At 43.8% G+C, this 1,036,305-nt stretch overlaps 4 protein-coding genes, 2 long non-coding RNA genes, 3 other non-coding genes and 1 pseudogene across 17 annotated transcripts; 6 read left to right on the top strand and 4 right to left on the bottom strand.

The window, feature by feature from the left end:
* Nucleotides 1–36,215: 36,215 nt before the first annotated feature.
* LOC117198753 (U6 spliceosomal RNA) lies at nt 36,216–36,322 on the bottom strand. The gene has a single exon (XR_004479986.1). It is a non-coding gene; the product is annotated as a U6 spliceosomal RNA (small nuclear RNA).
* A 7,463-nt stretch (nt 36,323–43,785) lies between these two features.
* Nucleotides 43,786–43,858, bottom strand: TRNAW-CCA (transfer RNA tryptophan (anticodon CCA)). Its single transcript has one exon. It is a non-coding gene; the product is annotated as a tRNA-Trp (tRNA).
* A 23,028-nt stretch (nt 43,859–66,886) lies between these two features.
* On the top strand, nt 66,887–162,849 carry SMG1 (SMG1 nonsense mediated mRNA decay associated PI3K related kinase). 4 transcript variants are annotated; one of them, XM_033416465.2, is made up of 64 exons: nt 66,888–67,325; nt 87,092–87,150; nt 90,569–90,732; nt 91,254–91,409; nt 93,259–93,395; nt 94,883–94,941; nt 95,935–96,148; nt 98,779–98,904; nt 99,300–99,372; nt 100,455–100,552; nt 101,839–102,012; nt 103,845–104,069; nt 105,640–105,741; nt 106,355–106,624; nt 108,145–108,275; nt 108,792–108,953; nt 109,391–109,509; nt 109,978–110,065; nt 110,156–110,257; nt 110,647–110,787; nt 111,381–111,580; nt 111,978–112,174; nt 112,343–112,504; nt 113,971–114,125; nt 115,822–115,964; nt 116,115–116,316; nt 119,153–119,262; nt 119,931–120,078; nt 120,464–120,623; nt 121,449–121,569; nt 124,741–124,989; nt 125,319–125,603; nt 126,753–126,897; nt 127,363–127,501; nt 128,416–128,646; nt 128,756–128,933; nt 129,596–129,757; nt 130,537–130,754; nt 131,056–131,210; nt 132,854–133,076; nt 135,540–135,786; nt 136,225–136,454; nt 137,347–137,595; nt 138,079–138,217; nt 138,297–138,406; nt 138,535–138,753; nt 140,010–140,200; nt 140,928–141,100; nt 141,250–141,529; nt 141,980–142,252; nt 142,481–142,715; nt 142,877–143,103; nt 145,415–145,565; nt 145,668–145,857; nt 146,053–146,522; nt 148,622–148,759; nt 150,114–150,266; nt 151,707–151,886; nt 152,825–153,052; nt 153,996–154,207; nt 154,369–154,475; nt 155,558–155,737; nt 155,816–155,922; nt 158,216–162,849. In XM_033416465.2, the coding sequence occupies exons 2-64, from the start codon at nt 87,101–87,103 to the stop codon at nt 158,291–158,293; spliced, it is 10,941 nt and encodes a 3,646-aa protein (XP_033272356.1). In that variant the 5' UTR covers nt 66,888–67,325; nt 87,092–87,100; the 3' UTR covers nt 158,294–162,849. The 4 variants fall into 4 exon arrangements, with proteins under 4 accessions (XP_033272355.1, XP_033272356.1, XP_033272354.1 ...); XM_033416464.2 differs by lacking the exon at nt 87,092–87,150 and having other exon boundaries at nt 66,887–67,325; nt 155,561–155,737; XM_033416463.2 differs by lacking the exon at nt 87,092–87,150 and having other exon boundaries at nt 95,938–96,148.
* Nucleotides 98,312–98,420, bottom strand: LOC117198754 (U6 spliceosomal RNA). The gene has a single exon (XR_004479987.1). It is a non-coding gene; the product is annotated as a U6 spliceosomal RNA (small nuclear RNA).
* Nucleotides 162,850–165,214: 2,365 nt separating the features above from the next.
* On the top strand, nt 165,215–173,403 carry ARL6IP1 (ADP ribosylation factor like GTPase 6 interacting protein 1). Of its 2 annotated transcripts, XM_004285731.4 has the most exons (6): nt 165,215–165,371; nt 167,569–167,702; nt 168,138–168,257; nt 170,653–170,770; nt 171,366–171,450; nt 171,882–173,403. In XM_004285731.4, the coding sequence occupies exons 1-6, from the start codon at nt 165,336–165,338 to the stop codon at nt 171,998–172,000; spliced, it is 612 nt and encodes a 203-aa protein (XP_004285779.1). In that variant the 5' UTR covers nt 165,215–165,335; the 3' UTR covers nt 172,001–173,403. The 2 variants fall into 2 exon arrangements, with proteins under 2 accessions (XP_004285779.1, XP_012394506.1); XM_012539052.3 differs by lacking the exon at nt 168,138–168,257.
* Nucleotides 173,404–176,967: 3,564 nt separating this feature from the next.
* RPS15A (ribosomal protein S15a) lies at nt 176,968–182,858 on the top strand. Of its 2 annotated transcripts, none has more exons than XM_004285732.2 (5): nt 176,968–176,986; nt 178,081–178,218; nt 178,707–178,786; nt 181,464–181,549; nt 182,718–182,858. In XM_004285732.2, exons 2-5 carry the CDS (start codon nt 178,086–178,088, stop codon nt 182,809–182,811), a joined length of 393 nt encoding a protein of 130 aa, XP_004285780.1. In that variant the 5' UTR covers nt 176,968–176,986; nt 178,081–178,085; the 3' UTR covers nt 182,812–182,858. The 2 variants fall into 2 exon arrangements, with proteins under 2 accessions (XP_004285780.1, XP_033272357.1); XM_033416466.2 differs by lacking the exon at nt 176,968–176,986 and adding an exon at nt 177,105–177,331.
* Nucleotides 182,859–213,410: 30,552 nt separating this feature from the next.
* On the top strand, nt 213,411–564,016 carry LOC117198749 (uncharacterized). Of its 3 annotated transcripts, XR_007472001.1 has the most exons (5): nt 213,411–214,876; nt 257,601–257,681; nt 379,216–379,375; nt 547,283–547,460; nt 563,922–564,016. It is a non-coding gene; the product is annotated as an uncharacterized LOC117198749 (long non-coding RNA). The 3 variants fall into 3 exon arrangements; XR_004479984.2 differs by lacking the exon at nt 257,601–257,681 and having other exon boundaries at nt 213,417–214,876; XR_004479982.2 differs by lacking the exons at nt 213,411–214,876; nt 257,601–257,681; nt 379,216–379,375 and adding an exon at nt 544,315–545,950.
* Nucleotides 547,808–860,094, bottom strand: XYLT1 (xylosyltransferase 1). 2 transcript variants are annotated; one of them, XM_033416459.2, is made up of 13 exons: nt 859,433–860,094; nt 772,971–773,009; nt 694,234–694,744; nt 640,198–640,370; nt 639,036–639,238; nt 609,136–609,216; nt 594,322–594,538; nt 591,033–591,209; nt 586,202–586,464; nt 579,257–579,452; nt 572,626–572,959; nt 566,617–566,935; nt 547,808–548,014 (listed from the first exon to the last, which is right to left on the bottom strand). In XM_033416459.2, the coding sequence occupies exons 1-13, from the start codon at nt 859,784–859,786 to the stop codon at nt 547,951–547,953; spliced, it is 2,931 nt and encodes a 976-aa protein (XP_033272350.1). In that variant the 5' UTR covers nt 859,787–860,094; the 3' UTR covers nt 547,808–547,950. The 2 variants fall into 2 exon arrangements, with proteins under 2 accessions (XP_033272350.1, XP_004285781.1); XM_004285733.3 differs by lacking the exon at nt 547,808–548,014 and having other exon boundaries at nt 560,477–566,935; nt 859,433–860,091.
* On the top strand, nt 566,930–567,680 carry LOC125961365 (uncharacterized). The gene is made up of 2 exons (XR_007472002.1): nt 566,930–567,125; nt 567,283–567,680. It is a non-coding gene; the product is annotated as an uncharacterized LOC125961365 (long non-coding RNA).
* Nucleotides 860,095–949,941: 89,847 nt separating the features above from the next.
* On the top strand, nt 949,942–950,410 carry LOC117198751 (ubiquitin-conjugating enzyme E2 W-like; annotated as a pseudogene).
* Nucleotides 950,411–1,036,305: the final 85,895 nt, after the last annotated feature.

Below are 1,036,305 nucleotides of genomic sequence, written 5' to 3'. Positions count from 1 at the left end.
CCAACTCCCACCCCACCATCACCCCACAACCTGCAACTCATCCACAGGCCTCCAGCAACCACACATCCTACGTGATCTTGGTCCTGTACTATTTGCCTCAACTTGCCTTTCACTCACAGGTGATAAATTCTGGACTTTCCTGACTTCCAACTCTGAGACTGCCAATTTTTCTTCTTGCCAGCTGCATGTCACTCTTTGATCCCAATTCTTTTTTTTTTTTTGAAGTATAGTTGATTTAAAATGTTGTGTTAATTTCTGCTGTATAGCAAAGTGATTCAGTTATACATTCTTTTTTTAATATTCTTTTCCATTATGGTTTATCATAGGATATTGAATATAGTTCCCTGTGCTATACAGTAGGTCCTTGTTGTTTATCTGTTTTATACATAGTAGTTTGTATCTGCTAATCCCAAACTCCTGATTTATCCCTTTCCTGACCTTTCCCCTTTGGTAGCCATAAGTTTGTTTCTTCTGTGTCTATGAGTCTGTTTCTGTTTTGTAAATAAGTTCATTTGAGTCATATTTTAGATGCCACATATAAGTGATATCATATGGTATTTGTCTTTCTCTTTCTGACTTACTTCACTTAGTATGATAATCTCTGGGTCCATCCATGTTGCTACAAATGGCATTATTCCATTGTCTTTTATGGCTGAGTAGTATTCCATTGTGTATATGTACCACATCTTTATCCATTCATCTATCAATGCACAGTTAGGTTTTCTCCATGTCTTGGCTATTATGAATAGTGCTGCTATGAGCATAGGGATGCATGTATCTTTTCAAATTAGACTTTTGTCTAAAAATATGCCCAGGGGAGGGATTGCTGGATAGTATGGCAATTCTACTTTTAGTTTTCTGAGGACCCTCCATACTGTTTTCCATCGTGGCTGCACCAACTTACATTCCCATCAACAGTGTAGGAGGGTTCCCTTTTCTCCACACCTTCTCCAGCATTTGTTATTTGTAGACTTTTTTTTTTTTTTAGATGTTGGGGGTAGGAGTTTATTAATTAATTAATATTTTTGTGTGTGTTGGGTCTTCGTTTCTGTGCGAGGGCTTTCTCTAGTTGTGGCAAGCGGGGGCCACTCTTCATCGCGGTGCGCGGGCCTCTCACTATCGCAGCCTCTCGTTGCGGAGCATCGGCTCCAGACGCGCAGGCTCAGTAGTTGTGGCTCACGGGCCTAGTTGCTCTGCGGCATGTGGGATCCTCCCAGACCAGGGCTCAAACCCGTGTCCCCTGCATTAGCAGGCAGATTCTCAACGACTGCGCCACCAGGGAAACCCCTGTTATTTGTAGACTTTTTAATGATGGCCATTCTGACCAGTGTGAGGTAGCACCTCGTTGTACTTTTGATTTGCATTTCTCTAATAATCAGTGATGTTGAGCAACTTTTCATGTGCCTATTGGCCATCTGTATTTCTTCTTTGGAGAAATGTCTATGTAGGCCTTCTGCTTACTTTTCGATTGGGTTGTTTGTTTTTTGTTGTTGAATTGTATGAGCTGTTCGTATATTTTGGGAATTAAGCCCTTGTCGTGCACCCAGTTCTTGATGCACTTTTTCTGCTCGGCGCTCTGGGAACCTGGTTGTGGTACCGACCCCTCTGTAGGCAAAAAGGCTGCTCAGGTCTGCCACACCTCTGAGACCACACTTCTGATAAGATCTCCTCCCTGTCAGAGTGGAGGAACCAGCTGTATTCTATCCCATTCTTTCATATTCCATGCTTAAATATTTAGCTCAGAAGCTCTCACGGATCTATGAAAGCAATGGCAGGAGGGGGAGCAGTTTTAGGTGAGCAAAGGGCTGCACATGGTCAAAATATCTCTTCTTCTCCCCGTTTGAAAACTCACTGCCAGCCCCCTCACTCCTTCCTAACTGCTCGCCCATCTCTGACTCTCCCGTTAGCCGGTCACACATAGCTTTTCCCACACCCCCAAACAGACCAGAGGCCAGGCCCCTGTTGCACCCACTTTTTAAAGAACACTTTCTATCTTCAATTTCATTAAAAAGGATAATATAAAAATATTACTCCACGTGTCCTGCCTCCTATCTCTCCAGCACAATTTGAATTTAATTTTGCTGGGAGAAAAGGAAGAACTCTCAATATCCCTCTTTTATCCTCTGATTTCATTATAAATTGTGAGAATTAAAGCAGTATAATTGTATCATTCAGGGATGTTTTCAGGAAATTGACATTAAAAGGGAATTAAAGGAAAAAAATGTCCATTTTTTATCTAGTTAGTGAAAATTTGGAGAGAATAATATTCTTTAACCAGACTTGCCTGTTATCTCCGACAGATTCTTTCCAACACCATTTAGAGAGTAAATGACATCAACATGAAAAGTGGAAATGTATACTGTACAAATATTCTCACTATTCTAATCAAAAGGAAGATAGTTCAGCCAGAAGTTTAAAGCAGTTAAGGCAATTTGGTGCCTTTCAGGCTGGATTTGGTTCTTAGACACAGTTTGTTTGTTTTGTATAGTGGGAACTTTTTTTTTGGGCTGCCCTGCACAGTTTGTGGGATCTTAGTTCACCCCACTAGGGATCAAACCCGGGTCCACGGCAGTGAAATCACCGAGTCCTAACCACTGGACCGCCAGGGAATTCCACTGGAAACTTTTTAAATAATTAGTTGCTATGGTTTGTTACCCTGATGACTTCCCAACTCCCTTCTCGCTGCCCATATCCACTACAGAGACTGGAAAAAGCCAGATACTTGTGTTTATGTGTCATTTCCTGATTTTGATTATTCTACTGTGGTTTTCTATAAGAATAAACTTGTACTTGGGAAACACCCTGTGAAATATGTAGAGGTAAAGCGCACGCTGTTTGCAACTTATTTTTAAATAATTCAAAAAAATAGAGAATAGTAAAGCAAATGTGGCAAAAAGTTAATTGGAGAATGTGGGTGAAGGATAGATATATGGTTGTTCTTTATATTATTCTTGCAACTTTGCTGTGTTTGAAATTATTTCAAAATAAAGTTACCAAAAGTGAGAAAAAAATTGTTAAGAAAAAGAAAAGGAAAAAAGTGAGATACCCACTGTCCTAGCCCACCCTGAAGCTAAATGTGGTCATGTGACCAAAGTTTGGCCCATGAACTATAAGTCAAGACCTGCTGGGCTTTTGTTGACCCTCATGAGGAACACTTAGGGATGCTCTCCCATCTTCTTCTGCATTCCACAGCTGGAATGCAGATGTGATGTTTGAGCTCTGATAACCATATTATGATCATGAGACAACAAGACTAAGTGCAAAAAAAGCCAGTATTTGAAGGATGTGTGTGTAAAGAGAAAGAGCCTGGTCCTTGATTACACTGAGGAATTACTGAGTCAGCTCTGTGACTCCCAGTCTCTGGTTTCTTGTGTCCTTGGCTTTTAAGCTGTTCATAGTAACTTGCAGCCAAAAGCATTCCTAATACAGTTGCTGTGCTCAACTCTTCTTATTTAAACTCCACAGATAAATCCTTACCCCTTTTCAAAGAATGAGAAAGGGCAGATATTCCCTCTCTCAGTTCCCTGAAATCCAGGGTGCTGGGACATGCAAACCAGGTGCTGCCAGTTGAAGATCACACCCAGTATTCTGAACGTGGGGGGCAGTTGGAAGATGCCAAAGGCAATGGGATTGATGGTCTAGGGGGGCGTTGCTCAATGTCCCATGGCAGGGGTGCCAATGTTAGCTTTCTCCCAGCCTGCTCCCCTCACGTGACCTGGCGGAGTTCCCAGCTGCTGGGCCTCTCGTGGATGTTGCCCATTTCCTGAGTCCAGTTCCCCACCTTGCAGTTAATTTTCTGAGCCACCTAATATACCTTTCCCATAAACCCTTTTTCTGCTAAGCCATCTTGAGAAGATTCTGTTAGCGGTTGGTATCCCTGATGGTATAATTGCACACATCTAAAAATCAGAAAATTCACATCAAAATCCACATTTCTGACTTGTCTTGAACAATGAGATTATGCAATAGTGGGGCTGAATGGCAGCAACAACCTCCCTTTAAGTGGTGTATTGTAGTTACCTAAGCGGCACTTGGGCTTGTGTCTTCCAGTCCTAGCTGTCCGTATTAAATGTTTCCTTTAAAACTTTTCTTCATTTATATCTTATCAGAAATACTCAGCACTTTAACATCCAGTTAACCCATTTTAACTCTGTCAAAATTTTTTTGAGATAAGTCAGATTTGGTAACTGCATGTAGTAGGTACCGATAAAAACATACAAAGTGGATGAATAAATGAATATAAAGAATGATTGTAGCATCTGGAGGTGTTTTGCCTGGAGAAAAGAACATGAAGTCTGTAAATAACCAAAGGGATATTAGATGAAAGAAGAGTATGTGTGCTTTGGATTGACCCAAAAGTCAGAACTAGAGCTGTTGTGTGGAATTTATACAAAAGCAAGTTTCCCTTTAGACTAAGAAAAACCGCAAATAATTTGAGCTGCTCATCATGGAAGGGGCTGGCTGCTGAAGCACAGAATAAGACCCTGTGACTGAAGGTATTCACACCAAGACTAGATGGGTATTGGGCAGGGATGTAGGAATTTCTGCACTCTGTGAATGTGGCGGAGGAATCACTTGAGAATCTTGTTACTGTATAGACGGATTCAGTTAGTTTGGGGGTGGGGCCTGAGGTTCTGCACTTTTTTTTTCTTTTTAAATTTTTTGCTGCATTGGATCTTTGTTGCTGCGCGCTGGCTTTCTCTAGTTGCGGCAAGCGGGGGCTACTCCTCATTGCAGTGCACGGGCTTCTCATTGCGGTGGCTTCTCTTGTTGCGGAGAACAGGCTCTAGGCACATGGGCTCAGTAGTTGTGGCTCATGGGCTCTAGAGCGCAGGCTCAGTAGTTGTGGCACACGGGCTTAGTTGCTCCATGGCATGTGGGATCTTCCCGGACCAGGGCTCAAACCTGTGTCCCCTCGATTGGTGGGCTGATTCTAAACCACTGTGCCACCAGGGAATTCCCGAGGTTCTGCATTTTTAACAGGTTCTCAGGGGGAGGCTGATGATCCTGGTGCACAGACCACACTTCGAGTATCTAGAAATTAGATTAGCTCAGAGCCCCCTTAGGACTCTGGCATTCTATGAATCTACTGTGGATGTCTCTAAGCTCTAAACCTATAGGATCCATATCTGCCCTATCTTTTGTTTTGTCCCAAATACCTAGCTCAGTGCCTGGTACATAGTAGGGTGCTCAACATACAATGTTAGTGAAGAACACTATTCGGTAATAAAAAACTGAGCGACAGAGGCCAGTCTCCAAAGATCATCTATAGAAGATGACATCTACATGAGATTCTTGAGAAGATAAATCTGTAGTGACACAGAACATATCAGTGCTTGTCAGGAGTTAGGGCTGGGGGAGAATGTAATTACAAAAGAAAAGCACAACGGGGTTTCTGGGGGTGATGAAATGGTTCTGTATTCTGTTTGTGATGGTGGTTATAGAAATCTATACATGTGTTAAAATTCATAGATCTGTTCACCAAAAAGTCAATTTTAATGTATGATAATTTTTTAATAAAATAAGTATTTAAAAAATAATTATTGGGCTTCCCTGGTGGCGCAGTGGTTGAGAGTCCGCCTGCCGATGCAGGGGACAAGGGTCTGGGAAGATCCCACATGCCGCGGAGCGGCTGGGCCCATGAGCCATGGCCGCTGAGCCTGCATGACCAGAGCCTGTGCTCCGCAATGGGAGAGACCACAGCAGTGAGAGGCCCACGTACAGCAAAAAAAAAAAAAAGAAATAAATAATAATAATTATTATTATTATTGAAAACATATATTTTCTGAATCACATTAATTGAATACCTACCCTGGGCCAACCCAGAGCCAGGTACTGAGGATTTAAAGACAAATGAGACAAACCCCTCACTCCCAACCTGTTTCCTCCATGTTGTTAAAACTGCTCTGTGAAAATAATTATCCAAGAGTCGTAAGGGACAAATGGTGGTGCAGAAACCATCTAAGTCTTCATCAGTTTGTAATCACCGTTGTTTACACTGGGAATTAAGATGAGTACTAATTACATTCTGTATTTTTGATGGGCTTGGAAGAAGTTCCAGGAAACCTGCTCAAATTGCCTTATTTATTAACCTGTCCCCACTTAACAAGTCCACGTGTTTGCCTCCAGACTTAACCTTGGAGATTGTCAAATCCATCCAAGAGGAAAGCCAGTTTGCATAATCCAATCTAGATGCCAAATGACAGATGAAACAGATCCAGCCCAGAGCAGAGGGAATCTTGACTCAGAACTTGTAAAAATTCAAACAATACAGAAATCTAAAATGTGTGGATAGCTGCTGCTGACAGTTTGGTATATATTCCTCCAGTGTTTTTTTCCTATGCACATACTAACATATGTCTATAAATTATTATTATTTTTATTTTATTTATTTACTTTTTTTGGTATGCGGGCCTCTCACTGCTGTGGCCTCTCCCGTTGTGGAGCACAGGCTCCGGACGCGCAGGCCCAGTGGCCATGACCCACGGGCCCAGCCACTCCGCGGCATGTGGGATCTTCCCGGACCGGGGCATGAACCCGTGTCCCCTGCATCGGCAGGCGGACTCTCAACCACTGTGCCACCAGGGAAGCCCTTATAAATTATTTCTTTTACAACAATGTGATCATACTGAATAAACTGCTCCACAACGTTTTTTTTTTTCACTTAACAATATAGACTTTTTCCATCTCAGTAATAAAGACAGAACTATTTTTTTTTTTTTTGTCAAGGGCTGCACTAATAGACTATTGTTGAAAAACACCGTAATTTATTAGCTTAGTCCCCTAGTGCTAGATATTTGCATTATTTCCAGTTTTCAGTGCTACAAACTCAGTCAGGATGCTAGGTTAGGCTGCTATAATGAATATTTCAAGTCTTAGTATCTGAGAAAGGTTTATTTCCTGCTCATGACACATTTCCATACTTGGTCAGCTGGGGCTCTGCCCTATGTCATCCTCGCTCCAGGAACCAGGCTGATGGAGATGCCATTATCTGAAATTAGCAGGACAGTGTGGCATAAGGAAAGAGAATGTGACGACGCACAAAGGCTTAAAGCTTCTGCCAGATAGTGACACATGTGACCTGTTCACATTTTGTTTTGGCCCAGACAAGTCACCTGGTCTTGCCTGAGTTCAAATGACAGAGAAGTATAATCCTCCCATGGAAAGGGGAGCCAAGTTTTGGCAGAGTCAGTCTACCCATGAACTTCCTCTCAGGTGCACCTTTATATTCTTGGGGGAATGTCTCAATAGGATAAATTCCTACGGGTAGAATCCCTGCTCAAAACAAAGGCACACACTGCTATGTGTTTACTTGAATTGAACAGCTAAGTAGATGGATGGCAATGGTGAGAACCAAAGCTCTCATTGTTGGAGTGGGAGAGTGTAGATCAGCAAGTAGAGAGGGCTGGAATGATCCATGTGGTGGTGCATTAAAGTTGGAGACCTCAGTCTGCACTCATATTTAGCTTAACATACATCCAGATGGTTCCATACAGAAACATTTACTGTTATGTGTATATATACAGATCAGTATACAGATACTTTTCTTTGCACTGTCTGCTGAGAAGGCTGAGAAGCAAGGACACCTCAGTAGCAATAAGCACTTTGAGCTCTCAGATCTAGGTGTTTAATACCATTCTCCAATACAAGGACATAGGGCTCCTTGGAGAGATGGCTGATTCTAGGACAGGGACAAGAAATATACAAGATGAGCCTAGAGCATCTTGTAATGAAGAAAGTAAGGAAGTGCTCAAACGAAAAACCACGATGAAGGGGGATGTCAAAGGGACACGGGAGCCCAGTGGCCAAAGCTGGAATGATTTGAACACCAAAATAAATAAAGTAGTATTGGATTATAACCCAAAGTAAAAAAAAATAAAAAATAAACTCATGAGTCCATACTGATATAAATAAATGATAAAATACATAGCACAGACAAAAGATTCTCTCAGGCAAGAGAATTGTGAATAATTTACACAGATACTCTGCCCTCGAGGAGACAGAGCCTAAGGCTGCACTTTTCAAGTGTGAGCTGCACACAGTGACTTCCAAGGAGCACAGTACGGAAAGGGGGTGGGAAAGCGAGCACCCTTACAGTGGAGAAACCTAACACCTACTGCCCAGCCAGGTGATAAAGGCCAGCATCACAGTGAGAATCATGATGGTATCACACACCCATGGTGTGATGTGAGGAGAACAACACCACCTGCGTGGTCTTCCTCCCGAAACCCATGACCACAGTATAATTATAAGAAAGACATAAGACAAACTCAAATTCAGTGACCTTCTACAAAACACCTGTCCAGTACTCCTCAAAACTGTTAAGGTCATCAAAAACAAGGAAAGTCTGAGAAATGGTCACCTCCAAGAGAAGCCTAAATGTAACATGGTATCTCTGGATGGGATCCTGGAACAGAAATAGGACTTGAGGTTGAAAACTAAGGATGTTTGAATAAAGTATGAACTCTAGTTAATAATAATATATCAATTCATTAATTGTGACAATCGTACAGTATTAATGTAAGACATTAATAATAGGGGGACTTGGGTGTGGGATATACGAGAACTCTGTACTGTCTTTGCAATTTGTCTATAAATCTCAAGCTATTCTATAAAAAGCGTTTATTAAATTTTTAAAAGAAAGAAAATGGAAAGAGGTGGTACTAAGGGCCCCAGACAAGTTAAGTTGGAGTTCAGAGCAAATACCCAGTTTTAAATGGAGACAGGACAATGGGTAAGGTAATTAGGCAGACAACTGAGCAAAGATGAATCCAAGTCTTAAAGACAGTGCCAATACCAGGGCTAGCGGATTCTGTGGCTCAGTGGAAAACCAGCTGCCCAGGTGTGTTTCTTCTATGTTCCAGGATCGTAGTCTGATTGGTTGCCTGGTTGTGTTGCCAGATTAAGCAAGTAAAATTCCAAGACACCCAGTTAAGTTTGAATTTCAAATACACAATGAATAGTTCTGTAGTATATTCCATGCACGGTTTGGGACGTTGTGCTAGAAGATCGTTGTTTCTCTGAAATTTGGGTTGAACAGGCATCCTGTATTTTATCTGGCAACCCTATGCCTGGGCTTCATTCAAAAACCCACTGGAAAGTAGTATTTCCATGTAGGAATTCCTTCTGAGTATTTCTTGGTACATTTTTCTGAATCACTAGAAAAATTAGTCAAGAAATTGGGGAAGTGGGAGAAAGCATTGTACTTTTCCTGTGAGAATTAAAGCTTAACAAGCAATCTGGTGACATAAGTAGTTTGAAGGCATTCGCTGATGTCAAAATTTGTATGATCATGATTCACTAAGCTAGTCATTTGTGTGTGGTTTTCAGTATGTTTCATTTACAATAAACATTTACAACAAAAAGTTAAAAGAGAAAGAAGGGAGAGGGATTTAAGAGGCATAATAGTCAAATGCAGTGTGTAGACCTTGTTTAGATCTGGATTTGAACAAACCAGCTGTAAAATATAACAACCATTGAATTATTCAGTCTAAATGAGTGAACTTCATGGTATATAGATATCTTTTTTAATACAATTTTAGAGGTTACACTCCATTTACAGTTATTACAAAATATTGGCTATTTCCCCCATGTTGTACACTACATCCTTTAACCTATCTTACACCCAATAGTTTGTACGTCCCGCTTCCCCACCCCTATACTGCCCCCCCACAGATTATATCTTTTTTTTTGCGGTACGCGAGCCTCTCACTGCTGTGGCCTCTCCCGTCGCGGAGCACATGCTCCAGACGCGCAGGCCCAGCCACTCCGCGGCATGTGGGATCCTCCCGGACCGGGGCACGAACCCGTGTCCCCTGCATTGGCAGGCGGACTCCCAACCACTACGCCACCGGGGAAGCCCGGCTAGATTATATCTTGATACAGCTATTTTTAGAAATCCAAAGTAAAAGAAATAATCAATGTTCTATGAATTAATCTAATTATTTTGAAATTTACTCTTATTATCTGAAAAAATAGGTGTTTATTTAAATAAGTAATGCATGTGTGAGGGAAAAATACCTAGCAGTACAGAAGAGGAAACAGATTATCTCCCACCAACTGCCCAGGTCCTGCTGCTTTTCTCATGGGAAATATCTCATCACTCCTTTTGCTTCCCTATTTCTTCTCGGACCAATACCATGGGCATGGCTTTGGTTTAAACAATCCTTAATTCCCAAGAAAAGAAATACAAGAAACTGATGAATGGTTGCCTCTGGGGAGCTATAGGACTACTTCCTTTTAAATATCTCTCTATTTAACCTAGAAAAAGTTGGTTTTGTTTTGTTGTTGTTTGTTTTTAATTAACCACCACATCTAAATCCCCAGATCAAGGTTTTCTCAGCAGCTGCCAGTTCTTGTCTGCCAATTAGCTTATGAGAAGGAAGTCTTAAATGCTAGCTCTGCCAAGTTATTAAGTGCATTGTGCCTCAGTTTTCTTATCTGTAAAATGGGGGTGTTAAGAAGAGCACTACCACACACATATTTTCTGTGGCTTAATAGGGTAGAGCTGAGAACCATGTCTGGCACAGGGTAAGCCATTCTCATCACTGTCTTTTACTAAATGAACCACTTCCTGCATTTGGAACAGGTGAGGCAGCTTCCCTGGGGCAAAAAAAATAAATAAAAAGAGTGTTGTACAGCTCAGATATTTACTAGCTTTGTGACCCTGAGCAAACATTTCATTTCTCTGAACCTAAAAATGTATGCGCAGTGCTGGGCGCGAAGTGGATATGCAACAAATGTGTAACTAGAAACCTCCCGGAGCACTGCACGGTGAGAATAAGAGATCTAAGCTATTGGTCTTGAGACAAACTATAACCGACGGGATAAACAGAGACTGAAATTAGCATGTGTGAGCCAGTCGGGATGCTCCATCTGCAAGTACGAGGAAACCCAGGTGCCAGTGGTTTAAACGGAGGAATTAGGGCAGCAGAGAGCATCCAGGGCCAGTTAGTTCAGTGCTCAACAAAGTCATCAAGGGACATCCCTGGTGGTGCAGTGGTTAAGAATCTGCCTGCCAATGCAGGGGACACGGGCTCAAGCCCTGGTCCAGGAAGATCCCACATGCCACGGAGCAACTAAGCCCATGAGCCTGCGCTCCAGAGCCACAACTACTGAGCCCGGGCTCTAGAGCCTGCATGCCACAACTACTGAGCCTGTGTGCCACAACTACTGAAGCCTGTGCACCACAACTACTGAAGCCTACACACCTACAGCCCGTGCTCGGCAACAAGAGAAGCCACTGCAATGAGAAGCCCGCGCACTGCAACGAAGAGTAGCCCCCTCTCGCCGCAACTAGAGAAAGCCCGCATGCAGCAACAAAGACCCAACACAGCCAAAAATAAATAAATTAATTAATTAATTTAAAAAAAGAAAAAGTCATCGAGTCCTTCCATCTTCCGTGCCATCCCCACGTCCCCTCCTCTGGTTGACCTCAGTTTCAAGTCTCGTGGGCAGGCAGGACAATGCCCAGAGCAGGAGGAATAGGACCTTTTCTCCTTACACATCTCTTTTTTTTTTTGGCAGTACGCTGGCCTCTCACTGCTGTGGCCTGTCCCGCCGCGGAGCACAGGCTCCGGACGCGCAGGCTCAGCGACCATGGCTCATGGGCCCAGCCGCTCCGCGGCATGTGGGATCTTCCCGGACCGGGGCACGAACCCGTGTCTCCTGCATCGGCAGGCGGACTCTCAACCACTGCGCCACCAGGGAAGCCCTCCTCCCTTTTTAAGGCTGAATAATATTCCATTGTGTTGAGACCACATTTTGTTTATCCATTTATCAGTTTATGCACATTCAAGTTGCTTCCACCAGTTGGCTGTTGTGAATAATGCTGCAATTAATATGGGTGTGCAAATACCTCTTCAAGATCCTGTTTTCAATTATTTTAAATATATACCCAGAAATGGGATTGCTGGATCATATGATAATTCTATATATAATTTTTTAAGGAACCTACATACTGTTTTCCATAGCTACTGCACCATAAATTTGTGTTGCGTTTAATTTGTTAAGGCAGTGATAGGAAACTCATAGCGGACCTTTATTGGTTTTGCTTTTTTTTTTTTAACTTTTTTGAAGTATAACATACACACATAAAAGTACACCTATTTTGACTCACAGACATAGAAAACAAACTTATGGTTACCAAAGGGGAGATGGAGGGGGAGGGATAAATTAGGAGTTTGGGATTAACAGATACACGCTACTATATATAAACCAGATAAACAACGAGGACCTACTGTATAGCACAGGGTACCACATTCAATATCTTGCAATAACCTATAATGAAAAAGAATACGAAAAAGAATAGATATATTATAAAAGTGTACACATTATAAGCATACATCTTTATACACTTCCACAATTTGAGCACACCTGTATAACAAGCCCCCAGTTCAAGAAACAAATTTTTAAGCGCCCCTAGCCCACCCAAGATCCCCGCATATGCCTAGAAAGGGACTTTGGAAACCATCTTTTCTCCGCCATTTTACAGAAGGAAGGACAGAGGCCAAGGAAAGTGTAGGCAGTACCACCATATTTTTATTTTTTAAATATACCGAGTACTTTTCGAAAATACTTAGAGGAGATTGTCAGAGGACAGAAATTCATTCCTCTTCTAGGGATATTCATTTAACATTTCCATTTTTAACTGAATTTTAAAAGGATCCCCGAGAGGATTTTAATGTGCTGTGAACAGAAATTATTCCATAAATTTGTGGAATTGTTCGTAAAAACAATTTTTTAAAATGGAAACCCACCCGCGACCCAAATGAATGGGAACACGGGTTTGTAATTCTCAACCGTGGCCCAGCCTCTTGCGCCACCTGCTGGTTGACTGAGAGAGCTTCACCACCACACCCTGTTCAGGAGGCCAGTTCATTTTTTCCACAAACACACAGTATTAAACACGCAGTGTGTGCTGGACACAGTCTTTTGTTTGTTTGTTTGTTTTTTGTTTTTTTGCGGTACGCGGGCCTCTCCCTTTGCGGAGCACGGGCTCCGGACGCGCAGGCCCAGCGGCCATGGCTCACGGGCCCAGCCGCCCCGCGGCATGTGGGATCTTCCCGGACCGGGGCACGAACCCGTGTCCCCTGCATCGGCAGGCGGACTCCCAACCACTGCGCCACCAGGGAAGCCCTGGACACAGTCTTATGTCCATAAGGCTCAAGATCTTGCAGAGGAGACAGACATTCATCCACATATAATTCATGTAAAATTACAAGTGTAATAAATTCAGTAGTGACAACCTAGCTATTCGTTAAATCCCCTGTGAAAATCTTGTTAGAATAACCTTTACAAAAACTCACTCCCAGAGATCTGAGTCCATAGGCCTCAGGTGGGACCCAGAGAACATCTGTATTTTCTGCTAACATCCAACAAGATTTTTAATGCACAGATAAATATGGACATCTTAGATTACTTTTGGAAGGGTTAGGTGTAAAGGGAACTTTGAAAACTGAATTTGATTTTAAACGTGCCAAGAGTAAAAATCTGAGTTAAGCAAAGATGTCGGGTGGAAATCACCAGGGTAGGAGGGCAGTTATAATTAGAGAAAGTTGTAGAGTATTTTGAAGAGACAAAGATAGAGTCAGAGAAGTAAAACAGAGCACAACGTACAAATCAGAGAATGGAGTTTTATGTGCAGGGAGAGGAGGGAGAGAAAAAGCAAGAGAAAAATTAGATCTTCAAAAACACAGTCCCTCCCTACTTGAAAACACACCAGCTTACTCAGCGCCTACTACTGTAGATCACCGTATCGTGTATATATTATAAGGGCCCAAAGGATCAAAACAGTAACCATAACTTCGGCACCCGCTGGAACATAGGGGCGTTAACAGGAAGTGAGCTCCAAGATACATATTTTGGAAATTTCTCTACTCTATTATGCCAAAGGCTAGCAAGTTCCCCAAGACCACACTAGACTGTAAACTCCCACAGGGCAGGGACCCACCAGCCACTTTCTATAGTACGCCACACAAGGGTGTTCATAGAAAAGACCCACTGCCTGTCCAGGTTGTACTACCACCCTCCCTGCTGCAGGCGCAGGTGCGTGAGCAAGTCTGAGCCAATCCAGCAGCACTTTGACTTTCTGACACACTGATTGGTCCAAGGTGTTGTCATGTGACACACCTCATTCAAAAATGAGCCAATCACTGTCCTTCCTTAGCCTTGTGGAAACTGAGGCTGGGATACTTTTGCTGAGCACCTACTTTGAGAGACTTGCCCCTCAATGTTTCCTCGCAGCTCCACACACAATCCATGAAACTATAAAAATAAATCCCTTTTGAATTTCCACACTTGAGAACAATTACTTACTAAGCACTTACTACACTCTGAGAAGTATGCTATATGTCTCTCAACAACCGTACAAGATAAGTAATTCTTTTGTCTCCATTTTTCAAATGAAAAAACCAAGATTTACCAAAAATTAAGCAATTTGCCCAGGGTCAAATAGCCAGTAAATGCCCAAGTTTGGAATCAAGCTTAGCTTTCTTTGACTCCAGAGTTCAAGCTCTTAATGAATGGCTAACATGACTATGCTTTAAACACAGCCCCAGTACATTATGATTTCTTCAAAGACACCATTTTTAATGGCTACATCATTTTGATCTTCTGGATGTAGTATAATTTAACTAATTCCCAACTGTTGACTATTTAGAATATTCTCAATATACGCCATTATAAATAACATTTTGTTCTAAATTTAAATAACAAACTCTGGCCTGATGAGCCAAATCCAGCCCTTGGCCTGTGTTTGTAAATAAAATTTTATTGGCACACAGCCACACCCATTCATTTCCATATTGTCTACTGCTGCTATCACAGCAGAGTTGAGTACTTGCAACAGAGACTCTATGTCCCACAAAGCATCAAATATTCATGATCTGGGTCTTTACAGGAAAGATTTGTCAATCTCCGTTCTAAACATTTGTCTACATTGTTGATGGTAACCTTAGGATAAACACATAAAGAGTCAAGCCAAATCGTTTTCTAGAAAATTGGTTTTGAATAACATTGCCACCAGGAGTTTGCTTGAAGGGTCCATTTCTCCTACCTTCCACTTTTGCTGGCAATGGCCATTATGCAAATGGCTGTCAAGATTTTCCACGGCTCTAGGCACCAGAGAGACAGCAGTGACAAGCAGGCATAAGCCGCTGCCCTCAAGGAGCTTGTAATCTAGTGAAGGGGTGAGGAAATACCATAAACTGCTTGACAGGTATATATACCATTTGTCAGATGGTGACAGGTGCTCTGATGAGCACTAGAGTGGTAAAGGGTGTTGACTCTGAGCACGATGGAGTGGGTGCTGGTTTACACAGCGTGGTCACCACCTGTCACTGGTAAGGTGACATTTGAGCAGAGACCTTAAAGGAAGAGCATTCCAGGTGGAGGAAAAAGCAAATATAATGAAGATGGTATTTTCAGAATTCAGCAGGAAAATGGTTATTTTTATCTCCATTGTAGAGCTGTGCTATGGTGTAGATAACTTCATAGAGCCTGTAAGTCAGAAGTTCTTTCTATTTGACTCTGAAGTCCCTTGTACTTATTCAATGGCAGCAGCTGATTTGCTTCGAGGTTAGGTTGTGCTAAAGCTAACACTAAAATTAGTTTTCCTTTCCTAAGTAAACAGCAGCTGGTAGTACATTTGGGGGTGGAGAGCATCCCGAGTGAGCTGGAAGAAGAGAAGAATCATCAGAAGGCTCACATTTTCCAAGGAAGGAGAAGTACGTATCAGTGGCTGAGGGGGAGTGCATGTTCCAAACCCCCAGGCAAGGCGTCTGCTTAAAGGACAACAAGAAACCTCATTGTCATCTGAGGTGCTTCCCTTTCCCTCATTCATTCAATCACTGAATTAATTCTGTTATATTTCCCTCAGAAAGAGCACTTGATGCTGGCGCCTTGTCTCCCTCACCATTGTCACTCCTGGATAGAGAGGGCTAGTTGTCCTGCATGACTAATCTCACCTTCTGCCTCCCTAAACACATGGCCAACCAAAATAAAGACTACATTTCCCAGCCTCCTTTGCTGCTGGTGTGGTCATGTGACTATGACCACACTATAGTACTTCTGGAATTATAAGTTCTGACCTATGAAGTGTGGAGCAGAGGTGATGCATGCAGTTTCTGGGTTGTGCTTCTAAAGGCCAGGAGCTTGTCCTCCACTGTCACCTTTCCATCTTCTCTCTGGCTGGAATGTAGGCATGCTGGCAGGATCTTAGATCATAAGGTGGAAGCAGGTGTTGAGAATGCAAAACAAGAAGATGGAAGAAGCCTGGGTCCCCAACCCTTTCATGCCGCAATTCCAGCCCTAGATCTCCAACATGGACTGTTATGTGAGAGAGAAAAAAAACATCGTATTCTAAGGTTTCTTTGTTACAGCAGCCTACCTGTCTCTTAATCATTTACTCTCTCTCCATTTACACTATTACAATAGCTCCCAAATGGATCTGCTGCCTCTAATCCCTCACTTCTCTCTATATCTTCAGGAGATATTACCAGCAGCACCAGCATCCTAAATGCAAACTGATCATGTCACATCCCTGTAATAATTACGTTTGTTGGTTCCCAGTTAAAACTGTTAGACTTGGCTTTGATAGGCCTCAGAACCCTAGCCCCAAGCTGCTTTTCCATGCACAATTCCTGCTACATCTGCCCCAGATTCGCTATACTTCTACCAGACTCAGCTTCTCCCCTAGAATGTGACTGTGGTGGCCTGCCTCCAAGACGGCCCCAGTGAGGGTCACCTCCTGGTGCTCACGTTGAGCAGGGCTGTGGAACCAGTAGGATGGTGGGGAAATGGCAGCATGTGGCTTCCTAGTGGAGGTGCCCTCCTCCTTGCTCTGTCTTGAGTCTCGCTGGAGGAAAGTCAGCCCTCTTGTTGTGAGGTCACTCAAAGAGCTCTGTGGAAGTGTCCCTGTGGTGAGAAACCGAGGCCTCCAACCCAGAGCCAGAAGAATGAGCCTCCCTGGGAGGCTGATTCCCCTCAGCCACATGACAACTTCTGATAGGTCTGCTGAAGCACGAAGCTGTTTAGCAACGTCTGTGTTTGGGACATATTTGTTTACTTGCATCCTAGGCCCCTAGAATTCAGCAGTGGGGTGGGAATCTCCAATCATGTCAAATTATTTGGGGTTCCAGTTGATGCAACTGTCATCAGCAAGGACTTTCTTAAGTGAAAATACCCAAAGCTCGAGTCGACCTGGAGTTTCTGCCATGCCTGCCGTTCTGATTGTAAAATGCAAACCTACTCAGTCAGTAATTATTCCCATGTAACTTGAGATCATCTGCTACAAAGAACTATTCTATGGTTCCATAGTTTGGCATCTTCTGATGAGAAAAGAAGGTTCTCGAATGGCAGTGAGTGCTTGGTGCTCTCCCTTGAAAGTGGACCTCTCACCTGGAATTTCCATAGCCGCTCCAGAGCTATGCACTTGAGGCAGTGCACTCAGTGGTTGAGGGCACAGCTCCTGGCGCTGAAGTCCTAGTAGAGGTTAACAGGCCAAATATGGCCTGTTACCTGTTTTTGTAAATAAAATTTTATTGGGACATAGCCATGTCCATTCATTTACATATTACCTATGACTGCATTCCTACAAAAGACAGAGTTGGGTAATCAGACAGATGTTTGACCCAGAAAGCTTAAATTATTTACCATCTGGCCCTTTACAGAAAAGATGTGATTGATCCCTGAATTAGAGCATTTACTAATTAAATAGCTTTCTTGTCCCTCATCAGACACTTTGGAAAATATAGCTTTTTCTGTCACAAGATTTTGATGAACAATGCACAATTGATCAAACGCAGTCCCTTTACTCTCCCATAAGAGTATGCTCAGCTATAATTTTATAGCCCATTAACAAAGTCAACCCCAAACATGATTTTTCGTTTTTGCCTTTTAGAAAACTAGCCGTTCTTTTATCTAACTTAGCAATCTTATTTCTTGCATTTTTTTTTTCCCTGACTGATATGTAAACTTTGTCCCTCAAATACTCTTCAGATCAGCCTTTTTGGCTTCTGGCTGGTAGTGACTTAAATAAACATTGACACCTGCTAATGAACAATTGTGTATTTATGACTGCCAACAGCAAGGTTCTCAGGTTTTAGTAAATCTAAAAATGGCCCAGAGAGTTGATTTAAAAAACATAGATTCCAAAGATCTGTCTCCAGAGAGCATGCGTCAGCAGATCTAGGTGGGTCCTGGGAACCTCCATTTTTAAATAAAGACATCCTCCTCCCATAGAGGATTCTGAAATTGGTGGTCTCCAGAGCCCACTCCGAGAAACCTTGTCCTACAAGATGAGACCCAGGCTCCCTGGAGTGATTGACAAAGCCCCTGATTACCTGGCCCCGCCCCTTTCCTGACTAGCTCCTCCCATCGCTCAGCCATATTGATGTAGGACTCCAGGGGCATCTGACCTCTGCGCATGCACAAAGAATTTTTTCTCCTCTTTCTCTCTTCTCCAACCCATATCACCCCTCCGCGCCCCATCCTAGAAAGTTCTTATGACACCTAAGTGTTATCGCCTCTTCTAGGATGCCTTCCTGACTTCTCCCAATCTTGATGACAGCCTTTTTTTGTGTCCACAGTACATTCCATTCTACCTCTTATGTAGACCGTGGACTGTATTATACAGGTGCTTATTATATTACAGATGTTTGTTTGCTGACTGGTCCATCTGCCCAAATACACTGTGGACAGCTTAGGGAGGGGCATGGCTTATGGATTTATGTACCCTCAGCTCCCAGTCCAGCAATCAGGAGGTGCTCAGTGAATGCTTGTGAAAGGAAGGGGATTGGGGGGGGGGAGCAGGGAGAGGTAACAACAAGGTCCTCAACAGCCATTTCAGCTTTATCATTTCAACAGTAATGTGCCCACTGCCAGGAATATGTGCACAGATATGCAAAAATACAAAGATATCCAGGGCTGCTCTGTTGGAGAAGCAGCTGCAACAATCTATGTGTTCATCAGTAGGGGACTGGTTAAAAAAGTATGGTACGTCCATGACATGTAAGATGATACAGCCTTTAGAAAATATAAACTGGATCTGCATGTGCTCACATGAGACTCTCTCCAACGTATACTGTTTTTTTGTTTTGTTTTGCTTTTTTTTTTGTTTTGTTGGGTTTTTTATGCGGTACGCGGGCCTCTCACTGTTAAGGCCTCTCCCATTGCAGAGCACAGGCTCCGGACGCGCAGGCTCAGCGGCCATGGCTCACGGGCCCAGCCGCTCCGCGGCATGTGGGATCTTCCCGGACCGGGGCACGAACCCGTGTCCCCTGCATCGGCAGGCGGACTCTCAACCACTGCGCCACCAGGGAAGCCCTCCAACGTATACTGTTAAGAGGAGGGCTTGAAGAAGAAGCAAAGTGCCAAACAGTGTGTATAATGTGATCCCGTTTATGGGGGGGAAGGGAAGATGGGGACACACTTGACACGCGTGTATATGCAGAGGAAAATTCTGGAATTTTCTGAAATAACATGTGATACTATTTGGGATGTGAGAAAGTTGGTCGGGGAAACTGGCCTTTTACATTATGATCTTCGAAACTATTTGAAATTATAACCATAATCATAATTAACTTTATAATTACAATTTTTTGAAGTCAGTTGATCTAGACAGCCCTTCCTACAGCCCTTCCTCCCCCCCCCCCCCGCAAGTGGCACATGCTGAGACGGACTTTCCGGTTTAAGTGTGACAAATTAAGTGTGGCTGAAATTGGCCCCTTGCTCTTGCACACTACGCTGGAGAACGGAGGACAATTGCCGAACCTTCCACACATGGCCACGAGAGGGCGCGCCGAAGTAGCCAAACTCGCTAAGGAACCGGGCGGGCCCCTGGGAACCATCACGAGCTAAAAAGCCATCTTATTTTGAAAAGGCTGATAGAGGTCCCCACCGGGTGTTCACAGTCGGTCTCCTCCTAAGTAAACGAACATAATTGCAATTTAATTTCTTCTAAATTGCATCAACAATTAAAGAGAAATTACTCCCCTAGCCCTTTCTATTTTTTTTTTTTTTTTTTTGCAATAGGCTCCTGGTAATTTCAGCAATTTAATGAAGTCCTTTGTGGGCAGACAATTGGACTTCAATGACTTTCTCCCTAGAGCTGGCCTGGTAGGTAGAATCTGCCTTCTCTGCCTACTTGTTGACTTACTGTGAATCTGCCAACATCTTAATGCATCATTTTGCTTTTGCTGTCTGATGATAAATAACCTCCATCCTCAGAACTGGGCATATAAAGATGTCTCTCTGTGGCCATCATGATTCACTTTTTCAAGTTCAAAAGGTAGAAAATAGAAAGCTTTTCTCCAGTTGGGCCCCTCCCTTCCTCCCTCACAGTGGAGAGGCTTCCACTGTTACTGCCTCTCTGGTCATTTATTCTTTTGATCTCAGATCTACAAGCCTTCTAGTAATGCCCATTATCTACTGGGGAGGATAGAATGAATAACACCTGGCCCACTCTTTATTCTTCAGTTCTAGGCATTGGGGGATAGGAGTGGACAAAAAAAAAAAAACCCTACCTGTTCACAATCACCAAAAACTGTTAACAAATGAATGGATAAACAAAATGCAGACTATCTGTACAATGGAATATTATTCAGCCATAAAAAGCAATGAAGTACTGATACATGCTACATTGCGGATAAATCTCGAAAACATCATGCTAAGTGAAAGAGGCCAGACACGTATTGTATGACTTCATTTATATGAAATGTCTACAACAGGCAAATCCTTAGAGACAGAAAGTAGATTAGTGGTTGCCAGGGGCTGGCTAGAGGGATTGATGGGGAGGGACTGCTTAATGGGTACAGGGTCTCCTTTAAGATGATTACAATGTTTTGGAACTGGAGAGAGGTGATGGTTGCACAACACTGTGAATGTACTTAATGCCACTGAATTGTATACACTTTATAAAGGTTAACTTTATGTTATGTGAATTTCATGTCATTTGAAAAGAAAAAAGCCCAGCCCTTATAGCGTTTGCATCCTAATGGGAGTTGATTGAAAATAAACCAACAGGTAAATAGATAATATGTCACATGATCTTGGAGTCATGTGGGAGAGACACACAACAAATCCTTTCATTCTAGTGTGAGCAATGCCCTGGCAGACACATGCTAAGGGAAGGAAGAAATTCCAAGTGACGATACTGCACCCTGGGGTTGAGTTCTGCAGAAGTTTCCAGCGGCCTCAGATGGCACCCTGGGGTTGAATCCCAGCCCTGGCCAACTGGCTGTATGACCTTGGGCAGGTCATGTGTCTTTATTAATTTATTCACTCACATGAGATACACTGAATCTACAGAGATGCTGGAAGCCCACAAGTCATTCTGTCCTTTCTGGATGCATCCATTGTCTCTCTCCATTTCCAAAGTCTTAAGTCCTGTTTTAACCAGTCACAATCTGATACCTCTGTTGAGTGATGTTACTCGGGGAGTCAGAGGGCGCTGGGGTTTGTGAGAAGCAGTAGAGCTTGTTTATCTGCAGGATGCAGAGAGAGAAAACAGAAAGGGAACTCATTTGGCTGAACCCTGAGAATTCTCACCTTCCTGGTCTCTGCTTCTTTACGGGACTTGGAGGCATTGGTTTGAGTGACTTGCCTGTGAATCTCAAGCCACAGCTGATGCTCAGAGGCCAGTGAAGAACCCTAGGCAGGACCTGCTGGAGAGCAACCTGCTAGTCGGTAGGGACACAGAAGATGTGCAAGTCCAACCCTGCTGCAACCTTCACCCTGGTTTATTCTAGGGCATGGGGTGACAATAAACAGTGGCTGGTCCTGCTTGCTGAAACTCCGTGGCTGTTGTGGCATAGGGGTAGGTTATATGTGTGTATAAATATATGTTGTATATAAGCTGAATTAGGGCTCACCCTCATGACCTCATTTTACCATCATTACCTCTTTTTTTAAAAAAAAAAATTTATTTATTTTTGGCTGCTTTGGGTCTTCGTTGCTGTGCGCGAGCTTTCTCTAGTTGTGAAGAGTGGTGGCTTCTCTTATTGTGAAGCACGGGCTCCAGGCACACGGGCTTCAGTAGTTGTGGCACGTGGGCTCAGTAGTCCAGGTGCACGGACTTAGTTGCTCCGCGGCATGTGGGATCTTCGTGGACCAGGGCTCGAACCCGTGTCCCCTGCACTGGCAGGCGGATTCTCAACTGCTGCGCCACCAGGGAATTCCCATAATTACCTCTTTAAACGTCCTATCTCCAAATAATGTCACACTCTGAGTGAGATACTAGGAGTTAGGACTTCAACATATGAACTTTGGAGAGACACAATTCTGCCCATAACCCTCCCTACCATCCATAAGCATCTGGTAGAATTAAGTCCTAAAAAAACAACTCAGAAAGATTTCTGACTCTCCCTCTCTCACCTCCTCCTGGTCCAAGCACCTTAGTTAGGCAGACAGGCCACTGAACACCGATGTCCCTGGAAAGAGATCATCTCCTCTTGGCCACTCCTTGAGTAATGTTCAACATGAAAGGGGTAAGGGTGATTTGTTTTAAAAATCAGAATCTCGGGCTTCCCTGGTGGCGCAGTGGTTGAGAGTCCACCTGCCGATGCAGGGGACGCGGGTTTGTGCCCCGATCCGGGAAGATCCCACATGCCGCGGAGCGGCTGGGCCCGTGAGCCATGGCCGCTGAGCCTGCACATCCGGAGCCTGTGCTCAGCAACGGGAGAGGCCACAACAGTGAGAGGCCCGCGTATCGAAAAAAAAAAAAAATCAGAATCTCATCTTAACCATTTCTGGGCTAATTGCAACCCAGGTTATCTTCTCCTGGAATATATTAGTGAGACTTCTCCAGAGAAACAGAAACAGCAGGAAATACATACATGCAAACATAGATAGATAGAGATATATAGATATAGATGATATATGATACATACAAGAGAGATCGCTGTAAGGAAATGGCTCACATCACTATGGAGGCTGAGGTCCAAGATCTGCAGTCATGAAGCTGAAACCCAGGAGAGCCGCTGGTGATGGGGTTGTTCTAGTCTGAGTCTGAAGACTTGAGAACCACGAGGGCCAACGATGTGAGTTCCAGTGCGGGTCCAAGTCCAAAGACAGAAGACTGATGTCCCAGCTGGAAGACAGTCAGACAGTCTCATCCAGAGACACCAGCACAGACACACCAGAATAATGTTTGACCAATTGTCTGGGTACCCCAGTGGCGCAGTCAAGCTGACATATAAAATTAATCATTACAAGATAGAAACCTGGCTAAAGGGGGCCTAGGAGATTCACACTTAGTTCTGCTTCAGCCGCCTGGACTCCCTTGTTGGATTAATATGGTCCTAGATCATAAGGTTAATGAATGCTTCATTGAGTACCCTGCTCACTGAGTCCCCCGCTAGTAGCCCCCTAAAGTGAGGGCCATAATGGTTCTCTATAAGTTTGATAAAACCATCCTTGTCCTTGCACCAGCCTTTCAGACAGAGGTCTGGGTGTGAGCAGGGGGTGACTGGAAAAGGTGAGGTTATAGCTCCTGGAAGGCGCACAGTGATTTGTGGCAGTGGAGGAAGAAGGTCAGCCCAGGCACCAGGGAGGGAGCACCTTGGTCTCCAGAAGGTATGGGGAAGGAAAGGCCGTTAGCAATCTTCTGTCTTGCAGAACCACCTCTAGAGCTTTCCTTACAAAGGAAAGTGCCCTGATCTCAAACTGCTGCAAATGCCTTAAATCTAACTGTCAGCTGGTCTGCCATCCCCCACTAGCTGGCTCTAACCGTGATTTGATCACTGGTCTCCTTAAGCTTACAGAGAAGTCTATTGGGAACAGCAGGGATTGGCCCCAGCTCCTGTACCTCCCAGGGTCAACCTCTTGTCTATCTCCATTCCCATAGCCATTGCTCAGTAATTTGGGTGAATGCCCCAGTTGGTGGCATGGATGGACAAGACAGGTTGCCCTCAGGCAGTTCCTTAATTACTCAAACTGAACTGGCATCTTTAGGCCTACCAGTTTGTCACCTGCCCCCTCTGACTGATGCATGTCCCACTTGGGAGGCCCCAACAATTGTAAACAACACTCTCTTTCCAGGAGCACCATGGGCAAGCCTGGGACTGTACTTCTTGTGTTTAAGTCAGGCATTGACTTGTCTCCCTCCTGAAAACACCATGACTTGCACCATAGGGATGGTCATAAAAGATCTTCAAGTATTTAAGAAAATACTGGCACAACTGCAGGGATCTCTCCAAAATGAGGCTATTTCCAGAATGAAACCTGGCTCATTGTTTTTCACACTTATTATTTTTCACAATTATCCCCAAGAAGGAAGTCATCCAATTGGAATAGATGGTATGAAACCAGTCCCTGACTTTAGCTAAACTGATCGGTGATACGTCCTCATCCCTGGGAGACATTCAGGTCAGCCTCCTCTCACTGGCCAGGGTTGTTATGGTGATGTGATTGCTGTAGGCTTCTTTTCTGCAGGTCACAGTGGAATCTGTGCAACCTCTAGTACCTCCTGCTGTATCTGAACCAATTCCTTGGGCCAAGAGGAAAGGTCAGCACAACAATTTAAGGAGAAAGCCACCTGGCTTTCTAAGGGTGACCCAGATGGTTTATGGGATTTGTTCAGCCGACTGAGTCCCCGACCATGGGTGGAGGAACTGCCAAGGACAATACTATTGGTTGGAGTCCTATTGAGAGGAGCCTTAACTAAGTGCTGTATGAGACAAAGTGAATGGACTCGGTTCTAGCCTTTGTCGGTTAGATGAACTGACGTGGCCAGTGGAGTGGCATACTCACGGGAGAATTTGCCAAAAGCCAGGACAGTATAGAAATGAAGGCTGGGTGTTGTTGGGAGACAATTCTCCATGAGTCTCGTGTTTCTGCATGTTTTATGAACAGAACTTTTCAGGACTGTCTTTTTAAGAATGTTTGTATAACAAACAGCCTTGGAAGACTGAGATAGTATCTCTCTCTGGAGCAAAGGGCAAATTAGTTTACTGTCCAGTATAAGAAGGTAATGTCTCAAAAAAGAAGAAGAAAGAGAAGGAGGAGGAGAAGGGGAAGAAGGAGAAGGAGAAAAAAGGAGAAGAAAAAGAAAGTAATGTCTCCCTCTGGGCAAAGTTCAGGCAGGCTTGTTGCTCATTATAAAAGAGAAGTGGTGTCTAAGCTCAAGCTTCCTTATCTGCAACACATCCTATTGTGTGTGCCGGGATCCCCTCTCCCTTTTGCATCACCCTTGGGAAATTGGGGCTTGGGGAACTGGCACAAATACTGTACACCAACCACTGCTATTGCAGTGAGTGGTAAGGTCCTTTGTCTCTGAGCCGGGAGTCCTGTTTGCTCTGCCAGCATCCATGAAGCTGTGGCAGGCCACCTTGTTCACTTGCAAGTAGAATAAGGTCTCAGGCCCTTCAAAGTCCTTGACAAATCCATCTAGCAGATTTTTTATTGAGAACCTACTCTTTTCTAAGTACTATTGTAAATATTGGGTCTACAGAAATGAACAAAGTGTCTATCTTCCTGAAGCTTCTATTCCAATGGGATGGAATGTGGGAGAATAAATTGGGCATCCTTTATGCAGAGCAGTTTGGCAGAACATATTTAAAAACTTAAAAATGTGCCCAGTATAACTGATTCACTTTGTTATAAAGCAGAAACTAACACACCATTGTAAAGCAATTATACCCCAATAAAGATGTTTTTAAAAAATGTATTTAAATAAAGAACTAAAAGGAAGAGAATTTAAAAAAAAAATGTGCCCACCTCTTGAGCAATTGTAAGAATTCATCCTAAGGAAAGCATCAGACAAGTACACACAGAGATATGTACCCAGGGATATTTATCATAGCACTGCTTGCGGCAGAGTTTTCTAAACTTGTCTCATTCAAGCACTGTGCTCATGGTCTGTGTTATATCCACATACCATACCATCCTACTCTTTTTTTTTTTTTTTTTTTTGCGGTACGCGGGCCTCTCAATGTTGTGGCCTCTCCCATTGCGGAGCACAGGCTCCAGACGCGCAGGCTCAGCTGCCATGGCTCACGGGCCCAGCCGCTCCGCGGCATGTGGGATCTTCCCGGACCGGGGCACGAACCCGTGTCCCCTGTATTGGCAGTCGGACTCTCAACCACTGCGCCACCAGGGAAGCCCATCCTACTCTTTTCTTATTCTTCTAACTGACCCAGGACATTTAGTTAAATTAATTTTATTTTAAAATTAAACATTACATGACTACCAAAAGGCTAGTTACACTGTTTCTAATAAATATATAATATATAAGCAAATATATATAATATGTATACAAATAAATATATAACTATTTAAGTGTTTAAGAATTCATCAATGTACTATCCAAATTCACATTGCATTACTCCAGTTACTTGTATCACATGGCAAATTACTGCTTTTTAACATCAAAAAGTTGGAAACAACAGCAACAGTTAAACAAATTGTAGTATATTTGTATAAATCAAAGGAATGTTAGCAGGCATTGCAAGTGATGATATAATGTATATTTATTGTTGTGGAAAAATCCTTATGATAAAATATAAATTGAAAGCAAAGCAGATCCAAAATAATATATATTATACATATTTCATGTATTTATTTTTATACATGTGTATAAAATATTCTAGAAGCATTTATTATCATTGAGTGATTGGAACCATGGGTAAATTTTAATTTCTTTTGGTTTTGCTAAAAAGAACCTTAGTTTGGGGTTTTTTTTTTAATACTAGAGAGAAGTAATTCACTAGGTTTATATGCTCTGAGGGAAAATATGATGTCTGTATTGATCTAAACACCAATTTTTCTATAGTATTAGTTTCAATAGATTGCCAAGTAATTGAATAGAGTTGGAAGAAACACTCTTGAAAGTTAATAAACTTGAAATATGAACTTAACAAACCTGGTGGATCAACTTACTCTTCAACCTCAAATGTATAATAAATGACTGAAAACACTGCAGGAAGGAAGGGTATATATCTTCATAGTTTATATTAGAAGTAGCACATAAAGTCACAGAATATTCAAGCTTGAAAAAGAACTCATAAAGTTATTCTACTGCCGCCTGGACATTGGAAAAATGCAGAAATTGAGACTCACTCATATTGGTTGATACATCCAAAGTCACACATTTGCATTAGTGGCAGAGAGAAAGACAAGAACCCAGGTGTCTTGGGCCCCAGCTTAGTGGGAAGGAGTGAGTTGTTGTGAAATGAATGTATTACGTCCAAATCTCAATCCTGTTATAGCCTTATATCCTGGCTGAGGCAACTTGGATGAGTTAATTTAACTTTTTGGAGCCAGGATTTTCTCATTTTTGAAATGGGAATATTGCTTATCACAGAGAATTTTTGTGAGATTTCAACAGCATGGCAGACACTGCAGGCTGCCTACCCAATGTCCATTACCTCTCCTTCCTGAAAGGACCCCGATTTTGTTTGAGGGCAGCAATGGGCCTTTGTAAGCATGCTCATCTCCATGATGGAAGTGACACAGTTTCTGTCAATGACTAATAAGCTGAGGGTTTCTGGGAAAGCTTTTGCCTTATGAAATCAGGCTCTGTCCTTCCTGCTTCCCGCTTGTTCCTGCAGACGATGCAGATGTAGGGCTGGAAGTGAGTAGCCACGTCCCAGTCAGGGAAACTTATGCACACAGGCAGGCTCCAACATGCTGAAGATGGTGAAAAGGAATGAGAAAAGGCCTGGGATGGCACTGTCATTGAACAGCCTCACCAGCCATGGGCTGCCTGCTTCTAGACTTCCTATGGGAGAAAAAAAAAAATCCCCATTTAGCTAACCTATAGAGGTATATTGGCAGGTTGGTCCCAATTATTTCCTGTTCTGTGGTGAAATTAACCATCTACACTCTTGGCCTCATGAAGGGCATCCTTCCCCATGTCTTAACTTTGGGCTTGGTCAGGTGACTTGAATAGGCTATTGAGATATTGACCAATGAAATGAATGCTTGTGCAGCTGGGCTTGCCCTCTTAAGCCTCTGACATCTCCTTGGAAGAATGTGCCTCAAGAAACCTGCTTGTCTCAGAAGAGATGTGGGAAGCAGGATTTAACCAAACTCATGAACTGGTGCTAAGCCCAACCTAGAACAGTCAACTCCAGCCAATCCACAGATGTATGAGCAAGAAAAAAAAAATGTTTACTATCATAAGGCCACTGAGATTCCGGGATTGTTTGTTATCCAGCAATAACTGATGAATACATCCCAGTCAAGTATTCTCTTACTCATACCCAAAAGCATTCTTAACAAATATAAACAAGGCAATACATGAAGAATGCCAGGTACCTATTGGATGTTTAATAAAGATCAGTTGTTTTCTTTTTACTTTCCACACAGTATCATTTCTGGAAAAGGAAGAAATTTCTTTGAATGTTAGTTGGCCTTTAGTTTTGGTCTGTGGCTCTTTCAGTGGGTTTTCACCTCAGATTCAACTATTTCTATTGTGTTTATTTTTCCAATATAACATTATTCCAGACTTCAAAAAATAAATTAAAACAAACCCTCAGCAACATGGGCCATGGACTTAAAATTCAAAGAACCAAGATTTCTGGGATGGGATTAATAACTACAGCCAGAAGATTTACGGAAAGCATCAAAATGCTGACTTTTTTTCAGTCATGAGAAGCAATAACTTAAATCAGCCTGTGAACTTTCTCATTTATTTTATTTTATTTGTAACTTTTATGTGTGTACTGAGACCATAATACAAGGTGACTGCTATGTAATGGTCTCTTGCTGCTTGTGAATGCCCAGGCCAAGCCACAGAGATTATTCTCATAGCAGGAGACATTGATCTCTTGACACTGTCCAGTTACTGTGACTGTGCCTATTATACTAGGTGACTGAGGGGGCTGAAGTACACTTGACTTCAGGGTCCTGTTCCTGGGCAGCTGCCCTTTCAGGAGCTCCAGAGATAGAGCTGTTGTGTTTGTGTAAGCTGAACTGCTAAGTCAAAAGCAGGCTAGAGCCTCAACTTGCTACTTAGTATGGTCCAAGGACCAGCAGCATCTGCATCACCTGGGAACAGGTTAGAAATGCAGAATCACAGGAGCAGCCCCAGCCCTACTGACTCAGAATCTGCATTTTAACAAGATCTCCAAGTGAGTCTTTTTTTTTTAATTTTAAAAATTGAGATATAATTCACATAAGTTCACACTTTTAAAATGTACAATTCTGTGGTTTTTAGTATATTCGAAAAGATGTGCGTCCATCTCCACTATCTAATTCCAGAATGTTTTCATTGCCCCCAAACAAACATCATTCCCATTAGCAGTCATTCCCCACTGCCCCCTCCCCCAGTCCCTGTCAACTACCCTATGGATTTGCCTACTCTGGACATGTCACAAACATGGAGTCAAACATTCTGTGGCTTTTTTTGTCTGGCTTCTAACCCTTGGAAGGGTTAGATGAAGGGTTAGAAGGGTTAGATGAATCTTTTCAAGGTTCTTCCATGTTGTAGCATAAATCAATACTTCATTCTTTTTTATGGATGAATGATATTCCATTGTATGTATAACATTTTTTCATCCATTCATCAGTTGATGGACATTGGGGTTGTTTCCACATCTTGGCTATTGTGAATAACGTTGTGTACAAGTTTTTATGTAGACATATGTTTCCACTTCTTCGGAGCATATATCTAGGAGTGGATTTTCTGGATCACATGTTGACTGTATATTTAAACTTTTGTACAATTGCCAGACTGTTCCCAAACTAGCTGCACCATTTTACAATCCCACAGCAGTGTTTGAGGGTTTCTCCACATCCTCGCCAACACTTGTTATTGTCTTTTTTTTTTAATTGTGGGTAAATATATATACAACATAAAATTTACCATTTTAACTCTTTTTCAGTGTACAGTTCAGTGGTATTAAGTACATTTATATTGTTATGCAACCATCACCACCATCCATCCTTGGATGTTTTCATCTTGCAAAACTGAAATTCCATGCCCATTAATCAATAACTCCCCATTTCCCTCTGCCCGACCCCTGGCAACCACCAATATACACTTTGTCTCTATGATTTTGACTACTCTAGGTACCTCCTATTAGTGGAATTATATAGTATTTGTTTTTCTGTGTGTGTGTCTGACATTTCATTTAGCGTACTGAATTCAAGGTTCAACCATGTTGCAGTATGTGTCAGAGTCTCCTTCCTTTTTAAGGCTGAATAATATTCCATTGTGTGCATATACCACATTGCGTTTATCCATTCATCCATGGACAGCCACTTGGGCTGTGTCCACATTTTAGCTATTGTGATAGCTAAACATGGGTGTACAAATGTCTCTTAGAGACCTTGTTTTCCGTTCTTTGAAATAATTGAAATTCAGAATTTCAAAAGTGGAATTTCTGGCTCTTTTGGTAATTCTATGTTTAATTTTTTTAAGGAACCACCATACTGTTTTCCATAATCACTGCACCATTTTACATTCCCACCATCAATGCACAAACGTAACAATTTCTCTACATCCCTACCAACCCTTGTTTTTTTCGGTTTTTGTTTGTTTTCCAGTAATAGCAATTGTAATGAGGTGGTATCTCATTGAGGTTTGATTTGCATTTCCCTAGTGATTAGTGATGTTGAGTATCTTTTCATGTGCTTATTGGCCATGTGTATGTCTTCTTTAGAGAAATGTCTGTTCAAGTCCTTTGTCCATTTTTGAATTGGGTTGTTTTGTTATGATTGAGTTATAGGAGTTCTCTACATATTCTGGATATGAATCCCTTATCAAATTTATATTTGCAAATATTTTCTCCCATTCTGTGAATTATCTTTTCACTCTGTTGATAGTGCCTTTTGATACACAAAAAATTTTAATTTCCATTAAGTCCAGTTTGTCTGTTTTCTCTTTTTGCCTGTGCTTTCTTGGTGTCATATCCAAGCAATCAATCTGATGTCATGAAGATTTTGTCCTATGTTTTCTTCTAAGAGTTTTATAATTTTAGTTCTTATATTTAGATCTTTAATGCATCTTGTGTTAATCTTTTTATGATATTAAATAAGGATTCAACCTCATTCTTCTGCATGTGAAATTCTGTTTTCAGAGTCAGCACAGTATAAAGTGTTCTGTCCTTACCCTTAACCCACTCTCCACATTCAGTACCTTCCTCGGCACTCCAACACTCTTTTTATATCTCCTTCATACTGTTGCAGGAAAATGGGGTGCAACAGGATGGTCATGCCCCAGGTCTGGGTTAAGTCCCTGAGGTGGGCCCCCAAGTGAGGGTCCTTGGCTTCGCACAGGAAAGGATTCAAGAGTGAGCCATGGTAAAGTGAGAGCAGGTTTATTTAGAGAAATACACATTCATAGGCAGAATGCAGTCGATCTCAGAAGGCAAGAGCAGCCCTGGGGTGCTGGGATGATTAGTTTTTATGGGCTGGGCCATTTCATAGTGGGAGGATTATTCCAACTATTTTGGGGAAAGGGTGGGCATTTTCAGAAATTGGGCCACAGTCCACTTTTTGGCCTTTTACGTCAGCCTCGGAACTGTCATGGCGCCTGTGTATTACATGCTAAGGTAGTACAATGAGCATATAATGAACCTCAAGGTCTACTGGAAGTTGAATCTTCTACCATCTTGGGCCTAGTAGGTTCTAAACAATTTTTGTTGTATCTTCAATGGCTGTATCTTTCTTTTAACGGTTGTGCCTCGCCCCCTTTCCTCCTGTCTCAATACCACTTATAAACTTGAATTGTAATTGCCTGTTTAGTTATCTGTCTCCCCAACTAAATTTCAAGCTCAGTGAAGTCAGGAACCATGCATTTCTTGTCCCCTCCCCTCCCCTCCCACCCCACCCTCCAGTGTCCACTGCACCTCCAGCCCTTGACCCAGTCTCTGGCATAGAGTAGACAATCAGAAAATATGTACTAGTGTGACATAATAATAAGAAATATATTGGATCTTCGTCCTGGATTACTAAAATCCTTCGAATCTCCTGAGTGATAGGAGTCTTTTGCTATTCGTTAACAAGCCCATTTCCTCACATCTGAGTGTATGCTAATGAGATGATTTAGGATGGGGTCTTTAGATAGCCTCAGGGTGGGGCTCGTTACCCAAAGACCAAACATATTCATCCCGTGGTATCCATGGGGGATTGGTCCGAGGACCCCTTCAGATACCAAAATCCACAGATGCTCAAGCCCCTTATACAAAATGGTGCTGTATTTGCATATAACCTATGCACATCCTCCCATCTGCTTTAAATCATCTCTAGATTACTTATAATACCTAATACAATGCAAATGCTATATAAATAGTTGGAAATACAATGTAAATGATATGTTGCCAGAACACAGCAAGTTCAAGTTTTGCTTCTTGGAAACTTCTAGATTTTTTTAAAAAATATTTTTGATCGTCGGTTGGTTGAATCTAAGCATTCTGAACCCAAGGATGAGGACTGACTATCTGTGATTAGAGGGTGAGAACTTTCAGCCCCACCTACGGACCTCCAGGGAGGGGAGGAGGAGCTAGAGATGAGCTGTATAAAGACTTTTACAATAAGATTGAGATTCCATGAGTTTCTGGGTTGGTGAACACACCAAGGTGCTGGGAGGGTGATTCGCCCAGAGAGGGCATGGAAGCTCTGTGCTGCCCTCCCCTCAAACCTTGCCTATGCTTCTCTTCCATGTGTCTGTTCCTGAGTTTTATCTTTTACAATAAATTGGTAAATATAAGGAAGTGTATTCCTGAGTTTGAAACAGGAGGGAAGGGGGCAGGGTACAACCTTCAAAAGAATGACATATGTATAGGACATGACAAGAACTGGTAAGAACTAACTAGATTCAAGATGGCAGAAGATTTGACTCCCAGTGGACCTTGAGCCTCTTTATACGCTCATTGTAATACATTAGCATAAGCTAAGTGACACACCCACCAGTGCCATGACAGTTCTGAGGCTGACCATCAAAGATCAAAAAGTGGGCAGTGGCCCAATTCCTGGAAATCTCCACCCCTCCCACAAAATAGTTGGAATAATCTTCCCCCTCATTAGCCTATGAAATTACCCACTGCTCTGAAAGCTGACAACTCCTCGTGCCTTTCTCACCTCCAGAGATGACCCACGTTCTGTCTGTGGAGTGTGTTTCTCTTTGAATAAATCCACTTCTTACCTATCACTTTGTCTCTCACTGAATTCTTTCTGTGATGAGGCATCAGGAATCTGAGCTTCATTAAGTCCTGAGACCAAGTGTGTGATCTCAGTTAAAAGACCATGGGTTCAAGTCCCAGTCTGGGTTTTGGCTGGGTTTGAGTCCCGGCGTGTGGGTTCAAGTCCAATCTTAGTTACACGGTTTCAAGTTCTGTGAGCCATCCTAGCAAATTATTGAACTTGAGGAGGGAGTTGTGAAAACCCCCAAATTTGTAGCCGTTGGTGAGAAGTATGGGTGGCCCAGGCCTTGTGGCTGCCATCTGAAGTGTGGGCAGTCTTGTGGGACTAAGCCCTTTAAGTTGTGGGATCTGATGCAGGTAGTGTTCAAAGGGAACTGAATTGTTGGACACCCAGTTCACGTCAGAGAATCAGAAAACGTGTTGGAAAGAACACCAGGCAGCAAGGCATGTGACAGGTGTTCGGTAAATAGTAGCTATTTTTATAATCATTATTACCAGTCCCCTACTCCAACCTTTGCAAACTTCTTCAGAAGTATCTGAGTGTTTTCCATTTGTCTTTCCTTCTACAATTTTAAGTCAATTTAGACATCTATATTTCTGATTAATGAACCGGAGATAATGATTGAAACTGGAGCCAGATCTTAAAATGGCTCTTTGAACTTTTCTTTTTTTTTTTTTTTTGCGGTACGCAGGCCTCTCACTGTTGTGGCCTCTCCCATTGCAGAGCACAGGCTCCGGACGCGCAGGCTCAGCGGCCATGGCTCACGGGCCCAGCCGCTCCGCGGCATGTGGGATCTTCCCGGACCGGGGCACGAACCCGTGTTCCCTGCATCGGCAGGCGGACTCTCAACCACTGTGCCACCAGGGAAGCCCTCTTTGAACTTTTCTGAAATTGCCTACACCAACACCTTTGGAAGGAAACTGCACCAAAATGATAAAATCAAAGCAAAGAAATTCATATCCATTTATTGATTTAAAAAAAGTAAGGATAAAAATGCATCTTGAGATTAAAGCAGTCTTCTGAATATGGAAGGGGAGAGTGGGATGGGGGAGAACATTTGCAGCTAATTTACTTGAATATTTCCTTCCCATCCTTGGCTGCTAAAGGTTAAAGTTGTTTTTTAAAGGCAGGACACAAGTGGCTGGGAGAAATTCAGCATGAAGTTTGCTGGAGACAGCTATAGAGAGTGTAGCTTGAAGACACTTAAGTGGGAGCAGAGGAGCAGAGATTTCATTCAACTCAAGGCTGGATTAAGCCCTTCCTATACTGCAGCATGCAATGCTGTGTGTCCTCCTGAGGTGAGGCACTCTGATGGGCATACCACCTCTGAAGGGTTCTTGCCCCAAAACAATTAGCCTGAATCCAATCAAGCCTCTAGAACTAACTTCCAGTTTGTCAGAAAGACAGGGTAGGAAGTCACCATCAGGAAGAAGCAAGAAAATTCAGAAGGTGAGACATATTTGAAGACAACTGGCCTGAGGCTTTTAAAAGTCAATGTCACTGGGACTTCCCTGGTGGTCCAGTGGGTAAGACTCGGAGCTCCCAATGCAGGGGGCCTGGGTTCAATCCCTGATCAGGGAACTGGATCCCACATGTGTGCCGCAACTAAGAGTTTGCATCTGCAACTAAAGATCCCGCATGCTGCAACTAAGAAGTCCACATGCTGCAACGAAGATCCTGCATGCCTCAACTAAGACCCGGCACAGCTTAAATAAATAAATAAACAAACAAATAAATAAATAAATATAAAAAACGTTAATGTCATTCAGTTCAGAAAGTTCATTGTTAATTTAAAGAAGCCCTACTGGTCTTTTATGTTCTATCCTGCAGCTTTACTGAATTTGCCTATTAATTCTAATAGTTTTTTGGTGAAGTCTTTAGGGTTTTCTTCATATAGGATCAAGAACAGTACAGTTAAAAATGGTTAAGGGACTTCCCTGGTGGTCCAGTGGTTAAGACTCCACGCTACTACTGCAGGGGGCATGTGTTCGACCCCTGGTCAGGGAACTAAGATCCTGAATGCTGCAAGGCATGGCCAAAAAAAGAAAAAAAGGTTAAGATGGAAAAATTTATGCTATGTATATTGTACAAAAATTTTTTAAAGTGAATGTCAATTAAAAAAAAGATGGAAAGAGATGAATGGACAGTTTTGAATAAAAAGGGACTAAAAAGACAATACAGGCCAAATATGAATTTTAATGGCATCCTGGTTTGAGAAAACAAAACAGTCATAAAAGGCATTCTGAAAGACACCTGGGGAAATTTGAATGTGTACTGAATATTAGATGACAGTATAGAATTACAGTTAATTTCTTTGGCTATGATAATGGCATCGACATTGTATAGGCGAATGTCTTTATTCTTACAGATGTATGCTGAAGTATTTAGAGATCAACTGTCCACAGTGTCTGCAACTTACTTGCAAATGGTTCAGAAAAATATGTAAAATAAAGGAAAATAAATAAACAATAGAGAATAAAATCGACAAAATGTTAATGATTGTTGAATCCAGGTGGAAGGTATACTGGTGATCATTCATTGCACCTTTAGGGATGTTTGAAAGTTTCCACAATAAGATGATAGGATAAAATGATTGTGATTCCTCTCTGTCCTTTTTCTTATGTAATTCAAAATGGAAACAAAACTAACAGCAAAGACAGCGAAGTGTGGAGGTGGGGAAGGGGGGCAGCGGAAAGCACCAGGGATTTTTAAGGCAGTGAAACTCTTCTGTGTGATACTGAAATGTTGGTTACATGATGTTATACATTTGTCAAAACCGATAGAACTGTACACCTCAAAGAGTGAACCCTCAAATGAGTTATGAACTTTAGTTAATAATAACGTACCGATATGGGGTCATCAGCTGAATCAAATGTATTACACCAATGCCAGTTTCTTTTTTGAAAAAATTAAAATTTTTATTGAATTAAATTTTATTAAAAAGGTAGAATTATGGGGTCAATAATTTCTGGTCTTAAAATTTGCTTGCTGGTTAATACTTAACAACGAATAAAAATACGAAAAGATCATTCTATCTTCTCCAGCTAATTTAGTTGTGTAAGGCCCAGAGTCAGTTTTAATGTCTTCAGCAAAAATGCTTCCAACAAAAATGCTTGAAACTCATTTCTCTTAAAAATGTGGAACGTTTCACGAATTGGTGTGTCATCCTTGCACAGGGGCCATGCTAATCTTCTCTGTATCGTTCCAATTTTAGTATATGTGCTGCTGAAGCGAGCACCCAATGCCAGTTTTTAATAACAGGGGAAACTTAAGGAAGAGAGAATATATGGAAACTCTCTGTGCTTTCTGCTCAATTTTTCTATAAACCTGCTGTTTCTGTAAAACTGCTGTAAAAAATAGTCTGTTAACTGAAAAAGCAGCAACAACCATGGTACAGTTAAGCTTGAAAAGTAAAGTAATAAAAAAGAAAAATGAAGGTTAAATAATAATCTGAGAAGTTAGTAGTCAGAAAAGTATTGCATAATTATAAAATATGGGCCACAAATTCAGTGCAGACCTTCATGGAAGCTAGGCAAAGAGGGAGAGAAAATTTAAAAACATACATCTGCTCAATAGAGGTTAAGATTGTATTTGGAAGGAAGGGAAGAACTATGAAAGAAATCTTTCCTGCAGATCCTAATTTTTAAAAAGTTAATAATGAGGGCTTCCCTGGTAGTGCAGTGGTTAAGAATCTGCCTGCCAATGCAGGGGACAAGGGTTCAAGCCCTGGTTGGGGAAGATCCCACATGCCGCAGAGCAACTAAGCCCGTGCACCACAACTACTGAGCCTGAGCTTTAGAGCCCACGAACCACAACTACTGAAGCACGCGACCCTAGAGCCTGTGCTCCACAAGAGAAGCCACCTTAATGAGAAGCCCACACACTGCAAAGAAGAGTAGCCCCCGCTCGCCGCAACGAGAGAAAGCCCGCACACAGCAGCGAAGACCCATCGCAGTCAAAAATAAATAAATAAAATTTTTAAAAAAGCTAATAACGAGTTATATAATTGTTCATATCCTCAGTATTCCTAAAATTTATTCAAAAGCAAGTTTCATGTGTCAAGTATTACAAATACAATTGAGAACATAATAATAATAAAAACCCTAGACAGTTATAAGATAAAGGAGCACTAGGGGTGTAATGTACAACATGATAAATATAATGAACATTGCTGTGTGTTATGTATGAAAGTTAAGAGAGTAAATCCCGAGTTCTCATCACAAGGAACAGATACTTTTTTCTATTTCTTTACTTTTGTATCTGTATGAGATGATGGATGTTCACTAAGCTTACTGTGATAATCATGTCATGATGTACGTTAGTCGAATCATTATGCTGTACACCTTAAACTTGTACAGTGTTGTATGTCAATTACATCTCAATAAAACTGGAAGAAAATTAAATGACATAAAAAAATAAATAAAACAGGAAATATGGGCTTCCCTGGTGGTACCGTGGTTAAGAATCCGCCTGCCAATGCAGGGGACACGGGTTCAAGCCCTGGTCCGGGAAGATCCCACAGACCATGGAGCAACTAAGTCTGTGCGCCTCAACTACTGAGCCTGCGCTCTAGAGCCCACGAGCCACAGCTACTGAGCCTGCGTGCCACAACTACTGAAGCCCACGTGCCTAGAGCCCGTGCTCTGCAACAAGAGAAGCCACCGCAATGAGAGGCCCGCGCACCAAAACGAAGAGTGGCCTCCGCTCACTGCAACTAGAGAAAGCCCGCGCGCAGCAACAGAGACCCAACACAGCCAAAAATAAATAAATAAAATAGATACAACATTAAAGAAATAAAAATGTTTTAAAAAATTTCTTCTAAATTCTTCTAAAAAAATAAATAAATATAAAATAAAATAGGAAATAAAAAACCTAGACAGCAAGAGGAACGTAAGGAAGTCCAACAAAATCCTCATTTCCTCTATTTTCTCAGAATGATGACCTCATTGCTTTTATTCAACTATCACATATCAAAATCTTTCCAAATAATTTGGGGGTGGTTCCCCTCTTTCACTACCAGCCCTAAGGTCCGTTGGGTAATCCAACCCCGATACGGTTCTTTTCTTGCGCAAACATTTATTTGCTCAACAAGTATTGACATTTTGATATCTGCCAAGTGTCAGGCGTTGTATTTGGTTCTGAGATGACAAAGGTTAAAAACTAAAATTTCTGCCCTCAAGGAATTTACACAATGGGGTGGGGGATGGGGAACTGACCAGCAAATCTCACCCTAGTGTAAGGAGCCCAGAATAACTGATCCGGTAAGAGGAGGGGATCATGGCAGTCAGGACGAGGCTTCCCCACCCAGGCAGTGACTCACTGAGGCTTGAAGAAGAGGAGCTACCTGCCAAGTTAAGCGAGGGGAGGGAGGGAGAGCAAAGAATGCCGTTGCCTGGTGTGTTCATGGTTAGAGTATAGGCTGGGCCAGATTTAAATCTGGGAAGGTGGGCAGGGACCAGGTCTGGGAGGCTTCAGAAAAACTCTTCTCGTAGGTTTATTATTTATTTATTTATTTATTTATTTATTTTGGCCGCGTGATGTGGTGAGCAGGATCTTAGTTCCCCAACCAGGGATGGAACCCTGTGCCCCCTGCTCTGGGAGCGCAGAGTCTTAACCCCTGGATAGCCAGGGAATTCCCTTCTCTTAGGTTTAGACTCTAATCTGAGGGTGCCTGGAAGGTCACTCTGCAGGGGCATCTCCTGGTCAGAAATGGGTTGTTCAGGGGAGTATCCCCTGGCTGTTTTGGAGGAGAACAGACTGAAGGCAGCTAGACCAGTTCTGGGCTGTTGCTGCAACGAGGGCCTGTCCCAGGAATGGAGCCAGAAGAAGGGGTGGATTCACCAGGCATTGTGGAGTAGAACCAACAGAACTTACTGACAGATTATTGGTTGGGGAGAATGAGAAGGAGGTAGGCTGACTCCCACGGTCCAGGCTGGGCACTGGGGGGACCCTGGGCGATAAAGCCAGGTGAAGAGCTGTAGAAGGAAGCGGGGGAGGTGGCCAGTAGATGTGGGACACATTGAGTCCCAGGGGTCTGTGGGTGTCCAGGCAGAGATGGCATGTCAGCTGCTGTGTGTGCAGGTCTGGAGTTCTAAAGAGAGAGTGGGGCTGGGATAAGACCAGAGAGTGTGCTGTGGGCTTGAGTATCCAGGCAGGGGACTGTGATAGGACCACACAGGCCCTTTCTCAGCAATGTGTGTTCACACCATCAGCCGTTACTGACCAGGCCCCCTCTGTGTGCCAGGCCCTGTCCAGGAGATGGAGGTTGTGGAAATAGACAAAGACCATCCAAAGGAGAACAAAATGAAGCTATGTATTCAGAGCTTGCTAGAGCAAGGGAGTCAGCCCTCATCATTTGCCTTTTGGCAGAGACTCAGAAGCAGGCAGAGGAGTGGGAAAGCTTTATAGTTAAAGAAAGGGGGGGGATGAGAGAAGGAGCCAGGTGTGTCCGATTGGAGGCTGTTGGCACAGGGAAGTTGGAGGTAGGCTAACTAGAAGCAGGGCATCCTGTGTGATTGGTTAAGCATGAACGTTTGGCTTTCTCTGGTTAGTCCCTCTAGTTAGAAGAGGGGACAAAAATTAGGGAAGCTGTCAGTTATGAATCAAGTCCTGGTCATTTGGGGCTGATGGTACAGGGGTTATTATTTGGCTTCTGGGCTGGTGCTGAGGACGGTGGTCCTCCAAGTCTGACTTAGAGAGAGCAGGCTGGCTTCCTAGGCTGGTTACTTGCGATAATGGATTGGTTTCCTGGGCTGGTTGCTGCAGATTGTGAGTCAGAGTTCTATTTTTATATGTGGTCTGGGCATTGTCTGTTTGTATATTCAATCTCTCAAGGTACAGCAGTGAACATACCTACAGTCCTGGCCCTCATGGCCCTTGCATTCAAGGAGGTAAGACAGGTATTATGCAAGCAAGCAAATGCATTATCAAGACCCTTTTCATCCAGGTCTCAGTCCTTTTACTGTTCATCCAGCTCATTTTTTTTCAGACACTTAGCACTGTCTGAAAGCGTCTTGATACTAGAACTCCTGACAGATTTTCATGTACATGAATGTTCATCACCGCACCGGTCACACTAGCCCTAAAATGGAGACAACCCAAATGTCTATCGGTGGATGAATGAATAAACAAAACATGGGATATCCATACAATGAAATATTATTTAGCCACCAAAAAAAATGAAGTACTGATACATGCTACAGTACAACACAGATGAACCTTGAAAACACCATGCTAAGTGAAAGAAGCCAGGTACACAAGACCACATACTATATGATGTCACTTGAATGAAATATCCAGAATAGACAAATTCATGGAGAGAAAAAGCCAATTAGTGGTTGCTAGGCAATGGGTGAGGGGGAGAATTGGAAATGAGTGCTTAGTGGGTACCAGGTTTCTTCTGGGGATGAGGAAAAAGTTCTGGAACTAGATAGTGGTTATGGCTGTACAACATTGTGAATGGTACTTAATGCCACACAACTGTACACTTTAAAATGGTTAAAATGGTAAGTGTTAAGTTATGTGTATTTTAAGTGTATGATCAGTTCTGATGATTTAATTAGATTATAAATACGTACAGCCAAGTCTTTTATTTGGCCAACTTTGATCAAACAGAGGAAAATTCATTTTGGGGGGAAATTGACAATATCAGCTTCTAGATAATTAATAAACTTCCAATGTAAAATATAAAGTGATATCCTAGAAAAGACAGTTTTCACTCTGTATGGACAGTTCACTTCCTAATCAAACTAAATTATTATTAATGCTAAATGGGTGATTATTTCCAAGGCTTTTATACGATAACAAAGCCAATAATAGTGTCGAGTAAAAAGGTGATTTTGTATTTGATAAATATTGCAGTTTTTACACTTAAAAGATATCTAATGTAGAACAATAACTCCACTTGAATTGCCGCAAAGTGATTTTAATGACATAGTAATGTAACCTCTTTAGGAGAAGAGCAATGAACTTTTTTTTTTATAGTTAAGGACCCCTGGCTCTTTTTCTGTTATTCATTGAAAAACACTATCAATCTCAAAGAGGGTGATTTTCAGTCTCCCTCTTCTGTTGGGTACAATGTATTGTGCGCTTTCTCAGCTCTAGGCTGGAGGCTGAACATAGTCACCTTGTAGACATCATCACAGTCCCCTGCAGGGTAAGATTTCTTCTCTGCATTTTACAGAGAGCTGATGGAATTTGCCCAAATTCTCTCTGATAGCTAATAATAGATACAGGGTTCAAACTTAGCTTTCTTTGATTCTAAATCTTATTCTTTTAATCAACAAACTTGTAACAAGTGACAGGTAGTAAATATCTGAGGCTTTGTGACCACACAGTCTGCTGTTGTGGCACAAACGTAGCCACATACAGCACATAAGCAAATAAGCATGGCCATGATCCATGTACCAATATGGCACTGAAATTTGAATTTTATGTAATTTTCATGTGTCATGAAATATTCTTCTTTCACTTTTCCCCCACCAGTTTCAAAATGTAAAAACCATTCTTAGCTTACAGGCCATACAAATACAGGCAGCGAGCCAGATTGGGCCCAAGAGCTATAGTTCACTGACACCTGCTCTTAATCCCTGCAAGGTCCCCAAATCCAATGTCTGCAGTGGACAGGGAGATAATAAAGTGAGTGAAAAAGGCAGGGCAAGACATTAGGGGTTAGAGGGGACTGTGGCCCAGTATTGCTATTGCTTCCGGGTTTTCAAAGGAAAGAAGCTGGAAATTTAGGTTTGTATTTGCAATCTCCCTGTTTCAGTATTAGCAGTAAATTCAAATTTCTGAAAGAAAATAGTGTCGTCAATCAGATATGGCCCACAGGACTTGGTGGTCCAGTGGGTAAGACCTCTGGTGGTCCAGTGGGTAAGACTCCACGCTCCCAATGCAGGCAGCCCGGTTCAGTCCCTGGTCAGGGCACTAGATCCCACATTCATGCCACAACTAAGGGTCCACATGTTGCAACTAAGAAGTCCACATGTCACAACTAAGAGTCCGCATGCTGCAACTGAAAAAAAAAAAAAGATCCTGCAGGCCACAACTAAAGGTCCTGTGTGCCACAACTAAGACCCAGTGCAGCCAAAATAAACAAACAAACAAATAAATAAAGATATGGCCCACAGGTCCCCTTTATTGCAACCTCTTCACTGTGATTGAATGGATTCTCCACACTGGCTACTCTTGGGAATCACTTTGGACTAAAAATAAAACCACCACCAAGATGTCTGGGCCTCACCCCCAGAAATTGGATTTAAATGGTCTGCAGTGGGGCAACTGGCTATTTTTAAAGCACCCCAGCAGATTCTGAAATGTAGCCACTAATGCCTCCTTCAGCCAATTACACGTTCTCCTCCCCAGAGCCCTGTACATCCATCCTGGAGGAAGGCAGATTTACAGCTGCTCTTGGTGAAAAGTCACCCCATTTAACCTACTCCTGTGGTTGCCCCAAAGCTGCTGCATATAAACACCACTGCCGTAAAGGACTGGAGTTCTTTTCTTGCACATTAATCCTTCTACTTGTTAGATACAAACACCAGCTCTTCTTGTCAGGACTGAGGGGTCAAGTGATAGTGACCCCCGGCCAGTGAAGCAGGAGGGCACAGGGCACCAGGCGTGGGGCTGACTTGGGAAATAGTCTGATGGCAATATTTTCTGCACAGTGCCCTGCTCCGTTTAGAAGCCCAGGGGCCTTGAACCCTGGCTACAGTCACAGGAGTCCCACTCGCAGATGTAGGCCACTGCCTGTCTCAGAGGCCTTTGATAGCTTCCTTTGTTCTTCACCTTGGCCCAGGTGGTCTGGTCCACCGTATCAGTCAGGATTCAACACAGAAACACAATGGGTCATGGGATAGGAGATTCATCCTAGGGATTAGACCTTACAGAGCTATAGGAGGAGCAGGGAGGGGACAGTCCAGGAGGGAAAATGCAGGATCAAAGGAGGCACTAGCCAGTCCCTCTGGGAAGCCAAGCACATTCAGTCACCAAAGTAGGACAGCCAAGGGAAGGCCCTCTGGCAAGTTGTACCTCTGTCAGTGCCACCACCAAACACCTGCTGGGACAGAGCAGGAGGCAGAGGAGAGGAGAGCAAGCTCAGATGGAACCTCTGGGCATCTCTGCATCTTATCAGCCACTGCATCTGACCATAGTGACTTTCAGTGATGGTGATTGCTGCACTTGCACTTGCCTCTTTCTGCCAAGTCTTAAAGGGAAGAGGAGTCTAGGAAACATTTCCAGCTGAGTCGAGTTGACACAATACAGACCACACATCCCTGCCCACCTCTCTTGCCTCTTCTTGCCATCATCATCTGTGATGGTTCATTTTAAGTGTTGACTGGGCCACAAGATGCCCAGATACCTAGTTTGACATTATTTTGGCAGTATCTGTGAGGGTGTTTCTGGGAGAGATTAGCATTTGAATGGGTAGACTGAGCAAAGCAGATTGCCCTCTCCAGTGTGGGTGGGCCTCATCTAATCAGTTGAGGGCTTGAATAGAACAAAAGATGGAAGAAGGGAGAATTCCTTTTGTTTTTAAACAATCCTTTATTTTTTAATATTTATTTATTAGGTTGCACCAGGTCTTAGTTGCAGCATGTGTGATCTTCGATCTTCATTGCAGCATGCAGGATCTTTAGTTGTGGCATGTGGGATCTTTTAGTTACAGCATGAAGACTCTTAGTTGTGGCATGTGAGATCTAGTTCCTTGACCAGGGATCGAACCTGGGCCACCTGCATTGGGAGCATGGAGTCTTACCCACTGGACCACCAAGGAAGTCCCAGAAGAAGGGAAAATTCTTGATCCCTACCTGGCTGCTTAATCTGAGGCATCAATCTTCTCCTGCCCTTCACCTGGGACTTACACCATTGACTCTACTGGTTCTCAGGCCTTCAGAATGGACTGGAACCACACCACCAGCCTTCATGGGCTTCCAGCAGATTGTGGGACTTTTCAGCCTCCATAATTTCTTCATATATATATATATATATATATATATATATATATATATATAATTTGTTCTCTTTCTCTGGAGGACCCTAATACATCCTCTTTTCTATATCACTCTTCTTTCAGTTCCCAGAAGTCTCCAAGTTCTTTCCCACCTCAAGGACCTTTTACTTCTAGCTGAAATATTATTCCCCTCACCACCTCCTTGCCTAGCTTCTTTTTCCTCATCCTTTAGAGTCAAGCTAAAGTTATTTTCCCTGGACTTCCAATATAAATTATCTTCCCGTTATTTTTCTCTTATATACAACTTGAGGATGTATATATACAACAAAGAGACAAGTCTCAACACACAGCTTGGGGTGTATCTTTACTTGTAACATCTCTTTCTTGTGCCAGCTCTGAAGCTCTTTGAGGACAGGGATCGTGTCTATTTTGTTCTTCAGTGTAAACCCAGTGCCTGGTGTGTTGTAGCTCCCAAAACATATCTATTAAATGAAAGAACATAGTCATTTTCAAGGCCAATGTTTGATACAGTATTTTAGAGAAAAAAAACAGGTCCCTTGCCTAATACATGTCTTCATTTTGCTATACAATTTATGGTCGACACAGTATAATTTATTATAATTTATTATACAGAGCAACAAAAAATACAATACTTAAAGTTTCTGCCAGGAGGCAAAAATTAGCCATACCACCCACTAACTCTGGGAGACCCCATAGACTTGGAAAAACCATTGGAAGCAACTGCTAAAACTTTGTTTGTGATGTGATTAAATAACTAGCTCTCAGAAGGAATTTTAATGCTCATTGTACAAAGTCCAGAGAGTTTCTGTGGCATAATGGCCCACATACATTCAGAGCTCTACGTGCTTCTTTAATGTCTACATCATTTTCTCTGTGAGGAAGAATGATTTATCTTTAGTTTGCTTAAAAATTTTTTTCCAAGAATTCCAGACAATCATAATCTCAGTGATAGCAGAGCTTTCTACTATAGTACATGAGCTAACGAACTCAAAGAGGTTTGTGGAATCCCTGAGACATAGTGCATGCTTAATAAATGATACTTTCCTTCCCACATCCCTAGGGATATTTTCTTCTAAGGATTAAACAAACTTGCAATAAGTAGTAAATAAATCCTAGAGATCTAATGCATAGTATAGTGAATGTAGACAACAACACTGTATTATGATCACCAAACTGGCTAAGAGACTAGATCTTAATTGTTCCAACCACTAAAAGGAAATGATAACTGTGTGATGTGCTAATTACTGCCACAATAGCAATCATATCACAATACCTAAATGTATCAAATCAACATGTTGTACACCTTAAATGTACATAATGTTATATATCAAATATATCTTAATTTTTTTAAAAGTGCTATTTAACTCAGACTACTGATGATGAAAATGTCCCTGAAAGAAAATAGATAAGTAAGTAAAGGAATTTTCTTTGGGGAAGATAAAAGTGAATATTTAAGAAGAGCTGCTGGGCCTTACCTCTGCTCTATCTTGAAGCTTAGCTATAAATCTATAGCATGCTTCTTTCTTTCTTCCTTTTTTAATTTAAAAAGCTGGAGAAAACATTAAATTTGGAAAATAACTCTTTGGAGTAAGGAGCTCAGTGTTTTCGGGGACAGTCCTGGACGTTGAACATTCTCCCATCTGGTGCCCATAGGAGAATTCTCTCTTCTTCTGCCACATCTCAGCATCTCTGTGGTTATAACTGAGCTCTTCCACTCTTTACATAAGAACCAGGCTAGCTAAACCATCTCTGTGGAATGGGATCATGGGCTTTTCCTGAGGCAAAGGTGGATGTTCTACCACTGTCTGGACTTGGTGGGCAATCTGCAGCTTGCAGAGGTGCAGCATTCATCCTCCGCATCAGCATCACCTCTCTGAGGATGACGCCACCACCCTCTATTCTAGAGGGTTACAACTGGCCTGAACTATGGCAAAGGGGGTCATCCACATAGATTGGACAGATTGGAGAGCTGGCAAGTCTTGTGCCATGAAGCAGGGGCCATAGGCTTGATGTAATGGGTGGACAGTCCTCTCCAGGTGGCAAGAGAAGGACAGTCAATGCAACTTCCAAGCACTGGTAATTTATGCTTCCTTAAGTGCTTACTTTAGTGAAGATTAATGTCTCCCCTTAGTGACACAGCTCTGTGTTCCTTCTCAGCCCACAGACAGTGGCTCTCAAAGTGTAATCCCCAGACCAACAGCATTGACAGCACTTTGTTAGAAAAGCAGATTCTCGGTCAGTCCCCACCCAGACCAACTGAGACCCTTCAGGGTGGGGTCCAGCAAGCTGAATGTCTTAACAAACCCTCCAGGTGACCCTGATGTGCACTAAAGTTTGAGAACTACGGCTCTAGTCTAGGGCAGTGCTTCCCCAGCTGTGCTTCGTACTACACTCTCTTGGGAAGCTTTGAAAATCCTAATGCCCAGGCTTCACCCACACTAATTCAGTCAGAATCTGGCAATGAGACTTGGGCATCAGGAGTTCTTAAGGATCCCCCAGGGTAATTCAAAATGGGCAAGCGAAAAAAAAAAAAAAAAAAAATGGGCAATCGAGTTTGAAAACCACTGCTCTATCTAGGGCCTCACTGCTCAATAGTGTGGTCTCCGGACCTGCAGCGTCCATTGGCATCGCCTGGGGGCTTGTTAGAACTGTCAGATCTCAGGGCCCCAGCCCAGACCTGCTGAATCAGTCTGCACTTTAACAAGATCCCAAGTGACTCATAAGCACATTAAAATGTGACAAGCACGGGCCTGGGGTACAAAAAACGCAATCTGAAGTGCGTGTCTCAAACTTTCTGACTTATAGATCAATGATTTACTGAACCGGGTCCAGAGGTTGCTGATTTTGTTTTTCTGGTTCTCTGGTGACACTCCCCCTCCCCCCTTCAATGGGGGAGGGGGAGAGCACCTGGGGGAAAGGAAATAAATTCAAAAAGCACCTCAAGGGGGCCCTACAGAGCGAGTAAGGGAGGAAGAAACACTTTAGTTACCATTTGGGTGTATTCTGGCCATATTCTGTTCACCATATTATTAATCACCACTTTGTCCAATAGCAACTCCCAGGAGGCCTCCCCATAAACAAGCTGTTTCTTTCTCTCTCTCTCTCTCCACCTCACCCTCCAATTTCTTATTTCATTATTTCTCAACATCTTACCAGACCACTACTGAATGATTTAGAAAGTGAAACCAAGGCTGATTCAGAATTGGAATAAATATTAACCATGACTTACTATTAAAGAAGTGGAAGGAGGTCCAGATTAAAATAGGCCGACGCTGTGACCAAAGGCAATAGAAATTTTATTGCCTTGCAATTTTTTTAACCTATAAGATCTTTTTTATTAACCCAATCCACATAGTCAGCTTTTTTCCTCATCTCTGTATATGTGTGTTTGTGTGTTGTCATGACGAATATGAATTTTCAGGATGCCTGTGTATCCTGGGCAGCAGGGTATAGAAGGAGCCTTCGGCTGGGAGTAAGTGTCCTTCACAGCAAGTCACTTTACTGTGCTGGACCTCAGTTTTCTTGCTTCTACAGTAAGGGAGTTTACAGTTGTGGTTGCAGATTCAGATACCTCCAGGGGCCTAGGTAGAAATCTAAATGGGGCAAGGGCAGCCCCTCTCTCTCCTTATTAACCTGTGAAAATGTGGGTCCAATGCTGCCAGATTTCAAAGGAAGCAAGAAAAGAAAATCTGGACTTTTTTGTTTGCAATTTCTCAGTTTTTGAATATTGGTAACTAATAGAAATTTTCCCCCAGAATTTGGAAACCACACCAAACACTTCTGAGGCCATAGTCCACCGGGGCTAGCTAAGTAATGTCCTCCAGCCTCAGTGATATCTCAGCACTCTTTAAGAATTCCAATTCTACCCCTTTAATGAATTTGTTGTTTTTTGTGTAGTCATATTTTTGTCTCTAGTTTATTCTTTCAATAAATATTTGATTACCCATTATAAGCCAGAAACCATAGTTGACCGGAAAAAAAAAAAAGAATGAGATGGGGCTTTCTACTTTTAGGTGAGCAAATGGGAAAGCTAAGTGAGATACTCCAATAAATAATAAGGCTCAGTGAATAATTAGGTTTTTTGAAAAGTCTAAGGAAAGGCAGATCTGGTTCATTAGTCAGACACACAATCTTTTTGAGGCTTGGTATTTTCATCTGTAAAATGGGGGAGAATAATACCTCCCCATCAAGCCTGCGTGAAGATTAGAATTCTGTCTGTAATGTACTTGGCATATAGATGATGCTCAATAAACAATGCTATCTAGCACTACTACTTTTATTGTTACATTATAAACTCCTAGGTGTTAGGCATTGGGTCTGATGGAAATCATGTGACGGCAGTTCTTAACTTGGAAGCAGCTGGTTGTGTTCCCAAATGTATACCTTCAAGTTTGTTTTCCTGTAGAGATGGCATCAGTTGGTTACTCCCCCAAGCAAACCCAAAAAAGCCTATTTAAACTATAGGATGGGGACTTCCCTGGTGGTCCAGAGGTTAAGATTCTGCGCTCCCAACGCCGGGAGCCCAGGTTCAATCCCTGGTCAGGCAACCAGATCCCTCATGCCACAAGATCCCGCGCACCTCAACGAAGATCCCGCAAGCAGCAATGAAGATCCCGCGTGCTGCAATTAAGACCCAGCACAGTCAAATAAATAAATATCTAAAAATTAAAAAGAACAATAAACTATAGGGTGGCCTAAATATTGCACAACTGCAATTTTTTAAAAAATCAGAAAACCCCATTGATGTGATGCAAATACAACAGAAGAAGCCCTTTGGGGTTCTTTTTAACAAAGTTAAAGGCTTTTGGCTTATTGTGAGTGGTGCTTCTAGTTACACATGCTAAGCCAGGTTTAACTAGAAGACCAAGAGCAGAGAGTTGCATACTTGGTGATTCCGAAGTGGGCTTGTAGGGAGGGCCTTTAAGATGGATGATTCTAGGTTTTTTAATTTGTTTGATTGCGCTTAAAAACATATAACTTTCCTTTTGTTTGAGCCAATTATCTCTAACATTGTATTCACACTTATCCTTAAGGCACCATCTTTAGGCTGATGACTCTCAAATTTGCATCTCCGGCTCTTAGCTTGGCATCTCTAGTTGGAGATCTCATATGTATCTTAGATTTGACTTGGTCAAAACAGATCGCTTGACCCAAATTTGCCTCCTCCCAAGCCTTTCCTATATCAATAAATGACAATGCCATATGTCAAATGCTGGAAAACATTCTAATTTTTTCTTATTCCTATCACACCCCATATCAAATCCCTCAGGTAGCCCTGTGCACTTTGACTCCGATATTCCATGGCATTATATGAAAAATGGGATCACTCCTCGCCTTGTGCACTGTATAGGTAAATTCAAGCCACCATTTTCTCTACTCCAACAGCCTGCTAACCCATCTCTCTGCCTCTCCCACTTCTGACCTAACACAGCAGCTAGGGTGATCTTCTGAAACCATAAATAACATATCTTTTTGGCTCAAAACCCTCCAAAGGCTTTTCATTGCAAGTGGAATAAAAATCCAGACTGTTAGCCTTGCCCCAGAAGTCTTACGTGATCTAGCCTCCACCTGTTTTCCCCCTTACTGGCAACTGAGGTCGCTTGCACATCTGCATCTCCTGCCAGTAAGTTCTTTCATGACAGCCTTCCTTCTCATCGTCTCTTCCTTAGAAAGGCCTTCCCTGACCATCTCTTTCACAGACTTCTAGCCGTCCCCCAGTATCCACTCTTCCCCTTTTTCAAAGAAATGGAACCTCCTATTTTTAGCTGAGTCCGTAATTGGCCAGTCTCCCTTAAACTGGTTATGGCTACATGACTAAGTTCTATCCAATGCAATATAAACAGAAATATCATGTGGCAGTATCCAAGAACCAGCCTTAAAAAATCATTGGTACATGCCTTTAGCTTCTTCTCCCCATTTATTCATTCTGCTGGCTGGAACGTGAACTGATGGCTGGAGCTGGAGCAGCCACCTCAGACCATGAGGTAACTTTGGAAATGGAGGCCAAGCATGGCAGAGCAACAGAATGGAAGGAGACGGATCCCTGAGGACTTCATGGAGCAGAACTGCCATAACAGCCCTGGATTACTTGCTTTTGGACTTCTACTTGAGAGAGAAACAAACTTTTGTTGAAGTCACAGTTATTTTGGATCCTGTTACCAACTTAATTCCAACTGATAAACTACTCTGTCTAAGGCAGCCCTCTTTCATATTTATCTGCAATTTTTCTTCAAAGCCCTTAGTGCCTAAAATTACCCTCTATATTTATTTATACTTTTATTTATATTTTTAATATCTTGCCCCCTCTGGAATATAAACTCCTTGAAGCCAGGGATTACCTGATGTTCAGTGCTGTATCCCTATCTCTTGCAAGAGTGCCTAGGACATAATAGGTGCTTAACAAATATTTGTGGAATGAATTGGTGCGTGAACACCTACTGTGTGCCAGGGAGAGAGATACAAAGATGATTAACATATGTTTCCTGAGTCCCTTGTCTGAGAAGCAAACTGTCTGTTGGAAGTGGTGGTCATCCTCCTTGGGTTCATCTAACCATGGTTCTCAGCCAGGGGCAGTTTTGCTCCCCAAGGGGCATTTGTTGATGTCTGGACCTATATTTGATTGTTACAAGTTAGGGGATGCCACTGGCATCCGGTGAGTGGAGGCCAGGGAAGCTGCTGAAAGTCCTGCAAAGGACAGCCCCCCTCAGCAGGTAATTATCTGGCCCCAAATGCCAACAGTGCTAAGGTTGAGAAACCCTGAGCTAGTCAAGGTCAGTGTTGATTAGATTTGCCAGGGGGAAAATTGTTTGGGCTGCACAAGAGTAGAAGCCATGAAATGTGTGGGATGGCTGAATTGCCGAGGTCGGCTGAGTTGTCAAATTCTGCAAAGCTCTCCACTGACAGGCCAGCTCCAACCATTAACCATTGCTTGTCACTGGGCCCACGTTTGGAGGACACTGTGCATTCAGAACAGTAAAGTTATGTCCAGAACTCTAGAAACCAAGCCAGAGAAGCTCTTTGAATGGTATCGTCATGAGTAGAAAGAACTCTAACATGAATACTCACTTTGCCCACTTTCCCCAGGGAGGCTGACAGAGCTGAGTCTCTCTCCCACTTTCTGCTGTAATAAGTCTCTTCTTTATTTCTGTTGGATGAAAGGAGTGTGTCCACATTCACAGGCCTCCCACAAAATGTAATTTTCTCTTGCAGGTAAACCAAGTAAACAAATGAAAGATGAGGGTAGTCTAAGGGACAGGAGATTATGGAGGTGATAGTTCTGGGCCACTTCATATTTTAACTACCCCCCCTTTTTTTTTTAGCTTTCTAATTTGTTAGACACTGATACGCTTCGTGACTTTGGCTAGGGCACTTAATCTCCCTGAGCCTCAGTTTCCTCATCAGCAAACTCAAGGGGGTGGATCAGGCCATGGCTTATTTGTCTTCCACTCTAAATAACCATGATGATTCATCTATCACCGGTTAACCATCAATTAAATGATGGCAACAAATGCCCGGGTTCGAAGAAATAAATTTGAAAATAAAGGAAAGACTACGGTGATTCTTAGCATCAATGTTCCTCCCTCCCACCCTCTCCTGAGCCATTTCAAAAACAAAGCATCAGCGCTAATCTTTGGAACAGTATTTCCTAAAATATGTTTCTTAGAACGTAGCTCCTCAAGATGTGAAAATGGGACTCTACATCAGAAAAATTGGGGAGCATACTAGATCCTCTTTTTGGAGAGTAACAATAAATCATTTTAACGTTTTATAAACCCAATGCTTCTCACTTATTTGACTAGAGATTTCATTCTTCATTGAATATTTATTAGCATCCTAGAGAACTACAGAACTAGTGTTCTGTGAAACTCACTTTTGGAGACCCTGACGTGGTATATAATGCCAATACCTTTTGTTCAGTACCTACTTGGAGAGGGAATGATGGACCTGCTAAAAAGATTCCCAAAAAAGACAGACAACATGTTTTACAACTTCCCCGGTCTTCAGTAGACATATGGGCATTACCCATATACCTGGTGTCAGGCAACAATAGCATGCTAAAGACACACTATTAATAAAATCCACTTATTGGTCTCATTTTTTTGTTATATAGCCTATGATGCAAAGAGAGAAAACTTTAAACATATGCTTCTTTGCTGAATTTACTCTGTCAATCTTATTCACTAAGACTCTATTACAGGGTTGACAAATAGGTTTTTTCTCTCATGACAATTTTGATCAATGGGTAGTGGCTGCCTAGAGCTCTGTATTAAAAACAATAATAAGACCTTGAATGGGCTTGGAGGGCAAATATGCTGTGATTGATTTTTTTTTTAATGTGTTTATTTTGGCTGCATTGGGTCTTCATTGCTGCACAAGGGCTTTCTCTAGCTGCGGCACACGGGCTTCTCATTGCGGTGGCTTCTCTTGTGGCAGAGCACGGGCTCTAGGTGCAAGGGCTTCTGTAGTTGCAGCACACAGGCCCTAGAGCACATGAGCTTCAGCAGTTGTGGTACGAGGGCTCAGTAGTTGTAGTGCACGGGCTTAGTTGCTCCACAGCATGTGGACTCTTCCTGGACCAGGGATTGAACCTCTGTCCCCTGCATTGGCTGGTGGATTCTTAACCACTGCGCCACCAGGGAAGTCCATGTGATTGATTCTTAATGTCTCTTGTGGGTATAGTGCTGTGATTGATTGTTGATGTCTGTTGTGTGTATAGACTAGTAGAAGACATAGGGTGCTTGTTGTGTGTTTCCTCACCAAAAATCTTACAAACCACCCACATCGGCTTGATAGGGGAGTTAAGACTTAATACACTTAGGTGTCAAAAGGAGTGGTTAAGATAATTCTATAGGGTCAGGTCTTAAAGATAAATTGAATGCAAGATCTCATTTGGGCCTTGAAGGTTAGAAAGGTTGGGTCTTGTGAGGAGATCCTGGGAGGTAATTCTCAGCAGAGATTGCAGATGAGCGGCCAAGGCCCCAGGAATAGCTTGTATCTCTAGAGCTGCCCAGATACAGTGTCAGCATCCCTTAGGCAGTGCTTAATAAAGGTTCATTCTTATCCTTTATCTAGCTCAGCTCTGTCCAATAGAAATATAATTTGAGCCACATATATAATTTGAAACTTTTAAAAAGTAAAGAGAAAATAACCACATTTAAAAAGTAGAGAGAATTCCCTGGTGGTCCAGTGGATAGGAATCCATGCTTTCACTGCCCAGGGCCTGGGTTTGGTCTTTGGTCGGAGAACTAAGATCCCACAAGCTACACAGTGCGGCCAAAAAAAAAAACAAAACAAAGAAAAAGTAAAGAGAAACAGGTGAAATTAATTTTAACAATATAGTTTATTCAACCCAATATATCCAAAATATTATCACTTCATACAATCAATGCAAAAATTATTAATGAGATAGTTTACACTCTATTTTTGGTAATAAGTCTTTGAAAGCTGGTGTATATTTTACTTACATCATATCTCAATGGGAACCAGCCACATTTCAAGCGCTCAATAGCCCCAAGTGGCTAGTGGCTACCATGTTGGACAATGTTAGTATAAACTACCACTCTTATTCATATGTTCTGTCTTCCAGAAAGTGTGAATACAGTTAATTTGGTTCCAGCCGTTTTCCCAAACTCTATTCTGATTCTGGTGTTAGCAATATATATATATTTTTTTGCGGTACGTGGGCCTCTCACTGCTGTGGCCTCTTCCGTTATGGAGCACAGGCTCAGCGGCCATGGCGCATGGACCTAGCTGCTCCGCAGCATGTGGGATCTTCCTGGACCGGGCCACGAACCCGTGTCCCCTGCATCGCCAGGCGGACTCTCAACCACTGCGCCACCAGGGAAGCCCAGCAATATTTTTTAATCTAAAAAGTATTTCTATAAATAGCACATAAGAAAAATCCATTATTCATTACTTTAAAAATAATTTAAATTATTATTTTTTAAGTTAGAGATTGTTATTTTTGCTTCGTGTTAACATTAGGAAGGCAGAGTTATTAGGTAGAGAACAGTAATAGTTCCTACGACTTGTTCTTTCTCTGCTTTTTTTTTTTACCATTTTAAAATTGATGTAAAATATACATAACATAAAATTTACCATTTATGTGTATAGTTCAGTGGCATTAAGTACATTCACACTGTTGTTCTACCATCACCACCATCCATCTCCAGAAACTCATCATCCTCCCAAACTGAAACTCTACACCTATTTTTTTTTTTCCTACACCTATTAAACAGTAACTCCCCATTCTCCCCTCCTCCTAGGCCCTGGCAACCACCATTCTACTTTCTGTCCCCATGAATTTGATTACTCTAAGTTCCTCCTATAAGTAGAATCATACAGTATTTGTTTTTTGTGTATAGTTTCTTTCACATAGTATAACGTCTGTAAAGTTCATCTATATTGTAGCATACGTCAGAATTTCCTTTCTTTTTAAGGGTGAATAATATGCCATCGTATGGATTTACCACATTTTATTTATCCATTCATCCATCAACGGACACTTGGATTGCTTCTATCTTTGGCTATGTGAATAATGCTACCATGAACATGGGTGCGCAAATACCTGTTTGAGTTCCTGCTTTCAATTCTTTTGGGCATATACCCAGAAGTGGAATGGCTGAATCATATGGTAATTCTATTTTTTAATTTTTTGAGGACCCTCCATACTGTTTTTCACAGTGTCTGTACTATTTTACATGCCCATCAGCAACTTACAAGGGTTCTATTTTCTCCAATTCCTGGCCAACACTTGTTAGTTTCTGTTTGTTTGTTTATAACGGCTGTCCTAATTGGTGTAAAGTGGTATCCTATTGTGATTTTGTTTTGAACTTTCTTAATGATTAGTGATGTTGAGCATCTTTTCATGTGCTTATTGGCCATTTGTGTATCTTCTTTGGAGAAGTGTCTCTTCAAGTCCTTTGCCCGTTTTTTTTTTTAATTGAGTTGTATATTTTGCTGTTGCCGGCGTTGAGTTGTAGGAGGTCTTTATATGTTAACTCCTTTTCAGATATATGATTTGCAGATATTTTCTCCCTTTTCACTCTGTTGATAGTGTCCTTAGAAGCACATCATTTTGGTACTTTATGGACTGACCAGAAAAAATATTCCTCCATTACATGCCCCTCAAGTGGTTTTCAGGTTTTCTTCGCACATCAGATAGCCCAGGGTTTAAAACCAGGTTCTGCTACTTACCAGCTGGGTGGCCTGGGGCAAGTTATTCAGGAAACTTTCTGAGTACAGTTTCCTCTTATGCAAAAATCAGGATTTGATAATATTTACCTCCCAGCGTTTGAGGAAGGGTGGCAGTTAGAAATAAATATAATTAAAATTCCCAGTAAGTAGTCACTATTATTTTAACAAAATGGTGAAAAAGGTGGTTTCTGAGTTTAAACTGGGGAGCTCAAGGCCAGGCTTTGTCTTTTTTTTCTTTTTCTTTCAGGCTTTGTCTTTTATTAGCTCTCTTCCATCCCTGGTATTTGCTAGGAATAAACACTTCCCAAACACTAGCCAGTGATTTGGAGATTAGGCTATTATTTTCCTACAATCCTATTATTTTCATATTTCTGTTTCCCTTACCCCAAGTGATGTCATACTCGGCCATCTGCTTCCCCTGCATCCAAAAGCCACCTCAAGTCATGCTTTTACTGAGAAGCTTCTTCCGGGGCCCAGCAGGAGGGTCCCCTGAGAGGTGGTATGCCTGGGGGATGTTCCAAACACCCAGGCCAAGCAGAGTGACCTTCAAATCATTGTAGCACAGAAGACCTTCCAGAATAAGCCTGTGTTTGCCTCCTTGGCATGGGATGAAGGGATCGTTTCAGTTTCAGTAACGCATATAGCAGTGCACTAAAGAGGTCAAAGAGTTCTATTTCAGCGAGAAGCTCTGCAGGGAAATATTTATCCCTCCCTTATTTGGTAGGCTCTTTAACTATAGTGAATTAAATTTGCAACACCTGTTTGCTTTTTTAAAAATGGCTACTCATAGAAATTGATGCATTAAGTCGATTGTTGGGTAAAGTAAATTATCCGGGCAACATGGGGACAGGCATGTGAATTTAAGCTTCAGCTCTACTGTATGCTACCTATGTCACCTTGGGCGAGTTGTGTCCACTATAAGCCTCTGCATCATCTGTAAAAGGGGAATAAGAAGAGCAATCAATCTTATGTGATCATCTTGAGGGTTCCATGAACGATGAGCTAGTTATTGTAGAGCCTTTGTACCATGACTGGGGAGGAGCAAAAGCCCAGTAAATGTCAGCTATTGTTATTATCAACTGTATCATCATCATCATATCAGACTTGGGTGACTTCCAGGCAGTGACAACAAGTACTAAAGGCACCACTCTTCTTTGCCCTGGGTTAACTTCCATCTCTACACCTCCTCTTCCCACCCCCAACACATTAATATCCTTTCTCTTCAACCCAGTCCTGGTGGGCCCTGACTTCAGGCAAAACGTTTCAGAAGGCTGAAGGTGGATAAGAGACCAGGAAACGACACTAGAAGTCACAGATTAAAAAATGAGGAAAAACCAAATTCTACACTGGTAGGAGCTTCTACTAAAGGCCTGCGAGAAAGGAAGATAAACTATCTTTGGCCGGACAATACTTAACATTTAGCATTTGAAAAAAAAGTTTTGCTCCCCTACAATCCAGTTCTTCAGAAAGACATATACTAGGTACAAGAAGGAGATATACACAGGACATCTTTTTATTTATTTTAAAGTTTTATTTATTTTTATTTATTTTTGGCTGCATTGGGTCTTGTTGCTGCGCACGGGCTTTCTCTAGTTGCGGCGAGCGAGGGCTACTCTTTGTTGCGGTGCGCGGGCTTCTCATTGCGGTGGCTTCTCTTGTGGCGGAGTACGGGCTCTAGGCACGTGAGCTTCAGTAGTTGCGGCTCGCAGGTTCTAGAGCACAGGCTCAGTAGTTGTGGTGCATGGGCTTAGCTGCTCCGTGGCATGTGGGATCTTCCCTGACCAGGGCTCAAACCCGTGTCCCCTGCATTGGCAGGCGGATTCTTAACCACTGCGCTACCAGGGAAGTCCAACACAGGACATCTTTTTAAAATGTTAAAAGATGACTGTACAAACAATAGATGGCAATGACTTGCTGGGGAAATTTTATTTACATGATCAGCATTTTATTTACATATGTGCCTGATATTGCTTAAATCTTAAAAAGCAAAGGAGCTGGCTCCTTTAGAATCATCATATAACTTCCTGGGCACCTCAGAGCCAAGCATGGGGGAATCTCACCCTCATGTTTCCTGCACTTTATGTCACAAACAGCTTTGGATGGGCATCATTGTCCTCCTATTTTATTGTCTGGAGTGTGCACGAGTCACTGGGCAGCACATCTTGTGCCCTGATTCACAGAAGCTTGGCCTTGCCTCAAGCTGAGGCAGCCTGAGGGGAGATTTCAAATGTGTCAAGAGGTTTCCCAGCCAAATTCCTTCAGCACCAACTTGAAAACTGGCTATAAAAATAGCCCTTACTGAGGGAGCCTGACCTGTGACAAAGCTTTCCTAGCTGGGAGCAGGAATATGAGGGCTGCTGTTTTTCTTTTCAAAAAATCTGCTTTAATGTTTCTATGATGTGGGTTTACTTTTTAAAAATCCCTCTTGTACTCCAGTCTCCTGTTTGAGAATGACGTCCCTTGATTTTTGGAGAAGAATTGGGGTTAATCCTGCACCAGATCTGGGGATTATAGATCCCCAGATTTGTTTACTCAGGTTATACATTTGAGTGTCTGTCTAGGAAATTTGGAAGATCTATCTAGGAAAATCCTGGTGCCTGTGTTCAAATCCTGATGCCAGGGTCTTTCAGAAGTTAAAGGCTCAGGTCAACTTATAGTTTTGGAGTTTCTGAGTGTATTAAAAAATTAAGAAATAGCGAACAGGACACAGCATTTATGGTATATTTTAACAGTTTTCTTTTTACAACTGACCACTTTTAACACAAGAGGGAAGAAACTACAATGCAAAAGGATTACCTATTCAACAGGTGAATAATGTAATACAATTATAAAGGGTAAATGCACAGCCCCTCGAGGTGTGTGGGCTGGTAAGGGGACACAATTGTTAAAATCCAGGCTACTTCCTTGTCAGTGTGTTTTTGGGACTTTGTGTATAGCCTCATTAGGCAATAACGTCAAAGGTCTAAATCTGAAACCTTGATGAATGTGAAGTCAGGCGCAGGACCAAATGTCCCTTCTGTTCCTGCCTATGACAGTCCCCTGCCTGCTACCAGCTGGGTGATTTTGGACAGGCTGCTCAGTTACTCTTGGCATCAGAGATACCTACCGCATAGCGTGGTTTTGGAGAATTCCATGAAGTAAATTAGTAAAATAGGCATTAGCAAATGCTCAATAAATATTAGCTAGAGTTGGTCACCATTATTAGAGCCAACACTCTATGCCTTGGCCAAAGTTTATTTAATTGTTCTATGTCGGTCACTGCCACATAAGAGTATTGTTTCTCTGTTCGTTCATTCAACACGTATTTATCAAATGCTTTAGCTTTTTAAAAATTGTGTGTTTCTTTTTAATTAATTAATTTTTGTCTGCATTGGGTCTTCATTGCTGTGCGAGGACTTTCTCTAGCTGTGGCGAGGGTGGGCTACTCTTCCTTGCAGTGTGCAGGCTTCTCATTGCGGTGGCTTCCCTTGTTGCAGAGCACGGGCTCTAGGTGCGTGGGCTTCAGTAGTTGCAGCTCGCAGACTCAGTAGTTGTGGCACGTAGGCTCAGTAGTTGTGGTGCAAGGGCTTAGTTGCTCTGTGGCATGTGGGATCTTCCTGGACCAGGGCTCGAACCCGTGTGGCCTGCATTGGCAGGCGGATTCTTAACCACTGTGCCACCAGGGAAGTTCCTTAAAATTGTGTTTTCAGGGCTTCCCTGGTGGTGCAGTGGTTGAGAGTCCTTCTGCCGATGCAGGGGACACGGGTTCGTGTCCCGGTCCGGGAAGATCCCACATGCCGCGGAGCGGCTGGGCCCGTGAGCCAGGGCTGCTGAGCCTGCGCGTCGGGAGCCTGTGCTCCGCAACGGGAGAGGCCGCAACAGTGAGAGGCCCGCGTACCTCAAAAAAAAAAAAAATTGTGTTTTCAAATACTATTTCTATATTTTAATTAGAAAACGAGCAATAAGCAGGGGAAAAAATCACCCGTGATCCCACTTATCACAGGATATCAATATTAAGTAAATTTAATACATTTTTTCTAATCTTTTTTCTATAAAACCTTCCCCTCCCTTTTTTTTTTTTTTTTTTTGCAGTACGCAGGCCCCTCACCGCTGTGGCCTCTCCCGTTGCGGAGGACAGGCTCCGGACGCGCAGGCCCAGCGACCATGGCTCACGGGCCCAGCCGCTCCGTGGCATGTGGGATCCTCCCGGACCGGGGCACGAACCCACGTCCCCTGCATCGGCAGGCAGACTCCCAACCACTGCGCCACCAGGGAAGCCCTTCCCCTCCCTTTTTTAACTGAGCTGAGGTCATAGCACATATTCACATTTGGATCTCATGCTCTTTTTAATTTATTTTTTACTTTTTAATTTAATTTTTATTTTACATTAGAGTATAGTTGATTTACAATATTGTGGTAGTTTCAGGTGTACAGCAAAGTGGTTCAGTTACACATATACATGTATCCATTATTTTTCAGATTCTTTTCCCATATAGATTATTACAGAATATTGAATAGAGTTCCCTGTGCTATACAGTAGGTCCTTGTTGATTATCTATTTTATATATAATAGTGTGTATCTGTTAATCCCAAACTCCTAATTTATCCCTCCCCTCCACCTTTCCCCTTTGGTAACCACAAGTCTGTTTTCGAAACTGTGAGTCTGTTTCTGTTTTCTAAATAAGTTCATTTGTATCATTTTTTTTAGATTCCACATATAAATGATATCATATGACATTTGTCTTTCTCTGTCTGACTTACTTCACTTAGTATGATAATCTTTAGGTCCATCCATGTTGCTGCAAATGGCATTATTTAATTCTTTTTTATGGCTGAGTAGTATTCCATTGTATATATGTACCACATTTTTTTTTTTGGTTCTGCCACTATTTTATTTTATTTTACTTTATTTTACATATAAATGTATCTATTCTTTTTCAAATTGTTTTCCTATTTAGGTTTTACATAATATTGAGTAGAGTTCCCTGTGCTATACAGTAGGTCCTTGTTGGTTATCCATTTTAAATATAGCAGTGTGTACGTGTCAATCCCAAACTTCCTAACTATTCCTTTCCCCTACCCTTCCCCCCAGTAACCAGAAGTTCCTTCTCTAAGTCTGTGAGTCTGTTTCTGTTTTGTAAATAACTTCACTTGTATCATTTCTTTTTAGATTCTGCATATAAGTGATATTATACAATGTTTCTCTTTGTCTGACTTACCTCACTTAGTATGACAATCTCTAAGTCCATCCATGTTGCTGCAATCGGCATTATTTCATTCTTTTTAATGGCTTAGTAACATTCCATTGTATATATATACCACATCTTCTTTATCCATTCCTCTGTTTCGTACATTTTCATTTTAAAATTAATTAATTAATTTATATTTTATTTTTGGCTGCGTTGGGTCTTTGTTGCTGCGCGTGAGCTTTCTCTAGTTGCGGTGAGTGGGGGGCTACTCTTCGTTGTGGTGTGCAGGCTTCTCAATGAGGTGGCTTCTCTTGTTGTGCAGCACAGGCTCTAGGCACGTGGGCCCAGTAGTTGTGGCACACAGGCTTAGTTGCTCTGCAGCATGTGGGATTTTCCCAGGCCAGGGCTCGAATCTGTGTCCCCTGCATTGGCAGGTGGATTCTTAACCACTGTGCTACCAGGGAAGTCCCCTCCATTCCTCTGTTGATGGACATTTAGGTTGCTTCCATGTCTTGGCTATTATAAATATTGCTGCTATGAACACTGGGGTGCATGTTTTTTTTTTTTTTTTTCGGTACGCGGGGCTCTCACTGTTGTGGCCTCTCCCGTTGTGGAGCACAGGCTCCGGACACACAGGCTCAGCAGCCATGGCTCACGGGCCCAGCCACTCCACGGCACGTGGGATCTTCCCGCACCGAAGCACAAACCCGTGTCCTCTGCATCGGCAGGCAGACTCTCAACCACTGCGCCACCAGGGAAGCCCCATGTATATTTTTGAATTATGGTTTTCTCCAGATATATGCCCAGGAATGGGACATGGGACAGCTGGATCATATGGTAGTTCTATTTTTAGTTTTTTAAGGAACCTCCAAACTGTACTCCATAATGATTGTACAAATTTACATTCCCACCAACAGTGTAGGAAGGTTCCCTTTTCTCCACACCCTCTCCAGCATTTATTGTTTGTAGACTTTGTTTTTGGCCATGCTGCATGGCATGTGGGACCCCAATTCCCTGACCAGGGATCGAACCTGTGCCCATGCCCATTGCAGTGGAAGCACAGATTCTTAACCAGGGAAGTCCCTGTTTATAGACTTTTAAAATAAATATTTATTTATTTAATTTACTTGGTTGCACCAGGTCTTAGTTGCAGCAGGCGGGCTCGTTAGTTGCAGCTTGCTGGCTCCTTGGTTGCGGCATGTGAACTCTTGGTTGCAGCATGCATGTGGCATCTAGTTTCCTAACCAGGTATTGAATCTGGGCCCCCTGCACTAGGATCACGGAGTCTTAACCACTGAGCCACCAGGGAAGTCCCCCCGTTTGTAGACTTTTTGATGATGGCCGTTCTGACTGGTGTGAGGTGATACCTCATTGCAGTTTTTTTTTGTTTTGTTTTGGTTTTTTTTTGCGGTATGCGGGCCTCTCACTGCTGTGGCCTCTCCTGTTGTGGAGCACAGGCTCTGGACGCGCAGGCTCAGCGGCCATGGCTCACGGGCCCAGCTGCTCCGCGGCATGTGGGATTTTCCCGGACCGGGACACGAACCCGTGTCCCCTGCATCGGCAGGTGGACTCTCAACTACTGCGCCACCAGGGAAGCCCCTCATTGCAGTTTTGATTTGCATTTCTCTATTTCATGTTCTTTTTTAAACATGTAAGCATAATATCTTCCCGATTCCATTAAAATCTTCATAATTATAATTTTTAATAATCTGAAGAAAATTACAAGTACGAATGGACTGTCTCCTAACGTTTCCTACTGTTGGACACTGAAATAATGCCTCCTCTTTTTTTGTGTGTGCTATTTATAAGTAAAACTGAGACCAATACTTCTGTATCAATCTTGGTCCATATCTTAGTTAATTTCCATTTCATTCCTTCCACTAACAACTATTTTTTGAGTGCTTACTCTGAGTCAGGTGCTGTGCTGTGTGCTGGGGATGGAGGCGGTAAAGGTGAGACAGGTATGGACTTGAATCTCACAGAGCTCATATCCTAAGGGTGAGACAGATAATAAATATGCAAAGAGACACAATACTTGCAGATGGTGATGGGTGTTACCAAGGAAAGAAATAGGGTATGTGATAGAACACACCTGGAAAGGGCACTGGCTAGCTTTTTTGAGCAGGGAGGTCAGGGAAAACCTCTCAGAAGACTTGAGATGGTATACCCTGAGAAAACCATCATTCAAAAAGAGTCATGCACTACAATGTTCATTGAAGCTCTATTTACAATAGCCAGGACATGGAAGCAACCTAAGTGTCCATCGACAGATGAATGGATAAAGAAGATGTGACACATATATATAATGGAATATTACTCAGCCACAAAAAGAAACAAAATTGAGTTATTTGTAGTCAGGTGGATGGACCTAGAGACTGTCATACAGAGTGAAGTAAGTCAGAAAGAGAAAAACAAATATCGTACGCTAACACATATATATGGAATCTGAAAAAAAAAAACAAGTTTCTGAAGAACCTAGGGGCAGGACAGGAATAAAGATGCAGATGTAGAGAATGGACTTGAGGACACTGGGAGGGGAAGGGTAAGCTGGGACGAAGTGAGAGAGTGGCATGGCTATATGTACACTACCAAATGTAAACCAGATAGCTAGTGGGAAGCAGCTGCATAGCACAGGGAGATCAGCTCAGTGCTCTGTGACCACCTAGAGGAGTAGGATAGGGAGGGTGGGAGGGAGACGCAAGAGGGAGGGGATATACGTATACATATAACTGATTCACTTTGTTATACAGCAGAAACTAACACACCATTGTAAAGTAATTATACTCCAGTAAAGATGTTAAAAAAAAAAAAAAAAGACTTGAGATGGGCCAGGAAAAGAGGGCCAGGACTAGGGTGAGACAAAAGAGGTGCCTAGAGGCCCTAATTTAAGGAGGCACTCACTCGCAGGCTGGTGCAAGTGCAGGGTTGGCACTTGGACAACCTCAAGAGTGAGTGCCTCCTTAAATTTGGCCCCAGAGGCACTCCACTCTTTACCCCAGTACCAACCTTGATGGGAGTAAAGGCAGGAAAGGCATTCCAGGCAGAGGGAACAGCAAATACAAAAAAGTGCAGGGGCTGGAGAGGCTAAGTGTGTTTCAGGAACTGAAATTCTGGCTCTATTATTGGAGTGGAATGAAAAAGTGCTAATGGAACCAATGAAGCAAAACTACTAAAAGAAGTGAGGAAAAATTTTGGAAAGTTTTCAGAGTTGATCATATTTGATGTGTATATATTTTTAAGTATCCAAGTAGTCATCATGGGAAAAACCGGGCTTTTAATTCTTTCTTCTCAGTGGTTTAGAATTGTCTTTATAGTCCACATGTATTGGGAGGTGAGGATGTGGTGGGGTCCCCAATAACTTTTTCAGTGCTTAGGTGCTCAAAAGTGGTGTTACTCAATCTTGGCTGCATATTAGAATCCCCTGGGGAAGTCAAAAGTATTGATGCCTGAGTCTACACTGAGAGATCCTGATTTAATTGGGGTACAGACTACATGAGGGCGTTTTCCTATAAGGACAAACTTTAGAACCATTGTTAGGATCCTGTTCTGGGTATGAGCAGCCCTGGGATGTTTGCAATGCAGGAGAAGCCAGCTTTTACAGGCTCTTAGTAATGATGAGTCTGGATTTTATCCTAAGAATGGGAAGCCCTTGGTGCATTTTAAGTAGGATGTTCGCATGATCTGATTTTTATTTTAAGAAAATCACTTTGTCTGTAATGTGGCACATTTCCTTAGGATAGTTTCCCAGGAGAAGAATTAGTGGGGGAAAGGGCGTTAATTTTAAGTCTTTGGACACACACTCTTAAATTGCTTTCCAGGAAGTTGCTGCCACATGACACTCACCCACCTCCCATGTCCTCACACCTCCCCTGTGCCAACACTGTTTTTGAGGGTTAATCACTTCCATGAAAGAAGTAGAAAAAACAATGATAAATAAGAAGGAATTGTTTGAGCAACTGGGCACAACCCCTGCCAGCTACTTTTCTTTTTTTTTTCTTTTTCTTCATTGGTCAAATATTATCCAAATAGCCACGTGCTTCAGAGAAGTGGTGAATCTGATCTTTAGGTAATTTTTTTTGATTGCTTACCATGTGGAAGGCACTGTGAAAAACACTTTACATGCAAGATCGCTATTAATCCTCTCAACATCCTCAAGAGGTTAGTGCTAATATTATCATCTTCATTTTACAGATGAGAACCTGGGGCACTGCGAGAGTCAGGAGCTTTGCTGATGCTCCCTCAGCTCTTAAGTGGAGTTGGAATTTGAACCCAGAGCCCTTCCTTGAAGTACTCTGCTGTTGTTCTGTAATTTGAAAAGGTTAAAGGACTCCTGACATTTTTCTCAGGGGTCTAAGGTTCTGATTATTCTGTTGGGAATCATTTTGGAAGCTGAACAATTGACATAATTTGGTCATCACTGCACCTTTGTTGCAATCAACTGTTGAAGCAAGTCAAAATGATTAATTGGCTACATCAGCCATTTGCTCATGGGTCTGAGGGTCCCAAAGAGGAAGAGAGCATCAACTTACCTGGAGCACAAAAAGAAAAGGATCTGAGGAAGACAGGTCCAAGAATCGTCAAAACTTAGAATTAAGAAAAGGCTTTGGGGGAAGGGGCCTTTTTAGTCAGATTGCAAGACAGGCTTGCAGAATGATGGAGAGAGGGGAGATTGAGCAAACATAACAATTCCAGACATTTCTAATAATAGATCTATCTCTCTGACCCCTACTCCCAGAGTTGCTTAAGGACAAGGATTGAGTCTGGATCTCTGTCCCTGTCCCCAACTGCTTGGTTAGTAGATGATCAATAAATTTTGCTGAATGTTGAATGAAAGAATAAATCATGATTAGGCTGCACATTAAAAACATACTTGAGGACAATATGTTCACTGTTGCTTATGTATTAACTACAAACAAACCAAAATAACTTGTGGCAGGATTAACAATTTTCCAGAGAGAACCATACTGAGTGAGGGGACCGTAATCTTGGGACTCGATTCAAGAGGGACTTTTTCTCTTCATCAGAGAGTAGGGAAGAAAGGATACCTCTTGTAGGGCCCCGTTTACAACTGGTGGGATCCTTCCTCACAGCAAGTGCAGGGGAACCCAGGGCAAATTTCAGGATAGAGTGTGTACCTTCCAGATGCATCTCTCTTCACTCAGGTATTTTATTAAAAAAATTTCTTTTTTACACATGTGGGTGACCATGCTTGGGTCTGACCTAGTGGGAATTTCTGTGTTGAGTCAAATAGCCCCAGTTCAGAGGAGTTTCTTTTTTCCTGAATGGGTGGAGGGGAGAGGGGAGAAAAGTGCTTTTGAAAATCTAAGTTTCTATCCTCTAGAACTGGCAGGATCATACCTTTATGAGGGGTTGCTGGGCACAAGAAAGGAGCCCAGGGTTGAAGCGGGATGAGTGTGTAACACCTCATAATCTCAAGTACTTTTGGTAACCATTTTAAATCACACAAGCAACATATAAAGACTTTCTTCTTGCAACATAAAATAGGTTAAGACCCTCTGTGCAGACAAGGGTAAGATCCTTTTTACTATCCTCCCCAAAGGTAACTCCTGTTACCTGTTCGATGTGCATCTTGCTGACCTTTTCTCAATGTATATGGATGGCATTCACATCATGTATCAGATGCTTTAGTGAAGTCTTTCTGGCGGACTGTCGCTGTGGGGGAGAGAGTGCTCAGGTTTGCCCCCCAGCCCCCCGACTCTTTTTGGAGGGGAAGGTGGGCAAGTGTAACGGTGAGAGGATTTCAGAGCATATTTCACATTGCAGGGAATCGGGTCTGGTGCTTGAGAGTACTCCGCTTTCTCTATTTAATTTAGTTTTTTGCAATGTGACGAAATGGTCGAGGTGTCAGGACTCCATGGGCATTTCAGGCGTTGGCTGGGTAAATAGATACCTACCCTCTCTCTTTTTTTTTAAATTTCCACTTTTTACCGTAGAAGGTGAGGAACGTGGAGGCACGTGAACCCTAAAGGCACGCCTCCGTGTGTGTGTGTGTGTGTGTGTGTGTGTGTGTGTGTGTGTGTGTGTGTGTGTGTTTGCGCGCGCCCCCCCCCCCCCACAGCAAGGGCACCCCCGGTTCTTAATTGGATGCTTGTTTACACCTTACTGCCCGGCCCTCAAGGGGTCAGGTGTTTTCCCGGGCTTATGTGGGAGGGTGTGCGTGTGGGAGTGCGGCGGATATTCCCCTCTCCCGTGATCCCCTGCGGCGGGGCCAGACCTCGGCGAGGTCCGCGGATAGTGCAGAATACCGCAGGGCGCGTGAGGATCGTCCGCTCGCTGAGCCCGGCCCCGCCCCCGCCCCCGCCCCAGGCCCCGCCCCCGCCCCCGCCCCAGGCCCCGCCCTTCCGATTCGGCCCCGCCCCTCTCCCCTGGCCCGGCGGGCGCCGGCCCCTCCCCTCACTCCCAGCATGCCGTGCGGCAGCGGCGGCGCGGCGGGCGGAGTCGGGAGGTGGGGTAGCCGTGGCTGTGTGAGCTTGAGGATCCGCGGCCACCGCCTCCTCCTCGCTGTTCTCCTCCTCCTGCGCCCCGGCGTCGCGGGCCGCGTACGGCCCTGTAAGAGACGTCGCCTCCCCTTCCTCCGCCTCCCTCTCACCGCGCCGCTCCCGCCTCCCAGTCCTGCGCTGCGGGCTCAGGCGGAACCCGGAACGGCCGTCCGCCTCCCCCGCCCTCCGCCGCCTCCTCCTCCTGCTCGGCTTCCTCCTCTGACCCGGGCCGGAGCGGAGTGTCGGCGGCGGCCGGTTCGGGCGGCGACTCGCGCTTCTTCGGGCGGCGGCGCTTGGCCATGTCGTGTCGGGGAAGGTAATGAGCCGCAGAGCCCCGGGGTCTCGGCTGAGCAGCGGCGGCGGCGGCACCAAGTACCCGCGGAGCTGGAATGACTGGCAACCCAGGTGGGTGAGCCGGCGCCCAGCCCGCCGACCCGACCCCGGGCCCCGCCTCGGGCGGGCCGAGGCCTAGGACCGCCGGGGTGGGAGGCGCGGCCTAGGCTCTCCACCCTCCTCCCCCCACCCCATCCCCCGCCCCGGGGAACCAGGCGCGGCTTCCTGGGTCCCCTCCCGCCCCGGCCGGGGGAGGAAGGCCGCTGGGAGGCGAGGCCTAAATGCCTCACCTCTCCCTGCATTTCAACTCGGGGGCTGGAGCCGAGAGCCAAGGCGCCGGGAGAAGGCACTGGCCTAGGAGTTGGGTGAAGGAAGGGGGACCTGGCGGTGGGGGCACTTTTTACTTGCCACCTTGCCCTCAAGTTGGGATATGAGTTGGGGGATCCTGAGAGTACGGGACCCTCTCTGTTACCCATTAACTTCCCTGATCTTTAACCCTTTGAGTCCCCACGTGAAAGATTTCCTTAACTGGGATCCCTTCTGTGACCCCCACGTGTTAATATTAAAAAAACAAAACAAAACCCAGCACTCCAAGGCATTACTCTGACAACAGCGTAGTTGTGGAGCAAGAGACTAGATTGTGACTGTGTTGATGGGGCCGACCGACCCTGGTACTAGGAAATGAAGTTTTCCCCAAGTGCAGGGGCAGTTACTCTGGCGGAGAGCAATTCATACCGGACACTTGTACGGACAGTTGCTTAGAGGAGTAGAGAATTTGATTTGATTTCAGACAGGTTTGGGGCCTAGTTGGAAATGAGTATATGAGGAGGATCGAGTTTTGTTCCCGCCCCCCCACCCCCCACCACTTTTTGGCCACCCCGGGCCGATTGCAGGATCTCAGTTGCCCAACCAGGGATGGAACCTGGGCCTCGGTAGTGGAAGCACGGAATCCTAACCACTAGGCCACCAGGAAACTCCCTGCGGAGCATCGACTTCTTAAAAAAAATTAATTTTCGTGTCTTTCTGATTAATCATGGGGCAGTTGTACCTAATTTAGGACTAATTTATTCTTATCTCTCTTACTGAATAAGTGCTTGTAATACTCAAGACTATCTTGGAACTTAGCCCAGCGCCTAGAAGAACTTCCTAAACGTATATAATATTTTGGGGTTAGTTGATTCATGGAGCTCTCATACTTTGAAGCACACTTGCCATATGATTGTCCAGGAACTGGCCAAATAAATGTTAGACAAACACACGTTGTTGGGATGACTTTTGCTTCTTGATGGTTTCATGTAATTCCAGCAGTGTTTGGAAATAATTTGGTAAGATGTTCGAAGGTAACACTTTAATACTTGATAGAAAAATCAAAATACTCTTTTGGCTACTGAGTGGTACACATCTCATTCTGTTTAATATGCCTTCCCAAATCCTGTGTCTGTTGAGATCGGGTGTATATAACTAGGTGACTTTAAAAGTTAATGCCTGAGCCTAGAATTGAGATAAGTAGTTAAAAAAAAATGTTTTGAAAGCATAGTTTTACTTGTTCTTTACCACTTAGGGTTTATGCCTGCTTTACATAAAATCAGTTAACTAGTTTTGGTATTTTTATCTGTAATTGACATTCTTTTGTATGTTCATTGAAATGTGTGAAATTTGATTTTTTTTTGCATCTAATGAATTAGATGATAAATGAGCTTGAATTTGACATTTGAGAGCTCTTTGACAGTAGATTTTCTATTATTTTTCAGTACTGTGGTCAGCATATGTAAAAGAATGTACACAGTATCCCTTTAGAGGACTAAATAAAGTGCCCTTCACAAATAGTCCTGGAGCTTCTGGAAGAGAATAAGTTGTAGCTTGTGTTTCTAAATAAATGGAGTAGCCCAGTTGCAGCTGTGGGTTGAGATCACCTGGCTTAATTTGACAGGTATGAAGCAGAATGGCTTATATAGTTGTGGAATATGTACGTGGGTTATTAGTATTGTCTGTTTTTATTCAAGTACTTTATTTCTTGGCTGTGTGTGGGGGAGGATGTATGCATTCTTGGAAGCTGTGCTGTTTCACAGTCTCAGAACTTATTGCCTAGGTAGACAGATACTGTGAGATGCCCTTGGTTACATGGAGTAACAGTTGATTAGGATGTTGGAAATACTTGACTTTTTTGTAGAGGAAGGAATAGAAAAGTATGGACAGTACGCCATAGCAAAACTTGATTTCTTTGCACTGTTGCCTAATTGTTTTGTTAAATAGCCAATAAAAAACTTAAGGTGTTTGCCAAGTCATAAATTTTCATGAGTTAAATTTGAGGTGGTTATTCTGTACCCTCTTCACTTTAGAAAGGTGACAGACTCCAGTTAACTGACAGAATGGAGCTCGATTTTTCCCCTTGCTTAAATGGGGGTTTGTTTTTCTAAACATCTTCAAATGCAGGCACATTCCGTATGGTTCATCAGAGTCATTTTGGTTTAAAAAAATTTTTTTTCGCCTTTCTGTACCAGTCCTTGTCTGATTTTTTTGGGTTCTATTTTACTAGATTTAGTCTTTTTGAAAAGTAGGATTTAAAAAAGCAATTTTTGCTTGGTTTCTTTTAGTGTTAGTTTGTCAGTTAGTCTGGAAACCGACTGTTGAGTCAATGATGGCCACACCTGATACTTCACACGTATTGACAGGAAGTGTTCCAGGTGGCTGAATAGACTAGTGTCATGTGGCAACAGAGCAAGCCCACCTTTGCTAAAAGCATACCTCTAGCAGAAAGCATTTTCTTCGTTTTCATTCACTGTACTCTCCATTAACTTTTTTTTAAATAAATTTATTTTATTTATGTATTTTTGGCTGCGTTGGGTCTCCGTTGCTGTGCGCGGGCTTTCTCTAGTTGCAGCGAGTGGGGGCTACTCCTCGTTGCGGTGCGTGGGCTTCTCATTGCAGTGGCTTCTCTTGTTGCACAGCACAGGCTCTAGGCGCGCAGGCTCAGTAGTTGCGGCTCGCGGGCTCCAGAGTGCAGGCTCAGTAGTTGTGGCGCACAGGCTTAGTTGCTCTGCGGTATGTGGGATCTTCGCGGACCAGGGCTTGAACCCATGTCCCCTGCATTGGCAGGGGGATTCCCAACTGCTGTGCCACCAGCGCAGCCCCTCCATTAACATTTAAGAATGATTAGGCAAATGAGTGGTTTTATTATTGGCACTAACCAGTCTCTCCTTTTCTTGACTTTATTTTGGGGAGTAATCTTCTGGGTGCACCAATCAAGATAGAGATCAGAATGATTTGTTTTAAAATTAAGTGTATATGGGACTTCCCTGGTGGTCTAGTGGTTAAGACTCCTGGGCTTCCACTGCAGGGAGCGCGGGTCTGATCCCTGTTTGGCGAACTAAGATCCTGCATGCCAGGCGGTGAAGCAAAAAAAAAAAAGTGTGTAATTTGTTATATTGTTCATTTTAATTCTCCAAGATGACAAGACTGATTTGACATTGGAGTCAAATATAGATTAGTTCAACAAGCAGGAGTGAGCGTTGTCAAACGAAAACACATAATTTTACTTCCACACTTGGGCATCTTAAGACTTTATTCGTTTAACAGATATATCTTGGGTATCTTACTGTGCCCAATGTTAAGATCTTTCTACAGTTCTAAAAGGATGAAACTGTATATTAAAGACAGCTTCTATTTTTGGTAAAATGTAGACAGATTGAAGTTCTCACAAGTACAAATACCTTCATTCTCCATTGTCACAGACCAAAAGATGGGGAAGAGGGCTGTGAAGATAGAAAAGCCAAAAACTAGTATGTCTGACATTGTGAGAAGCTGGATTTTTGAAACTAGAGTTGTCTATTCAGCCTTTTATGAGTCTGTACTGTCTGATGTCCATAGGTGCATAATATAGTGAAATACATAAAGGGTGAAATTAAGTGGAGTTACATATTTTATAACTATAAATAGAGCTTTAGTTAAACAGAATTTAATGGTTGCCAATTCTGTACCACAGATTTTCATGTACATTAAGGAGTTCCAGATAATTGTGTATGGGTGTTTAATTTGGGGGGAAAGTTTATTTTTTCCATTATAGAATAAAATATATTCCTTATGAAACATATGGCAATTTTATCTTTAAATTGAACCCTTTTCCCCCTTCTGTTGTGGTTCCTTTTTAAGTTGGGAGTATAACTGAAGGGTTTTTTAAATAATAGGAGATTGTGAAATATTCTAATTCAGTGAAAATATTCTAATTCAGGAAATAGTGATCCTGTAGGGATTTTTATGACTAATAGAGCTACTGTCTTTAAGGAGATTATCGGTTAGTATGGGGGATAAGAAAGGGCTTTGTAAAAGGTAAAGCAGTATATGGATATTAATTGTGATATAATTCTTGGTAAAATTCTTTTTATATGTGGTTTACAGTTTAAAACTTGGAGAGTCAGAGGAGGGAAAGCTGTACAGTTGAGTAGGGGGCAGTGGGACCTTGAAATTGATCTGTTCTATTTTGACAGTAAATTTGGGGGGGGGATCAAAAAATAGAAGAAAGCAGGGAAATGGCAAAATGCAAGTTGTCCTTGGTAAAATGTTACCAGTTTGGTTAGAAGGATGGGGTATTTGTGAGGTGTGATACAAATAAGAGATGAAGCTTAAGAGCTGGAGTGGGGCTGTATTGTAGGTCTTGAATCATACTGGACGTGTTTGGAATGACTTTAGGGAACTACTGAAGTTTTACCAGCATGGAAGTGGCGTAATTGAGGAAGATTAAAATTAGTTGTGTGTGTGTGTATGTGTGTGTGTGTGTGTGTGTGTGTAACCACAGTAGGAGGCAGTTGGAACAGTCTAGACAAGAGACTGTTGAGGACCTGAATATTGTTTATAATTCATGGTTTAAATTCAGACAAAAGTATTCAGCTCAATATATGGAATTTCCATAAGCAAGAGCCCCTTATTTGTTATCTGGTGTTGATTGAGGGTGATCACTAAAGTGATCCTTTTTATCTGCTCACACTTCAATTCAGGTTAGGACACTTACATTATATAGGATGATCATATACACAAAATGGAGTGTGGTTGATGGTTTTTTTTTTTTTTTTTTGAACACTGAGTTCTCACAACTTTTAAATTTAGGCTTTCCTGCTTTCACTGCTTGGCACTTGCTTACTTGATTTTCTTTCCCAATCCTAATCACCTAAAATAAATCCCTGAGGCGGCTTTCAGTGGACCTCCCTTTATAGATTCACACAAGCTGTCATTTGTTTGGTGTCTCTTCATATTGTTTTCTGCTTACCTGTCTTTGACTATCTTAAAGTTTTCTCAGAATCCATTTTATTTTGGGGACTAGAAAATAAAACACATCCCCTCTTGTTTAGAGGTCTAACAGTGAAGGTTGCAGACATTTTGTGGTTTAATTCCTGTATGAAATACTCCAGCTTATTACTTTTTTTAATGTAGAATATAACCTATTAAATTTTTAGGGAGACATTTGTGTTCTTTTTTTTAAATTGAGGTATAACTGACATACAACATATTAGTTTCAGGTGTATGTATATGTTTTTATTATGTTCTGCTCCATCTTGTATTAGTTGACGGTACTTTTTCTCTCTTAGTTGAATTGTTTTTTGAACTTGTTACTTTTTTGAGATAAAATTTATCCATGTATAGGTCTTAAGTTGAGTGATTTTTGACAAATGTATACACCTGTGTAACCATAATCCTGATCAAGATACAGATACACAATGACTTTGCAGTTGAATAACTTCCCTTCCCACTGCACCCACCCACCCCAAAAAAACACAAAAACCCTGGCAGAGTGTACATGTGGATCTTACCTTAAAAGTTATTATAGACAGGAAATTTTTGAATATTATCTTATGATTTATTACCAACTTATGGTTTCTGAAGATTGATAACCTCGTCATCTTCAACATAGTTCTGTTATTCCTCTTTTGCTATAAACAAACTTGGGATATCTGAAGATCCTTGTGAAAACAGTTTCAGATGGTGGATCCACTGTTAACCTTTTCAGGCATTTGAGTCCTGGAACACAGAGGAGCTCTCCTAAGTTTGTTGGCTAAATTTATTCCTGTGAGCTACAGGTTCACGGACTTTTCTCTTCCCTCTTGAACCTACCGTTGGTAGCTCTGTTTTTTTGTCCTCTCCCCAACCTAAACATTGCACTTCCCTTAAGATCCTTACCCTACCCTCTGCCCTCTGTGATCTTTCCAAATCTTGGTACAGGTCTACAATGAAAGGGAACTGTGCTAATCACTTCAACCTTTTTTTGTTCTCCCAACTAGTTTGTCCCTGAAGGCTGAGCCTGTCATTTTCTCTACTGTTCTGTGTACTTAGCCTAAAGCACTCCCCAAACTCATTTCTGTCTTAAGGGCCTTTGCAAGTCCTGTTCTTGCTGTGTAGCTACTGCATAGATTGTTCTTCTCAGAGTGCTTGACCTGGGTGTTTTCATGCTATCTCAGCCTAAGTGCACCCCCTCAGTGAGAAGCACCAGGCTTCTCTAATAACACTCACTATCTGAGTTTTTTTGTGTGTGTCTTCCCCAGTAAGACATAACCTTTATGTATGCATGCATTGTATAATGGTTTTACTTCTGTATCCCTTCTTCCCTACCAGTGCGTCAATAAATAGTAAACACTCTAAATTTGAGTGTCCTTTCTCAAGTAAATACATGAAAATGGAATTCTGCAAGTTTGTTTTTGTGTTTAGAGTTAACTGCAGGGCTTAGAACACTGTAACTGTAGGAGGCATTTTGAGAGGAACTGTTCCTTGTACAGCAGCTCGGTTAGCCGGAGGCAGCAACTTAAGTAAGGTGATTGTACAGGTTCAAAGGGACAATGTTCTAGTGGACTGAGGTGACCAGATCAGACTATGGCCATTTAAGATTCATAGGTTTTATCCATCTTGAAGAAATACTCTGCTCACATAAAGTTAATTTATACATTGACAGTTTATCCCATATCTGTTGTATCTATTTGTACATTATTTAAACAGTCTAATCATCAAAAAGTTAAGCACTGGGTGGGTTGAGCCTCTTTTGACATTCCATTAGAAGGCCTGAGGAAACAAACCTCTTGCCAGTTGTATGCCTGCTGATTGGGGAATGACTGAAATCCAAAATTTCCAGAATCAACAGGTTTCTTTCATAGTGAATTACTTCTTTCATATTAATCTTCATACCCTTTGAAAAAAGGAGATTGTATTCGTGTTAGAAATCATTCCTTAGGAAGTTAATGTTGCTATTCATAGCGTATCTAGGATCTCATGTTTATTATTTAAAAACCTGTTACAGACTTTTTGTGTTTATTACTTAAAAATCTTTTTCAAAAGAGGAGTTTCTGGGGAATTCCCTGGTAGTCCAGTGGTTTGGCGCTTTCACTGCCAGGGCCTGGGTTTGATCCCTGGAGGGGGAACTAAGACCCTACAAACCACACAGCCCCCCCCACCTCCCCCCTCCCCCCAAAAGAGGAATTTCTGGCTTCCCTGGTGGTGCAGTGGGTTAAGAATCCGCCTGCCAATGCAGGGGACGCGGGTCTGAGCCCAGTCCCGGAAGATCCCACATGCTGCGGAGCAACTAAGCCCATGTGCCACAACTGCTAAGCCTGCGCTCTAGGGCTCGTGAGCCACAATTACTGAAGCCGTGGTGCCTAGAGCCGGTGCACCGCAACAAGAGAAACCACCGCAATGAGAGTCCTGTGTGCTGCAACTAGACAAAAACCCGCGCACAGCAACAAAGCCCCAATGCAGCCAAGAATAAATAAAATAAAATAAATAAATTAAAAAAAAAAGTTTCTGGTATCAGAATTGTAGATTGCTTTTTGGTATGGAACTTACTAAATTCTGCTGTTTCTTTGTTTATAAGGAAAGGCACTACTTTTTTCCTTTACCCTTTTTATCATCAATAAAGCACCTCAGCAGTGCTCTTATAGGTCCACAAGAAAATTATTACAAGCTCTGCAGTGGCCTAAGGTAATTATATGTATATGTGTGCAGATTTTTTAAAAAAATTGTTGAACTTAGTATTTACTAGATTTTTATTTTTGGGTGGCATCTAATATATTAATACCTTTTCTGCTGATTAGGCAAAAGCCTTCACTAATAAGCATGTCTTGGACTATATAGTGACATGTATTAGTTTTTCCTCTGTATATGACAGCATTGGCAACAGTCTTGTTTTTTACTGAAGTTCTTTGAATTAAAATTTTCCCTCTTATTTAAATTTAATTGAAAAATTATCTTTACTCTCTCCTCTTTAGCATTTTAATCTTCTGATTTAAAAAGATGTGTGTATATGGAGTGTGTGTGTCAGTGTGTGTGTTTGAAATTTTAACTTTCATCTTGGAATATTTAGTTCTTTGAAGCAACCTATGACTCTTGCTATCCTGCCTCTTAAGGGTCTCCCTAGTTTATATTTCTAGTAATATGGACCCTGGAATCCTTGTCTGAAATATATCACTTTATTTCCAGTCTCTTTGCTTTGATTCTGACACTGGAAATTCAGACTCATTGCCCTAATGACAGAGTGTATGTTGACTTCCTGCAGTTTGCCAGAAATTAGGCAGAAAAATCTATTAATTTGAGGAAAAATGTCAGACTTTTTGTCTGTTCTCTATAGAATGGGACTCTCTTCTGATTTGATGATTAAAAAGATCCAAAGATGATCACCAGTATCACATAGTATTGTACAGATGAATTAATGCATATTTAATTGGAAAGAAAACACATCCTGGATTTTCTTTCCTAAAAAGATTGTTTTTCTTCCTGTCCTTATATTCTTTTGATAAATTTGAAGAAAAATGAAAATGGTTTTCCAGAAGTAAGACAATGAACCTTGAGATTTAGTGTCTATTCATTAGTCTGGTTTAGAGGAATCTACCCTGAGGTACAGTTTGTATTGTTTTTGAAGGACTTGAGTTAGAATTCTGTTATAAGTGATTAATTGTCATTATTTGAAATATTGATGTAATTTTCATATGTGGTATCTTGTTCCTTTTTTGAAAATACTGAAACTAAAGATGAACTTATGCTTAATAAAAGTGTGTTGGGGGGTGGTAATCAATTGACTGACTATAAGACAAAGTTTTGTAAAAGCAGCCTTTTATTTAATTAAAGTGGCCTATCTTGTATAGTTACTATAATGCTAGTATTCCCTGTGTTTTTATTGTAATCTTATTGAAGATGTGAAAATTACACCACAGTGCTCTTCTCCCTGCTCTTTTAGTCCATTTAAAAATCCACTTGTTGTCTTAGTATAATTACATTGGAGAAGTTAGAAGTAGAACCAGAGTGTTTTAGATTCTTCTCTAAGGTATATTTATTTTTAAGAATGTGTGCATTTTTAGTTTTGATCCTTTACAAATATTTGTCTTAGGAGAGGCTGGGGTCATGAAAATAGCAATGGACTAAGAATGGGAAGACAGAGGTCTTTTGTACTGACGTTACCAGCTGTCCCTCTGAGGAGGGATGCATTCCCTAAGACGCAGGGTTGTGAGGGTTAAAGATAAAGTTTGGGAAATTACTTTCAAAACTGTAAAATGCTATACTAATGATATTTATGTTGTCACATCTGAATCAAATTTGGAATTTTAAAGAACCTCCCTCTTTTATCTCTTCCTCAAAAAGTTAGAATTTACTGCACACATGCACCCACACTCTAGTTCAAATTTCATTTTTCTCTTCTAGAACTCTTAAGTACCTAGAGTGTGTGTGTGTGTATGTGTGTGTGGTAACTTCTAAAAGTTTCATGAAGGGCATTTATGTCAAGTGTCTTAGAGGATATATGACTGGAAGCTCATATAATTGTTAAATTTCTATTAGGTATGGCATTTGCCATCCTTAGTATAGTTGTGGCTTTTCTTTTTACATTTTCTACTTATAGGCTTCTAGAATGAAAATTTCCATTAGGCTATCATCCTGTTTCAAGTTGGCCAATGAGGAATTTGACTGTAGGTCTGCATCATTCTTTATTATTTTTTCTATATATTTTATAATTCACACTTTAAGAACTTGATACCAGTTGAAATTGTGAGACAACAAAAATAATCTAATCTTTCTGACTGCATTTATTGTAGGGCAGGTGCAAATGGAATTAAATAGAGACAGGGTAGGTTAAAAGGTAGCTTGTACCTTGCTTAACTTTCATTATACAGTTGGAATTTAAAAACTGATTCTTATAAGAACATCAGTTGAATGCTGCATTGCGTTTTCTCCCCTACTCTAGTACGTATGTATGTTTGTTTTAAAGGGAGTAGGGAAATCATGGAATCATGGAAAGGATAGCCTCTGGCAATGTAATAGTTTGAAATACATAAAAAAAGAAGAACCACATACATCTTCTAAACAGATAGGAATTAATGAAATTTTGTATCATTACGTAGTGTATATACAGTATTAAGCTTTCATGAGATTTTGGTACTATTTTACATTGTAGCACTATAAATTTACTCAAAATGGGTAAATACTGCCTCCTAAGGAACTTCATATCTAGAAACATTGATTTTTCTCTTTCGTTTTAAAGTTCTTATTTTATACCACTTAAATCGATCTGATACAAGTGTGTTTAGTGTAAAATATAACAAAAGAAAGAGATAGGGTTTGTATAGGCCTTTTGAGTTTAAAGTGGCTTAAGTGATGATTTTGAACTGTTTCATAGCTTTCTCAAACTTATAGCTAAATACTTTAAATACCTCAGTGTGTTTCTGGCCACTGCTGAGCACAGTTGGAGTGCTGTTTCTTGGCGCTTGATTGCTGCTTACTAGAATATTTCAATAACTACCCCAAACTGTCTTCATTTAATAAATATTTCTGCAGTTAGAAGAGTAATCTGGTTTTTGTGAAAAATGTCTTCCTTTCCCAACTATTTGATTTAGGAGCCCATGTCTTTTGAGATTTATCTATGAGACATTTTTATTTGTTCATGTTTAAGCAGGGGAGGATATGGCTGTTCAAGATCACCTCTCAAAAAGAGGTTCCAATGCTTAAGTAGGAGGGTTTACCATACATACTTTACCATGATACCACTGATTACAGGTAGTATGTTTCTTTACCAGTTTGGTGTTTAATAGTGTTATTTCCTACCCCAGGATACCTAAGGAGATAGGTCCTAAAGGAGTCACTGGACATGTTGAAAGGAGTCAGGGTCCATTTAAAAATCCATTTGCTGTCTTCGTATAATTATGTTGGTAAAGTTAGAAATAGAACCAAGGTGTTTTAGATTTCTCTCTAAGGTGTATTTATTTGTTTAAGAGGGTTGGGGTTGGGGGTCATGTGTCTGATTTGAGAATGGCCTAAAGATATTTCTGGTAATGTCTTCCTCTGTTGAGAATCATGTGTGGAATATGAAAATCAGTGTCTTTTCCCTACTTGCCATTATATTTAAGATGTGTTACATGTTAAGGGGTGCATGTTAGAATATTGCTTTTTCGATGCCCACATCCTTGACTCTGCCCAGGATTTGTAGGGTATACCATACCATTGTGGCAGTAGAGCCTAACTTGGTAATAGTTTTCTTTAAAAATACCTGTGTCTAAATTGCCTAGTATTTACTTTTTCTTGATGTGTTACAAGTGATTTTTGGCAACCACATCATTTTTCTTGACCTGTAAAAAAAAAAGTGGTAATGATGTTATCTGTTACACAGTACATATTTGTACCACAGTGCTTTTTTGGATTATTTTTAAAGGGAAAATTTAAAATATGTAATTGTTAGAGAATCTCACAAGCATGTTAGTCCCTTGGGTGTATGCTTGAGTCTATTAGTCAGAGGAACTTTATCAGAATAACTCTACAGTCGTTATTTGCCTGTTTTCAGGACTTTTGATTTTTATTTACTTATTTGTTTGTTTTGGCCCCCCCCACCCCAGTTTTCAGGACTTTTTATGTTTTTAAATATTTATTTATTTGGTTGTGGTGGGATCTTCGTTGCAGCGTGTGGAATCTTTTAGATGCGGCTGCAGGATCTTCAGTTGCGGCATGCAAACTCTTAGTTGCGGAATGTGGAATCTAGTTCCCTGACCAGGGATCAAACCCCGGCCCCCTGCATTGGGAGTGCAGAGCTTTAGTCACTGGACCATCAGGGAAGTCCCCAGGACTTTTTAAAAGATGGTCGCACACATTTCTTATATTATAAAACACTCTGCCCTATCCTTGATTAGAGTCCCCCTCTGGTCTCAAGACTTCGTTTTAGGATTTCTTTAGTGTTTAACTCTTAGTGATTCTTAATCTTCTGTGTCCTAAGTGGCTATATTTGGCATATAACTGGAGAGTCTGCGTGAAGGTGAGGGGGTGGGACATGTTTCTTGGTAGACTTTCAGTCTTTTTGTCCTTCCTCTACTAGGGAGGTCACGCAGTAAGAGATTTCCTTTCAATCTTGGCATTTTCCCAGGCCGAATGGGATGTTTCTAAAGTACTTCCAGGACTTGCTGACAAAAGAGGAAGATAAGGGATGCAAATGGTAGCTGAAGCAGGGTTTTATTTAAGGCTGTAAACTAGCTTGTAGCTAGTAGGTATGGCTGAATAATCATCTGTTGTATACCACATTTTGTTTATTCATTCATCCTTTGATGGGCATTTGAGTTTCTATCTTTTGGCTATTGTGAATAGTATTGTGGTGAACATACACCTATAAGTTTTTGTTTGAACATTTGTTTTCAGTTCTTTTGGGCATATACCTGGGAGTGGATTTGCTAGATCATGTGGTAATTCTATGTTTAACTTTTTGAGGAACTGCCAAACTGTTTTCTGAAGTCCTTTGTACCATTTTACATTCTTATCAGTGATGTACGAGGGTTCCAATTTCTCCACCTCTCACAACATTTTCCATTAAAATTTTTTTGGCTATTCTAGTGGGTGTGGTTTCTGTTTGTGGTTTTGATTTGCATTTTCCTATTCACTAATAAAGTTGAGCAACTTTTCATGTGTTAATTGGCCATTTGTATGTCTTCGGAGAGATGTATCAATTCAGGTCTTTTGCCCATTTTTAAATTGGATTGTCTTTTTGTTGAGTTATAGGAGTTCTTTGTATATTTTGGATACTAGACACTTCTCTTATGAGGTATATGATTTGCAAGTATTTTCTCTGGTTTTATGAGTGGTCTTTTCATTTGATAGTGTCCTTTGCACAAAAATAAATAAGACTTCTAAAATGCATATTAAGTAGAATTTAAAAATTTGGAATCATTTAAATATATTACCGAAGCCATCCCTTTCTATTACTGGCTTCTTTTTTGTGTTCAGAGAAGTTATTATTAAGATCATATGCATAGACCATATTTTAGTTATATAAAGTTTTACCTTAGAAGACAAAATTTTTACTTAAATAATCACAATGGATTTTGATCCAAGGTCATCTTCTACTCAGTTCCCCACCCCTCTCCATGCAGCAACCACTATATTGTTTTCCTTTCCTTATGAAAGGTGTGTGGTATTAGATAATACAGTATCTCTGCCTTCAATACTAGCATCTTTTCAAACTAGTGGGCAAATTGAAGCTAGTATATAACTACTGAAGTGCAAGCTAGTGTGGTTCTCTCTTTGAGTGTTGTAAGAGTTTGAAGAAGGGGCTGAATGATGGGATTTTTATTTTATGTTTTTTCTGAAAGCACAGAACATTTTATACTCCTAATTGGAACTTATACTAACAGTTCTTTTTTTTCTAGATTGTAAATTCTTAGAGGGTTGGAACTATCTTACTTAGTTCGCCTTTTGGAGTCATTACTCCAAGTTAGTGCTCTTGTTGTAGAACATAACCAAGAAAATATTGTTGATTAGGGAGTATGGGTTCTAGGTTGAATGTTGAAGAAAACTTAGTGTTGGGTTAGGTTAGGGGACTGCATTCCAGTGTCAAGAGAAAGGCCTCAATTGTGAGAATGGGCAATCATTTAGTCAACAACTAATTTGTGTGCCATCAAGGCAATGAGGGGTACAATGATAAGCAACGCTAACAGGCTCTTGCCCTTTTGGAATTTACAGTCTCCTGGCAGAACACAGTTAAATAAGCTTCTCAAATGGTGTAAGAGCTAAGGGAACTATTAGGTTTTCTGGAAGCACTTATATAGCAGGGACTCCTAGTCACCCTCAGGGGAATCAGAAACTTTGCGAAGGAAGCTGAAGCTTGAAGGACATTGAAAAATTAGCTAGGGTCGGCAAGTGCTGAGGACAAGGCTGTTCCAGGCAGACGAGCTGAGCAAGGTGACTGAGAGATTGGGATGGATGGAGCATAGAATGTAAAAGGATTACAAGAGTGTGGAGAGTTAGCTGAAAAGGGAAGTAAGGTACATAAGATGATAAAGGGCAGTGGGAGGACATCAGATTTGTGTTTCATAAGAATTATTTTTGTTGCACTGTGGAGGAGAAGTGGGAGAGAGGTGAGAATTGGAGGTGGGAAACATACTGTGTCTGACTGGCCAAATAGTGCCATTTATTGGAAAATACCTGATGATGGTACCATTTATTAAAATGGGGGTTCCAGGAAGAAAGGAGCCAGTTGTGTTTGAGGCATTAGAACATTAAGATTGTTTTTTTAAACAGTTGGGTTTATAGGTCTGGACCTCAGAGTGGACATCTATGATGGAGGCCTGGATTTGGGAGTCGATGTCATATAGGTGATAAGTACTGCCATCGGCATGGATTGCGGGAGAGAGTACAAAGTGAGATGCATAGAGGGCCTGTGGTCAAGCTTTGAGAAACTCCAAGATTTAGTATTTGGTAGAGGAGGCTGAGCAAGCCTTCAAAGGTTCCTGAAAAAGCAGAACCAGAGAGGCAGCAAGAAATACAGACTATAACATACTATAAGCCAAAGGAAGGGAAGAATCTGGTTACTTTGAATTCTCAGGATCTGAGCCCAAGTTATTGTAAGGATTTTAAAAAGAAGTTTTCATTCAGCCCACCTCATTCCTCTGTAAGGCACCTTTGTGTAGGCCACAGCCTGCTCAACCCTGCTCAGAAGCCCTGTGAAAACCTGCTATGAGAGGATGAGTAAGAAGCAGACTGGAATATATCTTGCTTTTATCAACCTGGAGGTCTTAGTTAGTTTTGCCAAAAGTGATAGGGCAGAAGTTGGATTGGTGTAGCTGGAGGAGCTAGTGGAGGTAAAGAAATGATACAGCGAGTAGAGACAATTCTTAGTGTGACTGCAAAGAGCAAGGGCAGATTGTTTAGTTGGAGGGATGTGGAATTGATGGACTTTTTCTGTTTTTTGGGAGTTTTTTTTGTTTTTTTTTTTTTTTTGCGCTACGCAGGCCTCTCACTGCCATGGCCTCTCCCGTTGCGGAGCACAGACTCCGGACGTGCAGGCTTAGCGGCCATGGCTCACGGGCCCAGCCAATCCGCGCTTGTGGGATCTTCCCGGACCAGGGCACGAACCCGGCGTCCCCTGCATTGGCAGGCAGACTCTCAACCACTGTGCCACCAGGGAAGCCCTGGGTGTTTTTTTATTTTTTTTAATATTTTTATTTTTTTTTCGATACGCCGGCCTCTCACTCTTGTGGCCTCTCCTGCTGCGGAGCACAGGCTCCGGACGCACAGGCCCAGTGGCCATGGCTCACGGGCCCAGCCGCTCCGCGGCATGTGGGATCTTCCTGGACCGGGGCACAACCCGTGTCCCCTGCATCGGCAGGCGGATTCTCAACCGCTGTGCCACCAGGGAAGCCCCCTGGGTGTTTTTTTAAAATATGTTTTTGTATTCTTACATTGGAGATACTAGGAAATTTTACATGTTTAAGGAGAGCATTCAGTTTGGTGGGAAAGGTAGACTCCCTAGGAGAAAGACTATTTGTGAAAAGTTTTGAGAAGGTAGACATAGAATCCTAATCAAGGCCTAGAGTTGGGTGCAGGTGTGTTATGGTATCTTTTTTTTCCCCCTTGGTTAAGTAGAAAGAGAGAATTTGTCAGGGATTTAGGAGAGTATTTTGGAATCTGAAGAGAATGGGGAATGTCTGGATAGTGCATGTGGGAGATGAACATTGGAGGACCTGGGGATGTGGTGCTTACTGATGGATGATGGAATTGATAATTGGGTTTATGCAGGGTTGGGATTTTGCCAGATTGGTGTGAGGGAAATGTTAAGGCAGGTTAAGGGAATTGGCAAGAGTTATTGAAATGATAAACCATGAAAAACGGTTAAAGAAGGGAGTTAAGAAGAAAGAAGGTACTTGGATTGGAAAAAAGTAGAGAGAATCACTGGAATTAAAGTTACTAAAAAAACCTTTAGAGTGGTATTGAGAAAGTGTGAGTAGTAGAGAGTTGTCAAAAGCAAAGCAAGTCATTGGGGGCATTGAGCAAGAAGAACTGAAAAGGGCTTGTGGGATTTTAGAGACAAGTAAGCCACCAGTGGCAGTTGCTACTGGGGCAGGAGCAGTTTCTGTGGAGTGCGGAGGGTGGGACCCTGGTTACAGTGAGTTGGAAAGTGAGAGAAGGCAAGGAAAAGAAATTTTCAAGAGGTTTGGCTGTGAAGAATCTATCTAGACAATTAACTTTAGAAGGAGAAAGAAAATTAAGGTTTTTGTTTTTGTTTTTTTAGAGGAAAGACCCGAATGTGTTTATATGTTGATGTTGTGATGAGCATTGGGAAAGTCAGAGATGCAAGGCATACTCCAGAAGGTAGGGGAATGTATGAATCCAAAGGGTTACTGCAGATAGGAGGTTTAGTTGTTCCATTATGTGAGTGTGATGGGAAGAAATGTTCTGTGTGCAGACATAGGTAAATTTGTAGATTGCTGGAAGGAGGTTGGCAGGCAGTGGTGGAGTGTTGAAGAACTTGAAAGTTAGAACTGAGTTTGAGTTCTTGCTCTGCCTTTAATTAGCTGTGCTGCTTTAGGTAAGTTATGGAATCTTTGTTACCTCATCTGTAAGAAGGTAACTTACCATCTTCAGTAATCACAATAGGATTATGTTGAAGATTAAATGAGGTGATAAATGTATGTAAACTGCTTGGGGAGGTTGCCTACCAGACTTTATTATGAGCTCAGAATTTAGTTCTTACTATTCAGAGTGCTGTAGAAAAACTTGTATTTCTAATATAGCAAGAATCTGTAAGGTTATCAGTGGTAGTGCTGGGGGAAGGAGAAAAGTGCAGAAAGTTTGAAAGCTGTTTTGGAAAGCAGAAAACCCTGGCTAGGGAGTCACGGGCAGCATTGAAGACTCAGTGATAGGGAACTACATGGGAGTGGTGTATTCACCAGCCTTTACACTGAAGACACTTGTGCACATGAAGCAAAGTTTAAAATCTAATGTAGTACCCTCCTAGTTACTTTGTTTGTCCTTTGTGGTTAATATGATTAGAGGTCTGTCAATAGAGGCTGTTTGAGATTCCTTGGGAGGGACATAAACTATACTGAAGTTGAATCTTTTCTATGTTTTGCTTAAAGATATTATATAAAAACAAAATTTACAACCCTTTAAATTTTGGGTTAGAGTATATTCAGTCATATAGGTGCAGAGTTAGAGCATGTCTGTAAGACCACCCTTACTTCTGATAGTTGCAAGTTTGGGGGTCCCCAAGACCATTCCTGGGTTGGATAATTCACCGGAAGGACTTATAGGACTTATTGAAAGCTGTTATACTCATGGTTACAGTTTATTACAGCTATAGGATACAGATTAAAATCAACCAAGGGTAAAGGTGCATAGGGTAGAGTTTACGACAGTTCCAAATGTGGAGCTTCTCCCCGTGGAGTAGTGAGCAGTGTTACTTTCCTGGTATTGATGGGTGATAATACGTATGGAGTATTAACAGCCATGGAAGCCCAGCCCAGCCTTGGTGTCCAGAGTTCTTATTTGGGCTCCATCATTGACTGCCCACATGCACGAACTTAGTTTCCAGCCCTACTAGAGGTTGAGTTGATCCGTGTGACTCAAAGGCCCCACCATGCATAGATCACATTGTTATACTTTCTAGTGTGACCCAAAGTTCCCAGGTGGACAAGGGCACTTTTTTTTAAAAAAAATTATTTATTTATTTTTGGCTCTTTTGGGTCTTCATTGCTGCCTGCGGGCTTTCTCTAGTTGCAGCGAGTAGGGGTTCCTCTTCGTTGGGATGCGCGGGCTTCTCATTGCAGTGGTTTCTCTAGCTGCGGAGCACGGGCTCTAGGCTCATGGGCTTCAGTAGTTGTGGCTTGTGGGCTCTGGAGCGCAGGCTCAGCAGTTGTGGCGCACGGGCTTAGTTGCTCCACAGCATGTGGGATCTTCCCGGACCAGGGCTCGAACCCGTGTCCCCTGCATTGGCAGGCAGATTCTTAACCACTGTGCCACGGGGGAAACCCAAGGGCACTCTTATTAGGCATTATATTCCAAGACTTTAGAGATTACCTTCCAGAAGCCAAGGGTTAAGTCCAGATCTCTCTTTGGGCAAGGTAAAATTCTTTACAGTTTTACAACAATCGTTAAATATATTTTTATATTTTGAGGCTGCAGAAACTAATTAGTTGATGTTTGATTGATAATTAAAAGTTGGTAATAAAGAACCCATAAATTGTATGGGTTTGGTATCGTAGACACTTAATACTTAAGTAGCTAAGGAAGTTTCATTAAGAAATACTAGCTGTTAATATTTATAGTAAAATTGAGGTAAACTTATAATTTTGGCATGATGGTTCAATTCTGTTATATTAAATTTGAACTTACTGTTTTCTCCTGTGGAAACAGTTTCATATAATGAAGTCCCTGAGCCTCCCAAGTGAATTTTTGAGCCATAGACTCATATTTTAGAGCAATGTCTCTAATGTGAAAGTACACAAGCCTCAGAGTTATGCATAGTTTCACCTTTTCTCTTATACTTTTTTGAAAGTATGTCTGAATCCAGGTGAGTAAGAGATATCACAGAGATAACCTTGAATTTATTTATTTATTTATTTATGTATTTTTGCGGTTCGCGGGCCTCTCCCGTTGCGGAGCACAGGCTCCGGACGCGGACGCGCAGGCCCAGCGGCCATGGCTCACGGACCCAGCCCCTCTGCGGCATGTGGGATATTCCTGGACTGGGGCACGAACCCGTGTCCCCTGCATCGGCAGGCGGGCTCTCAACCACTGCGCCACCAGGGAAGCCCTTGAATTTATTTTTAAAAAGTAAATCAGTTTTAGTGGTATTAGCTGTTAGTATGAAAAACTCACAGCATATCCTACAACTGCTTTGTGACAGTGATGCTATGCATCTTTGAGTACCATTGCTTTAGAGAATAAATGCATTCCCACCTCATTGGCTTTAGTGCAAATATCATTTCCTAGTTGATATCCATTACAAATTAGATCTCACCATGAGAACGAAATCCCTTAATAAGCCTAGTTAAAAACAACTTGAAGCAATATGATGCTTATTCCGGTGGCACCACTAGGTGTGGTGTTTGCATCAAGTCATTTCCAGGTGCTTTATGGAAATGTTTTCTGATAGGGAATTCCCTGACTTCACATTTCCAGGCTGACTTTTCCCCCTTAAGAACTGGACCACAAGACCACACTTAGTCAGGAGATACTTAACTATCCCCTAACACGTGGTAGGTTGTTGACGTGAGGTCTGAGGGCTTGGGTCATTGAAAATGAATAACCTCTCAGATTTATTACATTTTCTGTATATTGAGAATAGGTGACTAAAATGAGCGGTAACTATATTTGCATGTGATTTGTATGTTATAGTTAACATTTAAATTCTTTTGTACTAAAAATTTTTTTGTTGCCACCTTAAGCCTCTGTTCTCTAAGGCATAGAGTGGCATGTGCCATCTCAGTTTTTGCTTCAACATATGAACCCTAGAGGGCCATAGTGCAATTAAAAGCACCTAACCCATAAATGATATTTGCTTCATGTTTGAACAACAAATGTTTTAACCCACTGTCTTCACTAATATTGTAACTACTGTCTTACAGATTGACTTGATGCAAAAACATCACAAAGGCTCCATATTATACAGTATGCGATTTTTGAGGTATGAGCTTTAGAAACTTACCTCTCATGTGGCATGTACATCAGGCTTTAACTTCAGTTTAATCATTTGGGGGAATTTATGCATTTCTTTTTTTTCCCTCTCTCTCTCCATAATATTTTTAGAGTATTAAAGGGGCTGTGGAGGTATTTTTGGATTCTTGCTAGGATACTTAGTCTTAACAGATACATTTTCTTTTTATCACTAAATTGAGACACTAATTCTGGCAGATGATAGCTTTTTCAGCCCTTATAACTAGCTTAACATTTATGCCTGCCTCTTTGAGTTCAAATCTGCATTTTCTATTTTGTGCCTTTGATTGCCTCATTTTAAGTGCTCATTTCCGTTCTTAACAGTTTTCTATTTATTGGACTGGGATGATCTTGTTGGTGCTAACTGCCTGATATTGACTTTTTGAGAACTAAGCTGTCTAGATATTATAAAAATAGAGATTTCATATAAATGCTGAACTATTTTGTGCTTTTGGGATCAGAATACCTATAACTTGAATTCTGGTTAGAAATATTTTGATCAGTTTGTATTGGAAGAACTTAGCAACCAGGGAGTTTTTAGACAGTTCTGAGACAGTAGTTCTACCCTAGTGAATTTTTTGCTATATTTCTGAAAACCCAAATTCTGAAAAAAAAAAAAAAAAACTTGGTGTTTATTACTAATGAGATTTAAAAACGTGTATTTCTAACAAATTTCTAACAAATCTAACAGGTTGTTCCTGTTTTTTTTCAGTTTAGTTTGAAATCAGTGCTTCCTAGTTAGCAATGGATTTGTTGGTAGCAGTAGATTGCTTAATTTCTTCAGTGAAGAAGTTAAAATCAGCTATTGTCTGTTGAGTATAAAAACTTGTTTTGATCATATTCATATGTTTATGAACTATTTATATTTATTTGTTTAGACTGAAAACCTTAAGTATATTTACTATTATGGTCATAATAACTTCAAGTGTACCTTAAAAGCTAAGTATTTCTTAAGAACTTATCTTTCTTAAGCCTCACAATAACATTACATAATAGATAGGTATTATCCCCATTTTATGCAAAAGACAACTGAGGCTTGGAAATTAAGTTCCTTGTGCAGAGTCACACATACCTTTTCAGTGCTAGAGCTGGGATTTGAGCCCAGATCTTTTTTTAACCCATATTCGCTATTGCCTTCTGTTTACTGGTATGTCACCAGAAAAAGATACAAATATTTAACTCTCAATGGTAAGAGTATATATGTGATGCATAAGCATAATGAAAATTAGAAATTCAGATTATTTAGATATTCATTTAAATATTGATAGACTTAAGTTATCTTGATGTTTTAGAATTATTTTATTCATTCATTTACTAACAGCTTTCTTTTCTAGGTTGTGTTAGATGCTATACGTATAGACAGGTTCAAAATCTGCCAGAAAAACTCATAAGTTCTCTTTTATTTTTCAGTTCCCTTTTTAGAAATTAATGATATGTTATGGTTTATTATAGGTGCTCATTTAGTGTGCTATTTTAGATACATGGGGGTAGATCATTATGTTAGTTTTAAAAAGTTCTCATGCTCCATTTAGTGGTAAAGGTATTTAAATGCTTATACTTAGTATACTTAGATAATATCCTAATACATTTTTTTTGAAATTCCATAGATTTTATTTTTCATATGTTGGAAGTTCTGAGCTTTGTCAACAAGTGAACTCTGAATGTTTGAAGAAGATACTTCACTATGGAACCTTAGTTATATGCATAGTATGCTAGGGTTATGGATTTTTATCAAGTTTCAGATTGAGAGCCTTTAGGAATAATTTAGATTGGTGCCACATAGGTATCCAAGTTTAATTGAACCTATTTGTCTACATTCTATATTAACAGTGATTGCAGTAGGTACAGATCAGGGTGTCTGAGCCTATGCACCTTTTCATATTTAGTGTTCTTGGGGGGGGCAACGAAAGGATGATAAACTCGAAATGAAATACACAGACACTTTTTTTTACACATAGGGGAGGGCCATGGGGGTTGAGGAATAGCTCAGTTTCTGCTCTTGCCAGTGTCCTTAACTTTTCCAGGTAATTATGGGTGCAGCAGTTGTTTTAGTAAGTATCATAAAAGTGATTTTTTTCCAGAAGGTTGTTCCTCTCAGAAGAAATATCAATAGCAGAGGAACTTTTTTCTTGGTGTTTTTCATATGCTGCCATAGGGTAGTTTTCTTATTTCTTTTTTTCTTTTTTTTTTTTTTTTTTGGCGGTACACGGGCCCCTCACTGTTGTGGCCTCTCCTGTTGCGGAGCGCAGGCTCCGGATGCGCAGGCCCAGCGGCCACGGCTCACGGGCCCAGCTGCTCCGCGGCACGCGGGATCCTCCCGGACCAGGGCACGAACCCGCGTCCCCTGCATCGGCAGGCGGACTCCCAACCACTGCGCCACCAGGGAAGCCCATGTTTTTTTATTTCTTGATACCTTATGGTTGATGGAAGAATAAGGCTCATGAGAAATTATAAAGTTTAGCTCCCTATTTTACTGATGGGGACATTGAGGCTTAGAGATGATCCTTAGATAAGGATACTAATTTTATCCTGGGGCTGAGCAGCTTGTTAATATCAGGTATCTCGGATTATTCTAGGCGGTACTTGAATTTTAAATAGATTATGGACTGCAACCTTCAGCAACCTTTATTGGATTCTTGACACTTTGCTTTTATTTTCCTCATTTTTTATAATTTTAATAGATATTCTTTATATGAGGAATCTTCAGTGAAGTCCTCAGTATTGCCATACATTAAAACAATCTTTGCAGCTAATGTGTTCTTTCCTAATATCCTATTGAGCTTGCTTTCAAATTTCATTCTATAATTTATTTTCCCACCAAATAGTCAAGTTACAAATTTAGGTGAGAGAGGGAGAGAGCCACATTGCCATGAGGCAGTACTTTAAAAATAATTTGGTAACACATTGCCCCTGCCTGATATGTTGCCAGTGTTTTTTTTATTTTTATGACTGGGAAGATTGTAATTTTTCCACTGGTTAAAACCCTGTTCTGGGAGGAGGAGATTTAGGAAGAACTATTCCTTTTATCAAGTCATGTGAAAAGAATCCTGGGACCAGGGTGACCAACTGTCTCAGTTTGCCTGGGACTGAGGGAGTACTTAAGACATGGAACTTTCAGTGCTAAAACCTGTTAAGGTTTGTGTTGGCCACCCTAGTCCTGGTAGTTATTTATATTTCTGTATGGGTCTTTAGATAGCAGGAGGGGCTGAAAAGCTGGCATTTCATCCATTGACAATCCCTCCCCAGTTGAAAGACTTCTTATTACACATTGGAATGCTTATGTATAATAGTAATGAGGAGAGAGGCATGTATGAAAGAAAGATTTATGATTTGGGTTATCAAAATGTTTGTTTAAAGTTGTAACCTTATATACTCTTCTCTCTTTGCAGAACTGATAGTGCATCAGCCGACCCAGATAATTTAAAATATTCTTCATCCAGAGATAGGGGTGGGTCTTCCTCTTATGGACTGCAACCTTCAAATTCAGCTGTGGTGTCTCGGCAAAGGCACGATGATACCAGAATCCATGCTGACATACAGAATGACGAAAAGGGTATATATATTTCCTTGCTGCTAGAGGCATGTTTTTTGTGCGTTTGTTTTTTTTAACCTAGCTGCCTCTCCCTTTCTTCCTCCTTGCCTGTCTCTTGCTCCCTCACCTCTCTCTTCTAATATGTTTAAAATATAAATATTACACACAGTGCTGTTCTTGAAACTTAAGTTTACCCCCTTAATTAAAAAAAAATTTAAATGTACTTTTCACACACGCAATACATAAATGCAGTTTCCTTGCCCCCAAAATGCAATATTATCACTAAGGCTTTCCTGACTACTGTCTCTCCTCTAGACTTCTGAAAAGTTTTAAAGTACAAAATCTGAGTTAATTTAGTTTCCATTTCTCTTCTTATCTTCCACTGAAGATAACAAAATGAAATCAATGCATGCATCACAGGGAAAGAGTAGAAGCCAAGGCTGGTTGAACTGCAGATTGGGTCAGAAGAACCTGAACTATCAGGAATTGATTGAGTGAAACAAAGAGCCCTATTGAAATAATGTAAATGTTGCTGTTTTTAGGTGGCTACAGTGTCAATGGAGGATCTGGGGAAAATACTTATGGTCGGAAGTCGTTGGGGCAAGAGCTGAGGGTTAACAATGTGACCAGCCCTGAGTTCACCAGTATTCAGCATGGCAGTCGTGCGTTAGCCATCAAAGACATGAGGAAATCACAGGGTAAGGCTGGGTAAACTGGGGACAATCACACAAGCCTCTGCTGAGACATCTCCTAAATGCCTCTTTCTGTACCAGTGCCTTGCACCTGTGTGAGTTGGTTAGCTTACTGAGTTGAGAAACATGTGCAGGTGATAATTGTTTGCATTCCTTTTCCTGTGAACTGTTCCCTACCATGAATTACCACAAGAAGGTTTTTAATACTTTTTAAAGGAGAATTCTCTTAAAATAAGATTAGAAGACTGGGTAAGATTTTAAAGAAAGGATTTTTCCTGATTATAGTGGATACTGAATGTATAGTGGACTCTTACTGCAGCAAGTCCTTGAACTCTAGGGTGAGGGTAGGGGTGTACATGGACTGGGCCCTTTTCTAAAGTTAAATACACAGTTACTGCTTCTTGCTTTATAACACAAACCTCACTCTATAGGTAAAGTGTCTCGAAAATTCATAGGATTAAAGGTAATCTTTTTTTTTTTCTAAAAGAGAAATTTATTGTATTGGTAAAGCTGCTTAAGAAATCAAGATTTCTGATTTATACACTTTGTTGGATATAATTACTCTTTGGACATTTAGTTTATGACCATTTTTTCCCAGTGAGGGCTTTGTGTGTGTGTTGTGTGTATCTTGGTGAACATCTTTGTGTTTATAGTTTTTTGCATGCAGTTTAAAAAAAATTTCGATAAATTTTCTAAAATGGAATGACTAGTCAAAGCCTATACTGTCTCAAAAGTGTTTGAAGGGACTTCCTTCGTGGTCAAGTGGTTGGGACTCTGCGCTTTCATTGCAGGGGGCACGGGTTCAATCCCTGACCAGGGAACTAAGATTCTGCATGCCGAGTGGTGCGGCCAAAAAAAAAAGAAAAAAAAAAACCCCACCAGTGTTTGAAGTCTTAGATTTAGGTATGATAGAGTTAGAAAGTGACTCTAAAGCTTATTTAGTTTAGATCCCCCTTGCAAGCTCAGAGTTATGCAGTTTGCTAGGCGCAGAATTGTAAATAGAGCCTAGATTTCCTGACTAGTAACGTAAATACATTTTTAGCAGTCATCCTTACTGAAAATACTCTATAGGCTAGGGATTTTTAAAAATATTATTCCTTCTCTCAGATGTTGTAATTTCTTTTATTATCTATTTTCTTTCATTCATTAGAAATGAAACTGTCAGACCCTTTAATTTTGTGTTAATGTACATGGGTTAATGATGATAAATTGTGCAGCTGAAAATTTAAAAAGAAAAATTTAGTACTTAAAACCATCTTTATTAGTAGTGTTCAGCATTTTGAGTACTCCTGCTTGTTCTTGTCATTAAAAAAGGGAAGAAAAGTTTTGATTTGCCACTTTCCTTGTGGCAGCATACTTGCACATGGCAGGTGGTAATTAGACATTTGTTGAACTGAATATGTGATTGCCATTCACCAAAACTTTGTCCTAGGAAAATGATGATGATGTGAACAAGAGGCTCCCCTCCAGTGGGAGACCTAGGTGAGAAATAGAAGCATGTACCCTGTTTCTGCCTGATAGAGACTTTATCCCTAACCTGTTGAAGTTTCTTACCTATGCTCTTTACCTAGATGTTGAAAACAGTTTGGAACAGATTTGAAGAGAATAATTTCTAAGCCTTTCTTTTTTCTCTGTCAGTTGGTCCTCCGGAATGAGGTGTTTGCATATCCTTTTTGAGGGTCTGCTGTGTGCCCGCAGTCTGCTGGGGCTGGGTTTATAGTGATGAACAGAAGTGTTAAAGGACCTACATTCACTGAGCTTTTATTGTCTGGTGGACTGTGATTTTTAATATACTTTAAAATATTTGGGCTGTAAAGTTTCTGTGCTGATTCATACTCAATGTTTATATTCACAGAGCGATCGATGTCTTATTCTGATGAGTCTCGACTGTCGAATCTTCTTCGGAGGATCACCCGGGAAGACGACAGAGACCGAAGACTGGCTACTGTAAAGCAGTTGAAAGAATTTATTCAGCAACCAGAAAATAAGCTGGTCAGTATAGTATGTTTGGAAATGTTGATCAGTTTCATTTTTCCATAGTTCAGTAGATAATGTTACCTAGAGTGGTTTTAAGAAGGGAAAAGTTTTGCTTCCAAGGAAAAATAATAGGGATTCCTTATTCCAGATTGATTTGGCCTGTATTATGATGGTCTAGAACTTAATGCCCCTAATGTGTAATTTATCTATACAAATGTTAGATCCACATTGGTTCCTTCTGCAATAAAGTGCTTTTGACCTTTTACACATTTATTCTGTTGTCCTCGGAATTTTTTTTCTGTGTTCCAGGACAGAATATCTCTGTTTTTCATATGTGAAATTGGGGTAGGAGGTACATATTTTGTTCATGGGTAAGTTTGGTGGCCTGGGCTAAATAAATGGAAAAACACTTTAAAGAGTAAAGTACAGGAGGGAGTTCCCTGGTTGCCTAGTGGTTAGGATTCCGGGCTTTCACTGCCGTGGCCCGAGTTCAATCCCTGGTCAGGGAGCTGAAATTCCACAAGCCGTGTGGCCCGGCCAACAAAAAAAATAAAATACAGGAGCAGTTACAAATTTCTTTACCCTCCAAGTAAGTCTCCTAATGTTAAATTAAGAACTTGCTATAGGGCTTCCCTGGTGGCAGTGGTTAAGAATCTGCCTGCCAATGCAGGGGACATGGGTTCGAGCCCTGGTCTGGGAACATCCCACATGTCGTGGAGCAACTAAGCCCGTGCGCCACAGCTACTGAGCCTGCACTCTAGAGCCTCCAAGCCACAACTACTGAGCCCGCGTGCCAGAACTGCTGAAGCCCGAGTGCCTAGAGCCCGTACTTTGCAACAGGAGAAGCCACCACAATGAGAAGCCCGCGCACAGCAAAGAAGAGTAGCCCCCGCTTGCCGCAACTAGAGAAAGCCTGCACGCAGCAACAAAGTCCCAACATAGCCATAAATAAATAAATAATTTAAAAAAGAACTTGATATAGAACAGGAGAAAATTAATGAAATGGTATAGTGAGTCAAATAACATTTGGTTCAAAGCAAGCTTCCTCCAACCCTCCTCCCCATTTTATTATGAAAAATTTCAAATACACAGCAAATTGAGAGAATTTTACAGTGAATATCATAGTGTCTAAGCTCTGTCATTAACACTTTATCGTATGACTTTATCATATATCTCTCTACCTCTTCCTCTATCCATCAATCCATCTTTTGTTTTAAAAATGCATTTCAGAGTAAATGAAACAAGCTTTTTAAGTTTTTTTTCCCCCCCATTGATGATCATGGCTGTATATTTCCTATGGGTAAATTTCTTTCAGAGTCTGAAAGGAAACTTATGACACTCTTAACTTATGATATAATTGGGACCTGGGAATAATAAGAAAAGTAAGGTGTGGTCCAGTTATAATTTGGAGGGAAACACAAGTTAAAAAAAAAAGAAAGTACACAGTGTTATTCTTAAAAGTATAGGAATCTGAAGCTTTTATTAATGTGTTTTTTTTTAAGGTACTAGTTAAACAATTGGATAATATCTTGGTTGCTGTACATGATGTGCTTAATGAAAGGTAAGTAATTTAAAAGACTAAAATATATTTTTAGAAACTATTAAAAAGTGTACAAGAAGATAAACCCATTGGCTTCATTTATGAACATCTACTTAATGTTTAACTGGGTTCTCTTGTCATCTTTATTTGTGTAAAAATATTTAAACAGTAATTACCACTGAATACAAATGAATCCACTTGAAAGGGAGAGCCATTCTTCTTTTTAATTTGTCAACATGACTGAATAATTGAGCATTGACTTGTAGAATGACGTAAACTCTTAATGCAAGTGTGAATGAATGCAATTAACTTTTGTAAACTAGAGCATTTGGAAACTGCTTAGAGAGTAGAGGTGAAAGGGAGCTTCCTTCTTTGGGCAACAGTGGATTCAGGCCATCTATCCTCTGAGGCTACTGGGGTTCTCCAAAGGTGTGCAGTCATTTCTTCATATGGTGATTCCCAAAGAATTGCAGTGTTGGAAAGCATCCAAAACTCATCTCAGCAGATCACGAACCTTACTGCTTTTTGATGGTTTTATTTTATATAGTTTCTCATTAATATAATACTTAAATCAGTGTTGTCCTTTAAGTTTACTGTATTTAACTATTACCATTTCCTATTTTATAGTCCTTACATATTGAATATTACCAAGTATATAATTATATAGTGTGTTTTATCTGATCACTTGTTGCTGCCCTTTTCTGCAAATCAGTTAATGTAGTTTGAGATAGAATTTGAAGTCTGAATTTTAGTATTTCTAAGCCTTTCCTTACTGTTTGTAAATAATTGATTCTATAAAAGGAAATCTAAAGTCTTAACAAAGGTACTTTTGGCATTGCAGGAGACAGAATAGAGAGAATATTTGAAGTGGATAAAATTTCAACCTTTTGTGTAGTTTGAATAAAAATTATAAAATCATTTAAGACATTCTGTTGTAAGATGTGTCATTCTTGTCATCTTTGAAAGCTTAAGCTTTTTGTGTATTTTGTTTTGTTTGCATTAAAATAAACACAGTAGCAAATTGCTTCAGGAGTTGAGACAGGAGGGAGCTTGCTGTCTTGGCCTTCTTTGTGCTTCTCTGAGCTATGAGGCTGAGAAGATCTTCAAATGGATTTTTAGCAAATTTAGCTCATCTGCAAAAGATGAAGTTAAACTCCTCTACTTATGTGCCACCTACAAAGCACTAGAGACTGTAGGAGAAAAGAAAGCCTTTTCATCCGTAATGCAGGTAAGAATTTCTGGAGGGTTGGGGGGAATGATGATGCGCTTGGGAAGAAAGTTGTCCTTAACACACATCCTTGAAGGGGAGCTTGAAGAAAGGAAACTTAGAATAGGGGTTATATACTGATTGATATATGACGTAAATAAAACTCGTGTTTCTGAATTAGAGTAAATGATACACACTGAAGGTAGATTTAAAGTAAGTTATTTTAAAAATTTTGTCTTTTTGCTTTTTAGAAGCTTTCTTTTGAATTTGCGTAGTACTAGAATCATTTACAGATTTGAAAATAGAAGCTCCATGAGGAAAGCCACGTAGAAGGGGGCTTCACATTTTTTGAGGGAGATAAAAACTAAACACCACAACTTATTTTGGGCCTAAAGTTTTGATAATATGTCAAAAATTCTTATTCCTAGTGATATAAAATAAATAATTGTGTGTCTGAATTACTATTATTATTTTTTTGGCTGTGTTGGGTCTTCGTTGCTGCACGCGGGCTTTCTCTAGCTGCGGCGAGCGGGGGCTACTCTTTGTTGCGGTGCGTGGGCTTCTCATTGCAGTGGCTTCTCTTGTTGAGGAGCACTGGCTCTAGGTGCGCAGGCTTCAGTAGTTGTGGTTTGCGGGGGGTGCGTGGGCTCTAGAGCGCAGGCTCAGTAGTTGTGGCGCATGGGCTTAGTTGTTCTGCGGCACGTGGGATCTTCCTGGATCAGGGATCAAACCTGTGTTCCCTGCATTGGAAGGTGGATTCTTAACCACTGCACCACTAGGGAAGTCCCTGTATCTGAATTATTAAGATCGTTCCCAATTTAATTTTGAGCAAAGTTATAAGTAAGTAAATTTTTCTTGAGCTAATGTTTTTAAAAATTTAGGATGTGGTGTCTTTAGAATATTTGATATCTTTATTTAATTTGCTTTTTTTATTAAACAATTCATGGTATATTTTATTTTGGTTAATTATTTTTAAAAAACATGAGAAATCTATTCTGTCTTTAAAAATTTTATTTTTATTTGATTATACAGGTTGTGACAAAATTTTGGAAAACATGCAGAAAATAATTTGTAACTAACCAGCATAACACCAAATTTGGCTTATTCTGCATACAGTTTTCATAATATGAACATTTCCTCAAGTATTTATTTTGAAAAATTTTAAATCCACAGGAAAACAGATGGGCTGGCACATTAAACATCCATATATCTTTTACCTAGATCTGTCACTTATTAACATTTTGCTGTAGTTGTTTTGTTTCTACACACACACAGACACAGACACACACAGAGACACGATTTTTTGTTGAACTGTTTGAAAATAAATTCCACACATCATGATGGCTTATGCTGTGATACTTCAGCATGCCTCTCCTAAGGTTAAGGCTAATCTCATATTAACATTATAATCATACCTAAGAAAATTAATTTTGTCACATAAGACAATCCATGTTCAAATTTTGCAGCTGCCACTAAGATGTCTATAACTTTTGTCTTAACCCAGGATCCCATCAAGGTTCATGTATTGATGAATCTTTAATCTCTTGAAGATGGTGGTGTGCCTCTTTAACCTCTTAAGTAGAACAATTCTCTGCACCCTTTTTTGTCCCCCTTATTTTGTAGAATGTTCTATGTTTTGGGCTTGTCTGATTATTCCTTCCTGTTTAGATTCAGTTCAAATATTTTGGTCACGAATACTTCATGGGTTCATACTTAGTGCTGTATCACACTAGCAGGCATATAACTTCAGGTTCACGTAACTCTTAGATAAAGAGTTTCATCACTTGGTTAAGGTGATGACCAACCAGATCTTTCCATTGTGAAGGCTTATTTTTCTCCCTTTGTAATTAGTGAGTAATGTGGGCATGATACTGTGAGACCTCCTGAATATCCTGGTTTTTTCATAATATTTCACTTGATTTTAGCATTCATTCATATTCTGTGCATTGTATAGATTATAGCATTGGCTGTCGCAAAATGGTGGTTTTCTAATTGTAGCATTTCTTCTATACTTATAACATCATTCTTTTGTAGAGAAGAACTTTCCTTTTGGGGAAAAAATTGATTTTAACAAAAAAAATATTTTTTTATTTAGCTACAAAATATTTAGCTACAAAATATTTAGCTACAAAATATTATTTAGCTACAAAATATTCTATAGGTAGTATGCCATATATTTATTTTAAAAATATATATAGTGGTAACATGAGCCCGTGTGTCATTCTTGTGTTGGGGCCATGCTAACCTTCTTTGAATCATTCCAATTTGAAGCAAGTACTAATATCTTAAAGTATAAGTCATACAACATCTGCTCTATGTTTTGAATTGGAAAATAATTCTGGTACTTTAAAGACAAGTTTCCCAAGCACATCTTAGTTTTTCTACTTGAAATTTTAATCACACCCATGGTTTTGAAGAGAGCACTTAGGAACAATGTAAACATGTTACTTAGGAATAATGTTAATAGATATTAAATGAGGGGAAAACAGTGGATTGAAATGTTTTCAACTTTTTTGGGAACTAAAACTATAGAATTTATTTTCTTTGATATAGTCAGTTTTGGCTATAGTCACTATTAAATAATGAACCTAATTTGCTTGTTTTCTCCCTGTTTTATTAAATGTTCACGGTTTGTAACTTTTATTTTTTAGCTTGTAATGACCAGCCTGCAGTCCATTCTTGAAAATGTGGATACACCAGAATTACTTTGCAAATGTGTTAAGTGCATTCTTTTGGTAGCTCGATGTTACCCTCATATTTTCAGCACTAATTTTAGGGTGAGTTCCCCGCCCCCCCTTTCCAGATGATGGGGTAAGGGATTGGCTGCATGTATGAGGACCTGGGGAATTAGATAGAAAACAGAGTTTCTGCTCCTTTGAGTATAATTGGTTTTAAGGTCCAGGATTGAATGATGCAATAATGTAGTTTTATAAAAAATACCATCTGTACTTGCTAACACTAATATCTTAAAATACTTAAAGAAATATTTCATCAGTGTCATAAAGAAAGTTCCATTATTCTCCTGCCCTGCCCCTCCCAACCCCGCTTTAATGTATAATGTCAAGAAGGTGGGACGTAAGATGTTCTAGGTTCTCTTACTCTGAAATGTTCCACAGGTTGGAATAGCAATAAGACCTTAAAATGATTAGTCCCCTTCTCTGTCTCCATCCAGGATACAGTTGACATATTAGTCGGATGGCATATAGATCATACTCAGAAACCTTCGCTTACACAGCAGGTGTCTGGTGAGTCGTTCAGCATATACCAGTCATTTAAATATTGTGGGAAGGAGTGTTCGTTTCTCAAAGACCAGCTGTTAACACTACTTTTTTGATAATGCAAGAAAAATAATTGCTTCAGAGGATATTTTGGTGAAGATTACTTGTTAGCTAAATTTATCATTTAAAAGGAAAAATGTGTACTTTTGTAGTAGGTAGGGAGAGTAAATACAGATTGTAGTGTTGCACCTGTGAGTAAGGACTTTATCTCAAGTCATTTGCTGCGTGTGCTGGTAGGAGATACCACAGTGGCAGTACCCTGAAGGGTAGAAAGGAAGATCCTGGATATTCGTGATTTATTGTTTTTCTATTGATTAAACAAATGGATTAATTTGGAGGATTGTCATAAATGATAAAGAAAAAATTTTTTTTCCGTGTTAAATGAATGACTGATATGACTCACTTGGACATTTCAACTTGTTCCAGGTGCTGTAGTTTCTCATAGCTTATTTGGTGAAATAAACTTCTGAAATTAAGATATACAGGTGAGAGTAGTTCTCTCAATTCCACTGGCAAGTGGTCCCATTTCCCCTGGGGGGATGAGTGTACGCTTTTGGTGACCACGTGTGGCCCTGGAGAAGAAAGCCAAGGTGGCCATAGATTGGCACATTTTAGTCTAAGTCCTGTGTGTAGTGACAGTATGGCTACTGAATCTACTTATTAAAAAAAAAGGACATGAGATTATATTTTAATTTCTGGAGAATTTTCATTTCTGTAGCGTTAAAAGAGGTAGTGGTTAATCATTAGTATATTAAACGGTTTACAGGGAATTCCCTGGTGGTCCAGTGTGTAGGACTCTGCGCTTCCATTGCGGGGGCCCGGGTTCAGTTCCTGGTCGGGAAAATAATATCCCGCAAGCCGCGCGGCACGCAGCACGGCCCCAAATAAACAAAAAACAGTTTATAGTCCTAATTTTATGATATAGGGCATGTTTCAAGAGTGGGCAACTTGAAAACCAGATACCTTTTAAAAGAATTCTCTTAAATATTTTTTTAACTTGGACTTAAAATTTTTTTCTACTCTTCCAAAATTTCTTGTATGATTCCTAGGGTGGTTGCAGAGTTTGGAGCCATTCTGGGTAGCTGATCTTGCATTTTCTACCACTCTTCTTGGTCAGTTTCTAGAGGACATGGAGGCATATGCTGAGGTGAGTATATAAAAAATGAAGTTATTTCCTAAAATTTCAGGTAAGAAAAAAGCAAAAACAAAAATCTAAAGCAGTGCTAGATTTATTTTAAAACAATTCAGATCACCTGACATTTAAGCAAAAATTATGAGACCATTGCAATATTTTAATTATTTTTAGATGTTTTTAAGTTGCCAGCAGAATTACCAGAAAGATAGAAAAATTGCAGGCCTAATTTCCCAAAGCTTGAAATAATCTTGGTGGCTGGTAGTTTCCTGAAGACATTTTCTTCAGTTGTTTCTTATTTTTTGTTATGAAAAAGGTGAATTGATATTGTATAAAAGCCCCTAAAGGCTTTTTTCTCTTACTTCTATTGGCAATCTTGGATCATGCTTCGGAGGACAAGGCTTGGCTTCAGCCACCTTTGAGTATGGTACCTTTAATACTGCTGTTGAAGTGTCTATTATTGGTTCTTGGATTTCCTGGCCACTGTCCTGACTTAAACCTGCCATCTTAGTGTTTCTTCCCTACTCAGTTGGTAATTACCAAGATTCTTGTTTGGTGGTCAAGGCTTCCGTAAAGATTTAGCTTCATCTTTTCTTTATACTTTTGCTACTTCTAGCAAACAGTTACTTCACTACTTTTAACTCTACCAATCTATCTGCCTCTTAACTCTACCAATCTATCTGCTCCCTTTCAGAGAAAAGTGAGGGAATATTTTGCTTCCACATGTTTCTTTACCCCTATGCCTAGGATGTCTTGGTTCCTAGCACACCTTTAAAGCTGATCTGCTTCTGATAAGCCACCCATTCTAGTTTGTAGAGACTTCCCTTTGCTATCCGTAAGATTGAATTCTCTTTGATTATTTTGGTGCTTAATTATGTGTAGGTATATGTTGGTTGTAGTACCCCGTTTTTTGCTAATCTTTTCCTTTGAGTATGTCTAATTTCCTCAGCTAGCTTATAAATCTGTAGGCTAGGTCTTCTAAGGTCTTATAATTTTTTAAACCAACCTCCTCTAAACTCCCCCAACCCCCCTTGCTCTTCATGTGAATAATATTGGCTTAGTATACTGTTGACTTGAGTGGCTCAAAGAATCTATTGAGGTTAATATTTGCTTATTTAAATAATTAGAGAAGCAAAATCTACTTTTATACTTAGATTCATGTTTCCTTTTCTCATAAGCCGAAATTCCTCCTTATTTGTAAAAATGTATTATAAAGCTAATTGATTTAAAAATTGGGAGTTGTTTTTTGTTTTTTAAACAATGTCTTACTTAAATAAGAATGCTGTTGAATTCACATCTAGGACCTCAGCCATGTGGCCTCTGGGGAGTCAGTGGATGAAGATGTTCCACCTCCATCCGTGTCCTTACCAAAGTTGGCAGCGCTTCTCCGGGTATTCAGTACTGTGGTGAGGAGCATTGGGGAACGTTTCAGCCCAATTCGGGGTCCTCCAATTACTGAGGCATACGTAACAGATGTAAGTTTTAGTAGTCTTTAGTATCATTCAGCAAAAATTGCCTTTTCTTTTAAATGCTTCTGTTTACCTAGTGAGCTATGTTATTAATCCCTCATTTGTTTAGCATGTGTGTAGGTGTCTGGCCACTTTCTTAAATGGCCAGAAAAGTAGGGAATTCTATATCTCACTCCCCTCACCCCCCAACCTGATGAAAAAAAGTCCACTCTGAATTTTTAAATGCCTATGAACTTTTCTTTTAGGAGATTCTCTGTAGGTTCATTTATTCTTGTTTTTAATATGAATTTTAAAATCTTATTCTTTAGTTTTTTAATAATACTGAGTTTTGCTTTAAAATTATTGTGTCTCCTTTTAGTTTTTCAACATACTAAGAATAACTCTTAACAGGGAAGGCCTCGAAAAGTAATTTTCTCTTAAGCATGAGAGGATGAAACAACTTGATAGCCTAACATCAAAGGATGTAAAGATATAAGAACTTAAACTATGTAATAGCCTGAGACCAATTATAAGAGGTAGCTAGATTGCCACATTTCAGCAGCCCCAGACATCAGCTGCACTGTATTACAGTCCAGTGAGTGGTTCAGTGTAATGAATGTGAGAAATGAACCCCCATCATTATATTCTGCTTGAATAAGAAGGGAGAAGAAACCTGTGTGATAGTCATAAAAGATTTAACCTAAATGATTAAAATTTTACTGCTAGTGTAAAATTCTAGCTTTTATGAGCATTTACTTTCGTTGAACACTTTGCTAGATAAAATAAGACATTAATTATATATATATGTAATTCTTGGTAAGTTAATTGTGTATTTGAGCAGAAATGTCCTGAAGATAATTAAAACCAGCATGTTAATATGTTAATATTTTGAAACTGATCCAAGTGGTTTAATATTTTTATTTTTACTGTCTAAAAGATGGGTGGTTGATGACTTTGTCAGTGTTGAAATAAAAGCAGTTTATTATATCTATTTATTTATATCTATAAAACAAAAGGACAGGAATGTATCATTTTCCAGGATAATTCTATATTAAATGTACTCTTTTATGAAGGTCTTTTAGGGCCTTGCCAAAAATGGTCTTTTAGGCCTTTTAAATCTATATGCAGGTTTACAAAAAACCCCTATATGTAGTGGTTGTTGAATATTACAGAAAAATTTGAGAAATATTTTTCTGTATCAATCTTTTCTGTGTCTGTTTTTCTGTACTTGTTTTTTCCTAAGTTATTTTTATTAGAAATGTAGTACATTGACTACTATAGTTTACTGGGGTTTTTTGGGGCTGGAAATGATAAGATTTTCATAATCCTCAAATAGGTATTATATGTTATGAATGAGAATATTTATATTTATCTTTACATAGAGACCATCAGTACATGAACTTTCATAAGCTAAAGCTATCTTGGATATTTAGTTTTAAAAGATTGATTAAAAGTCCAAGTGCTAGATTACGGAAAGTTATTCTCACGGCAGGTTATTCCCATGTTGTTAATACTGTTACTGTTCTAAGTTCTGGTGTATTTCATGATTATTATGAAGTTCTGAACTTCAACCATTTAGTCACTTTGGTGGGGGGATAAGAATTGGGTATAAGGGAAATAGAGTATGGCAAATTCCATTCCTCTCACAATAGTACTTTAGAATACTTAGGCAATATCCTTTTTGTGTGTTGTACCAGAGATACCTTATTATTATTCAGCCACTGAGAACTAGAATATTAAGAGACTACTGACAAGGCAGGCAGTTAATTTTCAATAGAAACTGCATTAAATAGAAAATATTTCTTGCTCTGTGGAAGAATATGAGTTTTTTTTAAAGCTGCTTGTTTTCCCCATTGCAGGTTCTGTACAGAGTAATGAGATGTGTGACGGCTGCAAACCAGGTGTTTTTTTCTGAGGCTGTGTTGACAGCTGCTAATGAGTGTGTTGGTGTTTTGCTCGGCAGCTTGGATCCTAGCATGACTATACATTGTGACATGGTTATTACATATGGATTAGATCAACTGGAGAATTGCCGGACTTGTGGTACAGATTATATCATCTCAGTCTTGAATTTACTCACATTGGTATGTGAATTCTTTTTTGTTTAATATGTTTATTCAGGCCCTTAAATTTAAATTGATGCGGAAGAAGTTAAGCCCTTGTTTGTTTGTGTTTTTTTGCATTAATTAGTCTTATCTATATAATCTAGTTTGTTTTTGCTCTAGTATCTGTGTACTTTTAGTATTTGAGTGCTCATCTCAGTGTAGCTGTACTTTTTTTTTTGATGAAATATCCTTTATTTCGATGAAATATCATCCTTCACATGAGACTATCTAGCACTCCTGATAAATACTGTGTAGAGAAGGTACTTGATAGCTATTTTGAAAGACCCTGTTATGTTTTGTTTCTGAAACATGAAAACTTCTTTGATAGTTTTTATTATTTTCTTAATCATAAATATCCCCCCTCTCTCCGCCTTTTATTATGGACCTTTTGAAGTATATTAAAAAAAAGTAGAGTAGTATAATGAATCTCTGCATACTTAATACTCAGTTTCTATAATTAGAAGCACATGGCCCATCTGGTTTCATCTAGGCCTCCTACGCTCTGCCTCCTCCTTGCCATCCCTGCATCCCCAACTGGATTATTTCAAAGCAAATTCTAGATGACATTCTGCTAAACATTTCTGCCATAGTTACACTTCCCTTTGCCAATGTGAAAAAAAACCCATGTTTAAGTGTAAATACATGTATACTATTTCGGTATCTAAACGTTTTAATGTCACAATGTTAAGGCCTAAACATATAGCTTAGATATATTACTTTTTTCTTTAATAGATTAATTTTCAGAGCAGTTTTTAGGTTTACAGAAAAATTAAGCAGAATGTACAAAGTTCCCATATAACCTGTTCCCCCAATAGTTTCCTCTGTTACTAATATCTTTAGTTTTAGTGTGGTACTATTATTACAACTGATGAGCCAAACTGAGACATCATTATTAATTAAAGTCCATAGTTGACTTTAGGGTTCACTCTCTGTATTGCACATTCTGTGGGTTTGACAAATGTATAATGCCATGTATTCACCATTACAGTATCATGCAGAAGGGTTTCAGTGCCCTAAAAATCCCTTGTGTTCCACCTATTCTCTCCCCTCTTCTGGCTGGCAACCACTGATCTTTTTACTGTCTCTATAGTTTTTGTTTGTTTGTTTGTTTGGTTTAATTTATTTATTTTTGGCTGCACTGGGTCTTCGTTGCTGTGCGCGGGCTTCTCATTGTGGTGGCTTGTCTTGTTGTGGAGCATGGACTCAAGGCACGCGGGCTTCAGTAGTTGTGGCACGTGGGCTCAGTAGTTGTGACTCGTGGGCTCTAGAGTGCAGGCTCAGTAGTTGCGGCGCACGGGCTTAGTTGCTCGGCGGCATCTTCCCGGACCAGGGCTCGAACCCACGTCCCCTGCACTGGCAGGTGGATTCTTAACCACTGCGCCACCAGGGAAGCCCCTATAGTTTTGCCTTTTCCAGAGTGTCATATAGTTAGAATCATACAGTATGCAGCCTTTTCATATTGTTTTTTTTTTCCCTTAGAAATATGCATTTAAGATTCCTCCATGTTCTTTTGTGAATTGATAGCTCATTTCTTATTTTATTCTTTTAGATTGTTGAACAGATAAATACAAAACTGCCATCATCATTTGTAGAAAAACTATTTATACCATCATCTAAACTACTATTTTTGCGTTATCATAAAGAAAAAGAGGTAAGTGATTCATTGATCAGACTTGATAAACTTAGGTCATTGAAGGGTTTGACTCCTGTTCCTTAGTAGGCTACATAAATGAAATCGAAATGATAAATATTTGATTTAGAATATAGAAATTATAATGATTCATTTAATATTTGATTTTCATACTGTATACTTTGATCAGTGATATGCAGGTAGTTTTTTCAGATTTTATTAAATTTGTTTTATTAAAATGTGATGTGTATGTTGTAAATAATACTTCATTGTTAGCTTCTTAACCGACTCCCAGTCAAAGCCACTATAGACTTTCTAAGTAGATGTAGGAAAACTTATCTTAATAAAATGGTGTTTGTATGTGTTTTGATACTGGCTTGAAAAAAAAAAAAGGACTTTTAAGAAATTTCACATTGTCATTTTTAATTTAGAGGACCCTTTTTTAAATAAAGCTTTATAGATTTTAAAATGCTTACTGATACTATGTAGGTTTCCTAAATTGCTTTTTTAAAAATTAAGATCTTTGGTGTTTTGGACAGTAAATTTATCAGTCTTAAACTGATGTGCATCACCATTATGCAGATAGTAATATACTTTCCATTTAATTATCACTTTCCTGAATTCTTATTTTAAGGTTGTTGCTGTAGCCCATGCTGTTTATCAAGCAGTGCTCAGCCTGAAGAATATTCCTGTTCTGGAGACTGCCTATAAATTAATTTTGGGAGAAATGACTTGTGCCCTAAACAACCTGTTGCATAGTCTACAACTTCCTGATGCCTGTTCCGAAATAAAACATGAGGCTTTTAAGAATCATGTATTCAATGTAGACAATGCAAAATTTGTAGTTATATTTGACCTCAGTGCTCTGACTACAATTGGAAATGCTAAAAACTCACTGATTGGGGTGAGTATTTACTTGTAATGTCTTTGTTTTATCCCATTTCAGCCTCTTCTTATTGCATGTTTACATATTTCATTTACCTATCAAGGCAGTGTGTCTACAGAATCACATAGATCAAACGGCCATATTTTGGACATGCCTGGATAATTAAAATTGACAGGAATATTTTCTTGCCATTATGTTTAGCTTTTGCTTTCCTTGATAAGTTTTTTATATTCTATTTTTTACAAAATGCATTTTAATGCTTTCTCCTATTTACTCTAGCATGCTTTTAGAAAAATTGTCAACATTTTCCACAGGGCAAGTTTGTATAGTTCTTTTAATATGCAACCCCTTCTTCCCCTGGTACTCTTTTCCTTCTTCCCACTAGAGTTAGTGCTTCCATATGGTCCTTATTTTTTGACTAACTACTTTTCTCTAGGAACATTCATATATGCTTTTGGAAAAAGAATAAAGATTTCCTGTAAGAAATTTGAAGTGACCATGCTTTTCATTTATAATTATTGCTGTGGTTAGTATATTTCTCCCTCCTAGTGGACCTTGCAGGATTGAAAAACATGATTTATAATGAAAAGTAATGGGATACTATTAAGGGGATAATGTAGTCTAAGAGAGAAGGAGGGAAGAGTCAAGATTTGATGTTTATATTTGCATGCTTTCCATATTGTTAGATCAGATTGCCCTGTGTCCCTCCATAGCTGCTCTTTCCCTCACTGCTAGGCTGCGGTAGACTCTTCCATTCTTTGCATTCTAAAATTTGGTTGTTGAGAAATTCACATTGTGCTCAGATTTGAGGTTTACATCCTGCACTCTGGAAACGAGAGGGAGTCGGGACCGGGCAGTCAGATGGAAAGGAGTATCTTAGCAATGGAAAGAAAGGGAAGGATGGAAAAGACTTAGAGTGGCAGCGTGTGCCTTTTTTCTCACTGGACAGGGCAACTTGCCATTTGAAGTACATGGAAAACTGAGGAAATAACGATCTACTACACTGAAGGGTGCAAGGGCTTTGTTTAGACGAAGGATCAGCAAATTACAGTCCATGGACCAAATCTAGCCCACTACGTGTTTTTTTTTTTCTTTCTTTTTTAAAAAAAATATTGAGATATAATTCACATACATTATAATACTCATTTAAAGTATGCAATTCAGTGACTTTTAGTATACTCACAGAATTTTGCAACCATCACCAAGCATCACATCTTTTTGTAAAGAATTTTTATTGGAACATAGCCACTTTTATTCCTGTTTTTTTGTCTGTAACTTTTCTCTCTGCAGTGGCAGAGTTGAGGAGTTGGACATTGTACCAGAGGTGTCATGTGGCCTGCAAAGGCTGAGATATTTACTCTCATCTTCACAAGAAGTATTTGTTGATCCCAGGTTTAGTGTACTAGCTTGTTTCCAAATTTAAATCTGTCAATTTTAATTTTTAAAAATGTGTAGACATATTTTGAAGGATAAACTTTTTGTATGCTTTTGTATGTCTTGGAGGAGCCATACGTTTACTTTCTTTTGTATGTCATCAGATGTGGGCGCTGTCTCCAACTGTCTTTGCACTCCTTAGTAAGAATCTGATGATTGTGCATGGCGACCTGGCTGTTCACTTCCCTGCCATTCAGTACGCAGTGCTCTACACATTGTATTCTCATTGTACCAGGTAATGTATTTACATATACTTCTTAAGAAAAAAAAATTTTTTTTTAAAAGGGAACATGGGTCCTTTAGAGTATACATTTATTTTATAATTTATTTTATTTTATAAATTTATTTATTTTCGGCTGTGTTGGGTCTTCATTGCTGTGTGCGGGCTTTCTCTAGTGGCAAGCGGGAGCCATTCTTCGTTGTGAGTGGGCTTCTCATTGCGGTGGCTTCTCTTGTTGCGGAGCACGGGCTTCAGAAGTTGTGGCACTCGGGCTCAGTAGTTGTGGCTCGCAGGCTCTAGAGCGCAGGCTCAGTAGTTGTGGCGCAAGGGCTTAGTTGCTCTGTGGCATGTGGGATCTTCCCCGACCAGGGATTGAACCATGTCCCCTGCATTGGCAGGCGGATTCTTAACCACTGCGCCACCAAGGAAGTCCCTAGAGTACATTTTTTAAAATGTGTATTGACTTAACTTTGGAATTGCCTTTTTTTAAAAAATGAGAGATGAAAAGATGATCCAAATTTTGTCTTCCAGGCATGACCACTTTATATCTAGTAGTCTTAGTTCCTCGTCCCCATCCTTGTTTGATGGAGCGGTGATTAGTACTGTAACTACAGCTACAAAAAAACATTTCTCAATTATATTAAATCTCCTGGGAATATTGCTTAAGAAAGATAATCTTAACCAGGACACAAGGTAACTAATACTTATAATATTGTTTCTAACTTTTGTTAATTTGGCTTCATAATTTGAGAAAAAGAAATGACTGTCATTTGAATGGGTAGAGCAACTTCTTCATTATGAAACACTTTAAATTTTTGTTTTATTATTTAATCTAGAATTTCTTGTTCTTTCCTGAAAGAATTACATGAAACCTCGCCCTCCTGCAATATTTTATAGATGAATGTATTTATAGAGATTTAAAAATATTTTTTACTACAATTTATGCTAGTTTGGGGAGATTTTCTTAAAAGACAGTTTTGGCAAAGGAATTTCTCTAGTTTTAATATTTGTTTCTTATCGCTTGAGGTATCTAAAAGACCAAAAGAAAACTAATGTAAAAAAAATAGGTTTTTCAAGGTGTTTTTCTATTTTTTTTTAATGTGAAATCAACTGTATATTTTGTGTTTCAGGAAACTATTAATGACCTGGGCTTTGGAAGTGGCTGTTTTAATGAGGAAGTCTGAAACATACGCACCTTTATTCTCTCTTCCATCTTTCCATAAATTTTGCAAAGGCCTTTTAGCCAACAGTAAGAATCTGAGATTATTTAATTTTGTTAATCAGTGCTTAAAAGAGATCTTTGTTAATGGCAGAAAGATAGTCACTTGAGTGCTTTTCATGACTGGAGATGTATCATCCCCATTTTAATGACAAATGCATAATCTGTCTTAATTTTTTTGCCATTCTTAATATGTGAAAAACAAGTTGTTTTTAAGTGATCGTCACATTTTTAAGCTTATGTGATTGTTTATACATTCCATGTACTTTTAAAGTTTCCTTCAGAGAAAGATTTGGGTTAAGACTAGTCACCCTGAGTGGGTTTTGTTGAGAGTATCATTTTCCCAAATGTTACTGCCAGTGATGGTTCCAGGCAGGAGCAGCCCCTCATCCATAGTAGGCACTCATTGTTTATTGAAATGAATGGATTCAGAAAATTATGACATAGTGGCATATAATTTCTTCTGGCAAGCTGAAAGTGTCTTTAAATTTTTAATAGCTCTTGTCGAAGATGTGAATATCTGTCTGCAAGCATGCAGCAGTCTACATGCTTTGTCCTCTTCATTACCAGACGATCTTTTACAGAGGTATGGATTAAAGATCCAATATTTTGACCCTGGCCCTTTTGATCCTTGGAAATATTCCACACTTCTATTATCTATTTCATTTTTTTGTAGGTGTGTTGATGTTTGCCGTGTTCAACTAGTCCATAGTGGAACTCGTATTCGACAAGCATTTGGAAAGCTATTGAAGTCAATTCCTTTAGATGTTGTCTTGAGGTATGTTGGTGCAAAGACATCCCACAATGTTTAGTTCAGGAAAAGACAAGTTGCCTGTTAGTGAATTAATATCACATCTTGTATGGCACTTCTCAGTGACTGAAGAGATGATAATTGCTACAGAATAATACTTATAATGTCAAAATATTTTTCTCAGTAGTTATTATTCGTAAATTGTATTCTTTTGTAGTTTTAAATTAGGTCAATTTTGGTGCTTTAAGAACCTTAAATTTCAAAGTTGTAACATTTCTGTATGTATTTTTTAAGTCTTAATTTTATCAGTTTTTACTTTCAAATTTAGTTGGCAGGGAAATGATTCATTTCCAGTATGAACTAACTTCTTAATGAAAACATTTTGCATAACAATGACTTTATTTTTCTGTCTACAGCAATAACAACCACACAGAAATTCAAGAAATTTCTTTAGCGTTAAGAAGTCACATGAGTAAAGCGCCAAGTAACACATTCCACCCACAAGATTTCTCTGATGTTATTAGTTTTATTTTGTATGGGAACTCTCATAGAACAGGGTAAGATTATTTCTTTGACTCTTTCATCTGGGAAAAGTAATTTAAATATACATGAATGTCTTAACCCTGTGCCCAGTTTTGAGGAGAAAATATGTCAGGGGTGGCAGAGTAGAAAGTAATATTCTTCTCAAATGGGTTGTTTTAAGTTTTCAGTAGTAGGAGGAATTGCTTTGAAGATGGCATCTGAAGAAATAAAAATGGGCTTTGCAACTGACAGTGATGGTGAAATGTAGTTGACAATTAACTGATCTGACCTAGTCATCAGTGCTTTGCGGAGGGGCCTGGGGGCGTAGGCATTCTGGAGATTTTTAGTTGCAATGAATGTTTTATCCTGATAGCCAAATTGTCATGAGCCTTTTACCCTAATAATCTGTCTAAACCATACCCCATCCTATTTCAGCTCTAAAAGACCTCTTTAAAATGAGAGGTGGGGACATAATGCTTCCCAATTTTACATGTTTGCCTTTTTCAAGTGGGGAAGATTGTAGTCCCCTACTCCCATTTCCCTTGCAGTTTGTTTTTTGTTTTTGTCTTTTTTTTTTTATTTTAACGAAGTTATCATTGTCTGTTAAATATGAAACTGCTTTTCCCAGGAAGGACAATTGGTTAGAGAGATTGTTCTATAGCTGCCAGAGACTGGATAAACGTGACCAATCAACAATTCCCCGCAATCTACTAAAGACAGATGCTGTCCTTTGGCAGTGGGCTATTTGGGAAGCAGCACAGTTCACTGTCCTTTCTAAGTTGAGAACCCCACTGGGCAGAGCTCAGGATACCTTCCAGACAATTGAAGGTAATTAATTGACTCTGCATTGTTTCAAACTTTGTAATGTAAATACTTTCAAGCTTACATTAAGAAATAATGGATTTCTTATCTTGTTAAAGCAAAAATTTGAGAGTATATGATTTTTTTCTTTAGTACTTTATCAGTTAATCTTTTAGATATGTTTGTTAGAGTAAACTTTTATTAAATAATCATGTTGTATGTGTTTTTGTTCACAAATTTAAGGGATTTGTGTGGAGAAGATTTTTTTTCCTCTAAAAATGAAAAGATCTTGTTGGGACTTTTGTTTTTAAATGATGAATATACAGAGGATACTTGATAAATGTGAATTTGTGAAATTATCTCTAAGAACTTCTAGAATCTTTGAAGATTCCTTTTAAATTTGGAATGCTGTTTTTGGTTTTAGGTATCATTAGAAGTCTTGCAGCTCACACATTAAACCCCGATCAAGATGTTAGTCAGTGGACAACTGCAGACAATGATGAAGGCCACAGTAGCAACCAGCTTAGACTTGTGCTTCTTCTGCAGTATCTGGAAAACCTGGAGAAGTTAATGTATAATGCATATGAGGGATGTGCCAATGCATTAACATCACCTCCCAAGGTTGGTTTCAGTGGGCTGAATGTTGCTTGGTCAGTTTCGTGGTCAAACCTGGCAGTGCGTGCATGCAGAGCTGAAATCGCAGTGGACCTATGTATATGCTTTATGTGTATTTGAGACATCTCTGCCTGTAATTTGAACCAGTCCTGAGCTCTTCTTTCTCGTCTAAAGGTCATTAGGACTTTTTTCTATACTAATCGCCAAACTTGTCAAGACTGGCTGACTCGGATCCGACTCTCCATCATGAGGGTTGGATTGTTGGCAGGACAGCCTGCTGTGACAGTGAGACATGGCTTCGACTTGCTTACAGAAATGAAGACAAATTCATCTCAGGTAAAGTGGGTGTGTGTGTGGAGTTAATTAAATCTGTTAATTAGAAAAATTTGGGCTTAATTCCTTTGCTATGATCTAATCTATGGATAAAAGAAGTTAAAGTTTCTATTCATTTTTTTAAAATATAAATTTATTTAGTTATTTATTATTTTTGGTTCTGTTGGATCTTCGTTTCTGTGCGAGGGCTTTCTCTAGTTGCGGCGAGCGGGGGCCACTCTCCATTGCAGTGCGCGGGCCTCTAACTGTTGCGGCCTCTCTTGCTGCGGAGCACATGCTCCAGATGGACAGGCTCAGTAGTTGTGGCTCATGGGTCCAGTTGCTCCGTGGCATGTGGGATCTTCCCAGACCAGGGCTCGAACCCGTGTCCCTTGCATTGGCAGGCCGATTCTCAACCACTGTGCCACCGGGGAAGCCCCCATTTTTTTTTAATGAACTTTTAAAAAAATATATTTATTCATTTATTTAATTTTTGGCTGCATTGGGTCTTCGCTGCTGTATGCAGGTCCTCTCTGCTGTATGCAGGTCCTCTCTAGTTGCTGAGAGCGGGGGCCACTCTTCGCTGTGGTGGCCTCTCCTGTTGCTGAGCATGGGCTCTAGGCACGTGGGCTTCAGTAGTTGTGGCTCGTGGGCTCCAGAGTGCAGGCTCAGCAGCTGTAGCATATGGGCTTAGCTGCTTCACAGCATGCAGGATCCTCCCGGACCAGGGCTTGAACCCGTGTACCCTGCGTTGGCAGGCGGATTCCCAACCACTGAGCCACCAGGGAAGCCCGGTTCTATTCATTTTTAAAGCTTTTGTTCCAGTATTTTTATACAGGCAGTAACTTCCAGGGTCACCTATTCATATTTTTTACTTAGAATGAAAATATTCATTACTTATGCTTAAGGGTTAGAACTTTAAAGGTAATTCTAAGAAATGTGTGTATAGAAGAAAGAATTTTTATAATAATATATAATGATTAAGTATAAGAGAGTAATAATTTTATTATAGATGTAAAAGTATAGTACTAATAATGTTATAATGTAGGGAAATGTGCTGGCTAGTAGGTAGGGTCACTAAATAAGTGGAATCCAAAAATTGCACGTTTACTAGTTAAGTAATGTCAGTAGGCAATATTCAAAGACATAAAATTAAGCATTCTTTAATTCATGGTTATTTAATTTTTGTTTTATATTTACCTCACGTGTTACTCCCAAAGATGCCACAGTTTAAATGTTTAAGTAAGTTTGTTTTGTAAAGACTGACGCGCATGTGCTATTAAGGTCCATCACCACCACCGCCCTTTGTATCTACATTATATGTAACATTTTAGGTAATTCCAATAATGCAGTTTCATTGTTGTAAAAATAATTGTTAAATAAATTTGACTTCAGGCTTTAGATTGTGATCGGTAGTTGTAAATTTAGTAGAGATTTGAATTTTGAAGGTATTGAGGTCTGTGATTGATTTTTCTGAATGCCACTCTCAGGGGAATGAATTGGAAGTAACTATCATGATGGTGGTAGAAGCACTGTGTGAACTTCATTGTCCTGAAGCTATACAGGGAATTGCTGCCTGGTCATCTTCGGTCATTGGAAAAAATCTTCTCTGGATTAATTCAGTGGCCCAACAGGCTGAAGGGAGGTAAGTTGGAAGGAAGGAAATGGGTGATAGGATTTCTCTATGTTAAATTTTTTTGTATTACTGACTAACATTGTAATTAAATGTTAATTACACTTAATGTTGATTCTTAATTGATAACCTTTTATGTCAGAGTCTGATACAAATTGCCCTTTATGGCCGGAGTTCTTGCTCATTAGCTCTGTGCACTAAATGTTCAAACTCACTGCTCTAGGTAAACTCATTCAGTGCCTCTATGTATGCTTATGTAAGTTTTACCAAATCTGGAAAATGCAGGGAAAATAAAAGAATGGCTCATAATTCCATCTCTTAGTTTTGGTGTACATATATGCCTTCTTTCTAGTTCTTTTTTCTCTTATATATAGTTTTTTATCCTCTTCACAGAATAGCAGTATTTCTGCTGGTCTCACGATTTTGCTTTTTCTACTCGGCAATATTTAAAAAAATATTTTGCCGTGTTAAATATTCTACGATGTGATTTTTAACAACACATTTTTTTTCTTTTTTTTGGGAATGCACCATAATTTAACGTTCCTTATTGTTGGACAGCAAGGTTATTTGTGACGTTTTTACTAATCTTAATGCACCATGGTACTTAGTTCTTTGCTTTTGTTTGTGATTATTTTCTTTGAATGCATTCCTACAAGTTGATTTACTAGAAGAAAGGCTATAGACCATAAGGCATATGATATAAACTATTGCTAATTTACCCTACATAAAAGATGGTTCCAATTTGTATCTCTAACAGTAGAGTAACACCTCTTCCCTGCACGTTTGTGAATACAGAGGGCTACTGAGAAACAAGAACCCTGCCACCATATTAGTGAAAATGTTTAATTTACATTTCTTTATTAATAATAGAACTTTCCCCATATGTTATTGACCATTTGTGATTTTTAAAAACATAGATTATGTCTTTGTGGCCTCTCGGTTTTTTGTTATTGATCTTTGAGATTTTATTATACACCAAGATTATTGATGCTAACTTCTTGATTGGTAATTTGTTTTTAATGTTCATGTTTTTTAAAAAATAAATTTATTTATTTTTATTTTTGGCTGTGTTGGGTCTTTGTTGCTGTGTGGGGGCTTTTTCTAGTTGCGGTGAGCAGGGGTTACTCTTCGCTGCAGTGCGCGAGCTTCTCATTGCAGTGGCTTCTCTTGTTGCGGAGCATGGGCTCTAGGTGTGCGGGCTTCAGTAGTTGTGGCACGCAGGCTCAGTAGTTGTGGCTCACGGGCTCTAGAGCACAGGTTTAGTTGCTCCACGGCATGTGGGATCTTCCCCGACCAGGGCTCCAACCTGTGTCCCCTGCATTGGCAGGCAGATTCTTAACCACTGTGCCACCAGGGAAGTCCCTTTTTTTTCGGATGCCCAGAAGTTTCAAATTATGATGTCATTAGATCTGTTAACTTTATGTATTTTTTTTCTTGTGTTTGTTTTTCTATTTAGTCTTTGCACACATTGAGATTAAATACTGATATATTCTGTTAGTTATTTTATACTGTCTCTTAAACATTTAACGATTTTTGAACTTATTTTCATTTTTTGTGAGGAAGAGATCTAATTTTGTGCCTGCTCAACCCCACACAGAATAATCAACTCATTGTCTCAGCTCAATTGATTAACTCATTCTTTCCAGTTTTTTTAGAAATGAAGTATGTGGATAATTAAAAAATAAGACTGTTTGAACTTGTGTTGAAGGTTTGAAAAGGCCTCTGTGGAGTACCAGGAGCACCTGTGTGCCATGACAGGTGTTGATTGCTGCATCTCCAGCTTCGACAAATCTGTTCTCACATTGGCTAATGCTGGGCGTAACAGTGCCAGCCCCAAACATTCTTTGAATGGTGAGCATTCAGGGTTTAAACAAAAAGTTGTAGTCAAATAGTTTGTGCTCATGATCTTACTGTATATTTTTAGATTTCTTTGCTCTTTGAAATATTTATAACCGCTTTGGGTCTCTCTCTCTCTCTATTTTATGAAATACTTTCACTCAGGTGAATCCAGAAAAACTGTGCTGTCCAAACCAACTGACTCTTCTCCTGAGGTTATAAATTATTTGGGAAATAAAGCATGTGAGTGCTACATTTCAATTGCTGATTGGACTGCTGTACAGGAATGGCAGAATGCTATCCATGACTTGAAAAAGAGTACCAGCAGTACTTCTCTCAACCTAAAAGCTGATTTCAACTACATAAAGTAAGGATTTCTTACCCCATTAAACAAATTTTCAGTAAATTTAAAGTCTTCTTTTATGGCAGAAAAATATTAAAATTGTCCATATTTACTATGGCAAGATGGTTATAGTTCTAATAATACTGCCATTCTAAAAATGACTACAATGAAAAACCAACATTAGAGGTGAGGTGGGTATTCATGCAATGGGAAGACAGATTTCTATGTTGAAACAGTCATTTGGTATTGATTCTCAGAGCCTGTTCTAAAATCATGATGAATATAAAGAGAAATTTGCCACTGCTTTAGAAAGGATAATGTTTGATGGCTTTGTTTCTAAACTAGGTGTGAATATATCAAAAACATTTATTATAAAGAGGTCAGAGTTTATGACATTTGTAAATTAAACTCCTTTTTTTGTTTTTCCCTTATTCCTCTCTGCATTTATTAATCTCTTAATTCGAAATTTGAGTACAGGCTGTGTCCCAGACACTTCGCTAGGATGATAAGGGTCATTAGCTGTCCTCACCATCAAGGAGCTCAGCTTGTAGTGAGTAAATGAATTAATGGGTAGTTTCTGCATTGAGCACGTACTGAGTGCCAGCCACTGGGGTGTAGCACTGTGTACGACAGACACAAATTCTAACCCTTGAGGAGCTGACCTTCTAGTGAGGAGGAGACACACAGACTAGGTTGGGGAATGCCATCAGGACGTCATTTGAGCACAGACTTGAAACAGACCTGATGCAAGGATGATAGGCTTGGAGTGTTCTGGAAATGCCTGGGAAGCCACTGTGGTTGGAGCAGAGTGAATAATAGGAGATAAGGGTAGAGAAGTAGGTGGGAACTCTGAAAAAGACTTTGACTCCCAATAAGGTAGGAAATCTTAGGTGGGATTTGAGTAAGAGAGGCATAGCATGATCTGACTTACTGGCCCACTCTGCTGGGTTGTCAGGAGACTGGAGGTAAGGGGCCAGCGTGGACGCATGTAGACCATTGATCTGTGGGGCAAAGGTAGAGGGAGGAAAACAGATGCTATTAATTGAAGTAGGAACACACAGAGAACAATGAAGTATGTTTAAAGTATGTGAAATATGCAGACAAGATTGTTTTAGTAAGCAGTTAAGAATTGGATTTGGAACTAAGGTGAAAACCCTGAGCTTGAGAGAGATTTGGGGAATCATTAGTATATAGGTGATACTTACAGGTCCTCTTTCTTTTTCATTCTTTATACTCCAGAGCCTTCATAAACCACCAAACCACAGATAATGCTCTGGAGAAGAGTGAGTGAAAAAGAAAGAGGGCCATGGTTAGAGTCCTTTTGAGCATCTTTGTTAAGGGATGGGAGAAGAAGCCGCTGAAGAAAACACAAGGACATTGAGGAAGGCAATGTTACAGATGCAGAAGAACCAGACAGGAATAGTCATCCTTGTCAGGAGCTTCATAGACTTCGAGCAAGAAGAGCTTTGTAGAGAGAGAAGGAGAAGCAGCCAGGTTGAATACTGTGGAGTGGTGGAGAAACTTGAAAATGAAGTTTTAGTTAGGTTAATTGGGTAATGAAGTCAAGGAAAGAACGCTGTGGCTGGAACAGAGTACTGTGTGTTTATTATAAATATTGGAGAGATTAAATGTTCTTTTAAGCCTTGGGGAAGGAGCCATAAGAAGACAGGTTGAAGAAGCAGGGTAAAGAAGAGTGATTGAAGGATTAACTGGACTCCACCTTTCCTGTGCCTCAAGGAAAGCAGTTAAAGTTGGATATATACAGTTTGGGGAGTGCATGTGGATTGGGGGGTAAAGGTAGAGAAAATGAAAACAGTCTGTGTTTGTTTTTTTCCTGAGGTGTCAGTCATTAGCTGAAAGTGCAAGGGCATTGTAGAGCATAGTGGGGACACAGCAGACCTGCCTTTTCTGTGGTGGCAGAAATGATAAGTGTGTTGGTCACCACACCGAGACAGTTCATCAGTGCCAAGTGATTATGGCTCACCTGAGAAGCTGGTGGTTGCATTGATCCAAGCTTGGGGTTTATTAAGGTAGAAGCAGGTACAGTCAAGTGATGTACATTTCCAGTGCTATATTCAGTGCTGGAAATGTAAGGGAGGTGACATAGTGAGAGGGACGGGAAAAGATGAGAGATTAATGGAAAAGAGGGAAATTGAGAAACTGTAAATCATCATGTTGGTTGGAGAACAGCTGTAATAGGAATGGGAACAGAATGCAAGATCTGGAAGTAGCAGTGGGTTGCTAGGAGGGTAAGGCCCTCATCCTGGCATTGAAGCTACAGACTATCGGAAGGAGTTCCAGAGGTGTACCATTTTCAGGTAAGGTGAGGAGAAGGGAAGGAAAAATTCTTTGAAAGAAGAGAAACAGCTTCCAGGAAACAGTGGAAAAGGGAGAGGAGGAGGGAGGCCAGCAATGAAAGAAGGCAGGAGTAGGATATCAGATTGAGATTAATAGAATAGGAGACCTACTGGGGCTTGCGCTTTAGGTGAGCAGTGAGGCCATGCAGGGAATTTAGTGGTAGCTTGGGGAGAACTAGATGTTGAAGTTGCCCTGCAGAGCTCTACTGTTAGTGTTTTGGTCGGGCCCCCAAGGATAACAGACTGCAAAAAGAGGAAGGAAACATGGAGGGTTGAGTATGCTAAACTGAATGTCTGTAGCTATGACTTTCCAGTTTGCCACTCTAATTAAGATGGTAGTCACATCTTCAAAGTAAAAATAAAATGGTGGCCTACGTGGAAGGAACTTTCATCAAAGGAATTCTGTATAACTGCTTTCTTTTTCTAGAATTTGTTCTGTATTTTTGAATGGTTCCACAGGCTGGATAGAGTGTAAAACGAGCTAACCAATATTTTAATTACAGATCACTAAGCAGTTTTGAATCTGGAGAGTTTGTTGAATGTACTGAGCAATTAGAATTGTTACCAGGAGAAAATATCAATCTACTTGCTGGAGGATCAAAAGAAAAAATAGGTATTTGAGATAATTTTAAAATTAAGTATTTTAATGAACAAGTTGTTTAAAATGTTTGACAGTATATTTTAGTGGAAAATCTGGAAGTTTTTCTGTACATTTTTTGGGGCAGAGTGTGAAGCAAAAAATTAGGGCTGTTCCCTTTACCTTTGATTTAGCAAATAAAAAATAGTTTAATTCAAATTAAGCAAACTAAGAAAGGCTACTGTAACACTTAGAGATTTATCTAGCCATTTTCTTTGAAAAAGTGCAAGTTGTGTTTAAATATTTTTCTTGCTTGACATCTTGATGTGGTTCATTAATTAAGTTCTTTGTCACAACTGGAGCATTTTGTAAAATGTAATACTGAAGTTAGTATTATGAATATTTTGTGTGTTAACGTTGACTTGCTAAATTCAGTGTTTGCCCCTTTAAGTGGTAGGTTGACTTACTGATTTTTGAGTCTTTGAACTCATTTTGAGAGGTCTGAGGTATTATTTTATGTGAAGTATTTTTATATAGCTACCAGAAATGCTTAATCATAGTATCTGAACTTAATATGAAACTGCCTGAACTTAAATATGAACTTAAACATGAAAGGAGGTATTCATTGGTGATTGTTTTTTAATACTGTCAAGGTATCTTGTTAAAAGCGAATTAACTTAGTGGAACTTACTCAATTTCTGTAGATATGAAAAAACTGCTTCCTAACATGTTAAGTCCAGATCCAAGGGAACTTCAGAAGTCCATTGAAGTTCAGTTGTTGAGAAGTTCTGTTTGTTTGGCAACTGCTTTAAACCACATAGAACAAGACCAGAAGTGGCAGTCTATAACTGAGTAAGTGTAATCCTAAGGAGGTAAATATGCATTATGTGTACCTTATGGTAAATGTGTGTAGATTGGTGGGGGTGAGACAGTTACCAGATCACTGCAGCGCTAGTCATGATAGCTTCATTTTAGTTGTAGAAGTCGTATGATATGTGAATGTCACTTGCTAATATACAGAGGTTGAAACTAAGTAAAATTAAAAGTTTTATATCCCCAAAAGCTAATATTGATATCTTGACTTGCTTGTGTCATTTTACTTAAGAGCAGGCAGTTCCTTTTTCTTTCCCCACTTTGGATGCCAGTATAGTAGCATCTTATCACACTGCCTTATCCCTTTAGTGGTTACAAGTTGGAAAATCTTATTTATTAATTAGCAGTAAATATTTTCTTTCAGAAACGTGGTGAAGTACTTGAAGCAAACCTGCCGCATAGCTATTGGGCCACTGAGACTTTCTACTTTAACGGTTTCACAGTCTCTGCCAGTTCTAAGTACCTTACAGCTGTATTGCTCTTCTGCTTTGGAGAACACAGTTTCTAGCAGACTTTCAACAGAGGTGTGTATATGTGTATTTTTAACCAGGATATCCTTCTGAACATTAATAGGCATTAGTGTGGAACAAAGGCTGTTTTTCATGTTTTAAAAATAGCATTTGTAGCATTTTTTGGACAAGCTAGTAAGTAAATCCAGAAATCTAAAATTCCATTTTCAGACAAATTTTTATTGGAGAAGTATGTGAGGAAGATGGAACCTAAGATGTATGATCTCAAGGATGGCTGGTTGCTTAGGGTTTTTTCTCCCTCCCTCCCTCCCTCCCTCCCTCCCTCCCTTCCTTCCTTCCTTCCTTGCTTCCTTCCTTCTTTCCTTCCTTCCTCCCTCCCTCCCTCCCTCCCTCCCTCCCTCCCTTTTTTTGGAAGAGGAGTTGGTTACGTAAATGTATACCAGATTATATAAATTTCAGATTTGACTGAAAAGAAGAGACTGTGCCTCTTCCTTCCAAATAGGGTAAAGTTTAACCGAAGATGGGCCCTTCCCAAGGGAAATAATCTTTGAGAATCTGTTTATGAAGCAGTAGTTTTATGTTTTTCTGTAACTTAGCTTCTGCTTTATAGTAAATGAGCTGTTTATTTTTTTATCAAAATGTGACTGCTTTATTGATAAGTACAATGATAAATTGGACTTAATATTCTGAAAAAAGTTTTTTCTTTTGGCAAAACATAGGTTTTTCTCTTTAACGTGTTGTTTTCTCTTGTAATTAGAAGATACGGTGAAGAAAGGGGAGCGTTTAATAGATAAATCTGGAGTAGATCTGAAGTAGCTGACCTGTGGGGTCATATAAGGAGCCTGTTTACATTAAGTAGTTTTGGTTTTTCTCTGGCAGGACTGTCTTATCCCACTCTTCAGTGAAGCTTTGCGTTCATGTAAACAGCATGATGTCAGGCCGTGGATGCAGGCGTTAAGATATACCATGTACCAGAGTCGTTTGTTGGAGAAAATAAAAGGTAATTAGCTTTTTTTAAAAAATGGCTTTGTTGAGATATAATTACACATTTTGAGTGTATAGTTCATGATTTTTGACATTTCTTCACCTGTGTAGCCACCAATTCAGTCAAGATATAGCATACTTATCTTACCCCCAAAGGTTTCCTTATGCTTCTTGCCAGTCATTTCTCCCATCTGTCCTGTCTTGGGCAACTGCTGATTTGCTTCCAATCACTATAGATTAGACTCATCTTTACTAAAGTTTTTTTTGTAAATGGTACAGTATGCTCTGTATCTAGCTTCTCTTGCTCAGCATTTTATTTTTTAAGGTTCCCTGTGTTCCATGTGTCAGTAGTGCCATCCTTCCTATAGTTGAGTAGTATCCATTGTATGAATATACATCGTATGAATATACATTGTATGAATATACCACAATTTGTTTATCTGTTGATCCTTTGATGGATATTTGCATTGTTTTCAAATTTGGGCTATTATGTCTAAAGCTGCTGTGAAATTCATGTACAGGTCTTTGGGTGGATATATATTTGCCTTTCTCTTAAGTAAATGCCTAGGATTGGAATTGTTGGGTCATATGGTTTAACTTTTGAAATAGTTCGGCAGTTTCTTATAAAGTGATTGTACATTTTACACTCCTTCTGACATCTACATACTTGCTATAGTGGTTCTTTAATTTTAGTCACTGGAGTGAATATAATAGTATCTCATTGTGGTTTTATTTGTATTTTCCTGATGATTAATGATATTGAGCATCTTTTCATTTGAATAGTGGCCATTGTATATCTTATAAGTGTTCAACTCTTAGCCATTTTTAATGAAGTCATAAGACTTAAATATTCTGGATTCAAATTCTTTGTCAGATACAATGTACCGTGAATGTTTTAAATGCTTCAATTGAATAGTTAGAGAATTAGTATTTGTATCAATATTCATAGGTCTCATATTTAAGAAAGAAATGTCATATTAAAGGGATATTAGCAATTTCCTTTTCGCTCTAATACAGAAAAGTTGCCAGAATTCTGTAGAATTAGTCAAAAATGTGGTCGCTAGGGTTACCGAGTAAATTTGAGTATTAAATTTTAAGTAAGCCAATGCTGGATATGCAGGGTGATTACTGGCAACTGTGACTCACTTGGACCCTCAGTGCCAGATAGACCTGGGTTTGGATCTTTAGCCCAACACTTGCAAATCGAGGGACCTTAGGGCAAGTCATTAAACTTCTGAGTCGCTTTGCTTTTCAGTTATGGGGGTTGCCCCACTCATGAGATTCTTGTAAGGATTATAGGAAATGAGACAAGGTATATAAAAGCCCTAGCACAGAGCATGGCATATAATAGGAATACAAATATCATCTCCTTTCCCATCCTTCCCATATTGAATAAGTTTTAGAACTGAGAAGAAAAAGTCAGTAACCCAGTAGTTACATTTGGAGACAGAACCTCACTCCTCCTTACTTTTCTTTCTTTATTCAGCAAGTGTTTATCAAAATATGTGCTTTGTGCCAGGTACTGTGCTGTAAGTTGGGATGTAATGGTGAACAAGACAAGCCTTTTTTCTGCATTCCTAGGACCAAAGAGATTCTGGAGTCTAGCAGGGAAAATTGTCATCAAGCAAGGAGCAGCAATATAGTGTGCTAAATGGAAGTGCACATGCATGGTGCTTAAAATAGCACAACAAGGGCACCGATTTAATCCTAGGAATCAGAAAAGGACTCGGGGAGGAAGTAATATTTAAGCTGAGACCAAGGGGTGGGTAGAGATGAGAAAGAAGGCAGACTGGTGTAGTTAGAGAAAATATCATGTGTGAAGTCCAGCAGCAGTAGTAAAAGATTCTTAGATGACTCAATTCTCAATTCTCACCTAAGGGAGCATGGGAAGAGATGAAGCTGGATGAGATTGAGATTAGAATGCAGTGTAAGCATCAGTGCCTCATAAGCCAAATTTCAGAGTTGGGGCTTTATCGGAAGGACAGTGGGAAGGCCTGAAAGGGAAGTTAAGTGATCAGATTTACCTTTGTGTAAGATCAGTTCAGTTGCAGATTGGAGAATGAATTAGAAGAGGCTAAGGCTGGGGGCAGAGGGACCAGTTAGGCTGAAGTCCCTGCTAAAGGTAACCAAGGTAGTAGCAGTAGGGACAGAAAAAAGCAGATGTGATATGAGGATTGAAAGTAAAGGCTAAGATGACTGCCAGGCACCTGCTTAGGTAGCCAAGTTGATCATGTGCCTTTACCTGAGAAAGAGAAAACAGAGAAAGAAGTAGCTTTGGAGGGTGGTGGAAAACGGATTCCATGTAACACAGGTTAAAGTGCCTTTGAAATACCTGAGTATAGGTGACTGGTAGGCAGGTGGGACTCAGATGTCAGGTCTGGGCTAGAGATGAAGATTCAAGAGTCATCAGCATTTGTATGGTAATGGAAGCCACAGGAGCAGATGATATTGTCCAGGGAGAGTATGCAGAGTAGAGTAGAGAGCCTAGGACTGACCCCGAGGAACACCAATTATAATGGATGGGTAGTGGATGAGAAGGAGACTGAGAAAGATTCTTCAGAAAGGTAGGAGTAAACCAGGAGAGAATGGCATGGTAGAAGGGCAGAGGGTACTTACTCAAGAAGAGGGGATGGTCTAGCCTTACCCTCATTCCTCACCCTTGGCTTAGGCTCTTTATACTAAAACGATTCAGAAGCTAAAAAGTTAAATTTCTTTTTTTTTTTTTTTTTTTTTTGCGGTGCGCGGGCCTCTTACTGCTGTGGCCTCTCCCGTTGTGGAGCACAGGCTCCGGACGCGCAGGCTCAGCGGCCATGGCCCACGGGCCCAGCCGCTCCGCGGTATGCGGGATCCTCCCGGACCGGGGCACGAACCCGTGTCCCCTGCATCGGCAGGCGGACTCTCAACCACTGCGCCACCAGGGAAGCCCAAAAGTTAAATTTCTTATACTGAACGATTTTTACTTTTGTCTACTCTGTTGTATACATTTATTTTAACAAACATTTATTGTTTATTGTATGCCAAGCACTATGCTAGCTGTTAGGGATTTAAAGATGATGAAAAACGAATTATCTTTATTTAGGGAGGTAGTGGGGAAGGGAATAGTTGGGGAAGAAATTTTTTGGCCATGTTTCTCTGCAATCTGGGATTAGACCAGGCAAGGACTAATAAAACATTTTCTTCTCTCCAGAACAAACAATTCCAGTTAGAAGCCATCTCATGGAATTAGGTCTAACAGCAGCAAAATTTGCTAGAAAACGGGGGAATGTGTCACTTGCAACAAGACTGCTGGCACAGTGTAGTGAGGTTCAGCTGGGAAAGACCACCACTGCGCAGGATTTGGTCCAGCATTTTAAAAAACTATCAACTCAAGGTCAAATGGATGAAAAATGGGGGCCTGAACTTGACATTGAAAAAACCAAATTGCTATATACAGCAGGTTAGTAAAATGAATTATGATTAATACGCGACTATAATAAAAATCATGTGTGTGAATGTTACTGTGTATGGTGTAAGGCAATGATAGAAAAGTTGATTTTTTTCAACTGTTGCAGAAAATTTGAGTCCTGAAGAGTAAGTTATGTGTAATTGACTTACCTCTGCAATTTGGTGCTTTTAAAAGAGGTAATTTTGTTATTGTTTATTAAAGTAGGAAATGTTTCCAAAGATCATTGGTTATCACTGAATTTAAAATATTACTTTATCCTGAAAAAATGTCATTTGTTTGCTTCTAAGGCTTCTAAGGGCTGGTGTTTTGATTTTTTATAGGCCAGTCAACACACGCAATGGAGATGTTGAGTTCCTGCGCCATATCTTTCTGCAAGTCTGCCAAGGCTGAACATGCTGTTGCCAAGTCAATTCTGACATTGGCTAAATGGATCCAGGCAGAATGGAAGGAAATTTCAGGGCAGCTGAAACAGGTTTACAGAGCTCAGCAGCAGCAGAACTTGACAGGTCTTTCTACTTTATCTAAAAACATACTCACTCTAATTGAACTACCGTCTGTTAATACAATGGAAGAAGAGTATCCTCGGATCGAGAGCGAATCTACAGGTAGGATATGTTTGATTAGCTTTAAAATATTAATTTTAGAAGTTATTTCCCCCTATTTTAAAGTTTACAGTGTTAGGCAGGCTATAATTGGCCACAAAAACTGTCTCTGTGGAAATTTAGTATATTATATTGCCCAGAAGTGACTAAAGCACATTTCTTTAGCATGTGATGCCACTGTGGAAGTCACTGAACTCCGCCTCCAAGGCCATACTTCCCACCTCCCCAGTTCATGGTGCTTTTATGGACCTTGATGTTTTTCCTGGCAGTAAGGTCCTGCCTGTGATATCTAAAATTCTACCTCATGCTAGGAGGAACAACAAAGTTACAGAATAGTGGCCTCTGGTCCCGTTGACTGGTGGAGCACAGAAACTACAGAAAGGTTCAAGTTTCACATCCTGACACTAGTGCTAGTAACAGAAGGGTACTCGACAAATAGGATAGTTAATTCATTCAGTGTTTGAGTGCCTGTTATGGTAGGCACCATTGTCCAGGTTTTACAGATTGGGAGATAACTAACCTTTTTGCTGAAACATGAGAATTTTGTTCATGTCGTTCATTTTGTTGTTGTGAAGCCTAGAATTGTAGTTACTTACATTGGTCTTACTAAGTAATTCTAATCTATGTACTGTAGCCATCTTTATTCACAAGGGATATGTCTTGTGATCATTATAAATCTTCATATTGGCAAGTGGCACTATAGCAGGAGATTTCTTCACTTCTAAACTGGAAATAAAGATATTTACCTCATGAATCTTTGATTGAATGAAATTGTATACTCATCACCTATCTGTCATTTTTGCCAGAATGTTTAAGCTGAATCTAATTGTGAGGAAATGGCCAGTCAGATCCAAAATACAACACATTCTAGAACACATCTGACACCTGAACTGTTCGTAAAGTTCAGTATCATGAAAGACATTGATGTGTTTTACAGGATGATAATTTAAGCTTACTTGGGAAGCTGAGTGATTCATTTCAACATATTAGCCTTTTAGAAAAGCATAATACAAATGTGTGCTTTATCAAATTATGTACCATATAACGTTATAGAACTTATTATTTGCAGATAGTAAAATCCTAAAATGTTAATGGGAATGCCATTAGAAATTTATGAATGTGACATTGTTATTTTTTTCTCCACTACGGCAGTACATATTGGAGTTGGAGAACCTGACTTCATTTTGGGACAGTTGTATCACCTATCTTCAGTACAGGCGCCTGAAGTAGCCAAATCTTGGGCAGCGTTGGCTAGTTGGGCTTACAGGTGGGGCAGAAAGGTGGTTGACAATGCTAGGTATGTATGTTGAAATGTGTAATTTATTTAATGCATTGTAAAATAGAGATTTTTTTTTTTATAAATTTATTTTATTTATTTATTTATTTTTGGCTGCATTGGGTCTTCGTTGCTGCGCGTGGGCTTTCTCTGGTTGCGGTGAGCGGGCTTCTCATTGCAGTGGCTTCTCTTGTTGTGGAGCACGGGCTCTAGGCGTGGGCTTCAGTAATTGTGGCACATGGGCTTAGTAGTTGTGGCTCGTGGGCTCTAGAGTGCAGGCTCAGTAGTTGTGGCACACGGGCTTAGTTGCTCTGCGGCATGTGGGATCTTCCTGGACCAGGGATTGAACCCATGTCCGCTGCATTGGCAGGCGGATTCTTAACCACTGCGCCACCAGGGAAGCCCACAAACTAGAGATTTAAAATCTCTGCTGACATGGCAAAGTTTAGGTTGCTGAAATACTGATGATTTGTTTTATTTTTATAGTCAGGGAGAAGGTGTTCGTCTGCTGCCTAGAGAAAAATCTGAAGTTCAGAATCTGCTCCCAGACACTATAACCGAAGAAGAAAAAGAGAGAATATATGGTATTCTTGGTCAGGCTGTTTGTCGGCCAGCGGGGATTCAGGCAAGGAAAACATGATACAGTGTTTGGGGGAAATAGTGTCAAGTTCACTGTTCTAAATCACATATACTTGATTAAATGTTTTGTTTCAAATGAAACTTTGATAAGATGAAAGTGAGTTAAAGTAGTTTTCTAATAAGAAGAATGTGATTTCTTGAGAAATCAAGTCATTTCCTTAGGGTCCTGTTAAAAAAGGCAAAGTTTGTTTTATGTAGATTTCTCTTTTAATTGCTCTTCTGATCAGAAATTCTTAATACTGGCTTGGAAGCTTTTAAAATATGCCAGTGTCTAAGCCCTTCTCCACATATTCTGGATGGAACGTTTGTGTATGTGTTGGGGATGGGAGGGTTTATTGAAGTTTTACTAGGTGATTCTAAATATACAGCCATAGCTGAAAACCAGCGGACTAGATGGTCTGTAGCATTTACTCCCGCCCCTCTCAAAGTTCTATGAATTCTAGAATGTTATAACTATTAAGTATTTAGTTGTAGACTTCAGAAGTTTGCATTTTATTTGCTGAGATAAAACTGTGTTGACTTAGTTCTTGCTCTAGACTTCAGCATATATCAGTGTCTGTCAAAGCTGGTGTTTAAGTACATGTGCAGTACTGTAGAGAGAGTAAGGTAATTCTCTGCAGGCAGAGTATTATGTTGTAACTCTGAAGCATTTAAATTCCCCAAATCAAAATCTTTGATCTTTGCTAAATGCTTATATCCTTCATCATTAGCTACATTAGTGAGTATATCATAAAGAGAAGCATAGTAACATTGATTTAATATGTATAACACTAAATGTGGAGTATTTTGGTCTTTCATAAATGAGAAAATGCTTGCATATGTTAGGAAAATCACGTACCTTTCTCCCTTTTTTAATTTGTGCCCAAAAATAGCAACTTTTTTTGCCCTATTTTTCTTCAGGATGAAGATATAACACTTCAGATAACAGAAAGTGAAGATAATGAGGAAGATGACATGGTTGATGTTATCTGGCGTCAGTTAATATCAAGCTGCCCATGGCTTTCAGAACTTGATGAAAGTGCAACAGAAGGAGTTATTAAAGTGTGGAGGAAAGTTGTAGATAGAATCTTCAGCCTGTACAAACTATCTTGCAGTGCATATTTTACCTTCCTTAAACTCAATGCTGGTCAGGTAGGTAGCACAGTGTTCTGTTAGGAAAGTTTATTTGAAATTTCTTTTCTCGTAGATGGAAGCAGTATTCTGAATTGTCTTATTTTTTCCTTTTGTTTTTCATCCTTAGATTCCTTTAGATGAAGATGACCCTCGGCTACATTTAAGTCACAGAGCAGAGCAGAGCACGGACGACGTGATTGTGATGGCCACGTTGCGATTGCTCAGATTGCTTGTGAAGCATGCTGGAGAGCTTAGGCAGTATCTGGAACATGGCTTGGAAACAACACCTACTGCGCCATGGAGAGGTGATAGTCTAAATGTTTCAGGAAGAATTATTTCTGGGTAGAAGATAATAAGGCTGTTGAAAAATAATAGTTCCCTGGACTTCCCTGGAGGTCCAGTGGTTGAGACTCTGCGCTTCCACTGCAGAGGGGCATGGGTTCAATTGCTGGTCAGGGAACTAAGATCACACATGCCAAGTGGCGTGGCCAAAAAAAAAAGTTCCTCTATGTTTACTATTTGAGTGTGTTATGAAATAGCTATATTAGTTCATAGGACACTCTGGACTGCTTGTTATACCACTTCCCTCCCACCTTTCAGAGAAATGGAAGGCTGAGAGGCGGGAGCTTTTTATATACAAAAGGAATTTTGGAGAGAGTGGTAAGAATAAGTTTCAAAAACTTTCATATACCCTTTGAAAAAATTGTCTGTGTCTGCCTTCTTTTACAGGCACTCACGAAAATATATTTCTCTATAACATTTTTGAATTGCTTAGGATTTTGATTATAGCTCTGTACCCTAACTAAACTTGCAAATCAAGAACTATTGTGTATGGTTCTTTGCTATCACAGGGAGAAATTTGAGGTTCTTGGAACTTATGCTGACATATATCAAGTTTTATCCTTTTGCCTCCACCATGTTGACTGTTTTTAATAACTTTAAAGTATTTTTCTTTCTTATCCTGAAGGAATTATTCCACAACTTTTCTCACGCTTAAACCACCCTGAAGTGTATGTGCGCCAAAGTATTTGTAACCTTCTCTGCCGTGTGGCTCAAGATTCCCCACATCTGATATTGTATCCTGCAATAGTGGGCACCATATCGCTTAGTAGTGAATCACAGGCTTCAGGTAAGGAATTTTAAAATACTGCTACTTTAAGTATAAATGAGTTTGCAAACAATATTTTTTAGGTAAAATTTTTTGAGCTTTATGTTCCAGAGTTGATAGAGTTTGTAATTTTTCCATAATAATAATAGTAACAATAATAACACCATTTATTGAGTGAGTAACTACCATGTCTGGCAGTAGGATGTGTGCTTTACATGATATCTTCAGCCTCACAGTAACCCACCAAGGCTTGGAGAAATCTCAGGTTCACCTAGCTGAATTAACTGGCAGACAAGGATGGAAAATAAGTTCTGGGCTCTGGCTGGGGGAACACTTTATTTGTTGAGACTCATTTATTATATTTTCCCCCATTTATCTTTTTTTTTTTTTCGGTACGCGGGCCTCTTACTGTTGTGGCCTCTCCTGTTGCGGAGCACAGGCTCCGGACGCGCAGGCTCAGCGGTCATGGCTCATGGGCCCAGCCGCTCCGCGGCATGTGGGATCTTCCCGGACCGGGGCACAAACCCGTGTCCCCTGCATCAGCAGGCGGACTCTCAACCACTGTGCCACCAGGGAAGCCCCCCCATTTATCTTTTATTAGCTTATAATATTAATAAATATAGAAGCTGAACTTGTAAAAAGGCAAAATATCCATGATCTTTGGTCAGCTTAGTGCACAGAAGGCAAAATTAGTTAAATGAGTGCTCTGGGATCAAATACATTATTGATGTTTTCCCTAACTCAACATATGCACATGGAGAAGTATCCAAATTATACCTTATTCTCCCATTTCACTTTAGGAAATAAATTTTCCTCTGCAATTCCAACTTTACTTGGCAATATTCAAGGAGAAGAATTGCTAGTTTCTGAGTGTGAGGGAGGAAGTCCTCCTGCTTCTCAAGATAGCAATAAGGATGAGCCTAAAAGTGGATTGAATGAAGACCAAGCCATGATGCAGGATTGCTACAGCAAAATTGTAGATAAACTGTCCTCTGCAAACCCAACTATGGTGTTACAGGTACAAAAAAACCAACTCATATGTTTTAAAATAAATTTTTATTGTCACCACCCCCCCACCCAAAAAAACTCACCTAAAAACTAAACCCATAAAACTGTTACAGAAATATTATTCAAGGAGTAAAGCTTTTAAAATAACCAAAATTGGTTTTATAAATCTTTACTGATAGAATCACTGATCAAGGTTCTCTAATTGGTTAATGAACAAGATGCACACATTTCACTTGCAATATCCAGTGTTTGCAGAACTGTGCTGTGTGTAGATTTGTAGATGAGCATATTTGGATGTGCCGTGTGTGCAGGTTCAGATGCTCGTGGCTGAGCTGCGCAGGGTCACTGTTCTCTGGGATGAGCTCTGGTTGGGAGTTCTGTTACAGCAACACATGTATGTCCTGAGACGAATTCAGCAGCTGGAAGATGAGGTGAAGAGAGTCCAGAACAACAATACCTTACGCAAGTATGTTTTCATATACTTACACTCCAAAAATATAGCTGCCTTTTTTTTTTTTTAATGTAAAATACATATGAAGTTTGTCATTTTAACTAATTTTAAGTGTACAGTTCAGTTGCGGTAAGTACATTCACAGTGTGATGTCCAGTTCCAGAACTTATCCATCATCCCGAACATCTCCGTACCCATTTAATAGTACTTCCCTTCTCCCCTATCCCCAGCCCCTGGTTACCACTATTTTGCTTTCTGTCTTTATGAATTTGACTATTCTGAGTACTTCGTGTGACTGGTATCATATAGTATTTGTCCTTTTGTGTCTGGTTTATTTCACTTATCATAATGTTTTGAAGGTTCATTCCATGTTGTACCATGTATCAGAATTTCCTTCCTTTTTACTGCTAAATAACATTCCATCGTATGGATATACCACGCTTTATTTATGCACTCATCTGTCAATGGACACTTGAGTTGCTCTTGTCTTTTGGCTATTGTAAACAATGCTTCTATCACCACACAAATATCTGTTTGAGTCCCTGCTTTTAATTGTGTGTGAGCCAGTGGATTTGCTGGGTCAGATAGTAATTCTATGTTTAACTTGTAGAGGAGGTGGTAAACTAGGTTCCAATTTCTCCATACCCTTGCCAACATTTGTTGTTTTCTGTCTTTTTGATAGTAACATCCTAATGTGTGTGAAATGGTATCTTGTGGCTTTGATTTGCATTTCTCTAATGACTAATAATGTTGAGCATATTTTCATGTGCTTATTGACCATTTGTATATCTCCTTTGGAGAAGTGTCTATTTGAATCCTTTGCCCATTTTTGAACTGGGTTGTTTTATTGTTGTTGAGTTTTAGGGGCTCTCTAAATATTTTGGATATTAATCCCTTATCATACACATGATTTGCAAATATTTTACCCCTGTTTTATGCATTGTCTTTTTCACTCTCTTGAGTGAAAAAAAAAGTCTTTTTTAAAAAAAATTTATTCCTGGCTGTGTTGGGTCTTTGCTGCACATGGGCTTTCTCTAGTTGCAGAGAGCAGGGGCTACTCTTCGTTGCGGTACGCGGGCTTCTCATCACGGTGGCTTGTCTTGTTGCAGAGCATGGGCTTCAGTAGTTGTGGCACGTGGGCTCAGGAGTTCTGGCACACGGGGTTAGTTGCTCTGTGGCATGTGGGATCTTCCTGGACCAGGGATCGAACCTGTGTGGCCTGCATTGGCAGGCGGATTCTTAACCACTGCGCCACCAGGGAAGTCAAAAAAAAATGTCTTTTGATGCACATGATTTTTTAGTTTTGATGTAGCCCAGTTTATCAATTTTTTCTTTTGTTTTCTTCTAAGAGTTTTAAATAAAGCCTTAGCTTTTATGTTAAGGTCTTTGATCCATTTTGACTTATTTTTTGACATATAGTAAAAGGTAAGAGTTCAGCTTCATTCTTTTGTAAGAAGATATCCAGCTTTCCCAGCACCACTTGTTGAAAAGAGAAGGCACCTCTTTTATATGCTGGATTTTTTGCAATGCTGTTTTTAGTCAGTTACCTTGCTTATATTTTATTACTTTATTTTGACTATTCTTTGATACTGTTTACTTACACTTGACAATTAAATTGTTCCTTGTTTGTATTGAACTCTTTACGTCTTTCTGGTCAGAGAAGAGAAAATTGCAATCATGCGGGAGAAGCACACGGCTTTGATGAAGCCCATTGTGTTTGCTTTGGAGCATGTGAGGAGCATCACGGCGGCCCCTGCAGAAACACCTCATGAAAAGTGGTTTCAGGATAACTACGGTGATGCAATAGAAAATGCCCTAGAAAAACTGAAGACACCATCAAACCCTGCAAAGCCTGGAAGCAGCTGGATTCCATTTAAAGAGGTACAGAAAAATCTCAAGAATGCTACTGAAATAGGAAATTCCCTGAGATGAAAAATTTAAGTAAGGGGACTCTTTTTACTTAGAACACAAGAGAACTTTCTAAGCCCATGGAAGGCAGCCAGTGGTCAGTTTCTTGTAAAGAATATAGAGAAAGGTGTTTTCTTCATTTTTAAGAATTTGAGGATAAGTGGGCCTAGGGTGGCAAACTTTAATCTACTGAGGGTTCACACCAGGGAAGAATATACCGTAAGAAATTAGACAAGGAGGGAGCTGTGGCCTTGAGCTAAATACTGACTGCCTGCTATATTCTTCTCATAAAAGATTAAGAAATTTAATCTTGGACCTATGTAGTTTTTCTTGGTGGAATGGTATTCAGTATTTCTAACAGACAAAATATTCACACGTAACAACATCAATTTTTATAAGGAATTCTTTGACAGCAATTCTGCATAGCCTGTTTGAGGGATGATTAGTGTAATTAAATACTTGAGAATCCTTATTTTTTATGTTTTGGTCCCCTTAATTCTGTATGTTCTTTGGTTTTCATATGTTTCAGCAACAGCACCACTAGTTGGGGGAGCCTGTTTATTTATTTATTTAAAATTTATTTATTTTACTTTTGACTGTGTTGGGTCTTCGCTGCGGTGCGCAAGCTACTCATTGCAGTGGCTTCTCTTGTTGCAGAGCACGGGCTCTAGGCACGCGGGCTTCAGTAGTTGTGGCACACGGGCTTAGTTGCTCCGCAGCACGTGGGATCTCCCCTGACCAGGGCTCGAGCCCGTGTCCCCTGCATTGGCAGGAGGATTCTTAACCACTGTGCCACCAGGGGAGCCTATTTAAGCTACCTTGTAGCTTTTTTTCTTATCCCTTCTTTTCCTATCCCTTTCCTATATTGCTCTTAACTGATTTCATTAACTTTAGTAATGAAAAAACTATTAAAAGATATAGTGTAGAGACAAAAAATATACCTGACTTTAACTAGTAAATGCAAAATAGAGGAAACTAGAGGAAATGATAAATTCAGGGGAAATGCCTTAGAAGCACAAGATAAGAGCACTAACATGAAGGATGAAGTTTATTATGTGTGGCCTAGCCAAAACTTGTTTTCTCGTGTTCCAGCAGTAGTTTCTTGCTTCTTTGTGTTCTTCTCAGTAAATCAACCAAGAAATCCAGAGGAGGAGACAGGGAGAATACTTTTTTTTTTAATTGAAGTATAGTTGATTTATAATGTGGCGTTACTTTCTGATGTACAGCAAAGTGACTCTTTTATATATATAGACTTACATTCTTTTTCATATTCTTTTCCATTATGGTTTATCCCAGGATATTGAATACAGTTCCCGGTGCTATACAGTAGGGCCTTGTTGTTCATCCATCCTATGTATACTAGTTAGTATCTGCTGATCCCAGTCCTTCCCCCACCCCCACCCCCTTCCCAGGGGGAGTACTTTTAAAAAACCCCGTGTGTGTGTGTGTGAAATAAGTCATAGAGAAAACTTTTAGAAGTCCTATGTCCCTCCATAATTATAGCTCCCTTTCCACAACCACTGCTCTGAATTTTGAATTAATCATTACTTACTTAAACAGTTTTTATTGATACATTTCTAAATGGTATATTGTTTAGCTTCTCCTGTTTTTGAATTTCATATAAATGAGATTATATTGTATGTACATGCATGTGTTTACCACTTCCATAATTGATGGATCAGCATTAGGTTTTTGTTTTTGTTTTAATGTCATCCATATTTTGTATACAGGTGAACATTGATAGATTATGGGACAATACCACAGTTTATCCTTTGTCCTGTCAGTGGATACTTGAGGTGTTTCCAGTTGTCTTCTTCCTTTTATGAACAAATGTTGCAAAAGATTGATTTAAAAATTTTCACATGAAAGCAGAGCCCAGAGTTCATTAAATCAGGTGTAGATTATTGAGTTAGCTACAAGTAGAGATACAGCTATACATGATCCACTCCTGTGAGTTATAAGAGATTGTGTGTTTTTCTGCATAAAGTAGTCAGAGCTCTAAATTGTTACCACATTTTCAGATGGCTTCCTTAAGTGTGTGTCTACCTGACAGCCAATAGCTGGCTGTATCTTTTGCTCTACTGCAAGGACTGAAGTGACTTGTTTGGGCATTGATTGGACATAGCTTAACAGTGGGGAATTTGCTGCAAGCCTTGAATTTTGTGATCACAGTAGTGATTTCTTTCCATCTGCTATGATTTCATTGCATATTTGTACAGAGGAGGTGGGAGAGGTCTGAACAAAGTAGAAATCACCTAGCGCATATCAGCACACCAGTGTTTCCCCTCCCAGGATGGCCTGAATATGTAACATCAAATTAAATGTAAGAACTAGACAGGAGGTGTTTGTATTTTAAATTTATCTTTAAGCCAGATAGAATGGAGAAGAAAATAAGTGTTGTAATGGTATTGTAAACTTTTCCTATCTTAAATATAGATAATGCTGAGTTTGCAACAGAGAGCACAGAAACGTGCAAGTTACATCTTGCGTCTTGAAGAAATCAGCCCGTGGCTGGCTGCCATGACTAACACTGAAATTGCTCTTCCTGGAGAAGTCTCAGCCAGAGACACTGTCACAATCCACAGTGTGGGTGGAACCATCACAATCTTACCTACCAAAACCAAGCCAAAGAAACTTCTCTTTCTCGGATCAGATGGGAAGGGCTATCCTTATCTTTTTAAAGGTGAGATTTAAAAGAAGAACATTAGTCTGATTATTAACACTGTGTGTGTGAGTGTGTGTGTGTGTGTGTGTGTGTGTGTGTGTGTGTGTTAGGATTGTTTTAGGTGAATATCTATATGTTGTGAATAGCCTGGAGTATCCTGTATTTTGATAGAAGTAGTTGGAGGCTGTGTAGTATGATTTTCCATTGCTTCCTCTCTTCTTGCTTATGAACTTATAGAAGCAGGGCAACTGAGGTACAGCTAATAATGCTAGTATCTAATACCTTGTGACAATAGAATGTTGTCTAATGCTCTCATTGTGCTTCTTTGGCTGTCACTTCTTGACTGCTGTTGCTAATTGAGAGGAGCACAAAAAAGTGGTATGTTTCCAGTCCCATCCCATTGCACTTCACCCCATCTGGTCACCTACTCTAGCTACTTTAATTTTGTTTCCATAGGATTGGAGGATTTACATCTGGATGAGAGAATAATGCAATTTCTGTCTATTGTAAATACTATGTTTGCTACAATCAATCGCCAGGAAACACCCCGTTTCCATGCTCGACACTATTCTGTAACACCACTAGGAACTCGATCAGGCCTAATCCAGTGGGTGGATGGAGCCACACCCTTATTTGGTCTTTACAAACGATGGCAACAACGGGAAGCTGCCTTACAAGCACAAAAGGTTGATTAAAATTAAAATATGTGCTTTTATTTGAATGTTAATAAACAAGTATATATATTAGTCTGTTCTCTGTTACATGTGACATATTTCTAGTCTTACTGCCCTTGAGGTTTTTTCCAAGTTTATAAGAGTTAAAGAAGGAATAGACACAACTTTAAATTTGGAGTTAATCACTGTGGCATCCTATTTTGTACCCGTGAAATTTATTACGATTTAGAACAGTTTTTTAGAATTCATTTAGCTAAGTAGCTGAGTGCTTAGTGTATATTACAGGAGTAGTACTAAGTACTACAGATAAGAAGATAAATTTTTAAAGTCACAACTTCAGGTTCCAACATCTAGACAAATAAAATGAATCTAAGTAGGGCAGGTATGGGAAGGAGCAAGAGTTTGAAAGGCTTCAGATTTTTTTAGGTAGGCCTAGGAGACTACAGAACAGGTACTGAGGGGGTGAATTGGAGGTGGAATTAGAGAAGGGCTATTTAAATTTTTGTCTAAGGTGTTTCTGAATATCTGTTGTTAATTTTACATTGATTAAGTCATATTGGTGAAGAATGAAATATGTGCAATAAATGAGTGATAAATTTTAAACAGAATTATATGTTACAAAGAAGAATGTAACTTGGATGTTGAGCTTGAATTGAACCTCAAGAAAATATAACAGTAGACAGAGTTTTCAATAAAGTAGTAAGACCAAATTAAGAAAATGATATGTAGATTGTAAGAAAGATGCATAGTCCAGACGACTTGGCTATTTGATGGATGAGATTTAGCTAGCTAAGTAGAGAGTTCCACTGAAAAACCAGTTTTTAAAATACTGCTTTATATTCAAGGTAATCTTTATCCTTATTTAAAGAAAGTTGATCTTTCCTTAAAAAAATTTTTTTTAAAGGCCCAAGATTCCTACCAAACTCCTCAGAATCCTGGAATTGTACCCCGTCCTAGTGAACTTTATTATAGTAAAATTAGTCCTGCTTTGAAAGCAGTTGGACTTAGTCTGGATGTGTCCCGACGGGATTGGCCTCTTCATGTGATGAAGGCGGTATTAGAAGAGTTAATGGAGGCCACGCCCCCAAATCTCCTCGCTAAAGAGCTTTGGTCATCTTGCACCACCCCTGATGAATGGTGGAGAGTCACACAGGTATGTGTTTTGTTTTAGACTAGTATTATTGTTTCTTTGCCTGCTTCCTGTCTTGTCTTGTTCACCTTCCTCCTGCCTCCCTCCAGACTTGGTAGTTTGAGACCTGCATTTGAATCTTATATTACATTTATTTTTATGAGGCATAGCCATGACTGGATGAAGGCAGAATGGAGGGGATTATGGATTAAATGAAAAGGAGAATAAAAACTTTAGAAAGGGAAAAACTAGAGAGGCTGAAGAATAGTTCTGTTTTTTTAAATCCTGCATTCTGATAATGATTAAGTTGGACCAACCTGTGTCGTATGCTGTTGCTCAGTGCAGAGTTTCTGTGACTACGTGCAGCGTCCCTGCAGAGCGCTAGCTGTTTATTTAGAAATAAGGGAGTAGGATTATGGAGGTTTGTAAATTTTAGAGAATCAAGTCCATGTTGGAAGGAAATTTGCTAATGATGCTTAACTTGCTCCCCCATCCCCTCTTCTTTAGTCTTATGCCAGATCTACTGCAGTCATGTCTATGGTCGGATACATAATTGGCCTTGGAGATAGACATCTGGATAATGTTCTCATTGATATGACGACTGGAGAGGTTGTTCACATAGATTACAATGTTTGCTTTGAAAAAGGTAAAATTAAAGACTTTTTATATGAGCGTCGAATTTATTTTGGTGAAAGAACAAAAATATAATGATTTATCTTTTCAAGGTAAAAGCCTTAGAGTTCCTGAGAAAGTACCTTTTCGAATGACACAGAACATTGAAACAGCACTGGGTGTAACTGGAGTAGAAGGTGTTTTTAGGCTTTCATGTGAGCAGGTATGTGGTTTTTTTTCTCTTACACCTCTTAGTGTACCTGTTTAAATCAACAAATCCTTTGGAATGAAAAACTACATTTTAATGAGGAAACTTGTGGCAAAACTTCATTAAAAGTCTTCTGAAAACAGGTTCTACACATTATGCGGCGTGGCAGAGAGACTCTGCTGACACTGCTAGAGGCCTTTGTGTATGACCCCCTGGTGGACTGGACAGCTGGGGGTGAGGCCGGGTTTGCTGGTGCCGTCTATGGTGGAGGGGGCCAGCAGGCCGAGAGCAAGCAGAGCAAGAGAGAGATGGAACGAGAGATCACTCGCAGCCTTTTTTCTTCAAGAGTAGCTGAAATTAAGGTGAGGCCAATGATAATAAGTCATCGTCATCTTTTAGTTAATAGTTAGCGTGTCCAGGACTTCCCTGGTGGCACAGTGGTTAAGGCTCCGCCCTCCCAATGCAGGGGGCCCAGGTTTGACCCCTGGTCCGGGAACTAGATCCCACATGCATGCCACAACTAAGGAGCCTGCCTGCCACAACTAAGACTTGATGGAACCAAAAAAAAAAAAAAAATAGTTAACATGTCCAGGGAATTCCGTGGCAGTGCAGTGGTTAGGACTCGGCGCTTTCATTGCTGGGGCCTAGGTTCTAGCCCTGGTCGGGGAACTAAGATCCCACAAGTTGTGTGGCATGGCCAAAAAAAAAAAAAGTTAGCATGTCCATAAAAAAGTTGAGTGAAACTTTTTCTTTTTTTAAAAAAATTAATTAATTTATTTTTGGCTGCATTGGGTCTTTGTTGCTGTGCACGGGCTTTCTCTAGTTGCGGCGAGCAGGGCTACTCTTCATTGCGGTGCGCGGGCTTCTCATTGCGGTGGCTTCTCTTGTTGCAGAGCACGGGCTCTAGGCACATGGGCTCAGTAGTTGTGGCTCGCGGGCTCTAGAGCGCAGGCTCAGTAGTTGTGGCAGACGGGCTTAGTTGCTCCGTGGCATGTGGGATCTTCCTGGACCAGGGCTCAAACCCGTGTCCCCTGCATTGGCAGGTGGATTCTTAACCACTGCATCCCCAGGGAAGTCCAAGAGTGAAACTTTTTCTAAAAATTGGTTTTGTACGACTGTAGTGTATAATACTGAAATGTCAGCGAAGTAAGACACAGTTTGCTGTGATCTTTCACTAAGAAATGCTCCCATGCAAAGACACACAGTCACCCTCACACATGGGAGGTGGGTTAATGATTTGAAAAAATTATACCTTTCTTAATAGACTGAAAAGTGTTTACCAATGACGGTTTTAAGTGTTCTTTACTTGGATAGCCTCCCTCCTTCTTGATTTTAATATCGTGGTAGCCAGTGATGCTAATCTTGTTTTGTGTGGCATGGTGGTAACTGCGTGTTATTGTGGAATTGAGTCTTCATTTTATGGCTGTTTGAATTGACCACATTAGTTATCTTTGTAAAAATATGGGTGATGCCATCATACACACACACCCCGGCTTTGTTGAGATTTAAGTAGAGTAACATGTGCAGAATGTCCTTCTAACATGATCCTTCTGACAGACATCATCATATCTCATAGTCAGCCCTATATAAGAATCTTCCTAATAATGTCTTTTTACAGGTGAACTGGTTTAAGAATAGGGATGAGATGCTGGTTGTACTTCCCAAGCTGGACAGCAGTTTAGATGAATACCTGAGCTTGCAAGAGCAACTAACAGATGTGGAAAAACTGCAGGGCAAACTGTTGGAAGAAATAGAATTTCTAGAAGGAGCTGAAGGAGTGGATCATCCTTCTCATACTCTGCAACACAGGTTTAAAACAAGTGTTGAACTCTTATTTCTAAAGATATGCCATTAAGGATAATTTTCATATTTTTGTGTAAACATTGTCAACTTGAATTAGAATTATTGCAGCAACTCAGATAAATAAAGCTCTCCCAAGGACTGCATTTTCAAAGTGTTAATAAAGCAGAATTCACTTAAATTTTCTGCTTTATTATATTTAATTTACATGTTTGAGTAACTATGGGAGATGGTGGACATGGTGGTTAGAACACTGAACTTGGATTCAGAAAACCTGGGGTTTGGTTTTCTCTCTGCGGTTTGTATCTGAATCCTTATTCATTTGTGCAGTGGATCTTGTCTGCTTGGCTGAGTTTTTTTGAGCATTAAACTAAAAGTGATCTAAGTGAATGAACCTTGCACAGAGCGGCTGCCCAGCTCAGTGAAGGGTGGTTAAATGTATAAGTGCCAAACACTGCCGGAGACGCTGAGATTACGGAGACCTATTACGTCTCAGTCTTCCATACTTCAAATAACTCGTAACCCTGGCAAATGTAGAATTTTATTTAAAATGTTGAGTGTAGTTAGGGAACTCTGTAGGGTCAGGAAAAAACAGAGAAGGAAAGGACATTTGAGCAGTGCCCTCAAGATTGAAAAGGAGCTTACCAGGCAGTCCAAGTATAAGCAAAATGTACTTTCAGGGTGATGAAAGTACACAGAAGAAAGAAGAGCAATCAAAAATTTTTCCTTCCATTAGGTATTCTGAACACACTCAACTACAGACTCAGCAAAGAGCTGTTCAGGAAGCAATCCAGGTGAAGCTGAATGAATTTGAACAGTGGATAACACATTATCAGGCTGCATTCAATAATTTAGAAGCAACACAGCTGGCAAGTTTGCTTCAGGAGATAAGCACACAAATGGACCTTGGTATGGGCTGACTTATTTTAGATATACATGTGAGCATGTGGGTTTTGTTGTTGTTGTGTTCGTGTGTGGAGTTCTGGTTTGTACTCCCTTTCAGTAACTGCTGATTTGAAATGGTTTCATTGTAATCAATGATTATCTTTTACCCAAAGGTCCTCCAAGCTATGTGCCAGCAACAGCCTTTCTGCAGAATGCTGGCCAGGCCCACTTGATCAGCCAGTGTGAGCAGCTGGAGGGGGAAGTCGGTACCCTCCTGCAGCAGAGGCGCTCGGTGCTGCGAGGCTGTCTGGAGCAGCTGCACCACTATGCAACCGTAGCTCTGCAGTATCCGAAGGCTATATTTCAGAAACATCGAATTGAGCAATGGAAAACCTGGATGGAAGAGCTCATCTGTAACACCACAGTAGAGCGCTGTCAGGATCTCTACAGGAAGTAAGTTTGATCACTTTCCATTTTCTTTACTTCTCATTGGGACTGGAAGCAAAGATGTGTTCATGTTTTTAATTGCATAGTATTCTATTTTTCTGAAAGAAATGGTTGATAGATGGAATTTAAATGGAGTCACTTTTCTCTTGGTTTTAAGAGGGTTTGAGCTCACGTTTTCCTTTAAAAGACAGTGTGTTTTTCCTAATTGATTAAAATGTATCCCAGTGTAAGCATGGTTGGATCAGGGTAAAGAGAGCTGAATTCAAATATTGATTCTATCGCTCACTAACAAGTTATCTTAGGAAGCTACTTTCGCTTTCGAGACCTTTTCTGTAAAATGGAAATAATGATTTCTACTCTTCAAGGTTTGAAGATCAAATGCAGTATTCCATATTGTCTTTTTTCGTATTTTGTAAGGCGTGAACTTTCTTTACAAGCACCTTTCTCTGTTTATAGATATGAAGTGCAGTATGCGCCCCAGCCACCCCCAACCGTGTGTCAGTTCATCACTGCCACTGAGATGACCCTGCAGCGGTACGCAACAGACATAAACAGCCGTCTTATTAGACAGGTGGAACGCTTGAAACAGGAAGCTGTCACTGTACCTGTTTGTGAAGATCAGTTGAAAGAAATTGAACGTTGTATCAAAGTTTTCCTTCACGAGAACGGAGAGGAAGGATCTTTGAGTCTAGCAAGTGTTATTATTTCTGCCCTTTGTACCCTCACAAGGTGAGTTAGCTGACCACATAGTGAGACCATTTCATTGTCTTGCGAACATTGATGCTTATGGAGAGTTCATGTGTCTTTTGTTTGATCCCAAACTTAAGATATCCTTTTTCTTTCATTAGTCTTGCTCGGTGTAAGACTGCTTTATTTCCTTTCAGATTTTGAGATATCCCATTTATGTGTGTTTAGCTAAGTCAGTTTCACTGTACAAATATTTATCTCATTTTTTAGACGTAACCTAATGATGGAAGGTGCAGCTTCGAGTGCTGGAGAGCAGCTGGTTGATCTGACTTCTCGGGATGGAGCCTGGTTCTTGGAGGAGCTCTGCAGTATGAGTGGAAATGTCACATGCCTTGTTCAGTTACTGAAGCAGTGTCACCTAGTGCCACAAGACTTAGACATTCCTAACCCCATGGAAGCATCTGAGGCAGTTCACTTAGCTAATGGTGTATACACCTCACTTCAGGTGAGTACTTCTAAATTAGCCTAAATTTTAGAAGTTTGTTTTAGGTATTGAACGTTGTGTTTCTCATCTCTGGGTCCGAAAAGTGATTTGACTTCCTCCCTTTTAATGCTGCTTTCTCTAAACTCAGAAAGCATTAAAATATGTTTCTCACATATTTATAGGAATTAAATTCAAATTTCCGGCAAATCATATTTCCAGAAGCACTGAGATGTTTAATGAAAGGAGAATACACATTAGAAAGTATGCTTCATGAACTGGACAGTCTTATTGAGCAGACAACTGATGGTGTTCCTCTGCAGACTCTAGTTGAATCTCTTCAAGCCTATTTAAGAAATGCAGCTATGGGACTTGAGGAAGAAACACATGCTCATTACATCGATGTCGCCAGGCAAGTGAATGCTGAGCTGTGTTCTCTTTTCTTGTGAAAGAGATGGGTAGCCAGATAAAAGTTTTGAGTTCTTATTTTACTGTAAGCTTACTTTTAATTTTCAGAGCAGATATATATATATATATATATATATATATATATATAAGCATTTATAAGTAATGTCTTTTAAAAAAAAACCTTTTATTTGGGGGAATTCCCTGGTGATCCAGTGGTTAGTACTCTGCGCTGAGGGCACGGGTTCAATCCCTGGTTGGGAGCTAAGACCCTGTGAGCCTTGAGGCAGTGCCAAAACAAACAAACAAAAAACAAAAAACCCTTTTATTTGGAAATAATTACAGACTCATAGGCAGTTGTGTTTAAAAAAAAAGTGTGCAGGGAGGTCTTGTGTACCCTTCATTCCTCCTTCAGTGTAACATCTTGCATACCTATGGTACAGTAGCAACACCGTGAAATTGACATCGGTACAGTCCACAGAGCTTACTCAGATTTCACCAGTTACACATGCACTCGTGTGTGTGTGTGTGTGTGTGTGTGTGTGTGTGTGTTTTATCACATACATATATGTATTCTTTTAGGGCTGTAGTTTCACCATACATGTGCACACACACAAAGTAGAGTGTGGTACTTTTTAAGCCAGCCCTTGGAACTCCATGGAAGCATCTGAGCCAGTTTAGTTAGCTAGTGGAGTATACACTTCATTTCAGATGAACACTTTTAAGTTAGCTTAAGTTTTATAAGTTTGTTTTAGGTATTGAACATTGTATTTCTTGACTTTTAAATCTAGGGTAACAGTTTGACTTTGGAACCTGTAGAGGTTGGGCAGTTTCTCCAGCCATGCACTGTACCCAAAGCTAAGCCCTACCCTTTGTGCTTCGTGACTCAAGGCCTCTTTCTTTGGCATTCTGATGTCCAGTTCCCTTCAGAAGGTATAATTGAGAGAGTAGAAATGAATTGACCCACCATACTTCCTCCCATGGGAAAATTCCAAGATACAAGAAAGTAGAATAGTAATGAACCTCCATTTTACCAACTTCAGTAATTATCTGTACCTGGTTAATCTCTCTCTCTCTTGCACCTGTTTAATCTTATTTAAATTGTACTGCTCCAGTTATTTTGAAGCAAATACCTTTTCATTCTTAAACTGCAGGAAGTATATATCTAAAATGTAAACTTATTTTTCTTAATTTATGGTGCCTTATTTCACCAAAAAAGGTAACAGCTCCTTAATGTTTTCTTTTATGTTGCATTAAAAATTTTCCTATTTTCTTGTTTCTTTGTAGTTGTTTTACCATAAAATTTAAAAAGTAACTGTAATCAGTATAGCATAAACATAAATGCCAGCCAAATAGTGATTTAGATTATTTGCACAAGAGCTTTATCATAAAATTTCTAACATTATTTTAAAACTTAGATGCTAAATCTATACACTTTTCTTCCTCACAAAATTTCAGCCCTTATTTTCCCTTAATATCTAATCTAGATTCCCTTTACTGTCAAATGGAGGAATGTTTCCTTCCATGTATGCATTGGGTTACAGACTTCGTGTTTGATTCTGTTACAGCCTGTGTGTATCTTGTATTAGAGAAACTTTTTGGTAATCTCAAGTAAAACTTTATACCATCATGCAGCTCTTTTTCCATTAGAAATTTCTCGGGTAGCCTAAATTTTAAATTCTCTTAATAATTCCTAATAGTTTTATAGCTATTTATGTGTGTGTGATAAAGTTGAAAATCTAGTTAACATTAGTTTTACTGATAGTAGTCATAGGTACTGGGAATTGTATTTTTGCTTTTTTATATAAAATGTTTAGAATAGTGCTTGGATACATAAACACTACGTAAGTTCTTAATTTAATGATAATGTGAAAGGCAAATTTCTGAAGACCTACCTTCAAGCTATGCATTATTCGAAACTCAGCATGCCAAAAATGATAGGTATTTCCATTTACTGTCTGTAGCTGGCTCTGCCATGTGACAGTAGTGTGAACATACTTGACAACTTTTGCTAGGTCCACCAGCTTTAGAACTGTGTGATTCTCGACATTTAAAAAAAAATATTGTCATTTTATATTATTTTACATTCTGTGTATAAAGTGAGACTGTAATACTTTATATAGTTCTTTTTAAAATGTCATAGTTCAAATTTGCATAAAATTTACTCACATTAATGATGGCTAATAACACTCCTTCCTTCATACAGAGACTTTTCCCCTAGACTCCACACGCTAGCTGTAAGACTTGTTGATCTTACATTTTCCCCCAAATTTAATACTCTTCAGCGAGGGTTTTAACTCCCCTTTCTTTTCCTCTAGAATACTTCATGCTCAATATGGTGAATTAATCCAACCAAGAAATGGTTCAGTTGATGAAACACCAAAAATGTCAGCTGGCCAGATGCTTTTGGTAGCATTTGATGGCATGTTTGCCCAAGTTGAGACTGCTTTTGGCTTATTAGTTGAAAAGGTAAATATTGACATGGTTTTATGAATAATGCAAATGTAGGAAAGTAGTTGTTCAGTGTGTGAAGAGTGGAGAAGTGAACTTGCTTTTCTTTCATTTACATAGCTAAATAAGATGGAAATTCCTATAGCTTGGCGAAAGATTGACATTATAAGGGAAGCCAGGAGCACCCAAGTCAATTTTTTTGATGATGATAATCACCGACAGGTGCTTGAAGAGATTTTCTTTCTAAAACGACTACAGACAATTAAGGAGTTCTTCAGGCTCTGTGGTACCTTTTCTAAAACTTTGTCAGGTAATATTTCACTCTTAAACAAGCTGGGTTTAGTTGTGTAGTACTTTGGAGGGGGACAGGATAGAGTAGGCTTAATTTAATTGTAAATTAAATTAAAATACTAAGTTAATGCAATCTTCACATTTTTAAATAAGCAGCATTATTACCTTATTTTAGTGTTGCATGAAATACTGAAAGAAAAATTTCCTTTTTTAGGATCAAGTTCACTTGAAGATCAGAATACTGTAAATGGGCCTGTACAGATTGTCAATGTGAAAACCCTTTTTAGAAACTCTTGTTTCAGTGAAGACCAGATGGCTAAACCGATAAAAGCATTCACAGCTGACTTTGTGCGGCAGCTCCTGATTGGACTCCCGAACCAAGCCTTGGGCCTCACGCTGTGCAGCTTCATCAGTGCTCTAGGGGTAGACATTATTGCTCAAGTGGAGGCAAAGGATTTTGGTGCTGAAAGCAAAGTTTCAGTTGATGATCTGTGTAAAAAAGCAGTGGAGCACAACATCCAGATCGGGAAGTTCTCTCAGCTGGTCATGAACAGGGCGACTGTGCTGGCGAGCTCCTACGACACTGCCTGGAAGAAGCACGACTTGGTGCGCAGGCTGGAGACGAGTATCTCCTCCTGTAAGACAAGCCTACAGCGCGTTCAGTTGCATATCGCCATGTTTCAAGTTAGTATTTCTCTTTATAAAGGGGTTTTTCCTCAATGTAGGAATTTGAAAAACTGCGGGAATTAATACAGAACACTATAAAGAAGAGAAAATTTTAAACTTCCTGAATTGTGCCAGCCCAGAGCAAACACCGAAATGCATTAGCATTCCGGTGCTGTCTTTCCAGTTATTCCTTGTTTCTCTTTTACGTAGTTGAGATCATTTTGTGTTCATGCTTTGTGTCCTTTGAATTAGTTTCCATCAGAGTTGTATGGTTAGTGTTTTCATTAAGTATTACTTGTAAATGTAATTTCTAACAGTTGAATGTGTTCGTTAGGTGGATATGCCTTCTGTACTGTCTAACATAATTATTTCTAAAGTGACTTCTGTTTCCCTGATTCTCTAAGCTCTGTGCATACATTGGTCATCACTTGGGAACTGTTTTTTAGAAGCCTGTTTTTGTCCTTGTTTGTTTAGAGGCAGTATGACAGGCTTTGGGGGAGTGAGATGGATTTGGATTCAGGTATATGAACTTAAGTTTAACTTCCCTTAAGGTCTGATTTCCTTACTTGTAGAATGGGGACAGTACCTCTCTAAAATGTTGATGACTGTGCAGGTTAAAAATGATGATTTGTGTAAGACACTAAGCACAGTATAAATTATAGCTATTTTTCTTCTTTCTTTATTTCAATTATAGGCTTCAATATTGTCAGTAGCTTCAGACAAGTTGTAACTCATGGAGTAATATTGGGGGACTACATTATCCTGGGATCTGTTTTGGCACAAACACTGGTTACTTTGTGTAACCAAATTTGTTTTCTGAAATGTATATAAAGCAGTTATATTTGGCAGTGTTACAAACCAGTTAATAACTTCATTTATATTGAAGCTACTTCCCAAGAGTGGAATTGGTGGGGCATGGATCCAGTGTATTTCCTTCTGTTTGCAGTTTTATCATTAGCTGTGTTCTTACCTCATAAGAAAAGTAATTTATTCAAATTCTGAAGTTGCATTTATTATATATTAACAGTCCTTCTAGCACATTGGGATTTTTTGGTATTTATTTTACTTCTAAAAAATATAATGTTGAGGGGCTTCCCTGGTGGTGCAGTAGTTAAGAATCCGCCTGCCAATGCAGGGGACACGGATTCGAGCCCTGGTCCGGGCAGATCCCACATGCCGCGGAGCAGCTAAGCCCATGCGCCACAACTACTGAGCCTGCGCTCGAGAGCCCGCGAGCCACAACTACTGAAGCCCGTGTGCCACAACTACTGAAGCCCACGTGCCTAGAGCCTGTGCTCCGCAACAAGAGAAGCCACGACAATGAGAAGCCTGCGCCCCGCGACAAAGAGTAGCCCTCGCTCACTGCAACTAGAGAAAGTCCGCGTGCAGCAGCGAAGACCCAATGCAGCCAAAAATTAAATAAATGAATAAATTTATAAAAAAAAATATATATATAATGTTGAAAAGTTTTATTGTTTAATACATTTTAGAGTTTATTCCCTTAAAAAATTGACAACTATATGGAAAACAGTATCAAAATCCTTCCAGTTTTGTTCATCTGAACACATTTTAAGCTGTAAGCACAATGTAACTTTTAAATTTTAACCCAAATGTCCCTTGGGCCTTCTGGGGCCACCTTACAGCATACAGGATGGCTTGATCCTCTGTCAGTAGTTACCTATGCCTTTCTGTCGCTTGTAGGTTCTCTGGAGAATTCTTTCTTCTGTGACTGCTGCCATTGCTTCTTTCAGTTACTTGTAAACTCCGTGCTGGGGAACTCTTCCCCTACCTTGCCTATTCCAACTTCTTAACTGGAGATTATATTTTAGGGGGATTGTGCAGCAGATTTTTACTTAGACTAGGAAACATCTTCAGAATTACTATTTAAATGTTGCATATCAGTGATCCCAGAAATTTATCAGCCATTCTCTACCTCAGGAAATTTTCCACCTGGTTGATTCTTTTATTGTGTTTCTGTTATTCTTCCCTGCTCACCCCACCTTGCTGCAGCTGGGTTTTTTCCCTCTTCCCCCAGTCCTAAATCACACCTCCCCTCCCTTGTTTATCTAAAGGCCTTTTTCCTGCTTATTTTATTACATTTCTTTTTCTTTGAACAGTGGCAGCATGAAGATCTCCTTATCAACAGACCACAAGCCATGTCGGTCACTCCTCCCCCTCGTTCTGCCATCTTAACCAGCATGAAAAAGAAACTCCATACTCTGAGCCAGATTGAAACTTCAATTGCAACAGTTCAGGTGTGTTTTGTCAGATCCTCCTTCTGGTACATCTTACTTTTAGAAATGACCTCCACTGTGGTGAAGCGTTAGTGCTCTGTTGTTCAGTCTGTCCTTGGCTTCTAAGCCACAGGAACATAATACCTTTTCACTTTTATTTTTAATTTATATCTTTTTTTCTTACCCTCCGAAGTAACTGAATCTTAGCAGTATATTTTGAACCAAGAATAGAGATATACTAAATATTTCAAGTTTTTAATGAATTTGATATTACCATGCTTTTATACATTAAGGGGACCTTGGTAATGGGAAAAACTCGAATACCAAATTTATTTTCTGAAATGTATACAAAGCAGTTATATTTGGCTTATTATTAATATCCAAGAAGCTTAGGCATTTCTTTACTTCTATTGTGCAGTTACTTAATGGAATTTTGTGATGTCAAAGGCAGCAGAACATTTTTCCAAACCATTTTTATTGACTATTTTTTGGTCATTTCAGCAAAATATTTAATCTCGCTTTCCTTTTTTAAATAAGAAAAACTGGTTTGATGATGGCTTTATATATCTCTCTATAGTGAATATTCCTATATCTCGTACACTCAGTAGTAACTGACATGTTTCTGTTCTTTTTATAGATTAATACTAGTATAAAATCAAGTATAATCACTTTTATAATAATTAAAATTTTTTTAATAAAATTTTTCTGGAGCTCACTTCTTTGAAGATTGAAATACCTTTTCTCTACAGCATGTTAGTCCTAGTTTTCAATTTAGGAGAATGAACTCATGCCCTTTCTGATTTTAGAGGTGTATATGTGTGAGAGAAAGAAATAGGGGAGGGAGGGGAGAGCGAGAGCGAGAGCAAGAGAGAGACTATGAATGTGAATTCCTCCGCTCAAAACGTTGAATAAATAATGAAGCAATTTCGTTATATAAAATCTTTCTTGTCATGATAACCTGGCTGTATTTTTACCATTATTCGTAAATTTTTGCATTTGTGGGAATCTGATTTTCATCTTTCACAATCAAAAGTATAAATGGATTTTCTTGTAGATAGCACATATAGTGCAGTGGGAATTTGGTGTAGCAGGTGTTTTGTTTTAAGGACTATTTTATTTAAAAATGAAAATGAAACTTCTTTCTGCAAATTTTAAGACAATAAACTGAAAGCCAATCCTTACCTATCCAAAATGTGTTTAGCCTTAAATATTGAACGTGAAATCAAGATTAATTCCAAAAGGTGACAGTTTGTTAAAGATGTTTTCTAATTATGCCCCATCCTACTTCTTTTGAATCTCTTGTATTTATATAAAATGCTCAACAGACAGGAAGTGAAGAGTGTCGTTTTCACTGAGATTCTGCTGGCTTTTATAGGAGAAACTGGCAGCACTTGAAGCAAGTATTGAACAGCGACTCAAGTGGGCAGGTGGTGCCAACCCTGCACTGACACCTGTACTACAAGATTTTGAAGCAACAATAGCTGAAAGAAGAAACCTTGTCCTTAAAGAGAGCCAAAGAGCAAGTCAGGTATAGGCACTCATGTGCGCCATTTTGTTTTCTGTTACAGGATTATATAATTTATTGGAAGTTACATGTGGGATAATTAGGAGTAGCTTGAGAGCCACTCTCTAGTTTACAGCACTGGGAAGAAGGACTGATAGGCCTTGGGGGAGAAAGATGGGGCATCCTTAGGCTGAGCTCACAGCCAGTTATTTCCCTAGACCCTTATTACCTCGCAGTTAAATATAAGGTGGATCCAGCTTCTTGGAAAATAAAGAGTTTAATTCCATATTTATCTAAGATTTTCCTTATATGCAACTATAAAGATTTGAATGTTATTTTTTCCACATGGCAATAAAATGTCTTAGGACCTTGTGTACTGCCAGAGGTTGTGGATTAACTTTGTTGTGATTGGGAGCAAAAAACAAACAAAAACTACTATGTACTTTTTAATCAGGTGCAAAATTGGACTAATATGATTCCCATATCCCATATACCCATTACCAAAATTTAATAATTATCAGCTTAAGCCCTACTTTATTTCCTCTATACTTCCTACTCCTCCTTCACATCCCATATTTAAGGAAATCCCAAATATTATATCATTTTATCTGTAAGTATTTCAATAAGTATAAAAATGAGAACTATTGGGACTTCCCTGGTGGTGCAGTGGTTAAGAATCTGCCTGCCAGTGCGGGGGACACGGGTTTGAGCCCTGGTCCGGGAAGATCCCACATGCTGCGGAGCAACTAAGTCCATGTGCCACAACTGCTGAGCCTGTGCTCTAGAGCCCGTGAGCCACAACTACTGAGCCTGCACACCTAGAACCAGCCCATGCTCCACAACAAGAGAAGCCACTGCAGTGAGAAGCCTGCACACCGCAACGAAGAGTAGCCCCCGCTCACCGCAGCTAGAGAAAGGCCATACTCAGCAACGAAGACCCAACGCAGCCAAAAATAAATAAATTTATTTTTTTTAAAAAAGAGAGAACTATTTAGGAACACAGTCACAATACTATTGTTGTACCTTAAAAGATGTGCTTAATATTGTCAAATATCCAGTTAGTGTTTTCTGATCTTTATGGTAAAGTTAGGCAGGAGTAGAAGCAGAAGGGGAACATTTCAGGTTGGAATTCAGACACAGCACGAACAAATTGCAGCTGAATATGATAACAGTTTTAGTATGGAGTATAATTTCAGTTAAAAAACAATCGTGCAGAAGATAATATTTACCTGATTCTCCTTAGGTGCTTTTGGCCATCTCAGTCTTAACAGCATCAACCAAAAAGTGTTCATTTATTTAGCTTTTATAAGGAGTAGGTCTGTTTCCCACAAGAGTCATACATTCATACATTTTCAGGACCTGGTCCTGAATTCTGGAAATCAATAGGTAGTATTTTTTTGTTTTCATTAATTGCAAATTTTTTCCTCATTGTGGTGGTTCCACTCTTCTTTTTCGTCTTCACAGGTCACTTTCCTCTGCAGCAATATCATTCATTTTGAAAGTTTACGTACTAGAACTGCAGAAGCCTTAAACCTGGATGCCTCATTATTTGAACTAATCAAACGGTGTCAGCAAATGTGTTCATTTGCATCACAGTTTAACAGTTCGGTCTCTGAGTTAGAGCTTCGTTTATTACAGAGAGTGGTAAGTCTTGAATCTTGGTGGGAGTGAAGAGATTGGGTGATTAAAATAAGACCAACTATATGCCCTCAAAATCAATTTAATACATTCACTCACTAGTTTACATTTATTGAGCATGTACTGTATATGAGATGTTATGAGGGGTACCGTGATGATTAAATCTTGCTTTTAGCCCCCAAGGAACTTATTTACACAAATAATACAGTGAATGAAAAAGTGAAAAGAACTCTCAGAGTTACAACTGGAAGTACTGTGGAGGTTCGGAGGGGAGGAGAAAGACAGTGTGTAGCAAATGACTCAGATGCTCTGAAAGTAGGGTAGCAGACAGAGGGCTAGTGGAAGATGAATGCTGGATTATCAGGTTGATAAATTCGGCATTTCTACTTTGTGGGAAGGCTTTAGACTATGTATTACGAGACTCTGGTTTCATTTTAAAGAGTGATTTAGGGCTTCCCTGGTGGCGCAGTGGTTGAGAGTCCGCCTGCCGATGCAGGGGACACGGGTTCTTGCCCTGGTCCGGAAAGATCCCACATGCCGCGGAGCGGCTGGGCCCGTGAGCCATGGCCACTGAGCCTGCGCGTCTGGAGCCTGTGCTCCGCAACGGGAGAGGCCACAACAGTGAGAAAGAGTGATTTACAGTGGGTTTAGTTTCCCGGATATGGATCATCTTTGTTATTCCAGGTATATTTTCTTAGGTTTTAAACTCTAAACATTTATGCCCTGTATGATTATGCAGAAAAGGTAAAAATCTTAGTCTGTATTTTATAGATTGTTTATTATTGTCCAGTAGTGTTTTGTAGGTAATTAATTCATGACTCAGCAACTGAGGTTCTTTGTGTTGCGGCTTGAGTTACGAATGTCTTTTGAGATGATGATGAAGAAAAGAACCTTATATTATTCTGGCTGATACTTAAAATCAAACAAATGCTTATTCTATTTAGGACACGAGTCTTGAACATCCTATTGGCAGCTCTGAATGGCTTTTGTCAGCACACAAACAACTGACCCAGGATATGTCTACTCAGAGAGCAATTCAGACAGAGAAAGAGCAACAGATAGAAACGGTCTGTGAAACAATTCAGAATTTGGTTGATAATATAAAGACTGTGCTCACTGGTCATAACCGGCAGCTTGGAGATGTCAAACATCTCCTGAAAGCAATGGCCAAGGTAAGACTAATACCATTGACACATAATTACTCCCCCCTTTTATAAAATTACAAACAGTTTTATTTATGAGAAAAAACCCTAATTTCTCTCAGGTCATATTTCCAGTTTGTTTGTCACTGAGTTAATTTGTGTTTTCATCAACTATTTTTTTTTAAGCAGGTAGTAAGTATAAGTAGTATTCTGATTTTGTTCACAGAGAAACCAGGGCTTAGAGAAATTGATTTATCCAAAGTCATATAATTTATAGTAGAGCTGAAACTTGAACCTAGTCTCACAGAGTATTTAGATCTCTAACCTCTCTTGCGCCTCCCTACCCAAACTTGTATAGCTTGCTTCCAAAATAAATGAAATATCTTCCCTCTAGTACAGAATCTAGATAATAAGGAAACTGAATCCCCAGAAAAGGCTGCGTTACTTCATCATCACAAAACAGTAAATCATTTCCTTTTTGGATTTTTTTTTTTTTTTTTTTTCCCCACATCACGTGGCTTGCGGGATCTCCACTAGGGATCGAACCCGTGCCCCCTGCAGTGGAAGTGTGTAGTCCTAACCACTGGACTGCCAAGGCATTCCCTGGATTTGTTTTTTTTGGTTTGTTTTTTTGTTTGTTTTTTAACATCTTTATTGGGGTATAATTGCTTGACAATGGTGTGTTAGTTTCTGCTTTATAACAAAGTGAATCAGTTATACATATACATATGTTCCCATATTTCTTCCCTCTTGCATCTCCCTCCCTCCCACCCCTGGATTTGTTTTTAATTGGAGTTTTTATTTGTGCTGGAAACAAGATTCCTGTGGAAAAGGAGTTAAATTGTAATAAGCATATTATAAACACATTGGTATTTGAAAAACACGTATTACCTGTTATCCAAAAGGTGATGGTTTTAAGAGTAATTACTGAAGCAAATACCATTTTTCTTGATCATTAACATACTGATTCTAGGATGAAGAAGCTGCTCTGGCAGATGGTGAAGATGTTCCCTATGAGAACAGTGTTAGGCAGTTCTTGGGTGAATATAAATCATGGCAAGACAACATTCAGACAGTGCTGTTTACATTAGTCCAAGCTATGGGTCAGGTTCGAAGTCAAGAACATGTTGAAATGCTCCAGGAAATAACTCCCACCTTGAAAGAACTGAAAACACAAAGTCAGAGGTAAGAATGCCTTCTGGCCTGAATTTAAAATATAAGCAAAACATCTGGTAGAGTAAGTTTTGTTTATTTAATTCATTTAATTTTTTTCAGTTTTGTTCATATTTATAAGTAGCTATTTGCTAAAGCATATCATAAATGAGCCATTTTATTTTATATTTCAGTGTCTATAATAATTTAGTGAGTTTTGCATCACCCTTAGTCACCGATGCAACAAATGAATGTTCGAGTCCAACGTCATCTGCTACTTACCAGCCATCCTTTGCTGCAGGTAAGACTCCCCTACTTCAGAAGAACCTGAATCTTGACCTGTTAATAATCTACACATAGATGCTAAGATGTTTAATGAGTGTCTAATATGTTTCTAGTCATCACCTTTTTAAAGGGTTTCCTTGATGAACCTATTTACAAAGCAAATTGAGTCACAAATGTAGAAAGGGGGAGAGTGGGAGGAAGGATAAATTGGGAGATGGGGACTGACATATACATAATGCTATATACAAAATAGATAACTAATGGGGACCTACTGTATAGCACAGGGAACTCTACTCAGTACTCCGTAATGACCTATATGGGAATAGAATCTAAAAAAGAGTGGATATATGTATATGTGTAACTGATTCACTTTGCTGTACAACAGAAACTAACACAACATTATAAATAACTATACTGCAATTTTTAAAAATTAATTATTTAAAATAAAGGGTTTCCATAAATTCTTGTCATATCTCAAACTGAACAAATTCTGGCTTAATTTTAAAAGTACTTATTAAAAATACCGTGTGTTCAGATACTCTCTAAATAATTTATTTTATGATTATAAAATATATTCTGTTAGGAAAATACAGAAAAATAATTATAGGAAAATCTATAGTTCCATTCCAATTAGAGGTAAAACCACTATGTATTTGTTGAATTCCCTATATGCATGCACACACATATACAAGTTGGATCATTCTGTGAATGCAACTTTTGTTGCCTTTTCCCACTTACTATTAAATAGATAATTTCCCTATCATTAAGTAATCTTTTAAAAAATGACTTAATGGCAAGATTTAATGTGCCATTCTATGACTTTACCGTATTAATTGTTGGACAGTTAAGATATTTGTAGTTTTTTAATGCCACAACAAACTCGTGAGCATCATTGTACAAATTTATATCTGAATATCTAGCTGTTTAGGCTATATTTTTAGGAGGAGAGTTTTTATTTTAAGGGATAAGGACTTTAAGGTTGTAAAATCATATCTAGTATCAGGGCTGTCCATTTGTAGTTGATGATTGAGAGAGCACTGCCCTGCTCCTTCATTTTCTGTGTACATGTAAATTGAGCTACCAACTCTTTCTCTATAGCAGTCCGGAGCAACACTGGCCAGAAGACTCAGCCTGATGTCATGTCACAGAATGCTAGAAAGCTGGTTCAGAAAAATCTAGCTACATCAGCAGATACTCCACCAAGCACTGTTCCAGGAACTGGCAAGAGTGTTGCTTGTAGTCCTAAAAAGGCTGTCAGAGACCCTAAAACTGGAAAAGGTAATAAGTCAGAATAAGGATACCTTAAATATTAATACTAAGTGGTGGTTTGACTTACACGTTTCCATTGCTTCACAGCTGTGCAGGAGAGAAACTCATATGCAGTGAGCGTGTGGAAGAGAGTGAAAGCCAAGTTAGAGGGCCGAGATGTTGATCCGAATAGGAGGATGTCAGTTGCTGAACAGGTGACCATTTTTAAAACTTGAGCTACACATTTTAATGCTGCTGAAACAGTATAGGTTTAAAGATCCCCTCACCCCTATCCTTTGGTGATATATCAAGAAATAAGGAACTTAAATTGATTTTATTGGCTTCAGAAGATTTTGAGTGACACAGTTCTAGGATTATCAAATATTCAAATATTGACTCTACCCTATTAGCACTTTCCTTTCTTCCCAGTTCTCTTTTAACAAAAATTTGGGGTGTGGCTTGACCCCCTGTCCTCCAACAGAAGACCGTTAATTTGCATTTTAGAGAGGGCTGTGTGAAGGGTTTGAATGAAATGAGGATGACATTTTGGGTGTCATAGTATGTATAAATAAGTAGTATCTATAAAGTGTTCTTGGGTGTCAGTTTGTCTGAAGTTATTACTCTGAAATTTTATCATTAGTGTTTCTAAAATTGTATATATAAATTCAGGAATGAATTCTTTTCCCCATAGCTGTTTATTTTGAAAAGTTTCAAACCTATAGAAATATAGGAATGCTCATATACTCTTTACCTAGAATTGGTAGACCAATTGTTGATGCTTTCTTAACGTTCGCTTTACCTTTCTGTGTATGTGTGTTCATACACACAGTTTTTCAGAACCACATTTGAGAGTTAGTTGCAGACATTCTAACACTTCATGCCTAAATACTTTGTCTCCTAACCAAAACATTTTAATAATATATAGCTATGATATAATTATGTAATTATCAACTCAGGAAACTTAACATTGATGTTAACCATTGACTTCTATCCAACATTGAGTCCATATTCAGATTTCTCCAGTTACCTTCAAATGTCCTTTATTACTTAGCCTACCTCTCCTTAACCACCAACCCAACCCCACCCCAACCCATACAAGATTTAGTCAAGGCTTATCTTGAATTTCATATACTTGTTCTACTTTTAATCTCCTTTAATGTCTAGAACAGTTCCTGAGCCTTTTCTTTCTTTTCTTTTATGACATTTATATTTTTGATGTGTCCAGACTACTTGGTTTGCAGAATGTGTCTCAGTTTGTAGTTGTCTGACATTTTCTTCATAATTAGATTCAGAATCAACATTTTTTGCAAGAATACTTCGCCAATGATGTGTTCTTAGAATCTTACATCGGGGGCATGTGTGTGTTTGTGCTATCTTTGTTGTTAAGTTAGATCACTTGGTCAAGGGTAGTGTTCTCCTGAATTCTCCATTACACATATGCCTTTTCTTCTGTGGGGTAAAAATTTGAGACTTGTGAATGTCCTATTTTTTTAATGGTTTGGCATCCACAATTCAAATTTAACATCAGCAAGGAAAGTTTTTTTTTTTTTTTTTAAACACTGTTACATCTCTGTATAGGATCTAAGCTTAAGCTCTTCTTGTTTAAGACTCATTCTTTAGAGAGAGTTCGTCAAGTTTGTCAAAAACCATGGACGGTGTTCTGGGTCCAGGGGTATCCTTACTTCAGAATCTTTTTGGTAGGTTAATGGGCTGTGTGCTTTCATGACTGTGCATCTTAGGTCTCTGTCCATCTTTTTAAAGGATGCTTGGCTATTGTGCTTTTTATTCTGATAGTTATTAAATTTTATATGAAAAAGTTAAGGGGCTCACAGGAGTGGGGTAAGTATAGAGTTCTTTGCATACAACTTTTGGTGTAGGTTACAATTGAGCAGCCTTATATTGAGCATTTACGATATAATTGGACCCTGATGGGTGCTCTGGATAGAGATAACGATTATATCTCTTACTATAAAAGAAAATTTAGCTGAGTCAGAATCAACAGATATGGGGACTTCCCTGGCAGTCCAGTGGTTAAGGCTCTGTGCTTCCACTGCAGGGGGCGTGGGTTGGATCCCTGGTTGGGGAACTAAGATCCCACGTGCCGCACAGTGTGCCCCCCCCCCAAAAAAAAGAAGAATCAATAGATATTTGCTGAGTACCAATCTGTTTCAGAATCTATCTGCTGGGCACTTTTTAATGCACCTAAGCATTTGCCCAGTGAATTCACATGTTTAATCCAAGGGCACCTGTGGGGTCAGTAGTGCTCTCTCTTCATCTAAGGATTCATAAGGCTTAAAGGGGATTGTGACTTTCCCAAGACACACATTTGTAAGTTATGGAATTATGAAGGAAGCTCAGATTACTTAACTTCTCTTCCCACCATGACAACTACACATCTTTGGGTAATTAATTTGGGAACTTACTCCTAAACAGTTCATATAACTCATATATGAGCCATGTTCTTTCAAGTTTTAAATGGCTTTAATTCTATCCTGCCTATTTTTACAGGTTGACTATGTCATTAAGGAAGCAACTAATCTAGATAACTTGGCTCAGCTGTATGAAGGTTGGACAGCCTGGGTATGAATGGCAAGACAGTAGATGAGTCTGGTTAAGCGAGGTCAGACATCCACCAGAATCAACTCAGCCTCAGGCATCCAAAGCCACACCACAGTCGGTGGTGATGCAACTGGGGGCTTATTCTGAGGAAACCTAGGAAATCTCGGTGCGCTAGGAAGTGAATCCTGCAGGACAGCTGCACTCAGGGATACGCCCAACACCATGGCCTGCAACCCCAGGGTCAAGGGTGAAAGAAAGAAAGCTCACCGCCTGAACACGGAGATTGTCTTTCTGCCACAGAACAGCTGCAAACGTGTCAGGAGGTTAGCTGCAGAAAGAAATCGGGATGCCGCGGAGCACAGAGTGATTTGGAACTCCATTCCACCTGACCCTGTGTGTACAATCCAGGAAAAATCAAACCCCGCTCAGAAACAGAGAAAACTGGGGCCGCGACACAGCCAAGGAAGATTTGATGCATTCAGATTCTTGCATAACACTTGTTGCTTGGCAACAGTACTGGTTGGGTTGACCAGTAAGTACAAAAAGGCTATGCGATATGAATTTCAGAAATGGACTGAAGAAGGAGAGCTATGTAACAGATAACACTACGTTGGAAGAACTTCTGAAATGAAGGGAAAAAACCCACCCCATCCTCCTCCTCCCCAGCCCCCACCATCTGCCCATCCCCCTTTACTTGATCTAGTAGATTAGCCATCTTTCACATTCACTTTTATTTCAGTCCTTATACTTCATATTCTTCCATCTCAATGCTGTTAACAACTTACATTTGGAGTGATAAACAGAAATTTTTCCAAAACCACCAGTAACGTGGAAAATGCAAGGATTGTTTAAAGGTCTGGTGATCACATACAAAATGTAATTCTGATTATTTAAGTCATTTCTGTGATTCTATCATGTACAGTTTCCAGAATTGTCACTGTGCATTCACAGGTAATGAATCTAACAGACATTTGATTTAATGTACACTCCCCTTCGCTTATAGTGTACATTTTTGGGAGGTCATTCAAATTTTCCCTCTTCTATGATTGCTGTAGTTTCTTTCATAGAAAGTAGCTAATCCAATGTAATCTTTTACCTTTTTAAAAACCAGGATAGAGTACCTATTAGAGTTTTACATTGTTGATGACAGATTAACAATAAAGTGATGTTCTGGTGGAGGTAGAGTGAAATGTTTTTTTAATTCAATTTTCTCATTTGGTACTTTTAATTTACAATTTACAAGGTGTAAATTAAAAGTGCTTTAGTTTACCTGGCATTTTAGGACATATACATGAAACATCAGCAAAAGTGCGAACCACCAACATCTTTTATTAAGTTCAGTTATTAGTGTGTGAAGTACTTTACTTTTTCCACAATTTTAAGTTTCCTGTTCAGTAGTGAATTCATGATCAAGGTTTCCTTAAATTTAGCATTGCATTTCAGTACTGACTGTGTAAGCTCAATTGTTGATCCAAAATAAAAATCCAGACTAGAATAGGATTCCTAAAGTCACGTATCAACACAAAGTAGAACATGATTAAAATCTGGATTGAGTACATTTTTCCTGCATTTTAGAGATTAGCACTGTGATCACTTTCTAGTTGCCAGTCTTCACAAACTTGAAAGGTATTAAGGAAAAATTCCACATAGCTCTGGCATTTCCTATATCCTCATTGCCACGTTAATATATAATCTTTAAATACTCATGGGAGAATGCATTTCAGTATCAGTGCTCTTCGAATACTTTGACAGGTATTACAAGAAAGGTGGTATCTTTGAATACCCCCATGTGTCTAATAGCAAGTTAAGGAACCTAGTGCATCAAATTTTATTTTCTTCATTCATCTTGAACCTTATTTTCACAATCAAAACAACCTATCTGGAATAATAATGCCATATTGTGTTTTGCACACTGCTTTATTTCCTAGAGGCTATTGCACTCATCACTTGATTACCTCTACTCTCTCTCAAGATTAAACAGTCTTTCAACAACATTCTTTGTCACAGGAAAAACTTTTATCACAGTGATAAAACAGGTTCACACTAGTTTGTCCCTATAGGTAGTATTCAGAAATTGCTGCTTCTTTGGTAAAGAAGATAAATGAAATAGGTTAATTTTATTGCCTGTGAATTTCAGGCTTCAGAGGTACCTGGCACCTTATCCTAGCGAAAACAAAACAGCTTTACATAAAAAACATGCGTCTCTGCTAAATTGTCCATCACTTTTACTTTAAAATGGTCCCTCAGAGAATAGTGTGGCATATACATGTTTGGTTGTAGGGCAGATAGGAATAACTGGGGACTTCAAAGCTTGCTCTTCACTGCACTCTGGACAACAAGACTCCCAGTCTGTACAGTTTGGCTTCTTCTGGGAAGTCATTTGGCAAGTAGCCTTATTTTGACCTGTTGTAAGAGAACTCAACAGTCAGATTTAATCAGAGGTACAAAGGCCTTGGTGATACAGCAGTTTGAGAAGACAGGGATATATTTTGGTGATTATCTTGTAAAATAATGTAAAGTTCAGAGTGCTGTGGTTATGAAGTCATGCATTTTTGATGATACAGAAATACCTGTGGAAAACCAGGGGTCTGCCTCTCTCTTTCTCTCCCTCCTTCTCTCTCACCCTCTCCCTCCCCTTCCCCTTCCTCTTGCTCTCTCTCCCTCCCGCCCCACCCCCTTCCCCTGTCTCTCTTATGCTCTCTCTCTCTCTTTTTCCCTCTCTAAGATTCAGGGGGTACAGAATAACTTATGACCCTTGGAAATTGAAGTTTATCTTAAGTGTTTTGCTGTCTTTAATTTTCTAGAATTGCCTGAGTTTTAGTTGATTTATCTGTAAAGCTGTGGAGGCTTAGTAGTTTATGGTGCTGTCTGTGTTTCTCTTTTACTCTGTTTCTTTGGTGTGTCTTGCAGTATTTCATTATTTCTGGTCATGAATTCTTCACATAGTTTGCTAGATGGTTATTAAGATTCTTTTGTGTCTGACACTTGTGAGTTTTTTGAGATGTGTGAGGTTTCTGTGTGAGAACTGAGAATCAAGCTCTTGATCTGCTTCCCTAAATTGCTTTCTTAGAGCCCAAACCCCAGGTTCAGGGTGAGGGTTTATAATACAAAGAAGAACTTCCATCACTTCTGCCCTTAACACTTGCCTCTATTACCTGAACTTAGTATGTAGTGTTCTTTATATTGTCCAGCGTTTGATGTTATCTGCATTGTTTTTGTTTTTAACTGTGGTTGTTCTGATGTGTGAAATTTAAGGAAAGAGCCATTAAAAAATTCCAAGCAGGGCAATGCAAGTGCAGCCAAATATTAGAGTTGATGTGCAATCTTAGGTCCTTTTAAATTTGGGGTGATATAGGCAGTACTTTGAATTGAAAAGTCTTCCTGGCCTATTTTCCTCCACATATTTGTGATTACTCTGGGGGCTTACTTGTTTTGGCAGTACTAAAATCAAAGAAGCTGGTTCTTCTTTTCTCCCAATTCTTTTCATATTAAAGAAAGCATCTACAATTAGCCTTGTTAGCTTCTGTTCGTATACATCAAAAATCAGTGAACGCTTTTCTGTTAGCACATTTAAGTACCTTTGTTTTACATAAAACCAGATAAATATGAAAACCAATGACCTTCCATTCTGTATCTTGAGATTGTAAAATGCCAGTAATTTAGAGCTAGGACTTTCCCCCTCCCCTTAAATCTAGGAGGTAGACTATGTTAATGGTAAGGGTCACTTAAAGAAGTGACAGATTTTTTCATTATTTGGGTTGTATTAGAAATACTCCTTCTATGGGGAAGAACTAGCATTATAAATTTTCCAAACACTGGGGAAGGAAATTCACTGTATTAGGAACCCGGAAGGGTTTATTGCACTTTTCCTGCTTTTTTTTATGCCTGGGTAAGAGTATCACCATCTCTTATTTACAAAAGGGCAAATGGACTCCAATTGAGAGAAGCTTTATAGGTTCAAGAGTTAGTTGTACAACATGAACCATTCAGTCTCTTGCTTTCCATGGGAATTTGGGCTTACTAGGGAAGCTGTTGTGCTAATGCAAAAGTGTCATACAATTAGCTCGGCTTTTGAAGATGATAAACTTAATGAATTGAATGTTGTTCTGAAATGCAGACTTGCAGAATGTTTTTATGTCTTTCGAAGCAGCTTTTTTTTGTTGTTTTTTTTGACCCAAGTTTCAGCTCCTGTTTGAAGTTCCTGTGTCAATTATTTTTTGGTTTAAATTTTCCTTATATTTCCACCTGTGATGTCAATGGCAACATCACACTTCACTTGTTAATTTACTTTACCCTTATTATGTAGAGCAAATTGAGTTGAACTGAATCTTCCTTGTTCTAGTAACATTGTATAAATAGAGTGGATTCTCTGTACAAAAGGTTGTAATGCCTCCTGATGGTTATAATTTTGTGATTGTATTTAAGGTTAAAAGTTGAATAAATCACACCAGCTTCCTGAAAGTGTTCATAATGCAACTTTTGGAAAACAAAAATACATGGCCTACTTTGTGCATATTTGCATTAACGTGGCAAAGATTGTATGAAATACCTGTTTTTCAAAAAATAAAGTGTTAAAAGACGTAGGATTTAAGCTCTGAATTTGTTGAAGTAGTTTCCAGAAAACTTAATTTTGGAATATGGGGAGATTTTTTTTTTAAAGCGAATTATTAATACCTACAAAAGTTTAAAAACTTGATTCTAAAAAATGTATTTTACACTCAGTGTTCTAATAGTATTTTTGAATAGCAGTAGAAATTTTACTTCAGTGGGAAAGTTCTTAGTATTAAGGCACAATTTATTAAGCTTAATTTTGTATTTCTTTAAAAACTCCTGTAGAATACTATTGACATGTATATCCCTGGTGTATGAAAGCTCTGAAGGAAAACAATGTCCAGCTTGTTTTAATATCTAGAAATCAGATTGCATTTGTTGCTGCTAGATTATGTTAGGATTTATGTTAACTGTTTAGCCACCTGATATATTTCAAAAGTTCACATCCTGCCTTTGTAATACCAAAAAAAAAAAAAAGAAAGCTCCAAAGGAAGCTACACTAAGCGTGGGTGTTTTTGTTTTTTTTAAATAGGGCAATTGGAAGCTTAGTTAAGGAACTTATAGAAGTGATCCTAGGCTGTTAAATTGCAAATCGTTCTGGGCAAATGTTCCTTGAGTAACAAATACTCTATGGAGAACCCATGCTATTTGAAAGCCATTTCTTCAGGTTTTTTTCACCTATCTCAATTTCACAAGCTGGTGTTGAAAAGTCTTTCTTCTGAAGTTGTACATAGGGAACTTGGGTGAAAACCAGGCACATTCTGTAGCAAAAACTGATTTCCCAAAATACACGGGGCAGTTTTTAAAGTCTAATAACCCCACACCCTGTCCTTTGGAAGAGGGCGTTGCTGTGCCTGTGGCGAGATCTCAGCGCTCAGCACTCCGTATATGCACTCATTGTGTGGCTGCCGACTGACTGGGACCTTTTGATTTCCTTTGGAATAGGTAGCGGAGGGCCTGCTCCTCAGAGGTCACAACTTTAAAATCTCCCAAAACAGGCTGTCCAACTGGCTGCATTTTACCTACATAACCTGTTTTTCCCCAACATTCCCTGAAGTGGCAGTTTATTGAAGAGTCCCCTTTCCTTGCAAAGGCTTTTTTTTTACCCCCCTGAACTGTTTATACCTGAACAGATGCTTTATTTCTTTTCAAAGTTCCATGGCAAATTTCACACCTTTTTTTGAAATTCACAGTGCTCCGGTCCCCCTGGTTTTCTTAGGGGCAGCATGTGTTGGCTCACATTTCTTTATGTCTTCCCTGAAATCTTATGAACCCGGTAGTAATTTAAGGAATGCTTTTAAAATAAACTCGATGGCATAATATAGATGACTATAAAAGGGTAAAAGGCTGGAAGTTAAAAGCCACGGTAAGTTTTCCTGAAAGAGACATCTAACCAGGTTAACATTGGCATTATTTTGTTTGTATTGAGTAATGAAAAGTGTTAATGCATTTTGAAATCCTGGAGAGAAATATGTAGAATTCTCTCACATAGTTCATCTAATTCTTAGATTGCAATAAATTCCACTCTTATGAGAGGGTTTACATCTTTCCTTAGCATGACCTTAGTAAGAAAGGATCTGTCAAAACCAGTCCCTTTTTGGAGGGGGAGCTCGTAGTTTAAGTGAAGTGCCCCACAAAGAATTTCCCCAAAGAACCCATGAAAATAAGCCAATTTTATAAGTCGGTGCATTTTTCACAAGTTCTGAAACTATGCCCAGATTTCCACACCGTCTCCGCCGCCCCCGCCCCTCTATCAAACTAAGGCTTTATTCCTAATGGGTAGGGAAGGAAAAATTGCAGAAAATCTACATAAATGGCCCCTTTCACCAGTACTCAAAACCTCCTGAGATGGGCACGAGTCCGCGAGTCATATATCTGGGTCTAAGCTGCTTAGCGGCCTGGCTAGGGCTGCCAGAGCAGGTATTAGAAGAAAGGCGGGCTGGCTAGGGGCACCGTCTGGGTCGGGAAGAAGATCCCAGCCAGCCAGCCTCCTTAATCACAATGCGGTTAGCGTCACATGCCCATCTCTGCCCTCCGCCTGATATTGGGTGGCATATTTCCTTGAGGACTAAATTCCAGAGAGGTACCTTAGCTGCTTTGAGGTCCCCCGGAAGAGTCCGAGAGCCACCATGGCGGCCCTCCCTGGGGATACTAAGGCCGTACCAGGCCCCGTCCCGGGGCAGTTGAACCGATTCCGAAAGGCCTGGGCGGGGTGTAGCACATCTCCTGGGTGCTGATTGGTTATTCCGTGTCCCCGCCCCCTCGGCCTCGCGTGGTCTCCTTCTCCTTTGATCTGGGTTTCAAGACAAGCGCTGAGCAGCGGTTGGTCCGGCCCGCTTAAGCGTGATCTCGATTTGCCCAATGGGGAGCGAGCTTCGCGGGTTCTGTCGGGAAAGGCAGCTGGCCTATATAAACGGCCTGCTGGGCGTGCCCTTTCGCTAGGGTTGTCGTGAGTGCCTCTGAGGAAGGCTGGCTTTTGGGGGCGTTTTGCGCTCGCTGAGGGGGCACCTCGGGAACAATGGCGGAAGGAGATAATCGCAGCACCAACCTGCTGGTGAGTACCAGCTCCTCGTCGCGAGGGAACCGAGCGGGGCCTCCGGACTTCGGTGCGCTGCGGCCTCGTTCCTATCACCCGCCGCGGGCCCGGCCCTCCTCTCCGTTCCCAGGTGCAGGCGACGACGCCTGCCCTTTGGGCTTCTTGGGTAACCTTTGCTTGGCGGTCACTAGTCGTGTCGACTCCTAACATCCCCTGGGGAAGGTGCACGACGGGGCGAGGAGGGCGCGTGATCATTCAACGCGACTAGGGGTTGAGGAGGAAGCGGGAGAAGGGGGGCTGTGACCAGCCTGGGGTGCAGTCCTTGGCAAAGGGCCGCGAGGGGCTCATCGAGCGCTTTTGCGGCCCAGACCCCAGCTGTATCTGGGTTTCCCCGTCTTTGATTTTAACCAGGATGTCCGTTCGCCCTTTTCCCCTAATACTTGGGCAGGGGTGGAGGGTCAAAGGGCTGCTGCCGAGAATTTCTTTTAGAGCTGGCACAGCTTTAAAACGGCAGGGAGGCTGCGAGCTCGCCGCTGGGAACTGGAGGTAGGATCCAGCTGGAGGGACAGTGGCAGGTTCTGGCGTTTGTCTGGAACGTGTAAGTCTGGGCGAGGGTGGGGGGTGTCCCAGGACGATTTTAGAGTAAGCCGGGGTCGGAGGGAACTACAGTAAGGTTGTATCACAGGCAGACAGTTTTAACCTCAGCACGAATCCCCCCTCAGGATCTAGGTAAAAACGAGAGAAATCCGTCCATCTTCTCAGTTGCCTATCCCCAGGAAAAGGCATGCTACTCACCACCAGAACAACAGTGAATAGAGAAACCAAATTATTTAATTTTGACTTTTGATTTTCCAAGAGCTCAGGTGCTAACGAATCAAGTGACTTTGCAGGGCAGTTTTGATTGTGCGTGATTTTCATTTTGCATTGGTTTTTAGATATGCATGACCTCTGCCCCCTTACATGCACACACACCACCACCCCCTTTTCTATGGTTAGCCTAGTGAGCCCCAGCCAGGTTTCTTTTAAGAGTTGATCGTTGCCCAAGTTCACACAGCTATTGAAACAACAGATCCTGGCCTGGAGCTCGGCTGCTCTTTCCACAGAGCAGTGTGACTTAATTTAAGGAGAACAAGGCCTTTGGCCTTGGATTTGCTGGATTCAGATATGTAAACCTCTGTGTATCTCAGTTTCCACATTTGTAAAATGTGGAAACTGAGCTTGTTGGGAGGAGTAATTAAAGTATAAGCACATAATATATTCAGCAGAGTTTCTGCCACATGGTAATCTCTTATTTAACTATATTAAGCATGGTATATAAAGTCAGAAACATTGAGGTCACCTAAGTGTCAGTGTGGCACAGATAACATCTTTATCAAGATTAAGCTGCCCTGTCTCCTGTCATTTGCATATTTCCGTGTGGTAACAGTTATAAGAACACATGGGTTTCCTGTTCCAAGTTTTTTTTCTCTACCAAAATCAGCTTAAGGGCTTTTTGCCCCATTAGCTCATCTGAGAAGTCTACTTGCAGCTGATGGTCAAATTTGCAGAGAAATTTGAAGTCTAACCAAAATGTCCTGATAAGTGTAAGAAGCATTTTATTGAGATATATTGGGCTTAATATGCCTTTTATAATTTTGTAAAAGCACAGTAGTTTTCCTTAATTGTGCAGATGATGCCAACATCTAAATGATTTCATTGCACAAAGAGCTATTTTGGAAATTGAATGCTGTTCGGGAAGAGGCTTTCCTAATGGATTCAGAAGTAGGGGGCTAAATCAATGAAATGACAAAACACCAGACCAGTTGTAACTACCTGAAATGAGAAACTTTAAGTGATCCAATTTTATACTCAGGGTGCTGCCACTTAGTAGTGCATGGCTTTGGGAAAGTGCATTCTGAGCTCGCTTTCTTTAATTGTAAAATGGCTCTGATTATCCCTATCTTAAGGGGTCTATAAGGATTATGTTACATAATGCATGTAAAAGAGTAGCCCAGTGCTTGGACTTGGAAAGTGACCATTAAATGATAATTTTTTTCCCCATTGATTTCTGTCTTTGGTTTAAAAACTGCGTTTTTCTGAGAAACTAATTTGTTTAAGATAGTGATTTGTAGGAGCTGTTTTACATACCTGGTGCCTTAGAAGAATTTAACTCTCTAGGAGCCACAGAAATGTTGAGATTAGTAGAATGATCGCTTTAAATGTTACTCATATGTAGGCTGCAGAGACTGCAAATCTGGAAGAGCAGCTGCAAGGATGGGGAGAAGTGATGCTGATGGCAGATAAAGTCCTCCGATGGGAAAGAGCCTGGTTTCCACCTGCCATCATGGGTGTGGTTTCTTTGGTGTTTCTGTAAGTGAGCTATTAAATTTCTGTAGATTGTGCTTGTTACTCATAAGGGCTCAGGTTCCATTTATGGAAGTGCCTGAATCTGTAAAGAATGCCTTTGCTTAGAGCCGTTTGCCTAGTTTTCAGAATTTGTAGTACTTTGTAAACTCAGTTATCAAGGCAGTTGAATAAATCTGTGGCTCACACTTTTTGGTCTTAGGACCCTTTACACTGCTAAAAAATGTTGAGGACGCCAAAGAGCCTTTGCTTCTTCATGTTTACATTAACCGTTACAGCTGTGATGTCATGAAGCTTCCGGAAAACTACTTGTGAGAAAATTAGAATAAAAAAGGTGAATAACATCTTTGAGAACCAGAGGACTAGGAGGATAAACATCTTCAGCTAGGATTAATGAGGTCTATGTTTTTCTAACCTTTATTAATTTTTTTTTTTAAACAGGACTATCTACTATCTAGATCCATCCGTTCTGTCGGGTGTTTCCTGTTTTGTTATGTTTTTGTGCTTGGCAGACTACCTTGTTCCCATTCTAGCGCCTAGAATTTTTGGCTCCAATAAATGGTAGGTGGCATAATGATGTGGCAGTCTAATTTCTGAGAAGTTACTGCACCAGGTAGCTATGACTAGTGTGTTGTAATTAAGCACAGAGAATTGTCTTAACCATCAGGTGACTAGGGGTTAGATTTATCGTTTGATGTAAAGAATTTCTTAGCTGATTCAGATATAAATCACAAACTTCCGGTACTTATATCTCCATAGTTCTTTTATACTCTAGCATTTATTTTGACTTTTTTTTCTTCCTAGACCTTTTTATTGAAGTGAGGCTTTTTTAGGTAATGTTTTATCAAGGATTGCAGACCTCATAATGGGCTTTCCATAAAAGTAGTATGTCTACTTCTACATTTTTTCCATTGATATTTAAGATATTATAATATTAATTTCACCAATTACTTTTGAATGAATATGAAAACAGTAACGTAGATTTTTTTTGCCTGTTCATTTAGCAACTATTTATTGAATGTCTACTTTTCTATTAGGCAGACTCTTCTGGGTGCTGTGAAATATTTTGACTTTTAAGATTCATCTTGGGACTTCCCTGGTGGTCCAGTGGTTAAGACTTCACCTTCCAATGCAGGGGGTGCGTGATCGATCCCTGGTCGGGAGCTAATGCCTCCCGGCCAAAACATAAAACAGAAGCAATATTGTGACAAATTCAATAAAGACTTCAAAAAAAAAAAAGAAAAAGATTGATCTTGTGTTTCACGTTGAGACCTTGAGGTAGTGCAGTGGAGGTTAGCAAAAGTGCTTTAGAATACGTTCAAGCTGTATGTATATAAGTGGGTTGTTGATTGCATTTATACCACTCTTTGAACGGGTTACTTATGAGTTCCCAAGATAAGTGGCTGTGGATCCTGTTAAAGTATTTTTTAACTTCCTTCTGGAATGTTGCATTTCTCTTTTGATCCAAATAGTGAGCAAAACTAGATATAGGAATGGATTTTTTTCTCCTAGCTGCTATACTCCCTTGGTTGTTTATTTTAATTTAATTGGTAGTCTACTTGTGCCTGTTGTTTTTCGTTCTCCTGATAATAGCAAATTATAAAATAATTCTATAAAAATAAGAATTTTAAATGTAGGGTTTGCTTAAGTTATGGGATAATTAAGCATTTTTGTATTGAAATAAAGATGTTTCTGCCATAGCACAATGGTTAGTGTTAGCAAATGTGCTTTGAATTGTTTTTCATTGTGCTGCTGTTTGGGGGGCAAGTTTGTAACTATGCAATGTAGCAATTTAACAGAATCAACCTCGGACCCTGACTTTATTAGCCAGATAACATTCTAATCTGCTAATTCATAACTCCTGGAGAAGAATTTTCAGAAGTAAGCTCTTGAAGTTTCGTGGTAATCAGTATGTGGCTCAGTCTTATCTACAGAGCGATTTTGTTTTTTGACCTTTATGAAGAAGGAAGGACACTGTTGCCTAGCCACAGTCCAGCCTTGACTATGGGCAGCATACAAGGTCTGATTATTTATAAAAAGTTCCAGGACTCAGTAGAAGCCCTTCTACTGTATCTGTCACTGCAGATTTATAGGGACAAGGACTAGAGGAGAGAAAGCAACACATCTCCAGCATAGGGCTTACTTTTTATAGCAGCCATTATGTCTGTATAGCAAAGACAGTACAAAGGCAAAAATCAGAACCCAAAATACATTATAAACTACAAAGGGCTTTTTGGAGGATCTTTTTGTATTCTTACTGCTGTTTTGTTTGTGATTATATTTTCCCTCAATGGGACTAAATTTATAAGGAATTTGGATTTGAGCTCTTTGTGGCTGCCTAGGCCTCAAATGTATGAAGCCCAGTGGAGGGTATTGTGCTTTGAATGCTAGTAGTTATTATCTTACTGACGAGTGCTTAAATATAACTGTTTGGTTGAAACTTCACATCTTCCTCAAGGACTCTGATGGGTCACCACCCAGGATTCATTGGGATCTGCAAAATAATATAGGAATAGAGAAATTAATTCATACTGATTTCTGCATGACTCATAGTAGTCATGAGGTTTTTGTTACTATCATTGACCAAATTTGGCTTTAGAACCATAGATGGCCATTACTTTGTACACACACGTGTGTCTTTATGTTAAAACTTATTCCTGTGCTATGAAAGGAGTCTTTTTTGCTATGCTGAGCAGCTTGTGGGATATAGTTCTCTGACCAGGTTTTGAACCCAGGCCCTCTGCAGTGAGAGCACAGAGTCCTAACCACTGGACCACCAGGGAATTCCCAAAAGGAGTCTTAATGGTTTAAGAACTTTTTCTATAACATAATGGTGAATCATTGTTGTTTTTATTTAGATTTTCTTTAGAAGATAGTTTCTGAAATTTGAGAGGACGGTGTATTTCTGTTTACTGTTAAGATTTGCCTATAGTAAAAGGGAAGATTCTTTTCCTAGGACCACTGAGCAACAGCAGAGATTCCATGAAATTTGCAGCAATCTCGTAAAAACTCGACGCAGAGCTGTGGGCTGGTGGAAACGCCTCTTTACGCTAAAGGAAGAAAAGCCTAAAATGGTACTTTTTTAGTTTTGACTTATTTAAGTAAAGCAACATTTTAAGATTGAGTCAATTTTTGCTTCATTATAGTGTAAAGCCTTTTTGCTTTACTCTAGTTGTAGTTTGATGTTTATCATTATCTGTTGGTTTAACTCCTCTGAGTACATTCATAAATATTTATCTGTATTAAACTAAAAGTTAAAATTACATTTTGCATTCAATTTTTTATTCTTGTAGAGGTGAATTTTTTGTTTCTCTTTTATTTACTGAAATAAATGTAAAAGACATATATTTAGGAAGCATTTGTTCTCTTTTCTCTTAGCTTCACTTGAGGTTACTATGTGAAGTTATTAATTGCAAAAGTAGTTAACTTACAAACTACTTAATTTACATACAGAATTATAGTTATTCTAGGAGAGAATGTATGTAAATTCTATAAAGGAGACCTAGGGAGTTTTCTATGGCTTTTATATAATATATAGATACTAAATATTTTTAAAGAAAAGTGGGAATAAAAACGGAGTTATTTTCCAATCTTGGAAACAACCTCCTAAAGTTTCGCTTCTTAGTCTGTTTCTAGGAGTTGATAAATTCTTGTTATTTTCATTATTAGTACTTCATGACCATGATCATTTCTCTTGCTGCGGTTGCTTGGGTGGGACAGCAAGTCCACAACCTCCTTCTCACCTACCTGATAGGTAAGTCTTTGAGGACAAACTGCAGGCACATCCTGGCCAGTAAAGTCTAACTGGAATTTAGTAAGCAATATGTTCCTGCTCCCTGAGTTCCAGGCAGTGATTAAGGAACTGTGTGAGTATGGAAAGATGACTAAATCCCAGGTCCTTGTTTTCAGTGAGTTTGTGGTCTTACTGGAAGTTAAGACAAAGAACTAATAACCAAGGTAGAAAGTAATGTGCAAGAGGTAAAAATAAGCAGTATGTCTTATCTGAGGTTGGGAGGTATGAAGCAGAAGCTTCTGGGGATAAATACCAGTGGAAATAATGGGTTTCATGTTACTTCCTCCCATTAGAGTGTGTAATAGTTTGAAGAACTACCTTCTATAAAATGTTAGAATCTTTGGGAAGTTAATTGCTGCCTTTGTAATTTTGTTTTTGTTTTTAATTTTAAGTGACTTTCTTACTCTTGCTTCCTGGACTAAACCAACATGGAATCATTTCGAAGTACATTGGAATGGCCAAAAGAGAGATAAACAAGCTTCTCAAACAAAAAGAAAAGAAAAATGAATAATACATCTGCTTTATGCAGTGTGATTAATGGTGTATACATTGTCCTTGGGGACAGTGTCTTTTATGCTGTCTGGATACTAAAATGTTACAGATGTAGCTCTTTGCTGTCCCTCATTCTGCCCTTAGTTAGTAGAAATTCTGACTTGCCAAGTAAGGCTTTATGCCCAGTGTCTTCATGGGTGTGCTGTCATCCGCTGGCCTTATATGGACAACTCATTCATCATCACCACTCGTCGTGGTTTTTCTCACCCAGGGTTAATTGAACTCTTACTTTTAAAATAATATAGTGGTGAACTTCATCCTTTAGTACAGTTAACAGTGGCCTGGGATAACTGTTCAAGTTGATCTTTGCTGTAGCTGGATACAAGATAGTGGTCTGTGACTACAGGAAGCTGGTTCTACTGTCTACTTCCACAGTCTGCTTAAACAACTGTCTGGCTTCGTGAATATAGAAACCAAGTTTACCACTTCTGATGAAGAGACCAGTTAAGATTCATTCCTCATTCTGTTTCGACACTGTGGGAGAAGAATCCTCATGGAATAAAATGAAAGTAATTCCATGGCCTAGTATGTGTTGGCTTCTCCCTTGTGCAGAATTTAGCAATTTGTTGGAAGCATTGATCCTCCCTCCCAAATGGGTAATCTGACAGGCTTAGAACTCTTGTTCCCGTGCACTTAAACTTGAAGTTAGTACATCCTTAAGTGCTTTTTAGTAGCAGGCTTACGCAAGATGGTATTTAGGATTTTTAGCATACTTTTGATTTCAGATTTTCAGCTAAATGAAACTAAAGTACATAATAGGTTAAGAGTCATGTCTATGACCTTCACTCCAAGACCAGCCAATAAAGAACAAAACTCATCCTGTGTTTAGTCAAGATTCATTTCAGTAGAAAACCCTACTAGTTTTTCAAGACCAGAATAAGCCTTTAAAGGTAAGCCTCAAGATTCTCATTTTATGGTATCACTGGCTGCTTTTGGTCCCCATAGATGGAGTAGTTGAAATCTGTAGGAATGAACCTCTGAGGGCTGGAAATGTGACATATTTGGGAACAATTCTTAAACTGATTAACTAGCTGTAATATAGTTTTGTGAATTTATTGCACTGATGCTGTAAAACCTGGACCTTGTGGTATATCTGTTCCTAAGTAAGTGTTGTTTTCTCTCCTTCAATATTGCTGTAAACAGTGGCACCCATGTAGCATATGTTTGACTTCTCTTTTTTTAATGTTTCGTATACAAACTACCGTAATTTACATGTGTCTCCTCACTGTAAATAAGCTTGTCTTCCTAGATTTTTGTGTGTATGTGTGTTCTACCAATTAACTACTTTTGCAGTTTTAATCCTGTATTATTTCTTCTACTTTGTTTTGTGTAAAAGGGGAAAAATAAAAAAGCTGGAATCCCTCCTTGTGTCCTTTCTTTATAGCTTAGCCAGTACAACGTTTACATGATCGGATTTATGTACCCAATTAATGAACTACCCTGTGTGATCATTACATGGCTATAAGGTGCTCTTTAAGAATAAAATGAAATAAAAGGTTTAAATTTATTCATTCAGTAAACATCCAGGCACCACCCTAGATGGAAAAGGAGATACAATGAATAACTGATGGCCAAAGGTCATGTGTGAGAGGGCCTGGTTGGAAGAATAGGCAGGGAGCCATGCAGGAGAGAGTGCCTGCCCAGGCACCTCTGTACCCTAGGGCCTAGCTCAGAATTCGGTACCTGAGCTGCTCAGTAAATAATTGGTGGGTGACTTTTGTCTGCACTTAGAATTTTTTAAAAAATAGAGCCCCAGGCTTCCCTGGTGGCGCAGTGGTTGGGAGTCCGCCTGCCGATGCAGGGGACGCGGGTTCGTGCCCCGGTCCGGGAAGATCCCACATGCCGCGGAGCGGCTGGGCCCGTGAGCCGTGGCCACTGGGCCTGTGCGTCCGGAGCCTGTGCTCTGCAACGGGAGAGGCCACAACAGTGAGAGGCCCGCATACCACAAAAAAAAAAAAAAAAAAAAAAGAGCCCCAGTTGGATATTTTATCATTAGGCCTTACTATCTATACGTAGTGGATCCTGGGAACAGATTCAATGTCCAATTAAATCTCTTTGCTCCCCCTCTCCCCAAAACGTATGGATCCTTCCTTGGAGCCTCCTGGGGGCTTGATGATGTCCAGAACAGGGAAGTCTCAACCCAGTCACCATAGGTCTCCTCCTGGTCACTGGATGCTCTGAAATGCTGGTCTTCCACATGCAGCTATGATTACTCCCCAGGCCAACTTGGCTACTCCTGTGCTAGCTCTGGCCACAGCACAGGTCCCCTTTCAACTCTTGCCTTTGCACCACCTCTGGCAGAGGTCCTATCATTCCAGAATTCACAGGATGACAAGAGGCAGTTTATACATGGCCCTCCCGCTCCATTTCCACCCTTCTACCCTTTCTCCAGTTCCAACCCAGCCATTCTGAGATTTCTGTCCCTCTTTATATGCCCTCCTAGCTCTTAATATCTATAGGCCACACCCTTCCTAACGTTTCAGGATCCCCAAACCCCACAAGTAATTTAGGAGCTTAGACAAGTTATAAGTGACCACATTTTTGTTTTGATTTTTTAACCTACAGCAAAATTTGGAGACTGAGTTAAGATTGAATTTAGTTTGCTCCCTCATTTGTGAAGTGGAGATAATAGTACAGATCTCACAGGGACATTATGTAATTGCATGTGTTGTTCTGAGGATTCAGTTAATCTACAGGAAGCACTTAGTGGCAGTTAGGAATTAGTAGTTGTTAGCACCCTTCACGACACAGATCAAATGGCGCTTCCTCTGTGAGAGCTTTAGCAACATTCCAGGCCACTTCTCTGTTCTCACAGCACTTCATATTGGCGTCCTATGTGGCACACTGCCCAGTATTGTGCTGTTATTTAGAGATCTGTCTCTGCTAGGATCTGTACCTCTTAAGGGCAAGAACTGACATTTTTGTCCTCTCACCTGGTACAACACCTGGCAGGCACATGGTAGGCACTCATTAGATATTTCCTGAATGAAGGGATGAATGAATGAATGAAGTGTATAAAGAGATGGTGGTACTAATTTTCTATTTATGGTAAGGCTCTTGAAGGAAAGTGGATTTATTCACTTACCTTCCCACTGTTGCTAAGGCCCTCAAGGTGAGCACCACATTTTTAGTCAACAGAATGTGTTGTTAAGTGTACAGGTAACCAGTTCTTAAAGGAAATGTTCATTAGAAAAGCAAATGTCCTTTTGTAAATGTAAGTTACAACCAGAGATTTTTATATCCCTGAGATGTTCAAACTGGGAGCTTGGTTCTCCTCAATGTTCACCTGGGATTTGAGAAGCATTGGGGGTGGGGGAGGTGGGCTGTGATGCCAATCACAGACGCTGACTGAGCACGCAGGCTCCCGGGTTTTATGTGTCTCTTTTATATGGATTATTTCATTTACCCTCATAGCAACTTCAACTGATTGGTGTATCATCCCCATTTTGCAAATCGGGAAACTGATTTGCCCATTCATTTATTCAAATACGTGTCAGCCGCCTACTATGTACCAGATGACTTTTCTAGAAGCTGTGGGTACAGCGGTGAACAAAACCAACCAAATCCCTGCTTACTTAATGGAGACAGACGATAAATACACTTCCAATATTTCAGGTGCTAAGTGCTATGGAGAAAAATTAAGCAGGGCAATGGGGTTGGGGCGAATGGGGAGAAGGTTGTATGAGTGTGTGATTGAATAGAGACCTGAGGAAAGGGAGTGGGGAGCAAGTCTCGGGATAAACTGGGGGGGAGGAATACTCAAGTTAAAGGGAAAAGCAAATGCAAAGACCTTGAGGCAGAGTATGCTTGGTGTATCTGAAGAAAAGCAAGCCAGGGGCGAAAGTTGGGGGGATGATGTTCCTAGGCAAGGAGGCAGGTGTGCAAGTCAGGGAGGACCTTGGTTTTGGTAAGGAATTTGGATTTTACTGAGGGTGCTAGGAACCCTTGGCGAGTGCAAGGTCTGACAAGTTTTAAAGCGATCATTGTGGCGGCCAAGTGGGAAACACAAGGAAGGGTAAGAAGGGAGGGTAAGGGTGACAGCAGAGAGGAAAGAAGTCCATGGCAGAAGTTTCAGATGTTGGATATCTAGCCTGAGGTTACTCAGCTCCGGAGAGGGCGGAGCCAGAATTCACTTCCTCCCAGGCCGTCAGACCCCGGGCTTCAAGCCGTACCTACTGAGCATTTATATACTACGTGCCAGACATTTTGCGAGCCCTTTGTCACCATTATCTCATCTGTTCACCTGGGATTTGAGACGGCTGAGCGTTTATTTTGAAAGCGCTTAAAAGGCTGAGCGTTTATTTTGAAACATTTGTGGCTTTCTTCCAAACTGTGTATCTCAGAACTCAAAAGCAAAGCCTGGAACTCCAGTAAATAATTTCTAATATTTAGGGAGAGTCAAAAAGGAAGCACCGATTAAAAAATATATTTTTGACTGTATGAAAAAGTACTCTATACATGTTTCAAAAAACAAAACTAAATTGTATTGGGAGAAAAGCAAGTCTTCCATCCCAGTTCCTAACGCCCTTCCCAGAGGCATTTACCGATTTCTTGTGGGTCCTTCTAGAGATACTGTAAATACGCAAGTATCAAAATTAATTCTAAATGGTAAACAGTTACTGCAATAAAAATTTGCAAATATCTAGGCCCTTGTCAGTTTTTGACTTTTACGGATTAAATGCTAGAAGGTAGTCGAACCTGTGCTAACGCCGCACCTCCACCAGCTAGCTCCCCAGGGCCTCGCCTGGGTGTTCGACTCCATCGACTCTCTACTGCCCACCCCTGAGGAGGTTCCGCCCCTCGCCCGCCTCCTTCCACTAGGCAATTCATTTTTTAATTTTTTTTGTTTTTGGCGGTCCTTTGAAAGTCTCGCGATAGCCCGACCGCTTCCCATAATTCCGTTCACTCGGCCCGCCCAACTTCTTTCCGCCATCTTTCCGTGCCGGTGAGTGTCTTTCTCTCAACGATCTAGTATCATCCGTCAACTATCGGTGCCATCCTATGGTCTAGGACTCGGCTTCGGTGCCCTGCGAGGATGTCGGAGACCTCCTGGGCCGGGGATACTATCCTTGCAGGGGTCTGGGCAGGCGGAGGGGGGAGTCCTGCCCGGCCGCCCCATGCTCTGCACTCTGGGGAGCCCGGTCTCTGAGGCGCAGGCCGCAGCCCCGGCGGGACCCGGAGCTTTCGACCGTCAGGGGGCAGTCCCGACTCTTTCGGCGGCGCCAGGATCTCCCATTAGTGGTCGAGGCAGCTCCTTGGCTCCGAGAAGCATCGGGGAGCCGTAACCTTGGTGAGCCGTGCAGCTTCCCATTACTTCGGCCGCGCCGGGAGCTTGGGAGACAGAAGATCCTCAGGAGGGAAAACTGGATCCTGCCTGGGGTGGCGGTTTGCTGGAACGAACTTGGGTCGTCTGGGCCCCAGGGTTTCCCCTCAGACACTTTGTTGAGCTTGAGGAAGCAGGTTGGATCCCTACTGTTGTCATTTGAGGCATGCCTCTATCCTTAGCTTTCAAAACTATTGAAGTTCGTGCCCATTGTGATAGAGTCCATTCTGGTGCATGTGAAATGTTTCTTCTTACCAGTGTGCTACGATTGCTGTTGGTCATAATTTTAGATGGCACAAGGACGGACGTTTCATTTTAATAGTTTACGGGTGTTAGGTGAGAGTTGACTAGTATCTTTTGGGTGTTAGGACAAGGCTGACACTGAGTCAGTTGGTTTAAAGGACAATGTTAAATAGTACAGATGCTGCCGGATTCCAGAAGTTTGGAAAATATTGCTGGTGATTGTCAGCTCCCGTTCTGAATAACTGACCTACCATGGCTGGTATTTTCATTTGATTAATGAAATAATCAAATGAATTATTTGGTTGGACACAGTCGACATATTCCTCTGGGTATCCTGGGGAACTAGCCTGCTTAGAAATGGGGAAACTTCCTCATGATAGAGGCAGAAAGGAAAGGATGTGTTCCCAGTGGAATGATTGGGTGCCTTTTAATGGCAATGCCAATAAAATCCCTGTTTTGTCTTCCCTGAACAGCCATAATGGTGCGCATGAATGTCCTGGCCGATGCTCTCAAGAGTATCAACAATGCCGAAAAGAGAGGCAAACGCCAGGTTCTTATTAGGCCGTGCTCCAAAGTCATCGTCAGGTTTCTCACTGTGATGATGAAGCATGGTAAGTGTCTTGCTGTTTATTATGTTTTGAGGTAAACATGTTACAGAATGGGTCCTGTAGAAGTTAACTGTTGGAGAGATGTGGGGAGATGTGGGAAGATGGGAGAACAAGGTGGCAGTCATACATGGGAACTAATGCAATTGATTGGGGCTGTGGACAGGGTAGTTCTGGACAAATGATGCTGTTCAAGAAATAACTGAGTAGGGTAGAACTGTTGAAAGGATGAGAAAGTTTGGCAGCTAAAATGGCCTTTCTTTGTGTAACATTGCAGCTGCAACATGTCACTGAAAGGGCCCTGAACCTAAGAGCTCCTTGGGATGGAAAGGAGGATTGTTTTGTCTTGGGCACGAGGTAGCCTTTGGGAGTGGGAAGCCGTGAAAAGGCAAGGAGGAAATAATCCCCTTTTTAACATTTCAGGGTGGATTGTTTTGGGTGTTGCCCCCTAAATTTTAAAAATTATTTTTAATACAGTCACTTGTGTTCTGTAGGTTACATTGGCGAATTTGAAATCATCGATGATCACAGGGCTGGGAAAATTGTTGTGAACCTCACAGGCAGGCTAAATAAGGTAAGGATTGATTATCTTCCATGTTTAAGAACCTTCAGAATGGTCTACCAAGGTGTTCCATGTTATAATTGCCCTTGTAGAATCAGATAGTGTGCTTGCTTTAGGTTAAAAAGATTAAGGATTGATTAAAATCGTTAATTTTTATATAGGACCTTTTTACTTCGTTTGTTCTCCAGGTAGAATTGTGAGTTAACTTAGTGTTTGTGGAGTAGAAGGTATCTGAAGGGAGATGCGGGAGGGTTGGGTGAAAATGAACAACCGATGGTACTGGTGTTTGAATCTTGGGTGGCTCAAGGCCACTAGTCCTGACAATGTAAATAACTTTTGGTCCTTCGTCTCGCTTGGTGATTGTTGGGTATTTTGAACAGAGAGTATGGGATTCTCTAACTATTAATATTTCTGTTTTTGCTGACATAGGCTGAATGTATGTCTTTGAGGTCTCTTCTCCCTGTAGGCATAATCTACTGAATCTGTTTGATTCTTTTGACTTTGTGGTTTAACTGATTCCATGTATTTTGGGGGCAGGTATCTGTCTATAAGCAAGTTGGGGGTCTCTAAGCTGCTACCCTGCTTTCTGTGTTCAGGTTTGTAGCTTTCCTATTTGCAAGGGGTCCAACAGAGTGGGGCACACGGGCCAAGAAAGTGAGTGGTTAGTGACAGGGGCCAGATTTATTGATAAGGTTATTTCCTGGACCAACAATTCCTATTTTACAAAGTTGGTTCCTTACATAGTGAATTTGCTTCCTGTGTGGATACTTAGTGTCAGATGAAAACTACTGAATTTGAAGCCTTTGAAGAATTTTTGAAGGGAATTTTGGGCCTATGTCTTGTTTTGTTCTGTTGTAGCCATTAGACTCCAATCCCACGGAAGGATTTGGATTCACTTCTCTTTCGCTCTGACCCTCACAATGTTCTTGAAGTACAAGAGGGCGTGTCTTTTTTCCCCTGTTTTTAGGAGTTAGGAAGCTGAGAGCTGAGTCCTGCTCAAGGTCTCAGTAAACTGTGGAAGAGCTGGTTCCAGTATATAGTTTAAAGCTGTCCTGCAGCAGCTTTTGTTGATGTTAAAAAAGCAAAACCAAAAAAACTTAGTTGGAGAAGTGCCCTGTACCACATTTCTCTTGAACTACACATAATAGCTTGAGAAATAAGTTTTAACAGAGTATTTCCCAAATGGAACTCATTTGTGACATCCTTGTTCAGTGGTATACTAGTTTAGAAAATCCTGGCTAACAGGTAGTTGAAATCCAGGCCCTGCCACATTTAACTGTTTGAATTAGTTTTTGGTTTCTCTCAGTTGCAGTTTTCTTACTTTATAAGACATTTTTGCCTCAGTTTCCTTCATGCAGGAGATAGATGTACCTTATTGTGGAATTGTAATGCAGTTGGGAAGTAAGGTAGTGTTTAAAGATTATAGATTAAGAAAATTCTTGCTTTGATTGTATCCTCTTAAGATTCATCTGCTTTGGGAGTGGATGTGCTGGAGTTCTGCTAGCTGAATGGAAGGGATTTTTGCTGCTGGAATAAAGCAAGCCTGGGTGTGGTAGTGTAGAGGCCTCAGAAAGGTCTTTCACTGTAGCTTGCTTGGGTTTTCCCTATTCCTATCCCTGTATTGCTTGCATCCAGTGTGGGATTGCCCTTGACAGTCAAGTGACATTTGTAGCTGGTAAGGTGATGTTATAAAAAGAAGAACCTGAGTGGGCCTCCTGCCATGGGGCAGTTGGGCATGACAGGTCCATTTTCAGTTTCTGTGGGTTCAGATCTGTCTAGGGAAGTGTACCAGCTCCAAAGACTTCACTAAGTTCTAATCTCATAGCCTCTTCTAGTTTACAGTTAAGCATCTTGGAATCTTGAATGATTCTTATGTGGATGTGCACACACAACTTTCTGTCCGCTCCCTTAGCCCTCTGAAGGTACTAATCCTGAGTGTTCTCACGTGATCATTTCTTGTGTGTAAACAGCAGGAGGCTTCCTGCTTTGATTTTTTTTTTTTTTTTTAAGTGCGCTAGTGATTTGTAGAGTTGGTGGTCTAGCAGAGGGCGGGGTCACATTTAGCTCTAATTAACTAAAGAGCCTTTTAGTCCCCTCATTTTCCACCAAATTGGATGTAGTCATAGACCTTGTGTGAACCCACGGATAGATTCATGTAGCCTGTTAGTGGATATTTGAAACTTTATTGTGTTTTATGGTTTAGGTGTGATGGATTGTAGTGCCTTGGCTCTTAGCTCTCACTTTGGAGGATAGTTGTTGCTGTGTCATCTCTCGCACCCAGCACTGTCATAGCATGCGGGTGGGATAACTCTACCTTGTTCTGCCTTCTATACATTTTGCTAGATTAGTAGGGCTTGACTATAATTTATTTGTCTAAGACTTGAGTTCTTTAAAATCTGGTCATTTGTGCTGAGGCAGCTCTGTGGGCCATAGGAATGCACACTGGTGTTATCTTGGTGTTTTACCTCTTCTGTTGACTTTTTCAATAGTTTGCCTTTTCTTCCTGAGTAGGCATAGTCTTAATTGTGTTTTTCAAATGGCATTTATATCAAAGATTGTACAAAATAGTTACCCATTAAATGTTGAGTTGGTTGGTTTATATGACTATTCAGTTATAAATGCATTTTAGTGTTACTCTTTTTCTGTTATTGGGGAAGTGTGAACAGCGTTTTCTGTTCTGTTTTTACAGTGTGGAGTGATCAGCCCCAGGTTTGATGTGCAACTGAAAGATCTAGAAAAATGGCAGAATAACCTGCTCCCGTCCCGTCAGTTTGGGTGAGTCAATTTTCCGTATTTAAAAGTTAATGCTGTGGATCCCTGTGATGCAGTTTGACTTGAGCTTTTTTTTTTTTTTTTAACTTAATAGCAGTAGCAGTTGTCTCCGTTTCCATCCTTGACTCAAGGATTAGCTTCTGTGTTGCCATACTTCATGTGTTAGGCTCTAGTTTCTGAGAGGCGTGGAAGAGCTGAGGCTGGCTGAGAGACAGCAGAATTGTGTGCCCTTTAATGTCTGCTCTTTTGGCTCAGTGCATATAGTTCATATATGTTCACTGTGAATCCCTTCCTATGGCCAGAATGACTTCTCAACCATTGGCCTCTGGGGAAACTCGATTTGAAAATCTTCCTCCTCGGTAAGAGACTGAGTTCAAATCCTGGTTTTTCTGCTTTAAACCTGTGAGGCCTTGGGCAAGTCATAGCCTTGATTTCTTCATCTTAAAAATGGTAGTAGTTCTCTTGTAAGTTATAGTATCACCTGATTTAGTTCTGGTAAAGCACTTTAAGATCTGACACAGTAAGTGCTTATCTATTTGTGGTTAAGAACTTAAACCCACAGTCATGTTTGGTGATGCTGAATTTACTCCCACTTCGTGGCTGCCGTATAACAGGTATAGTGTTATGAGCGAGTCATTTCTGATTGTAGTTACGATACTAATTTTCATGCCTCCCAGTTGGCATACCTTCTGTGTCTTACGTTGATCCCCATAGTAACCCATGAGGTAGCCAGGCCAGGTGGGACGCCCTTTGTCCAAATAACTGTGTACAGTAGTTTGCCTGTGATGGTACACACAGTAAGTGGCAGAAACAATTCAGTCAGTACTTTAATGCTTTAGATTGCATGTCTCCTTGAGAGCAGAAAGTGACATTTTGAAGTTAAAGGAGTTCCAGTCTTTGCTCTTAGGTAACATTGCTTCTCGTTGTTAGCTGAGGCCAGGGCTGTATGTGTATAGCTGATATCTCTGGGTTTGGGTCTTTGGTTCTAGGAACCGTGCCTGTGTACTGCCAGCCTGTGGAGGCAGCATTAGTCTGTGTGTCCATTATGGGAAGGCATCTTAAGCACTGATAAATGTTGGAGTTTTTCTGTACCAGAAAGTAGCTCTGTGTTGAACATTCTTAGGAAAAACTTACCAGCTTTTTTTTTTTTTTTTTTTTAAACTTTCCATAGTTTCATTGTACTGACAACCTCAGCTGGCATCATGGACCATGAAGAAGCAAGACGAAAACACACAGGAGGGAAAATCCTTGGATTCTTTTTCTAGGGATGTAATACATACGTGCAAATAAAATGCCTCAGAGGACTCTGGTGCTTCCCTCAGTCGTTTTGAACTTTGTACAGCAGAGTAGCAAGAGCGTCTGCGGGAGTGTACAGCCTTTGTGTTAATTGGTGAATGCTGTTTCCTTGACGTAGAAGAAAGTTTTGACTTGGGATAACTTTCGCCGTCACCCTTGTGGCTCACCAGAGGAGGGTGTGTCTGGCCCTGGATGGTTGACTCTGGGTTGGGGTCCAGGTGGTGAAGCTGTCCCTTTCTGGAGTCTTACATTAACCCTGGAAGGAGTGGTGCCTTTCCTCTTTTTAGCTTGACAGAATACACATTTCAAGCCCTAAAAATATGATATGGTTGTAGTTGATTATGTAAGTGCTCATAAGGAAACAGATAACTAGAGCCCCACAGCTCACTAAGACTCATCTCAAAGTAAATTTGGATGGCATATCAGGGACATTTTAGCAATATGTGGTTATAAAATGTCATTTTTTCCAAAAAGTGGACCATCTTTTAAAAACTAGTTTTACTGTAAACCTGTCACCAAGTATATTCTGGAATTGGCGAGAATTAGTTTACTGGACCACTTGACCTGGGAAATGCTTGTAAAGAGCTCAGACACCAAAGAGAGGGCAGGGGTGGCTTTTGTGAAACAGACCACGGCTCCACTCTCCCTTCTAAGAGTAGTGCTGTCCAGTACAGCTGTAACAAGAGCTACACTAATGTGTAGTTAAGCCTTCTAGTAGCCGCGTGAAGACAAAGAGAAACAGCTGGGATTGATTTTTTTTTTTAATAACATTTTGTGTTCAAAAGTTAAAATTTCAGCATATACTTGATGTGAAAAACGAATGGGATTGTACTCTTCATGATGTCTTTGAAATGATGAACACTACATTTATTTACACCTAAAGCACATCTTAATTGGGACTAGCCTCTTTTAATAGCTACATGTGGCTGGTGTTCCGTATTGGACAGCACAGTCTAGACTCTTGATTCTTGGTGGGTCTGGCCAAGGAGAAAGGACGCTTGGAAGAGATCCTGGGTATGTTATGTAATTGAGCACCTAGCCAGCTGTATTTTCCTGCATAGGAGTAGGGTGAATGGGGCAGCTCAGCCTTACAAAAAAGGACAGCAGCTACTTTTCCTCAGTTGTCTGCTGGTCAAGTGGGCCAAAGTTAAAAAGGCTGTCAGGTAGTAGGCCTTATTACAAGATGTCCAATAGACCCAAGAGGATGTTAGGTCCCTAAACCTGTCTGATGTATGGGTTTGATTTTATTTTTCTTTTCAGAAAAGGATAAGTTTCACAGTTCTCCATTGGGATTGTTTTGATAACTTTCCTATAGGGCTGTTTTTTGACTTTCTTCTGGGTCAGACAGTTCTTGGTAAAAACCCTTGCTGACCTGGCGTAAGGTGAATTCTGGCAAGTGACGACTTCTTTGTTCTTCCTGTTGGGTAAACAGGGACAACTTAACCTCATGGGGTTGCTAACATGGACTGGTGCATGGCTTGTATTCAGTAACTTAGTAACTTCCTGGAAGGAGGGCCTACTGTAAGATATGGGAAACAGGAGTACCTAGACACCCTAGAGATGTGGCTGGTAACCACATGTGGTAGGCCTCACTTGCCAAAATGTGAGAAGAAAAGTTGAGAGGCATGTCTGGGTTTGGGGCCTTTGATGTTTGGAAGGCCACGAGTAAGTAACATGGGTTTGGGGGCTCAGTACACCAGGATTGAGGTCTGCTTTTCCACGTAATAACTTTGATTCCCTCATCTGTATATTGGGGATAATGGGAAAAAATCTACCTCAGTTGAGGGAAAGATGAGGTTATATAAAATAGCACTTGACAGTCATTTTACAGCTGTATTTGTCAGACACTGAAGTGAAGTGAGTCTAGAAGACCAAAGAGCTAATGGTCGATTGGTTCTCTTAATACCAAATTTGTAAGCTCTAGGTGGATGGAGGCCATGTTTTGTTTACTGTTGTCTGGTCTCTAGCCTGATACATGGCACATAGGGGAAGACTCAGTAAGTACACGTTGACTGAATATCATACTGGGCATTGACTTCAAATGCTAAAGTGAGGACAAGAAAATGGTCCTATTTGCCATTAGTAGGGATCCTGTGTCCTTTAAAATGAACAAGGCTGGGAAAAATCTGGATAAGGAAAATTGGGTGACCTGTTGATGAATTTAACAGCACATGAGTGAGGAAGCAGGTGGCCTTAGTCCTTGTTTCTGAGACCCAGTAAGAGTTGTAACATGACCGGGGGCTGGTTGGCTGGGTCTAGACGCCTGGGTTTGAGGCTCTGGAGATAGTTTAGGTTCCTGCTGGCATAATGACTTGGCTCAGAGTTGTACTTTGCTGTGGTGTGAACTCAGCTTTTCCTCCTAACGTGCTACTGTTGCCAGCCGGCAGAGATCTGGGGTTCGGAGTGGGACAGCCCACCAGATGCACTTTGAGTCAGTGTTAAAGGGGGCCGCAGCACGTACCCAGACCCTGGAAGTCAAAACCGCTGCCAAGAACATCCTCCATGTTTTAAACAGCAGCACGTCTGTGTCCGCGCCAGTGCATGCCGTGTCCTCATTTAGAACCTGTTTTGCCTTGCCTCTGGGTAACTTGGGTAGATAGAATTCTGAGTACTCAGTTCTCTGGGAAAGCCAGAGTTATTACAGCCTTCCTTGGTCAGGTCAGCATCTGAGATTACTTTTCCCTTCTCCCCAGGCTAGGAAGTTCGCTTTCCACTACTGACCCCGAAGAAAGCAAGCTCTGGGAGACCCGAAGTCTGATTCTTACTTGGCTTTCCAGTCGAATTCACTGTTTCCCAAAACAGCTGACCATACCAGTTGTTTCATCTTTAATATAGAGATAATCTAATCCTAAACTCTAAATCACCCCCACATATGTGCCCCACCTCTGAGCCCTTGCTTATGGCTCACCCCACCTGGAATGCCTTCTCCTCTTCCCCAGAGGTGTTCCCAAGATCCAGCTTAAATGTCACTTCCATCGTAAATCTTCCTCCAAAAGGAACATGTGTTGTTATACTCTATCTTTTCTCTCCTAAAGATATAAATGCCTTAATAAGGCTAATAGTAGTTTTTAGTGTTTGTTAAATGTTTACTGCTATATGCCAGGCATGGAATAAGAGCTTTACATGTATCATCTCATTTCATCTTAATTCTGCATGATGGCTACTATTGCTGGCTCCAGTTTTTCAGGTGAAAAAAATGAAGCACAGAGCTTTGACACCATTTATTGAAGATGCTAGGGAGTGGCAAAGTCAGGATTTAAATGCTTTACCAGTCTAAGTTTTCTGGCCCTTATGTTCTGGCATACATTCTCTTTCTCTTCAGTGTGTAACTAAATTTATTATATGTTTACTATATCCAGGCACTTGGGGTACCCAGGGTGTGCCAACATCTAGTCCATGTTCCACAGCAGGAACCCTGTTATCTCTGTCCCCAGCATCTAGCCTATCAAAGATGTCAGCATGTTTAAAAAAGTCATCACTGACCCTCTGGGCCATGGGAGAGTGTTTTTAAAAGTGTAATCCCATCCAGTGCCTGTGTTATAGTGTTGAGTCCACAGAATTCCATGGTCCCAAGAATCAGTCTCAGGGAAGCATGGGAGTAGAGTGGGATATGGGCAGGATTCAGTTCAAGGTCACTGTCCTGGCACCCAGGTTCCCAGTTTTATGTTTTAAGTAATCTAATGGGCAATGAAAGTGCTGCAGACCACACAGAAAATAAGGGAGGCAGTAAAGAAAGATATGGTTAATAGAATGGATCACATGCTGTGTGATCTTGGGCCAGTTGCCTTTCCTTTATGTGCATCAGTTTCTTCATCTTTAATGTAGGGATAATGGTACTACTCTCTGTGGTGGTCATTAAGATTAAATATAATGCTTGTAAAGTGCTGGAATGGTAATTAGAGCTGTTGGCAAAATATTCAGGTTCTCCACCTGACAGGCACATGTACTTTCCATGTGATTAATTCTGGTCAATGAATGAGCTGTGAGCAGAAGTGATGTGTGTTCCAGGCTGGAGCATTTAGTGGCTGGTGGGAGAACTCCCATGCACCCTGTTTCTTTCTGCCATGGTGATGGGCACTGGGCTGCATTAGCCCAGGCCTGGGAGTGTGGATGACAGTGCAGAGATCCAGCTATTCAGCAATGACAGAGTAGGAAGAGCAAGAAATCACCCGTTGATGATTCTGCTTTGTTACTAGCCTCCTGCTACAAGTGCTTAGAGCAATCTCTGAAATTTAGTAAGGGCTTATTAAGTTACAAAAAGGAAATGGGTGGGCTATAGAATAATAGGGTTTATCATTCTTTGAGTGGATGTCAGGAGACTGTAGGACCCTCTGTTCTCAACGTGGCTTTTTCCGTTACCCACCGCAACCCCCTCCATGCGTACACGTGGCTCTTACGTACCCGCAACCCGCAGCCCTCTGACACAGACAGTCCGTCCTTAGGTGGGGCACCTGCCTCAAACCAGGTAGAGGATACAGAGGGTTTTTGAACCTGGGAGACGTGAGCTTTGTGTCTTTAAAATGGTGGAAATGATAAGATAAAAACCTTGAGTGCTGCTGATTATCATGATTTCGGCCATGTGGAAGAAGATGCTTGGAGCAACAGAGGAATGTCCCTGAGCAGACAGATGCATCAGGTCCTTACGGTGTTTGGCTTCCAGTGGTTCCTGAGATGCAGCTGCACCCTACCCTTCCCATGTTCATATTCTGTGAGCAAGGAATAACATTCTCCACTATTTTTTTTCAAAAGTACTAGTTTGAACTAAATTTAAATTTAGTGTATTTAAAATAAATTAATGAAGCTAAAATTAAATTTACTGATTTGAACTAAATTCTAGTTACTTGCAAACTAACACAGGCCTACTTGCAGCTCTTTCACCAATCTGCTCTGGAGCTTCTTGGGGATCAATCTTGTCATCTGTCAAATGGGGGCTGGGATATTAGTCCTACCTGCTTTTTGAAAATATTGAAGTATAGTTGATTTACAAGGTTGTGTTAGTTTCTGGTATACAGTACTACCTGCTTTATTAGTCATCATTTTTCGTTGCAAAAAACAGAAACCACTCTAGCTAGTTTAATTTATTACAGGATATAAGGTAACTCAGTCTCTGGAAGGGCCAGAGGCTTTCCTCCAGGGCTGGTATCTCCGTTACACCTCTGGCCCATTCTGTTCAAAAACTCAGCTCCTGAGTTCTTTGCCCCTGCTGTTTCTGGAAGCTTGAGGTTTCTATCACCCTTACTACTATCAGTTCTACACTGACTTCATGTTAGCCTTTGATGCATGGTTTCTCAACCTTGGCACAATTGACATTTTGGGCAGGATAATTCTGTGTGTGTGTGTGTGTGTGTGTGTGTGTCTGTCCTGTACATTATACGATGTTAGCAGCATTGTTGGCCTCCCCACATTACATGCCAGTTGAGACAACCAAAAATCACCCCAGGTTGAGAAACACCGTTCTATTGGATCAAAGCTTCACACTCCACTGCAAGCAGACTGTGCCAGGGCAAGAGTTCAAAAAGAGGCCTGGGTGTCATATGTCTGTGTATTTAAAAGTAATAAATCAAGGGCTTCCCTGGTGGCGCGGTGGTTGAGAGTCCGCCTGCCGATGCAGGGGACACAGGTTCGTGCCCCGGTCCGGGAAGATCCCACATGCCGCGGAGCGGCTGGGCCCGTGAGCCATGGCTGCTGAGCCTGCGCGTCCAGAGCCTGTGCTCCGCAACGGGAGAGGCCACAACAGTGAGAGGCCTGCCTACCGCAAAAAAACAAAAGCAAAAACAAAAGTAATAAATCAAGCTAACAAGATGTTTAGTAAAATATGTTTGTTCTCATCTCCTATCTTGACAGCTTCATAACAACAATGAAACCCCAAACAAATTTGGTTTTATATGATGAAGTTGGCAGAATGTCTAAACTGAATTATTGCATATATTCTGAGCAAGTTGATGGGACAGCAATATTTGAATGAGAAAGACATTCATAATTTATAAACTATTATATAGTCCATAAAATTTATTTCTCTTGCCTTCATTTTTCATAAAATCACTAAATATGTTGTTATAATAAAGGTTTTTGCATAGTTTATGTTCTACAGGCAGTAGTGATCCAAAAGACAAAAAAAGTGTAATTAGTTTCAAAATATAAAAATTTGAATATGTTTTCATAGAAGATATAAATGAAAGTTAATATAAAAATTTTAAAGCTCAAAAGCCTCAGTGAAGTTGCTTTTTAAGTATTCAAAGGTATTAAAATTACAGGGCAAAATACAGATTATATAAGTATTGAATATCAAAGTTTTAAATCAAAGTTGTTTAAAGCTAGAAAATTTTAATATTTTGAAAACAATTTTTTTTTTTTTTTAAGGGAACAAAGCCTTTTTTTTTTTTTTTTTTTTTTTTTTTGTGGTATGTGGGCCTCTCACTGTTGTGGCCTCTCCCATTGTGGAGCACAGGCTCCGGACGCGCAGGCTCAGTGGCCATCGTTCACGGGCCCAGCCACTCCGCGGCATGTGGGATCTTCCCGGACCGGGGCACGAACCCGTGTCCTCTGCATCGGCAGGCGGACTCTCAACCTCTGCGCCACCAGGGAAGCCCTGAAAACAATTTTATTAATAGTTTTATTATGTAATATTTCTCTTACATGACTTTTTGCAGTTGTACTATTCAGTGTCAATCTAGTTGCTAATATAAAGAATTGGTATTACTTTATATTTCTGTCTTTGGATAGAAGAATGGAAATTTCTATCCAAATAGAAATTCTGTATCTCACATACACAAATTAGAGAGTGATATTAACTACTTAAATTGCAAAATGTTCCTTGGAAAGGACAAGCAGGAACATGAAGAGAAACAGAAAAATGGACGCTCAGCACTGCTGGCAAGTGATGCTTGTTATGCTAGAATCTATTGCACACGTGCTGCTTGAGAAGGAGAAGTTATTAAGAAGTTAATTTGTCCTTTCACTTAAGTATTTTCAATGCTAAAGTTCTTCGCATACTCTGACATGGTGCCTGTCTGCAACACTGGCAGAGGCCACTCCCCACAAACCTTTCTGATATTTAGATACAGTTGCCCTTTGTTTAGAGATTTTAGGGTAAGAGGTGAGGAGAACATTCTTGGGGGCCTAAACGGTGTTATGAAATGGGATGTTTAGGATTACAGTTCATGCTGAGCCAGTGCTAAGCATGTGATCCTGAATGACAAAAGCACCCTGTGTTCCTTAATACATTTATGTTTTTATGTATTTCTGAGATACAGGGCCAATCTTGCTACGATGTAAGTGCACTACTGGCTGCAAGGGAGACAGGGAAAACAAGTCCTGAGCCTCCATCTTGGGGATATTTAGACTCACAATATAGGAATTTCCCCAAACGTAGAAAGAGTGCTCAAAAGGTGCTGGGCAACCAAAATCGGTGGAATAGGGAAGTCCAGGGCTCCATTCTTTCCCCAAAACAACTAATGAGCTGGTGAAGACTGTCAGAGTCAGCTTTTGAAGAACTCTGAAATCTAGTCAAAAACTAACAACAGCAAAGGGAAAACCTGGTGAAGAGAGAAACTGCTTCTTTATGGTGAGAGGGTGCAGTGGCATTTCAGATTGCCCACCCACCATCCCCCACACTCCATAGCCATGAGGATGTGACCCAGACTTCTCGTGCTGGTTGCGAGTGCCAGAAGGGAAACTGTTCTTGAACAACTGTGGTGGTGGGGTCAGCCTGCCTGGTGGCTCCCTCAGGACAGGTGGAAAGGCTTCCTGTTTCCACACTCAGGGCATTCCTGGGGCTGGGGTGACAGGTGGCTTTTGCTAAAAGCATTTAAAGGCACAGACAGGTACTGGCCTCAGCACCCTGCAGCAACACTTGGGACAGGTAATAGATCAAGAAGCCTGAGAAAGAGACATATGTGGGAATAGGGCTTTTCAAAGCTTCCATGTGTGCCTGGGACTCGAGAAAGCCATGTGCAGGCTAAGAGTGAGACACAGTCAGAGAAGGCCTGAGAAGACTCTGGGCTTTCATCTCTTGCTGGCCTTCAGGCTCTGTGCAAGCAGGAAGTGAAGCTAAGGCAGAGTTGCAAGTAGCCTCTGCTAAGTGTTCAAGGCGTGCCCTGACACAGATCCAGTTGGCAAAGACTAAGAGGGTATTTTTTCTTTCCTCTAAAAGAATTCTTCTTTATTTCTTTTGTTGGCTCCAGACATTTAAGGTAACTCTGCCAAAAGAGCAGTTGTCCGATAAGCTAAAGGAACACAGAATTCAGTGGCAAAGACTACAGGCCTTACAAAAATACAAAACTCACTAAATAAGCAAACAACAGCAACCTATAATAGGAAGAGGAAGGAAAATCTGACTTCCAGAGTTGCCACATATTCAAAATATCCAGTATTCAACAACCAAAAATCACAAGCCATGCAAATAACAAGAAATTATGGCCATTCACAGGACAAAATTAATTAATAGAAACTGTCCATGAGGCAGCCGTATTTCCTCACTAAAAATAAAGCCCTGTTTTGGGGCTGTGAGGATGAGATGTGTTTCGAATGAATGTATACATGTGTGGTGACACTGAGGAACCACTGCGTGATGTGTTCTCTTGCTGTTTGGATGGGGTTGCGTGTCTGTATCCTCTTAGAAAAGTACACAGTGTGCCAAGGGAGAAAGAGGGAGAGCTCCCAGGAGCACGTGGTTCCAGCCAAAGAGATGGTGGTATGGGTGGGTGCGTAGGTGCCCAGGGAGAGGCGGTCCACACCAGCTGTGTGATTGCTCCCAAACCAGAGAGAAGATGTAAAGTTCCTGCTTCCCGAGGCGTCCAAAGGACAGGGGCTTTGTAGAGTGTAACCCAGATGCTGTGTGAATGGGAATGTAGGGGAGGGCGGGGCCTTGACAATGAACTTGACAGTAGAATGGACTGTGGGGATATAGCCCAGCCTTCTTACCTTTGAGCTTCAGTCTCATTTGTGAAAACAGATGATGATGATGATGATAATGATGACGGCCATACTTGGACTGTGCATTCTGTGTTCCAGACACTTCATATAAGAACTCATTTAGTTTTCATATTAATATTACAAGGTGGTGCATTTTATAGATGAGGAAGCTGAGGTGTAGGGAAGTTAGGTCACTTGGTCGTACAGCTAGTATTTGGAGAAAGCAGATTCAGATCTGGCCTCTGTCTTAAGCACTGCCCTGGCTTTCATGGGCTTATCATGAGGATTAAATGGGTGAACACATTAAGAGCTTAGTCTGGTGCCTGGCACAGGATAAGTGTTCAGAAAATCGTAACAGCTGTTGTCATCAGTATCAGAATCCAAACATACAAGTGGGGGCTTTCTCCAACTCTCTCATGTCAGATGTGCTTATGTGTGTAAACAGCCACGTTTAAAAGGGGAGTGGGGAACATCGTTTTGCAACTACCTATTAAACTGGTGGATCTTTACTTAGAACAAATTACAAGCACCTTTGTGCTGCCTGGAAGGTAAAATTTGCTCAAGCCTTCCCTGGTTTTACCCCAGCTTGGGCCCACTCGGCTGGGTGAGCTGACCGCACCGTCTGTCCCTCAGCCCCTGTGCGTCTTCCCTACCAGGCACTGACCTCGCATTTGTCTAACTTCCTGGTCATGAGCCAGTCTCTCCTGTTAGACCTCAAAGGATCTGAGAGGTTCACAGGAGAACACACAGGATGTGGCTGGTCCTCTGGGTGATTCTGAGGGGCCCCAGTGTAGGCCCTGAGAAAATGTGGGCAGCCCCATCCCCAGTCCATTCTGGTGGTCTGTTTGATAGAGCAAAATCCAGATGTCAGAGAATTTGATTTTCTTTGTTTCTTTCCCGTGAAATAGAATGTGGATCTGGTGTATGGGGAAGAATCTAGTGATTCATATTTTCTGCTTATTTGGCTCCTGGCTGAATGGGAATTTGCATTACTTAATGTCTGACTTTTTTCTGGGGAATCAAAATAAGTTTCCTATTCAATTATTAAGCAAGTTTCACAGCCAAAGAATCCTCTTATTTTTACAAGTGGGATATTCCTTGGTGGAGGGTGTCTGAGTAGTTGATCCCTCTCATGTCCTCCATTTCCACTGTCCTCGTCTGTGCAAGAAGTTAAACTACCTCATTCATGGATTAGGAGCTTCTAAGAGGCAGTTTGGGAGACTTTGACCTTGGAAGCTGGGAGTGAATTCTTAATATTCACCAGTTGTGGGGTAAGAGTTTGTGTCTCCTCTTTGTTCTTCAATCCATCAGCTTCGGACATGCTCACACAGGCCACATCCCTTGGGCCTGGGGTCATTGGAGACAAAATATGAAGGGAACAGAATAGTGTGTAGGGTCCAGTGTGCTCTGCCCTCGGCTGATCTGGGAAAAAACCCAAAAAACTCTGATGCCCTTGAGGTGGAGCTTAAACCAGGCTTGTAGCTGGGCCATGTCTGGGAAGCCCACAGATTAGTTTCAATTAAGTGTCTTTCCAGTTGGTCCCATTTGTCCCATCAGACTGTAGGCTTCTTGAGGGCAACTCAGCCACGATTCCTCTTTCCCTTCCTTTCTCCTCCTGTGCCATCATGTGTACAGCACAATGATTTTTAAAAAAAAATTTGTTGAAGTATAGTTGATTTAAAATGTTGTGTTTAATTTCTGCTGTACAGCAAAGTGACTCAGTTATATATATTCTTTTTCATATTCTTTTCCATTATGGTTTATCACAGGATATTGAATACAGTTCCCTGGGCGGTAGGGACCTTGTTGTTTATCCATCCTATGTATACTAGTTTGCATCTGCTAGTCCCAAACTCCCAATCCATCCCTCCCCCAACCCCCTTCCCCTTGGCAGCCACCAGTCTGTTCTCTATATGTGTGAGTCTGTTTTTGTTTCGTAGATAAGTTCATCTGTGTTGTATTTTAGATTCCACATATAAGTGATATCATATGATATTTGTCTTTCTCTTTCTGACTTCACTTAGTATGATAATCTCTAGGTCCGTCCATATTGCTGCAAATGGCATTATTTAATTTTTCTAAATGGCTGAGTCCTATTCCACTATATATGTGTGTATTTATATATGTATTTCAATTCCCTGATGACTGGTAATGTTGAGCACTTTTTCATGTACCGGTTGGCCATTTGTATATCTTTGGAAAAATTTCTGTTTAGATGCTTTGCCCTTTTTTTTTTTTTTTTTTTTTTTTTTTTTTGCTGTACGTGGGCCTCTCACTGCTGTGGCCTCTCCCGTTGCGGAGCACAGGCTCCGGACGTGCAGGCTCAGCGGCCATGGCTCACGGGCCCAGCCACTCCGTGGCATGTGGGATCCTCCCGGACCGGGGCACGAACCCGTGTCCCCTGCATCGGCAGGCAGACTCTCAACCACTGCGCCACCAGGGAAGCCCCCTTTGCCCACTTTTTAATCAGATTTTTTTTTAAACATCTTTATTGGAGTATAATTGCTTTACAATGGTGTGTTAGTTTCTGCTGTGTAACAAAGTGAATCAGCTATACACATACATATATCCCCATATCCCCTCCCTCTTGCATCTCCCTCCCATCCTCCCTATCCCACTCCTCTAGGTGGTCACAGAGCACTGAGCTGATCTCCCTGTGCTATGCAGCTGCTTCCCACTAGCTATCTGTTTTACATTTGGTAGTGTATATATGTCCATGCCATTCTCTCACTTCTTCCCAGCTTACCCTTCCCCCTCCCCGTGTCCTCAAGTCCATTCTCTACAGCTGTGTCTTTATTCCTGTCCTGCCCCTAGGTTCTTCAGAACCATTTTTTTTTTTTTAGATTCCATATATATGTGTTAGCATACGGTATTTGTTTTTCTCTTTCTGACTTACTTCACTCTGTATGACAGACTCTAGGTCCATTCACCTCACTACAAATAACTCAATTTTGTTTCTTTTTATGGCTGAGTAATATTCCGTTGTATATATGTGCCACATCTTTATCCATTCATCTGTCGATGGACACTTAGGTTGCTTCCATGTCCTGGCTGTTGTAAATAGTGCTGCAATGAACATTGTGGTACATGACTCTTTTTGAATTATGGTTTTCTCAGGGTATATGCCCAGTAGTGGGATTGCTGGGTCGTATGGTAGTTCTATTTTTAGTTTTTTAAGGAACCTCCATACTGTTCTCCATAGTGGCTGTATCAATTTACATTCCCACCAATAGTGCAAGAGGGTTCCCTTTTCTCCACACCCTTTCCAGCATTTATTGTTTGTAGATTTTTTGATGATGGCCATTCTGACAGGTGTGAGGTGATACCTCATGGTAGTTTTGATTTGCATTTCTCTAATGATTAGTGATGTTGAGCATCCTTTCATGTGTTTGTTGACAATCTATATATCTTCTTTGGAGAAATGTCTATTTAGGTCTTCTGCCCATTTTTGGATTGGGTTGTTTGTTTTTTTGATATTGAGCTGCATGAGCTGCTTGTGTATTTTGGAGATTAATCCTTTGTCAGTTGCTTCATTTGCAAATATTTTCTCCCATTCTGAGGGTTGTCTTTTGGTCTTGTTTATGGTTTCCTTTGCTGTACAAAAACTTTGAAGTTTCATTAGGTCCCATTGGTTTATTTTTGTTTTTATTTCCCTTTCTCTAGGAGGTGGGTCAAAAAGGATCTTGCTGTGATTTATATCAAAGAGTGTTCTTCCTATGTTTTCCTCTAAGAGTTTTATAGTGTCTGACCTTACATTTAGGTCTTTAATCCATTTTGAGTTTTTGTGTATGGTGTTAGGGAGTATTCTTCTTTTACCAGATTTTTTTTTTATTCCTCTTGAGTTGTATGAATTCCTTATATATTTTAGGAGTATATCATATGGGTGGTTTTCGAAGATTTTCTCCCATTCTGTAGATTGCCTTTTCATTTTGTTGATTGTTTCTTTTGCTGTGCAGAAGCGTTTTAGTTTGATGTAGTTCCACTTGTTTCTTTTTGCTTTTTTTGCCTGAGCTTTGATGTCATATCCAAAAAAAATCATTGCCAAGACCAACGTCAAGGAGTTTTTCACGTATATTTTCTTCTAGGAGTTTTACCATTTCAGGTCATACATTACATTTAAGTCTTTAATCCATTTCAAGTTAATTTTTGTGAGTGGTGTAAAATAGGGACCTAATTGTATTCTTCTGTATGTGGCTATCCAGTTTTCCCAAAACCATTTATTGAGGAGACTGTTTTTTCCCATTTTGTGTTCTTGGTGCTGTTGTCAAAGATTAGTTGACCATATATGTGGACTCTCTGTTCTGTTCCATTGGTCTATATGTTTGTTTTTATGCCAGTACTGTACTGTTTTGATTACTATAGCGTTGTAATAGAGTTTGAAATTAAGACGTGTGATACCTCCAGCTTTGATCTTCTGTCTCAAGATTGCTTTGGCTATTTTTTATTCCTCTTGAGTTGTATGAATTCCTATATATTTTAGGAATATATCATATAGGTGGTCTTTGCTTTGGTTTTTGCTTTGGCTATTAGTGTTTCCACACAAATTTTATTTACTGTTTCTGTGAAAAATGTCTTTGGAATTTTGATACAGATTATGTTGAATCTGTAGATTACTTTGGGTAGTTTGGACATTGTGACAATGTTAATTCTTCCAGTCCATGAATATGGACTACCTTTTCATTTATTTGTATCTTCTTCAGTTTCTTTCACCAATGTCTTCTAGTTTTTGGCAAACCAGTCTTTCATGAGAATTCCCTGGTGGTTCAGTGGTTAACACTTGGTTCTTTCACTCAGGTTCAATCCCTGGTCAGGGAACTAAGATCACACAAGCTACTCGGTGTGGCCAAAAAAACCCCAAAAAACAACAAACAAACAACACACACAAAAAACACCCCCCCCAAAAAACAAAACAAACAAAAAGCCCTGTCTCTTACCTCCTTGGTTAAATTTATTCCGGAGCATTTTATTGTTTTTGATGTTGTTGTCAATGGGATTACTTTCTTAATTTCTCTTTCAGATAGTTTGTTGTTAATGTATAGAATGTAACTAATTTTTGTATGTTGATTTTGTATCCTGCAACTTAACTGCATTTGTTTATTAGTTCTAACAAGTTTTTTGTGACATCTTTAGGGTTTTCTATACATAATATTATGTTATCTGCAAACAGAGACAATTTAACTTCTTTCTTCTGATGTGGATGACTATTTCTCTTTCTTGTCTAATTGCTCTGACTGCAATTTCCAATACTGTGTTGAATAGGAGTGGTGAGAGTAGGCATCCCTGTCTTGTTCCTCATCTTAAAGGAAAAGCTGTTAGGTTTCCACCATTGAGTATAATGTTAGTTGTGGGCTTGTCATATATGGCCTTTATTATGTTGACATATATTCCTTATAAACCCAATCTGCTGAGAGTTTTTCACCATGAAAGAATGTTGAATGTTGTCAGATGCTTTTTCTGCATCTATTGAGATGATCATATAATATTTATCCTTCATTCTGTTAATGTGGTGTGACTCATTGATTGGCTTGCTTATGTTGAACCATCCTTATAAGCCAGGGCTAAATCCCACTTGATCATGGCATGTGATCCTTATAATGTGTTGTTGAATTTGGTTTGCTTGTATTTCACTGAGGATTTTTGAATCTATGCTCATCAGGGATATTGCTGTGTAATTTTCTTTTCTTGTGTCCTTGTCTGGCTTTCTTATCAGGATAATGCTGGCCTTGTGAAATGAGTTTGGAAGTGTTCTCTCCTTTTCAATTTTTTGGAAGAGTTTGAGGAGGATTGGTGTTAATTATTCTTTAAATGTTTGGTAGAATTCACTGTTTTTTTTTAAATTGAAGTATAGTTGATTTATAATGTGTTAATTACTGCTGTACAGCCAAGTGATCACTTATATATACACACACACACACACACACACACACATTCCTTTTTTAAAATATTCTTTTCTATTATGGTTTATCATAGGATTTTTGAATATAGTTCCCTGTGCTGTACAGTAGGACCTTGTTGTTTATCCATTCTATATATAAAAGCTTACATCTGCTAACCCCAACCTCCCACTCCATCCCTCCGCCAGCTCCCTCCCCCTTGGCAACCACTAGTCTGCTCTATGTCCGTGAGTCTGTTTCTTTTTCATAGATTCGTTTGTGTAATATTTTAGATTCCACATATAAATGATATCATGTGGTATTTGTCTTTCTCTTACTAAGTACGTTACTTACTATGATAATCTCTAGTTGCATCCATGTTGCTGAAAATGGCATTATTTCGTTCTTTTTTATGGCTGAGTGGTATGCCATTGTGTATATGTACCACATCTTCTTTATCCATTCATCTGTTGATGGACATTTAGGTTTTTGCATGTCTTGCCTATTGTGAATAGTGCTGCTATGAACATAGAGGTGCATGTATCTTTTTGAATTATAGTTTTGTCTGGATGTGTGCCCAGGAGTGGGACTGTTGGATCATTTGATAAGAATTCACTGTTGAGGCCAGTTCCTGGTCTTTTCTTTCTTGGGATATTTTTGATTACTGATCAATCTCCTTAATAGCTACAGATATGATCAGATTTTCTATTTCTTTATGATTCAGTCTTGGTAGGTTGTATGTTTTTTGGAATTTATCCATTTCTTCTAGGTTATGTAGTTTTGTGGCACATAAATGTTCATAAGACTACTTTGATCCTTTATATTTCTGTGGTATCAGTTGTAATGTCTTTTCTTTCATTTCTGATTTTATTATTTGAGTCTTTTCTCCCCCACTCCTCTTTTAGGTAAAGGTTTGTTAAATTTGCTTAGCTTTTCAAAAAACCAACTCTTAGTTTCATTGGTCTTTTCTATTGTTTTTATAATCTCTATATCATTTACCTCTACTCTGCTTCTTTCTGCTAACTGTGGGCTTAGTTTGTTCTTCCTTTCCTGAGGTGTAAAGTTAGATTGTTTATTTAAGATTATTCTTTTTTCTTAATGTAGGCATTTAATTAGAATTGCTTTTGCTGCATCCCATAAATTTTGATATGTTGTGTTTTCATTTTCATTTGTTTGGAGGTTTTTGTCGTTTTCCTTTTGGTTTATTTGGCCCATTGATTGTTTAGGAGTGTTGTTTAATTTCCAATTTCCAATTCCAATATTTGTGAATTTTCCAGCTTTCCCACTTTACTGATTGCCAGTTTCATTCCATGTGTGGTTGGAAAATATACTTGATTTGATTTCAGCAACTTAAATTTGTTAAGACTTGTTTTATGACCTAACATTTGATCTATCCTGGAGAATGTTTTATGTGCGCTAGAGAATAATGTGTATTCTGCTGCTGTTGGATGGAATGTTTTATAGTTGTCTGCTAGGTCCATTTGGTGTGTAAAGTGTAGTTCAAGTCCAATATTTCCTTTTCATTTCTGTCTGGATGATCTCTCCATTGTTGAAAGGGGAGTATTGAAGTCCCCTACTATTATTGCATTACTGTCTATTTCTACCTTCAGATATGTTAATATTTGCTTAATATATTTAGGTGCTTTGGGACTTCCCTAGTGGTGCAGTGGTTAAGAATCTGCCTGCCAATGCAGGGGACATGGGTTCGACCCTGGTCCAGGAAGATCCCACATGCCGTGGAGCAACTAAGCCTGTATGCCACGACTACTGAGCCTGTGTGCTAGGGCCTGCACGCCACAACTGTTGAGCCCGCGTGCTGCAGCTACTGAAGCCTGCACGCCTAGAGTCTGTGCTCCAAAACAAAGAGAAGCCACTGCAATGAGAAGCCTGCACACAGCACGAAGACCCAACACAGCCAGAAAGGAAAAAAAAAAAGAAAAAAAATTTATCTTTAGGTGCTTCAGTGTTGGTGCATATATATTTACAATGTTACATCCTCTTGATGAATTGACCCCTTTATCATTATACAATGACCTTCTTTGTCTCTTGTTACAGTTTTTACTTAAAATCTATTTTGTCTGATATAACTATAGCTACCCCTGCTCTCTTTTAGTTTCTATGCATATAGAATATGTTTCTCCATCTCTTTACTTTCAGCTTTGTGTGTCCTTAAGGCTGAAGTAGATCTCTTGTAGGCAGCATACATTGATCTTTTTTTTTTTTAATTATCCATTTAGCCACTCTATTCCTTTTGATTGGATAACCTAATCCATTTACATTTAAAGTAATTATTGATAGGTAAGGACTTACTTTTGCCATCTTGTTAATTGTTTTCTAGTTGTTTTGTAATCCTGTTGTTTCTTTCTTCCCCTCCTGCTGTCTTCCTTTGTGAATTGATGATTTTAGCATAGTGATATGCTCTGATTCCTTTCTCTTTTTCTTTTGTGTATCTACTGTAGGTTTTTTTTTGTGATTACCATAAGGCTTACATAACGATCTTATACTTACAGCTGTCTATTTAAAGCTGATAATAACTTTTAAAGCTGATAATAACTTTTTTTTTTGGCCGTGTCGCAAGGCATGCGGGATTTTAGTTTCCTGACCAGGGATCGAACCTGCTCCCGCTGCAGTGGGGGCACGGAGTCTTAACCACTGGACTGCCAGGGAAGTCCCTAAAGCTGATAATAACTTTGATGGAAAACAAAAACTCTACCCTTTTACTCTTTCCCTTTTATGTTTTTGATGTCACAGTTTACCTCTTTTTGTATTGTGTGTCCATTAACAAATTGTTGTAGCTGTAGTTATTTTTAACTGGGCACCAAGGAATCCAGGCCACCCAGAAATTCAGGCCAGCCACTCTTTTTTTTGTTTTGTTTTGTTTTTTTGCAGTACGCGGGCCTCTCACCGTTGTGGCCTCTCTCGTTGCGGAGCACAGGCTCCGGACGCGCAGGCCCAGCGGCCATGGCTCACAGGCCAAGCCGCTCCACGGCATGTGGGATCTTCCCAGACTGGGGCACGAACCCGTGTCCCCTGCATCGGCAGGCGGACTCTCAACCACTGCGCCACCAGGGAAGCCCCAGGCCAGCCACTGTTGGTGTTTCATGGGGAAATCGGTGCAGATGAAACAGAGAGCCTGATTAGTTTTCATAGGTGAAGTCCCTCGGGATGTATCCTATTTGTTAGACAACCAGCATTCTGTAGTGGAAGGATGCCCATTTTCTGCCACCTCAGGGCCTTGTTGGTCATGTTGAGCTTGCAGAATTGACCGAGTTATTGTTGGGTCTCTGGAATCATTGGGATTGCGTGGCTGGCTCCAGAGTGATGGAAACTGCCTCCACAGTTTGCTGGCCCATTGTCAAGCTGGGAACCACCTAGCTTTGATGGGGAGGGGACTGATATCAAGAGTTAGCCAACAGGGTCTCCTGTGGTGGCTGTGTATTTTAACAATTTATCTGAACCAGGGTGAAAGATCTAGGCCTGTGCTTTCCAACAGACATATAATGTCAGCCACGTGTAGTTTAAAATTATCTGATAAACCCATTTAGAAAAGAAAAAGGATCAAGAGAAATGGAAACATTTGTCTCCATAAAATCTTGCACATGAATGTTCATAGCAGCTTTACTCATAATTGCCAAAATGTGGCAACAATTCAAGTGTTCACTAACTGATGAATGGATAAACAAAACGGCATATCCATACAATGGAATATTATTTGGCAATAAAATTAAATGAAGTACTGACACATGCTATAAAATGGATAAAGCTGGAAAACATGCTGAGTGAAGGGAGCCAGACACAAAAGACCTTACACTGTATGATTCCATTTCTCTGAAATGTCCAGAATAGGCAAATCCATAGAGAGAAAGTAGACTAGTGGTTGCTAAGGGCTGAGGGAAAAAGGAAACGGGGTGTTGGGGGGTGACTGCTAATGGGTCCAAGGTTTCTTTTCGGAGTGGTGAAAATGTTCTACAGTTGATTGTGCTGATGGTTGCAGAGCTTTGTGAATATACTAAAAACGAGTGAGTTGTAGGCTTTAAATGAATGAGTTGTGTGGCATGTGAATTACTTGTCAACAAAGCTGCTTTTAAAAAGTAAAAAGAGGGCTTCTCTGGTGGCGCAGTGGTTGAGAGTCCGCCTGCTGATGCAGGGGACACAGGTTCGTGCCCCGGTCCGGGAAGATCCCACATGCCACGGAACAGCTGGGCCCGTGAGCCATGGCTGCTGAGCTTGCACGAATGGAGCCTGTGCTCTGCGACAGGAGAGGCCACAACAGTGAGAGGCCCGCGTACCGCCAAAAAAAAAAAAAAAAAAAAGTAAAAAGAAATAGGTAAAGTTAATTTTACTAATATATTTTATTTAACTCAAAATATCCAAAATAGTATCATTTAAAACTGTAGTCAATGTAAAACATTATTTTTTTATGAGAGTATTTATTGAAATAAAACAGACAGGAATTAAGTATAGAGCTTGGTAAGTATATATTACACAATGTTATTATGTAGGCATTACTACCACCCCTGAAGCTGGTATTATTGCTAATGGAGTTGATGTCGACTAGCAGTTATTAACTCTCCCAAAAGATAAACATTATTCTCATTCAATGTAAGACATTATTAGTGAGATATTTTAATTCTTTTTGTTAACAAATCCTTGAAATCTGGTGTTTGTTTTACAGTCACAGCACATCACTTTGGATTATGCACATATTAAGTGCTCAGTAGCACATTTGGTTAGTGGTTCCATATCAGAAGGTGCAAATCTAGGCAATTATAGGTTTCTACCAGCAAAGGTCTCTCTTTGTATTCCTTTTCCTTCTCAAACTTTATAAACTCAAACAGGCCTGGGTTCCGATCACTTTTTGCCACTTACTGGGAGTATAACTTTGAGCCTGTTATTTAGTCTTTATAGATGAGTTTTCCTTTCTGTGAAATGGACACAATTAAAGAGGAATTGCAGTCAGGATTGAGATATTCAGTGGAAAGCTAGAATGGTGCTTGGCATATGGTGCTTAGTCAGTGTTAGTTATTATTCTTTCTTTTTTTTTTTTTTTTTTTTTTTTACCATACTTCATGGCTTGCAGGATCGAACCCAGACCACGACAGTGAAAGCACAGAGTCTTAACCATTAGGCCACCAGGGAATTCCCTTATTATTATTTCTTTTTTTTTTTTGCGGTACGCGGGCCTCTCACTGTGTGGCCTCTTCCTTTGCGGAGCACAGGCTCCGGACGCACAGGCTCAGCGGCCATGGCTCACGGGCCCAGCCGCTCCACGGCATGTGGGATCTTCCCGGATCGGGGCACGAACCCGTGTCCCCTGTATTGGCAGGCGGACTCTCAACCACTGCGCCACCAGGGAAGCCCCCTTATTATTATTTCTTGATCCCAGGGGCAGGACAGCCTGTGTACTTAGTTGGAAAGGACTTGGAACCAGAAAACCTGGGCTCAAACCCTGGTTCTGTCATGTACAAGCTGGCTTGTAGAGGAGCCTGTTACATCTGCGTACCCTCCACATCCACAGCCACTTCAGAGGGGTTCTTTGCTCTGAGTTACCCACTTTGGCCTTAGGACCCGGGATACAGCTGTTTGGACAGGAGTGGAACCCCGCTACGGACAGGCAACATCTAGGCTGGTCAGAGGATTGTGATGTGGCCCAGTGTGAGAAATCCAGCTCATAGGAATAATGGGGACCAACTGAACAATTCAGATTCTTTCTTCTGCAGAATCTGAATCTGAGACATGGAGAAAGGATTAGTGTCAGCATCAGGGGCAGAAGCAGAGAGACACGCAGAAGGAAAGTTCTAAGTAGAAGGCCTTGAGTCAACCTAAGTGATGGGTGAGTAGGAGCCATGAATGAACAGGAACTGTGAGTCAGCAGAAATGAGACAGAGAGGAGAGTGGGGACAGCAGAGGGACAGGCCAAGACCCAGATGTGCTGAGTCACCATGACGGTGGAGCGCAGAGTGCCGAGCTGGGGTGCGCCTGAGTTACAGAGCTGCTGACAGCTGACTAGAGCTACTGCTCTAATCCAAAGCTGTTCCAGCCTCTGGGAGGCTTATTGGGTGGCTAAGACTTTCGTTTTCTCAATCTTGTAATGAAACCTGAGAATGTTGCTCTTCCTTGCAACATACAAAGACCCAACCGACAGCACCAGATATCAAAGCTGAGTCAGTTTCCTCACCTGTGAAATGGGGACAGCTGTTGCTTTCAAGTTCAGCATCCCTTCCTTGGGGTGATGACTCTTATCTGACACTTTGCAGTTCTGGGCCTGCCAATCCTGGACGCCAGCTCCGAGGTGGCCACATAATCAGGCTTCCCGGACAGACTCCATTGCAGGGATTTGCCTCTTATGTAGAGACACCTCCGTGTCAGGGGTTGGAACCCTTGAGAGCTCCTGGGTCCCTCTGGCTGGGATCTTCTGAGCAGTCCTGGTTCCTGTTTTCTAAGGCCTGTTTATTAAGCTCTTTTGTTCTGGGACTTTCCAAATTGCCTTTACAGATCCCCTTTTCTTATTTAAAGTAATAACGCTAACTGGACACACACGTCGCAGGGCTGTTTTGGAGTGGAATAAGCTACTCCTAGACAGAAGCTCCTTCCTGCACCTCATTGTTCCCTCCCCCTGCCCTCTCCTGCTCTACCTAACCTAACATCCCTGGGCTCAGTGTACCTGAATGAGCACAGTGTTTTCCTCTTTTGAAAGAAGATTCTAAACCTAAACCATCCCCCAGTTTACCGTGGCCTTTACCAAGTCCTTGCCAAATGCGTTTTCATGCTTGTTTCTCTTTCTGCATAATGTGAGACCTGAGTCAAACAGGGCTCCTCTCTGCAGTACCAAAGACTCCCTGTAGGTGGAAGCACATGACCACAAATGTCCTGAAACATCCCAAGACCAGCCTGGAGAGGGGGTGAGTGAGAGGCTGGGGTAGGTAGAGCATGTACTAGCCATGGGGGAGAGGAGGTTGCAGGAGAAGGGAGGAAGGAAAGTGGCACCCACTGGCTTTGAGGCAACAGAGGGTTGGTTTGAGGTTTGGAAGACGGGTGCACCCAATCCGTCCATCCATCCAACAAATGTTTTTGACCACCTGTGCTAGGCTCTGGAGATGCTGCAGTGAACAAGACAGACACAGGCAGTCCCTGTCCTCATTGAGCTTGCACCTATCTTAGAGCCATCTTTTTTTTTTTTTTTTTTTTTTCCCAACAGCCATTATGTAGCACACCCTTCTGGGCTTGTTTCCTCATCTGCAAAATGGGATCATAAACTGGTAAGGTTTAAGTGCTGGCACCCAGTTTGTGCTTCTTCCCTTTCCCTCTGCTCCACCCCCCTTCACAGGAACTGAAGACATTGCTGAGCCCTGTGGTCATCCAAGTGTGGACTCAGTGTCCTCTCTGTATCAGGGGGAAGCACTGGCTAGTCCACCCCTTCTGCAAAGTCTGGTTAAGCCTTGAGCTTGGGTGCTGTGATGAATTGGGGGATTGGGATTGACATATATACACTAATATGTATAAAATCGATAACTAATAAGAACCTGCTGTATAAAAAAATAAATAAAATAAAATTCAAATATTAGAAAAAGAAGTATGGGCATACTTGGAAATATTGTGGGTTCTGTTCCAGACCACAGGACTAAAGCAAATATTGCAATAAAGCAAGTAAAAAAAAAAAAGCCTTGAACTTGAAGGAATCCCCTAGACTGGTGAGGAAACCTCATGAATCTCAGAAATTTGAATTTGATGATTTGTATCTATTCCAGGTTTCAGTGAAAAAATGTTTCTAAGGACAGACTCACAGACATAGAGAACAGCCTTGTGGTTGCCAAGGGGGAGGGGAAGTGGCAGAGGGATGGAGTGGGAGTTTGGGGTTAACAGATGTAAACTATTATATAGAGAGTGGATAAACAGCAAGGTCCTACTGTACAGCACAGGGAACCATAATGGAAAAGAATATAAAAAAACATATATGTAAAACTGAATCACTTTGCTGTACAGCAGAAGTTAACACAACATTGTAAATTAACTATATTTCAATTAAAAAAAAAATGTTTCTGGGAATTCCCTGGCAGTCCAATGGTTAGGACTCGGCGCTTTCACTGCTGGGGCCCAAGTTTGATCCCTGGTCGGGGAATTAAGATCCCGCAAGCCTCATGGTGCGGCCAAAAAAAAAAAAAAGTTTCGAAGGAAAAAAGTTGGAGATGTTTCTCTACTAATATATATCACATATACTGATATATATGTATATATGCCGATATATATGTGCCGATATATATACACACACTGATACATATCATACATGCAGAGGTACATAATATGCTGATATTCACATACATATATACATATACATGTATATACACACTAATATATATTACACACACACACACACACACACACACACACACACACACATGAGAATAACTGGTACTACCTTTTATTTAGTGTCAAGGTTGCTTTTATCTTTTTGTTGATTGAAAAGCACTTGGGCCTGTCTGTAGTACTCCTATTACTAGCATTTCTAATATTAACTACCCTGTTTCTATTGTTATAATGTCCTGCCCCTTCACTTCTTAATGTAAACTAGGTGTTATCTGAGATGTTTATCTGTTTGTGATTATGATGAAATTTCCCCAAGTGTCTCTTCTTCTGCTTCCACCTCTATCCCATTTCTGTGGGATCCCAAGAGCTCTCTAGGATTTCTGCTGACCCCTGGCTTTCCTTCCCCAAAGGCTCTGTTTCTGGGATGCCTCTGACCTGTAGCACGTCACATCCTCTGTTTAAAAAAATAATTTTTTTTAACAACACTAACAATCACAAAAATTCATTGAGATGATTCACACTAGGCCTCTGTGAGTTTAGCTGAGTCTAAGGAGACTTCTGGGAGGCGTCCTAGGAGGGATCACATTTCAGACGCCCGCCCGGCGCCCTCAGTCCTCCTGTTGCTCATGCTTTGCCCACACCCTCTCTCTTCCTCCCTTGGGTGGTTGGCCCCAGGTGTACCACCCCCTTCTCCATCCACTATCCCAGCCTCCTCCCTGGAGGACTGGGGATTCTCTGAAGCTGGGGTGCTAGCTGACAGCAAGCCCCCTGGGAACTCACATGGGGTGCTTAAATGCACGGGCTCTGCAGTCAGATGTTTGGCCTGAGAAAGTGGGAAAATGGGGGAGAAAGAATAGCATGGGGGAGAAAAACAAGAGTTGGCTTTACTGCTTAAAGTTTGTGATGCCAAGTTAAACATCCACGGGCCGGGGTCTGGCATCCAGGAGAGAGGCCAGGGTGGGGTACAGATTCAGGAGTCCGTCATCCTGATTAGCAGTTATCTGCAGCCTTGGGAATGGGTCCATCTCTTAGGAGGCGAGTGCCCTCTGACCTCCAGGCCCTTGCCTGCGTGCCCCTTCTCCCTCTGCTTGGCCAGCTCCTGGCCTCCTGTGGATGGCTTCCTGTCTCCCCCTGGGCTGGGTTAGGTGCCTCTGTGGAGGTCTGAGGCCTCAGGCAAAGGTACCTTCTTCTTTAGAGGCCTCTGGGGCAGGCTGGCTTGTGGACAAAGCATCCCAGTGACAATATCACTTTTCTTCACTCCTTCTCAGTTAATTGACCGAGATCTTGTGTTAAGGGACCCTGCCTGTAGGCACGGGAGCCTGTTAGGAACCCTCTTTCAACAAGGCAGAGTGAAACAGGTATCTTTCTGTTTCTCCCCACCAGAAATCTAGGAGATCCAGGAATTTTGTGGTCTGACTTGGGGCACTGAGGAGGTCTTTCATGTCCTCATGGAATATCTAATATGAGACCCAGCTGTGAATGCAGAGTAGGGGTTTGAAAAGGCAGGGTCAGAGAGGTGAGGCGACTAGGCTGAGGCCACACAGCTAACCGGATCAGAGCTGAGATTTGAACCTGGGTGTGTCTGACCTGGTTTTGGGGTCTTTTCAGTGTGTGAGTCATCCAGGCCCACACACCTATTCTAGAAGAAGGTGTGTGTGGGGGGATGGGCCTAGGGAGAGGAGCTTGTTCGGTGGGGCTGCATCTGGTGCTGGATCCCACGGGGTTTTGGGGTCAGGAAGTGACAGGGGACACCCCTAATTTGGGATGCAGGCCTTGGACTTTAGGGTCGGGAAGTGACAGGGGACACCCCTAATTTGGGGTGCAGGCCTAAGACTGGAGGAGGGAGGAGCTGACAATGAGAGGGCCCAGGTCAGGGCACCCACTGGCTAAGGGGCGAAGGGCTAGGTGGCAGAAGGGAAGTGGCACCCAGCTGGGACCACAGGAAGTTCCACATTTTGGTTAGAAGTTGGAAAGTACCAGCAAATTCCTATTTCAGTGGGAAACCAGAAGGTGATAAGGTTTTTCTTTTAAAAATAGAGATGAGGGACTTCCCTGGTGGTGCAGTGGTTAAGAATCCGCCTGCCAATGCAGGGGACAGGGGTTCAATCCCTGGTCCGGGAAGATCCCACATGCCGCGGAGCAACTGAGCCTGTGCGCCACAACTACTGAAGCCTGTGTGCCTAGAGCCCGTGCTCTGTAACAAGAGAAGCCACCGCAATGAGAAGCCTGCGCACCGCAACTAATAGTAGCCCCCACTTGCTGCAACTAAAAGCCCATGCACAGCAACGAAGACCCAATGCAGCCGAAAATAAATAAATAAATAAAATAAATTTATTTAAAAAAAATAAAATAAAAACATGGAGATCAAAACATCAACAAGATACAATCTTTCAACTTAAAAAATAAAAGTAAAAATAGAGACGAATGCAGAATTTGCAAAGGAAGCAGCGATCTGCAGAGTGGGGCTGGAAGTCACCATGTAAGTGTGATATTCTCCAGAAAAAGGTTTTGAAATTCAGTTGAAGCAGGTCAGAGCCCAAAGGTATTCAAAATGGGGCCCTCCCATGGGAGCCACTAGTGTATAAGAGGAAGAGATTAGATGCTGGACGAAACATAAAAAAGAAAAGAAAACCAAAACGCCAACACGACAACAAGAAGATCCATCACAACCGTCATCATTATTGTCATCGTCACCATCATCATTGCCATCAGCTGCAGGAGCAGCAACTAGAGTGACCTTTTAAACCACCAATGACTTTCCATCTTCTTCAGAGTCAAAGCCGTATCTTCCCAGTGGCCTGAAAGGCCCCCTGTCCGCTGGCTCCCCAGCTCCTCTCTGCCCTCACCAACTATTACTGTCCCTTCCCTGCTCCTTCCCCAGCTGCTCTGGCCCCCGGTGCTGCTCCAACACGCCATGCCCCTCCTGCCGGAGGACACTTACACATGCTGTGCCCTCTCCTCTGCCTGGATCGCTCCCCACCCCACATCTTCGTGGCTTCCTCCCTTGCTTCCTCAGGTTTTCCCGGAAGTCACCTTCTCAACAAGACAGTCCCCGAAGACACTGTTTAAATTTGCAGCGCTCCTTCTCCTCCCTGCCTCCTGGGAATCCCTGTCCACTTCTTCATCGAAAATTTTCCCCACAGGACGTCATCTCGCCATCTTCATACTATGTTGTTTTTTCTTTTTTTTTTTCTTGCTGCGCTGCATGGCTTGCAGGATCTTAGTTGCCCGACCAGAGATTGAACCCAGGCCCCGGCAGTGAAAGCACCAAGTCCTAACCACCGGACCGCCAGGGAATTCCCCCATACTATGTATTTTTGTTTCTTGCATATCTCTTTCCACATGAATTAAGCTCCCTGAGGGTGAGGGATTCTGGAACGGTGCCCGGTATGGAGCAGGCCCTCAGCGTTTGTTCTTGAATGAGGGAATCGTGGCTGAGGGTTCGTGCCTTGGAGCTGTGGGCTGAAGCAGTGTTTCTAGTATGGCTGATGTTCTGAGGGCATCTGGCTTTGCAGGTCCACAGGACCCAGGGCAGGACACTCCACTCCTTGGGCAGAGTCTGGGTCCCATACCTGGGGTGGGGGCTGGGACCCTTAGTCTCAACCCTATCCCATCCCTGTCCACAGTCACCTGTGACTCACTGCTAAGAGGACAAGCAGACCTGCTTCTTTAATCACTAGTGAAAACATCCTGGTCCCTATAAACAAGGAGCTCGCAATTCATTCATTGGGAAGAAAGAGAGTGTGTGCAAAGGAGGAGGTGCCTTCATAGAGGGTGGAGTGTCAGGGCATTAAAGTTGATTACTCAGAGTAATTGATTCATGATGCTCAAGGAAATTACATCCAATCAGGAGCTGTCTCTACAATTTCCCACTAATTGTCACTGGGTGCCATGGTAGGATAATGAGTTTTGGGACACAAGGGACTCGGATGTGGTGAGCCAAGAGGATCATTTTAGTCGTTTTTTTTTTTTTTTTGGCCGCACCACATGACACCGTAGTTCCTGACCAGGGATTGCACTCCGGGGCCATGGCAGTGACAGTGCTGAGTCCTTGAAAGTGCTGAGTCCTAACCACAGGACCACCAGGGAGTTCCCCCAAGAGGATAATTTTGGTCTTTGATCTGAGATATGCTGAACCTCAGGATCTTCTTAATGGAAGGCTCCTTCTTTAGCCAGAGTTTTCTTGATCCAAAAGGTGCTGGACCAGGGAAAATGTGGAGAGATGCAGACCTGGGATTAGTCCACCAGGCATGGGCCCCACAGAGCTAGAAGCTGCCTCATGGAAGGGACATATTCTTGAACTCTTTACTCCTCACATAGAATCCATCATCAAATCCATCAGTTTTGCCTCCAAAGCATCTGTTGGCTCTGTCCACTTCTCTCCACCTCCACCGCCACTGTCACCTCTTCCCTGGTGACCACAATGTCTGCCTTGCTGGCCTCACTGCTTCCTCTTATTCCCCTCCTTCATCACCCACCCAAGAGGTGGCCCCCATTGCCTTAAGCATCAAGACCAAAATCCTTAATGTAGCCTAAGAGATCTCACACTGTCTGGCCCCTGCCCACTTCCCAGACTCATCTTTCACCACTTCCTCCAGCCCAACTCATGACTAGCTTCCTAAGTATGCTATGTGCCCATGCCCTAATTTTTTTTTTTTTTTTGCGGTACGCGGGCCTCTCACTGTTGTGGCCTCTCCATTGTGGAGCACAGGCTCCGGACATGCAGGCCCAGTGGCCATGGCTCACGGGCCCAGCTGCTCCGTGGCATGTGGGATCTTCCCGGACCGGGGCATGAACATGTGTCCCCTGCATCGGCAGGCGGACTCTCAACCACTGCACCACAAGGGAAGCCCGATCTTGCCCTTTTGAAGGCCAACTCCTAGTTGTCCTTTAAACATCATCTTGGGTATCATTTTGTCCAGGAAGCCCTGTCTGACACCACCATCCCTTCGCTCCAAGGGATAGGTTAGTGTATCAGATTGCATCTTCCAAAGATGGTGGCAACAATGTCTCTCATCCCACGTGCTCTTCTTACAATGTGACCTTGACACTCCTCCTATTGAGGGCTGGGACTTATGTCCTGTCCCCTTGAATTTGGGCCTACCTTTGTGACTGCTTCCACCCAAAGAGTGCAGCAGAAGTGATGCTATGTGACTCCTGAGGCTAGAGGATAAAATCACCACACACTTCTATCTTTTCTTGGATCCCAATCCCACCCTGTGAGGAAGCCCAAATTAGCCCATATGGAGAGACTTCATGGAGAGGCCCCCCCTGTAGGTGTTCTGGACAATAGCCCATGGAGGTTGTGGCAGCCATCCAGCATTAATCACCACATGTGAGTGAGGCTGCCTCCAGATGATTCTAGATGGCCACCTAGTCACCCCCCCAACCCTTTAGATTTCTCAGCTGGAACTCCAGACATCATGGAACATCCTCACTGTTACCCTGTCTGAATTCCTGACCCAGAGAGACCATGAGCATAATAAAATGGCTATTTTATGCTACCGACTGTTGGGATGATTTGTTATGCAGCAGGTGCTAACCAGGACATTTAGGAGCACCTCCTCCCATCCTCCACAGCCCTTCGCCTATAGCAGGATGAAACCCCTGTCTTCTAGCTGTTTGATCTTTCTTCTCTGGACTATCTGCTGTGGAGTCTCCTATTCAGGTTCATTTCTCCCACATCTAGTACAATACATAGAAGACACTGGAATATTTTAAAATATACTAATTTTTAGAATCAATTAAAATTGCCTGGGTAAAATATAAGTACATTCTCCTCCTTAAAAAAGAATATAAAACTAAAGTCCCTTTAGCACCCATCCTTAATTCCCACCTCTCACTGATAGGAACATAGTATGTATCCTTAAGGACCTTAAAATACTTTCACATACATCTGTATGCATCTTTAGTATTGTTTAAAAAACCCAAAGATAGGGCTTCCCTGGTGGCGCAGTGGTTGAGAGTCCGCCTGCCGATGCAGGGGACAGGGGTTCGTGACCCGGTCCGGGAAGATCGCACATGCCGCGGAGCGGCTGGGCCCGTGAGCCATGGCCGCTGAGCCTGCGCGTCCGGAGCCTGTGCTCCACAAGGGGAGAGGCCACAACAGTGAGAGGCCTGCGTACTGCAAAAAAAACACCAAAAGACCCAAAGATATACCATGCTATATTGTATATTTTGCAGCTTGATATTTTTTCACCTAACAATGTGTTTTTGATCAACCCTTGCTAATACATGTGGATGGAGTTAATTTCTCTTAGCTTCTGTATAATGTTTCATCATTTCGTTTGTCAAGCTATTCCTGTGTTGATGGACATTTGTGTTGTGTCTGCTTCCTTGCTACTGCAAAGGGCACTCCAGTGAACTTAACCATGTGGGCCTTGTCATGCCTACATTCAGAGATTCCTGAGGACACCGGTTCTCAACTTGGCTGCAGATAAAATCACCTGGAAGTTTTTACAATTACACCAGTGCCCCACCCCCAAGGATTCTTAATTCATTTCTCAAGATTTTAAGATTTTCTGAAATCTTAAAAGGATTTCAATTGATCTGGAGGTAAGCAACAGTGGTTTTAGAAGCTTCCAGGTGGTTTGAGTGTGCATCCAGGGTTGAGACCCACTGTTCTGGGGTGTACACTGTGGGTGGAGGTGGTGGAATCACTGTTAGATGGGATGCACAGCCCCGTTTTTACTAGGCACTGCCCAGTTGCTTTTCAAGGTGGCTGACCTCATTTGCATCCTCACTGGCAGGGCAGTGTGCAAGTGAATGATGACTGTTTTGCATGAATGAGTGAATACAAGTCACTGCAGCACTGTGAACCGGAGTCCTCATCCACTGTTCAACGGCCTCTGGGTGGCTCATCCCTTGGCTGCAGCCCACAGCCTGCTGGGCTGCCACAGGTTTGAAATGCTTTGCGTCCTTAGGTGGCAGTGTGGGATCGCTGCAGAGGTGCTGGACTGGGAATGGGAAAACCTGGATTCTAGTTGAGACCCAGACTCTACCTCCCTGCGTGTCTACCTGGTCACTTTCCCACTCTGGGCCTTGGTGTCCCCATCCTTGAAGGGAGGAGAACTGCAGTACTGGGCAGGGTTCCTTCTAACGCTCACCCAGGTGGTCAGAGCACAGGCTCCAGAGCCAGGTTCTTATCTTTTTTGTGCCTGGGCTCCAGCTCAGAATAATGCTTTTAATATAGAATCCATAGGATTACAAAGGCAACCATATATATATATATATATATATATATATATACTATATTATAGTATATATACATATATAGTATATATATATACTATGTATAGTATATATACATATATATGTATATATACTATATATATAGTATATATACTATATACATATAGTATATATACATATATAGTATATTCAACTTTATTGAGGCTTAATTGACAAAATGTAAAATTTTACACGTACAGTGTGATGATTTGATACACAATATACATATACATTGTGAAAGGATTCCTACCATGAAGTTAATTAACCATCACCTTACATATTTACCTTTTTTTTTTTTTGGTGAGAACATTTAAGTTCTACTTCTTAGCACATTTCAATTTTATAATATCATGTTGTCAACCATAGTTACCATGTTATACATTAGATCCTCAGAACTTATTCATCCTATAACTGAAAGTTATACCCTCTCCCCAACCTCTCCCTGCTTCCCCCACACCCAGCCCCTGGAAGCCACTTTTCTACTCTCTGTTTCTATGAGTTTGACCTTTTTTTTTTTTTTAAGATTCCTCATATAAGCTATAAGTGTGTAGGTGGACATGCAGTATTTATCTGGCTTATTTCAGGCAAACAATTATATTGAAATACAGTTAACAAACTATTACAAAGCCAAACTGTGCTTCTTTAACACACCACATAAGATCTGGTGGTGGGTCGGCTGCATTATTATGATTGTAATTTTAAGCAGGTAATGAGTGTAAATGATGTTCTAAGATATCTGCAACAAACTTAATGAGACATGAAAATATCTTTGATTCCAATTGGTGACAAAGTCATGGGGGCTGCAGACACTACTGCAGTTTTGTTGCCGACATTCATAATGGAAGGAGATGTAACATTTCAGTTAGATGTACAGAAAATTAATAAGAGGTAATGTCTTTTTCCCATCCAAGTTCACTGACTCCAGGTTACATGCTTATGGACCCCAGGTTAAGAGCCCTTGCTGGAGTTAGATAGACTCGGGTTTCAACCCCTGCTCTATACCTTCCTGTGCAGGACATTTGTGTGAATTGCTTTTCCTACCTGCATCTCGGTTTCCTCACCTGTAAAATGGGTATAAGACTAGTGAGCTCATAGGGCTGCCAGGAGGAATAAACATGATAAACCAAATTCAACACACATTTATTTATTTAAAATTTTACTTTATTGTGGTAAGAACATTTAACAGGAGATCTGCCCTCTTGACAAGAAGATAAGAAATCTTGAAAAGGACGTGCAGAAATTGGAACCTTGCACATTATTGGTAAGAATGCAAAACAGTACAGCTGATGTGGAAAACAGCAGTGTGGAGTTTCTTCACAAAATTAAAAATAGAACCACTATATGATCCAGCAGTCCTACCTTTGGGTATCTATCCAAAAGAATCAAAAATCAAGATTTTGAAGAGAGATTTGTACTCTCATGATCATTGTAGCATTATCCTCAATAGCCAAGATAAACAACCTAAGTGTCCATCAACATGGGTGGATAAAGAAAATGTATACAGTACATACAGTACATACAGTGGGGCTACTATTCAGCCTTATAAAAAAGGAAAATTTGCAATATGTGACAACATGGATGAACCTTCTCAACATTTATTGAGAACTTTTATGTGCTCAGGAACTGTTTTAGGTGCCGGGGACTCTATACTGAACGAGAGAGGCAAAATCCCTGCCCTTACGGAATTTACCATCGGGGCAGGGACAATGATCAGGTAGGCAAAGAAATATATATGGTTTCAGGTAATGATAAGTGCTGTGACGAAAACCGAACAGGCGATATGACAGAGAACAAATGCCCGGTGCAGGCGACATGATTATGTAATCAGGGAATCATAACACAGAGAACGATTAATTACGTTAATGTATCAGAGGGGAGAATGCATTTGAAGTAGTACTTGACATAGTGTCTGCACGTGGTGCAGGCTCGATACACGTTGGCCATGGTGATGCTGATGATGCCGGCAGTTCCCTGGGGCACAGACCTCCCAGCTTGTTGTTGTGGCTGATGCTGGTGCCGCCCACTGTACTCGGGGCTGGCTGAGCACTGGGCGATGTAGCAGGTGAGGAGAAGCCAGCAGCCCTGTCAGAACTGGATCTGAGGGAAGCAGGTCTGATTAAAGGAAGATAAAGTCTTCTCGCCACTGTGTCTTGCAGGGAGAGCTAAGCAATCAATAGGTCTCGCAGATCAGTGGAGGGTGCTTGGAATCTGGCAGCACAGGGCTTTTTAATTAAACCTATAACTGCAAGAAAAGGTAACTGCCTTATTTCTGCAGCTTGTGTTTCTGCCTGCCTGCCAGAAACTGAACAAATCAGTGTACTTCCAGAGCTTCCGAGGATTGTAACAAGGTGACCTCTGGTTTCAGGAGGGCCAGACCCTGCCAGGATGAACCTCTGGATGGTCAGTGTGTCAGGTACCAATTCTAGGAGCTCAGGTGTTGCCTTTGGCATTTAAACACCCACAGCAGGTGTGATTATCAGTTACACTTCAGGGGAAGGTGACGGCCCTTCCCAGCCAGCGGTGATTTGCCTGCCAAATCACTGAGTCAGCCCAAAGATGTCAACATGACTTTAAAAAATATTTCCTTATATTATGAAATAGAACTTTGCTACTTAAGGAGGGTCCACAGACCAGCAGCATCAGTATCACCTGCTGGGACTATGTCAGAAATGGAGAATCTCAGGCCCTGCCCCAAACCTACTTGGTTAGAATCTGCATTTTAACAAGATCCCCAGGAAATTCATGTGCATGTTAAAGTGTGAGAAGCACTGAGATATGAGACCTGGAAGATGAACCAGCCCATAACCTAGGTGCAGACCTTCTTTAAATCCTGAAAAAAAGTTTAAAAAAAAGTATGACATTCATGAGACAATTTGTATACTTATTTGAGGACAGTAAGGAATTATGAATTTGTTAGATGTGATAATGGTCATGTGATTGTATTAAAAAAGAGCTCTTTTAGAGTTACACAGGGAAATACTTACAGATAAAATGGTTTCATGTCTGGTATTTGTTTCAAAATAACTGGCAGAGGCAGAGCCTGGGAGTGGGATGGGGCAGGACTGGCCATGGTCACTGATTTGGGGACCTGAGTGGTGGCACAGGAAGATGCATTATATGCATTTGTTTGCTTAGTGTATGTTTGTAATTCTCCATAATAAAAAGTCAAGAGTATGAAATATAGCATTTATATAGAAAGCACATAAAAAGTGAAGCTATTGTGAATGAATAATGACTCCAGTTAACATCCTTGGATCTACTACCAGATCACTGCCAGCCATGCCCCCTCCCACCAGAACCCCTTCCCTCCTGCTTTCTTGGTGGTTCTCACCCCTGGCTGCCCATGGAGTCACCTGGGAAGACTACAAAGTAATGATGCCGAGACCCTCCAGACCAATGTAAACAGAATCCCTGGGGGTGGAATTAATGAGCTTTTCTGACTTTTCAGGTAACGATGTCTTTGCGATTTAATATATATATATATTTTTTGGCCTCGTCGTGGCATGTGGGATCTTAGTTCCTCCACCAGGGATCAAACCCATTCCCCCTGCAGTGGAAGTGTGGAGTCCTAACTACTGGACGGCCAGGGAAGTCCCACGATGTCTTTGCGCTTTAGTTTTTAAAAGAACTTACGCTTCATTGCCTCAAACAGGCCATTTAACGGATTGTTTCTCATCAAGGACTGAGGTGCTGCATTGTTTTGTAAACGTAGGTTACATTTGTCAGTAGACATTGCGACCCGTTTTTGAAAGTAATGACAGTAGTTACCACTTACTGAGTGCTTTCTACATGCCTGGCGCTATACTGGGTACTTTATATCCATTTATTATGTTTAATCCCCACACTCTGGTATCAGCATCACTATCCCCATTTATTGATGAAGAAACTGAGGCTGGGGACTATGTGCCTTGCCCAAGGTCACCTGGCTTAGAAAGTGCTGAGTGTCTGACATGCTCATCACCATCATCTCATGCTGCTCATGAAGGATCTTGAGGGGAGAGTTTAGGGCCGTCTGCTAACCCACGAAGAACCAAAAGTGAACACCGAGCGATCTTTATTCCTTGAGTTACGTACCTTTGGTAAAAATCACTTTGAGCTGAGTTTCTGTGTGTGTGTCAAAGGGGGACATGGCTGCTTTGTATTGTCCAGCTGACAAGCGCTTACTCGTCTCTCAAAGGTGCATCAGTTGTCACAGGATGGGAGGCAGGAAATGCCTCTGCATTTCAAGTGACCTCCTGGCTAAAGTCGAGTTAGTCATGCCCTCTTCCAGCCTCATGGAGCCCTTGTTCAGGCCCTGAAGAGCAGTTGGCATGAGCCCTGCACTCGTGGTGCAAGGGACCCACCCTTGTAAGGACTGCACTGTTTTGTACAGTTATTTCTGTGTCTGCAGAACCCAGCCTGCAGACATGGTACATGTCTGTGACTCGAATGACAGGACAAGGGCCCTGCTCAACCACCAAAACTGTGGCCAGAGTACCTGATCTCATGATATAAGCCCCAGTGGGCAAGAGCTGTGTCATAGACAGGAACGGGATGGGGTGGGAACTGGGTCTCTCAGTTCAGAGTGCCTGGGTTCAAGTCCCAGCTCTGCCACTTAGGAGCTGAACCACCTGGGGCAAATTCATCACTTCTCCTGGGCCCCCTTTTCCTCATCTGAACTATAGTAGTTACCTCATGGGGTTATCATAAGGATTGAATGATTAGTACTTTTTTTTTTTTTTTTGTGGTACGCGGGCCTCTCACCGCTGCAGCCCCTCCCGCCGCGGAGCACAGGCTCTGGACGCGCAGGCCCAGCAGCCATGGCCCACGGGCCCAGCCATTCCGCGGCATGTGGGATCCTCCCGGACCGGGGCACGAACCCGTGTCCCATGCATCGGCAGGTGGACTCCCAACCACTGTGCCACCAGGGAAGCCCGAATGATTAGTATTTGAAGTGTATACTTCACAGGATTACTATAAGGATAGAATGGGTTAATATTTGAAAAACTCTTAAACCATGCCTGGCAGTGCCAGAAGCTGGAGACAGAGGGAAAAACTGGTAATACTGGACTTGTCTTTTTTTAAAACTTAGAGTGTTTGTTCTTCACGGATATTTTTGCATCCCTTTTGATTTTTTAGAATGTTGCAGCAAAATATTATTTATCTTGATGACTGGGTTTTCTGGTGCCCCCTTAAATTTTGCACCTCACTTGCCTCACCTTCATCCCGGCCCTGGTACTCAGGAAGTAACATGCACGTTTTCACTGGTCTGGAGGGGGTTCAATGTCATTACATTAAAATACATAGTTTTATATATGCAATACTTGTACACCACATACTATGCTGCTTTGGTATTGGGGATGGGGCTGTGAATGAGATATTCCCAGCCACGGTTCTTGCCCTCAAGGGTCTGAGGATGCGTGCATTAATTCTTACAGTGACCTCTCAGGAGGGGATCGCTGTATTCTACAGAGGAAGAAACTGGACAATCAAACAACTTGGCCAAGGCCACGAGGTTAAGAGGGGGGAACCCAGTCTTTCAGACTCCAACATCCAAGCTCTTTCCGCCACGATTTTGGGTGAGGTAGGAGCTCTGCCGCCACTTTCTGCAAGAACACCTTGGGTGCTGAAGAAACCAGCTGGATGTTTCTGGGAGTTCCATGGCTCTCCTTGGTATCTCTAATTATTCATGTCTCAGGAAGCTTAAGTCTAGATGGGGAGGGGCTGGGGGGGCCCTCCCCCTTTAAGAGTGGGTTTGAGTCATGATCTGCCATCCCCCGTTCCCTGTGGGGAGAAAAACACCGTGTTGGAAAATCGCTGAGACAAGGGGCGGTCTAAACAGATTGGGGAAGCAACTCCAGGATCTCTGGGCAAAGGGGGAGGGAGAGAGGGAGAGAGAGAGGGAAGGGGCGAGGGAGGGGCACAGGGAAAAAGAGCAGGAAGGCCAGCAGACAGCCTCCCAGGCAGCTGTCTTTGAAGGGAACTGAAATGCTCGGCTCTGTTCCCCCCGCCGCCCCCCCCCCACCCCCCCCCCCGTTTCTGTTAGGCAGCTGCCCCACCAGACAGCAGGGAGGCCGGCTTCATCCAGCCGACTGGGAGAGCAGGTTGGGGATGGGCGGGGTGGAGGCGACAACTCTAATTGTGAAAGTTTGCTGGGAAGTTTGAGATGCATCATCTGCAGCTTAGGGCTGGCACACAGTAGGTGTTCCCTAAATGTCAGTTCAGTCTACTTCTTTCTAACCGGAAAGACAAGAAATTGCCCTGGAGTAACAATAGCTACAATTTATAAAGCGTTTACTGTGGACCAGTTACTTTTCACTCATGACTTCATTTAGCCCACAAAATAGCTACTGTTATCATCGCCTGTTCTGTACGTGGTAGAAGGAGGTTCAGAGAGCTTCAACAATGTGGGCGAGATCACATCGCCTACAAGGGTTTGTGCTGTGGGGTCACGCTGTCCAAAACGGGGGCCACTGGCCACATGTGGCTGCTGAGCTCTGCACATGTGCCCGGAGCCCAGAAGGGAGTGAATTCTAAATTTTATTTAACTTTTACTAATTGACATGTAATTAAAAAACTGAAGCAGTGTATTTTTCTGTGAAAACAATTTGATTGTTTCAGTGGGATTGTTTCACTTTAACTGTTAAAAATTTCATGTCCAAACTGAAACTGCCATAAAATATGCACAGGGGTTCAAAGACTTAGTGTATAGGAAAAAGTGTGATGTGTCATTAATGTTTAAAATTGATTACATGCTGAAAATTATAATGTCGTGGATATATTAAGCCAAATAAAACATATTATTAAAATTTCACCTTTAAAAAAATTGAAGTATAGTTGATTTACAATGTTGTGTTAGTTTCAGGTGTACAGCAAGGTGACTCAGTTTATATATATATATATATATATATATATATATATTTTTTTTTTCTTTTTCAGATTCTTTTATACGTTATTATAAGATACTGAATATATAGTTCCCTGTGCTATATATAGTAGGTCCTTGTTGTTGATATATTTTATATATATAGTAGTGTGTGTCTGTTAATCCCAAACTCCTAATTTATCCCTCCCCTCCACCCCAATTTCACCTTTTAACTTCTTTTTTTTTGGGGGGGCCGTGCCAGCGGCTTACAAGATCTTAGTTCCCATACCCTCAGCAGTGAAAGTGCAGAGTCCTAACCACTGGACTGCCAGGGAATTCCCTTAACAAAACTTTTAAATGGTGTCTACTAGAAAATTCAAAATGACATAACAGGTTTCAAATATAATTCTACTGGGCAACACTGAGCCTAGACTATGAACCCAGCCTGAGTCTGGAGTGCAGGCTTTTCTCCTCCGCTTGAGTGCGCAGGTGTGCCAAGTGCCCCTGTTTGTGGGGTGGAGGATGGAGTGACCTCGGGAGTTCTCTAGAATATCAGACTCATGCTCTTCCAGTAGCTTCTTCAAGACCTCGTTCTACCCAGAATGGCCCTTTGGATGTAGTGACCTTCCAGCAAATTCAGCTGAACAAGAGTTTCTGTTTGACCTGCGAAGAAAGCTTCCTTCCTTCCCATTCCTGCGTCCATTCAGCAAAGGTTTATTGACGCATGCCAGGCACTGTTCCAGGTGCTGGGGATGCAACAGTGAGCAAAACAGACAATGCCTGTCCCCATGGTGTTTATATTCTCTTAGGGGAGGCAAAAATAAAAAAGAGGAATCTATAAAATTATAGGAACTTGGACAGTGATGAATGACAAAAAGAAACAGAAAGCAGGAGGTGGGTGGAAGGTATCGGGGGCGTATTGGTTTCTTATGGCTGTTGTAACAGGTACTATAACTGTAGTGGCTTAAAACAATCCATGTTTATTATCTTACAGTTTTGGATGTCAGAAGTCTAAGCAGGTCTGTAGGGCTGCATTCCTTCTGGAGGCTGTAGGGGAGAATTCATTTCCTTGCCTCGTCCAGCTTGTAAAAGCTGCCCGAGTTCCTCGGTTCCTGGCCCTGCATCACTTCAGCGTCTTCTGTGTTGTCATATCTCCTTCTCTGACTCTGACCCTTCTGCCTTCCTCTTATAAGGGCCCTTGGCATTCGATTGGGCCCACCTCCTCATCTCAAAATCCATAACTGAAAAACATCTGCAACCTCCCTCTTGCCAGATAAGGTAACATATTTGCAGGTCCCAGGGGTTGGGATGTGGACATCTTTGCAGGGGGTCTACCACAGGGACTGAAATTTTAGGTAAGGTGGCCAGGGAAGGACTCATCGAGATGACATTTGAGTAAAGGCCTGCAGGAGGGGAGGGAGGGAGTCATGTAGATACCTGGGGAAAGAGCCTTCCAGGCAGAGGAAAAGCTTGTGTAAAGGACCTGAGGTGGGGGCGTGGCTGGGTGTTTGCAGTTCAGTAGAGAAGCCAGAAAGTCTGGAGCAGAGAGCTCCAAGGGCAGAAGAGTAGGAACTAAGGTCAGAAAGGTAATATGCGGGGGTGGGGGCGGTGTGTGGAGACAGATCACGGAGGGCCTTGCAGATGATTCTGAAAAATGTATCTTCTACTCTGAATGACATGCGAAGCCTTTAGAGGCTTTCTCTAAGTGTATATTCAGTAATTAACTGTGAAAAAACCCCTAAAACCCAGTGGAAAGAGAAATGCAAAATGGGGTGTGAACATGTAAAAGAGGAATAAGGAAATATGAAGGGGACACGATTGAATGCAGGGTTCGGAAAATGCAAAGAATCAAGCCTTTAATGTATGAGGGGAAAGGGCTAATATTTTTCTTTTTCAAAGAACTCAAGCAAATCAGTAATCCATGTCCTGAAACTGGGTAGAAAAACAAGCAAAAGGGTGTGAACAGACAACTCAAAAAAGATGAAATGCAATGAGCGAAGTACATGGGGAAATGATCAGCCTACATAGTAATCAAAGAAATGCAAATTAAAACAACAAACAGCTACGTTTGCACCAAGGAAGGATTTTAACAATGATAATGCTGGCTTTGGCCAGGGTGGAGGTAGATGGGGGATCCTGGGTGCAGTGGGAAGTGGGGGGCAGTGTGTGTCTGACTCTTTTGGAAAACAGTTTGACACTGGGTATCAAAAACTTAAGCATGGCATTCTCCTTGGCTCAATAAATCCGCTCCCGGCTACCTAGCCCAAGGATCTGGAGAAAGCTTTGTTTATTGCAGCCAAATAGGAGAGGCAGCTAAACTGTAAACAATAGATTAAATAAACCATGAGGGTCATTCCTTTGATATTTTTGTCAAATAATCTTAGTTAAACACCAGTTGTGTGCCAAGCACTGTTCTAGGTGCCAGGAATACAGCTGTGAACAAAATACCCTAAACTCCATGTCCTCATGGGATTCACAGTCTAGTGAAAGAGAAAGAAAACAGAAAAGCAAAGGTATGAACATGTGATAAGATAAGAAGAACAGAGCAGGGTTCTGTGGGAGGGAGTGATGGGAACTGTAGGCTGAACAACTGTTCCATTTTGCTGGGGACTGAAGGGGGTTCCCAGCACAGGGGATTTTCAGTTTTAAAACTGGGCAAACTGGGATGAGCTGGTCACCCTAAGAAGGGCGGCCTTTTGGTGAGGTGGTCAGGGCCTCTCTAGGGAGGTAGCGTTTGAGTAGGGACTGAATGAAGCAAGAGACTGAACTACGGGCATGTTGGCAGAGTAGCTTTCCAGGCAGAGAGAACAGAATGTGTAAAGGCCCTGAGGCAGGGGACTTTGAAGGACTTAAAAAAGGTAACGGTGTCTGAAGCATAGCAGGGAGGAGAGTAGTAGGAATTAGGTTTCAGAGGGGTCTAGCCTCTGACCCTTGCAGGAAAAGGAAAATGTTTGGATTTTATTCTAAGCCCAGGGGAAGTCTTTGGAAGTTTAGAACAGGGAAATGAAGTGACATGATTTATGACTTTAGAAAGATCACTTCGGCTGCTGTGAGGAGAAGGGAACGTTGGTGGGTGTGGCTGGGAGGCAGAACGGAATCTGGCTAGACCTGATAGGAGGCTGTGTTCTCAAACTCAAGCCTGCATCAGAATCACCAGCAGGGCTTGTTAAACCCAAGCTCCCAGGGGATGGGAGGCTGCAGGTCCAGGACAAACTTTTGTTACCAAGGCTGTTGCCCCAGAATCATACCCCTGCCCCTTCCTGGAATGGAAACAAATTGTTCCCATCCAAGTTTCAGGAGGAAGCTGCAAAGAGAAAAACAAGAACTGGTTGAAACCCAACTAGACCCAAGGTGGTGGAAGACTTGATGTCCAGTAGACCTTGAGCCTCATTATATGCTCATTGTAATACATTAGCTAAATGACACACCCACCAACATCATGACAGTTAGTTGACAATTGCCATGAGAACAACTGGAAAAGCCCATACAAGGACTGAAAAGGAATGCCACATCAGTTCTGGGTCCAAACCACACCCCTGTTCTTAGATAACTCATGAATATTCCTCCCTCTTTCCAATCCCCTCCCTTTTACCTCGACCTTCTTATATATATAGTATCTCTACCCAGTTGGGTTGAGGAGTTGATTTGCAAACTAAATTCCTGCTTCTCCAGTCTTTGGCCATTGAATAAAGCTGTGCTCTTCCAGTCTCAGCTTCGGTTTCCTTATTGGCTCTGCAAATTAGAGCGGAAAAAGAGCCTCCCTCCCTGGCCGAGACAACCCTCCCTGGCTGAGACAAGGGGTCTCAACCCAGGCTAAGACCCCAGAGAGGGTACAGTCGACCAGTTAGGTGACACTTGGAGAAGCAAAGAGCTAGGAGAGAGATGATGGTGACTTGCACAAAGGTGTATCAATGCTGAAGTTAAGGAGTCTTGTCTGGGATGTGTTTTGAAGTAAAACTATCAATCCTGTTTTCTTCTCTTTTAACCTGATTACACCAAGGAGAATATCTCAGTTTGATACCAGCATGGCTCTAATACTTTTCTGCCCCCTCCCTTTTCTTTTAATAAAGAGAGAACTGGCCTCACAGCATAGAGCTTTCAGCAGAGAATTCTAGTTAAAATTTGATTTTTGGGTAGGTCTTCATTGTATTTATTTTTTATGATTGCCTGCAACTTCTGACAAATGATATTGGTTTTCTATTTATGGGAGTGTTACAAAGCTTCTCTTTTCAATAGATGTATTTAATTTTTTAGAAGTGAGAGTTGCTTTAATATAAATCTATGAAGTAAATAATAGTATAGGTGAAACTATATATATACACACACAACTAGAGTTGGTGGTTCTGAGTGACTGCAGTTTGGGAAATGCTGTCCTAAGTTTGGATTCCCTTTGGTTCTGCAAGCCCAGCACCTGACATCATTAGGCCCTTCATAAACCCAGGAAGTTCCCACCATCTCTAGTAGCCCACTATACTTCATCCTCTCCCTTTTCCTGCTGTTCATGCCTGTATTTATTCAACCTCCATTTACTGAGCACCTACTAGCTTCTGGGCCGAAGTCTCAACCTTAGTTCACAGCATCTCATTGGGAAGCATTTTACAAGTGATAATGTTTCCTGGAAAGAAGCTTCTCAACAATTTATTTAGTAAAAACAGAATAAATGCAGACATAGGTCTACAATAGTGTCCCTCTCTTGTACTTGTGTATGAACGTGCTTCTTTGAGTGGGAGAGAAAGAAAGAGATGGGATTGGAATGCTGGGAATGACACCCCTCCCTCCCCCACCATATCTCCAAAGAGGGTATTGCTTATGTAATGTGACCTGTCATGTGTCCAGTTGGGGAAAACAAAGGTCAGGAGCTAGTGTAAGTTATGGGACATGATTGGAGAATTTTAAACAGAAGATTTTAAGATTGGGTTTGGGTATTAGAACATTTAGGACATCTCTTTGCTCAAGTTGCATAAGCTTATTGGGCCTAAATATCTCTATTGGTTCAAGAAGATAGATAATATTTTCTCTTGTAACATATAAGAATTCCTAAGATAAAGTGACACCAAATCACAGGAACATAGGTGGGTGGATTTTTACCACATGTGGAGCGCGTCTCTGAGAATGGTCTGACCTAGGACGCAGATGCTGGGGCAGACACGGTAGTGATCTGGAGTACCTTGGGGGCACTTGAGGAGAGAGGCAGTCGCTCTTCCAAGGTGCTGACACTTGAGCAGCAAGGAGAAGACGTGTGAGTGCTGGTAAAGGGAGATCTACTCTGGCCAGGGAAGTCAAGGAAGGGTGTTAAATGCGACTCCACAACAAAAGTTATAAGGACACTCCCACCAAATTGATGTAAAATCGGGCTACTTCTCACAAGGGCAACTCTACACAGCCTGTGCTGTGGGGCGTTGCTGCAGGGATTTATTTAGTGATGATTAACAAGGTGAAATTCACAAGTGGGAAATGAAACATGTTTTAACACAGTTAAAAGTCCTTACACTTATAATGATTATATCTAAGGATCAAATGTGATGATGGTAGACATGAAAATACTTCATGGGCCACAGAGCCCTGGGTTACTCATCCTGTTTGCTGATGCATCTCTGTGGGGTAGGCCGGGTGCACCCCCAGGTTCTCAGTCCAGTGCTCACTCTAATATTGCGTGGCTTTTCCTTCCCTGTAGCCCTGGGGGAGAGGCTGGCTGTCCCTCAGTGCTTTGAGAAAAGAGCACCATAGATATATGTCCCCTCTCCAGTCACCTGTGTTTCCCTTCCTTGGGCTCCACGTACTTTCCTGGTCACCATGGCGACTGTTAGGCATCCAGTTGTGGGCATCATGCCTGGCTTTGGGGTCTGAAACTCTCCCTGCTGCCCCTGGTTCATTCTTGGGTTCAGATGGTGATTTCTGGTTGCTCTGAACCAAGGGGGTTGAGAAAATAAGAGGCCAAGGCAAAAAAAGGGTCTGAGGTAGTAGTTCAGAGCTCTGGCTTGTGGAGTTGGGTGGATGCTGGTTGAATCAGGGCAGGTTCAAATCCTGGCTCTGTCACTTGCTAGTTCTGTGACCCTGTGTCAGTATGGGTCCTCCAGGAAGCCAACATTGCTCTGAGAAGCAGTGTGCAAGAACTTCATTAGGGGAAGTGCTTGTGTGAATGAAGTCAGACTGTGGTGTGAATCTGCCCGTGAGTGAAGGAGAGAAGGAGAGAGAGAAGTGCCTGGAAGTGTCCACATTGTGTAGCCCGAGGAAGTTTGGGGCATCCAAGTGGCTGTCAGAGGAGCCCGTCTTTTCTAGGAATGAGCCTGCCTTAGTTTCCCTGTTGTACCCGACACTGATGGGGTGTGATGGATTTCAAATCCAGCAGGTGCATTCTCATGGTCACCACACCACTTAACCTCTCACAGGACTGTTTCTATGATCAGATGATACAAAGTGTGTAAAGCACATGAGATCTGGCATAGAGTAAGCCCTCAACATATCTTATTATTACCCAAATACTGTTTCGAAGTCAACAAAAAGAGTTTCCTTTTCCTTTTGTTACCAAGCATTCCTTACATCACAGGCTGCTAGTTCAGATTCCCTGTAAGTGAGTGGGCCAGGTGTTAGGCATTAGGGAGTGACAGGGTCTATGGTAAACTAGAGAGCACATGCCCCATTTAAAACATTTTGAAAAAGAACCTGATCCAGCCAAAGCAAACACATGTGTGAGCTGAATCTGGTCTGTGGTCCTCCAGTTTGAAACCTCTGCCTGCTATGCACATTGTCTAGAGTATTCCTGATATTGTGGCTTTGCACCAGCCAGGAGGTCAATTTAATTAAAATAAAAGAGAACAAAAATAGTTCGGTTGATTTTTTTCCCCCTCATTGACTAAATTTATGGTGTGTTTAACCAAACAGAGGGATCTGATGTGTTGGTTTTTGGTTTGGTACGCAGCTTTGATGTTGGCTTGTCTGAGAGGTTTAGAATGTGGATGTGGGGAGCTGAACAGCATGGGTTGGGAATGAGGTCCTCCCACTTTCCAGCTCTAGGATCTTGGGCAAGTTATGTGATCTCTGTGTAACTCAGTCTCCTGTTCTGTAAAATGGGGATAATAATGATATGTCCCTCATGGGGTTGCTACGAGGATTTAATACATGGAAAGAGCTTAGAACAGTGCCGGGAACATGGTAAGGCTGAATAAATATTGATGTTATTCTGGGGTTGGGTGAGGGAGAGAGAACGTGGCTTTTCTTCATCTCTTTGTTTCATGTAAGCCTAAAATTTAATGATCAGTGTAACACCCAAGTAGGAACGAGTTTCTTTTATTCTGGTGATATAATCATATATAATAATGCCACTTACATAAGTTTCCTTACCTCCTTGTTAAATCCACCCACACTCTGCTCCACTTCACGCCGTTAAAGCATGAAGCATTCCTCTCTCTCCCAGAAGGAAAAAGATACCCAACTTTTTACTAGTTTTCACTTTAAAGCAGGGACCGGTGGGGGGTGCTGGGAAAAGTGGATTTGGCAGTGCTCTTGATTTGGGGGAGTAGAGTCTTTAGTCTGGAAGCAGTGAGTCAGGCCTGGAGACCTCAGAGGAACCAGCGGAATCATGGAGCCAGAGGCAAACCGTGGCCTCCCCCAGATCAGGCAGGCTCCGCCTATGCCTTAGAGCAGGAGTGTCCAAGAGCCAGCCCTCTGCAGACAGACGCTAATCTGCTGTTTCCTTTCCTTCTTTCTTTCTTTTTTTCTTTTTTTTTGAATCTGAAACATGCTGTACATGTGATACATGCTCATTGTGGAAAGTGTAGAATATAGAGGGGAACAAAATAGAGTATAAAAGTCAGGATTTGTTCAGCTGTGTCAGAAATCAATCTCAGACTGGTTTAGGATATTCAAGAGAATACATAAGCTCATATAACAAGGGTGTTCCAGGCATGAATCAGGTATGGCTCTGTCCAAGGCTGAAAATACTGATGGGATACCATCTTCCTCTATTTCTTTCATTTCTCGAAAAGGCCTTCCCCAGATGGGGTAAAGGTGGACATTATTAGTCCCACATTAATCCATATCAATTGAACAACCTACTAGAAAGGAAATGTCTTCTAAGAGCTCAGGTAGAAAAGTCTCAGGGAGGGTCTTGATTGGTTGGGTGTGTATCACATGTACATTCTTGAGCCAATCCCTGTGGCTACAAATGAAGTGCTCTGATTGGTCAGGTTAGTGAGCCAATGGCCCCGGGGGGTGGAATCAAGGCAAGTCTTACTTGAAATACAAGAAACAGGTTTCCCAGAGGAAGGAGGGATTCTGTTCCAGAAGAAAGAGGAGAAGGGGATGAATTGATCAAAACGATGGGTGTCACTATAAGAAGCAAATATTCCCACCAATTTCCAATACTCCCACCACTCAGAAATAATGACTTCTGACTTCTTTATGTAGAACGTTCTAGAATTCCCTACCCTTTCCCTTATGTGTCTATACTTATAAGCATATATTAGACATATAGAACATTGGAATATCCTGTGCAAACTTTTGTAAGCTGATTTTGACTGCTTCATTCAAAAATATCAATTAGATATCTCAAAACCCAAGTGGTCGATTTCCTTGGTAGGAAAATTAAAGAATACAGATAAGCAAAAATGAAATATAACTTATGACTGGATGGAGCTGACAGTAAGACTCTTAAGAAGGCAAGTTAAAGACAGGGTTGAAATAAAGGCATTTGTTAGATCTCCTTTTATGACAGCCTATAGTCCTTCTTTGCACGGCTTTACATATTTATAATTATTATTTAATTATTTGCAATTTCTTATGTAAATTTATTTTATTATGAAATGTTTCAGGTACAGAAAACCTATAAAGTCTAATATAGTGAACAACCATTTACCCATCACTCAGCTTGAGAAATGTAGCATAACAAATACATTCTAATCCCACCGTGGACCCATCTCAATCTTGTGTCCTTCCTCTCTCCCTCCTTTCCCAGTGGTGACCTCAATCCTCCAGTTGTATTTTTTTTTTTTTTTTTTTGCGGTACGCGGGCCTCTCACCGCTGTGGCCTCTCCCGTCGCGGAGCACAGGCTCCGGACGCGCAGGCTCAGCGGCCATGGCTCACAGGCGCAGCCGCTCTGCGGCATGCGGGATCCTCCCGGACCGGGGCACGAACCCGCGTCCCCTGCATTGGCACGCGGACTCTCAACCACTGCGCCACCAGGGAAGCCCCTCCAGTTGTATTTTTATTCCATGCATGTTTTTATACTTTCATTGCATATGTATTATCTGTTATCAATATATAGTATTATGTTGCATATTTTAAAACTTTAAATAGAATCCCACTGTACATATCATTCCATGACTTGCTTTTTTTGTTAATTATTATGATTTTGCAATTTATCAAAGTTGTGTTTCACTCATTTTCTTTAGTGTTAATTTGTTACTGATAGCATTTCACCGTACAACTGTACCATGCTTTATTTATCCATTCTCCTATAAATGGACATTTAGGTTGTTTCTATTTTTCTGCTATTACAAACCTTGCTGCAGTAAACATTCCTGTACATTCCTCTGTGAAAAACCGATGGAGCTTCTCCAGGCTTAGGGTATAAACCTAGGAATGGAGTTGTTAGGGGCTATACATCTTCAACTTTACTAGATTTCACCCAATTGCTCTGCAGAGTTGTTGTACCAGTTTCCACTCTTCCCAAAGGTACGTGAGAGTTCCTGTTTCTCCAATATTTGGCTTTGTCAGACTCTCCATCTTTACCAATTTGATGTATGTGAAATACAGGTCTTTCACACCCATTGTTAAGTCCTAGAGAGCTGGGATCATGTGTTGCGTTTGCCATGGTTTCCCTGGCACTTAGCCCAGCTCCTGGATCATAGTGGATACTCAATATTTTTTGGTTCACTGAGCAACACAGTTTTCTGCATGTAAAATCCCTTTGCAGTTTTCTGGAGAAGATGCCCATTCTCCAGGGAGTCTTACTTCTGTCTCATGCTTCTCACTTGAAAATCAGAAACCTCTCAGGGACTGAATGGAGAGAACACTTTTTGGCCGCCCTATTTGGTTTCATTACAGCAGCAGTTCTCAAAACTTAGCCATGCATCAGAATCACCTGAAGGACTTAAAACTTTGATCACTGGGCTCCACCCCCAGAGTTTCTCATTCAAGAGATCTAGGGTGGGTCCAAGAATTCACATTTCTAACAAGTTCCTAGGCATTACTGATGCTGCTGGTCTGGGAAGCACACTTTGAGAACCACTGTAGTTGAGAAACATTCAATCCAGACATTTTGGATATGTTCTGTGTGGAATGTACTTAAAGGGACTAAATGCAAAACTTGAAGTCATTTCCAAAGTGGACAGTGGAAGGAAAAAAATGTCACATCCAACTCCACTTGGCTGGAGTAGGGAAAGGACAAACTTGAATTCTGGGTCCCTAGAATGTTCAAGACAGATGATGGCCCATGCAGAGACTGATAGAATTCAGTAAGAATATACTGGGAAGTTTTCATCTACCCAAGAATCTTGCACAAGATTTCAAGCCAGGATCTTTTTTTCCACTGACACTCCTGAGACTATCCTGATCTTCTCTTTCCCCTCCTCCTCTTCTTCCTGTTTCTCGTCTTTCATCATCATCATCAGACATTAATTCAAGTGTAGGCTTGATGGTCAGGATACCATAATAAACATAGCTACCGTTTATTGAGGGCTCGATTACAAGTACTTCTGTCAGCACCTGCTCATCTAATCCTCCCCCTAATCCAGGAAATGGGGTCCACTATTAGATCCATTTTGTAGGTGAAGCTTAGAGATTACACAGCCAGGAAATGGCAGAGCTAGGCTCACACTCAGCTCTCTCCACCTCCAATGTCTTGTTTTTTTCTACTCCTACACACTATATTTTTGTGTTTCTCAGTTTCCTCGTTCATTCATTCACCAAATATTTACTGAGCATCTGCTAGGCGCTAGGCACTGTGCTGACGATGTGGACACACAAGACAAACTCCCTGATATTATGGTGTTTACAGTATCCTGTTATTCTAATCTATAAAATGAGATGATGCTGTCCCTCTCTCAGAGCTGCTGTAGGGATTAAGGGAATGTATGCCTGCTACCTAGTAGGTGCTCAATAAATGTTGGCTCCTGATCTCCTTTTCCCCCAAGACCTGGTAGTTTTCTAGTCACATATGTAGGGGAGAACTGATGGAGACTATGTTCTCCTAGAATGAGGCATTGCACTGTCCTTAAAATTCATGCAGCCCATGCCCTATTGACCCACCTGAGCAGATGCTCATTTTCCTGCCTCTCTGGGCAAGACTCAAGTTCTCGCTCCCTTCTGCCTCTTCACTCTCCCATCTCCCTCCCCATTCTAGCCAGTATCTCAGATTATACCTGAGTCTCCATAGACCAAAGGTGGTGAGCAATGCTTTGGAAACTCTCTGTGCAATTCTGAGAGCTGAAAAATGGAGAAATATGGGCTCTAGGCAACTGATGTGATGGAGAATAGAGAAAGAAGATGAGAGTAACACGTAGCTTAGGAGGATGGGTTTGCACAGCAAAAGTAAGCAACAAATGTCTATGTAGGGGTATTTTCCTTCAAGCATCTGGAGCATTTGAAGAACTTGGGTAGGAGAAATCTACATTTTAGGAATCTAGGCTGCTATTTATGTAATTCCCATCTCCAACGGCTTTGACTCCACCTTTGCTGCCTCTGTGCTAGTCTTTTCTTTTTCAGGCTCAGTTTTAATGATTTCCTTTATTTATTTATTTTTTCCTAGGAAGAGGGTTTAACGCTGCAACATAATCCATGCACTTAAGCCAAATTGGAGATTTCTCATGACAGACAAGACAGTTCAGAAGGGAAATGTCACAGGAAAATTGTACATTTCTTTCCATAGACTTAGCAGAAGCAACACCCGTATTCCAGTAGCCAAACAGATGTAACTGGCATTTGGCATTTCCATCCAGATACCCCCTGTGGTACAATTTAGAAACTCTTAGCGTGGTATCTGGAGCATATTTACATTCTATAAATAAGAGCAAAAAATTCTTACTATCAAAACTTTCTTGTGAAAGCATCCGAAGCTCATACAACAGTGTAGGGGAAGGGAATTCTCTAGCCCTGGCTCCAGCTCCTTGCCCTGCATCTCTGAGGCTTCGGGAAAGTTGTTTCCCTCTCTGAGACTCTGTTTCCTCCAAATTTGGCAGGAGAGAGAAAACTAGGGGGAAGGTTGAAGAATTTTTAAAGCCCAAAGATGTAGTAAATAATAACACATATAATATGCTATATATACACACTATGTAATATATACTATTTTATATATTTTATATGCACTATGTAACAGACTAATATACAAGAAACTCAACTATACTATACTACATGTAGCACATTATATAGTATATTCATACTATATATACATAGTATACTTATATATAATATATAGCATATATTATACATACTATATATTTATATATACTATAATATATATACTAAAATATATAGAATAGAATTTATTATATAACATATGTAATATACTATAGTATACTAGGTATTATAAATTGTATAGTATATAATTATATAGCATAAAAACACTATGTAATACATACAACATGCTCTATTTATCACATATACTATATAGCATATGAATAGACATATATCAAATATACTATATAGTGTTTATATTCTATAGTATATAATATATACTATATATATTATATAATGTATATGATATATATATACACCATACAATACACACTGTAATATAGATGCTATATACTGTAGAGTGTAATATATTATGCTAGTGTAATAGATAACATGCTGCTATTATATATCTATATAATATAGATACTATGCTAATATGCCAGTATTATATACTATGTAATATATGTATATAACCATCTTTCTCTATATTATACAATATATAGTATGTTATATATTATATCCACTATATATAAATACTATATATTATGCAATATGCCATATATCAGTATATAATAATATAGTAGAGATGAAAGTTTCTGTAAACGGAAAAGTCATGATTATTAGGAGATGCCATTATTCACACAGAGATGTAAATGACTGATAAGGTTTAAAATGTGACCCAGACTCATAATATTTTACCTTTTACCATTCTCCTTCGAAATATTTCTCTGTGTCTTTACTGCTCGGTGAATGGCACCATCCTTCCCCAGGGCGCTTGACAAAGAGCCAGGAGTCACTGCTGTTCCTCTTTCCCTTCCTCCCACTCCTACACCCTCGCCGTCCCATCCTTTGGTTCTGTTGGTTCTGCCTCCAAAGCACAGCCCAGGTACATCCAGTTCTCTGCCTCTCCCATCACCGCCCTAGTCCAGGCCCCCACCACTGCCTGCCTGGATGGCTACGGTATCTTCCTAGCTGTTCTCCCTGCTCCCTCCCTCGCCTCTTCATAACCCACCCTTCACACAGTAGCCTGAGTGATCCTTCAGGGAGTAAATCAGTTCACATTACTCCTCAGCTGAAAACCTTCACTGACTTTTCTATCATATTTAGGATAAAATCCAAACTCTTTGCTTTGGCCTAGGAGACCCTGTAGGAGCTGACTCCTGACATTTGACTTGGTCTGGTGTTACTCCCTTGACCTGCTTTGCTCACTCTACTCCTGCACACTGGGGACCATTCAACTGTCAGATATACTGTGCTTGATCCCACCTCAGGGCCTTTGCACTTGCTGTTCCCATTACCTGGAATGCCCTCCCCCCACGTACCTACATGGCCCTCTCCCTCCCTTCATTCAGGACTCTGCTCACATGTCACTTTATCAGGGAGGACTTTCCTGACCACCCTATAGCATATTACATCTGCCCTCCTACCATGTGCTATCTGACTATATATCTCATACTATATATAAAATCTGTGTATCTACATATATTATCTACTGTATATAACCTACATCCTACCTTCTCCAAATGAGAGAAAGGACCCAGAGCTTCTAGAACAGTGTGTGGTTAATAGCTGTGATTAATAATGGTCATAATTATTACTATTAATTTCTTTTAAATTTATTTATTAATTTTTGGCTGCATTGGGTCTTCATTGCTGTGCATGGGCTTTCTCTAGTTGCGGCGAGTGGGGGCTTCTCTTGTTGCAGAGCACGGGCTCTAGGCGCGCGAGCTTCAGTAGCTGTGGCATGTGGGCTCAGTAGTTGTGGCTCGCAGGCTCTGGAGTGCAGGCTCAGTAATTGTGGCACACAGGCTTAGTTGCTCCGCGGCATGTGGGATCTTCCTGGACCAGGGCTCGAATCCATGTTCCCTGCATTGGCAGGTGGATTCTTAACCACTGTGCCACCAGGGAAGTCCCTAATTTTCTTATTATAACACTGCTGTGTGAGCTTTTTTTTTATGGCTGACTAGTATTCTACTGTATACATATATCACCTCTCCTTTTTCTTTTTTCTTTTTCTCTTTGGCTGTGTTGCAAGGCTTGCTTGTGGGATCTTAGTTCCCCGACCAGGGATTAGACCCAGGCCCTTGGCAGAGGGCAGAGTCCTAACCACTGGACTGCCAGGGAATTCCCACTGTGTGAGCTTTTAAAGGTTTTAGACAGTGAGAAATTATATAGCTACAGTTTAAGGAGGATTACTATGTACCACGCATGTGCTGAGGTTCATTTATTTATTTTTAACTCCATCTCATTTAACCCTTTACTATCACAGAAATACCTTGAAATTTGTATTATTTCAGGAGGGGATGTGAGCTCAGAATCAATTTTATTAATATTGGTAATAACAGTAGTAAGAGTTATTAAATGATTGAATGAAAGTACATGTGGCCTGTTCTGAAGCTGTTTTGCACTGTATCAGAAGACAAAGCATTCAGCTCCAAGAGCGCATTGAATGGTGAAAAATCAGGCAGTTTGGAAGGGGAGACATCTAGTTACTCCCAGAAGAGTCCTTATCCAGGGTTGACCTTGGAGGCACCAAGATTTATTTATTAGGGAAGGCAGCCTTTCCTCACCTCCACTGCCTGCAGATCCACGGCCAAAGAATTTGAGAAATGGCTCCCCTAATCCTTCGGTGCAATCTGTTTGCACTGGACGACAAGCATCCCTGGCATACAGGGTCTGTACCTTTCACCGAGTCAGTGATAAACCTTGAGCCAAATCGGAGTTACCAGCCTTGTTTCTGTCATCTGGGACCTTCCGACTCCGTGTGGTACACTCACACCCACATGCCCTTTAATTTATGACTTTTACTGAGTCTTTTGTGAAGTCATAAATTGACCAACTCTTCAGCTGGTTCGAGCCCTCATCAGGAAACTGTCATGGAAGTGAATCACCTTCTCAGCTGCTGCACTCTCCCCCAAGGTTCATTGTAAAGGCTGGGATGTTTCCTGCAACTTGCTTATAGAATCTGTCAGCTCTAGGCAGCCCAGACCCGCTAAGTCAAGATTTTTTTTTTCATTAAAAAAATGTAAAAGAAAAAGTGGAGAGGAAATGCTTGTATTTGGTCAGAGGCTCTTTCATCTTAGTACAGCATTCTGGAAAAGCCTTAGTTTCTGCGGTGAAGTAGATGAAGTTGACATATTTTAATTTCTGGCCCAGAAATATTCTGAGTAATTCCTGAACCAGGGATTTGGGGATAAGGCAGAGACTGACATATTCCCAAGGGTATCTGGGAACCAGCAACTTAAATACAAATGGGGATTGGACCCTGGTCTTGGGATGGACTTGGGTGGAAGTGATTTCTCTAAAAGCCTGGGGTGCTGGAGAATTCAGAACAGGTCCTCAGACACCTGTCAGGCCCTGTGCTGGGGGCACAACATGCATTATCTCATCGATCCCTCAACAGTCCTCTCTTTCATCCCCATTTTACAGATGGTGAAGTTGAGGCTCACAGAGCCTATAATTCAGTCTAGTGGATAGTAAGGAAGGCCAGGATTTGAATCCAGATCCTCTTTAATTTTATCATAATTCACTCATTTGAATGTATATTTCAGTGATTTTTAGTAAATTTAAAAAGTTGTGCAACCATCACTATAATCCATCACCCACACCACCACCACCAAATCCCTTGTGCTCTTTTGAATTCAATCTCCATTCCCATCTTTAGCTCCAGGCAACCCACTAACCTACTGTATGTCTGTAAATTTACTTTTTTCTGGACCTTTCATGTAAATGGAATCATACAATATATGGTCTTTTCATCTGGCTTCTTTTACTTAGCCAACAACATCCATGTTGTTGTGTGTGTTGGTAGTTCATTCATTTTTATTACGGAAGAGTATTCCGTTGTATGTGTGTACTGCATTTTGTTTTTCCATTTACCAATTGATAGGCATTTGGATTTTTTCCATTTCCTGGATGTTATGAATAATTCTGCTATGAACATTCATGTGTCTTTGTGTGGAGGTATGTTTTTATTTCTTTTGGGTAGATTCCTAGGAACGGAATTGCTGGGTTTAATGGTAAGTTTATGTCTATCTTTATAAAAAACTACCAAACTGTTTTTGCAGTGGCTCTTTCATTTTGCATTGAGCTCAGGTCCTTGTGAGTCTAACGCGCGTGTTCTTGCCCACTGGATTATGTGTTATGTCTCACATTGCTCCATGCCATTACTAGTTTCAACAATCGTTGCTTGATGTCTGTCTGTGCTGGTCCTGGTCCTAGATGGTAGGAATAGAGAGATGAAAGAGATATAGTTTGTTTTCTGCTTTCTGTGTTCAGTTGGATAATTCATCACAATTCTTCTGCCACATGACCTTGCAGTGTAGTAGATGAGTAGAGTGAATTCCCCACCCAGAACGTTGGGTGTTGGGAAAGGCCGTCTCTGTGTACAGTCTTTTGACCCCTGCTTGGCCATATAAGAATAGGCTTGAGCCTGGAATATTTCCTTACTGGGAGACAAAGAGCTCTCACAGCCTGTGCTGAGCTTATGGCCTTGGGAAGGACTATCTTTCTCTGTTCCAGGCTTGATGTGTACTCCTGTGTTCTGCTAAGCGCATGCATCAGTGGCCCTCACGCATGCCCCAGCTTCCTGTATTTCAGACCCTGGGAGGAAGGATTGGGGTCCTCGTGCTGCAGCATGACGTGGGGTATGTGTTGCATCAGCTGTGGATCCTCTGGCCATGGGGGACTGGCGCATTGCACAGGGCTGCCTCTTGTGCACACTCCGTCTCCTCTCTTGCTGCAAGTAAAAAACGCTGGACCACTTGAGCCTGGTGTGGTTGCGGTCTGTTTTCAGTGGCATCGAATCATGCATGGTCTCTTTCTTGGGTGACCCTTGTCCACCTTTTAACTTTGGCTGCCCTCATGTTATACAGTTTATCCTGCCGCACAGCCTGACACCCAGAGAATAGTGAAACATGCTGTGGCCAATGGGACATTAACAGGTATGATGCAAACTGATGCCTCAAATGTGCTTGTGTGCTTTGGCTCACCTCTTTGCACTATTATGATCCATTATAGAAAAGCATATCCTGGTTAGCTGCTGCTCCTTCAGCCTGAGGCTTAGAACAAGCATGGAGTGGAGTGGATCTGAATCCAACTCACAGCTTAAAGCTATGTGCAGTTTCCCTGTCTCCTGTTACTGAAGAGAAAGAAAAAAGGTGGTGGGTCATGTTGTTCCCACTGCTGGCCAGTGGGTGGCACTGTCAACCTGGGACAGCTTGGTTGCTGGTGTAAACGCCTGCCCTTCTATAATCAGCTCTGCAATTCTGAGGCCAGGAATTTGCAAACTGCATTTCCTATGCTCCTCTGCCATATGGCTTCCTCTTAGGGTGCATTGGATGGAGATCAGAAGGTGGGAAAGCAGGGAGATTTCTGTAGCTGTAGCAGCAACAGAAGTGGAGTGATTCCAGACTCCAGTACCCCAGGTGGAGGCGGCACCTTTTGTGCGGTGCTAGCCCTGGTGGAGGTGGCCCCTCTTTGGTAAATACAGAAGTGACTGCAGTGGCATCTCTGGTAGTACAGCATTAGGTGCAGGCTCACAGATCCAACCTAGGGGTGGCTTCTGATATCTGTTATCACCCCTTCTTTTTGCTTATCAGACCCTCTTTTCCAATTGATCTTACACTTATATCCAAAGCCTTATAATCAGTTTGTTTGTTTGAAATACCTAGAATGGTATCTGCTTTGCTGACACTATTGCTTTCTGAAGCATGAGCATAGGAAACCATTGATCTTGGGGTGGGTGGGAGGCAGGGAATGATGAGAAATTGTCTACTTCTGTGTATGAGGAAAGCATTGGCTAACCCTGATCCTAAAGGCCCAGGAGGGCTTCCAAATCATATTATTAGTTCTTCTTTTTTTGGTATCATGCCGCATTGAATATAGCTAGTCAATGATTGGATGCCAGGTAATTGATGCTAAGACTTTTCTTGGGCCTTCTGATTTCTCGTTTACCCTGAAGATAACCTGAAACGAACCAGTGATATACCGAGTTAGTTAAACTGAGCATTATTCCAGGGATTCTGCTTCTTTCTCTCCCACCCTGGCCTCTAGGCAAGCCAAGTGCTAAGCTACGCCACCCACAGAATGGCGGCCTTCCTCCCCAGTGCCCTGGCCTTCCAGGCTTGCCCCAGCTTACCTGTTTTTCAGAATCCACGAGGTCCCTTTTATTGAAGCCCATCAGGATCCAGAGCTTTATAGACGACGTCAGGCGGAGTGAGGAAAAGGCACTCTGGCACAGCTGTGAAAAGGTCTCCCGAGGTCTGCATCAGCCCCCAGGTCTTTGTTGATTACTTTAAGCAAAGCTCTTCAGTTTCTCTGCGGGGCACTTCTCTCCAAGTGACTACAATCAGGTTAGGCAGGTGGTCAGGGAAACAAGGCTGAACAATGGCTTTTCTGTTCAAGTTAGTTCAGATCAGCAAGAAGCCCTAAATCTGATTTTTTCAGCTTCACTTGGAGAGAAGGAAAAGTTTGATCACCCTGCTGAGGAGAAAAATAAGCCATTATTGCTCAAAGAAGGTACCTGTCCTAGATTTGAGGGGCACACGTTGTCCTGGATAGTTTCTGGGTCTCAGTGGGATGGCCTGTTGACCTCACCCCTGTGTACCTAGGAAGGATATGAATGAGAAGGTGGATCCTTCATGGAGCCAGACTCCCAGGATCTGATACCTGAAGCTTCTAGCGTCATGTCAGCTTATCTACTTTCTCCAATTCCCCATTAGAGAAATCTTATTTCTTTACACACCTGTCACACTGATTTTATTTCAGTCACACAACCCACCTGGTCCTTACCACACAGGGTTGAAGAAGCTGTAGAAGGACCCCTTTCCTAGAACCAGGCAGTCAGTGTGCAAGCCCAGTTAGACTCACTGTAGTCATGTGCCTTTGGGCAAGTCACTTCACCTCTGAGAACCTGAGTCTCTTCACCTGTAAAATGGGGGTGACATTAGAGCCTGTGCTACGCACCTGGCAGGGTTGTGGAGACCATCAAAGAGAATGATATAATGTAAGTGTTGGGCAAACAGTAATTCTCAGCTGTCTGAGTTTGTGCCTGTTCTCTCACACATCAGAAACTGTGGCAGCACACAGAACAGGTTATATTTAATCTACCACTATTCAATTTTACCTACTAATCAACTGGTCGACCCTTGGATGACACCTGGACTGCTTAATGTGCTGACCAATGTCTCTTGTACATTTATACGAGAAAGGTCTTCGTTCTACGTTCTAAGCTATGGCTTCTCAAACTTTTATGTGCACATGAATCCCTGAGGATATTGATAATATGCAGATTCTGATTCAGTAGGTCTGAGGTGGGGCTGGGGATTCTTCATTTTCCACAAACCCCCAGGTCATATCCATGCTGCTGGTGTGACGATCACACTTTGAGAAGCGAGAATCTGGAAAATATGGTATCTTTTCTTGGCATACTCTTGATGTTATGCTCCACTTGTATTTACTTGTTTCAAGTTTAACTCCACCTTCTAAAATTTTGTGTGGCTCGTTCAGCTCAACAGAAATCAGACAAATCACTGTATCAGTAAGTAGCCCAACTGTAGGAAAAAACAGCTGAAGTTTGCACAAGGCCCAGAACCTGGCAGTGCACTGTGAAGGGCTCGTAGCACATCACTGGTGTCAACGTGGTACAGCAGGAGTGGAAGCCGTCACGCTGCTCAGGCCAGAGGTGGCCATTTTCCCTTTATGAGCAAAACCGCTAGAGCTTGCTCATTTTTGCCTTCCCAGGTGGCACTGACCCCCCGTAAACGTTTGATGAGCTGTGTCTTCAGTGAGTAGGAAATTAAGCAACCCACTCCCCCCGTTGGCTGTTTATTACTCCAAATTTCGGAAAAACAGATTATATCTTCTACAGAAGCTCTCCTCCTTTACACTGTTTTATTTCTTTCCACATACAGCTGAACTTGTCACCCAACACTGAATCTCCACCCATCTTGTCCTGTAAGTTCAGATTTACAAGGACAGAGCAGGGAGAGGAGCCTCAGGCTCGGGTGGTTGGTAGCTCCTGAAATAACCATGATGATAACTTTTAGTCTCAAGGTTCATATTGAAATCCAAATCTATTGTTCATTTAGAGGGGATAAGTGGTCCTCATCAGACTGGCACCCGTGCTTCTCTGTTTCTCCCCATCCACCCCAGAGCAATGGTGCTTCATGATGACTAGCTCCTTTTGACATGAACAAGTTCAGTGTCAAAGTGTTGGGTGACTCAAAAACTCATGCATCAAAAGATAGAAAACATTTTGTGTTTTTATATTATGAAGCACTGGGGAGTATAAGAATCGTCCTTCCTTTGATCCTCTCCTCAGTTTCCTTCCTCCCTCCCTCCCTCCCTCCCTCCTTCCCTTCCTCTCTTCCTCCCTCCCTCCCTTCCTTCCTTCCTTCCTTCTTTTCACCCATATTTACCATTTTGTGTAACACCCATATGGTGGAGATTAGAAAATATCTTATTTTCTAATTAGAGGAGGGGGAAAAGGATTGAAAAAAAGGAAAATGGAAGGTAAATAAATTTTATAATTTTTGAAGTTGTAAGTGTCAAGATTTCAGGCTTTTATTTTACTCCCCACAAAGCAAGCCGGCAAATAAAGAAACCCTGCAGGGACTGACACAAAATGAGCAAAGTTTTAGAAGCTTTTCCTCAGGAAAAAAAAAGTGCTGATTTACAAGCAGGGTTATCTGTTGTGTGGATTTGGAAGGAGATGAAAATGTATCACTAGCCATCTAGACATTTGTCAAAACAACTGAATTCTATGAAGTGGAACAGGTGAACGAAAGAACCAATACCAGGGAAAGAGGTTCAAAATGGGCTCTACTGTGTCAGAATTTTTCTACAAAGACAGAGAAGCTTTCAGCTGTGTGGGATAAAGTCTCTCACTAAGTGAGAAACCAACAGACCTTGGGAAGAAGGGGCGTTCAATTTCACCTTGTAGGGCATGTGACTTTGTCAACTCGGGATGTGTGGTCAAACGCTCTTATGTTCAAACATGTCTCAGTATTCCTCAGCATCCTTCCTGGGTCCAGGGGCGCCTGTCTGATTCAGGTATTGAGTGCCTACTTCTTGGATATGAGGAGGGGTTCAGGATACCTTGATTTACAGTCTCGCTGTGACTGTTCACAGAGGGGAGAGGTAATTCCCCAAAGGGAAAAAGGGTGCTGTTATCAGAAGAATGAGGAGTGGATGCTGGTCACCCGAGAAAAATACCTCCTGTTCTTGGAGGATGATACTTGATTCCAACATTGAATTCACCTTCTGTTGATGTCACAGCTGTCTGATGAATTTTGGTCTGACATTCCATGCCATGTTTGTTAAAAGTGCATTTGCTCTACTGAAGCATGACATCCCAGGAGCAATGAGCACTCTTTTTTTTTTTTTTGATATTTATTTATTGGCTGCACTGGGTCTTAGTTGCGGCACATGGGATCTTTGTTTCGGCATGCAGGATCTAGTTCCCTGACCAGGGATCAAACCTGGGTCCCCTGCATTGGGAGCGCAGAGTCTTAACCACTGGACCACCAGGGAAGTCCTGCAATGAGCACTCTTAATACTCAGATCTTGGTTTCTAAATAGTATTGTCTATTAAAAGTTACCAGGGCTCCTTGGAGAAATGGGTGATCCCAGGGCTGGGACAGGAAAAGTACAAGGTATACCTGAAACCTCCTTTTTTTTTTTTTTTTTAATCGCAAAATATGAAGTGCTAAAAAAAAATGGAGGCATATCACAATGAAACAGAAGTTAGCCTGAAGGGGCTCTCACTGGCTAAATCTGGGATAATCTGAACATCTGAATTTAAAATGATAGTAGTGGATTTTAACAATAGACAGAATTAAAGGAGAATCCATGAGTCCAAACTGACATTAAGATAGAAAAAAAGACAAGAGAGGGAGAAGAGAAAGTGCTGAAGAATGTCAACTAATAAACGTAGAAGGAATGTTAGACTTAGAAACTCACATTTTTGTAACCATCAGTGAAATACCCAGTTCATGAAAGAATCAACAGCCTAGGCAGAAACCATTAGATGAAATATTGCTGGGAAAAGTGTGGCATGAGCCTCAAAATATCTACCTACAGATCATTTATTAATTTACGATAAAGGTACCTTTAGAATGGAGAAATGTGCAGGCACCGCCTTAGCTGAGTAATCAAACTTATCATCATTCGCCTCCTGAGGTAAGATCACTGAGCGTGTCAGAGCAATACTTATGCAATATTCTTGCCAAAAATATAACCAGGAGGAGAAAATGCGATACATCCAAATTGAGAGGCATTGTGCAGAACAACTGGCCTGGACTTTTAAAAAATTGAGGACACAGTAGGGGGAAGGGGAAGCGGGGACAAAGTGAGAGAGTAGCATTGACACTACCAAATGACTAGTGGGAAGCTGCTGCATAGCACAGGGAGATCAGCTCGATGCTTTGTGATGACCTAGAGGAGTGGGATAGGGAGGGTGGGAGGGAGGCTCGAGAGGGAGGGGATATGGGGCTATATGTATACATATAGCTGATTCACTTTGTTGTACAGCAGAAACTAACAAAACATTGTAAAGCAATTATACTCCAATAAAGATATTAAAAAAATCAATGCCATAAGAACAAACAAACATGTTTGAGAACTGTTCTAGATGAAAGAAGAATAAAAGGAAAGGACAATTAAATGTGATATATGATCTTTGATAGGGTCCTGGACCAAAAAGAAAATAATCCAGCTTCAAAGAACATTATAGAGACAATGGGAAAATTTGGATATGGACTGAGTTAGTTAATTGTATTTTACTGATAGTAATTCTCCAGAGTGTGATAGTTGTACTATAATTTTATAACATAGTGCTCTTTTTTCTTAATTAAAAAAATATATATTTATTTATTTGGCTGTGCCGGGTCTTAGTTGCGGCATGTGGGATCTGGTACCCTGACCAGGGATCATTTTCTTTATCCATTCATCCGTTTATGGACACTTGGGCTGTTTCCACCACGTGGTATGTAGTCTTTGCGTGTCCTTAGTTTTCTCTGACCTGTGACAATTTCTCATTCTTTCCTTGGTTTTTATGAACTCGTTAGTTTTGAGGAGGACTGGTCAGGAGTTTTGTCAAATGTCCCTCAATTTGGGTTTGTCTGAAGCTTTTTTTCTCACAATGCAGACTGGGGAATTTTGGGGGAGGAATAGGCCAGAGGTACATGCTACCAACCTGACATCTATAGTGATGCTGAACTTGATCATGAAGTTAAGGTCGTGTCTGCCAGGCCTCTCTACTGTAAGGTTATTATTTTCCTTTCCACACTCAAGCTGTTTTCTATATTTGTTAGAAGCCAGCTACTTAGTCCTGCCCACACCCAAAGGGAGTGGAATTGGTGGTAACGGGGATGTATAGATATTATCTGGAGTTTTTCTATACAGAAGAGTTGTTCCTTTCCCCAATGTATTTATCTATTCAACCATTTACTTAAATAAGTATGAACTCGTATATATTTATTTTATACTTTGGGTTAGAATCCAATGCTGGGCTATATACTTTGGGTTAGAATCAAATGCTGGGCTATTTATCCAATGCTGGGCTATTTATTTTTATTTTCCTGTGTGCCCCCTCCTTTTTTTTTTTTTGAGCATTTCCTTGTTTTTTGTCTCTATGAGATGCTCCAAGTTCGTTTTGTGTTTTCCAGCCTGATTCTATCAGCCATTTCTCCTGGGAGCCCTGGTTCCTTTCATAGGAGAATGGTATTGAGAAACCAAGCCTGGCAAGTGGGTGACAAACTCTATTTTTATTGCTCTTTAAACTTTACCCTATTCCCCATTAGGCATAAGCCTCACCTTGGGCTTGCTGTCTTTCTTACCATTTTATCTCCTGTAACTAAAATATTAGTTATTTGTTGAATGAAGTTTATTGGAACACATTTTAGCTTTTTCCTTTTTTCTTTCAACATTGCCACTAAATTTACTTTCATGTAATGCTGTCATATAGCTAGATCAAGCAAGTGTGCACTGTCTTGGCTTCCTGTCATTATGAACTGACCGAGATCTCATATAATGAAGTCAGGTATAATGCATTCGTCACGTATGTACTGCCGTGCATGCATTTCACCAGCAGTCATCCGTAATCAATGTGTATTTGCAATTCACTGTTACTTGTTTGTATTCCTGGCCAGGGGCTTGAAAAGGAAAGATGCGTTGTTCCTCGTTCTCCTCCAGTTTGTTTCCTTCCACCCATTTCCAAATATCAAAATTGGATCAGTGCCTCAAGGCCTGACTCCAGTGTCATTTCCTTCACGTTGCCTTTCTATCTTCCTGTCTCATCTCTGAATCCTGTGAGTTCAGTGTTTGTACCTACACAGTGGTATTTACATTTTATTAATTGTACTTATTTGTATATGTCATAATGCTCCTATAAGACTGTAAGTTAATCACAGGCAGGATCTATATCAGATTCAACTTCTTGCCTCCAAATAATAACGAGGAATCAACTGTTCAAAAGTAATTGGAAATTTTAACAATTAATGTAACTTTTAATCTGATCAGCACTCATTAGTATGTAATGATAGCTAAATTCCAGGAGGAAAAAAAAAGCAAATAAACCAGCCGATCAAAAGGAATGGGAAACTATAAAAATTAAATTCTAGTGTTAGAATTACAGGTGATTTCTATGTAGAAGAGAGCTAAGGAATCTGAGACTACAGTGAAGTTCCCTTCTCATTCTTAACCTCTCAGATTTTGTCAAACAACAAAAACAGCAATACATAGTAACATCTGGCACTGAAGAGGGTATGGTGAAAAAGTTAAATATATGCATGTGTATATATATCTATTGGAGAGGAATCTGACCTAGAATTACAAAAGATATACATACAAGAAAATTTATTAGTGTTGTTTGTAACAATAGAAATGTATATATGGTGAAAAAATAAAGTAAAACAAAAATATAAAAACAAAAAAAAATAGTAAAGTAAAACAAATTGGAAACACCTGAATGTCCATCACTAGCAAATGATCAGGTACAATTTGGTACATCTAAACTATGGGATGTTGTGTAGCTATTAAAAGCAAATGAGATCTCTAGCTGTTTTCCGGGAGTGAGGTCCATGGTGTGCTGTAAAGTGAGGAAAGGAAGGGATGGAGTGATGAGTAGAGAGCTCTTGCAAAAACACCAACCCCCTGGAAGTCAGTGCTAACAAGGAGAAAGGCGTGGGAAGAGACCAGCCAGATGGGTGGGGGCAGAGGTTATAACTCTCCCATAGGGTGACCAGGTAGCCTCTCACTCAGAAAAGGACGTGCTCACTTTCTTAGTCCATTCAGGCTGCTGTAAGAGAATACTATGCACTGGGTGGCTTATAAACAGCAGAAATTTATTGCTTGCAGTTCTGGAGGCTGGGAAGCCCATGATCAAGGCACCAGCGGATTCAGTGTCTGGTAATAAATTTCTGGTTCACAGGTGGTTGTCCTCTCACTGTGTCCTCATATGGTGGAAGAGAAAGGGAAGCTCTCTGGGGTCTCTTTTATAAGGGCACTAATCCCATTCATGAGGGCTCCACCTTCATGACTTAATCACCTCCTAAAGTCCCCACTTAAAATACCATGACCTCGAGGGTTATGATTTCAATATATGAATTTGTGGGGGACATAATCATTCAGTCCATTGCACCTTGGCAGTGGCCATGATCTGTTAGTCTTATTGACTCCCATATGAAGATAACATTTGTGTCTAGTGCTTCAGAGGTCTTGGGTGTTGTTTGGGGATTTTGCTGTAGGTTGCTCATGTCATCATGGCATCTGGAATTTAGATGAGAGAGAAGCAATTCATGTTGATTAATTTTTTTGTTTGTGGTGTTTGAAAACTCTGAGCTTTATCTTTTAGAGGGGTGTGATTAAAAGGGCTGAGTATCAGCCTTCCCCTTTTTACTTAATTAGAAAGGGTTTATAGAGCAGTTAAAACGTCGTTTTATCCATACAAATGGGTGCCCATTCAAATGGATGACACACATCTGAAAGGATGCTCAGACTCACCAGTGTCAGAGAATTGTAACTTAAGGTAACAATGAGATATAGCTCTCAGGCTGGGAAAGAAATGGAAAAGACTAATTACATCTCCTACTGGTGGGGTAGCAGGGAAAGGATTATTCTTTTATATCGATGAAGAAAAGAATTCATTCAGCTGTTTTGGCCACATTTATTCAAATTAAAACATGCAGATTACTTGAAATTATTAAATAATAAAGGTAATAAAATACATGCAAATTTTAAAGAATAATGATAAAATGAGCATTCATGAGCCCACTTCCAGCCTGAGAATTGGATCATCACCAATGCTGTTAAATCCCCTGGCAAGCTCCTCTCCAGATAACCACAATCCTATTTTCTTGCTTTGTTCTATTAAAAATAGTTTAAAAGAAATACATATACTCTTTGATCCTGCAGTCTCTCCCCTGGGACTCCATCTCATAGAAATAAATAGCCATAGTACATAAGGACATTTGAGGAGTGGATTTACTGCAGCATTGTCGTTATTTGGAAAAAAGGGGACACAACTGCATGCTTGTTAATGACTGAATAAATTACAGGACATCCACACCATGGAATTTTGTGCAGCCATTAAAAGCGATGAATTAGAGTAATACCAGATGCCTTGGAGGGCTTTCCATGGCATGTTGTAGAATGAGAAAACAGGAACAAGGAGTGTGAGGAAAATGACAAATGCCCATGTATTACATAGAGTGTGTAAAAACATATAATTGCGTGTGACTACATGAATATGGAGACAAATTTAGAAGACTATACTCTAGGTTGTCAGAAGGGATTACTAGAGCGGGGGAAGAGGGTGAGATGGGAAGGGAGGGAGGATTGGACAGGTGAGCAAAAAGGGAAGGAGAAAAGCTTACGTGGGTCTCAGTTGCTTCATCAGAGAAGCAGGGATAAAAATTCCTGTCTTTTTTTGTCCTAGGGCCTTATGTGAAGATTTCACAAATGATGCAAAAGCTTTTTTGAAAATGTTCAAGGCTCTGCCCAAATGTGTGATCGTAGGATTTATTATCCTACGTGCAGTTGGTAATTATAATAGTGATGTGGTATTGAGACAATAATTTTATTGTTCTAGGCCTAACATGGTTTTATCTATTAGACAGGGATAATGAGAACTAACCCAAATGATGGCTGGTGTCCTTCCAGGTGAACTAGTAAAATCACACTGCCTGGATGCCCATCGGTCTGTATATTCCTGTCCTCAACCACGGCAAGGTTCCAAGTATGACCCATTTGGCCTGATTGCTGAATCATTCCCCGCTTTGGGTGTTTCACCCAGACCACCTTCAAAACAATTTTGCTGAGTTCGCCAAAACTGGAGTTGTTTACTTTCTCAGGGCCACACCACCTTGGGTTCTTTGGATCACGATGAAATGAAGGTCGCCAGGCCATGTGGGATATACACAGTGGATTCATTTGTTAGGGCTGCTGTAACAAACTACCACAAACTGGTGGCCTAGAACAACAGACATTTTTTCTCTCCCAGTTCTGGAGGCCGGAAGCCCAAAGTTGAGGTGTCAACAGGGCCACGTTCCCTCTGAAGGTTTTAGGGGAGGATCCTCCCTCTTAGCTTCTCGTGGTGGCTGGCAGTCCCTGGAGTTCCTTGCCTCGTTCCCATCACTTGGATTTCTGGCTCCGTCTTCACGTGGGCTTTTCCCCTGCATCTCTGCGTCCAAATTTCTCTCGTAAAAGGATGCCAGCCCTCCTCCGGTACGATCTCATCTTAACTAATTACATCTGCAAAGATGCTAATTCCAAATAGGGTCACATGCTGAGGTTCTGGGTAGACATGAATTTGGGGGGACACTATTCAACCCAAGACAGACACAAGAGAGGGGGTCACACCCTATTCCCTGCTTTCTGTCTTCTGCCTGAAGGTGGGCTTCTCATGGAGCCCCAGAATTGACATTACCCAATCTGAGATGAATTTCAGTGGGTTTTACTAGAGATCTGTAGCTGAGCCCCTTCAAGCATGACCAAGCCACCATGGTGCGGAGGGGTGTGGGGTGTGGTGGAATGCTTGGGGCACTTTTACTGTTGCCTTTGGGTGGGAATAATGGACCTCTGGCAACACCCAGTCACCATCTTTCTTGACCTTCTTTGGTACTCTGATGACCAGGTTTTTCCTAAATTTTTATAGAAACGTGAAAAACAAACATGAATTCTAAAACTAAGAGACACTTAGGGGACAAGGAACCTTTCGGCACAGCATAGTCATTAGACAAATTCAAATTTTCAGCCAAGGACCTCCAGGAAGTGTCCAATCCCTGCTACAGAGCAGCTGCTAGTTCAATGGAAGGAGCTTGACTACCACGGTGGTTCTGCCTGGAGCCAGTGTCTGTTAGTCTTGTTTCCTTCCCACCAGACAAAAAGGAGACTTACACATGGGGACCTGCTGAGGTGCACTCAAGACTCTCCTGCAACAAAAAGTGAGGTTGCACAATGAAAACCTCAAGGAAAGGTTTTAAAAATTGTGCCAGTTGTGTCAGTAATCAGGACAAATCTTTTTATTTATTAATTTTTCTATTGTGGTCGAATACACATGACATAAAATTTACCATTTAAGCCATTTTAAAGCGTATAATTCGGTCCCATTCAGTGCATTCACAATATCATGCAACCATCACCTCTACCTAGTTCCAGACTATTTTCATCACCCCCAAAGAAAATCCAGTGTCCATTAAGCAGTCACTCCCTATCTCCCTCTCTTTCCAGCTCCTGGCAACTACTAATCTGCTCTCTGTCTCTCTGGGTTTGTTTATTCTGGATATTTCATGTAAATGGAATATGCTACCTTTGTGTCTGGCTTCTTTCACTGAGCATCATGTTTTCAAGGTTCATTCATGTTGGAGCAAGTGCTTCATTCCTTTCTGTGACTGAACAATATTCCATCGTATAGACATAATACATTTTATTTATCCCTTCATCAGTTGGATAAGCCTATTTTTAAGCTTCTTTTATCCAATAGGTAAACAATGTTTAACAACTTTTTATTTTGGAATAATTTTAGATTTACAGAAATTTATAAAGACAGTACAGAGAGTTCCCATGTTATACACACACCCCCACCTCCAGTTTCCTCCATTGTTAACATCTGACATCCCCAGAGCACATTTGTTAAAACTCAGAAACAGACACTGGCACTTTGCTATTAACTAAACTGCAGACTTTATTTGGGTTTTGCCAGGTTTTCCATTAATGCCCTCTTTTTGTCCAGGATCCAATCCAGGATACCACATTGCATTTAGTTGTCATGACTCCCCAGTCACCTATGGTCTGTGACACTTTTTCACTCGTTCTTTATTTTTATGACCTGACAGTCTTGAGTCTACCGGCCAGGTATCCTGTAGAAAGTTCCCCAGTCTGGGTTTGCTGGATGCTTTTTTCATGATTACACTGGAGGGATGTGGTTTTTGTGCATGTTATCCAGACAAGTCTCCACTGGGAATAATTTTGCCTATAAAAATATGACCCCCTTAGGGGTGTAAAGAGGGCATTAACTTGTCTTTTTCTTCATTCTTTGAGTGATTGCAAATGCTATCCAATCTACCCCCCATAGGCTCTGCAGATAGTTAGGTTCCCATTTTATAGGTGAGGCAGCAGGCGCCTTGTGAGTGGCAGAAAGGAGATTCTGACCCAGAAGCCAATGCCATGATCTGTCCACGACTCCACATGCACATGCTGGTGGGCGGCTAACAAATTGGTTTGTCCAAGGGCATGTTCAACTGTACGCTCAGTTCCTCTCTGGAAGAGTTTCAGTATCATCTAATTAGGTAACATGGTAGCAGGGCAACCATTACTTATAGTAGATGTGGAGTTGTAAATTATTCTATTTAATTAAGGACTGCTCCCTTCCTAATAAAGAAAAGCTTATCATAGGTTAGTAAATTTATTGGGAACACTTAACTTTAGCTAATTAAGCCATTTGAACTCAAGGCAAGGGCATTCATTAATAATCAAGCCCAAGCAGTTGAGGGCAATTAGTGAAACAGCTGGTCTTTATCTCACTGATAAAGGGTGGTTAATAGAGATCTTTACAGCTGTTATAAATGTCCCCAAAGCAATATCTTTTTCAAAAGTTTGCGTTAGTTAAAAATATAGAGGAAGTGGGACTTCCCTGGTGGTCCAGTGTCCCAACACTCCACGCTCCCAATGCAGGGGGCCTGGGTTGTGTCCCTGGTCAGGAACTAGATCCCGCATGCGGCAACAAAGATCCCGCACGTGGCAACGAAGATCCCACGTGCCGCAACTAAGACCCGGTGCAGCCAAATAAATAAATATCTTAAAAAATATATAGAAGAAGGAACTAAATTTAAAAGGACTGAGTTGGTAGCAATCTTGGTCTCCCAGCCCTAAGCCGAGGGCCAGAAGGAAGTGGAATTCATCAGCCGTGGCCCCATTCCCAGCCATCTCCATTTTTTTCTGGGCAGAGCCTGATCTGGAAGTCAGCATCGTACTTGTCTTTCCCACTGGAATCTTGGCTGCCTGAGGAGCAAAGGGCAAGTGTTGATCATCTATACACGCAGAGATCATATTTTTTGAAAGAAAAATGGAGGAATGTGGTCTGACAAACTGTTTCTTTTCTGATCTGTGATGTCTTTATATAGAAAGTCTCACAGAGATCCCCTTTGTAAATGATATTGGCTCAAAATTCTTCTTCTTAAACTGAAGTGTGAGGCATTGACTCTGAAAAATCTTGGCTGGATGTCTTGGAGAACGTCCCACATCGGGATTTGTCTAAGGTTTCCTTTTGGTGTTTAACGTTAAGTTCCTCTATCCCCTACATTTCCTGTAAACTGGAAGTTTCCTTCAGAGCCTTGATTAGATTGAAGTGAAACATTTTGGCAAGCATGCTTCAAGGTGATACCATGTATTTCACGTGCCTCATGCCAGGAGGTACATAAATGTCTTTTTGTTCCCCTCTTGGTGATGCCAATCTTGAGCCCTGCGTTGAAGAGGTAACACCAGACCTCTGCATTGCAGAGGTACATTTCCCCCTCTGGAATAGGTACACAGTATATGGGCTGTTCCCTTTATCTGCAGTACTTCTCCCATGGCCTCCCTGTGCTTGATGTTCTCATCATTCTGGCCTCTACTCAAGTGTCACCTTCTCTCGTTGGGCGTTAGGCACCTGCTCTCAGGTGGCCTGCAAGGCCCTGTGTGCTCTGCCCTTGGCTGGCTCCTGGACTCATCTTGAACAAACCTCCCTTCCCTGTTGCAGCCCGGCCACACTGTCCACCTTTCAGTGCCTGGAGTGTGACGTGCTCCCTTCTGTCAAAGACGTGCCTGGAACACATGGCTCGCCTTCTTACCCAGTTATCCCCTTCTCATCCTTTAGGGTTAAACTAGGGTCCTTTCCTGAGGGATGTCTTCCTGGACTGTGCAGCCCAGTCTGGGTAAAATCCCACTTTTGAATGTTCCCAAGGTGCCACATAAGTTTCCTGTGTGGTGCTCATCACACTTGGAATTTTCCGTTTTCTTTAGGTGATTATCATACTCATTTCTGTCTTCCCCTCAGAAGCTGAGCTTCACAGGGCCAGGGCACCTGCCTAGTCTTGTTCATCCTTGTAAACCCCAAACACCTAGCACAGTGCTTTGCACATAGTAGGTACTCAAGAAACATTTGTTGAATGAATGAATGAATGGTCACTAGTTGAATGGCTTCAGGGAGACCCTGTGATAAGGACTTCCTGAAGGATCCTGGTCCTATTTGGTACTGGGAAGTTTCTTTTCTTTCTTTCTTTCTTTCTTCTTTTAAAATATTTATTTATTTGGCCGCACCCGGTCTTAGTTGCGGCATGCAGGATCTAGTTCCCTGACCGGGGATAGAATCTGGGCTCCCTGCATGGGGAGCACAGAGTCTTAACCACTGGACCACCAGGGAAGTCCCGGTACTGGGAAGTTTCTAGACTAAGGGTTGACAACCTTTTTCTGGAAAGGACCAGGTAGTAAATATTTTCCGCTTGCTGGGCCAGATGATTGACTGGGTTGACTGGGTTTCCCCATCTGTAAAAAGGAAAATAGTAATAGTTCCTAGCTCATATGATTATTATGAAGGTTCCATAAGCTAATATATGTGGTGTTTAAAGTGGCTGGTACATAATCTCGCTTGGGTTTTAGCTGTTATTTTGGGGCTTTCATATGGTGGGGACAAAGGCAAGAAGCGCATTCATCAGTGACGAAACACATGTTACTATCAGCTAGAAGAAAGCATGGCAAATAGAAACCCTACTGGATTTCCACATGGGTGTCAGTGACAGGCGGCCTTGATTAAAGACCTGAGAAGTCACAGTGGGAAGAGCCGCCTTGTTCCCAGAGGAAAATGACAGTCTGCAGAAAGAAGCAGCATAAGGCTTAGGGTGGGAAAGAGAGGCACGGCAGAATATTACTGAATCATTGTAATATTTTCCCTAGGAAAGTCCCAGGGGTCCTTGTGGAGGCCTTAATCGCCTATTCTAGGCGGCAGAAGCTTAGTTCCTCACTCTTTGCGAGCTGTGCTCCCTATGGCCTCTGTCTGTCTCCGTTAGAGCCTAATCATATTTGAAAGTAGTTTTTATCTGTGATTATTCATCCGTATGTGAGGAGCTTACGTGTCTAAGCTGCCACTTCCATCAAATCCAAGCACGTGGTCCCCTTAATACACACAGGCCTAGGGCTGGCGAGAAAAGCAGTCCCCACCCCCATCCCCGCAGGGAGAGTCTAGCGAATTAGAGGGGACCAGCTCTGGGGCGGGGTGGAGGGGGGGAAGGGGGAAGGGAAGGCAGAGGGTGGCGGCGTTGGCATTGAGACCTGAGGCAAAATAACTGATAATATAAGGAACTACAGTCAGGCCTCTAAATCGACAGGTGGGCTTGTCCTAAGGCATGGCTTCTCAGACTTTAATAAGATGGTGTCTGTGAAGATTACATATTAGCTTAGAGAACAATATTTCATTTTCACTGGCTCTTTCTAAACTGTGGGAGATGATGTGCTGGGCTAAGTTTAATGCTATGCACATGTTTCAGGTTAATTCTGTGTTAAATTGTGGTGGGGATTAGAGGGGAATTTCACCACCCTTCAAAAGGTGGTGGGATGCTGACATGGGGGCAGGGAGCCAGCCCACGGGGCAGGCCAAGGACAAAGGTGCAGGGCACCAGGCTAGAGCAAAGACAAAGCTTTTTGATTGCCCTGTTTCTCCTACTGATTTTTTGTTTTTGTTTTTTTCAGTTTTGTGATATAATTCATTACCCATTTAAGGTGTACAGTCCAGTGGGTTTTAGTATATTCACAGTGTTGTGCAACCATACCACAATCAATTTTAGAACAGTTTCATGCCAAAGAAGAATCCCCATATCCATTAGCAGTCACTCCCCGTTTCTCACCAACCTCCCAGCCCTGGGCAACCACTAATCTACTTTCTGTTTCCATAGATTCACCTATTCTGGACATTACATGTAATTGGAATCATACAACATATGGTCTTTGCAACTGGTTTATTTCACTTAGCATCATGTTTTCAAGGTTCATCCATGCTGGAGCATGCATCAGTGCTTCATTCCTTTTTTATGGCTGAATAATATTCCATTGTATGGACATACCACATTTTATTCATCCATTCATCTGTTGATAGACATTTGGATTGTTTCCAATTTTTGGCTATTATAATCATTTGTTACAAGGTTTTGTGTGGACATATGTTTTCATTTCTCTTGGATATATACCTAGGAATGGAATTGCAGGGTCTTGTGGTATCTCTCTGTTTAACCTTTTGAGGAACTACCAGACTGTTTTTCAAAGTGGCTGTACCACATTACATTCCCAACAGCACTGTGTTCTCTGTATCTTCACCAATATTTGTTATTTTCTCTTCTTTTGATTATAGCCATCCTCGTGCTTCCCATCATATTGTTTAATCATAGTCTTAATGACCATTCCATCAATGTGTTGGGTTGGCCAAAAAGCTCATTTCTGTTTTTCCATTACATCTTATGGAAAAACCCGAACTAACTTTTTGGCCAACCCTATATTACCTAGATGGAGCACTTTTTGGAAGATGTGCTCAGGGGTGCAATTGTTACTCTATCTCTCACAGCTAGACCACAGGTCCAGATGTGCAGGTCACCACCTGCTATTTGTAGGGTTTGAGTTAAGAGTATAAACAGAGGCTCACATACTGTATGTTTACATATTTAAATGTAAATCAATATCTGTTTTATCCTCCTGCCTTGGTAAATAAACCTTCATAGTGACAAAATTAAAAAATTCAAATAAAGCTAAGGTTTTTGTTTTGTTTTGTTTTGTTTTGGTATTTTGGCCATGCTGTGCAGCATGTGGGATTGTTTCCTGACCAGAGATTGAACCCAGGCCTCCACAGTGAAAGCACTGAATCCTAACCACTAGGCCACCAGGGAACTCCCTCAACGCTAAGATTTTTATATGACCAAAGGTTGGCACAATATTTAAGACTATTCAATTAAATTACTGGATGCTTTTCGGATAGTCTGTAAGTGGGCTGGCTGGCAATGTTTGGATGAGTAAGAAAAGACACCTATAATTCATAAATTATATTTTCCTTAAAATTTCTTGCCTTAATTTTAGCAAAATCACTAATAGTGTTTTTATAATCAGGATTTTCACTAATTTGTGTTTATTGACAATAATGATTTTGTGATTATAAATGAAATATAATTGGATTAAAAATATTCAATATTTGGATATAGTTTCACCAAGAAAATATATTACAGGTAAAAATTAAAAAATTAAAATTATGACTGATGTGTTTTAAAAAAAGTTATTTCTTCCTGAGGTAGTCAAAATAATTTATTAAAATTAAAAGGTAAAATACAAATTATAAATAAATGTTAATAATTTAAATATTCAAATATTGAAAATCAATATTTAAATACTTTAATATTTAATAGTCAAATATTGAAATATTCAAAATTTAATTTTTAACATTTTAATTAGATTTTATTGCATGTTTTTATTTAAAAACTATTCATAATTCTAATTTTCCATGTCCATTCAGTCATCAATGCCAAGAATCAGTATTATGGTCCTATGTTATGCCCAGACTTCTACATATACAAAATTAAGAGTAATATGAATTATTTAGTACTCCAGCATTTTTCTCGGCCACCACGTGCAGCGATTGCAAATGCCATACTGATTCCTGCAAAGGTCCAGAGCCACAAATTGGAACACAAAGGGAAGCTAGAAATAAGCTTGCCGCACCATGGGGAAATGGTGCTATGTTGTGCAAGAATCTATCGCAGTGAATCTATCCGAGAGACAGTATCTGACAAGTTAGTTCATTTGTCCTCTCTCTCACCTAAGCGCTCCTGCCACTCAGACCCCCGCCGGCACCCCCCAGGCAGTGCTCATCTCTGCTTTGGCATTGGCACCACACCCCAATCTTCAAGCCGTTTGACACCGTTGCCTTCCGTTTTGAGGACAGAGGTCAAGATCTTGGAGAGGTGTTTCTCTGGGGCTTGAATGGTATCGCTCATCAGAGTGGATGTTTTGGGTAATGGGTCATGCTTTGATGGTGCTAGGTACAGATCCCAAGTGATAGAGGTGCCCCCTGTTGTTCAGGTCTGAGGGTTGTCCTCCAGGTGTGTGTGGGGGAAGAGGGATTTGAGGAAGAGCTTCTGGGCTTTAACACCTGGATGGCATCTTGAAGTGCGTAACCCATCTTCTTTTGATACTTGTGGGAACTTTTCTCCATATTTCTCATCTGGGCAGTATTTTCTCACTTCTGATTTTACTGTTCTGTGAATAGTACTAAGAGCTAAGACTCTTATGGGTCAGAGTGGTAGGCTTTTCCATTTTATTTAAGGATGCAAGTATTATTTTCCTAATAATGGTTGGTTTTGGTTTTGTGGACCAAAAGCATTGCTACAAACACCTATTCTCAAATATTCTTATCCACAGATAAAGAACTAGGTAAATGCTATGGTGCTGGATAAAAAAGTCAACAACAAACCACCCAACGTTACTTGAGCAATTTTATTTGACTATTAGCAGAGAATATTTTGCACTAGAGGCTTATATCAAGTAATAACTGAATGTTAAGCAAACAGGCCATCAATTATTAAAATGCAGCTGCTATTAATGTAATCCTTTACATTTCAGTAACACCATCATTTGGAGGACGGATGTAAAGCTGGTTAGAATCATCTGATGTGCAAAATAAGAATATAACCGTGGTCCCTTCGCAAAAAATTTTTTTGGAGGATTTAGCTTTAAATTTTCCATTTAGGAGTGGGTTGTGACTGGGAAAGAGAGGTGTAAAATCCAGTCTGATGTAGAAATATCTGATCAAGATGTCAGCACAAGCAATATTCTGAAGGCTCAGGGCTCTTGCAGACCCAAAGTTTACCTTTAATACAGGATGCAGATAATTTTCTGTATTGGCCCAACTTAGGACAACTTCTTTTTGTGAACACATTTTCTTTTACTTATTTTTTGGAATATAGACAATACATTTGCATGGTTAAAAAACTAAAAAGTAAAAAAAAAAAAAAAAAAACAGTGCAAACTCTTCCTCCCATTTCTGTCTCTATCTACCTGCCCCCCATTCCCCTCGACAATAAATCACTGCCATCATTTTTATGTATCTATACAGCACATAGAGAGCTTCCTCATTCTTTACTTCTAGACACGGAGTACCCTATTGTGCTTTGCAGTATACTGTTTAACCAGTCTACTCTAGATGGACAGTGGGTTGTTTCCAATTATTTCTTAAGCTATACACACTGCAGTGAATAACCTTGTACATGCATGATGTTACATATATTTAGGATAAATTTCCAGATGTGGAATTGCTGGGTTAAATTGTAATATGCATTTATGATTCTGATACATATTGCCAAATTTCCCTCCATGGGGACAGTAGCCATTTGTGCTCCCGGTAGCAATGAATGCGAATGTCTGCTTCCCCAGGAAGAACAGTTTGCATGGAGACTATCCCACTGGGCACCAACTTTTAGGAGAGAATAGCGCTTGCACCTTCGTTTCCTCATCTGTGAAACGGGGCTTTAAGAGTACCTACAGCCTCTGGTAGCTGGGAAAGTCCCATGAACTAATGCACACAAAAAGCACTGAGCTCAGTTCAGACATAGTAAACGCTTAAAAAATGCTGTCAGTTATTACGTGGGTCAAATAAATAATGCCACTTAGAGATTGTTCCATCTCTGCCTCTGTTAGGAGATGGTGTGTTAACATCTATGTCATGAAGCTACAAAGGCACTGAACATCTTCTTGGAGGAAGAGGAATCTTGGTTCTAGGTAAGCAAATGTGAGCCCCTCTGTTGGGTGTGGTTGGAGGAAACTGGAGGTTGCGAGCGGAAGAGGGAGGTGATGAGGCAGCGCAGCAGGAGCAGAGACTCTGCAGTGAGCCCTGCAGAGGGAAAGCAGATCTGCGCTTCAGCGTGCTTTGACACCAAACCCCATCTCCAAGTGGAGTTGGCAGCATAGCTTTATGGTTGGAAGCTCTTTCTCTGGAGTCAGACAGCCCTGGGTTCAAATCCCGGCTCTGTCACTTGCTAGTAGGGCGACCTTGGGCACATTCACATTTCTGATCCTCATGCTGTTCGTCTGTCATCTGAGGACAAATGCCACAGTAGAAGCATTTCCAGGCTGCTTGTACGTTCACAGGGAGGCTGTGAGGATTACATGATGTAATAGTTCTAAGGCACAGATCATCGTGCCTGGCACACATAAATATCAGCACTATTAAGGGCATCAAACGAATAGGGCTTTACAAGTTCTGTGTCTCTGTGGCGGAAGAGAGACCCCGAGGGGGTGCACATTAACAAATCCAAGTCATGAAATCAGAAAAGGCCCATTTGGATGGATGTACAGTTAGAGGAAAAAATGCCTCTTAGCATGCATGTTATTTGTTACAAAGCAAAATGAATTTGTAAGCATCATATTGCAGATGCAGGGGAGGGAGATCCTGAAAAAATTTCCTGCAGTCTTGAGACAGCAGATGGAAAATGAGTTGTATGGTACTGATTGCTGCTAATTTAAGACATAGGAAAATCACTGATAATCTCTCAGCGTTCTCTGCTTTTTTATGTTATTTATTAAAGGTAAAATAGTCATACTTTTTCATACATTATCTTTATCTCTTTGTCTCATTTTCATGTTAAGGACGTATGTTCCTTAAACACGTCTACTGCTTCTACTTAGTTTTCTCAACCCACTACTCTTTGTAAGAATTAAATCCTTGGGATTCATCAACTGTGCACTCTCCTTGCCTGGAAGGCCCTAATCTGTCTGCTCTGCTTTGCAGGCTCCTACTCTTCAATCAGCCATCACCTGCTTTGTGAAAATGTTCAATACCACCAGCCATCAATGGCTCTTTCTTCTTTGATTCCATGGGACACTGTCAATGTTTCCTTTATAGCATCTTTTATTTTAGGCTCTAGTTCTTTGTGTGCACATCTATCTCTCCCTTTGCACTGGGAAGTCTTTGTCAAAGATTGTGTCCCTCCTTCCCTTTCTTCCTTCCAAGTTTGTCAAACATGTATTGTCAGGCCCCGTGACAGGTCTGGAGGGAAGATTGCAACACAGTGTGGGAGCAATTAAAGACCCAGGCACTGAGCTTCACATGACACAATTCCCTCATTCCATCCTCTAAATGACCCTAGAGGCACCTGTTATTATTCTCATTTTACTGTTGAAAAGCTCAAGTCAGATAGGAAATAGAAGTTGCCAAAGAACATAGTTGGCTGCAAGTGGTTGCAGATTGGTGTTGGGGGAGGGTCAGGAGACCCCCTGGAGGAAGCAATGCCCAGCAAAATTGTGACCCTGAGAAGGATTTGGCCAGGTGAAGGAGAGCCAGAAAGGAATTCCAGGTGGAGGGCGCAGGTTGTGCAAGAACCTTACTCATCGTCTCATGCCCAATATTTGCACAGAGTGTGCCGCATAGTAGGTGCTTATTAAATATTTGTTGTAAGAATGCATTTCTGTTGCTGAAGTCCCCAGGACTGGTAGTTCAACTCTGGGTTCAAGATCATGACATTCCGCAGGGTTCTTTCAATAAGTTTTCATTTTTGCTGAGGTCCTGGGGATGCGAGGACCACTGTCCCATCTTGGTAGAGCAAGTCCCCAAATTGTTTTCATTCCACCCCACAAAGATACAGTACAGAGGCTTCTTCCTCTACCTCCACCCTTTCGATGTCCAGAGAGCACGCCCCAACCCGCAGGTTAGTCAGATTGAGCAAAGCTTTGAGCATAGATGGGCAATTGCTGGGTGGACAGCTGGTAGGGTCCCTTGACTGAGGCCATCTATAGGCCACACAGCTCTGGGGTACTCGAAAACTGCCCCTTAATGATGGGGACCACACTCAGGAAACATGAATCTTAGGGAGTCTGCTTATGGTCTGGCCATACCTCCTAACTCTTCCTTCTCATCATCTCCTTCCCATCTCTCCTCTCCATAGCCTTGGGGAATATCGTTCTAGTCTAAACGGGGGTGAGGCAGATGGAGACTCTCCTCTTCCTCTTGCTTTTGCTCAAGCTGCTTTGTCAAGGACAGGAATCTTCTTTCTTTTATAGCATGGAAGTTAATACCAAGGACTCTGGAGCCAGACTGCTAGGGGTTCTCAGCCTGGCTCTGCTTCTTACCAGCTTTGTGATTTGGGGGAAGATGTGAGTTTGCATACCTCAATTTTCCCACTGGTAAAATGGGGTTAGTAACAATACCCATTTCATAGGATTTTACAGGAAAATTTAAAGGAATTAAAGCATTAGGATAGGGCAGTATCTGGCACATTGTTGGTACAATGTATGTGATGATGATGATGACGATGATGACGACGACAGTGATAATGATTAAAATTACACAAACCACTTCTTCTCTTCTGGTTCTTTTGTATACTAAAAGTTAATGGCCCATGGCCCTAACTAAATGGAAATAGTTCTTCTTTTCCTCTAAGACAAGGCGAGCTTAGACTTTCTTATTGTCTAGAGCAATAAACAAAGGGAAGAAAAAGGAAACTATTACATTTCACATTAAAATAGTACGACTGCTTACATAAATGTTATACCCAAAGTTGTTTGAGTTGATATGTTACTCAGAACTGGAAGAAACCTAATCTAGTCCATGTACTAAAATTATGATGGGTAAACTGAGACTCAGAGAAAGGAACTGACTAATGCATGGACTACAGACACGGGGCTGGAACTTGAACCCATGTCTCCTGATCTCTTTTCATGTTCCCTGCATTGCCCCACAACCAAGGGAAGAAATACAGGGAAGAAATACAGCCATTTTTTGGAAGGTTCTCTAATTTCTTCTATGACAGTGGTCAATGAATACTTTTTGTGTGTGAAGAGCCTGATAGTAAAATGTTTTCTGCTTTGTGGGCCATATGTCTCTGTCACAGCTACTCAACTCTGCCATTGCAGAGTGAAAGCAGCTATAGACACTATGCAAATGAGTGGATGTGGCTGTGTTTCAGTAAAACTTTATTTATTTATTATTTTAAAAATGTGTTTATTTAATTTATTTATTTTTGGCTGCGTTGGGTCTTCATTGGTGCACATGGGCTTTCTCTAGTTGCAGCGACTGGGGGCTGCTCTTCATTGCAGTGCCCGTGCTTCTCATTGTGGTGGCTTGTCTTTGTTATGGAGCACAGGCTCTAGGCGCGCGGGCTTCAGTAGTTGTGGCACATGGGCTCAGTAGTTGTGGCTCGCGGGCTCTAGGGCGCGGGCTTCAGTAGTTGTGGTGCACGGGCTTAGTTGCTCCGTGGCAGGTGGGATCTTCCTGGACCAGGGCTCCAACCCATGTCCCCTGCATTGGCAGGCTGATTCTTAACCACTGCGCCACCAGGGAAGTCCAGTAAAACTTCATTTATAAAAAAAGATGATGGGCCCTCCCGTCAGGAAGCTTGCACAAGCCTCTTAGATAGCCTCATCCACCAGAGGGCAGACAGCAGAAGCAAGAAGAACTACAATCCTGCAGCCTGTGGAACAAAAACCACATTCACAGAGAGATAGACAAGATGAAAAGGCAGAGGGATATGTACCAGATGAAGCAACAAGATAAAACCCCAGAAAAACAACTAAATGAAGTGGAGATAGGCAACCTTCCAGAAAAAGAATTCAGAATAATGATAGTGAAGATGATCCAGGACCTTGGAAAAAGAATGGAGGCAAAGATCGAGAAGATGCAAGAAATGTTTAACAAAGACTTAGAAGAATTAAAGAACAAACAGAGATGAACAATACAATAACTGAAATGAAAACTACACTAGAAGGAATCAATAGCAGAATAACTGAGGCAGAAGAACGGATAAGTGACCTGGAAGACAGAATGGTGGAATTCACTGCTGTGGAACAGAATAAAGAAAAAAGAATGAAAAGAAATGAAGACAGCCTAAGAGACATCTGGGACAACATTAAACGCAACAACATTCACATTATAGGGGTCCCAGAAGGAGAAGACAGAGAGAAAGGACCCGAGAAAACATTTGAAGAGATTATAGTCAAAAACTTCCCTAACATGGGAAAGGAAATAGCCACCCAAGTCCAGGAAGTGCAGAGTCCTGTACAGGATAAACCCAAGGAGAAACACACCGAGACACATAGTATCAAATTGGAAAAAATCAGAGACAAAGAAAAATTATTGAAAGCAGCAAGGGAAAAACAACAAATAACATACAAGGGAGCTCCCATAAGGTTAACAGCTGATTTCTCAGCAGAAACTCTACAAGCCAGAAGGGAGTGGCATGATATACTTAAAGTGATGAAAGGGAAGAACCTACAACCAAGATTACTCTACCTGGCACGTATCTCATTCAGATTCGATGGAGAAATCAAAAGCTTTACAGACAAGCAAAAGCTAAGAGAATTCAGCACCACAAAACCAGTTTCTCATTGTGGTAGCTTCTCTTGTTGCGGAGCATGGGCTCTAGGTGCACGGGCTTCAGTAGTTGTGGCGCATGGGCTTTGTTGCTCCGTGGCATGTGGGATCTTCCCGGACCAGGGCTCAAACCTGTGTCCCCTGCATTGGCAGGTGGATTCTTAACCACTGCGCCACCAGGGAAGCCCTATGATTACTGTTTTTGACAGCGTATTTTACATTTACTTGTTTTGTGTATCCCTTAATGGCTTATTGTGGATATATATGATTTTACTACTTTTGTCCTTTAACTTTCCTATTAGCTCTGTTTGTGGTTGATTTACTACTTTTACTATATGTATGCCTTTACTAAAGAGATTTTTCCTTTTGTAATTTTCATGTTTCTAGTTGTGGCCTTTTCTTTTTCACGTAGAGAAGTCCCTTTAACATTGCTTGTAAAGCTGGTTTGTTGGTGTTGATCTCTTTTAGCTTTTGCTTGTCTGTAAAAGTTTTGATCCCTCCATCAAATCTGAATGAGAGCCTTGTCAGGTAGAGTATTCTTGGTGGTAGGTTTTCCCCTTTCTTCACTCTAAATATATTATGCCACTCCCTTCTGGCTCGCAGAGCTTCTGCTGCAAAGTCAGCTGATAGCCTTATGGGAGTCCCATGTATGTAACTTGTTGCTTTTCCCTTGCTGCTTTTAATATTTTATCTTTAATTATTGCCGTTTTAATTGTAATATGTCTTGGTTTGATCCTCTTTGAGTTGATCCTGTTTGCAACTCTCTGTGCTTCCTGGACTTGGATGTCTTTTTTCCTTCCAAGTTAGGAAAGCGTTCAGCTATTATATCTTCAGATATGTTCTCAGCCCTCTTTTCTCTCTCTTCTCCTTCTGGGACCCCTATAGTGCAAATATTAGTGTGCTTCTTCTTGTCCTAGAAGTCTCTTAAGCTGTACTCATTTCTTTTCATTCTTTTTTCTTTTTTCTATGAAGTGTCAGAGTTTTCCACTACTCTGTCTTCCAGCTCACTGATCCATCCCTCTGTATCATTTAGTCTGTTGATTCCTTCCAGTGTATTTTTCATTTCAGTTATTGTATTTTTCATTTCAGTTATTGTATTTTTCATCTTTGTTTGGTTGTTCTTTATATTTTCTAACTCTGTTTAAAACTTCTCACTTCTCACTCTGTTTGTCCACACTCTCCTGAGCTCTTTGATCATCTTTACAATCATTACCTTGAACTCTTTATTGGGTTGATTGGGTGTCTCCACTTCACTTAGTTCTTGTTCTGGGGTTTTATCTTGTTCTTTCTTTAGGAACATGTTCCTCTGTCTTATCATTTTGTCTGGCTTCCTGTTTTTATTTCTGCATATGTGGTAGGTTGGTTATGTTTCCTGACTTTGGAGAAGTGGCCTTTTGTAGGAGATATTCTATGTGTCCCAGCAGCACACTCCCCTCTGGTCACCAGAGCTATATGCTGTAGGGGTGCCCCCTTTGTGGGCTGCATGGGTCCTTCTGCTGTGGTGGGTGACTACTGCGGGTAGTCTGATGGGCATAGCTGGCTCCCAGTCCAGTTGGTTGCCAGGCCCTGCCCTGTGCAGAGGCTTCTGCCTGCTGCTTGGCAGGGCTGGGTCATGAGGCAGCTGACTGTGGAACCCTGGGGGCCCCAGGGCTACTGCTGGCTCACTGGTGTGTGGAGGTGGGGTCTAGGAGATCCCAGAGCTGGTGCCGGCCCAAGTCCTGGGGGTATTGCTGGCCCACTGGTGTGTGGAGGTGGGGTCTAGGAGATCCCAGAGCTGGTGCCGGCCCAAGTCCTGGGGGTATTGTGGCCCACTGGCAGGCAAAGCTGGGCCCTAGGATCTGGCTGCAGGCCCCACGAAGTAATTTTAATCTGTTGCATGAGAATTATCCACTCAGTTCCCAGAGATTACCTTGCTTTATTAGGAAATAAAAAAATAAGTGGAAAGAAGAGAATATGTGTTTAGAGATGCTTTGCTTTAGTCTGAGGAAATCAGTCCACAGAAGAGGCCACAGGCGGGTTGGCAGAGTGAAGTTTAATCTTTATCAAGTAAGCGTGCAGTTAAGAAAATGCCAAGAAACATTCTGTGAGTTGCATAGTTATCTGCATCTTTTGAAATGGTTTACGATAATTATGTATTAATTATCTATTGCTGCATGATAATCACACTCAAATTTAATAGCTTAAAACAAGACATACTATCATCTCACAGTTTCTGTGATCAGGAATCCAGGTACAGCTTATCTGCCTTCGCTGCTTCAGGGTCTCTCACAAGCCACAGCCAAGGTGTCAGCCAGGCTGGGGTTTCATCTGAAGACTCAGCAGAGGAAAGACCCACTTCTAAGGTCCTGTGGTTGTTGGCAGAATTCAGTTCTTTAAAGGTCATTGAACTGAGGGCTTCAGTTCTTAGCTGGCTGTTGGCACCCTCAGTGTCTTGCTGTGAGACATCTCCAGTATGGCAACTGGCTTCATCAGAGCATGTAAACCAAGAACGCAATAGAGCCTCCTAGCAAGATGGAACTCACAATCTCCTGTAAACTAATTATGGAAGTGACCTTTACACTCTTCTGTTGATTAGAAGTAAGTCACAGGTGTTGCCTGTCCAAAATGGAGAGGTTTACACAGGACATGAGTACCAGGAGGTGGGGATGATTGGGAGACATCTCAGAGTCTACTTGCTACAGGGAAGGAGTAGCAGTGATCTCAGCCTATAACGAGTGACATGTTGGGAAGGTCTCTGAAGCCATATTTACTCTGAAGGATGGGTGATTGTTGATGACTGTCATGGGCAGAAAAGGGGGTTATGTGCTCATGCTGCACATTTTCCATCTCTAACTCAAAGCTCTGTTTTGCTTCTGGGAAATCTGAACTGAGGGTAGACCATTCAACCCCATAAATCTAAGTGCTGGATAAGACAGGGCCCATGTAACAGTTAGGGACTCTTTATGGCAAGCAAGAGAAAATCTAACCCAACTGGTATAAGAAAAGAGAGAATTACTGGTTTACATAACTGGAACATCCAAGAGTAAATCTCAGTTCAGGGTTTGAAGTGCTATATTTTATTTGTTTGTTTATAATTTTTATTTTTTGGATTAGTCTTATTGAGGTAATATTATGTATGGCAAAGTCCACACTTTTCAGTGTACAATTCAGTGGGTTTTGACAAACACATCCAGTCATGTGATCACCACCACAGTCAGGATATAGAACGTTTCTATTTCCATCCCCCCCCCGCAAAAAATCCCTTCTATCCCTTTGTAGTCAACTTTTCCTGCTACTCTCAGCCCCCAGGAACCGCTAATCAGAATATCTTTTAAATGGAATCATACAGCACGTTGCCTTTTTTCCCCTGGCTGCACTGGGTCTTCGTTTCTATGCACAGGCTTTCTCTAGTTGTGGCGAGTGGGGGCTACTCTTCGTTGTGGTGCAAGGGCTTCTCGTTGTGGCTTCTCTTGATGCGGAGCACGGGCTCTAGGCATGTGGGCTTCAGTAGTTGTGGCACGCAGGCTCAGTAGTTGTGGCTTGCAGGCTTAGTTGCTCCGCGGCATGTGGGATCTTCCTGGACCAGGGCTTGAACCTGTGTCCCCTTCATTGGCAGGTGGATTCTTAACCACTGCACCACCAGGGAAGTCCGTGTGTTGCCTTTTGAGCCTGGTTTCTTTCATTCAGCATAATGCCTTTGAGATGCACCATGTCATTGCATGTATCAGTAGTTGATTCTTTTTTTATTACTGAGTAGTAGCTGATTCTATAGAAGTACAATTTTTTTAACATCTTTATTGGAGTATAATTGCTTTACAATGGTGTGTCAGCTTCTGCTCCACAACAAAGTGAATCAGTTATACATATGTTCCCATACAGTTATTTTTTATCCATTAACTAATTGAAGGAAATTTGTCTTGTTACCATTTTTTGCCACTTCACATCAAACTACTGTAAACATTTGTGCATAGGCTTTTTTTGTGATACAGGTTTTCATTTTTCTGGTAAAAAATGAATTTAACACCTACTAGTGGAATCGGTGGTTCATATAGTAAATCTATGTTTAACTTTATAAGAAGCTGCCAAATTATTTTCCAAAATGGCTGCACCATTCTGCATTCTCATCAGCGGTGAATGAGAGTCCCGATTGCCCCCTATCCTCACCCATACTTGGTATCACCAATTTTAGCCATTCTAATAGGTGTGCAGTGGTATCTCAAGGTGTTTTTTGTTTGTTTGTTTGTTTGTTGCGGTACGCGGGCCTCTCACTGTTGTGGCCTCTCCCGTTGTGGAGCACAGGCTCCGGATGCGCAGGCTCAGCGGCCATGGCTCACGGGCCCAGCCGCTCCGCGGCATGTCGGATCTTCCCGGACTGGGGCACGAACCCGTGTTCCCTGCATCGGCAGGGGGACTCTCAACCACTGCGCCACCAGGGAAGCCCTCAAGGTGGTTTTAATTTGCATTTTCCTAATAACTAATGATGCTGATTATCTTTTTCTGTGTTTATTTGCTATCTATATAACCTCTTTGGTGAAGTGACTATGCATATCTTTTGCCCATTACAAAATTTTATTCTTACCTATTTTGAGGATAAAGACAATTCTTAGATAGAATTCTCATAGGTCAAGTTTGAGTGAATAGAAGCAACTGCAATAACTATAGAAAGGGGCCTATTGTAAAAATATAAAATATGCAAAAGAACATAGAACTCAAGGGGCAATAAAATAACAAAATAGCATATAAAATTATATTGCTGTTTTATTATTGAGTTTTCAGAGTTCTTTATATATTCTGAATGCAAATCCTTTACCAGAAATGTATTTTGCAAATACTTTATCCCAGCCTGTGGCTTTCATTTTCATTATCTTAACAGTCTCTTGAAGTTTTAAAAAGTCAGTGAGGCCCAGTTTATCAGTTCTTTCTTCTATGGATCATGCTTTTGGTGTCATGTCTAAGAAATCTTTGCTTAACTCATGATCAAAAAATTTTCTTCTGCGTTTTCTTCTAGAAGTTTTGTAGTCTTAGGTCTTACATTTAAGTCTATGATCCATTTTGAGTTAGTTTTTGTATAAAGTATGTGTCAAAATTTATTCATTTATTTGCAAATGGCTACCCAATTATTTCAGCACAATTTTTTAAAAGAGACTATCCTTTCTCAAATTGCCTTCACACACTTGTAAAACACAACTGACCCAGTATTGGTTTCTTTCTGGGCTCTCTGTCTTGTCCCTTTGAACAAGGCTATGTGTCCTCAGAGATGACTGCATTTTCATGTAAGCTTTTTTTCATGGTCTCAGGATGGCTGACAGGTGCTCCTGGAACCCCGTTATTCAGCTTTATGTGTAGTGAAAGACAAGCATCTTTGGCCCAGTATTCTCCACAAAAATCCTAAATCCTGAGTTAGACTGCATCTGTTTAGATCAATTTAGGTCATGTGACACTAAATTGGGACACTGTTAAGAACATGAGTCACCTCTCCACCTGTAGAACTGGGAATGGACCTGGTGTGTGGCTGCATCCATGTACAGGGGGCACTTTCTCCTGATTCACCTGCCCAGGTGGGGCACCTTTTCCCATTTTACACAAAGGTATTTTATAGGCTGGAGGATGCCCTGGTCTAGGCCTTGAAGGTTGACCCATCTCTAAGTTCACCACCAATGGCTGCATTTATCAGCTTCTCTTGGCACAGATTAGTGGTGTTGCCAGGATGCTGACAAAATGTTTCTGGATAACTCCATGCCCTCTTCTACCTTTTCTGTTTGCCTTTTATTGATTCTTCTCTCCTCCCTTTCTAAGCCTGAGCCAGGAACCCTCCTGTTATTAAAAGCAGTCCCAGTTGCCCATACCTTTCATTTCCTTTGAATTACATTAATTGCCTGACAGCTAAAAAGTGAGCTGCTATTTTCAGATTTTAGCTGCTGGTCGGCAAGAAATATTTACCAGCTCCTGCAGATTTATAAAGATGCCACAGAGATGCCTGGAGACTAACAGTCAGAACATACAACAGCAAAAAAAACACTATTTTTCAAGGTTAAATGCTCAGAATGCTAAAAAGAAATTGTCCATAAAGCAAAATAGGGATTCGGAAGCAAGAAGCCTGTACCCTGGATAAAAGAAAGGAGCCGGAGGTTTAAAATAAGATTTCACAGCTTCACAATAATTATGAATTTAATAAGGGGAACTTTATTTTTAATTTAGTTCCAGTCTGGCAGCCCGTCTCCTCCCTCCTGCCCTCTCTCCACGGCATAATAATGCTTTTTAATGTGGTCCTAAGGCTGAGGTCACAGTGAGCGCCGGGAAAGGGCCCCAGCCATAAGATTTTCTGATGAAGCAATATTAGACAGATAATGTTCCTGCCTGTCTGCAAGCAGATGGGACTAACTCTCACTGGCTTTACTCCCTCCTGGCAGTCAGAGATGTGTCTTGCTATGTAGGAAGACAGTAGGTTCTGAAAATTCCAAGACAGGAAGATTTTTTTCCCTGATAGGACCGCAGGCGTTGTCTCCTGTTCTTCATGAGCAGAGTAATAAAACTCAGCGAAGGCCACCAAGCATGGTCACAGACCCCCAGGACAACTTCCGCTCCAATGCTTACTTTCCCCCCAAACAGGGTAATTTAAATGTGGTTGGTAAAGGACCACAGATTTTCCCAAAATGCTCTTCCATAGATTACCTTTCAGTGCAAGCTGTTTTCAGGGCCATACATATTCATTTATTTGTTGTTCATTCATTCATTCAACAAATATTTGTTGAAGACCTATTTTTTTGAGGTGTTCTTTTTTATCAAGGTTAAATTGAATGAATTTAACACAAAATGAATCAATTTAAAGTGAGCAAATCTGTGGCATTTAGTATTGTTTTGGCCAAAAAATTCATACAGTTTTTTTCTGTACGATGACTCTATAAATATAGTAGCACTTAGTTGTCTTTAACTTCATTTAAACAATTTTATTAGATTGTATTGTGTCATATCAGTGTGCATTTAAAAAAAAACTTATCAAAATTGGTGAATTTTTGTGTAGCCATTTTAATACTGAAGATGGAAGAAAAAAAGCAACATTTTTGGCATATTATGCTTCATGATTTCAAGAAAGGTAAACACACAACTGAAACGCAAAAAAAAGATTTGTGCAGTGTATGGAGAAGGTGCTGTGACTGATCAAACGTGTCAGAAGTGGTTTGCGAAGTTTCCAAGATTCTTTATCACCCAAAATAAAAACACATACCCATTAAACAGTTACTTCCCCCAGCCTCTGGTATTTACCAGTATGCTTTTCTGTCTCTTTTGATATGCCTATTCTTGATATTTTATATAAGTGAAATCATGTAATGTGAGACCTTTTGTGTCTGGTTGCTTACACTTTGTATACTGTTTTCAAGGTTCATCTGCATTGTAATGTGCATCAATACATCATTCTTTTTATGGCTGAATAATATTTCATTTTATGGATATACCATAATTTGTTTACCCACTCATCTGTTGATGGACATTTGAATTGTTTCCATGTTTTGGGCTGTTGTGAAAGGGGTGCTGTACATTCATGTACCATTTGTTTGAATATCTGTTTTGATTCTTTGGGGAGTAGAATTGTTGGGTCATAGGGTAATTCTATGTTTAGCTTGTTGAGGAACTGCCAAAGTGCTTTCTCCGGGACTGCACCATTTTACATTCCCATATCAAATGCTCTTCTACAGAAGAGCATTTCATAATGTTCAGTTTTGTTCATGGTGGACACATCATGAACAAAATTGACCCTTACATTCTAGCAGAGGGAGGTAGACAATAAAATATAAACATAATAAATAAATATGTACAGTGTAGAGAGTGATCTGTCCTAGACAAAAAGAAAAAGTAAAGCAGGGGTGTCACAGGCAGAGGGAACAGTAAGTGCAAAGGCCCTGGGGTACCTGGCTTGTTTGAGGATCAACAAGGAGGCCAATGTGGCTGGAGCAGAGTGAGCAGGGGCTGGGGAGCAGGGTGAGGGAAGAGATCAGAAAGGTAAGATCATGTGGAGCCTTAAGAGCTATTGAAAGGACTTTGCTTTTGAACTGAGTGACATGGAAAGCCATGGGAGGGTTTTGAGCATAGAACTAATGTTTTAAAAGGAGGCATTGCAATAATCCAGGTGAGACATGATGGTGGATCATACCAGAGTTGGAGTGGTGGAGGTGAAGAGAAATGGTCAGATTCTGGATATAGTTTGAAGGTAGCGCCAATGGAATTTCTTTATGAATTGGATGACGATTGTGTGTGAGTCCAGGATAACTCCGAAGTGTCTGACATCAGCGACTGGAAGGAAGGAATTGCCATCATCCAGTATCAAGCATCCACAAGCAGTGGATAGAATAGGGTTTGTGGGGAGAAGATCAATCAGTTTTGGACATGTTGTGTTTGAGATGCTTCATCAACACTAGACGTCTATTAAACTTTAGTCTTTGGAGCTTGTATTGGAGGACAGATCTGAGAGAGAGGGGTTGGAATGGCTGGAATTTAGCATGGAAGCAACATAGAAGCATATAGTACAGATAGAGGTAGTAGCTTGCTCCACTGTGATTTCAGGGGAAGTCTTTTATCAGGGGTCACAGTGATTTCTTCAGGAGGCAGTTATGTCTGGTGAAAATAATAGGGGATGAAGATGGTGGCAAAATGAAGAACATAGCTCCTGGCTAAAGGAGACTCAGATAGGCTAATTTTCCCATATGAGGAGCCAGGCTTAGTGTTGTTAGATCTTCAGATTTTTCAAGGAAAACGGGAAGTCTGGATTCTTATGTGAAGTCTCCAAATTAAAAAAATAAACTAGCCAACACATATAAGACATTATTTTTGTCAACCGGGGAAATTGGAATATGAACTATATGTTACACGATATTACGGCATTATTGTTCATTTTCTGAGGTGTGGTAATGGTATTGTGGATATACTGGAAATGGAGAATAGCCTTATTATTAAGAAACTTCCATGGAAGTATTCCAGAGTGAAATACTCTGTTGTCTGCAACTTATTTTCAAATAGTTCAGAAAAAAGTGTGTGTGTGTGTGTGTGTGTGTGTATGTGTGTGTGTGTGTGTGTGTTAGGGATCTCTGAATATAATTATACTATTATTTGAACTTTTCTTTAAATTTGAGAATTTTCAAAATAAGAAGTTATGTGGGCTGTGGAGTGGGAAAGCATAGGCCCAAGAAAAATATCTGCAGGAGGAGGTGACCTAGAGGGGTTGACAGTTTCTAACCTCTTCCCTGATAAAATATTATTTTGGTCTCGTTACCTTTGTTATGGAAACAACCTTTTTATATATATGCAGATTCCTCAGGACTGTTAGTGTTCCCCAAATAGGGAAAATATCTTCTTCCTTGAATAACTTTGGCCTCCACTAGATAGGAAGAGCTCAGAAGCAAAATGATGGTTCCTAGTGGTGTATCTACAAATTATGCTGGACCAAAGGAGAGGAATTCAGCCATTGTGGTTCCTACAAAATGGTAGGAATGAGACTAAAATCCTGGCTTGCAGGAAAGACACCATCTTGAAAGTTTGCTGTGATGAATTCATTAGCAGACACACAACAGAAATACAGGACACATGCCTTCCTCTGTCTCGTTTGCCCTCCTTCTGTCTGCATAACTGACTCCTGAAATCCCTTGTAGATCTATGCTTTAATTACTCAGAGTTTGGGATCCACCTAATCTGTAAACTCTCCTTGATGTATTTATTTTCAGAACCTGGGACAGGGCTCAGCAAACGGCACTCACTCAGGAAGTACCTTTTGAAAGAATGAGAGAATGTTCATCTACCTATGGCCATTGCTAGACAAAGGAATCTGCTTTTTATGTCATGTCTGTTATTTGTTGGGGAGGGACTTGTGTGAGATTTCCTGTATGAGTTTGGGAAATGCTGAGAGATCTTATTTTTGGTGTTCAATTTTAGGTTCTTATTCCTACATAGGCCACAGGACAGGTCCCTCTTAAGGAATATAAAGAAGCCATGTTCAGATTTCAGGTTCCTCATAAATCTGCTTCCTGTGTTATCATTTTTTATCTGCCTACTTCTGTTTCCCCTGGGTTTGAAGGAAGCGCTTTACCTTAGAAATGATTCAGTACTCCTGGGCCACCGAGGGCTTTGAAAGCCACATGATAGAAGTTTCACCTCAAATCCCCCCATTTATAATCATGGGGGAAAGCTGGGTGTTGTCTTGGGGTTATCAATGATTTCACAAAACTCAACCTTTGTCCCTCATGTGTCCATTTTTCAAAAACTTACTACTCAAAATCATTGCCCCTGAGGAAACATTTATCTTTGGTTTGACATCTTTTGCACTGTATCCCTTTTCAATCCTCCTTTCTAACATAGGATAAATGGCTTTGTGGGATTTGGAATAAGAGTTGCATATTGCAGTATGAGTGTGTAGAAATCCTGCTCCCCTCCCCCATATCCCTGGGTCAGAAGATGAGGGGATAACCAGTAAAGACAAACGGATTTGGGTGATGTGATGGGTTGAATTGTGTAACCCTCCCCCCCTACACTGCCCCCACCATTCATTGTTGAGGTCCTAACCTCCAGGGCTTCAGAATGTGATTTTATTTGGAGACAGGGCTATTGCAAATGTAATTAGTTCAGATGAGGTCATCCTGGAGTAGGGTGGGCTCCTAATCCAATATAACTGGTGTCCCTATAAAGAGGGGACCTTTGGAGATAAACACATGCACAGGTGAAGATGAAAGCAGAGATATAAGTCAAGGAATGGCAGAGATTGCCAGCAAGCCATCAGATGCTAGAAGGGAGGCAAGGAACGGATTTCCTCACAGCCCTCAGAAGTAATCAACCCTGCCAGTACTTTGATCTCAGATTTCCAGGCTCCAGAACTGTGAGACAATACATTTCTGTTGTTTAAGCCACCCAATTCATGGTCTTTTGTTATGGCAGCCACTGGAAACCAAAGCAGGTGATACGTTTATATTTGTCTAAGGGCCTGTATTTGCTTGGGAGGTGATGTATAATAGTATAGTGGTTAAGTATTTGGATTTTTAGAACCAGATACCTTGAGTCTGAATTCCAGCTGCGTAATCTGGGAAAATTACTTATTATCTCTAGGTTTCCAGTTTCCTCCGAATAAAATGGGGAATAATAGAGATTTAGACCTTACAGTACTGTCACGAGGATTAAATGAGATAATGTATTTTAAAGTGCTAAGCAAATACCTGGCACATAGTAAGCACTTGATGAGTGGTATTATTATTGGTAATAATTGGCAATATTTATTGACTCCAAAAGAGACCTTTGCTACGTAGAGTTTAAAAATTGCTCCTCGGACCACACCTAGCCAACAGATGGAACTTCCCCTCTCTCTGACCCCTGCTCTCAAGGTTAATGGGCTGGGGCTCTGTGCCATCTCTATGCCCTTTTGGGGACTTCATCTCTCTGTTGGTCAAGGCTTGTTATAATTGATACACAAGAAGATCCACTTGCCACTTAAGCAAGCGAAAGCAAGATTGTTCTAGAAACTGGACGGGAATTCAGAGTGACCAGACAGTTACCAGGATCATGCATTCATTCTCATTCAAACAACACATATTTCTTGAAAGTCAGTGGGCTCAGTGCAGGATTGGACTCAGCGTGGGCTGTTTCTTTTATCTCCCATGAGCAGGGGAAGGGCTGCAGCATAATCATTATTCCACAACAACTGCCACTTATTGAAATGTATGTCAGGTGCTGGACATCCCCTTAGAACCATCACCCTTTAAAATTCTGTAAAGTTAGACAGCATTATCATCCCCATTTTACAGATAAGGAAACTGAGACACAGAGTGGCTGTTAATCACATGTAGCTAATGGCAGAATGAGGATTTGAACTCACATCTCTCAGACTCGAAAGCCCATGTTCTGAGTCACTGCCTCAGCAGCACCAGGAATCGAGTGCTCTTAGGTGTGTATTTGAAATAGATTGTGAGGAAACCCATTATAGAATGCAATGCTGGGGCTTCCCTGGTCGCGCACTGGTTGGGAGTCCGCCTGCCGATGCAGGGGACGTGGGTCCGGGAAGATCCCACATGCCGTGGAGCGGCTGGGCCCGTGAGCCATGGCCGCTGAGCCTGCGCGTCCGGAGCCTGTGCTCCGCAACGGGAGAGGCCACAACAGTGAGAGGCCCGAGTACCGAAAAAAAAAAAAAAAAAAAATAAGAATGCAATGCTGGCGTGAAAAAACAAAACAAAATCAAATCCAAAAATCCTGCCAAGAATTGATGGCTGGAGCAAAATGTGCATTTTCCCAATGTTTAAATTCAGTGACTGAACCTGAGATTTGTTTTAATTTTCAATTGTCCTGAAGCCATTTATCTTACAGGCATTATGGTGCAGATGCATTTTGCCAGGCTGTTCCTCAGAAGCATTTTGTTGTGATAATAATCACAAGTGTGACCCCAGTACTTTCAGTTTTTTCTCCATTGTTTCCTGTGATAAGCACTATTTCAGTAGCTTGCCAACCCCCTCAATTCTTATTTGTTTAGGGAGGGAATATTAATTAGCGATGCTAAGGAGACTGTGAGCTGCAAATGAAATTTTGTAAGAAATTCCTTAGACCGTCTTTGCTTCCCAAGGCATCCTCTATTTAAATAGTCCCATAGAATGTTGTTATTAACATAAATTATAATAGTAATAATAATAATAACAATAATAATAATAATTAACATTGTTTTCTGCTTCAGTTGTTATTCATGGAAAACTGCAAGCTCCTTTCCATCTATATTGGCCTCAGTAAAAGTGGAAAATAGATTCTCATTTTATATTTTACTTCCCTATCAGTTTTGCTTTGCTCAACTCATTCTGGGCCTGGCCACTAAATCCTTATGATGGTCTTTATTGAACTTTTTGGAAAAATAAAAAATTTCTTGTTCCTATTTGAAAGAGGAGTCTGCCTGATGTGGAAAACCTCCAATAGGCCAACTTTTCTTTTCTATGAGAATTTGCCTTGAAGCTCTATTTGTGTGCTGTAAGTCATTCAAAAAAATTTTTGTTTTGCCAAGTTTCTCCTGGTTTCTAGAATCTCTGTCTCCCAGCCCATCATCTGGACACACTGAGAGTCATGCTTCCAAAAAAACAAATCTGGTTTTCCACCTCCTTTGCTGAAATACCTAGATAAGCTTTCCTCTGCCCTCAGGATAAAATCCAAATTTTTTACCATGCCCTAATGTTGTGACTCTTATTTCCCTGCCTAGCCATATACCTCCTCATTCCATCTTCTTCTTTAGTCCAATATTAAATATCTTTTGGTTTTGTGGAGAGACTAAGCCATCTCACCTCTGGCCTTACCATGTGCTGTGAGTGGAATACCCTTTCCTCCCTAATTTAACACTCAACTTAGACACCAAGTCTTATTAGAAGCTTTCCTGCCTTCACAGGTCATGTGTGGTGCCTGATGTCAATTTTAGGGAGGTGTAAGACTGCACACTCCTTCCCTTCTCCAGCACTGCTGGATGGCTTTGAATGCTGTACACATGGGCAGTGGTGTGCTTCAGTACCTCAACTCTTGGCTTGTTGGTTTAGAACAAGGGTCAACAAAGTACGTCGAACTGATTATACTACCCAAGGCAATATACAGATTCAATGCAATCCCTATCAAATTACATATGGCACTTTTCTCAGAACTGGAACAAAAAAATTTTTAAATTTGTATGGAAACACAAAAGACCCCGAATAGCCAAAGCCATCTTGAGAAAGAAAAACGGAGCTGGAGGAATGAGGCTCCCTGACTTCAGACTACACTACAAAGCTACGGTCATCAAAACAGTATGGTACTGGCACAAAAACAAAAATACAAATCAATGGAACAGGATAGAAAGCCCAGAAATAAACCCATGCACCTGTGATCAATTAATCTATGACAGAGGAGGCAAGAATATACAATGGAGAAAAGACAGTCTCTTCAATAAGTGGTGCTGGGAAAACTGGACAGCTACATGTAAAAGAATGAAATTAGAACACTTCCTAACACCATACACAAAAATAAACTCAAAATGGATTAAAGACGTAAATGTAAAACCAGATGCTATAAAATTCCTAGAGGAAAATGTAGGCAGAACACTCTTTGGCATACATTGCAGCAATATCTTTTTGGATCTGTCTTCTAGAGTAATAGAAATGAAAATGAAAAACAAAAGTAGGACCTAATTAAACTTAGAAGCTTTTGCACAGCAAAGGAAACCATAAACAAAGTGAAAAGACAACCCACAGAATGGGAGAAAATGTTTGCAAATGATGTGACCGACAAGGGATTAGTCTCCAAAATATACTAACAACTCATATAGCTCAATATCAAAAAAACAAACAACCCAATCAAAAAATGGGCAGAAGATCTAAATAGACATTTCTCCAAAGCAGACATACAGATGGCCAAGAAGCACATGAAAAGATGCTCAACATCGCTAATTATTAGAGAAATGCAAATCAAAACTACAGAGAAGTAGAATGGCCATCATCAAGAAGTCTACAAATAATAAATGCCGGAGAGGGTGTGGAGAAAAGGGAACCCTCATACACTGTTGGTAGGAATGTAAATTGGTGCAGCCACTATGGAGAATAGTATGGAGGTTCCTTAAAAAACTAAAATAGAGCTACCATATGATCCTGCAATCCCACTCCTGGACATATATCTGGAGAAGATCATAATTCAAAAAGATACATGCACCCAAATGTTCATAGCAGCACTATTTACAGAGGCCAAGACATAGAAACAACCTAAATGTCCATTGGCAGATGAATGGGTAAAGAAAATGTGGTGTATATATATATATATATATATATATATACACAATGGAATATTGTTCAGCCATAAAAAGAATGAAATAGTGCCATTTGCAGCAACATGGTTGGACCTAGAGATTAGCATACTAAGTGAAATAAGCCAGACAGAGAAAGACAAATATCATATGATATCACTTATATGTGGATCTAAAATAGACGATACAAATGAACTTAGTTACAAAACAGAAACAGACCTACAGACATAGAAAACAAACTTCGGGTTACCAAAGGGGGAAGGAGAGGGAGGGATAAATGAGGAGTTTGGGATTAATATAAACACATTATTGTATATAAAACAGATAACCAACAAGGACCTATATAGCACAGGGAACTATACTCAATATTTTGTAATAACCTATAAGGGAAAATAATCTGAAAAAATAGATATATATGTATGTATAACTGAATCACTTTACTGTACACCTGAAACTAACACAACACTGTAAATCAACTATACTTCAAATAAAAAACAAACAAAAAACCACCACAAACTATATTTATATACCTGTATTTATATATTTATATTTTTTAATTGAGGGGAAATTCACATAAAGTTAACCATTTTAAAGTGTAAAATTCAGTGCCATTTAGTACATTCACAGTGTTGTACAACTACCACTTCTATCTAGTTCCAAAACATTTTATCAACCCAAAATGAAACCCCACAAGAGTGAAGCAGACACTCCCCATTCCATTATCCTCAGCCCCTGTCAGCCACCAATCAAATTCTTTCTCTGTGAATTTTTCTATCCTGGACATTTCATATTAGTGGAATCATACAATATGCAACCTTTTGTTGCTTTTTCCACTTAGCATAATGCTTTTGAGGTTCATTCACATTGTAGCATGATCCAATACTTTATTCCTTTTTATGGCTGAATACTATTCCATTGTAGAGATATACTACATTTTGTTTATCCATTCCTCAGCTGATTGATACTGGGATTATTTCCATCTTTTAGCTGTGGTGAATAGGGCTGCTATGAACATTTGTGTGCAAGTTTTTATTTGAATACCTGTTTTTATCCTTCTGGATAATTATCTAGGGGTAGAGTTGCTGGGTGATAAGGTGTTTAACTTTTTGAGGAACTGCCAAACTCACCATCTGTTTTTGTAAATAATGTTTTATTAGATCACAGCCATAACCATTCATTTGCATATTGTGCGTGGCTGCTGCTGTGCCACAATGGCAAAGTTAAGTAGTTGCAACAGAGACTGTGTGGCTCATCAAGCCTCAAATAATAACTACCCAGAACTTTGCAGAAGTTTGATGAACCCTGACTTAGAACCTCTGTGTTGAGAAACGTAGCCAGCAGGCCCTGAGGCCAGTTATAGCCTTTCTTTAAACAAGAATGGGATGAATATAGCAAAACAAATTATTTTTCTTAAACTGGCATATAGACTCCTGGCAATTTAGGATGTTTGAGTTTGACTTGTAGTTCTGAGGGGTCTATTTTGAATACCAAAGGGTGTATTGTATAAAATATATCTTGTATAAAAAGTGGTCCAGAAAATTGGGTAACAGGAGTGACATCAGCAACATGGCTGAATAAGATGTCCCTCATTGTATCCCCTTCAGCAACAATAATTTGGCATCCTTCAAGGACAATGGTTCTTTTGTGAGAGCTGAGGGACCCATATGTCAGGGGAACCAGAAGGAATCTCACCCACCTGCATGTTGGGCAATAGGCATACAGATCTCAGTTGCCTGTGGATTCTAAAGTGGCCTGTGAACTGGCTCCAGCCTCTCAGCCAGGGTCCAGGAGCTCCTGGAGAATAATGACATAGACAGTCACTCATGGATGAGAGAGCCTTTGTGGAAGTCCAGGTTTTCAGTGAAGAAGTTCCAGCGTATTGTTGGAGCAAAAAAATACGAGTTTAGGCATATTGGAAAGGGTAAGAGGAAGAGCGTGACTTTAGCTGCATCACCCTTCTCCCAAGGCAGCACAGCTCAGTGTCAAGCGAGACCTTCTTGGCCTGTGATTTCTCCTGTGGGGTAAAAGGGGAGTGTGTGAGTGAACATCAGCTGTGTGGGACATTGCCAAAGAGACCCCAATTCTCTCTTGCTGCATCCAAAGTACTGAGTTGTGCATTGTATGACTTGGGGTGGGAAGAGGGTGGGAGAGCAGCAGATAGGCCTCTTGGAGGACATTAAAAGGATGCAGATTCTGTTAACTGTTGTGGACTCCATCAAGAAGCCTACCCATGAGCTGCTGGGAATGTCTTGCTCATAGATCTCCCCAACGGGCATATGGGTACCACCAGGGCTCTGCATGCCTCACCCACACAGCCCCACCCGACTTCCTGTGGCAGGCTCTTTGTGTGTGCTCCTGATGATAGCAAGAGCAAGCTTCAGCAGATGGCTAGTGAACACGCACAGAAAGGCAGGCAGAATCTGCAGACCTGGAAGTCCAAAAACTTGAGCTTCCACTCCACACTTGCGAAAGCAAAAGAGAGGCTGGCAGCACCCAGCCTGGTGCTTTATAGGACTGAGAGAAGGCATTCAAGCTTAAGAATTCTGCCACAGGAGGGAGCAAGAAGCATGGAGCAGGTGTATCCATAGAAAATCTGAGCGAGCCTCAGAATCCCTAGCAGGGCCGATGGAAGGTATTTCTCTCTTAACGTCAGTTAGTAAAGACTGGAGGAGGTGACTGCTGCTGCAAATGTGAAGACAGCAACGTAAGACTCCAAGGAACATGACAAATCAGAGGAAGCATGACAACATTGAAAGGTCACAGTAATCTTCCAGTAACTGACCTCAAAGACATGGAGATCTGTGATTTACCCAGTAAAGAATTCAGTTTAGTCTGTTTGGTGACCTCTGAGCTCTACGAACTTGGATATCAAAATGTCTCCCAAGGGCTTCCCTGGTGGCGCAGTGGTTAAGAATCTGCCTGCCAATGCAAGGGACACAGGTTCAAGCCCTGGTCCGGGAAGATCCCACATGCTGTGGAGCGACTAAGCCCGTGTGCCACAGCTACTGAAGCCCATGTGTCTAGAGCCTGTGCTCCGCAGCAAGAGAAGCCACCGCAGTGAGAAGCCCATGCATGTCAACAAAAACCCAATGCAGCCAAAAATAAATAAATAGATTCAAAATGTCTCCCCAGATTTGGTAAATTCTCAGCCTTTATTTCTTTAGATAAACTTTCTGCCCCCTTCTCCCTCCCTTCTTCTGGGACTCCAGTAATTCACATATTGCTTCTTTTGATGGTATCCATAGGTCAGTAGGCTTTCTTCACTCTTTTTCATTCTTTTTTCTTTGTTTTCCTTGACTGAATAATATCAAAGTTCCTGTCTTCTAATCCACAGATTCTTTCTTCTGCTTCATTTGTTCTGCTGGTGATGCTGTATGTTGCATTTTTCAATTCACTTATTGTATTCTTCAGCTCCAGAGTTTCTGTTTGGTTCCTTTTAATGATTTCTATCTCTTTGTTAAACTTCTCATTTTGTTTGTATATTGTATTCCTGATTTTTAAAAATTGTCTTTCTTTTTTTTTATACTGATTATTAGATATAATTATATATATATATTCCAATATAAAACACTTTTGCATTTTTATTTTTTTATTTTTTTATTTTTTATTTTTTTTAAACATCTTTATTGGAGCATAATTGCTTTACAATGGTATGTTAGTTTCAGCTTCACAACAAAATGAATCAGTTATATATATACATATGTTCCCATATCTCTTCCTGCTTGCGTCACCCTCCCTCCCACCCTCCCTATCCCACCACTCCAGGCGGTCACAAAGCACCGAGCTGATCTCCCTGTGCTATGCGGCTGCTTCCCACTAGCTATCTACCTTACGTTTGGTAGTGTATACATGTCCATGCCTCTTTATTGCTTTGTCACCGTTTACCCTTCCCCCTCCCCATAGCCTCAAGTCCATTCTCTAGTAAGTCTGTGTCTTTATTCCTGTTTCACCCCTAGGTTTTTCATGACATTTTTTTTTTCTTAAATTCCATATATATGTGTTAGCATTCGGTATTTGTCTCTCTCTTTCTGACTTACTTCACTCTGTATGACAGACTCTAGGTCTATCCACCTCATTACAAATAGCTCAATTTCATTTTTTTTATGGCTGAGTAATATTCCATTGTATATATGTGCCACATCTTCTTTATCCATTCATCCGATGATGGACACTTAGGTTGTTTCCATCTCTGGGCTATTGTAAATAGAGCTGCAATGAACATTTTGGTACATGACTCTTTTTGAATTATGGTTTTCTCAGGGTATATGCCCAGTAGTGGGATTGCTGGGTCATATGGTAGTTCTATTTGTAGCTTTTTAAGGAACCTCCATACTGTTCTCCACAGTGGCTGTATCAATTTACATTCCCACCAACAGTGTAAGAGGGTTCCCTTTTCTCCACACCCTCTCCAGCATTTATTGTTTCTAGATTTTTTGATGATGGCCATTCTGACTGGTGTGAGATGATATCTCATTGTAGTTTTGATTTGCATTTCTCTAATGATTAGTGATGTTGAGCATTCTTTCATGTGTTTGTTGGCACTCTGTATATCTTCTTTGGAGAAATGTCTATTTAGGTCTTCTGCCCATTTTTGGATTGGGTTGTTTGTTCTTTTGTTATTAAGCTGCATGAGCTGCTTATAAATTTTGGAGATTAATCCTTTGTCAGTTGCTTCATTTGCAAATATTTTCTCCCATTCTGAGGGTTGTCTTTTGGTCTTCTTTATGGTTTCCTTTGCTGCGCAAAAGCTTTTAAGTTTCATTAGGTCCCATTTGTTTACTTTTGTTTTTATTTCCATTTCTCTAGGAGGTGGGTCAAAAAGGATCTTGCTGTGATTTATGTCATAGAGTGTTCTGCCTATGTTTTCCTCTAAGAGTTTGATAGTTTCTGGCCTTACATTTAGGTCTTTAATCCATTTTGAGCTTATTTTTGTGTATGGTGTTAGGGAGTGATCTAATCTCATACTTTTACATGTAGCTGTCCAGTTTTCCCAGCACCACTTATTGAATAGGCTGTCCTTTCTCCACTGTACATTTCTGCCTCCTTTGTCAAAGATAAGGTGACCATATGTGCGTGGGTTTATCTCTGGGCTTTCTATCCTGTTCCATTGATCTATATTTCTGTTTTTGTGCCAGTACCATACTGTCTTGATTACTGTAGCTTTGTAGTATAGTCTGAAGTCAGGAAGCCTGATTCCTCCAGCTCCATTTTTCGTTCTCAAGATTGCTTTGGCTATTCGGGGTCTTTTGTGTTTCCATACAAATTGTGAGATTTTTTGTTCTAGTTCTGTGAAAAATGCCAGTGGTAGTTTCATAGGGATTGCATTGAATCTGTAGATTGCTTTGGGTAGTAGAGTCATTTTCACAATGTTGATTCTTCCAATCCAAGAACATGGTATATCTCTCCATCTATTTGTATCATTTTTAATTTCTTTCATCAGTGTCTTATAATTTTCTGCATACAGGTCTTTTGTCTCCTTAGGTAGGTTTATTCCTAGGTATTTTATTCTTTTTGTTGCAATGGTAAATGGGAGTGTTTTCTTGATTTCACTTTCAGATTTTTCATCATTAGTATATAGGAATGCCAGAGATTTCTGTGCATTAATTTTGTATCCTGCTACTTTACCAAATTCATTGATTAGCTCTAGTAGTTTTCTGGTAGCATCTTTAGGATTCTGTATGTATAGGATCATGTCATCTGCAAACAGTGACAGCTTTACTTCTTCTTTTCCGATTTGGATTCCTTTTATTTCCTTTTCTTCTCTGATTGCTGTGGCTAAAACTTCCAAAACTATGTTGAATAAGAGTGGTGAGAGTGGGCAACCTTGTCTTGTTCCTGATCTTAGTGGAAATGCTTTCAGTTTTTCACCATTGAGGACGATGTTGGCTGTGGGTTTGTCATATATGGCCTTTATTATGTTGAGGAAAGTTCCCTCTATGCCTACTTTCTGCAGGGTTTTTATCATAAATGGGTGTTGAATTTTGTCAAAAGCTTTCTCTGTATCTATTGAGATGATCATATGGTTTTTCTCCTTCAATTTGTTAATATGGTGTATCACGTTGATTGATTTGCGTATATTGAAGAATCCTTGCATTCCTGGAATAAACCCCACTTGATCATGGTGTATGATCCGTTTAATGTGCTGTTGGATTCTGTTTGCTAGTATTTTGTTGAGGATCTTTGCATCTATGTTCATCAGTGATATTGGCCTGTAGTTTTCTTTCTTTGTGACATCCTTGTCTGGTTTTGGTATCAGGGTGATGGTGGCCTCGTAGAATGAGTTGGGGAGTGTTCCTCCCTCTGCTATATTTTGGAAGAGTCTGAGAAGGATAGGTGATAGCTCTTCTCTAAATGTGTGATAGAATTCGCCTGTGAAGCCATCTGGTCCTGGGCTTTTGCTTGTTGGAAGATTTTTAATCACAGTTTCAATTTCAGTGCTTGTGATTGGTCTGTTCATATTTTCTATTTCTTCCTGATTCAGTCTTGGCAGGTTGTGCCTTTCTAAGAATTTGTCCATTTCTTCCAGGTTGTCCATTTTATTGGCATAGAGTTGCTTGTAGTAATCTCTCATGATCTTTTGTATTTCTGCAGTGTCAGTTGTTACTTCTCCTTTTTCATTTCTAATTCTATTGATTTGAGTCTTCTCCCTTTTTTTCTTGATGAGTCTGGCTAATGGTTTATCAATTTTGTTTATCCTTTCAAAGAACCAGCTTTTAGTTTTATTGATCTTTGCTATCGTTTCCTTCATTTCTTTTTCATTTATTTCTGATCTGATTTTTATGATTTCTTTCCTCCTGCTAACTTTGGGGTTTTTTTGTTCTTCTTTCTCTAATTGCTTTAGGTGCAAGGTTAGGTTGTTTATTCGAGATGTTTCCTGTTTCTTAAGGTAAGATTGTATTGCTATAAACTTCCCTCTTAGAACTGCTTTTGCTGCATCCCATAGATTTTGAGTCGTCGTGTCTCCATTGTCATTTGTTTCTAGGTATTTTTTGATTTCCCCTTTGATTTCTTCAGTGATCACTTCGTTATTAAGTAGTGTATTGTTTAGCCTCCATGTGTTTGTATTTTTTACAGATCTTCTCCTGTGATTGATATCGAGTCTCATAGCGTTGTGGTCGGAAAAGATACTTGATACAATTTCAATTTTCTTAAATTTACCAAGGCTTGATTTGTGACCCAAGATATGATCTATCCTGGAGAATGTTCCATGAGCACTTGAGAAAAATGTGTATTCTGTTGTTTTTGGATGGAATGTCCTATAAATATCAATTAACTCCATCTCATTTAATGTATCATTTAAAGCTTGTGTTTCCTTATTTATTTTCATTTTGGATGATCTGTCCATTGGTGAAAGTGGGGTGTTAAAGTCCCCTACTATGAATGTGTTACTGTCGATTTCCCCTTTTATGGTTGTCAGTATTTGCCTTATGTATTGAGGTGCACCTATGTTGGGTGCATAAATATTTACAATTGTTATATCTTCCTCTTGGATCGATCCCTTGATCATTATGTAGTGTCCTTCTTTGTCTCTTGTAATAGTCTTTGTTTTAAAGTCTATTTTGTCTGATATGAGAATTGCTACTCCAGCTTTCTTTTGGTTTCCATTTGCATGAAATACCTTTTTCCATCCCCTTACTTTCAGTCTGTATGTGTCTCTAGGTCTGAAGTGGGTCTCTTGTAGACAGCAAATATATGGGTCTTGTTTTTGTATCCATTCAGCCAATCTGTGTCTTTTGGTGGGAGCATTTAGTCCATTTACATTTAAGGTAATTATCGATATGTGTGTTCCCATTCCCATTTTCTTAATTGTTTTGGGTTTGTTATTGTAGGTCTTTTCCTTCTTTTGTGTTTCTTGCCTAGAGAAGTTCCTTTAGCAGTTGTTGTAGAGCTGGTTTGGTGGTGCTGAACTCTCTCAGCTTTTGCTTGTCTGTAAAGGTTTTAATTTCTCCATCAAATCTGAATGAGATCCTTGCTGGGTAGAGTAATCTTGGTTGCAGGTTTTTCTCCTTCAACACTTTTAATATGTCCTGCCACTCCCTTCTGGCTTGCAGAGTTTCTGCTGAAAGATCAGCTGTTAACCTTATGGGGATTCCTTTGTGTGTTATTTGTTGTTTTTCCCTTGCTGCTTTTAATATGTTTTCTTTGTATTTAATTTTTGACAGTTTGATTAATATGTGTCTTGGCGTATTTCTCCTTGGATTTATCCTGTATGGGACTCTCTGTGCTTCCTGGACTTGATTAACTATTTCCTTTCCCATATTAGGGAAGTTTTCAACTATAATCTCTTCAAATATTTTCTCAGTCCCTTTCTTTTTCTCTTCTTCTTCTGGAACCCCTATAATTCGAATGTTGGTACGTTTAATGTTGTCCCAGAGGTCTCTGAGACTGTCCTCAGTTCTTTTCATTCTTTTTTCTTTATTCTGCTCTGCAGTAGTTATTTCCACTATTTTATCTTCCAGGTCACTTATCCGTTCTTCTGCCTCAGTTATTCTGCTATTGATCCCATCTAGAGTACTTTTAATTTCATTTATTGTGTTGTTCATCGTTGCTTGTTTCATCTTTAGTTCTTCTAGGTCCTTGTTAACTGATTCTTGCATTTTGTCCATTCTATTGTCCATTCTATCTCCAAGATTTCAGATCAACCTTACTATCATTATTCTGAATTCTTTTTCAGGTAGACTGCCTATTTCCTCTTCATTTGTTAGGTCTGATGGGTTTTTATCTTGCTCCTTCATCTGCGGTGTGTTTTTCTGTCTTTTCATTTTGCTTATCTTACTGTGTTTGGGGTCTCCTTTTTTGCAGGCTGAAGGTTCGTAGTTCCTGTTGTTTTTTGTGTCTGTCCCCAATGGCTAAGGTTGGTTCAGTGGGTTGTGTAGGCTTCCTGGTGGAGGGTACTAGTGCCTGTGTTCTGGTGGATGAGGCTAGATCTTGTCTTTCTGGTGGGCAGGTCCACGTCTGGTGGTGTGTTTTGGGGTGTCTGTAGACTTATTATGATTTTGGGCCGCCTCTCTGCTAATGGGTGGGATTGTGTTCCTGTCTTGCTAGTTGTTTGGCATAGGATGTCCAGCACTGTAGCTTGCTGGTCCTTGAGTGAAGCTGGGTGCTGGCGTTGAGATGGAGATCTCTCGGAGATTTTTGCTGTTTGATATTATGTGCAGCTGGGAGGTCTCTTGTGGATCAGTGTACTGAAGTTGGCTCTCCCACCTCAGAGGCACAGCACTGACTCCTGGCTGCAGCACCAAGCGCCTTTCATCCACAGGGCTCCTTAATTTGGGATGATTCGTTGTCTATTCAGGTATTCCACAGATGCAGGGTATATCAAGTTGATTGTGGAGCTTTAATCCGCTGCTTCTGAGGCTGCTGGGAGAGATTTCCCTTTCTCTTCTTTGTTCTCACAGTTCCCAGGGGCTCAGCTTTGGATTTAGCCCCGCCTGTGCGTGTAGGTCGCCGGAGGGCGTCTGTTCTTTGCTCAGACAGGACGGGGTTAAAGGAGCCGCTGATTCGGAGGCTCTGGCTCACTCAGGCCCGGGGGTAGGGAGGGGCACGGAGTGTGGGGCGGGCCTGCGGCGGCAGAGGCCGGCGAGACGTTGCAGCCTGAGGCGCGCCTGTGCGTTCTCCCGGGGGAGTTGTCCCTGGATCCCGGGACCCTGGCAGTGGCGGGCTGCACAGGCTCCCCGGAAGGGCGTGTGGCTAGTGACCTGTGTTCGCACACAGGCCTCCCGGTGGCGGCAGCAGCGGCCCTAGCGTCTCATGTCTGTCTCTGGGCTCCGCACTTTTAGCCGCGGCTCGCGCCCGTCCCTGGAGCTCTCTCAAGCAGCGTTCTTAATCCCCTCTCCTCGTGCACCAGGAAACAAAGAGGGACGTAAAAGTCTCTTGCCTCTTCGGCAGTTCCAGACTTCTCCCCGGACTCTCTCCCGGCCAGCCGCGGTGCACTAACGCCCTGCAGGCTGTGTTCACGCCGCCAACCTCAGTCCTCTCCCGGCGCTCCGACAAAAGCCGGAGCCTCAGCTCCCAGTCCCGCCCGCCCCGGCGGGCGAGCAGACAAGCCTCTCGGCTGGCGAGTTCCGGTCGGCCCGATCCTCTGCGCTGGAATCTGTCCGCTTTGCCCTCCGCACCCCTGTTGCTGTGCTCTCCTCCGCGGCTCCCAAGCTCCCCCACTCCGCCTCCCGAAGTCTCCACCCGCGAAGGGGCTTCCTAGTGTGTGGACACTTTTCCTCCTTCACAGCTCTCTCCCGCTGGTGCAGGACCCGTCCCTGTCCTTTTGTCTCTGTTTAGTTTTTTCTTTTGCCCTACCCAGGTACGTGGGGGGTTTCTTGCCTTTTGGGAGGTCTGAGGTCTTCTGCCAGCGTTCAGTAGATGCTCTGTAGGAGTTGTTCCACGCGTAGATGTATTTCTGGTGTATCTGTGGGGAGGAACGTGATCTCCGCGTCTTACTCTTCCGCCATCTTCCCCTAAAAATTGTCTTTCTGTGTTTTCTTGTAGCTCATTGAACTACAAGTGCAAGATTGCACTTGTAAAAATTTGAATATATCTTAATCAAAAAAGAATAGTATAGTTAATTAAAAATTAAAATTATTCTTAATGTTTAAAATATTTTCTTCTAAAATATTCAAAAATTTCTATTAAATTTAATAGGCAATATGGTAATTATAATTGAGAAAATAAAAATTAAATTATTTATATGAAGTTGAATTTGATGTAATTGTTAAGATTAAATTAAATATAATTAAATATTTTAGAAAGATTTTAAAAAAGAAATGCTGAAAGGAGTTCAGGCTGAAATGAGAGGACACAGTAATGTGAAAACATAAAAATATACAACGCAGTGTGGTAAAGGTAAGTATATAGTCAAATTCAGAATGCTCTGAATACAAAATGAAAAGGCAGTCTATAAAATGGGGGAAAATTTTTGTGAACCATCTATCTGATAAAGGTTTAAAAAATGTATATAGAACTCATACAACTCAAGCAAAACAAAAACAAAAACAACCTGATTAAAAAATGGGCAGAGGCTGTGAATAGACCTACAAGATATACAAATGGCCAAAAGGTACAGGAAAAGTTGCTAAACGTGACTAATTATCAAGTAAAAGCAAATCAAAACCACAATGGGATATCACCTCACAACTCTTAGAACGTTATCAAAATGACAAGAGAAATCAAGTGTTGGTGATGATGTGGAGAAAAGGTGTGAACACTTGTGCTTTGTTGGTGGGAATGTAAAATGGTGCAGCCACTATGGAGAACAGTATGGAGGTTCCTCAAAAAATAAAAAATAGAACTACCATATGATCTAGCAATCCCACCTCTGGGTATATATCTAAAGTAAATGGAATCAGGATCTTAAAGAGATATCTGCACTTCCATGTTCATTGCAGCATTATTCACAATAGCCAAGATATGTAAACAACCTAATCTATGGAGGAATGGGTGGTATGGTAAAAAGTGGTATGTATATGCAGTAGTATATTATTCAGCCATAAAAAGAGGGAAATCCTGTCATTTTCAGCAACCTGGGTAAAACTTGAGGGCATTATGCCAAGTGAAATAAGTCAGAGAAAGACGAACACTGTGTAATATTGCATGTAGAATCTAAAAAACCAAACTCACAGAAAGAGAGAGAATAATGGTGGTTGCCAGGGGCTGGGTGGTGGGGGTGGTCAAAGGATACAGATTTCCAGCTGCAAGATGAATGGGTTCTGGGGATCTAACATACAGCATGGTGACTATAGTTAACAATATTGTATACTTGAAAGTTGCTAAGAGAGTAGATCTTAAATGTTCTCACCACAAAAAAGAAACGATAATTATGTAATATGAAGGAGGCATTGGCTAAAGCTGTGGTGGTGATCATTTTCAATATGTAAGTATACCAAATCGTTATGTTATACACCTTAAACATACACAATGTTATATGTCAATTATATCTCAATAAAGCTGGAAAGAAAGATATTTAAAAAGACTTAAAATATACTGGGTAACAGCAGACTCTGGAGTCAGACTTCCATGGGATAAGTCACTTAACCTCTCTGGGCTTCTGTTTTCTCATCTATTAAGTAGAGATTATAACGTTCCTCTTCTTGTAGGATGTAGTGAGTATTAAAAGAAGAAAATACTCTTGGCTTAAAACGGTCCTGGCAGATCCTAACGGTCCTGTTAGATCTTATGACATGAGTCTCAGAAAACTCCTAGAAAAAATGATGCAATGGATCAACAATCTAGCTTATCTCATGCTTTAGGATAAAATACTTTACATTCTCTCATGGCACATGTAGTTACAGTTCTGGGTCATGAACGGGGAAAGGAGAAGGAGCCTCTGCAGGTTATTGTAATTTTAGAGGTTCTAAAATATTTGGGAAAAGCTTTTGAGATAGGACATTGCCTAAACCCCATGGAATAGGGGGAATTTCATAACAGTGCCTAAGACTCTCCAGGCCAACCATCTTTCTTAGTTTCCATTATCCCAGAATCATAGTGTCCACTAATATAAGGGATGCTGCCCAAACAAACTATTATACATAAAATAGATAAGCAACAAGGATGCAAAGTGTGAAGATCCTGTGGACAACGTGTTTGTCCTCTTGTAGGAACACAGAGAAGGTGAGCATGGCTGGAGTGGAGTGAGTGAGGAGAAGGATGGCCCCAGATGATGTCGGAGAGACAGTTGCAGCCAGACCGTGCTGAATCTAGTGCTGTCCTGGGGGAGGAGTTTGGACTTTATTCCTGGAGTGATGGGAAGCCAGTGGAGGGTTTTCAGCGGAGGAGGGACATGGTCATCTCAGCTGGTTGCTATTGGAAAGGATGGGTCTGCTAGCTGACCACTGGTTTTGTAAAGTGGTTTTCAAGACTCAGCGATGGCTTGCATTGTTATATGAAGGTGAATTTGACAGCAGCCAACCTGCTAACAGATGTTCTGTTTCACGTGCCATAAATGGGGCCATATATCAAATACATTGACTTTCTACTTCTGAGACCCCAAAAGCAGTACAACTCTAACCCTCAGAGGCCCCATGTTAGGTTGGCAAGATACCGTTTACTGGGGTTATGGGTGATGGAGCAGCTGTCTAAATTCTGCCCAGATTCTTTTCTACAAGCAGTGAGCCCCAGGGACTTCTTGCTTCTTTGAACATTTCAGAACTATCAAGGCCTTACTGGGGATGAGAGATGCACTGGACTTCTGAGCACCTACAGCCCATTCTTGTTCTGATTGTTTGAATGATATTTGGAGGAGAAGGGGGCGGGAGGCTGATCTGTGGGTGTTCCTCTCTCACTCCCTCCCCTTCTCCCAAAAGGATATCTAGAGCCATTCATTTTTCTGGCCTTGGAAGGAAGGAAGGAAACTAACATCTGTTGAGTAGCAACTTAAGGCTGGCTAGTTATTGTCAGGAGTTACTGAATTTCAGTAATTCATTCATTTATTCATTTTCCAAGAAATATTCATTGAGTACTTTTATGTGATCTGGGCCCTGGAGATAGTCAGTGAACACAATAGACAAAGTCCTTAATTCCCATGGAACCGACCTTCTGGCAAGGAAGATAGACATTAAACAAATAAATACAAATTGGGTGGAGAGGTCCTAGGATGAAAAATAAAGTTGATTAACAGGATGGAGAGCGAGTGTGGGCTATTTTATATCTGAAAGGGGGCTGGTCAGGGAAGGTTTCTTTGAAAAGGGGGTATTTGAGAAGGAAAGTGAAGGAAATGAGGTAGAGAGGCACCAAACTTTCTGTGGATATAGAACATTGTTATTACTTCTTAGAGAAGAGGCTGCTGAGGGTTGAAGGAATTAAGTGGCTCTCCCGAGGTCAGAAGACAGGGGCACCTGTAGCAGCTGCAGTAAGAGATGAAATCCAGTAAGTGCTTACTCCATGTCAGACACTGGATTAAACATTTTATTTATGTCATCTCATTTAATCCTCGCAAAAAACCTACAAGGTAGATATCATTATTAGTATCCCCATTTTATAGATGGTACTGAGGATTGGAGAGGTTATGTAACTCAGCCAAGGGCACATAGCTGATAAATGAGAAGCTGAGATTCGATCCGCCTGGTCTCCAGGACCCTATAGCCCTTCCTAGCCCATAGCTGGTGAAGCTGGAATTTAGAGTGAAGTCTCCATCTGAAAACCCCTCATTTCCAAGAGGCTGGTGCTACTCCTGTCAGAGGAGAGCCTGGCCCTTTAATTAACCCCTGGCATGGAGCTGGTTAGATGGATATTGAGGGCTTCCTAGACTCTGGGGGGGTTTGTGACCACAGGCATCACATGTCCCATCATCTCTGATTTGCACAGAGGCCTCCCTGCGACTGAGCATTGTGTGCCAAGAGCTTGGGTGTCCAATAAAAGTTGATGGGGACCTAAATCTCTCTTTGAAAGGAATGGGCTGTGCACCTCCATTGGCTTGAAAAAAACATTTAATCACGGCTTCACAGCTGACCCTCTGATTTGGTGAGAAAAACTACAAACATATGATACAGGTATATGGGTGTATAACCCTCTTAGCAAGAATGCAGTCGATCTTCTAAATTATAGGCTCTACAGAGCTATTCAGACAGTGTACTTATAGCATTAGTTCGTTCATTCATTCATTCATCACAGTGCCTGGCAGTGGTCTTCATGGAGAATTCATTCCAGAGGGGAGGATGGGGTGAGGTGAAGAAGGACAAAATGAAGCGAATGAGTGAAGGAACAAGACAGTCTCAGACAGTGAGAGTGCCATGAGGATTGCAGCAGGGAAATGTGATAGAGAGGCTGGGATGTCTCCTTATACTGGGTGGTGAGTTGAAGCCCCACGGAGCAGGGGCCAGGTGAACAGAATGCTGGTGAGGATATGTGGGCCGTTCTGTAGAAAAGTGTTTCAGTGGGAGGGAATATCTCAGTAACGGAACCAAGACTGGACCTGGAGGTACGTGCATGGCCTTACGAATGGTGATAATTAGGTGGTTACACAAGTATTTTGTTGAGACTTGCAAAAATGAAACAAGTGAGAATGCAAGCATGAAAAAAAAAACCCATGAAATTTCAAGTCTGTTAGCACTTAAAAGTGGTAGGCTCTTTATAACTTAGAAGTTAATATCAATAATAATAATAGCAGGGCTTCCCTGGTGGCGCAGTGGTTGAGAGTCCGCCTGCCGATGCAGGGGACATGGGTTCGTGCCCTGGTCCGGGAAGATCCCACATGCTGCGGAGTGGCTGGGCCCGTGAGCCATGGCCGCTGGGCCTGCGCGTCCGGAGCCTGTGCTCCGCAACGGGAGAGGCCACAACAATGAGAGGCCCGCGTACCACACACACACACACACACACAAATAATAATAATAATAACATAATAACAATGATAATAACAATAACGACCTACTTTTGTTAAGGGTTTACTATGTTCCAGACACTGTCCTAGAGCCTACCCCATCAGTCTTTTCTAGAGCATTTGAAAAGTGTGGTCCAAAAGAAAGTTTAGTTAACAGAGAGGATTTTTAAAAATTTTAAAGATTTGAAACATTTAAAAAATACTTAAAAAATTAAAATTTTTAAGTAACTTAAACATAATTTTATTAAAGGAAATTCCAAATATATATGAACAAAGAACAGTATAATGAGTTCCCAGGTACCCATCACCTAGTTTCATCAATGATTAACTCATGGCCAGTTTTATTCCACTTATACCCTCCCCCCATCCACATTATCTTGAAACCAATTCCAGCCACTGAAATTTCATCTATAAATATTACAATATGCATCTCTAAAAGATAATGAATCTTAAAAACATAATCACAATACCATCAGTACAGCTAGAACATTAACAATAATTCCTTAGTGCATCAGATATCCAGTCACTGTTCAAATTTCCTACCATCTAAAAAAATTGTTTTAGTTTCTTGGAATCCAAATCCAACTAAAGTTCTACATGTGGAGACTGCTTGGTGTATCTTTTCTTTTTTAAAGGTAGAGTACATTTAATGGAACTATATCACAGCACAATGTTCCCTTACTTACAAAGAGTACAGATTTGTAAAGTCATAAATTTGATTTCATTTTTCAAATAAAGGAAGCTTTAGGTAGCTCTAGAATTTTGTTTCTTCCCCCGTACTACAGACACTTTATTTGCAACCTGTTCGAAGCTAAAATAATTAACTTCCTTCAAACTTGTTCCTCTGTTGCATTTCCTATCTCTGATAATGACTCCATCCCTCTACCAATGTGTCCAAATATGAACCCATGTAACATTAGTTTTTTAATTTTTGAATTTTACTTTATTTTTTATACAGCAGGTTCTTATTAGTTATCAATTTTATACATATTAGTGTATAGTTGTCAATCCCAGTCTCCCAATTCATCCCATGGCCACCCCCCACCCCCGCTTTCCCTCCTTGGTGTCTATACGTTAGTTCTCTATATCTGTGTCTCTTTTTCTGCCTTGCAAACCGGTTCATCTGTAACATTTTCTTGATTCCACATATATGTGTTAATATACGATATTTGTTTTTCTCTTTCTGACTTACTTCACTCTGTATGACAGTCTCTAGGTCCATCCACGTCTCTACAAATGACCCAATTTCGTTCCTTTTTATGGCTGAGTAATATTTCATTGTATATATGTACCACATCTTCTTTATCCATTCGTCTGTCTGTGAGCATTTAGGTTGCTTCCATGACCTGGCGATTGTAAATAGTGCTGCAATGAACATTGGGGTGCATGTGTCTTTTTGAATTATACTTTTCTCTGGGTATATGCCCAGTAGTGGGATTGCTCGGTCATATGGTAATTCTATTTTTAGTTTTTTAAGGAACCTCCATACTGTTCTCCATAGTGGCTGTATCAATTTACATTCCCACAAACAGTGCAAGAGGGTTCCCTTTTCTCCACACCCTCTCCAGCATTTATTGTCTGTAGATTTTCTGATGATGTCCATTCTAACCAGGGTGAGGTGATACCTCATTGTAGTTTTGAGTTACATTTCTCTAATAATTAGTGATGTTGAGCAGCTTTTCATGTGCCTCTTGGCCATCTGTATGTCTTCTTTGGAGAGATGTCTATTTAGGTCTTCTGCCTATGTTTTGATTGGGTTGTTTGCTTTTTTTAATATTGAGCTGCACAAACTGTTTATATATTTTGCAGATTAATCCTTTGTTGATACGTTTGCAAATATGTTCTTCCATTCTCAGGGTTGTCTTTTCGTCTTGTTTGTAGATTCCTTTGCTGTGCAAAAGCTTTTAAGTTTCATTAGGTCCCATTTGTTTATTTTTGTTTTTATTTCCATTACTCTAGGAGATGGATCAAAAAAGATCTTGCTGTGATCTATGTCAAAGAGTGTTCTTCCTATGTTTTCCTCTAAGAGTTTTATAGTATCTGGTCTTACATTTAGGTCTTTAATCCATTTCGAGGTTTTTTTTGTGTATGGTGTTAGGGAGTGTTCTAATTTCATTCTTTTACATGTAGCTGTCCAGTTTTCCCAGCACCACTTATTGAAGACACTGTCTTTTCTCCATTGTATATCCTTGCCTCCTTTGTCATAGATTAGTTGACAATAGGTGTGTGAGTTTATCTCTGGGATTTCTATCCTGTTCCATTGATCTATATTTCTGTTTTTGTGCCAGTACCATATTGTCTTTATTACTGTAGCTTTGTAATATAGTCTGAAGTCAGGGAGTCTTATTCCTCCAGGTCCGTTTTTCTTTCTCAAGACTGCTTTGGCTATTCAGGGTCTTTTGTGTCGCCATACAAATTTTAAGATTTTTTGTTCTAGTTCTGTGAAAAATGCCACTGGTAATTTGATGGGGATTGCATTGAATCTGTAGATTGCTTTGGGTAGTATAGTCATTTTCACGATATTGATTCTTCCAATCCAAGAACATGGTATATCTCTCCATCTGTTTGTGTCATCTTTGATTTCTTTCATCAGTGTCTTATAGTTTTCTGAGTACAGATCTTTTAGCTCCTCAGGTAGGTTTATTCCTAGGCATTTTATTTTTTTTGTTACATGAGATTGTTTCCTTAATTTCTCTTTCTGATCTTTCATTGTTAGTGTATAGGAATGCAAGAGATTTCTGTGCATTAATTTTGTATCCTGCAACTTTACCAAATTCATCAATTAACTCTAATAGTTTCTGGTGGCATCTTTAGGATTCTCTATGTATAGTGTCATGTCATCTGCAAACAGTGACAGTTTTACTTCTTCTTTTCCAATTTGGATTCCTTTTTCTTCTCTGATTGCCGTGGCTAGGACTTCCAAAACTATGTTGAATAATAGTGGCGAGAGTTGATACCCTTGTCTTGTTCCTGATCTTAGAGGAAATGCTTTCAGTTTTTCACCATTGAGAATGATGTTTGCTGTGGGTTTGTCGTATATGGCCTTTATTATGTTGAGGTAGGTTCCCTCTATGTCCACTTTCTGGAGCGTTTTTATCATAAATGGGTGTTGAATTTTGTCAAAAGCTTTTCCTGCATCTATTGATATGACCATATGGTTTTTATTCTTCAGTTTGTTAATATGGTGTATCACATTGATTGATTTGCATATATTGAAGAATCCTTGCATCCCTGGGATAAATCCCACTTGATCATGGTGTATGGTCCTTTCAATGTGTTGTTGGATTCTGTTTGCTAGTATTTTGTTGGAGATTTTTTTGTCTATATTCATCAGTGATATTGGTCTGTAATTTTCTTTTTCTGTAGTATCTCTGTCTGGTTTTGGTATCAGGGTGATAGTGGCCTTGTAGAATGAGTTTGGGAGTGTTCCTTCCTCTGCAATTTTTTGGAAGAGTTTGAGAAGGATGGGTGTTAACTCTTCTCTAAATGTTTGATAGAATTCACCTGTGAAGCCATCTGGTCCTGGACTTTTTTTTGTTGGAAGATTTTTTTTTTAAGGCGGGGGGTTTGTGTTTAATTTATTTATTTAATTTATTTATTTTTGGCTGTGTTGGGTCTTCGTTGCTGCGCGCGGGCTCTCTCTAGTTGCGGCGAGCGGGGGCTACTCTTCATTGTGGTGCACAGGCTTCTCATTGTGGTGGCTTCTCTTGTTGCAGAGCATGGACTCTAGACACGTGGGCTCGGTAGTTGTGGCACACAGGCTTTGTTGCTCCGCAGCATGTGGGATCTTCCCGGACCAGGGCTTGAACCCATGTCCCCTGCATTGGCAGGCAGATTCTTAACTAGTGTGCCACCAGGGAAGTCCCAAGACTACTTTGTAAATGGTCGTGGTTTGTCCACCAGGAGACATGTAATGTCTGGTTATCTCTTGTTTTGTGATGTTAGCTGCTGTATGAATAATGCCTGCCTCTGTGAATTCATTAGAGAATTACAAAACAGAGAAGGACTTCAACTTGAACAGGCCTGGTTTGTTTGGGAAGTGGTTAATTTCTCTCTCTCTTTTTTTTTGCCATTTCTATACCACTGATAATATATAACACCAATCATGTGTTAGGAACTGTTCTAAGGGCTTTACACAAATTAGCACATTTGTTAATTTTCACAAAACCCTCTGAAATAGTCTGTTAATTTACAGATGAACCTTTTCCCAGGGCAGGAATAGAAACACAGACATAGAGAATGGACATGTGGACACGGCGGGGAAGCGGAGGGTGGGATGAAATGGGAGATGAGGATTGACACTACCATGTGTAAAATAGATAACTAATGGGAACCTGCAGTATAGCACAGGGAGCTCAGCTTGGTGCCCTGTGATGACTTAGATGGGTAGGATGGGGGTGGGGGGGAGGGAGGTCCAAGAGGGAGGGGGTGTATGTATACATATAGCTGATTCACTTCATTGTACAGCAGAAACTAACACAACATTGTAAAGCAATTATACTCCAGTAAAAAAATTTCCTATTGCTGCTGTAACAATTTGCTACAGACATCATGGTTTAAAACAACACAAATTTATTACCGTATAGTTCTGGAGGCCAGAAGTCCAAAATGGGTCTCACTTGGCTAACATTGCGGTGTTGGCAGGGAGCCTTTTCTTTCTTTCTGGAGCTTCTAGGGGAGAACCTTGCCTTTTCCAAATTTTAGAGACCATGTGTATTCCTTGGCTTGTGGCCCCTTCTTCCGTCTTCAAAGCCAGCATCATCGCAACCTCAGCTCTCTCTCTGATGCTCTTCTTCCTCCCTCTTCCATGCTTAAGGACCCTTGTGGTTATATTGAGTCCACCTGGATAATTCAGAATAATCTCCCTGTTTTAAGGTCCGCTGAGCAGCAACCTTAACTCCGTCTGTCACCTTAATTCCCCGTTGCCATAGAACCTAAAATATTCACAGGTCCAGGAATTAGGACGTGGGCATCTTTGAAGTGCCATTTTTCTGCCAACCACAATCAGGCTCTGTGATTCCTGTTTTACAGATGAGGAAACTGAGATACATCTAGGTGAAACAACTTAACCAAGGTTGCACAGATCCTAAGTGTTGGAGCTTGGTTACAAACACAGGGAGTCTAGCTCTCGAGTCCATGTTTTGAACCCTACAGATGTAAGATCACTTTAATTGTTCTTGTGCAACACCGCATTTTCTGAGACCTAGATCTTACCAGCCAGCCTATATTTTAAGAATGTTGAACCCAGTGGTTATCAGGGGATTCCTGTACACAGCTGTTAACTGGTGAATTTACTGCCCTCTTGGATGGTGAGTTGGTGCTTGTCTCCCCGTGGTGGCAAAAATGGGCTTGCTCTTTGTTCGGTCTGTTTCTCTTTAAGCCCAGTCAGTTGTCAGCTTCACTGGGGAAACTGAGTCAGTCCAACAGTAATTCCCAATCTTTTTTTGTGTGTGTGTGCCACAGACACCTGTGGCTTCTGGAGAAGTCTATGGATTCCTTCCTGGAACAACACAGAAAGTAAGGAACATAGAATTACAAAGGAAACCAATTACACTAAAATATAATAATCAAAATGAAAAAACCCCACCATATTTGTGTCGTAGTAAAATGTCTTCTTTACTAACAAGATTTAGTGGTGGGTCTGATAACTATGTAATTGCAATTAGTGATGCAGGTAGAAAATATACTGAGATGTTTATAGCAATTGTAATGAGATATGAAGATATCTGTGATTTATATTGGTGACAAAGTCATTGATAACTGTGAATCCTATTGTGGTTGGTTCCTTCCATTTATAATGGAAGCAAATGCTCAAGTTCAGTTAGAAGCTAGGGAAAAATGGGGATGTACTATTTTCCCATTCAAGTTCATGGACCATCTGAAGTCTGTCCACAAACCCCAGGTTAGAAACCTTGGCCTAGTACCTCATTGGTTTGCGCCGCTTCGTTGCTATTTACCTTAATTTGCTGGAATCCAACAAATATTAGTTGAGACTCCATGACGGGCAAGCATGTGCTAGCGACTTGGTGTGGGGCACTGAACAAAACTGATCTGGCCTTGCACTGCATCTGTGGACGGCTTCAGGCAACATGGTCTTGAAGGAACAGACAGATTTCTTTTAAGCTTTTTTTTTTTACCTCCCAGTGCTTGTGTGTTTTAACTGTTCACTCTGACCTAGCAAGCCATCCTTTTGGTAAGGCCTCAGATGCTATGCACAGAAGAAGCAGGAGTTTCAAGTGTCTCTCAAAGTGTGGTGTGAGCTTCACTAGTGGGACACAAAATAATTTCCTGTGGTACATGGAAAAAACATTTTATTTGATCAATTATGAATATATATTAATGTGTATAAGAAAAAGTATATACAGCTATCCACCTCAACACATGATATGGGTTCTTTTTGCTTGGGATGAGGAATTGTTTTTTCTTTTTTAAAAAATTGTGGTAAAAAACGCATAACATTGAATTTACCATCTTCACCATTTTTAAGTGTACTGTTCAATTATTAAGTATATTCACATTGTTGTGCAATAGATCTCTAGAACTTTTTCATCTTGCAAAACTGAAACTCTACACCCACTAAACACTAAGTTCCCCTTTTCCCTCCCCTCAACCCTCGGAAACCACTTTTCTCTTTTCTGTTACTATGATTTTGATTACTTCATGTGAATAGAGTCATACAGTATAGGTCCTTTTGTGACTAGCTTATTTCATTTGGCACAATGTCCTTGAGGTTCATCTACATTGTAGTATGTGACAAGATTTATTTCTTTTTTAGGGCTGCATAATATTCCATGGTATGTATAGACCACATTCTGGACATTTGAGTTGTTCCACTTCTTAGCTATTATTATTCACATAATGTTACCATGAACATGGGTGTTCAAATTCCTCTCTGAGATCCCATTTTTCTTTCTTTGGAGTATATACCCAGAAGTGGGATTGCTGGATCATATGGTAATTCCATTTTTAACTTTTTGAGGGACCTTCATACTGTTTTCCATAATGGTTGCAGCATTTTACATTCCCATGAACAGTGCACAAGATTTCCATTTTCTTCCTGCATCCTCGCCAACACTTGTTATTTTCTGTTCTTTTGACAGTGACCATCCTAATAGGTGTGAGGTGAGTCAGGGTGAGGATATTTAAAGATAACATTAAGTGACTAATAGGAGAGGTACTACACAGATATGGCAAAAATGCAGGTGCACCAATGCATGAAGTTTGAGAAATTCTCAATCAGACGATCTCTAAAGCTGCTCAAAGTGTACGATGCAGACAGTGTTGACCTGAGAACCATTTGCTACTTGTTAGTGACCAGATAATACAGACATTGAGAGTAAATGTTTAGAAACTTTTCTAGCAATTTAATGTTGATGCAATATGCAAGTGCATGATCATTATTCTATTAATTCATCTATATTGTATGATAATGAAAGTATTAGCCCATAATGGATTGCAAAACAGTAGAAAATGGCCCAGATGGGCCCTAAACCACAGATAGTTCGAGAAGCTCTGCTGTAAAGTCCCTTTCAGCCTTGACATTTTAACTCTTTGACTTATTTTGCCTCAGATTTCCCATCTGTAAAATGGGGATGAGAAAGGGAGAATGCAGTGCTGACTGCATCAGTTGTAGCAGGCCTGGTGCTAGTAGCTCTGCTGTGGTATTCTCTACTGGAGTGATTTCACAGGACAGCCACGTGGGAAGACTTCACAATGGCCATGATGAAACAAGGCAGAAATAAGAGCACTCTGCCATCATATCTGAGCACAAAAGTAAGAATGCTGTGCAGACCACAGAAATGACCAACATTTTGTCCTTCCAACTAACATGAGTGGCTGCTGCTTCCTTACCTGCAACAGCTTTAGCCCCACTCTGTTCCTCCTGCTTCCCAGATAAAAATGGTTAAGTCACCCACTCCAGAGCAAACTCAAATTCTATTACAAGCCCCTGCTAACACTGTCTAACTGAGACACACCAGAGTTCCCGTGTTGTGTGGTCTCCCTGGTTGTGACACATCACTAATCCCAACTTTGTTCAACTACAGGCATGTTCCTGGTGGGTTTTGGCTGGTGGACATGGGCAGAGATAATAATAATAATAATAATAATAATGATAGGTGGCTATAGGATCAAGCGAGTTAATACATGCAAAGTGCTTAGAACCATGCTTGGCTCCAAGTACAGCTTATATAAATGTTAGCTGCCATTATTGATTATTATTATTATTATTATTACCAGTAGCATCATCATCTCTGTGTCTCTTGTAGTGATTGGTACCACATCTTGCCATAGAAGGAGCCCACACTATACTTGCAGTTTGGTTGGGGGTGGATGATGTATTAGTCACCTATTGCTGCATAACAAATCACCGCAAATTTAGCAGCTTAAACTAATGAGCATTGATTATCTCACAGCTTCTTTGTGTCGGGAACTGGGGAGCAACTTAGCTGGGTGACTCTGGCTCAGAGCTTCTCACTAGGTACCAGTCAAGCTGTTGGCCAGGGCTGCAGCCCTATCAAGGCTCCACTGGGGTAGAATCTGCTTCCAAGTTCATTCACGTGGCTGCTGGAGGCCTCAGTTCCTCCCCACATGGGTCTTGCCACTGGCAGCCTGATGTCCTCACAGTGTAGCAACTGGCTTCTTCCAGAGTGAGTGATTCAAGAGGCAGTGTGGGAATGTGCCCATATTCTATTCATTACACGGACCAACACTGGTACTGTGGGGACAGGGGAGACAGTGAATACCAGGGGGTGGGCATCCATGGGGACCATCTTCAAAGTTGGCTATGACTGATGGCCTCATTGTTCCTCCAAATGTCCTCCAACTATTCCTTCTTGGCTTCAACTTTAGTTCAGTTCAAGAAGATGTCTCCATTCTCTCTGAATGGACTTCGAGAGACAAACAAGAAATGGGTGTGTGTGTGAAGCTGGGCCAGGGAGGGGCCTACAGGTGTTTGAGAAGGAGCAGGTTTCATTCTGTCCACATCTGTCCAGGCCTCCCTGGGGCCCAGCTTTTGGGAGGCTGAGCATCAGCTGCACTTCCCTCTCCCACCCCCCTGCCTGTAGCAAGAGCCTTGCATCTCTCTGACTGACAGTGACAGATTATCTTATCAAAACACGGGCCCAGGACTGCAGTGTGATTGGCTGGGCAGAACTGTCGTGGGCCTGGAGAATTCTTCTCTGAGAGAAACGATTATAAGACATTTTAAGAACAGCGAGCTGAGTGCTACTCACAGCTGGCTGTTCTCGTTTATAAGTAATAATTGACTCAGGTGCAGAGGAAGGCGGGGCAGGCTCAGCGAGTTTATTTTGAGAGGATGCTCCGCGCACAGGGGGTTGGGCTCTGGACGGAAAGGGGTGAATGGGAACCACTGGGCTTGGGGCCTCAGACTGACTCGATTTGGGGCTGGGGGAGCATCGTGGGTGGCCCTGAGTGACAGTCTGCTTTCTTCGATACCCCTCATAATACCTTCTGCTGTCCAGGTGGGCAAAGTGGTGACTTGCAGTTGTGGGGAGACCCAGATGCTGAGCCAACTAACCCAAAGCAGCAGATGTCCTGCATTTGGGCCCAGCCCCTGTGAGGGTGATGGGCGGGGGACCCTGTACGAGGTGTTTGTGCGGGGGGTGCCCTGGAGCTCCCACTGCCGTCACCTTGCTCTTCAAATCCTGGTCCTCGGGCCAGCAGCATCTGTGTCCCCTGGAAGCCTGTGAGAAATGCAGTCTCAGGCCCCACCCAGGACCTACTGAATCAGAATTTGCATTTGACACGGTGCTTCACAGGCACATTAAAGTTCAGCACCTTTGCTCTAAAGATGCGGTGGACACTGGAGGGGTGACCCCCTGGCTGTCTCCTCCTAGATGGAGGTGCTCAACCTTGGCAGCACCTTCGAATCACCTGGGGAGCTTTTAAAAACCCCTCTACCCTGAGCGTCCTCCCAGACCAGTGAAGTCAGGCTGTCTGGGGCTGGATTCAGGCGCCAGGACGCTTTGCAGCTGCCCAGGTGATTCCCGTGGGCAGCAGGGCTGGAAGCCCCAGCTTCTGCTGAAGCTCAGCATTTCCTTCAGAGCCCAGGAACATGCCTGGACTGGTGTGCACTGGACACTATCTACCCGGGGGTAGCACACCACAGGTTAATGCCCACTCCTCAGACACCAGCCCAGGCTACTCACCCTTCTGCTCGGCTGGTCACAAATTCGAGGGTTCCCAGGACACACCCCTTCCCCTTCTGGTTCAATAGTTTGCTAGAGAGACTCACCAGAACTCAGGAAAGCACTATCCTTACTCTCATAGTTTATTATAAAGGGTATAGATAAACAGCCAGATGAAGAAGTACATAGGGTGAGGTCTGGGTGAGGTCCAGCGTCAGGGCCTCTGTCGCTGTGGAATTGGAGTGCATCACTCTCCCAGCATGTGGATGTGTTAACCACCTTGGAAGACACTGAGCCCCTTGATTTGGGGGTTTTAATCAAGATTCTGTCGCCTAGGCATCATCCAATGGTGACTGAACTCAGTCTCCGGTTCCTCTTCCCTCCTAGGGTCAGGGATGGGGCTGAAAGTTCCGACTCTGTAATCAGGTGCTTGGTGTTTCTGGGGACCAACCCTCATCCTGAAGCTATCTACCACAGCGTGAAGGGTGAACAGGACACAGATGGGCCAGTCAGGGGTTCTAGGTCGGAGGGCTCAGCACCTGCCTCATCTCAATGCTGGAAGGAGCGAAGCCGACGGTTTCCAGTCTCTTCACCTCTCGTGAGCTTCAGATCCGGGGGGGAGCACACGTCCCTCCCTTTGCTTTCCTTTCATTGATGACAGACGCAACAAACAGGGTCCAATAGGGAGAAAGGGAAATGGGGAATCCAAAGGGGCAGCACAAGAGAATATTTTAGGGTGGGAGACCTATTCTCCCACCCTTGACTATGCTGGTGAATGCCCAGAGAACTGTCCACCCCCAAGAGGGAATTTTCTGGATGCAAACTAAAACATTTTAAAAAGGGCTCAAAAAAGTAAATGGGCACTGCTACTGAAAGAATATGCTGGTATGCATGCTGGGCAGTGAAAACAACCAACGAGTGTTGGTTACAGACGGAGCTCCATTTCTTTACATGGGTTTGTGTGTATTTGGTGATTTTAAACCAAAACATGGGAGTTCCATTAGAGTTCGTATTGCTCCCCCTTTTTAAAATTTATTTTTTATTGAAGTATAGTTTAATTACAATGTTAATTACTGCTTTACAAGAAAGTGACTCAGTTTTACATATATATACATTCTTTTTCATATCCTTTTCCATTATGTATTATCACAGGTTATTGAATCTAGTTCCCTGTGCTATACAGTAAGACCTTGTTGTTTATCCATTCTATATATACCAGTTTGTATCTGCTGACGCCAAACTCCCAGTCCAACCCTCCCGCCCATCTCTCCCCCAACCCTTGACAACCACCAGTCTGTTCTCTATGTCCATGGTTCTGTTTCTGTTTCATAGATAGGTTCATTTGTATCATATTTTAGATTCCACATATAAGTGATACCATATGGTATTTGTCTTTTTCTGGCTTACTTCACTTAGTATGGTAATCTCTAGTTGCATCCATGTTGCTGAAAATGTATTGCTCCCCCCTTTTTAAAAATATTTATTTATTAATTTTTGGCTGTGTTGGGTCTTCAGCGCTGCACGCAGACTTTTCTCTAGTTGCAGAGAGCGGGGGCTGCCCTTCGTTGTGGTGCACGGGCTTCTCATTGCGGTGGCTTCTCTTGTTATGGAGCACGGGCTCTAGGCATGTGGGCTTCAGTAGTTGTGGCACGCGGGCTCAGTAGTTGTGGCTTGCAGGCTCTAGAGCGCAGGCTCAGTAGCTGTGGTACACGGGCTTAGTTGCTCCGTGGCATGTGGGATCTTCCCAGACCAGGGCTCGAACCCGTGTCTCACTCCTTTGACTGAAAGGATTAAGGGCTCTGTTCCAGTCCTGGACTGGTCCCATCAGAGTCACGTGATGTGATGGAGAGTCCATTTGAAACCAGGCTCTGAAATAAGAATTAGGCGAGGAACCTGAATCTCACCCTAGGAAGAGTGACTCCATATTGGAAGCCCAGTTCCATTATAGAAAACCTATGACCTAGGCCTGAGTAAGGTATGATGTGATTAGTTGCTTAAGAATATCCTCTTGCGTAAGAAATTCCAGAAACTGGCCTGAAGGACTTCAGGACGTTCCACCCTACAGCTAAAGATTAACTGCTTTCTTTGCACGATACGATGATGCTAACCAGACCACGGCATGACCAGCTTCAAGATGACTGTCGGAGCCAACTGTGCTGTTCTGCACAAAGCCCCCGTCAGCACATCCTTGAAACTTCCCAGGTTTCCCCTATAAAACCTCTTTCCTCTAACTGGCAACTCAGAGATGGTTTTGGGGTTGCTAGTCCACCATCTCTCCAGGTGGCTGGTTTCCTGAATAAAGCATCTTTCTTTTTCCACCAACCCTTGCCTCAAACATTGACTTTTGAGCAACGAGCAGCCGAACCTGAGTTTGGTTCGGGCTCTGGCCAGTAACGCATGGACTTTCGAGGCAGCCTAAGCAGGTATAAAATTGGGCTCCCACAATCCCCAGCTGTGCGACGTTGGGCAAGACTCTCTCCCCCCAAGAACAACAGCTTCTGCCCAGCTGGCCTTGTAGAGCTGTCGCAAGGGAGCAAGAGGATTAACGTGTGTAATGCGCTCAGCGCCGGGCTTGGCGCGGTACAGTGCTGAACACAGGCTGGCTATCGTCGTTGTGTCCACCAACTATTTTGTATGATTTTAAAGATATGCTTCGAGGTGATGTCAGGAGGGAGTGAGGATGGGAAATTTGATGATTTGGGGAGTTCACAGAGGAGTTCCCAGAAGAGGTGGTGATGATGTCAGCAAGGTCTGTAAGGCCCTTACGAGGTTTCCATGTGGTTCTTTACTCAGTTCTACTCTTCCCTGGCCAGAGATCAATCTGGAAGACAGTAATCTCTAGAGCTAAGTTGAGGGTAACACAGGATGTGTGCAAAAGGCTTGAATACGTCACTTTCTCTGTCTGACTTACTTCACTCAGTATGACAATCTCTAGGTCAATCCAACAACAGCCCTATTATTAAAGTGCCACACATCTAGCCCTTATTATGTACCAGATACTGGGATACACACTTTACTGCTTCCTTTTTATAAAGAAGGAAATGGAGGAATTAAAATACCAAGAAATATTGAATATGAGAGCAATTTGAAAATGGTGTAACACATATATACAGAAGTAAAATGTTAAAAGAGAAGGCTTTAGGTGGACAGATTAAGTCACAGCACTGACTTTTCCCAAGAAAATTGCTGGAAGGAATTTTTGTTTGAATGTTTTTCTATAATTTGTCCCTTTGTTCATTTCATCTGTGGACAACTCTTTTAACCCATTGTTCAAAGTCATGGTTGTTGTTTTTGAACCTTTAAACCAAACACTTACAGACAATTCCCCTCAGGATGGAAAAAAGGAAACAGGAAAGAAAAAAAATCACCACCACCTACTATTATAAAAGGAGTCTTAACGGTAAATTTTTTATCGTAGAAACTAGTGCTCAGGCTTTAGTGAAGGGAAAATACTGCCCATAGTTGATAATTTGCTTGGTGATTAAACTTTGAAACTTCAGTGTAAGGAATTATATAAATGTATATACACCAGAGTCTCTGATTTTATGATCTATGGTTTATTTACCATTGTTACAGGAGAGGAGTGTGTTAGTTTGGTTTAGCAATTTTTCATGCTGGTTCTGGAATCAAAGACACTTGGTGGGATTCTTGGCTGTACCATTTACTGAGTGAATTTGGACAAGTTACAAACATTTTTGAGATCAGTTTCCTCATTTCTAAAATGGAATAACAATCACTACCGCCCACAGTTTCTGTAAAGATTGAGATAATGCACATAAAACACAGCACAACAGCTCCAATGGAGTAAGTGCTCAATAAAAGGCAGCTTCTAACATTCATACCATCTTCTCCAGAAAAGGATTTGATGATTGTCAAAACTGAGTATTCTTCCCTCATATGGGGCTGTACGGTGAGCCCCCAGCACCTCTGTGTGGGTGGTTATCTGTTTCTTAAGTTGTCATTGCTGTTGCCTGGTCTCTGTTACAGTGATGGAATTTCTCATTGTGAGCCTTTATATCCCCCCTTTGAAAGAGTAAGGAAGAAGCCTGACTTTTGGTAAAAACGTGAATCAGATTTCTGAAAGAGGTGCAGTTTGGCTCTATTCCCAATCTCAGATGCCACCTGGCAGAAGCCGGTAAGTCTTGTGTAGCTAGAAACCTGGAATGAGATGATGTTGATTTAAGTTGGGAAAGCAAAATAGAATGAGGTCAAACTGAAAGGAATAATTTCACACGGTGGGCAGGACATATGTGGGATTTTTACTCAAACCAGTGGTATAGGCTGAATATGTACATATAAATAAAACTAGTTAAGCTAAAAATGATATATTTTTAGAAAGAATTAGGTACAAATTTGAGATTTGAGTGGGGACATGATCCCGTTCTTTTGACATCATCTTCCGGAATTGCTTTTTAACAATGTGTCCTTAGTTCCTCTTGCCCCAATGAAACCATCCATTCTGTGATGATGGGAGTGTTCTATATAATCACTGTCTAATTGGGTTAGACCATACAGCCACGTGTGACTACTAGCACTCTGAATGCGGCTAGTGCAACTGGCAATTCAAAATTTTATTTTATTTCAATTTCAATTTCAATAGCTGCCTATGGCCAGTGGCTATTGTACTGGACAGCACAGTTCTGAGCCTCTGGTCTACTCTCCTGTAGCTTTTCTGATGTTTGAAGTTTGGACACTACAGCTACTCAGCGAATCTAAAGATATTTTTAAAAGAGTAGGAGTCGGCATAACAAAAGTAATGACAATAGCTGTTCTTCTGCATAGTACTTTATAGCTTACAGGGGACTTCCAAATACCTGATCTTATTTGATAGTCATCATGGCAACCCTGATCTGTGGGTGCAAATCTATAACTATTTTTATCGCTGTCTTCTCAGGGCTCTGATACCATCAAAGCAGCTTAAGAACCAAGGGAGATGTATAAGAAAAGGTGGATATCTCACGGGCCTTACAGGCACTGGAGCTCAGCTTGGCAGGCAGCCGCTCCTCATTTCCTTCTCTGGGTGAGCTGTTTACTGTCTCTGCTCCTCTTTGGCACACCTACTCCACTCTCTCTTGGCACCTTTTTGGATCCATGTGGTTAAAGATGCTCAACTGAGTGGTGGTTCCAGATTGCTCTGATTTAAGGGCCCACAGAGGTGCCTGGGAATTGGCTCAGCTTAGATCAGGTGTCCGCCGTACCTGGTCTACCTCGCTAGGGGTTGGGCTCACATTAGTTCTGGCAAGCTTTCTTGAGAACAGAGGGCATGGGAGATGGGAAGCCCTTTCCAACTGACAGAAAAGGAAACAGGTTTAGTGAGCCGAGAGGCACCCCTTCTTCTCTGAACGGCAGGTTGGATAGCTGACTGTCTCATGGGCACCTCTGCTTGGATGTCTTTCAGGCAAACTAAGGTATTGAGAAGAGAATTCTTCTTTCTCTCCTTCAAAGCTGTTCACCTTCCATTCCTCTCCATCTCAGCAAATGGCACCACCATCCACAGTTTCTGGAGAGAGAATGCTAGTGTTCATACTGATTCCTCCCCATTCAATTCATCTCTTAAGACCCATCATTTCAACCTCCAAAATACACTTCAGACTTACTCACTCCTCTTCAACTTTACCATCCCTATCCTGGTCTAAGTCACTGTATTAGTTTTCTATTACTGCATAGCAAATTACCCCCAAATTTAGCAGCTTCAAACAACATAGAGTTTCTGTGGGTCAAGATTCTGGGTGCAACTTAGCCTGTGAGAGACGCTTGGGCTCAGGGTCTCCCACAGGCTGCAGTCAAGGTATCTGTGAGGGCTACAGCCATCTCCAGGACTTGGGGTGGGTCCACTTCCAAGATCACATGATTGTTGGCAGGCTTCAGTTCCTGGAGAATTGTTGGGCTGAGGACTTCAGTTCCTAGCTGGCTGTTGGCCAGAGGCAGCCCTCAGCTCCTTGCTAGCTGCCTGTCTCCTGAGGGCAGCAGACAGTATGGCAGCCTGTTTCATCAAAGTAAGCACGTGAGTGGAGGGTGTGTGGTGGTGGTGGAGAGACAGAGAGAATAATGTTGAAACTTGGATGGGCCCCATCCACAGATTTAGAAGAACCAGTAATTTCCCAGTTTTGCTTGGGCTGACTTGAGTTGGATTTATGTCACTTGCAGCCAAGTACCCACAACCCCCACAGTGGCTCCCCATTTTTTCTAAAGTCTAGCATCCTCACATTGGCGTACAAGAACCTACACATCCTGGCCCCTTTACTTCAATGACCTCGTCTCCTATCCCTCCCGCCATCACTCACTCTGCTTCCGCCACGCTGGTCTCCTTGCTTTCCCTCAAACATGCCAGTCCCTATTTCATACCGATTAAATCAGACTTCTTGGCTGGGTCCTGATGGGGATATTTGTATACGTGTAGCTGATTCACTTTGTTATACAGCAGCAACTAACACAACAATGTGAAGCAATTGTACTCCGATAAAGATGTGAAAAAAAGAAAAAAAAGAATGAAAATAAAGATCCAGTATAAGTGAATAGATAGCCAAAAAAAAAGGTACTCAGGGATTCTAAGGTATAGCCAGGGCTGAGAACCACCCCTTCAGGTTAATAAGACTGTCGAATATTAGGCCAGCTACCATAAAGAATTTAATAAAGTCTATATATAATTTTGTCTCTTGTCAACATAAAGTTCAGTTCCTTTCTAATTTTTTAAAATTGAAGTGTAGTTGATTTACAATGTTGTGTTAATTTCTGCTCTACAGCAAAGTGACTCAGTTATACACATATGTACATTCAGTTTCTTTTTAATTTTATTTATAAAATAGTAAAGCACTTTTGCATATGATTAAAAAGTTTGTTTTAAGAGTTCCTAGCACTGTTAACTGATAACCTTGAGATTTTAGAAAATGTGTTATAAGAAACTGTGTGTTTGTCGTAGAAAAGTCCATTTGTCCTCCTGAGGTCATAAACTAAATTTGTCACAGGAGGTTGATTTTGTGCTCCAAGCTTGTGATCCTTAACTACTTTTCAATTCTTCCAGTTAAGCTACTGAGTCTTTTCTTATTTGATATTTAAATTAAGTCACCTTTACAAAAATGTTATTTTGCAAATAACTAAGTGACTCCAACCTTTAAAATATGATGCAAAATCTCAATTTTCTATGACTCAACAATTTTAAAGAAATTCCCCTACTCATTACACATATGCCAGAAAGAATCTCAGCCTTGATTTTTTTTTTTTTTTTTTTTTTCAGCCTTGATTTTTGATAGCTTCAAAATTTCTGGTTCAAGGATCTTATGAGGCCAAGTTCTTCTTAGTGACCTGGGCTTCTGTGAGATGTCCTTGATTCCTTTAATAAAATCCTTAGTTTGTTTGATGCTGCTTGACTGGGTTTCTGTTACAGTCTTTGACTCAGCAATTATTAATCCTGACAGCAGCCCTGCAAAGTGAGTCTTCTTATTCCCATTTTATAGATGTGTAATCCAAGCCCCTGAGGGATCAAGAAACTTGTCCGAGTCCACACAATTAGAAATTGGTTATCCCTGGATGGCAACCCAGATTTATTTGACCTCATTGCTGTGACTTTTGCAGAAGTCCCTGGTATGGCATATTGCTTTTTAAAAAAATTGAAATATATTTCATATCCCATAAAATTCACTACTAAAGCATGTACAATTCAGTGGCTTTAGTATATTTACAAGATTTTTCAACTCTCACCACTATCTAATTCTAATATATTTAATCACCCCACAAAGAAACCCTTTACCCATAGAGCAGTCACTCCTCATTTACCCCTGCCCCCATCCTCTGGCAACCACTAAGCTACTTTCTATCCCTATGGATTTGCCACTCTGAATGTTTCATATAAATGGAATAATACAATGTGTGACCTTTGTGTCTGGCTTCGCTCTTTAACATAATGTTTTCCAGCTTCATCCATGTTGTAGCAGGTGTCAGTACGTTGTTCCTTTTTATGGCTGAACATTGTATTGCTCTGCCACATTTTGGTTATCCAGTATTCATCAGTTGATGGACATTTGGATTATGTTCACCTTTTGGCTGTTATGAGGCACATTGTCTTTTTAAAAATATTTCATTTTTTAATACAATTTTTAAAGGTTACAAAATATTTACAGTTATTACAAAATATTGGCTATATTCCCTGTGTTGTACACTACATCCCTGTAGCTTATCTCAGACTCGATGGTTTGTGCTTCTTACTCCACCCACACCTGTATTGCCCACCCCCCCGACTGGTAACCACTAGTTTGTTCTTTATATCTGTGAGTCAGCTTATTTTTTGCTATATTCACTAGTTTGTTGTATTTTTCAGATTCCACATGTAAGTGATATACAGTATTTTTCTTTCTCTGACTTATTTCACTTAACATAAGGGACACAGTCTTTTGATTAAAATTCCGTCATAATAGTCTTGTTTTTCAAAGTAGACAGAGGGGCAGATCCTGTTTTATACACTTTAAAAACATCACTCTGTGGGGGTCTTCCAGTTACTATTTCTATGCTACAGATCACACAGATATTTAGGGCCAATAACAACAATTTTATTATTCTCATGGATCCCCTGGGTCAAGAATTCAGATTGGGTGCAGAGGGGATGGCTTACTTCTGCTTCATGATGTCTAGGGACTTGGCTGGGAAATTCAAAAGATGACGGTGACTTGATGGCCAGGAGTTGGAGCCATCTGGAGGCATCTTTTGTCACATGTGTGTTTCATGCTGACTATTAGCTGGGACCTCGGTTATCCAGTTATCTAAAACATCTACATGTGACCTTTGCACATGGTGTCCCCATGTGGGCTATTTGGGCTTCCTCACAACATGGTGGCTGGGGTCCAAGAGTATCCCAAGATAGAAAGGAGGAAGTGCATACAATTTTTATGCTCTATCTCTGGAAGTCAAATAGCATCTTTTCTGCTATATCCTATTGACTGAGGCAGTTGAGGTCCAAGGGAGAGGAATCATGGACTTCATCATTCCACATGAAGACTGTCGAGGTCACCTTATAAGAACATGTGGCATGGGAGCTATTGTCTTGACCATCTTTGGAAAAAACAATCTACAACAGGAGACTTCCACTGTGTTGGGTCCATGATGGGTATCCAGTAGATCCTTGTTGAATTGAATGGAATTCATGCACATCAATAAATTATACCCAGGTCTGTCCCTCTGATATGTTCTTTAATCTACCTCCTCCCTCAGAAGTGACTCTTTTCTGGGCATTATTCTAAAGCTTTGCTTTCTTAACTCTAACTTAAAACCTTTTTGTAATTTCTTGGCTGAGTGGTCTTGCACAAGTCACTCTGCCTCTTTGAGACTCAGTTGTCTTACTCATAAAACAAGGGAAAATGTTTATTCCCACTCCACAAAATTATCTGGGGAAATCAGTGGGCTAAGGCATAAAAGAGGGCTTATTACAGAGCCTGGCTGGAGGTAGGGATTAAATACATGATAGCTATTTTTATTGCTGTTGTGATTACCCAAATGTAATCCCCATTTATTTATGCTTTCCAGGATCCAGTCTGAACCTTAAGGATTAGGGACAAATCCTATTTGAGAAATTGGAACTCCTCTGCTTTTCTTATTTCCCATTTATTTCTGTTTCTCTTGTTAATATTTCCTATCCTGCAGATAACTTTCCGCTGACTTGCAGAGAACTCAGACAAATCATGGTAGATGCTATCAATTTAAAATAATAAAAATAATAAAGCTCCAATCTCAGGGAAGTCTCCATAGTCCTAAAGTCAAAACTTCCAACCTTGCCTGGCCCTGGAATTATCCTCAATTAGAACCCGCAGTCTCCCTGCTGCTTTGCTTGTTGCTGTAATTATTCTGTCATCATTAATTCAATGAAGCCTATTAACCCACATCAGATGGTGGATGTACCTACAATGTGTGTTACCTACTCCTCTAGACAAGACAGCTGTCATACTTCAGGCCTGCCGTCTTTTTGTTGAGGTCCCAAATTGTCAGTTTGCAAGTGTTTTATATATAGTATAGAATCTTCATTAATGGTGTTCTTGTAACTTCCCAAAGACCAGACCCACACTGGAGGGGTGGTCAGCTGCTCCATCTCACTGCTCTGTGGGAACCTTCTCCCCTCTTCCTTCCCTCATCTCTCTCCCTATCCATCTTTTCCTCCAGGGGCTGAGCTCATGGGCTCTGGAAACAGACTGCCTATGTTTGAATTCTGGCTCTGCCTGGTGACCACGGGGAGGTGCTTTCTCTCTCCCTGAGCCTCTGTTTCCTCATCTGTAAAATGCTGGTAATAATGGTACCCATTTGTTGTGAGGATTAAATGTGTTAATATGTGTGAAGCACTTAGACCACTGTCTGGCTGACGGTAGGTGTGCCATAACTGTTTCTGTTGTTAGTATTCCCTTCTTTTTCTTCCCTCCTGTCTCAGTCAGACTGCTATAAAAAAAAATACCACAGACTGAGTGGACTAAACAACACACATTTATTTCTCACAGTTCTGGAGCCTGGAAGTCTGAGATCAGGGTGCCAGCATGGTCAGGTTCTGGGGAGGGCCTCTTCCAGTTTGCAGATGGCCATTCTATCCTGTGGCCTCACATGGTAGAGAGAGCGCTAGCTAGCTCTCTGGGGCCTCTTTTATATAAGGGCACTAATCCCATTCATGAGGGCTTCACCCTCATGACCTAATCATCTCCCAAAAGCCCCACCTCTTTATACTATCACGGGGTGGGGGGGGTTAGGATTTCAACATATGAATTTTGAGGGAACAGAAACATTTGGTACATAACACCTCCCTCCCAAAGGTTCATGCACATCTCATGTGGCAGATGCCCAGCTTGGTGCTGGGGACCCACTGATGAACTAGTCCCTTGTGGCACCTCTAGTGAGGGAGACAGGTATTAAACAATTACTAATGGACATCAGCTGTGATAAATGCCACAGGGTACTGGGAATGAGTATAACAGAGGTAGCTCAGGAGGTGGGGCTGGTCAGGGAAGACTTCCTGGAGGAAGTGACATCTGAACAGAATTCTTAAATAAAAACAAGATATTTCCAGGAGGAAGATTTCATGTGTGTGTGTGTGTGTGTGTGTGTGTGTGTGTGTGTGTGTAAGTTAAAGGCAGAGCATCTCTTTCTGTACAGCAGAACACTATAGAAAGTTCTGAAGTATGAAGGAGGCTCCAATAGGTTTTTTTTTTGGCTGCATTGGGTCTTTGTTGCTGCATGCAGGCTTTCTCTAGTTGCAGTGAGCAGGGACTACTCTTTGTTGCAGTGCACGGGCTTCTCATTGCGGTGGCTTCTTTTATTGTGGAGCACGGGATCTAGGCGCACGGGCTTCAGTAGTTATGGCTTGCCGTCTCTAGAGCTCAGGCTTAATAGTTGTGGCGCACAGGCTTAGTTGCTCTGCGGCATGTAGGATCTTTCTGGCCCAGGGCTCGAACCCGTGTCCCCTGCATTGGCAGGTGGATTCTTAACCACTGTGCCACCAGGGAAGCCCCTCCAATAGTTTTCTGAGTAGGTAATACTTTTGCATGGTTCAAACTTCAAAACATACAAAAGGATAAACAGTGAAAGGTCTCTCACTTTTCCATTTACCATCCCCCCTGGTAACAGGCAAACCATCCTAGAAATATGTATATGTTACCAAATTGTGTGTGCGTGGTATACATACATACATGTATGTATACACACACGTACATATGTTTTCTTCCTCTTTTTTTTTAAACATAAAAAATGCCCACATAGAAAATCCTAAAGATGCCACCAGAAAACTACTAGAGCTAATTGATGAATTGGGTAAAGTTGCAGGATACAAAATTAATACACAGAAATCTCTTGCATTCCTATACACTAACAACGAAAGGGCAGATCATAAGATGACTCCACTCTTTAAAAAATATCTTCAGGAAAGGTGATTCCAGATGCTGTTTTAATTATACTTTCCTGTGTTTACTGCCCATTTGGTAGAAATACCTCCCTTATATCCAAATGAAACCCCTGATGCTGTAGCTTAAGCACATACTAGAATAGTTTTTCACCTCATCAACAAATATTTTCTGAGTACTTTGTATGTGCTAGCATGGAACTGAGTGGCACTGGAGCTACAGAGATTAGTAAAGAAGCCAATTAAAAACAGTTAATAGTCTACAACCCAGAGATAACCACCATAAACATTTGGTGTTTATCATTAAAGACTTTTTTTTTTGTCTGCATTGGGTGTTCAGTGCTGCACGTGAGCTTTCCCTAGTTGTGGCGAGCAGGGGCTACTCTTCGTTGCAGTGTGCGGGCTTCTCATTGCAGTGGCTTCTCTTGTTGCGGAGCACGGGCTCTAGGTGCGTGGGCTTCAGTACTTGCAGCCCGCAGGCTCAGTAGTTGCTGCCCGCGGGCTCAGTAGCTGCAGCACGTGGGCCCTAGAGCATGTGGGCTTCAGTAGTTGTGGCACATGGGCTTAGTTGCTCCGTGGCATGTGGGATCTTCTCAGACCAGGGATCGAGCCCGTGTCCCCTGCATTGGTAGACGGATTCCCAACCACTGCGCCACCAGGGAAGTCCCTAAAGACTTTTTTTAAAAAGTCTATAGTGTTAGTCAAGGCTTGCCAGAGAACCAGAAACATTAGGATTATACAACAGAAGACTTACAGGAATTGGGTCATGTGGTTATGGAGGCTGAGGAGTCCCATGATCTGCCGTCAGCAAGCTGGACAACCAGGAATTATGATAGTGTAATGAGTCCAAAGACTTGAGAATCAGAGCGCTGTTAGTTTAGCTTCTGGTCTGAGTTTGAAAGCCCAAGAACCAGGAGTGCCAATGTCCAAAGGCAGGAGATGTTTGTCCTAACTCAGGCAGAGAGAATGAATTCTCTCTTCCTCCACCTTTTTGTTCTATTCAGGCTCGCAAATACTGGATGATGCCCACCTGCACTGGTGAGAGCAATCTTCTTTATTCAGTCTCCTGATTCAAATGCTAATATTTTCTGGAAACCCCCTCGCAGACACACCCAGAAATAATATTTTACCAGCAATCTGGGCATCCCTTAGTCCAGTCAAGTTGACACATAAAATTAACCATCACATTTATGTAGATATATTTTAAAAACAACAATAAGATTATTATATGCATAATATTTTATGGTCTGATTTTCAAATATATCCTGGATTTCTTTCTATTTCTATGTCACCTTCTATTTCTTTCTTTCTAACTATAAATCTACATTGTAACATTTAAAGTCTGTGGGAGTGATTTACATGTAGCGGGTTTTGTTGAACAACTTATTGATTGACCATTTTCCCTGTTGCACCATTGTAAACAATTCTGCAAAGAACATCCTGATATCTTTATCTATGCCCTCTTGTCCCGAACATAGAATTGCTGGGTTATATTGCTGAACTGCTTTCCAGGAAGATTATACTGATTTGTACTTTCACGAGCAGTTTAAGAGTACAAGAGACACACACACACACACACACACACACACACACACACGGAGGGTGAGAATGGGGGAGCACTAAGGGGAAATACGATGAAGGCTATTTTGGGATTTTAAAGCTTTATTTCAGGGGGCAGCAAACTATGGCTCCTGGGGCAATTCTGGTCACTGCTTGTTTTTGTAAATAAAGTTTTTTTGGAACACAGCCACACCCATCCACTATGTATCAGCTGCAGCTACTTTCTCCCTGTAAAGGCAGAGATGAGCAGTTGCAACAGGGACCATATGGCCTGCAAAGCCTGAAATATTTACTAACTGACTCTTTTCGGAAAAAGTTTGCTGACCCCTGCTTTATTTCATTAGAGAAGTTATTTTACTTTTTTTGGGTGTCTTCATTCACTTCACTAAGGCTGTAAAAGATGCTTTTGATGTGGAATGTGGAAGGAACATCAAACATCTTATTCCAAAACCTACAGGCTTTGAAGTGATACAGATCCGAATTTCAACCCATCATTTAATGACTTCGTAACCTGGTCAAATTTTAATTTCGCAGACACTCAGTCTGCTTATGTTAAAATGAGAATGACGACACCAACCTAGCAGGGTTACACATGTAAGGCACACAGCCCAGTGCTTGGCTTCTGGTGCTTATAAAACTTACATGAGGTCACTTTCTCCTTCCCCAAGACTTCTGCTTCTAGAAAGCAGAAACAAGACACTGGCAGGGAAGAGGCACTGAGTTGGTAATAGCTGTTTTCTGCTGTTGCTTCCCATTTTGTGTCCCAAAGTTTGGGGAGTTCAATCCTTTTGCCCTGAGTAACTTCCAAACATTTAAAGCCCCAGATCTCTAAGTTCTAAGAATTATGTCAAGGCTGAGAAATGACTGTCTTCTTCTTCTGCTTTTAAACTTTTTAGGAAAACAGAATTTCTCTTACTTACTTGGACTGGGCAAACTTCACAACTATTGTAAAATTTAGGGAGTGCTTTGGATTGATGGGATCAAGGAATAGTAGGTCTGCAGCTGTAATTCACATGAAAAGGTGATATTAAGTTAGGGCATGTGGGAGACCTACCTGTAAAAGTGTCAGAGCATGCAGGTTTCTCACATGCTACTGGCGTCTTAAACCAGATGATTCTTTGTGATGGGGGCTGTAGGATGTCTAGCAGGATACCTGGTGTGGGAGATAGAATAATAGCCCCCCAAAGATACTCGTATCCTAATTCCCAGATTCTGTGTATATGTTACCTTTACATGGTGAAACAACCAAACCAAAGCAAACCCTTGCAGATGTGATTTAAATTAAGAGTCTTGAGATGGGGGAGATTATCCTGGTTGACCCAGGTGGGCCTGAAATTATCATAAGGGTCCTTATAAGAGAGGAGGTGGTATGATGATGGAAGCAGAGAAGGAAGAGGAGATGATAATATGGCTGTTGTCCTTGAAGATGGAGGAAGGGGCCATGAGCCAAGGAATGCAGGCAGCCTCTAGAAGCTGGAAAAGGCAAGGAAACAGATTCTTCCCTAGAGTTCAGAAGGAAAGCAGCCCCATGGACTCATGTTCTGACCTCTGGGACTGTGAGATAATAAATTTGTGTTGTTTTAAACCACTAAGTTTGTAGGAACTTGTTAAAGCAGCAATGGGAAACGAATACTTCTGGTATCTATCCACTAGATGCCAGTAATACTCTACCCCAAGTTGTGATAACCCAAAATGTCCACAGACATTATTGCCAAATGTCCCCTGGGGAGCAAAATTGCCCCTGATTGAGAACCACCGTGTTAGGGAGATTCCAACAGTAGCTGCACAAAGTCACAGAGGAAAGAAATCAGCGCCCTGGGTGTGGCTGGCACACAGCCAGCCAGGTGTGTGGAGCTGGGAGATATAGGCTACACATCATGTTCATTGTCACTCCTTTCTGCTCTCTTCCTCTGGAGATTCACGCATAGTAATCAGGGAGCACTGCCGGGCTGACTGAGAATATTTATTGAATGTGACAGCTTGCCCTGCTGGGTCCCTGCCTCTTAGCACAAGGATGACAGCTGCTCTCTGTGGCAGCCTTTCCCTGCGGGTTAGACTCCTTTGCCTGACCGACCAATTCCCTTCACGCTGGGCGGGAAAGACTTCATTCCATCTGAGCCACAGTAGTGAAGTCTTAGCTGGTTCTAAGCGACAGAAATGGACTCTCGTTACTACAAGGAAAATCAATCATTGATTGTTAAGATGGTAGGGGCAATCTCAGAATGAAGGAAGAGTTTGTTAGGAAGGGAAATACCACCCAAGCTCTGCAGAGCTCGGTAGCAGATGGAATTCATGGTCAACTTGTAGAGTTCTGCCATTAATGTGTCTTGGTTTCAAAGTATCAAATTCCTGGGGGAGAAAAGCTTAGTACTTGGGTCCAGTAGATCAGCCACCTGAGACCTGGGGATGGACTTGCCCAAGGTCACACAGCACTAATAGCAGAGCTAGGCCACTCCTCCTGACTCCTGGACCTGTTCATTTTCTGTAACTTAGTGCTAGACTCTTTGGGGAGATTGAATTGTCCAAAAAGAGCTAGACAAGAACTCCTACAGTAAGGAAAGTTCTTTGCAAGGCTGCAAAAATGATATCTACACTGGAAAATGTGGAAAGACACTGGCTTTTCTTTTCTACTGGGCATCAGGCATCTAGATGTTTTTAGAGATCTAGAAATGACATGTGTTTCCTTGACGTGTTTGAAGTTAGTTAAAACAGAGTTTGGGGGGGAATTATCGTGGCTCACAGTAGGGTGGAATTTTAAAAACTCCTCCTCCATTTTCAACAGTTTCTGATTCCTACCCAAGTTCTTCTGGATCCTTGGGCAGTTGGCACAGCCTACTTGAATATTCTGTTTCAGGTCCCCTTTCCTGGGTCTGCTTTGGGCTGTGACTGAATTCTTCTCTTTAGGTGTCTATTTAGATAAACACAATCATCTCAACAGGTTTGATGTAGTTTTAGTCCAACAATCAATACGTATTTATTATGTAAAAATTTAAATATACAGATATGCCAAGTAAAGTATTAAAAATCACTCACAAGCTCAATATACATGAAAACCGGTTCACATTTTACTCTATGTCTTTCCAGACTCTTTTTCTTAAATTTTATACTTCATGAAAACCTGGGATTATACTACATCTCTTTTCTTACCGGCTTTATTCATTTAATTATCAAAACATCTCTCAATGGCTTTAAATATATGTGGATTACACTATTTTTTTAAGTTAATTCATTTATTTTTGGCTGCATTGGGTCTTCGTTGTTGTACGCGGGCTTTCTCTAGTTGCAGCAAGTGGGGGCTACTCTTCATTTCGGTGCGCGGGCTTCTCATTGCAGTGGCTTCTCTTGTTGTGGTACGTGGGCCCTCGAGCATGTGGGCTTCGGTAGTTGCAGCACACGGGCTCAGTAGTTGTGGCACGCGGGTTCAGTAGTTGTGGCTCACGGGCTCTAGAGCACAGGCTCAGTAGTTGTGGCACGCAGGCTTAGTTGCTCTGTGGCATGTAGGATCTTCCCAGACCAGAGCTCGAACCTGTGTCCCCTGCATTGGCAGGTGGTTTCTTACCACGGCACCACCAGGGAAGTCCCGATTACACTATTTAATAGTTTCAAAGTATTCCATTTCATAGTTAGACCACGATTGATTTAACTTATCCATTATGGAGGAACATTTTTGTTTCTATCTTGTTGAAAAGTTTTGATGTTGACATGGCTGCAGAATAAATCAAACCATGACTTAGGTTTCATAGTTTCACGAATTGTCATGTTTTCCGTTTATTTCATTTTGGATTTTTTTTTTTTTTTTTGGTACGTTCTGTATGAAAGATTTGTTATGACATCTATCTGTGGTGCTGGGGAAGGAATATGCTCTTTTTTGGGGGGGGGGATCAGTTTCTTTTTTTTTTAAATTGAAGTATAGTTTATTGACAATGTTGTGTTAGTTTCAGGTGTACAGCAAAGTGATTCAGTCATACACACATATATCTATTTTTCTTCAGATTCTTTTCACTGGAATATGCTCTTTCCTTAGGTCTTCTCTATGCATTTGATCCCGCATTCAGCCTTCTCTGTGCATTTGATCCCCCATTCAGCCTTCTTCATGCATTTGATCCCCCATTCAGCCTTCTCTGTGCATTTGATCCCCCATTCAGCCTTCTCTGTGCATTTGATCCCCCATTCAGCCTTCTTCATGCATTTGATCCCCCATTCAGCCGTCTCTGTGCATTTGATCCCCCATTCAGCCTTCTTCATGCATTTGATCCCCCATTCAGCCGTCTCTGTGCATTTGATCCCCCATTCAGCCTTCTTCATGCATTTGATCCCCCATTCAGCCTTCTCTGAAAGGCTTGGCCTGCGGAGCTATCCCACCACCTACCGGCGGAGTGGAAAACAAGTCAGCTTGCTCCAACCAAATCACAGTGCTTTGTCCGTAGGCCATTTTCTGTGACCCTCAAAACAATCCATAAGGGGTCCTATTTTTCTTCATTCATGTGAAAAAGTTTTATTGAGCACATACTGTATGCTTAGCAGTGTGCTAGACAGTGGAAACGTATATAAACAACCTTGGGGCATGTCAGTGGTGAAGTTCTTTTTTAAAATCTCCCGGTGATCAGATCTAGTTCATCTCACTTCAAACCTGGGGCTTTGGAGTAGGGAGATCTTGGACATCCCTGCTAGCTGCATGATATTGGGCAACTGCACACTCTTTGTTTACACTCTTTGTGCCTATTTTCATATTATATTAATAAAGTTCAGTGGGATCATCTGTGTAAAATACATAGCCTATAGTAAGTGGTTCATTATGCAATGGCCATTGTTATTATCAACTTATCATCATATTCTACAGAAAGGCTTACCCATCAAGTAGAGGAAAGTGTATCACCTGTTCATTTATTTTCCCAAGCAGTTGATGAAGAAAGGAGAACTAATTAGCTCAAGGAGTTAGTAGGGTTATAGGAGGAGGCCGTTTGCTGACTCTCTGGCTTTAATTTAGCCATTATTTCAGACTGGAGCTGGTTCGTTTTGAGTGTGAAAGGAACCTGCTGCTTGTTGATAATTAGTCTGGTTTTAATGAGTTATCAGGTGTTAATAACAGCTCAAGTGCAATATCTTTTCACAGCCTTCAGAGGATGTTCAAGATGTTCACTGGGTTCTCACTTCTTGGGGTTTTATGTGGGTGTTAGAAGTTCATCCGAGGAGGGCCAGATGGAATGCGTCCATGGATCCCGGGGAAAGAAGCTTTAATGGTGGCTGCAGCATGATTACACCCAGAATGAGTAATACTGGTATTACGTCGATTGGGACAGATGCTGACCTTTCCTAATGGGAGGTGGCATCTCTTTACCAGTGGGTGACATTTCTTCTTGTCCAAAATAATCCCGACAATTAAACAGTTTAGAAGAAAAAAAATCCCCAAACTGGAAGCAATGTAAATTTTTACCACTGGAGTACTTGCTAAATGGTCATTAGGATATCCACACAACAGAATACAATATAGCCATTAAAAAGCATAAGGTGGGTCTATATAGACTGTTGTCCAAGAGATACAAAGTGGGAGAAAACCTGCAGAACAGAAACTAGGATCTGATTTGATGTATGGAAAGAGAAAGGAAGGAAGGAAGGGGACAGAGAGATGAATAAAGGAGAAAAGGGAGTGAGAAAGAAGAGAGCGAGAGAGAAGGAGGGAGGGAGGGAGAGAGAGAGAGCAAAGGAGAAAGAACGGGAAGAAGAAAAGTATTTCTTTCCTTTGCAGAGGCACAGTTTACTTCCGAAACCATGAGAACTAAAGTAGACTTTTATTGCAGGTATAAAAGGGGTGTGTGCACAGTGGTTTTACACAGAAACACGTGGAAGAGCTACTTCAAATCTTTCCCTACACTTTATTTGGAGAGCAGGTGCCCAGACTTGTATTATCTGTGGTTCGATGTGTATCATCAGCATTGAACTATCCATAGCCCTCTTATTTGTTTACTTATAATAGGATGGACACACATCCTTACTGTGATCAGAACAGTTCAGTATTTTTCAATTCTATTGAGATGCAATTTACAGTAATTAAAATGTACCCATTTTAAGTGTATAGTTTAATAAGATTCAACAATGAGGATATAGAACATTTCTATCACCCCAGAGATTCCCATGCACTTCTTCCCAGCTATTCCTTAACCCTCACGCCTTGTCTCAGGCAACCACTAATCCGTTTTTATCATAATACATTACATTTTTCTTTCCTAGAGTCTCCTGTAAATGCAGTCATACGGTGTGTACGCCTGTGTTAGGAGTCTTTCGTTCAGCATACTGCTCTGGCTGTGCATCTGTGTTTTGTGTGTATCAGTACTTCTTTCCGGGTTTTACATTTTGGCTGAGTAGTATTTGATTTTGTAAATGCAAAGCAATATGTTTATCCGTGCACCCATTGAAGAAGATTTTATTTGGGGATGTGTTTATGTCACCAAAAAGCTTGAAAACTACGTTTTTACCTTGATTCCATATTCTTGAGAATGATCGAGAACTCAATTTAAAACATCATTTTCAGTGAGAAAGCAGGTCATATGTTAAGAGATTAGGTGATAGGATGACTGAAGGGTTTTGTGACCTTATTGAACCTACCATGTGGCAGGCATCCCACATATGGTGACCCCTAGTTATCTTCACCTCCTGGTATTCATGCCCTTGTGTAATATCCTCCCCTTTAGGGTTGGCTGGACTTACTAACTTACTGCTAATGAATTGAATATGGCAGAAGTGATGAGCTATCACTGTTCTGTCTTGGATGCTCTTTCTTGGATTGCTTGTCCCATGGGAAGCCAGCTACTATACCATGAATCAGTCCTGTGGAGAGGTCCATGTGGCAAGCGATCAAGGCCCACCAACTACCACTTAAATGCACTTGGAAGGAGATCCCCTAGTTGAACCTTTGAATCTGGTCATAGTATCTGGTGCCTTAATTGCAATTTCGTGAGAGATCTTGAGCCAGAAAGCACCCAGATAAGCTAAACTCAGAATCCTGATCCATATAAACTGTGAGATAATAACTGTTTATTGTTTTAAGTTGCTAAATTTTGGGGTCATTTGTTATGCAGCAATAGGTAACTAATACATACAAGAATGTTATTGTTGTTGTTATTATTCCTATCACTACCATGGACTTTACTCTTCACTGTTTCAATTCCAGGTTTAGCAGAGCCCTGGGGATGCATTATAGGAATAATCACCATGTACTGAGCGTGGAGTCAGGCACCTTGCCAAGCACTTACTTTCATTTTCTCACTGAATCCTCACAGCAACTCTATGAGAGGGAACAATACTTGTCCCTCTTTTACTGACCAGGAAAGTAAACATCAGAGAGGAAAAGGGCCTTAAGAGAAGTAGAGTAGTATGGGAAGGAGCTGGGGTTTGCATCCAGGCAGTCTGACCCCAGTGTCCCAGGTCATGACCATTGCACCATCCTGATGCCTCGGAGACCTGCGCCCCCCACATGGTCATGACTCCACCCTTCTCCTCGGTTCCATTCTTGCCTCTTCTTTCCTGTATTCTCCCTTTTCCAACCCTGTTTCACCCCCCACCCAGCCCATGCACAGTTCAGCCATGCCCAAATTGATTTCCAATCAAAGATGTTAGACCTGACTGCCTAGGTTGAAACCTTTTATACTTCTCACCTTGTCCCTCAGATCCTCTCCCTTCCTGACTTCCTTTTCATCCCAGCAACTGTTCTCCTTTAGTCAAACAGAAACTTAAAGTTTTCCTTTCTAGCCCCTCCCAATCTCAGAAATTCCCAAACACAGTGAATATGAATTTATATTTGAAGGATAAATAAAGCAGTGACTGACTGAATCACCCACTTGTGTAGAGAGGCACCTGGGACTGGAAATGAGCTTGCTCTTCAGATTCAAAATTGTGCTGGAATTCTAGCTCTGCTGCTTCTTGGCTGTGAGATCCTGGCCATGTGACTTAACTCCTCTGTGCCTCTGTTCTCTCATCTCTAAAATGGAGATGATAACTCTTATGTCAGAGGATTAAGTGAGATAATATATGTAACAGCCCAGTGCCTGGCACAACATAATTACTCCATTTATTATTGCTGTTGTTATTGCTTAATTCTTATTTGTAGATCCTCAGATGTCTTTTCCCAAATTTCAGGAGCTCTTTAATGAAAAAGATGGTCTCCACCAACAGTCTCCTCCCCTGGGTAATCTTGGAGGTAGATGATTCTGTGATGAGATCTGGCACACCTCCTCTTGGGGATGGTACAGAGGTCCAAGAGTATGGCCTATGCAGTCAGAGAACTGGTTCTGAACTTTAGTTCTTCTGCTTGTTCACCTAATGACCTTGGGCAAGTTAGGAACATCACCAGGCCCATTGGTAAAATGGGCATAATAATAGCTCCAGCCTGATGGCACTGTGGTGAAGGCTAGTTGAGATAATGACTGCATGTAAGATGCTTAACGTGGTGCCGGCACACAGTGATAACCCAGCAAACACAAGCTCTCCTTCTTCTTCTTCTAGGAGTTGACGGAGGGTGCTGAGGCATGAGGTCACCCCTCCTACAGCTTTTAAAGTTTAGGTATTCATTCTTAAACATTCTGGAAGCACCTGCCGGGATTTCAATTTCCTGCTGCACTTTGGACAGCAGTGACCCATTTGGATCAGAGGAAGGCTCTCTTCCCTGATCCAAATGGATCTTCTTCTCTGAACAAGAAGGCTTGTTCTTCCTCCCCCAGGGGTTTTCTTTTCATTCGTTGGACTTCTATTCATGGATCATCTGCCAGAGACATGGACCAAGAATTCTTACTCTTTACAGATTTTCTTCCCTTAATGGTCCTGTTCTGTGCTGTCACCCCGGCACCCTCCCTCCCCTTCAGCCCTCAGCAGCTGGCAGGAAATGTTTATAGAAGAAGCGTTTCTTTCTCTTTTTAATAGCCTCCTAGGCTGCAACCTCCCAAATGAGAACCTTGTTAACCAGAAGGACTGTAGGCTACTGATTTATATTCCAGTCATACCGAGAGGAAAAAAATTACAAAGGGAGAAAGAAAATGCCAACGAATCCATGGACTAATTACAACACCCTCTCTGATGAGGAGTGTATATTTCTCTATGCTCTGGGTGCTAAGGGATTCCTCCCAGATTTCAGTATTTGACCTATTATCCTTGGATCACGTGCATTCTTTGTACTTCTTGTGGGTTTACTGAAAACAAGGGTAAAAGTTCCATACTCCTGCTATTTAAACAAGAGATTTATTTCTTTCAAATAGTAGAGGCACTTGTTTCAACAGAAATGTTAGTATCTCAGTAAAGATGGTGTCCAAACTCATGGAGCCTTCAGAAGATGGCTAAAGGCTCGCATTCTACCACCCTGCCCAGGCACTGATGGGCCAGCATCCCTCCAGGTAGTTAGTTATGCAAAGGCCATAAAACATACAGGTAAAAATCTTTAGTGGTTAGAATTCTAGCTTGATGATTCAAGGAAGGCTTCTAGGAGGAGGAAGTACATTTGGAACTGGGCTTTGAAAGTTGGTGTCATAAAGAATGCAGGCTGTCTCCCAATATTTACTCCCCTCTACTTCCATAGTAATAGAATCTAATTTTTAGCTGGGTCCTCACCCCCCGCCACACACACAGTATAAAGACTACAGCTCTTTGGAAAATTGCGTGCAGCAATGGCCACAATAATTCCCCTTCCTGTAGGCATATCCTTTTGCAATGTGACATGGTATCCCCTCCTATTTAGCGGTAGAGTCTCTGTCCCCACTCTTGAATCCAGGCCACACTTGTGACTTGCTTTGGCCAATGCAATGTGATGGAAGTGACATTGTCCCAATTCCAAGTCTAGGCTCCCAGTGACCTTTCATGCTTCCATGTAACCTCTTGGACTCCTGCCCAACCACCACGTGAACAAGCCAGAGCTAGCTTTCTGGAGGATAGGAGCCCACTTGGAGCAGAGAGAAACTGTCCTAACTGAGGCTGTTCTACACCAGCCAGCACCCAGCCAACCAGACAGCTAACTGCAGGTATATGAATAGGCTCAGTGAAGACCAAAATACTGTCCATCTGAAACCAGCCAAAATTGCCAACCCACAGAATCATGTGTTAAATCAATGCTTATTATTTTAAGCCACTGTTATGAGGTGGTGGTTTGCGACATAGCAAAAGTAACTGATACAATATCCCATGCAGCTAGATGTATTCATGTAACTAAGTTTTGTCGAATGACACCTAAGTGAAATGGTGTGTGTGATTCTTGGGGAGTTTCCTTACAGGAAGGAGGCATGCTCTTCTTCCAGCTTCCTTCCTTCCTAATGACTGGAATGAGAATGTAATAGCTGGAGCTCCAGCAGCCATCCTGGACAATGAAGTAAAATTAGGAATGGAAGAAATCCATGGCAGAGCAATAAACTAGGAGGATATTATTTCTGTGAAGCCGTACATTACCTTTCCAATCTTATTCTGACTACAATGTATTAAACGAAAGAGTTAAATAAACTTTTGTCTTGTTTAGGCCACTGTCGTTTCGAGTTTTACAGTTATTCATAGCTGCATCTAATTCAAAATCATACAGATGGTCAGGATTTAGCTAAGCAGGGATGGTAGAGAAGAGCACTTATGTCAGAGTGAACATCATGGATAGTCACAGAAAAAGGAAAAGAGTGGGTAGTGGGTGGGAAACAGTGAAAAATTTCATGGTACTGCCTAAGGGGAACAATGGCTGATAGGACTGGATTGGGGCCAGCTTTTGAAAGGCCTTGAAGGTCAGGCTAATAAATTTGGAGAGTGTGGTAAAACAGATGTCTGAATGTTATGCAAATCAGAGTGAGAAAGTCATATCATATATTCTTTCTTTTTTCCATTCCTTGAGTCATTTCCTCTGGGGAGTTTATATTCTGGTGAGGGAGACAAGATAACAAGGTAGTAGGGTAATTACAGGTTGTGATTAATGGGCTGAAGTACATAAACTGTGAGATGTGGTAGAGATTAACTTTTGGGTAGAGGGGACTACTTTAGATAGGGTGGTCAGAGGAGGATTTTTTGAGTTCCTAAATTCTGTTCCAGGCATTGTGCAGAAGTCTAGGGACACAAGGATGAATAACACACAGTTGCTGTCATTGAAGAGATCACAGTCTAGAGTGGGGTGAGGTTAATCAGGAACAATTTCCTAGAAGAGGTGGGAGAGAGCCAAAGGAAGTAATTTAGTCTTCTCATATGTATCAGGCAGATTCAGCTGCAATAAAGCTGCATAACATACATCCCTCCAAATCTTTGTTTAGACAAGAATGATTTTTCTCACTCACAGGTCTGCATGTAGGATATGGTTCTGCTGGGCTCTGTTGGATTAGCTTGGCTTGATTCCAGGCTATGGGTTGGTCCAGGTCTGCTCTATATATCTCCCCATTCTAGGGCCAATGGCTACCCAGGGTTTGATCTTTTCATGGTGGATGGCAGAAGTGCAAGAGATCAAGCTAAATCCCAGAGGCACATTTAAAGCCTCTGCTTACATCACATCCACTAATACTACTGGTCAGAGAAAGTCACATGGCCAAGACTAACAACAGTGCATTAGGAAGAACACTCCACCCACAGTGGGAAGATTGCAAAGGTACAAGGATGTTTCACTCTGCTAACAGAAGGAGCGAAGAGTGGGGAACAATAATTCAATCTCTCACACCACCCAAGGAAATGGTACACTTCTTCATAAATGTCTGATAGTTTTACTATTTTTTTCCAAGAAATCTTTTATATTTCTTGTTGGATTTCTTGCAAGGCACCATACTTCTTTTTGTTAAAAATTTTACTTAAAAAATTACATGTGCTCAAGTGGTAAAAGCTTTAAAAAGTAGTGCTAAAAAAAAGTAGTACTAGAAGATATACCAGTGAAAATAAAGCTGGTCCCTATTTCCTTCTACAGAGGCAAATACTGCTTTTTATTTTTCTTTTTTTTTTTATCTGGAGGTATTCTCTGTGTGTACAACCAAATATTTGCATACATTTAAAAAAATACAAAATGACATTCTACTATACTTGATCCTCTGTGCTTTCCTTTTTTTTGTTCTATTTAACAGCATGTCTTAGAGGTAGTTCCATCTCGGTTTAGCCAGACCCATTTCATTCTGTTAAATGGCTGCATTGTTTTCCGTTGTGAGGCTGTGCCATAACTTATTTAATCAGAGCCATATTGAAAGACATCTGGATGGTTTCCAATCTTTTGCTACTATAACCAAGGCTGCATTAAATATCCTCGAACATCTACCTTTATGCACATGTGTGAGCGTATCGGTAGGTTAAATCTCTAAACAGAAATTGCTAGATCAAGGGATACGCATGTTAAAGTTTGATGGATATTGACCCTCTGCTTCTAAAAAGGAAGAAGGATTCCTTCCAGAATCCTACAGATCTTTGTTCCTCCCGTCTTCTTCTGATTCTTGTCCCATGGTATTATTTGGGGCTGAAGCAATGGAATAAAGTAGCTCAAAACTTATTCCTATAGGCTCTCTGGGGAAACTTTGAGGAGTGTTCTTTGAATTTTGGCACGTGGTCCCTAATTTGAAGATGAAAAGAACTTGGCACTACTGTTGCAATCCAAATCATCCCTTTAATGAGGGTGCTGGAGGAGCGTCAGATGATGTTTTCACAAACAAGTTTACTGAAGAACTCTGTGGTGCAAGTGGAATGATTAATATCCCTGGGAGATCCCAGTAAAAAGTGTGCACAATACCCTTTAATTTGATCTGCTTTCCCTGTAGCAGCTAAATATTTAGGGCAAATAGAAAATAGTTCTGATTTACAATCTCTATAAAAATTTTAAACGACCTAATAGGACATTTGATCATGAAATTGCCTGAAATAATGTTGGCACTAGTCAGCTGTATTTCTTTGAAATGGCCTGTAACTTCAGAGCAAACCCCCAAACATGGATTTTTTTTCCCCTGCTAATAACAGTCTTATTAATAAAAGAATTATTTTCTTTACTGATCCTCGGCAGCTGTGTTTCAGTGCCTTTGTTCAATGAAGATAGAGATAGTAACTGTCAGTGGAAAGAAAATGTGCTGGGGTTCCCACGAGAAGTGGTAGGAACAAATCTTTTATTAAATCATGTCAAATTGTGTTTTGTTTACTTTTTTAATTTTGTAAGTCACAGTCATATCTGCTAGTCTTTGTAAACCTTGCCTCCCATTTGTCAAAAAAGACTTGGAGGTGTTCTCGAGGTTAAATGCTGCATGATCAATTAGGGTGATACACTTCATACAATTAACTCCGTAATGGCATTTCTGAGTCTGTTTCTCTTTTTACCCCTGCTGCCATCATCTGAGATGGGTTAACTTTTGATAACGGTTTCAGATGTTCTATGGATGCCTAGAAAAAGAGCAGTGGGAAGGTGTAGTGGATATCTGGAGTTTTTAACCTGTCCACAGATTCATGCCCCCTCTTTGAGTAATAACATCCCATTTTCCTTTGAGGGCAGGTGGCTCAGATGGACCTGATCTATTTCTAGTGCTATAGGTGGGCATATGACCCAGACCTGGCCAATCAAAGCATCGTCGCTCAAGTTGGACCAATCAGAGCCAGTGAGAATCCTGAGACTTTTACCACAACCATTGGGAAAGAGAACTTTTTTGATTGGAATTCTTTAAAGAACAAGATATAAACCTGTTTTTGGTTACCTTTCCTCTCCACGGGGAGAACACTCTTGGAGGAAGACAAAACACAGAAAAACCGTCAAGAAATGGAGGAAGACAGATCTTTTAAATTTATTTATTTATTTATTGGCTGTGTTGGGTCTTCGTTGCTGTGCCGGCTTTCTCTCGTTGCGGCGATCAGGGCTACTCTTCATTGCAGTGTGCGGGCTTCTCATTGCACTGGCTTCTCTTGTGTGGAGCATGGGCTCTAGGTGCACGGGCTTCAGTAAGTTGCAGCACACGGACTCAGTAGTTGTGGTGCACGGGCTTAGTTGCTTCTCAGCATGTGGGATCTTCCTGGACCAGGGATCGAACCCGTGTCCCCTGCATTGGCAGGCGGATTCTTAACCACTGCGCCACAAGGGAAGTCCCCAGGACAGATTATTGACGCAGAAGACAGTTGATGCTATCACTCTAATGCTTGAATCTAGCTATGCCTGAGGTCTTATCCATCAATTAGGCAAGCTAATAAATTTTATTTTCTTGCTTAAATCAGTTTGAGTCGGGTTTCTGTCACTTGCCTCCAACAGAATCCTAAACACTTGTGTTTTCCAACTTTCAGTAAAGTTTCATGCATAGGAGAGTGTGTTCGGCACCAGCATTACTCGTGTCCATAATAATAATAATAATATGATATGAGCTCTCTTTCCTTCTCTTGTCAGTGGTCACCATTGGATGATGGACTGTCTTCAGGCTGGAGCAACTGCACCAGTCCAGAGCTCATCAGAGGGTCTTGGCTTAGCCTATCTCCTGTCTTTCCAAGAATTCTCATTGCTAGAATGAGTGATGGTTGTCCTTTGTCCATGCTCTGAGATATGGTATTTACCTGTGCTATGCCCTGTCCTCCCCTACCTTGGCCCAGTAGTTCGGTGGTTCCTTCTGAATGCAGTTGTGCTTCTTTCTGTCCCAGGGAGAGTTCAGCCTGAGAATTCCAGGCTACTGGGATCTTCTCCAAGCCTTGTACCTCTAAGATCTTGGGTCCATTGCTAGCTCTTTCCTTGCCTTGCTCAAATTAGGTAATGACCGTATTTGTGGGAGAAGAGATGAGGTAGACAGGGGTACAGACTAATAATCAGTATGGATTTACAGTGGCCTTCTGCGTATCAAGCACTGTGCTTCACTTACGTGTACTCATGTCAACTTGTGTTCCCCATAGCACTTAATGTCATGTCTACTTAATAATTTTTATGGGCTGGACACTGTGCTAAGTGTCATCAAGTAGTATCTAATTTAATCCTTTTAAAATTAGGAGAAAGGCACTGTTATCTCCATGGATAAGCTGAGGCTCAGAAAGGTTAGGTAATTTCCCCATTGTCCTACAACGAGGAAGTGGTGGAAGCAAGATTTCAACCCAGCCTGAATGACTCTGAATCTAGTTTCCTGCCTTCCTACACGAGCACTTGTATTGTTAGTGTTGGTCTGTGCATCTCTCTCGCCTGTGAAATTCCTGACCTGATGTACTCTGTGTTTTCTTTGATTCCTGATCTCCACTCCAGAGCCTTGCATGGAGTAGGTTCTCAAAAACTGTTTCCTGAATAAAGAAATCTTTACAACAACTTAGTAAGATGAGCATTTTCTTTCCATTTACACAGGAGAAAATTTAAGCTGAGGATGGCCAGGAACTAGCATTCATAAAATATAATCCTATAATCCTGAAATTTCCTCCTTCAGTTGAGAATTGAGAAAGGTATTATATGTGCTAAAGAGAGGAGTCTTCAGTCTTTTCATACGTCTCAATATAGGTAGGTTAATGAAGGCTATATTCGGCTGGGTTGCCACGAAGAAAACAGCATAGACATTTTTGTGAAAGAAAGCTGCATCTGTGGTACTGAATCTGTACTTGAAACCCTTATAACTTGTGAGCAGGCAGAACATTGCTTAATGGTGCTGGACAAAGCTCAAGTGAAAATAACTCCAGTGGGGAAATCTTTTATAGAAATGGAAACGATTGTTTTAGGAATCTGAATTGTAATTTTTTACTTCTAAGTCTCTGGTCTCTTGAGCCTGGTCTATATCATGGACACATTTGATCTGGAATTCCGGTGACTCTGGCTGTGTAAGGAGCGTGTAAAGAAAGGCACACAAGCTCAGAGTGCGGAGGGAGACATGAGTTAGGTGTGTAGCAGCAGAAGCTGGGACTCTTTTTAGATGAAACCTACAGCTCTGAAGGACAGCTCAAGGAAAGACATTTCCCAGGGCATTTAAGAACATGGGAGCTGAGCCCAGGGTTCGATGTAGCTCTCTCTGTTTGAAAGCTCTGACATTCTGTTAAGCTAACGATGAGTTTTCACTTCATCTTTCCTCCCTACACTAACACTAGGCAAAAATGCAAGGGAAGAAAAGACAAGAAGCAATTTCCAAAGTCTTCAGGGTCCCTAGGATGGTTTTTGAACTAAGTCACACTGCTGTCATCCTCCAGACTGCTTGTACTTTTGGAGTAGACATCGGCAGATTAATGAGTTTTCTGAAAGTTAAGAGAAAATACTAGCTTAAAATAGCCCTAAGATTTTCAAGGACTTTTTTTTGTTTTGGAAGAGGGTGAAATACTGTAATCACTGTGATGTACTCATGAATGCATGTAGGTTCTGTCATTAGTTAAAATTTCCAGCCATGGAGTCAAGATACATATAATTTACTCACTCACTCACCCACCCTCCCATCCATCCATCCATCTATCCATCCATCCATCCATCTATCCACCCATTCACTCTCTCATCCACCCATCCTCCACCCATCTAGCCACTCATTTTACCCACCCACTCAACATTTATCAAGCACAGACAATGTGCCATGTATTATCTAAGGCTATCAATACTTGGTTCTCAGGGAGTTCCAAGACTGCATTTTCTGCTATACTATAATTTTGGAAGGTAAATTTACTCTTGGGATTTTCATTAAACTGAAGCAAAATGTTGTATTGAGTTTATATAGGTTTTGACTCATACAGCTGTACACTTGGCATTGAAAATCTTATGCAGCTTATTTGGGAAATAATGGTCTATGGTACAAGTTGCTGCATCATGCAGAAAGATGGGCCACAAGAAACAGTTTTTGTTTAGGTTTTGTTTTTCATTCGAAGCCGTGAAATTGTTGAGCACAGGTTGTTTTGCTTCGTCAGGTGTTGCTAGTCCACTAAAAATAAGCCTGTATCAGGGAACATCTTAGATTCTAAGGAGAGTCAGCTGTGAGTGAAGTAATTTAATACACTTGCATTTTGTTATGTTCTACCACTTTGAACTCTAGTAAGGGCTTCTTTGAACACAGGCGGTGGAACGTGATGCTGAAAGCACAGGATCTGGAGGCACAGAGCCCTGTTACAGATTCACCTTCTACCACTTACTTGCTTCGTGGTCTTGGGCAAACTTTTTTTTTTTTTTTGCGATACGCGGGCCTCTCACTGTTGTGGCCTCTCCCGTTGCGGAGCACAGGCTCCGGACGCGCAGGCTCAGCGGCCATGGCTCACGGGCCTAGCCGCTCCGCGGCATGTGGGATCTTCCCGGACCGGGGCACGAACCCGTGTCCCCTGCATCGGCAGGCGGACTCTCAACCACTGCGCCACCAGGTAAGCCCTTGGGCAAACTTTTTACCCTCCCTGAGACTTAGTTTTCAAAACAAAATGGGACAAACAGTGACACTTACCTCATAGCGTTTTTGGTGAGGGTTAAATGAGATAATGCACACAAAGCAATTTCCCCACCGTTTTGGCGAGCAAGCTTGGTACTGCAGGGGCACGGAGTAGATTTATTCATACTCACGGGTCGGAGCAAGCCCCTCACATTTTTATTTCCTTTTATTACGTGTTCTCCTCCATCCCCATGTCTCCTTAAACTCTCTTATAGGCACTCCTTCTAGTATCCAGAATATCCGCTTTCCCGTTTCCCAGTTCTCCATTCATATGTTAATGTACTTATATGTACATAATTGATAAAATATATAGAGTTGTTTTCATATGTTTTTGATTAGTTTACATAAATGGTTTGGGGCCCTAAACCTTACTTTCCTCCACTCAACACTATAATTTTTGACATCTCTTCATTTGTTCTGTGTAAATCTAATTAATTAAATTCTGACTGTGGCCTATGAGTCATCGTATGCATAGATCACAGTGCATAGACCTAGTGAAGAAGAATAGGGACATGGATGTCTTTGCCGTCACAGAGAAAACTACTGTGAATGTCCTTATGCATGCGTCCTTATGGTTTTGTGGGAGAGTTTCTCTGGGGCAAATACCCAGGCAAGGGGAACTGTTGGGCAGATGAAGAGTTAATTGCACTGAGTACTGAGAGATTGCTACTTGGAATAGTTGCTTAGTTGACACTTCTCCCTGGCACTTGATGTTATCCAGCTTTGTAATTTTTGCTGATCTGATGGGTGTAAAGTGATATATCATTGTTGGTTCAATTTGCTTCTCTGTGATTACTAATGAGGTTGAGTATCTCTTCATATACTTATTAGCCATTAGTGTTTCCTCTTCTATTAATTTTCTTTTCATAGACTTTGCCCATTTTTCTATTGGGTTTCCTAAAATTTTATGGCCTTTTTTTTTTTTGATAGTAGGAGTTTCTTTAGATATCAATGTCAGCCCAGTTTTAGATATCCTCTCACAGTCTACAAGTTGTGAAATGTGTAGATGATGTTCTTTTCTGAGCAGAAATCTCAATTTTAATGTAGTCAGACACTTCATGTTTTCCCCTTATGGCTGACTCTTTTTAGAAATTGCTTAGGAACCTGCCCACTTCTAAAGTTGCGAAGATGTTTCCTCCATTTTCTTTGATTACTTTTATAATTTGTCTTTCACATTCAGATGTGAAGGAAGGAATCCAATTTTATTTTTCCCACACAGTGAACCAATTTCCCCATGAAAATCTACCAAATAATTCATTTTTTCTTATTGGGCTATGACAACAAATCTCCTATATATGTAGGAGTGTTTCTGGAATCTCTATGCTGCTTCATCGATTTATTTATACCACACTTAAAAGAATTACTATGATTTAGTAATATGTCTTAATATTTAGTAAAATAAATCTTTACTCCCATTTTCCAAAATTACCTTAGATATTCATGCCTTTTAAATTTCCATATACATTTTAGAATCAGTTTTTCCAATTCCTCAAAAAATTCCGCTGGAAAAAAAAATTCTGCTGGAATTTTCATTAGAACTGCATTAAATCCATAGATTAATGTTGGGAGAAAATTAATATCTTTACAATATTAAATTATTATATTCACAAACATGGTATTTGTCTTACATCATTCAGGCTTTTTAAATGGTCTTTATAAGAATTTTACTTTTCTCCATGAAGCCCTAGTGCATTCATTTTTTGGGGTTGGAGTGGTTAAATACATGTGTTGACCTAAAACAGTAAAACAGCCAGTTATTTTATCAGCTAAATTGGCTTATTCAGGAACAGCAAAGAACTGCAATTCAATACATGCAATGTATGGCGAACCACAGGTAAGTCCAGGGAACAAAGAGACCATTCTATTATAGAGTAGAAGGGGGAGTTGGGAGGGGCTGTCAGAAACGAAGAGTCCATTGGAGAAAACTGGGAGTTTGAGGTATAGTGACTTTTCATTTGCTGCGTTGTGCCAGTCTCTCATTGGCTGGGCTGTTGCTGGGCAAGGAGAAATTCTTCCTTCCTTCTGCTGGGTTGTAAATTGGTAACCTTCTTTCTGTTGGGGATGCCAGGTTTGTCCCTTCCTGTTGGGTCTGCAGTTGAGGTTGAGTGGTAGGGTGTGAGAGCTCCCCCTTCTGGTCTCCTGACTCCATTTTAAAATGAGGTTTCTGTTTGCTAATTTTCACAAATTATATTTTTGGTTGCTATCATGTTTTAAATATTCTGTACAATACCTGACACGTGGTGAGTGCTCAATAAATTGTACTTATTGTTACTGTTGTAGCTATTATAACAGGAGGGAAATTGTGGAGGGAAGGTCTCCAACTGTCTTAAGGAATCATCATAATATCCCGAAATAACATGGATGTGGAGTCAGACACACTGGGGCTGTGAGACCTTGAACACATTTTTTGAAGCTCTGGGCCTCTGTTTCTTCCGCACTGTGAATAATGTTCATCCTACCAGTATTCTAGGTAGGGTGTGAGGATAAAATGAGATTACAAACCAGCAACACAGCAACTGGCACATGAAAGCCCAGAAGGCGGTTCCTTGCCCTCTCTAGTGAAGAGGTAAAAACTTTGTCACAGCTGCACCATTTCCCCATCAAACAATCTTCTTTTCTTCATCTGAAGTCAACTTCCAAACTTCGTCTTTTCTAACCAGATGGTTACAGAGAGTATATACACACAAAGAAAAGTGAAAAATTAAAAAGAAAAATCTACCCTCCCAGCATCCCCTTTTCAAAGATACTTTGCCTTTTCATCTTTAGAATATAAAGTCCTTGAGGACAGGAGGCACGGTGGCCCCTGGGGTGGACCCCACACATCCGTTTCCCTCCAGGTGGTTTATCCAGGGTAAGCCCAGTAAATCTATTCCCCTCGTCAGTGATTGGTTCAGGGATGGGCGGGCCCATGCAAATCTGAGCCGATGAGATGCCAGGAGGGGCTTACTGAGGGCTTCTGGGAAAGGAAACCCCGTTTTCCTCCTTCACTGTACTTGAATTAAAGAAGCCCACTGTCCAGTTTCCACAGGCAACCATGTCAGTGAGGGGAGCCAGGCTGGGGGTGAGATCCACACTGTGAAGTGGGGCAGGAGCACAGTGTGGACAGAAGTTCTGGGTTCCTGATGTCAGTGTTAAGCTGCTGCATCAGTCAACCCTTAAGTTCCCTTCCCTTGTCGACTTCCTGTTATGTCATGATAAGTAACCCTCTTATTGATTTAGTCAGTTTGAAGAGTGTTATGAACTGAATTGTGTTTCCCCCTAGATCATAGGTTAAAGCCCTGACCCACAAATGTAATTGTCTTTGGAGATAGGGCCTTTAAAGAGGTCATTAAGGTTGAAAGAGATCATAAGGTGGTGGGGGTGTAGTCCAATAGACTGGTGTCCTTTTAATGAGGAAGAGACACCAAGCGTGCATGCACACAGAGAAAAGGCCATGCGAGGACACAGTAAGAAGGTGCCGTCTACAGGCCAAGCAAGGAGGTCTCATTGGAAATCAACCTTACCATACCTTGATCTTGAACTTCCAGCCTCCAGAACTGTGAGAAAATAAATTTCTGTTGTTCAAGCCGCCTACTCTGTGGTATTTTGTTATACAGCCCTAGCAGAGTAAAACAAATGGGAATCTATTTGAAGTCTAAAACACTACAGTAGATTCAAATCTTAAGTCTTTGGCATGAGCCTGCAAATAACTGATGCTCAAGAAATGTATGATAATGATTGTGAATGTGCGAATCATACTGAATTTATACAGTGCTGTGAAGCACACAATTCTGCTTACTCTAGATGGTTGGAGCTTTCTAATGGCCTTTGGTATAGATGTAGATTTACTATTATCTGCATCTTTCAGATGAGAAAACTGGGGATCAAAGAGGGTAAGTGATAAGCTTGAGTTTGAATAGATAGGTGGTCCAGCTAGGTTAGAACCGAGGTCTTCTCACTCCTATTTTAGTACATTTTCTAATATGCTCAGTCTCCACTAGTCTGTGAGAAACATTGAAGGTGAGAACTACATCTTACGTTTTTTGTTTTTTTTTTAACATCTTTATTGGGGTATAATTGCTTTACAATGGTGTGTTAGTTTCTGCTTTATAACAAAGTGAATCAGTTATACATATACATATGTTCCCATATCTCTTCCCTCTTGTGTCTCCCTCCCTCCCACCCTCCCTACATCTTACGTTTTTGTAATCATAATGCCTAGCAGAGTCTGTTTCTTAATGGTTGTCAATAAGTGTTAGAAGAATAAATAAATGGCTTGTTATATCTTGAAAGCAACCCTTACAGAAAGACAGGGGAAATGATATCTCCTTCCAAAGTATTTTAACAATGTCCAGCAGTGGCTGTGTCCCATTTCATGGGTGTGGTTCCACCCCTGGTATACCTTTACGTCCAGCTCTCAGCACAGATGTACCAAGCAGTGATGATATTGCAAAGGTTGTACTGCCTAGAGAATCCTTTCAGGCACAAAGGAAGGGGTCAAGAAGCAAAGACACAAGAGATAGTGTAGACCTGTCATTCTGCGTACCCCTGGAAGGAATTTGCACTCAACACATAGATCAGGCTCAGGGTCTATCTAGTGAATACAAAGACTTTAGCGCCATTTGCTTCTCCTTCAGCATGTTAAATTATGACACATGGTCATTGGGTTTTTCAATAACGTGCCCCATAAATCCAGTTAGCATTTTCTTCTGGGTGTTGCACCTTGAGAAGCTGCTTAAGTACCTTGAAGGTCCTTACCCAGCTCTGGCCTTGAATCTCAAGGAGGGTCTGAGACACTTCAGACTCTTAACTGGGTATTACGTTATCTTTGTTATCTTTGTTATAGCCCTTTATGCCTGTCTGGAAGCTCTTCAAATGATAGATCTTAAAGCTTAGATGAGGACCTTCCCTCCCACGAGGTTCTGTCACTTTTATAAGGAGCCCTAGTGCTATGGGAGCGGCTCTATGTGTCATTGGTTGTTTCTGTTTGCTCAGTGTCACGTTCCTTTGCGAACTACCCCTTGTGTGTTGCAGGGCTGTGATGGGGCTGTCAATCATGAAACTCACCCCCCTTCCCCTCCCGGCCAGAGGGCTGGGTCCGTGAGCCTTACTGGTCAATCTAAGCTCTGTCTTCTGGGAATCTGAGTCTTGAGCCAGGACACGCAGGGGTGGGAGGTGATTGAAGCAAAGTCATTTACTTTTGAGGCTGTTGATGAGTTTCTGCTCCTCTTCATTCCTTTAAATTTTTTTCTGCTTTATTGAGATATAATTAACAAATAAAATTGTAAGATATTTAAAGTGTACATCGTGATGGTTTGATTCACATATACATTGTGAAAGGAGTCCTTTATCTGGTTAACACATTCATCTACATCTATATCTATATCTGTATCTGTATCTTTATATCTTCCCTTCATTTCTGTGACCTTCCAAATATCTTTTCAATAAATATTAATTCTGCTTGAATGTGTTTGGGTAGTTTTTTATTGCTTGCTTTTAAACACCTTTAAGTGATACAGATGTAAATAACACAAGATAGTTCATTTTATAATTTTTATTTTCCAAAATGAAAATATCTTTGTTGAATCTTCTAATAATGATGATGATGGTGATAAGAATATTACCTCCATTATTATATCTTCATGTTAACATAGAGGAATAGCAATAAAAGCTAAAGTGTTCGAAAGCTTCCTGCTTGCTGAGCTCAGTGTTAGTAGGCAATATAGAGGGGCCAAAAGCATGGACTTTGCCTGGGTTCTAATCTAGGCTCTGTCAGTTCCAGGCTGTGTGACCTTGGGCAAGTTACTTAACCTCTCTGAATCTTAGTAATCTCACTCATAATAGAAATAATAATAGTACTTCATAGGGATATTATGAAGCTTAAATGAGTAAATATATGTAAAAATATGCTTGGTGTATGGTAAATACTCAATTCATGTTATCCCCTTACTGTTAGATGTTTTGGCTGGAAAAAAAAAGGGGTCTGTTGAGCTGCTGTAACTTGCCCAAGGCCACACACTAAGGCACAGTGGGAGCTGGGCTTAAATAAAGTCATGCTCCTGAGTGCCTAGCATGGAGCCTGGCATAGAGGGAATGCTCTCTAAACTCTAGCTGCTCTTATTCTTTTAAATGGTTCATCAGCCCAGATGTGAAAGAGAAGTGTGTGAAAATCATGCCCCAGGATAACTGAAAGCAGAAATTAGGCACCCTCTCCTCTCTCTGCTGTCACCTGATACGCTTTCCTTTCCCCTCTCCCTCCAGAATCCCTATCAAGCCCCGTTTCAGATCATCCTTGCTGCTGTGCTAAGTGATAGCTCAGTAGCTATTAGCTGGTGTTTAAGATAAAGCCCTTCCTGGTCTATTTGCATTTCAGAGGGGAATTCCTGAGACCCTGGTGACTTCCACATGCAAAGCACTTAGGGGGCATTGGTCTCTCCCTCTGGGGCGACTCTGGAGACCTCTGTTCGGAAGAGTTACTCATCCCGGCTGGGGTCTCGTTAATTAACATCTAGCCTCAGGAGGCTCAGGATGCCTGAACAGTGCTTTCTACTGATCATTTTTACTGTGGTTTACAGGAGATGTATGATTGCCACAGAAAGGGAAAGCATGAAGGTCAAGGGCAGGGCCTTATGAAATTAGAATATTGGAATACAGGTGTGTGTGTGTGTGTGCGCGCAAGTGCACACACACCATAAATAATTTATTTAGTCCCATTTGTGCTGTTAGTGCCATGCAGTATTACGTTAACACATATTTAATCCTGTTCTCACAGAAATCCTGAGAGCTTGGTACCATTTTCCCATTTTGTAGACTAGGAAATTGGGGCTGGTAGTGGTCATCTGCTGTCTTTTCTTATCCAACATTTCCCCCTTCTTTTTTTTTTTAAAAAATATTTATTTAGGCTGCATCGGGTCTTAGTTGCAGCGCGTGGGGTCTTTCGTTGCGGTGAGCTGGCTCCTCTCTTGTGGCGCATGCACAGGCTTAGTTGCCCTGTGACATGTGGGATCTTAGTTCCCTGAGCAGGGATCGAACCCACATCCCCTGCATTGGAAGGTGGATTCTCAACCACTGGATCACCAGGGAAGTCCCCACCCGCCCCCCAACCACTTCTTTTGTTCTTAGCCCGAAGCTCAAGTAGAATTGACCCTCTCTTGGCTCCTTGTGCCTGAGAACTGGCCCATCTGAATATCCTACCCCTCTGGCCCCTGTGATTGGTTCAGGGATGGATGTGTGAGGCCAATGAGAGCCGATGTGGGACTTTTGTTGGAGGCTTCGGGAACATGCTGTCATGTTTCTTGTCTTAGGTGGCTCAGGCTGTAGAATATGAGCCTAGAGGAAATGGCAACATCCTGATCTACCAGAGGATAAAGCCAACACAGGGAAGGAAAGGTGGAAAATGGGAGAATGGTTCTAGCTGTTATCATTTGAGCCTCTGAGTCCAGACATGCCTCAAGCCAGAATATCTCTGGACTTTTCTGTTTGTGAATCAACAAAATCACTTTTGTGCCTAATCCAGTTTTGCTCTGGGTTTTTGGTTACTTGCAGTGGAAAGAATACTGATGAATACAGGCTCAGAGGGTGTTATGGACTGAATGTTTATGCTCCCTGCCAAAGTTCATATGTTGAAGCCCCAGTCCTCCCCTGTGGTGGTATTTGGAAGTGGGCCTTTAGGAGGTGATTAGGTTTAGATGAGATCATGAGGATGGGGTCCCCATGATGGGATTAGTGTCTTTATAAGAAGAGGAAGAGGCTGGAGCTTGTTCTCTCTTTACCATCTGAGGACACAGAGAAAGTGGCCATCTGCAAGCCAGGAGAGAGTCTCCCCAGGAACCGAATGGGCCGTTCGTTACCTTGATCTTGGACTTCCCAGCCTCCAGAACCATGAGAAATAAATGTCTGTTATTTAAGCCTCCTAGTCTGTGATATTTTGTTATGGCAGCCTGAGTCTTGTGTCATGTCATACAGCTGGTGAGTGACAGAGGCCAGATTTGAACTCAGGTTTCACTGACTCCAAAGTCCATGATGTCTCAGTGGAAATATGAGCTCTGACAAGGAGAACAGATAGAGCAGACCCTGACTTCAGTTGTGGCCTGAAGAAGAGAGGTTGGGTCCTTGTAGGTTCTGTAGTGGGACCAGGGACAGGGAGGAAACATGGGGCCCTCAAAATATATCCAAATTGGGACTTCCCTAGTGGCATAGTGGTTAAGAATCCACCTGCCATTGCACAGGACATGGGTTCAATCTGTGGTCTGGGAAGATCCCACATGCCGTGGAGCAACTAAGCCTGTGCGCCACAACTACTGAGACTACGTGCCCTAGAGCCCACACGCAGCAACTACTGAGCCCATTTGCTGCAACTACTGAAGCCCTCGCGCCTAGAGCCCATGCTCTGCAATAAGAGAAGCCACTGCAATGAGAAGCCCGCCTACTGCAACAAAGAGTAGCCCCTGCTCGCCGCAACTAGAGAAAGCCTGCACGCAGCAACGAAGACCCAACGCAGCCAAAAATAAATAAATTAATTAAAAAATATATATCCAAATTCACTTCATTGCTTCACTGAGTCCATTGTTGCTTGAACTTCAGTTGCCAAACTAAATAAAAATGGTGATTAAAAAAAATGCGTGCTGGGGCTTCCCTGGTGGCGCAGTGGTTGACAGTCCGCCTGCCGATGCGGGGGACGCGGGTTCGTGCCCCGGTCCGGGAGGATCCCACATGCCGCGGAGCGGCTGGGCCCGTGAGCCATGGCCGCTGAGCCTGCGCGTCCGGAGCCTGTGCTCCGCAACGGGAGAGGCCACAGCAGTGAGAGGCCCGCATACCGCAAAGAAAAAAAAAATGCATACTATGTGAGAGGTGCTGTGCTCTGCCTTTACACGCATCACCGCATTCAGTCATCAAAGCCATGTTACAAATTAGTACTGTTATCTCCATTTGACAAGATGAGGAAAATGAGGCTCAGAGCAGTTGATTCACTTTCCCGGAGTCACGCAAATAGTCAGCTGGAGCTGGGATGGAACCTGCTATGAACAGAATTGTGTACCCACACACACACACCCTACCCCAATTCATATGTTAAAGCCCTAATGTGACTTGACTGTATTTGGAGATAGGGAGGTAATTAAGGTTAAATGAGGTCATAAGGGTGGGGCCCTAGTCTGATAGGACTGGTGTCCTTATAAGAAAAGAAACACTGGAGATCTCTCTCTGCCATGTGAGGACACAGCGAGAAGGCAGCTCTCTGTAAGGCAGGAAGAGAAGTCTCACCAGAAACAGAATTTTTTGGCACCTTGATCTTGGACTTCTCGCCTCCCAGAGCTACGAGAAAAAAATGAATTTATCTTGTTTAAGCCACGCAGGTTGTGGTATTTTATTATGGCAGCCAGAGGGGACTAGTACCGAACCCAAGCCTGCTTGCTTCTGGATCTCATCTTTTTAACCCCCATGCCAGCTTGCACACAAATTTAACATATGAAAAAAAGAACCTTTACAGAAAGTGGCCTGAGGGTGGAGCTGTCTCCCCACCAGGGCTAGAATGAGTTCTGGAGTCATAAAGTTGGAAGGAGAGTGTAAGGTCACATCTACTTGGCAGGAAGAATCCAAACCCTTACAGCAGGTACAGATTAATATTTTCTGACCCAGGGCCTAGAATCCCATATAGCTCAGTCTCATCAAGAGAATACAATAAAACTCATTGCTGGGAAACGGGCAGCTTTATTTCTGTCTAAAAGGCCGAATTGAGAACATCAGTAGCAACTCTCCTTGCAGGAAAAGTGAAGAATAATGGAGTGATGAATCAGTTCCTTACAATCCACTGAGAGACTGATGGATAAATGCAGTGACAAATGCCAAAATTTATCTTTCTGCAAGTCTCCCCCAAAGAAAAAGGCTTTGTCCTTTTAGACATTCCCTGAAAATGGGATGAAAATATGGCAGAAAGCCCCACTGTCTGGGTGACATATATTATTATTATTATTGCTATTATGTAAGAGCCAGGATTCAGGTGTTAAAAGCCAAACATGGAGTAATTACGGTGTCACTGAGGCTCAGATAATATTCTTCCTGCACCTCTCCTGTTTTGATAGTTGGCTGTATTGGCAAAAGCCATGCATCACTGGGGGCTTAAAAAAGTTTAGGGTTATACTTTTCTGATTACCCCGCTTTGGGGCCCAAATAAACGACACTATAAAGATCAACATAGGACACCTCTATATGTTTTTCTCTAAAAGCCCCTGCACAGAAGTCTTATTTTTCTGCCTTGAAAATATTTTTTTTTTTTTTTGCATTACGCAGGCCTCTCACTGCTGTGGCCTCTCCCGTTGCGGAGCACAGTCTCCGGACGCGCAGGCTCAGCGGCCATGGCTCATGGGCCCAGCCGCTCCGCGGCATGTGGGATCTTCCCAGACCAGGGCATGAACCCGTGTCCCCTGCATTGGCAGGCGGACTCTCAACCACTGCGCCACCAGGGAAGCCCCTGTTTTTTTCTTCTTGATCAGTCTGGCTAGGGTTTATTAAGTTTACTGATTTTTTTAAAGAACAAACTTTTGGTTTCATTGATTTTTCCCTACTGCTTTTCTGTTTTCAATTTTGTTGATCTGCACCTATCTTTATTATTTCCTTCCTCTGCTTATCTTGGGTCTAATTTATTTTCCTTTTTTTTCTAGTTTCTTAAGGTGTAAGCTTAGGCCGTGATTTGAGACCTTTCTTGTTTTCTGACATAAGTATTTAATGGTACAGATTTCCCTCTAAACACTTTTATCTATGTCCCACACATTTTGATATGTCAACTTTTCTTTTTTATTAAATTCAATATATTTCCTAATTTCCATTATACGTTCTTTTTTGTTCACTGGGTTATTTAGAATGGTGCTGTTTAATTTCCAAGTATTTGGAAAATTTTCACGTATCTTTATGTTATTGATTTCTGAGTAAATTCCGTCATGCTCAAAGAATGTACTTCGTATGATTTCAACTTGATAAAGTTTGTTTTATGGCCCAGAATGTCTTGTTGAATGATCCATGTGAACTTGAATGGTATTCTCTTGTTGTTGAGTGGAATATTCTGTGTCAGTTAGACCAACTTGGTTGATAGTCTTATATATTTTTACTGATTATCAGTCTACCTTTTCTATCAATTACTGAGAGAGAAACTGTAAAGTCTCCAAATGAACTTGTGGGTTTGTCTATTTCTCCTTTCAGTTCCATCAATTTTTGCCTCATGTGTTTTGAAGCTTGTCTGTTAAGCACATACACATAATTAATATACAGTTTAGAATAGTGTTTGCATGGTATATATTTTTTCATTTTAACCTACCTATGTCTTTATATTTAAAGTGAGTTCCTTGTAAACAGCATATAGTAAGGTCTTGCTTTTTAAAATCCAACCTCAGTTTCTTTCTCTTAAGGTGTATGTTTAGACCATTTACATTTAATGTCATTATTGATGTGCTTGGATTAAAATAGAACATCTTACTGGCTGGGAGTTATTCTTGGTGTTGTGCTTTTTTTCCATTACATTCAGATCTTCTGCAAATTCTCAGAATGGTCTCTGCTGAGCTGTAGTGAACAAAGGGGAAGGGCCTATTCCATTCTGGACCGTGGGGTCTCCATCAGAGGCCAGCTGTGCCCAGCTCATTACACTGTTATCTGCGCCTCGAAAGCAACAGAAGCAGCAATATGGCAGAATGACGAGGTGGCAGGTTATTCAGCAAAACCCTTGGAGAGTATTATCTCAAAGTGGTAGATATAATTGTTACACCTCCAGAGTACAGATGAGAAAATTGAAGCTTAGAAAGACTTATAAGTGACCTGACCAAAATTATGCAGTGGCAGAGCCAAGATTTGAGCACAGGTTTATCAGAATCCAGAGTTTAAAATCTTAATCACGGGGCTTCCCTGGTGGCGCAGTGGTTGAGAGTCTGCCTGCCGATGCAGGGAACACGGGTTCGTGCCCTGGTCTGGGGGGATCCCACATGCCGCGGAGCGGCTGGGCCCATGAGCCATGGCCGCTGAGCCTGCGCGTCCGGAGCCTGTGCTCCGCAACGGGAGAGGCCACAACAGTGAGAGGCCCGCGTATGCAAAAAAAAAAAAAAAAAAAAAAAAAAAAAATCTTAATCACTATGTGAAAAGGTTATACATAAATAATTTCAAGGCATACACTATTGATCTCAATCCAAATTGTTATCAATATATATGTTGAAAGATGTAATAAAATGTTCATCCTTGTGAGTGTCTATCCCTTCAAGGCAAGACAATAAAAATTTGATATTATTTTGTTTGCCTTCATTAGAAATCCAGTAATTTACGGGAGACAAGGAAACACAATAGGGTTGAATACTATCAACTTGTACTGATGAATTGGCCAAGGGACACACCTGCTAATTTGCCCATTTTTGGGGTTTGTATTGAAGCAGGATACAGATGAGTGCTTCAGTGAAGAAGGAAATCTATAAATGAAGATAGTTAGTGGTGAAGCAGAGTGATTCTGACATCTGCTAACTGGATAAGCACACCGACTTCACCGACTCATTGCCATGTCCTCGTTCTACCCTGTGGAATCCCCTTTTAGCCAATTCTTGATCAAATAATGAATGCATTGAAGAAATAAATTATGGGGAAGCACATCCATTGCTACCTCATCAGGCTTTTTTTTCTGTTCTATGCTGTTTCCTGTCATGCATAATATAGCAAATTAATTAGTGAATCTTGTGGCATTTTGCTAATACAATTTCTCTCCCTTGCTTGAGGTGAATTATGTTCATGCTTCAGTCACTTGAATATTACTCTTCCATGTTTGACGGAATTATGTTATCAGGTGATGATTGTACTGCACACTATCTGATTCTAATTAAACCAGAAAATAGCGATATTGTAAAAGAGGAGAATGTTTCACAGTCTATACTCTCCACCCCCTTGCCGCTGTATCACATCTTTAAAGCTTTCCGGGCTGTGCTTGGGCTGTTTTCTGACGCTTTCTTCGTCTTACTTCTCTCCAGACACAATGGCTTCTTGAGTCTGCTTCATGTAATATGTAATTTGTGTAAATTGAGTCTTGGAAAGATGTAATGTTTACACTTGCCTTTTTTATCAGGAGCACGATGCGCAGTAGCGACTGTGGTTATTTCAGATGATATCAAAGAAGAAAATGTGTTGTTTTGTCAAAACCATCCACATAACTCGAAAAAAAGATTCCTTGTTTGAGAGAAGAGAAACTAAAATTTTAGATGGGGAGAACTGGGCTGTCAAGATGAATGAGGGAAGCAATGTAATGTAGGAGTTAAGATCACAGGCTTTGAGAGCTGGGTTTGAATGCTGGCTCTACCTTCAGCTGACATTACTTCTCTCTTCTTAGCATAATAATAAGTGCTCCGTGAAACTGAGGTCCAGAGAGGTTAATTGACTTGCCAAAGGTCTAATGATGAAGTGAAAAAGCCAGTGCTGGGACTCCCACTTCAGCTCTCCTTCATCCCCATCGTATGGGACACTGCACCCTGATTCCGCCAGGACGGAGAGTGAAGGAGGGCCCCTGGAGCCTCCAATTAGAGCAGGTCACTGGATGGCAGAGTCTCTTTACTCATGAGGATAAAGATGTCCTTTTGAGTTAGACTGTATTCACCCTCCATGAACCTTGGAGACATTGATGGCGGGGAGAGGTTTCTAAAGCCTTAGACAACTCCAAGGTGAAATAGGCACCATGCTGCAAATGAAAGGCACTTTAATGGTTGACTGAAAAAGGTATATAGCATGCTGCTTTCAACTTAGAAAGCCCAAGTGCAAGGTACAGTCCAGTGTGGTCTGCAGGCTTTGGTCTTTTGTCCTGTTCAAAAGGTGGTAAGGCTGGGAGAGCTCATTGCTGAATGGGGCTTGTTCCTGTTGGGATAATACTCGTGGACCACAGGTCTGCTCATTTTCCAGACTATTTTTCTTTTGGAGAAACAGACTCATACTCTGCAGTAACAAACTGTGTAATTCAGGTTGAGATTGGCTGGCTTTCCCACTGATTTTTATCTTCCTCAATGAAGGCCACTTGGCCTCAACCACCTTACTAGACATTATTCCTGGCCTATATGCACAGTTGAAAGCCTGACTTTGTCCAGTGGGAAGTGGACTTCTCAGTAACTTCTGGACTGGTGGAAGAAAACGGCTGTTCCTTGGGCTGCTTGTAAGACACAAGGTGTAAGAGAAACTCTTTTTCTTTGGAGAATTTCTGCTGTGGGAGGAGGCAAGGCCAAGCAGGGGGCAGGGATACTTAATATATATTTATTGAACACCTACTATATTCCAAGTCATATTCTGCGTGCTGGGGAGAGAGCAGCCAACAAAATGGGCAAAAGTCTCTGTTCTGGGGGCATCAGAAATAGGCATTTAATATGGTGTGGTAGAAAGAGCACTGGGGTCAGGGCCTCAGTCTTCTTCTTTTTTTTTTTTTTTTTTTACTAATTTATATTTTAGTGGGGAGACATTGATGTTAAGCAAAACAAAAAAGAAAAGTATATAGTGTATTGGAAGGTGATGAGTTCCGTGGAGAAAAAGTAAACAAGGGAGGGAGATAAGGAAAGCAGAGATGGAGTGGAGGAGGTTACAACTTAAAAAATTTTTAATTGAAGCATAATCGACAGATAAAATTATAAAATATTTAAAATGTAAAACATGATGATTTGATGTATGTACACTTTGTGAAAGGATTCCCCCATCGAGTTAATTAACACCATCCGTCACCTCACATATCTACCTTCTCCCTTTTTTTTGGTGAAAACATTTAAGTTCTACTCTTACCAAATTTCAATTGTAAAATACAGTGTTATCAACTGCAGTCACCCTGTTTCACTAGAATAAGCAAAACTTAGTACCCTTTTACCAACCTCTCCCTATTTCCCCACCTCCAGCCCCTGGCAACCACTTTTCTGCTCTCTGTTTCCATGTGTTTGACTTACTTGTTTATGTAGATCCCACATATAAGTGATACCAGGCAGTATTTTATTTCTCTGTCTGACTTATTCCACTTATCATAATGCCCTCCGAGTTCATCCACGTTGTCGCAAATGACCAGATTTCCTTCTTTTTAAAGGCTGAATAATACGCCATTGTAAGTAGACACCACTTTTTCTTTATCCATTCATCCATCAACGAAAACTTAGGTTTTTGCTGTACCTTGGCTATTGTGAATAATACTGCAATGAACATGGGAATACAGATATCTCTTCAAGATAATGGCTTCATTTCCTTTGGATATATACCCAGAAGTGGGATTTCTGGATCATACGGTAGTTCTGTTTTTAACTTCTTTTTTTTGTCTTTAAAAAAAAATTGTTTTTATTGGTGTATAGTTGGTTTACAATGTTGTGTTAGTTGCAGGGGTACAGCAAAGTGAATCAGTTATACATATATGTATATCCACTCTTTTTTAGATTCTTTTCCCATATAGGCCATTACAGAGTATTGAGTAGTAAGTCCTTATTAGTTATCTATTTTATATATAGTAGTGTGCATATGCCAATCCCAATCTTCCAATTTATCCCTCCCTGCCTTGCCCCCTGGTAACCATAAGTTTGTTTTCTACATCTGTAACTCTATTCCTGTTTTGTAGATAAGTTCATTTGTACCCTTTTTTTTTTAGATTCCACATATAAGCAATATCATCTGACATTTGTCTTTCTCTGTCTGACGTATTTCACTTAGTATGGCAATCTCTAGGTCCATGCATGTTGCTGAAAATGGCATTCTTTCATTCTTTTTTATGGATTCTTGAGGAAGTTTGGGTTTTAAACAGGGTGGTCAGAGAAGGTCTCCTGGAGAAGGGGACTCTTGAGCAAAGTCTTGAAGAGGCAAGAGAGTCAGCCACGTGGACATTTGTGGGAAGAACATTCCAGGAAGCAAAACCAGCAAGCGTGAAGTTCTTGAGGCGAATGTGTGCCTAGTGTGATTGAGGAGAGCAAGCAGGCCAGTGAGTCTGAACAAGAGTGAGTGAGAGGGAGAGTGGTAGGAAGTGAGGTTATCTTAAATGGTTGTGGTTTCTTTATATGATGACTGCCAGAAAGAGGGAGGAAGCGGCTAGAGGTATTCAACTAGCAAGGACTTACTAGGTATATGGCATCAGATTAGATGTTTTGCTGGACCCAATGATAGGAGGGTGGCTCTGCTCTCAAGGACCAAGTAGTCTAGTTAAAGATTTAATATTAAATCACATGGAAACTTAGAGAACAGTGAAACCCAGGTGTGCTAATCTATGGATTTCTGAAAGGAGAGAGAAAATTTTAGAGTATTGAATGAAAGAAAAGGCTCTGGAGATAGACTACCTAGATAGAACACAGCTCCATCACTTATTTGTTGAGTGATCTTGGGAAAGCCGCTTCATTCTCTGAGGTTCAGTTTTCACTTTTAGAAAATGGAGTCCACGATGAAACCTACATTGCAGGATTGTGTGAGGACTTAACATAGCACATATAACATGCTTAGTAAATGCCACGTACAGACTAGGCCCTCCGTAAATATTGGCTGATGTTATTATTATTTGGAGTGCTTAGAGAAAGATTTTTTCAAGGCTTGTAACTGTGGAGTTAGTGAGGGGCTAGAGGGAGGAAGGCCCTCAGTGTAAGAGGCAAATTGTGATCACATGTGTCAGTAGGGAGATGGCCAGTGGCAGTGACGACAGTCATAGTTAACTGCCTAAATTAGTTAGCAATAAAAATGACGACTTACTGAGGCTTTGCACATAATATCTCACTTAGTACACATTACAGTCCTATGAGGTAGGTACTGATATTATCCTCATTTTGCTGTTGAGTAAGTGAAAGCTCAGAGAAGTGGAGTGATTTGCTAAAGGTCACACAGCTAGTAAGAAGCAGATCTGGGACTCAACCTGAGGGAATTGCCACCATACTGCCTATTGCCTAATTAACTTCTCTTAGATGGTATTTGTAGGGCTTGGATGAGATTGAGATAGCTTTTTGTCCCTAGGGGTATCATAAAGGAGAGAGGTTCAGTGTGTAAGAAATAAAGGGGTGATGTTTGTGCCTTTATGAATAGCATATTGAGCTGTGATCATTTATGCTCTTATGATCTCTTAGAAGCAGAGACTGGGTTCTTTTCTGGCTTTAGAAAAAAGATTTGACCACTGGAATGTGAGCATTCCCTAAAATATCTAAACAACACATCTATTTCCATTTTCCTCTCCTCACACCTAGGTGACAACAAGTCACTTCTCTCATGAGGAGAATGGATTTTCCTTGATACAAGTCAGTTTTTTGACTTAAGGACAAGAAAATTCGGAGGCACCTCAACTGTGATATGGGATTTGGTAGGCAGCTGAGCTGAGCCCAAGAACACCCCACGGGGAGGTAAAGCTGCTTGGGTTCTTGGAGTGAGTATGTGGCCTGAGCAGGTGTCCTGAGCCAGGCTGTGAATTTCCAGAGCCCAGGGGTTAGAGCAACCTGACATTAACTTTAAGGTGGATTATAGTGTCTTACATTCTGTTTTTCACTAATACTTTTCATATATAGAATATCTTCCAAGAATTTATTTTTCATGATATTTTGAATTCCTACCTCTTCAATGATTGAATTCATTGAGCATTTACGGGGTGGTAAGCGCTGTCCTTCGTACTGAAGATGGAAACCAAGATAAAGTTGCTGTATTCCAGAAGCTTTATATTTTAGAGAATGTCGTGGTAGCAGGTGCGTTTTAAGTACTTGTTATATATTTCAATGACTTTTTTTTAGTGATAAAGATAAGTCATGGGTTTAAAATAAGACAGGTTCAAATTTGTCATTATACTGTCATTCAAAACATTTTGCCCTATCACTGGATCAACATTTCCTTCAGTGCTTCTGGGATAATGAAGAAAGTTGGTGAACATGTTACATAAAACTTTATGCATTAGAAATCTTGGACTTCTTCTGAAGATAGGAGATTTTAAATTCAGGACTAGAAGCTCCTGGACCAAATTCTAGGGGAAATCTTGAGAAAGATGAAAGGAATTTATCAATGTCTGTCTGTGTGACCTTGGCTAGCTCTCTGTGCCTGTTTCTTCATTTACAAATGACAGAGTTGGTCTGGATGTTTATAATAAAGTCCCTTTCAGCTCTAAGAGTCTATGACTTTGGTCTAGATCTGAAATTACTCTGACCAGGAATTTTAATAGATGTTGCCTAATTGCCAACCAAGGAAATGTTTTCTATGAATACATCAATACTATTTTGGTATTTCATCTTTGTTAAGTAAAACATGATGTGTGTTGTTTGTATTTTATTTCTTTAATTAATTGGAGAGGTTGGGCAGATTTTCGTATATATTAAATTTGAATTGTTGCTCTTTTCTTTAAAAAATTCTATGATTTTGTGATTCAGATAAGACACTGTAAAGTTACCTTGCCATCAGGTTCTTGGCTGATTTATTGGAGGCCTTATTATTATTATTTTCCAGTGAAATAGATTTCACTGTTAAAAAAGAAGGAAGCTACATGGAGGTGAAAAGCCTGTTCAAAAAACTCTAACTTATCAAAAAGAAATAAAAATATAACTCATACAAAACTGCTGAAATACATGGAAACTAAAGCAATCTAGACATAAAACAAAGCTGAAGCTTTTTGTGATTCCCATACCAAGATGACTATTTGATCGAGAATCTGAATTGAAATTCACCAATGTCATCAACTGTAGTCATTTTCCTTTCAAAATTTTAATGCCAACTACTTTTTTTATGCTCTAGAGAATGAGTGTGTTCACTTTATACATGTATTTATAAATGAAAATATCTTTTTTGGGATAAATTATTCCTTTACTGAAAAAATTAGTGGCTTAATTTATTATTACACGATGTTTCTGTTAACATCTGTTGATTGAAAATGCTTTTATGTATTGCTGGTTGTTTAGTACACTGTTGGTTATCAAACCCATGATGTCTTTTAAATATTTTTCAAAATTCACACAATTGTTATTACATCATTTATGCTGTTGGTAACAACTTTCTCTTTATCCTTGGTTGGAAAGACTAAAGGTGAATTTCCAAAGAGTAATTTTGATTTTCAGAGCTGCTGGGAATCCTAAGTTTGAGTCCAAATCTTGCCACTTGACTGCTTGTGTGACCTTCAGCAAACTACTTAATCTGATCCTCAGTTTTATCATCTGTAAATTGGGAATAATAATGAAATATACCTCAGAGGTTGTTGACAGAATTAGCTGAAATAATGCATATAAAGTACTTAGATTATTGCCTGGAAATGTATTCATAATTAATACATATTATTTATTATTATCTCACTAGAAAAAAATAATAAAAAATTCCACTGCATTGGAAAGCTATTTCACAACAAAATGATAATGATGATAATTAAAATGATAAGTCATTCTGTTTACTATAAATCAGTGGTATTGTTCTAATGATACTCAAATTTGAGCATGCATCAAAATTAGTTGGAGGGCTTGTTAAAACAGAGATTGCTGGGCCCCATCCCCAGAGTGGGTGTCTGGGGAAGGGCTTGAGGATTTGCCTTTCTAACATTCCTGGGTGATGTTGAGGCCAGTGGTCCAGGGACCACACTTAGAAAACCACTATTCCAAGCATCTTACCAGCTCATTTGATCCTTATCACAAATTCCTGTGACTGTGACTGATTTCCTCAAAGGAGAAAACTCTGCCCCTCCTCCCCACCCCTCCCGCTCCCCTCTGCCTGGCAGGAGAGATTACATCTGCAGACCCAGACTCTGCCCGGCCATGTTCCCTCACTCCAGTCTCTGAGGGTGTTTTCCCACTTGAGGGTTTGGAGTTAAGCAGACTCAGAATATTTTCTTGTTGTATATGGGCCCTTAACAATGCCAGGCAGCCACATTGCACTTTCCTTGTCCATTCACTCTCCCACTTTCTTTTCTTTTTTAACTTAATTTTATTGTGGTAAGAGCATTTAGCATGAGATACACCCTTTTAAAAAATTTTTAAGTGTGCAAGGCAGTATCGTTAACTATAGGCACAATGTTGTACAGATTTCTAGAACTTATTCGACTTGCATAATCGAGACTTTATGCCTGTTGCTGAGCAATTCCCCATTCCCCTCCTTCCTCCAATCCCTGGCAACCACCATTTTATTTTCTGACTCCATGAGTTTGACTAGTTTAGATACCTCATATGAGTGGAATCATGCAGAACTTGTCCTGTTATGGTTGACTTATCTCAGTCAGCATGATGTCCTCAAGGTGCCTCCATGTTGCAGCACATCGCAGGATGTCCTCCTTTTTTGAAGGCTGCATCATATTTCATTGTATGTATAGACCACACTTTCTTTATCCACTCATCCACTGATGGATGTTCAGGTTGTTTCCATATCTTGGTTATTGTGAATAGTGCTGCAAGGAATATTGGAATGCTAATATCCTTCAAGATTCTGATTTCAGTTCTTTTGGACAGATATCCAGCAGTGGGATTTCTTTGTCATATGGTAGCTCTATTTTTAACCTTTTTTTGAGGAATATCCATGCTGTTTTCTATAGTATCGCTCACTTTCTTAAACAACTGTTTTATACCTCTTCTCTCTTCTCAAACTCCATTTCTTCCCCATCCTCACTCTCAGCTGATGATCATGTTTCTTTTCTCATTGGGAAAAATGAATCAACAAGTGAGCTCACACTGACTCCCACAAGCTCATCTCCCCACATCTTGGCATTGGCACTCACCCAACAATGACTTCCCACATGTGCCCATAGGTGAACTATTTGTGCTCCCATCTAGAGACATTCCTTCTACTAATGCACTAGATCCCATCTCCCTTTGACTGTTTAAGAACATCACTCCATCTATTCTTCCCTTTCCTCCTACATCATTATTTTTCTCTTTTCGGGATAATTCTCATCATTATGTAAACACACTATTATTTCTTCCATTTAAAAAAAAAACCCTTTTGAACCAGGCTCCTTAGAGATACTGATTCTAGGGCTTGGATAGGAAATATACAAGGTAAGCCTGGAGTATCTTGTAGCGGCAGAAAGTTAAAAATATCGGAGAAAGAAAGAAAAGAAAGAAAGAAAGGAAGACAGAATCTCATAATGATGGGAGTATGTCAAAGGGATACAGAAGCCAACTGAAAGGGCTTCCAATGGTCAAACCTGGAACAATTTGTGCAAGAAAATAAAGCTGTATTGGATTATAACCTGATGTATAAAAAATTAAATATCCATGAGTCTATATTGATATAAATTAATAAGTGCATAAGTATTATAGATAAATGAAGGAGAAGAGACAAACCTCCCATGAAGAATGCCAAATAATTTATGTAAATACTCTGCCCTTAAAGAGATGGAGAATAACTCCCCATTTCCTAGATGCAGGTTGCACATAGTGATTTTCTTCAAAAGAGTACAGTATGGAAAGGGATAAAAAAGGTAACTTTATAGGGGAGAAATCTGACAAACACGTTGATAGTATGTCCCTTAATACGATATTATGAGAATGGCACTTTACCTCTGTGTTCTTCCTCCCCCCAAATACATTACCTCCATACATTCTCGTGAGAAAAACATGAGATAAATTCAAATTGAGGCTGTTTACAATAGCCAGGACATGGAAGCAACCTAAATGTCCATTGACAGATGAATGGATACAGAAGATGTGGCACATATATACAATGGAATACTACTCAGCCATAAAAAGAAACAAAACTGAGTTATTTGTAGTGAGGTGGATGGACCTAGAGTCTGTCATACAGAGTGAAGTAAGTCAGAGAGAAAAACAAATACCATGTGCTAACGCATATATATGGGATCTAAAAAAAAAAAAAAAGGTACTGATGAACCTAGTTGCAGGGCAGGAATAAAGATGTAGACATAGAGAATGGACTTGAGGACACGGGGTGGGAGGCTGGGACAAAGTGAGAGTAGCATTGACATATATACACTACCGAATGTAAAGTAGTTAGCTAGTGGGAAGCTGCTGCGTAGCACGGGGAGATCAGCTTGGTGCTTTGCAATGACCTAGAGGGGTGGGATAGGGAGGGTGGGAGGGAGGCTCAAGAGGGAGGGGATATGGGGACATGTGTATGCATATGGCTGATTCACTTTGTTGTACAACAGAAACTAACATGGTATTGTGAAGCAATTATATTCCAATAAAGATCTATTTAAAAAATTCAAATTGAGGGACAGTCTACAAAATACCGGACTAATAATAATGATAATAATCCTCAAAACTGTCAAGTTCATAAAAAACAAGGGAAGTCTGAGCAAACCATCCAACTGAGAGGAGACTAAGGGACATGACTACTGAATGTAATGTGGTGTCCTGGATGGGATACTGGGACAGAAAAAGGGCATTAGGGAAAAATGAGGAAATTGGAATAAATGGATTTTAGTTAATAACAATGTATCAATATTTGTTCATGAATTGTGACAATGTCTCATACTAAGATACGAGTAAGATATTAATAATAGGGAAACTGGGTATGGGGTATCTATGAACTCTGTACACAATAATTCTGTAAATCTAAAACTTCTAAAATGAAAAAACCCCACAAACATCCTTTTGTTTCTTGACCCAACTTTCTCTACCAGACACCAATTCATTTCTTTTCTTCCCTTTGCATTGAAACTTAAAAGATCTTTATATATTGCCTAATTTCAGTTCTTTCCCTTCCATTAAAAATAATCTTACTCCATCAGGTACTAGCCTCCTGCACTACACTGAAAATGCTTTTGTGAAGGTCACCAATGACCTCCATGTTGACCTTCATGTTGTTAAAGCCAATGGCTGCTTGACCCATCAGCCATACTTGACATACTAGATGAAACCCTTCTCTCCTGACTTCCAGGTTACTGTGTCCCCCTGATTTCCTCTTACTCTATTCACTGCTCTTTCTCAGTATCCTTGGCTGGTTTCCAAACTCTTAATGTTGGAGGGCAGTGAACTCAGTTCTTAGCCCTCTTCTGTTCTTTGTATTGTGTGCCGTGATGATCTCATCTAGCCTCGACTTTGGATATCATCTTCGTGGTGACAACTCTAACTTATTTCTCTGGTTTGGACTTCTCTCCTGAACTGCAGAGGTATACCTCCAAACCCCGCTTGCATATCCAGTAGACACCTCAAACTCAACATGTTCAAAACCAAACTTCTGTTCTTTCTTCCCACTCAAACCTACTCTAGCCTTCCCATGTTAGTTGATGTGAACTCCATCCTTCCAAATGATAAGATCAAATGTCTCTTTCCTTTGCATCCCATGCCCACCCTGCAGGAAACCCTCTTCTGCTCTTCCTTCAATATATATCTAAAATTCAACCACTTCTCCATCTCCATTGCCGCTGACCACTATCGTCTTTCACTTGGAATACTGCAGTAACATCCTAACTGATTTTCTTGCCTCTACCCTGTCCCTATTCAGTCTATTCCCAACACAGCAGGCAGTGACTGTTCAAATGTAAGATCATGTCATTCATTTGCTCCACAACCTCCTCATTTTGACCACAGTGAGAGCCAAAGTCTTATAATGGCCCATAAGGCCCCCCAGGATCTGTCCCTACCACCTCCCTGACCTCATCTTCTATTACTCTCCCCTCACTCACTCAGTTCTAGACACTCGTCCACTCCCCTTCCATCTCAGGGTGTTTGCATGGATGGTTCCCTCTGACTGTAACATGTCCCTTCACTTTTTCTCAAACGTTGCTCTTTCCAGTGTAGTTTCAATTTGCGTTTCTCTAATGATTAGCGAAGTTGAACGTCCTTTCATGCCTCTTGGCCATCTGTATATCTTCTTTGGAGAAATGTCCATTTAGGTCTTCTGCCCATTTTTTGATTGGGTTGCTTGTTTGGATGATATTAAGCCTCATGAGCTGTTTGTAAATTTTGGAGACTAATCCCTTGTCGGTCACATCATTTGCAAATATTTTCTCCCATTCTGTGGGCTGTCTTTTCATTTTGTTTATGGTTTCCTTTGCCATGCAGCAGCAATATGGATGGACCTAGAGACTGTCATACTGAGTGAAGTAAGTCAGACAGAGAAAGAGAAATATCGTATGATATCCCTTATATGCGGAATCTAAAAAAAAAAAGACACAAATGAACTTATTTACAAAAAAGAAACAGACTCACAGACTTAGAGAATGAACTTATGGTTACAAGTGGGGAAAGATGAGGGGAAGGGATGGTTAGGGAGTTTGGGATTGACATGTACACACTGCTCTATTTAAAATGGATAACCAACAAAGACCTACTGTATATAGCACAGGGAACTCTGCTCAATGTTATGTGGCAGGCTGGATGGGAGGGGAGTCTGGGGGAGAATGGATACATGTATATATATGGCTGAGTCCCTTTACTGTGCACCTGAAACTATCACAACATTGTTAATCAGCTATACTCCAATATAAAATATATACTCCAAAATAAAAAGTTTTAAAAAATGTTGTTCTTTCCACATCATGACCTGCCTCCACTGCACATTCTTAGCACTCTTGGTCCTCCTCCTCTGTTCTACCTTCTCTTTCTTTCTTTCTTCCTTTCTTTTGTCATCTAACAGGTCATAAATTTACTTATTTTCTGTGTTGGTTGTATCCACTGCAAAATGTAAACTCTATGAAAGGAGTTGTTTTTCTGTTTTCTTCACTGATGTACCCCAAGTGCCTAGAGCAGTGTTTGGCACATAGTAGGTGATCAGTAAGTGGTTAGCAAATAAAGAGTCAATTAATCCTGCCATTTGTCACAACATGGATGAATCTTGAGGGCATTATGCTCAGGGAGATAAGTCAGACAGAGGAAGATAAATACTGTATGATCTCGCTTATATGTGGAATCTAAAAATATCAAACTCATAGAAACAGACTGTAGAACTGTGGTTACCAGGGGTTGGGGTGTGTGGGAATTGGGGATATATTGTTTAAGGGTACAAACTTACCACTAGTGGATAAATAATTCCTGGAGATCTAATGCAGAGCATAGCAGTTATAGTCAACAATACTGTATCATAGACTTCAAAGTTGTTAAGAGAGTAGTTCTTAATTGTTCTCACTACAAAAGGAAATAATAAGTATGTGACATGATATTGCAATATATAAGTGTATCAAATTGACATGCCATACAGCTTAAATGTACATAATGTCATATGTCAATTATAGTTCAATAAAAAAATGATGGAAGGAGAAAAAAGTCCAAAAAAAAGTTATCTCCTCAAGTTTAGGATAAAGCAGGGACAAATGACTTCTTTGTCTTTAAAACAGTGGTTCTCAACCAAGGGAGATCTGGTCTTCCTTCCTTCCTCCCTCCCTCTCCCATCCCACCCCTGGAACATTTGGCAATGTCTGGAGACGTTACTGGTTGTCACATCTTGGGGGCTACTACTGGCATCTAGGGATGCTGCTAAACATCCTACAATGCACAAACAGCTCCCCACAATAAAATTATCCAACCCCAAATGTCAGCAGTTCTGAGGATGAGAAACCTCGCTTTAGAGCCTATCTGAGGAAAACAAATACCGTATGCTAACACATACATATGGGATCTAAACACAAAAAAGGGTTCCGAAGAACCTAGGGGCAGGACAGGAATAAAGACCCAGACATAGAGAATGGATTTGAGCACACGAGGAGGTGGAAGGGGAAGCTGGGACGAAGTGAGAGAGTAGCATTGACATATGTACACTACCAAATGTAAAGTAGATAGCTAGTAGGAAGCAGCTGCATAGCACAGGGAGGTCAGCTCGGTGCTCTGTGACCACGTAGAGGGGTGGGATAGGGAGGGTGGGAGGGAGACGCAAGAGGGAGGGGATATGGGGATATATGTACACGTATAGCTGATTCACTTTGTTATACAGCAGAAACTAAGACAACAATGTAAAGCAATTATACTCCAATAAGCTCGGTGCTTTGTGACCACCTAGAGGGGTAGGATAGGGAGGGTGAGAGGGAGGGAGATGCAAGAGGGAAGAGATATGGGAACATAGGTATATGTATAACTGATTCACTTTGTTATAAAGCAGAAACTAACACACCATTGTAAAGCAATTATACTCCAATAAGGACGTTAAAAAAAAAAAAAGAAAAAAAGAAAGTACATTGGTAGATGCCAGGGGGTAGGGGTGAAGGTGGGAGTGGGAGGTGGGGAGGGGAAATGGGGAATTAGTGTTTAATGGGGACAGAGCCTCAGTTTAGGACGGTGAAAAATTCAGGAGATGGAGGATGATGAGAGTTGCATAACAATGTGAATGTACTTAATGCTACTGAACTATACAGTTAAATATGGTTAAAATAGTATGTTTTATATTATGTGACTTTACCACAATAAAAAAACATTTAAAAAAAAAGAGCCCATCTGAGAAACTCCAGGATCACTTGGACATTAATTTCATCCACCACAGCCTTTGCTGACACAAAGGACCTTATTTACTTGTTTCCGACGATGTTTCCTTTCCCAGGGGGCCAAGTCTGAGAGCGGGAGCAAATTTCATTTGCTCCCTCTTAAATCTCTGAAATGGAAAAAGGGTCTCAATATTTCCCTCTCTCTCCCAGTCTTTGAAGCCCTCCAAAGTGGGCCGTGGCAGTTAGCGCCCAACAAATTCCCCAGACACCATTTAAATGTCATTTCAGGGCTGGGACTAGCACATGAATATTTAAGATGTAAATTGTTTGGGTCGTGCCTAAATCTTTTATGGATTTTATTCGATGAGAAAAATGTCACTACTTTTTGATAAAGTTTGCTTTCCCTCCATATTATCAACAAACCCAGCCAAGTGAACCAGACTGCGTCTGCCAGAGAGAATAGGGCTGCTTGTTTGGGGGACAATATTAGATTCTGTTTCATTCCCAGCATTCCCAGTGCCGTATTTATGGTTCAAAACCCAAAGAACGGGTAGGATATTTGTCCTAGGTCAGCGTGTCCTGGCTGGCAAAAGCATTTGACATATACCAAATACATCTGGGTGGAGGGTGGGAGCTGGAAGTGAAATTAAATAATCTAATCCTAGGTGGAAAATTAGGTACCTTGATAGTTGATCATATAGCAATATTGAAATTACCAGATCCTAACACCAGAGATTACTCCTTTCCCATTCTGCAGTTTGAATCCCAAAGGCTGGATATATATCTACATATCACAGGCAAAGAAAAAGGTACAAAAGAGGGAGGGGGAGGGAGAGAGACACACACACAGAGGGAGGGAGGGAAGGAAATATTTAACACTTTTAAATTCCACGGACTCCAAGAAAGAATATCTATTTTAATCTTTTTGGAAGAAATTATGCCTCCTACATCTCACTCCCAGCCCCTACCCAGAAATTAATTTTGAATGTTAATATGAAAGCAACCTCTCTCTTCTCTGAATGCCGCTTTTGATTTTGACAGGGTATCTAAAAGGCTGCTATTAGACAAATTTTCATTAAGTAATAAGCTAGTTCTTGGGCAGAACATAAATTTTTTGTCATCTCATGTGAAAATTTTAAAAAGCCATAATTAGGAAGAAAATCACTAATTGTATGGCACAAAATTTGTTTGCTAAGAGTAGTCATTAAGAGGCGACGAAAGCATTAGCAACTTCAATACTAGAAAACAACAATTAAAGTGCAAGTGGAATTGAAGTATTTGCCCAGACATAATAATGGCTGTACATTTTACAGGTCTGTAATTGTGGCTTGATTTGAGGTATTGTTGGTACTTTTTAAGGAACAATGTGCAGTGGGCCTAAATACTTAAAAGTAACACGGCTTTTGGGTTCTAAATAACAGACTCAGGTTTTAATTTCTGGAAAACATTACCATAGAGAGAGTTGCTTAATTATACTGTCAGTGCTGTTACTGCTTTAGGATTGTGATGAACTGGGCAAAATCAGGACAAAGAGTAATGTTTCTGTGGCCCAGACAGTTCATGATACCAGCTTTGCATGTAAAGTGCCCCACGTCTGACATCAGTGTGAAGTTTGCACATCACTGCCTGATATATTTCCTTTCTTAAGAAAAACTCTTGTTGTTTTTGCTTTCTGACAAGCATACTCTTTGGAGAAAATTGAGGAAATGCAGAAACTTGTAATGAAGGGATTAAAAATTCTTCTTAATTCCGTCAAGCAGAGATAGCCAGTGTGAACATTTTTGTTGTACTCCCTCATCTTTTTATTGTATTTGAAACATTTTATTGAATCATAGCAATCATATGATAAAGCATACAAATTTTAAGTGTCCAACTTCTAATGAATTTTTACTTATACATCGATGTATCCACCACCTAGGTCAAGATAAATAATGTTTCCAACAACACCCCACAGTTCCCTTTTCAATCAGTACTCACCTCTCTGTCTCCCTTATTTTGGTCCTTCTCGCAATAGTTTCCATGATTTTGAACTTAATGTAAATGGACTCATATGGAATATCCCTTGTGGGTGTAGCTTCTTTTATTCAACATTATATTTGTGAGATTCATCTATCTTGTTATTGCATGTAGCTATATTCTTTGTTACTGCTATTCTATGGCTATATTGTGATTCCATTGTATCCTATCCCACAGTCTGTTTTTCCATTGATGAACATTTGAGTTGTTTCCAGTTTTTAGGTGTCATGAATAAAGGACACACATTCTTGAAAATGTCTTTTGGTGGATAGGCACTCATTTCTCTTGGATTCCTGTCCTTTTTGTGTGTGCATGTAAGTGTAGATTATATTTTATAGGAAGTTGCACTCACATCTGTTTCTCCATTTCCACATCTATCTCTGTATTCTTGTCGACCATAGGAGTCTGGTGCCTCCCAGGACACAGGCCTGTCTCATCAACCCTGGCAGGCACAGGCATTGGCTGGGGCAGCCTGGGGGAAGCAACATGGCTGTACATGCTGGATAATTCTTTCAATTCGTTAGGTGTGTAGCCTCTCTCCTCCCTTATCCAGCCAGCTTATCCTAGGATTTAGCCCCAGTTAGTGGCCTGGTATCCAGTAACGGAGATGAGGACAGCTCCTGAGGGGAACACCTGTTGCCTTGTCAGGGAGAAGCTTCCGCAGCATCTTCCAGCACAGTGGAGCTCTAACTGGGGAAGAGTGGGCCACATCTGCAAACCCAGAGACTCCAGGGGGGTTTGCAGAATCCATACCCTCCATATCCTGGTTGGCCTCCAGCCAGATGTCCTCATTCCATGTTTCTGGATGCCAGCCTTTCCCCACCAGGCCCCTATCCTTTGCATAACAGACCTACCGTGGCTGAGCACTCAACTGTCTCTGGGGCTCTGTAAGTTCTAGCAATTAGGTCATCAGCCTGCTACTCAGCTGTGTCTGCTCTTCCCTTATAGAAGATAAAGTGTCTCTGGGTCTCACACTTTGCCATTAACTATTTGTTGACAGCCTCTAATCTTTCCGTATTCTTCTGTAGGGCATCAGTACAACTTGGTGGTAACCAGCCAACTCTGCATTGCTAGCCTCCTATTTTTAAATTGCTTCTATCACTACACTTGCTACAGCATTTCCTTCCACGGGGACATTTTCCCAGGTCACCATCAGTGAAATTTTTAATAATTCAGCCACCAGCTTGTGACAGAGGCTATCCGTATTCACTTTTCAACCAGGAAGCCATCTTCTTCACCTGCCTGGCATTGGGTGAGCTAGTCTCAGATTCCCGTCTTACTGCCTGTTTTCTCAGTCCACATCTGGCCTCACTTGTGTTAGTTCCAGTTTTCTGAGAAGCAGACACCAAGACAGGATCAAGGATGGTATTAGGGGACATGCTTGTGAAAGGAAAAAGTGAGGGAGTCAGAGAAGGCTAGAGGAGCCACCAGGCCACAATGCAGGTCTGACCTTGAGTGAAGGAGAGAGGGACAGAAGGTTGGGTGAAAGCATCCTAGACTGTCATGCAGTCTAAGGAAGGTTCACAAGGCTATCAGGGAGATCTTGAGCCAATGTTGGCTGTCTGAGGAGTCTCATGTCTCCCAGGATGGCCTGTCTTGGTATCCTGCTGCTCTCAGACATTGGACATTGGTTGGAAGCATCCTGTGGGTGCATGGCTTTCATGCAAATACAATGATAGCTTTCCAGTGGCAGCACTTGGGTTCTTGGGCATTTAGCTTGGGCCCTTTAGCTGGAGATCTGTGAGGTGCATTCTCCAGGTCACCCAAAATGGGATAAGCACAATGTCTGGAATAAAGTGTCCATAAGAGTTAGCTGTAGTTACTAACCATTTCCTTACATCCCTAACACTTAGAGTTTTTGATTTTTACTTTCATAAGCAATGCTGCTTTGAACATTTGATGTAACTCATTGTTTCCTTAGAATAGACTCCTGGAATGGTGGGATGAAAGGGTATGAACATTTAACTCCCTTTTGAAAAATTTTAAATTTTTTATTGAAGTAGAGTTGATTTATAGTGTTTCAGGTGTACAGCAAAATGACTCAGTAGTATATATATATATATGTGTGTGTGTGTGTGTGTGTGTGTGTATATATGTATATATTTTAGATTATTTTCCATTATAGGTTATTACAAGATATTGAATATAGTTCCCTGTGCTAAATGGTAGGTCCTTGTTGGTTATCTATTTTATATATAGTAGTATGTATCTGTTAATCCCAAATTCCAGATTTATCCCTTCTGCTCTTTCCCCTTTGGTAACCATAAGTTTATTTTCTATGTCTGTAAATCTATTTCTCTTTTGTAAATAAGTTCATTTGCATCATTTTTTTGAGATTCCACATATGTGATATATGATATTTGTCTTTCTCTTCATTTAGTATGATAAGCTCTAGGTCCATCCATGTTGCTGCAAATGGCATTATTTCATTCTTTTTTATGGCTGAGTAGTATTCCATTGCATATATATACCACATCTTCTTTATCCATTCATCTGTTGATGGACATTTAGGATGCTTCCATGTCTTGGCTATTGTAAATAGTGCTGCTATGCTGCTGTGAATATTGGGGTGCATGTATATTTTCAAATTAGAGTTTTCTCTGGATATATGCCCAGAGGTGGGATTGCTGGGTCATATGATAACTCTATTTTTAGATTTTTAAAGAACCTCCATACTCTTCTCCCTAGTGGCTGAACCAATTTACATTCCCACCAACAGTGTAGGAGGGTTCCTTTTTTTCCACACCCTCTCCAGCATTTATTATTTGTAGACTTTTTTTTTAAACTTTTTATTTTATATTGGAGTATAGCTGATTAACAATGTTGTGATAGTTTCAGGTGCACAGCAAAGCAATTCAGCCATATACATGTATTCATTCTCCCCCAGACTCCCCTCCCATCCCAGCTGCCACATAACATCGAGCAGAGTTCCCTGGGCTATACAGTAGGTCCTTGTTGGTTACCCTTTTAAACTATAGCAGTGTGTACATGTCAGTCCCAAACTCCCTAACTATCCCTTCCCCTCATCCTTCCCCCTTGGTAATCATAAGTTCATTCTCTAAGTCTGTGAGTCCGTTTCTGTTTTGTAAATACATACATTTGTATCATTTCTTTTTAGATTCTGCATATAAGCGATATCATACAGTATTTCTCTTTCTCTGTCTGACTTACTTCACTCAGTATGACAATCTCTAGGTCCGTCCATGTTGCTGCAAATGACACTATTTCATTTTTTTTTATGGCTGAACAATATTCCATTGTATATATATACCACATCTTCTTTACCCATTCATCTGTCAATGGACATTTAGGTTGTTTCTATGTCTTGGCCTCTGTAAATAGTGCTGCTATAAACATTTGGGTGCACGTATCTTTTTGAATTATGGTCTTCTCCAGATATACACCCAGGAGTGGGAATGCAGGATCATATGGTAGCTCTATTTTTAGTTTTTTAAGGAACCTGCATACTATTCTCCATAATGGCTGCACTAATTTACATTCCCACCAATAGGGTAGGAGGGTTCCTTTTTCTCCACACCCTCTCCAGCATTTATTTGTAGACTTTTTGATGATACCCATTCTGACTGGTGTGAGGTGATACCTCATTGTAGTTTTTATTTGCATTTTCTCTAATAATTAGCATTGTTGAGCACCTTTTTATGTGCCTATTGGCTATCTGTATGTCTTCTTTGGAGAAATATCTAATTAGGTCTTTTGCCCATTTTTTTGATTGGGTTGTTTGTTTTTTTGATATTGAGCTGTATGAGCTGTTTGTTTATTTCGGAAATTAATTGCTTGTTGGTTGCATTGTTTGCAAATATTTTCTCCCATTCTATAGGTTTTCTGTCTTTTCATTTTATTTATGGTTTCCTTTGCTGTGCAAAAGTTTTTAAGTTTAATTAGGTCCCATGTGTTTATTTTTGCTTCTGTTTTCAGTAGTCTAGGAGATGGATCCCAAAAGATATTGCAGGATTTATGTCAAAAAGTGTCCTGCCTATGTTTTCCTCTGGGAGTTTTATAGTATCTGGTCTTACATTTAGGTCTTTAATCCATTTTGAGTTTATTTTTGTGTATGGTGTTAGAGAATCTTCTAACTTTATTCTTTTACATGTAGCTGTCCAGTTTTCCTAGCACCACCTGTTAAAGGGACTGTCTTTTCTCCATTGTATATTCTTGCCTCCTTTGATGTAGATTAATTGACCATAAGTGTATAGGTTTATTTATGGACTTTCTATCCTGTTCCATTGATCTATGTGTCTGTTTTTGTTGCCAGTACCATACTGATTTGATTACTGTAGCTTTGTAGTATAGTCTGAAGCCAGAGAGTGTGATTCCTCCAGCTCCATTTTTCTTTTTCAAGATTGTTTTTGCTATTTGGGGTTTTTTTGTTTTAGTACAAATTAAACAATTTTTTATTCCAGTTCTGTGAAAAGTGCCATTGGTAATTTGATAAGGATTGCATTTAATCTGTAGAGTGCCTTGGGTAGTAGGGTCATTTTAACAATATTGATTCTTTCAATCCAAGAACATGATATATCTTTCCATCTGTTTGTGTCATCTTCAGTTTCTTTCATCAGTGTTTTATAGTTTTTGGAGTACAGGTCTTTCCTCCTTAGGTCGGTTTATTCCTAGGTATTTTATTCTTTTTGATGTGATGGGAAATGGCATTGTTTCTTTAGTTTCTCTTTCTGATATTTCGTTGTCAGTGTATAGAAATGCAACAGATTTCTGTATATTAATTTTGTATCCCACAAATTTACCAAATATATTGACCGGCTCTAGTAGTTTTCTGGTGGTGCATTTAGGATTTTCTATGTATAGTATCATGTCATCTGCAAACAGTGACAGTGTTACTTCTTCCTTTCCAATTTGGATTCCTTTTGTTTCCTCTTCTTCTCTGATTGCTGTGGCTTAACACTCTTGATGCAGGTTTGCCAATTGCCCTTCTGAAAGGCAGGACAAATTCATACCCCCCACTTTGTAGTAAGAGAGGTCTGCTTCCTCTTACCCATGTGAGATACTTCTGTAGTCTGGGTATATAAATGGTCATGCTGCACAGTGGAGAGCATATGCTGGGATTCATGACATGGACTAGTGGGAGAAGGAGGAGGCCAGAATGATTAGTTTAGTATGGGATGACTTGTGCATGGACTTCCTTGACCAAAATGGTTAGGTTAAGAGGGGGCATGGATTATCCAGACTCATATCCTCCTCGTACCATCTTTACATAGGTACTTAGTTGATAAACAGCTGTCCTTTATTTATACTTAATTTCTGGAGAAAGAGATATAGAGGTCAAGAGCTACTGATTACACATTGTGTGAATGTCAGTGTGGAATAGTGGGAAATGCCCTGTATTTACAGCTCGGTGGACCTGGAGTTGAATTCTGGCTCTGCAGGTGGATTGTTGAAGCTCTCTGAGCACCCATCTGCAAAAGTAGTAGCAACTGGAAGGAGGCATTTCTTTCTTTCTTCCTTTCTTTCTTCCTTCCTTTCTTCCTTCCTTTCTTCCTTCCTTTCTCTTTCTTTCTGGCCTCCTATTTTCTTTTCTTTTCTTTTTTTTTTTGCGGTATGCGTGCCTCTCACTGTTGTGGCCTCTTCCGTTGCAGAGCCCAGGCTCTGGACGCGCAGGCTCAGCAGCCATGGCTCACGGGCCTAGCCACTCCGCGGCATGTGGGATCTTCCCAGACCAGGGCACGAACCCGTGTCCCCTGCATCGGCAGGCGGACTCTCAACCACTGTGCCACCAGGGAAGCCCAGGAGCCTTATTTTACAGATAAGAGATTAAGAGCCAGAGAGGGCAAAGGAGTTTCATCGGGTCACACAGCAGATTGGTGAGAGGCAAATAGAGAGAAAGACCAAGAAATAAAGAGAGACACACAGGGCTACAGAGGGAACTGAATGACAGAGCTAGAGGTGAGACACAAAGAGGTACAGAGCTAGAGAGAAACAGAGTTCAAGAGGGAAGGAGAGGGGAACAGTAGAGGTGGAAGAGAGAGCAAGTATGACACAGAGATGGAGAAGCAGAAGGAGTGGAAGAGAGGCCAAGAGAGACGGGGAGAGTGGTGGATGCAGACAGACTCTATAAGGTGCCGTCACACACACGATGTGGGGGGATGGGGTGATCGGGCCAGTGACATGTTTTTCCATGTTTATGGATTGAGCTGCAAAGGGCCAGTGGAGTAGACAGGACAATTAGGAGAAAGGCGGTTGGGATGGAGTGAGGGGGTGGGGCGGGCAGAAGGACTAGGACACAGCAAAGTCCTAGTTTGCTGTGTCTGTTTGTTACAACGGGAGCAGATATGCAGACTAGGACCCCCCGTTTCAGCCCATTCGTTCCCACCAGCCTGCCGCTCTGCCAGACGGCCTCCCTACCAGGTCATTGCCTCTGAGCCTTATTTATTGCTCCAAAATCTGGGGCCAGGAGGAGTCCCTGCCGGGAAGCTCAGGCAGAAGCTTCCATCTAAATCCCAGACTTGGCCTCCAGTCACTGCAGCTGAACAGGAGGAACAGTGGGAGAAGAGACCTTGATTTGTACCAGGGCGGCTTTTTAACACATGGAGGGTGGTGTTTTTTGTGGCACCACCACAATCTCTGCTACCTAGAGATTTACCTCTTGGCCTTATTCTTTCCCACTAGAGAAACACTTTTTAAAACCCACACAAACTTCCTAATTCAGCTCTGGCTATTTTAACCAGAGTTAAAGAGCTCAATAACAAAGTAGCTTCCAATTATCAAGAACTTACAGAGTTAGTGTAAACCAGCTATGCCTCAATTAAAAAAATACAAGAAGAAATAAAAATTGATCAATCTGTTAAAAAAAGAACTTGCAACGAGGGTTATGTCATTCGATCCTTGTATAATGTTATGAGGAAGGCACTATAATTTCCCACTTGACAGGTGAGATCACTGAGGCTCAGGGAGGAGAAGAAACTTGCCCAGGATCCCATTTCTGTCTGCACCAGAGCCGATCTGTCTGCCTGCATTTCCCCATCATTGTGCCCTCCTGCCCACCCCAAGCCCATGATACAGGTGAAGACATCAAGGCTTATCAGGTCTAACAACTTGCCCAAAGTCCCATTAATAGAAAGCTGCAGAGTGAGGATTGCACTTAGGTCTGCTTATCTTCGGGCCTCTGCTCTCACCCCCTGTGCTTTGGGTTGAGTTCTTTCAGAAACAGAGACTCCCTCCTTCCAGATGTTGTGCTTCATGAAGAAAGTAAGAAAATTAAAAGCTCCAATAGAACTGTGTACACTTAAAAAATGGGCAAGATGGTAAACTTCATGTTATGTGTTTCTTACTATAATTAAAACTTTAAAAAAAAGGGAAATAAAAAGCTCCAATAGTCACCATCTGGGGATGGATAACGCACCCTTGAGTCCTGCTATTTTTATGATGGAGCTTCTGTTACACCCTCCACTAACCTTCCTTTTCCTCCAACTCATGGCTTCTGCATATTCATAGCTTCTATTGCCTTGTGTCTTCTGCTGCCTCACTGCCTGTGCTTCCTACATTCTCTGTGTGCCCCTGGCCTTCTAACCTATCTTCTGTCTTCTATCTACCTATCTATCTATCTATCCATCCATCTGTCTATCCATCTATCTATCTATCTATCTGCCTGTCTATCTATCTATCATCTATCTATCTATCATCATTTATCTATCTTTCAAGTCAACCTTCCTAAGAAGAAGATCAGATTGGATGGCATCTTAGGTCTGGTTCCCTGGAAGCAAGCTCTCAGATGGAGATTTTCCTGCAGGAATTTTGGGGGAGAGCTTTAAGGATTAGCACCATGGAGGAGTTAAGAAAATAGGACAGGGCAGAGGAGGAGTTGAACCGTGATGCGGTCATAAAGTAACGGAGCAGGACCATATGGGACCTTCCTGGGACAGACCCCTCCCCTATATCCTCTGCTTTAGCTCCTCTCTGAAGTCCCTAGATAATAGTATCTGCTACACATTTCCTGATTTGTTTTACAGATGTAAAAATCCTTACCAAATGGAAGATGTTAACTACTTGATGAACACAAGTATGTAGCCCTCAGGCCTCCTGGAGCCTAAGGATTGAAAATGTTAACCCCTGTGACACCTCCCTGTTACCTCACCATCAACCAATCAGAGAATTGTACACAAGCTAATCACAAGCCCTGTGACCGCCCCCCTCACTTGGCCTTTAAAAATGCTTTCTTAATAGATAACTAATAAAGACCCACTGTATAGCACAGGGAGCTCTCCTCGATGCCCTGTAATGACCTACATGGGGAAAGAATCTAAAAAAGAGCTGATATATGTATAACTGATTCACTCTGCTTCACAGCAGAGACTAACACAACATTGTAAATCTGCTATACTCCAATTAAAAACAAAGCTTTCTTGCAACCCATCTGGGAGTTTGGGTTTTTTCAGCACTATGTCCCTGACTCCTTGTTTCGTGCCTTACAATAAATGCTGCACTTTCACCACAACCCAATGTAAATTGATTGGCTTTAATGCGTGTGGGTGAATGGACCCAAGTTTGGGTCGGTGACATTAACAAAGACCTCAGCGGATCCCATGGGTGCTTGGGGCTGGGCTGGGCATTCAGAGTTGTTCAGGCAAGCAGATTAAGCCTCTATACCTTGACATTGACCCGTCATTGGATGTGGGTTGCCCTCTGCGTTGGGCGGGGGAACATGACGTTGGGAGAGGTGGCTCTCTTCCACTGAGGGCGATTCCCAGGGAATGAAGCAGCTGAGATCTGTTAGTTACCAGTGCCCCATGAGGGAAGGTGAGAGCCTGAGAAGGGGATCTGGGTGGTGCCCCACGGCAGCTTCTCCTGATTAACCGCTTTCCAGAATACAGCAGCTCCAGCAGGCCCCCTCACCTGCCTTGTCTCCCCTTCTCCGTCCTACAGAGGGCTATATTTGCCTCAGGTGCCATTCCTGGTCCAATCAGGTGTGACTAAGGCCTCAAGTCAGGTGATGTGGAGCACAGCAACCAAGTTCAGGACCAGCCTGAGGCTTTGCTCTGTAGGGGCCGGGGGCACAGTGGGGTCATCGAGCATCCTGGACTGTTCAGCACAGCTGCAGTGCCTTTCCAGCTTCCCAGAGTCCAGGAGAACTCCTGTATTCCAAGTTATTTGTACTATTTAAGACAGGTTGACTCAGCTACTAGGAGCAGAGAGTGAAAGAGACTGATCTTCAAGTAGCATGATTTCCTTTCTGCCCCAGAAGCAATTCCCCTTGATGTCATCCAAGCCCAAAGCCCTGGCAATTGGACACAGAGGAGGTGTCCTGAGAGGGCAGGTCAGTCCCTACAGAGCCACAGCCTCACCTGAACAGGAGCCGTACTTTTGCCATCAGCCAGACTGCCCTTTATAATTCCCAGTTCCTCTGAAGTTTGCTTATGGACAATTATTTTTTTCTGCTTAGTCTATGTCTCTTTTTCCTCCCTATCGATTTCTCCCCATGAAGTTAAAACAGAGGTGGAGACACATATGCTACATGACATCAATATAGCCCTGCCATTCAAGCTGCACTCCCCCCTGCTGCAGCTGAGATGTGCCAGGGCTCCCATCCTCTCCTTCCCCCTAATTGATTTCCAAATTCAGCCTCCTGGGATGGTGCCTTGGCTGGCTTTCCAGCTTCATCCTGTCAACCTTAATATAATGCTTCTCGGGCGGCGAGAACTTATGTTTCCCACCTACTAGTTGGCATCCGGCTGCTTTTCTCATCCTGAGGAATTTAGTTTGATTAATGTCGAGCCTTTGTACGTTGCATGGGGGTTGTCAGAAACGATGCGTCCTCATCCTGTCGCCAGTCCTTCTGAAGAGAGAACTTTCACCTACTTCAGGCCAGTGTTGGCATTTGGAGGGCCCCAGTAGCGGCCCATACCAAGATCAGCGGCCACAGATTTGCTCCATTGAACTCAGGAATCAGAGGACCCTGACTGGGAATAGCTGATAGATGCTCAGAGCAGTGTGGGTGATTCGAAGTCTGCTTAGCTTTGCCCAGTCAGCCTGGTGTGAGGTCTCGGGATTAAACTTTCCCACCTTCTCCTTCCAAGACTGAGCCAAAGAATCTATTCTTGGAGGAGGTAACTTTTCAACACTGAGTTGGCAAGTGTTTATGATTGGTTTTTCACACATCCTTTAGGCAGGAGACAATTTTTGTTATAATTAAAATTTAAATATAGGGTTATAATAACCCAAGGCACCTTAGAAGGACAGGCTGTTGGCAAAATAGTGAGTGACATTATCAATTATATGTGACATGTTTCTTTTCTGTATCTTATTTCTACAACTCTACTCTTTTTAACCGACATTGATTATTTACTATGAGTAACCCAAATTACTTCAGGTAAGACGAATATCCCAGGCCTCACCATCTTGTTGGTACAAATAAAGCCACTTTAAGATAAACATCCATGTAAGAGAGGCTCATAGTTTTTTCTTCCTCCTGCTGGATCCCCACTGGCTTCCTGGAGCCCTCCAGGGATGTGTCATGTGTTTGAGAAAAAGTCCCACTCAGGTTCTTTCACCCAAGTCGTTCTTTGAAATGTATCCTGCAGACCATTTGAGGGCAGCAACTCTCTGCTGTACTGCTGCTGGGGTCTTCTTGGACAAGTCTGATTCCCCGCCATTCTGCTGGGTGCAACGGGCACCTTGGGTTCTTTCACGAATGTGCCACAGTCCCTGCAGTGTACTGCTGCCGTGTCCCTCCGCTGCAATGCGGGGGAGGGTTTCCCTGTGCTCAGCCTTGCATCGAACCTGGCCATCAGGCCCCCAAAGCAGTTCTGCTGGTGCCCAGAGCCTCTCAGCTAAGACAAGTGTCAGTTTCTCTTCTCCCATCAGGGCTCAAGCCATTGGGACATAGAACAGTATTGCTTCTCAGGTCTCAAAGCTCATGAGAACTTTACTAAAAGGATAATTGGACCTCTGGATTTTTCTCCCTTGTGTTCAAGGATGAGAAGATGCTGCATTACTATTAGAAAGGGCGGAGGGGACACGAGGGGGAAGATGTGCCACGAAACAGCTGCTAAAAATCAGATTTAGTGATTCACACTCAGTAACATCCATCATCAATCTCTCCGTGTTGTTTTTTCTAGTGATGTTGTATAAGCCACACGTGGTGGAGGGAATGGACTCAGTTCATGCCAAATGAACCACAGCAAAAATAATGACATCATGGACAATAATAAAATAATCAAGCAGCAACAGATGGAAAGGAAGAATTCCAGTTATGCTGTGGAACTACACAAATTGTTTCGGGTCCTAGCTGATCAAACCAAACTCAATCCCACTAGCCAAAGAGTAAAAAGAGACTATCCTCTAGCCAGAAACACTAGCCAATCAATCCCACCATCCAGCAAAGTAGTCCTTCTGGTTGCGTGGGGGGCAGGGCAGCAATTTCAAAGCATCGCACTTGGCATCAAAGAGCCCTGTTTATTCACTGACACCTGATAAACCAGAACCAGGGAATCAGATGAATTTTTCTTTTGCCTTTTAGTTTCCTTTATTAATGGAACCCTTTAGAAGTCTGTTTATACTTTTTACTTGTACAAAATCACAATCCTTCACGCAAAGGGAGCAGGTGGTACCGAACGCTGGAGATTGCGCCAGAAAGCATCTCCTGTAACCGGCGCTAACAGAGCCTTGTCTTGGATATAAAAGAACTGGAATCTAATTGTGGGGTTGGTTTTTCCGATTCTGTATAACTATGTGTTTCTCTGTCTGTGTTTCTTCCCCTCAAATTTAATGCTCCTCCTTGAGCTCCTGTCAAATGGAAATCTGAGGAGAGTAACTAAGACTGAGTTTTAAGGCTGTGGTTTTCCTGGAACGGTGTCACTAATACTCCAAGGGCCTCTACATCCCCAGCTGTCTTTGGAGCCTCTTGTTGACGTGTCATATTTAGTGTCATGTGAACCCTCCACCTGACCGCAGGTAACTGGGCAGGCACTTGAGCCAAAAGCAGCCTATGGAGGCGGCCCTTTGTGAGAATCCTGCCTCTATATATAGGATTTTGATTAAATAGCCCAATTAGATTCTCTTTCTGAAAGACTTGAATATGTGACATTCTCAGAGGGGATGGGGTGTAAGTCCATGTGAGTGGGAACCTTGTCTCTTTACTGATTTATCACTGTTCTCTCTCATAGTATATGGTATGGCTACCCAGTAAATACTTGATAAATAAATCAAATGCATGGGCCCTTACACAGAAGTATTTTTTTTGAAACATGAATCTGCATCCATTTCCCTATATTTTACCTTGTTCTTCTGCCTCCAGTGAGCTAGGTCCCCCCACCCCGTCCCTACCACACACACTTCTAATTATTATTTTAAATAGACTTTATTTTTTTAAGAGCAACTTAGGTTTACAGCAAAATTGAGCAGAAGATACAGAAATATTCCATATACACCCTGCCTCCGCCACCCCCCAGCCTCTCCTATTATCAACATTCTGCACTGGAATGGAACATTTATTACAACTGATAAACGTACATTGACACATCATTATCACCCAGAGTCCATAGTCTGCATCAGAGTTCACTCTTGGCGCTGTACATTCCCTAGGTTTTGACAAATGTATAGTGACATATATTGCCATTATAGTATCATACAGGATAGTTTCACTGCCTTAAAAGTCCTCTGTGCTCCACCAACGCATCGTTTCCTCCCTCCTAACTTCTGGAAATCACTTTTACTGTCTCTTACTTTCCTTTTAGTGCCTCTATAGTTTTGCCTTTTCCAGAACATCATGTAGTTAGAATCACACAGAATGTAGCCTTTTCATATTGGCTTCTTTTGCTTAGTAATATACATTTAAGATTCCTCCATGGGTCTTCATTGCTTAATAGCTCATTTCTTTTTAGTGCTGAATAATATTCCATTATGTGGATGGACCACAGTCTCTTTATCCGTTCACCTACTCATGGACATCTTGGTTGCTTCCAAATTATGGCAATTATGAATAAAGCTGCTGTAAACATCTGTGTGCAGGGTTTTGTATGGACATAATTTTTTTGTTGTTTTTGTTTTTGTTTTTTTTGCGGTACGCGGGCCTCTCACTGTTGTGGCCTCTCCCGTTGCGGAGCACAGGCTCTGGACGCGCAGGCCCAGCGGCCATGGCTCACGGGCCCAGCCGCTCCGTGGCATGCGGGATCCTCCCGGACTGGGGCACGAACCCACGTCCCCTGCATCAGCAGGCGGATTCTCAACCACTGCATCACCAGGGAAGCCCTGGACATAATTTTTTTAAGTCCTTTGAGTAAACACCAAGCATGCAATTACCGGATTGTATGGTAAGAGTATGTTTAGTTCTGTAAGAAAATTCTAAGCTGTCCCAAAACATGGAAGCAACCTAAATGTCCATCGACAGACGAATGGATAAAGAAGATATGATACTTATATACAATGGAATATTACTCAGCCATAAAAAAGAATGAAATAATGCCATTTGCAGCAACATGGATGGACCTAGAGATTATCATACTAAGTAAGTCAGACAGAGAAGGACATATGATATCGCTTATAAGTGGAATCTAAAAAAATGATGCAAATGTACTTATTTATGAAACAGAAGTAGAGTCACAGGTGTAGAAAACAAACAAAGAAAATGCCAAGCTGTCTTCCAAAATGACTGACCAAACCATTTTGCATTCCCACCAATGATGAAGGAGAGTTTCTGTGGTCCACATCCTTGCCAGCATTTGATGTCATCATTGTTCTGGATTTTGGCCTTTCTAATAGGTGCGAAGTGATATCTCATTGTTGTTTTAATTTGCAATTCCCTGATGACATATGATGTTGAACATTTCTCATGTGCTTATTTGCCATCTGTATGTTTCCTCTGGTGAGGTGTCTGTTCAGGTCTTTAGCCCATTTAAAAAATTATTATTTTTTTTATACTATTGGGTTTTAAGGGTTTTTGTATGTTTTGAATAACAGTCCTTTATCAGATGTGTATTTTGCAAATATTTTCTCCCAGCCTGTGGCTTGTCTTCTCATCCTCTTGACTCTTCTTCTTTTTTATGACTCTTTGCTTTGATGGGCAGTACAGTGTAGTTTTTCAGCATTCGGATTCTGGAGGCATCTGCCCGAGTTTGAGTCCTGATTTTCCACTTGCTCAGGGAATCGATCATTCCTTTCTGACTCTCAGTTTCCTCATCTGTGAAATGGAGATAATAATAGTGCCAACTTGTAGGGTTGTTAGGAGTTAGGACTGTCCTGGCTTGTAGTTAGTAAGCACTGTATAAATGGTAGTCATTATTATTGAAATTTTTCTTTTTTTGCATAATTTGGACCTATCACTAATTTGGTCTCATCATTCACTTATTTGCTCCCTCCTTCACTCACTCCATTCAAGTCACACTGGCCTCTACACCCACCTTGGTGTCTTTCTTTCTGTTTCCTCCTTCTGAGGTGATTTCCTCTCAATATACTCAGGGTTTACTCTTTCATCTCATGATTCAGGAGTTTTGTCAGTCATAAGCAGAAGCGGTCTAAACGCAATGGGGTTTCTTATTGTTAATGAAGCTGAGACCGTTGATGCCCGGTGTCCCAGAAGGAGGGGTGTATTGAAGGAGCAGTGAGCTGCCGAGGAGAGTCCTTGAGGCTGGGAGGGAGGGGGGGTCTCTGGTTCAGAGTGGGAGTCCTCCTGGGAGGTAGCAATACCTCCAGGGAAGACTGGTGGTGCTCCCAGGGGGACGGGGTGTGCTTAGCCTGCCAGGGATCCTCAGACCCCAGGTGTGGACTGTAAACCACAGAACCTTTAGAACTGAAGGCACCATGGAGACTGAAGCAGATGGTACCCTGGTGGTAGACACTCACTAATGCCTACGGCAACATGAAACTAGTTCTTCTGTATCAGCCTCGAGTAAGAGGCTAAACTTCCTGCCAGTTCATGGGGATGGGGGTTCAGAGCCTGAGGGATATTAACCATATAATATCAATTTATAATTTTAAAATATAGAAAGTCATGTTTCCTTCATCTCTGAGTTTGGACTTAAGAATAATATACAAAATAAATCTATTCTCAAGTTCATCCTTGCCCACTGTAACTTGAGAGAATCTGGTTACTGGTAAAGTTGCCTTTTAGACACCTTTTAACTCTGCTCTTCCCTGTGTCTTTCCCCCTTTCCTAGCCCCCCTCCTCTAATCCTGCAGGTATTGGAAGTAAGTTCCCTTCTCAGACCACACTTTTTTTTTTTTTCTAAATGCAAACTCTAAAAAAAAAAAAAAAAAAAAATTGATATTGAGGCAGGAAACACAGGGCTGGGCCCAAAGACAGTCTTCCCATGTATAGACATTAAGCAGAAGGCAAACCACCTGCTTGTTTTGCACTTAGTGAGGCCATGGTGCATGGAAGAATGGCCTCTAAAATGGAAACTTTGTAGCATCTGAGCAAGAAACTCTGACCATGAAAACTTGGAGCATGCACAACGAAAATGCACAGGTTACTGATGACACTGTATGACCTTCCATTTGTGGTGCTTGACTAGTAAAGGAAAATTTAAGGGAAAACAGCTCTTAGAGTGCATGTACAAGACCATGCACTTCAGTAGACGAATGCACAAGACCAGGGGCTGATGCAACCTGGTGCAATCCAGGCCACACCTCAGCCTTCCCCTCAATGAACATTCCACCCCTAATCAAAAAGACCCACCCATTCAAAGGGCTAAAAATAAGATAAAAGGGGGATCAAAAAAGTCCCCCTTTTGTGAGGCCCCCCACACTCTTCTTTGTGAGTGTAACTTTTGTTTCTGCCCTAAATAAACTGCTTCTTTGTTCTCTTTGCTCTTCAGCTGCGGGTTTTTTTTTTTTTTTCCTTTGTGTTTGTCACCCAAATTCTTTTTGGACTAGTTGAACAAGAGCCTGGACTTTGGATAAAGCTTTTCCAGTATCAAGATCAAGATGCAAATTTTTAAAAAATTCAATATTTTCTATGTTTACCTAAAATTATTTTGCAAAAACAAGTTACATGTGTTTTTTCCTGCTGGGAAAAAGTGAAGAACAATGCTATGCAATTTATTTTGGAATACTACCGTCATTCGAGCTATGGTGTAAATTAAAAATTATACCTCAAAGTACAGTGAAGTTAGAAAAATGTTTTGGAAACACTGTAGCTTGGTTTTTGTTTCTGTTTTTCGTTTTGTTGTTGTTCATTTTTTTGAATCACACTTTTGAATGGCTCATCTGCCTGGGACAAAGCTTAGTTACTGTGGCATCAGGCACATTGGTTCAGAGAGAGGTAGTCATTACCTCTGATCAGTGGAGATTTCTGATTCTCCTCTCTATTGCATACACGGCTGGAACACCTTTTCTGGCCTCTTGCGGTTGGGTGAGACCTGCTAAGGCATTCTGACCAATGACCAGTGAGTGGACATATGTTTGCTGATTCTGGCAAGGAGCCTTTAGGCCAACCTTTAGGCCAAGGAACCTCTGGCAACCTTTCCTCCTCACTGGCATGGCAGCTGGCAATTTTTGGGATGGTAGCTGCTCTGTCAGCTTGCCCTTAATTAATGAAGATAAGCAGAGCCTCCCCTAGCAAACTGTGGGGTGAACTTTGAGCAAGAAACAAACTTTTGTTGTTTTAAGTGAGTGAGATTTGGGCATATTTGTTACCACAGCCTCAGCTAGCTTATCCTGACTGATACCCACATCCAGCTATCTGAAGACACTGTTGCCAAACTGTTAAAACCAAAAAAAAAAAAAAAAAAAAAAAAAATCAAAACATTGGAACTGGCATATCTTTACAGACAAAATATTTTGGCTTGGCAAAAGTGTCCAGAAGGAAGTAGATGATGCTCTGTTTAGAGCATGAAGCAAAGGTACTGTTTTGGAATGTTCAGACAGACATGCTCAAAATCATGTTCAAAATGCTCCACCTATCACCTGATTGGAAACATTAACAAAGTATACAAGTTGACAGTGTTTCCCTGTGTATGTTGCATGCCCTGTGCCCACGTGCACCAGTTGTTTGGTTGTAAGGAACAGAGAGCATTTGATCAAATTCAGAGATGTTGGATTAATCGTTCAAGATCCAACTATGACATGATGGAGGCCACGCAAAGGGCCAGCTCTTTGGACTTTCTATTGCATATTGTTATTTTGAGCCTTACAAAGTTTTGTTAAACCATGAAGAGTGTGAAAGATTCTCTCCTATCATCACAGTTGATAGAATTTTCACAGAGTTTGCCTATCAATTCCTTGCTGAATTTTCATTATTTTACCATCATCTGTCTTATCCCCTCATTCATTTTGATTATCTATTTTACCCTCCTGGGATATTTTTCTCCCAGTTTTATAATCTACTTTTTAGTGTTTGTATTTCTCTTATTTAGTTTCAGAATTTCTATAGAGGACGGATTCAGGAGTTGAGTTGGAAGGGAGGTCTGGGCTAGAGGTACATTTCTGTAGTACTTAAGAATGAGAAAATTTCAGTTGTGTATATCGAGGGATGCGATGCACGATATGGGGGAACAAAGCCTTCTCCCAGACCGTCCCCTGTCACCATGACTACTATCATCCTGTAGAATATTTATGCTGAAGCCGTGGTTCCCCACCTTTCTTCTGTCTGTTCTGTTGAACAAGACTCTCACAAGCTTGTTTTCCATATTGTTGCAATCAGTGGAGAGAATAATGGATTCGGTATCTGATCAGTTAGTTAACTGTGAGACTTTGAACAAGTTGCTTAGCTCCTTAGATGGGGAATGATGATATGACTTTATTGAATTATTATAAAACTTATACAAGATCATGTCTGGGAATGGTTCTTATGGTGAAGGCCCAAGAAACACTTAATTCCATTCTTTCCCTACAGTTAATGAGAGAAGCAGCATAGCCCAGTGGTTAAGTGTGCAAGCTCGGAAGTGACGCAGCTGGGTTCCAATCCTAAATTCTGCCTCTTGCCAGCTCTGCATAAACTGGTGGCAAACTACTTCACTTCTGCAAGCCTCCTGCGCCATGCCTACAGATACAGGGTAAGATGGGACCTGATAAATTGTGGGATTACATGAGATAATGAATAGACAGTGTTCAGGGTGTTGTAAACACTCAAGAAATGATAGTTTTCATTAGCTTCATTATTAGAAACAAGTTTCTCATATCCAGTCTCTGTCTCCCAATACGAGCCCACAAACGCTGACCTGGAACCCTTGAGGCCGTATGTGTTTTGGAATTCAGAATGCTCTGGAAAGTAGGAAGATAATGTGGTGCATATACCATGCATTCCACAATGTCCCGCCCCCATTGGGGCCTGTGGTAGCACTTCATGATCAGCTGATGACTGCAGTGAAATACATGAATGTTCATGCTCAATGGGACGTGGGAAATTTGATTTGAGCATGCAATTTGAATTGGGAAATGCTCGTATAAATAACCGGGGCAGCTGAATGTGGCAGGTTTGTGCTCTATAGATTTTTTTTTTTTTAATCTCAGGGTCTTTAGAATAGAAGTTCTGCTATAGCAGCTTAAACCATCACAGGTCTTTGCACTCTGGTTTTGTGCTAGCTAGTTTGGCATCATTAACTGCCTGTCTGGAGTTTTGTAAGTTGAAGTTGCCTAATTAACTTGTACAGTTGGAAAGGAAAAAAATGATTGAACCCCCAAACAATACTATAATTTAGAGAAGTGACAAAATCTTAACCAAAAACCCCACAGGTTTTTTTTTTAATGTTTCTAGTAGCTTTATTCTTTTATTTTTAACATCTTTATTGGAGTGTAATTGCTTTACAATGGTGTGTTAGTTTCTGCTGTATAACAAAGTGAATCAGCTATACATATACGTATATCCCCATATCCCCTCCCTCTTGCGTCTCCCTCCCACCCTCCCTATCCCACCCCTCTAGGTGGTCACAAAGCACCGAGCTGATCTCCCTGTGCTATGCGGCTGCTTCCCACTAGCTATCTGTCTTACATTTGGTAGTGTATCTATGTCCATGCCATTCTCTCACTTCGTCCCAGCTTACCCTTCCCCCTCCCCGTGTCCTCAAGTCCATTCACAGTTTTTAAGTAGGAAGGAGTATGGAATTATGTAGTGCAACTTCACCAATTAGGAACCAGAGAGAGTAAGTCTCTTGCTGGAGGTCATTGAGTCTTTGGAAATGTGATAGCTTTTCCTGCAGCAACAAACAACCCCCAATCCCAGAGGTGTAAGTTTCTAGCTTATATTCCCTCAGAGCTGCAGGTGGCCCATGGCTCTCCTGGGCTGGGCTGGGCTGGCCCTGTTCCACATGTCTTCTCGAGGAACAGCCATCATCAGGGGCGTGCTGCTCTCATGCTGAGTGATGCAGGCTCAAGAGGGGCAGAACTGAACCACAGGAGTGTCCTTGTAGCTCCGGCCTGGGTAAGGTGTGTGTCACATCTGCTTACCTTCCACTGGGCAAAACAGGTCTATCTGTGAACAAGATAGACAAAAGCCCCTTCCATCAGAGTACCCATTGACTAGTGGGAAAATGATGTCCAGTGAACCAACAAATGCACAAGATGGTTATCACGGAGTGAATGCTGTGCAAGAAACAAATAAGGTGATGAGCTAGAATAACTGGAAGAAGTCACTTAGCAAAGTCAGGAAAAACCTCTTTGGGGAAGTACTATTTCAACTGAAAGCTCGGAAGGGACTAGGCTTCTGCATAGACGGAAAGAGCAGAGCAAAGGGAACCTCAGGGCAAAGACTCAGAGACAAGAAAGGGCTTGATGGGTCTAGAGCTTAGTCAGCAATCCAGAGTGAAGTCTGGATTGAGGTTACAGGGGTGGGTGGGGACAGAGCACGTGGAAACCTATAGGTCATCTCAGGAATTCTGGATTCCAATCTAAGAGCAGTGGGCAGACCGTGAAGTGTTGTCAGCAGAGCAATGGCATAACATGATTCACCATTTGAAAAGATCACCCTGGTTGTTGTGTGGACTGCAATGGGAAGCAGGTAGAGACACAGAAAAAAAATCCCAATTTTTTAAGAGAGACCTTTGCTGAGCCTTGGACTGGCGGTAATGGCCGTGTGTCGGCAGAGGAGTGGATGGAATCAAGAGCGCTTTTGGCAGGAGAACCATCAGAACTTGTTGATATCATGGATGTAAGGTCTCATAGAAAGAGAGACTCACAGTTGACTCCATGGTTGTTGACATGAACAACTGGAAAGATGCAGAGGCCTTTCATGGAAAGGTGGATGATGAGGGAGGGGCATGGGGTTGGATAAAACTGGAGTTCTGTTAGAATTAGTGTGACACGCCCATTAGTGGGCTAAGCCGTCTATCTTCCACTAGACTGTGCTGTATCCTCAGTGTTGAGCCCGGTGCTTGGCGTGTATCGGGTGCTCAAAAAGCATTTGTTGAATGAGGGAATCTAAATGATATGCTTAAAAGCTACAGATGACTAATGGCTTCTAGAACAACAGATGATCCAAAGTCCATAGCAATAGCTAATTAAACCATTGCAATCTGATGTCCAAAATATTGTGTGCTAGAGACCCCCCTTCCTCTCCCCGTTAATTGAACAGGCCCTGTCTCTTTTGCTCTTGTAGCCCATTGTTCTTCAAATGTAATTAGCCTTTGTGTTTTGACAGTAAATGAGAAGCTGGTACTTTGATAAATGGCTTGTTTCTGGGAAAGGAGTATTTGTGAATACAAAACCCTGTCTTCTCCCCTTTTTTTCACACCTTTTCCTCCTGTGTTCGGAGGCCCTTGGGCTATACTAGTACCTTCAGGAGCGCCAGGTTTCTTAGGAAGGGATAGCAACACAGAAATAATAGTTATCATTTATTGAGCACCTGTTACATGAGCAGGTAGAAACATTATATGTGACAGAACAATCTTGAAAAGTAATTTTAAAAAAATCTTTGTGTTCCAGCTGAATAAACCAAAAAAAGCTCAGAGAGTTAAAATCTCATAGTAACCAGGAGGCTGAGTTGAGATTCAAATGTGTCCAGGTTTGGGCTTCCCTGGTGGCGCAGTGGTTGGGAGTCCGCCTGTCGATGCGGGGGATGCGGGTTCGTGCCCCGGTCCGGGAGGATCCCGCATGCCGCGGAGCGGCTGGGCCCGTGAGCCATGGCCACTGGGCCTGCGCGTCCAGAGCCTGTGCTCCGCGGTGGGAGAAAATGTGTCCAGGTTTGTCTGACCCCAAAGCTTGTGTCATTTCTGTGATTCTGTGTCTACCTTAATGGTAAGTATCGGCACCTTATTTGAGGCCCTCTATGTTCCTCATTAAAAAAATAGTTTATTGAGATATAAGTCCCAGGCTATATAATCAACCCATTTAAAGTGTACAAGTCTATGTGCCTCATTTGTTAATGGAACAAATAGTTTCAGTTCTCATTCTTAGCCAGGAACAGCATCCTTCTGATTACTCAAGTCTGTTATCTCCTGTGATCTGGTCTGGTCTTCTCGTCAACCCTCTGATGGGCAGTATGGGGGGATTATCACCTGCATCTTACTGGTAGAGAAACTGACAATGTCACGAGGCTTGTGGTCAGCACATCTCAGTATGGAACCTAGGATAGTCTGACTGTCAAGTCTGCTCTCTTAGCTTTTACATGATCTGCTCTCTGAGAGCTGTATAGCTCTTCTCAACTGACAAAGATTATTTTTTCATGTCCATGATGTTATTTGAGAGCAATATGAAAGATCTTCTAAACCAATTCAGCTGGTTTGCCTTGTCCTGACCCAGAGAGGGACACTGAATTTCTCAAAACTGTCTGTAGCGACCTCACACACAATAGGATGGCCTCTTTCAAAAGAAGAGAAAATAACAAGTATGGTCAAGGACACAGAGAAATTGGAAACTTTGTGCACTGTTGGTGGGAATGTAAAATAGTGTAGCCACTATAGAAAACAGTATGGAGTTGCCGCAAAACATTTAAAAAAAGGATTACCACATGGTCCAGCAATCCCTCTTCTGGATACATACTACCCAAAATTCAAAGCAGGATCTTGACTTTTTTAGCTTCCATGGATAAGCAAGTTCATACTGTATTTGCTTCTCGGTGTCTGGGTTATTTCACGTAACATAATGTCCTCCAAGTTCATCCGTGTTGTTACAAATGGCAAGATTTCCTTCTTTTTTATTCCATTGTATATATTTAGCACATTTTCTTGGAATCTAAAAAAGTCAGACTCATAGAACCGGACAGGGGATGGTGGTTTCTAGGGACTGGATGTGGGGGAAATGAAGAAATGTTGGTCAAAGGATACAAACTTCCAGCTGGAAGATGAATGATGTACAGCATGGTGACTATAGTTAATCATACTGTATTGTGTACTTTAAATTTGCTAAGAGAGTAGATCTTAAGTGTTCACAAAAAAGTGGCAACTATGTGAGGTGATGGATGTGTTAATTAACTTGACTGGGGTTATCATTTCACAATGTATATGTATATTAAATCATCATGTACACCCTAAATATATACAATTTTGTTTGTTAATTACACCTCAATAAAGCTGGAAAAAATAAAAAGAATAACATGGCATGAAAAACAAACTTAACATAAATAAAACACCAAAATGAAAAAAAGCACAGGATCTTGAAGAGATATTTGAATACCCATATTCATTGCAGCAAGAGTGGCAATAGCAAAGAAGTGGAACCAGCTCAGATGTTCCATCAATGAACGAATAGATAAAGAAAACGTGGTACATACATGCAAAAGAATATTCAGCCTTAAAAAATGAAGGAAATTCTGACTAAGTCTGACTAAATGGACTAAGCTGGAGGACATTATGCTCAGTGAAATAAGACAACCACAAAAGGAGAAAGACTATATGATTCCACTCACAGGAAGTATCTAAAGTAGTCAGACTCATAGGAACAGGAAATGGAGAGGTAGGTGCCAAGAGCAGGGGAAGGAGGAATTAGTGTTTAGTGGGTACAGACTTTCAACTTTGTAAGTTGTAAAAGTTCTAGGGACTTCCCTGGTGGTCCAGGGGTTAAGAATCCACCTTCCAATGCAGCGGACGTGGGTTTGATCCCTGGTTGGGGAACTAAGATCCCACGTGCTGCGGGGCAACTAAGCTGGCACGGTGCAACTACTGAGCCTGCACACCACAACTAGAGAGCCTGTGTGCTGCAGTGAAGAGCCCGCACGCTGCAACAAAAGATCCTGCGTGCTACAACTAAGACCCAACGCAGCCAAGTAAATAAATAAATTAAATTAAATTAAATTTTAAAAGATGTAAAAGTTCTAGCGATCTATTGCTGAACAATATGACTATACTTAACACTATTCAACTGGACACTTAAAAATGGTTAAAATGGTAAATTTAATGTTATTTTTTTGCCAGAAGAATTAAAAAAAAATTCAAAAACTGTCTGTGGTGGACTTAGGACTTGAACCCATGTCTATGGAATCTCAGTGGAGTTCACCCTGAGGGAGAATGTTGTCTGCATTTCTTTTTTTGGCCAAGGTTGTGACTTTGTCTCAGGTTGGGCATGTTTTTTTTTTGCCCTAGCACCCTTGAGAAGTAAAAGGGTGCTTTTGCTAGCCCTCAGGGAGAACCAGATGAACGGGGTGGACCTGCCAGAGAGTACCTATTGCAAAATGCTTTCACCTCCCCTGGGATGGCGGCTGCAAATGGCGCTGCGAGATAACCAAGGGTGGCACTATTAGTCCCACATAGAGAATCCAAACTCAGCAAGATTCATTGAGAATTCAAGATCACTTGGACATCAGTGGCGGAGAGGAGGCTAGACCCCAGGAATTCGAGTGCTGGGTCCGGTGTTAGTGAAGTGGGCAATGCAGCTCATTTTTAAGATTAGAACTTAAGAAAGAGGTAGAAAACTTGGATGCTTTCCTTATTTTTTACTATTTTATCTAAAGAAATTTCTAGAACACCAAAGTGCACAGTTTTGTTGAGTTGTCCAGCCCTGACCTCTGATCCCAGTGTGGATTAGTGACCTCATACTTGGGCTCCCTTGCCGGCTGCTGGGCCACCAGACGGGTAGGAAGGTACCTCCTCCAGGCTGGAGGGGGGCCCTCCGAGCCCTCTCCTTCCAGCAGTAGATTTTCCTTTTTCATGCTTGAACTCCAGAGGCCCCCAAGGGCTTCTGCCTTAGTTAAAAATTAAACTCACAAATCATTTCTTAAACTGTCTCATAGGCAGCCAAATAATCACCGTCAATAGCGGGTGGTCTGAGTCACTTCTGCTTTAATGCTTTGGGAAACATGGGCTTCGTCCCAGCCGGTTACACTATCCTCTACCACCTCTCTCGCCTGTGGCGAGACCTTGCTCAGAGAACTCTGCTCAAACGTTGTAACAGAGAGGTCCGTGTTCCCAGTTCAGAGTGCACTGATATGTCCTGTCTGCCCCATTCCTGTCCCGACTCCTGTCTCCTGGAGCTTGTTGGTGCCCTGGGGGCATTGCTGCGGAACACCCTCACTTGGGGACCAGCCAACTGGTGGAGGTCTTGAAGCACCGGCAGAGTGAAGGCCCACCACAAGCTTGAGTAGGCTTCCCTGTGAGCCATCCCGGGCCCTGGCCTCTGCTCCTGGGAACTCAAAGGGGGCCCCTCACAGCTGTCCTTTCCCTAGCCCAGGGCTTCCCAACGTTGGCGTTATTGACATTTTGGACGGGATATTTCTTTATTGTGGGGCGCTGTCCTGTGCATTGTAGGATGTTTGGCAGCATCCCTGGCCTCTGCCTACGAGGTGCCAGTTGCAGCCCCTGGTTGTGATAACCAAAAGTGTCTAGAGACTTGGTCAAATATCCCCTGGGGGCACAGGCCCCCTGCTGAGAACAACAGCCCTAGTCTGTTGGCCTCTCTAAGGCCAGTCGTTTAAAGTCATTCAATGCAAAAAAGCTTATTCTACTGCTTTCCTCCTCCAGCAGGGATTTAGATCGAAAAGGAAGGATTCAGTCCTTGGAAACCAAGACGAGCCTGTTTATTCAGTGGAGGGTGGGGCTGGCTGGATGTGAAAAGTCAAGTCCCTTTCTTTCCTTCTGGAGAAGCTACCACTACATAGCAGTGAGGGTGGCCAGCCAGGATCTTGGACAAGGGCTGTGTGTCTGGAGCCCATGCTTTTAACCACCCTGCTCCCTGCGTCCTCCGAGGACTCACCTCAGTGGTGGTTTGGAGAAGGACGCAGGGGCCACTGGGCATAGTTCACTAACCAGCTGTGTTTCCCTGGGACAGTCACTCCTCCTCTCTGGGCCTGGCAAAGTGAAAGGGGTGAGTTAGATAATCTCTACCATTATTTTCAGCTCTGATGATTAGTTTGCCCTGTCTTCCGGGCCCCACAGAAGAGAGTCCTTGCTGTGTGAAGGCAGAAATCCATCCAACGAACAGGTCATGAGCTCCTCTTGGGGCCCAGGTGCTGTACTGGGTTACTAAAGATGAAGAGAGAGCTCTGTGACTGAGGATCTCCTAGTCTCAAGGTGGAAACAGACAGGCTAATAGGAGCAACAGTGGGTTATTGTTCCTAAAGTAAAGGTGCAAGCAGAGTAAGGTGTGGCTCAGTTAGAAATCATCTCCGCGTGGGGATCAAAGCTAGTGTCCGGAGCAGCTCGTTTCTTAGGGCCATGGGAACTGGGCAGTCTTACTGTCACGGCATCTATCTGCTCTGGCTACCTATTGCTATATCTATATCGATAACAAACCACCTCAAATTTAGTGGCTTAAAACAACTATTTTATTACATTGACAGATTCTGAGGGTCAGGACTTTGGGCAGGAAATATTGGGGCTACTTTGCCTGGGGCCTCAGTTGGGAAGGTTTGAAGAGCTGGTGATGACTCGAATGGGTGGGACCTGAAATCATCTGGAGGCTTCTTCACTCACAGGTCTACCATTTGGGCTTTGCTGGGACTGTCGACTGGGGTACCTGTAAGTGGTCTTTCCCAGTGGCTTGGGTTTCCTTTCAACATGGCGGCCTCAGGGCGGGCAGACTTCTTTCACAGTGGCTCATGGCTCCAAGAGCAAGTAGAAGCTGCCAGGTGGAAGATGCATGGCTTTGGATGACCTGGTGTTGGAAGTCACATGGCAGCCCTTCTGCCATACTTTATAAGTTGAGGCAGTCATGAGCTCATGCGGATTCAAGGGGAGGGGACACGGACCCCAACTCTTGTGGCAGGAACATAAAAAAATTTGCAGCCATGTTTTAAAACCACCACACCATTCTTATTTCCATGTTCAGAGGTCTGAATTTCTCCAAATCTTTAGTAGAGAATCCCACCTGGAAAAATCTCTCCAGGTGTATTTACACCAAAAGCCTACTTCAATTAATCAATTCTAATGCTCCAATTACTCAGCTTATATTTTCAGACACTCTAATAAGCACCACAAATGAATAGGAATTAAACTGATGGTGCATCACCCTCTGCTATTAGAAAGACCACACTTGATTTCCCAAGCAGCCTTTCCCTTTGTGAGATGAGCTTCCCTCTCTCACCTCTGTTTAGCACAGGGAAGTGTTTCCCTGGGGCTGAGGTGGGGTTGGAGCAGGTGGGAAGGCTTCCAAGAAAATGTAGCAATTGTAATAAAGGTAAGTTTTAAATGAAGACTGGAGCCTTTTTGGTGGGTGCCTTTTTCGTGTTGGGAAAGACCTGGGTTCCTATCCAGCCTTTGCAGTCAACAACCTGGGCCTCAGTTCACTCATCTGTAGAGTAAGAGGGTTGGGCTTGATAATTTCTAACTCTTCCAACTTCAAAAATATCTATGACTATAGGAATATTTACCAAGGGCAATTTTCTAACATCAATACCCAGAGGGAACACCCGTGTCATAATCATATTCATTTGAATAACTTGCCTTCAAGAAATACCGTCACACTCCTGGTAACCAGACCTTTTCCTCTGTATTTGCATAAATACACACATAGATTTTTACATCGTGGTATTATAATGTAGATTTTCTTCTGCAATTTCCTTTTTTCCCCACCACTGTAATATATACTGAAAAGCTTCCATATCAGTACATAAAATTAAACTTAATTTTTTTCCCCTGCTATATAGTAGTGCACCGTATAGATACACCATAAATTATTTAAATAGACCCCTTTTGATATAAATGCATGTCCCTTCCATTCTTTTGTCTTTATTAACAATGCTGCAATGAATAACCAAGTACATACAACACTTTTCTCCTATGCAGCTATATCTATAGAGTAAATTTCTAGAAGCAGATTTACTGGGTAAAGGCTATGGGCTTTTGTAATTTTGATAGATATTGACAAATTTCTCATCATAGACATTATACCAATTTATTCTTCCATCAATAATATATGAAAGAGCTTTTTCCCCTCACACAATGTATGATCAAACTTTATAATTCTTGCCACCCTGATAAAGTGAAAATGGCATCTCATTGTAGTTTTAAGTGACATTTCTCCTTGGTGAGAAAGTCAGCACTTTTCTTATATGTAAGAGTCCTTTGTATTTCTTTTTCTCAGAAATGTCTCCTTGTAGACTTTTGGAAGGAGATGCACTTAGATCATTTTTAACAGATATTGTTGAACTTGTCTGATGGATCCACTAAATGGCATTGCTCTGTCCTCCTCTTTATACCAGTTTCTGATGTCGCCTGTAAACCCTAAGGCCGATGGAGACATCCTCAGCCTAGCAATCCACCCCTTTATATGAAGCTTTGCCTTTGGGTGGACTGGAGCAGGACAGCTGCCAGAGGGACCTCCCCCAGCCATGCACTGGTTTGTATCTGCGAGGACAACACTGGGGAGATGACGTAAAGCACCGAAGCCTCTCTCTGACCCTCCCATGCAGTCTTGTCCACCAGACTCAGGAAACGACTGCGCTCCCTTTTTGATGAAGCCTGTTTCTTCATAGTACATTTTGTTATCATTATGGGTTTTGACTTTTTTTTTTCAGTTATACATATATATACATTCTTTTTGTGTGTGTGTTCTTTTCCATTATGGTTTATCATAGAATATTGAATATTCTGTGCTATACAGCAGGATAAACTTGTTGTTTATCCATTCTATACATAAAAGTTTACGTCTGCTGACCCCAACCTCCCACTCCATCCCTCCCCCAACCCCCTCCCCCCTGGCTACCACCAGTCCGTTCTCTATGTCTGTGATTCTATTTCTGTTTCATAAATAGGTTCATTTGTGTCATATTTTAGATTCCACATGTAAGTGATACCATATGGTATTTGTCTTTCTCTTTCTGACTTACTTCACTTACTATGGTAATCTCTAGTTGCATCCATGTTGCTGCAAATAGCATTATTTTGTTCTTTTTTATGGCTGAGTAGTATTCCACTGTATATAGGTACCACATCTTCGTTATCCATTCACCTGTTGATGGACATTTAGGTTGTTTCCATATCTTGGCTGTTGTGAATAGAGCTGCTATGAACATAGCAGCATGTATCTTTTTGAATTATAGTTTTGTTCAGATATATGCCCAGAAGCAGAATGACTAGATCATAAGGTAGCTCTGGTTTTGGTTTCTGAGGACCCTCCACACTGTTTTCCACAGCGGCTACACCAACTTCCATTCCCATTAACAGTGTAGGAAGGTTCTAAGGGTTTTGTCATTAAAAACAAGAAAACCGACTTACAGTCTTTCTAGAAAAAGTCAAACATTGGCCAGTTTCATCATGTATTGGCATCAGTTTTTCTACTGGTGATGATGGTGATACATCTCTTTTTTCTCAGCAGCTCCTTCATCCTTGCTTTTCACGGTTTACATATAGAGATTGAAGGAAAGCCAGGTTTGGCTGTAAGCCTAGGGCCACGTTCACCAACACAGTTAATCAGAATTTGAGGTCAATAGCCCCCTGCTCAGCCAGGGATAAAGAAGATACTCTACTTAGATTGTCATGTGACCTTAGTGTTTGGTACTTCGTGTCTGCACTGGCCTTAGTGTCTGATACAGATAGAGTAGGGGGTACCTGGAGAAAGAGAACCAGGCCTGGCTTTCTTGACATAAGAGAAGCCATGTTAGGTCTAAGCCATTTTGTGTCTGAGCCTGGGCCTAGTGCTTGCCCTTGCAAAAGGATAGGCCTCAATAGGAATCTTAAGAGAACAAAAGAATGTAAGAACAGACAGCTGTTACCTGGCCAGGGAGATAACATAACCATACGGGGACAATATATCAGTTGTAAAGCCTCCCAGTCCTGTTTCAAAGGTAAGGATTAGCCTGAAGCACATTCTTGAGCTGTTTTGCAGGACCCCATCCCCCTCGAGCACTCGACCGACCGCCAGATTCACCAGAACCTAAGGAAAGGTGATGCTGACCTTTGCTGACCCTTGTGACTTTAATCAACTAGAGCTCGGACTCTGTCAACCTTTGCCCCAGTTCTATGCTGAATTGTCATCTGCTCAAGCCCCTTCATAACTATGCATGCGCTCTTGGATTAAAACTTCCCCAATTTTGTTGTTCGGGGAGATGCTGCTTTGGGAAATATTTCTGGTGTTCTCCTTACTTGCTGCAAGTAATAAGCCTTCCTTCTCCTGCTCTTTGGCTTTGCTTGTGTATTTTGGCTCCGCACCCACCAAGAGGCAAATCCAGTTTAGGGGTAATAGTACCAGCTAGCTAAAATCCTAGAAGGAGGAAAGTTTGGACAGTCAGCCAAGTTCCAGCATTTTTCATGCACCACGTTCTGTGTTAGGGGTGCAGAAGTGAATTACCAAGATGCAGCCTTTGGGCTCAGAGAGCTCGAACGTCAGGGCAGGTCAATCCATAAGCAGCTATTTGTAATATAGCGTGGTAAGTTCCATGATTAAAAAAGGCTTTTCCCAATTTAACCCAAAGGATCCTGGAGGAGGTGCACCTTGGTCATAATATTAGTGTGCATTGCTTTTAGGGAGATAAGACTGTGTGATAAAATAAATGAAGAGAAATAAAAAGATGTGTGAATATGTAGAAAGTGGTTTGGTGTTTCTGGAGCAGCAAGTATGCCATGGGCAGTGGTTGAAGAGGTAGATAGAGGCCTGTTTGCTCTCTGGAAGACTTATGATTTATTCCACAGGTTGTGTTTTCCCCATGGCCAGACACGCAGATGGCGTTCCACTGGATGGATTCTCTTGGGTGTGCCTAGGTTTATCCACAGTTACCAGCTCAATGGTTATATCTGCACCCCTTTCTCTATCCAACAAGTGTGTGAAAAGATGAAGTTTTTACAGTCCTTATAAAGCCTGGACCCATCAGGCTTGGAGCTTGAAGAGGAGTGAGGCCAAAGAAATACAGTCCAGCAACAGATATAACGTCTGAATAGCTCAAACCCTTTGCTGTGGAGTTGAATCATCTGTGCATTTTGACTTAGTCTAATTCAACTCTTCATGCTCAGCAAGGAACACAGGCAAGTGAGAGATGGAGACATGCAAGGGAGTTTGTGAGCACAACGCAGACGGTGCAGCAGCTCCATCCTCCATTCCCTGGCATAAAAGGGCACGAGAGGAGAGGACTGACATTCATGTCCCATGATCAGGCTCAGTTTCCCATGTAACTCTCATAAATCAGGACACTAAACGCAAGATAAACAACTCACCAAAGAACCAGTGAATGACACAGCCATCGCTGGAAGGAAGGCTGGCAGGGTTGGCCACATACAAAACGCAGCATATATGTGACTTTAAAGAGGTAATTAAGTTAAAATGGGGTCATTATGGCCCTAGTCTAATAAAACTGGTGTTTTTTTATAAGAAGAGGACATTTGGAAACAGACACACACTGAGGGAAGCCTATATGAAAGACGCAGAAAGAAGACAGCCGTCTACAAGCCAAAGAGCGAGAGGCCGCAGAAGAAACCAACCCTACCAACACCTTGATCTCAGACTTCTAGCCTCTAAAACCATGAGAAAATAACTTTCTGTTGTTTAAGCCACCCAGTCTGTGGGACTGTTTTATGGCAGCCTTAAGAAACTAATGCATTGTAGAAGGGGCCTGTCACATTAACTATGTCTGTCCCATCCCTCTCCAAACTGTTCAAATCTTTATACAAAAAGGGAAACCACTCACAAACGTTGGCACATTAGTTGCTTTTGGTCAGAACTTACTTTGATGCCCCTCCCAGCTCATCAGAGGAGTGTGAAAACATCGTTGTGTGTGATAGGGGCCATGGGAGAATTCAAAGCAGAGAAGAAGAGGATGGATCTGAATTTGGGGTTGATCACACCAGCATCAATATTGAAGATAGATTCAAAGAGGGCAGGGTGGGAAATGGAGAGCGATTAACAAGCTTTCCCGTGCAGTAGCAGCAGGGGTGGAGAGTTCTGCAGGGGCTTGACAAATATTTAGGCATGAGAATAGTAGTATTGGCTAATAGGATGGGGAGTGAAAAGAGGGAGGAGAGATGGATGACTGCTATATTTCTAGCTTGGGTATCAAGTATATGGTGACACCATCAATGGAAAAGGACTCTAGGAGATTGTACTTGTTTATTTGCATGCTGCCTCATTCCAGAAAGAACTAAAGTGGGCTTGCACAAATACTGACCATGCCATCATGAAGACAAGCAGATAAGGAGAGTGAATCAAGGACCAGGTGAAAGTAGGAAAGACAAGATGAAAAGAGCAAGGTTAGTATACAGATCTTCACCCGAAGGTTCTAAACTCTTGCCAGAGATGGACTGTTGGTTTTGCTTTAGCCCTAATGAATGATATTATTCAAACTTGTCGGTTTGATCAATGTCCACCTCTTCCAAGAACCTAGAGTCTGAAAATTCTGCCTTGGTGTGAAAGTCTGGCTTTTGGGTTCTGGGCATCAGAGGCACCAGGAATATGGGGAGAAGCATAGATTGAACCTTTGGAGAGTCCGTAGAGAGAGGGTCAAAAACTACAAGGTATCCCCAGACTCGTCCTATGACAGAGTGGCATCTGGGCCCTGAGTTCAGAGACTGTGAAGACAAAGTGTCTGTAGTTTGATGTAACCGTGTAAAATCTGTTTATTTGGGAAATATGACATGGATATGTCACATGCCTTCCATGATGCCACTTGACTGATTTGCGAGGCATCACTGTTCCTGCTACGTGAATATGCACGTTATATAAGCAGTCTGGCAGCTTAAGTCTTGTTACTGTCATTTCCAAGGTGGCAGACGATTCAGAGCTAAGGGGACCTCTCCTGCCTCACAGTCGAGCGTGAATGCATCACCATCCAGGCACATTTCTATCATCCCTTGATGATCGTATGTTTAGAATACGCCCAAACCACCAGTTTGAAAGCTCTTGGGCTGGGAAAGGGAATGGCTGTCTCTGTGTTCTGTTTTCTAGAGAATCTGTCTTCTGCCAACTGTTAAGGTGAAAGTGAGCAGGGTGTTCAACAGGTTTACATTCCTGCTGCCTGTTGGTCCCTTTCTCTACTGCAGAAGGGACAGGAGCGGGACTTTTGAGAGTGAGTTGTATAGACTGGCTCTTGGCACTCATATTACTCTACCTCACTGGGTCCAGAACTGGTTGGAGCCCGATTTGCTGATCTTTGCAGCTCATGAGTGAGTGTGTGTGTGTGTGTGTTCGTGCACATGTGTGCACATATGCATGTGTGTGTGTACATTTGGGGTTGACTTGCTCTGTTCCCTGCCGTGAATATCTGTTGCTGCTGTCTGCCCACATCCATTCCCCCTTCTCCAGTGAAATCACCCTGATTTCCTCTTGGAGAGTCACCTTCTCCTACTTTCAGTCCGGAGGTGGTGGCATGACTCAGATCATCATCTTCCACCTTCCTGCCTTCTGTGACTGGTTCAGGGATGGACACGTGACTTCATTCAGGCCACAGAGAGCAATACCGGCACTTTTGATGGAACTACTGGAGAAAAGATGTGCTCATTGCTTCTGGGGCTACTGATCTAGTACAGTATAAGCCTGGAGTTGCTGGCCGCCATCTTGTCATCACATGGAGATGGCCCACCTAAGGATGGAACCAACACAGAGGAGATGAGACCTGAGATTTGGGAAAAGACAGCCTGCACCAAGCCATAAATGAAGCCCAATGACATGTGGACCCCGTAGAATTGTAAACCAACAAATTCATCGTTATCATTGTTATTTTTTTATTTCCATCACTTCCAACTACAAGTCTTGCCTAAGACAGTCTCTCTCAGGACAATGCTTGATTGTCTCTAGGCAGGATCCAAGCTAGAGTGTTGAGACATTTAATCATAGGCGTGTTTAGGGGGCGTTCCCTGCCAATCCCCACGGATATACAAGGTGTAGGGAATCTGTTGTGACTTAAAATGAGGGAGGGGCTTTTGCCTCAGTCTTTAGGTGCCACTGGAGTTCCTGATGCTCTTTCTGCTCTATACTCTTATACCACTTTGTCCCCCAGCCTTTGTCTTCTCCAAGGACCACGTCACTGCTATATTTTCGTCTAGCCAGAGGTTTGACCAGAGTTTTTTGCCTGTGCTTTCAAAGTCTCAGCACCTTGTCCAAGCTCCCTGGTATCCCACAGGGATCTGTATTCAAACAGGATACTAGTTCTATCACTTATGAACACCTCAAACCTCCATAACCCTCCTGTTATGGAGAAGGCAATGCTTAATCTACCTCCTCACCACCAATCCCCACCCTATCAGCCTGTTTTTCTATGCTGTCAATGAGCTTCCACCTCCAGAACAAAACTAGGGTGGGGGTTGCCTTCTGCATGTCTCATAATTTATGTTTTTGGCCCTTTGGCTGAGATGATAGTTGTCTCCACTATAGACTCGCTCCTTCTTTCATGCCGAAGGAATTTTTAGCTGTGTACAAGTAGATGTCACAGTAAGGCCGACCTTTACCAGCCTGCCTTGCAACTGGGGGCAGCTGTACAACTAAGTTCTGGCCAGAAGGATCTAGGAAGAAAGGGTGGGTAGAAACTTCCAAGAGCCTTCTTTAAGAGACAGTTCCTACTTGCCATTTGTTCCTTCTTCTTTTTCCCTTTTCCCATCCTGCTGCCTGGAATGTAGGTGGTGCCATCTTGAACCAAGAGCATGATGATCATATCTTAAAAGATGTTAGAGCAGTGAGTTGGGAGGGGACTTAGACTTCAATTATAAAAGATGTGCAGAGGAGGAACCCCCCTCTTCTTTGGCTTCATGTCAAGATGATTGAAATGACAGCTTCCATCTTGTGCCCATCAAGGGGCAAGCTCAAGGATTAAGGCAACCACTGAGCATGACAAAATTGAAGGAAGAAGAAAGCTGGGTCTCCGATGACATCACCCCCCTGGACCCTCCTACCTCCAGATTTTTGCTATGTGAAATGAGGTCTTTTGCCCATTGTTTAAGCCACTTTTATTTGGATATTTTATTATATAAAGTCACCCTAACTGATGGGACATGAAGGAGCACAGTCCCAGAACACCAAGGCTTGGTAACTTGTTCTTAAGATGAAGCAAGGAAACTCCCCCTTGATCTTTTTTTTTTTTTTTTAACATCTTTATTGGAGTATAGTTGCTTTACAATGTTGTGTTAGTTTCTACTGGATAACAAAGTGAATCAGCTATATGTATACATACACCCCATATCCCCTCCCTCTTGCGTCTCCCTCCCACCCTCCCTACCCCACCCCTCTAGATGGTCACAAAGCACTGAGCTGGCATCCTTCCAAGACAAGAACAAAACACAAACAGATATCACAGTAAATTATCCCCCATATGTAAAAAGCACAGCATGGAACCTGACACATTTAAGCAGCCAGTAAAAGGTAGCTATTTTTCTTTTTCTTATTAGCATAATGCCTCAATAAATGTTAGTTTCCGATGCTATCTCCTTGAATGTCTCTCCCTCTGCTGCTAAATTCCCCAGTACCTTTACATTTATCTCCCTTCTTCCCTATTAAACCTGACTCTTGAAATGACTGTCAACTCACTCTCACTGAGGTGTCAGTGATAGATAAGACTTAATGTATGACCTCATTCCCCAAACACCACTGGCTTGAAAGTAAGATTTACATTTAATAGAGGATTAAAGCCTTAAGCCAAAGGAATGAATCTTTAATGGTAAAATCTGAGGCATCAGAAAGCTTATGAGAAACTAATATTGCAGGGGAAGGGTCTCCCCTCTGATGATCCCAGTTTTCTCAGGGGTTCTTATAATGTTCTCCAAAGTTTCCCAGATTTAAAAACATCACGTCAAAGAACAATTCATAGTTAGTGGTTGACAAACAGAGATTCGTGATGAAGCTCTGCAGAACTGGAGTGGGTAGGGGACTTGTGAAATCAAAGGCATGAAAAGAGGGGCCCTCAGGTCCAGAGGGAGCTGTCTGTCGAGTGAGTCAGGCTGCCTGACCGTGTGGATGGAGCCTCCCTGGGAGCTGGTGCTGTGTTGAACCACATTTGTTTTTTGATGTAGCAGTTTCTTGCTTCCTCTTGACATCAGCGCTTCAGGGGCTGTAGCACGTTATCTTCTTCCGCACCCCCATCCCCACCCTGCCCTGTTTTTGCACTTGAGTTTTCTCTCCTGGCCTCATCCTCGTCTCGAGTCCCCTCTCTGCTTGCCCTGACCTCCGAGGGCTTCTTTGGCCAGTCTCCTTGAGCTCTGTGAGCCTGACTTAGGGTCTCTCCTCTCCTTGGATCCACCTCTGAATCTCTGGGCAGCTCCGTTGGACCTCCAGCAGTGCAGATGTGACAGGCTGCCTTCCTGGTCTTTGGGATTTCCTCTCTGAGCACCTCAGCCTTCACTTGGTTTCCTGCTCAACATCTCCTCTTGGATGTCTCTGACACTTTAAACTCAACATGTGTGTCCAAATATCTTCCGTCTGCCCCCCAGATCCGCTGTCTCTGGGAGATGGAGTCATGTGAACCCCATCAGCTCTGGCTGGGTTAGATCTATGACGAGGGAGGAGGGAGGCTGCGGTGTTTCTTCCCAGCCCCCTTCCTGAGAGGAGCCTCAGCCCCTTTCAAGGTAGCCTGCTCTACAAGACTCCCTCTTTCCAGGCTCTGGCAGCCTTCCTTCTCCTTGCCCCTGCAGGTTGGGGCCCTTCCACTGCTGCCTGCCTCAGGTGAGCGCTCTCCCCCTCACGGTGGGTCCCCTGCCCCAGCTGTGTCAGCATCACCTGGGAGTTTACTCAAAATGCAAATTTGGAGGCCACATCCCCATCCTTATGAGCTAGAAATAAGATGTATTTCTACGTTTTCTACAAGCTGCATTTTAACTAGTCCTCTGAAAGAGCACGATTCTGATGCGTGCTGAAGTTCGAGAGTCACCTTTCCGCACTTTTGTGATTAGTAACAAACTCTTCAAAGTATGCCAAATTGAGTGTTACCTCTGTTTTCTATTGAGATTCTAACTGAATAATAATGACGATGATAATGATAAAAATAGAATTCTGATCCTTCTTCACAAAAGTGACCCTCTTCTAGGGACTCTATTTAACTGGATGGAATACCAGGGGATTTGGTCTTACGCATCTTTTTACTCTCAGCACTTACCAGCCTGCCTAGTACATTGTAGGTGCTCAATAAAGGTTCATTTCAATGGAAGTTTTTTTTCTTCTAGTTCTGTACTTTTCACGACACGCCGTGCATAGATTCAGCCATCCACCCACCCAGGCACCACCACGTAGGCACTGGGCATGTAAAGCCAAGTAAATATAGCGTTTGGTGTCATGGGTCTCATGAGTTAGCAGGTGACAGGTCAGTTCCCTGAGCTTCAGTTAAGTCATCTATTCACTGAGGAGCATCCCGTTGTTCACCTCATGGGGTTCTTGTGAGGATTAAATGTAGTAATGCATGTAGGATGCTTGGCCCCATGCCTGACAACAAAATGTCCAGTCAGTTTTAGTGTTATTTACTATGATCACAGTAGATAAATTATAATGTAGCTTAGGCAAGGCTCAAACAGAGATAAAAACAGAGCTTTGTGGAGCCACTTCAAGCCATGAAGCCAGGTGAGCATTTTGCATGTTAAAGGATCATTAAAGTACTTTGTAGATTACTTGGAGTTCCATAAGTATAAAGGGTTTATTTACTGGTCCGGCTGTTATTCTTGCCCTGTGTGACATCTCTTCTCTGCTTTCCTACTTCAAGGCTACTCTTTAGTTTCCATTTGACCCAGTTTTATTCCTGTTAAAAAGTTAGCCAGCACACAGGACTAACCCAATGATTTATTCTGGGTCGAGACACCTTCAATCTCTGCACTTATTTTTTTCCCTCCAAAATGAATATAATTTTATCATTTTCATTGGTTAAAAAGATCTATGTTCATTGTTTTAAAAAATCATGTGATAAAAAGAAGTACATAGAACAAAATACAAATCACTCAGAGACACTACTTTTAGCTTATCACTCTTTTTGGTGAGCCTCCTTCTGGATGTATCATTATATATTTATCTGCACCTCTATCGAACTTTAAAATTTTACTTAAATGGCGTCATTTTATACTGGCAACCCACTTTTGAGATAGAGGCCATCCTCAGAAGCTCTTGCAAAATTTCATGGAGAGATGCTCCCTGGCTCTCTCTAATATGACCACCAGATGGCGCTGGTTCCGAATTTATCAGAAATTCCCATCCGAGGCGCTGGCTTCGGGAAATAATAAATGGTCAAAGTCCCAGGTCCCCGACTCTGGTCCTTCACATCACTCTGGGCCAGTGTTGAAGATGGATTGATTTTTGTCTTTAGCGACACCTGTGGAGGGCAAAAGCCATGCCCGCATTCTGACGAGGAGCAAATCTCTCGCCTGTGCCCCTCACCACACCTCGGCAACTCGCTTGGACTGAACCATTTCTGAGTGCTAGTTTGTTGGTGCCTGTCTTCTCTTCCTCTCCCAACCTCCTGTCCCTAATCAGATTGTGTGATCCCTGCAGGAAGAGACTGAGTCCCCTAACCCAGAGCTTTGTGCATAGAAGACATTCAATACCTGTTGAGTTTAAGTTTCAGTGAAGAATAAGGTGGTTTGGAAAATAGAGGTTAGAAAGAAAAAAAAAGTATGTGTTTCAGAGTGAAAAGAAAGAAGCATAAAAAGAATATCAGACTGGCGTCAGAAAATTTGACTTTTCGGCTTGGATTTGGTATTGACGGGATGGCTGACCTTGGGCAAGCCAATTGACCTCTGTGGGGGTCAAGTTGGCTTATGTGTATGAGGAGGGGTTGGACAGAACGATCCCTAGGTCCTCTTCAGCCCTGACATGTTTGGATACAAAGATCTCTCTATTTTTTTTTTTCCCTTGGGTCAAACTGCACCTAGAAGTGAATCCCTCTGGGTGATGTCAGGAGCCCTGAGAATCAGGTCCAGCAGCATCCAGAGCCTGGCCTGGCCTGAGCTCCACTCTCCAACCGCCCTCCTTGCAGAGCTGTCAGCACCAGCCACCCCATACATCATTATTAGATTCCCTTCATCGTGCTAATTGACACAGGATGAAATATACCCAGCAAAGGAAACAGCAAATGCTTTCTCATTCAGCCAGAGTGGCTGGCAAATGGGAGAAACTGCTGTAAAAGTTAACTGAGATTGAAAACGGGCCTGCTCGCATCTTGTAGGGCCAATGTTTCCTGTTACAGGGAACCGGGTCCAATTGGCGGTGGGGATGGGGGGGAGGGGTGGCCTAGTGGTTCCACGTCTGAAGCCTCTCTGCCTGCTGGGGCCCAGATCCTTAGAGAACCAAGACAGAACAAATATAGGTGGAACAAGGGGAGAGAGAAGGGGGCTCCTTTGGTCACTCCCAAACTGCAGTGACCATCATAGCCCCTGCTCGGCTTGAAGTCTGTTGAGAATTATTTTGGCATCGGAGTCTAGTACCTACCGGGCAGAGGGGAGTGAGGAATTCCTAGTGTTGGCTTTAGAGCCATGCTTCTCTACTGGGAGATGGGGATGTGCCCCCCGGGGGACACTGGACAATGTCTGGAGGTGTCATGTGTGGGGTGGGTGTGACACTCGCATCTGGTGAGTAGAGGTGGGGTGCTGGCAGACATCAGACATGCACAGGGCAGCCTCCTCAACAGAGAATGGTCCTGTCTCAAACGTCAGTAGTGCTGAGGATGAGAAACCCTGTTTTAAAACAGTTTGTGACTTTGGACAGGTAACTGAACCTCTCTGGGTTACTATTTTGTTAAGCTATGTTCCTAGTTTTAGATGGTGTGAAAGATGGCTGGCAAAAATGCCCCAATTCTCCAGCCTCCCTGCCCTGCCCATTGCAGTACGGCCTCCCAGCTCCTGCTATCAAGACCTGGAGTCTGTGTCTGTAGCCTTGGATCGGGGCTGGCCTTGGGAATCGCCTTGTGATAGCTTGAAGCCTCGGCTTCAGAGCCTTTGAACAGTTCTTCTAGTTCCTTGGGAGCCCGGGTCTGCCGTGTGGGCAAGCCTGGGCTAGTTTGCTGGAGGATGAGGGGCCTCGTGGAGAACAACCAAGGTGCCCTATCTTAGGGCCAGCTAATCCCCCAAATGTGAGAGGGAACCCAGCCTACAGCAAAACCACCTACCTGACCCACAGCTGACCAGACCATGGAGCCCGGCTGAGACAAGAAGAACCAGCCAGCTGACCTGCTGTCTCACAGGCAGTAGGAGATTCTTACCCTTTTAACCCAGTGAGCTGCAGGGTGGTTTGTTATGCAGCAAGGGATAACTGACACACATGGGCTTGAATGTCAGATGTAGTTAATGGGGAACTCTGAGGGCCGTGGAGGAACTTCTCAAGATTTGCTTTCTTTCCTAATATCTGATATTTTCTTGAGTTGGATAGCTTTCCATGGTCCAGGGCGAATGCAGCGGCGTCTTTGACACCCAGTTAATGGAGCTGAGCAAGCTCTATCTGGAGATAGGTTTGCTTAAGGTCAGTTTTATCCACTTGTATCGTGAAATCAACTCCGACATAAACAATAGGCGAAGGTTATTTATGAGAAGGACTCAGGAAAGCTGATGAATGAACAATCCTCAGGGGCGTGAGGAGTCAGGGCCCCTCAAGGGATCTTGGCAGCAGGGATCTGTGATTCCCCTTCTGGAATGTGTCAAGGGTGACCACAGTGTCCTGACCACCTCCATCCAGACTGAGGACCAGGACGGGAGACTCTGATGGACTTTCTTGTGCCCCTGCCCTGTCAATAGAGGTGAGATCATTTGATTGGCAGCCCAGCCAACCCCACACCGAGAGGGAAAGGGGCATCAGACAGGAGCAAAAGATGCCTTCCACCTTAGTCCTCCGCTTCCCCTGCCCCTCCATCCACAATGGTACAAACTGGGAGAGGGGAAGAGAGTATGCATAGGATTTTTGGCATAATGTCTGGCCATTCAGGACATCTCATCACAGCCTAGCTGGAAAATGAAAAAGCTTAGTCAGAAAGTTAAAAATCAAACTTAGCAGTACTGTTGTAACCTTCCCCGGTCACTCTCACCTTGTCGTATGGATGTCAGAATTCAGGGGGATGTGTTGGAAGTCGATAGAGAGTGAGAAGGGGGCTGGTCTCACTCTGTGAAGACCTCACTCTTTGAGTCAGATTTGGACCAGGGCATTCTCCGCCACTTATGCCACAGCAGATACCACATATTAGCAGAACCTCCCAAGATTCTCTTGACCAGACATCAAGTTCTGCTGTCCATAAGTCAGCCCAAGATCTTCAAGCTGTCCCAGCAGTAGAGATGGATGAGTTCCCTATTTCCCATCTGTAAATTAGGAGGGCAGTGGTTTCCAACTTTTCTTTTAATCTTCTTGAATCCAACAGGTAAATGTGGAGCCCTCCTCATGGGGGCAGTTGCGTGTGTTGGAGACAGGAGAAGGGGGAGGGGGCAGCCTTGGACACACACTTGGCTTCCCCTCGGCGCCGCTGTGGCTCCAAAGACGTCTCTATGGCCCCATCCGGGGTCTGGGGACCACTCTGAGAAGATTGTGGGGCCGCTAACCAAGCTTTGAGTCCAAGTCTCTGTGAGCAGATCTGGGGCTGGCCTTCCTCGGTGTTGAGCGTAGGAGATAAATGTGACAAAGGTGCCGTGGAGATGGCAGGTGGTGGACCAAGTTCCTGAGACAGTGAACCAAAGGCAATTCAGCGTTTTCACAGGAGATCAGCATAGGCTCCAGGGAGAACTTAAGAGTCTGAGAAGTTAAAGAGGAACAGTCCCAGGTTCTACTCCCCTCAGTTCCTAGAGTAGGAGGTAGATTTGAACATAATAATGAGGGGCCTGGCAGAGTGTTAAATAAGGATGAGTGCTCAGCGCTGTCTATATTACCGTGTCAGCTTGCAAGTTGATGGATAGCGGGATTGGCCACAAAGCCTTTGCTCTTTTCCTCTCACCTCACCGCCTCCTGCCAGAAAGATGATAAAAGGGGGGAAGCCTCCCACCCACGCTGGGAGTTGGCTCTCCGTGCTCTCTCCACCAAGGCTGAGATCCAGTCTCCTTTCTCTCTCTTCCAGGGACCATTTTCTTCTCCTTTTGTCCCCAGTATTTGTCTCCTGGTATTCTCTAGGAATACCAAGAGAGGAATTGAAACAAAAAAGGACTGAACCGTCTGCAACAGGAGGATGGAGCGTGTGATAATGATATATAAAGCTAAAAGCACTAAGTGGGCAAAACTGGTGCACCAGAAATGAGTAAAACCAAGATAAATCTGTCCCCTGGGAGCTATAACGCGTAACTCAAATAACGGGAGCAGCAGGGGTCTTCAGTCCGCTGGAGGAGCAGGTGGCATTCCTGTGGAGGAGAGCCTCTGCCCGGCATCCGTAATTGCTTGTGTGCTCGGGGCTGGCCGCTACTCCCAGAACTGACGTTCCAGCTGGCTGGAGCAGGGCTTCTGCTGGGACCGGGTGCCTGCAGGCCAACCTGTCTGGCAGCAGAGATCCGAGGTCCAACCCCAGCCCCGCTACGGAAGGGAGGGAGAACTGGATGGACCCCCAGAAGACCTGGATTTCAGTCCTGCCTCCACCCCTTTTGTGCTGTATGACCTTGATCAAGTTACTTCATGTCTCTGAACTCCAATTTTTCTCTCGTGGAAGCTGGAGATAGAAATGTCTGCAGAAACCCACTCAGCAGGGTGGCTTCACAGATGTGTTTTTAACAATCTATTTGAAGGAGTGGTTCTCCAAGTGGAGTCCCTGGAAGGAACAGCGTTAGCATCCCTTGGGAACTTGCTAGAAATGCAATTCTTGGGCCACACTCCAGACATACTGAGTCAAAAATTCTGGGGGTGGCACCCGACAGTCTGTGTTTGAACAGGTCTTCTGATGCATGGTAAAGTTTGAGTACCATCTCTTTGTAGGAAAGCATCCCCAACTTGTTTTCTTGTTCCCGAGCGTCCTAGGTGCTAACTTAACTCATTAAAAAGGACAGCAGAGACTCAATGATCAGGGGTCCAGCTGGGCTCCCAGGCAGTTCCTGGGATTGGTAACAAGAGTCCCTGTTCCAGGAGACATTTGAGGAGGGCTGAGGGGTCTCCACACCTCTTGGTGGGGGATTCTCTGCAGGTGTGTGTGGTCCCTTCATCTCAGACCCAACCGACTTTCCTCCCTTTCACTGTGCTTGGCTTTTTAAGCTTTTCCTCTCCCCAGACTCAAGAAACGCTTCCAGTCAGGGAGATAGGACTTTCTTCTGCCCCATCACAGTTTTTCTACCCCGATTTTCTTTAGAGGTACGCTTCTAAAGCTCAAAAGCCCAAGTTTTGAGATTCACAATATGAGCCTTTTGAAGTTAAAGTCTTCTCTCTCTTTCCTGCAACCCATTCCTTAAGTAAATAAATGTCATAAAATCTAGTTGCCACGAGAGTGGGGGAAAAAGATGAGTAACAGGACCACGTGGAAGGGATAGCACAGGTGGTGATTTTAATGGTAATGTCTCACCACACATACTAAGACAGAGGGGCAGGCCACTCCACTGAGCCTTGCTGGACAATCTTACCCTTTATATAGGAAACTCTGCACACATCACTTTGTTGGGAGGACAGGGACCCACGTTGAGAACACCACTCACATGCAGCTTCTTATCCCACATCCCATGGCCATTGTAATAACTTTCCATCATGTACATAACCTGGGTCTCTCTTCCTCTGACCCTATAGAACTCAGCTAGCTCAAGTGATCCATTCCCATCTTTCATGATCCCCATCTGGGTCCTCCTTTGATAAGAGCTCGATGGAGAAACTTCTTTGTGTCTATTATAAAACCTTATGATGCTGGTTTCAGTGTGGTTTTCAGTAGTTACATTCTGAGAAGTATGGACTTTGTGGTTCTGCACTTTTAAGTGTGATCTCACTTTTGTGTATCTAGTTGAGTGGGGATTTAAAGGCATCGAGCAAGGAGCCCAGCTTCCATGTGATTAGAGATGCAAAGATTTGAGGAGGCCACTCCTGGAAGTGTAAAACTCCACTTGCAGCAGGACTGAGAGGGTGTCAGGTAGATATTTCAGTTTTACATTGGTATGATGCATTGGCATTTATAAGCGTTAGTACATATTAAACATTAAGATGTATTTTTGACAAGCAACTAGTATGAGCTGGGTTGGAGGAATAAGAGGGGTTGATAAGATTTAAGGACCAGTCAGAAAGTTACCAAAGAGTAATAGAGTTTATTTCTCTGCATCATGCCTTCAACTGCCTATGTTCTGTAGTTAAGAAAACTCATTGTGGATTATATTTAACTTTTAAATAAAATGTTCTGTTTTATGTTATATAGAAAAGACATATTAGAGCAGAATACTCTTAGTAATGGTAAGCCATGGTCAGCCCTGACTAATACCACTTTCTAACTACTATACAGGATAAGCTTTCTAGAGGGTTTCCTTGTAAAGATTCAGCAATGCCATGAGGGTGAAGCCAGAGTGATTGCATGAAGTACAGTGAAGTCAACAAGATGATGCTTAAGATGACCTTGGTTCCAGTTTTCCTATGGCCCTCTGTCCAGTCTTTTTTTTTTAAGATTAATTAATTAATTAATTAATTTTTGGCTGCATGAGGGTCTTAGTCGTGGCACGTGGGATCTTCGTTGAGGCATGAGGGATCTTTAATTGAGGCACGCGGGCTCTTCGTTGTGTCACGCGGGCTTCTTTCTAGTTGTGACGTGAGGGTTTTCTCTTCTCTAGTTGAGGTGTGCAAAGCTCAGTAGTGGTGGCTTGCGGGCTTTGTTGCCCTGTGGCATGTGGGATCTTAGTTCCCTGACCAGGGATCGAACCTGCATCCCCTGCATTGTAAGGTGGATTCTTCACCACTGGCCCACCAGGGAAGTCCCTGTCCAGTCTTACCAATGGTCAGACAGCACATTTCTGGTTCTAGGTATAGTTGTAGGTCTAGGTCAAGATCTAGGTCTAGGTCAAGGACTAGGCCAGGTCAAGGTCTAGTTCTGTATTTAGTTCTAGTCACTGCACTGACTTGCCCTTGCTCGTCTGAGAAGTAGTTACTCCTTTACCTGTGTGGTCGCACTCCTATTTAGCGGAAAGGGGATGAGGAGTCACAGGAGTTGGCAGCCTGGAGCCAGCGTGGCTTTTCCTGGACGTCAGAAATGCCAAGCTAGAAACGGTGGCTCACTAATGATAGAACTGGTACAAATAGCATCAACTACAAAGTGAAACTCACTTTAATCTACCTGTATTTCACTGCAATAGCTGTCTCTCAGTTGAATGGCGGAGGTTACGAAGTATATTTGCGCACTATAAATCATTCTGTTTTAGTTTTCCCACCCGTTTTCGTTCTTTTTCCCGAGCCCTTCTTTTCCCTCATCCCTTCTATGGGCCAATAAAGGTTATTCTTCCACCACTTTAAAAAAAAAAAGAAAAAAAGAAATGCCAAGTCAGGTCCCAAACTGACTTTAGTTCTTCAGTCCTGTGTCCCATTAGAGGCACACAGTCCTGTGTCCTGTGGACATACCCGACTGCCTTGTTTTGTGGAGAGAAATTAGAGCTTGGCTTTGGCTGTCATTTCTGAGTGGGATGAAAGGTTTGCCCTTCATCCTCCATGCTTTGCTATAACATACCAGCCAAAATGACCTGCAGTGTGCAGCCATAATCAGACACCAAATAGTCAGTCACTTCCCTCTTGTCAGGTAATGAACAGCCCAGATGCCACTGTGGAGGGTGATTGGAATTCAGCGATCATGGGAAACTCTACCTTAATTTCTACATGTGCTGACAGCAAGGAGGGCAAGTAGCAGGGTGCATCTCAGAATCCATTCTTTCCCGGCTCAGCAGGCGTATGGGTGGAGCCTGATTCAGGACTTGCTAGGAAATCCCGATAAATAGAGATTGAAGAAGATGAGAAAGGATTATTGACTGGAAGGGGTACCTTAGTAATTGTGACGATGGAGAGAGATTCATAATGATACTGCTTTGGAACACTTCCCATGAGGAATGCTTTCCCACCTTGGACCTGCAAAGATGGCTTTAAAGTGGGGTGTGGGAGTGCTTCCCTGGTGGTGCAGTGGTTGAGAGTCCGCCTGCCGATGCAGGGGACACGGGTTCGTGCCCCAGTCCGGGAAGATCCCACATGCCGCGGAGCAGCTGGGCCCGTGCGCCATGGCCGCTGAGCCTGCACGTCCAGAGCCTGTGGGGAGTGGGAGAACAAGCAGGGGACTCAGAGTCAGGAGGTCTCTGCTCTGTCACATCCTATTCATGGACCCCAGACCCAACCCCTGAAACAACTGTGTCCTGGTGGTAAAACACCAATCATTGGCTTGGGATCTATGTTGTCAGTGGGCGTTCAGACTGCCCCTTCTGGTTCCTGGTTAACAGTTTCTTTGCCTTCCTGCTTCATGGGTATCAGAACTCATCAGGAGCAAGAAATAGAAAACTCAGCTCAAACTTGTTCAAGCAAAAAAGGTATTTGTTGGCTTATGTAACTGAGCTAGTTTTAGGCACTGCTGGATCTGGGGACTCCAATGGCTTCATCAGGACTCAGTTTCTTGCCATCTCTGCTTTCCTCTGTGTTCGCTCCATTTTCAGCAGGCTTGCTCCTCCAGATGGCAAAACAGCTGCAAAAAAGCTCAGCTCATATCCTCAAAGCTTCGGCTTCAGTGTAGTAGAGCCTCTGTCCCAGCATTCTCAGCAAAAGTCTCCCTGAACTTCACTGGCTTTGGAAAAGTCACATGATGCTCCTCATTTGGGTCTAAGTCAAATGTTTCCTCACCACTGCAGGAGAAGAAGCCCCACTTGAATCACTTGGGCTAAAAGTGGGGGGAGTGTTGATCCGAAATGAAAAGTGAGGGCTGTTGCAAGAAGAGGGATGGATGATGGATGGATGGATGCAGTGGTACCCACGCTACATCACCTCCCAAAACGTGGCCTGAAGGTTGACGCAGACTCTCTCCTTGACCAAACTTCATTCAGGCTCCTCTGAGCCCTCTTCTCAACTAATCCCTGACCTTGGCCTTTTGTGTTCACCTCTTCATTGCCCTGTTTTAGCAAGAAACCTGATTAGGTTGGTTTAGACTGAACCCCGAGCTCCAACATCTGATCACCCTTGATATCTGATCAAATTCCTCATCCCCCATGGTCCTCTAGGTGATGTCTGGTCACCCTGATCTGCCTTTAGCAAGAATCCTGTCAAATCGGTTTAGCCAGAAATCCCCCCTTACCCCTGATGTTTCTTCTTAGTAACCTTCCATCCATTGACCCCCACCCTGCTCCTTGGCCACAAATCCCCACCTGTCCATTCTGAATTCAGAATTGAGCCCAGTTCTATACTGAGATCTCTTTTCTCCTACTGCAATAGTCCTGAATGAAATCTATTTTTATGGCTTTAACTACTATCCAGCTCTTTTTCTTTGACAAGGTTCTCCAAAGGCAGGGATTTTAGGAGACCCAAATGTCAGTTCTGGTAAGTGGTATGTTGTGAGTTTCCAAAATTAGCTAGAATTCGTAAGAGGTTTGTATTTTTTTAAATAAGTTAGAGTGTGTTCACTTAGAGTGTTTCTCAGTGATGGGTATATGGACATTTATTATACTGTTGTTTCTCTTTTTGTAAAAATTTGAAACTTTTCATAACAAAAAAGGTATATCCCCCAAATCATGTCAATTTCACTCGCGTGTTTCTCAAGACACTTCCTTGGATGGGGGTGGGGGAACCCAAGGCGCTTGGGCCTGCTGTGTAGACCTGCAAAGGCTTTCTGGCCAAGTGACAGCTAGACTGGGTCTTTAAGGATGAGGGAAGAGGGAACATGAAGGTGAGTGTGCATTTCAAATACAAAGTAGAAAGGGCTTTGCAAACTGCAAAATGCCATAAAATTATTGTACCTGTGTGGAGGGAAGAATATTTTTGAAACAGAAACATGTTTTTCCCTCATTCGCTTCCCCACTCTCATCGCCTTTGTTTTTCACCTCCCTCAGCCAAGCCCTCTGTCAGGAGAAAGGGTAGGACAGCAAAAAGAAGAAGAGAGTCTTTTCAATGTCAGAAACAGAGACTTGAGGGGGATAGAAAAGAAGTAGAGTTCCCCGGTCTTGTCCATCTCCAGGCTAGCCTGGGGAAGGGGGACACCCACAAGTTCTGTGCCTGATGCTTCCCAGTGGTAAAAAGCTGGGCTGGGGAAAAGACAATACCCGATGATGTCCCAAACTGTGGACCATTATGCAGCCATTAAAATGAATGCTGGGGACTTCCCTGGTGGTCCAGTGGTTAAGACTCCGTGCTTCCACTGCAGGGAGCACGGGTTCAATCCCTGGTCAGGGGGAAAAAAAAAAAAAAGGAATGCTGCAGTAAATCTATAAATTTATTAGAATGCAAGCACTGAATTGTGTTTTCTAGTTCATGACACATGCAAGACGTAGAAAATGTATGTCACAAAACCTCTTTTGCTAGAACAAATGTTTGCATATATCAATATTTAGATGAACATGGACAAAGGTAGGAAAAGATACACCTTGCTTCCTGGCATTGTTTACCTGGGGAGAGGAAAAAGATGGAAGGGGAGGAAAGGAAAAAAAAAAAAGAAGTGTTCATTCTAACTGCTGAAAATATGCCTCTCTGGTTGGCTAATTTGTCCTAATGATGATAGAAAAGCCTGCCTAAATCCAGGAGCTCTTACCAAACCGGAGGGGCGGAAAGGATTTTGGGAGAACTTTCATGTCCTACTTATACATTTCTATATTGCTTAATGCTGTACAAACATTAAGGCATACATTGTGCCTCTAATTATAAAAAGCAATACATATAATACACAGAGAGAGGCATGTATATACACAGATCTACACATGTTAAAAAAGTGTGCACAATAAAAAAGCATTTGTGATAATTCCATTTATGTTAAATTATATATAATGTGTGTATATACATATATATATTATATGAGAGAGAGAGAGCTGTGAAAACATTACCACCAACTCAGAACAGATACATATAAGGAAACTCAAGATAAAGAAAAGTAACATTTTTGGCTATTGAGTTGCCTTCTACTTACCTAAATTGTTTAAATCGTTTTGTACAAGGCTCATGGGTTTCCCCACTTCTAAGCAGGCACTAACAGCACCCATCTGAAAGATAACACATGTAGATTTTCCGACACACAGTAGGCGCATGATAACTAGTTGAAAGGAAAGTAATATAATTCTCAGAATCCAATCAAGCTGTTGTCATTGTGGAGACAAAAAGAACATTCGCTTGGAGAAGCCAAAGGTAGCTGAGAGGAAGCTCACACACCACCCTCTTGTCAGGAAGAAAATCAGACGCAGAGGTTCACGAGGTCCAAAAATGATGCAGGGAGAAGAGGGATTTTGAGCCTGCCACCTTACAACCGGAACTTTGCAGCAAGGGCTGTGGACCTCATGCATCGGCTGTGCTGAGAATTGACCTTCCCACCATGAGCAAAGTCAAAGACACGAGATGGGCCTTCAATTTCCTGCTACAGCTTCGAGTTTGCAGGACTTGGAGCCTGCAGAAATTAATAGCTAATAGTGCTACTTTCCTGACGCCCTGGCTAAGCTGGGAGCCACTCTTTCATCATTCCTCTGTCCATCTGGGTGAGGAGAGATGAGGTTGTGTGCACCATTTTATTCCCAAGGCCCAAACAGAGCATCTGGCCCAATGCAGCTGCTCAGTAACTGTTGAGTGAATGCACAAATAACTGAGGGAATCGGTGAAGAGAGGATTGAATAAATAAGTGAATAGGTGAGACAATGTATGAATTCATGAATTTGTACCTGAGAAGAAACCCTGACAGCTTTGAATTCTTCCTCCAGGCTCAGGTGGCTTTGTGAAAAGCCGTCCATCATCCTTGCCCAGTCTCCCCCTACACAAAGATCCACTTGAGGATAATGACCTCTTGGCTCTCAGCATGCAGATGGCAGCCATGGAAGGGAGCAAAATTAACTAGCCTCCATCACCTTCCTTGTCAAACACTCCTGAAACCTTATCATGGGCAAGGCATTAACCAGAAATATTAAGGGAGAGATGGGAGAAATTCTAGAAACTCCTGACTCTCAAGGAATTTTCAGACTTACAGGGTAGCTATTAGACAAATACATAAAAATATCCCCTCCTGGGCTTCCCTGGTGGTGCAGTGGTTGGGAGTCCACCTGCCGATGCAGGGGACACGGGTTCATGCCCCGGTCCGGGAAGATCCCACATGCCGCGGAGAGGCTGGGCCCGTGAGCCATGGCCACTGAGCCTGCGCGTCCGGAGCCTGTGCTCCGCAACGGGAGAGGCCACAACAATGAGAGGCCCGCGTACTGCAAAAAAAGAAAAAATCCCCTCCTAAAATATACCCAGATAGATGCTGTAGATAGTCATCGCTGCAGAAACTCTGGGGAAAATGACATCGGAGGTCGCAAATGGCTCCCCAGAGGAAAGGAAGAACAGTACAAACAGCAGTAAAAAGTGCAGAGTCTGAGGCCAGTCACTTGTCTTGAATTCCAGCTCCCACCACTGTCTGACGTGGGCAAACTTCAACTTTCCCCATCTGTAAAATGAGGGTCATGAAAGTAATGATCTCCCAACATTGTTGTGAGGGTGGAGTAAGCCAATACATGTGAAAAGCTTATAACAGCACCTGGCACATCATAAATGTGACGTGTGAGCTATGAGCTTTATTCTTACTCTACCCTGAAGAGATGAGCTGGTTAGATGACATGGGGGACCCTCAGAGAGGGGACCATGGGGAGAGTCAGGTAGCACAGAGAGCTGGGAAGTTAAGTTAAGCTGGTTCAAAGCCTGGTTCTGCCATTCTATACCTGGGTGACCTTGACTTAAACTCTCTAAAGCTCAGATTCCTCACTTAGGAAACGGTAATAACAACACCACTTTCATTGAAAACATATGTTAACCATGCCATGATAAATGGTGGTTATTACTAATGAGAAGCACAGTGAAGAGGATCCCGGAGGGAGGAGAATAAATTAAGCCTGATGACACGCCTTGCTTCTTCCTCGTATTTCCCTTCCTCCCCCAGATCTGTCTGAGGCCTCATCATTACCGGTTTGCATTTCTATTTTAATCATGTTATAGGTTTACAGTATTTTTCCCCCTGCATCTTTATATGCTATAATTTGGGTACTATTTTTACCCAACGAGGCCATTTTTAACCAAGAACAGATTCAATTGTCTTTCAGCATATATCATTTTTTATCTTAATTAATGCTAAAATATTCTTAGGGGGAAAAACACATCCCACAGAGTATTATGCAAGGAAACTTAGCATTCATTTTTGCCTCCCTCTTGTCTGGCATATCAATTTATAAAGGTTTTAGCATCCTATGATTTCAGTGACAATAAGGCATGCTCTTAAACGCAGACATCCATCTGTGGGAATTAAGTCACAAGGTGTCAACAGCAGGTGGCAGGATAAGCACGAGCCAGATGTGTGCTGGGAGGTGGAGGCTTGACAGCTGAAAGAAGAAGGGGACTGTGCTGGTGGGGAGAGTAATGCCAAGCGAAGACTGAAGCCAGGCTTTGTCTCTGATTGATCCACAGGACCATGTCTTGAGTAGAGCTGAGCCAATCCTGACTCTGGGCTCGGAGTGTCCTATGGGGTTGTTATAACTCCCAACCAGTTTGGGCATCTTTGTTTCTGTTCAGCATCCTCAGCATTCAGTCTTCTTCCTTCTAATCGGATGCCCACTTGACCCTCAGGGAATCAGCCTTTCCACACTCAGCCCAGGTATTCTGAGGGAAACTGACTCTCCCTCAGCTCCAGGGATGGACATGCAATGCAGATGTGATCAATCAGTACATACTCTCTCCCTGGCCACAGTGATTGGGTAAGGGATGACTGTGTTGTAAATGAGCGGGACCCTATGGGGCCTTCCCGGGACAGACTGGTGTCTCCTAGGAACTTGAGCCCCTAGGTCCTCCTCAAATGGCACATTTAATCAGAGAAGTGAGAAAATGCAGCAACAAAGGAAAACAGTCAAGCAAGACAAAGTAATAAGTGTTTAGCTATTAAACAAAGTCAAGGACTTTGATATAGATATCAAAGTGCTATAGATAATATGATATAGATATCAAAGGCCTATAGATAATATTCTGAGCCATACCCTTGAGCTGTTTCGCAGATACTGAAATCCCCATCAGGTGGAAGAAGTTAACTGCATGCTGCCCACAAGCCTGTAGACCCCAGCCCGGTTGGAACAAGAAGGTTGATGGTGTTGACTCTCGATTACCTAACCACCAACCAATCAGAAGGATGTCTATGAGCTGATCACGCACCCTGTCTTTAAAAATCTTTCCCTGAAATCTATTGGGGAGTTTGGGTCTTTTGAGCGTTAGCTGCTGGTACTCCTTGCTTGGCCTTGTAATAAATGCTACACTTTCCTTCACCGTAACCCAGTGTCAGTAGATTGGCTTTACTGCATGTAGGCAAATGGACCCAAGTTTGGTTGGGTAAAAATAAGACCAAATCAGAGCCAAAGAGACTCCATTTGGGGACTTGAGTTGGAGCCATTGGGAAAAGGGGTTCTCTTTCCACTGGGATATTAAGCTGGTAGGAGTGTTACCTGGAGCTGCCATCTTTACTATGAAAAGGGAAGGGCTTGTCTGAGAATGAAGCCAACAAGAAAGAAAGAGTAGAGAGATGGAGGTAGATTCTTGATGCTGTGTCTCCTGGACTCTGGATCAAGCCTTGCTCAAAGCCAAACTACCCTCTGGACCTTTAATGAAAGCCTTTTTGCTTAAGCTAAATTGAGTTGGGTTTCTGTCACTTGCAACCCAAAAAGTTCTGAGGAGTACAGAGTCTCACCAGAGAACTGTGAGAAGCCAGGATACTCTGCTAATGAGAGGGGAATGATGTGGTGTTGACTCAGGCTGAGGGTGTCTCTTGCCCCAGACCTGCTTGTCTTCCTAATAATATTGGACAATCGTTTGGTACCTGGAAAGTTCTAAGCAGTCTTTAAATTGCACAGTCTAGAGGAACCAAGAGGCTGGGTGACAGTGAGATGTAAAATGTGGAAGCTTTACTGGGTTATGCAAGAACCTCTGAGGGGAGTTGACAGAAAGGGAGTATGTGTCAGGAGTATAAAGGACTCAAGCTGGGGAACTAACCTGGCATGAAAGAGATGCAGTGAACTTGAGCTGTATCTGCTGCAGATGATGTTCAAGGGGCTCGATCTGAGTGGGGATGTGAGGGTTGAGTTATGAAAAGTGTCCACAGGAAGTGACTAACTTTTATTGACAATTTACCGTGAACCAGATACTGTCCTAAATGCTTTGTCTACAGTATTGTGTTTAATCCTCTCAACAGCCCCATAAGTTATAGGGCTTATTATTTCCATTTCACAAGTAAGGAAACTGAGGCTTAGAGAGGTGAAATGACTTGATCGGCCATAGTCAGGATTTAAACTCATGTCTGTTTGACTCAAAAGCATCTGGTGAGTGGTGACTTTGGGTTCTGGACTTCATATAGGACTTTGGCTAACAGCTCGGGGACATGGAAGAGGGGCCATGGTCAGAGGGCTGCTAAGACCAAGCTCTTGGTCATAGACTCAACAATACAGGGAGATGCTCATCCTCCTGGGGGGATGGAGTGACAGGAAAACAGGCATGGGTTTGTTGGAAGGACTGCCCTGGGAGTCAACATGCATCCTGGGCCTTGTGGCAAAGGACAGACACAGGACTCCAAGTTGAATTCTAGGCCCCCTGCCAGAGCTTGTTCAGGGTCAGCTCAGGGCTGGGAGAGGCCGAGGAATGACGGAGACTGACAGAGAAAGGGAAGGAGAGTCTTGCAGAGTCTTGAGATTAAAAAGAAAGATGTTGTGATAAACTATATGAAAAAGAATATATATATATATAAAACTGAGTCACTTTGCTGTATACCAGAAACTGACACAACATTGTAAATTAACTATACTTCAATTAAAAAAGAAAGATGCCTTTTATTCATTATAAACAAAGAGTACACATTACCTAACACATGGCCACCACTGGACTAGACTCTTCCTCACACACCTGAGGTTCAGAGAGGTCAACTGAGTTGCCCTGGGTCACACAAGGAGCTGAGCAGGCATTAGAAGTTAGATATGCTTAAATGTAAAGATCTTTCCATGGAGCCAGACTGAGTCTACATCTCCTTGAGAATTAAAATAATGAACTAACCATCAGTTCTGAAATATGAATCATAAAGACAGCTCATATGTACTGACAGGTACTCTTTGAGAGGCAGGATGCTAAGTACTTTTCTTGGATTGTCTCATTTCATCCTTAAAACAATCCCATGACAATTAGGTAGGTATCATCATGACCATCTTTATTTTACTGATGAGGAAACTGAGACTCAGGAAGGTAACTTGACCTCTGTTTGGTCAAGATCACAAAGCTAGTGAATGCAGAATCGGAATCTGAACTGAGGCAGCCTGCACTTATAGACAGACCCCAGCTTTTAACCATGACACCTCTACCTACAACTGAGCCTCAGTTTCTCCATCTGTAAAATGAAGATAGTGGTAATACCCACTTTCTCAGGCTATTAGAATGAACTAATACATACAAAGAGCTTGGAAGAGTATCTGGCACACATAGCTCAATCAACATTGGCTTTCACTGTGGTTATTTTCATTTTTGCATCACCGTCTTTAAAAGGGCACTTCTCCCTTTCCCAAGGCTAACCTGCAGTGTTCAAGTATGCTAGGGGAAAGGCGAGGTAGCATTCATGTGCACGGGCCTCTTAGGGTAATCCTGAAGCAAGAGATAAAAGAAGCTCTCTTGACATAACTTCATAAACACATTTTAATCCAAACATTGATTTTCCTTTGGAATAATCCCCATCCTGTTCACATGTGTAATCTCTCTACACCTCTAATACAGACGAGGGCATCGATAACATTATTGAGATAAAACAGTCACCTCTTTCTTCTTCCCTTTATCCATCAGCCACCCCGGGGCCGGTCTTTCTCTTTTTTCATCCTCTGCTACCCGGCATCATTAACGGGAGTGCCTTCCTATCCCCCACCAGCTGTAACTCAAGGTGAAGATTTCAAATAATGACAAGGAGTAAAATATGACAGATTTAAGCAAATTCAACTGGAAATAATCTGAAAAAATATTATTTGCTCTGGACTCATGCCTCTCTTTTGATCTTTCTTGTCCAGAATACATTTTTTAAAAATGCTCCTTTGATAGCAAAAAGCAAGCAGATGCGAAAAGGAAATCTTATGTCTTTGTTGGGAAATAATTAGTCTGATCCAGTTGCTTGCTTTCCGGTGGACAAAAGAGTTTTTAAAGAAAATCATTTGTGTTTTCTGAGCCCCTTTTGGCAGTACAGCCTTCTTAGATTTGGGCTTTTTGCTGAGAGCTGGGGAATGGAAAATTTCCCTGAATAAGAAATCAGAAAGTTTGACCTACACAGTTACATTTCTTTTAACATGACAACAATTGGCAATTACTTTTTGATCTGAAGCGCGAGGGTGAATACGGAGAGTTAGAGCAAATCATTCTCCTTCTTCTAAAACTCCTTCTTTCTTTAGCTCAGCACCTGAAGCTGATTTCCCGTTTTTCAGTTCCAAAGACTCAATATAATCTATAGCTGGAAATACCTATATCAGCTGCAGCTGGGGGGAAAAACAGTTGGCAAATCCATGAATCAGAGTTTCTTTTGTGAAGGGTATCTGTTCTGAGAGCTCAAGGATGCTTTGGAATCAAGTGTGAGCTGGTCCCTAGTGTTAGCACACTGCAGAGTTGTTTCAAGCAGCCTGTCTGTAACAAAGTGTGGCGTCCGCCCATGGTCCCAGAGTCTGAGAGACACCAATGGCCCTAACGAAGACAGAACATTACGTTTGATGCATAAGCGTGATTGTTCATAGGTCTGTGGTCGAGAGAGAGGCTCTGAAATCCATCAGACTTGGGTTCAGACCCTGCCTCCTCTGTGATTTGGAGCTGATTGCTTCATTCCTCTGACAGTCAGTGTCCTTGCCTGTAAAGCAGAGATACTAAGAGTATCTTCCAGAGCAGAGTTCTCACCTTGGCACTATTGACACTTCGGGTCAGACATTTGGGCTGCCCTGTGCGTTGCACAGCATCCCTGGCCTCCACCCACTAGATGGCAGTGTGCAGTCTCCCCATGCCCAACCCCAGGGTTGACGACCAAAAATGCCTCCAGACATGGCCAAAAGTCTCCTGGGAGGCACAGCCCCTCTCCTCTGCCCCCACTGAGATTCGCTGCCATGGAACTATTAAGAAAGTTGAATGAAGTGACCCATGTAAAGCTCTCAGACACTGCTTAGCAGATACTACATAGTAGGTACTCAACAAATATTAGTTGTTACTGTAACTGTAAAGCAGAACTCTAACACAATATTTTTTTCTCTTGAGGATTCTTTTTTTTTTAATAATTAATTTTTTTTATTATTTTATTTTTGGCTCTGTTGGGTGTTCGTTTCTGTGCAAGGGCTTTCTCTAGTTGCGGCGAAGGGGGGCCACTCTTCATCGTGGTGCGCGGGCCTCTCACTATCGCGGCCTCTCTTGTTGCAGAGCACAGGCTCTAGACGCGCAGGCTCGGTAGTTGTGGCTCACGGGCCTAGTTGCTCCGTGGCATGTGGGATCTTCCCAGACCAGGGCTCGAACCTGTGTCCCCTGCATTGGCAGGCAGATTCTCAACCACCGCGCCACCAGGGAAGCCCCTCTTGAGGATTCTTATGGAATTCGTGGATCTCTGGGGCCCCCAAATTCCCTGGTATTAGACAGGAATCCCCAGTTGCCCCACCTGCTGCTGGTAAAATATTTTGCTTCCTGGCAAAGCCACCAGCTGCTAGGGGCAGAGAAATCGATTTTCAGGTAGTTCAGTGAATGACGGAGTCAAGAAAGGAGAAAACAGATTCCACATCAGTAGTGACAGTAACACTGAAGGTCTGAGTTATTAGAAGCATCCATGCCTGGGGGAGGACATGGCATGTCCAGAAGGGGTGACCACAGCTGTTCCTCAGCAGCTGGAGGGGAAATGCAGAGGGCAGGAGAAACATATAATCAGCTTTCTACTTTTATATTTTAGTTCCAGTTATGGAACTAAAATATGGACTGCTCAGTTTATGCACTGCTCAAACTGGTTAATGTTGTTTGAACACAGTTATGGGCTGAATTGTGTCCCAGTAAAATTCATATGTGGAAGCTCTAGCCCCCATGTGACTGTACTTGGAGAGAAGATCTTCAGGGAGGTAAATCTTCATAAGGATGGGGCCCTAATCCACTAGGGCTTGTGCCCTATAAGAAGAGGAAGAGGCACCTGCTCTCTCTGTCTCTCTGTCTCTGTCTCTGTCTCTCTCTCTCTGTCTCTCTCTCTCCCTTCCGAGTGCACAGAGGAAAGGCCACGTGAACACAAGGAGAGAAGGCGGCCGTCCGCAAGCCAGGAAGAGAGGTCTCACCAGGAACTGAACTCTCCAGCAACTTGATCATGGGCTTCTAGCCTCCAGAACTCTGAGAAAAGAGTCTGCTGTTTAAGCTGCCCAGTCTGTGGTATTTTGTTATGGCTGCCCTAGTGGACTCATGCACACACTTACCGCGTGCCTGGCATAGTCACTCACTTCATCCTCACAACAGCCCTTTGAGGTAGGCACTGTTGTCTCCCCTTCCCCCAGGCCTCCCGCATTTTACAGAAGAGAAAACAACACCAGAGAGGTTACCAACTTGCCCAGTGTCACGCAACTAGGAAATGGACCACTGGGATTTGAATCCAGGCCTGTCTACCCCCAGAGCCAGGACCTTAACCTCTAAGCCATCTGAATGCGGGTCGTGCCAACCCCTCACTGCCACTTATAGAATGTTTGCATCATGCCAGCCTCTTGTAAAGGTTTTAAAATGAGTCAGCTCTTTGAATCCCCATAACAATCTCAGGAGGAGGCCACCATTATTGTCCCCATTTTACAGACGAGGAACCTGAGGGAGGCTTACGTCAGTTAACTTGAAGGTCCACAGTTTGACTCTCTGGCCCCCGAGCCTGGTTTGTAGCTGTTGAGGGAACGCTAAGCAGCCCATTCTCTCGCTTTGCAGTCTCTGGGCAGGATACTGCTGCTGGGACAAAAGAGCTGATACTTGGTCTTTAGATGTCACAGAAACAGTTGTTGGATTTTACCGTCTCTACAATTTTAATCTTACCAAGGATTCTGGGAGTGAGTGAAGGATGCAGGAAGACTGGAGTGGTGGTGAGTGGTGGTGAGCTCACTCCAGGGCAAGAGGCAGCAAATGCTATTCGTGACTGCATGTTTGCTTCCCAGGAATCTGCATTTATGAAAATGAAAGCAAGAGGTCTCAGCCTGAGGAAGGAGAGTGAACACCCCCTCCCCAACCAATTTCATTCTAAGTTATATCTTTCTCCGGCTGGGGATTTAGCAACAAATTGCTTCTCCCTCCTTCATTTCTCTCCAAGGACAATGAATAATAATAATTCAAAGCAGAGCAAAAGAGCCTACATTTATATGGTGCAAACCTCCACTGTGTTTTGATGTTGCCTGATTTTATCTTCAAATCCCCATGGGAGGCAGGTGCTTTCTGACAGATGAAGTCAAGACACAGAAATCAGGACCCTGGACCTCAAAGCACTATATTTTCCCCAGGTGCTACCGCTGGGTTGGTGGTCATGCTGTGGCAACTTGGCACCCCATCATGGTGAAGGGCAGATCTAAGCTTGAATCCTACCCCTAGCCACTACTCTGGCTTTGTTCACATTACCTGACCTCTTTCAAGGTGCTTTGGATAAAATTTAAGAAATGGAGATAATAATGATCTCCCAGGGTCAGCCTCATACAAGTTGAGGTTATCTATGGAAAGCACAGTGCTTGGCACATAGTAGATGCTTAGCAGTTGTTTTCATTGTTCTCAATGAATGAGAACTTTCTAGAATGTGTAAAGTGAGTACTTTTTCCATTTCTCATGATCCTCAGGCATTTCCAAGTTGTGGGCTTCTCTGAGCGATGTTGGAAGCCATTCTTATGTTTTCTGGGGCTCCCCTGGGGTAGGGAAGATGACACAGTTCTAAACAAGGTAGTATTTGATCAGTGGTCATCCAGCCACCCTTGGCCAACAACTCTGATGTCTGAGAGTCAACATAGCACATTGTTTGTGAATCCCAGGCTTGACATCAGACTCCAGTCCCAACTCAGTACCTACTAGTTGTGCAGCTATGGGCATATGTCCCATTGGGTTGTTAGAATTTAATGGGACAAGGCTTGTAATGTGCTTAGCATGCCTGGCACACAGCTGACGGACAGGCTGACTCAGTCTGCCCACATACCCCTACCCCCATTTCCTCCCAGTGGAGGTGGACATAAGTAGCCCCACCAGTAGGTCAGGTTTCCTTTCTGTTTCTCCTTCTCTTCCCTGCCGGGGGATGACTAAGATAAAAGTCACTTGGTTTTCCTGAAATGACACGCAGTGGTTCCTGTGCTAACCCCAGTGATGTCAATATTCACCTTTCCTTCTTGGAAAGGAATTTTCCATCAAGAAGTAAAACCGCTCCTCCACGGTCACAGATCTGATGCACAGGAGCAAATTGAGGATTTTCTGGATTTTGACCCCTTCCTGATGACTAAGCACTTAGACCTCCTCCAGCTTTGGTTATGCTCATGACATAAGCATGGCATCTGGTGTCAAGAAACCTGGAGTTCCAGGCCAGAACTTGCCTCTTACTATGCACAAGTTGGAGAAGAGCATCCTCTCCACCCTGGACCTCAATTCCTTTAGGCCTAAAAGACAAGGTAATATCTCAGATCCATCCTCATTTGGATATTCTGTGTTTCTGCCATTCCCTTGATAACCAGGGAGAAACTTGATCATTCCCAAGACGTAAGATGATGAAACACTCACACCATATCTTGTGTGTCATCCACTTCCCTGTCTCCTTAGCTTAAGTCTCCGCCTTTTTTTTTTTTTTTTTTTTTTTGCGGTACACGGGCCTCTCACTGTTGTGGCCTCTCCCGTTGTGGAGCACAGGCTCCAGATGCGCAGGCTCAGCGGCCATGGCTCACGGGCCCAGCCGCTCTGCGGCATGTGGGATCTTCCCGGACCGGGGCACGAACCCGTGTCCCCTGCATCCGCAGGCGGACTCTCAACCACTGCGCCACCAGAGAAGCCCAAGTCTCCGCTTTTGATCAGGAAGATTTATGATAATGATGGTATGTTCTGACCACATCCCTCACAGTGGGTTACAGTGGTTAAGAGCGTGGGTTTGGAGTTCAAATCTCATTCTTGCCACTTACTGGCTATGAACCTGAGACCTGGCACTTCTTTAACATTCATTCATTCATTCCACAAACAAATATCGAGGGATGCTCTGGTTTGTGGATTCAATGATGAGCAGGGCAGACGCTATCCCTGTCTTCAAAGGTACAATCTAGTGACAAAGATCGTAAAGTGTGACCCGTGCTAGGATGTGGGAAGACCAATGCTATGAGATCACATAGCAGAAGCCCCAGTGTAGTCTGGGCAGGGTAGAAGGTCAGGGAAAGCATCGGTGGAAGTGATGTCTAGTCTGAAATTGAAGAATGAGTGGGACATAGAGTAGGGGAACCATATGCCAGGCAAAGAAAGCCCAATGTGTAGAAGCCAGAGGAATCTAGACTCTGAAATAAACTCAGAAATGTTCATATGAAGGAAAGTAGAATACGGAGTGTGTGGTGTGACTCTCCAGAGAGATGGCGAGGGCCAGGTCACGAAAGGGATTTGTAAATCACATCAACGGGGATAGACCTTAATCCTCAAAGTAATTGGAACGCTTCAGACAATTGTAAGAGGGAATGACCTGATCACAGTTTTATTTTGGGAAAGTGAACTGCACTGTGGGTAATGGTTTGTGTGGGAGGAGAGACAAGGGAGAACAGGTTGGAGGCTCTGGCAGTGATCTAGGCAAGGGAACACGAGAATGAAGGCTCCTCGAAGCTCAGGATCTTGTCCACTTTTGTTTTCTCATGTATCCCCAGTGCTTGGAACAGGCAACCAATAATTGCTTGTTGAGTGATAATGGCCTAGACCAGGGTAGGGGCAGTGGGGATGGAGAGAAGCTTGTGGATTTGAGACCTAATTTGTAGACCAAAGGAAAAGAGTAATAGATGACTTGGGAATTAAGAATGATGCCCAGGCTTGGGCAACTGGAGGGAAAAGGGTAGCATTCTCTGGGACAGAAAATCCTTAACCCCTTCGAGCCTCAGTTTCCTCATCTGTCAAATGGGACCAATGGCCCACATGTGGCAGATATGTAAAGGGGGTGGTCTGGTGCCTGGTACACGCACGAGAGGGAATCAACGTGTCAACCACACATCCTCAATGTTCAGACCTCACCTCCCAGAACGCAAGTCCCCTGCATAGGTTAAGAACAAAGACCCACACATTTCCCCAGGGCCTCCAAGTTTGAAGTCTCCACAAAGATGCTGGCGGTGGTGTCAGCAGCAGCAGCACAAGTGAAAAATGAGCAGCCAGGAAGTGAAGCAAGCAACTGAGATTGTTAATTGGAGTTTATTTCCTGCCAACGAACTGTGATTCTCAGGACAGCTCAGTCACCTGCAAACCTTGTCCTTGATGAGCTATTCTGCTCTGTGTCAATGTGAAGAATTTTATTGGACAGAGGAGTGGGTTGGGGGTGAGGCTTTCTGTAGCTAAGAGGTCTCTGGGGCGGGTGGGGGGAGAGGGGAAGTAGCTGAAAGGAAGTGTGTTTGTTTTTCAAACTCAATCCTGGCTGGGATGCAATTACTTAGGGTCACTCCTCCGGTTCATTTTCTGCAAAGGAGGAATCCCACCTGGTCGTGGGCAGGAGTGGTGCAACTGAGCTGGTTTCCCAGGGAGAAGATGCAAACACTGCCGCTAGAGAGGCTGAGGGGGTCCCTCGGAGCCGCCACCAGCCCGTCCCTTCTGTCCACTCAGGGAGTGGAGACCAAGCAACAGCTCTGCTGGGCACCGCACTGTCTCTGTCCTGGGGCTGCAGAGATGCACGAGTCACGGCTCTGCATTCTGCAGGGCAGACAGACCAGCAAACGGGCAATTACGATCCCATATGATGGGTGTACGTATCAGCTTCCTGGGACTGCTGTAACACACGGTCACAAACTTGGGTGCCTCAAAACAACAGAAATTTATTCTTGCACAGTTCTGGAAGCGAGAAGCCCCAAACCAAGGTGTCAGCCTTCGTGCTCTCTTTGAAGGCTCTAGAGGGTCCTTCCTGGCCTATCCCCAGCTTCTGGTGTTGCTGGCAAGCCCTGGCATTGCTTGCTTTGTAGATGCGTCACTCCAATCTCTGCCTCTGTCACCACATGGCCTCTCCCTGAGTGTGTCTGTGTCTCTTCTCTTCTTCTCGGCACACCAGTCATACAGGATTTAGAGTACAACCTACTGCAGGATAACCTCATATTTACTGGCAAAGACCCCATTTCCCAATAAGGTCATATTCACAGGTACCAGGGTTTAGGGCTTGAGCATGTCTTTCGCAGGGAGGGGGCCACAGTACAAAATACCACGTTGTAAGTAAAGGAGTGTTTGATGCTCTCTTTCATCAGATTTCCCTTTCTTACAAGTGTTACGGGAGGAGCCCCAGTGATGTGGTCTGGTCTTCCTCCCTCCCTCCTTCCCTCCCTTCCTTTACTCTTTTACTTCTTTCTTCCCCTTCAGTGGCTCAGTCAACACTTCCCTGTGACGTACCTTCTGTGCAGTATGGGAAGCATGGAGGATGGGGTGGGGAGCCAGAACAGAACAGTTCCCACCCTCTGAAGCCTGCTGTGCCGTGGCGGAGAGAGACAGTAACCAACCAGCCACACAAATACATGTAAGATGACAATGGAGATGATTGGAATGGGAGCCCTTCTGAATACTCAAGCTAACGTCTTGAACTGAATTCCTAGGGTCATAGGACTTCTAAGATCATAAAGACCAATCTCTAGCTGTGAACTGCCCATGTATTTCTGCCCCATAAGCTTCAACATCTCCTTATTGATAAGGTGTAGGACAAGAGGAACTAGAAGTTCATTTACTTGGGAGCGACCATCTGCATGGAACCTTCTGGCTGGAGAATGGGCATGGGAAAGGGGCCCTCCATTTAGCAGACTAAACAGGGGCTTGGAACGTAGCAACCACAAGAGTCCCTCTGCAAGGAGCCACTAGGACATAATGATAAACTAACCATCAGATTAAAATCAGGGGCCAGGACATTAGAAATAATGCAGTGACATCCTGAGTAGTGGGAATACCCACAAACTTGGGGTTTCCTAGGGGCACCCTTGGGAAGCCTTTGAGAAGACCATTGTTAGTGGCGAGGGCTACAGTGGTGGGGTACATGGTGTGTGGGAGCAAATCATAGGCTTGGCTGGGTCAGGGGAGGTACTTCCTAGGAAGTGATGTTTGCCTTCTATCAGAACCATGACAGCAAAGCTGGCGAGAGAAGAAAGGCATTACCCATGCATGACACAACATGGATGGATCTCCAGGTTTTACACACAGAGGAGTTCATGTTGGATGATTCCAGTACTTGAAATTCTAGAAAAGACCAAAGTAATCTCTAGTGATAGAAAACACTGAGGAGGGGCTGTCGGGTAAGGAACACAGGGAACTTTTTGGAGAGACAGAAATACTCCATATTTTGATTATTGTGGTGAGGACAGAGGTTGTGTTTGTTAAAACTCACCAAAATGTACACTTAAAATGGGGGGCATTTGATCATATGTAAATTAGACTTCATAAAATTGGATCTCGAAAAATGCTGGTCATATCCTTTCTTGTTTTAATTCTGGGTACATGGTAGAGGCCTTCCTAATCTTCCCCTGAAGTCTTCTGATCTTGTTATGACATAACATCAGAGCCAGGAGAGAACCAAAGCCATCATTTCACTTATGAAGAGATTGCATCTTAGGGAGAAGTGATGAGGCCAAGTCATGGAGGTCAGAAGGATACTCTGCAGATTGGAGAAATCCAGATGGTGGGAAAAGGGCAGGCTGGCATGTTCTTGGGTGACAGCCCACCACTGAGATTACAGGAGTTAAATCTGAGGTCATCCAGCTAATCAGATTTGGGACTGGAATCCTAGCTCTGGCCAGTCCCAAATCTGAAATCCTCCATTTCCTGGCCATGCATGTCTTCCTGTCCTGAGCGTGTTCTGTGAAGCCTTCCACTGGTCCATTCAGACTCAGTCACCCTCTCACAGCTCATCTGTTACAGTCATGCACACAGTTTACATGTCTTTTCATATCTCTTTGCAAAGATTCTTCCACACCAAGTATGTCTTGATGTGGTTCCATGGCCTCAGTGGTCTGGGTAACTATTTAGAATCAGCTCAGACAGAAAACAGTTGGGGGCCACCATCGTGCAATGGAGGAGTCATAGTCTAGAGCAGAGGTCTTCAACTTCTGGTGCGTATCCAAATTAAAGTCCGAATTCCTGGGATTCTTGTCCCAAGATTTTGACTCACCGGGCCTGGGTCGTGCCAGGAATCTGCACTTATAACTCAGACTCCAGGTGATTCTGATGGAGGTGGTTCGAAGACCAGGCTTTGAGGCTCACTGTTCTCTAGGTAACTGTAAACAAGGGAGACAAAAAGTTAGACCTGGGTTGTTGACTGACCAGTCGGCTCTCAGAGGGGTGGGGTAGGGAGGGTAGGAGGGAGGGAGATGCAAGAAGGAAGAGATATGGGAACATATGTATATGTATAACTGATTCACTTTGTTATACAGCAGAAACTAACACACCATTGTAAAGCAATTATACTCCAATAAAGATGTAAAAAAAAAAAAAAAAAAAGGGTAACCCAGTTCAAAAGTAGATTTTCCCTTTGTCCCAAGTAAGATCATGGGAAAACAACGATGACAACAAAAGCTGGTCCTGAACACATACTTATTTCTGGACGTTTCCCAGAAGTATAGTATTTTCTAATGATAAGTTATTTGTTTTTCTTCCTTTCTGTTAAGCACTTTTTTTTTCAAAAAGAGTTTTATTGAGCCATAATTCACATACCATACAGTTCATCCATTTAAAGTGTACAATTCAGTGTTTTTTAGTATTTTCACAGAGTTGTGCAACCATTACCACAATCAATTTTGAAACATTTTCTTCACCTCCACACCCAAAAGCCCATGGCCATTAGTAGTCACTCCCCATTTCCTTCCATACCCTACTACCCACAGGCAACCACTGATCTACTTTCTGTCTCTATAGATTTTCCTATTCTGGGCATTTCATATAAACGCAATCAAGCACTATATGGTCTTTTCTGACGAGCTGCGTTCACCTGGCATCATGTTTTCAAGGTTCATCCATGTCGGAGCCTGTATCAGTAGTTTATTTCCCTTTATTTCCAAGTTATATTCTTAATGATGAATTTTAAAATGTTGGTGCCTCTCTTTTTCGTTAACATTTCTACAAATTGAACAATGTTGTTTAAGGCCCAGGTGACTTTTCCATCCCTTTCCTTGATGTTCTAACCACACACAAAAGTCCTCCAGGTTCCCTCCTATTGGCCTCTGCTTGGGATGACATGGCCCTGGTCTCTGTAGTCAATGCATCATCTAATCCTGAATGCACGCATCTCTTACCATGGGCCTTCTCCTCACTTTTGACCTTCATCTTGGTATACCTCTTTCCATTTCACGTTGTAATGGGTGATGGGTATTCTCATCTGCGCGGATGACTCTTCCAAGACAGAGCCTGAGTCTTATTTATTTTTGTATTCTAAGTATCAAACTAGTTCTTGGCAAGTATGAGGTGCTTGGTTCATATTTACTGGATGAATGAATGAATGAACAAGTGAACCAAAGAAAGATACCTGCAGAAGCCGGCGTATACAGCGTGGAAGCCATTTCTCCCAGCAGGTTTTAGTACAGCAGTTTTAGCTTCTTCTGTTTGAAATGATTTGTTTGAAAGAGAGTGAGAATGACAATTTATAGAATATTAAACTGCATAAGCATGAAGTGGCTATTTCTGGGGGAGGGATGGCTTTTACTTATTCTTTCATTACGACTTCAAAAGAAGAAAATGGTGTGATAATGGGTGATTTTTACTCTTATGGTTTTGAGGAGATTTTTCACATAAAGAAATATAAAATACAAAAGGAGGAAATGAATAAATAAAAAGTACTGTTTTAAAATCGGATCTGAATACTAGGCTGGCTCTGGGTGACTTAGGGCAAATCACTTTTCCCCTCCGAACACAGACTCCTGGCCTGTGAAAGAAGAATGAGAAAACTTGCCGTGTGGGAATATTGTGAGGATTGAAAAACATGGTGCCTGGCACAGAGGAGGCATCAGACAAATGCTATTGTGATTAGCAATAGCGATAACAGTAACAAATAGGAAGATGATAAACCAGGGTGTACACAGGTCTGTTCCGTCTGGGACAGGCCTTGAATTCGATTTTATTTATAGCCTGTCTCCTTGTACTGGGTGGCTTACCATATTGATTCTCTGAAAATCCTGTGACTTAGCCCCGGAATGGAGGCTCTTTTAATAAACTCCACTTATTGGGTGATTATGCAGAAGGCAGCTGTAATGACCCCGGTGACCAAAAGAAGCACTGTGATGACAGTCGCTGCCATTTACTGAGCCCTTACTGGAGCTGCTTACGCCTTAATGCAATCCCATGAGATCTTATAATCCCCATTTTACAGATGAGAAAATGAGGCACAGATGAGTTAAATGCTTTAAGGCCATACAGCTGATAAGGGGCTTATACAAGATTCAAACCCAGGTCTTCTGCACCAGAGTTAGGGATCTCTTCATTAGACCTGATGCCTCTCAATTTGCAAATAATGTGGTACAAGATAATGGAGAGGGAGGTGACGCAAAGGGGCACTGGGGCTTTGAAGAAAGGTTTACAGTTTCCCAATTTCCCATCTGATGCCTCATGTCATGCCCCAGTGGGTCCTAGAAGTCTTAGGATGAAGCGTGGTTACTTCTTGCTGCTGTCACTCATGCCAGGGGATTCTGTGAACTCTGACAAAGAATGCAGGCTGTGTAGGTAGGAGGGGTTGCTATGGATACCTGAGGACGCTGAGCAAAGGCCTACCAGTTGTCCCTCTATATCCAATCTCCCTTTCTTCCAGAGTAAAATGATTTTTCATAGAGCACATTGTTGCCTAGAATAAAGACTACATTTCCCACTCTTCCTTGAAGCAATATGTGGCCGCATGTCTGAGTTTTGGACAAGGGGATATGAGTGGCAACACTCAGTTTTTACTTCTGGGCAGAGCATTATGGTTTGCAAAAACAATTTCCTAGAAGGGATTCAGTTAAACTTGAGCTTTTTTTTTTCACCCAAACAACTGTCCTTTGCTAAATTTCACCGATGGTTGATTTAAGGTCAACCTCTACTTGACTTAAAGTCAAGGTGTATTTTTTAAACATTTCTCTTTCTGGGTCCTACCCATGGAAATGTCCGAACGTGAGAGAAGGATGGTACCTTGTTCTCTTGCCCCCATGTCCATATATCTGACTTCTATTCAAAATTCATTTAAACTAATATTCAGTGAGCATCTACTATGTGCCATGCGCTGTACTCAGCCTGCGGGAAGAATGAAGAGCACGACACAGACGCTGTTCTCACCAAGCTAACACTCTAGTGGGGAGACTGACAAGCCAATGATATAATACAGGGTGAGAAGCAGGGAAGCAGAGATTGCAGGGAATCCACAGAGGGACATTGAAGCCAGCTGTGGGATTGCAGAGGGCTTCCTGGAAGGAGTTTTGCCTAGGCTGAGTCTGACATATGGGAAGGAGCTGGCCAGGTGATGTGGAGAAAGAAGAATGTTTCCAGAGGAAAGGTGAGGAGAGAAGGCAGCTCAGCACTGCTGGAGGGGAGTGGGGTGGTGAGTGGAGGGAGATGAGACCAGAGGGCTGGGATGGGGTCAAGTATTTCAGGGTCTTCTCAGTCATTCTGGGCATTTCAGACTTACCCTAAGAGCAATGGGGGGTAATGGAAGGTTTTAATATGGGGTGATAAGATCAGACATAAAGTGTAGAACCTCCTCTGAATACAGCTCAGATGAGAGATTGGAGGGACGAAGGCTGCAAACAAGGACACTGATTCGGTAGCTATTTTAGCATATGAACATGCACACATATACACACACCTTTACTTGCAAACACCAGGGAATGCCCACCATCAAGGGCTGGAAAAGAATGTCTTAAGCTATTCCACTGTTCACTGCCTTAGTTTTCTCCTCTGTGGAAAGGGAACCACCGCAGCTGTCTCTCAATGTCTCCCAGGATTTCTGAGAGAATGTAAAGGTCACGTGGTCAGAGCCTTTCCAGCTCAGCGTGGATCAGCACAAAGGGCTGCTTCTGCCCCATCTCGTTTCATTTCTTCCAGACCTTCAATCCCCAGCACGTGAAGCATCCCTGAGGGTTGCATGTGGACAAGGCACTCAGGAAGGGCATGCAGATGTCAAGAAAGACAAGCATTATTTAGATTCCATTTGGTTTCAAAGTTGAAACTAGGGTGGGGAATTGGGGCTTTACCCCCAACACTAAAATTTAGAAATTACAAAATTGGCTGGAGACTCCCAGGTAAGAGTAGGCATTCATCTGGCCTGGAATACCTTTGAATGGACAGTTCCACTGATTGGACGATGTATTCGTGCTTTTTGTCGTGGGGAGCCTGTGACTTTTCTAAGACTTCCGTAACAAGGTGGCACAGACTGAGTGGCTCAAACAATGGAAATATATTATTTTACATTCTGGAGGATGGAAGGCCAAAATCAAGGTGTCAGCAGGGTTGGCTTCTCCTGAGACGTCTGTCCTTAGATGGTGCCTTCTCCCTGTGTCCTCACGTGGTGTTCCCTCCGTATCCTTATCTCCTCTTCTTATGAGGGTACCAGTCATATTGGATTAGGGCTCACCCTAATGATTTCATTTCACCTTAATCACCTGTTCAAAGACCCTGTTTCCAAAGACATTCTGATGTCCTGGAGATTAGAACTTCAGCATAAGAACTGGGGCGGGGATGGAATTCAGGCCATAGCAGTGCCCAAATGGCTTATTTATATAGTGAGTATAAACAAACCGCCAGGAAGCCCAAAGGCTGTGAAAATTCCCGCCGAAGTTTTTCACCAGACGAAGAGTCCCCGACTGAAATAGACTTGCTGCTGCCTTGCTTGCGGCACCAGCCACGTTTTGCTGTTCGTCTCGGCTGCGATGCGCTGCTATAGAAAAGAGCCGATCTATACCTGCGTCTCTCTCTTTATCACTTTGCCAAACAAGTTTCGCTATGGCAACTGCTAGCTGGGAGGAGATAACCCAGGGATGGCCAGTCAGCCCGTGCTCTTCTACCCTTCTCAATCTTGGATGGCGGACAGCCCCTGCTGTACTCTAGCTGCTGCATAAATCTCCAGAGAGGTGTTTATTGCTAATAGTTCTGAGTGTGTGTGTGTGTGTGTGTGTGTGTGTGTGTGTGTGTGTGTGTGTGTGTGTGAAAAGTGAGACCTTCAAGAAAGCAGTCTCGCAGATAGTAGGGTCCCCCAAAAGGGGAAGCCACTCATTCATTGACTGATGAGCACTTTGGGTTTTCTGCCTCATGCCGACCTGCCCTCTGGTTATCTTGCAGCCGTTGCTTTGGTAATACTTCCTGGGAGATTTCAACAGGGCTCCTCCTGCCTCTCCTGCAGCTGAAAATAATGATCTTCAGCCTTCCAATTCTCCTTACTCTCCTCTAGTCCTTTGAAGGTGGGTTTCATCCATGGCGCCCCTTGGGGTTTGGAATCCAGGTCATTCACAGCAACCCCTCTGATGTGTCGGGAGCAGCGGTTAAGCTGTGGGTGGATGAGGCCGTAATTCAAAAGGATCTGACGTTCAAAGAGGCATGTGACTCAATAACTCATCTGCCTGAGAACCATCCTCAGTGTCCCCAGGCCCCCTGGAGACTTTGTGAGGCAGGCCTGTGTGTGTGTGGTAGGGGGGCATGCAGAGCAGGGGGAGTTTGTTCAAGCCTCCCAGCATAACCCACATCCCTGTCGTGTGGTCCCAGGAGTCCTGAAGCCTCTGGAATCTGCCCTGAGTGCCAGGATCTCCTCTGAGGGTCTTCCATTTGCCTGGTGATGTCGGCTGTCAGCCTTGTGCAAAGTTTGCCTGCCCAGCTCAGCTCCTCTGCCACAGTTTAGGAAACCTGTTAGTTGACAGAAGTAGCCTTAAGCAGTCCCTGTGGCTTCCTGGGCATCTGTCAAAAGCAAACTGTGTGCATAGAAGCCAACAGAGGTCCCGTGCCTTCTCCCTCTTGTGCTCGGGACACCAGACGTGGCACCCATGATGGGCACTTGAGATCCCCGGGCTGTTTCTCCCCCTCCCTCCTGGCCCCATTTGGACGTTTCTAGCATTTATTTTTCAGTCATTCATTCCACAAATATTTATTGAGCACCAATGGTGTGCTAAGTACAGTTCAGACTTACTGTAGTTCATTTTATGTGTCAACTTGACTGGGTCATCAGCGGCCCAGACACTTGGCCAAACATTATTCTGGGGTGCCTGTGAGGGTGTTTCCAGATGAGAGTAACATTCTTTTTGTTGAAGTATACTTGACTTATAATGTATTAATTTCTGCTGTACAGCAATGTGATTCAGTTATACGTATACATATATATATATATATATATTCCATATTCTTTTCCATTATGGTTTATCTCAAGATATTGAATATAGTTCCCTGTGCTATACAGTAGCACCTTGTTGTTTATCCATTCTACATGTAATCGTTTTCATGAGATTAACATTTGAATCCATAAAGTGAGTTAAGCAGATTGCCCTCCCTGAAGAGGGTGGGCTTCATCTAATCAGTTGAAGCCCTGAGAGTACAAGAGGACTGACTTTCCTGTGAGTAAGAGGGGACTCCCCCTGACTGCCTTCAAGCTGGGACATTAGTCTTCTCCTGCCTTTGGCCTTAGACTCAGACTGGAACTTACTCCACAGACTCTCCTGGGTGTCTAGCTTGCCAACTGCAGATCTTGGGACTTCTCAGTGTTCATAACCTTATGGGCCAATTTCTTATAATAAATCAGTCTCTCTCCTTCATACACACACACTGTCTCTCTCTCTCTCTCTCTCTCTCTCTCTCTCTCTCTCTCTCTCTCTATATATATATATATATATATATATATATTTAAACCCTATTGGTTCTGTTTTTCTGGAGAATCCAGACTAATACATCTGAGACCACAGAATTGAAATAAGCAAAGCTTCTTCCTTTGGGTGCTTACATTGTGTTCTGTGGGAGTGGGCTGGGGGGGAGGCCTTACACTTGGTTTGTCATGTATTATGACAAATTTGTACACAATACTTTCTAACCAGAAAAGCAATTCCCTGAACACACACCTCCCTACCCACCCCTCACCCCAATCCCAGAACTCTGTCCTTGATGGGGAAGGGGTTATGAGGTGTGGGGATATATCTTTATACCATTTCTCTTCTGCTTAAAGCAGCGTTCTTAACCTGTTTTGTGCTAGGAACCCCTTTGGCAATTCTATGAACCCCTTCCTAGAATAATGTTTTAAGATATGTAACATAACATAGAGTTATGAAGAAATCCAATTATTTTGAAATGCAGTTCTCAAAGTATTTAAAATATTGTGATGTAGTAACAAATGTGCTCCTTTATTCACATGTTAAATAACATGATTTAGCAGTGGGTTTAATAACAATTGTGTTTCAAAATACTGATGAGCATAAATGATATTTTGGAATATCTATATTACCTGGACCATAATATGAAGAGATTGTGATTCCCATTGGTGACAAAGTCCCAGATACTACAAATGTTACGGTGATTTTTCGCCCACTGTCTTGATTTGCTAGGGCTGTTGTAACAAAGTACCACAAACTGGGTGACTTGAACAACAGAAATGTACTGTCTCTCAGTTTTGGAGGCTGGAAGCCTGAGACCAAGGTGTCAGTAGCTCCATGCTTCCATTGAAGGTGCTAGAAAGTGACCAAGATGGTACAATAATCTACACATACACTCCACATACTGGAAAGAGGGGTGGGAATTGTGTTTGTAAAAAAAAGTAAAGACAAGAAAAAACATCTTCAACTAGCCCACAGTCTGTCCCTAGGGTTGTGCTTTTTCCTTGTCAGCCCATTAAGCATCTGCCTCACTCCCAGTCCTCCAAAAAGCAATAATCAACTCAAGTGACCCAATTTTCTAGCACTGAAACCAGCATCCCCAGGAATATATGATGAAGAGGAACTACTTCTGTTTTTAATCTACAAGTCAAATGTCATCATGTTACCCCCTGGGACTACCTCTTTGATGACCGTCTCTTCACTTTCAAAATCCTTAAAGTGGCAGTCAAGACCTCCCCATAAACGAACCCCTGCTTACCTCCCTAGCCTCACATCACCTCCCATTAACCCCTGTGACACTACGGCACCTACCTTTTCTTAAGTCACTGAATACACCCATCTCCTTTCTGCATCCAGCCTTAGCTCATGCCATTTGCTCCACTGTGGCTCCAAGGATTTCTGAAGATGGTGGAGGAATGTGTCTTTCTTGCCTCTGTGAATCTGCAAGGGGAAAGATGGTGTGAAAATCCAAGAATTTGGAGACCCAAGGAAGACACTTTGTGTATGAGTGAGAATTCAGTTAAACTAAAGCATTGCATTTTTGAATGAAGCCACCAGTTTCCTTTCTTTCACCTTCAACTGGACTTAAAACTTAAGTTATGATGTGTGCATGTGTGTGTGTGTGTGTGTGTGTGTAGTGCATGTACTCCTTGGTAAAAATTGTTTCTAACAGACTTGGAATCATGAACTCCCCAGATGTGCAAGCTGCTGGAATAATAACCCACCTGTGCTATGTAAACTGGAGTCTGAAATGTTACCTGCTGAGACAAAAACGTTCTGAGAGGTGGAATTCGACTCGTGCATGTGTGTGTGTGTGTGTGTGTGTGTGTGTGTGTGTGTGTGTGTGTGAAAGACAGACAGAAACACTTTAACCTAAAAAAGTGTTTCCTGAATTTTTTTCATTTGTGTACTCTCTTCAAAATTTTTATGCAACAACAACAACCATCTGTAGTTTCCTATAGGGATTTCCTATATTTTCATAATTTTTTTTCTTTAAATTGATCTACTTTTTGTAAACTTAGATTCAAACTAAAATGAATATCCAAGAAGCCGTACTGGGATAAAATAATTGCAAAATACATACCTGATAAAGGTCTGGTATCCAAAGTATGCAAAGAAGTTTTAAAACAAAAATAAGAGAACAAACAACTCAATTAAAAACTGGGTGAAAGGCCTGAACAGACACCTAAGAAAAGAAGATATACAGATGAAAACTAAGCATGTGAAAGGATGCTCAATGTCATCTGTCGTTAGGGAAATGAAAATTAAAATAACCAGGGGACACCACTACACACATTACTGTAGAGTGAATGTTCATGTCCCCACCTACTCCCCAATTCATATATTGAAATCTTAATCCCCAGTGTGATGGTATTTGGAGACGGGGACTTTGGTAGGTGATTGATTAGGTCATGAGGGCAGAACTCTCTTGAATGGGATTATTGCCCTTATAAAAGGGACCCCAGAGAGCTCCCTCACCCCCTCTGCCATGTGAGAACACAGCGAGAAGATGGCTGTCTGTGAATCAGGAAGTGGGCCCTCACCAGACACCAACTCTGCTGGTGCCTTGATCTTGGATGTCCCAGTTTCCAGAACTGCAAGAAACTTCTGTTGTTTATAAATCACCTAGTCTATGGTATTCTGTTATGGCAACCTGATTGGACTAAGACCACTTATTAGAATGGCTAAAATCCAGAACACTGACAGCACAACACCAAACGTTGATAGGAATGTGGAGCAACAAGAACTGTCCATCATTGTGGGTGAGAATGCAAAATGGTCCAGTTCTTTGGAAGACAGTTTAGCACTTTCTTACAAAACTAAACACAATCTTAACATACAATTCAGCAATCATGCTCCTTGGTATATACCCAAATGATCTGCAAAGTTATGTCCACAGAAAAGCCTGCACACAACTGTTTATGGCAGCTTTATTCATAATTGCCAAAACTTGGAAGGAAGCAAGATATCCTTCAGTCCATGGTGCACCCAGACAATGGAATATGATTCAGCTAAAAGAGAAATGGTCTATCACACCATGAAATGACATGGGGGAAACTTAAATGCATATGGCTAAGTGAAATGAACCAATTTTAAAAAGCTATATTCTATATGATTCCAATATGTGACACTTTGGGAAAGGCAAAACTATGGAGACAGTAAAAAGATCAATGGTTGCCAGGGGGCTGGGGGGAGGGACAAATAGTTAGGGCAGTGGAAACTATTCTGTATGATACTGTAATGGTGGATACTTGTCATTGTACATTTGTCAAAACGCATAGAATGTACAACACAAAGAGTGAACCCTAATGTAAATTATTAACTTTAGTTAATAATAATGTATCAATACTGACTCATCAGTTGTAAGATATGTTCTACATTCAAACAAAATATTGATAATAGGGGAAACAGGACTTTCAGTTTCCAGTTGGGAGTTGCCACTCTGTACTAACAATAAATAAAAAGATGAACAGACTGAAAAATCAAGAACTCTACTTGGATCTGTAAGAGAGGGGAAGACACAGGGCAAACTGCTGCCCTCAGACTGTAGGGACAGATAGGCAAACACAGGGAGTCATGGCTTTGCTGGAGCAGAGACTGGAGTGGAAATCACCACAGGAACCAGAGCTGAGGTCGGAACACCAGAACTGCAATTGATGGATTACTGGAGGCTCAGTGTAGACAACTCTGAGAGTAAAAACTCTAGAAGGACACAGTCAAGAGTGGGCCACCCACAGTTTTGTGAGGTTTACCTCCAGTAGTTTGACCAGGTTCCTACAGTAAATATTGGGGAAAAAATCCCCTGTGCTTCTAGCAGCGGGGAGGGGAAGAGGAACCATTCTGGAATATGCCAGAGTATTCTATTCTTCTTAAAAAAGCTTGCCCTTGGAAGAAATTGATCAATCAGAGCCTAACCTTCTGAGGTTTCATCAGAGCCTAACTGACCTGGGGAAAGGAAAATACCCAACTCCAGTCAGCTCTAGCCTTTCATGTGGGAGAAGGGAAATACCAACCCCTTAGGTGGGACGGGATGTCTTGATTACTGTAGCTTTATAGTAAGTTTTGAAGTTGAATACTGCCAGTCCTCCAGCTTTGTTTTTCTCCTTCAATATTATGTTGGCTATTCTGTATCTTTTTTTCTCTCCACATAAACTTTAGAATCTGTTTGTCAATATCCACAAAATAAGTTGCTCAGATTTTGATTGGGATTTCATTAAATCTATAAATCAAGTTCATGGTAATTCTATTTTTAGTTTTTTAAGGAACCTCCATACTGTTCTCCATAGTGGTTGTATCAATTTACATTCCCACCAACAGTGCAAGAGGGTTCCCTTTTCTCCACACCCTCTCCAGCATTTATTGTTTCTAGATTTTTTGATAATGGCCATTCTGACTGGTGTGAGATGATATCTCATTGTAGTTTTGATTTGCATTTCTCTAATGATTAATGATGTTGAGCATTCTTTCATGTGTTTGTTGGCAATCTGTATATCTTCTTTGGAGAAATGTCTATTTAGATCTTCTGCCCATTTTTGGATTGGGTGGTTTGGTTTTTGGTTATTGAGCTGCATGATCAGCTCGGTGTTTTGTGACCACCTAGAGGGGTGGGATAGGGAGGGGGAGGGGGAGGGAGACGCAAGAGGGAAGAGATATGGGAACATATGTATATGTATAACTGATTCACTTTGTTATAAAGCAGAAACTAACACACCATTGCAAAGCAATTATACTCCAATAAAGATGTTAAAAAAAAAAATCAAGTTCAGAAGAACCGACATCTTGACAATGTTGAGTCTATTTATCCATGAACGTGGAGTATCTCTCCACTTATTTAGTTCGTCTTTGATTTCTTTCATCAGAGTTTTGTAGTTTTCCTCATATAGATCTTGTACATATTCTGTTAGATTTATTCTTAAGTATTTCATTTTTGGGGGTGCTAATTGTAACTGATACTGTTTTTAATTTCAAATTCCATTTATTCATTGCTGATGTAGGGAAGCAGCTGACTTTTGTATATTAACCTTGTCTTTTGCAACCTTGCTGTAATAACTTATTAGTTTCAAGAGTTTTTTTTTCTTGTAAATACTTTCAGATTTTCTGCATAGACAATCATGTCATCTGCAAACAAGACAGCTTTATTTTTTGCTTCTCAATCTGTATACCTTTTATCTCCTTTTCTTGTCTTATTGCAATAGATAGGACTTCCAGTACAATGTTGAAAAGTGGGGTATGAGGGGACATCTTTGTCTTATTCCTGATCTTAGGGGGAAAGCTTCAAGTTTCTCACCATGAAGTATGATGTTAGGTGTAGGGATTTTGTAGATATTCTTTATCAAGTTGAGGAAATTCTCCTCTATTCCTAGTTTACTGAGGGTGTTTTTTAAAATTATGAATTCATAGTGGATTTTGTCAAATTATGTTTCCTGCATCTATTGATGTGATCATGTGATTTTTCTTTTTTGACATGTTGTTGTGATAGATTACATTAATTTGATTACATTACATAATTGATTTTCAAATGTTGAACCATTATTGCATACTTGGGATAAATCTCTCCTTGGTTGTGGTGTGTAATTCTTTTCATGCATTGTTGGATTTGATTTGCTAATAAATTGTTGAGGAGTTTTGCATAAGAGATATTGGTCTATGTTCATAAGAAATATTGGTATATAGTTTTCTGATAATATCCTTGTCTGGTTTTATTATTAGGATAATGCTGGCCTCATAGAATGAGTTAAGATGTGTTCTCTCTGCTTCTATCTGCTGAAAGAGCTTGTATAATTGGTATAATTTCTTCCTTAAACTTTTGGTAGGATTTATCAGTGAATTCTGGGCCTGGTGCTTTCTGTTTTGGAAGGTTATTAATTATTGATTTCTTTAACAATTTCTTTAAATAGGCCTCCCCCCTTTTTTTCCATTATAGGTTATTATAAGATATTGAATATAGTTCCCTGTGTTATACAGTAGGTCCTTGTTGTTTATCTATGCCAATATTTTATATATGGTAGTGTGTATATGTTAATCCCAAACTCCTAATTTATCTGTCCCCTGCCCCCTGCTATCCTCTTTGGTAACCATAAGTGAGTCCATTTCTGTTTTGTAAATAAGTTCATTTGTATCATTTTTTTTACATTCCACGTATAAGTGACATCATATGGTATTTCTCTTTCTCTGTCTAACTTACTTCACTTAGTATGATAATCTCTAGGTTCATCCATATTACTGCAAAGGGCATTATTTCATTCTTTTTTATGGCTGAGTAATATTCCATTGTATATATGTACCACATCTTCTTTATCCATTCATTTGTCAATGGACATTGAGGTTGCTTCCATGTCTTGGCTATTGTAAATAGAGCTGCTATGAACATTGGGGTGCATGTATCTTTTTGAATTGGAGTTTTCTCCAGAGGCCTCCCCCTCTCTTTAAGCAGTAGAACTTTCCTCTTTTTTTACCTCCAAATATTTCTCAGCATGATGACAGCCTAAAGCAGAACTGCTTGGACTGAGATTAGGAGAGGAGTAAGTGGTGGCCTGGCACTGCCATTCATGCTCTCAAGTACCTGTCACATGTTATCTGAGGCTTGTAGTCTCTCAGAAGTGTCCCCTAGGTGTGCCCTTCTCACACTGCCTATCTACCTGTCCTTCTGTACTTTGTTTTAAGCTGCTTAGGAGCTGGGTTCTCATCTCCCTCATTGTTCCACCCCAGCTCCTGGCCCATCATAAATAAACAACAAATGTTGTTGAATAAATGGATGGATGAACTAAAGTTTCTGGAAGCCACTCTTTACAAATGTTTTGCTCAGGGTCCTTGCCTTTGAGTCCTCCACTGTATTTGATGTCATCCAGGGTGCTGGCACTGGGTATATGGGAAATCAGAACAATTAGTAGAAAAGTTGAAAAAAAATTCAGTGAATGTGGGATGTTTCTTTCCTAAGGGTTACCTTACTCCCTCTGCACGTGGATGGGTTACTGAGCAAAAGTTGTAATGTTTTAGATAAACATCTGGCCCTTCTCACAAATCCATTTCTTTTGCCAACTGATTCCCACTCCACTTCTGGGTTCAATTTTAGTGTCACTTCTGAGAAGCCTTCTCTGGCCACCCCACCCCCTCCCTGCTGCTATTCTGCCTCATTATCACCATTTTCTATACTGAACTTATCACAACTTATAATTATATATTTATTTGTGAATTCAGTCTTTCCGGTGTCTCTCTGCCCCAGGAGACTGTAAACTCCAGGAGGTTGAGGATCATCCTTGTTTTGTTCACACCTTGTCTCTAGGACCTGGCATGGAGCCTGCTACATAGTAAGAGCTCATTTGTCATCATGAGTCTTGTGGCTTAGCTGAAAGGTATGCTACAGGGGTTTCCAAAAAAACTTTTTTTTTTTTAACAGCAGAACTCCTTTCATTAAATGAAATTGCTTAGACTTCTTTATATAAACCAACTCATTTGTGTGTTTAAATTGGGGGGAGACGGGGGAAGCTGCTTGCCTTGCCTTCTCCTTGCTGCTCCAACAGGCACCTCCCAGACTGCCCCTTGGCAAGCTTTCCTGAGCCCTCCCTTCGAAAATGCCAGAATGGTCTCTTCACCAAGGGGGGCCCTCTTTGTAGGTTGAAAGGCTAACGATGCAGTTTCTTCTCCCGGCGCCCTACGTCAGCCCCGTGGAGCACTTTGCTAATAGAGCCATAAATCCCCCCTCTAAATAAGCATCCTTATTTGATTTGCTCTTCAGATGACCTCTTCCTGGGTAAGATGCTATGCCTTCCCTGAGTTATGGCAAAGACTCCAGTGGGTGGCTGTGTTGTGTCCTGCTTCTGCCATCTGATAGTCTAATTCCTCTCCAATTTAAGGACTTGTCACTTCCCCGGCCAGCTCCCACCTTGGCATAGCTGACCCAATAGCAATATTTACCTGTGTCATTTTGTTCAAACACGGGCATCCCCACTGAGGAGGCAGCCATCCCAGCCCTAACATCTCATTGACTAACCCTGGCTAACTTTATGGACATCATAGCGGCAGGAAGGACAAAGCATCAGAAGGTAGAACAGGTGTGGCTCCCACGGGAGTGAAACTCTCCTTGTTGGCTTGAGCACGACTGCTTCCCTGCTGAGAAATCTCAGGATAACTTCTACCTTTCGAGGGGGTGAGGCTGCTGCCTGCCCTCAAGCCCTTCTAGGGTTTCCACGCCCCTCAACTCTCTGTCTGGAATGCTTGCTTGTACATTCCGTGGCGGGTCAGGTGCAATCCCCTTGCTTTGAATTTTACTCCAACAGTGGCAAGAAATGGAACTGGGTGTACTTTCTATATGCCTCCATTTCCTGGCCTCTGTAATGGGCACAGTCATATATCTCACACCACATTCTGTCTTGTTACCTAGGGCAGAAAAAGAAAACACATACACACATTTTGCATGTCATGTCAAGGAGCTGACAGAAGCTGTGAAGTCCACCCACTAGCCCTAGGTTAAAATATGATGGGCTGGACAAAAATTGGAAACAACCTAAACGTCCATCAACTGGCAAATGGATAGGCAGATGTGGTATATGAGGGAATACTATTCAGCAATAAAAAGGAACCATCTACATTATAATGCTATGACATAGATGAACCTCATAAATGTTATGCTCAGGAAAACAAGCCATATACAAGAGACCATATATGGTATGGTCTAGTTATATGAAATATCCAGAAAAGGAAAAACTATAAAGATAGAAAGTAGATTAGTGCTTGAGTGGGGTGGAGACAGGAACTAACAGTAATGTGCATGAGGGATAGTATTGGAGTGATGAAATGTTATAAAACTGATTTATCGTGATGGTGGCATAACTTGGTAAAAAATTATGCCACCAAAATATCTTGGAGACATCCCAGACCACCACAATGAAGTGAATATCACAATAAAGTGAGTCACACGATTTTGTTTTTGGTTTCTCAGTGCATATAAAATTTATATTTACACTATATTGTAGACTATTAGGTATGCCATAACATTAGGTCTAAAACAACGATGTACATTACATACCTTAATTTAAAAAGTACTTTATTGGTTTTGATATCCAGTGGGGAGTGTGTGATTGTCCCAGGGGTTGGGGGCATAACGGACTTTCAGATGGGGTGGGTGGTGAGGTTAGAAGTCCCACAACCTACAAGGAGTTGCAGGAGCAGAGTAAGAGTGTAAGTATTTCAGGCTATTGGGTCAAAAGTTCTCTCACATACATACTTCATGTTGCCATTGCTGTGTAGAAACATTGTAGGGCCTTACTGCCTCCCATACCTTTATTTAAAAAAAATACTTCATTGCTAAAAAATGCTAACCATTATCAGAGCCTTCAGCGAGTCTTAGCAGTAACATCACAGATCGCTGATCACAGATTACCATCATATAATAATAATGAGAAAGTTTGAAATATTACGAGAATTACCAAAATGTGATACAGAGACATGAAGTGAGCAAATGCTCTGGAAAAATGGCTCCAATAGACTTGATCGACACAGAGTTGTCACAAACCTTCAATTTATAAAAAACGCAATATCTGTGAAGTGCAATAAAGCAAAGCACAAGAAAACGAGATGTGCCTGGATGTACATGTGTCTCACGGGGCTCTGGGAGGGCTACATGAGATGCAGGCATGGAAGGGTTTAGGAGTGAAGTGTCACGAAGGCTGTAAGCGCTTTCAAATGGTTCAGCCTATGCCGACAGCTCCGTCAATATCTGTATCTATATTTAAATCTGTATTAGTTTCCTGGGGCTGCTGCAACAAATTACCACAAACCGGGTGGCTTAAAACAGCAGAAATTTATTCTCTCATGGTGCTGGAGACCAGAATTCTGAAATCAAGATGTTGGCAGGACCTTGATCCATCCGGAGGCTCTAGAGGAGACTCCTTCCTTGCTTCTTCCAGTTCTGACGTTCCTGGCTTTCCCCGGCTTGTGGCCACATCACCCTAATCTCTTTCACATTGCCTCCTCTCTTCTGTCTGTGGGTCTCTTATAAGGACAGTTGTCATTGGATTTAGGGTCCCTCTGGATAATTCAGGATGATCTCACCTCAAGATCCTTAATTCAGTCTGCAAAGAACTCTTCCAAATAAGGTAACATTCACAGGTTCCAAGGATTTGATGTGGTTATATTTTTTGGTGGGGGGCTACAACAGTATCCATATCTACATCTATAATTGATATCATCTATATCTGTATCTGTATCATCCATATCATCTACATCTATAGATCAATGGAAAACCAAAGACGTCGAAATGCTAACAGTTTCTGAATCTAAGTTGCAGGTATATAGGCGCTCCTTGTACACATGTACAGTTCCTTATCCAAAAATCTTGTGCGCTTGAATTCAGATATTTCTAGAGTTTAGAAAGGCATTTAGGTGCATGCACTGTATATTATTACATCACAGCCTATATCATCAAATATATTAATATGTTTGCAATGATACTTTTGAATAGTCACACAAAGTGGATTAAATAAAGACATAGATAATTTCATACTTATCTGGGCCAGGCTTTGCTACCAAATGAGTTTTAGCACCAAATGTATGATAATCTTCTGGATTTCAGAGCTTTCTGAATTTTAAAATTATGAAGAAGAGAGGGAGGGGATTGTGCTATTCTTTCTCCATTTTTGTATGTTTGAAAATTTTCATAATAAAATATTTTGAAAAATGAGATCGCGCATGTAACATGCTTAGCACCATGCTTGGCACATAGCAAGAACTCAGAAATGTATAACCGTTAAAATTAATTTCATAATTATTTTTCTTGATGACAGTGTGATAAATCAGGCACTTAGGAGCTGTTGAAGGATTTTATGCAGGGGATTGATGTGGTCAGGGAAAAGAGAACCTAGAAGGATCCCTAAGGCACTGGCATAGGAGGAAATGGAATTGGGTGGGACTGGGATGGGAGGGAGACTGGTTAGGAGGCTCTTGTATGGTCCAGACAGGAGATGATGAGAACAGAGGAAGAAAGCTTGAATTAACCTGACAGAACTTGGTGAGCCTTCTGGAAAAGCAGGATGGATTCTTTTTTTTTTTTTGCGGCACGCGGGCCTCTTACCGTTGTGGCCTCTCCCGCTGCGGAGCACAGGCTCCGGTCGCGCAGGCTCAGCGGCCATGGCTCACGGGCCCAGCCGCTCCGCGGCACGTGGGATCCTCCTGGACAGGGGCACGAACCCGTGTCCCCTACATCGGCAGGCGGACTCTCAACCACTGCGCCACCAGGGAAGCCCAGCACACGGTTCTTTTTAACGGGTAATATTTCGTTGTATGCATGTTTCAACACTACTCAGTTCTCTCTTAATAAGCATATAGGTGATTTCCAGTTTTTCACTTACAATCATCATTGCAGTTAGATCCTGGAATGTCCATCTTTACGCTGATTTTTGCTTTAGGATAAATTGCTCCAAGTCGAGTTGCTGTGACAAAAGATATGTACATTTTTAGGTCTTTTGATATATAGCACCAAACCACCTGTGATTAGCCCTTCCTTTAACCAACCAATTCAAACTACTTTAAGCATCTTAACCTCTTCCCGCCCTCGGGCACATAATCCAGGCAGCAAATTCACAAAAGCAGCTATTGCATCAGCTCAAAGAAAATTAGACTCCTTTCATGTGAATGTTCCTCCCTGCCAATGCACTGTTTAAATCATCACTTCCGGACAATTTGTTTTATCATCACCAGACCTAATAAAGGGAATTTCCTAGAAGTTAATCAACTGAGGAAAAATTGCAAGGCTTTGGTTTGGTTTTGGGTCGTTGTTTTGGCTAGGGACAAATGGGCTCTTTTGAAAAAGTGAAATTTCCAGAGCTTTCCCAAGCCCTAGTGAATTTCACACCCTCTGGCCCTTGTTTTACACCAACCAGAGGTCCAGCTCAGGGTTGCAATCTTCCTAACAAACTTTCACTCTCCTACCCTCTAACCTTGCTCACAAGGTGATTTTCCTCACCTGGAATTTCCTTCAGGTGGGGTTGCCAGATTTAGCAAATAAAAATACAGACACCCAGTTCAATTTGAGTTTCGGATAAACAGCTAGTGTTTTTAGGGATTCTGCCAGTTGCTGAGTATGTCTATTCCAATCATGCATTCCAGAACTGGGGAAGTAACCACAGGATGGGTTCAGGGGCCAACTGGACCCACTGCGAAATGAACCTAAACTAAAACTTTTGATTGAGAGCCTGACCTCCATAAGCCACTACTCTGACTGACTGGTGCACCACAGTGATGCCTTGTTCAGAGCCAGTGTCCAGTATCCCCAAAAGGTCTGATTGTTTCCTTTTTTCTGATACAAGTCACCCTGAGAAAAGGCTGTAGGTCCCTTTTTGGAAGGCTGGGAGAAAGACTAACTGTATAAATTTTGGGCAGTGTAGCAAGGTTCTTCCTCAAGGGGACACAGCCTCCCTTTCATTCAAAGGATTCTGGGTCTGTTAACTGACTCCAGTCTGGAAATTGCTTAGGGGGCTGTGACTCTCTGTTTTGGTGATTCAAGTTAGACTTCTGTTCACTCGACCTAAAACTCTTCTGCTTGTGCAGATCAAGTAAGAATTTAGTAGATTGCCCATCTGTTTATTTTCTAGTTACACTGTGATCACTAGCCAACACTGTACCAACACCATCTCTGTGAGGTAGACTATTCTGATTACTGTTTTGACCCTGCTTGCTGTCCATTACTGTAACCACGCCGACCTTGCCTTTGGTGATTAAGTGCTGCCACTTGGCCCCTGACACCCAGGATCCAATTATCCCCTCTACTTAAATTTTACTGAGTTTTCTTCTGTGCATCATCCTTGAATCATTCTTCTTTTCAAATGGAAAGAAATCAACTGAAGTAACAGTACATTTATTTTTGAACTACCATGTGGCAGTGGATTGAACAGGAAGGTAAGATGGAGAGAAACAAATAGCATGCGGAATATGGAGAGGAGGTAGACTTTTCCAGGCCTCTGGAAAAAATGCTTTTCATCTAGGGACGTTCAGTTCTGGCACTCCCCACGTACACACCCGGGACAGACATTACTAATCAATCAACATGCTCTTTCCCACTGAACCAAAAGCTACATCAGAATCCGTCTTAAGATGATGCTCCAGGCACCCACCAACAATCAATAAGAGGTGACATAAGAGAAGAGACCTATTTATCATTCCTTTTATACCCTCTTCTTGTGCCTCAGGTAAGCAATACTACATACTGAGAAAGAAGAAAGAACTTTCTGAGATAGAGAAAAAACAACTGGTTTTAAGTTCCTCAAAATCCACCACAAAAGACGAAGTCTTTCCCATGAGATTATCACAGGGCCGCAGGTCATTCTAAGACATGGACTCTGAGAATCCATCCAAAAACAGCGAAAAGAAAACTGCAAAACTCTAGGTCTGTCCTGGCTTGCTCTGTGTTGGCGATTAGTTTGAAATAAAAGTGTTCCAACCCTCTTCTGGTTACAGAAAATTAGCTTTGCCTCATGCTGCCAAGTAACTCTGAGTCTCACATATGTATTTTTCCAACTTTTAAGTTGAAGCAATAATAAAAAAAGAAAGCCAGCTCATAGAAGAGAATAATAACAAATAAGGTACATGGACCTAGGTCAGTGAGGGCCTGAAGATGGCAATAGTCACACCAGTGACACCAATAACAACACGGTATTTTCTACTTGCCGTGCCTTGTGCTAAGGTGAACTGCATGGGTTTTCTCATTTCCTCCCTTTGAGGTGGGTACTATTATTATCTGCCTTTTACAGATGAAAAGCCTGGAAGCTCAGAGAAGTTAAGTACCTTGTTTAAGGTCAAGCAGTTTGCAAGTCGTGAGGCTGTGGGATTTGAACCCATACATGTCTGGTTCAAGAAACTGTACTCTTGAAACTATGCATTTCAGATCAGCAGAGTCTTTTCTCTCAGCATGAAAAGATGACCATTTCAAGTTCTAAGCATCTCTCCTACCACATCACTGAGGGCAAGGACTTATTCATCTTTGTATTTCCTATTGCATAGCATGATACCTGGCACATAATCCCATTCGCATTTGGTTGAATTAAAATTTGCTTCAGTTTGAGGCTTTCCAGTTCAGCAGTGAGCTCTGCAGCACAATCATGGGTTCTTCTAAATCTTCTGCTGCTTGTCCCAGAGCTGGGACGGGTTTTGTTCCAGTGGCCGTGTCACTTGTACTATTGGTGCAGGCATCCAACACATAGTTGTTCAGCACCTACTGTGTGCTAGGCAGTATGATAGCAGGACAGCAGTGAACAAGACAGATCGAGTCTCAGCCTTTAGGCTTGCCTGCCGGAGGGAGAGACAGACTTAAGCAAGTGATAATGGTAACACGGGAAAGAATTAAGAGTGGGTAGTACAGAATTGCCTCAGAGGGGCTGTTCAACCTAGACCTGGGACCTCATGGAGAAGACTCTGGTGGCACGATGATATCTGACACGTGTAATGCTAGCCAGGCACCAGGCACGGTCTCTTATTTTAATTCTCCCATCCACTGTCAATTCATGAGGTGCACCGCTCACCACCAGTGTATAGCTGAGAAAATACAAAGCCAGAAACGTTAGGAAGCGGCAGAGCTGGATTCAAAGCCAGCCTGTGACTATAATTCAGCCCCTCTCCTGATATACTGCTCTGCTCTTTTTTTCCAGTGAGAGCTGCAAAATGAGCTGGAGTTAGCTTGGAAAAATAGGGAGAGAGGACTGTTCAAGCAAGAGGGAGTGGCAGCTGTGACACCCAGACTGCACAGTAAGGGAGGGGAGAAAGGTGGGACGGGAGGGGGCAAGATGGGCAGGAGTCAGAGGTGAAGGCTTTGTAAAGCCCAGTTAGGGAGTCTAGCTTTTATCCTGAGGGTGCCGGTGAGCCATCAGAGGGTTTTCATCAGAGAAGTGGCAGGATGGGGTTTATCCTCTAAAATGATGACTCTGGCTACTGAGGACCCTAATGAGGAGAGAGGTTAGAAAGATGCTGAGGATGGAGGTAGGGGACCATCTGGCAGGGCTGGGACTGGGGTGAGCAAGTAGGGTGCCCAGGGTACTTGCACGACCCAAGAGTCAGTGTCCCCTTAAATTTTGTGTCCTAGGTACCGCCCCTTGTCTCACCCTAAGTCTAGGCCCTACTTCTCAGGCAGCTGCTGTAAGAATCTAGGCCAAGGTTGCATAAGCCAGACCCACAAAGGACGTCAGGGAAGCTGGAAACTCACACAAATGGAAAAAATCCCTTTTCCCTCTTGGGTATTTATGCTCATTTCTGACTGTTAGCTCTTATCATTACCAGTTCGTTTTCGCTTTGACATCAGAAAGGGTGGAAAGTTTTATAGGATGGAAATCTTTTTGAGGTTCAGTTCTTTTTTTTTAGATTGACAGTGGAGTAGGGGAGGAAGGGGAGAGAGGAGAGAATGGTAGAGGTGGGAGGAAGTATGACATAGGATTAGATTTTTTAAAAAACAAGACAAAATACCTTCTGTGCAAGAGTAGAGCCGAAGGATAAATAATAAAACCAAATTCCGGCAGAGTGGAAACAAAGCAAAAACGCTACCTTGAGTTATTATTTTTGAAACATGATCATTCTTCACCTACATGGGGTGACTCCTTTAAAATCACACCATGTTAGGGGGATTTGCAGTTCTTCACCTCAACAGTTATTCCTCAATCCATATTCTGTCTATATCCTCAATCCAGTTTTTCTGTTTTTCTGTTCTCTTCCTCCATTACTGTTAGTTCTAAAGAGGGGAAAAGAGCAGAGGTAAGCAGAGGTTTCACCTGACAGTGTAAGTGCTTATTATGCCTTGTTTTTTGTATAATTCTTTATTTTGCTATAATTTCAAAGTTAAAGAACAATTGCAAGAATAACATAAAGATCTTTGATTGTAGATTCATCTATATCCAGATTCATCTGTTGTTTAGATTTGGCTTCATTTGCTTTATCATTCTCGCTCTTCATGTGTATGTATATGTGCATGTGTGTGTGTTTCTGAAGTGTTTGAGAGTGTCGTTTTACCCCTAAATACCTAAGAACGAGGTCATTCTTTACATAACCTTTGTTCAGTTATCAAGGTCAGGAACATTGATATACTACTATTGTCTATTGCACAGTTTATGTTCAAATTTCATCACATGTCAGGCTCTTCTCCACTTTGCTCCTAGTCCAGTATTCAACCTACAATCACAAATTCTATTTATATGTCTTATCTCTTTAATCTCCAATAATCTGGAACAGTTCCTTGTTCTTTCTTTGTGTTTCTTTTCTTTTCTTTTTTTTTTTTTTGCGGTACGCGGGCCTCTCACTGTTGTGGCCTCTCCCGTTGCGGAGCACAGGCTCCGGATGCGCAGGCTCAGCGGCCATGGCTCACAGGCCCAGCTGCTCCGCGGCATATACACATTCTTCTAAAAATTCTTTTCCATTATGGTTTATTACAGGATATTGAATATAGTTCATTGTGCTATACGGTAGGACCTTGTTATTGATCTATTCTATATATGATAGTTTGCATCTGCTAACCCTAAACTCCCACTCCCTCCATCCCCGCGCCCCCCCGCCCCCCGCAACCACAAGTCTGGTTTCTATGTCTGTGAGTCTGTTTCTATTTCACAGATAGATTCATTTGTGTCATATTTTAGATTCTACATATAAGTGATATCATATAGTATTTGTCTTTCTCTTTCTAACTTGCTTCACTTAGTATGATAATCTCTAGATCCATCCATGTTGCTGCAAATGCCATATGCCACTCTTTTTTATAGCTGAGTAGCATTCCATTGTGTATATGTACCACATCTTCTTTACCAAATGGACACTATTTACATGAGTACAGAGCTCCGTCTCTTGCTTCCTTGTTCATGCCCAGCTTCTATGGGGTGACCGTTTATCACTGTGCATGTTAAGCCCGTGTCTTTTTTTCTCTTCCTGCTTTCATTCAGACTCTGTTTCAACACCTAAGGCCATAGCCTTTCATTTAAAAAATGTTGTTTGGTCACATACACCTGCCTTTTCTGCGTTTCTGCTATGGAGGCAGCACTGCATAGTGGCCAGCGAGTGGCCTGTGTGAATGCGGTCAGGTTATCATTACCTTTCTGGGCCTCAGTTTCCTCATATGCATGTTTATAAATGACCGTGCAAAAGCCGCATTTATTTGGGGGTTCCAAATATATTTTAGTGAGTAGGCAAATTCACAAATACAGAATCCATGAATAATGAGGAGTGACAGCACATCCTTAACTCAGATGAGTAAGTCAAACATTTATGGAGCATTTGCAGTGGAGTTTGAAAATATAAGGCTCACCTCTTGCATGAAATATTACTCTTTATTTTATCTTAGTTTTCCCAGTTTTTAATTTTTAATGTAATTAGTCAAGTAATTTCATGAATACGTGTTCAGTGCAAAAACATTAAAACGACACACAGCTCCAAAGAATTAAAAAAGAATAAAATGTATTCTTCACTTTATATTTGCATTAGATTCAATTTCTTTCTCCAGAGGTGACCATTATTAACAGTTGGTGTGATACTTTTGAGATTTAAGCACACACGTGTTTAAACGTACACACATGTGTACATCACAAAAACACACTATCTTCAAAAGTAAATGAGCCATGTAAGAAACGGGATGTTTATAGCAGCTTTATTCACAATAGCCAAAACTTGGAAGCAACCAAGATGTCTTTCAGTGGGTGAATGGATAAACAAACTGTTGTATATCCAGACAGTGGAATATTATTCAGCACTAAAAAGAAACAAAGTATCAAGCCATGAAAAGACCATGGAGAAAACGTAAATGCATATTATTAAGTGAAAGAAGCCAGTCTAAAAATGCTACATGCCGTATGATTCCAACTATATGACATCCTGGAAAAGGCCAAACTATGGAGCCAGTAAAAAGATCAGTGGTTGCCAGGGATCAGAGGGGAGGGAAGCATGAACTGGCAGAGTACAGAGGGTTTTTAGGGCAGTGGCACTACTCTATATGACACCGTAATTGTGGATACATGTCATTATACATTTGTCCAAGCCCAAAGAATGTACACCAAGAGTAAACCTTACGTAAACTGTGGACTCAGGTGACAATGATGTGTCAGTATAGGTTCATCGTTTGTAACACGCGTACCACTCTGATGGGGGATATTGATAACGGGGAGGCTGTGCATGTGTCGGGGTGGGGATGTATGAGAAATCTCTATATCTTCTGCTCAATTTTGCTATGAACCTAACTCTACTCTGAAATAAAGTCTCTTTTGCAAAAGCAAATGGGATCACAGTATACATAAAACTTGCCTTTTTTCCTTAACATTTCTTGAAGTTCACTCCACTTTAGAACATAAAGACCTATATATACTGTGCTTTATTATAGCTGCAAGGCATTTCACAGCATGGGCATATGTGATCTCCTATTGATGGATTTTTAGGTGGTCCCTGTGTAATAGGGGACCCTATTGCTAAACCATTTAACAGTGGACAACTTTGTGTGCACACATTTGTGGCACATTTGTGAGAGGTAGAACTGGGCAGGGGTTGAAAGCTGACCCTCTACCATCCCACAGTCTGAGCTGGAGTTCTAGTTCACCTACTTGCTGGGTTATCTTGTGTCAATTAGTTACCCTCTCTGCACCTCCTCTTTCTCATCTGCAAAATGGAGATATTAATAGTCCTGACAGAGTTGCAAGCGTTTGTGAGAAAATCCACCCCTTAGCACTGTGCTTATGCATAGTAGGTATTCAGTGTTGGATAATATGTATATTTTTGGGGGGTAGGGTCCAAGGGACAGGATAGCATAATGATGACAGTATAGACTCTATAAAGTGCTTAGAACAGTGGCTTGCCACACCCTAATCACTGCATAAGAATTTCCTATTATTACTAGTACCCTAGAGGTAGAATTGCTGGGTCAGAACATATGTGCATTGAATATGTTACTACCTACTGCCAAGTCACAAAGCCCTCATCCGACCCTCCAAAACCCTCCAGAAGAAAGGCTCTACCAACTTCCATTCCCACCAACACATGGAGACTGCCTGTTTCCCTACACCCTTGCCAGTACTGGATACAACCGAGCAGTTTAATTTTTGCCAACCTGATGGGCTCATTCTCCTTCACTGAAACTCTGACACCTGGATCCTGTCATCAAATGGGTGTATATGGGCCTCTGAGAAGGCTGTCGGTGAATGCAGGCAAAGGGAAGCATCCCTCTAATTTGCCATGAGCTCGTTTAGGCTCTTTGGAGGATTCACACATGGTTATCAGGGTAATTCTGAAAAAAAGTGGGGGCAGAGATCCTCAGAGAGAACCTAATTATTTCCAGGGGGCCTTTGATTTGATTGGCTGCAGGACCCTTTCTGCCAGATGTCAGCAAATCATAGACATTCATCCAGCTGAAAGCCAACCCGTTCAGCCTTTCTGGGCAACATATTCAGACAGAGCCCAGCACGTTTGGCTCAGGTGGTAAAATAAATAGGGCTTAATTTATACTTTAAAGTCTTTTATCTCTCTTTAAGCCCCTGTGCCTCACTGAAATAAAATTTGATCGAGATGGAGAGAGGAGAGAACGCAGCTTTAATAATGCATGATCCGCAATCTTGGCGCGCCCTTTCTTCACCTTAACATTTTGTTGGAGGCTCGCCATTTCCCTGTGCTTTCCCTGCTTAATTCTTGAACGGCAGTCTTGTCCCTCTTCTAAACCATATTGCCTCAGCATTCAGATGGTTTCAGATGGGACTGGCAGGTTTGATATCCACTTCGCCCAATGAGAGACACTGGGGACAAACTGGGGTCCTTACCCTCCTCTCCATGAGCCACTGTCTGCCAGTCAGCCCCCATATTGATCAGATTAGCTGGTAATTAACAGCCCAGCCCAGCCAAGCAGAGGAAATGACTCATTTAGCAGAATGTCACTGCATCTAATTTACTTTGCTTATCAGAGATTTATTCTCTAAGGACTACAGGAAGCAGAGCAGGGCAGCTTCAGTGGAGGGATCTGAGGGGTTTAAAAGCTTAAATGTGGTCTAACCTCCCTCTGTCTGGGGTTTGTGTGGCAGTAAGGAGGCTTCTACTGCCAACCTAGAAAAGAGACTGTGCTGATATACGTGCCTCGAGCTTGCGATAAAAAAGATTGAATAACTCTCAGCATGAAAACTGGTGCTTAGATTACAAAGCCTTTGTTCCTTGTTTGTTTAAATCCCTTCTCACGTTTTTTAAAGCTAAACTTGTTTATCCTATTTATTTGATGGGAAAACTCCTTCCATGGCTAGTTAGCTTTGGTTGTAGTTAGTAGTAGTAGCTAAAACATTACCTACAATAATAATAACAAAGATATTTATTGAATCCTTCAGATATGCCAGGCATTGTATTCAACCTACCACCTTGGATGGAATACATTTCACCCTCTAAACCAGGGATTGGCAAACCTTTTCTTAAAGGGACAGAGTAAATATTTTAGCTTTGCAGACAAAGATCTCTGCGGCAACTTCTCAACTTTGCCATTGTATCAAGAAAGCAGTCATAGAATATATGTAAATAAATGAGCACGGCTGTGTTCCAATAAAGCTTTCTTTACAAAAACGGGCATTGGGACCGATTTGAGTTGTGATCCATTAGTGATAGAATCAATTTAGTGTGCCGTAAAAATAATTCTAAAAAAATATGAAACAAACAAAAATAGAATAAAAACTATACAAATGCATCACATCTAATATGGATAAACCCCTATTTTAGAAATTTACATTTCAGATACAGGCATATATATGCACATGTGTATATATGTGTGTGTGTACTTATTTGCACGTGTGTTCTGGGCTTTGATGTAAAATGTATAATCTTATGGATAATGGTCATAAAATTTGAAAAATACTGTTCTTAACACCCCCCTGATGTAAGTCTCTCTATAACATGCATTTTACAGCTGAGGAAACAGAGACATGAAAAGACATTAAGTGACTTGCTCTAAGTCACACAGGCAGAGGGGCTGGGATTCAAATGACACCAAAATACATCAGTTCCTGGTGGTGGAGGGCAGAGTCTGAGGGGAAGAGCAAAATGCACAGGCTAGTCTAACAGGTATTTTATTCTAAGATGACAGCCTTTGAGATAAGCTTTTTCCCTTTTGCTTATTTTGGAAATGTTAATGAACAGTCAAATGGTTAAAATTCTTTCCAGTGGAAGGAAAATAAAAGAAAACAAAGGATGGGCATATTCCACCTATAGAATGGTTTCCTGCTGAAACAAACTGAATGTCTGTTTTCCTTCCTGGTATTTGCACTGCAATTGCTCTTTATCACAATGTATTTTTTTCCCCTAACACATTTTAGAAAGTCAGTTGGAATTGATTTGAGACTCTAAACAGTCTCCTGAATGAAAAAAGCAAAGTGTAACCTATTCAAACAGCCCCTCTTCCTTAATCTAGTAACTTGTGAGATGCAATTTAAATGATAATGTTAACCAAAATGGGAGAAAGGCAAGGCTACAGTAAAGGGTAGTTTTTTTGGGTTTTTTTTTAACCCCCACTAGAAAAGACAAATGGCTGAGACATTTATATCTGCAGCGCTTATTAGGTAGAAAATGCTCAACCCATTAATTTTATTGCTGTGGTGCCGAATATGGAGTGAGAATGAAGTTCAGAGGCTGTTACAAGACTCCAGTGGCTCATGCAAGATGGAGGCGAGCAGAGAGGGAAGCGCCAGCAAAATCCAAGGATTCTTCAGAAGAGTCTCCCCTAACTTTCCTCCTGGTGTTGCAGAACAAGTGTTTCTCTAAGTGCGACTCCTTGGAAAATTTTCTCTTAAATTGAGATTTAAGAGTCACTTTAAGTTTTTGTTTTTAAGGCAACCTTCCATAAGATGTTTGCTGATTAATTTAAAGACAGGTCTCCCTGGCAACCATGTTTTACTCGAGTGGATTATGCAAGCAGAAAATAGAACTTGGAGTTATTGGAAATAATGTAAGTAAATGTTAGTTTCAGTAAGAAAAAAGAAAGCGAGCGTATTCGGATTTTTTTTTAAGTATTCCTAAATTTAAAGACATATGTAGGAAATAAGGAGGAAAATAAATTACATGTCGTAATGCTACCTTACAAGGCTGCCGTTACTATTTTGTAATGGTCTTTTTTCCCAGACTTTTTTCCTATGTGCCTTGGTTAAGAAGCTTCACAATTCCCCACAGTTACCACCTTAGTAAGAAAAGCAAAAATATAAGATGGAAAATGTAGCTATCTGCACTCAATTCTACCTTGTGCCCTCGTGCTCCAGAGTCTGGAATTTGTGTTCAACAACCAGGGATGCTTAGAAGAGGGTGTCCTAACTACCTTCACCCCAAAGCCTTCTCCAGAGCATCTGGGGTACTGATAGCATGCCATAAAACTCTTACACACACACACACAAAAAACTCTTACACATGCCTTGAAGGTTTTTGTATACCAAGGCTTTGTTGGCAAGAAAGCCAGAACTGAGAGACCCCCACTTAGTCTATTATTTCCAAGGCTATGCCTTCAAGTGTCAAGCTTTGCTGACAACAACTTCTAATTATCCAACAAACTCCGTATCTCCCATGGTCATGTGTGGCTCAGGGAAATTTAAAACTCCCTGTACTATGCATGACTTGATAGATTTTTATATATATATATATATATATATATATATATATATATACACACACACACACACACACACACACACACACATATACACACGTATATGCACATACACACATTAGTTTATATATGTATATATTATCATATATATAAACATATGATCAAAGTTATATGTGTATATACTTTAAAGAATCGAGAGTTCTGCAAAATTTGTTACAAAAAGAGAGCAGATCACACCAGTCAGAATGGCCATTATTAAGTCTACAAATAATGAATGCTGGAGAGGGTGTGGAGAAAAGGCAACCCTCTTACATTGTTGGTGGGAATGTAAGTTGGTGCCGCCACTATGAAGAACAGTATGGAGTTCCTCAAAAAACTAAAAACAGAGTTGTCATATGATCTAGTAATCCCACTCCTGGGCATACATCCGGAGAAATCTCTAATTCGAAAAGATACGTGCACCCCAATGTTCATAGCAGCACCACTTATAATAGCCAAGACATGGAAGCAACCTAAGTTTCCATTGACAGATGAATGGATAAAGAGAATATGGTATATGTACACAATGGAATATTACTCAGCCATAAAAAAGAATGAAATAATGCCATTTGCAGCAACATGGATGGACCTAGAGATTATCATGCTAAGTGAAGTAAGTCAGACAGAGAAAGACAAATATAGTATGATATCACTAATTTGAGCAATCTTAAAAAATGATACAAATGAACTTATTTACAAAACAGAAATAGAGTCACAGACTGAGAAGACAAACTTATGGTTATCAGAGGGGACAGCAGGGGTGAGGGGAGATAAACTAGGAGTTTGGGATTAACATATATGCACTGCTATGTATAAAATAGATAAACAACAAGTACCTACTGTATAGCACAAGGAACTGTATTCAATGTCTTGTAATAACCTAAAGGGAAAAGAATCTGATAAAGTATATATATATCTATATATCTATATCTACATATATCTATATCTGAATCACTTTGCTGTACACCTAAAGCTAACACAACATTGTAAATTAGCTATACTTCAATAAACAAAATAAAAAAATGAAAAGCAAAAAACAAATGTATTCTGCTGCTAGAAAAAAAACAGAGCAGGAACTTGCTTCCCTTCATTTCTTCCCATTTCCCTCCCTCCATAGGCCACCACTGTTGACTCGTTGCTGATTCTTTTGGGACCTCCAGATACCTAAATAATACGCTTATCATGTTACATACTGATTTGTCATATTTAGGCATGTTAGCTATTTATCTCAAGCAAAATGAGAATTTACCTCTTTGGTCACCCTTCCCTGCTTTCGCCACCACTACACAAACTATACACACTTCCTGTCTCTGAATTTCTCAATGATTTTTGATAGTTCAATATTTGTTTTTTTCCAGTGTCATGAATGATCATGCCAAATAGCTTCCACAGTTGAACCATGTAATATATATTCTATAATTTTTTTTTCCTTTACTGCACAACTTTTTGTTTTCCGTGAAGTTAATACTTGCCTTCTAAAAATTTGCTCAGTTTTCCACGTTCTTGTCAATAATTTGACCTTCAGTTTTTGGCTAGTAATGACATCCATTCTCATCAGGTAAGCTAGCAATTTTACCTTCCAGGAGTTCGAAGCTCCTGGGGCCTTCAAACCCACCCCTCTGCTCCTGATCGCAGGGAAACCAGCTCTCATTCTGGATCTCCTCACACCCCATGGCCATCCCCTTTGTCCTTGGTAGTAGATACTTTATTTCTCATAGCGCATGTATTCAACACTCCTGATTTAGCCTTTCAGTTTACTTGAGCACTTTTTTCACTAGGTTTCTGAGAAAGGAATTATCATTACTACTTTTGGAGATGTTATATATAAATGCTGGATATAGAATCCCAGATTGGAAATCAGTTTCCTCAGAATTTTAAAGACATTACTGTCTTCTAGATTTTAGAGTTGCTACTGAAAAGCCAGTCTGTTCTGACTCTTTGCATAGGACCCACATTTTCTCTTGGCAACCTTGGGAAACTTCTTTGAACCAGCCTTTTCAAATGCCATTACCATGTGCCTTGGTCATTACTCTGGCCCACTGGGGCTGGAAACACATGCTGCTTGGTTCTGGAGAATTTTCTTGAATTATTTAAGTGAGTGATTTTTCCCCTCCATTTTTTTCTGTTCTTTTCTTTCTTTCTAAAACTCTTGTTATCCAGATGTAGATTCTCTATTCAAAAAATTTTTCTTCTCTCCTATTTTGCATGCCTTTGTCTTTTTACTCTGTTCTGGAAATTTTTGTCAATCTAATCTTCCAACCCTTTCATACTTTTCAAAGTATTTCTTTGTGCTATCACATCTTTCACTTCTGAGGGCTCTTTCTTGCTGTCCGAATGCTCATGTTTTAATAGCAGGTAGAACAGTCAGTGCAGTGCCCTAAACACGTTAGGGTAACAGCAAAGAGGATGACATGCCTGGTGAGTGTCGAAGCCAAAAAGTTCAGAAAAGTCATGGAGATGAAAGCAGCTCTTTTGCCCCTTTCCCGTTTGCCCATGTCTATTCCCCTCTAACCTTGAAAGAACCTGACCGTAGGAATGAGATTACTAGGCAGTTTAAACTACCTCCTGACTTACGCTCTTCTGAATGCACACCATGCCTTGCCTAACCTGTTGATTCTACGCTAGATTAAAAGAAGTAAGAATGAAGAATTAAGTAAAGAAAGACTAGCTTTCTACCCGCAACAGCCCCCTTAGAAATCCTGCAGGCAGATCCTGCAGGCAACATAACATTTGAAGAGAGAGTCAGCCAGCCTGCACGCAACAGAGAAGGATGCAGAACCCAACCTCCTGCCCCATGATTCACTGAGATTCCCCCCCCAACACACACACACTGCCTTTTCCCTTTAAAAACTGTCATGGCTGAGCAGAAACTTTGGAGTTGGTCCCCGGACACAAGTCCACCTTTTCCCCAGACTGCCGGCTTTTCTGATTACAGCGACTTTCCTTCCTACTGAGGCTTGCCCCTTGAATTATTGGCTTTTGAAGGGTGGGCAGCTGAGCCTGAGTTCAGTAACAGAGAGGAGGGGACACATCATGTAGGGGCTCGTGGAGCGCTGGCTGGAAGTCATGAAAGCTGGTGTCTAAGCCTAGTTTTGTCCCTTACTTAGAAAACTCGCTAGCTTCTCTGAGCCTTCATTTCACCATCTGTGAAAGGAGATGTTTGAATCTCTGAGGAGCCTCACAACTAATATTCTCATGGATCTTTAACTGCATCAATATTCTTTCCCCAAGGGAGAAAAATCATAATACTTACATTTGTGTGTATACACTTCATGCTTTCCTAAATGGCCACGTATATCTGACCCCTACCTCACCCAAGAATAGAACTTTGACCTCTGAGGCAACTATGGATTTGTGTTTAAGTGACTTGTCCAAGGTCACACAGGAATTAATGGCAGGGTCAAATTAGAAAGAGGGTCGTTTGTCTCCCAAACTGAACTTGGATGCAGAAGCCATGAGTAAGTCAATGCTCTCAGCCATGACTAAGTAGACACTAATTCATCAGAAGGAAAACGCTGAGCCTGCCTTCTGAGTCTTTCCAAGTAAGCCTGCTGCACCACTAGCTGAAGGAAAAGGCAGCGCTAGGAGTTATACGCCAGAAGTACATCATTCCTCAGTCAGGGGCTGACGTTATATAAATGTCATACAGGCACAGCATGGATCCCACGAAGAAGGAGCCTTCTCAGCCAGCATGGGTTTTACAGCCACATGAACCTGGAGGGCTGGACATTTGGCACTTCAGCTTTCTCTGCTGTTTAAGAGGGATTTGTCATACCAGGGACTAGCCTCTGCTGAATCCTCTCTCCTTTAAAGGACTGTCCTCTCTACATTTATCCAATTGATAATGAGAGCAAAGAGGGCCAGATTGATGGCACCCAAGTCCACTGGAGAGAGATCAGAAAGTGCCAGGAAAACTGTAACTTGCATAATTAGAAAATACTGTTTTAAGGGAACAAGGATCAGGGCTTTCCATTTCAGAGTTGAAAATGCCCCGTGATTAATTTCCTCCAGCTTATTCCTTAATGATATGAAAAGTAATCAAAAGAAGTAATCAAGACAGTCAAAGTGTCCAGAGTAACTTTAAGGTAATAATGACAGTAACACCCAATAACAGCAATAACCAGAATTATATTTTACTTTTGCATTTTTAAGCTATGTGGCAGACACTGAGTTAAGTATGTCAAAGCCTTATCTTATTTCATATGCACAAAGCATCATGGGGTGGGGACCATTATTCTCGCCGTTTTACAGGCAATTTCAGGTGAGTTGCTTGGAGCTTAGCTAGATGTCCAGAGTCACACAGCACGTAAGGGCAGAGTTGGAATTTTTTTTTTTTTTTTTTTTGCGGTACGCGGGCCTGTCACTGCTGCGGCCTCTCCCGTTGCGGAGCACAGGCTCCGGACGCGCAGGCTCAGCGGCCATGGCTCACGGGCCCAGCCGCTCCGCGGCATGTGGGATCTTCCCGGACCGGGGCATGAGCCCGTGTCCCTTGCATCGGCAGGCAGACTCTTAACCACTGCGCCACCAGGGAAGCCCCGCTATATTGTCTCTTAAAGAAAGCCTTCCTTACTATTGTCAACTCTGAATGTCATCTGGAGTGCAGGAGAGGAGGTTTATCTTTTCTTTCCCAGTCAGCAGGAAAAGTCACTTATTTTGCAAATTTAAAAATGTGGTGAAATATACATGACATAAAATTTACCATTTTAACCATTCTTAAGTGTGCATGAAGTACATTCACAATGTTGTGCAACTGTCACCGTCATCCGTTTCCAGATCTTTGTCATCATCCCAAACAGAAACTTTTTACTCTTTAAACACTAACTCTCCATCCCCTGGAGGGAACCAGGCCCTAGTAATCTCTATTCTACTTTCTGTCTCTATGAATTTGCCAGTTCTAAGTACTTCCTGTCAGTGGAGTCATACAATCTTTGTCCTTTTGTGCCTGGTTTCTTTCACTTAAGCAACTGTTTTCAAGGTTTGTCCATGTTATAGCATGTATCAGAATTCCATTCTTTTTTATGCTGAATAATATTCCATTGTATGTATAGATCACATTTTGTTTATCCATTCGTCTGTTGATGAATATTTGGATTGTTTCCACCTTTTGACTATTGTGAATAATGGTGCTATGAACATTGATGTACAAGTATTTGTTTGAGTCTCTTGCTTTCAATTCTTTTGGATATTTATCTGGAAGTAGAATTACTAGATCATATGGTAATTCTATGTTTAAGTTTTTGACGAACCACTAAATTGTTTTCCATAGTGGCTGCACCATTTTACATTCCTACCAGCAATGCCCCAGGGTTCCAATTTCTCCACATCCTCTCCAACATTTGTTATTTTCAGTTTTTTGATAATAGACAGGTGTGAAGTAGTATCTTGTATTTTGATTTGCATTTCCCTAGTGACTAACAATGTTAAGCATCTCTTTATGTGCTAAGTGGTCATCTGAATATCTTCTTTGGAAAAATGTCTACTCAAGACCTTTCTCCATTTTTGAATTGGGTTGCTTTTCTGATGTTACCAAGTTGTAGGAGTTTTTGTTGCTGTCGTTCGTTTGTTTTTTGCATATTCTTGATATTAATCCCTAATCAGATATATGATTTGCAAATATTTTCTCTCATTCTATGGGTTGTGTTTTCACTCTCTTGATAGTGTCCTCTGATACACAAAAGTTAAAATTTTTTTTTAAATAAATAAATTTATTTACTTTTGGCTGCGTTGGGCCTTCGTTGCTGCGCACAGGCTTTCTCTAGTTATGGCGAGCGGGGGCCACACTTTGTTGCAGTGCACCGGCTTCTCATTGTGGTGGCTTCTCTTGCTGCAGAGCACGGGCTCTAGGCGTGCAGGCTTCAGTAGTTGTGGCACGCGGGCTCAGTAGTTGTGGCTTGCGGGCTGTAGAGTGCAAGCTCAGTAGTTGTGGCGCATGGGGCTTAGTTGCTCCACTGCATGTGGGATCTTCCAGGACCAGGGCTCGAACCCATGTCCGCCACATTGGCAGGCAGATTCTTAACCACGAGGGAAGTCCAAAAGCTTTTAATTTGATGAAGTCCAATTCATGTATTTTTTTTCCTTTTGTTGCCTGTATATTTGGTGTCATATGTTAAAAATTATTACCAAATACAATGTCAGCAGACTTTCCCCTATGTTTTCTTCTAAGCATTTTAAAGTTTTAGCTCTTAAATTTAGATCTTTGATTCATTTTGAGTTAAGTTTTGTATATGGTGTAAAGTAAAAAGCCCCAGTTTATTTTTTTGCATGTGGATATCCAGTTTTTCCAGTACTGTTTGTTGAAAAGACCATGTTTCCCCATTAAATGGACTTGGCACCCTTGCTATAAATCATTTGACTATATATGTGAGGGCTTATTTCTGGGCTCTTTTTTCTATCCCATTGGGCTATGTCTATTCTTATGCCAGTAACACACTATTTTGATTACTGTAGCTTTGTAGTAAGTTTTGAAATCAGGAACTTTGAGTCCTCCAGGAAAAGTCATTTTAATTCACATGAGATAAAAATTAAAGTGTAGATTAGTCTTAGATCAGTTAATGCAGAGGAGATGGCAATCAAACTAGTTTGAACACACAAGTTTCTGTTGGCATTATGCAAGTTGTAGACTTTCTCAGAGGCTGTGCCTACCAATTTTTAGTCTTTTAGATGGAGGAAGGGGTTGGGGATGAAGACCAAGGATAGTGCTGGCAGGGCTGTGAATTGGTCCAGTTGTTTTGGGGAACATTTGGAAATAAGAATCATAACCCTTGGAAATGGGCTACCATGACCAAGGAACAGTGTTTTCAGTAGATTAATAACAAATAGACTTACAGAAAAATTTGCCTGCAAAACTGTTCAACCCAGCATTGTTACCATAGTGGTAACCAATAATAAAAAATTGAGTGGAGCTGGTTAAATTACGGCACAACCACACAATGGGATACCAGGTGGCTGCTAGAAACATCTTGCTGAAGCATGTTTGTAGACATGGAAAGATAGTAATGATAACTATTTAAATTAAAAACAAATTATATGTACTATGCAATTTCACAATCATCATATTTGGAGATCATAACATATTCAAACACACACACACACACACACACACACACACACACACACACAATGGCAGGATAGACACCATTATTCATTGTCATTACGTTAGGTCTGGCTCTCCAGACGCAGATCCTGAGATGAGAATTTGTGTGCAATAGATTTATTAAGGAAATGCCTCAAGGAGAAACTGGTAAGGGAATGGGCGAAGCAGGACAGAAAAGAGGAGGAAGCAAAGCAAGGATGCAATTTCAGGCCAAATGCCACCGAGGGTAACTCCAGCCTGATCCCCCAGAGAAACTCTGTGGTGTAAATTATACCTCAGGCTTGTTCTAACCTAAGGCAAGAAAGCGGGGCTTTCAAACTCCCTCACCCAGCAATCATTGGCCAAAGACCACTGTAGGGGGAGGTAAACTCCCAGGCAATCTGGATAAAGCCGCTTGGTGGGACAGTCCCCTGATGCAGAGTCACAGGTTACCGAAGTTGAGGAAGAAGTCTGCAAAAACGGGGTTCTGGGGTGTCTGAGTGGAGCACCCCATTTAACATTATCTAAACTTTTGTAGGCAAAGAAAAGGCATTATTTTTGTAATAACAAGTTATTTTTTAAAATATATGTAGAAACAAATAGCTTTCAAATTTCTTTGTAATCTCACTTCTGTTTCATAGAATTAGGCTTTGTATTCAGCGACAAGAGGCTCTTTCTAGCAGCCATGTTGCCCTGGCTGTTCTGGCAATACTTTAATAAAGATTTAAGGCTTTAGAATCTTCATTCCAGGGAGATAATACTTGCAAACCATAAAGGGTTAATATTTAAAATATATAAGGAACTCTCATAACTCAATAGCAAAAACCCCCAATCATCTGATTTTAAAATGGAAAAAGGACCTGAATAGACCTTTCCCCCACCAAAAAAGACATACAGATGGCGACAGATACACGAAAAGGTGCTCAACATCACTAATCATCAGGGAAATGCAAATCAGAACTACAATGAGATATCACCTCACATCTGTCAGAATGGCCATCCTCAAAAAGACAAGAAATAACAAGTGTTGGAGAGGGTGTGGAGAAAAGGGAGCCCTTGTGCACTGTTGGTGGGAATGTAAATTGGTGCAGCCACTATGGAGAACAGTATGGAGGTTCCTCAAAAAACTAAACATAGAACCACCAAACCCACTTCTGGGTCAATGTCCAAAGGAAATGAAATCACTATCCCAAAGATATAATCTGCCTTCCCACGTTCATTGACGCATTATTCACAACAGCCAAGACATGGAAACAACCCATGTATCCATCGACAAATGATGGATAAAGAAGATGTGCTATATATATACTTCACCTGTAAAAAAGAAGGAAATCCTGCTATTTGGGACAACAGGGATGGACCTTGAGGACATTCTACCAAGTGATATAGGCCAAAGACAAGTGCTGCATGATCTCACTTATATGAGAATCTAAAGAACGCTGAATCATAGAAAGATTAGAGTAGTGGTTGCCAGGGACTGGTGGTTGGGGGAAATGGGAAGATGTTGGTCAAAAGGTACAAACTTCCAGTTATAAGGTGAATACGTTTTGAGAATGTAATGGGTAGCATGGTGACCATAGGTAACAATATTGTATTGTTCACTTGAAAGTTGCTATGAGAGCAGATCTTAAATGATCTCTCCACCACCACCACCACCACAACGGAATGATAATTATGTGAGGTGAAGGATGTTAACTAAACTTATTGCAGTAAATATTTTGTAGTATACACATGTATCAAATCATTTTGTACATCTTAAACTTACACAATGTTGTATGTTAAATATATATCAGTAAAACTGGGGGGAAAAAATCCTCTATCCAGGGACTAACATATATCATTAATGGTAATGAAAACAATAATAACAACAGTGATGACTTTTGGAACCATCCTGTACATTAGTGTTAGTAATAATAGTAACGTATTGAAGCTCTCTATGGGCTGGGTCCTGGGTAAAGTACTTCATTCATTATCTCATTGATTCTTTTTTTTTTTTTTTTTTTTTTTTTTAATCATTGATTCTTTATAATAACCTTATGGGGGTGGGGTACAAATGTTAACCCTATTTCCCAGATGGGAAAACTAAGGCTGAGAGAGGTTAAACAATTCACTCCAATAAAACCAGTTAAAGGCAGAGCTTGGACTCATTTTGCCTGGTGCCAAAACTCACACTCAGAATCATTGCAATGTGCTATATGCCAATCCATGTATTTCTCCTCTTATATTTTAAGATACTAAGTCTTGAATTCTGATCATGGGCCAGTTCTACTACTGTTATATTGTGCTCCTTTTTATATGTAATCCTGAGAATATTTCTCTGTTGGTTTTCTCAGCCTCTTTGGACAAGCCATTTTAGCTTCTTTCTGTTCATAATCTCTTGGGAAAAGGGCTGATGGATTTGTAAAATTATGAGCAAACCCATCATTAGCTATGGAGAATACCTGCCCCAGTGCCTGCTGGGTTGAGCATTTTATAATATTCAAACTTCAATCATTGCATTCCCTAAATGATAGCTTTCTCTGATCTAAGGGGAAACCTTACCTTTTTGTCTGCGGCAAATATACATGGTAGGAGTGAACAGAGGCCAAGAGGTGTATTATAATGTGAGAAAAGCATTTTCTAGGACAGGAAAACAAGGGTGATAATTTTAGAAATTGCCAAATAGGATAAGTGGGTGGTTTCCTTCTTTTCTTTAACAGTTTTCCTTTCATCATCAGCTTAAGTCTAAATTCCTGGCATAAACTCTACATGACACAGATTGAAAGAAATAGAAACAAACAGATAGTTCAAGAGAAATGGAGAGGATTTAGTTGACACTTACAAGTTGAATTTCTATCCCAAGATTAATTTGCCTGCACCGCACTCATAACTTTCCAGGTTTGTTTACTTATGTATGAGAGAGAGAGAAAAAAAAAAAAAGCCAAGCTCAGCTAGGCTGAATCTAGAGATTATTTAAATTACTGAGAAATCCATTATTGAGAAACCTCAGTTCCACTTGGATTTGAGGTTTTGTTTAGTGTTGCCTGATAATAACTTTCTGCTTGACTGATGGCTACTAATTCTGATAGTGATATGTGAATGTCAATCACAAGTGGAAATAGACACACAAACTCTAGGACCCATTAAGACGGTTGCCATGATCGCATTCCCAAATGTGTGTTGATTCAAAATATAGGCTTAAGAGATTTAATTGCTTTCTGGATGGGAAACATTTATGATTTGAGTTTGCTGTTTGGGGCATGCAGAAGAGAAAAGAGGAGGAAGAGAAGCAGAGGGGCCTCAGGGGATAGGGAGAGCATCATGCCCTGCTGACAGGTGCAGAGAACAGACCCAGCATCTGTGGAAGGAAAGCTGAGTATTTAGAAACAAGGTGGTAGGAAATTAAAGCACAAAGAGATGGTTAAGATGCTCAGGGAAATAGGCCAGGAAACTGATTGAATTTGTCTCAGTCAGGAGCTGGCTGCATCTCAAATTACAGATGGAGCCCACCAGCCTTCCTTTTCTCCCTCTTCTCTGAGCCCATTGGTGTTGATTTGGTCTTAAAGCATGGAAGGAGCCCTCATGGAGCCCAGCTACATGTCATGCGGTGAAAATGAGCACTTAAAATGTAAACAGTTCTCCCAACTGCATGTGCTCCAGGCAAATGGGTTTGGAAGAATTTCACCCATTGTCCTCATGGAGTGGCTGCTCTGTTGGGTACCTCTGGGACCAACTAGGCTGGGGTTTTCACTGTGTTTGTTTTTTCTCTTTTTCAGATAAGCAAACTGAGGCTTAGAGAGGACAAAGAATTTGGGTGGCATTCTACTGTTATGCTCAAGCAAATGGGCTCAAAATCTGGATCTGCCACTTGGCAAATCGCTGGGTGATTTGGGCCAGTTTCCATCTCCCTAAGCCACTGCTTGTTTTTCTGTAAAGCAGGGATGAAGACAAGACTATTGATGACATAGCATTTACTATTAGGCTTTGCTGGGAGAATGCATGTAAACGCACTCCGTTTATTTAACGTAGACTCACTGAGCACCTTGCATGTCCCAGATATTGTTTTAGGTGCTACCATCGCCTTGCTTTTTGCCCTTGGGTGACAAACGTAGCTAACAGAGGCAGAGGCTGGCCTTTCTCAGACGTCTACTGGGGGCCGAGTTCCTGTGCTTATCTCTTACATGCACGTCTCATTCTATCGAACAGCAACCCTGAGAGGCAGGTACTATTTTTTTTATTATTTTCAATTTTTAATTTTTTTAATTTTTAAAAATTCTTTCTTTCCTTCTTTCTTTATTTTTTAAGTTTTTTTTAGGCAGGTACTGTTTTTATCTCCATTTTGTAGATAAGGAAACTGAGGTTTAAAGAGAGGAATCAAGTAACTTGCCCAGGGTCACACATCTAGTGGGTGGCTGAATTGGGATTCATTCAATGGATCCTTTCAATACATATTTATTGAGCACCTACTATTGTGCTAGAGGCAGGGAATGCAATGATGAACAAACAGGACAAGTCCGAATGGGGCTTATGTTCTAGCTGGGAGTCAGGCAGCAGCTAACTGCTCAACGACAATTTAGTTCTGTGACAACTTTTAGGAGGGAGATATGTGAAGGCTAAGGGTGGGATCTGACCCGGTTTGAGGAGGTGACATTTAAGCTGAGATTTGAAGGGCGAGCAGGATCTGAGCAAAAGGGTGAAATGTAAAGAACATTCCAGGCTGGAGGCCATTTTCACAGTATAGTTGCTACTCGTGCTCATCCTCAGTCTATTAAAAAAACAGTACTATGTATAAAATGGATAACCAACTACCTACTATAATTCTCCACGCTCTACCTACTGTAGCGCGTGGAGAATTATACTCAATATCTTGTAATAACCTATAATGGAAGAGAATGTAAAAAAAGAATATATATATATATATATATATATGAATCACTTTGCTGTACACCTGAAACCAACATGACATTGTAAATCAACTATATTTCAATAAAAATTAAAAAAAAATAGCGTTGGCTCCAACTCCAGTTGTGGGAGAATCCCGTTCCTTGTTCTCCCAGCTCAGCTGACAGCCCTGAGCCCTGGTGGACACATTTTCTCTGTAAGTGGGGTCGACATCATCTTATAGAATGAATCTTCTTCCCGAGTGAAGGCTTGTGATTGGTCTTTGGCAAATTGCAAAACTAAAGGCATTGTGTGTGTGTGTGTGTGTGTGTGTGTGTGTGTGTGTCTTGTAGCTGTAAAAATGCCATCTCCAATTATATCTCTTAACCATCCCATTTCTCAGTCCTTTTTCAGTGAGCAGGTAGTGAAGATGGTTGTTTTGAGTGACAGAGAAGCTGACTAGCTCTTGGCAGTGAAACCTGAAAAACCCCCTACCTTCTTAACCACAGACAGAGGAACCCACTTGGCCTCAGGGCCAAGGAACACCGAGCTGTCAAACATGCCTGGGAGAGTGACAGGGCCATCTTCGTGATTTCTCTTTGAGGGGGAGGAAGAGGACAGGCAGCAAACTCAGATCCAGAGGACTTTGAATTAAAAATGAGGAGGGTGGGGCTTCCCTGGTGGCGCAGTGGTTGAGAGTCTGCCTGCCGATGCAGGGGACGCAGGTTCGTGCCCCGGTCCTGGAAGATCCCACATGCTGCGGAGCGGCTGGGCCCGTGAGCCATGGCTGCTGAGCCTGCGCGTCCGGAGCCTGTGCTCCGCAATGGGAGAGGCCATAACAGTGAGAGGCCCGCGTACCGAAAAAAAAAAAAGAGTTTTCTCCTCTCCATCCTCCCAACCCTCCAGGAACTCTTGATCTAATGCAGGAAGCAGATATGTTTAAACAAGCAACTTTAACATGAAGTAAACTGTGCTCGGTGCCCATCACAGTGCCTGCCCCACAATGGCACCTAAAAAGGTTTTGTTGAATGATTGTCTGCCTCCATGAATGAATGAATGAATGAAAGTCTCTGAAAAAGCACCAGACAGACTCCAGTGTGCGAAAGCGAAGTATGTTGTTAAAGTGTGCACTGAGCTTGGGGGTTGATGTATATAGGACTTGACTGGATGAAGAAGAAGGGGAAAAGGAGAGATATGGAGTCATGGGAAAACCTTGACGTTCAGATTCGGGGGCCCACTTTTAAGCATGACTGCATCTCTGCCTGCCTTAGAATATTGTGGCGGTCGTATTGTATTCTGCAGTGCTGCTTAAACTTGAGTGTGGATTGGATTTGCCTGGAAAACTTGCTGAAACCCAGATTTGGCGACCCCACCCACAGTTTCTGACATAGTAGGTCTGGGGTGAAACCTGTTGACTGAAAAAAAAATACCCATACCATCTAAAAGTCATGTTTTATTCGGGGAACTTCCTGAGGACTATAGCCTGGGAGGCAGCCTCTCAGATAGCTCTGAGGGACTGTTCCAAAGAGGTAAGAGAGGAGCCAGGATGTATAGGAGTTTCTGCTGAAAAACAAACAAACAACAAAAACCCCATGTAGTCAAACATCAAAAGATTACCGCTAATCACAAAAAATAGACACCTCAAGTTAATGATTTTAGCACTTTTCTGTATTTGGGAAGATACAAGAATCTGGGCTCATTGAAATTATTCCTTAGATATGCACTTATCTACAGCCAGTATCCAAAGCACATGCTTCCTGATTTTCTACATTCTGGATTCCCCTCAGGGCGCACCCTCAGGGCTCGGGGTATTGGGGGCCTGGGGAGGCAGCTGCCATGGCTGATGGCTTGATGGCAGGCAATATTTCTTGTTTACTGGAATGGCGGGTGACAGTTTTTGTTTACTGGAGTGGCAGGCATTTTTTGTCCGCAGCGCTTCCTCTTGGTCCTAAATATGACCAAGGTTTGGGAGGCATTTCTTGACCAACTAGTCCCACAGCACTAGGAATTCTCTTTCCTAGGTCAAGCCCAAGAACTTGCATTTCTAGCCATTTCCCATGTGATGGTGATGATGCTGGTCCTGGGACCACACTTTGAGAATCATGGGCAGAGTGCCTTAGAATAAGAGCTCTGGATTCAAACCGCTTAAGTTTAGGACTGCCGGATAAAAAACAAGATGCTCAGTTAAATTTGAATTTCATATAAACAACAAATGCTTTTTTAATATACATATGTCCCATGCAAAGAGACATTCTGTATTTTTATGGGCTGCATCTGCAACCCTATTTGGTATAATTCCCAGCATAGTGGCTCTGGAGCCTTGTTATTTAAGGCAAGTCATTTACGCAATTTGTGCTTCAATATCTCCATCTACAAAATGGGGACGGTAAGGATGCCCCCTACCTGCTAAAACGCTTGAGATGATGAAATGATCATGTAAGGACTTACCGCAGAGCCATGCCTGTGGCAAGTGCTCTGTAAATGTCAGCTGTTATCATTCACCATTAACCTCAGCTGAGTAACGTTTTGGGGAAAAAACATTATGCAGAGAGTGGTCTGTGAAAGGACTCTATGATTCAGCCTTTTAAATTTTAAACTAAAAAATATTTCTCTTAGAAAAGGTCCTTTTAGCTGCCCCCTCCCATTTCTGTAATAGGAGATTATAAAAAATGGATTGGCTGATTACATCTGAAAGCTCTCCTTCCAGCAACTCCTACTCTGGCTCAGGGCAGGATTTGGCTGTCCTCTCTGTTGTGCCCAAGTGTTAAATATCTCAGGAGCTGGCAGAGGTAGGTCTTCAGGGCCAGGGCTAATTCCTGCCTCTGGGAGAGAGACACAGCCCCTCGCAACCTGCTGCTTGCTATTTAGAGAGAGAGAGAGAAGAAATATGAAGACGTTTCAGTGTAGAATCAATCTGAGTGTGACTCAATACCTTGGAATTAAACTTTCCCCCTCAGTTATTCCAAATGTATGTCTATCTGGTTAAAAACAACTGTTTTAGCATCATCAAAAAGCAAAATTGGGTGGGGTCTTAGCTGTTACCCACTCTCATGGCTTCCATGAAAATGTGTGTATATTTATATTTATTATGTGTATACATATGAATCAAAAGCTAGGAAAAGCTTGGGATGCTTATTGCCCCTGTACTGCGTGGGCAGTGGAATCCTGGTCCATTCTGGAGGCTGGACAGCTGGTGAGGGTCAGCCTGAAACGCTCATGAGTAGAATGAGTGATGCAGGGGGCCCAGTGTGGGACTAAAATGTCTGGAGATTTCATTGGCCCTTGGTAAAATAAAGTTGACTAGATCAGTATTTTCCAACCTGTAGGTTGTAACCTATAAGTGGCTCATGAAATCAATTTAAAGGGTCATGACCAGCATATATATATTCTATTATTTATATATATTTATGTTTTTTAGAAAAGAAACAGAATACAAAACAATTGAAAACAGAGTGCATTACCGTGTACACAGGGTAAACATTGTATTGTGAAACTTTTGATACATATGTGTATGTATGATAAATATAAATGTACGCACATTTACATGTGTCATGGGTCATCGGACACAGTCCAAAGAATTTGGAAGTTGTCAGAAAAGGGGATATGTAGAACCCCTTCCAACTTTGCAATTTGGATGCTAAGACAGTGGTTTTTAACCAGGGGCAGTTTTGCTCTCCCACGGAGATTTAGCAACATGAAGATGTTTTTGTTGTCACGGCTTTGGAGGGAAGGATATATGCTATTGACATCTAGTGAGGAGAGGCGAGGGAGGCTGCTAAACACCCTACAGGGGGCAGCACAGCCTCCCAACAACAGAGAATTATCCTTCCCAAATGCCAATAGTGAGGAGGTTGAGAAACGCTGTTCTAAAAGCATGTGTGGATAGAGTGACGTATCTATAGCAGTCTTGTTATACTCCCTAGCACTTACTGAGCATTTAATATATGCAGGTACACTTCTAAGTGCTTACATTAATGAGCTCTTTTAATTCCTACGGCATGTGGGAGATACAATTACGTTCTCATCCCCATTTTCAGATAAGGAGACTGAACAGAATGGTGTGAAGGGCTTCCTGAGGTTACACAGTTTGCAAAATTGGGATTCAAATCCAGGAGTTCTGGTGCCAGATTCCTTGAATCAGCACATCACAGTTTCCAAAGCCTTTTTTTGGTGGTAAAATATACACAACATAAAATTTGCCATTTCAACCGCTTTTGTGTGTGTGTGTGTGTGTGTGTGTGGTACGCGGGCCTCTCACTGCTGTGGCCTCTCCCGTCGTGGAGCACAGGCTCCGGATGCGCAGGCTCAGCGGCCATGGCTCACAGGCCCAGCCGCTCCGCGGCATGTGGGATCTTCCCGGACCGGGGCACGAACCCGCGTCCCCTGCATCGGCAGGCGGACTCTCAACCACTGCGCCACCAGGGAAGCCCACTTTCTACAATTTTTGACCACCCCAGCTGGAAACCCTGTACCCATTAAGTAGTCACTCCACGTTTCCTCCTCTCCGCAACCTCCTGTGAACCTATAAGCTGTTTCCTGTCTCTATGAATTTGCCTACTGTAGATATTTCATATAAATGGAATTATATAATATATGGTCTTTGGTGTCTGGCTTCTTTCACTTAGTATATCTTTAAGTTCGTCTGCGTTGTAGCATGTACCAGTATTTCACTCATTTTATGGCTGGTTAATATTTCACTGTACGAATATACCACATTTTGTTTATCCATTTCTGTGGATGGACACTTGGGTTGTTTCCGCATTTTGGCTTTTGTGAACATTGTGACTGTGGATCCCAAGTTCTTTCATACAGATGGTGGAGAAGGCTTATGTCGCTGAGAACAGAAAACGAAGACTGTTTTGGTTTCAGATACTGAGCCCTGTCATCTCACGGGTTATTATCTTGTTTGATCTTCCCCACAACCCATTGAGGTTCACCCATTTTTACACATATGAAGAACAGAGAGAGCGAGTCACCTGCACAGGGTCATACAGCCAATCAAGGGGCATCATTCCCTGTCACAAAGGAGAAAGTTGTGTTTACATGATGCAGCAGAACTCTGAGCAGTGGCTGCCTGCTGGAACGGGAGTTGAACTTCATTCCGATTTGCACAGAAATGGTGGTGGGCAAAATTCCCTCACTACTCATATCGTACTGTTTCCAGGTGCTATATTTAGACATATGTGAAGAAGAATATGGGAATAAAGAGTCTTTTCACTGGGCAAGAAGAAAACTATTTTTTATCCCTAAGCTTCAGTGTCGTAATTTCCACTCATTCTCAGTTTATTCATTCCTTCAGTGTTGCTGAGGGCCTACTATGTGCCAGGGACTGCTCCAGTCATGGGATACGGCAGTGAATAGGACAGTTGGAGTCCCTGCCCCCATGAACTAGTGGGAGAGTCCACGTAATGAACAAATGAGCGAACGCAGGAGGATTTCAGACACTGATAAGAGCAGAAAGTTACACCTTGCTCTTTATTTATTTATTTAGATTTTATTTACTTTATTTTTAATGAAAGTATAATTGCTGTACAATATTATACAAGTTACAGATGTACAGTAGAGTGATTCACAATTTTTAAAGGTTATACTCCATTTATAGTTATAAAATGTTGGCTATGTTCCCTGTGTTGTACAATAGATCCTCGTAGCTTATTTTATACCTAATCTTTTTACCTCTTACTCCCTTACCCCTGTATCACCCCTCCCCCCCTTCCTTCTCCCCACTGGTGACCATTGGTTTGTTCTCTACGTCTGTGAGTCTGCTTCTTTTTTGTTATATTCACTAGTTTGTTGTATTTTTTAGATTCCGCATATAAATGATGTCATACAGTGTTTGTCTTCCTCTGTCTGACTTATTTCACTTAGCATAATGCCCTCCAAGTCCATCCATGTTGCTGCAAATGGCAAAATTTTATTTTTTTAATGTCTGAATAGTATTCCATGGTATATATATATATTACATCTTCTTTATCCATTCATCTGTTGATGGACACTTAGGTTGCTTTCATATCTTGGCAATTGTAAATAATGCTGTGAACATTGGGGTGCATGTGTCTTTTTGAATTAGTGTTTTTGTTGTTTTCAGATGTATACCCAGGAGTGGAATTGCTGGGTCGTATGTACACCTTGCTCTTTAAACTTATCCATAGAATTTAATGATAGATAGAAGTCTATCCACAGAAGAGGGTTCTGAGCCCTAAGGCTGGAGGGCAAACCTAACCCCCTCAACTTTCAAACTCACCGTATTCCCAGAAATGACAATGCATTTACTGCAAGGAATTGAAAATAACGTCTTCCCTGATCCTTGGGCTCCCTTTAGTGGGAGGAATAGAGCCTAAAGCTGGACTTGTTCATGTCCTGCTTTTTCCACTCACTTTTCTGGAGTGCTGTTTGTTTAGGAAAACACTTTCAGGTTTCAAGGTTATCTTCTAAATCAAGAATTGGCAGACTTTTTCTGTAAAGGGCCAGATAGTAAGTAGATTAGTTTTTGCAGGTCCCCACTGCTGTTATAACATGAAAGCAGCCAGAGACAATACACAAATGCGTGGACATGGCTGTGTTCCAAAGAAATTTTATTTATAGGCCTTAAAATTAGATTTCACATAATTTTCATGTGTCAGAAAACATTGTTAAAAATTTTTTTCCCAATCATTTAAAAATGTAAAAACCATTCCTAGCTTGTGGGTGGAGGTCTGGATTTGGCCCATGGGCCATAGACCGTTAACCCCTGCTCTATAGCATCCCCCATAAAGGATCTTCTGGCCTCTGAACACCTCCTGTTCTACTCTAGTCAACTGACTACAGCTTAAGGGAGATGAGTCCATTTTCAGAAAGGTGTTGTTTTTAGAAAATATCGTTCTTGTATTGAGTAGAAATATGCCTTCTTGTATCATTCATTCAACAAACATTTTTAAAAAATGAACATTTTAACTATGTAGGATGGAAGTTTTAGAATATACGTGAAGGTGGAGAGAATAGTAGGATGAATCTCATCAGGCCCGTCACCCACCTGTGCAATTATCAACATGTGGCCGATCTTGTTTCATCTTCCAGCCTCACTCACTCCATCGTCATGCACGATCCTTCTAAAGAAAATCCCAGAAATCGTATCACTCCATCAGCTAATCATTCAGTACACACCTCTGAGGGAAAAGGACTGAAAAATTTTACCAAGTTGCCATGATAATAACTAAAAAATTAACCTTTATTTTTTGATATAATTTATATCCAGTCAGTGTCCAAGTTTCTTCTACTTGTTTTTGTTTATAGCTGATTTGTTTAAATCCAGATCAAAATAAGATCTATGTGTTACATTTAGTTAGTAAATCTCTTGTCTCCTTTTTAAATAGGAGACTTATTGAAGTACAATTGGCACACAGTAAACTACACATATTTAAAGTGTACAGTTTGATAAGCTTTGACCTATGTATATAACCATGAAATCATCACCAGTCAAGACAATGAACATTTCTCTCACCCTCTAAATTTCTTTGTTCCTCTTTGTAATCTCCCCTTGGCTTCTCCCAACCCCACGCCATCAACCTCCATTGCAGTTCAACTGCTAATTTGCTGTCTGTCTTTATAGATTAGTTTGTATTTTCTAGAGTTCTGTATAAATGGAATCATGCAGCATGTACACTTTTTTGTGTAGCTTCTTTTGCACTCAGGACTAGTTTGAGATTAATCCATGTTGTTGGGTGTATCGATAGTTTACTCCTTTGTTGCTGTTGACTAGCATTCTATTGGATGTGGGTGCACCATGATTTATTTACCTACTCACCTATTGATGAACATCTGAATTGTTTCCAGTTTTTGGCTCTTCTAAGTAAAGTTGTGAAAAGAATGAAAGATAAGCCACAAATGGGGGGAGAAAATATTTGCAAAGCATCTATTCAACAAAAGACTTGTACCAAAAGAAAGGACCCTCACGTTTTAATAATAAGAAAACAAACAACCCAAGGAAAAAAGGAAAAGAATTTTAAACAGCTGCTTCATCAAAGAAGATATACAAATGACAAATAAGCACATGAAACGATATTCAGCATCTTTGCTTAGAGAAAATGCAAATTAAACCCACAAATGAGGTATCACTGCATACCGATTATAATGGCTAAAATCAAAAGGGCTGACCTATCAATTATCGGCAAGGATGGGGAAGAATTAGAACTCTCATATACACCTGTGGGGATGTCAGATGGTACAGCCAGTTCGGAAAACAGTTGGGCAGTTTCTTAAAGTTAAATATGCACCGTCGTAGGCAGCATAGTTCCCTCCCCACCCCCACCAGATGACCTCATGCTAATCCCTGGAACCCGTCAATATGTTACCTTACATAGGGAAAGGAATTTTGCAGATATGTTTAAGAATCTTGACATGGGGGAAATTATCCTGGATTATCTGGGAAGCCCAAGGGTCGTTATAAGAGAGAGGCAGGAGGGTCAGAGAGAGAGATTTAAAGATGCTACAATGCTGGCTTTGAAGAGGAGGAAGGAATACAGGTAGCTTCTAGAAGCTGGAAAAGCAAGAGAATGGATTTTTTCCGAGGGCCTACAGAAGTAACTCAGGCCTGCCGACACTTTGATTTTAGTACAATGCATTCCAGACTTCTGACCTGCAGAACTGTAAGATAATAACTTTGGGTTGTTCTAAGCCACTAAGTGTATGGTAATTTGTAACAGCAGCCATGACAGACTAATTCATATACCTACGTATAATCCAGCCATTCCATTTCAGGTTATTTACCCAAGAGAGAAGAAAACATATGTACATTTGTATACACATGTTCTAAGTCTTTTTAAATCTGCGAGAGTTCCCTCTCCCTCTTTGGCTTCTGCCATTTATAACAAACATTGAGGGCCTACCACTTCTCTGATCCTACTCCTTAGAAATAGGAAGAAAATAACACTTATTTATCTTTCTTTATGGGGTACCTGATAGGTGCTTCCAGGCCCTGGAGTTCTCTCTCTGTCTTCTGGTTTAAACAAGTTCTGTTCTTTTTTTTTTTTCTTTCTCTCTCTTTTTTCCTCTCCCTCTTTTTAAAAATTGGAATATAGTTGATTTACTCTATTATATTAGTTTCAGGTGTACAGCATAGTGGTTCAGTATTTTTATAGATTATACTCCATTAAAAGTTGTTACAAAATAATGACTATAATTCCCTGTGCTGTGCAATAGTACAGTATATCCTTGTTGCTTATCTATTTTATACGTAGTCGTTTGTACCTCTTAATCCCATACCCCTACTTTCCCCAGCCTCCTTCTCCCCACTGGTAGCCACTAGTTTGTTTGCTACACCTGTGCGTCTGTCTCTGTGTTGCTATATGTGTTTGTTTGAGTTTTCAGCTTCCACATGTAAGTGGCATCAGACAGCACTTGTCTCTCTCTGACTTATTTCACTAAGCATAATATTGTCTAGGTCCATCCATTTTACTAAAAATAGCAGAATTGCATTCTTTTTATGGCTGAGTAATATTCCATCGTGTGTGTGTGTGTATATATATATATACACACACACCACACCTTCTTTATCCATTCACCTGTTGATGAGTACCTGCGTTGCTTCCAGACCTTGGCTCTTGTAAACAATGCTGCTTCGGACGTTGGGGTGCATTATCTTTTGCTCTGTTTTTCCACCCAGTCTTCATCTGATTGTGTGGAAGCCTCTCATAAGGTGCTGTGATCCTGCGAATTTTACTCAGAACCCCGGTGTGGTTTTTCAGGGTGCTCAGGGTAATCCAGGATAGGATGTGTAGGATGTTGTTTTCCCTTCCCAGGATCCTTCAACTTTTTTGAGTAAAGACACCCCAGTTTTCATTTGGGGCACCATCCTCCCTCTCTTTTTAGATCATGTGGCTTTGTTGTGGCTTGATTAACCTCACTCTATGGTAACAGGACAGCCACATGACCCGGGCTTGGCTAATCAGAGAACTCCATCACCTGGACAGTGGGGCTGGTTCAGAAATGGGCACTTGGCCTAAGCTGGGTCATTGTGGAAATGCTTGAGCTGTTAAATCTCTCATCTGTGGGTTTCTGGTGAACACAAAATCAGAGTAAAGGGAATTAGGTTATCCTCAAGAATGTTAACTCATCCTGGGAGAATAAGATGGCGGGGAATCATTCTCAAGAGACACTGATGATGTGTTTCTCACTTGGGGACATTTTTGAAGACATCTAGGAAGAGCCTGGCGATGTCAGTGGCTTCATTCATGTATTTGATCAGTGCACAAAGGCACATCAGCCTCAGTGTATCACTTGGCTGGGCCACTGGTGATGGATTGGGACTGGCTTTCAGTTCTGTTTAGGTTTCCAGGCTGTCTGATCCTGACCCTGCTTTACCTACCCAACTACTCCTTCCATCCCTTTTACTCTCTTAAATAGAGGTCTTCCTGTCAAATTCAGACCACTGTCCAAGCCCTGCTCAGCTTCTCCTTCTCCACTGAGAGTCCTCTGACGCTTCCACCTCCAGTGGCTTCGTCAGTCTTCCAGCCAAACTGCGGCTAAAGACAAAACTGTGGCAAACGCTTATTCCTGACTATTCCCAACCTTTCTAACCACATTTCAGGAACTTTGAGGTCAGATGTACCCCTTGTTTGTATAGAGATCCTGGCAGTTCTTTCACAAATATTTACTGTGTCCTGAAGTTTCCAGATAGGCAAGGTCCCTGTCTTCATGGAGGTTGCGATATAGTGGCTAGGAAAAACATAATCAATAGGCAAATAAATGAGAATATGTCATGTAATGATGAAAATCAAACAAGCTAATGGTATAACAAGGCATGGGGGGAGGGACCACAGTAACATGGTGGTGAAGAAGCTTCTTTGAGAACGTGGCATTCGAATGGACACTTAACCAATAGATTGACTGACTTCCTTCCCTGTTTTTGGTTTTAGCTTGGTGGTTTGTGGCAAGGACAGTGGCCAGAAGAATTTCTAACTTCCTTTCTTCTTGTGCTTTTGCTAAATTCCTTCTAACTAGCCTGAAATGATCCAACAGAGTATGGTAGACAGCCTGGAAGAGGGCCCCCAATGATCCCTGCATCTTGGTCTTCATGCCCCAGTGTAGTCCCCACCCCTTGAATGTTGGCTGGACATACTGACTTTCTTCTGACAAATCGGGTATGGCAGAAGTGATGGGATGTCATTTCCAAGTTTGGTTTATAAAACGACTGTGGCTTCTATCTTGGTGTCTCCTCTCTCTCTTTCATCACTCAGTCCAGAGGAAGCCAGCTTCCATCTCAGGAGGCAGCTCTATGTAGAGATCCACACGGCAAGGACTGTGGGCTGTGATCTGCTAAAATCCACCTGAGTGACCTTGGACGTTGACCCCCCACAAGTTGAGTCTTCAGGTGAAACTGCAGCCCTGGCAGACAGCTTGAGTCAGAGGTACTCAGCCAAGCTGCATCCAGGTTTCTGAGCAACAGAAACCATGAGGTGATAAATATTGGTTGTTTTAAGCCACTAAGTTTTAGGTAATTTGTTATGCAGCGACAGGTAATAAATAGAGTCAAATAGGTGTGATCATCTATGGGTCAGTGTGAGTTTGCTTCTCTCTACTGGTGAATGGGGCAGATACCACTGTATCCAGGCAAATCTTTATTAGACTAAACAGCCATCCCAAGGAACCCCTATGATGGTCATTCAAGCGTTTTCACACTGGATTGTAATTGTCTATTTAGGGTATTGTTTACATTACTAGAATGTAAGCTTCACAATAAACTCGAATGTTTTATTTTTTTCCTTACTCCCAGAACTTCATGATCATAATTAACATGCTGAGAATTGAGAATGCTAACTTCTTTTACCTTTATAACAACCCTATGAGAAAAAATATTATGTTATCATTTTGTAGATGCAAAACAAAGACAGGAAACCGTTGTCTAGAGTGATGTCACATATAACTGGAGGAGCCAGGATTTGAACCCAGGTAGTCTGGCTTCAGAGTTCTTAACAAGCATTGGTGTTTAACTAAGTAAGGGAGTGAAGTTGACCTGTGACTTCTCAGTACTGTCTCTGGGAGCTTGAATGCGATTTGTTGTCGACATCTTGCAATCTAAGTTTGTTGGACTATTTGTACATATTCTAGAAACATCCTATGCCCTTTTTCATCTTTCTGTTTACTCTACTAAGCCCTTCACAGAAGGCTAGGCTTTCCTCTATCTTTCAGAGTTATTTATGTTTTACGATACTCTCTTCACCAGGCATGTCAATATGCTATTTGCAAGCAAAGCCTCTTAGAGGCAAAATTTTGAACAATTATCACTTTAGGGAATCAGGTGACAACAAACTTCTCTTTAAACAAATCAGAAGGTCCCACAGGAAAAATCTTTAAGCTCGTCATTTTATTGGAGACTCTCAAGGGGCCTCTCTGACTCTGGGCTTCCGCGCTGAGACATTTCAAACACACTCATGATTTCCTCTGGTTGCTGAGGCCCAGACTTCAGAATAGATAATGTGGCTTCATGCATGTTCCATAGGAATGTGCCTGGAAAAGGATGATTACATTTCTTTTAAAAAGTATTGGCATTTCCACTCTCCCCCAACTGGCCCCCCACTGGCTTAATGTGGGTTGTGATGTAAAGGAGAAGGGTGGAACAAAACTTTCAATAAAACATTTTGACTCACTCTCTATAATGTGATGTTGGCTTGGTTTGGCCTTGATGAATTCAGCACTTTAAAGGGTATGTCAACACAGTAAATTTTATGCCCTCAATAAAACTTGTGAGTGAGCTCAGTGAGAAATTCCAAGGTCTGGGAAGGCAATTAACGTTTGAAATATATATTGAGTTGTTTACTGCGACATTTTATGTGGCCACCGAGCTGTACCCAGGACATCACGAGGGAAGATTTTCCCTAGGAAATGCAAGGTTTGCTTTTCAAATAACATTGCCATGTCAGATTGCTCCCTGAATACAGAGGAATGTAAGAAATGGCTGCTAATGAAAATCCAGTTCTCTAACCACATCATGCCATTCTTGTTTTCTGTTCCAACTGGCAGTAATCTCTTGGAGGGTATTTGTTGTCAACGTCTTAGCAACCTGATTTCATTGGACCATTTGTATCACTGTTTGCTGTAGTTCTCTGTGTGTCGGGGGTGCATTTGACTTGAGTACAAGCCCCATCCCTATCTCTTAGTCAATGTGTGACCTTACAGGAGTCATATTACCTCTCAACTTCACTTTCTGTTGTGAGAATTAAACAAAAACAACATGTTCTAAAATACCCTGTTAATTATAACATGATTTATAATTTAGGAAATTACTATTCTTTGTGTAGGATTAACAAGCTCTTTCTGAGGATGGCACATAGAATGAGGGAAGATCCAAAAATATAAGCTGTATGTATTACTCAGTTAGTGTTGCGTCAATGCTGTGTGACAAACAACCTGAGAATCTCATTGGTTTACAACAGTATTTTTAAATTAGATATTATTTTATTACATACATTTATGTATTTTTGTTTATTTTTTGGCTCCTCGGTCTGTGGCTTGGCTGAGATAGCTGTACTTCAGGATGCAAACTGAGTTTAGGTCTACTCTAGGTGTACTACCTGGGGCATGCCCTTTCATGGATGGTGACAGCAGTGCAAGAAGGGTGATCAGAAACACAGGATGCCTCTAAGTCCTAGCCTCTAAACTCGTACACATTTGCCCACATTCCGTTGGCCAAGGCCAGTCATATTACCAATCCACCATCAACGAAGCTGGGAAGTACACTCCATTGACAGTGATCCCTTTCAAGGGAGAAGGGAAACTTGGGGAAATATAATATCACCTACCATACAGTATTTGTAAGTACAAAGAAGTAAGAATCTGAGGTCATTAATATAAACAAAAGGCACCTAAGAAACGTATTGTTTTCTCTCTTTTACCTTTAAGCCTCAAATAATTTGAATTGACCTTCTATTCTACAATCCACATAAGCATTGGGTGCTTTCTTTTCCTTGAATTTGATGAAATTATGGATTCTGGTTCCATCAATGACTCATTTTTCCTTTCAGAAAGTCGTGTACTTATTATTCAAGTTCTCTGAAAACTCTTTGGCTAATTGTGAAATGTCTAGTTTATCAGTTCACCTTTAAATGTCAATGACCAGTCAAGATAGTAAAAGAGTTACGTGTTTACACATCTATTCAAATCAAGTGATACTACAGTGTGCATGAGACCAGGAGTTAGGACGAAATCCAAGGTGGGGTCCCAGCTCTGCCACTAATTTTGGACATGTCTGCGATATTCTCTCAGGATAATCTATGAGAAAGGAAGTAGGGAAGCTCCAGAGCAAATCATTTAATGATGCTGACTCTTCTCAGTAATCTCTCAGGGCAGAAGTCATTGTCTAAATAAGCATTCCTTTCCAACTGCAGTGTAACCATTTTGCCTAAAAGTTGGCAGATGTTACTTGCCTCAGGGTGTGAATATCTTAAGGAAGATTTTTAAAATGTAGTGTTTAAAAAATCTATAACAATTATGCAGGTTTTTTTTAAAGTTCATATAACAATTTCACTGCTTTTTGCTCATTAAATATTTCTGTTTTTCTCATTGTTGATCCAGTAATTTGACTTCTAAGGAAATAATCAGAGATGAGGAAAGAGGTTTATGTACCAAAATGTTCATTGTGACACTTTAAAAAAATTAAAATGAAAAATTGGGCAGAAGCTAAATGTCTAATAATAAGAGACTGGGAAAATTATTGTAAATCTACTTAATGGACTATAATGCAGATGTTAAAGTGATGTTTTAAACAATTTTAATGACTTGAGAACATTCTCATGATATAATATTAGATGAAATATGTAAAATAAGTAAACCATAATATTGTATAACCATCAATTCTTTAAAAACGCACATAATAAGATTATAAGAAAATTCAGAAAAATGTGAATAGTGGTTATCTCAAGATTGTGAGATTGTTAGGGCTTTGCATTCCCTTCTTTATATTTTTCCATGCTTTCTGGTTTTGACAACAAACATTACATCTTAATTTTTTTCATTTGTATTAAAGTAATACATGTACATGGTTAAAAAGCAAAAAATCTTAAAAAGACTAGTGTGAAATAGATCAAGTCTAGCGCCCCAGAAATTACTGTTCATTCTTTTTTAACTATTTCTTTGGGTATTTCCTTACATATGTGTATTTAATATGCTTATCCCTCTATTACTGGAATCATGAGTTTTAGAAATTCCCTATTGGCTTCTGGGTATGATGGTTGAAGGTTTAGCTCTTTTTAGTCAACTTTACCGCTTTCTCTTCCTACCCTTAATTGTCTCAATTTACCATGTTTCAGTTTAATGATATCAAAATACTTGGTTAAATCAATAATAATGTTTATGTTATTACAACTATATAAATTTTGTTTATGGCTGAAATGTTTAGTTTCCTCTATACGTATTTTTTGTTGTTGTTCTGAATTCCCCCATTACTCTGTTAATACCAGTCAATGATTTTCCTAATATACAGACACAGTTGCACACATTCGATCGGTTCTGTCCTTTTTCCCTGATGACATCTCCTTGACCACTCTCATTGGATGACTCACTCTTTAAGCCCGTAGTTCAATATGGTTCTGGGACTTACTATCCCTGGTTTGCCATGTTGGATTCCTCAGGTCCTGTTTCTTCCCCTTCCTTTATTTACCCTCTCCTTTTGGTGGAGTACACCCATCTAGTAGCTTCCCAAGAAAGAGTGCATGGGAGATAAATATTTTGGGTCCTTCCACATCTAAAAATGTCTTTCTTGTAGACTCCCATTTGATCGATGGTTGAGCCTGGCATAGAATTTTCCGTCAGACGTTTCAAGAACTTTCCATCTCCTAGCACTCACTGTTGCTGTTCAGAAGTGATGAGTTTATGGGTCCTGAGCCATCAGGATACAGGCTGAATGGGATGGAAAGGAACAGAAGGAGCCTGGACCAAGAGTCTGGCTGGAAGGAAGAAGATGAATAGTTACAGAAGAAACATAAAAAGTCAGTGAATCACAGAGGTCAGATTCCAATGGATCGCTAAGGATGAAAGAACCAGGCAGGGACTGCTGTGAAGCAGACAAGAAATGTAGCTCAGAGAAGGCAGCTCAGGGATGCCCCACAGTTCCTGAGCCTCGGTTCAGAGTTCAGGCTGTCAGAGAAGCAGAAACTTCCTGATAGCCGGCCAGCTGAAGTGAGCTCTGATCTGAAGAGCGGCTCTGGACTCAGGTGTGTGCTCGTTGCTGGACATGGGTCTATCCTGTGCTGATCGCTCCCAGAGGGAATTCAGAAGCCTTCATTGAAACTACTTCTGATCGAGACAGAGAGAGGCAGAGCTCCTGGGAGCCAAGCAGAGGTTCAGAACTTGATCTTTTTTTTTTTTTTCATCTTTATTGGAGTATAATTGCTTTACAATGGTGTGTTAGTTTCTGCTTTATAACAAAGTGCATCAGTTATACATATACATATGTCCCCATATTTCTTCCCTCTTGCATCTCCCTCCCTCCCACCCTCCCTATCCCACCCCTCCAGGCGGTCACAAAGCACCGAGCTGATCTCCCTGTGCTACGCGGCTGCTTCCCACTAGCTATCTACCTTACGTTTGGTAGTGTATATATGTCCATGCCTCTCTCTCACTTTGTCACAGCTTACCCTTCCCCCTCCCCATATCCTCAAGTCCATTCTCTAGTAGGTCTGTGTCTTTATTCCTGTCTTACCCCTAGGTTCTTCATGACATTTTTTCCCCCTTAAATTCCATATATATGTGTTAGCATACAGTATTTGTCTTTCTCTTTCTGACTTACTTCACTCTGTTTGACAGACTCTAGGTCCATCCACCTCATTACAAATAGCTCAATTTCGTTTCTTTTTATGGCTGAGTAATATTCCATTGTATATATGTGCCACATCTTCAGAACTTGATCTTGATATTACAAATGTATTCTACATCCCTCACTCTTTCCAGCAACTTCTCCTTGAGTTCCAGTTGGAGAAGAAAAACACTGGCTTTAAACACAAGTCTTCCTGCAGCTTCCAGATCAGCTCACACTCTGCCACCAGTGTCTGTAGGGAATAGTCAGCTCTACAGGGCTGCTGATGGCAAGGGTTATGCACACCCAGAAGTCACTATTGTGATCTCCATTTAAACAGTGGTGCCCCTGGAACCAGTCCGTCTGGTCTTATTCTTACAGTGCCATATGGGAGAGACAGACATAAATAGGTTTGGGTCTGAGGTCACATGTGGTTTTCATGCTGAAAGTGATTTTGGTGGAAAGGTAACAGCTTAAAACCTTCTAATATTCTTTATTGTCTTCAAACAGCCTAAACCAGACATGCAGGAAATACAAGCGCCCCTTTTAAAGCACTGGCCTTCTTTCAAATTAGTTTCCCCAGAAGTTTGAACAAGGAATCAATGGGAAAAGAAAATGATTTGGGATCACAGTTGAATGGTGGGCAGTTTTTCAAAGTGTTTTATTGTCTTGCAAGAGTGGATACGCTTGTCTGGAGTTGGCGGCTGCCTGCCAGGGAGGATTTCGAGCTCAGGAACTCAGCACTTCTGTCTTTCTAGGGTTGCATCTGCTCTAACGCATATATTTTTGCCAAGGTCATTGCCACCATTTATAAGACGATGTGATGATATAGTGTTTAACGTAGCCTGGCAAATGAGTTACTGGCCCACAGAAGAAATTTTTCGGTGACCAGCCCCAGCTTCTTTTTAGGATAAACCCAGGTACCAAGGTACAATGAAGCAGCATTTCTTTGTTTCCTTAACATGCTGCTAAGTTATAATGAGAGACTTTAGGAACACATTTTAATTCTGGTGAGTCCTTGTTATGTGCTAAATTGTTGAGAAGGTTATCAAGGATTCCTAAGATGGTCTTAGATGCTAGAAACTATGAGCGAGAGAATATAGCTAGAAGAGTGTAGAAAATATTACCATTAGTACTACTACGAACACCACCATCATTACTACCATTACTATAGTTATTACTATTTTACACTCTTACGACTGCTGCTATTACTATTACTACCACTACTATTGATACCACCATTACTATTGCTACTGCTACCGCTACTATTGTTACTACTACTACTGTTACTACTTTACTGCTATGAGTACCACAACCACCACCATCATGACTACTGTTACCACTGCTATTACTGTTTTACTGCTATTACTACTGTTACTGCCACTACTACTGATACTACCACTACTGTTACCCCTGCTGCTGTTAACTCCTCCTCCTCCTCCTACTACAGCTACTACTACCACTACTACTAGCAGCTGCCTTTTTATTTTCAGCACCTTCTATGTGCATGCCACTGTATATATCTGATGTAACTTAATACTCACAAAAACCTGCCAACGTAAGGAATGTTGACTCCATCTCATATAGGAAGATCTTGAGGCTCAAAGAGATTAAGGTAAATTGTTCGAGATCACCCAGAGTGAGTGGCAGGGCCAGGGTTTGAAGCCAGATCTCTTTGATTCTATTTATTTGCCACGATGGCCGAATGAAAACACACACACACACACACCACACACACACACACACACACACACACACACACACACAAGCGGTAACAGAAGACTCACCTGCCTGATGATTGTAATTCCCACGAGAGAAGACAGGAACAGGATGAAATCCCACAAGGAAGTTCTTGGTGTAAGGACACAGCACAGGGAAGCCCATCCCTTCCGAGCTCCCCAGCTGGGTCTCTCTCTTTCCCCTTCTTCCTCTCACACACATTCACACTCAGAAACACACACAGAGCATCTTTGATTGAGCGCACAATTTCGCTTAGCTGACCTATTTTATTTTAAAAAGAAAATGAGCTAATGCCCTAGATTTCGGAGAAGACTGACAAGTCTCCGTTTATCTTTCTACTCACTGCTCTCACGCTAAACCCCAAACTCAAGTTGACAATTTTTCTTCTTAATAGGCTTGGGGAAAGGAAACCTGGGGACTCCCATCTGCCATCCCCTTCCTCCTTCCCCATCCTACTCTCAACATTTACACACAATACATTTACTGCCAAGCAGAGCCCATAAAAGGGAGGTCTGTTAATGACTCCATTTGACAAACACGCTGATTGAGCACCTAGTAATAATAGCTAATATCTACTGTACTCTTAACCATGAACCCTTTACACACCTAACCTTATCCTCACCACAGTCTTAGAAGATGGTCCATTATCACCAGTCTACAAAGGACAGACAGTGAAAGCTTGGATGACTTTGTCTAAGGTCACTCAGCTCTAAGCAATAGAATTATGACTTCACCATATTATGCAAAATAATAATTATAACTTGATGGGAATAGTTTTGTGTATGTATGGGAGAGAACATACAGTTAAATGAGACTCAACTCCTCACTTCAAAATTTCTTAACACCTGATTATGGCAAAAGATGGGGACCCAGGTAAACAAAAGATTGACCAGAGGACAAGGGTGGGCCAGGAGGTGGGATAGGAGTTAGAAACCAGGCTGCTGAGTCTGGGCTGAATATGAAACTACTAGCTTCTAGGCCCCAACATGTGGGTCTAGGACCCAACAGTGGGTCACAGTGTTGAGAGACCACTGGGTTGAATCTGATCTGGGGGCAGAAACAGGCAAGACTGGAGGGTTAGCTGACTGATTGCATGAATGCTGCTGTAGACAGAGTTGTTTTTTGTTTTTTGTTTTTTTATTGGTACGCGGGCCTCTCACTGTTGTGGCCTCTTCCGTTGCGGAGCACAGGCTCCAGATGCGCAGGCTCAGCGGCCATGGCTCACGGGCCCAGTGGCCATGGCTCACGGGCCCAGCCGCTCTGCGACATGTGGGATCCTCCCAGATCGGGGCACGAACCCGTGTCCCCTGCATCAGCAGGCGGACTCTCAACCACTGTGCTACCAGGGAAGCCCCTTACCTGTACATTTTAATGGCACTCTTTTGTAGCTTCCTATGTTCCTGTCAGCTCCTTGACTGGTCTGTGGGTTTCATGAGAATAGATTGTGTGCATTTGATTCATCTATTTGTACCCAGTGCTGAGTGAACTGCCAGGTAGTAATTAATGAAACAAATGAAAATTTCTGGGGTGCCTCCTGTGTGCTAGGTGCTGTGTCCTGGGACTGCATTGACATGATCCCTGCCCTAAGAAGCATACAGTCTAGTGAGAGAGACAGGCATAAGTGAAGGAATCACACAAATAAATTGGAACCAGCACTGGAGGTACACAGACCTTTGAGAGCGTGTAGCTGGGGAGGGGGCTGATCTTGTTGGTGTAACCGAGCCCATGTCCTCTGCCTTCCTTCTGTCTGTAGAAAAACTTTAGTCAAAGAATAAATTTAATGAGAGAAGTGAGAAAATGTGGAAAGAAAGGAAAACAGTCAAGCAAGACAAACTAATAATAGTTTAGTCATTAAACAAAGAACATTTTAGTTCCTTCTCAAGGGCTCTAGATAATATTCTGAGCCGTATCCTTGAGCTCTTTTGCAGATACTGGAACCCCTGCCAGGTGGAAGAAGTTAACTGTACCCTGCCCACAAGCACGTAGACCCCAGACCAGTTGGAACCAGAAGGTTAATGATGCTGACTCCCGATTACCTCACCACCAACCAATCAGAAGAGTGTCCACAAGCTGATCACCCCCTGCTCCTTGAGCGCCATAAGACTCCTCACTACCCGCTCCAGGGCGAGACGTACAGTCTTGAGGGCCTTAGCCTGCTGTGGCCACCTTTGCCTGGCAAAGCAGTAAAGCTATTTCTTTCTACTTCACCCAAAACTTTGTCTTTGAGATTTGATCTGGCACCGGTATACAGTGGCTGAGTTCTCGCAACACTGGGAAGGTTGGTGAGCGCTGAGGATGAAGTGATGTTAGAGCTGAGGTCTGCAGGGAGAGTGGTCCTGGCCAGGTGACCACTGTAGGTAGAGGAGAGATTGTACAAAGTTTCAGACCAGTGGGGTGGTTAGTACAGATATTGGGGGAAATGAAAAAAATAAAGGTCAGTGTGGCCAGAACAGAGTGTGTTAGGGCCAAAGAGAGAAAGGGGAGGCTGAAGTAGGTAGGGGCTTGAATCTGTGGGCCATGATCAAGAGGTTGGTCTATAGCCCGTGGTCACGTGCTGGACACAACATTAGGAGGTCTCTGAATATACAGATTTCTGCAGGATGGAGACTTTGGTCCTCCACACAGAAAAACTGGCCCTCGTCATCCGTACAGTATGTGCACTGCTGAAGTGGATGTGGATAATCTTTTTCACAACTCAGGAATCCCTCTGTGATGCTGGGGATGATATGATAAACAGAGAAAATTCAATGGTGATGTCTTCTGTCCATAGCCTGCCTTGAGGGAGGTAAAGGAAATACAGTCTAGAACTGGAATGTCTTCATTTTCATAAGCAAACGCAAAGGAACTTAATTGGGCCAGGACCTCTTCAATGCTGTGCCCATTTTTATGGTAATGCAAACTGTCTCAGCAGACTAGATCCCCGCCCATGAGCACAGAGTGTTGTGTCTGGCAGAGAAGGGAACTCACGTGTGGGACCCTCTCTGGGGCTAAAGTCTCCATAAGTGCTGCTCAGATATTTTATGAAGAACTCTTGACCTCACTTCTGATCTAATATCAGTAGAGCAAGAGGCGGCTGAGAGAAAGGGTAACATCAAGGATGACTTTCCTGATTAGTGTTAGGTGGATGTTAATGTCACAGACAAAGGAAAAGGAGATTTGGAGGGAAAATGGATGAATTCAATCTTTGACTTATTTGGTTTAAGAGTCTGAAGGACATTTTGTTGGACACCAGAAGGTAGTGGGAAATAATGGCCCTGAGCTTAAGAAAGCAGAAGACTCAGAAATGTTAGAGCAATGCCTCCTTCAAAGCCTTTTGCAAACTGTGCTCTTTTCCCTCTCCTCCAGACTCTCCCAGTTCCACCTCTCAGACAGCTATGAGTGACATTCGTAGGCATTGTTCTCCTGTGATCCTAAAAAGAAAGTCAAGCAATCTAAACAAAACTGCATCCACACACGCTTTCCCCTCTTCCCCAACTATGTCATCAAGCAAAGCAGTGAATTATCCCCCCTCACCCCCAAAAGGGTTCTGGTCTTTAATTCCAATGTGTGTGTGTGTGTGTGTGTGTGTGTGTGTGTGTGTCCCCACATAGACAAGCAATTCTCAGACGTCAGCTGGATGTCAATTCAACTCAATTCTGACTCTACCTACAGCAGATCCTACAAGGCTGCCGCCCGCCCAATCCCTACTTCAGATGCCAGTCCCAAGCCTGGGTTGTCACCAGTGCTTCTGACCAACTGGCTCTAAATTGTGGCTTCCAACAACTCCCTCATCAGGTTTGTTTAATTGCCTAGAGTGACTCACAGAACTCAGAGAAACATTTTACTTACTAGATCACCAATTAATTATGAAAGGTTATAACTCAGGAACAGCCGATGGAAGAGATACACAGGGCAAGGCATGGGGAAGGGGCACAGAATCTCCCTGCCCTCCCCAGGTGTGCCACCTTCTGTGTTAACCAACCTGGAAGCTCTTTGAACCCTGTCCTTCTGGCTTTTTATGGAGGCTTCATTACTTAGGCACTACTGATTAACTCAACTGTTGGGGAAACCACTGACCAAAACCGCCTGCCCTGGCCAGACCAATGGGAAGCACTTGCCTGAGTTATCTTACAACAGGAGGTCCTGGTAAGGAATGTGGACCTAAGAAGCTACCACCAACAGGAAGAATTCAGTAAAGAAGAGAGGAGAACCCAGTCTATATGTCCCACCAAGGAAGAATTCAGTAAAGAAGAGAGGAGAATCCAGTCCATATGTCCCGCCAATCTCTCAGAATCCTTCTCACTGGAATCTGTTTTGGCTGAGTGATGCACACGCACCAGGAAGGGCCCTGAGTCACCAACCCTGGGCCAAGCAAGGTGACCGTCCAGAGACAACCCAGAAACTAACCCCATCACCATATAACCTGAGGCTGCGAGCCGCGTGGCAGAGCAGTTCTCCTGGGTTCCCTTACCTGCTGCTCTCCACTCGGGCGCCCCTTCCCAATAAAGTCTCTTGCTTTGGCAGCCCGTGTGCCTCCTCAGACAATTCCTTTCCGAGTGTTAGACAAGAGCCCACTCTCAAGCCCTGGAAGGGGTCCCCCTTCCTGCAACACAATAATCATTGGTGATTGAACTCAATCTCCAGCCCCTCTCCACTCACAATGGTTGGGATTGAAAGTTCAAACCCTCCAATCACTCGCCTGGCTCCACAGGAACCAGCCCCTATCCTTTGGTAGTTTCCAAAAGTCACCTAATTAACATAACAAAAGACACCTTGATCGCTCTGTGCCAGAAACAGGGATGAAGGCCAAATATATGTATTTCTTATTAGAAATCACAATATAATACTCCTTGACTCATCATTGATTTCAATTTTCATAACTTCTTAAACGTTTCTGGTTGTTAACTGTTCATGAGACCTCCAACTCTTTCATTCATTCATTCATTCACTCATCCATTCATTCATTCAATACTGTGTGCCAGTCACTGATGAACAAGACACACAAAATCTCAACTTAGATCTTAGGGAGAGGGAGACACACATTAAACTAATAATAACCAAATAACCAGTTAAATTTGGATTTTTCATAAATATTATAAGAAAGAAGTACATCTTCCAGTCTGGAGGATGTAGCCGTCCGGTCTCAGTGCCTGGATGGAGAGCAATGCCATTTTCTGAGATGGGAAACTCAGCAGGAGGATCAAGTGTGGGTGTGACTTTTGGGGGGCAAATAAAACTCAAAGGCATATGAAGCTTACTATGTACAGAGCGCCATTCTAAGCAGGTTACAATTATTCCCTCACATAATCATCCCAGCAGCCTCTGACGGAAGGATCATCATTATCCCCATTTTACAGATGCAGACCCAAGGCAAAGAGGGTTAAGTGAGTTTCCCAAGGTCACACAACTAGGGAGTGGCAGAGCCAGGATTTCAAACCCAGACTGGCTGGCCCCAGAATCCATACACTTTACCATTTCATGTAATGCAGACTCTCATCAAACTTTATTTAGACACCTTCAGTTGAAGATTCTGGTAGGATAGCTGAGTGACAATTTGATAAACAATTTCTTTATCATTTAAACGAGTCTGAGCTGGGGGATTTCTGTTCCTAACACATGCAGACCTGAATGGCTGTCTGAAATTGTGAGATTCAGGAGAGAAGTGTTGAGCTGGACATTCCATCTGGTGACACCTTCAAGGTCTACTTCTGGCAGTGCATTTTGGGCTATGCCCTCCCCTCAGGGGTCTCTAATCCTGATAGGATTTGCATGGACTATAGTGTCTTCTGGGAGACAAAGACACATAAGGGATGATTCTTCTTTTTAAAATTAAATCCAAAGAGAGTGTCTGCCTGCCACATGGAGAGCAATATCCATTCACAGATTCTGCGTTCCTGTCCCCACCTGTACAGATATGTAAGCCTTAAAACCCTCTGAAATGACTTTGTTATGTGTAAGCTAAGTTGGACGTGGTGATGGCTGTGAAAACTGGCAAGTCTGAACAGCAGGAAAAGCAAGTGGAGTGGAAACAGCTCTCTGAGCAACAGAGGCAGGACGTTCAGGCTGCCTGTCTTGGGCATCTTGCATCCCACTTGTCTTGTGGCAAATATTGTGCCTCTACCTTGTTGGAGATTGACTAAAACTGATTAAAGCCCTTTAAATGGCTCTTGTTGACAAGATTTGCTAAAGAACATTTTAATGACTAAACAAAATTATGGTGCAATTTCACTTGATTAAAGACGAAACCCAAGCCTGTGCAATTTCCAGTATAATGTTAAGACAGCAACGGAAAAACATATTTAAAGAATTTAGAACCTGGATTCTGCTGGAGAGAAGCATGACAGGGGGTGTGGTGGCATTGTGTGTGGATTTGCTTCTCTTTACCAAGGCCTCCTGCGTGGTTTTTGTTTCCTTTGTCCTACTGGCTTTGCATGTTCGCAGTTGTCTAGATTGCTTGAAGGTGACCAAGAAAAAACAGATGTTATTTGCAAGTAGTGTTCTATTTCTAGATGTTGTCTGGACTTCACTCAGTGCCAGACTTGTCACGTGTGTTTGTCACTTTCCTGTTGAAATTCCCTCCATGGCTCCAGTCTGAAACTTCCTCCTCATATTGTTACTGAATCAAGTCCAACTGCTCGCTGCTCAAAAATCAATACTTGAGGGCTTCCCTGGTGGCGCAGTGGTTGCGAATCTGCCTGCTAATGCAGGGGACGCGGGTTCGAGCCCTGGTCTGGGAGGATCCCACGTGCCGCGGAGCAACTAGGCCCGTGAGCCACAACTACTGAGCCTGCGCGTCTGGAGCCTGTGCTCCGCAACGGGAGAGGCCTGTGCACTGCGATGAAGAGTGGCCCCCACTTGCCACAACTAGAGAAAGCCCTCACACAGAAATGAAGACCCAACACAGCAAAAATAAATAAAATAAATTAATTAAGAAAGAAGAAAAAAAACCTTTAAAAAAAATCAATACTTGAGAGAGACAAAGGTAGAACAGAAAGTTGCTGTTAATCAGAATGACGACAATCTGGGGAGATGGCGAACTCAGTGTTCCCCCGAAGCCATCTCTGAAGAGTCTGCTCAGCCACAGAAGTTTTTTTTTTTTTTTTTTTTTTTTTGTTTCACAAAAGTTTGTAAAGGGAAAAAGGAAAGTGATCTCAGTTAATCATTGGGATGGGGGTTCAGAGGCCTCGCCTTCATTGCCGTCCCCCACTGTGTGCAGGCTCGTGTAAAGGCTTGTAGACATCTTGTGATTTTTCTTTAGGTGTTATCTCGTTCACACAGTTTGTTTGCAAGATTTCTGAAAAGGGAGGCTAGGGAAGAGATCCAGTCCTCTGTTCATTACTTATTCTCCATTTCTACTTCTTTGATCTATGGAAAGAACCAACAGATTAGGCAAGGTATTGTGAGGTCAAAAGATTTGAAAGGTGTGCTAGGGCCAGAGATGAGTAGAGCATGGGGTCTCCCGATTTAAGGTTAGTGACAAGACAAAGGGGCCACCTGCAGAGAACTCTTTCCTGCCCAAAGCTGCTTATGATATCACCAACACAACCTGTTGAGAAGACAAAGTGAGTCTATTGCTTATGGCTGTAAGGAAGAATCCACCTTACAAAGCGATGGCAGTGCCTCTGCAGGGAAGGGAGGGTCAGAATTGAATGGGAACTGGAGGTTTGATTTAAGACGGGGTCTTTCAAAGTGGACGCTTACTTAGGATAGGTAAGGCTCACGATGCAGCAGTTCAGGGTTGGTGGACACACAAAGGTGTGGATTTTGAGGCAAGGGATGAAAAATCTTGAGTATAAACTGTCCATGTTTTTCACTGAAGAGGTGATGAGTCTTTTTCTCAAGTTCTTGTAATAAACGTCAGATCCTTTGCCTGAGCAGGAGACTCCCCCCAAAAAGAGAGTCACGCTAATGAAGTCAGAGGACTAACAAAATCATGTTCATATATCAATAGATACGAGGTAGTTTTGGTTCTCAGAGTCCAGTCTGGGGGTAGACGATGTCGCTTCTCACTTCTCATGGTTAAAGTTCAGGATGCTTAACGTGGTCTCAGGTCCCGTGTGACCTACCCTTTGCTTACCTTTTCAGTCTCCATCACGTCTCACACTTAGCTTGTACTCTGCAGTTCAGCTCCATTGGCTTGCTATTAGTTCCTTGTTCTTCCCCACCCCAGGGCCTTTGCACATACTGTATTCTCTGCCTGGAATGCCCCTCTCCCTTCTATGTTTAGTCAGCTCCTTGTAGGGCTCAAATGTCACCTCTTCAGGAAAGCTCTGCCGATTCCCAGTCCAAGTTGTGTTCCCCCTCCCCTCATTTCCAACTCCTTTGACATTCCCTACATTTTGGAAGTCAAAAATGCATTTAATACACCTAACCTACTGAACATCACAGCTGAGCCTAGACTACCTGAAACATAAGAACACTTACTACATTAACCTACAATTGGGCAAAATCTAACACAAAGCTTACTTTATAATAAAGTGTTGAATGTCTCACGTAATTTATTGAATACTGTACTGAAAGCAAAAAACAGAATGGTTGTCTGGGTGCAGAATGGTGTTTTTTGTTTGTTTCTTTCTTTTTTTTGTGGCACGCGGGCCTCTCACTGTTGTGGCCTCTCCCGTTGCGGAGCACAGGCTCCGGACACGCAGGCTCAGCGGCCATGGCTCACGGGCCCAGCCGCTCCGTGGCATGTGGGATCTTCCCGGACCGGGGCACGAACCCATGTCCCCTGCATCGGCAGGCGGACTCTCAACCACTGCGCCACCAGGGAAGCCCCAGAATGGTTTTAAGCATGGATTGTTCACCCTCGGGATCTTGGGACTGACTGGGAGCTGCATCCGTAGCTCAGCTTCATAAGAGAGGATTGATCACACCATATGTCGCTGGCCTGGGAAAAGATCAGAATTCAAAATTCGAAGTAGTTTCTACTGAAGGTGTACCATCACTTTCACACCATCATAGAACTGAAAAATTCTAAGTTGAAGCTTCATAACTTGGGGACCAGCTGTACAGAGGAGGAGTTGGTGGGGGTCAGGAGTACAGGAGACGGGGCTAGAGGGGTACCAGAGGCCAGGACAGAAAGAGGACGGGTAGAACCCCGTGTCGCCAACTCATCTGAACTTTTCACAGAGAGACCAGAAATCAGGATTTAAAGTAATATTCCTTGATTTTAAGGTTAGTTCAGTAATTTGAAAAAATAATTAAGTACGGCACAGCTAAAACCAGTGGTTCACTACTGGGAGTGATGTTGCCTCCCAGCGGATGTTGGCAATGTCTCGAGACGTTCGTGGTTTCACATCTGGGGAGAGGGGTACTATGGGCGTCTAGTAGGTAGAAGCCAAGGATGCTGCTAAAATCCTGCAGTGCATGGAATAGTCCCCAACAACAGAGCATCATTGACCAAATGTCAGTGATGCCCAGGGTGGGAAGCCCTGCACTGAAGAGAACGTGCCCACACATGGAGTCTGTTGATGTGGTCAGCAAATTTCTCAAAAGGAGCAGTTGGGCCAGAAGCTCAAGGACGGCCCTCTTCCCTCCAGGCCTCCCCAAATGCCCACCCATTTCCTTTATGCTTCAGCAGAAGTGATTTTCCACCACATGCCTAACACCCCTCATTAAGTAATCACCACCCACAGCCCCTCATTTCCACGTCTGTAACCACCCAGGTACAAAAGATGCCTGTTCACAAGAGGCAGATGGAGATCAGCCAATTACAAGGCTGTTAGACTAAACTCGGGTGCCTTCCTTATCTCATCTCCTTGGGCCGCACACTTCAGCTTGGTAGGTTTGTGCCTACTCAGCCCTTTAGTCCAATGACTGACCAGCCTGGTTCTCTAATTCTTGATGGTAGAGCACAGTTTCCGGTCCTCAGCCTAAATAGTTCCACTGATACTTTTTAAGCAGCAGCGGCGGCAGCAGCAAAATCCACTCTTTTGCAAACTGTATTCATAGCTGATTATATGAATCATGTTTCAATAGCCTTTGCCTCATTAAAATGAGAGGAAAGATAAGTCATTTTGGATAGACCTTTGTTGTCATGCCAGAGTATGTCTAAAGCAACCGTTTTTGGGTAGATGAACTAGTAGTTGCAAACTGAAAGATGCCCAGGCAGGTATGGGAAGGCAGGAAGCAGGTCCTAAAAAGACAGACTGGTAGAACTGGAGGGGCTCGCCCAGCTAGAAGGGACATCTGTCCCTCGTGTCTGACCAGTGCTGCAGAGTGGCAGCTGGGTCCAATGTGGCAAGATCTTTTGACATTTCAATAGAACTAGAAATCTGAATTTTTAACTAAACTTATTTGTTTTAATAGACCCTGTAGGATTTCTCTGCAACCATTCATGTTGCCTAGATGTGGCTTGTGAATTATCAGATAGTGATCGCTATTTAGATACTTAGGAGCTGTTTGCTTTCTGCATATACGAGTAAATCCATCCAGAAAGTTAAACATGGGCCAGGTCAAGAAGGAAGGGGTGGTAGATTCCAGACTTGGAAGAAGAAATGGTTTTCCTACCCCTGAAACAAAGCCTCACCAACCTCATCACCATCACAATAGTCACGTGCGTGCTGGGCATCTTATCAGGGTGACCTCGTTTGTTTTTTACAGCACCCTGGGAAATATCCCCTCAGTTTTGCAGATGAGAAGCCCAAGTCTCAGAGAAGTAACTGCTCATGATCACACGATAATAGTAACTTCCCACCTGACAGTATTTGAGCCTGGGTCTATGTGAGCTTTTTATCCATTGCCCACTATTGACCATAGACGTGGTTTGGAATTGAGGATGAGTGTTTCAGAGCTTCCGAATGGTATTTTTGATAGTTTTTGACCATATCTATGCAGGTAGAATGGAACAAAGTCGATTGGATGATCAAATGAGAATCCTAGATTCCTGAAATGCAGGATGACAGCAGAGACAAAGTTGACCAATTCATCATTTTCCTGAGCAGTTCTCCACCCTTGACTGGAGGGAGTTGGTGTATAAATACCCCAGTTCCTTCACCACTCTTAGGTGCCTGTTCTACATTGTCACCTAGGGTTCCCCAGTAGGACTGGGCCCTGGTTGCCCACAGGAGTAACTTGCTTGGTACCCTGTATCGGCTTCTTTCCCTTCCCAATATCACTACTTTCATCTCTCAAATCAGCTCTGCATGTATGGCTCCTTGTCTCAGGATCTGCTTCCAGGAGCACCCAAACTAAGACACAAGGGCACCTCAAATTCTTTTGTTTTTGTGGAACTCAGATTTTATTTCCTTCTATTGGAACTAGGCATGTCACCAGGCATACACCATACACCATCTGTATTTATTGTACTGTCTTATGTCATCATCGGGCAGATGATAACAGAATTTAGCAGTAGTTTTGACTCAAACTTATTAGTAGAACAATCAAAAGATGGGAGGGGAAAGAAGATATAAATCAAAAGGATTTGGCCACAAAGAAGATACTTGATTGCTGTGATCTCTGCCGTGTTTCCATTGGTTTAAATATGATTGATTGTCTACTGCGCAGCATTGCCAGTGATAAGGGGCCTTTTTCTTTCATCTTTCTGCTTAATTTTCTTTCTAATGACTTTAAAGGAAGAACTCTTTGGCACTGAAAATTACTTTGGATTGTAACGAGAGAGATGCAGAACTCTTTTTCTATTTCTTTTAATGGTCATTCAGGGACACAGTGTAATTGAATTAAGACACTCCCAAGAGGTGAATTATAGGATAATAATTCAGCCCTCTCTGTTTAATAGGAGCTGGCCTGTGGCCTTGTGTCCACTAGATCTGAAGGGGTGAATTACTGCTCCGTAACTCACAGGGTCCCATTTAAAGAGACCCTGGTTAAAGAGAATTAACGTCAAGCGCCAAGCCTGGCAAATGCAACCCAAGATCTAAGAGTGAGGAATGAGAGGAGCACAGGAATGAATTTGGAGACGTGACTCCTCACTTCAAAAAGTCAGACATCAGACCTTCAGTAAAAACAAATGGCCTCTCAGCCCAGCAGAACTCTGGGTATTTTTCACCAAAGCCCTGGAACACATGTGTGGAAGTCTTGAGCACCCCACCTTTTCAGAACTGATAAAGTAACTAACTGGGCTTTAAACCTAGCCAGGACACAGGCCAGGTGTTCAGCAGACACCTGCATCCTGAAGGCAGAACGGACAGAGACATCTTAGGGTACCCTGATGTTTTTCTTCCTGGTTTCCCCACAAGCATTTCTCTCACTGTTGCCTGAAATGTCACCATTCACAATTCATTTGTTTGGGTTAAACATTCAAGTCTATTTTCTCTCTTTTTTTAAAAATTTATTTAAATTAATTAATTAATTTATTATTTATTTTTGGTTGCATTGGGTCTTTGTTGTTGTGTGTGGGCTTTCTCTAGTTGCGGCGAGCGGGGGCTACTCTTCGTTGCGGTGCACGGGCTTCTCATTGTGGTGGCTTCTCTTGTTGTGGAGCACGGGCTCTAGGTGCGCAGGCTTCAGTGGTTGTGGCGCGCGGACTCTACAGCGCAGGCTCGGTAGTTGTGGCGCACGGGCTTAGTTGCTCTGTGGCATGTGGGATCTTCCCAGACCAGGGCTTGAACCCGTGTCCCCTGAATTGGCAGGCAGGTTCTTAACCACCACACCATCAGGGAAGCTCTCTGTTTTCTCTTTTTAAAAAGCAGTCGACATTGTTCATAAATAAATGTGTGGCACTTAACTCACAGACAGATATGAGTTCATATCTAAACTCCACAACTTACAATCTGTCAAATCTTGGGGGAATTGCTTACCCTCTCTGTGTTACAAGTTTCTCATCTGTAAAATGAGGATTATAATAATAACACCTTCTTAGGGCTGTCAGGAAGATTAGATAAAAGAATGAATATAATAATACTTAGCAAAATGTCTGACATAGACATTTTGATAAAGAATAAACATTATTGGAAAATATCCTTCAGAGGGCAATGTGCATGCCAAGAGTCACTTAACTGACTGCATTCTTCTTTTAAATTCTAGAATATGAATGTTGTTCCATGTAAGAAAAGAAAGGATCACTAATTCAGTAAAGTTCATAGATATCTCTTTCTGATGTGGCACTAATGGGTAGTTAGCCACCGCCTCTGAGGTAAATCTAACTTTTGGAAGTTTCTAGAAACCTAGAAGAAACCACCTCAACTCCAAAGTTTCCATCCAGTTTAGGAGGCCAGTGGCAGACAACAGAACCTGCCCCATTTTCACTTCCTCTGAGACCTCTTGCCTATCATTAGCCAACCTTCTGCTATCTGTCCCAAACTTTCACCTAAAGATAAAAAGAAAAAGCTTATAATTCACTACAGTTCATTAAAATGAAAATAAAATTTATTTTGCATAAAAATGAAAAAATATGACTCATTTATTATTAGCATATAAATGGCATTTTTAATGTCACTCTGCCTCAAAATCACTTACATTTCCAGTGATCACAGCACATAAAATTAATTTTTGATAGCCTTTTGTGATTTGGCTGAAAATTCCTATTTCTTTTTGTGCTTTAAACAGCAAACTGTATCCACCGCTATTCATAGCAAATTTTAGATAATGAAGCAATTAAAAATACATGGATTTAAGATCTTATCTCATTTTTTCCTTTGGCCTCTTTCTGCTTCATTATTCATGAAGGGATATGTTTAATTCAGAGTTAGTAATTGCAGATAAATCTAGTATAAATTGTGCCTCGTATTCTTTACCCATTTCAATTTATTTTAGCAAATAGACCTCTATTTGAAAAAAAGTAGTTGAGAGTGGGGAGAGTAGGATAAAAATGCAGAAATCTATATGTGTGTGTGTATGTGTGTTGATGGGCATGCCCAAACAAGATTTCAAAATAATTGCATTTCCTAAGCATTTACCAAGAGCCACGTACTGTGCTGAACAATTACATGTGGCATTTCATTCCGTTCTAAGAGCGATCTTATTAGGGAGGTAAAGTTAGTGCTTCCATGGCTTACATATAGAGACTGAGGCTCAGAGAGGTTGTAAAGTTGACTGGAAGGCACACAGTTAGAAATGACAGAGAACCAGGATTGCGACCTGGTTTATCTGCCTCCAGAGCCTGTGTGTCCAGCCATCCATTACACTGTTTCCTGTGTCCTAGGACTACGTGCTTCTGAACCTCAGAGAGATTAGTCAAAGGCTTGAAATCGTCCTGCCGCTCCACCTCTAGTAGCGTCCCTAGTTCGTAAAGTTGACACCAAATATTTGGAGAATCACACCATCTTAATTTGGTTTGTTCTTAGGGATGCACCCAGTGGTTTAAACCTGATGTTCAAACTGGTTTTTAACATCTACATTTAATATTAGATAGATTGGCGGGTGAAATGCAAAAGGATTTCTCATGATTGGGCTTTTTTCAAAGAGTGTGTTTCCTTGGCACATGTAAAACGTTATTTGGGGTGGAAGAAAGCTTGATTTATGAAAATCCTACTTATGCCACAGAGAGGCAGAATTAAGGGCTGCCAATGACCATGTCTAGCAATCGTTTAGAGTGCACGTTTCTCAGCTGCAGAGAGGATTGTGTCCAAAAAATAGGTAGGATCCACTCTGCATGCCAATTGCTATACTGCCAGAAGGCCATGCCATCTGGATGTCATCCTAACATACTCCCTCCTTCACCCAGAGTAAATCCCTGTCATCATGTGTAAGCGTTATAACATAATCTCTGGGTCCCAGGCTTGGCTGGTCACTGCCTAGCTTGGGAAGGTGGCCGTAAACCTTCTGAGACTCAGTTTCCCTGAATGGAAAGGGAAAATAATTATTAAAATGAGGATAAATATGGCTGAGGATTGAAAAAGAGAATGCTTGGCAGAAAGTCTGGCCGATGGCAAACTCTTAATAAGGTTAGTGTTAAATAAGTGAAAAATCTATACCATCAGCAGAGAGCTACCTGTATTTTGTTCTATTTCTTTTCCTTTTTTTTTTTCTGGAGAAAAATGACAGGGACTCACTTTCCAAGAAATTACACTATGTTCAATGCCTTTCCATCAAGAGCAGGCAATGTTCCGTAGCCGGCCATTGGTAAGTATCAAATGGGCTCATGTCAGACAAAGAATGGCTTTTAATCTCCCTTTATTTGCCATGTCACCTGTCAGTGACCTCGACTGTTGCCGGCTGCCTCCTGTTCTGCAGTTTACTGATAACTGTGTTTACGGCTTTTGAAGTCATGTCTGCCGAAAACCACATCTGGTTCACCGCCGCCTCAACAGACACACAATGAAATATAAAGGCTAATTCTGCAGTGTACACAATCCGTGTCTGTTTTCCCAGAGGATTCCAGATGGAGTGAACTCAGCAGAGGCAGTTCATTGAGGGCTGGAGATTCTGGGGGAGGATAAGAGGACAGGATGGGACTTGAAATCCTCAATGAACTGACAGGGGTACCTTGACCTCAGACACAGGGATGGGAGAGGGTGCTCTCACCCCAGGGAGGGCTGTGATGTTTTGCAAAAGTCCTCCTTCCCTGTTAGTCTACCAGCCACTTTGTGCAGAGCGGGTCAAGATTTCTCAAATGAAGTAATATTTCCCAGCCTAGTTGTCTCACTTGCAAAACATAATACGAATATTGATGTCAGGAGGAAGTCTAGTGCTATAGGAGTGGCAGGAGAGGCGTTTTATACCTTATTAGGGTATGAATAATGGCATCTTTATTTAAAAGTCTAATAAAAATGTCAGCCACTGTTTATTGAACATCTCCTATATGCCAGATGCTAGTAGTCTTAAGTACTTTCCTTGCCTGGACACAATTCTGTGAAGTAGCTGTAGGTGTTGTTATGTCCATTTTACAGATGTGGAAATTAAAACTCAAAGAGGTAAAGCAGCTTGCCCAGTGACGGTCAGTCCTTAGCACTTGAGTTGCTTCGTGTTTTTGATTGTTGGCCTGTATCTCGCTGATGTTGAATATATGCCTAGTAGTTTAATTGCCATGTCATAGGCTGTACATATGTTCACTGCTAGACCATTTTCCAAAGTCATTATATCAATCCAAGCAGCAGAGCCAAATGTGAAAGTGAGTCTGGCTGATGCCTGCTCTAATATTTTTAGATACAACAATAGATCCCATCAACGTGCCAGGTGTAAATAACAGGGACTTTCCAGGAAAACTTTGCTCCTGGCAAGTAGAGAGTTTTTATTATGGTGGCTGCTTTGTTTTGTAAACATTTTTATTAACATATAACCGTAACATACAAACAATGTGGATAAATCTCAAGTGAAGAGCTCATTGAATTTTTACAAAGTGATTACTCCCCCGAGACCTGATCAAGGTATAGGACATTACGAACGCACCCCCACCAGCCTACCTCCAGCTTAGTTCTTTTTCAAGACGATCTTTATCACCCCTTTGCGTTTCCATACACATTTTGGAACCTTTGTCCACAACAAAAAACCCTGCTGGAATTTTGAATGAGATTGTATTAAATTGAAGCGTTAATTGAGAATTTTATTAGATTGGTGTTTTTTCTATCCTTAATACTCAGAAGAATTCACTGGTAAAGTTATTTGGGCCAGAAGTTGGTGTGTGTGTGTGTGTGTGTGTGTGTGTGTGTGTGTGTGTGTGTGTGTGTATGTGTGTGTGTGTTGTGTACGTGGGCAGGAGGGATGGATTATAATTGCAGGTACAATTTATTTATTAGCTATAGGAGTATTCAGATTTTCTTGTGCCAGTTTTGCTAAATATGATGTTTCTTGTGCCAGTTTTGCTAAATTGTTTTTAAAGGAAAGTTGCCATTTCATCTAAATTTTCAAATCTATTGGCTTAAGCCTCTTTTACAATACGTTGAAGGGATTGTTTTGTGTAATAGAAATGTTCTATGTCTTGATTATGACATGTCAAATGTTTACATGGGGGTATACACTTGTCAAGTTTTATTTAACTGTACACTTAAGATGAGTACATTTTATTATTTCACCTATAATTTTGGGAAAAAAATGTTTAAAGTCCGTTAAAATAAAGCGTTGGCAGTAAACTAGTGGACATACTGCAAGAGAAGGTGTATTATTGGTGCAACCAGGTGAGAAAACAATTTGGAAATAACATTACAAATTGGAAATGTACCTATGTTATCACTTCGAAATTCCACCTATAGGTACATGCTTTAGGGAAATTCTCCTATATACGCTCCAAGAGATAGCACAACATTTATTGCAGCTCTGTTTGGAACAGAAAAAAAAGTGAAAAAAATGTTATTATCATTCAGAAGGTAAATGGTGGTGAACAGGCATAGTAGACACTCTTTTAACATTCCCCCTCTCCTGTCTCTTCAGGAGAAGATGTGTGCATTTTATCGTGCGTAAGCTATGCCTCAAAATATACAAAATAATAAAAATTTAAGAGAGGACGATAATAATTGTATCTGCCTCTTAAGAGGGCAAGCAGAGCTTTTGGGTCCTGGAGGTTTGGGCACCCTCACTCAGCACAGAGGGGAACGGTTGTGGAGTTAGAACGGAGAGGAAGTGATCCGCTGCTGGGATGGCTTGACCGCGAGACTGGGAATGGAGGTTGTGCAAGGGATGGAAGCCTCAGTGACGACTGCTCATGAATGTAATGAATGAGTCAAGAGTATAGCGTGGAAATCTGTGGCTGAGTCTGTGGTCCATTGGAAACGAATCTCTGAGGGGCACCTCTGCATTATACAGAGTCAATGAATATGAAAGTCAGTTATATTAAATGATCTGTCTAAGGCCACACAGTCAGGAAAGGACAGGACCATCTGAGTCCAGAATCCTAGAATTTTCCATTACACCAGACTGTTCCCAAATGAATCCCTTCTTGAACCTACTTCTCAACTATGCATTTTACTTTGAATTTCAATGGAGATAGCTACTTGATTTGTATTCCTTTCCACTTCTCCAAGCAGTTCTAAAGTAGGTAAGGCTTGAGGTGGTGTATAAGGAACGAGAGGTGACAGTTGGGAGAAATCCCAAGTAGAAATGACAAATCATTACTGTAAAATTTGGGGTATATGTCACCAGTAGGAGCAGTCACTGTAATGTAGTAGAAAACTCTGATGGAGAAATGAGCAATGCCCTGTTTACCTGTAGGCTGGGATAGAATATAAAAGAATGACAGAAATATTGGCAAGGCTGGGGACCAACCAGAACTCCCACACATTGCTGGGGGGAGTTACTCTGGAAAACAATTTGCATCTATTTCTAATAAAATTAAATACACCCCTACCCTATGACCCTGCAGTTTAAATTCTAAAATTATACCCAAGATAAATAGGTACATATGTCCACAAAATAATTTGTATAAGAATGTTCATAGAGGCTTAATTCATAATGGTCCCAAACTGGAAAAATGCAAGGTCTTTGTTAGGAAAATAGATACTTGGGGTATGTTCATATAATGTAATATCAATGAAAAAGTATGAATATGGAAAAACATAATAACATGGATGATTTTCAAAAACATTATGTTGAGCAAAAGAAGCTAGATACAAAAGAGTGTCTACTGTATCACCCAATTTATAAATAGCAAAAACAGGCAAAGCTAATCTATAGTGATTAAGGTCAGACAGTGGTTACATCCAAGGTAGGGGCACTGGCTGGAAAAAGGTCATGAGGGATTTTCCTGAGATGATGAAAATGTTCTATAACCACATCTGGATGGTGGTTACATAAGGCATATACCCATGCATAAATCCACTGAGCTGTACACTTAAGATGTATGCATTTTGGGCTTCCCTGGTGGCGCAGTGGTTGAGAGTCCGCCTGCCGATGCAGGGGACATGGGTTCGTGCCCCGGTCCGGGAAGATCCCACATGCCGCGGAGCGGCTAGGCCCGTGAGCCATGGCCGCTGAGCCTGCGCGTCCGGAGCCTGTGCTCCGCAATGGGAGAGGCCACAGCAGTGAGAGACCCGTGTACCGCAAATAAAATAAAATAAAATAAAATAATGATAACAACAACAACAGTAACATTAATAGTAACAGTAGTTACAGAAGCCAAGAGTTATTAAGCCTGACACTGTATTAGGAGCTTATTTTATGCAGCAGGTATTTTCCCAGTCACAAAACTCAGATGGGTGAAAATGGAACTTTATTTTTCTCTAACTGAATTTAATTTCACTCTCAAGCACTCACTTCCACTATACACTGGAAAATTGAATTAGAGGAAATGAAATCACTTGTGGCTTATAAGCCAGTCTCTTTTGGATACTACTCAGTTGATCCAAGTTTCTCTCTCCAATTGCTTTCTGTCCTTCTCACCAGGGATGCTTGAAGGTGCTGGTGTGAAGTGGAGACTTAGCTTTGGGGCATGCCAGACCATGGGGAGGAGTGTCATCCTCTGCTGTCGCCACCTTGTATAGTTGTGTATGCCTGTTGCTTGTATCGCTGCTGACCATGTTTCTACAGTAACCTTTGGTTTGCAAGTCAAAGTATCCACATCCCCAACCCCCAACCGTGAGGACATGTTTTGGTCTCCTGGTTCTCACAGCCACTTCTGAGCCTTTCTCAGGAGACTGAGAGCTCTCAACTGCTTTCCCCACACCACACTCGTACGATAAGGATTTACAGGTCTGCCCTCACCTCTATCCACACAGACAGTCCCCTTAGCCTCTCCTACTCTATGGCTTGGGTGCCATGTTGGACAAGGATCTTCTGTATAATTCTTACAGACTCCTGGGGAATGAGGCAGTGGCTTCTCTGCTCTAGGATTCCCCCAAACTCATCTATGGCTTTGTTCATCATCCTAGATTAAATTCATTCTGTTTATCTAGAGTCAGCATGTACAATCCTAGTAGTTTCAAATGACCTTCAAAAAACATCTCCTCAAAAGATAGGCCAATCAGTGCTCCAGCTGAAGATGGAAAACAATCAATACTGCTTTGTAATCTGGATAATAACAATGTAAGTTCAGGACTGAAATAACAGCAAAGGCCTGAAGCTGGAATCAATATGAATTAGGATTCTCTGTCCATTTATCATTAAGGCTAATCAGTTGTTGGCTTTGAACAGAAGACTCAGACCTTGATTAGAGCTGTCGGTGGTAAGGAGTCAATTAAAATGTGTTTGGCTGCACTAGTGTGTTTGAATTTCAAATCATCTGAAATCCTGGTGTGGCGTAAAGGGCAAGTTTTCTCATATGCAAAAGGAGGGAGTTGGAACAGACAGCTGATCTCAAAGTTCTCTTCCAGTTGTGAAGGATTCTCTTTGGTAATAGGAAGGTAAATAGAATCTTAATTCATTCCTTGTTGACTTTAGTTCTTTATTTTGCATAAGCGAGGAAAAGCAGCCCACGTTTGGTATTTAAGGAAAACATACATTTATAACTCATCTATATGCAGTCATATACATTATAACTGTGAGTCCAAAAGATACCTCCCTTAATAAGCAAGTGAGAATTTATAAGCTTGCTTTCACCCACCTCACTACCATTATTTATCTTATATTAATGGCCTTCCTACCCAGTAGACTGCTCTAAGTCAATTAACTTTTTTTTTTTAATGGCATCTTTGGATTTGGGGCAAGCCATTGGGCTCTCAGCTCATTTGCAATTTCTCCATTGTTTATGAATGCCCTGGTTTATGTCAAGAGGATGTGGTGGGTCATTTTGAGCCTAATTTTGGCTTTCACCTGGATTCAAAGCACCTGAGGATGTCTTATGGGCCTGTCAAGTATCTATTTGAATGAGCTAATTTTTATGATGGCAATAGAGTTGTAAGGGGCAATAGAGAAGGTGGTTTATACACAGGGTACCTCGGGAGAGCAACATAGTCATAAAGACTGCTGGCTTTGGGGACAGACATTCTTGGTCCCCTTCCTATTTCTGTGATATTGAGCCAGTTGCTTAAACTTCTGGGCTTTGTTTGCATATCCACAAAGTGAGGACAATTACTACCAACCTCCTGTGGTCATTCTGAGGGTTCGGAGTAGCAGTGCATACTTGGGGCTTAGCTTGCTGCCCTGCACAGAGTTAAGTGTTCAATAAACCTTAGCTTCTATTTTAATGTCTGCCCCTTATCTGGTCCCTTTAACTTGTTTCTGAGCCTTCCATCAGAAGGTTTTCACAAAAGAGCTGTTTTCACAAGGGACTATGTGAAATATTAAGGTGGGTCCAGAGATCCTGGATTTTATTTTTGAAGTCAAGAGCCAGGGAAATATGAGTTATTACTATTCATGACCTCATTTGTCCCTGAAGTGATGAGGCTCAAGGGAACTCTGAATACATTTATATTTGCTTTCCTCTACACATACCTTTCCTTTTTTTTTTTTTTTACATCTCTATTGGAGTATAATTGCTTTACAACGGTGTGCTAGTTTCTGCTTTATAACAAAGTGAATCAGTTATACATATACATATGTCCCCATATCTCTTCCCTCTTGCGTCTCCCTCCTTCCCACCCTCCCTATCCCACCCCTCTAGGTTGTCACAAAGCACCGAGCTGATCTCCCTGTGCTATGCAGCTGCTTCCCACTAGCTATCTACCTTACGTTTGGTAGTGTATATATGTCCATGCCACTCTCTCACTTTGTCACAGCTTACCCTTCCGCCTCCCCATATCCTCAAGTCCATTCTCTAGTAGGTCTGTGTCTTTATTCCTGTCTTACCCCTAGGTTCTTCATGACATTTTTTTTCTTAAATTCCATATATATGTGTTAGCATACGGTATTTGTCTTTCTCTTTCTGACTTACTTCACTCTGTATGACAGTCTCTAGGTCCATCCACCTCATTACAAATAGCTCAATTTCGTTTCTTTTTATGGCTGAGTAATATTCCATTGTATATATGTGCCACATCTTCTTTATCTATTCATCCGATGATGGACACTTAGGTTGTTTCCATCTCCTGGCTATTGTAAAGAGAGCTGCATACCTTCCCTTTTGTCTTGGTGCTTTTCATATTGATTGAGCCGCAAACTGCCTGGAAGGCACCCTTAAGAAAAATGATTTCTCTACTCACAGAACACTTCTGACATCAGTGTGTCAGAATTTTCCCCACACCAACCAATTCTCCAATTCTCCAGACACCAACTAGGTGTCCTACAATTCATTTCTGATACTAGTTATCCAGAGTTAGGGTGGATCCCACAGATTGAAGCCTCAGTCCCACAAGACTGTCCACCTCGTCCCCCAATTTAGATGCCAGTTGCAAGTCCCAGGTTGTCATCTGTCCTTCTGACCAACTGGCTATTAATTGGAGGTTCTCACACCTCACTCCTCTATATAATGGCTCACAGAACTCAGAGATCCACTTTACTTATGTTCACTTGTTTATTATAAAGAATATTATAAAGGATACAAATGAATAACCAGATGAAAATGTACACAGGGTGGCATCTAGAAAGGTCCCGAGCATAGGACCTTGTCCCTGTGGGGTTGGGGTGTGCCACGCTCCTGACATGTGGCTGTGTTCATTAACCTGGAAGCTCTTCAAACCCCATTGTTTAGGGATTCTCACGGAGGCTTCCTCACCTGAGCCTGACCCATCATTAACTCATCGTCTTTGGAGGATGGGGGATGGGGCCGAAAGCTTGGTCTTTCTGGTGACCCGTCCCCATCCTGAAGGTATCCAGGATCCCATCAAGAGTTTCCTTGTTAGAGCAAAAGACGTTTCCGTCACCCAGGAAATTCCAAGGGATTTAGGAGCTCTGTGTCAGGAACCGGGCGCAGAGACCAAATATATGTTTCTCACGGTGTCACACACCCCAACATTCTCCTCATAACAGCTAACATTTGTGAACATGTACCGTATGTCAGGCACAGTGCCATGTACTTTGACATGAATATCTCACTGAATCCTCATGATAATATTTTGAGACAGGTCATCACTTTATAGATGAAGAAATGGAGGTTTAGGGAAGTGAAATCATTTCCTCAAGGTCACGTAGCCAATAAATGAGGGATCTGGGATTTGAATCTTGCCTGCCCGGAGCACCCAAACTTAACCTCCACTTTGTCCACACAGTTCCACGGCCTTCAAAGCCCTCAACTTTTCACCAACTAGCTCTGTTTGATGAGTTGAACCCCTACATGGGTGATTCTGCAACGTCAATACTCCACATGCTTTCTCTCCAAAGACTGGGGCTGCTTAGATCATCTGCACAAATACATCCAGCCAAAAATGCCAGAGAAACGCTGCCTTGTGCCTCCAAGTCCCTTCATTTCTCCCACTCAGCACAAAGGCTTCACGTGAGAGAGGATTTGCAAATGATGTACACATACACCTGCTGACACTCGTCATTTTTAATCGAGACATCGTCTCCTGCTACCCAGCTTTGACACTCTGCTTACGCAGCCCTCTCTGGTATCCAGACAACAGCAATTTTCTCTGTTAGCCAATTACCCTTCACTGAATGTTCCAGTACTCTCATGCCTGCAGAAAACGTTTCTGGGGAAGGAGGCACTTTTCCCAGAGCCCGGATGGTGATGAATTGCCACCATAATGCTGTGTATTCACCTACACTGGGTAGATTTTCCTTTCCTGCTGAAAGAAGGGATCTCATTCTGCAAATACACTAATGATGTGTAATTATCATCACTGCAAGCCTTCTACACATCTGGGCTAATGGCTCCAGCTTCCATGATGATTCTCATATTTTTTTCCCAGTTCTGTACTTGAATAGTTCTGTGCTGCCCCTGGTAGTGGGAACAGTTGTCTTCCAGGTAAATTTAAACATCCTGGCTTGATACACCTGGGTTATAACATGTGACGATAATAGCATCATCACACATTTCAATCATATCTTTACTCCTCTTGGTTGAATAGTTAATTCAGTTTTGTTAAAACTCAGTCATCTTTAAAACAGCTCTGCCTGACAGAAATAGTAACGTCAGGAATTCATGAGCAATTGGACCCCAAGGTCAAAAAAAGGGAATGTGTAGTCAAACCTATCCTTGCTTGTCACAGTGGAGTGGGGCTTGGGGAATTATTAAGCAGCCACCAGGAAAAGCAGAGGAGATAACGTTCTTTCCATGCAAGTGCTTTTTCTCAATGCAAAATGCTCTTTGGAGTCTGTACGGGGTAGTTTCCACTCATTTCATATGGAGGAGGTATGCATCTAAGCCCTCAGACTCAAGTATGAAAGAAATATCACTTTTTATCTTCCTTATTTTAACTCAACTTTACCCTGAACTCTCAAACTTCGAGGTTGGTAAAAATATAATTTCAGTCAGTACTGAGCTTCCTCATCCCTAGAGTTCATTTAGTATTTGTTGAGTTGAATACTTATTTGTAGGAGACCCACTGCTGAGAAGCACTGATCTGTGGACCTTCTGCTTCTATGTTAAGCTTGGAGCCCAAGACCCTTTGGTAGGGCTGAGGGTCCCTGAGATTTGGGTCCAGCTTCCAGAGGGCTCCTTATAGCCTGTCCTGATTTTCCAGGCATTGCTCCTACACAGGCCGAATTTTCTACTCTTCAAGGGACCCTCATTCTCCATTTTCACCCTCTTCCTATCTCTTGAGGGAATCCCTGACTCCCTCTGGCTGTTTCTCACTCCCCTGAATCTGGTAAAGCTACTTCATCCCTTTCTTCACGTGAAACTTTAACAGAATATGGTAAACTTTACTGACTGTAAAGACTCTGCAGTCTGCTCAGTAAAGATCCCTGAGCTCTCTTTGGGATGGAAAACCAAACAAACATACAGTGAAAAAGCTACAGATTAATAATTCAAAAAAATGTATCTACCACAGGTAGAAGAAAACAAACTCAAAACATTAATTTCCTCCTATACTTTCTCTTGCAGTAGTGAACATACAGGGCTCAGATTCCATGGTAATTGGAACAAGAATCACAGAGCTGCATTCCAGTTTTTAATTGGATCATTAGTACTTCTTCAACCATCTTATCTCATGGGTATCCACCCTGCCTTTTATGGCTGGGGTGGTCCCCCCCACCCCGGCCCCCTCTTAGATCTTAATTTTGCAAATAAGGACTGAGAAGTGGCATTAAGATCAGCCTCATTATCACGTTTCAGTTTGGCACTGTGTTTCTCTCTCCGTCTTTATTAGCAGAGTCTGATTCTTTACGCTCATTTGCATAATTCCTAACGTCATGGGTTTATTCAGGAGGCCCTTTGATGAAGGAATGAAGAAGATCCTCTCTACACCAAAGGGCTCTTCATTAAAATGCAGTGGAACATCGCACCTAGGAAAGCAAACTGTGTAGGTTGCTGGACCGCCTGGATTGAGTTCTGATCAGCCACTTCCTGCCTGTGTGACCCTTGGCAAGTTGCTTAACCACTCTGGGCCTCAGTTTCTCCATTTGCAAAAATGACAGGCGTGTGGCAACAGCAGCTCCCTGGTAGCACATAGTTCATGATTTGCCAATCTGAATTAATCCGTGGAAAGCACTTAAACAGAGCCTGATATGTACTCCTAGGCGTTATTACCATCATCCTTTTCTTTTTATTAATGTAAACATTTTGTTGAAGAGTGACATACGTACAGAAAAGTGCCTGAGTCATTAAGGTAAAGCTCAGTAAGCTTCCAAAAGGGACACATCTAAGTAAGCAGCACCCAGATCAGCAAACAAAGCATGAGGAGAATTCCAGAAGTACTTTCATGTCCATTTCTTGCCACTAACCCCTTACCCACAAGGGGTAACCACTATCCTGGCTTCTAAAAACTGCAGGTTTGTTTTTGCCAGTTTTTGAACTTGATATAAATGGAGTCATACAAGATGCACTATTTTTATTTGATTTATTTTGCTTACTATTTTTGTGAGTTTCATTCTCTGTTTTAGTTGGTAGAAATAATTCATTTTTCATTGCTGTGTAGTGTTCCATTTGGGGAATAATGTGCAACAATATGTTTATCCATGTGGTGCATGTTTGAGTTGTTTCTATATTTTGTCTATGAAATATAGCCATGCTATAGTACATTCTAATGCACACTTTTGGGCAGAATTTGCATATATGTGCATTTTTATAGATCCATATTTCAGTATGAAATTGCTGAGTCATAGGGTATGAATTTGTTCAACTTCAGCAGACACTGCCAACCAGTGTCCAGTTGCTCCACACCCTTACCAGCATTTGGTATTGTCCATCTTTTTCCTTTTAGCCAATTTGGTGGCTGTGTCGTTGTATGACATTGTATTTTATCCACCAAATATCTGATACAATATTTTATTTTTCCAATGTTTCATTTTGAAATAATTTCAAACTTATAGACAAGTTTCAAGACTAGTACAAATTATGTATGCTCTTCACCTATATTTATCAACTGTTAATTTTCCACGTTTGCTTTTATTTTCTCTCTACATGTGTGTGTGTATATATATATATGTATATATTCATAGTGTTTTTTAAACATTTTGTTTCATATATCGTGCCCCATTTACCATGAAATTCTTCAGAGTGTGTGTGCCAAGAACCATCTCTTAAGTCACAGCACAATAATCAAAATCAGAAAAAATTCAGTATTCACACAATATAATTACCTATAGACTTTATTGTAATCTCGCCAGATGTTCCTATAACACCCTTTATAGTATATTTTTTTCAGGTTCAGTATTCAATCCAGGATCATGCGTTGCCTTTAGTTTTCATGTCTCTGTCTTTACTCTGGAATGTTGCCTCAGTCTTTCTTTGTCTTTGGGATATTGACATGTTTTGAAAAGTGTTAAGAATGTCCATAAATTTTGGTTTATCAGATGTCTCCTGATTAGATTCAGGTTATACATTTTTACCAGATTATTAAACGAGTGATGTTCTGTCCTTCTCAGTGATCGTTCAGTTGGTGTATGACATTGGTTTGTTCCACCACTATTGGTATTAACTTTGATCACTTGATTAAAGGTTTCTCCATTATAAAATTACTTTTATGCCTTTGTAATGAATCAGGAATTTTAGGGCATATACTCTGAGGCTATGCAAGTATCCTGTACTTCATCAAACTTACACCCACTCCTTTTAGCATCTATTGGTGATTTATGCCCAAATCAGTTATTACTATGATGGTTGCAAATGGTAATTTTCTAATTCCCTTATTCCTTCCTCATTAATTAGTTTGCATTCTACAGTAAATGCTTTCCTTTCCCTCAATTAATTAATCACCTCCTGAAGAAATAATGTCATTAGACTAACAAGAGCAGCACTGTGATACATGCTGAGTTGTGGACACAGCAAAGGAAAGCTCACCTAAAGAAGCAACATTTGGGGCTTCCCTGGTGGCGCAGTGGTTGAGAGTCTGCCTGCCGATGCAGGGGACACGGGTTCGTGCCCCGGTCCGGGAGGATCCCACATGCCGCACAGCGGCTGGGCCCGTGAGCCATGGCCGCTGAGCCTGCGTGTCGGAACCTGTGCTCCGCAACACGAGAGCCCACAACAGTGAGAGGACTGTGTACCGCAAAAAAAAAAGAAAAAAAAAGAAAAAACATTTGAGCCTAAAAGGGGGCTGAAAGAGGACTAGAAAGAGTGAGGCAGTGGGAAGAGCAGGTCCAGAGGCTGGGAGTTAAAAGAGGGTCTGAGAGGCCTTCAGCCTGGTTGGAGTGTAGCAGGTGAGGGGATGTGGGTTGAGAGGGTGGAGGGTAAGCCTGGAGCAGTCATTAAGATTAATTCAGACATTACACTGGATTTCCCTATTTGGAAGACCTTTCTCACCATGCCTGCCCTTTCATGTCAGGCTCACCTACATTCAAATTCCCACCTCTTTCTTTTATCTATTGCTTTTCAACAAATAATCCCAAAATTTAGTGGCTTAAAACAACAATGGTTTATTATTTTTCATGCCTCTGGATTTTGAATTGGGACAGGGTTCATCAGGGTGGTTCTTCTGTTCCACGTGGTGTTGGCTGGTGTCTTTCGCTCAGCTGCCCTCTTGGCTGCCTAGGCTGGGATCAAATGTCCAAGAAGTTTCCCTCACATTTCTGAGCATTCAGTTCTCCTTCCCATGACTCTCTCTGTGTGATATCTCATCATTCAGTAGTCCAGGCCAAGAGTCTCATATCATGATGGCTGCGTCTAAGAGCAAAAGTGGAAGCTGCCAGGCCTCATAAGAGCTAGTTCCATTTTCATTCTATTGATAAGTCACCAGGCAGCCTAGATTTCATTGGGAGGAGAAATGGTTTTCATCTCTTGATGGGTAGAGCAGCATGTACATACAAGCAGGGAAGGAATTGGTGGTGGCCATCTTTGAAGACTATCATGCCACCTCTTCCAGGAAGTATTTCCTGACTTTTCCAGGCCACCTTCCTACCAATATATAACAACTATTGTTTTGGGCCTTAGTTGGGCTTATGTTATACAGTGCTTTATATTATTTCCAAATCATTCCAAGTATCGATATTTTAGCTTCCTTGATTCCCTAGAATATTAGTAGACCCTAATTTACTTTAATACAGTAATTAACAAATAAATTTGGGTAGGAATAATATCATGCCATTTATTGAATGACAAACATGTGCTAGGCCTACACTAGATACTTTACGTTAATTATCTACTATATCCTCTAAGGAATATATAAAAATCTCTATTTTTTAAGAGAAAAAAAAAAACAGGATCCAGAAAGGAAACATAAATTGCTTAAGATTATCCCGCAAATTTGGGTCAGTGTTAGCACTGATTCCCAGGTCTGTGTGATGCTAGAATTGTGTTGCAATTTTCCGACATGTAAAGTAGTCACTTACTGAGTAGTCACTATGTGCTTGGCCCTTTGCTTAGTGCTGGACATCCAGAAGTGCATAGATTTCTGCCCTTGGTCTAATGGAGAAGGAGGATTTGTAAACAAATAATGACAAAAAAATGTTTAAAGGACAACATGTTAAATGCTAGAGTAGAGGTCTGAGACTCCAGACCTGGGGTCATCAACTCTGCCAGAGACAGTGGGGGGGAGACGTGACAGTGTCAGAGACATTTGAACTGTGACTTGAAGGATAAATAGGAATTCACTAGGTAAAGGAGAATAAGCGGGGAGAGTGACTGGAGATGAAGTTGAAGAAGCAGATTGGGTTCAGATTGTGAAGCAAAGGAAATCAATATTATTGAGTAGCCTTTATAAGTGATCACCTGCCTTGTCACTGAATACTAAAATATCTCTGACAAGGTTATTTTCTTTCCCCCGTTCTTATAGATGGGGAACTGAAGTTCAGAGAGATCAGTAAAATACCCAAGCTTACATTAAATAGTTTGGACTTTATCCTCTAGGTACCAGGGAGCCAACAGATATTTTCAAAACCAGAGCATGACCTGAGTTGATGGAGACATGAATGCTGGTGCCGTACAGAAGTGATAAAGAGTGGGCAGAGGCTGGCAGTGTAGAAACCAGATCTAGGAGGCTCTTCCTAGTACCATCTATGAATTGATGAGGACCTTGATGAATTTGATGGCAACAGGATGGAGAAGAGGGGCTGAATTTAAGTAGCATTTATGAGGCCTAATTAATGGGATTGAGGGACTGATAGGACACAGAAAGGAAGGAAGAGTCAAGAATGATTCAAACCTTCCAGTTTGTGAAATAGAGTCACAGATGTAAAAAACAAACTTATGGTTACTGGGGGGAAAGGGAGGGGGGAGGCATAAATTGGGAGATTGGGATTGACATATACAGACCACTATATATAAAATAGATAACTAGTAAGGACCTACTGTATAGCACAGGGAACTCTTCTCAATACTCTGTAATGGCCTATATGGGAAAAGAATCTAAAAAAGAGTGGATATAGGTATATATGTAACTGATTCACTTTGCCATACAGCAGAAACTAACATAACATTGTAAATCAACTATACTCCAATAAAAATTCAAACAAAACAAAACAAAAGCTTCCAGTTTGGAAGATTACATGTTTGATATTTTCATCAGTGGAGACATGAAGGCAACAGAGCTCAGCAGTTAAGCAAACTCAGGGGTTTGTGTCCTGGTTCTGTCCCTTACTTACTTCATGACTTGATCTCTCTGAATCTCTCTTTTCCACACCTGAAAATGGGAATAACAGTATTACCGAACTCATTAGCTGCATTAAATAAGCTAACACACGAGCAGTGCTTAGCACAGAGCTCGGCTCATGGTAAGCATTTAATGAATATCAACTACTATTTGTTCATTCAGTGGATATCTGTCGAGCAATTTCCACTTTCCTAGGTTCTGGGGATTCAGACTATAAATAAAATAGTCAAAGTTCTTTCATTCATGGAGATTACATTCTTGAGGGCAACATGAGAACACAATAATACAAAAGCTAACTGCAGAGAATGTGAAATACATGAAAAAAAAAAAAAAGATCCAAAAGGGCTAAAAGATAAAACACAGTTGTCAGGGAAACTCTAGGTGGGAAATAGTTCTTAACTGTAGATGACTTGTTCCATCCCCTCCCCAGGGGACATTTGGCTATATCTTGAGATATTTTGGGTAGTCACAACTTGCAGGGAAGTGCTAAGGGCATCTAGTGGGTTGAGGCCAGGGAAGCTGCTAAGCTTCCCACAATGCACAAGACGGTCCCCACAAGAGACAGTGATCTGGCCCCAGATGCCAATAGTCCTGAGGTTGAGAAACTCTGAGAAAGGATCATGAGAGAAAGTCTTTCCGAGGAGAGTGTATTTGATCTGGGAGTTCAAGGGGGAGGGGGAGGAACCAGTCTTGAGAATGGCTGACCCTAGAGCATTTTAGGCAGAGGAAACAACAGCATCTGCAAAGCCCAGAGGAGGGAAAGGGCATTGTGCATGGAAGGATCAGAAGAAAGGCCAGGTGGCTGGTAAACTGTGATAAATGGGAGACAATCTCTGCATTAGCCGAGACTAGAGAAAAAGTTAGCCGCCAGATCATACGAGATCTTAAAGAGTTTGTCTTTTATTCTAAGGATACATACTGTTCAGGTTAACATTTCATGCTGCAAAAGGCTCATGCTGGCTCCATGTGGATTGCAGGGGGGCAGGGAAAGGAGGCTGCAGTGACTCCTCACGAGATGGTGACACCGAGAGTTTTATCAGTGGGGGTGGAGAGAAAGGAACAGAGCAGAGACACATTCTGGAAGCAGAACAGACGGCACTTAAGAGACATTGGATCTTAGAGGCGAGGGGGAGAGAGAGAAATCAAGGACTACAGCCAACTGTTTGCTGGAGGCGCTGAGTGGGTGGCGGTGTGTTAACGGAGTTGGAAAGATCAGGATGGGGTTCGGGTGGTGGGAGCTGGGGGGTCATTTGGGACTTTCAGGTCTGAAATGTTGATTCTCTATCCAAGTGAAGATGTAGGTACACAACTCAGTACACGAGTTTGGAGCTATAGGGGGAGGTCAGGGCTGGCTAAGTACCTTCCACTACCATCATATGTTATACATTATAACATATTTGATGGTACAGTTCTGTCTTTCTGAAGTCTCCCTCTGTATCATCCTGCATGCAGATGTCTGAAGTCTCGCAGAGGCATTTTCTCAGAATCACTGCCAAGCCCAACACTGTCATATTTTTAAAGTGTCACATCCTCCGTGCCCCTCTGAATCAAGTCACACTTTTTTTTAAATTTTATTTTTATTTTTTTGGGCTGTGTTGGGTCTTCGTTTCTGTGCGAGGGCTTTCTCTAGTTGCGGCGAGCGGGGGCCACTCTTCATCGCGGTGCGCGGGCCTCTCACTATCGCGGCCTCTGTTGTTGTGGAGCACAGGCTCCAGATGCGCAGGCTCTGTAGTTGTGGCTCACGGACCTAGTTGCTCCGTGGCATGTGGGATCCTCCTAGACCAGGGCTCGAACCCGTGTCCCCTGCATTAGCAGGCAGATTCTCTCAACCACTGCGCCACCAGGGAAGCCCAAGTCACACTTTTTAATTAAGTTTCTACAAAGCACCGTGCTACCCTCTCTGCTTCTCCCTCTCTCTCTCTCTCTCTCTCTCGCTCTCTCTCTCGGTCTTGGATCTGCCAAGAACATTTTTATACTCGATTCCTAATTGGCTCTGGAAATGGGGGCCTTGTGGTGGAGTACATTTAGAAAGCACTGTTCTCAAGAAGTGGAGTCTTCACAGACAATACAATCTATTGACTGAAATGCAGCAGGAGGATCATTGGATTAGGGGAAATACCCTAAAGAATTGACTCAGGAGACCCGTGTCCTCGGCTTGGTCTGACCACGTGTCAGACCTTGGGCAGGTGCTCAGCTTTCTGTCCTTCCTTTGTAAAAATGGAAGATGGTAATCCCTACCTCATTCGAGTCTTTGTGAAAATTGGACGAGGTGGTGTGTCTAAGGTCTGGAGAGTGTTATGCACATTTTATAAAATCCATCACTTCTCACCACCTCCATGGATACCACCCTAGCCCACATCCCCATCGTGGATCACCCCCATTGCTGCAGTGGCCTCCTGACTCTCTCTCTCTGTTTCTGCCCCTGCCCCCTCACAGTCTATTCTTAACACAGCCAGAGTGATGTTACAAAAATATGTCACACCATGTCACTTCTCTGCTCAAAACCCTCCTACAACTTCACATCCCACTCATGGTGAAATTCAGAGTCCTTAGGGTGCCACTCCCCACTTTCCTGTCTGATTTCATCACCTATTCTCACCTTCCGCTCAATCTGCTTCAGCCACACAGCCTTCCTGATATTCCTGGAACACACCAGGCAGAATCCCACCCTGGGGCCTTTGCACTTGCTGCCTCCTCTGGCTGGAAAGCCCTTCTGTCAGATGGCCACATGCTTCCCCCTTCGTCCCTGTCATATCTTTGTTCAAATGCCTCCTTCTCAGGAAGGCTCTACCTAATAATCACCTTAACACAGGATGCCCCTCCCCACTCCCCCCGGCCCACATTTTCTGCATCTCTCTTCCATGCTTTAATTCACAGTATCTTACATTTTCTTCTGTGTATTGTCTGTCTTCACCCAGTGGAAAATAAGGTGAGTGAGTGTGGAGATTTCGGTGGGGGGTTGTCCTGTTCTGTTCAGTAGGGTATTTTTCATGCCCAGAATAAGGCCTGGCACATAGAGATAGATATTTATTTAGTAGGGTATTCATCGTGCCCAGAATAAGGCCTGGCACATAGAGATAGATATTTATTTAGATAGTTATTGCCCAATAGATACTTCCTCTGAGAAGAATGGACAGATGAGGAAATGGAAAGACATAATATTAAAATAATTTACCCCAAACTGCAGATCTAGCGTGTGGCAGGGCAGAATTAGAAGCCCGGCAGTTTAACATGAGAGAAGACTGTGTTGTCACCTAGATTCCTTCATTTCCTCATGTCTTGACTGTTTTCCTCCCAAGTCGAGTGAGAAGCAAAAGAAATCTATGCACCCATCTTAGTCCATTCGGGCTGCTTACAAACAACAGAAATTTATTTCTGACTATTCTGGAGGCTGGGAAGTGAAAATTGGACTCAAGATTAAGGCACCTGGCAGATTCAGTGTCTGGTGAGAGCTCACTTCCTGGTTCAAAGATGGCCATCTTCTCCCTGTGTCCTCACGTGGGCAAAGAGCTCCCTTTTATAAGGGCACTAACCCCATTAGTGAGGGCTCCACCCTCATGAGCTCATCACCACCCAAAAGCCCCACCTCTTAGTATCACACTGGAAGTTAGGCTTCAACATTTGAATGTTGAGGTCAGACAAACATTCAGCCTACAGCAGCACCTTCCCCTCAGAAAGTGAAACTCCTGTCCAGACGTATCCAGGGATCCAATGAGGCTGTGTGAGGGGGTACTGTTCACAGACACCTTCGGTGCCCGGACCAGCACACCTTTGGCTGACCTGATTTCAGATGTGGGCAGCTGTGTGCATGCTCCAGATGTCTCACCTCAGGTACAAACTACAGGTGTCTCCCCCCTCTTCCAACCCCCCACTTTCTCTGATCAAGGGGCTCAGCGCCTGCACAGAATTTACCTGGCTGCACGCAGGAGGTAGTGTCCCTGGGCACTAGCCCTCAACCAATGGGCGTCGGGGGAGAAATGTCCCAGGTCCACCCTTCCTGGGGTGAATCTGAGGCATAGTCTACATGGGTCTGCAGAGGGTCTTTGCACGATTGCACCCACCGTGGTAACAGCCCTACTCTGCTGCCCGTCCCTCCTTCTCCACCTCACTCTCTCCTCTCACTTCTCCTGGCTCCTAGGTCACCTCCCAAGTATATTTCCTGCATCCATGCCCATGTCTCAGGCTCTGCTTTCATGGGAACCCAATCTAAGAGGGTGAAATCAGACAGAACTGGCTTCAAATTCCAGTTCTGCCACTTGCCCCTGGGCATCATCCTTAACATCCTTGCACCTCCCCAGCGAGTGGAGATACTAATATGCACCCTGCCTGCTTGTCAGGAGGAGGAAGGCATGCATGTAATTGCCTATCCTAGTGCCTGGCACAGCATCGGCTATCAAAAAATGGAAGCTGATGTTATGACGTGACTGATATTTTTTATTACCCATCTTTGTCTTTCAAGGCAAGAGATGAGGAAGAGGAAAGGGCAGGAGGAGGGATGTCCTGGGGGAGGAGGATGAGGGACCCTAACATCCTCATGTTCCAAAGCTGCCACCTTTCCCTTTCCCTGGAGACTTAAGGTCTCATCAATCCTTCAGTAAATACGCTTCTGACATATTCCATCCACCCAGTGTGTTAATGTGTCTCATATTTATAATTAACACTCACACGGAGTTTTCAACGTGGCAGAAACTAGTGCATGTTCTCGACATTGTAATAAGTTCTTTATCCCTATTGCACAGATGAGGTGTGTGAAGTCCAGAGAGGCTGGCCAACCTTTGCAAGGTCACACAGCTAGGAAAGAGCAAAGCTGAATTTGGACCTAGCTGGTCTGCTATATTGGCTCTTTGCACAAGATCAGCAGAGCCTAAGAAGCAGTTGGCTGCCATCCCAGCAGACTAGGGGGAAAGAGACATCATTTCCTTATTTGGTGACCTAATAAAGGATGCATTTAGCATAAAGCAGTGGTCCAGAAACTCCAAGCTTCTCTCCTCTCTGCAAATTTTCACCCAAGGTTTTCACCTCTGCTCAGACACTTCGGCCTCCAACTTCTTCCCCTGGCCAGCTGAATCTCTCTGCAAATAACAAGACTACGATATTCCTGTTGAAGAGAAGACTGTAGTTTTATAGAAGCTGAATGGCAGGAACCATGGAGCTTAAATGATCAGGCTGTGATGGCTCCCACTATCAGGCAGGTGGAGAGAGAGCGCCAGATGGCAGAAGCCCACTTCCAGGAGCTCTTGAGCTCTCTTCCTGTCAACGTCGACTTACATGATAGATTCGAAGTGGAAAACGGGAATTCAAAATTATAGACAAAGATGACAGTTTAACAAAAGCAAAAAGTGGGATTAAAAAAACCTAATGTTTTGCTAAGTAAGTCAGTGCTGGGAACAATTTTACCAGGAAGTAAAAATAAACTCTAGTTTATATGCATCATGGAATATGTTACGTCTTTTCTCCCGTGTGTTTATGGCTGTGTTAGGGCAAGAGCTGTACCAAGACCAGCTGGAGGCACTGCATGGGGATTAGAGATGCAGGATGTGAAGTCAAATGGCCTGAGTTCAAATCCTGACTCTTACCAGCTGTGCAGTCTTAAGCAGGTTTGGAATCCTCTCTAAACCTCAGTTTTTGCATCTTATAATTAGCCTTTTGCATAGGATTATACTGAGGAGCAGATGAGGTAATCATCTAATCAGCACAGTACCAGGCACATGGTAAACTCTCGGTAAGTGATAACTATTATGATGACAAATTTATAAAACGGGTGAAATCTTATACCTGGTTTCGAAGATGTAGACACACAGAAGGGATGACTGGATCTGGTTCTCTGATGCGACTTTTAAAAGTTGATGACAAAATGAAGAAATGATTAACAGCAATGATTAGAACCACCTCAAAAATAATCTGAACAGGAGGCCATTGAATTTACTAATTGTTTTTCCTACTGAAGACTGTAGCATAATTGTCCATAGCATTGATCTTGACTTCAGACAAACAAGGCTTTAATTTTCACTTTATTTACTAACCTTGGGCAGCTACTTAATCACTCTGAAACTTGGTTTTCTTATCTGTAAACAGGGGTAATCATAGTACCAAATTCATGAGGTTTTTTCTGAGGATTAACTGAGATAATATATGGAAAGCACTTTGCACAACAACCAATAACTTTTATCAGTAATTATTATAAACATGTATACGTGCATGTGTTCATAAATGCTTATAGCATGTAAAATTTTTTCGTTTGTTTTTTACCCAACAGAATCAATTTTACTAGTTCTTTTGAATGTCTGGGTGATGGAAACCAATAAGCTAGCTCCAATCAGTTGTCAGTGTCTGGGTTACAATGGTGTTGGGAAAGATTCTGAGGTCACATCTGGGCTCATTAGGAGAGTGCCCTGATTGACTACTGATGTCTGCCACTGGCATGGAGATGGAGAGTGGCAATGTTTTTTTAAATCACATATTGGTCTTATGGAATCTAGATTGTGGCCTTCTACTCATTTGCACTAAGGAAAGCTCTATTATCTTTGAAGCGCGATATGATTTTCTTTCAATATCTCTCAGAAAGAATAAAGTTATTCTACCAACACTTATTGAATGCCAACTCTGACAAAGCATCTGCTAGGTGCTGGAGTTACAGAATTGAATAAGACATCACCCCTCAAGGAGCTCAAGTTCTGATAGAGGAGACATACAAGTAGACAGGAACCTTTGCTGGGGAGAGAAGTGGTCCCAGAGGGGATCTGGTGAGAGGGATCGCTGTGATGCGTGGAGGATGGAGCCATTCACCCTGTGTGAAGCCAGCTGGGCCAGGAACAGGGGTTGGAATTGGGGCTTGAAGAGTGCATGGGAGTTGCCCTGGGATAAGGTGAGAAGGGCATGGGAGTGTACGTGTGTGTTTGGGAAGGACACCTGCTGGTTGGGGTGACGGCTGCATCTGGAAATGGGGGAAAGGCCTCTTAGAAAGGGAGTTAGGGCCACTTACAGAGAGGCCTGGGTTCGGGACCAGGGCAGATTCTCCCTGTGTCCTTATTTGATTGGCTCCAGGTGGCTCCAGAGAGTGGAGCGAGTCCAACAAGTTCTTCTCCTTCTTCACCTCCTCTGATTTCCAGTTTGACTCAAACCCTCTCTCTCTCTCCTCTCATTTTCCCCTCCTCTTTCTCCAGCCTCACACCTCCATCTCTTTCTTTCCTCCTCTCTCTCTCCCTCTCTCATCTCTCCCCCCATGTCTCTCTCCCAAGTGTGTCCAGTTCTTCTCTATCTCCCTCCTCTCTCCCCCATCTCCCTTTCTCAGCTCTCTCCCAGCCATTTCTTCCCCATCTCTCTCTTTTCCATCCCCCTCCCCATCTCTCTCTCTTTCTCCATGACTTCCTCCCCGCCCATTTCTCTCCCTCTCTCTCCCTCCGTTCCTCTGGCTGCCTCTCCCTCCCTCTCCCCATGCCTCACTCTGTCTCTCTCTCTCTCTGTCTCTTTGTCTCGGGATGTGCATTTTGGGTCTCTTTCTCCCTCTGACAAGTTCTTCTTTGGCTCCGTGCTGTATCATTTTCCTTAGCAGGTGAGATTCTCTGGCATTTCTAAGTCTATTTTAAACACTTTGTAAGGCTTGATTTAAAGGAAAATCTGATTTTCACAGTTTGTGCATCGGTGCCTCAGGGGACTCTTAGTTTGATCATGTCCTGGAAAGTTAGTGACACAGCTCAGGCTCTGGGAGCCCGGAGAGGGGTGGGCCGGTGTGCTGTCAGCTGCTTCCTGCAGAGGGGCCTCTGGGCCCCTCACGATACAGTGCCTGCCTTGTGTTTTCCCCCAATTTTAACATGCATATAAATCACCTGGGATCTTGTTAAAATGCAGATTCTGATTTAGCAGGACTGGGGCAGGGCCTGGGATTCTGCATTTCTCAAAGCGCCCAGGTGATACTGATACTGCGGGTCTATGGCCCACATTTTGAGTAACCAGGATGTAGTGCGTGTGTCATTTAGAATGTTTCTTCTGCCACAAAGCACTCTAATTTCCACTTGGCAGACAGAGTTGCCCCTCCTCTGTGCTCCCACAGAACCCACAGAGTCTTCTGTCGTATTTCCAAAGGGCCTCTTCCCATTTTAGAGTCTAACAATCTCTGTCCTTGTCACTCTTCAGTAGACCGAATGCCACTCTGGACTTGCCATGGAAGAATGAGTAAACAAAAAGAACATTCCAGGCCAGTAAGTATAGTAGGACCATCGCAGGCCACGCACACTAATGCTCCCTTCCCCGGTGGGGCACTGATTGCTGCTGTAAAAAGCAGTGGCTTTGCATCGATGGGTCACAATTCTGGCCTTGCCCAGCAGAAACATGCTGCCCTGGGATCCTTTGAAACCCTGGACGGGTCCCACATGCAGGAGATTTGATGTTTCCTCACTAGACTTCAGATGAGCTAGGGATCTGTGTAACTTCTTCCATTTTTTGTAATTGATCTCATTGTGTTCAACATCCCCACCTCTGGGATGCCTGGGATAGGAGTTCAAGAGGTACTGGTTTTACGTCACTTTTTCAAGCTAACTCAGTCCTGGCAAAGCATCAGTCAACAGTCAAAGCCCTCTAGGGTGGTTGTCTCCTCTCTCGAGGGCTCTTTCTCCTCCATCTCTCGAAGGTGGTGTCTGCCCTCATGAAGGTCAGGTGTTTCAAAGCCAAGGAGAAGTGGTCTCTGTCCATGTGCTGTTCCCTGTCCTCTCTGGCTGCCACTGTGGGATTCTGGGTCTTGTCTTGGCCCTGCGTGTCCCGTGCTGGTGTCCACTGCAGAGTGACCACTGTGATGGTTAATGTTATGTGTCAACTTGACTGGTCTAAGGGATGCCCAGATAGCTGGTCAAAAATTATGTCTGGGTGTGTCTGTTAGGGTGTTTCTGGAAGATGTTAGCATTTGTTATTTTATTTTATTTTATTGATGTATAGTTGATTTACAATGTTGTGTTAGTTTCTTCTGTACAGCAAAGTGACTCAGTTATATTAATACATATATATATTCTTTTTCATATTCTTTTCCATTATGGTTTGTTACAGGATATTGAATATAGTTCCCTGTGCTATACAGTAGGACCTTGTTGTTTATCCATCCTATAGATAACAGTTTGCCTCTGCTAGTTCCAAACTCCCAATCCTTCCCTCCCTCATCCCCTCTCCCTCTTGGCAAACACAAGTCTGTTCTCTATGTCTGCGAGTCTGTTTCTGTTTCGTAGATAGGTTCATTTGTGTCATGTTTTAGAGTCCACATGTAAGTGACATCATATGGTATTTGTCTTTCTCTTTCTCACTTTTTTCGCTTAGTATGATCATTTCTAGGTCTATCCATGTTGCTGCAGGACGTTAGCATTTGAATTGGTGCACTGAGTAAAGAGATCCACCCTCACCTATACAAATGAGCCTCACCCAATCTACTGAGAGCCTGAATAGAAGGAAAAGGCAGAGGAAGGGGAGATTTGCTCTCTGCTTAAGCTGGGACATCCATATTTTTCTACTCTTGGACATTGGTGTTCCTGGTTCTTGGGCCGAGACTTACGCCATCGACTTCCCTGGTTCTCAGGCCTTTGGACTCAGATTGAGTTACGCCACCAGCTTTCTAGGTTCGTCAGCTTGCAGACGGCAGATTATGGGACTTCTTAGCCTCTGTCATCATATGGGCAATTCCTCTAATCAATCAGTCTCTCTCTCTCTCTCTTCATATATATATACACACAGTGATCTCCAGAGAAGCAGAACCTATATATATCCTATAGATATATGTCCTATTGGTTTTGTTTCTCTGGAGAAATATATATATATGGAGAGAGTGAGAGAGAGAGACAGGGAGAAAGAGAAAGAGAAACTGTTGTCTCATGATGGGCATTGCTGGACATCGCTCCCTTCTCTTTGTGTTTCTGCCATAATTATCCCAATCTTTCCTTTCCAGGGCAGTGGGCGCTCTGGCTGAGGAAAAGACACATTCGTGTATTTCAGAAATGGTTGTAGTTCTGTCTGGGGCAGTGCCTAGAGCAGAGTAGCTGATCCGTAAACACGATTCCTCCCGATCACTGCAGAAGATACGAGAGAGCTTCAGCGTCTAGAAACTTTGATTGGATATGAAACCCATCCAAATGGCGTGAGATATTCTGAAGAACCACCTCTTCTGTGGCAGGAAACAAGTTCTGTCTCAGAGACTGAAGCCTGGATCTTGAAAAAGGGCCTCAAACCACGACAGCACGCAGATGTGGCCAAGCTGCTCTGGGACTCCAAGGCAGCTGGTTTCTCAGCGATGCATCCCCATCCCACCTTTATTTGACATTCAGCTGATCATTTCGGAAGAGCCTCCTTTTCTCGCCATGGCTGCAGCCAGCAGACAGCATTTGTCTTCGATAATCACTCTTTACACTCTTGTTTCTAATTCCTGCTTCCTTGGAGGCAGAGCCAGCAGGCAGCCCTCATGGTTTCTCGACTCTCCAGCTGGCATTTCTGAAGGACACTGTGAGCCCACTTCACTTCCGCTGCCTTTAACCCTCCCGCTAAGTTCATGGCTCATGAATGAATGAGCAGCAGCATTTCCCTGGCCCGTGGGCTCCCCACTGTCACCGGCAATGGGCACTCACCATCACCAGAGAGCAGGTGTTCTGAGAAGCCTGAACGAGCTGTGGGTGGTGAGACAGACTCTGGGCTTGGCTCTGGAAGCTTCAGCTCAGAACACTGAGCTGAACCATCTGAGGCTCCTCCAGGAAACAGGTTGTGCAAATCTCTCTTCCCCCTCTCTGGGCTCATGCATATTCATTAGTAGAACAACTCCAGGCCGAAGATAATGATTCATGCAGGAAGCGCCGTTCTGAACATTATTATCTGGGAGTGACAAATCAATTTCTAATTCAACACGTGTATTGGACAAATAGATCACAAGAAATTTAAAGTCAAAAGCATCCTTTGGAGTCATGCAACTTCTGTTGCAATGTAGCGTAAAATGATAGAGGAAGAAATCTCCCCACTGGTGGGCTGTACATAGCTGTTCCCTTCAGAGCAAAGGAGAAATGAAAGGGACTGAGATTTCAAACACCACTTGAGTCTACAATAGAAGCCAACAATAATGACTGAGAATGAGACAACAATGACAACAACAAAGAGCCAGCCACTGGCACGAGCTATACCACTGTTTCGAGTTATTACTTGGGGATGAGCAGAATCCTCCTTTTCTTTCCCCAGGCTGGTAACAAAAATGGAGTGGAGGCCAGTTGGGTTCATTGGATGCCCAATACGAATCAGAGGGCAATAAATGCAAGGCAAGACTGAAGAGGGAGTGGTGGAATTGATTTGAGCTGCATTTCAACACCAGTTTCATGTTGAAGTTTTCATTTACGGCATGATAATGTGATCGCTACACTCTCTGCCCGTCTGCAAAGATTGGCCACTTCCACTTGTCACAGCTGACAGTCAAGTATAAAACGGCTACTGCCAAGGAGTGGCAGCTCTTTGAAGACTGTCTTAAGCCATTCCTTAAAGTTCTGTATTCCTTTCATCACGGCCACCCCACCCCCAATCCCTTTTCTTTCTAAGCATTCATCCAAAGCCCATGGCAAACTCATAGCCTTCTAGAGCCTAGATAGCTACTCTTGGGTTTTGTGGGGTTTTTTTTTTTTTGAGCTAATAATGACATTTTAGAATATTTATAGGTTCCAGGTACTGTGATAAAGCATATACCTCTATGTCCTCATTAAATTCTCACAACAATCAATGACAAAAGTGCTAATATCCCCAACTTACTGATGAGGAAACTGAGGCTCTGGAGAAGACAAGTGACTTGCCCAAGTTCATGCAGCCCATGATTGGTGGAGGCTGGAATAGAGAGCAGGTCTGCGTGACTTTGGAGACCACACTCTTTACCACAAAACTATGTAGATCTAATGTTGGGGAGGGGTGTCTTTTTAATGATGAGTACACAAATCTTGACCAAGTGGAACCCTGGTGAAGGATCTACTTGAGACCTGGACAATCAGGTCCCCTGGCCTCTTTCAGCTGCTTTCCATCCATGGGACGAGGTGATGATGGGGGCCAAGGAGATGTGGTTATCTTAGACCCATATTCTTGCTACATCATGCTCTGGAGAACCAGGCTTTCAATCTCCCAGCTCAAGCTCAGCAGAAAAGCTTTTGTTTTTCTGTCTCAACTCTGATTAAGTCACCTGCCCCTAGTAAACCAATCACCAAGGCCCAGGGATGTGGTGCTCTGATTGGCCAGGCTGAGTCACATGCTTCCTGTTGGAGTTGAGGATGGCATCACCTGAGTGACGTGGTCTGAGAACACAAGGTGGTATAACCACAGACGAAGCCTTGCCTGCAAAGACAGCTGACCGTTGACTGCCCCCTTTTTGACTTAGACACAGCTCTAACAAAACAGGTGAAATGTTTGTGATGAGCCGCTGCTTAATATGACTTCACTCTTTCAACATTTATCAAGAGCCAGATATTTGCCAGTAATCTCATTTAAATCTCACAATGGCCCCATGAAGTGGATGCTACAATTAATTATTTTGCTCACGTCACAAGAGTTTAAGAGAGATTAAGCAACTTGGCCAAGGTCATGCCTCTGGTAAGGCAAGGCCAGATCTAAATCCATCTCCCTGATCCAAAGGTCCCAGTACTTAAGCACTCTGCTATTTTCTCACCACATCAGAGGGCATTTATGTTGGTTCTGCAAAAATATTGTGTTGGGGCTTCCCTGGTGGCGCAGTGGTTGAGAGTCCGCCTGCCGATGAAGGGGATGTGGGTTCGTGCCCCAGTCCAGGAGGATCCCACATGCCGCGGAGCGGCTGGGCCCGTGAGCCATGGCTGCTGAGCCTGTGCATCCAGAGCCTGTGCTCCGCAACTGGAGAGGCCACAACAGTGAGAGGCCCGCGTACCGCAAAAAAAGAAAAAAAAAAAATATTGTGTTGGCCAAAAAGTTCGTTTGGGTTTTTACCATAACAGCTTATGGAAAAACCCAAATGAACTTTTTGGACAATCCAATACCTCGTGGTTTAGAGTTCAGGCAACACAGTGAGAGGAGCATTGATAAACTGAAGCATCTTAGATGGCCAGGATGAAAGTGATGGAGGGATGGATGGAGAACCTTTGTAGGAAGTGAGTCTCTTTATCAAGGAGAATAAAAAGACTCTTGGGGGAATGAAGAGACCCTTCAGATCTCTTGAGAGCCATTGGGAGAAGGAGGAATTAGATGTGTTTGGGGTAGTTTCAGGGGTGGACACATCACATCTTCAAGCTGACAGATTTTTTTTTAATTAATGATGTGTGATTTTATTTAAATAATGAAAGAGCAGAATCAGGAAAAAAATAAAAGCAGTTTGAAATTCACCCTAGTAGTTTCACCAGCTTTCCCTGCCCTCGCAGCCTATGAAATGTTAGAGTCTCAGGTAGATGGGGACTATGATAGCAGTGGGAAGCGACCACGTCACAAGGAGGTTACTGATGGGGGGTGGGCAGGCTTAGAGAAGAAGCCACCTGTCCTGCTTTTCCCATGAGCAAACAACGTGCCTCAGCCTCCTGTGCTGTGTGGCCCTTTTTCTCTGGGGAGCAGGTAAGTTCCGGTTGTGAAGCTGTTGGATTCCAGTCGCAGAATTTTCTCCTGTGGCTGTAAGTCCAGGCTCTTTCCTGAGATTTTTCTGCACTTTCTGTGTCTTTCCTTCAGGCTCCGTGGACACTGAGCACCCGGAGTCCTGGACATAGAGAACATTTGGGTGTTGCAGCTTTGCTGGTCAACCTGTGAGTTCTCTTCTCGTTCTTCCCATGGGCCTTTTCATCCAGGTTTCTAGTCCTACAACACAGGGTCATCTTTCTCCTCATTCTGCTACCAAATCAATCCAATGTTCTTTAGCTTTCAGTATCCAGATTGAAAATCTCCTTATTTTGATTGGATTGTTTAGATTGCTTGCTTTTAATATGATTAGCAATATATTTGGATGAAAATTCCTCTTGCTCTTGTTTTCAACTTGTTCCCTCTACCCTATTTCTTTTTTTTTTTTTTTAACATCTTTATTGGTATAACTTCTTTACAGTTTGTGTTAGGTTCTGCTGTATAACAAAGTGAATCAGTTATATGTATACATATATCCTCATATCCCCTCCCTCTTGCGTCTCCCTCCCACTCTCCCTATCCCACCCCTCTAGGTGGTCACAAAGCACCGCGCTGATCTCCCTGTGCTATGCGGCTGCTTCCCACTAGCTATCTATTTTACATTTGGTAGTGTACATATGAATTGACAGATTTCTGTGCAATATGGAGGGTGAGCTTTCTAGAACAGCACTTCTTAAATATAAGTGTGCATGAGAGCTTGTTAGAACACAAATTCATAGGCCCCATACCTGGAGGTTCTGATCCAGTAGGTCTGGGGTGGGTCCTGGCCATTTGCATTTCTAATATGCTCCCAGATGCTGCTATTTCCCGGATCACACTTTGAGTAGCAATGCCCTAGACCAAGGGTCAGTCAACTTTTTCTGTAAAGAGCCAGAGAGTACATATTTGAGGCTCTGTGGGCCAGTCTGTGTTGCAACTACTCAACTCTGCCACTGCAGTGTAAAAGTAGTTACAGACAAAATGTAAAGAAAAGTGTTCCAATAAAACTTTATTTACAAACACAGGCAGCCAAGCCCTTCTGGTCAGTTAGGCTTCTTAGCTGACAGCAACGAAAATCACTGGGTAGTTTAATGAGACAAGGACTTCCTTACCTCTTTCCTTGGCAGGTCACCATTGAGCCTATCGCAACCATGGGCCATCACCTTGCCCAATGTTACTGATCCTTTAAGAACACCCAACATCTCCTTTCCATTGTACCAAGTCATCTCTGCATCTTTGATCTCAGTTGGAGGAAAGCAAAAAGGGATGTGCTCCATCTCTGCCCATGTGACGTCTGCGCACGTGAGCAGCCCTCTGGAGCTGGAAGATGTCTACACAGGTGTAACTCATGAGCGACAGAGTGCTGGCAAAGCATCCACATCTGAGTGAGCTCCGTCCTCCCACGTCCGCCACCTCGACAAGATCTGCCCTAGAGCTGACAGATCCAGACCCTTGTGCCAAGAGCCTGGGAAAGGCTCAGGCCCAGTCAGACAAGTCTTCAGGTCTAGAGCAGAGTATATGATTGAACCCAGCTCAGGACCAAACTCCAGTTCCTTGAATGCCAGAAAATACTTTTCTCCAAAAACTGAGTCTTTACCAAATCCAACTTACCTATTAGTTTGAGATCACAGTGACTCTGTTGGTTATGACATCAGATAATCCCAAGTGCAGTCTCCTGGACGAGAACTGGGACCTGTTTCAAAGATTTCCTTGAACCAGCCTCATTCTACTTCTAAGCCCCAATCAGCTATGTTGAACAAATACATACTCACGCGCGCACACGCACGCACGCGCACACACAGAGATTTCATTAAAGAATATTTGTCACGCACACTCAAGGAATCTCCAAAGAATCTGGCTTAGAGGCCGTAGATTCAGAAGCATCGCTGAAACGGCACCACAGCCTTGTGCAAGGACAATGACCAAGGGGCTTACCCTGACCCAGACACCCTGGTCCAACGGTTGGCACCAGGCAGGGAATGCTATTGCAAGGATCTCTGTCTTTCTGGCCTCTGGAAGCTGAGCATTCCTGCTGCTCCTCTCCCCAGAGTGGATCCTTGGGGACAACCAGCTTCCTCTTCAAAGTCTTGCACAGGTATGGCTGATTGGAGGAGTCTATGCCACATGCCTGTATCGTTGCTGCAAAAGTTGCCGGGAAAGAAAGTTTTAAGCTTATACCATAAAGTGGAGAAATCTCCCAACCGAAAAGGATATGCAAAGGAGCAGAGTGGTCAGAAAGAATGCCCACTACACCTCCTAAGACAGATTTTGGGGATTAGATTCAATGCATCTAGGGCCCCAATCCAGGGTTTCTTCTACTTTTCCCCTCTTCCCAGATTAACTTCACTTTCACCCGTGTCCTATGTTCTTTAGCCCTCAAAGCATATGCTATATTACCAATCACTCCCCACCCCCGGCCCCTCAGGAAGAGCTTATTTCTCCTAAGACTGGAATGTGCATTCTTAGCAGTGCAAAATTTGTTTTCCTCTTTCCTGAAGAGGAGGGAGTCTCCAGTTTTTAAAAACACATGACAGGGCTTCCCTGGTGGTGCAATGGTTTAGAATCCGCCTGCCAATTCAGGGGTCACGGGTTCGAGCCCTTTTCTTGGAAGATCCCACATGCCGCAGAGCAACTAAGCCCATGCGCCACAACTACTGAAGCCTGCACTCTAGAGCCCGCGAGCCACAACTACTGAGCTTGTGTGCCATAACTACTGAAGCCTGTATGCCTAGAGCCCGTGCTCTGCAACAAGAGAAGCCACCGCAATGAGAAGCCCACGCACCGCAGTGAAGAGTAGCCCCCGCTCGCCACAACTAAAAGAAAGCCCGCGTGCAGCAACAAGGACCCAACACAGCCAAAAATAAATAAATAAATAAATAAATTTATAAAAACACGTGGCAGGAAGCAGGAAAAAAATCAAGAAAGAGATGAGTTGAGCAATTCATATTATAACAGGTCATCTCCAGCTCATGTAAGAATCCAAACTGAAAACAAATTGGTTTAAATTGCGACAAGACAGCTTTCTGACGTTCAGGCTTGTGGCAACATGGAATTCTTTCCTGGAGATCTCTAGGGAATTGGCTGGATCCACCAAGTTGGCCGGCATAGCTGAGACATAGTTGGGTGTGGAGATAGAGATATACATTAAGTGACTCTCACATGTCCCTGCTAGCTTTGCATGCACGCTGTTAGTGCATGGTACCAACTGCACAGGATGAAGGTGCAAAGCTAGACATTCCAATGAGGCCAGGCACGTGAGTGTATGTGCGCCTGGTGGGGCGGTAGGGGGGCAGGGGTGCAAAGTCAGCTGGAGCCAGGAACAAAGGACTGATCCTTGGTGTGGCTTAACTGCTGCCGATTCTCCCCTCTCCATCCCAAATAAGTTTTGTGATTGCTAGAGAAATTGAAATTGCCAAAGAGGGAAGTTGGGGTGTATGCGAATATTTTCTCTGACTCCTACTTAAACACTGGCAACTTTCCTGAGACTATAAATGTGATTGGGGCTCAGCCATTTCTGTCTTTGTAGCCTATGAAAATAAATTTAGTCCACAGGGACTGCAATCACCGCCAAACCCCCCAAGTGTGGGCTCTTCTTCCACACTGAGAAAAATAACAGTTAATTAGGCTGCAACACCCAAAGGAAAGTGAACTTACACCACCAAGCGCGGGGCACCATGCAAGATGTTGCCATGACAACTGGCATTTACCGGCTCTTCAATTTTAATGTATCAAAGGCTAGGGATAATTTCCTAGTGAGAATACATGAGGGTGGATCCCCCCCCCCCCATTCCTTCTGCCAGTCTTTTGCCAGTACAGGAGCTCTATTCCTGTGGCAACCCGTTTAAAAGGAAGCCTTATGAGAGCATTCAACACCAGGCATGGTACTTCTGGAAATGCCCTCTGCCTTGGGAGGCCCAGGGAGGGTGGTACAGCCTGCTTCTCAGAGTCCAGGCTGGGTGGAAAGATTCCGAGGCAGGTGAAGTGTGACCTGTGAATCTTTGCCCACATTTCCAGGTGAACTTTCTGTTTTCATGAACTTTCCTTCCTTCCTCTCTCCCCTCCTTCCCTCGCTTCATCCATTCCTTCCTTTCTTTCCTTCCTCCCTCCCTCTCCTTCCTTCCTTCTTCCTTTCCTCCCTTTCTTCTTATTTTGTTGAGTGCTTACTCTGTACCAGGCACCTAATAGGCATCACCCCATTTATTCTTCATAACTACACTGTAAGATAAATATGATTCTTATGTTACAGATGAGGGCACTGAGATTAAGAGAGGTGGAATGCCCTAATCACATAGTAAGTTGCAGAGCCTGGATTTGAAGGAACTCAGATGTCGCTACCCAGGGCCCTCATACGCTCTATAAATAAAGTAAATATGTTTATTATTATCATCATTGCCCTCACCGCCATGTACTAGTCAGCTATTGCTGCATAACAAACATCTACAAAATCTCAATGGTATACAATAATAAGCATCTATTTCACTTCAGGATAGGGTGGCTCTGATCCTCATGTGTTTATTCTGGTGCCCAGGCTGAAGGGGAGGCAAATACCCAGGGAAAGCTCTTCTCATGGTGATGGTAAAGTTATAGAGGGTCTGCCCAACCACACAAGCACATTTCAAATCCCTCCTGTGTCATGTCTGCTAATATCCCATTGACCAAAGCAAGTTGCATAGTTGAGCCCACAGTCAGAGTAGGAAATACACCCTCCCTTTCGTAGGATGAATTGCAAAGTTTTATGGCAAGTGTGTGGATACAGAAAGAGGTGAAGAACTGGGGTCCAAAAGATCATAGAGTTATTGTTGTCATCATCCTCATCCTCATCCTCATCCTCATCACATCTATGGACCAGGCCTCTCTTTACCTTGATCTGTGTTTAAGTCATGAGTGATTTCTTTACTAAGCTCTTCAATAGTACCAGTCATTACTGGAGCAGCTAGTCATTCAACTGGATTAAGTTTTCCATTAATTTTTTTTTAAAGAACCTCATATATTGGTTTATCATAATTTAAAAAAATATTGTGGTGATTGTAGTTCAATATAATGTTTCTTTTGAATCACTATGTACTTCACGTTATACATCTAAAAACCTAATTTTTCTGAGATGGGGTTCATAGGCTTCACCAGACAGCTGAAGATTTCTTCTGCACAAGAGTATTTAAGAACTCTTGGTCTTCATCGTGTTTTTCCCTGGCACAAGACATCAACTTGATTTGTAATCACAGCTCTACACATTTGTAGCAAGCTTTACAGTTGACAAAGTCTCTTTCCCCCATCTTTACATTTCATCTGCATAGCTATGGGGACCCACAGGTGACATACCCACATAAGGTTTCTAATAGCCATTCCTTTGGTAAATGAGGCATTTAACCAGAAATTGCAATAATTTCAGTACCTGAGCCTAATAAGTGCGGAGTGGTCAATTTTACTTAGAGAAAATCTGAAAATATAAGAAAGTAGACTCATTGTTTTAAAGAAATAAAAGCTATTTAAATTTTGTGTTCATTCTCTAAATTTCCACATTTGCGAACCTCAAAATGCTCAAAACACCTTACTTGTTCAGAAACAAATCAGGAATAAGGACAATCTTGAACTATGAAATATAATGAAAATGCAGGATTATTTCTTATAGGTTCAACCAGGTACAAAGTGCTTTAAAAATGTTTGCTTAAACATTCCCTTGCAATTTGTTTCTATATTACTGTAACCTGAGGAAAATATTTATTTGTCTTTTTTTCATAGAGTTCTTACTAGCCACTCCATCTCCAGCATTTAACACAATACCTGGTATAAGTATAAGCTCAATAAATGTTAAATGAATGCATGAATAAATGAGTGGGAATTTTTGGAAGGGCAAATCCCAGCTCTGGAATAGCTCACATGGCTCATAGATTCTAAATCCATGGGTGTTCTCTATTAGTAGGTAATTCTGCTGAGAGAGGTGGGGCAGATCTGGAGTAAATAGAAAAGCAGCAGATGAACAAGGCCATTCTTGTTTCAGTGACGCATTGGTACAAAGCGATTATTTGTTTTCTCTAACACAATGTAAAAAGTGCTAATGGGATTAGCCTTTTGTGATGAATACTAATATGATATGAAAATGAATGCTAATATGCAATGTGAAATGGCTAGCAAAGGAGAAAATTGCTAATAGAATTCAGTGGACCTCAGTGACAAATGTTTTGTACATCCCTCTGGTCTGGCCAAAGCTATTCTCGTAGCACAGGAATGGCAGTAGGCTGGGGGGAAATCATAGCATATGAGTTGCTTGGTGATGGGTGGATTTCAGTTGCTTCCTCTGAAATCACTTCTTTGTAGGTGGGGATGTGAGAGAAGGCATACACAGGATAACCACAAACATACCCACTTGGGCTTGCGGTGTGTGGAGGATCCAGTGGAGAGGTCTCCACAAGGAAGCTAGAGCATGGCCCTTTCCACCTCTGTGTCAGGCCTTTGAACTTTTCCAGTGTTCTCTCCCATCTATCATGCTGGTTGGCCTTATTACAACCTTGGGCAATTATGAGGCAGGCATGCAGATGGAAAAGTAGACACAGAGAGAAGTGTCTCACCTATAGTCACAGAGGTGGCAGAGCTGGGGCCCGATGCTACTTCTGGGTCTTCCCCTGGCTCCCGCATGTCCCCCTCCCATCTCCCCACCTTCCATCTCCTCTACTTCTTCCTCCTCCAGCTTCTCCCCTCTGCGTCTCCTTCCCTTCCTACCAGCATACTGATTTTCCCTCCTTTTGTTTATGGCAGGAGATGGCTTAAATAAATAACTTAGGTTGGTTTAAAAAAATCAGTCTGTGCTAACACAGGAAGTGACCAGGTTCTGATCTCCGGTTCTGAGACCAGTGATGGCAGCATAGGGTGTTTTAACTCAGATGGGTGACGCAAAGAACTCTTGGAAAGTGAAAACTTTAGATGAAAGTCTTCAGGCAAAGGAACTATGGAAGGAACAAGAGGAGAAAGCAGAGATAAAACACTTAAAAAAATTCTGATGACCCAGATGCGAAGTGTGATTCCTTTGAGGAAGGGAAGTTGAGGCACCACCTCAGGGGCAGAGCGAAGAGGATCTCGCCCTACACGAGAGAGGATTCCGTGGAAGACAGAGGAGAGGACGATGATTCTTTGGCTATCAAACCACCCTAGAAAGTGTTTCAGGAAGAAAAGGCTTATCACAGGAGAGAGGAAAAGAGAAATGTAGGCATCGAAGTCATTCGAGGAATAGGACACCAGTGGACATGTGGTCGATAGGCTGCATCTTTGGGGGGGCTGCTGACTCAGAAGCCACTATTCCCCGGGAAGGTGGAAATCAGTTAGCTCAACATAGTGTTTGAGGACCTGTGGACCCCCAGTGAGAAAATCTAGCCTGGCTACAAAGACCTCCCCACAGTCAAGAAGATGACCTTCACCAGCACCCCTGTAACAACCGCCTTTCTCAGACCTGGGCTTCCACCTGTGACCCACTTCCCAGGGTGGAGGGTCAACTCGGAAGACAGCCTCGTACACGAGTATTTCCATGAGATCCCCCAGCCCTATCGGCCCCCCAGTGTCCCCGATGTGGCCCATCAAGAGCGAGCAGCAAAGAGTGAAGTGAAGAGTGAGGAAGGCCTGGCTGGGCGTCGGCCTCCACAGACCAGGGGGCCTCAGCTGCAGGCCTCGCCTTCAGCCTCAAGTTCTGAGGTTCAGAGTGGACCCCAGGCCAGCCCTGGGGAGGGCCAGCTGACGAGGTTCGGCCAAGACTAGGGGCAGGCGCTGGAAACAGACCCAGATCCTGCCCGGACTGGACACACCTGCTGCTGGTTTGGGTTGCCCTGGGTTGTGACCCTGTAGTCTTGGATGGCTGGTCTTGTCTGGTCTTCCACGTTGCGTTTTTGTTTTATCTTGGCTTGTACATTTCTAGAATTAAATCACGTTTTCTTTCTCGTGGGAAAACATCGAACTTACTCATCTATCCCCTTCCTGCTCTCTCTCTCTCTCCTCCCCTTCCATCCATACCCTCTCCACCTCCCTTATCCGTCAGGCTCCCTCCACATTTTCCTCCTCCACTTTCTACCCCTCCATTGTTTCTTTCTTTTCCACCTCGTCCCAGTCTTCTCCTTTTCCCAAATCCTTGGCCTCTACTGTTTGTATCCAAGAATCATTTGCTCCAGCAAAAGCTAACACTTATTCTGAAAACAGACTTTGGTTTGGGAGCAGCTCATTTTGAAATCAAAGTTAGAGTGAAAACTTGGCTCAGGTGCTCATAAATGCTGCGAAGATACAGAAATTCTCTGAGCCTCAGATTCCACATCCATCAAATGGATTTCCTTAAAGGGTCGCTGCAAATAGCCAACCTTTAATTGCAACTGTGATTGCAGCTAGGACTATATAGTTATGTGAACTGTAATTGCAACTCTTCAAAAGTGGGTATGCGTGGGAGAGAGGAATGGGAAGGAAGATTGAAAGACTGAAAATGGCTGACTCGGGTGAATTTTTTTCTTCTTCAAAATTTTCTTTAATAATGTTGTTTCATTGTATTTCTATGGTTCTCCACCTTGTCAGGCTCAATGCCCTTTTTTTATAACTAATATTTTGTGACGTCCCCTTTACATGAAATGAAATTCATAGGTTATATAACTCACACATAATTTCATAAAAAATTAATAGAACGCCTTAACTATATTATACAGGAGAATAACAGAAAAGTAATTTGTATAAAATAATTTGTACTTCAATAGATAACTGCTTGGCTGTGAATATAGAAGAGATGATGAAGGCAGATTCTTGCATCTCTATCTAGACTCACTGTAAATGGGATGCTTGCAGAAACCAACTGACACAGATGTGTTTTGCTGGGGACTCTCGTACCTTGAGTGGCTTCGCCACCAGTGATGGGGGTTCCTGAAATAGTAAAGGAACTGCTCGTAGTGTTCTTTTTGTTTGTTTGTTTGTTTTTGTTTTTTTTGCGGTACGAGGGCCTCTCACTGTTGTGGCCTCTCCTGCCGCGGAGCACAGGCTCCGGATGCGCAGGCTCAGCGGCCAGGGCTCACAGGCGCAGGCGCTCCGCAGCACGGGGGATCCTCCCGGACCGGGGCACAAACCCGTGTCCCCTGCATCGGCAGGCGGACCCTCAACCACTGCGCCACCAGGGAAGCCCCTCGTAGTGTTCTTAATAAAACAAAGGGAGGTTTACAATTTAGTCCACAGACATTTCAGTATAAATTAAGACTGTGAAAAATGAAGTTTGTGTTTCTAGGGAAAGTAGACTTTATAAATAAATTTTTCATTGATTGAGTGTACAGAGGGACATTAGAAAGTCAGCTGGGACTTGGGCAGTTCTGCATGGGCTGAAGTGGTCCTCTCTGTGGCACGGATCCTCTCTGTGGCACGCTCTCAGTATGCATGGTACCGTACCTCCAACAAGCAGACAACCCAAAGCTTCCACACGTTTCCAAGATGCCTTCTGGGAGGTGGAATCTCCCACGCTGAGGCCACAGCTATGTTTTCATTAAAAAAAAGCGAATACTCCCGCTCTGTGAGGGCTTTGACAACCTCTGGGGTGGCGTCACTCTCTCTCTCTCTGAGGCTAAAAGCAGCAAGAATAGCGGCACTGATCCCACATCTAGAGAATTGAAAGTGAACTGATTTTTTATCATCTAACCTGACAGGTTCAGCACAGCTCTCCTGTCACATTCCTGTCTGTCCTCAGAACTGTTGAACAGAATCTTTCCACAGATCCGTGTTATTGCTAATAGGATTTGTCTTAAACTAAGTGTCCAGCCTCCTCTTGTTTCCTGAGACCATGGTGGATTCTCTCCTCTCCTCCCTGAGCCCAACCTTCATTGTATTTCAGCTAATCAAATAATTCCCTGCCAGATGGCAGGGAGAAAGCATGGCCCCTGGGAGAAATGATGGTGCTGTCACCAAAGGCTGGACTGGTCAGGACCAGTTTGGATTAAAGCCAGATACTCTCAAGGTGAGACTAACAGTGAGGTTTGCAACAGACAGTCCCATCTGGACAAAGCAGACGTTCCAGGATGCTGGGACTCTCCAGTGGCGAACAAGCTTTGGTCCATGCGATGGGCCTGTGGAAATCTCTTCTGACGTCAGTGTTCTGTCTGCTTCAGAGTTGGGGGGATCTTAGTACGGCTTGGGATTTCAAAAGGAAATGGTTTGGCTCAAGTGGAGAATTCAAGGTTCTTGAAAAAAGCTCTCTATTCACCCTGCGATTCTAGCACCATCCTGGAGGCTGAATCCTTTGTCCTAAGCCTTTTTTCCTGGAACGTATTATTGTTAAAAACAAGACAACACAGTCCCCAAATGGAGTCGCTTATGCTAAGCCCTACATCACCAAACTGAGATTCAATTTAACCACAGTTTCAGCCCTCCCAGAAGTGCAATCTTAACATAATCAGGAATCACGTGCTCAGCGCTAGTGAGGTCATCTGCTGATAGACCCTCACCAGCCCCTAAAGGGAAGTGACCTTGCCATGACCAATCCTAGTTTGTCTAGTATAACTTCCTTGTTCTGCTCCCTTCTGCCCATAAACGTCTTTCATTTTGTACAGAGGCTCAGAGCTCCTTTCTATGTGCTAGGTAATGCATGATTCATGAATCATGGAATAAAAGCAAGAAAAATGTTAAAAAATTACTCTGTTGGATTTTTTTGTTTGTTTGTTTTTGCGGCACACGGGCTTCTCACTGTTGTGGCCTCTCCCGTTGCGGAGCGCAGGCTCCGGACGCGCAGGCTCAGCAGCCATGGCTCACGGGCCCAGCCGCTCTGCGGCATGTGGGATCTTCCCAGACCAGGGCACGAACCCGTGTCCCCTGCATCGGCAGGCGGACTCTCAACCACTGCGCCACCAGGGAAGCCCTGGATTTTGTTCTTTAACGTTATCTTTGGAGGTTCTTTCAGTTGCTCCGCCAAGACTTTGGACTAAGCTTCCTATTCTTTAGAATCTGAAAGGAAGGTACAGCCCTGACCCTGGAAATTCCTCCTCCTCACCCTCCTCTAAAGTATTGCCTTGTAACATTTCCCTAGGGTTAGTTCCATCCAACCACTGAAATATTATCTAAAGATTATTTAAAAGTAAAAAACACTAATCACTGGATTAATTAGTGTGGCTACCGATTGTGTAAGATTTGGTTATTGTGGAGTGGGGATTGGATTGCATATTAATATTTAAGTCCTTTGGAAGTGGCACCGAAGGAAGACCCCTCCCCCAATCCTTTGGTTCCTCCCCAGCCCATCCCCCATGAGACTGGATTTCTTGGGGGCTCCAAACAGAAATCCCCTTATCCCAGGGAGCACAGATTACAGGCCGGTCTTGGACTTGCACTATTTGCATTTCTATAAAGGAAGGGCCTGGTATTATGTAACTGTGTGTGGGTTCTGAGGGCTTCTAATGGGCCTCCCTTTGTACAATTTCTTAGCAGCCAATTGAAGTTTGTAAGTTGAAACTAAGAAACTGGAGTCCATCACTCCCTGACCACACCTCTGAGTCTGGCCTGCCTCTAGGAAAGCTAGCACCTCCGCTTCTCTTCTCAGCAAAGCCCAGCAATCCTTGTTCAATCATGGTTCCTCCTGGGAAGAAAAAGCTAGGTAGGGACCAGCTGTGTTCTGTGGTTAGAACTTCAACTGAAGCCAGGGAAAGTCTTCAAAAGAGTTGACCTGCATTCATTCATTCTAAAATGAGGTGATGCTGCTTAATAGTGTTAAAGGAAAATTCAACTGAGTAAATTTTAAAGATCTAATTGGCTTTATTGAACAATTCGTAAATCAGGTAGCATCCCATCCAGCAAGTAGAAAGGAGCTCTGAGGAGCTGTATAAAATGAAAGGCTTTTAAGGGCAGAAGGGGGAAGGGATAAGGAAAGGGCTGATTCCCTCATCTTTCTCTGGGGGAATGGAGCGGGTCTATGTGGCAGATTACTGCATTGGCACTGTCCAGGAAATTCCAAACTGACTGGTTAAGGCTACATTCCTGGGGGAGGTTGAAACAGTAATTAGGTTAGGTATCAAGCTCTGGTTCGGTGGTGATGTGGGCTTAGCGCAAGTGACTCCATTTTGGGCCTGTTGTCTCTTTTTGACAATAGTCAAGAGTATCCTTTAGGGTCAGTAGGAATCTGGGCTCTGTCACTTATTAGCTGTATGTCCTTGGACAAATGATACTTCTGGGTTTCAGTTTCTTCATTTGTCACACAAGAACAAAAATTGTACTTTCCTCATTGGTTGTCTGAGAGCATTAAGGTACATCATACATTTAACAAATATTTATTCAGGGTTATAGCTCCCTATTTGTCAGGTACTATACTTGGTGCTGAAGGCACCAAAGTAAATAAAATAGACAAAAAATCCCTGCCCTCATGGGGATTATATTCTAGTAGGAATAGACAGACAATAAAAATATAAAAATATATAAATACTATGGAGGGAGATAGAGAAGCTGATGGTATTTGTGAGAGCATGGTGGAAAGTATCACTGGGAATGAGACCATTGGGCAAGACCTGAAACACAGTCCAACTAAAGACCTTTATATGGTGCACAGAGGTTGTAATATACATGTTAGCCATTTTTTATTCATTAACTCATTAATTTTGTTAGCCACTCATCCATTCACCTCCACATTCGTTCAGTAATTCAATGACTAATTCTCAATCACCCATCTATCTCTTCATCTATCCATTCATCCTTCAGAAAATGTCAAGTGAAGGGATATATGCATTGTGGATTGAATGCCCATCTTATCATCTGACCCGAGGTTCATTCAGGAGGAATTAGGGAAGGGAATTGAAGGCTTGGGATGGTTATTGATCAGAACATGGTGTATTAGAGTTTTTCACAAAACATAGGATAGAAAGAGCCTAAGTGGTTTCTTTTCAAGCTAACGTTTATTGAGAATATACTTTGCCATGACCTGTGATAAATGCTTTATATGCATTATCTTATTTAGCACTGAGAAGTTAATTTGTAGTTGCTACTTAATTTGTAGATGAGAGAACTGAGTCTTGGAGATAGCTAATCAGCCTAAGGTCAGAGAGTGATTGGCAAAGTTAGTATTCAAACTTGGGTTTGACTTCAAAATTCATGGGCTTACATGCCTGGGCATATACCCAGATAAAACTCTAGTTCAAAAAGATACATGGACCCCTATGTTCATAGCAGAACTATTTACAATAGCCAAGACATGGAAACAACCTAAATGTCCATCGACAGATCAATGGACAAAGAAGACGTGGTGTACACACACACACACACACACACACACACACACACACACACACACACAATGGAATACTATTCAGCCAAAAAAGGAATGAAATAATGCCATTTGCAGCGACAGGGATGGACCTAGATTTTATCATACTAAGTGAAGTAAGTCAGAAAGAGAAAGACAAATACCATATGATATCACTTACATGTGGAATCTAAAATATGACACAAATGACCATATCTACGAAAGAGAAACAGACTCACAGACATAGAGAACAGACTTGCGTTGCAAAGGGGAAGGTGGGGGGGTGGGAGGGAAGGATCGGGAGTTTGGGATTAGTGGATACAAACTAGTATATACAGGATGGATAAACAACAAGGTCCTAGTGTATAGCACAGGGAACTATATTCAATATCTTGTGATAAACTATAATGGAAAAGAACATGAAAAAGAATATATATATGTATAACTGAATCACTTTGCTATACAGTACAGCAAAAATTAACATAACATTGTAAGTCAACTCTACTTGGATAAAATTTTAAAAACAAACAAACCAAACCAAACCAAAACAAAACAAAAAAACAAAATTCATGGGCTTAGCCGGTTTACTGCAAGGACTCCACCAACTCTGGGTCCGTAAGCCAGTCAGCTGACCCCTTTTACCTTCATGTTCTCAGTCATCACATGTAAGATTCCATTTCTGCTCAAATCTCAAGGTTGAATGAGAGGACGTATGTGTGTGGACAGGCATCAGGAATTAGCAACCAGAAGGGGTGCCATGATTGATTCACTGAGCTCTGGCTCCAACACGCCTGAAAGGGCTTGTTATTACATGACCTTTCATTTCTCAAGCCTCTGATGATGGTAAGACAGCAGTCTGCATGCAAGGTGAATTTGAACTGCTACCTGCTTTCCAATTCCCCCTGGAAGGGCCCTTAGCAGGCTAAGAAGCTGGAAGAGGTATTTCACTCTGGTTTCCAGTAATTTGTTCTGCTCTGTGAACTTCTGTGTCTGCTTGTCCAATTTCATGAAAATTGGATTAATGAGTGTTAACTGGTGCTGCTTAGCTAGTTTAAAAGGGATAGTGTCGGGCTTCCCTGGTGGCGCAGTGGTTGAGAGTCCGCCTGCCGATGCAAGGGACACGGGTTCGTACCCCTGTCTGGGAGGATCCCACATGCTGCGGAACAGCTGGGCCCGTGAGCCATGGCCACTGGGCCTGCGCGTCCGGAGCCTGTGCTCCGCAACGGGAGAAGCCACAACAGTGAGCGGCCCGCGTACAGCAAAAAAAATAAAAAAATAAAAGGGATAGTGTCAAATGGAGGAAGAGCGTCCTGGTGTGATGGTTGGATCCCTAGGCTGCTAAGAATCAGGGTTCTGCATGAATGCCAATATCACGAGTTATTGTGGCAGCCTCCTCCAAGTTACTCTTCTAGAAGGCAGTATCACCCCGGAGACCTTTGAAAGGAGGAAGGACGCTTATTCCACTAGAACAAGGAGAGGATTTGCTTAAGGGACTGGTAGTCTTGGTCAAGATGTTCATTCATTCATCAAATCTTTTCCAAGCACCTGATATGTGTCAGGCTCTGTGTTGGGCTCTGGAGAACCAGTGGTGAATAAAACAAATTTTCTGTCCTCATGAAGCTTATGTTCTATCTGAGGTAGGTAAACAATAATCAAATGAATATATGATTTAATGTCAAGCAGCATTTCCATCCGATGCTTCTATATTCTCCACTAAGTATGAAAAAAAGTTTGTCTTTTTTTAAAAAACAGCTTTATTGAGATATAATTCACATACTATAGAACTCGACCATTCAATGGTTTTTAGTATATTCACACGTATGTAAAAATCATCACCACCGTCAATTTGAGAACGTTTTCATCACCTCTGAAAGAAACTGTAACCTTTAGCTATCACCATCTTGTATCCCAACCCTCACCTCCAGCCCCAGGCAACTGCTCATCTACTTCCTGTCTCTATAGGTTTGACTATTCTGGACAGCAAAAAGGTCTTTTGAGAGTGAGGGGGCAAGGAAGGAGATTTTATTATCTCCGCCTCCTAAAATGAGGCCTCTTGGACTCAGTTTCCCTTGGAGCTTTCTCCAAGGAAAGATGCAAATTTCCATAGCTTTGGTGTTTGGAGGTGGTAGGGGGTGCTGGCCAGTGTCCTGACAGAGGCATGACAGAGATATTGCAGGTTCAGTTCCAGACCACTGCAATAAAGTGAATATTACAATAAAGCAAGTCACACAAATTTTGGGGTTTCCCAGTGCATATAAAAGTTATGTTTATATTATACTGTAGTCTATTAAGTGTGCAATAGCATTATGTCTAGAAAAATTATTTGCATACCTTAATTAAAGCATACTTTATTGCTAAAAAGCCTAACCAGTATCTGGGCCTTCAGTGAGTTGTACTAGTAACATCAAAGATCACTGATCACCAGCACAAATATAATAATAATGAAATAGTTTGAAATATGAGAATTACCAAAATGTGACATGGAGACATGAAGTGAGCAAATGCCGTTGGAAAAATGATGCAGTAGACTTGTTTGATGCAGGGTTGCTGCAAACCTTCAATTAAAAAAAAATGCAATATCTGTGAAGTGCAATAAAGTGGAGCAGAATAAAATAAGGTGTGCCTGTACACAGTTACTCTTTTATTATCTTACCTTCCACCTCTGCACCCTGCCTGAGGTTACATGCTCCCAGCCAGAGTATGCATGCGCAGACACAGAAGACTCCTGTGCCCTGTGCCGTCACATCTGAAAGCAGTAATAATCATGGCATGTTTATAGAAGCCCTGCCTCAGTCCAGTTGCCATAGTTCCCCACCTGGACTCTGCAGTAGCCTGCTCTCTGGTCTCCCCATTTCCCATCATCGCTTCCAACCTGGTCTTCCTAAGATACCAGGATACATGTTCTAAAGCATGAATCTGACCACGTCCCACTGTGCTGATGAAAATTCTACATGGCCCTCATTATAGTCGAGGTTCCTCTTCATGGCCCTGTAAAACCTGGTCCCTGCCAAACCTCTCCAGTGTTATCCATCACTATTCCCCCTTCACTATCTGAATCACTTGTGGTCCCTGCAAAGTACCATGCACTCCCTAACAGACCTTTGCACATGCTGTGGGCCTCTCTGGAACACTCTCTCCTGTCTATATTGCCTAACTCCGGCTCATCCTTTAGGTCTTAGAGATTACTTCCTTTGGGGAAGGAATATTTCTTCAGGATGTGGTTAGGTACTTGTATTAGTTTTCTATTGCTGCTTAAAAAATTACCCCCAAATTTAGCACTTTAAAACAACAGATGTTTATTATCTATCTCATGTTTTCTGTGGGTCAGGAATTCAGGAGTAGCTTAGCTGGCTTGTTCTGGATCAGGGTCTCTCGTGAGTTTAGTCTTGACATTGGCTGGGGCTGCAGTCATCTGAAACATGATGAGGGCTAAAGGATCTGCTTTCAAAATAGCTCCCTCATATGGCTGTTGGTAGGAGGCCTCAGTCCCTAGCCCCATGGGCTGCTTCATAGGACTGTTGAGTGTCCTTATAACTTGGTAGCTGGCTTCCCCAGAGTGGTCCAAGAGACAGCTGGGAGGAAGCTACAATGCTTTTTGTGTCTGCAGTGAACTAAATGTTTATGTACCCCCAAAATTCATATATTGAAGTTCTAACCCCCAATTCTAAGAGGTAGGGACTCTGGGAGGTGATTAGGTCATGAAGGTGGAACCCTCGGGAGTAGGATTAGTGCCCTCATAAATGGGACCCCAAGGACTCCCTCTCCTTTCCGCCATATGAGGACATGACAAGAGGATCACAGTCTGTAACGTGAAAGAGGGTCCTCACCAGAACCTGATCATGTCTGCACCCTGATTTCAGTTCAGTCTCCAGAACCGTGAGAAATAAATGTTTGTTGTTTATAAAACACCCACTGGCATTCTGTTATAGCAGCTTGTGCAAGGTAAGGCAATGTCCCAGAGGCCGATGTCACATACTGTGGCTTCTATCATATTCTATTGGCTAGAAGTGACTCATTAAGTATGGCTTACACTCAAGGGGAAGAGAATTAAGCTCTACCTCTCGAAAGGAGGAGAGTTTGTGGACACATTTTAAAACGGTCATAGAGCCCCTTGTCCATGGTCCCACAGCGTCCTCCAGTTATCCTTACATTAGCACTTAGCAGACCATTTGTCACAGTCTGTCTCCCTCACTACTGCACTGGGGGTTCCCTGAGCATCAGGACCGGTTTCCATTTACAGTTATATTCCTAGATCCTACCACAGTCCCTTGCACAGTGCTTGGTAACCGTCTGTTTGTTTGAATGACTCAACGACCTGTCTGGACACATAAAACGTATAGATCAGTGCTTTTCAAATTTCCATGCATATACAGCACCTGGGTGGTTTGTTAAAATGAGGATTCTGCTTCAGTAGGTCTGGGGTGGAGCCTGGGATGCTGTTTTCCTAACAAGCTCCCAGGTGATACTGATGCTGTGCTTCATGGAGCAGGAATCTAGATCACGTGATCCTACTCCCAGACAAGCTTAATAACCTAGCTGGGGAGACACTTCATCCGGCAGGACAGCCCAGGGCCGCCCACAAAGCAGCGTCAGCCCAGTCGTGGGCACACCTACTGCATGCTGGGCTCCTCTTCCTTCAAATGCCTAGGATGAAAGAGGACGTGTCAGTAAAAGACAGTCGAGAAAGCGTCTGCGGAATACAGAAAGGCTTCCAAGGTTTGTGTGTTCTCAGTTGGCTCTGCAATGCTGGGCAGGGGTCACTCACGTGTGGGCGAAGGGATTGTGAGGCCTGAGCAAGGGCCAGAGGGAAACTGGCTGAAGTGCCAGTGGGCAGCGGCAGGTGATGGGGTCCCCACACCCACCCCAGAGAACTTACGGAACCCAGTCTGTCTGTGTGATCCAAGCACCACTTTGGCTGGAGGCAGGGAGATTAAGAAGACGATATATTTGTACCGCTCTTCACAGTTCTTGGGATGTACAATTCTACGAGTCACGTTTTAAGGAAAATTGAGTAGAGCCAGACCATTGAGATGTTTTCAGTTAATACCTTGGATCTCACTTTCATCCTTGTGGTTCTGATTTTAACAACGTGGGGCACTGGTGTATAGGTGTAAAGTCTGTGGTCTTAAGACAGGAGATTTCTTCTTACTACGTGAAGGGCTGATCTAAGCGTAGGGTAATAATGATAATTCCCAACATTTGGGGAACAGTTTCACATCCATTTAATCTAGGGGTTCTCAACCTTGACTGCACATTAGAATCACTGGGGAGCTTTACTGGTTACTGAGGCCTGCGTCCCACCTCCAGAGATTTTGACTTAATTCATCTGGGGCGTGGCTTGGACAGCATTTAGAAATCCTCCCCAGGCAATTCCACTTTGTGGCCATTGTTGAGAGGCACTGATTTAACCTTATAAGAACACTTCACTAATAGGCAAATAAGATTATCTTTTCTTTTCCTCCCTCCCTCCCTCCCTCTCTTTCTTTTCTTTCTTTCTCTTTCTTTCTTTCTATCTTTCTTTCTCTCTCTCTCTCCCTCCCTCCTTCCCTTCCTCCCTTCTTTTCTTACTTTCTCTCTCCCTTCCTTCCTTCCTTCCTTTCTTTTCATTCTACAAATAAAAAGCTGTATCACGAAATTGACTGATTGGCTCAAAGTCACACAACCAATAAGTGGGAGGTTCAGATCTCAAACCTATGTTAACTGGTTGTGCTTTTTCAATTTGTATCAGTATTGCCTCCAGGTGGCCAGTATTATGCCCGTTACAAAGAAAGAGAACCTGAGTGTGATGGTTGATTTTACGTGTCCACTTGACTGGGCCAAGGGGTCTTCAGATATTTGGTTAAACATTGTTCTGGGTGTGTCTTGGATAAGATTAATACTTGAATCAACAGAGTGAATAAAGCAGGTCACTCTCCCTAATGTGGGTGGACCTCATCCAATCAGTTGAAGGCCTGAATAGAATAAAAAGACAGACCTTCCAGCAAGTAAGGGGGAACACCTCCTGCCTGACTGCTTTGAGCCCGGACATTGGTCCTTTCCTTTCTTCAGACTGGAACTGAGACATCAGCTCTTCTGGGGTCTCGAGTCACCAGCCTTTGGGCCTGCAGCTACACCATTGACTTTCCTGCTTCTCAGGCCTTTGGAATTGTACTGCAATTTACATCATCAGTTCTCCTGGGTCTTCAGCTGCTGACAGCAGATCTGGGGACTTAGCTTCCGTAATCAGGTAAGCCAGTTCCTTACAATAATAAATTTTCTTTATAATAATAAATATTATTATTATTTATAATAATAAATCTTATATTCTAATAATATATCTCCTGTTGGAGAACGCTAAGGGATGGAACAATTAGGTTTCTAGATAAAGGTCAGACTTTGAGCTAGGGGACAGTTAGTTAGGGTTCCAAGTCCCTTACGTCCCTGGATGTTCCTTCGTCTCTTGTTTCTAGTCTTTGAAGCTAAGTTTGGGCCAATACCCATATCAGATAAACAAATTCTAGACTCCTTGATGACAAGGTCAGTGTCAGTGTCTGCAGATGCAGGCCATGAATAGTCAAGGTTGGAAAATAAAAGTTGGCAGGAAGGACTGTACTTTATTGGGACCAAACCAAGGACGTCAGTGATCTTAGTTTTGAGCCATTCTTGATCCTGGAGTTCATCCAAGTTCTCCTTTGGACTCTTGCATCCTACCTGCCCATCATCCATCCCCAGTGAAATCAGCAGATGTTAATGATGGAATTTGGAGATGCTGAAAGGATTCCCATGGTGGTGAGGAAGATCCTAAATGTTTTACAAAAAAAATAAAAATAAAAAGTATTATTTAAGGAAAGGAGCCAAAGTGCTCAGACACCACTTGGCAGCCAGGGAGTGTGTTAAATCGGAACAATCAGGAGGGAAAAGTACTTTGTAGTAATTTTTTTCGAAGCTGGTTCCAGAGCTCCTTCCTCTTAGGAGAGAACTGTCTATGTTTAGAACCAAGGAGAGTCTTACATTTAGAGTTTTCTGTAGGTGTGGAGTGTGAGTCCCTGAGGGACTGGTCTGCAAAGAGACAGTGGGATGATGAGATAATGGGGCATTGAGCAGGGAGGTGCCTGACAGCAGACAGAAGAGAATGAGGAGAGGGTGGCAGACACATGCCTGGATGCTGGAGAATGTGCAGGCAGGTGGCTGATCAGGGATTTGGGGATTTTGAGAATGGGAACATCTAATATTAAATTCTAAATCGTTTGAAATGCTCTCATGCACTTTCTTACCTGAAAGCTTTGGTAAAATCTTCGGTTTACATAGTCTAGCCGTAGTATTTTGGGGGATTGATGGATTGGGGTGTTTATTAGGAGGGGTGATATGGTGCAGAAAGAAGAAAAAGTATGTCTGGTATTTTTGCCGTAAGTACTTTTGCTGCGTAACTAATTGACCATAAGGCAGGTTTGTTGTAAAAGATAAAATAAGGAAAAATAAAAGAGGGGCATTAAAAAGGACATAATGAAACATGAAAAATGGGTAACAAAAATTAAAAAGACTTTATTGCAAAATACAAAATATTTGAATACATTTGAAATGTGTGTAAATTCATGGCAATACTGCGCAAATAACTGATTTTATTTTGCATGTTGTATCTAAGCACTTGTCTTCCAAGTCTTTCATTCACAGTATTTTATACTATTTATTTATTTACTTTGTTTGCTTGTTGACTTGTCGCCTCATTTGGCATCACACGTCTTCTATTTTGATAAAATTCTTCATAGAGTGGCATCAGCTTCCAAATACTAGGATGTATATTTGTACCTGAGCTTTGTATCACGTTGGGAAAGCTGTTTGTTCTTAGCAGGTTGTCACATGTCCACTGATAGACGTTCCAAAGTTTTATGGAAGGTGTGGGTTCAACTCTACACCTTCAAATCACTGAAGGATTTGCAACTGATACATTATCATTTTCTAGTACAGCATTCACTCTGGCTTTACACTCTCTCTCTTTTTGTTTTTTTTAAAGAAGATGTTGGGGGTAGGAGTTAATTAATTAATTAATTAATTTTTGCTGTGTTGGGTCTTCGTTTCTGTGCGAGGGCTTTCTCTAGTTGTGGCAAGCGGGGGCCACTCTTCATCGCGGTGCGCGGGCCTCTCACTATCGCGGCCTCTCTTGTTGCGGAGCACAGGCTCCAGACGCACAGGCTCAGTACTTGTGGCTCACGGGCCTAGTTGCTCCGCGGCATGTGGGAGCCTCCCACACCAGGGCTCGAACCCGTGTCCCCTGCATTAGCAGGCAGATTCTCAACCACTGCGCCACCAGGGAAGCCCTTTATGCTCTCTTAATCACACTTCCAGTAAGTTTTATCACTGTCTTTTCTACCAAGTCCATGTAAGTAGTTATCATCTACTATTTTAAGACTGCCATGCTATTCATCACTGTATAGACTATCACGAGGGCTAAGATTGATGGAATGTAAAAACTGGAGTCCTATGTCCACTAAGAAATGAAACCAAACTGTCAACAACTTAAAACCAAACTGTCAACCAGTTATCTTTTACGGCAAGATTGCCTTATGGCCAAGTAGTTATGAGGCAAAAATGTCTGCAGTAAAGATGTTTATGGCAAAGATGCTTACAGCAGAAGTACCTAGAACTGAAAAAAAGAACCTGCAGAATAGAGGAATGATTTGTACAATGAACCAATTTAGTGGAAGTGGAACCCAGGTTGTAGCTGAACTTGAGGCACCCCAAGAAGCTCCAAAGAGACTGGGGGCATGCTGTGCTTCCCTTCATTCAGGGCATTTGAGAAAATGTCACTTGCACCTTAGAAGTCAAGGTGATAGATACCACCTTGTCATGAATAGAAGACATCAATTCTCAAATAGAGAATAATTGTTCTGACCAGACAAAATGAAACGCCCCTGAAGAAATTATGGAAGTAGTGGCAGTCCTGTTCATTTATTCATTCATCAAACACTGGCACACCATTTTGTGTCAAGCCCCTTAATGTGTGCTGAAAATATAGACACTGTCTCTGCCCTCAAGGAGCTTTACCTTGGGGTGTGAAGGCAAGGGGAGCTGACCTTTTCTGAGCTCCTCCTAAGTGTAGACAGTAGGCTTTGTATGTTACGTGCACTGTCTTTCTAAAATTCTCCCAACAGCTTTATGAGTAAGTAACTATTATCACCAAATAGGTAAGCTGAGGCTCAGAGATGTTAGGGAATTTGATTCAGCTAATCTGTAATGGAAATCTGTGTTTGAACACAGGATTATCTGACTCTAGATTTGGAGGAGGAGTCCTTATTTTGGTCAGTGGCACTGGAAAATTGGTAGTAAGGAGTTCAGACTTGATAATGTGATTTGAAAAGTTCTCCCCATATTTGTCCTGAGTCCTACCCAATCTGCTGTGATGCCCAATCAGCTTATCTGCTATCAGTGCTTTTCAACTGGGTTAACCATTACTTTCCTCCTCATCTCCTCTTTTAGTACCTTAACACCAACTCAGCAAGGCTCTGTCACCTCATCATGGATGAATCTACTAGCATGAGGGTTTTGGGTGCCTGCTGCGGGGGCAGAGGAGAGACTGGGAGCCCAGGAGGTTGATGCTACAGAAACATGGAAAAATATATTGTTCTTCTTTGTCTGGTACAAAGACTTTGTGCCAGAGTCTTTGGTACACAGACTCTCTCTTTTTTGATGCAAGTTAGAACCATCTACCATAATTAGCAAAGGGCAGTAACATGAGCCTTTTAAATGAGTCCTATGCCCGGGCTACAAGGAGGAAAGGAGGGATTCATCATGTTGTTTCATAAGCATAAATACAACTAATTAAGTGAAGGTGAAATCTCTACCATCTATATGATGTTTATTTTAAATGATTTGCTCAAGACATGCCCAGAATCCTTCTCTTTAGGAAGATAGCTAGGAGCTGGGTGGAGACAATTTGGGCATTTGAGGAACAGGAACAAATTGGACTGGCAAAGCTGAGAAACCACCTGAGCCAGGAGTTGGCTGTGACCAGTGGATGGACATCTGTTTTTTTTTTTTTTTTTTTAACATCTTTATTGGGGTATAATTGCTTTACAATAGTGTGTTAGTTTCTGCTTTATAACAAAGTGAATCAGTCATACATAAACATATGTTCCCATATGTCTTCCCTGTTGCGTCTCCCTCCCTCCCACCCTCCCCATCCCACCCCTCCAGGCTGTCACAAAGCACCGAGCCGATATCCCTGTGCCATGCGGCTGCTTCCCACTAGCTATCTACCTTACTGCGTTTGTTAGTGTGTATATGCCCATGACTCTCTCTCGCCCTGTCACAGCTCACCCTTCCCCCTCCCCATAACCTCAAGTCCGTGCTCTAAGAGGTCTGCGTCTTTATTCCTGCTTTACTCCTAGGTTCTTCATGACATTTTTTTCTTAAATTCCATATATATGTGTTAGCATACGGTATTTGTCTTTTTCTTTCTGACTTACTTCACTCTGTATGACAGACTCTAGGTCTATCCACCTCATTACAAATAGCTCAATTTCGTTTCTTTTTATGGCTGAGTAATATTCCATTGTATATATGTGCCACATCTTCTTTATCCATTCATCCGATGACGGGCACTTAGGTTGTTTCCATCTCCGGGCTATTGTAAATAGAGCTGCAATGAACATTTTGGTACATGACTCTTTTTGAATTTTGGTTTTCTCAGGGTATATGCCCAGTAGTGGGATTGCTGGGTCATATGGTAGTTCTATTTGTAGTTTTTTAAGGAACCTCCATACTGTTCTCCATAGTGGCTGAACCAATTCACATTCCCACCAGCAGTGCAAGAGTGTTCCCTTTTCTCCACACCCTCTCCAGCATTTATTGTTTCTAGATTTTTTGATGATGGCCATTCTGACTGGTGTGAGATGATATCTCATTGTAGTTTTGATTTGCATTTCTCTAATGATTAATGATGTTGAGCATTCTTTCATGTGTTTGTTGGCAGTCTGTATATCTTCTTTGGAGAAATGTCTATTTAGGTCTTCTGCCCATTTTTGGATTGGGTTGTTTGTTTTTTTGTTATTGAGCTGCATGAGCTGCTTGTAAATTTTGGAGATTAATCCTTTGTCGGTTGCTTCATTTGCAAATATTTTCTCCCATTCTGAGGGTTGTCTTTTCGTCTTGTTTATGGTTTCCTTTGCTGTGCAAAAGCTTTGAAGTTTCATTAGGTCCCATTTGTTTATTTTTGTTTTTATTTCCATTACTCTAGGAGGTGGGTCAGAAAGGATCTTGCTGTGATTTATGTCATAGAGTGTTCTGCCTATGTTTTCCTCTAAGAGTTTGATAGTTTCTGGCCTTACATTTAGGACTTTAATCCATTTTGAGCTTATTTTTGTGTATGGTGTTAGGGAGTGATCTAATCTCATACTTTTACATGTAGCTGTCCAGTTTTCCCAGCACCACTTATTGAAGAGGCTGTCCTTTCTCCACTGTACATTCCTGCCACCTTTATCAAAGATAAGGTGTCCATATGTGCGTGGGTTTATCTCTGGGCTTTCTATCCTGTTCCATTGATCTATCTTTCTGTTTTTGTGCCAGTACCATACCGTCTTGATAACTGTAGCTTTGTAGTATAGTCTGAAGTCAGGGAGCCTGATTCCTCCAGTTCCTTTTTTCATTCTCAAGATTGCTTTGGCTATTCGGGGTCTTTTGTGTTTCCATACAAATTGCAAAATTTTTTGTTCTAGTTCTGTGAAAAATGCCAGTGGTAGTTTGGTAGGGATTGCATTGAATCTATAGATTGCTTTGGGTAGTAGAGTCATTTTCACAATGTTGATTCTTCCAATCCAAGAACATGGTATATCTCTCCATCTATTTGTATCATCTTTAATTTCTTTCATCAGTGTCTTATAATTTTCTGCATACAGGTCTTTTGTCTCCTTAGGTAGGTTTATTCCTAGATATTTTATTCTTTTTGTTGCAGTGGTAAATGGGAGTGTTTTCTTGATTTCACTTTCAGATTTTTCATCATTAGTGTATAGGAATGCCAGAGATTTCTGTGCATTAATTTTGCATCCTGCCACTCTACCAAATTCATTGATTAGCTCTAGTAGTTTTCTGGTAGCATCTTTAGGATTCTCTATGTATAGGATCATGTCATCTGCAAACAGTGACAGCTTTACTTCTTCTTTTCCGATTTGGATTCCTTTTATTTCCTTTTCTTCTCTGATTGCTGTGGCTAAAACTTCCAAAACTATGTTGAATAAGAGTGGTGAGAGTGGGCAACCTTGTCTTGTTCCTGATCTTAGTGGAAATGCTTTCAGTTTTTCACCATTGAGGATGATGTTTGCTGTGGGCTTGTCATATATGGCCTTTATTATGTTGAGGAAAGTTCCCTCTATGCCTACTTTCTGCAGGGTTTTTATCATAAATCGGTGTTGAATTTTGTCAAAAGCTTTCTCTGCATCTATTGAGATGATCATATGGTTTTTCTCCTTCAATTTGTTAATATGGTTTATCACATTGATAGATTTGCGTATATTGAAGAATCCTTGCATTCCTGGAATAAACCCCACTTGATCATGGTGTATGATCCTTTTAATGTGGTATTGGATTCTGTTTGCTAGTATTTTGTTGAGGATTTTTGCATCTATGTTCATCAGTGATATTGGCCTGTAGTTTTCTTTCTTTGTGACATCCTTGTCTGGTTTTGGTATCAAGGTGATGGTGGCCTCGTAGAAGGAGTTTGGGAGTGTTCCTCCCTCTGCTATATTTTGGAAGAATTTGAGAAGGATAGGTGTTAACTCTTCTCTAAATGTTTGATAGAATTCGCCTGTGAAGCCATCTGGTCCTGGGCTTTTGTTTGTTGGAAGATTTTTTTTTTTTTTTTTTTTTTTGAGGTACCCGGGCCTCTCACTGTTGTGGCCTCTCCCATTGCGGAGCACAGGCTCCGGACGCGCAGGCCCAGCAGCCATGGCTCACGGGCCCAGCCGCTCCGCGGCATGTGGGATCTTCCCGGACCGGGGCACGAACCCGTGTCCCCTGCATCGGCAGGCAGACTCTCAACCACTGCGCCACCAGGGAAGCCCTTGTTGGAAGATTTTTAATCACAGTTTCAATTTCAGTGCTTGTGATTGGTCTGTTCATCTTTTCTATTTCTTCCTGATTCAGTCTTGGCAGGTTGTGCATTTCTAAGAATTTGTCCATTTCTTCCAGATTGTCCATTTTATTGGCATAGAGTTGCTTGTAGTAATCTCTCATGATCTCTTTTATTTCTGCAGTGTCAGTTGTTACCTCTCCTTTTTCATTTCTAATTCTATTGATTTGAGTCTTCTCCCTTTTTTTCTTGATGAGTCTGGCTAGTGGTTTATCTATTTTGTTTATCTTCTCAAAGAACCAGCTTTTAGTTTTATTGGTCTTTGCTATTGTTTCCTTCATTTCTTTTTCATTTATTTCTGATCTGATTTTTATGATTTCTTTCCTTTTGCTAGCTTTGGGGTTTTTTTGTTCTTCTTTCTCTAATTGCTTGATGTGCAAGGTTAGGTTGTTTATTCGAGATGTTTCCTGCTTCTTAAGGTGGGCTTGTATTGCTATAAACTTCCCCCTTAGAACTGCTTTTGCTGCATCCCATAGGTTTTGGGTCGTTGTGTCTCTATTGTCATTTGTTTCTAGGTATTTTTTGATTTCCTCTTTGATTTCTTCAGTGATCACTTCATTATTAAGTAGTGTATTGTTTAGCCTCCATGTGTTTGTATTTTTTACAGATCTTTTCCTGTAATTGATATTTAGTCTCATGGCGTTGTGGTCAGAAAAGATACTTGATACAATTTCAATTTTCTTAAATTTACCAAGGCTTGATTTGTGACCCAAGATATGATCTATCCTGGAGAATGTTCCATGAGCACTTGAGAAAAATGTGTATTCTGTTGTTTTTGGATGGAGTGTCCTATAAATATCAATTAAGTCCATCTTGTTTAATGTATCATTTAAAGCTTGTGTTTCCTTATTTATTTTCATTTTGGATGATCTGTCCATGGGTGAAAGTGGGGTGTTTAAGTCCCCTACTATGAATGTGTTACTGTCGATTTCCCCTTTTATGGCTGTTAGTATTTGCCTTATGTATTGAGGTGCTCCTATGTTGGGTGCATAAATATTTACAATTGTTATATCTTCTTCTTGGATCGATCCCTTGATCATTATGTAGTGTCCTTTGTCTCTTTTAATAGTCCTTATTTTAAAGTCTATTTTGTCTGATATGAGAATTGCTACTCCAGCTTTCTTTTGGTTTCCATTTGCATGAAATATCTTTTTCCATCCCCTTACTTTCAGTCTGTATGTGTCTCTAGGTCTGAAGTGGGTCTCTTGTAGACAGCATATATAAGTGTCTTGTTTTTGTATCCATTCAGCCAGTCTATGTCTTTTGGTGGGAGCATTTAGTCCATTTACATTTAAGGTAATTATCGATATGTATGTTCCTATTCCCATTTTCTAAATTGTTTTGGGTTCGTTATTATAGGTCTTTTCCTTCTCTTGTGTTTCTTGTCTAGAGAAGATCCTTTAGCATTTGTTGTAAAGCTGGTTTGGTGGTGCTGAACTCTCTCAGCTTTTGCTTGTCTGTAAAGGTTTTAATTTCTCCATCAAATCTGAATGAGATCCTTGCTGGGTAGAGTAGCCTTGGCTGCAGGTTTTTCTCCTTCATCACTTTCAGTATGTCCTGCCACTCCCTTCTGGCTTGTAGGGTTTCTGCTGAGAGATCAGCTGTTAACCTTATGGGGATTCCCTTATGTGTTATTTGTTGTTTTTCCCTTGCTGCTTTTAATATGCTTTCTTTGTATTTAATTTTTGACAGTTTGATTAATATGTGTCTTGGCATATTTCTCCTTGTATTTATCCTGTATGGGACTCTCTGTGCTTCCTGGACTTGATTAACTATTTCCTTTCCCATGTTAGGGAAGTTTTCAACTATAATCTCTTCAAATATTTTCTCAGTCCCTTTCTTTTTCTCTTCTTCTTCTGGAACCCCTATAATTCGAATGTTGGTGCGTTTAATGTTGTCCCAGAGGTCTCTGAGACTGTCCTCAGTTCTTTTCATTCTTTTTTCTTTATTCTGCTCTGCAGTAGTTATTTCCACTATTTTATCTTCCAGGTTACTTATCCGTTCTTCTGCCTCAGTTATTCTGCTATTGATCCCATCTAGAGTACTTTTAATTTCATTTATTGTGTTGTTCATCGTTGCTTGTTTCATCTTTAGTTCTTCTAGGTCCTTGTTAACTGTTTCTTGCATTTTGTCCATTCTATTTCCAAGATTTTGGATCATCCTTACCATCATTATTCTGAATTCTTTTTCAGGTAGACTGGCTATTTCCACTTCATTTGTTAGGTCTGGTGGGTTTTTATCTTGCTCCTTCATCTGCTGTGTGTTTTTCTGTCTTCTCATTTTGCTTATCTTACTGTGTTTGGGGTCTCCTTTTTGCAGACTGCAGGTTCGTAGTTCCCGCTGTTTTTGATGTCTGTCTCCAGTGGCTAAGGTTGGTTCAGTGGGTTGTGTAGGCTTCCTGGTGGAGGGGACTAGTGCCTGTGTTGTGGTGCATGAGGCTGGATCTTGTCTCTCTAGTGGGCAGGTTCACGTCTGGTGGTGTGTTTTGGGGTGTCTGTGGCCTTATTATGATTTTAGGCAGCCTCTCTGCTAATGGGTGGGGTTGTGTTCCTGTTTTGCTAGTTGTTTGGCATAGGTTGTCCAGCACTGTGGCTTGCTGGTCGTTGAGTGAAGCTGGGTGCTGGTGTTAAGATGGAGGTCTCTGGGAGATTTTTGCCATTTGATATTATATGGAGCTGGGAGGTCTCTTGTGGACCAGTGTCCTGAAGTTGGCTCTCCTACCTCAGAGGCAGAGCCCTGACTCCTGGCTGGAGCACCAACAGCCTTTCATCCACACGGCATTCTTGTTCCCTCCTATAGGCATCTGCTGCTTCCCATTGGTCAAACCTAGAAAAACTTTCTGTAGCTTGGACTTTTCCTGGGCTAAATCCAAGGTACTAGCCACATCTGCTGTTTTTGTCTGTTCAGCACATCCTTGGGGAAATGTTCTTCTTCCACTCTGACCATGTGATTGGGATGGTGCTGCCAATCACAGTTTCTTACCCAATCACCTGGCCACAGGGGTTGGTACATGATCCACACTCAGCCAATTATAGTACCTTGTTTGCTTGGCCCCAGTGATAGGTCCAGTGCTGGGCATGTGACCCAAGCTTGCTTGTTGGAGCCATTTCTTTTGGCAATGAGAACAAAGGACATAGATCTTTTTCTGTCGTGCAGCTTAAAGGATAAGAAGGAGGGACTTCTAGGGCCTTTTTTCTCTATCACGTGGCATCAGCTGTCTGTAGGGGAAAATAGAATCAAAGTGGGAGCAGCAGAAATGGAGGAAAAGGGGACCAGGAGTATTGAGGATCCAGTTCCCATTCTTGAGTCTCCTAGAGAGGCTCTCATTCTTGTCCTTTGCATTTTAATTTTGTTCTTTTCTGCAATTTCATGAGTCAATAGATTCTCTGCCTGATTAAACTTGTTTGATTTGGGCTACTGTTACTTGCAAGTGAAAGAACCCTGACTAACGTAGATAGGAACATCAAAAAATCGTATTTTGAGAACATTTACTTGTAAGGAGCTGGCAATTACGTGTTCTGTATTGAGTGCTTGGTTGAAACTTGGACCATGTAGGTTGGGGCAGCATGCAGCTTCCCAGCAGAGAAGGAGATCAGACCAACTAAATACGGAGGCACAGAAACAAGAGTGTCCAACACCTGACCTCAGGCCAGCCATACCTCCTTTGGGCACCAATTCTAAAATTCCACTCTTTTGACTTTCCAAGACCAGGTAAGGGGTGAATTATTCTTAGTTTGGTCTCATTCTCAGAGATCCAGCCTAGAACTCATCTCACAGCACCCTGGCAGCCAGGTTTCCAACCAACCCCACCAAAGGTCTAGAGGTAAGAGTTTTAAAGCATGGTCGTCTACATACCTACCCCCTGGAGATACCAAAGGGACTGGCTGAGGAGGAGAGAGGGAGACACTGCTAAGACCATTTCCACTCCCACTTCAACTGCACCAGCCCTCCCAGCCCCCGATTTCTTTCATTTTGTTTTATTCTATTATTTTAAATTGAAATATTTAGTTGATGTACAATATCATGTAAATTTCAGGTGTACTACATAATAATGTGACATTTGCATACATTATGAAATGACCGCCAAGCTAATTCTAGTAACCATCTGTCCCCATAAAAATTGAACACAGTATTATTGACCATATGCTTTGTGCTGTATATTACATTCCCGTGACTTATTTATTATATAACTGGAGGTTTGTATCTTAATCTCCTTCACCCATTTCCCCCGCCCCCCTGCTTCCTTCTTCCTTCTGGCAACCACTGTTGTCCCTGCCGGCCCCAATTCCCCCCGCCCCCACCGCCTTTTTTTTCCGGCTGCGCCGCATGGCATGGGGGATCCTTGTTCCCTGACCAGGGATGGAACCCGTGGCTCCTGCAGTGGAAGCACGGAATCCTAACCACTGGACCCCAGGTCTTTTTTATATAATATGGGGGTTTAATGCACAATTTTGTTTGAAAATGGGTTCCCTTAAAATAAAACCTTTAAAACCATTAATCTGACGAACTTAAGCCAACCACTACTATTCTCTGAACAAAAGGTGACATGTGACATATCAAATAAATCAGTAGGAAAGAAATTCCAACCAACTCTTGCATAAAGGAAGGCCCAGAAACATCCTTACTGAAGGGAAAAAAATCACTATTTACTTTACAATAACGCATGTTTTGCCAAATATTATCATCAAATGTTAGATGTAAAGACAGCATCTTGGACAAATGACCCCATGCCCATATGTTAATTAAGAAATATGGCTTTATTCGCTTGTTCATTCACTAAATGCTCACTGAGTGCCCATACCTTGGGCTTACTGTGCTAAGTGCTGGGAACACTGGGTGAACAAGATCTTTGATCTTTCCGCCCATGGAGATTTTGGAAGTTTATCCTTCCCTTGCAAGAAAACCCTTTTTTTTTTTTGGAGGACTTATCTTTGAGCAAAGGAGGGGGAGACTGGCTATAAGATCCAACTGGAAAAAAGGTTTTGGCACTATACCTGGGGTCCAACCGTCCTTCCAAACATAGAGTCACTTACCTTCTCTAACCAACTTTGCTCCAGCTGTAAAGTCCCATCTGGGTCTCAGGGCCAACCTATGCCTTTAGGATTCTGAAGGATGATTTAAAGGCATGTCTGTGACGCAGCACCTGGGCACTCTCAATCCTTGGTTGTGGCCGTCAGGAGTCACTATAAATGTCGTAATGAGGCCAACCAAAGGATGGAGAACCAGTCCTCCTAATGACTTGTGAAAGTCTCTGTGGGATAGGAAACCTTGGTTCTACTTCTGACCGTGATGCTCATATCTTGGTAGCTTCACCCATCTGAGTCTCTGTGTCTTTACCTATGGGATGAAGGGGCTGAACCTTGGACTTTCCCAGAGGACTATCTGAGTTTCTGTATCTGGATGAATTAGTTACGGTAAGGCTAGCTACTGTAGTAGATAAATGCTTGGTGGCATGACATAACGCATGCTTCTTTCTTTTCACATCCTAGTCAAATAGGGGTGGTCTTCCATGTCACCATCTGGGGCCCAGCTCCTCCCATATTGTGTCTCTGCCCTCTTTTAAGTTGGGGGCTGTGTGAAGCTTCCAAGAAGAGCAGTAGAATAGACAAATTTATGAATGCCCCAAATCAAGATGATTTAAAACACCTGAGCTGGTAAATGGGGAAAGAGAGAGAGAGAGAGAGCTCTCTGGGAAGTTTTATGGGCCAGGCCTAAGAAGTGTCTTAATCCATTCCACCCACATGCCATTGGCCAGGAGTTGGTCACATGACCACACCTGAGAGCAAGGAAGTCTGGGAAATGCAGTCTAGCTGTGTAGTGAAGAGGAAAGGAAAACAGGTTGCTACCCAACCGGCCAGCTGGGTATAGAAAACGCTTGCCACTTTAGATGGCAGTCCTCCTCACTGTCCTCTACTTACCAAAGGGATTTAAAACCAAACACTTCTACCTTAACCAGGGGTATCATTTACAGGAGGGTGTGGCAATAATCTGGTTGGGAGATGACAGCAGGCTTGATTACGGAGTGTGTGCCCATCAGGTTTTCCCAGGAGAGACGGTCTCAGCAGGAGGACCGTGCAGAGGAGGGGGGCGAATACAGGATTGCATGAAGATGCAGTTATCACTAAAAAGTCATACACCCACTGTTCCATAAAGACAGTATTTTTTTTTAATTTTAAAATTCTGCATCTGAAAACACAGTATGACAGAAAGCATCTATATACAACCTGCAGTGTTTTTGGTATGATACAGTATTCAGTACATCCACTGTTTTCTGCAAAAAATTTTGCTTTGTCAGACAGAAACAAACTCCCCTAGACAAAAAAATACAGCTAAGGCACAATTTCGTTGTTGTTTTTCCGCTAAATGAAAAGACAGAAAAGGTGCAAAAATGGGCCGGTAGTGCAATTGTTTCTGAGAATCACATTCTACTGCGAGGAAAAGCATTCGGATGATTGGAACTTTGATTACTGGTCAATTTCAGATAGTTCAGTATCTCTTAAAATACTCCTTTAAATAAATAGCAAAATATCTACATCTTTCAGTGTGTGCCTTTCAAATTCTCTCTTTTTTTAAAAACTTTATTTACAGTCTCTCTTTTTTTTAAAATCAATACATTACAAAATATTTCTGTACAGTTGTATGCGTATTATGATCTATAACAAAATAGTTATTTTTTAAAAACTATATCACCACATGTCTTTGAAAAACAATGAGGGGGACGGTAATAACTTATTGTGACGCCTCTAAAAAAAATACCCAAACGTCTTTGACAACATAATTTTATATATATATATATATATATATGTATATATGTATATATATAAAGACAAAGGACGACAAAGACGATTGCGCTCAATTCCAGTGAATTTCCTATGAAAACCCTGGGGTTGTCTTTGGCCTCCATCAGCCCTGGAGCGATGGCAGGGAAATGGGGGGATTCTGCAAGTAGGTAGAGTGTGATCCCTTTGAGAACATGACCCATCCGCTGGGACTATTTAATGCTATCACTTTCCAGGCAGGAAGGATGAAGAGAGATATTGAGAAACTCTCCTGATTTACCCATGAATGAAGTACCTAAAGTCACCAAGTTTCGGGGGTCGGGGGAGGGCTGGAAAGCCCACGTCGGCAGCCCATCGCAGTGGCGATATGCTCTAGGAGAGTGCTTCGGGAGTTGGTTGAGGTTTAGATGAGCACCCAAGCCTTCATTTTACCCATAGGAAAAACAGAAAATTTTTCTTCAAGACGACAAGAGACGCCATTTCTATCACATCTGCAAGCTACAGCTTGGCAGCCCCTGGCTTAGGAGGTTGCCCTGAGAGCTTCAAGATGCTCTTTCTTCTCGGATGTTGGTGGAAATGGGAGGGGGAGGGTGGTTAGCTTTCCCAAAATAATTTTAAGGCCTCATTTCAAAAAGGAGAAACCTACGGCTTTTGGGGGTGGGGGAAGGGAAGGATAGGGAGGCAAACGAGGGGTGGAGAGGATGGAGCTGTGAACGGAGGTGGCAAGGTGCAGAACCTGCTTTCCTGCGGGGTGTGTAGGCAGAGGCGGCTGGAGCGTTCCCAGCCAAGGGGAGGGCGACAGAGGGCTGCCTTCTCGCTGCCTGGGGCTTGGCAAGGACAGAACCAATGACAACGTGAGGGGCAGACACAGGTGGCACGTGAAAGCCCTCCTCAGTCTTAAGAGGGGTCTGTACAGTATCTTGTTTGCCAGGTAAAAAAAGTAATACTTCTGAGAGAGCGAGAGAGAAAGAAAGAGAAAGAAAGAATTTGCATAGATTATGCATTTAGCTCCAGCAGATTTTGGACACCTTTATCCCCCCACCCCCCACCCCGGTAAACTTCTCAGCAGACACATGAGGTAGCGCCTGTGGTTGACCCATGGGCATAGTAAGGTAAGTGAGGCAGAAGCAGAGGACCTCCCGTGAGCACGGCTTCCGAAGATGTTTCCGGACATGTGGCAAGATGGCTGCTAAAACCTGGGATCTGGAGAGAGCCGGGCTGTTTGACACGCCAACCCCTCCTCCTGAAACACATCCTGGACCTCTCCGCCCGGTAGGATGGAATTCTGGAAGGCGGGGACCAGGCCAATGTGGACCTCCGTACGTCTAAGGGGCAGCTCTTGGGGTCTGCAAATTCTGTGCCATCTACCCTTCAGTACAAACTGTCTTGAGGCCAGGAAAGCTGAACACGCCAGTTATGAGACACTTCTCCTCTGAGGGACCGTTTCTTTGGGACGGGAATGACTAGTAAGAGGTCCCCATTCCCTTCGGAGCTGGACATGAGCTGTTAGTTTTTTGCCCCTTCCTAGTGGTGTCGTTTCCCTCCCCCACCGGGACAAGCCTAGCTTCCTTTCAAACCACGTCTCCAGAGAGCAGAGGTTGCTGGCAGCGCACAGGCTGAACTGTGAGGTTTCTCTTTGCCTACACTCTGGAAAGAAAAAAAATGCCAACATTTCAAAATCACATTTCCTATAAAAATATGGATTTCTGGCTTCCCTTACCAAATTAGATGATTCTGCTGCACTGTGCCCGTATTCTCACATGCAACTCAGGCTGGAGCTAAGATGCAGCTGTAGTTTTTTGTCTGTGTCATGTGCACACTGCAGACTACAGTCCCCACCACTCCCTAACGTCTTACACCAACGGCGTCACTCATCTATGCTAGTGTTCTGGGCCCTATAGCCACTTGTAACCCCTGCCAGAGGGTGTGGCTTCGATCTGCCAGGTGTTTGCTAACAGCTGTTTCTAGCACAGCCCCCTTGGGTGCTGCTGGAGGAGCGTGTCCTGAGTCCCCAGTGAACTTGGCTACGAAAGGGATCTTTGCTCAGGCCCCACACCCAGCAGCTACCGCCCTCCCCTGCACCCTCTTGGCAAAGAGATCAAGGTTCCAGCCAGCTTCCTCCTTGTACCTGCAAACTGGAGAACCGGAAGGAAGCATGGTCCCCCCCAGTCCCGGCATGTGCCCAGAGCATCTGTAATCTGCCCTTTTGGGGCAGCGTGCTCATTCCTTCTCAACTCCACTGGCATTTTGAAAGTTAAACTAACAATGGCAAATGAAGTCGGAATGATTCCTGATAAGATCAGAACGGCCTTTCTCCAAAGGGAGGAGCATCTGCACTTCTGAGAACATGGGGGTCCTAGGAACTGCTCGTGCCCTCCTTGGAGACAGACCGCCTTGCACATGGCCGGGGAAGCGGGACTCAGGAAGGCTGCCTGCCTCCTGAGCGTGGTTTCCACCTGAACGTCACAGGGGTGAATGGGAAATTGGACAGAGTGTCGCAGCTTATTCAATGTTTCCTTCTCCCCCGAGCCCACGTCCCACCTCTAAGCCCTCCTGAAGTCCGAGGACCTGGTCAGTGACTCAGCCCACAGTCACTTTGCTTCTTTAATAGTATTTCCAGAGACCATGTTCTCAGGTTTTGAAACCCTCAGGCAGCCACAGTTCAAGGTTGCCTGACCAATGGCCTCTAACTAATAAATCATCCTCAGGTAGATTACAAAAATGAGTTAAACTATTTCTCCTGGGAAAACATCACCTTTGCTCAAATCATCCTGGGCTTTGTTTGAAATTCTCCCTTTTTTCCTTAAAGCCAAATGTAACATCGTCAAAGTGATTCTCTGGTTCAAAAACGGAGGATGTTGAGGAACATCCCATGAGGCCCCTGAGCGTCCCAGTCTCCTGGCGGTGAGTAGGGAATGGGGCCTGGGCCGTGGGGGTGGGGGCCGTCCCCAGAGTAAGCCAGCTCTCCCATTTCTCCACTTGTTCCCGGATGGAACAGGAGTCAGCAACGTCAGGGTGCAGGTGGGGCCCCGTCGAGGAGCCTGCAGGCTCATGGGTGCACAGGGACGTGCCAGGGCAGAGCCCCCAAAACCATCACAAATGACACACAGGGCCCTAGTGGCGAGAAGGGTGAAAGGGCGGCTCCCCGGGCGGCTTCCACAGGCTCAGGGAGGCCCTGGCCAGAGGCAGAGGCCGGGGGCAGGAAGTGGATGTGACACGGGCCTCTTGGCTCCCACAGAACTTGCGAACCCATGTGGAGCTCATGGGCTTTCTGAGAAAGCCACGCCGAGGTCCCTGGAAACACTGGGCCAGCTCCTGGGCTCTCCTGGCCGGGTCTGACCCCCTACCATCTTCCTAAAATAGATATCTTTTCCTCCAGGGCGTGGAGGGAGCCTGCTTTCCCTCACATGGAGGCCCACGGTTAGACTGGCTGCGGGAGGGCAGTGATGGAGGAAGCGGGGACGCCCCAGGTTCTGCAGCCGGCACAGCCTCCCTCCGCAAGTTGCTGGCCTGTTGCGTCCCTGGGCTGGGGGCGGGTGGCGGGGATGGCTCAGGAATTCCAACACCCCCAGAGCCGGAGGGCTGAGTCACGCTAACACCCTGCATGAGGAAGAGCGAGGCGCCACTGTTCCCAAGGACACCCCACTTCTGGCCAGTGGGTGATGCTGGTTGAGGCGTTCTCCTCATGGTGTCCAAGTCCCCTGCTTCCCACTGAGGACACGGAGAACGCAGGGCAGAGACAGAGATGATAGATAGATAGATAGATAAAGCAGCAGAGAGACAGAGACAGACATGAGGGGCTGGGGGATGAGAGGGGGAGGGAGTGGAAGGGTGGGGGGAGGGGCCTTTAGTGAATAAAGGCAGCTTCAGTTAGTAAGATAACGTAATTGACAAGCTGCAAAAACAGCACCTACTAATTAGTCATTGACTAAAACATATAAATAATAAATATCTAAAGTGTCCCTTCTCTATATCCTCCATGGCCCATAGGACATTCTGCCTTGCTGGGCTGGGGGTGTGAGTAGGGGGCGACAGCTGACAGGTCACTGGGAGCAAACGGCGGTACCTTCAAACCCACACTGGAGGGGAATCGCCAAGGACCAGCTCTCCGTGGGAGGACTTTTCCAAGAGAACCCTGTCCTTGGGGGGAGGGTGGGATCAGCGGAGGAGGGGGCCTCCGGGGAGGGGTCTCCGGATGAGCAGGGCAGCCCTCCGATGTACACATGGCAAGGAAACCCTTTGCGTTTCTAGTAACTCAAGCAATTTGAACAACACTGTTCTTTAGGTTTCAAACCACCAGATACTCAAGCTTCCCACTTTTACACTGCGTGTCAGATGGGCCTGTTGGCACCTTGGATAAGAAAGGGCATGAATTTAAAAACTAAATCTAAAATGCTCTTTCCTGGCCGTGAAAAGTCTGTTCCATGCAGTTTGGTCGCTCCCAGCAGCACCGGGTGCGCGATTCACAAATGTTCCAAACACCTGACCTCAGAACAAAGGGCTCAGGCACGTGACAGGTATTGCTGTACTGACCAGCTCAGGAGTTTTGCTCCCAAGGATCTCTATGCGTTTCATGGCCATGGTCCCCAAAGTTCCCACTGTCAAGGCCCAGAGGGGTCATGGTCTTGATCTCCTCGCCCACGAACGGCTGGGGGTTTGACCCTCACGCTCATGAGCATCGCCCAATTTCTGCCTCAAAGGAGGGTGGCCTGGAGCCCAGGATGTCTGGCGGTCACAGTTTGGGTGGACCTTGGCCGTGGCACATCAGAAGGCTCTCTGGCTCATCTAGTTACGAAGGAGGATGGCTGAACCTGAGAAGGGCTGGTGGGAGGCCTCCCTGGGGACGGGCCCACGAGAGCGTGACTTTAGTGTCCTGTCACTTCAGGGCTGGCACAAGGGTTTCCTGGCCCAGAGGAGCTGAAGGGCGGGGCTGGAGAGCAAACCCCCCCTCTGGGCAGTGCTTTTCAAACTAGGTTTTGTAGAGCCCTTGGGTTCTGAAGAGGTACCTTAGGAGACGCCCTTGGCAAGGGACTGCCCGGTGGGCTGAGCTTTGAGAAAGAATCTCACACTCACAGCTTCAACCAGAGCAGCCTGGATTTCCTCCTCACCCGGGACCTCCCTCCGCCTACGACTTAGTCAACAAAGCTCTGCTGCTCAAAATAAAAGTTTTGGAATCACTTGTCTGGGCGGGGTGGGGGGGGTCAGGTCATTGAGGGGAAGACAAGGAACCTGTAGCACTCGAGGATCAATCAGAAGAGGTAAGACCACCACGGTGCTGGGACTGAGCCATCCCCACCCCCGGGAGCCAGCCTGCTGGGTCAGGTGGCTGGCAGAACCTGCTTCGGCCTCTAAACCTTCCCTCCCGTCATTCGATGGCCAGGAGAGCCCCGCTCACAAAAGGCACCCCCACCCCCGGGGGGTGGGAGCCCAGGGTCCGGCTCCCACTGGCCCTCTGGCTGCTTCCCCTTTGAGATCCGCTGGGGCCCCCACGTGCCCAGTGCTACCTGAGCCGGCCGTCGGGTTTGACTGCACCCAGCTCCGACTTGGGGTCAGGGCTGAAGGAGCTCCAGGCCGTCTGGCTGCAGGTCTGCATGACTGGGCAGACGGTGGGGCCTGTGGCACAGATGTCCATGGCGGTCCACATCCCGCCCACCAGCGAGTCCAGCCAGTGCTCCAGTGCGGCGCCGGTGGACGCGGCGTTCCTCCGAGCCAGCTCCACCTGGGCGGGGTTGATGGGCAGGCTGAGGACGGGGTTCAGGCTCTGGAAGCTCTGCTCCATGTAGGCGCTGCGGAGGGGCCCGTTGTGCAGCCTCAATGCCTCCTCTGAAAGCCAAAGGGAACAATTACATCATTAGAAGAGCCATGGACCGGTCACCTCCTACTGTGTGCTTGGCACTGTGCTGGGCACTGCGTAGCACCATTCAGTTCGTGGGACAATCTCACGAGGAAGTTCTTTTAGCACTCGCATTGTACAGACAAAGAAACTGAGCCTACGAGGACATTCCTTCAACAGGTACGAGCCCACTTTGTGCAGGGCATGGTCCATACACCTATTCATTCAGCATGTATTTATGGAGCCCTTTCTATAGTCCAGGCAATAATTCATTCAACACATATTTACGAAACATCTACATCTGCAAGGCATTCATTCATTCATTTATTTGATACAGATTTATTAAGTGCCAGGCTCTACTCTGCGGTGGAGCAAACCAGACAATGAAGGAGACTGCAATCCAGGGGAGGAAGAATGATGACAAGAAAGAAAGAAAGAAGTAAATAAATCAGGTCATTCCAGAAAGTGACAAGTGTCATGAAGGGAATAAATGGGCTGTGTCGAGTCAGAGCAGGGGCTTGATAAACTACGGCCCTTGGACCAAATGCGGCCCACCACCTGTTGTTGTAAATAAAGTTTCATTGGAACATGGCTATGCCCATTTGGATACATATTGTTTATGGCTGTTACCACAGCACAGCTGAGTAGCTGAGACAGAGATTGTATATGGCCCACAAAGCTGAAAAATTTGCTATCTATCTAGCCCTTTACAATAAAAGCTTGCTGATTCCTGGGTTAGAGAGTGACAAGGGTGTTCATTTTAGCTGGGATGGCCGGGGAGACCTCTCTGCGGAGATGACATCTGAGCTGAGCATGATTCACGGGAAGGAAGAAGCCACGTGCAGATCCTGGAGAAGAGAATTCCAGGCATTGGGAACAGAGGATGCAAAGCCTCATTAAAGCTCATTAAAGATGCAAAGCATCTTTCCCCGAATCACACAGGTGATGAGAGTCAGAGCCAGGGCTGGAACCCGGGTCTGTGGACCTCAGGGCCTGGCGAGCAGCCCCACCCTTGGCTGCTGAATGCCCACCATGAACTCTGTATAAGACCTGGATCTCTGCTTCGGTCCAAGATGTGGGGCATGAATGGCCCACAGCAAGGAGTCCTGGAAACCACGAAGCTGGAACCAGAGTTGGGTGGGGTGGGAGGTCCAGCTGGCTCCCAAAACGGCTCTGCCTTGCTGAGCACTGGGGTCTCATGCCAGAGCTCGGGGACAGCAGTCAGGCTGTCTGGGTTTGAATCCCCATGTCCCGCATACCAGGTGTGTTACTTCTTCCTCATCAATAAAATGGGTGGAGAACCAGTACCTTCCTTGTAGCTTTGTTTGTGATGATTAAATGTGCTGACTCATGTGAGGTGCTTAAAATCGTGCCTGGCATATTGTAAGTACTTGGGAAAGTTTAGCTAGGATTATTATTATTGGCATTATTAGTACACAATACACACACACACACACAACTATAGGGCGGATTTTATCATCCCTATTTTACAGATGAGGAAACGGAAGCAGCTGTAGTTTAGAGACAGACCTGGAGTTAAATCCAGGGCTGGCTGACTCCAAAGCCCGTTCTTGTCATTATGATACTCTACCAAGAGGCTCATACAGCAGCAGGAAGCTAAAAGAATGCTTTTGTTTTTTATTTTATTTTTCCATCTGGGAGCTAGTCTTTTGCAGACTTGGTTTCCCCATCTGCAAAATGGGGATACTCACCCTTCCAGCAATTAGACTCACTTCTACCTGGCACGAGGCTCAGGTAGAAGTTCACGTGCTTTGTAAACAGTAAAGTAATGTATGACTGTTTCCCAGGGCTTAAAGATGGGGAAGCAGAAAGTCTAGACATTTGGACTGAAGGAAAGAAGCTAGATGTTTCTATCTTGAGGAAGTTCCCACTCATGGCTTATTTCATTGCCAAACACAAGAATATATTTTTTTGAAAAGACTGGCTAATGATTCTGGTAGGTCGTGTTTTACCAAATCAGGTTTTGCTATAGCCAAGATCACTAGGATTAGAAGAAACCTCCTTATAAGACAATGTAGCATTCAGATGACAATGCTTCCTCTTTGCTTGATGGTGGCTGTCACCCTCGGAGACAACCAGGAGAGCCTGGATAATCAGCACGTTACTTTCTAATATGTGTGGTCCTGAGTGAGGAAGAAAGACCGTGTATATATGCCTGCCCTTCAAAAAGCAATGGGAGGGCTTCCCTGGTGGCGCAGTGGTTAAGAATCCACCTGCCAATGCAGGGCACACGGGTTTGAGCCCTGGCCCGGGAAGATCCCTCATGCCACTGAGGAACTAAAGCCCGTGAGCCACAACTACTGAGCCTGCACTCTAGAGCCCATGAGCCACAACTAATGAGCCCGTGAGCCACAACTACTGGAGCCCGTGCTCCACAACAAGAGAAGCCACTGCAATGAGAAGCCCGCCGACCACAACAAAGAGAAAGCCCGTGCGCAGCAACGAAGACCTAATGCAGCCAAAAATAAATAAATAAGATAATTAAAAAAACAAAAAGCAATGAGAAAGCTAGTTGAACTAAAAATATGCTTTGACTTGCATGTACGAGAAAGTCATTCCTTTAGTTCCCAATGCCCCAGGAAGCTGGGGGGCTGGACTCTGGTCTGGAGGGGAACCGGTGGGAGAAAGCTGAGAAGCACGCCTGGAGCACATGTCCTATCTCGCTATACTTAGCAGAGCTTCTCTTTCTCGAGTTCCTTAAGGAGTCTGGCCCACCTCTCCCTGATGCCCACCAAAGGGTTTTCAGGAAAAAAACCCCTGTTTTCTTTTCCTCTGTTTTTTCAGGAGGACAGAGCCTGTTCTCTTTGGAGCAGGTCCTGACTTCCCTACTAGAGCCTCTCAACGCCTTCATCTCTGCAGGGACTGCAGAGATGAGAAGCTGGGGACTGGGGAGACACCCAAACTGAGAAAAGGCAGGACATTCAAAGTGAAAAGAGGAGTTAACAAACACTTGAACGCTGGTAACCAAATATTGTGGTTGGTGCAGAAAACCCTTATGAAAAATGAGGTTCATGTGGGAAATGCTATTATAGCATCAGCCCACAATGCTCGCCTCTATAATTAAATTTCCCTCAATTCCACCTCATCAGATTTCTTGAGATTACCAGGGATGCATCAATAGCAAATTACTCCTGATGAATCATTCTACAAATTGCACTGCTCCCACCTTCGTGTTCCCTGTCACCAGAACATCATTAACAGATCCAATTACTGATGACTGGGGGGCTGCTCCCGGTGGGGTAAAATGACCCTTGGCTCATCCTGGGCATGCGTGGGGAGAGCCTCGCTGTCCTCAGAAATCCCAGGAGAAAAGATCGGAAAAATCAGGACCCCATGAATGGCCCCGGGCTATTTTACTGAGGTAGGGGTGGATTCAGGGTCACTCGTTTTCTGTCCGATTAGCTGTATGGGAAGCAAAGAGGAGACGGCCACTTCCATCCCTCTCCTCCACGTCTGGCTTTGGGAACCCTTAGAGATGCTAAGGAGGTGAGCCTCATCATGGGACACTTGAGGACCCTAAGTGGGGGGGCTCTGGCCCCGCTAGTTCTGGAGGAGCCGTCTTTTGCCTGTTTCATGGGGGAGAGGAGAAGCAGACTTCCATTACCTGAAAACATGAGGTCCAAATCTTTCTGCTTGTTCAGCACAGAAACTTAGCAGAAAAACTTAGCAGAAATGGACAGAATTCACATCAACACTCCCTTCTTAGGACTCCAGGTGCCCCTCCCCATATCGATGTCCCCCTCTCCTGTGTCACTGGCTAAATGACACCGAGCCCAGAGCTCTTTTTAGCCAACAGAGGCTGTAATGCGTTTCTGGCTTCTGGGTTTGTGGTCTGTTAAATGGAGGCGAACAATTTCAAACACCAAGAGACCTGGAAATCCTTTTTCTAGGAATCTATGTTATGGATGCATCGTCATGGGCACATACTATCTTAGGTTCAAGAATCTTCTCTGCAGTGGTATCTGTAACAACAACAACAAAAGCAGCTATGTGTCTACCCAGGTGGGGGTGGGGTAGGGACAGACAGATTGTGGGTCCTTAACCCAAAGGAACACTAGGCAGCTGGCAGCTTTACATATATTGACTCGGAAAGTGAGAAAAGCAAGTTTCACTACGAAGTGTATCATTCTATTCTTAAAAGAGTGACAATGTCTTTGTGATTTATGTCAATGCTTTGAAAGCACTGAGGAACCTCTAGAAGGACTGTACACCAAACTGTTGGCAGTGGCCACTGCTGGGGATGGGATTGAGCAGGGAGGAAGACGTTACCTGTGATAAAAGAAAGGGGGGTGGGGAATAGAAAAATAAAAGAAACCCTTTTGGAAAAAAAAGAAAAAAGGCAGGCATGCTAGGAGTCTGACACCCTTCTCCCTGACCCCATGCCCAGTGGGAACCACCATCCTGAATTTCCTGTTAATAATTTCCTTCATTTCTTTACAGCTTTCTACTGATACATGAATCCTGAAATACTGTATTGTTGGCTTGGCCTGTTTTTGAACTTTAGATACATGCATGGTAATGTTGATATCCCCACCCTAACATTACGTTCTAGAACACGTCCTACCCCGTGTTCCCTGCTGCGCAGACCTCCACTGTCGCAACAGACCACATTGTTGGTCCATTGGATGTCGGATATTTGGACTGGTTCTGGTTTGGTGCTATTATGAACAACTTGCTGTATTTCTGCACAAGTCTCTATGGCCTCTACCTCGGGTGGAATTTCTGTGCGGTAGGGTATGTGTATATGTTCAACTTCACCAGCAAATGCGAACTCATTTTATTACATGGCTCTCTCACTAGCACTTACATGGACAGTTATTATTCTCCATCTTGACCATCAAATGATGTTGTCTCATCTTCAAACATGTCCTAAACATGGCAGATGTGAAGTGGAATCTCTTTTTGCTTTTAATTTGCATTTCTCTCATTATTCATGAGGCTGAGCATCTTTTTATATGTGTGTGTATATGCTCTCTCTTTTTTCTTTCTTTTATATCAGGGATTGGCCCTTTCTCTAAAGGGCCAGATAGCAAATACTTTTGGCTCTGTGGGCAGCTACTCAATGCTGGCGTTGTGGCCCCAAAGCAACCACAGTCAATATGTAAATGAGTATGACTGCATTTCAATAAAGTTTTATTTACAAAAACAGGAAGTGGGCTGGATTTGGCCTGTGGCTTGTAGCTTGCTCTGACTTAGGGGATTTCCGAATTTGAGTACTTTTTTGTGTGTGCAAATATTTTCCTCTAGTATGTGATACGTCTCCTCACCTAGTATCATGCTTTTGATGAACAGAGATTCCTATTTTAGTTATTTTTTTAAAAACACTGAACAAGGTTTGCTGAAACTCAATATCAGCTTGGGTTTATTTCCCACCTGTCTTAAATATGATCAGGACCTTCTAGAAGTCCAGTGAGAGAGCATCTAATAAATAGGTGTCTAATACAGAGACAGATGACATCACCTCAGTGTGCAGAGACAGGCAGAAAATTAGAAGGTTCTGTATGACGGATGAGCAGGAAAAAATCCTGAGAACAGAGAGCACTGTTCTCGAAGGTGGCCCACACGCCCCATGTCTGAGCAACACCGCCCGCCCGGGTGAAGGACCCAGGAGGCCTCGGGCAATGGAATATTACCCCACAGAAATAGTGGAAGTACTCACCCGGTTTGATGGGCTGCCTGTTTGAGAAGGTCAGAGGCGCGACGAGGAATTTGGTTTCTGCGACTGGCACCCAGTGGTGGAGAATTTTCACTGTCCAGACCCCAGGCCTCAGGGGCAAGTTCAAAGGGGGCTTGTAGTGGGTGAATTCGGCAGTGGACTCAATCAGGATGTCGTAGGTGGCTGCGATGATGTTGACGGGATCCACCCAGACGACAGTCACAGTCACATTGGGGCCCTTCCCCCATTTCTGCATGCCTACTGGCTCATCCATGGGCCCCAGGAGACCCCCAAAGTTGCGAAAGAGCCGCTCCTTGGCATCCCAGTCAGTGCCGACCTGAAACAGGAGAGCGAGTGCTGAAATCACTGGGCCTCTTAGGAAGGCCTAGCCTACTGCTTATTGGGCTTCATATGCCCATATAACAGACGAGGAAACTGAGGCTCCAATTAAGTTACTTGCACAGTAACTTAATGTTGGACAGGCAGTAAGCAGGAGACCTGGGATTTGGACCTAGTCTGAAGGATTACGAGGCCTGTGGTCCATTTCACTAAACCTTTGGGACTCCTGTGCGTACTGTGTGGTGTGTACATGGAATGAATGAATACCTGCTGGCAGGCCATTCCATGGAAACATACACCCTGCCACTCAACAGGTGCAAGTGATTTCCACTTTAGTCACTGGCTTTCCAGATAATGTGCCTCTTTTTAGTACAATCATTCTGAACAAGAGTGGAGCTCAGGATTTGGAGCTGCCCTATTATAAGCTAGGAAACGTGAGGGCCCTTAGTATCGCCCATCATTTGCAGGAGTTCAGATAGCTTTCCAGGGAAGACACAGCTTCGGCTTCCCTAAAGCATTCTGAGCTGGACTCTAGGGGTGGGAGATGGTTGTATCATATCCATCCTTCCTGCCAGCCAGCGGGGGGTGTGTATAGCTTTGACCCCCCAGAAATCTGCTCTTGGCTTCCATCCTTCCCCTTTTGCTGCCTGCAATTTATTCTCCACCCAGTAACCAGAAAGACCTTGTGAAATGTCCTCTCACTGCTCAAATCCCTGTGGCTGGTCCCCTGCTGATTCCTGGTGCCCAGCACTGTGCTTGGTACACAATCAATGCTCCATCAATCACCTGTCAAATGAATGCATGAATGACTTGGCAAAAAATGAATTAACCACATAGATCCCTGATACTGAGCTTTGATACTATTTCAAGTCAGATTAAATTAGGGGCTCTTCTCTCCCCCAGTAGGTTTAATATAATGTTCTGAAGACACAGCATGTGGGTACATGGTAGCAGGAGATGAGCACACTACAAGGACACTGCTGCCGTGGTCCTTCTGTGAGCAGCGTCTCTGATGTATGTGTGTGCAGGCTGGGGTGCAGGTGTGGCTAAACATGTCTACACCCTGAGCAGACTTCACATGTGCAGTGCAAACATGAGCTGGTTTACTTTCTCGTCGTTCGGGCCACAAGTTACTATACCCAGGACACAGGGCTCCACGGCTAATATTTACTGAGAGCTTCTGGTGTGCCAGACCTACTGCTAAGTGGGTGGGTGCATCGATCTGGCTAACATTCCCAACTCCACGGAGGGGGGACCCTTGACGTTATCCTCACTTCACACATGAGGAAACTGAGGTTCAGAGCAGTTGGATGACTAGCTCTGATCAGTGAGGGGGACTCAGGAAGTCTGACCCCAGAGTCTGGGTTCTTATTCACTCTTCTATATATTGCCTCCCATTCACTCACTCACTCACCCACTAACCCATTCATTCATTCATCCATCCAAAACACATGTGCCGGTGCCTACCACCTACTGGGGTGGTTGTAATACGTGCATGTTCCTGGCCCACAACGTGCTTCAGGTTTCCATCTTTAGGCCAAGATTGGCCTTGAGGAGCTGTCCTGAGGGGCAGCAGAGGGAGTTATGCTGGGACAGAGGCGGCCGTCCCTCCCAGCCTTGGGAGATCTTGGCCTGTTCTGCCACCCTGCCACCCTCTCCAGGTACTGGCTCCTACTGAGGACCCCTGGGGCCAAGCACAGCAGCTGAAACACAGGAGGAATGAAAACAACACTGTCTATTGAAGAAATAAATGAATGAGTGGGCAGGATGCAAGCTAGGCCTCAAAGTCAGAGATTATTCTAGAGAAACCTGATCCTGTGACCTCCATCCATACAATCCCTTCTAGCTCCTTCCCACTGTTCACGAGTCCAGTCTTTCCTCCTGTCCTGTCCTGCGAGGTCTGGTCCTTTACGATCCGACTCCAGCTTCATCTCCATCCCTCTCCCTCCCCTCTCCTCCCCCATGCTCCGGGCCACCCTGGAACACTCTCGGCGCCTCTGCCAGAAGGGCTCTCTCTCCCCTGATCTTCCGTCGATGCCCGGCCCTCTTTCGGGCTCAGTCTTCCTTCCTTCCCCGCCCTCCTCCTGGCCAGTTCATCATCTAGCTCTCAGCCCAGGTGTCACCTCTACCTGGAAGGCTTCTTTGCTTACAGGTACCCCTGATGTGCTTGTCTAAGCATTTGCCCAGCATAGCCTTTTAACCTATCTATCTATCTATCTATCTATCTATCTATCTATCATCTATCTCTATCTATCTATCTATCTACGTCTCTCTCCATAGCTCAAAACTGTCATGTGAAGAAGAATATACACATATATGTGTGTGTGTGTAACTGAGTCACTTTGCTGTAGAGAAGAAATTAATGCAACATTGTAAATCAAATATACTTCAATAAAATAAAAAAAACCCCAAACTGTCAACTGCATGAGGGCAGGGACTACATCTGGCTTGTTCACTACTACATCACTAGTGCCGAAAAGAGTGCTGAGCATGTGGTCGGTGCTCAATATCTCTATCAATCCATCCGTTATCTACATGTGTCATGAAAGATTAGGGGCCGAGCACATGGACAAATGGATCAATGATCACAAAACCACTCTGGGGTCCTACTTAAGGAAGGGATGTATGACCCGTTAGGGGAGCGGGGGGACAGTCCAGAACATCATCTTTGGATCCCCCAGAGAAATGGGGGTGAACAGGTCTCCTAAGTCTGAGTTCTAAAACCAAGATAACCCAGGTGGAAGAGCTGTGGAGCAGCTGACGGTGGGAAACTTGAATTTGTCCTATATCTAGGAGAGGAGGAGGAAATCAGCTACTGCCTCCAAACATGAGGGGAGGCGGGGCTGCCCGAGAGGGAGCCCCATTGCTGTCACATCATCTGTGGCCCTCAAGGTCTTCTCACCAGGCCTCACTGTGGAAGTCCACTGCCATTCACTGCCAAGTGGTCAATTACTCAAATTTAAGTACGTGTTGAAGTTCAAGCTCAATATACTGGTCCCCAGCTTCAAAGTCACCAAGGCTTCCTCCCCACTGCACCTGAAATGCAATTCCAACTTCTTTCCAGGGCCTGCGAGACCCCTCATGATCTGTCCTCTGGCCCCCCTGAGACCTTCCTCCTTCTCACTGGCCACACTGGCCTTGCTGCTCCTTGAATATGCCAACCTCCTTCCTGGAGCCTCAGGACCTTTGTGCATGCTCTTCTCTTGGAAGATCCAAGAATGTTCTAGGTCTTCCCACCATTGACTCTTTCACAGGTTTCAACCCTAAAGTTATCTCATTAGAAAAGCCTTCCCAAATGAATCGTTCCATCAAATGTAACCCAGCAGGACTCTATGGGGCCTTCTCCAGACAGATCCTCCTAGGTCCTCCACCTGCCTCTTGTCTGGAATAAAAACTTCATAGCCTCCTAGGCCTTCCTTGAGTTCCACAGAATAAATTTAATTAGAGAAGTGAGAAAATTCAGAAAGAAAGGAAAACAGTCAAGTGAGACAAAATAATATTAGTTTAGTCATTAAACAAAGTCAAGGACCTTTTAGTTCCTCCTCAAGAGCTATAGATAATATCCTGAGCCATATCCTTGAGCTGTTTTGCAGATACTGAAATCCCCACCAGGTGGAAGAAGTTAACTGTATGCTGCCCACAAGCACTAGCCCCCAGATGGGTTGCAACCAGAAGGTTTATGATGTTGACTCCTGATTACCTCACCACCAAACAATCAGAAGAATGTCCATGAGCTGATGATTCACCCAACAACCGGCCTCCCTCATCCTGTCTTTAAAAACCTTTCCCGAAAAACCATCAGGGAATTTGTGTCTTTTGAGGGTTAGCTGCCTGGACTCCTTGCTTGGCGCCCTAGAATAAACGCTGTGCTTTCCTTCACCACAACCCGGTGTCAGTAGATTGGCTTTGCTGTGCTTGGGCGAGCAGACCCAAGTTTGGTTTGGTAACAGAAAGCTGTCCCTACCAGCCTCTCAAGTCCTCAGGAATCACATGAATGAAGTTTTATTTTCTTTATAATACTTGCCTTTAACTGGAGCATTTTTGTTCATTTATTTGCTCACTCATTGGCCGAGTGCCCCACTAGACTGCAGTTCCACAATAACAAGGGCCTGGTCTGTCTGGTACACTACTGCCCCTCCCACACCTCATGTATTGTAGGCACTTGGGGGCTGCCTGCTGAAGGAATGAGCATGTTTCCTCTAAGCCACTAACATGGGACTCCCAGGGATGGAGAAATCGGAGCTATTCAATGACACTGGCCGCCTGCCACGAGCCAGGCCCTATGCAAAGCCCTGGGACAGTGCTGACCCGATGGAGGTTCTCAATAGCCCACAAAGTGGCCCTGCAGTTCGTTCCCCCCTTCACATCCAATTTTACACTGTTTGCCTTAAAACTAAGGGGAAAAAAAATCAAGACACAAGTTTCAGGGTTCCCTGCATCACATGCTGTTACTCTGCCAGAGAGCTGGGTGGTTCCCACACCAAGGGCACCAGAGCTGTAGCAGAAAGCCTCACAAATCACTAGTCACAGAGGGGCCAACATCTGTCACTGCCGAAGTGCCCAGTTACCCACTGGCAGGCTGATAAACAGGGAGAGCCCAGCCACCAGGCATCCATCTCCCTAATGGGACATTAATGTCTTCAACTGGCCTCTTGGGCCCCCAGCACAGAATCCAACTGGGACAGCGTCTAATTGCCCCCTGACGCCAGTAATTTATGGAGTGGGCTCCCATGGCAGCTCGGATCCGGCCAATCCATGTGGAGCCTTAACTGAAAATGGTGGCTGAACAAGAAACTTCCACCCATGCCTGTTCAGTGCCCATCCAGTCGGGCACAGGTCGGCCAGGCGGGGCCAGAGGGACTGGAAAAGGACCAGCAAGGAAAATGGAAGCAACTCAGACACTTCCTCCCACCCTACTCCTGACCTTCAAGATTCTCCATATTCTAAAACAGGATTCTTCATCCCTAACCCAGCAGCCAAACACATTGGGGATGCTGAACTCTGGGAATGAAATCACCCGTTTAGCTTCTTGCTGACATGGGGAAGTTAGAAATCAGGTGCTGGAATTCTGTGTGGGCAACGCTCACCAAGCTTGATCATGTCTCCCCTTCCCACCAGCATCGCTACCCAAGCACGTACACTCACTCATTCAGAAATCTCATTCAGCATCTACGAAGGCTGTGTACTCTTGTATGTGCTGAGGGTGCAGCAGTGAGCCAGTGCTGCGATCTCTGCTCTCTTGCAGACAATCACCAAGTGATCAGAGAAATCAACAAGATCATTTGAGATGGTAAATGCTAAGAAAAAAATAAAATAGAGATGTGTTGGGTGTAGAAATGCGGCCTAAGTGGGTGGGCACGGAAGGCTTCTCTGAAGGTGCACTATGTGGACTTAGATCAGAATGAACAACAACAACAAAAAAGGTGAAAACCTGGGGGACAGTATTCTAGGAAGGAGGATCACCATGTGTCAAGCCCGAGGCAGGAACCAACTTGGCATGTGTGACAAAGATGCAAGAAGAGTGAGCGGGAAGAAGAGTGGTCCTGGCTGAGGCTGGAGAAGCAGACAGAGGCCAGATCGTGTAGGGCCTTTCAGGTCTCAAGGTGGGGCTGATGGTACAAGGGTGGTGTTAGGTGAATCCATCTCCCCAGGCAGAAAAGTAACTAAAAGCCAGTGCGGTCCTGGGGAGGTGGGAACTGCATCCCATGGACCCGTGCATCAGACCATCTGTCCATCCACTGACACCTCTGTTCATCCCCCTATGCACGCATGCACCCATTCACTCATCCATTCAATGACTGATCTGGTGCTTACTTTGAGTTAAACCCTGTGTTAGGAACTGGGGAAACAAAAGCACAATTAAGCATGGGATTTGTGGCCTAAGAGACCTGGATTCAATGTGGAGCTCTCCTGCTTCCTAGCTACGATCCAGAAAATCACTGACTCTCTATAGGCCCCAGTTCTCCAATCTGTAAGATGGGACTCATGCCGCAACTTCATTAGGAAACTGGTTTGTTACCGGTTTATTACTAACACAGGTTTAGGAGGAATCCCCTGTTAGGGTGAAAAATGAAAAGGAATAGAAGTTCTACTATAAAAATATACCAAAGCTCCGGGTTGGTTGGTGCACTGATATCGACCACCCTGAACCTTCTCCAGGCACAGGGCCAGCTTATCTTTGGGCCTCTTCAAGTCCTCTTCTCCTCCAGCTCCAACTACAAGTGTCAGAGCAGAAACAGAACCCAGCAAGTGGACTGCCAGAGGGGATGTCGTGTGGTAGTTTCTGGCCTCTTACCTCAGAAAACTGAAGCCTCCCAAAGTCGCTGGGTGGGCTGGCGATCTTGAAGACTTTCTTTGGCATCACCCATGTCTCCAGGGTCTCGAGTTTGCTCACGGCCAGATTGGTAGCATGATGCTTGATCAGAAAGCCCTGGAAACGGTCAGCAAGGAAGTAGAGGTGGACAGAGGCTGGGTGGCCCATTGGATAGTACCTGAAAAACATGCACAGGCTCATGCAAGCTCATGGGTCAGGGCTGGACGTGTGTTGGATCCCAGTGGGGTTCCCCACCCATCACGCTGGTCCTGTCCTTAAAATAATCCCCATTTTATACAAAGCTCGCTGTGTTCCTGAAAGCTGCTTCCTGTGATTCTATGATCTCAATAACTGTTAACAGTAACCTTTTGCTGATCATAAATGTAACACATGCTGACTGTGTGAAAGCACAATCAAGAAAATAGAAACGACGACTTCTGATGCTTCCTTCCATAGGTGATGTCAATTCACAGACATTCACTGGCCCTCCAGTGCTAGGTACTGAGAAGCGACAACGGTGTGCAAACAATGTCATCGTGACATATTTCTTTTCAGCCTTATTTTCTACACACATATTTACATAAATCCTACAGAGCTGGGACCATAATATACACACTGGCTATATCCTGCTCTTGCTTCATAGTATTTCCTGAGCGTTATCATGTCTTTGAATAGTCTCTGAAAACACGATTTGTGTGTGTGTGTGTATACATTCTTCCATTGTATGTAATACCATGATATGGAAATATAATACCAAATATGGTATTATTATATTATAGAGAAAGTTCCCCATCATTGGGTGCTCAACTGGTTTCTAATTTTTTGCCATTCTAAACAATGCTGCATTAAACATCCTTGAGCAAAAATGTTTTGGGGAACATCTTTCTTCCTCTCTAATCTCCAAGGGGCTCTTGATGTCTGCTGCCCAAGTTTGTCAGAAAGGTTGTACTGATTTACACTTCACTGTCCTTACCAGTGGCACTGGGTATGGTCCTTAAAAATTATTGCCAAACTGAGATAAATTCGTACATACACAAGTAGGTAGCTCGTTTTAAGATGCGTGCCTTTGATCCACAAAGGCTTCTCGCTGAAAGGGGCAGGGAAGCTAAGCAGAGATGCCCAGAGGAGGGGGGAGTGAAGAGAGAAGGAGGGAGGAGCCTGGACGAGCCCAGTTCTTTGTCCTTCCTACTTGTGAAATGAAAAGCTGTCGGCTTCTGCAGTGTGTAAGGCGCATGGTACTTAGAGGGTGCTTGTGGTTCCTTAATGACAGCATTCCACAAATCACTGTCCCTCTCAGCCTTCCTCTCCTCTGGTCCTGCTCTGGAGTTTAAGTCTTTATGTCTGATTATAACAGTTAGGGAAGCTGCCTTCCTGTGTTACGCATCTCCCGAAATCACTGCCTTGTTATCGGATGCCTTCGGGGCTTTGAGAAAAAAAACCTGCACTGTCTTCAGACTGCTTGCTGGGCATTCCCGGCCCACGCAAGTCCACTTTGGTCTGGACTTTGGAAGCAGAAAACCCTCCCTCTGGACTGTGCTGCAGAACTCACTGCCACGATGGAATGTTCTGCATCTGTGCAGTTCAGTTCAGTAGCCTCGGCCACTTCTGACACCTGAGCACTTGAAATGTGGCTGGTGTAACCGAGGAACTGCATTTGAAATTGTAGTTAGTTTAGACTTAAATGTCTCCTTGTGGCTAGTGACGACTGTGGACAGCATAGATGGCACTGTGAGAGCGTCCTGGGGTTGCCTACATTAATGTCTGCAATTTGTCACCTCTCCTGTCTCTTTCCCATGTGACTCTGTAGGTTTCCTTGCACCGATGAGGTGAGTCTATTCCCCCATCTCAAATCTGCTTTGGCCAGAAGAGGGGGATGTATCATGCCAGTTCTGAGCCAGGGCCCCAAGTAGCCTTGCACGTTTCCACTCTCTCTCTTGCTCTTCTGTGATCACCATGAGAGCACGCCTAGAGTAGCCTGTGGAGGGATGAGACACTCAGAGCAGAGCAGAGCCACCCCAGGTATCCCAGCCGAAGCCATCCTAGACCCGCCAACCACTCCCAGCCAAGACCTACAGCTGGCTGCAGATGCAGGAGAGACGCCAGCTGAGCCCAGGAAAACTGCCCAGCTCGCCTGCAAACTTGAAGGCTCTGGAAATGCTTAACGTTTCAAAGCACTGATTTGGGGCTTGTTACACGACATTATTGCAATAGGTAAATAGTAGGTCGTCAGTGTTTGTTCTGTAAGGTCGTCAGTGTTTGACTAGTAAAGGTGGAAGAAAAGCAGGACAGATTGTTGTCATGGGAGTTAAAAGAAGAAAGTGTTTCCAGAAGGCGGTGGTCAGTTGTATGGGGCGCTGCTAAGGGGTCAGGCAAACGAGCAATGGTCAAGTGCCCCAGAAATCTAGGAGTTAATCTTGGGTTGCTCGCTTTCCCTTATCTTCTTCCAAGAAATCCTGTTTTCTCCACCTGAATCCATCCTCTACTGTCCTATGCACCGCCAGCATCTTGGTCAAGCCAACATCACGTCTTGCTGGACCTTTGCAGAAGCGTCCTTACTCGTCTTCCTCCTACTTTTGTCTGCTATAACTGATTCTCATAGTAGCAATATGCATTGTCCCTTCCTTAAATACTGCAAGGGGTTCTGCTTATGCTTGAGTAAAACCCAGACTCCTTACCTGGTCTAAAACTCCTACCTCTTTCTCTAGCCTCATTGTTTCCCTCCGTCCCAATCTACCACCTTCTAGCCACGTGGACCTTATTATTATTATTTTTTTCTTTGTGGTACGCAGGCCTCTCACTGTTGTGGCCTCTCCCGTTGCAGAGCACAGGCTCCGGACGCGCAGGCTCAGTGGCCATGGCCACGGGCCCAGCAGCTCCACGGCATGTGGGATCTTCCTGGACCAGGGCACGAACCCATGTCCCCTGCATCGGCAGGCGGACTCCCAACCACTGCGCCACCAGGGAAGCCCCACGTGGACCTTATTTTGGATTCTTGAACATGCTAAGCTCATTTTCACCTCAGGGCCTTTGCATAGGACATTCTCTCTGCTGGAGATGCTCTTTTCCTCTTAAGGTTGCACAGTTGTCTCTGTCTTAATTTGCTTAAATGTTACCGTCTCAGAGAGACCTTCCTTGACCCCTGAACTTAAGTCACCAGCTCACTGCTGTTACTTGAGTTTATCTTCATTCTTCATTCTCTATAGATCTTCTGTTCTTGCTTCTGTGAGCTGGGGTACAGCCTGCTTTCACACTAGCATGGGAGGGCCTTGAGCTCGGGACCTGGTCTGTCTGGGTCATGGCTGAGCACCCAGTGCCTAACAGAGCCTGCCACATGGTAGGTGCTCAATCCATACTTACTGTTTGAGGGAAGATTCTAGAAGGATTTTCTCTTGAACCCTTTGCTTCTAAGGTACATCTAGGGAACCTGTAACCCAGGACAGAACACAAAGCCCACTGGTACCTCCTCTAGACTCTATATGGTAATTAAGTAATTAAGACTAAGAAGGGAGTTGTAACAAGATGCCAGGTGCAATACAATAGGACCTAAAGGATGCCTCAGGTGCGTTCACTTGGCCCAAAGGTGCTTTTGCTTCTTATTTAAATGAGGTGGGTATTAAAAAATTAGGAGGCTCACACAAAACTGCAGATTTCTGATTTGTCTTGAAAATTCAGGAGATGTGACTGGCAACTCCAAAGGTACATTCCTACAAGGAATGTGCCGGAGGGCAAGGATATGCTGGCATTCAGCACCGGGGCCCCGGCGGGGGTCCCTGGTTTACAGGTCAGCCCACCCCGTGCTGAGGATACATGCTTCCTGCCTGGTCCTGATGGCATCTGAATTTGAGGACATGTAATAAAATACTGACTTCCTTATCTCTGGATGGGGCTCACAAGAAAACTTTCAAACTGCCATTTTGAGATTTTCTGCAATGAACAAACGTTATTACCTAATGAGAAAAAAATCAATAAACATTATTTTTATGAAAGGTTATACTATAGACTAGAAAGACACAATTTGCATGAAATGCCCAGAGGAAATGAGACTCCTGAAATAAAGTTTTCACTTGCTGTTTCCCCAGATAGCCCAGGGGTAGAAATTTACTCTTTTTTGCCTTTGGGACAAGGGTCCTTTGTCCTGATTTATTTGCAGGCTTATATTCATAAATATATATTGGCTTTTCCCACAGCGAGGCACAATGGTTCCATTATAATAAAAAATGGGGTAGAAGCCAAAGGATTCCGGGCCTGAGGCAACTTGATGGCTTGCTTAATCCCCAAACAAATACCAGGTGAAAATTTCAACAACTATAAATCAATTGGAGGAATCTTCTGAAATTTTCTGTAAGATTATTTACCTTATAAATGCTATGAAGCCTGGGATTAAAACTACTCTTAAACGGCATTTGCCTCCCAAGCATCGGGCACTGTGCCATCTACTGGGGACACACATGTGGTTCCTCGGCCAGGGATTCTAAGCCCGGACCAGCAGGGGGAAAAGACATTCACCAACGGCCTTGATCCAAGACACTGCTGCTAAGTGCATGGGAGTGTTGGAGGCTGCTTTGGGCTCCGGAGAGGCACGGGGTGGGCTATCAGGGGAGCTCTTAGCAAGTTTCACAGAGGATGTGGCACCTGAGATGACCCTGGAAGACTGGGAAAAGGTAGAATGAGTGGGGACAGTGGGGACGGTCAGCAAAGAACAGCGCGGAGGAAGCGATGAACAGTTCACGTAACCAGTGATGGAGCGTGTAGCTCACACAGCCGGCTCCCTATTGGCTGCTCTTGGCAGTTTAAGAATATTGGCAACTAAGATACCAACAACAGCATAAACATGTACCAAGCACTTCATACGTACTGTTAAAATGGGGCTAATAATAATAATACATAACTCATAAGGTAGTTTTGGAGGATTATCCCCTTTAAACCTCACACCACCATATGCTGTAAGGCTTATGATCACTCCCATTTTATAGATGAGAAAACTGAGGCTCTGAGAGGTTCATGACTTATCCAAGGTCAATAGCTAGTAAGTAGAGTGGAGTTCAAATGGCAGGTCCTGGGTTCCTAACCCATTCTGGTCTCCCTTTTAACTAAACCAGAACCCGCAGGGAGAGGAGAGGGAAGGCTGAGGGAAAAACTGTTGCAGCCCTGTGGAAATCCAGCTGGTGTGCATGCATGGGGCCCCATGGTTTCAGAGTTTTAGGGAACAAAATGGTTCCTTTCCTCTCTTTCTTCTGTTCTTGAGAAGAGGGAAGAGCGGGGCAGGGAGGGACACAGAAGGCTCAGTGGGGAGAGACTGATATTAATACTTTTTTTTCTTTGTTGTTTAAAGAGGAAGGTGGGAGGCAGACCAAGAAGGAGAAGGAGAGTGGCTAGAGGCACTTCTGGGAACCCATCCTCAGGAAATAATCAGAAAAGAGAAGGGGGATAAAAGAGGCTTTCTGCAAAAAGATATTCATCAGAACATTATGTACAATGGTCCATTACTGACAATAGCAACAGGAAAGGGCTGAATTAAGCAAACTCCGGAATTCCTACTCAATGGAATACTAGTGGCATTAAAAAGGGTCATTAGGGCTTCCCTGGTGGCGCAGTGGTTGACAGTCTGCCTGCCGATGCAGGGGACGTGGGTTCGTGCCCCGGTCCGGGAAGATCCCACATGCCGCGGAGCGGCTGGGCCCGTGAGCCATGGCCGCTGAGCCTGCGCGTCCGAAGCCTGTGCTCCACAACGGGAGAGGCCACAACAGTGAGAGGCTCGCGTACCGCAAAAAAACAAAAAAAAACAAAAAACGATAGGCAGGGGCTTCCCTGGTGGCACAGTGGTTGAGAGTCCGCCTGCCGATGCAGGGGACGTGGGTTCGTGCCCCGGTCCGGGAAGATCCCACATGCCGCGGAACGGCTGGGCCCGTGAGCCGTGGCCGCTGAGCCTGCGCGTCCGGAGCCTGTGCTCCGCGGCGGGAGAGGCCACGATGGTGACAGGCCCGCGTACCGCAAAAAAAAAAAAAAAAAAAAAGGGTCATTATCCTTAAGGAAGCTGCAGAGCAGCAAGGAGAAGACGGGCTAGGATTATAATGCCGAGCGAAAGAAGCAGGACACCAAAGCCTTGTTGTCACTGTGGAAATATCTGCAATGTACATTGCTAGAGAACGGAGGAGAAGGTACACAAAATGAGAAGGGTTGGCTGGCTTAGGGAAAGGCAGGGGAGAGGTGGGGTTATGTTGAATCGTTTTCCCACCTTCCGTCTTCTATTCATATATTCTAGAACATTCTTTCCTGAAGTGTCAACTGGTACCCACTAGTGGTAGGTGAGATGATTCTAAAGGGTACATGAACATTTTAAATAATAGTTATGCCTTTTCGTGATGTTTTTGGTTATGTTTTTAGGTGTAACAATGATAGTATGGTTACATTTTAAAAAGGAGTCAATTTTCAGAGATAAAATATTTATGGGATTTGCTTCAATCAAACTGATCTGGGACGAGGGGAAGGTGAGTGAAGGCGCAGATGAAACCGCATTGACCGGGAGCTGGTAATTGCTAGAGCTGGTGATGAGAGATGGGGTTACACTTTTCTCTCTATTTGGTGTATATTTGACATTTTCCATAATAAAAAGTAAAAAAAAAAGTTCTGTATTTTCATGATTACTTTCCATGTGGAACAAAAATAACTATCTAATACGGTGACATAAAGCTTCCTTCTAAAATACATATATTTAGCACAAAGAATGAGTCCACAGAAAGGAAATAATTAGGTAAATATTAGATCTGCTATCCTGCGAAGGTAAAACGGTGACGAAGGCTTAGACAGGAAATGCTCTGAATGCTGGGATGTCTGCGTGGATGGTTTTAGGGAGAAGCTTGGGTGGAGCCGCAGCCCCTACAGAGGAGGACGTTCCCTCATCCCTGGTCCCCCTGCTCCCTGGCTCACCTGCAGCTGCTCTCCCCGGCGTCGTGCAGCAACAGCTCCGCCCGGCGGAGGCCCAGGCGGGAGAAGGAATGATACAAGGTCAGTGTCACGTCGCTCAGGCTGTGGATGCCGTCAGGCTCATCGTAGACATTCTCCCAGTACGCGCGGAGGCCCGGGGTGCCCGCGGGGTAGTTCCCATACAGGTAATAGTCCAGCTGCCCAATGATTTCCTGATTCACCACGGCTTCGAACTTGCGGGCAAAGAAGGTGGGCCGGGCTGTCTGCTGCGCTCATGAAATAAGAAGAACAACGTCAGCAAGTGGGGATGAGGGTAGGTGGGCATTTAGGAGCTGGGCTCTGCAGCCAGCCTGCCTGGATCCACATCCCAGCTCTGACACTTACTGCCCTCTCTGTTCTCAGTTTCCTTATCTGTAAAAAGGGTGTTAGGATTGAATGAGTTAACATTTGTAAAGCATTTAAAGCAATGATGGACATGTAGTAAGCATCACTTAAATATCTGTGAAATAAATTATATCCTAGATGTTTATAGCTGGGATGGATCTCAGAAATCATTTAGCTGGAGGTCTAATACCTCTTACGGATATATTTTAGTTGTCCAGAAGAATGTTTTAAAATTGCATTAGCTGACAACATTTAAAAGGTAGAAGACTTTACAGAAGCCACTTTTGGTTTCCCTCTGAACAGAAACGATCTGGCCCCATGTTCCTACATGGTGACAAGTAGTTAAAGCTGAATAGCACCTGTCCCTTTAGATGGCCATGGGGTTTTTGGCTCACCACAGTCCCTACCATTCCCTATTGCCTCCTGGGCATTGTAACTGACTTACAGACTCACAAGGAACACCCTGGATTTACCGATCGGAACCTTCAGGAGTGGGGCTTAGAAATCCGTATTCTTCACAGGCTTTGAAGGTGGTTCATTTGCTCACTAGGGTTTGAGGAAAATGCGAAGGACACCTGACCTGGCTGCACATCAGAGCCACCTGTGGAGACTGTGGAGTCCTTCCTGCCGACCTACTGAAACAACATCTCTGAAGATGAGGTTTAGGAATCCGTATCCAAAAAAAGCCTCCCAGGTGATTATGCTGCAGTGTTTGAGAACCATTTATGTAAACCAAATTTTCAAGGAGGCTGAGTCCCAGAGAAGAAAGGGACTTAACTTATCTAAGGTCACACAGCAAGGTAATGGCAGAGCCAGGATTCAGATACAGCATGAAGGGTTAGAGAAATAGAATACTGAGCCCTTATTATCTACCAGGGCTAAAACTACGGTCTGGGGCAGAGATCAATAAACCTTTTCAGCAAAAGGCCAGACAATAAGTATTTCCAGCTTTGCAACTACACAACTCTGCTGTCATAGTGTGAAAGCAGCCGCAGACAGGTAAATGAATGGGCAGCGGCTGTGCTCCAAAAGCACGTTAGTTACAAATACAGGTAGTGGGCTGGATTTAGCCCAGGGGCTGTAGTTTGCTGACCTCTGGTCTAGGGCTACGGAAACAATTAAAACACAGACCGCTCCCTTGAGGAGCCTATGATCTAGTGTAATTATTGACCTTAGTTTGGGTCTAGCATTGTTCTCACTGCAGTGGATTAATAGCAACAATAATGTCAATAAAAACTCCTGAGCACGTGCTACATACAGCGCACTGCATTTTGTCATTACCTCTAATCCTCCCAACTCTAATCCTCGTAACTCTGCAAAGCAGGTGTTACGATTCCCATTTTACAGATGAGGAAACTGAGCTTGGAGAGGGCAAGTGATATGTACAAACTCACACAGTTGTAAGATTTGAACCCAGATCCGATGACTCTAAAACCCAAGCTCTTTCTTCTGCATCATCCTAGGATCACACTGCTAGTTGGGGGAACTAGAAGCCTCAATAACAAAAACCCTTGTTAGTATTTGGAACATCCCACCTGCTCTCTGCTTCATGACCCTTGGGAACCACACCCCCTTCTCTGTGGTGAAGGGGTCAGGTCAGTTCCCTTATAGTAGCACTGAAAAGAGCCAGACCACGTAGGTTCAAATCCTCATTCTGCATCTTTCAAGCTGTGTATGTCTTTGGGCAAGTCATCCAGGGCCTCGGTTTCCCCATCCTTAAAATGGGTATAATAATATGGGTACTTAGCATAGAGTCTGGCACACGGTGTTAGCAGCTATGAGTATGTGACTATTATCACTACACCCTTAAGCCTGCTACCAGGGGCTTCCAAGTCTTCATTTTCTGGAGGCAGAGAACCAGACTCAGTGGCAGGGCAGCCTCCTTTCTCCTCCCGAGATTCTCTGATCATAGCTGGAGCTCCTAAAGGGCACATTTCTATATTTACAGTTCTCTTCCTCGGAGTTCTTTCAACAAGAACTCAAGAGTTCCGTGCAGGCAGCAGCTTCTTGAGTCTAGATGTTGGGGGATATTCTTGATCTTTGTTTACTGCGAATTAAAGAGCTGTGAGCATGTAACTCAGTCTCTATGTCAGCTCATCTTTATCAGAGACCACGATGTCCCCAGGATGCTGGGACTGGAATACAAGTGCCGGCGCCCAGGAGTGGCCCCAGAGGGGCAGTGCACCCAAGAATCACCCGGCTTCTTGCTCTAAATGATGAAGGTCCTTTGCAATGAGGGTGATGACTGGTCCTCTACGGAAGTGGGAATTCTTCTCTATTTTCTCTTTTGAATAGGTCAAATATTCCCCTCGCCACCCTCCTTCTGCTCAGCAGATCCTTTCTGCATGGACAATGGAACTAAAATGTCACCCAAGTTCATGCCTCAATTAACATGGGTTTGAGGAGGCCCCCGGGTAGCTCTCAATCTGCCACCAAAAACAGACTAAAGAATACTTATTGCAGCGACTGCTTACGCAGGCGAAAGACGTTAGGTGGGAACCTTGAGGGAATAAGAAGGATGGGATGAAACCTGCTGTGTATTCTGCACCCGACCAGGCATGAGACCAGGCTGGCAGCGGGGTCTGGTGGAAAAAGCCCAGGTCTGGAACTGGAAACACCTGTGTGGGACCTCCCACCTTACCACTCCACAAGCTGCATGTCCATGGACAAGCAAGTCCCTGCCTCTGTGCCTTGGTTTCCCCACCTGCACAATGGAGATGATTTCTACCCGGTGAAGCCAACGCCCACAGAGGACCAGGCACACAGCCTGGGATAGAACAGACCCGTACCCCGTGCTTCTCAAACAGAATAGCCTTCTAGTGGCTTGGGGGTCTCGTTACGATGCAGATTCTGACTCAGCAGGTCAGAAGCAGCAGAGATTCTGCATTTCTAACAAGTTCCCTAGTGATGCTGCTGCTGCTGGTCTGTGGACCACACTCCGAGGAACCAGGCTACGAGGGTGGAAGCTTCACGTGGCAGTCCGTGTCCTCCCTGGACGTTTCCGTTACGTACCAGAGCAAGGCAGCAGGGGCACCTTGGACTGGGTTACCAGTCTGACACTGTTGTGCCCCCCCATCCTCCCCCACGTTAGTGGTTTGGGAAGCAGCACATCATCTCCACGTGGTGGCTCTAGTGACCTCAAAGTGACTTGTTTAACTACTTTGTAGCCTTCTGTTTGTGCTCTGGGCAGTTGAGGCTGGGCATGGTGAGGGGGAGAGGAGGAAGAACTCAGGGTACTGGCCTAAAGGGAGTGGGAGGTGTGCTCACACGGGGTGGGAAGAGGTCGCCATCCTGAATAGGTCTGGGGTCCAAGGCACCCTTGGTGCTCACGGGAAGCAGATGGGGCACTGGCCACCCTCCTGTCTCTGCTCTCCCCAGAACTATGAATCGATGGGCCTTGCAGAGATACCTGTGAAGGCAATAACGTTTCTTCTTGTTCCTCCTTTAAAGTTCACAGAGCGCGGTGTTTTACAAACTTGTCTGCTCATCAGAATTTCTCAAAGTGTAATATATTAAAAATAAAAATTCCTGGACCACACTGGAGATCAAAAGCTCTCAAATGGGGATGAGTTTGCCACCAGTGGACAGCTGGCGATGTCTGAAGACATTCCTGGTTGTCATAACTGCAGGGTGCTACTGGATCCCCACAGGGGACATTAGGCAGCATCTGGGGACATCCCTGGTTATCACAACAGGGGGAGGCGCTCCTGGCACCTAGTGGGTAGAGGCCAGGGAAGCTGCTAAACATCCTACAGCCCCCTCAGCCCAACATAGAATTATCCAGCCACAATGTCAAGAGTGCTGAGGTTGAGAAACTCTGCCCTCTAATCAAGTTTGTACCCAGAAATATATTTTTAACAAATATTTCAGGAGATTCTGATTGAAAGGCAGTATAGAGAAATGGATACAAGTATGGCCTTTGGAAACAGATATGTTGGGCTATGTGACCTTGCATAAAGTTATGGAACTTTCTCTGCCTCAGTTTCCCTATCTCTAAAATGGAATAATAATCTATGTATGTATCTTCTAAGGCTGTTGTGGGGTTAATGGGTCAATACAGGGAAAGTGGTTAGAACATCCCTTGCATGGTGTTAGTGATCAAGAAACGTTGGCTACTGTTGACGTTGTTATGATTATCATCAAGAACCAGGGTTGGGGGGGCTTCCCTGGTGGCGCAGTGGTTGAGAGTCCGCCTGCCGATGCAGAGGACACGGGTTCGTGCCCCAGTCCGGGAAGATCCCACATGCCGCGGAGCGGCTGGGCCCGTGAGCCATGGCCACTGAGCCTGAGCATCCGGAGCCTGTGCTCCACAGCGGAAGAGGCCACGGCAGTGAGAGGCCCGCGTACCGCAAAAAAAAAAAAAAAAAAGCAGGGTTGGGAATTGCAGGATCCAATGACCTGCAGGGCTGCCTTGGATGCCTGCAGACGCTGGCCGGAAGGCGCGGCTCACCTGGAAGCGGTGGAAGTCCTGCGGCTTGAAGTCGTTGGGGGAGCAGCCGCACCAGTCCACGATGTGCTTGTACTGGCACTTGCAGCCCAGCTTGCGGTTCCAGTTGGTGATGCGCAGGTTGTTGTCCACCATGGTGTCGCAGTGGGGACTGTTCTCCAGGACCGTGTGGAAGAAGGACTGCGGGGCAGAGAGGGGCCAACCTGAGACCTCGTCCAGCCTCCCTCGAGTGGGCTGGGGTGAGGGGTCCTTCCCGAGGGCCACCTGACAGTGAAGGGACTCTCCTGGAGACTCAGCTGTTCTCTCTGCAAATGGGGTCAGTGCCAGTCCAGGCCAACCAAGGGTACCCTGGAGGTTTTGTCCAGGGTGGCTTAATGCTGCTTAGAAGTTACTGCTCCGAGTGTTTCTCTAAGACGTCTCTCCCCAGCAGCCTAGAAACTGATTTCAAGACATCTCTTATCACCCAGAACATCCTCTGTCCGCTCAGCAGAGAGAGAAAGTCCCTTAGGGTATGTCAACACATGGGGACCAGAGAAAAACACTGGGACAAGTTTGTAGAAAACCCTGGGCCAAAAGGGCTCTTGATTTTGCAAATAGTTAGACCTGAAACCAAAGAGACTTAGGTCTGAGATATCTTGAAAACAAAGATTGAAGCTCTGGAATTTCACTCCTGGGAGAGGGAGGCCAGAATCACGGATGCCCTCCTGCCCTAGTCACTGGAGTAGCGACTACAACACTGTGAGGGGAGGAGGTGGGGGTCCACTGGGCTTCCCACTGTCCGTGCTGCTGAACCAGGCGCCGTAATCTCCCCCCATTCCTGAGGCTTGGTCAACCTCTCCTAGGAATCTGAGAAAGAGGCAATGTTGAGAGTGAAAAGAGAGACCAGAGAAGAGACACATAGTTGGAGCTGCTGAAAGAGAGAGAGACGGTGTGTGTGTGTGTGTGTGTGTGTGTGTGTGTGTGTGTGTGAGAGAGAGAGAGAGAGGGGGGGGGGGGAGAGAGAGAGAGAGAGAGAGAGAGAGAGAGAGAGAGAGAGAGAGAGAGAGAGAGGGAGAGAGAGAGAGAGAGAGAGAGAGACTGACTTCTATTTGGACAACTGTTTTATAACAACCTCAGATACCAGGCAGATACGTTCTCCCCTGCTCTCTGCTTCCTAGGGAAAGTTGCTGGGGAACACGTGTCTTCCTGTTACAAATTCATGGCACAGCCTTCAGATTTCTTCTAAACTGGTCCCCTGGAGGTGGTCTGGGAGAAGGGCAGGACAGAAAGGCTGGGATGGAGGAGGTGGGATCTAACAGGGATGCTGGAGTGTAAAGTGCCTGTGTGTGCTGGGAAGTGGGTGATGGTTGGGACAGAGAGAACCAGCATTGGGATGGGCACCTTGATTAAACAGCCAAAGCCCCAAACAGTCTCTTCTCAATGGGTGAGTGGACAAAATGAGGCTCTATCCACACCCCAGCTGCCCTTCTTATGATGTTAAATGACATGCCTGTGAACCTGCATTTTAAGCTGAATTGTCTATAAGCCCAGAGAGGCACATATTCTCCATCAAGCAGTGGGGGAAAGTACCCAATTATCGATTGCCCTGTGTCCTTTTGTAATGATACAGAAATTCCCTGCAAGATAATGGATGAGGAGGTTATCAGACTTGATAGAAAAGGTGATTTTTGCTGAAATAGGATTAAAAGCTGATTACTTAACATGTGTGCAGAATAGCAAAACCTGGCCCAGTGATGACAAGCCCATCATCCCTCAGGATTGAAGTGGGCAGTCAGCCTTACTCAGAGCTTGGCCTTGCCCCAGATGTCGGTGAGGGATGTGGAAACCATCAAATGAGTTGCACTGTCTTGTCTGGCCTAGAAACACACAATCTGAGTGGTCCAGAGATGGGGCACAGCCAGGAATGGTGGGCCATTCATGGGAGGTGTTGCAGGCTCAATAGCAACAGAACCAGCTCTGGAATTTTCTGAAGTTGGAAATTAGGGTGAAAGTGAACTGGAGGTCAGGGAGCTAATCTAGAATCTCTCAGTCCAGGTCTGATAAGAAGGCCACTGGCGTGTCAGGGGCAACACTTCAGCACTGAGTCCCTACCCATTTCCAGATGGGGCTGGGGCTGTTTCAGAATACCCTGCAATCTTACACAATAGGACTTCTGAAATGGACTGAATGTTTGTGTCCCCCGCAAAATTCATAGTTTGAAATCCTAACCCCCAATGTGACAGTGTGAGGAGGTGGTGCCTTTGGGAGGTGATTAAATCATGAGGGTGGGGTCCTCATGAATGGGATTAGTGCCCTTATAAAGGGGACCCTCACCCCTTCTGTCATGTGAGGACACAGCAAGGACTATCAGTAGTCAGCCTGCAACCCAGAAGAGGGATCTCACCTGACCATGCTGGCATCCTGATCAAGGTCTTCTAACCTCCAAAACTATAATAAGTACATCCCTTTTATTGTATTTTGTTTTAGCACCCTGAACTAAGACAGTTTCCCATCCTGAGGTCTGAAAAGTGGTGACAGACTTCCCAGAGCTTTTCAAATACTTCCAAAAGCCGACAGGAAATGCCGAGTCCCAAGCATTTGGACACAGTGACTGTCAATGCAGGGGGCTAGTGCAAACCCAACAGAAGCCCTGGCTTTGGGATCACTGGAATTTCTGGTGTGACTGATGAGGCCAAAACTACTGTCTGTCAGGGAATGATAGAATACTATTCAAAATTAGAAAAGGAATTCTTGGGGTTGAAAAGTTATTACAGGATTGGTAAATGTGGAGGATCTGTCAAAAGTTGATGTGGGTGTTTCCTGAAAAAGCCAGCATATACAGTTGTGCAGGTTACACACTGTACAATTCTAGGGGGCACTGTTGCTATTGTAGGTATGAGAGCTTTGTATTTATATAAATAACAGTTTCCTGAAAAATGGCAATAAAGTGTCTTGTTCTAACAAAATCAGTATATGGTGATGGTTTTATGACCAACGGGAGCCAAGTGTCTTGAGGAAGAACTGCCTTTTTTACTTTACATCTTTAAAGATGTTGTCTAGATTGCTGGGGGCAGCATTGTGCATCTACTCCATACAACCTCTATGTAGACTGGAGGGGACCAGGGGCCCTGCTGTGACAGCAAGGTCCCTGGTAGCCAAAACAGTTCCCCATCTTCCTCTGGATGTTTGGAGGACAACGTATTGAACCCTGCGTGGCTTTGCCAAAAATTCAGCAAAAAATTCAGCATCCACTTTGCTCCAAAGGCTAGAGCCAACCCCTACCTTTCCCAGGGATTTTTTCCTGGATACTCACCTCTGCAGGAAGCAGGGTGTAGGAGTAGAATTGCTTCATTTTGGTCACCAGATCGTCTGTGGAGAACGTCACATACTCAACAAACTTCCGGTTTAGCAGGAACCAATCTGAGCCGCCATCCACGGCGATGCCCTCTGGGATCCGCCGGTCCCCCAGGCGCCACATGTGGGCATCACACTCCAGAAAGAGCCGGTCCAGGCCCTGTTTCCGGATGAACCTGGGCAAGAAAAAGTAGTGCTTAGCCCTGAAAGAGCGCCACCTAGAGTCCAAATGAAATGGCACAGTCTCGGCAATAAAGGCATTTATTGAGTACTGGATACTGAGCTAGGGGCTCTGTGTGTAGTTTTTCACTTGATCTTCACAAGTGAGGCTGGTGTCTATAACCCTATGAGGTAGGTACTATTATTATGCCCATTTTACAGATGAGGACACAGAAGCTTAGAGAGCTTAGGAGACTTGCCCACCCAGCACAATTAGATGGCAATGATCATCTGCTACATCTGCTTCCTCTTTAGAGAACTTTTGAAATCACCTTTTCATGCCATGGATGCCTTGGCCGTTTGGTGAATACAGCCTAGGGACCCTCATCTCAGAATAATGCTTTTATTTTTTTAATTTATTTTTTAAAATTAATTAGTAAATTAAGTATAGTTGATTTACAATATAGTGTTAGTTTCAGGTGTACAGCAAAGTGATTCATATATATATATATACACACACACACACACACATATATATATATATATACACATATATATATATACATATATATATTTCAGATTCTTTTCCTTTATAGCTTGTTACAGGATATTGAATATAGTTCCCTGTGCTATACAGTAAATCCTTGATGTTCATCTGTTTTATATATAGCAGTGTGTATCTGTTAATCCCATACTCCCAATTTATCCCATTGCAGAATAATGCTTTTAAATGCATACAACAAAAATACACAGGGTTACAAAATATTTTCAAAAACACCAAAGTGATGATATAGTAATTTACATGATTCTTGATTCACACATTAAAATGAGTATTACAAAATATTTTTTAAAACACCACATTTATGATAATTACATGTGTTTCCTTTTTAACACATTTAATCACAAGGTCTTGTAGTAGGTCTAAAAACTACTGTAATTTTGAAGAAGAGGTGAGCATATATGACATTTAGAAGTGGATGCCTCAATTATAACGCGATTTGAAAATATGTGATTCCTGGGCCTTTCCTGGCGGTTCAGTGGTTAAGACTCCGCGCTTCCAATGCAGGGGGCATGTGTTCGATCCCTGGTTAGGGAACTAAGATCCAATATGTCACGTGGCATGGCCAAAAAAAAAAAAAGTGATTCCTAACAGTAACTGCTAATACTGTGGTGGTTTGTTACCCTACATTTTGCCTACATTTAGCTAGATTTCAGTTAGAGTTTAGTGAAAATTAAGATCATTTTCTTCCTATTCAAAGTCACAGACCCCTGAATTCTATCCATGAACCTCAGATTAATAACTCCTGCTCTAGGACACACACACACACACACACACACACACACACACACACACACACACACACACACACACACACACACTCTTGGGATTCTGCAAGCCAGGCAAGGTGGAACTGGCATTTCCTAATTTGTAGATACAGAAATCAAAGGTCAAAGAGCGGGTAAGGGGGGTGTGTTGGGAGGGTAGACAGAACTAGGGCCAAACTCTCTGGCCAAAACTCTCAGTTCATTTGCAGTTAGCATTAACTTCGCACCTACTGTGTGCCAGGCATGTGCTGGCCTTGAGGCAAGGAGAAGTGAGGATGGTCCCTGCTCCTCAGGAGCTGGTTATCTCGTTGGGAGTTTATTGTCTACAGGTCTCCCCGCCCAGGGATCCTGCTGCCCCTCCAGCTCATACAACATAAAATCAACCATTTTAAAGCATACACTTCAATGGCATTCGTTCATTCACGAGGTTGTGCAATCGTCATCTCTACTTTCAAAATATTTTGTCACCCCCAAAGGAGACCCCCATCCTCACCAGCAGTTGCTTCCCATTCCCCCTTCCCTCCAGTCCCTGGCAATCCATCTATGGATTTTCCTACTCTGCATATTTCTTATAGAGAGAATCACACAAGTTGTAGTCTCTTCCACTCAGCTTCGTGTTTTCAGGGTTCCTCCACATTGTAGCAAATAACGGGGCTTCATTCCCTTGTTTCTGTCTGCCCAGCATCCATTGTCTGGGAATCACACCTTGACTTTATTTTGGACACTTGCTCACCCTCAACTCTCAGTTCACTTGGCTTGCCTCACCCCCAGCACCAGGGGTGGGAACACGACTCAGCCTGGTCAGTCAGAGTATTCCACCTGCTTGGCTGCCATAATTGCTTCCTGGATGCGCACGCACCTCAAGCTGAGTCTGAGACTAGGTTCTGGAGTTTTGCTGGAAATACTAGGAAGGAGGGCTTTTCTAGGGGACTTTTTTCTGCAAGAATGCAAGCTGAGGGCTGCTGACAGCCATCTTGTCACCATGAGTATAGAGGTTGTCTGATCATGAAGGTAACATAGAAGAGAAGACAAAAAAAGAGAGACGGAGAATGGGAGGGAGGGAGGGAGGAAGTAAGGGAGGGGGAGAGGCAGACAGACAAGGCCTTGATGACTCTGCTTGAGACCCTGGATCTTGCTATACCTGATTCACCCCCAGACTTGTCAGTAAAGTGCGTAAGGCATTTTAAGATGGGATTCCGTGACTTGCAATTGAAAGAGTCCTGACTAATACATTCCCGAATGATTTCACCTTTGTCATTACCGTGATGAATGCAAATGTTCTTAGGCTCCAGATAGGGCAGGTAGCCATGGCTGTGGCACATTAATGCCACCTCTTCCACTAGAGCAGGCTGCATCCCCCATTGTGTGTCTAGAGGTCTTTGAGCCTCCATGGCAGACCTCATCTCTGTCTTCACATCAGAGTTACCTGTCTCCTCTGAGGTAGATGCTGTGCTCACTAGAACTGATCTTGGCTTCCTCCTTTCTGCCTACCTTACAGGTCCTGGAAGCGTACAAGGCATCTGCTCAGGAAAGGTCTATGGTGATGACCAGACGTCAGAGCATAGAAGCTGAAGACAGTCCCACCCTGTTGGTCATGCTGAATTCTACAAAGAATCTCTCCCATTGGGCCTCCCACAAATCCACCAAAGGGAACTGCCTGAAACCTCACTAATAAACCCACATCCCTAGCATTTTCTTCTGCATAAATAGAAGACCTGCTTCTTGACATTGGTCGCTCACTGAGCACGATGGTGTAATATATTTAATTCTTAACCAAACTGATGCTACTGTAATAAAAATGGTGACAACAACGATGCTGGTGGTGAACGGACTTAATTCTGCTAAAATGTGCTTTCCATCTACATTGCAATGTGGCTCTACCAGTAACCAGCTGGGTGAATTTGGAAAATGATGACCGTGACTCAGTTTCCCCCATGGGAAACTGACAAAGTTGGGCTAGGTCTAGGTTATAAAATTAAATGTCTACAGGGGTCAGACAAATAATATAAGTTTGTGAGGGGGGCTTAGTATAAGGTAACAGGGTAGGTGGAGTTAGCAAAGACGTAGAGACTGCATTTTCTGAAAAGCACTCAAGTCCCTTAAAAAAAGCATCTCTGGCTAAATAAGACATATCTCTAGGCTGAATCCAGCCCACAGACCACCAGTCATAATAACGCTGGGTTAGGTAATCTCTAGGGTACTTTCCAGCTGTGACATTCTCTAAGTCCCTCTGTTATACTCAGCAAGAGGTGTGGGGCAAGCATTAGACGGACGCATGGGAGCCCAGAGAAGGCTGACAGCTTTTCTGAGGATACAAACAAGGGCAGAAGCCGACCAGAAGACCCACGTGCCCAGCATCCCTGGCCCTGTCCTTCCCCTAACACACCTTTCCTAGTGCAAAACCCAAGTTCGTTAGCAAAGCCATGTTCTCTCTGGGGAGCGACCTGGTGAAGGGTTTCCAATACGCTCACCATAGCACTCACTGACACTCACGGACCCACTGAAGGAAGCCGCCGAGGCTGCGGAAATAAAATCCTACCTCGACTCTGGCTGGTGCCAATCATATGATAATGTCCAGTGGGCACACTTAACTGTGTTTAAAACTTTAAATTTGACATACTCTATATCAAAACTTACATGGTAATCAAGACCAACTGAGAATAAGAGAGAGAGAGAGAAGAAATACAGGTGGGACGACTTGCAGAATTTTTCTTTCCGTGGAGCAGCTTTTTAATTTCATGTTCCATTAGATGGGATAACAGCATCATCTTGCAATTTTAATGTGATGACCCGGACCGCAATATCCAAATACAATATTTATGCAGTGATCTCCAAAATGAAATATTCATGGGGTTGGGAGATTGGCCGCTGTATTGACTGCCTTCAAAAACTGATAAGCTGCAAAGACATGCTTTGGTTAATTATGAGTAAACAGAGACCACAGATTGCCTAGGTATCAGAAAGGGGCTACCAGGAGCTTAGGTCTGGACTCAGATAAGGTGGCAGACGCCCAGAGTCTGGGTATCTAGCAGGCGAAAAGAATCAGCTGTTTCAACAGTGATTTGCTTTTTATTCTTCCCTGTGGATTTACTATAACTTGAAAAGGTAAAGGTCGGAAACCATAGTAAGTTTATGAACACCCAGGTGAGTCTTGTCATCAATGCTGGCTCACCGGGAAAAGGTGCACGGCTCTCTCACCTGAGGGATGGAGGGAAGATTTGCAGCAATGGGCCCAATTCACAGAAGGTGACCAATGATGCTGCCCTCCTTTCAGTTTTGTTTCCAGTTGACCTGGTTACCTGGTAGAACTGGGCTCAACAGGTGATACCATAGAAGAGCAGACATGCAGAGGATCTGGTACCAATGCTGTCTTCGCTTTCACTGAGAAGTGGGGCTGGCTTAACTTCTCTGAATGCCAGTTTCCTCACCTGTAGGATGAGCTCCATGACACCTGTCCTAACAAGTTCCCAAATCAGCTGCAAAATTGTGATGGGTGACTGTTTACAAAGGTCCTTGCAAAGTAAGCACTCTTCACCCAAGCAATGGGCTGACCCAACCATCAGTTCTTTTTTTCATAGAGACACCATCCCTCCCCAATCCTCCTTTGGTGTTTTATTTTTCTCCATAGCGCTTTTCACTTTCTAATATAATATACAAGGTATTTATTTAGTTTATTGCCTATTTCTACTACTGAATGTAAGCCCCAAGAGGGCAGAGATTTTGATCACCTCTGTATTCTACTACAGTGCCTAACATACAGCCAGTGCCCAATAAATATTTGTTGAGGGAATGAATAAAGGGAACAGTAACAGCCACGTCTGTCAGGCAATCAGGAGGTAGCTGCCATTAGTTAGCCAGGTATCAGATTTTTCTAACACACGTTCGACAGACAAAGGAACTGAATCACAGGAAGGTTAAGTAATTTCTCCAAAGTCACGCAGCTAACAGGCCTAGACTTGAATCCAGGTCTGGATGAATCCAATGCAAATGCTTAACTACTCTGCCATTTTTCATCTCAATTCGCCAGGGTCCCTCCAAAAGGACCCAAATGAAGGATCTGAGAACTTCTAATTCCTCAAAAAGACAATGCCCGGAAATGAGTGAACCAAGAGAAAACGGCTCATTGCTGGTTGGAAGAGGCTTTCAGCCAGTCCTCACAAGGGCTTCTGTCTTCAGAATAGGTTACTTAAGGGCAAACGTGGTATCGTTTGCATTTGGTTTTACCTCCTGGGCTCTCAGGGATGGTTTGCCTCCCTGAGATTTTTCTCTACTGTCACGATATGGGACAAAGTCAGAGCTAAATACGCTTCGACTAGGATGTCACAAGGACCCAATCTACTCAGTTGGGCATCAAAGGAAATCAGATGGAGGATGGCAAGGGGTCCTGAATCTCCCCCACGGGATAAGAGGTCAGTTAAGAAAGTATCTGTAGCCTCTGGAAATGGCCTCAGAAAGGGCAGACAATGAAGAAGTCTCTCAATTCAGTTAACTCCCTGGCTACAATCTCGGTATATTCATCAAGTGTGGAATTATTCCAAAACTGTCTTGTCCTGTAATGAATTCTGAAAGGAAGAACACTGCCCCTCAGATTTTACAGCATGTTTGAGCAAGAAGGAATCTCAGCAATCAGCTAACATAACTAATTTTACAGATAAAAAACCCCAACACACCGAGATTCAGAAAGGACGTGTGATCCAAAGTCACACAGCCTAGAAAAATATTTTCTCTTCTTCTATTTCTCTCTCCAGCGATCTCCCACTGAACCCAGATTACTCCTTTAGCCTAAGTACAACCTAAGCATTTTAGTTTAAAAATAAAGTCACGGAACAAAGCATGAAAACACAATGTATGGAATCAGCCAGCTATGTGAATGGACTCACACAAAACAGCCATGTCACACAGGCGCCAAACTTTGGGCTCTGGAGCCAGAATATTTGGTACAAGTCCTGGATTTGCCACTAACCTTGGGCGACCTGAACATGGATGCCTCAGCTTCTTACATGGAAACTGGCGATCGTCATAATATCTGCCTCAGAGAGTTTAAGTGAGATTATATTATATATGGAGAGGGCTTAGCGTAGTGCTCGGCACTTAGTAAGTGCTTAATAAGTGTTCACCAAGATACTTAACTTTTCCCCTCATCAAGCCAGAAAATTAAAACTTCTATCTGTCCTCTTCTCTGTTCTGGGATTTGGTAGACAGGCACGTGTAGGGCATCTCCACAGCTAAGGAGAAACCTTAGCTTATGCTCTGAGAAGAATGACTTTTCAGCACCAAGGACAGAAGCCCCAAAGCCCTCACAGCGCACCCATGTCCTGCAATTATTTTAGTTCAGCAATGCCCATGGCTGTGGTGGTAGAGGGTGACAAGCAACACGGGCACCCTGATTCTGTCTGAGAACCACAAAGTACAAAACCCTCCCATCTTTCCAAGGCACAAGTCAGTGAGGATTCAGGTCACTGGGTTCCTAGTTTGGCAGCTCCACAGGGGCTCTGCTGGCCATTTCTCACATGTCCAGTGTGGGTTATGCCCCTTCCCAAGATGGGCTGGAGTCAGCTGTCAGGCCTCAACTCTGCAGTAGTTGGAAGAGAAAAGGGGCTCGGGGGATTTGCTCATTCAGCAACTCTCCAAGTCTCTGTGCTGAGAATATGGTTGTGAGGAAGACAGACATCATCCCTACCCTCTCTCTTCTAAGATGAAAAATAAAACCATAATATTTACCATTTATTGATCACTTGCTACTTTCTAGGTCCTGTTCCTAGTACTTAACATATATTCTCTCATTTAATCTTCATCACAATCCTATGAGGGTTCATTTTCCAAATGAAGGAACAAAGACACAGAAAGGTTAACTAATTTTCCCAAGGCTACACAGTTGGTTAGTGGCAAGGAAGGGATTCACACCTTAGCAGTCAGGCTCTGGATTCCACACTCTTAGCCACAAGACTATAACACTACTCTAGTAAATAGGTAAGTAGTCATAAACAGCTATGAAACACATGAATATGTAACTAGATGTTTGTGATAAGTGTTATACAGGAAGACTTAGAGTGCAATGACAAAATAAAGAGACAGGGACTTAATTAGTGGAGACTATTGGGGAAGACTCTGCTGAAGAGGTGGCACTGACAAGAAGCATGAGAAGGAACAAGTCATCTGAAGAATTTTGGGGAAGAGCTTCATAGGAGACAGAAATAGTGTGTGCAGGAGCCCAAATGAATGAAAAGAAGCTAACGTGGTAGGAGTGGAAGCTACAGGGAGAAGCTCAGCTTCACTACCTCACACCAGAGGAGACCAGTCACAGGAGAGGCAGACTCTGACCTGATTGGTGGAAGGAATGTATCAGCCATAAGTACACGTGGCCTGGACATGGCAGGAAACTCCACAATGAACATACTTAGGGAAATGGTACAGCACGGTGGCTAGGAATGTAGACTCTGGAGCCAGACTGCCAGGGTTCGAGTCTCTTTCCCCGTTCCCAAGCTGTGTGTTGTTTAATCTCTCTAGCCTCAGTGTCCCTATCTGGAAAATGGGCATGACAATGACTGCACTTACACCATGGGATTGTTGTGAAAATTGAAAGAATTAATATCTCTAAGGCATTTGGGACAGTCTCTGGAACACAGTAAACTCTATCATTACACATGCCCTGGGCAAAGAAAGCTGACTTGGTTTTGACATTCAGGAATGGAAAAAAACCCAGCCTGAGCAGAAATGCAGAGTTAGGGGCACAAATCCTGGAACTGAGAATCCCAGGCTTGGTGGCCCATGCTCTTCACATGGGCCCCAATCAGCTTGCACCTCCAAGAGTCTAAAGGTCCATTGAAGGCTAACTGATTTTCCCTATTTCACACATATTTATAAACAAAGTCTACTGCCTTCTGTTCTTATTGTAAAAGTAAAGGGGGCTTCCCTGGTGGCGCAGTGGTTGAGAGTCCGCCTGCTGATGCAGGGGACGCGGGTTCTGGGAAGATCCCACGTGCCACGGAGCGGCTGGGCCCGTGAGCCATGGTCGCTGAGCCTGCGCATCTGGAGCCTGTGCTCCACAGCAGGAGAGGCCACAACAGTGAGAGGCCCGTGTATCGCAAAAAAAAAAAAAATAACGCAGTTCCTCCATAAAAGGCATGGAACACAAAAAGAAAGAAAAGAAGGAAATAAATCATGCTCTACGTCTCAGAGAGGACACTGCACATATCGTCCTTCTAGCCTTTGGTCCACCTTTGACATGTATTGTTTTGAAAAAAGAAAAGATTGAAAGTCGACCTCAAAACTCATACGGAGGCCCACAGAGCGTCTGTGTACACAGCCTTGTATGGGTGCCCGTGTGATGCTAAGCTTTATTTTGACATGGCTACCATAACTGGATTAAATAAAGTGAACATGCAAACAGGGATAAACTCACCGGTTGGGTTTAAGAAAAGCAAGAGGGAAATGCAATCTGCTTTCCCCATTGGAGATGAGATATTAGTTACCTCCTCCCATCAATCATGGTACTAGGAGACAGATGGGGAGAGAGCTCTTCTCCTGATAAGCAAGTTGGCACCAAAGGGCCTCCTGAAAGCAGATTTGCTTGGAGGAGGTTCCTGGCCAGGCTCTCGATGGATTTGACGGCTTTCGGTTAAACAATTGCCTATTTATACATCAAGAGAGGTTTGGGCCTGAAGATTAGTTCAATGTCAGAGAGAAGAAGCTGCTTTAGCTGCCATTCTGGTGCCCAGCGAGGGGCTGCCGCCTCTAGCAGGTGGGCCCCAGACCAGGGAACAGGAAGAAACTTGTTTATGCCACTTCTGACCTGAGGGCTGGGACCCCTCCTAGCTTCCTTCTGGTCTAGTCTTCTTACATTTGAAATGCTAGCTGTTTCTCTAAGAGTTGTAGAAACTGTTTTGAAAACATGAATCACGTGTATATATACCATCTTCAAGGCTTTTCCACTGCTGTCACCATCACCACTATCAACATCACCACCATCATCAACTTCATATGCGTAACTAACTATTCCAAGAGCTTACTCACATATTCACTCATTTAATTCTTGCAGCAATTCTATGAGATTGGTTTTATTATCATGATTCCCATTTTACAGATGAGGAAACTGAAGCACAAGTGATGGATGTAACTTACCCAAGGCCACACACCTAGTGAGTGCTCAGCATATGAACGCTGGCAGTCGGGGTCCAGGACCCAGATTCTTAACTGCCATGCTATAGGTTTTATGACGTCTGTATGAGACTTTCCTTAATATTTCTTTTCTAAACCAACTTTAGATAGCTTCAACTGTTTTCTTTTAAACTTAGTCTTATTCTAAGCATCATGTCCATGAAATCATCGATTAGATGGCTAATTATATAAATTTTAGTTGATATACATAAAATCAGTACTAACTCTCCCATGATGCCCATTCATGAACACCCCAAAATAATCTCACATATCACTGGTGGACTGTGAACACACTCTGGGATAGGGTGACTCTAGAAAGTAGGGGGAGGACTAATTTTCCTCTCTTGCTCCTTTAAAAATGATTCTGCTTAAAATCAGCAGAGCTTTGCTCTTTCATCCACACACTCCAAGAACTGAAAACAACAGGTCCTCTCAGATGCAGTCACTAATCATGGGGGGATAAAAGTCAGACCTAACCAGACTCCAATGCCAGCTGTGTGGAACCCTGAGCAAGTTAAACCAACTCTGCAAGCCTCAGTTGTACTCTTTAAAAGAGGATAACACAACTCGAAAGCGCCTGGCTCGGCACTTCCTGTGGTCAGCGAGGATACTCAGTCCTCCACAATCCCCACATCACTGTCCGGATCTTATAAAGAAGAGGACATGAAGACATGGAGAGTCAAAGCCATTTGTCAAAGTCCCCTGGCTGTCATACGGCAGAGCTGGCATTTTGGCACAGATGTCTGGACTCCATTGCCCACGCTCTTACCACCACACCACACTCTGCCCCAGGGCTAAGCACTGGGGCCCTGGTGACCTTGAATTATTTGGAGAACTTAGACCAATCAAGGCCGGAAAATTCCCAGAGGAAACTCTATTCCGGCTGGGAATGAGGGAAATGATTTTCCCTTTCCATCTCCCTGTAAGGGGCCTGTCCCTACACACTGAGCTTTGATCAGGCTGCCGAGATTTGGGAAACTTCTCCAATACTCCCCGAGCAGAACCCAGGAGTTCCTGGGGATGTTTGCCAAGACCTGCTTATTCAGGGCACTTACTTCTTTTAGCCCTGCAGAGGTTATCTGGGAAACTGGTAATTGTGCTATATGTCTTTCAATATATCTAGCTACTTCATTTTTGGAGGAAAGCAAGGAAATACAGTGAACACAACACTCCCCTTGATTTAATTATAGGAACAGTCAGGACCAATTTGGCAGTTATTAAAGTACCAGTTTGCCTTTATGCCATCTCTTAGCAGCGGGAGCTGGAAGTCCAAATTGGCTGCTAAAGGCTGAAGTTGGGGACGGGAAGGTCAAAACTGCTATTAGGAACCACGTGGAATTAAAAACTAAGGCACCCTGTGGCCTATTTGGTATCTCACTGCTTGCTTTTGTCCCTCTCCATCTCTCTGTCTTTTAAACTCTCTTCCTCTGTCACACTGTCTGGTCCCGAAGCATGAAGCATCAGAATGGGAAGGCATTTGCAGATCATGTCATTCAACTACTTTGTTTTTCAAAGGGAGAAAATGAAGCCCAGAGAAGCAGAGTGGCTGCCTCAAAGCCACCCAGCATATTGGAGGAAAGCAGGACCAGAACACAGACAGGCTGCATCACGCAGGGATTTGAGCTTGGGCTCTGGGGACACACTCACTTAGGTTTGAGCCCTAACCCTGCCCTAGTTGCGTGAGCTTAAGCAAGTTACTTCACTTCTCTGAGTCTCAGTTACCTTATCAGTAAAATGAGGCTAATACGTTGAGAAGGGTCACCGTCTGGAGCCAGAAAATTAAACACGAAGGGAAAGAGAACAGAAGTTAATGGGTGAGGGTGGTCAAAAGGTACAAACTTTCAGTTATAAAAGAAGTAAGTTCTGGGGATGTAATGTACGGCACGGTGACTACAGTTAATAATACTGTGTTGTACATATTTGAAATTTGCTATGATCTTAAAAGTTCTTATCACGAGAAAAAAGATTGTAACTATGGGTGGTGATGGATATTAACTAGACTTATTGTGGTGGTCCTTTTACAATATATACATATATTTAATTGTTATATCACTTACTTGAAACTAACATGTCGGTTATATATTAATTAAAAAAAAGATTCTTGCCAGTGAACTACTTGGCTATTTGATGTGATGTGTTTATTTTACTTTAACCCTCTCCAGAAATAATAAGAAATAATTAAGCAGCCAGAAAAAAAAAAAAAGAATTAACAGAGTCTGGGCTTGATGATATCATTTGAACTGCCTGATTCAGCTATGTCGGAAGTCAGATACTAAGGTTTTAGTTGCATCACCCAATAACTTCCCTTACCCTTTAAGCGAGTTTGAGCTGAGTTTCTGTCACTTCCCACCAAAAAAGGGTCCTTCCTAACATGCCATCAGTGCAGAGCCAGAGCGAAGCCCCACCCAGGCTGCGCCCGTGGGAGACGTGAGGGCAGATGGGCGTGGCTAGGTTTGTTCACTCAGCAGGTGAGGCCTCAACTGACAAAGAGGAGAAAGTCGCCGTCGACGGCTCATTTTACTACTGAATTAATTCTAAATTAATCTCCTGAATTCATCTAAGTGAGAGAATCCCAGCCGAGGACTCATGCGTGAGTGTTGGAACTTGTGAGCTGTTTTGTCCAGAGAGCCTTGGGTTTTAGGGTTTTAGAGGGAGATGCAAGCAACAACTCCTTAGCCTGCGTCTTTATCCTGCCCTTTATCCTGCTGTGCCGTTTGGGTACCACCTGTCAACTGCTGATGCACATCAACTGGACAAGATGTACTCATACACCCAGAGGCACAACTCTGGCCTATACACCATCTATTTATTTCTCCCACCTGCAATATTTGAGTCCAATGTTTATCATGGCAATGACATCATCACTACCACCACCACCACCATCATCATCTTCACAGGGCATTTATGATATGCCAAATGCTTTATATACAACATCTCATTTAATCCTTCCAACAATCTCGTGCGTGTAAGTCCATTAATGTTTCCTTTGTACAGATAAGGGAACTGGCTCAGAGAGGTTAAGTCACCAGTCCAGTGAAACACAGACAGGACGTGGTGGATTAGAACTTCAACCTAGGAGGTATGACCTCAAAACCTCATGATTTTAACCTCTGTGTTGTAGCCAGTTCCTAGCACAGGGCCTGGAAATAGTAGATAGAGAACAAATACTGAGCAGGCTGAAACAACAATACTAGGGTGGATGTAATTCAGACACAAGTCTATCAACTTACAGTGGATTCCTTTCTAACGATATGACTTTGCACAAAACATGTATTATAAGTTACTTGGAAGTGAAGAAGCATCTTCATTCTCTACCTAAGGGTGGGGATACCAATATCTGGTCTAGTTCTGACAACGTACCACCTGCATGGAATCTTGTTCAGCTCTACCCTGCTTCCATGGGCTTTGGGGCCAGAGAATTGGGTTCAAACTCCAGCACTTACCAGCTGTGTGACTTTGGGAAAATCATTTGGGCTCCCAAAGCTCCCCTTTCTTCTCCTGACAAATGGAGATAATAATACGTAGTTTTACATCGAGTGACTGTAAGAATAAAGTTGGATCCCGTGTGAAAAGGGCCCAGCAGAGCGATGTGCACTTAGCAGGAACACAGTCCACTATATGTCTACCATTCTTCTTTATCCACCAGGCCTCTCCAGTGTAGTGGCCAGAACATGCTATGTTTATCTGTGCTAATTTACAGAGCATCTTCAAGTCTGGGGGCTCCTTTTAAGTGTAAAGAATGCAGGCTGCCAGTAGGACAGGCCCAATCTAGAAATAGACAGCTGGATGCCATCAACATTAAAATTAAGGAAAATGATACAACCCAAGGATTCTGGGGTTACTTCTTGAGAGCTCAGGAAATGGAGCTCACTGCTTGCCTCTGTCCCCCCCTTCTGTGGATATCTGGGTAAAGGGGATCACAGAAACAGCTAAAATGACACCTCCGTCGGCAGTGGCAGAGAACACCTACAGCAGAGCCGGCAAACTGAAATGCCAACAGGGTGAGGTAGGGGAGAGGGCAGCAAGGGCTGCAGCAACCTGTAGAACGTGGGCTTTGTCTAAGAACCAGATCATAACTTCCGCGACAAAATTCAAGCACAGATGTAGTGGACCTTTGGCTCTTTTAAGATGAGCTGGAAATCTGGATTTCCCTGGGAAATATTGCTGTTTTTAAATGGGGCTATTAACTTTCAAATGAAGCACCTGAATTAAACAAGACAAAACCAGCACGAAGGCCAAAGAAAACACATTAACACGCTAAAGGTATCCTGTGAGCTGCCAGATTAAGTTCTGAAGGCAACGCTAGGAAAAGGCTCTAAGATGGCAGAGCGATCCTGGGCAGTGTTTTATGTCCAGTGGTGGAGTGGACCCTGTGGTCTCTCCTACAGAGGGTGCTCAAGACTGCGTCCCTTCCAGCTGATCTCTGGCCACGGGGATTTAGGCTCAGCTCAAAGCGGGACTGCAGTGATGCTGTTTGGCTCTGCTCAGTTTAAGTGAGAGAGGCACAACAGATCCAGGTTGGGCTCCTGGTGCCTCCAATCCCTGCCAACATCTTAGGCAGCAAGAGTGAGGCAATGGTGAGGGCGCAGCGCTGGGAGTCGGGATACTTGAGTTCAACTCCATGCTGGCATGAGACTCTTTCCTGCTAGAAGGTAAATTCCATGAGAGTGAGGATTTTGTCTTGTTCTCCTCTAGAAGGGTGCCTGGCACATGCTTGGCACTAAGTGAGTATTTGTTGAATGACTGGCTGACCGAATGAATGATCTGGGGACATCATTTACTTGAACTATGGGCCTCAGTCTTCCTACCAATAAATTGGGTATTAAAATGACTACCCTAGTTTCCTTGAAGGACAGCCATAATGTGATAATGGACTCATGAAAGGGCTTGGGGGAAAAGGTGTAAAGGACTAGGACATGATGAGACACATTCACTGTTATCTCTGTCCCTGGCTGGCAGGAGACACCATTTCAGATGCTACAAAGAAAGGGCCAAGGCCCATCCACGCCATGCCTCTCTCCCATCCTCAACTTTTCTCTGGCTGCATCAAACCAGCCTAGAAGGAAGCCCCCAAATGATCACTCAGATTTCCATTTCCCTTTTGCACAAGGGTAGGGGGAGGATACACTACCTGGCATTGTCCCGGCCGTGTGACTTCAAGAAATTCATATCTCGGTATCGGGAGAGAAATGCCACCAGCTGGTCATTTGTCCTGTGGAAGCAAACCGAGAGGAAAGTCAGGGTCCTCCAGAAATCATGGAGACTTTGTGTCCTGGCTCTTTTCTTTGTCACAGAAACCAGGTCCCCTCCTTCTTTCACACCATGCAGGTAGGTAAGGCATCTTCTTTCATATGTCGCCATCATTGAGCTTACCACAGTATGCTAAAATGGACTGTTTGTCTCTTACATACTCTATATGCTGTGAACTCCTTGAGAATAAGCCTAGTACCTTATTTGTTTTGGAATCTCCAGTGCCCAACACTGGGCTTGGCAAACCGTAAGGCATCAGTGAATACTTCAATGCCAGATACAGAGTAACCTCAGGGCCTTTGCACTTGCCGTGCCTGGGAAATTCTACCCCATATCTTTCCATGTCTGCTCTTGTCATCCAGGTCTCCTTTCAAATGTCACCTCTTCAGAGAGGCTTTTTTTTTTTGCTGCCCAACCTAAAGTAGCACCTGCCTCCCTCCACCCCCATCACATCACTATATTCACAACATGAGCTCCTCACCATCTGAAAGAGCTATATTTGCTTACATTAGGACGTAAGCTCTGTGAGGACAGAACCTAATGCAACTCACTCATCACTGGCACATGGTAAGAGGTACATTAATGTTTGTTGGATGAATGGATGACTCAAGGTGAGATGAGTTTAAACTGACTCCTTCAAATGTGTTTTGAGGAATGAATGAGTCAATGAATGAATGAATCCATAACCCCCAGGCTGACTGAGAGAGCTTTAAGAAATATGAAGTGTGATGCAAACGGGTGACATTGTTCCCGGCATTGTTATCCCAGATTTATCGCCATCAATCTCAGCACTAGCGGTGTAGTCACAGCTAATCAGCTTGTGCATACAGCTGTGACAGTACTTAAAAAGGCAGTCACACGGGGTCTCCATCTGCCAGAAACGCGGTTGCCTCTTACGCTGAATAAACCCAAACAGGTAAACGGTGCTGAAGTGACAGCTCCTTTATCATCTGGCTTCTCCGCTCAGGGATTTTTACTTAGAAGGAAAGGGTTAACCATTGTTTCAAATTGGGAGAAACGGTGAAGGCGCATCTCTGGGAAGAGAAAGGAGGCTAGACTCTGGGGGGCAGGTGGGTGCCTAAGAAAGCGATGCCTGTGCTCTAGAAGCAGAAAGGGCTGGGGAGAGATCCCAGCTCCACTTCTGACCCAGCTGTGTGTCCTACGGTAAGTCATTCAACCTGAGTGGCGGCCTTCACCTGGCTGCCCTTCACACAGTAGGTATACATACTGATGGATAACTGGGTGGACTTAAAGGGCATACAGTAGGTGCACAATAAATGCGAGCTGCTCTGCTCTTGGCCTCCCACCACCCGGTCAGGGCCGCCCTCACCCCTCACCCCCTCCTTCAGTTCCCTGCATCACCTGCAGTCGTGCCACTCCAAGCCCCTGCTCTCTGGTTGGACAACTATTGTTGACCAACTCAATTTCAGCGGAGGGGGACGGAGAAGTTAACAGAGGCTGCAGTGGAAACGAGCACTGCCGACATCCCGTACTCGTTTACAGAAATCAACAACACTTCAAAACCTGTCGTTCTAGTGGCTGCAAATGCCAGAAAAACCCCGTGTGCCTACAGCAAGGTAAACCCGCCCAGACACAAACGCAGAAAGCTTAGTCCTGCGGATGCGCACAGAGGCGAATCCCAGCGACACAGGCAAAAGGCCAAGTCCACGTGTCCATGCGCACGTGGAGCATCTCCGCAAACAGGTGACGTAAAGCCCACGCGTGCTTCCCTCCCAGTTACGGGTTGCTGTGGGCAGAGGGCCTCTTGAAGTTGCTGGAGAGGTGGAAACTAAACCAGCCTGCAAAGGAAATGAAAGCAATCTCTCTTTCCAAACCATAGAGGCCCGTTCCATCTCCGCGTCTTAGCAGTTCCTGTTTACCAACCCCCTCTCTACTCTCTGCGACAGTTCATTATTGTCCTCCTGATGAATACCGGGACAAGTTAACCTCTGAATGGGTCCCTGGCAGCAGGAATAATAAAGAGGGGCCTCTGAGCGGCCTCAGTGGCAGGATTGAAGGGGCCGGGCCGGGGCTCCTGGGCCCCCTCTCACGAAGCCTCAGGCCTCCCAGGGTCAGCGGCTGAGGCTCCATTTAGCAGCCCCAGAAAGCGCTTTTCAGGGCCCCGAGCTGGGGCCATTGTCACATTTACCGCTTCACTGCGTCCCCATCTGACGGGGATGAATAGGCATTTAGCGAATTTACTTAGCGATGCTTCCACATGAAATCGTCTCAAAAGATGACATCTTAGGGGAGGGAGCGTAGACAGGGAGGGGGCTGCGGATTCCAGGCCCAGAGCTTGTGGGTAAAGCGATTTTCAAAGCACAGCGCGGGGTCCTGGCTGGGCTGGACACGGAGGGGACCCTGCCTCCCCCTCCCTGGGTGAAGAGCCTGCCCCTCGAGCTAAAACCTGTCCCCCAGCCCTTCTGCAGGGGGAGACAGATCGGCTGAGGACCAGGTTTCCCTGTGGGGCTTTCCGACGCCTGTTGGTAATTGCCTACATAATATTTAGTTCCCTCTGAATAATTAACAGCTTGCGATCTGTTGTCATTTTACCCAGTTCCGTGCTCTCTCCCACTCTCTCCCCCTCACACGCATTTCTCACTCCTTTCTGATGGAGTCATTTGCCAAATGAATTCCACAGCTCATCACTTGTGTCTGTCTCCTCCACAATTTCCCTCCACCTTTTGTGGAAATGATCAGAAGACACGTCTATGCCAGTTCCTCCGATTCGTGGTGGGGCCTCTGGGACCCATCACTGTGGCCTTTGGGGCCACTGGGACATCTTTATGGGAATATGTAAGTAAATAAATATTATAGTAAATAATTTGTTTTAATAAATACATTTATTTTAATGTAAATAAACTTATTGGAACCATGTGGGAACCTCGGTTAGAAGGAAATACATGCATAGTAAAATGAGCTCCCGAAGCACCACCATTATGAAATGTCCACCATGCCCTGGGCCCCAGGGCGGACTTTTGCTACAATTTATTGCACTTAATAATCACAAAGAGTCTCTAAAATGCGAGTTTCATTCCCATTTTACAGATGGGCAACTGAGACTCAGAAAACACCCATTTAGTGAACAGTGCAGAACTAGGATCGGAACCTGGTTCCAAATGCAAAGCTCGTGTTCTTTGCTACTAGATGGCTTCTACAAATGAATGAATGAATGAATGAATGAATGAATGAATGAGTGAATGAATTCCATCCCAGGTACAAGAGAAAACACACATGTGTTCCACTGCCTCCTTGTTCAGAGCCTGGTCTTGGGACCAGCAGCATTAGCCCACTGCTATTAGACACGCCCTACCTCAGGCTCCACCCAAAATATACTGAGTTAAGATTTGCCTTTTAACAAGACTCCCAGGGCATGTGTGCGCCCTTTAACGTTTAGGAAGTGCTGCTTCACGCCAAGCATGAATATTGGCGGTTAATTCCCTTCCTCTTCATCTTCTCCCCACGGTCTCCTCCTGAGAGTCCAGACTTCAGGCAGGTTACTTTCATCTCAATAAGCCTCAGGTGTTGGGAGTATTAAATAAAATAATGCACGTAAGACCCGTGCGGTAGCACCCAGCCCCCAGTGAGCCCTTGATAAAGGTTAACTGCTATTTAATAGTATTATCATTGCCATCGTGAGCATCAGAAGCTTAAGACATGTTGAACTGAGGACAGCAGTATAAAGATCCAAGCTGATTTGAACTCGGAAATCTCTCTGTGCCTCATACCCACGAATTTTCTGCGGAGCATCGTATGGGAGACGCTCCACAGAAGGGAACCTGTCTACAGTCTCCCAGCTGGCATCACAGTTATGAACTGGCTCCCAGAGGACCACCACACTGCTGCGTGTGTCCGATACACATGTAGCTCTGGGCATGAAGACACCCAGGAAGAAGGGGAATAGCTCTTAGGTCCTCGGGTGCCCAGAAGTCCAGTCACAGCCCAGCCTGTCTGCAGGCAGCGAGTGGCAGGGCAAGGAGCGTTTGGGACCTGCTCGGTTTCACTTGGAAGGAGCCCATCACAGAGCCAACTGCCCTCCTCTGGGTCCCTCCTGCCTACCCCGATAGCCCTTCCCTGATACAGGATGCTAATACGCTGCCAGAGGTGTTCATGGCTGATGGCGAGGCCGACGGCGCTAAAGCAAAGGTCAGCACAGAGTTTCGTGAATGTCAGGATTTCAAACCCCTGATGCTGCCAGGTATGCCCAGACCCCAGAGGGCACCGGATGCAGCCCTCCTGGAGGCAGTGGGCGGGCCATTTGTGGAGCGAAGTGTGTGTGAGAGGCAGTGGATGGAGGCCTGTGGAATCGGGCAAGCTAAGCATTGAGGCACCTTCAATCTGCGCTCAGAATATACTACAGTATTTCCCCAACTTCTTCCACTAGTGTATCATCTGTACAGTTATTTCCTATATATGTTCAGTTTAAGTACCACCTTTGCATTACCCTATGCGACAATATTTGCGGTAGCTGATGTACCCTTCTATTTTTCAAATTTCAAACGGCAAAATACACATAAAATTTGCCACCTTAACCAGCTTAAGTGTACAGTTTAGTTGTATTAAGAACATTCATCTTGTCGTGCAACCATCACCACCATCCACCTCCAGAACTCTTTGCATCTTGCAAAACTGAAACTCTGAATCCGTTACACAACAACTCCCCGCTTCCCCCTGCCCCCGGCAACCATCCTTCTACTTTCTGTCTCTGCATATTCAGAGCAGTCAAACTCTAGGGACCTCACGTAAGTGGGACCATATAGTATTTATCTTTATGTGACTGGTTTCTTTCACATGGCACAATGTCCTCAAGGTTCCTCCCTGTGGTGGCATGGGTCAGAATTTCTCTCCTTTATAAGGCTACATAATATTCCATCCTGACGTACCGTTTTGATGTTTTCTCCTATGAAATGTGAAAAGCAACAATGATGCCTTGTCCGTACTCCTCCTAAAGCCACTGGGCCACCAAAGGCATATGGAGAGTGGCCCTCTGCCCCGGGGTGCCCAGGACACAGAAGTTTTCATTTTAAACTCAGATGGTTCTGGGCACATGGACCTGCCACAGGATGTGTGACCCCGGGAGAAGCGTCATCCTCCATCTTTCTATGATAAACCTGAGTGCAGAAAACCACAATGATGGGAAGGCCAGCTGTAACCCTCTCCTGTGCTTTTAAAATTATAACTATGACACTCAGGCTACAGCAAGATCATGAAATTACAGCAGAGGCAACAACAGCACCTAACACTTGAGTACCTACTATGTGGGGGACACTATTTTAAGCACTCTGTACCTATTAACCCACTTATTCCTCATGGCGACCCTATGAAGTAGATGCTGTTGTATTTATATCCATTTTTCATTACAGAAACGGGAATATGCATCTTCGTGGCCTTTTTTTTTTTTTTTTTTGCGGTACGCGGGCCTCTCACTGTTGTGGCCTCTCCCGTTGCGGAGCACAGGCTCCGGACGCGCAGGCTCAGAGGCCATGGCTCACGGGCCCAGCCGCTCTGCGGCATGTGGGATCTTCCCGGACCGGGGCACGAACCCGTGTCTCCTGCATCGGCAGGCGGACTCTCAACCACTGCGCCACCAGGGAAGCCCCAGACTTCATCCTTTTAATGGCCGCACAGCCTCCTATGGAATGGGCACAGCCGATCCCCTAGTGATGGACATTTAGGTTGTTTCCTCATTCGCCTCCCTGCTTGCAGGTATTGCTCCTACGAACATCCTTGCACATTTATCTTTCCACATGTGGGTATGATAGATTTTTGTAGGATTAAATTCCCAAATGTGGAACTGTTCATGCAAAGGATGCCTTTGAGTCTCTCTTTGCTTTCAGAGAGACTCATTACATGGACTGCGGCTGCCCCAAGGGTTGAGGGCATGGCTGGGGCTCACATCATTACACAGGAACTGACCAGCTGGCTACCAGTGGTGTGGGCAGGGAGAAGGAAACTGTAAAGGGGATGGAGGTGGGGAGGCTGGTGGGCTTCTCCAGCAGGGTGGCCAGGCCTGAGCAGGGGCCTTCTTGTTTCCCCATGGTACCAACAGCCAGTGGGACCCAAATGAACCTTCTGTCGAGCAGCATGGGTGTGTGGGGCACGGCAGAAAACCATCCTCCTCAGTACTCGGGGCAGCTGTTCCAGCTGGTGCCCATCTGTCCGCTAACAGCCCCGGGATTTTCAGTCGGGCACCTTGGACGATACTTTTCAGGAACCTGGCTAGAGTCATGAGGCGAGCAGGCATTGGGTCTAATTCCATTCTGTTCCTCCAGGACCCGGTACACAGTAGGTGCTCAACAGTGATTCAGCACAGCGTCCGCCCCACGGGACGGGCTCAGCTCCCGAGGGCGGAGAGCACAGGCATTCACTTCTACATCTGTGCCTCTGCCCATCCCATTCCCTCTGCCAGGAATGCTGCTCCCTGTGTCTCTGACCTGGGAGAGATGTGGGGCAGAAAACAATGAGGGTAGAAAACATGCCTTTTGTTGCCTGCAAAGTGCTAAGTGCTCCTCCTTCAATTTCACAGTAACCCCATCACGTGGGTACTAGTTTATATGTGAATAAAGTGGGACACAGAGATTTAACAGTTTGGCCAAAGTCTTAGAAGAGGTGGAGCTGAGATCTGGACCTCAGCACCCCAGGTCGAGAGTGCAGGCTCTTTTCAATCCTGCTTTCCTCGTGGTGAACAGGCTACAGGAATGTGCTTCATTTCTTTAGAAAGAGTCAGGAAACAAGCAGAGGAAACCGTAGCCACCTTCTGACGCCTCCTACTTCCTTCCAAGGGGATCGTTGTGGAGCATAGGTTGCACATCAGGCATCGTCCGTCCGGGGTGTGGGCCTTTCTGTGGCGCCGTCTACAATCTGACCCCAGCCACCTGATTCCTCTCACTGCACTCCATCTCACAAGTGGATTCAGACCCATTTTTCCATCCGGCTTATTTCTTTTTGGGTTGGGGAGAGGCACTCCCATCACTGTCCTCGACTTTCCAGATGGCTCATGCGTGAGCCTTACTGAAGTCTTATCTGCTAGGAAACCTCTCAGGAAGGCCAGAACTCCAGAACAACCAGAGGAAAGGCCAAGTTCAGGGTTCCCTGAAGAAGAGGCAAGAGCAAAGGCAACTGGAGACAAGAGAAGGCAACCCCTGATTCAAATGTAGTGGAAGCTCATAGCGAGACCTGAGTGCTAGCATACTGGGAAAGCTAGATGCTGTAATTCTTCCTGGACCCTGGGGGCATAATTACAGCCATAGTTGGGTACCTGAGGAAAAGTGAACTGGATAAAATGCAGCCCCAGCTTCTAGACTCCACTCTAATCCATCCTCGGGGAAGCAGTTGTAAGATCTTCTAAAACGTAAGTCTGATCGTGCCCCTTCTTCTACTTAATACCCTTGGTGGTTCTCCATCCCCTGCAGGACAGTGTCCTAACTCCTTAGCAAGGCTAGAAAGTGGGTTGTCAGCTGGCTCTGCCTGTTCAGTCTCGAGATTACTTGAAGTTCTCTAAACGTTCTGTGCCCTTTCATGACTTTAAGATTTTGCAAGTTCCATCTGCTCTCCTGGGAAACATGATTTCCCAGTTTGATAGGTCAGAGGCCAGACCCCTGGAACCTCAGTGGGTAAGGCAGTCATGGTACCTGTCCTCTAGTGGCGGGGACAGTGGGGCAGGCAGACAAACAGGGAGATTCTTGGGATAGGGGGTGAAACACCAGGTGAACTAAGGCACCAGGGGACAGCTCTTCCCCTCCACACAGGCAGACAGCAAACTAGATAACCACCTGGATAATAAAACCCAATTGCTTTTAATTGGATGCATCTTTTCGTTACTGGTGACAATGACGCAGAATTAAAACATGCTCACTGCGTTTCTAGGAACTGGCAAACCATTTCTCAAAGCCTCAACACTTTCACAGAACATTTGTAAAACGCACATTTTTCATTTTAAGCATATATCAGCCATTCTAAGAGGCAGTTTATCTGACTTTCCATCGGTGGGAACTCTAAACACGTCAGCCCTTCCTCCAGATGGCTGTAATGGAAAGGTAACTGACAAGAATCAGCACCCAGAGGCCGAGCCTGATAAAATAACATTGCTGGAATCATGAATGAAGAACTGAATTGCCATTCAGCTGCGCGTGCACGCGTGTGTGTGTGTGTGTGTGAAGTCTGTTTGATTGTATTTTAATTCTCTGAAATCTGGTTGTCCTCATATGCCACGAGACATCTCAAATGAGCAGAACATTTGGTTAACTAAATCCTGCATCCCTTTACAACAACGGATTACAGCCAGTTATTTGATTTGGTTTTGAGGGGGACAAGACAAGGCCTCCTTTGGAGGACATCAAAAGACTGAATCTTAAAAGTAAATGCGATTTATGTGGGAAAGCCAAAACTTCGCTGCAATGAAAGCTATTTTTAGAAAGGTGTTTGTAGAAGTTTCTCTCTGATCTTTGCCACTTTCTTGCTGTTTGATTTTAAGCAAGCTCGCTGAGTCTTAGTTTTCTAATCTGCAAAACAGGAATGACAATGGCCTCCGAGTTGCCTGTGTGTTGGGGGTATGACACGCACAGTACCTGGCCCATAGTAGGTGTTCAGTAAAAGGGAGCCTTCAGAAGGAAGTCCCTAGATCCTTTGCTTAGAAATGCTGGAGGGAAGGCATTCCCACTCCTTACCAATCTTCTATCAAGCTGTGACATTTTAACTCTTATATGCCTGTGTTCCCATTTATAAGTTATATATGTTCAGTTCCCTTGACTGTAAGCTACCTGAGGACATGAACCTTGTCTGATTCGTCTCTCTTTCCCCAGTGTCCAGCACAGGCCTGAAACAGGGCAGGTTCTAGCAGCCACATGCCTCTTCCTCTTTGGGTCCTCATGCCTGTTTTAGAGTGGTCCACAGAAACTGCTCTAAACACGTGTGCTGCATTCCAGAATGAGGGCTTTTCTGTACTGTCCCTTATGCTGGCGACACCTTTCCTACACATTTGCCTGGTCAATTCCTGCCTGTTTTTGCAAGAATCAGCTCAGTGTCAGTTCAACTGGCAAGGGATAGAGTATAAATGAGTGTTAAACTAAACTGATCTGTATTGATAAGTTCAACTTTCCTTCTGTGTGTATGGCTAAAAACAGGTATTTTACACCATTTCACATTCCCCTGGGTTCAAATGATGGCAATGACCTATGATCAATTCCAAGTCACCAGACAAGTGTCCCCAGTGCACCAACACTAACACATCAGTATTTGAAGTGGTTAAAATAATACAGAGAGATGTAGGTTCAAGTTCTGGTTCCACCACTTATGAGCTGTGTGGCCTTGGGCAGGTCATTTCATCTATTTGAAGCTCAATTTCCTCTTCTTTAAAACTGAGGATGGGGGCTTCCCTGGTGGTGCAGTGGTTGAGAGTCCGCCTGCCGATGCAGGGGACACGGGTTCGTGCCCCGGTCCGGGAGGATCCCACATGCCGCAGAGCGGCTGGGCCCGTGAGCCATGGCCGCTGAGCCTGCGCGTCCGGAGCCTGTGCTCCGCAATGGGAGAGGCCACAGCAGTGAGAGGCCCGCGTACCGCAAAAAAAAAAAAAAAAAAAAAAAAAAAGAATCATGCTTGGTATTTCATATTTTGTATGCTTGATCCTTGAACCACTCCAGAAGGTAGGCAGCAGTAGCTGTATTTTACAATGGAGCAAACTGGGCTTCTCAAAGCCTGGATAACTCATCTAAAAATGGTGATGATGGTGATGATGATGATGATGATGATGATGACTACTGAAGATATAAATCATGTGTTCCAGGCACCTGCCATATATTGACTCATTTTGCCTTCTCAACAACCGCTGTGATGGGTGCTGTTATCATCACCCATTTTGCAATGAAGGAGTACAGAGAGGTTAAATTACTCGTGCCAGGTTAGACAGTCCACATATAACAGTAACAGGGATTTGTACCTGGCCACCTGACCTCAGAGTCCAAGGGCTTCACCAAAGAGGCCTGGAGGATACATGGTGTGGTCATGGAAACTGGAGGGAAAGTGCTGCTATGTCTGCCTCCCAGCCCCCTCTTGTGGAGACAGGGACAGCTGAGATACCTGCCTTATGACATCAGGGAATTACATGTGATATCGGACCCTCTCCCGGCTGCAAGGGAGCCAGCATGTGGCCGGACAGGTGTGACATGTCACCATCCCTTGGCCTGCTGGGCCCCCAGATGGGGCTCCTCTCTATCTGTGCCGGCACCTCCAGTTAAGGGGAGAAGTGGCTGAGCCAACTTTAGGATTTACGAGAACCCACCATGGCTCATCGCTCTTCTGAAACTGACTCTCTGGCTCTTTGGAATGTTTTCCATTTTAATGGCGGAGAGATCTGAAAATGCCTCTGGTGGAAAGAAATAAGTAAAGACAAAAACCTTTCCACTGGTCTTCAATCTAGGAAAAAACGGAGATGCTTTTAATAATCATGGAAGTAAAAAACATGCAATAAAGGATCAGCGAGTCTCCCACCACTTGGGAATAAATGGCAACCGGCACTGCAGCCCCAGTGGTGTTACATGGGACGGCCATGGATCCATTTGCTCCCTGATTTCTTACTTCAGTAAGGACTTACTGAGCTCCTACTATGTGCCAGGCACTGCCCCCGGCACCGGAGACACAACCTAAGTGAAACAGATGTTGTTTCTGCACTTGAAAAACTGTCAACCTAGTGGGTTTACCCTCTTGTCACCCTCTTGTCATCATTTATTGACTGAGCACTTTCTCTGTGCCAGGCAAGCACTTCACATTTCACAGCTTCATCCCCACGGCGAAGGCTGAGGTAGGTGACTGATGGTTCCCATTTGACAGATGAGAAAACCAGGGTATGGAAAGGATGAGCAACTTGTCCAAGGTTTCATGACCAGTAAATGGGATAGGCTGGCTTCAGACTCTGCTGACTCTGCAAGTGTACACTCGGATCCCTTTGCTACACTTCCCATGGCCTCAGTCCTGGAAAATTTCTGCCAAACAGAGATGAGAAAGAAGGTTTCTGGGTCTGGCTCCAGGTTACAGTGTCCCTACAGGAAACCCAGGGGCCTGGGGACTAAGAAACCCGAGTGGGGCAGAAAGGCCCAACAAAGAGAGAAAAATAACTGTACCGAAACAACAGGGGGGACTGGCCTGATGGAAAATAATTACCTGAGCTATAATGTATATATCCACTAGCAGAAAATATTAGCTATTGTATTTCCCCTCTTCCAGCAGCCTGGTATAGCTCTCTACTTTTTTTCCTTCCTTTTTTTTCCTACTGCCAAGCAATTGATTAAGAACTAAAGCAATCTCATCATGGTGCTTTCCAATAAAAAACTTTTCACAGGTAACCTGATGCTTTTAGGATAAACTGGGGCTTCTTAACACGGCCCTCAGGGTCCCACAGCATCTGGGTCAGCCTACCTCTTCAGCCTCATTCTATTGGCTTATCCCCTTACCATACCCTGTCCACCTAACACTCTCAACTTGCTGCATGGGTCATGTTCCCTCATGCCTCAGGGCCTTTGCACACACAGCCCTCTCTGCCTGGAATACTCGGCCCCTATTTTTTTTTTTTCACCCAATTAGTTCTTTCTCTAACTCTCAGTTTAAGGACACTTCTCCAGGGAAGCTTTCTCTGATTACCTAGAAGAGAAAAGGTTATATACACGTTGGTTTCTGATAATATATGTATGTGAACTTCTGTCCTAACAATGTCATAAGGATATAATTATTTAATGCTAATCTATGAAGACAGGAATGTTAACTACCCTATTGGTGGCTGTAACTGCAGATCCCAGCAAATGTCTGGCACATTGTATGTTCCCGCTAAGCATGTGCTGACTAGTCAGTCAACAGACTGACTATATGAATGGATCAATCAATCAACAGTGAGGAACTTATATGTATGTGTATACCTGAATCACTTTACTGTACACCTGAAACTAACACAACACTGTAAATCAACTATGCTTCAATAAAAATAAATAGTGAGGAACTAAAGCTGATATTTCATTAGAGTGTACTTTGCGGTCAGCACCTTGGTTAAAAATTCATCTCTCTCTTGTCAAATCAACACTGCAACCTGTGGCAGACTCATGGGACAAATTACAGACAGGGAGCCCAGACACATCCAGGCAGAAAGATGGTGGGGAACCAGACACACAAAATCAACCAGATCTACAGAAAGCACTACAGGAACACGCGTCCAGTCACTCTGGGAAATCTTTGAGAATTAGCTGGCTTCAGGGCATTAGTCAGCAACCTGCCTGATAAGCCAAGGAAAGACAAACGAGTCTTGTGCTTTGAGGGGAAGCGGGAAGCTGGGGTACGTCCTGAGATCAATGAGTCTCAGGATTCAATGTCATTAACCTTTTTGATTCAGATTGAGGTAGGTAGCGCAGGGTGATTTAAGTGCTAAGGGGCACCAGCTGTTTCTGACAGGCTTATGCAGAGAAAGCTGAGTGGTAAGAACATCCAATTTGCTCTGGTTCACACATACTATGAAGGGCTGGATAGGCCTACAGTCCTGTAGGCCCCTCTGTGAACAAATGACCAGGGCCAGGCAACACTGACGGGTGAGCTGGATTTCATGTGCTTCTTTCTGGCTCAAGTTCAGTATTGGTAAGCCATGCAGGTTGGGGAAAAATAAAGTAAAAGAAGACTGCTGTTTTATGTCAAGTTCAGCCACCCACGGCTGGGTGGGGGTCCAGGCCAGGCTCCAGAGGACGTTGACCAGAAGACCGTGGGAATCTCCACCACCCTTTCTCTATCCAGGGTCCTGAAAGTTGAAGCAAGGAGTCCATCAACGTTGGCACCTTGGGTGACAGACTCATCTGAGATAATGCAGGAAAGGCCATGCCTGGGAAGATGGGTGGGTGGACAGGGAACTAAATCTGCAAAGGCTGAGACAGGTGTGTTCTGGGCAAGGCCATTATCTGAATGTGGGAGATCTGGCAGAATGGTCTAGCGCAGGGGTCTGTGAACTATGGCCCAACACATGTTTTCATATATAAAGTTTTCCTGGAACACTGCCATGCCCATTTGTTTACATCCTGTCTATGGCTACCTTATTGCTATAGTGGTAGAACTGTGTCATTGTGACAGAGACCATACAGCTTGCAAAACCTAACCTAAAAATAATAAATATTTTATTTACTATCTGGCCCTTAATAAAAACGTTTGCTGACCCCTGCCATTATGCTGTTCCTCTTTTTTTGGTCATTCATACATTTTTCTCACAACTTTTTGGCATATCCACCTTATCAAAGCACCTTCCTGGCCCACCCTCCCTTCTCTTTCCAATGCTGTAATTTTCCTCAGACATATTTCCACTCTACGCATTACCCATTCTCTTATCTATTGTCTCTTTCTCTCATTAGCACCGGGTGGGGTGGTGGGCACACCATGAATATGCTTTATTTATTGTTGTATCCCAGCCCCCAGAAAAGTGCCTGGCATACATGGTAGACACTCAATAAATGTTTGTTGAATACTCGAAGAACCACTCACCCCTTGTATTTTGCTTTATTAATATTTTCTTATTTAGATCAACTATTTTTTTAAAAAGAAAACTTCAACTTCAGAAAGCTGGGGCATGCTAGTTTTTCCTTACACGTGGTAATATAGATAAATACTGCCATTTTCAAAAACTCAACTGCGTACTCCTTTAAATCATCTGGCTTACTGCGGCTAAGACTTGGGAAGCCCCGGCTTGTGGTTAAGGACAAGTGGGTTGAAGCCTGAGCTCCACCTCTCAGTAGATGAGTGACCTTGGGTGAGTCCTCACATCCCTTGTCTCTCAAATGGGGGTGATGAGGTCCTGCCTCACCAGGTAGCTGAGGGATGAAGTGAGACCACAGGCACTAGCACAGCACCCTGCGCACGCTTGGGGCTGGATGAACAGAGGCGGGGACACTGGGGGAGCGGGCATCTCCTGGCAGATCAATTCACGACAAGCCGCACCTCGGCTCTGCAGCCGTCGCTCTCAGTGAAGCCCACCTCGGACACTGCCCTCTGCTGCACCGCGCGTCCCGGCAGAGCAGTTTGGATTAATGGGACCATTTAGCTGTAGGTGTTCAGAGAATGCATTGTTTAAAGTAACTTGTTAGAAACTGCCCCAGGGCGGCAAAGTTTTAAACAAAGATTGACTCTGTAATAAAAAACTGCTTGGCCTTAAACCACATTCCAGCATCTCAAAGAGCACATTTATGCGCAGAAAGGAGTGGCAACGTTTGTGCCCCTGGCTGGGTTTGCCAAGTAATGTTGACTGACGAACACAATTAAACTGCACCGAGGACACTCCTTCTCTTGGGGGAGGAAAGGACACAGGAGACAGCCGGCGGCTCTTGGGGACACAATTTCCATCCCTCCGCCATGAGGGAACAAAACACTGATGTGGGATTCCACTCGGGCCCTACCCTGGGAAGGCTGGCCAGCACCACCAAACGGCCTCCTCTTTCCCACTCTCCACTTTCCGACTAAGCAGTGTTATGGGCACTGGGCCAGGGCCGGAATCCGGGTTTCAGATGTCCAATCTGGCCTCAGTGGGGCTGTTTCTCTTCAGATGGACAAGAGTGTGTGGGAGGAGGCTTGCGACTCTGCTCTCTGCCTTGGCATCTACTCCGTGACTATTTCCCAGGCTGGGACCCATCCAGATGTCAGAGCTGACATCTGACACGTTCAGAAACTGCCTGGGAGCCTTATAGTGGCCACCAGGCTGGTCAGGGACAGATCGTTTGAGCCTGGTGATGGGGTGGGGGAAGTGAGGTTGAAGAGGAGGTCTAAGGTAGAACTTTGGAGGAAGGTTCCAACCTGAACCTTCAGGGAGATTGCAGCTGCGATGACTCAAGAGTGTTGCTTCAGCCCATTGCAGTCGAGCAGGCTGATCAACACCAAGGCTCTTTTCAAACAGCCTTGCAGCAGGGAGGGGCAATGGGGGCCGGGCTGCTCAACTACAGACTGACCACAAAAAAGGCCAGACCAGGGCTTCCCTGGTGGCGCAGTGGTTCAGAATCTGCCTGCCAATGCAGGGGACACGGGTTCGAGCCCTGGTCTGGGAAGATCCCACATGCCACGGAGCAACTGGGCCCGTGAGCCACAATTACTGAGCCTGCGTGTCTGGAGCCTGTGCTCTGCAACAACAGAGGCCGCGATAGTGAGAGGCCTGCGCACCGCGATGAAGAGTGGCCCCCGCTTGCCACAACTAGAGAAAGCCCATGCACAGAAACGAAGACCCAACACAGCCATAAATAAATAAATAAATACATTAAAAAAAATAAAAATAAAAATAAAAAACAAGCTTTTAACAACAACAACAAAAAAAGGCCAGACCATGATTTTGGTGCAGAACGAATAACCGTCCAGGATTTCTAGCTATCATAAGAAGAACAATAAGAGACCCATTTTCTCGGAACTTGTAATAAATGCCCAACTCTGCACTGGGCCCTGTATTTTACTATCTCTCATTTTTGTAATGACCCTAGGAGGAAAGTGCGGTGGGGAGAGGGCTCCGGCCTTGCTTCGCATATCAGGCCCTCCTCTGCCCATCTCCTTAGGTTTACCCGAAGGGAGAGGAACTGATGGTATGATTACTCAGGGCCGGAGAGATTGCTTGGGCATGGTGACTAGTGGGCTGCGTTACTGTTTGGTGAAAGCCCCTACCCGGATTCCACTACTTTTTCTCATGTTTCTTGCCTCAAACCTAGGCTGCATCTGAACACTTGGGGCCTGAATCAGTCATGCTTTCTTCTTCTGCCTCTTCCGTTCATGGAACCAGGTGGTCTCCCTGGCGGACCCGGCCATCTCTGTCTCCTCAGTGCCGTCACCATGGCTGAGCATCCTGGGCCCGACGTTTAGACGGTGCGAGAGATGAACACGAGGACGCACGTGGGTGCCAGGCCTGAGCCTTTGTGCCCACGCCTGGTTGCATATCAGACAGCTTGCAGAGCTGGACCTCAGGCAGACCTTGGATTCCCACCTGGCCGTTGGTAACACTATCATCTCCCTCTTACAGGTGAGAAAATCGAGACTCAGGAAGGTTGGATTCACCTGTCTTGAGATCATGCAGGTGGAAGGGGATGGAGAGAGGATTCAAATCCAGGTCAGGATGACACTGCGTGCTCACTCACGTGCCCTCGTGGAGCGAGTGATGGCGCAGAACACGCCAGCATCGTTTCGATTCTGCAATGGAACAACTGTGCACATTTGGAGGCATGGCAGCCATTCGTTCTTAATTACGCTGCTTGAGGCTAAGGTTTAAACGAGTGAGAATTCCTTCAGCACTGCAGTTTGGCAGTTTGGGGAGGGGTCTGGACGGTCTGAGATCAAAAGGGACAGGATTATAAAGGAATTTGAAAGCTAGGCGTTCCCAGCTAATGCAGAACAGCTGGTTCCTCCGTCCACGCTTACAGCAAACACAACTGGTAAAGCCCGATCTTCCATCAGCCAGAGGCAGACAGCCCACAAGTGTGGAAATGGGACCACACGAGCCATGGTGGTCACGTGGTGCGGTTTGCGCTGTTGTGATTGGCTTTTTCCCCTGGGGTCCACTGCCGGCCAGCCTCACAGTGAGGCAGCTGCGCAAAGCCGAAAGAGGGTGCATTTGCGAGTCACCTGCACCTGCCTTCAAACCCAGGCTGGGCCACTGCCAAGCTGTGTGACCTTAGGCAAGTCACTCAAACCCACTGAGCCTCAGTGCCCTTCTCCGTGCCAGCCCCCTGGGGATGCTGTGGGGACCAAAACAGAAAAAGACGGCTGAATTCTGGTGGCTCTGGATTCAGGTTCTGATGTGCACTGCTCCTCTCTTGGTTATTGGACATCTTTGCCACCTGGATTCTCTTCCAGATGAAGAGAACGAGGGTTTAGATGGGGAAGGAATGAGCAGGAGAGCTTTGGTCCACAACAGCTCAGTGGGTGCAATACGACCTACTGGTGAAGAACTCAGGTTATTTTTCCTTTTCCCCCCGGAAGCATGAGTGAATCTTGGTTCTGACCCCCACCAGTTGTGAGGCACAGGGCAAATTCCTTAACTTCTCTCGGTTTCTTCATCTGTAAAATGGGATGCAGACATAACATCTACCTTCTGGGGTTTCTGTGACTTTAGGTAACACATGGAAATCTTCTGGCTCAGGATGCCACATACGGTAAATACAGCCATCCTTCAGTATAGGCAGGGGGCTGGTTCCAGGACCCACTGCGCACCTACCAAAATCCGAGGATGCTCAACCTCTTCCAGTCGGCCCTCCATAACTGCGGGCTCCATAACCAAACCACCTGGCTGTGGACCTGTGGATACAGGGGCCGCCTAGACTCATGAAATGCTAGCGAATATTATCAACCACTGCAGCCTGGCAGATCGTGAAGGGCTTCCCCGGGCAACTATTCTGAGAGGCCACTAGTGACCATTCTCCGTGCTGGGCAATGATTCAAAGTGGCAGCAAGTGGGAGGAAGGAAATGAATGATGATGATGATGAAACCCACAGAGTTTCCATCTATCCACCCAACAACTGGACCTTAACCCTGTCCATTGGGCCCATGTGCATCTAAATCTCTGCTATCATCAATAAAAAGGGGTAGAAACTCCCCTCCTTTATCCCACTTGACCTTTTAAGACATGCCATTCCTCTACAATGCCCTTGAGGATAACCTCCATCTGCAGTTACATGTGAGGGGGAGGCAGGGGAAGAATAACAGACTCTGCAGTGCTGATCGCCCACATTGTGGGCCACCTGGGCTCACACTCAAATTCCCAGGGTGCACTTGGATGTGCTTAGAGCATCCCAGAGTGCACAGCATCCCTGCCCTTTGCCACTGGTGGACGAGCCACATCATTGAAACTTTCCCGAGACGCAAACATGCTCAATGCACTGGACAGGAAGATGCCTAGGGCTGGAAATGTCCCATCAATGGACACGTAGAGAGCTTCTGCCAAGAGGAAGAACTATGAGATCTGAGGAGGGAGGAGTTAGGAAGAAAATACCTTACAAAATTCATGGCATGGTCAGTCTGGGATGTGGTGAGACCATCAAACTGGCAGAGCATAGAGATCACATTTGTTTCTGAGCTGGTAGCATCCACTCTCTCTTGTTTGCTAACAGCAGTGCAATTCTCTCTAGTGGAAGTATTCCTGCCCCACGACAAGGTCCACAAGGGCGGGAGTTTTTAAAATCATTTTCTTTACTACTCCATCTCGAGCATCGAGGACTGTGCTGCTTAATATGTTATTTGTTTACATTTAAATCAAATCACACTGAAGATTTGGTTCCTTGGTCCCACAAAGCACATTTCAAGCTCTCAGTAGCCACGTGTGGCTGGTGGCTACTGCACTTGGACATCAGCACAGTAAGTTCTACTGGACAGCGCAGGTCTAGAGCACTGCCTGGCAACCAGTAGGGTCTCAATAAGCGTGTGATGGATGAAGGAAGGAAGGAATGTCTGAAGTGCTCTGCCCTGCTGGCCAAAGCCAGGACACATGACTCAAGATAAAACCATCCACCTCCTTTCCCTAGGACTGAACTTTTCTCAGTAATGAAAGAAGGGAAAACAAAAACAGCAAACATACAATATGGCTGGGAAGTATTTAAGCCAAATGGCGGTATCCCTTGGGTGAAAAACGTCATGTCATTCTTGCCTTGTGTTCTGCCACCTTCTGTACCGATTATGTGAACTCCCTACGTCCTCCCAGGAATGTCCTTCCTTACCTACTTTAACCAACACAGTGTTCTACCTTGACTTTCTGAGGACTCTCGGTGCTTTTCATCTGTGTCCCATGAGAACTCCAGCCTCCCTCTGTCCAGGGGATGCTCTGGGTCAGTCCTCACCTCCAGAAAGGCTGAAGAGCTGTCCAACCGAAAGTACAGCTCAGGAGACCCAGAAGAGCCAGCAAGGGGAAAGCAAACTGAGTTTCTGCAAAGGCAGGAGTGCGACCCGTCAGGCTGGAAAATAACAGGGCTGAGGAAATGATTATTTTGCTGCTCGATGCAAACAAAACTGTTAACGGCATAATTACTGGCATGTTTTTCCAGTTCCCTCGTGACCAACAGCCTGAGTGGATACACCCTTTCCGACTCACACATTATCTGGGCGGAGCTTTCCTTGGATGGTGTCCACATGGGTTTCGGGGTCTCAGGAAAGAGGATGCGCATCTCTGATCACCCAAAGAATAAAAGTGGCTGGATGCTGAGAAAGCAGCCAACAAGAGAGATGGTCGCACCCAGAGATCTGGTGTCAGGCTGCCAAACATGACCTCCCACGAAGTACTGAGGCTAACATTTTCCACCCTAGCACTCACCTTGCTAGTTATTACTGTAATTAAGGGATGAATGTCTATGTCTCCCCCAGACCAATGATCTGCGACTCTCTCTGTGTATTCCAATCATCTGGGGAGCTTTAAAAAAGAGAGAGATTCTTGCTTCCCGTAAAGAATTTATATTCAACTGGTCTGGGTTGGAGTCCTAATATTTTAAAGAACCTGATACTTGAAAGGTGTTTTAGACGAAATTTCCGGGAATCACACAGAACTCTGATTTTCCCTCATTGAGAACCATGTCACGGGATGCCATGCTCCCTGTGGCAGGGACCCTGTGTCCTGCTGTCTGCTGTCCCCCAGGGTCCGGAGGTTGGTAGGTGCTCGGGAAATGATTATTGAATGAAGGAACTGGAGAACGTCAGCTCCATCCCCACACAGAGCTGAGAGGATGGGTTCCTTGCAAGAGCTGCCTTCAGAGGGGGCTCCCAGCAATGCCCACCCCAGATGCTGCTGGAGACCAAGGATAGCACCGTCCCCTCCCGCAGGGCAGCTGCATCCCACACTTGGCCCAGCAAGGGGCGGAGGGAGGCTGTACCAGGTTTAAGGGTGTCTCCCCTCCCCAAATTCATACCACTTGGAACTTCAGAAGGTGACCTTATTTGGAAACAGGATTTTTGTAGATGTAATTAGTTAAGATGACTAGGGTGGGCCCTAACTCCAGTGACTGGTGTCCTTATAAAAAGGTCATGAGAAGAGAGACAGACATACAGGAAAGAAGGCCAAATGAAGACGGGGGTAGAGATTGAAGTGATCTACAAGGCAAGGAACACCAAGGGCTGACGGTGACCACCAGAAACTAGGAAGAGGCAAGAGATGTTTCCCCTTACAGCCAGCAGAGGAAACACGGGCCTGCAGAAACCTTGATTTCAGACTTTGAGCCTCCAGAACTGTGAGAGAATAAATTTCTGTTGTTTTAAGATACCCAGTTAGTGGTCATTTTGTACAGCAGCCTGAGGAACCCACGACACAGGCTAAGGGCACGGAGAGCAGAGGCAGGTGGGCAGAAGGAGGAGTCAGAGGGCTCGTGTGTTTCTCCAAACTCACCTTGCTCCACCCCCCGCCTCCATCACTCTGCTCCACCTACTTCTCTTCTCTTTAGTTCCTGGACGCGCTGGGCTCTTCCCTGCCTCAGGGCCCTTGCACGTGCTGTTCCCCTTCACCTGGTACCTCCTCTCCCTCTTTTGCACAGTGGGCCCCATTTCAGGAGTTGGCTTAAACAGCACTCTTTAAAAGCATCTCATCTTCCCTGACCATGCTCCTTAAAGTAGGACCCCCTTCTTATTCCCCATCACGGCACCCCAACATGACTTTACTGACGTCATCACCATTTCTCCCATAGATTGTAAACCCCCTCAGTGAATGAGCGAGTCCGTTCCTCTGCTGCATCTCCCAGTCCCTAGCACAGTGCCTGGCACTCAGCCTGGCTCAACACCCAGTCGGTAAGTGAACTGCACACGTGCTTGAGTAAATAAATGATTATATCCTGCAAGCTGCTCCCAGAGAGGGTAGTGGCCGCTGCTTTTCCGAACGGCCCTGGAGAAGCTCTAGACTGTTTTCAGAGTCTGGCTCAGACTATGTCCTCTTGGGGAACTCTGAAGGCCCAGGTGTGAAGCAATGAGGGTCTGAATTGGGCCGAGATAGAAGAATCATAGGTGGAAACACACATGAGAAAGATATCAGGGTTAGAATGAGAATATGCAGGCCCCCATGGAGGGGTGAGATGGAAGGCACACAGGTTTCCAGCTGCTGGTGAACAGGTGGTCTTATTCAGAAGGATGGGGAATGAGAAGGGGGACTGATGTGGGCTGGGAAGAAGTTCTAGAATAATCATTTGAGGGCTATGATCCTGTGGGGAGACAACTGCCTGTAGCTAACCTCATGGGTCTACTGAGAGTTGTACCAGCTACTCAAAGCTTCCAAGGGTTCCAGGGCCCTTGTTTTGGGAGTTTATGTTCCTTAAAAAGAGTAAGAAATGCCTCGCACCCATTAGGATGGCTACTATAAAAAAAAAAAGAAAGAACGAAAAGAAAAATATGTTGGCAAGGATGTAGAGAAATTGGAACCCTTGTGCACTGCTTGTGGTGATGTAAATTGGTACAGCCACTAAGGAAAACAGTACGGAGGTTCCTCAAAAACTAAAGAGAGAACTACCATATGATCTAGTAATTCTACTTCTGGGCCTATACCCTAAAGAATTGAAAGCAGGGAGGTGGAGAGATATTCATACACCCATGTTCACAGCAGCATTATCTACCATAGCCGTAAGGTAGAAGCTACCCAAGTGTCCATCAATGATGGATGAAGGGGTAAGCAAAATGTGGTCTATACGTACAAGGGAGATGTACTCACGCTTAGAAAGGAAGGAGATTGTGACACCTGCTACGACATCAATGAACCCTGACATTATGGTAAGTGAAATAAACCAGTCACAAAAAGACAAATACTGTCTGATTCCATTTCCATGAGGTACCTAAAGCGGTCAAATCCACAGAAACAGAAAAGAGAATGCTGGTTGCCAGGGCCTGGGGGAGGGGCGATGGGGGTTTTGTTTAATGGGTGTGGAGTTTCAGTTTTGCAAGATGAAAAGAGTTCTGGAGCTTGGTTGCGTAACAGTGTAGATGTACTTAACCACTGAACTGTACACTTAAAAATGGTAAATTTTATGTTACGCATGTTTTATCACAATTAAAACCAAAAGAACAAAGAAGGGTCTCGAGCCACTTTCTTTCTCAGTCCTTAGCCGTCCCCTCCTGCCTCACACTCAGTCCTCTTCTGAAACTCTGGCCTCAGGCCCCCGGGCGTCCTGGGTCCTCTGCACCAGCCCTGCTCTACGGGTCTCCTGAGAATGGGGCTGTTCCGTGCAGGTGGGAGGCCTGAGCGCCACACAGGAGGCGGCCTGGCTCTGTGCCTCAAAGGCTGAGCTGCTGCTTGGATTCAGGAAGCTCACGATGGCTTACAGGACTCAGGCCTCTGCCGGAGGTGCAGGGAGGAGGGGGCTCCCTGAATGTGGTTCTAGGTCAGCAGCTGCAGCCCTCATCCTTCCTCACTGGCCTCCCCTTTCCCGCTCCGTCCCCTCCACACTCTTGTCTCACAGTAGCCAAAGTGATCCCTCCACATTGTAAATAAGGTTACTTCACGCTGAAACCACACAGCTCATGGGCTAAGGATTCAACCACCGGACAGGTGATCAAAAGTCCCTGCAGGAACTGGCTGGACCATCCTCCCTGGTAGTAAGGCAACCCCTGGCTCGCTGTGTTTCAGCCACGTCAGCCTTCTTTTAGCTCCTCAGGCATGCCAGCATCCCCCCTCCCACCAGGCCTTTGCCCATGCCATCCCCTTTCCTGAACACTACCCCAGGATCATCCTGCACACTTCCGCTAGCTAAGCCCAACCCATCTCGCACACCTCAGTTCACGTGCTGCGTCCTCAGGGAGGCCACCCCAGGCTCCCTGGTCCAGGTGAGCTTGCTTGCTAAGTGCTCTTATATCCCTCCTTCCTTTCAGAATACTTGCCTCACTTTGTGACCACGTGTTCACTCGTGTGATCATTCTGGTTAATGTCTGTCTTCTCCCATCAATAACAATGGCTGCCACACAGACAGTACTTACCAAGTACTTACTAAGCACATTACACACGTTAACTCGTTTCATCCTCTAACAACCGTATGGGGGTGGTACTGTTATTGTACCCATTTTACAGATGACGTAACTGAGGCCCAGAGATATTAAGCGATTTTTCTCAAGTTCAATTTCACACAGCTAGTAAACAGAAGAGCTGGGATTCAAGCTCAGTTGGTCTGGCTTAAGTCTGCACCCTTGACCACTAGGATGAGGGCAGGGACTGACCATGTTCTTCTTTCCCGTTGAACACCTGGTACCCAGCACAGTGTCTGGCACATAGTAGGTGCTCAATAATTATCTGTTGCATGACTGAGTGAAGTCAGAGGAGCCCTGTCTCCTGATCTCATCTGCGAGACCATTTTCAGCTGGCCTCACAGGCAGGCCTGAGCTCTTTCCTCCCCAGGACACCCCCAGGCTGCCTTCAGAAGGGGCTTGGATGGTGAAAGAAGAAGGAAGGGAAAAAGGGAAGCTTAGAGCTCTGACCCTAAGCCTCCATCTTTCCATCTTCAACCTCAAATCTGCCTCAGCCAACCGGAATCACTGGGAGCTTTTCTGCTAGAACTAGGCAGAGGTGGGCCAGGCTGAATGGGAAAGGTCACCAGGCTTCTGTGGACGCTGGTGCATCAGATCAGCACCCCTACCCCGACCGCAGCATCATCAGGGATCAGTCAACAAAAGTCCCTAAGTACCAATGCTGTGCAGAGTCCCACGTGATGGAGCTGCACCTTCTTAAACCTGATGAGGTCCTCACCTCAGGACATACGGCACAATCCAGGCTGGCCAAAAGACACGGCTTTCGGGGAGCTCTTAACAATCCCGGCTCTACCACCTGATGAGTGGGCAAACAAATCGTGGTATAGCCACACAACGGAATAGTATTCAGCCATAAAAAAGGATGAAATACTGGCACATACTACAATGTGGGTAAACCATGAAAATATTATCCTAAGTGAGAGAAGCCAGGCACAAAACATCACACACTGTACGATTTCATTGATATGAAATATACAGAGTAGGCAGACCCAGAGAGGCAGATTAGAGATTGACAGGGGCTCATGGGGGGAGGTGAATGGGGAGGGATGGAGTTTCCTCTTGTGGTGATGAAATTGTTTTGGAACTAGATGGAGGTTCTAGGTTGTACAGCATTGTGCATGTACTAAAAGCCACTGGATTGAGCACTTTAAAATGCTTAATTTAATGTTAAGTGAATTTTGCCTCAATTTAAAAAAAAGATCACTGGCTGAAACCTTGTGGTCAAGTTCCTTAACATCTTTGTGCCTCAGTTTCTTCATCTGAAAAATGGGATCCCCAAAGTATGTATGTACTTCATGGAACTGCTGTCAGGACCATGGATAGCACTTAGAATCACGCCGGGGATGTACTAAGTGCTGTAAGTGCATTTGCTGTGGTTGCATTTGCTGTTAACAGCAGGATTTCCGTGACCCACTCGAGAATCACTGAACTGACTAGAGGAATGAAAAGCAGGGGATCGACTGTGCACAGATGCCTGAGTCCTCTGCCCAGATCCCAGGGCGACCAGGCTCCATGCCGAATATTATCAAGGGCTTAACTTTCCTGCAAGGTTCACTAGAAGTTCTGTTTGAATACTAACCTCTTTAAACGTTTTTACACACCAGAAGTCATGTTTTAAGGGATGAGGATTAAGACACACACGTGTTAAAGGTCCCAGCAGAGGGCCTGGCACACAGTAGGTACACAGGAAACAGCTGCTGGATCTGGGCTCTAGTCTTGCTTGATCAGTGCCATGGAGACCCTGGTCTTGGGGACGCTGCAAAGAAGCCAGGACACCTGCTTCCTGTCTGTACGAGCTGGCCTTTCCTGCTGAGGAGCCGCAGAAAACCTCTTAGGTTCCTGCTCTGGGTCCCTGGTGGTATGCCAAGAGAGAGGTTTGGGTCTAGGTCAAGTGTAGCTTAAATATCCACATGGTAGGTCCCGCTAGGTTAGACCTTGTTGCTGTGGATCCCCAAGAGGCAGAATTAGTAGATCCTGGCTTTAGCTTGAAAAACTGAAATACTGTTTTCCCCTACCACATGCTCGCACACACCTACACACATGCATGCATGCACCCACACATGCACACATACACCACAGACAGAATATGAGCCCCAGAGGGGCCGTGGACACACTCGGCCTTTGCATCTGATTTGCTCTGGGACACAGAGCCCAGTGACAGACTGTGTGGGGTCTGTTGCTACCGGCCCAAACCACGCAGACCAACGGCGCAATGCTTTAGGGTTTCATCCCTTTCTGTGGCCCATCTAACCGAAGAATGCTAGCGCAGTGTCCAGCCTTACTCAGTACATAGAACATACTGAATAAAACCATCATGTCCTTTGAGGATTCCAGACCTAGCAGGGTCTCAGTGCTTGAAAGCATCCATTTGCATTCACATGCTGGATACGTAAACATCTCCAACCAGAGCCTACGTGGGCCAGGCGGTCACATCAACGGCGAAGGGGGAAGACCTGGATTCTTTAAACACACTTCGCTTGCATATTCCAAACATGAGAACAGTCTTCCCATTCATAGACGAGTTGGTTCTATCCTGCTTCTCTTGAAACATTTTAGGCTTCAAGTCTAACTCTGATTTTCCCACTTTTGAAAGAGATGTTCAAGAAATATTTTCCTGGTCTTCTCACGAGTGAAGGGAAAAAGGAAAGCAACTCAGTTGACGGTGAAGCCCATGGGGTCCACGCTACTCCACCACTATAATAATAACAGCCTGCATTTAACGAGCACTTTCTGTGTCAGGCACTGTGTTCAGCCCTTGACATGCAACATGTCCTCTAATCCTCCTAACCGCCCTATCAAGTAGGTACTGATACTGTGCCCCCTTTTAGCTGCTGACGCTGAGATGCAGAAGGCTGAAGCTGATTGTACCAGTTCACACGGCCGGTCGGTGGTGGAAGATTCTGCAGCCAGGCTGTCTGTGTCCAGGGTCTCATCGAGGCTACTGGCCAGTGAAGACCAATGAGTCTGGCCAGCAGTCAGAACTAGGCAGCAGACCGGGCAGGCGATGTCAAGTCACAAACAGCTCAGAGCAGCCACGACAGGTGGCCTCTGCCCTTGGATATCCCCCCAGGTTTTCAGAGCCTCGTAGAAGCTACTGACTTGGGCACTCACGCCCCTTCGAGAAGGCTCCTAAGTTTGCTCATCCTTCCTGGGAGGGGAGAAGTCATGGTTTTGGAAGCTACAGATGGAGCGGCAGATGGGAAGTGAAAGCTTATCAGAGTTGCCCAGGATAAAACCATTCATCTGCAAAATTCATATGTTTCTGTGTGGGGCGATTTTACGAAAACAACAGCAAGAGGAAGCAGCAGTGCCTGATGCGTGAAGTGCCTCTGGCCACGAGGCTGGCAACGTGAGTGGCCAGAAGAGCTTGGGGTGGGGCGCATGGGAATGAGGGCCGTGGGGGGCAGAGGAGACACAGACTGACAGAGATGTCGAGACAACTGAAGCATTAAAGCTAAAAAAATGACGACTCCCTTCTCTGAACCCCCAAATGGGTGGGGCGCACGGTCTGAGAAAGGATTTCTGGATCTTTCTTGGAGATTATGAGGTGCAGCCTTGGAGACAGCATGGGAATTAACAGTTGACATTCACTGAGCTTTCTAAGTGCCCAAACTCTGCTCGGTTCTATTGTTATAACCTGATTTCACAAAGACTGAATTTACTTGCCAAGGGTCATCCGCTCGTAAGGTGGCAGAACTCAGAGTCAAACCTTAAGCCATCAGATGGAAGCCTGAGCACTCATCCTCTTGCATACGAAATGTGAGAAATCCTGGCATCCTGGCCGAGGTGACCTGGCTAAGTGGCCGCTGTTACAGCTTCAACTTGCAAATCAACAGAGGGCCTCTGGGGGGCAGCACTGAGACCCGATGAGATTCTTTGGGGAAGGGCCATGGGCTGGCCCACCTGCCCTTGAGATCTCTGGCCAAGTGTCACCACCCGACCGAGGCTGAGATGAACTCTGAGGCCTCCACAGGAGGTCCGGAGGTGGGAGAGTGAGACCCCAGATCCTTGATGGGAGTGCCTGCCACGCTAGCAGCTGCACTCAGCATGCTGGGATATTTCTGAATGCGGTCCTTATTTGGAAGGTGGAGGGAGAATGTTCTAACTCACCCATGCCTTGTGCTTCTCTACACTCACCTCTCCTCACCATTTTGTTTATTATACTCCAGCCATGTTTAAATTTCTCAACGGCAACTAGTTCATCTCTGACCCGAGTCCAGGCTGTTCAGACGGTTCTCAGTTGGAGGCGATTTTGCTCCTCTGGGAACAACATCTGGAGATGTCTGTGCTTGTCACAAGTGATTGGGGGCGGGGCCCACTGCTGGCATCTAGTGGGTAGAGGCCAGGGGTACTGCCAAACGCCAGCAGTGAGCAGGGCAGCCCCCAGGACACAGAATGATCCAGCCTGATGTCACTCGTGTCTAGGTTGGGAAATCCTCGTCTAGAAGGATCTTCCTGTTTTCCATTTGTCTGCCGATCCCTTCTTATCCTTCAGGTCTCAGCTCAAAACTGCTGCCATTCTGACCCCCTGGTTATGCCCCTCCTCCACTCACACCATCTTCCTTTCTTTACAGTCTGTTCACACCTACTATGATGTGTCGCTTGCATGATTATCTAATTCTATCCTCCCAGCTAGGATCCATGCTCCACTGAATGCCCAAGGAGTGCTTGTAGTACTCAACATAGTAGTTGCTTAATAAATGTTTGTGGAATGAATGTTTGAATGAATGAATAAGTAAGTAAAAGTCTGCCAGAGATACTTCATAATCACCCCCTTGTATTCCTGCCATCCTATGAATAAAAGAAAACTGGTATCTTTCTAATCCCCATTATTTTCCTCAGGTTCAAAGAGTGCCAGGAGTATCCTACGTCAACTAACCAAGGATTGTGCTTTCCCCTGATCTCCTCCAAGGTCCAGATTCTCCCAGCAGATGATGGGATGCCACCAAGCCCAGGACTGAAAAGGGCACAGGAAAGGAGACAGAAGCCATTGCTAGTTTTAAAGAGAGGTCTTCCCTCCATGCCTGTATCTTATGTGATCTTGATTCAAAACCCAAACTCCTGGGAATATGTGATCTCCACATTTGATGGCATTAAGAATGACTGTTAATATTTTGGGTGTGATAATCAAATTGATGTTAAATTCCAAGAGAGACTTTACCTTTTAGATATGTTTACTGAAATATTTACAGATACAATTATATGACGTCTTGGAAATGCTTCACCAAGGGTTGGTGGAAGAGGGTGAAAGCCTGTACTTGTATAGAAACAAGGTGAATTGATTACAGTTGAAACTGGGTGACGTGGGGGTCACTATACTAGTCTCATATTCTTGTGCATGTTTGAAAATTGCCCGGATAAAGGAATATTAAACGACAATGACAAAAACTTTTATCTAGCTCTTCTGGGAATGCTATACCCAGTGCCAGGAGAGGAAGGAAGGCCCTCTCCCCTTCACCCTGTTCACCTCTCCTTTTCAGCCTTGTCAAAAATCAAGATGGGGGCTCCCCTGGTGGCGCAGTGGTTGAGAGTCCGCCTGCCGATGCAGGGGACACGGGTTCGTGCCCCGGTCCGGGAAGATCCCACATACCGCGGAGCGGCTGGGCCCGTGAGCCATGGCCGCTGAGCCTGCGCGTCCGGAGCCTGTGCTCCGCAACAGGAGAGGCCACAACAGTGAGAGGCCCGCGTACCGCAAAAAAAAAAAAAAAAAAAAATCAAGATGGAAGACACAAGTCAAGCAAAGAGCTGCCTTCTTGATCGGAAGTATAGTTCATTCTCTTGCCTTTTTACCCCTCTACAGATCTCCAGGGGTTTTCTTTGCTTACGTCTCTTTTAAAGAGTAGACCAACGTTCGTGCAAAGGGACAGGCCTTCCTGGTGGCATCTGAGTTTCTCTCTGCCTAGGGGCTACTAGCTGTTCCGCCAGCTGCCCACAATCGTGGCCAAGCAGCCTGCAGGTTCAGTGGGAGGGCTTCAAGAGAAGCTAGAAATCTGGAGTTTCAGTTGCAATCTCCCGGTTTTAAAATGTGGGCAATCAACTCATGTGTTAAAATCTGAGAGGAGCCAGGTGAACGGACCACGGGCCTCCAACAGCCCGGAGACGCCTGTCTGTGATTCTGCCCGAGCCGTCACAGCACTCCTCCTTCTTCCATTTTGTCCCTTTCAGATTAACACGTAAGTCAGACCTTGACCCTCTTCTGCCCCAAACATGCCAGCGATTCCCATCTTTCTTTGAGTAATGGTCACATTCTAGAACCTCCATGATCTCACCTCAATTTTCTCTCTGGCTTCTGTCTCTTACCACTTTCCCCTCACTTACTCTGTTCCAGCCACCCTGAGCCTGTTGTTCCTGGAACACACCAGGCATCCACAGGGCTCGGCACCAGCTCCGCCCTCCTCCTGGACCACTCTCCCTGTCTGGGTGGCTCAGTCGGCGTCTTCCATTCTTCTCGGGAAGGACGTTCCTGGCCACTCTCATCTTGCTGCTCTCTGCCTTATTTTTCTGATGTACCATTTTACTTATTTTATGTGCTGTCTGTCTCCCCCACTGCAAAGGTTTTGGCCTTTGCAGTGTGTTCTCAAACAGAGCTGGAAAAACCATGTACTTAAGAAATCTCTGTTGAACGAGTGGATGAATGAGCGAATGCTCACATGATTCTCAGGCTCAGGGTGGACCCTGTGCAGAGAGATCTCATGGAGACAGTGCATAAGCGTCTCACAGAGGCACAAAGGCTTCTCCAGACAGGAGGCAGGCTGCTTCTGCCTCTGGCTTCCCAGCTGTGACAGGGGAAGCAGGACTCCAGAGCAGGCTGGCCTGGGGCCGGGCCGCCTTACCTGATGGGGTAGTCAGCCGCGCTGAGGTTGATGAAGAAGTCCCAGGGCCAGTCGGTCATCTCCAGGAGGTCCCGCATGCTCTGCAGGTACGTGGACAGCAGGCTGGCTCCCCCCCAGATGGTGGCCATCCTCCAGGGGGTGACGCGGACGTTGCTGTACTGCCTGGCAAACTGGAGCACTTGGCGATGCAGGTAATTAGAGCGCTTTTCCCAGGAGAGAAAGGGTGACATTTAGCAGCGCAGAAAACACCAAGACCTGTCCCTTGCCCCCTCTCTGTCCCTTCCCTTCTAGTTGACAGGGCTTTTGAACTTTGCCAAGTAACTGATTCAGGCCTAGGGTGTCTTTCTGCATTACTATTTGAACTTCATTATTTTTAAAATATTACTTTAGCTATCTGAAATGCAGATTCCCTGGCCCCGTCTCTAAGCCACTGGTTCACTAGGTGTAGGCGGGTGCCTGGGAGTCTGCATTTTTCTACAAGATGGATACGTATGGTCTGAGGTTAACAAGCTAAGAAATATAGCTGCATCTAGACCTGATGAGTATTTCAAGAGGTAGAATTTCTCCATTACCCTCTCGCAGGCCTGCAAGAAGCAAACTTTTTGGATAGGCATCCCCTTTGCCTTCTCGACCAAAGACATAGTCATGTCATGTCAGCAGACCGACAGAAACCTCTGGAACAAGATGCTCAGGGGTCAGCAAGCTGGCTGCAGGTTTTTTGTAAAGTTTTATTGAAACACAGTCACACGCATTCATTTATGTATGTTTTTTATGGCTGCTTCCATGCTACAATGCCAGAGCTGTGTAGCTGCGACACAGCGTATGGCCCACAAAGCCTGAAATACTTGCTCTCTGGCCACTTACAGAAACAGTGTGCCCACCCCCGGGTTAGTTATCTTCACAGAGCGACAGGCACTGCATCGGGCAGTGGGACAGTGAGGAAAGGAGGTACGAATGACAATGTTTATGGAGAAAGTCTAAAGTCACTGCTGGGAACTTTGAAACCAACACACACACACACACACACACACACACACACGCACACACACACACACGCACACACACGCACACACGGCACTTCAAGACCAAATGCTCTGGGGGAAAGCAGGGAGGTGAGCTTGGAGAGAGGCAGACAGACCTGCAGGGAAAGGGCGGTCCTCACCTTGTCCACGTGGATGTAGTAGAAGTGGTCTCTGTGGTAGATGGCCTTGAACATGCGCTGCAGCTGCCGAGAGGCGCGGCCGTGGACCACCAGGACAAAGGCGATTCTGACCCGGTTGGCCAGCATATACTCCACCGAATCCTCATCCCACTGAATGTTCTTGTTGGCTTTGCCTGGGAAAACCCGAGAAACCACAGAGGTGGGGTGAGCTCGGTCGTCCTCGGGGGGCGTTTCTCTGATGCTTCTCCCCGGAAACTATTTGAGGGGCAAAGTAGTCATATTGGGCCCTGAAACCTGATTCAACTTAACCAAACAAGTCCTGGACCCTTACGCTGTCCTGGTACAACAGGAGTAGGAACCCTGAGGACCTGAAGATACGGTTTCCATCCCCAGGAAGCTGAAAAGAACGGACGGAGACATGTGTACACATATTAAACTACTGAACAAGGCAGGAGGAGATGAGAGATGTAAGAGGTGTATTTCTGAATCACAGAGGAAGGAGCAGTTAATTTCAAGTCGGGAAACGCAAGATACACATGCTGTTTTTGCCTGTCCAGAATACACTCTCCCTTCTCCTCCTAAGAGCATCCGTTTTAAAAAAATTGTAGAAGAACAGATAACATGAGATCTACCCTCTTAACACATTTTTAAGTGGACAGGATAGTACTGTGAACTACAAGCACAATGTTGTACAGCAGATCCCTAGAAGTTACCCATCTTGCATAATGGGAAATTTATCATCTGATATTTGGGGGGGCATCATCCCCCTCCTCAATTCTCAGTCTGTGTGGAAGGAGAGAGTCTCTCTCCGTTGTCGATTTCAGGGGTGGTCACAGGGATGAAGCTTGGTTAATCAGGACACCGCCTCTCTCTGGCCACAGTAGGTATGGTTCAGCCCTAACCAAGCTGTTCAGCTAAGAAGACAGAATTCTGGACTTTTGTTGGAACTACTAGATGAGAGACGTTTGCAATCCATGAAACTGGCAGATGCTCAGAGCCCTCTGGTCCCCACGTGGAGAGGAAAGCCAACATGGAGGGAAGCACTGCTGAGCGATGGAGGGGGTCTAGGTCCTCATGAACCCACCTGGGCTCCTGGATCAGCCCGGGTGGAGATCAGCCACGGTCAGAGCTTCCTTTTCTTTGAAAGCCCAGAACCTATACCAGAGGCTCCTGGATAAATGATTCCAGACATCTTTTCTCCTGGAAGCAGCCTCAAAGACACCTTTTCTCCTTTTCTTCCCTTGCAAATGCTCCAGGGGCAAGGTTTCAGGGAGGAACACAGCTTACTGGTTCAGTTCATTACAGGCCCAACTAGAAATATCCTGGTTTTCCTGAGCCGAATTTCCTTTGGGTCTAACCTGATTTCTTGTGGGTTCTAGGTTTGTGGGACTCAGAACCTTGTCAGGGTAGCAGCTGCAGGGGTCTCCGACTGTCAACTGGGAAAGCTGAGAACTAGGACTGTTTAGCCTGGAGGTCAGGAGATTGGGAGCCTGTCAGCTGCCACTGGGAAGCTGAATGGCCACCAAATGAGCGAGGCTCCTTCTATGTTGTCCCAGAGGACGGAATGAGATTAGCGTGTATCGTGTCCACGGCCTGTGGGACCTGCTTCCCGCAGATATGACTGCACACCCCTGGGCCTTGATCGCCCCTACCATCTACCTCGCCCCCTGGCCTTTTATCTTTTCCTTGAGCAAGCTCGTCTCTGCCTTGGGACCTTTCCACTGGCCATTCCTGACACCTGGGACACACTCTCCCTAGATCTTCGTATGGCTACATCTTCGTGTCACTAGTTCACAGGTCACAATAAGGCCACCCGGCCCCCACCAACCACATCACTCTCTTTCACCTCGACCTATTTCGATTTTCTGCATAGCATTTAACACCATCTGAAATTGTTTCCTTGTTTATTGTCTGAACCCCCCTACTAGGACATAAACGCCAAAAGATGAGGGACTGTATCAGAATGTTTGTCATTGGATACATAACACTGTAAGAATATCTGGCACACATCTGGTTTTTGGTGAAAATAAAAGTTACAGGTGGGTACATTTTGGTACCATAACGATTACAGTACCTCTTCTTGAGCATTCGGCAGTCCTTACCATTAATTATTTCATTTAATCCTTATAGCAACCCTGAAAGGTAGGGCCTTTATCTCCGTTTTGCAAATGAGGAAACCACAGCTTAGCGAGGCCAAGCGATTTATCTGTTCAAGGTCACACTGCTTAAGTTAAGCTGAGATTCAAACCCAGGTCTGTTTCCAAAGCCTATGTGCTTAACCACTAATATACACTACATTACCATACCCAGAATTTGGAAATGTTTATAACAATTCTGCTTAGTTAATGAAATATCTTGTAAATTAGTTATTGCAGGTAGATCGGCATGTACTTGAGGAAGTCAGAGGCATTGCAAGGTGGATTCCTGTATCACGTGGGAGGCTGACTCTAGGTGGCCAATAAGGTTACATCTTTTCATCCACCCTCCATCCACCCACCCACCCATCCATCCGTTCAAATTCAACCACCCATCCAACAAACCATTTAACTACCCACCTAGCAAAGCATTCAATGGCCTATCACCTCCCCCCAAAAAAACCCAACCATCCATTCATCCACTCACCCATCATCCTCCAAGCAAATCATCCATGCATCCACTCTTCCAAACATCTAACGATCAACTCACTGATCCTCACAATATTAACTTAGCCTATACTACACGCCACATACTGTGCTAGGTACTAGAAAATTAAAATTGGGGGAAAAAATCCTTGCCTTTGAGGAGCTCTCAGCCAAGTGGGAAAAACAGAAGACAATGCTCAATTGTTTTATGATAGAAGTGTGCTCTTGGAGGGTGGGGGAGGAGTGAACAATCTGCCCGCAGGGACAGAGGAGACCGCAGAGAGTTTAGCCCAAAGCTCCGGAGCCCACTTCCCCGCGCTCTCCTGATACCCCACCATCTTTGTCTCCTTGACTGTTCAGTCAGTAGCTGCGATCCTGGGGATAATCAACATCTTGGCTCTGGTTGAAGACAAACTGGGGAGCAAGCAGAGGGTTATCCTAACCACCCTCTAATCTCTCCAAACCACTTGCAAATACACTGGGTCTTCCTGGTGGTCGTACGAGAGGTGTGCCTGGAAGGATCATGTCCCTTTAAACACTCACACAACAACCTATTCATCCATCCATCCATCCATCCAACCAACCACCCAGAATCCTTAAACCCTCCTACTTGCCAGTCCTGGACACAGTCTTGAGCACAAAGGCACATGGGATGTGAGGCTGTTTTCACAAATGGATTATGAATGGATTAAGCAATGTGAGAATCCAAAGTAAAAAGATAATGACATACGAGAAAAGCTTACATTCTCTTTCCCACAACCACAGCCCAAAGGCAGCGTAATTATCACAGGGCTGGCTGTAACCTCTCTCCGCCTCCCTTGGAGACTCTTTATCAAACAAAGGGAGGGATGCTTAAAAACAATGGCTACTGGGCTTCCCTGGTGGCGCAGTGGTTGAGAGTCCGCCTGCTGATGCGGGGGACACGGGTTCGTGCCCCGGTCCGGGAGGATCCCACGTGCCGCGGAGCAGCTGGGCCCGTGAGCCATGGCCGCTGAGCCTGCGCGTCCGGAGCCTGTGTTCTGCAACGGGAGAGGCCACAACAGTGAGAGGCCCGCGTACCGCAAAAAACAAAACAAAACAAAAACACGATGGCTACTTGTGTCACTTTTTTCTACCTGGATTTCACTGGGTGATTTTTCAAAGGTTTAAACGTGGATACGATGCTTCACAGGAAGTCCACTCTGTAGGAGTTCCCGGTGGCACTCAGATAATACTGCTCACCCCTGCCCCAAGGCCTCTGGGTAACAATGATCTGGAGTTCCCAGCAAGTGAGCTTTATGAGGCCTTTGGGAACAGCCACGCTCTCCAGCCCTGCATGTCTCTTGCCATGTTTTTGAATGAGTAAGTGAATGAATGCGTTCTGGAGAAGACTGGCTGCTCTGGTCCAGAGGAGCTGACGTCATCTGAGTGCCGGTCCTGGGGGCTCTGTGTGGGTCATTACTTAGCTCCAGGAGGAATTCTATGTCATACTCGAGACTCAGAGAGGTCAGCACGTTTCCCCGGGTCACACAGCGAGTGCGCACAGAGGCGGGAGTAGGGGCCCCAATCCAGCCCCGCTCCTGCCACCCCCGCTCTGCTGCACCGGAGAGCAGTACGGGGAGTGAAGGCCTCTGGTGTCTAAGGGGACTTGGGTGTTGACGATGAGAAACGCCTTTTGTAACTTCTCTCTAGGGTTTTTAGAAAGCAGAGCAGATTCACAGACAGACAGACGCAGACATGGATACACTGCCACACCAGCAGCAGAGGCTCCCGGGCGTGAATAGCATAAAGCCATCCTTGGGTCAGACGGTCGGTCTGGGGAGCAGTAAAGACACGGGGGAACAAAAACCTAGAGTTCTTCTGGAGCACAGCTATTTTGGGGATAAGGGTGGGTGAGAAAGACAAAAAATATCTACAGAAAGGAGACAGAGAGATGGAGATGGGGATGAGAGGTGGGGATCAGGGGAGGGATACAGAGAGGCCACACACATCGAGAGAAACGCAGAGAGAGACCTGCAAACAGACAGGAGGACCTTCCCCTCCCACACATACGGGGGACCACGCATGTAGAGAGACCCACACAGAAACGCGGGGAAAGACAGACACACGGACATAAATGGAGACAAACACACATAACCAGACACACACACTGAGACAGCTCAGGCAGAGGGAAGGAGGGGAGCCACGCTGTAAAAGCTGGATGCACTCGACCTCAGAGCACTGCAGCTATCCTTAAAAGCAAAGGCCAACGAAAGTTCCAGAATCTCAGAGTCAAACAATGCCTCCAGGCCTGAGACGCTGCCTGCTCCTCTCCCCCTGCCCCCCAGTCTACCTCCATCCTTTACACACCTGCCCCTCGCCTGTGCCCTGACCAGCCCTGTCCGCGTATGAGCCCAGAGGTAGAGGAAGAAGGTGAGGCTCAGGGGGGCGAAGCGCCTTGCCGAGGACCCATCACATTGGTGGGACAGTCTCGGGCTGGCTCCATGACCACAATGGCAATGTTCCCCATCTGGCACATGGTTGGACCCTGATGGGTTTTAGCGAATAAACAGGAGAGTGAATGTGCGAGTTCTCTGCCCCGAGTTGCAGCAGGGTGGGGTACTGTTCAAAGGGGCCGAGGTTCATGGTGCCCTTTGCCAGGTGCCAGTAACCAGCTTCCTATAGTTGCTCCACACCCCCGGCTCCTGCATCGCCCTTTCTGGCAAGCTGCTCAGACACAGGGTCGCTGGAGAGGACAAGAAAACACCCGGTAGACCAGGCAGAGAGGACCCCCCTGGGGGTGGGCCTCCCCCACCCGGGCCACCGTTTCTGGGACTGTGCTCCTGAAAAGCACCCGGCCTCCTGCACCAGGAGTGGGATCGTCAGTGGGTTGTGGTGAGATTCCCAGCGGGGCGGGAACTGGGGATGGGCTCTCTCCCACCCTGCTGGAGGGAGTGGCAGCTGGCACAGCTGGCTGTGATGTGGCAACAGCATACAGTGTTAAATATGCAGTCCCCTTGACCCCGTAACTCCATGCCTAAAAATCTATCCTGGGGGGAGGAGAAGGCAAATATGCCCATCTCTATGTATAGGATGTTCTTTGTTCATTTAGTTACTCATGCGGCATCTCCTCTGTGCCAGGCACAGTTCCGGTCCTGTCAGTGGACACAACAGAGTCCTTTCCCAATGCTGCTTAGGCTAGTGGGATAGAAAGCCACTAAAAAAGTAAGCAAATAGAGAATACGATTGCAAACAGTGGTATAGGTTATGAAGAAAAAAAGTTAAGCATGTTCAGGGCGGGGTTTATTTGGCTATGGTGGCCAAATGTAGGCTGATGTGAAGTGGATACACTTGAACAAGCCTGAACGAGTGAACTGAGGGAGTGAGTCATGCAATTATCATGGATGGAGGAGGATTCTGGGCAGCTGGCATAGCAAGTGCAAAGGTCCTGGGGCCTCCACCTCAATAGTGTGTATAATGGTACAAAATAGGAGTCGACCCAAAGGTCTTAGTAATACTTGTTGATACAGAACATTGCCTATAATATATTAAGCCAAAGAGAAGTCCTACAATGCAATCCATAACAATTTAAAAGACATGGACCCAAATATTAACAGAGGGTCAGACGGTGGCATGACGGTTTTCATTTCTTCTTTACACTTTGCCGTGTTAACTGCATTTTGTAAAATGGATTACTTTTATAATGGAAACCTAACAATAATGGTGATGCTTACTGCTAGTTCTAATACTGTTTACTGAGTGCCTACTATGTGTAAAACAATTTCTGTGCATGATTTTTTTACTTCTATCCAAACCACTATGAGAAAAGAGTTATTACCTTCCTCTTATACAACTGAGGAAGCTGGAGCTCAGAGACATCCCAGTTAGGAGTTGGCTGAGCTGGGAACGGAGCTGGTCTGTGATGCCACAGCCCTAGCATGGCCACTATGCTCGATCCAATTGTCCCCATTTCCAAAAGACAAAAATCTGTTCCTAGAAGCCTGTTGACTTTTTTCCAGCTGCAGGACAGCAAACAATGGCATGTGGTCAGAGCTATGTGTGTCTTTACAGACGGAAACCCAAACACTGCCCGGCTCCTAAAAAAAGCTATGAATTTAACAGTCTAATCAGATTCCCGTGGCACAAAACAGAAAACAGGTGGAAGAATCAGAGTGATCAGAGGCAGCGGGGAAAGCTGACTTCAGACACATGTTAAAAACCCAGGGTCGTAGGGAAGCATATCAAGTATATTTTTGTGATGCAGGTATGGAGGCCAAGGACTCACGGAGGGCTGTGGCCTGTTACCCACCCAAGCTCTGTGTGTCTCTTTGTCATCATTTGGTCAAATAAGGACGACGTAAACCTTGGGCCCTAAAGAGATGGCGAAGATGAAGGTACTTGGCAAGGGTCAATGGGTTGTGCAGATGTCGTGATGCTAGCAATGACCACGCCTGTGGTACCTTGTAGGAATATGATCTGGGAGGAGAAAGTTAAGCTGCAGCGGTTAGGAGTGTGGCCTCTGGTCAGGCAGGTCTGCGTGACCTTGGACCAGGTAAGCCACCTTTCTAAGTTTCGGTCCTCTCATCTGTAAAAATGGGTATGTTATCATCAGAGCCTGTTTCTCGTGGACGCTCATGTCCATTAGAATAGCTATCATCACCATCAGTGTTACTCTATTTGGCTGTTCGTCCCCAAGGATGTGGATCAAGTCTGGTGGACCCAGTGGGCCCGGCTCCAGCGTCCTACCCAAGGCGGCACAGTCTCCCAGGGCTGTGTAGACCCCAGAGCCCACGGTTTGCAAATAAACATCCACACCCTGGATCTCCCTCTGCAGCGTCTGCCTCTGAAAACAATGACTAAATAACAAACGCAAAACAAAGGAGCCTCTTGACGGGAATAGTTATTCCAACCAACAAAGCCCTCCATTCTACCTATACTCTGAAAGGGGCTCTTCCGGCGACTGCGAGGGGGAGCTTTCTGACTTGGTTCCAAACAAGAGGGGAGCCTGGGTCTTGGAGACCAGTGGAGACGAGGCTGTGTGCAAACGGGGCTTGCATCAGGGGTGGGCCAGCTCCCTGCCGCCAGCGAGGCACGGGCTCTGCGGCTCAGAACTGGGTCCAGCTCTGCCTCTTCACCGCGGGGGCTTTGGAAAGACACCTCTCCGGTTGTCACTTCTTCTTCTATAAACTGGTTTAGTCACAGGTAGTTCTACTTTTAATACGTCGAGGAACCTCCATACTGTTTTCCATTGAGGCTACTCCGTTTTGCGTTCCCACCAGGATGAACGCTGAGGACATGCGCAGAGCGAAATAAACCAGTCCCAGAAAGACAAATCCTGTGTGATCCCACTCATATGAGCTATCTTACATGGTCTAATTCATAGACTCGAAGAGCGGAAAGATGGTGGCTAGGGGCTGAAGGGTTGGGGAGATGAGGAGTTATCATCAATGGACAAAAAGTTTCAGGCAAAAGGCAGATGAACGAACTCTACAGAACCTGAGTACAGCACTGCGTCTGCAGCCAACGGCACTGTATTGTGCACTTAAAACTGTGCTAAGAGGGTAGAGCTCATGCTAAGTGTTCTTCCAAAATACAATAAAATTTTTTTAAAAATAAAGAGGGATGAGAGATCCATCCCTGGCCCTGCTGACGGTGGGGTGATTCGTGCTTGTGGATGGGGCACCTTTGACCACCAGGCACACCGCACGGAGTGGGGTTCATGTCATCGGAGGGGAAAGCCTGACAGGCTCCAGGTTCTTTGTCAGACTTGGGCCGAAGGGCCTTTCTCTCACTGGGCAGCACACCAAGGGCCACAAGTCTGGGTCCAAATCCTGCTTCTGCTGTGAATCAGCCGTGGGGCCCTAGGCGAGTCATTTCCCTTCCTTGGTCCTGAAGACTCTTCTAGAAAAATAATGATGCCTGAGGCATACTGACCCCTAAGCACTATGCATACATGATTTCATTACTTAATTTTCCTAAGGCCTACGAGGCAGGCACCGTGATTATTACCCCCATCTCACCATGGAGGACTCTGAGGCTGAGAGGCCCTGAGTAACTGATGAGTTACCCTCTCTGTAGAGTGTCGGCTCAGAGACAAACCCATGCTTTATTCTAGCAGATGAGTAGATAACATTCCCACAGCCCAATCATGGAGTTAGCATCACTGAATAGAAAACTGTCCTCCCTTGAGACAGGGTTGGTTTTTGGTAATTCACTTAGTTTCTTCCTCCCTCCCTCCCTTTTTCAGGTTTATTGAGGTATAATTTATTATTATTGAGGTATAACTGACATATAAAGTTGTAAGATAATTCAAGTTGTACATTGGGGTGATCTGATATACTACACGTTGTGAAATGATTCTCCCCATCTAGTGAGTTAGCACATCCACCACCTCACTTATTTGTGTGTTTATTATGTATTTTGGGGGTGAGAACATTTAAGTTCTACTCTCTCAGCAAATTTCAATTGTACAACACAGTGCTATCAGCTATGGTCACCATGATACAGTCACATCAGATCCTCAGACCTTATTCATCTTATTGCTGAGAGTTTGTATCCTTTGCCAACCTCTCCTCTTTCCTCCACGCCCAGCCCCTGGTGACCATTTCTCTACTCCCTGTTTCCAAAAGTCTAACTTTTTTTTAAGTCCACATATAAGTGATATCACAGTGTTCATCTTTCTCTGGCTTATGTCACTTAGCATCATGTCCTCAAGTTCCATCCATGTTGTCGCAATGGCAGGGTTTCCTTCTCTCTCGAGGCTGAGTGATACTCCCTTGTATATACCACATCAGGTGGGCTTTCTTGATAGCTGGCAGTTCCTCATGAGCCAAGGCCAAGGTTTCATCTCTCCTAGCATGCCATCCCCATCACCTACGCCCCCGCCCCTGCCGGCTCAGGGGAGAGGCCCTCAGAGAATGAACGATTCGGACTGATGGATTAAGCCGGACAGCTCCGTCCACGTTCAGCGCCCAGGGGGCCGAAGTGGAAGCCTCAGGGCCGAGTTGCATGGGACGGTCTCCGCTCATGTGAACTGGCTGAGGGCTGGACCCCGCTCTTCCCTGTTCAGGAGCCCCAGGCCTCCCTGGGAGGAGCCGGGCAAGTGCCTGGTCATGTCTCTAACATCAGGGCTGCTGCTCTGACTCCTGTGGTCATGTCACCTCCCACCTGACCTGATGGGAAGTGAGGGGAGGAGATACTAAGCAGGGATCGTGGAGTCGGAAGAGGGGAACTGAGGGAGCAAGTCCAAGGATAAAGCTGGCCAGGCCACACGCTTCGGGGCTCAGGAGAAATGACCCTTTCTCTGCCAAGCCATCCCTGACCCCCTCCCCCATCCCTTCCTTGCACCACCCTCCCACAGGCCCTCCAAGAATCCTGAATTTCTTCTTTTTAAAAAAAAAACTGTGGTAAAATACACATGACATAAAATTTACCTTTTTAATCATTTTTGAGCATACAGTTCAGTAGTGTTAAGTACCTTCACATGGTCGTGCAACCGTCACCACCAACCTTTTCGTCTTGCAAAACTGAAACTCTATACCCATTAAACACTAACTCCCATTCCCCTCCCCCAGCCCCTGGCACCCAGTATTCTACTCCTGTCTCTATGACTCCTCTAGGTGCTCACATAAGTGGAATCATATAATATTTGTTCTTTTTGCAACTGGCTTCTTTCATGTAGCAAAATGTTGTAGCATGTGGCAGAATTTCCTTCCTTTTTAAGGCTGAATGATATTCCACTGTGTGTATGCACCACATTTTGTTTATCCATTCATCTGTCAGTGAACAGCCGGGTTGCTTCCAACTTTTGGCTCTTGTGAATAAAGCTGCTATGAACATGGGTGTTCAGATATCCCTTTGAGACCCTGCTTTCCATTCTTTTGGGTATATACCCAGAAGTGGAATTGCTGGATCATATGGTAACTTAATTTTTATTAAGTTATTTTTCGAGGAACCCATCCTGCACTACTGAACTCAGCCATCCCATGTAGGGGCTCAGCCTGGGTCTGTATCCTGAACCCACCACTTACTCACAGGTCATTTGGCTGCTGTGTGCCTTTGTTTCCTCATCTGTCGAAGCGTGCTCACCTCCAAGGGATGCTGTAAGGACGCAAAGCTATCACACAGGCAAAATATGGTCATGCAGCTCGGCAATGGAGAAGCCAGCTGTTGAGCCCATGTGGGGTGACTCTGGAACCCTTGCCCAATGCAGTGAAACTTGTAATTGTTCACACAGCTGGGCGGGGTGGGGGTGGGGTGGGGGCAGGACCTGACCATGAGGACTTCAGAGCTGGTGTTCTTCCCAAGGGAAGATTTACATAGCCCACACACAGGACATCAAATGGCACTAAGTGAGAATGGGAAAGGGATTCCCTTTTCAATTCTCATCCAGCCTTTCTGATTAGCTAGTCCACCAAGGGAGTCTCAGATCAATGCAAACATTTCCTCAACAGCAAGGGGACTGAACTTCCTCTCCCAACAAGGGGAGATCTGCCCACAGTATTGGTGTCTCTGGCAGAAAAGAGAAGTAACTACGGGCACTGAAGACCACTGTTGTGATTTCACCGATTCATTTGCATGGTTGCTGTCTCTATGGCAAGGGAGAGAGAGATCTCCACTTCTGGCAGTGATGCAAAATGACTTTCAAAATACAGTTGACTTAAGTAAAGATGAAAGTGAGTCTATTGCAATGAAAACATTATGCAAATAATAGGGTATAATGGCAAATAGGGATTTGGCAGAATCGTGAAGGTGAGAGAGTGTGAAGGAAGCTTGGAGAATATTAATTAGACTCCACAAACTTGCTTTCCAACTAGGATGTGCTGAGTTTGCTAAACAAATGAGGGCAGGTGAAGGCCAGGTACAGACTGATGCCCAAGCAGCCTCGTATTTCATGGAAGGACCTGTAGGTCCAGATGACATTTGCTTTCCAGGCTTCAGGGGCCCAGGAGGGTTTCGTTGGGAGTTTTCTGGAGTAGCCACTGGGAGACCACCTTCCTGCCACAGAGAGAGAGAGAGAGACAGACAGACAGACAGACACAGGGGTCTGCTGAGAAACACTGTCCTTTTGACTTGCACTCCAATATGTTGAGCATTTAATATTTATAAAGTTTTTTGCACAGACTTCTTACCTCTCATAGCAATGCTGCATATAGAAATTATCCCCATTTACAGATAATTGGCCCAGGCTCAGAGAGGGTGAGGAACTCACCCAAGGTCACAGAGCTAGGAGGTGAAGAAGAGATGAAGAAACAGAAACAAACTGATGTGACTTCAGATACTAGGCTCCATGCATGCTCCTAGCAAGAATCTGGGCATCTCTGTCTCCACTCAGGCTCCCACTGCCAAGCTCATCTGGACCCAAAGCATCATATTCCCTGAATGGCTTCTAAACCACTGTCTACTTTAGAATGGGGTTCTGCAGTCTGGGCATGATTGATATTTGGTACCAGATAATTCTTTGCTGTGGGAGATGAGCGCCGTCCTATGCACTGTGAGACGTTTAAGTCACATCCCTGGTCTTTAGTCACTAGATACCAACAGTATCCTCCCGCTTGTGAAAAAGCAAAAATGTCTCCATTCATTGACAAGTGTCCCCTGGGAGGAGGGGCAAACTCACTCTCGGTGGAAAGCATTGCTCTAGAACAGAAGTTTTCAAAAGGTGGTCTCTGGTCCACAGCAACAGCATCATCTGGGATCTTGCTAGAAAGGCAGAATCTCAGGCCCTACCCCACTCCTTGTGAATCAGAAACTCTGGGGTGGGGACCAGCAATCTGTGTTTTAACAAGCCCTCCAGGTGATTCTCATGCAAGCTGAAGTTCGAATCCACTGGCCCAGGCTAGTGAGGCTCACCTCTGCCCATTAGAATGACCTGAACGTGGTAAAAGAACAAAACAAAAAGCAAAACCCATGCCTGGGTCCCACCCCAAGAAATAATAATTTAATTACTTTGGTGGGTGCCAGTATTGGCAAGTTTTTAAAGCTCCCCAAGGGATCCAACATGCAGTCAGGGTTGAGGACCACATTTTGTACCTTCTTTTCCTTTCAACCTCCTCTTAAAACCTGCATCTCTCAAGGTGGAAAGAGTTTCACCCAGATACGTCTCTGGGTGCCACCTCACACGCTCACAGCCTCCTGTTCCGCTGGAGGCCCAAGGCTGTCTCACTCATTATTTTTCTCCCGCTCTGAGAAATGTCTCCCTCCATTCCTGATCAAGCACTCAGGAAACTTTCCTGCTCACTGATTTTTTTTTTCCCCCCTCATTCACGTCTGGAGTTATTAAACCACAGCCCATGGCTGAACCGTCTTATTGATTTTATTATCAAGAGCCCTGGGATATTCTAATGATGTACTGCTCAATAAATGGAAACCAGTGGGATAAATATTGATGGCGTATGATGCATTTCGCCGCAATTCACTGGGTCCCAGTCACTCTGCCGGTTACCCAGCAAAAGCACTGTGCTGAGGCCTGCAAGCTCTTGTCCATCCTGCTGATGTTACTTTTCCCACACATCAAGGATGAAAGTGCTATTATGATGAACAGCTACTACTGTGTGCCAGGCCCGGGCAGAGTGTTTTTAAGCAGATATTATCTCATTTACTTCTTACAGCAGACCTCTGAGGGAGGTATTCTAATTATTCCCATTTTACAGATAAGGAAGTCAAGACTCAGAGTGGTTATGTGACCTGGGGCCCGCTAATACACTGTGGAATTGGGATTCAGATCTCCATTTGTCAGCCACTAAAATAAGGGCTTTTAACCCCTGCTATGGTGTGAATGTTTGTGTGCCCCCCAGAATCATATGTTGAAAACCTAATCCCCAAAGTGATGGTATTGGGAGGTGGGGCCTTTGGGAGGTGGTTCAGTCATGAGGGTGCAGCCCTCATGAATGAGGTTAGTGCCCTTATAATACAGACCCCAGAGACCTCCCTTATCCTTCTGCCAAGTGAGGACACAGGGAGAAGACAGTGCTCTATGAACCAGAAGCAAGTCCTCACCAGACACCAGATCTGCAGGACTTTCTAGGCCCCAGAACCATGAGAAATAAATTTCTGTTGTTTATAAGCCACTCAAGTCTGTGGTATTTTGTTATAGTAGCCCAAATGGACTAAGGCAAGCCCTAAGCTAAACCATGCAAGGAAAGAACAGCTTCTATTGTCATCTGAGTAACCTTACAGACGGTTTTGGTACAGATTAATATTTCACACATTTCTGCCCCTTCTCAAGCAGTGTTTCTCAACAGGGGCCACTGGCATTTGGGGAGAGATAATAATTCTTTGTTGGGTTGGGCTGTCTCATGCCTTACAGGACATTTAATATCCCTAATCCCCCAAACAGCCTCTTCCCCTTTACATTTCCCAGAGTCCCCTATAGCGAATCAATACAGTTGTTGCTTGAGAACCACTCTTCTTACTGGGAGGCAGAAGGTTCCCTGCCAAGATGGCCTACTTCACTTTTGGCAACATGGGCAGTCACTCTGGAAAGGCAGCATGGCAAGTGGAAAGAAGTTTGGCTTTGCAATCAGAGAGATCAGACTTCCAACCACAGCTCTTCACTCTCTAACTCTGTGAGGCTGGGCAAATTATATTACCTCTAAGATTCTAGTCCATTATCAGTACAAAAAGGGTAAAATATTGACTCCTGTTTCATAGGGAGGGACCCATGGAATCATGTGCTCAGAAAAGGGCCTAGTAAGAGTGGTGGTTCTTAACCTGGGCTATTTTGTCCATGCCACCACCCGTCTCCTAGGTATTCTTTCTGAATTCCCGATCCCACAGAATCAATGTGCATAAAAAATGAAGTGTTCTGTGCCACTGCGTTTGGGGTGGTTTTTTTTACTCAGCAGTAGCAACTGGAACAGGCACCTACGACATTCCAGGCAGGCAGTGTTCTAGGTGTAACAGAGCAAAGCACATGCCACCGAGAGCCTGGGCTTCTGAAGAGCAGACCTTCCCAAAGGGAAGACAGACAATAAACACATACAATTCCATGATATGAAGAAAATTAAATGGCAGCTGTCACTACAATTACCTTACATAACGACATGCAAGGAACTGCATTCTATTTCTCCCCTTTCCAGCTCACAAGGAACTGCATTCTATTTCTCCCCTTTCCAGCTCACTTCCCACTGTACTCACCCAGTTTCCCTTTCCGGGAAGCTGTAACATAATGTCATCACACCCCTGTTTCTGTTCCTAACTGTTCTGTTCCTTTTTCAAAGATATGACTTGCTATGAAAGGAACTGTGTCACTCACCCAAATTCCTATGTTGAAGGGCTAGCTCCCATGTGACTGTGTTGGAGATGGGCCTTTTAGGAGGTGATGAAGGTTAGATGAGGTCATCAGGGAAGAGCCCTGATCCGATGGGATGAGTGCCCTTATAAGAACAGACGTCAGAGACCTTGCTCTCTCTCTCTCTGCCACACGAGGGCACAGGGACAAGGCAGCCTGCCAGCCAGGAAGAGCGCTCTCACCAGAACCCAACCAGCTGGCACCCTGATCTCAGACTCCCAGGGTCCAAAACTGTGGTAAGTAAGTGTCTGTTGTTATGTGGTATTTTGTTATGACAGCCTGAGCAGACTAATATATTAGTCGGAGCTCAAGGGATGCATTCCTTGGAGTAAGATCTACAGGTTGAGTAAGAAGTTGACTAGGTAAAAGGGGGGAGCAGAGAGTGTCCCCAGGCAGAGGGAACAGCATATGCAAAGGCCCTGGGGTGAGACAGAGCATGGTAAGTGAGGGGACATGCAGGAGGGTCAGTGTGGCTGGAGCACAGAGGCCACGACAGAGCACAGAGGCCACGACATAGCACAGGGTGAGATGGGGATGGAAAGACAGCAGGGGCCCCATGCAGGGTCTTGGGCACCATTTTAAGGGCTGCAGTGGAAGAGAGTGACAAACCATCACAACAGGCTTGCTAAGGGTGGCTGAGGAGTGGACTGTAGGTGGAACCACAGGTGGGCTGGTGTGAGAAGCCTGGCTTCGGGGTGCAGAGTGGAGCCTGGGCTGCAGCTTGAGGTGTTAAGATCACCTGCTCCCTCCCTGCCTTCTGAGCCTGAGCTGCTGTTCACAGGTTCTCCTAAGAGCCTTCCCGTCGCCTGACACTTTCATCTCTGTCCTCCTTTCACCTCTCCTGAAGGTCCTTGAAGGCTCCATAAATCCTGCCCTAGAAAAACACAGGGACTCATCTATTTTTATTACAAATGGAGCCACTGGAGGAGAGAACAACACTTACTTACTTCTCAGGAAAGGGTTTGAGAAAATAACCGGTTTATTTTCTCCAACTCTCCAAGGACTAGAAGGGTAACACGCTAAAGTAACAGTACATTAATTAATGCCAAATTGGTTGGAATTTTCCTAATAAAAATCCTTATAGTAATTACATTAAGGGCCATTAACACTGCCTCCTGATCCTACACCATAAATATGCCCTGCAGGTGCCTTCTATTTAAACAGGGATGTTTCCTCCAATTGTTACCCATTTGTCATGTTAATGCTGTCACATCACGGCACGCAGACGGGAGTAATGACCTCGGCTCACGTTTGCACAGCGTTACTCTGTGCTGGTCACTCGGCCATTTAGTCCTTGCAGCAAACTTAGGAGATGAGTGCCACTGTCATCCCCATTTTCCAGATGAGGAAACTGAGCCACAGAGGGGAACTGCCCAGGGCCAAACAGCTAGGAAATAATGGAGCTGGGCTTTGAATCTAGGCGAGCTGATTGCAGAAACCTCAGCCATCCTGCCTCTGAGAAACAAGTACCCGTGGGAGTCTCTTGGCTATCCCCAGTGCTAACAGGCTGTCCAGTTGATTTCAACAGCAGTGACAGACACAGTTACTCCAATACAACATTAGGTTTTGTTCCTACTGGGCAGGGATTACGTTTTTCTTTACTTCTGCCTCCCTGGGGCTCAGCCCAATGTCCAGTGACAATGCCAGAAGCACCTGGGACACACTGAATACATTCCCGTTGAAGGAAGAAACAGATGTCAAAATACACGTGCAAGAGGGCTCATGGCAATGAGTAACACAGCATCGCAGGTGCACCTGGGATCACGATAGACCCGTTTCCCTGCACTGGTGAGACTAGGGCACGGGGACAGACGCCCAGACCGGAGATCACGGCACTTGGGAGCTGCAGTTACAGGATTAAACCAAGAAGAAGCCCATCTAGCTTTGCCAGCTCTGGGTGGTTTCTTTGGTGTCTCTGTCTATGTAGATTAACAAATACTTACTATAGGAAATTCAAGCATACAGAAAAATATGAAGAAAGGAAAAAAAAAGAAAAAACTCAAATAGTAGAGCATCCAGATATCACTATTGTTAACATTTTGGTGAACGTTTGCCAAATATTTTTATGCACACACATTACATACCATTGTGTACATTCTGCTTTGTCATACGCGTTCTCTTTTCAACAATATGCTCTTGACACCTTCTCCACGTCAGTGAGCACAGATGTGCTTTCTTTCCTTCCTTCACAAATATTCACTGAGCATCTACCATGAGCAATGTCCCCGCCAGGAGCTGGGATATGCTCACAAGAATGAAACAGATATTGAATTTGTCTTCAAGGAGCTTACAGTCCAGTAGTGGGGTGGGTGAAGGGAAGAGACAAACATATTTTACAAAAGATGTTTAATGCAATGAAGAAAAGGTGCAGAGTACCAGCAGGAGGAAGACGGGGTGGGGGGATCAATGCAGACCAGGTCTTCAGACTTTTCTGAAGAAGCAACAATGGAAGCCCAGATCTGAAACATGAGGTGGTGGGAGCCAGGTAAAGAGGGTGTCTCTTCAGGCAAAAGAAAGGCCGTGAGTCCAGGTCTCGAAGAGGTAAAAACAGTACTTTGCAGAATTTTTTAAAGGGGTGGGGGTCTCCGTTTGGTTTTTCACAATCCTTTCCTGTGTTTGTTTGGGGTTTTTAAATTATTTATTTTTAACATTTTTATTGGAGTATAATTGCTTTACAATGGTGTGTTAGTTTCTGCTTTATAAGAAAGTGAATCAGCTATCTTTCCTGTGTCTTTGAAATTTCTCTAGTGTAATGACAAAAAACATAGTGAAAACATAGTGAAGGGTCTGTCAGTTCTTTCTTGAATGCCTCCAAAGATGCGCACCTCAGTGCCTTATGCAGCAGCTAGTCACGCGTGTGGACAGTGTTGAGCTGTTTTTTTTCCAAAATACGCCTGCCAGAAGGTTTCATCCGCTGGTCCTAATTCTGCCTTCAAAGACAGCACTGCAGCCTCTCCGGTACTTGGAAATTGTTATTATGCAATTACCCCACCCCCGACCGAACTCCAAGTCCAGGCCAAGTGTGCGCCCCCAGCTCACTTCAGTTCGCTCCTGCTGCATTTAGGGTGTCTTCGTCACGATCTTTCCTGAGAGTGAGTAGACGCCATCAGACTTTGGCTGACATCTGTGGCACAAGTACAGCTTCAGATCACTGTAAACATTTTTTTAGAAGTCTCCGGAGCATGGGACACCATTCATTTGATACATAATTATAAATGCCTGTGAGTGCTATGCCCTGGGGCGGGGCAGCGCACAACAGGATGGACACAGGCCCACCTCGTTTTATTGCTCTTTGCTTTATTGCACTTTGCGGATACTGCGTTTTTTACAAATTGAAGGTGGGTGGCAACCCTGTGTTGAGCAAGTCTATCGGCACCATTTTCCCAACAGCACTTGCTCACTTCGTGTCTGTGTCACATTTTGGTGATTCTCGCGATATTCCAAACTCTTCCATTATTGTTATATTTGTTATGGTGATTTGTGATCGGTGATCTTTGATGTTACTGCTACGGCTCAGTGAAGGCTGAGAGACTGGTTAGCATTTTTTAGCAATAAAATATTTCTTAATTAAGGCATGTACATTGTTTTTTTAGACATAATGCTATTGCATACTTAATGGGCTACAGTATAGTGTAAACATAACTTTTATATGCCCTGGGAAACCAAAAAATTCGTGTGACTCGCTTTATTACAATATTTGCTTTATTGCGGTGGTCTGGAACCAAACCCGCAATGTCTCCAAGGTATGACTGAATATCACGTATTTGAGAAATAATTATCAGATGCCTGCAACTGGGGACACACTGAGGGGTCCGGCATGGACCAGACAGGCGCAGTCTCTCTCCTAGTGAGTCTCTAAATAAATGTGGAATGAACAAATGCTATCTATGTCCTGTCTTTCACCACTAGAGCTTCATGGTGGGATAACCATCATTTGCCATGGTGTTTGTATTAATCAAGTCCCCTAACATGTTGGGTTGAGACTTCTTGATCAGCCTAGAAGGCCAAAGAGACCCTGGTTTCTCAACCGTGGCTTGGAAGCTTCATTTAAGCCAGGGGACTTCTGAGAATACCCTTTCGTAAATAAGAACCCCTATAAATGAACTGGCAGACGAAGCTCATCTTACATGTGGACTAGACATTAGACCAGAGAACTCTAGGGGAAAGCAGAGTTGTAGCTTTTGAGACAGGATGGGGTTAAGATAAGCCTTTGAGGAGACAAGACCCGCACTACTGCAGCTCTGGAAGGCCACTGACAGTGACAACAATTTAAATTAAATTAAATTCAGTCGGCTCCAAAAGGAAACATGTATAATGTTAATTTCATGGGGGTACCAATGTGTAAATCGAACAGATGATGCTTAAATGAGAAAGGCAGAGAAATGACATTTGGTTAAATAATGCATCAGTGGGTAGAATTTGTTAAGACTGTCATAAAAAATATACAAGCACAACTGAAAGTTCAGCAAGCTGTCAAGCTGTCACCCGGGCCAGGGCCCCTAAGCGTTCTCAGTACAATGTGCTTGAGAGAAGCAGTGGCAGCTTGGGCTGGAGGTGGTCTGGATGAATCGAGGGGACTCTGGCCAACGTCCCTGTTGACTTTTCTCATGTTTTTCAATTGACATATAGTTGATTTACAATGTTGTGTTACTTTCAGGTGTACAGCAAAGTGATTCTGCTATATATTTATACACACACACACATATACATACATATATATATATATTTTTTCAGACTATTTTCCCATATAGCTTATTACAAAATATTGAGTATAGCTCCCTATGCTATTCAGTAGGTCCTTCTTGTTTATCTATTTTATTTTATTTTTTTTAGATTTATTTTTTTATTGAAGTATAGTTGATTTACAATGTTGTGTTAATATCTGCTGTACACTCACCTCAAGAAACAAGAAAAATCTCAAGTAAACAATCTAACTTTACAGCTAAAGCAACTGGAGAAAGAAGAACAAAGAAAACCAAAAGTCAGTAGAAGGAAAGAAATCATAAAGATCAGAGCAGAAATAAATGAACTAGAAACGAAGAAAACAATAGCACAGATCAGTAAGACTGAAAGTTGGTTCTTTGAGAAGATAAACAAAATTGATAAACGTTTAGCTAGACTCATCACGAAAAAAAGGGAGAGGATGCAAAATTAGAAATGAAAAAGGAGAAATTACAACTGACGCTGCAGAAATACAAAGCATCATAAGAAACTACTACAAGCAACTAGATGACAATAAAATGGACAACCTCGAAGAAATGTACAAATTCTTGGAAAGGTAAAATTTTCCAAGACTGAACCAGGAAGAATTAGAAAATATAAACAGACATATGACAAGTAATGCAATTGAAACTGTGATTAAAAATCTCCCAACAAACAAAAGTCCAGGACCAGATGGCTGCACAGGTGAATTCTATCAAACATTTAGAGAAGAGCTAACACCTATCATCCTCAAACTCTTCCAAAAAACTTGCAGAGGGAGGAACACTCCCAAATTTGTTCTACGAGGCCACCACCACCCTGATACCAAAACCAGACAAAGATATCAGACAAAAAATGAAAATTACAGACCAATGTCACTGTTGAACATAGATGCAAAAATCGTCAACAAAATACTAGCAAACAGAGTCCCACAACATATTAAAAGGCTTATACACCATGAACAAGTGGGATTTGTTCCAGGAATGCAAGAATTCTTAAGTATACCCAAGTCAATCAATGTGACACAACCATATTAACAAATTAAGGAATAAAAACCATATGATCTCAACAGATGCAGAAAAAGCTTCTGACAAAATTCAACACCCATTTATGATAAAAAACTCTCTAGAAAATGGGCATAGAGGGAACCTACCTCAACATAATAAAGGCCATATATGACAAGTCCACAGCAAACATTATTCTCAGTGATGTTTTGAGAAAGTATTTCCTCTAAGATCAGGAACAAGACAAGGATGCCCACTCTCGCCACTCTTATTCAACATAGTTTTGGAAGCCCTAGCCATGGAAATCAGAGAAGAAAAAGAAATAAAAGCAATACAAAATTGGAAAAGAAGAAGTAAAACAGTCACTCTTTGCAGATGACATGATACTATACATAGAAAATTCTAAAGATGCCGTGAGAAGACTACTACAGCTAATAAATGAATTTGGTAAAGTTGCAGGATACAAAATTAATGTACAGAAATCTCTTGCATTCCTATACGCTAACAACAAAAGATCAGAAAGAGAAATTAAGGAAACAATCCCATGCACCATTGCAACAAAAAGAATAAAATACCTAGGAATAAACCTACCTAAGGAGACAAAAGACTTGTAGTCAGAAAACTATAAGACACTGATGAAAGAAATCAAAGATGACAACAGATGGGGAGATATACCATGTTCTTGGATTGGAAGAATCAATATTGTGAAAATGATTACACTATCCAAAGCAATCTACAGATTCAAAGCAATCCCTATAGAATTACCAATGGTATTCTTCACAGAATTAGAACAAAAATTTTACAATTTGTATGGAAATACAAAAGACCCCGAACAGCCAAAGCAATCCTGAGAAAAAAAAAAAACAGAGCTGGAGGAATCAGACTCCTTGAGTTCAGACTATACTACAAAGCTACAGTAATCAAGACAATATGGTACTGGCACAAAACCAGAAATATAGATCAATGGTACATGACAGAACTCCCAGAGATAAGCCAAAGCCCCTATGGTCAACTAATCTATGACAAAGGAGGCAAGGATATATAATGGAGAAAAGACAGTCCCTTCAATAAGTGGTGCTGGGAAAACTGGACAGCTACATGTAAAAAAATGAAATTAGAACACTCCCTAACACCATATACAAAAATAAACTCAAAATGGATTAAAGACCTAAATGTAAGACCAGATGCTATAAAACTCTTAGAAGAAAACATAGGAATAATAATCTTGGACATAAATCACAGGAAGATCTTTTCTGACCCACATCCTAGAGTAATGGCAATAAAAACAAAAATAAACAAATGTGACCTAGTGAAACTTAAAAGCTTTTGCACAGCAAAGGAAACCATAAAGACAAAAGGACAACCCTTAGAATGGGAAAAAATATTTGCAAATGAATCAATGGACAAAGGATTAATCTCCAAAATATATAAACAGCTCATGCAACTCAATATCAAGAAGACAAACAGCCCAATCAAAAAAATGGGTGGAAGAACTAAATAGACATTTCTCTAAAGAAGACACAGATGGCGAAGAGGCACATGAAAGGATGCTCAACATCTCGAATTATTACAGAAATGCAAATCAAGACTACAATTAGGTATCACTTCACACTGGTCAGAATGGCCATCATTAGAAAATGTACAAACGATAAATGCTGGAGAGGGTATGGAGAAAAAGGAACCCTCTTGCACTGTTGGTGGGAATGTAAATTGATACAGCCACTGTGGAGAACAGTATGGAGGTTTTAAAAAAACTAAAAATAGAGTTACCATATGATCCAGTAATCCCATTACTGGGCATATACTCAGAGAAAACCATAGTTCAAAAAGACACATGCACCCTAATGTTCACTGCAGCACTATTTACAATAGCCAGGTTATGGAAGCAACCTAAATGCCCATCGACAGACGAATGGATAAAGAAGATGTGGTACATATATACAATGGAATATTACTCAGCCATAAAAAGGAATGAAATTGGGTCATTTGTAGAGATGTGGATGGACCTATAGACTTTCATACAGATGAAGTAAGTCAGAAAGAGAAAAACAAATATTGTATATTAACACATATATGTGGAATCTAGAAAAATGGTACAGATGAACTGGTTTGCAAGGCAGAAACAGAGACACAGATGTAGAGAACAAACGTATGGACACCAAGGGGGGAAAACGGGAGGGTGGGTGGGATGCACTGGGAGATTGGGATTGACATATATACACTAATATGTATAAAATAGATAACTAATAAGAACCTGCTATATAGCAAAAAAAAAAAAAAACAACAACCAAGAAACAATGTCTACATTGAACCTGCCAGAAATAGAATACTGAGAAAAGCTCACATTTTGTTGAGCCCTTACAATATGCCAGGCACAGCGTCAAGTGTGCTTTTTGGTTTTCTGTTTGTTCTGTTGCACTTTTTCTCCATTGAATCCTCATGAAACACCATGAGGCAGGTACCATCGGCTAATCTGATTTCAGAGACACTACCCGCTTCTGCTTTAAATGTATTGTGAACCTGTTTCGGGGGACAGGTGAGGGAAAGAAGGTGACTGCTTCTCACGTGGAAGCCTCTGAGCACTAGATCTTGTATTAGTCAGGGCCACACAAGGCTCTGCTGCAGTAATGTGTACGCCCTCAAATCTCAGTGGCTTGACACAGCCAACGCTTATTTCTCACTCGTGTGCCATGCTGGCAGCTCCTTCCAGTGCCTATCCTCCAAGAGGTGACTTGAGGACCCACTTTGTTTCCACTGTAACTCCACCATCTCACTCAGAGTCCTCTTGCTGCACAGAGGGGTTAGGGATCAGGGTGGGGTTCACACCCACCCTTAACTGCCAGGGTCAGGAAGTGAACCATCACTTCCACTCATGTCCCTATTAGGGAGACCCAGCCCCAGGACCCCACCCAGAAGCATGGGAGTGGGCAACAGACAGCAGAACATGGGTCCCTGGGGAGCATTTACAGTTTATGGCACAGAAACACAGTGAGTCATGTTCTAAGCCAACCAGGGGCAATTCTGCCCCCTCTCGGGAACACTTAGCAATTTGTCTGAAGACGTTTTAAGTTATCATGACTGGGGGAGAGGGTGCTACTTGGATCTAGTGGGTAGAGGCCAGGGATGCTGCTAAACAGCCTACCATGCACAGGACAGCACCCCAAAAGGGATTCATCAGATTCAAAATATCAAGTGCTGAGGTTGAAAAACTGCTTGAAACCAGTGATTTGCAACAGATTCACTGGGCAGCTTATCAAAAATGCAGATTCCTGGGCTCCTCCCAGGAGCTCACTCTCCTGGCAGCTTTCACAAGGCCCTCTGGTGATCGTGATGATCGCTATTTGTGGACCCCACGCAGGGGAACCTTGCTAGGAAAATGAGACAAGAACACCAAGGGTGAGGGGAAGAAGTGCTGATGGAACGGTGCCGAGACACTCCCCGAACGTGTCAGGGTCAGTGTGAGACAGCTGTGCCAGGGAAAAAAAAGCTGACATTTGTTCAGTGCCTCTCTCCGTCTCTCTCTCGCAAGCCTTGAATTGCAGGGAACATATTCTAAGACTAACCTGTCAGCCAATGACAACTAAATTACTAACCTCGCCTTCTCCCGTGCCCCGTATCCCTGTCAGACATGCAGCCACATTAACAGAGGAATGTTTCCTGGAGATGCATCCCCAGCATCGGGGAAGGTGACCCTTTTGCCGGAAAAGAGCCACGTGGTCACATACTTCAAAGGGGCCAGGGGACTTGGGCTTGGATAGAAATAACCCAAAGGAGGGGGAAGCAAGACCAGAGCAGTAGAGGAAGCAAGACCAGAGCAGTAGAGCAAAGCAGAGTGGCGCAGGCTCCTTGGTAAACCCATTTCTGCTTTTTCCTTACCACTCGTTAGAACTGACTTCCCAGCATCCTCTGCAGTTACATCTGGCTCAATGACTGCACTTTAGCTAATACAGTGCAAGTATAAGTAACAAGCATGCATTTTAGGCTTGACCCGCGGGTACCTCCCTCTCACTCTCCTCCATGCTTTCCCCCCTCCACTTCTGGATGCAGAAGAGCACGGCAATCTGTGTGTTGAAGCTGGTGGGGCCAGAGGACTGAAGGGGCCCGGGTCCCTGAATCACCAGTTGGAGGGGAACCAATTTCCGGAACATCCATTTTGGATGGCATAGCATTGAGAGACAAGCCTCCTTCATGTTTGAGGCATCATACGTTACTGGGCCTGTTTCTTACAGCAGCAAATGTTGCCCTAAGTAATATACTGACTGCACATTTGGGCTCTGAAAGCAGAAAAGTCTAGGACCAGTGCCTGCTAGCAGTGTGATCTGGAGAAGTTACAGGAACCTCTCTGAGCCTAATTTCCTCAGATGTAACGGAAATAATATACTTGGGAGGATTAACCTACATATTTTAATTAAAGGGCGTGACACAGAGTAACCATCCAGTAACTGGTAGCTATTACATATGCTCTCAGCCTTGGCCTGTCAGCAACCAGTCGGGGACATGAACGGAAGGCAAGGCACCGAGCCAGGTACAGGTGCAGCCTAAACCTTCCAAATGGGCTTGAATGAGCAAACACCTTTAGCAGCATCACCTTTTATGAGGATCAAGCATGTGCAGGCCTCATCTGCCCTCCAGGGCAAGATCCACTGTGACTCAGCTAGTTTTCTTTCTCAGTCTATAGAGTGCTCTGTGCAGAAGATTACTCAGTGCATGTCTGTTTGTGACCTGATGCAGGTAAACTACTACAATTTAGAAAACATGGACTTTAATTAATTACTTATACCTGGACAATTTAGTCAACATCCTATCCCAAGTGCTTAGCCCAGGGCCTAGCACAGAGTATACCCTGGTTCAGTATTTATAGAATAAATTTGTAGTATCTTTTTCGACACAAGCAGACTTCATTTCTTATTTTACATCCCTCAAAAACCATGGTGTCAGCTCCTGGAATAAGAATGACAAAAGAGAAACTATGCATGTTTATTTATTGAAGAGAGGAAAAGGAGAGGATGTTGGAGAAATGGGGAAGTGACAGGTACATGTTTTTATATCAGATCAAAAAAAGAACATGCACTTTAATACTTTCAAGTCAGGTGGACCTCTCTCTGTGAGCAAATGGTTCAATCTCTTGAAGTCAATGGGTGTGGCAGAAACAGCTAACCACCCATGAAAATCCATTCTCCCCTCTCTTCTGTAGATGGGAAAGTGGCTGCCCAGCTGAGACAACACTTCTGAGCCTCTCGTGCAGCCAGGTGGATGAAGCTCCCCCCCTCTTGGTTTAAGACAGGGCTCAGCAAACTTCTTTTGTAAGGGGCCAGAGAGTAAACATTTTGGACTTTGTGGGTTATATAGTCTCTGCTGCAACTACTCAACTCTGCCCTCGTATGAGAAAGCAGCCCCAGACAACACCTAACCAAACGCACGTGGCTACATTCCAGCAAAACTTGACTTACACGACAGGAGTGGGGGCTATAGTTGAGCAGCCCCGGGTTTAAGAGAAACTCAGCCACCCAAATATAGTCACTCGCCTTCCAGAAAGAGCCCTCTGATTAGACATTCTGCCCTGCCCGACCTCACAAGCCACCGATTCTTACAACACACACACACACACACACAAACAGATACACGTATTTTTCCAGTTATAACTGGTCTGTGTCCCAGAAATTCTTCCCATTTCCTTTCACATCAACTCTTGCCTCACCTTTGACCACACCTCCACGGGCCACGTCACTGCCCCGTTCCTTCCCCTTTTGCAGGTTGGACTCCATAATTTGCACGGCCCAGTATAAATGAAAACGCGGGGCCTCTTGTTCAAAAATGATGAAGAATTTCGAGAGAGTGAAATCAGAGCAATAAGTTAAGCGCAGGCCCTTCTGGGCATGGGCTCTGAGCGACTGTCCAGCTAGCATGTCTGTCCATGAGCCAGCCCTGCTCATTTGTATCACCATCATCCAGCCCCAAAAGTTTTCTAACTTCTTGACAAGTAAAGAAACTTTCTACCTTCTTGCTGCCTGAAGGGTTTCGGCAATGGTTTTACACATCACAGGAAGAAGGAGAAGAAGAAGGGAAAAAAAAGAAACCCAATTTTCTTTTAGTATATTACTTGTCAGACAGCGAAATGGGATATAATTACGGTGTGACATTTCCAACAGCAAATATGTTCCAGTGTAAGCAATTAACACCAGTTCTTTTGGCAGGCTTAAAAAGATTACTCAGAGACTGTGGTAAGTTACAGTGCCCCATGAATAATAAATAATGTAAAATTCCGGCTAAGTTGCACACTGGGACCAACGTTCAGATTTCTTCATGAAAATGGATTGAGTATTGTTAACCCTCTGCCGACTTCATAGGGTGTAAGCAGATCGGATCATGGGTTCTCTGCATTTATCTAAATTACTTATTTACCTTGCTCCTAAGAGCATCTGCTCCCTCCCCCCACCCCCCCAAAATTTGCATGTATTTATTTCAGCTGCTGGAAATCTGCATAAAGCAGTGGGTTTGGAGGTGACCCCTCAGGGGTGGACAGACTGGGGAGCAGATAGCTACACTGAGACCTCTCTATCATCTTTGGGTGTTGTCATGGTTTAATGTCTTTTCAGAAGTCCTATGATTTAGAATGTACACCTGGATGTGTGTCCCCATCCAGTCTTGATGTCACCAAAGAGAGGGCGTCTCCTTCTAACTGTATTTTTGCAGTTTGTAAACCAGTGAAAACACCAACAGTTCAAAGGTACACATACTACAGAGAGGTGCTCAAGGCCATGATTATCTACGAAGGGTTATGGGCAGGGCTTCTCACCATTGGCACTATTGACAATGGCGGCTGGGTAATTCTCTGTTATTGGGGGCCTGTCCTGTGCATTGTAGGATGTTTAGCAGCATCTCTGGACTCTACCCACTAGATGCCAGGAGCACCCTCCATTCGGGTGTGACAATCAAATATGTCCCCAGACATTGCCAAAATGTCCCCTGGGGGAACAGTAGTTTAGACAGAAATGGGTCCTTCCTGGGTGTGGCCTTGAGCGCATAAGTGCCTTTATCTCTCTGAGCCTTGGTTTCCTCTCATGCAAAATGGAAAAGAAGCCTGACTACCTCATAGAAGAATGGAGGATGGTGATGCATGGAGGTGCTTAGCCCAGTGTCCGGCACAAAGTAAGCGGTCAATAAAGAGATGCTACTTATCCAATCACTTCCTTGATAAACAGCTAGTGACCACAATAAAGCCATGATACGTGCTGAGGACGTAGTGATGCATGAGCCAAGCCATGGTCCCTGTCCCCACTGCGGGAGCTAGAAAAACTAGTGGGCAGCCAGACATGCAAACCAACCATGTCAGGGCAATGGGACACTTGCTGAAAAGGAGGCACAGGCAAGGGGGGCTTAGAGAAAAATGCCCACATCTTGGGGACTCATAGAGATGACACCTTAGTGAAGGAAGAGTTTTCCACGCAGACACGTGTGAGAGAGGGCATTCCAGGCAGAAGAAACTGCACATGCAAAGGCCTGGCGGTATGAGTCGTTCATAACTACCCAGAGCTCAGGATTGTTGGGAGGTGAATTCCACAGTAGAGGTGGGGGAAGGGCTGGAGCAGCAAGAGACAAACAAGACCGGCAGGCAGAAGGCAGGTGACGAAGGACTCTGACATATCAGTGCCAATGAGCTCATAGCAAAGCTCTGTTCAAATCCTGCTCAGCAGGAAACAATGCAGTGATTGATCAGTAATGTCTGCTTGGGCCCCGGAGGGAAGAGGAGACCCAAACACGCAGTGTTTATTTACTGGTTTTGTGATGGAAGGATCTTCATCAGGCGAGTGATATGAGCAGAAGGACATTTTTAAAAACTCATTCTGAGGGCTCCCCTGGTGGCGCAGTGGTTGAGAGTCCGCCTGCCGATGCAGGGGACACGGGTTCGTGCCCCAGTTCGGGAAGATCCCACATGCCGCGGAGCAGCTGGGCCCATGAGCCATGGCCGCTGAGCCTGCACGTCCGGAGCCTGTGCTCTGCAACGGGAGAGGCCACAGCAGTGAGAGGCCCGCGTACCGCAAAAACAAAAAAACAAAAAAAAAACCTCATTCTGAAAGCCATGCTTTTTGTTATCTTTTTGTTGCTGTTATTGTTGTTTTAATTGGAGAGGCATAGAGGCAAGAGACAGAGTGGGGGAGTGACAGTAATACCATAAGAGAGAGCTCATAAAGGCCTAATGGGGGGAACACGGTGGGGGAGGAGGAGATGGACACAAGAGATGTTTAGGAGTTTAAACTGAGAGTGACCTCATGGATTTAAGGGAGTGGAAGTAACAGAGACTCCTGGGCTTCTGGGTAGATCCCAGGGTAGAAACGTCCATTGACTGTAGGATGGTTGGAGCAGGAATCCAGATGAGTGATACGGACCAGGGTCATTGGCTTACACACGGCAGCTGTCATCACCGGGCAATCAATCACCTATAACCACCCTGCTCCCCCAACGCCCGGGAAGGCCCAACTGTAAATGAGGAAGACAGCTCCTTCCACTGGGATTCTCTCCTAATCGAAAGCTATTCCCGACTGACAGGATTAGTGAAGGACAATAGAAGAAAAGTCATTACTGAATAATCCCCTGCACATTTCATAGTCAATGCCACATTCACAAGATCCTTGTAATCCAATTAGGCATTGCAGGAAGCTATATCTTAATTCCTGTCTTCATTGTGACTTGCTGGGTCACAGGCAGACCTTGTTTAACAAAGTGTCACCTAAACACTGGATGGTGCACATGAAATGAGCACAGAACATGGGTGGGGGTGGGGGAGAAGGGGATGGGTGGTAGCTGCTTAAAAGACTTCCTGTTTGAAACGGCCAATGGGTGACTTAGAATCCTGCTGTTCTCCTTACTGACGCTTGTGATTGGGGGAGGCCTCGTCTTCCCTCTTCTCCATCCACTTTGCTCTCCCTGACCTGTGAATGCGATATGCCATCTGTCTGGTGACTTGGAACTCACCTAACAATAGAACTGGTAATAATTTTTCACAGTTGCATTTATCAAGTGCTCATTTCAAACCTGGGACAGTCTGAGGCACTTTACATACATTATTTCCTATTCTCACAAAATCCTCATTCGTAGGCCATACAGGTACCTGGGGCTGGCCTTAGAACTCAAAGTCAGATCTGTTTGATTTCTAAAGCTGGCACCATGCCCTTCTGAAGTGCCATTCCAGAACCACCACCATGGCCAAGGGCCTCCTGAACTTTAACCGGAGAAACACTAGCAGACCCAGCCAGTCCTGGTCCAACACCCACAGGAGGGCCCAGTGGGGTTACCCGCTTGTGTAATCCCAGCTGTGTGCTCTAAGCTGGATGGTTGAACATGACTGTGGTTAAACCTAGGATCAGAAAGAACATCGGGGAGGATGACAGCTGATCTCCATCCGTCAGGAATTTAGAAAATGGGGCTCTGCCCCCAGGGCTTTGGCCAGGCACCTGAAACTCCAGCCCATACAGGGGCCACCCAGGTAAGGTCAATGAGGGAAGCAGGCTGGGCAGGAGCTGTGGCAGGTTAGAACGAGCCCGCTCACCCTAACACGGGCAATCACTTGTCTGCGCCAACTGTTTTTGCCATGGGGGATATAGTCCAGTGTTGCTAAAGCTTCTGATTTTCCAGAAGACTCCAGAAATACTGATTCTTTTTTTTTTTTTTTCTTTTTGCGGTACGCGGGCCTCTCACTGTTGTGGCCTCTCCCGTTGCAGAGCACAGGCTCCGGACGCGCAGGCTCAGCAGCCATGGCTCACGGGCCCAGCCGCTCCGCGGCATGTGGGATCTTCCCGGACAGGGGCACGAACCCGTGTCCCCTGCATCGGCAGGCAGACTCTCAACCACTGCGCCACCAGGGAAGCCCCAAGGACTTTATTTTAAGCTCTCAGTAATGTTGGCTATTGATTCACTGAGGATAGTGAAGATGATGGTGGTGGTGACGGTGGTGGTGATATGATGGAGGTGATGATGATGGTGTTGGCGATGGTGTTGGTGATGGTGCTGGTGGCGATGGAGATCATATGATGGTGATGGTTAGTGGCTGATGATGGTGTTGGATGGTGATGGCGTTGGCAACAGTGGTGGCAATGATGGTGATGGTGGTAGTGTTCTCTCTCTGCCTGGACTGTCCTTCCTCTTCTCTCCTGAACTGGTAAAATTACATCCACACCTAGCGATTTAGCTCAAAGACTATGACACTTTCACTGATGGCCTCCTTTGGGCATAATTCTTCCCCACTTGTGTTCTGTAGCATTTTGTTAATGCCTCCACCATACTTGCCGTATGATCTCAGGATTCCTGTACCTACTTGTCTCCCCTGCCCTACAGGGCACCCCTCCCCTCACCTGGCCCATGCAAAGAATGGTCATTTAGTAAACACATGCTAACAATGAATGGGGTGGATTACTACGCACCTAAATGGTCCAATTTGTCTCTCTCAACCCAAAGAAACAATGAGAACAAAAACAACTCAGGGGAAACTTGCATCCCTGCCTGCTTGAAGGAGACGCCCCCCACCCCCAAGGCAAGCCCATCCCCAGCTTCAAATCACTCTGAGAGTCGGGGCAGCCCCAGAAGACAAGCTTCCTTACAGGGTGGAGCCTGACCATCCTTCTTGTGAACAGTGAGTGATGGGTGCTGGGGCTGAGCCCCGCAGAAAGAGGGGCTGGAAAAGCAGCAGCCCGGCTCCCTGCTGCCAGCCTGTGTCAGAGATTTCTCACTGCCCGGAGACAAGCAAGGGTCCTCCAAGCAGAAACTGAAGTAGGACGAAGTGTGCAGGAGGCTTTTAGGGCACCTAGTGGCCTGCAGAGAGGTCTTCCTTCACAGCAGAGCTTGCAGGCTGGCAGCCCCTGGGCCTGCCCCATCTGCAGACAGGTTTTGTTGGGCTCACACTCTGTTTTAAATTAAAATAATTGTCAGTTAAATCAAGAGATTTTGGACAAAAAGTCAGATTTCTTATTTTCAAAAAAATTAGAAGAGTGAGCAAGCCTGAGCCTGTAATCCACAAGGCAAGATCATGTGGGGCTTTAGATGGACCTGTGCTATTATTCAGTCAGTCACATCCCCGCCTGCCTGCTCCAGGCATTCACGTCCTGCCTGGCCCCTCAGGGTATTTTGTGACCCTTGCATTAAACAACACAGATGTATGAAAATGCTCACTTCATACTGGTTCAGAGCATGCACTTGGGAGGACAGGAGACTTGCCTTCCTCTCCTGGTTCTGCCTCAGGCTGGCTTGGTGACCTCGGGCAAGGTGCTTACTCTCTCTAAATGCTAAATTTCTTCCTGGGTAAAAAGCAAGAATGCCATGACACTGGTTCCTCCATACTGAAGACTTCAACAAGACAATACACAGGAAATGCAAAGCATTCATCTACATAATGGAACCACAGTGCGGGGAGTCCTGTTATCACCGCCAGCTTGCAGAGGAGAAATTTGGGATTAGAGGAATGATGTAATCTGCCCAGGAATTCCTAGCTTGTGAGTGACGGGGTCTGGGTTCAAATGCAGGCGGCCTGCCTCTTGCATTCAAGTTCATCATCACTGCTACTCTAGGGGCTACACTTCTGAGGCTGCCTGCATGCAGTGGCAAAATCACCTCTCCAGTTTTGCTATGAGCAATCTCTGTGCATATCTCTATCCCCGTATAGCCTAACTGCTCAGCTGCGCCCTTGCCTCTCCCCTTAGTCTGTGAGCAATTCGAGATCTTGTGATACTGATGTCTGCAAGGCCAGGATTGGGCCCTCCCCATACCCTATCACCTGTTTGCCTAATGAATAATGAATAAATGAACCTAATGAATAAATAAGCACATGAGAAATCAATCAAATCCACTATGGGGTATGGAGTAGATAAAAACAACAAAAAATTAAATAAGCTCACTGATTACCTTTTTTTAAAAATATTTCTGCAATCTCTATTGGATCATTGTAGATGACACAGCAGTACTCCAAGCGTCCTCCAACTGAGAAACCAGCAAGCTGAGCTATGTGATAAATACAAAGAAAGTAAACTATCTTCTCCCCTCCCCAGCTCAAAGGCTCCATTCCACCATGAACAAAATGAACCCAGTGCTCTTTGGTGAGGATCCACAGTAAATGATTACTTAGCCCACAGAGAAATGTCTGTCTGCAAGACTGTGTTAGTGATTATCCTATCATAATAAAATAGATTATGCTCTAGTAACAAATATGACCATAATGGTTTGCTGGCAGCTTAATCAGTGCATTCCTCAACTGCAATTGAGCAAATATAGGTAATAGAGTATCATTTGATTCACATTTTAATTAATTTGATGCCATTTGTCTTCTGGTTGTTTTAATGATCTCTCATAAGAAAATGGGGAAACTCCCTAAAAAAAAAAAAAATAGAGTCACAATGCTCCATTTTAGTCACTGTTTTGTTTTAGTGTGGAAAAACAGCTCACTCCAATTCAGTTTGGGAACGAAGGTTCCTGATGCCAAATTAAATGAAGTTCTGGATTTCAGAAAGAAAAACTCCCTGATCCCAGACACGTCAAAGCCATTCGAATCACACATAAGATGAAGTGTGTTGAAAGTGGCCTAGAGTTGGTAGAATTATGTCTCCAACACCATCATGATGCTGGTTTTTTTGAGGACCTACTATGTGCTACGCATAGTGCACGGCGCTCTTCCTAGGCCTCCCACCTAATCTGCAAAGGGAGGTACCAGTATCCTCATTTACGAAGGGATCAGAGAGGTGAGTGGCCTATTGAAGGTCATACAGCTAGAAAGCGGTGGCAGCAGGATCTGAACTCTTATACACATGAGAGGGATTGTTTATTTCTCAGTCCCCAAAGATGCGCTGACTCAGGGCAGGAATTATGCATTTGAGATATTGAGTGGGGAATTATAACAAATGCCTTCAGAGTAGTTCCTTTAAGGATTGTGTCTCTCTTGATCATGGGGCTTTCAGGCTGGAAACACGTTTGCCTAGTGCCTGCATCTATTTACAGAAAATCTGATGTGTTGATAAAGTGGCACCTCGAGCATCCTTCAAGAAACAGCCAGTTCCTAGGTGCTATCATCCTTATATTTTTAACCATGTACTTTATACTTGATTATTTTATCCAAGACTGTATTGATGGGGAGAAGGAAGGACCAAAGTCATTAAGAGGTGGGGGAGATTCAGTGGAAACTGGGGGGCTCACTGGCTGATGGGATGGTTTCATTTCTCCTCACCATGGAAATTCCGGAGCCTTGTCCCCACTTATCCACTGTGCTGGAATTGGTCCCCTGGCATCCTGCCAACTGCTGTTGTCAGGGGTCAGGTGGGTAACCTGATGAATGAGGAGGGCCCGGGGGGAAACCAGACTGAGTGGTGGGGACTGCAGGAGAGAGAATCTGTGTCCCAGCAGAAGAGGTTACTTCTCAGAAACAGATAAATGTTGCAACATGGGGCATTGCAGGCTTGGGGCTGCCAGCTCTTCCCATTAATTTCAAGGGAATCTGGAAATTTGGAAATTTAAATGAAGATCTCCAATTTTTAATTATTAGCAACTGATTCAGAAAATTTAACATCTCGTCCAGACCTGCCAGTCGACGAGCCCTAGCCCCAAGGCTAAGAGTGACAGTCAGAGGGTGTTAGGGTTTAAATGCCTCTCTTTTGTATACTAGCCTAAATGGCTACCAGGAAGCAAAGAAGACATCTGGGTTGTTAGTTAGAGTGAATGACTGAAAAAGAGAATACCAGACGGCTGGATCTGGTGGAGGGTTTGAGGTGCCAGAGGGACCTCTGGGTGGCGATGTCTACTCTTTCAGTTTCCTGGGCTGCCCTACCAAAGTACCACAAACCAGGGGCCTTAAACAACAGACTGTCTCAGAGTTCTGGAGGCTGGAAGTGGAGATCCTGAGGGCTGTGAGGGAGATTCTGTCCCATGCCTCTCTCCTAGTTTCTGGTGGCTTATTGGCAACCCTTGGCATTCCTTGGATTGTAGATATATAACCAGCATCTCCACTTTTATATTTCATGGCATTCTCCCTGTTTATCTCTATGTCCAAGTTTCCCCCTCTTATAAGGACACCAGTCAGATTAAGGGCCCACGCTAATGACCTTATCTTAACTTGATCATCTGCAAAGATCCTACTTCCAAATAAGGTCACATTCACAGGTACTGGTGGTTAGGACCTCAACATCTTTTGGGGGAAATGATGCAACCCATAATATCTACCTAGCAATTGAGTGTAGGATTCTGTAACTCTGGGAAGAGGCCTGATTTGGGACTCACCAGGATTGACTGTTCACTGTTCATGAAGATGGAGAACAACCTTCAGGTGAATCTCATTCAGGGATTTAAGAAATTAAAGATCCAGTTATGTGTAATAACACTGCTTGGTAATAAAGCTTTGGTGCTTCTCAAACTTTAATGTCCAGAAGTGGAAATAATGGCAATCAATGAGCATTACTATTATTATTTTTATTACTATAATTACTATTATTTGAAAGGGTTCCAGAGTCAGATCGGTATTTTCCAGTATTTTCTTTCCCAGTCTTGCTTTGGAAAGAAGCTCAAAGAAATGGAGGAGAAATTATTCATCTTTTTTCCAAATGGAATTTTCTCACCCCACAAGCTGGTGTGCCCTCCCCTCGCCTGCTGGGCATAGCACTGTGTCTTGGTTGAAGATACCAGTGGTGTCCAAGGTTTAAGATCAATGCCCTTTTTCCTGACAGGCGGTGAGTTCGTTTGTCAGAACCTTTCTCATGGTTTCAGGAAGTGCACATGTAATTAACCAGAGCCAGTTGGGTTTCAGATGAGCTGCGAAGTATGCCTGTGGCAAAAGGTCTCTTCCTTCCTGAGAGAGGCAGTGGTGTAATTAGAATCCGGAGACGGTAATCATCAGCATTTCTTACCAGCATTTTAAAATGATGATACCATATTCATCTGGGCCCAGTTCTGCTCCCTGTGAGACCACAGTGGTGTCGATGATGTGTGTCGTCTGCTGGCAAAATTCAGGGCCTCCTCTGGTGCCACTCAGGTGAACACTGGGGGCTTAGGCCATTTAGGACAAGTTAGCTGATAGAGAGCCCAGGTAAAAGGCAGCAGCAGGCTGGTAAGTCTTTATCCTATTTCCAAGTCAGTATTAAAACACTCCAGGTGAGAGGCCAGCTCCAAACTCCTCTGCAAGTCATTATTCATCCATTAGTCATTCCACAAACATCTGCTGAGCATCTGTTATGTGTCAGGCATCCTGCCTTCTGTAGCATCTCTCCAGTGAGTGTAGGTGTATCTGGGACACAGGGTGGAGGTTTTTTTTATAATGAGCTAGAATCAGAGCATTTTTCCTCTGACTTTTCCATCCATCCACCCCATCCCTGAAAATCAATTGAAACCCTGCCAAAAGGTTTTAGTCATACCTTGTTACATTTTTAACTTATTCCCGTCAATCTGTTTTGAAGGCTATGGCAAATCTGTAAAATGTTGGAATATACACAGGACATAGCAAGCGGGAGCTTTTATCTTAGAACAAGGGTCAGCAAACTTTTTCCGTAAAGGGACAGACTGTAAACAGGCTTTGGGAGCCATTCAGCCTCTGCTGTAACTACTCCATTCTGTGCTTGAGTCTGGGAACCAGCCACAGGCAGTACGTGTGTGAATGGGTGCAGCCGTGGCTTTACAGAAGCAGGCTGCCAGCCCATGTGGACCAAGGACTCCTGTCTTTGAGAAATCAGGTGTGGTTTTTGTGATGCTGTTGGATCCCACAAAAGAAAAATTCTCAATTCCTTTTCACGGCCTACAAGGCCCCGCCCAATCAGACTCTACCCTACTCTTTGTCTTCATGGCCCAGCGGACCCCCCCGTTCCTTACTGATCCTCAGTCACCCATTCCCCCCGTCTCTTCTTGGTCCTGCCAAGTGCTTGGCTACTTCAGGATTTTGCACAGCTGTTCTTCCTGTTTCAAAAGCTCCACCCGAACTGGACTCCAGTTTAGTTCAGAATCTAGGAAATTTTTCCCACTTCCATCGGCTTTTGCAAAATAGCCGAGGAGTTTACATTCTCTTGTTTACCTTCACAACAGTGATGTGGGTGCAGTCATCAGCTTCATTTTCCAGACATGGTAAACGGTAAATTCTCCATTTCAGCTGGTTTTTACCAACACCAGCCCGTCACTCTAACGAACAATCCAGGCGTCTCCTTTGATTCCTCTCCATCCTTCGTCTCTACAGCCAACTGACAAGTTCTATCAAATCTGCCTCCTGAATTGTTCTCAAATCCAACCTCTCCTCTTTCTTAATTGAACCCATCGTCATTTCTCACCTGGACTAGCTCCGAAACATGTTTATTGGACTCTCTGCCTGCAGATTTCGATTTCTCTAATCCATCCATCCACTTATTCATCCATCTGTCTGTCCATCCATTCATCTAATCCACTCATCTTTTCATCTATCCATTCATACATCCACCCATCTTTTGATCTATCAACACATCCATCCATCCATCCACTCATCCATCCTTCCTGGGTACCTATTTTGTGCCAGATGGGGTAAGTAGTGAATAAAAAGGTAGGACCGACTTTCCTGGATATTTGAGTCTAATTAGGAAAAAGATGCTAAAGAAACAACCACAAAAATATATGTATGTGACAAGCCAGAATAAATGTTATAAAAGAAAAGTAAAGGTTCCCTTGAGAAAGCATAACTTGATTTAAACTCAGGTCCAAGGAATGATGGGAGCTTGTCAGGAGAAACACGAGAACAGGGGTCTGGACAGGGAGATCAGCACGTGGGCTAGGCTTAGGCTGAAGTCTGCTTTCTCTAGGGGCTGCAGGATGCTGGCGGGCCCTGGCACCGTGAGCCATGGGGGAAGGACGGGTGAGAATGATGGGAGATGAAGCTGGAGAGAGAGGTGGGGCTCCGAAGGGTGCCGTAAGGAGGCAGATTTGCCCTAGTGCCACGGGCAGCCTTTGGCAGGTTTTCGGCAGACAAGGAGCAATGTCCACAGTATACCTTAAGAAGAACGCTCTGGATGCAGACTGGAGAATCACTTGGCAGCAGGGTAAGGGGGGTTGCGGCAGAGCAGATGTGAGAAGATGAGTTAGGGACATACTGGCACAACCCACACAAGAGATGTTGGCAACTCGTCCAGGAGACAGAGAGACAGGGACCAGGGAGTGATATTCGGGAGGCAGAAAGGAAAGTTTTCAGTGCTGGGTGAGATGTGAAAATAAAAACTGACTTTTTACATCTCTTCAGAAGCAAGCCTGAGCCAGCCTCAGTACCTGAGCTCCTCAGAAGGGAATACTAATCCAAGTGAGGATGGCAGAAATAGGACAGTTAATGCTGAACGAGCGCCTGCTCTGTATGTGCCAGGTCCTGTGCTATGGGCTTTATACGCATCATCTCATTTAACGGAACCTATGCGTTAGATACTATCTTTAGTCCCACTTTACAGATGGGAAAAATGAGGCACAGAGAGGTTTGCACAGCACGCCCAAGGTTCCATAGCTAGCCCTGGAGAACCAGGCTTCACCTCCAGAAGCCCAAGGATCAGAACCCCGTGTCCTTGTCCAGCAGCTCAGTAGTCCCATTTCTACAATTCTCAATTTCGCAAGGATCCTGTCCAAGGTAATTCAAATCAGGAAACCCCAGTGCCGACAACCCCCTGGAGAGGAGGCTTATAGGATTCCAGCTGCATAAATAAAGTTTGGAGGCTGAGCTCCACTGATCTGCTGGAGTCTTCACTGTTCTGCAAATGCATTATTAATCAGCCACTGGGGTCCTCCCCAGAGAGCCTTTTAAATTACAGTTAAATTCCTTGATAGTGTTCCATGCCCCTTAACAGTGCATTTCCTGTGTTCACAGCAATAAACAAGGGGAGGCGGGAGGCCTGGATAACCAGGGTGATTGCCCCTTGAGGTCTAGGCTGAGAAAGCGATGGCAACAGCACCTCTAAATTCTCTGGGTCCCCAGCTGCAATGTTAATAAGGTCTTGAAACAAACAACACTGTCAAGCCAGCATCCAGGGCCCAGACGGCTGGCCTGGCTGCTGTGGCTTCGCTGGGCCTCCAGGTCACCTTGTCAGGGTCCTGCCCCCTGGGGGCTTTCAGTATAATTAGGGGGAGCGGGGGCTGCACCTAGGTTGGGACCTATGGGCCACCAGTGGGGGCTTGCTGCTTCCCTGGGAGGCTCGTTACAAGTTCCAGGTGATGACGTGGGGGACTCCCTTGGGCGTACGGTTGGGGAAGAGGCAAGGAAGTATCCTGTCTTCTGCAACTCTTTTCCCAACCCACCACAGCTGAGAGGTTACAGCAGTCAGCTCATTATGAAGTTGGGGTCAGCAAACTATGGCCCTCGGGCCAAATCCAGCCTGTCTGTTTTGTAAATAACATTTTATTGGTCACAGCCATGCCTATTCACCTCCATCCTGTTTGCACACTGAGTTGAGTCGTCAAGACAAAGACTTATATAATACGCCGTAAAAGACTAACTGGCCTTTTATGGAAAGTTTGCTCCTGTCATAGAGCATAAATCAGATCGCGCCACTGTTCCTACTCAAAACCCATCAGGGGCTCCCTACTCTCCTAGGGAAATGCCTTACCCAGACGTCAAGAACCTTCTAACTGGGCCCCAGTCTAATGTCCCACACTTTCTCCGTCATTCGTCTGTATGTGTAGACCAATCACCCAGCCTCACTCAGTCTTAGGATCCTCGTCTATAAAATGAGGAGAACGAAGCTGACCTCACTGAGGCCGAGGGAGGCTCACATGAGGCGATACATGTCTGTAGAAGAACTAACTTTACTTTTAATTGTGGTAGAACACACAGAGCATAAAGTTCACCATCTCAACCATTTGTTAAGCTTTTAAGTTTAAGTGCCGTTCGGTAGCGTTAAGTACGTTCACATTGTTGTACAACCAGTTTCTAGAACTCTGTTATCTTGCCAAAGGGAAACTCTACCCATTAAACGGCAGTTCTCCATTCCTCCTCCCCCAGCCCCTGGCAACCAACCACCGTTCTACTTTCTGTGTCTATGAACTTGACTTCTCTAGAGGCCTCCTATAAGTGGAATCACATAGTATTTGCCTTTTTTACACCTGTCGTTATTTCATTTAGTGTAATGTCTGCCAGGTTGATCCGTGTTGCAGCATGTGCTAGAATTTCCTTCTCTTTTAAGACGGAATAATGTTCCATTGTATGGACAGACCAACTTTTGTTTATCCGTTCATCTGTCGATGGACACTTGGGCTGCTTCCACCTTTCGGCTCTTGTGATTAATGCGTCTATGAACATGGGTGTTTAGATATCTCTCTGAGACCCTGCTTTCAATTCTTTTAGGTATAGACCCAGAAGAGGAGAGCTAACTTTTATCAAGCACTTCCTAGGGCCAGCCTCTGCACGAGCACTCCACACAGATCACCTCACTCAGTGCTCAACAACCCTACAAGGTTAGACTATTATTATCACGAGAGAGACCACAGAACTTTATTGCCCACACTGGGTAACTCTAGAGAGGGAAAGGGGGCACTATTAATAATTGTACTGGGACAACAGGCACAAATCGAGACTGTCTGGGATAAACTGGAATGTCAGTCATCATCCCCATTTTACAGATGAGAAATGAGGGACAGAGAGGCGAAGTTACTTTTTCAAGGTCACACAGCTGGTGAGTGGCATAGCCAGAATTCAAACCCAGGCCAACTGACTAAAGCTTTCATTGTGAAGCACAATTCCACGTACACAGCACGCAGCCTGGCAACAGCTGGTAATCAATACATGGTATCTAATTGTTATTGGCTCTTCAGACTGGGGAGATGAGGCTTCAGGGGGAAAGGAGCCAGGTAAGGGCTCAGAAAGGTTGGGGGGTGAGGTGGAGGTATTCCATGGCCAGGAACCAGGCTGGGGATGCGACACAGCCATGCTGCATGTGAGCTAGGCACGTGGAGGAGATGAAGGCCCCCGGAGGGAGGCAGATGGCCTCAGACACACCGTCCCGGTAGGACCACAGGCGGGTTTCTCAACCAAGGCACTATTGACATTTTGGGACGGGAAAGTATTGTGTGGCTGTTCTGTGTACTGTAGGACATTTGTCGGCATCCCTGGTCTCTACCCACCAGTTGCAAATAGCACCCTGCCCCTCCATCAGGTTGTGACAGCCAAATATATTTCCAGGTGTGGCCCGATGTCCCTTGGGGGGCACAACTGCCCCATTCAGAACCAATGACCTGGAGAACGGGCAGAACTACAGGGGATGAATCATTCTTCCAGGTCAGTAGTTCTCAAAGTGTGGTTCTGGAGCAGCAACTGCGGCATCTGTTAGAAATGTAATTTCTTGGGTCCCGCGCTAGACCTGGACCAGCATCTCTGGGGTCAGGCCCAGGTGCCCACATATTCAGGAGTTCAATGTTCAAACTACTGTCCTGGGTCATGGAAGAGACTTGCTAGGATCTCATAAGGTTGGAATGCAGAGCCGTTACTAATTTGAAACCTGACCAGGGCTCCTGGGAAGAAAGCAGATCGCTTTAGGAGGAGGAGGATGTTCTGGAAGCTTCCAACATCCTGTGTATGACTAACACAGGATAGAACAGGCTGCCATAATTGGTACAGCATGTTTGCAGGATAGTGTGATGGTATTTACCGAAATTTAAAACAGACAAGCCTTTGGACCCACCAATTCCATTTCTCAGATGCTCCGAGCAGCCAGTCTCAACTCAGGGTCCCCAAGAGAATTAAGCTCCAATGTCCTGAGGCCCCCATCATAAGCAGCAATTAGCTTTTCTCTGATGCACCTAGAATGGTAGAGGTTATGCACCATCTTTGGGAGAGTTGAGAAAAGAGCCACCCAATATACGAAAACCTGGCAACAACCTAAATGTCCACCAATAGGGGAATGGCTAGTTAAGCTGTGGTGAGGCCATACTCCAGAGTAACAGTCAGCCATGACAAAGAGTTATACAGGCAATAAAAGAGACTGGGTAAATAAACATTATACTGGGAAACAGAAAAAAAGGATTATACAGTTCTCCATCTCCTAACAGGGATACAGGTCTCAGACCTAGATACACGTCCAGATGAAAAAAAGCAAGTTCCAGAACCAGATATCAATTTCACATGATTTTTGAATTTTCCCATGCCCCAAACCAGATTTGATATTTTTGTAAGTTCCAGATTTATACATCAGTTTCTTATTATTTATAAACCCTCTGTTCCAAAACAAACTCTATTTTTGCAAGCGCTGGTTTTAAAGATCTAAACAAAACCAAAAATGTGCTTGCAGTCGTTACCTCTCCAAGGGGACTGGCCAAGTTTTTAAAGATTTTCCAGTTATCTGCTGCGTTTTCCAGTTTTTTGAAATAATGAGAATGCATATGGTCCCACTTGAATAAAGGTATTATAACAAGCATGCTTTCTGTATTATTTGAGCAAGTTTTAAAAATTAAAAAAAAAAAATTCTGCTTCCCTTCCCGCTGCCCTGTCTTCTCCCCATCTTTTCACTTTGGCCGCTGGAAACACCACCAGGGCCAGGCTCCTGGCAGCATCCCAGTCACTCAGCCGAGGCGTCTCGCTCAAACGGTGCCACGCTTTGAGGTGAGCTATTAATTTGCACTTTGTGCCTCATCCTCGATTCTGATTTAGGGCAACATAAACCCCCCTCAAAATTCCGAGGAATAAATTAATTTACTAATGTCGCCATTAAGAGTTTCTCAAAGCGAGCCCTATTTCAACTGTCCTCTAATCAATCCCCATTTTCCATGTTTATCTCCTATTCAATTTTTACCACAGGGTTCTCTACACATCAATTTGCCTAATGCTCTTCCTACATATGTTTTAAATTACTTTATCATTGTATAAATTTCACAGCCATTAAAAGGCTCTAGTACCAGAATGGCTGACATGGTGTTAAAAATTGGATTCAATTCCATGGGGTAATAAATTGTGACCTAAATCCAATCTCTCATGGGTGACTGAAGGATACAATGAAAAATGATTGCTTTGTCATTTTTACACTAACACAAATATACCATGGAAACTAGAAACTGGCAGAAAAATGGGAGGCCACTGCCACTGGCTATTTCTCACCCAACGCAGCTTTGCAGGTGAGACCTGAGGTCTTTCACAGGATCAGCCCCCCTCCAGCACCAGGTAGATCACCTGACTGCGTGGTTCTCTTTGCGACAGACAGACAGAGCTTGAGGAGGAAAACTGCAGCTAAAAGGCAGCCGCTGCTAGAGGGATAGAAGCGCGCTGGTTCAGCATTTCGCCGCTGGCACCAAAGCCTCTGAGCTCAGAGCCTGGCTCTGTCACTGAGCAAATGTGTGATTTTAGGCAAGTGTCCTCCCTCTCTGTGCGTCAGTTTCCTGGACTACAGAGTTGTCAGAAGAATGCATGACCTAATATGGCTAAAACGCTTAAGATAGTCCCTGGCACTTAGCAATCCCTAGGTCAAGGTTAAGCATTATTATCTAAGCACAGGTTCTTATACGGAGACCTTGGCGCCCTGCTCTTTCTGGTTGCAGGGAAGGAGAGTAATGAACAGCTAGAGATAGGTGTTACCACTGCCTCTGCATTTCCCTTTATCTTTGGAGAAACTGACTCATTCGACACATTCCGATGGCAGGTTTACTAAAAGCTCCACAGAGCAGAGAGGCTGAGATGTGGGTTTTGAAGTCAGGCAGACAGAACTGAGTCTGAAAGGTCTCCCACTTGCAAGTGTGACCCCGGGCAAGCTACTCGACCTCCCCAAGCCTCAGTTTCCCCATCTGTAACATGGGGTTAGCAAACAGACTTTGCTCCAGCAGGGGCTGGAGATGTGACCTGGAACACAGATGAGATTGGCCTCGTGGCTAAATGGGGGCTGCAGATGACCCTGGCAACTCCAGGATAATGTGATGTGTGCTCCACTGGTGAGCGGGTAAGGTGATTTGGGGGTACACAGTCTGAGCACCTCATGGAGATGTAGGGAGAGAGTCCCAGAAGACTTCCAGAAGGAAGTGACGTTGAAAGAAATTCTTAACACTTAATTGACAAATAATTTGAGAGAGGAGAAAAAGCAAGCTGGTTTTATTGATTTGTGCAAAAAGGAGGGACTAGCTCGGACTGACTGTCATCCACCGGCCGCCTCAAGGGCCACGCCTTCCGCACCAGGGCTCTGATTTCCAAGCCCTGGGCGGCTGACACAGAAGCAGCTGCACCCAAAGGAAGGAACGGCTCAGAGCACAAGAAACTGTCCTAGTGACTCTACCTAGTCGCAGGGCAGGTTCTGGGCGAGACACTCACGGAAGCTGAGGAAAGCATCCTAAACTGCCCGGCTGCGTAAGCGGGTCCACTGTGCCCACCCTGGAGGCTGGCTTCCGAACCGCAATAATCTAATGCTGACTTGTAACAGGTGCTTGTAAATATTCGCTGACTGAATAGAGGGCAAATTTTAAATATTATCAAACATGGTATTTCATACAGCAACCCGAGGAGGCAGGAGAGGCATCCAACAACCCATTTTACAGGTAAGAAGTGAGGCTCAGAGAAAACAAGTGCCTTGTCTGAGGGTCTGGCAGCTCACTCAGTGGTAGAGGGGCCGCCAGGCTTTCCTGGGGAGACTGGTTCAGAGCCTTCCCCTAAGCCTGCACTAGCTCAGTGCCAGTGGAACACCCCCGGGCACACTGCCTGCTTGAGTCTGTCTCACCGCTGGAGGCACTGAGGATTCCCCTCTGTGCCCTGGATGTCCTGGAAAACAGAGGTGCCACAGGAGGTGAGGCCCCCAGGAGTTGGCAGCCCGCGTTCAGGCTGGGGTGGAGGTGGGGGTCAGGGCCCAAAGGTGGAAGGAGCACGGTTCTCTGGAGGGGATGTGGGACCCGTCCCCGGTCCCGGACTGCCAGAGCCTTGCCTGTCTTTCGGGCTGGTCTTCCCTTGGCTCTCCGGTGATTTCGGTTTGGTCCCTACAGATGCCTCTGCTCCATTCTCCTCGCTCAAGACAAAGACATAGATCATCTAGACCCAGTGATTTGCGGAATTAAAATCCGGCTGGGAAGACGACAGACCAACCCTCCTGCTCATAGTCAGAGTTCCCCAGGTGGTCTTGTTAGTTCTTCAACCTCCTTACGCCTCCTACTGCCTCAGAGCCTTTGCACATGGTGGACCCTTGTCCTGGAAGACTCCCCCTCCTGCTCTTTCCCTAGGTAATTCCTCCCACTCTTCATCTCTCAGTCCCACTAAAATTCAACCACATGTCTCTGCAGAATCGGTGGTGCGGTTGTAATTCTGCACTTATTTTTGTGCTCACTGGATTCGTGTGTCTCCCCTCCCACGTTTAACAGGCTGTAAGCTCCATAAGGACAGGGATTCTGTCTTCCTCCCAAACAGATCCTGCAAACCTAGTGCCCCGCATAGACAGAGGACGCTCGGTGGATAACTGCTGAATGAGTGAATGTTGAAGGGAGTGGGGGACAGACACTTTCAGTCCCCAGCTGGTGGCTATGCCACTCACAGACTTCTAACTGTTCCATTCCCATCCCAGTGCATGAGGGCCTCTGCATAGCTCCCGGGACAGGTAGCTTGAGCCACTGAAGCTCAAAACAACCGTGTTATCTTCTTACCCAGGGAGGATAAGATTGAGGCCTATGACATGCCAAGCAGTGCTATTCTCAGATGAGTAAGACAGAGCCCCTGCCACGTGGAGGGTGGCTCTGGGGCAGAGACAGATAAACAGTAGGGGGCGCTTTCTTCATGCCCCATGTGCAATCTCAGAGCAAATGCTGACCAGCAACTCCCAAGAGCTCTCCTGGCTTCCGTCCTCACCCCTAGCATCTACTGTCAATACCGCAGCCCGGGGATCCTGTTACACATGTCAGGTCAGCCCCCACCCCCAGCCCTGCTCAAATCCCTTCAGCAGCTCCCCCTGGTCACCCAGGTAAGAACAAAATCCTTACTGGTCTGCAAAGCCCCCGATTAGTCAGGCTCTCTGCAGAGCTGCTCCAAGCAGTGGTCCACAAATGCAGGGTTATCAACATGCTCCCGGAGCCCTAGTCTCTAGATGTCATTGTGAGCACATGAGAAGGAAAAAAAAAATCCATCTAACCATGATCCCCTTGTCTCAAATACACTGCGGAAGCCTTGGGAAATGTCTGCCTGAAGTTTCCGAACCGGTTGCCTGGGTGAGGCCAGGGAGGGCGCTAATCCCGCTCTTTCAGGGCTGGTGTTTTCATCTTCTTTCCGCGCCTAAACCTTTCAGCTCTGCCTTCTAGGCATGGCAGTTAGGGAACAAACACACCCTGATGATAACTTTCAGAGTGAAGGGCAGAGCCTGCAGCTGGCAGGCCATTCCGGGAGGAGGAAGGTGGGAGGGAGGTGAGGGGGGCATTTATGATATTTCCCATAACTGCATATTTCTCTTTCTAAAAAGCCATGTGGGCAACAGCTGGCTGTTTTTACGATTCCCAAATGCGGAGGGGGTCAAATACCACGGTGCTTTAGAAGGAGAAGGCCACGTGGGATTGGCCTGTGGAGACCCACCTTCCGATGGGGGGCCTTGGGGGACTGTTGGCCACATGACCTGGCACACAGCAGAGCTCAATAAATGTTTGCTCAAGGGTCAGGCTTGAGTCGTCTTTGTGCCCCAAAGAAACCCCTCAGCCCAGAACACCAACAGTTGGTCACCCCCATCCAGTCCATCGGCCAATCCTAGCAGCTTTTTCCTACTACCCTATCCTCTCACTGGGGCCGCGGCAAGAACCTCTCCACAATTTCCCTGTTTCTACTCCTTCCTTAAAGCTAAATCACGTGAGAAGCAGGACTGGTGGATCGTACAGTAGTTCTGTTTTTCATTTTCTCAGGACCCTCCAAACTGTTCTCCACAGTGCCTGCACCATTTTGCATTCCCACCAACAATGTACAAGGATTCCAATTTCTCTGCATCCTCACCAACACTTGTTGTCTTTTGTGTGAGGTGATATCTCACTGGGTATTTATCGAAAAGAAGTGAAATCAGCATCTCAAAGAGATATTATATTAGCACACCCACATTCACTGCAGCATAGCCAAGACGTGGAAACAACCTCAAGGTCCACCGAGGAATGAAGGGACTAAAAAATTCGGACTTACAATGCAATATTATTCAGCTTTAAAAAACGAAGGACTCCTGCAATGTGTAACAACATGGACGAGCCTGGAGGACATCACGCTGAGTGAAATAAGCCAGACGCAGAGGGACAAATACTGAACGATTCTACTTACATGAGGGATATAAGACAGTCAAACTCATAGAAGCAGAGAGCGGAATGGTGGTTGCCAGAGGCTGGGGGGATGGGGAATGGGGTTCCATGGGTATAAGGTTTCAGCTGAGCAAGATGAATAAGTTCTAGCGATCTGCTGTACGACCCTGTGCCTGTAAACAGCAATACACCATTGTGCGCTTGAAAATCTGTTCAGAGAGTGGATCTTACGTTAAGTGTTCTTATCAAAATAAGATAAGGGCTTCCCTGGTGGCGCAGTGGTTGAGAGTCCGCCTGCCGATGCAGGGGACACGGGTTCATGCCCCAGTCCGGGAAGATCCCACATACCACGGAGTGGCTAGGCCTGTGAGCCATGGCCGCTGAGCCTGCGCGTCCGGAGCCTGTGCTCTGCAAGGGGAGAGGCCACAACAGTGGAAGGCCCGCGTACCGCAAAAAAACAAAAACAAAAACAAAAACAAAATAAGATAAAAAAATTTTAAAGTAGCATAAAATTTAAAAAAAAATTCAAAATCAGATAATGTTAAAACTCTTCAGTTCCTCCAATGGCTCCCATCTCTTTGACATCAGTATCCGAACCCCCTGCGGTGGCCTGGCCATTACCTCTGGCCTCTGACCCTTCACCCTTCTGCTCCCCTCACTGCTCCCTCTGCTTCAGCCATACTGACCTCCTGGCTGCCTCTGGAACAAGCCAGGCTGTTTGCTAGGACTGTTTCCTCTTCCCGGTGACACTGCCGCCGCGGCTCCTCAGAGGGGCCTTCTGGCCACCTACCTAAAACGTCCACCTCCCCTGTCCTGTGGCCTGCTGTGCTCGTCTACGAGCTCTCGTCACACCAGACGGTGGACTGTAGGTCTACTGGGTCACCGGTCCCCTCTGGCCTCTCCCATTAGGGCAGAAGTGCTACCAAGGTGGGGCCTCAGGCTGCACGCCTCCCAGAGTCACCATCCAGCTTGTGGCAACAGACATGGTGCTCTGAGCTGTGTAGGGCAGAGGCCCTGCGGGGACGAGGCATCCTGTGCTTTTGTTCACTGTTACGTCCCCAGATACTAGAATAAGAGCTGGCAAAGGGCCGCTCACCACTGCCTGTTTTGGTATGGCCTGCGAGCTAAGAGCACTTTTTACATTTTTAAATAACTGAAAAAAAATCAAATGGATGACCTTTCGTGACACATGAACATTCTGTGAAATTCACATTCTGATGCCCAGAATCAAGTTTTATTGGAACACAGCCATGCTGGTCGTTTCTTTATGTATCGCCTGTGGGTGCTTTCATGCAGAGTTGAGTAGTTGTGACAGAGACCCTGCAGCCTGCAAGGCCTCATACCGTATTTACTATCTGGCCCTTCGCAGAACACGTTTGGGGAGTGTTGGCCTGGGACGTCCAATGGCACCTAGTGGGCGACCAATGAATGGGGTCTGCTGATTTTTTCTGGACTGACCGCGGTCAGGGTCCTACCCCTCCCTCAGAAGCCCAAGGAGGGCCTTTGGCATGAGGTTACTCCGACCCCAATGAACTGTTACTGGAAACCTCCTTTTCACTGGGGTTTGACGAGAGAAAGCCGAGAAGGAGTCCTCTGCAAACCTGGCCTTCGGGCACATCGGCCCCATCGGCTTCACTGAGCCGCAGAAGATCATCTGGCTTCATCACGGCCACCCCGGTAGCGCGGTGTCTCTGAGTTGTCCACGGCTGTTCCCTCATTGTCTCATCCTGAGCGATACAGCAAAGACCCGGGAGAAAGCAGTGTTCCTGCCCCGACAGATGGGGAATCTGAGGCGACAGTCTCCCCTCAGCCACCTCCATCCGGAAGCCATCTGTCCAGAGTCTCTGGCTCCCTGCAAAGACTGATGGGTAAAGACGGGTTGCTGCGTCCAAGGACGGTTGCCTTTTCATCAGAAACCTCCTCCGGTCCGTCCTCACTCCTAATACTGGAGCCACTGCCCCTGCCACGTGCACGTGCTTGCAAACCTGCAGCCGGTCAGCTGACTGAAAAGGGAGAGCCCTTGCTCATCACTCATCGGAGGACCACCGGCCCACTCAGCGGCTCGGGCCTGGAGCCCCCGCTACGGTGGCCCCCAACCCCCCTCTCAGTGACTGCTTTCCGTGGAACCTCTCCGTTTTCCTCTCTCATTCTTCACCTGGACTGCAGTCACTCCACTGGCTTTACCTGGCACAGCAAAGAGTGAGGAGGTGTCAGAGGCACCCTGGTAACCAGTGGGGCCTCTCTTGAGATGTTTTTTTTTTTTCTCTTGAGGCATTTTAACTCAAGATGAAAGGAGGCTGGTGGCCTATGAGGGCCTTTGGAGAGAGCATGTTGACATTTAATTGTTCCCAGTATAATGAGGCATTGCCTGCTTAGAATGCCTCCTACAGGTCAAATGGTCTTTATTGGGAAAGCTACCTCTGCCCCTCACCAGGGTTGGTGTGTCCTCTGTGGCCGGGGCCCCCCGCGGAAGGTGTGGTCCAGGAAGGCTTCTCTGAGGAAGAGGCATTTAGGCTGAGATCTGGAGAGGGAAGAGGTGAGGTGGAGTTTGCAGTGGGAGCAACAATGCAGGGGGCTGGGACGAGCAGGAGGGAGAGGCTGAGGCACACGGGGCCTTGTCTGAAGACCAGAGTGAGACCTCTAGGGCTGGGCAAGGGGTGGTCACCCTACAGGCGGGCCTTCCACTCTTCTCAATGCCACCACCACTGCCTTGCTACAGCCGACAGCCAAACACATTCGCCGTACCCTACCCCTCTCTGCACCAGGGGTTTCATATTCACAGTCCCATGTCAGCCAACAACCCTATGAGGATAGGGTACGAGTATCTGTGTCCATTTTACAGATGAGGAAGCTGAGGCACTAGGAAGTCAGGGTCACACCACTAGCAAAGACAGAACCAGGATTCAAAACCCAGTGTCAGCAGATCTTCCGATGGAAAAGCTTCTTCCAGCCCAGGCCACCCTGGGCCTTCCATCCAACATGGTTTCATTTCCATGGAACTCTGGGAGGTCCGGCTGGAGTGCCTGGAGGCTCTTGGGTGATTCTGGAGCCTAAGGAAGGGACAGGAGGCCTAGGCAACTGTGGGAGGTAAGGGGGGCCACTGGGGGCTGGGCCACCTGGGTGGGGAACGTGGGCGGGGGTGGGGTCCGGTGGCTTGGCGGCTGCAGTGAGCGCGGGGGCTCTGGGAGGAAAGAGGGGCGCTGCGGGATTAGAAACAACCTGCTCGGAGGCCAGGCTTGGGGGCCGATGGGGTAGAGGACCCCGCCTGACCTCACCGCATCTCACTCCTGGGGGCTGTGAGTGGATGGTCCGCAGATCCGCGTTTTCCTCCTGAAAACATGTCACCTTTCCAACTGCTTCCTCCCAGAGGCTGGCAGTGAAGCAGATGAGTCACAGGGGCAAGGTATCCGTGCAGAGCACACCAATCCGGGGGTTCTAGACTCTTCCTTTTCCCTGAAGGTGCTGGGCCGCAGGGACTGGAGGCATGGGGATCGGAGGAGGAGCCCTTCAGCAAGCCAACATTTCACATCGATCCCCTCGTAACTTTTCAGACTTCAAGCCATGAGGAATTGTGTCCTTAGGGATATTCAACTTCCGGCATCCTGTCAGCTGAAGTCTGGGTGACGCTGAGTTCGGCAAAATGACAAACAGTGCGTACATCTGCGTGCGGACGTGTAAGTGTATGTGTCTGTCTGTTTACACACATACCTACTTCCCCTCCCCTCCCCTCCCCACTTGGCTTCCTCACTGCCCTCAGAGCTGGAGCTCAAATCCCTCCTGAGCGGAGGGAAATCCGGCTGTCATGGTTTCCAGAAAGGGAACGCAATCTCCATATGGGGTGTAATTACATCTTAGCTTTCTGCAGAAGAATAGTTTACGGTTTAAATGCTATTAATTGTAAGCTGTTTTGTTCCACGGGAAGTTGTTCGTTGATAACTACCCAATTAGGGTTATTTTGCAATTAGTCTATTCACAGAGAATTTATTGCAAAAGGGGAAGGCTGTGGTGCAGTAAATGAAGGCACTTCCCCGGGCTGGTGTGCCAAGGCTCAGACGCCCATCTTATTACCCAGCTCCCAGCTCCCTGGAGGGTGTGCCACTTTGGCGGACACAGCAGAGGCCACAGGGAATCCCCCAGGCTGCACAGCCATGCTGGAGGTGTCTCAGCGGGACCAGGACAGGCCACATCAGCCCGCTCGCTCCCCCATCAACACCCACCCTTCTCCTTGCAACTGTACTGATGGTGGAGAGAGACAGCCTGCGGGCTCAGGACATCCCCAAGCTCGGACCGTTTAGGCTAAAGTGAAACCTTCTGCCTCCTGAAGAGGGAAAGGCTCTCGGGAGGACTCAGGCTCTGTATTCCTGAGATACGATACCAGCCCTGCCATCTACTAGCCATGCACCTGTGACCAAGGACTAAACCTCGTTGAGCCCCCATTTCATCATCCATTAAACGGGTCGATAAGAGACCGACCTCATAGGGCTGGTGTGAGGATACAGTGGGATGGGAGGCACAGTGCTGGAGGTATTACTACACAGATCTGGTACCTTGCAGGGATCAGCCCACTAAGGCCCATGGGCCACATCCCACCCGCAGCCTGTTTTTGTAAATTGAGTTTTATTGGAATAACCAAGTGCATTTGCAATCTATTGTCCTGGCTGTTTTTGAGACATAATGGCAGAGTTGAGGAGTTGCGACAGAGACGGCACAGCCTACAAAGCCTCAAATATTTACTCTGGCCCTTTACAGAAAAAGTGTGTTGACCCTTGGTACACAGCGAGGACCCACTGTCATTCTCACGGAAAGACATTCAGCTCAGGCCTCCGCCAGGCCATGCACTGGCTAAGAAAAAGACTTTGGAAACATCTCCACTTATTTATTCTGCCACAATCTGCCAAGTCGTGTCAAGAGTATGACGGGGACCCCGGGACTGCTTAGACAAGGTTTAAAATGCAAGAGAGAAGCAAACCTTTTCTTTTTAGACCTTGCTATCGAAAAGAGAGTATAGTACAGATACATGTTTCCAACAGAAAACTTAAAAAATACAGATGAACTTGAGTAATGAGTTGAAGCTGTCCCCACTGCACCCCACGCAGAGGGCCACGTGAAGGGCTTGCCGTGGACACCTCCAAGCCTCTTTACACACTTATCCACGTGGCCATCCCCCACCTGAGCCACACCCTCCGTTCTGCGACCAGCGGTCAACAGAGAAGCATGTGTGAGAGGTGAGGAGGCCTGAATTTTAGCCCAAGTTCAGCCTCTAACTGATTAGGTGACCTTGTTGATAAGTCTCCTCTCCTCTATGGACCTCGTTTCTTACCTGTCCAGTGGAGAGACGGAATTAGGATTTCTCTAGGGGTGATCTAGTCCCCTTTTCCTTGGGAGCCATTCTTACCATGCACATCCTTCTCTCGAGAGAGATGGGGGGTTGAGGAAGCACTAGGCATCTTCCTGCCTGGCTTCCAAATCCTCCAATGTTGGGGGAACTGAGAGCCCCCTGCCCCCACCCTGCCTCTTGGTCCAGCTCTGTTGTCACCTTTCCTGATGCTCTGACCTTCTGTCTCGACAAAGAGGCGGACCCAGCCGCTGGGACCATGGACCCATTCCTCTTCCACGCGTGGACCCTGTCCCTGCCCCATGCAGGTCTTTCCACGTGTCCTCCCCCAACCCCTGCCCTCAGGACCTCTGGGTTGTCCCATGGTCGGGGACCTTCTCTCTCCACTTGAGAGTGAACTAAAGCATTTGGTAGTATCTGAATTTAGAAGCAACAAGGAGGTATTTTGAACGCTTGACCATTTAGTGAGGGATAGCGGGGTACCCCTTGCACTGATTATGGCCGATGAGAATGAGGGGTGACCAAGAGCAAATTGGGAAACGGGCCGCAAGGGAAGACCAGGTGGGAAGACCCTTCGAGCATTTAATGCAGGGCACTCCCTGGACAGATAAGGAAGATGGAACCAGCGAGCGGAAAGGGCTTTTCCTATCAGTTCATGGCTGAACTCAACTAGAACACAATCTCTCCATTTCAAATGCATCCCTCCCTGTCTGTTCCCAATGACACTGGCTCTTTCTTTGTAGAAAGTGTCTTTTGGATGCAGTCCGCCCTCTGCATGGAGAAAACCACTGGACGAACTAATTCACAAACTATTTGGGATGTAACGTCTTCTGCAAGGAAAAATAAAATCTACTGGCTAACAATGAGCTTATGTGGGGATGAGGGTACATGGGTGAAACAGCAGTGACCACCACGAGTTAACTGTAGCTAGATGACGGGAACATGAAGGTTCTCCCTACTCTGAGGTGGGTTTGAAATTTTCTGCCATAACATATTTCTTTTTTTTAAGAAGGGATCTTGACAAAATATGACCTAACCCAGGATGGCAGTATCTCTATCTCAGGATGTCTCTACCTGCAGGCTTGTAAGGCCACTTACAAGCCACGTGACCTTAGGGAAGCTGTTTTACGTCTCTCACGTGTAAAAAAGTTATGCTCACGATGACGGTGCTAGCCTCACTGGGCGGTGGGTGAGATGAGCTGATTGAACGCAAAGTGCCCGTGCTGTGCCCGGGACACAGTGAGCACTTGGTAATTGTTATTACCCCCCTTTCACACGCACTGGAAAAGGTGAAACCTGCCAGCAAGGAATACGTGTCAGAGGCGTGAGGTGAGATGCAGAGATGCACGGTGATGCCTCACCTGTGCAAAACTGTCCCCCCCCCAGTTTCTGAGGACCCTCCCCTGTGCTCGTGAACGCCGCTGTTACAGCTCTGACTCGCACTGCATCGCAGCAAGAGGTCTGATTTATCACTGGTCATCAGCACAGAGAATAGGGCCCAGCACAGGGCAGGAGGGAGGGAGGGAGAGAGAAGACGGGAAGGAGGGAGAAAATAAGGAAGGAAGGAATTTTAGGTGGAGGAAAATGGGAAGGATGTTTTCCAGAGCCTCCAACGTCAATGCAACCAACTAGAAACCTTTCAAATCTTATTCAATTACAGTAACATTGGTGTCAATTTTAATCCCAATATTCTGCTGAGACAGAAAACAAACCATATCAATACCATTGCCTCCTACGACTTCCACATTAGCCCCGACTGCACTGTATTTTATCCTTGGCCACCAAAGCAACAGGTTAAAGCTGTAACAAAAGGTAATTTGATTTTGCAAAACTTTTCTCACACGAGACTTCTGAATTCAGGGAGGCCCAAAACAAAAGATCTCCTGTCTTCATCTGGGGTTTGAAAACTAGGGCGGTTATTCTGAGAAGGTCTGAGAATGTGAGCAGAACGCGGCTGGGACTTACCTTCGAGGGGGCAGAACCGAGTGACCTTCTCGGGCATCAGTAGCCCAAGCTTGTGGCGGCAGTAGGTCTCCCCGATCTCCTGGCGGCAGTGCTTGGACTTGGAGCGGGACAGGGCGGAGATGGCCTCCTTACCCGAGATGTCACACTTGAGGGGCCGGTCAGACTTGATCTCGGGGGAGCTGCCCCCACTCTTCCGGGCGTGGGGCTGTCTGGGGGCATCCTTCCCTCGGCTGCCGTTGACCGGGGCTCTCGCACCAGGAGGCAGCACCTCGTTGGTACCTTTCCCTGGGGACAGATGCCCCTTCCCCTTCTCCTCCTGCCCCAGCTTCCTCTTCAGAAGCTCCTTCTGTCCTCTCGGGGGCTTCTTCGTCAACTCGGGCTGGTGCTTTTGCTTTTGAGTCCTGGGTGCGAAGTTGCTGTTGTCCACGTTCTCAAAATCCTTGGGTACAGAGTTCTCATTGTTGCTGTCTGTTCGCACTTTCTCTTTTGGCCGGTGAGAGAAGTAGCCATCCTGGAGAAGACAGGAAGGAAACACAGAAGAGAAACTTGACTTTGCCATCACGCTAAGCAGGCTGGCCCTGGAGGGTGGGGCACATAGGTTTGGAAGTCTGGGCCCTGGTTCCACGCCCTGCCTTTGCTACGAGCTTAATGTTAGACCTCGTGTTAGGTTTTTCTCTTTGAACCTCAGTTTCCCAACCTGGAAACAGAAGATGTTCCAACTAGAAAATAAAGCTTTTGCAAGCTCTAACGTGCTACGACTATGATCCTCAATGCTTGTTATTAACCACACCCCCTTTTCATATAAGTCTCCTTGGTTGTCTCTGCTACTGGAATCTGGACAGTTTGTTCCAAGCTTCCTGCTTAAATTCTAGCAGCAAGCACTGTGATGGTTTATTTAATGGCTAGAAATGCCATAATAAAGCTATAAGGGGAGAAAATATTGGTAGGCTAGTATATAATTTACATTGCCTTTAGGACATGCTCGTAGATCTATGCCCGTAAGAGAAATCAGACCGTGCCACAGTGAATTCTGAGGGGGAGGCATCACCGGCTATCTTGAGGGGAATATGCCCTTTATAGGACAATCCTAGGCAAGGATCCTACAGTGAGTCCCAGGGGGATGAAAACTTGTGACAGTCTTATGTTTGAGCTTTGACTCTTGATGTCTGTACCTAGAGCAGAACTGATTAAGTCACGAGGTGGGGGGGCAGGGTGTCAAGGGAAAGGCCAAGAATCATTCTGGAGAAAATGAGTCTTTCTGGGAAGGCGGGCACCCCAAACTCAGCTTCTCCATGGGTAGGTGGGCCCTGGCCATTTTGATCTCGGATCAAATGCACTGGTCAACCACCATCCTGCATCACTTCCAAAACACATTGCTTTTGCTTAGAGCCCATTATCAAGGCCTTAACCTGAAAGAGAATCCACTGTCCCAAAGCTAGTCAGAGGGGACACAGAGGCCACAGAGAACGCTAATTGACTCCATAAATCTACACCCATTGCTCTAGAAACACACTGGCAATGAGTAGCAATTCTGAGGGCAGACATCCTCGTGCATTTTCCTGAATGTGCCGATTCAAGGTTCTCAAGGAAGAGGGTGGTGGAGAGCAGTGGAGGTAGTGCTGGTGCCCAGGATCGGCTGACGTGCAGCTGACACTGAGCGTGGCTCCTCCTTCAGCAGGTCTGCCAACTACTGCCCTCCCCGAACCAAATCCTGCCCGCCATTTGTTTTTGTAAATAAAGTTTTATTGAAACACAGCCACGCCTGTTCATTTATGGACTGTCTGTGGCTGCTTTCCTGCTACAACAGCAGAGGTGAGTGGTTGCCATAGAGACTGGTCTGCAAAGCTTAAAATATTTCTAGCTGGCCCTTTAAGAAAAAGTGTGCAGACCCCAGCTCTCCAAGAACTGTGAGTTTAGAAGGTTCCCCCGGGCTTGGTTTGATTGCCCTTGTCTCCAATGTCCCCATTTGGCCCAGCAACATGTCTGCCCTCTTCTTGCCTTTGTCCCATCTCCCCTAGCATCAAGCACCAATTTCAAGAGGCCGTAAGAATGAAGACTACACTGAGATACCTCGTGGCCATTCTGTAAGTTGATGTTACTTTTATTCTCATTTTGCAGGTACTGGGCATCAGTGACTTATCCAAGGTAACTCAGCTGGTTGGTGGTGAAGCTGGGATTCAAGCCAGATAGACTGCAGACCCCATGCCCTAGGCTACCAGCTCCACCAGCCACTTCCAGGAAGCCGCAGAGCCCTTCTGATCCCCATCACTCTGTCCCCTTAAGCACTGCAGCCTGGCTCCCTTCCCATCCACTCCCACCCAGCTAAATGGACCTGGGATAGGCATGTCATCTCCAAATAGCCGTGTCAAGGCTGCTCAGTGGCCATTAGGTGGCAGGGAGTCACAGAGAGGGAGAGGACAGTAAGGAGGGGCCACGAAGCACCAGGAGCTTGAGGTGGCAGGGGCTGAGAGGCAATGGGTAGGAAGAAGGAAACAAGGAGAGGCCGAGGGAGAGTGGAGTCTGTGACGGGTCCTGGAGTGGCTACTGGCCATACACAGGAGCAGCTATTACATGCTGGTCTGTGAAGGGGAACTTCTGGTTCTGACACCCGTTTCCAGTCTTTCTTACCTCTCCACGTATCTTGCAAGAAATCCCCCTCAGTGAGGGGCCATTCCTCTGTTCTTATAAACAAACCACATTGATATTCCTCTTTTCCCTTCTTTCTGTCCAGAGGCCCTTGAAGAATCCCAAGCAGCCTCTCAGATGCATTTTCTGAGCACTCGCTGTCAGCAGGCACCATATGCAAATGACACACAGGTATTACTTACTGGATACCAACAGTCGTCCCATAAGGGGTACCCTCCTCCCTATTCTACAGAAAGAGGCGCCAAGGCTTGTTGCTTTAACACTCTCAGGCACGGGCACGTATCAAGTGCCAGGCACTGTGCCAAGCCCTTCCATGTTTAACCTTCAGAAGTAACTTTCAAGACAGGTATTACCATTCCCCCATCTTACAAAAGAGGGACAAGGGGGACTTGGGGATGTTCAGTGATTTGCCCGACATCATTTAGGGGAGGCTGTGAACGCGTACCCGTTTAATTCTAAAACCTGCTATAGTTTCGTGCCTCTTCTGTTTGGCTGAGAGGTCAAGGGAGGAGCATTTAGCTCCCCCCTCTCTGTGGGGGAATGGATGGGGTATCTCTCTCTTTGCTCATATTAGCCTAGGTTGGGATGGAGCTGGATGGGGGGATGGTATTCAATAAAGCCCTTGACAAATATTCCAGTTCTCTTCCTTCTAGGCACATGATACAATTGTACTTCCCATCCCCTGCAAATGAGGCACAGCCAATCAACCTGCCGTGGCCAAGACCAGTGACTCGGGCCAGGGCACAGTTTGCCATGTCCCTCCTTCCCCCATAGCATCCAGCCACACTCCTGATGGTGAAGGCCCTGCATTCCTGAGTGAGGCCAGGGTGGAGGATAGACTCCACCAACCCTCCATGGGCAGAATAAACCTCTGCTGTTGTCACTAAGGTTTGGGGATCTTTGTTACTGCAGCATAGTCTAGCTCATCCGGTTTGGGGATCTTTGTTACTGCAGCATAGTCCAGCTCATCCTGATTAATACAGGAGCCAACCTGATCTGCTTTCTTCCCCTTAGCTGCCCTCAGATACAGGAGCCAGTTTATTATCATTTTTTTGTTCGATGACTCCTGCTGCCTGAGAATAAGAATTTAAATTCTGTCCCTAAGCCTGTTTTCTAGAAGTTAACAAGAAGGCAGAGAGTTGAGCAGAAAGGCCTCTGCCCTCACAGCCATCTGCATCCTCTCTCATCAAACACATCCTCAGTACTGTTCCTGGGTTGTTCTCTTTCCTCATCATGAACTGACGATCACCAGTTTGTCCCCCAAGCAGAAAACCTCCATAAAACCACTAATTTCAAAAGCTCACGTTCTCTACCACCTTCTGGCAGAAGTTCTCCAAGCAACACCAGTCGCAGGAAGCACTGCAATCAACGAAGCTAATGTGGCCATCAGAGAACGGCTGGCTCCTCTGGTTAATTTGTGATATCAGGACCAGGCGCCACCATCAATTCTAACAGGACTCCTGATTAATAAGCATTGTCTACTTAGAGACACCCCCGCGATGGGGATGGTGAGCTCACGGTGGCCCCTTGGCCTTCCGCCTGGCCCCAGGTGCTACTCCGCTGCCAATCAAAAGATTCGAGTGTAAGAGAAAAGGGCAATATTTTGACTTCTGGAATGAAGAGCTCACAGATATTCGATAGCTTCCAGAAAAGCCACTGAGCCATAGTCAGTGAGAACCAGGCATCACCCAGAGGCCTGGGATGATCTGTCACGCTGAATCAGGGTTGCTTCCTACAATAGCTGATGAGTTCTCCTACACCTTCCCTCCAGAGTTTTCTTTCTTTTCTTGTACATTTTATTTTATCGTGGCAAGAACACTTAACATGAGCTCTACCCTCTTAACAAACGTTTTAAGTGCGCAATACAGTATTGCTACCTACAGACACAAGGTAGTACAGCATCTCTCTAGAATGTATTCATCCTGTGTAACTGAGACTTTATGCCTGTTGCTTAGCAATTCCTCATTTCCCCTCCCACAACCCCTGGCAACCACCATTCTACTCTCCGAATTTCTGAGTTCGGCTGTTTTAGATTCTCATGTAAGTGGATCAAGCAGCATTTGTCTTTGTCTGTCTGGCTTATTTCACTCAGCATCACACCCTCCGGGTTCATCCGTGGCATCACATACGGCAGGATTTCCTTCTTTTTCAAGACTGAATAATATTCCATTGTACGTCTATGTCACATTTTCTTTATCCATCCATCCCTCGATGGGCATGAGATATCACCTTACCTTCCCTCTAACTCTTCACCTGCTCGCCAAGAGGCAAACGGGTCTCAGCTTTTCTCTTCTTCCCCTGGAGAATCAAGATCCAGACATCCAAACCCAGGCTCCCTTCCCTGTAAAAACCAACCTTGGGAGGTTTCCAGGCAAATACATGCGAGATGACTATCATATCCTCAGCACCCATGTCCCCTCATACTCTGGCCCTTCACACACCTTGTGTCTCTAATCCTCTCGATTAGAGGATGCTGTTGCCCATTAGAGGATGCTGTTCACATGCTGTTGCCCAGTGAAGCAACAGCATGAGCCCTAATGAAGGGGAGGAAAGTAAGGCACAGGGAGGTTAAATAACCTGACCAAGGAATGAATGTGATGCTAGAAATGACATGATTCAAATTCTGCATGCCTCAGTTTCCTCATCTGGAAAATGGGGATGTGAAAATAATACTTATGTCATGGGTATTTGGTGAGGATGAATGTATGTCAAAACTTCCAGAATGTGCCCACCACACCCAAAGCAGGAGAAACAATGAGCAAAGAAGTTTCCCTACTAATCAACACCGGGCCTCCACCACCTCACCCCTGATGGTCTCCACCTGGAGGACAGATCCGTTAGTATTTCTTCATTGTGATCGGCAGCTGTGTCCCCTTTATTCTTAAGCAATCCAACACTCTCACCTTGGGTTATTTATGCAAATGCAACCCTTTGACTTATTTTATTTTAATGTACTTATTGCAATGATTGCACATTCAAATGTTTGCATGCGAGCTCCAAAACTCTAATTGCTCTGCTGTTGCCTTACCCCTAAGCTGTTGCTAGAATCCATTTTTATTCTGGAGAAATAATTAAATGCAATAATGTCCTCTATTCCCATTCAACCTTGGGCATGTTTAGAGTCAATTTCAATCAGGTAGAAATATGCCAAGCACAAGATGGTTTCGTGAGGCAGGTTACATGACCCAGGCTGCTGTTTCAGAGACGCCTGGGTCTGCTCTGTCCTTCCTGGTTCTCTAACGTTCAGACTTCAGGATGGATCTCTCCTCACTTGATCAATTGAATCGGCCCAACCTCCTCCCCTGTACCCAGGTCCTGTTTCCGAGGGGTGGAGGTGGGCTGCTGTGTTTTCAAACTCTCCACTCATTGATAAACCTTTGCTCTTACTTTTGTGTAGAAAGAACACCGAACAAGAAAGGAGGAGACCTGGGTACTTGTCTTGCTTCAGCGACCATCAGATTTTCTCACCTGTAAAAGGACAGGTCCTGTGTGTGTGCTGCTGAACATTCTCTGAATTAACCGTTAATCGATACAATCGATGAACAAAGCTCTGCCATTTCAGATCATTGAGAAATAACTGATGGATTTTAGGGGACCAGGGACTGAGGGATAGATGGACGCTCCTAAGTGCATTGTCTTCTCCCTGCCTCATCCTGTGATCATTTTCTCCAGCAGCTCTTTGACCTGGGACAGACCATTTCATCTCCCTGCACCCTGATGTCCTCATCCATCCCAGGGGCTGAGGCTGGCATCTAACTCCCTGGAACTGAGAGAACAGATGAAGCACAGAACACAGTGATTGACACGTGCAAGGTGCTTACGAAACATGCATCTATTAGAAAATATGCATACAGTGCTGGCTCTGCCCCAGGCTCTGTTCCCAAGCCCTCTGCAGAGACTAGTTCATTTGATCCCCATGAGGACCCTATGAAGGAGATGCTATGTTATTCTCCCCGTTTTTTGGATGGGATCATGAAGGTTCAGAGAAGTTAAGTGACTAAATCCAGATCTAGGAAGTGGAGGAACCAGGATTCAAACCCAGGCAGTTGGGGTCCAGAGGCCACACCCGCCAACACTGCACCGCCTCTCTGCAGCTATGAGGAATAGAGATGGTGTCAGAGGGGAGCCCCGGCCAGGTGCGCTATGCAGGCGTGAGGGCGCCTGTCCCACCTGCTCACTCATCATGACCCGTTTAGGGCTTTCTTTTGTGCCATGTGGACACACTGCCAGCTGAGTAGCTGTTTGCTGTTGAACTCAGTGTCCGAGGCTTCATTCCAATCACCAAGGTGATCAAGGCCATTGAGAGGGGCACATGGGGGAGAAGCCCACACCTGCTTCCAGAAGGACTTCTGTGCCAGGGCAGTGGAATGGAGGAGGCGCAGTGTGCATGGCTGCACCCAATTAGGACATGCAATTACCGGGCTGCCAATGCAAATAGACCTCACAGAGGCCCGGCGCCCACCCGCCTGGCTCATTTGCATGCACAAAAAGTGGCAGGGCTGGCCAGAGCTTAGAAACCCGTGGTCTTTGCTGGGCACGGGCAGGCCAGGCTTTAACAGAACCCTCAATAATAAGCCTGGTGTAATTTAGCAAATTTAGTCATGTTAACGGGACGCCCAGCATGGGGTGAGGAGGGAGGGAGCTGGATGGATAGAGCTGGCTTGGAATCCAGCCTCTGCCCCTTAACCCTGAGATACAGAGGAAGAAGCTTAGCCTCTCACAGCCTCAGTTTTCTCATCTACAAAAAAAAGGGGGTAGGAAGACCTACTTTGCAAAGGTGCAGGAGAGATTAAATAATAGGGCACACTCATATTTAATTCTAGTTAACAACAGAACAATTAGCATGAGGCTTGATATGTACTCAGCACTCAATCAACATTCTTACCTGGCACCCCATCATTTGATGAGCAGACCTAAATCATTTGGAAAGGCAGGGTCGGGAGGTGAAGTGCGTTCAGATCCACCCGGCCTCTGCCACTTGCTCACTGAGTGACCCGGGGCACAGTACCTCACTTTGAGAGCCTCAGTCTCCCTCTCTGTAAAATGCGCATAATAACTAGTACCTACCTAACCGGGCTATTACAACAGCTCAAAGAGTTAATATGTGTAAAGCACTTAACATAAAGCCTAGAACTTAATAAATGTTAGCTACGATTGATTTAATTGGAATTAATGCTTACTGTGATGATCTAATGAGGTAGATCTCAAAGTGTGCTCTGGGGACTCCTGGGGGACCCTTTCAGGGGATCTTCAAGGTCACCATTTCCATCATAATTTGAAGATGTTATTTTCCTTTTTCTCATTCATCCTCTCACACAAGCACACAGTGGAGTTTGTAGAGGCTCCATGATGTGTGAAATCGCAACAGATTGAAAGCAGAAGCAAATGTGAGAATCCAGCTGTCTTCTATTAAGCCAGATATTACAGACTTGCAAAAATGTAAAACAATGCCTCTTTTCACGAAATTTGCTTTTGTTGTACAAAACATATGCATTTTTCATAAAATTTTTTACTTATATAGATAGGTAACGGGTTATGGTTAATTTTTTTTTTTTTTTTTTTTTTGCCGTATGTGGGCCTCTCACCGTTGCGGCCTCTCCCGTTGCGGAGCACAGGCTCCGGACGCGCAGGCTCAGCGGCCATGGCTCACGGGCCCAGCCGCTCCGCGGCATGTGGGATCTTCCCGGACTGGGGCACGAACCCGTGTCCCCTGCATCGGCAGGTGGACTCTCAACCACTGCGCCACCAGGGAAGCCCGGTTAATTTAAGTAAATCAATAAATAACCATTTTAAGAATGCCCTAGTTTCAATTTCAATATATAGCAAATAATTGATAGATATAACCTACATAAACAAAAGCTCTTTGGGGGTCTGAAATAATGTTTGAAAATATAAGGGGGTCCATGGAGACCACCAAGTTTGAGAATTGCTGAAATACTTGTCATCCGAAATATCTACTCATTGAGGAAATAAAAAGTTGAGGGCCTTTTTATGTTGGGTCTTTCCCTATACGCCAAGCCTGTGGAGTTACATTTTACTCTCACACACAATAAATACACACACACAGATAGAAATCTAGGGCAACTGGAAATGGGGTGCTGATAACTACTTTTATCTAGAAAGAGGCAGAACCCTGAAGCCCTGGCCCACCCTCTTGGGGGGAGAGTGACCTGCTGGCAAAGATTTCCCCTTTGACCAAACTCTAGCCCAGCCCCTCCGAGCCCCTCCTCAACCAGGTCTCAACCTTGGCCTGTAAAGACTGACATTTCAAGGACACAGCTCTTGCATGACGTGAGCCCCCCGCATAGCGCCTGCCTGAGAAAACTCAAGGCTGCTAATAGAATCTAGTTTGCTCCAGCCAACCCCCGACGACAGGGCCCCAGCATCCGTCCCAGCCTTTGTGGGAGGGAAGAGGACTAACCTGGAGAAGCGCCAGTCAGCAAACCCAGATGAGTTTCCTGGGGACAGAGCCCCCCCTTTCTGCTTTCTGTCATTTTTCACTTCCCTGACTCTACTGAGCCCCTGCTCACCCCCACACTATTCCCTCATGCTCCCTTTAAAAGACCCAGTCACGCTGTACAAATCACAGTGGAGTTCAGTTCACACTGGACCCTTCCCCCTAGTGCAACAGTACTTTGCAGATCAAAATCTGTCCTTACGGTCTTGTTTATCTCTGACACTGCCCAAGGCCACATGGTCTGGACCTCAACCCCATAATGCCGCGTCTTTGGGGCCTCAGCACAGGAGTCCAGACTTGACCCACGCTGTCCTTGCAGCCCACCAGGAGGATGTGACAGTGACAGTGACAATGAACAACCCAGCCTTGCTTCAACAACAAAGCCTTCTGGATTCCTCTAAGACGGACTTTCTTAACTATGATATTATGGACATTTGGGGACAGATCATCACAGCTCTCGTCCAGCCTGGCCCAGGTCCCCTTACCCACCCGCATGCCGCGAGCCTGCTCGAAACCAAGGACCCAGGATCTTCAAAGAACTCAACTTCAGAGCCTTGCCTCAAAGACCTCAGAGCCCTTAATGAATCCTGTAATTCCAGGGTCTTCCATGGAAGTGGGACCGCCCCCCACGGGGTGTTCTGAAAACATGTGATGCCATTTTGGTTGCCACAATGACCGGGGGTCGCTCCTGGAAGAGACTGGTGGCAGGACACCAGATCCCTGGCAATGCATGTTCCCAAAGCAGTAGGGAAGTGTCTCACATCCTGCAGGACTTCTGAATGTCTCTACATGTCACGTGGGTGAACAACTCATTTTTAATTTTGCAGGTCAGGAACCTAATACAAATTTACGTATGACAGAGCACTTTTGAATGCTTTTAATGTAACTGAATTTTCTAGGAAAGTAACTACCTTTAACTCAAGGGGAGATCCTACATCATACAGAATTTTAGTACGATTTCAAAAAAATCCTATCATCAACAGCCATGCAAGCTGTGTGTAACTGTAATTCTTGATGATTCAACATCCAGCACGGGAACTTTCCATGTGTCTTCCAGGCCCTCGACACTCAAAGTGAGGCTCGTCAGCCGGCAGCATCAGCATCCCTGGGAGTTTGTTAGAAATGCAGGATCTCAGGCCCCCACCTGGACCCACTGCATCTGCATTTTAACAAGACCCCCAGGGGGTTCATCTGCACATTACAGTTTGGGAGGTGCTAGTCTGGCGGTGTTGTGCCTGATCACTTACAGAATGAAATACACATTGTTTTTATTTTAAATTACTTTTATATATTCGTTATATTATTATCAGGGCAGTATAGTGATACGTTTCAGAGTTGTGAGTGTAAGTAGGTTATAACAAGTATGGATTTCATTTCATGAGAGACAAAAGGAACATTTTCAAAGATTTTTTGCAGGAAGAGGGGTTGGGTCCAATAGGGTTGAGAAGCACTGATTTATTCACTCTATGTACCTACCAGGCACGGCGGAGGCAAAGGATAGGAAAGTGAATTAAGACATGCTTCCTGCTGTTGCTGGAGTTCAGACACAGGACAGGGGAGTGGGTGTGGACATACATTATTCCAATACAGGGCGGGAGTGAAGGCGGGCAGGGGGGCGATGAATGAGTGCCAAGGGTTTCATCAAGAGTTGGAACCTAACGTGGTCCGGGGTCCAAGGAGAGTAGAGGAGCCTTTCACAGAGAAAGCAGTTTTCCTGCCCAGTTTTGAGAAGAAAGAGCATGTTCATGAGGCAGACAAGGGCATCACGGGCAGGCAAGCCCAGCACAACCAAACTTGGTAACAACAACGAGCACAGCTAACACTTATAGAACGTTTATTCCAAGAACTGCGCTAACACTTGACACAGATTATCTTTAAAAATCCCAGAACCATTTGTTAATGAACTCAGTGGGGTTCCCACTGAGTTCCTTACACTGCACACTTTAAATATCTTACAATTTTATTTGTCAATCATACCTCAACACAGCTGAAAAAGAATCCCAGAACAACTCTTTTGGGTAGGTACTATTAGTATCCACATTTTACAGGTGAATGAATGTATGGAGGCACAGAGAGGTTAAGTAACATGCTCCAAATCACACAGCATGGCTATAAAAGCTACACTCTACTCCCTCAGGCTGTTAACATCCAGGCTTGGAGGAGCGTCCGACGTGTACCCAAAATGACCCCTAGGGGGTGACACCACCTCCACCAAAGACCCTGGAAGACAGCAATCACTAAGTGGGCTGAAATCTTTAAGCGCGGAGAGAGGGTCAGCAGGCAGAGGGTTACTTGAACAACTTGAGTCCTTGATGTAAAGTCCTCTTGCGCCGCTGCCTTGTCTCCGTTACTTGAGACTAACCCCAGCCTTGTACCCGCTGGCCTCAGTGTGCTATCTGTTGTGGTTTTATTTCCCTGCACACTGTCTATGTTTCTCTTGCCCCAAGTCCCTGGAAGCCCTCGTGGTACCGGCATCTCCTGCTTGATGTTCTCCCATCCAGGTCCTCTGGGGAAGGGGCACTTGAGGAGACAAACAGGCCTCCTGTGGATGAATCAAACTCATCCTTTGCATTTGCCGGGTCCCCTACTCCCCACACACCCTGCCACAAGTGGGTAATGAATGACCCACTTGTAAGCTCATTACTGCAAAGTCTCTAAAGAAATGTAAATGCTCACGGAGGCAGCAATATAAATAAGGAAAGATGCCTGTAAATAAATAAATATATATGCACAAATACATGCATACAAACCCAATTAATTTATACCATCTGAAAGCCAGAGCCATTTGGGGTGGGGAGAGGAAACAAGGGAAAGGCACCTGACATTACCATCCACGTGATTTCAGAGCTGAGCTTCCCAGCAGCTCCCAATAAATCATCTTTATTATGCAGGGGTACAAATGAGTGTGCTGCTGTCACCCCCTAAATCTCCTTTACGAGCGTGTGTTTGCCTTGGCCCTACCTACCAGGGATGGGGCCTCCATGCAAGGTTTCACTGGCTAAGTTCCCAAAGAAGGCTGCCTTTTTGCGGGCCTACCCCCTGCCAACTGTAGGAGCCCCACCGGTACTTCCTGTTTACGTGTGGGTTTGGCGTGACATGGAGAAGAACAGCCATCTCCGTCGAGGGCCATGGGGATGGAGGTGACAGTGGTACCCACTTCAACAGCTGTGGAAAACGGCTTCTGCCTCCTGGCCTGAGGGGGCTGTGTGATGGGACATGCCATTCACCGCCACACGGCCCACGAGCCCCTGACATTCTCTGTCAAGCTTCAGGATGGAAAACCTCCTCACAACTAACTTTTGTGTGCCCTGTTCTCTCCCCGCAAAGGAGAGTTCTGGTCACTCCCTTCAGATGGGATGTGTCTGATGTTCATCTCTCAAACTGTGCTGAGTCAGAGGGGCCAATGGGCAATCACGGCCACTGTGACATGCTGGCGGGTTACAAGGGCATGCTCTGGGGTCACTCTTCTGGATTTGAAACCTGGCCCTGCCCCTTCCTAGCTGTGTGACCTTGGGAAAGTTAGCTAACCTCTCTGAGCCTTGGTTCCTTCCTGTGTAAAACGGGTATAATGATATCTAAACCTCACAGGGTTGATGAGAAGATATACCGACTTTGTGCAAAAGCACAGCTCAGAGCACAGACAATGGAAGCTGTTATCAACATCATTTCACCCAAACTGCTAGAGTAACTTTCTGTGGTGCACCAATTCATGCGTATTTACTGAATGCCAAGTACACGCCAGCCACCGTCCTTGGCAGCAGGGCTATGTCTATCACTAAGATACAGCGACGCCTGCTCCTGTGAAACTTACATTCTAGTAGAACAAGACAGACAACCAACCTACCAACAACTCAATAAAAAGACAAAAATAGACGGGACGTGCTGCGGATGCAATGCTGAGCATCTCTTACATGTTTTTATCCACCCATTTTAAAGATGAGGGAACTGAGGCTGGAAGAGGTTCTCTAAGCAGGTTGAAGAGCCAGGTCTGTCTGGCCCCAGAGAGTTGGGAAAGCGAGAAGAGGAACTGGAGAGAGGCTGGGTGCCCGGGCGACAGGTAAAAGGGCTGTTTCTGCTTCCTCTTGCCCCTCCTGTCCTGGAGAGTGACACTCCTGCCCCAGAACACGTGCCATCTGGGTTGGGGAGATGGTTTGCTGTTGGACAAGTTCCTTATTCAAGGAGCTGTTCAGCAGATCTTTCCTGGCAGACGTGCCCTGACTTCTCAAGTCGGGCTGCAGTCAGACAAAGGAGCTCCCCTTTATCCTCAAACGACCCATGAAACAGACCCAGCAGAAGGTGGTTCTGGGAGACCCAATGGACCACAGTAGTTCAGGCCACTAGATGGCTCTTCCCGTGAACTTTACAGAGTGCGACTAGCTGTACGGAGGTTCTGAAGACAGGCTGCCTTCTCTCTGGACGGGACACATCTCTAAGTAGTCCTTCTGAGTCCTCAGCTTCTGGGGAGCCCTCTAGGGTCTCCTCGGGTCTCCTGGCTGCCTGACTGCCCCAGGGCGGGTCACTTTCCTTTTCCTCCCGTCAGGATTTTTCACTTAAGAAAAGTTTAAGACAGCAAGACAGGGACTCCCACGCTGACTACTACATAAGGCCAAATGCCCGAGTCATTGCAGCTGCCTCAGTAAAGCAGGCCCTGCCCACTTTCCCAGCTTCCTGCTTCATCCCACCTCCTGCCGTTCTGTATGTCTGCTTCATCCCATCCCACCTGGCACTCGCTACACGGGAGAGCGCCTGCACCTTACCTAACACTTTGCAAAATTCCCTCCGTTGACCTTCACGTTGATCTCTGACATACGGGACGTTATCATCCTCACTTGACCTAAGAGTAAACTGAGGCCCAGAGAGGAGGTCATGTGACTCACCCAGCGTCACACAGGTAGGAAGGGGCAAGGCTGGGATCAAACCCAGGCCGGTCTGATTCCAAACCTTGTGCTCTTAACTTCCCAGCCTCATCTCTCAATAGCCTCAGAAGTGTCCGAACTTGGACCAAGGCCACCTGTGAACTTTCCCCTCCTGGCTGGACCTCAGGAAGACAACAGAATATTACCTGTTGTATCCACACGCCTGTAGTTGAGACTAGGAGAATCCTAGCTGGCACCAGGTGTTCATGATTTCATGACGCAGCACCACTGCTAGGGCAGCATTTTCCATGTGGTCTCCCGCTGAATGCTCCCAACAGCTTTACAAAGAGGCAGTGTTGCTCAGCGGCCATGGCCATGAGCACTGCAGTGGACGACCTGGGTCCCTGTGCCATTTCAAAGCCCTGCGATTTGGGGCAGGTTTCCCAGCTGTAACCAGCTCAAAAAATTACTAGGAGGATGCAACAAGTCATTGCTGGGAAAGCGCGTAGGACAGTGCCTAAAACACAAATCACAGCTGTAAATAATACTCCTATTAGTCGTAGGATATCCTTTTGGACAAATGAGTAAACAGAGGCTCAGAGAGGTAAAGACACTTGCTCAAGGCCACACAGATCGGGGATTTAAACCACAGTGCCTGACTCTGGAGCCTCAGCTCAGAGACACTTCCCAAAACAGCCCCATTCGAGCCACAGTCTGGGAATGAGCTCTTCTTGTTGGGAGTGAAACACCTAGAAAAAGGCTGGCAGTTTCTCTGGGGACGGCCATGCCTGCAACTTCAGATCCACCCTGGGCTCACTCTCTGTGCGGAGGATGACCCGCGGAGGTCAGCTGCCCAGCACCGTCCGGTTCCATCCACCTCCAGGCCACTGACGGCTCCATCAGGATGGCCAAAGAAGTTCATGAGGGTCAGGCTGGGCCTCCCGACTTTCCCCTTCCTCTATTAATTACCGCTTGTAGCCAAGGCTTGAGGTGTCCACGTCAGCAGTAACAGGACAATTTCAAGTCCCAGAAGAAGTCAGGTGGAGAGCACTCACCTTCGCTGGGACAGCCTCGCATGATAAGGACCTTGACTTCATTCACACCCCCAGGGGGTCAAGCTGTCTCCACCTGTGGGTCTCTGCCCTTTCTCTGTCCCTCTGTCTGTCCATCTCTTCCTTCTCTCTCACCCCACTGTCCTGCGTCATTCCCCAATCAAAAGGCTGCCCGTGGCCTGGGACATTTAAAAAGTTGTTAAACTTCGGAAGTGAGGTGGTCAAATTATGGTTTTTACATCATATTCTCAAATGGATCTAAATAGTTTCTTAATACAAATGTTTATCCAATTTCTAATATAATCATTTAATTATGAAAGATTTCAAAGCATACTGAAAGTACAGAAAAATAACATAACGCCCCCATGTACCAGTCTTGCCATGCTTTTTTCAACTCTTTAAAGGAAGAAAACTTTAGATACAGTTCAAACACCTCTCATCACTTAATCCCCTTTATCAAAAACCCAGAGGTGGGCTTCCCTGGTGGCGCAGTGGTTGAGAATCTGCCTGCCAATGCAGGGGACACGGGTTCGAGCCCTGGTCTGGGAAGATCCCACGTGCCGCGGAGCAACTAAGCCCGTGCGCCACAACTACTGAGCCTGCGCGTCTGGAGCCCGTGCTCCGCAACAAGAGAGGCCGCGATAGTGAGAGGCCCGTGCACCGCGATGAAGAGTAGCTCCCGCTCGCCACAACTAGAGAAAGCCCTCTCACAGCAACGAAGACCCAACACAGCCAAAAAGAAATAAATTAATTAATAAATTAAAAAAAAAAAACAACCCAGAGGTCACTTCTACCCTTCACATCTGTGTGTCTATATCTTTAGTAAATTTGTATGTTTCCACATACAGTATGTAATATTGTTTTTTGTGTTTATAAGTTTGACAAAACGGCACCAGGCTGGCTGTAAATATCCCCTTTGCAATCTGTTTGTTTCATTCAGTATTTTTTTAGCGTTCCCCACCCGCCGTCTCCCCTTAATTTTTGTTCTCAATTCTTCTTCCCTCAGATAACATGAGGCACTGAGAATGGGCAGAGTTTTAGCCCACTGGTTCTCATCTTTGCTGCCCACTGGAATCACCTAGAAGCTTTAAAAAATACTGATGCCCACGCTGCAACCTGGGAGATACGACTGAGTTAGTCTGGGCTGGAGCCTGGGGATTGAAACTTCTCAAAGCTCCCTAGGTGATCCCAATGTGTAGCCAGAGGTGCAAACCCCCGACTCAGCCCCCTCCAGCCTCAGGTCCTGTTGTGAATCACGGTCAGCCCTGCCCAGACACCAGTATGTTTTGGACGATGGTTGGGGAGAAGGGGTTGTGTCCTTAAAGGTGTCAGTGTGAACTTTGCTATAGGTGACCATTTTTAAGACAAGTTGTAAAGCTGTAGAAAGAGGATGAGTAACACAGGTGGGGAGCGGGGAATGAACATTCTTACTGAAAGCAAGAATTAGTATTTACTGCATACTTACTCTATGCCCCCCGTCCATTGCAAGGGATTCAGATACATTATATCATTTCATGCTCACAATGATCCTTATATGTAGCTGCCGCTATTGCTAAGCCCATTTGACAGGCAAGGAGACTGAGGCACAAAAACGGCATGACACCTGCCTAAGGCCTGCTAGTAAGCAGCTGATCCAGAGTATGAACTCCAGAGCCCACCGCCTCCCCACTTGTTGCATTTCATGCATTTCCCCACATTTCCAAAACACCTAGGACGTGCCCAGTCCTGCGTGAGTGGATCGAAATGAATGGGCACATCCTGCCCTGGCTTGGAAGGAAAAAGGAGCGGCCGTGGAGAGCTGACAGGCTGGCACGGCTGCAGGGGAAGCCACGCCAACGGGAGCAGATGGGGCCCAGGCGGCAGATGTTAATGCAGTTTGCTTTTTCCATATGCTTTTCTGTTTAGCCGAAATAAGTGAATTGTTCTTTAATATCTGTCAGGAGCTTAAACTCCGAAGGCCAGTGGCAGTCACAGTCACTCAGAAAGACACAAAGGAATCTGGTTGGACCGTCCCCCCACATCACAGAAGAAGGGTGCGGAGCATCAAGAAAGAGGCCACAGACAGCATGGTCCAGGCCTGTGTACCCGCGTGTGTGTGCTCACACACACAGACACACACACACAAGCACACACAATGCTGCCTTTCCCTGACAGCCAGGTTCTCACTTGACATTCTAGAGTCTCTGAAAGCCCGTATCAGCGTCCTTTGTATTCAGCAATGAGATTCAAGTGGAGTTTCAGATTTTCCCTTTGGAAGAAAAAGCTCCAATTTGAAAAGATGTAAATGGCTCAGGCCGCTTAGCTGCTTGGGACTTTCAAAGCAAACACAGCTCATCTTCTTAATGAAGTAAAGCAAGAAAACTCTGGAACCCTGTCTTCTGGCCTGTCTCAGGGTCCTTCGTGTGTCCTGGGTCAGACACACAACCCCACCACCACCATTCCAAGGGGGTGGGGTTTGATGATGGTGGCCGCAGGCAGTATTTTTCCACTTGAAAACCACTTGAACTTCCAGACAGAGCCTCACCAACTTCACTGTCTTTCATGGAGCCAGCTGTGATTCTGTCGACAGCAACAAGCCCCCCTGAGCCCTTCAGCCAGGGAAGGGGAACAGAGGGCATGGCCCCCTGTCTTCACTATTCCAGATCAACACAGAGCAGGGGTTAAGAACGGAACTGAATCTCAGCATCACCCCTTACAAGCTGGGTGATCTTAGGCGAGTTACTGCTAACATCTCCAAGCCTCAGTTTTCTCATTTGTAAAACGGGAGGAAACAGCACCAACCTCAATAGGCTTGTCGTGAAGATCAGATGAGAAAACGTAGGTAAAGTGCTTAGCCTGGCGACAGACACATGGCATGCACTTGAAGAGTAGTAGCTATCGATTGTTATTATTATTATTACTACTACTATTCTATCTATTGTTATTGTTACTACTACCTCTTATTCATTCATTCATCCCTCCAATATGTGAGCACCTTCTAAGCAATACCTAGTGCTCTGGGTGCTGGGGAGTGAACAAAATAGATCCATGGAACTTACATTCTATAGTCAGAGAGATAACAGAGCAACAAATGGTTGTAAAATATGATGTGATATCACGCTGAGTCCTTTAAAGGAAGACAGCAGGAGAGAGGTGGGGAATGACAGATGAGTGTCAGGGAAGACGTTTCCAAGGAGGTGGCATTTGGGCCTGATGTCAGGAAGAAGCCGACACGAGAAGATTCTGGGCGAGAGGCACCAGGCAGCGGGAACAGAACAGCAAAGTTCCCGAGGCAGAAATGAGCCTATGTAGGCAGCAGAAAGAGGCCGGTGGGGCTGTGATGGGGTCACGGGGTCCAAGGTGCAACAGCTGAGGAAGGGAGGGGTCTGATGGGGCTGGGCCTTGCTGTCCACCTAGAAGGACTCCAGATCTCATGATAAGGCCTTGGGAAGACACCAGGCTTTTCAAGCAGGAGAACGTGCCATGATCAGACTTATGTTTCACAAAGGTCCCTCTAGCTGGTGTGCGGAGGGGCCCTGTCACTCACCACTCACAGACGCAGGCAGAGAACAGAGGAGGGGGGACAAAGGTGCAGGCAGCCCCCACCAAGTCCATGATGATGAGAACACATTTCCTGGGTGCTGCTCTGGCCTTTCCCCGACTCTGGGGTGTTGTCAGGGACGGCTGGGGACAGGCACGAGTAAAACTGGAAGTGATGGGAATTTATCTAATAGTCTTCAGCTGCAAGCTTGGGTGGCCATAACCACCCAGCACCCCGTTGTGATCTCACGCCGGTCAATGGGCCTAAGTCACAATTCTAATGCGTCTCAAGTACCAGGGTAGCGCTGACTAATTTGAAGCCCCCCAGAAGCCCTGGCTGCCTGTCCTGGAGGGGCTGCATCTGACCTATCCTCAGGAGGTCCCTAGTGGCGAGTCGGTGGCAGAATTAATGACTCTGTCATTTCCCACCAGACCTGGGGCTCTGACCCCTGGTGACCTGGGGCAGCCCCTACTCTGTCACGGTCTCAGAGTGGGAGATGCCTACCTGCTGGCATGCAGTGGCTACTGTGTGTTCATGCCCAGAACCAAGAATCAGCATTCAACCCAGCTGCACATTCCGCCACCACCTGGAGGGGCTGCTCTCTGCCGTTGCCTTGGCTGAGAATGTAGTTCACCCACAAGCTAGCATTCAAAGGACTCCTGCTTTCCGTCTCCCCTCTGTTTTACAGCCCTGTGCTCACCAGACATGCTTCTCCTCCTCTGCACCTACAAAATTCTGTTCTCACCTCCACACTGCATGCGGGTCACTGGTTAGCATAGGCGTAACCTCCATCCAAACACATACTTCCGAGAAGCAGATCTTACTTATGTGTATAACCCCCAAAGGTCTAGCCCCAAACCTGCTGCGTGTATGTGTGTGCACGTGTGTGCAAGTTATGCCAACAATAACACCAGCAGCAGCTAACATATGAGGCTGAGCCCATGTCCCTCCCCACATGTGCTAGACACCTGACTTGCCCTCACCGTAAACCTGCTACCTCTTATTATTCCCATTTTATAGCAAAGAAACTGAGGGTTAAGATGGCTAAGAAACTTGCCTAAGGTCACACAGCTAGTCATCGGTAGGACTGGGGATATGAACCAGGCTCACTGAAGCCCATAAGTCAAGCCCCTTCAACACGACTCCGAACCTGAAAGGGTGGACCGAGAGCGGGTTACGGGTGGGTAGTAGCGTGTGGTACTGGCTAGAGCATCAGGACAGAGGACGGCAGATGGAAAATTAGAACTACTACGTCAGAGACTCTCTTCCCTCTCCTGGTGGAACAGTGGAAATGCCCATCGGCTTGCCGACATACAAGCTGCTGTTTCTTGCATCCCAAACCACTCACCTTCAATTATCCACGGCTGCTTATTCATGGCGAATGCTCTAGCCCGGACTGACCTGTTACCCACATGGACCCTTGGTCACAACAGCACTAAAACTGGCTTGCGTGGCTGATATTATGCGCTAACTAAATCAGCACTTTATAGATACAAACTCGTTTAATTCTCACCATGACTCCATGGGAAGGTAATATTATTATCACCCCATTTTAAAAGATGAATAAACGAGAGCATTTAAGTAACTTGCCCAAGGTTTCACAGCTAGCAAGTGGCAGAACAGAATTTGAACTCGGGTCATCTGCCCTCTTAACCACTAGGGGTAACCATTATTATTATTTATTTATTTATTTACTTTTTTGGTACGTGGGCCTCTCACTGTTGTGGCCTCTCCCGTTGCAGAGCACAGGCTCTGGACGCGCAGGCTCAGCGGCCATGGCTCACGGGCCCAGCCGCTCCACGGCATGTGGGATCTTCCCGGACCGGGGCACGAACCCGTGTCCCCTGCATCAGCAGGCAGACCCTCAACCACTGCGCCACCAGGGAAGCCCTAGGGGTAACCATTATTGATTGGGCCTTTTTACTATTCCAAGCATTTTACAAATACTTGATGTGATCAACAAACTCATGATGTGGTACTATTTTCATCTCTGTTTTATAGATGAGGAAAGTGAGGTTTAGAGAGGTTGAACTCTCCCAACGCGACCCAGCCCAGACTGTTGCTCTCTCAAACTGCAGTTCTGTAAGAATTATTAACAAGAATTGTCCCTTACTCTGGGCAACTTTAGTGCCGAGTTTAGGTGCACGCCTTGCTGACTAAACTGCAAGTTGAATTTTAGCTCCAACTTGTTCCCTTGTGCAGTGTACATCCTGGACAACTGTACACGGAAGTAGTGACCCAGCAGATAAATGGCAGACCTGAGATTCCGACCCAGGTCCGACTAGCATCTGGCTTTTAATCACTATAGGTGTTCCATCACCCACCTCAGACACCACACCCCTCTTTTCTAACGCAATTCTAGATTCAATCCTATCCAAGGATGTTCAGAAAATGCCCAGTCCAGTATCCTTAAGTGGGCAAAAGCTCAGTCAAGGTGTACTGGTCGAGAGAGATCCTTCCAGAACAGACCCCTTCCATCCCCAGGAGCTGTGACAACTTCATCCCAGTCTCAGAGAGACTCTGGGCTCACAGACGGTGACTCTCCACTGCAACAAGACAATTGTCGAATTCTTGCAGTGGGTACCTCGGTGGCGCTATCTCCCCACCTCAGTCAGGCAGCCACTTTGCACAGTGACCCTTCCCGATCTACACTGTCCAGCTACAATTTGGCCATTCCTGGGACTCTGCTCTGCTTGAGGCTTCTGCAGCCCAAAGCGCTTGTGACCAGGGAGCACTCCCAGGGCCCTGGACTCGGAGCAGATGTCACTTTGCATTAAAGGCTCACTGGCCTGGGCTCCCAGAGATAGAGCACAACGGCTCTCTGCTAAATGTCGCCAAGAGAGAAGCTAAATGAGGAAGAGGGAGAGGGTAAGAGAGAGAGAAAGAGGGAATGAGAGACAGAGGGGGATAAAGGGAGCGAGGTGAGAGGTAGGGAGAGAGAGAGAGACCGGGCATCTGAAGAAGAAAAACAGAGACACCAACCCCAAGTCTGTGTGGAAGGGAGAGCCTGGTACTTCTGACGAGCAGTAGAAATAATAACGAGATATCAAGTTTATCAATCACTTATTAACAAAGACTAACACTAAATGGGGGCTTAACAGGTGCCAGGCGCAATATTCAGTGCACTTGTTCAATCGCGGACCTGCAGCAGTTACCTGCCCTTCCCCAATATAAGCGTGATGCCCTGCCCAAGCAGGGAGGCCACGAGATACACCCATCGCAGCCACACCCCTGGAGTACAACCCTAGGTGTGCAGCCTCACTCCTGCAGCAGCTGGGATTTCTTACCCGCCTCCTACTTGTCAGTCATGGTCATGACTCTTTTGTTCCTACTGGGGCCTGTCTTATTAGGAGTAGAGTAGACCCACTGCACTGATGGCCCCAAGCCACAGTCTGCTGTATCCCCGCCCTGGGCGAGGTCACTTTGCATGTCCTACCATCACGGACTGGAATCTGTTTCCCCACATCTTAAATGTGGGGCTGCCTGGAGCTTGCTTTGGCCAAAAGCATGTGGTGGAAGTGAGCCCGTTCCAGTTCTAAGTCTGGCTTCAGGAAGCCTTGCACACTTCCTGCACTCTCTCTTGGAACCCTGCCACTGCCATAAGGACAGGCCCAGGCTCCTTTGCTGGAGGATGAGAGACCACACGGAGGACAGTCCGCATTTCCCGGATGAGACAATCCTAGAGCCGCCCATAGCGAGTCGATCCCCAGACGTGAGAGCCCGCCAAGATCAGAGGAGCCGCTGCAGAGACCCGAAGAACCATCTAGCTGACCCAAAGACCTGTAAGCAGTAACTAATAACAAAAACACTTACAGTTTTATAACACCGAGTTTGGAGTGCTTTGTTAAATCACCCCAATGATATAATGAGCATTATACAGACAAAGAAACAGACTTGGAGACGTGAAGATACTTTCTAAGGTCATGCAGCTAATAAGTGATGGAGCAGGGATTCTGCACCATTCTCAGAGTTTTTATCCATGATGATCTAGACCATCTAGACCATAGGGGTCAACAAACTATTTCTGTAAAAGGCCAGCTAATAACTATTTTAGGTTTTGTAGGCCAGTCTCTGTGGCAACTATTCAACTCTGCCATTACAGAGCCAAAGCAGTCATAATCCATATGCAAACAAGTGGGCATGGCTGTGTTCCAATAAAACTTTAGTTACAAAAACAAATGGAGGGCCAGATTTGGCCCATGAGCTGTAGATCACTTCCCTACACCACCACTGTTCGTACCACCCTTTCTTCCCTTTCTTTTCCCTGTAATTTCACTTCTTCCTTTTCTCTAGGATTTCCATGCAAAACCCCTCATTACATTGCGCCATTTTTATATTCTACTCCACGACATGTGACAACTAACTCTAAACTCAGTGGCTTTGTTTTCCCAGCATGTGTGTAACTCCACTCCCTAATTTTGCAAATCTCTGTCATTTCCAAAAATCAATTTGACTGATATGTTTTCCTAATGTTAGGTTGATAGCTCTCTGGATTCCCCAGGTATGGGAACTTTAAAAAGTTATGATTATATTCTAAATCCAAGACCCAACATCATCACCGTGACAGTTGGGAATGCAAATTACTCCTGTTCAGAACATTTCAAGAAAAAGTTTCAGATCTGTAGCTGTAGAAATTTGACTCACTCCAAAAAAGTCCCCCCTCCCCGCCCTCAAAAATCCAGAGTGATACAGAAGTAATTCTGAGAGCTTTTTCATCACTCCACACACCCGGTCTCTGGGGCAACCTCTCTCTAAGAAGCAGACAAGGCATGTGATGATGACTTCTTGCAGAGAATAAAAACTGGGGTTGGAACAAATGAAATCTCAGTGATTTTCAGTTTTATGGATGGACATCTCATCCAGAAAATAAAATGTTATAACAGATTTCAGTTTTTCCACATCTTTCTTGAGCCCTTTTCACTTCTTTGCTGCCCTACTTAAAATACAGAACCTCGTTGGCAATTAAAGTGAACTCTGAGCTTGGCTATTTTTTTCCTTCAATTGGAAAAAAAAAAGTAGACTTAAGAGTTTAGCAAAGGAGCTCATCCAACTTAGAAGCTGAGAGCCACGTCTTGAAAATTTCATCCAAGGTTAGTCAGGGTTAGTGTCAAACTTTCCAGAATTTTTAACCTTCTAAGTAAAAATAAAGATGTCTATCTGGACTGACTTAAGTTTTAAAGTCCTAAAACTAGGAAGGCAGAGGAAGACCCATCTCATTTTTCATTATGGTTAAATTCAATTTCCAAGAACAGCCGCCCTTGGTCCCAGGACCTGGCAATGAGTGAGCTGTTTCTGGAGCCATCATTACCACGATGGCCAAGGGCGAAGAGAAAAGAGACGCCTCACAGGACAGGGTCCTCAAGTACGTGGAGCTATGTGTGCATTCCATGTCCAGAACCCTCTACTGCAGTTGGGGCACCCTAATTAGTCTGATCCACTCAACGAAGAGCCCAAAGCCAGCCACAAGCACGTACTTGTCAATGGCTCCCAATGACGTAGGCTTGCTCTGTGCTAGAAGCTGTGTTAACCACTGTGTATATAATTATCTCAGTTATACAGATAGAGAAACCGAGACCAAGACCCAAGGTCCACAGCTAGCGAACGCCAGAGCTGAGATTCACAGCTAGCTTGTCTGACTTCAGAGACTTCTCTTAATCAAGACGAAATAACTGACTTAGCAAAGGGTCGTATTTGTGTGGGTGATGACAGTGTCCAGGTGTTCGTCAATACCTCTGGATCTCCCACTAAATCCTGACCATCCTTGGGCCACCTGCCAACTGTCTTGTTTTAAAAGGACTTTCATTTGATGAGCAGCACGTAAGATATGGGACCTATGAGGTCAGCAGGTAGGGGTAATTATTTCCCACTACAGAGATGTGGAAACTGAGGCCCAGGGAAGGGAAAAAAGCCTGCCCACAGTCACCAGCCCGTTAGTGGCACAGTCAAGAATGGACCACACATCCTGGACTTCCAGCCCAGAGTCGATAAAGGGGTGTGGATTTGGCTGGGGGCTGGGGGCGGGGTGGGGGGCAGTGCCCACCTTGCACAGCCTCTACACACTCCAAGGCCAGGAATCCTGTGAGCCCTCTGAACTGTGCTTTCCTAGACCTCTGAAGACCAAAATACGCTTCTGAGTGCCTCACATTCAGAATATACTGAAAAGGGGTGCAGGGGGGCAAAACATGCTTAAATAAAAGGCATACGCACGCAAAAGATATAGCCGCAAATTGTATTTTTATCTCGATATCTATTTATCCCTGCTCTTCCATGTTAATAAAAGGCTTAAGCAAAACACACTATTCCACTGACCAAAGATTACAGACAAAACACAGGACGTAGGGGGAAGTAAGCAAGGGAATCAAGAAACAGGAAACTTAATTCGCCACCAGGAACTTGGTAAGCATCCAGAAAATTACCACAAGTCCTGGGCACTTGTGAGAGGTATGAATTCTGTCTCTGAGCTTCCTAGTAGGCAATGCAAAGAGAGAAACAAAGCTGGTTATTTGCTTCTGTGTCACAAATGGGAGTCCTCATTTTTTCAAAAGAAGAAGACTCTGTCACCCCTCATTTTTCAGTGTCATCAGCTCTGACTGTATTGCGTTTCCTATGCGTTAGTTTTGTCTCCGTATCTGCTGAGCTGATTTGGAATGATCTGCTGCACGGCTCTACAGAAAAGCTCAGATGAGCTGGCCGGCTCACATCCCTGCACCCCTGGTACAGTCAAGTGTTTATTTACTGAGCAAACAAACTGGTGATAAAGGAGAAGTCTAAAACCTCTTTGGTAGGAGACTGCGCCACCAGAATAGCAATCAGAAGTGAAGTAGAGAAATCTCTTACTTTAAAGCGGAGGTGAATGAAAAAATGAACGTTTGGGCAGACGTCATATCTATGCGCCACACAGATTTTCTGAAACCCTTTTCTGTACAAAGTGAGGCACCTGGGGATAAGGTGCCTGCTCCCCACTTCTCTCCATGCCCTACCCAGTCCCTCTGGTGAAAGGATGTAAGGCCCATCCAACTGATCTCAGCCCCGAGCACTGAGAGGGCCACGTGGGGCACCGCATGTGAGAGGCAGGGACCAGCCTCTGGCGGACACTGCTCTGCTGGCTCCACGCGCTCGAACCATAAACTGAGTTGGGCTCGCTGACCACGTGGGAGCATTCCAGGGCCAAAATTCACATCTGCAGCTGCAAGTGAAGGAGAGCAGAGAATGCCTTTCCACCCTCCAAGCCCTGTGCACCAGAGCAGCCCTTTTAGGAGAACTCTGCGCTAGGACACAGGGAAGATGATTCCCTGTCTGCTACTCTAGCTGACCGTCCAGAGATCCTAGGAAACCAGGAGGGGGGATGGGTGACGGGCGGGACAGGTATCCTGCCATCCCGGACTTTAATGCCGTCAGACAGCTCCAGAAACCTCTGTTTAATACCCAACAACTGCTCTTTAATCTCTCATTCTGTTGACCTGCCAGCATCTCCCTAATGTAACCTCCACTTAGCAAAGCCACCGTGGTTACCTTAGGATAGTCGTACCAATTAAATAATGTGACGCTTCAGAGGTGTAAAGCCATGTATTTACTCCCAAACCAGAGGCCTGAGGGCTCTAACTTAAAGATTTTAAGTGGAAAAAGAATCTCTCTGAAGAGTCCACGTTAGTGACTACTGTTTGCTATTCAGAAAGGGCATAAAAAAGCAGCTGCAGGCAAGAAACCCTGGAGAGCCCTGGGGGAAGGGCAGAGGGCAGGGCGGGGCCAGGACGGGGCCCTGCTCCCAGCGTGGGCTGGAAAGGAGAGGGTGGGATCCCGGCTCCACCTTCTACTGCCCGCACCCAGTGTGATCCTGAGCTGCTCACTTCACGTCTCTGCACCTCGCTGTCCTCTCATCTGTAAAATGGGGGCAAAGACAGCTACCAACTGGTGGAGAAAATTAAAGGAGAGAAAATGTTTCGGCCAGTGTCATTAGGAGTCCCCAAAACAGCCTTGTGGCTGGAGGCAGGAGCACCTACAAGGGTCAGGACAGCTTCCCTGCATGGGTCTTCTGCTCAGCACAGCCTCCAAATTTGCTTCTGTCCTATTCTTTAGGGGTTGCTGACAAAGACGGGGGACGGAAGGGGGGGTTTCTGGAAAACTTGGCTGCCAGGGCTGGGTCCATCTGGCCGGTGTCCCTGACAGCTGAAGACGCATGCCAGACAACGGGGCACCTGGGAGGCTGTCTCAAGGCTGCTCAACGCCAGGGAGAAATGATGAGCTTGCGGGCCCGACCTGTCAGAAGACTTGTTACTGCTGGAAAGTACAAAATAAGCAGAGTGCGGGTAACTAAACACTATTTTTATCGCCTTTCCCACACTCTCAGGCCACAGGCAAGAGCTGCTGCCTAAGGCTGGATGACAGGGAAATGTTTATTCAGAGCAAGGGGCGGCCTGAATATCAATGGGGCCCGCAGGAGGCTGGCTGCGGGGGAATCCCAGGGGCCAGGGCCCTGCCCTGCCAAGTGGGGAGACCTGGCGGGGAGAAAGGCCCTTCTCCCCAAACTCAGCCCTGCTCCCTGCTGCCCCAGGGGAGGGCCCTGACTTCTCACTGCCCAGCCCAGGGATCGTCACGCTCCTTCTTCCTGTGGCACCGGGGACAAAACTTAATCTTCCAGCTCTGGGCAAGTGGGGTCTGCGTGATGACCGTTCTGACCCCTGTCCGGGCAGGACCCCGATCTGCCGTGCTCACCATTACCTTCCCAGTGTCCAGATAACGCCTGGTGCATGTACACAGCAGGCACAGTAGAAATCTATCACAAAAGAAGGGCATATCCAAGGGCTTGGGGGGCATCGGTGAACAATGCAGACAAAACTCTCACCTTCATGGAACTTCATTTCAGCGTAGGGAGACAGACAATAAATAACAATAATAATAGTATGTGCAAATAAGGGGGGGAGGAGGGGAGAAGAGAGCAGGAGAAAGGGGGTTAGGAGGCTGGGAGGGGTGCAACTTTTAAAAGAATATTCAAGGTAGGCTTTGAACTGAGAGGGTAGGATTTGTACAGAGGCTCAAAGTGGGTAAGTGAGCAGGCTGTGTGGATAACTAGGGGAAAAATGTTTCAGGAAGACAGAACTGCAGTGCAAAGGCCCTGAGGGGACAGTGCGCCCCGCAGAGTTCACCTTGCCAGTAAGGTCCAGCAAGGAGGCCAGTGTGGCTGGAATGGAGGAAGTAAAAGAATGAAAAGTAGATTAAGTCAGAGAGGGGGAATGGGGGCTAGATCATACAAAGCCTTCTAGAACCCTGGTTCTCATGGGGGCGGTTTCACCCCTCATGGGACATCTTGCATGTCTGGAGACATCTTTGGTTGACACAGCTGGGGGTGGAGGGTCCTGGCATTCTAGTGGGTAGAGGCTACGGAATATGCTAAGCTCCTACACTGCACAGGACAGCCCAGCAAATAATTATCCAGCCCAGTAAGTCACCAAGTGCAAATCCAGATCACTGTAAGGACTTTGGCTTGAGTGAGTTGAGATTATTTGTTGAATGAATGAACAACCCTACACCTGCACCAACGATAACACAAATCGTAAGTAGGGAGGTATGTTCCATCTTCTTTAGAACCCTTTCTCCTATTAATAGAGTCAAAATGAAAGAAAAGGGACCTTTCTTCTTGCCAAAAGCACACAGTGGAACTCCTGGTTTGGAAGTGTCCTACTTTATGTGCAGCCTAAAAGGAGGCCAGCTGTCCTCTGGTCTGGTGACAACAGAAGGAACTTCTCGGAAAGCCGGCTGCGGGGACATGGAGGTGGCCAGGAGCTTCCCAAGTGAAAAAAGCAAAATCAACAATAACAAACACGATTGCTGGGACCCGGGGCTGTGAGGGGCCCAGAGGAGAGCAGATCAATGTTTGTTCTCCCCATGTGAAGACTGAAGGCAGGGGCTTCCCTGGTGATTTCTTGTGTTTTCACCTCTGATCTTCAAATCCTGGCCAAGCCACTTCCAGATACCTAGAGTCTTGCCTGAGTTTCACGTGGGTGATTAAAGCACGGACGACTCGAGTCTCCGTTCCTGCCTCTGTTGGTGAATAATCAAAGGCTAATTAGCCATGGTCCCATGGGACGAGGAACTAGCTGTGCAGGACATCTAAGAAACTCTGAAAATAAAACTGTGAGGTGGATCTGAGACAAATGTCAGCGGGGATCGCTGGGGATGAGGTCAGCTGGGGCCAGAAGCCCAGAGCCCAGGGCCAAATGGGGGTGGCTTCTCCAGGGCCAGGCTGAGCCTTTAGCTCAGACCAAAGACACAAGGACAGATGAGTTGCTACGGTCCAGCCTTCTTCTGTCACCTCACGGGTAAATCAAATCAAAGCAGCAAGAATCCAGAGGGAGCTTCGAGATGGGAGAGGACAGGGGAAGGCTCTCCAGGCTGGAGTCAAACCATCAGGGTTCAAATCCTGGCTCCTTCACTTCCTGGCTGTGTTAAATAGTCTAACCTCTTTGAGTCTCAGTTTCCTCGTCTGTAAAATGGAACCAAACAGCAACAACCAGGAATTACCCTTGGAAATCACTTTGGCCAGGAAGGGAAGGAATGGAGAAGAGAGAAGTCATATTTACTGATTCTAGGGTGCTGGATGCTGGGCTAAATGTTTAGACTTATTAGCTTGTTAAATTCTCATAACAACCCAATGTGGTATTGGGTGTCCCATTTTAATACGAGAGTGCTGTGATTTCGAGGGATTAAACTACATCTTGACCAGGGAGTGGAATCCCCTTTTCTCCATGTTCTGTTAGTGACACTACCATACGCGGAGCACATAGAACTTCCCACGTGTGCTGCCAGGCCAGGTCCTTGTAACACACCTGAGAGCCAGCTATGAGAATCACAGCTCCCTTTCACAGAGGAGGAAACCGAAGCACATCCCTCACTGCTCCACTTGCCAGAAGTCTTCATCGGGAAAACAGAGCCCCCAAAGAAAAGTCCAAACAAACGCAAATGTGGTTTGGGTCAGGTGACAGCCACGTAAGGAAGGATGGGTATCATCCCTGGGGGTGAGGGAGTAGGCTGGGGGGGGGGGTGGTATATTCAGTACCAAGAAGTTTGGGGCCCTAAGATTCACTACAGACTAAGCTACTGCACATCACACACGGAGCCCATGTGTTACTTAACCCTCACAGTGAGCCTGAAGGTAACTACTCTCATTATTCCCATTTCACAGATGAGGCAGCTGAGGTCACTTCAGGGGAAGTGAAGTAACTTAAGCCACATAGCTGGTGAATGGAGATGTTGGGAGTTGAGCCATGATGGTTGACATGACACTTGAGGCCCCTCAAAGTGTGAGGATGGGAGTCAGTAGTCCTGAAAAACTGTTCCACCAGCAGCTGTATGATCTGGGGACAGTCAGCTACCCCTGCTCTGGCCTCAGTCTTCATCTGACAGGGCAGGGGCTTCACTGAATAGCCTTCAGCTCTGACCTCCTGTGGTGCTCTTTGCAGACCTTACACTGGTGCTTCCCAAGGCAAATGCTGTAACCAACCTCAGGGCCTTTGCACTTGCTGTTTTCTATACCTGATAAAAATCTCCCCCTAAATATTCTCATGGTTCACTCCTCATGCAACTGCTCAGAAGACATCTCCTCCAAGAACCTCCCCCTGGTTAACCCCACCACCACGCACCGTGGAATCCAGCTACATCCAATTTTCAACTTGGCCGCCATGTTTAATCAGCCAAGCTGAGTTGGAGAAAGTTTACAGAATGGGAGTGGGGTGGCAGTAAGCGACAGCCAGACTTCACAACCAAAGTAGGCTGCAAGGTTCTATTTGTACCAAATACTATTCATGCCTTCCCATCCCGTTAACCAGTCTTCCTCATGGAACTTAACAGAACAAACCACTGCCAGACACCCTTAGGTTTAATTACTCAGATGATTTTAATAGTGCACAGGCTTTAATCACAGCCCACGCTGCAGCAGAGAGCGGCTGAAGGCACCTTCCATGAGTTTCCAGTCCCCTTTCCAGTCCCCTTTCCACCTCATGGTTTTCTAACTGAGATCACAGTATATGGGGGTCGATTTAGTCTTGACTCAGCCATAGAAACTCTACCACTAAGGTCTAGGAGAAGCGATTTTAATTTGCCCCTTGCAGATACTGAAGCAGGACCACTCATGCTGGATTTCCCTGACTGCCAAAGGACAGCCCTATCTCATATAAGTGAAGGTCAAGGAAAGTCTGCAGACTGAGACTTTGCTCTTAGAGAAAGTTTCAAAAGGACTAGCAACACGGGAAGGATTTTGCTTTGCCCCCAACCCGAGAGGCGTCAAGACCTGGGAGAAGCCATGTGCTGCCTCCTTCTAAGCCCTCTTCAAAGCACGTACCCAGGTGGCAGGAATAAAAGCTGGCTGCCCAGGCTTTCTTTTAATGAAATGAGAATTGAAGTTCAAAAATAACTGTGCAAAGCCTCGTAGGGAAATACCAGATGACACAAGGACAATCCAGTGACCAAATGCATAAAAGGTGGCAGGGGTGGGGAGCGCATATCTAAATCAATAACCAGGTCAGGCGGAATGAGGGGGTCAAAACAGTACCTTAGAAGCTGAGAAAGTCGTCCAAGTCCACTTTGGATGGCTCGGTAAGAATTTCAGCAGTTTCCACACTCCCATCCAAAATGCTATCTTTTAGCAAGTGTGCAGCGATTCCATTTCGAGGAATTTAACCTTCAGGGCTGCTTGCACTTAGGTAAAATGACATATACGCAGGGAGGATTGTTATAGCTGAGTTTGTAATTGCCACAGACTGGAAATAACCCCAATCTTCATCAGCTGTGGCCTGGATAAATAACAGGCTATGCTGATGCAAATGGAAAATTATGAGGCAATAAAAAGAACAAGGTGACTCTATATGAACTGAAACAGAGCAGTGGACAAGGTATACAGAGAAGGGAAAAAAGCAGGACACAGAACAGAGGCACAGTTAGTTGGCATGTGGCTCAAAGCACAGTCTAGAGTCTGGCTGACTCTCTAAGATTGAATTCCAATTCCCTCTCTCTAGCTATGGGACTTTGGGTAGGTTATTTTACCTCTCTGGGCCTCAGTTTCTTCATCCATCAAATGGACTCTTAAGAAGCAGCAATATCTCTAAAACACACATTCTCATGGGGTGATATCCCCACAAGGGAGCAAAGACTGGCTCAGAGAAAGCAGTGGTGAAAAAAATCTGAGCTATTACAATGGTTTGTGGTCCTCCAAAGCTCAACGTTACATGATCAATCTTATCTCTTATTATTTAATTTCTCTCACTAGGGAGAATTTAAATTAAATTAAATTTTTCTTCTTGGGAGGATACTAATGAAAAAAAGGTTGAGGAACCCTGATCTAAAGTTCTCAGCAGCACAAGGCAAATGGGGATGACATTTACCTTACAACATGGCTGTGAGGCTTAAACAGAATGAGAGCTGCAGAGGCCGCAGGGCTGTCTTTCCATCCGGGTGCTGAATGCTAATATCAAGCCCCATTTCTCAGATGATGAGCCTGAGGTCCAAAGAAGTGATGGGACTAGGCCAAAGGTCAAGAGCAGAGGCAGAATGTTCACCTGGTCTCCCTGACTCAGAGCTTCCACTGAAATGCTCTAGTACTGCTCGGAGGCCACAGGGTCCAGATGTTTATGAAGCTGCCCTGAAATCCACTCTGGCGTTTGCCAGGTCAACCCAGGCCCAGATACCCAAATGTGTCTTCACCCATCTGAGCAGCAGTCCAGGGACCGCGGTACCAGACGGCCAGGAACTCCCAGCATGTCCGCTGTGCGGAAGGCTCAGAGCTGCTATTCCTTTGCCCTCACAGTTTCCTCTCGTGAGTCCCTTTGGAGACATTTTCAACCGACCTGAGTGCTGAGAACAGCTTCGCCTGCCACGAGCAACGATCTGGGTCAGTTATTTGGACACAGAGTGGTGGAAGGGAGTATATTTGCTTTTCCTGCTGGCTGCCCAGAAAGCTCTGAGCCGAATCTCCAGTTTCCGCACAAGCGAGGTCTTCGTGGCCTGTGTTCTAAGTCAATTCTGACTCCCACTTCAGGCCCCAGCATCGTGTTTCCTTCCTTTGGCCTCATTTTAATTTATGCAATCGTATTTTGCTTTGCTGACTGCCACACACCCTCCCTAGGACAGGAAGGGGTGTAAAGAGATCAATCAGTACACACACAGAACTCTGAGAGGTTCCAGAAAAAGCCACTACTGGCAGAATAACTCGTTGGGCCACATCACCCAACTCCCTGGGGCCTTTTGAGGGAGGCTGGGAAAGTGGGAGCGGTCTCCTGGGCCTAGAGTGGTGAGAAGGAGAGGCAGGCCGGAGAGAAGGTCCAGGGAAGGAAAGGGAAGTACGTGTATGAAGAGGAAAAGCGAGCTTTAGTCACGGGGTCTCAACAGGCAGAAACCACAGGTCCCTGGTTCATTCATTCATTCAAGACCTACCATGTACAAAGCACTGTGTTCCCTAAACGGGATACAATGATGAACTAAAAAATGGCAGGGTCCTTTGCCCTCATGAAGATTATACTTAGTTCAGAAGTCGGCACGCTCTACCTGCTGGGCCCAGTCTGGCCTGCCAGCTGCTTTTTGTAAAGTCTGATTGGAACACTGCCCCACCTGCTCCTTTGCATGCTGTCTACAACTGCTTGAGAGCTACACCAGCAGGCCGAGCAGTTGTGACAGAGGCCATCTGGCCCACAAAGCTCCCAATATTTACTATCTGGCTCTTCACAGAAAGTCTGCCCACCTCACATTTTATTTGTGAGTATTTAAAAATGTTTAAATCAACAAAAATGAAATTCTGATACCCTCTCTCCCCAGTTTTCCCTTCTATTAAACTGGTACGATAAGCACGCCATCGTGGGGATTAAATGGGAGAATGCATGGGAAGTACTCAGAAACAAGCCTAGAACACAGGCGCCCGCAATACTTTTTTATCCTCCTTATTTCTGATATTACAGTGGTTGGAAGAAGAGAAATGATTTCACTCCAACACGTCTTTAAAATACATTCCGCGTTTTCATCCTGATTCCAGGAATAGGTATGACTAGTTGATCTAAGTGATCCAGGCATTTTTCAGGATACTTTACTCTGTTCTCTTGATTTTAAGGCAAACATTTTTTCCCTATTTTAACATTTCTGAAATTAAGGCTTGTCTTATAATCAATGTGTACACATGATTTGTTAATTCTTATTTGTTGCAAACCAACGATGTGGCAGACTCTCAGGATATATGAACATCTATGTGAACAATACATATATGTATGTGTACATACACGGGGGTGTGTATATACGTGTATATATATAGTTCATAAGACATAAAGTCATGTTCGCATGGAGTTTACATGGGAATGGGGGAGCAAACAGTGACAGCACATAGTAGGAGAGTTGCTAATAAAAGCTATGAAGAAAAACAAAGCAGAGCAGAGGGACAGAGATCAGTGGCAGTTTTGCAATTTAAAAGTGGCGATGTGGGGATGGCCTCCCCAGAAGATGACCCAAGACAGGGGAGGGAGCGGGCCTGCTGGAATTTGGGAGCACAGGGCTCCAGGCAGAGGAAAGGGCAGGTGCAAGTTCAGGTGCAGAGATGCATATCTGGCAGTGTGTCTTTTGTTCCCCCTCCCCTCACCAAAGCAGTGACCAATGGCTCATTCTCCTTGGATTACAGAAGGACCATACGTGGACGTGGACGTGGACGGGACAGTCGAGGCGTGAAACAAGGCACTGGGATTTGGGCTGGGAAGGGGAGAGCGGTCAGTGACTGCAACACATTTTATTTCAGCTGACTCCTCTCAGCTCCTTTGAAACAGCTGACATGTGTTCTTGGTCCTAAACCTGCTATAAGCCTATGTCCAAATGAATCACCTGCCAAAAACCTACTAAATCCACAGGTAAGACTTTTTTTTTCCCCAAGAAAGTCGTGGGAACTGGATGGGTTGTCATCGAAATTGTAGGGCCAGTTGAGCAAGTTCCTTCTTTGCACCTGGCCAGTAAAACTGAGCGAGAAGGTGTCTGTTTCCACAGAATGTTTGCAGAGCACTCAAGACAAGTAAATCAAAGTGTGTACATATCCCCCAACTTTGCAGAGACAGAGGAAAGGATGGGGTAATGAGCTCATGGCTCCGACATTCTTCTGCAGGGATTCTCGGTCGGCAAACTCACTGAGAACAAAGCCACAGACCCAGAAAAGGCAGGGTCATGGCATCTGGGTGGCCACGAAGTCTTGACCCCAAAGCCCACGTGCATGTTTGCAGTCACACTTCCTAGTGTCTCCCGCGGTCACACCCGGTGACCCTGCACATTACCCCCGTTGAACAGGGAGGTGCTGACTCCGAAGCTCGTTCAGTTCCCTACATCAGGATGCCCTGGCCTTGACCAACCGGGACAGGAGCTCAGCTCATTCTCAGATTGGGATTCAAGCTCACGTGTCCAATGTGAGTATAAATCTACGGCTACTAATGGAACCACTTTCTCTGATTTCTAAAAAAATGTCCTTCTGGATGCAGATGAGAATGTGTACGTGAGTGTGAATGAGAGGACAGGAGAGGAAGGCTGGGGAGGGGAGATCAATACGGCCCCCTAGAAGCAAGCGCACTGAGAAGGACGCTGCAGAAGGGAGGAGAGGGCGGAGTCAGTAGGAGTAGGTGCGGGGAGAGGGGCCTTCAGTGGACAGGCAGAGAGCTCTGTCGCACCCTCATAACTCCTTCAGGTGTCACAAACCACAGCACAGCACAACAATCAACGATGATAATGAGGATGCCATTGAGAACACTGCATTTTGTTCCAGACCATGTTTGATAAAGCACAGACGTGACACATCACGTTAGAGGACAAGTCAACTAAACCGTGTGTGTGTGTGTGTGTGTGTGTGTGTGTGTGACTTACAGGGGTCAGCTTTTGGTCTCTGAAACATTTATTTACAATACAGAATACCTTTTTGCTGAACAGATGAGGCGTTGCTCTACTAAAGCAACACCCTAGGCTGTGGCTTCCAGACAGTTTTTATTTCCAGATGAAAAGAGCCAGGTCTGGAGCCCACCCGTGTGAGAAACAGTCAGTCCTGTGTGCTGACCCCCTTCCCGCAGACCAGACGCTTGGGCGGCCATGGGGAGCCTGGGCGGGGGTGTTAACTCACTGCTTCTAACCTGACTGTGACTCACCCATCACTCCTTCGGCCTTGGGTAAGGCTAACTATGGGGGATGGGGTGCCCTCTCCAGCTGGGGAAAACTGCCGTGTTAAGCCCCTTCCCCGACACACGCAGAGGGAAGTACACCTGAGCCAGGAAACAGCTATAAAGTCAACCCCGAGGGCCTCTGAGAAGCAAAGGGCCGCTGAAAGCTCTCCACTCTCCTTTCCATGCGGGCGTCATTGCCTGAGTAACTTACCAAGAGCATTCTTCTATTAGGAGGTTACGTATGCCGGTTTCCCCCAAAATTCATGTTAAAATCCTAACCTCGCAATGGGATGGTCTTAGGAAGTGGGGCCTTGGGGAGGTGATTAGGTCATGAGGGTAGAGCCCTCATGAATGGGATTCGTGACATTATAAAAGGGACCCTAGAGAGTTCTTGCTTTGTTCCTGCCACGTGAGGACACAATGAGAAGTTGTTCGTCTGAAGCCAAGAAAAGGGAAGCTGACCATGTTGGCACCCTGATCTCAGACTTCCAGACTTCACAACTGTGAGAAATAAACGTCTGTCGTTTATAAGCCGCTGAGTCTATGGTATTCTGTTGGAGTAGCCTGAGCTAAGACGGGGCGGGGATACAACATATGTGTATTCGAATTAAGAGCATTCAAATGTAGGTCACTGAGGAGGGAAAAAGAGTGAAAGAATGGGAAAAAAGTGAGAGAAGTAAAGAGAGAAGGAATGAGAGAGGAGAGAGAATATGCAGGATAGAACAAAAACTCAGACCACACAGGATTTTTGCTGACTTTTAAACCTAAACCCCAAGTAAGATACAATTCCACTGTACACGTGTGTTTCACTTTATGCGCTAGATGCTCTTCTGAAAAACTGGATATGAACAGAATTGTTAAAAAGTCCTCTTTGTATACATCTTTGAAAGCTCACAACTTGAAGGTATCCATCTGTCTTAGCCCATGTGTGCTGCAATAACAAAATACCGTAGACTGGGTGTCTTAAACATCAGACATTTATTTCTCACAGTTCTGGAGGCTGTGAGTGTGAGATCAGGGCACCAGCATAGCCAGGTGCTGGTGAGAGCCCTCTTCCTGGCTTGCAGATGGCAGCCTTCTCACTGTGTCCTCACATAGTGGAGAGAGAGTGCTGGTATCTCTTCTTTTACTTACAAAGGTACAAATCCCATCTTGGGGGCTCCACCCTCATGACCTCACTGAACCATAATTACTTCCCAAATGCCCCACCTCGAAATACCATCACATTGGGTGTTAGGCCTTTGACATACGAATTTGGAGGGGGCTGGGGTTACGAATGTTTAGCCTCTAACACCATCTCCAAACCCACTCACAAAGACAAGGGTCCTCTGGGAAAATGAACACCAGCTCCCAGCCTCTAAAGAGTATCCTTTTGGTAAGTTTTGAGTTTCCAAGTCTTGAATGTCCCTACATTCACGAAACCAAAGGATATTAGAGGCATGTATTCCAGCCTCCTCATTATACACAGGAAGAGTCTAAGGCCCAGAGAGGCAAAGTTACTCGACCAAGGTCACACAGATGAAGTGAGTCATAGCTGAGTCTCGAACCTGAGAGTATGGTCTCTTTGGCGGTACACGTTCGGGTGGTTACTCACTTGTGCTGTCTGAAATAAGTGGGCCAGTGCCTGAGGCTTGGGAATCCATTAGTTATATGAGCCTGTAGTTTTAACATCCTATTTTCTGGAAGTCAAAACTACATCACCAGGGTGTTTCTCTTTTTCATTACAGCAGTCATCTCTAGTTTATTTATATTTTGCAGTGAAATGATTTAAATCAAATGAGCTTGGGCACAGAGGAAATTTGACCTGAAAGAGGGTTTTTGTGGCAGGATGATAGCCAGCAGATCCTTATTTCCTGAGGCCGGTAACATCCTGGTGCAAGGGGATCCACCAATACATCTTTCATAAGGGCTTCTCTGAACAGTGAGGTAGAAAATCTTTCCAATGACTCCGGCCCATTTGTAACTTTGCCCTGAATAAAAGAAGGGATTGATCGAGGCTTGGACTGCTTCCATGCCCAGGGGCCTTCCTGCACTCTCGGAGGCAGAGTCTACAAATGGAACTCAACTGGGCAATTGCTCCTGGAGGGAGTGCCCAGTAGGGGCAAGCATGGCCTCTGAAGAGTGGGCAGTGATGGGTTGAGCGTGCTCAGCCTCCGTCTGCTGGGTCTGCAGAGGGGCTGATGCCTGGAAGTCTCTAAAATAAAGAAGCTTGAAAGGGATCACGGGAAAGGCTTGCCATCGGGAGTTCAGAAACAGCAGATCTGTCTCCCCTCTTGGTGATCACCAACGCACGGTGGGTGTAATATAGCCTGGGCGCGTCCATCAGCCAGTCTGTTGGCATCTCTTAAGAATCCACAATGGGCTGGGCAGAGTGGGAGAGCCCGAAGGCTCCAGAACAGGGCAAAGGGGTGTAGGGGGTTGAGAAGGATGGCCCATTCCCCCAGACGTTTCCACGACCCCAACTGCCCAAAATGGCGGCCGATGTCCTGAGCGCTCCATTGGCTGGGAGACCAGGAGGCCTGAGCTCAGTCTTAGATGAGGCTACTGGCTAACTATCACCCCTTGAGCAACAGACTTCTCCCTCTGGGCAGTGCTTTCCTTTCCTGCAAAACTGGTGTGAGGCTGCTTATCTTAGGGCAGTGGTTTTCGATTTGTGGGCTGGGGCACTTTTACCTTCCAGGGGACATCTGGAACTGCCTGGAGACATTTTTGGTTTTCACAACCGGGGGAGGTAGGGTGGGATGCTACTGGCTTCTAGTGGGTAGAGGCCAGGGGTGCTGCTAAACATCCTACAATGTACACAACCCCCTTGCCCCCACACAACAAAGAGAGATCCAGCTCGGAATACCAGCAGTGTGTCAGAGTTGACAAAACATGCCTTAAAAGTGGCTGTGTGACGTCCCCAGGACTATGAAACATGCGCACAGACCAGGGCCAGGCACAGCACAGACCCAGCATGAAGGGAGCTCCTGCCCTTCTCCTCTTCAGAGCTGGTGAGGGTCGGACTCCACTAGCACCGACACTTCTCGCTTGGTTTCTCTAAGGCGGCCGAGGATGCAGAGAAGACGGAAGCTCTATCTGCCTCTCACAGGCTGGTTTAGTCCTAAGACGCCTGCCCATGCTCTGCAAACCAGCCTAAAGATCGCCCCGATCCCAAGCTTCTTTCCCACTTCCTAGGCCCGTGAACTTGACTGAGATGCTTCTCTCATCCAAGCGCCAATGTTGGGATAAGTGGGATTATAAAACCTAATTCATGTCAGAGTTGCCATGAGGTGTAGAAATCAGCATCCTTCCCACTGCCTGGCACACGGATGTTCAGTACATGGGATTCATTATTTTCTGTGGGGAAAAATGCCTATTTCCTCTAATTGCCATGAGAATTAGAGGTAAGGTAGGAAGAGCAGTTAGCATGGTGCCTAATGCCATGACTGATGCAAATCTGGGTGGATGGAGACAGGGGAATGAAAACCTGAATGACCAAAAAAAATGAAGGTTCGTGGAAAAGCAAATCTGCAACGCGGAGCCTAGCATGAAGGAGAGCTCAAAAGACATCTGCCCAGTGCGGAGGAGGGGCCAGGGAGGCTCAGGGAAGCGCAAGGGTCTACAACAGGGCTTCTCAACCTCAGCGTTACTGACATTTGCGGACAGATGATTCTCTGTGGTTGGGGGGCTGTCTGTGCACAGTAGGATGTTTACCAGCATCCCTGGCCTCTACCCACTAGATGCCAGCAGCATCCCTCCCTCTGCATCCTGGAATGGAGACAACCAAAACTGTCTCTGGCCTTTGCCAAACATCCTCTGGGGGGCACAAGGGCCCCCTGGTTGAGAACCACTAGTCTGAAGCACCCGACGCACAGTGGGCCCTCACTCAGCAACTACTTGTTGGAAGAAGGCAGGGGCAGAGGATCGAGGGCACAGCACTGAGCCGCCCCTGCCTGCTTCAGCCGGGAGAGAGGCTGTCCAGGGCAGACACCAGCTCAGTTTCTCTGAAACAGTCAGCTGCTATGAGAGTGCATCGTTTGTGCTCTGCCTTGTGAAGAGGGAGGCTTTTCTGAGAACCTACTTTTCCAGCCCTGAAGATTTCATGTGGATATCGTAGTAAACATCCCCGCCACTCAACCTGCCTCTCGTTCCTCTCCCTCCAAAGAGATTCTTTCGAAGCACTTCTCGTCCCCAATGGTTTAATGTTCCTATTTCGTGGAGGAGCCTCTGCAGTCGGGAAGATCAAGAGGTACGGAGTTAAGCCGCAGGTTTGTGGTTTGGGCTTAGAGGTGGCAAAACCCGCGCTTCTCTTTAGCACCTGAACGTAACCTTTCAGGGGACGCTCAGGGAGGCTACGGAGAGAGAAAGCAAAGTGCAAAGGTCACAGGTACATGGGTGGAGGGACCCCAGGGGAAAAGGGTAGCAGGGGAGAAAAGTCATGGGAGCTCAAAGGCAGCTTGGAGGCTGGTGGCAGGGCATAAAGATAGAATTAGACTGAAATTTCCGGGATCTGCCTTTAGGAATGAGCTGCAACCGAAATGAATTACTGGACACTACCTCTCTCTCTCATCCCAACTCCAATCCTTTGTCAAGTCCTAGGTCTCCCTTGGCCCCATCCACTTCTCTCCAGCTCCCCCATCACCTGCACCTGATGAGAAGTGCAGATTCCTGCATGTACCTCCCCCGCCCATCCATCCCTTTTCCCCTCCGGCAGCCAGAGCGATCCTTTGAAAAGACAGGTCAGATGCTACTCCTTCACTTAAAAACCTTCCATTCTCCCTATTTTTCTTGGGACAAAGATGGAATTCTGACTGCAGCCTGCACAGCCCTGCTAGATACAGCCCCTGCCCACCCTCCCCTTCCCTTCTCCACTCTCTCCTGCTTCTTAGCTTTCTCTCCAGTCATTATGAGTTGGAATGAGTTCCCACTGAGCCTAGGACCTTTGCCCATGCTGCTTCCTCTTCCTCAGTTAATCCTTACCCAGTCTACACTTCGTTGTTTCAGCTTAAATGTCACTTCCCCAGGGAAACTCTGTTGACCCTCCCTGGCCAGGTCCTGCAGCAGAACCCCTCAGAACACTCAACTTTCATCTCACTGCACTTATCACTGTCCTGCTCAATGACCGACATCTTTCCCCAAACAGACGATGGCACTGTCTGAGGGCAGAGTGGGAATCTATTTTGCCCACTAACGTGACTTTGCTCTACTCAGTTTCAATAAACGTTTGCAGAATAAATAAGTGCATAAATAGGAGGAGGAAGAGAGAGGCTTGCTCCAAGTGTCGACAAAGAGTGTCCCTTTCAGGGGTCACGTCCCATGGCTCCATTCCCAGACACCATTAGGATAGAAAGGGGGCCGGGCAGAGCGTGGTGTCTGCCTGCCTGGATGGTCTGTGGCCAACCCTTCTCCCGCCACTTTACAAGCTTCCCTCTTCCAGCTGCAGCCACATGAGGACGGGTCCTGGCTGCCTGCCCCCCGCCCTCCATGAGAAGAACCGCCCCTCAGTCCAGGATCACCAGTCCCTGCAAATCCACCCGCTGTTTCAACAACGACAACACATTGCCAAGTTCCTACTGCCTGGGCAGTGGAAAGGAGATGTGGACTGTGGCCTCCAGGAGCCCAGCAGCAACTGCATCACCTGCGGGCTGGTTTGGAAATACAGACTCCCAGGCCCCACCCCAGACCAGCTGAATCAGAATCTGCGCTTGACCAAGAGCCCGGGTGTGATCTGTGTTAAAGTGTGAGAAGCTCACCTGGGGGGTTTGTTAAACTGTGGATCTCCCTACCCCCCCATCCCCCCCAACTTTCTGATGCAGGAGGTCTCCGGGGCGTGGCAGGAAAATCTGCATTTGTCTCGGGTTCCCGCATGATGCTGACGCCGCCTGTCCACCCAGGACCATGTTTTGAGAACAACTGCTTTATAAACTTGTGAGGGTCCAGGTAGAGGTCACGGGGGCCCAGGAAGGTCTTCTGAAAGAGGCAAGTGTGAGCTGGAGCGCACTGGACAAGAAGGGTTTGAGGGGCATTCCAGACAGAGGGCACTGCAGGAGGGCCGCTCAGCAGCAGGAAGCAAGGTGTGCACAGGGAATGTCCTGCACCAGCCAGGTGGGGGGGGGAGGGGAGAAGGGGAGGGAGCCTGGAGGCCACAGAAGCTCTGCTTCCTCTTGGCCTGTAAGATCTCTGTGGCCCAGCGCCATAAAGGATGGACTGAAACGTCCTCACACCAAGCCTTGTCCTAAGGCTATTTACATACTTTAACATATTTTCCTTTCTTTCTTTCGTTTTTTTTTTTTTGGCGGTACGTGGGCCTCTCACTGTTGTGGCCTCGCACAGGCTCAGCGGCCGTGGCTCACGGGCCCAGCCGCTCAGTGGCAAGTGGGATCTTCCCGGACCGGGGCACAAACCCGCGTCCCCTGCATCGGCAGGCGGACTCTCAACCACTGCGCCACCAGGGAAGCCCTTTCCTTTCTTTCTTTTTCAACTTTTTTTTTTTTTTTACATCTTTATTGGAGTATAATTGCTTTACAATGGTGTGTTAGTTTCTGCTTTATAACAAAGTGAATCATCTATACATATACATATATCCCATATCTCCTCCCTCTTTTGTCTCCCTCCCACCCTCCCTATCCCACCCCTCTAGGTGGTCACAAACCACTGAGCTGATCTCCCTGTGCTATGCGGCTGCTTCCCACTAGCTATCTACCTTACGTTTGGTAGTGTATATATGTCCATGCCTCTCTCTCGCCCTGTCACAGCTTACCCTTCCCCCTCCCCATATCCTCAAGTCCATTCTCTAGTAGGTCTGTGTCTTTATTCCTGTCTTACCCCTAGGTTCTTCATGACATTTTTTTTCCTTAGATTCCATATATATGTGTTAGCATACAGTATTTGTCTTTCTCTTTCTGACTTACTTCACTCTGTATGACAGAATAATTATAGACTCACAGAAGTTGCCAAGATAGTCCAGGGAGGCCCATGTTCCTTGGCCCAGCTTCCCCCAAAGGTGACATCCTATGTAACTGCAGTGCAATATCAGAGCCACACAATGAACATCAGTCCAGTACTGTGAACCAGACCACAGACCTTAGTTTTCAGATCTTCCTTGCACTCACTTGTGTGTGTGTGTGTGTGTACGCGTGTATTTACTATTGATGCCTCACAACAACCCTATCAGAACCTCATTTTGCAGATGAGGAAACTGAGGCGCAGAGAGACTAAAGCAACTTGCACAGGAGGGGCGGGGGGCAGAAATATTAATAAATTCCAGAAGGTTGGCTCAAAGCTGACACTCATTATTGCTTCTCTGGCAAGTTCTGACACGCATGCAAGCTCTCATGGATCAGGGATGTTTCTGGGACCATCCACATCTGAGAACAACTGCTGGGTGGCAAATGGAGGCTCCAGGCTTGTCCTGAAGGACCAGGTCCTCCGGGAAAGAGCCCACTGGCAGAGGCTGGGTGGAGAAGCCGGGGGAGAGGGCTGTGGCCACAGAGGCCCCATCCCATTGGCTCCCAGGCAGTCTCGCTCCGGCTCAAAGGTGCTCCTGTCTGCCAGGTCTGCCCCCAGGTACCTGGTCTGGTGATGTTTGCAAGGCTGGCCTGGGCTGTCTTGCCAACATCAGGACCAGACAAAAATCTGCAGTTCCATGTCCCAGCCCCTGCCCTGGCGCCTGGCAACCCCACAGAGGCCTGCTTGTGAGGGCAAGAAGCGGGAGGCTGGGCTTCTTGGCCAACCTCTCAGCCCCCTGGCTGCTGGGGTTAGGGTGGGGTGCAGGAGCGGGGAGAGGGGATACACAGCGAGGCCTTACAGCACGGAGCAAGGCCTCCCTCACCAGCCAGGCCTCCAGAGACTGCCTCCTGGCCAGCGACCTACCAGACAAGGCTCCCCTTTGCTGCTGACTTTTATGGCATGTGGGGCTCCTTGGAAGGGAGCGTTTGTTGTGCTTAGAAATCTGTAAGCAAGATCTATGTGTGTGGACAGGGACTGCCCAGACCCATGTACGCTGCACTTGGTTTCTGGCCAGATAGGTGGGGCTGCGGGTGAGTTCTTTCCTTCTTCAATTTGGTGCTCTGTTCCTGTTGCTATAATGCTATTGGTGTAGTTAGGTAGAAAATGTTTCTTTTCATTAAGGAAAAAAAAATTCAAACCATATGGGAAAAAAAGTTTGAAAAACTCCACTACGGCACTGGGAACGAGTTTGCATCGACGTGGAGCAACTACTGTCAGGGCCCGATCAAGAAGCTCCTCTCTTAACCTCTCTGATCCTCAGTTTCCCCAACTGGAAAGTGTGCATCAGGCTGGAAGGATCCACCCTAGACTGTCAACCCGCAGAGCTCTGTATGGGAGAGAGTAGGATTGAGCGGACAGGGTTAAGGGGGAGGGGCGGTCTCTTACTTCTCTTCTGTCCAGAGATTCGAAATGCAGCCCCAGACAGGGCGCATCACTGAGTCATGGTCATTGATCCGCTGTAGGAGGGCCGGAAGCACCGGACAGGGCTTGTCCAGCCAAGAGAACATGGAAACCCAGTTGTCTAAAAAAATTCTACGGGTCAAAGCAAACTTGCTAATTCACTAGTTACTGGTTTTGATTTCTAAATCACCCTTTTCCAGGAACCATTTCAGGAGCTCTCCATAACCCTCGGACTGGGAGATTCAGAGAAAGTTCTGCAGTGACAGGACCGGGGGTAATGAATGGCGGCCCTGGAGTGTCACCCAGCTTCCCATTCTCTGGCAAGGAACCCGATGGGGCTCTGACTTCAGAAGCCTCCGGTTCATCACCCACACACCAGCACCTTGGGTGCTGCAGAAGAGGAAAAGTCAGCCCACCCCAGCTGCACCGGCTGTGTCAAAGTCATTTTTAGAGCCCTCTAGAAACTACTAGCTTCGATATCCCAGAATATGCATCGCGGGTCCCCTCAGAGTGCTAGAGGGTTCCCTCTCCCCCCGCAACGCCAAAAATTGTTTCTCCATGATGGCATCGATGCGCCTGCTCTCCAAAAGAACCCATACTAGGGGGGAAATGGACACACCGTTAGGTTACCGCAACACGTGAAACCAACTTACAAGTTACACCTTCCCATTCCAAAAAAAAGGCAGGCCTGTGATGAAAGACACAGAAGCCAGACAAGGACTGCACTAGAGGCAGAAGTGATGAAGGGGAAACTGTACAAACCAAACCTAACAGAATGATTACAACTGACATCAGATGGGGCTCTGAGCTTCCTGGCGGCCAAAGCAAAAAGGGATGCCTTGTTTTATATAACTCGCGATCCGATAACCTGGAAGCTTAGGCAAAGAAAAGAGAAAAGCTCAGACCTGGTGTGATGTGCCTGCAGGGAGGGAGGAGACAGTAGGTGATGAAGTCCAGAGGTGAGTGGCAGCCTGGCCAAGGATGCACCTTTGGCTTCTACTCCAAGTGGCATGAGAGCCACTGGAAGGCTTTGTGCAGAGGCATGACCTCATCCGACTCATGATTTAAAAGAGCAGCTCTGGAAGCCGTGCTGAGCATATCTGTTGAGGGGAGGGGGGTGGGGGAGGGAAGGGAGAAAGAGGGAAGCAGCTGTGGAGGCTAAAGCAAACTGCCGGGCAAGAGATGGTGCAAAGGCTTAGCATAAAACCATGCTACTTCCTGGGCCCTACCAGGCTTGGCACGCTCTGAACTCACCTCTCCAACCCCAACTCATGCCTCTTTCCTTCCTCCCCTCCCTTCCGCTACCTTGATCTCCATCCATTTCTTGTCCTGTGTGTTTATCACTTTGGGCATTTGTGCACCCTCATCCTTTGCATCTCAGCTCAAAGTTAACCCCTGGAGAGCCCTTTCCCAAACTCTTATCTTATGTAGGACCTCCCTCAATTCCAGACCTGTTCTCTTCTTTCCTAGCACCCAGTCACAGCGGGTCATTATGATCTCCACCAGGACATCTGGTATCTCATGAAGATCAAGACATGCCTTCCACTGCATTTCCTCCAGCATCACAGCCCCAGACCTGACACATAACAGGTGCTTAATAAATTCTGGTGAATAAGTGAGCCTTAGGAGGTAGACAGAGAATGATTCCTAGATTAGGAAACAGAAGCTCACAAGGTCACCAACCTGCTGGTGGTTCCCAGGTCTGCCTCCAAGGCCAGGGCCCTTGATCCTTCCCTCCAACTGCTCTGGACTCAAATCAGAAGATCCGGCCCTGATGTTACTCTGCAAGATTCTTGCCACTGAATTAAATCAAGATCTTTGTGCTTTGACCCGGGGCCAACAAGAATGTGAGGACGACCTGCAAAGTTCCCAGAAGAGGGTCAGTAAGTTGCAGCCATACCTGGGTCAGGCCCCAGCAGAGTGCGAGAGCGAAGAGGGATTAGGCAGGATCCCCACTCACAACACAAGCCGTCTTCCCTGAAGCACACAGCCTTTATCTGATCAGTTTTCTAGGCTGCCGCAACCAAACAGTGGAATCCACAGGAAATTAAGCTTATTGACTCAGTCTTTGGATACCACGTGGAGAAGAGATACTTACACATGTCATCTGGGCCTGGGGTGCTGTAGGTTATTGGCAGCGGGTATGTACTGAGTTTTGAATGACAGCTGGGGGCGGGGTGGGCGTGGGGGCACAGTTACCCTGCTTCCGCACTCCGTGCAGATTTCTGAGTCGGGGTCCCTTCTCCTGAGGCCCTGTTTTACCTCTACTTGGCTGGCTTGGAGAGTGGAAGGATTTGGGATAAAGCTAATTCTCCACAGAACCTGGTATCTGAAAGAACTGACTTTTAAGCTCCAGACAGATTTAATGGGCATCTCATCATTGGCATGAATTGTGGATGAACTGTGATGGGATTCCATTTCTAGGTGTTTGCCTCGTGCCATCTCTTCATGGCTCTTTGAGCTGTAACTTCTTAGGTCACTTAGGACTGGAGAGAAAAGGCAACCTTTGAGATTCATGGCATATACTCCAGAGGTCTGGGGAATGAATGTCCAAATAAAAAGTAACCATAAATAAATAATGAAACAAATAGTTAATATTTAGAGGACCTAGCACACGTGCCAGGTACTGTATGGATATTTATATGCAGTATTGCATTACCCTCATGTGTTCTTTTGTAATTAAAATAAAATCCCAGCTCCCTATCACAACCTGCAAGGCCCTATGGGATCCGACGACTGCCCCCCCCACCTCGCCCCGTCAGCCCCTCCCTCCTCCCCTCACGCATCAATACGTTTCAACCACCAGGCCAAGCTCATTCCTTCCTCAGGACATTTGCACATTTCACTCCTCTGCCTAGAGTACTCTTCCCTAAATCCCTGAATGTCAGTCTGATTGATTCTCATCATTCTCTCAGAGCTAGGCTTAAATACCACCTACCCCACACAAGCCGTTAGTCCATCTCATCACCCTTTTTTTTTAATAGCACCTTACCACATCCCTGAAGTTTCTTATTTATGACTTTGCTTAGGTGTTCCTAGTCTGTTTCTACTTATTGAGCTCCATGAAGTCAGTACGCCCAATGCCTGGAACGATACCGACACACGGTAGATACTGAATAAATACTCCAGGAAAGAATGATAGAGAAAGTGGAACCTGGATTTGGTTGATATCACTCCAAAGCTTGAGTTCTTAACCACTGGGCCACACTGCCTCAGCACAGGACATCCTGCTAAGTCTGCTGGACTTCCAAAGACACCACCATGTTCCAAAGACAGGCTGGTGCATGTGGCTTTGGGCGGGGGGGAGGGGTACCTTTCACCAGAAGGCTGAGATCTTATTTTGTTTTGTAAACCACTGCCTAAGAATCACCTTGGCTCCTATGTCAATACTTCCCTAACATACGGGATCAGGGGCTCCTGGCTTGGTTCTAGCTAGAGGTCCCTTTCCTGTATGCTAGGACCAAGCTGGTGACTTAGCAAAATGCAATGTCAGGCAACACAGAAATCAATGACGTAGATCTCAAGCGCTACTGCAGTTCAGAACCTGGGCCATGAATTCAACAACTGATGCTACAAATGTATATAATGAACTTCCAGGCGTCATGGACAACGCAGGGACAATTCAGAAAAGCAGAGTGGAAGAAAGCATGGTGTGTTGTCAGGTAGCCCGAGCTTCCTCCCAGGGCTCTGCTTACTCCCTTCCTGGGTGAGCTTGAAAGAGCTGCCCCCACTTTCTAGGCCTTGGTTTTCACACACATAAAATGGGGACAATGTGAGTCCATTTATTTTAAAGGGCTTACCTTCAATGCCATGTCCAGAAATACATGGCAAGTGTCAATTACAGAGCCTGGCACCTCACAGGCAGTGGTCACGAAAGATGTATTACATGCCTAAGAAGTTCAAGTGCAGTCGGTACCTTGCCGGAGTTTTCTCTGCCTCTTAGATCCTAGAAGCATGACAGGAAGAGCCCTGTCTTCACTGCATTTCTCAAACCCCACATCAGAACATACAGGCTGACCTCGGGGCAGAGGAGGAAACAGGGACCATTCTGGACCGTGTCACGTCCAGGCCACACAGCCTGGATTTGAAATCGGCTCTGACACCAGCTGTGTGACCTTGGGGAAACAATGCACCTTCACCCTGTTTCTGGCCGTTAATTTCCTCAGCCGTCAAGTAGGATAACGGTCGGTGTCATCTGGTCCCTGTCCACCTCTCTAACCTCACATCCTAACCCCCTGCCCACCCCATGCATAACGCCCCTCCCCGCTGGACTTCTTCAGGTCTTCAATCTGGGCCTCGAGAATTTACACCTGCTATTCCTTCTGCCTGGAACAGCCTTCCTTCTGGCTCTATGGTGTCTTGGCTAAACTGGTCCCTCTATGAGATCTGACCACAGCTCTGTATTAATTTTCTTATTACCACCCCTCAACATGTGTGGTTATATACTGAGCGCCGTTCACTGGTTTCCATTCTGTTTCCTCCACAGACTGTGAGACTGTAAGCCTCCTGAGGACAGGGGCCATGCCTTTTTTAGACAGCAGTGTATTTCCAGAACCTAGCACAGTGCCTGGAACACAGCAAGTGATCAATAAAGGTTTGATGGGGCTTCCCTGGTGGTGCAGTGGTTGAGAGTCCGCCTGCCGATGCAGGGAACACAGGTTCGTGCCCCGGCCCGGGAAGATCCCACATGCCGCGGAGCGGCTGGGCCCGTGAGCCATGGCCGCTGAGCCTGCGCGTCCGGAGCCTGTGCTCCGCAGCGGGAGAGGCCGCAGCAGTGAGAGGCCCGCCTACCGCAAATAAATAAATAAAAATAATAATAAAGGTTTGATGAGTGAATGGATGAGTGCTTGGCATTTCTGTACACATCAAAGCCGTCATCCAGCCCAGTCCCCCAAACTCCAACCAAACCACCCCCAGTGCCCCGTCCTGTCCTTTTCCCGCCTCACATCCTAGGGCAATGGGAACATGGGCTCTAGGGCAACGGACACGTCTCCTGGTTCCACCGCTTTTAGCTGTGTGACCTTGGAAAAGTTTTTAACCACTCTGTGCTGTGCCTTAGTGTCCTTACCATTAAAACAGGGGTAATGATACCAGTACCTACCTCACAGACTTGTTTTCAGCATTAAACGAGTTAACATATGTAAAGCACTTAGAATTAGGTCCTGTACGTGAATAAACGACGTCTAGTGGTAGTAGCAGCAGCAGCAGTGATAATACTCCTGTCACTACCATTTTGTGGCACAGAAACACGAGGTCCACCCGAGTACCTTACCTTTCACACAGGTATGTCCACTCCGAAACCAGGCAGTGGTTCTCAACCCGGGCAGCCCATCAGAATCACCTGGGGAGCTTCACGTTATCCTCATGCCTGGGCAGCATCCAGCTCAATTAGAGCTGACCCTCCAATAACACGAGTTTGAACTTCGCGGGTCCACTTAAACATGGATTTTTTTTTCCATAGTAAATGCTACCATAATACACAATCCATAGATGGTTGAATCCGAGGATGAAGAACCTTGGGTACCAGGAACTGTGGACGCCTGGCAGCACGGATACACAGGACCGACTATAAGTTATAAGCAGATTTTCACCTGCGTGCAGGGCAGGCGCCTCTAACCCCCGAGTTGTTCAAGGGTCACCAGTACATTGGCGCCTCTAGCGCGGGGCGCAGGCATCAGTTTTTATCCTCCCTAGGTGATTCCAGTGCAGAGCTGAATTCGAGAACCACTGTAAACTCCTTAAGCTCAAAGGGCCTCAAAACCATCAGTTGTATACTCCCTTCTCCAATAGATTTTTACCATTTTTATCCTACTATCCAACGATCATTCCCAAAGTAACAGCTAGTCTACTTGTTCTATTTTTCTCTAGAGCAGTGGTTCTCAGCTGGGGGCAATTTTGCCCCACAGGGGTATTTGGCAATGTCTGGGACACTCTGGATATCACCCCTCAGGGGAGAAGGATGGTACCAGCACCTAGTGGGCGGAGACCAGGGATACTGCTAAACACCGTACAGTGCACAGGACACCACTAGAGAAAAGACTTGTCCAGCCCCAAAAGGCAATAATGTCAAGGTTGGGAAACCTTGCGACAGAGATACCCTTTCTGTAGGTGTGGGGGGGGACCACAGACAATGATAAGAAAGAAGAAAACTCCAAGGGAATTTGTCATTACTGAGTATCAACCTCGAGCCATGTGCCAAGCAGATGTCTCACGAAAAATGACAATAGCTACTAGTCTCTGAGTATCTACAACAGACTACAAAAGGACTAAACCACAAGGCAATGTCCCCACTTCATCCAAAAGAAAGCAGGGACAGCAAGGGCAGGTAACCAGGCTAGGGTCACAAAGTTTGCACACAGCAGATCTAGATTTTAGCCCCTTTTGTTTGATTCCAAAGTCGAGGCTGCCCTGGCTTACACTTCCTGAGCCTCACCACATGCCAGGCGATGTTCTGAATGCTTAACATGTATGATCTTAATCTCCACAACAACATTGTGAACCAGATACTACCATAGTTATCATCATCATCCCCATTTTACAGCCTGGAAATACTGAGGCAGAGTGGGGTGAAGTGACTTGAAGAATTTCACACAGCTCGTAAGTAGCAGAGGTGGGATTTGCACCCAGAAAGCCTGTATCCAGAATCTGGCTCATTGCCACCATACTACTGCCTCCAAGAAAATGATGAAAAGGAAGGATCAAACTCCTCCCTGCCTCAGGACCTTTGCATAAGCTGTTCCTTCTGCCTTAAACACCCTTCCTCTGGCCTCTGGGTTCAGCTAACCCTCCTTCCCCATTAGCACTCAGCTTATATACTTCACTGCTCTGGGATACCCTCCCTGACCCTCAGACCAGGTGAGTTACCTCCGTTAAACCCCCTCCTAGGTCTCCTTCACAGCATTTCACAGTTTACAATGAACTAAAGACTCATGCAAGTGTTTGATTAACATCGGTCTCCTCCTCTAGACTACAGACTCTGTGCAGACAGGGACTGTGCCTGCCTTGATCAGAGCTGTAGCCCGGGCGCCTGGCATGATGCCTGGCACAAAAGAGGTGCTTAAGAAAAGCTTGTGGTTGAATGCATGAAGCAGAGGACCAGAAGCCAAAACAACAGCTGGTGCCTGACCTGTCCATTTCCCCATCCCCAGAGAGGGACAGAGCCATCTAGTGGGGCCTGTCCAAGCGCCTCCAGGACAGGGCAGGGCTGAAGAGCACACCAGGCCAGCCGGCAGTGGGGGCCATAAACCAACTCGCCGGAGCCATTTCTTCTTCATGGTCGCTGGTCTTTATCATCTTCCAATCAACGCTGGTTGAGTTCTAATTGATTCTCTCTGATATCCCTCTCCAGAAGGGAGAAAGGCTCTGTTTACTGGGGCAGAGCATAGAGGACAGGCCTTTTCTTCCTGCTGTATTTAATGCTGCTGCTAATCACGGAGATTAGACTAAAACAATTACAACAGCTAATTAAAGAACAATGCAGTTTTTGGCATCTTCGCACAGACTGCACCATTGGGAATTCCTAACTTGGTCAAAGCAGGGATAATTAAAACCCCTGCTCGACTCTTCCCACTCCAGCAGCTGGACCACGCTGATTAAACTGCAAATAAAACACATGAAACCAACACTTTGTAGTCTATCCAATTTCACTTAAAAGGGCTTTTAACTGATTCATAAACAGAGAAGCCGTAAACAGCAAATTATTTAACTAAAGCCAGTTATTTTGGCATCACGGTTTGCTTTATTCTCAGCACTGGCCTTGTGCATGTCATCCAGGGGACATCAGGCTGGTGGAGCCTGAGACGCACATTCCAAAGCGTGATGTCACTCACTCCTGCTCACCGGCAACAAGACGTCACCAGCATGCAGCTGTCTTCTCTGGGTTTGAAGCCCGCTGAGAAAAAGATCAGGTACTGCATATGCCCCCCAAAATGCCCAGTTAGCTCTTGACTCTCCGTCAAGGAAGGATGGCAGGGATAGAGAAGGTGACAAAGTGTAGCTAACGTGAAAAAAAATGTTCAGCTGTAAAACACATTGAAGTTATTCAGAGACGGCCAACTTCAGATCTAAAATGCAACCAGTATCTACTAAACAAGAAAAAGCCTCGTTCTCCAGCTGTGGGAGGATGTGTCACAACAGCTGGATGAAAAAGCATGTTCGCTTTACACGGAGCCACTCTGAGACCCCAGTTAGACACACTTCCCAACTCATTCTAACAAGCGTATAACTGGGGTTTGCTATCCTCCTCCCTTGTTACCAGGAGATAAGAGGGGGAGAAATGAGAAGAAAAAGGGAGAAGAGGAAAAGGCAGGAACAAAGAAAATGAAAGACATCCTCAATGTGAGCAGCAAAAAGGGACAGAAAAAGACAAAAAAGACAGCAAGAGAGCAAACCCAGGAATTTTAAAAGCCTGTACCACACGTGTGGTTAGGATCAGAGAAGAAGCATCTGCCCTCCCTGTGCTGGAGCCCGGGCGTTGGCTGGGTTACGTAGCAATGCTTCTCCATCCCGCTGGGATGAAAGGTCTTTTTCCTCCTCTCTATCTCAGACTGATGGCTTTGTAAAATAAAACAAAAAATGAAGTATCGGAAAAAAAGGAAAAAAAAAGAGATGCTTGGCCATGCTTGGGCGCCAGGCAATGCCCAATTACTATAAAAGTTTCTAAAAGCTTGCCCTCAGTTTCTGAAGCTGTCTCAGCGAAGACGGTGACAAACAAACGCTTCGTGACTGGCCCTGACCCATGGACCTCACTTTGAGGAGTTCTTTTCCCACAGTCACTGGGAATGCACTTAATCAGATTCATAATATTCTATGTAATGTTCACCACATGTTGTTCAGCGACAAAAAAATGCAGGCTTTCAAATGCATACAAACATAGGAAACCAAGACCAGAAAGAAATGCCCCAAAGACTATATTTCAGGATGATGATTTTACTTCTTGCTTTCTTTCCACCTTTTTTAAGCTTTTTAAATAAAACACCATTTTTTTAACATAAAAAAGAATCAAAGTGATTTTTAGCAAAGAATATTCCATCTATGAAGGCAAGGGGATAAGATGCTTTATCATAAGACATAGTTATTTGTGTATAATTATTTATGTATGATGTTATAATAAGTATATTAATTACTACATAAAATAGGATAATACTGTTCAGTAAAAGTTACATAACTGCATGCAGACACATGATGGAGTTTTATACAGCCAATAAGTATGACGTTTACAACGAATACTCCATGATTTAAGGAAATGCTTTTGCAATTTGGTTGAACGTCAAATTGCCAATACAGTATTCAACCCTTTTTGCTCTACAAAAACAGCAATTTCATATGTTTTAAGCAAATATAATGTTAAACGGAATATAAAGGTTCAACGAATAGACTTAGAGATCAACTATTTAAAAAATGTGCATGCATGGAAAAGAAGATTGGAAAAAACACACATAAACTGTGGCATGGTGACTTTTTTTTTCTTCTTGGTCATCTTCCAAATTTCCAACCATGAGAATGTATTACTTTTGTAAGCAAGAAAGAAAATGCCATTCAAATTTTTAATTCAGGGAAATTGCTAGCATTTTTGAGTTTTGTCCTAATTTTTATACTAGCAATAAGAATTCCATTATACCACTTTCGAATGTTACAGACAAAACTGGTTACTTACTCTGTGTGCATGTATGTTGGGGAAAGGGGGATAAATGGCAAATTTAAATTCATCAGTATTAACAGCTTAGATTATTATTAAATTCGCTCATCATCCCTAATCATGAACTGGGCAGGAAGCACTGCCTCTGTGTAGGAGAAAGGGGCTGTAATCACAAGGACCTGAAGATCGGGGGTCCCACATCTCTGAATCTGCCATCCATTGCCCTGTTTCCTTGGGCAAGTCACTTCCATTTTTGTTTTGGCCTCAGTTCCTCCGTATTTAAAATGAGGGGTTTTATATGATATCACTTGTATGTAGAATCTAAAATACGACACATATGAACTTATCTACGAAACAGAAACAGACTCACAGATATAGAGGACAAACTCGTGGTTGCCAGGGGGAGGTGGGTAGGGGAGGGATGGATTGGGAGCTGGGGATTAGCAGATGCAAACTATTATATATTGGATGGATAAACAACAAGGTCCTACTGTAGAGCACGGGGAACTATATTCAATATCCTGTGATAAGCTATAACGGAAAAAAATATAAATATATATATGTATAACTGAATCACTTTGCTGTACAGCAGAAATTAACACATTGTAAATCAAATATACTTCAATAAAAAATACATTAAAAAATTAATAAAATAGGGGGTTTGGAAGGCTGATCTTGAAGCTCCTTCCAACTTTGATATTCCACGATCCTATTCCATAACGGCCAAAATCGGCTACGTAATGTGCGGGGCCCAGTGTGAAATGAAAATGCATGGCCTCTTATTAAAAACTTATTAAGAATTTCAAGGCAGTGACAAGAGAGCATTCAACCAAGTGCAGGGTCCCACTGAGCACGCGACACACGCCCATCTAGCCCTGCCTTCATCTCTAGCTGTTGCCATCTACCAGCAACCACCCACCGAAACAAAAGCGGATTTAAAAGTGTTTGGCAGACCAAGTGTGTACATTTCAATAAGAATTCTTACTTTCAATTCTTACTTTCAATAAGAAACACTCACACATGTCAACAAAAATAGTTAACCACACTCAGGTCGGGTGATTAAAAAACGAGTAACAATTGCGTTTTCATACTTGATTACAATCAGTTTCTATTTTAAAGACACGTCTCTAAATATGAAACTGTGCCTGGATTTCAAAGGCAACTCTGAGTTTCCCAAGTCTTACATTCCACCATGTTGAGCCTTATTTCTGCTACCATCTGTGATGAAGATGAAAGTCAGTCAGTCAGCTCTGGCTACTGAAGCTCAAACCTGAGGATAAGATTCGGTATTTTGCAAAGTGAGAGGCACCAGCCACACTCACCATCTGCTTCCGGTGCTTGCTGTTTCCTCGGCTACCGTCAATCTGAACCCTGGGACACCAGGGCCATCATGGAGAGGGAAACACGGACCACTTCCTGCCTTCAGACAACAGCAGGAAACCAACACATAAGGTGTCAACTCGCTTCCATGGAGCTCAGCTACACAGAACAGCCAAGGACAAGAAGGATACACAGGTGTCAGCTTCTGAACCACAACCTATTTACTCTGTACATTTCTAATGAGTGTGATGATTTCTGGAGTTGAGAAGCAGAGCCAGCTGAGGGTTACAATCAGCCACATTGAAAGCGGGGAGAAATAACAGTGGGCGAGAAATGTAAGAGCAGGAAAAATGATTGAAAAGCAGACAGAAAGATTATTTTTAAAAAAAGGACTCTGGGGCCATTGAGTGAAGAGCTGCAGCGTTCTCGATTCCATCAGGAGTCATTAGTGCTTTTAGCAGAACCCAGAATCTAGTGCTTAAAATGATGGTGAGATTTCTTCAAGGAAAGTTTAACACATGCCCAGCATACTCTGCCTCAGAAGGTAGGAAAGGGGGTGATATAATTTAGAAATATTCCTTATGGGTAAAATGTAACTTGAGGAAATGAGGTTTGTCTTATCTCCCAAAGGCTCCAGAGGGCTGGAGTTTTTTTCTGTACCCATGCAACATACACAGTATAGGTGCATGTTCGCATTTTTTAGCATTTCTTTTTCACCTACTTTGAAAAATCATTCTTACCACAGGCCTTATATCAGAGTCTAGAATAGGAGTTTGCAAACTTTTTCGGTAAAGGCTCAGATAGTAAAGTATTCCGTCTCGGTCATAATGGCTCGGCTATGCTATTGTAGCTCAAAGCAGCCATGGACAGTCTGTAAGGAATGGGCATGACTGTGTTCCTAATGAACTCCACTTACAAAAACAGACAGCTGGCCGAACTGGGCCGGTGAGCCATCGTTTACCAACCGTTGGTCTAGAGCAAAGAACATGGGCTCCAGCAGGGCCAGACCTGGATTAGAACCCTGTCTCCACCATCTTGTTACTCAGAGGCTCATTCTCCCTCTTTCAAATTGTAACATGGGGGACAATAATACCCACTCGGCTGGGTGACTATGAGCTTCAAATGGAAAACTTAGTAGAGAATTGATAAAAATTAACTTTCTTCACCCAATAGTTTTTCTTTCCATCTATAGGCTACTTTTCTTGGTTCTTTATCCATATGATTCTTTTCAGACAATGGCCTTTCTTGAACATTATCTCATTGCCCCCAACCCCCCTGCCCATATTCCATGAAGCTAATAGACAGACATCATCAACTGATTCACTGATAAGGAAGCAAAGACTCATGGCAGTAGATACTGTAGCCGGAGGGATAAAGTATACTCTCAAACCCAGTAACCTCTGGCTTTGGGGCTACTCATACAAACACGGATGCACACGAATTTGCAGACATGCCCACTGAGAAATCTATCCATGTATATAGACGAGGCACCATGGTTAGGGGCATGACATATGAGTTCCGGCTCGGCCACTTACTGGATGTATAACCCCAGGCAAGGCACTTGACCAACTCAGCTTGGGTCTCTTCATTTGTGAAATGGGGTTAATAATAGGATAGGTTCTAGAAGGCTCTACCTTGAAATGCTAAGCTTAGTATTCAATATAATGCCTCGCACATATTGTAGTAAGTGTTCCACCAACCTCTGCTGCATGTGGTTGTGAGGATTAAATGAGAACAGTATTCTCAGGCCCAGGGCCTGACATTCAGGGAATGTTCCATCGATGATCATTGCTTTGTTAGTGACAGGCCTACACACACATGCACACACATGCACACAGGGATGTGAGTTCCATGCAGGCAAGAACTGTATCTGACACAAAGCATGGGCTCACTGAAGAGCTGTTTGCTCGTTTATGAACAAACACATGCATGTAAACAGATAATTGCAAACAGCTGATAGGTGGGCTGGGCTGGGCTACCCAAGGTCCTCACAACTGTCCATCCACATCCATTCGTCCCCTGGAAGGCGCTGAGGAGTGACCCAGGCGTGGGCTTATGAAATTCTGCCGGCTGCTTGCCGGATTCCAGAACACCACCACCCACATTGCTCAAAGAACCACACCAGTGGAGTCCCCTGAGGTGCTCAGCACAGCTGCAAATCCAGGATCCCAGGACACACCAAGGCTGGGGTTTCCATGGAGAATGTCCCTGCCAAGGAGGAGGGTGAACAAGGAGAAGCCAAATCCTCAACACACAGATGGAACTGAAGCAGCAAAGGAGGCTTGAGGGTGGTCCCTTGAACTGCTGGGATGAGGTTCTGTCTTTGAAGAAAGACAGTGTGTGTATCTGGAAGGAAAAAGCCAACGGATGCCCCACTGTTCTGCATGCAGGGGGTACTTCTGCTCAACCAGGTCCCTGCTGGTCCCCTGGGTGTCTGTGCAGGTGAGGCCACCGCTAAGCTAAGAAGGCAATGGCTCACCTCTGGAGGAGCTGCAGCGTACAGGGCCATCGTGCTACGGGCTGCCTGGTTCCCAGGCAGCTGCCTTCACTATGCCAAGGAAAGCCCTTGGAGCCTGGCCTTCCTTATCTGAACTAGGGTGGAGGCTGTGTCCTCTTAGCATTACATAAACTAACAGCCTGGCTCCTTGGCCCTGAATCAGAATGAGCCAATGTCTGCCTCTGTCCATGCAAAACCAAATCCTCAGTAAGTCAGTGGAAATAGTACATGGAGGGCCAGATGTAGCCTTTGGCTGGAAGAACTCAGCTTGCTTAACTGACGCATCTGCTCTTCATTAAATGCTGTTCTTGAGTTGGTTGTGGTTATGTTGTTGTTTAAAGCTGGTGGTGGGGATTAAACCACCCTTTTGGAAAGGAGAAATGTGTGTGTGTGTGTGTGTGTGTGTGTGTGTGTGTGTGTGTGTGTGTGTGTGTGTGTGTATCTATGTATGTGGGTAGATAGGTAGATAGCTATACAGGCAGACATACATACACACACACACTCACACACACGGTAGATGTTAACATCCCCGATGGGCTTATTGAGGATCCATGAGCTGAAATGCTAATAAGTAACACAGCCAAGATTCAAACCCAGATATGATGATTCCACCATTCAGTTTTCCCCCCACCACGTTGTGACGTAAGGGCTAAAATTAATAATATGCACTGCCGTGATATCTAGGGAAAACCTGGAGGGACTCAAAGGGCCTGAATGTAATTCTCCCTTTACTCTGCTCCCCGGGATAAGGTCCCCTAGCCAAAGGACCCTCCCTATTACAGGCACCAGGTGCAATTCCTGCTCATCCCTGCTTCAGTTCCCTGCCAGTCCTCGGAATTATTCAAAGAAGGTAACCACGTCCTCCTGTGGGAACCAGTGGTCCCCTCATCCTCTTGATACTACAAAGTCAGCCTCCCGGAGGACCTGGATGGTCACTCTGTCCCTGAGTGCAAGTCCCTGCATGGCTCTTCATGGCATGTGACATCCTCCTCCCTGGGGCTGTATCTGGGACTAAAATACTGCTGCCCGTCTCACCTGTTGGCACTGGGTGTCGTGCATTCAGCCATCCCCAGGACCCTGGGTGGGAACCCCAGCCTCGCACGCTGCCTTGCTTTCCTGAGAGAATATATTGTTGCCAAGTCCCCCTCAAGAGGTCATCTGGCAAAGTGCCTCCTCGCAGGTGCCGAGGGCTCTGGCATTCAGATAACCGGGTCTCGATTCATCCCCAGACTGGGCACTGACAGCATCCAGCAGTCCTACTTCTTTCAACATTCCATTGTCACCCTACCACGTGTCCACAGGCAGGAGCCCTGAATTCTGCAACCCGTACCTTTCTTAATGGAGCCTGGGCAGGAGCCACAGAGAAAGCGTGAGCAATTGATAACAAGTGGTGTGCCCTGTACCTGGTGAGAGGTGACAGTAGATGCAATTAGAGGCAAAGCCCTGATTAAGTGAACTCAACTAACCAGAACCATCAATTAACTGAAATCTTTTTGCTTCCTCTCGGGAGACCCCAAGCTTAGGAACTGAGAACATTACAATTTAAAAAGAAAAACTGGAGAATTCCCTGGCGGTCCAGTGGTTAGGACCCAGCGCTCTCACTGCTGGGGCCCTAGGTTCGATCCCTGGTTGGGGAACTAAGATCCCACAAGCCACGTGGCCAAAACAAATTTTTTTTTTAACTCTAAAAAAGTAAAAAGAAAAATTGTTTTCTAAGGTTTGGCTCTGATCCAGCCCGATTTCCTTCATCACTGTGTGAACCATGAATGTAACTTCATGGTTACATTTCTAGTAGCCAGTTTAAAAAAATATTTTCTAGTAGCCAGTTTAAAAAAAAAAAGAAAAAGAAATGAGAGAGATTGATTTGAATCATCTATTTTATTTAACCTAATATATCCAAAGTATTATAATTTCATCATGTAATCAAGATGAAAAAGTATCGATGTGATACTTTGGTACTCGTTCTGCTAGAGCACAACTCAACTTGAACCAGCCTCATTTCAAGTGCTCAGCAACCCCCATGCCGGTGGCCACCGTCCGGGACAGGGCAGCTCTGGAGCAGACGTCTGAACTGACTGTTGAGAACGCTGGTTCTGGGTGTTTACAACTAATTGATCGTCAATCAACAACTGCTTACGTGTCTCTTCCCAACTGGTGCGTCATAATGGACAAGTTGAATTTGGGCTCTAGTGGGTCTATTAGTACCTGGAGAAGGGGCTGCCAGGGCCCTTCCCAGCAGAAAGGTGGCTGCAGTAGGTGCTGCCGACCATGGCCTCCACCAAACCACCTGCCTCTTTCTCAGACTCAGACTATGACAGTATTTGCCCCATCTTTCACTTTAAATGAACTCACACGTTATAGCCAAAAAAAGTAAATCCTTCTCTAAAAAGACCTTTATCCTACTGACCACCCAGGAATGTATAGAGTTTGATGATGCTTACAAAGACTTTCCCCAAAGGAGCCTGCAGTCTAGCAGGGGAAGTAACAAATCACACGTGAAAAAAGATCAATTAATTATGGGTCCAATAAAAACTGGCTGCTGGCTACCTGGAACGAGGGTTGGACAACATATAAGACAGGTACCATGATGAGAAAACTGAGATCAGAAAAATGAATTACCCGCCGCTGCACTGGGAATTTCAGGAGGAAGAAGACAGCAAGAAACAGTCACCCCTTCCAAATTTTAATCATTCATCTGCTAACTTTTCCGATTTTGACCAATCCATGTAGCGTCTGCTGTTTTCTTTATTTACCAATGCTCTTTACATCAGCTCATCTATCTTTATCTTTAATGAACTAATTTAAAAAGCAAATATTACCCATAAACTGGAGGAAACACTAGCATAATTTTTGCCATAAATAGAATGTAACTAGAAATTTAAACAGATAGCAATTAATTTCTCTGAAGTTTGTTCATGCACTGCTGGGAACGATCTCGTGCTCTGCCAGTTCATGCGGCACTTTGGAAAAGGCTGCCATCAGAAGTCGAGACCTGGCTTTGCCTGGCTGGCTGGGAAGACTTTGTGTAGGAGGAGGGGGAGGAAAGGCACCCCAGGCGGGGAGCACAGCATGGAGAAAGGTGCAGAGGTGGACACGGATGGAGTGTGGAGGCATGTAATGTGCAGAGGAAATTGACACCTGTGTAATTAAATCACTACAAACAGGTTTAGTTACGCGCAATGCATTTACCACACCGGGAATATGGACTGACATACTTTGGAAATACTTTAAAAGCAAGGGTTGAAACAATAGTGTTCTCATAACTCCCAGTTAACCAGAAAACAATTAACCCAAGCCCCTGCTGCCACTCCCCCGTGTTTCCCAAAACTGTCATTAGATTGCACTTTTCTGGCAGGGAAAAAATCCTGTTTTCTGGAGGATGGTGAATTCTGAATGCAGATGTCCAAGGTCAGGGTGGGGGGGATAGGAATGGAGAAAAAGGCGGGGGTAGTCAAAGGCCAATGAGACGATGTTGACACTGGAATCCCATTCCTCACGTGTGTGTGTGTGTGTGTGTGTGTGTGTGTGTGTGTGTGTGTGTGTGTGTGTGTGTGTGTGTGTGTGTGAGTGTGTGTGAGAATTCTCCCAGGGCTCCTCCAGGCCATCAAAGATACTCATATCTTGTAAAAGGTCAACTTCTAAATTGGTCACAGAAAGTCCAGCCAGGCTGAATGCCATGGGGAAGAGCCAGCCTGACCTTTGATCCAGCTGAGCTGACACCCCCCAAACTTGAGGGCTTTTGCATGTGTGTCAGATCAGCACCCCGCTCCCTGCCAGTGGCTGCCTCCTCAGGGCCTGGAGACCTTGACAGTGACAAGCAGTCCCAGAGAAGATGCTCGCCTGCCCACTCGGATGAAGTGCAGTGAGGCTTTCCTGCCTGCCCAAGCCACAGACGATGCTTTAAAAAGCCCTTGGAAAAGAAATTCATAAATTCCACGATACGATATTCGTTAGACGCTATCATGGCATTTTATAAGGTCATATATAACGCCAGCTGTAGCTGTAAAAAATTTATTATTCAGCCGCAGAAAGGCATATAAATCCCTGCGAAGTGCAGGTTTTTCTTTTAAAAAGTGGTTTAGTTCTTACTACCCTTTGCCTGGGTTCATTCCTGGGAGATAGTGGCCTGTATTAAACTTGCAGCACTGCAATGCCACCCCAAATAGGTCCTAGGTGCAACATTCCATATTGCTAAGTCCAGAGAGGACCCCCTTCCAAGGCTTGGGCTTCTGGGCAAACAGGCATAGGAGGCTCCTGAAGGGCTGAAGGGCTTTTCCACTCCACTTGCTCCTCGACAGCCCCACAAGATTTTGCACAAACTCCCGTGTCCAAAGAAGATTTCATCTTCCCTCCAAATTGGTCCTTTATTTACACATCCTTACCTCAATTTTTTCTGTGCCCTCCCTATCCCGTGCTCCCCTCAACTGCTTGCCAAAATCCTGCCCTGTCCACTCTACATATTAATGGCCCTTAGATCTGTCCCCTCCTCTCCTTTCCCACTGTCCCTGCCCCGTTCGAGCCTTCATCATAGCTCTTCTGGACTGAATGCCCCTTTTCTGGTCCCCCTGCCTCCAGGCTCACCTTTCTAAGCTATTCCCCAAGCAGCAGGCAGAGTGATCTTCTCACACTGGTCTTGGACCATGTGACTCTCCTGCTCAAACACCTTCAATGGCTCCCCATTGCCTACCTGATAAATCTCAAGCTCCCTGAATGGTCTACATCATCCGGGCCTGTTCTCATCTCATCAGGCCCATCTCTTGCCATTCTCTGCTCCTCTCCTTGTTCACCATTAATATCATATTTCTTGTAGTTTCCTGATAGAACCCATCATTTCAACTCTGTTCTCTCTGTTGGCAATGGCCTGTACATCCCCTCATCCCTGCCTCCCCTGGCCTACTCTCACTCACCCTTCAGGACAATGGTGTGGGCAACGGCTCCTCCAGGGAGCCTTCCAGGAGTGTTCTGGGTTGTACTGGGTGCTCCTACATTATTATAGACCTGACAGCACTCCACAGGAAGAAATATCAAAAGTCCATTTATCTTACAACAATTTCAATTATAAATAGTCAGGAAAAACACAAAAGGGCAGAGACAGAGAGACAGCAAGACAACTCATTTAAATAATACAGGTGATCCTGTCCACCACTGCACTCGGTGAAATGAGTATACACCACCTTGCAATGATTTGTCTCTCCATCTAACCCAGGGGTCCTTGTCCATGGACTTGGGGGTCTGTGGAGAGAATTCCGGGGGTCTTGAATGTGTACGTATTTATTTTCATAATTATTTGCACTAAACCTAACTGAAATTTAGCATGTCCTTCAGTTATGAATGTAGGCACCAGGCTGCAGAGGTATTAGCAAGACCTGAGACTCCGACACCAATAGAAATTACAGATATTTTCATATCACATTGCTTTGGTACCAGATGTCTCAAAATATTATTCACACTTGTCACTACTTCAAAATTACCATAGTTATTAGACCTGCCACCAAATCTAGTTACTTAATGCATTAATAAAGATGCAAATGCATTATTTCTCAATGTATGTTATTTTTATATATATTTTGATAGCTGTACTTCAATATAACTGCTTTCCTTTGTAATCTTATGCATTTATTTTTTTGCATTTAAAAAGATCATTCAGGAGAGGGGGCCACAGGTTTTTGCCGGATGCCAGAGGAGTCCACGACACAAAAGGTTTAAACGCCCTGCTCTGGATGTGAGCTCCCTGGATGCAGGGCACTGGGTCCGTCATCTTCCAATCCCAGGTACCTGAAGCAGTGGTCAGTGTATAGTAGGGATTTTTTAATATGAACTGAGATCTTATATCTATTAATCTACCCTTCCCACTTTCCTTTCTCTTCCTTCCCCTCCTTCCATCCTTCCTTCTTTCAATCTGTCCCTCCGTCATCTTCCATTCGTCTCTCCAGCTACCTGATCCAAGACACAGTTCTAACTACTGACATCTCTGCAGTCAGCCCCCAGATCCAGTTCCAGGAGGAGATGTGTTCCTGGGGGGAAAAAGGTGACCTTGTGTGGCCTTGGGCAGGGCGTGCCTGGCTCAGAGCTGTGTCTCCAGCTCTCACCCCACGGGCTGGGGCCCCAGGCCCACGTGCGGCCACGTGCCAGGTCCAGTCCATTTATTCCCTAAAGCCAGGGAATGCTTTGGCTTGTTTTCCAAATATCAGGCCAAGTCTTAAAGTGGGGGATCGTGGCCATTACCAAATCCACTGATCTGTCTGGCACGGCGGGTAAGAGTTCTGCCCAGGTCCAATGCACGCACACCTCGGAGATGTCGTGGGTTTGATTCTAGACCACACAGTAAAGCAAGTATTACAGTAAAACGTGTCACACGAATTTCTGGTTTCCCAGTGCATATAAAAGTTGTTTGCACCATACTGTGGTCTATTAAGTGTACAATAACGTTATGTCTAAAAAAACAATGTACCTATCATAATTTGAAATTTTTTATCGCTAAAATGTGCCCAAACAATTATAATAGTAACATCAAAGATCATGGATTGCAGCTCACCATAAAAAATGAAAATTTTGAAATATGGTGAGAATTACCAAAATATGACACAGACGTGAAGTGAACAAACGCTGTTGGAAAAACGACCCCAACAGATTTGCTCAAGGCAGGCTTACCACAAGCCTTCAATTTGTAAAAAAAAAAAAAAAAAAAAAGCAGAAAAAAACCCCACAGTATCTTCAAAGTGCAATAAAGCAAAGTGCAATAAAACGAGGTGTGCAAGCTCCCCACGTACACTCCACATGACACACGACCTCCGAGGACTTATTTAACTCCTCCCTGAGCCTCATTTTCATTATCTGAGCGGGAGGACATAACCACAGCTCCTTCACAGCGTTTATGGCGCATGATCACAGGAGTTAGCGCACGTGTAGCACTCAGCACCGTGCTGGCACAGCAAGCGCCCGGCAAGTCTCGGGTATCACCCGGCACATCTCAAGGAGGCCAAGGATGAGAGTGCTGCCTCCGGCACCCAGGAAAACAGGGCGAAGGGATTCATCAACAGATACGACTTTTTAAAAATGCTCCAACCCACTCATATCTAAAATGCAAATCAAGACAGTAAGTACTGTTTTTACCCATCAGTTTGACACAGATTATACAGGTTGATAATCCCCAGTGCTTTTGAGAGAGGAAACAGGAAATCACTTCGATAGGTGATTTGAAGAAACCTCTGTATAGGACAGATCCACTATGCCTGCCGAAACCTAAAACGCACATACCCTTTGAGCCAGCCGTCCCAGATCTAGGCATTCACCCTACAGACGTACACGCTCAATTGTGAAAAGGTACGTGTACAAGAATGTCAGCATTAAGACAGGAAAAAAAAAAGGGAGAGAGAAACAATCTAAATGTCCACCAACAAGAAATCAGTTAAATAGATGATGGGATATTTAATTCATTTGATTAATATTTATTGAACAGTTACTACATACCAGACACCATGCTGGGTGCTGGGAATACTTGGAGAAAATGGAAGGCAGTTAAAAACAATGAAGAAGAGTGATGGGTGCTGATATAAATTGACGTCTAAGATACAGAGAGAGGAACAGCAAGTTATTATAAAATGTGCTTCTTCAGATTCAGTTTCAAGGAAACAAAATCCCTGCCTATGTACCCTTCCCCACACCCCCCCCATTAATATGCAAAGGAAAAACCTGGAAGGAGAAATAAGAAAACTGTTAATAGTGGTTACCTCTGAACACTGGAAGAAGGGGTATAAGATTTACCTTTCACTTGATACCCTTCTGTATTATTTGATTTTATTTATTTGTTATTGTGTGCCTGTATTGCTTTACATGTGTTCAACCCCCAGTCAGTCCAGTTGGCTCTATTCTCAGAAGTGTCCAGAATCAAACCACTTCTCTCGGCCTCCACTGTGAACATGCTGGTCCCAACCGCCACTGCATTGCCCTGGATATTGCAAAGCCTCCTCCCTCGCCCGTCTTCCTGTGCCTGCCGCCCTTGACTAACAACGGTGCATTTTCACCAGGGCAGCAACCAATCCCATTTTCAAACGTCAGGCCATGTCGCTCCTCTGCTCAAATTCCTCCAGAGGCTTCCCAGCACGGAGTGTGAGCAAAGTCCTTTCCAGGTTCAATAAGATCCTAACGCTCTGGCCCCGCCCCCACCCCTCTTTCCCTTGCTCACTCTTGCTTTAGCCACACTGGCTTCTACGGTGCAAAAACCACGCCAAGCAAGACCTACCTCAGGGCCTTTGCACTGGCTGCTCTCTGTTCCTCGCCCACCCATACGCTTTAGGACTCTGCTCAAACGCTGCCTCATTTCCAGGCGGCCCTCCCCAGCCCCACCACAGTCAAAGGGCAATCCCTCCTCGACTGACCTGGCCTGGCCCACCCCTCCCCTGCCTCACTTTCCTCCTTAGCACTTGTCACCATTTGACATAACACTGAAACACACATCTCTCGTTCACCATCTGTCTAGAATGAGGGCGCGTGAGAGCAGGGACTCCTGTCTTGTTTGCTGCTGTATCTCCAGCCCCTGAAACAGTGTCTGGCACAGAGGAGGCACTCAATAAATATTCAATGAATGAACTAATCAATAATATAGTACTAAACGGAGAATCCAGTATACTACTGATCATAGCAACAATGAAAAACAAATCCAGAAAAAGATCTTAAGTCCCAAAAGGAAAACCTAAAAATAAATAAATGAATAAAAATTAAAAACCAACATGTTTCTAGCCATAGAGAACCGGGTGGAGAAACGCTCAAGGGCAAACTAACACGTAAACAAGTAACCTCCGGCGCGGCACACAGCAGCCTGGTTGTTCTAAGCTGATGCTCCGCACATAGGACCCTTTCACGGAGTCCAGGGAGTGAAGAGCAGCTTGTATGAATGCGGTACAGTTAGAGTTAGTAACTGGGGAGTAAAACCAGCCGGTTTGAACACGTTACAGAGTCAGTCCCAAAGCCACAGACTATTTCCGGGTGTCAGGCAAGCCCACGCCCTCCTGAGAGCGCCAAACCACAGCAAATCTGCCAACCCCACGCTTGCAGGCTTCGGGAGCCCTGCCTGGAACTTGGCCCTCACTCACCAGGCACCCAGCCTAAAAGCAACTCGGCCAGTGTTCAGAGCTGGGGTTAGGGTCTCCAGGCCCCAGGAGCACACCGGGCCCTTCACCTTTCTGTGTCTCAGAGTTTGCTGGAACGTTTGAGTTTTCCTTCGTATCTCATCTAGCCAGCAATGAAAGGCTTGGCATGTGCCGGTTTGTTTAAACTCTCCCTCTCGCCCCACCCATATAAAGTCACTCGAGAGCAAAGACGTCAAATCCAATGATATTTATAGGAGGTATCCAACCCGTGGACTTCACCTAACCCTCCCCAGCACCGTTTCATGACATGGTCCCTGCAAACCACACTCAGGCCAGTGGTTCTCAGTTGGGGTCCACTTTGCCCCTAGGGGACATCTGGCTGTGTCTGGAGGGATTCTGGGTTGTTGCAACTGGGGAGGGGGCATCGCTGGCACGTAGTGGATAGAGCCCAGGTCCGCTGCACAGAACAGCGCCCACAGTGAAGTCCAAAACGGCAGGAGTGCCTCGGCTGAGCAAGCTTGGTGGATGCGCAGGGTGAACGACGAGGCTGCCCTGGGGAAGGGAGACCCTGAAGTGATGGGCAGACGGGAGGCAGAAGAATTGATGAGACCCGGCCCACACTCGGCCTGAGGGCTACTGAGATGCTCGACGTCTGGCCGTCTAGCCGTCTAAGGAAGCTGTGTGGGGCTCTTAACCAGGGGCAGTTCCACTGGCCGGGCTAGTGGGAGAGCCTCATCTCCCCTCCCCTCCCCTCCAGAAGACGCTTTTTCATTAGAAGAACTGTGCCTGCCTCTGCCACTCTGCTGACCACTCGGAGTCCAGACAGACCTGGGCTTTGCTTATGTGGTGACAACACAGCCTGCCCTGTCCCGCGTGAAGGCAAATGTCCCAGCCCACTCACGGGACGCAAGCACCTGGCTCAGCTGCCAGAAACATTCCGGTAATTTAACTAATGCTACTTCCCTCTCTGCAAAGAGGGAAGCAGCCATCCGAACAGAGAAGGAAGAATGTTCCAGAAAAAGGACAAAGCAGATTCCTGCACGGGGAGACAATGGAAGGAGACTGAAGAGCCCTTGCTTCTGGGGTCTGCTCCTGACACAAGAGAGAAAGCGGGGTGGGGTTAGTGTTTATAAGTGACAAGTGGGCATCATCACCCCAGCCTCTAAAAGTCCAAGGAGGTAGGTGACGTGGTTGCTTTCACCAGTGGGGAAACTGAGTCTCAGGAAGCTGAATACCTTCTCAAAGGTGATGCATTCAGTAAGTGAAGAGGTCAGGATTCGAACCCAGGACACTGGGCTCCATCCAAAGGGGGCAGCTGGTCCTTGCCACTAGCTGACATCTAAAGGCTCAATGTAGTTTTACCTTCCAATTTTTCAAAAATCTTTCAAACCCCCTCCCTGCCCCCCAAAACCCTGTGGGCCAGTTGGAGATGCCACCAGGAGGCCTGTGTATGACTCTGGGTCTAGGATGATGTCATGAGAAAGTTACCTCCTGCCACCGCATAACCGGTGCCGGTTATAATTGGGGCAGGGAGCGTGTGGCAAAGAAGTTGCTTTAGGCCCCTTGTATAGCTGGAGTTTCTTTCTTCTAGCATTGAGCTGGCTGGGCTCTTCCTTCTCAAGACGATAAAACTGTCCCACTGTCCTCAGCCCCACCCATCTGGTACCACAGCTAACTTGAGTTTTCCATCCAGTCCCCTTCCTTTCAGTGGAAAAATAAGTGCTATAGTTCCCAGAAGAAAATCAGAAGGGGTTATTATTAATAAGATGTTCCTTTTCAGAAAGGCACTTGAACCCAGCAGGGAGGGTTGCATTGAGGTTGGAGCTGGGACCCCACCTCTCCAACCTCCTGGGAGAGGACAGCCCAGTTCCCCAGACAGAACCACTTGGACTGGAGAAATGGCCACGTGCTGGCCCTCCCAGGGCCTCTCAGAGGCAGAGGCGAGGTGGTGGCACTTTTGAGAAATCAGTTTCAAATGCTAAGACATATTTCCTGGAGGTGTGACGGAGAATGAGAAAAGGAGAGTTTGCAAAGGCCTTCCCTGCCGGCAGAAATAGCCTGTTTTCTCTGTCTGCCTGTCTGCTCTGGGGTTACAGGGAGGAGCTGAAGTCCTGCCCTCCCCGCCTTGTCAGCCTAGACCTTGGTCCCTCCCGGGTGAAGGAGTCCTTCACTGTCTCAGAGCCAAGACAGACAGAGGGGTGTGAGTGACAAGACTCAGAGCAAACTGGCCCCTGCCTGGGGCATCTTTCTCACGCATGTGGGTCCTCTCGTGCTTTACTTAGCACAGCGGTGTTGAGAATGTTTGCTTCTCGATTTGGTTTTGGGGGGAGGTTGTCACAAATAGAATGACAGCTCTGATCCTCTGCCCAGAAAAATGCTCAGATACCCACAACTGGGCATTCAGTCTCAAAAGAATCACTGCTCCCTCCCATCCCTTCTGGGACCACCCCTTGGTTTGAAGACCCCCCACTTTATCACAACAGGACAGGAAACGACAGTGACTCACCCTGGGAAAACCCACTGGCAGTGCTATGGGAAGAAGGGGCTGGAGGCTCCGTGTCCAGGCCCCGAGGAAACAGAGGCCACTCTCCTAGGGGAAGCTGAGGACACTTTACCAAGAGACACTTTCTAAGGGGGACCGACAAAGCAGCTCCGGCCACAGCGGGGAGCTGTCACCACCTGATCCGAGTGATCAGGTCCTGGAGAGAACAGTTGTAGCTGTGGGACAGGGCAGCCCTACAGGAGCTGTGGCCCTCCCAGGCGACTCAGCCAACCCACAGAAAATGACCCCATCCCACTGTCCCCACCTCCTCCCATCTCCTGCCATGGCCTCCCCTGGACCGAAGCAATGAGAAGTGCATGCTGATGAAATCCATCGAGGTCAGCCTCTGGGGGCCGAGGGAAGGGAGGATGGGTGGAGAGTGGATCTGAGGCGGGTGGGGACAGAATACAGCCAACACGCTTCATCTCAGCTGAGACCTAACATCTGAGGTGGCATCAGCAAGAGGGTGCGTGAGGGAGACGTGGGGCTGTTGACCCTCCACACGGAGCCTGAACTTCCTGTGGCCAGGAACCACGTGTGGCTTATCTGACTGGCAATGGTGAAGTGTCACCTGAATCCGGGTCTGCCACTAACGTGCTGGGTGACCATGAAAGCTGTGGAGCCACTCTGGGTTTTTCCACATATAAAGCACAAAGGTGAGCCCTGAGGGGCAGGGGGCACAGCAAACGCTGCAGGAGACCGAGGTCTGGCTTCGGTCCTCCCTCTGCCATTCAGGAGGGCTGTGGCCTTGAACCAAGTACTTAACCTGTCAATGTCTCAGTGTCTTCACCTGCAAAGGAGGGGAACGCGAGCCCCTTCCCCAGGTGCTGCCATCACGATTAGATGAGATGATACATAAAAAGCACTTAGCAGGGCTTCCCTGGTGGCGCAGTGGTTGAGAGTCCGCCTGCCGATGCAGGGGACACGGGTTCGTGCCCCGGTCCAGGAAGATCCCACATGCCGCAGAGCGGCTGGACCCGCGAGCCATGGCCGCTGAGCCTGCGCGTCCGGAGCCTGTGCTCCACAACGGGAGAGGCCACAACAGTGAGAGGCCCGCGTACCGCCAAAAAAAAAAAAAAAAAAAAAAAAGCACTTAGCAAAGTCCCTGGTGTGGAGCAAACACGCAGGCAATGTTGCAGAAGCAGCACCCAGATCCTCTCTGGTTCCTAAATCCTCCAGGTCTGGGCTCTGGGTATTGACTTTGATGTCCCCCCTCCACCTGGACCTCTGTCGTGCTATTTTATGTGAAAGCGATTTTCTTGACTGAATTATCTCGACAGCTAGAACCTTCAAACCCAGCCTGAACATTCTTCTCTTTTTAAGCTCCTGGGTTCACACCGCCCTGCCCGGAAACCTCACGGAGCAGACACACTAAGCCTCAAAGATCCTGGTCCACGTGCTACGGATGCCAGACAGGAGCAACGCCTGCTCACCCAGACTCCAGCTTGTAATTCGATGCAAATCTGGCGACACTGCCATGTTGCTCAGCTGGTGGCACTGTGGGCTTCCCCTCAGTGCTGGAAGTTGTGTGGGCGGGTGCTCTTCAAGAAGGTGCATCTGCTGGAAGGGAAACGTGAGTGTCTCCTTCTCACTGTGAGACCACTCTGCTTGCTCTCTGCAGGGGGACCCTCCCGCTGCATGGAACCTCGGCTCCGCACCTGGAATTCACTCCATACGGACAGATAATTCCAAACCCGTCTGCTGGGGATGGCCAAGGGAGTGATCTCTACCTCTGTCTCTATCTCTACTTATATTTGTAACTATACATATATCTGTAGCTATATCTATATCTAAATCTTATCTATGTCTATATCTACATTTATTGCTACATCATATCTGTATATGTTCTCTATCTAATCTATCTCTCTATTCCTAATCTCTATATCTTTCTAATCTATATGTAGCATATATATGCTATTTGTATACATTACACATACATGCATTATAATAATATATGCACTATAATACATATATACATTAGATATAGATTAGATAGACATAGGTTCAGATATAGAGATATAAATTAGATATATTGATAGATATAGAATTATATTTTCTAATGTATAGTGTATAATATATGACATCTAATGTATAATGGATATCATAATGTATATATGTATTATGTGTACACAGTCGTCTCTCAGTATTTCCGGGCGGATTGGTACCAGGACCCCCATAGAGACCAAAATCCATAGATGCTCAAGTCCCTTATATAAAACGGCACAGCATTTGCATATAACCTACACACATCCTCCTGTACACCTTAAATCATCTTTAGATCACTTACAACACCTCATACGATGTAAATGCTACATGAAGAGCTGCCAGCAAATGGCAAAGTCGAGTTTTGCTTTTTAGAACTTTCTGGAATTTTTTTCCAGATATTTTTGATCCATGGTTGGTTGAATCTGTGGATGGGGAATTCAGAGGGCTGACTGTATACACTGTACATCACATACACATTATGTAATTAAGTTACAGACCTATAACTACGCCTACATCTCTACCTCTTATACCTATCTATCATCTGTATCTATTCTCTGTCTATATGTAATCTATGTCTTAGCAACATAGCAGCGAAGGAGACGGTGCTTCATTTGTAACCTGCCTCTAATCCAGCCTCAACCACTTACTGACTGTATAACTTTTTTTTTTTTTTTTCAGTATGCGGGCCTCTCACTGCTGTGGCCTCTCCCGTTGCGGAGCACAGGCTCCGGACGCACAGGCTCAGCGGCCATGGCTCACGGGCCCAGCCGCTCCGCGGCACGTGGGATCCTCCCGGACCGGGGCACGAACCCGTGTCCCCTGCATCGGCAGGCGGACTCTCAACCACTGCGCCACCAGGGAAGCCCTGACTGTATAACTTTTATAGGAAACTCAGTCTCTCTGGGCCTCAGTCGGCTTGTCTGTAAAATGGGGCTAAGATCTGTACCTGCTAGACTGCCAGGTCCAAATCCCGGCTGCTCCACTTGTTAGCTGTTGGACAAGGAGCTTGGTCTTGTTATGCCTCAGTTTCTCATCTGTAAAACAGGGAGGATTTAATACCTGCCATCGAGGGCAGCTGTGAAATCTGAGAGCTTACTTAGAAGAGCGCCCAGCCCATGTTACCAGTGCTTAGTGGATACCGGCTAAATGTACTAAATTTACAATACACATACAATGTGCAGTTCTCGGCTCATAGTAAACTTATAGTCAATGTATGTTGGTCATTACTGACAAGAGCAATAGTTTGAAGTGTTCTCAGTCAACAGCTAAACTCAAACCTCCAATGTCTCGGGAGAAGCCATCTCGCATGGAGAATAGAGGAATAATGACCTCAACACGATCTATTTTTTGAAACGGCGCATGTGGCTACACTTTGGGGAACTTGCCAGCTATTTATGGAATGTTGCATCACTTCGTTTGCCCTGAGTCATACAGACTAGAGAGGCACCATGGCCATAGGAACGCAAATCCTCCCTGAGAACGTTTCTACCGCCAGGTCCAGCCTCCTTGCCTGGCAAGCCAAGTCCTGGCCCGGGCAGTGGTCCAGCTTGGTCACCTCCCTGCCCCACCTCTCTCACCAGGTCTAATTAAAGACCCAGCAAATCACAGCCAGCGGAAAAGACCGTGGTGGAGGGATTTGCCTTGTCCCAAAATTAGCCTTGTCTGCTCTGGAGAGGAAAGCAGATGGGCTGAGAAGCAATTTGGTCTCAACGTCCTCTCAACAGATGCCGGGCACCATAAGAATTAATGGGCTGGAGACTCAGGTAAGAGCCATTCAGAAGCTCCCTGATCACTCCCCAAACCGCTCTCCACGGAGGAGAAGGTTAATCGAAGCCCAGAGCTGGAAGCGAGGCGAGGAGACAGCAATTGCTTTAACCCCGGGAGTGGGGGAAGAGCTTCAGGAGAAAGAAGTTTGCACAGAAGAGGCTGTGGTCTGCCTCTGAAAAAGGAACTGGGCCTTGAAGCTGAGGCTTTCACAAGTCCTACTCTGTTGGTCCGGAAACCTTAGCCCAACCCTCTCTGAACTCAGCCACGTAGATGGGCTTTTTAATTTTTTTTATTTAAATGCTGCGTTTTTCTCCAAATGCCGTTGGGCCCTAGCATCTCTCAGAAAACTAGCTCTAAGAGGTTTTTTCCCCTTTCCACACACTGTGCACATGCTCACACACATCATGAATCATGACCCTGTGTGCAGTCACTCCCTGGCAACTCAGACCTAGAGGCTTTGGGGGATGGAGGTGTCACGGCCAAGAGCCTGGAGGCGGAGGTGGGAAGGAACAAGTTTCGCCCTTCTACACGGTCACAATTATGTGGCTGGGACTGTCTTTGTAAAATAAGCTGTCCGCGTAGCACATGAGGTTACACCACCACTTCTTAACCTTGGCACTACTGACATCTGGGGCCAGATAATTCTTTCCTGCATGCATGGTAGGGTGTTTAGCAATGTCCCTAGCCTCTACCCACTAGATGCCAGTAGCACTCCCCAGCCCCCAAGCTGTAACAATCAAAAATGTCTCCCAAAAAAAAAAAAAAAAAAGTCTCCAGACATCACCAAATGTCCTCAGGTGTGAAGGTAGTAAACTTGCCCCAAGTTGAGAACCACTGGTTTAGACTCAGGCTTCAGTTCAGCTGAAAGGGAGCCAGCTAATTAGCTAATGATGAGTATTAGCCGATTTCTCACATAAGCCCCATTATCACAGCACAACATTGTTCAGGTCAGAAGTTCCCTGTCAAAATGCTCACCGCGGGTGTGAGTTTGACTGGATGGCCCCAAATTTAAGCCCCTTTTCCTCTGTCCCACCCCCTCAGTCCTTGCCCTTCACCCTTGTCTGATAAGGTAATTCCTTATTCATCCTGACGTTCTAATGACACCGAGGCATTGAAGGAGCTCTAAGGAGCTAAAACTTTTAATTGATTCTACGGAGAACTGGCATTATTGTTACAGGAACCCAGATATAATATGCAAAACTCTCAGAACACAATTACTGCCATCTCTTTGCCTGGTTAACTCTTTCTACTGTAAGCTCTCAGCTCAGATGTCACCTCCTGAGCTTAAAACTCACCTCCAGAGACAGACTTCCCTGAACACTCTCCCCCTTGTGGCGCCCGGTCACTCCCACTTACAGACACGCTGGTCTTGTTTTCGTTCACTCATTACTCCCTGAAACCATGGGCATATTTATTTGCTCTTAAATTCACTGTCTGACTCCCCCAAACAGAATGGGAGCTCCATGGGCAAGATACCTTCTGTCTTGTTCACTGCTGTACATTTAGCATCAAGGCCTGGCCTCTTCCTGGACCCCAAACTATTTATTAAATAACCAACTGGATGAATGGATGAATTTCTCACCAACTGATTTCCTTCCACCCACTACTCGTTTTCTTCGTGAGTTTTGCTCACAATCTTCAATGACCCCAGCATCATCATTAAATAATGTGAATGGAACTCCCTCCCCTTATACCCCCAGCTGGTTGATCAAAGAAATTCAAGTACCTGGTTGGTTGTTGAAAGCTGAGCAGTCAGGAGTTTTCCTCCTGATGCCCCTGATCTTCAGGTCCTGAGAGTTCCTTTATGACACCTCCCAGGGGATCTCACTGTTGGCGCAGAGGCCATGAAGTAATTGACAGTGAAGATGTTGGGGGAAGGGGTGGCAGGAAGGGAGACAGAAGCTACAATTGAATAACGAGAGGCCTTGCCAACTGGAGTGAATTCAGAAATGATAAACCATCGTGGCGATCAATGAGAAAGAGAGAATCAAATAATGAGCATTCATATTTACCAAAACACCACTGATGCACGGGGAGATGTTTCATTTGTGTTGTTTTAAAAATAAATTTTCTGTTGGGTCCATTGCTTAAACCCTTTTACCTACCAGCCTTGTGGCAAAACTATCGGTCAAAGAATCACTCACCATGTAAAGCATTATTATCTATTTATTTATATATCCACCCACCTATCATCTATCTATCATCCCTCTACCTACTTACCTAAGTACATCTGCGGATACTTGTACAAAGCACTATCCATCCGTCTATCTATTTATCTATACTGAGCTTGGGGTGCATACGTCAGGCTCGTCCCTCCAGCTTTTCTGAGCATCAGCAAATCTTTCTAGGCAACTTTTTTTTTCCTGGAAAAATAGGAGAGAGGTTGAGAAGGTAGATTCTGATGTCATATGGCCCCAAGTCTGACACTCACCAATGTTAGGTCCTGTGTGACCTTGAGCAAGTTACTTAACCTCTCTGACCCTTAGGGTCCTCATCTGGAAGGCGGGTATCATGAAAAGACCTATGTAAAAACGGCATTTGAGGATTCAGTGGGAGAAGCCAGTTCTTGGCAAGTGGTAAATATCAGTAAGAGTGGGGATCATGGACGATGCTGCTAACCAAATTCAAATTCCTTTCAGACACTTTTTTTTTTCATCTCTAGGTCACTTGGTTCCCGGGTAACCACCATCTGGAGACTAGAAAAGTATTCACCACTGCAAGTCAGGGAGTCCTCGGTACCGCCCAGGGGCAACCTGCTGAGGGAAAGCTGACACTAGGGATTTAAACCTTACTCGACTCCCTCGTCCTATTAATCTGGCCGTTAAGCAGAGACAGTCCTGCTGATGCCAACAGATGCGAAGCTTTGCTGTGCCAGTGGCAGAGCATTAGAGGAGGCCCCAGCAGCCAAGCAATCCCACGCCCCCTCCAACTCAGAACAGCTGCCCGGGGACAGATGCACTGAGCACTGGGCGGGGGCCGATGCAGTGAGGACTAGGGAGAGAGGGAACGCGTGGAGGGAAGGGTCCCTGGCTGGCCCAACGTCCCTATGCAGACTGGGCCCTGGACAGGCACGCCACTGAAGCATGATGTACGGACATGGCTCACAGTGAAATCTCAAATTCAGGCCCACCTGTGGCACCTGTGCTCCAGGATGGCGCAGGTGATAGCTTTCTTGGGAGCAAAGGGCACAGGGGGAGGAAGTGGGAACTGACCCAGGGCTCAGAGCACATCTACCACTCACCTCTGCATGGCCGGCTCTTCCAAGCTCGGCCACATCTGCCACCTCGCTTGTGCTATATGGGTAATATTTGGGGTGCCATGTCCTGCCAGAGAACCTTTCCCTGCCCCTCTCATCTGACCTGCCTGCAGGCAGCTGAAGAGGATCCCATCCTGAGTCCCATGATGGGCTGAGGCCCAGCAAAAAGTCAGATCTGGCCACGGGCTTGTGCCAACAGTTACAAAAAACACCAAACAAAACATCTGCACTTTGGTTGGGTTCCAACGTCCCTTTAACACGGGAAACCAGAACTCGGGGAAAGACAACAGCATCCTACGGCTCCCCAAAGACAGAGCTCCAGAAAGCCGGCCACGTGCCACAGCTGGCTGCATGCGGCCCAGGGCTCAGGTCTCTCAGGCCGATGGATGTGACTCGGGGAGAGGTCACTGTGTAGGTAGGGGTGAGCTGTCACAGCCCAGAGCCAGGGCATGTGACTGCTCTTTCCCATGGAGCTTCTGAAGGGCTGGTGGGGCGAAAGATACAGCAGGGCAAAGGACAGAACCATCCAGGCTGCAGCCACTCCACCTCAGATTTGGCTTCCAGAATTCTGGGTGCAGACTATCTGCCCAGGGGTCTCCCTGAGTCTAGTAACTTTTCCTTCTGGGGAAAGACTGATAAAGAAGAGAAGGGCCAGCATTTCAAAAACCCGCCCTGGACGTTCTGTCAAAATACGTGGGAAGAGACGCGTGTCCCAAAGTATGGCTCACACACTTCTGAGAGGACGCTGCAGTGATTTTAGCGGGCGCCCAAAGGAGCTTTTCAACTGTATTAATTTAACATTTAATGTTTTGCAACACAATGTAACTGGCACGTCGAACTTGTGATTTCACCGTATTATTCTTTGAGATGGCCTTTCTCAAGCCCGGCCCTACTGCCATCTCAGGCACGGTAATTCTTCCTGGGGGGGCATCCTGTGCCTTGTAGGACATTCAGCAGCCTCTCTGGTCTCTACCTATTAGATGCCAGTAGTAAACCCCCCTCCCTCCCAGCCCGCCAAGGTGAGATAACCAAAAATGTCTTCAGGCATTGCCACAAGTCCTCTGGGGCTCAAAGATACCCCTGATCGGGAATCATTACCTTAGGGTAAGTCTACTTCTGAAAGTAAACTATGTTCATTTCAGGGAGGATGTGTTTCTAGGTGACTTGGCACAGGTACAATTCACATTTGCCAAACGTGGCCGAGGTGACAGGTGACTGGCCCAAGTCTGCCAAAAACCAGACCAGAGGATGGCCAAACAGAGGCTAAAAACTGGGCGTTTATCCCCTCCAAGTCCCCCCCCCCACTGCTCCTTCCTGCCAGCTTTGTTGTCTGGTCATCCCTGAAGCCGACATAAGTGTGTGTGGGGAGAGCGGGGGTGGGTAGTGATAGGCCACAAGAGCCCAAAGAAACCCTGAGAACCCACTGTCCTCCCAACGTCCGGCCTTTCTGATGAAGGAAGGAGGGGCAGGGCAGAGATGCCCGCGATGAGGGTGAAGAGTAGGGCACAGCTGGTCCCAGGATGTGCAGGAGTCACCGAGAAGCCTTGAGAAGCTCAGCTACGTTCGCCTGTCTGACACGCCGTTAGCTGTGGGGCGCTGGTGGCATCCACCCTGGCTTCTCTGTTTACTGTCTGACCAGAGCTAAGGAAACCATCCATCCAAAGATACACCCCCTTCAAGTCCCGTCAGAAAAGCACCGTTGTACTGGTTTAAAAAGCTAACATTCTTGTTAAACAGCAGAAACTAACACACCACTGTAAAGCAATTATACTCCCACCATAAAGATGTTAAAAAAAAAAAAAAAGCTAACACTCACAAGCACTTAGCACATAGACACCCTGTCCTTTCCTCCTCACCACAGCCCTGCAGGGCAGGCACGATCCCTGTGGTAATAATATTCCAGATGGGGAGACAGAGGCTGAGCGGTTCAGTGACCCTCAGGTCCAGAAGACACAGCTCTGGGGCTCTACCTGGGTCTGCTGGACTCACAGCTGCCCCGCTGTCCTAGCTCCCCGGAAAGCAGAAAGTAGACAGTAAGGGCCATTCCCTCCTTACAAGGCCCACTGGTCACCTGCCCCCCCCCCCCGCCCCCGCACAGAAATGGCACCGTGATTCACATTCCTCAGAATGGCCCATCGCGCAAGCAGACACAAGCACACGACTAACTGCCCGGGGAGAAAGTTCTCCAAACCCAAGGCATGAAAGGGCAGCCATCCCCCACTGCATGCCTCCTCTCTGCCTTCCCTCTCCCCCTGCATTCACCTCCTCGCCACTTCTGGGCGGAAGCAAAGGGCAGAAGAAAACTCAAAAGAAACACGTCTGGTTCTTCCCACGGTGCTTTCAGAACCTGGGTACATGCATGTGTGCACACACACTCATGAACAATCAGCTGGTGTGTGTACACATGTGGGTGCACGCACATATCCCAACCAGGCAGGAGGATGGCCTTATGTGTCCGTCCAGCCTTCCTGAGTCCTGGAGCCAAGAGGATGCACGAACGCTCCCTGGAGAGCTGGTCCGGGGACATCAGTGCAGAGAAAGTGACAAACACCACGGGAAGGTACTCACCTGGGCCTCCAGGGTGATCACAGGGCTTGGCTGTGCGGCCTGTGGGAAAAGAGGAGAAAACACACGTGAGCGGTGGGAGAAGTGTAACCTACTGCCCCGGCATCAAGCAACCCTGCGGGGAAGCTGGCCCCCCTCTGTCGCCCCCATTCCACGTGACAGGAGGACAGCCCGGCCCAATCTCCCCCCACCACACCTCCTCCCACACCCACAGGACGAAGGAGGCTGTAATCTTTCATTAGGGGGATACAGGGACACCCGCGTGGACATCGTGCACAACCATGAAGTGTCAGCGTAAAGAAATAAGAAACAAAGGCCCCTCGCCGAGTATCTCAAAGCGTGTTCAAATCATTGATGTGAAGGAGAAGATGGGTCCGTAAGAGGATTAGAAATAAACCTGAAAGAATATAAAATCCCCATTAGGGGCAAGGCCACCACTTTGTGTTTGATCTTGGAAAGAATGAGGGAAGGACTGAGAGGAAAAGAAGAGCTTAATTCCTGGTCTGTGTGGCACATTCCAATGGGCTGGGGAAGACTCCTTTCAGGCGAGAGAAGGCCAGAGAAAGTCCCATTCATTCACTGGCTACAAAAGCCAATTGACTGGAAATGCTTGGTGGTAATGTCTCGGGTCATTAAACGTGAACTCTTGGGTGGGGGGCAGGGTGGGTACGGAGGAGGAAGGGGCAGCTGGGGAGGAGGTAATGGTTTTCAGCAAGTGGATTCCAAAGAAAACAGGAAGCTCGGCACATAAAGGCTATTTTTGTCTGGACTATGTCAGCTCTGAGCTTCATCATCTTGGATTCCTGATTCTGGGAAAGTAACCTCAAGCTGCCTCTTACAGAGAATGGGCGTGATTTTTACGGCCCCTCAGTGCGAACTCAATTGGAAGCTTTGCTTTATCCGAGCAGATTTTCCAACACAGGCTTCAAGGAAGCCGTGCAAATTAGCCCCAGCTCACTGGCCTCTGCTGTCAACAAGAAGGAGATGTAGGAATCACACCCTATCTGTTTGTCTGTGAACAGCTTATTTTACTTAGCATGGTGTCCTCAAGGTTCATCCATGTTGTCACAAACGGCAGGACTTCCTTCTTGTTTGAAGGCTGAATAATATTCCTCTGTGCAGGGCTTCCCTGGTGGCGCAGTGGTTGAGAGTCCGCCTGCCAATGCAGGGGACACGGGTTCGTGCCCCGGTCCGGGAAGATTCCACATGCCGCGGAGCGGCTGGGCCCGTGAGCCATGGCCGCTGAGCCTGCGCGTCTGGAGCCTGTGCTCCGCAGCGGGAGAGGCCACAACAGTGAGAGGCCCAAGTACCACAAAAAAAAAAAAAAAATTCCTCTGTGCATGTACATACTATGTATTTTCTTTATCCGTTCACTTGTCAACGGACATGTAGGTTCTTTCCATGTTTTGGCTATTACAAATTTGGCTGCCATAAACATGAGAGTACAGATTTCATGATTCCACTTATATGAAGAACCTAAAATAAACTCTTATAGACGCAGAGAGTAGAAGGGTGGTTGGCAGGGGCCGGAGGGAGAGGGAAATGGGGAGGTGCTATTTATTGGGTACAAAATTTTGTTCACACTAGATGAATAAGCTCCAGAGAGCTGCTGTTCGACACAGAGCCTAGAGTTAACAAACTATATTGTACACTGAAAATTTTGCCCAGAGGGTAGATTTCATGTGAAGTGTTCTTTCCACAACTTTAAAAGAAGGAAGTATAGAGAAAGCGGAACATCTTAAACCCCTACCCCAGGTGAACTGTCACTCATTTCTTGTTCATTTCTCTTTGGTACCTAATTGTGATGAGCGTGGAGTCCTGACCCCAGGATCATTTTGCGTTCTGGTCTGTACTGACTTTTCCTTCAAGACGAGGGAATGCTCTCTCCTGATTCCTGTTCTAATTCCCAGCACTTCTCCAACGGTGCAGCTCAAAGACTGTTGCCAAGAGAACGTCTCACTCTAATTTTCACATTCCACCCTGGCACTGAATATTCCTCGTACTCAGGAAGAGACTGAGGGGCATTTTCTCTCCCACGTTGCAGCCTTGGCCCATAAAGGAACTTGGAGAAGTCTTAAGAGAAATACTGCAGGCCTCTGTCTTCAAATCCTTACTAGCTCCTTCTCAAGGGGAAAGCAGTGGCAACTATGACGGGGGAGAACCTTCACTGAACCACTTTTTTTCAAGTGAGGTTCATTATTTTAGCATCTCTCACGAAGCCCCCCAGCCAGCTCCTGTATCACTCGTATGCAGGGAGAGTGGACCCTGTACTCCCAGTTTCCCTGTGTCAGGCAAGCATGCTGGGCAGGGCCCATGCTAGTTGCCAGGAGGCAAGGCCATCATCCTGGTCTGTGCCGGGCAGTGTGGGTCAGATCCCACCGTGCTGTTCAGTGAGTGACAGCAGGCAAGTCTGTGCTTCAGCTTAGTCTCCGTGTGTCTGTCTGTCCCTCTTTTTTTTTTTTTTGCGGTACGCGGGCCTCTCACTGTTGTGGCCTCTCCCGTTGCGGAGCACAGGCTCCGGACGTGCAGGCTCAGTGGCCATGGCTCACGGGCCCAGCCGCTCTGCGGCATGTGGGATCTTCCCGGAGCGGGGCACGAACCCATGTCCCCTGCACCAGCAGGCGGACTCTCAACCACTGCGCCACCAGGGAAGCCCTGTCCCTCTCCTTATTCAGATCCTACCATCCAGATTTTGACTAGAAGAGAAGAAGCTGCTTCTCAGACTCAGACATTAGCCTCATTTTTAAAGCCAGGTCTTTGCAAAGCATTGCACAGGGTGTTGGGTGCGTGCCCAGATTAATTAAGCTGTACTTCACAGCCCATTCGGCTATTGTTTGGGGATTACTCTTCACTGCTCAGAATCCCACTGGGTGGGGTGGGGTGGAGAGGGGAGAATGCCATCCTGAACCCCTATGAACAACTCCACTGGAAAAAACCTTCCTAGGAAACCACAGGGAACCTCTGACAACTGTGTTGACAAAACCCAGAGCCTGATCCTTGGATACAGTGTCGCACCAACTCTTTATTTGGTGTTCCAACGGAGAGGAAGACCCTCTGGGCTCAGGGTCAGGGGACTAATATTCATTAAAAAGCTTCTGAAAAACAAAAGCAAAAATGCTATCTATTTAGCATGTTAATCACCTAGCCAAGAAGAAGACAAAGTAACTCACAAATGGCCATGTCATTGACACTTGGGATTCACTTGCCAAGAAAGCTGTGTTCCCCTCCTCTGTGCACATTTGAAATATAAGACTCTCCCTCCGGAGGCTCAGTCCAGAGGATTCAAGGTACGGCAGCACCTCTGTGAGGTCTCACTTTCAGTAACATCCTCCTTAATTGGAAAGGCTAACGAAATGAAACCAGGTCATCGATGCTGTCTGCCTAATCCATCCTGTCTGTCTAAATTGGGACTCTTTGGTTTACAGTAAACTCCTGTCTGTCAGAGGAAAGGCTCCCAGAGACCAAAGGGGAACCTGCAACGTGCTTGGATGCTACAGTGGAGTGCTTTTAGAATCTTAATGTGGGGACTGGGAACCAGGGAACCACCTAAAGCAAGGAAAGCCCTTTCATATCATCTACTGCGATGACTACATGGAGGAAGTCAATTGGGGAACTGGGTAGGTTGAATAAGTGGCCCTCGTTTTCACCACTCCCTAGGTCCACACCCTCTGGTCCTGCGATTTTGCATTTCTTTGCCAAGCGTGCTTCCTCATCCCTTGAACTTGGGCTTGCCCATTAGCAGTTATGACATAAGAGAAGCTTGAAATGTGGCTGCGTGATTGAGCAGGACCTCTTGTGGTTTTCCCATCAGCACAAGAAGAATGTGCCCAGGTAGCCTACTGGTCCAAGGAGGATGAGAGACAGTCGGGGCAGACCCCATCCAATCTGCAGCTTGAAGCTAAGCCCAGCCTAGATCAGCCAACCCCTAGCCAACCTTCACACATGGAGAAAATATATGCTTGTTCTTTCCAGTCATTGAGTTTCAGGTTGATTTGTCATGCTGCACCATTGTGGCAGATACACTCTCCAAACATGGACCTTGATAGAACCAAAACGTACTGTACAGACAGTCCAGCCTTGGAAACGAAATGATGCATACTCTCCCTGAGTCTGCAAATACATCCCAGGAACCGGAAATAACCAAACTGATAGCTATCATTTATTGAGGACCTACTACGTGCCAGGCTCCATGCGAGATGTACATTACACCAAGCAAAGAAATTACTCGACCATCAGGATCTTGCACTACTTATGAGTTAGCCTTCAGCCCTCTTTGCTAAACATACCAGTCCTTCTGAATTTATTTAGATGCCATTACAGCCACATTAATGGAAATCATCACTCAGAGTGCCCTTGCCCTGAGATGAAGACATTTTTCATTCTTTTGGCTTATTCTAAACTTTATCCCATGGGCATATTACTTGACCACAGTTCAGAACAGTCATGAATACTAGTAGTAACGATTAACTTACCAAGTTACTTGTTAAGTAATGGCTAATAATTTGTTAGGTTCTTACCATGTTCCAGGCACTGGCTTAACCTCTATACATGCACCATTCCATTTACCACTGTAACAACTTTATGGTAGGAACCACCATTACTCCCATGATAGAGATGGGGAAACTGATGACCATAGAGACTGAATGACCTGTCCAAGGCTACACAGATAGTGTTGAAGCCTGGATTCAATCCCAGCGCCCCACACTCAAGAAACCTGTGCTCCACTATTTTACACTAGCTCTTATCTGAGAATATCGTCCCACCTTAGACAATGTAATCCTGCAACCTAGAGAATGTCTATCTAAAGGAAGAATACAGCAAATGAAAGGTACCACCTTAACAACTACTGGAATCCTTTTTTAGTATCTGTATTTTTTTAAAAAGGTAGTGGACATGGTTGATCGAAATCAGTACATGTGAGGTGACTAAAAACAAAATGCAGTCACTGTGCCACGGCAGGAACCATGCAGAGTTCGCCAAACCCGTCCACAAATGTTTACCGTGTTCCAACTCAGCAGCTAGCGCTATGCCTGGCAGGTACCCTGAGGGAGACAAAAATGAGTTTAAAGGGACCCTGTGTGCCCTTCCATCCCAAAGCTGTTTAAAAGAGAGGCAAGAGCCTGATTACAGCTCCTGCAGAACTGAAACTTGTCTGCACCTCGAGTCTTGCCTGTAAGACAAGGAAGCCAGGCTCAAAAACTTTCGAGCCCATCAGGGCCAAAGCCCTAATTTTAACAAGCAATTAAACTTTCATAAAGAAAGCAGAGAGGAGGAAGAATTTGTTCATTTTCATTCCAGGCATGCATCAAACATTTCTGGCTTTCCTGGTTATGCTGAGACCTGCGTAAGCCTTAGTCAATGGAAGGGGCGTTCTCCTCCTTGGCTTTGATGATATCATAAGATAGCGTTTGCTCTTGCGTGTTGAGTGATGACTTCGGTGTACAGGTGAGACAATCCTGTGATTCAAGCCTTCTGAGCCAGTTTCCCCGAGGCCCATCAAGTCAGCATATAGACAATGGGCCCCAATAGTACAGCCTCAGCACAGACACACCCAGGACAACACTGCAGAAGGCTGGGTGGTGCTCTCCCCGGGAGCCCTCTGCTTGGCGATAGAAGGAGGAAGCTTCCACCATCCAGAGACTGGACCTTATTCTGGTCACTGTCAAACACCAGGTGCCTTGGGAAATGCAATGAGCTCTTCATGGGATCAAAAACTCAGCACCCTTGCCTGCTGGAGAAACTGGCTCACTGGAGACCACCCAGTGGAAGCTGAGTTTGGATGTCAGGCTAGAGACCTAAACGGATAAGGTCACTTGTACTGCAGCCTGGCATGGGGCAAAGAAGGTTCATTCACGGGAAAAAAGTGCAGGTTTGGGGTCAGCTCTGGATTCAAATCATGCATAACCACTGTTTTAGTCTGCTCAGGCTGCCATAACAAAATACCACAGGCTACGTGGCTTACACAAGAGAAACTTATCTTCTCACAATTCTGGGAGCTAGAAGTCCAAGATCAAGATGCCAGCAGGGTTGTTTTCTTCTGAGGCCTCTTTTCTCGTCTTGCAGACGGCCACCTTCTCACTGTGTCCTCACGTGGTCTCTTTCCTCTGTGCAGGAGTCTCTATGTGTCTCTGTGTGCCCAAATTTCCTCGTCTTACAAGGACACCAGTCAGACTGGATTAGGGCCCCCCTAAAGGCCTCATTTTAACTGAATCACTTTTTTAAAGGCCCTGTCTCCAAATACAATCATGTTCCCAAGTACTGGGGTTGGCGAGTCAGCAGGTAACAACCACTTAGACTAGTGACCTCCACAGCTTCTGTGAGCTTTCCCTTTCTCATTTACACAATGTAAACAGGTGGGTCTGTATTCTCCTACAGAGCTACTGCAAGAAAGTAAAGCACAGAGTGTATTGTCTGGCCACTTCTGTAAGTGAGAAGGAGTACTGATAACTATTACACCAGCTTAACAGGTGTAAACCTGGACTGTCTCACAGGAACCCAGATACACAGTCACCTCCTGCCTTGAAAACAGGATACCACTGACATCACAGGTTGTCGTGAACATTAAATAAAACCCGCTATTTTAACTGTCTGGTCCCTGGGTTAAAATTAAGCTCAAAGATAACCTTCCCTTTGTTTTCTTCTTCCAGGCTTATGAAGGCTAAGACATAACCCTCCACACCCAACCCTACTCAACCACAGCTCTTCTGAACTGAGAGTTATTGCAGGTAACTGGACAACCGTGAAATGGGTAAGTTTACCTACTCTGTTCTGAATGCTTACTTTGTGCCAAGCATGTGAACTACTTGCAGCTCTGCCAAGGGAAGTCTCATATCCCCATTTTACAGATCAGATAACTGACGCTCCGGCAGGACAATTTGCTCTAAAACACAGATTTGATAAGGGATGGAGCCTGGACCGGTGCTCAGGTTTGTAAACTGCCAGAAACTGGTCCCTTACCCAATATCCTGGTGTTTCTAATAGCGTGAACTTACTGAATCAGGATCTCTGGGTAAGGATCCAAAGAACCTGCATTTTTATTAGATACTCTTGGGCAAGTCTTACGCAGGCCAAAACCTGAGAACCCCTGACTATATCCCGAATAATACAAGACTGAAAGCATCCAAGGTGAGAAGGACAGTCAGCGAAAAACCAAAAATTTCTATTACGACCCCAACCTCTGATAGCCTGCCAGCCACCAAGCGTCTAACGCATGCTTAGGACTTTGGTGCTCGTGCTCTGTGCCCCCAAGAAATTTCCTGATGGGTGTGCCTTAGCCCATTCGGGCTTCTCTAACAGAATACCACAGACTGAGTGGATTATAAACAACAGAAATTTATTTCGCACAGTTCTGGAATCTGAGAGTCCAAGGTTAAGGTGCTAGCAGATCTGGTGAGAGCTTCCTGATTCACAGATAGCTGTCTTTTTGCTGTGGCCTCACATGGCAGAAGATTCGAGGAAGCTTTTTGGGGTCTCTTTTATAAGGGCACTAATCCCTTTCATGGGGGCTCTTCCCTCATGACCTAATCGCCTCCCAAAGGCCCCACCTCCTAATACCATCCCATTGGGAGTTAGAATTTCAACATATGAATTTTGGGGGGGACACACACATTCAGCCTCTAGCAGGGTGGCTTCCACCCCTTCCTTTCTCCCCACTTAAATGGTGACGGTATCCCTCCTGCCCCAGAAACCCTGTCATCAACCCTCCTCCCTCCACCATTCCCTCCCCAGGGGTGTGTGACCCCTTCTCAACTCCTTCTCGAGATCTGGTCACGGCCATGAGGGTGCTCACACAATGGGGCTTTCTGTCTAGACGTCCCTGTGGGATGTCACAGCGAGCTTATCTCGCACGGCCGTGGCTCCTGAGATGAAGGCGGGGCACGTGCATGGCAGGCGGCACTGGGAGACCAGGGAGAAATGCCAAGGACACAGACCGCCCTTGTTCTCTGAGAAAGGCTGCACTTGGAATGTGAAGCTGGCCAGCACCACACAGACTCACCTTGTTAGAAAATGCAAACTCACCGTCAAATAGGACTCAGGGGAGAAAGCAGAAACCCCACAATGAGGGCAAGGGGACTCTCACTGCTTCAGAGAGATGGTGATAGATGTGGTTAGCACCTTAAAATGGGGTGGAATTTCCTCGCTCCGTCTGTCTCTCTTTTGTCTTAAAGGTTTTAAAAGTTTAGAGCCCTCTTTGCTCTTCTGTACTCCCTCCACATTTTTTAGTCCAGACCCCAGAAATGAGCAACAGAGCCTCAAAATGAAGCTCCAGCCCTTGGAGTTGGTAGTTGACCATCCCCAGCCTGGGAAGATAGGAGAAACCACAGACTCATGGAAGTTCGGCAGTGAGTTTTGTGTTTCTCAGCTCGGTGTGTGTATCTTCGAGCACAGACGGTTACCAAAAATCTAAACCATCATATATAACACTTTGTTCTGTGTGTGCCTACAGAGGTTTTGTAATTCTTTACAAAGTACACGGAATGACAGTTCTCAGAACGACAACGTTTTGAATACACGTGCCTGAGACACTGGACATGTATTTCTGCCAGAAAGCAAAGCTCTCGGCCGTACGGCTGCTGCCTGGCAAACAACTGTATTGTCACCTCCCCCTTAATCACACAGTTATCCTAGGGTCACATGGCTGATCAATAATGACAATAATCAGAATAGTAGCTAACACGGGGCTCATATTGATCACAAGACATTATTTTTAGTGGGTTGTAAGAACTATCTCATTAAAACCTCACAACAACTCTTAGAGTATTAATAGGTATCGTTAGTAGATATTAATAGCCCCAATTTACAGATGGTGTAACTGAGGCTCAGAGGGAAAGTAATTTGCTCAAAGGCATTCATTACTAAGTGGCAGAGACAGGATTTGGACCAGGACAGCCTAATTCCTGAGGCTGCGCTTTTGGACCACTAAATTACACTGTTTTCCAGTGGGACAACCACATGGTAAATCGTAATCACTAAACCACAGTTCATAGCTTTGTGAGTTGCTAGCACTAGGAAGCCTTATAGAGCAGGGAATTGGATTACATGGTATTCGGAAATCCCGGATCTTCCCATTTCCTCGTTGTGGATCTTCAGCTAATATATTTAACGTATAATAATGATAATAACAACAATATAATAACCATCTCGACAGTCACGGTAAAGACTGACTGAGATGGTGTATCAGAGCCTTGCCCAGTCCTGGTGTTGAGGAGGCAAGCCACAAATGGTAGTTCCTCTCGGAGGACAATTACTGTCACTTTACAGTGTTCTCTTTTTCACAGCTCGAAGGCATTTCAGACCAGAAAGAAGGCATGCCTGCCACACACCGAGAAAAAGCTGAGCAACGCCGGACAAGAGGTTCTGGTAGCCCGTCCAGGGCTCTAGGTCCTTCTGAGGCCGGCCACCTGGGCTCGGCCTGTACACAAGCCTTCCTGAAGCTCAGAACACAAGGCGCATCTCCAGCTCAGCCCAATAATTACCTTTTCCCAGGCACAGGCCGCACGGCACCTGCCAACTTGGCACCCGTTGGCTGTGGTTGCCAAGATGGCGTGTGGCCCAACTGCAACCAACGCTGCCAGGTGTCCTGTAGACACTGTCCAGAGTTCCAAAGACACTATGCTCTGCTCTTCAGCTCCTGGCACCGCTCAGTGGGTTTTCCGTTCCACGGGGATCTAGCTTAAAGATCTGAGCCCCAGAATCTAAGACTGTGAATGCTGGAAAGATACTTATGTAGGGTAGGTAAGCAGCAGCTTCTCTATAGGATGCCCAAGGTGGATACTACTAAGCAATGATTTGGCCTCAAATTTTCGACACGGCTCTATGAGCAGACACTACCAGTAGATTCCTGCTTTCTAGTGAGATGAAACACATTTCTTGCCCTGACCTGAATCAGACCCATCATTTTCTGGTGAGGCATATGAGATCCAAAATGGGAAGTGGATTTCCTAACGGCCACACACCATTTATAGCAAAACCCAGTCTAGAATCCAAGTTTCTTGATAGAAAATCCTGGGTTCATCCTTTTTTGCCAAAATAAATGTCTACGTGTGTTCTTGCCCGCCCCCCCCCCCCCACCTTTTCTTCATTTCTTCTTCTTCAGCTCCTCACCAGAGCCTCTAACTAGGACATCTTTTGTTCAAAAGATAGCGTATCCCAGCTCTGGGAAAACTGTGATCCAGCGGTGCTCTATGTCTGGAATGTTTCCAAGAGGTGCACACAGAACTGCTGGTTCAAACTGGGGGAAAATGGATCCCAGGATGTGGACACATGGTGATGGAGTGGAGAGCTCTACAGCGGGTACAGGGGGCGCATCCCCCGCTCCAGGCTGTGCCTCGGAACAGGGGAGCCTCCTTCCTGGGCTGGAAGAGAGATGGCTGACAGGCGGGCCTACAGGAGACAGATGGGCAGAGGCTTCCTACAGTGAGAGTCAGGTTCAATGTCAGGAGGTTTCAAAGAGGTGGGACCTGGGGGGATTGATTGCCCCCTTCCTGCCTCCCCAGCCTTTTCTTGTATTTCTTAATGCTCATGATGGTAATGAGGATGAAGATGACGGGATGGGTGACAATGGCCATTAGGATAGCTTTCATTTAAGTCTTTATGAAGCACCCTGTTTAGCAATTTCTATGCATTATTTCAGTAAATCCTTATTTCACCCTCATGGGGTGGCTACAGGATGGCCACAGAGTCTGGAAACACAGATGATTTTATTTTATGCTCTTACCATTGGGAGATGCTCCTGATGACGTTATATGTTTGCTTCTGTCTCCAGACTATGGATTTCCTGTAGTATTCCTAATTTAGAGAGGCTCAGGAAGACTTGCCCAAAAGTCAGAGCCAGGCCCATTTAACCTTCATATCTTCTAAGTTAAAAAAATAAAGTAACCAAAATACGTGGATGTGGTATGGTCTGACCTACACAGTGCACAATATCGTTTAAAAAAAACCTAGTTGCCAACATTTAAAAATTGGGTGATTTCACAATACCCAGATTTCTGGCTTTTCTTAAATGTCAGAAGATCCAGCCAAGTAGGTGTGCAGGCTGGCATGGCTGCAGCTGGAGCTGAGTAGCTGCTACCATTTTTTTTTTTTTAATTAATTAATTTCTTATTTTTGGCTGCGTTGGGTCTTCGTTGCTGCATGTGGGCTTTCTTTAGTTGCGGTAAGCGGGGGCTACTCTTTGTTGCGGTGCGCAGGCTTCTCATTGCGGTGGCTTCTCTTGTTGCGGAGCACGGGCTCTAAGCACACGGCTTCAGTAGTTGTGGCACATGGGCTTCAGTAGTTGTGGCTCGCAGGCTCTAGAGTGCGGGCTCAGTAGTTGTGGCGCACGGGTTTAGCTGCTCCGCGGCATGTGGGATCTTCCCGGGCCAGGGCTTGAACCCATGTCCCCTGCATTGGCAGGCGGGTTCTTAACCACTGCTGCTACCCCCTGATGATGGGTACACACCCTCCTCTTGGCTACAGCCCCTACCGCGCCCACCTGGGCTGGCCCCAGAAGCATCTGAGTTTGTGACCTCCCACCTCTTAACTACCATACTTTATTTCTCCCACCAAAGGACAGTACCATTTTATCCACTGGACAACTTATTCTACATGACTCCAGGCTCACCCCGGATCCCAAGAAAGAAAAGTTCAGGATGCCGAGACCTGAGAGAAGAAAGAGGAAAGTTCTAATAATGCACAAGCAAGCTGAGCACTACAGTTCATTCATCTACGAGCCTCTACCTGGAGCTCAATGGTCTTGACTCTTCCAGGGGGCGGTGGGCATCAGGCACAGCGGGTGGCGGGTGGGGAGGCTTCAGTGCAGAGTGCGGAACAGGAAGAAGTTATTAGCGCCCACTGTTTTCTTGCTTCCTGCACGGCCGCGGCGTGCAGCTGCCTGTGAACTGACTGTTTGTTCCCAGCTCTCCTGGAAGGAAGCGCTCTCATCACCCACGACAACAGAGTTGGCCCAAAGAGCCAAGAACGTGCGCGGGGGCTCCGAGCCCAGCTCTTCTTCTGTACGGGACAGCCCCAGAGCTGCCGAGACAGGAAAATGGGAAGAAAGCGCAGCCTGGCCTAGAGCATCCTGCGGGGCCCGCAGACAAAGCCCCAGCTGGGGGAAAGGGAGGAGGGGGAGGCCAGAGGAAGGGGATCCAGTGGGGCCCACCGATCCTGTACAATGAGCTCCTTTCAGCGGTGAATAGAGGACTCTCCTCGACTCGGCCTCAATGGCTTTGTTTCTGAAACGACCCATTCTACACCCAGAAAGCCAAATTTGCCAGACCCTGTGCCAAGGTCAGGAAGGAGCCTGAGATCCCCCAGCAAGCTGATATCAGCCCCCAGGAGAGGACCACTGTGCTCAGTGCTGCTCGGCTGACCCAGCATCTACAACGATCCCCTTTGATTTCTACGCTTTTCTGCACGGGGGCGGGGGCCCCTCACTCACACGCGTGACCTGTTGGGCATAACTGTAGGATCTCCCCAGGATAGTAAGTGCTCTTTTCTCACGAACTTCACTGAGACATCTGTATGGAGGGAGGGGATAGGGCAGGATGAGAAAGGACGAGACTGGAGAAGCACGATGCAAGTTCAAGTCTGCCGTCTCAAGTTGACCAAATTCATGATGCAGTGGGAACTCATCGCTGACCACCCAGCAGCAGCCTCTGTTTTTTCTTTTTTTTTTTTATAAATTTATTTATTTATGGGTGCTGGGTCTTTGTTGCTGTGCGCGGGCTTTCTTTAGTTGCGGCGAGCGGGGGCTACTCTTCGTTGCGGGCTTCTCATTGTGGTGGCCTCTCTCGTTGTGGAGCACGGGCTCTAGGCACTCAGGCTTCAGCAGTTTTGGCACGCGGGCTCAGCAGTTGTGGCTCGCGGGCTCTAGAGCTCAGGCTCAGTTGTTGCGGCGCACGGGCTTAGTTGCTCCGCGGCGTGTGGGATCTTCCCGGGCCAGGGCTCGAACCCGTGTTCCCTGCATTGGCAGGCGGATTCTTAACCACTGCGCCACCAGGGAAGCCCCGAGCCTCTGCTTTGCAGGCTCCCTGAGAACACCACCTTTGAGGGTTTATTGCACAGGGAGCAAACAGCAAACTGGGGGCCTATGGGCAGTATTCAGCTCAGACGTGTTTTGTTCAGCCCGCATGATGTTTTCAAAAGAAGAATGCTACGTGTGATGCCAACACTTAAAGTTCAGGAGGTTTCATGTAAAACTACAAAGCTCTGGCATTTCTTTGAAAATCGGAAGATCCTGCAACAGGAATTCATCATTTCCGTAAGGCACTGACTGTGAGCTCAGATCTGGAAAGAGGTTGTCTCTCTTAATGGGGCATGCGCCCTCCAGCTTGCCACTGACCCCCTGACGTGCTTCCCTCACTAAGGCTGCCACGTGGCTGCCGTGAGCACCGATGTTTGCAATCTCTAGTATATCAAGTCCCAAAGCTCTCAGCAGAGGCCCTGGGGTTGGAGAGAAGGATGGGATATGGACTGGTTGTAAAGCAAACTTGGCCTCAAAATTCACAATTCGACTCAAGAAATGTACACGAACACACAACCAGGAACCCTTGGTGAGGAAAAGCGTCCACGCCCACGAATAGGGGTGAGGCTCTTCTGCTCTCCTCACTCTTTGCTATACACTATTTAACAACTTGTCCTGTTTTCCAAGGCAATCTTCTCTGTGTTCATGTTTAACGAAGTCCTGGGCCTGCCACACGGACAGCACTGGGCAAATTCTTGTTGAACCCAAATCAACCGAAGCTCAAGTCGTGTTGGGTTGGAACCTAAGAGACGCATATGCTCCGAACCCAGCCCACTTAAGAGGTGTAGGATGTTTTCCTAACTGCAAGTCAAGACAAGTCCCTTGGGAATGAAAGACTGAGCAGAAGTAGATGAGCTCAACCTACTTACTGGTTGGCGGACGTCTGAGATGATGAAGCAGAGAGGTCATCTTTATATGACACACAGTATACTTGATATACACGTTATACAGCATAAGGTCTGTTGGGAAGATATGACATGTGCTGACATCGTAAAATGAAAGTAAGTTCCCAAGGTATCCAAGGATCCAAAACCTCACCAGAGACAAGGTAGCCCTCAGAGTCGGGGCAGATGCAGCATATTCTCTTGCAGCTTTTCTAGGTCTAAAAAGGTAGACTGAGGTTTTACTGTATCTGCTTCTGCTGTATGTAGCCAAGACCATTTTCCAGCTCTGTATATGAGTGTGTGTGTATGTTTGTGTGCCTGTATGTATGTGCACACATGCAAACATTTGTGAACATTCACATGCACGTACATGGGGGTCTCTTCCATCCAAAGCCCTGCTAAAAAGCTGCAGAGGGATCTGTGGATTTCGTTTGCCCTGCAGCCCTCATTTTGGGGAATTCCCCTGAGTCACCCCACTCTTGTACTAATTTCAAATGGCCACTGGGGGCGGGGAAGCAGCATCAGGAGAGATTCCACTAAGCAGACTTCTATTTCTGAGCTGTGACACAAGTGAGAAAGAATAAAAGCATGCAGAATTTCATTTCTGCACTTTGCACTTAGCTATAATTATTCATGCAGGAGCGTCTTTAAACACCAAAAGGGGGAAATATTACAGTTGTTCTGATTTCATATGCTAACTGTGTTTACATGCTAACAGCATTTCTCAGGGACAATTATCTTATTACTAGTGCAGTAATCTTTTCAATCTTTCAACACCGTTTACAGCTGCCAACTTCAAAAATTAAGGCTAATTAAGACCCTGCTTTCAGCAGGTAGGGTAAACGGCTCACGCATTTTAACCAATTAAAAGAAAATCAGTTTGGGGAGAAGGCGTGAAGCGGGGGTGGGCACAGTGTCAAAGGTAAAGAGAAGAGATTGTATAGCTTCCACTGATTTGAGGGCTAACGTTCTGCCGACGCTAGTATTCCAGAATCCACTAGACAAGTTTCATCAATGGAGAGACCTGTAGCTATCAGGACCAAGGACAGCTGGTCCTGCCCACGCAAGAAGAAAGGGGGTATTTTGCATTCAATTATTCTACTTCCATTCGTCATATTCTTCCACGTGGCTTCAGCATGGAGTAGAGGTTGAGAACACGGACTCTTGCATCGGATGACCTCTGCTCAGATGCTGGGTCAGTCAATTGCTCTGTTCAACCTTGAGCAAGTTACTTACTATCCTGGTGCCTCTGTTTCCTCCTACGTGAAATAGGGATAATAATAATGCCTACCTCCCATGCCTGTTATCAGGAGTGATTGAATTAACATTTGTAAAGCACTTAAAATAATGTCTGGTTCATAAGAATCATCCAATAAGTATTTCTTTTAAAAAGCATGGGCTCTATTATAAGGCTGTAACGCACGTGAACAACATCTGTTTTCTAACTCTTTCTTGACCTCATGCATACTCACTGCATTACGAGACATTTGAGAATGGCTAATATATAATCGCAGCTGTATTTACTGTTGTCTGTTAGCAATAACTTCTCCAATTACTTGTCCTTCTATCTCGTTAGCTGCCATCTAAAACCAGCACCTTAGATCATCCATCATTATTTTTCATTTTGTTTTGTTTTAAATCACAGAGAAGCAGACCTCTCCCTGAAGGGCTATTGTGGGAGCCCAGATTTACAGTCTGGTTCCTCAGAGCCCAAGCACAGCTCAGGCTGTGGCACCTGAGGAGCCCCTGAGGAGGTTCTCACAGTGCCTGGACCGCTAAATGTCACCAAGCACCTGCTGTGTGCCTGGGCTCAGCCATCCACAGCCCCATCTTTCTGAACTCACACAAGCCCTGTGAATAGGTAACATGGAGCAGGTGGCACCGAACCCATTTACAGATAAGGAGGCTGAGGCTTTAAACAACTCTTCTGTGACCACAGCTTGCTAATAAAACAGTCATAACGTGGCACAAACAATGAACAATCTCTCCTTTAACATTTTCTTAAGCTACATGTCTGAAGACGATTACTGCTGCTCGTAGGAGAACGAATGGTAACAACCACCACCAGCCAACACACATAACGTGCCCGGCATTATTCTGAGCCACTGTCAGGTATTATCTCACTTAATCCTCACAACTACCCTGTAAGGGTGGGGCTGTTATTAGCCCCCATTTTACAGATGAGGGAACTGAGCTCAGAGAGGTTATGCAACACGCCCAAAGCACACAGCTGCAAAGTGTTAGAGTCAGAATTTGACCAGATCCAGGAGATCTGGCTCCAGACCCCCTGATCTTGAACCCTCTGCTCTGTAGTTTCTCATAATAGCTGTAAAATTCGATGACCGTCACCTTTTCAATGAACACAAAAGGCACAAAGAGACAGAGGAGGGATCGACTGATTCAATCATCATATATCAAACAACTGATGACCAAATTGGTGATTTAGTTAATTTTGTGATAAGCACTGCCAAAGGGGAGCGAGGGAGGACACAAAACATAGGGGACTTCGACCACTGTGGCGGATCAGAAAGATTCTTTCAGGGAGTGAGACTTAAACTGGGCTTCAAAGAAAGGGCAGCTTGTCTGAGATGGGAGAAAGGATAAGCATCTTAGGCAGAGGGAACAGCATTAGTGAAGGACCTGAGGTGGGAAAGAACACATAACTTTTAAGAAACAAAGAGAGGAGGTCTGAACTTAAGAATGCGAACGGGCGAGTGGCCAACAACAAGGTGGGAAGACTGGTGTAGGGGCTGGGTGATGGAGTCCCGCGGGGTCCGAGGAAGGAGTCTGGATCTTATCCAAAGAGCATGGTGAGTCGCTGACAAGGTTTAGTGTGGAGGGACATGTATCTTCGTTAGAAGCCAGCTTTCAGTGCCACCATCTAAATCACATATACTTGGCTTTCCGTATCGGATCCACAGGTATTTCCGAAAACCAACTCAGTGAACCAACACGCTGAAGAGTCAAGATGAGTTTCAAGTCATTTCTATTTCCCCTTTCTAGGGGTCACAAAGCCCACAAAGTTTAAGCCATAGGTGGCTACGACCTACCAACCTCGTGAGTTATTCAATCCTCGTTATTGTTATAGACAGTGAAAAAAGTGCTGATATGTCACAGCATACGAAAGTCTGATCTCTTTCGAACGTCTACGAAAAAGAAATTGATCTAGGTTATACAAATGTCAATTTGCAACTCTGAGCTCTATGGCTTAGGAAAATGCCAGAGGCATTTTCAGTTAAAAGAGATGAATAGCAAAAACGTCCCCCCTACCCCTACACACACACACACACACACACACACACACACACACACACACACACACACACACACACACACACACACCCAAAGCTGTATATACTAATTCCTGCAAGCTCCCATTTCCTGACACCTACTGCGTGCCCTGTGCCCTGGTTTACTTTAACCTCGTAACTAATGTGGCCACCGTCCCAATTTGTCTGGGTGTTCAGTACTCAAATCAGGAAAGTCCCAAACTAGGATGAATTGGTCACTCAACCCACCATAACCATAGGTATTAATATAAGGAAACCACAGGCTCAGAGAGCTAAAGACACTTATTAACTTCACACAGCAGGTAAGTAGTGGGGACCAAGGCTCAAATCTGGTGAGCAGGACAGCCAGCCTGCTCCACCTCCTGGGGAAGGACTTAGAAAACCATTCAGTTGGATCACTGCCCCTCCCAAGACCCTTAAAGACTCTCACTCCCACCTGACACACACACATCCCACTCAAGAAGGCTGAATGACTGTAACTTCTGTGCAATGGAAGATACAATCCCATGCCATCAGTCCACTCTATCCTTAACTCCCTTTCTAAAGACAACTAGAATGATCAGGGAGCCCTCAAAGCCCAGACATGACTGTCTTCCTGTCTCTGGCTTGACCACAGGATGACTGCAAGTTGAGAGCATTTGAGCATTCCATCACATGGTGGAATGGCCTCACCAGCAGCTCTGAATCAGCCTGCTGGGGTGCAGATCAAGGAAAAGAAACTCCTGACCTTGGCAAAGTTCTAGAAGCAAAGAGCTACAAAGAATCTAGAGACAGTTACATCCAGCTGTGTTCATTGTACAGATAGAAAAACTGAGGCTTAGAAGAACAAAGGAGACATTCAGACGATTTGCATTGTTCTTTTTCTCCTTTGCTTCCTTCTCCACAGCTGAATTAGGGCAGGTCAAACATAACTACTCAACTGTTAGGAGTGTTCACACCAATGGGCGTGGCATACAGCTGACAATAAATGTTCAGTGAATGTTCAGCAAGCATTTAGTAGGTATACTGTTGGAGGGACAATATGTGTGTGTGTGTGTGTGTGTGTGTGTGTGTGTGTGTGTGTGTGTGTGTATGTGTATGTGTGTGAGACAGAGACAGAGACAGAGACAGAGAGACAGAGACACTGCGGTCCCCATACCAAATGGGTGTTCTCTTGTTTTTTGTTTTTACCAAAAAAATCATTTTATTATAACCACCTCTTAAACAATATATTCTATAATCTCGATTATGTCTATTAGATTTGCTCAAAGAGGCCAGGCCCTCGCAGGGAAACCAGATGGAAGTCTCCTTCTGCCAGACCACCAGTAAGTGGCCACTTTCCAAAAGGGGACCCTTTATATACACATCTGCATAATTTAACCTAAAATCTTAGTATTCTAGCAAAGCTGCCTCCTTCTAATTAAAGTAATTTCTAGGCAGATATTGCTAAAGGCTTCCTTTCTTTCAAATAAAGTAATGAGCTGCTATTTTTATTAAGCATATATTATGTGCCAGGTACTCTACTGGACTTAACTCTTTTGTTCTTTGTTTTGTTTCGTTTGTTTGTTTTTAAATTTATTTATTTTTGGCTGCATTGGGTCTTCGTTGTGGTGCGCGGGTTTCTCACTGCAGTGGCTTCTCTTGTTGCGGAGCACGGGCTCTAGGCACATGGGCTTCAGTAGTTGTGGCACGTGGGTTCAGTAGTTTTGGCTCGTGGGCTCTAGAGCGCAGGCTCAGTAGTTGTGGCGCACGGGCTTAGTTGCTCTGCGGCATGTGGGATCTTCCTGGGCCAGGGCTCAAATCCATGTCCCCTGCACTGGCAGGCGGGTTCTTAACCACTGTGCCACCAGGGAAGTCCTGGCCTTAACGCTTTTGGATTCTCATTTTCACCTTCATAATGACACCATAAGGAGATATCTCCAGTTCACAGATGAGAAAACTGAGGCTAAGAGACAGTAAAATAACTGCTCCAGTGTCACAGAGCTAGTAAGAGGCTGACTGAACCTGGGTCTTACTCTGAAGTCCAAGCTCTTTACACAATGTCCTATTCATCTCAGATTAAAGCCCACTTCCACCCTCTACTTTTTCTTAGTATTTTTCCATGCACAGGACACTCCAAGGAAGTTAATTTTTACCAGAAGGATATGAAACAAGGAATTGGAAAACCTCCGTCCTGACTCAGCTCTATTACAACCGCTTCGCAATCATTAGCACATTGCAAAATCACTGAGTCTCAACTGTGTCATCTGTTAAATCGGTGTAATTCTCAACCACCTCTCAGGACTGTTGCCAGCTACAGAGGAGAGTGCAGCCAAAGTGCATCTTCTTCTTACACATTAGTGTAAATGTACTAATGCCACAGAACTTTCAGAGGCCAGATCTCCCTGCAGGAGGTCGGTCTTACCAATCTCTCAAATGCTCTCCTGGGCGAGCAGCCCCATCTACCATGCCCTGCTCCAAGGAGTTACCTCCTAAAATAAACCATGCTCACTTCAGTTAGCTCATCATAAAGAGCATACATAGAAAAAAACACTCCAGAGTTCCCATCTGGCGGCAGCTTCTCCAAAATTCAGCCCAAACGGCTAATTTCTAATGTAATCTGCAGCATCTCACAGGCAGTTTGAAATCAGAAAGGCCGGCTGAGAGATGGAAACCCCTGTGCGTTAGCACGGTCTGTCCCAGCAGTGATGCCCCAGCGTTTCTGAGCAAACTATTACCGCAAGAAAATGAGAGCTTATCCCAGGGAGGGTGCTGGAGTGAAATTAGACAGGGTGCAGTGGGTGGAGGCTGGAGGGAGCCACGCCAGGGCTGCGGGTCTTGGGGTGGTGAGGCGGAAGTGGGTAAGTAATCTGTGCGCCAGGGGCTGCGGTGACCTCTAAACCTTCTCTGAGGCTCATGTCATTCTCGGGACTGGCAAGAAGCCAAGTGTAGCCTGTCAGTTTCCCCATCCTTGAAGTGAGGGATATGACTCAGTTACACACACACACACACCCTCAAGACACACTTGAAAATGTTGATATTTCCCTTGGAAAGATACACAAGAATTTGTTAGCAATGATTTCTTTTAAGAGAGACTGGAAGAAATGGGGGAGATAGAATTCTACTTTATTTGTATCCTTCTCTCATGGGTGAATTTTCTTGTCATATGCTTGTAACTCCTTTTATTTAAAAAGCAAATGTCACTTAAAAATGAAAGAATAGTACGGTGGTTCCTCAAAAAAAATAAGCATAGAATTATCATAGAGCCTAGTAATTCCACTTCTGGGTCTATACCCAAAAGAACTGAAAGCAGAGACTCAAACACATATCTGCACACCCTTGTCCTAATGGCATTATTTACAGTAGCCAAAATATGGTAGGTAACAACTTAAGTGTCCACAGAGGGATGAATGGATAAACAAAATGTGGTATACACATAAAGTGGACTATTATTCAGCCTTAAAGAGGAAGGAAATTCTGACACATGCTGCAATGTGGACGAACCTTGAGGACATTACTCTAAGTGAAATATGTCGGATACAAAAGGACAAATACTGTATGATTCCACTGATATGACGTTCCCAGAGCAGTCGAATTCACAGAGACAGAAAGTGGAACGGTGGATGCCAGGGCTGGGGAGGTAAGAACAGTGAGCTGTTGTTTAATGGTTACAGAGTGTCAGTTGGGTTTGCAGAAGATGAAAAAGTTCTAGAGATGGGTGATGGTGATGGTGTGCAACAATGTAAACGTACTCATGCCACTGAACTGTACACTTAAAATGGTTAAGATGGTAAGTTTTATGTTACATATATCATTCCATAATAAAATATGTGAAAGACAAAAAAAATAGAAGGATAAGACAAAAACCAATAAAAATTGGTACTTGGCGGTAAAAAGAGAGACTGTTCCAAATGCCTCTTGTTTTGTAGATTTGACTTTGGAAACAGATAGAGGTTTTACCGAGAAACAAAACAAAAATTTTTTAAAAGCAAATGCATTAGGGATTACTGGAGCCAGGGAATTATAAATAACTTGTTATTTCTTCTGTAAACTTTCCATGTAAGTAGCCACCCAAATTTCCAAATATGAAAAAATGAACAAATTGTGGTACATCTATAGAACGGAAGCCTACTTGACAATAAAAAGGAATGAACTGTTGATACGAGTGAATCCCAAAGTAAGTATGTTGAGTAAAAGAAGGCAGACGAAAAAGAGTCCGTACCCTATAATCCATTTATGCGGAAACTCTAGCAAATGGAAACTAATCTATAGTGACGCAAAGCAGATCAGCGGTTGCCATGGAATGGGTTGGGGGCGGGGCGGGCATTACAAAGGGTCACAAGGAAATCCTGGGGATGATGTTCATTTTCCAGTTACTGCAGTGACAGTGTCACAGGTGGACATATGCATCAAAACTCATCAAACTGTACCTTTAAACATGTGCAAGTCAATTATCACAGGTCAATTATTCCTCAATAAAGCTGGACCAAAAAAAAGTTTTAAAAACCTATTTAATGCCAAGACTTCCCTGGTGGTCCTGTGGTTAAGACTCCACACTCCCAATGCAGGGGGCCCGGGTTCGATCCCTGGTCAGGAACTAAGATCCTGCATGCCGCAGGGCGTGGCCAAAAAAAAAAAAAATTTAATGCTATACAACTAAACAAAAGAGAACTTATAAAAGATAACAACATGGGGGCTTCCCTGGTGGCGCAGTGGTTGAGAATCTGCCTGCTGATGCAGGGGACACGGGTTCGAGCCCTGGTCTGGGAGGATCCCACATGCCACGGAGCAACTAGGCCCGTGAGCCACAACTACTGAGCCTGCGCGTCTGGAGCCTGTGCTCCGCAACAAGAGAGGCAGCGATAGTGAGAGGCCCGTGCACCGCAATGAAGAGTGGCCCCCGCTTGCCGCAACTAGAGAAAGCCCTCGCACAGAAACGAAGACCCAACACAGCAAAAATAAAATAAATTAATAAACTCCTACCCCCAACATCTTCTTCTTCAAAAAAAAAAAGGTAACAACATAAAATAATAAAATAAAATAAAACAAAATGAGGGGGTTAGATTAGAAAATTTCTAACCTTCTAACTCTGACAGTCTATGAATTATAGTTCTAAGTCCAGGTAAAATACCAAAAGAAAATAAAAGACTTCTAGGAATTTACTCAACTAATCACAGTGAGAGCTATCATCTAATGAGCTCTAACTATGCATCAGGCACTGTGCTTAGTTCTCTGTAAACCTTATCTCATAAATCCTCACAGCAAGTCTATGAGGACATCACTGGTGTTCTTCCCATTGAATGGATGAGGAAACTGAGGCACAGAGAAGCCAGAATTTGAACCAGGGCTGGATTATTCCAGAATCCATGCTCTTACATATGCTCTTACCCACTGTGCCAGACCCCTCTGTCAATTATTATTGAGAGCCTACTGCATGTCAGGCCCTCTCTAAGGCTGGATTCACAGTGACAGAAGCCACTTTCAGCCATAAGTTTGCAAAAAGGGACAGGTAAAGATGCCAGTCCTGGTACCTTTTCTTTTCACCTCTAGGGTAGGCAAGCACTATCACCCCCATCACAGGCACACACAGAGCTCCTCTGAGGGAAAGATTCAGCAAGGGTCCAGGAGTTGTCTAAGGCAGCAGTGCCCCATAGAACTTTCTACAGTGGTAGCAATGTTCCATATCTGGGCTATCTAATACGGCGCCCACTAGCCACCTGTGTCTGCTGATCACTTGAAATGTGGCTGGTGCAACTAAGGAACTGAACTTCTAATTCCATGGGGGATGAGCCCATGCACTTCAGACTCTGAACGGCAATGATAAGACAAATGGTTTAAACAAAAGGAAGATTTAAATTTTAGGAGGTGAATTAAGAACTGGCTTATGTCAAAGGGAGAGAGTTGTGAGAATGTTTCAACGTCTCCAGCCCTGGAGATGGACCAGGGTGAGTTTTCCAACGCGGCTACATTCTAGCTGTGTGACCCTAAGCAAAGGATCTTAGCTTCCTGGAGCCCACAGTTCCCATCTATAAGGTGGGATGCCATTAGGATCTACCTGCAGGGGATATTGTGAGGGTCACCTGAGCTGACAACATATGGAAAGCACTTGGCATGGAACCTCAGCTCAGATAAGACACAAGGTAAATGTCCTCGATCACTGGAAAGTCACCTAAAAGGACAGCTTATGCATCAGAGCTCATCCAGGCGGACCCCAAAGACCAGCCAGCTCTGGGCCCAACGTCTCAGAATGACAGCATATCAGAGCGAAGGAAGTGGCACTGGACAGCCAGTCCCAGGAGAACAGGTGATTTGCCAATGTCTTCCTCCTCATTTCTCACTAAGTTCTGGAAGACTGCACCCATTTGGCTTTCTCAGCTGGCCAGGCCTGGGTTTTGAGGGTCCCTCAGACAAAAGACACTGAGCGGCCAGATATATTTTGACTCTCAGATGGATTTTGGTTTTGGCCTATGAAGCATTTTAAAAATTTTCAATTGGTTGCCAATATCTAAAATTCAGGAAGACACCATGCATTCAAATTCTGGGTATCCCACCTCGCTTGAAAAATCAGAAAATCTGGCCATGCTGGGTCTGCATTCCCAATCAGCCAGAGCTAAGAAGCAAGTGTCCACCTGCAATGGGGTGTGGGAGCTCTCGGCTCCCTTGTGACCGCCACCCTCGTTCTCATCACCTGCCCGCTCAGAAGGCATCTGACTTAGCCCTGCCCTATGAGAAGGGATCTGGCCAGAAACAGTCCTCCCGCTGTTGTTTTAGCTGGAGGCAAGGAGCAGATCTGAGTCTGAGTAAAACTCAGTATTCCAAACCCACCTGACTTCTCTTTGACATCACCAATATGTAAAGACACAGATGAATAAATGGTTCTGTTTAATAATAAACTAAGCATGTCTTCGCCGCCTCTCTCACGGAGAAAGCTAAAAATAAATCACTCGTGGCTCAGCATATCAATCTACACCTGACAGTCGGGTGTCAGGCGAGCGTCCTTTTCCCAGCTTCAGGCCTGGAAGAACTCTTGATTTTAGGTGACTGCAGAGTCCTTGAAGGCTGCGGGAGCTGCCGAGAGACCTGGGCCTGCAAGGTCTCTGCATTTACTCACAGTTCAAAGAGGAAATGATGGAACAAGGAGATAAAGCAGGTGAAGACACAAGCACGCTCATGTCACTTTCCTGTCTCTTCTGAAGTGTCACCTGGTAAAAGTAGGCCCCTGCTTTCTGTCCCTGTCCCCGTAACACACACACACGCGCACGCACATCTGCTTTTCCCCAGCACTGTAATACCCTCCCCTCAAGGTGCAATATCTTATTTGTTTTCTTGTGCGTTGTCTCTCTTCCACTAGATTATACACTCCAGGGAAGGCAGGAAACAGACATGGTCTGTTTCCAAACAGCTATGTGTTTCTGGAGCCTCAGCAGTACTTGGCACCACACAAGTCCTTACTGAAAACCTGCTCAGTACCTCTCTGACATCATGTATGGTGCCTGTAACACGTCCACGCTTCCAAAGCTTACACGACAGTTTCATGATTCTTGCCATATTTCTCTGGCCACCTGTACAACTGAGTATTTTCTTTGACCAACTCTCATTTTTTTAAATTGCATTATGTCTATTTTTAAAAATAAAACTTTCTGACACTATAGTTAGGCAATCGAGAGACCCCTGTAATCAATGAGCTTGGGAGCTAACCATCCCTTGTTAGCTGTGTGACCTTGGAAAAGGGAGCAAACCTCTTTCCTCAACTTTCCCATCTGTAAGACAGACTAATGAGCGCTACCTCCATATGTTAGGGGTAAATGAACTAAAACATGTAACGTTAATTCACAGCAAGTGCTTAGAAAAGTGCCTGGTCCACAGTAAGCACGATGAGTACTATTTGTATTAGGATCTTTATAGAAAAAAAAAAACCAAACAGTATCATTTAACATATTAAAATAATTATATGACAATTGAAAGAAAAAAAAAGTCACTGATGTAGCAGCTAAAAAACGCTTATGGAGACACAGGGCTGAGCCTCTGCTTTGCTACTACCCAGATGGGTAAAGCCCCCTGGGCCCAGGCCCCCATCCTCCCATCTTTTAAATGAGAATTCTGGGTTAGACACTCTTAAAATTCCATCCACCTTCCAGCTCGGAATCTCAAACTCTCAATCCATGAATGATCCTACCTAAAAAGAAATAAAATTGGAAAACCAGATTCTACACAATGAGAGTCAAAGGGAGGAGCTGGGGGGCAGGGGAGAGACGGTTATTCACATTCCAAAAGGATTTGCTCTTACAAAAGGATTAACAGCAGAGTTGCTTTAAATAGCGGCTTAAGCCTTGTTTATGGATTACTAAATACTTGATGGAGAGGTAGAGGGGCCCAGGAACTCGAAGCAAAGGCCTGATTACGCCCAACCAGAAATGTAAAAGTGTGCATGCTTTCTTTAAAATTATAATGGGCTTCAACAACAGAAAACTATTCCATTTCAAAGAACCCTATTCCTACCCAGTATTTTGGTTGTGCGTCAACTGCATGAAAGAAGATGCACTTGTATCCATGAGCCAGTTTAAAGCAGTGATCCAGCATGTTGATTCTTAAGCCCCTACTATAAAAACACTGACAATTTACTACATGTCATTGTAAGTCCCTGTAATGTACCAGGTGCTGTTGAGCACACGACATGCATTATTTCATCTAACTACCAAAGCGACCCAGTGGAGAGGGTGTCATTGTTACCATCATTTTGTAGATGAGGAAAATGAAGCTAAGAGAGGGAAGGTGATTCGCCTACAGCCAGTGGATGGCTGAGTGAATACTCAAGCCTACATCCAGGAACCAAGCACTGAGGTTATATTATAAAAGGCAGGATCCCTGCCTCAAGGAGGACACAGAAGATCGCCGAGGAGGTCAACAGATACAGAGAAAGATGATAAAGGCCCTAAGAGAGACTTTTGTGGGAGCAGAAGACGGGGAGCAGAAGCAGGGTCCAGGCTGTGCCCAAAGCCAGATGTGACCCCCTGTTGTCCATGCTCCAGCACCTCTAAACACTCAATGCCCAGACCCTCTCCTCCGTCCTTAATGTTAGGGATCCTGACATCAGAACCTCTCTGAGCACAAACCAGTCTCTCCTGGGAGCCTCTACTCCCCAGAGGTGGGCTGTGGGCCTTGGGGATAAAGGGAGAACGAGGAACTCTTAGCAGGGGCTCCACCATTGCTGACACCGCCTTACGAGGCTACCTGAGGGCTTCTCATGCCTCATTTTCCTCCCTTGAAAAATGGGGATATTAGCTCCCCCTCACCTCCCTCGGCAGGGAAGTGCTGGTGATTAATTAGATAACATCTGCGAAGCGCTCCCAGCTTCGTGGAGAAGGGCACCTTGGGAGAGCAGCTATAAAAACACGGAGGAGCAGGCTATTATCAGCACGATCATTATTACTGTCATTTTCATCATGACACGCGCCTGCCTAAAGGCCTGCCGTGGCTCCCCACTGCCCAGAGATGGTGCAGTTGGCAGCCTGGCAGGCAAGGCCACTGGTGCCACTGCCGCTGCCCTTCTCCTCATCCTACTTCTCACACCCACACGTTCATCCCAGATGATCCCCTATGGGAGAGCCCTGCCACCCCACATCGTCCCAACGGACCGATCCTCCAGGGCCAAGTACCTCCTCCAACTTCCCAGCTGGGAGCTCAGCATGGGGGATGGGGGTAGGGCAGGGAGACACAAAGTCAGCGTCTTGCACGCTCTTCTCTCCTCCAAGAGCTATAAAACAAAGATGCTGCACAAACTCGCTGTGTTAAGTTTCCAGCTAGATACTAAGCACGTTGAGGGCCAGGTGGAGTTCAGATGAAGTCCAAAATTCACGAACAGAGCCTCGGTAAATCGTCAGCGGCACAGGCAAAGAATCTGGGTTCAGAGAGACCAGAGCTCCCTCTTCTGCCTTTCACCACCTCCCTGAACCTCAACTTCTCCCTCTGCAAAGCTGAGATCTTTGTAACAGGTACTGTCCAAGAGAAAACAAATCTGGACTTAGTAAGGACAGGCTTTACTTGAAGGCTTTACCGCAAGGGTGAGAAAGGGGCTACTGCAAAAAGGGGATGGGGACTCTTGCAATAAGAAGGCTGCTTTGAACCGTAAGATCTGCAAGCATCTCAAAAGCTGGGGGTTTTCTTTTCTAGACAGGAGTAAACAAGACCAGAAAGAACTGGGTGTGGGGAAACCAGATGAAAGGGTGGAGGGATTGATAGAGCAGAGGATGTTTTATCCTGAAGCCGGCCTGTTCTCAGGAGGGGCTGTCCGCTGGCTCAGGCTGAGGCTGGCGGAAGGAGAGAAGCTTAAGCAAAGTTTGGTTAACGAGCATTTTGTTCTGCGTGATCAGAGGTGACGAGCATTTCAGCTAATCATTTATGAGACCAAGAACGGGAATGCGGAGGGTACGCCTGTCTTTCTCATCGGTAAACAAGGGGGCACCTGTGCATCGTACACTTCAAACGGAGAAGGGTGGCTCTTTGCAGTAAGCAATTTTCAAAAACAAAGTGGTGGGGAGAGCCCTCTGTTCTTTCCCAGGAGCACAGGGCTCAGGTAAAATTCAACCCTGTCAACACTCAAGAGGGTTGTTGTGTGGATTCAATGAGACAACGCACGTGAAGTGTTTAAAACAAACTCCATCAGCACTAGCTGCTTTTAGTTTTTGGTTCATGATGGTTTATTTCCAGGATAATCTAGAAGGATGGCTATTAGAGCTGGAAGGTAGAGAATGGGATGGAGACATTCTGGAGCTGTCTTGCAGATAAATATGTAGCCTGGGAGTGTTTATGCAGCAAGGCACGAGAGGTGCCTGATTTACACTAAACTTGCCCTGGACTCAGCCCCAGGACATTTGCATCTCATCTTCTCTTAAGCAGGACAGAACTAAAGCCTATAATACATTCAATGGAGTCCCTGACCCTCAAGAAGTTAAAAGAAAAAAAAAAAGAAAGTTAAATATACAACCTGCCATCCCAACTCCCCAGATAATCAAAGTGGTTAGGACATAAGACAGGCTGGAGAAGCAGGAGTTAAAATGTGCAGCCGACAATTCTCTCCCAACTTTTTATGCTCTGCTATTATCAGTGGCATGTAAACCTGTTTTAAATTTACCGACAGCATTTTAAGCTGCCACCTAGCTCTTGAGGTATTTTTAGTCAACTAGAAATTCATTTAGACCCTAAAGTCAGGAAATGGAATCGTGTCAGGTTGCTCTTACAGAATTCCCGTCGTGCCCTCTGTCTGTGGCCTCTCATTTGCACACAATTAAATAATCACTTCACCCCCCACTTCTTTGGCATCTTTAGCATCTCCCCACAGAGAGAAAAACACCAGGAAAGTCAACGCCAGGTTTAAGAGGTCTGTTCTTAGTGCCAACGTCATTTCCAACAGCAGGAACAGACTTTGCGGAGGGCAGGGGGGAAGCAGAGCCCTGAACCAAGCAAGTCTCACTTTCCCCACTCACAGCAGATGTATCCAAAAAGGCTGAGGCTATATATACATTTACCAGCTACCAGAAAGAGCTCGACAGACAGAGGGAGGAAGGAAATCAAAACAATACTGCAGGTTGGAAGCAACATGAAGGACCCTAAGTCGATGGGAGAACCACCCACCCTGGCACTCAGGCCAAAAATGCAGGAGTCCCCTTGACTCCTCTGTCCTTCACGTGCCCCCCACAGCCAACCGAGCTCCAGTTCGCTGGCAAGTCCGGCAGAATCCACCACCGAACAGTGTCCAGAACCATCCACTGCTGGTCTCGGCCACCATCATGCTAGTCCAAGTCAAGGTCACATCAGATCAACACCTCTTCCCTGCCTGGGGTCCTGTCTCCACCCAGCCGCCGGAGGGACCTCTGTAAAATTATAAACCAAATAACATACAAAATAGCGACTCATCCATCCAACATTCCCATCTCACTGGGAATAAAATCTAAACCCCTCACTCTGGACTGCTATTAGTCCGCCCTGAGTCCTGCCTATTTCTCAGGCTCATCTCACACCACTCTGCCCTCTTCCTCTGTGCTTCGGTCCTGACGACCTTCTGTTTCTAGAACATTCCACCCTCCCTGACAGCCCAAGGTCTATTCCCTCTGCCCTTAATGCTTTTTCTCCAGGTTTTTACATGGCTTCTCTGGTCATTCAGATGTCAGGTCAAATGTCACCTCCCCAGAGGGCCCTCTGGTGACCGGCCTCTCCATCATATCATCTGGCTTTAATTCTACGTACAATGCTTATCATTTGAATTTTTTCTTCGTTTTTGATTTCTCATTTTGTTCACTGCTGCACACTCAGCATGCCCATAGCTGGTGCTCAAGAAATCTCTGTCCAATGAATAAATGTTCATTGGAAGAACACATGGCTGAGCTACATTAAGGGAGAAAATAGCTGAATGTGGAGGGCACGGTGTGTGTTTTACATTACAGCACATCTCAATCTAGACGATAAATTTTCATGAAAAATACATGCTCCGTATTTGGTTCGTAAAAATGTCAGACGGAAAAACAAATTCTCAGGCCCAAGTTGTTCCAAACGTGTTGAAGCTTTCCAATAACTGTATCCGATTTATAATTTAAATTAATTAAAATCAAATAAAATTAAATTTCTCATCATACTAGCTATATTTCAAGGCTCAACAGCCGCCCATAGCTGGTGGCGACAATGCTGGGTGACGCAGGTAGTGATACTCCCAGGGGTAATCATCATTCCACCAAGGAGGCAGGTGTTTGGGAGAACAGAAGGTGGTCACTCCATCCTCACTGATTTCTGCCATGACCTTGGCCGGTGTGTGCCATGCTCCCGAGCCTCTGCGTCTGCCCATGGAGAAGGACATCATTTATGGAAGCTAATAAGACTGCGCACAGAGGGAACAGCACAACAGGCAGTGAAGAGCTTGGGCCCCAGAGCTGGCCCGTCTGGGCTCAAGTCTCAGCGTTCACTAGCTGTGTGCCCTTGGGCACATTATTTAACTCCCATGCCTCAATCTACCCACAGGTCAGCACCTAAGCTAATAGAAAAGTCGAAAGGGTCAAATGAGACAGTGTACAGAAAGCAGCTGGCGGGGTGCCTGGTACACAGAAGGTCTCAATAAAAATCATCGTACTCACTATTATTACTCTTTAGGACACTTGGAGCTCTGCTGACAGAAATGCAGGACAATACAGGTGCCCCAGTTAAACCGAAGCCAGACTCCTAAAGCAGGGAAATTACCAGGAGATCATTTATAGTCCAGAGGATTCCCGTCAGAAACTTCTTTAAACATGGTGAAATACCTGAAGGGCTTTTCAAATAGAATCAATTTACCACATTGACACGGAAGTCTTCAGGGACACACCCAGACCTCCTGCGTCTTCTCTGTTACGCTCATCTGTTTGTTGGTTAGTGGGAGATTCCGCTCACAAGTCCCTCCAATCAGTGGCAGGAGGCTGTGATGGTTCTCAAGGCAACGAGGCAGAGAGATCAACCCTGTCACAAGTCTGTCAGATTTTAGGGCCGTTAAGAGAACCAGATGTTCAAAATCAGGCCCATGCAAGCCCAAGTTAGAGTTTCCACCCCCAGCAGTCGCTGCCAGATTCCTGGTGCCAGGGAGGCAAAGGGACCTGCTTGGAAAAGTCTGGGGGCAGGTTCCTGCCACAGGCGGACTGTTGCAGTCTATTCAGAAACGTGGCTTTTTTTTTGCGGTACGCAGGCCTCTCACTGCTGTGACCTCTCCCGTTGCGGAGCACAGGCTCCGGACGTGCAGGCTCGGCGGCCATGGCTCACGGGCCCAGCCGCTCCGCGGCACGCGGGATCTTCCCGGACCGGGGCACGAACCCGTGTCCCCTGCATCGGCAGGCGGACTCTCAACCACTGCACCACCAGGGAAGCCCGAAACGTGGCATTTTTATCCCCTTCCTGGACAGGTCTGCAAGACCTGAAACAATGCCTGTCACTTGCTCAGTGATTCCTGAGCATATCCTTCGAGCTGGTCCGTGTTGGGCACCAAGGAGACAAAGGTGAAGAGGACCATTCTGCTGGGTGAGCCAGAGAAGCAGAGAGTTCACTTTAATACACTGTGAAAGCCCAGCTTTTTGTGAGCTGGGTGACTCTGGGCAAGCCGCTTAACCTCCCAGAGACTCAGTCTCTTCATCTGTGAAACGGGGATAGCAGCTAAACCTTCCACATCCACTTGTGAGAACTGAGTAATTGCAAATGACAGACTGAGAACAGCTCCTGGCACACAGCGCTCAATTAATGTTTTTATTCTTAGTTGTAGTAGTAGACTGCTTGTAAGGGGCTAAGGTCACAGTGTTAGGATAATGTATAAAAGAGGCATCTAATTCAGGGGTCAGCAAGCTACTACAGTCCATGGGCCAAAGCCGGCTGGTGGTCTGTTTTTGTAAATAAAGTTTTACTGGAACACAGCCATGCCCATTTATTTACATATAGCTGCTTTCACATTGCAGAGTCAGAGTTGATTAGTCACCAAGGAGACTGAACGGCTCTCAATGTCTAAAATATTTATTACCTGGTCCTTTAAGAAAAGGTGTACCAACCCCTCATCCAATTCAAATTGGTGGGCATGAGATCAGGGAAGTCTTCCTGAAGGAGGTGACATCCTAACTTTTCCTCAGTCAGTATTAATTCTTGCTTTTCACAGAGTTCTTGAAGGTTTGGGTAAAAGAAAGCAAGCAAGGACTGCCACCAACCCCTACTTACATTAAATTCTACAGCAGAAGCCACCAAACGGTGGCTCACAGGGCCAGAAACAGTCTGCAAACCTGCTGTATGGCTTTAAAAGTACTTGAGATGGCACTGGAAGACTGGGCTATATCATGCTAAGCTGCCTTTCTGGCTTCTATTGTAAAATTCTGAGTATCTAGCACACTGTGGGCCTGCCCTCCTACAGAGCCTCTCCAGCTCACTGGAGGACCCACTTCCCGCCCCCATTTTATACAGATCTGGCCTCCTCTCCATTGCTGTCAAAGGCCTCCCATACATATTCTTTGGTCCCCTACTAATCCAGGAGATAAACAAGGTAATCATTACCACTTTGCAGATGGGAAAACTGAGGTTCGGAGGGGTTAAGTGCCTTCCTTAAGGACACCCAGCTGGGAAATGCTAAAGTTGGACAGGAGCCAGGGCCTCTGACTCCAGCTCACTGCCCCTCTTCAGACATTCGAACAAAAGAATCCATCATCACTGCGATTTTTCCAGGGCACTTTACAGTTTGCAGGGTCTTTCACATACGTGAGACCTTAGAGAAGGCAGAAGATCTTGGATCCACGTAGGCTGCATAAAGATTAAGGAGCATATGCTCACCAAGGGATTAATGAGGAAAGAGGTTAAAACTCCAGAAAAAGAAGGCCAAGTGGACAGGTATCAGATCTGGGTCAGGGTCAACAATCTAATGAATCTGACCAGCACTGACTAGGTACCTACTGGAAGCAGGTCACAGAGAGAGAGGCCTGGTTGGGCTTCTGGGGCTCAGAATCTCACAGGGAGGCCGGTACCTGCACAGGAACAATACAAGGCGGATTGTGTTTCTGGAAAGTGCGAAGGGCAGCCTGGGCTGAAATCTAGGTAGACCAAGCGATAGTTAAGGGCCCACCCCGGGCACAGGGTGGATATAGAGATTTGAATGGATAGGAGTGGTTTTTTTAGGGGTGGGGAGTTAGTGGTGGATGTTAGGTCAGCCAAGCCTGGATGACACATTCATTTCTTATGGCTGCTGTAACAAAGCACCACAGATGGGGCGGCTTAAACAATGGAGACTTACTGTCTCACGGTTCTGGAGGCTGGAAGTCTGGGATCAAGGTGTCAGCAGGATTAGTTCCTTCTGAGGGCTGTGAGAAAAATCTGTTCCATGCCTCTCTCTGAGCTTCTGGGGGCTTGCTGGTGATCTTCAGGGTTCCTTGGCTTATAAAAGCATCACCCCAACATCTGCCTTCACGTTCACATGAATCACCCCGTGTGCATGTCCGTGTCCTAATTTCCTCTTTTTATAAGGGCACCAATCACATTGGATTAGGGGCCCACCTTACTCCAGAATGACCTCATCTTTACTAATTACATCTGCAATGACCTTCTTTCCAAATAAGGTCACATTCCAAGGTACCGAGGGTTAGGATTTCAACATAACGCATTTGGGGGGGACACAGTTCAATCCATAAGAGATGATTTCCTCAAGGTGGCGGGAAAGCATGGGGTCAAGGAGCTGAGAGTCTCAGAACCCTTTCTGAGCCTCCTCCCTGAGAAGAATAAGGACTTGGGTGCCCTTGGATCTTTCTGAGCAGAACCAGGGCCGCCTGAAGTTTCGATACGGCCAGAAGGATCCTGAGAGTTGAGGGAGGGGGTGGACAACTCAGGTCCCCACACTGCAAGCAGCAGCGAAAGCCCTTCTCCCCATTCATCACACCGTGGAAAACAGAAAACTCGATTTATCTGAGAACAAACAGGCTTTAACCCGAGGTTCATTCTCCCACTTGGCGACTTCTCAGCCTCTACGTGCAGGAGCAACGCCGGCAGCGTGCTAACCCAGAGACTCCCAAGGACCTAGACTGGGAAAATAATGGCATTTTCTCAACAAATTATCTCACGGCTGAAGTAATAACTTGTTTATAGATAGGCCAATTCAGATTTTCATCCCCTTAACCTACCTTTAAAAGAAAAGCACTGTGTACCCACAGCAAAATGGCAGCACTTCAATCACCAGGTCCCTGCCCTCCCCGTCCCCACCCACCACCGCTGAGCCTTTATTAATTTTAAGCCATTGACAGAGTCTCTTTGGAAACTATGTTTTCACATTGCAGGTCAACATCCTCCTGGTCTATGCCAACAAAATACACACTGTCAGAGATAAAGCAAATATTTCTTTGGGAAGGAAAAAAACCTAACCACTGTATTCTAAATCCAGGCACCAAGGACCAGTCAACAGATTTCCCCCAGGGGTTGCCATCAAATTAACTGGTCCTCTCTGGGGTTCACATTCATTATGCAACAAGGAAATCACAACCTCAAACTCTCCCCTGGCGCTCACAGCCTTCCTAGTCTATGGCCATGTTGATGGCAAGGACAGGTGCCAGGAGGTACATCAAGCATTCAGTCAACCAACAGTGGGTACAGCTCACCATGTACCAGCACTGTGCTAGGTGCTAGGTACCTTGGAGAATAACACAGTTCTGGTGCCTACTGCCCTCGTCAAGTTTACAGTCTAGGCGGGGAGACGCTCAGCCAACCCACCAATCCATCTCTGATGAACAGCCAGGAAGGCTGCTCACAGCAGGAGGAAGCGAGAGGTCCCTTGCCCAGAGGCCCATCCCAGAATAGCTCACCCCGGTCTCTACTATAGACACAAGGTCTCATTGAGAGCTGGCCTCCCAGACCTGAAGCCCTGGGGGTAGACAGGCCGCCTGAAACACCAGAGTCGCTCTTAGGAGCCAGAGGCTGGGTAAGGAGGGTCCACTCTACGGATCAGGACAAAGACATTCTCTCTGCAGCTGAGACCACAGCCATGGAAAATTTTATTTAAGGCCCCCTGGAAACTGCAGTGACATCAGAAAGATCCCGCACGCGTGTGTAGTCCCGTGCATGTGTGTGTGTGTAGTCCCGTGCGTGCGTGTGTCTGTGTAGTCCCGCACGTGTGTGTGTACTCCCGCGCACACGTGAGTGTGTCTGTAGTCTCGCGCATGCGTGTGTGTGTGTGTGTGTGTGTGTGTGTGTGTGTGTGTAAAGGGCTCGGAGAGAGGGTGACAAGCATGAGTGAGCTGAGGAGGACACAGGGCACCAGCGGGATGGACACCTGTCCCCTGCCCAGTGAGACAGAACAGGCTGGGCAGCCTCAGTGAGACCCAAAGAGCCTCTGATGCTGTCACTTCCCCTTCAGAACTCAAAGTGCTGGACCTTTAGCTCAGAAAGAAAGAGAAAAGCTGACACAATTCCTGTCAAAGCTGACGATGTGAAGTGAGCCACAGAGAAACTCATACACACACACACACACACACACACACACACACACACACACACACACACACACACACACACACAGAGTCAAGACACGGTAACAGTGGCAGGAACTGACATTTATCCACCACTTACTTGGGGCCCGGCACTGCCTCATTTACCGTCCGTGACTATCCTGTGAGGTGAGAACAATCATCGTCCCCTTTGCAAAGGTGAGAAAAGCCAGGCTTACTGGGTTAAGTTGCTCTGTCAAGGTCACGCGGCCGTGATCTGAATCTAGGTAGCCACACTCGTGCACACAGTAATGTGCACACAAACAAGATTAAGAGTTGTGCCCACACACAAGAGACAGGCATAAATACAGGCTTCCTTGGAGATACAGCTGGTTCAGTTCCAGACCATCGCAATACAGCAAAAATCGCAATAAAGCGAGTCATACGAATTTTTTGGTTTCCCAGTAAAAATTATGTTTATACTTTACTATTGTCTAGTGTACAATAGCATAAAGTCTAAAAAAAAGTACGTGCCTTAATTTAAAACGACTTTATTGCTAAAAATGGTAACCATTATCTGAGCCTCTAGCAAGTCGGAGTGGTAACATTAAAGATAACTGACCACAGATCACATTGACAAATATAATAATAATGAAAAAGTGTGAAATACAGTAAGAATTACTGAAACGTGACACAGAGACACGAAGTAAGTAGATGCTGTTGGAAAACTGACACGGACAGAGCTGCTTGACGCAGGGCTGCCACAAACCTTCAGTCTGTAAGAAGCACACCCGTCTCCATACCAGGGCCACCGCTCTGCACACTTCCAGGTGGCACCATTCACACAGAATACAAAGCATGAGCACAGAGCTTCCCGGAGGAGTAACTCAGATGAGAAGCCAGGATTGAGGGCTCCCCCAGCTCCACCTCTCACACGGCGACCCCGCTGTCCCACGGCGGCTGCGCGGGGGGATGGGATGCCACCCAGGGAGGGCCTCCTGCCCGGGAATGAATGTGCCGCTTGTCGGCTCTGCCTCAGGGGCAGCACGACACGGAGCCCTGTTTCTCCTGGAATCAGAGCCCCGTGTCCGTTCCAGCCCTCATTTTCACGTCTTTCTTCCCAACAGACACAAGGCCCGCTCAGTTCTGCAGAGTCGGCGTGGCTGCCAAGGCCCGGTGGAGGGAGAAGGCCTTGAAAAGTCACTTTATGAAACATCCCTGCTCACGGAGGCCAAGCCACGCGGCCCGGGCGGCTGACTTTCCATTCAGCACTCACCCCACCCAAAGACTGGGGGCTTGGGTACAGCAGGCCCTTGTTCTCGCCGGCTGGGAGCCCCAGGGAGTTGGAATTCCCGGGGATGGCATCGGAGAGCCCTTGGCAGTAGACCTCGCTTCTGGCATCTTCCTCAGGGGCCACAGCTTGCTGTGGTCACAGCCGAGACAGGCTGATAAAAGAACTGAAAGCCCATTCATTCACCGTGGGGCCTTTGGGAGCCCGGAGACACTCAAGCCAGGACTAAGGCGAGCAGGCTCTGCATCACCGGCAGGGGCTGAGATGGACTCAAGGCAAAGAGAGAACCTGGGGCCGGGAGCCAGCAGAAGCCAGGCGGCGGGGCCTGGCGTGATGGGGAGGAGGCAGCTGAGCGGGGCTGGCAACGGCCCTCCCGAACCTCCTCCGTGGTCTCAGTTACCCTCCCCCGCGACTCCACCATGGGGAGGAGGGAGGTTCTAAGACTACGACTTCATCTATTCACATATTCATTCACTCATTCATCCAGTCAACGATATTTATTGAGCACCTACTATGTGCCGGGGGGTTATTGTTTTAAGCACACACCATGGTGAATGAAAGAGTCTCCACACTAATGCAGCTTATTCTCAAAATCCTTAAGCTCTCCCCAGCCTTCCCCCCAATTAATAGCTGTGTGATCTGGAGCACACCACTGCCCCTCTCTGTGCTTCAGTGAATTCTCTCCTAGGGTTCTGTGAACCACCATCTGGGACCAAGTTCCCAAGTTCCCCCTTAGGGTCTGAACAACACTGAGTTGTTTTCCATCACTTGCGGCCAAAAGAGTTCTGCCCAGGAGACTAGGAAAGAGAGCGGAGAAGACAAAAAAGCTGGTCTGGGAAGGCTGCAGGGAGTTGGTGAGTCATCTGCTCATCTGGAAAGCAGATGGGGAGAAGGAGGTCCTGGGGAAAAGAAGCTGTGTTCACGCCAACCTTCTTCAACAGCCCTTAGAAGCTGGGGGTCAAAAGGGACCACAGGGCCCTTTAGGACAAGGAGGAAGATGTTAAACAGCTAAATCATTAATTCAAAAGAAAAGAAAAGAAGTGGCCTTTTCTTCTCCTCATGAATTCAGGGTTCATTCAACAAATTATGTGGTGTGCTTAGAATATGCTAGACACTGGGCTGGGTGTGGGGATGCAAAAGGAAAACAAAACAAAAGAACAGAGAGTGTCTCTTCTTGCAGGAGTCACGCAGTCCTTCAAAGTCATCCTCTTTATTTGAAACCCTTTGCCACGTTCATTCATTCACTTCTTTGCCTGCTCACCACCCATCTGTGGGACTCCTGCTGAAACAAGCACTGTGAAGGTCAATGTGGAGCCCGGCCCTGGGAATCAGGCAGGTATGCATTCTAATCCTGCCAGTACAGGCTGTGTGACCCTAAGCAAGTTACTTAGCCTCTCAGAGCCTCAGTTACCTCTCCTGCAAAACGGAAATCACACAGATTTCTTTTTAAGGAATAAACGGGATCTTGCTTTTTAAAGTCCCTACTGGGCCCAGTGACACGCGCTTGGTAAGCACTTACTAAATGGTCTATACGAATATATCACAAATTCTCGTGAAGTCTTCAGAGCCAAGCTGTTGGGAAGGCCACCACACTGATCTTCTAGAACCAATCTCGGCTTCCTGAGTGGTTGACATTCACTCCTAAGCTCCACATCTGAGTGATCACAATAGCTCACCCAGAAATTTCCTGACCACGTACCCAGTTTCCAGCCTCAAACTGGAAACATTCCTCCAGCTTATTCAAAACCCACTAGATGGGACCACAATAACCTTGGTTGATATGTTTTTAGCTAGAAGAGTAAGAAGCGTCAGATGTTTGGTGGGGAGGGACATCGGGAGGCACTTGGTCGACATCCCCAGGCCTGTTCTGAGTTCAGATGCCAGATTTAGACAGTACTCAGGACCCAAACTGGGCTCTAGGAACTGGGCCAAAGGATCTGCCCATAATGACACACATTAAAACCAGAGAAAGCCTTAGTCAAGGGGAAAAAGAGATGAAAATTACAAAGACCTTCTTCCGAACCACCTTCTAAAAGTGAACAGAAAGAGGAGGAGCTGCCAGAGTGAGCCCAGACCTCCTCCTTCAGAGCTAGAAAGAGTAACGGGTCAAATTCCAACTTGCAATTTAATTCTATTTTGAAATTTACTGGAAAGCAGAAAATAAGAAAGGGATTTGAGAGAGGCCGGCAGTTTGAAGACAAGGAGGAAATTGAAACACACATATTAGGACCAAAGAATTCATAAGTCCAACAGCTTGGGTTCCCCATATCTTCACAGCCCCTCAAAGCCCCCTTGTGCACAAGCCAATGAGCAACGATGTGCATGCCCTTCACTCTGAACCACAGTTACCGTCCTAGCTCCTCTAGTTAGGAGACCAGATGGGTGGCCACAGACTGAGAAAGAATGCCCGCCTGAGTTACTCAATTGTGTTTGCAGTTTTGATATCTGAAGGGTGTGTGTACAATAAGGTTGTAGTTGTAAACACAGATTCAAAAGGAATGCACTAAATGATACCAGGTGATCTGCAGGGCCTTTGGGACAACGGGAGTCAAGTCTGGAGGCTCTGCTGGGGGAGACGATGACCCAACCACACTGGGACCGGCCCGTACAGACCCTGCCATTGCTGCTCTCGAGTTTACACCACCTGTGCCGGGCACAGAACCCAAACCATGAGTTTGGGCTGGCTGCCCTGCAGCCAACACCTCCATTGCTGCCCTTCACACCAGAGTGCTGGGCCCGCTTCCTCATTTCATTTGCTTCCGCATGAAATCCAGAAATGCTGATACGAAAGGTGCGTTAGAGCCTTAAGTGTGTAGAGAGAAAACCTGAACATCGCCGGGCCACGGGGTCCACCACGCTTTGGCTCTCTTTTGCCGACCATCACGCCTTGCATAAGGCTTCTTGCATATTCCAGACGCCGATGTAAATATTCTAATAAAGACGTTGGGTTGCCCACTCAGCAGTAAAGAACCTGAGCGCTGGAACCAACCTGCCTGGGTCTGAACCCTGCAATCTAGCCCTTATGACCTGGAGGACTTTGGGCAATGAATCCAACCCCCACTGCAGAATGCGCATCACAAGAGCACGCCTGTCACAGGCTAGTTGTGAGGTTTATAGAATACAAGTGAATTAAAGCCAAGCACTCAAAGTGGTGCCTGTAACATAAATATGTGCAAAAATATTAGCTGGAGTTGCTACTATTGATGCTGATAATAAAAATTAAAATAATAACATCACAACCCCCTTCGCGGTGCTAGTTTCTTGACAGAGTACCCTTAAAGCCAAGAGCCGTCTACTTAATGCAATCTGCTCCCCAATTTATTAATTATAATATATCCAAATTGAATTATACCATCTCACTCTCAGAGGAATACTGGCAGTGTCACCGCGGGCTGTTAAAAGTGCCCTGCCACCACGAAATTGCTTAGAAGGCATCCCTGTCAACTCACTTGATGAAAGTTTATTACTTTTTGAAGAAGTCTTTTGGCCATGAGGCCTCGTGACACTGAATTGAGAAAAATCGCATCTGAAGAGCGGATAAAGACACTCCTTGGCTGGCTCTGGATTGGAGGGTAACTGCTCAAGAGGGTGACTCTTCCGAGACCTCCAATCTCTAGCGGCTCTGGGTCAGAGTGTAACTAGGGTACATCTGTGAGGGTAACCAACTGCTTACCTGGCTGTAAAAGAGAGTCAGGGCTCCTGAAACCATCCAAGAAGAAAACCCTAGTGCCTGGAGGCCTCTGTCGGACTTAGACGGACACAGTTGATCTAGCTGTTTAAATCATGAAATCTACTCTGGCGCTCAGCCCGGCTCTCAACAGTAGGTGGCAAGGAGGCCTAAGGTGAAAAGGATGTTTTCTTTCCACTGGCACATGACTTTTAGAAAGCCCTTCAAACTTCTTCGGGGTGGGCGGGGGGGAGGATACAGAAGGGGGAACTAGATTTGCCCCCATCGTAATATAATCATGTTTTTAACGCGCAGGTGTCCAGAGCCTCTTATCTCACACCAACTTGCCGTGAAGGGCATGTGTGAGAAGTACGTGCAAGACTGTTTCTCTGGGTCCCCAAACGCCCCCCATAAATGCTGTACACGGATCCTGGAGGTGAAGGTCCATATCCTGATGAGGTGGAGTTTGCGTTCTCACGGCTACAGTTCACCCCGAGTCGAAGGGAATCACTCACATGAGAAACTACATGAATAGCACCTCTGGAGGTGTGGAGACCATAACACTCACATCCATGTGAGAAGCACCCAGCATGCGGGCACGCACACACACATACACACACACACACGCACAACCCAAGGATTCCAGAACCCCAGGCTTAACCCTGCCTGGACTCGACCCCATTGCCCACAGTGTACTTAGAGGCCAGAATAAAACCCATGTAAACAGATTAAATGCCATGACAACCAAATTCCAACCTTACAAATACCAAGGATTGGGGGAAAAAAGATTCACGTTGAGATTATCAATTCTCAGGGGAGTAGGGAAGGGCAGAGAGGCTCCCATGAATCTAGTAATCAAAGTTCTTTTCCAACCCTGATGGAAATAGGGTGGTCTCAAACTTTGGTTTTCCCAGTCAAGTACCATCCGCCGTCTTGGAAGGTGGCCCAACTGATGGAGCTCCAAGGAGGTCTAAACACATTTGATGTCCCAGACAAGAAACACCTGGACAGGGGTGTGTCTACAGCTGCAATGCTGTTTTCCTGATGGTCCTACTGTTGGGGTGAAGCAAGGAGGGGTATAAAACTTGTCAAATCCTACACCTGATTTGCAGTCCAGCCCATGTTTAATATTCGTATCTGTTTAATCACTTACTCCAGTGGCTAATATGGGCTGAGTGTGGCTGGAGGGTGAATACATACAGTGACACTCCTCTTTTCCCCGAAACTCATTATCGCTCAAGCTTAGATAGACCCTGAGGCAAAGCACACCCCACAAAGCAATCCAACCTTCACAAAAGGCCAGATCTGAACCCCCAAAGGAGGCGCTGGTCCTGGTTCTTGGCACAGAGATGTTCACAGGTCCTTCAGAGCCAGAAGAAAAGTGTACTTGGGGGTTGCTACATCCATTTTCCCCTTCTTCCGGCTTCCACCGGACATTCTCAAAACACCCTTCCAAACTCAGCTACGATGTCACTTTCTCCAAGAAGACTTCCATGATCTCCCAGACTGATCTCCCTGTTGCCAAATCTCACTAACCTCCCCCTCCCCCACTAGACTGCGAGCGTCTGGAGGTCAGGGAATGAGCCTAACTGCTCACCACTGTTCCGCAGCGCCTCACCCGGAGCCTGACACACAGCAGGCACTCAAGGCATGCAGCCCGCACAGAGGCATGGCGACAGCTGGCCTATCTGTGCCTCTGGGACCTGACAGTCTACTCAGAAAAGAGGTGGCATTTCTGATGACAAGATGAATCAGCACCGCACAGCTCTGCACTTCAGGGGGCCCAGGCTGGACTCCCCAGTGTCACTCCAGGTGCCCACACGTTAGCAAGGGAGAGTGATGCTCTGTGTTTTGTCTAGTTGGCATCCCCATCACAGGGCCAGTTATATTAACTGTATTTTCTTACTTTCTGTATTCTTGATGTTCTAGCATGTGATGGCCTTACAGACCCGGGCAGAGACTGGCCCCTGCCCCCACCCCCACCCCCACCCCCCCCCGCCACCGCCCCAGGGCGAGCCAGCTCTGAGAGACAGCCCTGGGTCCACATACACACCACCTGACCTCTAGTCTGCAACCCTCAACAACGACCTTAATGAGACAATATTTTCCCTGCCCTAAATCGCCCCAGGGCTGGGTTTTAGGCAACTAGAGGCCCTATAGCCCAGAGCCCTTCAGAATGATCAAACTAGCCAATCCTAAGCTGTTTACTCTGCCCCACCTCGCCTTTCCCTCAGAAACCCCAATAAAGGCTCTGGCCTAGACAGTCCCCTCCTTCCCGTCTTCCACTTCCTGCATCTCATTTCTAGGGAAACAGTGAGTAACATGAAACTCTTCTCTCCATGGCCTCTCCAGGTCATCACTCAGTCACCTTCATGAACTAAGACCAGGCCACAGAATGGGGCGGGCGTGTTTGTGGGTCTCCTTATGAGTGTCCTGCCCTCCCCGCACCCCCAGCCTCGACTCCATCTGACTAATCAGCTTGTCTGGACTGCAACCACAGGAAGTCTTGACACACGCAATGAGAAATGAGAAAAAAAACATTTCTACAAAGTGAGGTGAGAAACAAATCCTAGGCGGGCAGCTCAGAGTCCTGGTTAACACTCTGGGGCCAGATGGCCTGGATGTGTTTGAACCCCACCTCTGCCACCTACTCACCATGGGCCCGGCTCAGCTGTTCCCATCCTGAACTGCCCTTCCTCAGTGGGACTCGTGACACCGGAAGCGGGGTGAGAATGAAAGCGCATTAATAAGCGAAGGTGCCCAGCGCATAGAGAGTGCCGTCTGGGTGTTAACTGCTACCGTTTCAAATCAGGCACTCAGGGCATCGGTGCCAGCCCTCTGTGGAGGAAAGATCATCCCAATGTGTATACCCTTGATTCAGCACTTACTACATCTGGTACAAACACTGAAAACCATCCTCACACAGCAAGCCAACCAGGTAGAAGTGATTATCATCCCGATTATACAGATGAGAAAACCGAGGCTCAGAGAGGTTGGGTAAGTATTCCCCAATCACAAAGCTAGAAATTGGTGCATGCAGCCAGGATTTCTGATTCTAAAAACAGTCCTCTCCTCTCCCCACTTTCAACCTCTCCCATTCCTTGTCCCCCAACTTCAATGAATATATACTGAGCTCTGTGCCAGGCTCTGGGCGGGGAGCTGAGGACACCAAGTCTTTACTACTCTTACAGGGTAGTGGGAGGGAGGGTCATAGGGGATGGTGGCTGGCGGCAGACACAAGTGGAGCATTGCGGACAGAGAAAAGAGCCATGAAGGGGAAGCAAGAGCTGCTGTGGAGGCTGACTGAAATCTAGAGACCAGGGAAGGCGTCTCTGGGGAAGCACATCCAGGCAGAAGGAAGGCGGGTACGAGGGCCCTGAAATAAGACGGGGGTCAGCGTGTTTGCGGAACTGCCAGGGAGCCAGAGTGATGGCGAATTAGTAACAAGAGGAGACCCACAGAGAATGGGAGTAGAGTGGGGTCTCTCAGACTCAGCACTCCTCACATCTTGGACCAGAACATACTTTTTTATTGGGGGCTGTCCCGTGCACTATAAGTGAATTCACGTGTTAACTACAGCTGGTCAGGTCGGGGAGGGGTGGTGAAGGCTGGGGGAAAAGTTATGCAAATCAGCACTGAGGGCAGGCAAAGAAATGTACCCTTTGTGCAGTACCCACATGTGCTGCTGAGGCGGTGGTTGGTGTCACTTTAAAACAAATAACGGCCAGGCAATGGCTTCAGTTCACTGGGACTGTTCACAAGCCCCAGGACTTCACAGTTTAGGTGAGACTTCATGGATACACTGCAACTCTAAAGGCATGAGTTGCAGGCTCACTTCTGACCCTGGAGAGAGATGATGAGTGAGAAGGAGATGGAGAAGAGGGGCCAGGGGGATGCTTTTCTCATTTGCTAATGGCCATTTCCAAGAGGAAAAAATATTTCACTGTGCAAGGCTTTACTGACTCATTCTTAATTTATCCTCACAATAGCCTCATGTGGCAAATATTATCCTGTTTTCTAAGTGAGAAAACAGAAGTCTGGAGAGATGAGGAATTGTGACATTCATCACCAAGCTAGTAAACTTAACTCCTACTGCAATTCCCTCACACTCTAAGCTCTAGCTACACCAACCTTCTTACAGTCCTGCCCCAGGACATTTGCACAGGTTGCTTCCTGTCCTCTTTTCTTCATCTGGTTAACTCCACTGGACCTTCACATCTCAGTTTATTCATCCACCAAGAAGCCTTCTCTGGCTTTCTTCCAGACCAAACCACCCTATTAAAAGCTCTCTTATCGTCAGGGCTTCTTTATGTTGCAATTTAACAAAAGAGCCACTGTGTGCTGGCTCCCCACTGCATGTGTATGTGGCAGATTCAAGAGGCCACAGATTCTTTGATGTTCCCCTCAACGAAAGGTGCGGTCACGTTCCCCTTGAAACTGAGTTAGCCTTAGTGACTTGTTTGACCAATAGAATGCGGTGGAAGTAATGTTCTGGGAGCTCTGAGCTTAGGTTATAAGAAGCTCCTGCTGGGACTCCTGGAACGTTCACTCTTGGGAAGCATCCTCATGGAACCCAGCCACTAGGCTTGGAGGAGCCCAAGCCACGTGTGCTCCAGTCTACAGCTCCAGCTGAGTTCCCAGCCAACAGCCAGCACCCACTGCCAGCCCTGGGAATGAGACACGTTGGGCTCCATCCCAGCCAAACCTGTGATGGCAGCCCCAGCCCACAGCTGACGGTAACGCATGAGAAAACCCAAGGGAGTACCATCCTGCTAAGCCCAGTGAACCCACAAAAACTTGAAAAGATAATAATAAGTAACTGTTTAAGCCACTAAGTTTGTTACACAGCAATAGATAACCAGGATCCCATAGGATCCAGGATAATGTACACCTCAGGTGTACATTCTTGGGGCAGCAACTTTGAGTAGGTGCTTAATAAACATATTATCTGTGGATTAAATACGAACTTGAATATGTGAATTAACTAATGGTGAAGTCTGGATTTGAACTAGGTTGCAGAACTCCAAATCCCCGTTCTTTTTTCTTTTTTAACCATGACCTCATGTTCCCTTGAAAGGAAAACGTCATTTTTTCCCCCGCCTTTCTTTTTTGCTACAGGTTTGGGAGGAAAAATGGAATGCTCAAATCGAGTCCTGTCACAACAAAATGGTAGCCTCAGCAGCTGTCTAAGCCAGGGGAAAGTTCAGAGTTGAAGAGAGCTTGCTCTTGTGTTGTCACGCCCTCACCATGGTATTTTGCACAGAGGCCGACACACTTTTTCTGTCAAGGGCCACATAAATATTTTCAGCTTTGCAGACCATAAGGCCTCTTGTTGGAACTACTCAACTCTGCCATAGGGTGAAAGCTGCCATAGATGATATGTAAATGAATGATCACAGCTGTGTTCCAATAAAACTTTATTTACAAAACAGAGAGCGGGCCAGATTTGCCCATCCCTGGATAGAGTGTAATCCAGTGGTCCTTAAATTTGGGAGTGACCAATGAAACAGGCAACACCTGTGATGGAAAATGACTTTCAGTACTCAATACTGCATTGTAGATGGCATCTTTCACTATATTTTAGCATGGTCAAGTAGGTTCAGGTGCTAAAGATGTAAGAAAAAGATACAGTAAAAAAAATTAATATAGAGAAAAATCTCATCCATTGACCTCTTCTTTTGTCTGTAAATTGGGGGAGGGTGAGCTTGCTTTCTTTGAGTTGAGTATGGGATGCCCTTGGCCAGCTCATGAGAGCGATGTCCCATGAGAACGACATCTGGAAAGTACTGAGGCAGCTAATGGCAAAGAGAACGTCCCCTCATAGGCCCTCAGTAAATTATTTGTTAATAAATAACTGAATCTATGTCTACTAGAATAGGAGTAATCCACTCATTACCATTAGTCCACTCAACAACAGGGCTCAACTGCTGTGTGACGTTTATGCAAAGCAGCAAAACATTGTCTAATGGCTTCCTTACACTTTTGTCTTTGTAGACTCAAGCCTTTAATTTCAGAAAGTACTACATGTGTTAGCCCAAACTGGCAAAATAACCGGACTTATGAACATATTAGGCACAGAGCACAAATTCTGAGTTGTACCCAAATTCTAGATGTCAGAGTTATACAGTTAATTTCTCAACCTCTGTATTTTAAAATAATTATAGACTCTATACATTTAATTTTTAAATGAGCCACAAAGGCATGTTTGTGTTTATTCTCAGGCAACGGAAATTTGCTACGCTAATTATTATTAGCAATGATGACTCCATACGTAAAGGATTTCTTAACTCACAAAGCAATTTTAAAAAACACTATGGTGTCATTTTATTCTTAGATCAGACTCAGAAGTGGATGGCATAGGTATAACTGTTTTCATTTGAAAGGTAAAGAAAGTGACGTTCACAGTAAGTACCAGTGACCTGCCCAAGGTCACAGCTCGTAAGTGGCAGAGAAGAGGCTGCAAACCACGGCTTCTAGCCCCAGCCCCCTTACACGTGGAACACCTCAGGAGAACGGGATAACTCCTCTCCAGTTATAACTGACATGCAACATCTCTTTCCATCGTTCTTTGCAAAGTTTAGCAACATCCAAAAAAAATGTGCTTGGCTAATTATTCAGACTTTTTTTTTTAGCTAAGGGTTCAAATGTTCAATTGAATGGGCGTGCATGTTATTTGTCACACCATATCTTTAAAGGGAGGCGAATGTCCAGTAATGACCCAAGGGCTTGGCTTGGAAGCAAGTTTCCACTGAAAACATCAATTTACTGTCTGAATTTGCCTCCATTTCAACGACTGAATCTTTCTTGATTGACTCAGTAAAATGCACTTCGAATTTAAACACCGGGACAGGCGCTGAGTTGCTCCAAGTCAAACGGCCCCATCTTTGAGACCTCACCAAACCCAAGCCAGCTGCTTTTGCCACGGCGCTCCTGAACCACCAGAGACATGCACCTGGCCTCCTTTCCCCCACAGCAGTGCTCACAGCTGGGGTTCTCTTCTCTTTGCAAGTTGGTTTACCTTATTAGCATCACCTTTCAGATCAAACTGGACTCCATTAACACAATTAAGAATTAGACATATATTTTGATCTTAAAAGAATACGCCTGTGTCTTGCTCATTGTTCTTCTGATGGGAGGCTGAGGGGAGTCCAAGAATCATTGTGAGGTCCCTGAAAAATCCCTGCCAGTTAAGAAGTGGCAGACTGTATTTTCCAAAGACGAATGCAGTATTGCCCGTCCCATATGCTTTTCCGCAAGGCGACTTTGCCCCCCACACCCCCTCTCCCCATCCTGACAAGAGGTGGGATCTATTTTTCCAGCCCCTAGAATCTGCACGGGCCCTTGGACTGCTCTGAGCAGGACAATTGGCAAGGGCGACGCTGTGCTTTCTGGCAGCCTCCACTTCCTGCCTCATGGAGGCCAGTGGCCACAGAAGAAGTGTCACTCCTCTGAGACCATCAGGCTGTGGAAAATCAAGCCACACAAGAGGCTCTGGCAGACGATGCCACACGGACAGAGAGGAGGAACAAGGTAAGGGGGAACAAGACACCTGCCACATGAATGGAAAAGTCATCCTAGAAGTGGGTCCTCCAGCCCCAGCTGCAGAAACAAACCACCCGACAGAGCCCTTCCTACATTCCTCACCCACGAAATCATGAACAAGACAGAACGGTTGTTTCAAGCCACCAGGTTTTCAGCGAGCTTGTTAAACTATACTAGAGAACTAGTACCTGTAGATTTTTTTTATATTTATATTTTGTGTTTCTTTTTACTGAAGTATAGTTAATTTACAATGTTAGTTTCAAGTGTACAGCAAAGTGATTATTCAGTTATACAAAAATATCTATATATTCTTTTTTGGACTCTTTTCCATTATAGGTTATTATAAGATACTGAGTACAGTTCCCTGTACTATACTCAAGGTCCTTGTTGTTTACTATTTTATATATAGTAGTGTGTATATCTTAATCCCAAACTCCTAATTTATCTCCCCCCTAACCCTGCTATCCCCTTTGGTAACCATAAGATTTTTTTTTTTTTTATGTCTGTGAGTCTATTTCTGTTTTGTAAACAAGTTCATTCGAGGCCACTGTGAATGGCCATCTAGTGTGCGGACTGCAAAGCGGTGGCTGAAATCCAGCCAGTGCCCCTCACCAAGCTGTGCCCGGGGAGGACGGCCCTCGCCCAGCTGGACACTCTCTCTAGTCCTCCACGAAAAGGGTGCCTTTATCATCCCAGCAAGGAGAAAAGCCCCCTATATACCAGCACTGACCCCAAGCCCAGCTGTCCAGATTTGAGACCTTGACCCCTGGAAACTTATGAGTTTTAAGGAAGAATGTGATGACCGCGGCCAACTGCCGTTATCCTTCCCGCTGCTCTCCTGGCCGCCTCGCTGGGCTTTGCCCACTGACTCTAGTCCTTCCTCCTTCTCTCCGTAAGCTGCAAACCCCACATGCGGGCTGAAGCCCTCCCTGCCCAGCGGGTCTGCTCACTCAGTGGTGGTGCTTGTTGATCGATGCCACGTGAAACAGCCCAACCCGGGGCAGAACTCAGCGCTCGGCCGTCACTGCCCGGCCCCAAGGGCAAGGGCAGCCGAGTCTGCTTCCTGTCACCGTCCAACAACGACTGCCGGTTCGGCTTGTTCAGAACCCGTTAAGATGATTTTTTTCCTCCGAGGTCCTTGCGTGAGGACTGACTACTAATGAGCCTCCGGTAGAAAGGAGGGGACTCCCGCCACCCTGGGCGCTGGGCAGTGTCTCTGTGGGGACTGTCCTGTGTGCCATCCCTCCCCCACCTCAGCCTTCTGGGCTTCTCAGCGGGAGTCAATATTGATCACCGTTATTTGAGGGGATGATTAAAGGCTCACCGTGCCATGGTGACAGTGTCCCAAGAACAATTCTTAGTCAAAGCAGGTCCCGTAGCCAAAACCCAGAGGAATCTAGATGTCGGAGGCTGAAGCTGTCTTTGCCTCCCAAGAAGGGGCGGGAAGTCTGAGCGGCCTTACCATCTGTGCCTGTCCTGAGAAGCTTTAAATTTGCCCACCCACCCCAGAGAATGTTTGGACACCCTTCCTCCTTTTCTTCCTCGGAGAAGCTGGTGCATATCACTTGGACTTTAGAGCCAGAAAGATCTGTGTTCAAATCCATTCACTTCCTAGCTCTGCGAGTTTGGGTGCATTGCTAAATCTCTCTGGGTCTCTAGAACAGCTGAACCAGTGGGCCGTACACATCTCGCCCACACTATTTTTATTTAAAAGACTGTTTCTTTTCTTACATTCGTGTTTTAAAAGAAACTGTTAGTTCTCTCTAAAATCACAGGTTTAATATACCAGTAAAAAATATACTTTTTCCTTAAAATACAATAAAGACATTCTTTTAAATGTTCACCTGTCTACCACCTAAATTCATCTCAGCTACTCTTTGGGAAACAAGTGCTGACGTTCAAATCTGCCGGAACCTCATTTAATGCAACCCAGGACCAGCTCCTGACATGACTTTGGGGAGGGAGTGCTGTAGTGGTTTCAGAGGGGGCGGTGAGGTTAGAGGGCAGCTTAGGGAACCTGGCCCAAGCTCTGGAGTCAGACAGAGCTTAAATCTGACCCTGTCACTGACCAGCTGTGAGCTCTGGGCCAAGTCAAACCTTGAGAGCCTCAGATTTCTCATCTGTAACAAAGAGCCGGGCCGTACACAGGGTAAGAATTAAGAGAGATGCATGACTCGGCCCAGGCCCTGACACATAGTAGATGCTCAATAAATGACCACACCTGTGATGACAAATACATAATTATTTAGGGTTATAATTATGATCATCAAATGTCCTTTGGTCTCTCAAAAAGTGCTAAAAGCATCTTGTCACCAACATGTCTAAACTTCTGAGACATCCCCAGTGCCCGGCTCACTTATCACCCTTTGGGGACCTCTTGGCTGGACAGTATAGTTTTCCATTGGGTTCACCAAACTAAGTCTCCTTTTTCTTGCTTTCCTTTGATTTTTTGTTTCCAAAAGGCTCCTTATGAACAATCGTTCAGAGGGGAGGAAGAAAGAAATTACAGCAATGTTCCTTGTTCTGGTCCCTGCTGGGTTGGGAGGCTGCTATTTCAGATTCAGTCAGCCACCTGCAGGGTCACTGGATGTAATTCCTCCCCACAGGGACCAGGTGAAAGTGGCACCCTTGGGAGGCTTCCACCAGTGACCTGTGGCCTGAAAACCCCGACTGCTTAGATGTCCCCAGAGACCTTAACCTAAACCGGGTGGGAGCCCAATTTCTTTAAGGAGCACCCCTGTCAGAAAAGCGGCATCTCTCACTGGCTCTGCAGGGAAAAGTGCAACATACAACCCCTGAAAGCAATCACATTCGAGTTGTGAGGCTCAAATACCGACCTTAACTGGAGATAATCCGAACTTCACTTTGAGTTGCCTCTGCTCGAGCAGATTTACCTAAGTGCTTAATTTAAGAAATCATCCAAAGTGGTCTTTCTTCCCTTGGCACAAAGTAACGTAAGAGAAAGAGCCAGACACACGTCGGGCTGGTGATGACAGCTCGGCAGTGATAGAATCACTGGTTCAGGATAATTCAGTGCTGGCTAACGGGACGGCACACACGTAGCTCTCAGCTTCCAGGAACCAGGCACTGGGCGGGTCTTCCAACCCCATCACTAGCTTCCAGCAACTACCTAAGTTTCAGGGCCTGATGCAAAACAAAAGTGGGGGCTCCTGGTTTTAAAGTTATTAAGAATTTCAAGATGGTGACAACAGAGCATGAAACAAGCACAGGGCCCTCCTGAGCGCGGGACCCCGTGCATAGGGTGCACCCCACGAAGACTGTCCTGCCCACTTCCCTTTTTGGGTGCCTCCCATGACCATTCTGGTGAGATTTTCCCACCCTAACCAGACCCTGTGATTTGACAAAGGAATTCATTTCTTTCTTCTACTTTGTGAATATCTCCATTTTAAAGCCTTTACAAAAAATAACAAATATGCCCTTCCAGTTTCACAAATAATCTCCTCTTTTGCAAAGAAGAAAATGACATAAAACAGAGCTTACCCAGAGCACTCTTCAAGCAGAGTGGGATGGCATCTGAGGAATCAGGGCACCTCAGAGTTTTCCAGTTTGTGGATGAGACACCCAAAGCCTAAGCTTCATTTAAGTTCTCTCATTTTATTCTAAGAGGCAGGATCCTAAGAGAACCTGGGGATGGACAGCACTCATAACTTAGTTAAAAAAAAAACAGTGGAATGACCCAAAGGTTATAGTAAATGGAAGATGAAAAAAGTAAAATAAGAAAAACTAACATATTTTTAGAAATTAAGTAAACAAAAATATAAGTAAATCACAATTAATTATATATTATATAATAAAAATAAGTAAATAAGAATAAAACCATCTCCAGAGCAAAGGTCGGCAACCTTTTCTGTAAAGGTCCAGAAAGTAAACACTTTCAGTTCTGCGGGCCATAAACACTTTCGGTCACAGCTTTTAACTCTGCAGTTCGAGTCCCAGTGAGCCAGAGACAATACAGAAAGAGTGGGCGTGGCTGTGTTCTAATAAAACTTTTTTTTTTTTTTTTTTTTACTAAAACAAGCAGCTGGCCAGATTTGCTCCAAGGGTCTTATTCTGATGACTCCAGATTTAGAGCGGCGCTTTGCAAACTTCAAAGTTCATGAACATGACCTGGGGATCTTGTTAAAATGAGATTCTGATTCTGGAAGTTGGGGGTGGGGCCTGAGATTCTGCATTTCTAACACGCTCCCAGTTGATGTCAATGCCAGTGGTCCAAGGACAGCACTTTGAATAGCGAGGAGAGTATACCCAAAAAGAAAAGAAGGAGGGCTTCCCTGGTGGCGCAGTGGTTGAGAGTCTGCCTGCCGATGCAGGGGACACAGGTTTGTGCCCCAGTCTGGGAAGATCCCACGTGCCGCGGAGCGGCTGGGCCCGTGAGCCATGGCCGTTGAGCCTGCGTGTCCAGAGCCTGTGCTCCGCAACAGGAGAGGCCACAACAGTGAGAGGCCCGCGTACCGCAAAAAACAAAACAAAACAAAACAAAACAAAAAAAAGAAAAGAAAAGAAGGAACACCTACCAAAGAACGCAAATTTAAGAAGTTCTTAGCAGAATACGGTATTGAAGAGTAATTTATTTTCTCATCATCAAGGAACAGAGTTATGCAATTTAAGTCCATCTCCAAGAGGGGAGTACCATGTCATTGGCGATCAAGGATGGAGTTAACTATCATTACCAGAAAGCAAAATGCTACACAGTTTTTAAGGACTGCTGTGCATTTGCTGGCGGCAGTTAACATATACTAATCAGTGCAGGTAAATGAATCCATTTGAAAGCAGGTCACGGATGGTAAATCACATTGTCCAGTAAAGTTGCTAAATTAGCACCAGTGCAATGCAGAACATTTTTTCATAAGAGCGAATCCTCTTTGGAATGAGATGGGCTGCAGGGGAGTGTGGCTAGCAAGGCTGGAGCTGGGAAGGGAAGTGGAAGTAAGGGCCAGTGGCCCCTCTGGGCTGAAGCTCTGACATCTGCTGGGGAAGCTTATGTGGAAACTGGGGTCAAGACCCTTCTGGTGTGTTGTCAAGATCCCACTGAGGGCCTGCTGCCCACAGGCCGGGGGCAATTTTTGGATTTCACCTGCAGTGGTCTCTCATAAACACCCTCACTGTCCAGTTCGCGGTAAGATCAGAAATGAACGGTTCTGCTCATTCACTGCCGGCGGGAATGCAGAATGATGCAGCTTGGGAAAACTTCGGAAAACGGTTTGGCAATTCCTTAAAAAGTTAAATGCAAATTTACCATATGACCCAGATTTCCACTCCTGGGAGTCTACCCAAGAGAAATGAAAACGTATGTCCGCACAGAGACTTGGACAGAAATGCTCACAGCAGCATCATTCACAACAGTCAACAAAGTGGAAGCGAACCAAGTGGCCATCAACCGATGAATGGATAAAGAAAGTGGCCCTCATCCAGTGCGTTACTACTCAGCAGTATGCCGCAAGCACAGACCTCAATAACATTATGCAGAGTGAAAGAAGCCAGCTACGAAAGACCACACGTGGTATTAGCCCCTGTCTATGAAAGGCCCAGAATGAGCAAATCTATAGGGACAGAAAGTAGAAGAGCAGTTATCTGGGGAGTGACTACAAATGGGCATAAAGAGTCTAATATTGGGGTGATGGAAATGTTTTAAAACTAGATTATGGTGATGTCTCCACAGCTTGGTGAAATTACAAAAAATCACTGGATAGTATTAAAATGTGTACATTTTATGGTATAGAAATCATACATCAATAAAGTTGTTTTAAAAATTAACTGTTCCCGTTGTGTCCCTTCCTGTGTCATTCTCTGGTTCTTAAAATACTTAGGAATCCCGTAAACTTCAACAGACCCAGAAGACCCTTTGGTTATTCCAGATGAGGCTGAACCCAGGCCTTCGGCCCAGACAAACACCCTGGAGGTGGCACATCAACTGACTCGCCAAAGGAGGGAAATCAACGTGAAGGAGCAGGTCCCTGATGTGTCCGGCAAGTGCTGAATTTGTCTGTGGTCCGAGCATCGTCATCCGGGCCCAGCAGGGCGATGCCTGTGAAGATGCCTCCACACCCACAGCCATGGGCTCCAACCCAACCCCGGCCCACCAGGCTCCCAAAGGCCTTGGCCTGAGGAAAATCAAGAGTGAGGGCAATTATGGTGAAGGCCTAATGCATCAGCTGTAAGTAGAAGAGAAAAAGGAAACTTGCTATGCTGAGAGTCAAATTCATCAACTCCCCAAGTACACCCACACCCACAGACTCACATACCCACCAAGACGGCATGTTCTTTGAAGCATGCTGTCACCCTGAAAGTGCCTCTCTGGGGTCACATCCTGATGCCAGAAGCAACTCTCCTGTGCCTGGAAGAAAGTGCAAAAGTCTCACTGGCAATACAGCTTTGGCTGACCTCCAAATGGTACCAAAAACATCTTACGAAATTCTGAGCTATTACGCTATCTCTTCCTTCGGAAAAACAGGACAATCCAATTCACTTGCAGGAGATGATGTATTCCTTGCTGATGGAAAATCATAAAACATAAGAAGGGGGAGATCAGGAGGAAGTACCCAGAATGCTGCACAGTCTCCACTGCGGCTCTCTTCTCCTAACTCACTTCATCACCCACAAACACACCTGACGGTGGCAGCCTAGTCAAAGGCAGAACTTGGGGATGGGAACTGGCACTCAGGCCGACCCACGTGCCAGCCCAGCCACGACCTCGGCCACCTGGGTGCCAGACCCAGGCACCTGAGCTGACCAGGTATGGACGGAACCCTGTCGAGGAGGCTTCAGGGCTAGGAGAATGGAACTGGGGCTCCCGCTAGTGATTTAACAGAACTCCCTCTGCAGCCCAGAAGGTATCTGGATCAGAAACACTGGTTTCCCAGCTAGAAGTCTGATAATCTGTCTCCTTTTTCATTGAAAAAGAAAATATCTAAGATACTGGAGAACACAGTAAAATCCTTAACTACATTTTCTCTCTCTCTCTCTCTCTCTCTCTCTCTCCTTTCCCAGTGGCAAGGCTGGATAAGCTTATCAAGTGCAGGCAAACTACATCTTAGCTCTGATCCTTTCGAGAAATCCATTTGGCGCCTTTAACATTTCATTTGGCAGACTGAATTTCGGACATGTATTTATGGGGCTGGGTTTGCCCTTAACAGAGTATTGCATAAATCCCATTACAGTATCCACTTTAGTGTGTTTGGGGTTTTCTAAGCCAGGGCTTTATTTAAGTAGACAGCCCTGGAATGAGCCGCTCTGGCTCAGAAACTCTCCCCTCTCCCTCTGGAACCAATCTTTGCAGATTATGTCCATCATCATCAATGTCAAGTGATGTTTTAGGAGTAGTCTTTCTGGTACAGCCCAGAACGAGCCATGTCCCAGCCTCGGTGACCGTGCATCCTCACCCGCCGGTGAGTTACGTGAGGGGCTCCCTTCCAGGGGCACCTCACCCCACATTCCTCTTTCTACTGGCCACAGCCAGTGAAGGTCTGTGAACAATGCAATGTGTATTCTGTATTTCTTCAGTTTCCAGGAAGAAAAGCACATTACTTGTAATTTGTGGGGGGAAAAATTATAAAGAAAAGTGAGCTATAGGAAAAAATAGGGAAGCAAAAGATCTGGGTCAGGAATCCTCGGCAGCCAGCTCCTCTCTTTAACCCTGAGGTTAACCACTGAAGCAAATGGATTTAGCAGAGTCGCAACAACACACCTGCGGTCGTAGAGATGAAAGGAGGGACGCGTGAGATGGTGCCCAGCGCGTGGGTCCCCAGGCTGCCTGGTCCTTGCATCCACTGCACACATCTCAGTTTTCCATTCCTAGCTCGCTCTCTCGGCGGGGCTAGAGGGGCCATTTACATTACAGGCAGCCAGGCAGGACGCCACTAAGATGCCTTCGGAGTAAGTAGCTCAGGGGTCCAGCGTGACATGTGGGAGGCAAGGGGTCATCAGGCTGAAGCGTCAGCGGGTTACGGGCAGTTTCCATCCTCCTGGGACCTGTCCTGGAAGTGCACGCAGAGCTCTCCGATTACCGACCTTTCACATCATTGGTTCAAGAGCAGAAAGGGAGGTGGCCGGCAGCGGTCCGCCTCTGAAAGCCAGGTGAGGCTAAAGGAGTGCCACCTGGCCCCCCCGAGACCCTCTCTTTCCCAGCCAGGGTCCCCCAGAACCAGGCAACCCAACATCTATTCACTTTGTTCTAGCACACAAGCGAGCTTTTTTAAAAGGCGACAGCAGCTGCAGTAAATGAAGAAATATACATGATGAGGGGCTTTGGGGCTATTTCAGGCTCTGTCTCTGTCAGAACGGCAGCTGCAGCTTTGGTTACATCTAGGCTTGCGGAGGTAAACTGTGCCTGATGAGAAAAAGACTCTCGGCAGACGTCATCGACTCCTTCAGCCAATATTTACAAAGTTCCTGCCGTGTGCCAGGCTCCAGGCGAGGGTCTGACATCCAGTGCGGAGCTGCACAGAGCAGGCCTGCCCGCAGGAGATGACAGTCTGGGGAGGGACACGCAGACAGCAGATGTTGGGCCAGGGGAGAGGCAGGGTGGCCAATGGCCCATGACCCAGTCGAGACAGCACGGCCTCCCCAGACAAGACCAACAGGCGGCCAAAGGGAATCTCCAGGGTTTAATCTTCTCAAGAGTCTCTCATCTGCTTTATTTTCTACCTGTCCCACGTGACCTGTGAACGGCTGGGGACAGAAGCTGGGCACGATGCTTGGGTACCACAGGAGGCACGAAACAGCCGACTTCATTTACGTCCAGCTAAAGGTGGGCGGGTACTATTAATGTCTCCATCTTACAGCTGAGGAAATCGAGGCTCAGAGAGGTGAAGCGACTTCCCTAAAGTCACACAGACAGGAGGAGGTGGTGGGATGTGAACGAAAGCTGCTTGGCTCCAGAGTCCCTGCCTGCAGCCACCATGCCCCCTCATCTTTCCAGGAAGTTTGCTGTGGCTCTGACGTTGGCACCACCAGCCTCCAGACATGGTGGCTGGCACATAGTAGGGGCTCGGCCAATGTCTGCTACATTGAATTTGATCATCTTATTTAAAGCTACTGCAATCACTCTCAGCTTTTAAGCTATGGGCCAGGAACGAGGTCATTCTATAAAAATGGAAAGCAGAAGTCTACCCTGAGGAATTTCTTGGAGTTCGAAGTAGGAATACAGAAAGGAATCTATTCAAATGACCACAGAGTTAAGACAGGGCCTCAATATATTATGATTAAATGAGATGTGCTGAAGAATTACGCAACAGCTCAGAAACACAATTTAAGTCTCCGCTGGTACTTTCTCTTTTGTAAAATTAGCATTTCTGTTAAGCTCCTAATATAGGAGCACAGGGTTTTATATAACTGCTTGGGTCACACAGGGAAATGAAGACTTATTCCACTCACTTTCCAACATTCGTGCTTCCCCGAGAGAACAGTCTGGAAGGCCATCCGTGTGAGATGGCTAAGCCTGATAATAACAATAATAATAACTGACCCTCCTGTGTACTTCCTGGTTGCTAGACCCACACTAAATGATCTAACTGCACTATCCCATTTAATCCTCGTAAGACCCTTCTGTGACAGGCAAATGTCACGGGTCTCAGTTTACAGAGAGGCAAACCAGGCTCTGAAGCCAGGCTCTGAACGCAGGTCGTGGGACTGAGGGGCATGTGACTCAGTCCTTAGATCACATTTCCAACACTTTGCTGCAAAGAACACTGGAGATCACGTCAAGGGAAAAAAAAAAACAAAAAAACATGCTTGCCAAAATCCTGACATCTCACACAGGAAGGCAAGACGGCTGGGACCGTCCGGGCCTGCGTCGGGTACAAGCTGCCTGCTTCCCACTTTATTGGCATTTTCCCTGGGCTAAACTCCCACACATGGCCACAGAAAAGCGCTTTTCAAGCCCAGCATCCTCTGCCTGTAATCATATTTGGCTCCACTGAAACCAAGAAGGCATCTGGGGACAAGTGATCTTTATCTGTACCAAATGTTTATTGGGACCACTCCAGGAAACGGTCCCATGTTAAGCCAATATGAACAATGTCACCCACATCTGCTTGGCATGCACTCATGACCACATTGCAACACTTGGAATTATGTCTCTCTTGGAGTGCCGTCCTGGAAAAGTGCCACCAGGTCCAACAAGATCAACAGCCTACTTTTCATGGAGCAGTTATCTAGATAAAGAGAGGAGAGGGAAAGAGGAATCAGACCACTCCTTCGAAGTACCTCTCTCCATGCGCCAGTTATAGAAAATTGTTCTTGGGGGTGGGGGGAATCTTTCAGAAGTATGCAGAAACATAAATCTGGCCATTTTTAAAAACAGAGTGAAATTCATTTTCCTGGACTCCAGCACCATTTCCCCAGGGCCAAATCATGCTTCACAATACTTGCAGCAAAGGGGCTGAATACTGGATGCTGCTTGGTATAGACAGCCCTTCTGGACGGACCATTCACTCTCTTCTGCAAATCCCTCCCCTGGAGGGTGAGCTGGGTAAAGCTGCGTCCACGTCTAATGAACAGAATATGGCAGAAGCGATGGTATTTCATGTCCAAGGTTCAGTTATACAAGAACTGCAGCTCCCATTTTTGGTGCTCTCTTTCCTATGGTTCTCCTTCTTGGATAACTAGCTCCGGGGGAATCCACATGTCATGCTGTGAGCTGCCCGATGGTGAAGAACTGAAGAAGCCTCTGGTTAAGCACCAGCAAGAAACCGAGGCCCTCAGTCCAACAGCCTATGAGAAGCCAAGGCCTGTTGACAACCATGTGAGTGAGCTGGGAAGTGGATCTTCCCCCCAGGTTGAGCCCTCAGATGAGGCCACAGCTCTACTCACCAGTTCAAATGCAGAACGAATGGATAACTTTAGTTACCTTTTCTAATTAATGTAATACATGTTCACTGAGAAAAATTTAGAAAATGAGGTTCAAGACAGACCCTGAACCAGAACACTCCGCTGAACTGCTTATAGATCCCTGACCCACAGAAACTGAGATGATAAATGTCTGCTGTTTTAAGCCACTAAGTTTTCGGTGTAATTTATGCAAAATAGGTAATTAATACAGTGCCACATACGATCAATTTGAATACCACTGACAGAACACATCCCATGCTGTGGGATGCATGGGCCTAAAAGTATAGACGGTAAATGTCTTCACACTATGAAGACTGAGGTGTGTGAGAGGACCTTTGGAGAGTCTAGAGCCCAAACTAGGTCACCAATCAGAAGGCATTAGATGGATCTGCACTTATTTTGTGAAGACAGAAACGAACAGACACCATCACTGGACCCATCAACATGAAAGACAGAGAATGAAAACCCTTACGGAGAAAAATTTTCAACATGGAAACACAAACAGCTGTCAAATGTTGACCATTTTATCAACTTGTGGAGATGTGCTCACTCACACAAGTAAGCACTAAGGTATGAATCAGAGTGCCCGTCTGAACGAGGACCCACACCCATATCGAGCTATCATTAGTACAGCCGTGTTCTCGCTCAGTGACTTGGACCAGCTCTTTTTCAATTCCTTGACCTTAATTATGCAGGAGAGTAGCAAGACCACGGGCCTTAGGGACACATGGACCTGGGTTCCAGACCCACCCTCATTAGCTACATGACCTTGGGGAAACAGAAACAGAGTCTTATTTCCTCATCTGCGGAATGTGGATAAAATCCACATCACTGTGTCAATGCAAAGGTTCAACGTGTTTATATCTGAAAGTGCTTAGCATGGTCTAGGGCACATAGTTACCCAAGAAAACATGAGCTTCCTTGTGTAAGCTCCTCCCTGGCTCTCTGCTATGATCTGTGATAACCCAGGCTGAAGTCTCCAGGGGGTGTGAGAGTCAGCAACACATAGGAATTTAAGTCAAAGGCAATGGATTTAGAAACGCTAAGTTCCAACACCTACTAACGGTGTGTCTGTGAGCGCCTAACTTTTCCTCATCTGTAAAATGGGGATAACATCAGCACCCACCTCGGTTCTGACGACCGCACGAAATAATGTAATTAGGGACTTGCAGTAGTGCCAGGTCCACAGTGAACATTAAATACATGTTAGCTATCTTGTTAAAATTATTACTGATTACTATTATTCTCACTATGATTATTTAATTCATCACTGGTTACACAGAGGTCTATGGGACAAATCCAGCCCACAAAACTGTTTTGTTTGGTTCACACAGGGTGTTATTAAAATAAATTTAAAAAATTGAATTAGCTGCCAATATATATGAGATCACAGTGAAAAAAATCCAAGTTTCTGATTTCTCTTAAAACTCGAAAGAGCAGATGACCCTGGGCCTGACTCTCTCACAGCCACCGGCAGCTGCAGCCTAGAAGCTGCTGTCCGCTTAGGACAGAGAACTTGCTCTTCTATTCAACACCGTCCCCACCACTCCCAATCGCCCTACACCTGTCCCACAGAACACACTTACCTACCTGCCTGGCCTTAAGGGCATTTGGGGTTTTGACCCTTGCTTTAATTCCTTAAGGATTTGGCTCCATTTGAAATTCTATGACTTTTTTTTTGAAAAAATATTAAGTACTTGAGGTAGCAATAGCAAGAATAGATAATGAATAAGATTAAGTCTTCCCTAAGGAAATCCTCAGCAACAGGAAGAGCCAGATAATGGCTGAGGATACAGACAGAGTCAGATCAGAAGGAGGATAAAGATCCAGCCCTCTGTTAACAGCCCTCTGCACGTGACCCAAAAACGAGCTGCCAGAGCTTATGGATCAAAAATTTTGCCCTCCCCCCATGCTGTGGTGGTTCATTTTATGTGTCCAGTTGAGTGCCTCGCCGGCTGCCCGGACATCTCATCAAACATCCTGGGTGTTTCTGTGAGGGTGTGTCTGTGAGGGTGTTTCTGAATTGGTAGACTGAGTAGAGCAGATTGCCGTCTCTAACACAGGTGGGCCTCGTCCAATCAGTTGAAAGTCTGAATAGAACAAAAAGGCTGACCCTCTCCCAAGTAAGGAGGATTCCTCCTGCCTGCCAGCTTTCAAACTGGGACAATGTGGTTTCTTCCCTGCCTTCAGATACAAACTGAAACACTGCCTTCCTGGCTATGCTGCCCTTCAAACTGGAACTTACACCATTGGTTCTCCTGGCTCTTGGGCCTTCGGACTCAGACTGGAACCACACTCCCAGCTCTCCCGGGCCCCAGCCTGCCAACGGCAGATCTTGGGACTTCTCTGCCTCCATAACAGCATGAGCCAATTCCTTATAATAAATCTATTTCTCTCTACAAATGCATCCTGTTGGTTCTATTACTCTGGAAGAAGCTAATACAACCCCCTCTCAAAAAAAAAAAAAAAAAAAGCTGTTATCAAATCGATGGTACAGAGCTTACAACTGATGGCAAATCATAATCAAAGAACCACGGGAAGCCCCATCTCTTCCCGTGAACCGCTGTTTAAGCCGAGGAGACTCAACTACCTAGAGGTTCACCAGCTACTACAGGCTGACTGGAGTGTCTGTTTTAGCTTCTAAGGTCCCTCGGCTCTGGATGTCCAGTGAGCTTGGTGGAGTCTCCTGCCTTGAGGAAAGAGACAGATGCCACCCCAAGGAATGCTGGAAGAAGTGCAGAACATCCTCCCATAAGCCTTTGCAGCTCTCTTCCCCTTTCCCCCATCTCTTCCTGAGCCCAACTCTCCGCATCCTTAGTCTCTTCCAGGAAAGAAGACATGACCACCTTATTCCTGTCCTCCAGAAGGAAACTGAGAGTGGTGGTACAGGGGATTTGGATTTTCTTCTTCACACGTCTTGGTTTTCTAAATTTTTCTCCAAGAACATATGTTATTTTAATCAGCAAAGATAATAAAAGTTACCAATTCATTCTGCATTCACTCTACGGCGGGCATGTAGCTCAATGTTTAGAGGCTGGGGGCGCCGGAGCCAGACTCCCTGGGTGCAAATCCTGGCACTGCTCTGTGACCTTGAGCAATGATCTTAAACCTTTTTGTAAGATGAGTACAAAAATAGTCATTACCTCATAGGGCTGCAAGGATTAAAATTCAAGCAAAGGGCTTAACATGTGCTTGGCAAATAGCAAATGCTAATCAAGAGCTTACTGTCACTATTATTGTTGTTGTTTCATAGTATTTACATATTATTATGTGTATACATAGTAAAATATTTATATAATTACAGTATTTATTGAGTGCTTGCTACCTGCCAGTAATAAAATTAACCCCCACTTCATGTGTCCTAGCCTGTGTAGTGGAGGGTCAGGCATTATATAAACACACACACTCACTCGCTCTCGGTGTCTGTCTCTCTGTCTCTGTCCCTCTCACTAACTCCAAGTCATTACCAAAGGTGATGGTGGGAATTTCCATCAAGGGAATGAGGCAAGTAGAAATAAGAGGCCACACTGACTGGGAGGGGGTGTGAAGACGAACTTTGACCCCCAGCATGGCACTGAGCACCTAGAACACGCTCAAAAAACACCAGCTGAACTGGAGTTGGTTGGGCAACTTAGATCAGTGACAGAAAGATCTTCAAGAGCTAGGGCTGCAGACCCACCACTCAACTAAGGAGGCCCCCTCTCCCAGGTCAGAAACCCCACTGTGCTTTTCCCACCATAATCCCTCATCTGGTTGACCTCAAAAGCCCCCTAGCTGTTCTCCCTGTCTCCTCGCTCACCTTTTTTCAGTGCTTCCCCTAATACCTATCACCCAGAGGGAGCTTTAATGTCATACCTTTTATTCTCAGGCAATTTTAGATTTGTAGAAAAATTGCAAAGATCGTCCAGAGGGTTGCTGCGTGCCCTTCTCCCAGCTTCCCCGAATGTCCACATCTTGCCCTGCCCATGGTTCATTCATCAAAACCAAGAAGTTAACATTAGTGCAACACTATTCATTAAGACACTAAATTGCAGCCTTTATACAGATGTCACCAATTTTTCCACTAATGACCTTTTCTTCTTCTGTTCCAGCATCCAATCCAGAAAACCACAATGCATTTTGTCACCATGTCTAGACCAGAGGGATTTCTTGTAAAAGCTCAAAGCAGATCACTTTCCCGCTTTAAACTCAATGATTTCCCACAGTTTCAATAAAACCGGAGCTCCTGGCCCTAGTCTCCCAGCCCCACACACTTCAGCCCTGCTGACCCCCTCCCATCTCACCCACGCGCCCCTCACTCAGGGTACCCAGGCCCAGAGGCCTCTGGTCACCTCTCTGAATCCCAAACTCAGTCCAGGATCTGCCCTTGCCGCATCTTCTGCCTGGAAAGCTGTATGTCCAGGTGTCAGTGTGAATGCCACCTGCTCAGAGGCCTTCCCTGGTCACCCCTGCTAAGTCAGCCTCATCCCATCACAACCACCCTCTATCACATACTTCTCTCTCCCTTCGTGAGAGCACTCATTGCTACCTGAACTGATCCTATTTATATATTTGAGGTTGACGGTGTATCCTCCTCAGGTGGAACGCAGGGGCCTTGCCTATCTTGCTCACCATTTCATCTCAAGTACCTAGGACAGTACCTGGCACACAGTATGTACGCAGTAAATATCTGTTGACATGCGGTTGAAGGAATGAATAGATAAAGGGCGGATATCTGTTTTCAAATGTTCACAGATGTCCCAAGAAACTAGTACAGCACCTGCATATAGTAGGTGCTCAATAAATAACCTCTTGAATTAAATACTGGTCACTGATTTATCCCAAGAACCTAGCATAGTACCTGGCATACAGCAGGTGCTCAATATTTGTTGGATGAAGGGTATTTGAGTGAATGCCATCCATTTGCAAAGAAAGAGGTGACCAGGTAGAGTGAGTCAGCTGGAGGCCACTTTTCTAACCGAGGATCTCTCTCAAGAGGCTGCCAGTGAGGGAAGCTGGGAGCTTCCCACCAGCTGCCTGGACATCTGTTTGGAAAGTGCACCAGTCCCCCACGGCTGTGCTGAGGTGGCGACTGCCACCAGGCCTGTGTGGGATAACGGCCCCCTGCTCATTCAGGAAGTCACAGCCACCGTCACCCCAGCATGGAGGCTCCTCGGCAGCCCGCAACGCAGAGTTGCCACGGAAAAGGCAGCTGATTAATACCCTCCAAGGGTCTATTGTCTGAATCCTGTCACCAGAGGAGAAACAGCTGTTTACAGTTTGTTTATTCGAAGCCTTTGGGAGGAAACACAAACGCTTGTTCTCCAGGGCACAATTCAGCAGCTGAAGGGAGCGAAGAAAACGGTGTTTATTTTTAACAGGATAAAGAGTGGGGGACCCTTAGGAAGTCTGGACACAAGCAGGAAGACATCGCGCGGGGAGGCCCCAGGCCTTGGGGCAATATCTCGCACAATGTCAGCCTCTCGAGGGATACCTGAGAGTCCATTCCAACTCCCAGCTGAAAACTTAGGCATGGGCCAAGGGGTCAGCCGAACAGTGGACTCAGGTGAGCACCCATGGATAAGAGAAACCTGGAATAGCTCTTTAGGCTTGAAGTGAGAGAGCAAGGTGCCCAGGGAAAGTGACTACCTGCTACTAAATACACGTGCCATCCTACACAGGGCCACCATGTACAGGCTGGGCACTGCATACAGTGCCCAGTGAGGGGAAAATCTAGTAACACTCCACCATCCAGGACTGCACTGCTCAGAGGAAGGGGCATCTTTTCTCTGCACAAGCACTGCTTTCTGGCCAAGCCATGTCCGTTCCCTAGAGTGGGCACTTTTCTCTAACTCACATAAAGGCACAAAGTAGCAGCCTACAAGCACCCAGCGTTCACCAGACCAGCTCGAAAACCCACAGGAAGAATGGAGGCCCGCTTTCCTTCCCCACCCAGGGCTTCTCCTGGCTCCCACCCTCTTTTCTCATTCTTTCATAAGATTCATCCCCCATCACCTTCCTGACAGGAAGGCTAAAAAGCACCAATTCTCCCTCCATTCAAGTTCCCCACAAGATTCGGCTATAATGTAGAGTTAAGCAAAGCCTTCTCACGAGTCAGAGAAAGTAGAGAAGGTTCCAGAAACCTTCTGCGGGGTCTTTGAGCATCTGACTGTGGGCTATGGGCTCCTGATTCCCCTCAGCAATGGAACATGAGGAAGAGGTTCACATCCCGATAAGAGACATGGGGTCAGGGACCCAGAGGGGCCACAGGCAGGCTGGGGTAAGAAAGAGGGAGAGAGAAGCAGAAAAGGTTTAAGGAGGCAGAAGGGTAAAGAAGTTCTTGCCCAAGGTCGGCACTAAGCCCACAAGTTCAAACACACCCCAGAAAGTAGCTTTCACCTCTGGTCCCTGAAGCCCCAAGAAAAGCATCTCCCTGCTCCAGACAGAGGCCACAGTGGCGAGGAAGGTTCCTGGTGAGACACGTTGACAGCCACCATGCTTCCTGGAAGGCAGGCAGGGACCACGGGAAAAGCATCTGTGTCTCGATGCTGACGAGACACTGACCAGTCACTAACCTCACCCTGGGGGTCTAGGTCCCATCAGTCTTCCAAGGTGACATAGGGAAAGGATGGGCCCCGAGACAGCACCGTCTACACTGTGCCACCAAGCTCGTTCCACTCGCTGTTCAGAAGAGAACCTTGCATCTGGCCCTGAACCCTCCGGTTCTGCGAAGTCTCACTAGGCTACACGAGTGTTGACATGCGTCCAAACTCCAACACGCGTTATCCTTCCAACCTGCACATCTGAGTCACCCTGGAGTAGGCCCATATTTTCTTTCTTAGAACACTTACCACCTTCTGATACTCTTGTCTAGAACAGGGGTTGGCAAACTATGACCCGTGGGCTGAATCCAGCCAATGGTCTGCTTTTGTAAATAAAGGTTTATTGGAACCCCGCCACGCCCATTTGTTCACACACTGTCCGTGGCTGCCTTCACTCTTCAAGGGCAGAGTTGAGTCGTAACAGGGACCGTATGGCCTGTGAAGCCTAATATATTTACTATCCGGCCCTTTACAGGAAATGTTAGCCTATTCCTTCTCTAGAGTGTTTATTGTATTTATTAAAATGTTTATTACTGATTACTTGCCTTCCCCCTCTAGAATGTTAACTCCACACGGCAGGGGTCACTGCTTTGTTCGAAGATATATTTCAAGCTCTTAGGACAGTGCTTGGCAGGTACTAGGCACTCGGTAAGTATTCACTGGATGGATGAATGAACGACCATCAGTGTTCACATTACCCCACAGGGGAGGTGATATTATCACCCCATTTTGCATGTGAGGAAGTGAGGTTCCGAAGGGTCCAGCAGCCCTGAGCAGGGTTTCACAGCTGGTCCATGGTGGCACCAGGATCTGAACCCAGATCGGAATCTCCAAGAACAGTTTTCCCAACTCAGCGGCAATCAATTATTTACAACCTCGCTTCCCACAAACTCAGAGGCTGTCTACCCTCCTTAAGCCAGCTGTGTGGCTTTGACACTGGATCCCTCCTGCCTGTACCATCTCGTCTGCCCATCCTTTCTCACCCTGCCTGCCTCACAGGCTGGTAAGAGGACCGAATGAGGAAACAGCTGCAGTTTTCTTTTATGTGCACTTGTATTTATTTATCCTTACGTTTAAACACTAACCTCGTTGTCACAACAATCTTTTCAAGTAGGGACCACTGTCAGCCCCACTTTACAGACGGCACACTGAGGCAGAGAGAGGTAACGTGACTGGTCCCAGGTCAGACAGAGAGTCAGAGTGGATCCAGCATCCAAGCCCAGGCCCTCGGTTCCTAACGATGCAGTGACGCTGCGTTTTCTAGAAACAAAGTGGGATGAACCAGCCCCAAAGTGTCCTGAGGTCTGCATTCCAGTGTCACCCTTCTAAAGACGCAGGGAACTGCTCTGCATCTGAGACAACCTGGGGACCTGCTGCAGAGGGGGCCCAACCAACCCTCAGGGAGAAACAGCCCACCTAGCAGCGGCGAGGTCACCTCTCCGCCCGACCCACTCACAGCTGGTCCCCACACAGGGCGCTGAGCAGCCAGCGCCACCTCCAAGCCCAGGGGCCGTGGTCAAGGTCACGGGCAGACAAGAGGGAGCCTTAGAATGTACCCTGGGCTCCAGGGAGGAGGGAGCCCCCATTCGCATCTACCCGCCCCCCTCAGTGAGCCCGATGACTGGAATCTCTGAAAACGGTTTTCACAGCTCAGTTAGTGGCAATCAATTATTCACGACCCTGCGTCCCACTAACTCACAGACTGTCACTGTTAGCAAGATAATTTCTGGATTCTTCCCAAAAGCCCTCCTCCAGGCTGTCAGGCAGCCCACTGTTTATTTCCTCCCTTCCCCACAGACCCCCCCCAAAGTCTAGCAACCACTACCCACCTCGACACTGGGCAGAGAGACGGAGGGGGAAGGCCCCTCGGTGCCCAGAGCCCGGGAGCGGCCTGATAGCCAGGGGCTGCTCCCAGCCTGCGTGACTCGCTTCAGGCTTGGGGGCAGAATGTCTGACCTCAGTTTAATCCAACTGGAAAACAGGGCTCAGGAATTCTAGACCCTCTGCCAGGCTCTGGGATGAATCCCACCTTATTTTCTAAAATCCTTCAGACTCAGAAAACATTGTGTTCTGCAGAAAGCACGACTTGCAAAGGTCTCCCAGATGTGCTGTCGCCCTGCCAAGCTCATGGTCAAGAACTTTTGATACTTGGCAGGGGCTTATGAGCCATTAAGGCCACCATTAACATTTTTCCCCTGAAAAACCTGAGGCTATCTTCAGGAACAACTTCCCACATCCCGGGGAGAAGGAAAGAGATGTTACCCAACACCCTTGGGAAAGACTTTCAGGTTCTGGCATCAGACCCATCCGTGGCTGAGCACTAGTTCTGCTGCTTAAACAAGCATGACCTTCCATGCAAGCCACTTTTTCTCTCTCTGAGCCTCAGTTTTCTCTCTCTGAGCCTCATTCTCCATCTGTAAAATGGGACAGTAATGGCGCCTACACCCTAGGGCTGTGGTTAGGAGTAAATAAAATGGCACGTGTGAAAACGCTCAGGTACCACCTTATTTGGTACCTCACAGACACCATGGCCTCTTAATTCTAAGACCCCATGGCTTCTGAGATGCATCATTGGTTTGAAAACCGTTTTAGGGCAACAGGCTGTGTTAGGAAACAAAGGAAATACATCAATTGTAAAATTCATCCCAGATGTTAGAAATTCTATTTATTAAATATAAAAATATGCATCTTAAAATGAGGTCAGTTATTATTATTACAATCATTATATTAATTTTAGGTGAGAAAGCAGGTACAGAGAGGATACGTGACTGACTGAAGGGCACACAGACATTCACGGCTGAGTTGGGAACAGGATCCAGTCCCCACATCTCTCTGGAGGGAGGAAGGAGAGGAACAGCTAAGTCAGCCAGGCCACCCTTCCCCTCTTGCAGTTCTTCCTCCTCCTCTTCCTACATGATGAAAAGCAATAGAACAGCTCCTCTGGGCCTGGAGAGCCCAACCTCCTCTCCCTAGGATGAGGCCAAGTCTGTGCCTCTCCTCCGAGCTCTCCACCGGCATCTGCATGGGGCCAGCTGACCATGGCAATGGAGGGAGGGCCACGTCTGCAGCCCCATCCCGGGTGAAGACTCTGCAGTGGCCAGCCTCTCACTCGCCCCATCTGTGGGCCTGGAGAACGGGAGACCCTGAAGAGCGCAGAAGCAGACGGAGACCTGCCACACCTGCAGGCTAGAGGGAAGGGGTGGGGCCAGAGCTGGCAGAGGGGACCTCCCCTGGTCCACCTTGGTCCAGCCAATTCTCAATCACATGAGGAGGACTTAGCATTAGATAACATGGTGGTTATCAGGTGCCAGCCTGCCTGGGTGAAAATGCAGATCTGCCTATTACCAGCTGTGCAATCTCGGGGGAGTCACTTAACCTCTCTGTGCCCTACTTCCTCAGTCCACAAAACAGTAACTTCCACAATGCTCACATCCCAGGGCGTTGGAAGCATTAAAAGTTAAAATGCTTGGCATGTGGTAAGTGCTTAATAAATGTTACCCGCTATTATTATTATTATTTAATTATTATTATTAGGTACCATCATCAACATCTTCATCCACAGGTCTCTGCATCAGGTACTAAACACACGAAGTAAATCCTAAGGTGCTATCAATGTGGTTGGGGAGCCGATGAGAAACCAGGGAAAAACACATGATTCAAATTCTAGCAAAATCTTTGACCTCTGGGTGTTAAAATGTCATTTGAAAGCAGGGCTCTATGGCTCTTTTAGAGCATGTCATCGTCTGATCTTTCACGCAATTTCTGAAGGAAACAAACAAAAAAACACTTACTGAGCAACTACTGTGTGCCATTCACTGTTCTAGCACTGGGGATGCCCTGACGGAGGCAGTGGGCCAGAGACCAGCCGTGACAGCGATGGGGACTCCCAATACGGTCTTAAGACACTGGAGTTTATCATCAAGCAGAAGGATGTGGATGTCGGGGGGAATAAGACCCTTTTCTGCACATGAGCCACACCAGACCAGCCAACTATACATGGGGTAGGTGGGTAAGGCTCCCCGTAACTTCCCCTGCTGGGGGCAGGTCATAGCTGGAAGAAGACAGACATGCAACCAGGGCACAGGAAACCACAAAAGACCTAAAAGTGGGGAACATAACGGACTTGGAAATCTCTTAGTGCAGCTGAAAGACGGGGAGACAGAGGCCCTGAGAGGACCACACCAAAGCCACGCCAAGTGAGATGCAGAACAAGGACTGGTCCCCAGGTGTCTGACTCCTGGAAGAACAGATCCACTTCGTGAACTGCGTAAGCAACCCGGGAGCACGGCACAGCGCCTGCCACAGCCAGAACAGCTGCCGGGCCCAGGCCAGCAGGCCCCTCTCTGCCACTTCTCTGGGCTGATGCTACCAGGCTAGGGTTGGTGCAGGATGCCAATATCAAACAAACTCCCTGAGAATGGGACGCAGGACAGGTGAGTTTTGATATGGAGATGAATGCAGAGAAAAGTTCCGAGTTGGAGACATCATGCTGGAGGAGCAGGCGGGGATGTGAGAGGCCCCTGCAAAGGCAGGAATATTTCCTGTTTGGAGGCAGAGTGGCAATAAAGACAGAGAAGCTCTGAAAAGACCACTGGAGACAGAATGGTTTTGGACAACAGTAAACTTTTTCATCTGTTCGAGGGCCACCTCCAAATCACATAACGTCTAACCCAGTCAACGTTTTTAGGTTTTAGGAAAACGGGGCTGATGAATACACTGACGGGGCTGCGGGGACCCTCACAGAAGAGAACGCCGCACAGTGGCCCAGAAGCCCCTGCAGGCCCTGGCTCCTGTCTCTCCCCAGCTGACGTTTATGCCCTTGCTCATGAAGGTCACACTCTGTCCCCATCTTCCCCCAATCCGTGCCTGACTACCTTCTATTTGTTTCACCCTAAATTTCACCTTGCTGGAAAAGTCTGCCCGGATGACCCCTCCATTACTCACTGTCCCTGCACCAGGACGTGAGCTACAAGCAGGCTGGGATCCTGTTTTGTCCAAAGCTCCCAGCACATGCCTCGCACACAGTAGGTCCCTGGTAATACTGGGAATGAATGAATGAATAAGTGAATGTTCTGGGTAAATCTAGACAGCGATACATGCATGTAAAATGTCTAGCACATGATACACCATAGATCCTCAATGGACGCTGCTTGGAGGACATTAAAACCGAACCCCAGCCCACGAGGTTGGCTTCCCATTCCTCCCGGAGAGTAGTCCTATGCTTAGCGAGACAGAAGCCTCTTGCCCGGCTCCCAACGTCCACTCTCAAGTCCCCACCCAACCCCAACAGGTAACTCCAGGACAAGGAGAACGCTGCCTTTACAAGACCCAGGAAGGCATCAGACCTGGGGGTAAATCTCTCCCGGAACCTGCGGGAGTGTCAATGTATTCTACAAAATAACAAAATGCCCTGCCAGCTGTATTGTTCTTAAAGGCAAGACGGAGTTGGTCAAAAGAAAAAAAGCGCAGGAGGCTGGCTCTGCCTTGATGTGGACAGGCTAAGCGATAACTTCCTCTAACCCACCCAGGCCAAATAACATGAGAGTTCAGGGACTCTTCCTGCTATCCACTGCTTCCTTTACTCAGCAGCCATAACAGAAGCATTGAGCAAATGTTGGGAGTTAGCAACACGCAGCCCATTCACAGATTCTAACCCTAGGAGGAACTAGATCAATATTGCGTGCTTAATCGTTAGAGGATCTTGTAGAACAACTGCTACCGTGTTTGTGTCATGTTTCATGAATTTCTGCTTTTATTTCTATTTAGCCCCTTTCCTACATTCTTTCAGGTTGTTCGCAATGATTTTTTTAAAATAAAAATTGGAGTCTTAATCATTTTCATCTTCTGTACTTAATGTCCAAAGCTAAAGTGCTTTTATAATAGGCTATTAATTTTCCTCTGGGCACAGTTTTAGCCTCATCTCATGGGTTTTGATATGAGGTATTCTCATTCTCATTCATCACCCTATAATATGAAATTCTAAGTTTGATTTCTCCTTTGATTTAAGAGTTACTTACAAGAGTTTTGTTGGTTTGTTTAAATTTTCTAATGCTAGCCTTTTAGAGGCTAACTTTTAATATATCTTATTGTTTTATAAATGAGGCTTGCACAATTTCTACTTTTGAAATCTATTATGTTTCTTTTGAGACAAATTAATTATCTATTTTAATTAGGGCATCTTAGAACATCTAGAAAATAGTCTTTAAAAAGAAAAGGCCATCTCCTAGAAGACACACACACACACACACACACACACACACACACCCCTTTGTAAAGAATTTCATATAATGCTTACCAAAGAAAGTTTTATCTTTTCAAAAGTAAATATCCAAACAAAGAAAGTAAACAACCTATTAAGGAGGGGGAGGAACTACCAGAATCTAAGGATTAAATTTCTCTGATCTAGTTCCATACTAGGAATTATTACCCACAATGGTATTGCTCTGTAACCCCATTTTAAAGACTATAAAACTGAGGCTGCCTGAGACTGAGTCAGCTACACTACTACATTTTAGCTGAGACTAGGTTTCAATTCCATTATCCCCTTCACCACAGAATCCAACTGTCTTCCAAAAGAAATACTAAAATATCCTCTGAACATCTTCTCTTGTGACATTCCTTAAGGTTGTTAATTGCACAAGGTGCAACCAGAAGGCAAGATTAAAACAAACAGGACTTTATCCCTGGTAAAGTGTGCTGGCTAGAAAAAGGAAGCCGATACGACTCTTTGAAGAGCTCCAGAAAGAATATTAAGCCATTTGCAGGCAGTGCCAAGCAAACCTGAAAGACCGGTGGATCCCAGGGAATCCTGACATTCTTCTCCCAACCCTGTCAATGTCTTTGCCTGCAAAAGTGGGACAGCAAATAGAAAAGGACCAGCGTTGCAGGAACTGACACAGGACCGACGCTGCTAAACAATACTGACAACGCACAGGAAGACAGCTCCTTAGGGGGAAATCTCTGAGCTCCATTGCTGTGGCCACATACAATGTCTGCAGTCCCCGAAGGGACATTTCAGCACACTGTTTCAATGCCAAATGACACATGCTACTGTAGGCTAGAGATCTTATTGGGGATGTAGAGCTGTATTCATCTGCTTCCCAGCAAGAAAAGCAGGACAGCTAGAGATAAACAGAAGTCAATCAAAGCAGAAAGCGACATCGGAAAAACTCACCTAATTCTGCCAGACCCGTTTTGCCGCATAAAGATAAGAGGCCTTTGGACAATATGGCTTCGGTATAAGAAATTCAGTGATGGCACCATTCCCAAAAGCAACTAAAGCAGTTAATATCAGGCATGTTCCCAGCATCCTTGAAGGTACTGAGATGGAAGAACAGTAATCCACTAATGAACTGAGGGTCTACGGATGCTCTATTTTGCAAGACTAATTACTTTTTTGAAAGTAAACCTTGTTCCAGAGTTTCAACACATGAAAATATCACCGAGCCTTACTCCCTAGTAGGGAAAGTAAGACTTCCAAATTTAAATACACTTGTCAAATCAACCCATTTAAAAAACAAAACAACAAAACAGAGCAGCAAAATCAATTCTTCTCCTACATATATACCCAATAGGAATGCTTATGAACATTTTTTTTTACCAAAAGACCTGCACAAGAATGTTCATAGCAGTGCTCTTTGTAATGGCCCAAACCCGGGATCCTTCCAATAAACAGAACAGCTATGTAAATTGTGGTGTGTTCCACAATGAAATACTATAGAGCCATGTAAATGGACAATTACAAATACATGAAACAATACAGATACGGAGTCAGCAAACTTCTTTGTAAAGGGCCAGATATAAATCTTTTGGTCTTTGTGGGCCACATGCCTTTGTTGAATCTACTCAACTCTGCCATTAGGGGGCAAAAGTAGCCATTGTTGGTATGTAAACAAATGGACATGGCCAGATTCCAATAAAGCTTTATTGATACATGCTGACATTTAAATTTCAGTGCTTTTCTCATGTCACAAAATATCCTTCTTTTGGTTTTCTTCCCAACCATGTATTTCAAAATATGAAATCCATTCTTAGCTCATGAGCCATACAGAAACAGACAATGGGCTAGATTTGGCCTGTGGGCTGTAGTCTGCCAACCACTGATGTGATCTCATATAATCTAATCACAAGCGATGTTCGGCAAAACAAAGTGGGCACAAGGGAGTATGGCCCACATGATTCCATTGCTAAAAAGAGGCAAAAGTAATCTATGGGGTCAGAAATCATGATAAAGGTTACCCTTGGAGACACAGGGATTAGAAGTGGGAATAAGGATCCTAAGGAGAAGGGAGCCGTAACTTATGCTCCGTGCTCTGGATCTGAGTCCTCATCATTCAAGCATGGCCACTTGGTTGAGCTGTACATTCATGATTTCTGCCCTCTTCTGTACGTATGTTCTGCTTCAAGTGAAATTTAGCAAGTGGTTAAAATCAAGGCAGGACCATTCAATCGGCTTCAAAAATAGACATGTAAAGAGAATCACAGCCTTCCAATTAAATTAGCTACAAAGCCATCACTATGGCCAGGTAACAGCCAATGCTCAAGCATTTACTTATTAAAGGTAGATTTAAATCACTTTTCCTCTAGCTGTTTTTGCATTTGCTTCCAGGGAGAGGTGCATTTCATGAGTTAAAGGATGGTGAGCCCATAGATCTCAATCAGGTTGTTTTTGTCCATGCTGGTAGGAGGCAATGGTGTTCGCCCGATGACCAGCTCCTCCTCGCGCAGAGATCTGCCATCGATACTGTGAACATAAACAGCATCTGGCAAAACATGTGGCCTTCAACCTGCAGCAGAACCTGTGCTGGATCCACACAAAGGAGAAAGGCCAGGCCTGGTTTCCATCTGATTCCGAGAGAATACGCAGTTAATTATTTTTCCTCACAGTCAGCAGCTGAGCCTCACCGAAATCTGTGCTCGTAATTATCACTGTAATTATTATTTTAATACAAATCAGCAACTTATCAAAATATTACCCTGTAGATACTACCTCGCTGCTGCAAGGATGGAGGGTGGAGGCCACCACCCCTGCCCTGCTCTGTGTGAGTGTGAGGATGGTGGGGATCCTGGTGAGGGTCCTTCTGCCACGGCCAGACTGCCAGCTTCACCAGTGCCCAAGTCCCACGGTCATTTTCATGCCTGTCCTCTCTTTAGAGATAGTGAGTCATGATCTGCATTTTCCATCATGGTTTGACCTTGATGGGTCTCACTGGTTCCATCCATGCAATGGGCAAACAGTGCCACCCTTTTGCAAAGTCAATGTGAAGAATTCCTAACCAGAATTGCTTTGTTAAAACATTCTGTGCAGCACAAGTGATCTTACACACGGGCTCCCCAGCCACACTGCCTGAGTTCAAATTCCAAGTCTACTGTCTGTGACTTTGGGCAATTCCTTGTTCTATGCCTCAATTTCCTCATCTGTGAATGGGAATAATATCATAAGGTTGTTATAATGATTAAATGAGATAGTCCATGAGATGCTGCTTAGCACAGTGCCTGGCACATAGCATTTAATAGATAATAGCTATTATTATTATTATTTTGAGAGTTGTAAACTCAAATCCTAACAGTGGTCCTGCAAGAAACACAAATAAGCCAAGTAGACAGGTGGGCTCCGTAGAAAACTGGAAAGAGGGGTTCCATGTAGGGGGACAACCACATCTTCCCCTGCTCCCTCAAATTATTACCTCTTTGGGAATAAAGGCCAGAATTTCAAAATTTTTCATAGGAATGCCAAACAATTTTTATTTTAAATCACTGATTTTTAAATGCTGGCCAGTAATTTAATTTAAAAAAAAAAAAAACTAAAATACCAAACCAAGGAGAATAAGAAAGCCAGCTCTATGCTGCCCAGCTCCAACCCACAGAGGGCCCAGCTCCCTTCATCGGTACTTCACAGCGTCCACTTTTATTGGGGGTTTAATACCACCTGCTCACTCCAAAAAAAGAGTTCGTCTGCTCCACATGATTTTTTTTTTCTTTAACCCTAACAGAAAGCCAAACAGCAGGCAGCCTCTGCCCTAAGAGGAGTTAACAACCGAGTCCACGCCCATCTGCAAACAGGTCAGTTTTTCTCCTAAGAGCTTCCCTGAGGTCATCTCCACCCTGTTCTCTGTCATCACCTCCTCTTCTAAAGAAGAGGGAATCAGATGTAACAATTCAAAAACTATTCCTCAGTAGGACTACGAGAAAGCGCAGGTAATGGGGGCATTTTACATGGGGAATGGGATCTTCTGTAATGCCTGATGACAAGCAAACAGGGTTCTCTGTTTGTGTCTTTTATAACAGCTGCCCCTTCTGAGCTGGGGATAAAAGAGAGAGAGGAAGAGAGACAATGAATAGGCTTTTATTTCAAAGAGAACATCTGCAAAGCATGGTCGTACATTAAAAAATAAATAGAAAACAGCCACCAGTCTGGGAGGAAAAAAAAAAGATTCCCCATTACCTCTCTAATTAATAAAGCACCATTTCACAAGGAAAGAAGAAAAAAAGAGAGAACAACTTTTCCACATCCCCAAAGAAAGGATGCTTAACGACGTAACCACTGCTCTACTTGATCCATCTAATCTGGTTCTAATACTCTCCTCAACTAATGTATACATTAGCTCTCCATTACGAAAAACATTTGTTTATTTTATTAACGTGAGTCTGGTTGAGTGCTAAGACCATGCCGTCCTTGGGCTCTCTTTTTATTGCTTCTCCTCTTGCTCTTTATAAAATGATTAGTCGTCTCCACTGCCCTTTTGAAATGCTGTTCCAGTTGTACTGTGGTTCTGTTATCCTGGTTCTGAAGACAGAGTCTAGGTTCACGGTTAAGTTAATGTAGTCATTATGGGCCCATTTGGGGACCCATTCATCACAGCTGATTCATGTCCAACACACGGGGGACTCGAGCACAAAGAGTCAGTGTGAAGTGGAAGCTCAGCGTGAAGCCAAGAGATGCACAGGAAGAGTCCAGACCCGAGTCCAGAAGATGGGCTGGGGAAGGCCCACAGCTATAGAAGCAATGCAGAGAGCGACCCAAACCCTCAGAGAGGGCCCACGACGGGGATGTCCACTCAAACAGGCCCAGAGCACAGTTCCTCCTAATGTCTAACTTAAATCCTTTCCACTTGGACTTGAGAACAAAACAGCACAGCTGTTTACCAGAAGCGCAGGGTATCTTCAAACTGGTTAAGCCAACGTTTACCAAACCTTGGTCATTCCATTGCCCCCCTGTCAGTCACACATCTAAACCGAGGTCAGGATTAGCATTAGAATGAGAGTTTTAGATACTACAATTTACACATTTTCATTATGTTAACTAACTTCTTTTTACATAAATGCCCCTTCACCTGCATGCTAAGCAGTAAGAGCCCTGACGCGGTCATTTTGATTGACTGGCTATATCCACCTATTTCCCCTAATAAACATTTAAAGATATATACAGCTATGACAAGTGTTAAAAAATGTTCACCCAAGAAGCAAGGGATGGGTGCATTTGGGAGGTCACAGATGCCCTGTTTCTTCGTCTGAGAGTATGGGTTACTTGGGTGTGTTCAGTTCGTGAAAATTCATCGAATTATACATTTAGAATAACGTGCACTTTTGTGTATATATTTTGGTTAAAAAAACATTTAAAAATATAGGCAAAAGTTAGGAAATAAATAAATTTTGCACAGGTATGAATAGGAACTCTTTATTAAAAGCTGCTACAGGGGCTTCCCTGGTGGCGCAGTGGTTGAGAATCCGCCTGGCAGTGCAGGGGACACGGGTTCGAGCCCTGGTCTGGGAAGATCCCACATGCCGCGGAGCAACTGGGCCCGTGAGCCACAACTACTGAGCCTGCGCGTCTGGAGCCTGTGCTCCGCAACAAGTGAGGCCGCAAGAGTGAGAGGCCCGCGTACCGTGATGAAGACTGGCCCCCGCTCGCCGCAACTAGAGAAAGCCCTCGCACAGAAACGAAGACCCAACATAGCAAAAATAAATAAATAAATAAACTCCTACCCCCAACATCTTCTTTAAAAAAAAAAAAAAAGCTGCTATAATAGAGACTGTTTACCCACATAGCACCTTCAATCACTGGTGTATCAGAATCCACGTGCATATCACACTTCGGATTCCTAGGGTCAGTCTGGAGCTACTCTGGCAAAAGATGTCCGTCCAGAATAAGTCCTCAAGCAAAAACAGGTAACATTAATCCACCCCATCATAAATAAATCTTCACCCACAGCCTCTTGTCTTCTCTCAGCACCCCAACTGGAGGTCACTGCATTTGGAACAATTTGATAATTTAAAAAATTTGTTTGGGGCTTCCCTGGTGGTGCAGTGGTTGAGAATCCGCCTGCCGATGCAGGGGACACGGGTTCGTGGCCCGGTCCGGGAAGATCCCACATGCCGCAGAGCCATGGCCGCTGAGCCTGTGCGTCCGGAGCCTGTGCTCCGCAGCGGGAGAGGCCACAACAGTGAGAGGCCCGTGTACCACAACAACAACAAAAAAAATTTGTTTCTTTGGGAGTCATCCTGCCTCCTGACCATAAACCCCATGAGGGCAGGCACAGCCGGCCTTCCCCCATACTTTGTAGTGCAGTGCCTGGTACACAAACACTCAAACACTACCTGTTGAAATAATGGGCAGATGGAGGAGTGGGTGGGAAACCTCTGGTGGATTTCACCCATTCATTCTCTCCTCGCCCCCCAGGGGTTACAAGGCGATGGGAGGGGAGCACTGCCAACTGGCCTGACTGCTCCCACATTCTTCTGCTCCAAGAACAAAGACGGGAGCCCCGTCTTATATTCACGCAGGGTTTCTGAGCCTCCAAATGCTTTCTCATCTGTTTATCGAATTACATCCTCACAAGTCAGTGAGGGGGTGGAGTGAGCTTATTAGCATCATCTGGCAGAAATGCCAAAAAGACTCAGAGGTGAAAGTCAGGGTTTGTCCCTTGACAGAGTCGGGACCTGAGCCAAGATGCTCCGGAACGTCCCACTCTTCCAACCCCTGGCCAGCTCTCTGACAACTCACAACATCCCAACACATGTTGTGGGGGGCGGGGGAGGGCAAGGTGGTGAGGCGCTCAGAAAAGTGAAGGCAGATGATTCAAAACAGCGTGTTACCCACGCCCCCGGCAGAGGGGAGACCAGTCCACCAAACTGGAGAATGCACGATTCTATTTTTGTTGAGGACACTGCCTTCACAACGTCCTAATGCCTAATGCTTACAAGAATTTGCATATTCTGGGTTTACACCAACGGCAGGGAGAGAAGGAAGGAAACCACCATCAGGCCTGCGGAAGGCAAAGGCACTCAGGGTAAAGAAGTGCTGTGAATAAACCATATGGGGATCACTGAAAAGTGACCACAGATGCTTATTTTTAGCTCGTCACAGTGAACACGGAGATCTTCTAAGCAGAGGCTGCAAACTTATCAGCCTAAAGGGCCCAGTCAGGTATCACAGGTAAAGGAAGAGATCTTGGGGCGGGGGGGCTCTCGGGAACCTGGAGGATCTCGGGAAGGTCCTCCCAGCTTGGCCAGTGGACAACAGGAAAGGCTGTGGCCCAGTGCTGCCACATCTCATGACTTTTTAAAGGCATTCCAAACATCCGCGCTGTCTTCTATCCTAATCCTTAGACTTCAGTTTTTATTTTAAGACAGTGTGGGCCAAAAGAAACCTACCCACGGGCCGTGAATACGAGGGCCGGTCTTGGAAACATCTCTCGTGGTGAGGCTGCGTCAGGTGAAGGTGGGAGCAGGGGCTGTGCCTCATCGCAAAGCCCTCCCAGGTAGGAAGGTCCCTGCATCGCAGGTGAGGACACCAAGCCCCAGGAGGCGAAGGAACGTGTCTGGGTCACACACTGCTCCCTCAACCTGACACTTCATGACACGCCTCCCAGCCCTCCCAGCTTCCAACCAGCTGCTCCCCTCACAAACCACATCTCTGGGTTTGTCTCTGGGCTCCTTATTCGGCCAGAAGATGCGCTTGAACTCCATGGATGGAGCAGTCAGGTCTCAAGTCTGGCAGCTTTGGGGGTGGGAGGAGACTTGAGGGCTTCCAGGCCCCACCTGACAGAGGACACCTTTCTCTTGTGTCCAAGAAGCCACTCTGGAGTGAACTGGGCTAGGACCGGAAAGGAAGCTCTCTGTTGATAGGCCGTGGCCCTAACCCTCTCCTGCTGGACCAGCCCTCCCTGAGGGGAGGGGCACATCTGTCCTGTTTCACAAAGGCAGTCCCAGTGCTGGGCACGGTTGGAGTGGAAGACGGGTGGATGGGTGAATGGGTGGACATGTGGATGGATGCAAGGGTGGACGCATGGAAGCATGGATAGATGCATGCACGGATAGGAGGGAGGGGAGACAGGGCAGGGGTAAAGGACAGGGGACTTACTGACTCTGAATTGGGTAGAAACCAAGAACGCAACTTTGGGGTCACCATGAACCTTCAATTCCTAGTCTGGTTCCCTCTTATCTCTCACTTTCATCCAACTTATTGTCTTGCTTTTATTACTTGTAATCAGTAAAACAGATGAGACTAAGAGCCCTTAACTTGCAGGACAGGATTCAATAAGACCATGTCTTCCCAGTGCTTCACAGTGTCTAGAGCAAGGTAAACATTCAATAAAGAGAAGCCCCCCTCCTTCTCATCAGGATCATAGTTACAATGTCTGTACCCCTTGGGTAGGGGATGTTTGCATCAATCTCTCTGCCCCATTAGCTCAACTCCTTTGGGCTTAAACCATGTGACTTGTGGCCAAGGATTACAGCAAAGGATCCCCTGGGAGGAGAAATGCTTGTCATTAGCATCCCCGGACACATCAGCGTGGATTAGATAAGCCAGCAGTCACCTGGCTGGAACAAACCAGGCCTGACACAGAACAAATCCATTTTGTTGCCCTCAGAGGGCCCTGAAGGAGATTTTCTCCTCCCCCAGAAGACTGGAGAATGCCTTTAGGGTCCCACCCCTTCCCCATCCGGCCAGGTGTCTGGGCTCGCAGACTCTGATAGTAATCACTCCAGCTCCCTGCTCACTACAGTGTTGACGGGTTGAAGGTGACACACACACTGGCCCTGTCCCCGCCACCTTCTTCTCAAGGCTCTGGCTTTCGATGGGGGAGGGAGCAGCCCTACAGGGATCAGAAGGGCACGACCCAATGAGTATCTGAGGGCAGACAGGTAGTTTCTGTTGCAGGTGGAAAGAAGGAAGTGCCTGCGTGTTCTTGGCGACGCCTCCTGGTTCCACCCAGGCTCCTGGGGAACAGTCATCGGTGAGCAGACCAGCAGGAGTCTGTCTCTCTGGTCAAGGAAGCTTGCACAGCACCCTCTTCCCCTCCTCCCCTGGCTGGGGGAGTTGGATTCAAAACACCTTCCTCCACCAACTCAGCAGTTCAAGTTCAATTACTCCCTAGGGTGCACGATGCATATTTCACTAAAGGGTGACACCTTCTTTTCCTGGACCATAAAATCCTGTCCTTGGGGCAGGGCACTGTGACCGAATCACTTACCTATGCACCTCCTTAAATGGGGTCTGTGGTTCCAAGGTTGGGGCCCTTCACAAGATGCTTAGAAGAGGGAGACAGTGGAATAGAGAGACTGAGAACACAGACTGCCTGGGTTCAAATCCCGGCTCTGCCATTTATACTGTGAACCTTGGGAAAGTTACTTAAGCTCCCTACGCCTCAGTTTCCTCACTGTAGCATGAGGTTTAAATAAGCTAATATTTGTAAAACACCCCAAACAGGGCCTGGTTCTATTAAGCATCGTGACTGTTGGCTGTTGAAACATAACAGTGCATTCCTTAAAGGAATAAAGTACATAAGGAGGACAAGAACAGTGCCTGGCACATCGTAACTGCTACACAGGCATCATTACCGTTATTACGATTACCCTTCTATTTGTCTCGTTATTCAGGGGTCTGATTCAAGGAAAACTGCGTATCTCAGGGTTGGCACATTTTTAGGAATCTGCAACAAGTGAGAAAAGTGGTATGAAGATTTTCAGGAATGAGCTGGCTGCATTTAGGGTTTGTCAAAGAACTACACAGACAAGGCACTCTGCAATCTGCACATCGATTGGAATGGGGCAGTCCTGGGTCTGGATCCCAGTTGTGCTGCAACCCCAGCATTGCAAGCTGCTTCCCTGCTCTGAGCCTCAGTTTCCTCATCTGTGAAGTGGGGACAGCAACAGTTCTATCCCACAGAGTTAGGAAGATTCACTGAGATAGTGAGGTAATGTCTTCAGAGCTTTCATTATCCCTGCCACATAACTGGTACTCAGAAGGGCAGCAATCTCTAGCCAGGAGTCCTTAGTCTCAATTCTGTATATAACACCTTCTTACATCCTGAATTATTATTTTTTCGTGTGAGCAATTAACATCATATGTGCATGATTTATGATTTGTTTTTAAACTGGACACTGTACAGTATCTTTTCATTTTTGTAAAAATAACATATTATCAAGTTTGTCTTTAGATAGCCCTGTCCTTAATGGTATTTTCAATAGCCACCAACCTTGCCTGGTAGAGTACAGGGGTTTAAATTGGCACAGAAATTTAAAGCAGGTTTTATTGGTACGTGGTACAAATTAGTTACAGATAGAGTTTGGCTTTTTCCCCATCTTCAACTGTCTTTGATTCAACTTGTACAAAATAACTGCTGTTCTATTAACTGCATACCACTCTGTGATTGCAAATTAATAATAATAGTAGTAGTAATAAAAAAGATAACATCATATATGCAAAACACCTGAAGGATGCCCGGCAGCTGGCACTCAACAATGCTCCTCCCTCCCCCACATTCCATCCTGCTCCACGCTGACACATAGAGGAGTTGGACGCACTCTATTGCCTTGGATTACACTCAAGCCTTACTTGGCTTGGGAAAACGAATAATTGCGAAAATTTGCTTATTTTCAAACATACTAAGAGTTTCTTTTTAAGAACAACGGCTCACATTTGGCCGTTGTTATTATTAGGTGCCAGGCGCAAATTGGCTCCCACGTATTATTACATTTCAGCCTCACATAACCCTATGAGGTGGCCCTGATTTTCAGAGGAACGAAGTGAGAATGACTTGCCCAAGATCCCAGGGGTGGCCAAGAGCAGAGCCGGGACCTGAACCCGGCAAAGGCGGACCCAAGGATAGTTAATGGAGGCCTCTTTCGCTTGTGCTGGGGCCTGACACGGGTTTCATGTGACTCTTCTCCTGTTCCCATACCCCTTCCTTTGAGCTTGGGTTTTGTTGAGGTTGAGTTTGTATTTTATTTATTTTTTCATTTTCCCTAAAGTATCTTCTTTCTGGTTCTGGTAGATAGGGGCTGGGGGCAATAGAAATGGGAGATGCAAAGGAAAAACCGGGAGAGTTATAAGTGACAAGTCTTAGGGCAGTATTGACCAAGATAGAGACCAGGTCCAATTATGCTGGCAGCTTGCATTTTTGTCTTTCTGCATGTAGATTTAAGGCCCCACTGATCATAAATAACTCTGGGTGGAAGGACAGACACTTACTGCAGAGATATCCTTAAGGATATTTTGTTTTCTGGGGAAACACACGCACACGCACACACACACAACGATGTCAGATATCTGCTCTAGCTCAAAGTAATTTCCTTTTCTATTAAGACCATGGATCAAAGTTGGACAATCCCCAGCAAACAGGAACTTATGCTTTGGCTTCCTATTTGCAAAACAGCAAGCATTTGACACTCAACCTTCTGGAAGATTAAAATAAAAAGAAGTGATAAACTAGAGAGAACGTCTAAAGTGTAAGACTGGAAGGAAAGTGAATATATATGTGAAATATATATAAGCATATAATAATTTCTACTTTTATTTATCTATTTAACATTTTCCAGTACATGATGAAGCAGATGGCAACATTTGCATCAAGATAAATATTGTTCAGTGATGCATATTTCTGTATACAAAGTGTAATGCACTGCTCAGGCAAAATAAACCTCCATTGAGAGTGTGAGAAAAACAAACCATCAATAAAATACCCTCTGTTCTCTCTGGTCTCAAAACATTTGGATAGAAAGAAAAGCTACGCCTCTGAGGCTGTTAGAACCAGAGGCGATCTGGATACAGTGAACCAATTTTTCAAAGTCACTGCCAATGTCTGAAAAAGTCCTGAGTTATCTGAGTAATGTGAAGTATGAGGAATTTCTGCCGAAAATTCAACATTTCAAAGGAGTCAGACAATACAGAAAGTCCATTCTACTTTAAGAGTGTGTCAGTGAGTGTGTGAGTGAGTGTGTGTGTGCGCAATAAAAAATTAGGTTTCTTAAATGAAACTTACTGGGTAATAGTTTATCTAAGGGCACAAGCAATATATGTGAGGACTTCAGAGGATCAGTGGGGGCAAAGGGCAAGAAAATAAACATTCGTTACATTAACATACAGTTCTCTTTCATTCTCCCCAAAATTGATTCAGAACCTGCAGTGTGATCTTTTTGACACTCTCCTCAATGTTTTCCCTCCCTTCATAAGTGAGCCCATCTGTTTCTTACATTCTGAGATGACAATAAAATCCACAGCTTACTGGAGACCCAATGAAGGGATGAGTATCACGGCCGCAAAACTCAGCTGCCATCCACCCAATAATTCTAATATGTAAGAGCTCTGACAAGGGTGGAGAGGAAAAGGGGAGCTTGCAGATCTTTTAGGGATATGCCCGGCTCGCCGCCACCTGCACTCTCTCTGGCTCTGTCTGCTTGAGAAACTGGGTGTTTCTTTTTGACTTCTTAAAATGCACCAAAATTACAATCAGGTCCTTCCATTGGGGTACAGCTCCCCAAACATAAAAGGTACAAGCTCTGGGAGGGTGAACACAAGGAAGCAGCAAGGTCTGGTTGAGAAAATGCTCTGTCCACAGCGCCTGCCTGACACTCCTTGGGACACACCCACTGCCACCACCACCAGAGCCACAGAGTCCCTCTGCATCCCAAAACCACAACTGTCCTCCCCACCTGCATCCTCTGCAGAGCACAGAGACAAAGCATCATCTCCCAAGCACGTGCCTCACCAGCTCTTTATGAGAGTCATCTGGAAAATCACAGGGAATTTTTTTTATGTCCCACTCCTGAGTCTCCCGCCAAAGCATCACACACCGGCAGCCTCGGCAGGGTTTGCAAACAAACCATATGTTCTGAGGGCCTCAGTGGCCTGCCGCAAGGCCTGGTCCTCTCCTCCCAGCCTGCAGCCTAAGCTCAGACAACGCCGGACTTTGGGAACAGCCTGCCCCCTTCTGGTCTCCTTGAGCTCCGTGGAAGGGCAGGGCTTGGGTGGGCACAGCTAGAGAAGGACAGACCCCCAGCTCCATCCGGCAGGTCTGTGCTGTGATTTCAGGATCTAGCAGGGCACTGGGGTAGACGTCGGGGAAAGGAAGAGAGAGGACACAAACAGATAAAGTACAAATCCAGGAGAGACAGCAGTGAACAACCGCATGGTAGACAACCACAAAGAAGGGAGAAGGGCAGAAAAAACAAAATACAGCTATGTCTATATCGGAAGAAATTGAGACACTGGGAGATGTGTGTAGGGGGATAGTCACTGGACTTACAGGTGAAAGCAGAGTTTCAGAAAAGCAAAGCAACTCTGCTGCTGGAACTGGTGTTCCAAAAGGAATAAAAAAGGAAAAGTGGCACGCTCCCACTAACCTTCCCAATTGCAAACCTCAGTGCAGCCGAGCTGGGGGATGAGAGAGTAAGACACAGAACTGAACGCACAAAGCAGGTGTGGACATAGGACCCAAAATGTCAGGGATCCAGGAAGAAATCAACCAACCAGGCCTCCTTCCTTCCCTCCGCTTGTTTCAACAGGTGGTATTTGCCTGGAAAGGCACCTCCTGATGCCTGTCCGGACCCCCGGATGCAAAGGGTACAGTAAGCCCTATGCCTCCCACGTGTTCCCCAGGCTAGTGGTGCATGTCCTGACGCCCTCCCACCCCACCTCCCCGCAGGCCTCCAAATCTAGAAAGAACTTCTAATTGCGTTTCTTCTATCCACTCCTGGAGTTCAAAGGCAGTGTCTGAGAGTACTCTTTGCTATAAATAAGAGGCATTCGGAATGTTCTGGTTCTCCATCAGGAATCTCACTCCACTCTCCTCCCCACAAATGGGGAAAAGATGTCTCTCCCTGCTACCCACACAGACCAGCCAGCAACGTGAAATGCCATCGCATCACGTCTTGGGCTGGCTCAGCCCACAGGTACAAAGAGCAGCGCTGTGGCAAAGAGGGTCGCCTTGACTCCAAAGAAGTTTAGCAGATCAAAGAGCATCACGCTGTGTCCGAAGGCAGCCTTCAGTGAAGCCTCCCAAAGTGACAAACGACAGAGACATGCATTCAACACCTGAGAGCCTGAAACTACCCCCTGGTGTCTAATGTCCGCAAGGGCTGGGAGAAACTCTCTAGGCAATCGGAGTAATGAAGATACAGACAGACACACAGCACATCGTTATGCCTCAAGACAGACATGCCCACAGGGCACTGAGACTCTGGCCCGAAGTTGGGGACTCTGACCTCTCCTGTGTGGTCCTAGCTCAGTGGGCTAAACAAATCAGCCCAAAGAAGGTGTGAAAGTCACCCCTGGAGAAGTTGGGGGCAGGTAGAAGACACCCTGATGGCCCCAGAAGATCTGCGGAAGGAACAGTTTCAGAGCCTGGTCTGTTCACACCCAAGGAGGGCAAAGTAAACCACAGAAGCCTAAGTCGAGATGATGTGATCTGACACACAGCTGGTGACAGGAATTAGCCACACACACGAGACAGAGAGCCAAACACAACCACCTAGGAGAAGGGGCCATGCCCTGACACTGGAGAGACGGCACCAGGACAGGGCAAGGTTAGACACGCGCAGGGTGGAGACAAGAGTCTCAGACTTCCAGGGATGGAAGACAGGAGACTCAAAGTAAGACCAGGCACCCAAGACTGAGTCTTGACTCCGGGGCACGGCTGAGGACTTGGGGCACCGATCCCAGACCCCCTCCCTCTCAGGCTAGGCAAAAACAACGAGGCAGCAAGCTGAGGACTGAGTTGCCTGCACCCAGCTGGGCAAAATCCAGAGATGCGGTGAGCACCACCGCCTAGAGCAGCAGCTGAGGATCCCGGCACGGTCCAGGCACTCAGACCGGGAGCGAGGCGCCAACACCCACATGCACAGAGCAAGTCGGGGCGCCCAGCGAGAGTGACAGGGTACAGGGGCCCAGCCAGGCTCCGGTAACCCCCAAAGCGCCTCCTCTGGAGATAACTTCCCCAGACCCCAAGGGGGCAGTCCTCAGACTCGGGATGGGGCAGCCGTCGGCCCCTGAGCCTGGGAAGGGACCGAACCCCGGCTTCCAGGGGAAAGAGATGTGGAGCCAGCAGGCTTGGGGAGTCCCGGTCTGATGAGCGGGGTTCAAGGGCTGGGGGGCGTGGGGTCGGGCCGCCTGCCCGCTTGCCTCCCTCCTTCCCTCCGGGACGCGAGCCGAAAAGGCATCTTACTTACCAGCGCCCGCGCGGCCAGTGCCCCTCGGCTGGCCGGCTGCTGCGCGCGGGGTGCTCCGGGGCCGCCTCCTCGCGCCCGCGCCGGCGGCCCCCGTCCTCCTCCGCCTCCGCCTCCGCCGCCTCCTCCTCGGGCTGCAGCCGGCTCGGCGGGCAGGTCCCGGCGCTCGCGGCGCGGGGCCGGGGGCGGCTGCTCCGCGCCACCGACCGCTGCACCCCCGCGGCGTTCCCCGGCCCCGGAGTCGAGGCTGCTGAAATTCCACACGACCAGCGTCTGCAGCAGCAGCACGGTGAGCGCCGCGAGCAGCGCCGAGTGCGAGCGCCGGGCCAGCCTCCGAGCGCACGGCGCCGCCACCATCTTCGGAGCGCGGCGAGCGAGCGGGGCGCGGGGGACCCCGGGCGCTACGGGCCGCCCCCGCGCTCCCCGCGGCTCCCGCGGCCGCCGCCGCCGCCGCTCAGGCTCCCGCTCTGGTCGCCGCCGCCGCCGCCGCCGCCTCGGCTCGCCGCCGCTCCTCCGCCGCCGCCGCCGCCTTCACCGCCGCGGCGCGGAGTTTTCAGACGGGCAGGGACCCGGACGTCACCAGGAGGAGGGAAAGGCGGGGAGGCGGGGAGGCGGGGAGCTGGAGGCCGCGGAAGGGGGCGGCGGGCGCGCGCGCTCGGGCGGGGCGCGCGGGGAGGGCGGGGGGCCTAGCCCGCGGGGCTTCCCCCGCCCCGCAGCCCCTTGCCTGGGCTGGGGTCGCCGGGGGTGGGGAAGAGACTGCGGGCAAGCGGGCTGGGGTGGAGAGGGGTGGGGCCTGGGGGCGGAGCACGGGAGGGAAAAGGAGGAGGGAGAGGAAGGGGGTGGGGGCGAGCTGAAGGGGCCCACACCCCACCCTCAGGACCCGAGCCGGAGTGGGTGGGGGAAGGGGGACAGTTCCCGCGGCCGAGAAGACGAGGAGGGGTCAAAAAAGCCGGGGGAGCTTTGGGTGAGGGTCGGCCCGCTCAGAATCTAGGGGAGGTCGGGAAGCTCTGGTGGTCCTAAGATCCCCTTCCATGTGGGAAGCAAGCACGAGGCAGCTGAGTGGAGCGGGCTCTCCGCCCGGAGTTTGCGGTCCAGGTGTCTTCTATGAGCACAGAGACTGCTTGGCAGGTGGAGACGGGAGAAACGTGTCAGGAATGTGTCGTCCAGGGAAGGGGCTCACGCTGTGGATCCCTGGATCCCTGGCTTGAAGGGGCAGGGAGGAGGCTACAAATGAGTGTGAGTGACTTCTGAATCACACCCCACCCCCTAGTGCCAAAGATATACTGTACTAAGTGCTTTATTGAGTCACTTCTCTGATCCCTAAGGACGAACAAGCCAAGAGACTTCCAAACCCAGTTGGCAAGCAAGTGCTTTCATGGGGAAAGGGAGACGCAGTGGAGTTTCTCAACCTTCACTGGCTGCAAGCCCCAAAGTCTGGCCCCTGCGTTCCACCAGGTCCATTCTTCTCATCCACCCTGAAGCCCGTCTTCCTGACTGCACAGGGCCCACCTCCTGGGGGAACAGGTCTTGCCTTCTAAAGTGGAGTTCTTTCCCATCAGGGCTGGACTGTCCTGGTGACCTTGAGCCAGGAGGACTCCTCCCTGGGCCTGAGCTTCCTCCTCTGCCAACGACGGTTAAGGCTGACGATCCCAACGGCCTCAAGTTTCATAGTCAGCCTTCTCTGACTCAGTCTTTCCCTCCCCTGTCCTCTTGCCCAGCAGCCCTGAACACATGGTGAGCGGATAGAGGGAGTGGGTGGCCCAGACAGGACTTAGCACTATCAGAATACAATAGCAGATCAAATCCCCGGCTTGTCAGTCTTGGACTCGGGGTGAACGTTTTGCATCTTGTCCACTGTGTTTGTAAACCAGATCCTAATTTTAAGGGAGGAAAGTGAAGGAATAAAGAGGCTCCATCAGAGGAGGCAGGGAAGAGATGGTTTCATCCACTCAACGACAGTCTGTGGACATCAAGCCGTGTCAGACACTGAGCGAGGTGCAGGAATCCAAAGGTGGGTAAGGCTTCATTTCCCCTTCAGCAAGCTTGGGGTCTAGAGGAGCCTGATGTGCACGTCGGTCGTTAACAAGCAGTGAGGTCAGTGTCACTTTGGAGATGTGCACAAAGTGCTATGGGTTCATGAGGGTGGGGCAGGAGTGACCACCAAAAAGATGCTTTCTGGATCCAGGTAATAAGCCAGCCCGCTTCCCTGAACTGGGAGTGTAAAATGCCAGCTGGTGGCGGGGGGCGTGGTCTGAACTTCAAATGAGACTCAGCCTTCAGATTACCCAAGCCTGGCCAGCCGTGTAGCCAGGCACAGAGGCCTCCCCCTTGCGCTTAGCCCACCTAACCAGGAGTGAGCTAGAACAGAGGCGAGCTCCTATGGCCATGCCACAAGTCTCTTGTCATCTGTTTATCACCTGGGAATATTTTGGTTACAAGTAATAAAGCATTTATTATACCTTTAAAAATAGAGTTTGCTGGATCATATAACCAAATGTTCTAGAGTAAAGGTATCAGGTGAAGTTTGATCCAGCAAATCAGAACTATGACCTAGGACTCTTTTACTCTCCATCTCTCCTCTCTGCCTTTCATGAGGTCTGCTTCATCCTGAGGTCCTCTCTTCATGTCACAGCCAGACATCAGTTAATTGTATCCTTTGTTCATTTCTAGCCGAGGAGAAGGAGGGTCAGTATTTCCCAGCATTCTCCTCAAAGGTCCAGATATTCTCTCTTTTTGAACCAGCTTTAGGTCATAGGTCACCCCTAAACTAAGCACTGTGGCCAGAAAGATAGACTGTGCTGATCAGCTTGGCCAAGGCCCCATATACCTCCTCTGGCACCGGGGCGAAGCCAGCTTCCCTACAACCACCTGGATGTTCTATAGGGATCAGGATCTGACAGGAAGGTGGGAATAGGTGCCGGGGAGGCTGCTTCTACTCTATGCAGCCACTGTGATGCTTACATGACCTTGGGCAAGCCACTCCTTTCCCAGGACTTCAGTTTCTTTCATGCCAAATGAAGGATTGGATGAGATGGTCCCCAAGATCATCATGTCATGTCCCCAAAACTCTTCCTCGTGTCTAAAGAGAGCTTTTCAATCCAGCAGAGGCTGCCCTGGAGACTCTTGTCATCCCTGCCCTCTGGCCCGTCTTTGCTTCAACGGCTCTGCTGCGTTCTTCCTCTAAGCAGCAATGATGTTATCTGCTTCCTCCACGTGATACGTTTAACCACAGTCCTTTGGGGCCCACACTCTGGTTCAGCTCCCTCGAGGGCCACAGGCTGAAGGAGTGAGGTTAAGGATCCAGGCCCCCAAGTCCCTGGAGAAAGAGAGAGTGGTTTGTTTATCTCAACTCCTAAAATGCCACATGAAAAAGAGGTTTAAAAGCTCCGGGCAGGTTATGGGTGCCATAAACAGCTTATGTGAGGTTTTTAGGAGGAAAAAATCACCTGAGATAGAGGAGCGGGAAGGCAGAATTCTAGGGCCCACCTTCCTGCCCCAGGGCAGACGAGCAGCACCTCAGGCACCTTCGTGGAGCTCAAGCACTGCCTGAGACTCCGGCGGCAGTAGCCATTAGCAACAGCAGCAAGTTTCTTGAGAATTTTTAAAGCTCATTCAGTCATTCAACACAGATGTATTGGACCCTATTATGTGCCAGGCGTCATGCTGGGCAGGCGAGATATAGAAATGAAGAAGATTCCCTAAGGAATTTTTCTTTTTAAGTACGGTTCTTACTCTTGCATTAACTGAGAGCCAGAGCTCAAAAAAGTTCCAGCTGATTTGTGGGATTCCCTTCCCTTCCCCATCCCCAAATCTTGTTTCATCACTGCTTTCCAAGGAGAGGAGAGAAAATCAGTGAATCAGTAGTTTTGAGCTCCTGGTTTGCCCAGCACTAGGCTCGGGGCCGAGAGGGAAATCGGGAGGAGAGGCGGGGCACGGTCTTCACCCTCAAGGAGCTGTCAGATTGCCAGCTCTGCCGCTTTTTAACTGAGACTCTCAGCATCAATTGTTCCCTTCTTTATGCCTCAGTTTTTTCATCTGTAAAATGGGGGGATAATAATAGGGCTTTTCTCATAGATTTCTTGTAAGGATTAAATTAGATAACCCATGTAAAGATTTTTTTCTATAGAGACTGGCACACAGTAAGTGCTCAATAAAGGTAAGGCATTATTGATTTCTTTTATAACAGTAAGGCAGAGTCGAAAGATATAAGAGGGAGAAAAGCATAGTCAGGGAAGGCAGCCTAGAAGAAGCGGCACTAAACCTAGTCCTTGATTTTGATGGAGGACTGCCAAGTACCCCAAGGGCGGGGAGCTGGTCTCATTCTTCTCGGCTCTCTCTGGCACTTTCCATAGTGCAGGGCACTGAGTCAACTCTGGTTGAGCAATGAACACCAATGACAGGCGTGCAGCTGGAAATGAGCCTAGTGTGTTCCTCCAGCGGCAAGACAGCTGGCGAGTGGAGCTTGGTACCCACAAGTTCGCAGACCCCATCACAGCAACTTTTTAGTTGTATGATTTTAAGCAAGTTGTTTAACCAGACTTCAATATCTCCATCTGTAAAAAAGTGAAAGAGAGTAATACCTATTTCTTAAGTTTACTAGGGGGCAGGGACAGGGAAGCGGCGTCATATATTTCCTATAAGATGTTGGCACTGACCAATGGCAGAGTTGAAGGAATGTTAGCAGGCTGGTCTGTAAGGAAATGCTCTCCCCTTCTCTCAAATAGTTCTGGCAGAAGGTACCAGAGACCTAGGGCTTGACATGCCTTCTTCTGAATTTAAATAAACTTCAGCCTAAGAATAAATTTAGTCAAATATGTGGTTATTATTTTTTAAAATCTTAAGCATGTGCCTGTTTCTTTTTGGTTTACTAGAGGCTTTTTTTACCCAGACTCTACAAATTGACCCTGACTTTGCTCTTAAAAAATTAAAAACCTCCCCCTAGGTTTCACTTCTGCATCATCAGAAGTGAAATCATCAACATGGGTCACCTGTTCCTGAGTGTCATCAGAAGAGAGATATCATCAACATGGGTCACCTGTTCCTGAGTGTCAGCAGGAGAGTTATGCATGGAACATCCATCTTTCCATCCCCAGGAATTCCTAATTCTCTCCAACAAGTGCATGCAAACACCAGGGTTCCAGGGCGCTTGGAGGTCAGAAGAGCCAGGATGCCCAAAGCCCCTCCCTCGGGGCCCCCAGAAGCACATGAAGCCATGAACACGCATCACCTGTATCACACACCCCCCCCCCAACCCAACCCAAGAGAAGGAAACAGCCTCTGTTCAGACCACAGGCTTAGGCAGAGGACATGCCCCGCCAGACTCCCAGCTGTGCTTCTGAAACCTGCAGCTTTTCCAGAGAACCATCCAGCCACTGTATCAGCAGAGGGAGCTCTAGGTAGCAAATAACTGTCCTCTGACAGCAGACAGTACTTTCCTGTAGAAAAGATTTGTAGGAAACAAGGAAAAGCAGGGGTCCTAAGTGGAGCTGGCGTCCATCCTGTGCAGAAGAAAACGCCACCAATTTGCAAGGGTAGCTTGGGGGGTGGGAGTCAGGGCTGGGTAGTGATCCGGGAGAGGAAGAGACACCAGTTGAGGAAAAGATGCATGAAAGTCACCACACTGCTTAGCGGATTATCTGACCTTGTTCTGTACCAGCCCTTTGACCCACTTCTAGACATCTCACAGCCTTTGTACTACCCTCTCAATGATGTGATGTTTGAAAAGGGGACACACTCCAGATCCAAGTCTTAGACTAGTTTGGCAGACTTCTTTTTTTCTTTAAAATAAATGTTTATTTTGTGTGTTAGTGGTGTGCAATCTTGTCCCTAGGGCTATTGGCTTAGAACTGTGGGCGGACAGCAGTGATGATAGTGGTGATGATAACGATGGTGATGGTGAGAGTTAAAATTTTTTGAGCACTTACTATGTGCCAAGCCCTGTATTGATACTGTTAACAATAGTAGTCACCAAATATTTATTGCGAACCTACGAGATACCCAGGATGGTGCTCATGTCGGGGCATTCAATGCTGAATAAAACATGGAAGGCCCCTGCTCTCCTGGAGATTGCATGCTAGATTCTAGACTGCAGATGGGACCAAGATAAGTAAATAAATATGTCAACAAGTAATGTCAGAGAGTGATGAGTGTTCCGAAGAAAATTAAAAGGAGCCACCTGCTAGAATGACCAGAATAGGGCAAGTTTAAACAGGCTGGCCAGGGGGCCTCAGCAAGGGGGTTACGCTGGAGTGTTTCGTGAACTGTCGTCTGACTTCTTTAAAGCACCATGATCTGTCGGCCGAATAAGTAACAGATCTATTTTTTCAAACGTGTATACGTGCTCTTGTAATGTATAAATGACAAATGCCACTTAATTCATAGTAGTTCTTTTGTCGTTTTGGATGATTACTCATTGTTGAAATTCTTGAAAACTCAACAATTTGCGTGGTATGATGGGGGGATGGAATGAATTAGGAAAAAGTTCATTTAAAAAAGAAAAAAGTTAAAAGGATACCATCTCACCAAAAAAACATCTGTAACATCTTATGGAAAAACCCAAATGAACCTTTTGGCCAACCCAATAATATTACACCTCAATCTTTTTTGTCCAAACACCCTTTTGTGCTATTAACTTTACACTCATGCCTCTCAGAGGTTCTCTGTGTTACCAATGTTTCTGTCTAGTCCCTGTGTCTTTAAGGTGGTAGGTTCAGCCTTTTACCCCAAACTCTTCTCCTACCTTGTTTGCAGCCTCTGTTCTGCACCCTCATCTCAACCCATCTTCTACCTGTTGTTATTCCTCAGTGTCGCTCAAGTCTCTTTCAATTGTATAACTCAGGAATCCATTTCAAAAAGGCTCAAGGGAAAAGGGCATTTATTGGAAGCCTCTTAGTTCTTCTTCTGGGGTTTTGTCTTGTTCCTTTGTTAGAAACATATTCCTCTGTCTCCTAATTTTGCCTAATTCTCTGTATTTATGTCTACATATTAGGTAGGTTTGTTACATTTTCCAGTCTTGGAGAGGTGGCCTTATGTAGGATACATCCTATGAGACCCAACAACATACTCTCCTCTGGAAACAAAAGCTGTATATTCTAGGGGTGCCTGCTATACAGGTTGTATATTCTCTTCTGTTGTGGAAGTGCCCACTGCTGTTGGCACACTGGTGGGTGGGGCTGGCCCCTGGCCTGGTTGGCTGCCAGGCCCTGCCTCATGCAGAGGTTGCTGACCTGCAGGTGTTTTGTGCCAGGTCCCAGGGTTTTGTCTATGGGGCCTATGTGGGCTGGGGCTGGTGCCAGACTTCTGGTGGATGGGTCTGTGTCCTGTGGCAGCTGGCTACAGGGCCAGGAAGGTCCAGGGTTGGTGGTGACCCACTGGTTTGGGGGGTCAGGTTCCCAGAGCAGCTGGCTGGGGGTACTAGGGGGCCTGGGGCTGGTGCCCACCTACTGGTACTCCAATGTTGTTTAAACAATTGCAAATCATACACAGTGATGCTGAGACTTGATCAAATGATAGAATCACCTGGAGCATTTTTTAAAACTAATGATGTTCAAACCCCATCCACAGAATTTCCTATTCAATCCCTCTGGGCTATGCCAGGCATCAGCATCTTTTTTTTTTTTTTTTTTTTTTTTTTTTTTGCGGTATGCAGGCCTCTCACTGTTGTGGCCTCTCCAGTTGCGGAGCACAGGTTCCGGACGTGCAGGCTCAGCGGCCATGGCTCACGGGCCCAGCCGCTCTGCGGCATGTGGGATCTTCTCGGATCGGGGCACAAACCTGCGTCCCCTGCATCGGCAGGCGGACTCCCAACCACTGCGCCACCAGGGAAGCCCCAGGCGTCAGCATCTTAAAACAGCTCTCCAAATGATCTAATGCGCAGCCAGGGTTGATAACCTTGACCACAGAAAGTAATTATAAGTGTTTCGATTCTTTTAAAACCCACTTCTGATGGATAGCACCAGAAAAGAAAACTATAAATTTTACTTATGAATAAAGGCAAACCTTTTCACTAAGCTATTGGCACCAAACGCATAAAGTGTTATGGCAAAGGAGAGCTTATTCCAGGAATTCAAGGCTTGTTTGTATGAGGGAAGGTATCAACATAATATATTAATTACATCAATATTAAAGGTGAAGCTGAAAAGCCATTTGAATAAATTTGGTAGTCATTTCTAATAAATCAACAAGTAAATCATTAATAGAAGGAAATCACCTAAATATAATTTAGGCTAATGAATAAAAAACCCTATTCCAAATGGTGAATTATTTAAATAGTTACAAAAGTTCTTGCAAATGCATTAAAATAGGAAAATAAAATAAGTGTAAGCATTGGAAAGAAAACTTTAAACTATTTTTACTGATGGTTTGGTTGTATACTAAGGAAACTAGTAGACTTTAATAGAAATTAAAACAATAATCTTACTAGAATCAATAAGCGTGTTTGTAAGATGACTGGAAACAATAAAACTATATAAATATTAATAGCTTTTCTCTATACTAACAATAATGACTTTGAAATGGATATGGGAGAACTTAGATGGAAAAAATATCCCAATCACAATAGCACCACCATAAAATAACTTGGGGAACAGTTAAGAAGAGAAGCTCAGGAATTATATGAAGAAAAGTATTTTTAAAATAATTTTCACAATCATTGAATTTCATAAAACAAGATTCACACAAATGGAAACAAATACCATATTTCTGAGTGGGAAGATATAAAATGCAAATATTACCAAAGTTAATGAAATTAACTTAAAATTTCAGTATCAATTAGAATATCAACAGCTTGCTTTTAGTGTTGAAGAGAGGGAAAGTAGGAGACTAGATTAAACAAACGGAAGAGGAGACGCCCTAAAATAGCCAATAAATAAACAAATGTCAAGGATAGACTTGCCTCAAGTTATATCAGAATATAAGTCAAACTTAATAAATATGTTATTGCTGGTTTAGGAATAGAAAAAGGTAGATCATTTAGATCTCTTACAGAGAACTCCTTATATGACAAAGGTGATGTTTGAATCCAGTAGGAGAATATGGTCTCTTTAAAGTATGTTGCTGGCCCAACTGATTTTCCATTGGGAAAAAATAGTGTTGAGCACTTATATCATGTACAAGAAGATTCCAGATGGATTAAAGTCTTGAATATAAGTAAAACAATAAAAATGTCAGAAGAGAAAGAAAGAAGAGAAAGAAAGAAAGAAAGAAAGGAAGGAAGGAAGGAAGGAAAGAAAGAAGAAAGGAAGGAAGGAAGGAGGGAGGGAGGAAGAAAAGAAAGGAAGAAAGAAGGAAAGGAGAAAGCAGCTCTTTAAGAATAAACTACAACAGGAGGATGGGGAGGTCAGGCAGAGCTTGACCTGAGGGAGGGAAAGACACTTTTGAATAAATTGAGCCTTATAAACTGGGAAAGAATAAGAAGGATGCTTAGTGTGGTGAAAATATTAATGGCACAGTTGACAACTATTGGGTAACATAAAGGGAGGCAAGAATTCTACCACTGAACCACCAGTGCCTCAGCGTGGGTAATACAAAGGACTGAAGTACAGATTCATGCTACCACATGGAGGAGTCTCAGAAACGTGCTCAAGAAGAAGCCAGACACAAAAGTCCATATACTGTGTGATTTCATTTATACGAAATGCCCAGAATAGGCAAATCTATTAAAACAGAAAGAAGCTTAGTGGTTGCCAGAGGCTGGGGAAAGGCAGGTACAGGAAGTGACTGATAATGTGTACACAGTTTCTTTGGGGGATGATGGATGTGTTCTAAAATTAGATTCTGGTAATGGTTGCATAACTGTAAACACACCCAAACAGGTGCATTTTACAGTATGTAAATTAAATCTCAATAAAGCTCGTTAAACCACAGAGTAAACCACATTTGCTTACTAACTTTGCAAAACATAGGGTAACCTATTTCACCAAGGATATAAGGCTCAAATGTCCTTTTTCCAGAATTGGCATATACCATTTCAAATAGGTCAGTTGTCAGAAATCTAAATGGAAGCTCAGTATATCACCATCACCTAAAACTTCAAGTGTGCGTTACCTTAGCAAGAGGTATGGCTTGGTGATTAAATGTGCCAGTTCTGGAGGCAGACCACACTGGGTTCAAATGCCAGTCTCGATACGTACTCCCTGTGTGGTCTGTGGCCTGTTTCCTTATCTGCAAAATGGGAAGAATTAAATGAGGTGATGTATATAAATAATTTAGGTAATGTCTGGCACATAGTAGGTGCTCAATAAATGTGATGGTGTTGACGATAACGGGGTGGTGGTGATTAGGATTAGAGCAGGGAAAGAATCTGAGAAATATGTATAAATATGTTTATTTTTATTCATTCTAATTTTTACTTATATGTATTTTTTGTATACATAGATAATTTATGTTACCATTCACACTATTATCCGTGGTGAGTTATCATCTGGCAAATTAATTTTGTCAAGTTCCACAGCTGCTAGAGAGAAAATCACTGGCTTCTCCCAAAGTCATTTATTAAACTGGAGAGGAAAATATGTGGTATCTTCAAACTTTCTAATCAACATGCCAAGGACAGATGGAAGGAGAACTAAATGCTGTTTGTAGAGTCTGAATAGCACCCCTCTAAGTTCCTTTGTAGGTGGTGGAAGCAACCTCTCAGCAGCTTGCTTTGGGAGGACCTTGCATATACCAAGGTTCCACAGTGATGGGAAAGGAAGACATCTCTATAGTCTAATGCAGTGATAGTGCTTTGGTTTTTAAAGGCAAAGAAGGAGATGTATTTCTTTGTAGGGTGCAAAGTGCAAATTTTTATTGAAAAATCATGGAATAGAAAGGACTCGTGGGTGCCTTTTGGTGTGCTGGAAAAGTACTACACCTTGACCTGGGTAGTGGTACCCGGATACATGCATAAAGAGTAGTTTAGCTCTACCCTTAAGATGTGTATACTTTATCACTTTATGTATTTTATATCTCTGAGAGAGAGAGAGACAGAGATAGAGACAAAGAAAGATTTGGAATCTACCCAAGTATTCCAAGGAAATACTCATACATTCATATATACAGAAAAAACCTTATATACAAATATAGTCATCATAGCATTTTTTACAATAGCAAAACATCAGAATCAACCTAACATTGGACAATACCATCTAAAGGTTAAGTAAATTATGGCATATTCACTTATTGGAATATTTATACAACTAAAATGTGTGTGGAGAGTTTGCAAAAATATGGAGAAATGCTATGTTATAAAGTTAAATTGGAAAAAAAATCAGAATGTAAAATCTTTACGTATAGTATGCCAACATAATTGTGCTAAAATATCATAGAAAAATGACAAGAGGGAAATACTCCAGATTTTAATACTATCCTCTAGTGGTGAATCTATGGATGACGTTGTTTTCTTCTTTCAAATTTTCTGCATTTATAATAAATATGTTTAATTTTCACAATTGTATAAATGTAATCAATACTTTTAAATTTATAACAGAAAAAAGCAAACATTGGACCGGGAATCAATCTTGCAGTGACTAATAGCATGGGATGTTTGGAATTGCAGACTTGTTGTCAGATGCCGGTCTCTTTACTTTAAAAGGGCAGTCATTCCCATGGCTAAAACCAATTTCCTAAGGAGACCACCATCAGCTTCAGCGTTACAGCTCAGTAGTATTCTCCTGACATACAGTTTAGAGATGTACCACCTGCTCAGAAAATAGTTGGTTATGTTCTACCAATTAAGGATTTCTCCTTTGTTGCCAGAACAAGTGCTTCAGAAACTTACACTTCTGGGAAGTTTCTGTGCAGCCAGCACTAGATTAAAATGCTGTAACTTAAAGGAGATTTAATATCCCAAGATGAGATCATACCAATATACATATTTTCAGAGGAGGTTCCTTTGAACCTATAGTTATGAGCATTCCAGGTTTCCTCCAAAACCTTCAACCACTAAGGAAAGACCCACATTATGGGAGGAGGAACTTGGAGGAATTTGAGCTTGATCATTGAGTAAGATTGCTAGTGAAGACATAGGTGATGACAGTATTAACTAACCTCACTGCATTTATCCTTTAGTCATCCATTTATTAACTATTTATCGAGTACTAGACATTGTGCTAAACTCCACTATTTTTAAGCTTACACTAGAGGTTAGCAAATAACTTTCATCTTGCACGCCAAATTTGATCAGTTGGTAGTGGTGGCCTAGAGTGCTCTGCTGGAAAAGATTCTGGGACTGTATCCAGACTCAGATGAAAAGAGTAATGATCGATTAGTAATGTCTGCTATTATTGTGGACAGGGAAATTGTGGTTTATGTGCCATGCATTTGCCATACCTGCTGGATTATTTCTGCCAATTTAATGATGGTCACTTCAGCACTGACACATGCTCTATATCCTACAGGTTGAAAAAACCAAGTTCTATCCAAGTTAACATCACTGGAGAAACATTAACAGAGGAGGACGAAACAGTAAATGTTGGCCATCTGCTCCATGCTAGACTTTGTACAGTCCTCTACATATAAGTCATCGTATCTCAGGATATCCCTTTAAGGTGAGCATTATTATTGCCTTTTGACAGATGAGGACCTAGGCTAAGAGAAGGGAAACAACTCTTCAAAGTCCCACAGTCACAGCAGAATTATACATTGAGCCAATGAACAACTCGGGCTTAACATGGAACCAAATAAAATATGATAGTGTCCCCTACTTTTCAGAAGGTCATAAAGATAATCCTGCTAATTTTTAATAATTACTTTAGTTAAATGGGTCCCTTTGGAGAAATATGTAATCCAGTTTGTTCATCAAGACAAGATAAGGCACTGTCTGTTCCATTTTCTGCCCAACCCCAGAGTGGCTGGTGTCATTTGGTGAGGGTGGTGCTCATGTCACCCTAGCAACAAGCCCAGAGCTTTATGATCTTGGCTACAAATGCACCCTCTATGGTTGAGCCCCAGAAAATCCAACCCACTCTTTTTCAGTCTGGATCCAATGTCTGATTATTTGGTGGACCAGTCATTGCCTCATAAAATCACATATAATTACATCTTATTAAACGTTTACTATGTGCCGATCCCTCTGCTAAGAGCTCCAGCTGCACTATGGCATTGCATTTCATCCTCACAGTATCCCTATGAGGTAGATAGTATAGTTATCCCGATTAGACACATAAGAGACATGAGATTTTAGGGTAGAGAAACTTAGTCAAAGTCATAAGAGTTGTAAGGTAGGGCTGAGGTTCCAACCCAGGGAATCAGACTCCAGAATCTATGGCTCAACTTCAATCTAAATGGTTTAATTTAACTTTTCTTACCAATTTCCAACACATCTTCCTTAGTGGGTTACCCTAGAAACAGACTCTGAGATAGCGATTCAAGTGGAAGTCATTTGGCAGGAAACACCAGTAGAGGAGTGGGAAATTGAAGCAGGGGAGGGAAGGAAGCCTGTAAAATGTATCTCAGGAAGCAATGTATCTGGGAAGCACCATGTAAAATGTGCCCAAAGGGCAGGGAGTTGAGGTATTTATACACCAATTCTTAGCAGTTAGTGGTTGAGTGCTGCTCTCAAGGGACATGAATTCACTGGCATTTCCAGTCTGCCACACATGTGGGCAGAATGAGTGCTGGTGATCAGAGAAAGCCCTTAGGCCAAGAGCTCTAGAACTGGAGGTGGAAGCCAGAGAGCCTGTATGGAAACCTACAGGCCTGGGGGATGTGGGCAGGACATCAGCGACTACTTCACTGTGTCCACTTTCTTCCTCTTTTTTTTTTTTTTTTGCGGTACGTGGGCCTCTCACTGTTGTGGCTTCTCCTGTTGCGGAGCACAGGCTCCGGATGCGCAGGCTCAGCGGCCATGGCTCACGGGCCTAGCCGCTCCACGGCATGTGGGATCTTCCCGGACCGGGGCGCGAACCCGTGTCCCCTGCATCGGCAGGCGGACTCTCAACCACTGCGCCACCAGGGAAGCCCTCTTCCTCATTTTATTTATAAACAACTTTATTGAGGTATAAATTATAGACTATAACGTTTACTCATTTTAATTGTACAATTTAATAATTTTTAGCAAATTTACTGAGTTGCATGACCATCACCATAATTTATTTTTAGAGCATTTTCATCACCCCAAAAAGAACCCACATGCCCATTTACAGTTAATCCCTGTTCCCACTCCCAGCTCTTGGCAACCACTAATCTACTTTCTGTCTCTATGGATTTATCTTTGGGGACATTTTACATAAGTGGGATCATTGTCATTTGTCTCTAGGTATTTTCTGATTCCTCTTTGATTTCTTCAGTGATCTCTTGCTTACTTAGTAATGTATTGTTTATCCTCCATGTGTTTGTGTTTTTTACGTTTTTTTCCCTGTAATTGATTTCTAATCTCATAGCATTGTGGTCAGAAAAGATGCTTGATATGATTTCAATTTTCTTAAATTTACTGAGGCTTGATTTGTGACCCAAGGTGTGATCTATCCTGGAGAATGATCCGTGCGCACTTGAGAAGAAAGTGTAATTAATCTGCTGTTCATGGATGGAATGTCCTATAGATATCAATTAAATCTATCTGGTCTATTGTGTCATTTAAAGCTTGTGTTTCCTTATTAATTTTGTGTTTGGATGATCTGTCCATTGGTGTAAGTGAGGTGTTAAAGTCCCCCACTATTATTGTGTTACTGTTGATTTCCTCTTTTATAGCTGTTAGCAGTTGCCTTATGTATTGAGGTGCTCCTATATTGGGTGCATATATATTTATAATTGTTATATCTTCTTCTTAGATAGATCCCTTGATCACTATGTAGTGTCCTTCCTTGTCTCTTGTAACATTCTTTATTTTAAAGTCTATTTTATCTGATATGAGTCTTTATTTTGATTTCCATTTGCATAGAATATCCTTTTTCATCCCCTCACTTTCAGTCTGTATGTGTCCCTAGGTCTGAAGTGGGTCTCTTGTAGACAGCATATATATGGGTCTTGTTTTTGTATCCATTCTGCAAGCCTGTGTCTTTTGGTTGGAGCATTTAATCTATTCATGTTTAAGGTAATTATTGATATGTATGTTCCTAATACCATTTCTTAATTGTTTTGGGTTTGTTTTTGTTGGTCCTTTTCTTCTCTTGTGTTTCCCATTTAGAGAAGTTCCTTTAGCATTTGTTTTAGAGTTGGTTTGGTGGTACTGAATTCTCTTAGCTTTTGCTTGTCTGAAAAGCTTTTGATTTCTCCGTTGAATCTGAATGAGATCCTTGCTGGGTAATCTGGGTTGTAGGTTTTTGTCTTTAGTCACTTTAAGTATACCCTGCCACTCCCTTCTGGCCTGCAGAGTTTCTGCTGAAAAATCAGCTGATAACCTTAAGGGGATTCCTCTATATGTTATTTTTTGTTTTTCTCTTGCTGCTTTTAATATTTTTTTGTTTGAATTTAATTTTTGATAGTTTGATTAATATGTGTCTTGGTGAGTTTCTCCTAGGGTTTATCCTGTATGGGATTCTCTGTGCTTCCTGGACTTGGGTGACTATTTCTTATCCCATGTTTGGGAATTTTTCCACTATAATCTCTTCAGATATTTTCTCAGACCCTTTCTTTTTCTCCTCTTCTTCTGGGACTCCTGTAATTCGAATGTTGGTGAGTTTAGTGTTGTCCCAGAGGTCTCTGAGACTGTCTTCGATTCTTTTCATTATTTTTTCTTTATTCTGCTCCTTGGCAGTTATTTCCACCATTCTGTCTTCCAGCTCACTTATCCGTTCTTCTGCCTCAGTTATTCTGTTATTGATTCCTTCTAGTGTATTTTTCATTTCAGTTACTGTGTTGTCCATCTCTGTTTGTTTGTCCCTTAGTTCTTCTAGATCTTTGTTAAACATTTCTTGTATTTTCTCAATCTGTGCCTCCATTCTATTTCTGAGATTCTGGATCATCTTTACTATTATTACTCTGAATTCTTTTTCAGGTGGATTGCCTATTTCCTCTTCATTTATTTGGTCTTGTAGGTTTTTACCTTGCTCCTTCATGACACATTTTTTTGCCATCTCATTTTTTTTTTTTTTTTTTCTTAATGAGTGGGATTGTGTTTCTGTCTTACTGGTTGTTTGGCCTGAGGCTTCCAACACCTGAGTTTGTAGGCTGTTGGGTAGAGCTGGGTCTTGGTGCTGATATGAGGACCTCTGGGAGACCTCACTCTGATGAATATTCCCTGGGGTCTGAGGTTCTCTGTTAGTCCAGTGGTTCACACTTGGAGCTCCCACCACAGGAACTTTGGCCCGACCCCTGGCTCGTGAACCAAGATCCCACAAGCTGTGTGGGGCAGCAAAAAGTAAAAAGAAAGAACAATAACAAAGTAAAAAATAAAATTAGGTTAAGAAACTAACAGATATGTTAAAAAGAATATAAAAATAAAAATATAGATGAAACAACAACCAGAAGGTAAAACACCACAATAGTAAAAAAGAGGAGTAGGAAAAAAAATAAAATGTGGAAAACGTCTTGGCTGTGGAGGGCGGGGCCTAAAAAGGGGCAGGGTTTGGCAGTGGGTGGGGCCTATGCTTAGGACCTACAGGGCTGGAAAAGGCCCTGTGGGGTATGGGTTGTGGGGGGTGGGGTTTAGCCTCAACGGAGCAGAAGGGGCCCAGGCATGCCCCCACCTCTGGTCTCAGAGGGTGAGTGACCCTACCTGGTAGCCCAGCAGACTTCCTGGGCTTGAGTGGGTGGGGCAAATGCCCTCCGCTCCTCTACTGCTCCTCTGGTCCTGGAGGGCCCCTCCTGCCTGCCTCTCCTGCTCCCCCCGCCCCCGGCCTCCCTCCTATGCCCCCAGGACAAATACAGCCCAGAAAGGGCCTCTGAGGGCATAGGACCCAGCCTGAGAGCCAGGCAGACTTCCTTGGCTGACTGGGCAGGGGATACGCTGGGTGCGCTCCCCCCTGATCCCCCCGAGGGTCCCTCCAGGTGTGGGAACCCATCCCCCCTCTCAGCCACCCCTCAGGGATGCCAGTCCTGTCCAGGCTCCACTTCTCCCCCCTCAATCCCCCCACATCCTACCGGTTCACTTGGGGGTTCCTCCCGTCTCCTCGGGCTTCGAGGTCCCCCACCAGTGTCCTGCAGGCACCCTAGTCGTGTGGAGACGTGAACTCCATGTCTTCCCACACCACCACCTTGACTCCTGCCCCTACGATCTCTTATCTCTCTAAGATGGGGTAACAACATGGACTACATTATGGAATTTTTAAGAGCGTGAACAATATATCCAAGGTAGTGACCAGAGTTCCTGGCACAGAGGAGGGGTCAAAATGACAAAATCACCAAAAACGACCAACCAACAAACAAAATATCCCAAACTATTATTATCACTAGTTGGAAAACTTCTTGGTCCCTTGTAGATTTGAAGATGTTTGTGATTTTTATCTCCAATAAGACACAATCATCCCTCAGTATTCACCGGGGATTGATTCCAGGACCACCCCCATATCAAAATCCACAATGCTCAAGTCCCTTATATAAAATGGGGCAGGACAGTCAGCCCTTTGTGGGTGCAGAACTCGTGGATATGGGTGGCTGACTGTGATCAAGACATAAGGAGTTTGGTGCTAAGGACGAAGGGCTCTACCTTCAATACTAACCAACTACAGTGGGGCATGGAGAGGTGTCAGAAACAGAATCATCACTGTTCTTGCCTCTTCCCCAAAGTTACCCCGATGTTTTAAAACCACCCAGTTACTGTGTCCTCCACCCTCTTTTCTCCACTCAACTCCTCCTTCATTGGGATGGGTCTGTTTCCTTGGCCCCCCTTTCAGTGTCTTTAGGCTCCCCCCCTTACATATCCATCTCTGCAAACCCCTTAAGCATCTTACCCAGGTCTTGCCACTTGTAAATTGTAGAGCTAGGTTTTGAACAGAGGCTTGTGTGACCTATGACACATCCCAGGAATGACAGAGAGATTGGAAGAGGGCTTTGATATACCAATAATAATAATGATTCACCCATTAATTATAATTTCTTATCATTACTCACAGTGATAAATGCCAATGGATAAAGTATAATGTAAAGCTCTTGCTCACCCAGTAATGGTGGTTATAGTGTCTGTTTACTGAGCACCTGCTATTTACCTGTACCTGTATTATTCTATGGATTCCTCTCAACAGCACTTGCACATTGATTATTTTATGATGTCCATTTGATATACAAGGGCCCTGAAATGCAGGGAGCCCCATGTCACAGCCAACACATCTACTGTTTAATAGATATGGAGAAAGACCCGAGGTCAGGGAATGGAAGGGTAAATACAATGTTGGAGAGGAGGGTGAAGGGAGGAGGAGGTGATTTTCTCATATTCTCTTGGGTCTCCTGCATGACAGCGGGACTCTCTCCTCTAAATTCCCCTACTTTCTGAGACACAGTGAGTCCTTCAGCCTGGAGCTAGGACAGTTCATAAGGATCACCTAGTCTTCACTTGATTTCATCCAGCTGGGTTGGTTTGCTAGGGCCACCTTAACAAAGTACCAGAACCCAGGCAGCTTAAACAGAGGCTTCACCTCTAAATACCGTCATGCTGGGGACTTGGGTTTCAACATATAATTTTAGGGTGTGAGATAACAGAAAATATAAAGATTGGTCCTTGCCCTCAATACCTGGCACAGAGCTCCTAAAACCCTTGTAAATTCCTAAGTGATAAGAGCCCTAGAAGCATCTTTTGTTCTACTGAGGTGACTCTGGGTGGGCTCTTGGATGGCTCCTGGTTGGGGGCTGGTCACCAGAAAGACTAAGCCATGACTAGAAGCTTGGAATTTTCAGCCCCACCCACATTCTCCAGAGAGGGAAGAGGGGCTGGAAATGGAGTTAATAATGGATCATGCCCACACGAGGAAGCCTCTATAAAATCCCAATAATATGGGGTTCAGAGAGCTTTCAGGTTGGCGAGCACATCCACATACTGGGAGGGTGATACACCCCAACTCCACAGAGACAGAAGATCCTGCACTTGGGACCCTCACAGACCTCACCCTATATGTCACTTCATCTGGCTGTACATCTGTCTCCTTTGTCACATCCTTTAATTAACTGGTAAATGTGTTTCCCTGGGTTCTGTGAGCTGTACTAGCAAATCTTCAAATCCAAGTGGGAGGAGGTCATGGGAGCCTCTGATTTGTAGCCAAGTCTGACAGAAGTTGTGGGTCATCTGGGAATCTCGTACTTGTGATTGGCATCTGAAGTAGGGGGGCAGTCTTGTGGGAATGAGCCCTTAACCTGTGGGATCTGATGCTGTCTCCAGGTAGACAGTGTCAGAATTGAGTTAAGTTGTACGACACCCAGCTGGGGTTTTAGAATTGCTTGGTGTGGGGAACCCTCCGCCCACATCTGGTGTCAGAAGCGTGATTGTCATAGTCGCGTGAGAGTAACGGAGAGGCACAGGCGGGGGGTGGGTAGGGAGGGAGACACAAATAGCTCAGAACAATGGCTTTCTCTTCCCCATGTCTCTTCACACCATCTTTCCTCTATGTCTGTGTCCAAATTTCCCCTTTTTAGAAAGACACCAATCATTCTGGATTAGGGCCCCCTCTAATGGCCTCACTTCAACCTCTCTAACAACATTATTTCCAAATAAATTCACATTCTGAGGTACGGGGAGGGGGTTAGGATTTCAACATGTGAATTTTGGGTGCAACACAATTCAGTCCCGAACACCAGCCACATAGGTGCGCATCTGAGGTCTAATGATTGCTCTTGACAGCTCACCCATGTTCAACATCCTTATCCAATAGGAAAATGTTCCTAATCTAACGCAAACTTTCTCCTGTCACAGTTTAAATTCATCTCCTTTCATTCTCCTATGAGATCAATATTCTCTCCTTTCTTTTTTGAGCCTTAAGTTTTTGACTCTCCTTGTAGCTGAACAACCACTCCCCCTCCCCCCAAATTAAAGAACACAAAGAAAGGGAGCTGAGAAGCGAGATTGGGGTGGAGGATATTCAAATCATTAGTCTTTAGTTCAAAATGTGAGCAAAATGCTGTCAAGGACTGGAAAAGGAAGGTGCATTCATGGTTGTGGTTCAGAAGCCTGAGAGCTTTGGTTTAAAAATAGGTGAACTGAAATAAACACAGAGCCACTAAGATGGCGCCGAAATAGAGTGGTAATTGATCGAATGCAACTTTTGCCTCGGATAACATCATTATTTGTGAAATTATTGTTGCTGCCAAGTCAGCAAGCACTTACAGGACATGAATGCTAATTTAGGAATTGGACTATTTGTGGCTCATCTTTGAAGACAGCGGGAACTCAGTGGACACCCAGTAGCCAGACTTCTAAAAGCGCTGGTTCACGCTTGAAGTTTGCAGCGTTGAAGTGTGGAGGAGGTGCCCTGTCCAGGCGCCCCTCAGAGGAGGGATTCCATGCCCAGCTCTATGCAGTGAGGCTGGAAGATGACCTCCAGCTCTCAGCTCCTTCAGGGTCGGCCCCAGCTGCAGAGATTCAGGCCCCAGGTCAGCCCACAGCCTGTGATTTAGTGAAGCAGCGTTATGATCTAATGTCTCACTTGGGTCACTCTGATGTTACCCAGTACTTGCTCCAGAGCTAAGACCTGCCTGCACTGCGATTTTACTACCTCTGTCTCCAGCCTGCTTCCTTTCCCTGGTGTTGATTCCTAATAAACACCTTGTACCCCAGACTCCAAGTCAACATCTGCTTCCAGAAGACCGGACATGCCATAGGTGCCTCAACAGTTTCCAAAGTGGATTTGTGTTTCCAATTGTATCTATTGTGCTCTTGAAAGACAGGGGGTGAAACTGTCCCTTCATGTTCTCGTGGAGCAGGCTGTAGGATTCTTTTGTGGAATTTCAAGTGGAAGAGTCTTCTTTTTTCTTTTTTATTTTATTGAAGTACAGTTGATTTACAATGTTGTGTTAATTTCTTCTGTACAGCAAAAGTGAATCAGATATTATATATATATATATATTCTTTTCTATTCTGGTTTATTACAGGTTATTGAATATAGAACCCTGTGCTATACAGTAGGACCTTGTTGTTTATCCATTCTATATATAATAGTTTGCATCTGCTAATCCCAAACTCCCACTCCATCCCTCCCCCAACCCTAACCCCCCTCTCCTCCTTGGCAACCACAAATCTGTTCTCTATGGGCTTACTTCACTTAGTATGATAATCTCTAGGTCTATCCATGTTGCTGCAAATGGCATTATTTCATTTTTTTAAATGACTGTGTAGTATTCCATTGTATATATATATACCACATATACTTTATCAACTGGAAGAATCTTCTAAATTATTTAAGAATAATTTGGCTTCCACAAAATAAAGTACACGTGGAAAAATTATTTTTAGAAAGGACAGCCGTTTTATAATTCAGAATTTTTTTTCCTCAACTGCAGGGTTCCAGGCACTGTTCTAGGTGCCAACACCATAGTGAAAAGGATTTTCAGAGTTAGGTTCTATGGAGGGAGAGAGACAATAAATAAATAACTAAATAAATATGTTAATGAGGAAGTGTATATATTAAAACACATGAAGAAAATAAAATGGGGAATGGTAGCTAGTGACTGGGTACGGGAAGAGTCTTTCTATGAAGTGACCAGGGAGGACCTCTGGAGGAGGTTGAGAAATGAAGGACAAAGAAGATCCAGGCTTCTGCAGATAAAACTCAATCTGTTGAAACTGAAGGGATTCACAAGTTCCTGCTCAAAGCCGAAATGAATCAACAGCATCATCTAATGGATGGAGGGGACCATCTTGTTTATCTGAGATGGTCAGCTGGACCACTGACCATCCCTAGTGGCCTCCATGAAGCCTGCATCTAGGGTTGGACGGGCCATAGAAATTTGGCTCAGAATGGAAATTGATCATTGAAGTACTTCTTAATTCTCACGTTAGATTTTTATCCAGAAACCGTGAGGAAAATGGCTCGCTTGCTCCCTTGGTTTACGTTGTAGGTCACAGATGGCGTGGCGCCCAATTAGCTGGCATTTAAACAGTCCCTTATCATCTTTTTGGGGCTTTCATGCTTGATTTTTTTAAAGTTTGTCCAATTCTCAGCAACTCGATTTTAAGGGTCATTATATTAACTGCAAAGATGAATCAGGGACGAGGTCATTTCTCATCCAGGGAAACCCTTTAGTCTTGCATGCTGTCATTTCCGTGCCCCATAGATTAGATGCTGATCTGGGTTTTAAAAAGACAGTTCTGTTTCAACATAGTATTCTTTGAGGGAAAAACTGCCTTCCCTTCCAAAAGCCTTGCCTTTTCATCAAAGGAAGCCTTTGTATCACGTTTGTCTCACTCATATCTGGGAGAGCAGCTGCACACTCACAAGCCCTACTCCAGCTGAAGAGAGCCGAGGACTTTATTGTAATCACCTTGTTGAAATATTTGGAATTGTATATCAAGAGACTGGTTCTATGTTGCTATAATTTATGACAAAAGCCTGAATAAATCCCTAGACATGGATTTCCTATAAAACCCTTCCTTGTGAAAGTTTGTTGCACTGCAAAATGAAAAGAAGATGGGGAAGAAGAGAGAGAAAGGCGGGAAAAAGCCTGTAAGATGTACATAAATCTCTGAGGATGCCGTTTCTATTCATCACATTTACTGTAAAGACAGGGATTTTGTTTGGATGGAAAAAGAATGAATCATCGTGGTTTTTAGGGTCTAATGTGGAGCTTGCTTGAAGCATTTCCCTCTGATCTTTCTGCTTCAAGATCACCAGAATATGGAATAAGGAAGGACACAAAGAATACTTTCTACCAACCCTGGAATATTCTGTATTAGGACGGGCATCAGGGGACAGGGGGGAAATCTCCTTTTTGTGCCTTTCACTGGGGGCATTCACTGGTCTCTGAAGGTATAGTGGCACAACAGTTGAACAACATAGTTGCATCAGAAGTATATTTTAGTCATCCAAATTATATTATACGGGATGGGTAGTGGGGAAGGCGAGAGAGGGGAGAGAATGGAAGGGAGAGAGGGAGGGAGGGAAGAAGGAGAAGGAGGCCAAGAAAGAGAGAGAATCTTTTTAATCACATAGATTATTTCAACCTCCATCCCACCCACAGGCTGAGAAAGCAGAAGATGGAGAATCTGATTCTACAGATCCCTCCTGTAGTCCCTTTGCCTCTCATAGTACGAGTGTTTCCCCGTGCTGAGGGCCACGCTGCTGTTTTTAGTCAGCGTGATTTGCTTAAACACAACTCAGCCTCTTCATCAGTCGCTCAGCCCAAGACACGGTAGTCTGTTCAAGACGGAGGGAGAATGGACTCAGTTGGATGTACTGAGAAATGATCTACTTCTTCAGAGTGTGGGTAGCTTAAGCGGAGTTTTAAGGGACATTTTGACTCTCCGGGTTTGTTTCTTTGGAATCTAATTGCCTCTTATGAGCCTTCTCTACTGGGGTCCTCCTAAGTGAGCAGGTAGGGGAATGAGGATTCTGGAGGAGTCGAAAGTTATTCATTAGTTATTCACCAAATACTTACTAAGAACCTTCTCTGTGCTGGGCACTCTGCTGAGCTCGGAGGATTTTACATGATGATGCAAAGAGAAGTTTCTCACTGCTATTTTCATGCAATCTCAGGGTTTTAAGGCTGGAAAGACCCTGGGAGGATATCATCTATCAAAAACAATGGTGAGCAACATTTTATACACAAGGACTGCTTTGGGGAAAATAAACATGTTTACCATCTACATTCTCTTGGTTCATTCAAAGTGAATTCAAAGTGGAATAGTTTTATTGAGTTCCTTGGCAGGAAGGGATGCATTCTCAAAACTGAGCTTGCTTACTCAACTAAATGGAAGGCCATCAGTAGAAGATTTGCCTTGCTTTTTGGCCACTAAAATGCAAATATCTGTATATTTGATATATTAAATATCAAATATTTGAGAAGTAGCCCCATGCCATTGGCTTTCAAATTGTTGAATTTGAAATTAGATTATAGACTGTATCCCAAAGTTTAGGCAGGTCACATGGCCCACAGGCTGTGGTTACTCAACGAAGAGGTAGTGAATGGGATGCCGTGGTTGATTCCACTTTACATCCTCCATAGCACATTGTGCAATAGCTGAGTCCCTATGAGTTAGGCATCTGGGTTTTTAGAATGCTTTTCATTGCAAAAGACCAAAAGAGAAACTTATGCAAAACAAAGTGGAGATGTAAAATCTCACATGAATTCAAAAGCCTAGATATTAGTATCAAGCATGGCAGAAATCAGATGTTCAAATCATATACTCAATATTCTACTTTTTTCCTTCCCACACCTCTGCTTTCCCCTCTGGTGGTTTCACTCCTAGGCAAGCTCTCTTGGTGTGCACCCACAACCTACCAAGCAAAGCCAGGCTTAGACCCTCCCAAATCCAAGTCCAGTAGAAGAGTGTTGCCTCTCTCTAGGTCATGCCTGCCCTAGGTCTGGAATTAGAGCTGTTGGGCTCTGCCTAGCCTTGAATCAGTCTCAGTGGTCTCATTGGCCAGGACGGGTCTGTTGGTAATGGCTACGGCCAGATCCATGTAAAACATATGGGCAGAGAATGATGAAGAGTGATTCCCTAAAAAGGATTGGATTGTTATTATTGGATGAAAGGGGGGTAATCCTGGAAATGCAAAGAAAGGCTCTCTACCATCCTTCCTATATATCTGGCTGTTCATCCATCCATCCATCCATCCATCCATCCATCCATCCATCCACCTACATATCTATCCATCTACCTACCCACTTGGTCACTCAGATAACTAGCTAGTTAGTGACTGCTCTTCCCTTTATTACAGAAAGCAATTAAACTTTCAGTGCATGACATATCTTAGGAGTTCCAAAGCTATTTTTTAAATGAATGAATAAATGAATTTTATCTTATCCTTATTTTACACATAATGAAAAGCTGGATCACAACAGCTAACACCAGAGCTGGGATTTGCACCCATCCCCCCAACTATTTTTTTCTCAGCAATATGTTGCCTCATCCACTGGGGAGTAAGGCAGACATATTTAAATTATTGCCTAAACATAATGGCATCATGCCAGGGTATACTTATCTGTGTTTTTTTTAACCAGTGTTCATTTTTCATCCCAGAATCGTATTCATCTTTTCAAAAGAAAAGTTTTCCCTTATTATAATGTCACATCGCAGCAAAAAAAAAAAAAAAACGTGAATAATTTAAATGTCAAAAGCTAGGTACATTCTGTTATTGTGCTTAACTCTAATCCATGAAGTTATTATCCAAGCTTTTGAAATATGCCTCAAAATATATGTGTCTTAATAAGGCTTTAGAGAGTATCATGATATTGGTGGAGAGAATTAGAATGCAGGGCATCTGGAACACTTTCCGTGAGAAATGGTTTACTATAGATCCAACAAAGTTAGAGCTGTGGGAATGGGAGGTGGGGTGGTCAAACGTGTGTTCACCATCATCTTTAAGGTACGTACACACACACACACACACACACACACACAAACTTTTTGCCAAGTTTAAGTGCCTTATAAGCTCAAGCCTATTTGATACTTGTTTTACTTGGATGTGTTATAGTGTTTTGTGCCCAAGGGTTCCAAACTATGAGTTTAGCATGGAAGTTATGATTGCCTGTTGATTTCTTTACGTTGTTTAAAGGAAAAAGAAAAAAGTGACTGAGAGTTGGGACTCTTGGGTTCATTCATTTTTTCAATAAATATTAATTGAGTACCTACCATGTGCCAGGAACTGTTCTAGGATGCAGCAGTGAGTGAATCAAACAGACTCAAATCCTTTCCCTCAGGGAACTTAGAGTGTTCAATGCCAGGTTCCGTCAGTAAGGAACGGTTTATGTTTTGATGCCTCACTTGCCCTCTGTGGGCTTCTGTCTTCCTGCCTGAGCTATGAGAGGTGAGTGAACTCAACACCAAGCAAAAGAAAGGAACAGCTTAAAAAAACTAAGCTGGGGGTCTTCCCTGGTGGCGTAGTGGTTGAGAGTCCGCCTGCTGATGCAGGGGACACGGGTTCGTGCTCCGGTCCGGGAAGATCCCACATGCCGCGGAGCGGCTGGGCCCGTGAGCCATGGCCGCTGAGCCTGCGCGTCCGGAGCCTGTGCTCCGCAACGGGAGAGGCCACAACAGTGAGAGACCCGCGTACCGCAAAAAACCAAACTAAAACTAAACTAAACTAAGCTGGGGAAAAGGAAAACTCACAAAGGACGGAGTGCTTCTATCTAAATACTGAGAAAGATGTTCTGTTTGCAAACAAGTGCTATTCGACACAGCTTAATTACGTATAAGGAGCTCAGGAGGTGGTGAGCTCTTGGTTACTGAAAGTGTACAAGAAGAAGAAATGAACTTGGCTGTGATGTTGGAGAAGTATCAGCCTTCTAAAAACTCTTTCAAATATGAGTGTGTAAGCATAATTAACACTACCATCCTCCATCTTGGTAGTGCACCATTTGGACCACGTGGCCTCCATGTTTGCTGCAACAGGAGAAGAGAGAGTCGGAGGAGGCGTCTTAACTACCTTGGCCAGGAAGCGACATGGATCACTTCTGCTTATAGCCCAATGGCTATAGCAAGTCATGTGGTCCAAAACCAATCAATAAAGGCAAGGAAATACAGTGGAGAACATGAATGTACGAGACTGTCTCTGGCAACTAAGATTTTGAAAAAATGGAAAGAATTACAGTAACACCTATTTCAGAGGGTTATTTTAAGAATTAAACAAGCTAAAATGGATTAGTTCATTTAATCATGTATCATCCAGTGACTGACATTAAAAAAAAAAAGAGATTTTCTTTCATTCTCTTTTTCTCACCTTCAAAGACTACCATGTTACTTGGCAGGACCAATTGAAAAGATGCTCTATAGAGCCCCCGGGACGAGTCACAAAGGGCCTGATCTTTTATGGACACATCTCCATACTTTGACTTGCTGCCTAAAATTCTACCATTAGAGCTATATCGCTGCCACTTTTCACAGCTCGAGGCTTGGAGTAGGGCATGACAGATCACGAGAGTGGATATGGAAAGACCAGGTGGGAAGTTGTTAGTGACAATTTCAGGCCAACCCTGAGCAGGAGAGAGGTAGCATGGCTCAAAGACCCACCACCCATGGGTTTGCTCTTACTATACACATAGTTAGAAAGGCTGTATCCCCTTGGCAGGGCATCCTAGGTGCAGGCTGCACATCTGAATGTAAAGTGAATTCAGTTTACCCTTGTGTAATTGCTTATTTGATTCCTGATGATGACATGCAGTTAGGAAGGAAATTGACATTCTGTCATTTCTGTTCCAATAAACCAAACTCCGACAAGTTTCCTCTTAGGTACTTTGTGGCAACCGGCCCACCTGCTCTTCTTCTATAGAGAAATTAGTGAGCACTGGGAGCTTGGAAATACAGAATCCCAAGCCCGGTGCCTTTTTTTTTTTTTGGCGGTACGCGGGCCTCTCACTGTTGTGGCCTCTCCCGTTGCGGAGCACAGGCTCTGGACGCGCAGGCTCAGCGGCCATGGCTCACGGGCCCAGCCGCTCCACGGCATGTGGGACCCTCCCTGACCGGGGCACAAACCCGTGTCCCCTGCATTGGCAGGCGGACTCTCAACCACTGCGCCACCAGGGAAGCCCCCAGTGCCTTTTTAGAGAGTCTGAAATGGAAGAAGAACATAGGCAGTCAGGGGTATATGCCTGAACTTCCTTTTCCCTGGCAAATACAATAGACCTCCTTTTGGAAAGTACTTAATATGGCTTCCTGCTTTAGAAATATGAATTCTCTCACTTGTTACCCAAAGATCATTTATGTTCAAGGTCATGTTTTAAAAAGTTCAAACAATTTAGGAGTCTGGAGACATCCCCAGTAAATCATAAAAGGCCTCACAGTTCCCAACACAGGAAAATGTTTTTGTTATTATCTCATGGCTACCCAGTGCCCTGTTTGTCCAAGTCTGTATATGACCACTGCATTCTGAACGACGTCTGCAAAACGGTGAGAAAGGGGAGCCCATTCAAGCTAAGGAGACACCAATCAGGTGAATGGGATGGGACTCGACAAAGGTTCTCAGGACGTGACTGAAGGGTCAGTGAGAGCCTTGAGTCTTATTGATGAAAGAATAAAATCCACAGGAGCTTAAATGGCGGGCTCAAATGTCAATACCAACGGAAACTGAGCCTTCCGTGCATCTTGGATAGATGTGATTTAGATGATAAGCCCATGATATGGTGAGAAAAATGTGAGTATTAAACCATTTCTTGGGGTTTAGATTTGTCTTTCTTTATCACAGTGTCACTGAGACTGGACTAAAGGTAGCCTTGTTTTATCTGCGTTGTACACTGCTCCACCCTTGGCTCACTGGGCTCCCATCACGCTGGACTTCTTGCACGGCCTTGAGCATCATGCTTCCGCTTCCTACAAGTTCTTCCCTTAGCTTGGGTTCCAGGCTCTGCCCCTCCTTCTCTTATACACACACACACGCCACATCATTCACTCTCACTCATCTTTTTCATCTCAGATCAAATATTTATATCTGGAGAGATTTTTCTGACTCTCCCTGACCTGGCTCAGTTTCCTTTTTCATACATTCCTGTGCCTCCCTTGTCACTCTTATACGAATGGTGTATTCAGTAGGCTTATGCATTTTTTCCCCACCTTTTGATGAGCAGCTCCATGAAAATGAAGGCCAGGGCTGTACCTCCATGCACTGCACAAAGGCATCTAGCCCAGGGCACAGCTGGGGGCTGCAGGCTATGGACCCTCTGCTGGCCTGGTAGGCCTTGGCCATCATGATCACTGCACATCCCCAGCACCTAGCACAGTGCCTGGTGCAGAGCAGGCCCCCAGGAAATGTGGATTGATGGACGCTCTTTGGCTGGGCCCCGGCACCATCCGTCATTGACATAGGAGGGAAGAGCCTCCTTGAAGGCAGCACCTCCTGTCAGCATGGAGTTTACATCGGCCAGCCATCAGCCCAGCTGCAATCTAGTAAGTCAAGACACTGGGCACCACCTCCTAGGGACTGGCCATTGGCCACCTGGGAGCCCAGTGAGAGTTAAGGGCTGTGGCAGTCTGGTCTCAGAGCTCTCAAATGCTATTGGTTAAAGAAGTCATTCCTCCTCTTTTCCTCTGTAGGTAGAGGTTGAAAGTCACACCTGGTTTCTAGGGCTCTCTTTGTGCCTGTAAGTAAATGATAAGATCACCTCTCTAAGCCTTCATCTCTTCCTCTTCCTCTGTAAAATGGGTGTGATAGGAATAGTCCCTAGCGCCCAATGTAAATGTGGGAATGTAGATCATTTAATGCTCTAATAGTGTGTAACACATGGTGTGTGTGTGCATATATCTATATATATACACACACACATTATATATAACTATAATATACATGTAACATATAATATAAATATAAGGTATACATATATGTTAAGAAGCCTCTTCTCATAGAGGCCCCCGATCAAGCCAAAAGGAAACCCCCGGAATTAGGCAGTGAGGACAACAGCCCCAGCTAGGCTGTCTTGATTGTTTTACTTGCACTCCTGCCCAGGCTTGCTAGCTCCCATGAGGTTATCCACCTTCTAGACACACAGCCAGAAGAGTTGTCATTGACGAGTGAAGGAAAGAACAAAGGATATTTGTATGCCATCTTAAGGAGACAGAGACACTCCTTGTTCTCAGCAATAGAATTGTTCCCAATGTCGCTAGAGAGACCCAGAGCTCACAGTTGTGATGCTACAAGGAGAGGTCCCATGGGCAAGGAGTCAGGTCCCCTGACCAGAGCCATTCCCTGTTTATCTGTTTTACAGGTTGGTGTTCAGGGTCAGTTCTTGTTTGGGGGAAAAGAGAACTCTTCTGTTAATGAGTAAAAACATACAAGTTAGGTGGATGCTTATTGCTACGTACAAGAATTAGATGCTATGTGTACAAAACCACTTTGGCTGTCTGTATGTGAGAAGTTAGCTATAGAAAGGCAGATCCAATTATACTGGATGCCAGCTTAGAGCTGGGAAGTAACATTAGGAGAAATCTCCACTTGAGAACCTTGCTTGTACATGCGAGTGTTTGGGCTTAACAAGAGTGTGAATGTGCTTGCCTAGTCATTCATTCCTCTCATAAATACTCCCTGGGGCCCTCTGTGTGCTCAGCACTCTGCTAGGCTCCGGGGGGAATACAGAATAATAAGATGAATCATTTCATAAAAATGGCTAAATCTCAGCGGGGGAGAGAAAACATTTAAACTATTAGTGACAATATGAGCTCTGCATTCAACTAATATTACTGAGCACCACCTACATACCAGGACTTATCCCAGGTTCTGGGGACCCAGCAGCAAACAAAACATAAAAACTCCTCTTCTGGTGGAACTTATGTTCTAGTTGCAGGGAAGGCACCATAAAAGATAAGCAAATAAATGTGCAATTTATACTGGTTAGTAATGAGTGCTTTTACTAATAAAGCAGAGTAAAGAGATAGACAGTGATGGGAAGTGGCTGCTATTTCAAACTGGGTGGTCAGCAAAGGTTTTTCCAAAGAGATGACATTTGGGCCAAGAGCTGAAGCTGAATCAAGTGAGGTGGTGAATCATGTCAGTTTCAAGGGATGTGAATTTCAGGCAGGAGGGAATGGATGAGCAAAAGCCCTGAGGAGGATGGTACCTGGCGTGTTCAAGAAGCAGTGGAGAGGTCACTGTGGCTGGAACCAAGGGAGCAGTGGGGAGAGTGGCAGGGCCAGATCATGCAATGTGACCTGTAACTGCATAGCCTTCAAAAGGAAGCAAATATCAACAACAAAAGAAAAGTTAACTCTGAAAAACAGAAGCGAAAACAAAACCCAGCTGCTACAGTAATGAAATTGGGCAAGCAAACTCTACAGTATTTTATGACCATGCCTTATTATACCTGAAGCACAGTTCACTCAGCAAGATGGTTCCGGGGCTGATGATAGCTGGAGATGCGGGGGACTCCCTGTAATTTCAACTGAATGGGAGGAGTTAGGGAACAGGATGGGGTTCTGCCCAGCAAGCCACCCTTAGAGGACACCCCTTCCTCTTTTGACTGCCCAGCACCTTCCTATGTTTGGGGAGTTTCCCTGCTATAAGTTCCCACCTTTTACAACGGAAGCCAGATGCCCCCTTTCCCAGCCTCCCTTGCGGCTAGAGTGAAAGCATGGTTTCCACCAATCAGATTGCTTGTTCCAGACTTTGCCTTGGAAGCTGGTACCACCCATAATGGCAGCAGCTTTCAGCCAGCTTCCAGGGGCATCAGTGGTCGATGGTGTAGTAGAACGTCCAGAGAGCTGACGTCGCAAGGTCCGTAGGGCCCACTGTGGGGGCGGTGATGCCGCTGCCGCACCAGTTCTGCAGTGTCAGTTTAGGGACTGCTCTTGGTGGAGCCTCAAGGCCTGGTTCTCTCCACTGGTATTAGTTGCCTGTTGCTGTTTTAAGAAATGACCACAATCTTGGTGGGTTAAAACAACAGAAATTTGTTCTCTCACAGTTCTGGAGGCCAGAAGTTCAAAATCAAGGTGCTGGCAGGGCCAAGCTCCCTCTGTAAGGCTCTAGGGGAGAATTGGGTCTTTGCTTCTTCCAGCTTCTGGTGGCTGTTGGCAATCCTTGACTTATGGCCCCATCATTCCAATCTGCCTCTTTGGTCATGTGCTTCCCTTTTCTCTGTGTCTTCACTTCCAGTTGTGTCAAATCTCTGCTCTGTTCTTGTAAGAACGCTTGTCATGGGATTTAGGGCCCACCTGGATAATCCAGAATGATCTTATCTCAAGATCCTTAACTTAATTACATCTGTAAAGACTTTTCCCAAATCAGGTCACATTCACAGATTTCAGGGAGTAGAACATGGATGTGTCTTTTTGCAGGCCACCATTCAATCCACTGTACCACCTCCTGGAGATCCTGTGAGCTCACAAATAACCTTTTATATATATATATATTTTTTTTAATTTTTTAACATCTTTATTGGAGTATAATTGCTTTACAATGTTGTGTTAGTTTCTGTTGTATAACAAAGTGAATCAACTATACATATACATATATCCCCATATCCTCTCCCTCTTGTGTCTCCCTCCCACCCTCCCTATCACACCCCTCTAGGTGGTCACAAAGCACCGAGCTGATCTCCCTGTGCTATGCGGCTGCTTCCCACTAGCTATCTGTTTTACATTTGGTAGTGTATATATGTCAGTGCCACTCTTTCACTTCATCCCAGCTTACCCTTCCCCCTCCCCGTGTCCTCAAGTCCATTCTCTACGTCTGCATCTTTATTCCTGTCCTGCCCCTAGGTTCTTCAGAACCTTTTTTTTTTTTTTTTTTTTTTAAGATTCCATCTATATGTGTTAGCATACGGTATTTGTTTTTCTCTTTCTGACTTACTTCACTCTGTATGACAGACTCTGGGTCCATCCAGCTCACCACAAATAACTCAGTTTCATTTCTTCTTATGGCTGAGTAATATTCTTTTCAGCTCACACCAGCCTGAATTGGTTCCTGTTGCTTGAAAACCAGAAGCTGGGTTCTGACATCGCCCTACCTGAATTTCCATTCTGTGTCCCCAGCTGGGAAGAGGTGTCTGGCATTGCACCCCTGCTTGGGTCCCAAGCCTGAGACTCTGGCCTCTGCAGGCATGGATGATGCCTGGCCTTCCTGTCTGCTCACTTTGAATCCTGCCACCCCATAGAGGAATGAAATGCTTGTGTCAGCAGCTCTGTGACTGAGACTTTTCCTTCTAGGCTAAAACATACCTCCTGGCTGTATGAGGTTGGGATGCAGACCCCACTACAGAAAGGAGGGCTAGGTGGTTAGCCTCACCACATCAACTATTTATGGCCTCTGTTAAAAAATAAAAACCAGATCAAACTCACCCACAAAAACTTACGGAACAAGCCCAAACCCTTAGAATGCTTCTGAGGAGACAGCAGTGTCTCCTTGCCTCTCCGTGTCCTATCGCCCTGACTGCTCAGCAAGCATCAGCCTTTGTCAGCTCGTGGGGTGAGAATGGAGTCTCTCCAAGGGGAACTTTCCATGAATATCTGGAGCCCATTTTAAGGAAGAAAAGAATTTGACAAACATGAGAAGCAATATAGCCTGATGTTTACACACTTGGGCTCAGAAGCCAGAGGGATGTTGAAACCTGAAACCTGGTACCACCTCTTACTGGCTATGTGGCCCTGATAACATTATTCACCTCTCTGAGCCTCGGTTTTCTCATCCCTGGAGAATATTAACATCTACCTGGTTTTTTGTTGTCGTTGTTTTTTTGTTTTTGCTTTTGTGAGGATTAAATAGATTCAATAAAGTTCCTAGTTTAGCACTGACACATGTGAACATGCGAAAACATCTTCAATCGTTTTGCCTCTATTGTCACCCCCCTCATCTGATAACCTCATCTTGATTTGGTTACCTGTGGATGTACTGCCTCTTCTTCTGTCGTGAGTGCTGTATCCTACAGCGCCTGGCACATGAGAGGTGTTTTGTGAATTTTGAGTGAATAAAGCTGTGTTGTTTTGATGGGTGTGTAATCTGTGTTTGATGGACCATAAGGTGACAAGACTAAATTGATCATCTTGGACACATATCCCAGAGCCTTATTTCTCTGCCTTCATTCTATCTCCAATGGCGATAACCCCAGTCTCCACCCGAAGCTCACAGTACCAGCAACCTCACCATTTCTGGGAGTCTCTGGGGGAACATCTGGCCTATTCTCACAAGCCTAGTTTGCTTGGCCATCCTGTGAAGCCAGCTTTTTTCTTTCTGCTCTGCACTGCCCGCTATGGGTGAGGGGGCGAGGACACCATTAGCGCCAAGGGTGATGAGATGGCACTGGAACCACAGTGCCACTCACTCCAAAAGTCCCTGTCGAAACAAATACTGCTAAGCCCACCAGCGACCACAGGTGCACTCAGGGTCCCCAGAAATTTCACTGAAACAACGCTTTTGGCTTTGACCTCCTCTTTTACTGTAGCCTGTGCTTTTTAGCATTCAGGCAAGAGTCCCTTGGGTTCAAGACGGACTGGTCTGAATTGCAAGACCTGTGCTGGGTTCTATCTTGTCCTTCCTTGCAGTTCTGGGACTAAGGTCTTGTTAATTAACAGTCAAGGCTTTGGGGGTGTGTGTGCATGTGTGTCATACAACAGGGGTTTCAATATTGGCTCCACCATATACGAGTTCTGTGACCCTGACTAAGTCACATAATCTTTTTAAGTCTGAGTTTTATTACCTGCAACGTGGGAGGAATAATTATACTTCCTCACAAGGAAAATTAAGGATTAAGTGAAATAATGATTGCACAGCCTGGTATACACTAAGGACTATATAAATGCCATCATATTCATTTCCTTAGGCGAATGATTTGCCTAGTGGCTCTACTCTTTCATATGCAAATAATGCCTCTCGGTTGACCTGCCACATCTACCAAATATTTGGAGATGAAGGGAGAGTGAAGTGGTGGCAGAGAAGATGGGGAAAGAGACTTTCTAACATCTCAGAGGAATAAAATAGTAACTGTCAGAAACATGATAACACTATAAAAATCAGCTAGAGAACCAGCTCTGTGGATTCTGAAATGTAGAGCATGGGACAAATGCCGTGTAATTGCTAAAAGCCTGGACTCTGGAACTCAACAAGTGAGTTCTAACTCCAGTTTTGTCATTTATTAACAGATGTTCTTGGGCAAGTTTCTTCATCTTGTGTGCTTCAGTTTTCCCATCTTAAATGGGGATGATAGTACCTATATCATAGGATTGCTATGGGAATTAAATAAGTTAATTCATGTCAAGCCCTCAAAGCAGTATCTGACACATAATAATTAACTGATAAATATTAACTATTAGTATTAAATCTACAACTAATTAATTAAGAAAAGAAAATTAAAAAAAAGAAATCTGTAAGTGCTACTCTGTGGATAGATCTGTTCATACAATGTCCAAATGATCTATGCTCCTTCAAATATTTCAGTCAACTAGATGCCCAGATATGCAGAAATTCTAGGATAAACCACCTAAAACTATTGCTCTTTGTATGTACAAAGACCTTGTACAAAGACCTTACATGCTGAGCTGGATTTTTTTATTGTTGTTCTTGGAATGCACATGTATTTGTTGCAGAGAATTTTCTACTTTAAAAGGCTTATGAAATACACTCACAGACATAGAAAACCAGTTTATGGCTACCAAAGGGGAAAGGGTGTGGAGGGATAAATTAGGATTAAAATATACACAGTACTATATATAAAATAGATAACCGACAAGGACTTACTGTATAGTACAGGGAAATATACTCAATATCTTGTAATAACCTATAAGGGAAAAGAGTCTTAAAAAGAATAGATATAGGGACTTCCCTGGTGGCACAGCAGGGGACAAGGGTTCGATCCCTGGTCCAAGAAGATCCCATATGCCACAGAGCAACTAAGCCCAGGCACCACAGCTACTGAGCCTGTGCTCTAGAACCTGCAAGCCACAACTACTGAGCCTGTGCGCCACAACTACTGAAGCCAACGCGTCCTAGAGCCTGCACGGCACAACTACCGAAGGCTGTGTGCTCTAGGGCCCGTGTGCTGCAACTAGTGAGCTCGCATGCTGCAACTACTGAAGCCCATGCACCTAGAGCCCGTGCTCTGCAACAACAGAAGCTACAGCAATGAGATGCCCGTGCACCGCAATGCAGAGTAGCCCCTGCTTGCCGCAAGTAGGGAAAGCCCGCACACAGCAACAAATACCCAACACAGCCAAAAAAAAAAAAAGAATAGATATATATTTATATGTATAACTGAATCACTTTGCTGTACACCTGAAACAAACACAACATTGTAAATCAACTATACTTAAATAAAAATTTAAAAAAAGAAATCTTGGGTTAAAACAAGAATGCAAAAATATAATCAAATAAAATGCTCATAGAAGTGGAAGATTTGGTGGACTGTCCGTGAAACCTTATTGTGCCCACTCCCGAGACCTGGAAGTCTAATTGGCAACAGTGTAATTGGCATTTCATGGAATGGTCAAGGAGGTGAAGAAGGTTCTCAGGGGGTGCTGTGTTGCAAGCTAAAGAAACTGACTCAAATCAGTCTAAGCTTGTTCAAAAGTATTCAAGGGTACCTCCTACAACACATCTGGGCTCAAGGGTCTAGAGCCAGGAATTGGACATATCAGGGTCTAAGGCTGCTCTGTTCTCTCTCCTCATTCTGGAGCTGCATTCTCCCTCCTCTCTGCTGCTCTCAACTAATCTGTTTTTTTCTTTTCCCTTGCTGGGCAGAGCAGCCTTCTACGCCTCTCCTGCCCACAACCCAAATGTGGCCACCCCGCTTTTTCTTCATTTTCTCTCAGTTCTAGTCTCCATAAATGACCAGCAAAGACAACGAAGTACAACTCCAAATTCCCAGGGGAGAATCCGATTGGCCTATTTTGTGCCCTCTCGTCCAATCATCTATGCTTGAGGTCAAAGTCCCACATCGCAAACATGGCTGCAGGAGCTGACCCCCGAGGGGTGGGGTAGATACCAGGTCGCAGGGGTGTGAGCCGGATATGGGCCCTAAAAGGCATCTTCAATACACAAAGCAGGAAAAGAGGACAAACGCCTGCAGTGATTGACAATGACTTGGGCTTTGGAAGGACCACTTGACAAGGATCCATGTCAGAATCATCTGGGGCAATAAGTTTGCCAGTGGCTAGTTCAGTCAGTACCCCCGTCGCCTGCCTCCTGGTGTCTAAGACTCAGGAAAGGACCAGGTGGATCTGCAGGTGCACTGTGCCCTGCCCAACCCTCTCTGCACTCCCCAAAGAGCACCACACCCTCTTTCCCTGCACCACACCCTCCCCCTTGCCTCCAACACTCTGTCCTGCGGCCCTCCCCCTACACGTCCGCAAAGCTGGCTCCTCCTCATCCTTCGGGGCTCACCTTAAAGTCACCCTCCACACCCTTTTTGATCTTCTCCACCTTTATACATACCCTGTAAACTCCCTTCATAGAATAATCATAATCTGAATTAAATGCTTATGATAATAGTAGCAAACACTCAGACGATGTTTCCTATGAGTTGGATATTTCTTTGTCCATGTGAATTCAATCCATCAACACATCTAAATCTGTGAAGTAGGAAGTCCTATTATCCCTCCTTTCACAAGTGAGGAAACTGAGGCACAGAGTTGTTAGGTAACTTGCCCAATATCCTCCGGCAAGCAACTAGCTCCAAAGTCTGAAACCTTAACCCCTGCTTCCTCTTGACTACAGTGTTCCACTGTTTATAGGCTGGATTACTTATTCATTATCTGTCTACTCAGTTATATGCTCTGCGCAGTCAAGGGCTGTATTGATTGTGCCCACTCTATCTTTATCACTTATCAGAACGCCGCACACTAAAAATTTATTTGCAAAACGAATAAATGAAGGGACATGGGAAAGCAAGAATGCGTTAATTCCTTTTAAAAAGAAAGACCCAAGACGTGTGTCTGCATGATAACAGGGAATCAGGTAAGATCACTCTTCCAAGACTTTAAGGGGGTGTATATAGGATTAAACAGGGGGGCCCTTCTAGAAATAGCACCAGGGGAGGACTGAGAGATGAGATTCCTCTCGTATAAAGGCTGTCTTTCTTTCTACTGCTATCATCTTTATCCTGTGCTCCTATCTCACCCACACTCAGATTGCCACCTGAGCTTAACGGAACTGCTTCCATGCTGTCAGAGGTGGGAGCAGCCGGCATTAATAAGCGGACAGCTGTCCAGCAAAGCAGGGAACAGAGATGCGTGCGATGTGCCAAGCTTAGAGCTCAGGCATGGGACGCTGATGGTGACCTCCCTTCTCCCCAGTTGTTCATGGCAGGAACAATACAGATGTTGGGGGTGGAGGAAATGGACAGAGGTCTGCGGAGGGGCTCTAACCTCAAAACATATTCAGAATCCTATTCCTTTCCATCACCCTCATCACTACCAGCTGGGCCACAACCACCAGCGCCCCCCACCTGGATTCCTGCTCTGGCTTCCTAATGGTCTCCCTGCTTCCAATCACCCCCCCACACACCCAATATCTTCTCAACCAAATGCAGTACTTCACTCTTTGATGGACTCAAGAACAACCTGACGGATCTTTTGAAAATGCAGATTCTGATTTAGGGCAGGGCCCGAGACCGTGCATTTCTAACATGCTCCCAGGCGATGCTGCCACCGCGGTGGGCACACCGTGCTTTGAGCAGCCAGGCAGACGCACAGTGGGAAGCGATTGCCGGCGTTCCGAGGAAAAGGAAGCTGGCTGGCTCTAGCGCCCAGCACTGTTGGAGAGAGTGGGTGATTGAGAAGGAAAGCAGACAACCTGAAATGGAAATAAATGCTGTGCACCACAATCTCATTACTGTCTAAAATTAGATTAACATAATTAAACATTTAAAAGCTGGATTAAAGCATGTCAGTCTGAAATCTAGTGCTGAACGATGCTGTGGCTCTCTTTGCTTTTTCCTTAAGGGTTTGGGCTAATGGGTATTTCCAAGATTACTGGGTTACATGTTGTTCTTTGTGATTTTAAATTATCACCAAACACCTCCAACTGGCCTTCTTTTCGAGATGACTTTCCCAGGACATGGCTGCCACGACTCTGAAAAATGTTCCAGCATCCTGAGCCCTCAGCCCCTTCCTCCCACTGACTTCTAGCCGCCTTGGGATGAAAAAGGAGGTTTACTCACCCTACAATCTGCAGGTATGCACCTGATACTTGTCACACCCATCACAGTGATTGGCATAAGTATTACTGAGATTCCCGTTTTAAAAGTAAAGAAATAGAGGTTCAGAGAGGTAAAGTAAGCTGCATGGGGTCACATAGCTGATTCATGGAAAAGACGGGATGCTAACACAATTCTGTTTGTTTGACTTTAAAATATCCATGTTCTTTCCATGACCTCTCTGAAGAGTAAAGCATCATGGGGCTCCAGTAAAGGTGTGTGTGTCTGGGTGTTTGTGTGTGCATACAACGTATATACACGTTGTGTGTAGGCAGAGGAGGGAGGTATGCAGAAAGAAAGACAGGCAGAACGAACATCCAATTTTAAAATCTCTGTCTCTTCGTTTTTGCTAAAGTTGCCATACTGGAGCCATTACCAGCTGATATAATTTACTACATATTTTAATAGAACTGGGCTAAGTGATCTGTTCCCTCACCACAGTCACAAAGCACTTACTAACTTGGGCTCTAATTCCAGTCCTGGAGTCATTAAGTCTGTTCTCATCCACCCAGAGACTAATATCCCAAGGGTGAGTATTATCTTGGTGACATACTTGACTGCATGGCTTTGAGCCTGGAATGGAGAAGGTTATCCTTTCCCTCTGCCCAGGGTAGGTGGATGGTGATGGCAAATTGGGGTGGGGACCGTGGAGCTAGGCGAGGGTCGTGATGGCCATTCTTTCGTAGGATGCATCCATTTCCTTGCCAAGCTTCTCTCCTGAATACTCTGAGACTTGAAGTTTTCCCAAAACATCTTCCTATAAACCAGATTTCCTTCAGTAAAGTGAGCTATTTTCAAGAAGTCCTGGGAGAGAACTTTGCCTAAGCTGGATTTAGACTGGAGGGACGCTGATGTAGGGAAGGGCTCCTCATTAAAGAGCTGTTGCTTTGAACTGAAGATGACCGTTTTCTCCTACCTATACAAGCCAGAGAGTCACTCTACTATTATTATTCATTTTAGAATAAAATGAGGACCTACTATGTGCCAGCCAGTCTTCTAGATGCTGAGACCACCACTGTGAACCAGGCTTGGACTCTAGACAGTGAGACATTAAAATGTAGGAAAATGGTTCAGCCTCTGTGGACAACAGTTGGGTTCCTTAGCAAGCTGAACGTTGAATTACCGTAAGACCCAGCAATTCCACTGCTCGAAGAATTGAAAACAGACACTCAAACAAATGGTACACAAATGTCCAAAGCAGCACTGTTCACAATAGCCCATGTGCTAGAAAAACTCAAATGTCCATCAGCAGATGAGTGGATGAACCAGATGTGGTCTATCCACACAATGGAATATCACTCAATTATAAAAAGGAATGAAGGGGAACCCTCTTACACTTTTGGTGGGAATGTAAATTGGTGCAGCCACTAGGGAGAACAGTATGGAGGTTCCTTAAAAAACTAAAAATAGAACTACCATATGATCCAGCAATTTCACTCCCAGGTGTATATCTGGAGAAAACAATAATTCAAAAAGATACATGTACCCCAATGTTCATAGCAGCACTATTTACAATAGCCAGGACATGGAAGCAACCTCAATGTCCACCGACAGATGAATGGATAAAGAAGATGTGGTACATAAACACAATGGACTATTACTCAGCCACGAAAAAGAATGAGATAATGCCATTTGCAGCAACATGGATGGATATAGAGATTGTCACACTGAGTGAAGTAAGTCAGACAGAGAAAGACAAATATTATATGATATCGCTTATACGTGGAATCTAAAAAAAAGGGTACAAATGAACTTACCTGCAAAACAGAAATAGAGGGCTTCCCTGGTGGCGCAGTGGTTGAGAGTCCGCCTGCCGATGCAGGGGACACGGGTTCGTGCCCCCGTCCGGGAAGATCCCACATGCCGCAGAGCGGCTGGGCCTGTGAGCCATGGCCGCTGAGCCTGCGCGTGCGGAGCCTGTGCTTCATGACGGGAGAGGTCACAACACTGAGAGGCCCACGTACTGCAAAAAACAAACAAACAAAAACAGAAATAGAGTCACAGATGTAGAAATTGGCAATTCCCAGGGGGGAAGGGGGGGAAGGGATAAATTGGGAGACTGGGATTGACATATATACACTACTATATATAAAATAGATAACTAATAAGGACCTACTGTGTAGCACAGGGAACTCTACTCAGTACTCTGTAATGGCCTATATGGGAAAAGAATCTAAAAAAGAGTGGATATAGGTATATGTATAACAGATTCACTTTGCTGTACACCTGAAATAAACACAACATTGTAAATCAACTCTACCCCAATACAAATTTTTTTAAAAAAGGAATGAAATTTTGATACTTGCTACAACATGGATGAGCTTTGAAAACTTTATGGTCAGTGCAAGAAGCCAGGCACAAAAGGCCATTTATTGTATGACTCCATTTATATGAAACATCCTGAACAGGTAACTCCATACAGAGGGAGAGCAGATGGTTAGAGGCACGGGCTGGAGTGGGGGGGTGGGAGTGACTGCTTAATGGGTATGGGGTTTCCTTCTGGGGTGATGAAAATGTTTTGGAACTAGATAGAGGTGGTGGTTGTACAATACTGTGAAAATACCAAATGCCAATGTTATACACTTAAAATGGTTAATTTTATGTTGTGTGGATTTCACCTTAATTTAAAAAATACATGTTAATACAATAATTTCAGATAATGAGAAAAGCTAATAGGAACATAAAGCAGGATAATGAGGTCAACAGAGATGAAATGTAAGAGGCTGTCCACAAAGGGGCAACATTTAAGGCAATTGCCTGGAGGGGAAAACCTTGCAGATTAGGGAAGAACTTTACAGGCAGGGGAAGAGTAAGAACAAAGGCCCTGGGGCAGGAAGGAGATGGGCCTGATGGGTGCCAGTGTAGCTGGATGTTGTGGGTAAAGAGGGGGAAGGCCAGAGCTGAGAGTGTGAGGTAGGTAGGAACCAGATCCTGTAAACTCACCTGAAGGGAAGAAGCTTGCATTTGACTCTAATTCTCAGGGGAAGCCACTGGAGAGTTGTAATCAGGTGACATATGCTGATTTGCATTTTTTGTAAATACAGGTAAAATTTGCCTAACGTAAAATTAACTAATTAATTTTAAAGTGCACTATTCAGTGACATTTAGTAAATTCACAATGCTGTGTAACTACCATCTCTAGTTCCAAAACATTTGCATCACCCCAAAGAAAGCTGTAGATATTAAGTAGTCACTCCCACTACCCCCTCCCCGAGCCCTGCTAACCACTGATCCACTTTCTGTCTCTATACACTTACCTATTCTGGATGTTTCATATAAATGGAATCACACAATATGGGACCTTTTGTGTCTGGCTAATTTCACTCAGCATCATGTTTTCAAGGTTCATTCATGTTGTAGCAAGTATCAGAACTTTATTCCTTTTCAGGGTTGAATGATATTCCATTGAATGGATAGACCACGTTTTGTTGATGCAGTCATTAGTGAATGGACATTTGGGTTGTTTCCGTATTTTGTGAATAGTGCTACTATGAACACTTTGTAGAAGTTTTTGTTTGAACACCTGTTTTCAGTTCTTTGGGATATCTACCTAGGAGTGGAATTGCTGGGTCATATGGAAATCCTATGTTTAATGTTTTGAAGAACTGCCAAACTATTTTCCACAATGGCAGCTCTATTTTATATTCCCATGTACTGATTGGCATTTTTCAAAAAGAATTTTTTGGTCGTTATGTGGCAAAAAGATCGTAGGCAGGAGGTGGAGGAGGCATGGAGACCAGTTAGTTCCCTTTGTCCGGGGAGGAGGTGACAGTGGCTGAGACTTCATTAGCAGAAGTAGAGGTGAGGAAAAGTGGATGAATTCTAGCATGTTTTGGAATGCCCTGACTTACAACCGAAAACTTCAGGTGGAATTCTAGCTGTGAGAGAAAAATTGTACAAAGGCAGCTCTGGTCTGATTTTGAAGTGAAATGTAGTGGGGAGATTTGAATCCTGGGAAGAAAAAAGTTCTTCAGCCATTCTCTATTCAGTGATTGGTGAGGACGTTTTGTAGGGAAATTTCCATTATCTTGCCAGCTGGCTTGAAAACTACTCTTGGGGATAAAACTTTTTTTTAAGAAAGACACCTTGATGGGCAGCTAAGAGGAAAAGTGAGACCCTGAAGTCATCAGTCAGTAAAAGCAAAGTCCCCTAAAGCTAGGTTTAATGGTTCCCCAGAATTTTCCCTGGCGTGGGGTTGGAGGAGAGAAAAAAGAGATTAGAATGGGTGAGGAAGGCATCAGTTAGGCAATGCCCTGTGGATGCCTGGGACCACTGGCCAGAGAAGCATCTCCAGTGAAATCTGTTGAATCATCTGGCTTAAAGCCCGTGAAAAGACAAGACCACTGAGTCCCAGGGCAGCAAAATGCTTGCAAAAAGATGGGTGATACTAAGCGGCAAAACCAAAAATCAAATGTCCTTTCCACTTTTCTCTTGCTATGGAATGTTTTCAAAGGGTTTCTTTGAAGAGAAACAAGTAAATACTCAAGCTGCACTCCCTATAAGTTTACATTCCCCTTCATCCAACCATCCATCCATCCATCCATCCATCTATCCCCCATGACCCATCCACCTACCCATGCATCCATTTCATCATTCAGCAAATTTCATAACACATTTACATCTAAGCTGAGGTTGGGTTGTCAGAAGGCAATCCTATTTACCATGACATGGAATTTGAATTTTATTCTAAGAGTAACGGGGACCCATGTAGGGGTTTTAGCATGAGGTAGCCTAAACGTAAGTTAAAATGATTACTTTGGTTTGTGGATGGTGGGTGGGAGGGGGCAAAAGAAGGAGCAGGGAGATGCAGTCTCTAAATAACACAGTCTGACAGGCCTATTGATACGGACCAAGGTTCTTGGCCTTCCCCAGTCAATAGAAATTGATCAGAGGTCAGACAAGAAATTCAAGCAAGGCTTTATTGGGGCCCCTGCTGCAGCAGCGGGGAGCAAGAACAAGCAACACGTTCCCCAGCTCGCTCACCCGAGAAGGGGGGCAGCTGGTTCCTTATATGGGGTGAGGGTAGGGGTGGTGCCCAGGGGTCAGGGCAGAGGGGTGGCTTAGGTGTTTTGCCCACCCCTTTCTTGGTGTTCTGTGCAGGGGACATGCACAGTACCCTGCTTTTGCTCCTGGCTTTTCAGAAGCGGCAGTTGGGTTTTTTGATCTTTTTGTATCTTTTATATCTTGTTGTCCATAATTTGCCCCAACTGCACATGCACGCACTTATTTTTAGTCCCTTATATTTTCTTTGTATTTTGTTACTCGAGGAGACATTTGTCCAGGTGTAAGCACTGCAGCAAAGGGTCCCAGGTCCTAAGTCCCAGTCTGTCTCACTATTGCCTTCAGCTATCTGGGCTTCCAAGCAGTTCAATAAGAACTTATTGAGTTGCTACTGCATACCAGGCCCAGGTACTCTGGGTACAGAGATGATCAGGGAGTGTTGCCTGCACTGGAACTGAAGCTGCAGTGGGAGAGACAGAAGGAAGCCAGCAATTATGACTTGGGATAGGATATCTGGATACCCAGATGATGTGACGACACAGGGCGGGAACCCCAACAGAACCTAAAGAGGCAGAGATATCAAGGAGGGCATCTTGGAGGAATTGGCATTTAGGCCGAGGATCTAAGGATGACTTGGACTTAGCTGGGGAGGGCATACTTGGCAAAGAAAACAGGATGAGCAAAGGCACTAAGGCGTGGCACAGCGTGGTTTTACGTGGGAAGTCACATGAGATTCCTTAGGGAATGAGGCAGAATATTACTAAACAAATAGGTACAAGTGATGTGTGTGTGTGTGTGTGTGTGTGTGTGTGTGTGTGTGTGTGTGTTACAAGCTGATCAGTATGGGAGGGTGGCTGTGGGTGGAGGATGAGAATGGAGATGTTGGCAGGGGCTGGGCATGGTAGATCTCACATGGTTCATACTTGGATGGTACTGGGGAGCCGCTGATTATAAAAGGGAGAGGCACAAACCCTCCTGCTTCTGATCCTTTCTCGGTGAAGAGTCATAGTCTGAGCATGTGTGGGCAAGAGAGGATGAGACCTTAGGAAGCAAATTCAATATGCTGTTTGTTGGTATAAGGTGTATGTGTGGGGAGCCAATTTCCAGGGGCAATTTATGTCTGTTGTAAAAAATAACCTTTTTTCCTATTATACTAATAATCTATTTGTTTTGAAAATTTGGAAAATATGGACTAGAAAAATGAACAAAAATTTAAACCTGAAATTACATCCCCTAGTGATAAATCTGTTAGTATTTTATTGTATATCTTTCGTGTCATTTAAAATTACATAACCATGATTTTTATATAAATGAGATCATAGTCTGCACACTGATTTATTAGTTGCTCTTACACTTAGCTATATAGCATTAACAGCCACTGCATTCATTTCCTAGGGCTGTCAGAATGAAGTACCACCACCTGGGTGGATTAAAGCAACAGAAATGGACTTAGAAATAGAGGGACCTTCAAGATGGTGAAGGAGTAAAACATGGAGATCACCTTCCTCCCCACAAATACATCAAAAATACATCTACATGTGGAACAACTCCTACAGAACACCTACTGAACGCTGGCAGAAGACCTTAGACTTCCCAAAAAGCAAGAAACTCCCCACGTACCTGGGTAGGGCAAAAGGAAAAAGAAAAAACAGAGACAAAAGAATAGGGACGGGACCTGCACCAGTGGGAGGGAGCTGTGAAGGAGGAAAAGTTTCCACACACTAGGAAGCCCCTTCACTGGCGGAGACGGAAGGGTAGCGGGGTGAGGGGGGGAGCTTCGGAGCCACGGAGGAGAGCGCAGCAACAGGGGTGCAGAGGGCAAAGCGGAGAGATTCCCGCACGGAGGATCGGTGCTGACCAGCACTCACCAGCCCGAGAGGCTTGTCTGCTCACCCGCCGGGATGGGTGGGGGCTGGGAGCTGAGGCTTGGGCTTTGGAGGTCAGACCCCAGGGAGAGGACTGGGGCTGGCTGCGTGAACACAGCCTGAAGGGGCTAGTGCACCACAGCTAGCCGGAAGGGAGTCCGGGAAAAAGTCTGGACCTGCCTAAGAGGCAAGAGACCATTGTTTCGAGGTGCGCAAGGAGAGGGGATTCAGAGACTAGCGCGAGCTGCAGCTATCAGCGTGGACACCAGCGACGGGCATGAGACGCTAAGGCTGCTGCTGCCACGACCAAGAAGCCTGTGTGCGAGCACAGGTCACTATCCACACCTCCCCTCCCGGGAGCCTGTGCAGCCCGCCACTGCCAGGGTCCCATGATCCAGGGACAACTTCCCCAGGAGAACACATGGCGCGCCTCAGGCTATGCAACATCACGCTGGTTTCTGCCGCCACAGGCTCTGCACTCCGTGCCCCTGCACTCCGTGCCCCTCCCTCCCCCCCCCATCGGCCTGAGTGAGCCAGAGTCCTCGAATCAGCTGCTACTTTAACCCCGTCCTGTCTGAGCAAAAAACAGATGCCAGAGGGCGATCTAAACACAGCGGCAGGGCCAAATCCAAAGCTGAACCCCGGGAGCTGTGCGAACAAAGAAGAGAAAGGGAAATTTCTCCCAGCAGCCTCAGGAGCAGTGGATTAAATCCCCACAATCAACTTGATGGACGTACCCTGCATCTGTGGAATACCTGAATAGACAACGAATCATCCCAAAATTGAGGCGCTGGACTTTGGGAGCAACTGTAGACTTGGGGTTTGCTTTCTTCATCTAATTTGTTTCTGGTTTTATGGTTACCTTAGTCTAGTATTCAGAGCTTACTATCACTGGTCGATTTGTTTATTGATTTGGTTGCTCTCTTCCTTATTTTATATATAAATATATATTATATATTTTCCCTTTTTCTCTTTTTGTGAGTGTGTATGCTTCTTTGTGTGATTTTGTCTCTATAGCTTTGCTTTTACCATGTCCTAGGGTTCCGTCTGTCCGTTTTGTTTATTTGTTTGTTTTAGAATAGTTTTTAGCACTTGTTATTGTTGGTGGATTTGTTTTCTGGCTTGGTTGCTCTCTTCTTTCTTTCTTTCTTTGTTTTAATTACTTTTTTATTTTTAATAATATTTTTTAATTTTTATTTTAATAACTTTATTTTATTTATTATTTTTTCTTTCTTTCTTTCTTTTTTTTCCTCCCTTTTCTTCTGAGCTGTGTGGCTGACAGGGTCTGGCCAGGTGTCAGGCTTGAGCCTCTGAGGTGGGAAAGCCGAGTTCAGGACACTGGACCACCAGAGACCTCCTGGCCCCATGTAATATCAAACAGTGAAAGCTCTCCCAGAGATCTCCATCACAACACTAACACCCAGCTTCACTCAACGACCAGAAAGCCCCAGTGCTGGATACCCTACGCCAAATAACTAGCAAGACAGGAACACAACCCCACCCATTAGCAGAGAGGCTGCCAAAAATCATAATAAGGTCATAGAACCCCAGAACACACCACCGGACATGGTCCTGCCCACCAGAAAGACAAGATCCAGCCTCATCCACCAGAACACAGGCACCAGTCCCCTCCACCAGGAAGCCTACACAACCCACTGAACCAACCTTAGCCACTGGGAGCAGACACCAAAAACAGTGGGAACTATGAACCTGAAGCCTGAGAAAAGGCGACACCAAACACAGTAAGTTAAACAAAATGGGAAGACAGATTAATACACAGCAGATGAAGGAGCAAGGTAAAAACCCACCAGACCAAACAAATGAAGAGGAAATAGGGAGTCTACTTGAAAAAGAATTCAGAGTAATGATAGTAAACATGATCCAAAATCTTGGAAATAGAATGGAGAAAATACAAGAAACGTTTAACAAGGACCTAGAAGAACTAAAGAGCAAAGAAACAATTATGAACAACACAATAAGTGAAATTTAAAATTCTCTAGAAGGAATCAATAGCAGAAGAACTGAGGCAAAAGAACGGATAAGTGACGTGGAAGATAAAATAGGGGAAATAACTACTGCAGAGCAGAATAAAGAAAAAAGAATGAAAAGAATTGAGGACAGTCTCACAGACCTCTGGGACAACATTAAATGCACCAACATTCAAATTATAGGGGTTCCCAGAAGAATAAGAGGAAAAAAAGGGAGTGAGAAAATATTTGAAGAGGTTATAGTTGAAAACGTCCCTAATATGGTAAAGGAAATAGTCAATCAAGTCCAGGAAGCACAGAGAATCCCATACAGGATAAATCCAAGGAGAAACACGCCAAGACACATATTAATCAAACTAACAAAAATTAAATACAAAGAAAAAATATGAAAAGCAGCAAGGGAAAAGCAACAAATAACATACAAGGAACTCCCCATAAGGTTAACAGCTGATCTTTCAGCAGAAACTCTGCAAGCCAGAAGGGATTGGCAGGACATATTTAAAGTGATGAAAGGGAAAAACCTACAACCAAGATTACTCTACCCAGCAACGATCTCATTCAGATTCGATGGAGAAATTAAAAACTTTACCAACAAGCAAAAGCAAAGAGAATTCAGCACCATCAAACCAGTTTTACAACAAATGCTAAAGGAACTTCTCTAGGCAGGAAACACAAGAGAAGGAAAAGACCTACAATAACAAATGAAAAACAATTAAGAAAATGGTAATAGGAACATACATATCGATAATTACCTTAAATGTAAATGGATTAAATGCTCCAGCCAAAGACATAGACTAGCTGAATGGATACAAAAACGAGACCCATATATATGCTGTCTACAAGAGACCCAGTTCAGACCTAGGGACACATAGAGACTGAAAGTGAGGGGATGGAAAAAGATAGTCCATGCAAATGGAAATCAAAAGAAAGCTGGAATAGCAATTCTCATATCAGACAAAATAGACTTCAAAACAAAGACTGTTATAAGAAGACAAAGGACACTACATAATGATCAAGGGATCAATCCAAGAAGAAGATATAACAATTGTAAATATTTATGCACCCAACATAGGAGGACCTCAATACATAAGGCAAATACTAACAGCCATAAAAGGGGAAATCGACAGTAATGCAATAATAGTAGGGGACTTTTAACACCTTTCACCAATGGACAGATCATCCAAATGAAAATAAGTAAGGAAATGCGAGCTTTAAACAACACATTAAACAAGATGGACTTAATTGGTATTTATAGGACATTCCATCCAGAAACAACAGAATACACTTTCTTCTCAAATGCTCATGGAACATTCTCCAGGATAGATCATATCTTGGGTCACAAATCAAGCCTCGGTAAATTTAACAAAATTGAAATCATATCAAGTATCTTTTCCAACCATAACGCTATGACGCTAGATATCAATTACAGGAAAAAAATCTGTAAAAAGTACAAACACATGGAGGCTAAACAATACACTACTTAGAGGAAACAATAGCAAAGATCAATAAAACTAAAAGCTGGTTCTTTGAGAAGATAAACAAAATTGATAGACCATTAGCCAGACTCATCAAGAAAAAAAGGGAGAAGACTCAAATAAATAGAATTAGAAATGAAAAAGGAGAAGTAACAATTGACACTGAAGAAATACAAAGGATCATGAGAAATTACTACAAGCAACTAAATGTCAATAAAATGGACAACCGGGAAGAAATGGAAAAATTCTTAGAAAACCACAACCTTCTGAGACTGAACCAGGAAGAAATAGAAAATATGAACAGACCAATCACAAGCACTGAAACTGAAACTGTGATTAAAAATCTTCCAACAAACAAAAGCCCAGGACCAGATGGCTTCACAGGAAAATTCTCTCAAACATTTAGAGAAGAGATAACACCTATCCTTCTCAAACTCTCCAAAATATAGGATAGGGAGGAACACTCCCAAACTCATTCTGGTGAGGCCACCATCACCCTGATATCAAACCCAGACAAAGATGTCACAAAGAAAGAAAACTACAGGCCAATATCACTGATGAACATAGATGCAAAAATCCTCAACAAAATACTAGCAAACAGAATCCAACAGCACATTAAAAGGATCATATACCATGATAAAGTGGGGTTTATCCCAGGAAGGCAAGGATTCTTCAATATATGCAAATCAATGTAATAAACCATATCAACAAATTGAAGGAGAAAACCCATGTGATCATCTCAATACATGCACAAAAAGCTTTCAACAAAATTCAACACCCATTTATGATAAAAAAAACTCTAGAAAATGGGCATAGAGGGAACCTACGTCAACATAATAAAGGCCATATATGACAAACCCACAGCTAACATCATTCCCAATGGTGAAAAACTGAAATCATTTCCACTAAGATCAGGAACAAGACATGGTTGCCCATTCTCACCACTATTATTCAATATAGTTTTGGAAGTTTTAGCCACAGCAATCAGAGAAGAAAAAGAAATAAAAGGAATCCAAATCGGAAAAGAAGTAAAACTGTCACTGTTTGCAGATGACATGATATTATACATAGAGAATCCTAAAGATGCTACCAGAAAACTACTAGAGCTAACCAATGAATTTGGTAAAGTAGCAGGATACAAAATAAATGCACAGAAATCTCTTGCATTCTTACACACTAATGATGAAAAATCTGAAAGAGAAATTAAGGAAATAATCCTATTTACACTGCAACAAAAAGAATAAAATGCCTAGGAATAAACCTACCTAAGGAGACAAAAGACCTGTATGCAGAAAACTATAAGATACTGATGAAAGAAATTAAAGATGATACCAACAGATGGAGAGATATACCATGTTCTTGGATTAGAAGAATCAACATTGTGAAAACGACTATACTACCCAAAGCAATCTACAGATTCAATGCAATCCCTATCAAATAACCACTGGCATTTTTCAAAGAATTAGAACAAAAAAATTTCACAATTTGTATGGAAACACAAAAGACCCTGAATAGCCAAAGCAATCTTGACAAAGAAAAACAGAGCTGGAGGAATCAGGCTCCCTGACTTCAGACTATATTACAAAGCTACAGTAATCAAGACAGTATGGTACTGGCACAAAAAGAGAAATATAGATCCATGGAACAGGATAGAAAGCCCAGAGATAAACCCACGCACATATGGTCACCTTATCTTTGATAAACGAGGCAAGAATATACAATAGAGAAAAGACAGCCTCTTCAATAAGTGGTGCTGGGAAAACTGGACAGCTACATGTAAAAGAATGAAATTAGAACACTCCCTAACACCATACACAAAAATAAATTCAAAATGGATTAAAGACCTAAATGTAAGGCCAGACGCTATAAAACTCTTAGAGGAAAACATAGGCAGAACACTCTATGATATAAATCACAGCAAGATCCTTTTTGACCCACCTCCTAGAGAAAGGGAAATTAAAGCAAAATTAAACAAATGGGACCTAATAAAACTTAAAACCTTTTGCACAGCAAAGGAAAGCATAGATCAATGGAACAGGATAGAAAGCCCAGAGATAAACCCACGCACATATGGTCACCTTATCTTTGATAAAGGAGGCAAGAACAAGACGAAAAGACAACCCTCAGGATGGGAGAAAATATTTGCAAATGAAGCAACTGACAAAGTATTAATCTCCAAAATATGTAAACATCTCATGCAACTCAATATCAAAACAACAAAAACACAATCCAAAAATGGGCAGAAGACCTAAATAGTCATTTCTCCAAATAAGATATACAGATGGCCAGCAAACACATGAAAGGATGCTCAACGCCACTAATCATTAGAGAAATGCAAATCAAAACTACAATGAGGTATCACCTCACACCGGTCAGAATGGCCAGCATCAAAAAATCTACAAACAGTAAATGCTGGAGAGGGTGTGGAGAAAAGGGAACCCTCTTGCACTGTTGGTGGGAATGTAAATTGATACAGCCACTATGGAGAACAGTATGGAGGTTCCTTAAAAAACTAAAAATAGAACTACCATACGACTCAGCAATCCCACTACTGGGCATATACCCTGAGAAAACCATAATTCAAAAGAGTAATGTACCGCAATGTTCATTGCAGCTCTATTTACAATAGCCAGGACATGGAAGTAACCTAAGTGTCCATTGACAGATGAATGGAAAAAGAAGATGTGGCACATATATACAATGGGCTATTACTCAGCCATAAAAAGAAACGAAACTGAGTTATTTGCAATGAGGTGGATGGACGTACACACTGTCATACAGAGTGAAGTAAGTCAGAAAGAGAAAAACAAATGCTGTATGCTAACATATATATATGGAATCTAAAAAAAAAAAGTTCTGAAGAACCTAGGGACAGGACAGGAATAAAGACGCAGACGTAGAGAATGGACCAGAGGACACGGGGAGGGGGAAGGGTAAGGCGGGATGAAGTGAGAGAGTGGCATGGACATATATACACTACCAAATGTAAAACTGATAGCTAGTGGGAAGCAGCCACATAGCACAGGGAGATCAGCTCAGTGCTTTGTGAGCACTTAGAGGGGTGGGATAGGGAGGGTGGGAGGGAGATGCAAGAGGGAGGAGATATGGGGATATATGTATATGTACAGCTGATTCATTTTGTTATACAGCAGAAACTAACACACCACTGTAAAGCAATTATACTCCAATAAAGATGTTAAAAAAAAAAAGAAAGCAACAGGAATGTGTTGTCTCACAGTCTGGCGGATAGACTTCCGAGATCAAGGTGACGCAGGGCCACGATCCCTCTGAAACCTATAGGGGATTCTTCCTTGACTTTTTCCAACTTCTGATGGTGGCTGCCAATTTTTAGTGTTCCTTGATTTGCAGGTGCTACACTCCAATCTCTGCCTTTGTCACCATATGACATTCTCCTTGTGTGTCTGTCAGTGTCTTCACATGGCCTGACTCTAGCATACCTCATCTTAACTAATCACATCTGCATCAACCCTATATCCAAATAAGGTCACATTCTGAGGTATTGGGAATTACAACTTCAGCATATCTTTTTTGGGGGGAAGGGACATAATTCATAACAGCTTCTCTTGCCATTCAATATTGTGTAATATGAGATTTTTAAATTGATGTATAGTTGATTTACAATGTTGTGTTAGTTTCAGGTGTACAGCATAGTGATTCAGCTGTGTGTATATATATATATATATATATATATATATATATATATATATATATTCTTTTTCAGATTCTTTTCCCATATAGATTATTACAAAATATTGAGTATAGTTCCCTGTGCTATATAGTAGGTCCTTGTTGTTTATCTATTTTATATATAGTAGTGTTTATATGTTGCTCCCAAATTCCTAATTTATACCTCCTCCCTAGCTTTCCCCTTTGGTAACCATAAGTTTGTTTTCTATGTCTGTGAGTCTGTTTCTCTTTTGTAAATAAGTTCATTTGTATCATTTTTTTAGATTCCACATATAAGTGATATCATATGATATTTATGTTTCTCTGTCTGACTTACTTCACTTAGCATGATAATCTCTAGGCCCGTTCATGTTGCTGCAAATGGCATTATTTCCAAAAAGTTTTTTATGGCTGAGTCATATTCCATTGTATACATGTACCACACCTTCTCTATCCATTCATCTGTCAATAGACACTTAGGTTGTTTCCATATCTTGGCTATTGTAAATAGTGCTGCAATGAACATTGGGGTACAAGTATCTTTTCAAACTATGGTTTTCTCCAGATATATGCCCAGGAGTGGGATTGCTGGATCACCTGATAACTCTATTTTTAGTTTTTTAAGAAACCTCCATACTGCTCTCCATAGTTGCTGCACCGAGAAAATATTCTGTTTTATGGGCGTACAAATGTCCAAGGGTCCATCCTGTTTTACACTGAATATGCAACCTGTGTCCTGTCCTTGTCCAGCTCTGTGCAATAACAGTGGCCGTCACCCTGACAACAGTGATACTGGCACGGCCTGAGCTTCCGCTGCCCCCTAGTTCCTACTGACAAAGAAGGGCAGTGGACTTGGGTTCTTCCAAAAGCCTTTTAAACACCAGGGCAAGAATCAAAGGGGAAGCCTCGCATAACCAGACATCCAGGGATCCGAACTTCCCCCTGTGCAGATTCAGCTTATCCAGATGTGACCACACATTGGACCGCACCCAACAGTAAGCTGTGATTCACCAGCTCCTCAGCGCAATCCAACAATCGTCTTATTCAACCTGCTTTACAAGCGTAGGCGAAAAATTTCCAGCCCCAGTTTCTTAGGATGTCACCAGTGATCTCAAAGGCTATTGCAGCAGACTAAAAGGGAAAGTTGTTTGCTTGTTTTAAATCACAGACCCTCTCTTTTCTGAGCAGGGAAGCTTCAGAAGCCCATCCTGATGAACCGTCAGAGCAACAGTACTATAAGTATTGACTCTTAGGGATGTATAGGGGGTTTCCATGTACATTCTCCCATTTGATTCTCCAAATACCCCAGCCCAATAGGGCAGGAGTGGGTTGTTACGTGAGGCTCTGAGCTGCCTTGACTCGCCCAAACCTGCTCAGCTTATGACCACACCGCCGTGGGAAGCTCACATTGTAGACACAATCTTATTTAACCTTCCCCCAAAACCTGGGAGGGAAGTGCAATGCCCGTCCCCTTTCCAGAGATGAACAAACAAAACCTTAGAAAACACGCTGCTTCACTCAAGCTCACACAGCTAGCGAGTGCCAGAGCTGGTCTTGGCCCCCAGCTGCCCCGACTCTGGTGACATTTGTGACCACTAGTCAGTCTGCCCTGTGCAGGGCCAAGACAGGCCCGGACACCCTTGCTGGCTCTTGACTCTTTTTTCCCTCGTGACCTCATTTGGTTTCAACAGCGAGAGTTTATCTGCATTTTAAACTGGACAAGATAATATATACCCCTGGGGGCATTGCCCCTGATTCTGTTATTCATGATAGGCAAGGACTTTGGGTCGTGAGGCCTGCTGAAAATGGGGATATTATTTCAAGATTTTCTGGATCAAGGGGTAAGTGTCCTGTCACTTGATGGGAGGGAATCTTTACTGGGGGCTCACAGGTCCCCAGAGTGTTAACAGATAGTCTTTAGTGAAATATACATATGAACGATCTTATAAGCATATGCATTTTTCTGGGAGTTTTAGTCCATTTCACGCCTCATGAGAATTTGTAAGGTCTTTGTGACCCAGAAATAAACCCAAACCAAAAACAATGTATATTGTTTCACATTTGTATGGCAGGCTTTCTGGAAACCACTGTGGTTTTCTATTAAGGAAAGTCTCTTGCCTTTGAATATTGCAGTAGACAGAGCCTCAAAAGAGAACTCCAACCCGTGCACTCAGCAGATGCTTAAGAAACACAGAGTGGAGAAGACAATGCTTTGTAGAGAGCTCTGTCCCCTGGTCTGAGGAGGAAATGGAGTGATGCGCCCAGAGACCTGGGATGCTCATCATCTAAACACCGTCACCAGCACCTCCGGGCTCTACCTCCGGAATATGCCTACGATTCCTGCCCTGCTCCCCAACTTCCATTGTGGTCTCACACTAATCCTGCCTTGCTGTTCCCTGAAGCCCTCCAGGAGTGTCCCACTGCCCTCACAATACATCTAAGCTCGTGGCGATGGCTGCAAAGCGGAAATGACCTGCCTGGTTCCCTACATTCTCTTCTGCTTTCAACCCACTCAGGCCACACTGCCTTCTGCCCTTGAACCTTCAGCTTGCTCCTTCCTCAGGCCCCTGCATTTGCTGGAATCTTCTGCCCCTAGATCTTTGCAGGACCATATCCTTCTCATCAGTCAGGTCTCTGGGAGATGCTGCCTCTTGAGAGGCGCAACCATTCTAAGGACCCCACTCTGTGGGAACGTGTGTTTGCTTTTCTTCCCAGTCTTTATCACCATTAAACAATGATCTCCTTTACTTATGGCTAGCCTGTAGGCTACAAGCTCCATTGGCTTGTCTGAAACTTAGAGCCTCAATACATACGTGTTGAGAAGGAAGGGATGGGCAGGTGGTCAGCGTTCTCCCTGAAGTTGAGGCTCACCAGATCTTCCTTGAGGGAAACCTGCAGTAGCGGAGTGTTGGAATGTTATGGGGACTGACAGCTTCCTCCAAAGCACGGGAGGCTCATTTTCACCCCACTTAGTAGTGAATTACGTTACCTGCTGGTGAGGGCGAGCCACAGGGCCTGTAATTAGTTCCCTGATTATTCGCAGTTGAAGCGATCGTGGCTTGCGGATGGTGTTCGCCACAAACACCTGCTTGCAAGGTTTGGGTTTCTCCTTTTCTGAAATCTGGGGAAAGGAGGCAGCTTGAAATTGCCAGTTAGGAGAAGACGGGCAGAGCACGCTCACAGCTCAATAGGATTCCCCTATAATCAGAGCTAATAACTGTATTTTTCTACTACTCAACAATTCTGTTCTTTTAAAGCTTCTAGTTAGCGAGCTGGCTAAATGATGCTCGGCAGCTGGCCATGGAGAAGACTCCTTCTGAAATACAGCAATGAAGCCCATTTTTTACCACTTTGTTCTGATTTTATCTCGGGCTGAAGGGTGATCTGCTGACACACGTGGGGAGAGATACTGGACAGGTGAGATATCTTAAGGAGCCAAGAAATGTGCATCTTTCCCTGGAATACAAAGGGCACCAGGATTTCCTCTAGGGTCATGAATTTAAAAGCCTTCTCTGCCTCAATGCACTCTTAATCTGGGCTCTTCCCTGACCTATGCTACTTCCCGAATATCTAAATATGTCCCTTTTCCAACTAAATCCTTCAACGATTTCCCACTGCCATTAGTTGGTGCCTAAACCTCTCAGGTGTCTTACATGGCCATGTGGGCCCATCCCCTACCTCCTGGATCCACCTTCCCCATACCTATCCACACCCCACCCCCTTTACCTTCATGCTCCCAGATAGTGAATTACCGTTTGCATGCAGCAGAGTGCTCAAAGTTATGCAGTCTGGGAGCCAGGATGCCTGGTTCTAATTCTAGCTCCACTATATATCAGCTGTGTGACCTTGGGCAAGTCATTTGACCTCTCTGGGACACAGGTGCCACGTCTATAACACAGGGATAATAGAAGCATTTTCCTCTTAAGGTGATTGTGAGTGTCAAATGCATTAATGATTCTACAGTGCTTACAACAGTGGTTGGTGGATGCTGTGTGCTCAGAAGAGATAAGTGGGCAGGACTGCTCCTCTACTGTGCTTTGTTTCTCTTTGCACACACTTGTTTCCTTTGTCTGGATCTCTCTTTCTGCCCCAATCCCTTATTCTCCTGTTCGACTCATCTTTCGATTTTCTGTTTAGACGTTTCCTCTTCCTGGAATCCTTCCAGATCCCTTATCTGCAGGTTAGGTGCTTTTCTCTGGCTCCTACAGCACCCTCTACTTCCTCCCTCACAGATGTCATCCCCAGTATATTACTTAATTAAAATGTTTATTTCAAAATAATTTTAGGTGCACACGTTGCTGTAAGAAATAATACACAGCGATCCCGTGTGCCATTTACCCAGTTCAACCAATGCCAAACGGTGGTCCGTACAGACTAGAATATCGATGTTGGTACAGTTCAAGATATACATTTCCATCATCACAAGCATCCTTCTGGTTGCCTTTTTAAAAAACTTTTTATTGGGGTATAGTTGATTCACAATGTTGTGTTATAGTTTCAGGTGTACAGCAAAGTGAATCAGTTATACATATGTCCACTCTTTTTTTAGATTTTTTCCCCCATATAGGCCATTAGAGAGTATTGAATAGAGTTCCCTGTGCTCTACAGTAGGTTCTTATCTGGTTGCCTTTTTATAGCTATGATCACTTCCCTCCAGCTTTCACTGCTATCTTAAACTTTGGCAACCATTCATCTGTTACCTGCCCTCCATTTCTATAAATGTGTCATTTCAGAAGTGTCATATGAGTGGAATAATAAAGTGGAATAATAAATAAACACTTAAGGTTTGAAGTTTTTCAGTAACTCTTGAGATTCATCTACATTGTTTCCTGTGTTATTGAGATGGAGAGATGCCAAAGTTTTTATACAATCCTATGTTGAAGTTTATCTGGGTTGTTTGTGGCTAATGTGAAACTCCTAAGCAGGGTCAGAGAAGCAGTCAGTAGCCAGAAAACCTTCAATGAAGAGAAGAGTCTAACACCCTCAATGTCATTAATTCTATCCCCAACTCCCCAAAGTCTCCTGACTGGGCACTGAGAACTAGAGGCCTTGCAAAAGGGGCAGCATCCCAGGTCCTTTCAGACCATGTTTACTGGAAAGCAAACTTGCAAAACTTTTTTCAGTGAAATTCAACTACATACATAGAATACAAAAATGACTTGGCCATTAGTACACATAAAATTCAAAAACGACTTTACCATGAGCACAAACAATTGTATAGATTTAGGTATCTCTAATGGCAAAAATGAGTACATATCCACAGAAAGTTTTTAAAGACTGTACCATATTACAGTCTATATTAGCAACAGTAGAGGAAACATCCTGTGTGCCCGTTATCTGGGAACGCTTCAAAAATTACAGCCATGCGTAACATAGAATATAATGTGACAAAGTTAAATGGGACAGATACATATTTAATTACCTGAAAATATAATAAATTCCTCTGGAGAGAGATAATTCCAGGTGGCAAACTTTCACATTAAAAAAAAATGTAGTTGACATACAATGTTATGTTTCAGGTGTATTACATTGTGATTTGACATTTGCATACATTATGAAATGATCACCATAATTTGTCCCCATAATAAGTTATTAAAATATTATTGACCATATTTCTAATGCTGTATATTACATCCCCGTGGATGATTTATTTTATAGCTGGAGGATTGTACTCTTAATCACCTTCACTGTACCGCCCCGCCCCCATCCTCCTCTCCTCTGGAAACCACCCATTTATTCTCTGTATCTATGAGCCTGTTTTCTTTGTGTTCTGTTTGCTTACTTGTTTTGTTTTTAGACTCCACGTATAAGTGAGATCATACAGTATTTGTCTTTCTCTGTCTGACTTATTTCACATAGTAAAATACTTAGTATAATACCCTCCGGATCCATCCATGTTGTCACAATTGGCAAGATTTTTTTTATGGTCGAGTAATATTCCACTGTATATATGTATACGCATCTTCTTTATCCACTCATCAGCTGATGGACAGTTAAGGTGCTTCCATAGTGCAGCTATTGTAAATAGTGCTGCAATGAACATTGGTGTGCCTATGTCTTTCTTTTTTCATTGTTTTTGTTTTCTTCTGGTAAATACCCAGATTGAAATTGCTGAATCATATGGCCGTTCTATTTTTAATTTTTTGAGGAATCTTCTATGGAAAGCAGTGGATGCACCAATTTACATTTCCACCAACAATGCACAAGTGTTCCCTTTTCTTCACATCCTCGCCAAGACTTGCTGTTTGTTGTCTTTTTGATGACAGCCATTCTGACGGGTGTGAGGTAGTGTCTCATTGCACTTTTGATTTGGATTTCCCTGATGATGACTGATGTTAAGCATCTTTTCATGTGTCTGTTGGCCACCTTACATCTTCTTTAGAAAAATGTTTATTCAGGTCCTCCACTCATTTTTAAATTGTTTTTTTTTTTAATGTTGAGCTGTATGAGTTCTTAGTACATTTTTGGATATTAACCCCTTAGCAGATACATTGTTTGCAAATATCTTCTCCCATTCAGGAGGCTGACTTTTCATTTTGTTGATAGTTTCCTGTGCTGTGCAAAAGCTTTGTAGTTTGATATTGTTCCACTTGTTTATTTTTGCTTTTGTTTTTTTGCCTGAGGTCCAAAAAAATATTGCTAAGACCAATGTTAAAGAGCATACTGCCTATCTTTTCTTCTAAGAGTTTTATGGTTTCGGGTCTTAACATTTAAGTGTTTAATCCATTTTGAATTTATTTTTGTATATGGTGTGAGAAAGTAGTCCAGTTTGATTCTTTTGCATGTAGTTGTCCAGTATTCCCAGCACCATCTATTGAAGAAGAAGTCTTTTCCCCATTGTATATTCTTGCCTTCTTTGTCATAGATTAATTGACCATATAAGTGTGGGTTTTTTTCTTGGCTCTCTATTCTGTTCCATTGATCTGTGTGTCTTTTTTTGTGACAGTACTGTACTGTTTTGATGACTGTAACTCTGTAGTATAGTTTGAAATTAGTGAGTGTGATACTTCCAGCTTTGTTCTTCTTTCTCAAAATTGTTTTGGCTATTCAGGATCTTTTGTGTTTCCGCACAAATTTTAGAATGATTTGTTTGCATTCTGTGAAAAATGGCCTGTGTATTTTGATAGGGATTGCACTGAATCTGTAGATTGCCTTGGTAGTATAGTCATCTTAACAATATTAATTCTTCCAAAACATGAGCATGGTATATATTTCCATTTGTTTGAATCATCTTCAATTTCTTTCATCAATGTCTTATACTTTTCAGAGTACAAGTCTTTCACCTCCTTGGTTAAATTTATTCCTAGGTATTTTATTCTTTTTGATGCAATTGTAAATGGGATTGTTTCCTTAATTTCTCTTTCTGATAGTGAGTTATTAGTGTATTTCTATGCACCAGATTCCTGTGTATCATTTTAGTATCTGCAGCTTCACTGAAATCATTTATTATTTCTAATAGCTTTTTGGTAGCATCTTCAGGATTTTCTATATATAGGATCATGTCCTCTGCAAATGGTGACAGTTTTACTTCTTCCTTTTCAATTCCAATGGATTTTTTAAAATTTCTTTTTCTTGTCTGATCACTGTAGCTAGGACTTCTAATACTATGTTGAATAAAAGTGGTGAGAGTGGACATCCTTGTCTTGTCCCTGATCTTAGAGGAAAAGCTTTCAGCTTTTCACCATTGAGTGTGATGTTAGCTGTGAGCTCATTATATATAGCCTTTTTTTTTTTTTTGCGGTACGCAGGCCTCTCACTGTTGTGGCCTCTCCCATTGCGGAGCACAGGCTCTGGACGCGCAGGCTCAGCGGCCATGGCTCATGGGCCTAGCCGCTCTGCGGCATGTGGGATCTTCCCGGACCGGGGCATGAACCCGTGTCCCCTGCATCGGCAGACGGACTTTCAACCACTGCGCCACCAGGGAATCCCTATATAGCCTTTATTACATTTATTTAGAGGGTATGTTCCCTCTATACCCACTTTGTTGACAGTTTTTATCATAAATGGATGCTGAATTTTGTCAAAAGATTTGTCTACATCTATTGAGATGATCATATGATTTTTATTTTTCTGTTTGTTAATGTGGTGTATCACATTGATTGATTTGCAAAATTGAACCTCCTTGCATCCTTGGGATAAGGCCCACTTGACCATGGTGTATGATCCTTTTAATGTATTGTTGATTGCTTATCTCCACTTTGTTTAGTCTTTTTCTAAGGTTATGTATGTCTTGTTCCTTCATTTCAAACAATTCCTCTGTCCCTACATTTTGCCCAATTCTCTGTGTTTATTTTGTGTGTTAGATAGGTCAGTAATGTTCTCAATCTTGAAGTGACCTTATGTAGAAGACATCCTATGGGACCCAGCAGCACATTCCCCTCTGGTCACCAGAGCTATGTGCTTCAGTGGTGCCTACGTGGGCTGCTTGTGCCCTTCTGTTGTGGTGGAGGCTGATTACTGTGGGCACCCTGGTAGGTGGGGCAGGGCCCTGACCCGGGGCGCTATGAGGCTGTGCCCCGTGCAGTGACTGTGGACCCACTGGAGGGCCAGGTAGGCTTCCTGCATGGTTTGCTGTGTGGCCCAGGGGAGCATGGGTCTGCTGCTGGTCCACTGGTGGGCATGGCCAGGTCCCTGTGTGGCTGTGTGTGTAGCCTGGGGTGCTTGGTGCTGGTGCTGGCCCACTGGTGGGTGGGGCTGGGTCCCCAGTGCTAATTCACTAAAGGGAGTGCTTTTAAATGGTGCTTGCCAGTGCTGGTGTTATCGTGGTAGTAAGAGCTCCCCAAATGGCTCCCCCCCCCCATGTCTATGTCCCCAGGGGGAGTCTCAGTGCCTCCTGCCTCTCCAGCAGGCTCTCCATGATGGGCAAGTGGGTCTGACTCAGGCTCTTTTCAAACTACTGCCTTGGCACTGTCACTCAGCAGGTGAGATTTTGGGTGTGCCCTTTACGAGTGGAGACTCTGTTTCCTATAGCCCTCCAACCCTCCCAAACATAAGCCCTGATAGTTTTCAAAGCCAGACATTCTGGGGGCTCCCCTTCCTGGTACAGGACCTCCAGGCTGGGAAGCACAGTGTGGAGCTTGGATCCCTTGCTCCTTGGGAAGGTGATGATGGAGGTATTTCTTACATTTGTGGGTTGCTGATCTGGGGGTGTGGGTCTTGACTATATCACTTCTCAGCCCCTCCTACCCATCTCACTGTGGTTCCTTCTTTACATCTTTAGTTGTGGAAAATCTTTTCTGCTAGTCTTCGGGTTGTTCTCATGGGTAGTTGCTCCGTAAGTAGTTGTAATTTGGTGTATCTGTGTTAGGAAGTGAGCTCAGTGTCTCCCTACTCTGCCATCTTGGCCACCACCTTCCCCCTCCAGTGTATTTTAGTTGCCTGTTTATATGTCTGTCTTACCTACTATCCCAGGGGTTCTAAACCTCAGCACTATTGCCATTTGGGGCGAGATCATTCTGTGTTGCAGGGGCTCTCTTGTGCGGTGTGGGATGGTTAGCAGCGTCCCTGGCCTCTACCCGCTAGGTGCTAGTAGCATCCTTCCCTCTCCATCTCAGTTGTGACAACCAGAAATGTCTCTAGATGTTGTCAAGTGTCCCAGGTGGGGGCAGGTGTGAAATCATCCCTGGTTGAAACCACTTCACTAGACTGTAAGCTCTGGGAGGACAGGAAGTGTGTCTATCTTTCTCATCCTAACCCCCCAGAATCTAGAATAGCACCTAGTACTTATTTGGTCCTTAATAAATGTTTGCTGAATGGCTGAATGAAGATTCTGGGCTGAGTAGCAAAGCATGACTCAGGCAAAAGTCAAAAGACCTGAATTCTCATCCTGAATATGCCAGTAACTGGTTATGTAGCCCAAAGCAATCGCTCTCCTCTGTTCTGAGCTCGGGTCTCTGAAACTGACATGGATGAGCGTGCTTGCTCCTCTGAGTATGGTTGAGGAGAGTGGCATCAGCATCATCTGGCAGGTGGTTAGGCATGTAAATTACTCTCTTCCTCCCCAGACCCAGGGAATTGAAGAAGTCTCTGGGTGTGGAGACCGGAAATCTATGTTTTAACAAGCTCTCTGGGGGATTCTCGTTCATGCTTCATCAGTTCTTACCCCTGGCTGATCTTAGAATTCGCCTGGAATGTTTTTTAAAGCTGGAATGCCTGGGACACTAGATTCCCCCAGCCCACTTTCATGAGCAGCTCTGGTACTGGGGCTGGCTATTGGCATTTCCCACCTGCCTCAGGTGATTCCAGGACACAGCCAGGATTGAGGCTCTCTCAATGCAGACAAGTTCCACAGCTCTGTGCTTCCCATCTTGAATCTTTTGGAAATTGCATTAATTTCCAAAAGAAATTAATGGGAGCATGGGTCTGCTGAGGGCCAGCAGAGGGCCATTTACAGCGCTGAGAAGAAACAGTGTTATTTCTGGGTAGGGGCACTGGAGTCACGGACCCGCAAAGACACAGCTAGAAGTAAGTGTCTGAGACATTCCTCCCCAGCTCTACTTGGAAAAATATCCGGATCAAATTAAGAAGCACCATGAGTGCCTCCGCTTTACTCATGCTCCCTGCAGCATCCCGGGACAGCAAAGAGGGGCGGGCGAACCCTAACCAGCATTCTCTACTTGACTACGAGTTTCAAAATCCATGTCAAGAATCTTCCAACAAAATTTATTTCAGAAACCCTCCACTTGCCTGGGTCCATGACAGCTTCTTACTTCAGAAGGTAGCTGCATTTTAGTGTAGAGAGTGGTGGAAGTGAAGTCAGCCACACCTGCATGCTTCTGAGTAAGCCACTTCCCTCTTCTGGATCTCAGATCTCAAGTGGGGATAAGGCAACTTTTTGTCTGAATTGTGGTGAGGTTGTTAACCTAGGTGAACGGGTAAAGCACTGGCATGAGAACAGCTGCTCAAAAACTCAGTGGTTCTCCAAGTGTGGCCCAGTCCAACAGCATTTACCTGGAGACTTGCTAGAAACGCAAATTTTTAGGTCCCACCCCAGACATACTGAATTAGAAACTCTGGGGGTGGGGTAAATGATTTCCCCTTTCTGAACCACAATTTTCTCGTTTGTGAAATGATTAGAATAACAGCAGTACCTATATCTCAGAGACCCGTTGCAAGGATTAAATGAGATATGCATGTAAACTATTTAGCACAGTGCCTGGCACACAGTAAGAGCTCAATAAATGTTGCTATTACAATTATTATAATCTTCAAAACCCCCTGCTCCATGCAAGCCTCGAAAAGAAGCTTTTGTTAAAACTCTGCACAAATAATTCTTGCAGGGCTTTGCAAAATACCATATTTTGTATCAGGATGCTCCCCACGGAATACAACATACCGAGCAGGAGTTACAGTGTACAAATGTGCCATGCTACTACGTCAGCCAGCTTTATAACTCATTCTGAGAGAGGCCATCACTCTGAGCAATATAGCTATTTATTGTAGGGTCCCATTATGGGCTGTGATCTATTTAAGTCTGTCCAGCTGTCAGAAAGACCAGCTTTCCTGCCACCAATGAGGAACAAGAAGATGGGCTTGGGGCAGGGAAAAAGAAAACCACAAACAAATAGCAGAGAGGACTTGAAAAATATTCCACTCATGGCTACAGGAAATATAAAAGAGAAAAACAAATACCATATGCTAACACATATATATGGAATCTAAAAAAAAAATGGTTCTGATGAACCTAGGGGCAGGACAGGAATAAGACGCAGATGTAGAGAATGGACTTGAGGACACAGGGAGGGGGAAGGGTAAGCTGGGACGAAGTGAGAGTAGCACTGACATATATACACTACCAAATGTAAAATAGATAGCTAGTGGGAAGCAGCTGCATAGCACACGGTGCTTTGTGACCACCTAGAGGAGTAGGATAGGGAGGGTGGGAGGGAGACTCAAGAGGGAGGGGATATGGGGATATATGTATACGTATAGCTGATTTGCTTTGTTATACAGCAGAAACTAATACAACGTTGTAAAGCAATTATACTCCAATAAAGATGTTAAAAAAAAAAAGAAGATGCTGAGGGAAGGAAACAGAATCAGATCCTAGTGGCCTTGCAACAGTGGCAGAGAAATTTGTAGATGAATCAACTAAGGCAGAGGATTGTCTGATGTTTGTGGGCATCTTGATGGGGAGCTGGCAGAGTGAGCTGCATTTTTAAAGCGGGGAGAGGGAAGGTGGGATTGAAATTTACCTTCATGCATTGCAAGTTTCAAAAATCAGGGTGAGAAATGGAGAATCACTCAGCTGAAGGTGGTTCACCTTCAGCGAAATTGGGTTTTACTTCCTTTTTGTCTCTTGCAAAGGACTTTTGCTCAGATCTCCTGAGTCTCTCTCACTGGCCCCGACCATGTAAGGGCCCCCCTTCCCCGAGGGTTTAACAGATCGCTAGCTAAGAGGAAATCACAAGACAGTGTGTCCACCTGTAGCTAGCAAGGTTTGAGAACACAAACCCATACAACTCGGTAGTAAAAAAAACAGAAAAACCCAAGTAATGGAATTAAAAATAGGGGAAGGACCTGAATAGACATTTTTCCAAAGAAGGTTATTCAAATGGCCAACAAGTACAGGAAAAGATGCTCAACCTCATCAGGGAAATGCAAATCAAAGTCACAGTGAGATATTTCACACAAGTTAGCACAGGCTTCATCAAAAAGACAAGAGGTAAGTGCTGGTGAGGATGGAGAGAAAAGAGAATCCTTGTATACTACTGGTAAAAATATAAATTGGTAAGCCATTACAGGAAACAGTATGGAGATTCCTCAAAAAAAATAAAAAATAGAACCACTGTATGATCCAGCAATTCCACTTCTGGGTAACTATCCAAGAGAAATGAAATCCCTGTCCCACGTTCACTGCAGTATTATTCACAACAGTCAAGACACGGAAACAACATATGTGTCCATGGATGGATAAATGGATTAAGAAAATGTGGCATGGGCTTCCCTGGTGGCGCAGTGGTTGAGAGTCCGCCTGCCGATGCAGGGGACACGGGTTCGTGCCCCGGTCCGGGAAGATCCCACATGCCGCGGAGCGGCTGGGCCCGTGAGCCATGGCCGCTGAGCCTGCGCGTCCGGAGCCTGTGCTCTGCAACGGGCGAGGCCACAACAGTGAGAGGCCCGCGTACCGCAAAAAACAAACAAACAAACAAACACAAACAAACAAAAAAGAAAATGTGGCATGTATACACAATGGAATATTATTCAGCCATAAAAAGATAGAAATCTTGTTGTTTGTGACGACACGGATGAACCTTGAGGGCGTTATGTTAAGTGAAATAAGTCAGACAGAGAAGCACACATACCATATGATCCCTCTTACATGTGGAACCTAAAGTAACCGAACTCACAGAAGCAGAGAACAGATTGGTGGTTGCCAGAGGTGGGGGTGTGGTTGGGGGCATCAGTGAAGGTGGTCAAAAGGTACACTCTTCCAGGTGTCTAATGAATAAGTTCTGGGGATGCAATATACAGCATGGTGACCATAGTTCACAATGCTGTGGCGTATATTTGAAAGCTGCTAAGAGAGTAGATCTTAAAATTTCTCATCACACACACATTGTTATTTCTCTTTCTTTTTTCCTTTCTTTCTCTCCTTCCTTCCTTCCTTCCTTTCATTAACTTATAGTTGATTTATAATGTTTCAGGTGTACAGCAAAGTGATTCATATATATATATATTCATATATATATATATTCTTTCTCAGATTCTTTTCCATTTTAGGTTATTACAAGATGCTGAGTATAGTTCCCTGTGCTATACAGTAGGTCCTTGTTGGTTATCTATTTTACATATAGTAGTGTGTATTTTTAATCCCAAACTCCTGAGTTATCCCTCCCCTTTTCCCCTTTGGTAACCAATAGTCTGTTTTCTATGTCTGTGAGTCTATTTCTGTTTTGTAAATAAGTTCATTTGTATCATTTTTTTTAGATTCCCCATATAAGTGATATCATATGATATTTTCTTTGTCTGACTTACTTCACTTAGTATGATAATCTCTAGGTCCATCCATGTCGCTGCAAAAGGCATTACTTCATTCTTTTTTATGGCTGAGTAATATTGCATTTCATATGTGTCACATCTTCTTTATCCATTCATCTGTTGATGGACATTTCGGTTGCTTCCATGTCTTGGCTACTGTAAACAGTGCTACTATGAACATTGGGGTGCATGTATCTTTTCAAATTAGAGTTTTTGTCTTTTCTGGATATATGCCCAGGAGTGGAATACCTGGATCATATGGTAGTTCTGTTTTTAGTTTTTTAAGGAACCTCCATTCTGTTTTCCATAGTCGTTGCACCAATTTACATTCCCACCAACAGTGTAGGAGGGTTTCCTTTTCTCCACACCCTCTCCAGCACTTATTATTTGTGGACTTTGATGATGGCCATTCTGACCACAGTGTGGTGATAACCTCATTGTAGTTTCGATTTGCATTTCTCTAATAATTAGTGATGTTGAGCATCTTTTCATGGGTCTGTTGGCCAACTGTATGTCTTCTGTACATTCTTCTGAACTATTTGCAAGTAAACTGTGTACATCATGTTACTTCAACACTAATATCTCAGCATGCATTGCCTATAAGTAATATATTCTCCTCTAATTCTGTTTATTCCCTAGCTTTATTGAGATATAATTAACATATAGCATTGTATTGTATGGAGAGAGAGACAGAGTCAGAGGGAGAGAGGGAGAGGGAGAGAGAGCAGAAATTGCAAAGTGGCAACAATTTTAAATCTAAGGTGGAGGATATGCAGGCGGTCACTTACAGTTCCTTCAGCCTTTCTCTGGAGCCAGACTTCTTGGGTTCAAATCTCCACTCTCTAATTTACTAGCTAGGGGATGACCCTGGGCAAGTTACATAAACACTCTGTGCCTCAATGTTACCATCTTGAAATGGGAATTATTATAGTACCTATCAGGCGTTTTGTGAGGATTAAAGAAGTTAATGTGCTTATAACCATTCCTTGAATGGAATAAGTGGTCAAATATGTTAGCCCTGTGGTTATCTGTGATAGACAGATAGATGCATGGATATATACATAGATGGTTGGATGGATGGGTGGATATAGATATGCATACATGAATAAAAATTATTAAAACAAATATGTTAATTATATAAGCCCATAACTGGATTTCAGCATGCCAACAGCTAGAAGATTCATTTCCCCCTCTGAAGGGTGCCTTGTCCCTTGAGGGCACCGGCAAGAACACCAAACAGCAGTAATTGAGACCCACAGCAATTGCCTGGTGCCCAGAGTAGAGGGGCCCTCTGCTTCCCTCCTGTCTGGTTCTCACTCAGGGAGGCCACCTCCCTCCAAAGTCAATTTCAGTGCAATCTCATTCTAAGTGGTGCCCTTGTGGATTCGGGAGTCGTGTTTGGCCAAGGATGGAGTCTCCCTAACGGTACTGCATGTAGAATAGGGCCTGGCACCTGGATTGTATTTTAAACACATTCCATTCCATTAGGCAGTGCTCATCACTCAACGGATTCACGGCCGCGTGGCGTGGCAGGGTCCTCAGGCCCCGAGCCAAGCTCAGCCAGTCTGGCCGGGGCATCCTGCCAACAACCTCCAGCCGAAAAGCAGCCACTCTTAGGTCACCACACACCAGTGGGGTGACCCGATGAGGAAAAACCAGCCCGGTGTCCATAGCAAGCCCTTTGTGAATCCAGATTAGAGAGGCCAGCCACGAGGGGCCTTCCAGCCGGGTCCTTGGGAGCCGGGGTCGGCTTGTAGTAATAATAAGTGCTTTCTTTGTAACGTGCCTCTATCCACCTTGCTCCAACCCTGCAGCCACTCTGGTCTGACCTTCTTTCCATCTCTCCAACACACCTGGAACTTTCCTTACTTAGGATCTTTACCCGTGCAAATCCTCTGTGGACAATCTTTCTTCTGCTGGTCCCTTCTCACTGAATGGGTCACCTCCTCAGAGAAGCCCTCCTGGATCACACAATAGCAAAAGGTTGTTTTTGATTATCCTTGATCTCAATGCTGTTTTTCCTTTCCCTGTGCCTCACCTTTCTCATTGGTCAATAAGGGTACCAATTCGTACTGCATATTCTCTATCTGGCCATCCTTTTCCACTCTCCTCTATGCTCCCTTGGGCTGGTCAATGGTTTGCCCCGTCCTCCAGCTGGATTCAGTCAGTGAAAGGCAGGTGAACAGGAGATCAGGCAATTTATTCACCCAGCTCCCTGCCTGCTGGGTGGTGGCTCTGTTGCCTCCCCAGGCTCCTGATGGGCAGCTGTGCACTCAGTTCTAGAAACTGCCCCCCACCATGCTTCTTCAACACCAAGGAGGTCACAGCTCCCTGACGCTACCAGCTCCTGGCAGCCTCCCCACCCCTGGCTGGTTTCGTTTAGCCCTGCCCACACCTCTGTAAATGTTCCCTTCGTTGCACTCATGTCGGTTGCCCCTTGGTGTATGCCATCTGCTTCCTGCGAGGATTCCACCCCATGCAATAGCAGTATCAATCTCACAGGGTTGTTATGAGAATTAAATTAGCTCCAGTGCAGGACATGTAGTTAGTGCAAAGATTATTTGCCATTATTATTATTTTTACTAGCTATTATTTTCTTTCCTCGCACTTACCATATTTTACATTTATTTGTATGCTAATTGTTCACTAACTTTCTCTGCAGGTTTGGGAGTCCACGTCTGGGTCTGTTTGCTCAATCTTTGATGACCCGGTGCCTGGCGTGCAGTAGATCTCAAAAAATATCTGATGAATGAACGAGGGCTGGGTTTCACTTCCAAAGCATTTTGATATGTTAGGTTGAAATGTGTGATGTTACTGCTATTAGAATATTTGTCTTATAAAGGCAGCGATTTCATAAGATTTTTACCTACAACCTTATCCCCTTTGATTCTGGGTGGTTAGCAAGATGAGGAATATAATCACCATTTTATAAAATAATGAAGCAAGAGAAGAACCGAGGGAAAAGTAAGGGGGACTCGAACCCACTCTGTGCCTGAGCTCTGTTAGGCATTCAATGGACACAATTTAATTTAATTTTCATAATGATTCTCATAACGACATCATTGTCCCGTGGTTCACAGATGCAGAACCTGGGGGAGAGCAGTTAGAGGACTCACCTATGATCGTACAGCTAGGACGTGGCAGAGCTATAATCCAGTCCTAAGCGGGTTTGACTCTCAGTTTTGTGCTTTCCCTACACAGCAATTCTCCCATTATATACCCTGGAGAAACATACCCATGTACACAGGGAAATATATACAAAAATATCAGGTTGTAATAGTAAAAACAAGTGGTAGCAATCCCAAATGCCTGTCAGTGGGAGAAAGGATAGACACACTAGAACATTTAAACACTGAAATAATATATGGCAGTTAAACTGAATGAACTAGGGGTATTCATATCACCTTTAACGTGGAGGAGAAAACAGTGTGGATGAAAAAACAAACTGCCAAAGGGTCTATTAGTATAGGACCATTTCATATCAAGGTTCAAAAATATACCAAACATTACCATGCATTGTTTAAGGATACAAACGTTAATAGCCATGCTCAAATTCACGGGATCATAAGCTCCAAATTCAAAATTATGGTTAAAGGGATGGAGATGATATTGTGGAGAGTAACCAGGGGTCTCATGGTTGCTGGAATGGTTTCCTTAAGCTGCGTGGGTGTTTATTACATTATTTTATACTTTTTTTTCCCCAGTGGAAATACTTCATTTATAAAAAGGTGTTGCCTTGCCTAAGGTCAGCCAGCTGTCTAGGGATGCAGCTGGGCAGTATATCTGCCTCCTGATTCCTAGTCCAGTGTTCTTTCCCCTGCAGCAAGCTGTCCAAAAAGTAGACAATCACCCCATTGTGCAACGTGGGGAAGAGACGAAATGCCACGTTGAGTAATCCGTATCTCTCCCTCCTTCCTTCCCTGATCACTGCCTTACCATCACCCTTGACACCTTCCTTCAAGTTGTCTCCCCATATCCCAGAGTATGGTTTGGCTTCCATGTAGCTTCGGTGCAAGAAAGAGGAACTTCCTTTCATAAACTAAATCAGGAAGTCACCAAAAATCCCATCCAGAAGCTGGACTGGCAGCACTTTTGTTTGCGGGCCCAACGGCCCTGCTGTGCCAGCAGACTGTTTTTTATGATAGAAGCAGAAGATGGTAGCTATTCACTTTCTTAGCCTACCGATAGCGTGGCCAGTGACCCAGTCTCCATAAAGAGGAAATTTGCTCAGGGGTTCCTGGAAAATATACCCTCTGTCAGTAAAAAAGGAGGAGATGCAAGGAGAAGGCCTTCTTCTCCTCTCTTTCCCATTTGTGTGCTGTCAGGTGAGGATGTGATGTTTGGAGCTGTGGCAACCAACTTGGGACTATGAGGAAAGGGCCAAAGAATCATAGAGAAGCTCTTGTTGAACTGCTGAGTGAGCTCTGGAATCACCTACCTCTGGATTGCTTCTTAAGTACAAAAAAAATTAATTGATATGGTTAATACACTTTTATTTCAGAGTTCTATTACTAGCAAACAAAAGCAGATCATCTGACTGTCCTGAGGAAAGAAAGATAAGCAGGTCTTTGGTCCAGGTACAAATCATCTGGACCCACGCACTTGGATGTGATCTGCTAAATATCATAAATAGAAGCTCGCCACTCCTTTGCTTAGACCCTACCATGGCCCTTTCTTGCTCTTTGGATGGGAATCAAAATCCTTATCAAGGCCTTCCAGGCCTGGCCTGAGCTGGCCCCTGCCTGTTTCTGGCCTCAGTACGGACCGCTCTCTCCCTTTGCCTCACAATGCTGCAGTCACACCAGTTTTGTTGTTGTTATATTGTTTCATTTTGTTTCTCTAGTTCACCAAAGCCCTTCTCAGCTCAGGGCATTTGCATGAGCTGTCCCTCTGCCTGAAATGCACTTTCCTCTCCCTTTGCCTGGCTAACTGATTCTAACATTTCAATTCTCACTTGAAGTGGGAATTCTTTAGGGAAAACTTCCCCATTGTTTTATTTCATACTACCCTGTATTTTCCTTCCTACCTCTGTCTTTACTTATTTTTCTGGCATTGATGTTTCTTTAACTTCAGTTTCCACCAACATAATTTAAGCTCCACTGGAGTAGATACAATGTTGGACTTTTAACATCTCCCATCCAACTCACCATCTATGCCGAGATGCCATATATTGTGCCCTGTTTTCCCAAAGTGAAGCTCTGAGCAGCTCACCCCCTATTCTCAAAACTATTGAAGATGATACATGTTAACCAGTATTATTATCATGTCTTCTCATTGCCTAAAGTTAAATTTCATGTCCCTAGCCTGGCATTCAAGGTTGTCTTTCATTCATTCCTTTCTTCATTGACACAAAAAATATTTCTTGAAAACCTAGCATGTTGCTCTGGGCAACAGCCCATCAGTCCTCCTTTCTACTCACTGTCATCTGTCAAGCAAACATCCATCTCCACTCTCCCCACTTGCGTTCTTCTCTACACTAAACTCTAAACTGAACACTATTCTCCGTATTTTTGTTCAAACTGTGTCTTTTGCCTAAAATACCTTCCCGCCCTGTAGCCATCCAATAACCCCTTATCCATGCTTAAATCCCACCCTCCATCTTTTACTCAAAAATATGGATTAAGCCCCTTCTGTGTGTCTCCCTGCCTCTCGCATCATATTGCAAATCCCAGGGGGACATCGACTGTGTGTGCTTCTCCGCTGCATCTGTATGATGTCATCTGCATAGTCAGTGCACATAATCCATTGAATTGTGGGAAGGGGAAAAAGAGCCTGAATGGAAATTCACAGCCTCTTTTGCTTCCACAGCTTAAAACATCTGAGTCAACAGTCCTCAAATACGTTTGATCATGGACACCTCCTTCAAAAAAAGTGGATGGGCGCTGTAATATTAGAATAGTCACATATGTATAAAGTCTACGTTGAACTACATACTCTCCAAATTATGATGCACATATGAAAAAGAGCTCTTGAAAAGCATGATATACAAAGATGAACAGAGATATTTTGTGTCCAGTAGCCCAATGGATCATGTAGCGTGTCCCTGTTTTAGAGACTTAACCTCCAAAGAGGGCTGACTCTTTCTAGTTCGCATGGGATGGCTACGAGTACCTTCTGGGGAAAGGGAAGGCGTTTGGGCTGCAGTGGCAGAGAAGTATTTGGCCCGAGGCTTCTACTTCTGTTGCTTCCCATGACCACGCTTCTCTGTCCTCTGGGTTCCTTGAACCTTCTTTAGTCAGTCAAGGGGGCCTGACAGCTGAAGGATTAACTACATTTTTCTCTTCTTCCTTGATCACCCATTACCTGAGATGAAGCGGCAGACTGTAGAGCTGGGCTGGATTTGAGAGCTGTCTATGGAGGTGCCAGGCCCTTATCCTGCTGGGATTTTTGTTGCAGATGAAACAGCAACTTTTACTTCTCAAGGTAGTCGGGATTTCTGTGAATGGCTCATGCTTTGGAAAAAGCAAGCCTGCCGGGAGACGTGTACAGACGTCGTTTCCTTTGGTGTGTCCCAGCCATTTATACAGAGCCAGGCCATCCCCCTCCCAACCCACTCACTCCTTGTGCCAAATGAGATCCAGCTGCTACCCCAGCCATCCGCCAGCTCTGCAGTGAGCAGCCCCTTGGGAAACTGACATCCTGAGCCTGGCTGTGCATGCCATCCCGACCTGCGGGCTCAACAAATCCTCTGCCAGGTGCCCCCTTGAAGCATCCAGGGGCTTGGGAGTAAAGCCACCAGATGCCCTTCTAAGGTGACCTACTCTCTTTTTGGCTTGGGCCCTACATGCCAGTTGGGGTGACCAGCCCTCCCCGTTTGCTTGGGATGGTCCCAATTTTAGCACTGAAAGCCCCATGTCTGGGGAATCCCCTCAGTCCAGGAAGAACCAACCACGGAATTTGCAGGGCCTGATGCAAAACGAAAGTGCAGGGTCCTTGCTCAGAACGTACGAAGAATTTCAGGACTGCGACAACAGGGCATTAAAGTAAATGTGGTGTCCTTCTGAGGGTGGGGTCCTGCACACATCGCAGGCTCATGAAGCTGGCCCTGCTCCCAGGCAAACCACAACTGCTGGTCACCTACTCCAGACGCAGAGATACAAGAAAACATACTGTTATTTCCACAAGGTCGTTAGTTTCTCAGAGCAAACTGTGCTGTTGAGACAACAGAACTTTCCACCCATCATCCCCTTACACAGCCCGAGCTTTCTGAAACAGACTTCAGCCCTTCAACGCCCTCCCGGCTGTCTACAGTATTCTCAAGTGTGAGTAATAATCATAACATAAAAATTGCAGACTCCTAGTACTGACTTAAATTATGTTTACGATATCGCTGTTTAAATATGTACCAACATAAAACTTGGCATGTAGTCCATATGCTAATAGCTCTTATACAACAATAAAGCCAAATTTATGAATTAAAAAAAGACTATAAGACCAATAACATTCAAATGAACAACATTAATTTAATGGGATGGATGAGGTTGTTTTGCCAAAACTAAAGTGACCCTGGCAGAGAGATTATGGTGCCCTGCTGGCTGCTGTGATGTAGGTTCTTTCTCATGGAGGTTCTGTTTTGTGCTCTTGTCCTGGGATGGCTCGGTTCTCCCAACCCTTTCCTCTCTTTGAACTAGATGGGGTACCGTTGTTTGAATACTGTGTCCTGACACTACTGGACCCTCGCTTACTACAAAAACACCTTTCATGGATCAAATCCACCTTTGTTCTTTCCCCATTAATCCATGACAATGAAAGATATGCTAAGTGGTGCCGGTGGGATCATAAATATTAATGCAAACATGGGCATTGTAATCCCATTGCTGTGCCAGGTTATAAGTGGGCTGCCCAAATGACCTAAAAATGCCTATATTCATTTTTACATTTCATTGAACTAATAAGAATAACAATAACAATAACTAGTATTTATTGAGCAACTACTATGTGCCAAGCACTGTTCTAAGTACTTGCCATATAGTAACTTATTTAATGCTCACAACTCTATAGGGCAGGCACTATTATTATTGCCATATTACAGATGTGAGGAATGAGGCTCAGAGAGGTGACATTAACTTGTCCTGAGTCACCCCACCAGAAGTTTCCTAAGAAAAATTCTTAAAGGGAACTCACAGACCTCTGATCAAGCATAAGGGATCTTGAGGGGTTCTTGGGCTCCAGACTGGGATCGCTAGTTCAATTACTAGCTGAATGAAGTTCAGACTCCTGAGTTAGCTAATAAAGGACATTCTTTGTCTTGCCTGCTGACCTCCTCATCTTTATCTCTTGCTGCTCCATCTCACAGCACATCTTCACTGCTGGGCTACTGAAACTCCAAGAGGGCACCGAGTCTTCCCACACTTTCTGTCCCTCTGCCTGGAATGCTCTTGCCCTTTCCCTCCTATGTGTCTTTTATTTATTTATTTATTTTTGCGGTACGCGGGCCTCTCACTGTTGTGGCCTCTCCCGTTGCGGAGCACAGGCTCCGGACGCGCAGGCTCAGCGGCCATGGCTCACAGGCCCAGCCGCTCCGCGGCACGTGGGATCTTCCCGGACCGGGGCACGAACCCGTGTCCCCTGCATCGGCAGGCGGACTCTCAACCACTGCGCCACCAGGGAAGCCCTTCTAGCTGTTTCTTGATGGAAACAATCTCAAAAGGTTTTCTCTGTTAGGTACAGAATTATTTATCTTAATTTCATAACTCTGGGATAAAATGTACACATATGCATGCACATACACACACACGTACATATACACAAATGTCCGTGGTACTGAAAAGGTTCAGGAAAGGTGTTTTTTTTTTTTCTTTTTTAAATGAAAAACAATGTGGCATCACTTCCAAACTTGTTGATAAGAGGAATATGCATCTAGTTGTGAGTGAGAACTCTGTAAAGGAAGAAGGAATTATTCTCATTAAGCCCTAAAACAGTATTCTTTTCCACGGATCAGCTAAACCAATTTACTCTATGTAGAATTGTTGTGTTAAAAAAAGAATTAGCTGTTGATATCATTCAATTCCAATTAGATGGATTTTCCCACAACATAAGGTGCGCTTGTAGTTTTTCTCAATCTCATAATTAAAAGAAGGTGATAAGCTATGTGTTTTGAATCAATTCATTTAGATTTCAAGGCGCATAATGGAACATCTGTTGTTCCTGAACGAAACAACAAGATCTTGACGACTCAGTCAGCCTGCCTAAGGGTGTAGGCATAACGGATATCTGTCCCAGCAAGGGTCCTCACCTGGGGACCACTGACCCACAATATCTGTGGATAGAATTCAGGAGTCTGTGCATTGGATGGGAAAAAATTTGCATATCAGTTTTAACTAACTTCCACTTAAAATTTAGCATTTCAGTCAATTATGAATATAAACCAAAATGACAATGGTATTAGTAATATCTGTGACTTTTCACTTACAGAAATCAGGCATAGTTTATGTCAAATTATAGGCTTCTTTTGTAATCCAAAGAAGTCTATCTTATGCATGTAAAAACATCATTGTAAGAAGGAACTCATGGGCTTTCTCAGACCGCAAAGGGGTCCATAGCACATTAAGGGTTAAGACCCCCATTCCAGGAAACCTGGGTCCTGAGTGAGGGTCAGAATCTGGCACAACTGGTGGAGGTGCCCCATAGGCAACTCTTTGTTTTGGGCCTTGAAGGCTTCTCAACCACCTGCAAAATACTCTAACATCCCAGGGTGGAATTTGTTGTTTGGTATTCAAGGTTTTCTGGAGCAGCACCAGAGGTGCAGGGCAAGGAGAGAAAGGAGAACTGTATCCCTCCCCCATCCCTTTGCATATTTGAAAAATGAGATCATGCTCTACACCAGTATCTTGTAAACTTTTTCTCCTTAATATTCTGATAGTAAACCTTGATTTGAGCGCTGACTCTGTTCCAAGCACTTGAGCTGTGTAATCTGTTATTTCTCACACCCACTCTTTGGGGAGTTACTGTCATGAGCTCTCACAAATGTTGGCTAAATGAATGATTGCTCTTATGTATTGAATACTTATCATGTGCTGGGCACTGTTCTCAGAGCTTAACCCACGGTCTCATCCGCTCCTCCCCAAAGTCCAGAGAGAGCTTTTATTATTATACCATTTTACGAATAAGAGAATTAAGGCACAGAGAGATGAAGCATCCTGTCCAAGGTCACACAGCTAACAGGTCACTGGTGGAACATTCTGGACCTCGATGGAGGCACTCTGTCTGCTGAGACCTTGTTCTTAGCCAGCATACAATCCTGCCATACTGTGAACTTTTGTCATAGTGATTCTTTGAGCATACTTCAGTTATTACAGTTGCTGCATCATTTCTGGAATTGTATGTAATTATTTCTTTCCTAAGGGGTGTTGGAGAAAGGTGAGTCTACCCTCAACATCGTACCATTTCTTGAGAAAAAGCAGAGAAACAAAGCAGCGGCATTAGCAATTCCTCTTCTATTGGGCTGTAATCAAGGCCATGACTTCAGACTGTGGCTCAAATACCTGATCATTTTTTTTATTCCAACAGCCTCTGGTTCAGGACACCCACTTAACCCCGCTCCCTTCCTGGGAAGTCTCCCGCCACCTAGTGATGGAATGAGGGATTGCACCCTCCCCTTGGCCCAGGATGGAGATCACAGAGAAAAGATCAGCCTAGATGAGCTGAATACCACCCTCCTTTCCACGCTGATAAAGCAGAGAGCAACGAAAATCACTGAGGTTGGAGTACTGCACTCAGCATCTGGGTGAGATGTCCCTACCTCAGTCTTCCCACATCTGGATGCCTGATGGAATTGTTTTCATGGTACATCTGGCTGGATAGATGTAACCACAGCCACCACTTCAAGCTCATGTTAACTGAACAGTTTTTCCCAACAAAACTAACTTCCTGGGGAGAAAAATGCATAAACATAACACACTTGTAATTTGTTAAATCCAAATAATCCTGATAAGCAAATTGCTCTTTTTATTGGGACTTTCTGTCTTATGCTAGGCACTGTGCTAAGTGTTTAGTATACAGTGTCTCACTTGCCTTTTTTTTTTTTTTTAACAGCTCTGAAAGCTAGAGATGAAATTATTCCTGTGATGAAACTGAAGGTCAGGGAAGCTAAGACACTGTCCAGTTTCCCACAAATGGTGTGTGACAGAACTGGGAGCTGAGTGCAGATCTTTCTGACCCCAAAGCCTGGAGCAGTCTACTGTGCTCTACTGCCTCAACCACACACACACACATGCAGGAACACACACACATTTAAGGATGTAAAAGATCAGTTATTTAAGCTATTATATATACAACAAACATAACCCCAAAGTAAAAATCTAGTGCTATTATAAGAGGACAAGTTAGTTATATGTAGGCAGGAGACAGTGGGCTACTGCTTATTACAATATGGAGACAATGGAATTTTTGAGGATTTGACTCATTAAAAATATTCCTTTAAATCAACAAATGCTAGCAAATAGAATCCAACAGCATAATAAAAGGATTATACACCATGGCCAAGTGGGATTTATCCCAGGAATGCAAGGGTGTCTCAATGTAAGAAAATCAGTCAGTCTGACACAGACTGATAGAATGAAGAAAAAACATGCAATCATCTCAGATGATAATGAAAAGGTATTTGACAAAATCCAACACCCTTTAATGATAAAAAGCTCATAAAACAAGGGATAAAGGAAACTTCCTCAACATAATAGAACGCATTTATGAAAAACCTACAGCTAACATCATACTCAATGGTGAAAGACTGAAAGCTTTTCCTCTATGACTAGGAACAAGACAAGGATGCATGCTTTTACCACTGATATTCAACACTGTACTAGAAATTCTTGCCAGAGCAATTAGACAAGAAAAAGAAATGAAGGGCATACAAATTGGAAAAGAAGAAGGAAAATTATCTCTGTTCACAGATGACATGATCTTATACACAGAAAATCCCCAGAATCTACAAGAAAGCTATGGGGCTAATATAAAATTCATCAAAGTTTCAGGGGATAAAGCAAACACAAGTTGAAATCTATACACTGCAATGAACAATCCAAAAAGGAAATTAAGAAAGCAATCCCATATACAATAGCATCTAAAATAATAAAATACCTGGGAATAAATTTAACCAAGGAGGTAAAGACTTGTACACCGAAAACTACAAAATATTACTGAAAGTAATTAAAGAAGACCTAAATGAATGAAAAAATATCCCATGTTCATGGATTGGAAGACTTAATATTGTTAAGATGTCAATATATAGAAAGCGATGTATAGATTCAATGGCTATCAAAATTATAATGGCCTTTTCTGCAAGAATGAAAAAGCTGTTCCTCAGATTCATATGGATTCGCAAGGGGCTCTCACGAGCCAAAATAATCTTGAAAAATATGAATATTGGTGAACTCATACTTCCCCAAACTTACTACAAATCTATAGTAATTAAAATAGTGTGTTCCTGGCATAAGGATAGACATATAGGCCAATGGAATAGAACTGAGAGCCCAGAAATAAACCATCTATGGCCAATTGATTTTTGACAAGGGTGCCAAGTCTATTCAGTGGGGAAAGAATAGTCTCTTCAACAGCTGGTACTGGGACAACTGGATTTCCACGTGCAAAACGATGAAGTTGGATCCCAATCTCATACCTTAGACAAAAATTAACTCAAAATGGATCAATAACTAAATATGAGCTAAAAAAATAAAACCCCTGGAAGAAAACATAGGGGTAAATATTTACAATCTTGGATTTAGCACCAGATTCTTAGATAAGATACCAAAAGCACTAGCAAGAAAAGACATAAGTTGTGTCTTTTCTTGCGTGTGTGTGTCTGTGTGTGTGTGTGTCTGTGTGTATGTCTGTGTGCGTATGCCTATCTCCAGGATTAGGGGAGGACAAACAACAAGAACAATAGGTTTTTAGAGCACCTTACTGAGATGAATCACAGTTCAGATGTGAAACAATGCCAAGAAGATGTGTAGGTCATTTTCAGTATATTGACATCTTAACAATATTTAGTCTTCCAATCAATGCACACAGGATGTTTTTGAATTTATTAAAATACTGAAACCTAGAGAGAATAAGTGATTTATTCAAGATCATACAAAAACATATGGGAAACTGTCAATTGGAACCTGGTTGAGTTCCCTTTCCCAGGACTCAAAGCTGAATTCTCTCTCCCGGGGAGTGCTAGGACAATTATTCATTTGTAATTTGTTATAGTTCAGGCAAGTGTTGGTCTCTGGTTTCCCCTGTTCTTGAGAAGTGTAAACAGTGTGAGGAAAAGGTTGCAAAGAGAATGCTTAAACTACTGAGAATAAAATTGCTTTTTAGCATACTTCGGCACTTTAGAAGAATCCATTCATATATTAAGAATGAGTATGTTAATTGCAAGCTATTCTTGTGTATCCTTGAGGAATCTCTATCGGGCAAGCCTCATTTGAATTACTTTCTTCCTTCAACAAACATCCATACTTGAGACTTACTGATTTTTGGTACGGAGTCTGAATTACCAAGAATTTTTTGTAAAGACAAAGTGACGAAGGTGGAATGAGAAGGGAACGAATTAGCATTTACTGAATCTCTAATGTGCCAGGCAAGGGAGCCCTTGTTCTCAGCTCATGCCTTAAGCAAGTAGGGGTCAGCTCTTCAGCAGATTAGCCCCCCTGAAAACAAATGGATCCAACTCCCCAACACAGTAAAAAGAAAGGGATATTTTACTGGAGTCCCGTGGATGGTGAAGGGAGAGGTTTTACATCAGACACTGCATGCAGCATGAAAATCCCCTTCAGACGCCTGTTGGTTTTTTTTTTTTTCACCAAAATCTTCTCTCCTCGCCAGTTGCCTCATCTTTCTCTCCCCTCTTCCCCTAAAGCATTACAAAGAAATGTCTTCTGTCGTCCTGAGCAATTCAGCTGCGCCTCTAGATTGTAAACATCACTCGGGAGGATAAAAGCCAGGTTGTTAGCGGAACAGTGACGATCAAAACTATTTTTGCTGGTCATGTACCTGCATGCATGTGTACGTTTGTGCTAGGTGATTCTCACTTCACCTGGAATCACTTCCATTATCTCCTTTGCTCTTTAAAATAACCCTCGTCCCATTTTTATGGGAGAAAAGACAGAACAATTTGGTAACTTGTCTAAGGCTGCATACCTTGTCTGTGGGGGAAGCCGTGATGGACAGGCCTGATTCCAATATTCATGATGTGAAAGGCGGGTCCCAGAAATAGAAGGCCATGGAAAGGGCTTTCTTTTCTTTTCTTTTCTTTTTTTCTTTTTTTCTGCGGTACGCGGGCCTCTCACTGTTGTGGCCTCTCCCGTTGCGGAGCACAGGCTCCGGACGCGCAGGCTCAGCGGCCATGGCTCACGGGCCCAGACGCTCCGCGGCATGTGGGATCTTCCCGGACCGGGGCACGAACCCGTGACCCCTGCATAGGCAGGCAGACTCTCAACCACTGCGCCACCAGGGAAGCCCGAGGGCTTTCTTGATTGCCATAGCAGGGGGTGAATTCTTGTCTCTACCATATTGGACCTTCGTCAGTGGGCCCGAAGTGAGTGCTGGCCAGCCATGTTACTCAAGAAACTTGTAGTTTAAGCAGAGTTAGCAAACTATAGTCAGTGGACCACCTCCAACTTGCTGCAGGTAAATAAAGTTTTACTAACACATAAGAGGCCTGTTCCTTTACATATTTTTTATGACTGTTTTTGCACTACAACGGCTGATTAGAGTAGTTGAGAGACTGAATGCTGTCTGGAGAAGGCGGCATGGGGTCTCTGTCACAACTACTGAATGGGGCAAATGATTACTACCTGGCCCTATGCAAGAAGAGTGTACCACTTCCTGGTCTAGAGAGTTGACTGACAGATAAACTGGAAATTGAACACCAGAGCTCAGTGAGCTTTGGGACTTCCCTTGAGTGGAACTCTGTTGTAAAACCACTCACAAAGGATCAGCAGCCCTCCATTTCCCCATTCTCCACAATGTCCTTAAGACCTGGAAAATAACTCATTAATGAATCAAGTCAACATAGTAAGTTAGTACTTGCTATGTGCCAAACTCAGTCATAGTGCTGTGGATAGAGCTGTTAGCGAAACAGACTGAAAAATGAGAGTGGAATGTGGGAGGGACAAAGGCCCCAGGGATGGATGCCAAGGGAGAGCTTGGAGCAAGGTGCTAGATTGGGGGTGGGGGGGGAACGCAGGGACTGAGGCACGTCTTGGAGGCTCTTGGGCGATTTCATGCCAAGTAGAGTGGGAAGCCACTGAGAACTTTTAAGCAGAGTGGAAGGTGGCATGATCTGATCTAAAGTGATCCCTCTGACCACTCTGTAGTGAATGGATTATTGCAGTTTGGGGGTGGGAGCAGGGAGAAAGGAGGATGCTTTTTGGCTAGTTATGAGGCATGAATTGGGGTTAGCTTGTGAAGGCTGGTAACAAGGGAGATGGAGAGAACCGTCTGGATTGGAGCTAGATCTGGAGTTAGAGCTAAGTGGACTCTAGGATGGTTAAAATACAGAGGGGATCCAAGCAAAGAAGCCCAAAGCTTGCCACGCCTCTCCAAAGAACTGAGGGTGGTGTGGCAAGTTGTAATGGGATTGATCATGATTCTTACCTGCTGCCCACCCACACGGGCAGGATGGAGGCAGCAGGCAGTGCCCAGGTACCCCTGGAAACGAGGATGCCATTTTGTTCCCCACAGGCTCTTCACCACCACCCCCATACCCCCACTGCAGACACAGGCAGATGCAGCATCAAAATAAATGAATCGCCTTGTGCAGGGCAGCTGGCCTCCTCGCAAAAGGATGGATAGGACTGGTTAGAGAGAGCTTGACACTTGTGTTGCGGATCCATTAATGTCAGCCACAGGTTAATTCTGAGCAATTTCCAGGTGATCCAATAATTCATTAAACTGATGAAAACAAGTCTTTGGAAAATCGAGCCAGTGACAGATAGTAAGCCAATGATTTATTGTCTGGAGAGGAATAAGTGTCTTCTGTTCCATTCCTCAGTCTGTTGAGTGAATCGAAGTGTGCAGGAAGTACAAGATAGGTGTGAATTCCACTTAATGGGCATCGTTTCGGCCCAGCGTGGCGTGCCCTTCATACTGCTTGTTTCATCCAGTATTTAGGTGGAAGGAGGCATGACGTAGAAGGAAGATATGGATACTGGGATCAGGCAAAGCTGAATGTCTGCTCTGCCGGTTCCTGGCTTCTGTGACCTTGGGCGAGCCACCTCACACTTCTGAGCCTCCATCTGGTTCACCTCTTCAACTGGGGTCATAATATATTCTCTCCTGTACTCAGGGGTGGCTGTAGTAAATGAACATGATGGAGCACAGTGCCTAGAACATCACTGGGGACTCCATACATAGTGATAACAAAGATGGGTGAGCTTTTCCCTTTAATGGACATACAACTCAGTGTGAACATTCATACTGCTGCTGCAAGAATGTTCAGAATGCTGACTTAGACCTGCAAGGACGGCAAAGTTTCCCAAGGTAAAGTCATTGGGAAAAAGTGGAAAATCAGAAGACTAGGAATATGAGTGATGGGATTTGGCGGGTGCTAGTGAATGGGAAGCAAAGGTCCTAGGTTTGAATAGAAGAATTAGTGACGGACAACTTGGGACCTTCTTTCCAAGTGGCAGTGGAGGGGGTAAGTGGTGTGAAGGAAAGTGTCATGCTTAGAAAATGATATTGCAGTTGGTTTGATGTCTATATGGAGAAAGTAGTATCTAAACTTGGACTTATAACATCTTAGATGTAGAAGAAATCTCAGAAATGAGTGGAAGAAATCTCAGAAATGAATGGAAGAACTGATGTTCCTCAATCCTTGTAGTTTTGGCTATTCACCATCCTTTTCACCATCTGGTGACAGCATTTCTATATTCCTCAGGGGCCCACTCCTTCCAAGGTGCATACGTATCCCATTTTCTATATATGTCCTTTCATCTTTTACCAGTGTGAAGTCTGTCATAGCCATAGCAAGTCTAGAAAGGAATTGTGACCTTCCTCTGCTGAAAATACCTAAAAGCCACAAAGATGCCTGAAAAAGATGCTTACCATGGATTACCGTTACCATAAGTAGATCCCTACTCTAACAAAGTACATTTAGAGGTTTATGGGTATCTCTTGGAAATCTGTTAGAAAAACCCTAGTTTTTCTAGGAGACCATAGACCCTAAGAACCTTCAAGAGGAACTCTGAGCTTTGGCATTCTCATAGTGTGTATAAGGCTTTAACTTTGTCTTCTCAAAACTGAAAATTAGCTTGAAATCAGAGAAGGCCTGGAAATGCTTAGAGCATAATCCAACCCTGCCCCCGCCCCACACACACTTTGGAGGTGTGTCCCTAAATATTCACCAGTTCTTCCTGTAAGAGTAGTATATTTTTCTGATCTACTGATGTTAGATTTATCCACGTGACTGGCTCTGGCCAATGGCATATGAGTAGATGTAATGTAAACCATGTTCAAGCAAAAGTTTTAAGACTGTGTGTTTTTATCAGGTCTCTTGGGGCTTTGACAGGGACTGTTCCTTCAATCTGGGTCCTGAAATGAGAAGATATGTGGAACAGAGCTGTAGCAGACCTGTGACTACCAGCATATAAAGAGATGGTGAAAAAAACCTAAGTTGTTGTAAGCCACTGAGATTTTGGGGTTGCTTGTTACACAGCATAACCTATTAAATCTAACTGATACAGGAGGTAAGAGGGGTCATTGGCTAAAGAGCTGTTTGTTAAACATTTTAATAGAGGCCAGAGATTAGTTTCTCATGCTAAACTTAAACTTACTCCTATGGAATATTGATTGCTTCTACTCTTTCCACTGCTTTGGGAGTTTGGTGACCCAGTGGATCTGATTTTTCAGGCTGATTATGTGTGCATGTGAAGTGTGTGTGTGATGAAGCTTCCCAGACTCAGCTCATGTCAGAAGGACACTTGATCCTGCTTAAAGCCAGCATGGACTCAGCCTTTAGGAGCTGTGTTTCCCAAAGCGATTATAGGTAATCAGAGGTTCATTATTCAGGGGTGATTATTCCACCTCATTTCTTCTTTTATTATAGATCTAGACCATCTCATTTACATGAGCTCTACTCTTCAATCGTGACAGCAAGAAGCTAAGGGAGAAGCCCAAAGCCACTTCTCTGCCCGCTGACTCATTGCTGTGGCAGAAGTGAGCCATCAGTACCTGCCAGGCACTGTCTTGGCACTGATTAGATATGATCTAGTTTAATCTTTATGGCCATCCATGAGATAAGTGTTACTATCTCCATTTTACGGATGACAAAACTGAGACTGATACGTTAAACCACTTGCCCAGAATCACACAACAGGTGGTAGAGCTGGAATATAGAATCAGGTATTTATCTGTGTTTTCATGACTTCAGTTAGTACCAAAAAAAAAAAAATCCAAAACTGATTTAAATGAAGGATAAAGTCAAATGACATGAAAACAGTACCTATGTACCAGGTAGCAGTTGGGCTGGAGAGCTCCTATAATAATGTGATGGAAAAACGTGAAGCTAAGAGGCAAACTCACAAATCTGAGACCACAGGGAGAGGGAACAAGATAAACCAACAATAAGCACCAGTCTTTTTTGTTTTTTGTCCACTGTATGTAAATTGGCTCCTTGAGAAGATCTTGCAGAAAGTGGCAGGAATAGAGGGTAAGCAGACTCTGTTTCTATCTTGGGAGGTTCCTCTTTCCTTCAACATGAAAAGCAATAGCTTTTGTTTAACCCCCTAAACAGTTTACTCTTATACCTCATGCAATGTGAAACTGAGAAATGGGTGACGGTGTACTTTGAACAGTAATATTGTCCTCAGCTGGTGCTATTAGTGATGCGACAGAGGTATTTAATTAATTACCACTGATATATGTTTGTGCTAATTTATGAGACTGGTTAGCTTGCACATTGCATCTGAACTCTTGCCTGCCGAGAGAGCTTCCTGAATACAAAGCAATTCCTAACTTGAAGCTAAAGAAAGAATGAAAGAAATCCTAGAATATTTTAAGTTTGGCAAGTCCTGATGGGTGACTTCTCAGTGGTTCTCCACCAAGGGAGATTCTGTCCTCCACGAGGGACATATGGCAATGTCTGGAGACATCTATGGTTATCACAGTGGAGGTGGGAGTTCAGGGAGGGTTACTACTGGCATCTAGTGGGTAGAAGCCAGTGAAGCTGCTTAACATCCTACTGTGCACAGGACAGCCTCCACCACAAAGAATGATCTGGTCCCAAATGTCAGTAGCGTTAGGGTTGAGAAATCGTGACCTAGCTTACTACACCTGCTTTAACCAACATCCAGAGAGGGAAAGGGGCTCACTTGAGGTCACACAGCAACTTGATGGTAGAACTGGGCAGCAGAATGATCTGCAGTTGTTAGAAGCACAGACTCTGGAGTCCAAAGGTGTGGCTCCCAATCGTGGATATGACTCTCACTAACTTGGGAAACTTGGGCAAGTTACTTAGCTGTGCCTCAGTGACCTTGCCCAGAAAATTGGGATAATGAAGGTGTCCACTAATAGGTTTTTGAGGGTAATCCAATGAGGCAAAGCACGTATAGACTTGGCGTAGGACGTGTGCTTTATTTATTGTTAGAATTCTGTACCTTCTTATCAGCAAGATTCACTGTAAGCTAAGATGCATTATTATAACGATTATAAATATAGGACAAGAAACATCCATGCAAGCCTTGTTAGCTCCTTCTCTGTCCAGCGGTGGAGAGGCCTCTAAGTTACCAAGAACCACTTACTTCTGTGGTGACTCTGTCTCATGATCCAAGGAGGTGGCAATGGCTCTGAAGTGTGTATGCAACAGCACGGGAACATTTTTCGTCTTTAGTTTGATAACCTCAGCACTCCCACTCTCCTTTATAAAGTGGTGGACAGCATGGTGGGCTGAGTAATGCTCCTCCGCCCCCAAAAGATACCCAAGTCCTAATCCCTGGATCCAGTGAATGTTCCCTTATGCAGCAAGCGGAGTTTGCAGCTCTGATAAGGATCTTGGAGGGGGTGGGGGATGATCCTGGATTATCTGGGTGGGTCCTACATGTAATCACTAGGGTCCTCATAGAAGGGAGGCAGGAAGGTCAAAGGAGCAACAAGATGAGCTGGTGATAGAGGCAGAGGGAGAAAAGGCCACATGATACAGGGCCACAAGCCAAGGAGTTGACGACAGCCTCTAGAAGCTGAAAAAGGCAAGGGAGCAGACTCTTTCTCAGCGCCAACAGAAGAAACTAACTCTGCAGACACCGTGACTTTAGCCTGTAAACCTCACTTCAGACTTCTGACCTTCAGAACAGTAAGAGAATACATTTGTTTGAAGCCACTCAATGTGTGGCCACCTGTTACAGAAGCAACAGGAAACGAATACAGAGGGCTGTTATGGGGAGGGGGGGCACAGCTGCATAGGGGGCTGAGACCCCCTTCTGGGGAGATGCTGACCCCTTCATACCTGAGGTTCAAGGTTATAGGATATCTCTGCTGACTCATGTGGTCCTGACTGAGGTCACCACAAACCATGAGAGCCGGGGTAGGAGTGAGCAGCTGGGAGACTCACCACAGAGGCAGGGAGAAGCTGGACTGGGGTTGGGGGCTGAGACCAGACTGTCATTGGGGGGCAGGTTGGTTCTGTGAGAGTGTGAGGCCGTGGCTGAGACCTTTCTAGAACCAGATGCCCTGACACTGCAGATGTAGGTTAGGAACCAAGGCCTCTGACATGAAAAACTTGGAACAGATGTTGTCCTAACAGGGGTGAGATGACTATAGATGGTGGACCTGAGAAACCCCGGCCTGGGGTGCTTGGGGTCAATGCCCAGCAAAAGTACAGGGTGGGCTTGTAATGACCACACCTGAACAGCATCACCATGAGGGCAGGAGATGCAGTGAGAGAGGAAGAAAATGGAACCACACGTGGTTTCCAGCAAATTATCAGGTGAAGCTGAGGCGGACAGCATCCTCTCTTGCTATAAACATAGAGTTAGGCAGGATAACACATCATAAAAACATGAGGATACCCACCCAAACTTAAAAGCCAGAGAGGAAACTCACCAGGGGCCAGAAATGAAGAAAGAGATGAAAGAGATGGGCAGTGCCTGGGGGTTTGAGATCTGCTTATGGACTAGAAGGACTGGCCTGGGGTTTGAACCAGAATAAGAGAAGTGAACTCAGGCCGATGGAAGGCTGGGAGGATGCTGCCTGAAGTTTAGAGCAGTGGCACTCCTCGGAGTAGCACTGCCTCTTGGGGGGCATGTGGGAGGATTTAGGGCGTTTTTATTTCTTTTTTACATCTTTATTGGAGTATAATTGCTTTACAGTGTTGTGTTAGTTTCTGCTGTATAACAAAGTGAATCAGCTATATGCATACGTATATCCCCATATCCCCTCCCTCTTGTGTCTCCTTCCCACCCTCCCTACCCCACCCCTCTACGTGGTCACAAAGCACTGAGCTGATCTCCCTGTGCTATGCAGCTCCTCACACCGGTCAGAATGGCCATCATGAAAAAAATCTACAAACAATAAATGCTGGAGATGGTGAAGAGAAAAGGGAACCCTCTTGCACTGTTGGTGGAATGTAAATGGATACAGCCACTATGGAGAACAGTATGGAGGTTCCTTAAAGAACTAAAAATAGAACTACCATACTACTTTGTCCCCCGCCCCACCCACCCACCCAGGGGACATGTGGCAGTGTCTGGAGACATCTGTGATTGCCACAGCGGTGGGGGAGGAAGACTTGCTCCTGGCACCTAGTGGGTGGAGGCCAGGATGCTGCTAACTTCCTAGTGCACAGAACAGACCCCCAACAAGGAATTGTTTGGCGCCCCATGTCAATAGGGCTGCAGTTGAGAAAGCCTCGTGTAAAGAGCAAATGTTGTGAGATCATGCTCGAAAAGAGCTGGCCTGACTCCTGGCTCACGGAAGGTGCTCAGGAATTAGAAACTTTTTTCTAGAGCTTAACCATCTGCTGGGGTAGCTGTTTCCAGACCTGGGGAATGAGCTGGGGCCTGGGAAGGAAGGGAACAACACTACCATCATTAAATGTTATTCTTTTTACCACCACTGTTGTTGTTATGGTTATTGCTAGTGACTGGTATTTGTTGAGATCCTCTGGAATCCTGTTTTCAGTGCTTTCCATGTAATGACCGACAACAACTCCACAAAGTTCCTGCAGTAGGTCTTATTATTACGTCAGTTTCACAGAGAAGGAAACTGAGTGCCTGTCTTAATCTGTTCAGGCTGCTCTAACATGGAGGAAGCTCCCTGGAGTCCCTATTATAAAGGCACTTATCCTATTCGTGGGGGCTCCACCCTCATGACCCAGTCACCTCCCAAAGACCCCACCTCCTAATGCCATCATTAGGGGGTTAGGTTTCACCTTATGAATTTTGAGGCGGGACACAAACATTCAGTCTCTAACAGTACCTGTACATGAGGGGCTGGTCACAGAGCGCTCATACGTCTGCTGTTTACATAGCTGTTCACAGGGTTTTTTCAAAGTGCTTCTCTGAGGATTTCAATGCTCAGGAAACAAGATCCTCTCCTGATCCATTGGTGCTTCTCCAAATGATCATGGGACCTTCCTATGGGGTGGAGAGAGGAATTTAACATCTCAGTTATATCTCCCAGGGTTCAGAGAGGTTAAGTCATGTGCCTAAGGTCACACAGCTGGTAAGTGAGAGAGCTCTGCTTGTGACCACAGAGACAAATTCCACTCCAGAAGTCACAGGAACTGCTGATGTTCTGTTTGTCCTGGACCACATTCTGCGGGTAGCTAGGAGTGAGGGAGTGAGGCTAGGCGTATGCAAGGACCTGCTTGCATTCCAGCTGTAGTCTTTACTGCCTGAATCAGGCAGGTGGCTTTTAATCACTCACTACCTGTGGCACCCCCTGGGCTGTGAGAGACGCTTATTCCTCTCATCTTAATTAATTTTCAGCTGCTGTTTTTGTTTTTTATTCCCCCTGTTGACAAACTGAGTTTCTACACTACTTGTCTCAAACTTCCTTGGTTTCCCTGCAATGTCTAACATGTTATTGGGAAAAGAGAAAAAGAGGGAAACAAAGCATTTCTTCAGTTTTAAGCATATATATATTTCAGTAGATGCTCATTTATTTCCAGATTTTGTATTTGTGAATTTGCTTACTCGCTATAATTTTTTCATCATCCCCAAATGAAAACTTGCAGTACTTTGGTGGTTATTTGCAGCCATGCACAGAGTTGCAAAAAATTCCAGTCATTCAACGTGCACATTCCCAGCTGATGTGCACGGCTTTGATGAGACAACCAGGCTTTGTTGTTGCAGTTCTCACACTGCAAACAAGTGCTCTTTTTGAAGTCTGTTTAGCACTACTGCTATTTGCTTTTTTGTCCTTTTTATTGGCGATTTCGCTGTTTAAAATGGTCTCCAAGTAAAGAGCTGAAGTGCTGTCTGGTGTTCCTAAGTGCAGTAAGGCTGGGACATGCCTTATGGAGAGAACAGCTAGATAACAGGCAGGGGTCATAGTGCTGCTGGCCCTGAGACCAACATTAATGAATCAACATTAATGAATTAATATTAAAAGGCTTTAAAACAGAAACACACTTAAAACAAAGTTCTGTATTGATTATTCGATGAAAATGCTGTGACCAGAGGTTTACAGGAACCTAACCTATATTTCCCCTAAGAACAATGGTTCAGTGTTCGCTAAATCGGTGTTCTCAAAACGTTATGGTACGTGACTCTTGTGAATAATGCACCTTTTCTGGTCTCAGTTTATGTTCCCAGCAGTCTGTAAGGTAGGTACCATTCCACTCAACAGTTGAAGACACTGCATCTCCGAGAGGCTTAGCAGGTTGCCTGTGGTCACACAAAACTAGAAATCAAACCCAGTTCTGCCAGAATGAATCATCCACGCTCTTTCTATAAAATTTTGCCGATTCTAGAATTTGCTGGTTGAATTGAATCATGTTGAACATTCAAAAGCACCTCATTGATGGCGTCAATACAGAACGACTACCAAAAGAACCGTTGGCTTTGCAAAATGACCCACCTCCCGGAATGACTTTAAATGAAAAGAGTGTTCAAAATTCATTTACACGGTGGATTGTAGATATGGAAGGAGCACCAGGTACCTTATATGAAGGGGAAAAATTTCAACTTCTATTTAAGTTTAGTAGTTGATATCCTTTTGACTCTCCTCAGAGATGACCACCAGAATTCTTTTTATGTTCGAACATGTAACAAGAATCCAAAGAAAACAAAATGGTGGTATCATGATGATACTTGTTGATGCCACTGTTATCATCCTCGTAGCAGAAGATAGTCCTACTGAGAAAATGAGCACTTTGATCATTCAGTCTTTGAACTTTAACCTTTGACTGGAAATGACCTATAGACAAAGAAGACTACTTCCTTTTACTGCATTTTTACTTGTGTGCATTCTGGGTGCATGTTGATCACTGGTTCAGTCCAGGCAACTGACATGCTTTTATTAGTCATACAGTATTGATGCAGGTGTCAGGAAATGTCAAATATAATTCCATTTTTAATTTTTATTTTTTTAAGATTTTGGAAAAGTTCCAGGTCCTCATGTACTGTGCAATAACAATGACTTCCTTGGAGGTTTTGGGACGTTCGTTGCTGGCAACGGACGTTGTAACAGGAAAAATTTTCATCAACTCCGGCCACCCAATGATTAATGCATGATAGGGCCTATGAAATGAACTTATCCGTTAGAGTGGGATTATAAATAAAGTGAGGGATCCAACGTTACTTTGAAAGCCACCCAACTGCTTGTATTCGGATTCTATGCACTGTGAACCTAAGGTTAACAGCATGAATTAACATGCGTTTTTAAAGGACTGTAATGAAAGATCATTGCGTATTTATTGAATTGTTTATATCTGCTGTCAAATTGTTTTGACATGGACGGTTTTCAAGTAACGTTGGCAGAGAGGTAGAATACGTTATCCCTCTGGTGAAAATGAATTCATCTGTTGTATATAGTTCCTCAATCTCTGAAGTAAAGGTAATATAGGGTATTGTAAAGTAAATATAGTATTTATAGTAAAGTAAAGGTAATATAGGGTATGAATGGTTTAATAAAGGCTTTATTTTGTAAGAAAAATGACAGTGATGATTAAACTGCTGCAGTCCATAATTTGGGCTTGTTATTTGTACATTAACGATTTTTTTCCCAAGTAGATTACACTCTGTTACTTCCTCCTAGCCATCAGCATTAAGCCCTGCTGCCTAAACACTATTTCATTTATTTATGTTTGGAAAATCCATAAACATTTTTGTCTGCAATTTTGTTTCTTTTGTTATGTTTTAAGTCAAGTTTGAACGTTACAATACTTTAACTGAAAAACTTTTGTCAAGTTTTTCCTTGTAAATTTTCTTTATTTGTAAGCATCATCTTGTCCTTCAATCCTGTACCCTAAAATAAGGAATACATTTTGACAGAGGCTTAATGTTTTAACAAAGGAGTGTGGACATTTTTATTTTAAAATTTAGGTAAAAGTACACTATAGAATATGGCATGTTTGCTTATTTGTCTCACACAGCCATACAGTTTTGTTCTGGAGGGATTTGTTTTGTTTTGTTTTGCTTTGCTTTGTTGGTATTTAAGACTTTGCTTACAGCTAGATAATATTTTTCTATAGAAAAAAGTTTTTTTGAAGGGTCCAGCTCTCAGTACCATGTAAGTTAATGATACTTAACTAGGTTCTCTTTTTTAAAAAGCAATTAATGTATTTTATAAGTTATCTTTTCACATATGCAAAATCTGTTTCTACTACAACGTTACTTTTACTAATGCCTATTGTTGCACTCTTTTTGACATATCCTGCAGTAAATATATGAATCAATTTGGCCTTAAAAATGAAAGCCAGTTGGCTAAAAGGTTTGAAATATGTACCCCAGCAAAACCTTCCAATCAATAATTGGCAAAGAATATTTTACAAATTGTTTTTAATCTCTGTATAGATGACATTTTGTAGCTTTGTACATGTTAATTAAAAGTGTATAATTTTATACTCTAAAAGGATAATTGTTGAACTCAGGGGTGGGTAGACTTCTAAAATATGTCTGCTGTAGAAATAACTGGAAAAACTTTTAAACTATGGCCAGCCACCAAACTGTGGACACTGTTTATACTGTTAGTTAGCAACTACCACTGTTTAAACTTAGAAGCATTTTGTTCTTGACTAGATGTACCTAAGTTCTCACAGTAGTAGTCTCTACCAGTATTATTAATTGGCTGATTCAACCAAGACAAAAAAATGTTTTTTGGAATGCTTTGAACTACTCTTAGTTTTTAACTGCTTTTTAATATGAAAATTGCAGCTGTAAATTATGTATTTTTCATATTTTACATAACTGCTCTAAACTACTGATTCACTTGATCATTCTCTGGGTGGGATAGGGGGTCTCTCTCCGTACTGCTGGTCCTCTTACTAAAACCCTTTTATAAAGAAATGACCTGTGACATTTATTCACCAAAGGAATTAATATACCAGGTCAAAGATTAACAATGCTACTGTATAGATTAATAGGTCATACATAGACTCAGTTGAGTTTTTTAATACAAATAATAGTATTTTAACATACCTCTCTCTCTACATAGAGATACCGTACAATAAATTAAAATGACACAGAGGAAAGTAAAGGAAAACCAAATAATTTTGGTACATTTTATGGTTTAAGGAGAAGAAGATAGGATGAAATATCCTAAAATATAGAAGCACCAACCATTCAAAATTTGCAATCTGATAACACCTTATGCATTACTTCCTTGAACTTAGGAATCATTGAAAACTCCTGTACACTTAGATTTAATTAAGTTAATTTTAAATGTTAAGTTACATAATTGAAAGACATAAGATGTTTACCTGAGTCATTGCTTAAGAGAGGGCAATTAACAGTTTTGTAATAATAAAAAGAATATTTCTCTGTACTGCATTGTTGAATGACAACCAGAATAAGAAAGTGTACATGGGAACATGCTACTTCCCTCTTCCCTGCATTCCCTCTGTGAGGCACTATCTGCTGCATAGGTCTACAGAATTATACCTTCAGATTTAGGACAATATGTACTCTCTTCTTTTTTATTTATTTATTTCAAGGTCATTCTTCCGGTTTGCCAAATTCTGTTAAGGCAGTGATACATTCAGTTCCTTATTTTGCATGAACTTGGTGTCTTTTCAAAAAAAAAATTATGTCAAGTAGGTAATTAATACCATAGATTTTAAAGAGAGAAACGGTTTTCAGTTTTTTAAGATACATTTTAAAAAATAAATTTTACGGCTGTTCTCTTAAGGAATTTAATATTCATCTCTAAAGGACTTACTTGTAATGTACAAATTCCTCTTTTTTAGCTAGCAGGGAAATAAGGCTTTTTTTAAAACCTTGGGAGAAAATGCTAAAAATAGCTTTTATATAGCGTTCATCTGGAGAAAGATTGTAATACTTATTGTTTTGACTAGGTATATAAATATTTGTTATAAAGTAACTAGAATAGTTTACTACTTTTTCCCTTCTGAAATTTTAACTATATGCAAAAATATATATCATTAGATTCCTGTGGTGGATAACAATTTCTTCAGATCTTAGAACAGGTATCTAGTGACTGCTTAATTGTTCCCAAATGAGTAATGATTTGAAAATGGTATGTAACCACATATTACTTGTTCCTGGTAATCAAGTCTTATTTTTTATAAAGAGCTGAGGCTTGACCATATGATTCTTTTCTGAGGATTCATTGTTATCAAAATCAGCTATTGCACTATTCTGTTATGCTAATGCCTTTGCATCATTAAGATCTGTGAAGAAGTTATCTTTTAAGCTGCACCTCCTGGCCCTAATCCTCTTTGCAGTCTTTATTTTTATTTATTTATTTATTTATTTTTGCGGTATGTGGGCCTCTCACTGTTGTGGCCTCTCCCGTTGTGGAGCACAGGCTCTGGACGTGCAGGCTCAGCGGCCATGGCTCACGGGCCCAGCCGTTCCGCGGCATGTGGGATCTTCCCAGACCGGGGCATGAACCCGTGTCCCTTGCATCAGCAGGCAGACTCTCAACCACTGCGCCACCAGGGAAGCCCTGCAGTCTTTATTTTTATTCCTCCTTTATTTTTCTTCCTTCCTGTCTACTCACAGATACCAATGGATCAGTCTTCAGTGTCCTTCTGACCTCTCAGTTTTTCTTCCCTCTTTCCTCCCTTCTTTCCTTCCTTCCCTTTCCTCTCCCTTTCCCTTTCTTGAGGTTAGGAGATCCAGAGAAGGAGGATTATTAAAATTATATCAGAAAAATATTTTAATAAAAAGACTCCATCCTACAAATAAAATAATTTCCGATACCTAATTTTAGTCCATCAGTAGATGGCTAAACTTGTTGAATAACTGACTACTTGATAAATAAGCTGTTGTTAGCTATAATTTAGTTCTTAAATGCTGGTATTGAGGGAATTTTGTTTACTTTTTGGATGTGACTCCTCTCTCAAAGCCTAATTATTGCCCAAATGAATTAAATTACTTATTTTGATGAAAGTGTTTTTCCATTTAAGTTTCTAAACCATTTTGTGATTTGGAACTATTTTCTAAAAATAATAATTTATGGGAGACTTCTACTTTCTCAGCATAAATTAAAGACAGACTTATATACACCATTATCATTAGAGGCCCATGGAATCTAAGCATGTACTTCAAACTTAGACCTCTGTCCTTCAAGTTGAAGTTCTGGTTCTGACTATGGTCCTGATAATTAAGGTGTTTATTGTGACTTTAATTCTCAAATGTTAGCATTGGGACTTATAGTTGGTGATGAATCTCCAAAATTATTACATGAATATCTTTCTTATGAAAAATTTTTTGTTACTAAAACAGTGTGATATCTGACGCCATTTTGAATATGTGGAAGGAATATTTGAATAGAAGCCAGTACGTCTTCACATACCTAAAGAACTCGAGTTTTGCAAGTTGAGCGCAGCTGATTGTGAAAGGAGAAACAGTTCTTGTTCTATTTCTTGGCACATACACCATCAGGGTTTGGAGAAAAGTTTGCTCCTACAATAATTCTCAGAGCTGTTTTCTCAAAGGCAAAAGCACGGTTTCAGAACTCACCGGGCTGTGGCTTCTTAGGTGTGACTTCACTTGTCAGATTTCCTGGCACATCAAATTATTGAATAATCTCGCTTCTCTAATTAAAAACCTGAAACAGGACAAATAAAGAATTTGGTAGATTGTGTCAGATACCCTGGAAATGCAAGTCTCTTCATAGTTAATCACAGATTGTTTACATAATGCAAATTGATTGCCAAGCTCAAGGAACATAGTTATTTGAATAGATTATTAGGTCAGTTATCCAGTAGCCAAAAATCAGGTGCATGTTCGAGTCATAATGGATATGTTATTTTTAGTTGGTACCATTTTTCTCTCAATATTGAGAAATACAGATTGTGCATTTTATTAATAGGAATGGAAGCTCATGCTTGAAGATTTGCATAGGGCAGGTGTATGCATTTTATAATATCAAGTTGTAAAATATGTAAAGCTACTGCTTTTTAAATAAAATATAAATATTGACAGATAAATCTATATATTATTTATTTTAAATACATGTATGAAACTTTTGTTAGCTGAATATAAACTACATTGTGTGCTTTATGGAATTCAGTAACTTTTAATAATAAAGCAGTTGTCAATAAAAAAAGAAGCACCTCATTTTTTTAAATTTTATTTTATTTTTTTTGCAGTACGCGGGCCTCTGCCTGCTGTGCCCCTCCCGTTGCGGAGCACAGCCTCCGGACGCGCAGGCTCAGCGGCCATGGCTCACGGGCCCAGCCGCTCCGCGGCATGTGGAATCTTCCCAGACAGGGGCACGAACCCATGTCCCCTGAATCGGCAGGCGGACTCTCAACCACTGCGCCACCAGGGAAGCCCAGCACCTCATTTTTAAATTGGGGTACAGGTGACCTCGGAGATACTGTAGATTCAGTTCCAGACAAATGCAATAAAGTGAGTTATGCAATAAACTGAGCTACATGAATTTTTCGGTTTCCCGGTGCATATAAAATTTATGTTCCCACTGTATTGTAGTCTATTAAATGTGCAAAAGCATTATGTCTAAAAAAAAAGTTCATGCCTCAATTAAAATATACTTTATTGCTAAAAAGTGCTAACCATCACCTGAGCCTTCAGTGAGTCATGATAGCATCAAAGATCACGGATCACAGGTCATCATAACAAACATAGTAATAATGAAAAAGCTTGAACTATTGCGAGAATTACCAAAATGTGACACACAGACACGAAGTGAGCAAATGCTGTTGGGAAAATGGTGCTGATAGACTTGCTTGATGAAGAAATGCCACAAACCTTCAACTTATTTTTAAAAAATCTGGGAAGTGTGATAAAATGAAGCACAATGAAATGAGGGACGCCTGTAGCTTTTTATTGTTTCCATCTCTTCCCACTGCAGAAGGAGGTAGTTTATAGGGTGATGAGCTCGGGCAAAACAAAACACCCCAAGACAAGACGAACTTCCTAGTGCCTTGGGAGAAGCAAAGTAAAAGTTTAAATATACCTTTTTAATCTAGAAGAGAGGGTGAACCTTAAATCAGTAAAACCACTGCATTTTTGCCTATTGATTTCTTTTTTTTTTTTTTAATAGATCTTTGTTGGAGTATAATTGCTTCACAATACTGTGTTAGTTTCCTATTGATTTCTTTGTTTCAGTTAGCAAGACTTTTTTTTTAGGTTAGTTAGGCTCTTTTATAAGTTTTTATATTGAGATTTTTATGCTTTCGTTTGTTTTGCTTTGAGTACCTAATGATTTCTTTTACTGTCTTTTATGTCTGATCTGCCCCGAACAGTCATAAGAATGGCCCATAAACTAGTTCCTCCAGCAATCCATGCATTGCTGTGTGAAACTTTATAAAGGAGAGGGTCATGTGACTCACAAGTCATCTGAGGACACCCTGCCCCATTTCCTTACAATTGACACAAGCCCCCTATCCCCCACTCAGCTGGAAAATTTAATCTCTGCTCCAAGATTTCTGCAGATTCCAGGGTCGTATATTCTTAAGGTTACCTCTAGTTCTAACTTCCTGTTAATCTCACCGCAGTCTCATTCTGAGGAGGGCTATGCAGATATGGACACCATACACTTTTCCTTAATTTTCTGCGTCCAAAATTCACAAAAGACATTTATTTGCTGTGTGTCTTAAAAGAAAGTATAAGGTGATGGATGACTTCTACCCAGCACACAATTTGAAAACTGATTTTTAGGCACACGAGATCTAAAAAATCCTTCAGCTATTCCTGTTTCTTTTTTTTTTTTTTAATTGACCATTTCTGGCTTCTTTGCTGGATTTATTGTGACTTTTCCCTTTTCCTCTGTCTCTCACTTTTCCCAACCCAAAATGTCTGGAGTACAAAGCTGGTCATCTATCTCTCTCTTTTTTTTTACTATCTTTCTACACTTAAATCTTATTATCAAGATGTCTTTCTAAAAAAGACAGGATCCCCTAAAGAGTATTTTCATGCCAGCTATAAAAATAACATTTTTAACTTCCTTTTTATGGAGTGGAAGCTTCATAGAAGGGAGGCCTGGATGAGTTTACCAGGAATTTAAAGAATCAAGACCATGAAAGTGAGTCGGAAACACTACCATGGAGGAAAAATCGGATTTTGCATCTTTGTCTCTGTTTGACATTCTGCCCACGGCAGTTCTTATACTGATTGTTCACTTCTCTAAGAAGAATGTAGGTTCCACTCCCAGCCTCAGACGATGTCACTTGCAAAGAAAGATGGCCAAATTCACTTCAAAATGATGGGACTGCATAGAAAATATGAGCAGGTGGGATCGGTGTGATTAGCCCATTTTTGGTGCCCGTTTTCTCACCATTTCCCAGATCTGTGGGACAGATTTTATTGGAGAAGACTTACTCCTTCATTTCAAGTAACAATATTAACTCCAATAATCACCAATACTTACTTAGGGTTTACTGTATGAGTGTTTCCCATTATTTGATGATATTATTTTACTCATTGATCTTCACCATGAACCAACAAGGCAGGCATTATTTTCATCCCCATTTTACAGATGAGGAACTGAGGCAGAGACGTCATCCAAGGTGGTTACAAACCAAGGCAGTTTGGCTCCAGAACCCATGTTCTTACCCGCCATGCTGCTCAGTCTCTCTCTGATTTCACAAATAGTAATGCCAGGGGACTGCTGAGCCCAGTGGCTCAACACACAGTGATTGGAACACCAAGGTCATACGTTAAATCCTGCCAGATCCTTCAAGCATCAGCCCAAATGCCACATCCACAGAGCAGTCTTTCCCATACCAGGATCATTTCCTCTGTCTCATTCTCACTGGTCCATCTGCTGTTTAGTACATAATTGCTAAGTAATTATCTGTGCAGTTAATACTTTATCTCCTCAGCTAAAATGCAATCTCCATGCAAACAGGGATCACCTCTCTGTCACCACTGCCTTTCCAATACTCAGCAGAGTGTTTGACACATAGTGTGGCTTCAACAAATATTGGCTTAAAGGATGCATGAACAAGAATGGACACAGAAGTGCATAATTCCAACTCCTTCCAGAGCAGGGCTTCGCAGATTCCACTCTAAGCAGAGAAAAAAACACTTTCTTAATGGTTGAATTTTACTAATAACCCCAGCTTATTATGAGATTACACTTTTGCAGGTTAAGTTCTTTGGGAACGAACATAGCAAGGAAGGGTTTATTTAATGATAGCAGCTATCATTGGGAAGTACATATTATACACAGGTGCTGTGCTAAATGTTTCATACCATTATCTTACCTGGTTCTTATAACCCCGTGGTTGACAGAGGCCCAGAGGACTTAGTAACTTGACCAAGGTGACATCACTGGCAGGAAGGCCTGGGACTTGAACCCCGGCAGGTCTGGCTGATGGCAAAGCCCTTGCTCTCTGTCACCCAGTTATAAGAATACATTAGCGCTCTTGACGCCTTATTTTTACAAACATTTCTCCATGCTCCAACACACATTTATATTCATGGAGTCTTCTAGAAGACATAAATGTGGATCCCTGTGCATGGAACAGTGCCTGGCACTTAAAAATGTTTGTTGAATAGATGAATGGTTAGAAAGGCCTTACTTACTTCATTGTATTGAATATGTTATTAAAATAAAGTTCCCACTGTTTATGAAAGGGTGTCTACTTTTTTTTTTTTTTTTTTTTGCAGTACGCGGGCCTCTCACTGTTGTGGCCTCTCCCGTTGCAGAGCACAGGCTCCGGACGCGCAGGCTCAGCAGCCATGGCTCACGGGCCCAGCCGCTCCATGGCATGTGGGACCTTCCCGGACTGGGGCACGAACCCGTGTCCCCTGAATCGGCAGGCGGACTCTCAACCACTGCGCCACCAGGGAAGCCCAGGGTGTCTACTTCTTATCTATTTCTTGTCTGTTTCTAAAGCAATCAGTTTTTTTTTTGTTTTGTTTTGTTTTGTTTTGTTTTGTTTTTTTAACATCTTTATTGGGGTATAATTGCTTTACAATGGTGTGTTAGTTTCTGCTTTATAACAAAGTGAATCAGTTATACATATACATATGTTCCCATATCTCTTCCCTCTTGCGTCTCCCTCCCTCCCACCCTCCCTATCCCACCCCTCCAGGCTGTCACAAAGCACCGAGCCAATATCCCTGTGCCATGCGGCTGCTTCCCACTAGCTATCTACCTTACTACGTTTGTTAGTGTGTATATGTCCATGACTCTCTCTCGCCCCGTCACAGCTCACCCTTCCCCCTCCCCATAACCTCAAGTCCGTTCTCTAGGAGGTCTGCGTCTTTATTCCTGCCTTACCCCTAGGTTCTTCATGACATTTTTTTTTTCCTTAAATTCCTTATATATGTGTTAGCATACGGTATTTGTCTTTTTCTTTCTGACTTACTTCACTGTGTATGACAGACTCTAGGTCTATCCACCTCATTACAAATAGCTCAATTTTGTTTCTTTTTATGGCTGAGTAATATTCCATTGTATATATGTGCCACATCTTCTTTATCCATTCATCCGATGATGGGCACTTAGGTTGTTTCCATCTCCGGGCTATTGTAAATAGAGCTGCAATGAACATTTTGGTACATGACTCTTTTTGAATTTCGGTTTTCTCAGGGTATATGCCCAGTAGTGGGATTGCTGGGTCATATGGTAGTTCTATTTTTAGTTTTTTAAGGAACCTCCATACTGTTCTCCATAGTGGCTGAACCAATTCACATTCCCACCAGCAGTGCAAGAGGGTTCCCTTTTCTCCACACCCTCTCCAGCATTTATTGTTTCTAGATTTTTTGATGATGGCCATTCTGACTGGTGTGAGATGATATCTCATTGTAGTTTTGATTTGCATTTCTCTAATGATTAATGATGTTGAGCATTCTTTCATGTGTTTGTTGGCAGTCTGTATATCTTCTTTGGAGAAATGTCTATTTAGGTCTGCCCATTTTTGGATTGGGTTGTTTGTTTTTTTGTTATTGAGCTGCATGAGCTGCTTGTAAATTTTGGAGATTAATCCTTTGTCGGTTGCTTCATTTGCAAATATTTTCTCCCATTCTGAGGGTTGTCTTTTGGTCTTGTTTATGGTTTCCTTTGCTGTGCAAAAGCTTTGAAGTTTCATTAGGTCCCATTTGTTTATTTTCGTTTTTATTTCCATTACTCTAGGAGGTGGGTCAGAAAGGATCTTGCTGTGATTTATGTCATAGAGTGTTCTGCCTATGTTTTCCTCTAAGAGTTTGATAGTTTCTGGCCTTATATTTAGGTCTTTAATCCATTTTGAGCTTATTTTTGTGTATGGTGTTAGAGAGTGATCTAATCTCATACTTTTACATGTACCTGTCCAGTTTTCCCAGCACCACTTATTGAAGAGGCTGTCCTTTCTCCACTGTACATTCCTGCCACCTTTATCAAAGATAAGGTGTCCATATGTGCATGGGTTTATCTCTGGGCTTTCTATCCTGTTCCATTGATCTATCTTTCTGTTTTTGTGCCAGTACCATACCGTCTTGATAACTGTAGCTTTGTAGTATAGTCTGAAGTCAGGGAGCCTGATTCCTCCAGTTCCTTTTTTTGTTCTCAAGATTGCTTTGGCTATTCGGGGTCTTTTGTGTTTCCATACAAATTGCGAAATTTTTTGTTCTAGTTCTGTGAAAAATGCCAGTGGTAGTTTGATAGGGATTGCATTGAATCTATAGATTGCTTTGGGTAGTAGAGTCATTTTCACAATGTTGATTCTTCCAATCCAAGAACATGGTATATGTCTCCATCTATTTGTATCATCTTTAATTTCTTTCATCAGTGTCTTATAATTTTCTGCATACAGGTCTTTCATCTCCTTAGGTAGGTTTATTCCTAGATATTTTATTCTTTTTGTTGCAATGGTAAATGGGAGTGTTTTCTTGATTTCACTTTCAGATTTTTCATCATTAGTATATAGGAATGCCAGAGATTTCTGTGCATTAATTTTGTATCCTGCCACTTTACCAAATTCATTGATTAACTCTAGTAGTTATCTGGTAGCATCTTTAGGATTCTCTATGTATAGGATCATGTCATCTGCAAACAGTGACAGCTTTACTTCTTCTTTTCCGATTTGGATTCCTTTTATTTCCTTCTCTTCTCTGATTGCTGTGGCTAAAACTTCCAAAACTATGTTGAATAAGAGTGGTGAGAGTGGGCACCCTTGTCTTGTTCCTGATCTTAGTGGAAATGCTTTCAGTTTTTCACCATTGAGGATGATGTTTGCTGTGGGCTTGTCATATATGGCCTTTATTATGTTGAGGAAAGTTCCCTCTATGCCTACTTTCTGCAGGGTTTTTATCATAAATGGGTGTTGAATTTTGTCAAAAGCTTTCTCTGCATCTATTGAGATGATCATATGGTTTTTCTCCTTAAATTTGTTAATATGGTTTATCACATTGATAGATTTGCGTATATTGAAGAATCCTTGCATTCCTGGAATAAACCCCACTTGATCATGGTGTATGATCCTTTTAATGTGCTGTTGGATTCTGTTTGCTAGTATTTTGTTGAGGATTTTTGCATCTATGTTCATCAGTGATATTGGTCTGTAGTTTTCTTTCTTTGTGACATCCTTGTCTGGTTTTGGTATCAAGGTGATGGTGGCCTTGTAGAAGGAGTTTGGGAGTGTTCCTCCCTCTGCTATATTTTGGAAGAGTTTGAGAAGGATAGGTGTTAGCTCTTCTCTAAATGTTTGATAGAATTCGCCTGTGAAGCCATCTGGTCCTGGGCTTTTCTTTGTTGGAAGATTTTTTTTTTTTTTTTTTTTTTTTTTTTTTTGCGGTACGCGGGCCTCTCACTGTTGTGGCCTCTCCCGTTGCGGAGCACAGGCTCTGGACACACAGGCCCAGCGGCCATGGCTCACGGGCCCAGCCGCTCCGCGGCATGTGGGATCCTCCCGGACCGGGGCACGAACCTGTGTCCCCTGCATCGGCAGGCGGACTCTCAACCACTGCGCCACCAGGGAAGCCCTGTTGGAAGATTTTTAATCACAGTTTCAATTTCAGTGCTTGTGATTGGTCTGTTCATATTTTCTATTTCTTCCTGATTCAGTCTTGGCAAGATGTGCATTTCTAAGAATTTGTCCATTTCTTCCAGATTGTCCATTTTATTGGCATAGAGTTGCTTGTAGTAATCTCTCATGATCTCTTTTATTTCTGCAGTGTCAGTTGTTACCTCTCCTTTTTCATTTCTAATTCTATTGATTTGAGTCTTCTCCCTTTTTTTCTTGATGAGTCTGGCTAGTGGTTTATCTATTTTGTTTATCTTCTCAAAGAACCAGCTTTTAGTTTTATTGATCTTTGCTATTGTTTCCTTCATTTCTTTTTCATTTATTTCTGATCTGATTTTTATGATTTCTTTCCTTCTGCTAGCTTTGGGGTTTTTTTGTTCTTCTTTCTCTAATTGCTTGAGGTGCAAGGTTAGGTTGTTTATTCTAGATGTTTCCTGCTTCTTAAGGTGGGCTTGTATTGCTATAAACTTCCCCCTTAGAACTGCTTTTGCTGCATCCCACAAGTTTTGGATCGTTGTGTCTCCATTGTCATTTGTTTCTAGGTATTTTTTGATTTCCTCTTTGATTTCTTCAGTGATCACTTCATTATTAAGTAGTGTATTGTTTAGCCTCCATGTGTTTGTATTTTTTACAGATCTTTTCCTGTAATTGATATCTAGTCTCATGGCGTTGTGGTCAGAAAAGATACTTGATACAATTTCAATTTTCTTAAATTTACCAAGGCTTGATTTGTGACCCAAGATATGATCTATCCTGGAGAATGTTCCATGAGCACTTGAGAAAAATGTGTATTCTGTTGTTTTTGGATGGAGTGTCCTATAAATATCAATTAAGTCCATCTTGTTTAATGTATCAATTAAAGCTTGTGTTTCCCTATTTATTTTCATTTTGGATGATCTGTCCATGGGTGAAAGTGGGGTGTTTAAGTCCCCTACTATGAATGTGTTACTGTCGATTTCCCCTTTTATGGCTGTTAGTATTTGCCTTATGTATTGAGGTGCTCCTATGTTGGGTGCATAAATATTTACAATTGTTATATCTTCTTCTTGGATCGATCCCTTGATCATTATGTAGTGTCCTTCTTTGTCTCTTTTAATAGTCCTTATTTTAAAGTCTATTTTGTCTGATATGAGAATTGCTACTCCAGCTTTCTTTTGGTTTCCATTTGCATGGAATATCTTTTTCCATCCCCTTACTTTCAGTCTGTATGTGTCTCTAGGTCTGAAGTGGGTCTCTTGTAGACAGCATATATGAGGGTCTTGTTTTTGTATCCATTCAGCTAATCTGTGTCTTTTGGTGGGAGCATTTAGTCCATTTACATTTAAGGTAATTATCGATATGTATGTTCCTATTCCCATTTTCTAAATTGTTTTGGGTTCGTTATTATAGGTCTTTTCCTTCTCTTGTGTTTCTTGCCTAGAGAAGATCCTTTAGCATTTGTTGTAAAGCTGGTTTGGTGGTGCTGAACTCTCTCAGCTTTTGCTTGTCTGTAAAGGTTTTAATTTCTCCATCAAATCTGAATGAGATCCTTGCTGGGTAGAGTAGTCTTGGCTGCAGGTTTTTCTCCTTCATCACTTTCAGTATGTCCTGCCACTCCCTTCTGGCTTGCAGAGTTTCTGCTGAAAGATCAGCTGTTAACCTTATGGGGATTCCCTTATGTGTTATTTGTTGTTTTTCCCTTGCTGCTTTTAATATGCTTTCTATTTAATTTTTGACAGTTTGATTAATATGTGTCTTGGCGTATTTCTCCTTGTATTTATCCTGTATGGGACTCTCTGTGCTTCCTGGACTTGACTAACTATTTCCTTTCCCATATTAGGGAAGTTTTCAACTATAATCTCTTCAAATATTTTCTCAGTCCCTTTCTTTTTCTCTTCTTCTTCTGGAACCCCTATAATTCGAATGTTGGTGCGTTTAATGTTGTCCCAGAGGTCTCTGAGAATGTCCTCAGTTCTTTTCATTCTTTTTTCTTTATTCTGCTCTGCAGTAGTTATTTCCACTATTTTATCTTCCAGGTCACTTATCCGTTCTTCTGCCTCAGTTATTCTGCTATTGATCCCATCTAGAGTATTTTTAATTTCATTTATTGTGTTATTCATCATTGCTTGTTTCATCTTTAGTTCTTCTAGGTCCTTGTTAACTGATTCTTGCATTTTGTCCATTCTATTGTCCATTCTATCTCCAAGATTTCGGATCAAACTTACTATCATTATTCTGAATTTTTTTTCAGGTAGACTGTCTATTTCCTCTTCATTTGTTAGCTCTGGTGCATTTTTATCTTGCTCCTTTATCTGCTGTGTGTTTTTCCGTCTTCTCATTTTGCTTATCTTACTGTGTTTGGGATCTCCTTTTTGCAGGCTGCAGGTTCGTAGTTCCTCCTGTTTTTGATGTCTGTCTCCAGTGGCTAAGGTTGGTTCAGTGGGTTGTGTAGGCTTCCTGGTGGAGGGGACTAGTGCCTGTGTTGTGGTGGATGAGGCTGGATCTTGTCTCTCTAGTGGGCAGGTTCACGTCTGGTGGTGTGTTTTGGGGGTGTCTGTGGCCTTATTATGATTTTAGGCAGCCTCTCTGCTAATGGGTGGGGTTGTGTTCCTGTTTTGCTAGTTGTTTGGCATAGGTTGTCCAGCACTGTGGCTTGCTGGTCGTTGAGTGAAGCTGGGTGCTGGTGTTAAGATGGAGGTCTCTGGGAGATTTTCGCCATTTGATATTATGTGGAGCTGGGAGGTCTCTTGTGGACCAGTGTCCTGAAGTTGGCTCTCCTACCTCAGAGGCAGAGCCCTGACTCCTGGCTGGAGCACCAAGAGCCTTTCATCCACACGGCTCAGAATAAAAGGGAGAAAAAGTAGAGGGAATTAGTAGAAGTATGAGGGAAGAAAGAAGGAAAGGAGGGAAGGAAGGAGGGAAGGAAGGAAGGAAGGAAGAAAGAAAGAAAGAAGCAAAGAAGGAAAGAAGGCAAGAAGGAAAGAAAGGAGGAAGGGAGGGAGGGAGGAAGGAAGGAAGGAGGGAAAGAAGGAAAAACAGAAAGAAAGAAGATACAGTAAAAATAAAATAAAGTATAATAAAGTTATTGAATTAAAAAATTCTTACTTAGGAAAAAAAAAGAAAAAAAAAAAAGGGACAGATCGAACCTTAGGACAAATGTTGGAAGCAAAGCTATACAGACAAAATCTTGCACAGAAGCATACACATACACCCTCACTAAAAGAGGTAAAGGGGGAAAAATCATAAATCTTGCTGTCAGAGACCACCTCCTCAATTTGGGATGATTCGTTGTCTAAAGGAGGGAAGGAAAGAAAGAAAGAAAGAAAGAAAGAAAGAAAGAAAGAAAGAAAGAAAGAAAGAAAGAAAGAAAGAAAGAAAGAAAGAAGGTAAAGTATAATAACGTTATTAAAATTGATTATTAAGAAAAAAATTTTAAGAAAAAACCATGGACGGATAGAACCCTAGGACCAATGGTGGAAGCAAGACTATACAGACAAGATCTCACACAGAAGCATACACATACACATTCACAAAAAGAGGAATAGGGGAAAAAATCATAGATCTTGCTCCCAAAGTCCACCTCCTTAATTTGGGATGATTGGCTGTCTATTCATGTATTCCACAGATGCAGGGTATATTAAGTTGATTGTGGAGCTTTAATCCGCTGCTTCTGAGGCTGCGGGGAGAGATTTCCCTTTCTCTTCTTTGTTCTCACAGCTCACAGGGGCTCAGCTTTGGATTTGGCCCTGCCTCTGCGTGTAGGTCGCTGGAGGGCGTCTGTTTTTTGCTCAGACAGGACTGGGTTAAAGGAGCCGCTGATTCGGGGGTTCTGGCGTACTGAGGCCGGCGGGGAGGGAGGGGCACGGAATGCGGGGCGGGCCTGCGGCGGCAAAGTCCGGCGTGACTTTGCACCAGCCTGAGTCCCGCCGTGCGCTCTCCCGGGGAAGTTGTCCCTGGATCCCGGGAACCTGGCAGTGGCGGGCTGCACAGGCTCCGCGGAAGAGGGGCGCGGAGAGTGACCCGTGCTCGCACACAGGCCCCTTGGTGGCGGCAGCAGCAGCCCTAACGTCTCCCGCCCGCCTCTGGGGTCCGCGCCTCCAGCCGCGGCCCGCGCCCGTCTCTGGGGTTCGCGCTTTTAGCCGCGGCTCGCGCCCGTCTCTGGAGTTCCTTCAAGCAGCGTTCTTAAACCCCTCTCCTCACGCACCAGGAAACAAAGAGGGAAGAAAAAGTCTCTTGCCTCTTCGGCAGGTGCAGACTTTTCCCCCGGACTCCCTCCCGGCCAGCCGCGGCGCACCAACCCCCCCAGGCTATGTTCAAGCCGCCAACCCCAGTCCTCTCCCTGCGCTCCGTCTGAAACCGAAACCCGAGCCTCAGAGCCTCAGCTCGCAGTCCCGCCCGCCCCGGGCGGGTGAGCAGACAAGCCTCTCGGGCTGGTGAGTGCCGGTCGGCACCGATCCTCTGTGCGGGAATCTCCCCGCTTTGCCCTCCGCACCCGTTGCTGTGCACTCCTCCGCGGCTTCGAAGCTCCCCCCTCCGCCTCCCGCAGTCTCCGCCCGCGAAGGGGCTTCCTAGTGTGTGGAAACTTTTCCTCCTTCACAGCTCCCTCCCACTGGTGCAGGTGCCGTCCCTATCCTTTTGTCTCTGTTTATTCTTTTTTTCTTTTGCCCTACCCAGGTACATGGGGAGTTTCTTGCCTTTTGGGAGGTCTGAGGTCTTCTGCCAGCGTTCAGTAGGTGTTCTGTAGGAGTTGTTCCACGTGTAGATGTATTTCTGGTGTATCTGTGGGGAGGAAGGTGATCTCCGCGTCTTACTCTTCCGCCATCTTCAATCCAGCCAAGCAATCAGTTTAACCAAGTCTTCTGTCAGCTGAGCTTCTGCCGTCTCATGCCTTCCACACTTTCCCTTTAATCTAAACCACTTACCAAGATATTTTCCCCAAGATGAGACAGTCTCCTCTCAACTAAGGCAAATTCATAGTAAAATACCCACCCCTCATATATACATTCTTTCGTTTAGTTGAGACCATCTCCTCCATTTTACCAATGGGGAAAAATGAAGCTGGTCCAGTATGTCTCTTAATTAAAGCTTTGCAATAGACACACTTTTTTGCAGCAAACTCTTTTCTGTATTTCTTTTGCAAGCCATGGGAGTGGGTATGAAGTCTTCCCCTAGCAATGCAGGCAGGATGATGCTTTCTGATGCTCTTGGTTTCCTCTTGGGGTGAAGATAATGCTCTGAAACGCTCTACCCCCCTGACTGCTGCTTTGAGACAGTGGGTTTGAGCCAAGAAAATCTATTCAGCCGTTTGCTAGCTCCAAAAACAGCATCAGTGAGATAGAAGGCCTCAAGCTACAGGGCCCAAAATGTGGATCTGAACATTCTGGTGCTTCTATTTTCAGAAGTGCAGCGGGATAAACGGCACCCACAGGTTCTGGAAAGAAAATCTGCAAAAGAACAATGAAAATAGCTCTTGCTGTTGGTCCCCTCCCCCATCCCTGACTCCAGCCTGGGCCAGGGAGGGACTTAAGTGAGCGAGGAGAAAACAGAGCGGGCCACCAGTGGAAAGTAACTTCTCATCCTGAGTGGCCCCGTGAGGCAGGATGTGTTCTTTAAGGGACTTACTCCTTCTGTGATGAAATCAATGTAGATAGACTACTCTCTCCAAAGAGATCTTCTCTCTGAGCTGAATACTTCTGGGAGAAAGAAAGCCACAGAAGAATACAATGGCAGTGTCAATTCTTTGCTCCCCGGCTGTAAAAACCTGCATTTGAAAGCTATATAGTATAGTCTTGGGAACTTGCACAGAGTAGCTGAGTATCCTTCATAGGCTGCAAGAATGTCTGACGAGTATAATGTCTGTTTGGGTACTTGTGCCCCTTCTGGAAAACAGGGTCACTGCGGGAAGAGGCTCTGGCTCGCTCATTTCCGAATCCAAGTTGCACTGAGCACAGGGCCAGACAAATAGGACATGGTCATCAGGGAGGGAGGGTGGAAGGACCAGGGAGAGGGACCAGGTTTGTAGAATCAGCCTGGGAGCCTGGCTCCTCGCCACTTCCTTTGTTGATCCTTCAACCTTTAAACCAGAGGACTGAGCTTTTTTTTTTTTTTTTCTGTGGCTTGGACCCCTTCAACAGGCAGATGAAGCTTGTGGATATCTTCTCAGAATAATGATTTTTTTAAAAAATCCATAAAATGTATTGCCTTTTCAAAGAAACTAATTTCACTGAAAATAGTTATCAAAATATTTAATAACACTAATGTGTGAAATGGTAATATATGGGTTTCTTTATTAACACATTAAAGAAAAAGGTCCAGTGGCAGGTCTAAAGACTTCATAATGTTTAAATAGTGATAAGTGTAAATGATATTTTGAAATATTGGCAACACTTATAACATGATAATTAGCTATGATTCGTATTGGTGACATGGTCACAATACTCTAATACTTAATGCTGCTGTGGTTTATTCCCTCATTCATTATTGAGGGACATATCAAATTTCAGTTAGGAGTCAGTGAAAATGAAGACGCTTTTTATTTTTCCCCTCTGAGTTCATGGCCTTCCTGGCTAGAAGCCTCTGCTTTCAACACTGCTGTGGTCCTGGGGCAATTCCTCAGAGCTTTTCTCTGCTTTGTCTGTGTTCATCCCCTCCGCCGTATCTTCTACTCCCATGGGTTTCAAAGTAAGTTGCTGATTCTCAAATTTCCGCTTCCAAACCTGGATGTCTCTGCCGAAACTCCTTCAGTAGTTCTGCAGGTGTCTTGTTGGCAGCTCACACTAAATGGTCCAAAGGGCTCCAATCTACCCACTTCCCACCTGTCCAACTATAGTCTCTCCTGTCTCAGTAAACAAGGCTCCATTCTTCTGGTGGTCCAGGCCAAAGAAGGTGGGCTCTCCCTGTCTCCTGCTTTTCTTTCACCCACATCCAACCAATCAGTAAGTCCTCTCAGCTTTACTTTCAAAACATTCATATTCCACCTGGCTTCCTGACACCTGCAGGACTAACACCTGGGCTCAGATCACCCTCATCCCTCGCTCAGGTTACTGCAATAGCTTTGTAACCAGTCCTCTTTCTCTTCCTTTGCCTTCCTAAAGTCTGCTCTCAGCACGGCAGCCAGAGGAATCTCTTAAAAACAAGAGTGATGCAATCTGTACCATTCCTTTTTTCAAAACTCTCCAAAATCCCTTCCATTTCACCAAGAATAAAATTCGCATTTCAAGCATGGACTACAAGGCTCATCCTCCCTCATGGTCTCTCTGACAGCATCACTCAATCAGCCTGAGTTGCTTTTGTCTCCTGTTCTTCAAATTCACCCACTCAATTCCTACTCCAGGGCCTTTGCCCTTGCTGTTACTCAGCCAGAATGCTCTTCCACACGTCCACGTGACTCATCTCTTCCTTCAAGTTCTGGTCAAATACAATCAAATATAATATAAAGGGCTTCCCTGGTGATGCAGTGGTTGAGAGTCTGCCTGCTGATGCAGGGGGCATGGGTTCGTGCCCCGGTCCGGGAAGATCCCACATGCTGCGGAGCGGCTAGGCCCGTGAGCCATGGCCACTGAGCCTGCGCGTCCGGAGCCTGTGCTCCGCAACGGGAGAGGCCACAACAGTGAGAGGCCCGCGTACCGCAAAAAAAAAAAAAAAAAAAAAAAAAAAAATATATATATATATATATATATATATACTATAAATGGGTGAAGGCTTCCCAAAACCTGTTATGGACTGCATTCTGTCCCCCCACTTCCCCCCAAATTCATGTACTGATGTTCTAACCCCCAGTACGTCAGTATGTGACTGTATTTGGAGATAGGGTCTTTAAAGAGGTAATGCAGTTAAAATGAAGCTGTTAGGGTGAGGCCTAATCCAATCCGACTGGTATCCTTATAAGAAAAGATTAGGACACAAAAAGAGACACCAGGAGTGCACATGCACAGAAGGACGCCATCAGCAAGCCAATTAGAGAAGCCTCAGGAGAAACCAACCCTGCCAGCACCTTGACCTTGGACTTCTGACCTGCAGAACTGTGGGAAATAAATGTTGTTTTTTAGGACCCCTAGTCTGAGGTGTTTTGTTACGGCAGCCCTAACAGATGAATACAACACCCTGTACACATGATAACTCCACTCTCCCTCCCAAGATTCATTTTCCCCTCCTTTTCCTGCTTTATTTTCCTCTGTTAGCACACATCACCATCAAGTCCACTAAACGTTTTAAAACATAAGCAAATTATTTTATTTGCTCATGGTCCATCTTCCTTACTGGGATATATGCATTATGATGGCACAGACTTTGCCTAGATTGTAGACTGACGAGCACTCGGACTAGAGTCCTACACTCAGTAAATATTTGTTGAATGAATAAATTAATTAATGGTTTGCTTCTAATAAAGCTGCTTTCCTATTTCAGCCGCTGTTATTATTAACATCAGGCCACCACTATGGAATTAGACGGATCAGCCCGCATTCAGGCATGAACGGATATGGGCCATCTCAAGACCCTCCCCTCTACCAGCCAAGGAGGGGACAATGTCAATCAAGTGAACCTAAGCTGACTGTCTTCCCCTCACACCTGAGGTATGTTGTTTCTCGCCTGGGCAGGTAGGTAGGGAGCTATTTCTAACTGCTAATGATACTATTTTCCTTTTGTGTGTGTATGCTTTTATATTTACATAGTTCTTTCCTATACTTTCAGTTTAATCCTCTCGCCTGCTGCCTGAGAAAAAACTGCTTATTAACTCAGTATTTGCATACAATTTTATTCATACTGTGAGCAGAGCACTTTAAGTTAGTGATGTGTTTATTTACCTCTTCTGCTGGTCTGTGAGTTTCTAGAAGGAAAGAATGTCTGTATTCTCAGGGCTGAGTGTAGTACTTGGCAGATAGCAGTGTTGATTGAATGTTTGTTGATGGTACTATTATCTAATATTTGTTGAGTTGTTCTAATTTCCTTATATTAAAATGGGGATATTATCAGCACCTCTCAAGGTTGCTGAGTTAACGTAAGTAAACCACTTAGACAATGTCTGGCACCTAGTAAGCACTCAACAAGAGTTAGCCATTGTTGTCCCTGGTGTTGGTAATGGTGTCATTTAAGCATCTATTCTGTGGACTAAAGTGCTTTCATTGCAACAGTTATATGAGGTGATAAACCAGCCATCATCATGATAACAGTTCACAGTTATTAGCTATCTAATAAGCACCAAATTTGGGGCTATCTAAAAACCCCATTATCTTATCTAATTTTCACAGCAATCCTACATCATAGATACTCTTGAGTCTCAATTTAGAGAAGTGGGAACAGATTCAGAGAGGTTAAGCGACTGTCCAAGGTCACACAGCAGAGAAGTGGTAGAGCTGGGATTTGAACCTGAGCCACACTGACTCCAGGGTCGTAAGCACTATGTTGTGGTGGGTGGTACAGTTTTCACTGTAGGAAAAAAGAAACAGAGAAGTGGAGAGGTCAGCTAACTGGACAAAGTCACATAGCTTGTAAGCATCAGAGCAGATATTTGAGACGAGGGAATTTCCTCCGAGTCAGTGGGATTGGGGGCTGGCTGGAATTTGGGGTGCCCTTCACAAGGAGGGCACATCTGATCCAGGGGATGGTCAGATGTCTGGGTGAGCCCTTGGGGTGAGTTAATTTAGTGCTAATAAATAAGTCTGAACTCTGAAAGCAGGCTAAACACACCAGGCATGTCCCCCACCCTAAACACACCAGGCATGTCCCCCACCCCCTACACAACTGCCTACACGATTAATTATTTAAATGCAGAGTGATAAGTGCTAGAAGGTGTAGGGGGCTCTGAGAGTTCACAACAGGAAATCCTGACCGAGTCGGGTCAGAGGAGACCATAGCCACGAGGGGCAGGGCTTGCAGCAGGAGGCTGATGGCACTCTGCACAAACCTTGCTCCCGTGGGGGCCAGAGAAGAAGCATCCTCCAGGGAAACAGACGTTGGAGAATTAAATGATCCCTTGCATTTCCTCTCAACCGTATGATTTAATTACTGGGAAATGCCACATGCATCCTTCTACAGGGACAGATGTGTGGAAGGAAAGGCAGGCAGATTTAATATTTTTTCTTCTGGTTTATGTTACATTGATTTTTCTAGAAGGAAAGGCTTCTCTTTGACCTTGCTCCCACTAAGTGGGTTTGCTTGGGACAAGGAGCCCGGCAGCCTCTCGGAGATGGAAGACCCTGGCCCCATGCCCCAAGGGAAGTCAGGAGGCAGCCAGGCAGGAGGGCGAAGGTAGAGACAGCCCTGCGTGTCTGAAACTGTGTCTCACCTGCTTCCCAAGCCCCCCATCCAACCTGTCACCAAGTCCTGTCAATTTAACTCCCAAACCTCCCTCCTATCTGCCCATTCCTCTCAGCCCACTGCTCTCTCCCTAACCCAAGTTGCCATCTTTTCCTGAAGTAGACTCCTAACTCCACCCTCAACCTCCACTCTTGTTTCCTTCCAGTAACTTCTTATCAGAGCCAACAAAGTGACTGTCTTAAATGTAAATTAGATCACTGTCATCCCACCTTCCTGAAACCCTTCAGTCGCTTCCCATTGCACTTGGGAGAAACATCAAAAATCCTTTGCATGTGGAAACAACCTAAATGTCCATCAACAGATGAACAAAGAAAATGTGGTAGAGACATACAGTGCAATACTATTTGGCCTTAAGAAAGAAGGAAATTCTGCAATTCTGCAAAACCATGAATGAACCTTGAGGATACGGTGTTAAGTGAAATAAGTCCGTCACAGAAAGATGCATGATTCCACTTATATGAGATATTGAAAACAGGCAAATTTGTAGAATCAAGGAAGGAATGATGGCTCCCAGGGCCTGCTGGGAAGGAAATGGGGAGCTGCTAATCAACAGGCTCAAAATTTCAGTGAAGTCAGGTGACTCAGCTCTGGAGATCTGCAGTGCAACATGGCACCTGTCGTCAACCATGCTCTATTGTACACTTAAAATTGTGTTAAGAGGGCAGATCTCACGTTAAGTGGTCTTACCATCATAAAATAATTTTTTTAAAGAATTAAACCACATATCACCACTACTCATTATTTTAAAACTGAAACTTGAGATGAATGACCAACGTTTTGTGTGTTTCAGTTCATCTGGGAAATAGACGCTGACTAACTTATTCCAGTAACAAGATAAGCTACATGCGCATTATTGAAAAATGCTGGAAAGGTATTATTGATTTGATAATTTGATGATCAATGTTTTCTGTATATCAGGATTATTGGACTAAATTTATTTAAAACATACATAATGTGTGACAAAATTGGATATTTTTAGCATGAAAAAATACACTTTTTTATGTTTAAAAAAACCTTCCCACGGTTTTCCAAGCCCCCCGTGGTCTGGCCCCTGTTTACCTCCCTGAATCCTCTCCTCCCCTTCCTCACTGTGCTACGGCCACAATGACTCTCTTCTAGCTCTTTGGAAAAACTCAATTTCTTCCCTTTTCGTGGCCTTGAGGGTTTTAATATATACGAGTGACTTCCTCAGGGAGCCCTGGTCTGACCCCTCCTCTGGCAATATAGATTCCTGTGTTACACTCCTCACAGCATCTTCTAATTCCCCTTTTTTAGCATCCCACCTACTCTCCAAGCTTAAATGTCTGCAATTATTTGTTTACTGAGTCTCCTGCTGGAGTTGGTAAACCAGAAGGGTAGAAGGGACTGTTCTGTCTTGTTCACTACTTCATCTCCTGTGCCTTGAAGGTTGAATTTCTTCCATGAATATTTATGGAGTTCTTAGGAGGTGTCAAAGGCTGTGCTAGGTGCTAGGGACACAAAAGGAATAAGATGTAGTCTCTGACCACAAGCTAAATCTCTACTGAGATACATGTAACTGTAAGTGGAAGAGATAAGACCAGATGTGCTTTCTGGTACATCAAATGTTTGAGGAAGTAAGGAAGGAAGGAATACTCTGAAATACATATGGAAACAGTACTACCTGTAGAAAAGGAGAAGGGATCAATGAATTTGCCTGGAAAAATGGAGATGGATTCTCAAAGGAGGTGGTGATTGACTTTGACCCTAAAGGCGCCAAAGGATGAACAGGCATTTGTCAGATGCACAAATTGGGAAGGAACATTATATCACAGAGGCTGCTGTGCAGGAGATAGTCTGGATGAGACTGAAGGTAGGAAGGTTGGTTAAAAGGCTGGAGCAATAGCTCAGATGAAAGATGAGCAGGCCTGAACTGGAAAGCAGAAGAGCAGTTGGTGAGGAAGAGATGGCATCTGGGGACATTACAGGGGGGATTGAATTAGACATAGTTAGGATTCTGTTTGGCTGTAAGTAATAGAATTCTAATCAACAGTAGCCTAAACAATGTAGACATCTCTTATCTCACTAACAAGAAGGCTGGAGACAGACACTCCTAGTTTGGTTTAGCAACTCAATTATGTCATTAAAGATCCAGATCTCTTCCAGTATGGACTACAATCTCTAGCTTATTGGCTTTTTATATTCATAAAAATATATTGTTTGTTGATTCATGGTTGCAAAATGGCTGCCACAATTCCAGGCATCATGGCTACCTTCAAAGACAGGAACGAGAGGTTAAAATGGGGGAGCCAGGGTGCTGAGAGAGGATCATTTTACTTCTTTCTCCTTTTATTAGGGAGAAACTATTTTCCAGTTTCATAGCAGATATCTGCTGATGTCTCCTTGGCCAGGACAGTGTCCTATGGTCACTCCTAGCTGCAAGTGAGCTGAGAAATACGGTATCCAGCAAAGGTAAACAGAGGTGCCTGAATGGCTTACACGAGTCATGGTCCATGCCCTGTAGCTTGCAGAATGCCCTCTCTTAAACAAAATCGAGATTCTGTTAGTAGGAGGCCTAGCTTTGAGCAGTGTCTTCCATAGGGTGGGAGGTGGGCTCCGGTTTTATATCAACTGTCTCCACCTGGATATGAAAAATGGCAGCTCCCCCTTGGCTTCAGTGCTGTGGAAACGACCTCTTGTTCCAGCTGAGCCTGCTGTTCTTTGCTCAGACATCCCAAAGAAGATGATTATACAGAACTGCAAGAGCTTTCTTGTTTCCCTGAATATTCTCGAGAAATAAGACTGCGTTAATAATTTGTTTTCTTGGTATGGGTCATTCGGTTGCAAAACGATATTCTAGTCATAGCACGATACTTCCCTTCCTCATTTACATTCACCGTTGGTTTAATTATGTTTTTCAGTCAGAATACTTATTAATTTTATAGACCTACCTGAAAATTAAATTGGATAAATTCCTTTTGGTTGGTACTTTGAAAAATGTGTTTTTCCAAGCCACTGCTGGAGCCCACCTCGGCCCTGTACAGTTTTGTTCCTCTTTAAGTTCATTTGCAAATAACACTGTGTTGGTTTAAAGGGTATTCATCATTTCTGAGCAGGAGAAACACTGCAAAATGCAGCCCAATTCAAAACATAGTAGGAGGACAATGGAGAAAATGGTCAAATATTTTATTTTCTCATGGTGGGGAAGCCATGGAGTGAGACATAAAATTTCTCTTCTGATTCAATGAATTTGCCTTGTTTGTGGAGAGACTTCTATGTGGTTCTGAAAAAATCCAGTAAGTCACAAAGTGCAAAAAGGACGTGGAGTGGGTCCTTCTCTATTGACCAGGGTTAAGGGGGCAAAATGTGACAACAGCAGGTGGGGCATTTATTCATTAAACATTTACCAACCTGCACTGTGTCTCCAGCACCATAGTGTTAGAAACCAAATTAAGACATATTATCTACCCTCAAGCAACTCATATTTTCACAGTAGATACAGGTAAATACACGATGATTATGAAACATGAGAAGTGTTATGATAGACAAAAGCACAGAACACTGGGAGAGGCCAGAAGCAGGGCACTAGCCCCCTACCCTGAAAGCACTATGAGGGCAGGAATCATACCTGCACTATAGGGGCTGGGACTCCACCACTCAGGCCAGTGCCTGGCATATAGATGCTTAGTGACTGGTTGCTGGGTGAACTGGATTAAAATGAATCAGACCTGATGCCATGTATTAATTAAGGAAATATTAGCTGCTATAACAAATAAGCCTGCAAATCACAATGGCTGTAGTACAGTAGAAGTGTGTGTGGTTGTGTGTGTTTGTGTGTGTCTGTGTGGGTGTGCATGGCATCTCCAGCTTACTGACTGCCGATCTTGGGACTTCTCAGCCTCCAAAACTGCACGAGCTAATTCCTTATAACAAATTTCTTTATATATTGATATATACCACCATCCTGTTGGTTCTGTTTCTCTGGAGAACCCCGACTAATATGAATCGAACAAGTGAATTGACCTTGGTTAGTGACTAATCACAAAGTGACAAAGTTATACTGATCATAAAAAAAGGCTCTATTTGCGAGAGGAGGACAAGAGCAAGTGATAGAAACTTTCATATAAAAACCAAAGCAGAAGGTAACTGGTCCCACACCTTGACTTTTGTCCAAACCCTGAAAATCCCTAAGAAGGTTTTCAAATCTATGAAGTTTGAGTTATGCAGGATGAATGAGTTCTGGGGATCTAATGTACAGCATGGTAACTACAGTTTAACAATATCGTATTGTATACTTGATATCTTAATTGTTCTCACCAAAAAAAAGGGTAAACATGTGAGGTGATGGGAATGTAAATTAGCTGGATTGTAGTAACCATGTCACATTGTATACATTTATCAAATCATCACATTGTACACCTTAAATATATACAATTTTAATTTGTCACCTATACCTCAAAAAAGCTGGGAAAAAGGAATATTTGTTTTAAAAACAAAAGACACCAGTAGCTCAAGGTCCTAATCTTGTGTCTCTAAATCATTTGTTCAAGCCCCAAATGCAATCAGACCTCCATCTCTTCAGTGTAAAATTAAGGAATTGAGTCACATGGTCTCTGATGCCCCTTCAGCTCTGAGAATCTATGACTCTTCAGGAGTTTATGAATTTTCACAGAGTTTCCTGAAGCCGTGTGGGTGGGTCCTGGCTACAGAATAAAAGAAACCAAATGAATTCTTCGTTGTGGTGGGACTCGGGGGACGGGGTGAATTCTTCCTGGGTTCCCAGCCCGGCTCCATTACTTTGTGGCATTAACTTTGAGAAATTTACATGTGCCTCAGTTCCCTCACCCATAATATAATAGTAGCACCGTTAAGATAATAATAACATCTACCTCATGATGGGGGTTGTAAAAATTAAATGAGATAATGTTCATAAAGTACCTATAGCGGTGCCTGGCACATGGTCAGGGCCCAGTAAATGTAAGCTGTTATTACTGCTAGTGTTACTATTCTCACGATTATTTCCTTGTTTAGAAACTTAGCGGTTGTCACTTTGCTTTTTAGTCTCCTCTTTTGTTTTGTTTCCCTCACCTATCTTATACATTTCCCAAATGAGTGAAGGATGTCATGCATGGGGAGTGATGGGGAATAAAATAAAATATAAAAGTATGTTTCTGGGTACTTTGGAAACAGTAGATACAACTGCAAAAGGAGGCATAACCAGAAGCTAGAATAAGAAATTATAAGGGCACTATTTACATAGCGTTCGCAAAATGTCAAAATTGTTTTGATGGAAAACAAATCGATGGTTGCAGGCTATTAGGGGTGGGGGTGTGGCTAGAAAAGGGTAGCGTGAAGGAATTTCTTTGTGCTGATGGAACAGTTCTGTGCCCTGAATGTGGTGGTTGCATGGACTTTTTCATTAGATGAAATTTCGTAGATCTACACACACACACACACACACGTGTGCACGTGTGCGCGAATGAGAACCTGTAAAGATGGACAAAATCCAAATAATGTCTGTGATTTAGTTAATAGTATTGTACCAGAGTCACTTTCCAAATTTTGATGGTATAGTCTGGTTATGTGAGATGTTACCGTTGAGGGAAGCTTGGAGAAGGGCACACAGCAACTCTTTTAACTACGTTTGTAGGAATGAAAAATTGTTTCAAAATAAAATTTAAAAAATTACAATAGCAGTAGAAAAATTAAAACTATCCATTTAACAGTAACAGGTGATTACAAGATATAATAGAAAGTAAATTCTCAATTTTTCCAATAGAGCTGATCACAGACTCAGAATGGGGTGAGTCACAAAGGAAAGGAAACCAATTACCTTAGTTATTGAGCGACAGACTTGGCAGGCACCAAAGTGGTCACAGTCACCAAACGCCACCCCCGTGTTACCACGACTGGGCAAGAGTCCAAGAAGCGAGGGCTGAGTGGTTCTGTGGGACCCTCCTTGGCCGGAGCACGTGGTCCCTGCTGGAGATGCTTGAGGCATATTTGGGAAGAACTGGAACAGGAAGCAGAGAGGGGAGGGTTTCAGACTTTGCATAAGCACCTAAGCCAAAGTGCAAGTGCTAGGGAGAGTTGGGAACTACAGGAGTCTCTCCCCAAGCCCCATCCCAGCCTCTGGGCACCCTCAGAGCTTGCCGACTCCTTGTGCTATGCACAGTATTTTTGAGGGACTGCTTTTGCACTGGGATCACAAAAGGGGTGAACCCTCTCACTCCTTCGTGGCTGTGCTTGATTGTGGAAATGATGAGGGGGATGAGGCTGATGAGAGCACCAGACACAGAGATGCTGCAGGTGCACCTGGCATGGTCCTAAGCATATTACATATTCTTACTCATTTAACCCTCACGACCACCCTGGGAGGTAGGTACTATTATCCCCATTATAAAAGTAAAGTAACTGAGGCTCAGAGAAGCAAAATACATTGCCCAAGGTCACACAGTTTAGAGTCGACGCTGTTGAGTTTACTCTCAGCATGATCAGACCTTTTCCTTCCTCGTTGCTTATGAGCGCTAAGAAGGCAGGACAGGGGGACCACAAGGATTAGAAACCCCATTGAGAAACCTTAATGGTCATCTCTTTGCATTTTAGCCTTTTTTGGGGTCTTGCTTCCCCCAACTCTTTTGTACATTCCTTAAAAGGGAGGAGGGTGTCATGGTATGCGGTGGAGAGTAAAATAAAGGAAAATATAATATGTTAATTTAATATACTGGTTGGCCCAAAAGTTCGTTTGGGGTTTTCCATAACATCTTACTTTTTGGCCAACCCAATAATTATAATGTATTATATATTAATATAATGTAACATTATAAAGTAAAAGTAGGTTTTATCATCTCACACCGGTCAGAATGGCCATCATCAAAAATCTACAAACAATGAATGCTGGAGCGGGTGTGGAGAAAAGGGAACCCTCTTGCACTGTTGGTGGGAATGTAAATTGATACAGCCACTATGGAGAACAGTATGGAGGTTCCTTAAAAAACTAAAAATAGAACTACCATACGACCCAGCAATCCCACTACTGGGCATATACCCTGAGAAAACCATAATTCAATAAGAGTCATGTACCACAATGTTCATTGCAGCTCTATTTACAATAGCCAGGACATGGAAGCAACCTAAGTGTCCACCGACCTATGAATGGATAAAGATGTGGCACATATATACAATGGAATATTACTCAGCCATAAAAAGAAACAAAATTGAGTTATTTGTAGTGAGGTGGATGGACCTAGAGTCTGTCATACAGAGTGAAGTAAATCAGAAAGAGAAAAACAAATACCGTATGCTAACACACATGTATGGAATTAAAAAAAAAAAGTTCTGAAGAACCTAGGGGCAAGACGGGAATAAAGATGCAGACGTACTAGAGAATGGACTTGAGGATACGGGGAGGGGGAAGGGTAAGCTGGGACAAAGTGAGAGAGTGGCATGGACATATATACACTACCAAATGTAAAATAGATAGCTAGTGGGAAGCAGCCGCATAGCACAGGGAGATCAACTTGGTGCTTTGTGACCACCTAGAGGGGCGGGATAGGGAGGGAGACGCAAGAGGGAAGAGATATGGGATATATGTATATGTATAACTGATTCACTTTGTTATAAAGCAGAAACTAACACACCATTGTAAAGCAATTATACTTCAGTATAGATGTTAAAAAGAAAAACAAAACAACACAGTACTGACTTTCCAAAACAAACAAACAAAAACAAAAAAAAATCCCAATAACCTCTTCGCAGAAGTTCATAAAAATTCCAATGTACTTCAAGACTGAGAGGATTTTCAATTATAAAATAGACGTTAAAAGGTAGACAGAGGCCCTGAAGCTCGCACACACCACAAAGAATGCTTGGATGGAAGGAAAACTTTCTCCCTGTATCAACAGAGTATTTATAATTGAAGAGTTGGAGAAGGCGAATGCGAATGAATTACCGCCAACAGGGATGCCTAAAAGATATAAGTGAGAATTATGGCAATTAAAAACGTTGTCTCAAAGGAAATTAGACCGGTCCATTAATTTCAGTGCCTTAAAGGGAAAGAGGGCCCAATGAACTGCAATAAATTAAAATATCAAAAAGAAGATTAGTAGGAAGAGAAGACAGAAGTGCCAACAAGAAGCTAATCTCAGAGGTGGTGATGAGGACGTGTGTCTCAGGTGTGCTCATTCCTGAGGGGCATTGACAAACTAGGAGAAAATTAGAATTTGCCCTCCTAAGCCTGCTGCTGTCTGGTCCCGTATCCCCCACCTTTGCCCTTTAAATCAGCTGCCAGGCTCATCAAGGTGAGCAGTAGGCACCAGGCTGTCCCAGGTAATAGGGTTCCTGATGTCCCTTGCTTAGAGTTCTCAAAAATTATGTGTATTTCCTGTCTCCTCGACTTGGTAGTGAAAAGCTTGAGCTTCTGTTTTTCCTATATTGATGCTAATTGATACTGATTGATGTTCAGATTTTTGATGTTGACCCCAGACCCTCTGGACATGGTGTCCCCTCTACTCTAGGTTTTTCTCTGATTCCACCACCCGTAGACTAACCTCCTTTGCCTCAGGCAGGAATTATGAGTCCTAGTAACCTCCAGATTCCTCAGTCCTTGTCTGGGACCCCATAAAACATTCTTAAGTCTCCCTATCACAGGGATAGTTGCTTTCTGTAGTGAAAACTGTCCAAACTTTAATCGTCCATGCTTTTTGCTACAAACGTTTATCACCTGCACGATGATCTATTCATATGGCTCTAAGAAATTGCATTATTTGTTTTAAAGTATTTAAATACTGTAGCCTCATCTGAAGCACTATTTAAAGTATTTAAATACTTTAGGCTCATCTGAAGCAAAGTGACCGAAATCAGGGCTTTGCTATACTATGTGTATTTTTTCTTATAAATATTAATGTGAATGCATGATGACACAACTTAAAATGTCCATCCAGGTGCCACTTGCCTCTCTCTACAGGAAACAAGGTTGGGGTGAGAAAGCATGGACTTTGAACTAATTACAATCTGATTTGGCTTCATCACTTGCTCTGGGACCTTGGGCAAAGTTCATATTATCCCTGGAGCCTCATTTTTTCCATCCGCACACAGGGTGTAATTACATCCATCTTTCTAAGGGTTGCTTTGACGACCTAATGGATGTATTAGATTATATGTTTATTTCCTTGATTGGAGCTTCCATCTCCTTACCCTCTGTGTTCAATTCTTCGAGAAGCGTGGATAAACTTTGACACAATTTTTATTGTAAATATTGATCAGATGTCTACCTCCATACAACATGTTTACTTAAGTGATGGTATGGAAGAGGTGAGGGCATTTGACTTTCATAGTAGAACATAAGCTCCTTGATACATGGGCAATATTTCATAATTCTTCGCATCACCATGATGCTTGCCTGGTGCCAAGCATATGGCAGTGTTCCATCAATACCTGCTGACCATACTGATTGATTTCTCATCCTGGCCAGAACCCTGCATGTTGCCAAGGGTGGGGCTCTGCTGGAGGTGTGGTGGTGAGGTCGCCAGCTCACGTGTTCCCTGTAACAGTCCTGGCTTTAAGACAGGGCCATAAGCAGATCCCCAGCTCTCTCTCAGACTTGCCAACTCTGGTACCATTTCCCATCTGTGTTTCTATTTTTCCTGCAAGAGTAGCTTTATTGATCTCATTAATTCTCTTTTCCTTCTTTGGCATCGGGAGGTGACACTATCCATGATTTAATGCCTCCTGTGTTCTGCAAATTACAGGATTATGATAGATGGAATGACAAGAAACACTGTTTTCACCAAATCACAGTGAAAGCCATGAACTGCCCTTCATTTGAATGGGTGGGGATAATCTGTCCTGGGGTGGGGCTAGCAGGTGTGTTCACCCAAGCTGGAGGATTGCAAACACAGATGTAGAGTTTCTTTTTAGCTGAGATATTTCCAGGCAAATCAAAGCAACGATTCCTTCACTTGAACATTTTTATTTTTGAATTCCTGAAGGTAGTTATAGATTTCCTAATAAGGAGGTTTCTTTTCTTTTACAGCAATTACATTTGGCGATTTTTTTTCTTCTTTTTATTGAAAATTAGTTTGAGGAGGTCTTAAAAGGAATTATCTCAGGGATGCTGGGGCTCAAGATCTAGAGCTCAGTAAGTACTTTATAAAAAAGATCTCTCTGCTCTGCTGTAAAGACAAGAAAAACTCTCTGTTATGCAAGTTCTTTTAGTTCGATAATTAATTAAAATCACAAATACCACCAACAGAAAAGTTTCTCCTGATCTTATTGGTTCCTTACTTTGCAAGACAGGGAGAAAGAAAGAAGAAAATAAGTAGCTTCTCCATAGACTGGGAGCCCCAAGACCAGGGCTCCTTTCAACTATATGGTCTCCAAAGAGCTTAGTAGGGTATCTAGAACAGAGTCAGCCCCTTATAAATGTTGACTACAGAACAAAATGAATAAACTTTTTTCTTTTAAAAATTTTTATTGAAGTATAATAAAAATTTTTATTGAAGTATCATAAAAATTTTTACTGAAGTATTATATACTTAGTATGCATCCTAAGTGTACAATTAGATGAATTTCTACAAACTTAAATTCATCCACATAACCAGAGCCCAGATCAAGAAACAGACCAGTCCTGTGACCCCAGAAGTCTCCTTCGTGTCCCTCTCCAATTGTTTTCCTCCAAATATAATCACCATCTTGATGTCTCACAGCACAGACTAATTTTGCTTATTTTGAACCTTATATAAATGGGATCATATAGTGTGTCTTCTTTTGTGACTATCTTCTTTCATTCAACATTATGGTTCTGAAATTCATTCCTCTGGATGCATGCTGTTACGACTTGCTCATTCTAATTGTGATAGGGTGTGGTATATGGGTGCTATGAAATGAATATGTGGTTTTCACCCCCACTTTATATGTTGAAGCCCTAATCCCCAGAGTGATCATATTTGGAGGTGGGGATTTTGGAAATTAGGGTTGGATTAGGTAATGAGGGTGGGGCCTTCATGATGAGATTAATATCTTATAAAAAGACCTCAAGCCTGAACAAGGAAAGGCCATGTGAAGATATAAGGAGAAGATATGGCCATCTGCAAACCAGGAAGAAGGCCCTCACCAGACACCAAACCTACCTGAACCTTGATCTTGGACTTTTCAGCCTCTAGAATTGTGAGAAATAAATGCTTGCTATCTAAGCCACCCAGTTTATGGTATTTTGTTAAAGCAGCCCAAACTGACTGAGACATGGGAATATACCACAACTGATTTATCCATTCTACTGTCAATGGGCATTGGACAGTTTCCAGTTTAGAGCTATTATGAAATATGCTACTTCAAATCATCTAGTATGTATGTTTTTCTGTCGGATTATATCCCCGGAAATGGAAATGCTGGGTGTAGATATTTCAGCCTTAGTAGAAACTGCCAAACATTTTTTTCAAAGTGTTTATATCAATCAGTACTTCCAGCAATAGTGTATGTGAGTTCCAATTGCTCCATAACCTTGCCAACACTTGATGTTGTCAGTCTTTTTAATTTTAGTCATTTTGGCGGGTGTGTAGTGGGATCTCATTGTGTATGTGTGTGTGTGCATATGTGTGTGTTTCTTCTATTTTGAGATAACTGAAGATTCACATGCAGTTGCAAGAAAGAATGCAAAGAGATCCCATCCCATATATTCTTCTCTCATTTTCCCCCAATGGTATCATCTTGGGTGACTATAGTACAATATCACAACCAGGAAACTGGCATTTCATTAGTTTTACATGTGTGTGTGTTGTCTAGTTTTATGTAATTTTACTATGTACGTAGACTCAATGACCACTACCACAGTCAAGCCACAGAACAGTCTACCACAAGGATCTCTCCTGCTACCTTTTATATCTACTGCTACCTCCCTCCCTTTCCCACACTCTCTCCCCTGAAACCACTAATTTGGTCTCCATCTCTGTAATTTGCCATTTCAAGAATGTTATATACATAGAATCATACAGTATGTAACATTTTGAGGTTTTTTTATACGCGTAATTCTTTTGAGGGCCATCCAAGGTGTTGCATATATCAGAATCATTCCTTTTAATTGCTGAGTAGCATTCCATGAAAGACCTTTTGAAAAGAAAACAAGCACTCATTCCCAAACAATCATAGTGACTTAATTTCTTTTATACTCAAGGGACGATAAGCTAGGTTTTCACATGTTCTTTCATTTGTTTATTAATTCAACCAATATTTTTGAAGTACCAACTGCATGTCAAACATTGTGCTAGACCCTGGGCACATGAGAGACATAAGAGGGCTCTGCCTTGTAGGGATTTTTCTAGAGTCTATGTGGGGAGATAGACATACATTTAGTGAAACAATACAGTATTACAGATGCCAAGACAGTTACATATACATTTCATTTAGGAATAAAGAAGGAAATAGCAGACTTTATGGAGGTGGGGATGGAAGATGAGTCCAGGAGTACTTTACGGGGTGTGACACATAAGCCAAGTCTTGGAAGATAAATGGTTTTCCTGATGGCTGTGGATAAAGCAGGAGCAGGAGAAAGGGCTGTCAGAGCAGAAAGAACAGCTTGGGTATAAAATGGAGGTGAGAAGTAGTCTATATTCAATGCAGAACTCAGCACACCGTGACTAGCTAAGCCTGAAAAGTGGGTGGGGCTGTTGAAGATATGGAGAGCTCGGGAACATCACCATCTTTCAGTAGTACATGTTCTTATGGCAGACAGTCCCAAGCTGCTGCACAGAAGCCATCAGCAGAATCCTGCTAAGAGACTTCAAGTCATGTGGACTCCAGCCCCAATGACTTTGCAGTCCCTCAAAGAACCCTGCCTTAGACGTGGCCAAAGACAACTGCTCGAGCTACACACCTTTTACACCTCTGTCTCAGGAGTGTTTACCTCTCGGTGTGTATAACAACATGAAACACACATACACACATCCATCCACCTGCTTTGGTGTTAAACAATAAGCTTCTTTCTTGCCCCTCGGCCTGAAATGGGAGGGGGGAGAGTTCCCTAAGTAATAATCATATAGGTATTTTTGCTGCTCCTCCTACAGAACAGGCACTGTACCATGCCTTCCATATAGCCCCTCCTCACAAGAGTCATGTACTCTAAGGTAGGCACTATTTTCACACCCAACTTTTAGACAAGAAAATTGAGGCACAGTGAGGTTAAGTGGGTTGGTCAAGGTTACAGAACTCATGAAAAGCAGGGCAGTATGATCAGTCTCTGGAGTCCATGCTGTTGGCAGCCTCATGGAGAGGAGGGCATGGGAGCTCTTCCTAAGACCTAAGAGGTCTCTAGGACTCTGGGTTCAGCCAAGGTGGGAAAACTCACCTGGCAGGAGGTGCTGACATGACAGGAGACCCAGAGGTCGTGTTCCTACTACATCAAAGCAAGCTCAGTCCTCCTTTTAAGAGGCTATTCGGGTGAAAATACGGTTCTCTCTAGTTTATGACGCATCTAAACCAACACGCTTAAACCAAGCCTTCTGTTCTCATGACAGTTTTCAGCCCACAAGTATTTCCTAATTTAATCATCTAAAGAGCATCCCATTACTTATATATAAAAGTGAGGCAAAATCATACACAAGGGGTATTTTCTCTGTCTACAGTGGTCTCTTCCATTTCTGAACACTGGCACATGCTGGCACTACCTGGATTGTTCTGCCTTCTCCCTCTCCCTCTGGTCCTCACCCAGTTTCCTCCTGACCCCTTAGAATTCCTGCCCCAAGTCCCCCCCCCCCCCCCCGCCAGATATCTACCTTGATTCCCCATGCTTGCTCAGAGCTCCTCGTTACATGTTTGCAGAGAATACTGTGTTTTTCCCTCTGAGTTCTGGTCAATTTGTGATTATATATCTACCTAATTTCTACATAATAAACATATTTTCTACTAAAATATGAGTAGTAGAACTGAGACAGTGTTTATTTTTGCTTAGCATTTTATATCTATGGTGCAGAACCTGGCACATAGTAGGTACTCCAAAAATGCTTCCTGAGTGGATGAATGAAAAACGGAGGGAATGAATGAATGAGTCACCAAAGCTTCATCCAAAAGGATCTGGTGTCCTGTAATGACGTCAATTCCTGGCAATGTCTTGGCCACCTTTGGTGCTCCAGGCTTCCTGGATGCCCAAGGCTCAATGTTTCAGACCAACTCATGAGGTTCCCAGGCTTCTGGGAGCCCAGCCAAGCCCAGCCCAGCCTGCCTGGCAAGTCTGTATTTCAGTTCCTCAGTTTGATTTCCATCATCATCCATTGTAAGTGGGAGCTGTTGATTTTCTTTAATTAAGGCTGGAAGGATGGCTTCTTGAGTGGGTAATATATTTCCGGAGTTCAACGTTTCATCCACACAGCCCACACTTCACTCAGAAACGGGGCAGATTCATTAAAAGAATGCCCAGGCGGCTTCCTCTTTGGTTCCTTGTTTGCCTATGTTTAATGAATGAATAAATTACATTCCTATTCATTACCGGCTTCTGAGTGGAAATAATTGCTGGGTTCCCTCATCTGCCTGGAATAACGCTCTTTGCATTTGGAGTGCCTTCTGCCTCGGTCACTGCAGTATTTCCCCATCAGTGGGCCATGGGCGTCCTCAAGGGGCTGATGTTTACCTCCAGCTCACCTTTGAGAGAAGCAATCACTCTTCTAGCCCTCCAGGGTCCCACTCAGTGCACTGGTAATGCTCATTTATGGAAGGAGACCCTGGGACCCTAAGAAGTAAATGAGACGGGTAGGCCCATTAATTCTCTGAGCACACCCTGCGGGCACCTGGGGCATAATAATGTAATCACTACTAAGAAAGTCTAAATTCCTATGTACTTTGCCAAAAAGTATTTTCCAGACAAGAAAGTACTCAGTTGTGCCCTGTCTGTGACCACGTGGTGGTCACAGAGGGTGGTCATTGTGACCCTTGGTTGATATAAGGGGCAAGTGACCCCTGAGACTTCATCATTCATCTCTCGATATCATTTGCCTACTGACTACACCAGGCAGGAATTAAAGATTACTGGATCCCTCATCTCTATCCTGGTCTGTACAATTGCTGCTCAAATGATGTCCCAGCCTCTTTCACGACCTCTGCCAGTTTTATTCTCTCTGTGGTTGCACGATGGTCTTTCAAAAACACAAATATCATCATAACACTCCCCTGCCGAGAATCCAAAGGCTCCCTATAGAGTACAGGATTCAGGACAAAGCCCTTTGCATGACCCACAGGACCTTCCGTGGGCAATTCGGCCCTCACCTACTTCTCCAGCTTCATTTCTGCCTACCCTCTGTCCCACTTTATCATCTGCCTGCCACGCAAAATGACGTGCCATCCCTTGAATACATTCTATGTTTCCCACCTCTAAGCCTCTGCCTACACATTACTCTCCACCTCTGCTCTGTGATCTTCATGCATTCCTTGAGATGCTAGGTCAGGGACTACCGATTCAAATCCCTAGAGAGGATAGGCAAGTTACATAAGTTTATGATGGGAACCATGAATAATCTGATAGGGACTGGGGGGGGAATGTGACATACTGGAGAATGTTCACCCTTTCTAAAAGGCGCAGCTACCACCCAGCAACACGTAATTGTGGCATGTGGGGATGTGGGCCCAGTGTTTTCAGATCCATGATTTTTCAAGAGAAGTTGGGAGTCTGAATTTTATTTGAAATCTTCCAATTTTTAGATATGGGAAACTACTTCTGTTTAATTTAATTTTTAAGGTTGGGTCGAGGTGGGGCAACCAGAGTGGGTCTGGGCTCTAAGCACAGATCACAGATGTTAATCCTTGACTCCTACCCAAAACTCTTCCTTGTCTTGGAAAGGTTAGTAACAGGGTACCTCCTCAGTGAAGCCATCTTTTCTTTGTGTCTGCATTACAGCTTATAGCTCAACTGAGAGCTTCATGGGCCAATCTTTGTATCTCTGGAAGTTAGCATAGTACATGGCCTATAGTTAATGCTCAGTAAATGTAGGATGGCTAGACAAACAGTTGAATGAACAAATGAAAAAAGATGGATATTTTTTCCATCTGTAAGCTTGTAAATCACACCCACTTCAGAAAGACTGAGGGATATTGTCATATTTTTTTTAATGATCAGGAAAAGAACAGTCTTATATAGCCAGCCTTCAACCCTGGTTATAAGAGGAGTTGGCACCCACCTGTGAAAAGCAATTTGAGAGACAGCACTTGGTCCCGTTGCCTAAAAATATTCACCACATATTGGATCTGAAATTCCACCATTAACACCTAAAAGATTACATCATAGAATATTACCTTTGGAGGCATCCTTGGGGAAGTAGCCCTTCCCTGGCAGGAAATGTAAGAACTATTGTCTGCTGCTGAGAGCTAATATAAAAATGTCCTAGGTCTTTTTCCCATTTATGCTCTCAACTTGTGGTGTGACCTTAAACAACTTACTTCCCTTCTCAGGACCCAGTTTCTCCATCTGTAAGGAGAGAATTGAGGACAAGTGATGTCTGAGGTCTCTATCAGTCTTGACACTTGATACGAAATGAAATGATATTAAGTACTATCTTAGAAACTCAAAGGCAAGTAGGAATTGGGCTAGTGAACGATGTGGGCTGGGTGTAGAAGCCATCAATCCATGATATTACATAAAATAGACCCATTGTTTAAATGTAGGCAACTAAATCACTTAAGCCAACAAACCAAAACAATTGTGGCAAAACAAAACATTGATGTTGATAATACTGGATCCATCTCTGAACCAATCCCTGGGGGAATGGGATGAAAGCTGATTGGCTAAACCTGCACTGCAGGTCTATTTCTCTTGAGATGATTCCTAAAGTCAAAATCAGGAAAAATTAGACAGAAGCTACAGATACTTGATTTAAGGCACAAACTGAAAAGACTAATATTACTAGGCTCCCTGCTGGGTTTCTTCTTCCTAGAGTCATGCGTTGTTTGGCTCGAAATGGCTTAATTTGAAAGAAACCCATATACCTATTATAAGTGGATCTTTCCTTCCCCATATAGGATTTCTGCAGCTTCTTCTCAAGAAGGAGCTTGTCCTTAATGATCCATGTACTCTCACCTCCAGAATTGCCAGCCACGGAATAAGTCTGTTCAGGGAGACCCTGGTTCACTTCCCAATAATTCTGACTTCTTGGGGACTGGATTTTGTTTATTTTCTTCTCTCCAAAGCAGCCATATTTCATCCCTGCAACTTTTCTATATCAGCAAAATCTGTGGCACCAGCACCTGATTCCTCTCGTGCACTGGCTCCTTCCTGATTAACTCTATATAATTTATTGTAGATGCCTGTTTTCCATTTGGGAGATCGATACACATTGAAATGAGAAGTCAGAGTATTTGCAGCCACTTCAATTGTTGATCAAATGCAGGGCAGGCTGCTCTGTTCTGTCTTGGAGATGAGCCCTCAGTGGGGTCATCGGGATCTCATCTTCCCAGAAAAGGGGAGAGATGTAGAGGGAAGGATAGAGGGAAGAAGGAAGGAGAGAAAGAAGGAAGTGGACAAGGAGGGGAAAAGGAAAAGGAAAAGGGGGGGCGGGGTAAGGAGAGAAAAGAACAAAAAGGAAAAGGAAAGAAAAAGTGGCCAAACCAGCTTTCCAGTTTGGTTGGCAAATGCCGAGCACTTCTAGCCTTTGGTTAAACTTTCATCCAGGTTGCTGCATGCTGAGACCTGACTGGAAGTAAGTCACCCATGACTTTGCTTATGTTGGTCCCAGGTAAAGCAGGAAGACACTGCCAGCTCATGTGTGCACAAGTTTTTAGAAGTCAGTGCATATTTCAAACAGCAGGCAGGAACTGACTGCATAATTCAAGCTTTCAGGATGCCGGTGCCCTTCCCACCAAATCGTCCAGGACATGATTTGGTTTCACCAATGCTGTGTGGCCAGGCCACTCAAGATGGCTGTTCTCTTGCTCTCTGTACATCCCCTTCTCAACCAGGCCCCGCTTCACTCACAGGACTATCTAATCCTCTTAATTACAGGGCTTAATAAGTAACTGCCTATGTGCTTGCCCCCTGCCCCAGCCTCTGGTTCTCCTGATAACTGTTGAACCAATCAGATGTCAATTCCCCCTGTAAACAGTAGCCTCCTTCTCCTCCGAAGGGGGAGATTGCTGCTGTGTACTGCCTGCTGTTTGTCGTACATGGTGGGGTGTCCCTCTAGGACCTTTGTTTCGGACGTGCAAGATCCCTTGCCAGTAGACCACTGATGTCTCTGTTGCTGTCTCCGGGCTCTTTCTTCGGCAACTACAAGTCTTCCAGGCCTGCTGGGTGCTGCCCAACAGATGCTCTTAATAGTGATGGGTTTGATGGCCCAGGCTTCCTGACCTGGACCAAATCCTGTGTACTTGGGAGGTGGGGGTGGGCGGGTAGAGAGTCCTTTTGTCTAGACTCAACGCCCTCCTTTTCCTTTGTTCTCACTCTAGACACTGCCTGCTTTTTAAAGAGAAACAGATGGTTGTAGAGGCATTTTCCCAAGGAGACCTGCGGCCACGACTTGGCACACATGTGGACAATCAGAGGAGTGAGGAATTAGGAGTCATGGTTTGACTCTGTCTTTCTGAGATTCCACCCAGGCCTGTGATTCTGTCCTCAGTGCTGGCTGTGGCATCTCAACTGATGGGGAAGGTATGGTTAATTTAATCAACGGAACTGTATATTTGGCTCTCCGTCTGGAGGAAAACACAGCTTCACACATCAAATTAGATATAGAAATCAATTTTGAATAGATTGAATATGTAAATGTATAAAAGAAATAGGAAAGGAAATAAGAGACCATATGAGAAAACTTGGGATGGGAGAGACCTTCTTATGCGAGAGGGAAAGTCCAGAAGCTGTGAAATGGATGATTGAAAAACCGATTACAAAAAAATTTCTTAAACCTCTTCAAAGACCATATAAGGACAAAAGGCAGCAACAGATGCGGATTGAATGTTTGCAATACATGTGACTGACAAAAGGTTAATGTTCCTAATAGCTAAAGGGCTCCAATAAGAAAGAAGATAAACAACCCAATTTAAAGTTGGGCAAAACACATGAACAGCAACAAGCAAGTTGTGAGGAGGAGGCCATTAAACCTATAAACGTTGGCTCAATCCCACTGATAATCAGAAAAAGGTAAATTAAGGCAACCATTTGGCACCATCCTTCTCCCATTTGTGGCATAATTGATGGACTGATAACCTCCAGTGCTGGTAAGGATGTGGAGGAATGGCAATCACACAATCACATGTACAACTGGTTGAAACTGCACAGGCCTTTTAGCAATGTAATTCTAGCAACATTTATTAAAATTCAAAATACTTTTACCATTAGGGCCAACAATTCTTTTTTGGAAGCACATATTCCAGAAATAAAAGCTGTACAAAGGCGCGTTTGTAGAAGGGCACATGGGCACACTGTAGCGTTGTTTGTAGTGTTCTCCTTCAAGGAAAAGAAAAGAAAAATGCAAAAGAGAGGCAGACAAGAGAGTGAGAGAGAGAGGCTGAGAACCATTCTGAATGTCTATCAGAAGGAAGAAGAGTTAATAAAATATGGTAAACCCTACAAGATAATATGATAGTAGTCATTAAAGAATGAGTCAGATCTAGAACAAAAAGTGCAGAGTAATAGATTTTTTAGCTTAGTTCATGATACTGAGGGTGGAGGTCTGGAGCCAGGCTACCTGGATTTTGTTCTCTCCTTCAGCACTTATGAGCTTGTAAGGTAACTAACCACATTATGCCTCCTTTCCTCTGTCAGCTGAGAAAACTATTAGGGAGATTGGAAGAGTTAATTATGTAAATTGCTAGAACTGTGCCTGGTACTCAGGAAGCTTTAACAATCGCTAGCTATTATTATTCATAACATAGATTCCATTTTTTGTGATGAAGTTAAATAAAAAGGGAAAAAACCCTACCCGTAGATGTAGATGTTCCTAGTGTTTGAATGAGGGGCAATGTACCAGACTAAGGACAAATGGGATTTAAAGGGGGAGATTAATCACTTCATCATTATAGTCTTACTACTGAAATGTTACAACTAAGACAGCTGATATTCAGCGGTTAGGCAACCTTTGGGTTATAGCAGTTGTGAAAATACTGAAATATTTTTGTACCAGTCAGGTAAGAATGTCCCCACTATCCTGACCCTCCAGGGCCCTTTCGTAGGGTCTCTCTCCCCCTGTAGTCTTCCCCATGATCCAGCAGGGAAAGGGTTAATGCTTTGACTGCCCAGATCCCTGCTCCAGCCTCAGGCTTTGATCCTTTGTCTATCACAGTTGCGTATTCTGAATATCACCCCTAAAGACAGAAATGTATATTTTAATGTAATTTAAAAACAAATCAATAAACTATAACATGATATAATGCAAGCCTCCATTTCTGCAACTTCGTGGTATACACCAAAGCCAAGGCTGACTCGTGTGATTTGCAAACTGCTACCTTTTCCTCCACCAGTTTCTCCTGACTGTGATATTCAAATTACTCTCTACCTGAAGCTAGCATGGTAAATAATTGAGCCTCTGAGAGAATATTAAAGAACTTAAAAAAAAAAACAACCTTAAATATTACCTACATTATCATTTCTAGGTCTGGCTGTGGATGGAAGCCAAGCCCAGGTTTGTACAAGTTGGAAAAGGATAAACTATCCCTGGCTCCAAATAAATAGCAGTGTCAATAACAGATTTTAATGGGCTGTACTCCCAGAGGCCTGGGAGGAGAGAAGTGAGCAGGAAGATTAGATAATCGGCCTGAGAGGGTAAAGCAAGCCCCTCTGAGCTGGCTCTTTTACTGGGGAGGTGGGGGCAGTGGGACAGAGTGCCTAAAAGCAAGAGCCATATCATCTGCAGACATTGTTTCAGCCCTGGAAAATATGCGTCAGGACTTCAGAGGATACCCTGAAGGGACCCATTTCACAGATGTGGAAGCTGAGGTAGAGGGAAGTTCATTCTCTTGCCCACAGGACTCAAAAGCAATACACTTTGGCGGGCAGGATGTGAAAGCAGATGCATCTGTCCCTGAAGTCAACACTAGTCCTCTAAACAAGGCATTTCTGTTCCAGCAGACAGAGAGGCACAGAAATGATGGTGAGAGAGGTAGGCCTCTGAGATGTTTTAAGATCAGGTTCATTTGCTGGAACCCCCAGATTAAAAATTAGCCCACTTCCGGGTGAAGCGATTTCTAGCTCATGACATGTCTCAGTTAATTCAGGGCTGACTGATTCGTTTGTTGATTTGGCAAAGCGTAGTCCTCCCCCCAGCAGTGCACACACATCCCTGCCTTGTTCTGGCCATGTTTACCTGCGCTTTGCCACTGCCTGTGCAGGGGAGTGAGTTTGGAATGAAGACACTGTAAGGACACCAGGAATTTCCACCATGCCCTCCAGCATGAGACTGAAATGAGAGGAAAGGAGGGAAGATCTGGAGGGTGCCTGGTGCTCCTCGGAAGAGATGCACCATGATTACATTTACATAGGGCAGCGATTCTTCACCTCCTGAAGTGCAGTACGATGTTAGGCAAAACTTTATTTAAATGCCCCAGTTTTCTGGGAGAGATTTTTCCTGGAGGTATATTTCCTCAAATTCTCAAAGTGATCTGCAACCCCAAAGAGGTTAAAAACCCACTGTCGTGGGGTCTCTGAATCAAATGTTAGGACACTCATCTCCATTCAGCCCTTCTTTCATTTAACACATATTTACTGAGATCCTACTATGGGCAAGTCATGGTCAGGTGCAAGGACTATGATGGGGAACCAGACTGATGCTCCCTCTTTTACGGAGCTTTTATGTGAGATGGGGAGATAGGCAGTAAATGACTTGTCTCATGGCTCATTAGTACGATGGTGTGAAGAGCTTCAAAAAATAAGGACAGAGAGCAATGAGGATGTTTCCTGGTCTAGTCTGGTTAGTGATGGATTACTTGAGGCATTAATAGTTACCCTGAGCTCTGAAGCATGAATATCTGGGAGATGAGGGGAGAGCTGAGTAAACAGTGCTCTAAATTCTGGCTACTCCAAATGTGGTCTTCAGACCAGCGGCATCACCTGGGAATTTGTTAGAAATGCAAAATCTCAAGCCCCTTCCTCCATGTAGTAAATAAGAATCCAAACTTTTTAACAAGATCCTCAGGTGATTTATATTTGCATTGAAGGCTGAGAAGTGCTGCTCTGAAGGGAAAGAAGAGCATTTGAGGGACTGCAAGAGGATCAGGTCTTCCTTGAACCTGGAGAGAAAGAATTGGTGGTGATATGAGGCTGGAGAGAGGGGCAGGGGCAGACCCCATCAGATTCTTGCAGCCATATTGAGCAAAAAAGAAATATTTGAGGGAAAATAGATGATTATGCTTTGGGCAAGAACTTTTGAAACCCTAATTTGACAGCTCGAGCTATGGAGTTGTATATACATAATGAGTGTGGACAATAACAAATGCTTGTGGCTATCCATCTTCCCTGCTATACATACCATGTCTCACCCCTGTTTCCAGATCTGTAAAATGGGGATAACAAATCCTCCTCTTCAGGGTTGTTTGGATGGTTTTATGGATCAATGCCTACGATGCTCATAGATCAGGGTTTAATGCATAGGCGGTATTTCACAAATGAGTTTACTTCTCACTGATTTAATACCTATTTGTCTTGGTCCTTCATTCTAAGCCCTTGAAACAGGAGCTGAAGATGCCACAATGAACAAGATGTGATGTATAGCCTTAGGGAGCTCAACATCATGGTGGGGAAATTGGGACTCCAACAGGTGATTATAATAGATTGATAAGCGTGAAGACAGGAGAAGTAGAGGGGGCTGGAGGAGTGCACATGAGATGGATAACACGGAATCCAGGGAGCTTGGCAATGCCTTGTGGAGGAAGGGATGTCTAGTCTGATCCTAAAGAATCCTGGAGAGCTGGAGTCAGGTAGCCCAAGAAGAGGGAGGTGAGCATGATGGACCCTGAGAGATACTGACAACATCCAGAATCAAAAAGGAAACCCGATGGAAAGATTTTTTTAAAAAGCCCAAGAACATATGATTCAGACAATGAGAAAACTGAATAGCTCTCATATAGGAAGCAGTGCTCAGACTCTTTCATAACTAGAGAAATACAAAGTAAAACAATGAGATGCTGCCTATCCATCAGAATGGCAGAACATTAAGACAGGTGGCAAATGCCAAGAAGCATGGAGCCAGGAACTCTCCTTCCTTCCTGGAGGGAGGGTAAACTGGCAAAGCCATTCAGAAAAGCTATCTGGTGGGACTTGGTGAACTTAGGCTTGTGTGTGCCCTATCACCTATTAATCTCTCTCCTATGCGTACGTCCTGGGAGAGTTCTCACATAGATTCATAAAGGGATGGGTTTGTAGCATCGAGTTTGTTTATAATATCAAGAAATTGAAGGGGGCTTCCCTGGTGGCGCAGTGGTTAAGGATCCGCCTGCCAATGCAGGGAACACAGGTTCAAGCCCTGGTCCGGGAAGATCCCACATGCCGTGGAACAACTAAGCCCGTGTGCCACAATGACTGAGCCTGTGCTCTAGAGCCCATGAGCCACAACTACTGAGCCCGTGTGCCTACAGCCCATGCTCCGCGACAAGAGAAGCCACCGCAATGAGAAGCCTGCACACCGCAACGAAGAGTAGCCCCTGCTTGCCACAACTAGAGAAAGCACGAGCGCAGCAATGAAGACCCAATGCAGCCAAAAATAAATAAATAAAAATAAATAAATAAATAATAATAAAAAAAGAAATTGAAGGGAACCCAGGTGTCCATCATTAGGGGATTGTGTAAATAAAATGTGATAAATGCACATTACAGAAAATCATAGAGCATGAGGAATTCACAAGCTAAATATATAGAAAGCAATACAGATAAATCTTAAAACAGTGTTGATTGAAGAAAACCTCAGGATGTGGGTTATAACACAATGCTCTTTATGCTAATTAAAAACACATTCACAATCAAAATAACTGCCTATTTTACAGTATTTACGAACTTCTATCAAACAGATGAGAGAGGCAAATGATACTGGGGACTAGGTGTATAGGGGAAAAAATAAATGAATAAATGAATAATACAATAAGACAAGGGCCATCCAATGACCAAGCATGGGCTAGGGAATATGATTAATTCAGCTCTGTGCTCCTGAGATCCAATAAACAAACAATCAGTCAATAAAATAAAATTAAAAAAAGGATGCAAAAAGTGTTTCAGGCAGAGAGAATAACAAGTATAATTTCCAGAGGCAAAAAAGGATGTGATGCATTCTGGACACAGAGAGAGTTCGGTAGGGCTGGAACAAACACTGTAAGGAGAGACCAGATCATGGAGGGTCCCCAAAGCCATGCTAAATAATCAAGATTTATCCCAAGGTCATAGGGAGTCATTGAAGGATTACAAGTGATGTGATTTTGTTTTCAGTCTTGTGCAAACTCTAGCAACGAGAAAACAAGGCAGTCAGATTGAGTCAGAGGCTCAGGGCATTTATTTGTATTCATGTGGTATATTTATCAAGTGTTAATGAAACAGGCTTTGGGAATCTTAGCATCCAAATTATGGACTTATTTTTTCCCACTTTTAAACCAATTATGAGACAGTTGTTGACAATTTCACCAGTAGCAACACATAAAAGGCAATACACAGAATCACACTTATTATGTGACCTTGAGCATGAGTTGCTTAGTGTCCTTACCAGTAACAACAGCAACAAAACACAAGCACTTTCTACAACCAGTCACTACTGGAATTAAACAGACATTGATTCTAAATCTTCATAATAACCTTATGAGATAGATATTATTTCCATTTTATATGAACAAGAAACTAAAACGGAGACAGAGATATTAAGTAACTTGCCCAAGGTCATTAACAGTTAGTAGCTAGGTTAGGTTGAAACAAGCAATTCTGTTTATAGGCTGTATAATACCTCATTGTACTGCCCTTACATGGCTTACTTCAGGGTTTGTAGCCTTGGATGAGCTACTGCATCTAGTCTGTCTGGAACATTAGAACCCAAAATTCTAGAAAAAATGGCCTCTGGGCTATATTGGAATTGTACACATGTTTTGTTTGACCTGAATAGTTTTTTTAAATGTTTCTGTATTAATAGTCTATATTTTAAAATCAGATTTTACATAAAAACCCAGAATTTTATTTTCTTGTGAAAAGTTGGAAAATTTGGCAAGACTGGTTGGTGTCCCATACCTTTCTGGAAAAATCAATAAGAGCTGAGTAGCAGCTACTCATTTATCAGGACATATACTTTCCAATTTTCCACAGTCCCCACTACTCCCTAATGCGCCAGTATCATTTCTCTCATTCTCTTTAACTGCCTAGCAGTAACAGACTTTGATGTTATGACCCAGTTGTAGGCAATAAATTACCTAATCATGGAGAGGATGGAGCAGTGCAAGGTTTTAAAACTCACAGATTGACCTATCTCAGAATGTGAATCAAAATTAAAATCTTCCTGGAGATTTACTTCCCTGGTCTCAATTCTCATTGGTCATTTCCCCTTTGGCCTTAATTTCCTCTTTTATAAAATAGCCAAGTGATACAACAGTAAATATCATCAAAACGTGAGCATTGGAATTGTTCCCTTAGAAGCTGAATGTTAGGCTTAGCTTTTCCAATAACTCCCTATTCATTCAAATCTAATTACAAAATGATTTTTAATCATTGTAGAATAAATTCACTCTTCATGTCTGGAAATATTAAAGCCCTAGTTTAACAGCAACAACCAAAAAAGTACCTTTTAATGGATTTGCACTAAGAAACAGAACATGGCCTGTGTTGTCAGATGTTCAATAATTTAACTGCAAATGAAGTGTGCAAAATACAATATTTGTGTCATAAACCACCCGGCTTGTCACATAATAGATTTTTGAAGAGTCACGTTTCACGACACTGAGCAATGTGATGTTGGAACAGTGGAGTAGCCAAAGTGAGGTTTATAGGTTCCATTTGCTCACATAGAAAAGGATTGAGTCTCACTTCACCCAGTGGCAAGGAGCATGGAAATGCAGTATTTCTCTGGATCCTGCCACTTGAAAGCAGAGGCTGGAATTCATCCATCCAAATGGATAATGTAACTCATGTTCAACCTTCCCTATGCTATGAGATGTGGATTTGGGTTACCTTTGGTTTGGATTACCTTTACAAGTCTAGAGGGATTCTGTGGTTCCTTCGGTATCAATGACTGTGGTTGGCAGAGTAACACTTCTCCCAAAGATGTCCTTGTTTTAATAATCCCTTGGACCTGTAATTATGTTAGGAGACATGGCAAAAGGGAATCAGGGTTGCCGAGGAATTAGGTTGTTTATCAGTTGACCTTATGACCTTCTGACAAAGAGATTAGCCTGGATTCTCCAGGTGGGCCCAAAATAATCACAAGGTCCTTAAAAGTAGAAGGGAGGCAAGGGAGGAGAGCCAGAGGAAGATGTGATAATGGAAGAAAGACAGAGGGATGTGATGTGAGAAGAACTTGATCTTCCATTGCTGGCTTTGAAGCTGGAGGAAGAGGGCCATGAGCCATGGAATGATGGCAGCCTCTAGAAGCCAGAAAAGGCCAGGAAATAGACTCTCGCTGAAAGCCTCCAGATGGAATGCAGCCCTGTAGACCCCTTGATTTTAGCCTAGTGAAGATTTTCAGAGACTTCTGACCTACAGAACTGTAAGGTAATACATTTGTGTTAAGTCACGTAGCCGGAGGTAATTTGTTACAGCAGCAATAGAAAACTAATCTGCTGACACTAAAACCATGCCCGTAGAAAGAATCATAGAGGAACTAACACAGCCTTCTTTTACTCAGAACTAGTAGAGCAAGATACAAACGTTACCGTATTTCCTCAATTTTGTGATGCTTTTTTGTTTTGTTTTTCAAATTTTAACATTTCTCAAATCAGGATGTGTCTTACAACTGAAGAATAGTTAACAGAATGTTTTTTTCCCCAAACCTTTCTAACAAAATTGAAAGCTGTTATTAAATAGATTGTACATTTAAAAATCTTCAGCACCTTAAAATCATAGGAAGAGTAGTCGTTTCAAGAAGCAAGTGGGTGGAATTCAATTCAACAAGTATTGATTGGGTATCTTTTCTGTGAAAAGCATGTGGCTAGGCATCAAAGTGGGCTGGACCTGGAAAGAGGACTGCTCCTGTCTCCAAGATTTTCTCATAAAAATGGAAAAATGACCTCGGCATGATAAATTATACTAAACTCAGACTCATATTATGATTATGGCTCCAAACACAAAATGCTAGGATCAGGGACAACGCCTGGCTAGTTTATCGCCAAGTTCCCTGGATCTAGCATGGGGCCTAGCACAGAGAAAGTACTCCTTTGACTCACTGTGTAATTGCTTTACATGTTTTATCTCATTTTTCCACCAGATGGATTATGCTGTGTCCCAATTTACAGCTGAGGAAACCAAGGCTTAGAGTGAGTAATTCATTTGCCCAGTCACACAGCTACTAACAGCTGAGACCAGGGGTTCTCAGCCTCAGCACTACTGGTACTTGGGGCTAGAGAATGTTTTGTTGCGGGGGTGCTGCCCTGGGTCTTGCAGTACGTTTAACAAAATCCACGGCCTCTAGTCATTGGATGCCAGTAGCACATTCCCCTCCACTTGTGACAACCAAAAATTTCTCCAGACACTGACGGATGTCCCCTGGCAAATGTCTCCTAATTGAGAAGTTTAAGAAAGGCACATTAATATTAAAGTAGGTGTGGTCTTAAAATATGTCCCCCAAATCTTTCATACTCTTCCTTAAAGAGTTGGAGCCTAATTCCTACCCTCCTGAAAATGGGGAGAACTTGGTGACTTACTTCTCGGAAATGGAAATACAGTGGACATAATAGGGACACATGAGATTAGGTCATAGAAGGCACTCTGGCCTCCTCTTTGTTCTCTCTCTGAAATTGCTTGTTCTAGGGGAAGTTACCCGCTATGTCATGAGAACATGTAAGCAGCCCTATGAAGAAGTCTCCACGGTGAGGATGGGGGCCAGTGAGGAGCTGAGGATCTAGTCAATTGCTATGGAGTGAACCATTTTGGAAGTAGATCCTTTAGCTCCAGTCAAGCCTTCAGATAACTGAAGCCTCAGCTGACATCTTAATGACAATCTCATGAAAGACCCTGAGGAACAGCCACCCAACTAAGTCAGCCCTGGATTCCTGACCCTTGGAAATTCACTGAGGTAATAATAAATGTTTGTATTTTAAGTTTGCTAAACTTTGGACTCTTTGTTACACAGCATTAGATAACTAATACAAAATCAATGACATGTTGAGGGAAGGAGTAAATGGTCTAGGGCGGGAGGGAAAGGAGCAAAGAAGAGAAACTGGAAAGGCAGAGAAAGGTCACGTTGCAAAGGACTTTGAAATGCATGCTCAGGAATTGACCTTCATTCTGATGGCAACTGGGGCCATAATTAGGCAAAAAGCCTTGTAGCTTTTTCATCTCTAGGAACACAATTCTGGACACTCTTCTGTTTAAGTTTCCCAATGGCATCTCCTTGCTTTAAGCATAAAGGACAAACACTAAGTAAAGCTGAAAGGGCCTTTCATTTTCTTTCTCCTGCCTAACTGGTCCTCCTAATCTTCTGCCCTCTGTTCTGGTATCATACCTATCTCAATACACACACACACACACACACACACACACACACACACACACACACACACACACACACACACACACCCCAGACACTCCTATCTATCCCTTCTACACTTTCACTTCTCTTATGTACTGTGTTCTCTTGTGCCCTTATATGCTTGCCCTGGATACCTCTCCCTTTCTCTGCCTTTGGACTCCCTGGACTAACTGTCCCTTTTTGGAAACCCTTTTCTGTCCTTCCCAGTCTGGGGAGGTTCCCCCCCACATACTTCCATACCCTCCCATTTTAGTCTGGGCAAATCTTCCTCCCAGCACTTATGCAAATTTTCTGGACTAAATGGCCTATGATTTGTCCATTCCTGTAACTCTTTCCTCTACCTGGACTTGAGCTCTATAAGTTCATTGGCTGCATTTTTAAAAATCTCTGAAGAGGATAGGTGTCTAATAAATGTTTGTTGAACAAATGAATGAATACATGATAGCTGAGTTTTGCTGACTGCTACGTCTGGAGAAATCCAGACTTCTGTGTCCTTTGGTAGCCGGGTGATTTGTCTCTGATGGCTTCTGAAGAAAAATAAGTCCGGTATTAAGGAGTCTTATCTTGCCCAATGGATGTATGTACCTTGTGTTTGCACTGGACATAGACACGGATATAGCAATAGCACGTCTTGTTCTCCTCCACAAATCACTGGGCCAGTTCCCCTCAGAGCAGACCGAGAGGCATTACCCTCACTTTGAAACATGACCTAATTTCACTGACTCATGGGCAGAAATCCTGAGATGTTGGTCCTTTTCCACCAATGTCCCCAATGTTTCCTCATATGACAGGAAAAAAAAAATCTACCCATAACCCTGGTCATTTTCAAACAAGTTTGTTCCTGTTAACTGTTTGGAGGCCATTAACTGTTTGCTGTAGGGTCTGTTTGTTTCTGTAAACTGGGTTTGGCTCAGGGATATGAGCAGGGGCAGACCTGAGGATGTGAAGTGCTTTAGAGCTATTAAGGCAAAATGGTGAGCCTGAAATTTGAGAATTATATAGGACAGAGGTCAGCAAACTATAGTCTACAGGCCAAATCCAGCTCTACTTTTTATGGCCCTTGAGCTATGAATGGTTTTTATATATTTTAATGGCTACATTTAAATGGTTATATAAGTACACATGTAATGGCTTCGATTTTGCCTCTTGGCTTGTGAAGCCCAAGATATTCACTATATATGGCCATTGAAGAAAAAGTTTACTGATCCCTGATGTAGAAGGAGAGAGAGACTCCCTCAGAGACAGAATTTGCAGAATAGACATGTCTACCATGGATTTTTAAGTGGTCTACAATAGGTGTACTATATAACACTCCTCCTCTCTATCCCCTAGGGAATCTGTGTTATGTCTGTATTGGACATCGAGACTTGTGAATTATGGGTTCTTTGTGTGAGGGATGGGGGGCACTGAACGTATGCATCTAAAACAGAGACAGGGTATGTGGAAGCAGAGGCTCGGGTACCAGACGGCAGCCATCATCTGGTCACTTATGGCCTCTCTGTTTAGTATCTGTAGGGTCTCAGGTCAGGCTTGGAAGGAATGACACAAACTCATCACCTTTCTCCTCTTCCTACTGCCTAAGTGGGCTCCAGCTTGCTGGGTCTTACTGGCACTGTCCATTGAGAAGACGTGTCCTGCCGCCACTTAATCACGGGGTCCTATCCTCTCCCAGCAGCCCACCAGCTGAGTGCACAGCCACTTCTCACAGAGAGCCGTCTTACCCATCAGGGGACAATAATGCCTGGCAATCATTTTGGTTTTTCCAGACTTAATGTCCTCTCTCCTCTGGTCCTTCCTGCCCCAGTGGAAAGTGTAAGCATGCTATTTTAAGACATCCTTTAGTACCAAAATACCACTTTGAGACACTCATGTCCTTCCTTCCAATAATGTCTTTTGTTTAAAGCATAAAGAACTTATCAGGCGGGGCAAGTCGTGGCTTCTTATGGGAAGTAAGCCAAAGGGCAGAGTGGAGACTTACAGGATTTCTGCTGCCCCAGGCTTTCCAACTCAAATGCTGAGGGCAGTGGAGATCCTTTGTCTTCTTCAGTTTCTCATTCTCATATTCACAGACTGAGGGCTAAGGGGAGCAGTCATCAGGGACCCAGGCTTCCTGTGGATGTAGCATCAAGGTGAAAAAGGACAGGCTGATGATAGTGGGCTAAGTGGGCACTAAGCCTGGCCACAGGAAAAGAACTGGAAAACATGAAAAGTAAGAGAGACCGGGCACTGGAAAGAGATTTTCCTACAACAGCAAAGATAATTTGAAACTATGAAGGTAGCATGAGGCATGGGTGTCCAGTGACATCATACAAACTATCAGATATTTGGGAGAATGAATTATGAGCACAGCTCCACATGGTTTTAGGTCCTAATTCCATCACCATATTCTGCCCTTCTCATAGCTAATATTCACCGAATGCTAACAATGTGTCAGATACAATGCTAATCCATTTATAAGTTTCAGCTCATTTACTGCAGACAACAACCCTACAGTGTACGAGCTATCGTTACCCCATATTTACAGAAGAGGAAACCAAAGCTCAGAGAGGTTAAGCCACTTGCCCACCATCACAGCTCATGAGTGGCGAAGCTCAGACTCACATCCAGGCCCAAGCCCAGAACTTGAACTCAGAACCTCTCCACGAGATCAGCTCTCCCAAGGAGTTTGCCTCTAGGATCTCGTTTCCTGTGTCAGCCAGGCACCAGCATAAGCTTGGGAGAAACCAACTCCCATAGACAGATGTCTAGATGGTGTTGATATTATAAATGGTATTATAAAACATCAGGATATGGCTTATAAATCAGGCAAAGGGAAGTTATGATTCTTCTGGACACTCTAATCTATCTCCCTATAATTGCTTGTATGTGAAACGCCTGCATGAGGTTATCGGAGCCTTCCCTGAATCGTCTGTGAAGGTAAGATTGCAATTTTAGCAACCCTTGTTACACAAACCAAAGCAATCTGTTCTACTTTGACACTCTGACACCCCTGGCTTGCAAAAGGGTCGGAGGCGGGGGTAGAGAGGAATTTGTTCATGTTCCTGTTGCCAGAAAAAGTATGAAGGGTTAATTATGAAGCATTCTCTCTGCTGGTGACGGCTCTGGCCTCTCACCGAACTAAGGAAGCAATCTTGGGGATACTTAAGGAGAAAACCACAGCTCCATTTCTTTAAACCATCTTTAACCTTTAGTTCTAGAAACCCTAATTAAAAATCAATTCTGTTTTTTGTAGTCGATCTGACAGTAATTCTATCTCTAATGGCAATGGCAAGAGAAATAGTATGTCAGGTGTATTTGGCAGCAAAATGACATGTTCATTAGCAATTTACTGGGTGTGAAATTTCTACCATGATAAAGCATTCCTGAACAATACAGGGTCACCGTTCCCCTAGGGTGACCCATTCTACTGATTAAGGGGGGACACTAGTGGGATTAAATGCCTGCTACACAGATTATTTGAGTGTTTACAGCAGAGTTATTTTGTAGGCACCTTGCACTCTGAAAATAAGTCAGGACCCAAAACAGTAAACAAGCTGACATAACAAGATGATTGCAGCCTATTGTAGCCCAGAAAAATCTAATCTGGCCTCCTAACAGCATTGCAACCTTTATTGTGACTGTATAGATCCCAATTCATCAGCCCATTTTGGCAAGCTCTCCCCGCCGGTAATCATTCACTTTCAGTGTAGCCTCTGAACAGGTATTGACTTTAGAGCCTGGCAATTCATCCCCGGTTCTGCATCCCTTCATCAAGATTCTGTGACAGTCTCTGAAGCAAGTTGGGAGAGAAAAATGTGGCCTATACGTGCAGGACCTCCAGAGAGACTCTGGGGGCAGGGAAAAAAGAGGGCAAGCAAAATTCTCCAGCTCAATGCAAAGGGATAATAAAACACTGGCGTCATATCTTGTCCTTGCTAAAATTCCAACAACATTCCCAGTGATCTACAGATCAAGGTGGAATCATGAAATATTAGAACAAAAAGGGATACAGGGGAAAGATACCTACATTTAGTGAGGGTCTTCAAAATCATTGTCTCATTTCAACATTACATCATACCCATGATATAGGTACAATTTATTAACCTGTTTTTCAGATGAGAAAACTGAGGCCGAGGGAGGTAAAGTGATTCCCACAGCCTAACAAGTGACTTCGAAACAAGATTATTTAAACTAGCAGTTTTTGAGCTTTTTTTCTTGATGTAAAATTGGCATAACATAAGGTTAACCACTTAAAGGGTCCATTCAGCGGCATGTAGTGCGTTCACAGTGTTGTGCAACAATCGCTTCTATTGGGTTTAAAACGTTTTCATCACTCCCAAACGAAACGCCACACCCATCCCCCACCCCCAGCCCCTGGATCCACTCGTCTGCTCTGTGTCTCTGTAGATTTTTTAAAAGGCAGTGGAACCCCAATCTACAAAATGAAAGTAGAGCTGCTAATTGGAATTGCAGGCAGCATCTTGGAGCTTTGTGCCTTCGACCTTCCCAGACTCCAGTGGGGTCCCCAGAGGCCCACTCTGAGCTCTAGAGCAGGGATCCCCAACCCCCGGGCCACGGACTGGTACCAGTCTGCGGCCTGTTAGGAATTGGGCTGCACAGCAGGAGGTGAGCGGCGGGCGAGCCAACGAAGCCTCATCTGCCGCTCACCATTGCTCGCATTAGCACCTGAACCATCACCCCTCCCCAACCCCATCCATGGAAAAATTGTCTTCCACGAAACCAGTCCCTGGTACCAAAAAGGTTGGGGGCTGCTGCTCTAGAGGATTATTATGGGGGGCTCCTGGGAAAATCTGCTATAAGGGGATCTGTCACGGCCCCATAATTATTTTTTCCTTTTCAAGGGAACAGATGAGACCAGGAGACTGTGGGAAATGTTCTTAAGCAGAGATATGACAAGGTTTGCTGACTAGTGAGAGCCTGCACGTCTCCACCAGGGTCAGATGAGTGATACACCAGGGTGTAGATCCTGGTCAAAGCACTGATGTTGGGAATGCTGCTTGGTTGCTTTGCTTGTTGTGTACATCTCCATGGACAGATGGGGAAGGAAATTTGGGTCTTAGATAAGGCAAAAGGAAGATGTCATTGGATTTTGCCACGGACTCATCATTTTGGCCTCCATCTTGCAGGAAAGGTCACCTCATATTCCAACCAGCAGGCTTTGGAGTTGAAGGTGGTCCAACTATGTATGATTTCCTTTCCACCTGTACTTACTAACGGTGAATTGGAGTCATTCATGTTGCTGGCGTGTTAATTACTCAGTGTGCTATACCCCACCCCTTCCCCGCTCTGCCCATCTCAGGCTCTTCCACAGAGGCTGATGAGTGGAAAATGAGCCTTGTGTTCTGCCCCTTGACTGTAGGTTGGGCCAAAGATAGACACAAATCTAAGCCTAAATTGGGATAATGCCAGCATGACTTGGGGATTGAGAATGTGGTTCAATCTAAAAAATAAAACAAACAGACGTATCTAACAAAGCAGAAACAGACTCACAGACACAGAAAACAAACTAGTGGTACCAGTGCCTGGGGGTGAGCGGGGAAGATAGAGATACAAACTACTATGTATAAAATCGATAAGCAACAAGGATCTATTGTACAGCACAGGGAAATGTAGCCATTATTTTGTAATAACTTTAAATGGAGTATAATCTATAAAAATATTGAATCACTATGCTGTACACCTGAAACTAATATAATAGTGTAAATCAACTATATTCCAATTTAAAAAAAAAAGAATGTGGTTCAGGAGCTCTGCACAGTTGCTGTCAGGCACTTGAATGAAGAGCCATACAATTCTGAAGCCTGGCTCTGAAAGACACAGCTGCTATGCAGAGAGAGAAAGAGAAAATAATGCAGACAAGCCTGCAGAAAGACACAGAGGGGAGACACTTGTGTCCTCATCCAGCCACACCGTTGAGATGGACACAGACACCTGGTCCCAATTCCAGGCTCCTGGGAGACATGGCTGGAATCCCTGCTCTTGGTCCTGAATGATGTCCTGTCATTTTAGTCAGGGTTCCTTTGCTTGCAAGTGCCAGAAACACAAACTTGCTCAAGGATCCATGGAGCGTATTGGCTTACAGAGCTGCAAAGTCCAGGCACCAGGGCTGCAGGTACCCAGACAATGTCATCAGGGTTCTCCTCCCCAGCTCTTATGTCTGCTTTCCCCTGGGTTGGCTTCATTCTCAGGTGGGCTCACCAAAAGCTCCCAGAAGTTCTGGCTTAGCAACGGCAATGGAGAAAGTGCCCACATTCCCAGTAGGTTTAGAAAAACTGGGGAGCTGATGCTCATTGGATGGTTTTGGTCACATAACCACTAGGGAACCAAAAGGAACTTGAGTGGGGAGACCCAGGAACCAACTACATTGTATGAAGACATTTGGGATGATGATAAGTGGAAAGTAAACAATGAATACCAAGGATTCTCTACAGGAAGAAGAATTAGGTGATTATAGGTGAAAAGCGTTGGCACTGTCTTTGAGAATACGACAGCCATGGGCCCATCATTCTGCAGTTTAGTAAGGAAGATGGACATGGAAAACCAGGTACTAACTTCGTGTTACAAAGGGAAGCACAGGGTGCCACAGGAGCATAGAGCAGGTGCCCAACCTGGCCTCAAGGGTCAGAATACACTTCTCAGAGGGAAAGCCCTTTATGCTCAGACCTCCAGGGCGACAGGGGTTGGGGTGACTGAGTGAGAGTAAGAAGAAAGGGAATTCGGAAAATATAATTAGATTAGGGATGGGCAAGAGTGAAGCTGAACAGTGACGGGTGAGGCAAGAGAAGACTTGGATGATGCTGGAAGGCCCTGTAAACCCCTGCTCAGGATTTTTGACTTTATTCTAAGAGTCAGGATAAGCCGTAGAGACAAGGGTTTTAAGCAAAGTAGCAGATTCAGATCTCATTTTTGCTCTGGGGTGCAAAATAGAAATTAGGTAAAGAAAGAAGCTGGCAAACTATTTCCAAGGCTTTGGACCCACCTGAGTGGGAAGGAAAATGGCCATATTAGCAGCAGTGGGGAGAAGAAGCCAGTGACCAGAATTATGGGAGAAAAGGTATTTGAACATTTTCTTCCGTTATTTTATAAAAACTTTAGGTTCCCAACATGGAGTCCGTGTGTTGGTTAGAGAGAAGAGCCTTGGAATGCTGTAGGTCCTGCAGACTGTACCTGGATTCCTCCTTGCCTGCAGGCGCTCAAGTTTCAGTAAGGAGAGTCTGGTTTGAATGAACTGGGACTTTCTTCCGCTCCGGGCAGTCAGGAATTTCTCCCAGGTGGTCCCTCTGTGTCCCTGAAGGATCTCAACAAGGAGGGAACATGGGCTGTGGAGCCAGCCAAACCGGACAGATCCAGCTTCCAACCTCTGCCCCACAGCTTACCAGCTGGACAATTTCCTTAACTAATCTGAGCCTCAGTTTCCTCATCTACAAAATAGGGGAAACAACATTCCTTGTGTGGCTGAGAGCATCAGATGATAGATAACATTTGGATGGTGCCTAGAGAAGTGGATAAAGGTGGATTTTCCTTCCTCTCTGAATGGAGGCACTCAGATTATGTGGATTTATCATCAGCTTAAACTATATGCTGCCACAAACTATGACACCATGAACAGCTATTTCCACAACGGAGCATTAATTCAAAATAATACAGGTAGGGAAGGCTTAGTAGAAAGACTCTCCCATTTGCTTAGGAGCAGAGAGTGGAGGAAAAAATTCAGGAGTCCAGGCAATAGAAGTATTTTAATAATAGCAGAACCAGAACATTTGTGGTAGGTCAATAGACGGCTCTTCTCTCTCCAGTAAATTCTCCATCTTGAGTTTCTATAGTATCGGCATCTTTGTTATGAAGCAAATTCTGATCTATTACTCTTGTGAAGGCGTATTGAATGCATTTGAAGGAGAATGGTGCTTTATTACAGACCAAGGGCCTTGTGTTTATGATTTACAGCATGGAGGTGTGTGCTGCCTGATACCATCCACAGAAGTGACAAATCAGGCAAAGGGAATGAACTTATTTTGATGCTGGGCCTGTGTGTTCAGCCAGGACTCTGCAGATTGCAAGTGACAGACACACAACTCAAAATAGCTTAAGGAAAAATGGAATTATAAAGACACAGAGGAATCTCGTGAAGAATGGATCAATTAAGCCAAGGAAAAGGCAGGAATGCAGGTGGGCCTCAGGAACTGTAAAACCAAGATTCAGACACACTACGATTCTTCTTCCATTTCCTGTAGCATTTGTCTGCTCATTTCCTTACTCTTCTCTCTCATTGCAAATGGGTTTTGGCTACACAGCAAAGAACATGGCCCCTGATAACTCCTGAGTTTTCTACTTATGATGTCAGTCCTCCTAGAGATACTGAACTCATTCCCTCAATGCTAGTCCAAATGTCCTAATGAATGGACTCTTTGGCTTAGGTACCCATTCCTGGGCCAATCAGTTGTTTCCAGTGCAGAGAAGTAGACTCTGATGGGTACAAGCTCACTGGGTTTCTTTGAACAAGAGTTATTCCCTCTGTTTTTGAGTTTTCTCATCTGAAAGGTGAAGAGCTTGAATATGAAATAAATCCTTACAACTCAGGTCTCATGAAGGGATCTCTCCCTGAGATTCCAGGTTGTGTTATGTGGCCAAATTCTGCTCTGGACTTTCATTCCTCCCTTCCTCCCTCCTGTCTTTCTTCCTTTCTTCCTTCTTTCCTTCCTTCCTTCCTCCCTCTCTCCCCCCACCACCCTCTCTTTCTCTCTCTCTCTCTCTCTCCTTCTTTCTCTTTCATTGTTCTCTGTTGTATTCATCTTTTACTTCCTGTGTTCCCCGCCACATTGTAACTTCTAGGACACAGAGACCAGCACTTATTCATTATATCCCAAATGCCCAGGGCAGACCATGGCATGTAATCGACACTCAGTAAATGTTTATTAAACAAATGGATGGATGGACACAAGACAGATCACTTTGGCTAACCTCACTTGTCCACAGAGGTATCTTATCCTGCTCTGAGCAAGATGAGTGATTACACTGACTTTTGCATTGTGAGTCTGCTGATTAGAAAATTGAGGCTGTCAGGGCACACAAAAGCCAACAGAATTCACATCTCGTTAGATGTTCTCCTGACCTGGATTCACAGACAATCCTGGTCTCACGGGTATAGCAGAGACCCAAGGGCAGGACACTCAACCCAGTATTAATGAGAGGAGTCGAGGCTGCTCAGATACTTTTTAAAAAGAAATCTTATTAACAGTTACTGAGCCCTTACTGTGTGTCTGGCACCATCTAAGAGCTCTGACAACATTATCTAAACCAGTGGGTCTCAATCGGGGTGATTTGCCTCCCAGGCACATAGGGCAATGTCTGGACACAATTTTGATTGTCACTCTGGAAGTGGTTTGCTGCTAGTAGCTAGTGGGTAGAGGCCAGGGATTCTGCTAAACATCCCATAATACACAGGACAAGCCCCCACAACAAAGAGTAGTCCATCCTCAATGTCAATAGTGCCAAGGTTGAGAAATTCTGATCTAAGTGAATCCCGTCTACAACCCTATTATTATTATTTTCCTGATTTGACTAGAGAGAAAACCGAGGAATGTGTAATTTGCCCAAGAAGTAGGGCTGGGATTTGAACCTCAGTCTTTTGGTTCTAAACCCTGTGCTCTTACAGTCCAGCCTATAACTCTTGACAGCCTATAAGGATGAACTAAATAGGGAACTTTACAGTGACAATCCTGAACCTACTTAATATGCTGGGACTTGAAGATTGCCCACTGTTCCAACAGCAGATTTTTACCTAGTTTCATGTGAGAAACTAAAGATGTTACTTTGGCCAGACCTGGGAGTATCTTTAAATTGAATCCAGTTCCTCCTATTGAAACATATTAACTTTTAAAGTAATCTAGTCTCTTCATTACCAGTGCTATAGCCAGTTGTCAAAATCTCTTTTGAGTTGGTAGTTAAAAGGCCCAGCCACACATCCGTAACGTTATTGTCGCTGGCTAAAATCCTTAGCAACGACACAAACGTCACTCAGAATCAAATTACCAGATGTGCCGACAAGATGCTTCTCGATTTAATAGTGTGGTAAAGGATGGCTGGGAGATGTTCTTTGAAGTTGTGGAGGCAAATGTGAAAGCTAATTCAATTTTCAAATGAATAAAAGTGAGAAACTGTTCTTATAAACCTGATATTACCAGATATCTGGCCCAGAGATAGGGCCAGAGCATGCTGCTGCCTTGTGTGGGGGAGGAGAGAAGGGAAGAATTTATTTTATTTCTGATAATAAAGAGCTGGGCTCTGCGACCACACAGGTTTGACCTTGGTCCCCGGTGGAGAACTTGAACAGGAGTGAGGGCTCATTTCCAACTCAGTCAAGAGGCAGGCATCCTCTGTCACCGGTTCCCCTGGGAGCTGCTTGCAAGAGGAAGGGGCCCTCTGAAGCGGCATCCAGGGCCTCGGGGAAATCACATCTCTGTTTACTAGACTTGGAGAGTGTGTAATAGGATTTCCTGAGAGAAAAGGGGATCTCAGATCACCTAGGCCAGTGGCTCTCCAATTATTCACTAGGGCCCCAGGTTTTCACAAAGGCAACTTGCGGGTAAGGAGAAGGAAGCTTTGGAAGAGATTTGGGCCCTGAAATTTGCTTTAATTTATTATATATACAGCTGACCCATGAACAACATAGGTTTAAGCCATGCAGGTGCGCTTATATATGGATTTTTTTTCCCAGTAAATACATACTAAAATACTATGTGATCTGTGTTTGGTCGAATCCGTGGTTGTGGAACCATGGGTATATTTGGACTAGAAAGTTGTATGCAGATTTTCAACTGGGTGGGAGTAGGTGCCCCTAATGGCTACTTTGTTCAAGGGTCAACTGTATACACATAGATATAGATATAGATATAGATATATTGGGCTTAGGGGTAAGATATTATCTAGAGAAAAAAGTATTTTGCTGCTAAAAGTCATGAACCCCACTAGTCTACTCACTTAGATGAGAAAAGCTAGGCCCAAGGCCCTAAACCACTCAAGGGCTACACTCCAACACCAATTCTCTGACAGCAAATGGGTGTCCAATAATTCAATTCAAGTCTGATACTAACTACCTGGAATTAGCATCAAACTGCACATATTGAGGGGCTCAGTCCCACAAGACCAAATCGCTTCAGATGCTAGCCACAAGTCCCAAGGGCCACCCACACTCCTCCCTGACCAATGTGGCTATACATTTGGTGGTACCTATGATCCTCCTTCAGGTTCAATAATTAACTAGAAGGACTCACAGAGCTCAGGAAGTGCTGTATTTGTGATCATCATTTTAATATAAAGGAAACAAATGAACGGTCAGATGAAGAGATTCATAAGTTGACAAGGTTTGGAAAGACCCCAAGTACAGGAGCTTCTGTATCTGTGGAGTCTGGGGTGTACCATCCTACCTGTACAGCCATAGGTCACCAACCAGGAAGATCTATAAGCCTCCTTGTCCAGAGTTTTCATTGAGGTTTCATTAGATAGGTGCAATTGATTAAGTCATTGGCCATGTGCTGAACTCAGCCTCCAGCTGCTCTCCCCTCCCAAGGAAGTCTGGGCAAGAGTGGAGATGAAACTCCTGAGCATATATCTGGAGAAAACTCTAATTTGGAAAGATACATGCACTCCAATGTTCATAGCAGCATTATTCACAATAGCCAAGACATGAAAACAACCTAAATGTCCATTGACAGATGAATGGATATAGAAGATGTGTTTTATATATATACAATGCAATATTACTCAGCCACAAAAAAGAATGAAATAGTGCCATTTGCAGCAACATGGATGGACCTAGAGATTATCATCTTAAGAGAGGTCAGACAGAGAAAGACAAATACCATATGATATCACTTATATGTGGAATCTAAAAGAATGATACAAATTAACTTATTTACAAAACAGAAACAGACTTACAGACCTAGGAAGCAAATTTATGGTTACCAAAGGGGAACGGTGGGGGGGAGGATAAATTGAGAATTTGGGATTAACAGATACAAACTACTGTATATAAAATAGTAAACAACAAGGACCTACTGTATAGCACAGAGAACTATACTCAATATCTTGTAATATCCTATAATGGAAAAGAATCTGAAAAAGAATATATACACACACACACACACATACACACATAGATATGTATAACTGAATCACTTTGCTGTACATTTGAAACTAACACAACATTCTAAATTATCTAAACTTTAATAAGAAAGCAGAGTGAGGTTAGAAGTTCCAACCCTCTAATTGCATGCTTAGTGTTTCTGGTGTGGCCAGACCCTCCCTAGAAACTATCTAAGGGTCCACCATGAGTTACCTCTTTACGTAAACTCAGGTGTGCTCAAGAGGAGTTCCTTATGAATAATAAGATTCTCCTACCATTCAGGAAATTCCAAAGATTTTTGAAGCTCTGTGCCAGGAACCAAGAACAAAGACAAGATTTTTCTTTTTTATAATCATACCTCCAGGGCAGAGGTTGACACCACCACTCCTTCTTTCTCTGTCACCCCAGCTTCCCTCTTGAGAACTGGCTGGGTGTTTTAAGAGTGTAGCCATGTGTTATTTTACAGAGGAGTGAAAGCGACTCAGAGATGCTGAGGACCTCAGTGGCTAAGCTGGTCTGAAACCTTGGTATCTAACCCTGAATTCTCTGAGATTCTCTGTAGGGTTCTCTGTTTGTTTCCTATGGCTGCTGTAGCCAAATATCAAAAACTTAATGGCTTTAAACAACACACATTTATTATCTTACAGATCTGGAGGCTGGAAGTCTAAAATGGGTCCTCAGGGCTGTGTTCCTTCCGGAGGCTCCAGGGAGAATCTGTTGCCTTGTCCTTTCTGGCTTCTAAGGCCCTTTGCATCTTTTAGTTCATGACCTCCTTCCTCTGTCTTCAAAGCCTGCAGTGTAGCATCTTCAAACCATCTCTCTCCCTCTGCTTCCATCATGACATGCCCTTCCATCTAACTCTGACCCTCCTTGCGTCCCTCTTCTAAAGGCCCTGTGATTATATCAGGCTTATTAGGATAATCCAGGATGATCTCCCATCTCAAGATCCTTAACTTGATCACATCTGCAAAGTCCTGTTTCCCTTGTAAGGTAAGATATTCACAGGTTCCAGAGATGAGGATGCGGACATCCCTGGGAGGCCACTATTCAACTGACCCCGCACAGTTCTATCCTTTCACCATCAGGGGCATGCATTTATTAGCCTCAGCCCGTTTTTGCTGCATTACAGATGAATGGTGACTACTGTTGCAGAGGAGGGACAATGTCTCTTTTCTCCAAGCTTGTTTCTCTGGCTAACCCCTTCCTAGTTTTGCTAAGGGGTGAGGACCTCTCAGGGTCATATTTACTGGAGGGGAGAGAACTTCGTTCGAGGTTGATGTGCTCTTGCTTTCACTCCTCCCTGCTCTGTGTTGCTGGTTTGTGTTGCATTTCTGGACATTCCACATTGCAGGTGGGACAGGATGTTAAGAAATACTGTCCAGTCATCCTGCAGCCTCCAGCTCAGCCCTCACTGGAGAGTCCTGCAAAGCAGTCTTTGTATTTTTCTGACTAAATCAATCGGTGATTCATTTTCTTCTTGGACAAAGTTTGACCATTCATAAGAGACGGTTAACTGCCCAAGCAGCGTTTGCAAACCCATTTTTTCCTCTTTCATCATCCATTGATTTGCTGTGTGAACTTCAGGAATTTGTTTCCTTCTCCCATTTTTCTAAGAGAAAGCTGTAGTAGAGCTCATGAGAAATGTTCTTACTTCCATGGTTCTGCAGAGGTCAGAGGTTTTCGGCCCTCAGGGGGTTTTGTGCCCCCTCCCTGCCCAGAGGACATTCAGCGCTGTTTGAAGGCATTTTGGTTGTAACAACTTGGGAAGGGGGCTGCTACTGGCATCTAGTGGGTAGATACCAATCCAATAGTGTGCAGAACAGACCCCACAACAAAGAATTGTCTGGTCCAAAATGCCAGCAATGCTACAGTTCAGAAACCATGAGGAGGAAAAAAAAATATCCTGGTGATTTCAGTCTCTCTCTCTATGGATTTACTTGTCCTCTCAGCGGGAGGGAGAGTGAGTAATCCTGTTTGTCAGAATATGGGACAATTGTTGAGGCATATTAATAAGCAGTCAGGGTCTTTGGGCTCCCAAAGCTTCAAAAACAAGAGCCAGGCTGTCTACTTCCTCTGGTCTCATCTGCCCCCAGACACAGTAAATCTTCTTTCTCCTGTCCTGTTGCTGACCCCTGCAGTAAAAACAATAAGCAGGGCATCCCTGCTGAGGACAGCAGATGAGGGAGGAGCCTGCCTTTCACTGATGTCTGCTAGTGTGGACTCCAAGCCTGTGCTGGATGCTTTGTTATGCTTTCATACATTAAAGGTGTGTCCTTTTCAGGCTTAGATTTGGGGAGGGGGGCCTGTGAGCCCCCATCTAAGCCATTTTCTATAATACAGTTTTACCAAATGATGAGGATTTGGTGGTGATGGGGGTGGGAGAGTGCAAACCATCAATGAAGCTCATGGAAACTATACTACCTATAAATCTCAGGGTTCCAGCTCTTCATGTAAATTTCCATTAACCAGGAAGGGGGAAAGGAATTCATTTTAGACTTGAATCCTTTGCATTTGGGTATGTTGGCGACTTTGGGATGAGGCATAAACAAGGATAAGTACTCAGGTCTATTTCTTTGTCTTTATTCCCCAGGTCATGGGGAAGGCAAGGCTCTGAGCAGAGCCAGGTAAAGCCTCCAGACAGGCTTTTTCTCAAGTAAGGCTGTAAACCACATGGGCCTGGGGAAACCAGCACATTCCAGCGAGGAAGACTTCTTTGGACTCTGTCTCGGACTGAACTGTGACTGCTATACGGGGAAGTCAGGTCCTCGGCTAGCAGGAATATAGATGGCCAAGAGGAACTTCTACATTACGTTGGAGCAGAAAAACCTTCCTTCTTCCGATGACAGAAAGAAAAAAAAAAAGGAAAAAAATAAAAAGATAGGCCACTGCTTCCTGTTTAAGAGATAAGTTGTATTGTTATACAAGCTATGTAGTTATAGAGGATTTTAATTCTTCCTTTAAATGCAGAGAAAAACAACAATTTTGAAATGCCTTCATTGATCAAAAAATAACTACCGGCTGCAAACAGTTATTCACACTACAAAAGGCATAAGCCTCCTTTATCTTAACAAGAATATTATCTTGTTAAAGTTAATAGTTATTGAGCTTCTTGTTATGTCCCAGGCACTGTTTGAGGGTGCTGGGAAAATACAGTCTAGTTGAATTTTCACTCCAATCCTCAGCCATAGGTGCTGTTATTACCTTGATTTTATAGATAAGGGAACTGATGATCAGAGAGGTGAAGCAACTTGTCCAAGGTCATACAGCTGGTAAAGCGTTAGAGAAGGAATTCTGAACCTAAATTTGGCTGACTAAACAATCCCTCTTAACCACAGTCCTGTAGAATTTTTATCCAGGCTGGTCCTCCATATTTTCACATCCAGACTCTATCTTGGGAGTGACCAGAAACTCGCTCTGTGATTTTCTTTTCTTGTAATGTCTTTGATACAGTTTTGGTGTCAGGGCAATGCTGGACTCATACAATGAATTAGCAAGTGTTCCTCTTCCATTTTTCAGGAAGACTTTGTGTAGAATTGATATTATTTCTTTCTAAAATGTATAGAATTTACCGGTGAAGACATCTGAGCCTAGAGCTTTCTTTGTGAGAAATGCTTAAGCTACAATTTCATTTTATACATAGCACTATTTAGGTTATCTATTTCATCTTGAGTGAGCGTTCCCCGTTTGTGTCTTTCAGGAAATTTGTCCATTTCAACCAACTTGTTGAATATATGGACATAAGGCTGTTCATAATATTCACCTTACTATCCTTTAAATATCTACAGAATCTGTAATGAGATCACCTTTCTTATTCCTGGTATTGGTATTTGTGTCTTCTTTCTTTTTTTTTTTTTTTTTTTGATCAGTCTGGCTAAATGTTTATCAAATACACTGATGTTCTCAAAGAATCAGCTTTAGTTGTATTGATTTTCTCTTCTTTTTTTTCTGTTTTCTATTTCATTTGTCTCTGCTCTCATATTATTACATCCTTTCTTCTGCTTACTTTGAGTCTAACTTGCTCTTCATTTTCTATTTTAAGGTGGAAACTGAGGTCATTGATTTGAGACCTTCACAGCTTTATAAGGAAGGCATTTAAATCCTACAAATTTCTCCCTAACAATACCCCACACCTTACCATGTGCTATGTTTTCATTTTCATTTAGTTCCAAATACTTTCCAATTCCCCTTTTTGATATCTTCTTTGACCCATGGGTTATTTAGAAGTATGCTATTAAATTTCCAAATATTTTGAATTTCCAGAGATCTTTCTGTTATTAACATCTAATTTAATTCCATTATAGTCAGAAAATACACTTTCAATGACTTGAATCCTCTTAGCTATACTGGGACTTGTATTTGGTTCAGGATATAGCTAAATGTCCTGTGTGGACATTCAACACAGTGAAATGAATGTGTATTCTGCTACTGTTGAACGTTCTGGAAATGTTAATTCAGTGATGCTGGTTCAGTGCTGTTCAAGTCTTCTATTTCCTTGCTGATTTTCCATTTACTTGCTCCATCAGTTATTGAGAGAAGAGTTTGATTTTTCTAACTATAATTGTGGAATTCTTTATTCCTCTTTGCATTTCCCTGTTTCTTCTTTGTGTCTTTTCAAGGTCTGTTACTGGGTGCATAAACACGTATGTCCTCTGGAGTAATCGACCCCTTTATTGTTATGAAATAAACTTCTTTATTCTTTGCTCGGAAATCTATTTTCTCTGATAGTAACATAACTTCTCTGGCTTTTTATAAAACTAGTGTTAGCATGGTATATTTTTTCTATCTTTTCATGTTTAACCTATTTGTGTATTTATATTTAAAGAGCATTTCTTGTATTTCCAGCATACAATTAGGTCTTGTTTGTCTGTTTTTTTTTTAATCCAAATTGGCTTTCTTGCCTTTTAATAAGGATGCTTAGACCATTTAAATTTAATATGATTATTAATATAGTTAAGTTCATGTCTATCATCTTGCCATTTTTATTAGATCCATTTGTTTCTTTGTTTCTGTTCTGTTTCTTCCTTTTGTTGAATTGAGTATTCTTTATGGTTTCACTTTTTTAAGTTACAGCTTTATTGAGATGTAATTCACATGCCATAAAATTTAGCTTTTTAAAGTGTACAACTCAGTAGGTTTTAGTAAATTCAGAGTTGTTCAACCATCACTGCTGTCTAATTCCAGATGATTGTCATTATGCCCCAAAGAAAGCCATATCCATTACGTAGTCACTCCACACTCTTTACTCTCCCCAGCCTGTGGCAACCACTATTCTACTTTCTGTCTTTGTGGATTGTTTGTTCTGGATATTTCACATAAATGAAATCACAAAATATGTGTCCTTTTGTGATGTGTTCTTTCACTTTGCATAATGTTTTCAAGGTTCATCCATGGGATAGCATGTATCAGTACTTCAGTCCTTTCTATAATTGAATAATATTACATTGTATAGATATACAACTTTTTACTTTTCCATTCGTAAGTTGATGGATACTTGGGTTATTTCAATTTTTTGGCTAATATGAATAGTGCTGCTATCAACATTTATGTACACATTTTTGTATGGCTGTATATTTTCAAATCTCTTGGAGATATACCTAAGAGTAGAATTGCTGTCAAATGGGAGATATGTTTAACATTTTTGTGAAATTAACAAACTGTTTTCCAAAGTGGCTGCATCATTTTACAATCCCACCAGCAATATGTTAAGGTTCTAATCTCTCTAAATCCTGTCTACACTTGTTATTGTCTTTTTGTTTATAGCCATTGCAGTAGGTATTCAGTGGTATCTCATTATGGTTTTGATTTGCATTTCCCTAATGACTAATTATATTTAGCATCTACCCGTCTGCCTAGTGGCCATTCGTTTATTTTCTTTGGAGAAATGTCTGTTGAAATCCTTTCCTCATTTTTATTTATTTTTTTAAAGGATTTTTGTTTTTTATGTGGACCAGTTTTAAAGTCTTTATTGAATTTGTTACAATATTGCTTCTGTTTTATGCTTTGGTTTTTTGGCCACGAGGCATGGGGGATCTTAACTCCTTGACCAGGGATTGAGCCCACACCCCCTGCATTGGAAGGCAAAGTCTTAATGGAAGTCCCGTTTCCTCATTTTTAAATTGAGGGGTTTTTTTAAATTGTTGAGTTATAAGGCTTCTTTATATATTCTGGATACAAGGTCCTCATCTGATATAAGATTTGCAAATATTATTTCTTAATCTGTGGGTTGCCTTTTAACTTTTTTTCATGTTGTCTTTCAAAGCACAAGTTTTTAATTTCGATGAAGTTCAATTTATCTAATTATTTTTTGTCATTTATGTTGAATGTCATATCTAAGAAGGTTTTGCCTAACACAAGGTTACAAAGATATACTCCTATTTTTTATGGGAGTTTTATAGTTACAACTCTTACACTTAGTTTGACAAAATGTTTTGAGTTAATTTTTGGTGTGAGGTAGGGATCTAGTTTCATTCTTTTACTTGTGAATATCCAGTTATTCAAAATCATTGTTGAAAAGACTATTCTTTCCCTCACTGAATTGTCTTGGTACCTTTGTCAAGAATCAATGGACCATAAATGTGAGGGTTTATTTCTGGACTCTCAGTTCTATTTCCTTGATCTATATGTCTAACCTTATGCCAGTACTACACTGGCATGTGTATTCTGTAGCTTTGAAGTAAGTTTTGAAATCAAGGACTGTAAGTCCAACCTTATTCTTCTTTTCAAGATTGTTTTGGCTATTCTAGGACATAGGAATTTTCAGATCAGCTTGTGAGTTCCTGAAAAAAGTCCAGTTGTAATAGTGATAAGGACTGAATTGAATCTGTAGATCATTTTAGAGAGTGTGGTAGATATAGTAATGACCCCCAAGAAGATAGCCATGTTCTAATCTCCTTAAGCTGTGAATATGTTACCTTACATGGCAAAAAGGATATTGTAGATGTGATTAAGTTAAGGATCTTAAGATGAGAAGGTGATTCTGGATTATCCTGGTGGACCCAGTGTCCTTTATAAGAGGCAGGAAGGAGGGTCAGAGTCAGAGAATGAGATGTGACAAGAGAGGCTGTTGCTGGAGTAATGGGGCCACAAGCCAAGGTCTGTGGGCAGCCACTAGCAGCTGCCTAAAAAATCTTAAATTGGGCTGGAAATGGAGGATATGGAGGTGAGCAAAAATAAACAAACAAAACAATCTGTATTCTAGTGGAGCTTAATCAAATAAACTTATCTATTTAAAAAGTTCTTACAGGGGGAGATAAGAGCTTATAACAACTGTCTTGGATTTAATATGTTGGGAGGAGGCAGCTGACATCAGAATTAGTTGCCCAAACTAATTAGTTTCAATTAGTTGAAAGAAAGAGGAGGGGCTAATTTGATGAAGCAGGTGAGGCAAACACTCCAGGCAGAAGAAACTAACATGCAAACGCCAGGAAGCAAAAAGCAGACTTCCGCTTTGCCTCCAAGCTTTCATCTCAGAGCATGTTGGAGCAAGAGCTATTCCCTGGCCTCGTTTCCCCTCATCACCTTGGAGGCCCCAGCAATGCTGGAGTCCAGCTAGGGGCTGGCTTGCTTGCTTTTGGAGGATAAATGTCTCTCTCCCTATCCTCTTGTGACCCCCCACCCCCACCAGATCACTTTCTGCCACTCAGCAGGTCCCACAAGCACCTGGCTTCCAACATGCAGTGTGAAGTGACTGAGGTTCCTGCGTGTTATTTCTTCTCTAATTAGCTAGCACACCTGCGCTGCCAGTGGCTTCTCCTGAGCCTATGAGGCCACCAGAGGTCGCATTAACAGGCTTGGTATAATAAGTCATTGCCATGAAAGCTCAGGGTAATTAATTCTAACACTGGGAACTGCTCAAGACTAATTCCATTACTGTGAAATCAGGGCAAAAAAAAAAAAAAAAAAAAAAATCATGCTGTCATTTAGCAACTTCCTACATCCGATGCTTTTTGTTACATGACTTCCTTTTCCTCATGACCAGCTCATCCATAAGGTACAATAGTACTTATTGCTCTTCTTGTTTTACAGATTCTAAGAAACTAAGGCACAGAGAGGTCTTTAAAGTCACACAGCTTCAGTGCTGGAGCTGGGATTCCATCCCATGTCTAAGTAATAACTTAGGTCATGTTCTTTCTAGTACCCTCCATGAGCTATGCTTTTAATACTTTGAACTATATTTTACATCGAGAACTTAACTAACCATTCTTATTACCTGAGAACTGATGCAGCAGGCGTCTACAGTTGTATATGTATATTTTTAACTGCATGATCTCTGTCTAAATAAAACCCTTTGGCCCTATTGCATGTCCTGGCACTGTTGATTGTCTGGTCCAGGGAGAGACTCTGGAGTCTCTGTCCAAAGCCTTCTGCCTCCCTGAAGACGTAACTAGGAAAAAGGGTTAACAGAAAGCAACTTGCTGATCCTAATTGCTTTGCAGGGTGTACATGTCTCAGATCAAATACCATTTTGTCCTCTTTTTCCCCTTTGGAGGGGAATTAATTAAGCTCTAATTACACTGACAGGAAAAACAGAAGCTACAATAAAGTTATTTTTTTTAAAAAGCTATTAACAAGGTCTGAGCACAGAGCTTGTCATAACCCAGGGAATGAGCCTCATTTGAATTTTATGACCTCTCCATTTACATTTTTTTATTAAACCTTTTCTTACAATCCTTAATATGTCTTCCTTACATGGTATAATCATCCTCAGGAATTTTCAGGCGTTAAATTAGATACTTGGGGGCTACCCGACTCCTGCTTTCGGTCACAGCATGCTGTATCCCATGAGGCAGATTAATAATAATTTTTTAAAACTGATTTAAAAGTTCATATCAAGTTTTTTCCATCTGGAAGGAGTCTGACTTGCAGAGCCCCTCTGGTCCAGGCAAATTAGATGGGAGTGAAAGTTTTCCATGTTAGAGAGAAAGTTTAAAAGTGTATTGCAATCAGGGCATCTCACTGCAAAGGGGAAACTCAGTTCTTTTTCCCCATCAAACAGAAGCCAGCCATGCAGACAGGGCTGGGCTGATGTGAAGGTGGAAAGGACCTTCCCACAAGGAGGGATAGGAGAGGCCTCCTTGGCCTGCTGTGCTGCACAACACTGTCCTGAATGTCACAGCTTGAAAGATAAACTGTCCCAGAAGGAGCTGTGATCTGCCAAGTCACACAACGAAGGGCAGAGCTGTGTCTCAATCCTAGACCTAGACCCACACATGATTTCTCTACCACACGTGGCTGGGCCACCTGGATAGGGTCTTCAGAATTCAAATTCTCAATCCCAAGCCTCCATCTACTGAATCACAACATCTAGGAATGGGATCTTGGAATCTCTATTTTTTCAAACGTCTCCAGGCAGATTCTGATGACTAGTCAGACATGGGAGTCATCTGATTAAAATGTCAAGAATAGATGAAAAACACAAGTTTTCAGGGAAGAGAAACACACTAGGTATCCCAAATGGCAGAGAAGAATGAAACATACTCCCAAGAGGCTGGAGCTTCTAGCCTAGATGGTTCCCACCAGGGAATTTCTTTGAAATTTTCTCATTTATCCTAAAAATGATATAATTTTGGATTCCATTTTAATAATAACCATTATATAAACATATGCATATATATGTGTGCGTGTGTGTGTGTGTGTGTGTGTGTGTGTGTGTGTGTGTGTTCATACCCCAGTTGTTAGCTGGGTCCAGAATACCTGTTACATTTCCTAGAACAGCCCATGCTCTACCCAATGGATATACACAGCCTTTCCCAAAATGTCTAAAGATCCATGGTGGGGTAGGGGTGGGTGCTTATAACCTCAGTTTCATCTCTGGGCTCTAAATTCCTGTTTCCACTAAATCTGTTTCTGGATCTTCTCACCATTCCATGGACATCACCTCTACTTTTTGATGCATGTAAAGTGACCCATATTTTATTTCCAGTAAAATCAATTCTCACAAAATATTGGTCTGTACAGTACACTCTAATAATGGGTTTTTGGGGAAGAACAGGGGAGAGATGCATGGATGAGGGGCAATGATGTGCAGGACCAGGCTCATACAGGCTCACAAGAGCCAGCTATTAAATTTTCAAGATTTTTGCAATCTGGTTGTCAAACACAGCCATTATTAAAAATTAAATTATATAAACTTATAATTAACTAAACTATGTTATTGATAAAGGTAATAAATATCCAAAACTCATTACTTACTAATCATTTCACTACATTCTATTACTATCTATACCATAGATATAGATATAGAGGTTGTCTACTACATTCACGTGGCAGAAATATTATAAAATGAGCTGCTATTGCATCTCTTCCCAATTCTATGTTCAATGATTTCATATTGGTAGAATGAAATTGGCCACGGTGAGAGTTTTTATACCACATAAATTGGCAAAGGCTATAAATCAAAGCTTGATTAACTGTTTTGTTGATTGCCTAGACTTAAAAGTTCATGGAGACTACGTTAATAATATCAGTTAAATTTAAGTGTTTCGTACCTGTTACTCGCATAAAAGGCTGAAGAAATTTATTTGAAAACTATTACCCATTTTAGCGAAGGGGTCATTCATGTCATTGACAAATGAGTGAAGTTCTGACAGGTTTGTCTCCCTTGTTTCACTTCCATCTTATTCACCAACATAAATGAAAATATCAACCAACGTTCATGTCAGAATTACACTTGTAATCAAGTATTTATTTTTAGCCCAGTTTTGTCAAATCATGGTTGAATTGTGACCACAGATCAGCTATAGATACAAGAATTCTGCAAAATTCATGAAAGCATTCTGTGAGAATCGAGTGGCTAGATGGTAAAGAATAGCCTATATTTTGTTCTCATTTGTAAATTGTGTGCTACACATCCTTCATGTCAGTAAAGGTTTGGATAAACTTATGTATGTCTCCCTGGAGAACTAGCTGTTAAACGTTTACCAGCCCAGCCCCCAGAAGGATTTATATCATGATAATATAAACACACTGAATAGTAAACATATATGTGTGTGTATATATACATATACTTTCTCACCTCAAAAACGGGTAATTTTTCTTCTTCCTCCCTCTCAGGTTCTTTATCTTCTGCAAAGCTATTTAATCATCTCTTTCATCAGGGTATTGGATGTTTGCAGGTTACCATCCAAACATCCATGTCCCTTTCCCCATCAACAGCCTATTACACTTTCAATGTGGAATGCACCCCTCCTCCCCTCTCAGTTTTACTGTTTGAGTGGAATGAACCCTTCCCTACCTATAGGAATTAGCTCTGAGAGGCTTAAGCCAATCAGCATGTGCCAGCTTCCTGGCTACAGTGATTGGTTCAGAGTTGAACACATGACCCAATGTAGGCCATTGAGGGAGAAGGAAACCCAGGACTTAAGGAGGAGATAAAGAGATATCCACCAGAACTTGAGGATGAAGCCAAAGACAAAGGAAAGCAAACAGGAAAGACAAAATCTGGGTCCTTGGTAAAATCATTTGAAGACGAAGCCTTATCTGAAGCCAGATCTTCCTGATTTTTAGGTACAAGAAGTAATACACGCCCTCTGTTTTTAATGCAAATTTGAGTTGAGTTTTCTGTTACTTGAAACCAAAAATATCCTTCACTTTTATATTTGTTTTGGCTCCTTACTTCAGGTGCCTCACTTTCTACCCCAAGGCTAATAAAGCCTTTGAGTAAACATAGGAATTTCTTCCCTAAGAGAAATTCTATTCAAGCTAATAAGATTTTTAAAAAATAATTTAAGTACATAAAAGTAGTATTTATAATAACTTATTGTCAAGCAAAACGAACATTCTAGAAAGTTGCACCATATTTATTCCATGGCTTCTGAGTACTTGCTAGCAGAATTGTATACTAAGAGATGTGCTCACTTCAATTTGAGAAGCCTGGCACTAAAGCATTAGGACACCACTTGTGTCTCAGATAGTCAACCCTTGGCTGATTATTCATGTGTTTTATGCCAGTCACAGAGTAGGATACTGAGAGAGCTGGATGTAAAATGGAGTAATTTGAGGGAGATGAAGGATGATGATGATGGTGACGATAATGATAATTAGAGCAAAAACTTACATTGTGCTTGCTATGTGCCAAGTTCTCTGCTATGTTCTTTCCATGAATTAATCCTCACTGCCATCCTAGAAGGTAGGCATTGCCCTCCCTAATTTATAGGTAAAGACGTGAAAATGGTTGCCCAAAGTCATACACCTTGGCTCCTGAGTCTGCACTCTGTCCACTAGGTTGTACTGCTTCTCCACTGTGTGCTTGGGAGAAAATGGAAATGTATCTAGATCCAACTCACAGGAATAGGTGAGCCCTGGTGGGGATCTGCCTTTGAGGCTTTGAGCGTGGTTGTGGAGACCCAGCATCCACAAAAGATGCTTAACCAATGCCAGCACAGAGACCAAATGCAATTTATGCTTGAAGGGAGCAGCAGGTAGCCAAGAGCACAATTTCCATGGAGCAGATAAGGCCATCAACAGTCAAGGAACAGAGGTCAGAAAGATGTAGAACATGTCAGCAAGGCGAGGGAGTAGGATGAAGACATTGGTTCAGAATGGAGACCATAAACAATAAAAGGGCACCAAAGGATGATTTTTCTGTATCAAAGTAGGAAAGGTTCAAAGGTTGAAGGCCAGGCACTTGGCCAGAGGGGTCCTGGAGTAGATAATATCACAATAATAATATGTCACGAGCCATGCCAAAACTCAGTTGCATACAATAACAAGTATTTATTTCTGGTTCACAGATTTGTGGGCCAGCTGGCGATACCAGTTATAAAGAGTAAAGATACAATATAGCGGTGATAGATAGATGATCTAGGCTACACTCTACTCCAAGCTAGAAGCTGGGTTCAGGTCAATTCCACGTGTCTCTCATTCTCTTTGGACCAGCAGGTGAGCCAGGGCAGGTGTATGTCATGGCAATGACAAAAACACAAGACAGCAAGTCTAATCATACAAACACATTTCAATCTCTGCTGGCATCTTGTCTGATATCACCCCACTGGCCAAGGCAACTCACGTGATCAAGTCCAAAGGCAGAGGGTAGGGGAACACTGCCCACCATGAAACCATGGCAAGGAGGTACGTGTCTAATACTATTCCAAAGGAGGGCATAATTAAGACCAATAATTAAATCTACTACAAGCCCCAAAGATAAACTTTGCCTTATAGTGATATAAAGATCTGCCCCCAAGGTGTAAGGTAGTGCCCTTGGCATTGAAAAAGGAAAATGGGGAAGGTCCCATAGAGTGACCATGTATATGAGAGACTAAAGGACATAAATGGGGGGAGGGGTCGCTTTTCCCAGGCTTTGATGAACATAGACAGATGAGCCATGGCTATTTGTAAGGCAGCCCAGTGGAAAGACCCACTCAAGACTTATCGATCAAAACTGTGCTCAGGCCAGTTATAAACTTACTAGTTTAAGGTACAATGTTAGTGGCGATAGATAGGTAGGTGTCTTTTGTTTCTGAGGATTCTTGGGTCACCTTACCATGCACCAAGCATAGCCAGCACGACAGATGGCTAAGTTTGTGCTCAGAAGGTTTCTCCCTGTCCTGCTGGCTACATTAGGTCTGTTTCTTAGAGGAGGCATGCAGTGATACAGAGTGATTGTGTTTCCTTGCCAATTTCACCTCTTCCTTCTTGATCAAGCCTCTTTCAGTCCTCTTTTCTTCCCATCAGAGAATGCAGCCATGGCTAAAGGCAGGCTCCCCATTAGAAACCACCGCCCAGTCAATCTACATTCGTGACTTCCTGAGCTAAATGAGCTTTACGACTTTTATTTGGCTCTTTGAATCTGAGACCACATCCAGTATTCCTTGGGGGTCAGGGCAACCTAGCTAGATTTATTGGATATTAGAGTCAGAAAGCGTAAGGAATCTACGCCTACATAAACATCAACATCTGCTCTTTATTTTGCACTGGCAACCTCAAAAAGCCACAAAAGAAACAATTTTAGATCCGTGGTTTTCAACGCTAACTGCATGTTAAAGTCACGTCACCATGGGAGCTGTGATATCATAGATGCCTGGGTCCCTTCCCAGACCAATTAAGTCAGGATCGCAGGGTAGGGAGAGTGCCTGGACACTGTTTTGGGGTTTGTTCATTTTTAAGCTCTCCAGATGTTTCTAATGTGTAGTCAGGTGTGAAAAATCACTATCTTAGAGTCTCCAGTTTAATCAGCACAGGGCTGTATTGGTCTGGCAATTTCTGTTACAAAATTCCCTGTGAAAATATAAAATATGCTCATATTCATTCGGTGTTCAGTTTTGAAAAACCTAACTTTTTCTGAAGTTCAGAACATCATTTTTCTTTGTTCTGAAAATTCTGCCCCAATCTTCAGCCAAAAGCAAGGTGGAGGCATGTCTTTTTAACCATAACAGGAATAATAATCAGGAATTATGGTGTTGGTGAGAGTGTTTTATAAAGTGTCAGGACGTCTTGGCCAACCGTGCTCAGACATAGAATGTTGTAAGTTTTTCTTTCTTTTCTCCTCGGGAATTTATGTGCATCTGTTGATATACATGGAGGCTTTTGTTTTACAATCAGGGAAGAACTGAGAGCTGGTATTTTGTTGGGTCAAAAAGGGAGAAAGAAGACAACCGTGGAGGGGCCTCATGTTATCTCCCTTCCCCTGGCTTCTGGGACTGCTCTTTTCTTATATGTGCTTGAAACTGCCTTGTCCTTAGACGTTGTGGACTCTGAGTATTTTCAGAGTTCTTTTAGGAGCAGATGACAAAGCGTAAGGTAAAGCTGGAGGAAGATCATTTTCCCTTCCTCTGAACTGAGCCGTCTAGAGCATCCTCAGTCAGAAATGGTCATTCCCATTTTACAGTTGAGACAATGGAGGCACAGAAAAAGTAAGAAATTTGCTCAGCATCACTCAAGAGAGATGAGCAGAGATCTGAACTCAGATCTTCTACACCCCAAATTCTTTCCATCAGCCAAGAATTCTCTAAGAGAGAAAACCACAGTATTTGGGGGAACTAGACACAGAACTATATATATATTATCTTTAGTTAATAGCTCCCTGATGTCAGTTGCTCTGGACACTTATGGTGACTTCTTATTGAGAACTCTCTTCAAGTAATTTCTAAGACATCAGCAAGTCCTATGACTTCATTTTCCACCAATAACCCACTGCTATGGAAAGAACATGAAACTACTGGGTTCACTTTTGCAACAAAGAATGGAAAGATTTCCTTGCCCAAACGCTTCTGTCTTTTAGTTTCTCCACCAGGGAGTGGAAATGGAAACACAGGAAGCAGAGACCTGGGGCATCAGTGACTCTTCTCCACCAGGGCTGCTATTCCTTAGGGTCTAGAGGCTGCCTTGGGAACCACCTCTATGGTAAAGAATAGAGATTGCAACCTTTTTCCAACCAGGAAGCTCCTGAATGGTTTGGAATTTGCCCTGAATGGCCAGGTTGGAGAATTTATTTTCAAAGCTGACCTCAACTTGGAAATCTTGCAGCTGAGACACAGGGAAGAGTCTGGTCGTCTGTGTCTGCATTCTGTGCTGATTTCTTTCTCATGCTCTGAGCTGGCTTGGTCACAGTTTGAGTTTTTATTTTTCCTCTACGTTTCCCAAATGCAACCTTGGCACGCTGTCCTCTATTAAAAACCTCATTTTGCCATAAGCGGGGTTAGTTAGACGTTCTTAGATTCCACTGCAACACTCTAGTCAGTGAACTTGACCAGGTGCCAGAGAAGCTGGTGGGCGTGCTGGTGGTGCAGAAACGCGGCTTTCTGCTACAAACACATTTAGCGTATAACCCTAAATTTCTTATTACTTTTCTGAAGCACAGCAGCATGGGAGATGATACAGACATTCCAGAAAGGAAAGGTGAGGGTGGGAGGAGAACCAGCCTTTCTGCGATGAAGCAAATCATTCCACATTGCTGATTTACCTGGGAGATTATTCTGCATTATCTATTATTGGAATGGAGTGTCAAAAATATTCCTTTTCCTCAAACATGTGAGAGGTTGCGAAACTCATTTCCATTGAAAATACCTGGCCATGATTTCTCAACTAAGGAAATAACCATCTCTAAAGTTATCTGTGGAAGTCAGGGAGCCAATAAGGTTTGGCTACTGTGACGTTTATTTGGCTTAATGGGTTCCTTCCTGAGAATTTAATGTCTTTTCCACATGCCGCGGCTACAGTGGAATTGAAACTGACATACTTCTTACCCACGGGTCCTTTCTTCTCTTTAGATGATGTGAAAAATGAGCCCAATTGCAATTCTCTTGTTATGTTCACTCACCTAACATTGAACAAATGTCTGCTGAGCACCCCATTTTCTCTTTCAGCCATAGAGCTGCTTTCTCGTCTTCCCGAGTACCTGGAAGTTTGTCCCGGGCTACCCAGGTCCACCCTGCTGTACAGCCTCCAGGAATCGGCTCTGGGTCCTCCCCGCACTGTCTCTCCATCTGTGCAGGCTCCTTCTTACAACACGTATGAGAACAAAAATCATACAGTCGGGATTTTTTAAAAACTCAATTTAATGAATATTTGACTCTGCCTAGGGCCCTGTTTGCAATGGGAAGACCCGTCAGTCATCTTTCCTGACTTCCCAGGTGGATGATCGCAAGAGGGAGATGTACTCATATGCAGGGTGATATTCAAAGTCCTTGATAACAGGTATGTAGGAGCGTCCACAAATCAGAAGGACAATGGCTTCAGCACTGGAGCAGACCCCTGAAAACCCCGAGTGAGCTGGGCAACAGCCCTCTATTAGCTGGATTGTGAGACGTTCTGGTTGAGTGGCTGGGATGGTGCAGGAGGAGGCTGGAGCACCAGAGATTGGGGTCAGCATGTATCTGTTTCTACCAATCAGAATGGAGGTATGCTGATGTTTAACCGACTTAGGTAAGTGTGCCAAGGCACACCAGCAGAACACCAGCCCTGCTTGGACAGAAATAGAGGGTATACGTGTGTCTGCACATCAGAAACCTTCTGGGGCATTTATTAAAAATTCAGAATCTGGGTCCCTAATTCTGGTTCTGATTCAGTGATTCTAGGGTGGGTGATTCTAGGGTGGGAATACATATTTTTAACAAAAGTCTTAGTGACCATGATGGGACCAGCTGATAGACCTGGATCTGGAAATGGCTGTTAACATGCTGGACAAGAGGGCAGGCCCTGGGGTCTGGTGGGTCTGGGTTAAACTCTCTGAGTCCCAGTTTACTCAGCTGTAAAATGATGCTAATGATGGTGGTTATGAGGATTAAATGAGAAAGTGTTTCTGAAATGCTTAGTCCAGACCTGGCCCAGAGAAAGCACCCCATGACCCCACCCAATTCCCATCCAAAGCAAAGTGGAAGGAAAGCTCTCAACTGCACCTTCTAAGGTGTCTGTGGGGATGGAGACTCCTGGAACTGCCCTCACTCGAATAAGGCAGTATTTTTTAGTATGAGAATCTACATTTTTAACACATACCTCCACATCATTCTTATGTTCACTACATTAAAAACAAATATCGCTCCAGTTGGAGAAAGAATAAACAGTAGTTTCAGATCACAAGAGCGGGTGGCTACCTGCTCTGCCTGCATATGAGGGGGATCTGAACACGGCCAGTAGGAATGAATGATTTAGGCCCTGGAGGACTGGGGCTCCAGCATCTGGGCTGCCTGTCACTACACTCCCTGTATCCACTTCCCTCTGGGATGTTTAAGCTCCCCCCCACCACATATTGTAAAGACAAAATGAGCTAATGGGGATGCAAGTATCTGTGCCTAAGAAAGCATTTTAATTAATGACACAAATCCGTAGTCCCTTTGGTCGAGTGGGAAGCAACAATTTATCTTCTCCTTTAAATTTAACTAGCATTTGCTTTTATTTCTCACTCTTTGCCCAATTATAAAAATACTAGGACAAATGTGGGAAATTGGAAAATAGAGAAAAGCATAAAGTGGTTAAAAAAATTTACTTATGGGGCACAATGACTACATTGCTAAAAGGGTTTACCTGCTAAATCAAAGAATATGGGTGTGTCCCTATACAGTGCCTTGAGCAGAATGGAAGGACAGAAACAATCTAGCGGAGGGGTCAAGGCCATGAGTTCTGGCGTGAGTTCCAACGCCTGCAGTGTGACTTTGGCCAACTTGCTTAACTTTTCCCTGCCTCAGTTTCCTCATCTGTAACGTGGGGATAATGCTATTTCCTGCTACATGAGGCTCTCACAAGAATTAAATAAAATAAAACATGTACCATTCTTAGCCTACTCAAAAAACACTGGGCTATTGTTTGAATAATACATTTTGATCAAGTGAGGAAAATCAGGTCAGATGATGACTATATATGATTGTTCATAGGTGTCATCCATTCTGATTGGTCCATTTACAAATATTTTGGCCATCACCTCCGGACAAATGTAACTCACATTATTGAATATTTACTATAGCTAGGCACTATTCTAAATGCATTACCACATTTAACCCTCAAAATAGCCCTCTGAGATTGGAGTATAAAGGATTTGGTGTTTTATTCTATTTTATGTCATTTTATTTTATTACTTTATTTCATTTTATTTTTCCTTTCTTACCTGAAAATGTCACCTGTCATAGAAACTGATCCAGGCTCAAATCATACCACCCCCATCCAGATGAGCACACCTAGAGGTACATAGCACACCTAGAGCACACCTGATGTTGCTTCGAAGGAGTGACGTCTGTGATGCCAGCTTCTGATTGCTTGCTGCACGGTTAATTTTAAATATTTGTTTAATATGCAAATGATACCTCCCAGTGACAGCCTGGGGAGAACTGCAGATGTCTTGCCTTCAAAATGACACAGCCCCGCTGCTGTTCCCAATCAGTTACCAACACTGTTACTTCAATCTGGGGCTCTGATTTACCCAACTTGATAGCAAACGCCCTGACTTCAAGCAAGGCTACTGCTAACACATACCTTTGTGAGAATGAGAAAATGGGGCTCCCTCTGGACAGATGAGTTAAAAGAACACACCACCAACAACCTCCACCCTCCCACCGCCCCCCCCACCCTGGGAGAAAATTAGAAAAGTTATTTCTACCTCATTGGTTGACCTAGGAAAAATTACCTCTCTGAGGGTACCCAACATCAAGGGGCACACAGCTTGGAGAGTAGAGAACTGGCTACATTTTGGCCCCTATCTACCTTCTTGGCCACACACCTTTGTGCAGTGCACAACTGGCAAAATCTTATATGGTGGCCTTGACCCAGAGTCCGAAAGACATTTGTACTTCTGAGTTTCTCCATGTTGTGGAATAAAAATGTTATTTCAACAGCTGGAACCAGAGATCCTTGGGTGAGAACCATGTTTGACTAGGAAAATACTTGATGGGCTGCTTTTGTGTGGAAAGATTCTCCATGTGAAAGGAGACAGATAAGAGAGAGGAGAGATGGGAGAGGCAAAAGGGACTGAGTAACAGGGTGGGAAGATGGAGCCTGTTGAGAAATGTATCAGTGATAAGTTCCCAGTGGTGAGGTCAGAGAACATTATTTAGGAGCAGAGATGTCTAATACTCCAGCTTGGATTTGGGGGAATTGCCACATGAACCTCCTCTGTTGCCCTAAATCTTCACCAACAATCTGATGAATATAACCTTGTCTCAGGGATTGGTGGAAGTGAAAAAACAGGTTTTACTCTTGGTGGACGGAGCTTGGAAGACAGTGAGGTGCTCCCTAAACAGATCTAATTCAATGAAAGGAGAAACACAGGACAGTGACCAGAGAAGATAGAGCTTATCCAAATCAGGCCTCTGAGAATCCTAGAGAGACAGGAAGGGGCAGTGGCCTTCCCACCATATGTGGGGTGAAGACGAAGCCAGTGTCATTGGAATTTCAAAAGACAAAGTAACGCCAGTGGACATCAAGCTCACGTGTCAGCAATGATCATAGAGTTTTGGTTCTCTGTCATCCCTCTCTTTCTCTCTGAATTATGATGAATAATTACAGTTCATGGCTACTGAGTGTCTAACAGTTACCAGGAGATGAATATACATGATCTCAAACTTCAAAACAAACTTAGCCAAGTATCTAGTAGTTAGGTCTGCATTTTAGAGTTTGAGGAGCTTGATAATCAGATCCAGGTGAGGATCGGGAAGGGAAGGGAAATGCTTTCCTCCAGTGAGAATGGAGGTCTTGCTGAGTCAGGATCCCTTCCTACTGCCCACGTTCCCTTAAGTCTAGGAGCACGTAGTCTGGTGTTTTGAAGAGAGGAATCGGAATCACTTTCATTTATGAGGAGAGCATGTGATATGTGCCTAATTGCCCTGCAGCATGGCAACAGTGATGCTTATACTTAGATAGGTGTGGGATCATCTTGGTTAGAAGTTGATGTCAACACAAAGTTCCATGCACGTGTGCTCAGACTTCATGGTTTTTTAATCATGTTGCTGTGTGGTTACAATTAAGGTAAAAGCTAGAGGGAAACAGGTTGTGTGGTAACGCCAACTAATGGGAGAAGGAAAGTACTGTTTGCTATGTGCCCAGCATCCTGTGGCAGAGGAGCTGGCTCTTCATTTGGACAACCAAAAATATGGCACCATTTTCAAATCCCCACTCTCCAGAAGATGGTGTCCCCCCTCCCTGAGGACCACTTTCCCAAATACAAGCATTATTGAGGCATGAGGGCCTTCAGGGAGAGGGCCAAAGGGAATCTGGGAATATCCTAATGACATTCCAGAGAGCAGACCAAGGAGATGCTGGGCACATGGGTCATAATGACATTCCAGAGAGAGAGGAAGTTGAGGGAGGTTCTGAGAATGTGACATTCCTAAGAGAGGGTCGTGTTGGATTCTGGGAGCAGGGCAACCTGAATGAGACTTCTTTCTGGTCTACCCACAGGTCTAAGCTATCAACGTCATCTAGGTGCAGGTAGAAGCAAATGAAGCCTTGGGATTTGCTTCAATCCTTCTAGAGAGAATTGGGGAAGAGATTTCTTCTCCAAAGGCTGGGTGAGCCCTGTAGCTACAGGACTGAGAGTCTTAGAGATCTGTGACTTTCTGGGGGGCCAACGTTGGTCTGTAGTGATATGCAAAGCCCTCTTGAAGCCAAGAAGGAGATGAACAGAAGGGATGACCTCTCTTGACTCCAAGGTAGGGAAGTTCAAGGATATTAGAGAGGTTTTCTCTAGGTACCTCTACAGGGGCTGGCCCACTTAACCACTTCCTCATCTTCATCCTACATGGGTAGAGATTATTTTACTTCCTATCATCCATGGGATTGGAACCCAACAGAGCTGAAAATTTAACATACTATCACTACTAATAACAGCAAATGCAAATGCTAAAATAGCTCTGGCTTTGTGCCAATCGCTGTTCTGAATACTTAATTTATATTAGCATTTTTACAAAATTAAACTTTTTATTTTTAGATAATTGTAGATTCACATGCAGTTGTAAGAAATAATAGAGAAATCCCATATGCCCTTTACCCAGCTTCCCCCAGTGGCAACGCGTTGCAAAACTATCGCAACATACCACAACCAGGAAATTGATATTCATACAGTCAATATACAGAACATTTCCATCACCAAAAGGATTCTTCATATCGCCCTTTTATAGTCATGCCCACTTCCCTCCTGCCCTATCCCCTCTTTAGCTCCTGGGCATCACTAACCTGTTTCCCATTTCTATAATTTTGCCATTTCAAGAATGTTATATAAAGGGAATCATACAGGATGTAACCTTTTGAGACTGAATTTTTTTCTGTCAGCATATTTCTCTGGAGATTTGCTCTGGTTGTTGCATGAATCAATTTTTTGTTCCTTTTCATTGCTGAGTAATATTCCATGATATGGATGTATCACTGTTTAGCCATTTGTCCCTGAAGGACATCTGGGTTGTTTCCAGTTTAGGCAATTAGGAATAAAAGTGCTATAAACACTTATGTGTAAATATGTTTTCATTCCTCTGGGATCAATGGCCAGGAGTGTAATTGCTGGTTCATAATGTAGTTACATGTTTAGTTTTTTTGGAAACTGCCACTGTTTTCCAGAGTGACTGTACCATTTTATATTCTCACCCAGCCCTAGATTGGAGTTGGCATGCATGACAGAATCAATATGCCATCCTTGGGCTGAAGCAACCAGTTTTCCAGAAACCCCTCAATAGAATGTTCCTAGAATGGAGAATACGTTAGTCCACATTTTAGAATGGATGTGTTTGTCAAGTTAGCAAGGCAGAGAAAATTTGCAAAGAATAGATCACAGGAGAGGTGAGTTTTGATGGGGATACAGGGCAAGGAGGAAAGCTTGTGTGGTTGTCCAGGACTGTCACAGCACAATTACCAAAAGAGCTCTGGGTCTCTTGATGGTAAGGTGTGAAGTAAAAAAGAACAGAGCAGCCAAAATCAACCTTCAGGAACTCTGAAAACCCAGATCAAACTCAGGGGTCAGTTCCCCATAGTCCACTCAATCCTACTGTTTGCCGAATTCTTGCAGTCGATAGCGCAGTAAATATGAGACTTCATTACCCAAATGTGCCACTGTTAATCAGTTAGTGACCCAGTCTCTCGAATGCACAGGACTTTCCCATACCCGCCTTGCTCCTCCACCCCGCACTTCAGCCATACCTTGCTCCTCTCTCTTGAACACCATCATTCTCACAGATGCAGCAGGATCTGGTCTCTGTAGCATGGCATCTTTTCCCCCATCAGTCACCTTCCCCATTCACTCAGAAAATTCTTTGCCCTTATATTTCCAAACTGTTTTCCCATCTCATCCCCTAAAACTTTAGTTTAGCATTTCTATTATGACAAAGAGTAAGGGTGGTAAAAAAACAGCGGTCAGGATAAA

The sequence above is a fragment of the Orcinus orca genome, chromosome 16 (genome assembly GCF_937001465.1).
Source record: "Orcinus orca chromosome 16, mOrcOrc1.1, whole genome shotgun sequence".
Classification (NCBI taxonomy): Eukaryota; Metazoa; Chordata; class Mammalia; order Artiodactyla; family Delphinidae; genus Orcinus; species Orcinus orca.
Note: the sequence above shows the minus strand (reverse complement) of the source record. Positions and strands in the feature narration are given on the sequence as shown.

Excerpts from the sequence above, each read along its gene's own strand:
- SMG1 (XM_033416462.2), top strand. The coding sequence starts at position 67,240 with ATGAGCCGCAGAGCCCCGGGGTCTCGGCTGAGCAGCGGCGGCGGCGGC. Across the intron at positions 142,716-142,876 it reads GTGTATACACCTCACTTCAG|GAATTAAATTCAAATTTCCG; the intron begins GTGAGTACTTCT and ends ACATATTTATAG. Across the intron at positions 143,104-145,414 it reads CATTACATCGATGTCGCCAG|AATACTTCATGCTCAATATG; the intron begins GCAAGTGAATGC and ends CTTTTCCTCTAG.
- ARL6IP1 (XM_004285731.4), top strand. The coding sequence starts at position 165,336 with ATGGCGGAAGGAGATAATCGCAGCACCAACCTGCTG. Across the intron at positions 165,372-167,568 it reads ATCGCAGCACCAACCTGCTG|GCTGCAGAGACTGCAAATCT; the intron begins GTGAGTACCAGC and ends ACTCATATGTAG. Across the intron at positions 168,258-170,652 it reads ATTTTTGGCTCCAATAAATG|GACCACTGAGCAACAGCAGA; the intron begins GTAGGTGGCATA and ends TTCTTTTCCTAG.
- RPS15A (XM_004285732.2), top strand. The coding sequence starts at position 178,086 with ATGGTGCGCATGAATGTCCTGGCCGATGCTCTCAAGAGTATCAACAAT. Across the intron at positions 178,219-178,706 it reads CACTGTGATGATGAAGCATG|GTTACATTGGCGAATTTGAA; the intron begins GTAAGTGTCTTG and ends TGTGTTCTGTAG. Across the intron at positions 178,787-181,463 it reads TCACAGGCAGGCTAAATAAG|TGTGGAGTGATCAGCCCCAG; the intron begins GTAAGGATTGAT and ends CTGTTTTTACAG.
- XYLT1 (XM_033416459.2), bottom strand. The coding sequence starts at position 859,786 with ATGGTGGCGGCGCCGTGCGCTCGGAGGCTGGCCCGGCGCTCGCACTCG. Across the intron at positions 639,239-640,197 it reads ACTACATCCACGTGGACAAG|CGCTCTAATTACCTGCATCG; the intron begins GTGAGGACCGCC and ends TCCTGGGAAAAG. Across the intron at positions 548,015-566,616 it reads AAACCCGACGGCCGGCTCAG|GATCTTCCTCACCACCATGG; the intron begins GTAGCACTGGGC and ends TAAAACATTTAG.